Below are 972,326 nucleotides of genomic sequence, written 5' to 3'. Positions count from 1 at the left end.
CCAGCCAAGTCTCTGATTTCCTGAGATGTGAAACACTGCATCTTCTTAGTCCCAGAAAGCACAGCTACGTGGCTCAGCAGTACCTCCTTTTGTGCTGGGAAGTACAACTGTTCCACTATGCAGGATGCCTGAAGCCCCTGAGGTTGGGGCACTGCTTCAACTGTAGCACCGGGTCGAAGGTGTGGCTGCTCCAGTAGTTCAATGTTCCAGGTCCCCGGGGATGGGGCAACACTGCAGCTTGGCTGTAAGGGGAGGATGTAGCAATGATTGGGTTGGGTGGAATGGAGCAGGTCTGTAGTAGCTTGGCCCTAGCGAATAGGAGATAGCAGCAGCTCAGCTTTGGGATGGTAAGCTATTGGTTTGGCATGGTTTGGTGGTAGTGGGGCCTCAGGGATGGAGGGGTGCAATGGCTGCTTGCCTTCAGAACAGGACACACCATAGCAGTGGCTCTGGTTCCAAGATGGCACAGAGCAGTAGCAGCATGGGCCACAGTGGGGCAGGGAGCAGTGTTGGCTGTTTCTCTGGGGGTAGCTAAGTGTGTGGACTCCAGGGAACCCCTGAAGCTGGGCTGTGATCCTGTGAGGGCTACTGGAGTCTCCAGGAGTAAAGACTGCAGGTGTTCACAGTGGTGATGGGGGCTGCTGGGATCCTCCTGGTTACCTCTTCCCAGCAAGGAGTTCTTCCTACTTCTGAGCTGATTTCACCCGGGGAGATGGGTGGCAGAGGCAAGGTGTTTCCTTCCCTTCTCCATGTGGCCATCCTAGGATTTCATGCGTTACATCATTTCTCGGCTTCCTTGCTGTTCTCTGGAGCTCTCCTTTAGTTATGTTGGTCAAAATGTAGTTTATTTGTTGTTTTGGAGGGTTTTTGTTGAGTAGGGGAGAGAGCTAAGAGTTTCTAGTTGGCCATCTCGCTGACAACCCAATGATAATTTTTAAAGGAGTTAATATTTAGAAATGTTTAGAACAATGCCTGGCATATAGTAATTACCATTTAGTGTTTGTTAAATTAATATTTTGATTTATTTCCGATATGCTGTTTTTTTGTTTTTGTTTTTTTTGTTTTGTTTTGTTTTTTTGAGATGGAATATTGCCCAGTTGCCCAGGCTGGAGTACAGGAATGCGATCGCGGCTCACTGCAACTTCCGCCCCCCGGGTTCAAGTGATTCTCCTGCCTCAGCCTCCTGAGTAGCTGGGCTATAGGCGCCCACCACCACACCCAGCTAATTTTTTGTATTTTTAGTAGCGATGGGGTTTCACTGTGTTAGCCAGGATGGTCTCCATCTCTTACCCTCGGGATCCACCCTCCTCAGCCTCCCAAAGTGCTGGGATTACAGGCATGAGCCTTCGCGCCCGGCCCCTCCAATATGTTAATTTTCTTAACTTTCCCTCACTTTGAAAAACTCCCAGTTTCTGTCTCCCCAACAGTTCTGTTCAGTAAAATCACCCATCAGGCAGAGTGAGGGCAGTGAAAACTCATGAGCTCCAGCCTCAGCTGAGACCCCATGCAGATCCTCAGTTCTTTAGTTCTCTCTCAGTAATGCCTGCTGTTGTCGTATGCCCAGCAGTTATCTCAGCCCTTCACTGCTCATGTCAAGGGCTATACCTTATGATGTCCTCTCTCACTGAGTAGATGTTCTTACCTCTTATTGGACAGAAAAAAAGGAGGTCTAATGTATACAACATCTACTTTTAGACCCCTGCAGCTATAACTTTTTTCATTTGTATTCATTCTCACTATTTTCTTCCTCCTAAGAACTCTGTCTTATCTAGGCTCCTTGCAAATGCCTTACTCTCCAGCATCTTCAACTTTTTCCTCTCCTCTGCTTTTTCTGATCATCCTGTAGGTGTGAGAGGCAGTAAAGCCCAAGACTATGCAGGTACCCTTGTATCCTGATTTTTTGGGTATGGACCTTGGCATTGCTGCTTCCTAACTTTGTGACCTTGGACAGATTACTTTGTTTAATAACTTCACTGTTGCTCACCTTCCTCTTCTGTATAATGGGGAGAACAGTGTACCTATGTCATAAGGTGGTTGTAAGGATTGTATGAATTAATGTAAAACACATGGAACAGTGCCTGGCATGCAGTAAGTTCTCAATAATTGCACATTATTGTGAGACATTCCAAACTTTCATACATATGTCTTCTCTTAGCAACTCCCTCATCTCTCTTCCCATCACATTTGAGTTTCTTGAAAAAAATAAGCAGCCTTTGATATTTCGCCTTGCTCTAGCGCTTACTTTTTCCTCTTTGTCAAATGCATTTCTCAATTCTCCCATTAAGTTACTTTTGCTTATAGCTTATAAAAACCAATTTCTGTGTGTGTGTGCACATGTGCATATGCTTATATTGACCATTCTGGGGCATCTGACATTGAACCACTTCTTCATTCTTCAAGTCTCTCCTGTGGCCTTCCAAGATACCATTTTCTTTTCTCTCTCTTGTCTTCCGGGCCCAATCTTCCCATCTTTTTCTATGCTTCTCTGATATGGTTGTTATTCTCAGGGCCGTCATTAGCCCTGCCTTCTTTTTATTTTTTTATTTGTATAAATTTCTGGGGTACAAGTGTAATTTGGTACATGCATAGATTGTGTAGTGGTAAAGTCAGGGCTTTTAGGGTATCTATCACCCAAATAATGTGCAGTGTACCCATTAAGAAATCTCTCACCATCCACCCGCCTCCTACTTCCTCACCCTTCTGAGCCTCACTGTCTTATCACTGGACACTCCACATCCAGGTGAACCCTGCCTTCTTTTCAGGGTACCCATTGTCCTATAATCTTACCCACATCTTCATTGTCCACTTACATGAGAGGACTATAAACTGAACTCTGAATTCCAAACTCATCTATCCCAAGGCCTACTTACAGTTTTACTTAGTTGTGTCCCAGGCTCCTTAAAATTTCTCACATCCAAACTTAAACTATTCATCTTCCCCACTGAACATACTCCCCCTTATTTATTCCATATACAAATAAATAGCACCACCATCTACCTGTTGCCAAAAGCCAGAAAATGGAGTGCCATCCTCCACAACACCTTACTCATACTACCTTGATACCTAGATGGTCTTAAAGTCTTAAAGATTCTGCTGCCTTATTACTTCTAAAATTTGTTCCCACCACTCTACTTCTACTGTCTTTTAGCTAATCTCACATTATTCAATATTTCTTGCCAGGATTATTGCAATTCCCTCCTGTTAAGTCTCCCCACTTACACTCCAGCTGTGCCAATCTACACTTTACAATTCTGCAGAGATGGCTTTTTAACATGCAAATATGCTTATATTATTTCTTTGCTTACACATTCCAATAACTCCTCTAAATAAAACTCTTAATTTGCTTAGACTGACACAAGGCTCTCATGAATGTGTCCCTGCCTGCCCTTCTGCCTCTCCCTTCTAGCATTCCCTTTTGTAAATCCTATGCACTTCTCGGAACACATCATTTTCCATCTTTTCTTTTTTTCTTTTTCTTCGAGATGAGGTCTAGCAACATTGCCCAGGCTGGTCTCAAACTCCTGGTCTCAAGTGATCTTCTTGCCTCAACCTCCTGAGTAGCTGGGACTACAGGCATGCACCACCATGCCCTGTGATTCTCTCTCTTCTTTACCTTCCTGACTTTGCCTGGAATCTTCTCCTGGTAGCCTTCCCTGACCACCTCTAGCCTGTGTTAAATATCCCTTTGATTCAGTTAGAAATTAGTTGCAGCTAACAATCTATTTAGCTAGCTTTTAACAAAAAAGGCAGGGAGTTGGGAGGATTAGGTGCTAATAAAATTATTGGAAGGGTTAGAGGAGCAGACTACAGGTTGAGTTTCCAGGAGTGACTCCCAGATTAACACTGCAGAACTGGCTCACCAAGGGATCACTGCCTCTGCTGTGATCAGGAAGCCAGAAAAGAAGGAAGGTGCCACCACAATTCGTAGCTCTAGGTCTGTCTGCCTCTGCCGAGATCCATGTCAGCATAGTGTCTAGGAAGCCAGGGGCCAAACACTGGCACCACTGTCACTGAAAAATCAGAAACCTCCACAGCCATGCATGTCAGTCTAAACAATGGCAGCAGTAATAGATGGTCTCTCCCTTGTGGTAGCCACACACATGTTCCAAGTCTTTCAGTCTTTGCCTCTGTTTGGCAGAGGCTAGGTCCATGAGGGGAAATGGAGCTGCACGGAAACTATGATGTGTAGTCTTTAGTTTTCCAGTCCCAAAGGAGCAGAAAGGCATGCTAGAAGGAGGTTGGAATAAAGTACAGGGAGCCAGTACATGTATCTGCCTCCCACTTCTTTATGCTCTCATACTATCATGTACACCTTTCATAATATTACCTACCACTCCTGTTCTACTACCTGCCTCATTACTTATCCCTCTCATTTGACTAGACTGTAACCTGTTTGAAGGCAAAAACTATTCTTATTCATCTCTAAATAATACCTGGCACATATTGATTTCTCAGCAAATGCCCATTAAATTAATGAATGAACAAGAAATTTTGCCATTATCTTAGAATTCTACTTTAATCCAATAACCAGCAACTCTTACTAATTCCATCCCTGAAACAGCCTGCCCACAAGCTCGCATCATCTCACCTGTTGCAATAATCTCATTATAAACTTCTATAATTTTGTTCCATTCTGTGATATAAACTCTGTATCACCAAATGCCACTAATTTTAGGGACGTTTTCTCTGTTACCTGCTCTTTATACCATCACCCCCTCCCTAGCCCTCTACATCTAACCAGCAGTTACTTTCACCCTCCTCTCAAGTTTTAGAGCAGTGCTTGTTACACTGTGTTGTATGGGTCCCTGGGGTCCCATGGGTGTTTCTAGGGCCTCTAAACGGAATAGAGGGAGGCTGAGCAGGTGAGGTTCTGAGCCCCATCATCCCCCTTCAACCAGAGCAGCTCTGCTTCAGTCCCATTTGTGTATTGTGTTCCCATAAGATTGTGAAAAAGTTTATATTGCTATGGGAAAAAATTTAAAAATACTTTAAAAAGCAGTGTCTAAAGGACTTTGTATGTGGATATAGCAGTCATCTTCTTGTATTAAGTTTAATTATGTATGTCTGCCACATACGGGATTTTTGAACCCCCTCTGTTGAACCTGATAGAGGTAGCCAATAAGCGTTGTTCTTTCAGATTGAAGAGCTAAGGCTTAAAGAAGACGTTATGGTAGGCATCAACTTCATGCAGAGCTCTAAGGGAGAAGCAGGCTAGACTTGTTCCATTTCCCAAGAAAAACGAAAAGTGAGACCCAAAAGGTGTGTTACAGGGATGAATGTTTTAGATCCATCTGAACAACTGTCAGTTTGACCCAAGCAGCCGTGGACTGCCTTGCAAAAGGCAGTGGAATCATTTGCCAGGAATAACATAGAAGTGATCTCTGTGGGGCTGGCTGTCCCCTCAGAAGACCCTTTGACGTTTGCACCTCCTGATCTGTTTTCATTGCAAGCAGTCCACACTGAGACTCCGGATGGCTCAGTATCTGAATTTTTTGAGACTGTAATGTCAGCAGTATCTTTTTTAACCTGGCAAATGAATTGGTTTGATGCTTTTATTTTATTGAATTGGATGTTGTGTGCTTCTAACTAAAGAAAGTCCCCTAAGGCTATTTTAGAAAGGCAGTCCCAGAACTGAAGTGCTGTCAGATGGGGGAGCCAAGGCTGTTGCCAAAGCAGTGTTGGCGTCTTCTGGTCACAGATTTGCTAGGGCAGCACATTTATAGGAAAATTTATAGCTTCTACTCCTTAGGAATAAATGGGAATTCACTTGACTGAGGTGATGAATTGCGGGGGCTTCTGTAATGGTCTCTGGGTGGTCAGCAGCTATTTGTCAGCAGCATTAGAACTCAAGGGTTTACTTTGCTGCCTATTTTACCTTAAGCTTTTACTGCACTTTGATTGAGTTTTCGCACTTGGAGGTTGGGTAAAAGTACATTTTATTCCCAGAACAACTAACTTTTTAGTAGAAACCAAAAGATTGCTTATTTATTTCCCTGTCTTGGGATCTTTTGTATGGTGTGTTTTCGAATGTACTGGCAGGGGAAACTAACAGTGACCCTGGAGTTGCCATGGTTCTCAGAGAATTTTGACACAATATATTTAGAAATGTTGAAAGAATTTACTCACTACTGAACCAAGTACCCATCTTTCCTGGAAATGTTTTATAAGATTGAAAAGTACCAGATGTAGCTTGATAATTCTGTTTCGTTAATATTATTCTAAATAATTCCAGAAGACCTGGCTAATGTCCTCAGGGAAGAATAGTTAGTACAATTAATTGTATTTCTATTTACCTTTCTATTTCCAGAGGTGGTTGTTTAATTAAAGGCTTGTGGCATAATATTTTTCTTTATAAGGAAAACTGTTTGATTTCATGAATCTCATATATTACACTAAGGAAGCATACTCAACAAATAAACTTTGAAGAATATATCTTCATATTAAGACAGGACATCCTCCTTTATCCTCAATTAGCCTTGGAATAGAAACCTAAACAAAAGTACAATGTACGAATTATAGATATTAGCTAACCTAGACATTCATACTAAATATATGACTTGTGTACAGCACTGTATAATTTGTAATAGTCAGAATATTTTATTCTGTAGCTTAGTCTGTCTTGTATCGCTTAGCATCTCAGACATATATGCATACATACTGTGTTTGCTGCCCCATCCTGTTACGTTACCCTGTTACTTATTTGAAACACCAGCTCTTGGAATGGGTGTTCTTTCTCATTAAACCATTGTTGTGTAGCTAAAGATCCACCATTAAATTCTGGTAAAATCACTAGATGTCTCATTTTCTTAAATGTGATGCTTCATTAGCAAGATAGTTTAGTTATTCAGCATTTGCAACACAGTGAATAAGAAAGGAGTTTATTTAATTGTCCATGGCTTAAGCTAACAGGATTAGAAATCCAGATAGTATGTGTTATAAGCATATGGCCCCTTTTCGTGACTAATCACTTGAGATATGTAAATGGTGTCACCATAGAAGCAGCAGAAGGAAATATAAAAATATGTGATATAATTATATTTCAGAGGAGGAATAACCAATTATACGGGATCAGCTCTAAAAGAATCGAGAAATGTCTTGTATGTGGCTAGGATCAAACAGTGTTTTATTTTATATGCTCAAACAAATAAGTTCCAAAACCAAAGTCCAGGATTAAAAGGACTGTCATGAGGGATACAAAATGCTTAGTACAAACACAATCGTTGATGCAAATGTCACAGTTCTAAAAATCACTTGGTAGCACCGGGCAGCCTTTGAAATTTGGTTCGTATGTCGCGCTTGTCAGTACACTACCCGTTCTGCCACAGGCTTAAAATTGGTTCTTTCTTGGTTCATTTGGGGTGTCGGGGGAGGGAATGAAAAATGTGTTGCTCATTCATTATATGTACATGGCAACATCTGTTCCCTGCTAATGTTTCGGCTGCGGTTCTGCCATTAGAGTATGTTAAGTAACCATAGAAATGAACTTTCTGGTTGAAATTACTAAGGTAAAGGTGAAAATAGGTAGGCATGTTACTTGGGCTAATGCTCAGCTGGGATGCAATAGCTGCTGAAACACTAAACATTTTCCTGCTGTTCAGTAAATAGTGATGATCCTGATGCCTCCAAGTGCAATCTGCCCTGGCTGCCTCAGCTCCTCCCTTGGGACCCTCTAGATTTTGCTATAATCCAGCCACTAAAGGGATAATGCCTGGTACAGCAAGGACTCCAGGACCCTGCTGGAGCATTATGTTCAATATTTTGAATAGCACCCCTGCATATTACCAAACTTTCTGGAAAGGAGACTTCCAGTAAAAGACTGGAATGTTTCTACCCCTCAATATTGAGCAGTATAGAATTATCCATTCAAGTTCCTAACAGGAAAGGGATGCACACTGAAATTAATATAATTTGATCAGAGTCTATTTATAAGGGAACTATTTACAAGATGTTCATGGGCAGCTGGGTGTGTGGGTGGGGTAGGGGAGAACCACAGGGGTAGCACAGTAACCCAGGGCCAAGAGCAGCAAAGCTGCCCTCACCCTGGGCCCTAGTGCATGGAGGAGGGGTGGCTATCACCTAGAGAAGACTGCCTTGAGAGAAGTGACCTTAAATCAAGGACAGTCAACCTGAAGCAACTCTAAAGGCAGGGATTGCGATTAGCCATGGACAATATGGAGGCCTATTTCCTTTAAGCTCCCCATTGGCAGAACCCAATGGGAAGCTAAGAAGTATGAAAACCCATTGACATGGTCTGTAGGTTGTGGCTCCTGGGGCAGTGCTCAGAGTGGAAAGGGTGGAGAATGGACCTGGATGGGCAAAGGGAAGACACCCAGCCCACCGTCCATTCATTGTCCTTCTCCTGTGGAATTTTTAAAAATAGTTCATATCCCACTTGAAGTGCTCAACATTTCACAAGGATGAAATATTAAAAGATTTAACTCGTGTCTTTGGGTGTATCACATTGGACTAGGAAATGTATATCTTTTTGTTCTGTTAACTAAGTTCATTCTGCATCTTATACTTAATACCACACCAAATGCATTTCTCTCAAATTGATTTTTCGCAGATTTACACAAAGTTTCGATATTAACATGCTAGAGAACAAATAGGTATGCAATTGTTCAGCAGAGATTCCTGAAAATAAAGTCACAAAAACTGACAGATGTAGTTACTCCTGAGGTAGGCAGTGAAATAATTTATTCTCCATAAGATTGAGTCCTTGTGATGTCTGCAAGTGTGAAAATACATCTCTGTGGGTAAAAACATACTACTTGTCTTGGAGAGCTCACAGTTATTTCTGACCATACTAACTCATGTTTCTTCCCCATACAAGAACAGATGCTTACTATTGCATATTGAAAGACCAAGAGATAGATAGATGATAGGCCAAAGAGAAACTGTGCTTCTTTTTTGCCTTTGTTCCTTTCTAGCCCCACCTTCAAAATGTTGAGCATCCAGCAGCCTTGGTCAGAGTAGATTTGTGCTGCCTGCTATTTGCCTCCAGGTTCCAATTATCTATTGCCACGTACACTCCTTTGGCACTTTCAGACTTTGAGAAAGCAACAAGGTAGTGGAGCACATGTGTGGCTAGCCAGCAGCAGGAGAAATGACTTTCAAGATGTGGGACAGAAAAAATCCTATTGCCCCAATGATATAGTTAATTTGGGAATATTGCCACTCCCTTAATCCATGAGGGACCCTTGACCACACTGGGGTGTTTGGACCAGTTACTCCTAGGGGTAAATTTTTTTTTTTTTTTTTTTTGAGACCGAGTCTCGCTCTGTCACCCAGGCTGAAGTGCAGTGGCACGATCTCAGCTCACTGCAACCTCTGCCTCCTGGGTTCAGGTAATTCTCCTGCCTCAGCCTTCCAAGTAGCTGGGACTACAGGGGTGCACCACCACACCTGGCTAATTTTTGTGTTTTTAGTAAAGATGGGGTTTCACCATGTTGGCCAAGCTGGCCTTGAACTACTGACCCCATGATCCACCTGCCTCAACCTCCCAAAGTGCTGGGATTACAGGCATGATCCACTACCCCCGGCCTCCCAGGAGTACCATTCTTATCCCCATTTCTGGTGACAGAGGAGAGCTGAGTTATAGATTCCAGTTAGGCAAATCACGTAACTTCTTGCAAGATGGCTATCATATTTGACTTAAGAAGAGTTTTGTGAGGACTGCTCAGCACTCTTGTGGCCTGCCCTGGCCAGAGGGACACTTTCCTTTTAGCCGAGATCCTGGAATGCCATTTCTATTCCTTTGTCAACTACAGCTTTTGCACTCAGGGTGTTGTCAGCTCTCCTTGTACTGCACTAAGGAGATTATAATGTCCTCACCTCCTAGGATAAAACCTAGTGCAAATATATACAACTTTGGATTTGGAGAAGTTGTATTTTTTTCCTCTTCCAGTGGAAGAGGAAAAGAAATGAGTTTTAAAATTTTCTGAACATTGAGTTGTTGTTTAACTCTATGCTTCAGTTAGGTAGCAAGAAACTTGGATAATGAAAAAGTTACAGATAATTCTAAGTCACCAAACATTAGTTAAGAGCCTACTGAGTGCCCAGCACTATACCAGGTACTAAAACATGGTAGAATGTGATGTCTACGTTGGCCTCAAGAGGCCTGTGGTCTGATAGGAGAGCACATTTAGACTTAGGAGCACCAGGAGTACAGAGTAGGGAGTGTGTAGCTGTTAGAAGGAGAGTGAAAACAGGGAAGACACCACTTTTTAGAAGAGGTGATACCTGAGCTGGACTTTGACAGATAAATTCTTAGCAGGGGAAACAACCTAGGCAAAGGTATGGAGTATGGAGTATGAAAAAGAGCATGGTCGGTTCGGAGAAGGCATGGTTGAGGCAGATGGGTCTGGAGAAGAGCAGAGATTGTCATGGAGAGCCTGGTGCTAGGAGTTTGGACTTTATCCATTATGGAATGGGGAGGTCATTATGAGGTCTTAAACCAGGCAGGGACATGATCAGTTGGACATGAACCATCAGCCTCGTGTGCAGGAGATTAACTGAATATTCCTATTCCAAACATTTGTATTGTACCTAGCATACACTAAATAGCTTTCCAATGTGCTTTAATTTAAATAACAGTGAAATTAATTGTATGTCAGTCAACAGACAGAAACCACATCAATTAACAGAGAATTCAGTATAAAGAATTGTTAACTAGGTGTGGAAGAACTGAAAAGACTAAGAGTACATTACAGTATTCATGTTGGTAGTAACTGAAGGACAGCCTAGGACTAGAGGGACATGGGAAGAGGTCAGAATTATTAAAACTTAAAAAGCTTTTGGGGATGGGGAGGATGGTGGTGGGGGGTTGTACACTATGAAGTTTGTGAGTATTAGAGAAACTGCAAACTAGAATCAACTGTTGCTACCAAATGAACTGCCTCTGCCAGGGTGAAGAAGTAGACTGCAGAGGCAGTGACAAGTGGGAAGCAAACAGAAAGGAAACAGAAAAAGGCAGGTTCCTTCTTCCTTTTCCAGCCTTGCTGTCTCTGTCTAGCACTCCTTGATAGAGCCTACTCTGGAGCCAGCAGGCCAGAGAGTCCCAGCCTAGAGCACAAGTCAGAGCATAGAAGTTTAGAGCTGAGAGATTATAGTGTCGTAACTAACACAATTGCCATTCCCAGAGTGGATATCAGTGGATTACAAAAAACAGGACAGGCATCCTAGGAACTAAAGATTAACATGGCATTCCAGGATCTCGGCTAAAAGGAAAGTGTCCCTTGGCTAAAAGGAAAGTGTTTCATTGTTAATCCCTTAAACATTAACAGGTAATCAATCACATTTTAGACTTATTTTCATCATTATCTATGGATGCTACAGCTGTCTTTGTGACCTCTAATTCTCATTTTCTTTAATGTGTGAAGACTTACTGCATAGGACTTATTCACATCCCACCCCTCAAGACTGTTGGCTTATAGACCATGGAACTTCAGGTGTAAGACACAAATGGACCTAGCACTTCAAAAGGTAAGCAGTGTCATCTTCGGCCTGCAACATCACGCCTCTCTTCTCAGTCATCTTGGATTATCTGAGGCATATATGTCATTGATAGAAAAATATTTACCTCCTTTAGTTCTTCTACTCCATTAATGTCCCTGCAAGTACTTTGCTTAGAGCCTTGCTTTTTGTAGGCCTTTGTACTTGCTGGTAGAATTAAACCCAGGCGTCTTGGAGTCATGTGGATTAAGCATTTGGTCATGTGCTGCTTGTTTTTCTCTAGTTGATTTATATACCTGAGTCTTGTCATACCCACCAGGTGGCAGTCTTCTTGACGGCAGATCTGTGTGGTGGGAAAGCACGGATTTAGAGTCAACCGCACAAAGTTCAAATCCCAGTTCTGACATTTACTAAACTAGTGAGTATCACTTAACTAAAGTTAGCAAGTGACGTAATCTGTCTTAGTCCCTCATCTGCAAAATGGTGGACAGTATCTATTTTTATTAGGTTGTGCTGGTGAAGTGAAATGATATCATATCATAGAACCTGGTACTTAATTGGTGTTAAATGACAAGCTTACCTTTTCCTTTCTTTATTTTCTATCTCTGTAACATATCTTTTTATACCAGGAATGCAGTAATATTGGCGACCTAACTAACCAAATAGAGTAGTTGTGGAATCCTTTTAGGAGAGAAACTGAAATATCTTTATACAATGTCCCTTCTCCCCAAGCACCTAGAACATTGGGTACACCAATACCATTTTAAAATATATATATAATGACTGGAACTATTTCTAAAGAGGAAGGTCATCTTCAGTGTATGTAGACATGAGCTGCCGGATATTCTGTCAGAACAATAGCTATTCATTGTGTTAGTTTCAAAGCTGGCACTGACAAGCTAGTATTTCAGTGTTATTCCCACACAAACAAATCTCAAGCAAAATTTCCATGACCCAATAGATTGATGTAAACAACTCGCTGCAAGAACTTTTTACATGTAAAAACCCATGTCATCCATTCAAACGTTCAGTGCTTTCAGGGAGTTTTGTAAGTGCAGCCCAAGAATTAATGATTTTTTAAAAAAACAAAACCAAAAAACAAATGCTCATCAACCCCTACCCTCAGGATTGTGTTTTGTTGCAGAGTATATGTGGTAAATAGCTCAGTTCCTTCCACCATAACTGTAGATGGGAGATAGAGCCATCAGATAACATAGTCTGATGGGAACGTCCTTTAAAGGCACTGAAACATTAACAGGCTGGCCGAGGGGTGCAGGCTGCCAGAGGTCCTGACTCCTGGGCCAAAGAATAATGACAGGCTTTCTATTTTTAAATAGTAGTTAGCATTTGATAGCACTTAATATTTGCAGTGACCTTTACAGCTATTGTTATTAGTTATTCCTCCCAGCAGTTCTTTGAACAAAGTGACACAACTATTTTTACTCAACTCCCCTAACTCCTTCTCCTTCCACTGCACTCACAGGATCAGTGGGGTTCTCAGCACGTCGTGATGACATTTGCTTAGATGTAAGCTCCGTTTCCTCATGAGCAGTGATCTCAGGGATAAAGAATCTTTTCAAGTCAAAACAATGTTAAATACGGTGTGTTTTAATATATCCCATGTGAGTCAGATCATGTCACTTCTCTGCTTAAAACCCTGCAGTGCTTCCCCATCTCACTCAGTGTAAAGCCAGGGTCTTAAAAGTGGCCTGGAAGACTTGTATAATCAACCCCTCCTTCACTGCTTGCACTGACCTCCCACTCCTCACCCCCTCCCCAACCCTGCCCTAGTCACATGGGCCTCCCTGTAGCAGCTCCAGCCGCACAGACTCTTGTCTTAGACCTTTGCACTGGATGTTTCTTCTGCCTGAAATGTTCTTCTTTCACATGTGGCTGCCTCTGACGCCTTCAGCTTTTGCTTAGATGTCACCTTTTCAATGAGGTCTCCCCTGCCAACCTAATTTAAAACTGCAGCTGTGATTAAGTACTTATTGCCTCCTAATGTACTGTATTATTTACTCAGTTACTATGTTTACTGTTTACTTTCTCTCCCCCACAAGACTGTAAAATCCACAAAAGCAGAGATCTTTGTCCATTTAGTTCACTGCTATATACCAAGCACCTAGAACAATACATGTAGAAGGCATGTAATAAATATTTGTTGGATGAACAAATGCTATTTCTCTAAAGGTTGTTGTAATAGGTTTGACCTGTAGACTTAGAATGCAACTCAATATGTGGTTTATCTTTATATTCCTTAGCAGTAGTTCCTAAGCTTGTTTTCCAACCATAGCAAACAGTTCATTTTGATAGTAATTCTGTAGGGCTAAATGAAGCACACAAATTCTTAAGGTTGGAAGGAAGTGCTGCAATGAAGAAATAGATTTTATAGGTGTTGTAGTCCAACCACCCATCTATTCTAATCCCATCAACTGCATCCCCATGGGGCATTGCATCTCTCCGTCTTTACAGAAAGGGAGAAGAGGACAGAGGTAAAAGAATAGGTTCTGTGATCAGGAGACCCTATCATGTAATTCTTGTCCCACCCATGTCTACTGTGTGACCTTGAACAAGATACTTTAGCCTCTTTCTGCCTCAGTTTCCTTATCTGTAAAATGGTGATAAAAACAACTCAGAGCTGTTTTTTTCCCTAACATTTTTTAAAAATTGTGGTAAAATACATATGAAATGTACCATCTTACTCAATTTTAAGTGAACAGTCTAGTAATATTAAATATATTCATAATGTTCTGCAATCATTACCACCATCCATCTCCATAACTCTTTTCATCTTGCAACATGGAAACTCTATACCTCTTAAACAATAACTCCCATTTCCACCTCCTCCCAGCCACTGGGAATCACCATTCTACTTTCTGTCTTTATGATTTTTTATACTCTAAGTGCCTTATATACGTGGAAAATATAGTCTTTTTGTGACTGGCTCATTTCACTTAGCATAATGTCTTCCAAGTTTATCCATTTTGTAGCATATGTCAGAATTTCCCTCCTTTTTGAGGTTGAATAGTATTCTTTTGTGTGTATATATATATATGCCATATTTTGTTTATCCATTTATCCATCCATGGACTCTTGTGTTGCTTTGACATTCATAGAGTTTTGTGATGATTAATGAGCTAAGGGAGGTAGAATTTGGCATATAGTAAGCAGCAAGTAAATACTAGCTGCTATTATTATTATTAATTCTGGTTTTTAGAAAGCCCTTAACATTAAGCTTAAGTTTTACCAAGTTATATACAACTGATATAACCCATGATATAACCCACTTTAATGACCTGGGGAGTACAAATAATAGATATATCTTTTATTCCCCTATTAGTTGCCAGAACATCTTCCTGATAATACTAATAGGAAGCCCAATATCTCTGTTAAGGCCCTACGACCTCTCACCTCTTCTAAACATCCGAGATTGCCAAGAACAGTCTGGTCTGAATTCATTCCAAAAGGGCCAGTCCCAGTTCTAAAAGCAAGCCGAGAAAAAACTGAGGAGTCCAAGTGGTCTGCCAATACTGCTGCTTCTTCCTGTGGGGTAATATTGAAAACTGGCTCTACACAAGCCAGCAGCTGCTTCCCCCACTGCTGCAGGGATTCTCTCACTGACCTAGGTCTTCTTCATGGATCTAGGACTTGGACTTCAAGATTACAGCTCTTTTAGTTCACAGTGCTCAATCGTTGTTCTCCAATCACACCCACAACCAGAAGGGTTTCTAGTCTCAGCCATGGGATACATGGGAGCAGCCTCCTCATACCCCTGGTATCCTTAATCCTGCTGGTAACACTGGATCATCAGTCTAGACTGTCCCTTTTCTCATGGTGAGTTTCCCCTTTGGAATTTTTGGTGTCCTTTTCTCCTCTGGGCTTCTTGTGGGGTCTATCCTAACCCACCAGGAAGATTCTAAAAATGTCTCCCCCTAGGAGGCTCCTTGACCTCCCTGCAATTGTTCCATCTTTCATCAGAGACCAGCTCTGCATAACAGGGAATAAGGAGGGGCAGGCTTTGTCAGGCCACACTTAGCTTCTACTAGACTCTCCTCTCCAGGGCAACAGGGTGTTAAATATCTTACAGCATCATAAGTAAGAGTGGCCACTTAATGACTCCATCAAATGGGGAAGATTGGTGTCCACTTAGACAGAAAAGTAACTGTCTATTTAATTTCAGGTTGCTTCCTACCAGATTCCCTGTTACACTTCTGTTCACTGGGTCTGGTTCTACTTTTTTTTTTTTAGACATAGGGTCTTGCTGTGTTGCCCAGGCTAGAGTACAGTGGTGAGAGCATAGCTCACTGCAGCCTCTTAATTCCTGGGCTCAGGTGATCCTCCTGCCTCTACCTTCCAAGTAGCTAGGACTTGGAAGGTGCATGCCACGATATCAGAAGGTGCATGCCACAATGTCTGGCTAATTTATTATTATTATTTTTTTTTTTTTTAGAGACGAGATCTCTCTGTGTTGCCCAGGCTGGTCTCAAACTCCTGGCCTCAAGTGATTCTCTCACCTTGACCGCCCAAATTGTTGGGATTACAGGCATGAACCAACTCACCCAGCCTGGTTCTACTTCCTGATGTCAGTAGGAACATCTTCCCTATGACAAAACTTCACCAAATGAATACCCAGGGACCTCAGATTATTTTGTTCTCCACTGGCTGCCAGCTTACTCATTGGTTAATCTTAGTCACATTTTTAACAATCACAGTTGATGTTTATTGACCTTACTATTTGCCCAGTACTGTGCTAAGTGCTGTAATATATTAACAAATTTAGTCTTTAAACAACCCCATCTACAAAAAGGCCACCTTTTTGTAGATGAGGTAACTGAGACTTAGGAAGGCTTAGTAGTAAGCCTAAGGTCACATATCTGTTAGGATTTGAACACAGGCTCTCGGGCTCCAGAGCCCACAGTGATGCAATACTGTATCCCTAACTCAAATTTATAGAACAGAGATGCTTATCTCAGAGTGTTGTGGTGAGAATTAGATGCACTAAAGTATGAAAAGTAATTAGCCCTGGCTCTGTAAGTGTTCAAAAAATGTTCATTTGCCACCCTTTTCCTTCCATTCAAGTGAGCATCTCATATCTTAAATACTGCACATGTTTTAAGTGCCTGACACAGAGTGAGTGCTCAGTGGGTGGTAACTACCCCCCTTATTTTACAGTGCATGCTTTGAAGGCCCCTACCAGTCCTGACTGTTCTCTCGTTCAGTTGGATCCTTTTTCCTTCCTTCTTTCCTTCCTTCCTTCCTTCCTGCCTTCCTTCCTTCCTTCCTTCCTTCCTGCCTTCCTGCCTTCCTGCCTTCTTGCCTTCCTGCCTTCCTGCCTTCCTGCCTGCCTGCCTTCCTGCCTGCCTGCTTGCCTGCCTGCCTGCCTTCCTGCCTGCCTGCCTTCCTGCCTTCCTGCCTTCCTTCCAGGTTCTCACTCTGTCACCCAGGCTGGAGTACAGTGATGCAATCATGGCTCACTAAGGTCTCAAACTCCTGGACTCAAAGGATCCTCCCACCTCAGCCACTAAAGTAGCCACCATGCCCAGCTTTTTTTTTTTTTTTTCAATTCTTTGTAGAAACAGGGTCTCACTATGTTGGCCAAGCTGGTCCTAAACTCCTGGCCTCAAGTGATCCTTCTACCTCAGCCTCTCAAAATGCTGGGATCTAAGATCCAATCTAAGATCCAGCTAAGGCACGAGCCACCACACCCAGCCTCAATTGGGTCTTAGATGTTGGTGCCCAGAACTGCATATGCTATACCAGGTGGGCTTGAATAAAGCAGAGTGGAAGGGAACAATCACCTCCTCCCCAGGGTGCATGATGCCCTATTACCTACAGTCTTAGAAGACATTACTATTTCTGCTAGTCATTTACACTGTCAGTATTGAAATTGTAGTCAGTCAGATCCTTGACATCTCTTTACTTAGGCTGCTGCTCGTCCACACCTCACTTGGCCTGCCTTTGATTTTTCCTTTTAGAAAAAAAAAGATTTTTTTTCCAAAAATATCTTCTTTTTTTCTGATTAAATACTACAAGTTTGTTGTGGAAACTTTGAAAATACAGAAACATACAAAGAAGGAAATCAGTTACCATGAATAGCATGATCCAGAGATAACCTCTATTAATATCTGCATATATATATTTCCAATATGTGTTTATGTTTCTTTTTTATAAAATTAGGATCATGCTGTTTGCCATTCAAAATATATCCTGAGCCTGACACTTTTCACCATTTTTTCCCAACGTAAGCCACCTGTATCTTTTTCTTAAACTGCTGTAAAACTACTAAACTACTATCCCTTAAAACTGGTTTCCCTGCTTCCATTCTTACTCCCCTACACTCTGTTCTCCAAAAAATAACCATTGTGATCCTTTAAAATCCTGACTGTCTCCTGCTCAGAGTCGTCCAGGGGCTTCCCATATCACATAAAATGAAACCCCAGTCGCTCCTTACTCTGGCCTGCAGGGGCCTGTGTGATGGGCCTTCTCCAACTTCGTTCTTCGTTTCCTTCTGTTCTCCCCTTTGCTTACCTACTCCATCTCCAGGGCTTCTTTCCACTTCAAGCTCTTTCCTGTTAGAGCCTTTGCTCTTCCCAGCGCTACATGGCTCAGTCCATTTCAGCACCTGATCCCATACCCTCTCTCAGGCACCACCTTGCCCAAACAGTACCTCTGCCTCCATCATTCTCCTTTCCCTTTCCCTGATTCATTTTCCTTATTAGAGTAATTAAATATTCTTCTGTAACATGACTATATTTTTATTTATGTACATATTTATTTGCTTATTTATTTGTACCTTGTGATCTACATCTTCCTATTCTCCCACCCCTGGCCACTGGTAATGACTGTTCTACTCTCTGCTTCTATGTATTTGATTTTTTTTGTTTGTTTTTTTTTTTTTTTTTTTTTGAGACAGAGTCTCATTCTGTCGTCCAGGCTGGAGTGCAGTGGCGCGATCTCAGCTCACTGCAACCTCCGCCTCCTGGGTTCAAGCGATTCTCCTGCCTCAGCCTCCCAAGTAGGTGGGACTACAGACACCCGCCACCAAGCCCAGCTAATTTTTGTATTTTTAGTAGAGACAGGGTTTCACCATATTGACCAGGCTGATCTTGAACTGCTGACCTTGTGATCCACCCGCCTTGGCCTCTCAAAGTGCTAGGATTATAGGCATGAGCCACTGCGCCCGGTGTATTTGATTTTTTTAAGATTCCACATGTAAGTGAGATAATACAATATTTTCTCTGTGTCTGGCTTATTTCACGTAGCATAATGTCCTTTTTATGTTGTCACAAATGGCCGGATCTCCTTTTTTAAGGGTGACTAATATTCCACAATTTCTGTTTTCATTCATCTGTTGAAGGACAACTTTAGTTGTTCCATATCTTGGCTATTGTGAATAATGCAGTGAACATAAGAGCACAGTTATCTTTATGAGGCGGTGATTTCATTTCCTTTGGGTATATACCCAGAAGAGGATGCCAGGTCATATTATAGTTCTATTTTTAGTTTATTTAGGAACCTCCATACTGTTTTCCACAATGGCTGCACCAATCTACATTCCCACCACATTGCAAAGGGGTTCCTTTTCTCCATCCCATTGCCAACACTGATCTCTTGTCTTTTTATAATAGCCAACCTAACAGGTGTGAGATGATATCTCATTGTGATTTTGATTTGCATTTTCCTGATGATTAGTGATGTTGAGTACCTTTTCATATACCTGTTGGCCATTTTTATACTTTCTTTGGAGAAATGTCTATTCAGGTGTTTTGCCTGTATTTTAATCTGGTTATTCATTTTTTTGCTTTTGAGTTGTGTGTGTTCCTTATATGTTTTAGATATTAACCCCTTATCAAATATATGATTTGCAAATATTTTCTCCCAACCTGTAGGCTGCCTTTACATTTTGATTGTTTCCTTTGCTGTGCAGACACTTTTTAATTTGATGTAGTCCCACTTGTTTATTTTTGCTTTTGTTGCCTGCCACATGATTTTAATGGCTGTAATATTCTATCATATGTATGTACTATAAGTCTCCTGTTGTTAGACTTTTAGGTTGTTTTCCTTTTGGGGTAGTATAAGTTATAGTCAATATCTTATTTGTATAGCTTTCATCTTGTGAGATTCCATCACTTCCTGACAGAAGTGGTTGGGTATTTATAATGACAATTTCTATAATCAAGTACTGTTCTAAATGCTTTACGTACTAATTTAATCTACCTCATATAGTGAAGTAGATACAATCATTATCCCCGTTTTCCAGATAGGGAAATTGAGTCCGAGAGTGTAAGTAACTTCTTTAACATCACACAGTTAGTAAGTGGTAGAGCTGGGATTCAAACAGTTCTCTACTTCTGCAGCCTGAGCTCTCAACCCCTCCTCCACCTCACCAGCTGCCTCCTGATCATTCTCCCAGCAGATGTCAGCAAACTTCCTTTGTCTTGCAAGTCATTACTGTTTTTGTATAGAGAGGCACTGAAGACCAAGTCATGTGCCCATTCACATCTTTGTAGAGAATAATATTATCCTGTTCTCCAGTCCTTTTGGGGGATTATAGTTGAGATCCTCTGAGTGTTCCTTATTGTATTATCATGGAGCTTGTATTTCTCTACCTTGTCCACAAAGAAAGTGTGCACACTTGTTTGTCACCATTTTCTAACTAGACAATGGAACAGTTACTACCTGAGGAACCCTGTAAGAGAGGAGATGAGGTTAGTCTGACCAGCATTCATCTTCCTCGTCAACACAAAGTATCTAAGCTGCATTAGAATTTTGCTAGAAGTCCCCGTTAATAAAATTGAGATATTTGCCCCTCTGCAAGTTTCTGTAAGTTCTACCATGCTTCATAAAGTCTCATATATTATAATATTTCCATTTTTTTCAGATGTAAGATATTGTAAATGAATTCCTGTTATTTTAGGGTCCTAGGACTTCTTATTTTACTGTTCCTGTTGCAGTGAGTATTGGGGTGCATGTACAGATGGTGTTGAGATGTAATTCATCTGAGCCTGGAGACTTAAATGCAGCAGCCAGGTGCTCTCCTCCTATCTTCTCACTATCACAGACTTTAATTTCCTCTTGGCCATGTTTTTGCTCTTCTTTCTGGCTCAAAGGTCATTCCTGATAAAGAAGATGGAAGCAAACTAGGAGTTGAGTAATTCTGTTTTCACTGTATCATCTCTAAATTAACTGTATCATCTGCCCTAAGCAGGAGGCCAACTCTTCTCTTGTTCTTTTTCTTGTTCCGAACCCACCCCAATGGCTCTCATTGTATTTTATGTGTGCATTATCTTGTGCCCCAGCCTTCTACTTCCGTGACTTGATCCTTTCTTTTTATGCCACTCCTTTGTATCTGCTGTCAGCTGCAAATTCCTACTTCCTGCCTTTGTGAGTGTCCTTGTAAAATATAAGCTCATTGGAGACAGTAATTTATTTAGATAGTTCCCTCTCTTCCTCCTCTCCAGAGTAGAGTCAGAATTAAATTAGATGGAGCCTCCAATCTTTCTAGAACCAAGTTCTACATGATTAGAGTCTCTGACCATGGAATCAAAGAGCGTCTAGCCTCGTGTCTTACACACAGGAAGTCTGCAATAATGGTAACAATAATAACAACAATAACCTTTATTTAGTGTTCATCATAATTGTAAACCATACTAGGGGCTTTATATATGTGATCTCATTTAATTCTCACTGTTGACATATAAGGTAGGTCTTATTATTCACGATTACAGATAAGGAAATTGAGATACAGAGAGGTGACATTTGCACAGCCGTAAGGACAGCACCAAGAGCCTGACTCAGGTCTGTCCAGATTCCTGAGCATGTACTCTAGCCTCCACATTCTGCTGCCCTCTGAGATTTAATCCACTGAATCACCTTCTTTTCTCTGGGCTTGTATAGTTCTTTATTCTTGCAGTCTCCGGAACATAGACGGCTCGCATTCACTTCCTTGGCTCTTGAGAATCATATGGTGACAAGGTCCTTTTCTGTCTAAGTGCCAGTCACTTCCATTGTGTTATCCACCTAGTTCACCTTCAATGGCCAAAATTAGATCCAAGCAGTAGCTCTCTTACAACATCCTTGTCCCTCTGTGACATGAAGTTGTCAGTAGAGCAAAGCCTGAGTGAATTGGATGCTCTGCTTCTGACAGAGTGGGGCTCCTAACAGACCTCTGGATTGTCTTCCATCATCCCTCAGCCTGCAGAGGACAGAGCCTGATGGTGGGAGTGACAGGTACACCTAGTGGGTAGGCCCCAGGGCAACCAGCCTCTCCTTGCCCCCTCCTCACTGAGCTTTCTGTGCTCTGGGAATGTTATGCTGGCTTGAAGGTTTTTCTTCACTATGGTTTACATGCCACCTATTCTCAAAAAGAATGTGAAGTAGTTTACAATAAAACATGTCTAAAACAAGACAATTAAAACATATTTTAAAAAGAGAGGCGGATGGAGAGAGGTCAGAAATCACTTGGTTTGAATCCCTGACAAGAAGTTATAGCACATGAATACATTTTGATCAATTCCCGTTACAAATGTCTGGGTGTGTAGGAATGGGGAAGGAACTCTGCAGAAGGGGAACCTAGAACCTCATGGGCCCCATCCTACACCTGGAGTCAAAATCAAGTGACATCATGCCTAGCAATACCTGTGAAAATATTCATTCATAGTATCTGTCTCAGGAAGCCTCAGGGAATGCAGCAGAAGAACCACCGCATGTGTTAACTCTAAGTTTAGTGTAGCCAGTTTGTCCAAGGATCAGAGCCAAGATAATTCATCATTGTCACAGACAAAAGACCTCCATAAATTTGTCTTTAAATTTTAATACCTAAATCATATATTATACAGATAGAACTCATACAACCCATCTATTGCTCTGTTATAATTTTTAAGGACAAAAATATGTATAAATCATAACAGAACTTTTAAAAGTATCACACTTGTTTCAAGAGATGCTATGCTATGGCTTTTCTCTTAGACAAGATTCCAGTAGGAAGTGGATGACTGAAGAATGAATGAATGAATGAGTGCCCACATGGTCCCATGACACCAGTGAATCAGTTTCATACTAGCTGTGACAAACAGTTCATTCAGTAGAGCTGAGCATGACTTCTGGTAGCACTTCCTGTCATGATGTAGGCTGATACTATGGCAGCTCTGAGTCAGAACTGCAGCCAGCAACATGACTCAGGGCATCAAGGTCAGGACAGGGGAGCTCAGGCACTCCTCTGACCCTTGTCTAGATGTGTACCTACAACTCCCTTGATAGGTGTACATATGACCAACTTCATCTGATAGACAGAAAAATAGAGAAGGAATGTTGGCCGGGCGCGGTGGCTCAAGCCTGTAATCCCAGCACTTTGGGAGGCCGAGACAGGCGGATCACGAGGTCAGGAGATCAAGACCATCCTGGCTAACCCGGTGAAACCCCGTCTCTACTAAAAAATACAAAAAAAACTAGCCGAGCGAGGTGGCGGGCGCCTGTAGTCCCAGCTATTCGGGAAGCTGAGGCAGGAGAATGGCGTGGACCCGGGAGGCGGAGCTTGCAGTGAGCTGAGATCCGGCCACTGCACTCCAGCCTGGGCGACAGAGTGAGACTCCGTCTCAAAAAAAAAAAAAAAAAAAAAAGAAGGAATGTTGGTGATGGAGGCTTGTGAATTTCTGTATCATTAGAGATGTAACAAACACTCACAGTGACCAGATGAATCAGAAGGAAGATTCCTTGAGGTCCCTGGTAGGGATATTTCCTCTTACCTTCAATTCTATGGGGCATTTCTGTAGTTTGTTGAATGGAATCAAAGTGTTAAGGCAACCTACAAACTAAGTACTAGTCGGGTTCAGTTAAAAGCAAACAAACAATGAAATATCAGGCAACAGATTTAACTAAAACTATTCTCTTAATCATTGTTTTTTTGTTTTTTTTTTTGAGATGGAGTCTTGCTCGGTCACCCAGGCTGGAGTGCAGTGGTGCGATCTCAGCTCACTGTAACCTCTGCCTGCCGGGCTCAAGCAATTCTCCTGCCTCAGCCTCCTGAGTAAGCTGGCACTACAGGCACCCACCACCATGCCCAGCTAATTTTTTGTATCTTTAGTAGAGACAGGGTTTCACCGTATTAGCCAGGATGGTCTCCATCTCCTGACCTAGTGATCCACCCACCTCAGCCTCCCAAAGTGCTGGGATTACAGGCACGGGACACCGTGCCCAGCCTCCTGTTTTCTTAATGCAAAGGTTTTAAGTATGTAGGTATTCATGGGAGAAGTAGTAGTTATTTGTTGTAGGCAAATACTGATATTCTCTCAGCTACAGGAAGTCATTAAAGATGGGAATGATTAGGATAGGGAAATGGCGTTAGTAAGTCTGGGTGTGGCTATTTTTTTGTTAGCTTGATAGAATTTGATAGGCAATGATTTTTAAACTTTCTTGTAAGGCTGGATTAAAATGTATAATTTAAAATCTTTGGGGTGATATTATAGTAAAACCCAGTCTCCACAAGTGATTGTGTAAATTTACTCAATGCATCAGGTATTTGTTGATCACCTGGTTATTCACCATCCATCCATCCATTCATCTGTCCACCTATTCATCCACCCATCCATCCACCATTTATGCATACACTACTTACTCAGCATATGTTATGGGCTGAATTATCCCCCTTACCACTCCAAATTCATATGTTGAAGTCCTAACCCTCAGTACCTCAGAATGTGACTATATTTGGAGATATGTCTATAAAGAGGTAATTAAAGTGAGATCATTAGAGTGGGCCATAATCCAATTTTGCTAGTATCCTCATAAGAAGGGGAAATTTGGACAGGTGTGTATAGAGAGGAGACTACGAGAAGACACAGACAGAAGATGGCCTTTTACAAGCCAAGGAGAGAGGCCTTCAAAGAAACTAATCCTGCTGACACCTCAATCTCAGGCTTCTGGCCTCCAAACTTGTAAGAAAATAAATCTCCATTGTTTAAACCACTCAGTCTGCAGTATTTGGTTATGGTAACCCCAGCAAACTAATACATGTACTTCCAATATACCAGTGCACTGTGCTAGATATGAATGAAGTATCATCTCTGCCTGCAAACGGCTGCCAGCCTGCTAGGTACAAAACACTGCTAAGTGTTGAGGAAACTATAAAGCTACAGTGATGAATCAAACCCTTAGTTTCGTGAGCGCTTAACATTCTATAAAACCAGCCCTTGCCCCCATTGGTTTGTATGGGGCTACAATTGGCATGTGCCCCTATTTTATTTTGAATTCTGATCCAAAAAAATGTTTTTGGGGACGTCAGTTGGGAGTTAAGTGAAATTTACATCAGCCACAAGAAACTAAAACCTGAAGTATCGGAGGTTGTGTTTTACTTTTTAATTCATATAGCACGATTTAGGTATAAAACAGCCTTCAGAGTATTTTTGCTGCTTTAAACTCATCAGAAAACTCATTTTCACAATAAAATCCTACCTTCATGGCAGATCCATTTATTCTCAGATCACACAGCTTCAGCCTATCTCCAGAGTAAGCAGAAGATACAGCAGTGACAGCTGGCAGCCTGGCTCACTTAGATTCTGTTTGTGCAACTGCTGTTAATATGGAGCCACTAACCGAGGAAACAAATCATGGCTTGAACGAAGGTGGAGGACATGCAGCAGGGCCCTGTGGCTTTTGGAGTAGAAGTGGTCACACACGTTAACAAACAGCATGAACCCAAACTATAAAAAGATAGAATTTTGAGAGCTCTAAGGAACTTTGGATGTTATCTGGTCAAAGCCCTCATTTTGTAGATTTGGAGCCAGACACACAGGTTAAATGTTAAGTGGCTTGCCTACGGTAAAAAAAAAAAAAAGAAAAAAGAAAAACTAGCTAGTAACAGAAATAGAATGAAGACTTGTCTCTTGCTCTGAGTTCAGCTGTCTTTTCTGCCACTGTAGGTTTGGGTTTGGGAAATTAGTAGTCCGGAGCTGATTCCCACACAAACGCCGTGTCTGTAATTCAGGTGTGTTGCTGCTAAATAGAGAGTGTTGTCTATTCTTAGTGTTGGTCTGAACTGCTGGGCTTCCTATCTGTGTTGGAAACTGAGTCAAGCAAGTAAAGCCCTCTTTTTCCACCCAAAAATAGAGCTGTTTATCCCTCACCCCCTCCCACCCCCTCTGCTCAGGTGATAGGTGCACCAAAATCTCAGAAATCATTACTGAAGAACTCATTCTTGTAACCAAATACCACCTGTTCCCCAAAAACCTACTTAAATTTAAAAAAAAATAGAGTTGTTTAATATGACAAATGTAGAATGAATGCAGAGAGAAAATGAATGCCTCTTGGGTACCACCTGTGTGGCAGACACTGTGCTGGCCCTTCATAGCAACTATGAAGAAACTGAGGCTGAAGATATTGTATCTCTTGTTTAAGATCTCACAGTACCAATTGACAGTTCTAGGATTTGTTCTATTCCACAGCCTACAAGTCTTCCACCAATCTATGTTCCCTCCCTCAGCATAATTAATAATTTTTATATTATAAGGCTAAACTAAATTTATATCAAGATGTCCCAAAGAGTTATATCTTATTTGTTAACCATTAACTTTTCCCAATCAGACACTTAATGCAGCACTAGTTCCATCTTAAGGCCAGAACAGAACACCGTGGATGATGGTTTTGAACCTCTTTTGGCCAGAAATGTGCCCAGAGTTCTAAACCTTGGACAGCTTTGCATCAAGACCTTTGGAGGCAGCTTTCACTTACCCACATACGTACGTGATTCACCATCTCCATGGGGTCTTCTTTTCTTGATTATCAGTTCTGACTTTATTTACAGCTGAAATGTGATTCCCTTTTATGAAGATCGTTTTTTATTCCAGAAAAGACCTTGGGTATTACGTCCTGTTCTCATGGTCAGAAATCTGAATGCTTCGATATACTGTATTTTGCTTTTCTTTCATGGCCAAGTAAAAGAGAAAGACCACAGTTATACATAGTGTGTCAGTCTGGCTCACTCAGATTATGTTTGTGAAATTCCTTTTTCTATAGAGCTAATATTTACTCAGCACTGATGCCCCAGGCACCATATGGTATCCCAGGGACCATACTACGCCCTTTCTATGGATGGTCTCTCTTAAGACTCAGAATAACCTTTTGTTTACAAACTGTCACCTAGAAGGGTCAAACAACTCAGCCTGGTTCATACTGCCATCAAAAAGCAAAGCTGAGCTTCGAACCCAGGCTGTCTTTGCAAACCCCTGAGCTTTCAAACCACTGCACATGCTGCCTCCCAACTCTTTGTTTTTTGTACCTTTCTCTAGTCAGGAGGTTTTTCTCCACCTGCCCAATTTATCTTCCATAATTCTTGCTCTTGGGACAGACGATTTCCAAGGTCCCTTCAAGTATTGAGATTCCATGACTGATTAAAAATTGTAATGTATGCAGTTTGATTAATTTGCACTAATACCCGAGTTCATTCACAATGTTAATTTCTTTACAAGGTTCCAACAGTTTTTTAACTTACAGATCTCCTTCTGATGTTAAAGGAATCATGTTGCTTTTCCTATAATAATATTTAAGTCCCCAATTTTAAAAATGTGAGGTTTAAAAACATATCTGAAAGGATTTTACCATGCATGCAACACACCAATTTTCCATATGGACCAAAATAGTCTTTTTAAGCCCCTGTTCTCTCAGTTGTCTTTCCCAAGTCTCACAGATGCAGTGCTAATTGCATGCAGCTTCAGGTCCTTTATAACATGAGGTAACAATTTCTGTGTCTTGAGCTTGAATGCTGCATTTGTTAGACATGCCAGGCCTGGAACTGGTGTCAGCTCATCAGGATTCTGAATCCACATGGAGAGCAACTCATCTGAACGTTGGGAAGCTTCCTGGAGAAACTCCTGTTGTGCTCCTTTCAGGTGTGGCGTGAGAGCCAGTGGTGTGACTGGTTCCTTAGCTAGGATGCCTCTTGGTCAGACTTGGCAGCACTGGGTGATGGCTCTCTGGGACCAGTGCAGGCATTTGAGTCTTTCTAGTCAAGCTATACTTGTTGAAGAATGATTCCAGAAGTGACGTTTATTCACAGACCTACTACTTGGGCCGCTTGGGCTAGCTCCAAGTGTCTGAGTGGCTCTTCACAGCTGAAGGCAGACTGCCCTTGGGACACATCTAAAATTCATTCTGACTGGATTGAGAAAACAAGGAGACCAAAAAGAAAATAAATGTCAGGATTCTGCAATCACATCTGTAACTGAGGAGCCACGGGATGTAACTTTGGAGAATATCTTGACCTGATCTTGCTTTGCAGCTTGTCTGTAGTTCCAGTCTTTAGAGTCATGGAAGCCTGAGTTCCCACCAAGCTCTGCTCTTAATGGCTGTGTGATAATGAAGCCGTCACTTGGTCTTCCTGAGCCTCAGTTTCCTCATCTGTAAATTGGGATGATGTACCTCCCTTGTGGGTCTGTTGTGAGGACAACATGTGATGATCCTGCCAAAACTCTCTAGGCACTCTGTGCTTAGCTGTGTGGCCAGTGCACAGTCGGCAGCTACACAATGCTATTTTTACTGCCTTCTTTCCCTTCTTCCCCAATAGGACGCACTCTAGAAAACTGAGGTTCATGCAAACCTGCACTTTAAGGGCACTTATACAGATGTGCACAATGCAGTGAGTGTGTCTTGATGGGGCTTTGTTAAACTGAATTTTAAAATTGTATTTTATATATACTCAGGGAAGTACAGAAAGGTACCCCAGAACAGGTTGTTTTATAAAGACAACAATAATTTCTGAATTATTTTCATTTCAGCTTTTTATATACTGTGTACTCACAAAATGAGAGACGCTTCCCCACTCACCCCACCCTCACAATTCCCCAGAAGAACAACAGCCATGAGCAGACAGTGCTTGCCTCCTGACCTGTGTTTCTCCTAAAGCTAGTTCATTTAAGGGCAGCAGTTAGGGGCTTGCTACTCTTTGTAGCCCTGTTTCTTTTCTTACGATGAGAAGAAACAAGCCCAGACTAGCAGAGGGAAAGGGACTGTCCTCCGGGGAGCTGAGGAGTGAGGGTGGTCCTCACCTCGATCCAGCGATCAAATTCCCTAAGTAAATCCATGTAAAGCATGAGAACTGTGGTCAGCACTTGTTAAGCAAGGAATGTTAAAAATCATTGTCATTACTGCTACTATTATTGCTACAGGCTTGTTCCAAGACTCTGGGTTTTGGCTCAGCTTGTCTAAATGCTCTTCCATCTTATGGAATCAAGGGGTACATTTTGGAACCACTAGTTCCATAACCAAAGAAGGAGCAATCCAGCAACGTAGGCATTGATTCCACAAGCCGTCTCAGAGCCTCTGTGTAGTCCTTACTTTCCCTAAATTGCCAAGACTAGCTGGCTCAAGTTAGGCCTTTCTAATTTACCTGGACTGTTGCTGTCTCCTGTGCACGGCTGCAGGGATGAGCACCTTATTGTGTGTTCCTCCACTGGGCTGACTGAAATGGTTTGCAGCCAGACTGCTACGCCACACAGTCTGGCATTTAGTCCTCAGAAATCTGATTGAGAGGATGTATACATTGCATCACAATCTAGATTTCAGGGGAAAGCTTTGGATAGAATAACCCAGACCCAAGTCTGGGTAATTTAAAGCCTGGGTGAAATGGGGCAGAAAGAGCCCAGAATATACAGGTCTGAATCTTGGCTGGGGAGATGTGGAAGACTGGAGGCGCCAGACGGCTGGCCTCCCTCCAAGTGTTTACCATGCTGGTGCCATGGGGCTGGGGCTGGGCAGCCCATGTGCTCATTCTCTCCCTTCTCTCCTCCTCCTCCTCCCCCTCCATCTCTCCCCCTCCTCCTCATGTTTCCTATAGGCTAGAGAAAGTCAGGAACTACTGACCCACAGGGAAGGCAAGCGGAGATATGAGACCGAGGAATCAAATGCTGCCCTGGTGGAGGATGCTGTGGGTTCACAGTGGATGATTCCCTCTGCCTGTGAGATAAAAGGGCTGGCTCTGTACTTTGAACCCCAGCCTCACCCACCTCTGTCTGGGTGTGGCCCTTACTCTCTGGAAGCCTTACTCAGGGGAGAGGACAGGAGAGTGTGAGGCTTGAATCTCCAGGAAATAGTCTGTGGGCAGCCATTGATTCCGAGTCAATGAGAACAAGGTGTGCTGTTTCCTCTGTGCTGTTTCTTCCCTGCCCCACTCCCCACCCCTTTATCCTATGATGCCCAGGCTGCCTGCACTGCTCAGATACCACAGGCCTTGCCAGGGGCCTCCTGAGAGGTTTCTGAGGCTTGCAGCCGGTGGTCCCATTAGTCTGCACATCTTTGAGTCCCCCTCCCAGAGGAGAAAGCATATGCTGCTGGGACCGACTGCAGCTCCTCATGGATGCACCTGCCACCAGGAAATTGTTGTTCAGTCTGGGATTGCTTTCTCTTCCCGAAGCACAATCTCACATGCAGCCCTGAGCCCAGTCCAGCCTCTGGGACAGAAGATTTCGTGCTTTATAAACCAACAGCAGTGCTGCACAAGGGAAGTGTCTCCCTTATGTCTTTCCCTCCCTGGATGCCTATCAAACTAGGAGTTACCTTAATAGAGTAAAAGGAGGGTGTGGCTGTTTCACTTCCTGTTGTCAGCAGCCAAGTGTGCCTGGGGACAGAGGGTGGGCAGGCACCGACTGTGTGGAGGGAGGCAGGTATTATACTGCCCTGGAACACACAGAGGGGGTGGGGGGGGTCCTTTGGCTTCCCTGAGACCTCCCGGGGCAGGCTGCTGCAAGGCACCCAGACGTCAGTCATCTTCCCACAACCTAATCATTCACAGCTGCTCCAGGGCCACACTTAGGGTCTCTTTCCAGTGGTCTGCTTAGTCTGCCCCAGGGGCACGGCAAAGGAGGGCCTTTCATCCAGGGATCTCACACACAGACTTCACATTTGGATTTTTAAAAATTTATCTCTGAAGATATGCTAATAAGACTGAAAGATGGAAATGCTCATCAGCTTTAAACTTATGCCTGATTTTGGTACCAGGCCCATGAATTTTTAAAATTAATCCTGCTATTATCCTGTGAATAGGATGGTTATATTACCCTGCACGTTTTTTTTTTTTAAAAAAAAAAAAAAAAAAAAAAAAAGCTTACACATGTTAAAGTCTTAATTTATTAAATGTAAACTTCTAAAATATAGGATATCACAATTTTTGAAACCCTATTTGGGCATTTCTTCATTTTAATATACCTGAAGCCTCAGAGAATGAACGTGTCCCTGGTCTTTGTCCTCCAAGCGGCCCATTGGCCACTCCCCTCTTGATGGACTGTGGAGAGAAGCTGTTCCCTTTCCACATTGTCATTTCAACTTCAGAAAAATCTCAGGTGCAATTTCCTGTTTCATTACAGCAGCCAGCCTATAATGAAAGAGGCCTTCGAAGCTTAGGCATGCCCAGTTTGGCCCCTTTCTTCATTTTACACACAGTTTTCTCCTCCCACAGGAAGGCTTCTCTCTGCTGGGCCCAAAGCTACAGGCTCTCCACCATAGGGGAAATGACTGACTAATATTCTTGAGTTCTTTACCCTTAGGCAATGGGGCTCAACTGTGATTGCACATTGGAATCAAGTGGAGAGTTCCAAAAATCCAGTGCCTGGGTTCTACCCCCAGAGAACCTGATTTACTTGACCTGGGGTGTGGCCTGGGCATTGGAATTTTTTAAAGCAGCCCACATGATTTTAATATGCTGCAAAGTTTCAGTACCCTAAGACCCTGGTTCTCAAACATTAGAATTCATCAGAATAATGTCCTTGTGGGGAGGGGCTTGTTAAAGCATAGATTACTGGACAGTTTCTGATTCAGAGTTTCTGGATGGTACCTGGTAATCTGCATTTCTAATGAGTTCCCAGGTGATGTGATGCTGCTGTTCTGGGGATCATGTATTTAGAACAGCTGTGCTAAAAGAAAGACAGCTAGAGAGGTGGGCTGGGAGGAGAAATGTGAGTGAATGCATGAAAATGTAGTTATTTCTTATTCTCAGCCTCTGCAGTTGGCTTCAGAGGCAGGGACACCCCTAAATTACAGCAGTTACAGAGTATATTGGTCACCAAAGCTGCCACTGTGCAGAGACCCAAGCTGGGATAGAGCTGAGCCCCAGCAGCTGGGCCCTGGTTGATGGGGTAAGGCATGGTCTGAACAGTCTGGGGCTACAGGTCAGCTCTGTCCAGTGAGAATATAATACAGGTCACAAGAGTGAGTCACTTATGTAACTTCATATAACCACACTGAAAAAACTAGAAACAGGTGAGAGTCGTTTTAATAATCTATATTATTTAACTTAACCCTCCAAAATCTTATTTTAACAGTCATCAACATAAACAATGATTAATGAGATATTTGGCATTCCTTTTTCATGCTAAGTCTTTGGAATCATACGTGTGTTTTACACTTACGGCACATCTCAGTTCACACCAGTCACATTTCAATGGCCACACGTGGACAGTGACAGCCTGGATAGACCTAAGTAGTGGGGCCGTCTGCCCCTGAAGTAGGACTGATCACAACGGTCCTCACTTCTCCCAGCAGCACATGGCTCCTCCTTCCACGCCTCTCAGGGTTCCTGGAATCTGTTCTCAGCCTCTGAGACTCCCTCTTGCATTCTTTACCATCGGTGCTCTGGACAGCACAAAAGGTTAACTGGGTTTAATCGGGTCTGCAGGGCTTGTTCCCTCATGTCTGTGCATCTGAGGTCAGAATCCGAGAGGTTTTCATAGCCACTCCCACTATCTTTCCTGACTTCACCATCTATAGAGATGAGTTGAACGCCAGGTTTTTGTTGGAGAGAAGTGGGTGTCTGAAATGGATTGAGGAAAAGAGTGAGGGGAAAGCTGTAGCTGGGCCGAACAGTAGAACGAGGATGGAGTTTCTTTTGAATGCTGCAAGCAAAAGTGACGCTGATACTTCTGGTGCCTACCCCTGCCAAAGGAGTCCAGAGCACTGTGAGGTTTGTGACAGGACCAGGGCAACAGTCATTGTGCTCTTCCAGCAGCATGCTGACCTGTCTCCAGTTAAACTCATTAAACATGCAAGTGTTGAATGCCTACTGCATTCTCAAGTATACTGATAAGGCAATGAGTTACAATTATTGGAACTACACATTTTGGAATCAGTCAAGCCTGAGTTCAAATCCCCACTTTTGTAATATGATCTTAAGCAAGTTATTTAATCTCTAAGCTGTGGTTTCTTCATTTGCAAAGTGTGGGTAATACCTACATAGTAAACTCCTGTGAAGATAAAGTGAAGTGATATATGTCCTTTCTTAGCACAGTACCTGATGCACTCAGTGAAGGCATTCAATGAATGGTAGTACGCTGGGACTAGGTAGGTGAGCAAAGTGCCTAGGGTGCAAAATTTAGGGAGGCACCCACTCTCATGGTTGTGCACGTGGCACTGTGTGGTGCTGTGAGCACCATCATCATTGTTGCAGTTGTGTAATTACACTGCAGTAAGTGTCACAGGCATTCCTGAGCTACATAAGGCGTTTCCTTTTCTCTCAAGGAGCATAGCGTCCCTGAGGGGAGAGAAGACATGTAGACAAGCAAACCAAGACTGGCAGATGTGGCGATTGCCTTGAGAGAGGGAGGAGACATTGCTCCCACCAAGGGATTCAGAGACTACATCCTTGAAGAGTGGACAGGATATCCATAGGCATAGATTGGAAGGAATGACAATTTATAGAGGGAATGAGCCCAGTCCAGCCTCTGGGACAGAAGATTTCATGCTTTATAAACCAACAGCAGTGGTTGGTTGTATAGGGCTTTAAATACCAGGCTAAGGAGTTTAGACTGTATTTGGTTAAAAAAAAATGCTGGGGAGAGTCATAGATAGCATCCCGGGAAAGAGGGACCAGATAATGAGGAATACCTTTTCCTTTTGAGACACAGAGGGTTTTGAGAGTCATAATTTATTGCCATTGCCCTATCAAACACAAGGCTTCATGCCTTGAGGCACATGAAACTTGTAAATTGTGTCATCCATTACCACCCCTTCATGATCCTACTCCCCTAGAGTAACCCCTATTACTATTGTCATATATATCCTTTCAGACTTCCCTCTATACATAGACAATATATAGATTCAAAATTTTTAACCAAAATTGGATCATGCTATATTTACTGTTCTGTCATTTACTTTTTTTTAAGTGTCATAAAATATATATAACAAAACTTAGCATTTTAACCATCTTTAAGAGCATAGGTCAGTGGCATTAAGTACATTTCCAATGCTGTGCAACCATCACCACCATCCATCTCCACAACTTTTTTCATCTTCCCAAACTGAAACCCTGTACCCATTACAACGCCAATTCCACATTCTCCTCTCCCTCTAGACCATGACAGTCACCATTCACTTTCTGTTTCTATGGATTTCACTACTTTAAATACCTCATATATGGAATCACACAGTATTTGTTTGTAACTGGCTTATTTTACTTAGCAGAACGTCTTCAAGGTTCATCCATGCTGTAGGATGTGTCAGAATTTCCTTTCTTTTCATGGTTGAATAATATTCCATTGTGTGCATATATCACATTTTGTTTATCTATGTATCCATCATCAGAGTTGCTTCTGCCTTTTGGCAATTGTCTGCTATTTACTTTTAAGTAATATATTGTGGACATCTTTCCATGTGAGTTCCTGTAGATCACCTCATTCTTCTTAATGGCTGACTAATAGTTTGTTGTATGACAGTGACTAGTGTAGAATCACAACACCAGCTAGTGGGACAGCAGGGATTTGAACTCAGTTTTTTTTCTGGCTCCAAAAGCTGAGTGTTTTTCACCATTCCAGGAGACATGAGGGATGTGTACATTTTGAACTATCACATGGCTGGCATGGTGTTATGCAAGTATAAAATAATGTGCTACAATTTGATTAGGTTTTGAGAGGCTTCTGATAAATGAAGTGATGAGTGTGTGTGAGGCCAGGTCTAGCTCTGATTTTGGAGTCCCTACTCTGTGTACTCCCACAACACAGTCATCACCAGCTTTTAGCTACTGCTGACCTGGCCACCTCTCAGGGTAGCTCTGGAAGAGTATTGAATAATAGCATCTTTAGGAAAGAAAGGACCACGAGTTCATCTGGCTCAACCCTTTGTTTTAGGGAAGGAGGAAACTGGAGCCTGAGAGTGAGCCCCAAGGCTACCTGTGAGTTTCCCTCTGCCTCCATTGAGAGGGTGTGGCTGCTAAGTGCTATCAGAAGATGCCCCACACTGTTTTCATTCCAATTTTACTGACTCATAGTTACTCTGTTTATGCCGGAAACTCATTTCCCCAAGTGCATTGTTTTTATTGTTTATTTCTCTTGTATACATGTATCCTTCCAGCAGCCTGCCCGGGTTTATTAAAAAATATTTATGTTTTCTGATCACTTCTACTTCCTTCTCTTCCTCCCGGGAATGGAAAATCAGTCTGAGTGTCATTAAGAGCATATTACCTGAAGAAGATTGCTGATGACAGTGGATTTGTCACCCAACTCAGTGTCTTTTCCTGAGCAATTGGAATTTCTTCCATGGGGAATGAAACCTAGTGTTGTTTCCCTGCCTGAATCCAGGCCTTTCACTGACCTACCAAGTTTTCATTCCGTTGTCTCACTGTCACTGGCTGATCTGATCTCTACGTTGATTAATTAGTTTCAAGGCCCTTCATATTGACCTAATAAAATTGGCTTGTTTAATTTGTGTCAGGAATTTTCTGAGAATGTTTCATTTAGACTCGGATAAGGTACTTTTTTTTTTAATGTCCTGCTGGAGACATCCCTTAGGAGGGAGAGCTTGTCCTTCCTGCCATCTCTTGAATTACGCAGAGCAAAGGCCGAAAGGATGGCAGGATTTCCTGCTGCCAGGGTCAAATGCTTCCACAACAAGCAGATCTGCCTTTCATGGGCAGTTTTTTATGTCGTCTCACCAGAAACACATGAGAATGCCATCTTTCCACCTCTAGAGGTTGTCTGAGCTGCTGGTAAGCATCAAAACATAACCATCCGGGGCCAGGACAGAGCCATAGCCACTTCACTAGCTCCAGTCTCATACCACTTGATTTATAAATGCCTTTGTTTTAATTGGCTGTCATCCCCTCAGGAGAGGTTGGAGTAAAAGTCTCAAAGTTGAGTGTTTGCTCTTCTGTCACAAAGAGAAATGGATGGGACAAACAATACAAATGGCCTAAAGGCGAGCAGGGGACTCTGCAGAGCCCAGCCAATCCAGGCCTGATTCAGGCACTCAGTAAGCCTGAATGGGGCACAGTTACCCACTGGCTGGGCTGAGAATTCTCATAGCTACTTACCCAGTCAGCAACTGCCGGGATGCAGGGAGCCTGTTTAGTTAATACTATGAGACCACTGGATCCAACTAATCTCTATTTGCACATCTCCCCTAAGATAACTTTCATAAAACTGTGTAAACATGCTCTGAGAGTCTTCTGAAAGTTCCCTCAAAGCCCCCTGACCGCCTGCCCCCTCGCTGGGGCTGTGGAGGCAGTGGCTGAGGCACCCCCCTCCGTGGGAGGCTCCTCATACATCTCTGTCAGGAAAGGCAAGAGCCGCAGCCAGAAATGAGCTCCCCCCACAAAGCAGCCTCCCTGCGTGCTGCTGTGCAAGCTGCAGCATTTGGCTGATTCATTTGTCTTCATTAATGTTGCTTATAGTGGAGGTCTTTGTCACATATATGATTATGTGAGATTCGATTCTCTCGAATGTGTAAACACAGAGCTCTAGTGTGAGGCTCCAAGCAGGCAGCAGCCTGAAGCAGCTCTTCTGCTTTTGTGGGGATGGCTTATGTGATCAACCCCTAGGGATGGGGCCACACTGTCAGGGACTGGTTCTTGCAGTGATAAGGGAAGAGCTGCCTGGCTCTTACACCCCAGGCTTCAGGGCTTGCCTCTCCCTCCAGTCCCCTCAAAGAGTATATCCTCCCCCATGCCTCCCTCCCGTCCATGCCACATGCCCCAGGCTCCCTGAACATTACCACCTTAATGTCTTCTCGCTTCATTTCTTCCTGTCTCCCCCTCCAGGGTCCCACCTTCATCTCAGGTCGTCATCATCCCATGGCTAGATTCCTGCAACAGCTTCTTAATCATACTCCCTCCCTCCAGTCTTGTTTCCTCCTAACCTGTTCAACACCCTGCTGATATCTTCATCTCTATCATGCATAGCAGTTTGGGTCATTCCCCTTCTCTAGGAAAAGGTCAAACTGTTTAATAGAATGGTCTAGGAGGCTCTTCAGGACTAGGCCCCCAGAACCATTTCAAGCATCAGACCACCAATGTGCTCATTCTCCTGCCTCTCTCTTCCTCCCTGTTTGGGGGTTATACTTTGTCACAGGGTTCCAAAACAATTCTAATTCGTGCCTAATATCTTAGGGCTTTTAGATAAAGCAATTTTTAAGATTTTGAATTTACCCACGGCCATGATTTCTCAGATTAAAATGAGAACTTGGGAAGCTGGACCAAGTGAAATGTCCATGTCACTGCTTTACTAGGCATCATTCTGCAGGTTTCTTTTTGAGCTGTCATACTCAGACCACTTTAGTGAAGGAAAAGAAGTCATTACCAGAGGAAAAAAAGAAGGGGCACTTATTAAAGGATGTGCATGTGTGGATGGATCCCAGAGAAGTCTGGCTTCAGGAAGGGCGAAACCAAGACAATACTAGGGCCTGGCTGCACCCCGCCCTCTTGGCCACTTTGCCTCTTTCTGTCCTCCTTGCTTTCTTGCGACCAGCATCCTCTGTTTACTCATCTTGTATACAACCCAGAATAACAGCCACATGCCAGGGTCTACATGAACTTCTAAATTAGCACCCACCACCCACTATAGCTTCTTATTGTCTAAGAATGTAATGGTGCTGAGTCATCTCTCTGTGGATTGGTTGTCCTTGGCTCAGAACTCCTTCCCAGTCTCTTCCCCCATAGCTTGGACCCAAGCTGGGGGCTTCAAGGGTCCCCTGCCTTCTTATTAGGCTGGGAGTGGGACAGCTTCTCAGTGGGAGACTACAGTGGTTTGCCAGGGCTGATGTAATGAAGTACCACACACTGGGTGGCTTGAACAGCGGAAATGTATTGTCTCAGTGCTGGAGGTTAGAAGTCCAAAATCAAGGTGTCAGCAGGAATGTAGTCTTTCTGTTTTGTAAGATTTGTAGGGAAAGATCATTTATACCAAGGATTGGTCTATAGCCCTGAAAGCAAATGTGAACGTGGTCAATAATAATTACACTGGGCAGATCATACCGTACACCACTGTCGTGCATTGTCAAAACATTTTCACATACATTGTTTTATTTGATCCTAACAATAACTGTGTGAAGTAGGAAAAGTAGATTTTTACTGTATTCCCTCTCTATGCCTCCATTTCTTCATCTGTGAAAAGAGGATAGTAACGATATCTATGCAGAGGATTGTTGCATGAGTCATACGCATTAATACTGTAAAGCACTGGCACCCAGAGCCACCGCAGAGCTGGGGCTGGCCCTCACAGCTCAGGGGTGGGGAGATCAAATGCGAAGCCAGAAGGGAGGTACTTCTCCATTCCTGTCCCCTAGTCCTGTCTTAATATCCTAAAGTTACTTGGCTAAAGGCTCATTTAATGGTATTTCTTTAAACTGTGTTTTCACTTATTTTATTTCCTGTCAAAGCTACAGTCGTACCTTGTCTTATTGTCCTTTACTTTATTGCCCTTCACAGATACTGCTTGCTTTCTCTCTCTTCTTTCTTTCCCTTTCTTCCTTCTTTCCTTCCTTTCTTTTTCTTTCTTTCTTTTTCTCTTCTTTCTCTTTTCTTTCTTTCCTTTTTTCTTTCTCTTCTCTCTTCTCTCTCTCTTCTTTCTTTTCTTTCTTTTTCTTCTTTCTTTCTCTTCTCTCTTTCTCTCTCTCTCTTTCTAACGATTGAAGATTTGTGGCAACCCTGCATTGAGCAAGTCTATTTGTGCCGTTTTTCCAACAGCATGTGCTTACTTGGTGTCTCTGTGTTACATTTTGGTAATTCTTGCAGTATTTTGAACTTTTTCATTATTATTATATATATTTCAGTGATCAGTAATCTTTGATGCTACTATTGTCATTGTTTTGTGGCACTGTGAATTGCATCCATATAAGATGGTGAATTAGTTGAGAAATGTGCATCTTCTGACTGCTCTACCCATCAGCCATTCCCCCAACCCTCTCCTTTTCCTCAGGCCTCCCTATTCCCTGAGACACAACAATATTGAAATTAGGCCAGTGAATAACCCTACAGTGGCCTCTGAATGTGCAAGTGAAAGGAAGAGTTGCATGTTCTCACTTTAAATCAAAAGCTAGAAATAATTAAGCTTATGAGGAAGATATGTCAAAAGCCCAGAAAGACCAAAAGCTAGGCCTCTTGTACCAACCAGCTAGCCAAGTTGTAAATATAAAGGAAAAGCTCTTGAAGGAAATTAAACATTGAATACATGAATGGTAAGAAAGCAAAACACCCTTATTGCTGGTGTGGAAAAAGTTTTAGTTGTCTAGATAGAAGATTAAACCAGCCACAACATTCTCTTAACCCAAAGCCGAATCCAGAACAAGACCCTAACTCTCTTCAATTCTATGAAGACTGAGAGAGAGGAAGAAGCTGTGGAAAAGTTGGAAACTAACAAAGGTTGGCTTACAAGGTTTAAGGAAAGAAGCCATCTTCATAACATGAAAGTGCAAGGTGAAGCAGCAAGTGCTGATGGAGAAGCTGCAGCAAGTTCTCCAGAAGATCTAGCTAAGATCATTGTGGAAGGTGGCTACACCAAACAAGAGATTTTCAATGTAGATGAAACAGCCATCTATTGAAACAAGATGGCATCTAGGATATTCATAGCTAGAGGAAGTAACTGCAGATGTGGAGTCTGAAGATGGGACTGAATTGCTACAAACTTGAAAAGGTAAGAGTGGCTTCTTTTTTTTTAGATGGAGTCTCACTCTGTCACCCAGACTGGAATGCAGTGGCACAATCTCTGCTCACTAACTTCTGCCTCCTGGGTTCAAGTAATTCCCCTTCCTCAGCCTCCTGAGTAGCCGGGACTGCAGGTGTGCACCACCACCCTGACTCATTTTTGTATTTTTCGTAGAAACAGGGTTTTACCATGTTGGCCAGACTGGTCTCTAACTCCTGACCTCAGGTGATCTGCCCACCTCGGCCTCCTAAAGTGCTGGGATTACAGGTGTGAGCTATCACGCCTAGCCAAGAGTGGCTTCTTAAGGATGAGCAACGAAAGTGGTTTCTTGAGATGGCACCTACTCCTGGTGAAGATGCTGTGATCATTGTTGAAATGACAACAAATATTTAGAATATTACGTAAACCTGTTTGATAAAGCAGTGACGAGGTTTGAGAGGATTTACTCCAATTTTGAAAGTTCTATTGTGAGTAAATGCTATCAAACAGCATCACATACTACAGAGAAATCTTCCCTGAAAGGAAGAGTCAATTGATGTGGCAAACTTCATCATTGTCTTATTTTAAGATATGTCCACAGCCATCCCATCCTTTAGTAACCACCACCCTGATGAGTCAGCAGCCATCAACATAGAGGCAAGACTTTCCATCAGCAAAACGATTATGGTTCACTGAAGGCTCAGACGATTGTTAACATGTTTTAGCAATAAGGTATTTTTAAATTTAAGGTATGTACATTTTTTAGACATAATGCTATTACACTAAATAGACTACATTATAGTATAAAGATAACTTTTGTATGCACTGGGAAACCAAAAAATTTGCTTTTTTGCAATATTTGCTTTACTGTGGTTATCTGGAACCAAACCCACAATGTCTCTGAAGTATGCCTGTATTTGTTTTTTACCAAAATTAGGAAAGTATAAAGAATATATATTTTAGAATAAAATAATATGCAACTCTTCAGTTATGCCTGTATCTGAAGGGCATGCAATGCAGTCCTTTAGCAGAGAGAGGGAAAAACATACACCCACATGTGAGTGTATGCACACACAGCTTCTTCTTAGAAGACACAAAGGATCTGGAAGATGGTACAAAATGTTTCTTTAGTTGTCCAACAAAGCTCCTTTCAGTCCATATGTCAAGCCTTTTGCTCTTATTTTCCTTCTACGTATCCTGTCCTGCCACTTCTTGGAGATTATTTTCTTTTCCCTTCCTGCAACCTCTTAGCTCCATTCTAGAGTGTCTTGTTCTTCAGAGGCTGCCGCTGAGAAAATGAATCATGTGAAAGTGATTTATTAGGAAGCATTTCTAGGAAAATTTGGTGGTGGAGTGGGATCAGGAGGGGAAGTATAGAGAGGTATCAAGCAAAGTCCCACAGAGGCACTCTTGGAGACAGAAGATCACACATCAGAGTCATCATCATTGGGAAGGGGTGAACAAAGAACTGAAGTCATTTACGCCCCTGCAACCAACAGTCATTTGTTGTTTAGGCATGACTCCTGTCTTCCTCCCCCAGATAGAAATTCCCAGATACTTCAGCTCTCTGTGCAACCCTAAAGGTGATCCTTTAACAGGAGAACAGAGGCTGCCTGTTGGGAGGGAAAGCACAGCCAAAGCTGGTATGAGAGGGGAAGGGGATCTACTCCACTGGGTCTGTGATGAATCCCGAAGATTCTAGTTCTTGATGTCGCCCGGTAAGGGATGGCATAAAGTTTCTCCCGTGCAAGGTTGAGGGAGTGTTTAGATTTTTAGACTGGAGAATCTACAAAACAAACATGCCTTTCTACTACTCATGTATGTGTGCTGTTTCTCCTGGCAAATCTTTGATGTGTTTTGGGCTAAACAGGGTCTGTTTTTTAATTTGTCTTAGAAAACTCAGAGGAGGGAAATGACAAAAGTGAAGAGGAGAGAAAGTCCCACCAGTCCACAAACATAAGCATATTTTAGTTCCACCTTCTCGATTATTACATAAAATCAAGGATTGATGAGCCTGATTTTCATGCCAATTAAAAACATGTCTCTGGCCCATGAGCTGATAGTCTCTGCCCTGCTTGGAACGGTTCCTGATTCAGCTTCCAGTGCCTACCCCTCACCGTGCCCTAAGATTCTCCCCCCACATCTTGGTTTTTCTTTCACCCTCTCATTGTTTCCTCTCTGTCCATAATTGGTCTTAATTTCCTTATTTCCTTGTTTTTTTCTTCTTTGAAAGACATGGGTTGAATAATCAGGAAGAGATGCTGAGAGAGGAGACTCAAACACCAAGTCTGGATCATTTTGGAAACCAGGGTTTTATGTGAGGCCACAAGAGACATGGTGAGGTAACATTCAATGGCAGGAATTTAAAAATATGCAAATGAATGGAAGCAGAGGTCCCCAAGCCCAAGGCCATGGGGCCAGTTCCGTGGCCTGTCTGGAACTGGGCTGCCCAGCAGGAGGTGAGTGGCAGATGAGGGAGCATTCCTGCCTGAGCTTTGCTTCCTGTCAGGTCAGTGGTGGCATTAGACTCTTATAGGAGCACGAACCCTGTTGTGAGCTGTGCAGGTGAGGAAGCTGGGTTGCGTTCTTCTTATGAGAATCTAATGCCTGATGATCTGAGGTGAAACAGTTTCATCCCCAAACCATTCCCCACTCCCCACTGTCCCCACTCCCTGTCTGTGAAAATGTCTTCCAGTCCCTGGTGCCAAATGGTTGGGGCCCACTGAATGAAAGGGAATGGGGAGGTACGGAAAGAGCCTGCTGTTCAGGCCCAGCATGTCAGGGTGATTTCTGAAGAAAAGACATATTATCCCTAAAGAGGAAGATGGGGTTTTGGCCTCCAGAAGACAGGGTGGTGGAGGGGGAAGTGCATGGCAGAGAGGAGGCTGCTGGCAGCCAGCACCTGTGGCAGGGAATTGGGCCACTCACCTTTGGTGCCCCTTGGCAGAAAGGCAAGGTACTTCCTAATGGAGACTGATGAAGCCGGAACTCAGAGAGATAATGAACTGAAACAGGATTCCTCTCTGAACTGAAAGTCAGGGCTGGCGATAATGAATGCAGTTGTCTCTGCTGAGCCCAGAAGCTCCACTATGCATGGGACTTTGTGAAATGAGAACTTCCTTGTAGAACAACAGATTGTAAGGAGAGGAATCTATGTTTAAATTGCTGTTACACTGAGCTAAGAAAAGTCAAGCAGTAGCCTTCCAACTCAACAGATTAATCCTGCAAGCTAGGTGCTTGGAAAACTCTTAAGAGGCTTGAAGGCTTCTCAAATCTGGCAACCTCTGAAAGGGAACAGGTGCAAAATTCCTTCTGTCATGAAGGAGATTAAGCATCTCAAGGGCAACTGACAACTCCAAGGTTGTTTTTCTGAATGGAGGGACATCCTTAAATTGGAAGCTTGTAAGATTATGGGGCAAACAAAAGGAGACAGAATTTCAGCCTTAAGCACTTCAGTGAGAATCTAGAGAGATGTTTTCTGGTCTGGGGTGGTATCAACAAAATATCCCAGACTTTGAGGCACATTAAAAAAGGGACTGAAGGAATGTTGATCTTTTTTTTTTGAGACGGTGTCTTGTTATGTTGCCCAGAATGGAGCACAGTGGCAGGATCTCGGCTCACTGTAGCCTCCCCCTCCCAGGTTCAAGCGATTCTTCCACCTCAGCCTCCTGAGTAGCTGGGATTACAGTTATTCACCACCATGCCCAGCTAATTTTTGTAGAGACGGGGTTTCGCCATGTTGGCCAGACTGGTCTTGAACTCCTGACCTTAGGTGATCCACCCACCTTGGCCTCCCAAAGTGCTGGGATTACACGTGTGAGCCACTGCACCCAGCCAGGAATGTTTATCTTTTGACAAGGTCAGATAACAAATCTATGATCCTGGACTCCCAGTATAACTCCCAACATCACTAACATTTCTACTCTGCAAAGCAGGAGAAGTGTGGTCTGTACTGGAGAGATTTGATTTACAGAAAGGATATTTCATTGATTTTTAAAATTGATATTTATCTGTATATCTTTTGTTTTTTTTGATAGTCTCATTCTGTCGCCCAGGCTGGAGTGCCATGGCACAATCTTGGCTCACTGCAACCTTCCCCTCCCAGGTTCAAGTGATTCTCTTTCTTAGCCTCCCAAGTAGCTGGGACTATAGGCATGCGCCACCATGCCCAGCAAATTTTTGTCTTTTTTTTGTAGAGACAGGGTTTTGCCATGTTGGCCCGGCTGATCACGAACTCCTGGCTTAGAGTGGCCTCCGAGGGTGCTGGGATTACAGGTGTGAGCCACTGCTCCCAGCCTGTGTAGCATATGATATTTGCATTGTCATTCACTAAATTTCTAACTCCTGCCTTGCATGAATGCCGATAATATGTACAGTTTGTGCTTTAGAAAATTTTGTGTACGTTGAACTTTTGTAAGTCAATCATAATTTTAATGACTAAAGGGTAGTAGTAACACCATACATTTATAAATTACTTCTAAAATTCACAAAACATTATAGTATATAGAATCTCAGTTTTCACAATGTCTTTGTGAGGAGATATTGTCATCTCTATTTACCAAACGAGGAAACTAAGACTCACAGGGATTGAGTGATGTGCTCAGCCAGCTGCTGCTTCCTGGCTTGTATTTAGAAATCAGTTCTCCTGATTGCAAATCTTATTTTTTTGTTTATTCTGTACTCATCAGTTAAATTAATTCTTTCATAGAGTAAATGGTCATTCTGCCAAGTTAATTTTTCTATTGTATGTGTGCGTATGTAATGTCAACAGGTATTTATTTTTATTTACCAAGTTGTTGTAAGGTGGCATATACCCATAATTCACCCCATAATGGGTCAATATTCGATGTCAACTAGGACTAAAATAAGGATTATCATCCTCATGTTGTGGGTTAAAAAAAAAAAAAAAAAAAAGGGAAGGAAAGAATCGTGAGGTTAAGTGGATTTGCTAAATGCCTGGTGAAATGTTGGTATCAGCACTGGGTATTTTAAGCCTCCTGGTAGCCCATAAAGCACCCCTAGATTTTCATGTCTTGCTTTGGTAGGCTGGTTATCATAATGCCCATAAGAACTGCTCTTGTAGAGTTATAATGTTTGAGCTTACACAAGAGTCAGGGACAGATCCAGGTCCCTGACACAGTTTGGCAGACCAATTTTAAGAAAAAGAATACAAAACTCATGAGGAATCTGAAGGTTAAGCTTCCTTAGCTTCACGGTAAAGCCACTTCTGCCAAAACCTGGCAGGACTCTCCAGCAGCCCTCTTTCTAGCAATCACCACACACCACATCCCAGAGTCACACTGTCCCAGTGGGCAGGAATGAATTGACTTTTGTTTCCCTTCATCAGTGGGGACACCCTGAAGAGGTGGGGTGAAGCCCCAATTGAGGGCAAAGATGTAGAGAGCAGCTAGCCATTTGAAATGCATTGGAGTCTCTAAGATCAGATCAATTTACTTTCCAGAGAACCAAAACAATTTAAAGATATGACTGAGGAACTGTTTTTAACAGTCTTTGAACAAGTTGCCAAGGAATCAATATCTACAGATCAGAGGTGAAATTGTTACCTCACATTTCAAAGGTAGATTCTGGAAATTACAGGCTGATAATCTTCACATTAGCTACCAGCAAATTTCTAGAATGGATTATCAAATAGTTTGTTAAAATATGTGAAAAAGGGAAACATGATTATTACGTTCTAATATGCATTCACCAAAAGTAAATGATCACAAGTTAACTTCATTTTTACTTTTTATTGAAATTTTGTATGTTTGTTTGCATTGCTATAAAGGAATACCTGAGGTTGGGTAATTTATTTAAAAAAAAAAGAGGTTTATTATGGATCATGCTTCTGCAAACTGTACAAGAAGTGTGTTGCTGGCATATGCTTCTGGTGAGACCTCAGGAAGCTTCCAATCATGTCAGAAGGTGAAGAGGAGCCAGCATGTCACATGGTGAGAAAGGGAGCAAGGAGTAGGGGAAGGTGCCATACTCTTTTCTTGAGATGGAGTCTCACTCTGTCACCCAGGCTGGAGTGTAGTGTCATGATGTCAACTCACTGCACCCTCTGCCTCTTGAGTTCAAGCAATTCTCCTGCCCCAGCCTCCTGAGTAGCTGGGACTACAGGCGTGTGCCACCATGCCACCGTGCCCAGCTAATTTTTGTATTTTTTAGTAGAGAGGGGTTTCACCATGTTGGCTGGGCTGGTCTTGAACTCCTGACCTCAAGTGTTCTAGCCACCTCGGCCTCCCAAAGTGCTGGGATTACAGGCATGAGCCACCGTGCCCAGCCACTTACTCTTTTTTTTTGTTTGTTTTTGTTTTTGAGACAAAGTCTCACTCTGTTGTCCAGGCTGGAGTGCAGTGGCGTGATCTCGGCTCACTGCAACCTCTGCCTCCCTGGTTCAAGCGATTCTTCTGCCTCAGCCTCCCAAGTACCTGGGACTACAGGCACGTGTCACCATGCCTGGCTAATTTTTTGTATTTTTAGCTTACTCTTTTAAACAACTGGATGGCATGTGAAGTTGTAGAGTGAGATTCACTCTTTACTGTGTGGAGGGCACCAAGCCATTCATGAGGGATCTGTCCCCATGACCTAAGCACCTCCCACTAGGCCCCACCTCCAACTGAGGTCACATTTCAACATGAGATTTGGAGGGGACACACATCCAAACCATATTAAATATTACACCCAAAGATCTGGGGGGTACATTCAGGTTAAAAGAGGCTATTGGACAGAATATTTTATGATATGTTTACAGATAAGTCGGAGAAATGTATATTGAATTATGGCACAGTTAAGTAGATTGGTTTGGCCGACTGATAGAGTGAGGTGGATTAGTGCTGAAGTAGAAAGAAGAATTGCTCATTTCTTTTCAGCATTTGTCAGGGACAATGGAGATACAAGATGAATAAGACAGGGCTCCTGCCTTCAGGAGTTCACCAGAGAAAAAATATATATAAACAACTAGTTCTGATTATCATGGAGAGAGCTGCACCAGGGATATGTGAGGAATATGAGATGACAGAGGAGAGCCACTGGGTGAAGGGTGGGAGACCTGTATGGCAATTAGTGATGTCCAACTTTCGCAGACTCGCTTATCAAGCAGTGAGGATTTCAAGTAGAGTTGAGATTACTGTCTGTCGGGGAAGAATATTGAACCAGATGGACCTTTCAAATGCTTAGGCCTGAATTTGCTCATGGTTAAGCCACAACAGCTGGTCTCAGCATACCCACGCCTGCTCAGAGCTCTGAGCATAGGAATCCACAGCCAGATTGGTGGAACTGAATGGTAGATAATGGAGTCTGCTTGGAGAGCACAGCCACATCAAGATTAGAGAGGGACTGAAAGCTTGTTAGCTTGTTCAGATTATTGGGATCCTCATAAAAGGGATTTGGCTACTGAAAAAATTACAAACTAAAGGGTTCCAGGAATTAAGGGGAACTTCCAGTCTGGCAAATGAAAGCTGACAAAATGGGCAGGAGGCACCCCATTCAGAGGGATTATATTTATGTCTGAAAAGTGCTAAAACTCTCCATACTCTCCTCATTTCAAGGCTTTTTCAAGCCATTGAAAAGACTGATTCTGCCTTTCTAAAGAACAATGTGAGTTATTTAGCATTTATAAGAAATATTTCTGTAATGCCACCTCAGGGTTTGAAAATAACCAGGATGAGGCACATGTTAAATCTGAAAATCGTAATAATGTCAACCTTGTTTCCTGTACAAAGCATGGTTTAAAATGAAATATTAAGTTGTTGAGTCATTTAAGTACCTGGAAATAATTCACATTGGACTGGGAAGAATTTATTAGGAAAACACATCTCAATCCCTCAACATAGGAGCCTGTATCTCACTGTGCACAGTGGTCACCAGCAGAGTTCTATGAGTCTATCACCTGCAAGTGGCATGGCCTAAATTCTGACTAGGAATCTTTTCCCTGCCCCAAATTCACTGTAACAAGATAGTCACACATCTTCAAAATTCTTTATAAATGGATATCGCTAGGGGCTCACCCTTTCTCAGATTGGCACCCTCCTCTGAGGACAAAAACTGGGCATGTGGTGTGAACGAAGCCCTTTTCATGAGGCCAGCTCCTAATTACGCACAGCCTTTCTCCAGTGTTCTCAGCCTCAAAGCCCAGCAAGCACAATTAACTCATGTTGCAGGGCTCTGGATAATGCTGGTCATTTAATGTGGTTGAATATCACAGCCAGGGCCTTCCTGTTTCCAAACCAGTCAATAGAATTGTGGGCCCTTGAGTGTGTTTCACAGCCTTTTGCCATCCCCATGGAAAACAAAGACGAGTTTGATGTGTGTGCCCTGAATACTTAGCATACGATGCTGAAGTCTAGCCGTTTACTCTGCACGGGAATGGAAGGTTGTGGTATTTAGACAAATTAGGGTAGAGCTCAGTTTGCTAGGCAGCACCATGCCTCTGTATTCACAGGTCTCAACGTGACTAGAAGGATCTTTAGTCACAAAATATTATCTGTTCTCCTGCATAAACACACAGGCATCATACTTCAGTTCCTTCAGAAACTTAAAAATATTTGTTGAAATTAACCATCCATTTTTTACCCTGGCATTTCATGTTTTATTTGTAAAACCACTTGTGTTCTTTAAAATTTAATGGAACAATATTAAATAAATAATCCAGAAGCAGCATAATAAAACACCAGTACATCCAGACTGTGACTCCATGCTCTGAGGAATGGGTGATGTATAAATCTTGTCTTCTTTCTATTCAAGGAACAAACTGCCCTGCTAATCTGCACATGTGAACACCCAGCTGGGATAGGCCTTAGCCCCTTGGCTTTCAGTAACAGAAGGGAATACTGATTTGTACATAGGCAGCCTCTTCATTTTATCCATAATAGCTTGGCAGTCAGATTATTCCTACGTTTTGGTTGAAAAAGAAATACTATGAATAGCAATAGAGCATGTGGAACCAGTGGACAGGAGTGTACTGTGAGTGAGCATCCAATCCATTCCTCTCTCCTCCCTCTTCCTCCCCACCCTCCATTTGTAAGCAACATGATCTTAAACATCATAGGCAGGCAGGAATGAAAACTTACAGAGATCTTACAAAAGATGCATCCTCCCACTCTTACCCAGGTTACGTCTAGCAAGTGCAAGGCACTTCGTGGCATACATTTAGCTAATTCACCTCCCACTGTCTCCATTCCAAACTCCTACCCCTATTCCATTTAACTAATTTTCTCTACTGACTTCTAGTTAAGCATCTTTAAGTCAGCTTATATCCCTTTTGGAACAAGGTAGAGAATCGATGAATGGATGGACAGATAAATCGTTAGAGACAGATAATTACATGATCATTTACTATTTATGGCATGAAACTATTTTAAATAAATAGAGAGAAACCAAGGTGACATTCCTACCAAATGATTAAGCCACACTAAATCAGTTCTTTTAAGCTACTCTTCTCTCATTCTCCCTAGACTCCCTAACCAGCTAACTCATCAAAGTCTTATTTTAAGAAACGCCAACTCTGGAAACCTTTCATTGTCTCCCAGGACTAGGTTAGTTGCCCTCACTATGTGCTCCCATGGCATGCTGTCCCCCACCACAGCATCCTCATGCCTGTCTGTACTGGAACTGCTCGTGTACATACCGGTGCTCAAAAGAAGGATGCTTCAAGAAGAAAGAGATGCCACAGATGGCTGTGCCCAGTCTTGTGGCAACTTCTGTATTCAACACAGACATCTTCTGGACCACAGCTGCAGCCATGGGAGCTGCCCACCATCAAAGCTGGATGAGGAGGGACTCTCAGCTGTAATGACACTGGCTTAGAACATGCAGTAACATAAGTAGAACCTGAAGTCCAGGTGCTTAGCAGGTACAGCAGACTGTACCAGTGGTTGCTGAGGAAGAATTGTTTTTTTAAATATACCAGCCTTTGACCGCCTACTCTAAGGTTTCATGGTCCCGTTTTCACACTTTCTTCCAGTGGTGTTTCATTGTGGTCTTAACAACCTTGACATCAACACCTTACTTTAAAAGAGAAGGAGCCATTCTTCAAGTATGTGCTCAGGGAGACTAACCATTTCCTGGGCACCATCATTCCCAGCTAAGCTTTTGGTCTGGAGAGCTTGGGGCCTCCCTGCCATGATTTGTCATTCTGGTGTCATTCCCAGACAGCCTGCCTGCTCCCCCGGTTCAGCTTTTCATTCTCATTTCGAGACTGTTTGCTCAGCCTTTGCTATAGCTGTTGCAATTGTGTTTTGGATCTTACCTCCTGGCAAGCTGTAGGGCTTGGCTGAGGAAGCTGCCAGAGGCTGAGCCCAGCAGAGGGGCGCTCCCAGAGCTCATGAGGACGGGGAGGAGGTTGGGAAGGGACTCTGAAACACACTCGTGCTTTCTGAGTCGGGCAGAGGATTCATGAAGCAAACAGAATGTCTTTTGAAGTCCCAGTGACGAGGGTCACCAACGTGGTATGGCTTCCTGCCAGGCTCTCCTTAATTCTTCCTGCCCCCTCAGACTCTCATGGTGTTGTCACCTCCCAACAAAATGATTGTAATTCTCTCCAAATTGTGCTTCATTTGAAGTGACCCCAAAAGCGGCCCTGAGGGCAGGGCGCAGCTGGTGGCTGGGCCTTTCCGATTCTCAAGGCTCTGGCTCCATTTAGGGCCTTGGGAGTCGGAAGGGCCATCGGCCTGCTGAGTTCTGCCTCCACCCGCTTCCCCTACCCCGTTCCTGAGCCTGCGGGAAGCTGAGAGAGCAGAAAGATCAAGAAGAGGAAAGGGCTTTGGCTTGGACATCTAGAAACCTAGGAGTCCAGAATTGTCTCTTACACTGACTTCTCCTGTGTTGCCTACTTTATAGGAGCAGAGCCACCAGCCTCCATCTTTGCCTAGGATGGGTGGATTTAGCATTATTTGATTATGCTTGATATGTTAAGCTATTTACATATACTGTTAATTCTCAGGACGACACTTAAGTAACAGTATCCCCAATTTACAGTTGCTCACAAACTGTAATTTAAGTGATTTACAGTTGCTCAGAAAGTTAAAGTAAGCACCTAAGACTGCACAGCTAGTAAGTGCTAAAGCTGGAATTGAGGTCTTCTTATCTACAAACCCAGACTTTTTTTCTTCTGACTGGATCTCAGATCCAGCCCTAGGGCTCTTCCTTGAGTGCGGCTGAAATTGCCCTGAACACACCCAACAATCTGCATAGAAAGCTGGAGCCAACCTGATGATCTCAGCCAGCCCAGTAGGCTCCTCCCAGGTCCCTTCCTCATCTTGCTTAGATGACCTGTCACTGGCCTTGTCCTTCCTACACCCTGGCTCAGCCACAGCTAATAGGTTACATTGAGTGTATCAACACCAACCAGCCAGTAGCAACCGCATGAAATACGACATTGACAAGGAGTCTAAGGTTCAGCCTCAGTTTGGTGGGAGAGAGTAGCCTAGACTTGATTAGCAGTGTCCTCACGGCCTTGGGAGGGAGACAGCCTACATGCACGAAGGGAATTTGCTGTCTCTGCACCAGCAGTAAGCTTGTTTCCTTGGCCTTTTGTCAAGCTTTCAGTGGTTTTTTTTTTTTTTTTTAATCTTTATTCAGCTCACACACTTTCCCTTTGGATGTGCAGTATCATTTTTCCCCTGATAAGAGTAGCATATTTAAAAGTACACATTTACATTTTATCATAATTATCCTCCTCAATATAGCAATTTTGAAGGAAGAATGCCACTGAGTTCTGTGGAAATCTTGGAAGCAGGGCCTAGAAACATTTACTCACTAAGTCTTTATTGAGTGGCTATTATGTGCCAGGCACTTTTAGGCACTGGGGATACCAAAATGAAAATGACATTGACTCTCCTTGCAAGAAGCCCATGTTCTAGTCTGGAAAAACCACATGTTAACCACCAACTATAGACATGACATGAAGCGTCACCACTTTCTCTCATTGAAGCCTCCGTGATGTTCTTGGAACTGGAGAATGCTTCTTACGAACTTTCATTTTCTGAAGAGGCTAAGCTGTTGAAGGAAGAACTACTTCCTCCAGATTATTTTCCTATCAGTGATTTTTAGTTCCCCGTATCAAAGATCCCATAGTGCCTTTAAAATGCTCTCAGGCAAAAACTGCCAAATTGGGCTAATAAATCTGACTGGGGTAGCAACAGGCTATTTGGCAACAATTCTCAGAACAATCCTGTTCACCCTGTTCAGCCTCCACAGATTCTAGTGCTCAGTACTTGACTGCCACCATGGCTTCTGGACCACCTCTGCCCTGGGCTTGAGACCTTCAGGCTATGCCCCTGTTCCCAGGGCAACTCACCCCCTGGGCTTCAGATTGGGAACTTCCTCCCAAAACAGCACTTGGGGCTTTTTAACGTGAATTCCATGATTAATGCTGCTGCCGCCTCCTCAATGCTGCCTTCTGAGGCTAAGCTTGACATGCTGTTATTGACCTGGCATGCCCAAATTTCATGTTTGGTAAGAGCCATTGCACCAGAATGGGTCACCCATGCAGTTGCTAAATAGTGCCAGAGTGTGGGGAAATGCCTGAATTACTTTGGCGATGTCCAGGTATTTCACATTTGCTTTCATTGTGATTCTGGGCTGAATTTCAGTGCTCATCAACATGTTTGGCAATACAGAGACACAGCCTTGGCCTAGAGAAGGCTTAAGCCATCTGTTCTTTTAAGTGATAGAAAGGATGAGACAGAATTAGCTAGAACCAGGAAAATACAAGCAATGCTTTCTGAAGAGTATGACCCTGGTAGAAATTTTGCTTTGTGTGCTCATATAGAGATCCATAAAACTGTTGAATGTAATGGTCAGAAATCTATGGTCAGAGACAGAATGTAGGTTAATGTTTACCAGAGTCTGGGGGAAGGGGAGGATGAGTACAGAGTTTTTTAGAGGGGGTGAGGAAACTGTTCTAAAATTAGATAGTGGTAATGGCTGTACAACTCTGTGAATATACTAAAAACCACTGAATTGAACACTTTAAAAGGGTAAATTTTATGTTATGTGACATATATCTCAATAAAGTCATTGTTTTCAAAAAGAAATCTATGCTCTATAGCAAAAAAAAAAAAAAAAAAAAAAAAAAAAACCCTAATTCACATTTAACAAACACTTGTTCAGCATCTACTATGCACCAGGCTTTGTCTGAGGCATGAGAGGCATTCAGAAATAAGGCAAACAAGAAGTTTCTGACTCAGAGATGCACTGAAATTCCTCCTTGCCCACGTCTAAGGCTTACCTGGAATTGTGTCAGTTTAGAACCAGACGTGGGCCACAGTTACTGCCTTTGGACTTCCTAGCAGAGAGACACTGCCTATCTTTGGCAACCCTGAAGCCCTTGCATCTCCAGGGAGTCTTTCATTGATGAGCTGGCTTATCTCAGTGGTTACTTGATAATCACAGAAACAGCGCTGGCTGCAATGAATCTTCTTGTGGGAATCATCCAAGCTTTTCTCTGGAGCTCCATAATGCAGAAATTAAGTAGAGAGAGCTCTAAAATGAGACGTCCTCCTGAGTGGATAGCACTCCTGCGAGGTGAAATTGCCTGGCAGTTTCAAGCTCCTTAGTAATTGGACCTAATTTTCATCCTCACCTTGAGGGGTTAAGTCCACTTGAGTAGCAGTCATGACTTGGACACAATGAGGCCCTACTTTCACTTCCTCTCTGGGAGACTGGATCTGCCTTTGCAGGGGCAATGTGTTATTTGCATGAAATTGTTTCAGCCATGGGACCTGACCATACCTCCATCATGACCAAAATTAAAAGAGCTTGGAAGAATCCTGCCCTCCACAGGTTAACACTTTCTAGCTTCCGGAAATGTCCAACATCTGTTCTTCAACCTTCCCTCCAACCAGAGCAAGGCCAGGCCCTGAATGACCCCACTAAATGTAACCCAGTTGTTCCACACCCACCTCTCTCCTGCGGGAAAAAAATCAATTGCAACCAGATGAGAATTTCCATATGCGCCAAATGAGCCCCGAGGCAGGAGAACAAAGAGACAGTGTTGAAAAGATGTCACCCAGTAGGGAGACAGCCAGGAGCCCACATCCTGGGGGCCCACTGGTGTAAACCGCTCTGAGATATGTGTGTGTTCTCCAGGGAAGAAAAAGCTATACAGGCAAGCACAGTCCTAGTGTTGTATTTGGGAACTCCAGGAGAAGTGAGGACAGGCCAGTGGAAGGACAGGAGTACTTAGGGCATCTAGAAACCAGACACTTCCAATTAGGAAGCTATCTGATCGAGCTGGGTGGGGACTCGTGATGCCTTCTATAAAGACTTGGGCTAAGTGGAGAAATTTGCTTGGCTGAGGCAATACAAACAAGATAGTTCATTTTTATTTTGGATAAAGCGAAACTTCAGCTTTAAAAAAAAGCTGTTGTAACCAGAGCCCATCTCGCAGATAAACACAGAAAAGCGCTGTTGGCTGTAGCCATCCACCCTCAGGAATTGTGCCTTGGAAGTCACAGTAAGTGGCAGTTTGAAGGTCATGAACAGGTTCTGTCCAGCTGTCTAACAGGAGGAGAAAACAGGTGAGCAGAAGGGGAAGCGTTTAAAATAACAAGGGGGCTCTTTAAATGGAGCTATAAAACTGGGTGGCAAACCTAGTCCAAGGGTTAAAAACAAGCTTTTCTTCCAAAGTTTCTATGGCAACTAGATAACATCTACAGCAAGAGTGTAGTTAATGAAATATTTCTTCTAGACCAACATGTAGCAGTAAGTAATGAAAGCTGACTTTGTGCAAGCTCCAGTCCAGGTTACATTTTTAGCTGCTGCTTTTTTTTTCCTGGCCAGAACTGGGAATGGAGTTTGGTGAGACTCCATTTACTATAGGCCCTGATTTCTCTTTCGCATAGCATAAAGTCTTTAAAGCTGGGGCAGAAACTCTGGTCTTGATCCAGATCACTCCGGATGGAGAGAAACCTTCTCCCTCCCTGTTTCCCCGCCCCCAGAAACAGTTTGGATTCATTTGACATAACTTGCAGTGTTAATTTGGACATTTAGAATAAATGCTCAGGACTAACTAATTTTATCTGTACACAAAGAATAAACACAATCTGGTGAGGTTAGTGGGAGCTGTTCATGTTGTACATGACTAAGAAGCAATGGGAACGCCTGATTTAGAGGACTTAGAGATATTTAACTTAGCCAGTTACAAGCAGTGGGACTTGGGGCAAATTATTTAAGCTTTCTGTGTCTCAGTTTCCTATAAATGAGCCTGAGGATGGAACCCAACTGAAAGTTTATTTAAGGATTAAAGAGATTAAAATTTTAAAGGAGAATAAAATATGCCTAGCTCTGTCTGGTATAGAGTAGGTATTCAATAAATATGTGCTGAATCTGATTAAATTTCTTTGGCTACAAACTACTGTAGGGTTCCAGAGAAGTTTCACTGTATTTCTCACCAAGAAGATTGAACTCCAAGTCTTTTCTATTAGGGTGGCTTATCAGAGAACAATTTCAAATTATTAGATCATTCTACATGTGGAACATAAAATTAGAGAAATAATAAAAGTAGCAGTGCTTTTTGGCACTTATTTTGTGTCAGACGATGTTCTAAGCACTTTATATGCATTTGCTTATAATCCTCACAAAACCATCTGAGGCAAGCAATATTATTGTCACTGTTTAACACATAAGGAAATTAAGGCATAGAGAGGTGAAAACTCTGGATAAAGTCCTGGATTGTTTAAGTTACCACCACCACTACCACTGTCATTATCGGCACTAACATTTCATGAGCCTGTCATGGTAGCTAAGCACGTTATGTGTATTATTTCATTTCATGCTCATAATTTGGTATCACCATTTTACAGTTGAGGACAAGAAAGCTTGTTAAACTAAGTAATTAGCCCAAGATCAAAAAGCTAGTAAATGGTAGAGTCATGACTCAACATAAACAATTATGCCACAAATTCGTAATATGAAATAAAGCCAGTTTTACTTTTTTTTCAGATCCTTATGCCTTTTATATCTTTTCTTGCATTATTGCACTGGTTACAAGATCTATGTTCAGTGATGCCTGGAAATGGTAAGAATGGACATTCTTGCCTTGTTCCTGTTCTCTAGGGGAAAGCAGCATTTCACTACTCAGTATAATGTTTGTTGTAGGTTTTTACAATGTTGTTTATCACACTCAGGAAAGTTTCCTTCTAGTTCTCATTTGCTGAAAATTTTTACCACATAAGGATGCAGAATTTGTCAAGTGCTTGCTGTTTTATTGAGACAATGATATAGCTTTTCTCTTGTATTCTGTTAAAGTGGTGAATTTCAGTGACTGATTTTCATATATTGCACCAACTTTAATTCTGGAATCAACCTACTTGACCTTGATGTATTATCTTTTCTCTATTGCTGCATTTGGTGTGCTAACATTTAATTATGAATTTTTGTGTTTATATTCTTGAGAGATGTTGGTCTGAAATTTTCTTTTCCTCTGTATTTTTGTTGCATATTGGTTTCATGGTTTTCTGGTCTCATAAGAGGAGCTGGGAGTGTCAGAGTTCCACCTATGGTTCAGAGAAAGAACCATAGGACATATGTATATATGTATAATATATGTATATCCGTGTGTGTGTGTGTGTGTGTGTGTGTGTAGCTAGGCAGGTGGACAGACAGAAAGATAGGTACACTGTAAGGAATTGGTTTATCCAATTGTGAATGTTGGCTAGTCAAGTTAAAAATTTGTAGGGGAGCCCATCAGGAAGGGCAGGCTGGAAACGCTCAGGCAGGAGCTGAAGCTTCAGTCCACTGGCAGAGTTTTTTTGTCCTCAGAGGAACCTCAGTTCTGCTTTTAAGGTCTTTCCACTGATTAGGTTAGGCACACCCAGGTTATTGAGGATAATCTCCTTTACTTAAAGGCAATTGGCTGTAGGTCTTAAATCTACAAAAATATCTTCAGAGCAACACTGAGATTAGTGTTTGATTGAATAACTGGGAACTATTATTTAGTAGAGTTGACACATAAAACACCATCACAGTCTACCCCTTGTCAGCTTAGCACCCATAACACCTTAAACCATACTCAGTTTCCAAATAAAGACAACAGCAAAGCCATACTTCCATCTAACATTATACAACTATCCTATATATATATATATATATCTGATAATGCACAGATCTTTCCTCCAGTGAAGATGTGAAGGCATTGGGTGATGTTCAGTCTTCTCCATGATATCCAATAACTTAAATACTATGGTGTAATGTTAGCTATTACTAATACATGTTATATTAGATGATCTAGGGCTAAGACAGGGAAGAAAACAGAAATATTTAAAATATATATTAAATTAGATATGTACATACACGTTTATTATGACAATATAAGAAAGAGATATAACAATTACAATCCTTGTTTCTACAAGTTGTCACATAGTCATAGCTGTTATTTATAACCACCTTCTTCCATGACCATTTCTGTATTACTTTTACCTGCAGCAAGCACTTCAGCTGGTTGTAGTCTTTGCCTGGTGAAGTGACCCAAACTGTCATTCCTGAAGGAAATGGGACATTAGCAGTCCTGCTTGAGTTTTTATTATATTAAATAATATTTTAATTAATATTATTATTATTATCTTTTTTATTATTATATTTAATATTTTTTATATAATATTTTATTTATATATATTTAATTCTTTATATTTATTATTAAATATATATATTATATATAATTAATATTAATTTTATATATATTTTTAATATTTATATATATTAATATAATTAATTATATTATATAATATATTAATTTACATATTAATTTATTAATATATATTTATTTATAATAATATTATTATATAAATTTTATATTATTTATTTTTATAATTTTATATTAATTTTATTTATTTAAATTTTTAAATATATATTTAATTTATATTTCTATTTATTCTATATTATATATTTATATTTATAATATTGATAAAATTTCATAATTTATATAATATTATTTATAATTATATTAATATATATTCTTATATATTTTTTATTAAAATATAAATATATTATTTATTTAAATATATTTATTAATATATAAATTATTTATTTTTAATATTATATAATTAATTTTTTTTTTATTTATATATAGTATTATTATTTTATATTATATTTTATAATTTTATTATATTATATTATATTTTTAATATATATAATTATAATTTTATTTAATCATCTTATATGATCCTACAAATATATAATTTTTATTTTAATTTAATATTAATAATTTTTAACTTATATTATTATATTATATTTATTTTATATTATTTATATATTATAATATATATATATTTATAATATATATTATTAAATTTTATATAATAAATAAATATAATTATTATTATTAATTATATATTATCATTATTTTATATTTTATTATTTTATATATATATTTATTTTATATTTTATAATATTTTAATTTTATTTTTAATATTATATAATAAATAATATATATTAATATATTATATTATATTATAATTTTTATATTTACTTTTTAAATGAAATTTTTATTTTTTATTTATTTATTTTATATATTTATAACATTAAAATATATTATTTATATATTATAATACTTAATTATATATATTATATATATATATTAATAATTTCTGATAATGCACAGATCTTTCTTCAGTGTAGATGTGAAAGGCAATTGGGGTGATGTTCCAGTCTTCTCCATTGATATACATTAACTTTGGGTTGTTGTGGTTTCCCACTGACTTCAATCTTAGGGAATGGTAGTTATCTTAGCTGAGGCTGCTAAATCAAAATACCATAAACTGGGTAGCGTAAAGAACAAAAATTTATTTCTCACATTTCTGGAGGCTGAGAAGTCCAAGGTCAAGGGATTGGCTGATTTGGTTCCTGTTGAGGATCTTGCCCTGGTTTGCAGATAGACACCTTGCTATACCTTCACATGGCAGAGAGAGATGGATCATCTCTCTTGCTTCTCTTCTTATAAAGGCTCTAATCCCACTTATGAGGGCTCCCCCTTCATGACCTAATTACCTCCCAAACTGTCTACCTCCAAATACCACCACCTTGGGGATTATGAACATGTGAATTTTAGGGGGACGCAAACATTCTGTCTATAGCAGTGGTACTAAGAGACATCCTAAAGGATCTCCTTTATTCTAGACATACTGTTCCTTACCTCAGTAGTGTAGTAGCAGTCCAATTTTTCCTTGATAGTCAGGACAAGTAACCCCAGTCAGTACAGTAATCTTCTTCTTTGCCTGTTGACTCAGAGTTATGAGGAGCCCAGAGTGGCCAGATGACAGTCATAACTTCTAGTTCAATTAAATCATTCTTGTGTTTCCTGGTGGAAACATTTCTACCTTTGAAAACAAGATTTCTAGACCAGCAGACCATAGGGTCACAAGAACGGGAAGCAAAAGTCTTGCAAGTAGAGCTGTAGAGGTAATAGTGACTGGTGCTGTAGAGGTAATAGTGGCTGGTGCTATATTTCCTTCCATTGATTCCTGGATCTATGAATTTTGACTGTGGGAGGAGCACCATACATTGCCTGCTGATTAAAAGCATATACAACCTCCTGGAGGACATTACCACAGTCCTACAAGGTATTGCCACCTGACTGGCACCATAACTGAGTTTTCAAGAGGCAATTCTGCCGTTCTATCAAGCCATGTGCCTCAGAATGGTGGAGAACATGGTAATACCAGTGAATTCCATAGTTATAGGCCCATTGCTGTCACAGGATATTTAGGGTGTCACTCTGCCAGCCAGAAACCTCTGTGGCTGGTGGTGTCTCTGGTTGGGTTTTGCTCATCCCCCTTGGGCTCGTTCTGCCCACTTGGCCTGGCAGGCTGCAGTGGCTTGTGCTACTGTCCCAGATCCCGTGCCTGCCAAGGTCGAGCCAGGCATGGAACGACAAGGGGTGTGTGAGCGAGCAAGCATGGGATCCAGCCACTATGCACAGCCAGGCACAATGGCTGAGGGAGGGTGGGCAGCTCCAGGTGCCAGCACAGGTGCCCATCTCTGAGCAAGGCTGTGGCTGGACCAGGCATGCACAAGCGGCTTCCACTATAGGCACCTGGGAATGCAGTGGCACCTAAAAGCTCAGAGATGCTGGGAACCTCAGAACCCCAAAGAGGGTGTTACAGCATGTCACATCCCAGGCTCGGGGAGCCCTGAGATCTGGGCCCCCAGAAAGGGCTGCAACTCTTCTCTCCTTCTTGCTGCCTGCAGCACAGTGAGCAGTGCAGGGGTGTGTTTTTAGAGGGGCATGTTTCGGCCCATTTGTGTTACAGCTCCTTCAGTCCTGCAGCCCCGCTCCAGAACGCAACTCCTAGACTGGTCTGGCCCTGCCACTGCTTCCTGTTATATGGGGTGCCCACCCAGCACTGGCCAAGGGTGGGAGGGCTATAGTGTTACAGCAGCTCTGGCTTGGGGAACCCTGAGGTCTGGGCCCCAGAAGGGTTGCCACTCTTCACTCCTGCAGTTCAGGAGGATGTCACTGCCTGCAGCTCAGCAAGCCAGTCAGGAATGTGTCACAGCCACTTTCGCTCCTGCCATTCAGTGGGTCCTGAGCTCTTGTCCCATGACCAGGAAGAATGAGGTTATGCAGACAACTGGAGGGTGAGCAAGGTGGAAAGGAACTTTACTGAGCAACTGAACAGCTCTCAGGAGACCTGAAATGGGTAGCTCCTTCCCAAAGGCAGGTCATCCCTTGGAGTGTCTGAGTCTGGCTGAGACTGGGGTTTTAATATGCTCAGAATGGAGTAAGTGCATGCTGATTGGTCCATGGGCAGCCATGGGAGGGCCTGGAAAAAGCACTATTCAATTGGCCTAAAGGAATTGATGAAATTCTCACCTGGGTGGTGGACTTCAGCAGGAACTGGCAGCCTGGACCCCATGCTGTAGGCGGTCCCTGGCTTGAAGATGGGGTTTCACCAGGGACCTGCCCCTTCCCACTTAAGAACCTGTCTGCCTCCCACCTCCAATAACATGCCATCTGCAGTGCCCAGGCTGTCTGTGCTGAGGGGCACTTGCAGGCCCTTGCTGAGCTGCCCTCAGCACCCCCCACCTCTCTCCCTGAGCTCATCAGCGCCCAAAGTTTCAGAAGGGGATAAGGCAGTAGGTTGGAGGGGCGCTGGTGTGTCAGTGCCATCCCAAGTGTACGCACACTTAGCTGGGTCGTGACAGTGCCCGGGCTCGGCTACAACCGTGCTCTGCATCAGGGCAGGCACCCAGAGTGGGGAGAGGCCAGGGAGCAGGAGCAGGCACTTTCAAACCTGCAGGGGCAGAGAGCTTCCTGGGCCTCCAAGAGTGCAGGGATGCATGGGTCATGGGCCGCAGCTGGGCAAGGGCAGCTGCAGCTGCACCCAGGAGCATGGGCTCCTGCCCCACCAACTCAGTAGGGTGTGGGGCTCCTGGTGGACCGTCTGTTCCTGGACCCTGCTGGCTCCACAGAGTGTACAGCCCTGGCCCGCACCTCCCCTGCTGTAGCTGGCATCTCCACAGCGGCCCCTCCAGATGAGCCACCACCACCATCATTGCCACACTTAATTTGTTGTGAAGTGAGTTTCTTGTTCAGAAGCAATGCTGTGTAGAATACCATGATGGTGGATATGTCATTTTTGTAAGACCATGGATGATAGTTTAGGCAGAATCACTGTACACAAGGAAAGCAAATCCATATCCAGATTACTTATTCTGGTAAGAAGAAATCACTGCTCCTTCCATGGTGGAAGTGGTCCAGTGTAGTCAACTTGTCACCAAGTAGCTGGTTGCTCACCCCAGGGAATGGTGCCATATCAAGGACTCTACTGCTGGCCAATTGAGTACTCAGCGGTAACCGTATCAAGATTAACCTTGCTGAATGGACATGCATGTTGCTGATTCCATGCATAACCTCTTCCTATGCAACCATGGCCACTTTGTTCATGAACCCTTTGAGCAATGGCATGAGTGGCTGGGAAAAGAGACCGACTTGCATCCACAGAAAGGGTCATTCTATGTCCTTAATTATTAAAATCTTCCTCTGCTGAGGTCATCCTTCAGTGAGCATTCATGTGGAACACACATGTCTTCACTTTCTCTGCCCATTCAGAGAAGACTACTCCCCTACCTCTTCCTCAGACTTTTCTTGTCACCAATTTTCCATTCATGTTACTTATAAGTCCCTTCCCATCCAGCCAGATCATTTGCCATAGCTCATGAATGAGTCTAGATTCATATCTCTGACCATTTCTTCTTCTAAGCAAAATGAACAACCAGGTGCAGTGCTCAAAGTTCTGCCCACTGGGAGAATTTCCCTTCACCACTGTTTTTCAGGAATGTCACAGAGGGGGCCTGCAGTGCTGCAGCTGTCCACTCTCAGGTGGTGCCTGCATTTCATGCAGAACAATCTGTAAACCAGTCTTGAGGTTTCCCTTCCTCAGTCAACTTATTGTAGGGAACTCCCCATGAGGTCATAGAGGTGGGATGGGAGAGACAAGGTAGTATAGCAGGAGTTGGGGCCATAGGCATTTGCACCACTTCTTCACATAACTTACTTGTGCCTAACTCAAGCCTGATCTCGTATATGCCACTTCCATTTGATGATGGAGTGCTGCTAAGCATACCCAACCTCATGGCTTGGTGGGTCAGATAACTCCTAGTTCATACTGGGAAGCTCAGGTTGCATAGATAGTAACTTGGTGGCCCATGGTTAAGCATTCGGTCTCTACTAAGGCCCAGTAGCGGGCCAAACACTGTTTCTCAAAGAAAGAGTAGTTATCTACAGGAGATGGCAAGACTTCGCTCCGAAGTTTTAAGAGTCTGTTGTGATTCACCTATACAAGCCTGTCAAAGGCTCCAAACAGCACCTCTATCAGCCACTGACACTTCAAGCATTATCAGATCTGCTAGATCATAAGGCCTAAGTGGCAGAGCAGCTTGCACAGTGATCTGGACTACTACAGAGCCTTCTTTTGTTCTGGTCCCACTCAAAACTAGCTGCTCTTCAGTTTCAGTTGGTAAATGGGTCAAAGTAGTGCACTGAAATGGGGAATATGTTGCCTGCATGATCCAAAGAGACCCACTAGGTGTTATGCCTTCGTCGTTGTTGTAGGAGGGGCTAGATGCAACAAATTATCTTTCACCTTGCATGGTGAAGGATACCCCACACTATTGGACCCCTAGAAATTTCAGTGAGGTGGAAGGTCCCTGAATTTTTGTCGAATTTATTTCCAGCTTCTGACACTCAAATGTCTTACCAATAAGGCTAGAGTAGTTGCTACTTGTTGCTCAATAGATCCAGTGAGCATAATATCATCAATGTAATGAACTAGTGTGATATGTTTTGGAAGGGAAAGATAATCACATTACCCATGTACTAAATTATAACATAGAGCTGGAGAATTGATATATCTCTGAGGTAGGACAGTGAAGGTATATTGTTTACCATTCCAGCTGAAAGCAAACTGCTTCTGGTTGTCCTTATTGACAGGAATAGAGAAAAAGGCATTTACCAGCTCAATAGCTGCATACCAGGTACCAGTGGATGTATTAATTTGCTCAAACAACTAAACTACATCTGGAACAGCAACTGCAATTAGAATCACCATCTGGTTAAGATTATGGTAATTGAGTGTCATTATCCAAGATCCACCTGATTTCTGTACAAATAGGCAAGTTGAGTGGGGATGTAGTAGGAATCACTACTCTGTATCTTTAAAGTCCTTGATGGTTGTAAGATTGCTTTCTTAAATGTTTAAAATAAATTTTTATAAAAAATTTCAGGCCCTACTTGGTCCTGAAGTTTCCTTTGTGGAAAAGTTTTAAATTGCAAATTCAATTTCCTTAATAGGCACAAGACTAGTAAAATTTTTCTCTTTATTTTTGTTTTTCTTTTGGCAATTGGAGTTTTTTTTTTTTTGAGATGGAGTCGCTCTGTCACCCAGGCTGGAGTGCAGTGGCACGATCTCGGCTCACTGCAAGCTCCGCCTCCCAGGTTCACGCCATTCTCCTGCCTCAGCCTCCCGAGTAGCTGGGACTACAGGTGCCCGCCACCATGCCCAGCTCATTTTTTGTATTTTTAGTAGAGATGGGTTTCACCGTGGTCTCGATCTGCTAAGTGCATTTGTCTTTTTTAAGATCTGCTAAAGATACAAAAAATTAGCCAGGCGTGGTGGAGTGCACCTGTAATCCCAGCTACTTGTGAGGCTGAGGCAGGAGAATCACTTGAACTTGGGAGCCGGAGGTTGCAGTGAGCGGAGACTGCGCCATTGCACTCCAGCCTGGGTGACAGGGCGAGACTCCTTCTCAAAAAAAAAAAAAGAAATGTCCTTTTTTATCTCCTTACCTTTCTGGATGTTAATAAACCACAATTGTTTTCTTATGCTTACGTTTACATATCTATCTTCTCTATCCTTTCACTTTTAGCCTATCTCTGTCTTTATATTTCAGGTTGATCTCTTATGGATAATATATTCACTTTTTTTTCAACTTTTATTTTGGATTCAGAGGATGCATGTGTAGGTGTGTTACATGGGTATATTACATGATGCAGAGGTTTGGGGTGCAGGTGATTCCGTCACCCAGGTAGTGAGTATAGTATCCAGTAGCTAGTTTTCAGCCTACACCCAACTCCCTCCCCTCTATAGTAGTCCCTAGTGTCTATTGTTCCCATCTTTACATCTATGTGTACTCAATGTTTAGCTCCTACTTAAAAGTAAGAACATGCAGCATTCGGTTTTCTGCTCCTACGTTATTTCACTTAGGATAATGGCCTCCAGCTGCATCTATGTTGCTGCAAAGGACATGATTTAATTTTTTTTATTTTTTAAATATTTATTTATTTATTTATCTGTTTGTTTGTTTATTTTATTTATTTTGATACAGAGTCTTGCTCTGTCGCCCAGGCTGGAATGCAGTGGCATGATCTCCGCTCACTGCAAGCTCCACCTCCTGGGTTCACGCCATTCTCCTGACTCAGCCTCCTGAGTAGCTGGGACTACAGGTGCCCACCACCACGCCTGGCTAATTTTTCGTATTTTTAGTAGTGACGGGCTTTCACCATGTTAGCCAGGATGGTCTCGATCTCCTGACCTTGTGATCTGCCCACCTCGGCCTCCCAAAGTGCTGAGATTACAGGCATGAGCCACCGCGCCCAGCTGATTTCATTGTTTTTTGCGGCTGTGTAGTATTCCATGATGTATATGTGCCACATTTTATTTATCCGATTCACCACTGATGGGTACTTAGGTTGATTCCATGTTTTTGCTATTGTGAATAGCACTGCAATGGATGTATGAGTGCATGTGTCTTTTTGGTAGAATGATTTGCTTTCGTTTGTGTATATACCCAGTAACGGGATTGCTGGGTCAAATGGTTGCTCTATTTTAAGTTCTCTGAGAAATCTCCAAACACAGAGAATGTTGGCCTGTAGTTTTCTTTTTTTATTGTGCCTCTGCCAGATTTTGGTATCAGGATGACGCTGGCTTCATAGAATGAGCTAGAGAGGAGGCTCTTCTCCATTTTTTGGTATAGTTTCAGTAGGATTGGTACCAGTTCTTCTTTGTACACCTGGTAAAATTTGACTGTGAACCCATCTGGTCCAGTGCTTTTTTTGGTTGGTAGGTTTTTTTAGTTACTGATTCAGTTTTGAAATTTGTTATTGGTCTGTTCACGTTTTCACTTTCTTCCTGGTTGAATCTTGAAAGGTTGTGTGTTTCCAGAAATGTATCAATTTCCTCTACATTTTCTAATTTGTATGTGTAGAGGTATTCATAATAGTCTCTGGGGATCTTTTGTATTTCTATGGGATCAGTTGTAATGTCGTCATTGTCATATCTTATTGCACTTCTTTGGATCTTTTTCTTTTTTTGTTTATCTAGATAGTGGTCTAAATCTTGTTTATTCTTTCAAGAACGAATTTTTGGTTTCATTGATCTTTTGTATGGATTTTGGCATCTCAATTTCATTCAGTTCTTATCTGATTTTAGTTATTTATTTTCTCCTGGTAGCTTTAGAGTTTTTTTTTCTAGTTCTTCTAGGTGCAATGTTAGATTATTAATTTGAGATTTTTCTAACTTCTTGGTGATGGCATTTAGCACCATAAACTTTCCTCTTAACACTGCTTTAGCTGCATCCCAAAGATTTTGGTAATTTGTGGCTCTATTTTCATTAATGTCAAAGAATTTTTTAATTTCTGCCTAAATTTAAATTTTCACCCATGAGTTATTCAGGAGCAAATTGTTTAATTTCCATGTTTTTGTGTAGTTTTGAGAGATCTTCTTGGTATTGATTTTTATTTTTATTACACTGTGAATTGTGAGTGTGCTTGGTGTGATTTCAGTATTTTTTAATTTATTGAGACTTGCTTTATGACTGAGCTCGTGGTCAATCTTAGAATATGTTCTGTGTGCAGATGAGAAGAATGTGTGTTTTGTGGTTGTTGGGTAGTATTCTGTAGATATCTATTAGGTCTGATATGGTTTGGCTGTGTCCCTACCCAAATCTCATCTTTAATTATAGTTCTAATAATTCCCACATGTCATGGTAGGGACCAGGTGGAGACAATTGAATTATGGGGGTGGTTTCCCCCATACTATGCTCATGATAGTTACTCAGTTCTCACGAGATCTGATGGTTTTATAAGGAGCTTCCCGCTTCACTGAGCTCTCTTCTCTCTCCTGCCACCCTCTGAAGAGGTGCCTTCTGCTGTGACTGTAAGTTTCCTGAGGCCTCCCTAGCCATGTGGAACTGTGAGTCATTTAAACGTCTTTATAAATTACCCAGTCTCAGGTGTGTCTTCACAGCAGCATGAGAACGGACTAATACAGTAAATTGGTACTGCAGAGAATGGGGTGCTGCTATAAAGATACCCCAAAACGAGAAAGCAACTTTGGAACTGGGTAACAGGCAGAGGTTGGAACAGTTTGGAGGACTCAGAAGAAGACAGGAAAATGTGGGAAAGTATGGGACATTTCTAGAGACTAGTTGAATGATTTTGACCAAAAGGCTGATAATGATATGGACAATGAAGTCCAGGCTAAGGTGGTCTTAGATGGAAATGAGGAACTTGTTGAGAACTGGAGTAAAGGTGACTCTTGCTATGATTTAGCAAAGAGACTGGTGGCATTTTGCCCCTGCTGTAGAGATCTGTGGAACTGAACTTTAGAGAGATGATTTAGGGTAACTGGCAGAAGAAATTTCTAAGCAGCAAACCATTCACAAGGAAGCAGAGCATAAAAGTTTCAAATATTCGCAACCTGATGATGCAATAGAAAAGAAAAACCCATTTTCTGGGGAGAAATTCAAGCCTACTGCAGAAATTTGCATAAGTAATGAGGTATGTGAGATGTGTGATATGTAAGATTTGATCCTGTCATCATGTTGTTAACTGGTTGTTTTGTAGATTTTATTGTATATTGCTTTATATTGTCTGTGGGCTATGTGCTTAAGTGTGTTTTTGTTGTAGGAGGTATCAATCTTTCGTTTACCTGTTTAGTACTCTCTTAAGGACCACTTGTAAGACTGGTCTGCTGATAATGAATTCCCATTGTGTTTGCTTGTCTGAGAAGGATTGTATTTCTCCTTCACTTATGAAGCTTAATTTGGTGGAATATGAAATTCTTGGTTGAAATTGCTTTTCTTTGAAGATGCTGAAAACAGGTCCCCAAATCTCTTCTGTGTGTAAGCTTTCTGCTGAGAGGTCTGCTGCTAGCTTGATGGGGTTCTCTAGGTAAGTGATCTGACCTTTTTCTCAGGCTGCCTTTAAGGTTTTTTCTTTTGTGTTCACCTGGTGAATCTCATGACCTATGCCTTATTGATGGTTTTTTTGTATATTATCTCACAGGGATTCTCTGTATTTCTTGAATTTGCATTTCAACCTCTCCAGCAAGAGTGGGAAATTTTTCATGGACTTTATCTTCAAAAATGTTTTCCAAATTGCCTACTGTCTCTGTTCTTCCTCTCAAGAATGCCAGTGAGTTATAGATTTGTTCATTTTACATAATCTCATATTTCTCAGAGGTTTTGTTCATTTTTAAAAAATTATTTTTTCTTTATTTTTGTCTGACTGAGTTGATTCAAAGACCCAGTCTTCAGCCTCTGAGATTCCTTCCTTAGCTTAGTCGGTTCTACTGTTAATGCTTCTGACTATATTATGAAACTCTTATTGGGAATTTTTCATTTCCAAAAGTTTAGTTTAGTTATTTCTTAAAATGGCTATTTCACGTTTTGGTTCTTGGATTGTTTTTACTGTATTCTTTGGATTCTATGTATTGGGTCTCAATTTTCTTCTGGATCTCAATGAACTTCCTTGCCATTTAGATTCTGAATTCTAGATCTGATATTTAGTCATTTCTTTTTTCTTTTCTTTCTTTCTCTTTTTTTTTTTTTTTTTTTTTTTGAGATGTAGTCTAGCTCTGTCACCCAGGCTCAAGTGCAATGGTGTGGTCTCAGCTCACTGCAACCTCCACCTCCCAGGTTCAAGCAATTCTCCTGCCTCAGCCTCCCAAGTAGCTGGGACTACAGGCGCGTGCCAGCACACCCGGCTAAATTTTGTATTTTTAGTAGAAATACGGTTTCACTATGTTGGCCAGACTGATCTCAAACTCCTGACCTCAGTTGATCCACCCACGTGGGCCTCCCAAAGTACTAGGATTACAGATGTGAGCCACTGGTCATTTCAATCCGGTTAAGAACCATTGCTGGGGTACTAGGGTGTTCATTTGGTGATAAGGGGACAGCCTGGCTTTTTGAATTACCAGAGTTCTTGTACTGGTTCTTTCTCATCTGAGAGGGCTGTTGTTCCTTTAACTGTGGTGTAAGTTGAGTATAGTTAGTTGGCTTTATTTCTGGTTGCTTTCAGAGGGCCAAGGCTCTGTACAGGATCTTTATTTGTGGCTGCATTCTTGTCTTAGGTTCACAGGTGCTGTATACTGGCAAAATATTTTTGGTGTTTTAATTAGGGCTGTGATCCAGTACAGTAGATGGCACTTAAGAGTGATGGTGGGAGGTTCCAAGATGGCTGAACAGGAACAGCTCCAGTCTACAGCTCCCAGTGTGAGTGGCACAGAAGACGGGTGATTTCTGCATTTCCAACTGAGATGCCGAGTTCATCTCACTGGGGCCTGTCAGACAGTGAGTGCAGGGCAGTGAGTACAGCCCAAGGAGCATGAGCTGAAGCAGGGTGAATCATCACCTCACCCGGGAAGTGCAAGGGATCAGGGAATTCCCTTTCCTAGCAAAGGGAAGCTGTGACAGATGGCACTTGGAAAATCAGGTCACTCTCACACTACTACTGTGCTTTTCCAATGGTCTTAGCAAAAGGCACACCAGGAGATTATATCCTGCACCTGGCTCGGAGGGTCCCACACCCATGGAACCTCACTCATTGCCAGCACAGCAGTCTGAGATCAAACTGCAAGGCAGCAGCGAGGCTGGGGGAGGGGGGCCCCGCATTGCTGAGGCTTGAGTACGTAAACAAAGAGACCAGGAAGCTCAATCTGGGTGGAACACTGCAGCTCAAGGAAGCCTGCCTGCCTCTGTAGACTCCACCTCTGGGGACAGGGCATAGCTGAACAAAAGGCAGCAGAAACTTCTGCAGACTTAAATGTCCCTGTCTGACAGCTTTGAAGAGAGCAGTGGTTCTCCCAGCACAGAGTTTGAGATCTGAGAATGGACAAACTGCTTCCTCAAGTGGGTCGCTGACCCCGAGTAGCCTAACTGGGAGGCACCTCCCAGTAGGGGCTGACTGACACCTCACATGGCCAGGTGCCCCTCTGAGACGAAACTTCCAGAGGAATGATCAGGCAGCAACATTTGCTGTTCTGCAAAATTCGCAGTTCTGCAGCCTCTGCTGCTGATACCCAAGCAAGCAGGGTATGGAGTGGACCTCCAGCAAACTCCAACAGACCTGCAGCTGAGGGTCCTGACTGTTAGAAGGAAAAATAACAAACAGAAAGGACATCCACACCAAAACCCCATCTGTACGTCACCATCATTAAAGACCAAAGGTAGATAAAACCACAAAGATGGGGAGAAACCAGAGCAGAAAAGCTGATAATTCTAAAAATTAGAGTGCCTCTTATCCTCCAAAGGAATGCAGCTCCTCACCAGCAACGGAACAAAGCTGGATGGAGAATGACTTTGACAAGTTCAGAGAAGAAGGCTTCAGATGATCAAACTTCGCTGAACTAAAGGAGGATGTCCAAACCCCTTGCAAAGAAGCTAAAAACCTTGAAAAAAGATTAGACGAATGGCTAACTAGAATAACCAATGTAGAGAAGACCTTAAATGACCTGATGGAGACAAAAACCATGGCACGAGAACTATGTGATGCATGCACAAGCTTCAGTAGCCAATTCGATCAACTGGAAGAAAGGGTATCAGTGATTGAAGATCAAATGAATGAAATGAAGTGAGAAGAGAAGTTTAGAGAAAAAACAGTAAAAAGAAATGAACAAAGCCTCCAAGAAATATGGGACTATGTGAAAAGACCAAAATACATCTGATTGGTGTACATGAAAGTGACAGGGAGAATGGAACCAAGTTGGAAAACACTCTTCAGGATATTATCCAGGAGAACTTCCCCAACCTAGCGAGGCAGGCCAACATTCAAATTCAGGAAATACAGAGAATGCCACAAAGATTCTCCTCGAGAAAGGCAGCTCCAAGACTCATAATTGTCAGATTCACCAGAGTTGAAATGAAGGAAAAAATGTTAAGGGCAGTCAGAGAGAAAGGTCGGGTTACCCACAAAGGGAAGCCCATCAGACTAACAGCAGACCTTTCAGCAGAAACTCTACAAGCTGGAAGAGAGTGGGGGGCAATATTCAGCATTCTTAAAGAAAAGAATTTTAAACCCAGAATTTCATATCCAGCCAGACTAAGCTTCATAAGTGAAGGAGAAGTAAAATCCTTTACAGACAAGCAAATGCTGAGAGATTTTGTCACCTCCAGGCCTGTCTTACAAGAGCTCCTGAAGGAAACACTAAACATGGAAAGGAACAACCGGTACCAACCATTGCAAAAACATGCCAAATTGTAAAGACCATCAATGCTAGGAAGAAACTGCATCAACTAGCAAGCAAAATAACCACCTAACATCATAATGAGAGGATCAAATTCACACATAACAATATTAACTTTAAATGTAAATGGGCTAAATGCTCCAATTAAAAGACACAGACTGGCAAATTGGATAGAGTCAAGATCCATCAGTGTGCTGTATTCAGGAGACCCATCTCATGTGCAGAGAAACACATAGGCTCAAAATAAAGGGATGGAGGAAGATCTACCAAGCAATGGAAAAAAAAAAAAAAAAAAAAAAGGAGGGGTTGCAATCCTAGTCTCTGATAAAACAGACTTTAAACCAACAAAGATCAAAAGAGACAAAGAAGGCTATTACATAATGGTAAAGGGATCAATTCAACAAGAAGAGCTAACTATCCTAAATATATATGCACCCAACACAGGAACCCCAAGATTCATAAAGCAAGTCCTTAGAGATTTACAAAGAGACTTACACTCCCACACAATAATAATGGGAGACTTTAACACCCCACTGTCAACATTAGACAGATCAATGAGACAGAAAGTTAACAAGGATATCCAGGAATTGAACTCAGCTCTGCACCAAGCGGACCTAATAGACATCTACAGACCACTCCACCCCAAATCAACAGAATATACATTCTTCTCAGCACCACATCGCACATATTTCAAAATTGACCATATAGTTGGAAGTAAAGCACTCCTCAGCAAATGTAAAAGAACAGAAATTATAACAAACTGTCTCTCAGACCACAGTGCAATCAAACTAGAACTCAGGACTAAGAAACTCAATCAAAACCGCTCAACTACATGGAAACTGAACAACCTGCTCCTGAATGACTACTAGGTACATAACGAAATGAAGGCAGAAATAAAGATCTTCTTTAAAACCAATGAGAACAAAGACACAACATACCAGAATCTCTGGGACACATTTAAAGCAGTGTGTAGAGGGAAATTTATAGCACTAAATGCCCATAAGAGAAAGCAGGAAAGATCTAAAATTTACACCCTAATATCACAATTAAAAGAACTAGAGAAGTAAGAGGAAACAAATTCAAAAGCTAGCAGAAGGCAAGAAATAACTAAGATCAGAGCAGAACTGAAGGAGATACACAAAAAACGCTTCAAAAAAATCAATGAATCCAGGAGCTGATTTTTTGAAAAGATCAACAAAATTGATAGACTGCTAGCAAGATTAATAAAGAAGAAAAGGGAGAAGAATCAAATAGACACAACAAAAAATCATAAAAGGGATATCACCACCAATCTCACAGAAATACAAACTACCATCAGAGAATACTATAAACACCTCTACGCAAATAAACTAGAAAATCTAGAAGATATGGATAAATTCCTGGACACATACACCCTCCCAAGGCTAAACCAGGAAGAAGTGGAATCCCTGAATAGACCAATAGCAGGCTCTGAAATTGAGGCAATAATTAATAGCCTACCAACCAAAAAAAGTCCAGGACCAGATGGATTCACAGCTGAATTCTACCAGAGGTACAAGGAGGAGCTAGTACCATTCCTTCTGAAACTATTCCAATTAATAGAAAAAGAGGGATTCCTCCCTAACTCATTTTATGAGGCCAGCATCATTCTGGTACCAAAGTCTGGCAGAGACACAACAAAAAAAAAGGGAATTTTAGACCAATATCCCTGATGAACATTGATGCAAAAATCCTCAATAAAATACTGGCTAACCGAGTCCAGCAACACATCAAAAAGCTTATCAACCATGATTAAGTGGGCTTCATCCCTGGGATGCAAGGTTGGTTCAACATATGCAAATCAATGAACATAATCCATCATATAAACAGAACCAAAGACAAAAACTGCATGATTATTTCAATTCATGCAGAAAAGGCCTTCAACAAAATTCAACAGCCCTTCATGCTAAAAACTCTCAATAAACTAGGTATTGATATCAATAGGAGCTATTTATGACAAACCCACAGCCAATATCATACTGAATGGGCAAAAACTGGAAGCATTCCCTTTGAAAACTGGCATAAGACAGGGATGCCCTCTCTCACCACTCCTATTCAACATAGTGTTGGAAGTTCTGGCTAGGGCAATCAGACACGAGAAAGAAATAAACGGTATTCAATCAGGAAAAGAGGAAGTCAAATTGTCCCTGTTTGCAGAGGACATGATTGTATATTTAGAAAACCCCATCTTCTCAGCCCAAAATCTCCTTAAGCTGATAAGCAACTTCAGCAAAGTCTTAGTATACAAAATCAATGTGCAGAAATCACAAGCATTCCTGTACACCAGTAACAGACAAACAGAGAGCCAAATTATGAGTGAACTCCCATTCACAATTGCTTCAAAAAAAATAAAATACCTAGGAATCCAACTTACAAGGGATGTGAAGGACCTCTTCAAGGAGAACTACAAACCACTGTTCAACGAAATAAAGGAGGACACAAACAAATGGAAGAACATTCCATGCTCATGGATAGGAAGAATCAATATCGTGAAAATGGCCATACTGCCCAAGGTAGTTTATAGATTCAATGCCATCCCCATCAGCTACCAATGACTTTCTTCACAGAATTGGAAAAAACTACTTTAAAGTTCATATGGAACCAAAAAAGAGCCTGCATTGCCAAGTCAGTTCTAAGCCAAAAGGACAAAGCTGGAGACATCACGCTACCTGACTTCAAACTATACTACAAGGCTACAGTAACCAAAACAGCATGGTACTGGCACCAAAGCAGAGATATAGACCAATGGAACAGAACAGAGCCCTCAGAAATAATACCATATATCTACAACCATCTGATATTTGATAAACTTGACAAAAACAAGAAATGGGGAAAGGATTCCCTATTTAATAAATGGTGCTGGGAAAACTAGCTAGCTATATGTAGAAAGCTGAAACTGGATCCCTTCCTAACACCTTGTACAAAAATTAATTCAAGATGGATTAAAGACTTAAATGTTAGACCTAAAACCATAAAAGCCCTAAAAGAAAACTTAGGTAATACCATTCAGGACATAGGCATAAGCACGGACTTCATGTCTAAAACACCAAAAGCAATGGCAACAAAAGCCAAAATTGAAAAATGGGATCTAATTAAACTAAAGAGCTTCTGCACAACAAAAGAAACTACCATCAGAGTGAACAGGCAACCTAAAGATTGGGAGAAAATTTTTGCAATCTACCCATGTGACAAAGGGCTAATATCCAGAATCTACAAAGAGCTTAAACAAATTTACAAGAAAAAAATCAAACAACCCAATCAAAAAATGGTTGAAGGATATGAACAGACACTCTCAAAAGAAGACATTTATGCAGCCAACAGACACATGAAAAAATGCTTGTCATCAATGGCCATCAGGGAAATGCAAATCAAAACCACAATGAGATACCATCTCACACCAGTTAGAATGGTGATCATTAAAAAGTCAGGAAACAACAGGTGCTGGAGAGGATGTGGAGAAATAGGTACACTTTTACCTATTGTTGGTGGGGCTGTAAACTAGTTCAACCATTGTGGAAGACAGTGTGTGATTCCTCAAGGATCTAGAACTAGAAATACCATTTGACCCAGCCATCCCATTACTGGGTATATGCCCAAAGGATTATAAATCCTGCTGCTATAAAGACACATGCACACATATGTTTATTGAGGCACTATTCACAATAGCAAAGACTTGGAACCAATCCAAATGTCCATCAGTGATAGACTGGATTAAGAGAATGTGGCATATATACACTATGGAATACTATGCAGCCATAAAAAAGGACGAGTTCGTGTCCTTTGTAGGGACATGGATGAAGCTGGAAACCATCATTCTCAGCAAACTACCACAAGGACAGAAAACCAAACACCGCATGTTCTCACTCATAGGTGGGAATTGAAACACTTGGACACAGGATGGGGAACATCACACACCTGGGCCTGTCATGGAGTGGGGGAAGAGGGGAGGGATAGCATTAGGAGATATACCTAATGTAAATGACGGTTAATGGGTGCAGTACACCAACATGGCACATGTGCACATATGTAACAAACCTGCATGTTGTGCACAGGTACCCTGGAACTTAAAGTATATATATATATAAAAAAAAAAGCATTTTAACCGACTTGAGCCAAGACCCCCCAGGACCCTGCAAAATCCTCCTGTCTTCCTCTTCCCGAGACACAGCTTACATGCTGTGGTTCTCTCCCTTCCCGCCTTGAGTTCTTTTAACTTAGTTTTGCTTTATCAGCAGATGGTTTGATGATGCATTAGATAGCTCAACAGGTATCCCAAGAGCAAAGAGACCAATAGTGAAATGAGCTTGGGAAATACTGTATACCAATTCTACCTGTGTGGAAATTATAATCATGTTAGCATAATAAAGCTTCTGAGAAGTTCAAAAATAATAATAAATAAATACACTATGCTGAAGAGAAAAATAAAAAGAGTGATGGCTAGGAGGTAGGCCCTTAGCCATGTGGCTCTTTTGTATTTCAGCACATTTGCTGTAGTGCTCTGTGGTGGGTCAGAGGAGAGAGAGGACTCCCTCACTGGGTTCACTCTTGGGTCTTAGGTTAGCCCCCTCCAATCACTGGAGCCACCCCTGTGTTTCCTTTGTTAGATGTTCTGGGCCACAGGGCTCCCTTGGGGAAAGGCCATGGCTGACAGACAGCCTACCCGCTTCCTGGGCTGGCCCTGCCGAGGAAGGCATGCCCTGCTCCTGCACCAGCCCAGCAACCCAAGCATCTAACCTCTGTCAGTGTTCTGAGAGTGGGGACTCTTTCCCGACTCGGGTACCACCAAGCCAGTGGGTCTTCCTGGCTAGGAGTAGTGGGGGATAGGATTCACAGTCTGCCATCCAGGCAGTTCCCTGGGGAACACAGAGCTGTCCCCATCCATAGAATTCAGGTTGGGGTGGAACTCCCTGAACCCACACTGGAAGCCCAAGCCAGCAAGACTTGCCTGGCTAGGCACAGTGGGGACAGGGGGAGTCACAAGATCTGCCACCAGTGTGTTTCCCAAGGGAACACAGAGCTGTGCCCACTCACAGAATTCAAGCAGGGAGCACAGTTGCTGTTCTGGAAGCTGCGTGGAGCCTTCTCTGGCAGTCGGACTGCCTCCCAGCACTATGACTGTAGCCTCTATTGGCATTATGGCAGCTGGTACTGGGCTGCTCAGGGATTCAGGGACTGTGGGGCTCCCCGTGGTCTTGAGGGGTGCCTCTGCAAAAACTCCAGGTGGCTGGCTGTGTCAGTCTAGAGACTGAGAGGAGGGTGTCAAAGGGCTTCTCCCATTCCTAGGATTGCAAAAGTTCCAATGGGAGTGTGGATCCCCCAGGAACTCTTATCATATGGTTCTTTCCATGTGTTAGGGAGCTTCTCCTGGCTCCCCACTAGTCCCAGGTGGGTGGCTGCTCAGAATATTTAGTTCATTTACACATAACATAATTACTGGTTTTAAGTATACTGTCTCATTATTTTTTTGTTTAGTTGTAGCATCTGTTTTCTGTTCCTGTTTCTCCTTTTCTGACTTCTTTTACGTTAACGGAATACTTTTTAGTATTCCATTTCAATTCTACTAATTTTTTTAAAGCTATACGTGTGTGTGTGTATGTGTGTGTGTGTGTGTTGTTGTTGTTGTTGTTGTTTGGTTTAGTGATTGCTCTGGGAATTACAATATGAATTCCTAATTTTCACAGTCTCTTTGGAGTAATATTGTACAACTTCATATAAAATATGAGCATCTGGTCACAGTAAAGTTCCACTTTTCATGCCCTTATCCTTTGTGCTATTCTTGTCATATATTTTATATCTACCTAGGATATAAACTCTGTGATAAAGTTATATAATTTTTGCTTTGAACAGTCTATGGCCTTTCAAAGAAGTTAAGGGAAAGTGTTAAAACGTGATGTTTTTTATTTACCCACATATTTGTGGCTACTAGTGCTCTTGATTCCTTCCTGCAGATTTGAATTCCATTTGGTGTCATTTCTCTTTAGCCTGAAAAGCTTTCGTTAGCCTTTTTTTATTAGCGCATATTTACTGATGTCCATTTCTTTCCATTTTTATTTCTTTCCATTTTATTTTATTCATTCCATATTTATTTATAAAATTTATTTCAGTCTTATTTATGGGGGATATTTTTGCTTGGTATAAAATTCTGAGTTGATACTGTTTCTTTTATTCAGTACTCTAAAGATGCCTTTCAGGCCTCTAATATTTTTTATGAGAAGTTGGTAATCATATGTGTAATTTACCCCCATATGTAATTGTCTTAGCCAGTTTAGGCTGCTATAACAAATTACCATAGACTGGATAGCTTAAACAACAGACATTTATTTCACCTAGTTCTGGAGGCTAGGAAGTTTAAGATCAAGGCTCCAGCAAATCTGCTGTCTGGTGAGGGCCCACTTCTTGGTTGCAGGTGCTAACTTCTCATTGTATTCTCATTGTATTCTCACATGGCAGAAAGAGAGCAAGCTAGCTCTCTGGCTTCTTCTTATAAAGACCTTAATCCCCTCCATCAGGGCTCCACCCTCATGTCTAATGATCTCCCAAAACACCCATGTCCAAATACCATCAAGTTGGAGATTAGATTTTAACCTATGAATTTGGGAGGAGACACAAACCTCCCATCTCTAATAGTAATGTATCTCTTTGTTTCTTGGCAGCTTTTAATATTGTCTCTTTATCTTTGGATTTTAGAGTTTGACTATGATGTTCCCAGATGTAGTTCTCTTTGTATTCATCCTTTTTGGAGTTCACTGAGTTTCTTGGATCTGTAGTTTGATGCTTTTAATGAGATTTGGAGAAATTTTGACTATTATTTCTTCAAATGTTTTTCCTGCCCCATTATTTATATTATTTTTCCATAGGAGTCCTGTTGTATGTACATTAGATGTTTTTGTGATTGTCCCATAGACCACTGAGGTCTGTTCATTTTTTAAGCCTATCCTTTTCTTCAGATTGGATGATTTCTATTTATCTCTCTTCAAGTGTATTTATCATTTAATCTGAAGTCTCTAATCTGCCACTAAACTCATCTGGCAAAATTTTCATTTCACATATGTACTTTCAGTTTTTGAATTTCCATTTACTTATTTTCTGTTTTTCCTGTTTCCCTGCTCAGATTCCACATCTGTATACTCATTTTGACTATCTTTTACTTTAAGTCTTTGATCCTATTTGTAGTAGCTGCTTTAAGGTCATAGTCTAATAATTCCAACATCTGGATAGTCTTGGATTCTTATTTTTTTCTTTATTTCTTTAGTTTGGGTACAGTTTTCTGTTTGTGTGTCTAGTAAAATTTTACTGTAGCCTGAATATTATAGATGATACATTATAGGAATGCTAGGCTATCTGTTAAGTATTGAGTTTTATTGTGGCTTATTAAATCACTGGTAGATCCTTTTTGGTTCTATCAGGCTCACTTTTGTTCTAGGGAAGGTCTATTTTGGTTTTGATTTAGTCTTAGGTATGCTCTTTCTCTGTGCTATAGTCCTTACTCCTAAGGTTCCTATTTCTAAGTAGAGACTTTGTTCCTAAGGCACCATTTTTCTGCAATGTTGACTGAATTCTAGACTGGGAAACTCCAGTATCTCCCAGCACCACACAATCTCTGGTATTACCATTCACCTTCAACCTTGCGGCAATTGATCTCTGCTAGGCCTCAGGAAGATTTGACCTGTGCAAGGATCCACGGTGCATTCTCACTCAGACTTTTGAGACTTCCCCTCTGCACAGTTGCTTCTCTAGCACCCAGGATCACAAATTCCAACTGTTTTAGCAGCCTGGAATCTCTGCCTCACCTGTTCACTCTGCTTTCATTTCATTTTCCTATATTGTGGCAAGAATATGTCCCAGGCAGAGAGTGGGGGAAATTGTGGGGCTCACCTCATGTTTCCCTTCTGTCACGAATAGCAGTCCTATGATGCTGATATGGTTTAGATCTGTGTCCTCACCAAATCTCATGTGAAATGTAATCCCCAGTGTTGAAGGTCGGGCCTGGTGGGAGGTATTTGGATCCTGGGGGCAGATCCCTCATGAATGACTTAGCTTTATTCCTTTGGTGATGAATGAATTCACATGAGATCTGGTTGTTTGAAGGTGTGTGGCATCTCCCACTCTCTCTCTTACTCCCACTGAAACCATGTGAGCCGCCTGCTCTCTCTTCACCTTCTATCATGATTGTAAGCTCCCTGTGGCCTCCCCAGAAGCAAATGCTGGTGCTGTGCTTCCTGTACAGCCTACAAAACTGTGAGTCAGTTAAACCTCTTTTTTTAAAATAAATTATCCAGTCTCAGGTATTTCTTTATAGCAACACAAGAGTGGTCTACACAGAAAATTGGTACTAAGGAATGGAGTGTTGCTGTGAAGATACCTAAAATTGTGGAAGCAGTTTTGGAACTGGGTAATGAGCAGAGATTGGAAGAGTTTGGAGGGCTCAGCAGAAGAAAGGAAGATAAGGGAAAGTTTGCAACTTCTTAGAGCCTGGTTAAATGAGTGTGACCAAAATGCTGATAGTGACATGGACAATGAAGGCCAGACTGATGAGGTCCCAGATGGAAATGAGGAACTTATTTGTGAACTAGAGCAAAGGTCATGTGTGTTAGGCCTCAGCAAAGTGCTTGGCTGCATTCTGTTCATGCTCCAGGGATCTGTGGGAGTTTGAACTTAAGAGTGATGATTTAGGGTATCTGGCAGTGGAAATTTCTAAGCAGCCTGCACAACTGTGAGCCAATTAAACCTCTTTTCTTATAAATTATTCAGTCTCTGTATTTCTTTATAGAAATGCAAGAACAGCCTAATACAGATGCCTGTTTTTCTTTTTCCAAAAACAATGGCCTCATATATTTTGCTCATTGTTACAGTTTATTTCAGTGGGAAGGAAAGTCAGGTATCAGTTATTCTGTCATTGTGGGACACTAAAGTCTGTGAACACGTTATCTTAAAACCATTTTTGAAATATGGTTACACACACACACACACGCATACAAACGCACTTGCTTGTATGTGATGCTTGCCAATGAGAAGACCAAACTTCTGTAAAGAAAAATAAGGTTATCTGTGATCTTCTTTAATCAATATTTTCAAAATATTGCAATTGAAAATGTAACACCATTAATTCACTCATCAAATAGCTAAGTAGTGTCTACATTTTGTATTTGTCAAAGAAAGATAAAATCAGTTCCAGAAATATTCTTGATAACCCATTTATAAGGCTCTGAAAGTGGCATAAAGAAAATAAGGCAGGGCCTGAGATCAGGAGACTTTTGTTGTATCAGGAAAGACAGGTCACATGTACAAAACGAGTTAAATATGAAGGCAAGGCAGAATATGATTATATACTAAGCCTGGTTGGAACAAATACATGAGGCAACCCTGGCTTAAATTCCCCTTATAGCTGGAGGGGCACCTCTGCATCAAACACGATTGCCCCCACACACCCAAGTCTTAGGAACTGGACTAAAATTGGACACCTAACCCAAAGGGTACCAACCTATAGATAGGGCTTAACCAGTGAGATTTCCCACTCAGGATTTGAATGAAGAGGCTCAGAGATTGCAGTCAGTTGGTAGTAGATGTTTGGGCAATAAGGTTATGTCGAGTTGGCAATGGAATGGGCACTAGGTCAAGCCAAAGTCATGGCCAAGTTGTGGCTATGAAGGAGTAAGAACCATAGGTGAGCAGTCATCAGAGAGACTAGGGTAGATACACCAAGAGAAATAGCAATATTCCAGAGGCAGAGGGAAAACTATAGAATTCTACCTGATAATTTTCCAGTTCAGTCTTCTTTGTGCTTCTAATATTAAATTCCCATAATAGTCTACAGTATCCTTTCAATAACTCTCTTTTTACTTGAGATGGTTTTAGTGTTTGGTTTTCCTCCCATATAGTAAAATACACTGTAACTAGAATCACGGTTTAGATGAAAAGTGCTGTAGGAATTCAGCCAAGATAGAAATTACTCCAGGCTACAGAAGTCAAAGAAGGCTTCATGGAGGAGATGAAACTGAAGATTCATCTCAAAGAAGAAGCTAGTTTGAATGGAATAGTGTGTGGGTGACCTTTCCATGCCTCAAAAATGCCCTTTGTAGTCCATATTATACAAACTTTAAAAATAAACCACTAACTTAAATTTTGTATTATGTTCCCATCAGTCATTGACGGTTTCTTCTTTATTTGCTTCCTATGTAAGAGGGTAAACCATCTAGTTCTTTGAGCGGTGTCAAGGTTTCAATATGTTCTGTTTTACTGTCTTTTGGTTTTGTATGTTACACTTCGGCCAAAGAGCTGCAGTCAAAAGTTACAGAAAAGCTATTAAAACGCCATGGAATTATTTTTATTTTCACTCCATCCTGGCTGACCCTCATATATTTATTACCTGCTTATAAAATGTAGAATCATTTTGGGTAGTACTAGCACTAAATGAGCATTGGAACACTAGGTTTTAATTCCAGTTTGAATAATTGCTTTACCGCTTCCCAGAATTTTGACTCACTTTCCCCATCTGTAAAGAGAATGAGTATTGAAGTTCTTAGACCTTGCATCATGTCAGAATAATGTGTCATTATGGGAACTAATGAGATCATGTTCATAAGAGGATTTGATTTCTTCATTGTGGTAAAACATCGGAGATGGCAAATCCACCCAGCAATTGTTGTCATAATAATTATAGTAAGCAATTAAAAAACGTACAACAGTGGTGGTGGTCTACTTTTTCTGTAATTATAAAGAAGATTAGGAAGGGAGAAGGAAGAGGTTGAGAAATGAAAACCAGACTTGCTTTGAATGAGATAGCATCTGACTTTCCCCTGGAGGTAGAGGCAGATAAGCAGTCTCCGAAGGAATAATTTCCTAATCCTTTACTCTGCATCACTACAACCTTCCCACTGTCTCCTTTGAGAGGGCACCAATGAAAACAGCTCTGTCCTTAACTAATGCTTTCCTATTTGTTGGGATAAATGGTGACATTTGGTGTAATGGTATTGCAGGTCAGTTTGAACAATTGCTTGCTGTGAAGAGATCCTGAAGTAGAAGGCAGAAACTGTAAGCAACACCAGATAGGAAGAGTATGAAATTTGCAATGCCCAAAGAAATAAGGGCTTCATTTTGCAGGTTTTGGATGGTCTGTGTTTATGTACAGAGAGCGTTCTGACATGTGTTGGCAGAAATATCAGGCAAGGCTGCCTGAGTGATAATGTTCCCGGAAGAGAAAAACCAGGAACTAGAAGGCAACCAACTATCATAAAAGTAATTAATTGTTTTACTTTTTAATGGTCTGGCAAGATTGCCTTTTTAAAAAAATGAATCATACAAATGGGACCGTGATGTCAGACAGACTGTCCATTGAGACTTAAGAGACTAGTTCCTGCTATAAATTATTATAATGAGTTCATTTCTAAAATGTTTTATGAGGTTGAGAAGTATGGTGTCAAATTATTTTTCTTAAATCTCTCATTGCTTTAAATGGCTTTCAGAGTACATTTCAGGGTAACATTTCCTTTCAGAAATTCCTTCCAAGTTTAGTGGCTGTTGTTTTACCAATCAGGTCTTTCTCCAAGGATGGTTTTAGTGCACGATTTTTCATGACTCAGCTTAAAATGAACAAGACCTCATTGTTGGCTTTCTTGTTTTCGCACCAGCATTATTGACAAGATCTGCATAACTCTTGGAAAAAGGTCTGTTGTCTAACCAAGCTACTATGGAAACCTGATCCAGGCCATTTAGAAGCCTGATGCCTTTTCCTCTTGAATTTGTGAAGAAGTTTGAGACTGGTCAAAGTTCCCTTAGAAAATATTCATCAAGGCAGAGGGGCACAGCTTGTTCACTGCATTTCACTTCTCATCTTAAATAAGCTTTGCAAATAGACTCACTGGCCCAGGGTGAAGGGGGCACTGCCTGAGAGGGCGTTATAAAGCATGAAGATTTCACTTATTTTGTTCCTTATGTTCTGACTGGGCAGGAGCAGGGAGGAGCAACAGCTTGGCTTCTTTTATTCTCTTTCTTTTTTTTTTTTTTAAGCACACTTACAAAAGCGATGGTTGGAAAATATTGTAGATGCCTGCTCTACATCAGTAAATAATTCTATATTCGTTAGAAGCATTGAAGCTTTACTTCAAACCTGCAGGTTCTAAAGAGAAGCCCAGAAATGCAGGCTACACTCTGCTCTCCCTTAAGAATCTTCCTTCCCCCACCCCTTTCCTTAAATACCAAATTGAAAAAGAACAGAACACTTGGGGAAGATGAAGAAAGAGTCCATGCATCACCTTGGGAGCCTGCTCTGCCTTATAGATAGAGAAGCACTAGGAATGCCCTAAGCTGTGTCTAGTCAAGGGCTTTGCTCAATAAATTCTTCAGGCCACTTCCTTTCTTTGTTTATTGTCAAGTATTCTGAGGTCTTAAAAGGGTAGAGGGAGACTTCACTGCCAGTATCTTTAGGTATAAATCTCATCCCAGTAAACAAGGCTTGCACAATTTATAATGTGGCTATTCATCACTATTTATGATTCATATGTACTTAACACTTTATGATGACTCTGACCACAGCCATCTCTCATGGAACATATGCCAGAGGAGTAGAACCTTGGGGATGTATCCTATTAACATTGACAGGATTCCTTACTGCATGACAACTGGGGACTGAGTGTCTGTGAGTGAGCGATGGCCTCCTTCTTGAGATCGATGTGCATGATGTGCCTGTGGTGTGCTTGGTGGGGTACAGAACCTGAGGAGATCACAGTTTTCTTCTAACCTTCCTAGAGGTGATGATATGACCCCACTATTATCTGGGGTAAATGGGATAACTAACAGACTCTACCCATAATTCTTGCCAATATTTCAAACTCTTTTTCCTGCCAGATCTTTTATGCAAGCTGGAAAATCACTGCTATTGAGGTTTGTCTTTCTCCACTCCTTTGCTCAAGTTATACAGATCTTGTCAATAATACTGGTGCAAAAACAAAGCAAGTGAAAGAGTATGAATAGTCTGATGCTGGATTATCCTGCTTCGGTGAGCAGGAACCGCAGTCATTTCTGTACCAGAGGGTACAGCTGTCACTGGGGGGCAGTTTGGGCTTTCTCAGATTTCCCTGAGGAGGAGGAAGTTTTCCCCACAGTTTCCTTTGTAGACTCTAAGCTGTTGGTTCAAAGGCTTCGAGAAGGTGGTCAGATTCCTGGCAGACTCAATGACAGGCAGATTCTGAGTCTGGGGGAAAAACTATTGTATTATAAAATATTAGATCATTAACTGACTATCAATCACCAAACTTTATTGGGTACCTACCAGGCACTGTTTTAGATGCTTGGGATACATCACTGAACATAAGAGACAAAAATTCCTGCCCTCATGGTGCTTACATTTGAATGGGAACAAACAATAAAAACAAAATAAGTAAGTAATAAGGCAAGGGATATTGGAATGTTGGAAGCGTACATTTCTGATTGTGAGCAGCACTGATTAACCAGGGTGGCCAAGATCTCATCAAAGAGTGAAATTTGAGGAAAGAGTTGAAGGAGGTGAGGGAGTTAGCCTCAGAGATATCTGGAGGGAGAGCGTCCAGATGGAAGGGACAGACCAGACAAAGGCCTTAGACAAGAGACTGCTGGTGCATTTGAGGACAGCAAAGAGGCCCTGTAGCTGGAGCACAGTGAGTAATGGGGAGAGTAACAGGAGAGGAGGTCAAAGGCAGTGGGGTGGGACACAACAGGTAGAGAGTTGTGAGCCATCGTAAGGACCTCAGCTTTTCCTCTGCGTGAGATGGTCAGCCACTGGACAGTTTGAGCAGAGGACTGACATGACCTGTCCTTTTTAAAGGGTCATTCTAGCTTCTGTACTAAGAATAGGCTCTGGGAGAATGAGGGTGGAAGCAGAGAGACCAGTTAGAAGGATGAGGCAATAATCAAGATGAGAGATGATAGGGTGCCTCAGAGCAGAGTGATAGGAATGGCAGAGGAGACAGAAAGGGAGGACTCTGGATATACTTTTAAAGGTAAATCCGAAAGAATTTCCTGATGGGCGAGCGAGTAAGTGAGTGAGTGAGTAAATGTCCTCTAGTTTCAGACAGTACTATGATAAGCCTGAGTGGGAGAAAAAAATCTCAGTGTCCAGTGATAGCCACCCCCATGCTTCAGTTGGCCCTGGGGAGCAGGAGTAGAAACAGCAACAGATCCATGACTGGTCTGGCTCTGCTTGGTCCTGACCCGTCCTGAACCTCTGGCTTGTCTTGCTGACTGCTTGGCCCCAGACATCTTCAGAATGATACATCAAAATAATATTAAATTTACACTTTACAGTTTATTTATTTATCTCACAGATATATATATGTAGCACCTGTTTTGTGCCAGCTGCCGATCTGGAAGCTGAGGATAAGAGACTTGGAATCACGCATTGGTTTATTCAACCGTGCTGGGATCTCTGCTTAGTGCTTCATGATGATCTCATTCAATTTTCCATTCAACTTCTCCCGACAACTCTTTGAGATACAGACTGTTTTCATCCATTTTACAGATGAGGAAACTGGGGCTTAGAAAAGTTAAATAGCTTTCCAAGGTCACACAGGTAGGAAAGGGTGTATGATTTGAATCTAGGTGTGGGTGACCCAGGCTCCATACTCAAAAACAGAAGTTAACAACCTCTTTCTGTAAAGTGACAGAAAATGTGTTTAGGCTTTGTGGACCATGTAGTTTCTGTTCCAGCTACTCTGTTGTTGTGCTAATGCAGTCATAGGCAATATATAACCACCAATGGGAATGGCTGTATTCCAGTAAAACACTTTATTTACAGAAACTGAAATTAAAATTTCTTCTAATTTTCATGTCATGAAATATTATTATTATTTTTATTCATTCCAACTTTGTAAAACTGTAAACCCTTCTTAGATTGTAGCTCATTAAAAACAGGCAGTGAGCTGGACTTGGCCCTGGACCATAGTTGTCAATCCCTGTTCTAAAAGATAAAGTCCCTTACCTGATAAGCTTAAAACCTAGAATTTTCCACACACCATGTGTCACCTAGATTTTGATCCTGATAACACTGAGATTTAGAGATAAGGAAGCTGAGGCCCAAAGGGGCTATCACTTGTGAGAGCCACAGAATGGGAGTGACTGGCTGGTCTGCTGAATGCACCTGTGGGCTTCCAGAGGTCATTGCCCCATTTCTCGTTCTTGCTTGCTTTCCGCAGAGCACTGAGGGCAACAGCCAGGAACATCATCAGGGTCCATGCTGGCCTTCAATATGATTAGCTCAGCATCCCCCACTATACACTCTTGAGACCAGAAAGGAAAACAAACCCTGGGCTTGGGAGGAAACTTAAATAGGACATGTAAGGGATTAATCACACACCTTTCAAGAGACTTAGCTCCCGGCTTCTGAGCTGAGCAAAATAGTTGTCTGCTGCCTGGCTCTTTGCTTTAAATATAGCTGTCTCAGTGTATTCCTTCTCCCAAGTTCAGACAGTCCTCCTAACTGGGAAGACAAGCATACCTCCTAGATATGGCATTTCTTGCCAGTTGTGTATGTGACACCCTCTCTGCCCAGGAGTGGTGCAGGACCTGACACATCAGCTGTACTTGTCAGATTCCTTTGAGAATCTGCCCATGAAGCCCGACAAAAAGAGCGCTCATTTGATATTTGGTTCCACGTTAACTATAAGTCTTTAAACTAACATAATTTTTAAATCACTTTTGAGCAAAACTGGTTTAAAACATCAGTCAAACAAATGTAAAAAGTACAGCAAGCCTCCTACAGCCTTTAAAGGGGAATGTAGGAGTTTAAAGAGCATCCAGGAGAAGGAGGAGGATGGTGTGAAGGAGGTCAATGGCCTGCTCCTTTTAGAAGTTGTCCCTCGAGTGGCCTCTGAATGAGGAGCAGACCACATGCTGCCTGCGCCACAGCACAGGTGAGTGGACCCAGGCAGGGCAGCTGCCCAGCAGGTGAGAAGTTAGAGACTAGGAACCGCCGGCCAGGCCTGCAGAGATGATCTGAGACCATTGGTTCCTTTTTTGGTAAACTGAGACTGACAGAGCCAATAGAGAGGTGATGAGGCAAACTGAGAGCTGGGGCTGTCACGTGGCATCGTACAAGTCAAACAAAGTTCAAGGAAACAAGGAACTGATGAGAGGAGATGTGCAATGTGGTAATGGCACAGTGCTGGAAGCAAGATCCTCCCCACCCTTCCATTGACGCCCTGGAAGTTCTTTCTGGTTCCTGCCTCCAGGATGCCCGGTCCTAACAAGAAGGCTGTCAACATTCCTTTTGTTTTGCTTTGTTTTTGTTTTTGTTTTGTTTCTTTGTGTGGGTGTGTTTGTTTGTTTTGAGATTAAGTCTTACTCCGTGGTGGCCCAGGCAGGAGTGCAGTGGCACCCTCTCAGCTCACTGCAACCTCTGCCTCCTGGGTTCAGGCGATTCTGCCTCAGCCTTTAGAGCAGCTGGGATTACAGGTGTGCATCACGTCTGGCTAATTTTTGAATTTTTAGTAGAGGCGGAGTTTCACCATGTTGGCCAGGGTGGTCTCGAACTTCTAACCTCAAGTGATCCGCCTGCCTCGGCCTCCCAAAGTGCTGGGATTACAGGTGTAAGCAGCCGCACCTGTCCTCTTTGTGGTATTTTTTAGACAGAGTCTCGCTCTGTCGCCCAGTCTGGAGTGCAGTGGCACAATCTCAACCTCTCACTGCAACCTCTGCTTCCCGGGTTCAAATGATTCTCCTGCCTCAGCCTCCTGAGTAGCTGGGATTACAGGTGCCTGCCACCATGTCCGGCTAATTTTTTGTATGAAAGACCGTGTTGGCCAAGCTGGTCTTGAATTCCTGACCTCAAGTGATCCACCCACCTGGGTCTCCCAAAGTGCTGGGATTACAGGCATGAGCCACCACGCCCAGCCGATATTCCTATTCTTGGATTTCTGTAAGACTCTTCCTACTAAGTTGAATCCCCTTTACCTGAGCTTGCCTGAGTGAGTGTTGCTGTCGACCAGAGGAATCATGACTAAAACATCTGTTCAATCATTTGTTCATTCACTCAGTCAATATTTGAGTCTATGCTCTGGGGATCCAGCAATGAACAAGACCAAGTCACTGCTCCTATGGAGCTCATATTCTAGTGGGAGGATGAAGACATGAAATAAACAGGTGAATATATACTGTATCAGTCTCTGGTAAGTATGATGAAAGAATGTGGAGAATCGAGGAGGAGTGAAGGAAATGACAAGTTCTCACTGATGAGGTGAGATTTCAACAGACTTTAGGAAGTAGAGGAGCCAATCCCACAAATACATGGGGGAAACATTCCAGGCCCAAAGCACAGAGAATGCAAAAGGAGACGAATGCTTTCATGTGTCTGAGGATCAGCCAGGGCACCCATGTGGCTGGGATGGGCTGACTGAGTGAGGGTAAAAGCAGTGAAAGATACATCAGAGAGGCTGTAGGAGGTTTTGGATTATTATTATTCATTCAACAACCCTTACTGAACCTATGTGCCAGGTATCCTGACAGTTCCTGGAGTTGGGAATTAGGCTACAAGTATCTTCTGTCTTCAAAGGCTCTAAATAAATTTCACTCCAGCCATGTGACACTAAAATAATCTGCAGCTTGTGCTTTAGTGCTTGGAAAAGGAAACAAGTGCATTAGGAGAGATAAAGCAATTGAGTGATTCACTTACTTCCTGGGGCCAGTATGTCACATGGAAAAAAAATTACAGAATTGCAGAATTGAAATGGGATGTTAAAGTTTTCTTTATCTACTTCAGCCCCTGCCTCTGTGAGGGAGTGTCCTCAAGTTGCCCCGGAAGTGCAGCCCTCTCTCCTTTGCTTTGAAGAGATCCAAATGAGGAATTTCCTTAGCTTTCTCTGGAAGTGCCTTGCATAAACCCAACACATTGAACCTGTGCAATTCTGCGTGAAAACATAAAGGCTTTCTCCCACAATGTTCTGCTACTACCAGAAATGTCACCAGGTGACCCAGTTCCTTCATTCAGATGTTATTTTTAGTGAATGTCGGATGCAGAAAGAGTATCATTATGAGGCTGAGAACAGATCCCCTGCATGTGCCTCCTCTTTTCATCGGCACCACCCGTGGCGGAAAAGACTGACACTTGGCCAGTCTCGTACAAGAAGATGACATCCGACTAGAACCCAAAATACTTGTGCTTCAGCCAAAGGATGACTCTGTCTTTTCTCTTCCAAAGAAAATCAAAACTGTCCCCAAATTAAGTTCCTAAATGCATAACAACTCTGCTAAGTAATGGACTTGAATGTAATTTATCTTTCCCCAGAGACTGAAATACCACTAATAACTATAATTTGGATACAACTGCTTCTCAGATTTACAATCCATCTAACAGATTCTATTTGTTTCTGTGTCTTCTATGAAAAGTCTAAACTTTGACCTGTGATCTCGTAAAGAAAATGCATGAAAATGGAATATTACCAATCTCTCACTGTGTTCTTGTGATAGACAAATTGCTGGTCACTCTTGTCTGCTGTTCTGCTACTGGGGGCTCTGTGTGTGTGTGTGTGTGTGCGCGCGCGCGCATATCAGGGCATGTGAGTGTATTTGTGTGGTGCGTGTGCCTGTGTGTTTATGTGTGAGAGAGAGACTCTGTGTATATGTAGGATTTGAAGCATCTACATTAGAAATTTGCCTTCTACTCATCCTAGTGAATTTCCATTTTCTATTCCTTTGCTCTTGCAAGCTAAGAAAGGCAAAAAGAAAGTTTGCTCAACTGTCAGAAACAGATTTTTGCCATCTGTTTGCCAGGGTACAAAAAAAAGAAATTGCTCAAGTTAACACTTAGGATTTGATGAAGGCAACTGGTTTCTTTGGATAAAGTACATGGTTAATTCGATCAGAGCACAGGTTCAATCCTTTATGTGCCACCTAAAGTCAGAGATGAAACCAGCTTAACAGTCAGTATTTTTACCACCTGAACTTCAACTAGCTGTCCTCGAAGTGTTTGTTATTGGCCACATGTAGGAAGTCACATTGAGTTTGGGTCCATGAAAATTATGAGGAAATCGATCTAAAGTCTGGCCTTGCCAATGGGAAATACTGTCTACATGACATATCAGTTAAGTGACATAAGAATGCCAACACCAGTGTTTATGTAAATATAAGGAACTCCACATCTGTAAACAAATTGTCTAATTTTCAGTAGGATTATTTTTATATCCAGCAGAGCCTAGTGGTTAAGATCTTGACCTTCAGAGTCAGATAATTTTTAATTCAGAATCCTTCTTCACTTCTTACTTGCTGTGGTCACCATGGACAAATTAATGAGCCTCTCTAAGCCTCAACTTTCTGTCTGTTAAATAGAAGTTTCATAAGACTCAGTGCATTATTATAAGGATTATATGGAATGATGCATTTAAAGCTCTTGCCATAATACCCCCTCACGATGAGCATTCAATAAATATTGGCAGTTGTCCTCCAGTATTATTGGCTTCTGTGGATAGTAATATGCCCACTGCATCAGGTTGATGTGAGCTTTAAATGAGATAATCCTAGCAAAGAGCTAAGCACAGTGCCTAACTCATAGAAAGAGCTCATGAATGCTGGCCATGAGGGTAGTGATGATGATGACAGTGACCAGAGAGACGAAGTAACTCTCCCAAATTCACACAGCTGGCTAGTGGATGAGCAGGAAATAGAATTTGAGTATAATGTCACTTCTCCTATAGTATCCCTCTGTGTTAAAGTTTCAGCTAAGGACTGGTAGTGAAAATGATTCTACCTGAATCTTAATTTTTTTTAACTCAGAACCAGCGGACAACTTCTTTTTTGTTATTTTTACTTTTTAATTTTTATGGATACGTAATAGTTGTACATATTTATGGAATATATGTGATATTTTGAGAAAAGCATGTGATGTGTAATGATTAAATCAGGGTAATTGGGATATCAATCATCTCAAGCATTTATCATTTCTTTGTGTTAGGAACATTCCAATTCTAATGGGAATGTTAGAAATTTTCCATTTATTCTAGGTATTTTGAAATATACAATAAATTACTGTTATCTATAGTCACCCTATTGTGCTACTAGTGATTATTCCCTCTACCTAACTGTATTTTTGTACCCATTAACCAACTTATCTTTATCCACCCTCTTCTCCACTTCCCTTCCCATCCTCTGATAGCCACCATTCTATTCACCATCTCCATCTCCACCATCTCTATTCACCATTCTATTCTCCATCTCCATCTATTTACCAAATTTTTTTTAGCTTTCACATACGAGGAAGAACATGCAACATTGTCTTTTTGTGCCTGGCTTATTTTATTTAATTCATATCCTCCAGTCCCATCTATGTTGTTGCAAATGACAAGACTTCATTCTTTTTGTGGTGGAATAATATTCCATTGTGTATATATACACCACATTTTCTTTATTCATTCATCCATTGATAGACGTTTAGGTTCTTGGCTATTGTGAATGGTGCTGCAATAAACATGGGAGTGCAGATATCTCTTCAATAGACTGCTTTTCTTTTTTTGGGATGTGTACCTAGCAGTGGGATTGCTGGATCATATAGTAGTTCTATTTTTAGTTTTTTGAGGGACCTTCATACTGTTTTACGTAGTGGCTGTACTCATTTACATTCCCACCAACATCAAACTGAAAATGTTTTCCTTCGCATCCTCGACAGCATTTGTTATTTTTGGTCTTTTTGATAATACTCATTTTAACTGGAGTGAGATGATATCACGTTGTGGTTTTGACTTGCATTTCCCAGATGATTCATGATGTTGAGCATTTTTTCATATACCTGTTGGCCATTTGTATGTCTTCTTTTGAGAAATGCAGACACCTTCTTAATATTTGAAGTGATTTTTTTCTCTTTACTTTGGGGAATCCAGGTTTTTCTAGAACCACATTTCCAGTGATAGTCTGTTTCTTGTACCTACCTTCACACCATGGATTAACCACCTTTTCAATTTTCAAGAAAGTTTATCATTTCTAGAAAGTTATTGAGTAGCAGAGCAGTAGAGAACAACAGAGCCACATTAAGATGAGGTTCAAAATGACAAATTTGTCTCTATCATAGAATTCACAAGTAGCAGAAATTGTGGACTGTAAGTATGCCACTGTTAAATCCTCAAATGCCAGAGGTCTCCTCTCCCCATTTATTTTCCATAGTATTGTCCTAGGAAAAATCTTTGGAGAGTTTGGAGAAAAGGCTGAAATAATTTTTAAGAACATTAACTTTAAACTGTCTCTTGTTATTCAAGTTTCCCATAAGTTCAAATTTAATCAAATTCATTTTTAAAGGTTTAAATAAAGAGATATGATAAAGGACACCTATTATCATAGTCAAAATGGTGGAGAGAGAGTTACTGTTTTAATCATAGTAGTCCATCATAGTGGTTGAGGTGGTTGGAAATGGAAAAGCATGTTTCCTCAGTGATCTGAAAGATTTTTCTTTATTAAAACTGATTTGAAGCTTTAGATATTGTCATAACTTCTTATCATATTTATTTACGCCAATTAATTATTACTTTGGATTCAAGATAAGCCCTTTTCAAAAGCCATTCTAACCTGTATTAAACTGGGTCTTACAAAAGACAATAATAGATTTCATAAGTGACAATCCTGGGCCTAAATGTCTCAGAGATTATGGGAATAATTACACAGATTTCTCACCTTGTTGTTTTTCTCTTCCTAGTGCAACCTTTCATTTTTCATAATAGTTAAAATTATTGAAGACATTATAAACAATGGGAAAGGAGGATAATGAGAAGGGTTGAAAGAAAAAAACAAGTCTCGCTCTCTTTTTTTTTTTTTTTTTTGAATTTTAAGTTCCAGTATACATGTGCAGGATGTGCAGGTTTGTTGCCTAGGTAAACGTGTGCCATAGTGGTTTGCTGCACAGATCAACCTGTCACCTAGTATTAAGCCCAGCATGCATTAGCTTAGCTATTTTTCCTGATGCTCTGCCTCCTTCTGACCACCCCACAAAGAAAAAGCAAGTCTTGAGCAATATCAGACACCAATGAAGTAGGTCATTCCTTACCATGTTTAGATGCCAGTGGGATCAAATGAAACCCATCCCTCACGTGCAGGATGTAATCCTTGCTAACTAAACGTTCTGGAATTGGGGGAGAAGGGAAAGGAGGAGGTGGTATCTCTGGCTCTTGGTTCCTGCTTCAAGCAAAATAGTTTATGGATCATCTAACCACCATGTGTACAGCCCTTTCTCATTGGGTGTTTCCCACACATGAAAACTCAGCACCTTTCACTGCTTGCCACTAAGCAAATAAAGCAATGGAAAGCCCTCGCTTGAGACCTTTGCGTGTGTGGCAGACTTTATATACATACAGGGAAATGGAGCTATTTTATGCCCCCTGAAACATAAACAACTTAAAACTGATTTCAGTACATACCTGAGTTTAAATATCCATTCCTGCCTCTTTAAGTGTTGTTTAGCCTTCTCACTCTTCCTTTTATCTTCTCTCGTAAGGACCAGTTCCTTCCATTTTCTGTTTTCTTTTCTTTTTTTGAGACGGAGTCTCACTCTGTCGCCCAGACTGCAGTGCAGTGGCACGATCTCAACTCACTGCAACCTCCTCCTCCCGGGTTCAAGCGATTCTCCTGCCTCAGTCTCCCAAGTACCTGGGACTACAGGCACCCAATATCATGCCCGGCTAATTTTTGTATTTTTATTAGAGATGGGGTTTCACCATGTTGGCCAGGCTGGTCTTGAACTCCTGACCTCTAGTGATCCACCTGCCTCGGCCTCCCAAAGTGCTGGGATTACAGGCGTGAGCCACTGTGTCCAGCCCCTTTCGGTTTCTTATGCATAACCATTTAGCTTTTCCTTTGTTCTGCTGTCTCCTTCCAGATGCTGTTGATATGTTTTTCATGCATTCATTTCTTTCAACAAGTATTTATTGAGCACCTACTATGTGCCCAGTGCTGAGCTAGGAACTGGGCATTCAAAGAGTTCCCTACCTTTATGGAACTTAACAGTTAGTTCTCTTCACCAAAGGAGTTCTAGTAGCAAGAGTTATTATAGTAATTCTTCTTAAACCTCACTACATTATAAATTGGCATCTGAACTTCCTAATTCATCATGGCATCTAATATTCTGTTATCATCACAATTTTTAAATGTGTTAAGCCCTCATGGGAATATAGCAGTGAGCTATTCATGTCCCAAGTAAGTTTCTTTACTTTAAAACCAACAATGGGAGAACCAGATCCAGAATAGATGCTTAAGGCGCTAAACCCAGAGATTATTGCAAACCCTCCTTGAAGACCTGGTCACAGGCATAGCTGACCTCAAGCCCATACGAAGAAGGAGAAGGTAAAAGAGCCCAGTCATCACTGCTTAGCCTCCTTCTTTGGAAAAAAAAAAATACAAAGGAAGTACCCACCATGTTCCTAGGAGTATAGGTCAGAATAAACAGTGCATTGTGGAGGCATGAAAACAGCATTCTTTAAACATGTTTAGGCTTTAAATTAGAGATTCCCAAGACACACAAGAGTGGAACAAGTGTGAGGGCCAGAAGTTTGAATTAGCTCAATGGGAGCCCTTTCTCTTCTCTTACAAGTACCATGCAGGTGCAACTGAAAGGGATTCAATTGGGGACAGCTAGCGACATGCAAAATTAGAGTCTAAGCCAGGAGACTGTGGTACTTGGGACTAGAAAAGAAGGTCAGCAGTCAATGGGCAGATTGTGCTGACTTCTTATCAGGGCTCACAAGCTAAATAGTACAGGACTTGTCCAATATGCAGATGGGGTAAGAGCAGATTCTTGTTTTCTGCTAATGGCCTCATAACTACTGTCAAGTGAGAAGCAATAGCAACAGACAGACAGTGGTGATCTATTTAGAGCAGGAAGAGTGGAATGACTCGTTTTGGCCCAATGTCATGCGACTAGTTCTTCAGCTGCATGCATGGGTCAGGCCTGTCCACCAGAAGCCCGGCTGCTGAGCAGCCTCAGAACACTTACATGGCAGGTAGTCTTTGTTACACAGAGCAGGATGTGCTTCTCAGGTGTTTCTGCCCAAGTACCCTACCTGCAGGAGCAAGGAAATGCCACTCCCTGGAAGCCTGGCACTTAGCAGAAGAGTTACTTCAGTGGGAAAATCTGGGTGCACTCTCCCCTGTGCCTTTTTTTTTTTTTTTTTTTTGAAACAGAGTCTTGCCCTGTTGTCACCCAGGCTGGAGTACAGTGGCATGATCTCCACTCACTGCAACCTCTGCCTCCCAGGTTCAAGCAATTCTCCTGTCTCAGCTTCCTGAGTAGCTGGGACTACAGGTGCGCAGCGCCATGCCCAGCTAATTTTTGTATTTTTAGTAGAGATGGGGTTTCACCATATTGGTCAGGTTGGTCTCGAACTCCTGACCTCAGGTGATCCACCTGCCTTGGCCTCCCAAAATGCTGGGATTACAGGTGTGAGCCCCCATGCCTGGCCCACTCTCCCCTTTTGTGTTAAAAATACATTAGCATGCTATACTTCATAATATATTGTTTTTAAATATAAAATTATTTAAATCAGCAATTAAGTCACTTTATATGTCTCAACCCCCAAATCTTTGAGGAAAAAGTTGTATTGCAGGAAAATGGGCTTGTTTATCCCTTGGTTACCAGTACCTGACACATGACTACATATTGTTAAGGGGGGCAGTGTTGTGCTGTGGTTTGAGAAACAGAGCATAATGGAAGTGAGTAGTGATTCCAACAGAAATGTGGTCTTGTGTCTGTGGGGAGAAGGATGCAATCGTCTAATGAGTCATCACTTTATTGCTGACACCACCACTGCTCCTCCTTTCCATCCTGTGCGCTCATATTGGTGTCATTTGAATGGCAGTACCTGCCAATCCTCAGTCTTTTAGGTATGATAAACAACCACGTGGCTACCCCCTTAATAGATTGAAAAGCTGTGCGTTATTGAAACCCACTTGTCTCAGTTTTTCACAGACAGAATCGACACAGCCTCTGTCCTCTCTGGATAGAACTATGCAGAATGTTCTGAGACAGAGAAGATCAAAAGCATTTGGTTACCAACTTCTTCCTTTTTCATTTTGGAGTGGAAATAATGAGCATAAAAGAAGACGGGGAGTTTCCATCTTTCCTTAAATAGGGTAAAAACTGAGAAAAAAGTAAAGTAAATCAAGCAAGAAGCTAATCTCTTCTCAGCTTCATAATATGACCACCTTGGTTCAGGTAATCCATGTGAGATAGACCTGGGAGACTCCACACGTTTCTAAAAAGCCATGTCGTCAATGTAAAACAGAATCTAGAGACATATATCAGGTGAAATTCTAGCCTGTTTCCTAAATTAACCTAGATAACTCAGACACAGGTGAGATTTTACCCAAATGGCCCAAAGTACCCAATTTCCCATGTCAACTGAGATGACCAAAGACAGCTTGTCCCAAATGAAGAATGTGAATGCAACTGTTTGAAATATACCATGGCCAGAAGAATAATTGGCCAATTCCTTGAAAAATTTAGTCACAGAAGAAAAGAATTATGAATGTGCTTCCCATTCCATTACTTTTCTCCTCGCTAGTTGGAAATGTCACTTGAACCACCTGGCAAATTCTAGGAGAAATTCCACCACAAGGCTGAGGATACATTTTCCTATGGGGCTGTCCCATGAAAGGGAGGACACTTGAGAGGAAATGGTAACACCCACCAAAGCTGAAGACAAATGGCTATGATTTAACGTAGAGGTTCGCCTACAGGCAGATTCCTGGAAGACTTGCTCTTTTAAATGAAGCAAGAGACTTCATGGCTCAGAAGGGGATTGCCTCAATCTGAAATGCTCACCAGCAGGGGTGAGGGCTAGCAGGTGAAAACACTGTCGGGGAACGCTGGCTTGCCAATATCCATAGAAAATGAAAACTCAGCAATCAAACTTGAAATCACTTCTGAAATCCCAGCCTTAAAATCAAGAAGAGAGTTCACATGCCATGTTTTGGAAGTTGTCCATTGGATACTATATTATCAGGAATTTGAGGCATAAAGGAGGCTTCCAGCCCATGCAGCCTGTTCAGGACTAAGTGGGCAGGGCTAACACTTCATTGGGTAAGTAGAGCCTCTTCACCCAAAAGGTAGCTGGGCAGGTGTCAACTTTCCTTTTTTTTTTCTTTCATCTTTTTCCTTTTGCAAAGCTAAGCCTCAAAGGGTGAATCTCAGAGAGAACTGCCAAGGTACCAAAGCTGAGATTCTATCGACCTAACTTGACATGGTACCCAGGGAAAGCCCATACTGAAAACCTAGGGCCGCAGATCAAGATTGTGAGGGGTGCATTCTGAGGGCAGAACTGTTCTGAGTGTGTGTATAAATGGTGTGCCAGTCTAACACGCGGCTGAGGAGAAACTCGTCATGGAGTCTTAGGAACCACGGACTGGCTGGACCAAGGAGAGAGACCCGGATGCCTGCTCCCACTCCTTCCATAGCTCCAGTTTATATCCTCTTACTTGGGGCTTGGGCAACTTTGCTGATGGAAAAGCCCATCTTTATACCCTCCCACCTTTCTTGCCCCATGTCCAGCAGCTTGGGCACCTGGGAGCACCTCCTCCCTCCACCCACCCCCTTCCAGAGGGAGTGATCTAATCAGCAAGTTCCCACTGGCTTGTTAACGGTTCACTGTGTGGTTTGTTCCAGAAGATGGAAAGCAAAGAATCTCTAATGACGGCATTTCACAGGTGCTGTTAAGCCTGGGAAGCAGTGTTGGTTGGGGATGGGGCCTTTTCATCTCCCTGCAGTCTCTACAACCTTCTGTGACTAGGAGACGGTCTGCTCACACTCCCACACTCAGCTGCACACTTTCTGTTCTGACGTGGGTTTAGGCATCTGCTTCCCTGACCCAGAGGAAGCCAGTCTTGCCTGGCGGGTTTCTGTCTAGTATGAGGGAAGAGGAATGCAGTGCCTTTTCTGTAGGCACCTGCACATCCTGGGAGCTTAGAGAGTCTGTGCAAAGGTCAACAGTTACATAAGGAAAGAAAGACTTACTTTAGTCCTGGGTCTTGTGTGGGGCCTGCAGTAGCACGTGGAATATTAAAAAATAATGTGGGAATTACCGCCATCTCTTCCCTGTTTGTTCTTCTGAGTCATGTTCTAGTTTAAGCAGCAAGAAGGACGATGACCTTTCTCTTCAGTTTACCTTAAAGAACAGCTGGTGCTTAATGGAAAATTTTAAGAAAGTTGTCATTATGAACCAAGTCAATGGCTGGAGCATTTCCTATAGGCTCTTTTCTGGAGAAAGGATTTCACGGTGAGAAAGCCGGCATGATGGGAGGATGAGTCGGGAGGTGGAGGGAAGAGTTAGAATGGCCAAGAGAGCAGGAACAAGCTGCCTGTTGTGGCTGTGGCTCTCAGATTTTCCTTGAGATTTTTTCTGGACTTTTAACTTGAAGATATGCCCATTTTGAAAGAGAATTTTTCTTTCTTAAGGATATTTTGGGCTGTAGGCAGAGCGAGAAAGTTGAAGCCCAGACACTGGGGGTTTCCCCTGGCCGTGCTGATAACCTGCGAGGGAAAGAAACAGTTCTATTTTCTTCCCTCATGTGGAGGTGATAATTCCTGCCTGGATCAGTCGTATAAAAATGTTTGGAAGATTATGTGGTTAATGTTTGGGTGATAATCTATACCAAATGCTTAAGAAATATGCAGTTAATTCTTAATCTGAATTTTTTTTTTGTTGTGATTCTCTTCCCCATGGCAGGTCTGTGATGCTGAGTATTAGGATGTGTTAGAAAAAGGCAGCAGGAACAGGTCCCATTATCTATTTAGTTATTTTTCAAAGCCTTCCTTGGGGGAGAAGGCTAATGAATGAGTAAAGACTGTGAAGGAATATACTGTACAGAAGATAGACACTAATTAATCTCCTCCTCTGATGAGGCTGGAGAGGAAAAAAAGAAACTTGTATTAAAGCAAGAGAGATACCAGTTAGACATAATGAAGAACTTGTCGATTACGAGCATTTTAAGTTGCTGAGCAGGGCAGACAAAAACACAATCCTGGTGGTAGCCACTATACAAAGCAATGATCCCAACCAAATTTCACAGAAGGAAAGAGTCTATATTATCTGAATAAGTTAGGTCTGCTTTCTGGCGTAAGCAACTTTATTTCCCCACAACCAGCGCTCTAACCTGTGGGTGTGGCAATTATTTTATAGTCTCTCTCTGGAAAAGTCCCTTTTGGAAACTAGAGCCTTTCTCATCACTGTGTAAGTGAACTCCCTGACAGTTCTAGGAAGACTATAGATTTTTTAAGCTGAGACAGTTTTTTTTTTTTTTTTTTTTCTCTCTCTCTCTTTCTCTTTCTTTTAACCTTTTTATTTAGTCTGTTAAACCACCAGAGACATAGATTCGTCCCAAGGGGCTGTTTCTGCTTTTCATTTATTGAGACTACCAGGTCATATCACTTGTTTTTTATTAAGTCAGAGCTATTTAAAGCTGCTCTTAGGCCTTTAACTGCTTTACTAGACGCCTGCTCTCCCAAGTCACCCTCCTCTTTTCAGCCTGGCCACCCCACTGCCCTCCTTTCGTCTTATATTTTCCCCTGTCCTTCCTGACTGTCTGCAACCCCTTTTATTTTTCCCTGTCCCTTATCTTCTCCTAATAGCTGGCTTTTCTTTCTTTCTCTCTCTCTCTTTTTTTTTTTTTTTTTTTTTTGAGACAGGATCTTGCTTTGTCACCCAGGCTGGAGTGCAGTGGCATGATCATGGCTCACTGCAGCTTCCAACTCCTGGGCTCAAGTAATCCTCCTACTTCAGTCTCCTGAGTAGCTAGGACTACAAGCACACAGCACCATACCAGCTAATATTTTAATTTCTTTTTATTTTTATAGAGACAGGGTTTCACTATATTGCCCAGGCTGGTCTTGAGCTTGTGACCTCAAGCAGTCCTCCTGCCTCAGCCTCCCAAAGTGCTGGGATTACAAGCATGAGCCAATATGCCCAGTCTCTCTCTCTTTCTCTCTTTTCTTTGCTTTCCTTCCTTCTTTCCTTCCTTCCTTCCTTCCTTCCTTCCTTCCTTCCTTCCTTCCTTCCTTCCTTCCTTCCTCTTTCTTTCTCTCTCTCTTCCTTCCTCTCTTTCTTCCTTCCTCCCTTTCCCTTCCTTCCTTCTTCTCTTCCCTTCCCTTCCATTTCATTCCCTTTCCTTCCTCGCTACCTCCTTCCCTCTCTCCCTCCATCTCTTTCTCCCTCTATTCATTTTTTCCTTTCTTCCTTTCTGTCTTTCTGTCTCCTTCTCTTTCCCTTTTTTTTCTTTCTTTCTTTTTCCTTTATAAACCATGTTCTCTGCACCTTCCAGAGCTATGGTTGGAAAAATTAGATTGCTTCTTGGAATCTACAGTAGAATGTCTGGTGGAAAATCACTTCTGGGAAAGCCAGGACAGCCAGAACAGGCCTTCAGATTTGTTTATTCATTCAGCTGTTTTATCATTATTTATTGAGCAGCTGTTTATGTGCAGACCCCTGAGATTAAAGTCATTGGCAACCTGTAAGCCAGAAGAGAGATAGTTTTACCCATTTGACATATAGGCTTAATTGAAGATTAAGGGTAGTCCTAAACAACCTTGTTTTATTCTCTGGCCCTATGTTCATAGTCACTGATTATTGCTACAAAACAAAGTGCCCCCAGAGAACTTTTACAAATATTACAGCCATCCTAATGGTTATACTGGTTTGCCTTGGATGTCACTAGATTGTGAATGGTAATTAGTTTTCTTTTTCCAGCTGAGGGCCCCTTAGGCATTGCAGTGTCTGACCCTTTCAAATTCTTTCTGAGCAATTGGTTTCTAGATAATTGTAATCAATCGTTTCCTATGGGCAAACCCTTCTCAATAATGAGCTCATCGTCCCATCAGGTGAAAATGCAGCAGCACAATTAATATTTTGGGGATGAAAACAAATTACTGTTTGCTGAATAATGAGCCCTGAGTCCTGTTTTAAGCTGAATATGCAGTGCAAGACCAAAATTTAATTCTTTTCATGAGAACTGACAGACTTTACTTCAAACCAACTACACTTCATTAAAACTGTGATAACAGTCTGCAAAGCAGCATAGAAATATTGCAGCTGTGGGCTCTCAGAGAGAAGGAAAGAATCCTTATATTGTTCAAGTATGACACAATGCGTTTGTAATGGAGTCACTCCATCCCAGATATATTCGGATTCAATGCATTGATTCTCCTCCCCTGCCACTCGGGTTCACTCAATGGTGAAAGGGAGGCAGCAGCCAAAGCAGCCAATTCTCTTGCTTGCTTTAGACTAGACAGAAATCGAGTCACTCGAGTTGGGGGTGCACAGGTGCAGAAGAATAAGAAGGGTAAATCCCTCTGAAGAAGAGTCTGGTACCAGGACCAACAGTGATTTGGGCGGGTCATGTCCAGCCAAGATGTGGAGGAGGAAAATGTGGGTGGAGACTCAGTGGGCTTCGTGGAGGTAGAGGTGATGACCACCCTTTGTGACTGCATGAGTCCCTCTGCCCTTGGACTAGGGATTTGGGGCCTGAGGCCACTCAGAGAACATCTCCTCCAGGAAGCCTTTTCTAACTCCCCAGACTGTGAGATGGCCTCTCTGTGCTCCCGAGGTGCCTTGTACATACTCCTCTACAGTTCTTACCACCTGCTGAAATTGTCTGCTTTTTCACAGTGGTTGGCACCATGGTCTTTGGAGAAAGGTAGTATGGCTTTGTCACTAATTAGCTGTGTGTCCTTAGGCAAGTCACATAACCTCTCTGAGCCTCAGCTTCCTTACAAATAATTATATTTAACAGGGTGGATGTGGGAATTAAAATGAATTAGTAAAAGGCCTGGCATCTTCTAATCATTATTACCATCATCATTAATGATATCATCTTTTCTACTTCATCATAAGTTTCTCAGATGCAGGGTTCACATTATTTATCTTCATCTACCAAGAGTTCAGCACACAGATGCTCTCAATAAAGGTCTATTCAATAGATTTCACATCAGCAGCTGCTAGATCATAGAAAGAGGATAGATGTGCCTTTCTTGGGAAGATGATTGCCCTGGAGGAAGCTAACAGTGAACAGTGACTCAGAGGTAGTCACCACCTCTCCTGCATATTCACAGTGGTCAGTGAGAAGTGATAGCAATGGACTTTCTTGTGAGAGGTTAGAATAGGAAAGATTTCTTGATAAGAAGATGGTATGACAAATTCGAAGAATCTTTCACCAGAAACAAGCTCTGAACCACACCTGGGGTGTGTCCATTTAGAAAGGTGTGACTGTTCAGTCATGTCTCCCAGGAAACACTTCCTGATAGAGCCCGGCATTGTGTGTGTAGAAAATGTAGCTGTGGGTTGGCTTTTTACCCCTCTTCATCTGCACTGCCTTCAGTGGGCTTCCAGTGGTGGTGGCTGGGGGGCCGCTCTGGTTGCCTTGGCTGGCCACGCTGTGCCTGTGTGTGCTGTGCACTCACGCGGGCCTCACTCCTAGTGAGAGTTATTAGAAGCCGAAGGCACTTCTGAGGGAGGATTTCTCTGTACAAACAGCCAAATTTGCTCGTATCTGAGAGGTACAGGTATGGTCAGGTCTAAGGGGAACAACATGGATAATTTTCCAGGCTCCTTTTTAGACCTTTGAAGGCAGGAAATAATTGAGGTGTGTGTGTTTGTATGTGTGTGATGAGAGAGAGAGAGAAAAAAAAAATAAGAAAGTAAGAAGAAGAGAAGGGAAACTCATGGCATTTCTAACCAAATTGTTTCCACAATAATGTTGCCCCTCTTAAAATTAGCATAGTTTGTGAAATGAAGAGCTGTGTCAGAAATATTTCAGACAGCAGTGTTTCCACCAATTCATCAGAGATGTTATTAAGCCAGAGAATGACTAAAATCTGGTGGTATAAGGTGAAATAAAAACTGCTTTCAGCAGCCTTTCTCAAGGAATGAGACCGGCTCGCCTCTGGCACAGTGGACTTCAAAATTAAAGGGGGAGACATTCATGTGACATGGTAGCAAAAATACAGCTAAGGAGAAAGCCTCATTATGAGCAAGCAGTAGAAGGGAAAATGCCAGTAGGCATTTAGACGTCTGAATTGTGGTCCAGAATCTGCTACTAACTAATGTGTGACCTTGAGCAAGTCACTTCATTTCTTTGGACCTCAGTTTTCATATCTGGCAAATCTCCTCCAGCTCTAATATTGTAAGTTATGAAAGCATAGAAGTACATCCAAATGAAATGATAAATAAGACATAGCTGTATTCTTTCCCTATCTTTGTACATTGGAATTGTGACTGTGTGTTAGTCCATGTTTATCAATGTCTATACAATATTCAAATGGGTTCTATACCAATTCTCTTTCCAAAGTTTTCTACAATGAAAATTTATCATTAAAAAAATGAAAAGATCCCCAGATCATGGCATCTAATTTAAGAGATGATTGCTACCACTACTTCTTTCATTCAGTTCTTTAATAAGCATGTTTAATACCAACTGTGTGCCCAGTGCTGTTGAAAGGAAGATGGCAATAAGACCACTGCATTTAAGAAACCACCACAGAATAATGGCCTAATAAAACAATATTAGCAGCATCTTGGCATCTGTCCCAGGATCTGACCTGCACATACATTTTGAAGTGAGCATTTACATGAGTATTTTAGCTGAAGGCAGCTAAAATTCCAGGGCACACCTACCTGCAGCATCATATAAAATGCTTTCTTCAATAGTGTGTCAGCCAGGTTTGTATTGACTAACTTGAATCATGGCTGACATAAAATTCCATTTCCTTTTTCCAGGGGACAACAGAAATGCAAAGGGGAAGTTCCCACCTAAAGTCTAAAAAGACAGGGCCTGAGATCCATGATAACTTTGCAGGGGACAAAAAGCATCTCCTTTGTGTTGGGACCATCCGTTGGGTTCCATCTCCTATGAGGTGGTGATGGTGGATGATGACTGGCACCTGGGCATGGAGGATGTCCATTGCACATTTTCCCGTAGACCTTTCTCCGCTTCCCTGGTCTCTGTGTATCACAAAGACCCAAATATTTTAACTTGAGTGGTACCAAAAACCAATGAGGGAGTGATTATCAAAATGGGAACAGTGGGAAAGGATGCTGTGCAAATACAAAAGTTTTGTAAACATTTAATAGAAGTTCTTAAAGCATGACTTCCAATTTCAACCTTTAAGTTACTAACCTGCTAGTGAGAGAGTGTGTGTGTATAAGAACATCTGTTCTCCTTTCCTAAGAATTAGGAAGCTCTAGGGTTGGGCCAGAGCTGAGGGTCAGGTATGATTAGTGGGAGGAATTAAGGCAGTAGTGTGTCCATAAAAGAGTTAGAATTAAGGCAGTAGTGTGTCCATAAAAGAGTCATTGACTGGTGTACATGGTAAGTCAATAAGCAGAGACACCCAGTTGCAGCAGAGAAAGAGGTTTAATTGTAGGGTCACTGAATGAAGAGATGGTAGAAAGCCTCAAAATCCATCTCCCCAATGAATTTGGGGTTCAGGTTTTTAGGAGTTTGGGAGTGGCTGAAATGTGGAGATTGTTGACTGGTTGAAAAGTGCAGAGTGGCATCATGGAACAGGGAGATGAAGAACCGTGTTCTCATGCTGATCCCATTCCTGGCGGTTCCTGAGGACTCATAAACCAGGACTACTAAGGGCCGGGGTGCTACTGAAACTGCCCCCACAGAGTTGACAAGAATTGCATGCTGGGTTCTGGACAGAAATATAATAAGAACCTGTGGGGGTCTTCAAACTGGTTGCTGGAATTCATGTCTGAAAAAAATCTTAAGTGATCCTTCAACAGCAGCCTTATGAGTCTAATATTAGAGATCCTGTCTGTGGGAACAATGGGGATGCAAATCAATTTTTAAACAGTCTTATGACCCTAATGTCAGAAATCCTATCTATAGAAACAATGGGAATGCAAATGATCAGTATCTAGTGACGTTTACTGGAAATGGGCCACAGTACAGCCTGATTGATGCTTAATTATAACTATATTTCTGTCCAGAACCTAGCATGCAATTGTTGTCAACCCTGTGGGGGCAATTTCAGTAGCACCCCATCCCTCAGTAGTTCTGGTTTATAAGAGTCCTCAGGAACTTTCTGGGTAAAGAATTTGTACGGCCGGGCGCGGTGGCTCACGCCTGTAATCCCAGCACTTTGGGAGGCCAAGGTGGGCAGATTACCTGAGGTCAGGAGTTCGAGACCAGCCTGGCCAACATGGTGAAACCTCATCTCACTAAAAATACAAAAATTAGTCGGGCATGATGGCACACACCTATGATCCCAGCTACTCGGGAGGCTGAGGGAGGAGAATTGTTTGAGCCCAGGAGACAGAGGTTGCAGTGAGCCGAGATTGTGCCACTGCACTCCAGCTTGGCTGACGGAACAAGAAAAAAAAAAATTGTACAAAGTCCTTTGGTAAACTGGAGGAGATCAGAGGGAGAAAGATGCATCAGATACTATATTGCAAGAGCTGTGCAATTCCTAGGAGAAAATTTATCCTGGGGGAAGAAAAATTCTGGCACAGCAAGCTGGGCTTAGCAACAGGACTTAAGGATCAAAAGGAGTAATGACCCTTGGTTCAGCACAAAGGCTGTTATTTGAATCTACCCTGGCCCAATTATCTTTGTGTTGTATGCTAGCCCTGGAGAGAAGAAAAATAAATAAATAAAACTGGCAATGCTGTGTCACCAAAGTCTGTAACACCGTGGAGCCCAAACAACGCCACTGCAGGAGTAGGCCTCTCCCCTGACATAGCATGATGCAAGAGAGAACACCATTTTCTTTCTTTGTAGGTGTAAGCTTCTTGGCCAAGGCACTTAGCAAGGCTGGCCTCTAGAGCAGAGCACCAGCAGTAGCAGGGGATCAGGCTGGAGGGACCAAGGCTGGCAGTGTAGGAAACAGGATGTATACAGAGGCATTGTCACCGAAAGTACAGGCCCAGAAGGAATCTCAAACACTTTCGAGACATCCTCGGAGGCTTCCAAGATTGCCTACAGAGTGAGGGGCTGTGGAGAGGGAGTCATGCAGATGGAGTCCTATGAGCCAGCAAAACTCCATATTAAGAATGAAATTGCTTCATTGATTTCTATATCCTGGAGACAGTTGGGTCACACTTCTTTGGAAGTGTGCTTTTGAGAGGTATATCCAACACTTATGTTTCACTTCAGATATTCTCAGCCTCACTTGTCTTGTTCCAGCTGCTACAGCAATGACCAGCTCTGCATGGTCTAGCACTGTCTAGCCTCATAACTGCACTGTAAACCCTTTACCTTCTTCCTGCGGCTTCCCAGTTGACACAAAGACATAGGATCCCACTTGGTGACCACGTATGACCAACAACCTAGAAATGCAAGAGAGTTAACAATCTTGTGGGTTAAACTTTTGACCAGTGGGAAACAAGAGCTGGTGGAGCAATTTTCCCCTCTTTTTCCCCCCATTCCAAGACGCCAGACAGTCCTTGAGATGTAATTTATACTGTTTCTTAGAGGATGGTCCCCCAGATGGAGCAAGAAGATATAGAGAAGTGACATACTGCTCGGCCTATGGGACTGGAGGCAAATTGTGCAGATCTTCGTGTGTAATATTAATGATTACTAAAGAGTATCCACCACAGAGGAGATTTTCAACAACCAGGGGCACAGATGACTGATCCGGTGAAGATAAGCAAGGGTCTCTATTCAACTACCCCAGCATTTGTGCAGCGACCTCATAAACAGAGTGACCGAGGTAGCAGGGTTGGAGCCTATCCATGAGCCCAAAAGTATAGGCTGCTTCTTATCAAGGCTGCTGATACTGTCCCCATGGTCACTGCCAGAAGTAGAGACTGACATTGATTCCTTGATATGATGCCACTCTTCAGTGAGACCAGCCAGCCATTTCATGGCCAGATGGTTATGTTTTGTTCCTTCTACCCCTAATGGGGCAGCAATTCATCTTTACTGGAATTGCTGCCTATTTTACATATCGGTTGTTTGTTTTTCCTTCCCGTAGTGTCTCCATCAGTATAATCATCTAAGGCCTTTCACAATGCCTAATAAATATAGGTATGGTAGCCTTCAACAGCATTACCTATGAACAGGGGATCCATGTTACAGAAACAGCAGAAGAGTTGTGACAATAGGCACATAACTGCAACATCTACCATGGACCTCACCATCCAGAAGCAGCCAGTCTAGTAGCATGGTGGAATGGGCTATTGAAAGCTCAGCTAAGACCCCAGCTCAGGGAAAATAGGCCACGAAGTTGGAGCACTCTCTCCTTTGAGCATCCAATATATGTGTAGAATTAACAGCTAATATATGGCCCCCAGTAGTTAGAATACATGGGTCTGGGGAAAAGGCATAGCTTTGGTCATCATTACTCCCGGTGACCTTCTTATGGAATTTGTGTTTTCCACTCATACAAACTGAATTTGCCAGGTTTAGAAGCGCTTGTTCCCAGAGATGAGTAAGGTTTATGCTGCACTTAAAACTGCAACTGCCACGGGGTTACTTTGAACTCATAGTGGTGGATCAGCAAACAAAGAGAGTTCCTGAACACCACAAGGAGCCATGGTTACTCTGCACAATGTGAGCAAGGGAGACTATGTCTGGAATCCACCTGATTCACAAGGACATGTTTTGGTGTATCCATAAAAAATAGGTAATTGTCGCAATTACAGACCAAGGACAAAGCAATACAGACCTCAGACCTCTTGGTGATGTAGGTCTTGATCATATTACCGGGCAGGCAGTGCAGATCAATGGCAAAGTGCTGACCAAGGGTGATAGAAATCTAAAATGGGAGGTAGAAGTGGAGGATGGCAGATGTCAATTATGGCCTTAGGATCAGCTATAATGGAGGGACTGCATCTTGCTTCACTAGTCCTCTTGCCTTGGACCTTTTTAGAAATTCAACTACCGCCATCTTGAAGGAGACTCTGTGACAGATTATACTCATACCTTCTCCTTCAGGGAAAACAGGCCATCTTGTTCTCAGAAAAATAGAGGCTCCAGAATGTACCAAGTGAACCAGATAATGGAGGGCACCAGCAGGCTGTGTGGTATGAGGGTCAGGCTCATTAGACTGTTCTCACTCACCACTTTAGACCTCTCAGCTTCACTCATCTCTTGTTCCAGCTGTCACCTCAGCAAGCAGCTTCCTGAAGGCACAACCAGATGGCACTTTGCCTCATCCCACCCCATGCGCTCTCACCTGTTACTCTGAGATTTCTCTGTTTGATAACAAGGCGTGGAAATTCACAGCAACCCTCACACCTGTACAATCTGGGCGTGCAGGAGAATGGACCCATTAGAATGAGGCTTTGACCAATGAGATATGGGAGCAGGGGATAAATTCTTCCCCTTTTCTCACCCAAAGAGACATTCTTGAGACATTTTTTACATGGCTTCATTGAAGATAACTCTGTGATATCAAACAATCAGCTGTCCTTAGTGGTAGCCAGTTCAATACACTTCCTTGTACCTGTATTGGTTTTATCTCCTTTTCTGTCTCACGTTATTTATCCTTCCCTCCTGGTCCTTAATGTATGCTCCCTAAGAAAATCGTGGCACATAAACCCTTGCCTCAGACTCTACTTTCTGAAGAAACCAGCTAAGGAAAAGGTGTCTCTAAAGAAAGAAAAATAGAGTAATGTACAAAAATGAAAATATGGGCCAGGCACAGTGGCTCACACCTGTAATCCCAGCACTTTGGGAGGCCAAGACAGGAGGATTGCTGGAGCCTAGGAGATCGAGACCAGCCTGGGCAATATAGTGGGACCCCACCTCTACAGTAAATTAAAAAATTAACCAGGTGTGGTGGCACATGCCTGTAGTCCCAGCTACTCAGGAGGCTGAAGCTGCAGGATTGCTTAAGCCAGGGAAATCAAGGCTGCAGGGAACTGTGGTCACAGCATTGCTCTCTAGCCTGGGCAACAGGGCAAGACTCTGTCTCAAAAAAAAAAAAAAAAGAGAGACAGAGAGAAAAGAAAAGAAAATATTCCCCTCCATAGAAGGAAAGTAAGTCAAAGTTTAAACCTAACCATAGATGAACAGCCCATGGTCCACAGCATCCCCTGTGGAGTAAGATTTGGGCTTGAGTCCTTAGTATCAAGTAGCAAGAACTACAGAAAGGCGGTTTAACAGCCTTCTTAAAGTGCCATAGGACACCTTCACTGGAGTTTCAGAAATTCTAAATATAGAATTCAAAAGCAGCAAACACTAATATCAGGATTTAGTTTGGCCCAGAGTAACCTTGTAAAGAAGGTGAGTTGATCTTTAATGCCTCTACAGATCGTCTTTCAGCATCTCCCATTCCTCCCCTAAGACATTTGGTGCTTATGTTCTCTTTTCCCTCTCCTTTATTCCAAACCTTTTAGCTCTATATTACTTGGAAGTGATCACTTAAATTGATTTGCAGTTGAGTATTAATGACTAATTGAGTTTAATCTGGTAGTTCTCCCAAGAATTCCAAGAGGTTTTTACAGAATAAGCCCTTAGCTCAAAAGACTGTGTTTCTAATAGCAGAATACTTAGCATCAACAGTTGGCTAGTAGAGAGAGATTTGAGGGTTCTTTAAACAAATAACACACACAATTATTACTTTTCATTTATGTCTAGGACTTATTCCAAGTGGTTTTATTTATGTGTCCTTTCAGATAATGATTTTTAACTATTAGAAGAAAGGGCAACACAAAGAAAACCCTGATTTGTTTTTTTCCCACCATAGTATTACGACATTTTTTGTAGTAAAGTTGGAAATTAATTTTACATGCACAGCCTTATATGTATCATTAATATATTACTATACTTGCTTTGTCACATATCTACATATCTATCCATTCCTTTACCCAATCATCCATCTTTTTTTATTGATTTCAAAGCAAATTGCAGGCATCAGCATTCTTCTCTAAATACTTCCCTGACTTGATTTTCCTCTTAGATTGTCTGCATGTCAGGACAAAGCAAAGAAGAATTCAGCAACTGCTGCTTAAAAACTCATTCACTACTTTAGAAATCAAGACAAAGTGAAAGACATGGATGGAATGAATTCAGCCCCTCCTCCTATTGTTTCTCTAGCAAGCAGGTGACCAAAGCTGTGAATGTTTGTTTCCTGAAAACTAAAGTCCTGACTTGTCATCTTCATAGTGAAAAGAGCCTCAAACATATTAGTTCTTATGAACCCACATACTATAGTTAAACCAGGTCTCAACTGTTTATTTTAAATACTCAAATTGTTTTGTTGGTGTCTTTTTGTTTGTAGGTAAGTGTTTGAAGCTATAAATCATATCTTGAGCTAAGTACAAAGTTTGAGTCAAACCAACACAAGTTGTCTGATTGCATTCCTGACCCACATGGATATCCTTTGTGTATAAAACAAGTTGCCCCATCTTGATCCTTTCTAATTTGTGATCTCCCCGACAGGACACCAGCCATGGGGGTTGTGGCTTCTTCACAAACCATCTCTTGACAAGTTCAGTCCCAGTGGTCTCTCATGGCCACCTGACATAACTCTACTTACAGCCACACAGTCAAACATTTAATTGTTTAATTATTTTGCATAGAATGATCCTGTCTCTCTCCCAGAATCTAAGCTCTAGGAGGGAGTGAGGAGGGTAGGAAGCATGTCTTCTGAGTCGTCTTCTACATTCAGTGCTCGAGGGCTGGGCACAGTACGAGGCACACACTTAAGACTTTACAGGTCTTAAAGCCTTTTTACAGGCATGTTCTCATTTAAACTTGACGTATAGTAGACTGCTTGGCCTACTTGCTTCCAAAAAGCTGGCTCTGGGTTCTTTGAAAGTGTTTCTCCCGGGATACGTGATTGTGGCAGTTAATATCAGCCAGAATACTTTTCTGACATGTCCCCAGGCAATCATCATGAGGGGGGACTTAGAGACAGGGCTTTTCTGTGTCAGAGCCAGAATTCAGAAATGCTCTGCTTTTCTTGGTTAAAAGAGAGCCAGGATTTTTTTCTTTTCAGCACCCGTTTGCGCTGACCTCTTTTTCTGGCTTCTCATTAAAAGGAATAAGGACTCAGGAAGCACTGGGGGGGAAACGAGTTGTTTAGCTGCAGAGAGGGCTTAGGCAAGACTAACGCTGTGGGCTGGAAAAGCCACCAACGAGCTTCCATTTTTCTTTCTGATTGTTCAAAAAACCCAGGTTACTGACCAACCCTGAGTCATCTCATAGTACATGGAAATATATCTATTAAGTACATTGAGTTAAACTGTTCTCTTAAGGAAGCCCTGCCAGGGAGTTAGCAGGGACATAGGATGCCCAAACATTGGGACAATTCATTAACCAGCACCCTAATAACCTAAATTATTCATGTCAGCTTGGACCCCAGAAGGGTCCATTCTCTTCTGAGAATGGGGCCCATGGCAATGTGCTGATCCTTACATGTGACATCATGTGGGTGCTTAGCTAAATAATAAATACATTGATATGCTTAAAAAATAAAAACACTTTCAGACAATAGATGAGTGTACCTTTCCTTCTTCTAAATTTCTCTAGATAAACTTCCTTGTCATTTTGAATTTTATGTGATAGAAAACCATCTACAGGTCTACATTGGAAATACTGAAAATAATTTGATTTAAGTCTGATAATGGGTAAAAACTACTAGATCTCATGGCTCATTCCTGACCTGAACTGGATTTAATTCCAGAATCCAGGTAGGCTATGAAGTGATCCTCTTTTCATTATCCTTATTTTTTACTGTAATTTTGTAGTGATTTCAGTGAGGAACAGAATGACAGAAATCCTTAGGGGCTTATCATGTAAGTTGGATATAGAAACAGAAAAGTAAGGCACCCAGCAAGAAGCCAATTTTCTAAAGAAAAGGGAGTCCCAGAGTTTCTACTTTTATAATTTTTATTTCCTCTGTCATTCTACAAGATCATTGTCTTCTCGATCATTGATTGAACATGATCATTGATCATTTTCAGAACAGTCTGCCCAGGTGTGATCTGGAAAACAAAGAATCATAGAGAACAAACTTTGCTGGAAGAAACATGAGTGCACTGGGGGGCACGGGTGGAGCAGCTTTGCTGTGATCTTGGCAAGAAAGCACTTGGGATTTTTAGGGGCCACTCAATCCTCCCCTCCATACCCACACATGGTGGCCTTGGATTCCTAGCAGAGCCTCTGTGCTATGGCACCTGGAGGTTGAAGATATTATAGTCTCTCCAGTGCACAACAATGTAGCAGTCTCTCATTGTGAGGTATCACCTGGAGTTCTTTGTCTCACAACCAAGAGAATTAAGGAGCGTGGACACAAAGGGTGAGGTTGGAGTGAAAGTTTCCTAAGTGAAAGAAGAAAGCTCTCCGCCACAGAGATAGAGCCCGGAAGAGCGTTGCTGCTTTTACAACTGAATGTAAAGGCTTTTACAAGAAACTGATGAGGGCTGGGCGTCTCATTTGCATAAGGCACGAATTTCTGGTAGCTCCACCCTGTCCTTCTAGTGTGCATGTGGGCCCTTAGCTTGAGTTACTCCATACTGCTTTGTTCCCTTTACTGAGCATGTGCTAGGGGACAGGATTTTCCATTGTGGGCATGTCTGGGCAAGTCACCTGTGTAGCCTTTCTTATCTGTGCAACTGTGGGCATGTCTTAGGTAAGCCCCCCACCCTGTGCAAGTTCCCTTATCTGTGCCTGCAGCTTGAGTTTTCAGGCTGTTCTTTTGTTTGAAAGAATTCAACTGAGGACTCACCCTAACTCCCTTCTTGACCAGTTTCTTTCTTTCTCCTCTCTCAAAGAGATCCCAGTAGCAGCCAGATTGGGACCCCTGCCTCCCATAAGATGTTTACATACTGCAGCCAGACCTATGGGAGCCAGGAAGGCCTGCAGAGCTAGATCCTGCTCAGTTGAAGTAGGACAAGGGCTTAATTACACACCCTCCCCCCAGTAAGCCCTGATTTCCATACATGAGGCTGCTATCAGGCCCACAGTCTATTTAAGAATGCTCCCAGGGCAGATTAAAGAAAATCAGTCTAAGCCTCTTAGGAGGGAACATCTCATCTTTACTAGAGGAGGAAGCAGTACATGGTGAACAAAGTCAACAGAGCAGCTAGAACCAGAGAAGGCAGGGCTTAAACCCTGGCTTAATAATGACAAGATGGCTGAGTGCAGTGGCTCATGCCTATTACCCCAGCACTTTAGGAGGCTGAGGTGGAAGGATCACGAGTCCAGGAGTTTGAGACCAGCCTGGGCAACATAGTGAGACGTCATCTCTACAAAAAATAAAAATTAGCTGGGCATGGTGGCTGACACTGTAGTCCCAGTTACTTGGGAGGCTGAGCCCCAGAGGTGGAGGCTGCAGTGAGCTGTGAGCATGCCACCATACCCTATCTTGGGTGACAAAGTGAGACCTTGTCTCAAAAAAAAAAAAAAAAATATATATATATATATATATATATATATATATGAAAGAAGAAAGAAGGCATATGATGAGCATTCTGCTTCCTGCTTCTATATAATATGTGTGTGTGTGTGCGTGTGTGTGTGTATATATATATATATATATATATATTAGATGGGATTGTTCAGCAGCTAGTAACAGAAAATCCACTATATCTATAGTTTGTTTACTTAAGAAAATCTTGAGGTAGGTGTCCCAGGGCTGGGCTGGCATCTCTGCCAATGCAAGGACACTGAGTCAGAGTCATTGTGATTCTCTTGCTGTTCCCCTTTTGGTCACAAAATGGTTGCCATAACTCCAGGCATCCTAACCTCACAAAGCCATTTCCAAAAGCAGGAAGCAGAATGCTCATCACATGCCTTCTTTTTTTTTATTAATTATAATAGTAACTAACATTTTCTCAGCATTTACTGTATGTCAGATGCTATCCTGAGCACTTTGTAAGTTTTAATTCTGCAGCCGATTAAAAAAACAAAGCACAAAAAGCAGAATTAACTTTCTCAGTATGACACAGGCAAGAAGTGATAGAACTGGGACTTAAACTCTGGCAGTTCAGCTCCAGAGCCCTTACGGTGCCAAACCACCTCTCCATTAGGGAAGAAGAGGTTTCCCAGAAGCACCTCAACACACCTTACCTTATATGTCATTGTTTAGACCTGGGTCACATGACTGCCTGGCAGCAAGGGAGGCAGAGAGTACAAGTAATTGCCTATTTCAACCTTAAGGAAGATGGGGGCTGTGAAGGTCAGTTGAATAGCCAAACAATAGTGTCCGCCACAGTTACAAAAGAAGGAATGGGCTTTGTTACAGGGGAAAGGTCCTGGTGCACTAAGGACCCTTAGGTGAAAGGCCAAGGTCACTGGGCTATTTGGCTCCCTGCCATTGAGAGAAAAGCCAAGATTCCACTGACAACCAGCTAGAAGTGGTGAAAATGCCAGCAGCCTCACAGTCTTACCTTCCATGCAGTCACTGCAGTATCTGTGCATAAGCAGTTTTTACTAAATTATTCATCCTGATTTAATGGGGAGGAAATCAGATGCAACAGGTATGGTTCTTTGTGCTTGTTGAATGGCTTTAAAACAAGCTTTCAGATACTGGTTGCCGTAGGGGACGGCAGCAGGAGGACAAATCAGCTGTATTTTAAGCTAATTACCAAAATGTTGCAATGTCTGTCAAATAGGGACATTTTGTTCCAGTGTCAGTGGTCGTGGAATAAAATACTGGGAAGGAAGGAGGAGTATTACATAGCCAATTGATTCTACATCCCCTCAAGAAAAACCTCTCAGATACCTGACACAGTTACGTTCCAAGTGTTATTGTACCTGCTTACAAACTTGGGTAGAATCTCATTTTATAAGCTTGAAGAGACTTCCAAATTGTTACATTTAGACCCAAAGCTCATTAAACTTGAAGTCTATTGCTATAATATAATAAAACATACTGTATTGTTTCCTGGGTTTAAAATTCCTTGCACAAAGCAAATGTTAGGTGTACAATTCATTTGCAAACGACATGTTAGGGGATGGAGGAAGAAGTGGGCACCAAGGGATGTGCTTGGCTTGTTCCAACACATTAAAGCCAGAGAAAGTAAATGATGCTGCATCCTTTTGCAATGACTATATTTCACTGCAACACAATATTTCAATAAAATATGACACATTTTTCAAATGTTAGGTGGTTATGTCAGAGGCGTGTGAACCAGAGCAACTCCATCTTAAACAGGAGCTAGGTAAAATGAGGCTGAAACATACTGGGCTGCATTCCCAGATGGTTGAGGCATTCTAAGTCATAGGTTGAGATAGGAGGTCAGCACAAAATACAGGTCATAAAGAACTTGTTGATAAAATAGGTTGCAATAAAGGAGCCAGCCAAAACCCACCAAAACACAAATGGCAACGAGAGTGACCTCTGGTCATCCTTACTGCTACACTCCCACCAGTACCATGACAGTTTACAAATGCCATGGCAATGTCAGGAAGTTACCCTATATGGTCCAAAAAGGGGAGGCATGAATAACCCACCCCTTGCTTAGCAGATCATCAAGAAATAGCCATAAAAATGGGCAACCAGCAGCCCTCAGAGCTACTCTGTCTATGGAGTAGCCATTCTTTCATTCCTTTACTTTCTTAATAAACTTGCCTTCACTTTGCACTATGGAATCACCCTGAATTCCTTCTCGTGCGAGATCCAAGAACCCTCTCTGGGGGTCTGGATTGGGACCCCTTTCCTGTAACAGTTATGTTTTGCAGTTGTATAAATTGCAAGGTTGTTCATTTTTGCCCCAATTTTTCTTTCTCTTTTTTGGTCATTGTAATAGTACTAACAGCAAAGGAATGCTATAAAATGAGCAGGGTTTTGAACTGCCATTGTCTATTCAGAAAATAATTAAAGGTGCACTGAAGACAGTTTGTAATGAGAAGACACTGAGAACTCACAAAGCAAACCTATCCAGCTCTGTTTTCTCTCGTGGGCCCTAGTAAGCTATCACCTCCACTGTCACTAATTTCCCTAAGCCTCAGTTTTCTCATCTACAAAATAGGAATCCATGATCCTATGGACTTCATGATCTCTGAAGCTTGTCATCTCCAGGACCTTTGAAGTTCTGAAGTTCTAATGTTCAATGATGCTACACACTCTGAGTCAGGATTTAACAAAATTTCCAGATTTTACTGACATGCTTTTCTGTATGCTGCTAAGAATGGTTAACAAAGAGATAAAACACTATATAATAAGAAAAATATCTTCATTCAAAAAATAGACTATGAAAAGGATAAATGCTTTGTGTGACTAGGACCTTTTTTCTTCATACTGTTTCCTGTTTCCTCACTGACAAATAATGCTAATATGTGAAACCCTCTCAAGGCATGGAAATAGCCATGTTCAGTTGGATGTTAAAATGGCATTTTCTGTACATTATGCGTTATGAATGGAAGGTTAATGAAATTGTGCATGTCTCAGTTTTCACTCTGCAGGTTATTTTGTAATAGGGACGAGACTGTCCTACCTTTAATTTCGTATTTTATTAAATTAAATGCATTTCAAAGAAAGGACCATTTTATTCCACTATTTTGTCTTTTTACACTAGCAAGAAGGCATGCTAAATGCTTTTTCCTGTTGATTCTTTTAAAAGTCTCTGGTTTCCAGTGAACTTGATATAAGCACACATTTTTGACATAGAAGAAAAAACTATGAATTTATTTGAGTCAGAAGTTCTTAAACTGAGACAGGAGCTTCTTTTGGACTTTAAACATATCCCTTAACTCAATGGTTCTCTCCTATAGGGCTATTCGCACTGGGTGGGACAACATTTGGTCTGTATGATGGTCCCATGCATTGTACGATATGAGCATCCTGGCTCCCACCCACTAAATAATTGCGGCAACCATCATTGTGACAACCATCCCAGCTCCGCACACATTTCCAAATGCCAGCTTCTCTGAAAGAGTTCAAATTGGGAGAGTCCCTCTGGAGAAAAGAAGCCTAAAAATAAGAGGTTGGTTTTCAAAAGCCTGAAGAGACTCTGTGTGTATGGGGAGAAATGTAGCTTCAAACATTCCAGCCCACGTCTCCAATTAACGCATCTTGACAATGTCATTGCTCCCTGGATGATACTTACATGAAGAGAAAAATCGTAGGAGAGGACATTTGAGAATCACCTGGTTTATAGCAAATCAAACACTTCTCCTAGACCTAGGAATGGGATCTCTTGTCATGTTGCTTTATGGAAAATGCAGACTAGTTTCTCTTTTGTACTGTGTAGAATAGATTAAATGTGGTTGACTATAAAATGATTCTTCGGAAGTAAAGATCCTGCACAGGAAACACACACAGGAGAACGAGTGGATTTTGTTTTCATATTCCAGATCCCTCTGTGGCAGCAGGGTTTTGAATTCCAGTAAAATGTAACATCCAGGTATTGGGGGCTAAAGAAGACAGATGTGCTCTTGGACCCTGGCAGTGTAAAAGATGAATAAATCACGTTCTCTGCCTTTGAGGCTCACAGTTGTGCCTGGGAGATGGACACTTGGATAACCAGGATATAAAATAATCAACACCACCAATGGGATCTGTTTATGGAGTATGGGGATCTGGCGAAGGGACACGTGATTTCACCCAGCCACAGTGGTGTGTTGGGGGAGAGGCAGGCGGAGACTGGCAGATCCAGGGAAAGCTTCTGAGAGAAGGTATCCATTGAGTTGGGTGTTAAAGGATAGATAACCATTTACCAAGGGGTGATGGGGTAGGGAATAGCATTCCAACCAGACAACAGCATATGTGTGATCACAAAAGTGTGAAAGAGAATGGAGAAAATTCAGTGTGGTGGGACATTGGTAGAAGGGTAGAAAATGAGTAAGGGCAGCAGGCTCAGAAGTCAGGGCTTTGTATATACCTAGAAGGGAACCAATTCAGAGTTTTAAGCAAGAAAGTAAAATAACCAGATTTACATGGGGATAAGAACTCTGGTAGAAGTGTGGAAGTTGGGTAGATGCAGGCAAATTTTTTTTTTTTTTTTTTTTTTTTTTTTTTTTTAGACAGAGTCTTGCTCTGTAGCCAAGGCTGGAGTGCAGTGGCACAATCTCAGCTCACTGCAACCTCCACCTCCCAGGTTCAAGCGATTCCCCTGCCTCGGCCTCCAAAGTAGCTGGGATTACAGGCACATGCCATCATGCCTGGCTAATTTTTTGTATTTTTAGTAGAGATGGAGTTTCACCATATTGGTCCGGCTGGTCTCGAACTCCTGACCTCATGATCTGCCCTCGTTGGACTCCCAAAGTGCTGGGATTACAAGCATGAGCCACCATGCCCAGCCCGATGCAGACAAACTTTAGCCAGGGATACCAGTTAAGTGATAGTGAATTGCATACTTCACTTTTTTTTCATTTTTTCAGATAGGGTAGGAAGGTGTATACTTCACTTTTAAGCACTCATCCTAAGAAGATTTAGGAAACCAAGCAAATCCATGGCAAATTGAAGGCAGATAATAAATTTGAAGATTTTCACCAGTGAAGTGTTTAATGACTTACCCTGTTACTCATATTGTGAGTGCCGGCTCTAAGCACTGTTCCTTTCTCAACAAGGAGGCACTGAAGCATTTTCTTATACCACATCACATGTTTGTATGCTCTATCCCCCCACTACGGTAGTCACAGCTGGTTGAGTCAGATTTACACCCGGAAGAAAAGTAGCCATGGATATCCTGGGTGAACTGGCTCTGGGTTCTGACCACCGACAGGTGCCCTTTATTGTATAAGGTCTGTCTAACAGATCCTCTCACAGTGTCTGAGCATAAGACATCAATAGAGACTTGCAGAAAACACAATGGCAAAGAAGCCAAGATGCACAAAGAGTAAAGCTCATAGAAGCTGTGAGTAAGAAGAAACCTGGAGATGCTGAGGAAAGCAGAGAGGCCAGTCAGAAGCAGCAGGAAAGAAAGATGCTGAGCCAGAGAAGAGCTGAGTTCTGTGGGTGGGGCAGCCAATGTCCTCTGGACAGGTGCTCCTGAGTTTCCAGGACTATTGTCTCACAAGTAGAGCCCTTCATGTCACCTATGCAGTGTTCTGATACCAAGAAGCTGGCTGTTTGGCTGCTTAGATTTTTTTTTTCCTGCTCTTATTTTCTGTGTCTCTAAAAAGACCAAATTCGAATTAATTGAGATAACTTGTGTAATCTCTTGCAAACTGAAGAAAACTGACACATCTCACTGAGTGAGATAGCAGCATTGCTTCATAGTTAATAATGAAAACAGATCAAGCACAGTGTCTCATGCCAATAATCCTAGCACTTTGGGAGGCCAAGGCGAGAGGATCACTTGAGGCCAGGAGTTCAAGACCAGCCTGGGCAACATAGCAAGACCCCCATCTCTACCAAAAAAAAAAAAAAAAAAAAAAAAAAAAGCCAGATGTGGTGGTGTGTGTCTATAGTCCCAGCTTCTTAGGAGACTGAGGCAGGAGGATCACTTGAGCCCAGGAGTTCATGGGTGCAGTGAGCTATGATTACACCATCACACTCCAGCCTGGGTGACAGTGAGACCTCATCTCTAATAATAATAATAAACAGCCACCATTTACTGAGTGCTCATTATGTGCCAGGTACTGTGACAAGAGTTGTATGTACATGATATCATTTAAACCCCATGGCAACACTGTGAGACAGATTCTTCCATTATCATCATTTTACAAATGAGAAGAGGGGGTCAGAGAAGTGAAATAATGTGCCCACATTCACAGGGCTAGTCAATGGCGCACGGGTCTGAATCAAGGTCCACCGGGCTCTAGAACTGGCATTCTTGACAAATGTACCCAGCAGAGATGGCTAGATGCTACCCTGCAATGGTGCTTCACCTTCCACAGAACACAGTTGTTGCTGGGAAGTCTCTACCTAGCTGGTCACTACATTTCCCAACCCTCCTTGCTTCCAGGGGGAGCCATGTGACTAGTTTTTGCCAGTGGGATATGCGTTTGGTTTTGAGTGTCACCTGTGGGCTGAAAATGCTTGCTCCACAACTTCCTCTTTTGCCAGCTCAATACCGAGACCACAAGGCTCCAGGGAACAACAGAAGCACATTGCGGAAAAGCCCAGGTCTCTGAGTCACAACAGAAGAAAACTGCTGAACAAGAGCACCTGGATTGTATTATCACATGAGCTAGAAATAAACTGAAATTGGGGGGTCTATTTGTTTCCACAGTTTACCTAATACAGCTACACTGCCTCCCTTTCTCGCCTTGCGGGCTGAGAGCAGTAAAACAGGCTTACAGCTCAAAGCTCTGGTGCTCTGGTAGGTTACTCAAAGAGTTGCTGAAACATTGTGGAAACTACCTCAGCTTGCACCGTTTTCTCAAATCAAGAGTAGCTCCCTGTTTTTACTCAGCATGACAGAAAAACCAGGCGTCATAAACACAGAGTATGTTTGTAAACACGTTATACTCATGCCTTCCCCAAATCCTTGAAAACGGGAGAAAAAAAATCAACAGAGCACTGAGCCTCGTAGCACCTCTCATCTGTTAGAAGCCTCCTCCATTCTAGTCCAATTTATATTTAGATGTTATTTCCTATTTTACACCCCCGCCTGCCGAATCGCAGCCACCTTTGGTGTGAAACATGGCACCTGTTTAATGGGCTCACAAGAGATGACACAGCTGTTTTCAATAGAAAGCGAAAGAGTAACACACCTGGGAAAAGGCAATATGACTGGAAAGGAGAAAAGCTGGGAATTTGGAAAGTTTGCCTGTACTGTCATGTTGCTCAGTTGTGGCCTAAGTCAATGATGTGGGCAACTGGGATTGATCCTACCAGAACTCTCAAAGGACACAGAGTGCATCTCAGAGTTATCTGCCTGCAGAAGAGGAGAAAGCATTTACCCATTAACTTTCATCCTCTTTTGGCCAAGGGTTGCCCTGTAGGGTGCTAAGACCCTTCTCCTTCCAGGTTGCACATTCCTGAAGGCCAGCCAGTAGGTATATTATGCTCAGGTGTCAAAGAGGTCCCCATTAAGGAAAAACAGGATATGAGGTGGGTCAGCAGTAGTGTCTGATACAGGCCTCAATGCTAGAAAATGCAGGTGAGATTTAAATTCAATACCTTCAAATGCTGACATACAATGTCACTGCCCACACACCACTCCTCACTTGGCCTGGGTAAAGACACAGGCTCGGGAAATGGGAGATTTGCCTCTAGTTTTGGAATTTCTGCTGCTGGTTACTTGACTTAAGCAAACCATTTAATATCTGGGCCTCTCATCTCTAAAACAGGGACATTAGGCTAATTCATTATTTCCCAAAGTATGTTCAGTGGTACACTCATGTTACAGGATGTTAATTAACAGGTACACCTGGGAAGAAGGGGTTTTTGTGGCCAAATAACATGGGTATATGGAGCTAAAAATAAGTTATATCAATTTATTCCCTGAAGGATATCTCAGTCTTCTTAATATATGACTGCACAAAATCCTTTATTTGAGAAACATCTCACAGAAGTAGGTTAAGTAGGTTGTTTTTTATGTTAATATTTATTGAGCACATACTATTTGCTAGGCATCATGGCAAGAACATTTCATATGTTAGTTCATTCATTTATGTATTTTAAAAATATTTGTTAAACTTGGCTATGTACAGCGCATTGTTCCTGGCACTGGGGAATACCTCCATGAAAAAGATGAAGTTCCTGATTTTTACCTTGAGGGCGAGGTAGAGGGAAGACAGACAATGAACAAGTAAACAAATACATAAACAAAAAAAACCTGACTACATTATCTTATTCTCACAACAACTAGCAAGACAGGGGACTGTTTTATCATGCTTTGTTGTTGTTGTTTTGAGACGGAGCCTCGCTTTGTCTCCCAGGCTGGAGTGCAGTGGCGGGATCTCGGCTCACTGCAAGCTCCGCCTCCCGGGTTCACGCCAGTCTCCTGCCTCAGCCTCCCCAGTAGCTGAGACTACAGGCGCCTGCCACCACGCCTGGCTTATTTTTTGTATTTTTAGTAGAGATGGGGTTTCACTGTGTTAGCCAGGATGGTCTTGATCTCCTGACCTCGTGATCAGCCCACCTTGGCCTCCCAAAGTGCTGGGATTACAGGTGTGAGCCACCGCGCCTGGCCTATCATGCTTATTTTATAAATAATGAGACTAAGGATTAGAGAGGGTACCTTATTTAAAAATCAGGGAGGTGGAAATGCCAGAGATAGGACAATATCTGCGTTAAAGTTTACAAATGTTTTTGACATCATGTTCATGGAACTGGATTAATCAGTATCCTAGGTCCATTGCAAGCCTTGGAATTGATCCATCTAAAGCTCATACCCATAACCAATATGGTCTCAGTCACTCTGATCTATGTCTCTTGCAGCATCCTGAAGACTAGTACTCTGCATAACACCAGTTTGAGAAACAGTGCCCCAGAGAGTCTGGAGAAAGAACCTCTGGCCCTAATAAGACAAGCAGTCGCAAAAGATTTCAATCATACACAGGGTGGACAATCAGAACTCAAATGATTGAGAGGTGATGGAGTTGCAAAGTACTGCATAATGTCTTGTAAATTATGCCTGTCAACAATTCTGAATAGTCTTACATTATTATTCTCTTCTTACCATAACAATTAATTTTTTTCTATAAACAGTAAATGATGTTTATGGAAGTTCTTGCAACTTTAATAGTCTAAAGAGTGACTTGTCAGTGATAAGCTGATTTTAAAAGTGTGTACTTTATCTTGACGTCTCCCTTTGAAGAATATAAAAAATCCAGGGCCCAATTTTGATGATCCTTTGGTCTATGTTTTCACTATCAGAAATAATAAAGTAGGGAAAGGAGGATTATACTTTCTGCATATGGCCTATTGAAATGGTCAGGATTGTGGAATGTTAGAACAAAATATCCTTTGAAGGTATAAACCATTTGTATGTAGATATGCTTTAATGAATGCTTTATTATATTTAGCATTGAAAGACTCCTCTTAAAACTCAATGTAGATCTAATTTGACTTTAAAACTTCCCAACCATAAGGAACTTGGGAGTGTTAAATTTACGTAATATTCCCACAGAAGAGAGAAACATTACACACACACACATACACACGCACATCATTATTTTTCTTCCACTTCCACTGACTGACTTTCGGCTGGGTTATATTCTTTAGGCATGCATTAGGGAAATGAATGGGAAATGAAAAAAAAAAGAGCAAGAGAGTCAATGTATTGATCATCTACCATAGACCATGTGTTTTTAAATATATCATCTTGTTTAATAGAGCTGAGGCAGGATCACATATCTTTGATTTCTGACTGAGACACAGTGAAGCTGACTTAGAATGTGTTAGAGGCCTTGCTGAGAGAATGTCAAAAGCCAACATTTTTATGACTTGCTACTAGCCCCTAATGCAAGCCTCAAAAACTAGTTCCCTGCTTCCCTACAAGAAAAAATTGAAATCTGTGTCCACCTATTTTTTAAAAACATAGGTTCTATCAAACACAGAGTAAGTATACAATATTCAAGTGGACGATCAATGGAAATGCATCCCCTGTTCTAAACAGAGCATAACAGAAAGCTAATTGCCGATTATTGCAAAAAGAAAATAGCAAGATATATGGATAGTGAAATAGAAAAACACGTTATAAAGAAAAGGCCATCTCATTTAGTCTTTGACATTATTGATTCGGGATTTCCAGGCCCTGGTTAAGAGGGAGTAAGCATCAAAGTCTTAGTTCTTATCTGGAACAAGGAGAAGACCATTTGCTACCTCTACAAAAATTCTTTGGATACTCACCCAAGCCAGAAAGAAGGGGACAAACGCTTGCAAAGGAAACATTCATCCTAGTAGAATAAAATCAGAATTAGTCCCAGCACATTGAGAAACCAAGACAGGAGGATCATTTGAGACCAAGAGTTTAATACTAGCCTGGGAAACAGAGCAAGACCCCACCTCTACAAAATAATAATAATAATAATAAAAATTAGTCAGGTATGGTGGCACATGCCCAGAGTCCTAGCTACTTGGAAGGCTGAGGTGGAAGGATCACTTGAGCCCAGGTTTGAGGCTACAGTGAACTATGATCATGCCACTGCACGCTAGCCTGTGTGACATAGCAAGACCCTGTCTCTAAAACAACAACAACAACAAACAAATAAATAAAAAAATCAGAACGAGAACCATTTTCCAGCCATAACTGGGATAATAGAGATCTGATATTCTCTGCTTTAAAGGAGATTTAATCCAACTAGGCCTCCTATGCTTTGATCCTTTCTACCTCGTTGCCACTAAGGTTAGACCTCCCCAGGGTAAGACACCTACTTGTAGTCTGAAACAACCTACATTTTCATCAGGATAACACAAACACAACACTTCCCACTCTAAAAGTCTCCCTTGTTCATTAAAAGGAACTAATAGAATGACCTGTGATAGTTACAGGTGGCTAATTTTTCCCTTCATTAATTCATCAGACATACATTGAGTAGCTGCCATGTCTCTGCTAGGCCTTCCTTGGGAATAGCAAAGTGAATTAATCCTTACCCTCACAGAGTTTCAGTTTAGTGTGAGTGGTACCTAAAATCATAGGAAACCAGAGCCTGGTAGTTAATCGGGGGAAGTCTGGGAACCCAGAGGGGGAGACGCCTAAGAAGACCTTAGGAAGTCGGTGATAGCTACTACAAGTTGCCAAGCAACAATGAGTTGTGAAAAGATGATTCGGAATGGAGTAAAATTCTCCCCTTTATGCATGTTGTTCTCTTGGTGTCCAAGTGCACAGAAACCCCTTTTAGAAGCCTACCAGATTTTTTTCCCTGACTACCACCACCCTGTCCTGTGGTGAGCTAGATGACTCTAGCCCGAGGACCTGCTGGTGGCCCCTTGCTTACCTTCATTTAGTCTTACAGGTCACATTGGTGGCATGCTGCTCTGCCTCCTTTTCCAGGCTTGTTACAAAGCAGTGCTGGGCATAAGTCCAGTTGAAAAGCATGGCCTTCATTGTTGTCTTTTAACCAAAACACATCAGCTTTGTCTCTTTTATGATGCCAAGAGCCTGCACTAATCAAATATAACATTTTTGTCTTTCCTTTTATTTTCCAGCGCTATCATTCTTTTGCTATTTGGTTACCTACTTATTCAGAAGAAACAGTTTTTATCCATGATGGCAGAAGTGGTAGTATAAAATAAGCTGATTGCAAAAGATTTATCTAAATGAGTCATATAAAAGCATTTAATATTAATGCAACAAAAATTGAGTCTATTATGTGCCAAGTATAGGCAATTTAAATTTGGGATACATAATTTAACATATATGCAAGTAAATGAATGGATGGATGGGTGAAAGAACAGTCAGATAAGGTAAGTGCCCCAGCCCTCTAGAATCTCACCAAAAGGAAAATAATTCCCACCCCTCATGGGATATATGCCATAACTACAGTTGCCATGTTGGCTAAATCAAGACTGCCAAGTACTGGCATGCTTATGTGGATGAGCTGACAGGATATTTGAAACTGAAGTTGCCAGAGAGCTAGGTCTGAAGTTCATTCTATCTATAACACAAGACAAAACAAAATCTTAAAAGAACAAAGTAATTCTGACCAGGAAAAGAGTGATGTCTTTACAAGGGAGTTGCTGCTATGTGGGTTGTCTCTGAAGGGTTAGTAGGATTATTCCATTGAACCAAGAAGGACAGAGCATTGAAACAAACACTTAGCAAGGACATGGAGCTCAAAACACCCGTTACCCAGTGGACTGGAGGTTGCAGGGGTGTGCCCTAAGACACTGGGAGCCAAAGCTCGAGAGAGGGATTAGGGCTGTTCTGAAGGAGTTTTTGCTCTGTGGAAAATGAGGAGCCATAGGTGAAGTGGTGCTTTAAACTTAAATGGGAAGGACAGTGAGGAAGCTTAACAATGCATGTTGAGCTCCAGAAGGCCAAAAAACCAGGTCTTCTAGTTCAATTGCAGAAGCAAACATTAGAGCTGCAAGGAAGCCTAGGTGTGATCTAGTGTCGAGTCCAATGCCCCTCATCTCCAAATGAGAAAACTTAATGATTTAAATGACTCACCTAACTACTTAAATGACCTACATATTACTCAGTGATAAAACCAAATTCCTGTCTTTGCCACTCACTGTCTCTGTGGCTTTAGGCAAATCACTTAACCTCTCCAAGTCTTAGTTTTCTCATCCACGAGATAAAAGGCTATTTTGATAATTCTGTGATAATGTATGTAAAGTGCTTAGTCTGACAAATGTCTGACAGATATCTGCAAATGTCTGACAGAAAGAAAACTAATATTAACAAATACTATTAACGGCAAAAATAATAACTACAATGTTATTGAAGTTCCCTGATTCTGTCCAATGCTCTTTAATGTATACTGGTAGTGCCCAAACCTAGCTGAACATCTGAGTCACATGGAATGTTATAAATTTCCTGGCCTACCCCAGACCAACTGAATCCAACTGAATCTGAATCTTGACATGGTTGGGGAATCCAAACTTTTAGAAAGCTCCCTAGATGGTCCTAACCACAAGAACAATAATTAGAAACAACTGTCCATATTTACTGCTGTTCAAACTTTATTTTCTTAGTTTTTGAATGAAAACATGAAATTGATCCAGTGGTCAGTCCTTTAGATGTAGGTACAGAAGCTAGGGGTGGAGGGAGAGGTATTTTACATAATGCTGCCATCCCAGAAGGTCAGAAACACACATGTCTACGCTCAAAAGAAAGGGAGGATTGGATGCCAGTATTGGAAAATGGGATATTTATCATTGGTAGAAATGATTAATTATGCCCAATTATATGTAGTTTTGCACATACATTTGCATGCTTCTTAATGTAACATATGCAAATATATCTCTAATAGCATGACTTGTTTGCCAATGTTGAGTGCTAACTGTAAATAATTTCTATTTTCTGTAGTGTTTAGGAAACTTCAATATGGCACTTGCTGGCAGACAGTTCCTGTCTTCTGGATTTAGCAACATATTAAATAATCATTACAAAAATATTTTTCACTTACCACTAACAAAAGCAGTCTACACAACAATTTGTGGTTGTCTATAGAAACAGAGGATAGGTAAGACAGAAAAAAATTTAAGTCTATGGAAATGTTTTAAAACATCGCCTTCAGTTTCCATTTTATTTTCCTCTACTAATTTTTGGCTAATGCAGAGCATAACAGATCATTAGAAGTTTCACCCCTCACTTTTTTTTTTTTTTTTTTTTTTTGAGACAGAGCCTTGCTCTGTTGCCCAGCCTGGAATGCAGTAGTGCCATCTCAGCTCACTGAATCTCTGCCTCCCAGGTTCAAGTAATTCTCCTCAGCCTCTTGAGTAGCTGGGATTACAGGCAGGCACCACCATGCTCAGCTAATTTTTGTATTTTTAGTAGAGATGGGGTTTCACCATGTTGGCCAGGCTGGTCTCGAACTCCTGACCTCAAGTTATCCACCTACCTCAGCCTCCCACAAGTAATCCACCCACCTCAACTTTCCAACGTGGTGAGATTACAGGCGTGAGCCACTGCGCCTGGCCTCACCCCTTCTTTTAAAATTCTCTTTACCTTTTCTGGTGATGTCATCAACAGCCAAAAAAAAAAAAAAAAAACAAAAGACAGTAGAAGGACTAAGACAGAGAAAATAACTAGGGACTCAAGTAGTCAGTGCCTGGAAATACTGATCTCTGAATATCCACCTGTTGACGTCCTGGCTCCCCCACCCACCTTGTTCTCTCTCAATCTGTAGAAGAATGTAAGAAACTCTTGTTTGACATGCAGATTCCTAGGCTCTACTTCTAGAGTTTCTGATAACAGTATATCTAGGGGTGGACCAAAGAATCTGCACTAATAACCCCTTCACTCCCCCAAACAACCCTATGATTTTTTTTATAAATGGTCCTCAGGATATACTTTGAGAAACACTCCCCTGGTTAATGTAGAGCCTTGAAATTCAGTGTGGTTCCTGGGTCAGCAGCATCAATATCAACATCACCTGAGAGTTTTGTTAGGCCTGTAGAATTTCAGCACCCACCCCAGGCCTGTCAATCAGAATCTGCATTCATAGGCACCTTCAAGTTTAAAACGCACTAGTCTAGAGGAGGCATCTTCTTCCCTCTTTGCATCCTTGAACATATTAGTTTTCCCCACAGCATTCTCCTCTTAAATAGCCTAGGATTGATTGCTTAGTTTCTCAAGGTGGTCCTCAGATCTACTGGGTCAGAAACTCTTAGAGGAGGACCCAGCAATGTGTGTTCTAGTAAGCCCTCCAGTCCAGGTGATTCTGATGAATGCTCAAGTGTGTGAACCACGGGCACAATAAATACTATTGGCCTGCATTTAAAAATGAAGTTCACCAGGATACTTAGTATATGCTGGTGTGAATAACAAATAGGCCAATGTCCCCAGATGTAGAACAAATCACATGAACTCTTGCTTCATATTGTCAATCCCCCAGAATCAGTTGATCCTACAAATGTCTGTACCTACTGCTTCACAGGTGAAGAGGATGCCTTGTCAAATGAAAGTGTAAGAGGCATCTCTTGTAGTAATCAATGAAATGCCAGGATCTGAGAGCAACCGGGCATATGTGCTACATAATCGTGTCAAGGATGAGTAGCTCAGGCTGTTGAGTTTTCAAAGGAAAAATAACTTCCTGATCCAAATATCTGTGAGGTTATACGTTAGTATTCTTCACTCAGTAGAGACTGACCTGACTGGAACATCATGAGTGAAAACTCCAAGGTTGGATGCTGCTGCTCAGAAGAGAGACCCTGAGCATGAATGGAGGGCACAATGTGGTGAAATGTCTGGGAAAATTGACTGGACCTCTGAGCAAATCAGTTTCAGCTGAGTACATCCATCTTCTTTTCACTGTTTCTTGGATTTCCCAATAGATTATTACACTCAAATCCCAACCTAACACTAACTAGCTCTACATTAGAAGTTTTAATTCTCTCTCTGCACCTCTTTCCACATCATCCGTCTTGGGCTCTCTCTGCTTCTCTATCTCTCCCCCTTGTCTCTGTGTCTATTTCTCTCTATCTCTTCATCACAGTCTACATCCTCTGAATCGATTTCTTCCCCCCGCCCTATTCCAATCTCTTTAATGAAAAGATCCAACATACCTCCCAGGGGATGGGGGTGGTCAGGAGGATTTCAAAAGGGACAAAAGCAAAGAGGCTGCCAGTAAGTTTTTGTTGGTACTGTTGATTACTGTTTCTGATGCTGGAGAGTTCTGTGTTATCCAGCTATTTGCCTCTTTTTTAAAATTTGCACGTTTGCCGTAGATTGTTATCATGCTATTTCTCATTGGAACTGGAGTACTAGTTTGTCAAAATGTCAGCATAAAGACCAAAAGTCAAGCAAATTTGCTGCAATAAGGAAAGACTGTAAATTTGCTGTCAGTTAAGAAATCCCTTCTAATTCAAAGTGCAAGCCCAACTGAAAGCATTTTTTAGTAATTGTGACTGAATGAGTGTGAAGTTAGCCCAGTGTGTGTGCACTTTGATCTTGTGCCTTATTAGATTTCTCAGTTTTAATAATTGGGGCCATTATTTATGCCATGATTCCAGAAGCTATCAGGGAATACTTAAAATATTAAATCAGGTTCATATTGCTAATTTCATTTGTTGAAACTCACATCTATCCCTCTTTTATTCTTTTGGAATGTAAATAATGACGTACCTGGAATAATTTTCTTCTTCAAGTCTTAATTCTAGTTTGGTTGAAAAACTGAACTATTTAACATTGAAAATATTTGGCAAATAATCTTAAGAAAAATTTTATGCAAATTCTTATCATAATGTCTTGGATATAAGCACAAAGAGATGATGCACATGGAGAAAGACCATGTGACGCACATGGAGAAAGACCTCTTAGAATGTTAAGTCTTTTTGTAATACATGCAACAATGGAATCACAGAAGGAAAAAAAAGATTTCCTCAAATCTAATTATCAAAAAGCAATTCATCTTGCTTGAGTATCTCAATCAACGTATCCCTGAAGCCACTTTCTTACTTCACCCTCCTATCTGGTGTATGGATTTTGTGTGTGTGTGTGTGTGTATGATCATTTGGTGAAACCTCTTAGCATATGGTGGGGGAAAAATGCTGTTTTGCTAATTTTGTTTTATTTTTTAATGATCTACTTATCTGCAGCAGCTTTAGTGGAGTGCTTTAAGCTTGGTCTGATTTGTGTGTGTGTGTGTGTGTGTGTGTGTGTGTGTGTGTCCTTTACTCTGTGGCAGTGACTCAGCTGGGATACAGCCAATATGTTTACATGATGGGGTGGGTGGCGGGGAATGCAGCAGCCTCTGCTTTTGCTGCTTTTGCAGAGAGCTTACAATTGTAGACACTCAGAATAAGTGGTATCATTAGTGGGCATAAAATGCACTAAGGGTATGGGAGTGATTTAGAACTCTGGGATTCGGCAAAGAGAGAAGCTAGGGGCTCAGGTGTCAGAGGGAACTGGATCCAGAAGTAGCACTGAAATGTGACCTTGGATAAATCACTTGACCTTGATTCTTCACCTCTAAAATAAGGCGAATATATTTTATTGAAATGCTGCAAGTTATCAGGGCAGTATTTGCCAACCACATGGAAATCTTTTCACTTTAAGAGAATTATTTTAGATTGGGTTTTGCAAAAGATTATTCAACATGTGTAGCTTCACATCTAAAATTCTGTATGAATTGTGTGTGTCGTAGAGGACTTCAGCTCCTAACTGAAGGGGTCGTTGACAGAATAATTATTGCGTTATCCTAAAAAGGAAAGATGGGCTTGGCTTTCTGGAAATTTGGTACTCCAAGACCAAAGTTAAAATTGGGTCAATGATTTAATCAATCAGTAACTTGTAGCCTAGGTCAAAAGATCATGCCACATTAGGTTTTCCATCAAATGTGAAACCCCTTGGTGAATCAATAATACAAAACACAAGTACTCAACGAAGTTCTTCCTGTGTAATCACTGGGTTGTGCACTGCTGGGTTTCCAGAGCTTTAGCTATAGTTCTTGCCCTTGTTTACATTTTAGACAAGCACTCAATAGAACTTTCTATAGCGAAGGAAATGCTCAATAGTGATGCTATCCAATATAGCTGACACTAGCCGTGGGAGCGCTTGAACTGTGGCTAGCGTAACTGAGAAAGTGGTTTATTTGTTTGTTTGTTTGTTTTGAGACGGAGTCTTGCTCTGTCGCCTAGGCTGGAGTGTAGTGGTGCTATCTCGGCTCACTGCAACCTCTGCCTCCCAAATTCAAACAATTCCCCTGCCTCAGCCTCCTGAGTAGCTAGAATTACAGGTGCCCACCCCATGCCTGGCTAATTTTTGTATTTTTGGTAGAGCCGGGGTTTCACTATGTTGGCCAGGCTGACCTTAGGTGATCTGCCTGCCTCGGCCTCCCAAAGTACTGGAATGAGCCACCGCACCCAGCAAGAAAGCACATTTTTCATTTCATTTCATTTTAATCAATTTAAGTTTAAATAACTACATGAGGCTACTAACTACTTTATTGGATGACCATTTTAATCAAAGACAAAATTAATGCCGATGAAACTATTTGTGACCACTTAGGAAGAAGCATATGAAGCAATGTTGTTTTGGATGGAGGAGAACTTGAACTGAGCCTTGCAGGCTAGGGTAAGACAGAAGGTGAAAAAGAGAAGGGAGGATGTTCTGGACTGAGGGGATAATACACCAGTGATCCTGAGTCAAGAAGAGCCTGGTGCTGTTACTGAACAGTTAAAAAGTCACCTTGATGGAAGCTGAAGGTTCTTGCTACACCCAAAGAAAAAAGCGTACTTGGGGCTGGGGTGTGGGATTAATGACAATACTTATTTTGTACTAGGCACTTCACATGTATAATATAATTTAATCCTTCTAACCAACTGATGAAGTAGTTACTACTATTATCCTTATTTTACTCTCAGGAAACAGACTCAGAGAAGTGAAGTAATTTCCCCAAGACCCCACGACTAAAGGGAGCCAAGCTTTAGAATCCAGGCAGCTTTCCTCCAGATGCTGTGGTCCTTAACCACCTCACTTCACTACAGTGGTTGAGAATTTAGACTCTGAAATTATCCAGCTTCTGTCTCTATTAGCTTGTGACCATGAGCATCTATAAATTGAGGACAGTAAAAGTACAACATTTAAAGTTGCTGTGTTAGAGATGCATAAGATATTGCATGGAGAACACCTAACAGTGCCTAGCACATATAAGGGCTCAATAAATCTTTGCCTAATCTTATTACTATGTCAGAAATAGACTCAAATGGCAGCAAAAAAATTGGGGGTTGCATGAAAAGGCATTTGGCAACAATTACAGCTTCTTGAACTGACGGATTGATATGTTGAAACCATTATAAAGGATATAGGACAGGAGGGAAAAAGGGGAGGGAAATTGGTATCCAAGAGTCTCCAAGAGGCAGTTGGCATCTTCACTAGGTCTGGAGGCTCACATTCAATATATGAAAGGAATGCAACTTTATTTTCCCCATAGAAACAGAAATAATACCTATTGATTGGGAATCATTTTAACATTCCAGAAAAGGACAAGGAAGAAAATTAAAATCATGAATAATACCATCTCTAAGAGATAATCACCATTAGTTTTTTTGGCATACATCCTTTTATGTTTGTATCTGCGTGTGCTAATTCACTTTTGAAGTTTACTGTATTTACTTACAGTAAAATTCACACTTTTGGGGTACCATTCTATGAGTTTAGATAAACGCATATATGCTGTCGTGCAAGTATCAGCACAATCAAGATACAGAACAGTTCTATCACCCTTAAAATATTCCTTTTGCTTCCCTTGTAGTCAAGCCCTGCTCTTATTCCTACTTTCAGCGCCCTGGTGACCAATCTATTTTCCGTTCCTATAACATCCCAGAAGTGGAATTATACAGGATGTAGCCCTTTGAGTCTGGCTTATTTCACTTAGCATAAAGCATTTGAGATCCATCCATGTTATTGCACATATGAGTAGTCCACTTCTTTTTATTGCTGAGTAATATTTCATTGTATACATTTTCCACAGCTTGTTTCCATTTGCCAGTTGAAGAACGTTTGCATTGTCTCCAGTTTTTAGCAATTATGAATAAAGCCACAACAACAATCAAGTAAAGGTTTTGTGTGGAAATAAGTTTTCATTTCTCTTGAGTAATAGGAATGTGATTGCTGGATCATACGTTAAGTACATGTTTAATTTTATAAGAAAATGTCTAACTGTTTTTCAGAGTAGCTGTACCATTTATATCCCACCAGCAAGAATAGAGTTTCAGTTGTTCCACACCCTGACCAGCACTCAGTATGATCATTTTTTAAAAAACAATTATAATAGATATGAAGGAATATAATATGGTGGTTTTAATTGCATTTTCCCCAATAACTAATATCATTGAACATCTTTAGATGTATTCATTTATCTTCAGAGAAAATTGTGTTATTTCAAATCTATATGCATTTATTTTTTTTTTCTTACCTTATTGAATTGGCTAGGACCTTCAGTATGATGTTGAATAGAAGTGGTGAGAGTCTTTATCTGGTTTCTGTTCTTGGGGGGAAAGCGTTTAGTCTTTCACCATTCAATATGATGTTAGCCATAGGGTTTTCTGTAAACACCCTTTATTAATCAATAAAGGTTAAGTAATTTCTATTTGTTTTCTAGTTTGTTGAGAGTATCATGAATGAATGTAGGATTTTCTCAAATGCTTTTGAATGAATATTGAGATGATCATGTGATTTTTCTTCTTTAGTCTGTTGATGTGGCAAATTATATTAATTAACTTTTCAGTGTTAAACCAGGCTTGCATTCCCAGGATAAATCCCACTTAGCCATCATATATTATCCTTCTATATGTTGCTGTATTTGACTTGTATAATGTGTATTTTTTCAAACCAAAAATAGAATGGTACTATATATACTGATTTGTCATCTCTTTTTGAAAAGTCATATTTTTTTAATCTAAAAGAAATTCATAGTTGTAAGAAAAGCTCTTTCTGATTATGCCAGTAGATTTATTTCTTCCCTGTGTTTTCTTATAATAGGGGAGTGGTTCAGGTTCATTAAATTCAAAAACTGGGATGAGAAATTTTCAACCCCCACACACCAACTCTTCTAATTAGCTGATAAACTCTGAAATAAATTATTTGTATCTTTGACAAACTGTGAAGAGGAAACTGCTGTGAGTTTTGAAGGTCATTATAAATGCTAAGAGCAAGGGGGTGAGCACCAATCTTTGAAATCCAGGCACTCACTCATCAGATGTCTGGTGAGTCCAAAATCTCTGTCTTATGATGATAACCTTAAGTAATAACCTTAAATATACATCAGATAGCTCTGATATTTGTAAAGAAAGTTTTCTTTTTTCCATCAAAAAATACTGTATAGAAAGATATAGATGTGTGTGTATACACACACACTCACACACACACACACACATATGGAGAGACAGCATTAACAATCTTTTGAAAACTTTTATGTTGAAACATTTTTTGTTGTGAGGTGTTTCTTCCCTGGACAAGTAAATCTTTTCTTTTCTTTTTATATAGATATATGAGTTTTCCCTACTCCAGAAACACGCATTCAAGATTGATTCTCTCTAGGTAGTACCCACTTAAGGCTTATTTTTAGAATTCCAGCAATCTAATTTTTTTTTACCCCCAACTTTTACTTTAGAAAAGGCAATCTACGTACTCTTCACATCCTCATAAGGAAATGGACATTGCTTTATTTTATATCTGAGCCAGAGCTTGAGATAATGATAAATCTTGCCAGAGGCCTCAAGGATACTAAGCATGAACTCTGGGAAAAAATTTTTTGTTTGTTTTGTTTTTGGAGGGTGTCCCTCATTCCCAGCCTTGGGTTAAGATGATTCTGTGTTTCTCAAAATGTTTGTACGAGAGGATGAACTTCAATGTTTGCATCATTTCCCCTGTTTTATACTCTCCTCGCATAGACCACAGCTGAGAGTTTTAGAGAAAAGGCGCTTTCGGCAAGTGCAAAGTGGTATTGTCATGTTGCTACTGGAGCTGTCTGTGAGAGCCAAGAAAATAGGACAGAATCAAAAGGAAGTAAAATAAGTCATAGTGAAACCTTCTCCCTTAGAGGAAGGAAAGCACACATTGAAATATTGCTTTTTTCCTGGCTACTTATTAAAGGAGAAATTTGCCTACTGTGCTGGAAGAGTCTTTTATTCATCGTTTTGTTGATGGGAGGTATCCAGCTTGAGGTTTGTTTTTGTCTGTGTAATCCATTCTGTTTTTTAAGGTGAACTCTACTGAGATAGGTATTGAACAGATTCAGCATTTCTCTGATTAGAAAATATGTTGATTTGCCATAATCATTCAATCATTTAAACTAGACCCAATTTTCTGAAACAGTTCAATTTAAGTGTTTGCTGCAAATCAATTCACATTTATGAAATATCTGAAGTCATTATTTATATGAGAGCCTTATTTTACTTCTAATATGGCTCAGTTTGTTTGCAACAGTATGCTATTTGGATCTTTTGTGGAACTTACATTGTTTGGTCACTTTCAGAAATGTTTAGGTTCAGGGTATTGTAAATTAATCAGCAAATATAAAAACCTAGAGTTTATAGGTATAGAGTTGTAGTGGAACATTATGCAATTAAATACCCCACATCCTATTTTCATAAGTCCAAGGTCATTGGTCTAAATTACAATTATATGATTTCTGTTATGATTGTTAGTGATTGCTATAATTTGACTAATTATTGCCTAAACAATGAAAGTTGGCTGGGACCCAAATTGCAACAAATGCTTTTTTATGTGAGGAGAACAAGGAAACTGAATGCTTTTTTTCTTTCGTCATTCGTTCATAGGGACTGCAATTAATCATAAATATTGCACGGGACTGGGGCACGGAGAGTAGAAAGCTTCCTTTATTTTCCAGGATCATCTTTCTTGCATGGGATGGAAGGCAACCCTCCAGAGAAAAATAAATGATCATGTTTAGAGAAACATCATTTTGACTAATTGGAAGGATAGTGGAAAAATCCCACAGGAAATGGTCCGAAGCCTGTGACTTTTATGGTCAATACTCTTCTTAGGCAGAGCAAACATTGTATTTAAATTCAAGGTACCATCTGTACAACCTTCTAATCTGACCACAGGTTCAAGAAAACCATTGCCAGATAAGGAAATAATAAAAATGTTTCATGAAATATAGGCTGAACTTGTGTCTAGACAATAAGAATGTGATTACAAACAAGGATGCTATCTTTTGAAAAGACACATGCACTTTTAGGCAATTTAATATATTACATAATTTCTGAAACATTCTTAAGCTTTCTAGCCTTTTTCAGTAATTTCTTTGTCTGTTTTGACCACAGCTTTAAATGAATGGATCATAAGAGAAATTGGTCATTGTCACTTTTTGAAGCTTGAGATCTGCATGATTGTTAGATAACACAGAACCCCAAAATTCAGAATAGAAAGATTGGGGAAGAAAATAGTGTGCACTGTTTAACTGTGCCCCTAAGATGTTAGGAATTGCACAGGGGTCCTGGGATTCCTTAGCATCTCTTCTCAGGCTGAGAAACACAGGTCCTTAAAGGTGAGGGGTGGACTGCAAGGGTCCCACTGCTGAAGAAGTGCTGCTGGGATATCCCAAGCTCCCTAGTCAGAGTTGGCAAGTTTATTCGAAGCACCTTGAGGCAGTGAGATTTTCCCAGTCAGAGTCATATGAATGAGAATTCTATTTGTCTTATGGCCAGTTCCCCCAAATTTTAGGTAGAGAGTTGCCCTGTCTTCCCCAACCCTTTGCAAGGAGATTTACACCTTGAAATGTGTTCACAGAGGCTGTAATTCCATGCCCCAGAATTCTAGAACCTCAGTGCTAGAGAAATATCTATCAAAAAGAGTAACAGATTGAATAGGGCAAGTAAGCCTTCAATGATAATTTCACATTCCAAACTTAATAGAATGGCTTCTGAAGTATTGAATGAAATAAATTGCCTTTAGTAAAGCACAATGTAGCATAAACTAAAAATATAAGTTCCTTATTTAAATCTCATTTGAACATTTTATGATGCTTACCTTGGAGATTGTCTCATTACCTTGGCAACTAATGATGCATAGGCAGAGATAAGCTAACTGTTGTAGAGTTGGACTTACGGAAACAGAAGAGGAATTTCCTTTCTATTCTTCACTTCTCGAAGGTAGTAAGTATATCATACTTTTTAAACATGTCAAATCTGGAACCCAGATGCCTGGGTTAAATTCTGATTCTGGGCTGGGTGTGGTGGCTCATGCCTATAATCCCAGCACTTTGGGAGGCTAAGAAGGGAGCATCACTTGAGCTCAGGAGTTCGAGACCAGCCTGGGTAACATAGGGAGATCCCTGTCTCTACAAAATAAAAATAAAAATTAGCTGGGTGCGGTGGCAAGCGCCTGTAGTCCCAGCTACTTGGGCGACTAAGGCAGGAGGTTCACTTGAACCCAGAGAGTTGAGGCTGCAGTGAGCCAAGATCATGCCTCTGCATTTCAGCCTGGATGGCAGAGCAGCACCTTGTCTAAAAAAAAAAAAAAAAAAAAGCTGATTCTGCTATTACCAGATGTGAATCCTTAGACAAGCTGCTTAACTTCTTTTAGCCTCAGTTTACTTCTCTGTAAAACAGAATATATACTTATCCTTAGCTCAAAGGATTGCCATTAGGATTAACCAAGATCATTCATGTCAAAAATTTGATAAATTTTAGCTGCCATTATAATTAATACATTTTATCTACTTTGATAGTCCTTCTTCTTTCTTCTGGCCTTTCAGACACCAGAATTATTCAGAATTATTCTTCAGAATTGCTTCGTCTACCAATTTACAAAATAGACACATTACCAACAGAGGCCTGTCTCTGTGTTTCTCTCAACATTATAGAATATCCTTAGACCATAATTATATCCAAAATTGTTTAAGTGGGCCAGAGTCTCTAAGAAATTAGGTAATTAAATGCAAATTTTGCAGGCCAAGTTGCATTCCAGTGATTTCTGAACGTCATAATTATAGAAGTCCTTGGTCCACTGGGGACATACTCATCTAATTTGTCTTGGTAAAGAGAGCTCTGCAGTTCCACAAGCCCCTTTCAGGCTCACAGAATTGTTTTCTCACTTTAGAAGATGCAGAAAAATGTGAAGGAGGAAGGTGCTTAAGCATCTATAGAGCCCGGTACCTCACTGGCCTTTGATGGCTTGTCAGTGGTTTGATTCTGATGTTTCATATTTTAGGTTGTGTGTGAATTAGAGGTTATTGGCTGAAATTTTTTTTTAAGTCAGAAAAACACCCAGTTCCTTTGGTTTTTTAAGGCATAGAATTCATGGATGTTATTAAAGATTAGTATACTTATTTTAAAAATTGTTTTTCTTAGAATTTTTGACCTAAAACAGTAATGTTTTCATTTTAACTTCTGAGCTTACTTTATAAGTAAATAGACTGTAGCAATATTATCCTCCTTAGCTGCAGCAGAAAACATTTTATCTTTCTTGGATGCTGCAAAATCATAAACTGAAGAAGTCAAAGTCAATTTATGAACTCTCCAAGATCTTGCTAAAGAAATAGCTAGAAAATACATAGAAAAAGTATATTTATCCCTGTGATACATGCAAAATAATCTCAGTACACTTCCCTAAATGACTCTAGTATGCTGTACAGGCTATGTAAGATTATGAATGCACTGAGTTTACTTGATAGAATGCTTTTGGGAATGTGGTATAATTGAAAGCTTTGGAGATAAAACTGGCATTGATTGAGTTGAAAAGTTCCTTTTTAAATAAGAGCTGTTAAATTATACTGCAAAATGTTGGAGGAAATATTACACACTATCTAAATGTGAAATTAATGTTTTTCTCAACATTGCTGTAAGTAGTGCATCTTAACTTAGTTCATAATTGAGTGAATTGTTTCTGTTGTTTCTAGTGATTCAGATTTCCTATGTAATATTACATCTTTTTATTGTCTCTTTCTGCAACCAAATTCTGCTGCCAAATTAGTGTGTTTGAAGAAGCAAATTAGTGGCTCCTGGGAAGGTGTTAATACGTCACAGAGCAAAGAGGAATATTTCAAGGGAGGTAAATATACACACAATTTTCTGAAGGTGCACCAAGTTCACTTTGTGGTTTTCCTCATTGATTTAGAACTATATATTTTTTGCATCAATGGCCTTCCTTCTCCTTTATAACTTGTGACTTCATTTGTGGGACTCATTTCATTAAGTTTGTCTCCATGAACACTAACCACCCAATATGCCATACTGTGAGTATTTTTGTCTAAGATGTAAATAAAAAATTCTTAACCTGTGCTTTTAGCATCTAGTGGTGTATTAATATAAATGAAGGGGTACTTTAGTTTTTTAAAAACAAGCTCAAAATAGCTTTGAACTTCAAGATACTGTTGAAAATTAGAATGAATGATTATGCAAAAACTTGATTTTTTTGCCTTTTTAAATTTTTTAATTTCATGTAGGATTTTGTTTTAAAATGAATAAAGACTTGAGTTTTAAGATTTGAAATACCATATAGTTGAAACTTTCTTAGTTACAGGTGCAACTACCAGATTGAGGAATCCATTGCTAAGCAAACAACAGAATTGCCTTAATGATATAATTTAAGTTATATCTGCTTCCATCTTTGGATTCCCATTTCCTTCTCCCAAACCCATGATATTTGGAAGCACTTTGTTGATATTACAAATTTATAAATAAAGTAGACTTTGCTTCCTACATGTCACCATTGAGATGTTTAGGCTCTATAGATTGTTATTTAAAAATTTGGCTTACTTCAGCCAAATAAAATCATAGGTGTGTGAAACACTTCATTTTACATGTGAGGAAACAAACGCCCACCAAATTCAAAGAAATTATTTGAGTTTTCCCAACTTGTTAGCAACAGAGTTTTACCTATAACCCTAGTCTTCTTTCTGCCAGTGTTGTTTTTTTGTTTTTGTTTTTTTTCTCAGCTACACTAGACTATCTCATTGACAAAGCTTCATATACGTTAGAATGAACTGGTTGAGGCAAAGGAATAGTACATTGAGAATTCACAATTTGGGGTAAGGTCAAAGTATGATCTGAGGATCGCCTCTGTTAATCACATGGATGCCTTTTGAAAATGTAGATTCCTAGACTTCCTGGAGTCCCAGACAGATTGAATCTCAATCTCCATGAGTGGGACCGAGGAATATGCCATTTAAACAAGCTCTCTAGATAACTTTTATGTACACTAAGGTTTACATTCCATAGGCCAATGATATCCTATATATTCCTCTAGAATGTTATTTAATATGTTTTAAACTGATGTGTTAACATTTTCCCATTTGGAGAATTTGTACTGTTTTGCACTAGATTCTAAGGACTGGTACAGAGGAGACCTATGGTGAAAGTGAAGGGCATTGAATCTGGGTTCCAATCCAGGCTAACTTTGCTATGTGGGCCTGGGCAACTTACTTACTGAACACTCTAAGTCTTCAATTTTTCTTCTTTGAAATAACTATAATGCCACCCTTGCAGAACTGCTGAGAGATCATAGAAATAAAATATTGTGCAGGCACTGGGCCTGGCCTATTAAAAGCATGCAACTACTAATTACTGTCATTACCTAAGCTAATATAGCTATTATTTTCCTCTTCCCTTACCTTGTAAAGTGGAAATACACTGAATTCTTCATTGTTTCAGACCTGGCAACTATTTGTGGATTATTCCTATCTTTGGCTCCTCCTCCTCACCTCTGTGGCTTCCTGCCTACCTCTTGGCCATTTCATTGTTCATTAGTCACCTCCACCAGAAGGAGGAAAGAGAAAATAAGAAATGCAACTCAAAACATCCATGTTCTTCATATGTTATTACTCTTAGTAAAAGACTTGATTTGAAGTGACGAGGCTGAATCACTGGCCAAAATAACATTTTTGTATTTTCTAAGAGTTTAATTTACCTATTTTTTAGACAGTTTCCATTCTGGCTCTTATAATGAAATATCCTTTCATTATATCCTTTAATCAACATTGCATGAGAAAATGATATACTAAATGGATCATTTTGAATCTTGTTTCCTTCCTTAAGTTTTAGGGGAACTGAGAAGATTTGGTTGAACAAAGCTCATTAAGATCCTACAGAGATGGAATCTGAGTATGAAGTAGGTCAAATTCAGTCTCCCTGGTAGTGCCCTCCAGGCATTGCTGACGTGGGCTTCTCGCTCAGCAGACGTGGGTTGTGTGTGGATGGATTCCTAGACTGCAGCATGGGCTATAACCTAATAAGAAGGTGCCAGCACAGGGCCTGCAGCCAGAAGTCCTGATTTTCATATGAAATGCCCTCAGTTCCTTCAAATCTTCAGATTTTTCCTCAGGTAAAGCTTTGTATCCTAGGTACTTTGTATGAGGCATCTGCTGGTTGGAAAGTAAGAGCCACACCCGCACCTGCAAGAGTTGGGAGACTCCAGCGGCAGTAACAACCCAGGGGATCACACAAAGGTGAACATGACAAGAAGGGAAATTTTTTTTCCCCTCTGGCATCCTGGTGTGGCAGGAGGGTGCAGGTGGGGACTGGGGGCTGTCTAGAGACCTGAGCTTTTCTCCTCCCCACTCTTTACCTGTTGCCAATCCTGGGTCCTGGAAGAATGTCTGACATGTGCCCTCAGGTTGACTGACAATCTGATGTGTGGCATGACCAATGCAATAGATAGCATCTTCCTGAGGGCAGGTCTTTTTGTCTGCTTTATTCACTGCATTTGGAACTGGGTCTAGCCTGGAGTAGGTACCCAGTAAATATTTATTGAATAAATAGATGAAGTAAACATCAGGGTTAAAAGATGCTCATTGAAAGAAAGGAAGAAGAGGGGAAAAATTGAAAGAGGGAAATCAAATCATGGAATGATAATTGGCTTGATTGAGCCAATCTGATTATCTGAAGAAAATGCCCTTTTCAGATAAAAGAAGATACTTCTTTGGGAAAAGGCATATGAGTTTCCTGCTATGGCTACACCCTCCAAACAAGGTGTTAGGGTCTACCCCTGGTAGTATTAATGTCAGTCTATTTGAAAAATAATGATAACGGTAGTGATGGTGAGTAACAAAAATAGCAACAGGAGCAACTAACAGTTACATGGCACTTACACCATGTAGATTATCTTCCCCAATCCATTTGTGAAGCTTAATGAATGATAATAGAAGTAATGGCACTTTGTCACAGCAATGTGAAACTTAATATATTGTGGTATCAAGGACATTCAGTCACAGGAATATGTTCTTGCAAACAGGTCTTAAGGGCAGCAGGCTAGTATGGTTTCCCTAAACAGACACTGTGTATACGTGCACATACAAATGCTTTTGTCTGTGTGTACATACATATGCAGATAAATGCACAAAACCTATTCAAAATCATTTTGGTAATAACTTTGATTTTGGGAGTTGGGTGCTATGTAAAGCTAAGTGTAATTTTTGCCCTAATACCACATCCTTTTATTCAAATCATAGTTTTCTGGGAAGTTTCCAAAACAACTAATGCAAATGACATATTCATCTGTAGAAATTTCCCTTTTAGGAGGATGACAATATGCCAACAAAGGTGAAATATAAAGCATATTTTTAAAAAGAGCTTTAACTAGTCCTGCATTTTATAGATCTGTTTTGTGACCCTTATTTTATCATGTCCGTTTGCTGCTTTAATACTTTGGCTCTTGAAGGCAATTTATTTAAATTCAGTGAAGGCAAACTGGAATGAATGGAACCATTAAATCGTAGTGTCCTTGAACATGTTCTCTGTGGAAAGGCCATGGACTTTGGAGGAAGACAGACTTGGGTGGTTTAGATTTCAGCTCAGCTAGTGATCACATATATGACCATAGATCACCTTCTTAACAATCAGATTTCTCCTCTGCAAAATAGAGAAAGAAATAACTTCTTGGGGTTGTTGTGAGGATCAACTGAAATAATACATGTATAAATGCTTAACACAATAACATGGCATGATAAGGTGTGAACATAAACAAAACTTCCCTTATTACCTAGTTTTATTTGCCCTCTCAGCATCTAGTTCTAGTCCCCAGAACTAGAATCTCAGATAGCATATGGGTAAACCTTGTATGCTAGCCAGCATTCTACGTTGCTGTAACCATTATTTACACATGTGCACACACTCACACACACACACAATTATATATACACACACACACTTTAAAAAAATAATTTAATTTAATTTTAAATTCCAGGATACATGTATGTGCAGGACATGCAGGTTTGTTACATAGGTAAACGCGTGCCATGGTGGTTTGCTGCACCTATCAACCCGTCACCTATGTATTAAGCCCGGCATACATTAGCTGTTTGTTCTGATGCTGTACCTCCCCCACCACACCAACAGGCCCCAGTGTGTGTTGTTCCTTTCCCTATGTTCATGTGTTTTCATTGTTCAGCTCCCACTTACAAGCGCACGCGCGCGCGCGCACACACACACACACACACACACACACACTTTGTATTCTACTTGCTTAGTTTTTTGCAGCTTAGAAGATAAAGGCCAAGCTCCTTGTTGAAGCATGCAAATCTTCCACATCCAGCTTTTGGTCTATTGATTTCTTACAGATCCTGAACTGTTTCTTCAGCCTTGCCATGCCCTTTTACACCTCTGTGCCTTAGCATATCTTTTTTTGACAGCCTGGAATGCTCTTCCACTCTTCTCCACCCAGTGAATATCCTCTATTCTTTCAAAGTAGAGGTCAAATGTGGTCTCCTCTGTAAAGCATCTCTGGACTGCCTGGAAGCCAAGTCCCCTTTAGCCCTTTCTGGCTCCTACAGCTATTTGTTTATATTGCTATTACAGTAGCATCCTGTAGTAATTAAAATACAACCACAGTTAGCAATGCCACTCTCTGGATATGTGATCTTGGGCAAGTACCTAACCTCTGTTGGCTTTATTATCCTCATTCGTAAGATGGAGACGATATTAGTATCTACCTGAACAGAGTTGTTTTATGTATTAAATAAAATAACCCACGTAAAGCACATAGTACAGTGTCTAGAACATGGTAACTGTGGTTACTGCTGAACAGTACCTCTACTATCATACAATAATCTCTTTGTAGGCCTATCTTTGTTAGACTCTGAGCTACTTCATCTTCGTACACACAGTATCTAGCACAAAGCCCAGAACACAATAGGTGTTTAATATATGTTTGTTGTAAGGAAAGAAGGAAGCAGACAAAGTACCTTTCATCTATATTTAAAAAGAAGAGAAAATGTTAAACTATATTATAGTTAGGAGGAAGGTTCATTAACTGTCCTTTCTTTCACCTTTGAGTTAATACTCTTAGCTCTTCACTTTTACCAGTTATAAAATGCCAGCCCCAGCTCCCAAAAAAGCTTAGAAGATATAATATGCAAAAAATTACAGGGCCTTAAGGCATCTGGATACTTCTTGGCTATAGAAACTGTACCAATACTGCTCCCCAAAAAGAAGAAAAAGTATCTCCCATTATAAGGATGCATATAAACTGTGAAATTAAAAAATGTTGGTAAAATGGAGATCAGATAAGCCATTTGTGTTAGTCTGTTTTGCATTGCTATAAAGGAATACCTGAGACTGCATAATTTATAAAGAAAAGTTTCTTTGGCTCATGGTTCTGCAGCCTGTACAGGAAGCATGGCACTAGCATCTGCTCAGCTTCTGGCGAGACTTCAGGAAGCTTTTACTCATGATGGAAGGCAAGGAAAGCTAGCATGTCATACAGTGAGAAACAGAGCAAGAGAGAGGGAAGAGGGAGGTCTCAGAATCTTTAACAATCAGATCTTACATTAACTAATAGAACAAGAACTCACTTATTACAGCAGTGAGAGCACTATGCCATTCAGAAGGGATCCTCCCCCATGACCCAGACACCTCCCACTCGGTCCCACCTTCAACATTGGGGATCACATTACAACATGAGATTTGGAGAGGACAAATACCCAAACTATATCATCATTCAACAGCATTTCTAGCATCCTCTATTTTCCATATAGAGTGTCAGTGCTTTTGTTTTCAGGAAAATGTAGTTACCCAATTATCAATACATTTCTCTTCTTAATTAATTGTTAATAAAATGATACTATTGTCTTCTTATACTTGAAGTACAAAATTAAATAATTAAAACAAATACTGTATTTCCTTGTAATGAACTATAGCAGCCTCTTACTGTCTATCCAAAAGTGAGTTTTGACAATGTGTTCTAGTTCAGGAGCAAGTGTTGACAAGCCAATTAATCCAGCCAGATTTATAGTTTACCATCCTAATAGTGCTGCTGATTATTTCTTAGATGCTTTGAAATTTTGTTAACACAATTTAATATTTTTGCAATTCAAGTTCCTCTTTTGCAAAAAGAAGGTAAAAATACTTATGTGACAGTATGAAAGTTAAGTGTGAAGGTTAAGTGAATAATGTACATAAAACATCTTAGGTGCAGAGTGAATGGTGCTATTAATAATTAAAAAACTAACATGGTGTGTGGCATGCCAGATTAATATTATTCTCTTTCTCATCAAGATTTTGTTTATGACACCATGTTTTATTCAGATTCACCTGTTAATATATGTGGCTACCCCACTGCAATGTAAACTCATCCAAGGCAAGGATTATGTCATATTTATCTTCGGATTCCCAGTACCCAGCATACTACTTGATGCATAATAGGTATTTAATACATATTTCTGGAAAGCAGGAAGGCAGGAAGAAAGGATAGGATGTGATATGGTTTGGCTGTGTCCCCACCCAAATCTCATGTTGAATTGTAACTCCCACAATTCCCATGTGTTGTGGGAGGAACCAGGTGGGAGGTGATTGAATGATGGGGGCAGGTCTTTCCTATGCTGTTCTCATGATAGCGAGTGAGCCTCATGAGATCTGATGGTTTTACAGGAATTTCTTTGGACATTCTCTCCCTCTGCCTGCTGCCATCCATGTAAGATGTGACTCACTCCTCCTTGCCTTCCATCATCATTGTGAGGCCTCTCCAGCCACGTGGAACTACAAATTCTCCATTAAACCTCTTTCTTTTTCTTCCCAGTCTCAGGTATGTCTTTATCAGCAGAGTTAAAACAGACTAATACAGGAGGGAAAAAAAAAGAAAAAAGGGAGGAAATGAGGGAATTAAGTACTAGGTACAACTGGGTACCATGGAACAAAAATCCCTACATAATACGTTATTATAGTTTAGTTATTTATGTATTATCATAATACGTCCAATAATTCTAAGAAACGACCAGCATTATACAATATATAGTTGAATACTCCTTTACAATTATGAATGAAAAAAACTGTTATATGTCTCCTTTTGTTTTATGCAAGTATACATGAACAAGCATTACTGAATGAAAATTGCTTGTCAAAAATGTGACAAATGTGAGATGGGGCCATGATTTTGATGGTATGTGTCATTTATGTCAGCAAAATGAGAGAAGTGTCACTAAATTTCAGAGCTTTTACATGGCACTTAGAAAACTCTGCAGTATGCAATCTACTTCTTCTGTGACCTAGTCAAGGTGATTTATCATAGGTAAAATGCATGTCTTTTATGACTTTTCAGTGACATACTTGACACATAGTACAAAATGATACAATCTGTATAGTATAAAGTTACAGTGCATACCAAAGCAGAGATGTTATGCCTTTGGGTTACCTAATTCAGTGTTTGCAAGTACCTTATCTGATAGCAAGAAAAGAACAAGAAGCTGCTACCAAATAGTTTTCAACCTTTTCCAATAGACTTCTAGTACCCCTGTCCTAATGTATGCTATGGACCCTAACTTTCTTTGTTTTAGGCTTTTTGTTACTGTTGTTCTGTTTTGTTTTGTTGTTATTATTATTACTATTATTAATAGAGTGAATGTCATACAATGTTGTCCAGGCTGGTGTTGAACTCTTGGCCTCAAGCGATCCTCCCACCCTGGCCTCCCAAAGTGCTGGGGCCAGTTTGGGTTTTTTTGAACAGATTTTAGGGCAGAGCTCTGGCCTATACCCTGATGTGTTATTGAGTCTAAACTAGACTCTATTCATTCATTTCCGTTTATCAGTTGGCTATTGACTTTTTTTTTTTTTTTTTTTTTGAGATGGAGTCTCGCTCTGTCACCCAGACTGGAGTGCAGTGGCATGATCTCAGCCCACTGCAAACTCTGCCTCCCAAGTTCAAGTGATTCTCCTCCTTTAGCCTCCCGAGTAGCTGGGACTATAGGCGAAAGATGCCTGCCATCATGCCTGGCTAATTTTTGTATTTTTATTAGAGACGGGATTTCACCATGTTGGCCGGGCTGCTCTTGAACTCTTGACCTCAGGTGATCCACCTGCCTTGGCCTCCCAAAGTGCTGGGATTACAGGCGTAAGCCACTGCACCCAGCCTGAATTTTTTCTTTTTTTTTTTTTCTTTTTTTTGAGACAGGGTCTCACTCTGTCACCCAAGCTGGAGTTCAGTGGCACAGTCACACCTCACTGCAGCCTCTACCTCGTAGGCTCAAGTGATCCTCCTATCTCAGTCTCCAGAGTAGCTGGGAATACAGGCACAAGCCACCATATCCGCTAATGTTGTTGTTCTTTTCTCTTGATTAATAATTGATGCATACTGGTTTGGTATGTTTTCTTTCTTTCTTCTTTCCTTCCTTCCTTCCTTCCTTCTTTCCTTCTTACTTCTTTCCTTCTTTCCTTCTTTCCTTCTTTCCTTCTTTCCTTCTTTCCCTTCTTCCCTTCTTCCCTTCTTTCCTTCTTTCCCTTCTTCCCTTCTTCCCTTCTTTTCCCTTCTTTTCTTTCCTTCTTTCTTTTTCTTTCTTTCTTTCCTTTCTTTCCTTTCTTTCCTTTCTTTCCTTTCTTTCCTTTCTTTCCTTTCTTTCCTTTCTTCCTTTCTTTCTTTCTTTCTTTCTTTCTTTCTTTCTTTCTTTCTTTCTTTCTTTCTTTCTTTCTTTCTTTCTTTCTTTCTTTCTTTCTTTCTTTCTTTCTTTCTTTCTTTCTTTCTTACTTGAGATAGGATCTTGCTCTATTGCTGAAGCTGGAGTGCAGTGGTGCAGTCATGACTCCCAGCCTTGGTTGTTTTTGTTTTATGTTTCTTAATTTTAAACAAGCTTTAATCATAAAAACTTAAAAGTGTAAAAGCCTAAGTTACAAATTCCTCTTTGCCATGTCCTTATCCCTTTTCCTTGCACTGTATCCACTTTCCTCTGCAAGTGTGCATCCATCCAAACCTTTTCCCATATATTAAATTTATAGATATATGTTCATATACATACACTTACATAAATGGTTAAAGGACATACCAATTTTTTGAGTGCCACTTTGAACTGTCTATTGCAACACTTAGTAATAATAGCTCTTTGTTTTGTTATTCTTCCCTGTTTAATAGGAGGTTGGAATTCTACCCTGGTTTAATTGATCCCTCAAATACATTCAGATGTGGTCATAAAGAAGCTTTAGCTTCATAAAGAAGGAAGACAAAGGAATTGCCACTTCTGTTAATTTAATCAGAAAGTTTTAATGATGTCTTATTATTTGGGTTTTTATCATAATGATTTGTTTTAATGCTGAGTTCGGTTTCAGTTTTATATTTGTTCTATCTTCTGCCACATCCAAGGATAATTTAACTATTCAAATGAAGTAGTCCCTTAAAAAATTATCCTATGGAATGGATTTGAAGGGGCAGGCAAAAATGGAATAAAGTACTTTCCAGTAGATTAGACAATTGCAATCTAGTTCTACTGAAGCCCCATGACATGATTGCTGCTAAATTTAATGTATATTTTCTGTTTTTTGCTTGTTTGTTTGTTTGGTTTTTGTTTTTGAGACGGAGTCTTGCTCTGTTGCAGGCTTAAGTGCAATGGCGCAATCTCAGTTCACTACAACCTCCACCTCCCAGGTTCAAGTGATCCTCCTGCCTCAGCCTCCTGAGTAACTGGGATTACCCAGCTAATTTTTTGTATTTTATTAGAGATGGGGTTTCACCATGTTGGCAAGGCTGGTCTCGAACTCCCGAGCTTAAGCAATCTGCCTGCCTTGGCCTCCCAAAGTGCTGGAATTTCAGGTGTGAGCCACTGTGCCCAGCTTGGGGTTTAAAAAAATGCTTCCATTATTTCATTTCTAATGGATAAAGAGAGACATCTAAGAAGTCTGGAGTTTAAAATGTTGAAAAAATGAGACATTCAGGCTACAACTATAGGGGTCATGTTTTGAATTGTGTTTTTAAATGGCATGGAGTTTTCTAAGAATGGGGATGTATTGCAACCTCTCACATGGAAAGTTATAACTAATGTTCGAAGGGGATTGGGGAACCAGGGCCATAGAATTTTGGAAAAATATTGGAAGATGACTTAACTGTGGGCCATTTGACCATGCTTCCTAGACTTCCTCCTGTATTATCTCTGCACCCTCTCCTACCTAACCTGTTTGCTATAGTCACAAATGCAAGTTAATCTTCTTTATCACTTTTATCATTAGGCCTGTGCTACAGCTTCAGAAATTAGAAAATTTTTAAGTGGAAAAGGGGTCTTTGGAGACTACTGACTCCTTTCCCTGGTCTGAAGCAGTAAAACCATGAGCTGAAGTTCAGTGCAATCACAGTTCATCTTTCCAAATGCTTCCTACTAAGTTTCTTTCTTTTACCTTTTTTTTTTTTTCATTAAAAAAGGATAGATAATGAGAACAGAATGAAATTAAATCAAAACTAAAAACTGCCCCCACCCTATACCCTCTGGATAAGTGCCTGTCCCTTGGCCCTTTCCTACTCTGTTCACTGTGATGGCTCTTTCTCCTCTTTCAGACTCTGGCTAATCTTCATCTCCTCAGGGAGGCCTTCCTCAGTGCAGCTTCACGCCCAGTGAAAAGTGTTCTAGCATGATTAACACCACAGTTTGATGTTCTCCTGTTTGCCTCTCACATTAAACAATGAGGATAGGGGATTTGTCTCTATCTTAATATCTTCAGCACCAAGCACAATATCCAACACTCAGTAAATATTGGTTACATGGATGGATGAATGAACAATTGACTGAGTAAATTAATTGGACAAACAGTTCTTTCTTAGATGTCATATGTGTATTTCAAACTAGAGGAAGAAGGATGGTTTAGAAGTCCCTGTCTGAATCCATATTAAAGCTATAGTCATTTTATTTATACCTTTTTAAGACTTTGTGTAGAGGGGAATAACCGTTACTTTGGAAAATGACTTCTGCATGATCTAGTGATTGCTGATGGGCCAAAAGGCATCATGACAGCAATTGTCCATCCATCGTTTGGTAATTTGCTGGATTCCCCCTCAGCCCATAGAAGTGATTCCAGAGGCTTATTGCAGGGTCCTCTGATGAATTGGACTGGGCCAAACTGATGTATAAAAATTTTGTGGGGCACCTGTACCAAGAAGCATTTCAAAATTTGTGTGCGATCACGTTTAAGTTTGATTGCCCTTTTTATTTGTTAGGATGATTATAAGAATGATAAGATCTGTATCAGAACTAAATATGTTGTGAAAACTGCTAAACAGTGACATTTGGAAAACACGATTAAGTGTGTGTGCTTTTTGTAAAAGTGATGAAAGTAAAACAGGATTAGCAAAAATTGGGGATTCAAGATTAGCATAGAAATTAATTTCTGAACAAACAAGTTGTCTTGTTTCATTTAATTACTTCCTGTGTGATTATATAAAGCTGAAGTTAATTTCTGAACTTTCTTTCTTTTAGTCTTTAAAACTATAGTAGTGTTTCTCAACTAAAGAGTTGAGAAGTTTTATTTGTGTCTATGTCTAGAATCCTGTTTGGCGTCCTCTTCATCGTGCAGTGGCCAATCAATGCCTGTTTATACCCTTGTGAGCTTCTAATGAGTTGCTTCTGACCCTAATTATCTCATGCAGCACTTTCCAGTTTGTATCTCAACCATTCCCTACTCAGTATATTTTTGAAGAAAATCCTCCTCTGCTGATTCCGCCAAGCAATCCTGGGAAAGCTTCTTGAAGAGACTGCTCAGCAGCCTTAAATCAGCAAGTGCTTAATCAGTATGTAAAACTTGCTCCTCTGGTTTAAAGAGTCAGTTTCCATAAAAGCATCTATCTCCACACAGCAGGGTGACTGTGAAGGGGGCTGACCCCTTATAGGGCCTGCAATGTGGTCCAGTCTTTCTACTTCATTCAGAAATGAGACAAGGTAAAAAGAAGGGCAGACTGAGGTGACAGATGTCTCAATGCCATACTCCCTGGCTTTGTGGAATTGTTCTAGGTTTAAGTTCCTCATTTCTGAGGCTCTGTTTTTCTCCTTGCCATGGCCAGCTAAACCCCTGGACCTTTATCATGCTTATCTTAGCTTGACATGACTTCTTAGCTTCGTAATGCAATGTTTTATACCTGGGTGAAATATAAACACACTAAGCCCTTGTTAAACTGGTACTGGTTTATTCTGGACAGTAGTTCCATTGCTCCAAATTGAAAGCTACTATTCTTCCTGGTACAGTGAGTGCTCAGGTGCTTTTAAAACACTGTCTATCCCAAATTTCTGAGTAGAAATCTCTTCATTTCTAGACTCCCAGTATTTTAAGACAAACATGTTTTCCTGTAATTAGGTTTTACAATGATACAGTAAATGTATTCCTATGGCTGTCTGAATATCCATTGAGAGTACAAAATGATCAAGAAAAAGGAGAAATCTGTGCATGGCATTTAGATATTCAATATGTGTGTTTGTGTATAAAGTCATGTTGGTTTTGTATATAAATACACTTTAGGAAAAACATGGTCAAAAGGATAAAATAAATGCTAATGATAGCTCTGGAATTGTATTACTGAAGGAAAGTAAACATATCAAATAGCTCTATAAACATTAGCATTAAATGCAACTTGATATTTTTAAATTAAAAAGTGTAATAATTCATTGAAATTTACTGAGAAAGTACTTATTAGAATTTTATAAACTCATTTACTCTCAAAATTTTCTTGCAGATGCTATTTACATAAGTAATAATAATATTAAATCAATATTTTAAGGTATAATTCAACTTCAACGTTTAAAAAACAGACAAACTTCGATATAGCAGTTACTATATTTTAATCAATTATAATCAAATAGCATAAACTAGAAAAATACTGTGTTAATAGTAATCAGTAATTATGAAAGTGTTAATTTTACAGAAGAAAATCACCAATTATTATTTCAATAATTTATTACTATGAAGAGAGCATAAACAGATTATTTTAGCATTCTTTGCAGAAATTACTTCCTAATGAGAGCACTGTTCTGGTTTCTGTCACTGACTTCCTGTGTGATCTTTTGGATAGACTTCAATGTTTCCATATAAAATATAATGATAAAAATGTTGAAACCTAATTTTAAGATGTACTGACTGTTATGGTCTGATGTTTGTGTCCCCTCAAAATTCATATGTAGAATTAAGCAGTGGGTCCTTTTGGAGGTGACTAGTTCATGAGGGTGAAATCCTCATGAATGGGATTAATCCCTTTATAAAAGAGGCCCAAGGGAGCTTGTTTGCCCCTTCTGCCATGTAAGGACATAGTGAGAAGGTGCTATCTATGAGGAATGAGCCCTTATCAGGCACCAAATCTGCTGGCATCCTGATCTTGGATTCCCCAGCCTCTAGAATTGTAAAGAATAATCTGTTAGTAATTATCCAGTTAGTAGTGTTTTTGTTATATTAGCCCAAATAGACTAAGACATTGCCTAAATGAAATATAAAAGATAAAGCATTAAGAATAGTCATGCTTGGCCATGCAAGGTGGCTCATGCCTGTAATCCCAGCACTTTCAGAGGCCAAAGCAGGCAGATCACTTGAGGTCAGGAGTTCAAGACAAGCCTGGCCAACATGGTGAAACCTCATCTCTACTAAAAATACAAAAATTAGTAGGGCATGGTGGTGCATGCCTGTCATCCCACCTATTTGGGAGACTGAGGCAGGAGAATCTCCTGAACCCTGGAGGCAGAGATTGCAGTGACCTGAGATCGTGTCACTGGACTCCAGCCTGGGAGACAGAGCAGACTCCATCTCAAAAACACAAAACAAAACAAAGCAACAAAAAAAAGAATAGTCATGCTTAATATTTATAATGGGTTCACTAAACATAAATGTATAGGAATATTGATAGCAATTTCCCTAGCATGGAAAACATTAATATTGCCACATATTGACATTTACATCCACATATGACATTTAAATTTACTGTGTGTGGTTGCTAAATAAAGGGCTTGATACAATCAAAGAAATTTTAGAGCTCAAAGGATTCTGAAAGAGCAGCCAGTCCGTTCAACCTCCTTACTTTATGGATGCGAAAATTAAGATTCAGAGAGAAGATATGTTCATATGTGTTCAGCGAGTTACTGCAGATCCAGGTCTCCTCAGCTCTGGGTGTTATTTTGAACCTGTTGATCCAGATCCCTGAGACTTTTGCTAGGAATCCTTATATATGCCTGCCGAGCATTGTCTGGAGACTTCACATACAGTGTCCCACAGGCACTATTTTTCAAATGTACCTAAATGTCACTAGAATGAACAAAATCTGCTCATTTTAAAATGATAAGAAATTTGTGAGTTTTTTTTGTCATTTTGTATTTGTCCCAAATTTTGTCAAAACACAAAATAGCACATGGAAACTACTGATATTTCTTGAAGTGAATATGAAAGGTTTGGTAGCCATGGCACAGCATCCCTTCTTCTGCCTATTTATTAAACTTTGGATGATTCAAAATGTTACAAATATGTTGTTACCTGAGCAGCTGTAGGTTTTAAAAAAAGTTACAAATATGGAATGGGATGATGACTTAATCCTTCATTTATTATTATTATTTATCATTATTATTATTAACTATGGGGACAGAGGACCTGTAGTACTGTTGCAAAGATTAATCTGAGACCCAGGACTCAGACAAAGAACCCAATGAAATGTTACAATATGACAAGTACTTTGATATCGGTATGCACAATGTGCCACTAGAGCACTATTTACCATGAGCTTATACCAAGTGAAAGGTAATTTCTCCTTGTTTTATAGGTATGTTAAGATACATTGAACATTTGGTTTTAATGGCATTTTTCACTTAACTCCATAGGAACATATACCGTCTTTTATCCTGACTTACTAGCAGCACACCTGACTTTCTCTGATTTTTTTAAACACCTCTAGAGAAGCCTACAAAACCCTGTGGAGTCTAATCTTTATACTTAGCACTGTCAGGACATTCTTTTTTTCTTTTTAACTTTATGGGAGTCTAAGCTCATTTTCTTTTGTTCATCACAGCATCCGTCATATTCTTAAAAATAGTCTTCTTTTTCTCAAGCAAAAGAATTCAAGTTACTCCAGTTCTTACAGAGCATATTTCCCATAATTTAGTGTACTCAGAAGTATTTGTATTAAATTGTGTTTAAGTCTGGGTGCGATGGCTCACATCTGTAATCTCAGCACTTGGGAGACTGAGGGTCAAGGATCACTTGAACTCAGGAGTTCAAGGCCAGCCTCGACAACATAGTGAGACCCTCATCTCTACAAAAAAATTAAAAATTAGGTGTGGTGGTATGCACCTGTGGTCCCAGCTATTTGGGAGGCTGAGATGGGAGAATCACTTGAGCCCAGGAGGTCCAGACTGCAGTGAGCTGAAATTGTGCCACTGCACTCCAGCCTGGGCAACAGAGCAAGACTCTGTCTCAAAAATAATAAAAATAAATTGTGTTCAGTGAAGAGACAGTGAGCAGCAGCATATCACTACCACAAAACATCCTGCCATGAGCCTGCACAAAGACAGAATTGGAAAAAACATGCCAAGGTTTTTTCCCAGATGAAACGAGGACCAGAATAAAATGCTTATTACCATTCAGCAAACCAACTAGACAGTCACAATCAGAATGTTCTCAGTGTCTCCTCTGCTATTATATTCTGTGAGTTCCATGCTCGCCTTGATGTATATGCTTCATAACCATTAATTTTCATGAGTTTAACTATCACATCAGAAGAGACTGACTCCCGTATGGGGAGCTGCCATTAGCGGAATTTCTCAGGAAACAAGTTGCCGCGGGAGTAATGTTTTATTGAAATATAGCCAGAGTTTTCTTTTTTCTTAATTAAAAAAATTTTTTTTAAGTAACAAGGTCGCACTCTATTGCCCAGGCTGAAGCTCAGTGGTATAATCATAGCTCACTGCAGCCTTGAAACATGTGGGCTCAAGAGATCCTCCTATCAGCCTCCTGAGTAGCTGGGACTACAGGCATACACCACAGCACCTAGATAATTTTATTTATTTTTTTAATAGAGATGAAGGGGTCTCACTTTGTTGCCCAGGTCGGTCTCAAACTCCTGGCCTCAAGCGATCCTCCCACTTTGGTCTCCCAAAGTGCCAGAATTATGGGTATTACCTACCACACCAAGCCAAGGTCTTCTTTAAGGCTTTCTCTCCATAGCAGAATCTGTCCCTCAGTTTCTCTTTGCATTAATTGAGACAGAGTCTCACTCAGTCACCCAGGTGGGAATGCAGTGGCACTATCATGGCTCACTGCAGCCTCGACCTCCCTGGGCTCAAGTGATTCTCCTGCTTCAGCCTCCCAGGTAGCTAGGACTACAGGTGTGCACCACCAAACCCAACTAATTTTTTAATTTTTTGTACAGACAGTGTTTCACCATGTTGCCCAGGCTGGTCTTGAATTCCTGGGGTCAAGAGATTCTCCCACCTTGGCCTCCCAAAGTGCTGGAATTATAGGTGTGAGCCACTGCACCTGGCCTCTCTTTGCATTTAAAATGTTTAGAGTGCAGATAAATTTTTGCACTTAAAAGAAAAACAGGCTGGGTGCAGTGGCTCACACCTGTAATCCCAGCAATCTGGGAGGCTGAGATGGGCAGATCACCTGAGGTCAGGAGTTCGAGACCAGCCTGACCAACATGGTGAAGCCCCATCTCTACTAAAAATACAAAAATTAGCTGGGTGTGGTGGTGTGTGCCTATAATCCCAGCTACTCAGGAGACTGAGGCAGGAGAATCGCTTGAATCTGGGAGGTGGAGGTTGCAGTGAGCCGAGTTCACATCGCTGCACTCTATCCTGGGCGACAGAGTGAGACTCTGTCTCTCACACACACACACACACACACACACACACACACAGAAAATGAAAGAAAAACAGATATTTAGGCTAAAAATTGGGGAACACAGAAAAAGAGTTTTTGTTTAAACTGAGAAATAGCACATATTATTAAAGAATTATGAATATTACTTGTATTAAATCAACCAACACATATACAAGTGTTGATATTTTTAATTCTGGAATTTCCTACAGTCATTTAAAAATTTGATGTTTTAAGTGTTTGACTATATTATGATTTTTATTTTCTATACTACTATTACCACTGATTCCGCTGCTACTACTGTACTGTTAATACCACTAGGAGGACTTGTGGATGAATTCTGTGTTTTGCTTGTCTTAAAACACCTCCCTTCATAACTTTTCTTGGAATGTCCTGCTAAAAATTTTAGTTACATTGAAAGAAATGGAAACAGTATATGAAGAAGGGATGGCTGTTAGGAAATGGAATTTGTGGAATGCTCTTATTTTGGATGAGTTGCAGACGTTCAAATTCCACAGAAACCCAAATAAAAATAGTTACATGCCAGTTAAAACAATATTTCACTCAGTCTCAGAATGGCCTGTATGTCATTTGGTGGCATGGCGCTAACCTTAACGACTGCAAAAAACAAAACCATGAGTCTACAAATCTGACAGTAGAAAAGAAAAACAACAGAGTTGATTCAAAGTGCTTCTAACATTCAGAATGTGAGTTTTGAAAACACACTAATCACATAAGTAATTTGAGCAAGTTAGTTGGTCAATTTGATAAAGTATTATTTTCTATTCAAATTTGTCACTCTCCAAGACTCTATTATCTATGTATCTATCATCTATCATCTCTTTTTTATCATGCTTGTCATGTTTAAAATGATAAATTGTAAATGATGAAGCTATTATACTGTAACAGAAATGTAATCTATGGGCCAATTTCTCAGTTAAGATCCAATCCTAGAACATGAAAATGAGCTTGTTGCAGGCAGGCATCATGCCTTTCATCTTTATGCATCTGGCTTGAGCATAGTCTTTGTTTCATAGTGGGTGCAAATTGATAGTTGTTGAATCAGAGAATGTCTCCAAGTAATACTCTAAAGAGAAAGTCTACCTAGGATTCCAAAGTCATGTTGATTGTATTCTATCAATCATTGTAATTTTAAGGAATGTTTTAAATGAGAAGATATGATTAACATGTGCAGCATTAAAAAACACCCTCTTTTTTAAATTCTAAAAAAGTATAAAGATGTATAAGAACATATATATGAAAGTAAAATGAATATATAAGAAAATATATAAGCTGAATATATTTTAAAGAAAATTACCCAGAGATAGTCACTGTTAATATTTTGATATATTTCTTTCCAGGCTATTTAACCTTTTTTTTTTCCTTTCCTTTTTTCTTTTCTTTTCTTTTCTTTTTTTTTTTTTTTTTTTTTTTTTTTTTTTTGAGACAGGGTCTCACTCCCATAACCCAGGCTGGAATGCAGCCGCGTGATCTGAGCTCACTGTAGCCTCAACCTCCTGGCTCAAGCTATCCTCTTACCTCAGCCTCCTGAGTAGCTGGGAGTACAGGCACGCACCACCACTCCCGACTAATTTTTATATATTTTTGTAGAGATGGGGTTTCGCCATGTTGCCCAGGCCATATTTATTTTTAATATTTGTATAAATTTGAGACCGTATGGAATTTCCAGAATATATAAAACCACAAGTAGATCTCATATATAAAATAATGCAGAATAAACTAAAACAAATCACCCTATTACCAGTTTATACTTAACACATACCACTTTAAAACAAGAGCTCTCAACAAAATTAAAGTAAAAACTAAAACTAAGTAAGATCTGGATCAACGTAATAGGACTTGGGGACTGAGGAGTATTCCTAGAGCTCTAGATTGTCAGTATTCCTAAAGTGTTTCTACTTTGTAGGAAGACTCCACTTTCAAATGAGGACATTTCCTTTTAGTAACTTACAGAGTATTCTCTGAGTTTTAGGAGAGTTTGACAGACAAGAGTTTTCACTAAGTTGCAGGTGTACATAATGGCAGCTGATCAAAAAGTACCTTTGCAGATATCTATTGTGATGATTTAGCTAAAAATGCTTATCGGAATGGTGGATTGGGACAGTTGATTACACTGAGTTAACTGATGAGGCGACTAGTGGAGAAGTGGGGTAGGGTGAAGAGTTTTACCCTCAGGTAAATTCAAAGAATTGTCAGCAGCCTGTTCCATTACAAAGCAAACATACAGAATACTGTCAAAACCAGAGCTCTTTTATTAGAATTAGGATGGCACTTGGGATGCTAGCCACAATAATATGAACCTGCAGGCCACACTGCAGATGTACACACAGTAAATCAGAAGTGAGTATCCAAACTGCAGTAGCCTCTTTTCTTTCTAATTCCTAAATCACTGTGGCATATGATTTCTTTGGGGCCAAGAAGTTGCCTCGCACCACAAAATATTAAAAGGCATGGCATTATTTTGAGGTATCAAATGAAAAGATAACTTTTAACTACTACTACTAAATTTGTATTCTCTTGGCTTAAAAGAGTTAACTCACTTTCAGAGACATTTACTAACTGAAAATGAGTTAGGCATCAAGGAAAAGAAGGTTAAGGGTAGTCACTCAGTTTTGATTGATATGCCCCAAAAGTCCTGCTCAAGGCTCATGTTATTGAGATGGAGAATCCAATTGTAAGTGGATCAGGTAGCATATTGCTCACTGTTTAATAGTTCTTCAGCTGGATTTTCTGATAGAATGAATGCACTGCTTCTACAACAAAATCAAATAGGATAACTGGCATGAAGCTATCCTGTTTGAGGAAGGAAGAATAAGGGAAGGTCTAAACAACCACATATTACTAGTGAAGTAGAATGACTGTAATAATGCCCTCAGAGAGAGTATTCTACTCAATGCCATTGTATCTTTAATAACTTTTTGCAATTTGGGGAAAAGAAGTACTGCTAATGCAAGAAAATGATTCTTGGGAAGTGGTACAGGGAACATATTAAAATAAAGTCATCTGCCGGGCACGGTGGCTCACGCCTGTAATCCCAGCACTTTTGGAGGCTGAGTGGGGCAGATCACCTGAGGTCAAGAGTTTCAGACCAGTCTGGCCAACATGGTGAAACCCCATCTCTACTAAAAATACAAAAATTAGTTGGGCGTGGTGGTGTGCACCTGTAGTCCCAGCTACTCCGGAGGCTGAGGCAGGAAAATCACTTGAACCTGGGAGATGGAGGTTGCAGTGAGCCGAGATCGCACCACTGGACTCCAGTGTGGGCAACAGAGGGAGACTCCATCTCAAAAAATAAAATAAATTAAATTAAAAAATAAAGTCATCACTGCATTAAGAAAAAAAATTTTAAGGATTTGTTTTAAAAATTCAGTCAAATAATTTGCAATTCAAGGAAGCTCAGCTCAATTATAAGACTGACTTCCCAATTTTAAAATGGGCAAAAGATTTGAATAGATAACTTATCAAAAAAGAAATACCAATTGCTAATAGTCACATAAAAAGATGCTGAACATCATTTGTCATATAGGGAGATATGAATTAAAACTACAATGAGAGGCTGGACGCTGTGGCTCACACCTGTAGTCCTGGTACTTTGAAAGGCTGAGGTGGGAGGATCACTTGAGGCCAAGAGGTCGAGATCAGTTTGGGCAACATAAGCGAGACCCTGTCTCTGCAAAAAAACTATTTTTAAATTGGCCAGTTGTGACAGCACATGCCTGTAGTCCTAGCTAATCAGGAGGCCAAGGTGGGAAAATCACTTGAGCCCAGGAGTTTGAGGCTGCAGTGAGCTATGATCATGCCACTGTACTCCAGCCTGGGCAACAGGGGGAGACCCTGTTTCTAAGATAGATAGATAGATAGATAGATAGATAGATAGATAGATAGATAAAACTACAATAAGATACCACTTCATATCCACTAGAATGGCTATCACAAAAAAGATAGACAACAACAAGTGTTGGCCATATTATAGATTATAGAGAAACTAGACCCCTTATACATTGCTGGTGGTAATATAAAATGATACAGCCATTTTGAAAAAATGTTTGGCATTTTCTAATAAGGTTAAACATCAATTGACATAGGATCCATCAATTCTACCTGTAAGTATCTACTCAAGAGAAATTAAAACACATGAACACAAATATTTGGTTGCTCAGAGCAACATTATCCATAATTGCCAAAAAGTGGAAACAAGCTAAACATCAGTTAAGTGGTGAATGGATAAACAAATTCTGTATATCCATGCAATGGAATACTATTTAGCAATGAAAATGAAGGAACCACTGAAGCATCCTAAAACATTTATGAACCTCAAACATATTATGCTAAGTAAAATAAGCCGGATCCCTAAGATCACATATTGTATGATTCAGTTTATACAAAATATCCAGAATAGGCAAATTTCTCAAGACAGAAAGTAGAGTAGTGGTTGCCTGAGGTTGAGGATGAAAATGGGACTAGCTATAAACGAGCCTAAGGGACAAAAGATACGGCCTGAATAGATTAGTAAACAGAGTTATATAGGGGGCCCAGGATGGACTGTTGGATGCTCTGGATTGTACTGTTGGGGCGGGGTGAGGGGGCAAAGTGATGAATAAATTTAGAAAATTTAAAGAACCATGGGCTTAGAAAGTACAAGGCAACTTTTGGCAAGGAAGGTCCAGAATCACCGGCTTTATAACATGAATGGGACAGGTTTGTTGTGGGAAATCCGGAGATCCAAATCTAATGAAATAGACTTTAGGTGTGGGATTTGGATGAATATCAATTTACTTGGCTTCATGTGTATAGCAATAAAAAATTATCTTTGTGGAGGGGGATGGGGTAACGGTCATAGACAAAACCAAAGGTGGAGCAAAAGGTAACAGATTTGTTCTAGGTGTGGTAGTGAATATAGGTGGGTGTTAAATTTAGGGTAAACCAGGAAGAAGGGAAGCCTTGTCTTTGGGCAAAATCAAGTCAAACTAAATAATATTAGAGCTGCAAAGGGACCATTTTGTGGATGAGGAAACCAGCTCAGGGAGATTCAGTGACTTCTGAAGATCACACAGTATTTGCATTTGAAGAAAATGCAGAAATGTGAATTGGCAAAACAAGTATTTACCATCTATTGTAGCTTAAAATAATAGGGAAAACTAACAGAGACTTAACTGTGAAGTGATTAGCCACCTAGCCACCACTATCTCAGGTTTCAGAACCTGAGATAAAATTCAGGTTTCTTGATTCCCCAGTTCAGTGGTCTTTCCACTACAGACTACTGTGTATGTAATAATTCCTTTGCACTGTAGTCAGACAGTTTTACCTTTTCTTTAAGCTGGTAATTGACTGTGCTCTACTAAGGAGAATGTAGTAGATAGAGGAGGAGCTCTACTAAAGAAATGCCCCAACTTGGAAAAGCAACCATTAGTTACTGATGTGGTGGAATTCAAAAGTAACTCAAGTGTCAACAAATCCAAATGGGACACATTTTATTATAAACCTTGTGGTCCAAAAAGGAAAGACTAAAGCAGGTGGAAAGATCAGCTCAGCTTTATCAGCACCGGAGAAAACTACCTATTGTCTATATCTGAAAACTTTTCAACACAGTTACAGTGAGACCACCTACAATATAGGCAATGCCACTAATTGGCACATTTACATAATTAAAAACAAAAGGATAATAAAATGTGTGTTCTTTGCTTAGTATGTTTTGCTTTGAAAGAATTTTTTAAAAGGTCATTAAAGTCAATACAATCCAGTGGCGGCAAGAAGATGTTTGCATAGACCATTTCATGCCAGGCAATATTACAGATATTGTGCTGCAAACAGAACCAGACAATACCTAATGTGGCCTGTAAGAGGCCCAAGAGATAATTAAGAGAGAAGGAAAGAAGACAGATAATTAAAAAGTAAAAGGAAAGGATGAAGGAAAAAACACCTAAAGTAGGAGTAAGAGGGGGTTAAAAAAAGAGAAGAAAAGAGAAGGGTAAAAGAGAAAATAGAGACATACATGGTAGGCAGCCAGTTGCCTCAAGACAATTTACCTCATCCTGCCTCACACAGTGTCTCTTTGTCTTTCTCAACTTTCAACCCCACTGTAATTCAAATTTTTATTGTACAAGGAATACCATGTTCATTGTAGAAAATTAGAAAACACAGACAGGGAAAAAAATAAACATTACCTATAATCTCACCATCTAGTTAAAATCTCTATTAACATGTTGGTCAATAATACTGTCATCTTGTTTTCAGACATTTTCTTTTTATACGAATCATACACCTTTTAAGGCCGGGAACGGTGGCTCACGCCTGTAATCCCAGCACTTTGGGAGGCCGAGGCAGGCAGATTACGAGGTCAAGAGATGAAGACCATCCTAGCTAACATGGTGAAAACCCATCTCTACTAAAAATATAAAATTAGCCAGGCATGTTGGTGGGCGCCTGTAGTTCCAGCTACTTGGGAGGCTAAGGCAGGAGAATGGCGTGAACCCAGGAGGCAGAGCTTGCAGTGAGCTGAGATCGAGATTTTGCTATTGCACTCCAGCCTGGGTGACAGAGCGAGACTCCATCTCAAACAACAAAAACAACAACAACAACAACAACAACAACAAAAACATACAGCTTTTATTGCTTTGTACTATTTTTTTTCCACATAAAGTATTATGGCTATTTTTCTACCTCAATAAATACATGCTTCTAAAATATCATTTTAAATAATTGCTTCCTTTTAAATTTAATTCTATAAGAATTTAATTTATAGGATACATATAGCTGTTTACGTAGCTTTTGCTACATCAGTTTTACATTATTGTCATGTTTGTAAAATATCAGAATAACTAATATTTTGTGGCACAGCATAAAAAACAGCTATTTAATGTCTATTCCTATAAGAATTAGAACCAGAAACAAATGATGTATGTGATATAGGCCTGTCCTGAGCTGTGCTGAAGAGGAGTAAGAAGCCTAGTTGGAGAAAGAAGGTGACTATTCCTATTCCTCACTGTATAACAGATGTATATGAAAGAAGCTATGTGTTCATCAAAAGAATCACATTGTAATTTGAGACATACAGAAGTACAGATGCACCTCAACTTATGATGGGGTTACTTCCCAATAAACACATCATAAATTGTAATACTGTAAAGTCAAAAATGCATTTAATACACCTAACCTACCAAACATCATAGCTTAGCCTAGCCTAACTTAAACATCGTCAGAACACTTACATTAGCCTACAGTCAGGCAAAATCATCTAACACAAAGCCTATTTTATAATAAAATTTGTTGAATATTTCATGTAACGTATTGAATACTGTTCTGAAAGTGAAAAAAAAAATGGTTGTATGAGTGCTTAAAGTACAGTTCGTACCAAATGCCGTCACTATTGCTTTCATACCATCATAAAGACAAAAAATCTTAAGTTGGACCATCGTAAGTCAGGGACCTTCTGTATTTAGAAGTATGTACGTATTCATTGAACTAGAAAAATAGTTGTATTTTTGCCTTTTTGAAGAAAATGCAAAGTGTGAATTGGCAAAATAAGTATTTACCATCTACTGTAGTTTAAAATAATAGGGAAAACTGATAGAGACTTAATTGCGAAGTGATTAGCCACCTTACTGTTGGCTTCAGAAACTATACTGCACCAGTTCTTTAGAATGCTTCCAGATGTTTCAGACCCATAGTTATTTGTTGTTAGTAACACACATTTACCTACTAGAGAGATGTTATGTGGAGATATGTCTATTGTACTTGAAGAAGGACATTTAACTCAACGTTCACAGGTGAATTCAGTGATTTCTTTAAATGATTTGTATTTTCCAAAGTGATTATCTCAGCTGGCACTTCAAAATATAAAGCCTTCTGTTACCACAAATCCACAGAAATCCATAAAACCTAGAGTGTTTCATTTTATATTATCAAACATTTTATATTATCAAACATTCTACTAAACATCTTCTAGTTATTATATAGAGCCAAATATTCATTTTGTTATTCCTACGTAGAGAGACTCACAATCTAAATTTGGTCTAAAGAGAGTGGGAAATTCACAAAAATTATGTTCATGAGGTTAAACAGTCAAGCAATGCAAGTTCCTGTTTCCCATTGTAATGATTTACAAATGACAGTGGTAACAATCTCAAAGAGAGAATTCAAATCCTTCAGTTAGCAACCCTTGCAATTATTTTTTTAGCTTTATGGGGTTAACTTTATTGGGGTTGATTAAATTCAAGCTGTGATCTTTCATAAAAACTCAATAGAGGGTCCAGATGGCCCAACAATACCTCCTTTTGTGAGACGAAATAACTTGAAGATTTTTGTCTAATTAAAGTATTTGTGCTGGTGGGATCTGAATGAATTGTTTTTCCTTTAAAAGGAGTCTGCATTACAAATAATCTTTACAAAATACTAATTATTTAAAAATAGTGTGCTGCTTTCACTATTTCAGTTATGTCCTAGGACTAGAGTTGCATGAGAATGACATTTTGAAGCTAGACTCTGATACCATCTTTGGGATTTCAGTCTGAAAATACAGTTCTGGAATATCAACAGAACAAGGCTCTGTGGAACAAAATGCCAAGAAGGTCAATGCACTACTTTCCTCCTGTTCCAGTCCCATGCTCACAATTACCTTAACTCTTGTCAAAATATTTTCTACAGTAATAGCCAAGACATAATTAGCACCTTTTCTTCATGTTGAAAATATCATTGGTAGCCATAAAACAAATTTGGGGAAAGCCCTTAAGCACCTTAACACAGCAAATGGCTATTGGGGATTGATACACCATTATTAGACTACCTGAAGGATTAACATCCCATCTTATCCTGCCTTTTTTTCCTCCCCCCAAGTAGGCCTAATTGTATGAGATAGAAAAAGAGAAGTCTAGGCAGGAGATGGGGATAAGGTAAAGAGTGGAAATACAGTTGGAAATTAAGCAAATATCTTAAAAGTGTTTTGGCTATTTAGTTATTTACATCATTATTCTCCATCCTCTTTGTGTATTTTGTCTGTAATCAAGGTGATATTCTGAGATAGGTTGTTCTCCAAAAGCCTGTCTTGTATGAGACAGGCTAAAGTATTGGTCGATTCTGTCATGAGTGGTAAGGCCCTTTATTTGGCTTTTCATATGTTCTTGATTGAGACTACAGAAGCCGAAGTTGTTATGATCAAAGATTTCCAGCAGGGGGTGTAGCCGCCTCTATAGGGTAAGTTCTTTTGAAGCCACATCATATGAAACATTTGAATACTGCAGTATTACCACTAATGGTAGAAGCTGGGATTATGATAACTTTTTTTATGACTGTCATGTCTTTTGATCTCAAAAAGACCATGCATATTAATACTTTATCAGGATATGATGAAGAACTAGAGATTTATGAAGAAAATTTAAATTAAAAACCTAAAATGCCTGACAAATCTTATTCTAATTTTTTCAAAGTAAATGAGGAACAAAGAGTCCAGTTATTTTAATCATCCGGTACAGCAGAACAGTGGCTTAACTTTTTTATTCTAGATAAGTAGTTGATTTGAGAGGGCTCGTTAATATTTATTCCATTTCTCTCCCATATTTCTGTATGCACGCGTGCATGTGTGTAAATAAGTTACCTATTTTCTTAAAAATTCTCCTTTTGAGTAGGGAGGGTGGGTGTTTTAAAACTTTTTCTCTGAAGTCTTGGCTCCTGATCAATTTTTAAAGATGCCATCTTATATATTTTTCCTCCTGCTCCTTAATGCCTTTCATTTATAGATATATAAGCATTATTAGCTACAGAATTCTGGCCCCCAATTCCCATTTCAGATTTTTATTGATATAGAAAACTCTATTTTTTGAGAAGAGCAAATTACATACAATAACTTATTTGTACTGGTAAGCACCTTTAGACTATTAGTATTGATAAGAAACAAAGTCCTACATTTCCAGGCTCCCTAAATCAAGATAAAGAACTGAAAATAATGTCGACTATGAAAATCATTGTTTGGAAATCGTGATTTTTTTTTTTAATATCTTCTGGTGTCTTCATTATAAGAAAATAAACGAGATTTCAAGTCTTCCCCGCCTCCAGTATCATGACCTATAACTGAACATTACACCTTTTTAATGTTTTCTTTAGAAGCCCTGATTTATTTGGCTTTTGTTTATGTTGATACATGTCCATGGTTATTAAAATTTCTGATTATTTAGGACATAATTTTTAAAGTATCTTTAGGGTATACACTGTATAGTACTTAACATCTTATTCAGGTTATGACTTTGAACTACATCATTATAACACTAAAAAAGCAACCTTGGCAAACTTCAGTACCTTACATAACATAAAAAATAAAGAATAGCTTGAATTTAAAATACTTTCTATATGTTTACTTCAGGTATTCTTAAGGGCTTTTAGTACAAAGATAAAAACATGCGTTGGAGTGCATTAACTTTCCAACTTATATAAATGGTGTAGATACCTATGGCATTAATACCACATTTTGATGGTTGGATCACCCACCAAATTCCCTTCTCTCCTTTTTTACTTTTTTCTGTTTACTTTCATTGCAAGTTTCTTTCCGTACCCTTCTTTCCCACCTACAATTTGTAACTGAAAGAAAGAAGTAGCTACAGACCTTACCTAACCTACTCTTAACCTACTTGGTAGGGAGGATTCAGATGCTCGAATAAGGGATTTTAGTCATGCCTTTTAGAAATTAGGGAGCAAGAGATATATAGAAAAATTAGAAATGTCTCTTCTACCTTTATTAAGTTTACCTTTGAGAAATATGAACAGGGGCAGAAGGACGGAAAAACGAACAGAACTTCTGCTGGAATATTGTGACAGATTTACTGACAAATATTTTCTAACAGATTTTTACCAACAGGCAGTTTTTGTTTTCTTTACTGACAGACCGTAAATGTACTTCTGGTTGGCAGCAGCTGCATCATTATAACACTAAAAAGCAACCTTGGCTAACTTCATTACCTTATGTAACGTAAAAAATAAAGAATAACTTGAATTTAAAATACTTTTTATATGTTTACTAACAATAAACTATTTTCAATGCAGGAAATAAATCTTTCCCCAAAGAGGAATCCCCCCTCAATTACTTTCTTTTAGACTTAACAAATTGGAGTAGATGTGGTTTTGCTCATTCTTTTATCTGCTGGCAACTATTTTAAGTCTCCTGTGTAAGGCAGATTCCGATGACCTCGGGAAAGTCACAGGACCTCAGTTTCTTCAATGGTAAAAGCAAAGGCAGTGGTTTCGACCGTCCTTTCTCACTGCACCATTCAGCGCCAGTGCCCTCATGAGAAACACACCCAAAGCCCAGTGTGCTCTATCTCGAGACTTGTGAAATTTCTAGAGTCTCAAAGTATGTTTAAGGCGGTATAATAAAAGCCAGGTGGCCGACAGTTCCTAAAGTTAGGCTGGTAGTGGCGTGAACAGGGTCTTTTGGGCCACCCTGAGACCCGCCCCAAGTCTTGGCTTCTCGCTCCACAGAACGTACTGAATCAGGGGCCTGCATCCCCGCGTGGTGCCGACGGAGAAATGGACTCCTTTTCTCGCTCCCGTGGAGTTTCGTCTTCTGGGTGAGTGTGGCACCGGGTCCTGGGCGGGTGATGTCTGTAGTTGGCAAGCGATCCTCAGCCAGAAAACTGGCCGCGCACACAGGCGCAGACACGCGAGCATGTTCCTGCGAACCAGCTTGGGCGCATGTTTTCCTCCCTTGCATTCTCTAATGTTCAGAGACCGTAAGGGGATTTATCGAGAAGCATTCGGTGCCCATGCCCGGTTTGAAACCGCGAGCACAATATCTGGTTCCTTTGCAGTACGGTGGTTTGCTCCTGAGTTACGACCAGAAACCGGAACAGAAGGAAAGGGAGAAAGCAGGGGAGGTTCGGGGACGACGGCGCTCCGGGCAGCAAGGCAGCAGCTTCCAAAGCGTGGAGGATGGGACTGAGGAGGAACGGAATACGGAGAAAGAGGGAAGCTGAGGAAAAATACTCACGCCAATGGGTAAAAGGGAAAAGGTGAGAAGGAATGGAGTAGGAGAGGGAACCAATGGTGGGAGAGGCGGAGGAAGAAGGGGGAGGGGCAGAAGCCAATGGGGGAGCGGAGAGGAGGGGGAAGCAGAGGGGAGGAGGGAGCGGGGACGCGAGCGAGGACGCGGTCCCGCGCGCTCGCCCCCTCCCTCCGACTGGATCGCTCGCGCCTTCCCAGGCTCCCGGGAGACGAGGGCAGGGGCGGGGCCGTGCCGGGCGCGCGGCGCGGGAGGTGTCGCGAGGTGAGGGGGCGGGGGCGGGGGATTGTGGGGCCGGCAGCGCGGGTGCGCGCGCGCGCGCGTCCCGAGCAGGCTGCGCCGCCGCTCCGCCCCCGGTCGGGTGTGTGGCTGCGCGCGCCGGGAGAGATGCTGAGGTAAAGTTCGGGGAGAGAGGGAGAGAAATCCGTCAGCGCGAGGGAGCCCGAGTGGCCGCCATTACTGAGCCCGGCGCGGCGGCGGGCGCTGGGGAAGGGGGGAGGGACGGGGCCAAGGCTGGTGGCGGGAGGGAGGGAGGGAGGGTGGGTGAGCTGGCTGCGGGAGCCGTGGGGCTCAGGGTTTCGGGGCGTGTGTGTCGGGGAGGGCGGGGGGAGGTGGCTGAAGGGACGCGCCGCTCGGTGAACGCGCCGGGGAAGAGAGGCGAGCGGAGAGTGGAGGAGGAGGCGGCGGCGGCGGGAGCGCTCCCCAGGAATGTCGCTGCCGCCGCCACCGCCGGGGCCGCTGCCGTTGAGGTGGAGACCGAGGAGACCGACGTTGTTAGGTAGGACCTTGCGGCTCCCGCTCCTCCGAGCCTGCCTGCCCCCTCCCAGACGGGGACCCTCCTGCGGCTAGCTGCCCCGCTCGGTCGCCGCTGCCGGTTGTAACCAGTTGAAGGGGCTGGGGCCCCGCGGCCGCCGAGGGGAGCCTGGCGTTGCATTCGGTTTTCGCAGGCCGGGCGGGCAGCAGCTGCAGCGTTAGGGATACGGTCGGCGTGAAGGGCAGAGAGGCCGGGGGAGGGGGTGCTTTCTCCACAGGTGACGGGGCCAGGGTCGGCGGAGGCCTGGTGCTGGCCGGGGATCGCCGGCCCCGCCAGGCGTCCGCTCTCGCCCGTCGCCTCACTTGCTCGGGTCTCGGGTGGTCCATCGGGAGGGGAGGTGGCGGTGTCCGTTGGCCGGGTTGCTGCTGTTAACGAGTTCCACCTGGAAGGGGGTACACGGGGCGGGTGGAGATTCTCAGAAACAGTCTCGGTTGCAAACTTAAACGCCTTGTAGGGGGATCGGCCCTTTCACTTTCCCTCATCTCCCCGACTCCTCCCTGGGTTCTCTTCACCAATTTTCCATCCGCTTTGAAGCTTGGAGTAAGATCTGAGAAGTTGTACTGCGCAACCAGAGCCCAGAGTCCTATGGGCTGACTGCGACTGGGTTGAGGCTTTGATACTGAGTTTTCGCTAGAATAACCTCCAGATTCTTCTTCTCTTTCCACTAAAGAAAAGTATCGGGGTGGGGGTGGGGAGCCGCGCGGGAGCGCGCGCGCACTTATCCACACAGAAATACTCCCTCTCACCCTCCCTCTCCAGCGTTATTAGAAATGCAGGAGAGCTGAAGGCACGGGGGTAGCTGAGGTTGAAAGGTGCACGGAAGTAAGGGCAAACTGTTATTAGGACATTTAGTAAAATCCCGAGAAAGTTGTAGGGGAGACGCTTATACTTCTACCATGTGATAGAAATTCGGATTTGGCCATAGCTTAATAAATGGGAATTCACATATTTTGAGACAGAGCAAGATAGGCATATAGATGGGTTTGTGCTCACGTTTTAAGTTTAAATTCTCATCGATCATTTACTTTTTCCTTTGTGATAGGTAGGAAACTGAATTTTAAAAAAAAAATATTCAGGTGTAAAACAGCAAAATGCTTCGCTGTATTTACTAGTACTTGCTTATGTTGCCTTCTACAGGTGGCGGGTGGGGGGGGGTCGAGTTTGTCAGTTTCACTTAAGTCCAGAACCAGTATTCAGTTAGAACAGTTAGGTGTTAGGTGGTGTTTATCCGCCTGAAGGATCTGGTTCACTTCATGGGAGATTGCTCTACATTTCCATTTAAAATGGTTCTCCTAACAAAAATTTCATCTAGATGCAACATTTGGAATAATGTTTGGTTTAAAAATATGTTAATGAAACCTTTTGCTGTTAATTCCAGTTTATTTGTACTTTAATACCATAAAACGGTATTCTTATTCAGTGTTTGTAGATAACCATACTAACCGTATAGGAAACCTACTGGACAGTTTTCTGAGTAAGATTTTGCTTTCATTTTAAATTCCTTTCTCATTTTTTGCTTTCATCTATCCTTTGTATACTAATTGACCTCCATTACCTTTATCTATAGTACAAAGAGTGGTAAGTATGTGTCACCAAAAACTTGCAAAGATACTGGAGCAATTTATGACTAAACACACTGGAGTGAAAGGCTGCGCATACCTATGCTTGTAACTTTCAAGAAATAGCACTATTGATCTGATTGACTTAAAGCAGAATCAGACGGTACAGATGATTAAATAACTATTGATTTGGTTGTCTTGTGTAGGCTACGTTTTTAAACCCAGATCAACATGTCTTATTTTGCCATTCTCTGTGCATTAATTATTAAGAGTACTGGGGAGTGAAGTGGGTTACCCTTTGATGTAAGAATTGTGGCAGAATTCTGTTATCTTTATGAGTTTTGTAGTGCCCCTCCCCATTTAAACGACCTTAGCAATTTTTAAAATGTGTTCCAAAATTATTACCTTAATTATGTCACAAAATACTTAAGTGTTTTGAAAACCGTCTTCCCTTCTTTCTTGTGTTTGAAAAGCGTATTAGCACATTTTTTTGGAGAGTTATTTTGACCTTGAAAGGTAAGATTATTTAAGGAATGAATATTGTATTTGCATTCCATTTTTGGATTTGAAGTAGCGATACAGCTTATAATAAGTTTTCTAACTCACTTTTTTAATTGAAGAAAAAGGTCTCATAAAGACTTTACTAAACTTTTCCATCATTAGCAGGATGTAAGATGAGTGTTGGCCTTTAGTGATCACTTCTTAAATATGAAATGGCATAATAGAGATTTTCTTGGTAGCTACAGAATAAGTTTTGTCACAACTCTAGTTTCCATAGATACTATTTTAAGAACTATTTATTTGGGTTGTATGGTCCGCAGTTTTTTCTTTGCATACCAAGAAGGTGTGCAGTAATATAATTGGCTGAAGAAGCATTGTACAATGTTCTGTTTTAGTGATGTCTGTGTCTCTAAAAGATACTTGTAATATATATTTAAAGTACACCAAGGGAATTTAATTTCTAAAAGAACTGTGAAGAAACATCAATAAAGTGATTCATCATTCAGTAATTTGAGTAATCAGGCTCTTAAGTGCAGGCTTTTGTCGATCATTTTATTGAAGTAGGAAAAACCATATTAGAAATTAAGAAAAACGCTTCAATGCTAAGAATTTTAAGTACGAACTTTAATTGGTTTTCAAACTCTGTTCCTTGGATTCCTGTGGGTTTTTTCCTAGATTCCTTGAGACTTCCTATGACAACCCACCCTCCCAAACCAGCACAGCTTTTGTTTTTATGTATTAAATGTATTGTATTTAAATATAAGAATATTTAACTTAAATATAAGAAAAATATTTATTATTTAAATATAAGAAAAATAGCTAATGGGTACTAGGCTTAATACCTGGGTAACAACAAACCCCCTTGACATGAGTTTACCTTTATAACAAACTGCACGTGTCCCCCTGAACTTAAAGTTTAAGAAAAAGCCCCTAAAAAAAAAAAAAAAAAAAAAAAAAAAAAAAAAAACCATCTACATTAACTTTTTTTAAGTCTCTGATTTGTTATTCATTAGTTCAGATTACTTTTATTTAGCGCTTACTATGTGCCAACCCTGGAATTACCAAGATAAATTAGATACAGGTATAATAATAGCTCAAGCTGTGTAAAGGAGTAAATAGTTAAAAGTATTAAGATGTGAAGAAAAAAGAATGCCTGTTTTTCTCAGGACCTCTGGGAATCCTTCATAGAAGAAGAAACATTTTGAGTTTTAATTGCAAGTAGGAGTTTAGATGTAAGAGAGAACCAAAAAGGATAATCTTTTTTTTTTCCCCCTACTGTGTTTTGGAAGCTGTCTACAATACTTAGATTTGCAGTGAAATGAAACAGATTGTTAATGCTTGGTCATATATGTATGTTTTACTTCGTAGAATTATTACTTGGGAAAAAGAGCATAACCTTGTAATTTCATGGTTAAAATTTGACTAGTATGTCACTTGCTTAGAGTCTCAAGCTTTTCATCATGAAGAGTTAATGGTAAAAATAGATATTCATTTTTCTAGTGTTAGATTAGCCTTAGCCTGTTTTATTATCCCTGACCAATATTTTATTGAGCAGCGAGGCACTGAGTGATACAAAAAGTATAAAATATTACTCCCTTAAAAGATCTTTTAACTTTTGTGGAGAGACAGCGAGCATGACACTTTAAGAATTTGAGGTATATACAGGGAAATACATACTGATTTAAAAGTTAGTAGAAAGGAATTTAGCTAAAGGAAGTATTACTTGGATTACATACTGATTTAAAGGTTAGTAGAAAGGTATTTAGCTAAAGGAAGTATTACTTGGAAGTAGCACACAATTGGGGTAGTGAAGGGGGAAAAAGACATTTAGGTAAGTTAATGACAGTGTGGACTGAAAGCACAGATAAGTAGAGGACAGATTAGCAGATGGGAAGAAAATATAAGATAAAAATGTGTAGTCCCAGCTATTCGGGAGGCTGAGGCAGTAGAATGTGGTGTGAACCCGGGAGGCGGAGCTTGCAGTGAGCAGAGATTGCGCCCCTGCACTCCAGCCCTGGCGACAGAGCGAGACTCCGTTTCCAAAAAAAAAAAAGGTAAAAATGAAAGAGCATCAGTTTTGTATCTTATGAGCCAGAGTGAAAGATTTGGGGAAGGTATCAATGCAAGAGTGATAGAAGGGGTGATGTGGAAATAAACACGTAACATTGGCATAACTATTTGTCTAGTTACTGTATTTGGCTTGTCAAACAGCCTTGGAAAAACTCTTACCTTGGCTTCTGATATGGCATAATTTGTTTATTTTCTTTCTGTTGATCATGTTCTTTTACTGATTCAAAATTGTTTGTTTCTTTTTATACTTACCTTTTGAGAGCCACGGTAATACCTCTTTTAGAGAACTAATAAAAAATTAACATTACTATAATCTAGAGCCGCGATCCTTTTTGGTACCAGGGACTGGTTTTGTGGAAGACAGTTTTTTCATGGAATTGGGGGCGTGGTTTTGGGATGAAACTGTTCCACTTCAGGTCATCCGGCATTAATTAGTTAGATTCACAAAGGGAGCAAGCAATCTACAGTTCTTGCTCCTCTGAGAATCTACTGCTGCTGTGGAGGTGGAGCTCAGGTGGTAATGCCCGCTTTCCAGGCCACCCCTCACCTCCTGCTGTGCAGCCCAGTTCCTAATAAGCCACAGATGGGTACCAGTCTGGGGTTGGGGACCCCTGATCTAGAGAATTTAAGATCTAGATTTCTACTCTTCTGTATTAAACAAGTATCTAATTCTTCATATATTTTCTTTAGAAAATAAGAGTATTACACCAAATGGTCTCATAGGTAATTTTCTAAAGTTTATGATGCTGAAATTTGTGGTAATAATCCTAAACTTGCCTTGTTTCATTACCGAAGTTTCATCTGTCTTTGGAAATAACACCTGAAAGTCAAATGAACCACCATCTATTGCTGAAACTGATTAGTTTTTCATTAAGAAACACTGGCTTAATGTGTTGTCTTTTATTTCTTATGTCTAGTAGCCAGTTCCCAAGCTCTCTTTCTCTTGCATTGCTCATTTATTTATTTATTTATTTGAGATGGGGTCTTGCTCTGTCACCCAGGCTGGAGTGCAGTGGCGCTCAGCTCACTGTAACCCCCGCCTCCTGGGTTCAAGCTATTCTCCTGCCTCAGCCTCCTGAGTAGTTAAGATTACAGGCACATGCCATCACACCTGGCTAATTTTTGTATTTTTAGTAGAGATGGAGTTTCACCATCTTGGTCGGCCTGGTGTTGACCTCCTGACCTCAAGTGATCTGTCCACCTTGGCCTCCCAAAGTGTTGAGATTACAGGCGTGAGCCACCACGCCAGCTGGATTGCTCTTCTAAATTCTATGATAGTTCGAGAGCTTTTAGCCTGTAGTATTTTTCTGTCTCTTGGGCTGTGTGCCCAGTGTTGTATTCCTCTTCTAGACTAATCTGTAGTGCTTCTCTATTGCTTATGACAAGGTCTAACTCTTGTTTTCCCTTGAGACCTAGGGTCATAACTTATGTGTTCAAAACAGTATTTCTTTCCAACATGGGTACCGTGCTCAGCCATTCTACCCTAATTGTACACCTGGAGAGACGACTTTACAATCCAAATCTCGTCTGTTTTTTAAGGCTTACTCAAATCCTTCCTCATCATTGAAACCATTCATCTGTTTCAGGGATCTGCAAACTATGGCTTCTGGGCCAAATCTTACCTGCTCTCTATTTTTGTAAAATGGCTTTCTGCATTTTGAAATGGTTGGGGGGCAAATTAAAAGAATAATATTTTGTGATATGTGAAAATTACATGAAATTCAGATTTTCCTAAGTAAAGTTTACTATAACATAACCATGGTCATTCATTTAAGTATAGTCTATGACTGCTTTTGCAGTATGACAGCAGAGTTGAGTAGTGTGACAGACACTGTGCAACATGCAAAGCCTAAAATATTTAGTGCCTGGCCCTTTACAGAAAAAGTTTTCCAAACCGTGAGTTGTTTCAACTTGCACTTTCATTTCTTTGAATTCCTGTTGCATTTATTAGTACCATGGTATAACACATTGCCTTTATCTCCTCAGCTATGGTACTATTTATTATTATGCGTTTTAATAATATAGTGTGGAAAGTGCTTTTCAGTTTTTTGGGTTTTTTTTCTTAATGCATACTTACTTTAAAGCTTATACCTCTTGTTGATATTCTTTTTCAATCAGGTGCTCTCATTTTAAAAATTGTTAAGCCTTACCTAAAGTTGTTTGTATAATGAAAATGACGGTTCCTCTACTATATGGCATTGTAATATTGCATGTCGAATTATGCCCTTCTCCCCACTTCTCAGTTCTCCAAGGTGGAGAGAAAAGGACCCAGACACTGGAAGGGAGGTGAACTACCAAGCCATAGTTACTGGCTTGGTAGACTTTCCTATATGTACCTTCATACATTGGAAATCCCTGACAAAGTTAAACCGATAGTAGCTAAGCACAGTAAATAAATACTACGGTTGTTTACCTAGGTTGATGAACATGGGATGACCTTTGGTCCTTCTGTTTTCCATACTGAAATGAAAGAATTTAGAATGACTTGCACACCAAGGCCTCAGGGAAATAACATGTTATCAGAGTAGGGTGTAGATTAAATAATAGGGTGGAAGTTAATGTGTTTGGGAATAGTTTTGGTCATTGGTTTTTTGCATATTTTCAGCAGTGAAGTTTTTTTTTCCAACAAATTGAAATATCAGAAGATAAAAATAGGTAAAAGCAGAATTACCTTTGCTGTGTGGGTTTGCCAAACTCCCAGAGTACTTTCCAGTTGGACCCTCGAAGTACTACAAACCTTTAGGCTTATTGTTTATATACCCATAATGTGTGTTAATGATCACATTATAGTCTTAGGGGAAAAAACTGGACTTTTTATGTTAGTATATTTTGCTGTACTAGATGTAATGGGCCCAAAGCAGTACGTAATTGTTGTTAAGTGTTCAGGATTATTTAGTGGTTTGGAAGCTGAGTATTCTTAGTCTGGAGATTAAGTCATTTATTCATCAAATATTTACTGAGCACTCGCTGTGTGTCAGGCACTGTTGCTGGAGATATGATTCCAAAACAAAAATCCCAATGCTTCTAGGTTATTTAGTCACCACATAATTTGTTCAAAGTTTTGACAGGTTGGTTCTCTCTTCATTTGCCTGATTATATGTTTCAAGACTAATTCATAGGAATAATGACTTTTTAGGGCGCATTTCAGCATAAAAATTGTGTGCTTTGTGGTATAAACTGTGGTTCAAAGGTGAAGTATTAGTTTGAATTCAGGACTTTGAGACCACAACATAGTGAGACTCCGTACAAAAAAATTTAAAAATTACCTATGTGTGGTGGTGCACATCTGTATTCACAGCTGCTTAGAAGGCTGAGAAAGGAGGATCATTTGAGCCCAGGCATTTGAGGCTGCAGTAAGCTATGATCCTGCTACTGCACTGCACTCCAGACTGGGTGACAGTGAGACCCTATTTAAAAAAAAAAGAGAGATTATGGAATATGAGTTCCTCTCCTACAGGTATTACATTGTTGAATTACTTAGCTATTTTATGTGTGTTAAAATGACTTTTTGATTTCTTCTCACTTCTCACAGCATTGATAAATTTACCAGAAATAGCAACATTAAGAAAAGGCAGGCTGGGAGGTGGCTCACGTCTGTAATCCCCATACCTTGGGAGGCTAATGGAAGAGGATTGCTTGAGCCCAGGAGTTTGAGACCAGCCTGGGGAACATAAGGAGAACCCCTCTCTACAAAATAATTTTTAAATATTAGCTGGGTGTGGTGGTGCATACCTATAGTCCTAACTAGACAGGAGGCTGAGATGAGAGAATCACCTGAGCGCAGGAGTTCAGGGCTGCCGTGAGCTATGATCATGCCACTGCATTCCAGCCTAGATGACAGATTAAGAGGCCTATCTCAAAACAAACAAAAAACAGAAAAGTAATGCATCAGTATTACACTCTGTTCATCTTTTTTTGTTGTTATTTTCTATTGCTGCTGAACAAATTACTCATCTTTTAGTGTGGAGTTGATTATTTTATTCTTCAACTGTTTCCGACAAGTTTGCCTAAGGTTGTAGAATATATGATAATCTTTGGGCTTTGTTCTTGTTTCTTTTGAATATTTGTTTACATAAGGGATATTTATTTGATTTAAAGAAGATAGAGCATGTAATTACAAAGTTCCTTCTGTGTAATTAGGTCTTGGAAATGTAATTTCTTATCATAAATTTTGTGATTCTGCAAAAGTCTATAAACAGCCAAAAATTTTGAATTAACTGTATTTGGGGTTGCACTCAACTTCACTTTTGAAAAAAAATTTTTTTAAGATGTCATAAATTAAAATTAGATTGTTATGCTGGCTAAATACATTATTATAGATTATAGTTAGCTTTCGTTCTCATGGTTTCATTTTTGACTAAGTATTTGAGTTTAAATTAGGATTTATGCATTGAATTAGTAGCTATTATGTGGGAGGCACTATTGTAGGCTTTTGATATACTGGTGAAATGAAGATTTGTGCCTTGTGACTCTTTTATTACGAGTGGGATGCAGAGAGGGATAGAGTTAATGACATAATAAGGTGTATAGGAAGTTAGGAGGGTAAAGAGTTACCAGTGGGGTCTTTGGGGATATTGTGAAAAGTTTAGTGCAAAGGCAAGAACATGCCTTAGCATGTTGTCTTCCTCCAGTGTGATTGAAGCAGAATGAGAAGGGTAGAATAGTATTAGGGGAAGCCAGAGAGGTAAGAGAGGGTTGGAGAAGATCTTGTAGTAAGCCATTGAAAGGACTTGCTTTTTATTTTTAGCAGTACTCGAGAGTTTTAAACAAAAGAGTGGGAAGCTCTGATTTATGTTTTAAAAGGAGCACTCTGGCTGCTCTGATATGAATAGACTGGGAAAAGGGAGCAGGAGTGAAGCAGAGGAGTTAGTTTAGAAGACTTTGGAGTAATCTTGGGCCAGAGATATTGATGGGTGAGAGCAGTAAAAGTAGAAAAAACTGAAAAGTTAAGGATATGTTTTAAAGATAGGACCGTTAGGAATTTCCTGACATGGTATAATAATTTAAAAGCGTAAAATATTTTTAAATACATACCTTTTATTAATGAATGCATCAGTTTGTGAAAAGGTACGTGTTTTAGTTTGTTCTGATTTATTGAGATTTTTAAAAAATTTTTTGGATTCCTCGTAGAACTTTTTTTTCTTGATTTGCAAAGGAGGATGCGGTGTTTCAGTGGTCTAGTAAAATATCTTAGAAAACTTAGTTGTGAAGATAGTTTCATTTTGACACAATTTTAATTTCTATAAGGAATTCTATATAAATAATTTCTATAAGATTATCCTAAAGATAATCTTAAAGGCAGAATGAGAGACTGTACTGCAAGCTATTAAAAGCAGCACTATTGCTTAAAAAAGTAAAAGATTGGAAATGAAGAGATTTTCCTTCTAACCTTGTAATTTCTAATAGGTTATTGCTACTTTTGTCTTGGTTTCTTCATCAGTAAAAATAAACATGATGCTAGAAGAGCAAGTTGCATGAAAGTAAGCTTATGTCAAAAATAGAAAAGATGTGCATGATTGACATAGATATTAAGACTGAAAGGAGTTTTTGAATTAACTCAAATAGCCTTCATATAATTGAAGACACTGGCCATTAGTTTATTAATGGGAGCATGAAAAAAACATAATTTTTTTTTGTTCTTAGCACTGAAAAAAAAATTGCTTGAAGAGGACAGTTTTGATCTGGATGTAAGGGGCCAATGGATAATTTGTATATATATATGAACTATCTTAGTGTTTGAAATGAAATTCCCTTAAAACGTGTTACAGCCAACTTCATGAGATCCTTTGTCCATTGAGGTGATAATACCATACTCATTCAAACAAATAGCCAAATGCTTTTGAGGGCAAGGTGACAACAATTTTTTTTTGTGGTTTCTCAAACTCTTCTACCCACTCCCCTACCTTTTTTTGGTTTTGTTTTCAAACCAAAGCCTCTTGAATTAAGTAAACCTATAAATCAGATAAGGAAGGCACCCCTCTGGTGAGAGCTGGAAGGACTCTTCCAGCACCCTTCCCACATCTAGGTGGAAGAATTTTTCTGTCACAGTTTGAAAATCACTATATGGTGACTCACGACATAAGCTCTGGAGTTGATTTCAAAATACCAGCAGGTAGTCTGCTTAACAGCCTTGTTAGAAGGATAAGGATGTTCCTCCCTGTATCTAATGGGCATTTCACTGTGAATTGTTGTGGAAACCATAGAAGTCATGTGAAATTACCTTATTTTTAATTTAAACATGAACACTTAAGATTCAGATTGCCAGTGTCAAATGAATGAGGATGTGTTGAAGCCTTAGTATTAAATTTTAACCTCATTATAGTTTTTATTTCTGTCAAATAAAAAGCTTTCCAGTTTTCAGTGACCAATGAAAGGGTGATGACTTAATGCCTCCATTCTTCATTTAAGACCCTTTTGTTTCTGAAACTTTAAAAATACATTTTATGAGAGAGTATTTTCATTTCTGCTTTACCTTTCTATCTTAACATATAGAGTATATCTCAGTGTTTTGGGGTTTATGCTATTGGAGAGCAGAAGTGAGTCTTAATGAGTAATAGTATTCAGAATTACATTATTTGGGTAAGCATATATATGACTTGAAGACAAGGGATGGTTTTACTTTTAAAAACGTCTTTGAATTACTGTTAGTTTTCAGAATAGATGTTTGTTTAATAAAGAGTTGTATTTCATTATGTAACTGTAGTGTTCTTACTGTACTGTAAAAATTCCCCAAAGTAATCACCAGATAAGTCGTCTTTTGATAAGTATATCATCTGCAGGTTTTGCTTTTCTAATGAAAAGGAATAGATCTTGTATTCTCTTGTGTTTTCAACATTTTGCAATTAATTAATTGTTAGGTATGGAATCATTGTGCTGTTTTCCATACTAAGTTCCCTTTATGTCACTGTATATATAACTTTGTTGTCCAGAATACACTATGTTTTCTTCTCTGTAATATCCATAAATAAAGTGTTCACTTATTCTTTTACACAGTTCAGGTAAAGAATGTTAAAGTTGATGCTAGGTACAAATTTTCACTTTGGCCAAATTAAGATTTGTAAAAATTTTACTTAATAAAAAAAGTTAATAGGATTGGATGGGACTGCCCTAGTTTCCTTTACTACATGTATACACTGCTGTCACATAAATATTTGTGAGTCACAAGTCTCATCACATTATTTTTCATAAATCTTAAGCAGCTTCCCATGGTTCCAAGAATCAAATAAAGACCTGGAACTAATATTTATTAAGCCTCTTCACTAGGCACTTCACATTTTAAAAAATGATTTATAGATATAGCCCTGTTTTATAGATGAAGGAACTATGTCTTAAGAGTTTTAGGGCTTTACTGTTGTCATCAACTAGTAAATGATAGGAGTCCGATTTTGAAATCAGTTGTATTTACACATGGTTTCTACTTCCTTGTATTGCCGCTTCAATATAGTAATATTTACTACAAAAGTGAACCTAATATATGTTTTGTTTGACTGTCAGATGGCTATTAAAGTTAATATTTACTTGAGATTGATGGAATAAGCTTCTAAAATATGAGAATAAATCTGAAATTTTATTTTTAAAAATTATGTATTATAATTTTACCAGAAATATTAGTCAAGATTTTAAATTATGAGCACAGTTTATCTTCACCATTAGTATAACATATGTTCGGTGTAATTGAAATAGATGTTTACTTACAACAGAGGTCAGTGGACTAGCAGGTATTTGTGGGAGAGGGGAGGAAGTGGTCTTTTCTTACTTTTCTTAGATTTTTTTTGTTTGTTCTTTGTCTGAATTGAGGATACTTTTCCTATGTGCTGATGCACATTGCTTGTGATTTTTTCCTATCTTGTGAAATTTGGAGGTGGAAATGATGTAGTTCTTTTAATTTGATCTCAAAAGAATGTGAAGAATCTCTGAAAAACTTTTTTAAAAGACCAATTTATTACCTACCTGAAAAGTAATCAAAATTGAATTTTATGGAATTCTTACAAGTTATCTTGTGTTGCTAGCATATCAAATAATTCTAAAAGATTGTCTCAGATATATCATTTTAAAATTATTTAGCTTGGTGCTACTCAAAATGTGGTCCTTGTGCCCTTTGTAACTATTTTGAGAGGAAATATATCCAGGAATTAAGAGCATTTAGGATCAGTTTGGCAGTTTTAGGTTTCTTGAATCTAACAAAAAATCAAGGCTTCGATGTAAAAATAAATTTCATTATATTTTGCAGTTGGTCTTGTAGATTTGAAATAAAATTTGGTCCTTAGAGAGTTTAAGAAGCAGTGATCTATGGAAATGCCATCATTATTTGTATTGTGTTCACTCATTTCTGTTTTCTCTGTTTAAGTATTTAAATAGTCAATTTTTGGGGGGCATAACATTTGGTAGATTTTTTTAAAAAGACTATTGAAATTTATTGAAAAAAATTTTATATTCTAAAATCTTATCAAATTCTTATGAAATTCTGTTTTAAGGAATAAGTTTTGAGGAACCCTGTAATAGAAAAAGCAGGTTGTTTTGTATTTTTAAGTTGTGAGGGAGTTGCAAGGCAACTAGTACATTTTAGTTATTACCAGCATAGCCTCCAGTGACAGAAGGCAGGAAAATTAAGGGAGTGGAAAGGACTAGCTGTTTTTTCAAACTCACAGGAAGGGGTAATTAGAGGCTAAATGTACATTTAGTTTAATAGAGGTTTATTTTAAAGTTTGTGAGACATTACATTAGATTTTGTATTTTGTTAGGTTAGCCTTATGTTTTGAGGTCATCGTGTATTTATAACAGTAAGTCATAAACTGTTTATGTAGTTACCTCTTAAAATACATGTATCATTATTATTAACTTGTATGGTGCTTTGTTGTAAACATCTTTGTTATTTGTAATTCAGTGTATGTAATTTGTGATTAAGATTTGTTTTTTTCCCCCCCCCCTCTTTATAGGAAGATGATCCCTATGATCTTGAAGACGTTTCTGCACAGAAATGAGGGAAATACAAAGAACCAAATACAGTTCTGAAATTTGGGATCTGTATTTTGAGATGATTTTATTTTCAGAATGAGAAGCATATCTGGTTACCTTTATGAATGTAGAGACATGAGAAGAGAGTTATGATGGCAAAAAACAAAGAGCCTCGTCCCCCATCCTATACCATCAGTGTAGTTGGACTCTCTGGGACTGAAAAAGACAAAGGTAACTGTGGAGTTGGAAAGTCTTGTTTGTGCAATAGATTTGTACGCTCAAAAGCAGACGAGTATTATCCAGAGCATACTTCTGTGCTTAGCACCATTGACTTTGGAGGACGAGTAGTAAACAATGATCACTTTTTGTACTGGGGTGACATAATACAAAATGGTGAAGATGGAGTAGAATGCAAAATTCATGTCATTGAACAAACAGAGTTCATTGATGACCAGACTTTCTTGCCTCATCGGAGTACGAATTTGCAACCATATATAAAACGTGCAGCTGCATCTAAATTGCAGTCAGCAGAAAAGCTAATGTACATTTGCACTGATCAACTAGGCTTAGAACAAGACTTTGAACAGAAGCAAATGCCTGAAGGGAAGCTCAATGTAGATGGATTTTTATTATGCATTGATGTAAGTCAGGGATGCAATAGGAAGTTTGATGATCAACTTAAATTTGTGAATAACCTTTTTGTCCAGTTATCAAAATCAAAAAAACCTGTAATAATAGCAGCAACTAAATGTGATGAATGCGTGGATCATTATCTTAGAGAAGTTCAGGCATTTGCTTCAAACAAAAAGAACCTTCTTGTAGTGGAAACATCAGCACGATTTAATGTCAACATTGAAACATGTTTCACTGCACTGGTACAAATGTTGGATAAAACTCGTAGCAAGCCTAAAATTATTCCCTATTTGGATGCTTATAAAACACAGAGACAACTTGTTGTCACAGCAACAGATAAGTTTGAAAAACTTGTGCAGACTGTGAGAGATTATCATGCAACTTGGAAAACTGTTAGTAATAAATTAAAAAATCATCCTGATTATGAAGAATACATCAACTTAGAGGGAACAAGAAAGGCCAGAAATGCATTCTCAAAACATATAGAACAACTTAAACAGGAACACATAAGAAAAAGGAGAGAAGAGTATATAAACACTTTACCAAGAGCTTTTAACACTCTTTTGCCAAATCTAGAAGAGATTGAACATTTGAATTGGTCAGAAGCTTTGAAGTTAATGGAAAAGAGAGCAGATTTCCAGTTATGTTTTGTGGTGCTAGAAAAAACACCTTGGGATGAAACTGACCATATAGACAAAATTAATGATAGGCGGATTCCATTTGACCTCCTGAGCACTTTAGAAGCTGAAAAAGTCTATCAGAACCATGTACAACATCTAATATCCGAGAAGAGGAGGGTAGAAATGAAGGAAAAATTCAAAAAGACTTTGGAAAAAATTCAGTTCATTTCACCTGGGCAGCCGTGGGAGGAAGTTATGTGCTTTGTTATGGAGGATGAAGCCTTCAAATATATCACTGAGGCTGATAGCAAAGAGGTATATGGTAGGCATCAGCGAGAAATAGTTGAAAAAGCCAAAGAAGAGTTTCAAGAAATGCTTTTTGAGCATTCTGAACTTTTTTATGATTTAGATCTTAATGCAACACCCAGTTCAGATAAAATGAGTGAAATTCATACAGTTCTGAGTGAAGAACCTAGATATAAAGCTTTACAGAAACTTGCACCTGATAGGGAATCTCTTCTACTTAAGCATATAGGATTTGTTTATCATCCCACTAAAGAAACATGTCTTAGTGGTCAAAATTGTACAGACATTAAAGTGGAGCAGTTACTTGCTAGTAGTCTTTTACAGTTGGATCACGGCCGCTTAAGATTATATCACGATAGTACCAATATAGATAAAGTTAACCTTTTTATTTTAGGGAAGGATGGCCTTGCCCAAGAACTAGCAAATGAGATAAGGACACAGTCCACTGATGATGAGTATGCCTTAGATGGAAAAATTTATGAACTTGATCTTCGGCCGGTTGATGCCAAATCGCCTTACTTTTTGAGTCAGTTATGGACTGCCGCCTTTAAACCACATGGGTGCTTCTGTGTATTTAATTCCATTGAGTCATTGAGTTTTATTGGGGAATTTATTGGGAAAATAAGAACTGAAGCTTCTCAGATCAGAAAAGATAAATACATGGCTAATCTTCCATTTACATTAATTCTGGCTAATCAGAGAGATTCCATTAGTAAGAATCTACCAATTCTCAGGCACCAAGGGCAGCAGTTGGCAAACAAGTTACAATGTCCTTTTGTAGATGTACCTGCTGGTACGTATCCTCGTAAATTTAATGAAACCCAAATAAAGCAAGCTCTAAGAGGAGTATTGGAATCAGTTAAACACAATTTGGATATGGTGAGCCCAGTTCCTGCCAATAAGGACATATCAGAAGCTGACCTGAGAATTGTCATGTGCGCCATGTGTGGAGATCCATTTAGTGTGGATCTTATTCTTTCACCCTTCCTTGATTCTCATTCTTGCAGTGCTGCTCAAGCTGGACAGAATAATTCCCTAATGCTTGATAAAATCATTGGTGAAAAAAGGAGGCGAATACAGATCACAATATTATCATACCACTCTTCAATTGGAGTAAGAAAAGATGAACTAGTTCATGGGTATATATTAGTTTACTCTGCAAAACGGAAAGCATCAATGGGAATGCTTCGAGCATTTCTATCAGAAGTTCAAGACACCATTCCTGTACAGCTGGTGGCAGTTACTGACAGCCAAGCAGATTTTTTTGAAAATGAGGCTATCAAAGAGTTAATGACTGAAGGAGAACACATTGCAACTGAGATCACTGCTAAATTTACAGCATTGTATTCTTTATCTCAGTATCATCGGCAAACTGAGGTCTTTACTCTGTTTTTTAGTGATGTTCTAGAGAAAAAAAATATGATAGAAAATTCTTATTTGTCTGATAATACAAGGGAATCAACCCATCAAAGTGAAGATGTTTTTCTACCATCTCCCAGAGACTGTTTTCCCTATAATAACTACCCTGATTCAGATGATGACACAGAAGCACCACCTCCTTATAGTCCAATTGGGGATGATGTACAGTTGCTTCCAACACCTAGTGACCGTTCCAGATATAGATTAGATTTGGAAGGAAATGAATATCCCATTCATAGTACCCCAAACTGTCATGACCATGAACGCAACCATAAAGTGCCTCCACCTATTAAACCTAAACCAGTTGTACCTAAGACAAATGTGAAAAAACTGGATCCAAACCTTTTAAAAACAATTGAAGCTGGTATTGGTAAAAATCCAAGAAAGCAGACTTCCCGGGTGCCTTTGGCACATCCTGAAGATATGGATCCTTCGGATAACTATGCGGAACCCATTGATACAATTTTCAAACAGAAGGGCTATTCTGATGAGATTTATGTTGTCCCAGATGATAGTCAAAATCGCATTAAAATTCGAAACTCATTTGTAAATAATACCCAAGGAGATGAAGAAAACGGATTTTCTGATAGAACCTCAAAAAGTCATGGGGAACGTAGGCCTTCAAAATACAAATACAAATCTAAAACCTTGTTTAGTAAAGCCAAGTCATACTATAGAAGAACACATTCAGATGCCAGTGATGATGAGGCTTTCACCACTTCTAAAACAAAAAGAAAAGGAAGACATCGTGGAAGTGAAGAAGATCCACTTCTTTCTCCTGTTGAAACTTGGAAAGGTGGTATTGATAATCCTGCAATCACTTCTGACCAAGAGTTAGATGATAAGAAGATGAAGAAGAAAACCCACAAAGTGAAAGAAGATAAAAAGGTAAGGTTAACTTAAGGTCAGTGATGTTTATAAAAATGCTTGTTGTTGCGTTTTAAAAATACATCAGTGTTAGAATTTAGTCTTATTCATTCCATATGTGTAATTATTAGCCCTTTTAAATTATCTGAGTATTCTGTGGGGTTAAGTGATTTTTTGTTATTTTTGTGCTTTATTGGGATAGAGTTTGATTTCATATTCTTCAGCATAAAAATTCTGGGTGAATGTGTTTTTTCTTTTTACAGAAACCCAGATATGAAGTGATTTTGTTCTTAATTTTTCCATTTGTAAATCATCCTATTTTTCTGTTTTTCCCTTTTGCCCTACCATTTTGCAGTGTTAATTTGGCATACCTGTCTCACTCAAGGATATTAATAATACAATAAAATTGTAACAGTTTATAGTCTTGGATATTTATTAACTTTTCCAGGCAGCTTCTTTGCAGATGGTGGTATACTGCCTGAAGGTAGACAGAAAGGTTTCTGAAATTTGAATTGAAGAATTCTAACCAAATTAAAAGAAAGAAAGCAAGCATTCTTTCATCTTTTACATTTTCAGTAGGTGCTAATCCATCTGATGGTATTAAGCATTTGAAACCTAAATATGAATGCTGTTAAAGTTGTATTTAATAATTTTGACTTTTATTAGATATTTTTCACAGTGGTATTTTAGCAACTTCACTTCTAATACTGTTTGACACTTAATTGCACACAAACTTTTATTTAAGGATTTTATGGTCTTAAGATAGCATTCAGTAGGCTTTTATGCTAATGTACTGGTAATTTCTTCATAGGTTAAGTCCATAATCTTGTAAATTGTCAATACTTATTTTCTATAGCTGACTGCTGTTTATCAGACCCAATTAAAGATGTGGATATTTTGAGTAAGCTTAGTCTAGGTAATTTTCCTAAATATAGTAACTCCTCATTATAGTTGGATAGACTCTGCTTTATTTTCTAAGTTTAAGTTAATGTATTATGTTTTTTTGTCATTAGCAAATTTTCTGGAGGAGGCATGTAACCTTTTTTAAAATTTTTGTTTTTGAGATGGAGTTCCACTCTTGTTTCCCAGGCTGGAGCGCAGTGGCACGATCTTGGCTCACCGCAACCTCCACCTCCCGAGTTCAAGCGATTCTCCTGCCTCACCCTTCCTGAGTAGCTGGGATTACAGGCATGTGCCAGCATGCCTGGCTAATTTTGTATTTTTAGTAGAGACAGGGGTTTCTCCATGTTGGTCAGACTGGTCTTGAACTCCCCACCTCAGATGATCCGAGGCCCGCCTCAGCCTCACAAAGTCCTGGGATTACAGCCGTGAGCCACCGCGCCCAGCTGTAAACTTTTAAAAATATACTGATCTAGACTTACAGCACATACTCAACTCATAACATGCTACTCTCTGGCATCTCTTCACACTTACCCTATTATCACTAGTTCCATTTTATCACTAACAAAAAACTTTAATGTTTTTCTGTTAATTGGTTTATATTATTAAAACTACATAATGTTTATTAACAAAAATAAAACACAGCCTTTCCATTTTTAAATTGCTTTTATTTTTGTGGATTTTTTTTCCATTTTTGTTCACAAGCCTAATTGCTTTGGTAACCTTTTATTTTGATGTAATTTCAGTGAAAGTTGGAGGAATAGTAAAGGGGAATCCATATATCCTTTACCCATATTTGCCAATTATCTACATTTTGCCCCACTTGATGGAGCTGTGTGTATGCACGTGCATGTGTGTGTGTGTTTTTGTGTCTATTGGTTTGTTTTATTTTTTTAAGCCCTTTGAGATTAAGTTGGAGATAATGGACTCTTTTTGCTATTAAATATTTCATTGTGTATTTCCTAAGACCAGAAACATTCTCTTTAATAGCAGTAGTACAATCATATTTTTCCATACTGCCACATAGTCCTTCTAATTACAGTATTAGTATAATTTTGTATACTTTTAGTCAGGAGGCAGATGTAGGCATTCATTTGTAAAGTAGTAGAGTTACAGAGACCATGTGAAAAATAAAGGCTAAAAGCTGATTTTATTTGAAAAGACTAAAAAATAGAATAGACAAACCTCTGGTAATAGTGATGTGAGAAAAAAGAAGGCATAAACAAACACTGAATAAAAAGGAGAACATAATTACAGATAGATCAGATTAAAAGATAATAGAGAATACTATCAACAATTCCGTGCCACAAGTTTGAAAGTTTAAACAAAATGAATAAAGTCCTGGAAAAATGTAATTGACCTAAACAAAAATGCTTCAAATAATCCTGTAAGTATTAAGTAAATTGTGAAGTAGTAGTAAAAGCCAAAAAAGATTAGTATTACTAAAGTAGTGTTTATCTACTGATAAATTATTAGTTAACAAAATAGCTTGATATAAGATCAGTAATCAAAAATAGGTTGCATTTCTGCATATTAGCAGCAGAAAACTAGAGAAAGTCATTACAGAAGACACCATTTACAAAAACATGGCAGATTATCAAGTCGCCAGGAATAATGAATGTGTAACCTCTGTGTTGGAAAAGTATAAAGTGTTATTGAAAGACATTAAAAAGACCTAAATAAATGACAGAGCTATTGTCTTCCTGTCCATGAATATGGCATATCATAGAAAAGTCACTGTTCTTCAGACTGAGCTCTAGATTCAGTGTTGTTTCATTGGAAGTTTCAAAAGTTTTTAAGAAATTTCACATGCTGATTTGATAGCATGGACACTTCTGAAGAAGAAAGGCAGGGTGGAATGGTGGTAGTGTGTATGCTCATTCTATCATATAATATAAAACTTCAAGACAGTGTGTTACTGGCACAGAGGTAGGCATATCGACTAATAGAATAGAGTCTGGAAACAAACAGACCTCTGGTTTACTGCTGTCTTTCAAATATGTTAGCCACATGGGGCTATCGGACACTTGAAGTGTGGCTAGTTGAATTAGGATGTGTTAGTCTAAATGGTGAGGAAAGGCCTTCTTGAAAAGTCATTTTTAGTCAGATCTGATAGCTACATAGTTAACTGGGGGTTGGTGATATGTAATGGAGAGTATTTAATGCTGAATAAATAGGATGTACATACGGTGGGAGAGGAACATAGTATGTTCTTAAAGGAGGTCAATGTGTTTAGTCATTGATCTAGGGCAGACATTGATAAACTTTCTGTAAAGGGCCTGATAGTAAATGTTTTAGGCTTTGAGGGTCCTATAGTCTGTTGCACCTGGTCATATCTGTTGTATTGTGAAAGCAGCGATAGACCATATGTAAACGGATGAACATAGCTGTGTTCTAATAAACCAAAATAGATTTGTAGTCTATTACAGTGAAAAAAGAAGTACTTTTTTACTTAAAATCGGAATTAATTTAGTAACCTACTAGTGTTCAAAAAGCAGCCCTTTAAGAGAACTGCTTGAAAGTTCCTGAGAAAATCTGAGTTGTATTAATAATAAAATTGCCAGTTTTTAACACATTCAAGGAATGTGTTAAACACCTGTGTTTAAGTTGGTTTGATTTTTCTTCAGTATCTATTTTGTCTATTTTATTTTTAGCTTGATTCAGATAAATAGTAAAATACTTGAATTTTATGGTGTATTAGTATAAGCTGGTATTCAGATGATTTTTTTATTTTTAACTTCTTTTTAAATTGTTTTCATGTCTTATTCCAGGCCCTGAATATTTTCCTCCTTTTTGTATTAGTAATTACCAACTTGTATTCCTCCTAGTCAGTGTTTTTTTCTTTGTATTTTACTGCTCTCTTCTTATCTAAATCCACCATCAATTAGTGTCTTAAAAGATTTTGCTGCTTTAGCCACTGTAATGGGGTTTGGAGACTGGCAGAAGAATAAAACCAAAATAAGTATGTTTTAGATAGATACTAATATGTATATATTGAGTCACAAGGTATTAATTTGATATTAGCAAATCATAACTTCATACCATGCTATTATATTAATGTAGTAAATCTTAGGTTTAGCATTGTTTGACTTCTGATTTCTAGAACCTCACTCTATCTGTAAATTGTTCATTCCAGATATAAAAGTAATGAAATATATGGAAATGTTTCTGTTGTCATTTGTCTATATCAGAATGCATAAATAATGAGAAAGTTATGTTTTTTAGTGTGTATCATTTAACCTCTTGACAGTCATTAGGTTGACTGCTGGTGTTTACATCTGAGAGAAATCATGTTCTTGAAAGAATTTTGTGAAGGTTAAAAACAATAAACTGGATATAAAAAAGCTTACTATATAGAAAGAGCAGACAGGGTGCGGTGGCTCACACCTGTAATCCTAGCACTTTGGGAGGGCAAGGCAGGCGGATCACTTGAGGTCAGAACACAAGACCAGCCTGGCCATCATGGTGAAAACCTGTCTCTACTGAAAATACAAAAATTAGCCACGAGGGGTGGTGTGTACTTGTAATCCCAGCTACTCAGGAGGCTGAGGCAGGAGAGTCGCCTAAACCGAGAAGGTGGAGGTTGCAGTGAGCCAAGATCGTGCCACTGCTCTCCAGCCTGGGTGACAGAGCGAGACTCTGTCTCCAAAAAAAAAAAAAAAGCTTACTATAGGAAGGCAGTACTTACAGATCTGAAGGGATAGGCTTACACTTCATTGAATGAGCAAAGATTCTTTATTCAACAAAGTCTTGAACTGCTTGAAAATTTCAGATTTTCTTTTTTGTACTTATTTTCTTGCTTAATTTCTTCAGAGTTGATACGGAATATTCATTGTATCCATTGTTACCTTGAAAACATCCCCTTAGGGAAGAAAGTGAGAGTCACCTTTGTACAGGAAGTGTGTTTAGGAGAATGAGAAAGGTTCCTTTGTAGAACCTTCAACCAGCATCTTTTCTAGTCTGCCTTGAGTTAGGTCCTGCATCTATTCCTAACCAATACAGTCTGTCGAGGGGAGTAGAATTATCCAACTAAATTTAGGTCCGACCCACCTGGGCAACATAGTGAGACACCATCTGTACAAAAATGTAAAAATTCAGCTGGGCATAGTGATGAGCCCCGAAGGATCACTTGAACCCAAGAGTTTGAGATTGCAGTGAACTGTGACTGCACCACTGCATTCCAGCCTGTGCAACAGAGCGAGACCCTGTCTCGGAAAAAAAAAAAGAAAAATGAGTTTAGGTTTTACTCTTTATCCTGAGAGCTCTGGGTGAAATTGGCTTTCTGTGAAATTGAGGTAATTTCTAAGGTAGGAAAACCACAATGTCTACTGCAGGCAAGATTTGTATCTTGTTTATAGTTGATCTCTGTGGCCTAGCACAGTACTCTGTGTTGTACTGTGATCAGTTGAAGTCAGCATAAATGTATGGCCTTTGTTTTTGTAAAAGAACTGTTCATGTGTTTAATTACAATTTATTTTGACTCAAGCAAATTCATTTTATTCAACAAGCATTTCGGTAAATGCCTGCTATGCCTGAACACTGTTAGAAACTAATATGGGGATGACTTGGTCATTCATGGCTCTGCTCTCAAGAAGTTCAGTCTAATAAAATTGATTTTGCTGAAAATTAAATATGTTTTATATTTTCAACAAGTTTAGCCGGACTTCTGGTTCTTTCTCTTATCTCATCTCGTGTGGAAAGAATTTACTTAGGCTTTCTTCAGTACTGTTTCTATTGCTTTCTTCCTGGCTAACCAGCTAAATTGGTCTACCTGATTAACTAGATCTATGGTGTTTCTATAATTTCTCATAAAGTTAAAATTTGTTTCTTCAGCAGCATTTTTGGTGCTGGCTACACCAATTTATGGTAACAAGTGTGGATATATAGTGCAAGTATTTCTGGCAGGATTTTACTATTTGCCGTTTCTTTGAATTCTGTGTTGTTCATTTGACCTTGATTTATTGCTTTTCAAATTCAGACAGAAATGTAATTGGATGGTTAAAGTATATTTCTGATTTATACATTTTGTTGAGATTTAATTTGAAAAATTATGTTGGTGGCATACATTTTCGCTAATTTAAATTTGGCTTTCTATACAAACTTTTTCTTAGTGTTTATAGCAGCGTACTGAATATTTAGTAAAAGCATAGTACAGATTATTGAAGTTACTCATTTCTGCAGCGGATTAATAGTAAATGTTAAGTATGTTTCATGGAGGCACTTCTATAACGTAGATAATTGTGTTCTTATATTAATGGACAGTTGTTACTATTGCAAGACTAATAGGTAAATTTATAGGTTTGCTAATTTATGTACACCAAAATTTTATGTACTACAAATTGTGTCACTCCTAGAAGAGGTATTTTACAGTAGATGCAGTGTTATGATTTCTTGCTCTGTAATGTTTTCCTGTCATCTCAGCTAATGTGTGGATGGAGTACTCGAGTCAGTAGGGCTTAATCTGTGACTTTTAAAGAAGAGAAACCCCAGAGCATAGGAGAGTTGCTTTTTAAAAATAGTAGTAATTTTTGATGTTTAGAATCCTTACAATAAAATATAAGGATACAACAAAAGAGATCTTATGATTGTATCTTAGTCAAAATAAAGGGTACGACTTGCATACATTGTATAACATGATTGTTTTGAACTTTTTGGAAATTCCTCTTAGCCTTGGAAGATCTGAGTAAAGGTTTGGGTATTTTCCCTAGAAAAATGCACATGCACAAAATGTTACTGGAGTTTTAATGCTTTCAAATACTTCCTAAAAGCCTGTGGACCCCAGTTTAAGAAACTCCTTTTATAAGATGAGAGGGAGGAGGAAGACACTGAAATTTGGGGAAGCTGGGTAGAAATCCACCCGTTCACTTGAATAGTTAGTTGCTTTGCTAGAACTTTCTGTGACTCCAGGTTTAGTTTTTGTTAAGTTGTTAATGGCATTAATAAAATATCTGCCACAAATATATGTTGAAATGCTTTTTAGGAAGGTGTTATCTTAGAGAATAAAGGTTCCTGAGTCAAGGTTAAAGTTAGTTTGCCTGATAAGTATGTGCAAGAACCTAGATCACATTTATTTACACTCTGTTGTTTTTTATTTCCTCTTTTCACCTAGTGTTAGCATAAAGGGTGTGAGAGAGTCTTCACAATGTAAGTTTTCTGAAGTGTGTTTGGACTTTCAGCCAGCACTTACAGCTTTTATAGGCTTAAAAAGGGGATTAAATAAACCTTTACAGTGCTGGGTCCCCTGAAGGCTTCTTTCTTATACCAGTGTGTTAAACTATAATGTAATGCTGCTTCTCACTGCCTGGTCACTTTATATTGTAGCTTAATTTTGTTTTTCTCACTATGTTACAACCTTTTTGAGGGCAGTTATGGTTATCATTCAGCTTTGTATAACCTGCAGTATTGTTTCTCAGTCTTGAGTCGTGTGGACCTTTTTTAAAGTTAAAATTCTCAGGCTTTTCAGAAATACATCTGTAGCTATTTCCCAAACTTGAGTTATTGGTCTTTGTTTTTACTAGTCTAGCACAGTGGCTATCAACCAGGGTCACTTTGGCCCTCCAGGAAGCATATGGCAGCGTCTAGAGACGTTTTCGGGTGTCACAGCTGGAAGTAGGAGGTTGCTACTGGCATCTAGTGGGTAGAAGCTAGGGTTACTGCTAAACATTGCAGAATTCACAGGCCATTTTCCACAACAAAGGATTATATAGCCCAAAGTGCCAATAATCTTGAAATTGAGAAACCCTCATGTAGGAGACTGTGTCTTGAAGAAAATGTCTCTGAAGTTCTAGAAGTCAGTAATACAAGGCATGTTTGTATCTGTTCAATAAGAAAGGTAGGGTTTTCCATATAGGTCATAGCGTTTTCTTCCCCAGCCTCACCATGATTGAGTAAGAATATATTTTCAGCATTATGTTAACTGTGGGCCAGAGCTACATGCTGTTGTCATTTATCATACTCAACTGTTTATCATTCATTATTCTGCTATAAAATATGTTGCTTCCATTCCATTTTCATAATACTAGTTGAGATTGTCATTACTTCTTACCTGCATTATCACAAAGACCTTTTTCTTAAAGAAATAAAGATTTTATTTTGAGCTAATTGTTGATTGACATGCTATTGTTTAAAAACAAACAAAAACGGCAGAGACCTCGTGCTCTTTGCCCATTTTCCCACAATGGTAGCATCCTGCAAAACTAGTACAATATCACAACCAGCATATTGACATTAATATGATCTACAGATCTTATTCAGATTTCCCCAGTTTTACTTGTGCTAATTTGTACATATGTATATTTTGTTCTTTGCAGTTTTTCATGTGTATGGGTTTGTGCATCCCTCCCATAGTCAAGATGTAAAACAGTTCCATCACTAGCAAATTACTTGTTTTGTCTTTTTATAACTACATGCTTTTCCTTCTCCTCACCCATCACTAACCACTGACAGCCACTAATCTGTTTTTCATTTCTATAATTTTGTCATTTCAAGAATGTTGTATAAATGGAATCACAGGGCATATAACTTTCTGGGATTGACTTTCATTTAGCATAATGCCCTTGAGATTCAGCCAAGTTGTTGCATGTATCAACAGTTTGTTCTTTTTATTGCTGAATAATATTCCATAATATGGATACATCAGTGTTTTAACCTGTTGAAGGACATCAGGTCATTCCAGTTTTTGTCCATCTTGAATAAAGTTGTCATGAACGTTCAAATACAGGATAAGAAACTGCCAAACTGTTTTCCAGAGTGGGTATACTACTTATTTATTTTTTGAGATGGAGTCTCGCTCTTTTGCCCAGGCTGGAGTGCAGTGGCGCGATCTCAGCTCACTGCAACCTCCACCTCCCAAGTTCAAGCAGTTCTCTGCCTCAGCCTCCTGCGTATCTGGGATTATAGGGGCCCACCACCATGCCCAGCTAATTTTTGTATTTTTAGTAGAGACGGGGTTTCACCATCTTGGCCAGGCTAGTCTTGAACTCCTGACCTCGTGATCCACCCGCCTCAGCCTCCCAAAGTGCTGGGATTACAGGCGTGAGCTGCTGCATCCTCACCAATATTTGTGGTACAGTAACTTTTTAATTAAGTATCTGTGTTCCATTCACCAATTTTTTCAAACTGGTATGTATGTTGCTTTCTGGGGGGCAGTGCTAAAATAGAAGTGCCTGATCCCTGTCCTTACAAAGTATATTTGTAACCTCTGTATAAAGTTCCAGATACCTGAGTTAGGCGTCAAAAGCCATTTGCAGTATGGCCCTTGCTGACGTTTTTAACCTTATTCGTTTCCACGCATACTCTTAAGCTCCAGGTATGTCAAAATAGACGGAAAATAGTAGCTGGCTCAGAGCCATTGTGAAGATTAAGATTATGCACATAGTATTAACAAGTGCCTAATAGATAGTAAGCAGTAAATGGCAGTTTCTGGTGATTTCATAGTCTTCATCCCGACATACAATAGGCACCCAAATGTTTAAATGAGGAAATTACTTACACACTATACCCTTTCTAACTTCCGAAAATGTCCCTGACATTATTCATTCCTATATAAGTTCTACCCTTTGAATCTAGATTTAAGTCTTACATTTATTTTGGCATTTAATCACATATTATTTTGTATGTGCTATTAATGACTAGTAGCGAGGTGTTTTTTCATTATAACAGATTATATGTTTCTCAAGGGCATTAAATTCCACTGATTTTGAATATCCTTTACAGTAAACTAAACTACAGTAATCTGCACATCGTATAGTGATTTCTTCAGTTCTTAGAGACTGTTGAAAGTACATCACCTTTTTTCCAAGTGAATTCACATAGAGTTGGCTATTCTTCCTATAACTTGATGATGTGAGTAGTCATTATTTCATATGAATCCTGATTAGGTTAGGATGCTTAAGCTTAGACATACCTGTCTAGTAACCCCTACAGGAATGAAGAATTAGGTAAATGAAACTGTTACCGTAAATCGTATGTAAACCAATAGTACTTTATATATTAACAGAAATCTTATGTGGTGAAGGCTTTCCTCTGGTGCCTGTTTTTAGTTGTTTGCGTCTGTCAATGTTTATTGAGTATCGACCATGTGCTATATATATTGTGCCAGTTACAGGAACCAAAAGGAAATGTGACCAGATTTTAAATAGTATTTTGGAAGTTGTACCAATAGGGCTTGTGATATGTTTGCTGTGGAGAGTGAAGGAAAAGAGAAAACCAAGGTTGACTCCTAGGTTTATGGTTTGAGCAGCTGGGTAGATTTACTAAGATAGCAAAGACTAAGGGTGAAAGGATTCAGACTAGAGAGAATAAAGACATCTGTGCTTTTTATGTTTAAAATATCTATGTTGACATATAAGTGGAAGTGGCAAAGTCTAAAATTTAGGTGTATGAGTGTGGTACTCAGGAAGAGTTATCAAGATGTATAAAGTATTTAAAGTTTTGGGATTAGATAAATTCACATAAGGGGAGAGTTACAGTTAGAGAAGAAGGGAGAACTCAGAACTGAGTTTGGGTAGAAGAGTTACTGGTAGATGAGACTGAAAGGAAATCCTTAGTGGGAAAAGAGAAAAGCTAGTGAAGAGTATGATACGGGAGCCAACAGAGCAAGTGTTCAAGGAGAAAGTTCAAGAAAGAATGTTGCCAAGAAATCAAGGATAAAGAAAAAATTTTCTTATTCATTTGATAGTATCTGGTCTTGACAAGTGGTTTAAGGGAATGGTAGGGAAAGCCAGATGGAAGTGGGTTAAAGAATTACTGGGATGGGAAAAGTAGAGACAATGGATGTCTGACATATTCAAGAAGTTTTGCTGTGAAAGGGAGCAAGAATTGGGGCAGTAACTAGAAGGCAATGTGGGATCAAAGGAGGGTTTTTGTGTTTGTTTTTAAAGATGAGAGAAATTGGAGAGTATTTGTATGTTCATAAGGATGACCCAGGAGAGGGACAAATTGATGCTATAGGAGAAAAGTGATGGGGAATAGGAGTGATTCTGAAGGAGAAGAAAGAGAGGAAGGAGAATCAGGATTTAGGTGATGTGTAATCCTGTGATCAGGATTTGGGTACTGCAGTTATTATAGAGGGAAAAGATGAAATATTTCGAGTAGGGTTATAGTTAGATTGGTCCTGGCAATAATATGAGGGAGTTCCTATTTTTTCTGTTTCTCAATTAAATGTGATTTCAGGCCATTAGGAAGGGAGAGGAAGGTAGGTAGTGCATGTATTACTTGGGTTTTTTTAATTGCAGAATATGCTGGGATATGTGGAGAATCTCAAGTATGAGACAGTATATAGGGACCAGAGGAAACTCAAATTGGAAGTCATTGGAGTAAAATATGATTTCAGATCTTTTTCCTTTTTGAAAAGAGAAGGGTTAAAATTTACAATTTTTGCTATACTTACATGAACATAAATGATGTTATAGAAATGGGATTATACTGTTTATAAGACTTAAAATTTATCTAGTGTATGTGTGAATCTATTAAAATCAACATTCAGTGCTTATTCTTAATTTGGGCATACTTGAGCTGACAAAGTAAAGGAGATCCTTTAAAATTTCTGACTCTTTGTTTCCATAGATGTTTACTTATTTCTGCTATAATTTGTTGTTGCTGCCTGATAGATTGAATTCTAGATCATTGTCAAGTGAGTCTGTTTGTATGGTTAAAGGCTTTTTGCCTTAACAACTCCAGTGTTAATACTGCTCTTTTAAAATATACATATATATTACTTAACTCTTTGGAGTCCTTTGTTTAAATGGCACGTGGTTGGTTGAGTTTACTTTTTCACTAAGCCCGATAATCTTTTTGTTATAATTGATCCTGTTATATTTATATTTATGTTATAAGTTTTGGCTTGCTATTTTCTTGTTTTCTAGTTTTTATTCTTCATTAGCAAAGAAAAAAAAGAAGGAGCTATTAATTTATGTACTTCATATTTTTATCTTTAAATATATTGAACTCCTATTTCAATTTATCATCTTTATTCCACCTTCCAAATAGTATATTATCGTACCTGTTGTGCACTAGTGTAATTATATCTTATATCTCATCCCTCCTCCCCCTGTATATAGGGTAGGTTGAGGCTTTTAGTTCTGGCCTGTTATCAAATTATTTTTACATTTTATAGCTTTACCTGAAAAATTATAAATTAATAAACATAACACTGTTAATTAGAATTAGTTTTACAATATTCAGTGTTCACTCTTACATTTTTCATAGCATAAATTCTCCAGTGTAAGTTTTTTTAACTGATTTTTTATCATGTGGTTAAGATTTTTCAGGAGTTTGAGACTTATAATTTAAATATAATTATTATATATTTGCAGACTTTTTTAAAAAAACGTGTTACGAGTTATACATACCTGAATAACATATTGGTTAAGAATTCTCGACACTTGTTTCCCATGAACATTGCTGTAGATGAATCTTCTGGCTTCCAGTTTTCCAGACAACTCTGAGGCTGTCCTGCCTTTTTTTCCCCCCCACTGTTGGTCATTTGTTTCTTCTGCCTGGATGCTTTTAAGATTCTTTGTAGCTTACCAAGTTCAGCATGATATGCCCCTAACTTGTTGATTCACTCTTATTTGTTGTTTATTTTTCCTAGTACATAGTAAGGTCATTTAATCTACAAATTAAGCTCATTATTTTAGAAGAGACCCCAAGTATCTCTTTCTGGACCATTTGTACTAATTTATTTCATAGTATTCCAGATGTTTGAGGTATGTTTATGAACAAAGCAGATAAAAATTCCTGCCCTTGTGTAGAGCTTAAATTGTAGCAGGGGGAGCCCAAAAAAAAAATATATATATATATAAAAAGATGATACATGAGTAGTTAACATAGTGTTGTGGGGAGAAAAGGCAGGGTAAGAGGAGCAGAGTACTGGGGAGGGGCTGGGAAATACAGCAGTAGGATTGCTTTTTTTTCTTTTTCTTTTTTTTTATTTAAGAGATGGGATCTTGCCGTGTTGCCCAGGCTGGAATTTAAACTCCTAAGCTCAAGCTGTGCTTCCATCGCAGCCTCCCAAGTAGCTGGGATTGGATTACAATTTTTAATAGGGTGGTCAGTGTAGGCTTCATTGAGAAGGTAAAGGGAACGGCCACTACAGAAGTGCTAAGGCAGGAGCATCCCTGGCATATTAAAATAGCAAGGAAAACTTGTGACTTGAGGGAGGAGTAAGTGATGAGGGAAATTAGGTCAAAATGTAAAGGAGCAGAATCCAAGGCATGCAGATTGTATATGTCTATTCAAGGAGCCAACATTCTAGCTCTCTGTAGAGGATGGCCTCTACGGAATGATGGTAGAAGCAGGGGATATTAAGCAGGTGTTGCAGTAATCCATATATGTGAAATGATGATAGCCTTATGGGCCAGGGAGTTAACAATGAAGATGGTAAAAAGCAAGTAGATTCTGTATCTATCCATTTGCTTAACAGTTAGAAGTAGGGTATGAGAGAAAAAGGAGATCGAGGATGACTCCAAGATTTTATTCCAAGCAACTGAAAGGATAGAATTCCCAAAAACTGAGATGGAGAAGGCTGCAGATTGATTACATTTTAAGGAAAGCATGAGAGGTTTTTCTTAGACTTTAAACTGATGTTAGGATGTTTTACATTAGTTTAGGCTTCAGGAGAAAGAGCTGCGTTGGAAATAATAATTTAGCTTATCAGCATATAGATGATGTTACCAAGAGGGTGAGTATAGATAGAGAAAAGAAGACAATCAGGGCCTAGCGCTGTGGCTCAACCTGTAATCCCAGCACTTTGGGGGACCAAGGCCAAAGAATTACTTAAGGCCAAAGTGTTCGAGGCTACAGTGAGCTATAATCGTGCCACTGCACTACAGCCTGAGTACAGAGCAAGATGCTGTCTCAAATAACAGCAGCAAAAGACAGAGACTGATTAGAATATTCACAGCATTACAGTGTTGATGAGGAGGGACCAGAAAAGAAGACTAAAAAGGGAAGAGTGAGTGAGATAACAGGGGTGGGTCTCTTTAGAAGTCCAGTGAAGAGAGTGACTGCTGAAAAGTCAAGATGATAACTGAGAGCTAGTTATGGAAAACAGTCTTTGGTGACCTTAATAAGAGCAGATTGATTTAGTGGAATTTTGAGGGTGATAACTAATCTTTTTGTTATAATTGATCCTGTTATATTTATATTTATGTTATAAGTTTTGGCTTGCTATTTTCTTGTTTTCTAGTTTTTATTCTTCATTAGCAAAGAAAAAAAAGAAGGAGCTATTAATTTATGTACTTCATATTTTTATCTTTAAATATATTGAACTCCTATTTCAATTTATCATCTTTATTCCACCTTCCAAATAGTATATTATCGTACCTGTTGTGCACTAGTGTAATTATATCTTATATATAAGATATAAGAAAAGTCAAGATGATAACTGAGAGCTAGTTATGGAAAACAGTCTTTGGTGACCTTAATAAGAGCAGATTGATTTAGTGGAATTTTGAGGGTGATAACTAATTTGAGTGCATTTAGGAATGAATGGAGGAGAGAAATTGGGACATCTTGTATAGATTACTTGTATATAGTTTGTCTGCAAAAGGGAGTAGAAGATTGAGACTTTTTTAAATGAGAGCAAAACCCAGCATTTCGTGGTGTGTATAATAGGAATGATATAGCAGGAAAAGGAATTCTCTGATGGTGTTTTCCATTTTATTTTGATCTTTTCAAATATATTGAATCTTTGCTACTTCTAAGTAGGTTTTTGTTTCTGTGATGAGTTTTTTGTTTCAGTTTCTTTACATTTCATCTCCTGTTGTCACGCTGCTGCTTTGATTTTTTTAATTTAATTTTATTTATTTTTTTGATGGAGTCTCGCTCTATCACTAGGCTGGAGTGCAGTGGCACAATCTCAGCTCACTGTAACCTCCGCCTCCCGGGTTCAAGCGATTCTCCTGCCTCAGCCTCCCAAGTAGCTGGGACTACAGGCTCAGGGCACCACACCCAGCTAATTTTTGTATTTTTAATAGAGATGGGGTTTCACCATGTTGGCCAGGATGGTCTCGATCTCCTGACCTTGTGACCACCCATTTCGGGTTCCTGAAGTTCTGGGATTACAGGCGTGAGCCACCACGCCTGGCCTCTTTGATTTTTTTAATTTCAAGAATCACATGTAAGAAAATAGACATCTGGTTTTCTTGTTTCTGGAATTGGTTCTTTGAGCGTCGAGTCAACTGCATTTCGCTGCATAAGTTTTGTTCAATTTTTGGTTACTGGTGAAGTAATTTGAGGTGTTTGGTTTTTTAAAAATGTTACTGTAGTATTTATTTGAAGATGTTGCTTAGGTGACCCCTTGTGTTGCTGATATTACTGAAGTAGGAAGAGCAGTTCTGGAAAGGGCTGTTTTCTTCTTCCTAGTCCTGTTTACGTACACAAATGAGAGTTTTTAATATGTTGGACACTTAATGAGATGTAATTGCTGAATGGAATGTTTGTTTTACTGTGATGTGCTTTTGCAGATAAGAAATTTGCTTAAGTGGCTAGAGAAAAGGCTGGGCATTTGCATTTAAGTAAAAGTTCAAATACAAATGAATGTAGTAATGAATCAAAAATTGGATTTTCGATTGGGCGCAGTGGCTCACACCTATAATCCCTGTACTTTGGGAGGCGGAGGTGGGCGGATCACGAGGTCAGGAGATAGAGACCATCCTGGCTAACATGGTGAAACCCTGTCTCTACTAAAAATACAAAAAATTAGCCAGGCATGGTGGCGGGCGCTTGTAGTCCCAGCTACTCAGGAGGCTGAGGCGGGAGAATGCTGTGAACCTGGGAGGCAGAGCTTGCAGTGAGCTGAGATCACGCCACTGCACTCCAGCCTGGGCGACAGAGCAAGACTCCCTAAAAAAAAAAAAAAAAAAAATCTACGTGTACTCTTTCAACACTGCATTTATCTCCAAACAGAAAACATCTTTGCTTCAGTTTTCATTTTTCTAATCAAATGATAATATAGCTAATAGTTGGCAGGCTACAAAGCACCTTTGTGTTTCTGAGAAAGAAAAGAACTCAGCCACCATACCCCTGCCTCAACTTTGAGGTTATAGTCTCTTCATTTCCACTTTGCACTGTTCTGTTTTGGTGGTAGTGGAAGTGGAGTGATCATTTAAGGAATAAGGATCCACACCACTTGACTTGCACTTGGCTTGCTGAGTTAGGTCTTGAGCCAGAAACAAACACTCCAGTGCCCCCTTGATAACATTCCAGACACCTAGTTGTGTTTGGTCTAATCTGCACTTAACAGGGTTGCATATAATCTGCATCACCAGAGAATGATGGTGGGTGATTTAGAAGTCAGATTTCATGAGCTCTGAGAGTTTGCTGGATGGAGTGACCTGAAATTGAAAGGATTTAATTAAGTACTTAAGATATTTAAGATATTCAGAGACTCAGAAGAATACCTTGAAGTATGCATTCAAAAGAAAGACTTCCAGAAATAATGAGAAACTAAGATGAAGACCATTGTTTTTAGGCATTGAAAGCCCTGCCTGTGCTCCCTTCCTCTGCCCACACATATACATTTTTCTGATTAAAAATGATACATATTTGTCCAATTTGAAAACCAGTATGACAAATATGACAAATATTAATAGATTTGTGATTTATGCCAGAGAAAATAAAAATTTGTAGATAAAACTAACCTCAAAAACAAGGGCTGTCAATAAAAGTACCGTAATATCCTCTGAATTTCTGAAAACTTGTCCATCTTCCTATACTTCAGAAACTCTCAATGGGATGTGCACAGTAGAGTCATCTGTAGGAATCCTTGCTATACCCTAGAGAGTGAATCAGAATCTCCTCAGTAGTTTGATTCCCAAAAATACTTCCTTAAGTTTTTGAGGTGTTCATTCTTTGGTTAAGATTCATTTTCCCTCTAATGCTACTTTGAAGTTAAACTGTGAAAATTCATATTTAATTTTGTTTTTTTAACTATCGTTAAAACGTTTTGTACATTACTTCTGAATGTTATCCTAACACTTAAGAAAGCATCTGGCTGGGAGTGGTGGCGCACGCCTGTAATACCAGCACTTTGAGAGGCCAAGGCGGGTGGATCCCGAGGTCAGGAGATCGAGACCATCCTGACTAACACGGTGACACCGCATCTCTACTAAAAAAAATACAAAAAAATTAGCCGGGCATGGTGGTGGGCACCTGTAGTCCCCACTACTCAGTAGGCTGAGGCAGGAGAATGGTGTAAACCTGGGAGGCGTTCCACAGTGAGCTGAGATCGCGCCACTGCACTCCAGCCTGGGTGGCAGCCAGACTCCCTCGCAAAAAAAGAAAAAAAAAAAGCCATCGACTGGGCGCTGTGGCTCATGCATGTGGTCCCAGCATTTGGGGAGGCTGAGGCAGGCGAATCATGAGACCAGCCTGGCCAACATGGTGAAACCCCATCTCTACTAAAAATACAAAAAAAAAAAAAAAAAAAAAAAATTAGCCAGGCATGGTGGTGCATGCCTGTAATCCCAGGTACTTGGAAGGCTTGCTTGAACCCGGGAGGCAGAGGTTGCAGTGAGCCGAGATTGCGCCACTCTTCTCCAACCTGGGTGACAGAGCAAGATTCAGTCTAAAAAGAAAAAAATAAAAAACTGCTGGGCACAGTAGCTGACGCCTGTAATCCCAGCACTTTGGGAGGCCAAGGTGGGTGGATCACGAGGTCAGGAGATCAAGACCATCCTGACTAACATGGTGAAACCCCCTCTCTACTAAAAATACAAAAAAATTAGACGGGCGTGGTGGCGGGCGCCTGTAGTCCCAGCTACTCGGGAGGCTGAGGGGGAGAATGGCGTCAACCCGGGAGGCGGAGCTTGCAGTGAGCTGAGATCACGCCACTGCACTCCAGCCTGGGCGGCAGAGCGAGACTTCGTCTGTAAAAAATGAAAAGCATCCCTAGGTAGGAAAAAAATGGAAAAATAAGGGACAAATGATGGACGGTTCATGGAGTTATATAGCATCATTATACAATCAATAATTAGAACTTTTATGTTCTTACAAATATAGACAGACACAAAAAACTCACTTGGACCTGCCTCCAGAGACCAAATGAAATTACTATATCACACCTAAACTGAATCAGGTATTGCTTACCCCTAGTGTGTCCCTTGTGTTGGCATTGAAAACTGCTATTTTCTAATCTCTCCCGACCTATCAAGTCTTCTGTCATTTTCCAAAGAGAACATTTTCTTCCAATAAGCCATTTTTTTTCTGTTCACTTATGTCTCCAATCAAGTTGCTACTTCTGGCAAAATTTATTTAGTGAGTCATATTGGTGGACATTTAGGTTGGATGTGGCTTTATAATTTTTCTTTTGATCCGAACTGTGTATTTACATTGCTTATTACTATTATTCTGAAATTAATTTTAATAGTGTTAACTTAAATATGTTTTCTTATAGCAGAAAAAGAAAACTAAGAACTTCAATCCACCAACACGTAGAAATTGGGAAAGTAATTACTTTGGGATGCCCCTCCAGGATCTGGTTACAGCTGAGAAGCCCATACCACTATTTGTTGAGAAATGTGTGGAATTTATTGAAGATACAGGTAGGATAGAAGAATCATTGCAAGAGATTTGATTTTAAATTTCACTTTTGATACACCAATAGTTTGTCTAACGTTTGTGATTTGTTAAAAATAAATTTTGAAAGTGGTATATAGTTTTCATTATTAGGATTGTTTTATATTAACTCCATCTGATCAGGTAACCATCTGATATTTGAAAGAAGTTTTTGTTGACCAATAATGCTTTTATTGGACTTCTCCTGAAGTAATAAATGGCAAAGTTGAATACTAAACTGTTAAGCTTACCTTATTCTGGGATTTAGAATAACTTTATTAAGTTACGCTATTTAATGAAGAGATACAGTTATGGTTTGAATAATTTGGAAGTGTCCCATATTTTTAAGTCCAATACTGTTTACTTGCATTACCCATTTTACATATGGATTTTTCTTTTAAAACTTAGAGCAATAGTTGTAAATGTGTAAAAGGCAGCTTGTTCTATTTGTGATGCTACTGTTTATTCAATAGTTCTAGCTTGACATTTATATGATTTGTGTTGTATTTTTAAGGAATGCGTAGATATCCTCATTATTTTAAAAGCAAACCTGCTCTTATGTTTACTTTGCCTCATATAATCTCAAAACTAAAAAAATAGGCAAGTTAAAGGTGGAAAATAGGGACAGAAGATTGTTTTTGAGTGCATTTAAAACAAACACGAGTTAACTATGTAACCTTAGTGACTGAATGTACTACACATTTTAATGGCTTGAAAACATGAGCTAAGTCAGTTTCAGCTTTATTTGTTACTAATGATCCCTTGATAGATAAGCATTGTTTGAAAAACAAAGTAGGATACTGTTGTCGTCGCTAAAAAATCATGCTCATATTTATTCACATGTATACCTTGCCCTTTGGTTTATCAACTAAGTTGTATATATATTGAGTTATCTATTTGGTAATAGATATTATTATAAGGAATGTTGACTTTCAGTCTTAATGAGAGGATAGAATGCGCAGTGGCTCACGCCTGTAATCCCAGCACTTGTGGGAGGCCGAGGTGGGCAGATCACAAGCTCAGGAGATCGAGACCATCCTGGCCAACAGGGTGAAACTACATCTCTACTAAAATTACAAAAATTAGCTGGGCATGGTGGTGCGTGCTTGTAGTCCCAGCTACTTGGGAGGCTGAGGCAGGAGAATTTCTTGAACCCGGGAGGTGAAGGTTACAGTGAGCCGAGATTGCGCCACTGCACTCCAGCCTGGTGACAGAGTGAGACTCCATCTCAAAAAAAAAAGAAAAAAGAAATTGCATTATCCACTAGTTTTGTAGTTGAAATGGCATGTGTCTTCTGCCTTCAGTTAGTAAGTGTTAATTTATAGAGGCTACATTTGGATATGCTCTTTATCATTTATTTTTCCCTTCAAGAAATACTTGAGAAGTGTTATTAGATAAATTTCTTGTCTATTTTTCTGTCCATCTTTAATGTAGCAGAAATGCAAAGGTTCTTAAAATACTAACTTCCTGCTTTGGATTTAAAGAATTCTGATTTTCTCTAGTATTATAATTAAGCGTAGGGATACAACTGAACAATTAGAAAATACTTTCCTTTAGTGATCGAAAAGCAATAATAAAATTATAGATTGGCGTTTTGTACATTTATTATTTAAAATTTCCGTTTCTTGAATATTTCATAGTAGTTGAGTGATTCGGTTTGAGGAAAAGAAATGAATTCCAAATATAGGATAAAATGCAGGTCTAGTCCAATTCTTAACACAACTTGAATTAGTTTAGGTCAACTCTTAGGTAATTTATATATTTAAGTACTTTGGTAGAAAGATTACATAGACCATAGAATAGAATAAAAGATTAAACTAATTCTTTTGTTGTCATTGTAATATATTGCTTGATTTTATTACTAATTTTAAAACTACTAAGTGGTTTTAGCAGAAACTCTTAATTGCCTACGAGGTTGTTTGTGTCTTTTGAGGAATTCATTCATTTCATCTAAATTTCATAAATTTACAGCTCTCAAAATGGACTGTAGCATAACCATCTTATATTTAAAGTTCAACTTGTAAATATATTGCAGATACCCATTTCTTAAAAATTGTGATATTTTGCTGTTTATAGATCCTTAGATGTAATGATATAAATGATCAGTAATTGTGTTGTTATAATCAGTCCTCTTGTTTAAAAGACTAATCTTTCTTGAACAACCCTGGAGAAAATATTGACAGTTTAAAAAATCAGCTTTATTGATATAATTTACATACAATAAAATTCACTAATTTGAATTGTACAGTATGAATTTTTATAATCTATAGTCATATAACTGCCACCACAATCAAGATTTAAGTTATTTGCATCACCCCCAAAAACATCTGGTCTTTTATTATTAAGTATAATGTTAGCTGTTGGATTTTTGTAGATGAACTTTATGTGGTTGAGAAAGTACTATAACATTCCCAGTTTGCTGAGTTTTTATACAAAATAAGTGTTGATTTTGTCACGTGGTTTTCTGCATCTGTTGAGGTTATCTTAATGATTGTTTTTTGCTGTGGATGGTGAATTACATTGATTTTCACATGTTAAACTAACCTTACATCCCTGGGATAAATACCACTTGGTCATGTTTTATCCTTTTTATGTATTGCTGAATTCATTTTCTAAAATGAAGGATTTTAGTCTGTAGTTTTCTTTTCTTGCAATGTCTTTGTCTGGTTGATATCAGACTAAAAAGCTGGCATCATAGATTAAGTTTATTTTCTGGAAGAGTTTGTGTAGAATTGGTAATATTTCTTTCTTTAATTTTAGTAGAATTCACCAGTGAAATGATTTTGACCTGGAATTTGTTCGTGAGGAGGTTTTTAATTTAAATTTCTTTAGTAGATATAGGGCTATTCAGATTTTTTATTTCTTCTTGAGTAAGCATTGGTTGTTTGTGTGTTTTGAGGAATGCATTCATCTAAATTGACAAGGTTTTTAATAAAATTCCTTTTTCTTTTAGTGCCTTGTAGCATCTGTAGTGATGTCTTTCTACCCTGATGTTACTAAATTGTGTCTTTTTTGGTATGGTTGAGGTTTATCAATTTTATTGATCACTTCAAAGAACCAGCTTTTGCTTTTATTGATTTTCCTTTTTTTTTTCCCATTTTTAAATTTATTGAATTCTACTTCTTGTTTCTTTCTTCTTTGGTTTCTCTGAAGTTTCTTAAAATAGAAATCTAGATTACTGTGTTAGACCAGTTTTCTTTTCCACTGTAAATATTTAATGGTCCAGATTTTCCTCTAAGCATTGTTTTAGCTATATTCCATATAGATATGTTGTGTTCCGGTTTTGTTTAATTCAAAATACTTTGTAATTTCCCTTTTTCAAAAAAACAGTTTAACTCATCGGTTATTAGATTTCTAAATATTTGGTGGTTTTCCACATCTTTTTTGTTCATTTCTAGTTTAATTATTTTGCATTTGAAAAACAAAGAGTTTGATTCCAGGTTAAGTTTATTGAGACTTGTTTTATGGCCCAGAATATGGTCTCTTTTGAATAGTTTAATGAGACCTTGAACTGAATGTTTATTATAGTGTGAAGAGTTCTATAAATGTCAGATCAAATTCTTTGAGCCTGTTGGGCAAGTCTTGTATATCCTATTTTTCTTGTTTACTTTTGTAAAATTAAGGAATACTGTTGAAATCTGCAATCATGATTGTAGATTGTGTGTTTCTTCTTTCAGTTCTATTAGATTTTACATCATGTATTTTGAAGATCTGTTAATTTCATACACATTTGGGATTATGTCTTTTTTTTTTTTTTTTGGAGACAGGGTTCTCTCTCTTAACACCCAGGCTGAAGTGCACAGGTGTAATGTCAGCTAGCTGCGACCTCCACCTCCCTGACTCAGGCAATCCTCCCACCTCAGTCTCCCAAATAGCTGGGACTGCCACCACACCCAGTCAACTTTTTTGGTTTTAGTAGAGACAGGGTTTTGCCATTTTCCCCAGCCTGGTCTCAAACTCCTGTGCTCAAGCAATCTTCCCACCTAAGTCCCCCCAAAGTGCTGGGATTACAGGTGTGAGCCACCATGCCTGGCCAGGATTGTCTTACGAACTGACGTATTATCATTATAAAAAATTTCTTTTTGTGTTTTGCCATATTTTTTGTTCTGAAGTCTACTTTGCCTAGTATTAATATAGCCAATGTTTTTTACTTTGAGTAGTGTTTGTGATATATCTTTTTCTTTACTTATGCTTTTATAGATCTTCATTTCTTATGTGGTATACATCTTTATAGTTTACCTTCAAGTGATATACCACTTTAATGTGTTTTATAAGAACCTTAGAACGATATACTTCCTTCATGCCTTGTTCTGTTGTTATATATTTTAAATCTATAATGTTTTAAAATCACAATACATGTTTATAATTTTTGCTTTAAACAGATTGTTGTCCTTGTTTTTGAAAGATACTTTCTTAGATTAGAATTCTTTTATGTAATAGCTTAATTGAAATATAATTCACGTTATACAATACACCCATTTAAAGTGTAGTTTATTCACAGAGTTGTACCAGCATCAGCACAATCAATTTTAGAACATTTTCATCATCCCAAGAAGAAAGAGTATACTGATTAAGCAATCACTTTCTATTCCCCACTCTGACTCCCCATCAATTTCTGCCTTTACAGACTTGCCTATTCCTGGATATTTCATATAAATTGAATCATATATAATGTGGTCTTTTGTGATTGGCTTCTTTCATTTAACATAGTTTTCGAGTTATTCATATTGTATCATCTATCAGTACTTAATTTCTTTTTATTGCTGAATAATTATCCATTGATGGACACTTGGTTTGTTTCTACTTTTTAACTCTTGTGAAGAGTGCTGCTGTGAACATTACTGTCAGAGTTTGTGTGTAGACATATGTTTTCACCTCTTGGGTATATACTTAGAGTAGAATTGTTGGATCTATGTTTAACCTTTTAAGGAACTACCAGACTGTTTCAAAGAGGTGGCACCACTTGACATTCCCATCAGCAGTGTGAGTTCCAATTTCTCCACATTTTGCCAATGTTTATTTTTCTTTTTGATTATAGTCGAGTAAGTGGTAATGTGAAATGTATCTCATATAATTTTGATTTGCATTTCCCTGATGACTAATGAAGCAGAACATCTTTTTAAGTGCTTTATTGGCTTTTTGTATACATCTCTGAAGAAATACCTATTCAGATCCTTTGCCCACTTTTTAGTTGGATTGTTTGTCTTACTGTTGAGTTTAAGGGCTCTTTGTATATTTTGGATACAAATTGTTTACAAATACGATTTGCTAAAATATTCCCCATTCTGTGGGTAGTTTTGTACAATTTCTTGATGATATGCTCTGAAGCATAAAGTTTTCAATTTTGATGAAGTATGTTTTGTCTGTTTCTAAAATTTTGTTGCTGTGTGCATGATGTCGTGTCTGAGAAGGTTTTTGCCTAATCCAGGGTCACAAAGATTTACCTATCTTCCAAGAGTTTTAATGGTTTTAGCACATACATTTAGGTCTGTGATCCATTTTGACTTAATTTTTGTGTGTGGTTTAAGGAAAGGCTTCAGCTTGATCTTTTGCATGTGGATATCCATTTTATAAGCATTATTTATTAAAAAGACTATTTTACTGAATTTCCTTGGCACAGTTGTTCAAAATCAGTTGACCATAAATGTGAAGGTTTATTTCTGGACTCACTTATATTCTATTGATCTATATATCTGTCTATACATGCTGTTATCTGTCCGTTTTCATTATTGTTTTGTAGTAGGTTTTAAAATCAGGAAATGTGACTGTTTCAAACTTTGTTCTTCTGGGTATAGAGTTTTAGGCTGATGTTGTCTTTTTTTCCTTTTCATTCATCTCTTTAAAGACTACTTATTATGGTATCTCATACCTAATGAGATTTCTGCTGTCATTCTTATCTGTGTTCTTCTGACTGTGATGTATTCTCTTTTCTCCCTCAACTCCCAACTACTTCAAGATTATTCTCTCTAGTTTTCAGCAATTTTATTAAAAATAATAAAATTATCACGTAATTTTAATCTTAGTATGTTATTTTAAAAAAAAAAAACTACATCTGCTTGAGGTTTCTGGAGCATCTTAGCTCTCTTAGTTTATAATTTTCGAATTTGGAAAATTTGGGGCCATTATTTCCTGAAGTATTTTTTTCTCTTCTTCCATTTCCCACTCCTTATTCGTGTATTAGACCCCTAGGAATTCTTTAAAACTTTTTTTTTCTGTATGGCCAAATGTAGAAATGCCATTTAAGTCTTTCTTTTTATGTATTCATTTCTATACCTATTATATTGATGTTTTCCCATGTATATATGTCTTTGGGCATATACGATTTATAATAGCTATTTTAAGATTTTTGGTTTACAAATTATGTCGTATATCATTTCTGAGTCTCTTTCTGTTGTTTTTGTTGTTTTGTGGGTTATATTTTTCTCCTTCTTGTTTTGATAGTTTTGATGTCAGAATTCTGAATTTTATATTATTTAGTCTTCTGAATTTTTAATTGGATGATGTTACTAGTGTTTCTTTAAAGAATGTTAGATTTGCTCGGTGCTTCTGCTTGGCTGGTGGAGAAAAAGAAAAAATGTTTGATTTGTTTTTTCATATGTTAATTATCTTGTGAATCAGTTTGGTCCTTTCTAAGATGGATTGTAAGTTTGTATGGCAGATCTAAAGCAGCCTTTATTCTGATACTTGTTTATACCTACAATAAAACAAGATTTGACCCTATGCCCCATATATGAAAAAGGTTTTCTGAGAATAAAACTTGAACTATTCTCAGCTCTTGGCCTCAGGAAGTTTTATCTCATACATGTGCAGTATTCAACCAGAGAACCCAGAGACTCTTCTGCATATCCGATACTCTTTCTCTCTGTATTTCTTCATCTTTTTGGTATTCTACCCCACAAATTCTAGACTTCTCAGTCTTTCCGAACTCCCATATCTCCTCCGCTTTGGTAGACCATTGTGATTCCACCTCCCATCACTAACTACCATCTCAAAACTCTCCAGACATTACGTTGGGGCATTCAGACAGCTTGCCTCATTTGCTGCTTTTTCCCTCATGGATCGTGGTTCTGAACTGTGATTAGTGTTCATGTTCAGTGATCAATGTTAAGTGTCTGAAAACTGGTGTTTCATACAATTTTTCAAATCTTTAGTTTTTCACTGTGGAAGGGCAATTTCCATAGCAATCAGGGCATCATGGTGGAAGCATATGTCCTTATTTTTATAATAGTACTATCTTAATAAGTTGTGCTAGGTTCCAGTTGGGAAATGACCCTTGAAATATTGGTAATAAGTTTACAGTAGACAAAAAGGGATAGTGCGGAAGAGAGCAACTGAAGAGAAAGGGAATAATAGGTCTTACTGAAGAGTTAATAAGGATGATAAACCTGATAGATATTGGGTTGAAAGAGGGCTCAGAAGTGCCTCTCAGATTGCTCTATTAGGGTAACTGTAGATGGCATTCCATTAATGAAAATAGAAGTTATAATAAGAAATGGCAGTTTCATAATGGATTCATGTTTGGACATGTTAAATCTTCCAAGGTGCCTGTGGGACATATAAAAGCCTGAGACTCAGTTGTATATATGACTATGGATCTCTAGAAAGTGGTTTTGTCTTTAGATATGATTTTAGTAATTGTCAATGTCTAGATATTAATGAAAGCTATATGTTGACATAATTCAGGTTAGACATCTAGGGTGGGAAGAAATGTTCACAGTGCAAACAGGCTATACAAGAGTGGAGCCCTAAAACACTAGGGAGAAGAAAAATTATAGTAAGAAAGAAGCATGATTATCAACATTTGAGTGAGAATGATTTTTTTACATTGCTTTTTCTGAGGTGCAGTTCATAAATAACATAAAACTAACCATTTTGAAGTGTACAGTTCAGTGGCAGGTAGTATATTCACAATGTTGGATAACCACCACCTCATCTAGTTCCAGAACATTTTCATTTACCCCGAAGAAAACCCTGTACACGTTAAGCAGTTACTTCTTATTTTCCCCCTACTCCAGTCCCTGGCAGTAACCAGTCTGCTTTATGTCTCTCTCAATTTACTGATTCTGGATATTTCATATCAGTAGAATCACACAATGTATGACCTTTTGTTCTGCTTCTTAGCATTATTGTTTTGAGGTTCATCTGTGTTGTAACATGTATCATTATGTGTATATACATACATGCACACACACACATTTTGCTTATTCAGTCGTTGTTTGGTGGACGTTTGGTTTATTTCCACCTTTTGGCTATTGTGAACAGTCTGCTGTGAACATTTGTGTATACAACGATTCGTTCAAGTACCTGTTTTCAATTATTTGGGGTACCTAGGGGTAGAATACTGGATCATATGATAATTCTGTGTTTAACTTTTTGAGGGACTGTCAGATTGTTTCCACAGTGGATATACCATTTTACTTCCCACCAGCAATGTGCAAGGGTTCAAATTTCTCCATGTTTTTGCCAACACTTGTATGTGTTCTGTGTATGTTTTAATTCTAGCTGTCTTATCCATTTTGAAAAGGATTCCATTTAATCACCAAGTAGGTTTCTTTGGCAGTATTGTGATTTTTGCAATATTAAGTCTTTGAATCCATGAATGCTTGATGTCTTTTTTATTTAAGTCTTTAATTTCTTTCAGTACTGTTTTGTAGTTTTCGGTGTTCAAGTCTTGCCCTGGTTGACTTTATTCCTATGTATTTTATTGGAATGTTATTGTAAATGGAGTTTACTTAGTTTAATTTTTAGGATGTTTATGGTGGTGTGTAGAACTGATTTTTGTGTGTTGATCTTGTATCCTGAAATTTTGCCGAATCATTAGCTCTATTTTTTGTGTGTATTTGGGGATTTTATATATGTTTGTCTTCTGTGAATAGGGATACCTTTACTTTCTAATCTCAATGCTTTCTGTTTCTCTGTCTTGCCTAATTGCTGTGGCTTGAACTCCCAGTGCAATGTCGAATAGCAGTTGTGAAAGGAGCACACCCTTGTCTTGTTCCTTATCTCAGGGGAAGCTTTTATTCTTTCATCATGGAGTATGATATCAGCTGTGGGTTTTAATGTTCTTTGTCATGTTGAGGAAGTTCCTTTCTGTCTTATTTTCTTGTGGCTGCCATAGTGAAGTCCTGCAAGGTGGATAGCTTTAAAGAACAGGTATTTATTGTCTCATAGTTCTGAAAGCTGGAAGTCTGAAAGCGAGCCATGCTCCCTCTGAGACTCTAGGTAAATCTTCCTTGCTTCTTTCTTGCTTCCGGTGGTGGCTGTCAATCCTTAGTGTTCCATAGTTTGCAGCTGTATTACTACAATCTCTGCCTTTGGCATTCTCCATGTGCGTGCACGTGCAGGGGTGTGTGTGTGTGTGTGTGTGTGTTTTCTTTTCATAAGGACATCATTCGTATTGGGTTAAGGACCCCACCCTACTCCAGTATGACCACATCTTACCTTAACTAACTACATCTGCAATGATCCTATTCCAAGATCACTTTCTAAGGTATTAGGGGTTAAGACTTCAACATATCTTTTTAGGAGGCAAAATTCAACTCATAATACCTTTCATTCCTAGTTTGTTGAGTGATGACAGTGATTATTATTATGAAAGGGCATTGGATTTTATTGAATTACTTTTCTGTGTCAGTTGAGATAATCATATTATTTTTCTTTTCTTTCATTTATTGATGTATTACATGGATTGCTTTTTCTTATATTAAACCCCCTTGCATTCCTGGAATAAATGCTTTTGGGGTTATGGTATATAATCCCTTTAACATGCTGTTAGATTCTATTTGCTAGTATTTTGTTGAAGACTTTTGTATCTATATTCATAAAAGATACTGGTCTGTTTTGTTTTCTTGTGGTGTTTTTGTCTAAATTTAATGTCAGGATGCTACTGACCTCATAGGAGTTAGGAAGTATTTCTACTTTTAGAATGGTATATTTAATGACTGTGTTCCCTGGTTTTAAAAGTGTGCTGTCTTCAGAATCTATTGAGGCATTCTTGTGTTAGATACTTATGCTTTCTAAATTTTTTTCTGCATTTTTAGTTTTTCAGCCTCCTGCTTTATTGTCAGTATACCTCCTGCTACTGTGTATCTCATTTTTGCTTTTCCAGTTTGCAACTTCTAATCTGCTGTGAGTCAGGAAAACATATGGCAGAGTTAAATTGTGCTTTTGGTTAGGTTAAATAGAATCTATGGAAAAACCTAAGGTGTTTCTCTTACAAGTGAAATAATATATTTTAGTGGAAAGGCTTTGTGACATCTTATTGGCTATTTGTAGTCCTTTCTGTTCCCATTTTTTTTCAGTTATGATAGAGTAGGTGATCAGGTGACCAAATTCCAGATAGGTGAGGTATTACTCTATTTGCCAGAATTTTTATTTGCATGTTGTTGCAGTTAATCTGGAACACCCCACTGTTACAGATGAATTATAAAGAAACAGAGACTGTCTTTAAATCATAGCGGTTATATTTTTGGTAAAAGTGGATTAGAAGGATAAACATTAATAGCATTCTTTGTATATTGGTCTAAAACTTGTGTGTAGTTTCACCACACCAATATGGGATGAAAATGGATGAATGAATCTTTGTGTTATTGCTAATGTAAATACAACTTCCTTAAGTAAAACCTCTTTGTTTAAACTTCAACTTTCCCACTTGATGCTTTCAAGAACTACCCGCTGCCTTTTTTTTTTTTTTTTTTTTTTTTTTTTTTTGTGTCACTACAACACTTTTTCACTAAATATCAATCCCTTGTTTCTCCTGCCCTATCTTGTCTGGATATTTTTCAATCAATTTTTATGTTTACTCCCTTGCATACTTCCTCAAAACTTCCACCATTTTATTCACTTGGCAAAACCTCAACTTTGGTTAAACCCTCTGGTTACTCTGTGTTTGAAACAGAACAGGGGATCATGGCTATAGAAAAACAAACCATGCAGTTCACTTGGACTGTATGACCACACTTCCAGGCACAGTGGCTCACACCTGTAATACCAGTACTTTTGGGAAGCCAAGGCGAAAGGATTGCCTTATCCCAGGAATTCAAGGTTGCAGTGAGCCATGATCACAGTACCGCATTCCAGCCTGGGTAACAAAGTGAGACGGAGACTCTACCTCTGAAATAAATATATATATATATCTCCCCACATATCTTAAGCAGCTTAATCATCTTATATTTCCAATTTACCTAGTAAATTTGTTTGTTGAATCCCTTGCATTCATAAGGGTTTTTTTGTTTTTTGTTTTTTTTTTTTTTTGAGACGGAGTCTTGCTCTGTACCCTAGGCTGGAGTGTAGTGGCGTGATCTTGGCCCACTGCAGCCTCTACCTCAGGTAGAGTGATTCTTCCTGAGGTTCAAGTGATTCTTGTGCCTCAGCCTCCTGAATAGCTGGGATTACAGGTACCCGCTATCACACCTGGCTAATTTTTGGATTTTTTTTTCAGTAGAGAAGGGGTTTCATCATGTTGCCAGGCTGATCTCAAACTCCTGACCTCAAGTCATCCTTCCACCTTGGCCTCCCAAAGTACTGGGATTACAGGTGTCAGCTACCATGCCCAGCCCAGGATTTATTTATTTTTTTTGAGATGGAGTCTTGCTTTGTCACGCAGTCTGGAGTGCAGTAGTGTAATCTCAGCTCACTGCAACATCTGCCTCCTGGGTTCAGGCGATTCTCCTGCCTCAGCCTCCTGAGTAAGCTGAGACTACAGGCACGCACACCATACCCTGCTAATTTTTGTATTTTTAGTAGAGATGGGATTTCACCATATTGGCCAGGCTGGTCTCGAACTCCTGGCCTTGTGATCCGCCTGGCTCAGCCTCCCAAAGTGCTGGGATTACAGGCATGAGCCTCCACGCCCAACCTGTTTTGCTTTATTTTCTCACATTTTTCAAAATTTTGGGATCCTTAGAAATGTTACAATAATAATATTATTGAGCATTTGTTTACCCTTACCTAGCTTCACCAAGTAAACTTTTTACCACAGTTCTTCTCCAACTTTTTGGGAGTTTGGTGGGAGGTGCCGAACAATGTGAAATTCAGTTAAAAATGGCATGACACTTCACCTGAAAGTCATTTAGCATAGATTTCCCCACTAATAAGGGCATTCTTTTCACATAACTGCAAAATAAATACCATGTTTAGGAAATTTAATATTGATACAATTCTATTGTCTAATATAATATCTGTATTCAAATTATCCCAATTGTCTCAACAGTGTCCTCTTAGAGCTTTTTTGTTGTATCAATCCAAGATCCAAGCAATGATTATGTATTACTTTTCTTGTCATACTTCTTTGGTCTTCTTTAATTTAGAATAGTTTTCTAATCTTGTGTGTTTGTTTTCATGTCACTTATATTTTTTGAAAATTCAAAGCCTTTTTTTTTTTGCAGAATATTCTTAAATTTATTTGACTAGAAAGTAGTGACACTTTTCAGTTCAGTAAACTGAAGTCGTAATAATATATATATATCCCCTCCCCACATGAAATTTTAAGAAACTTGTTTTTGATAAATTGAGAAAAGAAAATACTGCCTTTCATCTTATTCCTGTAATGGCATTGTGCCTGAAATGTCAAGTATCACCACAAAAAACTCTTGCTCTATTGATGTTACTTCATCCCTATCAGCTTTTTAGCATGTGAAAAATCTCACTTCACTTAGCTTAAGTGAAGCCCCATTAGTAATGCATCATTAAAAACAGCATGAACACATTTACTTCAGCTGTTGTTGTAAAACTCAAAATAGCTGGCCTATTGAACTATACAATATCAGGGACAATATATTTTATGTATTTGTATATTTTATGTAACAATATATTATATCACACATATGTACTGTAAATACAGCACATAGTGGGCACTTAAACATTAAATCTTGTTTGAAATCAAAATATCACAATGTCTCATCATAGTATGTCTTCATGTGTTTATCTTTTGCTTCTCCTGAGTACGTCTTTAGTTTGAGTAATTTATAGCCATTCCATTTACTGTCGATGTAATTTATGCGTATCTGATTTACTTTGCTATTGGGTCTGAGCCATCACATTTACAAGAATGACTCCCAGATCTTTATCTCTCACATTCCAGAGTGTTCTTATATTTCATTCTTATATTTAATTCTCCCAATTTTCCAGGCCTCAGGTATCTCACTAATCTGTCTTTTTCACCCATTGTGCCCACATACCATTAATTGCCCATCCTTGTCCATTCCTAGCAGTATTTGTCTTAACATCTGTTTTACAGGGAAGACTCAGTATATTATAGCATTTATTTTGTTCCTTCCAATCCAGTTGTCTCATCACTCCCAAATATTTTTCCTGCTAAAAAGTATTGAGTGCCTAGAAAGAAAAAAGACCAAACTTTCATTGCTTAGGAATTGAGGCTTTTTTGGTGTAAATTATTTTAGTTGCTAGTCAGCAAAACACTAATGCAAAAATTACATTTAACTGGAATGAAGGTAGAGAAGCTGAAAGCAACTCATCTATTGGGCCAGAATCAGGCAGTGTTCTCTTTTCACTTCTCTGTCTTTTCTTTGTCTAGACTCACCTGGTCTGTTCGCAGATCCTAGATTTTTAGGTCTAAGTTGTTTCTTTGTTTGAGGCAGAGTCTCTTTCTGTTGCCCAGGCTGGAGCACAGTGGCGTGATCTCACCTCACTGCAACCTCTGCCTCCCAGGTTCAAGCAATTCTCCTGCCTCAGCTTCCCGAGTAGCTGGGATTACAGGCACATGCCACCACACGCAGCTAATTTTTGAAGTAGAGACAGGATTTCACCATGTTGGCCAGGCTGGTCTCAAACTCCTGACCTCAGATGATCCACCCACCTTGGCCTCCCAAAGTGCTGGGATTACATGTGCAAGCCACCACTCCCGGCCAATTTTTAGGTCTAAGTTTTAACCACATGCTAAGCCTAACCAGGTATCTTTGAATTCTAATTCCAAATTTCCAGAAGAGAGAATCTGATGAGTACAGTATAGTGAACATAGTGCCTAGTTAATTTTTAATTTTACATTACCAAATAATTATTTAATTTTTGATAACTGATGAATGTAGGATATGTTTTACTGTGTTAAAATGCATATTGCATTGTGCAGTTTTGTTGAAATATGATTTTTACCATTTACTCATGGATCTCCTGTAGTCTTTATACTTATATCAAACATAAGAATGTACTTTTAATTCAGTGGGAGCTAGGTTCAATAAGCTTATCTACTATTAGTTCTTGTTTTGTTTTTTTCTTCCCAGCATGGGCTTTTAGAATTATTTTGAGGTAAAATTTATATAACATAAGGTTAATCATTTTAAAGTATATAATTCAGAGGCATTTAGTATACTCACAATGTTGTGCAGCTGTCACCTCTGGTTGAAAAATATTTTAATTGCTCCAAAAGGAGATCCTGTACCCATTAAACAGTCATTCCTCAATTCATTCCTCTCACAGCCCTTGCAACCAATCTGTTTTCTCTATAAGTTGCTCATTCTGGGAATTTCATGTTCTGAAATCACAAAATGTGACCTTTTGTGTATGGCTCTTTGATTTAGCATATTATTTAGACTTATCCTCATTATAGCATGTATCAGTACATTATTTCTTTTTATGATTTATAAATTCCATTATATAGCTGTACCACATTTATCCGTTTATTCATTGACAAATATTTGGATTGTTTTCATTCTTTTGACTATTGTGAATAGTGCTGCTGTGAACGTTTGTGTATATTTGTTTTAGTACCTGTTTTGAGTTCTTGAGAGTATATGCCTAGGAGTGGAATTGCTGGATCATACAGTAATTCTATGTTTAACTTAGTAGAGAATCACCACCACATTGTTTTCTACAGTAGCTGCACTATTTTACATTCTTGACAGCAATGTACAAGTGTTTCAGTTTCTCCACATCCTCACCAACACTTGCTGTTTTCCATTTTTAAATTATGGCCATCCTTAGTAAATATGAAATAATACCTCATTGTGATTTTGATTTCCATTTCCTGTTGACTAATGATGTGGAGCATCTTTTCATGTGCTTCTTGGCCATTTGTACCTTCTTTGAAGAACTCTCTTTTTAAGTCTTTTGCCCTTTTTAAATTGGGTTATCTTTTGTTAAGTTGTTTGTATTTCCTAGTACTGGACGTTTATCAGGTAAGTGATTTGCAAATATTTTCTCCCATTCTGTAGGTTGTCTTTCTTGATAATATCTTTTAATGTATAAAAGTTTTAAATGTTAATGAAATCCAATTTATTTTTAAATAAATTGGATGTATATTGTTGCTCGTGCTGATGGCATCATAAATAAGAATTTATTGGCAAAATAAAGGTCATGAAGATTTATCACTTTTTCCTTTATCCCTAGGTTTTATAGGGTTTGCTGTTACATTTAGGTCTTTAATATATTTTTGTATATAGTATGACGTAGAGATCTAAATTCGTTCTTAGGCATGTGGATATTCACCTGTCTCTGCACTATTTATTGCAGAGTATCCTTTTCTCATTAAATGGTCTTGACATCCTTGTTGAAAATCAGTTGGCCATAGATATATGGGCTTATTTCTGGACTCTAAATTCTATTCCATTGATCTGTATATTGTACTTTTGCTAGTACTACACTGTTTTGGTTACTGTAATTTTGTAGTAAGTTTTGAAATCAGAAAGCATAGAGTTCTTTGGTTCTTTCTCCTTTTTCAAGATTCCTTTAGCTACAGAGTTTCCTGCAATTGAATGTGAATTTGAGAATTTTCCTTTCCATTTCTGCAAAAATGGCCAATTGGATTTTGATAAAAATTACATTGAATCTATAGATCAATTTGGGTAGAAGTTGCCATTTTAAAAATATTTAGCCTTCCGAGCTGGGCGTGGTGACTCACGCCTGTAATCCCAGCACTTTGGGAGGTCGAGGTGGGTGGATCACCTGAAGTCAGGAGTTCAAGACCAGCCTGGCCAACATGGTGAAACCCTGTCTCTACTAAAAATACAAAAACTAGCCAGAAGTGGTGGCAGGCGCCTGTAATCCCAGCTACTCGGGAGGCTGAGATAGGAGAATCCCTTGAACCCAGGAGGTGGAGGTGAGCCAAGATCATGCCATTGCACTCCAGCTTAGGGACAAGAGCGAGACTTTATCTCAAAAAAAACAAACAAAAATTTCGCCTTCCAATCCACAAACACAGGATATCTTTTATTTAGATCTTTAGTTTCTGTCAACACTATTTTGTCATTTTCATTGTACAAGTGTTGTACCTTCTTGGTCAAATTTATTCCTAGGTATTTTATTCTTTTGGATGCTGTTGTAAATGGAATTGTTTTCTTGATTTCATCTTCGGATTGCTCATTGCTAGAGTATAAAAATACAGCTAACTTTTATGTGTTGATCTTGTAACCTGCAACTTTGCTGAATTTTGTATTAACTCTACTAGTTTTTGTTTGTTTGTGTTTTTTTTTTGTTTCGTTTTTTGAGGCAGAGTCTCATTCTGTTGCCCAGGCTGGAGTGCAGTAGTACAGTATCTGCTGACTGCAACCTCCACCTCCTGGGTTCAAGCAATTCTCCTGCCTCAGCTTCCTGAGTAGCTGGGATTACAGGTGGATGCCACTGCGCCTGGCTACTTTTTGTATTTCTAGTAGAGATGGGGTTTCACCATGTTGGCTAGACTGGTCTCGGACTCCTAAGCTCAAGTGATCTGCCCGCCTCAGCCTCCAAAGTGCTGGGATTACAGGCGTGAGCCCTGTGGCTAGCCAACTCTACTGGTATTTTTTGCTGATTCTTTAGGATTTTCTGCATGTAAGTCATGTAATCTGTAAATAGGGATAATTTTACTTCATTTTTTTCCGACTTGGATATTATTTATTTTTCCTTGCCTACAACTCCAGTGTAATGTTAAATGGAAGTGGCAAAAACAGACATACTCGTTTCCCCATCTTAGGGGAAAACTGATTCTTTTACCATATTTCATCACAGCTAATAAGTATATTAGCTGTGGATTTTTCATAAATGTCCTTGATCATGTTGAAGAAGATACTTTCTGTTCCTAGTTTAAGTGACTTTATCATGAAAGGGTGATGAATTTTGTCAAATGCTTTTTCTACATCAGTTGAGATGATCATATGGTTCCCCCCACCCCCTGCCAATTTATTCTATTAATGTGGCCCATCAGACTAATTGTTTTCCATATTTCAAACTACCCTTGCTTTCTTTGGATAAATCCTACTTGGTCATGATGTATAATCTTCTTAATACTCTGCTTGATTTGGTTTGGTAGTATTTTGTTGAAGATTTAAAAAATCTGTATATGTAGGGGATATTGGCCTGTAGTTTTCACTTTGTGTTTTTAATCTGGCTATGGGGCATTAGGGTAATCACAGCTTCATTGGAAGTGTTTCTCTTCTGTTTTTTAGAAGAGTTTGAGATCAATTATTGTTAATACTTTTTTAAGGGTTTGGCATAATTCTTCAGTGAAAACATCTTGTATTGGGCTTTTTTGTTTTTGTGAGCTTTTGATTACTAGATCAATCTCATTATTTGTTATAGATCTGTTGAGATTTTCCATTTCTTGAATCAGTTTTGGTAGTTGCTATATTTCTAAAAAGTTGTTTATTTCATTTAACTTACCTAATTTGATGGCATACAATTGTTCATAGTATTCTCTTGTAACCCTTTTTATCTTTATATTTCAGTAGTAATATGTCTCCTTTCATTCTGATTTTAGTAATTGGACTCTCCCTTTTTTTTTCCCTTGGTAAATCTAGCTAAAGGTTTGTCAATTTAATCAGTCTTTTCAGAGAACCAACTTTTGTTTTTGTTTGATTCTCCCTATTGTTTTTCTACTTTCTATTTTATCTGCATATTAATTTTTATTATTTCTTTCATTCTGGTAGCTTTAGGTTTAGCTTTGTCTTCTTTTTCTAGTTCCTTAAAGTTGAAATCTTTTTTAATGAAGGCTTTTACAGATGCAGGTTCCCTCTGAAAATCTTTTGGCTGCATCCCATAGGTTTTGGTATATTGTTCTTTTTGTTCGTGTCAAAGTATTTTCTAATTGTAATTTCTTCTTTGTTCCATTAGCTGTTAAAGAATGTGTTGTTTGGCTGGGCACGGTGGCTCACACCTGTAATTCCAGCACTTTGGGAGGCCAAGGCGGGCAGATCACGAAGTCAGGAGATCAAGACCATCCTGGCTAAGACAGTGAAACCCCGTCTCTACTAAAAATACAAAAAAAAAAAAAAAATTAGCCGGGCGTGGTGGCGGGCACCTGTAGTCCTAGCTACTGGGGAGGCTGAGGCAGGAGAATGGCGTGAACCCAGGAGGTGGAGCTTGCAGTGAGCCGAGATCACACCACTGCACTCCAGCCTGGGCGACAGTGCGAGACTCCTTCTCAAAAAAAAAAAAAAAGTTGTTTAATTTTCACATATTTATTAATTTTCCTTTTGTTACTTATTTCTGTTTTCATTCCCTTGTGATCAGAGAACATATTCTGTATTATTTCAGGCCTTTAAAATGTATTTAAACTTATTTTATGTCCTAACATACAGTGTTTCCTCCAGAATGTTACATGTGCATTTAAAGAGAATGTATATTGTGCTGTTGTTAGATGGAGTGTTCTGTATGTCTGTTTGGTCTAGTCAGTTTACAGTGTTCAAAGTCTCTGTTTTCCTTGGTAATCTTCTGTCTAGTTCTGTTCATTATTGCAGTGGACTATTATCATCTCCAACTTTTATAGTTGAAATGTTTATTCCTCCCTTCAATCCTGTCAGTTTTTGCCTCATATATTTTGGACTCTTGTTAGGTGCATATATGTTTATAATTATATCTTACTGATGGATTCTCCCTGTTATTGATGTATAATGTCCTTCTATGCTCTTGTAACAGTTTTTGTCTTAAAGTGTATTTTTTCTGATACTAGGATAGGTACTCCAACTGTCTTATTAATTACTATTTATATGGAATATACTTTTCTATCCTTTTACGTTCAACATATTGTGTCTTTGGTACTGTAGTGATTGTCTTATAGACTGTGTATAGTTGGATGCTGTTTTTCTCTTTTATCCATTCTGCCAGTCTCTGTCTTAATAGATTTCAAATTATTTTCTTAGTCATTACCCTGCAGTTTACAGTTAACATATTTATAATAATCATGTTTTAATTGAAAGCACCTTTTTTCAAAAGTGTACAAAAACTGCTCATTTAGAGCTTCATTTCCCATCCTTGTTATTGTCAGAAATTACATCTTTATATATTTTATGCCCGTTAACATAGACTTGTAATTATTGTTTTATGTACTTCTAAAATCATACGAGGACAAAAAGGAGTTATGAGTAAAAAATGAAGTACTGCCGGCTTATTTGCTTGGCTGTCTTGCTGCCATAACCTTGGTTATTTATTCTTTTGTATGGCTTCAAGTTGCTGTCTAGTGCCCTTTCATTTCAGCTTAGAGAACTTCCTTACTCTCTTTGCCATATCTTGTAGGACATGTATACTAGTGATAAACTCTCTCAACTTTCATTTATCTAAGAGTATCTTAATTTCTCCTTCATTTTTGAAGCGTAGTTTTACCAGACACAGAATTTTTGGTTTGCAGGGTTTTTTTTTTTTCTTTAAGCACTTTAAATAATATCATTCTACTGCCTTCCAACCTCCATGGTTTCTAAAGATCAAGTAGGCTGTTAATCTTATTGAATATACCTTATATGTGACAGTTGCTTCTTTCTTGTTTTTTCATTCATTCCTCTTTTCTCCTCAGACTGGATAATCTCAACCGGTCTTTAAAAATTCACTGATTACTCCTTCTGACTGCTCATGTCTGCTGTTAACCTCTCTGGTGAAGTTTTCTTTTGGTTTATTGCACTTTTCAATTACAAAATTTCTTTTTAGGGTCTTTTTATAATTTCTGTGTACGTATTGATATTCAGTTCATTGAGTCATCATTCTCCTGGTTTCCTTTAGTTCTTTGTTCATGGTTTCCTTTAGCTCTTTGTGATTTTTTAAAAAAATCTTTTGATTTAAAGTCTTTGTCTAGTAAATGCAATGACTGGGCTTCATTGTGGGCAGTTTCTCTAAATTTCTTTTTTTCCTGTAATAAACTCTACTTTCTTGTTTCTTTGTATGCGTCTTTTTTGTTGAAAATAAAGACATTTAAAAGATTATAATATGGCAACCCTGGAAATGAAATTCTTTCCCCTCACCAGGGTTTGCTTTTGCTGTGTGTTTGTTATGTTGTTTGCTTGTTTAGAGACTTCTGTAAACTATTTTTGTGAAGTCTGTATTCTTTGTCTTTTGCTGCCACTGAAGTCTGTTCTATTCACTTGGTGGTGATTTGTTAGTTTCTTTAAATATCTGGAGCCAAAGGAAAAACAACACTTTCCAAGTCTTGTGGGTGAAACAAAGGCAAGCCCTTATACTTTTCCTTCAGAGAGCCAAAAGACAGGTTGAAATCCATGACCACAGTTCTTTCAGAATAAGGTTCATACTGCTCTCTGGCACTCGTGTAACCTGCACCCACAGTGCAGGCTACTGTCCTCATGATTGTCACTAATCTCGGGTATAGGGAATGGTAGGTAATTTAAAGCTTTCTTCACCAAGACTACTTCTGGTTGTAATTTTTTAATAGATTACGGAGTTCTGCAAATGTTGATTCTGACCCTTCTGGCAGCTCATTAGTCGCTGGAATTCTCTTCTCCACCACTTTTGGTGACATCACTCCCCATGGACATATTTATCAAATTTATGGATTATTTACACACCTTGCATCTCTGTTACCCTTTGTAATCTATTTTAATAATGACTTAAATAATTATGTCATCCTGAAGGTGTAGGGGAACAGGCAGTGAAACCCTAGATTTGTATCTGTTAGCAACTCAAATAAAACTTAGGCCATTCTAAAACTTCAGATATCAGTAATACTCTGGGTTACTTAAGGGGTAGTGACCTTTTCTAATGAAAGGGAAAAAAGGTACTTAATTAAAAGGCAATATTATTTTATTTTTTGTTTTTTATTATTATTATTATTTTTTGAGACGGAGACTTGCTCTGTCGCCCGGGCTGGAGTGCAGTGGCATGATCTGGGCACACTGCAACCCCTGCCTCCTGGGTTCAAGCAATTCTCCTGCCTCAGCCTCCCAAGTAGCTGGGACTACAGGCGCCCGCCAGCACGCCCAGCTAATTTTTTTTGTATTTTTAGTAGAGATGGTGTTTCACCGTGTTATCCAGGATGGTCTCAATCTCCTGACCTCGTGATCCCCCCGCCTCGGCCTCCCAAAGTGCTGGGATTACAGGCATGAGCTACCGTGGCTGGCCAAAAAGCAACATTATTTTAAATTACTAAAATTTTATATTTAGTTTGGGAATGTTGGGATTGGTTTCTAATCCCTTTATTGCTTGGAGGTCCAGGATAGATACTTTGGGTGATTTAAGGCCACATAAAACTTGGATAATTCACAGCTGGATAATTTAGTCTGTGTTTTTGTTCTTTGAAATCACTGTTAATAGTGAGTAAAGGGCAAGATTTTAGTGTGGGTAGTTAAGGGCCTTATAATCTCCATTTAACAAATAATAATAAATGTTTATCACTGTGGAAGGGGTTTCCCAACCTCAGCATTATTGACATTTGAGGCTATTTAATTCTTTGTTGTTAGAGGCTATCCTGTGCATTCTAGTGTGTTTAACAGCATTCCTGGCCTCTGCCTGTTAGATAGCCCTCCTCCAATTTTGACAACCAAAAATATCTCTAGGCATTACCAAGTGTTCCCTGAGATGCATGCTGCCCCCAGCTGAGAACCACTGTATTATGTGAAGAACCCTGGGGATGGAAAGGTACTGCTATGACTTTTACTGAGTGGTGATAGAGCTATAGATAAAGTGCTACAGTTCAAAGGGAAAAAAATTGCATCTAATTGGAGATAGCAGGGAATGTGTCAATGAGGAAGAAATGTTTCAACTGGGACATATAGATAGACGTGGAGTAATAAGAATTCTGTAAAAGAATACTTTCACAAAGTCAGGATAAATGTTATCTAGAGAACAATGAGGTTTAGTTATTTTGAGGTAAGATTACAGGTGTGAGCTACCATGCCTGGCTTAAAATTGGGTAATTTTTGTTGATTTATCTTCAAGTTCAGTTATTATTGTTGTTGTTATTTTGGTCATCTTTATCTTGCTGTTGAGCCCGTTTGGTGAGTTGTTTCTGTCACTGTATTTCTTCGTTCTGAAATTTCTATTCATTTATTTATTTATATATTTTTTATTTATTTATTTTTGAGGAGTCTCGCTCTGTCACCTAGGCTGGAGTGCAGTGGTGTGATCTCGGCTCACTGCAACCTCTGCCTCCTGGGTTCAAGTGATTCTCCTGCCTTAGCCTCCTAAGTGGCTGAGATTACAGGCGCCCACCACCACGCCTAGCTAATTTTTGTATTTTTAGTAGAGGTGGGGTTTCAACATGTTGGCCAGGCTTGTCTCAAACTCCTGACCTCAAGTGATCCACCCACTTCAGCTTCCCAAAGTGCTGGGATTACAGGCGGGAGCCACCACTCCCGGCCTAAAATTTCCATTTAGTTATTCCTTATATATTCTATTTCTTTGCTGAAACTTCCTATTTTTTCATGTTTCAAGTGTGTTTGTAATTGCACATTGAAGTATTTTATAATAACTGCTTTAAAGTCCTGTTCAATAATTCCATAATTGCCACCATTGAGTTAGTGTCTGTTAAATGTCATTTATCATTCAAGTTGACATTTTTCTTGGTTTTTGATGTGAGGGATTTTTGTTTTATTATTGTATCATAGACACTTTGGATATCACGTTCAGAGACTTTGGAATATTACTAAAATCTATTTTAGCAGGCCGCCTCTGACGTTGCACCAGCAGGGGAGGAGGGCTGCAAGGTGGGAGTGGAAGTTAAGACTCCCTGTTGGCTTCCACTGGCCTTCACTGATAATAGCATGGTGGGGTAGGTAGGACATCTCTTACCTAGGATTGGTGGTGGAAGTTTAGGCTCTCTACTCAGCCTCTGCTGACACTCCAGAAAGGGTAAAGAACTCCTTGTAACTGATCGGCAGAGGTAGAAGTATAGGCTTTCAAGTTGGCCTCCACTGACAAGAGTGAGGAGGGATTCCATGCTCTGTGGCTTGAGGAGGGCAATTATAGTCAAAAAGGTTTTGTTTTGCTAGGCTGTACCTCTTCTAATCCTTTCACTAGGGAAAGCAGACTTCTTGTTGCTGTTGTTGGGTTTTATTTTTTTGTTTTTGTTAGTTTTGGGTGTGGTGGTGGTGGTGGTGGTGGTGGTAGTAGTCTTGTTGTTTTTGCCTTTGCTCATTAGTATTTCTGGGTTGCAGGCCTCTCCAATGCCCAGTCACAATATGAGCCTCTCCCTGCCCCCTCAAAAATCAGGGAAGTTACTGTCATGTCGTTCTTCAAGTTCTAAGTCATTAGCCAGTTCACCTTCTTCTCTCTACCATTCACAGAATACTTATGTTTGGTTTTTTTACATGTTAGGTTCAGGGTTTTTAGCTGTATTTAGTGGGAGAGTAGGGAGAAATAAGTCTATTCATTGTGTCTGGAGCTGAATGTCCTAAATGGTTTAAAATAGAAAATAGTCCACTAAGAACTTACTTTTTTAAAATGCTCAAAAAATATTTTATTCTTAAAAATATTTTACCACTATAAATTTGTAACTAAATTGTACATAAGATTAAGCACATTTATTGTTATAGATATATATGGGTTTTTTGTTTGGTTGGTTGGGGTTTTTTTTGGGAGACAGGGTCTTGCTCTCTTGCCTTGACCTCCCAGGCTCAGGTGATCCCCCTGCCTCAGCCTCCCGAGTAGCTGGGGCTACAGGTGCATGCCACCATGCCCAGCTAAGTTTTTGTTTATTATTTGTAGAAACAGAGTCTCCCTATGTTGCCCAGGCTAGGCTCAAACTCCTGGGCCAAGCAGTTCTCCCACCTTGGCCCCCCAGAGTGCTGGGATTACAAACATGAGCCACTGTGCCCAGCCATGTGGATATATATGTGTTTATTAAAGTATGTATATTTCTTTATTCTCTTAGGGTTATGTACCGAAGGACTCTACCGTGTTAGCGGGAACAAAACTGACCAAGACAATATTCAAAAGCAGTTTGATCAAGGTAAGAAGATAATTATGTGAAATAAAATTGTTGTTTTATGTTTTACTTATTAGAATTCATGGTGAGAAGATTGATTTTCATTTGAAAACTTCATAAGGATATGGATGTTGAGGAGAGAGGATTTTGAAGTGGGATTAGAAGCACTGAGTAGAATAGATACCACAGTAAAGGTACAAAACAGCTAGGGAAAGTCTATTTTCTTTACACTAGCAAGGAAGTCACTGATTATTTTTAGAGCCTTTGAATTAAGGGGCCTCAGTACTAGGGATTTGTAAGAGGAAGCAGATGATACGAACTTTTTAAAATACAATTGCAATAGAAGAAAAGATTGAAAACAAGAGGCAGTTGAGTCAAGAAAATACAATATTGTATATATTTTTAATGTAAGTATGAAGACAGAAGAGGATTTAGTAAATAAGAAAGGAGGTACTGGAAAAGTATTGAAGCAAAGTCCATCAGGCCCGGAAGGAATGGAATGCAGTAGAATAAATTTTGTTTTTGAAATAACAAGAAACTCTCTCTTACCCTAAGACTGAAGGGAATACTATAAAATATTTTGATGTAAGATTAGGTATTTTATGGCCCATATACTCTGAGTTTCTTCCCAAATTTCATATTCCTAATACATTAAACAATCTCACAAGTAAAAGACTGTGACTGTACCTATATAAATCCATCACCAGAGTTAGAAAAGCAGTAATTTGACTTCTGATTGACATCTTAGCCATTAGGAGTGAAAAAAGCCAAATTTTCTACTCAGTAAACTCTATGTGCGATTAAAGATTTAAATGTAAAAAATGAAAAACATAAGTACCAGAGAGAAAAATGAGTGAATATTTTTATAGTCTTAGAGTAAAGAAAAGCCTAAACTTGATATAAAACCTAGAAAGCTTGAACACAAGTTGATAGACTGGACTGTGTACATGCTAAAATTTTACAAAAATGTAAAAATTCTGTATGACATGTGGCTAAAACAGGGTGTGACATACCTAGCTTAAGTAATTCCCATCAGAAGAGAGCAACCAATAAATAAATGAAAATATGCTTAGCTTCTATTAATGATAAAAATTAAAGGATTATATTTGTTTGTTTTATTTGAATGAAAAGAATTGTTAGTAGAGCGTAGGTAAGCATGTATCTTGTACACTGTTGGTTGTAGGTGCCTTTTGAGAGGCAGTTTGTGAATATCAGGATTCAGATAGCTTTGCTAGAGAAATTCCACTTCTAGGAATTTGTTATAGAAGTCTTTGCATAAGCATGCCAAGACATACTTACAAGGCTGTTCCTTGCAGTATTGTTATTTTTTAAAGGGGTGTTGGGGGGATACCACTCGGGTCTCATAAGTAGAATGAATACTAAGAAGCCACATAAAATAAAGATTTATGCCTGTTGAAATGTCAAAACGTCAGTTGTTGGGTGTGTGTGACTGTGTGTTTACAAAAACACACCTTGTTGCCAAAGAGTATCGTATAGTCTAGTATCCCATTTTTTAAAAATATTGCCCGGTCACAGTGGCTGACGCCTGTAATCCTAGCACTTTGGGAGGCCAAGGTGGGCAAATTGCCTGAGCTCAGGAGTTCGAGACCAGCCTGGGCAACATAGTGAAACCCCATCTGTACTAAAATGCAAAAAATTAGCCGGACATGGTGGCGCACACCTGTAATCCCAGCTACTTGGGAGGCTGAGGCAGGAGAATCACTTGAACCCAGGAGGGGGAGGTTACAGGGAGCTGAGATCGTACCATTGCACTCCAGCCTGGGTGACAGAGCGAGACTGCATCTAAAAAAAAAAAAAAAATTCTTTCTCTCTCTCTGTATATATAGTGTTTAAAAAACTGTTTAGACTTAATGATATTAAATTGGTAGAAGTTAACTTCCAGTAATGAATGCATTTTTGTAGTTAATACCAAGGCTCTTGAGTTTGACTTTCTTGTTTTATTTTCTGGTCCTGCCACTACTGCCACTATTTTTGTGTCTCTGGCAAGTTAATCTTTCTAAATCTCAATTTCTTCATGTCTAGTATGGGAATGATGAGAGTAACTATAAGGATAATGGGATAATGCATATGAAGAGTTTTCTGTCCGAGCACCATATTAAATGTTCATTGGGTAGCTATTACTACAAAGAATGTAGCCTAAGGAAATAAGCTTATATGTATTAAAGCATAGCATCATATCATTTTCATATTATTGTAATATATTTAAATGAAATAAATCTAAATGTTCAGTAATAGAATATTATGTAAATTGTGTAATCTAAGGAAATATTTCACAGCCATTAAAATTGTTTATGTAGGGCAAAATGTTAACAATTGATTTGGCAATTTTTTTAATGAACAGAGAAAGGCTGAAAGGAAACATGCTAAACTGTAAGCAGTGCTTGTCTAGGTGATGGGGAAATTTTTTTTCTTTTTGCTGGCCTATTTTTTATATTAAAGTGATTTACTGATAGCAAATTAACCTTATAATACACTTTTAGTATGTTCTAGTCTTGATTTTTTTAGTCGGAACTTCACCAACTATTTAAATTTAAACTGTTTTACATGAAATTTTAAACTGTAAGCTTAAAAAGTCCAAATGAGAATTTATACAAATTGAGTATCTCTTATTCAAAATTCTTGGGGCCCAGAAGTATTTCGGATTTCAGATTTTTTTCAAATTTTGGAATATGTGTATTTTACTTGGCGTTTATGCCAGATATGAAATGTTCCAGTGAACAAGTTTCAGATCCACCTGTATGCATATTTCTTTTTTCTTTCTAGTTATTTATGGCCTCTTTTTTTTCCCCCTCCTCCAAAGAAATAGGGTCTCACTATGTTGCCCAGGCTAGACTTAAACTCCTGGGCTCAAGTGATCTTCCCACCTTAGTTTCCTGAGTAGCTGGGACTATAGGTACGCACCACCTCACCTGCCTCTTGTGGCCTCTTTTAAATAGCTGTATAAACCAAAAAAAGATAGGTATTATTAAAGTTCCTCAATATACTAATAAACCTAACAGCATTTTTTAAATTATAACAGAAAAGACTTATTGCTTGGTTGTCTTTTCCCAAATCCATGTAGTTTGTCAGCCTAAAAAGAAAAGTGGGGCCGGGCGCCTTGGCTCACACCTGTAATTTCAGCACTTTGGGAGGCTGAGGCAGGTGGATCACCTGAGGTCAGAAGTTCGAGACCAGCCTGGCCAACATGGTGAAACCCCTTCTCTACTAAAAATATAAAAAATTAGCTGGGTGTGGTGACGGTCGCCTGTAATTCCAGCTACTCAGGAGGCTGAGGCAGGAGAATCACTTGAACCCGGGAGGTAGAGGTTGCAGTGAGGTGTACTTCAGCCGGGGCAACAAAAGCAAAATTCAGTCTCAAAAAAAAAAAGAAAAAGAAAAGTGGCCCACGACTTAAAGTTATCTTTTGATCTAAAAGTAACCGTTTAGCTTACTTCTATAATAAAGTTTTATTATGTAATTTAAAATGTTAATTTTTGTCTTGTAGATCATAGTATCAATCTGGTGTCAATGGAAGTAACAGTAAATGCTGTAGCTGGAGCCCTTAAAGCTTTCTTTGCAGATCTGCCAGATCCTTTAATTCCATATTCTCTTCATCCGGAGCTATTGGAAGCAGCAAGTAAGTGTAAACCTCCTTTTTATGAGAGGGTTGATAGTGGCAGTTTTTGGATATCGATTGCTAAGTGTTAAAATCGTCATGTGCTAGAATATGTAGCTAATAAAAATTAACTTACTAGAACTCTATTTCTTAAAGGTATTTTCCTCTAAATTAAAATCAGAATCCCTGAAGATGGCCTCCAGGAATATTCTGTTTTAGTTAGCCCCCTAGGTGACTTAAATGCTCCTAGAAATTAGATCATTGTACTAGAAGTTTGAGGTTTGTGTATTTAATTCAAACTTAAGGGCATTGTAAGAAAAATAAATTCTTCAAATTGTAAGTCAAAGAAATTTACTTTGGCCTTGTCTACCTGTTTTATGTTGCTGTAACAGAATATTACAGACTGCATAATTTATAAAGTAATTTATTTCTTACAGTTCTAGAGGCTAGTAAGTTCAGGGTCAAGGAGGCCTCATCGGGTGAGGGCCTTTTTGCAAAGGCATTCCATGCCCAAAGGTGGAAGGGCAAGAGAGCACACTCAGAGAGTAAGAGACAGGAAGGGACCTGAACTTACTCTTTTATCAGGAATTCATTCCCAAAAGAGCTAACTCACTTAAGAGGTAACAGTGTTAATCTGTTCACAAGGACAAAACCCTCATGATATAGTCACCTCTTAAAGATCCCACCTCTCAACACTGTTGCCTTGGGGATTAAGTTTCCCACACAAGAACTTTGGGGGAAACATTCAAACCATAGCAGACCACGTGTTGTAAGTCATTTTGGGAAAGAACATGATATTTATTTAGTATTTATTCCTACTTTGGCATCTTTCATTCAGATGTTTCCACTAAACAGATACTCATTTATCCGGAAAATGAGACCTAAAGTCTGTTTGGGCATCATTTTCATTCATGTGATTTCTCAGTGACAAAAAAATTAACATAATTGCTAAACACTTCTGTCTACTATTTCCTTTTGGTTGCAAGTCCTCAAGTTCTTTTAGGTGAGACTACTTTGTACAGTTCTGATTATAAGTTCTCAGTGATTTTGTTTTTTTAATTCAGTATATTGTCACAAGGTATAGTTGCCTTATACATACTCTCAGGTAAAGTGGGAAAATGGTTTAATTGATAGTTTAGATGTTCTTATCTATTGACCATTAATAGGAACCTCAGAACTGTCCTACTTAGGAAATTTTTGAGGACCGATTTAGAAGTAATGTGTAACAAATGAAATTTTGTTAGTAATTGGTTTTGCTACCATAATGATGTGGTATGCACACTGGTCTCCAAAATAAAGAAGAGGAGGAAAGCACCCTCTATCTCATTTATTTCAGGGCCACATTTTAGTTACTCTGTTTCATAATTGCGTAGATTTGGAGAGTAAGTTATATACTTAAACTACCTGTAAAGGAAAATCTCTGATAAGCAAAATGGATTACAAGTAATTGTAGTATAGACAAATCTATATAGCCCAAGGGCCATATTTAGGCTATCGCCAGTTTGGGGCAGACTTTTGAGCTGAGAATCGTTTTTACACTAAGAGAAAAGAAAATTTCATGACACATTAAAATTACATGAAATTCAAATTTCAGAAGTTTTATTGGAGTATAGCCACTCCCATTTGTTATGCCTGTTACTGCTTTTGTGCTACAACACGGGGTTGAGTAAGTGTGCCCACAAAGCCTAAAATAGTTACTCTCTGTAGCATAAATGTTAAGAGCCTAACAGATTTGTAAGTAATTAATTATAAATCAGTATCTAGTTACGTAAATTGCTAATATACCATTTCCCATTTTGTCAATGCTGAGTCACTTTGGTCTTCAGTGATTAGCTTTCCTTATCAAAAGGCTATAGTAATAAATGATAACATTAATAGAAATAGATAATGTTAGTTGAAGTGATTTCTTAATTTACATAATTTAGCAGGTTCTTTTGAACAGGGATCTCCAACCCCTAGGCCACACAGCCTGGCTTGTTAGGAACCAGGCCTCACAGCAGAAGGTGAGCAGTTGGGTAAGGGAAGCTGAGCTCCACCTTCTGTCAGATCAGGAGCAGCATTAGATTCTCATGGGAGTGGGAACCCTATTGTGAACTGCGCATGTGGGGGATCTAGGTTGTGCACTTCTTATAATCTAATGATAAATGTAATGCACTTGAATCATCCTGAAACCATCCTCCCACCCATCTGTGAAAAAACTGTCTTCCACAAAACTGGTCCCTGGTGCCAAAAAGGCTGGGGACTGCTGCTTTAGACCATTTTCTTTGATTTTGTTTACCTATCCTAATATGCTTTAAACACATTCTTGATTGTTACAGTAAAAATAGCAGGAAGCTTTATCAAATATTTTTAAATGTGTTTTATACAAACTCTTCACTTTTAATTTTACAGAAATCCCGGATAAAACAGAACGTCTTCATGCCCTGAAAGAAATTGTTAAGAAATTTCATCCTGTAAACTATGATGTATTCAGATATGTGATAACACATCTAAACAGGTATTTTTTTTTTTTTTTTTAGGGATTTTTGGCAAATAAAATGCACTACACATTTCAAACATGTAAACTTTATAAATTGGGTAATTATCAGATAGAAAAGGGGACTCAGACTAAACATACAGTTGAATTTTGGTTTTCTAATTTATATCTAAAAAGATATGTGATTAGTATTGTAATGAAATGATTATATAAATAGTGTGGTAAGTATATTTTCTTTTTTACCACATTCTCTGTAGGATCTTAGAATTTTAGATATGAAATGACACTTAGATAATTAACCAGATTGACCTATTTGGAGTTGAAACAGGGTTTGGTTTGAAAAATTACTAGTTCTGTGACCTTGGGTAAATGACTTATTCTTGCTAAGTCTTGATTGTCTCAACTACAAACATGAGAATAACAGCACTTCACAAAGTTGTTCTGAGGATTGAATGGAACTGTTAGCATGTGTGCTAATTTTTTCAAAAGTTTTCTCATAATATTTTCTACTGACATTTTAGTGAACTGTATTTTTTTTTAAACTAATAGTATCAATGCCCAAACCAAGTACATTTCAGCCTGTACCTCCTAAAAGAGGATTAACTGATGTTTAAAGCTTACTTTTTACTAGCAATGTGGTATAAAACCGTGTTAACATTTCTTATAACCTTTCCCTGAGAAAATACCATGGAAACTTGGTGAAGCCCCATCTCACTAAAAATACAAAAATTAGCTGGGTGTGGTGGTGAGCATCTGTAATCCTAGCTACTCAGGAGGCTTGGGGTGGGAGAATTGCTTGAGCCCGGGAGGCAGAGGTTGCAGTAAGCCGAGATCATGCCATTGCACTCCAGCCTGGCCAACAGAGCAAGACTCTGTCTCAAAAAAAAAAAAAAAAAAAAGATTGTTTTGTGGAATGCTAGCAACCAGTGTTTGCTTTTTTTTTTTTGAGATGGAGTCTCGCTCTGTCACCAGGCTGGAGTTCAGTGGCACGATCTCAGCTCACTGCAACCTCCACCTCCTGGGTTCAAGCAGTTCTCTTGCCTCAGCTTCCCGAGTAGCTGGGATTACAGATGCATACCACCACGCCCAGCTAAATTTAGTATTTTTAGTAGAGACAGGGTTTCACCATGTTGACCAGGATGGTCTCGATCTCTTGACCTTGTGATCTGCCCTCCTCAGCCTCCCAAAGTGCTGGAGTTACAGGCGTGAGCCACCGCTCCTGCTGCAACCGGGTTTTTTGAAAGTTAAAAATTCTCCCTGGATGTGGTGGCTCAACACTTTGGGAGGCTGGAGGATCTCTTGAGGCCAGGAGTTTGAGACCAGTCTGAGCAACATAGTGAGACTTGATTCTCCAAAAAAAAAAGGAAGGGAAGAGAAAGAAAAAGAAAAGGGAGAGATAAAAAAGAGAGGAAGGGGGGGAGGAAGGAAGGGAAAATTAGCCTGACATTAGTGTCAAACGCCTGTGGTAGTAATTTTTCCAAAGCTGGTTGAGAGAGAGAGCATACTCTGGTTTATCTTTACATCTCTCATAGTAGTCAAAGAAGTTACATATACAATTAAAATTTGTTGTTTCTGTTGCCAAAAACTCACTACAATTTGTCACATGAGGAAAGGTTTTTTGTTGTTGTTTTTGAGACGGAGTTTCACTTCACTCTTGTTGCCCAGGCTGGAGTGTAATGGCGCGATCTCCACTCACCACAACCCCCGCCTCCCAGGTTCAAGCGATTCTCCTGCCTCAGCCTTCCAAGTAGCTGGAATTACAGGCTGTGTCACTACGCCTGGCTAATTTTGTATTTTTAGTAGAGATGGGGTTTCTCCATGTTAGTCCTGCTGGTCTCGAACTCCCGACCTCAGGTGATCCACCTGCCTCAGCCTCCCGATGTGCTGGGATTACAGGTGTGAGCCACTGCACCTGCCCAGGAAAAGTTTTTTACATACGAATTAAAGATGCTTCTTTATGCAAATTTTTAAACCCCAGGTTTGAAGTAGGATAAAAGGTAACGTTAAATCTGAGATCATTTCTAGCTCTAGAATTCTGTGATTGTAATGAGTTTTGATTTCTAAATGTTTTTTCCTTTCGTAATTTCAGGGTTAGTCAGCAAAATAAAATCAACCTAATGACAGCAGACAACTTATCCATCTGTTTTTGGCCAACCTTGATGAGACCTGATTTTGAAAATCGAGAGTTTTTGTCTACTACTAAGATTCATCAATCTGTTGTTGAAACATTCATTCAACAGTGTCAGTTTTTCTTTTACAATGGAGAAATTGTAGAAACGACAAACATTGTGGCTCCTCCACCACCTTCAAACCCAGGACAGTTGGTGGAACCAATGGTACCACTTCAGTTGCCACCACCATTGCAACCTCAGCTGATACAACCACAATTACAAACGGATCCTCTTGGTATTATATGAATAGGAGGTGATTGCAGACAGGCTGGATTTGGACAAAAAGCAAATCTAGACATGCATGTTTCAGGGTTCAGTAGTATACTTCATGTTTCATACAGATAAGTCACATTCAAAATTACATTTTCTCTTTGAACTAGATGGTATTCCTTATTCACTTACATTACAAATCTAAGACCATGTGATAAGCATGACTGGAGAGGTTTAATTTTTATAAACAAAAATAGCTATAAAATACAAAGCTGCTGCTGCATGCAACCTTATCGCAATCAGTATATATCATTCCTGTGGCAATTTCTGTCACATTATATTGTGAATAAAATTTTTCTATAGAAATTAAATGATTTAAAAACTCACCTATATGAAACATTTAATGCTTTTCAGCCTGCTTTCTGGCTGATTTTGTTATTTGATATGCTAATTTGGGCAACGTAATTTACATTCTGGCAGTCAGTGTAGATAACTAAAAGCCCAGTTAAGTATTTTATAATTTCAGGCTACTGAGGCCATGCTTGGGATGTTGTTTGAAAGAAAAAAAATACACTTGACATATTTCACATTTCTGTACCTTCATCTATACTTCCAGTAAACATGTGGATGATTTGATGAGGGATAAATGAACCTATTTCTTTTACACACATACCAAGGACATGCTTGTGGCTAAAGTAAGTTGATAATGTTGTGCAAAGGATAGTTGTCACCAACTCATTTCTTTATGGTCCATAATGAAATAAACATTTTGTATACTGTTAATTCTGTAAACAGATGCATGTTCAAAAGATCTATGATGGTCTTGTAATCTTAATCTAATATATTTTAGATATTTTAATTTTTTCCCTCTTGGGGAACACATTTAGTATAGTGTAGAAAATACTTCATTACATTTTCATATAAGGTTATATAACTTTTCATACATAAACATGAAATTTGTTGTAGAAAATTCTTTAAACCAAACATTTAAATCTAGGACTTCAATTTAATTTGTTTCTTGAATCTATTTTTATGTGGCCCTTAAAAACATATCCAAAAAACCCATTGCTAATATAGCAATAAAGATACTTTGGGTACTGACAGACTCTTTGGAGTGTTTATATTACAAATTTGTATTCATGTTCTTTTCTGTGATGCATTGTACTAAAATCCAAAATGGCTTTTGCACCATTTTTAAGCCAGTTTTTCCTTTGATGTTGGTACCAGAATTACTATAAATGACTGCTGCTTTTGGGGGTAAACATTTTGTTAGTGAAGATAAAACCAGAACACTAAATTATGGATAAAATTTTCAGAATAGGTGGCACAGGTAAATTTTACTAGGTTATATTTTGTGTAGTAAAGAAAAAAATTCTTTGGTCAATGTTATCTTAATTCAGACTACAATTTTAAGATTATCTTATATGTATTATAGTAAATAGATTTTGAGATTCAAGGCTCCTAAGAGTTTGATTTGCTCTGTTTTTTCCTAAAATATTGTCTTTCCCAACTGTTAAGTTCTAGGTATTGTACTTCCAATTTTAACTTCAGAACCAAGATGTTGGCATGAACCAGGCTGCTGTTGAAGTACATGTATATTATAAATTATCTTATTTGTGTTATACTCTTACATGTTATCTTTTCTAAGAAAACAAAGTCCCTATTATTCCTATTGCAAAGCACACAGGAATTAAGAAAGTACAGTAATTTTTAAAAAAAAATCCGGTAAATGTAGTATTCTTAACCTGTTCTATATTACTTATACTTATTGTCTATATAGCTTTAATTTATAGTTGTCAGTTTAACTATTGGCATGTCTGGCAAAGAAAATTAAACTTTAAGAGTTTTATAAACTTTCTAGGTTGCTAAAGAATTTATTTTTCTACTATATATGGTATAGACAAAGCATCAAACTATGTACAGGAAAAAAGCCTGACTATTTCTATTGGAAGTGGGCTGAAAAGAGAGTTTTCAAAACTTCGTGTCTTCAGTTCATTCTGTCATAACTTTGCTATTGTAATATGTGAATACCAGTTTATTTAAGCTATTCTCTTTTATACTGTATTAATTTAATGTTCATCTGCATTTAGTACCATTTTTGTTACTAAAATTGGCATTTACCATTTTTCACATTAACCTACCTTGCACCTTCTCCCAAACTTATCTCCACTTTTCTATGCATTCTATCATTGATTTGACACACTTCATAGTGAGTCATTTAAATATTCTACGTTTGGTTCAATTAACCAGTAGGTTACAGTTATTGAAAATTAAAGTACAGTTTAAAGCTCAGTCTGTTACACTGAATTGTGTTTGTTTTTGCCAAGGATTTAAATATGTTTTTAAATATTAGAAACATCTAAGAACAGAATAACATAATTAAACTTTTTTCTGGTAAGTTACTGGAAGGTTTCACTGTTTAGGGACCTATCATCTGAGACTTCGTAAAGGATTAAAATAGGAGGATAGTCTCATAATTGTGAGTAAACATCAAGGCATTATATTTTACAATAATAAAATTTCATCTACACACACGTTGCCATTGTTTCATTTAAGGTTCAGTGCTTATAGTTACTACAATATTGGACCTAACAGGATCTAGATTAGCAGTATAAAGAAGCATAGTGGTACTCTGTTTCACACTTTCAGTAGATTTATTAGAAGTCAAATTCTATTCAACAGACACTTCTTAGGATATACAACTAATTTAAGAATAAAATTCCAGACACAATATATTTTTTTTTAAATGGTATTTGTTAGTAGTGCTTCTTCCCCTTAACATTTACAGTGTAAATACTGCAGGTAACAGCAATCTAAGTTAGTCAAAAAGCAGCTTTTTTTCCCATACTGTATGTAAATAATGTAGACCTGGGTATTTTTGTTTGTTTGGGTTTTTCTTTTTTTTTTTTTAAGGTACTGGAATCTAATTAATAATATCTCTTAGATATAAACAAAAGGGAACAATTGGAATGAGAATTTAGGCCTTAGCTTCCATGGTGATTTTTAGTTTTTTATACAGTAATAATTGTGATGCTATTTGTCAACTGGATATAAATATATATATAATTTTTAAAAGTCAAAAGTGCTTTTGTTTCTTTGTTTAATGTAATTTTTGTGCTTCACCCACAGGATGCTGCAGTAAATTAAATTTCAATGAAGCTTCTGATGTATAAAGAATGCTATGAATAAAACATTAAGAAGCTGTGTAATTTTAAGTTATAGTTGCCTCTATTTTTACCATTTCATTGGTAAAAATTAGCTAATTTTTTTCAAGTGAAATATGAAAAATAAAAATTTAAATTTATCAATATGATGGAAATTTTATAAGGAGATGTATTATTGAGTTTTCACTGTACCTGGAAAGGAGATTCAAAATTTTTTCTGGGGGTGTATATAAGTGAAAATCTGATTTTTTTAATTGTCAGGAAAACAAGATAATGCACAGATTTCTAAGACTCAGATCTTACCTGGATGCGATTTTTGAGCTGGGGATAGACATACTTTGGAGCCACTGGAAATATTTTGAAAACTATTCTAGTTACAGCACAGCTGCTAATGTTAAAGAATATATTTATGTGTTCATGGTTTGTGACTATTAGGCCAAATTTTATGGCATGTGTTGTCAATCTGGATCTGGTGAGGTCTGTTTGACGTGAATCTTTGTGTTATCTTGAATTTAATAGTTTCAAGGTACTTAAATTCTTAGACTTTTACAGTTTCTAATTTGTTTCAATGCATATGGGACATGCTTGATTTTTTTTTTTTACCGTATTAGGACTCGAAGTTCTTAGCCTTTTCAGGTTATCAAATACCTGAAAGTAAAATTTTCTAAGATTTGATAAGGGAAGGTACTATTCAAATCATTTTCTTAGGATAGCATCTTTACATACGATGAGAGGATTGTACAAGCATTAATCTCATATTCCAAAATCCAGTTACTGGATGTGATCCAAGTACCCTGGTCTTTTTAAAGCAGTTAAAATCTAATTAATTAACTTTGGGAGTCTTCACTATTCAGTTGATCCTCATCATTGTCCTATTTGATGACTCCATTTTTTCCTCCACTATATGAGTTTTCTTTGTTGGGGAGAGGAGTGGGGAGAGCCACAGAATCTCATATTCACATCTTAATTAAATTGTGTAATATTAGTCTTTTGTGGAAATTCTGTAGGCAGTGAGAATGATTTTGAAAAGCTAACCATTGATAATTAGCATTTTAGTTATTACTAAATGCATAAAATTATAACCCTTGAAATTAATTTGGTGCTGGCAGTTCTGGTTTAGTCATTTTTACCAGTAGTTAGTAGTATTAAGACCTGCAGTATATGCACTTTTTGAGTAGCTGTCAAAGAATTGTACTTGAGAAACAACTTGTTTGTTCTTACAATTCAGATTTTCTATTCAATTTTGTCTCAAATAGTAAAAGTTACTGTGAACAATTTAACAATGGCCTCCTGTTCTAGTTTGCCTAACATTTCAGTTAAGATTTAGTGTTTTAACCTATTTTTTTCAAGTTTATTTTTTGTATTAGATTTTATTTGCATAAGTTATGTGGGTTTAGTAATTGACTTATTTATTCATTGCTTCACCAATTCATCCAGATTAGTTTTAAGTGTGTATATGTATTTGCTCACCAGATCATTTTCTTGGGACCTTGAACTGTGAATGTTTTGTCCTAACAATTTAACATTTTCTAGGTACTTGCTGCAAGTTCTTGAACTATTTTACCAGCTTTAACTTTGGGGCTCTTAGTTCCTTTTCTCCAGATTCTTGTTATTTTATTTTATCCAAATAAATATTTAGGTGTTCTAAGAAGTAGACTTCTGTTTAATTCCCTAAAATACGTAAAATCAGAAGCTGTGCACACTATCATACTGTTATTTGTGTAGGACTTGGATTATTTATAAATGTAGGTGAAAAGATAAAAAATATCTGTCTGAGAGAACATAATCTTTAGATATCCTCCTTGGAAATTTGACTTCGAAATTTTTCATTTGTTGGCAGTCACAGGCATAGCTGCTGAATGTCTTTTGGTTTGTAATATTTGAAATGAAAGAAACTATTACCAGCAATGTACTTTTAAAAATACAAACTAAAGCCAGGCATGGTTTCTCATGCCTGTAATCCCAGCACTTTGGGAGGCTGAGGCAGGTGCATCGCTTGAGGTCAGGAGTTTAAGACCAGTCTGCCAATATACATGATGCCAATATGACAAAACCCCATCTCTACTAAAAATACAAAATTTAGCTGGGCATGGTGGTAGGCGCCTGTAGTCCCGGCTACTCAGGAGGCTGAGGCATGAGAATTGCTTGAACCTCAGGGTGCGGAGGTTGCAGTGAACCAAAATCAAGCCACTACATTCCAGCCTGAGAGACAAAGGGAGACCCTGTCTCAAAAAACATAAATACAAACTAAAATGTTATATCTAGTACTTTAATTAAAAAATGACTGTTGTGTACCTTAGAATCCATTTAGATTATTTTTATGGAGTTAGCAAACTTTTGGGGGAAAGGACAGATAGTGTCTTAGGCTTTGCAGGCCATATGATCTCTGTGACACTTCTCTGCTGTCATGCACAAAGAGCCATAATGCAGAAATGAAAGAAATATTACTGTATTCCAATAAAATTGTGTCTGTAAAAAACTAGCAGCAGACCAGATTTGGCCCACAGACATTATTGGCTGGTCCCTGGCATAGATTGTTAATGAAATTAGCTCCTCCAACTTTTATCTTTGTGGAATATTTTATGATAGATAATTCAAAATAGTATCTGTTGGAGTGAAATTTTACGCATTACAATTACCCTCTGTTCCTATTACCATTGTTTCCAAAGGAAATTCTCTGTTTTCATTTACTTAGTAATAAGTAAATAAGGAGAGCTATGTGAAATGATTATTTTAAAAGCTTTTAGTAACATTAAAAACTGCATCTGGAAGGTAGGACTGGTGATACAGTTGTACACATCAGAACTGATTTGTTTTCAACAACCTTATTAAGGATAACAAATACTTTTCAGGACAGTAATTATATCTCCACATTCTGTACATTAATCATGACCACATAGTATTTCAATAAATTGTGGCATAGACTAATGAAGTTATTAACACTTAACAAAATCATGTCCATAATCGATCTAAAAGCATGTGATTATTATTTAATTGGTCGTCTCTCCAAGGTATAGGCATCACTAACCAGTCTACTCAGGTTCCTTCGGAGAATGCATATAGAAGGGAAATTATATGTGTACCGATTGTTGGCAGGCCTTTATTCAGAAGATAAATTTGATGAAAGGTCAGAGAATTCATAATAGAGAGAAACATAAATGTAGTAATTGTGGGAAGTTCTTCGAAGTCACACCTAAGTCAATGTCGGCAAACATCCCAGAGAGAAATTTTATAATGGTCCTGACTTCGACTGGTTTGACTCAAGATTTTTCAACTTTACAGTGGTGCGAAAACCATACACATTCAGTGCACACTCCTTGACTTACAATGGGTTTATCAGAACTTGGTCCCATTGTAAAGCGAGGAATATATATGTGTTAAATATTGCAGGGAAAAGGTCAACAGATTACATATCTATATGCCATAATGCTCAGGCTGGAGAGACCTACGAATGCATTGAAAGGGCTTTCACCTATAAATTGGTCTGATTGCATATCAGAGCATTCACTCTGGCCAGAAGTCACAATTCAGTGTACACCGTAATGTCATACTGAAGGCAAAAAGCTGTCAACCACAAATTAAACTTGCTTATTGAATGGTAGCCAGCCTTCATGATGGCCCCCAATGATCCTAGCTCCTGGTTAACTTATTGCATAGTCCCCTAACTTCAGTGTACCAAAATTGGTCTGTGTGACCTCAAGCATTTTTTGTGAATACTCAAATGGAATTTAAAAGAAGCCAAATTGGTTTACACATTTTTTCTTAAACCACAGCTTCCAGATATTTACAGCTGTCTCAGACCACCTTTACTTGGAGAAAGCCAAATTCCTATATAGTTAGAATACAAGTGACTTACAGCAACAAGAAGGGATTTCCACTTATAGTAATATAAGATGATTTGGACCAACCCTCCAACTGAGGGCATTGAGACAAAATGGAGAAAATTATTTCAAAAAAAAAAAAAATCAATTTGAAGGCCATTAGCCAGTAAGCACAAAATTACAACCAAAAGTTGGAAGAGAAAATAACATCCAAATAGGTGAGCCTGTTTTGGGGGCCACTTTCTCGAGTTTTTTTGGCAAATTCTGGAGGAGGTAGCCAAGAGGCTGACAATACATCTGATGCGCATCCTACAGGCATAGCTGAATAGGAATTGGAGTTAAAGGCCTTTTAAAGCTTTAAAGTACTTCTGTACTTTTGCAAACGATGTTTACCACAAAATAACAAGGCATGTGTGGAGACAAGACAACATGAATCAAATACAACACAGATTTTAAAATATGCTTGTTCAATTAAAAGTCAAGATGAAGAATTTAGCAGATATCTGGAAAATACAGAAAAGTTTCCAATGTTATAGAGCCAAACATAATATTAGCTGAAATCAAGAACTCATTGTTCTTGTGGCAGGTTACTCACAGCTGAAGATAGAATTCGTGAACTGAAAGACTGATGAGAAGAAAATAGAATAAAACAGGAACAGAAAATACAGAAGATAAATGTTTATCAAATTTAATACCCCAGGAAAACAGCAGAGAGAGGCAAAAGCAATATATTAATAGATAATTACTGAGATCTTTCCACAGCTGTCAAGATAAGCAACTGATCTGGGGAGGCTTCTGAATCAATCCCAAGCAAGAAAGAAAAATTCATACCTAAGCATATTATAATAAAACTGAAAACCAGAGAGAAAAAAATCTTAAAAGCAACCAGTGAGAAAAAAATTACCTTCAAAATTGTACCACTTCACTAAAAGCTACTTAATCAAAACAGAAACCAAATCATAATGAAGTGGTGTCTTTACCTAGAATTTAATGTCTAACAAAAATAACCTTTAAAAATGTAAAAGTTGTTTTCAAGAAAAGTAGAAAATTCTACAATGAAATACTGAGTTATACTTTTATAAATCTGAGGTTTTATTAGGAATAATACTGAAAAGAGATTTTCAGGCAAGAGAACTATCCCCAGGTGGAATGTTGATATGTAAGAATGAATAAAAAGCAACAGAAATGGCCAATATGTGGTTAAATCTAAGTGCTAATATGAAAAAACAAAGATGTATTATGGATTTAAATACATAATGAACTAAAATAAGGCATCTAAATTGGAAGAGGTATAACTGGAGTTCATGTTGGAAAGTCCTTGCTTCTCCCAGAGGAGGGTAATACCAATTAATGTTAGATTTTGTTATGTCAAGGATGCATGTAATTTCTATTGAAACCACTAAAATAATAGTAAAAAGAATGTAGCATTCAAACTAGTAAGAATGAAAAAAATTGAATAATAGAAAATGTTTAAAGGGGAGAAAAGAAAAGGAAACAACAGAGACAAATAGAACAAAAATATAATATTGTATATTTAAACCCAAACATTGCATCAAATTAAAAAATAAATGTTTTAATGGGACATCAGATCATCAGATGAGTCAAAAACAAAAACAAAAAAACAGGAAAATTACAGGCTATTCACAAGGGCCATACCAAAATTACAAGGATACAGAGAGGTTTAGAGGAAAAAGATGGTATTATAAACAATGCTAATATATTTGAATTGTTACTACCCTCTTGGACAAGCAAGAACTTTTCAACGTGAACTCTGAGAGAAATAGGAAAATTCCCCCCAAAGCACAACCTATCAAAACTTACATAAAAAGAGTAGAACGCACAAATAGTCTGATACCTATTAAACTGAATTTGTGATTTCATAGTTTGCTCACACAGGCCCACATGACTTTGCAAGTGGATTTTATTAAATAAGGAATAACACAAATCCTTTATAAAGGTTTCAGTAGAACAACAACAAAAAAGAAAAAGCACTTTAATTCATTTTATGAGGCCAGCATAATCTTGATAATCAAATTTAAAGAGGAAGTAAATTATAAGGTACCTTCATGAATATAAATGCCATTTCGAATATTAGTGCTTAGCAAGGTATTAAAAGGAAAAAATAAGTTGGTTTAACTTCAAAAATCAATCGTAACTCATCACATTTACAGAATAAGGAGAAAGTATGTGCTGACAGATAAAGTGTTTTATAAAAAGATAATACAAATACTAGCAAACTGGTGTTGCCATAATATTATGACGCAGACTCCAATGCCTCATAATGGTGAAGCAAAAAGCATCACTAGAGGTGGAGAACGTTTGATAATGATAAAAGTATCAACTCAGGAGGACGATACAGCAATTCTAAATTTGTAGCATCTGATAACAGCATTGAAGTGTTAATCTGTGACTGAGCAATAGGGACACAGAACCCAATTAAGCTGCATGAGCAAGTAGTCCAGACCCCCATCTCATCAATCACTATTGCACTAGTGCCTCTTCCTCAGCTCAAAACCACATCCATGGGGCACTCTGTAACAACATGGGATTTAATACTGTGGCACGCCCCAGGGGATGGGGCAAACTAGGGTGGCCATTAGAAGCCCAAAGAAAGCCATAACCCACAGTGAGCAAAATTGAAATGCCTGAGTTGCCATGGCAGACAGTGGAGGAAATGATTAAAAGGTTCAGGAGCATAAGCATGCTGGAAAAGATGATTTATGTAAGGCCAGACCCACCAGAGTAATATGTTTCATGGGAGGGTCCAGAGAACACCTTACTCACCTGGGCCTAATTCTCCATCAGACACAGTAGGCACGGTGCCTACGACCCATAACACTTTAGGGGCCCACAAAAATGTTTTATTTTATTTTAAAATCAGAAGAAAAAAACAACATTTAGGTCAAATAAAATGTTTTAATATATAATACTAGTATTTTTGTATTTATACCAGTAAAAATATAATTTTTAATACTTAGGTAGAACAGGGCCTATGAAAATCATAATACAGTTATTCATTATGGGCTGGGAATGATGATAGGAGAGGTGATCACAGAATTTGCTCGTTAGCAGCAATAGGAACAATAGTGCTGCAAAGCAGGTGGCACACTGAATTACCAAAGCCACAGGCCATAGTTACCATAATAACCTACGAAGTTGGAGGGACAGCCATAGAAGCTTGACCTGCAGGGAACTGGGGAGATGGTTTATAGGACATGACATCACTAGGGCAAAAGAGATGGACATTCAATGTTGGTACTGTTTAATGTCTCAAATTGTTGTTGTTGTTGTAGTAGTAGTAGTAGTAGTAGTAGTAGTAGTAGTAGCAGCAATAGTATTGAGATGGAGTCTTGCTCTATCACCTAGGCTGGAGTGCAGTGGTGCCATCTCAGCTCACTGAAACCTCCGCCTCCTGGGTTCAAACTACGCTTGTGCCTCAGCCTCCTGGGTAGCTGGGACTACAGGTGCATGCCACCACACCTGGCTCACTTTTGTCTTTTTAGTAGAGATGGGGTTTCACCATATTGACCAAGCTGGTCTCGACCTCCTGGCCTCAAGTGATCTGCCTGCCTCAGCTTCCCAAAGTACTGGAATTACAGGTATGAGCCACCATGCCCAGCTGAATGTCTGAAATTTTAAAAAGAGAAAGTATGGAGAAGCAAGAGGCCAAGGGCAACCGCTGCAATAAAAGTTGAAATCTCTTGCTCAGTTCCCTAACCTGAGCCAGTGTTCAGAACCAGCCAGTTGAAAAGGCGAACAGGTCTCAAGGAAAGACCATACAATACCCCAGCAAGTACATACTGTAAGATTTTTCCCAGCCTTTTCCGCAGTGATCTAGGCCTTTTACTCAGATGATTATACATTTGGGACAGAGAAGTATCTTACATTTTGAGCAATGTTGGACATAGGGACTGAGTTGATGTTCAATACCTGGAAACCCAAAGAATCATCACCACCCCTTTATTGAAATAGAGATATCTAGGGGCCAAGTAATACATGGATTCCTGGCCAAAGTCCAGCATAGAGTGGGTTCGTTGTTTCCACAGAAACCACTCTAAGTGGTTATTTGACCAGGTCTAAATGTTGAAGTAACCTCCACATGGTCATTGGCCTGTTGGGGTAAAAGCCATTATAGTGGGGATGGCCACGTGGAAGCTTATGACATTATCTTCAAGACCCAGCCAAGAACGTAAACCAGAAATATTACATCCCACAGATAGGGGTGGCAGAGATTAGTGCCACCCATAAAATGCAAAGACTGCAGAGGGGCTGGTCTCTATCATATCTCTGTTTAATTCACTAGTCTGGCCCCTGAAGAAGCGGTATGGATCCTGGATAATGACTATAAACTTGTAAGCTCAGCCAAATGGTGGTACTAATCACAGAAGTAATGACAGACATGATATCATTGATAGAGCAGATTAATGAGGACTCAGGTACATGTTATATGGTCACTGATTTGGCAAGTAAGAGAATACATTTCAATTAGGAAAGAAAACCTGAAACAGTTTGACATCATGTGGAGCAGACAACAGTATTCACTTATAGTTTTACCTCATGACTTATGTTAACTGTCCTATCATAATACATTTTGAAGAGACAAGAGTGTCTGGACATTCCATGGAACATCACTTTGATCTATTAAATTAATGACATGCTCATTGGGCAGAATGATCAAGAGATAGCTAGCAGGCTGGAGTCCTTGATAAGACAATGCACTCCAGAGACAGGGGAGAGCCCTGTGAAGATCAGGGAACTGCCACTTTGGTAGAGCTTTTAGGGGTTCAGTGGTCAGGCATGTGCCAGGAGAGCCCCTCTAAAGGATGAAAGATGTGTTGGATCTTGCATCCCTACAGCACCTGGCAGGCCTCCTCAGGCCTTAAAGGCAACACATTCTACATGAGGCTTTTTCAGATTTGGTGCTATTGGCATTTTGGGCCAGATAGTTCCTTGTGTAGAGAGGCATCCTGTGCATTGTAGAATGGGATGTTGTCTTAGTCTGTGTACTGTTGCTATAACAAAATACCTGAGACTGGGTAATTTATAAAAAGAAGAGGTTTATTTAGTGTATGGTTCTTTAGACTTGGAAGTTTAAGGGGCATGGCCCCAGCATCTGCTCAGCTTTTGGTGAGGGACTTCATATTGTGTCATAATATGGTGGAAAGTCAAAGGGGAAGTGGACAGATGTGAAGAGGCAAAACCCGAGGGGCTCTTGTGGGAACCAATCCATGAGATGAGTGAGAACACATGTGAAGGAGCAAAAACTGGCTCTTGTGGGAACTAATCCATTCCCTCCAGAACTAATCCAGTCTCTCAACAGCAAGAACTTACTCAGTCCCTCAAGAGTGGCCTCAAGACATTCATGAGGATTCACCCCTATGACAAAACGCCTCCCACTAGGCTCCACCTCCCAACTTTGTTACATTGGCAATTAAATTTCAACATGAGTTTTCACAGGGACAAATCACATCCAAACCAGAGAAGATGTTTAGCAGCATCCTTAGCGTCTACCCAAATTGATGTCAATAGCACTCCCTCTACCCCAGTCATAAAAATAAAAAATGGCTCCAGACTTTGCCAAGTGTCCCTTAGGGAACAAAATTATCTCTGGTTTAGAATCAGTATTCTACATCTAGGAATTCTGCTTTGACCCATATACCAAGTAAAAGGGAAGGCTGCCAGATTTCAGGGCGGTCCAGACAGGAAAAGAACTCTGCAGAAGGTCATGACTTTTATTACAAGCAACTCTGCTGCCTGGACCATATAATCCAGCAGACCCTAAGGTATGACAGTGTCAATAGTGGAAAGATGTCATGTAGAAATTATGGAAAGCCCCATGGGGACAATTACAACAGAAGCCCCTGGGGTTCTGGAGCAAGGCCACACCAGCTACAGTGGAGATTCTCAGGCCTTTGAAAACAGCTCCTGGTATGTTCCTGGACCCTAGTAGAGAAATGAACATTGGCCATGTGTCTGGAGTGGCCCATAATGAATGGGTTTTGTTAGACCCATGAATTCATAAAGATAGGCAGGCCCAGCAGCAATCCATTGTAAGATGGAAATCGTACATCTGGGATTGCACCTAAGCAGGACTACCCTGCGCTAGTAAGCTATTTTGGTTGGTGCAAAAGTAATTGTAGTTTTCGCCATTACTTTTTTTTTTTTTTTGAGACAGTCTTGCTCTGTTGCCCAGGCTGCACTGCAGTGGCATGATCTTGGCTCATTGCAACCTCTACCTCTCGAATTTAAGCAATTCTCTCCTGTCTCAGCCTCTGGAGTAACTGGGATTACAGGCTCACACCACCACGCCTGGCTAATTTATTTTTGTATTTTTAGTAGAGACAGGGTTTCACCATGTTGGCCAGGCTGGTCTTGAACTCCTGACCTCGTGATCCACCTGCTTTGGCCTCCCAAAGTACTGGGATTACAGGTGTGAGCTACCGCATCTAGCCTTCGCCATTACTTTTAATGGTGAAAACCGCAATTACTTTTGCCTCAACCTGATACATAAGCAGGCAGATCACCCACCACCACTACTCATGTTTACCTCCCTCAGTTCACCCCTATGGTTGTATGAGGGGCCTCCTATGATGAGATAAAGGAGGAGAAAAAACCCAAGCTTGATTTACAAGATGGGAACATATCTTTGATACACAAACTAACCAATCCAGAGCCATGCCTCCTCTATCCTGCCCATACTCCCCAGGAAACAATATTCCCCTGCCTTAATCATTCAAGGGCGGATGTTAACTAGTTGAGTCATTCTGTGTAATTGGTTGTTTAGTGCCTCTTCCATGGCATATGTGCTCTGATGGACATCAACACCCAATACAAAGATCTTCACATTTTGTATCCACTTCAATAAGTCCATCCACATGTCTCTGCCCCAGGCATCTGTGTTCCTAATATTTTAATCCTTGATCATTTGTCATTGCCCGTGGGTCTGTATATATGTACCAGACACCTAGGGACCACTCCAGTAGCTTAGAGTCCACCCAAATTATTGAAACTAGCCAGTGCTCAGCTGTGCACCTTGCCCTGCCTTGCCATTCGCACAGAAACCCCAATAAAGTTTCTGACCTAATGCTTTCCCCTCGCGTCTGTTTTCTGCCTTCTGGCTATACTGGCATCTTTCCCATGTGGCCCTGCATAGCATGCCATGCCTCCTGTCTCTAGGACCTGTGAGTACAATGAACTTTGTTTTCCTGAGCCTCTCCTGTGTCTCCTCTTGCAGCCACAACTGACTGACCATTACATAAAAGAAAAGGAAATAGACACTGTCAGGAGTGGCTTTGAAAGACGGTGATGAAGGAAAATGTTCTCAATGGGCAGAGGTATAAGTAGTACTCCTGGCCATCCATCTTGTATAGAGGAGAAGTAGCCTGAGGTGAGAACATCTATGGATTTACAGGCAGTAGCAAATAGCTGACTGGCTGGCTCAGGGCCTGGAAGAGAAAGGGCTTGAAAATCCGTGACAAGGAGGTCTAGGGTATAGGAATATAGATGGCCATATGGGAATGAGCATGAAGTATAAATTTTGGAGGGTATATTACATAGTAATGCTCACCAGAAAGCATAAACCATAGTCAAGTCTCTGACTAACCAAACAGACAGCATGACTCAGCCAGTTGACATTAGCCAGTTTTTGTCATGAGTCACCCCTGTGGCACAATGTGCTCATGAGCAGAGTGGCCACTGAGGCAGTGGCGGAGGCTATATACTGGCCTAATTGCATAGCTTTCACTGAACAAGCCTGATCTAGTTACTGAATCAGGCTGGTTCAGCTCCTCTGGATATCCAATCTACCAGCAAGAGAGACCAAAGGTGAGTCTCCAATATGGAACTGTTCTTGAGGAGACCAACCAGCTACCTACTGACATTTTGATTACATTTGGCTTCTTCTGGCCTGGAAGGGTCAGGATTCATTTGTCCAAGAATAAACGTTAATTTGTCTTTTCCTATCCCCCGAACCTCAGCAGCGCCACTATCTGAGGACTTAATGGAATGCTAGGTCAATAAGCATGAAATCCCACATAACATAGCATCCAGTGAAAAAAGTGCAGGAATGCACCATGACCATGGGACCCTCTGGTTGTATCAGTTATCACATCATCCAGAAGCTCCTGGCCTAACAGGCTTTCCCTGCCTACTCTTGCCCCCACTTCTCTTTATCTTTCACGGGAGTTACCCTCAATAAATACCTTGCATTTCCAACTCCGTCTTGGTGTCCACTTCTCAGAGACTTCACCCTAACATAGGCTGCTTAGGGAGGACCCACATAACCAGATGATGGAACAGGAAAAAAAAAAACCTAGGCTCATTTCGTAAGTGGGTTGTCTTTGTATGTAGGTACAAACCAAAAGTGAACTGAAACTTCCTTTCAGCTTCGTTTGGGAGTGGCATTAATAGGTAGCAGTGAGAGGAAATCCTCTTGGTGGGCAGAGATTCAGGTGGTTTACCTGGTTATTCATTTTCATAAAAAAAGAAGTGGCTCAAGTTCAGCATATATACAGACCCATGGGCAATGACAAATGATCAAGGATTAAAATATTAGGAACACAGATGCCTGGGGCAGAGACATGTGGATGGACTTATTGAAGTGGATACAAAATGTGAAGATCTTTGTATTGGGTGTTGATGTCCATCAGAGCGCATATGCCGTGGAAGAGGCACTAAACAACCAATTACACAGAATGAATGGACTAGTTAACATCGGCCAGCCTCTGCCACTGGTCACTCCAGTGCTGGCACAATGAATACACAAACCGAATGGCCATGATGGCAGGGCTGGAGGCTATTCATGGGCCTAACCACACACGATCCCAATTACCAAGTTTGATCTAACCACCACTGCTTCCAAATCTCCAACCTGTCCAGTCTTCTAGCAACAGAGTCCACAGTCCCATTTTTCAAGGAGATAATCTTTCAAAAAGACCAATCAACTACTTGGTAGCATATTGATTATCTTGTACCACTATGAAAGGGGTAGTGACTCATTTTGATTGGAAAAGACACATTTTCTCAGTATGGATTCACTGAGTGATGCAGTGTTTGATCCACCAATAATAGGAAGAATGTGTGAGTTCAGAAACCTCGGGGTTGCTCCTAGTGATCACCTTGGGGAGTTTGTGTTTCCTGTTCCTATAACTTTGGGCTCTGTGAATTTAGAGGTTGTGTTTCCAAAAGGGTGAATGCTTACACTGTTGAAATGTAAGCTACGGCTACCACCAGTGACTTAAGGCTTCAATGCCAAGTGATCCAGCAGACAAGAGGAATAATCACCATCCTGACAGGGGTAATTAATCTTAATCATCAGGGGGAAGGAGAAGTGCTGTTATACAGTGGGGCCAGGAAGGAATATGTTTGGCGCTCAAGTGATCTACCTGAGTGTCTCTTGGTACTCCTTTTTTAGTACCACCTGAGTACTAGTACTACCTGAGGTGCTAGCTCAGGGTGAGGGCAATCTGCAATGGACTGTAGAGGAGAAAGACTAGGATGATCATTTGTGTCTTCAAGAATGACTGTAGTTTCTATAGACACTAGAGTCCCACTGCTAATCTTCTTATAAGTTTTCCCCCAGAAAAAAAAGCCCACTACAAAGGAAGAATAGACGCTCCTAGAACTTATAAGGAAATATGATCTGAGCTGTGAAAGGGTGGGCTGTGGTGGATGCCATGTCACACTGCCCACATCCCCACTGTAGCAGTGAAAAAACTCAGTTCTCTAACTTCTGAGAGTGATGCCGAGTAACAAGACTTCACCTTCACCCCAACTTGGGATAATACTGAAGGGCCATATTGGTTTCAGACCTCCTGGTGCAGTTGGCTGAGGCCTGTGTTGTGATTGCCTCATAGCCCACCTCCTCCCTCTGTTCAATCCTGCTTTCTTCTTTTTCGTCATTGGCAAGGGGATCCTGGAGCTGGTTTGTACTGCATTATGGGAGCCAATTGTTGAATTTGCAGGGATTTTGCAAGCTGACTGATGTCAAGTTGGCGGCTTAAAATCAGTCATGGTATTTATACCATGGACATCAACAAACCCTGCAAATCAGCAAAACCAACATGCCACTGCCCACAGGTGTTGATCACAAGAGCACTCCATAATAAAATTCCTATGTGCTAATCTGTGTCTGGGTCAGCTTCCCAGGGAATCTGATTTCTGACACACATATTCAGGCAGTAATAGATCTTTGTATCAACAATCTCCTACATAGCAATGAGGCACAAGAAGAGGTCCTTGAATGAAGGCACAAATTCAAATCAGAACTTAGTAAGAAGACAAACTGGCTTGCTGAATCAGCATGACAAACTCATTCTGGTTTGTGCAAGACTTTCCTGGATTTAGCATGGAAAGTCCCACATTCCAGGAAAGTCCTACATCCTTGCAGTCCCAGGTAAACCGGGACTGTTGGTCACCCTAGTACACAAGTAGGAATCTAGAGCAAGGAAAGCAAAGCCTCAGGTGTGGGACTGACTGCTGATCAGGGGAGGTGTTTTGAGACGGCATGGGAAAGATGCATTTGGAGAGACTAGGGATGGCTGTAAGTAATAGTCTGATCAAGCTGGCCTAGACCTCTAAGAAGAATGCATGCTGCTGTGGAACTGGGTTCAAGGTAAGGACTCTAGTACCCCAGAGTATTAGCAAGGGAAAGATAAGGCCCAAGTGACGGAATAGTAGAGCAGAAAATGAAAAAAAATGACACAAGGCAGGCTTTTAGATACTGGAACTAGAATTCAGGCAATGGCTTAATCACAAGGAACTGCATGTGAGCCTAATGTCTAGAAGCTATGGATAGTTTGAGGTAGGACAATTTACTAAACTGGGTTGATTCAGAGCTGCTATATGTTAGTTCAGGGATTCCTTAATTAATTCACCCATCCTTGAATGTGAGGTAAAGCTGAGCCTGTAGGAGAAAGCTAAATGACCCTGGCTTTAGATTTTAGATAGCTTCGGTGACTGCAAATAATGAGTATTAAAGTTCCTTTCTTTTCTTTTCTTTTTTTTTTTTGAGACGGAGTTTTGCTTTTGTCACCCAGGCTGGAGTGCAGTGGCATGATCTCAGCTCACTGCAACCTCCGTCTCCCAGGTTCAAGCAAGTCTCCTGCCTCAGCCTCCCGAGTAGCTGTGATTACAGGTGCCCACCACCACGCCCGGCTAAATTTTTTTTGTACTTTTAGTAGAGACAGGGTTTCACCATGTTGGCCAGGCTGGTCTTGAACTTCTGACCTCAGATGATCCACCCACCTTGGCCTCCCAAAGTGCTGGGATTACAGGCGTAAGCCACCACGCCCGGCCTTGAAGTTTTTTTTCACAACGTCCAGAGATTTAAGTGTACCTATTTTATGAGAGGGGAAACTTGAGACCCTGTCTTAGGTAATAAATTCCAGAGTCTGGGGCTCAAGTTTGTACAGAATACAATTCATGTCAAAAATCCAAATGCATCATCTATCGCAGTGAGGCCATGGCCAAATCAGAATGAATTCTCAATCTTGTAATCAACCACAAGGCGTACTATCTCTTTACGACCATCTGCTCTCCAACAGGAAATACCAGCCAGGCTGGAGGCTTGGCAGACATTTGCTTCATCTTCTTTGTTCTCATTCTCCCTTTTTAAGCTTTCTCAATTCCTTACTAACAGAACTTTTCAAATTTGATACCTGGCATTTTAATTTTCATTTTCCCAGTCTAGAATAACTCTAGTCAAATGCAAGTAACATTTTAAAGTATCAATATTCAAAAGCATTTTATAATATTATGACTAAATTGATGATTCTCTATATTGGACAACAGTCTCTTGAGTCAGAAATGTATTTTATCTTTGTAGTAAGAAAACTCAAGATTGTTCTGGGATAGCAAAGAGTGAAGAGAACCAACCAATGAGAGTAGATGTAGAAAGTGGCTCATAACTAATGCATTAAGTATGTGTTCTTCCCTCCACCCACACACCTGACTCCATTGTGGGGAGGAAGGCTGCACAGTAAGATGTTGGACTGTCATATTATATAGAGAGAAAAACACTAAAGCTCTCCAACATTTCACCCCAAGACAGCTGAGTCCAGAGACATAACTGCTTTAAGCAGTTATCACCAGCTTAGTGAGTCTCTCACGTCCTAAATTGAAAATGATTGCATTGTGCCTATGGAACAGTGTTGCACACAGTTCTTGGGGTGTTTAGTACTATTGTGGCAGTACATTTTAGTTTAAAGAGGCTTTTGTGGGCCGGTTCGATAAGACTTTCTCTTTCATAATGTATTCTGAGCACCCCCAAACTCCCCTACAGACACATTCGAACACTGGGAACTGCCTACTGTATGTGTGGGTATGTGTGTGAGGTATGTGTTACAGGCTCTCAGCCACAGGAGAAAATCTTACCCCCTGGCCCATGTACTGGGCAAGAAATCCAAATCTCTCTACCAATTCACATGAAGCTGCAGCTTTCATTTCAAATGATCAAGATCCAAAAGTTCCAAAAGTAATACTTTGACATTATGACCCAGTATGCATATGTGCGCACACACCTATACACTCGCGCGCATGACACAGATGTGAACGTTTCCCAAACGCCTTCCCTTACTATATATTTTGCTCTCTAATGTTTTTTCTGTATGTTTTTAGTATTGATATAACGAACTAATTGTCATCGCAATCCTCTTCAGCAGGTTGTGACTTCACAATCCAGTAACAGGTTAAGTTCCACAGTTTAAAAAAACGCCGATGTTGAGAGTTACAGGCCTAGAAATTCTAGACTCTAATATAACTTGATATCAATATGTACTCAAAGATTAACTTGTCAGATATGAACTATTTCTTGAAAGTCTGTTGTTTAGACTGGGAATACATTTCCCATAACGGGGGAATATATTTTTAAAGATATAAAGCAGACCAGTCCCACAAAAGTGTCTTTCCATGTATTTATTGACATAAAAAGAATACCACAGGGGCAGCTTTGGCCGGGCGCAGTGGCTCACACCTGTAATCCTAGCATTTTGGGAGGCCAAGGCGGGTGGATCATCTGAGGTCAGGAGTTCAAGACCAGCCTGGCCAACATGGTGAAACCCTGTCTCTACTAAAAATACGAAAAAATTAGCTGGGCGTGGTGGTGGGCACCTGTAATCCCAGCTACTCGGGAGGCTGAGGTAGGAGAATCACTTGAACCCAAGAGGCAGAGGTTGCAGTGAGTCGAGATTGTGCCATTGCACTCCAGCCCGGGTGACAAGAGCAAAACTCCGTCTAAACACACACACACACACACACACACACACACACACCCACACACACACACACCCCATAGGGGCAGCTTCTTGGTTGTGAGAAGCCAGCCACTTCAATGATGCTCCTGTGTCTTCTTCCACGACCACTTAGAAAGCAGGATATTCGCTTTTATACTAACCAGACTAAAATGTTAACCAGCCTCTTGGGAAGTGTGATAAACCAAAAACGCAATATTTCTGGAAACTGAACCTTTTATCCAAACAATAGGATTACTAAATATGTGATGTATAGAATTTCCTAGGCGAGATCCCACGGGAAGCATCCACTTAGAAACATGTTCATCTCCACCAACACTGAGAAGGGGCAGGGACAAGAACTTATTATAGAACATCTACAGACTAAACACTTTCTGTACTGGGTCTAGAAATCCTATCAGCCACGCTATATTCATACAACCATGCAAAATATTTGGTGAGTTTGAACCCTGGTTCGTCTGACTTCGAAACCCCTGTTTTGCACAGTGTCATCCACTTCTCCAATCATTTGATTTGGTGATTGGGTAGAGCTGTTTCTCCCGAAACAGTCATGTTTCTCCCCAATTGTTTCTACCAATTGTTAATTGGGTAGAGCTGTTGCTACCCGAAACAGTCATGTGATAACGTCCACAATGCTCTGAATTCTTACTGCATCAGGAAGTGACAGGTAAGACTGCCAAGCTGATATTGCTTCAGTTTTGATGAAACTGGAAAAAAATCCAACTCTAAAATTAAGGCTGAAACTTTTGAATTTCTGAGGTTGCACAAAATAATGAAAAGAAAATGAGCAGTGGTGTATTCTTTCACTAAGAACACTAATAGAATTCTTGTGGTGCTTTTCATGGTTGACGGGGTGGGTGCTGATGTTTAGTCCTTTCCCACCTCACTCCTACCCTCAGATAATATTTGTCTTTCCACACACTAAGAGACGCTTAGCATGAAACTTCAGAATTCTGTCAGTCCTTCCTTTTCTGGTCAGGAAGTACTCAAAAAATCTTGGAGGATCATCTAAATGATAACTGAAGGAGATCCCTTCTTTGGTGTGAGCCTGAATATTCTTAGTGAATTTCCAATTTACACTATTCTGTAATCATATCAATCTGATAGGATTAAGAATTTTTTTTCCTGAATGTATGTCCTTCACATAAGTTTACAAATTTATTGGCACAAAGTTTTTCATAATATGTATTATTGCTAAATCTATAATGTCCCCCCTTATATTCTAAACATAATTATTTGTGGCCGAGTACGGTGGCTCACGCCTGTAATCCCAGCACTTTGGGAGAATGAAGAAGGTGGATCACCTGAGGTCAGGAGTTCAAGACCAGCTTTGCCAACAAGGTGAAACTCCATCTCTACTAAATATACAAAAATTAGCTGGGCATGATGGTGGGCACCTGATCCCAGCTACTCAGGAGGCTGAGGCAGGAGAATTGCTTGAACCTGGGAGGCAGACATTGCAGTGAGCTGAGATCACACTACTGCACTCCAGACTGGGGTGGCAAAGTGAGACTCTGTCTCAAAAAAAAAAAAAAAAAAAAAAAAAATTATTTGTACCTATTTTGTCTCACCAAAAGTATGCTGATATTATTGTTTCTATTTATTTATTCATTTTTAGAGATGGGGTCGTTTTCTGACGCTCAGGCTGGAGTACAGCGACTCAAACTCCTGACTTCAAGCGATCCTCCCACCTTGGCTTCCCAAAGTGCTTGGATTATAGGTGTGAGTCACCTCGCCCGGCCTGTTAGTGTTTCTTAAAACTTAACCTTTCACTTTATTCGTTCTTCCTACTGTGTCTTTGTTTTCATTTAATTATTTTCTGCTTTTATCTTTATCATTTCCCTCCTGCTTGCTTTGGGGTTGTCATGTTATTTTTCTAATTCCTCAAGTTGTTTGCTGAGACAATTAATTTTTAGTTCTTCTATTCTCTTTAATATGCACTTAAAATAAGTTTTCCTGTTGGTAGCACATTAGCTGTAGCTCATAAATTTTGATATGTTTTTAATCATTGTTTATTTTGAAATATTTTCTAATTTCTATGTTCATTGCAAGCATTTTAATATTTTATGTACAGAAGATTTGTAGTTATATTTTTATGGTTTCTAGTTTAATTTTTTAGAGACCACAGTCTTTCTAATATCAGTTCTTTGAAATTAGCTGAGATATATTTTACGTATGTGGTCACTTTTCTTTCCACAGGCACTTGGAAAGATGTGAGGTGTCTAATTCTTGGATGCAGTGGCCTACACGTGTTCATTATACTAAGTTCATTCAATTGCGGTGTCCTTCAACCTTTGATACTTTTACAGAATTTTTTTGCCTATTGCTATCAGTTACTAAGATAAGTCTGCTGAATTTTTCCATGTGATTACAGAACTGGAGTTTGCCAGCTGCTCCTTAAGTTTTGTCATTTTTTACTTTACATAATTTGACGTCCTTTTATTAGGTACGTAAAAACTCATAATTGTTAAAACTTCTTGGTAGATAATACTATTGTCCTATAATATCTCTCCATAGCTCTGTTTCTCCCTTTTGACATAAAATCTGTTTTGTTCATTATTAAGTTCTGCTGCTTTCTTTTGGTTAACATTTGCTGGGTATGTCTTTTTTTACCCTTGACTTTCAACCATAGTGTGTCCTCAAACTTTAGATGCTGCTTGTGTAAATGGCATAGAGATGAAGTTTTGTTTAACCCTGGGTAACAGTTTTTTTATATTTGGATTAAAAAGTCCTGTTTATATGTCTTGTAATCATTTATGTGCTTGAATTCCTATTTACCATTTCGTTTTATGCTTTCCACTTGTTCCATGTTCTCTCCCTCTTTGTCTTTCTTCTTTTCTTGCCTTCTTTTGGCTTTGACTGAATTTTTTTTCACCTCCACTAATTGTAAATTTGTACATTCTATGTCTATTTTTTTGTGTTATTCTTGAAATTTTAACATTTTCTTAGCAAATTCCAAAGTTAGTCAATACATTTATCCTTTTCTTGATCATTATAAGAGCTTAGAATAATCTATAACTCTGATCACCCCATCCCCACATATACGTTACTGTTTTCCAGTATTTTAGCTTTAATTTATAATCTTATAAGGTAATCAACATTATTGTTATAACATTTGTTTTTATTTACTCACATATTTATCTTCTTGGCTCACCATTCTTTTTTTCATCTCAGATCTTCCTTCTGGATTCATTTTTATTCTTCCTGGAATATATTCTTTTGAATTTCTCTTAGAAATAATTTTTAAGTTTTAGTTTGTCAGGAAATAGATATTGCACTTGTTGTTAAAAAATAGTTTCACTAGGTATTCATGTCTAGGTTCACAGTTGATTTCTAAAATTTTAAATAACTTTAGGGAATAAAAGTGCAGTTTTGTAGCATGGTTATATTGCAGTGGTGAATTCTGGGATTTCACTGTAACTATCACCCAAATAGTGTACATTGTATCCATTAAGTAATTTTTCATCCTCCACTCCCTTCCAGCCACTTACAGTTCTGGGTCCTCAGTGTGTCAGTCTACACCCTGTGTCTATGTGTACACATTATTTAGCTCCCACTTATAAAGTAGAATATGCAGTATTTGACTTTGTTTCTGAGTTATTTCACTTAATAGCCTTCAATTCCATCCACATGCTGCAAAAGACATGATTTCATTATTTTTGATGACTTAGTAGTATTCCATGGGGTGTGTGTGTGTGTGTGTGTGTGTGTATGTATGTATGTGTGTATGTATGTATATCACATTTTCTTCATCCAGTGTTGTTGATGGACACGTAGGTTGATTCCATATCTTTGCTATTGTGAATAGCACTGCTATAAATATAAGAGTGCCAGTATCTTCTTGATATAATGATTTATTTTCCTGTGAGTATATACCCAATAGTAGGATTGCTAGATCAAATGGTAGTTCCATTTTTTAATTCATTGAGAAATCTCCATACTGTTTTCCATAGAAATTGTACTAATTTACATTCCCAGCAACAGTGTATAAGCATTTCCTTTTCTCCACATCCTCACCAATATCTATTTTTTTCACTTTTTAATGATACCCATTCTGACTGATGTAAGATCATATCTCATTTTGATCTTAATTTGCATTTCTCTGATGATTAGATGTGTTGAACATTTTTTCATATGCTTGTTGGCAATTTGCATGTCTTCTTTTGAAAAATGTCTGTTCAAGTCCTTTGCCCACTTTTTAATGGGGTTATTTTGTTGTTGCGCTGCTTGAATTCCTTGTGGATTCTGGATATCTGTCCTTTGTTTGATGCATAGTGTGAAAATAATTGCTACCATTCTTAAGATTGTCTGTTCACTCCATTGATTATTTCTTTTTCTGCACAGAAGCTTTTTAATTTAATTAAGTCCCATTAATCTACTTTTGTTTTGTTGCATTTGCCTTTGAGGTGTCACTCATGAATTCTTTGCCTAGCCCAGTGTCCAGAAGAGTTTTTCCTAGGTTTTCTTCAAATATTTCTGTAGTTTCAGGTCTTAAGTTAATTTTTATATAAGGTGAGAGATAGGGATCCAGTTTCATTCTTCTATATATGGCAATTCAGTTTTCCCAGCACCGTTTATTGAATAGGGTGTCCTTTTTCCAGTGAATGTTTTTGTCTACTTTGTCAAAGATCAGTTGGCTGTAGGCATATGGCTTTATTTCTGGGTTCTCTATTCTGTTCTGTTAATCTATGTGTCTCTTTTTATACCAGCACCATTCTGTTTTGGTTACTATGGCCCTGTAGTATAATCTGAAGTCAGGTAATGTGAGGCCTCCAGCTTTGTTCTTTTTGCTTAGGATTGTTTTGGCTATTCAGGCTCTTTTTGGTTCCATATGAATTGGAGGATTACTTTTCTAATTCTATGAAAAATGACATTGGTATTTTGATAGGAATTGCGTTGAATTTGTAGATTGCTTTGGACAGTATGGTCATTTTAACAACGTTGACTCTTGTGATCCATAAGCATGAAATGTTTTTCCATTTGTTTGTGTCTCTTTCTTTAGTGTTTTGTAATTTTCCTTGTAGAGATCATTCACCTCCTTGGTTAAATATATTCCTAGGTGGGTTTTAAATTTTTTTTGTAGCTATTATACTTGGGATTGACCTCTTGATTTGGCTGTCAGCTTGATTGTTGTTGGTGTATAGATATGCTACTGATTTTCGTACCTTGATTTTGTACCCTGAAACTGTACTGAATTCATTTATCGAATCTAGGAGTCTTTTGGAGGACTCTTTAGGGGGTTTCTAGATATAAGATTATATAATCAGCAAACAGATAATTTGACTTCCTCTTTTTCAATTTGCGTGCCTTTTATTTCTTTGTCTTACCTGATTGCTCTGGCTAAAACTTCCAATATACTATATATTGAATAGGAGTGGTGAAAGTAGGCATCCTTATCTTGTTTTGGCTCTTAGGGGGAATGCTTCCAAGTTGCCCATTCAGTATGATGCTGGCTGTGAGTTTGTCATAGATGGCTTTTATTATTTTTGAGGTATGTTCCTTCTACACCTTATTTGTTGAGGGCTTTTTATCATGAAGAAATACCTAACTTTTTCAGATGCTTTTTTATGCATCAATTGACATAGTTTTTGTTTTTAATTATGTTTATGTGGTGAATCACATTTATTGATTTGCAAATGTTGAACCATCCTTGGATCCCTAGAATAAGACTCACTTGATTGTGGTGGATTATCTTTTTGATGTGCTGTTGGATTCAGTTTGCTATCATTTTGTTGAGGACTTTTGCATCTTTGTTCATCAGGGATATTAGTCTCTAGTTTTCTTTTTTTGTTGTGTCCTTGTCTGGCTTTGGCATGGGGGTGATGCTGGCTTTGTAGAATTAGTTAGGGAGAATTTCTTCCTCCTCAAGTTTTTGGAAGAGTTTCAGGAGGACTGGTACCGGTACTTTTTTTACAGGATAAAATTCAGTTGTGAGTCCATTTCATCCTGGGATTTTTGTTGCTATTGGGAGATTTTTTTATTACTGATTCACTCTCACTATTCATTATTAGTCTGTTCAGGATTTCCATTTGTTCCTGGTTCAGTCTTGGGAGGTTGTATGTTTGCAAGAATTTATCAGTTTCCCCTAGGTTTTCTAGTTTGTGGGTATATAGTTGTTCTTAGTAGTCTCTGAGGTTCTTTTGTATTTATGTGGTATCAATTGTAATGTCTCCTTTTTCATGGCTGATTATGTTTATTTAGATCTTCTCTCTTCTTGGTTAGTCTAGCTAGCCTATCAATTCTATCACTTCAAAGAACCAACTTTTTGTTTCATTGATCGTTTGTATTCTTTTGTTCTCAATTTCGTTTAGTTCTGCTCTGATCTTTGTTAGTTCTTCTCTTCTGCTAGCTTTGAGTTTGGTTTGTTCTTGTTTTTCTGGCTCCTTGAGGTGAGATGTTAGGTTGTTAATCTGTGATATTTCTATTCTTTTGGTTTAGGCATTTAACACTATAAACTTCCCTCTTAGCAGTGCTTTTGCTGTATCCCAGAGGTTTTGGTATGTTGTATCTCCATTTTCACTTGTTTCAAGAAAAATATTTAAATTTTCATCTTTATTTTGTCCTTTGTTCAAAAATCATTCAGGAATAGTTTGCTTAATTTCTGTGTATTTATATAATTTTGAGAGCTCCTCTTGGAATTGACTTCTAGTTTTATTCCATGGTAGCCTCAGAAAATATTCAGTATGATTTTGATTTTTTGAAAATTTACTGAGACTTGTGTTTTGACCTAATATACAGTCTGTCTTGGAGACTGTTCCCTGTGCTGATGAGAACTATGTATATTCTGCTGTTGTTGGATAGAATGTTTTGTAAATGTCTGTTAGGTCCTTTAGGTCTAATATTTAGGCCCAGTGTTTCTTTGTTGATTTTCTGTCTCAGTGATCTGTCTACTGCTGTCAGTGGAATGTTGAGGCCCTTCCCCACTGTGACTGTGTTGCTGTCTATGTGTCTTTATTTAGGTCAAGTAGTGTTTGTTTTGTGAATCTGGGTGCTCCAGTGAGTGGTTGGGTACATTCTTGCTTAGAATTGTATCTTCTTGTTGAATTGATCTCTTTCTCATTATATAATGACTTTATCTTTTTTTTTCTTTTTCTTTTTTTTTTTTTACTGTTATTGGTTTAAAGTCTGTTTTGTCGGATATAACTACTCCTGCTCAATTTTGCTTTCTGTTTATGTGCAGTATCTTTTTCCCCCCTTTGCCTTCAGTCTGTGTCTTCACCAGTAAGGTGAGTTCTTGTAAGCAGCATATAGTTGATTTTTTTTAAAAAAATTTTTTGTGGGCACATAGTAGGTATACATATTTATGGGTTCATGACATGTTTTGATACAGGCATGCAATGTGTAACAATCACATCAGAGTAAATGAAGTATCAATCACCTCAAGCATTTATCCTTTGTGTTACAAATAATCCAATTATATGCTTTAAGTTATTTTTAAACTTACAATAAAATTATTTTTGTCTATAGTCAGTCACCCTGTTGTGCTAAAAATACTAGGTCTTATTCATTCTTTCTAATTATTTTTTGTACCCATTAACCCCACTTCTTATTCACCCTCCCCACCATTACCCTTCCCAGTCTTTGGTAACCATCCTTCTATTCTCTATCTCCATGAGTTCAATTGTTTTAAATGTTAGTTCCCCCAAAGAGTGAAAACATGCAGTTTGTCTTTCTGTGCAAGCATTATTTCACTTAACATAATGACATCCAGTTCCATCCATGTTGTTGCAAATGACAAGATCTCATTTTTTTTATGGCTGACTAGTACTCCATTGTGTATATGTACCACATTTTGTTTATCCAATCATCCGTTGATAGACAGCCTACTTCCAAATCTTGGCTTTTGTGAAGTGCTGCAATAAACATGAGAGTGCAGATATCTCTTTGATGTACTGTTTTCCTTTCTTTTGGGTATGTATCTAGGAGTGGGATTGCTGGGTTGTATGGTAGCTCTATTTTTAGGTTTTTGGGAAAACTTCAAACTGTTCTCCATAGTGGTTGTAGGAATTTACATTCCCACCAACAGGGTACAAGAGTTCCCTTTTCTCCACATCCTCACCAGCATGTATTATTGCCTGTCTTTTGGATATAAGCCATTTTAACTGGGGTAAAATGATATCTCCTTGTAGTTTTCATTTGCATTTCACTGATGATCAATGATGTTGAGCACTTTTTTATATATCTGTTTGCCATTCATATATCTTCTTTTGAGAAATGTCTGTTCAGGTGTTTTGCTCATTTTTAGTTGAATTGTTAGATTTTTTTTCCTGTAGAGTTCTTTGAGCTCCTTATATATTCTGGTTATTAATTCCTTGTCACATGGATAGTTTCCAAATATCTTCTCCCATTCTGCGGATTGTCTTTTCACGTTGTTGATTGCTTCCTTCTCTGTGAAGAAGCTTTTTAACTTGATGTGATCCCATTTGTCAATTTTTTTCTTTAGCTGCCTGTGCTTGTGGGGCACAAGCCCCATTCAAGGAACCTTTGCCCAGTTAAATGTCCTGGGGAATGTCCCCAGTGTTTTATTGTAGTCATTTCATAGTTTGAGGTCTTAGATTTAAGGCTTCAATCCATTTGGGTGTGATTTTTATATATGGTGAGAAATAGGGGTAAGTTTCATTCATTTACATGTGGATATCCAGTTTTCCCAGCACCATTTATTGAAGAGACTGACTGTCCTTTCCCCAATGCATGTTTTTGGCACCTTTGTCAAAAATGAATTCACTGTAGATATGTATGAATTTTTCTCTGGTTCTCTATTCTGTTCCACTGATCTGTCTGTTTTTAAGCCGTTCCATGCTGTTTTGGTGATGATAACTCTGTAGTATAATTTAAAGCCAGGTAATATGAATTCTCCAGGTTTATTGTTTTTGCCTAGAATAGTTTTAGCTATTCTGAGTTGTTTTTTTTTTTTTTTTTTTTTTTTGAGTGGTTTCATATAAATTTTAGGATTTTTTTCTATTTCTGCAAAGAATGTCATTGGTATTTTGATATGGATTGCATTAAATCTGTAGATTGCTTTCGGTAGTGTGACCATTTTAACAATATTGATTTTTTCAATTAATGAACATGGAATATCTTTCCAGTTTTGTGTTTGTTGTTCAATTTCTTGCATCTATGTTTTATAGTTTTCATTGTAGAGCTCTTTCACTTTTTTGGTTAATTTAATTCCTAGCTCTTTTATTTTATTTATAGCTATTGTAAATGGGATTACTTTCTTGATTTCTTTTTCAGATTATTTGCTGTTGGCATATAGAAATGCTACTAATTTTGCATGTTGATTTTGTGTCCTGCAACTTTACTGAATTTATTCATCAGTTCTAATAGTTTTTTTGGTGGAGTCTTTAGGTTTTTCCCAACATAAGATCATCTCATCCACAAACAAGAATAATTTGACTTCTTCCTTCCCAATTTTGATGTCCTTTATTTCTTTCTCTTGTCTGATTACTCTAGCTAGGACTTTCAGTATTGTGTTGAATAATAGTGGTGAAAATGGGCATATTTGTCAGTTCTAGATCTTAGAGGAAAGGATTTCAGTTTCTCCCCATTCAGTATGATAGTAACTGTGGGTCTGTCATATATGGCTCTTTTTGCTGGGGTATATTCCTTCTATACTCAGGGTTTTTTTTAGGGTTTTTATCATAAAGGGATGTTGAATTTTATCAAGTGCTTTTGCAGTATCAGTTGAAATGATCACATGGTTTTTGTCTTTCATTCTGTTGTTATAAATTATCACATTAATTGATTTGCATATGTTGCAGCATCCTTGCATCGCAGGGATAAATCCCACTTGGTCATGATGAATGATCTTTGTAATGTGTTGTTGAGTTCAGTTTGCTAGTGTTTTGTTGAGAATTTTTGCATCAATATTTATCATTGATATTGGCCTACAGTTTTCTTTTTTTGAATTGTCTTTGTCTGGTTTTGGTATCAGTGTAACACTGGTCTTGTAGATTCAAGTTTCGAAGTTCTTTTAGTCCATTCTGCCAATCTATCTTTGAAGTGGAGCATTTAGTCAACTTATGTTCAAAGTTAATATTGACATGTAAAGTTTTGTACCTGTCATAATGTTATTATCTAGTTGCTTCCAAGAATCTTTGTTTCTCCCTCTTTTTTTTTTTTTTTTTTCCTGTTTGTCTTTGTGGTTTGATGGAGTCCTCTTGTGCTGGCATATGATTTGTTTCTGATCCTCCTTTGTGAAATTGTTTTATAAGACCTGTGAGTTTCATACTTAAATTTTTTTAAAATTAGAGTCAAGAGTTTAACTCTGTCACCCAGGCTGGAGTGCAATTGCGAGATCCTAATTCACTGCAGCCTTGAAATCTTGGGCCTAAGGGATCCTCCTACTTCAGCCTCAAGACTAACTAAGACCACAGGCACGCGCTCAGCTAAATTTTTTCTTTTTTTCTTTCTTTCTTTTTTTTTTTGCAGAGATGGAGTCTCACTGTGTTGCCCAGGCTAGTCTTGAACTCCTGGGTTTAAGCAATCCTTCCACCTTGGACTCCCAAAAGTGTTGGTATTTCAGGCATGAGCCACCACAACCAAGCTTCATTTTTTTTTTTTTTTTTTTTAATGGCAATGAATTTTGAAGAACTTTATCTTTTCTTTCATTGAAACTGATGAGAAGTTGGCTGTCCTAATAATGCTTCCTTTGTAATCTGTCTTCATTATTTGTCCTTAATCTTATTTTTGTCTTTGGTATTCTATTGTTTCAGTATGATGTGTCAAAGCAAGTATTTCCTTTCATTTATACTGCTTTAGTTTTTTTAAGTTTGTTGAACATCAGTTTTAAAAGTTTTCAATTATGTCTTTAAATATTGTCTTTTTTTTCCTGTTTTATCTAGTTTTGCCTATTGTTATGGACTGAATTTCATTCCACCAAAATTCATATGTTAAAGCCCTAACTCCCGGTGTGACTGTATTTGGTAATAGGGCTTTTAGGGAGGTATAATAACTAAGGTTAAATGAAGTTGTAAGAGTGGACCTCATCCAATAGCACGGGTGTCCTTATAAGACGAGGAAGAGAGACCAAAGTATGCTTGTGCTCACTGTCCCCCTAATCCCTCCACATGAACAGAGGAAAGGCCACGTGAGGGCACAATGAAAAGGCAGCTGTCTATACTCTAGAGAGGCCTCACCAGAAACCAGCCTCCTTGACAGCACCTTGATATTGGATTTCTAGCCTCTGGAACTGTGAGAACATTTCTGTTGCTTAAGGCACCCAGTCTGTGGTATTTCGTTATGGCAGTCCTAGCAAATTAATATACCTGTATTCTAAAAATGTATTTTGAACTTCTCACTTTATTCTCCAGGTTGCGTAACCTCTCCTTTATATAAGTTTTAATATCTTTGTGCTACATTCTGTGTACATTTTTTCATTCTAATTTCTATTTTAGTAACTCTCTTTTTAATTATGGACCATTTGATATTTTAATCTAATCATTGAGTTTCTGATCTTAGTTTCACATTTCATTTCTAGATGTTGTCTTTAATTTTTTTTTTACTAGATCTATCTACTTGATAATTTTTTATGGTCTGTTGTTCCTTGGGTATACCCATGATACCCTCTTATTTTTAAAAACATAGTCACTGTCAACCTGGCAGCACTTTAAACTAAAATTTCAGTTTATGTAATATGAATTCAGTCCCAGAATCCATACTCGAGAGAACATTTTTTCCCCTTCTATTTATAAATAAGGCTGAGATTGACATGTTTCCTAATTATTTTCTTCTATGTGGTGAGAGTTTCCCCCAAGTTCATCCTTCCACTAGAATGATGCCTTTCAGAGTCTCTGCTTATGCTGAGGTCTTATTTTGACTTCCTACATTCTACAAACCTTCAGTTTTGTCTCCTGACTCTTGCATGCAGTTAGTTAAAACCAAAATCTTCATGCCACCAGAGCCTGTCAGATGCTTCAGGCATGTATCATCTCCAGTGTTCATTATTTATCTGGAGGTAGCTTTCTTGCCAGATCAGCTCTGCATTCATAGACACTTTTAAATAATGCTTACATATCTTTTTCCCCCTGGTGTTCTGTTCCAAGAGAATTCCTCAGGGTATCTGATTCTCATATTGCCAGAAACAGAAGTCTAATTTTATATGATTAACAGTCAATACTCTTTCATGTTCTGCTTCCAAGATGTTCAGTTTCATTCTACTATTAAACACCTCACTGCAAATTCAGATTTGTGAGTTAATAGTTAATCTCAAGGCATGACTAAATATTAACAATGGAGCCTTGTTTAAGTTAGGAATGTGACGGATCAAGTCTGCAGTTAATACTTTCATTCAAATATGTAATTCTAGTAAATGCCAACTTTGTTCCAAATATGATACTAGGAACTGGAGATACACTTTTTTTAAAAGACGTGATCTCCAAGGTCCTCATAATCTAGAGGGGGAGATGGACCAATAAAGAGAAAATTACAGTTCAGTGTTATTGCCCAGGGGGTGTGAGAGCTCAGAAAAGGTTATCTAATCCAGACTGCAGTAAAAGTGGGAAGACTCTCTTAGAAGGCAAGGTTGCACAAAAAAGTTACTGTCAGTAATATAGTTAACAAAACCTGATTTGGTCAATTGGTTAGGATATGTTGTATTTGAGGCCAACTTCGTGTATTCTTTCTGCAGAAGCTTCTTATTTTACTTTTCTTTTTTGGTTTTGTTTTGTGTATCCCTAAGCAACATGTTACAGAAGCTTCTTATCTTAGCCATGGTCTATGGTCACAAATGGTACCCTTATCCTACATCAGACTTCCTGCAAACACATACAACATATGATAACCATGGGCCTTGAAAAGAGAGAGATGGATGGATCCATCACATTTTCACTCTTACTAGAAGAAATAGCTTAGAGCAGATGGTCTTGTGGTGCAGTGTGGATAGGAGCATCTTTTTAAATGAAGAATAAAATATATTTATTCTAGTGAACAGACAGCTTGGCTTCTCAATAGAGCATTTATATACATATTTAATATTCTGACAATTAAAAATTATTTTGCTGCTGCCCCTGACTTCTGTATATGGACAAATTATGCCCATAGATCATATACCTACCAGTCCAGCACCCAGAAAAAAATTTGCAACACATAGAGAAACTTCTTCAAAATAGTTACATTCCAAAGCAACAGTAATAGATTGTTTAGTGTTTGTGGATGTTCATCTCATGTTAGGACATTTTAAAAAGGAAAGGATCAGTTGGTGAAGGATGAATCAGTAGTAATTGTTTCATGACATGTTTGCCGAAAACTCCCCAAAGAGAGTTCTAACATATTGTTTTAAAATTTCAATTCAGTAAACATTTATCGAACACCTGCTGTGTGCAGAGACCCTCAGAAAACCAAAAGACAAGTAACACTCAACCTTTAATCTCATTCTTCCAATTAGAAGAACAAGATTAACAGATAAATGACTAGATATGTAAGGTAAGTAGAAAAGTACAAAATATTTATGTGGATGACATTGTTTATGACAGAATAGATAGCTTTAATGTTTCACAATGAACATTTTAATCACAGTTTAACACATATACAGAAAAGTACACAAATTAGAAGTATATAATTATTGAAGAATAAGCACACCAGTGTAACTACCACACAGTTAAATAGATTGAATATCACAATTCCAGAAGCCTACCATATGCCTAGTCATTTTCTACACTCCTTATTAAAAGATAATGGCTATTCTGATTTCCAACACAGTAGAGTAGCTTTGCCTAGTTTTGCACAGTAGACTAGTTTCAGAGCTTCATAAAAATGGGGCAGAGTAGATTCTTTTGTGTGTAACGTCTTTTACTCAATGTTATGTTTGTGTGATTCATCTATGTTGTTGCGGCATTGAATACATATTTCTTAATTAATTTATTCTCTTGTTGAAGACAAGATATTTTGGTTTTTAGGAACAATGCTTCTATGAATAATCATGTGTATATACACATGTGGGGTTGCTGGATCACAGAGTATGTGTATGTTCAGCTTTAACAGATACTGACAAATAGTTTTCAAAGTGGTTGCATCAATTTATACTCTCACTGGAATTGTATGAAAATTAGTATACTCCACATCTTTGCCAACCCTAGGTTGCCAGTCTTTTAAGATAGTTTTAATATGCCTTTCACTGATGACCAATAACAATGAGACTTTTTTATATGTGTATTGACCATTTGGTTAGCTTCTTCTGTAAAGTGCCTGTTCAGGTGTTTTGCCCATTTTTCTATTTAGTTGTCTTTTTCTTATTGATTTGCTGGAATTCTTTATATATGAGCCCTTTGTTGGTTATATGTATTGCAAATATCTTCTACTCTTGAGCTTACCTTTTCATTTTCTTAATGGTGATTTTTTTGGGGATGAACAGAAATCCCCAATTTTAATATAGTTAATCTTTTCCTTATCAATAGTTAATACATTTTGCTTCCAGTCTAAGAAAACATTCCCTACTTCAAAGTCACTAAGATACTTTCTCATGTTATTACTCTCTAGAAGCTTTATTATCTTACTTTTATATTTAGATACACATTCTATCTGGAAATAATTTTCAAGTATGCCATGAGGTAGAAATCAAGATTTCTGCAAACAGATACAGTTGAGCCAGTATTGTTTATTGTTTGTTTGTTTGTTTGTTTTGAGATGGAGTCTTGCTCTGTCACCCAGGCTGAAGTGCAGTGGCCCAATCTTGGCTCACTGCATCCTCTGCCTCCTGGGTTCAGGTGATTCTCTGGCCTCAGCCTCCCTAGTAGCTAGGATTACAGTGATTTTTGTATTTTTAGTAGAAACGGGGTTTCACCATGTTGGCCAGGTTAGTCTTGAACTCCTGACCTCAGGCAATCCATCCCCCTCGGCCTCCCATAGTGCTGGGATTACAGGCACGAGCCACCACATCCAGCTGCCAATATTGTTTATTGAAGTGATTGCCCTTTCTCCATTGCCCTTCAGTGCTACCTTGTCATAAATCAGGTGCCCTTTTGGTTCTATTAATCTATTTGTCTATCTTTTGTGCCAATATCTGATAGTCTTAATAAATAATGTATAGCTTTTTGAGAGGCAAAGGAAAGAGGGAGAGGTAGCTCAGGGAGGTGTAACTACAGCAAGAGAAAGAGTAGGTCTCCCCTGCCATCCAATCTCCATCCCATCTCCTTGGCCTCCTCAGGAACCTGCCTCAATCAGTGATCTCCCCTCATCCCTGAATCTTCAATCTCTGCTCTACTCTTTGCCATCAGCAAATAAACATGCTTAATTTTCTCTAATGAAAAAATGAAAAAAGTCTCTTTTACTTTATATCTGCTGCTATAGCTTTCATTTCCTTTATGGCCAAGCTTGTTGAAAGAATGATTTCATTTTCACTTCCTATCTCCCATTAACGTAACATTTCATCTCTGTGATTTGCACCTCCAGCTTGTACTTCCACCCACTCCACCAGTCAAGGTCATCAGTATATTTCTTTTTAGTTATTATCTTGTTTTCTCTCTCTTGCAATACTGGCTCCTTTGCTGGCTAGAATTACTCCATGCTCTGGTGGCACAGATAGGAGTTGAAGTTAGTAACTGTCCTCTATTCATTTGACCTAGGTAGTTAGATAAGTGCTTGTTATCACTTCACAAATGTTTTAGAATAAAACATAAGGATTATCTTTATGGCATTAGAATACAATAATACATTTTTAAAAAAAATTTTTACAGAGGCGAGGTTTCACCATGTTGGCCAGGCTAGTCTCAAACTCCTGACCTCAGGTGATCCTCCCGCCTCTGCCTCCCAAAGTGCTGGGATTGCAGGCATGAATCACCACGTCCGGCATTTTTTTTTTTTTTTTTTTTTTTTGAGACAGAGTCTCACTCTGTTGCCCAGGCTGGAGCGCAGTGACTTGATCTCGGCTCACTGCAACCTCTGCAGCTTCCACCTCCTGAGTAGCTGGAACTACAGGCATGTGGACCAGGCCTGGCTAATTTTTTTGTATCATTAGTAGACACGGGATTTCACCATGTTGGCCAGGCTGGTCTCCTGACCTCAAGCAATCCACCTCCTTGACCTCCTATAGTGCTGGATTACTGGCGTGAGCCACCGTGCCCAGTCAGGAATAATGTTTAGATAAGAAAAAACATTGGCCGGATGCAGTGGCTCACCCCTGTAATCCCAGCACTTTGGGAGGCCGAGGCGAGTGTATTACTTGAGCTCAGGAGATCAAAACCAGCCTGGCCTATATGGTGAAACCTCGTTCATCTCTACTAAAAATACAAAAATTAGCTGGATGTGGTGGAACATGCCTGTTCTCCTAGCCACTTGGGAGGCTGAGGTGGGAGAATCACTTGAACCCGGGAGGTGGAGGTTGCAGTGAGCCGAGATCACGCCACTGCACTCCAGTCTGGGTGATAGAGCAAGACTCCATCTCAAAAAAGAAAAAGAAAAAAGAAGAAAAGAAAAAGAAAAAGATACTATACAATCCATAAAGAAAACTAACAAATTTGACTATATTCAAATATATATTTGTACACAAGATACACAAACAAGGTTAAAAGAGGAGACTCAAAAACACAGGGAGAAAATATTAGTAACCAACATAACCTAGAAAGAATTAGTATTAAAGAATACATAAATAATTCTTGAAAATCAATAAGAAAATGATAACCAAAAAGGAAAATTAGAAAAATTTATGAAAAGGCAATTGACAGTAAATCTGTGGAAAAATGGTTGTTCTCCTAAGTAATCATGGAAATGCAAATAAAAATCATAATGTAATACCGTTTCATACCAATCAGACTGGCACAAACTTAAGAATATGATAACATTAAGGATTACCAAGTCAATCAACAGGAATTCTTATATATTGCTTATAGTAGTGTGAACTGGAATAATAACTGCAACCAATTAGACTGCACCAGGTAAGGCTGAAGATTCTAGTACCTAAAGACCCAGTAATTCAGCTTCTGGAAATGTATCCTAGAGAAACTCTCACATATATACATTAAGAGACCTCTATAATAGGGGTCAGTAAACTTTTTCTGTAAAGGGCTGGGTGGCAAATATTTTGGCTTTATGGACAACATCATCTCTAGCACAACTATTCAGCTCTGCTGTGAATGTTTTAGATAATATGTAAATAAATAGGCATTGCTGTGTTCCAATTAAAGTTTATGGACCCTGGGATTTGATTTTCATATAACTTTCATGTGTCACAAAATGTTATTCTTCTTTTCAATTTTTTTCAACCATTTAAAAATGTGAAAACCAGTCAGGGGCAGTGGCACACAGCTGTAATCTCAGCACATTGGGAGGCCAAGGCAGGTGGATCACTTGAGCTCAGGAGTTCAAGAACAGCCTGGGCAACATGGTGAGACCCTGCCTTTGCAAAAACACAAAAAATTAGCCAGGAATGGTGGCATGCACCTGTAGTCCTAGCTACTCGGGTGGCTAAGGTGGGAGGATGGCTTTAGCCCAGGAGGTCGAGACTGCAGTGAGCCGAGATTTAGCCACTGCACTCCAGTCTGGGTGACAGAGCAATATCCTGTCTCAAAAAAAAAAAAAAGTAGAAACCATTCTTAGCTCATGGACCACACCACACAAAAATAGGTGGCAGGCTAGATTTGGTTCATTGGTTGTAATTTGCCAACCCCTCTTCTATAAGAATGTTTCATCAGTCTTGTTTGGTAGCAAAATAATAGATACAACCTGTCTTCTTTCTGTGAGTGAATGCACTTTTATTATTTATTATTATTATTATTTTTGAGATGGAGTCTTGCTCTGTTGCCAGGCTGGAGTGCAGTTGCACCACCTCGGCTCACTGCAATCTCTGCCTCCCGGGTTCAAGCAATTCCCCTTCCTTATAATCTCTATACTTGCTTATATGTTTGAAATATTTCATAATTTGAGAATTATTTAAGATATTAGTTTGCATAATATTAACATGCAAACTGCACATCTTGGTTTGGAAGAAAGTTTGGAGAAGAAAACAGAGCTCTAAACTTAGGACATCTTAGTCCTAAACCCCAGGCTCTACCAGGAACTAGCAGAATGTAACCTCAGTACTTCTTTTAGCATCTTTGAATCAAATAGAGGAAGTCCTATTTGATTCACAGTGTATCACCTGTTTGAAAGCCTTCTGAGAAGCATAAAACACTCAAAATCCAAGAAGTTATTCTTTTTTTTTTCAAAAAACACACACCCACCCACCTCATTTTAAATCTTTTTCATTGTGAAATACGGCCCACATACAGCAAAGTACATAAAACATTAACATTATCATAAAGTGAAACCATGTAGCCACAACCCAGCTCTAGAATACTGCCAGCTCCTAGAAATCCCGAGTGCCCCCACCAACCTTGGCAATCACTTCCTTGCTTTTTTCCCCCAAGGTGGTATCTTTTTTTTAAGACAGAGTCTTAACCTGTCACCCAGGCTGGAGTGCAATGGCGCGATCTCAGCTCATGGCAACCTCCGCCTCCCGGGTTCAGGCGATTCTCCTGACTCAGCCTTCCAAGTGGCTGGGATTACAGGCATGCGTCACCACACCTGGCTAATTTTTATATTTTTAGTAGAGACGGGGTTTCACTGTGTTGGTCAGGCTGGCCTCAAACGCCTGACTTCAAGTGATTCGTCCTCCTCGGCCTCCCAAAGTGCTGGGATTACAGGCGTGAGCCACCCCTTGAGGCCAAGGTAGTATTTTTGTTTGTAGCTCTTAGAAATTCCCTGAGTGCCCCCACCGACCTTGGCAATCACTTCTTTGCTTTTTTTCCCCCAAGATGGTATCTTTGTTTGTTTCAAGGTAATATTCTTGCTAACATTTGCTGGGACCAGAATTCTTACACTGTGTCAACACAAAGAGATTTGGAATGTCTGTGGGCTCAGGGAGAAGGGATTGGGACGTTCGTGGCTCGATTTTTGCTGAGCACTTTTTTTTTTTTTTTTTTACGAAAAGGAAGGCCCAGGCTTATGGTGTGCCATAAATAGCAGTACAGCCTGCCACACACTTGAGTTTGTAATGTGTAGTAGACACTGTGTTTGGGATTGTGTAAACTTATTTAATCCCTAAAACAGCCCTGCGAGATAAGAAAATGGAGGTTTTCTAAGGTCAAAGAGCCAAAGGGAAAGGTAAAGGAAAGAAAAGTTGTACTTAATTCATAAATATTCAAGGCTAATGTAATTTAGTTAAGTTCTTTTTCCAGGTAAAATGCACAAAGCATAGCTCAATGTGACTGATTTTTTCATTTCATTTTGCCTCTTCAATGTATTTATATAATTGCCATTTATTTTACCTCTGTAGAACTTAAAAATTTTTTTCTTGGATCAAAGAATTTTGGACACATTTAGGTTTCTCTCAAATATATTTTATATATAAAAGACTATATAAACAATATGTATATGTCTTATATCCATACATATAGTCATATGTAGAGTCAGGTATATAGTCAGCCATGCCAGAAATCTGCCAGTGTAGGTAATGAATGTTCAGTTGACAAAAGGTGGAATAGTTTGGCTGCTTTACACTTTGGGCTCATCTAAACATGCATATCACAAACTCAGGATAAAAGCAAAGCCTCATCTGAATTGTGAAAATAGATAGTGCAATCTAACCTGGGAAGATTGCTTGCCTGCAGTAAATGGCCATCAGTCTATGTGAATGCTCAGAAAGACGCTTCTAAAAATAAAAGCAGCCGACCTAATGGAGAAAAGAGAAATCACTGGACATTCTGACTATGGTTTTATTTCACTAAATTGCTGAGTATATGCTGAGTTAGAAAAAATAACATTCAATATATAGTTTCCAAGTGCCTGCTCTGTCTAAGGCACTATGTGGGGGAGGTCCAGGGACACAAAAATGAGTGAGCCATCATCCCAACCATTAAGGAGGTTATAGTCTAGTGAGGGGAAAGATAAGACGTAACACAGATAACTACTTATATGAGGCAATGTGTGATAAGAATTATGAGAAAGAAGCAAAGGGGAAACGAGCCAATAGTTATTTGAGTACTTTTTATGAGCCAGGTATGTTTCAAATGTCATCTTATTTCAATCTTACAATAATGTGAGAAGGTAGGTCTTATGTCCAATTCAAGGAACTAGGGAAGCACCAAGAACTTACCGAGGATCACACTAGTAAATGGCACACTGAAATTCAAATCCAGATATGTCCTGCCCAAAGGCATTGTTTCTAACAACTCCAAAGGTTTAAGGGCCATATGATCTACCAAAAGGGGGTCCTTTACTGACCATGGATCTCAGAATGATGAAGAATGACCAAGGAGGATAAAACATTCTATGATGACTTCAGACATCATCATGTGTGCCATCCAAGGAGGGCGACCTGGAGGTATTTTCTCAGTCTAGAATATGACACATTTCGGCTGGAAAACATGAAGCAAGATCTGATCAACAGGCATTTTCCTGCATCTGCCATCAGCTTCAAACTCTGCTTTTAAAAAGACACAAGTGATTGTTTTTCATGTGATTACTAACACGCTGGATATGTTTTCATAAAATAGAGGGGGAAAACCGAACTCAGCCTTCCTGTATAAATTGTAGGGGTCCATTTTCATTTTCATTCTTATAGAAGCGGTCATTTTGATTCTTAATTTTCTTTTTGTTCAGGCAGTTGTGCGGCCTGAGTGTCCTCTGTTCAGTTGCTTGCCTTCACTTGAAAACCTGTTCTATGGTTTCTCGAGAGCTAGCAACACTGTCATAATTATTTGGCAAGGCAAATGAACATAAATGTAGATTTTCTTCATGTATAGAATCAACTAACAATCAGCAAAAGTTCTTCCATATGAGTTGTGTGGCATAGAAGGGATGCTAGAAGATTAGCCCAGAAAGGACAACTCAGCACTCTGGTTTAACTTCAGTTCTGCCAGTAAGCCACTAGGCTGACTGTGTTGCCTCCTGGCAGCATCTCTGTTTCCAAGCAGGCAATGACTAATGACGCTTGTCACCGGTTGTCTTCCATGAAGGGCTAATAGAGTTTAACTAATGAAAGATAACAGCATTTCTCAAAATGGTATAAACTATAGTAGAAATTAAAATAATAGGAAATAATCTCACCCATGTTTTGCCTGGCACAGATTTGCTTGGCTTTGAGAAAGCTGGCTTCATGACAAGATTTGAGATGTTAGTCCAGATTACTACAATTTTAGCTTTTCAATGATGTTAAACATAGCTAAAATTCTAATGTCTGGTATCTCTGTTTCTACTTTGATGAGAACCAATATAAACATTAAAAGATAAAAAGCAACAATACTGTTGAATGGTAACAGATGCATAGGCTGGTGAAATAGTGTGGGACAGCTGTATGTCTCTCAAACAATTCTAATGTACTAGGTGCTAATAATACTTCTACAGTCTGAAAACTTTACTCTCTATACTATGCATGATATCATGAATGAGGGGTTGGTATGTAGTCTGATTTTCATGAGTTATCTCAAGTCAGTAGGTTTTAAAAATCTCTAGTCTTGAGTCCTGAGGAAAAGTGAGAGTTCCCAGTGAAATTGAGGGACCATAATGGTTCTTAACAGTGTGGTGTGCTTTGGTTAAACACACAGTCCATATGCTCTTAATTTGTGTGTAATGATCTGGTGAATTGTCAATCTGTCCTTTTTAAAGGAGCGTGTAAGAAAATAAGATGTACATAAATGTGCACTGGTAAAATATGGCCTCGTTCTCATTTTGAAACTATTTTCATTGCACAGTGAGAATAAAAGTATGTGAGAGTTGATCTTTGATGTCAATGGCGCTAAGTATAACATGACAAGCAAATATGTGATTCACACACCCTTCCTCAGAAATGAGTAAAATGTGATCAAATGTTTCATCTTCTAAATATTTCATTTTCTTCAATATATTTTTCACCATCTGAAATTACCTCATTTATTTATTTGTATCCTTTTTTTTTTTTTTCTTTTGAGATGGAGTCTGACTCTATTGCCCAGGCTGGAGTGCAGTGGTGTGATCTTGGCTCGCTGTAGCCTCTGCCTCCCAGGTTCAAGCTATTCTTGTGCCTCAGCCTCCTGAGTAGCTGGGATTACAGGTACGTGCCACCATGCCCACCTAATTTTTGTATTTTTAGTAGAGATGGGGTTTCACCATGTTGGCCAGGCTAGTCTCGAACTCCTGACCTCAGGTAATCCACCCTCCTCAGCCTCCCAAAGTGTTGGGATTACAGGCATGAGCCACCGCACTGGGCCTATTTGTATACTTTTAAATTATCTGTCTCTTCCAAAGTCAAATGAAACTCCATCAGGCAAGGGGTGCGGTGTCTTGGTCACTGCTGAACCTCTGGTGCCTAGAACATTGCCTGGCATATAAATAAGGGCTCAGTAAATGCTTATTAAATAAAGGAATTAATATAAACTAAAAGCATTCAGTGAACTACTTTAGAATTTTATTTATATGTTTCTTGAGTCAACTTGACTGATGCCTCCACAGACACAATGTCTACCAGCTTAGCTTAATGCCTTGTAATGATGGGATCAATACATGTTTAGTGAAGGGGTACAGGTAGAGTAAAAAGTTCCAAAAACCACAGTACACTGGTTAGAAACAGTAAATCCTTTGGCATTAAACTTAAGCAACAGACTTGTTTTTTGTTTTTGATGCTCTCTTCTTTTTATTTAAGCATGCTTTTTTTATTGTGATATAGTTCATAATGGTGAGAAGCACAGATCTCAAGTATACAGTTGATGTGTTTTGACAAATGAATATACCATCACCCACATGTAACCTACATTCTGATCAAGATATAGAGCTTTAAATCACTTCAGAAAGTTCCTCTGTACCATTTTCTAGTCAGTTCACTTTCCCCCTCCCCTTTAAGCGATTGCTGTTCTGTTTTCTATCATTACTAGAGTAGCTTTGCTTGTTCTTAAACTTTATATTAATAGAAGCACACAATATATACTCTTTCATTTTTGGCTTCTTTTGTGAAATATTTCTGTGAAATTCATCCATGTTGTGCATACCACTAATGTGTTTCTTCTTACTGCTGAGTAATATTCCCTTCTATCAATATATCATAATTTATTCATTCTCCTGTTGATGGACATTTGGATTGTTTCCAGATTGGGAATGTTACAAATAAAGCAAGTGTAAATGTTCATCTATGGATCTTTGTGGACATATGTCTTAATTTATCCTGGACAAATATGTAAAGGTAGGATTGCTGGGTCACAGTGTAACTAAGGGTATGCTTATCTTTTTAATTTTATTTTTTATTTTTATTTTTGAGACGGAGTCTCGCTCTGTCGCCCAGGCTGGAGTGCAGTGGCGCTGATCTCGGCTCATTGCAAGCTCCGCCTCCCGGGTTCACGCCATTCTCCTGCCTCAGTCTCCGAGTAGCTGGGACTACAGGCACCCACCACCACGCCCGGCTACTTTTTTTGTATTTTTAGTAGAAACAGGGTTTCACCGTGTTAGCCAGGATGGTCTGGAGCTCCTGACCTCGTGATCCGCCTGCCTCGTCCTCCCAAAGTGTTGGGATTACAGGCGTGAGCCACCGCACCCGGTCGTGTATGTTTATTTTTATAGAACCGTGCCAAATAGTTCTTCAAAAGAAGTACTATTTTACACTCCAACTAACAATGTATGAGAGTTCTAGTTATTCCATATATTTGCCAATATTTGGTATTATCAGTCTTTTACATTTTAGCCATTCTAGGAGGTGTTGTATTCATTGCACTAACTAGCAGTTTCCTGATGATTAATGATGTTATCTTTTCATTTTGTTACTAACCATTTGTATATTTTTTGATGAAGTGTCTGTTTAAGACTTTTGCCCATATTTTCTTTGGGTTCTTCTTTTTATTGTTGCGTTATGAGAGTTCCAGATTTATTCTTGATACAGTTCCTTTTTCTGATATTTGATTATGATTGTTGTCTCCAAGTCTCTGGCTTGCCTTTTTTTTTTTTTTTTTTTTTGGTGGTATCTTTTAATGAGCAGAGTTTGAAATTTTGGTGAAGTCCAATTTGTTAAGTTTTTAATGGTTTCTGCTTTCTGTGTCTTAGAAATCTTTGCTAAGGCCAATGTAAAATTATTTTCCTATGTTTTCTTTTAAAATTTCCATCCCAAATTAATTTTTGTGCACTTACAAAAAAATATAACAGTTTTATCTACCTTTGTAGAAGCTCTCAGAAATGTTGGGACTCTATGTAAGTCTCCTGGGATCCTGAAATGAAAACTATTTTATTAAAACAAAAGTTTATTGCCTAAAGTAAAGGTGATTTTGATTGATGACACATGCATTTAAATAATTAAATTATTATTTAGTCACTTTATTCAAAAACTGAACACTAAGACAATTCTGAGTCATTTCTATTAATGGAGACTAACATGGGCACAGATGATGTGTCTTAGATAATTTCATTACTGTTGTTTATAGTTGCAGGGTTTTTCCTTTGTTTTTATTTTTTGACAATTATATTGCCTTTCATTTCATGTGTAAGCATCAGTAATTTAAAGAAGGTAGCCCAGAAACATTTTGGAAGGTGGTCTGATATTGAATTTTTTTCCTTCATAACCTAGAACACATAGACTTGACTGAAGATTTTCCTTTTTATTATGTTCTATGTATTGACTGAATTTCAAATCAGTTCATAAAAATTTTCCTTGTTAAAGCTATACAGTATTTGGTTATCTTTAATGTTAAATTAAATCACAGAATAATAGATTCTGAGGATCCTTAGTTTGGACGTTGTCTTTCCCCTAACCTGCTTTTATTACCAGTATGAATTTAAGCAAGGTACATAATTCTTTTTTTTTTTTTTTTTTTTTTTGACACGGAGTCTCGCCCAGTCGCCCAGGCTGGAGCGCAGTGGCGCAATCTTGGCTCACTGCAAGTTCTGCCTCCCGGGTTCTTGCCATTCTCCTGCCTCAGCCTCCCGAGTAACTGGGACTACAGGTGCCCGCTACCACGTCCGGCTAATTTTTTGTATTTTTAGTAGAGACAGGGTTTCATCGTGTTAGCCAGGATGGCCTCCATCTCCTGACCTCGTGATCTACCAGCCTCGTCTTCCCAAAGTGCTGGGATTACAGGCATGAGTCACCGTGCCCGGCCGCAAGGTACATAATTCTTTTGAGCATCAGTTTCTTCAGCTGTAGAATGGGTAATAGCTAGGTTGGAATTATTGCAAATACTAAATGCAATCTTATATGTAAAATATCTGTCAAGTATTTGTTGTTTAATAAATATTACACCCTTCCACCACATTTTCTAACTCTTGAGTTATTACCTCCAGGAAAGAATAAATATAATGATACACAAATTCCAGGAATTGAAATTTTCTGTATCAGCCTATACAGTGTTCCTCAGACTAGGATCTAGAACCTCTTGAAATCTTCAGACAGATTCTTAAGGGTTAGAGGATTCTCTAGAGGATTTTTAGAAATAAATAGTTTTTATTGGGATGATCATCTTAAAATATTAAAATAGGCAGGGTCTAAAACATCTGAATATTCACCTTATAACTAAATATTGTCATGAGATTTCAATGTGAATCTGCATGGTTTGCCATGCCATCTTACTTAGCTAACGGATTGTCAGTGTGACAGTGTTTGTTACTGGCTGCTATTAGGTGGGCATGTCCTGCTACCTAAATGATAGCAATGGCTAGTGTCTGCCACTATGCTTATGTTGAATTACTTGTAAATGAAGTCAAAATTTCTTTTTCTCAGTGATAATACATACATGAATAATATTTTCAGTTACCAAGACTTTAGTTTCTTATGGTTTCAATAAATCAATATTTTGATTCACACAATGAAAATAACACGATTGACTAATGTACTACTTTGTAGGGGCTAGTAAGAAATGAACAGGGACAGATTGAATAATGTAAGTGATATATTTGTACCAGGCAAAAGCCAAATGCTTTCAGACACGTTGTACCAATAAAAGTGTAACAGTAATTTGAATATTCTAAAATGAAAACAGGATGGAAATAATAATAAAATTCAATTTATGATTAATTTTGAAATGGTGTAAATGAGTAACTTTTGGTATCTACCAATCACCTTGTGAAATTTTGCCCTCTCAAGGCTCATTCAAAGGCAGACGTGGTGCTGAGCCTGTTTGAAAAACCACAAACTGTGTGATGCCTGTGTCAGAATTGTTTCACTACAGAAACCTGTCTGCCCTGTTTTGAGAGTGAGAGGGAATTTTTGAGGACACAGACTATCTCCATTAATCTTTTTCTCTTTTGCCAACAATTGTTGCAATATTGGCCAAATAGAGTCCCATGCAGATATAAATAAAACACAGCGAGAAGTCTTGTTTCTTCTTTATCTTCAATGAGCTAACTATAAATTCAAGACCGAAACTTTAAAAATAGCTTTACACTTTGGGAGGCCGAGGCGGGCGGATCACGAGGTCAGGAAATAGAGACCATCCTGGCTACCATGGTGAAACCCCGTCTCTACTAAAAATACAAAAAAATTAGCCGGGCGTGGTGGCGGGTGCCTGTAGTCTCAGCCACTCGGGAGGCTGAGGCAGGAGAATGGCATGAACCCGGGAGGTGGAGCTTGCAGTGAGCCCAGATGGCACCACTGCACTCCAGCCTGGGTGACAGAGCGAGACTCCGTCTCAAAAAAAAAAAAAAAAAAAAAAAAAAAAAAGCGTTAAAATAGTCTTAATAATTAAAACTAACTGCAGGTAATCTTTCTTATTCCAAATTTCAGCAAAATCTAATTGGATATATATTTAGTGGTGGTTTAAATTATACTATTATACTAACTCCATGCTGCATTAAATGATACAGCTTTAGGCCGGGCGTGGTGGCTCACACCTGTAATCCCAGTACTTTGGGAGGCCAAGGCGGGCAGATCACTTGAGGCCAGGGGTTTGAGACCAGTGTGGCCAACATGGTGAAACCCCCTCTCTACTAAAAATACAAAAATCAGGCGGGTGTGGCGGTGCATGCCTGTAATCCTGGCTCCCCGGGAGGCTGAGGCATAAGAATTGCTGGAGGCTGGGAGGTGGAGGTTGCGACGAGCCTGGGCGACACAGCAAGACTCTGTCTCCAAAAAAAAAAAAAAAAAAAAGTATGGCTAATATTTTTGCAAACTCAAAGTGGTGATTTAGTTTCAGCCAACTGCATTATCTACTGCAGTACATTAATAAATTAATGCTGTTAATTTGAATTTTATTGATTTGTACTTTCGTGTCAAATTTGTAAATCTGCTTTTGTTTTAGAGCTGTGTAACAGCTATAAGAGAAATGAGTTTATGCCGTTTTGTGTTTATATTTATTTAAAGAACAATAGAAGGAATTTAAGTAACAATGGAGATCTTGGGAGAATTTTGTGTTTTAAAAGAGGACATATATAAGTCACCTGTGAGAAATTGTTTTAGCTCTTTTAACATTACATTGTTCAGTAATGCCATAACTCTAAAATTAAGTTTTTGTATTATTTCTGTACACATCTGAGCATTTAAAACAACTTACTTTATTATTATTATTTTTTTTTACTGACAGTGTTCTCACTCTGTCACCCAGGCTGCAGTGTAGCAGTTTGATCATACTTCACTGCAGCGTTGAACTCCTGGGCTAAAGCTATCTTCAGTCTCACAAATAGCTAGGACTATAGGAGCATGCCACTGGGCATGATATATATATATCTCCAGTATACAGAGTCCCACACAGATATAAATAAAACACAATGAGAAGCCTTGTTTCTTCTTTATCTCCAATGGTCTAACTATAAATTCAAGACTGAAACTTTAAAAATAGCTTAAGAATTGTCTTAATAATTAAACTAACTTCAGGTAATCTTCAGGTATATACACCCAGTATATACCTCTCTCTCTCTATATATAAATATACACCCAGTATATCTATATATATGTAGATATACGTACAGATATATAGATATATCGATATATCTGTCTTTTTCTGTGTTTGTGGTTATAATTCTTTTCTTTCACAGCTTTTGAAAAGTAATAAAAATATGTTCTTTCCCCCTCAAAAAAATTAGGCAAAAACGACATTCCTGTTGAGTTAAATTGCCTAATTACACACAAATGTCGATATATGTATGCCCAATTACTTACATCGCTGTATCTATACATTTATATATAGATATACTGGGTGTATAATTATAGATATAGAGAGGTATATATTGGGTGTATATACCTGAAGATTATAAATATAGATCTATATATAGAAATATAATACATAAACATATCTATATAAACATATAATATATTTATATTTATCTCTATATATCTATATATAGAGATATCTCTATATATAGAGAGAGTGATAGGGAGGCTGGGGTCTAAGTTGCCCAGGTGGTCTTGAACACTTGGTCTCAAGGGGTCCTCCCACCTTGGCCTCACAAAACTCTGGGACTTCACCAGGCCTATAACCATTTGTAAAGATTTTTTTTCCCCAATGGATTTATCTCCTGCCAACCTTCAAACATTTCTTTTTCTTGTATGTGCTAAGTCTTTTCCCTCTTTTCAGAATGGAAAGAGTTTATAAGTAGTCATCTGGGAATGCAGCTTAACTCTGAAGGCCCATATAGCTTGTAGGGACATCAAGTTCATGACCCTGTAACTCTGATCGTCCTTCTAACTATAGATTCTTCTGACCATGTATCCTTTAATAAACTGATTAGTTGTAAGGTTTTAAAGAGAGAACATGAAAGAATTTTTATATTCTTCTTCAAATCATAAAATTGAACATCGATTTACTGCTTCCTAGCTTTGAAGTCACAAAGCAGAAACAGCTTATTGGAAAGACAGCATTATGAGAAATATATCAAAGCACATTTGATTTGTAATTGGGCAATTTAACTCAACAGGAATGTCGTTTTTGCCTAATTTTTTTGAGGGATACCTCAAATAGTGTTTTTATTACTTTTCAAAAGCTGTGAAAGAAAAGAATTACAACCACAAACACGGAAAAAGATAGGCTTAGCAATAATTCCTGTGGGCTTACCTTTCTGTTCCTTTTTCTGTTTTTGGCTCAGCAATACCAGAAACTCGTATGATTTCACACTATTTTCTTTTGATACATCAGAAAATTGGATACCAATTAAAATTTTTCTCAATTACTGATTTTTAGTAGGTTTCTACTTCAAAATATTGTTTTCAGGAAGGGGTAAAACGACCAGAGGAAGGAGAAAAAGCAGCAAAACTCCAGTTATTGGTAAATGTGCCATAGTCCTCATTCAAGGTGCCGTTTTAACGCAACACAGGCAAACATTTGCCCTTCACTTACTTCAATATATGAAATACTGTAACCAAATAAATACCAGAGGCTTTGATCTTTGGCCCTCATCTCACAACGATCAGGGATATGACTTGAACAGTATGATTTTTGCTGTAGTTAAAAATGAGAATATTTAACACTAACAGAGTATTTCTTGACAGTAGGTCTGTCCTGTACGTTTGTATTCTAACAGGGTTAGGATTAGAGTGCCGGGAGGTGTAAGGACGTACAAGAATGCTTCTCCAGTTCAACTCTAAGGGAACGATGTAATTCCTCAAATTCACCTCTCAGCCTGTTTTTCAGCGTTCCTGTGTTTAGCTGCCAGGGGCGAAAGTAGCGGTCGAGGGAAGACACCTGTGAAGGGGCGTGGCTACTCGCCCGGGCTCCTCCGTCCCTGACCCCAGAGGCCCCTGCGCAGAATGGACGGAGGAGCTGCTGTACTAGAGCAGCTCTGTGGTCTAGTGTGGCCGCCCTGTCCAAGTCCTCAGCTCCCGACCCGACGGGCGCCTATGCACACCGGCAGGAGACAGTCACGCAGATGCCAGTGTAGTCCACGGCAGCTTAGAACGTGGTGCCGACCGCTCCAGAACTGAGTGGTCGAGTCGTTGTAAGGACTCTCCCAGAGAGTTGAACTCTGGGCTCACTTCGGCAAAGTCTGTTGGCACAAGGCCCCAGTGTCACTGGCGAAATATCGGTGAAAATTTCCATGTTTTGGGGAGGACCCCTGCTGGACCTAGTGACCTAGCGGGCCAACCGCCTCCCTAGCTCCCAGAGAGGCTTCGGAGAGACGCCAAGCGCTCCAGACCAGCGCGGTCCTCCGCGCTCCACTGCTGCCGCACGGACTGCCAGGCTCCCAGCATGCTCCGCAGGCTGAGCTCCGCAGCAAGAGAACTCAAAGCCCCGGGCCTGGGTCCCACGCGGGGCCCCTTACCCAAGGTGCCCCGGGCGCTCATTTGCATGTCCCACCCAACAGGCAAACCTACAGGTCAGTCGCGGCCGACTACGGCCTGGCGGTCAGAGCACCAAACGTACGAGCCTTGTGATGCGGTTCCATTGCATGAAATTCTCCTAAAGGCCCCAAGATGAACGGGAAAGCGCGCGGTTCGCTCACCGTAACTAAAACAGGTGAGAGACTCCCGTGCCTTATAAGGCCTGTGGACGGAGGCAATTGCGTGCTCGCTTCGGCAGCACATATACTAAAATTGGAACGATACAGAGAAGATTAGCATGGCCCCTGCGCAAGGATGACACGCAAATTCGTGAAGCGTTCCATATTTTCGCGGTTCACGAAGGTTGCTGGACAAGACACGGTGGTGGTTGTAGAGGCTGTTCAAGATTTCTCTGGACCTGCATTTTCCTGCTCGCTGACTTAGCCTAGTGGACATCTACGACGCTGTCTGGGCCTCACACCGGTTCTGTCTCCCGGTGGGCTCCCTTCTTCCACAGCCTCCATCTTCAAGGCGCCCAGTCACGTTACTATTAAGTTACCCAGGTGATCCTCCTATCTGCATCCAAATACTTGTTTTCATTGAGTAAAATATGCTTTCAGGCTGGGCAATGAACATTCCTCCTAATCGAATTTCCCATCACAGAATCTGTCCGATTTATGTAAACCGGCCTTTCTAAGTACTTCTTAGAGGATACATGAAAACAGAAGACTCGTGAAAACAGATCCAGAATGGCCTTGCTACTTGTGGCCAGTATTCAAATGGGTCCTGGAGCTCTTAAATCTATAGGCAAAGGCCAACATTGATCTCCAATAATACCAGTCCTTAGTAGCATTCCTTTCCTTTGTGCAGCTCGCAGTCTAAGAGAAAAAGGGTGTAAGCACTCAGGTCTAAAATGATGGAGAATGGCACAAAGTAGGCGCCAGAAATGAGCGCTAACGTTTCCTTCCTTTAGTAGAGATTTATTAGTTTAGGAAAGATTTAGTAAGGAGTCATTGAACAATTCATATGCCAGGTGGTCTTCTATTGAACAAAAGCCAAACAAGCTGGGGCTCTGGAGTTTGTGTTGTTTGGGGAGACAAGACCGTAAGTCTATTTCAGAATGAAAAGTTCAATGAAGAAGGCACAAGGTGACCTTTCTCCATTTCCAAAATGCGTATTAACGATATATTCGCACACGACATTCCACGGGTGACTCTGCTCCCTTCCCACTTCATAGATCTCCTTACACAAATTTTTTGTAATGAAAACCACAATTTCGTCATTGGGTGCCACCCATTTTTGCTTAGATTCACACTATTTCCTTAGTGCTAGTTAGTAGATACTGAAATGATTATCGAAGACTACGCAAAAATATGGAACGCTTCACGAATTTGCGTGTCATCCTTGCGCAGGGGCCATGCTAATCTTCTCTGTATCGTTCCAATTTTAGTATATGTGCTGCCGAAGCGAGCACGCAATTGCCTCCGTCCACAGGCCTTATAAGGCACGGGAGTCTCTCACCTGTTTTAGTTACGGTGAGCGAACCGCGCGCTTTCCCGTTCATCTTGGGGCCTTTAGGAGAATTTCATGCAATGGAACCGCATCACAAGGCTCGTACGTTTGGTGCTCTGACCGCCGACGACCTGTAGGTTTGCCTGTTGGGTGGGACATGCAAATGAGCGCCCGGGGCACCTTGGGTAAGGGGCCCCGCGTGGAACCCAGGCCCGGGGCTTTGAATTCTCTTGCCGTGGAGCTCAGCCCGCGGAGCATGCCGGGAGCTACCAACGCTGCGGCCGCCTCGGACCGCGCGGCGGGGTCCAGCGCCCAGGCGAGCTGGAGACACCTTGATAACGAGGCTCCTGCGGCACCGGGAGGGCCGGCCCGGGGTCGGCGCGACACCTTTAGAACAGGTCGTTTCACCATAAACTTCCTCTGACGAGTAATTTTTTTAAAAAAAGTAATTAACCTACCATTATCACACCTAGAAAAGTTAATTCCTTAATGGCACCTAATATTCAGTCTACTTTCAAATTTCCTTATTTCAGAAATTCCTTATTACAGTCGAATTGTCACAAAGATTCAAACAAGGTCCCACGTTGTATTTGGTTGCTACCACCCTGGGTCTCTGTTGTCCTCTAATTGCCCTCGCCTCGTTTTTCTTCATGTCATTCATATACTGAGGGATATTTGCCCTGTGGAATGTCACAGATCTTGGGATTTGGCCCATTACTTACGGATAGTGTCGTTTAACTTGTTTCTCTAGCCTCCATGTTTCTTGAAAATTTATAGTTAGGGGTGATGGACTCATTCGATTCTGGTTCAGTTGTGTTGTGTTTTGTTTTGAAGCCCGCACGGCTTCAAACAGTGGTAGGGTGTGTGCTTACTGCACCTCAGCGAGAGTCGTGTATCTGCTGGCTGTCCCGGTGTGAGTGATGCCTACCCCTAACCTGTGGGTGCAGGTGGTCAGCCGTCTGACCCCTCACACTATAAAGTTTCCCAGAAATCTTTCCTTTAATGGTTTTAGGATACACCCATGAACAATATCCAAGTAGAAGGTCTGGTCTGGTGGTTTGCTTGCTTTTTGTTTTGTTTTGAGGACACATTGTAATTGTACATATTTACGGGGTGCAATTTGATGTTTCGATACATATCTATGTTGTATAACGATCCAACCAGGGTAATGTATCCACCATCTCATGCATTTATCCTTTCTCTGTGGTGAGAACATTCAGTAGCCTCTCTTCTAGTTATTTTGTGGTATACAAAATTTTACTGTTAACTGTCTTCACCCTACTGTGCAATAGAATATCAGAATTTTTTCCCTCTTCTTTAATTGTAGCTTTGTACCCATTAACCAATGTTTATAAACAAACATTGTGAGTTTGTGAGTTATAAGGATGTAACCCCATGGCCTATGGTGGCTAAGTTCTGTATCTCCTGGGAGAGATTGAGAGAATAATAAGATCAGGGAAATAAATTAGAAAAGAGTGTTGATACCACTTGAGTCTCTGGATCATTTGATCCTATGACCAGGTGCTTTCCATAGTTGTTGGGTTACTTGTTCTAGGAAATTACTTTTCTTAGGCTAGATTAAAGTTGTTTTTGCCAAATGCAAATAGGAGATCTTAAACATTTTTGAGTTCAGCATGTCTTCACACTGCACACTTGCAACATTAAAACCCTATTGGCTTCTGCTAAACTCAAAACTATTTAAGATCCCGTATTTGCATTTTGACAAAAACAACTCTGGTATTAGTACCCGCGGTTAAGTATATATGAATTTCCAATCACTTTTTTTTTAGGAGGAAATAGTGTTCTTTATCAAATCTTTATAGGAAATTTATGAGGTAGGTGGCTATTTAAGTAAATAATATTTTGTATGATTTGACTCATTTGAGAAGGATGAGTTTTTTTTTGAGACGGGAGCTTCACTCTGTCAACCAGGCAGGGGTGCAGTGGTGCGATCTCGGCTCACTTCAACCTCCACCTCCCAGGTTCAAGTGATTCTCGTGCCTCACCTTCCCAAGTAGCTGGGACTACAGGCCTGTGCCACCATACCCCGTCTATGTATTTTTAGCAGAGACGGGGTTTCACCATGTTGGCCAGGCTGGTCTCGAACTCCTGACCTCAGGTGATCCATCCGTCTCGGCTTCCCAAGGTGCTGGGATTACAGGCGTGAGTCACCGCGCTCTGGCCCCCCACCCTCACCATGAGCCTTGCTTAATAGGCATTATTAACAAATTGGCTTTAAGAAATTAAAGGATTTTTTCAATGAGACAAATGTTTTATTTTTATATTCTGGAACATTTGAACTCATCAATAAACATAATTTTCATTATTTACATTAACTGAAATAAAACAACTACCTTTTCTTTGTGACATGTAAAACTATGGTGCATTTCGCAGTCAATGACATTTTAGATCCAAAGAGATGTATCTTATTTTTTGGAAGAGGAAACTGAGGCTGATATAAGTGTAGTGACCTCCCTGGGCAAGATTGGCCACTGGTCCTACCATCTTCTTATGCCAAATTCATTGCTCTTTTTACTGCACCACTTGTAGTATTACGAGGTCATACTATTTGCAGTAAACTACAAAGAAAAAGATAAAGCCTGCCATTTTACAATTATGTTTCTGAGTTCTGCTCATTTGACTGCAACAAAACAGCACACACTATGTAGAAAGCTGACCTTGTTCTTTTTCTTTTTACTCACAGAAAGGGCACATTCAGTGATGTGACACAATTGAAAGTAAAAAACCACAGGTCATTTCCTCTTCAGGAATTTTGCTCTAATTAAAAAGAAGAAGAAACTCATCCTAAATCCTCACATCCTCTTTAGCAAGGAACAGATGAGTCATTTAGAACCACAGCATCAATGACCAGCGTCACCTGGTGTGAAATTGGTGAACTCCAGGTGGGGAACAAAGGTTCAACCTGGTCGGCAGGTTGCAATCACAAGAGCTTTTAAAAATACAAGTGACTGAGTCATCCCCTGGAGATTCTGGCTTTGTTGTTTTTGTTGTTTTTAGACAGGGTCTTCACTATGTTGCTTAGGCTGCTCTGGAACTCCTGGGTTCAAGTGATCCTCCTGCCTCAGCCTCTCAAGTAGCTGGGTTTTCAGGTGCACACCACTGTGCCTGGCAAGAGATTCTGATTTAATTGCCAGAGTGTCTGTGAGATATCTTTTTGCATTCTCTCTCTGCTTCTCTGTTTCTCTCCATGCCTCCTGTGAGCTCTCAGCCTTTGTAAGATCTTCTTTGGGCTTGTCAGCACCCTTCTCTCTTTTCTCTCTTCTTTCTTTTCCATCAGACACACTACATCAGGTGAAGCTTGTTTCAAGTTCACCACCAGGCCGCTTTCTTTGCTATTGGCTTCCTTTTATGGCCACACTTCCTTCCCTCATAATGCACCCACTGGCTCCCCAAGACTCCTCCTAAATGTCCCACTTACAATGGCAAGGATATTTAAAGACACACCAGTCTGGGCTTTATTTCTTCAGGGCTCTGCTAACTAACTCCACAAACTAAAATATACTAGAACAGTATTTCTCAAGCTTTCTTAGTGATAGATTCCCAGACCCAACTTCTTACAGTTTCCAGAGGATTGACCTATGCCAATGTATTCAGAGGACCATCTGGCATATCACCCATACGACCTATCTGTATTGTAATGGCTACTTTTAATGAAATGAGAAAGTCACTCTGGTGAAGCTGATGTGAGATATTTTGGTGCTTGGAGCCCTTTCATGGCAACCAGTTCCCTAATGTGTAGAAGATAAACCTCATGTTCTGTTTTTTTGGTAGGGAAAAAACCATGTCAGAGAGGAACTTCTTAATTTATTGTAATTACTATAAATTTAACTCTATATACACTCATCCTCTTTTCTGAAATAACATTTCGGAAAAATGTTATTTACAAATAGATGTTATTTGTATGGAAAAAAACTAGTGCCCAGGTAGAAAACTGAATTGTTTGGAAAAAACAAAATCTGATTCCCATTCTATGGAAGCTATTTTACAACTCTGTAGATTGTAGATAACTCATGGCAGTTAATACTTTCTGTTTATAGCTGTGCAAATTCTCTCCTGACTGGAAGTTCAATTGACTTCTCTTCACCACTGTGGAGGAACCCAGTTTTGCTATCAACCTTCCTTTATTACACGTAATTTTTTAATTTCTCTTTTGAACTAGTTGTGACATCTGCTATGTTTCTGCATTGATTCATGATAAATAAAATCTTTAACATGTGTTCATTTTTTTTATCTGTATGAGAGGCATGATTTTATCCACTTTTTAAAAAAATTGTGTTTTTAAAAGTTAGAGATCTTCCAATGAGCTGTCTATTGGATTCATCTAACAAAACCAGATATACGTTTTACCAGGCTAGCCTGTGGGCTGCTTAAAGCCCAAATACATTTTTTTCTTGGCTGCCAAATCACAATGGAACTTTGGTGACTCCGTTTTTCTAATTTTAATATTTTTTTTTCTATTAATAAAGTTTGTGGTTTGTCTTTGTTTTGCTTCCAGCCAGTGCATCTGCTGTACTGGGTGGAAACAATAATTGGGAATTTTGGGTCATGGTCTAATCATTTAGTAAGCTCTGTGAATGGATTAATATTTATAGAGATCTAGTCTCTGTTGGGTGAGAGACTATAGAGAAACTAGTTTATTAGTCTTGTTTATATGCCTTTTGTCCATTTTGGGCTTAAATCAATTAAGAATATTATGCCCACCAGGAAGAGGAACAGCTCTTTGATAACTGAATTGGTAATTTTTTTTTTTTTGTGCTTCTGTGTTTATTCTTGATCCATGAGTGAAATTTTAGAATTAAAGCTATAAACTCTATGTCTGCATGTTTGTAATTCAGAAAAGTCTTTCCCTGTCATTGTATGAATGTGTAATGCTTTCCTAAATCTAGAGGGTGTTAACAACTTAGATTATGAAATCTCCTGCATTAAAGGAGTTCGGTTCTGATTGATTTAAGACAAAGGTCCCCAACCCCCAGGCAATGGACTGGTACCCATCTGTGACCTGTTTGGAACCTGGACACACAGCAGGAAGTGAGCAGAGGGCAGGTGAGCATTGTAACCTGAGCTCTGCCTCCTGGCAGATTGGCAGCTGCATTAGATTCTCATAGGCGTACAAACCCTATTGTGAACTGTGCTTGTGAGGGATCTAGGTTGCACCCTCCTTATGGGAATCTAATGCCTGATGATCTGAGGTAGAACAGTTTCATCCCCAAACCATCTACCCCACCAACCCCAGGGAAAATTTGTCTTCCAGGAAACCAGTCCCTGGTGCCAAAAAGGTTGGAGACTGCTGGTTGAAAAGATGAATAAATGCTTACATAAGCATAGTATGCCAATAACTCCCAGAAAATAATAAATGGAATTTCTAAAAATTTCAATGTGCTACATTTAAAAAGTATTCCAAAAGCAACCAGCTTAGGAACATTTTAAGAATTCAAATTCACATAATTTAGGCACATCTCTGGTAAACTAGACTGTTGTATTAATTTGGTTTAGTAAAAATAGCTGTGTCTTCTTTGATTTATCAGTGTTGTATATAATACAAGTGTACATTTTTATTGTGCCTGGGTATGTTTTTCTAAGTGTATGCAGGTTTACTGATCAAATAAGCTTACATTACTTCTGCTTAATGCTTGCTTAGGAAAAGTGTAAATTTGTGTTTGACCAAGTTGCATACTTGTTTTTGTGAACTTCTTTTTGTTAGTCATTGGTCTGTAGCATGTCAGATGGAAGATAAGTTTCCAAGATCTAGGTAAATTAAAGTCTTGGATCAGTTTTAAATTGGGCTAATTAATGGAAAAATCAGTGCATAACTAGATAATTTCTAAGTAACAACTAAAATATTAGTTATTAAGCATAATTATAGCTTCTGCTTTTTATGATTATATGCTATAGACAGGCTATCTCTTTGGGTCATATTAAGTAATGTGTTTATGTTTGCCACTTTAAGGAGTTGTATTGGCGATGTTAGCCACTGTAGAAAATTGTGTTATGCATATTGACGAGCTCTGCTAATCTGATAAAATGCTGGGTTGTGACAGTTCACAATTATCCAGCCCCCAACTTTTCTCTGCAAAATAGAAGTTACTTTGGTTAAAAGTGATAGTTATATGATTGACTACACTTAGAAACTGCTATTTCAAAGACATATAACTCTGTATGTGCTTCTGTTTTTTTCAAGGAAAACAGTAGTTTTGTCCTAAAGTGGCAGCATGAAATTTTTCATATTACCTTATTTTCTTTTAATCTTTGTAGTATTTGTAGTGTGGTCTCTTTCGTTGCTGATGTTGGTACTTTGCAGTTTCTCTCTTATTTTGTTGATCCATCTGGCTAGAAATTTTTCAGTTTTATGACATTTTTTGAAAAACCAGTTTTTGGGTTTTTTGGAAACCCAAAATAGAATTGTACATTTTCTGTTGATTTCTACTCTTTATTATTTCCTCCCTTTTGTTTACTCTTGGTTTAATTACCTCTTCTTTCCCCAGTTTCTTATGGTAGAAGTTTAGATTTAATTTTAGACCTTTTTTTCTTTCCTAATATAAACATTTAAAGCCACACATTTCTTTCTAGGCACTACTTTAGCTGAATCATACAAATTTTATTGTACTGTGTTTGTAGTTTTAAAAATTTTTCTTTGTCACATGGGTTATTTAGCCAACTTAGTTGATAATGTTCAAATCATGCATATCCTTACCAATTTTCTGTATATCTTTCATCAGTTATTCAGAGAGGACTGTTTAAATTTCCAGCTGTAATTGCAGAGTTCTCAATCTGACCTTTCAGTTCTGACATTTTTTTCTTCATGTATTTTGAAGTTTTCCTGTTACATACATATTTAAGATTGCTGTGTCTTCTTGATGAATTGATTCTGTTATCATTATGAAATGATCCTCAACATTCACAACTACTAAGATTATTCAAATGTATTTTCAATGATTTATAAAAGTAGATTTAAAGCAGAAACACAACTTATATTTTGCCAGATCACATTCCCTTTATCCTGCTCTACTTTTTTCGTGGCAGCTCTTTCCATCACATACTTATTTATTTGCTTGCTTTCTGTCTTCCCCAACTAGAATAATTTCCAAAGAGCAAGACTTCATCTGTTCTGTTTATTGCTGTATTCCAACTGTCCACAACAATGCCTGCCACAAAGTCTGACTTCAGTACTTTCTGAATGAATTAATGTATAATAAAGTCACACAATGGTAACAATATCTTTCCATGACTCTACCTCACTTACTTCATGGTAAGACAGGCTCTTCTCACATGGGGGCAATTTCAGAAATAACTTCTACACTGTGGTGTCTTCTCATGCTGCTCTTTAGGAAGCTATTAATAAGATAATTCTTTGTCATTAACTTTTTTTTTTTTTTTTTTTTTTGGAGACAGAGTCTTGCTCTGTCGCCCAGGCTGGAGTGCAGTGGTGTGATCTTGACTCACTGCAAGCTCTGCCTCCTGGGTTCACGCCATTCTCCTGCCTCAGCCTCCTGAGTAACTGGGACTACAGGCGCCTGCCACCACGCCCGGCTAATTTTTTTTTTAAATTTTTAGTAGAGACGGGGTTTCACCATGTTAGCCAGGATGGTCTCCATCTCCTGACCTCGTGATCCACCTGCCTCAGCCTCCCAAAGTGCTGGGATTACAGGTGTGAGCCACCACACCCAGCCTGTAATTAACTTTTTAATTTTAGCCACTTCTACTCTAGCTAGGTTTAACCTGAATCATTCTAGAACAGTGGGTCTGAGTGACAGACACCCTTGGACTCCTATTATGAGCCTCTACTCACTTCCTCCCCTGGAGGCTGTTCAGGCCCTCATATACGATCGCCTCTATGGGCCAGCCTCACTGCTTCTAGGAATGGCTCTGTATATTCCTGGGTTGTAAAGGTGGGTAGGAGTTAATTTCTCATGCTAGGACCCAAGGTGCTTAAAGCCTTTATATTTCACATCTCTTTATTGATGCTGTGATTTCACTTCCCCCATCAACTCTGTTCATTCACACAGCTCATGAAGGTTTTTGTTTCCCAGGAAGTCTAAGTTTCAATCTACCAAAAAAACTGAGGCTGCCCTGTTGTCTGCAGGGCAAGCAGTAAACTGCAAGTAAAACATTTATTAATTAAATCTTCCTGTCTGATTATTTTTAAAGAGTGAAAAAAAATCTCTTTTTAATTTATTGTGTGTTTTGGGTGTCATGGAACTGATATTTTGGTCTGATGGTCAGAGTTCCAACCCCAGTCCCAGCCCTTGGACAACCCACATTCTCTTGTGAAACGGGGATAATAACTACCCTGCTTGCCTTTTAGGGTTGACAGAAAGATCTGTGAGAAACGCTTGGGAAAGTGCCTTGTACATTGCAAAGCATGGCAGGTGTGTAAATTGCTGTTGTTGCGGTGAGAAACTTTTCAATTTTAAGGTTTGCGGTGATTGGATTTTTAAAAATTTATCTTTATTTTTAATTTAAAAATTTTTTTTTTTTTTTTGAGATGGAGTGTTGCTCTGTCGCTAGGTTGGAGTACAGTGGCACTATCTCGGCTCACTGCAACCTCTGCCTCCCAGGTTCAAGCGATTCTTCTGCCTCAGCCTTCCAAGTAGCTGGGATTACAGGCACACGCCACCATGCCCAGCTAATTTTTGTATTTTTAGTAGAGACGGGGTTTCACTGTGCTGTCCAGGATGGTCTTAATCTCTTGACCTCATGATCTGCCCACCTTGGCCTCCCAAAGTGCTGGTATGACAGGTGTGAGCCACCATGCCAGGCCAGGTTTTTATAATTCATTAATTCAAGAACATTTGGGCATTTGCATCAGAGACCTTCACTATATCCTGAAGAGCACTTGCCTACAATTCTTAAGCTGAGGAATACAACCCAGTAGTCAGCTGTTATCTTGTAAATTATGACCAGTTAAAAACAACAACCATGGAAAGGAAATGGTGTAACTTTAAGGAAAAGCAAACTTAGGGCCAGTCACCTTCTCCCCCCACCCCCCACTCCCCACTCCCCACTCCCCACTCCCCACTCCCCACCCCACCAAAGCTTAGAATATTAGGTATTATCTGTTTCACATGTTTCTTAATTTTTTTAACACAAAAATTTGGTACATTTGGGTCTTGTTTGTTAAATACATGATGAAAATGAGAGAGGTAAGATCTACCATCTCTTTGAGGAAATTAAGACTTAAATGTTTTACTACTTGTACCTACTATTAGCTAATTGATCTTTGTTATTGTCTAGGGTGAGTATCAGCAAGCTCAAACTGTGTTCTTAGTCAGCTGTTAAGGTTCCAGTATAATCACCTAGTACTTCGGGGGCAGGGGGAATAACCAACATTCAACTATCCAATAATGCTTCCACTAGAAATGTCCTCATTCTTGTGATAATGTGTAATACTGGTTCATGCTAAGTTTATAAACTTCTTGTTTTCTGTATCCTTCATTGGCTACTCTATCCATAACCCATAACCACTGAGACCCCCAGCCTTAGTGCTTGGATCCTGCTTCCACTTCAATAATCTTGGGTAAGCTTAGCCACTTGGGATTTGGTATACAGAGTGTGCATATGTGCATCTCTGGTTCAATAGGGGATACACTCCAGTGTGCTCAGTGTATCCCTTCTGTGAACTCATACGATCCAGATTCCTGAAGAGCACTTGCCTACAATTCTTAAGCTGAGGAATACAACCCAGTAGTCAGCTGTTATCTTGTAAATTATGACCAGTTAAAAACAACAACCATGGAAAGGAAATGGTGTAACTTTAAGGAAAAGCAAACTTAGGGCCAGTCACCTTCTCCCCCCACCCCCCACTCCCCACTCCCCACCCCACCAAAGCTTAGAATATTAGGTATTATCTGTTTCACATGTTTCTTAATTTTTTTAACACAAAAATTTGGTACATTTGGGTCTTGTTTGTTAAATACTGTGATTTAGTAGGTCTGGAGAGGAGCCCTGGAATCTGTATTTGAACAGGAACCCAGGGGATTCTGATGCAGGGCTCTGTGGGCTAGCTACCCTTTGTAAATCACTGTGTTCTCCAATTGCTGGCCCAGTTTTTAATATTTGCTTTTTTTTTTTTTCCTTTTATCTTACATTCGAGGAACCTAAAACTAACTAACCTTCCACAAGTCAATACAGGTTTCTTTTCCCTGTCACCTTGCCCGGACAAAGTTTTGAAAATTTAGTCATCTTCTTCCTCCTCCATTCTGCCTTCCTCCTTTCTTCTCCTGCCTCTTCCTCCTCTCTCATCCAGTTATTCACAAAGTCTACTTGGTTCCTCCTCTCCAGGCTTCATTTACATTACATCTCATTCTCTTGGAGCTCTAAACCCCCACCCACACTGCCTAATACCTGAACTATCCAAAAGTCTTCTAGCTTTAAGGCTGGGCATGGTGGCTCATGCCTGTGGATTCTAGCACTTTGGGAGGCGGAGGTGGGCAGATTGCCTGAGCTCAGGAGTTGGAGACTAGCCTGGGCAGCATGGTGAAATCCCATCTCTACTAAAATACAAAAAATTAGTCAGGCTTGATGACGCACACTTGTATAATCTCACCTACTCAAGAGGCTGAGGCATAAGAATTGCTTGAACCTGGGAGGCAGGGGTTGCAGTGAGTTGAGAACGTGCCACTGCACTCCAGCCTAGGTGACAGAGTGAGACTGTGTCTCAAAAAAAAAAATAAAAATAAAAATAAAAAAAAAAACAAAAAAACCACCGAAACAGAAGTCTTCTAGCTTCTCTCCTCTTCCTGTAATCCCTTTTGTGCATAATTGTCTGTCATTTGTACAAACACCATTTCACCATGTCACTCATCTATTTAAGAAACAGTAGTGATTCTCTGCCTTCCACATTATAATTTTGTTTTCTATCAACTGCACTCCTCATTACTCCAAAATATTGCCTACCGTCCATTATTTACACACAATTTCTTTACTCTTGCTTTTGATGATATATTCTCAAAATATATTCATTAGAAATTTCAGTGGTCATAGAACTTACTTTGGTAAAGGAGATTTTGCTACATTGACTGCATTATTGTAAATCCTTTCCCATAAGCAACGGCTAGAGTTGCTTATGGGAAGGGAAACCAAATGGACTGATGGTGATTAGAGGAGGACCTTACATTCTTCTATTTTGTCACAGAGTTAAACTGCACTTTGGGGGTTTCCTTAGACTACATTAGATTTCTTTTGCTCAATGAACTTTGACCTTGAACTTTTTTTTTTTTTGAGACAGAGTCTCACTCTTGTTGCCCAGGCGGGAGTGCAGTGGCGCGATCTTGGTTCACTGCAACCTTCACCTCCCGGGTTCAAGCGATTCTTCTGCTTCAGCTTCCTGCAGCTGCCACCACACTCAGCTAATTTTTGTATTTTTAGTAGAGACAGGGTTTCACCATGTTGGCCAGACAGACCTTGAATTTTTTTTCCTTGTTCTGTCGCCTGGGCTGGAGTGCAGTGGCACCATCTTGGTTCGCTGCAAGCTCTGCCTCCCGGGTTCACACCATTCTCCTGCCTCAGCCTCCTGAGTAGCTGGGACTATAGGTACCTGCCACCACGCCCCGCTAAGTTTTTGTATTTTTAGTAGAGACAGGGTTTCACCATGTTAGCCAGGATGGTCTCGATCTCCTGACCTCGTGATCTGCCTGCCTCGGCCTCCCAAAGTGTTGGGATTACAGGCGTGAGCCACTGCGCCTGGCCACACCTTGAACTTTTAAAGGGAATGGAGTACCTTTTAATATATTGTCTATTGATAAAATTTCTCTAAAGCTGGATGGCCGACATTTTAAGTCAATATATAGATTGTCTTGAACAACTTAAAAAAATTTCCTGTTCTGAGCCATTGTTAGTTAAACTGAATCTATAATAGTAAGACAAAGCTTTGACCCATTTTGAATTTTAGGAACAATTATCCAGAAAATCAGGAGAGATACCTGATCACTGTTATAACAGATGTTTTGTTCTTCTTATTCCAGTCCTTTTATATCCCCGGTAGCCATGGAGAAGCTCGTGTTGGAAACGATTTAAATACTTGGTAAAGAGATTGTCTGCTGTTTCCCACCTGGAGAAAGACAGTTCCTAACCTTTTTTTTTAGTTTTTCCAGTAGTAGCTGCTATGGTTTGAATGTGTCCCTTCTAAATTCAAATGTTGAAACTTAATGGCTAATGTGATGCTGTTAAGAGGTGAGACCTTTAAGAGGTGATTAGGTCATGAGGACTCCATCCCTTGCGAATGGGATTAGTGCCTTTATAAAAAGGCTACAAGGAGGGCTTAATGTTGTGCCATGTGAGGACACAACACTCAAGGTGCCATCTTGGAAGCAGAGACAAGACCGTACCAGACAACTGAACCTGCTGATGCCTTGATCTTAGACTTTCCAGCCTCCAGAACGGTGACAGAATAAATTTCTCTTCTTTATAGATTACTCAGTCTTAGGTATTTTCTTATAGTAGCACAAATCATACTAAGACAATAGCATCCCCTAAGGTATACCCCTCTTCCACAATCAAAGAGATATACTGAATCAGTTGTTCTCAAAGGATCTCCCCCTTTTCTTCTCTCTGGGTAAGGTGGCAGGGTATGTGTTATTTGAGTAAGTCCCTCAGGTGGTTCTGAAACCCTCACCTGTTTTCTCACAGCTTTCAAATCTTTTAACTGCTGCTTCTTTAACCAACATTTATTGGTTTATCAGTTTCTGAAAGATTTGTGGTAAAATTTGCCTCTTTATTTATAGTTCAGAAAAAATTTTCATTGTAACTCTTATTTTTGCTTTATGTAATGAGGCACTTAAAAGTTTGTTATATTTTGTGGGTATATGTTTTTATTTTTATGTAGTTTACTTATTTATCCATATTAATGCAGTTGTGGTGGTTAACTTTTATATTGTATTAATATTGCTAAGTATGTTTCCTTTTGGTTAATATTTGCTTGGAATATCTTTATCCTTCTGTTTATTTTCCAGTCTTTGGTGTGATTTTCAAAATTATGTTTGTCATAAATAGCATTATTCGGATCTTAAAAATTAAACCAATTTCATTCCATTTAAAAATATGTAAATTTAATCTGGGGGTTGGCAACTTTTTTCTGTCAGCTGTAAATATTTTAGGTTCTGCAGGTCATATAGTATCTGTTACAGCTACTCAAAAGCAGCCTCAGGCCACATGAATAAATAGGCATGGCTAGATTTGTTCTGCCAGCTATTGTTTGCCAACCCCTGCCTTAATCTATTTACATTTTTGTGATTGTTGATATATTTGGCTTATTTTGTGTTTTCTGTTTACCATTTATATTACTTAAGGCAGTGTTGGCTGAGGTTACAGATTAATCTGGAGACCTCAGTGGCTCAGCACATTGAAGATTAGATTTTACATGATAAAATAATTATATTTAATGTTTATATATATTATAATGTTTATATATGTTTATATATATAAAATATATATATATTTTATAGTTTATAAATAATTATACTTTATATATTTTAAAATGCAAAACAGTTATATTTTATATAAAATACAAAACAGTTATATTTTATATAGAATTTTATATAAAAAGTTATATTTCATATAAAAGTTATGTTTTCTATAAAATATATAACAGTTATGTTTTATAACGTGAAATCCAATCAGTGGCACAAATAGGATGGATGGTCTGCCCCTTGTAGTCATTCAGGAACCCAGGCTCCTTCCTTCCATCTAGTGGCTCTGTCACTCCCAATGTGTAGGTTGCATAATCACCATAGAAAGGGAAAGAGGCAGTGGAGTAGACACACCTGCTTCTTTAACCACATTAGCTTGGAAGTCATTTATGTCATCTTTCACATTTCATAGATGAGAGCTAGTCACCTGGTCCCACCTAGATGCAAGAGGGACCTAGGAAATAAAGTTTCTGTGGTAGCCACTTCTCAGCGACACTCCCTCAGGTGGTAGAGGAACACATACCTTTGGCAGACATCTGGGCACTTCTGCCACAATCACCCTTTTTCCTTGCTGCCTTTTTTCTTTTCTCCCTTCTGTGGGATTTTTTTTTCTCTATTTCCCTTTGTTTCTCTATTCCCCTTTGTTTTCTATTCCTCTTATTCCCTTTGTTGCCTTGGAATATATATGATGTATTTTTCTTGTTTTAGTAGTTGTCCTTACAGTTTTAACACACACTTCATTTTTGAAATGTCTATAAGGCCTGTATTTATTCAGTACATCTCTTCTCCTATAGATAAGAAAATAATCTATTGATTCCTCCCCTCCCCCTGCACAGATACTCCACATATCTTTCTTCTTCTTGTTGTCTAGGGTTTTATTTTACCTTTAAATAAAACCCACCAAAACCCCACAAAATAGTTATTTTTATGGTTAAGAATTAAATATACCACTATTATATTTTTGTCAGTTTCTCTGCTCATTGTCCTCTGGATTATTTCTTCCTGAAGTGCATTCTTCAGTTTTTAAATGTTTTTTTTTTTTTTCAGTGAGAGTCTGTGAGTGGTAAACTCTCTTTGTCTATTATGACTAAATAGCTACATATAGAATTCAAGGTAGATAATTATTTTCTCTCAGTATGTGGGAGCTATACTCCATTTTCTTTTGGCATTGATTGCAACTGATGAAAAATCCGTTGTCAGTCTAATTGTCACTCCTTCATAGGAATTTGTCTTTTCTCTAGTAGTTTTTACAAGGTTTTGTAGTTTGACAACACACTATGGTTGTGGATTTATTTTTATTGATTCACCTTCCTTTATAGAATGCATTTCGAAATATGGTTTCTTGTGTATTTTCAGTTCTTGCAAATTATTAGCCACGAATCCTTTGAATACTGCCGCTCTTCCAATTCCAACTCTGTTTTTCTGCAGTTGATTATATTTTGAAGTGTATTTGTATATTCTCCATGTCTCTTAACTGCCCATTCATAATTTTTTCTGCTTCTCAGTAGTGTACTCTCAGCATAGTTTTTCAATTTCCTAATCTTTTTTTGAGAGTGTACAGACTAGAGGTGATCTCATTCATTAAGCTTTTCAGTTTCTGTGTTTTTCATTTATCATATTTTTGTTTACTTTTTCTAATTTCATTTGTGCATGTTTTCATTTCATCTTTTAAATGAATGTTATTCCTTCCACTATCTCTGTGAAGATCCTGAAAATATATATATACCCTTTTTAGATTATTATTTCCATTGCATTTGCTGTGTTGGTTGACATTTATTGGTTGTCTTCATTCAGAGAGTGTCCCTCTTTCCCTCTTTCCTCACTCATTCCTTCCTGAATGGTTGTCTCTCCCTTAGTCCCCTTGGAATGTCAGCTCAGAACCAGGTATTTTATGGGTAGTGGGGACTGAATAGGTCACAAGTCCAGTCCCTGCATTTGTGGCAGCTTGCTCAGGACAAGTTAATTTAATTTCAGGACTGTGACAGTTTCCTTCTGTCTCCCTTTGTTTGCAGCTTCACAGGAGGCTTAACATCAGGCAGCAGCTGTAGTAGCTCTTATGTCACTGGTGGGATGGATGGGAGACACTGGTCTAGTCCTGATTTCTCATAGTGAGCTTGGCTCAGGGTACATACCATGTGTGGAATTCCCATGAATCCTGAAGAGCTGAAATCAGTTGGGTCCAAAGAGATCATTAGCTTGCTTTAGAGCATACCTTTTAAATATCTTTTTACATTTTATCTGTTCTTTGTGTTTGTAGTAGTGATGGGATGGGTATAGTCCCATTCCTCTTCTTTTAGAATCCATTAGATCCTGTTTGCATGCCTTTCCCTATTTGTTTTTTATTGGTGACCGTGCCACTCAGCCTGATTTTTCATGTATAATTGTTGAATCCCCAAATATACCCCAGAATAAGCAAGCAAGAGTTGTTCCATAATTTTCTTCAGGGACAGATGGTGGTGACTGAGCTGATGATGGATGTGTATTGGGCCTCAGTAGCTGTATCAAAGTATGGTTAGGACATGGCTGGCTTAAGTGTGAGTCCTGGCAGGGCCACCGTGTCCCCTCCACTCTTGCTCCTCCTAACACCCTCTTCTTTTAGCACACATGGCAGAGACTGATGCCCCAGAGGAGTCTGAAGAAGAATGTGAGAAGGCTGCTTTTGGGTTGGGGTGACCCAGACAGAAGACCTACTGTCTTTTTCAACACTGCCTTGAACCTAATTTATTTCTGGTTCTGAACTGAACTATGGAATGGGGCAGCACTGTGTGGCTGTGTGTTGTGCAATGTTCCCGAGTATAGAAAGCCATGGGGGCTAAAATCCAGTTAGTGCTCCGTCCAAACTGTGTACCCGTGGTGCTGTGTCCATCCAGAGTGAGGGTTTTTTTTTTTTTTTCTATGGAGATGGAATCTTGCTCGTTGCCCAGGCTGGAGTGCAGTGGTGCGATCTCGGCTCACTGCAACCTCTGCCTGCTTCAGCCTCTCCAGTTGCTGGAACTACAGGCGCATGCTGCCATGCCTGGCTAACTTTTTATATTTTGGTAGAGATGGGGTTTCATTGTGTTGCCCAGGCTGGTCTTGAACTCCTGAGCTCAGGCGATCTGCCTGGCTTGGCCTCCCAAAGTGCTAGGATTACAGGTGTGAGCCACTGCGCCTGGCCCAGAATGACAGCCTTGTAATTGACGCAAAGACATCAATTAGACAAGTGTGGCCATCCATCCAAGGACACATCTGCTGCCTCTTTCCAGGTCTCCCTTCACCTCAGTTAATATAACCTGTAAACCTCTTGTTTGTTACCCTTAGAGACAGAGTGTTGCTGGACCCTGTACTAGGGATACTTTCCTACTGGGGTATGGTGAAGGGATGATTAGGGTCTGGCACCGTGTTGTCAAGCCACCCTACTGACTGCTGGAAGAAGCATCAGAAGCTGGGCTTCCTTTCTTATTTCAGTGTAGAGCTGGCAGATGAGGTGCCAGCTACCTCTTTTGGATGGGTTAGACTTCAGCCTTTTTTTTTTTTGAGATGGAGTTGTGCTCTTGTTGCCAAGACTGGAGTGCGCCGCAACCGCTACCTCCCGGGTTCAAGCGATTCTCCTGCCTCAGCCTCCCGAGTAGCTGGGATTTCAGGCGTCTGCCACCACGCCCAGCTAATTTTTGTATTTTTAGTAGAGACGGGGTTTCTCCATGTTGGTCAGGCTGGTCTCGAACTCCTGACCTTAGGTGATCCGTCTACCTCGGCCTCCCAAAGTGCTGGGATTACAGGCGTGAGCTGCCACGCCCGGCCAGACTTCAGACATTTTATCCAACTAATGACATCCTCAAACTGCCAAGTAGTCAGATCAGCTTTGACCTTTATTCCCTCCAGGAGTCAGTTTTTTTTGTGCACAGTGCCGCTGACACTTTGGACCTGGATCTAATTCCTGCCTTCATCTCCTCTGACTTGTTATATAACTTCTTTTGGCCATAAAAGTATTAGACTTTGGCCCCAGGGAAGGAGTTGCTAGAAATCCAGCCCTTGGGTACAAGGAAAGTCATGGTGAATATCTCCTTGCAGTCCTGCCTTGATACTAAGTATTAAGTAATATTATAGCCCGATTCCTTGTCAAGGGACCCTTCTCTGCTAGTGACTAAGATAGTATAAAAGTATGTGGTTTCCAGAACCAAATGTACACTTACTTTCATTTTTTAAAAACTGGTCTTTAGCATCCTTGCTACTTTTTTTTTTTTTTTTTTTTTTTTTTTGAGATGGTCTAGCTGTCGCCAGGCTGGAGTGCAGTGGCGCGATTTCGACTCACTGCAACCTCTGCTTCCTAGGTTCAAGCAATTCTCCTGCCTCAGCCTCCCGAGTAGCTGGGATTACAGGCATGTGCCAACACACCCAGCTAATTTTTGTATTTTTGGTAGAGACGGAGTTTCACCCTGTTGGCCAGGATGGTCTCAATCTCTTGACCTCCTGATCCACCAGCCTCTGCCTTCCAAAGTGCTGGGATTAGAGGTGTAAGCCACTGCACCTGGCCCCTTGCTACTTTTTGTAATTGCCAGAACTCACCAGAGAATTCCTTCAGGGAGGTTTAGGAGATGGCATAAGGAAGGAAAGGCTTATTTGCAATCAAGAGGAAACAGTAATTATGAGGACAGAGGAAGCTAGAGAAAGAAAATCAAGGAAAAGACACTGGGAACAAATTTAATCAATCCAAGGGTTTCAGGTAGTGGTTGGTAGATTTGAGTTGGGAGTCTCAGTTCAAGAATATCTTGTACCAGCCACTGTCCTTGAAACCAGTTTGTAGGGACAAGGATATAAGATTGAGGGACCACAGATTATCTACCTTATATAACTGGGGTGGGGGAAGGGGGAGTCAGCCTAGCAAGACTAATGTTTAGAGTTGTGAAGGCTTTTGATGAACTTATCTTTTGGGAAGCATTTTATTTGGCTAAAAAGATTTTACCAGCAGGGTGAGGGATGGGGGAAAGCACTGATGTTTAGAGTAGGACAATTTCTGAGTGGGAAGCTGTTTTCAGCTAGTCACAGAGCAAATGCTGTAGTCTATATATGGCTCCCATGATTACCATAAAGAAAATATCAAACATGGGCTATTGAATGCAGGAGGGCAGTGGTGGATACAATTCCTGGAGAATTAGATGGGTATGGGCCCTGACATTATGGAATTTACCAAATTACCTATAAAATAGAATCTCAGGTATCTGTTTCCACTTAGACTACAGAAATCAAATGTAGAGATGTGAATGCTGTTGGTACTGTGGGGGAGATGGAGAAATTATGCATAAAAACTAAGGAGCAAAGAGTGTGTTCTTATGACCGCTACATTTAGAGAGCAGAAAGGGGAAATTTGTAGGTAAATTACAGATTCTGTAATGAGGATGGAATTTGAGTCCCACCAGAAAGTAAAGTTTTCATGAGTGTGCCATTTGAGATGTTGAAAACCTAGAGTCTGGGAACTTTCCTACATTGTGTTCATGATTTATTCGATATCTGTTCCTATTCGTTTATACTTTTCTACATAAGCCTCAATTCCTTCTTTCCTACCCCCACCGTTTTACCACCTACTCACAGTAATCCTTCCCCACCATCATCAAAAGAACTTCTGCAATCTACCTCTTCTAAGGTAATTTTCCAATCCTTACGGCGGGGGGAGGGGGGAACAGAGTTCCTGTAATGCAGGCTTTGTGCGCTTTAAATACATCATCATATTTCACAGTACCCACAATTCCAAGAAGTAGTGCTATGAAGGATCTTTCAGAAAATCTCCAAGTGATGTTTAAAATCAGGTGTTTAAAGTCCGGCTCCGCCGGGGGGGCCTGACTGTTTAAAAGTGTTTCCACCTCACAGGAACAGAGGCTACTAGCAAATCATGACCACCATTTTTAAACCAGGTTGACAAAGGTCACTAGAGAAGATCCTGGAAGATCTACTGTCACTAATGGAAAATGAATAACTTAGGCTTTGCTTAGGCTCTTTTAAATAAACACATCTAAGAGTCAGGTTTGAATCAATGGATGTAAGTAGTAAGTCAGGGAATGTTGATACCTTTCTAGGTAAGTGGAATGAAGTAACATTCTTTGCTGAGGAGGAGAGGGGTTGAGATTGCTGTGTTGTTGAATCCACTGAACGTACATTGGAAGACATGGAAGGCTGAGCAATTTATTTGTCAGTAGTGGACCTGTGCTGGCCAATTTGTAGTAAACTTGGTTATTCAGACTCTATTTTCTAGCTCAAGACAGATGGAATCTTTGATCTGAAATATTTTGCTGTGCTTGGATAGCTCATAGCCAAGGTATAGCCAGCCATGGTAAGTTTTCATTTACTAGAAGTCACTCTGATGGAACTGTGTAATCCAAAGCATCAGATTCAGGGAACTCAATGAGGGCATTGAGAGAGCATAGGGATCCCAGGGGCTATTTTTATATGTCTTTGGAGACAATCTCACTTTGTTGCCCCGGCTGGAGTGCAGTGGTGCCATCTTGGCTCACTACAACCTCTGACTCCCAGGCTCAGGGAATCCTCCCAACTCAGCCTCCCGAGTACCTGGGACTACAGACACATACCACCACGCCTGGCTGATTTTTGTATTTTTTGTAGAGCCGGGGTTTTGCCATGTTGCCCAGGCTGGTCTCGAACTCCTGGGCTTAAGCCATCTGCCTGCCTCAGCCTCCCAAAGTGCTGGGATTACAGTCATGAGCCTCCATGCCCCCTCCATGGGCTATTTATTTTTAGAGTGCTAGAAGATGACTAGTAGCATGTGGGCATAGGGAATGGGAGTGAACCATCTTCTCCAAAAGGCTAATGGGAGAAATTAATTCTTACCAAATGATCAAGTCATAGACTTATAGAGCTTCAATGATGGATGGAGCTTTAGCAAAGAACTCCCTAATTGTGCAGATGAGAAACTGAGGCTCCAAGAGATTTGTCCAAGGCCACACGGGGATAGACAGAATAGAATTCCAAACCATATCTTTAGAGTCTAACTTTATGCCATATTATGTGAAATTGAATTTATTTTTTCAAGGTTTCTAATTCAGTCCTGCATCTGATATGACCAAAAGAGTCTTGTGCTTTGTTTTCTTAAGAAAGAAAATATTATTTTCTTGTTAGCAGTCATACCAGAAGCTCACAAGAGGTTTACACACCAGATAATAAACTCCTATTTGATGTCCGAGAGAAAGGTTGAAAAAAATTTATGTAAAATATAAAAGGTAAAAAATATAAATATTCCAACCCATTAGTGGATCCAGTTCTTATTAACCTTCCTTTTTCCTGCTACTTCTCTTTATTCTTGTGATGACTTTGGGCTTCCCAGAGTGAACGATGATTTGTCTTGAACAAAACAGAATTGTTCTTGAATCCTGCTGGTGTAAACTGTAATCTAAATAAATGGAAATAGATAGAAGTCCCAGGAATAAATCAGACTGCTTGCTTAAAAAAGCAAGCACATACTCAATATTTTTTTTCTGGTAGTAAGAAAAATTCACAGGGCTGAAACTCTATCTCCTTACCCACATGTAGACCTTACTCAAGCTATTTTTTCATTTATTCGTTTGTAGAAAGATAGGTTTTCTTTTTTCTTCCCTCTCTTTATTATCACTAATTTTTGGGAGCGGTCAAAACCTGACACACTTTTGCACATGAAAGGGGGCATTACTGATTGTGCTGATACAAAGTTATGCGACTGTCAGATCCCAACATTTAGTCACAGACTATACCTATACATCCTCCCAGACCTCATGGACATAACTGAGAGGTTAGACCTTTACTCATTCAAAAACAGTTATTCAAGCACAGATGCATCTGGCACAGCATTAGGCACTGCGAATGTAAAGCTGACAGCTTCTGTGTTAGTACCATATGAACTATTCTTTCTTCAGCCTAGACTTTCATAACATGGAAAAGTAAGGCAAAACCTTCAGAGCCGAGTCCACCAATTATGGTTCTTCTTAGCAGTGCTTGTGCATATATGACTTCCACCTGGTCTTGCCCCCTGGTGGTGGCTGCACACGCTGAAGCATGATGAGTCAGAGCCGTGTGATTTTGTTCTGCCTCTGCCTTGCATAGGCTGGTTTTAATCAAACGAAAGCCTAATCCTGTAGTGAATCTTATTAATCCCTTTGCCCTTCCCCATTCCATCTGTTACATGTCTCAAATTCTGTCCCCCAAATGGAATAAGCTGTGTTTTTTTTTTCTCAGACTTTTTTTTTTTTTTTTTCTTTTTGTGTTTGACGTCTTTCAGAGATAGGCCTGGAGTCAAAAATTACAATCAAGCTGAATTGGGTATGGCAGAGGATTTTCAGTATCCCAAGTTACTTTCAATGCTCCACTTGTCTTATCAGCAAAGCCTCTTATTTTCAAATCTAGTGTACTGGGAAGCTCTGCAGTTGGTTTCACAGGCTTTCCTGCCAGGACCACAATTACTGTCTCCCCAGGGTGTAAAATACTGACAGAGCCTTGGGGCACACAGTTATGGTGCCATCTTCTTGGATCAATAGGTATATGTCCTTCCTAGCCCTACTGTAGAACTCAGGTAACTTCTGGCAGATGGATCACAATCTTGCCTTAGTGGGTCTTTCTTATCTTTTTGATCTGTTGCCTAGTTTGTCTTACTAACCATATCTTTCACACACATCATAACCAACTTAATTTGAAAATAGGCCTCCAGGTCTCTGTCCAGGGAATAGCAAAAGAGTACAGACAAATCTTCCCCAAGGCACATATTTCTGTTTATTGTAGTTTCTCTTCTTGGCAGGTAAGGAGAGATAAGGTTTTACTCTAGAGGAGTAAAAAATATGTAAAAGGTGTTGATGATATGGCAAGTTCCAAATTTGGTTCTCTTTCAGCAATCACAGCCCCTGACATCTGGACTCTGTTCCTCTCTTGTTTTCTCTTGGTGTTAATGCCTGTTTCTTTCCTTTGTAAGGTTCCTTGAGGGAGTGTTCTTGTGTCTCTGTCATCTTTAAAGCTCTTCTTCACAAGGGGGCTAAGTACATTGTTTTCCACAGAGAAGATAATTGAATGTTTCTAAACTCAGTAAATATCTTTGGTCTGTAAATCAGTAGTTCCTTTATTTGATGCTTCCTCATATTGAAAGACTCACTGAAAGGTTCTTAGATGGAATGCAGTATAACCACTTGAGTGTTAACCACCCAAATATCCTTTGAGCAATAAGGCCTTGCCAGAAAGTCTGGAGAATATGAAAGTCACTCCGTGTGCAGTTCTATGGGGTTTTTTTTGGTTACCCTGGGTGCAGAATCTTCAGTACTCTAAAGATGCAGGTAAAACATGGAATTGGTGCCACACCTAATCTTTTCACTGTTGTGCTTACTGCTGTTGCTAATATATACACACAACCCCACTTTGCAATGGATGTTAGGAAAGGTATCTCAGACCCAGGAACACTTAGCCAAACTGGGGCCTGGGACCTGCCTTAACGGGAGCATCTGACAATCTGGGTTGCTGGCTCCCAAATCAAATTAGGCTAGTATGTGTCCCATCCTGAACTGGATGGGGATCAATCAGGACTAACAAAAAGCAAAGAAAATAAGATGGAGGACAATTTGCCACTTGATTCTACATTCTATTCCTAATAATTTAGTGTTTCAACCCAGCTGTAGCTTGCTTTCTACCCTATTTGACACTTTCATATTGTTTCTCTCTATTAATAGTCATTGGGCTTCTTGTCAGCTGGGGATTATTATGTTTCATTACTGTTTCTAGATAAAACTCTGGTTGCTGGGAATTCTATTTGTGTTGTGTTTGAGAGCAATACAAATTTCTGCTTCACTGATGGAGATGGTGAGAGATTGGCCATTATGAACAAATGAAGATAGTGCAGCATTAGGGAACTTCAAATGAGTTTCCAAGTACATAAGATACATGCAAAAATGTATTATAGCCACTTTCTCTATTTGGAAAGTCGACTCCCTCTTTTTTAGGTCTGGGTGTTAAGAAACTTGAGATAATATTTCATGTATTTATGTAGGAAAGCCACGAATTTGGTAGGCAAAGAGGTGTCATAAAGGGCTAAGTCTGCATGGACATGCAGTGTCCCTGCACAAAGCCCATCTCTAGTCACCCAAGTATGTGCCCCTCCCCTCAGTCAGTCAGGAGGAAGGGGAGACTTTTTGTTATTTGCCCAGAGTGGTTGCCTTTTTTCAATGGTAGTAATATTAAGCCTACCAAGAAGAAGGAAAACTACCACCCAGATCTGTGTCTCCGTTATCAAGGCACATTCTTGAATCAGCAAAGACACAGAATACAGCCCTTTGATTCCAGATAGGTGGTCTTTACCTAGCTCCATCATTTTGTTCTGTCATGAGGGGCAATTCAGGAATGCTGGCTATTAAATTTCTTCTGGATGGCTCTTGCCGCCACTCCCTTTTCTGGGCCTCATAATTTTACACTTAAAAATCCTGGCCAGGCGCGGTGGCTCATGCGTATAATCCCAGAACTTTGGGACGCCGAGGCGGGCAGATCACGAGGTCAAGAGTTCGAGACCAGCCTGACCAACATGCTGAAACCTCGTCTCTATTAAAAACAAACAAACAAAAATTAGCCAGGCATGGTGGCATGTGCCTGTAATCCCAGCTACTCAGGAGGCTGAGGCAGGAGAATTGCTTGAACCCAGGAGGCAGAGGTTGCAGTGAGTAGAGATTGAGCCACTGCACTCCAGCCTGGGTGACAGAGGGAGATCCTGTCTCCAAAAAAAAAAAAAAAAAAAAAAAAATTTCCTATTCAGCCCTGACTGATACCAAACCACATATACCTACTAAATGCAGAGTTTCTAGTTCCTGAGAATCCCTGGTGATTGATGCCAATTGTAGTGCTTTCAGCAATAGCTGAGAAAGCCAACAGAAACCTAGAGAGTTTTTAATGTAAGTGTGAACAGACAGGTGAGGCTATGTTGGAAGACTTTCTTGAAGTGTACAGATTGGGGGGAGATATGTGGGCTCTGGATTGACAGGGAATTTTTATTCTGGTAAAACTGTATATAGGCTCAAGCCAGTTTAGTCAAGGACAGGTCGTTTCCTAGTGTAACTTGAACTTAGATTTGAGGAAGGGAGCTAAATTTCAGGAACTTGAACTTTTAAACTCAAGTTTAAGAAAAGCAATGATACTCGAGAGGCTAAGGCAGGAGAATGGCGTGAACCTGGGAGGCGGAGGTTGCAGTGAGCCGAGATCATGCCACTGCATTCCAGCCTGGGCAACAGAGCAAGACTCTGTCTCAACAACAACAACAACAAAAAAAAAAAAAAAAAAAAAAGAAAAGAAAAGCAATGAGGTTGCATACTCTTTAGACATGGACCTACTCATGCAACAGAGCAAGATTCTGTCTCAACAACAACAACAACAACAACAACAAAAAGAAAAGCAATGAGATTGCATACTGTTTAAACATGGACCTACTCATTAAGTGTCTTTACAGCTACTAAGATAGTGTTTTACCCTTGGTGGACACTGAATAAATAATAAATTGGATTGAGTTTCCTGAAGATAAGAAGCAAGTTGGTGAAGAGTTCTGATTTTGGTATCTTTCAGTCCCTTTCCTCTCTACAATTCTGTGATTCTAGCAAGGCCAGGAGGCAAGAGAGAAAGTAGCAGGTTTGAGAATAGCAAAGAGATTCAGTGTCGCTGAAACATGGAATGTAAAGGAATTCTGGTGAGAGATGAGGCTGGAGAGGTATATGAAAGCCAGATTATTATTATTATTATTATTTGAGATGGAGTCTTAGTCTGTTGCCCAGGCTGGAGTGCAGTGGCACAATTATGGCTCACTGCAACCTCCGCCCCCTGGGTTTAGGCGATTCTACTGCTTCAGCTTCCTGAGTAGAGTAGCTGGCATGTACCACCATGCCCAGCTAATTTTTTTTTTTTTTTTTTTTTGAGATGGAGTCTCACTTTGTTGCCCAGGCTAGAGTGTAGTGGCGTGATCTCGGCTCACTGCAACCTCTACCTCCCAGGTTCAAGCAATTCTCCTGCCTCAGCCTTCTGAGTAGCTGGGATTACAGGTGTGCACCACCATGCCCGACTAATTTTTTTGTATTTTTAATAGAGATGGGGTTTCGCCATGTTGGTCAGGCTGGTCTTGAACTCTTGACTTTGTGATCCGCCTGCCTCGGCCTCCCAAAGTGCTGGGATTACAGGCATGAGCCACCGTGCCCGGCTGCTAATTTTTTTTATTTTTAGTGGAGATGGGGATTTACCATGATGGCCAGGCTGGTCTCGAACTCCTGACCTTAAGCCATCCGCCCACCTCGGCATCCCCAAAGTGTTGGGATTACAGGCATGAGCCACCACACCCGGCCTGAAAGCCAGCTTGTACAGGTCTCTTCAGTTGGTGAAGGCATTTGAGCTTCACCCTAAAAGCAGAATGGAGTAACAGAAGGGTTTTTAGCAAAGGGTGTGACATGCTAAGATATATACATTATAAAGATTACTGGGCTTAATGTAAAGAATGGATTGGAAGACAGGTGAGGGTACTGTTATTGCAATTTGGGGAAATGGGGATTTTGGCCTGAACTAGCCTAGTGAGTGGAGAAAAGTGGATAGATTCAAGGGAGGGATTGGCAGGATGTGAGGAAGTTTGGGTGAGGAGAAGCAAAGGGTGAAGCATGATTCCCAGGTGTTTGATTTGGGCAGTGATGGAGCATGGTGCCATCAATAAGACAGGGACCATAGAAAGAGAAATGGATGAGGAAAGGTGGTAGAAAAAACAGTGGGTTCAGTTTTCTACAGTTATAGTTTGGGGAGCGTGTGGGACATCCTAGAGATGTGTAGGTGGCAGTTGGATGAATGGACCTGAAATTCTGTAGACAGATATCAATTGAAGTACAAATTTGGGAGTTTACGATGCAGATATGGGAATAGATATGGGAGTAGATGCATTTTTTCAAGGAAATACCAACATTTATTGTCTTGGCAGAGAGGGAGGTACAAAATAAACCTAACAGTGAGTAGCCAGAGAGCTAGGAGGCAAACACAGAGAGGCATGCTTGGGGAATAGAGAACTTAAAGACAGAGGGAATGGTCCACCTTCCTCACCTTTGGGTCATCCAGTCTCTAGGTTCCTAAATATTTCAGTTTACTTTTGGTCAGTAAGTCCCAGATTGGGGGTGGGGGTGGGGAAAGCATATCAAATCACTACTGTGTGAATGCTATAGCCCTAGGTCATCAGTCTGTTTTATTTAAACATATCTAGGTTCTACTCCCTCTGATGATTTTACCTAATGTTAAAGACAATGAGAATAAATACTCTTTATACATTATAAAACTATGCTAATAGTAGCCAGCAGGGAAATTGACCTATAAATACTCTGAACACATTAAGGTAAGTACATTTTTTTAAAGTTGTGTCTTTTGGCAATGGTTTAATGTGATGATTAGTGAAAATGGAACTGAAGAGTGACAGGAAATATTAATGGCAGGCAGCACACAGTCTTTTGGCTTTAGAAAGAACAATGGACTTTGTTCCCAGAGGGAAAGTTTGATGAGTAATGACCTTGATACACATTTTAAATACTCTGACAATGAAATAATGGGTGCTGCTTTTACTCTTTGACCAGCAGAGTCTCGTTTGCTGCAGTTAGGTCTACTACTTAAAGCTTGTTTAGAGGGCCGCCTAAGGGTACAAGCAGAAGCATCACAACATCTATATTTCTGTTATAGGCAGTGATGAGTACTATGAGCCTCTTATAAGAGGCTGCAAGTGGTTGCTATACCATCAGGCCTACTTTCCCTGCAGAGGGAAGAAAGCAAGTCCAAGGTGCTCAAGAAGGTACACTTTCCCAAAACATCCCTCTCCCCACGTTGCTGGTTAAGAGCTAATGATTCACATTTAGATGTCCTTTCACCCCCATCCCCATCCTGACAACACAAAATTTGAGTCAAGCCTCAACCTTGCTAAGTAAACAGATTTGCACTTGTTACTCTTAGCAGCACTGTAGTCTAAAGACAGACTATGTGGGAAGGCAGGTTCTTAGTTACCTCCTCCCCAAGCTGTTGTAGGAATTTCAGATCCCTGCTTGCCAAAGTACTTTTATGGGGTTAAGAAATTTTTTGTGTGTGTTGAGAGTGGGGGAATGTACAGCTTTGAGTGACTCATGCCCTTCTCTGGGCCTCACTTTTTCCCTGTTAGGAGGGAAAGGAGCTGGATTAGGGAATCCTTGAGTTTCTTGAGGATCCACCAGCCAGAGCCTGCTTCAGCCAGGCCCTTCTCTGGTTGGCTTGGCTGGCTTTAGAGGGCTGCAAATAGGCAAGTCACTATTTGTCAGTCTGTAGAGAGGAAGCTTGTTTGCAGTGGGAACACCATAGGAGGAGATTTCTAAGTTGAAAATGCAGGTACTCCTCCTCTGGGAAATGGAAGAAAGACAAAGAGCCCCCTAAGGGTTCTAGAAATCAGAATGGTTAGATTCTTTCTGGCCCTATCAACGTTTGCCTGTTTCCCGGGCCTCATCTGTTAGTATTTACTTGTGTGAAGAGGTTCCAGGTTTAGAGAAAGGGTGTTGGAGGCAGACAAACCTAGCTCTGTCAGTTGGTTGTTGCGTGATCATGTATGAATTGTTGGAATTTCTGCACCTCATTTTCTTTTTTAAGGATGTTTCATAGGCCTGCAGAAGGATTAAATGAGATACATAATACATGTGAAACAGGAATGCAAAGCCTGGCATGGGAAGGGGTTACCTCCCTCTTCCCGCAGTCCTTCTCTTCACTTTCGTCTTTGCTCACATGTTATTCTCCCTACCGGAAACTTACCTTCAGTGCTCGGTGAGGCCCTCCTGCCTGTGCCATTGTTCAAGTCCTCCTGGTACCCTAGCATGCATTGCCTCACCTCACATTTTAGTAACAGCCTTCTTATATTCTTTCACTGGTTTTGCCCATGTAGATTACTGCTCTCTGAGGGAGGTATCCTGTCAAATACTGGTAATCTTTCTTCAATTCCTGGTAAGGTGTTAGGTACATAGTAGGGGCCTAAGCAATATTTGTATGAATGATTATAGAAAGAACCAAGTTACAGAGAGAAAGAGGGGGCAGTATGGGCAGTGGTTAAGGCCCGTATGGATGCTGAAACCAGCCTGCCTGGGTTTGAATTCTGGTGCTGCCAATTATTAGCTTTGCAACTTTAAAAGAGTTGCTGAACTGTACCCATCAGTTTTCTCATCTGTATAGTAGCAGTGGTAAAAATAGTACCTCTCTCCTAGGGTTATTGTGAAGATTGAGTAAGTTAGTATTTAGAGTGTTTAGACCAGTGCCTGGCACTTAGTGCTGTATAAGAACCCACCATTATTATTTTAAAGATCAGACAAGCTTGAGTTGAAAGCCTGCTCTACTACTTACTAATGATGTGACTGTAGGCAGAAATTATTCAATTTCTCTGTGCTTCAACTTCCTTCTCTGTAAAATAGGGATAACCTACCAACATAAATAGGGATAAATAGAGATAAACTATCAACATAACATGTACTTGATAACTGGTGGCTATTAGAAGCCTGCTTCAGTCTCCTAGAAGCAAGAGTTCAATCATGACTGCATGAAGAATCATTGCAGTAGCCCAGGCCCTATTTAGGAAACTGAAATCCTGGAGCTTACCCTTACTGGGAAAGAGTGAAAAGATCTGAATTAGGAGTTGTGGGTGTATTGAAGGAAGGGATAGGGAAGTTACTTTGTGCTGGTTGCTAAGCTGTATCACCAAAATCCTGACCAAATTAAGTCATTAAAAATATATTTGGAAGGAGCTGGAGACTTTTGCCCATGTGAAATTCCAATACAGGTCCATACCTGCCACCTTTCTGCATATCTCTGATTGTGTGAGGTGTTTCTTGTGTTTTGTCCTTATGTAGCCAGCTGTGTTACTGTCGTGGTGATGCTCCTGGTGTGTGAGAGTGGAAATATGCCATCTTCTGCAGGCCAAGGGGTCTGTTCCTCTTGTTCTCAGAGAAGGTGAAATTTGCCAGTTCAGAGCTTACATATCTGAAAGGTGCCACTTGCCCTCTTCTTCTGAAGCTACATTGAGACTCAGAGAATCCTGATTTCTAGGGTTCAGTCTATTGATTCTCACTTCTGAAATCTGATTTGATCTTAAGTGATGTTTTAGATTCTAGGGGGATCTAACTTCTGCCAGCAGTGAGGGGCTGACTTCTCTCCACTGTTGAGGACAGAGGCCATCTGAGGGTTATGGTCTCAGTAAGGAACCCCACTTAGTCCATTGGCTTTTCAGGGAGATGTGGGAAGGGAAGAGTAAGCAAAGGAGAGGCCGGCAAGCCTTGGTACTAATAGCTTCTTTCTCAGGCACTTTGCTATCATCTGAATCTGTGCTTAGACTTTTCATGGTCCCAGCTTCTCATATCCCTTTCTTCTCTCTGTCCCTCTACTACTTTTTTGTTTGTCTGTCCCTCTGCTGCTTCTTTGTTTGAATTTAATAGTAAATTCTGCAATGCAATAAATTCTTTGGTAAGGCGGTCTAATATATTTCTATCTCAAAATTACAGATTTGCTGCATGCTTGCTGTATAATCTCACCATCATCAAAATCTTGTGGCTTCATTGTCAGCAATGCCAACAATTGGTTTCAAATATCAAGATAACAGTAACCACTTTCTTGTTTCCATTACTTCAGAGTTCTTTATGATTATAGTTTCAACTATATTCAGTCAAGAGAATTGGCCTTTGATTAATGTCATTTTGCAGAATAAAATTCAGATATGGGGAAGTGAAGAGAAGGCAGCTAATTATGTTCAGATGATGGACCTAAATTCAGTTCTCATTCTGTATCAGTTTGGTGGTACTGAACCTGGCTGTACATGTGAGGAGTTTGAAAAAAATACCAATACCTGTGTCCTGCGTTAAGCCAATTAAAAATCATGATCTATTGGGGTGGTGTCAGGGCAAGGGTATTTTAATCTTTTCATTTGAGTCTGATGGGCAAACAGGGTTAAGAATTACTACTGAATTTACCAAGAAGGCAGGACTTTCAATTTTCACTGTTTGGGTGAGGAAATTTTATGAATAAAAACCAATTTTTAAAATGTAGCTGATAATGTTAAAACTTGTTTTCTGCCATTACTTTTCAAACCAATCAGCATTTTGCAAATGAAGATTTCTAGACAGCATTAGTTACAAGGCTTTGTGTGTGTGTATGTGTGTGTGTGTGTTTTTTTTTTTTTTTTTTTTTTTTTTTTTTTTGAGACAGAGTCTTGCTCTGTCACCCAGGCTGGAGTGCAATGGCGCGAATCTCGGCTCACTGCAAGCTTCGCCTCCCGGGTTCACGCCATTCTCCTGTCTCAGTCTCCCGAGTAGCTGGGACTACAGGCACCTGCTACCATGCCTGGCTAATTTTTTGCATTTTTAGTGGAGACGGGATTTCACCGTGTTAGCCAGGATGGTCTCCAACTCCTGACCTCATGATCTGCCCACCTCGGCCTCCCAAAGTGCTGGGATTACAGGCGTGAGCCACTGCGCCTAGCCTGTGTTTTTCTTTTGAAAGAGTAAAACTTCAGGGTACTAATGTTAGCAGTGGCGAATATGTATGGGTCTGCATCAACTGGATTCTTGCCTCCTTGGAGGAAAGAATTTGTTCAAGCAGCATAAGGCAGAGTGAGAAACCAAGGCAAGTTTTTGAGCAGGAGTGAGAGTTTATTAAAAAGTTTTAGAGTAGGAATGAAAGGAAGTTAAGTACACTTGGAAGAGGGCCAAGTGGGCAACTTGAAAGATCCAAGTGCCCAGTTTGACCTTTAACTTGGGGTTTTATATGTTGGCATGCTCTGGGGTTTTGCATCTCTCCTCCCTTGAGTTTTCCTTGGGATGGGCTGTCTGCATTTGCAGTGGCCTTCTAGCACTTGGGAGGGGCTGCATGCACAGTGTGTTTCCTGAAGTTGTGCACATGCTCACTTGAGGTGGTTTTCCCTTATCAGTTGAGTGTTCCTAGAGGAAGGTCATATGCCAGTTAAATTCTGCCGTTTTACCTCTTTGTGTGCATGCCTAAGTCCACTCATCCAACTCCTGAGATCTTATCAGGAAGCTGCTGATCACCAGCTTCAGGTGTTATCTATCTGTTGGGAGACTGCCTTTCCCTGGCACTGGCTGTGACCAATTATAATTTTATTATTTTAGAGAGACAGTTTAACAACTGCCTATTACCTGATGGTTGCCTGACATTCCTTGGTGTGTGTTTGTGGGTAAGCAAGGGTTGTCCTGCCCTTCTCATGTCTGTCTAGCTATCTACTTTAACATTTCCCCCTTAAAGAGTCAAAGACCCAATTCTTTGGGAGAATGGATAAAGGTCAGTCTTCTGTAACTGCTTTCTGCTGACAGAGGGGCAGTGATGGTTGTTCTGTGCATCTTGGCCTCTTGCTAGTTGTCAGGGCAGAGTAGCTCTATGGTTTGGTAAAAGTGGTATACAACCAGGTCTAAGGGATACAGGCAGGATTTTGCCTCTGTCATGTCCCATTGATGGGCAGTCTAGGACTCTTCTGTAGAAGGGTGACTCTTGAATATTGAGAGGATGGTATCCCTCACTGAGGATCATCTGGAGCTTGATGGCCTGAAGATGAGAGGAGACAAATCGGGTTATTAGATTTAAAAGACATGGACCAAAAAGGAGCAAAAGTAAGAGACTAGTGGGCCTAAGAAGGGAAGAACCCAGTTGAACCATTTCTAGTTTCCTTCCCAATTTAACGAACCCTGAGATGCTTGTTCCCGTAAACTGGAGGTTGGATTTGGGAGTTGTCTGATGCTGCCTTGTGCTTTTCTTGATTGTTTTACCTAAAAGTGACATTTTTAATAAGGCTAAACAAATTCCTCCCTGTGCTGCCATTAACCTATCTAGCCCTTGATGATTTTGGAGGACTGTAGCGGCTAAATAGTTGATTTGTTCTTGCATGGTGGTTAAGGTCTTAGCCCTGGCATCAGTGTTGTTGGCTATTTCCTTTGAGAGTTGACTATAGATTAAAGAGGACTTTATAATTCTAGCAATTTCAGTTCTCGTACCAGCTATAATGCCGAGTCCCATGAGAAGGGGAATTAATTGGATAGCCCTCCTCATCCTGGGCAAGATGAAATGCCCATGGATTGCTACTGGAAGAGACAGATTGCCAGGGACTCTGAGGATGTCTGGGCCTACTTCAGTTCAGTTAGTGGGAAGGCATTGGTGAATAGATTGGCCACAAAGACAGAAGGCTCCTTGGGTTTTAAGACAAGTAGATATGGACAAACAAAATAAGGGGGTGAGGACAGCTCCAAAAAATCCCAAGGCTCCCGACATACCCCGGTAGCTGGTGGCTATACTCATGCCTGCTAAGAATGGGATGCAGGTTTGGCTCTAGTTAGTTCCCTTGGTTTTATTTTCCCAAAAAATAGAATTTCGAGTGTGGTCCAGTAGAACCCATTCTGCTGTAGAGCTGAGGTTGGCAATTTGCAGACATTAGTTATAATCAGCAGGCCAAAACCAGAAATTTTGAGCACTGCATGAGCTTGGGCATCCCTGGAAAAATTGGGTGGACTTATCTGGCAAAGTTCCCTGAGGAAAGGTAATAGTTGGAGGTTTGGGAATCTTGGCTGATGGCAGAATTCATTGCAGATGTATGTTCGGTAAATTCATTGATGAGGATCTACAGTGAGAGTAACATTACAAACTGTTCTGGGCAGAGCACCTATATCCATTCCGTTTTTCCATGTGCCTGTAACACAGATAGGGGCTATTCCCATTAAAGTGATATAGAAAAGATGGCTCTGAAAATGGGAGATTCCTTGTGGATATCAGGGAAATCTTGCTTTACTTTTGCAAGAAGGCTTGCAGGCCCGAACATCCCTTTCAGATTAGGGTCCCATTGATAGAAAATATGTAATTCTGTCTCTATGCTTGTCCAGTCTCCAGGCGAGGCTTCTTAAGCTCTTCCTGGTGTTTTAGTGGAAGAGCTAGTATGTAATCAGCAATTTGTGGAGTTAGGGGATTCTGTGCTTTGGAGCAATTGTTGAGCTTTTGCCAATAACAGGAAGTGAGCATGGTAATATGCTACTAGTAAAGGAGTGAGAATGAGAACCCGCTGGAGTGGGCCCATGGTGACCTAAGGTGATTGTGAAAAAGAGAAATTGGTCACAAAGCAAGCTGCCACTGGAACTCCTGGTGGTGTACAAGTTAGGTTGAAAATAGTGATAACAATTAGAACTTTTGTGAATAAAATTCCTAATATTGAGTTCACCTTACTTTGAGGTGAAAGGATGTTTGAGGGCATTACTTATCTTTTTGCTTAAAGAGGAATTTCAGATCTTCCAGTGCCTCTTGAGCGTATTCTGTATCTGAGGGTGTTGGTTTCAGTTCTGATATTTCGGGGCTTTCCCACAGCTTCATTTGGGTACGATGTATCCAGCTGGCAATCTCTGGTACTTTAATGACTGTGGAGGTAGGTAATAGAAGATTCAAGTTAGTTGGGAATTTGGGGTTCCATCCTTCCAAGCTTTAATGAGAACTAGTGAGCCTGGAGGATGTAGTGGTGGAGATTTTTTTCCCTTCTGATTTTGGGTTTGTTTGTAATCCATATTCCCAAAGAGCCCTTTGGAAGCCTGCTAAAGAGACATACTGGGTGATTTTGGCAGTTTCTTCATTTAGTAATAAGTCTAAATATAGGAATGGCCTACTATAGAAGGCTTTAAAGGGGCTTAATTGAAGGGAGACTTAGGGGCAATATGAATCTGAAGGAGGGCTAAAGGTAGGAGGTTCACCCATGGCTGTATTGTTTCCTGACAGAGTATATTGAAGACGCATTTGAGGGTTTGATTAGTTTTTTCTACTTTTCCTGAAGATTGTGGTCTTCAGGCAGAGTGAAAGTACCACTTTATGCCTAGGGCACTACTAACCTGTTGAGTTACTTGGGAAATGAAGGATGAATCATTGTCCTTTGCAATGACCTGGGGAGCCCGAATTGGAGAATGAGTTCCTTTAGGGGGAATTTACCTCCTGTGCATTTTTAGTCCTTGTGGGGCAGGTTTCTACCCCTCCTTGAAGGTGTCTACACAGACCAAGATATACTTATACCTGGCATGCAGGGAACTGACTGAAATTCATCTGCCGGTCCTCCCCAGGGTATGTACCTCTCTTTTGGATTGGATTTATTAATGGAGGGGGCTTCTGTCTTTGGGGATTATTTATGGTGCACAGGTGCGGCTTGACAAGCCTATTGAATACTTTTGTTTAGTCCCTTCCCACGGAGCACCTGTTTACAAATTTGCTGTAGACTGTCCTTTCTAAGGTGGCAGGAGTTGTGTAAACTCTTGCTGACTTTCCATTTGGAGTCTTTAGGTAGATAGAGAAGTTCTCCCAACCTGTACCATCCACTGGTTTCTTTTTTATACCCATGTTGGATGGCCCAATCTATTCCTTATTGGAGAGGGGGCAGTTCACTGGGGAGAGAGGGGAGCAAGGCTCCCATGAAAGTGTCTTTTGAGATGGCTGCCTCTTTAGTTTTTTGGTCAGCTAACCTATTTCCCCATACGGTTTCATTGGAGCCCCTCTGGTGTCCTTTACAGTACACTACTGCCACTTCCTGGGGCAAATGAACAGCCTCTAGTAGCTCTGAGATTTGAGGCCTGTACTTAATAGGAGTATCCCAAGTTGTTAGGTACCCCCTTTCCTTCCAGATAGGCAGGTGGGTGTGAAGCACCAGAAAGGAATATTTGGAATCTGTATACACGGTTATTCTTTTCCTTTCCCTTAATTTTAGGGCTCTGGTCAGTGTGATGAGTTTGGCTGGTTGCACTGAGATCACCAGGGACAGAGCGTTAGCCTCTGTAATTTGGTGAAGGGACACTATAGCATACCCTGCATATCTAATTCCATTCCTGACAAAGCTACTCACATCTGAAAACCATCCAGATTATCTAGGGGCTGATCTCTTAAGTCTTCCCGGCTAACATACATTTGACTAAGTATCTCACAACATGAATGTGTTGAGTTATCCTCTCCTGGTAGTGGCAGTAAGGAGCACGGGTTAAGGATGGGGCACCACTGAACTGTGGGTTTTCTAACAGCGAGACTTGGGACTTTAGCAGTCTGTTGTCAGTGAGCCATCGTGGTCCTTTTATGTCCAATAAGAGGTCTATTTGGTGGGACGTCAGGAGCGGGACTGACTGTCCCATGGTGATTCTGAGGGCCTCCTGGAGTAGGATGGCTGTTGCAGCCACTACCTTGAGGCAGTGTGACCATTCTTGTGCTACTGGGTCTAGGTTCTTTGGAAAGTAACTTATAGGATGTTTGATTGGCCCAATGGTTTGAGTTATAACTCCTAGGGCTACACCTTGCCTTTCAGAGATGAAAAGCTGAAATGGTTTGGTTAGTATGAGTAGTCCAAGGACTGGGTCTTGTGAGAGGACAGTTTTTAGCTGTCTAAAGGCTTGCTCTTGATCCCTTCCCCAGAGAAATGGATCCTTATCAGTCCCTTCTTTTAGCGCCTGATATAAAGACTTAACAATTCCACCATATCCCAGTACCAAAGTCTGCAATATCCTGTGATCCCCAGAAAAGTGCAAAGTTACTATCAGGTGGTTGGGGTAAGTATTCTAAGGAAGGCCTGTATCTGTTCTGGGGAGAGTTTATGTTCCCTTGGGGTCAGTATTATTCCCAGGTGTTGGACCTCTTATTTTAGTAGCTGTGCCTTGGCCTTGGATACCTTGTCCTTGTATACCCTCTGTCTGTGAGGAAATTTAGTGTCTGGACTAGATGTTGGAGTCCTAACTCTCTTGTAGGGGAGCAGATTCATAGGTCATCCATGTGCTGTAGGAGATGGCTTCCCCACCTCAAGAATTAGGTCCTGCAAATCTCTAGCTAAGACTTGCCGAAACAAATGGGGACTATCTCTGAGGCCTTGTAGAAGGACTGTCCAGGTGAGCTGTTGACTCCTTCCTTTTTCATTTTCCCACTCAAATGCAAATAGAAATTGGGAAGATGGGTCTCAGAGGGTACAAAGGAATATGTGTTTGAGATCTAAGACTGAAAACCCCTGAGCATCTGAAGGACTTCTGCTAGAATTACATATGGATTGGGAACCATTGGGTATATAGGGACTACTGCCTCATTTTTGATTTGCAGGTCCTGGACCATCCTGTATTCTCTATTGCTCTTTTTAACAGGTAAGATAGGCATGTTACAGGATGAATTACAGGGTATTAATAATTCATGTTTTAGAAATTTTTCAATCAGCAGCCAAAGTCCCTCTTTGGCCTCCTGCCAAAGAAGAAACTGACTTCTACAAGGATAGCTAGAAGGATCTTTGAGCTGAATCACTACAGGCATTGCCATTATGGCCTTTCCTGGTATTCCTGGGGCCCGGACCTCTGGATTAATGGGAAGGTCTGTGGGCAGCTAGCTCATCCTCGTGCGTGGTTTCCTTGAGGCATAAGATTGCATTTGGAAAAGGTAGTGTTGGCCCTGGAGGAAAGATTAACTAAGCCCTGAGTCTATGCAAAATATCTCTACCCAAAAGGGGCAGAGGACATTCTGGCATCACTAAAAATGAATGAGCAAAGACAGTTTTCCCCCATAGGCAGCACAGAGGAAGAGTAAACCTCTGGGTTATGGGTACTCCATTTACCCCCTTCAGCTGGCAGATTTGGAGGTTTTGGAGGATACTTGCCCAGGAAAAGGGGTAAGCACCGAGCAGGCCACTTCCATGTCCAAAAGAAAACTTATAGCACTACCTGCCATGTCCAAAGCAGCCCTTGGCACTGTCCCTTCAATAGTGATGTTCAATCCGCGAGCAGACCAGAGCATAGGGCCCCTTTAGCTCAAGGCCATCAGGATTGGGATTCTGCCCCTGGGACTCTTCAGCCCTCAGGGCAGTTCTGTTTCCAGTGGCAGAGCTTGTGGCAGAGGGGACAAGCCATGCAGGGCTTCTCCCCTCTGTCCCATCGGGGAGTTTGCCTTCCAGTGGCCTGGCTTCCCACACTGATGGCAGTTACCTGGGAGAGTATTCTGAGTGCAACCTGGAGAGGGCTGGCACACTTGTAGGGCAGCCAGTAGAGCTTTTCCTTTTGCCTCTCATGTTGCTGAGCCCTTTCCTTTTCTTCCTGGTCCTGGTTGTAAAAGACCAAGGAAGCTATTTTAAGGATGTCAGGCGTAGGGGTGTTGGGGCCTAGTGCTAGTTTTTGGAGTTTCTTCTGAATATCTTGGGCTGCTTGAGTTAGGAAATGGCCCTTTAGGACCAGTTACCCTACTTGTGTCTCTAGGTCTAGGTTAGTATGTTTCACTAGGGCCTCTCGTAGCCTCTAGGAAAGTGGTGGGGTTTTCAAGAGGGCCTTGATCTATTAAGGCAAATTTAGTATAGTTCACAGGCTTTGCTCTGCTGGTTTTCAGTCTTCTACCAGACAGAGGAACATGTGGTTCCTTGCCCATATACTCCACTGGTTATTGTATTCCCAATTGGGGTTGACCTGGGGAACTGTGGTAGCCACCAGAGTCAGTCATGTACATTGTGTTTGCAAATTGTTGGGCTGCCTCCATAATGGAGTCGTGTTCTCCCTTAGACAGTGTTTGCCCTAGTATGACTGAGAGGTCCCTCCAGGTGAGTTCAAATGTTAAGCCCAGTTTACGGAACCCTTTGATGTATTTATCAGGGTCCTCCAGAAACTTCCCTAGTTTCATTTTAATTTGGCTCAGGTCTTGCATAGTGAATGGAGTCTGGACTCTAGTGGGTACACTAGGGTTGTTAACCTCCTGAAGGGGGTATAATTTGAGGGTAGGGTCCAGAGGATGGCCCTGGGTAGGGAGGGGAGAGCACCAGGGCTGGGAGACTTGGATATAATAGAGTAGAAGGGGCAGTGGGGTTTGTGCTAAGCTCTGCCCTTGGTTCCTCTGGTGCTTGAACCCTGGGTAAACCTTATAAAGGGTCTCCCAAATCTACCAGAGGGGGCTGCCTTACTACGGCTGCTGTCATTGCTGGATCCATTTTACAAGCCCAACAAAGGTCAGGATTGTTTCCTAGAGTCATGAAGGCCTGTACATAGGGGATTTTTTGTCCATTTTCCCTGTTAGTGGCAAAACAAATCTAGTTGATAGATTGTACTAAAACATATGCTTCCATTTTGTAGCCAAGATTCCTAGTCCTGGAGCTTCTATTCAACCCAGGCTGTGTTACAGAAAAATATAAACCAAACCTTTAGTGTTTGAGGGTCAAACTCTTTCCTGTTCTTGAGGATGTTTCTGAGGGATGTGTCCTGTGGTATGGAGACATGGTTATCCATCTGTGAAGAGAGAACAGAGGAGACAAGAAGGAAAAAGAAGGCGTACTCTCTTATTTCCTTGTCATCCTTTCCTGAACAGGGCATCCCCATTCATCCTTAGGGTTCTGAAATGAACCAGTCTTACCAGGTACCCTTAACCTTGATCCCGTCTCATCACAATTACCCACTTGAGAATAGAAGAGATAGCAGAGGAAATAGGGACCCCCTATTCATCTTTGGGGTTCTGGAATGAACTGTTCTTACCAGGTACTGCTAACCTTGACTTCACCTCTGTTCTAATGATAATTTGTTCTGTGCCTATAGCCTAGGACCAGCCTTTGTCTCTGTCCTATGTGTACTTTTGTCTCTTGTACCTACAACCTTAAGCTGGCCTATATCCTTGTCTCCATGGCCTTACAGTGACTCTCACTTGGAGCATGCTAGCACAAAATGATTATCTCTTTTCTTATAATCCCATTTCCCATGTTTTTTATTAGATGAGAAACCTGTTTTTCAGCTAACTACTACAGGGGGCTGAATTTCCCTTTCTTCGAATATGACCTTGAAGGTCTTGATGTATATTGAGAGTGTGAAAGTGATTAGAGAAATGGAGGAAAATTTATATTTGGGGTTTTTCATCCTCCCAGGGTAATATGCAGAACAAATGCTTAAGCAGATAGGACAATCTCTTTGCTCCAGGAGGAAGCAGGAGGAAGCGAGGGGGATACTCACGGAAAGCCTCATATGCTCACAAAAACAGCAGCCCTTGAATTTGAGAGGGCAATATTTATGTACCTTCTTGAGATAAAGGAGGAACCTTTGGAGGACGTAGGGGTTGGGATAAGGGCTCACAGATGGCAAAGAAAGAATTTTCCCTCATTCCAAAGGGTTGCTAACTGAAAAAAAGCAAGTAGGTGGGGTCCTTAAAGTGCCACAGAGTGAGGTCGTATGCAGGACTGCTTGAAAAGCCACCAGAAACTTGGCCCTGGAGCATAACAGGAATGACAAGCATATGGTAAATCATAAGGAGCTGGCAGAGCTGGGGTTCCAATTAGTGTCTGTCCCATCAATGAGCCAACAGACATCTACAAGGGAGCCCATTTCTTTGCTGCTGTGCAAACACAGCAAGAGCCACGGGTGCACGAATAATAAGGAGTGTGTGTTTAAGGCAGAGAAGGAAGTCATGTGGCACGTGAAGTGAAAACAGAGAAGAGACAGACTTGCCCCCAAGGCGGGCAGTCCTGTAGGTGTACAAGGCCATTTCAGAATATACACACAGAAAACAGGAGAGTAGGTGGTGCAGGCTTTTGGAAAACAGCCAGTTTTCACTGAAAAAGCAGAGGAAACCCCAGACATTGCACAATCTTAGGGTTTAGCCCTATGACTCTTGCAAGCCTCCTGTTCAGGAAGGCCTTTAGTATCTCAGGTCTACTTGGTGCAGACTCCAAGGTTCTTCCCACCCCCATGAGCCACCCATCAGGGTGAGCTGAGAGATCAGCCCAGTGAGGAGCAGAGCCTCTGTGGCTGAGAGGACTTGTTCTGGGGGTTGGTTAGTAAGCAGGAGAGAGAAACTGAGGAGAGGGAAACCATGTATGGGAGTTGAACACCTTCAGCCAAAGAAGGTGAGGCATAGAGGTGTCTTACCACTATGGAACATATCTGAGTCACACACCAAAGTATGTTAGCAGTGGCAAATCCATACAGGTCTGCACTAACTCGATTCTTGCCTCCTCAAAGGAAAGAATTCATCCGAGGAGCATAAGCAGAGTGAGAGACCGAGGCAAGTTTTTGAGCAGGAGTGACAAATTTTTAAAAAGTTTCAGGGTAGAAACGAAAGGAAGTAAAGTACACTTGGAAGAGGGCGAAGCGAGCAACTTGAGAGATCCAGGTGCCCTGTTTGACCTTTGACTTGGGGTTTTATACAGTGGCATGCTTCTGGGGTGAATCTCCCCTCCCTTGAGTTTTCCTTGGGGTGAGCTGTCCACATGTGAAATGGCCTGCCAGCACTTGGGAGGGGCCACGTGCAGTATGTTTACTGAAGTCATGCACATGCTTATTTGAGGCCTTACCAGTTGAGAGTTCCTAGAGGAAGGTCATGTATCAGTTAAACTCTGCCATTTGCCTCTTAGTGCAAATGCTTGAGCCCACTTGCCCAACTCCTGAGATCTTATCAGGAAGCTGCTTATCACCGGCTTCAGGTGTTTTTAATCTACTGGGAGACTGCCTTTCCAGAGAGACAGTTTAACAATTGCCTGACTTTGGGAGTGGTGGGGGGGGGGACCTCTCCTGCTCTGCTCATGTGTGCCTAGCTACATACTCTAGCACTAAGACTGGAAATAACTACTTGCCATTTATCAGGACCTTGGATCATGAACATATTGGTGTTAATCATCTGTGTGCTCTCTTTGGTGTATGATTATGTTAACCTTAGTGATTCCCAACGAAGTTGAGCAGAGTGCCCCAAAGGACTTTTCTGAGTAGCTATTTCAGAGTTAAGATTTTTTCAAACTATACCTTCCAGCACACCCACCAACCTCCCCCATTGTAATCTGCTCTCTAGGTTAGTGTGGGCCCGGGTTGTGTAACTGAAGTAATCAGCCCTGGTAGCTGATGGAGTGTATCTTTTGGGTATCTGAAGGCAGAAATTGTGTTGAGAGCCACAAGTTCCCTTGACTCTTTATTAAGTGTGACATAGTAATCCTTGTTTTTAGAGCTTTATGTGGAAATGTCAGGCTAGTCGCTGAGGAAAAACCTGGGCTCAGAAATTCCTTGCATTTCATTTGAAAGTATGATACAGCTACAGCTGGATTCGGTCTCTTTTAGGGATGGGATTCACAGCAAAAGGGAAACCATTCTGTGAAGATTTGCCCTAGAATGGCACCTTTGTCTTGGTTCCTCTTGATTTACTTTGGGATCCTTCAAGTTTCAAGCTTGACTGGGTTGCCTTTGGAGCCAAAGATAGTTCCAATTCAATTATTAGCATTAGTGAGTTCTTACTAGCATTTTGTGAGGAGTACTGCAAATCACACCACAAAGGGTGTAAAACCCTAGCTTGGGGAGCAGGGAGGGTGAGCTGAATTGTTTCTTCTTGGATTAATACCAGACATATTTCCCTTGGTGCAGATCCATTCTTCTCTGTGTGGGAATGTTTAATGTTCAAACTGTAAGGTGAGGGTCTTGTTCAGATAATTTTTTAAAAATACACATTTTAAAACTTATTTTAAAAAATCCACAAGTCCAACAAAATACTTCTTTTTTCATGATGACTTGTTCAGAAATTTGAAAAGGCTTTTTGATGTATGTGAGAGCTTTCCCTGTCATGTGGGTCTACCAGTCATTTGAGCAGAGTTAAGTGAGGCCAAAGAGGCTTCTCTGGCAGCTTGGAAATTTTGTGTAGTAGCCAAGCCGCGGGCTGAGAGAGGTTGATACTCATTTGTTTGTCTATAAAACTTTCATTCCCAAAGTCTTAGATATCACATACCAGGAAAGATGATTGTGAAAAGCAGGGATAAACTCAAGTATTTCTCAGCTGTTATGGTTGCATTTGATGTATCTGATTCTGCCTGACAATATTTGCCACTTGATTGTCTAAACAGAGTTTTAACTGGTAGCAGGGTGAGCATTAATTATTCACATCTAGCAGCTGTCATAAATATGATTGTGTAGGCCCATGTATGTTAATGAGTCTTACAACAGAGCCTTTTGCCTGGAGATCTTCAGCCCTCCCTTCTTTTTGTACCATTTGTGAGCTTCATTCTGGAATTGTGTGACTTGGTAAGGTATAATGTTCTTTGCTTCTGAGGAACTGTGCTAAGGGCTTGTGCAGAGAGTGGCCCATCTAGAAATGTCTCTCAGGACCCTGAAGGCTCCCTTGTTTCCTTTTCCTGGTTCCAATCGGGGTATAGCAACTGGATCTGGATATAGCAACAGCACCCCCTAGTGTATTATAGGGTGAGGATGTGTTCCTGGTTAACAGTAAGGTGAGGTGTTCTGGCTTCACAGAGTGCAGTGTGAGAAACTGGCAACTTGGCATTTATTAAACAATATAGTTGAGGCTAAATATGCAACAGCAGCATGTCTTCCAGGTTTTGACAGCTGAGAAAGGAAGATAAAGACAGCGGGAAGATAGGATTTTAGATTACTTTACAAGGATATGAAGGCTAAGGGAGAGCCACAGGAGGGAATCAAGAGGTCACTGGGGAAGGGAGCTGTTCCAATGAATGGTTTGCTATTCTTCCAAAGAATCCAAAGCTTGGCCATATGCACAGAAAGGCCTGGCCACAAAGGCCTTGCATTGTTGGCTGAGACTGGGGACCTGCAATGGGGGGTTCACAGCCTTTTGTTAGATGTGAAACTGAAATTCCAAACACTCCAAGCAGTGACTTAAAGGCTACAAAAGTATAAATGACAGGTAGATATTTGCCTCATAACAGAGTTTTGATTAAGGAAACTAGGCCTTAAGGGAACAAAATGGGAGTGGAGATGGACTATAGAGAGAAGAAAATAGGGATGCTTTCTTCATTTTGTTCTTTTAACAAATATTTGCTGTTGAGCTGCTATTCAGTGCCAGCTTCTGTTCTACATACTGCAAATACAGATGTGAATAAAACAGACTTTCTGTCCTCATGGAGCTTACATTCTACAGTTGTCAATAAGTGGGTCACCATGGATCAGTTCTTAACGCTTGTATTTTTGAAGTGTGATTTATTTACAGGCAGAATGTGATTTGAGGACATAGAAAGTACCCATTGTTCAAAATTGTCTTCCCCCAACCAACCAGTTTTTTTCCGAAATTTATCAACCAAAGCCCCTCATTCATTATGTTTTCTGAGAGGAGTAATAATGAATCCAGTTGCTTTGACCCACACTTACTTCTAGTGAAAATGAATGACCTGATGAGACCTAGAGGGATGGGACACTGAGGGGTGGAGTTACAACATTGGGACTAGCAAGCTGTAGCCTTGGTGAGTTTATTTCAGGACGAAGTTTTCCTTATCTGTAGAAGTAGCTGTATTCCTGTCAAGTCCCTTCTAGCTCTTACTCTATTTTGTGTGGCAGATAGCATCCAAGAAGGTGTAGGGCTGGGTGCGGTGGCTCACACCTGTAATCCCAGCACTTTGGGAGGCCGAGGCGTGCAGATCACCTGAGGTCAGGAGTCCGAGACCAGCCTGACCAACATGGAGAAACCCCATCTCTACTACAAATACAAAATTAGCTGGGCGTGGTGGTGCATGCTTGTAATCCCATCTACTTGGGAGGCTGAGACAGGGGAACTGCTTGAACCCAGGAGGTGGAGGTTGCGGTGAGCTAAGAGCATGCCATTGCACTCCAGCCTGGGTAACAAGAGCAAAACTCCATCTTAGAAAAAAAAAAAAAAAAAAAGGTGTAGAACATGGAGCACCCCTGGGACCCCTGGAAAATTATTTGGGGGTAGGAGTAGGACCAGATTAGACACTGAAAAAAAAAAAAAAAAAACGATGGAGAAGGAACATGATTTGACAGTCAAATTTAGGCTATTTAAAAAAATATTTCTAGGGCATTTATTCTTGGGTTCAATTTCTGACTATAAATTATCTGGAAGGGAGGGTGGTACTATGAATATGGTTGTAGCAGATTTTTTGGGAAAGCCCAGTTGGTTTTACTTTTGTGGGTCACATTAGTTTTGAAGATTATCTATAAAGCTTATAGTGATAGACCTGACCCCCAAGCCTCAGCTGCTTAAAGAACTGTGTGCTGTGAATTTTCTTGTTGTGCAGTGTTTCCTTTTAACTTTCCTGTTCAGGGCAGAAACAGAGTAATGCAGGCCCATATTCTTTGAATCCTAGAGAGCAAGTGACCTACTTACTATTGTACCTGAAATATTCAACTAGAGTATATTTTAGGAAATACTTTTTCAGCTTTAAACATGACTTTGCTTTTGTGAATAAACACTTCAATAGAGAGGTACCGACAGGTGTTCTGGGTTGTTCTCCTGACCTGTTGTGTGACTTTGGATACTGTGTGACTTTTCTCCTTGGAAAGGGGCAATGTAAAATCCATAGGTTTCTTTAGAAAAGACAATTTGTAACTACACCCTTCATGTGATGAAGATTAGTGAAAGCTTTCATTGGATTTAGAAATTTTAGAAATGCAGGAGGCCGGGTGCGGTGGCTCACGCCTGTAATGCCAGCACTTTGAGAGGCTGGGACGGGAGGATTTTTGAGCCCAGGAATTTGAGACCATCCCGGGCAACATAGTGAGACCTTATCACAAAATTTATACAAAATTATCCGAGAGTGGTGGCACACACTTGTAGTCCCAGCTACTCAGGAGGCTGAGGGGGGAGAATCTCTTGAGCCTGGGAGGTTGAGGCTGCAGTGAGTTGCGATCATGCCACTGCATTCCAATGTGGGCGACAAAGTGAAACACGAGTTATTTGCTGGTTCTTTAACAGCTGGAAGATGTGGGTTCTGGTATTCATAGTTTATTGGCCAGGCTTTTCTTTATTTTGTAGTCCTCCTCTTTGCAGGGTTTCAGCCTCTCTGTGAAGACCAAAGTACCTGTGTAAACAGGATTCCAGGATGGAATATGAGTAGGTTTTTTGTTTGCAAAATTTCTTACCGTACATGGCTAACTTTTAAAGAAATAACACCGTGGACCAACTGAAAGACGGAAACCTTGGGTAGCTTTGTAATTTTCTACGTGTGTGTTCTGCCACCTGCTGGAAAAGGATCACCACGCTTGGGAAGCTGGCTGGCAAAGCAGAGGAGGGTGTGTAATCTGGCTTCTTCAGCCCTCTTTTAGGGCTAGGCAGAATACAGGAAAACTCACAAAATGCTGTGGTGTGCTTGGTTTTCTGCTGGATCTCCCTAACTGGCAACTAGAGTTATCCCACAGGGATTTCCCCTTCAGCCTGCTGAGCTCACAGCCAGCCACCTCAGGCCCAGGCTACTTTGTGAGCCCCGCTCACATCATGCTCTGGCCTCATTCCTCTGAGTATCCAGTGTGTTGACTGGGATTGCCTTGAAATACTTTTCACTGGTTGAAAGTGGAAACAAAACAAAACAAAACATTAAATCCAAAGTAGGGGGCAGGGTGGCCACCTTTGTTGTGACATCTATAAGAGGACCAACTGCCCTATTCAGGAAAGGAATGGCCTTTTTTCCTGAGATTATAGTCTCCTTCCTTTTTAGTGTTAAAATGCATTTTTACAAAATGATGCTGAGAGATGAGGGTTATCACTGTAAACATATATTTGCTTGGCAAAAGAAAAAGAAAATGTAAATCAGTTCCCTAATTCTTTTAAAATATTTTCCTATCTGTAAAATGCCAAAGTCTGGCCAAATGCAGTTTGCTACTCCCTGTGGTCAGTCTTACCTTTTCCTTTATTTGACAACTTGAGCAGAAAAGTGGGGTCAACAATCCTCAGTTGTAACTTCCTTATTTTCCCTGTCAAATTCTCCATGGATTTTTCTGTGCTGTGACCCACATAGAAACACAAAAATAATAGTGTGGTGGAATGAGGATAATGTTTCTTCACTAACTGGGTCACTGCTTTATGGATAAATTTTGGTCTAGAGTAAATGGTTGGCCTGGTTTTGCACCCCTTTGGATCATTTTCTTCCTCTGGAGTTCTGGATGGAATGTGACCTTCCTGGATGGATGTGTGTGTGGGACTCCCATGGGCAAGACTTAGATTTTTGGCAGCCAGACCCTCAAGGCAACTGGGACAGGATGTGGAGGCTCGGCCTCCCTGTTATTTGAAATTTCTCAGAGGCACACAATACTTTTGAAAGATTTTTAAATGGGAATAAGACATTTTAATATCTATGATTAATTTAAAAAATTTTATCAACTGAGGTAATGACACAGACTTTCTTCTGTATTAAGAGATATAATTACAGAAGAGTATTATTTTTAAAAAATGTTACAGCCTCAATTTAAATAAAATTATAAAGTTTAAAGAAAAAATGTAGATATACTCTGATTGAGACAGGTTTTGTGTTTGGCTTTGTGGAGTCTAAATTGAAAATTGCTACTGTAGAAAACCTGAACTGAGATTTATTTTTGAAAAGATACTTAAAGAGAGCAGATAGTTGAGATCTAAGTAGGTAGAGGCTGGGAAAATGAATTTGTACTGAAGCCAGAACACATGGTGTCTTCACTGGAAATAAATATTCCCAAAGAATAATCTTTTTGTGTGTGTGTACTGCTTTTGAATGAGCTAGGACATTTATGATTATAGGGTGTGGTTTTCTTATGGGCAAGCATGGAGATTGTGAGCTAAAGGCCATATGAAGAAGGTAGAAAGATCTTCCCCAGTTAATTTTCATAGGCCAGATTGTTAGAAATATGTCCAAGAAGTGACTTCATAAAACTTTGAAACTTGGCTGAAAACCCTGGCAGATCTGCATCATCTGGTAAATATTTAAGACCTTGTGTGTGTTATTTTCAAGGAAAGGCAATAAACTGTAGAATTTTTTTTCAACAAAAACAAAACACTGTGGGGTTGTTAGCTTTTGCATCAGAACTTTGGTAAGATAATGTGTTTGTTTTGGTTTTGGGTTTTTTTGTTTTGTTTTGTTTTGTTTTTGTTTTTGAGACTGAGTCTTGCTCTGTCAGCCAGGCTGGAGTGCAGTGGCACGATCTTGGCTCACTGCAACCTCCCTCTCCTGGGCTCAAGCAATTCTCCTGCCTCAGCCTCCCGAGTAGCTGGGTTTACAGGCGTGTGCCACCACGCCTGGCTAATTTTTATTTTTATTTTTAGTAGAGATGGGGTTTCACCATGTTGGGTAGGCTGGTCTTGAACTCCTGACCTCAGATAATCCGCCCGCCTCAGCCTCCCAAAATGCTGGGATTACAAGGCATGAGCCACTGCACCCGGCTGGTTTTTTTTTTTTTTTAATTTATTTCATTTTATTTTTTGAGATGGAGTCTTGCTCTGTCGCCCAGGCTGGAGTGCAGTGGCCCGATCTCGGCTCACTGGAAGCTCCGCCTCCCGGGTTCATGCCATTCTCCTGCCTCAGCCTACCGGTAGCTGGGACTACAGGTGCCCGCCACCATGCCCAGCTAATTTTTGTATTTTTAATAGAGACAGGGTTTCACCACGTTAGCCAGGATGGTGTCGATCTCCTGACCTCGTGATCCTCCCACCTCGGCCTCCCAAAGTGCTGGGATTACAGGCATGAACCACCGCGCCTGGCCAGTTTTCGTGTTTGTTTGTTTGTTTGTTTTGTTTTTTCCCCAGAGGGGGAGAAAAGAGATCTCATTTCAGATAGATTTAGGTCAGTTTAAATTCTCTTTCACTGAGGTTGACCTGATCAAAGTTTGCCTAGTGACTCAGCAAAGTCTTGTCATGTGGAGGCTTCATTTTTCATCACCTGTTGTTTTTTCCTTTTCTTAAAAATTTATTTCTTTACAGAGACATTTTGATATCATTTAAAATCTCAGCATGTGACAAATATAAACTGAAAATGTGAATTCTCATGTAGTAGGAAAATTAGAAAGCAAATATCAAGGCTTTCTTTCCTTAGATGATAGCCTTTTGTTAATGACATTATCTTGGTTTCCTCAGGTGATAACCTAATTAATGACATCATCTTGTATTTCTGTCCTAATTAAGTTCACTTCTGTCATCTCAGGTAAATGGTAAAGAACTCACGGGTAAAGGTAAATGGGTAGAGTACTCATGTTCCTATTTTAAAACTTGAGAAATAGAGTCACAGATAAAGAATGACTTTCCTGTCTCCCTTTTTCTCAATTCATTGTTCTACTGGTAATAAGGATAACACAGATGTTAACAACTTACTTAATGCCAAAACACTTTACATGTATTATTTTATTATTTCTTGTGAGATAGGTGTATTCCCATTTTTTTCAGATGAGGAGAGAGTGACTTTCAGATATTTTATTTTTATTTTTTGAGATGGAGTCTCACTCTGTTGCCAAGCTGAAGTGCAGTGGCGCAGTCTTGGCTTGCTGCAACCTCCACCTCCCCGGTTCAAGCAATTCTCCTGCCTCAGCCTCCCAAGCAACTGGGACTACAGGCGCGTGCCACCACACCCAGCTAGTTTTTGTATTTTTAGTAGAGATGGGGTTTCACCATCTTGGCCAGGATGGTCATCTTTTGACCTCATGATCTGCCCACTTTGGCCTCCCAAAGTGCTGGGATTACAGGCGTGGGCCACTGTGGCCAGCCGACTTACAGAGATTTTAAAAATTACTGAAATTTACAAAACTGGAAAGTGGCAGAACTGGGAACTGACCCATCTCTGACTTCATGGTCTGTGCTTTAAACTGTTACACCATATGTCGGTCCAGTTGTATGCTACAGAGAAAGCAACTTCCACAGGCCAGTTGAAGCCAGCTGCCTTTTACTGGGCTCCCAGCCTGGTTACTGTCCTCCTATTTCTGACATTAAGAGAAGCAAAAGGTTTATTTAGACCTCCCAGGAAAGGGTTCTGGAAAAGCGATAGGACCCTGTTCTTGAGCTCAGGGTCATCTATCACTGGTAAGACCCCTCTCTAAGATGTTTTAAAACAGCATGTCAGAGACACAATAAATGAATATATCCTCTATGTAAAGGCTTAGTAAACAGCAGCTCAGTAATTGCCCAAAGTGTAAGCAGGCAAGCCAGAGGCCTCAAACTGGACACGCCTGCACAGTGTATAGGCAGGCATCATCTCATAAGCTTTACTCCCACCCTGGCCTCTTCCTTTTTCTGTTGACTTGGGCAGAGTCTCAACTTTTCCTTACAAAAGATCAAAACTAAGACTTCTTGGCTATCCAAATCAGATCATCACTAGAGTTTGGCCAGCTGTCCGTAAAGACAAGCTGGGTTGGCCTGAACTTTCCTCCCTTGGCATTCCAGGAAATTGAACCTCTGCTGAAGGACCTTAAAACCAACAACTATCTGTCTCATACCACAGACATAGCTTTGACTCAAAAACTGAACATTCCTGATGCCAAGTAAATGGTATCTCAGGGGATGCCATCCAGACTCCCCATCTTTTAACCCATTTATCTTTAGAAACTTAGCTTTTCTCTTTCAGACTCTTGGCCTGTAAATATGAAATTCTGTTTGGATACAAAGCTAATTCCAAAAAGGGGATCCTTTCTGGACTGTTTCTGTTTTTGCATCGTAGTAGCCATTTATTGTTACTTTGTTGATTATGAATTTTCTAAAACAAATAATTTTGTAGAACACATACTCTAGACCCTGTTTGTACAAAATTCACCATAATGGAAGGTGCCTTAAATGCCTGACTCTGCACTGTTTGTTTTAGAAGGAGAAAAGACATTTAAACTCTGCATTTATCTTTCTGCTTGGTTCTCTGAGCTACTGAGATTTAACTCTTCAATTTCCTTATGACTTGAAAATTCAAATATCTTAGCCACCCACCACAACAAAATATGACAAGTGGTCTTAGAGCTTTAGGAGGTGGAAGAGTGTGGTCAGAATGCTGTCTTCTTTATAATACCACAGTCAAAAAACATCTTCTCACTTACTAATTCAATACAGAAAAACTGACCTTTCATTTTAGTTTTTGCATATTAAGAACATGATCTCTAACATTCCATTCATTATAGCAAAAGCTCATTATTTTAAATGTCTCAGATGTTCATTATCATGCCATCTTTCCTCTTCTGCTTCTTAAGAGAGGAGGGAGTGTCACTCACATCTGGCAAATGGGAAAGAGTTAAATAGATAAGCTATGACTCAGCAACCAACTCAGTTCTGGCCCCAGGCAGCAGGTGGTTCTTTTGATCTTTCACTAAACTGGGACTTTTACAGGAAACAGTCCTTGAGGAGGGCAGTTTAAGTAACTTGGCAGTTTTGTAAGCAGCATGCATGTAAACTAGAAGATAATCTCTTCATGCCCGAACATATTATAAATTACTGATGGAACCAGGTGCAAAAGGGACCCCAAACATGAGATTTCTGTATTGTACACATTATTCAGTCATGAGCCATGGAAATGTAATTGGTAATGTCTTGCCTGTGTCTTGAATCCCAAATTGAAGATGGGGAATGAGGGGCTCTATATTTAGAAGGTTACATGTGATACCAAAGAAAACGACCAATATGGGATCAAGGAGTGAACAGATCAGTTTGAAACTGAGCAAGAAGATGCATGCATCACCAGGAGGATGAAAGAGAGGGTCAAGACTTGTAACATCTGGCTGGAGAATAGGCAACTATTTATGTGAGGTGGGGTGGGTAGTTAACACTAGAACTATACTACAGTTACAACCAGGTATCCAATATATGGACGTTTATATTAAAGATTACAAATATTTTAGTTTTCCTTTTCCTTTTTCTTTTCTTTCCTTTTTTTTTTTTTTAAGATGGAGTCTCGCTTTGTCAGGCTGGAGTGCAGTGGCACGATCTTGGCTCACTGCAACCTCCGCCTGCCAGGTTCAAGCGATTCTCCTGCCTCAGCCTCCTGAGTAGCTAGGACTACAGGTGTGTGCCACCATGCCTGGCTATTTTGTTTTGTATTTTTAGTAGAGATGGGGTTTCACTGTGTAAGCCAGGATGGTCTCAATCTCGTGACCTTGGGATCCACCCACCTTGGCCTCCCAAAGTGCTGGGATTATAGGTGTGAGCCACTGCCCCTGGCCTATTTTAGTTTTTCTTAGCTCCCTTTATTATCCCTTGAAAGAAGTCTTGTGACTTTAAGTACCTTAATGGGCCATGCAGTTAACATCCTAGTGAACCACGCTAGATGTAAGATGGCAAGGAATGGTAGGCCCTGTAGCAACTGGATATTGGTATAAACACACGCGCGCGCGCACACACACACACACACACGCCCTATAGCAACTGGGCATTGATATAAAGACAGACAGACACACTCTGACGCATATACACATCTACCTTCAGGAATTCTTAAGGTCATATTTCAGCCATTATTATTGTCACCTGGTTCCCTGAGAGTATTTCACAACGTCAGGGAAGGGCAGGAAAAGAGGGGCTTCAGGACCTACATTTATAGAGGAGCAGTCATGTTTAAGTTTTCTAGTAAGCTCTCATCCAGCAGCATTGAGATAAACTAAATCAAATGGTTTCTAATGTTGGCTGTGGTAGATTCCATGGGATGGTGCCTCAGATGGTATTATTTGGATAATCTAGTCCCACTGAATGTTCATGAAAAATAGAAAGATCCTCACAGGCAAGAGAGTTTAAGGAGATAGACAAAGTAAGCTAAGAATACCTTGGATATTGTCTATTATACGTTTTATGTATTGTCAATAAAACAACCATTTACATCTCTTCAAACTACTAACTTTCCCTTCCTCATCCTTGCTTTCAGTTCATGACATTGCTTCCTATTTCACTGAGAACACTGAAGCAGTCAGGAAGGATGCCCACAGACTCAAGCTGTCAATTATGTACTTACCAACATCTGTACCCCTGCATTCTGTTTTCACTTCTCTATTACATATGAACTCTTCATTCTCCTGTCAAGAGTCAGTTCCTCCTCTTCTGCACTGGATTCCACCACCTCTCACCTAGTCAAGAACATGGCTCCAGAGATTCTCCTCTCTTCATACATCATCAGTTTCTTCCTCTCTAGTAGGACACTTCCATCAGTACACAAACTTGTCTCTCATCTTAAAAAATCATTTTTTGAGTCACTTTCCACTCCAGAAATCATTCCTTTTCTTGGCTCCCCATTTGCCGCAAAATTCCCAGGAAAAGTTGTCTACTTTTGGTGGTCTCTGATTCCCCTTCTTCTGTTCTTTAAAAACTGCATTCAAGTTTTTCACTCTCCCCACGGCCCACACCATTGAAACTGCTCTTGACAAGATCACAGGTAGTTTCCAATGTGTTAAATCCAATGGTTAGTTCCTTGTTGCCAACTAATTTTATGTATCAGTTACATTTTATATGATTAATTCCTCCCTTCTCCTTGATATAGTTTCTTCACTTGGCTTTCAGGATTTCACATTCTTGGATTTCTCCTACCTCACTGGTTACTGTTTTTGGTCACCATTGCTGATTACTCTTCTCATTGAACTCTTAAATTGTTGTGCTCAGGACTCGGTCCTAAGGCTTCTTTATCTATATTCACTCCTATTGTGATCTCTTATGGCTTCAAATACTACCTATGTGTTGATGGATCCTAAATTTATATTACTGAAGCAAACACCACTCCTTAAGTCTACTTGTATATCTAACTTGGCATCTCCATTTATATGTCTAGTAGGTATCTCAAAATTACCATCTCTAAAACTGAATTTTAAATCTCCCTTCCTGTATCAGTTCAGATTCTTGGGAATATATGCGCAGATGGAATTAGAATTTCAAGAGATTTACTGGGGGAGAGTGGAGAGTCATGTCAGCAAGATGGCAGAGTCCTTCCACAACACAACAATTAGACAGCTATCTATGAATGAAAATAGCTTTAGGAGAGCCCAGGAGTCCAATTAAGAAGCTGCAGCAACATAGTGGAGAATTAAAAAAAAAATGGTGGTATGAGAATAACTGCACTGCACAGAAAGGCTAGGAAGAACAGTTTCATTTTGCCTGCATTATTTCATCCCCCAGGCCAGCATAGCTCATCACCAAGAGAGTACTCCCAGGCCTGTGAGTTCCCCTCATGGAGCAAAGTAGAGCAGGGTGAGCAACCTGCATCCCCAGCCTTTTTGAGGCACTGCTTAAAGGGCCTTCTTTGGTATCACTCCACTAATATTGCTGAGGAGATCAGCATAACTGAGACATTTAGAGACAGATAAGAACAAAAGAGAAGGGTGGGGGGCTATCAATATCACTATCAGCCATGGAGTGGGTGCCGCCATGGTTCCCAGTGGACTGCTCTGCAAAGGACCTCAGCAACCATCACGGCTGGTATTAGCCCCCAGGAGAAGGAGACACTGCTGCAGGCCTGCCCTCCTGCCCCCTGAGAAGGAGTTGCTGCTGCACCACTCAGGCTGGAGACACCATTCCACCCCCTTGGCAACTGCATGCCTGTACCCTGGTCTTTCTGCATACACCTGTGCTCCAGACCCTGACTCTCAGTTGCTCCATGAGTGCCTGTGTCTTGCACACCAGCATCACTACCGCCATGGACATGCCTGCACCCTGGACACGGGTACCATTGCTACAGCAGGTGTGCCTGCACTCCTCAGCTTCATAGTTGTTCTAAGAGTACCTGTGCTTCACACACTGGTGACACCACCGCAGTGGGCATACCTGGGCCCTGGATTCCAGAGCCACAATCACACCATGCATGACTCTGTTCCAGACCCTGGGTGTGGCTCCAAGGATTCCCTTGGCCAGGGGGCATAAAGAGAACAGGAGGACTCCAGCAGCCTTCACCACTGAAGATCTCAATAGCCTTTGCTGCCATTGAGGACACCTGCAGTCTTAGCTGACAGTGATCTCAGGTGATGGAGCTGCAAGAGACTACATTGCTATGACCTCCTCAGTGCTAGAACTGCCATGCCCCACCCAGACAATACCCTCACACTCATCCATGGGTGAAGGTCCTTCCCCACTGAAACCAGCCAAAGCCTGGAAGAGGTGATGTCTCCCTCAAATGTATAGACATCAACGCAAAGCTATAAGAAACAAAAACTCAAGGAAACATACCACCACCAAGGGAACACAATAATTTTCCAGTAACTGACCCCAAAGAAATGGAGATCTACAAATTACCTAACAAAGAATTCAAAGTCATCTTAAACTCTGAGCTACAAGAGAATACAGATAGACAACTAAACAAAAATCGGGAAAATAATACATGAACAAAATGAGAAGTTTAACAAAGAGATAGATACCATAAAAGAGAACAAAATGAATTCTGGAGCTGAAAAATACAGTGATTAAAGAAAGAAATTCAATAAAGAGCTTCAATAGCAGACTCTATCAAGTAGAAGAAAGAATCAGTAAACTTGACAGATCATTTGAAATGACCAAGTCAGAGGAACAAAACAAAACAAAAAAAGAATTAATAAATCTGAAGTGACTTTTAGGGCAACTTTAAGCAAACAATAGGCATATTATGGGAGTTCCAGAAGGAGCAGAGAAAGAGGCATAAGACTTAATTAAGGAAGTAATGGCAGAAAATTTCTCAAATCTGATTAGAGAAATGAACATCTAGACCCATGATGCCTAAAACATCCCAAATAGGCTGAACATTGAGAGATTTTTACCAGGACACATTATACTTGAATTGTTTAAAGTTAAGAACACATAATTTTTTAAAGCAAAAAGAGAAAAGCAACTCATCATAAATAAGGAAATCCCCATAAAATTTTATGGCAGCAGATTTCTAAATAGAAACTTTGTGAGCTGAGAGAGAGTGAGATGATATACTCAAAGTACTGAAAGAAGAAAAACTGCCATCTAAGAATACTATACCTGGGAAAATTATCCTTTAAAAAAGAAGAGGTTAATGTCTTTCTCAGAAAAACAAAAATTGAGTTTGTCACCACTAGATGTACCTTACAAGAAATCCGAAAGGGAGTTTTAAAAATAGAAATGAAAACATGCCAATCAGCAGCACAAAATCATATGAAAGCATAGATCTCACTGTAAGTATAAATATATAGACATACAAATATTTATTTAACAGTGTAATAGTAGTACATAATTTACCTTTAACCCTAATATTAAAGTTAAAAGATAAAAATTTGTTAATGGAATCACCATACAAAAAGAAACTAACTCTCACTATAAAACGCAGTGTGTGGGGGAGAAGGGGAGTAAATTTGTAGTGTTTTTGTATGCAAATGAAATTAAGTTATCAACTTAAACTAGAAGGGTATAACTACAAGATTATTTTATGCAATCTTCAAGCTAACCATAACGAAAAAAACCTACCATAGGTAAACAAAGAATAAGGGGAAAAAGAAAGAAAAGGAAGAAAGCAAAGGAGGAAAAGAGGGAAAATAACAGCAAAAAAGAAAACAATTAACAAAATGGTAATAGTAAGTCCTCACTTATCAATAATTACCTTAAATGTAAATCCATGAAACTCACCACTCAAAAGGCATAGAGTGGCTGAATGGATTGAAAAACAAGATACACTATCCATAAGAAACTCACTTGAGATTGAAAGACACCTTGACTGAAATTATAGGGATGGAAAAATATAGTTCATGCAAATGGTAACCAAAATAAGGCAGAGGTGGCTATATTTATATCAGACAAAGTAGATTTTAGGTAGAAAACTGTAGAGAAAAAGATGGTCATTATTAAATAATATAAGGGTCAATTTAACAGGAATATATAACAATTTTAATTATATACACACCCAACATCACAGCACCTAATTATGTCCAGCACATGTTGATAGATCTGAAGACCAAAATTGACATCAATACAAAATTGTAGTAGGGAACTCCACTACCCCACTTATGCTAATGGATAGAACACCCAGACAGAAAATCAATAAAAAAACAGCTGACTTGAACAATGCTGTAGACCAAATGGAGCTAATAGACATACACAGAACTTTCCATTTAACAGCAGAAGAATAAACTTCTCAAGCACACATGGAACATTCTCAAGGATATATTACATGCTAGCGTATAACATGTACCATTTGTTATGAAACAAATCTTAACAAGTAGAAGAAGACTGAAATAATATGAGACATCTTTTCTGACCACAGTGGAATGAAAAGACATAAAGAAAACTAGAAAATTCACAAATACATGGAAACTATACAACATACTTTTGAACTACCATTAGGTCAAACAGGAAATAAAAAAGAATTTCAAAACTATCTCAAGACAAGTGAAAACAAAATCACCACATACCAATCCTATGAGATGCAGCAAAAGCAATACTGAGAGGGAAGTTTATAGCAATCAATGCCTACATTAAAAAAAAAAAAAAGACGTCAAATAAACAACCTAACTTTACATCTCAAGGAACTGGAAAAAGAAGAATAAGCCAAGCCCAAAAGCTAGCAGAAAGAAGGAAATAATAAAGATTAGAGCACAAATACATTGAGAATAGAAAAACAAAACTAAGAGCTGTTTTTTTTGAAAAGATAAAATTGACAAACTCTTAGACTAAGAAAAAAAGACTCAAGAAGAAAGAGTGTTATTACAATGGATACCCCAGAAATAAAAAGGGTCATAAGATACTATTATACCAACAAACTGGATAAACAAAAGAAATGGAAAAATTCCTAGAAACATACAACTTACAAAAACTGATTCAAGAAGAAATAGAAATTTTGAAAAGACCAATCATAAATAAGGAGATAGAATTAGTAGTAAAAAAAATCCCCCCAGAAAGGTGCAGAATCAGATAGCTTCACTGGTGAATTCTACCAAACATTCAAAGCAGAATTAATACAAATCCTTCTTAAACTCTTCCAAAAAATAGAAGAGGGAACACTTTCAGACTCATTCTATGAGGCCAGCATCACCCTGATACCAAACCAGACAAAGACATTATAGGAAAAGCAAATTACAGGACAATATCTCTGATGAACATTGATGTAAAAATCCTCAAGCACATACTAGCAAACTGAATTCAACATCTCATTAAAAGGGTCATACACCATGACCAAATAGGATTTATCTCTGACATGCAAGGATGGTTTAACATACACAAATTAGCATGATACAACATGTTAATAAAATCAAAGAAAGAAAAACACATGATCATCTAAATAGACACAAAAATGCCTTTAACAAAGGCAGAAAAAACCTTTGACAAAGTTCAACATCCATTTATGATTAATACTTTCAACAAAATACATGTGGAAGGAACTAACCTCAACACAATAAAGGTGACATATCTAAAGCCTGCAGCTAGCATTATCATTGATGGAGGAAAACAAAGCTTTCCTTCTAGAATCCAGTACAAGGTACAGATACCCACTCTCACCACTTATTTTTTGATGTAATACTGGAAGCCTTAACCAGAGCAGTAAGACAAAAATAAATAAATAAAATAAATAAATACATAAAGGCATCCACATAAGAAAGGAAGAAGTAAAATTATCTCTATTTGCAGGTGACATAATCTTATATGTAGAAAACTTTAAAGACTCAACAAATAAACAGTTACAACCAATAAATGAATACAAAATCAACATACACATGAAGCATCCAAAAATGAAATCAAGAAAACAATAACAGGAAAAAAGTCTGCAAGGAGATGGCCGAATAGGAACAGCTCCAGTTTGCAGCTCCCAGCAAGACCAATGCAGAGGATGGGTGATTTCTGCATTTCCCAACTGAGGTACCCAGTTCATCTCACTGGTTGGGCAGTGGGTCCAACCCACTTAGGGCAAACAGAAATGGGGTGGGGCGTTGCTTCACCTGAGAAGTGTAAGAAGTCAGGGGAACCTCCCTCCCCAAGTCAAGGTAAGCCGTGAGGGACTGTTCTTCCTGGCTGGTTACTACGCTTTTCCCACAGTTTTTGCAATCTGCAGATCAGGAGATTCCCTTGTGTGCCTACACCACCAGGGCCCTGGGTTTCAAGCAGAAAACTGGGTAGCTGTTTGGGCAGACAGTGAGCTAGCTGCAGGAGTTTTTTTATAACCCAGTGGTGCCTGGAACCCCAGCAAGACAGAACCATTCACTCCCCTGGCAAAGGGGCTGAAGCCAGGGAGCCAAGTGGTCTCACTCAGTGGGTCCCACTCCCGTGGAGCCCAGCAAGCTAAGAACCACTGGCTTAAAATTCTCACTGCCAGCACAGCAGTCTGAAGTTGACCTGGGGTGGTCGAGCTTGAGGGAGGGGCATCTGTCATTACTGAGGCGTTAGGTGGTTTTCCCCTGATAGTGTTAAAGAGGGTGGGAGGTCTGGCCTAGGTGGGATTCACCACAGCACAGCAAAGTCGCTATTGCCAGACTGCTTCTCTAGATTCCTCCTCAATGGGCAGGACATCTCTGAAGGAAACGCAGCAGCCCCAGTTAGGGGCTTACAGATATCACTCCCATCTCCCTGGAACAGAGCACCTCAGGGAAGGAGCAGCTGTGGGAGCAGCCTCAGTGGCTCTAAAGAGAACAGCTGGACCTGACAAGAGGGATTCTCCCAGTACAGCGCACCAGCTCTGCTAAGGGACAGACTGCCTCCTCACATGGGTCCCTGACTCCCATGCCTCTTTACCAGGAGAGACCTCCCAATAGCAGTCAACAGACACCTCATGCAGGAGAGCTCTGGCTGGCATCAGGTCAGTGCCCCTCTGGGAGGAAGCTTCCAGAGGAAGGAGCAGGCAGCAATCTTTGGTGTTCTGCAGCCTCCACTGGTGATACCCAGGCAAACAGGGTCAGAAGTGGACCTCCAGCAAGCTGCAACAGACCTGCAGAAGAGGTGCCTGACTGTTAGAAAAAAAACTAACAAACAGAAAGCATCAACATCAACATAAAGGACCCACACACAAAAACCCCATCTAAAGGTCATCAGCCTCAAAGATGCAAGGTAGATAAATCCACGATAATGAGGAAAAACCAGCGTCAAAACGCTGAAAATTCCAAAAAATCAGAATGCATCTTCTCCTCCAAATGATTGCAACTCCTCTCCAGCAAGGGCACAAAACTGGACGGAGAATGAGATTGACAAATTGACAGAAGTAAGCTTCAGAAGGTGGGTAATGACAAACTACTCTGAGCTAAAGAAACATGTTATAATGCAATGTAGGGAAGCTAAGAACCTTGATAAAAGGTTACAGGAACTGCTAACTAGAATAACCAGTTTAGAGAGGAACATAAGTGACCTGATGGAGCTGAAAAACCCAGCATGAGAGCTTCGTGAAGTATACACAAGTATCAATATCTGAATTGATCAAGCGGAAGAAAAGATATCAGAAACTGAAGATCGACTTACCGAAATAAGGCATGAAGACAAGATTAGAGAAAAAAGAATAAAAAGGAATGAACAAAGCCTCCAAGAAACATGGGACTATGTGAAAAGACCAAACCTACAATTGATTGGTGTACCTGAAAGTAATGAGGAGAATGGAACCAAGTTGGAAAACACACTTCAGGATATTATCCAGGAGAACTTCCCTAATCTAGCAAGACAGGCCCACATTCAAATGCAGGAAATACAGAGATCACCACTAAGATACTCCTTGAGAAGAACAACCCCAAGACACAATAATCATCAGATTCACCAAGGTTCAAATGAAGGAAAAAATGTTAAGGGCAGCCTGAGAGAAATGTCAGGTTAACTACAAAGGGAAGCCCATCAGACTAACAGCAGATCTCTCTGCAGAAACCCTACAGTCCAGAGGAGAGTGGGAGCCAATATTCAACATTCTTAAAGAAAAGAATTTTCAACCCAGTATTTCATATCCAGCCAAACTAAGCTTCATAAGCGAAGGAGCAATAAAACCCTTTATAGACAAGAAATGCTGAGGGATTTTGTTACCACCAGACCTGCCTTACAAGAGCTCCTGAAGGAAGCAATCAATATGGAAAGGAAAAACCAGTACCAGCCACTACAAAAACACACCAAAATATAAAGACCAATGACACTATGAAGAAACTGCATCAACTAATGTGGAAAATAACCAGCTAGCATCATGATAACAGGATCAAATTCACACATAACAATATTAACCTTAAATGTAAATGGGCTACATGCTCCAATTAAAAGACACAGACTGGCAAATCGGATAAAGACTCAAGATCCATCAATGTGCTGTATTCAGGAGACCCATCTCACATGCAAAGACACACATAGGCTCAAAATAAAGGGATGGAGGAATATTTAGGAAGCAAATGGAAAGCAAAAAAAGCAAGGGTTGCAATCCTAGTCTCTGATGAAACAGACTTTAAACCAACAAAGTTCAAAAAAGACAAAGAAGGGCATCACATAATGGTAAAGGAATCAATTTAACAAAAAGAGCTAACTATCCTAAATATATATGTACCCAATACAGGAGCACCCAGATTCATAAAACAAGTTCCTAGAGACCTATAAAGAGACTTAGACTCCAACACAATAGTAGTGGGAGACTTTAATACCACACTGTCAATATTATATCAATGAAAGAGATAATTAACAAGGATATATCCAGGAATTGAACTCAGTTCTGGACCAAGTGAACCTAACAAACATCTATAGTACTCTCCACCCCAAATCAGCAGAATATACATTCTTCTCAGCACCACATCACACTTATTCTAAAATTGACCATATAACTGGAAGTAAAACATTCCTCAGCAAATGCAAAAGAACAGAAATCTAACAAACAGTCTCTCAGACCACAGTGTAATTAAATTAGAACTCAGGATTCAGAAACTCAAAACCATAAAACTATATGGAAATTGAACAACTTGCTCCTGAATGACTACTGGGTAAATAATGAAATTAAGGCAGAAATAAAGAAGTGCTTTGAAACCAATGAGAACAAAGAGACAACATACCAGTATCTCTGGGACACAGCTAAAGCAGTGTTAAGAGGGAAATGTATAGCACTAAATGCCCCCATTAGAAAGCTGGAAAGATCTAAAATTGAGACCCTAACATCACAATTAAAAGAACTAGAGAAGCAAGAGCAAACAAATTCAAAAGCTAGCAGAAGACAAGAAAAAACTAAGAGCAGAGCAGAACTGAAAGAGATAGAGACATGAAAAACCCTTCAAAAAAAATCAATGAATCCAGGAGCTGGTTTTTTGAAAAGATTAACAAAATAGATAGACCACTAGCCATACTAATAAAGAAGAAAAGAGAGAAGAATCAAATAGACACAATAAAAAAATGACAAAGGGGATATCACCACCAACCCCACAGAAATACAAACTACCATCAGAAAATACTATAAATATCTCTATGCAAATCAACTAGAAAATCTAGAAGAAATGGATAAATTCCTGGACACCTACACCCTCCCAAGACTAAACCAGAAAGAAATGGAATCGCTGAATAGACCAATAACAAGTTCTGAAATTGAGACAGTAATTAATAGCCTACCAACCAAAAAAAAAAGCTCAGAACCAGATGGATTCACAGCCAAATTCACCAGAGGTACAAAGAGGAGCTGGTACTATTCCTTCTGAAACTATTCCAAACAATAGAAAAAGAGGGACTCCTTTCTAACTCATTTTATGAGACCAGCATCATGCTAATACCAAAACCTGGCAGAGACACAACAAAAAAAGAAAATTTCAGGCCAATATCCCTGATGAACATTGATGTGAAAATCTTCAATAAAATACTGGCAAACCGAATCCAGCAGCACATCAAAAAGCTTATCCACTACGATCAAGTCAGCTTCATCTCTGGGATGCGAGGCTGGTTCAACATATGCAAATCAATAAACGTAATCCATCACATAAACAGAACCAATGACAAAATCACATGATTATTTCAGTAGATGCAGAAAAGACCTTTGATAAAGTTCAACGTCTCTTCATGCTAAAAAGTCTCAATAAACTAGATGCTGATGGAACATATCTCAAAATAATAAGAGCTATTTATGACAAACCCATAGCCAATATCTTACTGAATGGGCAAAAGCTGCAAGCATTGTCTTTGAAAACCAGCACAAGACAAGGATGCCATATCTCACCACTCCTATTCAATATAGTATTGCAAGTTTGGGCCAGGGCAGTCAGGCAAGAGAAATAAATAAAGGGTATTCAAACAGGAAGAGAAGAAGTCAAATTGTCTCTGTTTGCATATGACAGGACTGTATATTTAGAAAACCCCATTGTCTCAGCCCGAGAACTCCTTAAGCTGATAAGCAACTTCATTCAGCAAAGTCTCAGGATACAAAATCAGTGTGCAAAAATCACAAGCATTCCTTTTCACCAATAACAGACAAACAGAGAGCCAAATCATGAGTGAACTCCCATTCACAATTGCTACAAAGAGAATAAAATACTTAGGAATACAACTTACAACAATGTGAAAGACCTCCTCAAGGAGAACTATAAATTACTGGTCAAGGAAATAAGAGAGGATACAAACAAATGGAAAAAAATTCCATGCTCATGGATTGGAAGAATCAGTCTTGTGAAAATGGCCATACTGCCCAAAGTAATTTGTAGATTCAATGCTATTCCCATCAAGCTATCATTGACTTTCTTTGCAGAATTAGTAAAAACTACTTTAAATTTCACATGGAACCAAAAAAGAGATCATAGAGCCAAGACAATCCTAAGCAAAAAGAACAAAGCTGGAGGCATCATGCTACCTGACTTCAAGCAATACTACAAGGCTGTAGTAACCAAAAGAGCATGGTACTGGTACCAAAACAGATATATAGACCAATGGAACAGAAGCAGACCTCAGAATTAACACCACACATCTATAACCGTCTGATCTTTGACAAACCTGATAGAAACAAGCAATGGGGAAAGGATTCCCTATTAATAAATGGTGTTGGGAAAACTGGCTAGCCATATGCAGAAGACAGAAACTGTTTCCTCTTGCTACCTTTCCCACAAATATTCTAATAGTGCATTCTCTCACTTTTTCTGTGTCTTTGTTCAGATGTGACCTTCTTAAGGAAGCCTACTCTGACCAACCTATTTAAAATCACAGTCATTCTCCTCTGCAAACCTGATGCCCTTTAACCTGCTTTATTCCATTCTTTTTCCATAGCACTTATTACCTAACTTAGGATATAAATGATTATACTTAATTTTTATTATCTGTCTTCCTCCAATAGAATGTAGGCTATGAGGGAAAGGAATTTTACTATCTTATGTATCTGAAGCAATGTAACAGTGCCTGATTCTAGAAGATGCTTAACGCTTGATAGGTGAAAGAACAGGTTTTCCAGGTTAGGAAACTAAATAGAGTATTAAACCCTATTGCCTGGGACCACAACAAATGTCCTCACAAATTAATGTCTAGTTTGAATCTTGTATTCAAAACTGACCAATCTTCTTTCACCCAAGCTAAATAAAAAGCATCATTTTGTCAGGGTCTTTTGTCAGGACCAAGATCAAAGAGAATCATGTTTGGTTTGTGCCTTCAAGGACTCAGAGTCTAGTGGCTGGAGGCAGGCAAATACATGCCATAGATTATCTTTTTCTGTCATCCCCCTTTTTGTACGGTAGAGGTAAGGGATGGATGCTCGTGAATGACCACAGGGACAGGTAGATTTATCTTGCTTCATTTAGTACAAGAAGACTTTTTTGATGTCACGTGAAAGCCTATTTCAAGTGTCATACTTAGAATTAAAATCTTCCTTCCCCCACATTATATGTAACCAAACAGAGTAGATGTCAGATAAAAAAAGATACCTTTATCTGGAATATAATGATTAACCTATTTAAAAATGCAGAGAGATTTCTATTGATAAAAAATTATGGTCATTGTGCAAGCTTCTGACTAGACCTAATTGTCTCCAGGTCAATTTACAAAACTTGTCATAAAAAGCGCTCCCGGCAGCATTGTTCAAAAAGGAGCCTCTAAACAGAATTTAACTAAGGCTGGTGAATGCAGTGAAAGATAAAAATGAATTTGGTGGTATCCTATTTCTAATCTTAGGTAAGAAAATGGGTATTTGTATTCCTATTCAGTAATATCCAGGATTTTAATTCTGATATTTCTTTTCATGATCTGTCAAAAGATAATATTTTAAAAAACCAATCCATGTCTGATAAGCTTTGCATTTTGTTTAATTGAATTATATTTTCCTTTAGTTGAATTTAAAAATAGTTCTTGGTATTCTTTGATGTGACAGAAATCTTGAGTGATATCTCAAGGAAAAAGTAGCATTTTCGGTGTATGTCTGTTTTTCTATTCATTTGACTTCTTATTCATTGTTTGTTGAGTGCCTATCATGTACTTGCCTAGATTATAAATACGAGTATCTCTCCATTTATGGAGATCATAGTTCTCAGATCTCTCCTGAACAGGGCAGACAGAAGGAATTGCCTACCTTGTATTAATTCTAACTTTGAGGGAAATAGTTTTTATACCTCTTTTGGCTGAAAATTATTATTATTTTTGTTGCAGTAGGAACAGTTAACATCAGATGTACTCTCCTAACAAATTTTAACTGTACAATACGGTATTAACTATGGGCATAATGTTGTACAGCAGATCTCTAGAACTTACTCATCTTGTGTAACTGAAATTCTGTATCCACTGAACAGCAACTACCCATTTCCTCCTCCTCTCAAGTTCTGGCAACTACCATGTTTTCTGTTTCTATGAGTTTGACGATTTTAGATACCCCACATAAGTGGAATCATACAGTATTTCCTTCTGTGAGTGAGACTACAGACAAAAAAGCTTCTGCACAGCGAAGGAAACAATCAACAGAATGAACTGGTTGAAGATTTTTGGCGGGAAAGGAAAAAAGCCTTGTGTATAATTGAGGGGAAGAATAAACATTGTCAACCTGCATAATTTGTGGTAGTGAGGAACTGTATTTAACTTTCCCCTGATTTTTTTGCTGAAAGAAAAATAAGTTTTTAAAAAATTGTCAGAATTCAAAGTTTGATAAAAACATCTATATTTTTACCTCTAAGTGACAATTATTATTTGCTTTAAACTATCAATTTTTATTCATTTTTCTTTTTTTTTTTTCCTGTTTTCTTTTTCTTTTTCTTTTCTTTTCTTTTTTTTTTTTTTTTTTTTAGACAGTGTCTCGCTTGTTGCCCAGGCTGGAGTGCAATGGCACAATCTGTGCTCACTGCAACCTCTGCCTCCCAGGCTCACATGATTCTCCGGCTTCAGCCTCCTGAGTAGCTGGGACTAGAGGTGTGTGCCACCACTCTGGGCTAATTTTTGTACTTTTTAGTAGAGACAGGGTTTCACCATGATGGCCAGGCTAGTCTCGAACTCCTGCTCCTGTCATCAAGTGATCCAACTGCCTCAGCCTCCCAAAGTGCTGGGATTACAGGCATGAGCCACTGTGCCCAGCCTCCATTTTTATTCATTTCTATTTACCTCCAAAAGATTGGCTACCTTTGGGGCGGAGCAAGATGGCCGAATAGGAACAGCTCCAGTCTCCAACTCCCAGCGCGAGCAACACAGAAGACCGGTGATTTCTGCATTTTCAACTGAGGTACTGGGTTCATCTCACTGGGGAGTGCCGGATGATCGGTGCTGGTCAGCTGCTGCAGCCCGACCAGCGAGAGCTGAAGCAGGGCGAGGCATCGCCTCACCTGGGAAGCGCAAGGTGGAAGGGAATCCCTTTTCCTAGCCAGGGGAACTGAGACACACAACACCTGGAAAATCGGGTAACTCCCACCCCAATACTGCGCTTTAAGCAAACAGGCACACCAGGAGATCATATCCCACACCTGGCCGGGAGGGTCCCACACCCACGGAGCCTCCCTCATTGCTAGCACAGCAGTCTGTGATCTACCGGCAAGGCAGCAGCGAGGCTGGGGGAGGGGCACCCGCCATTGCTGAGGCTTAAGTAGGTAAACAGAGCTGCTGGGAAGCTCGAACTGGGTGGAGCTCACAGCAGCTCAAGGAAACCTGCCTGTCTCTGTAGACTCCACCTCTGGGGACAGGGCACAGTAAACAATAACAAACGCAGCGGAAACCTCTGCAGACGCAAACGACTCTGTCTGACAGCTTTGAAGAGAGCAGTGGATCTCCCAACACGGAGGTTGAGATCTGAGAAGGGACAGACTCCCTGCTCAAGTGGGTCCCTGACCCCTGAGTAGCCTAACTGGGAAACATCCCCCACTAGGGGCAGTCTGACACCCCACACCTCACAGGGTGGAGTACACCCCTGAGAGGAAGCTTCCAAAGCAAGAATCAGACAGGTACACTCGCTGTTCAGCAATATTCTATCTTCTGCAGCCTCTGCTGCTGATACCCAGGCAAACAGGGTCTGGAGTGGACCTCAAGCAATCTCCAACAGACCTACAGCTGAGGGTCCTGACTGTTAGAAGGAAAACTATCAAACAGGAAGGACACCTACACCAAAACCCCATCAGTACGTCACCATCATCAAAGACCAGAGGCAGATAAAACCACAAAGATGGGGAAAAAGCAGGGCAGAAAAGCTGGAAATTCAAAAAATAAGAGCGCATCTTCCCCGGCAAAGGAGCGCAGCTCATCGCCAGCAACGGATCAAAGCTGGACGGAGAATGACTTTGACGAGATGAGAGAAGAAGGCTTCAGTCCCTCAAATTTCTCAGAGCTAAAGGAGGAATTACGTACCCAGCGCAAAGAAACTAAAAATCTTGAAAAAAAAGTGGAAGAATTGATGGCTAGAGTAATTAATGCAGAGAAGGTCATAAACGAAATGCAAGAGATGAAAACCATGACACGAGAAATACGTGACAAATGCACAAGCTTCAGTAACCGACTTGATCAACTGGAAGAAAGAGTATCAGCGATTGAGGATCAAATGAATGAAATGAAGCGAGAAGAGAAACCAAAAGAAAAAAGAAGAAAAAGAAATGAACAAAGCCTGCAAGAAGTATGGGATTATGTAAAAAGACCAAATCTACGTCTGATTGGGGTGCCTGAAAGTGAGGGGGAAAATGGAACCAAGTTGGAAAACACTCTTCAGGATATCATCCAGGAGAACTTCCCCAACCTAGTAGGGCAGGCCAACATTCAAATCCAGGAAATACAGAAAACGCCACAAAGATACTCCTCGAGAAGAGCAACTCCAAGACACATAATTGCCAGATTCACCAAAGTTGAAATGAAGGAAAAAATCTTAAGGGCAGCCAGAGAGAAAGGTCGGGTTACCCACAAAGGGAAGCCCATCAGACTAACAGCAGATCTCTCGGCAGAAACTCTCCAAGCCAGAAGAGAGTGGGGGCCAATATTCAACATTCTTAAAGAAAAGAATTTTAAACCCAGATTTTCATATCCAGCCAAACTAAGTTTCATAAGTGAAGGAGAAATAAAATCCTTTACAGATAAGCAAATGCTTAGAGATTTTGTCACCACTAGGCCTGCCTTACAAGAGACCCTGAAAGAAGCACTAAACATGGAAAGGAACAACCGGTACCAGCCATTGCAAAAACATGCCAAAATGTAAAGACCATCGATGCTAGGAAGAAACTGCATCAACTAACGAGCAAAATAACCAGTTAATATCATAATGGCAGGATCAAGTTCACACATAACAATCTTAACCTTAAATGTAAATGGACTAAATGCTCCAGTTAAAAGACACAGACTGGCAAACTGGATAAAGAGTCAAGACCCATCAGTCTGCTGTATTCAGGAGACCCATCTCACATGCAGAAACATACATAGGCTCAAAATAAAGGGATGGAGGAAGATTTACCAAGCAAATGGAGAACAAAAAAAAGTGGGGGTTGCAATACTAGTCTCTGATAAAACAGACTTTAAACCATCAAAGATCAAAAGAGACAAAGAAGGCCATTACATAATGGTAAAGGGATCAATTCAACAGGAAGAGCTAACTATCCTAAATATATATGCACCCAATACAGGAGCACCCAGATTCATAAAGCAAGTCCTTAGAGACTTACAAAGAGACTTAGACTCCCATACAATAATAATGGGAGACTTCACACTCCACTGTCAACATTAGACAGATCAACGAGACAGAAAGTTAACAAGGATATCCAGGAATTGAACTCATCTCTGCAGCAAGCAGACCTAATAGACATCTATAGAACTCTCCACCCCAAATCAACAGAATATACATTCTTCTCAGCACCACATCGTACTTACTCCAAAATCGACCACGTAATTGGAAGTAAAGCACTCCTCAGCAAACGTACAAGAACAGAAATTATAACAAACTGTCTCTCAGACCACAGTGCAATCAAACTAGAACTCAGGACTAAGAAACTCAATCAAAACCGCTCAACTACATGGAAACTGAACAACCTGCTCCTGAATGACTACTGGGTACATAACGAAATGAAGGCAGAAATAAAGATGTTCTTTGAAACCAATGAGAACAAAGATACAACATACCAGAATCTCTGGGACACATTTAAAGCAGTGTGTAGAGAGAAATTTATAGCACTAAATGCCCACAAGAGAAAGCAGGAAAGATCTAAAATTGACACTCTAACATCGCAATTAAAATAACTAGAGAAGCAAGAGCAAACACATTCGAAAGCTAGCAGAAGGCAAGAAATAACTAAGATCAGAGCAGAACTGAAGGAGATAGAGACACAAAAAACTCTCCAAAAAATCAATGAATCCAGGAGTTGGTTTTTTTGAAAAGATCAACAAAATTGACAGACCACTAGCAAGACTAATAAAGAAGAAAAGAGAGAAGAATCAAATCGACGCAATTAAAAATGATAAAGGGGATATCACCACCGACCCCACAGAAATACAAACTACCATTAGAGAATAGTATAAACACCTCTACGCAAATAAACTGGAAAATCTAGAAGAAATGGATAATTTCCTGGACACTTACACTCTTCCAAGACTAAACCAGGAAGAAGTTGAATCCCTGAATAGACCAATAGCAGGCTGTGAAATTGAGGCAATAATTAATAGCCTACCAACCAAAAAAAGTCCAGGACCAGATGGATTCACAGCTGAATTCTACCAGAGGTACAAGGAGGAGTTGGTACCGTTCCTTCTGAAACTATTCCAATCAATAGAAAAAGAGGGAATCCTCCCTAACTCATTTTATGAGGCCAACATCATCCTGATACCAAAGCCTGGCAGAGACACAACAAAAAAAGAGAATTTTAGACCAATACCCCTGATGAACATCGATGCAAAAATCCTCAATAAAATACTGGCAAACCGGATTCAGCAGCACATCAAAAAGCTTATCCACCATGATCAAGTGGGCTTCATCCGTGGGATGCAAGGCTGGTTCAACATTTGCGAATCAATAAACATAATCCAGCATATAAACAGAACCAAAGACAAGAACCACATGATTATCTCAATAGATGCAGAAAAGGCTTTTGACAAAATTCAACAGCCCTTCATGCTAAAAACGCTCAAGAAATTCGGTATTGATGGAACGTACCTCAAAATCATAAGAGCTATTTATGACAAACCGACAGCCAATATCATACTGAATGGGCAAAAACTGGAAAAATTCCCTTTGAAAACTGGCACAAGACAGGGATGCCCTCTCTCACCACTCCTATTCAACATAGTGTTGGAAGTTCTGGCTAGGGCAATCAGGCAAGAGAAAGAAATCAAGGGTATTCAGTTAGGAAAAGAAGAAGTCAAATTGTCCCTGTTTGCAGATGACATGATTGTATATTTAGAAAACCCCATTGTCTCAGCCCAAAATCTCCTTAAGCTGATAAGCAACTTCAGCAAAGTCTCAGGATACAAAATTAATGTGCAAAAATCACAAGCATTCTTATACACCAGTAACAGACAAACAGAGAGCCAAATCAGGAATGAACTTCCATTCACAATTGCTTCAAAGAGAATAAAATACCTAGGAATCCAACTTACAAGGGATGTAAAGGACCTCTTCAAGGAGAACTACAAACCACTGCTCAGTGAAATAAAAGAGGACACAAACAAATGGAAGAACATACCATGCTCATGGATAGGAAGAATCAATATCGTGAAAATGGCCATACTGCCCAAGGTAATTTATAGATTCAATGCCATCCCCATCAAGCTACCAATGAGTTTCTTCACAGAATTGGAAAAAACTGCTTTAAAGTTCATATGGAACCAAAAAGAGCCCGCATCTCCAAGACAATCCTAAGTCAAAAGAACAAAGCTGGAGGCATCACGCTACCTGACTTCAAACTATACTACAAGGCTACAGTAACCAAAATAGCATGGTACTGGTACCAAAACAGATATAGACCAATGGAACAGAACAGAGTCCTCAGAAATAATACCACACATCTACAGCCATCTGATCTTTGACAAACCTGAGAGAAACAAGAAATGGGGAAAGGATTCCCTATTTAATAAATGGTGCAGGGAAAACTGGCTAGCCATAAGTAGAAAGCTGAAACTGGATCCTTTCCTTACTCCTTATATGAAAATTAATTCAAGATGGATTAGAGACTTAAATGTTAGACCTAATACCATAAAAATCCTAGAGGAAAACCTAGGTAGTACCATTCAGGACATAGGCATGGGCAAAGACTTCATGTCTAAAACACCAAAAGCAACGGCAGCAAAAGCCAAAATTGACAAATGGGATCTCATTAAACTAAAGAGCTTCTGCACAGCAAAAGAAACTACCATCAGAGTGAACAGGCAACCTACAGAATGGGAGAAAATTTTTGCAATCTACTCATCTGACAAAGGGCTAATATCCAGAACCTACAAAGAACTCAAACAAATTTACAAGAAAAAAACAAACAACCCCATCAAAAAGTGGGCAAAGGATATGAACAGACATTTCTCAAAAGAAGACATTCATACAGCCAACAGACACATGAAAAAATGCTCATCATCACTGGCCATCAGAGAAATGCAAATCAAAACCACAATGAGATACCATCTCACACCAGTTAAATGGCGATCATTAAAAAGTCAGGAAACAACAGGTGCTGGAGAGGATGTGAAGTAGGAACACTTTTACACTGTTGGTGGGATTGTAAACTAGTTCAACCATTATGGAAAACAGTATGGCGATTCCTCAAGGATCTAGAACTAGATGTACCATATGACCCAGCCATCCCATTACTGGGCATATACCCAAAGGATTATAAATCATGCTGCTATAAAGACACATGCACACGTATGTTTATTGCAGCACTATTCACAATAGCAAAGACTTGGAATCAACCCAAATGTCCATCAGTGACAGATTGGATTAAGAAAATGTGGCACATATACACCATGGAATACTATGCAGCCATAAAAAGGATGAGTTTGCGTCCTTTGTAGGGACATGGATGCAGCTGGAAACCATCATTCTTAGCAAACTATCGCAAGAACAGAAAACCAAACACCGCATGTTCTCACTCATAGGTGGGAACTGAACAATGGGATCACTTGGACTCAGAAAGGGGAACATCACACACTGGGGCCTATCATGGGGAGGGGGGAGTGGGGAGGGATTGCATTGGGAGTTATACCTGATGTAAATGACGAGTTGATGGGTGCAGCACACCAACATGGCACAAGTATACATATGTAACAAACCTGCACGTTATGCACATGTACCCTACAACTTAAAGTATAATAATAAAAAAAAAAAAAAAAAAAAAAGAAATGGAGGTCTCATTAAAGTCTATTGGTAAAATGAGAGCCTTAACTAAATAATTGTTGGTCAAATGTTCTCTAAGTATTTGATGCTATTGAATGGCAAAGATCTCAGTAATCCTGAGATCTCTCTTATTATAGTTTGCTTATATTACTTTTCTTATGAAATAGAAAATTGTCATTTTTCCATTTCATTGAACTGCTTATCCAAGAAAAGTAAGCTAAATGTATTAAGTTCTTGTACACAGTGCACCAATATTTATGTGAAATTAAAATTTTTTCCAGTTGTTAATGCTATTACAAACTGGAATTTATATCAAACACATTTTTTGAAATCAAGCAGTATATTCCAAGTTCCTTTTACTCGATTACAAATGAATTTAATTTAAACTCTAATAGTCTTCAGTAAATGATTTATTATAGTGTCTAATGCACAATCTTTTCAATGGTATGATGATTTTCCAGTTCATTCGCTGCCATTTCAAAATTACATAAAATCTTGGTTCATTTAAAAAAAAAAAAAAAGATTGGCTACCTTTTTTCTTAATGATGGTTTTCATTGATGTTCTTTCCCTTTCTTCTTCAAGGTGATAATTTCTCAAAACACTTTCTTGACCTATATTTTCTTACCATTTTGTGACATTTCTACATTTATTGTCTATATTCTAACTTTTAAAAAACTGTAGAAGCTCATGTCAGCCTTTCCTTGAGTAAATCAAGTGATTCTCAAATCACTCCCCATACCCTTGCTTTTTTTGCTCCCGTCTTTTCTTCTTTGGCTCCTCTCTCCAAAGACAACATCCTATTTTCACTTTCCTTTCTTCCTTCTGATACGTAGTTAACCTACCTCTTGTTGAAATATTTTGGTCTTGTTGATTTCTATATTTGGAAAATCTTTCAATAGATTTCAAAGAGTTGTCTGGTCTATTATATTCATAAGAAAGGTATTCTTTCCTGAAACTTTATTTTTTCATCTTTCTCGGTGTCTCACTTATTTTAATTCTGTCTTATTCTCTTTTTACTTTTTTGTCTTCTTCATGGAGTATACAAAACTTTCCTCTTTCTGAACTATCTTTGATTTATCAGAAGAGTGATTCTAACACAAAATGCCAGAGATTTCTCCTCTTATTCTAGGAAGATGACCCTAACATAACTTCTTCTCTGGGCCTCTGGTAGGTCCCTTTTCTTAAATTCCATTTTCTAGTTTTCCTTAAAGAGTATATAAACAGGCAGGATGTGGTGGCTAATGCCTGTAATCCCAGCACTTTGGGAGGCTGAGGCAGGTGGATCACCTGAGGTCAGGAGTTTGAGACCAGCCTGGCCAACATGGTGAAACCCCGTCTCTACTAAAAATACAAAAATTAGCCAGGCATGGTGGCGTATGCTCTTAATCTCATCTACCCAGGAGGCTGAGGTAGGAGAATTGCTTGAACCTGGGAGGTGGAGGTGCAGTGGGTCAAGATGGTGCCATCACACTCCAGTCTGGGTGACCAGAGTGAAACTCTGTCTCAAAAAAAAAAAAAAAAAAAAAAAAAAAAAGACAGAGTATATAAACAGTCACTTGTGAAGACTGATTTTTTTCAAAGTTTGCCTCCTCTTTTGGTGAGACCAGATGGCTTACTCCATATTCTCATGTTAGGGAGGCTCACCTAGTTGCACTGCATCAAGAATGTCAAAATCTGGTGGTCTTGGGATGTTTGAGTTTGTTCTGTGAATTTATCTGAATTAGACAATTTATGTTATAATCTCTTAGATTTCCCTAAATATTGATTTAAAATTTTCTCCAAGTCCTTTTCCAACTTTTTAGCACATCAAGACATTATAGTGACACTTTTGGAATTCTCTTCTCTAGTCAACTTGAGAGTTTTGATGGTATCTCCTTTCTGTTAATCCAGTTTCAGACTCCTCAGTTGCAACTTTAATAAGAAATGTTTCAAAACACAAAGGTTACCTACTACACCTATCCACCTACCCACCAATTCCTTCCATCCCTTGTTTCTGTCAGTTAAATTTAGGAGTTTTCTGCTCATTCTGACACTATTTGATTGAAAAATCAGTTCTTGGGAGTAAAAGGTTTTATTCATTGTAATTCTTTGGTGTCAAATTATGACCAAAAGACATACCTACCCTATTTTCTCATGTTCTTCATCCTTTTTTCTTTACAGGATAGATTCTTAAGTAAGTTCTTGTTCCCAAAAACCATCTTGACTGTCCCTCCCACACAAAAAATTTCACCTAATTTTTTTGAAGCGTGAAACAATTTGTTCTCACTTCAAAAGTATCTTCTCTCCTCACTTTCAGCAATAAAGGCTCAAGAAAAATGATTTCTCTGCACACTAAAGAGTTATCATTAGAAATGCAAATCATAACCACAATGAGATGCCACTTCACACTCACTGGGGTGGCTAGAATAAAAAAGACATAATAACAAGGGTTAGTGAGGTGATAGAGAAATTGGAACTCTTTACACTGTTGGTGGGAATGTAAATTAGTGCAAACATTTGGAAAAACAGTCTGGTAGTTTCTCGAAAGTGTAAACATAGAATTACTATATGACCTAGAGATTCCACACCTAGGTATATAAACAAGAGAAGTAAAAACATATATCTACCCAAAAACTTACACACAGATGTTTATAGCAGCACTATTTATAATAACCAAAAGGTAGAAACAACCTAAATGCCTATTAACTGATGAATAGGTAAATAAAATGTCATATATTTATACAATGGAAAATTATTCTGTCCTAAAAAGGAAAGGAATGATGTACTGATAATACAACATAGATGAACCTTGAAAATATACTAGGGGAAAGAAGCCAGATACCACAAAAAAACACATATTATATGATTCTATTTGTGTAAAGTGTTCAGGATAGGTAAATCCAGAATACAGAGAGTGGATTAGTGGTTGCCTAGGGCTGGGGTGGCAATGAGGGAGTGATGATAATGACCACTAATGGGTATTAGGCTTCTTTTAGGGGTAATTGCATTTCTTACATTTCTTTTAATCTATGGTCCCACCCACCTCCATGTCTTTTTTTCTCTTTGCAATTTTCTTGTTGTTGAAGTAATCAGGCCTGAAGAATTCCCATGGTCTGTATTTTCTAATTGCATCTCCATGGTATTGCTGGCATGTACCCCTCTGTGCCCTGTTTTTACTATTAATTGGTAGTTAAGGCCAGGATCACACCTGTAATCCCAGCACTTTGGGAAGCCGAAGCAGGTGGATCACTTGGAGTCAGGAGTTTGAGACCAGTTTGACCAACATGGTGAAACCTTGTCTCTACTAAAAATACAAAAGTTAGTCAGGCATGGTGGTGCGTGCCTGCAATCCCAGCTACTCGGGAGGCTGTGGCACGAGAATCTCTTGCACCCAGGAGGTGGAGGTTGCAGTGAGCTGAGAATGTGCCACTGCACTCCAGCCTAGGTGACAGGGTGAGACTGTCTCAAAAAATAAAATTGGTAGTTAAATTTAGTGGTTGATCAGATTCAGATACTTCATAGATTATTGTGTTGGGTACTCTACCAGGAGGTATATAACATTTGATATTGACCCTTTTGAGGGTGTCAGCAACTGCTGATGCTTATTTTCTACTTTCATAAGGCATATCCCCCATATTCCAAAGGGAGATGTTCTGTTTTTACTTCTTCCTTTATTAGTTGGAATACTTATAGCTAAAGAAAAACTTCCCCTCAATTACTACTACTAGCATTCTCTGAGCTACAATTCACAAAGGAAAGGCAGGAGAGATGCTTGATTCTTTCCCTTTATTGACCAGCTTTAAAAATATGAAGTGGTTCTCTAGCACGCAGCAGTAATCACCAGAGCTTTTTGAAGTATCCTTATGAACTTACAGATTTAAACATACGTGTCTTGTTCTAATCCATTGCTGGTATAATCCTTATTGGTGCCTAAATTTCCCATATTTTGCCAGTGGGAACATTCAAGTTGGCTCCTGGGTCCTTTAACTACAACTCTAGTAGTGTTTGATGACTTGCCTATTTGCTGATGTAACAAGTTGTTCCAGGCTCATCTTTTACATTTCCTGCTCTAGAATCTGCCATTTCTCCAGGGAGTACTGAAGTATTTCAGAGACCACTACCTGGGTACAGTGGTTACCTGTGGCCTCTATCTAATTTGGTCATTATTTCTAGGTCTTTTCAGTGGGCAGATAGAGGAAAAATTTTTTTAAGATAAAATGCTTTGATGCTTCTAATTAAAAAAAATATGGGTGCTGACGAGTTGATGGGTGCAGCACAGCAACATGGCACAAGTATACATATGTAACAAACCTGCACGTTATGCACATGTACCCTAGAACTTAAAGTATAATAATAATAAATAAATAAATAAATAAATCGAGAAGTAAGAGAAAAAAAATATGGGTTATGCTTAATTTTGTTGGTCCATATTTCCTTTCTTCTATATTGAAATCTGTTCTTAACATCAATGTAAGTATGTATTTTCCTTATCCCATATTAAACACACAGGTATCTGAGAGTAATGTTACAAATGCTACTCCCAATAACATGATTAGTTTAAAAGTTTTCTAATTGTTTGCAGTTATTTTTATAATTTGAGTATGTCACCAAAAAAATGACCAGATGTATTACTGTGTTTTAAAGTTACTTGAAATGCTTTGTTTCTGATGGTAATGTCACCAACTGTACATATATTTAGGTTCCTTTTTTTACTTCTTATTATTAAGGATTGCTTTTTCATACTTCTGTAATTAAGGTATAATTTACATGCCATAAAACTAATGCTTTTTAATGTATAGTTCTTTTGTTGTTGTTGTTGAGATGGAGTCTCGCTGTGTTGCCCAGGCTGGAGTGCAGTGGTGCAATCTCAGCTCACTGCAAGCTCCGCCTCCCAGGTTCATGCCATTCTCCTGCCTCAGCCTGCTGAGTAGCTGGGACTACAGGCGCCCGCCACCACACCTGGCTAATTTTTTGTATTTTTAGTAGAGATAGGGTTTCACCGTGTTAGCCAGGATGGTCTCTATCTCCTGACCTCGTGATCCGCCTGCCTCGGCCTCCCAAAGTGCTGGGATTACAGGCGTGAGCCACTGTACCCGGCCTTAATGTATAGTTCTACAAGTTTTGACAAATGCATAAATATAACTTCCACCAAAAATCAAAATATAGAACAGTTTATCACTCCCTAAAATTGCCCTGAGCCTGTTTGTAATCACTCCTCTCCCTGCCCTCAAATCTCTGGCAATCACAAATCTGTTTTCTTTCCCTCTAGTTTTGCTTTGTTCCAGAATGTCATATAGAAGGAATCATACAGTATATAGCTTTTTAAGTATAGACTGTTAGCATAAAAGGACTGCTTTTACAAATATGTATTTTTCTTATGATATAAAATGTTTACATGATTCCACAGTCAAATCAATGAAGTGTATACAAAGAAGTCAAGCTTTTCTTGTCTCCTCCACTTTATTCCTTTCTTCCCTCTGTAGATAGCCTTTTTTTTTATTTTTTCTTTTTGAGACAGAGTTTCACTCTGATGCCCAGGCTGGAGTGCAGTGGCATGATCTCAGCTCACTGCCACCTCAGTCTCCATGGCTCAAGTGATTCTTCCACCTCAGCTGAATAGCTGGGATTAGAGGCATGTGCCACCACACCAGGCTAACTTTTTGTATTTTTTTTTTTATAGAGACAGGTTTTTGCCATGTTGCCCAGGCTGGTCTTTAACTCCTGGGCTTAAGTGATCTGCCCACCTTGGCCTCCCAAACTGCTGGAGTTATAGGCATGAGCCACTACACCTGGCCCACTTTGTATTTTTTGATCTCTATATATGTATCTACATATCTTATATCTCCCTGTCCCTTCTTAGATAAATGGTTAACATACTACACTCATTTTTCTTAAGTGGTATATTTTAATTTAAATTAATTTCAAGGACCAATTAAAAGGGCCTAAGGATGACAATTTATTTGACTAGCCTCTAGTTTTAAGTTGGACTTTTGTGCTTGATAAGGAGTATATCATCTTTCCTTTCTTTTCTCCCTTTCTTACTCCCAAATGTTATGAGTCAGTGCTGGAAATGTGTCTGTTGCTGTGGACTTGGAGTGTGGTGTCTGTACTGAAGTTTTTCAGGATTGGCTAAAATTTCCTGAGTCCTTCATGTCAAAATGGGTTTTGTGCAAGCTTATGCAAGCATAAAACAACAAACATTACTGAGTGCCTTTTGGTGCAAGGCATATGCAAGATGTGGAGGATAAGGCTGGGAACAAATCAGATACTTTCCCTGACCTCATTACCCTACAGTTCTGCAAAGGAAAGTAAAAGAGTCAGGGATGTTCACCATGTTAAGAGATAGGAGAAGCTGGGGCTTCTCATTTTCTGGTGTGGTGGCCAAAGCTTACCATAAGAGTAGTCACAATAGATGGACATTTACCTTGGTGCCTCCTTTTGCCATCAAGCCTGATTGCAATTTCCATTTCTGCAGAAGTCATTACTTTGAGCTGTTATTATCTTCAGAAACACTTGTTTAAATGAATAGGAAGGGGGCAGTACATCAATATATTAGATCTCATTTCATTATTGCCCAGTGCCTTTAATAGATTGCTAGAAGATGGAAGGCCTCTAGAAGTATTAATAAGAAGAGTATGAGAAAGACAGCAAGGAGTCAGATTATAGCTATATAACAAAGCTTAGGTAGCTAATGTACACAATGACAGATAATCAAAATGATTTTGATAGGTTGGGGGATGGGCCTGGTATCAACAGGATAAAATAATGTGTGGATAAAAGTAACGTTTAGAATTCTTTGTCACACAGATAAACACATACACCTGGCCCAGGAATTGGAGCAGCTGAAGGAAGATCCATGGGAAAGTAGAGCAAGTTGTAGGCCCAGCTGCTGCTTCACTCCAATGAAGTGAAACAGCAGAGAAAACCAGCAACCTGTGTGAGCAAAACATGGCTGCTACATCATTTCTGCACACTAAATTGCCCACAGGAATCATTCTGTCTCTGATGCTCATCAGAAATACGCAGGACAGGGAATTCTGGGAAATGTAGTTCAGCATAGCCAATTCGATACATTACAAAGCCCACTAAAGATGTGTACTACTGTGATTGTTTTGGTGGCGGTAAACAGACTTGAAAACTAGTTAAGGAAAAAGTACTTTTCAAGATACAGGGGCAACTCAAGTAATCCAGAACAAGAATGCATCCAGGCCTATGGAGAGCGTGGAATCACACCATTGCTGCTTCTTGGCATAGCTTCTTCATTCTCTCTGAAAGCCTGTTTCCTCTGCCTTTTTGATCTACCTAGCAAGTGCAAGATGTTCAGCCCACAGGTCCCAAGGTTATGTTTATGGTAACTAGAGGAGGCATCCCAAGAGACTAAGCCAGTCTGTCTCTCTGTCTTTCCCTTCTTGACTGCTTCAGTTCAAATATTGGTAAATGGATTCTGATTGGTTCAGCTTAGACATTGTGCTTATTCTTGTCCAGTTAGGGAGAGTCACATTATACAAAATGCTTCCAGGAGCAGTATCCACCATGTGAGAGAAGCAGACCATTAATGAGAGTTCACTCAAGGAGTTTCTAGAATTGGTTTGTCAGCTAAATTTGTTCTAAAATTTGTTCCTTAGCAAGCTGTGATATCACAAGAGAAGCTCAGATAACCCTGTGGTTTTGAGTAGTGCAGTGTATTTTTGTTTTCTCCCTTTCACCCTTTTCCCTTTTGCAGTACTCAGCTTTGATGCCCCAGTCTCTCCACGACTAGGAAAGCAATCAATATGTTATCTTCTGACCGCCACTTTGAACTAGAGTTATCTGCATTTTTAGAGAGAAATAACAAAGGCAATTATATGGTTTGGCTCTGTGTCCCCACCCAAATATCATCCTGAATTGTAATAATCCCCACACATCAAGGGCAGGACCAGGTGGAGATAAATGAATCATGGGGAGTTGTTTCCCCCATGCTATTCTCATGATAGTGAGTTCTCACAAGATTTGATGGTTTTTTAAGGGGCTTCCCCCCTTCACTTGGCTCTCATTCTGTCCCCTGCCACCCAGTGAAGAGGTGCTTTCCACCATGATTGTAAGTTTCCTGAGGCCTTCCCAGCCATGTGGAACTGTGTCAGTTAAACCTCTTTTCTTTAAAAATTACCCATTCTCAATTACCCAGACTCTTTATAGCAGCATGAGAATGGGCTAATACAGTAAATTGGTACCAGAGAGGGTGGGTTGCTGCTATAAAGATACCTGAAAATGTGGAAGTGACTTTGGAACTGGGTAACAGGCAGAGGTTGGAAGAGTTTGGAGGGCTCAGAAGAAGACAGGAAGATAGGGAAAAGTTTGGAACTTCCTAGAGAACTGTCACATGGTTTTGACCAAAATGATGAGAGTGATATGGACAATGAAGTCCAGGCTGAGGTGTTCTCAGGTGGAGATGAGGAACTTGTTGGGAGCTGGAATAAAGGTGACTCTTGCTATGCCTTAGCAAAGAGATTGGCAGCATTTTGCCTCTGCCCTAGAGATCTGTGGAACTTTGAACTTGAGAGGGATGACTTAGGGTATCTGGCAGAAGAAGTTTGTTTTTTTAACTTTTAAAATTATTTATTTATTTTACTTTAAGTTCCAGGATACAAGTACAGAACGTGTAGGTTTGTTACATAGGTACACATGTGCCATGGTGGTTTGCTGCACCTGTCAACCTATCATTTAGGTTTTAAGCCCCACATGCATTAGCAATTTGTCTTAATGCTCTCCCTCCCCTCAGCACCCCCCACTCCCGACTGGCCTGGGTGTGTGTTGTTCCTCTCCCTGTGTCCATGTGTTCTCATTGTTTGACTCCCACTTATGAGTAAGAACATGCAGTGTTTGATTTTCTGTTCCTGTGTTAATTTGTTGAGAATGATGGCTTTCACCTTCATCCATGTCCCTGCAAAGGACATGATCTCATTCCTTTTTATGGCTGCATAGTATTCCATGGTGTATATGTGTCACATTTTGTTTATCCAGTCTGTCATTGATGGGCATTTGGGTTGGTTCCATGTCTTTGCTATTGTAAATAGTGCTGTAGTAAACATATGTGTGCCTGTGTCTTTATAGTAGAATGATTTATAATCCTTTGGGTATATACCCAGTAGTGGGATTGCTGGGTCAAATGGTATTTCTAGTTCTAGATCCTTGAGGAATCACCACACCGTCTTCCACAATGGTTGAACTAATTTACATTCCCACCAACAGTGTAAAAGCGTTCCTATTTCTCCACAGCCTTGCCAGCATCTATCGTTTCTTGACTTTTTAATAGTCGCCATTCTGACTGGCATGAGATGGTATCTCATTGTGGTTTTGATTTGTATTTCTCTAATGATCCGTGATGTTGAGCTTTTTTTCATGTTTGTTGACCACATGAATGTCTCTTTTGAGAAATGTCTGTTCATATCCTTTGCCCACTTTTTGATTTTTTTTTTCTTGTAAATTTGCTTAAGTTCCTTGTAGATTCTGGATATTAGACCTTTGTCAGATGGGTAGATTGCAGAAATTTTCTCCCATTCTGTAGGTTGCCTGTTCACTCTGATGATAGTGTCTTTTGCTGTGCAGAAGCTCTTTAGTTTAATTAGATCTCATTTGTCCATTTTTGTTGCAATTGCTTTTGGCATTTTTGTCATGAAGTCTTAGCCCATGCTGATGTCCTGAATGGTATTGCCTAGGTTTTCTTCTAGGGATTTTTATGGTTTGGGGTTTTGCATTTAAATCTTTAATCCATCTTGAGTTAATTTTTGTATAAAATGTAAGGAAGGGGTCCAGTTTCAGCTTTCTGCATATGGCTAGCTGGTTTTCCCAGCACCATTTATTAAATAGGGAATCCTTTCCCCATTGTTTGTTTTTGTCAGGTTTGTTGAAGATCAGATGGTTGTAGATGTGTAGTGTTATATCTGGGATCTCTGTTCTGTTCCATTGGTCTTTATGTCTGTTTTGGTACCGGTACCGAAAACCAGTACCAGTACCAGCTGTTTTGGTTACTGTAGCCTTGAGTATAGTTTGAAGTCAGGTTGCAAGATGCCTCCCGCTTTGTTCTTTTGTTTAGGGTTGTTTTGGCTGTATGGGCTATTTTTTGGTTGCATATGAAATTTAAAGTGGTTTTTCTGATTATATGAATAATGTCAATAGTAATTTCATAGGAATAGCATTGAATCTATACATGACTTTGGGCAGTATGGCCATTGTCGTGATATGGATTCTTCCTATCCATGAGCATGAAATATTTTTCCATTTGTATGTGTCCTGTCTGATTTCCTTGAGCAGTGGTTTGTAGTACTCCTCAAAGAGGTCCTTCACATCTCGTTAGCTGTATTCCTAGGTATTTTATTCTCTTTCTAGCAATTGTGAATGGGAGTTCATTCATGATTTGGCTCTCTGCTTGTCTATTGTTGGTGTATAGGAATGCTTGTGATTTTTGCACATTGATTTTGTATCCTGAGACTGCTAAAGTTGCTTATTAGCTTAAGGAGTTTTGGGGCTGAGATGATGGCGTTTTCTAAATATAGAATCATGTTGTCTGAAAACAGAGACAATTTACTTCCTTTCTTCCTGTTTGAATACCCTTTATTTATTTCTCTTGCCTGATTGCCCTGGCCTGAACTTGTACCAGTTTTCAAAGGGAATGCTTTCAGCTTTTGCCCATTCAGTATGATGTTGGCTACGGATTTGTCATAAATAGCTCTTATTATTTTGAGATATGATTCATCAATACCTAGTTTATTGAGAGTTTTTAACGTGAAAGGATCTTGAATGTTATCAAAGGTCTTTTCTTCATCTATTGAGATAATCATGTGATTTTGTAATTGGTTCTGTTTATGTGATGGATTAAGTTTGTTGATTTTCATATATTGAACATGGCTTGCATCCTAGGGATGAAGCCTACTTGATCATGGTGGATAAGCTTTTTGATGTGCTGCTGGATTCAGTTTGCCAATACTTTACTGAGGATTTTCACATTGATGTTCATCAGAGACATTGGCCTGATGTTTTCTTTTTTTGTTGTGTCTATGGCAGAATAAATTTCTAAGCAGCAAACCATTTAAGAGGTGACTTGAGTGCTCTTAAAAGCATTCAGTTTTGACTGGGTGCAGTGGCTCATGCCTGTAATCCCAGCACTTTGGGAGGTCGAGGTGGGCAGATCACCTGAGGTTAGGATTTCGAGACCAGGCTGGCCAACATGGTGAAACCCTGTTTCTACTAAAAACCAAAAATTAGCTGGGTTAGTTGGTGGGTGCCTGTAATCCCAGCTACTCAGGAGGTTGAGGTGGGAGAATTGCTTGAACCCAGAAGCAGAGGTTGCAATGAGCCAAGATTGCACCACTGCCCTTTAGCCTTGGCAACAGAGTGAGACCCGGTCTCAAAACAAAAAACAAAAAACAAAAAACAAAAACAAAATAGAAAGATTCAGTTTTATGCATTCACAAAGATTGGTTTGGAATTGGAACTTATGTTTAAAAGGGAAGCAGAACATAAAAATTCAGGAAATTTGCAGCCTGACAGTGTAATAGAAAAGAAATACCCATTTTCTGAGGAGAAATTCAAGCCGACTGCAGAAATTTGCATAAGTAATGAGGAGCTAATCACCTTGACTTGTTAATCACCAAGACAATGGAGAATATGTCTCCAGGGCATGTCAGAGGCCCAGAGGCATAGGAGGAAAAAGTGGTTTCATGGGCCAGGCTCAGGTCCTTTCTACTTTGTGCAGTCTCTGGACTTGGTGCAAGGCCCAAGCCTTGGCAGCTTGCACGTGGTTTTGGGCTTGCCAGTGCACAGACATCAAGAATTGAGGTTTGGGGACCTCCACCTAGATTTCAGAGGATGTATGGAAAAACACAGGTGTCCAGGCAGAAGTTTGCTGCAGGGGTGGAGCATTCATGGAGAGCCTTTGCTAGGGCAGTGCAGAAGAAATGCGTTGGTATTGGAGCCACCACAAAAGAGTCCCCACAGGGGCACTGCCTAGTGGAGCTGTGAGAACAGGTCCACCATTCTCCAGACCCCATAATGGTAGATTTGCAATGGTAGAATGCAAGCAACAGCTTGCACCTTGTGCCTGGAAAAGCCGCAGGCCCTCAATGCCAGCCTGTGAAAGCAGCCGGGAGGGGAGCTGCACCCTGAAAAGCCACAGGGGTGGAGCTGCCCAAGGCTGTGGGAGCCCATCTCTTGCATTACCATGACCTGAATGTGAGACATGGAGTCAAAGGAGATCATTTTGGAACTTTAAGGTTTAGTGACTGTTCTATTGGATTTCAGACTTGCATAGGACCTGTAGCCCCTTTGTTTTGGCGAATTTCTCCCATTTGGAATGGGTGTGTTTACCCAATGCCTATACCCCTATTGTATCTAGGAAGTAACTAACTTACTTTTGACTTTACAAGGTCATAGGTGGAATGGATTTGCTTCGTCTCAGATGAGACTTTGGACTTGGACTTTTGGGTTAATGCTGAAATGAGTTAAGACTTTGGGGGACTGTTGGAAGGGCATGATTGTGTTTTGAAATGTGATAACATGAGATTTGGGAAGGGTCGGGGCAGAATGATACAGTTTGGCTCTGTGTCCCTACCCAAATCTCACCTTGAATTGTAATAATCCCCTCATGTGAAGGGTGGGACCAGGTGGAGATAATTGAACCATGGGCGTGGTTTCTCCCATGCTGTTCTTGTGGTAGTGAGTTATCTTGAGATCTTATGGTTTTATAAGATGCTTTCCCCCTTTGCTTGGCACTCATTCTCTCTCCTGCTACCCTGTGAAAAGAGGTGCCTTACGCCATGATTGATTGTAAGTTTCCTGAGATCTCCCCAGCCATGCAAAACTGTGAGTCAATTAAACCTCTTTTCTTGTTTTTCTTTTTTTTGTTTTTTGAGATGGAGCCCCCGTCTGTCACCCAGGCTGGAGTATAGCGGCACGATCTCAGCTCACTGCAACCTCTGTCTCCCGGGTTCAAGTGATTCTCCTGTCTCAGTCTCCCAGGCAGCTGGGACTACAGGCATGTGCACCATGTCCGGATAATTTTTATATTTTTAGTAGAGATGGGGTTTTGCCATGTTGGCCATTCTGGTCTTAAACTCCTGAGCTCAGGTGATCTGCCTGCCTCAGCCTCCCAAAGTGCTGGGATTACAGCACATAATTATGTGCTACTCTCTAAAATTCCTACTAAAAAAAAAATCGATAAAGCCTTAGATTTAGAAGGGATTTTAGAAGAGGTAATTGAGACCCACAGTCTCTTCCAGTGACACTGAGTACTCAACATTCAAAGGCAGCACTCTCCAACAGGGCTCATCTCTTACTGATAAAAAGCTTTTCCATATATTGTGATTGCCACCCATGAGTTATATTCTGTCCCAGGGAGAACATGGTCTCACTTCCATTTTCACATGATAGCCTCATAAGGATTATAGATATTACTGCCTTCCTTCAAGTCTCCTCCAAGGCAAGCATCCTCAGGGCTGTCATGTTCCTGTGATGTCAAATGAGCACTTTAGTTTATAAAGTGTTCCTCTTCAACCTGGTTCTCAAAACTGGACACAGCAATCCGTAAGTGCAGAACTTAGTAGGGGTGTTACACTGGGCTAGTAATGTAGTCTATGTTTACTTTAGTAATTATTTTGAACGTACTGAATTTGGGTCAACTAGGACCCCAAGGAGAAGTCAAATCTCTTCTACCTTATCTTACTCCTGCCAATGATTTCTTGAATTCAACTGGATCAGCATTATAGTCAAAGAGTACTCTATTACTTTTCTATTGCTGTTGAAACAAATTAGCACAAATTTAGTGTCTTAAAACAGTACAGGTTTATTCTATTTCTGTAGGTCATATGTTTGACATGGATCTCATTTGGCCAAAATCAAGGTGTCCTTATGTCTGCATTATTTTTTGGAGGCTCTAAGAATCCATTTCCTTGCTTTTCTAGCTCCTAGAGGCTGTCCACATCCCTTGTCTTGTGGCCCATTTCCTCCATTTTCAAGACCATCAATGTTGCATTTTTCCGTGCCCCTTTTCCATAGTGACATCTCCCTGTGACTTTCCTCTTCTGCCTTCCTCTTTCATTTTTAAGGATCCTTGTGATTACAGTGGGCCCACCTGGATAAACCAGGATACTCTATTTTAAGGTCAGCTGATTGGCAACCTTAACTCCATTTGCATCCTTAATTTTACTTTTCCATGTAACCTAATTATTTACAGGTCCTGAGGATTAGGATGAGGACATCTGTGGGGCTCATTTGCCTACCATAAGAGATACCATAGATCCAGATACCATCTCCTCACACAATAACATCTAAGGACTGAATAGGGGCCGATTCTTCTTTTAAGAAGGAGTGAGGGAAAATTTCCTAAAGCTTTACCATCATTTTACTCTCCAGAATTATGTCATGTGCTCATTTCTAACCTAATTCCTGGCAAAGAAAATAAATTGTCAATGCTTGGACTGATCACGATCTCTCTCTGGCTGGGCGCAGTGGCTCACGCCTGTAATCCCAGCACTTTCGGGAGCTGAGGCGGGTGGATCACGAGGTCAGGAGTCTGAGACCAGCCTGACCAACATGGTGAAACCTTGTCTCTACTAAAAATACAAAAATTAGTTGGGTGTGGTGGTGGCGTGTGCAAGAAAGGTAGAAAATGCTTTGGGGTATACTTTATTCTGTAATGTCACCATGATAATGGCCACTAATTATCCACTAATTGACCGAAAAAACTGAAGGACAGAGAGGAGAGAGAGAGAGGTTTTTTTTTTTTATTTTTTATTTTTTTTTATTTAGCCCTCACCTCATGTTGAAGAGGGCAAAAAGATTTGAGATACCTAGAGAAAAGGAAGGAAATAAAAATAATATATTTTAAATATATAGGTGTTATTATCAGTGAGGGTTCTATCAGATGAATATATATATATTTTTTTATCCCCAGCTCCCACAATTACATAAGGCCACATCCCTGTAATAAGTCCCTTCATATATATGCATATATACTATGCATATATATGTACAGATGCATACACGCATATACATCTATACACATATGCATACATAAATGAAGGGATTTGTTATAGGGATGTGACTTTATGTAACTGTGGTAGCTGGTCAAGCGGTATCTGGAAGGCTGTCATCTTCAAGTCTGGTACAGAAGCTTGTGGATACAGTGTAGGCGGGGAAGGAAAGATGGCTACAAAGTACCAAATGCAAGAGAGCAAGAAAAAGCTGGAATCACAAGCCTGAGTGGGATCCAGATCCATCAAGGAGGAACAGAACCTGTGCAAATTCTGGTTGCTTCTGATCTTTCTTTGAAGTCTATTCAATCTTACTCAGATTCCAGTTGAGGTCTACAGTATCTGTTGCTATTCCAGGCTTTTTCCCCCCTACATTTGAACTTTTTTAACATTTAACAACACTGGCAGATTTAAACATTAGACTTGGTAATGTGCATTGATTAGGGGCCTGTACTAAAACTTCAAGGGCTTGGTTTTCTGGAAGCATATTGGGGAAAGGGAAAGTATTAGTTAAAAAAACATATATTTCAGGTGTTTATTAGGTGGTTTCCTTTGTTTACCTTTTCTTTGCTGTGCTAAGGTGTATGAGTGATTTAAAAATCAACTCTCTGTTGTTTCTCTTTAGTGAACAGGAATGATACATAATACTTTAACAATCCTGGTTACAGTCCATTTTACATTTGATACTACTTTTTGGTCACTGGATTGAAAGACCATAGTTAGGATAAACTCCCTGTCTCTGAATTATTTTGGTTGATAAATGCAACACAATATAGTGCTTAAGGTTAAGTGGCTATGTATTTAACTCAGAGTAATGATCTCACAAGACAAATATTGCAAAAAAATTCAATTGTGTTTATCAGCAATGTTAACTATAGTCACTTATTAATAAATGTATTTATTAATAAATGTAGGAAGCATTTTTGCAAAAATCATGTTTGAATTAAAGGGAAGGGAAAAAATTTATTGAATGTCTAGGATTTGTCTGGCACATTTTAGGTGTCCTCATCTCACTAATTCATATCACAAGCTTGTGGGGAGTAGCTCTCCAATGTACAACAGAGAAACCATGCCTTAGAGTCTCCCTTTACTCTCCCAAATGCGCTCATTTGTCTCGAGTCCTGAAGAGTAAATGGTGAGGCCAGGTGCAGTGGCTCACACCTGTAATCCCAGCACTTTGAGAGGCCGAGTTGGGTGGATCATATGAGGTCAGGAGTTCGAGACCAGCCTGGCCAACATCGTGAAAACCCATCTCTACCAAAAATACAAAAATTAGCCAGGCATGGTGACGCACACCTGTAGTCCCAGGTACTCTGGAGGCTGAGGTACAAGAATTGCTTGAACCCGGGAGGCGGAGGTTGCAGTGAGCTGAGACTGTGCCACTGCACTCCAGTCTGGGCGACAGAGTGAAACTCTATCTCAAAAAAAAAAAAAAAAAAAAAAAAAAACCCAAAAAAAAGAGTAAATGGCGGAACTGGGATTTGAACACGGTTCTGTATGATTACAAAACCCTTTTTTTTTGTTGTTGTTGTTTAATTAAAAAAAAAAATAGGACTGATTCTAGTAAGCTTGGGTTTCCTTAGTAAAATTCATTATAGGTATATTACAAGATAATACATTTAAATGCAGTGACTTGAAATAAAACAGTAGGGTGTGTTTATGTATGTATACATACACATTCACACACTCACATATTTTCTGTTAGGGAGAGGGATTATCCAATTTGTCTCTACATTAAACAAAATAAGCCTATGTTAAGAGGGCATGGTGGTAAAACAGTACTTTTTCTTTCCTTTTTTTTTTTTGAAGGGAGTTATTTGTAAGGTGTGTGTTTATATACATAAACTGTTATATAAGCATTTGTATGCTAACATTGATGTCTGCTCATGGCATTCAGAATACTGTTCTCTTTTAAAATCTCTATGTTAAATTTAACTTACAACAAACCATGATTATCAGAATTCTCATCAAATTATTGTATGAACTCCAAGAAATTACTTAATTATTTGTATCATATTCCTAATTTGAAAATGAAGAAAGGTACTGACTCCCCAAATTACCTTATTCAAAACCTAAGTCTATCCACTCTTAGAAGTTTCTTTTCCTTCTCCTTCTTTTTGACTTTTTGTTCTATTATCTTCAGTTTACACAGAGATTCAGTATAATCAGTAGTCATTACTTTTGCACCACACTTTAAAACGTTTAAGTTGTGAGTAGAAAAAGTAAATATATAAGGCTAAATAAATTTATATTGCTGTTTTCCAACCCATCCATACAGGACATTATTTTGGTTTCCTGTTATTACAATACTACAATTTTTATAGTCTATAAAGACTGAAACATGCTTGGATGAGAATGAATGCACCAGTTGTTTCTTCCATGGTGTTACCTGGCTCCTGTGATGTCAAAAGCTGCCATACTGACCTCTACTAGTCACACACAATTGGGATTGGATCCAGGCTACTGTGCATTGGGGAGGGTAGCTCAGCAGTGACTTCGACAAGTGAGGATACAGACCTGCCCCATTGTTTATGGAGTGAGGAAAGTTAGGGAGGCAAAAAAGAGCTGAATTTTGGGTGAGTTGCAGATTTGTGGTCCCAAGAAGCAGCAGTTTGGGGCTGGTTCTCTTAGTTTCTTTTCTCCATCTGTTACAATGTAAAGACAGAGATATCACTGATACCCTGATCCCATGCCCAGGGCAGGAACATTTAGCATCTACCTAAGTGAACTGTTTGTCAGGTAGAGGACCTTTCTCATTTCATATTTATTTTATTTCAGAGGACCCACTCTTTTTTTCATGCCATGAGTGGGGAACATTATCTTTTTTTCCTTATAGATCCTGGTTTATTTCTGATTTCCAAACTACCTGGAACTGAATTTTTTATAGAAACATAGAGGGGCAGGATTTGTATTTTAAAAAGAGTTAACATTGTACAATTGTGAATATTTTCCAGGATCAGAAATTGAACATAAAATTATACAAGTGATTTGTCTGTTCACATAGACATTTATAGCTCTGTCTATTTTGAGTGGATTCTCTGCTTATGGTCATGCTGACTGTTTCCATAGCCACATGCCTAGATGTTGAAAACAATTATCTAAGCAGGAACTTTGTATTTTATTATCATTTTTATTTCAATAGGTTTTTGGGGAAGCAGGTGGTGTTTGGTTACATGAATAAGCTCTTTAGTGGTGATTTCTGAGATTTTCATACACCCTTCACCTCATCAGTGAGCACTGTACCCAATGTATTATTTTTTATACCTCAACCCCCTCCTACTCTTCCTCCCAAGTCCCCTAAGTCCATTTTGTCATTCTTATTAGGCAGGAACTTTTCTGGTGATTTTATTTCATGACCATATCATTCAAAAAACTTGCCCTAGAGTTGATTTGGAAACGTACTGAACAAAATATTAAAATATTACAATTTGGCAATATCTATTAAAATAGAAAAAATACACATACACACACAGAAGTATATAATCTCTTGACTTAGCAATTCCTATATCAAGAATTTGTTCTATTAAAAGCATCTGAAAAGTGTTCAATGTTACTAGTTGGTATAAGATTGGTCAAATAAAGGCATAAACTTGGAATCAGATACTATTCAGCTGTTAAAGTGAATGAGGTAGAGCTATAAGTATAATAACTGCAAAAAAGTAAGTTGCAAAAGAGTATATTATATGGTCAATTTTGTCTTAAATATCTAATATATGCAGAATAACACACACAGGTATCTTTGTATGTCTATTTAGAAAAGCTAAATAAACATAATTGTCATCCTCTGGGGAGGAAGGTTTATGGGGCACATTTTCTTTCTCTGTCATATATTTTTAAGGGGTTTTTTGATTTCTAATAATTATAATGTATTTCTTTTGAAATAAAAAACATACTTAAAAATACCCTATTCATTTATTTTTGGCTCCATCAAAGCAAGTCAGAAGGTCTAACCAGGGGGAATATTGGGTCTGAGATCCTGAGGGATCTGATGAATTAGGCCTTGGACATCCCTGCTCACTATGACAGTTTATCTAAAAAGTCTTATTCTGACTAGACCATCAAGCCTAATTAAAAATGGAAAATTCATGGAATGAGAGGCCTATCTGTATGCCCCAGGGGACCCATTCTTCCTTGGCTCCCTTTGGATCCTTCCAGTTCATTAGCTAAGAAGGAATTAGGGGAGCTGGCTCTAGCCACAGCTGCTGCCTTCTTGAGTATTGCTCTGATCTGGTCAGCAAAACCCCTGGTGGAAAGCAGCAGGCTCTGAGTGGCTGCCAGCCCAGCCTGCTGGCTGCCTCCAAAGCAGGCCTGCTGGCCTGGACCACCATACCTTGGTCTTTCCCATTCTCTCTTTCTAAGTCATTGTGCTACAGATCATCAATAGAAAATACAGGGAATTGGGGGGCTTTATTATTTAGGGTGTGGTGTGCCAGGAGGGAGGCATTCAGACCCTGGGTCATTACTAGGGATAATCCCAGACCTTAGATCTTAGAGATGACCAGAGCCAAAGATCTTATTTGAGTGAGAAACATCATGTACTCCCTAACAACTGGACGTGATACTCTTGGGGTGTTTAGATTATAAAAGAGAACTGCTCTTCTTTGGTACTCTTTCCTGTGGACCCAAGGCCCCCATTATGGGATGCTGTCACATTCACCACAGCCCATGAGAAGCCCAAGGAAGAACACAAGATGGAGAACAACGATCTTACTAATTTGAAGGTGGCAGAGCAGAATGAGTTACATAGCAGTTAATCACATAAGGAACACCTGAATCTGGTTTAGTGTAGTGACTGCCCACATGACAATGGAAATGGAAGAGGAAGATTCAGAGGGTCTACTAGAAGACGAAGTTCTGCTTAAAAGGTTCCTCTCTGCTCCTTAACTCCAGAACTGGGCTCCCTTAAACCATGCTACATCACAATTGGAAAACTGTAGCTTACTATAGTCATTTTCCTGACTACACTAGAGTTTCTATAATCTTGATTCTCTGCCCTCCACCCCTTTTATTGGTAATGGTTATTTTGAAATCAAAAGAGATGGGGTAAGCAAAACCAAACTGGCTCTGTGAAAATAGCCTCTTTCTTCACTTGAGGCCTAATCATTCAACTTTCCTTAGATTTTAGGTTTTTGCTTTTATTGTTTAAGAAAAAAAAACTTGCATTTTTTTTTTTCTTTCCAACTTCTAGGTTCAAGGGTACATGTTCGGGTTTGTTACACAGGTAAATTGCATATTGTGGGAGTTTGGTGTACAGATAATTTTGTCACACAGCTAATCGGCATAATACCTGATAGGTAGTTTCTCAATCCTCACCCTGGTCTCACCCTCTACCCTCAAGCAGGTCCTGGTGTCTGTTGTTCCCTTCTTTATGTCTATGTGTACTCAACAAAACTTGCATATCTCGATTGCTGAGATTGCTTTTCTTGTGTCATTGTAAAAATCAAGTATTTTAAAATCTGTGTGTAGCTAATTCAAGTAGGGAAATCTGCGTTTCAGTAGGGATAAATTACACTAAAATTGGTCTCAGATAGTTTCCCCCTCATCTTCTTTTTCAAGCCGAGAAATTTTCTGCTTATGGTGAAGCCCTCTGGAACTCAGTAATACCTGTGTTCTTTCCTTCCTAGGCATACAGTTAGACCTTCAGGGACTGTTTACACTAGAGTGCTGTTAGTTTCAAGGTCAAAATATTGACTTTCCATATATCAAGACTAAAAACAATTAAAATAATTTTCTTTAATTAAACATAATGTTTAGAAGGGACATTGTTATTAAGTCATTTCTAATATGCCTTCCAGAAATGATGTTCTGATCCTCTAAGTTTGCTTGTAACTGAAATTGACTAAGTTTAAAAAATAAATTTATTAAGTAGATTTGTGTAGCTCACATAGTTACAGAAAACAGAATCTTACAAGTATAGAAGCCATGGTAGTCCAGGTAATTCCTTTGGTGGAACTCACAGAAAGGATCACAGAAAGTGATTGCTGCCGTCAGAATGGATAAGTTCCACTAACCTTCCATCTGTTCCTTTGTTGTCCCAATATTCCAGTTCCTGGGGGAAAGGATCAGATCTCGATTGTCTATATACCTACCCCTTGGCCTGGATAGGATGTCAAGGCTGAGAGTATCATACGGAAGGTGGAAGGGCAACATCCCCCAAAGAAAGACAGGATTCTAAAATATCCCTTTAGAAACATGAAATGTGGTAGCAGGAAAAGTAGCAGCAAAGTTAGATGACTGTTAACTTTGTTTCACCTGGTTGTGTCCTCTGAAGGATCTGTGTCTTCTTTCTTTGTCTAATATCTGAAAAGATTATGTTAACACATAAAACTTTAATAGGTGGAACCCACATGACTTACCACCTAAAGGTGCCATCTTTTAATGCTATCACATTGGCTCTTAGGTTCCAACATATGACTTTTGGGGAGACACATTCAAACCATAGCATCACTCCAAAAGCTTAAATGTTTTACAATATTTAGTTGCTTATAATATGAATGAGATTCCTGGGTATATCTCTGTCTCTCTGTCTCTCTTTTTTTTTTTTCTTGTGATGGAGTCTCTCTTTGTCACCCAGGCTGGAATGTAGTGGCATGATCTTGGCTTACTGGAGCCTCTGCCTCCTGGGTTCAAGTGATTCTCCTGCCTCAGCTTCCTGAGTAGCTGGCATTATAGGCACACACAACTGTGCCTGGCTAATTTTTGCAGTTTTTAGTAGAGACAGGGTTTCACCATGTTGGCCAGGCTGGTCTCGAACTCCTGACCTCAGGTGATCTGCCCGCCTCAGCCTCCCAAAGTGCTGGGATTAAAGGCATGAGCCACTGCACCTGGCCTCTGGGAATATATCTCAAAGCAGTGAAGTATAATCATTATATGCATGTGGCATTGTAAATAATTGCAGTTTTTAATACTATGCTTAAATTAGCAACATTAACAGTTTTGTTGGGAAATATCTTAAGAGTGAGAGCAGTTTTTAAAGCATTTATTTTAAATCTTAGTGAGAAGAAACATTTGAGCTCATTAGCATCTGAGGTCAAAAGGACAGTATATAATGTCTGTTTATTGATCCTTGAGTCACTGGACTTTCAATCCACAATATCACCAGCTCCCTGTGTGGGCTGCATGTGCTCTGTGAAATGCAGTTACTTCATTAAGAGAAAAACTATTTATTTTGAAATAATTTTAGATTTATAGAAGAGTTGCAAAGCTAGTACAGAGAGTTCCAAAAAACCCGTCACTCAGCTTCCTTTAAATGTTAAAATGTTATGTATCCATAGTTATATTCATTTTTCAGTGGCTTAGGATGAACAATCATTTGGACTTAGAAAGTGATTCATTTAAAAGAATGAGATTTTATATAGACCACACTTGAATTTAGGTCCTATATCATATTTATTAGCAAAATTAAACAATTCCAGGCAAGTTACTTTTCTGTAAAAATGGGGTGCCATCTTTCTTATGAGGTCCTAGTAGGGATTAAATATACATGGAATCATCTTGTAAGGTTTTGTGTACTGTAAGGTACACAGTAGATGCTTAGTAAATGTTCATTTCTTCTTCCCTCTCCCTCTCTCACCATTCTTTTTTTTTTTTTGAGCAAACATGACAATGGATATTCTTTTTGTTCCCTTCTATCCCTTCCTTCTCGCCTTTCTTTCTTGATATCATTGGACAGGGTTACTTTTTTCCAGGCTTTTGGTCTCTGCTTTTGTATCTGTCCCAAGCCATACTGCCTTGTCAGTCCTCCAGTTCCAGCACTTTCTGATGCTGAGTGAAGAGATGACCTTTTTGACCTATTTCCCAGCCTCTTGCTGATTTAGCCTGAAAGTTTCAATGTCCATCAACCTGAGTTTGAAGTACAAAATGTTTCCACATCAGTAACAAGGACACAGAGAAATTGTAAGGAAAAAAATGAAACCAACTATAGGTTGCAAAATGTGTGTGTGTAGGGGCAACCAGACAAGAATATAAACTCTGAAAGACAACTCAAGCCCCGCTACACTTTAACACTGGAACGGATCCCTAGTACATGAAGTTTAAGATCCTTGATATAAATAATCAAAATTTTAGCCAGTGGGACTCAGATCCTTAATGGGCTAATCTACTCTTGTCATTTACTCTGACAAATGTCCACAGGGAAGGGAAACAGTACAATACTGGCACCATTTCACCTCTCAACAAAAATCTGCTTAAAACCAGATGCCTAGTGGCCATATGACAGACGTCCCACCCTGAGGAGGAGGCTCCCCTCAGGGATCCAGGAGAGGCAGGGGTGATTATGCTGCACGCCTGCTTCCAAGCATAATAGGCAGGCGGAGAGGGAGAGATGGAGCCCTGAACATCTTGGAGGTGACACCCTCTGGGCCATAAGTATGCCATACAGGATTTAGTACAGCTCAGCAGCTGTCCCACGGTGGCAGCCCTTTCTGCCATATGGGGGGAGCAAGATTGGGCATGGAATTGGCATCCTCAGAGTGGTACAAACACCATTGTGTATGTGAAAATGTGGGTCAGAGGCCTCATTTGAGAGTGAGGGAGGAAAAGGGTGGAGAATAGGTACTGTCAATAATTCCCAATTGGTTCTTTAAAGAAATTTTTTTTTAATTCAAGGACTGTTATTCTGATCCCTAAGTCACAATAGAAGAGAGGGGCGAGTGTTAGTTTACCATCATCAAGGACTACAATAAGGAAAAACAATAATCAGTGTCAGGTTGACAAGGAGTTTCACTAAGAGGAAATGTTTGCCCATGGTGGGTTTGTTCAGAAGTCTATCAGGAATCATTGGAAAGGTCACCAAATGAAAACTCCACCATTTAGTAAAGAAAATAGAAGCTGGATGTGAGGAAAGTAGGATTTCTGGAACAGCCACATGTTCGAATGTGTAGCAGGGCAGAAAGCAGGGTACTGAGGCCTGAAAGTATCCTTGAATGTGGAAGCTGTGGCTGTGCCAGGAGGACCAGAAGGCTCCTTCTTTTACTGAGCGATGCTGCAGGGGTGGGGAGAAAAGGGGTAATCAGGGACCTGATTTTTTATGGTTAGAGATTAAGTTATTAGCATTAAAACATATTGGATATTTGAACTTTGTAGGGTGGTAGAAATATAATCATTTTGACTAAGGGCTCAGTGTTAGGAATATTCAAGTTTGTGGAAATATAATTTGTTGTCTTTTATTTTAAAAGAAAAACACTAACATGTCATATCAGTATAGTCATATGACCTAGTGGAAAAATGGCTGAGAAACAACAAACTTGATTTGTGGTCTAGATTCTTTCACTGACTTATCTTAGTTTCTTTATCCATCACTGGGATGATAATAATAGCTACTTAGCTATGTGCCAGGTACTTGCTATGAATTAGCTCATTTAATCCTCCAGAAATCCTTTGATACAGGCGCTATTATCATCCTCTTTATTTTATAGTGAAGGAGGTGAGCCCTGAGTTAAGTAACTTACCCAATGTCATATAGTTAATGAATGATAGAGCTGCCATTGGATCCTAGGTTGCCCAGCTCCAGAGCCTATATGTTCAACTTTCATATGATACTGTCCACTCTATTTACCTAAAAGAGTGTGGCAAAGATTAGGTAATAGAAAGGAACAGACTAGTTTTGAGATGGCTACTAGAATTGAAAGAGCCCACCCCTTGGAGCCTGAAAAAGCTTACCATCGTCCTGTAACTAGCTGCAAATTATTTAATTTTATACTTTAAAAAAAAATCTTAGATGGGAATGGTGATACTTATTTTGCTGGTTGCTCAAAAAACACTATAGTATTCAATTTGTAGTAGACATTCAAAAATTAGTGGCTATCATTGTTTGCTCCTGTTTTCATATATTGGTCTTGAGGACCAGGGCCACACGTATATTTTGGTATCCAATTTTAGTTATAACGGGACTGAGCACACAGTTGTCATTCAACTATTAATAATAATGGCTAATGGCTAATGCTTACTGGGGGCTTACCATGGGCCAGGTGCTTGGTTCCTGGAAGGTTCTTTATATACATTAACTCATTTTACCACCATAAGATGAAGAAGATGCTCTTGATGCCACAGTTTTACAAACAAGGAAACTGATGAAGAGGTGTTAAGTAGCTTGCTCATAGTTACACAGCTTGTAAATGACAGAGATGGAATTTGAAACCAGTAGTCTGGTTCTTAATTACTAATTAGTGATAGAACCATAATGTTGGAAGACGAGGTAAAGATTTTATAGTTCAACCTTATGTCCCGTAATGGGAGTTAATTAATATTAAGTAACTTAATAGTTTTTAGAGTTCCTTATTCACCTTCTGCTTGTCTGTCTTCAGTAACAAAGTGCTCATTGGCCCAATGAGACAACCTGTTAATTGTTGGGCAGCTCTTTGTGTCAGCTTTCCAATGTTAACCTAAAACCAGCTTTACCCTATCTTTTTTCATTGATCTAGTTTTTGAGGTACCCAGAAGAAAGTTAGCTTCCTCTTCATGACATCCCTTTGCTACTTGAAAACAACTACCTCCTCTTTTCCAAGCCAGCAACTCCAATTTTCATCAATGGTGACTCATCACGCTGGCTGGGCTAGTGACTGTGTTTTTTTATGGCTGGTACAGTAAAATATGATTATTATTGTCCATCAATAGTACTTTAATGCTTTCTCAATGCAGGTTGAGATTGCATTAGCTTTTTGGACAACCTGTTCTCACAGTTTGCTCCCATTGGCTTTAGGTAACTACAGTAGTCCCCCCTTATCTGAGGGGTATGTGATCCAGTACCCCCAGTGGATGCCTGAAACTGTGCCCTATACAGTATATGCTATATGCTATGTGTTTTTCCTATACATACCTATGATAAAGTTTAATTTATAAATCAGGCACAGTAAGATATTAACAATAACTAATAATAAAATAGAATAATTATACTGTAATAAAAGTTATGTAAATATGGTCTCTCTTTCTCTCAAAATATAGTATTTTTGGACTGAGCTTGACTGCAGGTAACTGAAACTGCAGAAAACAAAACTTCAGATAAAGGGGCTACTGTGTAACCTCCTAGGTATTAATTGGCTCAAGCTGCCATAACAAAATACCATACATAGACTGGATGCTTAAACAACAGAAATTTATTTTGTCACAGTTGTGGAGGCTAGAAGTCCAAGATTAAGATTCCAGCTGATTTGGTTTTTGGTGAGGACTCTCTTCCTGGCTTGTGGACAGTTGCTTTCTTGCTACACCCTCACATGGCCATTTCCAGGGTGTTTCTCCCTCTTTTATAAGGATGCCAGTCCCATTGGATTAGATCCCCACCCTGATGACTGTACTTTTATTATCTCCGTTTAGGCCCTATCTCCAAATACAGTTATATTGGGGGTAGGGCTTCAACATATGATTTTGTGGGGACACAGTTCGGCTCATAGCATCCTCTGATCATAGACTGTGCTACCAATCCGTGATAGAGAATTGAAGGAAAAAGGGCCATGGTTGTTTAATCTTGGGCTACAGTGCAGTGTAAGAGGAGTCGAAACTGCCCCTCTGCCTTTAGGGGCTGTGCTCCTTGTTTCAGTAATCCTACTGGGTCCCTAATGTTCTTCTTTCTTTATTTTGAGTAGTTGTGATACTGACAGGGTGGGGACAGAAAGAGCTGAAATCTGTTATTGCAACAGTAGCAGAGCTTCAAGTCTAGGAATTTCCCCAGTTATCTCATATTGGGCATTTGCCTTCCTGCCATAGGAAACAGATGCAGGGAGGGCAAGTTGTAACCTGGAGCCCTTAATCATAAAGGCATAGGGAGCCCTACCCAGGACATTCATTCATGGCAGGATGAATGGTGATCTGCCAGAGAAATCCCAGCAGCCCTTGCTGAGAGGCATAAGGCAGGGAGATTCATGGCTCCTGTGACCCAACCTGTTTCAGCCTGGAAGAGAATGGAGGACAGAGCAAGCAAGGCATGTTTGTGTTCATTAGTATTCTTTAGAATGCAAGTGCTAGAAAAACCCACCCAAAGTGCTTTAAGCAAAATGGGAATTTATTGGTTCCCATAAATTTATTGCTGCCAGTGTACTTTAGTCCAGTACTCAAATATTATCACCAGGATCTGTCTCTATGTTTGCTTTGTCTAGCTGTCAGCTTTACTGGCTCACTTGGTGATTTAATCCTCACATTACGAATTCCAGAAGAAAAGTAAATATGTTTTCTTGGCTGTGACTGGGTTATGTGCCATACTGGAACTAATCAATGTAGCCACAGGGATGGGTATGGTATTATTATAAGCCAGTCCAGGACCCCCCTGTTGCTAGGGATGGAATCAGTTCCATGGAAACCATATGACTAGAGAATGGTGGAAGGTGGTTTCCCAAAGGAAAATTTAGATCCTCTTTTCCAAAGGAATCTTTGGATCCCTTGGAAACTTTGGAAATGGTTGTTGGACAGAAATAATAGGTGTTTATTACAGAGCATTTTTTCACATGGCCCCACAAACAAATCAGTGTCATGTTACTGGAATGTCCCTGGAAATTACAATAAGGTGTCACTTTCTCTTCATATTTTTATTACAGCAACTTTGTGTTTTTATATGCTGAAGTATAGGACTATAATCACCTCAGATTATCTTGCACTTATTTCTGAGGTTTCCCCTCTGGTCTTGTCACTTTTGCCCATCCATCCATCCATCCCTCCATCCATCCAACAAGTACATATTGAGTGTACCCTTAGATGTAGCAGTGACAAGAGATTGTTGTTGTCTTCATGGGGCTTTTAGTTTAGTGTTCCATTCTCCTCATCAAGCTGCCATCTGGCTCTTGCCGTCATGCCCCGTAACCCAGAAATCTCTGATCTCCTTCATGCTTTGAGTGCGCCCATCACCATGCTGGCCTTGCCCCATTCTTTACTGTGCCACAAAGGGAGCAGCATCTTCCCTTAATTCTGCACAGAATGGCAGAGATTACAGTATGCTCTCATATGTGCAGGGAACATTTCTCTTTCATAGCACTTGTCACAATTGTCATGACTTACTTGTGTATGTTTAATATCTTTCTAGACTTCTCATAAGGTTAGGAACTATGATTATCTTATTTACCATTATTTTCCCTTGTATAGTGCAGTGCCTGGAGCATACTAGCCATTCAAATACTTTAATGGTCTGCTATACTGTCAGATTTAACAGGACCCCTTAAGGTGAAGGAATAATAAAACCAATACAATACAAAAAGCATCCTGAAACAATTACTAGATGTGTGTCTTAGTCTGCTCAAGCTGCTATTACAAAATGTAAACTGGGTGGCTTACACAACAGAAATTAATTTTCTCACAGTTCTAGAGGCTGGGAAGTCCAAGATCAAGGTGCTGCCCAACTCAGTTTTTGGTGAGGGTCCTCCTCTTGACGTGCACACAACTGCTTTCTCCTTGTGGCCTCACATGGTGAAGAAAGAGTGAGCTCTCTCATGACAAAAGGACACTAATCCTATTGGATCAGGGCCCCAATCTTAAGATATCATTTGACCTTAATTATCTTCTTATAGGCCCTATCTCCAAATATAGTCACATTGGAGATTAAGGCTGCAACCTATTAATTGGTGGCAGAGGGGAACAGTTCAGTCCATAGTACTGTGGCTACCTTCAGTATACATAGCTAGGGTACCTTCAGAAACCTTTCTAGTGCCTGCCTACTTAGTGTTCTGCATGTTTCTATGTGGCAGAGGCCAGCTGACGATACACATATTCAGTGCTCTGAGTGTATCTACTCATAAGAATCTAAGCATACCTGCTCCAAGGTCCAGAAAGAGAAGAGGTTCTCCTCCTAGTCTAAGGTTGACTTTTCTGAGTCCCTGTGTTTTGTCCAAGTCTCTGTCTCATCCCAGGATTGTGAACTTACCTTAGGGCAACTTTAGTCTCAATCCATAGTTCCCCTCCAAAAAAATGACAAAAATGTCTCTAAAACACACACAAGCTCAACCCAAAATGAAAATATTCTCTACCGAAGAGAACACTTGTATTTTTAGTTTGAAACAACTGCATTTAGATTATTTCACTTTTTTTTTTTTTTTTGGTATGGAGTCTCACGCTGTCACCCAGGCTGGAGTGCAGTGGTGCGATCTCGGCTCACTACAAGCTCCGCCTCCCTGCAAGCTCCGCCTCCTGGGTTCAAGCCATTCTCCTGCCTCAGCCTCCCAAGTAGCTGGGACTACAGGCACCCGCCACCGCGCCCGGCTAATTTTTTGTATTTTTAGTGGAGACGGGGTTTCCCCATGTTAGTCAGAACGGTCTCGATCTGCTAACCTCGTGATCCGCCCGCCTTGACCTCCCAAAGTGCTGAGATTATAGGTGTGAGCCACTGTGCTTGGCCTATTGCACATTTTTCTTCAAGAAAATTGGTAGATGTAACCCAGGGTTCTTTTTTTTGTTTGTTTGTTTGAAACAACGGCTTTGCCTATTACAAAGAGAATTCAAGTCCCTGTAGCTGAGCAGATAGAATTGCCTCCAGTACTCACATGCTAGCCTCCCTTTCATCATCCTCTCCACTCAGATTTTACTCCTCAAATATTGGATAATCTTACGAGTGGTCAGAACTCACATTATGCTTTATGTTGCCTGAGTCTGGTACTGAATTGCATAGTGCAATATTTTAGTCTCTGAAGCCAGATCTCTATATCTCTGAACTGGCTGGAATGAAGGACAAAACTCCTATACTAAAGCTTCCAGAACTGTATTTTCTGTGTATGTAATGGGTGGAAGCAGGAATAATATTCGGAGCACAGTTTTTGTTTTATAAGCCCTATAGGTCATAGAGCTGTAATGAAAGAACTGACTCCTTGTTGCTTGGAATAGCCTTGAATATTGGTAAAGTCATCCACATATAAATATTTCAGACTGTGTGGTAAGTGTTCTGTTTAGTAGTGGAAATTCAATGTCTTTTAGAGGGAGAGACACATTTTTTAAAGTGTTTTCCCCCTTCATTGATTGATTGATTGCTCTAGAATTTCTGTAGAGAATATTTGACATGACTAATAAATGCTCCAAAGTTCAATGAAGAAACCACCTAGACCATTAATAGCTTAAAAACAAAAATGAGTAAAATATAATTTCCAAATGGTTGAGTCTGGATATTGCCTCTTTTGTAACAGTAGTAAAGATAACAAGTACATTTATATAGTGCTTTATAGTTCACAAAATGTTCTGTGTGTTGCCGCCAGGTCTATTTTAGGGATGAGTAGTTTGCTTCAGCCCAAGCTGGTAACTCCAAATCTTACCATTCAAATAACTAGTGGATATTTGTTGTGGGGGTGGGCATAGTTTGCCTCATCCTATCCCCCAGTGTTCCCTCAGCTTTTACTAGGTTACTTTATTCTCTCTGCCCTGCCACTACTTGCCTTTGGGACCAACAAGGAATGAGGGGGTCTTTGCCAACAATGTCTGTGAGACAACCATGTTACTAGACTGAACTTGAAACTGTTAATCCAGATCCTTGTACTTAGGTATTCATCCTGGCTCACAATCAGCCATTTAATAGATATTTGCCAGTACATATGCATTCGATGCCACCACTTTCTGTATTGTTCCATTACCCAGCTGAGGCCCACTATTGGCAAATACTGAGCTTGGGAAAGTTAGAAATCTAGAATCAGGCAGTCCATTCCTGTGGTGGCCACAGGAAGTTTCAAGATCTGTGAGCCCTTACTGACTTCAGGGACATGATGATGGGATAGAGATGGTAGGTTTTGCTCTGTGAACACTTTCTTTCAGTGGCACTCCTAGGATCACTATCATGTGTGTCCACTGCAGAACTGAAGAGAACTCGAGCTTTCTATCCCTTGGTCTGACTGCTCAGAGAGTTCTGATCAAAACTGCTCCTCCCTTTGGGGTTCAGCCAAATGCAATCTTCTTCGTGACCTCGGGTTCCTATCGCTGAGGGAAGAGGAAGATGCAGGGTAATGGAGAGCTCATTGGCCTGTACAGAAAACAGGGCTTCTGACTTGTTTGTTCTCAAAAGGCAAATTGTGTCTTAATATCTTCCAATGAATCCTCACATTTTAGAGGCCACCAATTGAATTAAAGCTTGCTTAAGAAAACTTTGTTGGTACAAACAGACACTGGTGGATGCCTACTAAGTTTTCAGTAAATTCTTGTTGATCAAAGCAATTGGCAGATTTCCAGCCATCAAACCAGTTCCCATTGGGTATTTATTTCCACACAACAGTACCAATACTGCTCAAAGGACAAAGATGCTGTAAAGACAAGGCTGTTAATCAAAGTCAGGATGGCTGTACAAAATACACGACATGGCAAGCAGACAAGGAAGTACAATCTCAATAATTGCTATGTTGCCCTGGCGTAATTTTCAGGCTCCAGGCCTGTGTTAATTTCCAGGATTAATGTATAAAGACAGAGTCAGTAAAACAACTATTGCTCCATAGAGAAGTAGAGCACAGGGCAAGGAATTGGGAGCCCTGAGTCTCACTCCTGTACTAGCTCTGAGGTTCATGCATATTCTCTCTTTGTGTTTGTTTGTTTGGTTTGTTGGTCAGTTTTCATGATACATGCCCTGTCATTTCTGGGAAGTATTGTAAAGGGAAATGTGCTTTCTGAGTTTAAAGACAGTCTAATGAAAATGGCATAAGTTTTAGAGCCCAACAGACCTAGGCTTAAATTCAAGCTCTGCCATCCACTTGCTGTGTGAACATGGGAAAGTTGTTTGCCCTCTCTGAACCTAGTTTCTTCATCTATTGAAAAGGGTTAGCAAGGCCTATCTCCTAGGATTGTCAAGAAAACTAAATGAGCTAATTATATAAAGCATCTGGCACACAGTGGTGCTATATAGATGATAATTATTGTTTGCCAGCCATTAGTTTAGTTTTATGTAGACTAAACATCTTAAAGGCTTAGATAATGAATTGTTTTAAATCCCTACAGCATCTAGTATAGAACTAAAAATGTGAATGATGACTGGTAGCAGCAGCAGCAGCAAAAGGAGCAGTATTAGCTGCAATGGAATCAGCCACAGCAGCATCAGCAACAATCATTATTAGTGCAGCAAATAGCAGCAACAATAAAAGCAGTAGCAATACTAGTAGGGCAGCAATAATAACAGTTGCAATAATTGCAATGCTGTCACAGCTTGTTCCTTGTTATGCTATGGATTATCTATCCCTACACCAAGAAGATAAAGTCTTCCATGCAAATAAGCAGTGATCTATAGGCACTTTGATCAATAAGAAATCTAGCAAACCCTACAAGTTGAGGAAGCTCAGACGCTGATGGATGTTAAATACATGTATCTCCATACTAGTCTAGTAAGTTGTCATTCCCACTATTATCAAATGCAGTACCTTTATGCCATTATTAAATGTAGAAGACACTAATGAAAGAAGCTGGTAGAATTTTGAACAGAATGGCAAACCTGATTCATTTAATATGCGAGGAGAAAAGAATCCTGGCACTTGTACTCTCAAACTTCAGCCTAGATCGGATCTTTCTTTTCTGACTTTCAAAACTTCCAAATCTTAAGAGGCTATGTTGGGTGTGCCCAAGATGGCCGAATAGGAACAGCTCCAGCCTCCAGCTCCCAGTGTGAGCGACAGAGAAGACAGGTGATTTCTGCATTTTCAACTGAGGTACCTGGTTCATCTCACTGGGGCATGTCAGACAGTTGGCACTGGTCCACGGGTGCAGCCCGACCAGTGAAAGCTGAAGTAGGGTGAGGCATCACCTCACCTGTGAAGTGCAAGGGAGAGGGGAATTCCTTTTCCTAGCCAAAGGAAATTGAGACACACAACACCTGGAAAATCGGGTAACTCCCACCCTAATACTGTGCTTTACCAAGGGTCTTAGCAAATGGCACACCAGGAGATTATATCCCACACCTGGACCAGAGGGTCCCACGCCCACGGAGCCTCCCTCCTTGCTGGCACAGCAGTCTGAGATCTAACTGCAAGGCGGCAATGAGGCTGGGGGAGGGGCGCCCACCCTTGCTGAGGCTTAAGTAGGTAAACAAAGCCACCAGGAAGCTCGAATTGGGTGGAGCCCACCACAGCTCAAGGAGGCCAGCCTGCCTCTGAAGACTCCTCCTGTGGGGACAGGGCATAGCTAAACAAAAAGCAGCAGAAACTTCGGCAGAGGTAAATGCCCCTGTCTGACAGCTTTGAAGAGAGGAGTGGATCTCCCAGCATGGAGGTTGAGATCTGAGAACGGACAGACTGCCTGCTCAAGTGGGTCCCTGACCCCTGATTAGCCTGACTGGGAGGCATCCCCCACTAGGTGCAGACCAACACCTCACACTTCACATGGCAGGGTACAGCCCTGAAACGAAGCTTCCAGAGTAAGAATCAGACAGCAACACTCGCTGTTCAGCAAAATTCTATCTTCTGCAGCCTCCGCTGCTGATATCCAGGAAAACAGGGTCTGGAGTGGACCTCAAGCAATCTCCAACAGACCTACAGCTGAGGGTCCTGACTGTTGAAGGAAAACTAACAAACAGAAAGGACACCCACACCAAAACCCCATCAGTACATCACCATCATCAAAGGCCAAAGGCAGATAAAACCACAAAGATGGGGGAAAAGCAGCGCAGAAAAGCTGGAAATTAAAAAAATCAGAGCTCATCTCCCCCTCCAAAGGAATGCAGCTCATTGCCAGCAATGGAACAAAGCTGGACGGAGAATGGAGTTGAGAGAAGAAGGCTTCAGTCGATGAAACTTCTCAGAGCTAAAGGAGGAACTACATAACCAGCTCAAAGAAACTAAAAACCTTGAAAAAAGGATGGATGAAGGATAACTAGATTAATCAATGCAGAGAAGACCTTTAAAGAACTGCTAGAGATGAAAACCATAACACGAGAAATACGTGACAAATGCACAAGCTTCAGTAACCAACTCGATCAAGTGGAAGAAAGAATATCAGCTACTGAAGATCAAATGAATGAAATGAAGTGAGAAGAGAAATGTAGAGAAAAAAGAGTAAAAAGAAATGAACAAAGCCTCCAAGAAATATGGGATTATGTGTAAAGACCAAATCTACGTCTGATTGGTGTGCCTGAAAGTGATGGGGAAAATGGAACTAAGTTGGAAAACACTGCAGGGTATCTTCCAGGAGAACTTCCCCAACCTAGCAAGGCAGGCCAACATTCAAATTTAGGAAATACAGAGAATGCCACAAAGATACTCCTCGAGAAGAGCAACTCCAAGACACATAATTGTCAGATTCACCGAAGTTGAAATGAAGGAACAAATGTTAAGGGCAGTCAGAGAGAAAGGTTGGGATACACACAAAGGGAAGCCCATCAGACTAACAGCAGATCTCTGGGCAGAAACTCTCCAAGCCAGAAGAGAGTGGGGGCCAGTATTCAACATTCTTAAAGAATTTTCATCCCAGAATTTCATATCCAGCCAAACTAAGTTTCATAAGTGAAGGAGAAATAAAATCCTTTACAGACAAGCAAATGCTGAGAGATTTTGTCACCACCAGGCCTGCCTTACAAGAGACCCTGAAGGAAGCACTAAACATGGAAAGGAACAACAGGTACAAGCCATTGCAAAAACATGTCAAAATGTAAAGTCCATCAATGCTAGGAATAAACTGCATCAACTAGTGAGCAAAATAACTAGCTAATATCATAATGACAGGATCAAGTTCACATATAACAATATTAACCTTAAATGTAAATGGACTAAATGGTCCAATTAAAAGACAGAGACTGGCAAATTGGATAAAGACTCAAGACCCATCAGTTTGCTGTATTCAGGAGACCCATCTCACATGCAGAGACACACATAGGCTCAAAATAAAGGGATGGAGGAAGATCTACCAAGCAAATGGAAAACAAAAAAAAGCAGGGGTTGCAATCCTAGTTTTTGATAAAACATACTTTAAACCATCAAAGATCAAAAGAGACAAAGAAGACCATTACATAATGGTAAAGGGATCAATTCATCAGGAAGAGCTAACTATCCTAAATATATGTGCACCCAATACAGGAGCACCCAGATTCATAAAACCAGTCCTTAGAGACTTACAAAGAGACTTAGACTCCCATACAATAATAATGGGAGACTCTAACACCCCACTGTCAACATTAGAGAGATCAATGAGAAAGAAAGTTAACAAGGATATCGAGGAATTGAACTCAACTCTGCACGAAGCGGACCTGATAGACATCTACAGAACTCTCCACCCCAAATCAACAGAATATACATTCTTCTCAGCACCACATCATACTTATTCCAAAATTGACCACATAGTTGGAAGTAAAGCACTCCTCAGCAAATGTAAAAGAACAGAAATTATAACAAACTGTCTCTCAGACCACATGCAATAAAACTAGAACTCAGGACTAGGAAACTCAATCAAAACCACTCAACTACATGGAAACTGAACAACCTGCTTCTGAATGACTACTGGGTACATAACGAAATGAAGGCAGAAATAAAGATGTTCTTTGAAACCAATGAGAACAAAGATACATAATATCAGAATCTCTGGGACACATTTAAAGCAGTGTGTAGAGGGAAATTTATAGCACTAAATGCCCACAAGAGAAAGCAGGAAAGATCTAAAATTGACACCCTAACATCACAATTAAAAGAACTAGAGAAGCAAGAGCAAACACATTCAAAAGCCAGCAGAAGGCAAGAAATAACTAAGATCAGAGCAGAACTGAAGGAGATAGAGGCACAAAAAGACCTCCAAAAAATCAATGAATCCAGGAGCTGGTTTTTTGAAAAGATCAACAAAATTGATAGACCGCTAGCAGGACTAATAAAGAAGAAAAGAGAGAAGAATCAAATAGATGCAATAAAAAATGATAAAGGGGATATCACCACCGATCCCATAGAAATACAAACTACCATCAGAGAATACTATAAACACCTCTATGCAAATAAACTAGAAAATCTAGAAGAAATGGATAATCTCCTGGACACTTACTGTCTCCCAAGACTAAACCAGGAAGAAGTTGAATCCCTGAATAGACCAATAGCAGGCCCTGAAATTGAGGCAATAATTAATAGCCTACCAACCAAAAAAAGTCCGGGACCAGATGGATTCACAGCCGAATTCTACCAGAGGTACAAGGAGGAGTTGGTACCGTTCCTTCTGAAACTATTGCAATCAATAGAAAAAGAGGGAATCCTCCCTAACTCATTTTATGAGGCCAACATCATCCTGATACCATAGCCTGACAGAGATACAACAAAAAAAGAGAATTTTAGACCAGTATTCCTGATGAACATCAATGCAAAAATCCTCAATAAAATACTGGCAAACTGAATCCAGCAGCACATCAAAAAGCTTATCCACCATGATCAAGTGGCCTTCATCCCTGGGATATAAGGCTGGTTCAACATACACAAATCAATAAATGTAATCCAGCATATAAACAGAACCAAAGACAAAAACCACATGATTATCTCAATAGATGCAGAAAAGGCCTTTGACAAAATTCAACAGCCCTTCATGCTAAAAACTCAATAAATTTGGTATTGATGGAATGTATCTCAAAATAATAAGAGCTGTTTATGACAAACCCACAGCCAATATCATACTGAATGGTCAAAAACTAGAAGCATTCCCTTTGAAAACTGGCACAAGACGGGGATGCCCTCTCTCACCACTCCTATTCAACATCGTGTTGGAAGTTCTGGCTAGGGCAATCAGGCAAGAGAAAGAAATCAAGGGTATTCACTTAGGAAAAGAAGAAGTCAAATTGTCCCTGTTTGCAGATGACATGATTGTATATTTAGAAAACCCCGTTATCTCAGCCGAAAATCTGCTTAAGCTGATAAACAACTTCAACAAAGTCTCAGGATACAAAATCCATGTGCAAAAATCAAGCATTTTAATACACCAGTAACAGACAAACAGAGAGCCAAATCATGAATGAACTCCCATTCACAATAGCTTCAAAGAGAATAAAATACCCAGGAATCCAACTTACAAGGGATGTAAAGAGCCTCTTCAAGGAGAACTACAAACCACTGCTCAGTGAAATAAAAGAGGACACAGACAAATGGAAGAACATACCATGCTCATGGATAGGAAGAATCAATATTGTGAAAATGGCCATACTGCCCAAGGTAATTTATAGATTCAATGCCATCCCCATTAAGCTACCAATGAGTTTCTTCACAGAATTGGAAAAAACTGCTTTAAAGTTCATAAAGAACCAAAAAAGAGCCCGCATTGCCAAGACAATCCTAAGCCAAAAGAACAAAGCTGGAGGCATCATGCTACCTGACTTCAAACTATACTACAAGGCTACATTAACCAAAACAGCATAGTACTGGTACCAAAACAGAGATATAGACCAATGGAAGAGAACAGAGCCCTCAGAAATAATACCACACATCTCCAGCCATCTGATCTTTGACAAACCTGAGAGAAACAAGAAATAGGGAAAGGATTCCCTATTTAATAAATGGTGCTGGGAAAATTGGCTAGCCATAAGTAGAAAGCTGAAACTGGATCCTTTCCTTACTCCTTATATGAAAATTAAGTCAAGATGGATTAGATACTTAAATGTTAGACCTAAAACCATGAAAACCCTAGAAGAAAACCTAGGTAGTACCATTCAGGACATAGGCATGGGCAAGGACTTCATGTCTAAAACACCAAAAACAATGGCAACAAAAGCCAAAATTGACAAATGGGATCTAAGTAAACTGAAGAGCTTCTGCACAGCAAAAGAAACTACCATCGGAGTGAACAGGCAACCTACAGAATGGGAGAAAATTTTTGCAATCTACTCATTTGACAAAGGGCTAATATCCAGAACCTATAAAGAACTCAATCAAATTTACAAGAAAAAAACAACCCCATCAAAAAGTGGGCCAAGGATATGAACAGACACTTCTCAAAAGAAGACATTCATACAGCCAACAGTCACATGAAAAAATGCTCAGCATCACTTGCCATCAGAGAAATGCAAATCAAAACCACAATGAGATACCATCTCACACCAGTTAGAATGGCAATCATTAAAAAGTCAGGAAACAACAGGTGCTGGAGAGGATGTGGAGAAATAGGAACACTTTTACACTATTGGTGGGACTGTAAACTAGTTCAACCATTGTGGAAAACAGTGTGGCGATTCCTCAAGGATCTAGAACTAGAAGTACCATATGACCCAGCCATCCCATTACTGGGGATATACCCAAAGGATTATAAGTCATGCTGCTATAAAGACACATGCACACGTGTGTTTATTGTGGCACTATTCACAATAGCAAAGACCTGGAATCAACCCAGATGTCCATCAATAACAGACTGGATTAAGAAAATGTGGCACATATACACCATGGAATACTATGCAGCCATAAAAAAGGATGAGTTTGTGTCCTTTGTAGGGAGATGGATGCAGCTGGAAACCATCATTCTCAGCAAACTATCGCAAGAACAGAAAACCAAATACCATGTGTTCTCACTCGTAAGTAGGAATTGAACAATGAGATCACTTGGACACAGGAAGGGGATCATCACACACCGAGTCCTATTGTGGAGAGGGGGTAGCAGGGAGGGATAGCATTAGGAGATATACCTAATGTAAGTGATGAGTTAATGGGTGCAGCACACCAACATGGCACATATATACATATGTAACAAACCTGCACGTTGTGCACATATACCCTAGAACTTAAAGTATATATAAAAAAAAAATTAATGATACCTAATGTAGGTGACGGGTTGATGGGTGGGAAAAAAAAAAAAAAGAGGCTTTTCTCCTGCAGTCTCAAAGTCATTTTTCAAGTATCATGAAAGGAACAGAAAGGCCCAGATCACCAGCTGAATGAGAGGCCCACGTTGCTCCAGGGTACCTTGGGGACAACGACAAAGAGGTTGGGAGAGTGACCAGAGTGCAGACAAGAAAATACTGGATCATTCCTCCATCTATCCATCCTCCCATGCAAAGTTTTCTTTCTATGGGGAAGATTTTAATCATTGCTTAAGAAAGTAACCAAGAGCATAGATGTACCTATGCATTGGAATTTCCTCTTTTTCTTGCATTCCTTTTATATATGGCTTCCCTTAGGGAAAATGGGGAAGGGGAGGAAGTTTGTTTAACAATATATACATGGCTATATGTTTAAAAAGAAAACAACTGCAAAGAGCCAAATGTGAGCAAAGCTTGATCATGAACCACATATTTTTTCAAATCCTTCCCATAAGGGCAATTCCAAAGGGAAAGACACACTTTCTGCTTAGCAAATGTGTATATAAAGACACTAGTATGCCCATCCCAGTACATGTATACAAGGCTTAGCACAGTAAATATAGCACATGAAAAATGACAACACACCATGAAATTAATATCCTAATGAAATAAATTCATTCAAACAAAATATATCAGGAAAACTCTCACTTCCTCTCAACCCACTGCTATCCTTCTCAGCCTCTCATAACCATCATTCTACTCTTCATCTCCAGGAGTTCAATTGTTTTAATTTTTAGCTCCCACAAATAAGTGAGAACATATGAAATTTGTCTTTCTGTGCCTTACTTATTTCATTTGACACAACAACCTCCAGTTCCATGCATGTTGCTGCAATTGACAGGATCTCATTCTTTTTTATGGCTGAATTGTACTCTGTTTTGTATTTATGTATATAGTGCATTTTCTTTAACCATTCATCTGTTGATGGACACTTAGGTTGCTTCCAAATCTTGGTTATTGTGAATGGTGCTGCAATAAACATGGGAGTGCAGATATTTCTTTGATATACTGATTTCCTTTCTTTTGGATATATATCTAGGAATGGGATGGGTGGATTGTATGGTAGCTCTATTTTTAGTTTTTTGAGGAACCCTAAAAGTGTTCTCACAGTGGTTATGCTAATTTACATTCCCACCAACAGTGTATGAGGGTTCCGTTTTCTCCACATCCTCACCAGCATTTGTTATTGCCTGTCTTTTGGATAAAAGTCATTTCAACTGGGGTAAGATGATATCTCATTGTAGTTTTCATTTGCATTTCTCTGATGATCAGTAATGTTGAGTACATTTTCATATACTTGTTTGCCATTTGTATGTCTTCTTTTGAGAAATACCTATTCAGGTCTTTTGCCCATTTTGAAATCAGATACTTAGAGTTTTTTTTTTTCCTACAGAGTTGAGCTCCTTATATATTCTGGTTATTAATCCCTTGTCAGATGGGTAGTTTACAAATATTTTCTATCATTCTGTGGGTTGTCTCTTTACTTTGTTGATTGTTTCCTTTGCTGTGAAGAAGCTTTTTAACTTGATGTGATCCCATTTGTTCATTTTTTCTTTGGTTGCCTGTGTTTGTGGGGTATTACTCAAGAAACTTTTACCCATTCCAATTAAAAGATAGCTTCTAGATAAAATTAAAAATGAGAGAAACATACCAATTTAGAGATTAATAGAAGAGCCCAGCCTGGCGTGGTGGCTCACGCCTGTAATCCCAGCACTTTGGGAGGCCGAGGCAGGTGGATCACCTGAGGTCAGGAGTTTGAGACTAGCCTGGCCAACATGGTGAAACCCTGTCTCTACTAAAAACTGCAAAAATTAGCCTGGCACGGTGGTTGCGCCTATAGTCCCAGCTACTTGGGAGGCTGGGGCAGGAGAATCGCTTGAACCTGGGAGGCGGAGGTTTCAGTGAGCCGAGATTGTGCCACTGTACTCCAGCCTGGGCAACAGAGTGAGACTGTGTCTCAGATAAACAAACAAACAAACAAACAACTACAAAAAGAAGAGCCCATTTATAGGAAGCCCAGATGAGAAGGAAATATTTGGAAACTCTATTAGAAGAATAGTATTCAGATTATGCCTTTTTCTGGTTTAAATGCTAAATGGCTCCTCCTTAGAATGAGCCCTCTGTGAGTCACATTTAAGATCCATTCTGCCCCGCTGTCTAGCCTCATCTTGCACACTCCCCCTCACCTTCTGTAAGTCAAGTGAACAAAGAAAGTATATCAATGCAAATATGTCATGCTTAGTAGAAAAACTCAAAAGTTCCTGTCCTAGCCAAACAAAGTTTGTGGTGATTCTTCATGTACACTAATTATCTACTTATACTTCACATAATGTGACAAAGTAGCTCTCAATTATTCACATGATAATTATTTAGTTCAATGTTTCTCAGCCCTGATTAATCTTTAGAATAACCTGGGGTTCTAGGAAAATAAATATAGCAGCTCAAATAAGTTGGTCCCCTACTTAATGGTTTCACTAATGATTTTTCAACTTTGGGATCGTGTAAAAGTGATATGTATTCCGTAGAAACTGTACTTTGAGTACCCATGCAACCATTCTGTTTCTCACTTTCAGTACCATATTTGATAAATTACATGAGATAGTCAACACTTTATTATAAAATATGCTTGGTGTTGGGTGATTTTGCCCAACTGTATGCTGCTTTAAGTACTCTGAGCATGTTTAAGGTAAGCTAGGCTAAGCTATGTGGTTTGGTAGTTGGGTGTATTAAATGCATTTTCTATTTATGATATTTTCCACTTACAATGGATTTATTGGGGTGTAATCTTATTGTAAGCCAAGGAGCATCTGTATTATGGTAGTTTATTTCTCTTCATTTAATTGTCCACAGTGGATGTTTCTGGTCAAAGAGCAATTTTCTCCTACTGATGACGCAGGGCTGTCCTTCCTGGGGATACACAGGGCTCTACCTCAGTCTCTCTCCCAGGCACCATCTGGTTTGCCAGACCTTTCTTACGCTGCACATCAAAGTTTACCTCTTCTAAGTTTCATTTCTCCATAGGAATGCAATCTGGCTAATCTGATTAATTTGGGCTAATAATAATATTTTATATTTCATAACACCTTATATGTTATTATAGGGTATCGATGAAAATATTAACCAATATCTATTGCATGTCTGACATATGCCAGGCACCATGCTGGATCCTTTAACTTATACTAGAATATGAGCTCCCCAAAGACAGGGATCATGGCCTGTTTGTTCACTGATGTATCCCAAGCACCTGGAACAGTGGTGACTGGTACATAGTAGGTGCTCAATAAAGATTTGTTGAATGGATGTATGATTGCTAATCTTTATAATAATCTTGTAAGGCAGGTATTATCCCCATTTCCCAGAGGGGAAAAAACATAAAGCCCAGATAAATTATTTGCCCAAGGGCAGATTTTAGGTGGGAGTAACGTGCAGAAAGGAATTTAGATTTTAAAGCCTACCTTCTTTGATTCCTCCCCCAACCTTCACTTCTTTCCCTTCTCTTTGCTTGTCCCCTTCCATTTTCTCCTGTTGACCCTCTTTTCTTCCTCCTTCCTTTCCTTCCTCCCTTTTCCCTGTCCTTTTTTCCTCCTTTTTTTCCCTAATCCCTTTCAGTCCCCTTTCTCCCCCTTTTTTTCCCTCTTTTTTCTTCGCTTTTCTCTTCCCCTTTACTGGTTTCCCTTTTCTCTTTAAGCTCAAATACAGCCTTTTACTTCTTAGTGGATGATAGCAATGTTAGGTAAGCAGAGCAGTTATTTTGATTTCCTGTGGCTAGTTAGTGCTGGGGCTCCAACCTAATTACCTTCCCATTAGTCTAGTTAGTATCTTTCCCACAGCATGTGCTGCTTTGCAGATATCCATGGTTGTGGATGGCCGACGGTGATACCTCTCCTTTAAAAGGTTCGTTAGCTTCCAACTGATTGGACTGAATTCTGAGGTAATTTAGGAACCAAAGCAGGTTTGTGAGGGAGACCGTAGGGCAAACTAGACTCAGATTCTCCTCAGATCCCACCATCTGAGTGACAGTTACTCATAAGGCTGGTGCCTGCAGAGGAAGAGGACTCCAAAGCTGATTTCAAAGCCTGCAGTGCATGGGAGCCTCACAGAGCATCAGAAACAGCGCTTCCTCAGGAACTCAGAGTGGCCCCTCTTTGGGTGGGGGTGGGGATTTAGTATTTACCTGTTCTAAGATGAACACTTGAAATATCACATATGTAATATAGGCTGGCTCATTTTCACCTTGGAGCATCATCCTTTTCTTCGGTCTAACTTATCCAATGTAGTATATTAGTGATATTCTACAGCATCCCAATAACAATTCAAATCCTGAACCAAACATTATTCTGGTGGTGGTCAACCACAGTGGGTATGCTTCAGTTATGCCACACTTCTTAGGTGGTTTAAGACACTAAGTCAATGCTGGGTGTGGTGGCTTATGCCTGTAATCCCATCACTTTGGGAAGCAGAGGCTGGTGGATCACTTGAGGTCAGGAATTTGAGACTAGCCTTGCCAATGTGGTGAAACCCTGTCTCTACTAAAAATACAAAAATCAGCCAGCATGGTAGTGAATGCCTATAGTCCCAGCTACTTGGGAGGCTGAGGCAGGAGAATCTTGCTTGAACCTGGAAGGTGGAGGCTGCAGTAAGCTGATATCAGATCAGGCCACTGCACTCCAGCCTGGGCGACAAAGAGAGGTTCTGTCTCAAAAAAAAAAAAAAAAAAAAAAAAAAAGACATTAAGCCAAGTCAACACACCAGTAAAACAGGTCCCAAATTGTTTCAATCTTATATTGTTGGGAAAAATGTTGATTTCTTTGGCCAACTTCCAAATAACAGCTGGGTAAGTAAGCACTATAAACATAGAACTGAGTAAAGCAATGATTTTATGACTTGATTTTGTTCTTTTTATATCTCAATGTATATATTATTGTATATGTTCTTTTTGTGACATGTATACTTATGAGTATTATATATTTACTTTTATGTTTGTGTCTGTGTAATCCTTTTCAGAAGAATTCTATGAAGCAATAATATTTTGTATTACTGTGAAATATTTTCATAATAAGAACCTTGATAGAATGTTTATTTCAGTAGTATATTAGTAAACAAATATAAAATGATGTCATTGACTAGTATGAGAAGGAAAGATTGATAATATATGCAAAAATTCATTGTCACTAATGTTTTTAAATCTATATGCATATGTGTGTGTATTTATATGCACACATGTTTATGTTTGACTGTTGACTTTGAAATTTTTTTCTTTTTTTTTTGAGAAGGAGTCTTGCTCTGTTGCCTAGGCTGGAGTGCAGTGGCACGATGACAGCTTACTACAACCTCTGTCTCTAGGGTTCAAGTGATTCTCCTTCTTTAGCCTCCCAAGTAGCTGGGACTGCAGGCATGCACCACAACACCCAGCTAATTTTTGTATTTTTAGTAGAGACAGGGTTTCACCATGTTGGTCAGGCTGGTCTCGAACTCCTGACCTCAGGTGATCCACCTGCCTTGGTCTCCCAAAGTGCTGGGATTACAGGTGTGAGCCACTGTGCCTGGCCGGTTTTGGAATTTTTGATTGCACGTCCTTAACTGGCCAGAGGTTGGAGAATGGGATGGAGGATTAAGTTGCTGAATTTGGCAAACTCAGACAAAAAGCATTTACTAGGCGAGGTGCCCGACAAGTGCTTGCTACACAACCTATGCTACTCTGGAAGACAGTCCTTGACCCAAAGGAGCTTGAAGTTGTTTCTGTGACAAACATCTGTTTAGTGGAATACAAGGCAGGCTGATGTAAAGTCTCAGCTAGAGGTAAAAGGAAGTTGATACTTATAATAGGATGTAGGATTTCAGCTCTTGTTTATTTCATAGAACCCTAGCAAATGAAAAGACTTGTGAATGGTGTACAACCCTATACTTCATAGAGCTGATTTTTAAGAGTATATTTGTCAAACTGGATTATTCGCTAAAGAAAATGTTTCTACCCCATAAATAAATCTTTTTTGTTGGAGCTGCTGTGATTTTGTTGTAGTGTACCCTTTAATATATTATTTACTGAAGGATTTTTACCTCGTAAGCATGATATAATTAATTTTCCTTAAAAAATGAGCATCTTTAAAATTATCTTGGAAATTTCCATTTTTCTAGAGTGTATTGTGTTTATGCTGGGATGATATTTGTAAATGAGGATTGATTATCAATATTTTTTCTTGGGTAAGGGGCAGAGACTAAGTTAAAATAACTTGTGGGGTGAAGTTGCTGTGTTAGTTACAAGACAGTTGTGAATAACTTGAAAACAGGTATCATGAGCACCACTTTATTTCCTGCAAATAAGAACTCTGATGACACATAGTAGGTGTTTTCTTGCTGACTTGCTTTGTCATTTTAGGTCTAATCTTTTCATTAGCAAATTATATGTTGGTATTTTAGGCAGTAAAGGAAGGGATAAAGATTTACACATATAAACCTTAGTGGAATCTTACAATATTTCAAACACTGGGGTGATAAAGAGAAAGCTTGCAGGAAGCTTATCATTGCCTGAAATGGAAATAATGTTATTTTTCTCAAAAAAATTAAGAATTAAGAAGGACTTATTAAGAAATTACTTATGCCTAGGAGTGTGACCAAGATAGCAGTACCATAAAGAGCTGCCTACTTGAGGAGGGAAGATTAAGACTATGAAAACATTGAATGCTAAAACAGGAAAGCCCCAGTACAGGGTTCAAAAAGCTTGTAAACTCCTGCCTAATATGTTCATCCTCAGTGTTTTCCTTTGCCTATATAAAGCAGCACAATTGTGCTTCCATTAACACATTAAAGCCACTTGGTTCCCTGTCAAATGTTTGTGTTTGGAGTTAAAATCAAAATGAAACAGCAGAACACTGGTCGATCAGGGGTTGTGGCTCATGCCTGTAATCCTAGCACTTTGGGAGGCTGAGGTAGGCAGATTGCTTAAGCCCAAGAGTTCAAGACCAGCCTGGGCAACATGGTGAAACCCTGTTCTCAAAAAAAAAAAAAAACACAAAAATTACCTGGGCATGCTGGCACGCCTATAGTCCCAGCTACTCAGGAAGCTGAGGTGGGAGGATCACCTGAGTCTGGGAGGTTGAGGATGCAGTGAAGTGTCATTGTGCCACTGCACTCCAGCCTGGGCAACAGAGATCCTGTCTCAAAACAACAAAACAAAAACAAAAACAAATAAAAACACTATAAAGTTCTATAAAGTCAGACAGGAGAAAATCTTGAATTCAGAAGGATGTCAGAGAAATCTCTGAACTGGTTAGGGCAAGTTTCTGTGGGCAAAATCACCCCAAGGTCCACTTCAGATTCCAAATCTAATGTTCGTTCAAGATCTGATCTACCCTCCCTGGGATTGTTGAGGTTTTCGTCTTTGCCGATGGGAATTTTGCCTGGGAAAGGAGAGGAATGGAACTCAGGCTCATTGAGATGGTGGTCACTATCATAAATTTGGGAACGTTCAGGAGTAAAGGAGGATAATATCTTGCATCTACCTTGTGAGTAGGTCTTACCCGTACTGGCCCTGAACCTAACCCTTTGAAGGGGTCTCAGCTCTGAGTCTGTGAACCCCTCTGGGACCTAAGAGCTTTTATTTTCCCTTCCTAGGAAGCTGCATCATACAGTGCCTACTTATACATTACACAATTTCTCAGATGACTTTGTGGATCAGGTAGGCCTCTGTTTACTGTGACTGAACCTCCAAGCCATACACTGCCTTAGGCAGAAACAGGGACTTTTGGACTCATAATCAACAGAACCAGAGTAAGGCTGATTTCTGGCACCAGTGGTGAGAGAATAGTGTTCCTTTTTCTCAACTCAGCTCTGCTCTTCTCCTTGTGTTGGCTTTATTCTTAGGTTCTTCATTCATGAATACAAAATGGATGAGCAACTTTAGACTTGACATCCTTTCCTATTCAAAATCAGGAGCCAATAGCGATTTTCAGTAAAATGTTTCATTGCTTCTCAGTGGCTTCAGTGGTATCCCATGTACACCTGTGAGCTAATTTCCATGGGTTGGGGGAATGTAATAAACTGATTAGCTTAAGATTGATTGGGTCACATACTCCATCCCTTTGGTTAGATTCCCACCCAAAGCATGTAAGTTTGAATGTAGAAAAAGGTGATATCTTAAGAGGAAATAATAAATGCAAGCATTAGGTAACAAAATAACTGAATTTGTATACCATTATTACTGCTGCAACTTCTGTTCTGATTGCCAATGATTAATAATCATTAGGCAATAATTTCTTCTTTACATGGCTACCTACATAAAGCAGAGGGATGCTGAGCATTCAACAACAATAGCAGCCACATATATGCACTGTGCCTAAATATCTGATGTCCAAATATTTTTGGCCTTCAAATACTCTCAGAAAGTATAGAAAGTGTACTGATTGAAGCAGCATCCATAGTCAGCATGGGCTGCTGATCATATAGGCATGTGGTTAGAGTGTTTGAATACTTTTCTATTTTGTGAATGAAGGTCTTTTTTAAAGCGAGAATTGGGCACGGTTGGTAGAGGATTCACTAAACCCTTTCTCCTTCTGCATCAGATTTTGACCTTTGGTTTACTCTCTAACTCTGTTCCCTTGAAAACAGTAAAATGTCAACCATGTTGTTGGGTAACATTGGTTAGGGTAAAAATGACCCTTGGTTAGTGAAAATGACTGCCTTGGAGAAGGGGGATTTACCTGGTCTGGCTCTGACTCTGCTCTCCAAGAGGGGTTGTTTGTTTACTCTGTCATGGCCCTGTTCCATTCATTATATTCCCTGGCTACATCTGAAATGGGAGATGAGGAGTAAGCCCTTCTTAGTAGCTAGTTTGAGATAACTATAAATTCTAAGAGGAAGCTGTAGTTTTGGGCTTCTCTGGGTGCAGTGACTCTTGTAACCAGGTGTGGCTCTTGGAGGGATCTGGAAGTTATGCCTATAAAGTTGTTACAAAGATACTGGTTTCTGTGAGGAATGAGGCTTTCAAGGCTGGGCACTCTTGAACTTGCCTAATGTGTTCTTACCTCTGTTCTTAAACTGTCACCTGGGGGCCAGATAGAATAGTTTTGGATACTGTATAGATTGTTCCATGGATTACCACAAGACTCCAGAGAAGAGGAATGCCTGATGCTGCTCTGTTGGCAAACTCTCTGAGTAGGCTGCTGCCAAATGTTGGCTGTGATAGTCTTATACACCTGAATGTTCAATTGAGCTTAAGAGGACTCACTGAAGGTATTTCAGACACATATGTAAAATGCAGCCTGAAGCAAGGATCATATTCCTGATCTCATGATGTGGCAGAACTGGATAACTGTGCACTTTAGCTATTTCCTTTCTCTCATGGCACAAAGCTAAATTCTATTTTCCAGCTTATCTTGAAATAGGTATAGCCATTTGACCAACTTCTAACCAGTAGAATGTGGGGTGGAAGTGAAGAAGGGTACTTCCAGATCTAGCCCATGAAAACTTCCCCATGTACCATCTCCCATCTTTCCTCAATTGGTCAACTGATGCCCAGGAATCTAAGGCATTAGAGGAAGGTGAAACCTCAAGAGAGACGTCTTGAATGACCATGTAGAAGGTCATCTGCAGTCAGGAATATTCAGTTAGAGTTCAAATGAATAAGACATACACAATTATATTTAGCCAGAGTAATTTAGGGGCCTAGCTGTGAAATCCATTAGTACTTCCTTAACTAACAGACACATTCCTCAGATCTACAAATTTTCTCATTGTATACTAGGAGATGCAGGCCAGTTGCATTTTCAGAAATGGCTTTAAGATTTTTAAGAACCCTAACATGCAAACACAAGATGTATGTTTGCATCATTAGCTGATGATTTGGAAATAATACTAATTTGCTTTCGAAATAATAAGAATTTGGGATACAGTTTTGTCTGAGTTCATATTTTGCTGCTATAACAATATCTAACACTGAGTAATCTATAAGCAGTAGGAGTTTATTTGGCTCACAGTTCTGGAGGCTGGAAGTCCAAGATCAAGGGGCTGCATCTGGTGATGACCTTCTTGCTGAATCATAACATTGTGGAAGAGATCACATGGTGAGAGAGGGTGAGAATGCAGGAGATGTAAAAAGGGGGCTGAACTCCTGCAGTCACTAAATTACTCCTATGATAGTGGTGTTAGTCTATTCATGAGGGCCCTACCTCTTAAATATCATCACAATGGCAATTAAGGTTCAACATGAGCCTAGTTCCAGCTACTTGGGAAGCTGAGGCAGGAGGATTCATTGAGCTCAGGAGTTTGAATCCAGTCTGGGCAGCATATTGAGATGCCTCCTCTTAAAACAAAACAAAACAAAACACAAAACAAAACAAAAACAAACAAACAAACAAAAAACCCAGAAAACCAAACCCATGGATTTTGGAGGGAGCACTCAAACTATAGCCAATGCCTACTTACAAATAGGAAAAAGCGGCCAGGAGGAAACATTTCTATAAATGTTGCTGTCTGCAAATGATACTACCAGATTTCTGTCTTGTCAGTTCAGGATGGCAGAGAAAGATTGGAGGCAGACTGAGTTGTGCAGAAGGTGAGAGAAGTTTTATTTTTTCCTTCTTCTGTAGCCCCAGGCTGAATAGGAGGTTTAGTGGTGTTCTAGCTCATTGCTGTTTACAGTCATATTTACTGTGTTGTATAGATGGACAGCCAATGGAACATTAGTCTGTGAAAAAAGGATTCTGTGGTTAAATATAAATTAGGAAAATACTGCATACTATATTTCTACAGGAGAGTCTCAATGCATATTAGCAGATTTAAAACTCTTAGAAAATCTGCAGTCTATTTAATAAATGGTGCTGGGAAAATTGGCTAGCTATATGCAGAAAACAGAAACTGGACCCCTTCCTTACACCTTATACGAAAATTAATTCAAGATGAATTAAAGACTTAAATGTAAAATCTGAAACCATAAAAACCCTAGAAGAAAACCTAGGCAATACCATTCAGAACATAGGCATGGGCAAAGACTTCCTAACTAAAACACCAAAAGCAATTGCAACAAAACCCACAATTGATAAATGGGATCTAATCAAACTAAAGAGCTTCTGCACAGCAAAAGAAACTATCATCAGAGTGAACAGGCAACCTATAGAATGGGAGAAAATTTTTGTAATCTACCCATCTGACAAAGGTGGTATCCAGAATCTATAAGGGACTTAAAAAAAGTTTACAAGAATAAAAGAAACCCATCAAAAAGTGGGCAAAGGATATGAACAGACACTTCTCAAAAGAAGACATTTATGTGGCCAAGAAACATATGAAAAAAAAGCTCATTATCACTGGTCATTAGAGAAATGCAAATCAAAACCACAATGAGATACCACCTAATGCCCGTTCGAATGGCGATTATTAAAAAGTCAGGAAACAACAGATGCTAGAGAGGCTGTGGAGAAATAGGAACACTTTTACACTATTTTGGGGAGTATAAATTAGTTCAGCCATTGTGGAAGACAGTGTGGTGATTCCTCAAGGATCTAGAACCAGAAATACTATTTGACCCAGCAATCCCATTACTGGGTATATACCCAAAGGATTATAAATCATTCTACTATAAAGACACATGCACATGTATGTTTATTGCAGCATTATTTACAATAGCAAAGACTTGGAACCAACGCAAATCCTCATCAATGATAGTCTGGATAAAGAAAATGTGGCACATATACACCATGGAATACTCTACAGCCATAAAAAAGAATGAAGCTGGAAGCCATCATTCTCATCAGACTAACACAGGAACAGGAAGTCAAACACTGCATGTTGTCACTCATAAATGGAATTTGAACAATGAGAACACATGGACACAGGGAGGGGAACATCATACACTGGGGCCCATCGAGGGGTTGGAGCAAGGGGAGGGAGAGCATTAGGACAAATAGCTAATTCATGCAGGGCTTAAAACCTAGATGACGGGTTGATAGGTATAGCAAACCACCATGGCACATGTATACCTGTGTAACAAACCTGAACGTTCTGCACATGTATCCCAGAACTTAAAGTAATATAAAATAAAAAAAGAAAGTCTGCAATAAAGGAACATGTTTTTGACATTGTCACTTTATCATAAATAATGATATATAATATAATCTTGTTAGAAAATTTATTATATTTTATTAAATTATTACAATTTTGTCTATAAATAGATAATTTATTCAGAATAAACTACCCCAGAATCTCGTTGGTGGTTTGTTTCTCACTCATTGAAGCCCAGTGTAGGTCAATGGGTAGTTAGGAGAGGATGGTTGAGCTCCATGCAGTCATTCAGGGACCCAGGCTCCATCCACAATGTGTGGCCATTATCTTTCTGGGCTTCAGAGTTCCACTGGATTGTTTGTATCCAGCTAGCAGGACAGGAAAATATGAAGAAGAGACACTTGGTCTTAGCCACCTTTGGAAGTGATGCTTTCCACGTCCACTTCCGTTTCATTGGTGAGTGCCATTTTGTGGGCCAGCAATTTAGCTAGTTCAGGTTGTTAAAAGTTTGACCTGGCCTCAGGTTTGATGAGTCATCCATTTCTTCCCACCAAACTATTGACTTGATTCTGGAAAAGACGATTAACAAGATTCTTACCATCTTGAGAAGCCATATTCAAATCTGGAACACCTGCTCCCACCCTGTCCTCTCCTCTTTATAGCATGTGGATTTTAGCTCTGGAAAGACTAATCTTGTTCTATAATAGATCCACGTCTTTTTATCTTCTCCAGAGGCTGAGGGGTTCTTCAGAGACATCTTAAAGAGTCAGCTTATAGCAAATGAAGTTGGAGGGAGTGGTTGAGAATGGCTCATCAGTCTGGGCTCTGGGCTTCTTATCTTGCCTCAACCAAGGCAGTCCAGCTTTGATCTGTATCATTAAAATAAAGGTTATATTACTAATGAAAAACCTGAAAACTGTGGTTATTAGCTAAATCAATCTTCTCTGCAGATGAAAAACTTGAGGCCCCAGGAGGTTAATCAATTGGCCTGATGTCACGCAGATGCTCTAGGAGGACCTGGCATTTACAGTTGGGTTTTCTCACTCTCAGATCCATGCTCTTTGCACTGGGGTAGCTGCCTACTACTTCTCTCCTTGTGTGTGGCATGTGGTCTGAAGTCTAAGATAAAGTGGGGGAGTCAGGCTCTGCTGATGCCACTGAGGACCTACGCAGGCAGATTCACCTCCTGCTTTGGTCTCTTAATTCCTCTCTAGGTGAAGCAAGAACAAGTCTGTCTTCCCATCTAGGGCAGGGTTGCTCTGTGCGAGGTTGATGGTGCACCCTGCTGGGATCTTGGCACTTCTCAGGCATTTTATTAGCCCCTATTTATAGAGACACTGCCTGAATTCCTTCTGCCACTCATCCCATACCCCCATATGCTGGTGGTTAACAGTGTCATTTTAAAATCTCAAGCAGGAGGAGACAACATAATTGTCTCATTATATTTTAAACTTTTGGAATGTTGTTCTTTTTCAGAGTTGTGAATACAGAGTGGATACAGGTCAGCTTGATTCTGTTTTTTCCCTCTATTAATGGCCTGCAAATATTAAATATGCAAAACATAGGCTGCTGTGTCCATATCTCCTTCCCCCTAGTTCTCACCACGTGATATTTGTTTCTGCTCAGGACTGGAAAGAAGTGATTGCTTTAGGTTTGCTTTTCTTTTACCAACTGGAGAAATACCTTACTGTGTCTTGTTTAAATATGGCTTGTCACCCAGTTCCAGCTTTTGGGGGTGGGGAGGAGCATGAATAATCTATGTGGTAGGCAGTTTTATTGCTCAGAAAAGAAGAAAACAGACCCCAATGTTTGGAATGCCAATGATTTAGGAAGTTTCTAGCAGGTCTGCTACTTGTTCCAATCACTACGTTTGATCCCAGAAAAGACTGACATGCATTTTGGCCATCAAAGGGAGGGGTTCCTTGTAGGCCAAAGGAAGAGTCACTAGAAGTTGAGGGTGTTGTGTTATGCCCCTCTAGATTCCAAACTTCCCTTTGCTGCCTATCTGATGACCAGGTGAAAACCGGGATTACTCTGCATGAGAAGGTTCTGTGGGTTGGTGTTCCTCAGGGAAAATGACCAGGACAGACTTCATTGGCCAAGGGTTTGCCCATGTTTTGAGAATTAAAACTTGTTTACTTGAGAGAGTCATTTGGTCAGCTGTTTATATTCCATTTTAAATTATTTTTGTGCTCACTGTTTTGTTCTTTTGGTCTTTGACAGATGAGCAAAAATTATTTTTAATAACTTTAAAAAAGCTATCCCAGTGCTGACCAGGGAGGAAAAAGTGATCAAATTGTCTAATAAGGAAACACTATACATTTCAATTTTTATTTGCTTAGTACTAATTCTATTTTCTCCTCCTACCTTTTTTTCTAAATGTTTAACAACAAAGTGGGAGATAATTTTTATTTTTTCCAAAATGCTTTCAGGGAAATCCCTTCTAAACCTATGGATTTTAGTCCAATGAGGAATCCTCTTCCTTTGGTCTAAATTTTGCATATCGTCTGTTTCTTACAGGGCTTCCGTATTGTCTCAGGCTCCACTGGAAATGCAGCAAGGATTCCTAGCACATCCCAGTTGCCATAGCAACAGCAGTCTTTCCCATAATGAGCTGCATCATCTGAACTGATGTCACAGCATCATGCAGCAGGTCAAACAAGGCATCTCCTAGTATTGCATCCTACAGATGTGCTGTAAACATCAAAAGAAGACGGTGGGATCAGGAGATGGTGAGTGTTAAATGTCTGGGCCTTAATTGCATGGCTGTTTTGTTGGTTAGTCGGTGTCTGCTAAGGCGGAGATTGGGGGATGTTGTCTCTGCTTAAAATGGACTGGGAAAAGAAGGGCTGTTTTACCTAAATCTGTTTTTCAGGCTGCCGGGTTAAGACAAAGGCCTGTAAGAGTCATACAGGAATTAAAATATGTAGAATTATTCTTGTTCCAGCTCTGTCTGTTATTTTTAAGTGTTCTTACAGAATTTTTCAGAAACATAAGATGATTTTCAATTGCAAAACCCCAAATAAGCTTTAAAATGAGTAGTTAACAGCATTTAAGCATTGTAAAAATATAGATTTCTTTTTGGGAGGCAGAGCTAATTGGCCCCCTCTTTGCTCTTGTGAAATATGAAATATTCAGTGATTTGCAGTATGAAATTCAGTATTTACCTCGGTTGGGTTTCAGTTTCTTCATGGCAAGGAACAAATGCTGAATAAGCATTTGACATAACCCTGATGTGAAAGGGGATCTCTTGCATATTCAAGACAGAATTTATTAAAAGCATAAAGACCTAACACAAATGAAATTATTTGAGCCTTTTGATCTATATGGTAGTTCTTCAACCCATGTCCTTCAGAGTTAGTTGAAAGACTGCCACATATTTTTCCATCTCTAGCTAGTCTCTGAAATAGCTGGAGTTGTTTGCAGACTGACTTGTAACTGAGAAAGGAACAAGTCTCCTCTCTGCGGCAGTTGCAGTGAAGGGTAACCTGGGGGAGAGCCTCTGAAGTGGCAGTGGTGTTGCCATCCCTTGCTTAACTTTAACAAAAATCTGGGTATGATGAATACATATCAGGGTCCTCAGTGGTTGTAGGGAATACAGATCTCTGCACTCAGTCATAACCTCAACTCAATTCCAAAACTCTAAACATGTATCATTTTCATTTCAACTCCTAGCTCTGTTTTTAGGCATCTTCATTATTTTTTTTTCCTAAAAAATTAGTCTGACAGGGCCAGATAAGGAGCGGTGTGTTGCCTTTTGTTTTGGGAAATGAAATGGATTTCCCTGGTGCAGCTGATTGCTACTAGGGGAGAGAAAGGAGGAGGCACATGTCAGTTCAATTGATCAATATGTCCACTTAGAATCAGGGAGTGGTCTCGTGGCTTAATGCTGCCAAATTGATAGTTTTTACTCAAAAAGTCTTACACGAAAGAATGGCAACCATTGAATTCCTCTTCTTTTAGTCTGTTTATTGAGGCTAAAGAGATGTATCGTGGAAAGCAGGAAAAGCAATACTTTAGCTAGCTTTGAGTGATTTATTTATATTTACTTATTTATTTATTTTTGCACAGAATTGAGCATGTTAGTACCATTAGGCACCAGCCAGAGGAAAGGCCTCAGATTTTAATTTGTTTGTTTATACCACATCACGCATGCTTGCTACTCTCAGTCCTTTAAGCTTATGTTTCTGACATGCAGCTATATAGGATGGGAGAGGTCAGCTCAGCCTGGCTTTATCGCAAGCACTTAGGAGCATGAATTGTTCATTGCCTGCTTTTTTATGTCATATAATGTGAGCAGAAAGCTCTGCTGGGACTGCTGGGTGTGAATGCATCTAAGTCAAAAGCTCTAAGGTGACAGGGAAGAGTGCTAGATGGTGATGGGGGAAGGGAAAGTATGTCTCATAGCTAGATTATAAATCTGGAGAAAATCACTTAGTGCCTATTAGAATTCTCTTAAAGTGTTATTTCTGAAGAAGAGCAACCAAGAAAGACTTGTTTGGTAACATGAATTTCTAGGAGTAAGAAAAAGCAAAAGGCAGCATTTTAATGAGTTTTCTATTTGCTTAATTCTTGTCTCTTTTGTCTAAAGTGCTGTTCAGCTGCTTCATCGTGGTTGATTTGTTCAATTACTGAAAGTCACAAAAGCTAGATTCCTTAAGGGCTGTGTTAGAAAAAGTGGAGTCATGCTTTGAGGGTGGGGAAAGGCGCTGGTGGGTGTGGACTGACGCATTTATCTAGTGGAACATCCTCCCGGTTCAGACAAGCCTGTAATTTTTCCCCCCACAAATGTTCAAAATGCAATTACAGTTCTCCAACTTTATGCTTTTGTGCTCTTTTTGCTCCAGGAGAACAAAGCCCTGGTAATGGGAGCTGTCATCCTAATGTTTTGTTTCTTCGTTTCTTTGCAGAGGGCCACAGCCTGTGCTGCTCTCTGATTAGCTGCATGTCTTAATTACTGGCTCAGTTTTAATATATCCCCAAGAGGTGGATGGTGTGTGTGTGTATATATATATAGGGGAAGGAAGAGATTTCTCTATGGCTGCGTTTATTGGTGCCTCACTGAAACTTTCTACAATTTATGGAATTTTGTTTCACAGTAATGATAGATCATCAAGACCATGTTTATTGGACAAAGTTTAGGCCATGGAAGCCTCACAAGAAGTTAATGTCCTCTGTACTTTTGGTTATGGCTTTCATAAATAAATTACAAAGTTACAAAGAAGTTAATTATTTGCTGATAACTAGACCACTTAGGGATGATAAAAATAATAATCATAATAACAATCATAGCTATTATTTATTCAGTTCTCACTATGTATCAGTACTGAATTAAGTTTTGTGTATATTATTATAATGAAGTAGAGAGTAATAATCTCACTTTATAGGATTAGGTGTTATTATTCACATTTTGCAAAAACCAGTCCTTGGCCAGGCAAATAAACTTAGCCAAGGTTATGTAGTTAATAAGTGATTCCAAATCATTGCACTCTGGCCATGCAGCACACATGCTTACCCATGGTCATCTCAGTTTTATTACATCTTTACTGTGTATACCATACAGATCAGTCATCTATACTCTATCACATGTACTCCACCCCTCCTCATTCTAATTGGAAAATCAGATTTCACATGTAGAATGAAATCTCATTTGCAACACTAAGATTGATTTTGCTGTAAGGAGGAGCATGAATCTTGATCAGATGTGAATATTTACTTTGTACCTAGAGATTTAAGTAACCAAGAGTTGATGCTTAGACCTTTGCCACTACCCTTGCTTGACATAACTTTCTAGCAGGATCTCTGTATGGAAAATGTTACATCAATAAGTGTGGGCATGATGGAGTTGCACTCAAAGCAGGTCTTACCTGAGTCAGTAATGATTCAACTTTGTTATATATCTGTCTTATCAGCTATATTTCTGGTGCTTTGTTAACTTTAAGATGTTTGTATTCCCTGGTGTTGCCAGGGAAGCAGAAACTTCTCTCACAGTCTGGAAAGTGTAACCTGAATCTATCTCTTAGGTTAAGAAGATAGAGGATTTATTTTGCTGAATGTATCAGTGGCTGAAACCAAACCCTGTCTATCTCTGACAAAGTACAAGAATGATAGTCTTGTGTAATATCCTGGAAGCCTTGTGTTTGAGGAGAGCTGATACAGTCATTTCTGTATCATCTTGCTCATCCCCAGCTATCCACGCCCAGCATCATTATTAGGCTCTAAGGGCTGTTCTTTGTTTGAATGTGGGGCTAATGCACACACTGACAGCATGTTGATATTGATTCCAGTATGGTGAATACTTAGAAATATTATTCCACAGGGCTTATTAGCCTTTTCTAGGTTCCAGGAAGAAGTTAATCTTTGTCCCAACCTGCTCCAAAGAGGCCCAAGCTTGTGTCTGCATGAGGTACAGGAATGAGAGGCTGATCAGAAAGCATCAAAGCTACTAGGTGCATTGACTACAGGAGTTAGGTTCCAATTAGGAAATAAAATAGCCAGTGGAATTTAAGGAAGTTGGTGGTCTTGCTACATGTCTCTGATTTTTTTTCTATTTGTAATCCTAGAACACATGAAAGGCAATTTGTTTTGACCCCATGGATTCAATTCAATTCAATAAGTATTTATTGAGTATCTCCTATACGCCAGGCATTGTCAGGGAATCTATAGCAATGAGCAAGACAGATGCAAATCTCTTCCCCCACTACATTCTAGAGGGGAAGGGAAAAATGGGTAAATTTGTAAAATAATTTATTCCCTCTAATACTGCAATACTATTTCTATTTACTTTTTATCCCCTGTGCTATTAGAAAAGCCCATTATCTGTGCACATTTGTATAGGTACATATACATATATGGTTTATATGTGGAGGTAAACTTACTGCATTAAATAATAACTTTTCTTTTCTTGCTTGGGTTTGGATTAGAATCTTTCTGGATGTGGACAAGACCAATATGGCAATTAGCATTTTTTGGGAATAAGCTATTTTGAGAAATAAAATTATAATCAGTCAAATAGTGCATGTCTATCTCAGTTGACAAACTTGACATATGGAAATATGAAATGTGTATGGCAGATCAGTTAAGGAGAGAGATTTTTATTTTTATAAAGATATTCATCACCTTTAAAAACTGTTTGTCCAGAGAGCCCTCTAAATTGAGCATTCCAACCAGCCTGCTGATGGAGGTATGTACCATACAAGGACAGGTATACCAGTTACCTTCAGCCTCATCTAATCACCCTAGTGTGCCTTACAGTATCGCTTTAAATGGGAAGCATTTCTTTAAACAATCAGATTGACTGAACTCTGTAGATGGCCCTTGAGTGTGGTTTTTCAGAGGAATAGCGATCCTTATAGGACTTTGGCTATGGCAACAGCGTTTTAGGTACAGTAGCCCCTCCTCCGCCCTTATTTGTGATTTAGCTTTTTGTGGTTATGGTCATCCATGGTTTGAAAATATTCAATGGAAGATTGCAGAAATAAACGTTAAATTTTAAATTATGTGCTGTTCTGCATAGTGCAATGAAATCTCACACCATTCTGTTCTGTCCTGCCTGGGATGTGAATCATCCCTTTGTCCAGTATATCCATACTGTATATGCTACCAACTTGTTAAATCACTTCATAGCCGTCTTGGTTTTCAGATCAACTATCTCACTATCATAATGCTTATGTTCAAATAACCTTTATTTTACTTAATAATGACTCCACAGTTCAAGATTAGTGATGCCGGCATGTTGTTACAATTGTTCTGTTTTATTATTAGTTATTGTTAATCTCTTATTGTGTCTAATCTATAAATTAAACTTTATCATAGGTATATATGTATAAGAAAAAACATAGTATGTATAGGTTTTGTTGCTATCCATGGTTTCAGGCATCCACTGGGGATCTTGGAACGTATCCTCTGATAATGAGAGGGACTATTGCATTTTGAATTAATAAGGCATACCGTTTCTTCTCCACAAACACATACCGGTCAGTAATTGAATTCCTGAGTTGGTTTAAAGACTTGATGAAGATAAAGGACAGACTTTGTTTTCCTCATAAACCACCAGCCATATTTTTCTCTGTTCTTCAGCCATGGGGCATGCTCCAAACTTTTCCAGCCATCTTGCGGTGGTGTGCTTTAAGTCGCAAGTGGAAGTAGGGAGAGAATTTGGAACCTTTATTTTATTTTCAGATTTTTTTTGGAGACAGGGTTTTACTCTGTTGCTCAGGCTAGATTGCAGTAGTGCAATCATTGCTCCCTGCAGCCTCGAAATTCTAGGCTCAAACGATCCTCCCACTTCAGCCTCCCAAGTGGTTAGGACTGCAGGTACACATCACCCCACCTGGCTTTAGAATGGGGTCTCAAACTGGCTAATACATGAGCAAAACCTAGCCTGCAGCTTGTTTTGTATGGCTGCTGGGCAGGCTTTATGGGTGTACAACCTGTGTAGTTGCAGAGGGCCCTGCACTGAGAAGGGTCCACACTTAGTTTAATACTCTGCTGTAACCATCTTGAAATTCTTAAAATAATTTTTAAATAAGAGGCTCCACATTTTTATTTTGCAGTGGACCTTATGTAGCCAGTCCCATATGGCCCTTTTGGTGCCCCCACTGATACTGCCTGAGCCCTGTAGATGTTTGAGTTTGAGACTCCCTGCTTCCTCCTACTCTGGAACAATTCAAACAGAAATTGTAGTGCTTAGAAAAACTAAGGGACCATTGTCAAAACAACCCAGAGCAAGGCCCTTGTACATGGTAATTCAGTGGCATGCACAGGAACTCAGTGACATTTCTTTTATAGGCAATGGGGGATATATTACATTATCCTTGAAGATATTTTTTGATATTACTCGAAGTAAGATATTACTTGAAGATATTTGGTAGGTCAGGTTTATTTGTCACCACCATTGCTTTCAGGGGAGAAATCAAATCTTCTTTGCAAAGCAAGCTAATTAACCATCCTGTTGGTTCAATGTTTATATTAATTCTCTTGCCCTTTGTTTACTACTTGATTACTTTTATCACCTTCTTTGTTTAACTCTCATTTAAATTACACAACATATTTATGCTGTCTGGGTTTTTTTTTTTTAGTACTATCCTTTTTTCCTTTTTTTTTTTTTTTTTAATTCTCTCTTTCCAGGAGGCCAGAGGGCCTATAATTCACGGTTATATTACTACAGGAAAAGTTCTTTTTTTTCAATTTAAAAGGGAATTATAGTCAATATTTATAATGAACCCTTCTCCAGCAAGGCAGTTCCAGCCATGCTAATGTTCAGAAGTCCAGATCTGCCATTACTGTTTATAATAATGAGATGCTGGTAACCGACTCCTGGACGTTATGGTAGGTGAAGCATTCCCACCCATCATGTCACCGTGAGAAGTGGCTGTGTTAATCTGTTAATCTACAGATTTGCAGAGAGTTGTTAGAAAATGAGTATGAATGATGGCACTTGCTGCACAGGAAAAAGGTAAATTTTTTTTGACTGTGTGAGTAAACAGGAACCTGACAAATCCAGAAAGGACTCTTGCCACCTCTTAGAAGCCTAAGAATAGAGTCTTCTTCAAGGATCAAGCCCCAGGAACTCAAGATCTTGTACCCCTGAACAATTCTGATACTCACTATGTCCATCACTGTACAAGCTGTAAAACTAGCTGTTTCAGCTAATTTCACCAGTAGTCAACAATTGACAAATGCATCACATATCTACCATGTACAGTATCATATGCTAAGAGAACAAACATTTTACAAATAAGGATGACTATAGGCACACACATATCTATTACTTGGAGAGCACGACATAGATTTAACATGGTGTTAGCTGGGCTGTGCATATAGATGGTCATGATTAGTTCTTCCTTTTTTCTGAACATACCTTGACATGGCGCTCCAAGCATATCTGTGGAGGTTCTCTCATCTTCTGTTCTCATCCAATTTCTTGATTTAAGTGTTTGTCTAATAACTCATTACTTTTGCTGGCCCACTCAGAATTCTTGTTTCTCAGCCCTTTCTCAGCTTTCTCAATCTTGAGTGCTCATAGTTTGTTACTACCCCAGGTAGTCTCTTATCAATGTGACCTTTTGGGACAGTTCTGAACTCATCACAGTCCTCCCCACCAGCAGCCCCCGAGGCCCTCATCTCTCTGCCACTGTTTATTCCTATTACATTAGCATAAAAGTAGCCCATGGAAAACCAAATGATACTGCAGTTTCTCTGATATGGCCCTTGGAAATAATCTGCTTGCTTTTAGCTTTTAATAGTTAATTCAAATACTTCCTTGTATTTAATCTGTTTTTGTCTTTGTGTGAATTGAAAGGGAATGACCCTTTAAAACTCATATTAGTCAGTCTTGCAGGCAGCCTCTATGGAGAATCAACTAGAAATAACTGAAACAGTGGGCGGGAGGGGCGTATGTGATGTGGTAGGAGACTATATGCAACATGAAAACAGTTGTGCAAGTACAGTTTAACAAATTTGTCCTTTAGGGTTATTGGTACATTTCATTTTAAATTAAAAGTAAATAAAAATAAGGGGGTGATGATGAGAAGATGGGCAGCACAAGAAGAAGCCGAAGGATGAACATTTCTTCAGGCTTGGCTAGTAGGAGCACACAACTTCTAGAACACTGCCTCAGAAGGGCAGCTTCTTCAAGAAAAAAGGACAGATCTGAAAACAAAGGTAACAATAAAAACTACCACAAAGAGAGATATGATTCCTCTGAGAACAAATAAAGAATCAGATTGGTGAATTAAGATGTTACAGTTTATATTAATTTAGTAATAAATACTTGATAACAGGATTTTTAAACATTTGAATTTTGACTAAACTGAAAATAGGTTGAAAGGCCGAGGATGGAGAAAAAGATAACATAACCAGCGTAAGAAGAGAAATAGGCCTGGCATGGTGGCTCATGCCTGTAATCTCAGCACCTCAGGAGGCTGAGCGGGGAGGATTGCTTGAGCCTAGAAGGTCCAGGCTACAGTGAGCCATGGTTGCACCACTGCACTCCAGCCTGGGCATCAGAGCAAGACCCTGGCTCAAACAAAACAAAACAAAACAAAACAAAACATGTTTTACTCTGTTTTTTTCTTGTTTGTTTGTTTTTTGTTGTTGTTTACTTAAAGAGTTTTTCCTTTTTTTTATTTGCTTTAGTTAATATCATTTGGTTGATTTGTTGTAAAGGTGAATACACCCATATATTTTGTTTTTCTTTTTTAAATATAAGAATTAAAAATATTATTTCAGAAAATAACATAAATTATTATCTTTGGTGTGATGTTTTTTTCTCTGGTTCTTAGACCTTAACACCATCCTGTCTAAATACCATATATGCTCAGATACTCAAACGAGAAGTAGTAAATTGAGTGCTATCAACCAGCTTGAGGAGAAAATAAGCTTTCAAAAAAAGTCTACTCTAGAACCTTAAATGGCGATGGAAATGTTACATACCCAAATCTAAAGTGATTTTTTTTTTTTTTTTTTGCAATAGCTTGCATCAAATAGGAGGATTACATTTTGGGTTTGGAATCCTAACATCCAGCAATTTACACATATGTATATAGACTGAAATTCTCTGAGCAAGAGATTAGTGGTGGGGGAGGTGAGCAGGGAATAGGCAGTCCATGAGAATAATAGTCATGTTTCCCTTCTTGACTTACTCCATCTCCTGACACCCTATACCTAAACACTGAACAAAAACAGACCTCGGCAGGGTGGATTTTGGAGCCAGGTATGTTTACCTTTGAATCTTAGTTCTACTATAAAATTATTAGAGTTATGATCTTAAGATTCTTAGAACCCCATTTTCCCCATATGTAAGGAGAATATCCATTTTACAAGATGAAATGAAGTATTTTATGTAAAGTTATTGGCACGAAGTGAGCATTTGATAAATAAAAGTTATTATTTCACATATTTAGAAGTAGTGGGGTAAAATTATCACTCTCTCAAGAAGAAAATGCAGTTTCTCCTCAACTCCAGCCCTGAAACTAAGAACATCATTTTTAGAGTTTTTAAGAGAAGGAACTCTTTAATATATTTTAAATGCTTATACTGTGTCAAACATATATATTATTTCATTTAATTTCCTTTCTCTACTTAAATTTTGTTCATAACCCTTATCACTTTCTGCAAACTAAACATTTTACTTGTTGTTTGTTTCTCCCTGGTATAATACAACTTGTATAAGGGCAGAGATTTTTGTCTGTTTTGTTCATTGATGTTTCCTTAGCTCCCAGAATAGTGCCTGGCATATGGTAGGTGCTCAATAAACATTTGTTACAAGAGTAAATGAATCCACATAACCCTGTGAGAGAGGCAACATGATTGTATGCAGTAATAAAAAATTAATTCTCTTTTGCAGTGGTCCTTTTTAAGGTACTAAACACCCTTAAGTTATTCTTGCTATTCCCGATAGTGTGCCAAGAAACTCTTGTGGCTGATGGTTAGGATATCATGTACCATCCAATTATTCTAAATTCTTCTATTGGAAGCAGGGATATTGCCTGGGAAGCTCTGATGTCCTCCTCTCTAAAGGGTTTCAATGAGGGAGGTGGGGTTTCACAGGTCATTTGAAAGATATATTGATTCTTTTACTGGTGGTTGTCTCTTCCTTTCTCTCTTTAGTGAATTTGGGTCCCCTTCAGGAACAGGGTTATTTATTCTCCTTTAAATCATGAATTCCCAGCTGTAAATCTCAGATTGATGGATTGGTAGAATTTGAAAGACTCTTTGATGAATGTTTCAGATAGGGAGACTGATAAGCCATGACAGTCAGCCCTTCTCTGTTGCTATTAAAAATACTCTAATGAGAAATAGAGCAAAGCACAGGAACACAATGATACAGTTGTTTGGCCAGAAGAACATACAGCTTCATAAATGAAGGGACTAATTAAGATAGCCTAATTCTATACTTACTTTGAATTAGAATCAAAACAATCTTTTAGTAGTGGATATCTGCAGCTGAATTTTGTACCAAAGGCATATTCTAAATGTCATGCTTTCGAACTGAGTATTTATTTCTCAGGGAGCAGGTGTTAGGGTTTTTTTTTTCCTTGAAATTCAAACCATTTTGACAGTATCCTATTTTTAGAATGCCTTTTTCTTTAAAAAGACAAACAATATCCAAAAGCAGTAGAAAGACATCTTGGGAGAAGGTAGTGTTCTGGTTATACCATAATCATAACAAGCTGAATAAGAAAAAGTCATGTTGTTAAAATTTAAAACTCACAGCGTTTTTATTTTATGATAATAAAACATATTTAATATACTTACTTTCAACAACCTTATGCTACAAAATAAAAATTATACTTCATGAAAATTTTCTTACAACTGCAATATATGGCATGGTCAGTTGCAATGTACAAAGACATTATTGTGTTCAAATAGCATGTTATTCTAATCTATTTCAGAGAGCACTGGACTGGGAGTAAGGCACCTGAATTTTTAGTTCCTGCTGACATACTCTTCCTGAATCTTGGTTTCCTCCACAGTAAAACAAAAGGGTAAAATTTAAATGATTTTTATTTCCTGATAGCTCTAGTATTTTGTGCCTCATTTACAGGGTTCTACATATTTCTCCATTGTTTATTTAGTCTTAGGATTTTCCAAAAATCTGTTCCATAGAATATTTTAAATGTCCTTAGTGTGCTCATGTAGATGAAAGCATATTTTAATTTATTATCTTAGTTCATTTGGAGTGTTATAACAAAATACCATAAACTGGGTAGCTTGCAAACAACAGAAATTCATTTCTCACAGTTCTGGAAGCTGGGAAGTCCAAGGTCAAGGTACCACAGATTTGGTGTCAGGTGAGCCCACTTTCTGGTTCACAGCTGGCACCTTCTAGTGTGTGCTCACATAATGGAAGGGATAAAGAGTCTCTCTTGGGCCTCTTTTATTAGGGCACTAACCCCATCCATGAGGATTTCACCCTATGATCTAATCTCTTCCCAAAGGCCCTGCCTCCTAATATCATCACCTTGGGGGTTAGGATTTTAACATATAAATTTTGGGAACACACAACATTCAGACAAGGGTGTTTATATACCATTTATATTTCACACTTGTGTGTTTTATTAGCTTATATTTCATAATACTTTTGGTGGTCAACCTAAAGTCAACACATAAAATTTCACTTAAACTAACAAGCTATTGTCTTTCACAATAAAATTTTTTTAGAGCTTCCTTATCTTGCAAATTTGTGTTTCTATTTGTTTTTTCTCTTTTTAGCCACAACATATTTTTGCTGTTAATGAGTTGGGTGAAGGATTTGGTTCCCCTCTACTCTTCCTATTGGGTATAGAATTTCTTTAGAAATTTACGCTGCTGCTCTAGACATTCACATAAAATACAAGTGAATGTGCTGTTGTTAGGTCAAACTGTATGGAATTTCCATTTTTGTTGTCAAAAAATGGCCACATATTAACAGTTTTATGATACTTTGATAACAGTTTCCAATAATTTGTTCATTATCATAACAATGTTAGTCTTTACTATTTTTATAACTCAGTGAGGAGAGCCAGTCCCTAAATGAACTAGTGAAGCAAAGAGTACACAGGGTCCTTGGTGAAAGATAGATTTGGGATTGAATTCTGCTTCTCCACTGCCAACATCGTGACCATGGGCAAGTTGCTGAGTTTTGTTGAGCTTCAGTGTCCTTGTTTGTAAAATAAAAATGATAATGCCTGCCTCTCAAGCTTGCTAAGAAGAATGCCCCTGGCTCCCAGAATAGTGCCAGAATGTTTTATTTGGTCTAAAATTACTGTCAGGCCGGATATGGTGGCTCAGGCCTGGCCATCATTTTAGGAAAGCTCAGGAGGGAGATTGTTTGAGTACAGGAGATTGAGACCAGCGTGAGCAACACAGCAAGACCCTGTCCCTTAAAAAAAAGTAAAAAATTATCTGTGTGTAGTGGTGTACAACTGTAATTCCAGCTACTAGGGAGGCGGAGGCAAGAGGATTGCTTGAGCCTAGGAGTCTGAGGCTACAGTGAGCTGTGATCACATCACTGCACTCCATTCTGGGTGATGGAGCAAGACCCTGTCTCTAAAAATAAATACGTAAATAAAATAACTCTGTTGAGTCCATGAGTCTGGTACCAGACTGGAAGGGACAAATCTTTGAGTCTCCACCTTTTCTCTGGATAATCTATGCTTGTTGATGGCTTCTCCTATTGCCATGTGCTGCTGACTCATAAATTCAGATTTCTAGCCTCCGGTTATTTTCTCCCAGATCCAGGCTTGTATTTCTCCTGCTTTCTGTATGTCTTTTCCTGAATCTTCTACAGGCACTTTTCACTTAGCACACCTGAAATGATCTCATCCTTTCTGAACTTCCTGTCTGGAATTAAGCATTGTTTTCAGTCCCTACCCTTAGGGTGGAGACTGGGAGTCATCCTAAGCCCTCTCTTCCATGTCTGCCCTCACCTAAGTCCTGTTGAGTCACCAAGTTCTGTTTTGTTTCTAAGTGACTGGGATTTGGTAAAAATGAGCTTAAGATCACCCCATATAATTTTTCATTGTGTGATAGATCTAGGTCATGTTCTTCTACTTCCTGGCTTCCCTTTCTCTAAACCATAGAACTGATATTATTAGACATTTTCTCATGAAGGCCCTCCTATCTCCATGATCTTTCTAGCTGCTCTTTGAATCTTTTCCAGCTTTGTTAAAGCCCATGTCTAGGACAGCCTCAAGTATCCAGTGTGGCTAGTGAACTGTGGTGAAGAGAGGGAGAAAATGCAGCGTCAGCGCTGGATGGGGACTCTACTGAACAAGAGATGTGTTATCCTAGATAGAAAGGGTTTGTTATTTTTTTTTAATTTTGAAATAGAAGTCTGTCTGATCAGAGAATTCTCCAAGTTGATATGTAAAGTTACTACATCCTAATTCAAGAGGATTACATAGTGCTGGCTTCAGCACCAGAAAGTGTTTCTGTTTTGCACAATTATCATTTGTCTTTGGAATTAATTCCAGTAGGCAGGAGCGAGTTTTAACTCCATGGCCTACAACACTGGCATTGTTACTCACACTAATGTTCACAATAGAACAAAGCAGCAACCTTTTTTCCCCTTGAGGATTTAAAAGACCTTTTTTCACCTTGAGGATTTTCCCATGAGGAAGGTAGATAGGATGTTGGTAAGCTTGGGCTTGGGGTCAGTTAAATCTTCTGGGTTCAAATCTCAGTCCCACCACCCACTAGCTCTGTGCCCAGGGAAACTTGCCTAACCTTTCTTGGTCCTATTTTCTTCACAGTACCTTCCTTGTCAAGTATAGTGAGACTTAGACACAATGTGTGTAAAGCACCTAGCAGAGTGCCTAAGATACAGGAGGTGATCTGGAGTGGTTAGTGGAGACCTAGACTATTCAGAATGTAAGCAGAGGGCTAACTGGTGGTCAGCCTGCCTAGCCCTGGTTTTAGGAGACTTTCTGTTCCAGTTCCGGACCTGTGGGATATTGGTGGTCAAGTAAGTCTTGTACTATAATCTAATCCAGCTGCCCTGCTTCCTCCTTAAATTAGACAGGAACAACTGTATCAACTGTAAAGAACTGGGGAGACCAGCAGTATCTCTGCTTGTCTTGGCCCATGTTTCACACCTCATTAAAGCCCCAGTTTCTTCTTACAACCTTTGCCTTTTCTCTAGCTCTCTGTGGTCATAACCCTCTCTGAATTCCTAAAGCAATAATGCTTTTTATCATGATTTACTATTTGTTCATATACTCTGAGGTTGTTTCACATGTGTAAGTCTGTCTCCTCAAGCAATTGGAAGCACCTCTGGCAAAAACTCTGCCTGTTGTATTCCCCAGGGAGCTGGCCCCTGTGTGAAACTGGGGACAGATGCAGTTTGACCTACTCTGCCTGTGTTCCCAGTCCCTCTTTCTACTCAGGGATGTCAGGAAGCTGTTTCTGGAGTCTGCCATCAGGCATTGCTCAAGGCCGTGTCCCATGATCCATCCAAACAGTGTTGTTGTCATTCTAGCTGCAATGTTTTGGGAGCTGTCCAGACAAGTAGTGATTATAAGACCAAGAGATTCTTGCAGTGTCCTGAATATAACACTAATCCAACATGCATTGATCTAATGCCTACACAGTGGCATGATTGTGCCATGATTGTGCAGGACATGTGTAGCTGAGCAAGATAATGGGGAGTCAGAGAAATTATAAAACCACCTAATTAGTACCAGTAAGTACAAAGAGCTATGGGAAGGTAGATGAGGGTGCAGTTAATTCAGTCAGGGTTCAGGGTCTAAACAGGAAGTAAAATCTGACCTGAGCTTTGAGGAGTGACTGAGGATTTCAGCTGGGTATAGATAAGGGCATTTCTGAGTGTGGGTGCCCACCGTGTTAAGCAAGTGGAGTATAAGAGTATATATAAGGAGGCCTGGGTGCAATGGCTCACACCTGTAATCCCAGCACTTTGAGAGGTTGAGGCAGGCAGATCACTTGAGGTCAGGAGTTTGAGACCACCCTTGCCAACATGGCGAAATTCTGTCTCTACTAAAAATACAAAATTTAGCTGGGTGTGGTGGTGCACCCCTGTAATCCCAGCTACTCAGGAGGCTGAGGCATGGGAATCTCTTGAACCTGGGAGGCGGAGGTTGCAGTGAGCCTAGATAGCACTACTATACTCCAGCCTGGGCAACAGAGTGAGAATCTGTCTTAAAAAAAAAAAAAAAAAAAGAGTATATATAAGGAGAATGAGGGTATAGAGAGTATGTGTTTAGGATGAGGCTCAGAGAGGAGGCTTGGATGGGATTTGGAAGGGCATGTAAAAAAATGGCTGTGTAAAATGAGTATTTATATATCAAATTTTGTTTTTCCTATGCTTCCTTTCTAATTTGGGGAAATGTTTTCATAGAAGGGATTTTAGGGCCAATGAATATTAAAATTCATAGTTAAAACACAATGTTGTCAAGGGAAATTCCATATTTTAAAATGTGCATTTACTTCTCTAATACCAATTCAGTTCACACAGTCTGTCGCATACACAGGTGTTAAAATGCTGTATCTAGTTAACTTCACATTTTCCCCACAGGTATTGAATATGTAAGCAGACACAGGGGTAACTCTCAAGGAACAAAATTGCCTGAAGGCTTTTTCCCAGGTACAGGTAAAGCATTGCCTTGGAAATGATTACATGACTTAGCAATGAGGGGTTAGTATTTCTTTAGGCTGTCAGCTGTGATGTAGCCAGTAGCATCTGAGCTTGAATTGTCTCCATCACTGAGCTTCAGACATGTTTGGGCATGCCTGCTGAATGTCTGCCCTGTATCTGTGATGAGTTGGTGGTCTGTCCCATCAGTGTCTTGATACTAGAGTCAAAAGCGGTTCCTAGAGAGAATGTATCCTAAGAAAGGTAGAGTCAGCCACAGTAAGCTCTGATCACCAGAGGGTGGAGTGATTCTGAGGTCAGTTTCCATGTGGGTCATGAGGAAGTGTCCTCTGTCAGCCATTCCCTGGACTCTGTCTGTCCTGAGTCCTAGAAAAGCTGTGGAGGGGTGAGTGGGCTGAATGTAAGAGCTCTTCCACTAAAGAATCTGTATGTCATTTGAGCACAAGACCACTGCTGCAATAGCCCTCAGGAGAGTATATTGTATAAGAGGGAGAAAGGCATATTTTCCTCTATCCACAGATGCTTGAAGTCAGAGGTTTCCAAACTGTTTTGATTCACATATTTATTTGTTAAAAAATGTCTGAGCTCTGTCATGTATTACTGTCTTACATATTTTACAAAACATGTAGAAGTAAAAATCTTAAAGGCTAAATTAAAAATTAAACAGAAATTCTGATATTTTCATCACACCTCAAAGGTTTGCCTTGCATCCCCCTTTATGATGAGTCCCCCATCATGAAGACCCCTGCTCTAGAGCATTAGTGGGAGGGGCCTGGCAGTGCCCAGAAATAGCAGCTCTTCCTGGTAAAGATGCCCATGATGCAGTGAGTGTGCATACATGTGAAATTCATGCTGGAGCTTCATGAAATTCTACTTAGGGCCCTGTTTTCAGGGAGCTAAGACTCTGATAAGGGGGAGTAAAATAAAGATGCAGAGAAATGTAGTACATTACTAAAAATGTTACTCCATTTGAACCTCCAGGCTGGTGAGCCGTGGAGGAACTTGAGTTGTACAAAATTAAAAATCTTTCTGAGACAGTATGTTTGTATTGCATTTTAGAATTTACCAACCACTTTCACTTGTAACTTTGCAACAACTCTGTGGGATATGAAGGATGGAAGTTGAGAATTTCTTTAAGCTAATTTGGTTACACTCAGATTTCAGCTTCATTTTGGAAATCATAGTAACCACCCAAAAAGTTTGGGGTGGTGATAGTTATTTCTTCTATAGGCTTGATACCAAGTTGTAATGAATTCAAGCCTTAGACCAAAATCTCACACACATAGAAATATTTATTAGACTAGCATTAATTAGCAAAGCAGGCACAAAATATTTCATACAGTCTGTTTGGTAGATTGATGAACTCTCAGCTCTATTTTGTTTTAGGTGCTCTAACTATATATTAAGTAAAAAAAAAATAAAAGCTTTGCTCTATTTAGGATTCTGCATCCTTTGTATGTAAATCACAAATCCTTTTAAATCAATGGTTGGAGACAAGGACAGATTAGGGATTAAGTTTTAGGCAACATCACTCAAGGGTACAAAGTTGAGGCATCATAGAAGTCTGATCCCTTTTTCTTACACGTGTTTCTAAATTATTTTAGCTAACCCATATGTCTTGAATACCTTTAATTTCACCAGGTAAAACCCATTTCTAAACTTTCTAAATGGTAATGGTTTGCTAAATGGTAATGGTTATTGACTGAAGTAGGAGTGAGTCCATCCCCTTTCTGATGTAATATTACCTGACACACATACCCACTTTCAAACTGTACAATTCAGGCATTGCTTTAGCTGACTTTGCCTAGAAATGAAACTTAAATTAATTGTCACATATATCAAACCAATTGTAATGAAGTATTTAAAAATAAATTATAGAGCTTATAACATTGGATTATCATTTTACAGACACTGAAGCTTATGATCTATGATTTGCCTAAAGTTTTTCAACTTGTGAGTAGGGATAAGACACTGAACCCAAATGTAAATGACTCTCAATTCCATGCTGTCTTTGTAATACCAATGCCCCTGACTATATGGCCACTTCCAATACTGACCTCTTGGGATCGAGGCACTCTGCCCCTTGGCCACTTTTTTAAAAGTCTAAAGTTTAATTAATAGTAATAGTCCAATGTTAAAAAGTAAGGAATCTGTGTCTTCTGTTGACGTGATTCCTCCTGTAACTCTTCCTGAGAGGAGGAAAGACAGTATCTATCAGATTTATGAGGCTTTGCTTAAATTTTCCAAGGGTACCTTCAATTGCTTTAGTTCTTGTAACTCTTTTCCTCAAGGAAATTGGGATACATTTTCTAGGCCTTGAGGGACATCTGTGTGTAGCCACATGGACCCTGAAGGCCATGACCCAAAGGCAGGGGCTGCTGTGGATAGTGAGATAGAGATGAAGTGCTGGGCAGGTCAAGAACCTGGAAGACACAGCTGGGTGGGACCATGCCAGGAGCAAAAGTGAGAAGTTCAAGGTGGGCCAGACCAGAAATATGCTAGACAGGTACCACGGGATTTTAGAGGTTCCAGCCTATGGCAGGGATCACCTGACCTTGCCCAGAAGAATGTAGGTTTTAGGATAAAGCAAGAATAACCAACGTAAAATTAGCACATTTTAAGATACAGAGCGCAAAAAGCTGTAATCCCAAACTGAGAATGTTTAGTAAGAAGAATGCGGATACTGAAGAACTCAAAAGACTTTTGTTTGAATTGGGTACTTCTTTTCAGGGTTTCGCTCTTGTTGCCCAGGCTAAAGTGCAATGGCACAGTCTCGGCCCACTGCAACCTCCGCCTCCTGAGTTCAAGTGATTCTCCTGCCTCAGCCTTCTGAGTAGCTGGGATTACAGGCATGTGCCACCACGCATGCTAATTTTGTATTTTTAGTAGAGATGGAGTTTCACCATGTTGGTCAGGCTGGTCTTGAACTCCTGATCTCAAGTGATCCACCTGCCTTGGCCCCCTAAAGTGCTGGGATTACAGGCATGAGCCACCGTGCCCAGCCCCATCATGTTTCTTTTGCAATGCTTTTGCCCTGGACCCTCTAGGCTTCTGATACCTGCTAAACCAGAGTGCTTTTTCCACATTGCTCTCCTCCCAACACTCTGCAGGGCCCAGATAACTCCCTGAGAGGTGCAAGTGGCCCTAAATTTTTTCTTATTCCTATTCTTGTGTCCTGAGGCCAGCCTTTCAGTCCCAGGGTCCTCTTCACAGATCTCTCAGGACTCCCATCTGATTCCTATGCCATGGGATTCCCGGCAGCCACTCTAACCAGACAGAGTGCTTGAAGTAGAGGCACCATTTAAATCAGCCTCTTAGGACGTTTGTTACTGGTATATAATTCATAAGGGACTCTCCAGTACCTATTACTCAATAAGAACAATGACATTGATGTTTGACGTGCAGGATTTGTTTAAAGGGGCTTTTTATAGATCTGTAGGGCAATGGCCATTTCCAAAGCAATGACAGTGCAGTATTTCAAAACAAAAGCTATTTTGGACAGGAATTCAAAACTGGACTCTATAGATCCAAAGTGAGTTTGACTGGTGTATAGGAGTTTTTTTCTTTTTAGTGCCTTTCAAAACATTTCATTTAAACTTAAAAACTAGAAGATCACAGGAGATGTTTTCCACAAAGCTCTTTTGATTTCATTGTTCTGCATAGATGCTTGGAAAGCAGGGAAAATGTTTTACGGTGAAAGAATGCAGACTTCTGGCCCAGAGGATGGAGAGTGGTTATTTCTTGGCTTTATGTGGTCCTGAGCCTCAGAAATATAGAAAGAAATATAGAAATATCTGTGGACATGTTAGGTTTGATGCAATGAGTAATGGGATACAATTATGGATTAGCAGTTGGAAATTTGAAATTTATTACAAATATACGTAAAAAGAATAACAACTATGATGGATTCTTTCATTTATTGAGTGATTACTATGTGTCAGGCTCTGTGTTAGGAAGTGCTTGATATACACTAACTCGAAGCTTCAACAAACTTCAAGGGTAGTTGAAGGAACACACTAATGCCCAGATCTTGGTGCTATACACCATTCATCAATAAAAGGAATCAAGGCTCCTTGGAGTAATGGCTAATACTAGGGGCAGGGAAAAATTTTAGATGAGCATGAGCAAGTATCATGTAGTTCAAGAGTATAAGGAAATGTTCAAAAAACAAAAGGGTGGAGCTGTCAGAGAGACATAGGAGCCAAGCTGAAAGAGCTTCTACTAGCCAAACCTAATAAATAATGTAGTATTGAGTTAAAATATAAAATAAATATAAGGCTGGGCATGGTGGCTCACGCCTGTAATCCCAGCACTTTGGGAGGCCGAGGCGGGCAGATCACAAGGTCAGGAAATTGAGACCATCCTGGCTAACACGGTGAAACCCCGTCTGTACGAAAAAAATACGAAAAATTAGCCGGGCGTGGTGGTGGGCACTTGTAGTCTCAGCTACTCCAGAGGTTGAGGCAGGAGAATGGCGTGAACCCGGGCGGCGGAGTGTGCAGTGAGTCGAGATCGTGCCACTGCACTCTAGCCTGGGCGACAGAGCAAGACTCTGTCTCAAAAAAAAAAAAAAATAATAATAATAATAATAATAAATAAATAAAATAAATCAGTGTATACTAATATAAATGAATGATTGAATAAATAGATAAACAGGAGAAGAGACAGATCTTTCTTACAGAAACTTCCAAATAATATACATAGATACTCCCATTTCTTGGAGGAAGAGTTTAACCCACTCCTGGGGATGGGCTAGACTTAGTGACTTGCTCTCAGAAAACAGGATATGAAAGTGAACAATAGTAACTTCACAGTGGTGAAAGCTAGTAAGTATAACCTTAACCAAGTGATGAAGGTTGATGTCACCATTGATGTTGTGTGGATATTGTATACCCCTAATGTGATGTGGTGAGAAGAGTACTACTTCATCTCTACGGTATTCTTCTCAAATATCCATAATCCATTTTAATCATCAGAAAAATATCAGATAAACCCAGACTGGGACATTCTAGGGGTACTTGGCCTGTATTCCTCCAGACTATCAAGGTCATGAGAAGCAAGGAAAGCCTAAAAGGCTATTATAGACCAGAGGAGACTAAGGACATATGACAACTAAATGTGGTGTGGTACTCAAGATTAGGTCTTGGGACTGCAAGAGGACATTAATGAAAAAACTGGTGAATACAAATAAAATCTGGAGTTTAATTAATAGTTTGGTACTAAGATCAGTTTTATACTTTTTACATATGTACCTTGGTAACATGAGATGTTAACAATGGAGGAAACAGGGTGAGAGGTATGGGAACTCTTTGTACTATCTTTGCAGCTTTTCTCTAAATATAAAATTATAACAAAATAAAAAATGTATTAAATAAATAAGTATATAAATAAATATACATATAAATAGTTGAAGATTTAACAGGGTAATAGAGATTTATTTTCTAAAAATCAGCAGATGGTAGGATGAAAAGTAGAAATTTCCTTCTCTGAGTAGGAACTCCAAGCCTACCCCATTCTAATAGCACAGGTAAATAGCTTAACAATTTGGCATATGTTTTCCCAGATGTTTTCTTTGATGTATAGGTACATATTTTAAATATGGAACTCTGCTTTTCATTCTGTCCTATGGCTTATTTTTTTGTCTACTAAACCCTGAATCTTGGACTTGGTTTTGAGACAGAATATAGTAATCTTCCAGATGATTTTTAAATGTTTGTGAGAGAGTATTGCTTCCACAAAGGTATTAAATTGTTGAGTCTACATCTTACTTTATTTTTAAGCATTTTAGATACGTATCTTTTTTTTTTTTTTTTTTTTTTTTTTGAGACGGAGTCTCGCTTTGTGGCCCAGGCTGGAGTGCAGTGGCTCCATCTCGGCTCACTGCAAGCTCCGCCTCCCGGGTTCACGCCATTCTCCTGCCTCAGCCTCCGGAGTAGCTGGGACTACAGGCGCCTGCCACCGGCGCCCGGCTAATTTTTTGTATTTTTAGTAGGGACGGGGTTTTACCATGTTAGCCAGGCTGGTCTCGATCTCCTGACCCTGTGATCCGCCCGCCTCGGCCTCCCAAAGTGCTGGGATTACAGGCATGAGCCACCACGCCCGGCCTAGATATATATCTTATAGACATTAGTTTTTCATTTCTTCTAACCTAGACGTCTAAAATAATCATTTAGATGTTCCTAAATTTTTGTTATATTAGTCAAAATTATTACCTGGGCCAGGCATGGTGGCTCATGCCTGTAATCCCAGCACTTTGGGAGGCTGAGGCAGGTGGATCACCTGAAGTTGAAAGTTCAAGACCATCCTGGTCAACATGGTGAAAGCCAATACAAAATCAGCCAGGTGTGGTGGCACACATCAGTAGTCCCAGCTATTCAGGAGGCTGAGGCAGGAGAATCTCTTGAACCCTGGAGGCAGAGGCTGCAGTGAGTTGAGATCACACCACTGCACAGCCTGGATGAGACAGAGCAAGACTTCATCTCAAAAGAAAAAAAAAAAAAATTATTACCTGCTCTGCTCTAAAAATTTGGAATGATAGATTTTTAGTAAATATTAAGAAAAGAAATGTATTAATCTTTAAATAAATAGAATTATGAAAGATGTTGCTAGTTGATCATAACTTTGTTGGTGAATGCTAGCTAGCTGAAGTTGTGATAGAAATTGAATATATATGTGTGTGACTGTGTGTGTGTATATACATACAGAATTATATCTATAAAATTTAAAAGCATTCATTTGCTACTGGCTCAGACAGTATAAGAATGTTAACCACTGATTATCTGATCTCTGATCCAAATAAATTACTAATCTAATAATTATAGGTTTTCTTTATTTTTCATTTCTCCTTGTAACAGGCAGGGCTGTGATTTGAGCTTGGGTTTGTCTCCAGTACTCCCACGTCCGCTGGGTAGCCCTGATATGGAAGCTATAGAGAGTTCCACAGCTGTGGGCACTGCTTTTGTGTAGTCTTGGGAGACCGTCTGTGTGTGTGTGTGTGTGTGTGTGTGTGTGTGTGTGTGTGTGTGAGAGTGTGTGTGAGAAGGGGCGTGTATCTAGGCCCTTTCTCCTCTCATAGCCAGTTCTCTCTCATTCCTAGCCCAGATTTGTAACGGTCCTTCATTCGTTAGCTTCACTGTACCTTTCCCAATCTCCCATTTCTTTTTTTTCAGTTTTATTTTATTTTTAATTGATACAATAATTATACATATTTGTGGGCTACAGTGTGATGTTTCTGTACAAGTATGTATTGTGTACTGTTCGAATCAGGGTATTTAACGCATCCATCATCTCAAACGTTTATCATTTCCTTGTGGTGAGAACATTCAAAATCCTTTCTTGTTATTGTGAAATATACAAGATTGTTAACTATAATCACTGTACGGTGCAATAGAATACCAGAACTTATTCCTTTTATGTAACTGTGATTTTACACCCCTTGACCAATCTCTTTCCATCTTTCCCTCCCTCTCTCTGTCCTCAGCTTTTGGTAATCACCATTCTATGCTCTACTTCTATGAGATCAGCTTTCTTAGATTCCACAAATGAGTGCAATCATGTTGTATCTGTCTTTATGAGTTTGTCTTACTTCACTTAACAATGCCCTCCAGTTTTATCTATGTTGCTGCAAATGACAAGATTTCATTTTTTAGTGGCTGAATAATATTCCGTTGCGTACGTATACCACATTTCATTATTCGTCCATTGATGACACTTAGGTTGATTCCATATCTTGGCTATTGTGAACGGTGGAGCAATAAATGTGGGAGTGCAGATGTCTGTTTGACATAGTGATTTCATTTCCTTTGGATGAATACCCAGTAGTGGAATTGCTGGAATGGTAGTTCTGTTTTTAAGTTTTTGAGGATCTTCCATACTGTTTTCCATAATAGCTGTACTAATTTACTTTTCTACCAACAATGCATCAGGGTTTCCTTTCTCCATGTTCATACCAGCATATTTTTTTTGTCTTTTTAATAATAGCCATTGTAGTTGGGGTGCCAGCCTCCCATTTCTCCACCAGTGGCTGGCACGTCCCTATAGAGAACAGTGAAGCTAAGTGATAGGAATCCCTTCCATGTTCCTACCTCCTTGGTACAAACCTGCAAGTTGGCACACCCTTCTTTACCTCCTTTCTTTGGGTTTTATAGAAAGAGGAAAAATTTTGTTAAAAGTATGGATTTTTGACCAGGCATGGTGGCTCACACCTGTAATCCCAGCACTTTGGGAGGCCGAGGCGGGTGGATTACCTGAGATCAGAAGTTCGAGACCAGCCTGGTCAACGTGGTAAAATCCTGTCTCTACTAAACATAAAAAATTAGCTGAACATTAGTGCCACACATCTGTAATCCCAGCTACTCAGGAGGCTGAGGCAGGAGAATTGCTTGAGCCCGGGAGATGGAGGTTGCAGTGAGCCGAGATCATGCCACTGCACTCTACCCTGGTGGACAGAGCAAGACTGTCTCAAAAAAAAAAAAAGTATGGATTTTTATAGGGAAAGGTACCTGTTCCCTGCACTGCCATTACAGCTGTGTGACCTTGGACAATTTACTTAAATCTTGCTACCCCATTCTGTGAAATGGGGATAATTATACTACCTACTGGTGGTATTAAAAGATAATGCTGATGAAGTCTATTTAGCGTGGTGTCTGGCACAATAAGTGCCTGGCATGATAAGTGACAATGGTAATTTCTTTCTATTCAAATTCAACCCACCTTCCAGGGCTTATCCATATCTTAAACTTATCCTATTGCTCTGGCTCTTTCCTCTATCTATAAGTATGCTCAAATCTTTCTTTCAACCCTCCCTTGATCTTGCATTCCTTTCTGTTACTCCGTTTTTCTTTCTCATAATCAAGCTTTTTGACAGAGTGGGATACTCTGCCTCACTTTAAGTCAGCTCGTAAACTAAAGCAATCCAGATTTCATGCCCCCTTACACTGAAACTGCTGTCATAAGGTTGCCAGTAGGACCTCCTGAAGTGGACATGTGCTTCTGCTTGCCTAGTGTCCTTTCGCCTTCTGACATCATGCCATCCCGGGGAGCTGCCCTTCTCTGTGGATCTTGGTGTAACTGTCAGTTCAGGTGCCTGCTTTCTCCCAGCCCACGGGTGGACATACGACCCTGAGTCAGGCCAAGCAGACAAGTCAGGGGAATGACAGATGGTGACGTTTCCTGCTTGCTACCCTAGTCCTCCTGGACATCCTCATTTCCTGTCCTTTCTATGGGCTAATTCTTTGATTTTTTCCCTGGAGTCTGTGATCTACCTCATATTCCTTCAATACATTTCTTTTTACGTACCTTAGATGGCTATGTTGCTTATAGCAGAAGGACTCTAACTGATACAAGCTATAATTTGTAAATTAAAGGGAAACATTTCAATACTTATATAATTTATTTTCTGATACTATAGACTGTCATCCTTGAAATTTTCTGTTCTTGTATGTAAATCCTGCAATGATGCAGTGTTTTGGTTCTTCTCTTCTCTTACCTGTCTACCTCATTATTCTTAGTCCCCCCCTGCTCCAAGCCCCACTACATAATGTTTGTTCCCTAAGTTTTCTCTCTTCGTCTTGTTCTCATGCTATCCCAGGTGTTCTTGAATTGTGCCACAGACCCTCCGGCAGGGGGGGTAGGCCTCTGAATCCCAGTGTTTCTAAATGTTTTGAATGAAATGCATGGAATTACAAAAAACTCAAAATATGCTGAAATGTAATTACAAAAATATTTCTAAAAATTGTGATGTAGTAATATGTGTGCTATTTTATTAACACAGTAGACAAGATCTAGTGGTGGGCCTAACAACTACTATAATTTTGAACCAATAATGAGTATAAATGCTATTTCAAGATATCTTTAATAACTTTAATGTGATATGAAAATATCTGAGATTTCTGTCGGTGATCACAGATATTGTTATTTCTTTTCTTTTCTTTTTTTTTTTTTGAAACAAGTTCTTGCTCTGTCCCCTAGGCTGGAGTGCAGTGATGTGATCACAGCTTACTGCAGCCTCGAACTCCTGGACTCAAGTGATCCTCCTACCTCAACCTCCCAAGTAGTTGCGATTACAGGTGCCTGCCAGCACACCCGGCTAATTTTTATATATATTTTTTGTAGAGATGGGGTTTCACCATGTTGCCCAGGCTGGTCTCAAACTCAGGGCTCAAGTGATCCTCCTGCCTCAGCCTCAAAAGTGCTGGGATTACAGCTGTGAGCCACCATACCTGGCAGGTATTGTGATTTAATCACAAGTACTGCTAATACTTCTTTAACTTGTTTCCTATATTTATAAATGAGAGAAATTTTAGTTCATGAAAACAAGAACATATTTTTTTCCCATTTATGTTCTCAGACTTCCTGAATTCTATCCACAGAATCCTCAGAAGTCCTAGGACTCTACGTGAAGAATCTCTGCCTAAGTCCCATCCTTAGGGTTTCTCATCCATACCAGGGCTTGCTCCTACTATCCATGTCTTGAGGACTCACAGGTTTATATCCTGAGCCTGGACATCTATATACAGAGACCTTCCTCTGTTTGCCTCATAGGCATCTCCCCCTCTACATGTCTACACCTGAATTTCCTTCTTATACCTCTTCGTCCTAGGGGTTTCTCATCTCTCATCTGCTCTGTGGTTAACTTCCAGTATTGCTCCCTTCCGTACTCCCTTAATACTGCTGCCAGAATAATTATAAAAAGCTGGTATGTTCTAAAATCTGAGTGTATCATTTCCTTACATAAGATTCTTCAATGACTCTCCTTTGCCTACAGGTTGCAATTCAAAGTTCATTGTATGTCATGAAAAGCCCTCCACAGGCAATGTGATGGGTTCTATCTCTTGCCTTTTTACTCTCTCCATACTCCCTTTACTCTATACCTTCTGCTTGCACAACTTGCTTTAGCCATTTAAACATAGTTGAACTTTCTGAATGTCCCTTGATTTTTCATTCCCTAAACCTTTGCACAGGCTATTGTATCCCCTAGCCTTGCTCACTTGCTAATTTGTACTCATCTATCAAGATGGCCCAAGTGCTATCTCCTAGGGAAACTTCTTTGATGCCTCACATATAGTTGACACTCCTTCTTCATTCCCATGCTTGAACTGGACATACGCCTCTAGTAAAGTTCATATTACAGTGAATTACAATCATGTATTCGTATATTTCTCTTTGTCACTAAAGTGTAAAATTCTTGAGGAAAAGGACCATATTCTGTTTATTTATGTGTTTCTAGTTTTTAAGCATAATAGGAACTCTTACCATATATAGTCGTTGTTCCCAATAAATATTTTTTGACATATTTAGTGTTACAAAAAAAATCACTATCGCATCGTTCACACAGAGAGTGCATTTGTTTTAGGGATGATAGAAAATTAATGAGTCTCTTGCATTCTAAATTTAGGACAAAATTTTAGCCTTACTGTGTAACATAATTGGACCTCTTTAGTGGAGAAACTAGGTCAAGGAACTGTTGCTATGCAGGCAAAATGAAAATGTAGACATCTTAAAAGCTGGTATGAGTTTCTATATATAAAAGCTCAGCCAACCATGTCTGTTTTAAGGTTGTCGTTTAGTTAGATACATTATTATTTTGTATGATATTGTTCTTTTCTCCCATATCACATCTGTAAATGTTTATCTGAATGGAGGTTAGATTTACTGCAAGTGGAAACTCTTAGAGAAATAGCCAAAAAAGTCAGGAATATTTGCAAGTCTTTACTATGGACTGATGTGTAAAAATTTAGAGACAGAATTACTGAACAGAAGATAATCTTACAGCATACAGTCAAATCATGGCTGCTACTAACCCATGTGGCACCTTTATGAAAATTAGAAAAAGACATTCCTTTCTCGAAACACCTTACATCCACCTTTAGGAAATTGTCATAATACATTGACTTAATTGGAATAGGGTACTTTCAACTGCCATCTTCTGGAAAGTCACACTAATAAATATGCTAATCTGTGTTATCTGTGATGTGAAGGACATCCGTGTGTAATGCACAATCTGCATTGTAGCATATATGGCTGCCTTAGCCAGGGGATGAGCATTCTCTCCTCATATGTGGTTTTGCTACCAGTTATTTATTGTTCAAATGATAATGAAGGTTTTCAGATGAAAAAGAAAAAATACCAGCTGCACTGTACTGAGAGGAAAAAGAAGCTAACTTTCAGCACATCCAAGTGACTCCGAAACCACATCCAGACCATTGTGTCCTACAGAATTGAAAGAGGGCATCAAAGAGCACCATGGTTGTTGCTTACCTGGCTTGAAAAGTATTAAAGCCTTAAGGGTTCTGAAACATCACGTGCATTAGCTATGGCTCCACAGAGGGTATACCTTCAGCTCTCAACTTCCTATTCTGGAACTCTGGAACTCTGTATTTCCAATTACACATGTTAGGACTGTGGTAAAGCACCAAAAGTTGTGGCTAGAATTTGGGCTTTGACACTTCTTATACTTGCTTAGTTCAGAACTTGGAATCCCTGTTCTTGTGCAAATCCTGTGGTTGATGCTCAACGTATGAAGCCAAAAAACTGTTCTCTGCATAAAAATGAACTCTTGCTTATTTTCTTATAAAGAATAAAGTTTTAGATCTGAAGGAATTTGGATATACTTTGTTTCCCCTGTTTTTCCCGCTCTCTTTTTGGTTTCTGACCTGTGTTGAGTAGAGGGTTAGGTATGCAGAGAGCCAGAGCAGTTGACTCTAGGTGTATTCTGATTTTTAGCCTCTGAAGAGGACTGTCATAACAGGATAGCCATGATTCCAGTAACACTGGGAGGTGGATGAAACATTCTGAGGATAGGTGCAGGTTGTAGATGGGCTTGCTTACTTTGGAGATAGGGTGGTGGGTGGGGTTCCTCAGGGGATAGTGAGAAGGGAGGGAAAACGATGAGATGTGAGTCAGATTAAAAGATGCCTGCGGCTGGGCGTGGTGGCTCACACCTGTCTTCCCAGCACTTTGGGAGGCCGAGGCGGGTGGATCACAAGGTCAGGAGATCGAGACCATCCTGGCGAACATGGTGAAACCCCGTCTCTACTGAAAATACAAAAAACGGGCATGGTGGCAGGCGCCTGTAGTCCCAGCTTCTAGGGAGGCTGAGGCAGGAGAATGGCATTAACCCAGGAGGCGGCGGAGCAGCTTGCAGTGAGCGGAGATCCCACCACTGCACTCCCAGCCTGGGCAACAGAGTGAGACTCCGTCTCAAAAAAGTAAAAGAAAAGATGCCTGCATCAGCATGAGAAGCCTACTGCTAAGGATCAATCATCATACAGGATGTATTTTCAATATTAAGCAGATATAGTAGAGATTTGGATCATTGTTGGACTGATTGGCCTTAGAACTCTGGTAAAACGCTGCATCAGAGCACAGTAGACACCTGCTGAGGTCCCAGGTGCAGAGGAGGTCTGGAGAAATGAGCATCTGGCAGGCTGGTCCCAAAGCCAGGGTTGGCTCAGGGACTGACCTTTATTAGGCTTGCTTCCATGACAAAAACTCAGCTAACCCTCATTGGATTCTAAGTGCTGCGTGGGATTAAAAAGGCCCTTGCCTCTGGAGAGTTGCCAAAAAGAGAGACGCATAACAACTCTAAAATAAAATAGGATGAACTGAGTGTTACAGTAGAGTTTTTGTACAGAAAAAATTGGGGAAGTACAGGATAAAGAGCAATTTATTCTTCTGACAGGAGCCTTCTCCAAAAAGTTGGTCTTTAAAAATGAACATTTTCCTATTTGTTTTTGATTTTTGAAGAAAAACATGCTCAGTTTAAAAACAATCCTTAAATAGAAATGTAAAATATGTACAAAAAGCAGAAAAAAGAAAAGTCATATTTTAAAAAACTTTTTATTTTAAAATAATTTTATTTATGAAAGAATTATAAAACTAATAAAGAATGCTCTCATATGTACCCTTCACCCATCTTCCTTTAATGTTGACATCAGACATAATTATGGTAGATTTATCAAAACTAAGAAATTAATATTAATATATCCCTATTAACTAAACTACTACATAGACTTTTTTTTTTCATTAATATCCTCTTTTCTATTCCAGTGCCCAATCCAGGGTCCTACATTGGATTTAGTCATCCTATGTCCTCAGTTTCTTCAAGTTTATTGCAATTTGTCTGTCTTTCCTTGTCTTTTATGACCTTCACACTTTTGAAGACTAATGGTCAGGTATTTTGTAAAATGTCCCTCAATTTGAGTCTGTCTTGTGTTTCCTCCTGAATAGGCTGAGGTTATCAGTTTTCAGGAGAGTACCACGAAAGTGATGTACCTTTCTCATCACATCAGATTGGAGGGCTTATAATAGCCATACAACAGATTACTGGTGATTTTAACCTTGATCACACGGTTAATATGGTATTTGTCATTAAAATTCTTATTTTTCCCTTTCTATGATCTGTCCATTAGAAGCAAGTCACTAAGTTTAGTCACACTCAAGAGAAGAGAAATTGAGTTCTACCTCTTGGAGGGAGTTCTATCAAAGAATCTGGATTCCTGTTAAAAGCACCATAGTCATTAGTAAATCTGGTGGGAGATATTTTGAGGCTATGCAGTTATCCTCTTTTTCTTTTTTCTTTTCTGTTTTTTTTTTTTTTGAGACCGAGTCTTGCTCTGTCGCCCAAGCCAGAGTGCAGTGGTGTAATCTTGGCTCATTGCAACCTGCGCCTCCTGGGTTCAAGCAATTCTCCTGCCTCAGCCTCCTAAGTAGCTGGGATTACAGTTGCCCGCAACCACATCCAGCTAATTTTTGTATTTTTAGTAAAGATGGGGTTTCACTACGTTGGCCAGGCTGGTCTTAAACTTCTGACTTCAGGTGATCCTCCCGCCTCAGCCTCTCAAAGTGCTGGGATTATAGGCATGAGCCACTGTGCCTGGCCTATCCTCTTTTTCCTAAAAATTTTACCCATTGATTGTAGCATTCATCAATAGAGCTTGCCTGTAGCAATCAATAGATTTTGCCTGTAGCAAATATTGGTGATTTTCTATTTCCCACATTCCCCTACATTTATTAATTGAAATTTTTCTGTAAGGAACTTTTTTACTCCTGCATTTATTTATTCAATCATTTATATCAGCATAGACTCATGGATATTTATTTTATTCTTGAATTATAATCCAATACTATGGTTATTTATTTTTTAATACATTGCTCAAATTGTTCCAGTTTTGGCCACTGAGTGTGTGTGCAGGTGTGCACGTGCATTTTTTGAGATGTGGTTTTGTCCTTTTGCCCAGGCTGGAGTGCAGTGGCATGATCACAGCTCACTGTAGCCTCAAGCTCCTGGGCTCAAGCGATCCTCCCACCCCAGCCTCCGGTGTAGCTAGGACCATAAGCACATGCCACCATGCCCAGCTAATTAAAAAAATTTTTTTTGTAGAGATAGGGGTCTCACTATATTGCCCTGGCTACTCTTTAACTCCTGGGCTCAAGTGGTCCTTTTGCCTCAGCCTCCCAAAGTGCTGGGATTACAGGTGTGAGCCACTGCACAAGGCCTGAATATATATATTTGAGAAGCTTTGGAAGGTCGTCTTAGACTGAAGGGGTGGAACCTAGTGAGATCAAGGAATCAGTGTCAGGCTCTGCTATAAATGGCATAGGATGAGGGGGATGCAGAGGGTAGGGGGTAGTGAAAAACAGAGTTCAGGAGGCCAGTGCTAGAAAGGAGGCAGCAAACAGGGAAGTTGGTAGCTGTTACAAAGCACAGTAAGTAGTGAATCAGGGGATCATTAAAGGGAGGCCATCTAGTTTTTTGTTTTGGGTTTTGCTAAGTATGATATGAGGGAGTAATTAGCTTTATTCATTGCCTCTGAAATCTTTCTCCTTCCTGTAGGGGATATTTCTACCTGCAGTTATGATTAGGATTGAATTTGTATTGGTTTTTATTAAAGTTGCTTTGCACATTATAAGGCTCAATCCCAACAGAGACCAGAGCTCACTTGGGCTACAGGAAAAATAATTTGATTTCTGTGTGTTCATTTATTATCAGTAGATTGCTCTTTCCCATTCATTGAGGATCAGTGGGGTGTTGCTCTCCTTCAGTGCTTAAAAAGGGCTCGCTTCCTGTTGTGCAGGCTTATTGTTGAATTGCATGCCAGATGTGGGGGCTCTGCTGCTGAGTGAGTGCAGGAACTTGGGCAAGTCTTTTCTCTGAGTTTTTTTTTTTTTTTTTTCTTCAGCATTGAAATAGAAATAATTTGCCTACCTCTCAGGTTTGTTGTAAGAAATGAATAAAATGACTGATTTAAAACAATTACCTAGCACAGTGCTTGGCCTATTGTAGGTATTCAGTAAATGCTGTGAGAATCAGACTAGAACTGAGAAGGTCCTTGAAGGATTGTCTAGTCTTTCCCTCTACCTGTGAACCAGTGAGTGGCCCCAGCCTTCAGGTTAAATGTTTTATATTTTCTTTTTGCATAGTTCCAGGCGTGAAGACTCCACAACCATCTTCAGGTGTGGTAAAAGCATTTATTAAGAACCTCCTATATGTCAGTACTACATGACTTGTGTGCGTTACAAAGATAAATAAAGTGTATCATGGGTACCAGTAAGTTTGACAGTACTGTTAAGGTACACAGGTGCATAGACAGAATTAAAATGCAGCACATTAATACAAAGTAATGTGGGTAAAATATGGCAAATGAACTCTGTCAGACTCAGGAAAAGCTTCAGAGAGAAGGGAACATTTGAGCTGGACTCTTATCCCAAATAGTAGTTTTCCAGGAAAAGATGTGTGTGTGCATGCATGTGCTTATGCTGGTTTGTATGTTTGAGGAGGAGAGGGAATAGACTAGTGTTAGTGGGGTTCAAGGTAGGATGAAGAGCACATGCAAAGGCATAGAAGCATGAGAAAACATGGCATGTGCCAGGTGATGTAACTGAGGTGTTAGGTAAATAAATAGCTGGTGGGGACAGGCAAGTCACAGAGGGGAGGTAGGACATGGGACTGGAGAGGTGAGTTGGAACCATCCTAAGGAGTTAAGACTTTATCCTATTGAATAGAGAAGTTACACAATCTGATCTATGTTTTAGAAAATCACTTTTTCGACAACTTGAAAGATCAGTCAGTTGGGGGAGAGCTGGAAGTGGGGAATGTTACAGGTCGGGTGAGACAAGATAAGGGCTGGCATGAGGGTGTGACTGTGGGGCCAGAGAGCAGTAGAGAGAGCCAGTACTTCTGAGGTATATGTCAAGACTTTGATCAAAGTAGGACTTTGATGGAAGAGAGAAAAGGATAAGCCAAAGATGACTTTGGGGTTTGTAGCTTTTGCTCTTTTGGGCACTGGAGCTACAGAGAGAAAACACATGCTCCCCTCACAGAATTTACCACCCTAATGATTAAACAGATGCACACAAACAAACTAACAAATAAAACTCCTACCAAAAACTGACCATATAATGTGTGCTTTGGGTGGTCAGTTAACCCTCTTGACTACTGATCCCATGTTGACTATGTACTAAGCGCTGTGGGAACATGGGAAAACAAGCATTTAAGTCTACCCGAGGGAGGAGAGGAAGGTTTCACAGAGGAGATGTGTATTAGTCAGGGTTCTCTAGAGGGATAGGACTAATAGGATAGATGTACATGTGGGGGGTAGTTTACTAAGGAGTATTGACCCACATGATCACAAGGTGAAGTCCCACAATAGGCTGTCTGCAAGCTGAGAGCAAGAAAGCCAGTCTGAGTCCCAAAACCTCAAAGGTTGGAAAGCCAACAGTGCAGCCTTCAGTCTGTGGCTGAGGGCCCAAGAGCCACTGTCTAACCACTGGTGTAAGTCCAAGAGTCCAAAAGCTGAAGAACTTGGAGTCCTATGTTCAAGGGCAGGAAGCATCCAGCACGGGAGAAAGATGAAGGCCAGAAGACTCAGCAAGTCTGTTCTTTCCACTGTTTCCTGCCTGCTTTATTCTAGCCATGCTGGCAGCTGATTAGATGGTGCCCACCCAGACTGAGGGTGGGTCTGCCTCTCCTAGTCCACTGACTCAAATGTTAATCTCCTTTGGCAGCACCCTCACAGACACACCCAGGAAAATACTTCGCATCCTTCAATCTAATCAAGTTGACAGTATTAACCATCACAAGTTGCCATCTGAGCTTCAACCAAAAAGGCAAATAGGTGGTTGCTAGGGAGAGAAGAGAGCAGTGGGCATTCATTCCATGTTGAGGGAGTAACATTTGCCTAGGCAAGAAAGTAATGGAAGGAGATGAATTGTAAAGGAATTAGCTGGGTTCCCCCATTAGATTGTAAGAAGGATAAAGTCAGGGGGCTGTTTCTCTCACTTGGTATCATATCTCATCTGAGTGGTAGGAGAGAGAACAGAAGAAGCAAGCATGGAGTGGTAAGCTGCTTTACACTGGGGAGAGGATGTAGAGACAATGAACCTGGATTGCTTTATGTAAAAGCTGAGCAGGGAAAGGAAGGAATGAGAAAGAAGGCAGGTTTTGGGGGAAAATAAACTGATGTAAAAAATGAAATGGGAGCATGAGCGACACAGAAGACCGGTGATTTCTGCATTTTCAACTGAGGTACTGGGTTCAACTCACTGGGGAGTGCCGGACAATCGGTGCTGGTCAGCTGCTGCAGCCCGATCAGCGAGAGCTGAAGCAGGGCGAGGCATCGCCTCACCTGGGAAGCGCAAGGGGGAAGGGAATCCCTTTTCCTAGCCAGGGGAACTGAGACACACAACACCCCTGGAAAATCGGGTAACTCCCACCCCAATACTGCACTTTAAGCAAACAGGCACACCAGGAGAGTATATCCCACACCTGGCCGGGAGGTTCCCACGCCCACGGAGCCTCCCTCATTGCTAGCACAGCAGTCTGTGATCTACCGGCAAGGCAGCAGCGAGGCTAGGGGAGGGGTGCCGCCATTGCTGAGGCTTAAGTAGGTAAACAAAGCTGCTGGGAAGCTTGAACTGGGTGGAGCTCACAGCAGCTCAAGGAAACCTGCCTGTCTCTGTAGACTCCACCTCTGGGGACAGGGCACAGTAAACAATAACAAAAGCAGCAGAAACCTTTGCAGACGCAAACGACTCTGTCTGACAGCTTTGAAGAGAGCAGTGGATCTCCCAACACGGAGGTTGAGATCTGAGAAGGGACAGACTGCCTGCTCAAGTGGGTCCCTGACCCCTGAGTAGCCTAACTGGGAGACATCCCCCACTAGGGGCAGTCTGACACCCCACACCTCACAGGGTGGAGTACACCCCTGAGAGGAAGCTTCCAAAGCAAGAATCAGACAGGTACACTCGCTGTTCAGAAATATTCTATCTTCTGCAGCCTCTGCTGCTGATACCCAGGCAAACAGGGTCTGGAGTGGACCTCAAGCAATCTCCAACAGACCTACAGCTGAGGGTCCTGACTGTTAGAAGGAAAACTATCAAACAGGAAGGACACCTACATCAAAACCCCATCAGTACGTCACCATCATCAAAGACCAGAGGCAGATAAAACCACAACGATGGGGAAAAAGCAGGGCAGAAAAGCTGGAAATTCAAAAAATAAGAGCGCATCTCCCCCGGCAAAGGAGTGCAGCTCATCGCCAGCAACGGATCAAAGCTGGACGGAGAATGACTTTGACGAGATGAGAGAAGAAGGCTTCAGTCCATCAAATTTCTCAGAGCTAAAGGAGGAATTACGTACCCAGCGCAAAGAAACTAAAAATCTTGAAAAAAAGTGGAAGAATTGATGGCTAGAGTAATTAATGCAGAGAAGGTCCTAAACGAAATGCAAGAGATGAAAACCATGACATGAGAAGTACGTGACAAATGCACAAGCTTCAGTAACCGACTCGATCAACTGGAAGAAAGAGTATCAGCGATTGAGGATCAAATGAATGAAATGAAGCAAGAAGAGAAACGAAAAGAAAAAAGAAGAAAAAGAAATGAACAAAGCCTGCAAGAAGTATGGGATTATGTAAAAAGACCAAATCTACGTCTGATTGGGGTGCCTGAAAGTGAGGGGGAAAATGGAACCAAGTTGGAAAACACTCTTCAGGATATCATCCAGGAGAACTTCCCCAACCTAGTAGGGCAGGCCAACATTCAAATCCAGGAAATACAGAGAACGCCACAAAGATACTCCTCGAGAAGAGCAACTCCAAGATACATAATTGCCAGATTCACCAAAGTTGAAATGAAGGAAAAAATCTTAAGGGCAGCCAGAGAGAAAGGTCGGGTTACCCACAAAGGGAAGCCCATCAGACTAACAGCAGATCTCTCGGCAGAAACTCTACAAGCCAGAAGAGAGTGGGGCCAATATTCAACATTCTTAAAGAAAAGAATTTTAAAACCCAGAATTTCATATCCAGCCAAACTAAGTTTCATAAGTGAAGGAGAAATAAAATCCTTTACAGATAAGCAAATGCTTAGAGATTTTGTCACCACTAGGCCTGCCTTACAAGAGACCCTGAAGGAAGCACTAAACATGGAAAGGAACAACCGGTACCAGCCATTGCAAAAACATGCCAAAATGTAAAGACCATTGAGGCTAGGAAGAAACTGCATCAACTAATGAGCAAAATAACCAGTTAATATCATAATGGCAGGATCAAGTTCACACATAACAATCTTAACCTTAAATGTAAATGGACTAAATGCTCCAATTAAAAGACACAGACTGGCAAACTGGATAAAGAGTCAAGACCCATCAGTCTGCTGTATTCAGGAGACCCATCTCACATGCAGAGACATACATAGGCTCAAAATAAAGGGATGGAGGAAGATTTACCAAGCAAATGGAGAACAAAAAAAAGCAGGGGTTGCAATACTAGTCTCTGATAAAACAGACTTTAAACCATCAAAGATCAAAAGAGACAAAGAAGGCCATTACATAATGGTAAAGGGATCAATTCATCAGGAAGAGCTAACTATCCTAAATATATATGCACCCAATACAGGAGCACCCAGATTCATAAAGCAAGTCCTTAGAGACTTACAAAGAGACTTAGACTCCCATACAATAATAATGGGAGACTTCAACACTCCACTATCAACATTAGACAGATCAACAAGACAGAAAGTTAACAAGGATATCCAGGAATTGAACTCAGCTCTGCAGCAAGCAGACCTAATAGACATCTATAGAACTCTCCACCCCAAATCAACAGAATATACATTCTTCCCAGCACCACATCGTACTTACTCCAAAATTGACCACATAATTGGAAGTAAAGCACTCCTCAGCAAACGTACAAGAACAGAAATTATAACAAACTGTCTCTCAGACCACAGTGCAATCAAACTAGAACTAAGAAACTCAATCAAAACCGCTCAACTACATGGAAACTGAACAACCTGCTCCTGAATGACTACTGGGTACATAACGAAATGAAGGCAGAAATAAAGATGTTCTTTGAAACCAATGAGAACAAAGATACAACATACCAGAATCTCTGGGACACATTTAAAGCAGTGTGTAGAGGGAAATTTATAGCACTAAATGCCCACAAGAGAAAGCAGGAAAGATCTAAAATTGACACTCTAACATCGCAATTAAAAGAACTAGAGAAGCAAGAGCAAACACATTCGAAAGCTAGCAGAAGGCAAGAAATAACTAAGATCAGAGCAGAACTGAAGGAGATAGAGACACAAAAAACCCTCCAAAAAATCAATGAATCCAGGAGCTGGTTTTTTGAAAAGATCAACAAAATTGACAGACCACTAGCAAGACTAATAAAGAAGAAAAGAGAGAAGAATCAAATCGACGCAATTAAAAATGATAAAGGGGATATCACCACCGACCCCACAGAAATACAAACTACCATCAGAGAATACTATAAACACCTCTACGCAAATAAACTGGAAAATCTAGAAGAAATGGATAATTTCCTGGACACTTACACTCTTCCAAGACTAAACCAGGAAGAAGTTGAATCCCTGAATAGACCAATAGCAGGCTCTGAAATTGAGGCAATAATTAATAGCCTACCAACCAAAAAAAGTCCAGGACCAGATGGATTCACAGCTGAATTCTACCAGAGGTACAAGGAGGAGTTGGTACCGTTCCTTCTGAAACTATTCCACTCAATAGAAAAAGAGAGAATCCTCCCTAACTCATTTTATGAGGCCAACATCATCCTGATACCAAAGCCTGGCAGAGACACAACAAAAAAAGAGAATTTTAGACCAATATCCCTGATGAACATCGATGCAAAAATCCTCAATAAAATACTAGCACACCGGATTCAGCAGCACATCAAAAAGCTTATCCACCATGATCAAGTGGGCTTCATCTCTGGGATGCAAGGCTGGTTCAACATTCGCAAATCAATAAACATAATCCAGCATATAAACAGAACCAAAGACAAGAACCACATGATTATCTCAATAGATGCAGAAAAGGCTTTTGACAAAATTCAACAGCCCTTCATGCTAAAAACTCTCAATAAATTCGGTATTGATGGAACGTATCTCAAAATAATAAGAGCTGTTTATGACAAACCCACAGCCAATATCATACTGAATGGGCAAAAACTGGAAAAATTCCCTTTGAAAACTGGCACAAGACGGGGATGCCCTCTCTCACCACTCCTATTCAACATAGTGTTGGAAGTTCTGGCTAGGGCAATCAGGCAAGAGAAAGAAATCAAGGGTATTCATTAGGAAAAGAGGAAGTCAAATTGTCCCTCTTTGCAGATGACATGATTGTATATTTAGAAAACCCCATTGTCTCAGCCCAAAATCTCCTTAAGCTGATAAGCAACTTCAGCAAAGTCTCAGGATACAAAATTAATGTGCAAAAATCACAAGCATTCTTATACACCAGTAACAGACAAACACAGAGCCAAATCATGAATGAACTTCCATTCACAATTGCTTCAAAGAGAATAAAATACCTAGGAATCCAACTTACAAGGGATGTAAAGGACCTCTTTAAGGAGAACTACAAACCACTGCTCAGTGAAATAAAAGAGGACACAAACAAATGGAAGAACATACCATGCTCATGGATAGGAAGAATCAATATCGTGAAAATGGCCATACTGCCCAAGGTAATTTATAGATTCAATGCCATCCCCATCAAGCTACCAATGAGTTTCTTCACAGAATTGGAAAAAACTGCTTTAAAGTTCATATGGAACCAAAAAAGAGCCCGCATCTCCAAGACAATCCTAAGTCAAAAGAACAAAGCTGGAGGCATCACGCTACCTGACTTCAAACTATACTACAAGGCTACAGTAACCAAAACAGCATGGTACTGGTACCAAAACAGAGATATAGACCAATGGAACAGAACAGAGTCCTCAGAAATAAAACCACACATCTACAGCCATTTGATCTTTGACAAACCTGAGAGAAACAAGAAATGGGGAAAGGATTCCCTATTTAATAAATGGTGCTGGGAAAATTGGCTAGCCATAAGTAGAAAGCTGAAACTGGATCCTTTCCTTACTCCTTATACGAAAATTAATTCAAGATGGATTAGAGACTTAAATGTTAGACCTAATACCATAAAAATCCTAGAGGAAAACCTAGGTAGTACCATTCAGAACATAGGCATGGGCAAAGACTTCATGTCTAAAACACCAAAAGCAATGGCAGCAAAAGCCAAAATTGACAAATGGGATCTCATTAAACTAAAGAGCTTCTGCACAGCAAAAGAAACTACCATCGGAGTGAACAGGCAACCTACAGAATGGGAGAAAATTTTTGCAATCTACTCATCTGACAAAGGGCTAATATCCAGAACCTACAAAGAACTCAAACAAATTTACAAGAAAAAAACAAACAACCCCATGAAAAAGTGGGCAAAGAATATGAACAGAGATTTCTCAAAAGAAGACATTCATACAGCCAACAACAGACACATGAAAAAATGCTCATCATCACTGGCCATCAGAGAAATGCAAATCAAAACCACAATGAGATACCATCTCACACCAGTTAGAATGGCGATCATTAAAAAGTCAGGAAACAACAGGTGCTGGAGAGGATGTGGAGAAACAGGAACACTTTTACACTGTTGGTGGGATTGTAAACTAGTTCAACCATTATGAAAAACAGTGTGGCGATTTCTCAAGGATCTAGAACTAGATGTACCATATGACCCAGCCATCCCATTACTGGGTATATACCCAAAGGATTATAAATCATGCTGCTATAAAGACACATGCACACGTATGTTTATTGTGGCACTATTCACAATAACAAAGACTTGGAATCAACCCAAATGTCCATCAGTGACAGATTGGATTAAGAAAATATGGCACATACACACCATGGAATACTATGCAGCCATCAAAAAGGATGAGTTTGTGTCCTTTGTAGGGACATGGATGCAGCTGGAAACCATCATTCTTAGCAAACTATCACAAGAACAGAAAACCAAACACCGCATGTTCTCACTCATAGGTGGGAACTGAACAATGAGATCACTTGGACTTGGGAAGGGGAACATCACACACCGGGGCCTATCATGGGGAGGGGGGAGGGGTAGGGATTGCACTGGGAGTTATACCTGATGTACATGACGAGTTGATGGGTGCTGACGAGTTGATGGGTGCAGCACACCAACTTGGCACAAGTATACATATGTAACAAACTTGCTCGTTATGCACATGTACCCTAGAACTTAAAGTATAATAATAATAAATAAATTTAAAAAAAAATGAAATGGATTTCGAACAGTTCATTATAGTACTTTCTGGGATTCTTCTAGCTATTGATACACAGAAGTTTCCATTGTAACCTCATATTACATTTTACCACAAGAAGGACCCTTGGAAAATTTGATTGGCTTGTAGACTGTGATTGCTGCTGGTGGGCAGGGGCAGAGTAGTCTATCCAACTCTAGGCTGGCAGCTGTAATGTCAGTGCTCCTCCTCAGTTCCCTACCCAATCTGTTGAAACAGGGGTAATGGTAGGAGGGAGTAGGATTATTTTGGTGAATATCGAAGTAATTTATCCTATTTTCTAAGGTAAATTATCATAATTTTTTTGATCTTTCACACTGGAGGTATTTCTCAACCTTCTATTTATTTAGACCATATCCTCCCTCTCCACTCCAGTACTACCCATTTCCTATCTCAGCACTGGCCCCGGCCCCTACTGAAGTGTAGATATTTCAAGGAAAGGAGATGCGATTTATACTCCAAAGAAAAATCTTGAGAAGGATTTTTTAATCATTTCCCACAATTTATATTCTAGAAGTCCCAATTAGGAAGACTAGTTTTTTAGATGACAATTGACAACATGAACAGCAAATCATGACAGCCACATTGGGGTCCCAGTCTGAATGTTTCTGCTTTATTTGTTGCTAACTGGTAGATTTAGGTTGCCAGAGATGCTTTGATTCTGGAATCAGGCATGTAATTTATAAGAAAAGAGTTAATGATGAAATTATAGATAATAATAGAATCGGGGAATGGCTTAGAAATTAGCTGGAACCTAGACCAACCCCCTTACTTTACATAAGAGGAAGCTGACACTCAAAGAGTCTAAGCTGTGTGCCCAGGTTTAGTATGTTGAAACAAGGTAGGCTCACACTGAGTCCCCACCTGGACTCCCTCACTGTTCAACAGATGCTACAGATGACAAGACACAGTGCCATATTCTCTAATTGCTTCCAGGGTTAGTCTTATCTCTCCCATGATTTTCTGAGCTACAGGATGGCAGTAACTGTCAAGTGAGTAATGTCTGGACAATAAAGTTACTTTATCTAATGATTAAGTCACAGGAGAAAAGGAAGAGAGATTCTCCAATTAGGAGTCTTTTGTAGCCTAGAATGCATTTCCACACTGTATCTTTGTGCTGGGTCGCTCCCTTTTGTACAGCACTGACAGGAACACTTGCCATCCAAGGTGTCTGATGTCTCAGCAGGACTTACTGACAACCCCAGGACCTGTCAAGCTTTCCTTTGGAACCAACCATATAATGTGTGCTTTGGGTAGTCAGTTAACCCTCTTGATTACTGATCCCAATTCTTTCCTATTTGTATAACCTCCTCTGAACAGCTTCTCCCTGCAGCCCTGGCCCCCAGGGATGCCATTCTCTCCTGTACGTAATCTCCCATGGATGCCACTCCTGGGCCACTTGTACCCTAGTCAACTGTCAGAAGGGCCTCTGGACCACCAGGCCTTTCTCCTGTTCTCTCAGCAGCCAGTCCAAACTTTGCTTCAAACCCCTCCCCATTATCTCACCTCCCCCTTCTCCTGGAGGAAGACCATGCCCCCTACTTCACTGAGTAGCTTTTGATCATCGAGTGAGAACATCTCAGCTTCCTGGCTGGCCCAGACTTGCTAACCACCATTTTTACCTACTATTTCCTTCTGCCTTAGGGGACAGGTGTCCCTGTCCTGTTTGCAGGTAGTCCTCCTCTCTCCCCTTCCTGGCTTCCTTGCCCACTGGTCAAACCCTTCTCTACTCCCTGTATCTTCAAACCTCTCTTTCTCTTTATTAGTCCTGCCCCTTAGGGGGTAAACCCTCTCATAGTTTCTCCCACTAAAATAAACGAACATATAAGCAAAATCACACACATTAAACAGCAATCCATTGTTCCTACCTTTCCCCCACTGCCATTTCCTCTCTTTCCTACTCTTTCTTGTTTGCACCCCCTCCATGAAGAGAGCCACCTGTGCTCAGGCCCCATTCTATCGGTACCCTATTTGTCCTGTCGCTGCCCATTTGCAGTGACCTGATGCCTGATAGCCAGACTCCCTTATTTTATTAGCTAACAAGTCCTCCTTCACTTAGAACACTACATTTGAACTGAGCTTCATGCTGAGGATTCCTGGGAGTTAATTCTTTGTGGAGCAGTCCCTCATGGAGTACAAGTCTCCTCCAGATGGGTTCCCAGACTGTGTGCTGATAGCCTGTCTCCTGCACCACCCAGTGGCTGATAGTGACTCTGGGTGGGGTGGGATTGTGGGGGAAGGCTGTGATCCTTGGCAGATACTCTCTGACTTCAGTCCAAGGTCTTTAGAAAACCATTGTGAGAGTAAGACAATCTGTCCTGAGAACCAAGCCCTCTATGTTTTAGAATGTTGACTTTAACTGGCATTGCATATTTTATCTCTTGCTGTGCTGCTTTTCTAACTAGAGAGTAAAATATTTCTCTCTTTATATTTGGATTTGAAAATGCTCTGTGTGTGTGTGTGGGTGTGTATTGGGGAGTAGTGGTGGAAAGTGGTATGGTCATCAAAGCTGTAAAAAGCATTTTCATTTATGTTTAGTATGTTTAGCCCAAAATATTAATTATGAAAATTGAGGTATTCAAATCTCAGACTTGTCCCCTCAGAGAAAGACAGACTTATGCAAGGTCACAGCATAGCTCAGAGGAGGCTGGGGGGAAATAAGTTCCAGGGCATACTCCAGTGTGTTTTATAAACCAGCTGATATCCCTCTTCGTGAAGCTCCGGAATAGGTTCTTGAAAAGAGCCTGCATGGTAGTCAAATATGAGGGCATTATAAAATTCCATGTTGCAGGCTGCTCCAATTCAGACCATGAATTATTCAGAAGTTGTTTTGGAAGCCCTCCTGGGAACAGTGGTCTACTCCCCTGGACTGGCTCCCATGAATGAGAGAGGCCCACCCACTTCTTCAGTCTTGGCAGCTGGGAATTTCTTTCTTGCTCCACTAAGTCAACAAAACAACAAAGCCTCCAAAGCATAGATCAGTGTCGTCAGTTTGCCTCCTGGAGTCTTAATGCAGGGCTCAATAATTCATGCACTTCTACACCAGTGACTCAAAGCATGAGTTAAGAATATGAAGTGGTTAGAAGTGTGTGTGCTCATAGAATTAAGTGGATGTCAACTCCATCTCCTTGCTTGTTTTTTAAAAATTATTAATTGTTCAGGAGCTAAGTCTGTGAACATAAGCATTATCAAATATTATTTATTTTGAAAAAGATCAGTTCTTTCTTTTCACCTAGAATTAAAGTGAACAGATTTTTCTTTTTCTTTGTTATTATTAAAAGTTGACTACTGATTTCAATATCTATTTGTACATTTTTATTGTATTTTAAACAGGAATGGATTGCCATCAACTGCATTTTTATGATTCATATTTTCTCTTCAGTGACTACATCATCATTAGTATCCTGCTTACTGAGCCTTACCTTTTGTTCTACTTAATCCAGCCTATTTTCCTTCATAGACATGTGGAATGGAGACAGGAATGAATTCACACCTAGCTCAGTGAGGTATGCACTAGGGCCTTTTTTGGATTTCCTTTCCAATTTGACTTCCCAAGCTGCTTAGCTGCTTCAATCTTTACTACTTTTCTGCTCTGCTATTTACTACTAAAAATAGTCCAACTTTACATCTCTACCAACTCACAGTTTGGCCTATTATGAATGCCTCTGGAGACGGGAAACTCAGTGCCTCACAGACAATGCATTTATCGTCAGGTAGTTTTGATTGCTAAAAAGCCCAAACTTCTTGTTTTCTAATTTTCTTCTATTGGTCCTGCCAGGGTCATATAAAACATGTTTAATCTTTTTTCTAGAAATTTGAGGGCCCTTCATCCCTCATTTCTTTCCTCCCTCTGTCTCTCTCTCTCTCTCATCTTCATTTCTGGTTAACACTCTATTAATCTTCCTGATTGCTTTTCTCTGAGGAGGCAGGAGCTTAACACATGGTACCTAGAACTGAACATAATCCATTGCAGGTAAGGGAGGACTATCATCCCATTTCATCTTTATGTTGTACCTTTAAGATCATATCAGCCTATTTCATTAATTCAGCAGTTATTTATTAATTATGTCTCAGGTGGTGGACATTGTACTGGGTGCTGGGAGTATGTATAAGTGTGATCACAGAACAAACAGACTACCAGAGTGAGAGACCAAAAATTGTTAAATGTAAAGTATGATGAGTATTAGTCTAGGAGAAGTGCAGAGTGATGTGGGCGTACACAGCAGGAGGACATTTCCTAACTAAAGGGTTGGGGAGGGCCTCCCAAAGGAAGTTACTTTAAAGGAATTAGGCAGGAGATTGGGGGGATGCTAGAGGTAGAGGTGGGGGAAGGAGGAACATGTACGAACATATGTAAAGGCCTAGAGGTGAGAAAGGAACTGAATACAGTACAATCTGACTGAAGATTAGACTGTGAATAGAGGGCAGAGATGAAGTTGAATAGGTAGGCAGTGCTCAAACCGTGGACCCCTTACAAGCTAATTATTCAACATGTATTTGAGCACCTACTATGCACTAGGTGCTATTATAGGCCCTGGGCTTTTGGTAGTTATCAAATAAGACCAAAATAAAACCAAATAATCCCTGTCCTCTTGGAACTTATAGTTTACTGGATATTAAGAAGTGAAAAAAAATGCTGAACAAATGTGGGCTTTACTCTAAGGACAGGAATAAGCCACTGAAAGGGTTAAGTTGGGAAGTGATGTGGTTAGAATCATACTCTTTAAAGTTAGGCATATAATTTCACCCAATGGAGGCACTTTTGAGAATGAACAGGCTTTATTCTGGGACAACAGGCATAAACTGGGCAAATCAGGAAAGATGGGCACTCTTTTCAAATATGGTTAAAAACCAGAAGGAAGCAAGACTGGAGGCAGAGATTGGCCATTGCAGGGACCCAGATGAAAGATAGCCAGGACTGCTACCAAGATATACAGTGAGGTGGAGGGAAGTGAATGGATCTGAGAAGCGCTTAGAGGAAAGATCTGTTGTTCACAATAGGCAAGGGGCAATTAATACAGTGTGGCACCAAAAAAACCTCCTTTCAGACTGATAAAGACCCAGAAACCAGTAACTGTTAGACAAGGTCATTAGATCTGTTACAGGTTTCCTGTTGTCCATTACCTTGTCCACATCTCAATCAACTTAGTTAAAATCTTTGATGAAATGTAGATAGGTATACATATGGATTACATTTTCTAAACTGTTAATTTGCAAACTTGTTAAAAACAAAGAAGTAGGAGGAAGTTAGCCTGACACAATTTATTCACAGTGATCATACTTTGGATCCTGGATCACTATTTTCTTCCAAGTGCTGGCTTGTGGTTAGTGCACAGTACTTTTATTAAATTAATTTAAAGAATATTTTCCTCAACAGGTGAAGGAGAAAACAATCCATTTCAAACACTGAGTTTATTCCTTTAGCAGTTGGCTTGCTCCAAATATAAATAACAGTTCTTTTTGTTGTTCTCCATGATTTAAACAAAACAAAATGTGTAAGTTCCCTTTAAATCATAACCTCCTTGGGAGGCTAAGGTGGGTGGATCACCTGAGGTCAGGAGTTTGAGACCAGCCTGGCCAACATGGTGAAACCACATCTCTACTAAAAATACAAAAATTAGCTGGGCATGGTGGCAGAATCCTGTAATCCCAGCTACTCAGGAGGCTGAGGCAGGAGAATAGCTTGAACGCGGGAGGCAGAGGTTGCAGTGAGCTGAGACTGCGCCATTGCACTCCAGCCTGGGCGAAAAGAGAGAAACTCCGTCTCAAAAAAAAAAAAAAAAAATTATAACCTCCAGAGCAGCTTAACATGGGGTCATTACATGACCATTGTTATTATTATTATTTTTTTTGAGACAGAGTCTCGCTCTGTTGCCCAGGCTGGAGTGCAGTGGCCAGATCTCAGCTCACTGCAAGCTCTGCCTCCTGGGTTTACGCCATTCTTCTGCCTCAGCCTCCTGAGTAGCCGGGACTACAGGTGCCCACCACCACGCCTGGCTAGTTTCTTTGTAATTTTTTTTAGTAGAGACGGGGTTTCACCATGTTAGCCAGGATAGTCTCAATATCCTGACCTCGTGATCCGCCCGTCTCGGTCTCCCAAAGTGCTGGGATTACAGGCTTGAGCCACCGCGCCCGGCCTACATGACCATTATTTCTAAGTCAGTATGTTGTATTCCACTTTGGCCATATGATGCTTGGCATTTGCAGGACAGGGTCAAAGGTTCTGAAACACCTGCCATCTGTCAGGAGGAGACTTGGTACAAGACAGAAAGACTGTCAACAAATTAGCACAAACCAGAAACTGCTGCTGGAAAAGAAGTTTAGTGGTTTCCCTAATGGGAGTAGCATCACCTTCACACGGAAGGGAGAAGCTTTCTTGGTCCTTAGCCACCATCAATTTGTGCCTTACAAAGACGGTGCTATTGATCTGATGGTGTTCTAGGTTCTTAAGGGGAATGCTTATAAAAATGGTTGCTGAATGTCAAGTGCTATTTAAATGCTTAATTACCAGAAGTGAACACAAATAATGACGGATTCATTATTTGATTCCCTACAAACCAGAACTGTTGTTCTGATATGTGACCATTAGCAGAGCTCTGCAGTGTCTTTTATTGCACAGTTCTGAGGCTTAGCCATTAATAACTTATTAATTGATCAGAGAAGAAACCAGTGGCTCTATTAGTGCTGGTGAAATGGAATAAAGACTGAGTAACTTGCATAAAATAAATCTTTTACTACACTGTAAACAATAGAGTGGTGGTAAGTTCTCTTAAAGCTAAAAAAATTACTGTTATGAAGGCTCTGAAAATGGAAACAAATGAGAAAGTGATTAAAGATCTTTTTGGGGTTAGTATTTTTTAGTTTTGCTGGCATGAAAAGACTTGGGCAGATTTTAGTACTGGAGAGACCTGCCTTATTTGTTGTATATCCCATTCATGATTGCTCTTTCCTTATGTAAGAGGAAGAGGAGTGACTCCTGGTTTTAATTTCAGTAGATTCCTGAAGGTCTAAAACTGAGTCAACAAATCATACTTTTAAAACTCACTCTGGTTGATTTCTTTTGAGGGATGTTATTTGTTAGTTTAAATAGTAATACTGAGAAGTAGAGGAATATATATTAAACTGTGGCAAGAGAACTTCAGAAACATGAAAATTAACTAAGTCCTAAAAATAAATTCTTGTCTTGTTTTCTATGACTGATAAAACATCATAAGTAAGACATATGCACCATAACCCCAACCCCTAATGAATATACATGGATTTTGTAGAGCCAGAACACACATATATAAAAAGTCACCTTAAAATCTTTCTGAGAAAAGGATAGGTAAATAAATAAAATGTACACATGAAGACTACTATTTGTTTTTATTTAAGTGTTAACATGTTTGCATATTTGGGAGGCCAAGGTAGGAGGATCACTTGAGACCAAGAGTTCAAGACTAGCCTGGGCAACACAGTGAGACTTCTGTCTCTGCAAAACAAAAACAAAACAAAACAAAACAAAATAAAAAAACACAAAAGAATTAGCTGGGCGTGAGGGTGCTCACCTGTAGTCCTAGCTACTCAGCAGGCTGAAGCTGAGGGATTTCTTGAGCCCAGAAGTTTGAGGCTGTGGAGTTATGATCATTGCACTCCAACCTGGATGACAGAGCAAGACCCTGTTTCTAAATAAAATAAAATGATTGTATAAAAATTGGTGACATTGGTCCGCAGTAGAGGGAAAAATCATGGGGAGTTGAAATAGGTGAAAAAGGTGGAATTAACTATTGTTTTTTGAAGAATGAACTGATAAGAGGAAGTTAGAAAGAGGCAAGATACTTCAAATGTGGAGAATAGAAGGAACCAAGGTGTAGCTTGGAGTCAAAGATTCCAGGTGTCGTGGGGTGGAGTGGAAGCTCCCTAGGCAAGCTACTTACCTGATTTGAAGGGTGGTTTCCTCATCTGCAAGATATGCAGATTATTACTCTTTCACTCCTATTTCTCTTTCTCTCTCTACTTCTCTTTTCTTTCTTCTCCCCTTCTCCTTCTTCCTTCCTTCTCTCCTTCCTTCCTTTTCTTTTTTTCCCTACACATATTTACCGAGTACCTACTTTGTTCCTTCATTGTACTGTGCCCTGGGGATATAGAATGCCCCTGTAAGGGTCAGGGCCTTGTAGAGGAGATGAACAAATAAATTGCTGTACAGAAGGAGGCTAGCTTGAGGAAGGAGTGGCTAACAGGATGGGAACTGGGGAAGACTTGTTACGCAAATCAAAATTGTAACCACTTTGTAAACACTAAGTGTTTATTCATGTAACATTTTTTTCTTTTACTTTTGATGCATTTTTTGTAGACTTCTGTGACTCTTCTGTAAAGGAGTTCTGACTCACTATTTAAGATTTTTTTTATAAGGAAATACACCATTAGCAGGCTGAGGAGGGGATGTTTTAGTTTAGTGAAACTTGGACCAGTGTCAATTTAATGGGTCAGATGTAGTGTTTGTAATGGGTAAGAAGTACTAGTCATCCAAATCAAATGGCCATAACAATGAACTCTGAAAAGAGTTATATATTTTTTTAACAGAGAAAAGCTTCTTTATAGAAATATACTCCTTTAAGATCACATTTTTTTTTTTTTTTTTAATTTTTGGAAGCTAGAGACAAAGTAGAGGAACTGGCAAGATTCAGATTTTTGGAATCAAGCATTGAATTATTAATTGGCAATAATTTTTCTGAAAACACTAGAAGGAGGAATTAGGAACCCCACAAGAAAATAACATTACCTTTGAAGAGTGAATGGTGTATTCAGTTTTACCTCTACATCTTTTTGTTGCTCTGTGTGTGTGTGTGTGTGTGTGTGTGTGTATTCACATGTGCTTGTGTGTCTGAGAGAGAGGAGAGAAAGAAAAAGAAAGAGAGAGAGCAAGCATTATGGGATTTGGGTAGTGTTGGAAACTCTTTTGAGAATACTGAGAATGATTGGGGGAAACTAAGTGAGTGGTTGAAGTGCTATTGCTAATTGTTGCTTGTTTTAGGAAAAGATGATGTTAGACACAATCCTTGGTAGAAATTTTGAGAGAATTTTCAATGTTTCAGAGTCTGATGGTTCTAGCTCTTTGTAATATAAATTTCATTTCAAAATTTATGGCTTTTTTGGGGGGGGAGGTATAAGTGTAACTGCCTAAGGGATTCACCTTACCTGCTGCCTAGACAGAGCCAATTCATCAGGACAGGGGAACTGCAATAGAAAAAGAGTAATACACACAAAGCCAGCTGTGCGGGAGACCGGAGTTTTATTATTACTCAAATCAGTCTCCCCGAGCATTTGGGGAGCAGAGTTTTTAAGGATAACTTGGGTGGGGGAAGCCCGTGTTCCAGGAGAGCCGATTGGTCAGAGATGAAATCACAGGGAGTCAGAGCTCTCTTCTTGTGCTGAGTCAGTTGCTGGGTGGGGGTCCAGAAGATCAGATGAGCCAGTTTATTGATCTGGGTGGTGCCAGCTGATCCATCAAGTGCAGAGTCTGCAAAATATCTCAAGCACTGATCTTAGGAGCAGTTTAGGGAGGTTTGGAATCTTGTAGCCTCCAGCTGCATGACTCCTAAACCATAATTTTTAATCTTCTGGCTAATGTTAGTCCTACAAAGGCAATCTAGTCCCCAGGCAAGAAGGAGGTCTGCTTTGGGAAAGCCTGTTACTCTCTTTGTTTAAACTATAAGCTAAGTTTCTCCCAAAGTTAGTTCAGCCTATGCCTGGGAATGAACAAGGACAGCTTGGAGGTTAGAAGCAAGATGGAGTCAGTTAAGTTAGATCTCTTTCACTGTCTGTCATAATTTTGCAAAGGCGGTTTCATAGGGTCATTTTTAGCACTTCCAGAAATAGACCAAGCATTAGCTAATTGTCAGTGAGCTTCTCCTCACATGTAAAAGTCTTTATAGGAAGAAAAACCCTTACTCCATAATTATAGAAGACAGATTTGAAATGTATGTAACCCATTTGGATTAAATACAACAGCTGATATACTTATCGCTGGTTAAAGATGAGAGAGAGTGCAAACCCCTGGCATATGGAACAGAGGACAGACAGATTGCCACTGAGCAAAGTAAAAAAGCCCAGAGACAGCAACTTAAACTTTGCGTAAGGACTAGCATACTTCTTAGTCTGGTGTTCAGTTTAATTCAGAGACATATATTGAGGACCTAGAATGTGTTGGGACTATGCTGGGTATTGTGTATACAAAGACTGGGAGATAGTAATCAAGGAACAGCTAGTGCAGTTGGGAAAAACACATACGTAAGTATTAATCACAGCTCAACACAGTAAGTGCTACAATGCAATTGAGAGAGAGAGAGAGAGAGAGAGAGAGAGAGAGAGAGAGAGAGAATGAATATCAATCAGTTAACTTTGTCCAGGGAGTCATCCCAGAGGAGATGCTGCTGCTGTTAAAAATGATTAGACATTTGCCAGACAGAAAAATAATGAAGACTCTTCCAGGCAAAGATAGAAGGATGACAAAGCCTTAGCCACAAAAGAGTCTATAAGGCATTAAGGGGGTGTCGATTCATTCCATTTGGTTAGAACATAGGGTCAAATCAGTAGGAGAATGGAAGGCTGGAGTGGTAAATTGGAGCCAAGTTGTGAAGGGTCCACCTAAGATATTTGGATGCTACCCTGTAGATGACCCGGAGCCTTCATAGTTTTACTCCTCCTTCCCCAACATTTTATTATAGACAATTTTAAAGTATAGATTTTATTTTTAAATAAAATGGAAAGATTTCTACAATCAGTGCTAGTACAACTACCATTAGATTGTACTATTAACATTTTGCTATACTTGTTTAATCACCTATCTATCCCTTTATAATCCATCAATTCATTTTATTTTTTATACATTTCAAAACAAATTATAGGTTTCAGTTCATTCCTCTCTAAATACTTCAGCATGACTATCATTAACTAGTGTTTATTATTTGTTTAAAATATTTGATATAAAAATTGTAATCTTAATAGGTTTTAAGATATGAAAATAAGATAATCAATTTTGTATTTAAGAAATGTCATACTGTGGAGGATCAATTGGAAGAGTGAAACAAGTTAGAAACCTATTTCATAAATCTAAATGAGAGATTCTAAGAATGTGATGAGAGCCTGTAGTAGGAATGAAACAGCACTGATTAATTCAAGAAATAATCTGGAAATTGAATCGGTGGATCAGTTGATCACCTGAATGTGGGGAGGGTAGTGGAAGCAAAGGCAGGGTTGGGAGAGTAGAAAAAGTGAAAATTGAATTCAAGGTTTTCTAGCCTTAACGACTGGGTGTTTGATAATGGGACCTATAATATAGAAGGGAAAAGAGTATGGAAGTACACTACAACAGAAGATACTATGTGCAGTTGTGAACATGATGAGCTCAAACTACCTGTAGGACATTTCTGGTACACATGTTCAGGTGTTGTTTGGAAGTACTCTCTAGAATTTTAGAGAAATATCAGGGCTGGGTTTGTAGATATAGAGTGTATCAAGCTAGGAAATTGAAGCTATCACTAAAGGAGAACATTTAGAGTAAGCAAAACAAAAAAAAAGGTGGCTAAAGGAATTCTAAGGAAAGCCTATATTTAAGGAACCTGAAGAAAGTGCTGTGTCAGTTAGGGAGGCAGAGGGGAATATTCAGAAGGCAGGAAAGGGAATTGCCCCAGATGGAAAGATAGATAACATTTATTATTTGTCAGGTATGATAAGCAGTTTATATTCATGGGCTCATCGAATCCTTCCTCATAACAACCCTATTTTATAGGTGTGGAAATAAGGAAACTCAGGGAAAGAAAAGTAATTTGCTGAAGGTCTTAAGATTAGTAAGTGAGTGGCAGAGCAGTTTTTGAGCCAAAGTCATTCAGACTTGCCTTAACATAGTGGCTAAGGAAGGGGAGTTTCCAGGAGAGAGTAGTCAGCAGGTCATAGTCATCCGTGATCTGACTCTAACCTACCTTTCCAACTTTGTCTTCTTCGCTTACTTAAGACTGGTCAATTTAAAATGCTTCATATTTTCTGCACAAGCTCAAACTCTACTAGGACTTCCAAAGTATTTTGTAGATCACTAGTTCCATGAGATGCTCTGAAAAAAAGTGTCCTGTAGTCAAATGAGTTTAAGAAATGTTGCCAACTCTACTATCCTCTTGGAAATTTGCAAGTTAAATTAGCTCATCAAAGTTATTGGGAAGTCCTACAGTAAAGAACCTATTCTAACTTGTCTACCAAGTGTTTCCCAAAGTTATTTGAACTTATTTGACCTTGGGGCACCCCCCACTCCCTTAGAAAATCTATAAACTTCCCCTCAGAACTAGGGTTCTGAAGCACTTCAGTGAAAATTAGTTTTTACTTTTCCTTAGTTGCTTTTAAGAGAGATATAATAAGCTTTATCTGTGTCTTATTCCTGATGGCCATAGAATACATTCTCCCATGCAATATCATTATTTGTGCCCTGTAGTAGCCCTTCTGTGGCCCCAGGAAAATGGAGTCTACATCTGTTTCATTTCGGGTTCTTACATAGGACCTATTGCAGTGCCTTTCATATAATAAATGTTTGGTCAGTGTCTATTGAATGAATAAACAAAATGAATAAAACACAGAGAAAATTAGTACTTTTTCTTTTAAATAAAACTAAGTTCTCTATTAAAACCAGATAAAAGAACTGTTTCAAAATGTGGATGTAAATTTATACTCAAACCAGGCTTTCATTTGAGAATAAGGAGGGTATATGTTTGCAGTTTCTTTTTTTCTTTTCTTTTCTTTTATTTTTTTTGAGACAGAGTATCACTCTGACACCCAGGTTGGAGTGCAGTGGCATGATCTCAGCTCATTACAACCTCCGCCTCCTGGGTTCAAGCGATTCTCCTTCCTCAGCCTCCTGAGTAGCTGGGATTATAGGTACCCACCATCATGCCTAGCAAATTTTTGTATTTTTAGTAGAGATGGGGTTTCACCATGTTGGTCGGGCTGGTCTTACTCCTGACGGCATGTGATCCGCCCACCTCAGCCTCCCAAAGTGCTGGGATTACCGGCGTGAACCACCGCGCCCAGCCTGCAGTTTTTGTTTTCATTTGAACTGTTTGCTTTTAGGTTTAGTTGAGGAGTAAACTGAGGAAGGCAACATTTTGGTTATTTCTGTCATGACCGCATATGGTATATACCAGTAGGTCCTGGAAACATCACTTTTCCTAAGTGGTTCTGGTCTTTTCTTACAATTTAAAGTCAGACTTGGATTTCCTAACTAAATCAGTGCCTATGCGTACCCTTTGAACATTTCTTACTGGTTTGATGCAATTATTTCTCTCGTTCATTCTAGCTTACTATTGGCGGCAGTTCCACTAGTTTCATTATTTCAATTGTGAGACCTTATATAGAATTTAGTCAAATGTGATGTTGTGTCTGATCTTTCTCTCCTTTGAATTGTATAACACATTCAGCCATGCCCTCTTTTGTTTTCCCCATAAGAATAGAAGAGAGCCTTCTCTAACTCCCTCCCACATTTTTTTTTTTTTTTGCATCATGTGGCTCATCACTCCCATGTATGATTAAGTCATGTAGAAATGTGCATATATGTATGTGCATGAGAGAGAGAGAGAGAAGCCAGAGTGTCATGCTGAGAAAAAGGCCAGCTATGAGTACAGTCACAGGAGCATGGAGATTCCTAGAAAAGGGCTGCCCATTTGGGTAAAAATCACTGGTTTCTTCCTACACAGACATCAGCCCCACCTGTGTTCAAGTTTCATTTGACTGTTTGTTAGCTGGGTGTCCTACTTCTGGAGAACACCAGAATCCTTGTGAGTTCAGAGGGCTCTGTAGGAGTTTTATTAACTTACAATACTTGTTTAAGAGCCCCTGATTAATCATAATTACTATTTTAGAATGAGTCTGAGATTTTTTATGGAGAAGATAAACTGTACTTGGAATATATTTTCTTGTTTTCAGAGTCTCTTCAGTGCCATGAAGTGTAAGTTATTTGAATTTGCATATGTTAAGGTGGTAGTGGTGGTATATTGACAATTATCATGCAGAGAGGCAGTAGACATGGTGAACACTAATACTGAAAATTCTAAACTTATATTAAATTATTTGCATTTGGGGAGAGAAAGAGAGTCTTGAGAATCAGATCTGGCTGTGTATACTAAAAGAACATTATGCTCTAAAGAGTAACTCTCAAAATTTTTCATAGTGACATTATGGTATGTAATTAAAATGGCAATATTTTGCATGGTATGACAAAACCTAATTGTCATGGCTGCCATATTATATAGGGAGAAAACTAACATTTAGCATCATTATAATAATACTGAAATATTTAAAGCAAATATTAGATTTTGTTCTAGAATAAACAACTATTATGATGTCATCAAAATGGAAAGTATTGCAAAGGGAAGAAATACACTTTGGCTGAATACATGGAAAATGCTGATGGTATTCATTAAGCATGGAATAATAAGAGGAACAAAATTTCCATCTCCATCCCTTCCCCCGTGAAATATCTTGTGTGTGTTCAGCGCTCCCTTTGAAGTCAATATATGATCTTTGCTTTAATCCATTTTTAAAGCTTCCTTTGAAGTCAGTGGGAGCTCATGCCTGGAAGAGAGAAAAGTGGCTGAGGATTGGGTACCTGCTGGGGAAGAGAGACCAGCCTAATCATCAACAGGAAATAATATTTATTGATTGTCCTCATGTACATCATCTATTAGGCTGCACACCAAAGTGACTTTTAAACTGGTTTGATTTATTTTCTAGTGTTATAAAGCTATTAAGATGACCAAAATCAGTAACTTCTTTTTAGGATAGTGTTTTTTGTTTCAAATACCTGGGGGAAAATAATACCTATAAATGGAAATAATTCTTTTATTTTGACACTCTCACAGACATTTCATCTATGTGAATTTTCTGGATAACTGAAACTAATACTGGACAGTTGAAGAGTCTGGGATTCTTTTCTTTCTTTCTTTTTTTTTTTTTTTTGAGACCGAGTTTCACTCCTGTCGCCCAGGCTAGAGTGCAGTGGTGCGGTCTTGGTTCGCTGCAACCTCCGCCTCCTGGGTTCAAGCAATTCTCGTGCCTCAGCCTCTGGACTTGCTGGGATTACAGGCATGCACCACCACACCTGGCTAATTTTTTTGTATTTTTAGTAGAGACAGGGTTTCACCATGTTGGCCAGGCTGGTCTCAAACTCTTGACCTCAGGTGATCCACCCCCTTGGCCTCCCAAATTGTTGGGATTACAGGCGTGAGCCACCGTGCCTGGCCATGAGTGTAGGATTATTTTCTTCAGTATGAAATTACTTTAGACTACTTAGCTTTTAAAGAAAATCTCATTAACTACTTTGGAGTAAGGTAGAAAGTTATTTCATTGCATCTCGTTTGCTGCTGTCAACTGTCCTCTGTAATACAGGTTCTCTGTTTCTATTCTGCTCTCTTATTTTACATAGAGTTGCCTGAAGAAGAGCCAGGAAGCCTGAGATAGATTTATACCTTTCCATCAGAGTAAAGTATAAAGACTGTTCCTTCTCTCATTTCCTTTTTCTCTTTCCACATCTCGTTCTGCTCCTCACTTCCTGTCCCTCCTCTCCTTGAGCTTCCTGCTTCTTTTCCTTTCCCCTTTGATCCTCTTTAATGATGTCAGCCCCTCCTATGAGAGGGTGTCTCCATCACTGTTTGGTCTGTAGACTTTGGTCATAGGTTTGAGCTCTGTATCTCTGACTGGATCTTGACCTGGATGCCTCTCAGAACCTCAAAGTCAACACTTTAGAACTGAGATCAGCAACTCCTACCAAGAACATTATTTTTAATCTCCATGTATGGCATCACCTTCCATCTAGCTTCCATCTAGCCTGGTAATCTGTGAATTGCCATTGACAATGTCTTCTCCCTATCACTCCACCTCTAATCATGTATCAAACCCTGTCACATCTGCCTTAGAAATTCACAATCAGCCCATCTTTTCCACTCCTCTCTGTCTCTGTCTCATCTAGTCACTTATCACATCTTGGAGATGACCACAGCTGCCTTATCTCTGGCTAATTCCTTATATAAATTTGTCTTTACAATGTTGCAAGTTTTATTCTTCAAATTTGAAGCTCTCCTTGTCGTTCTCAGACTTAAGAAACCTGTTTGTCTCGGCTGAACATCTAAAGACTTTTACTATCTGATTTGAATCTCTAGCTCCTTTTCTGTCCTGTGAGCCTATTGCTCCTGGCATTGAAAATGCACTTGGAAAATGTCTGTGTATCCCTCAAGACTAGAGGGATTATCCTTTCTATGAAGGCTTCCCCAGTGTCTTCAGGCAGTAACTTCCCCTTTTCTGAGTTCCCCACCCCCTGTTCTTTCCTCACTTATAGTACGTGATTGAGCAACCTGTGATAAATTGTTTTTGTGTGTCTCCTGCACCAGAATGAAAGCTCCTAGAGACAACATTTTATAGTTTATTTCTCTCTCAGTCTCCATCCCAGTGCCTATTTCAGATCAGGTACAAACTAGCAAATGCTTGGTGAGTGAATGGAGTAAATGAATGAAGATTTTGAAACGTCTTTTTTAGTTACATTTGGGCTTGAAGTTGTGTTTTATGCTATCAAAGTCAGTGGTTCAGACATTAGTAAAATATTTTAAAACAGACTCTCCCTTCAAGAGGCATTTAGATAGAAAAGTTATCAATTTTCTGCCTCTCATAAGGGAAAGCAATGCCAACACACAGAAGGATAGAAGTGCTGGTCCTTATTGATTTCCCCAAGCCTCTGTACCATCTCCAGAATTATTTGCTGCTAGAGTCACATGAGAAAAGCAACTTGCTACCATTAAAACCACTTGTAGTCAGTTATAGAGAGCAGCCATCTGCTTTAGAACTTCTACTTCTCAAGATTTTTTAGATTTCAGTGAAGATTTCACTTAAGACCCTCTTACAAAAGAGTTTTTTTTTTCTTAGTGTTTTTAGCAGGGCTTATGCATAAAACAAATCTCCAAAGTCTTATTTTTAAAAATGACAATTCAGTGGAAGAAACATGCACTCAAAGCACCTAGTCTATGGTAGGAATAAGACAAATTTAAAGTTACATATTAATAGAAAATATTGGCTGGGCACAGTAGCTCATGCCTGTAATCCCAGCACTTTGTGAGGCTGGTAGGGGCAGATCACTTGAGGCCAGGAGTTCGAGACCAGCCTGGGCAACATGGCAAAACCCTGTTTCTACTAAACATACAAAAAAATTTAGCTGGGCGTGGTGGCACACACCTGTAATCCTAGCTACTCCGGAGGCTGAGGCAGGAGAATTGCTTGAACCCGGGAGGGCAGAGGTTGCAGTGAGCCGAGATTGCACTACCACACTCCAGCCTGGGTGACAGAGTGAGACCCTGTCTCAAAAAAAACAAAAAAACAAAAAGGAAATATCTCCTTATGATATTTATGGAGCTATTCATATTTCCTTATGAAGAGAAACTTGGTTCTAGTTTAGTGAAGTTTCTGGGTAGTGGTAGAGATAGAAAACTATCTTTTGAGTTAATTTAAAACCTAAGTGTGAGCATGTGACTTTATTCAATCATATAAAATAAAAGTATGCTTTGGTTCCATTGTTTGGGCCATTAAAGGAAAGAAAAAGAAATATAAGACTAAGATCTGGAGGTAGAGAAGTGGGGGAACTAGGAGACAGAGTGAAGTTTACATTAGAGGGAAAGGCTGGGAGGAAGAGAAGAGGAGGAAGAGACCAACATCTTCTGCTTTTTTGGCCATTCCTGTAGTTACCCCTATTCCTCCATAAACCTTCTATTTTAGTTCTCTGCTTCATTGTCCCTTCTTTTCTTCTAACTTACCTCATCTGGCCCAAACCCTCCTCTAATGACTTCTGTACCCAAGGCTCCTCAGATTCTTCCTTTGGTTTTTAACCAGTGTCTCTCCTCACCTCCATCCTCAAACCCTCACCTGCCTCAGGTCCAGGGTCCTACTCACTGTATGATCTCGTCTCTTCCCTCTCTTTTCCTAGATGAATGAAAATTTCTGCCTGCTCATCTCCAGTTTGGTGGAGTCCTAACTTACCTTACCTTTGGTGTGTTATTTAACTTTCTAGGCCTCCGTAATCTTATCTGTGAAAAGGGGGTTAGTAGTACCTTACAGGAATGTGAGTCGCCTAGCAGGTCCTTAGCAAACATTGGTTTCACTTTCTGTGTTTTCTTTTTGCTGCTGTTTCCATACCTTCACTTCTCTGCTGATACTAGTGCTTTTCAGTCCTCTCACTAGTTAAGCCATCTGCTGGGAATTTGTCTCTGGAATTCTGCTTGGAGCCTACCCCTCTGTCTGAGAGTAAGGTTTCAGAGGGAGGCTCTGAAATGAGGACATTTCTGTACCAGCATCAGAGTGAGACATCACAGGTTCAAGTCCTGGTCCCACCACGTTCTCACTGTGTGAGCTTTGGGCAGGTTGCACACTGTCTTTGAAGCTTAGCTTCCTCATCTATCATTTGAAGATAATACTGATTTCTACTGCATAGGGTTATAATAAGGATTAAGTGAGCTACTTCACAAAAATGTTTAGTAGAATGTCCAGCACATTGTAAGTGCTCAATAAATGTTAGCTATCATTGGTAGATACTTCAATTTAGAAAATTTGTTGAGTGCTTTGTGCCCAATGACATGATGTCCTTATGTTGCAGCTTCATCTTTTCATCTCAGAAGGAAAAATTGGCAGGATTCAAGTGCAAGTTACAGTGGCATGTCCAGAGAAAATCCTTGAGAGATGCTTGCCGGGTTTTACTGCCTGTGGTAGAGGAAGAGTGTAGAAGTGTATACCGGCTTTGTTTTTCATGGGAAATAAACTGTACCAATAGGAAGAAACTGTGGTACAGGGGAAGGATGCAGTGATTTGGATGTGGTTGCCTGGAGTAGGAGAGATGTGGTAGCAGCTGGGCTGAGGAGAGTGGGCCCGTGAAGGGTGCTGCTGCCACCACCTGCACACTGTTGGTATCTCCACCAGCCTTACCCTCTGGACACTAGCTTCAAAATTCCTAATACCACCAGAGCACTACAACTTTAAAAAAAGTTACTGCTTTAGAAAGATTATGCTTCATTCTAGAATTAGAGATAGAATTTTGATGTTCTAATCAGGAGGACAGATTTTATGTGTGTTTTTTTTTTTTTTTTCTGTCTGAAAAGTAATGAGAGGCTGAAGATGAAACTACTTCAAAATATCAGCAAAATGTTTAGTTGTGTAAAAGAATTGTGTTAAAACAACTTTAAAAGAATATCTTTTATTTAACCATTTGTCAAAAATAGTATATCTTATACTTGCCACTGTAATAGATCAAGGCTTTTTAATAGAAAACAAGACAGGACTGTATGTGTGTGTATTCATCAAGATACCATGTCATTTCCTAATGTAGTCTGAAAAAGTGGGCGAATTATCTTTCAAGGGACTGTATTATCTTCTAGAATGACTGCAGTCTCTGAAACCTATAATGTTTCACATACTCTGAGGCTGACACAAAATGTCTGAATTTGGCCCGTCCCGGAAAATTCAGTATGCTTTCCTGAGTAACATTACAGTGGAGTTATATCATGTGATGTAACACATATAAATTCAACTGGGAGCATTTGGAAAGAAATTTAAATATCATGAGTAATTCTACATATCAGTTTACTCAATGAGCCTAGGCCTGCTCTGGGAGCTCCCTGGGGATGGGAGGCATACATTTGCTTTTCCTTGGCTGATCTCAGTTTTCTTGGGCCTCTCCTTTTGGGAGCATCTCCCTGGACTCAAGGTAATTCTGGTGTTTAAACATGGCTCCTGAGTGCAAGCCAACTTTTTTTGCTTAACTCAAGAAAGGGTCATCATCTGTTCCAATCCTAGAGGAAAACAGTATTATTGAGAGGCCAAGTATCAATCTCTCATGTGGCACTTTGCTAATGGATTTCAAAGTGAGCATCTTTGACCATATTTGCTGCCTTGAGAACTTAAAGTTCTGATGAACACTCCAGTGTTCTCTGCTTTTGCCATTGTGCATGTAACTGACCAGGGGTAGGCTGTTGATGGACTGGTTCATGATGCACAAACGGCCACCAGTAATGTGGTGTACAGTGCTGGAATTAGAAGCACCTGATTAAGAGTTAGCACTCTGCTAACTAAAGGCTTACATTTGGTAAATGCTATGATTGAGCAAAATCCCTTAACTGTTGAAATGAGGCTATAGGCCCAAGATGAAATGAATCTTTGGTCGGTGTGTTCCCTTCTTGCTAGAATAATGGGAGGAGGGCTTTCTTTCTTTACTAGGTTAATTTTCATGATACTGGAGCAATAGGTTAAGTCTCTAGGGTAGAGATTCTGTGTCTTACATTGCCCTAATCTGCGGAGTATTCAGGATGATCTTAATACCACTAGAAAAATTCTCACGAGGGAGTGGGGGCTAAAATGTGGGAAATTCTCAAGTTGCCACCTCATGTTTTGTTGTTGTTGTTTAGTCATCTGAGGAGAGAAGCAAAGGATAGCTGATGATGACTACCTACAAGAAGTCATAGAATCATAGAATTTTGGTAATGGAGGGGACCTCAATCCTATTTCTTGAGTTTTAGAGGAGAAATGATTTGTTTAATACATGACAGTGCTAAGACCAGAACCTCAGTTTCTTAGCCTCGGGCTGGTGTTTACCTGTGCTATTTCAGTGTGTCTGATGCATTGGTTTAATAGGAACTGGTTTATCCTGTTTTGTGGTGGTTCAGCTCCACCCTTCAATGAGTTCCCTGAAAAGAACAAAGTCCACATTATTACTACTTGTTTTGGTTTTAGGGGGCATGATTGTCACTGGCAAGGTGTCAAGTACACATAAATTCTGAAAACATTTTGTGCTTGTATGTGCAGGGGTGGGGAGAGATTAAAATGGGGTCTGTTAGGATGGGTGAAGGGGGTACGGATGATGCCTATAACGAAAGCTCCAGTTGGAAAAATTGATTCAACTTATGGTAATGGGTGCTTATGGAATTAATGTGGTTTTATGAATATTCCATGCTTTGATCTGCTTGGCATTAGGGAGATCTGCAAGGAGCAAATTTGAAATGATAAAAAGCTCTAGACTACTTTTTTTGGTGCTTCACCTGTCATGATGCTGTCGCTGGTCTTGCTTGGACTTCACCTTCAATAAGAAACTCCATCTTGCCTCATGACACTCTGGAAAAAAAAAGGGGTGGCTGTAAGAGACAGTTTTTTTGAGAGGGAAAAGCAGCATCCATTATGCATATTGGAAGCATTTACTTAAATGTTTACTCTGATTCAAGCTTTGAAGCCCCAGAGTGCAGGTCCCATGGCCATAAAAGGAGAGGAATTCTTCCCCTTTATCTTTTGATGGCATTGGTTTGAACAGAGTTCTGTTTTTACTAAGATTGTTATTTTTTGTTTTCAAGTAGATGTCTCTGTTTTTTATTTTTATTTCTTTTTTTTAAATTTCCATACGTTATTGGGGAACAGGTAGTGTTTGGATACATGAGTAAGTTCTTCAGCGGTGATTTGTGAGATTTTGTTGCACCCATCACCCTAGCAGTATACACTGCACCCTATTTGTAGTCTTTTATCCCTCACCTCCTTCCCACCCTTTCCCCCAAGTCCCCAAAGTCCATTGTGTCATTCTTATGCCTTTGCATCCTCATAGCTTTGCACCCACTTATGAGTGAGAACATACGATGTTTTGTTTTCCATTCCTGAGTTACTTCACTTAGAATTATAGCCTCCAATCTCATCCAGGTCGCTGTGAATGCCATTAATTCATTCCTTTTTATGGCTGAGTGGTATTCATCATATATATATGAATACTATATATATCTCTATATATGTAGAGATGTCTCATATCATATATGTGATGATATATGTATTCATATATGATGATATATAGTATTCATCATATATAATGAATATATATATTCATCACATATATATTCATCATATATATCTATATCTATCTACATCTCACAGTTTCTTTATTTGGGTTGGTTTCATGTTTCTACAAAGTATCTTTTTCTTATAATGACTTCTTTTTTTCTGGGTAGATACCAGTAGTGGGACTGCTGGATCAAATAGTAGTTTTACTTTTAGTTCTTTAAGGAGTCTCCACGCTGTTTTTCAGAGTGGTTGTACTAGTTTACATTCCCACCACCAGTGTAGAAGTGTTCCCTGATCACCGCATCCATGCCAGTGTCTATTATTTTTTGATTTTTCAATTATGGCCATTCTAGCAGGAGTAAAGTGGTATCTCATTGTGGTTTTGATTTGCATTTTCCTGATCATTAGTGATGTTGAGCATTTATTCATGTATCTTGGCCATTCGTATGTCTGCTTTTGATAATTGTCTCTTCATATCCTTAGCCCACTTTTTAATAGGATTGTTTCTTTTTTTCTTACTGATTTGTTTGAGTTCATTGTAGATTCTGGATATTAGTCCATGGTCAGACGTATAGATTGTGAAGATTTTTTTTCCCATTCTGTGGGTTGTCTGTTTACTCTGCTGACTGTTTCTTTTGCCATGCAAAAGCTCTTTAGTTTAATTACGTCCCAGCTATTTATCTTTGTTTTTATTGCATTTGCTTTTGGGTTCTTGGTCATGAAATCCTTGCCTAAGCCAATGTCTAGAAGGGTTTTTCTAATGTTATCTTGTAGAATTTTTATAGTTTCAGGTCTTAGATTGAAGTCCTTAATCCATCTTTAGTTGATTTTTGTATAAGGTGAGAGGTGAGGATCCAGTTTCATTCTCCCACTCATGGCTAGCCAATTATCCTGGCACCATTTGTTGAAAAGGGTGTCCTTTCCCCACTTTATGTTTTTGTTTGATTTGTGGAAGATTAATTGGCTGTAAGTATTTGGGTTTATTTATGGATTCTCTATTCTGTTCCATTGGTGTATATGCTGATTTTTATACCAGTACCATGCTGTTTTGGTGACTATGGCCTTAACAGTGTAGTTTGAAATCAGGTAATGTGATGCCTCCAGCTATTGTAAAAGGAGTTGAGTTCTTGAGTTTATTCTCGGCTTGGTCACTGTTGGTGTATAGAAGAGCTGCTGATTTGTGTACATTAATTTTGTATCCGGAAACTGTGCTGAATTCTTTATCAATTGTAGGAACTTTCTGGAGGAGTCTTTAGGGTTTTCTAGACAAACGATCATATCATCAGCAAACAGTGACAGTTTGACTTCCTCTTTGCCAATTTGGATGCTCTTTATTTCTTTCTTTTGTCTGATTGCTCTGGCTAGGACTTCCAGTTCTATGTTGAAGGGAAGTGGTGACAGTAGGCATGTTTGTCTTGTTCCAGTTCTCAGAGGTAATGCTTTCAACTTTTCCCCATTCAGTATTATGTTTGCTGTGGGTTTGTCATCGACAGCTTTTATTATATTTATTAGATTTATCATTTTTATTTTTATTATATTTTATATATTATTGTATTTATAATATATGTATTATATTATTATTATTTATTATATTTATTATATTTTTTAATCGTAAAGGGATGCTGGATTTTGTCGAATGCTTTTTCTGCCTCTATTGAGATGATCATGTGATTTTTGTTTTTAATTCCTGTTTATGTGGTGTATCACATTTATTGACTTGCATATGTTAAACCATCCCTGCATCCCTGGTATGAAACCCACTTGATTATGTTGGATTATCTTTTTGAGATGTTGTTGGATTCAGTTAGCTAGTATTTTGTTAAGGATTGTAGCATCTATGTTCATCAGGGCTATTGGTCTGTAGTTTTTTTGTTTTTTTTTTTTAGTTATGTCTTTTCCTGGTTTTGGTATTAGGGTGATACTGGCTTCACAGAATGATTTAAGGAGGGTTCCCTCTTTTTCTATCTTGCGGAATAGTGTCAAAAGGATTGGTACCAGTTCTTCTTTGAATGTCTGGTAGAATTCTGCTGTGAATCCATCTGGTCCTGGACTTTTTTTGTTGGTAATTTTTAATTACCATTTCAATCTCGCTGCTTGTTATTGGTCTGTTTAGGGTATCTAATTCTTCCTGATTTAAGCTAGGAGGGTTGTAGCTTCTAAGGAATTTATCCATCTCTTCTAGGTTTTCTAGTTTATGTGCATAAAGGTGTTCATAGTAGCCTTGAATGATCTTTTGTATTTCTGTGGTGTCAATTGTAATATCTCCCATTTTGTTTCTTATTGAGTTTATTTGGATTTTCTCTCTTCTTTTCTTGGTTAATCTTGCTAATGATCTATCAATTTTATTTGTTTTCAAAGAACCACTTTTTCGTTTCATTTGTCTTTTGTATTTTTGTTGTTGTTGTTGTTGGTTTGTTTCAATTTCATTTAGTTCTGCTCTGATCTTGGTTATTTCCTTTCTTCTGCTGGGTTTGGGTTTAGTTTGTTCTTGTTTCTCTAGTTCTTTGAGGTGTGACCTTCAGTTGTCTGTTTGTGCTCTTTCAGACGTTTTGATGTAGGTGTTTAGGGCTATGAACTTTCCTTTTAACACTGCCTTTGCTGTGCCCCAGAGGTTTGGTAGGTTGTGTCACTATTGTCGTTCAGTTCAAAGAATTTTTAAATTTTCATCTTGATGTCATTTTTGACCCAATGATCATTCAGGAGCAGGTTATTTAACTTCCATGTATTTGCATGGTTTTGAAGGTTCCTTTTAGAGTTGATTTCCAGTTTTATTCCACTGTGGTCTGAGAAAGAGTGCTTGGTATAATTTCAATTTTCTTAAATTTATTGAGGCTCGTTTTGTGACCTATCATATGGTCTATCTTGGAGAAAGTTCCATGCACTGTTGAATAGAATGTATTTTCTGTGGTTGTTGGATGGAATGTTCTGTATATATCTGTTAAGTCTATTTGTTCCAGGGTATAGTTTAAATCCATTGTTTCTTTGTTGGCTTTCTGTCTTGATGACCTGTCTAATACTGTCAGTGGAATACTGAAGTACCCCACTATTACTGTGTTGCTGTCTATCTCATTTCTTAGGTCTATTAGTAATTGTTTTATAAATTTGGGAGCTCCAGTGTTAGGTGCATATGTGTTTAGGATTGTGATATAAAGGCCTTTTATCATTATATAATGTCCCTCTTTGTCTTTTTTTAACTGCTGTTGCTTTAAAGTTTATTTTGTCTGATACAAGAATAGCTACTCCTACTTGCTTTTGGTGTCCATTTGCCTGAAATGTCTTTTTCCACCTCTTTACCTTAAGTTTGTGCGAGTCCTTATGTGTTAGGTGAGTCTCTTGAAGGCAGCAGATTGTTGGTTGGTGAATTCTTACCCAATCTTCAATTCTGTGTCTTTTAAGTGGAGCATTTAGGCAATTTGCATTCAGTGTTAGTATTGAGATGTGAGGCACCATTCTATTCATCCTGCTATTTGTTGCCTGTATACCTTTTTTTTTTTTTTAAATTATATTTTTGTTTTATAGGTCCTGTGAGATTTATGCTTTAAAGAGGTTCTTTTTTGCTGTGTTTCCAGGATTTGTTTCAAGATTTGGAGCTCCTTTTAGCAGTTCTTGTAGTGGTGGTTGGTATTGGTGAATTCTCTCAGCATTTGTTTGTCTGAAAACGACTGTATCTTTCCTTCATATATGAAGCTTAGTTTCACTGGATATAAAATTTTTGGCTGATAATTGTTTTGTTTGAGGAGGCTGAAGATAGGGCCCCCATCCCTTCTAGCTTGTAGGGTTTCTGCTGGTAAGTCTGCTGTTAATCTGATAGGTTTTCCTTTAGAGGTTACCTGGTGCTTTTGTCTCACAGCTCTTAAGATTCTTTCCTTTGTCTTAACTTTAGATAACCTGAAGACAGTGTACCTAGGCAATAATCTTTTTGCGATGAATTTCCCATGTGTTCTTTATGCTTATTGTATTTGGATGTGTGAGTCTTTAGCAAGGCCAGGGAAGCTTTTCTTGATTATTCCCCCAAATATGTTTTCCAAACTTTTAGATTTCTCTTCTTTCTCAGGAACATCAATTATTCTTAGGTTTGGTCGTTTAACATAATCCCAGACTTCTTGGAGGCTTTGTTCAGATTTTCTTATTCTTTTTTCTTTTTCTTTGTTCGATTGAGTTAGTTCGAATACCTTGTCTTCGAGCCCTGAATTTCTTTCTTCCATTTGTTCAATTATGTTGCTGAGACTTTCCAGAGCATTTTGCATTTCTAGAAGTGTGTTCATTGTTTCCTGAAGTTTTGATTGTCTCTTATTTATGGTATATATTTTCTTGAATATTTCTCCCTTCACTTCTTGTAGCATTTTTTGGATTTCCTTACATTGAGCTTCACCTTTCTCTGGTGCCTCCCTGATTAGCTTAATAACTAACCTCCTGCATTCTTTTTCAGGTAAATCAGGGATATCTTTTTGATTTGGGTCCATTGCTGGTGAGCTAGTGTGATTTTTTTGGAGGTGTTAAAGAACTTTGTTTAGTCATATTGCTGGAGTTGGTTTTCTGGTTCATTCTCATTTGAGTAGGGTCTGTCAGAGGGAAGGTCTAGGGCTGAAGGCTGTTGTTCAGATTATTTTGTCCCACAGTGTGTTCCCTTGATGTAGTACTCTCTCCCTTTTCCTATGAATGTGGCTTCCTGAGAACTGAGTTGTAGTGAGTGTTATCTCTCTTCTGGATCTAGCCAGCCAGCAAGTCTACCAGGTTCTGGGCTGGTACTGGGGGTTGTCTGCACAGAGCCCTGTGATGTGAACCATCTGTGGGTCTCTCAGCTGTAGATACCAGCACAGTATTTGAGGTGTCTCCTGGATCCTGCAGGAGCAATCTGTTTCCTTCAGGAGGTCTGTGGGTCCTCTCAGGTTTCCTGATTTATTCCTGAAGTTGTTCTGGAGCAAAAATTCATGACGCAAGCCTCCATATGCTGCTCTGTCCATCCAAGTCAGAGCTGCAATCTAGTCCTGCCTCCTGTCTGCCATGATTCCCCCAAGAATCTAGTTGTCTCTGTTTTTTAAATGTTGCATTTGCTGCTAATGTAGCATGTGCCACACCCAGCAGGAAAATATCTTATTTAGGTACCAGTGCAGGCTGCTTCCCTGTAATATGGGTATAGGACCTACAGTTGTTCCCTGAGACCCAGATGTCACTTCTCAATGACACACGACCAGGTGCTTTGATAGAAACTTTGTTAAAAGCAGTTGAGGGATTAAGTGCAAAGAACCTCAGGTTGCTCAATGTCAGCTTAAAGCAAATGGAAGATAACATGCAATAGCATTCTCATATTCAACTTCCAGTGCCTCCTGATTTGGAAGTTGCAAAATTCCTTGGCTGGAGTGTCTCTGCTCTTGTCTTATTTAGATGTTTTTCTCTGATGTCTTGGTCTTGAGTCTTCAGCTTTTTCCCCTCCCAGGCTTTTATTACCAACTGGGAAATCTCGCAGTGTCTTCAACAGCAGTAGCTGGAAGTTCATATCCTTTTTGCTCTAGTTATCTCTGCTCCTACATGTTTCTGAACAAATATGTGAAAATCCAGCATATTAAGAGGTTTGCTTTCCTTCAAAGCATATTCTTCAGAATCAGCTCTTCCCTGACCATTGGGCAATTGAGAGCAGCTCTATGGTCCACCTGGACTCTGGCTGGGTGGTTTCTCATGGTTAACACCATCCTCCTTGGTGCTGTTGTGGTGATAGTGAGTTCTCTTGAGATCTGGTTGTTTGATGAAAGTGTGTGGAACCTCTAACCTCACTGCCTTGCTTCGGTTCTGGCCATGTAAGATGTGCCTGCTTACCCCTTCGCATCTTCTGCCGTGATTGTAAGTTTACTGATGCTCCCCAGAAGCACAAGCCACTATGTTTCTTGTACAGCCTGTAGAACTATGAACCAATTAAAGCTCTTTTCTTTATATATTACCCAGTCTCAGGTATTTCTTTATGGCAGTGTGAGAATAGACTAATATGGGAGGGAAAAAGTAGAGGGGAATGGAAATAGAGAAGATATGAAGTGGGAGTGACTCTCATCTTAATATTTCGTTTTATATACTTCTGACTTTTAGAACCATGTTAACCACTTACTTAAAAAAATCATCCAGGATGTGGGGAAAACCAAAGTGGAAAACCACTAGTAATAAATGAACCTAACTATTACACATATAACAACAGTGAATGGGATAGTGAAGGAAATAATTAAGCAACTTTGGAAAACAGTTTTTGATTATATATTACAAGGTGAAGAATTGCACACAATGTTTAGTTAATAGCTTGTTTTTCACAGGGTTAGCAATTTTGAAATTATGTGTCCTTTATAGCAATTAAGTAAATATATTGCAGTAAATAATATAATGAAAACTGTTTCTCATTGTCAGAGGAAGAAAGTACAAATAAGGGAAGAAGGAAGGCTGGAATGACCTCTGTGGTGGATTAGAATTGGAGGTATGAATATGAACTCATGGTTTCTAATATATATGCACAAATATAAAGAAATAGATACTAATGCTTATGTATGCATGGCTTTAGTATACATACATATATTTTCCAGTTCTGTCCACTGAGAGTCCTAGAAACAGTGAAAGCCCAGTAGCCATGAGCACTCCTAGCTCAGATCTTGGTTTCTAAATACCTTTTCCAAATAAAGGGAACTTCAGCTCCTCAGAGAAATGGCTGATTCCAGGACTGAGGCTGAGAAAGTATAAGATGACCTAAAGCATCTTATTACACCAGAAACTATGGCTGTGCTCAAGAAATGATTGGGATATGTCAAGTTGATATAGGAGCCCAGTTAAAAGAGCAACTGCTGGCCAAATTGAAAACAAATTTGAGCAACAAAATAAGTTATGATAGTAATGAATTAGAATTCATAGACTGAAATAAATATCCATGAGTTCATAGGGTTAAAATTAATAAATAAACTGGGAGAATGGAGATCTCTTCTTACAGTAGAACTCTAACGAATGTATCAGAAATTATGGAAATAGAAAAATCACCATTTATTATTTTTTAATTTTTAATTTTTTTCTTTTGTACATTACCCTCAAAACTGCCAACCATTTATTAAATACTATAATAATAATAGTTATAGGCAAGAATCATCACTGGATGCTAAAACAATTGGACAAAAGTATTTGCATGATCTCAAAATATAGCTCTACAAAGTGCCTAGCAATTTCAAAGAGAAATATAGTAACTTTATATTGGATAAGCCTGGCTGACACCCCATAACCAAGTGGCCAAAGTTAACATTATCAATATTGAGACATATGGACATGTTTGCCTTGATAAACTGAAAATGGTATATAATATCATTAAATGATAGTCTTGCCGAAAATGCATAACCTGATTTTCATCATGAGCAAAGATCAAACAAACTCAAATAGAGGAACATTCTATAAAATAACAGGCTGGTGCACTTCAAAACTGTCATGGTCATGAAAGACAAAGACTGAAGAACTGTCTTGGACTGGGGCAGACTAAGGAGGCATCACAAATAAATGCAGGGAATGACCCTGAATAGATCCTAGACCAGAAAAAGCTCATTAGTAGGACAAATGGCAAAATTTGAATAAGATTTGTAGATGAGTTCATAATATTTCATCGGTGTTTATTTTCTGGTTTTGACAAGTACTGTGGTTGTATAAGATGTTGCATTCAGGGAAGCTAGGTGGAGAGTTTACTGGACTTTCTTGTACTATTTTGAAACTCTTTTGTAACTCAAAATGAAAAGTTAAAATTTAAAAAAATTAAGAAGAAAAATTATAATGGGGGGAGATTTAAGGCCAAATACGGGTTCTAGTTATCTTCTTGGCTATTATTATTTTTAGACATGATCGATAATAATAAAAAGAGAAGAAATTACTCTTATTCTAAAGAGATACATACATTTGTAAACACTTCAGGCTTGTCACGTATTTAAAGTTATTTGTTTTAATTCTAACTGGCAAATTTGAATATAAGTAAATAATATAATTGGGGTAGAAATTGAAAGAAATGAAAAGAAATCACACGGCAAATTTTGACCTTCAACTTGGTTCCCCTAACTTTAATTATGATGTATTTAAAATCAGTAATAATCATCAAATGCTCTCACCTACAGAGTCATGTTAAATGATTATATATAATATAGTGCATGAATTCTGACTTTTTGAATATGAAATTTCTTAAAATTTCATTGAAGTGAGATCTGAGTAGATCATTAAATTGAAAGCTATTTGGTAGTTCTCTTTCAGGAGGAGTTTTTCTGATGCTCTTCTTCCAAGGGACATTTTCTGCTACCATCATCAATAAAATTGATTGAACATTCATGATGTGTTGAGTGTCACTCACAAGAGATATGTTCTCTGATTGCTTAAGGCAAATGCTTTATGCTTTCAAAGATTTAAGATTCCAAAGGAGCCTGGCAAGTATGATTATAACTCTAGGGAGATAAAAGTCCAAAACTGGGACCATGGGGTGGAGTAGAGTATGACCTGTGGTCTTGTACTTCTACAGGGTGAGATGGAACATCGGTGTCAGAGTCTCAAAAAGAATAGAATAAAATATGTGGGGACGCTGATGCACATGACAAATAGACCAAAGAACAATCAAGGTTACCTACTCTTAGAGAAATTTATATTCACATCAGATGGTAGTTCTCTTTCCCTTTCTCTTCCCTATACCTAAATATACACACACATGTATAGACACTCATACAGTTACTTCTGAACTTGGCTATGCTGCATTTGCTTGTTGCATGTGTCTGTTTTTACTGGAGTGACCTTTGGTTCCTTTCCTAGTCAACGAAAACATGTAGTTTTACCTTGATTTTTGGTTATATCATTAAGATAGAGAAGTAGTTCCTGACTTGTAGCTATGGGTTTATTTTTATATTAAGGGCTATATATTTGCCATTCTTAGAAACTAAAGGAAAAGGAGGAAAATATCTCTGCAAAATTGTGGGGCAAAACAAATTGTGCGTGTAAAAAATTGTGTCTGCTAAATAGCATCACTGAGTGGATCCTGAAACATTTCAGGGCCACCTTGGTTTCCTTTTTAGGGGCCTTGGTTACCACAATTTAGGAGTTGACTTCAGGAATTAAGTAGTAATATGGCATTATCCCAGAGCTGCACTCCTAGCCTTTTCCAACTGGGCCTTTAGACCCTGCTCATTCCCATGTATACAATAATAGGAAACCCAGGAATATGTTCAGTTCCAAGCAGGCTAAATATAACTCCATCTTCTTTCTCTTTCACTTCTGAAAGCACATGAGAATGCAGAGGATAATAACAAGATTATAGTGACAACCTTGAACTGCTCTAAGTTATTAATAATCTAAGTATTTTCAGAACCTGCTCTGAATTATTTGTATAATATATTCTAGCACTTTGTCATTAGTTGCAAGTTACTTTCAACACATCCCATAACAGATAGATACAGCCGGTGAGTCCCCACAAGAAAGTGGAACATCCTGCTCTGGGACAGTTCCCCTGCTTTGTTATCCTGAAGTAATCTTATGTTGTCTATGCCTTGTTTTCTATGTTGATTTCTAAGGATTATCTATACACTTACACTTATTTTTCCCCCTATTTATCCCTCAAAACTTTCCTGGGTTATCACCTCCATCCCTTATACCTCAGATGGAGTTCATTACTTTTGTAACATATATATAGTGTGGGCATACTTCTATTGTCCACTGCATATTGCATTATGTCCATTTGTTCATGTGTCTGTCCCTACTACTCTGTGAGTCCTAGAGATGAGGACCCACTGTTATTTATCATTATATATCCTTTGTTTAACACTGTGCCTGGATTAGAATTGCTGCTATACTTAATGTCTGGTAATCTGTGGAAATAGTTCTAGGATACATTATTTGTGAGAGAAATATGTCATTAATGATCTATAATGTGTGTGTATATATATATATCAGTGAAGAAATGATCAAAAGACTGCTACTATTTAATATAAAATTAAATTGTTTCGGGTGGGAGAAGAGGGAGAATGATGGGAGGAGAAAGAAAAAGGAAATAGTTTTTCCTTTTCACTTACCTGAGTTTGCTTGTGAAATATGATAAATTTCACTCCAGACTGATTGCAATTCAATGCTGAGGGGTTTGTGGTCATGACTTGCCAGCCTCATGGTGTTTAGCTTTCACTGCCATGTCAAGAGCAGATGACTTCGTTTCCTAAAAGCATGTTCTTGGAAACTCATAAAGACACTCATTAACTTTGGGGTTGTCTACCTATCAGTCATTCCTCCTTTCTCCTTCCTAACTGAACCCTGACTTTCTTTTGCCATCTACCCTATTTCTACATGGAGCATGTGTCTCTGTGGGTGGATTCCACCCCTGGATGCAGGTATGGACCTGATTGATCAATCCCATCCTTCCTGCCAGTGATCAGTTCAAGAATGTGTATGTGCTGCAGTTTGGGCTAGTGATAAAACAGGAAAGGAAATGTGTATTGGGGAATTCTAGGAAAGTTTTCCCTTATCTTTTGGGAGTTTCCAGAAGTAGGCTCTCTCTGTCTTTCTCTGGAGGCTTTTGTATGCAGATGTGAGACTGAACTGCTGTTGCCAACTCACAGGGAGCCTGAGGATGAAGTTAACCCTCAGAAGAGGGCAGAATTAATGGAATTTGGGGGAAATCAAACCATGGCTGGTAGATTAGGTCAACCATAGAACCCGCCCTTATGCTAGTTTTCCAGTTACATGAGTCAATAAATGTTCTCACTTTTTAAGCTAGTTTGATAAGCGTCTGCTGTGACTTGCAGCCTAAAGTGTTCTAACTTGTTAAAAAACACACACACAAACAAAAACACTTCTCTAATGTTGAATAGGTGGAAAGTGGAAACTAGGGCCAGTGAAAGACAATTTGGCAGGTAGGAGAACAAAAAAGTAGTTTCCTTAGACCAGAGCTTATTGAAACACAAATTGCTGGGACTCAGTCCCAGAGCTTCCAATTCAGTAGCTCTGGAGAAGGCCTGAGAATTTGCACCTTTAAAAAGTTCCACAATGGTGCTGTTGCTACTGGTCCAAGGACCACACTTTGAGAACCACTACCTTAGACTTCCAAGCATGCTGCCTTTTATGCCAGGATAGCCAAGAGTGGTGGGCAGGGCCATGGTGCCAAGAAGTGAACTCTGGCTGTTCATTGGAAGAGCCATGGAGCCCCTCAAAGCAGGTTGAGCAGGTTGAGCCCCTCAAAGCATAATGGTACAGAAGTTATCAAAACACTTTTTATTGTCTTTTTTTTTTTTTTTGAGATGGGGTCTCACTTTGTCGCCCAGGCTGGAGTGCAGTAGTGTGATCTCGGTTCACTGCAGTCTCCGCCTCCCAGGTTCAAGTGATCTTCCCACCTCAGCCTTCTGAGTAGCTGGGACTACATGTGCTTGCCACTGTTCCTGGCTAAACTTTTTATTGTCTTCTTAAACTGTAAATTCCATGAGGAGAGAGCATATGACTTGAATATCTTTATTCCTCATTGGATTTAACACACACTTCTAAGCATACTGTAGGCACTCAGTAATACAGAATTAACTCACTGGAAATAATTCTTGGTTAACTCACTGGAAAGAAAGCAATATTTGCCAAATTTTGTGGCTGGATGTTTTAAGGCAAGGGTAGGTACAATATAAGGAAGGCCAAAACTAGCCCAGGATGATGATTATGTAAATAAGAATTCACCTCCTTGCTAAGAAGTTCCAGCAACTTTTCCTTTAGGGAAAATGCAACACTTAGGTCTCATCTTTGAAACCTTTGGCTTTTGCTCTGAAAACCTGTCATCACCTATCTCTTTTTACTTTTCATACTAACCACAAAATAAATCTCTGATAGTACTGTACTAGTCTGTCAATGTTGCTTTTCCTTCAAGTATTTACTCCCTCTGTGGACACATCAACTCCAAGATTACAATCAGGGAAACACTCCTGTGTTTCAGATGAATAACAAACTATCACTCTGTAAGAGAAGAGAACTCCCTCTGCCCTTTATGTAGTTTGCATTCAGACAAATAACTGTTTCTTAAATGAGAAACATAATTGGTATTGTACAAGGGCTGGGAGTGCTCCCATGCTTTCTTCCAAGCAGCAAATAGTGGCCCCAGATGCAGTGAGGCTCTGCCTCTGATTTGTAATGGAAGGAAATCGGCAGGTGTGGGGACTTCTCCCTGGCTGGAAGGATCTGCTTCCTCCAAGCCTCTGTTTAAATCAGGTGTTTGTTTACCTTGAGGCAGGGTCAGACAAGGGCTTCTTGGCTTTACCACTCTTTGCATTTCTTTTAATATCAGGTTTTGCCAAGTGATTCATACATGCTGGAAATGTAGAGAGGAATCTAAAGGAGTGGCATTTCCCTTAGCCAGGAATGGATTAAGACAGAAACATCAAATGTGATGGATGTGGTTAGACACATCCCTGTCCTTTCCAGTCATCCCACACCATGTACTGAGGCCTCTCCCATGGTTCCAGGCTTCTCCTGGGTCTAGCCAGCAGAAGGGGAGGGGACAGTCTCTGTAAATATGTAAATACACAATAATTGTCAAACTGTAGGCCTTTATAGTGGCATTTCTCCAATAATATAATTGAGTTTTGATTTGGAGCAAATTGATGGTACTCTTTGCACACTATATATTTGCCCTTTTCCTTCCTTCCTTCCTTCCTTCCTTCCTTCCTTCCTTCCTTCCTTCTTTCCTTCCTTCCTTCCTTCCTTCCTTCCTTCCTTCTCCTTCCTTCCTTCCTTCCTTCCTTCCTTCCTTCCTTCTTTCCTTCTTCCTGTCCTGTCCTGTCCTGTCTTTGTCTTTGTCCAGACAGAGTCTTGCTCTGTCGCCCAGGCTGGAGTGCACTGATGCAATCTCGGCTCATTGCAACCTCGGCCTCCCAGGTTCAAGCAATTCTGCCTCAGCCTCCCGAGTAGCTGGGACTACAGGTACATGGCACCATGCCTGGCCAAGTTCTTTTGTATTTTAGTAGAGATGGGGTTTCACTATGTTGCCCAGGCTGGTCTTGAACTCCTGAGCTTAGGCAATCCAACCACCTTGGCCTCCCAAAGTGTTAGGATTGCAGGCATGAGCCACTGCGCCTGGCCTGCCCTTATATTTCTACAAGTTACTAGAAATAAATTTTAAATGAAACACTTCTTATTTAGGGAGTCAGAGCAAAAACTACAATAAATTTGATTAAGAAGACTCACTCAAATATACAGAGGTATGAGTTTAATATGGTGCTTCTGAAAGATTGGACTTTGTTATGAAGTATCATAAAATGTAACTATTAAGCTGAGAGGTTAAAACATGATAAAGAGGTTCTGCAGATCAAGAGATTTCACAAAGCTTTTTCTCAAATGCTCTCCCCATACTCTCAAAAATATCATCAGCAGTAATTTAACTGTCATCCAGTGTCTTGTCACATTACAGGAGAGATGGGGATAAATCTTTTCATATCTTTGTAGGAGTACGCATTGGATACCACCTCAAGCGGGGCCTTCTGGGGACTCCCCACCTAAATACCCAAATTATAGGACACTTTACAAAGTGTTGAGAATAACCTCAAGCTTCCTCAGGTTCTCTGACAACTTCTCTTCCAGCCCAGGCTGATTTCTTGTTGAGGTCATACATTTCTTGTTGAGGATGATAGAAGCTGGATATTTCCCTTTTGTATCTCTTTTAAATCTGCTTGGTTCTTTTTAAAAAATAGTATCTTATTCCTTTCTCCTGTTTTTAATTCCCTGTTTTACTTATAAAAATAGTTTAAAACCAGCTTGTTTTACAGCCCTTCCTGATAATTCTATTATGCTGTTCATATTTTGCTGTTTTCTGCTGAGCCTTGATTAGGGAGCTGTGTTTCCCCAGGTGTTTTGTGAGTTAGGGTTGCAAGCTTTTGTTATCTGTGAGAATCCTGTGTGACCTTATTTGAGAATGTGTTTTTACCAAGAGGCTTCTTGTTTTCTTCTGCCAGAACCTCAGCAATGATATCTGGGAATCCATTTTTATGTTAATTTATCTGCAGGGTTTACCTGCCTTTGTAGTAGTGTAAATCTGTATCTCAAACCCACATGAAGGCAGGCCTGTGGTTATAAATTCTCAGGGGAAATTTTTTTCCCTTCACCCAGAGCTCAGCCTGAGATAGAGGAGGTTCCTTGTTGCTTACTTCTGTGGGTGGATTTTTTTTTCCAGTCCACTTGTTTTCAGAGGATATAGACCTCTAGGGTCCTGGTTCAACATAAGAATCTCAGTTTTATCACCCTACCTTTTGGCCACTCTGTCATTTACACACAAGACTCTTTGTTACTTAGATTGGCAGTGACATTTAGAATTACAAAAGTTTGAGTCCTTGTTTTTCAGATTTCTCTTTGTTTTGGGACTTTGAGGGTTTCATTTTTCATTCCTGAGAGTTTATATATTTAAAAAATTGTCAATTATATTTTATGCAGCATTTCCAGGTGTTTGGTGGCAGGCGTATTTCAAGATATTTAGTCTACTTTTAGCAAGAAAAAAAAAAGGAAGAGAGTAAGCATTCATAAATGTCATAAATGCTAGTCAAAAGTGACTGGTTATTTTAATAGTTGTGTTCTTCCTAATTCCTGTCTCCTTGACCAGTGTCCTCATTGTGGTTGAGAATCCAACATCCATTCCACTCTGCTCCAAACCAATGGTTCACAAACTTAAGTGCATCTGAATCTCTTGGAATTCTTATTAAAACACAGATGGCTGTGCTGCTGTGCTTCATCTGTAGAGATTCTGATCCAGTAAGTCTGGAGTGGGTCCTAATAGTTTGCATTTTTCTCAAGTGCTGCTGGTGGCCTGGGGACCACAATATAAGAATCAGTCATGATAATCCTATTCTTTCCATTTGAGACTAGTTTAGGAATGGGCATATGATCTAAATCTACCAGAAGGGATGAGGGGAAGTCTGCTGGGGGCTTCCAGGAAAGGTTACCTCAATCCTGAGAAAAAGGCCTAGGAAAAAATGGTTCTGTTTTCCTCTGGGCATTGTCATGTAAGGGCATGATGCCTAGAACTATCACAGGCCTCTTACCTTCCTTGTGAGTATGAAGCTAATCCAGGAGAATCTCAGGGCAGCAGAGAAGGAATCCTGATAGCTCTTACTTGGCTAGGTCCTGCCCTACTTCTGTTATTTCATTATGTGAGATACTCCATAATTAGAAAAAAAAATTAAAATTTGAAACGAGTCAGGGTTTTCTGGTTACCTGCAGCCCCAAAGATTCTAAGTGGTACAGCTATCATATGGGTATGTTGAGTCTTATTACCTGCCACCCCCAGCTACAGAGTGAAAAAGTTAGTTCATTTCAAATTATGTTTTTTGTTTCTTCTTTTGAACTACTGATTTTCTGTGACACTTTTTTTCTCCACTTTACCCCACCACGCACACAGTCTCACCCAGCCCTCTGGGAATATGCTGTAACATTTCAAAACTGTAAATCTCTTGAAGGGAGGCAGCTACTCCAAACTTGCATCTCACTTCCACATGTGGGACTGCAGGATCCATTTCTAGTTGAATGCATGATGACAGTTTTACAGGAAGTCTTCTTCCTTGTATTCCCTTTTTATATATTGCTGTTTTCTGGCAGCCCTAGCTAATTAATAACTTAATCTGTCTCTCTTTAGACTTCAGTTCTAATTTTTAGAATTTCCCAATCAAGTCAACATTGATTTTATTGGAATTTCAAATATACCCTGCCCTACTGTGTTGTATTTTTGCTGGAAAGAATTGTAGCAGGAATCAAGCCTCATGATGCAAATGCCTGAATCCTGAATTGTGACCAGGATTGCAAAGAAAATAAAAATGTAGCTCTCAAGGGAGTTGAACTAGCTTAGCACCTCCACGTGGAATCTCAGAATGAGAACAGTGATTTTTTTCCCCTCTTCTTCTGTTTAATCCTAGTTTGGACAGCTCTTTATTCAGAACATCAAGGACTGTTGACAGTTGAATAAAAAGGGTGGAGGCTCATGGGATTGTTAATGAGATACAAAGCCACCTTGAAATAAAAATAAATTTCTCTCTGTTGGCTCCTCTGGCCATGGAGAGGTGAGTTAAGAACCTCAAACCGATTTCTATTGACAAGTATTCTTATCATGGTAAACAGCGCAATGCACATTTTTGTTGACTTCTGAGAAAGAAGGCCAAGGGCTTCCAATTGTGTGATATCTTCCCAGCAGATAGCTGGGCTAAGGTAAACAAATTGCACTGATGTGGCATGAGGCACACTATCTGGTCAGAGAATAAAGTTCCTAGTTATAGTTAACATACAGCATTTTTCATAAAATTAAATTTTCAGCCCACAAATTCAGGCAATATCAAATGCTTTTTCTTACTTTCTCTCCAATCCTAATAATTTATCTAGACCAGTTCATAGTTCATGCCCTCTTTTGAAGCCTTGCCTGACAACTCAAGCTAGAAATGATATTTCTTTTGAGTGCCTGGAGAACTAGTGTCCCTATTCTTGTCTTATTTTGCAAACTTGACTATACAGCTCTTTGAAGGCAGGAATTATATAATATCTTTTCTTGTATTATCCACACAAGGTCCACTACAGTGTTTTGCACATAGTAGTTGCTCAGTAAATGTTGGTTGGTTGGTTGATTCTTTTTTGTTTGTTTGTTTTTGAGACAGATCTTTGCTCTGTTGCCTAGACCGGAGTACAGTGGCGTGCTCTTGGCTCACTGCAACTTGTGCTTCCTGGGCTCAAGTGATTATCCTGCCTCAGCCTCCTGAGTAGCTGGGACTACAGGCACATGCCACCACACCTGGCTAATGTTTGTGTTTTTAGTAGAGATGGGTTTTCACCATGTTGGCCAGACTGGTCTAGAACTCCTGACCTCAAGTGATCTGCCCACCTTGGCCTCCCAAAGTGCTGGGATTATAGGTGTGAGCCACTGAGCTCGGCTGGTTGGTTGATTTTTTATTTCTGTGAAGTATACAACACTGTAGACTTAGAAATCATCTAAGAAGAGGGTTTTCTCACATAGAGCCTGTGGATGCACATCAAGCCTTCTGGAAATTTATTGAAATTAAATGCAAAGTAGACATTTTCTTGGGAGAGGGACCATAGCTGTCAACAGAATCACAAAGGGGTTCTTGATTCATTTCCAAGTGAGGAGAATTACTGAACTAGGCTATTCATTTTCTTTTCTTCTTGACAAAACTATTAGTAGGTCTCCAGATGTTGATGATACTGTCATGACTTCACAAATATAGCAGTAAGAGTTCTCTTGGGGATACCTCAGTTCCCATTTTTAACCGTTGTTCCTGAAAGAGAAACGGAGATTAAATTGAATTCATGTGCTGTGATTAGACTGATTGTATTTTTTAAATTGCACACCAATTAAAAGGACTGTGTTCTCAAGTTCTGGTAGAGACAGTATATCATGGTAGTTAGATGTATGAACTCAGAGCCAAGCCTGTGCTTGTATCTCAGCTCTGTTACTTACTAGCTGTGTGACCTTTGGCAAATTACTTAAACCTTCCCAGTCTCAGTTTCTTCGTCTGTAAGATGAAAATAGTTATAGTGATCTACCTTTCAGGGTTGCTCTGAGGATTAAATGAATCAATGCATGAAAAACATTTAAAACAGTGATTTGCACACATATTAACAGTAAACATAATGTGTTAGCTATTAATATTGCTGATGCTTTTGTTGTTGTTCGACTCTAGCTCTCATTTTCATGAATACAGATTAACCATGGTAATTGTATCTTCTGCAGCCCTTCTCACCACCAAATTCTCTTCTGGGTCATCACATTGAGGTCAGATCAGATTGTTGAATTATTTTGCAGAAATTATGTGTTTTTATTGTGTGCTAGGTATAATTCTAAGTTTTCTTGCTTGAGTTTGCTTGGCATTTTGAAATCAAGTTCTCACACTCTGAGGGTATTTAAGTCATTTAAAGATTACCAGGCTAGAGAATCAAGATCCTTTGAATTTCAGTGAATGTACTTTTTTATCCCATGAAATATTTTTTTTGAAAAATATTAATAAAAATATTCTTTATTCTAAGAAGAACTTTTAGTTGAGTCTTTTAGTCATCTTTACAGTTGTAGTTAACTTGGAAAAGGATAAAATGAAATGCAAAGGATTCCGACAGATTGAAGTCAGTACTGCCTGGAATTAATTCTTTCCATTAGCTTTAAGATTAACCCCTTTAAAATGATGAAAGGTTTTGATTAATCCTAGAATTTTTAATCCCCATCTTTGGGAGAAGCAGAAAAAATACTGAAGTGATTTTTGTAGGGGGAGGGCTTATGTTAAATGAGGCAGTTTGTCAGATTTTACTTTTATGAGTTGACTGGCAAGCATTTGAGAAGGGAGGGTGTTTTTTAGAAGGCTGTGCTGCAGCAGATTCCTCAGCTAAGTACCCATCCTGTGATATTTCCCCCACTTTTCCCTGATCAGTGAAATTGCAATTAAACAACTAATATCAACTGCTCCATTTCCATGATCTTCAGAGCCTATGGAATTAGAATTGCATATTTAAGGAGGAGAAAATTTTCCACTTGATGTCTAGGATAATGAACAGTGATAGAAATTGGGGTTATGAGGAGTCAGGATATATATATTAGTCAGAATGTCAGCAGGCAATAGTTGATACCTGAAAATTGGGTAATTTTCAGAGTTAACACTAAATTTATAAAGGTGTGGGCAGGGTATAGGAAAAGTACAAAGGGTAGTGCAGTATTCTTAGGCTAGTAAGATGAGGGCAGTGTCTTTCCATCCCTGGGTCTGAACTGGCAAGACAGACAGGCAAGCAATAACTATATTCCAAGAAGGGAAGGAGGGAGGGTGGAAGAGAGAAGAGTGAGAAGGTTGAGAACTAGTCGTGTGGGGAAGGCCTCTGATGAGAGCTGTGACCTCTGGTCTAAGTCAAAGTATGTTGGCAAACTAGAAGAAGGCTTCAGGGAGAGGAAGGGATAAATGCCCTAACCTCACTCTTCTCTTTTCCTGATCTCAAGCCAGTGGTCCTGTATGAACCCAATACAAGCCAGAGGGCAGAGGGCAGAACTTGCAGCAAATGTCATTCTGGGATCATTTTGTACCATACTTTATTCATGTTCTCTTTCCCTGGATGCCTCCAACTCTCACCCAAGTGCTTACATGTATGTGCCTTCCTCTTATTCCTGCTTCCACATGCTCCATACCGGCTGACACCTAGAGCAGATCATTTTAAATACCCCTCCCCTTGCTTATACAGGACAAAATTATTTTCGATAATGATAAGTCATAATGATTGGTTTTTTTTGACTCATCCTTAAGTTTCACAACAAATACAATTGACAATTTTAAAAGACTAAATTACAATGTTAACATTGTTCAAATTTGGTAAAATATTTCATCTCATTATACATCTCAAATTTTCATTTACCAAACAAAAATATTTCACTTTGCGGTTCATTCTGTGTTTCACCGTGATATGGTTTGGTTGTGTCCCCACCCAAAATCTCATCTCGAATTACAATCCCCAAATCCCCACATGTCAAGAGCAGGACAGGTGGATGTAACTGAATCATGGGGGCAGTTTCCCCCATACAGTTCTTGTGATAGTGAGTGAGTTCTCGTGAGATCTGATGGTTCTATAACCGGCATTTCCCCTGCTAGCACCCATTCTCTCTCCTGCCACCCTGTGAAGAAGTGCCTTCTGCCATGATTGTAAGTTTCCTGAGGCCTCCCCAGTCATGCAGAACTGTGATGAGATTACCCAGTCTTCTGTATTTCTTCATAGCAGCATGAGAATGGACTAATACACATTGTTTTAATTTTAAACATAAATTAAAAATTCCAAGTGTCCATGAAGAATGACAGAATTGATGTAACTCAGGTTTCAGTTACTCCTTTTGAAAATCAGTTTCTAATCTACTGTTTAAATAAGGAATAGGTAGCACTCTGGAGGCCAGAGGCAGGAACTGCTCCTGCAGCAAACTTGAATGGTTCTAGACCCTAAGAATGTATCCTGGGAAGGAGTGTAGCTGACTTTTTTTTTAAAATTTTTTAATTTATTTATTATTATTATACTTTAAGTTGTAGGGTACATGTGCATAACGTGCAGGTTTGTTACATATGTATACTTGTGCCATGTTGGTGTGCTGTACCCATCAACTCGTCATTTACATCAGGTATAACTCCCAATGCAATCCCTCCCCCCTCCCCCCTCCCCATGATAGGCCCCGGTGTGTGATGTTCCCCTTCCCGAGTCCGAGTGATCTCATTGTTCAGTTCCCACCTATGAGTGAGAACATGCGGTGTTTGGTTTTCTGTTCTTGTGATAGTTTGCTAAGAATGATGGTTTCCAGCTGCATCCATGTCCCTACAAAGGACACAAACTCATCCTTTTTTATGGCTGCATAGTGTTCCATGGTGTATATGTGCCACATTTTCTTAATCCAATCTGTCACTGATGGACATTTGGGTTGATTCCAAGTCTTTGCTATTGTGAATAGTGGAGTGTAGCTGACTTTAAGTGTGTCAGGACTGATTGTGTAACTAGAAGCTCTCTGAATTAGCTTCCATATAGAATACAATTTTTTGTTTGTTTGTTTGTTTGTTTTGAGACAGAGTCTTGCTCTGTTGCCCAGGTAGGAGTGCAGTGGTGTGATCTTGGCTCACCGCAGCCTCTGCCTCCTGAGTTCAGGCGATTCTCCTGCCTCAGCCTCCCGAGTAGCTAGGATTACAAGCACATGCCACCATGCCCGGCTAATTTTTGAATTTTTAGTAGAGACAGGGTTTCATTATGTTGGCCAGGGTGGTCTTGAACTCCTGACCTCATGATCTGCCCACCTTGGCCTCCCAAAGTGCTGGGATTACAGGCATGAGCCACTGTGCCTGGCGAATACAATGTTTTTATAAAGAAAATTTTTAAAAGAGAGAGAATTGGAGGCTTACATATATATTGTTATAATTGCAGTAATTCTTAATTAGCCAAGGTGTTAATAAAAAGCAGGTTGACTTTTTGTCAGTTTATTATGTTTTAAAATTCTCCACAAACAATTCACTCCCTTATTGTCTGTACCCTGGGCACAGCAAAGTAAGGTAGAAAAGGAAGAGAGAGTGAATCTAGGGGCAGCAGCAAGGCAGCTTACCCAGGACATTAAGTTATAAATTGAGAACTTTCCAAGTCATTCCTTATCTGTTTTCATGAAGTTGTCAAGCCCATTAGTGTGTTATCCTTACAGATTTTTGTGACAGCAATGTACCTGTGGTGAGTGCTTGAGTGGGGATGATTATAACAAAATGGAAGAAAGATCTATAATTCTACATAACAAATGAAAACCTTGGAAGTTCTCTTTTTGCTGTAAGACTGCTTCCTAGAGCTTGTGGCAAATGCAATTCTGGATCATTTTGTACCATACTTTATTCACATTCTCCTTCCCTGGATGCCACCAACTCTCACCCAAGTGCCTCCATTTGTTTGCTTTCCTCATCTTCCTGCGTCCACATGTCACAAGACAAGCTGCTTCCTTTTTCCATCTTGGCTTTCCTTTCCCATCCCCTTCTTAGCTACCCCTGTTTCCTTCTTATTTCTTCACTGGACCAGACATGAATTTGTTCTGGGAACTTTTACTAATCTATGGAAAAGGTTGTTAATAGGCTTCATGTCAGATGTTCAGTTGCTTAGTAACTCAAAGAACTTCCTGCCAAGTTTATGTTCAGAGAATTAGACAAACCATCCAGTCCCCACTGTTCTCAGGCCTGGGCTGCATCAGCTCTCCAGCTCGGCTGTGTGTGAGGAGATCCCCACACAGGCTCAGAAAGGAGCCTCAGCCTCCACAGAGCAGTGAGTGTGAGAGCAGAGTCTGAGCCTACCTGGCCCAGTCTGAAGAGGAACCTGGGGAGGCTGACCTGAACAGAGGTGCAGGCATGTTTTCAGAGTTCCTAAAACTGATATTTACTGCATGTTAGTGAGGTGGTTTGAATTTTTTCAGTTTCTCTGCTTCTTCCTTTGTTCCACTTCCTGATCCATGTCTCCTTCTCATTTCAGTTCCTAGTGTTTTTCAGGAAACTCGTAGTTTTAGACTTACAGACTCTCTATCAAATGGTACCATGTAACCTTAGGGCAGTGGCATAGTACTCATCTCTTGTTGCCAACCTCCACAAACACACAGAAACCATGCAAAATCCCCAAGGATTCTGGATTAGGATATACCAACCTGGAGGAGAAGGGTTTCTACACTGGTAGGAGGAATGAATCTCGGTAAAATAATTGCTTTTAATGACTGCTAGGAGTTTAGAAACATCCTATGGCACAGCAAAGAGTTTCCTTGCTGAACCGCAGATGGTGTTTATTGCCAGATGATGTGCAGAAAAGTGCCAGATATTAGGCTCTTTCTAGGGGATGTCAGAATCTTCTATAATCCACACAAATAATTGGCCTTCTAACACCCCTAAACTGTAACACAAGGGAGGTTGGAAAACTTCTAAGAAGGTAGTTATCATGGCATGAGTAAAAATTTCTGTTTGGCACACCATGGCTAGCAGTGGGAAGTGGGTGGTTGAATAAGAACTCCTCCAAGACTCTGGCTGGCTGGGAGCCAGGATTCTTCAACTGGAAATGAACGGGGAAGGAGGGGAAAAGAACAAAAATCTGCTGAGGGATAATAAAAATTTTAATGATTCTTCAAATGTTGCATTGTCTTGTAAATATAGTTGTAAATTTAACTTCAAAATGACTTTTACTCAATTGGGTCAGAGACTTAAAAATGATTAAAAGAAAGGAATAGGTTTCAGATTAGCAATACTATTTGTACAAAAAGATTTTCAGTGTTCAGAGTAACTGATGGACTCTGGTTTTGGGTGATGGTTTTAATTACTGGAAGCTTATATATAATTATATAATTTATAATATATAATTTATAATTTATAAAATTATATAATTTTCAATGAGCAACCACTCTAAACATAAGGATGAGGTATCAGCTGTGGAGGTATCAGCTGTGGAGTTTTTCCTAAGAATACCAGTAAATTGAGTGTGACCTGACCTTAGTCTGTTATTGTAACCAGAGTTACTATACTTTGCTCTAGTCTAGAAATATCTCCAAGTAGGTATGTATAGGGAAGGTAGATGATCTTTGTGCCTTCACTCTAATGGTCTTGTAGTAGGGATGTAGATCATGGTTTGGTGGAGGGATATTGGTGAAGGGTGGGGTTTTCTTATCCATGGCAAGGAAAATGCTGGTGGAAGTCTTCATGTGTGGGATGATTAGTTGATATAACCGAATAAGATTAGTTTATATAGGCCGGGCATGGTGATTCACCCCTGTATTGCCTGTAATCCCAGCACTTTGGGAGGCTGATGCAGGTGGATCACCTGAGGTCAGGAGTTTGATACCAGCCTGGCCAACATGGCGAAACCCTGTCTCTACTAAAAATACAAAAATTAGCCAGGCGTGGTGGCATACGCTTGTAATCCCAGCTACTAAGGAGGCTAAGGCAGGAGAATCACTTGAGGCGGAGGTTGCGGTGAGCCAAGATTGCGCCACTGCACTCCAGCCCGTGCCACAGAGCAAGACTCCGTCTCAAAAAAAAAAAAAAAAAAAAAAAAAAAAAAGATTAGTTCATATACCCAATTTCACCTTTGAAAATGCCAGCTACCTAGATGACTAGGATATGTTTGAAGAGAGTTAGATACAGGCTTAGACATATCTTAGAGACTACAGAATTACATAGATGACAAAGGAGCCAAGAATTCTTGAACTGAAACAGATGAATTAGAGAGAAAAATACTTTTTTTCCCCTTTAAAGGCTAGACTAGTGTATAAAAGTTATAAAAGCAGACTTGGGTACGTTTCAAGGTGATTCACAACTGAACCATCTTCAGAAAACAGTAGCCCCTTATCCTTAAACATGTTCCATGAATCTTGAAATGGTGATTCCTTCCTTGGGAAGGAGGTTGACAGATGGCTTCTGAGTTCCTTTCTAGCTGAAATTGTGTGATTCTCATTAAAAAGTTTTTCCTTACATTCAAAATGCATTTCATATACTGATATGGCCTAACAACAAAGGTTTTCTTCCTCTTCTAATTTGAAACTGACAATAAAACTTGTAAACAGTTTGAAAGGTAATAAATTTCTACGTGTTCCAACTGATGTCAGATGCTCATCTCTTAAAGACCAGAACTTCAGAAGCATTCCAGGAAAGTCCACTTGGCTTACTTACTTCTCTTGATTATGTATGAGGACTAAACTCTGACCTTTTCTTTTCTTATTTTGCCCAAATCCTACCTAAGGAACCTAGGGAGTCACACCCTGCAAACCATAAAGTCTCATCAGAGGGATTTTATTTAATCCTGTATAATGTGGCCTGCTTTCCAACTTGACTCTGGCATAACATCACGTAACAAATAAGGAAGGAAATCAAAATATTTTAACCCCAAATATATTTCCTTGTCATATCTTGAAATTGCCATGCAAAGTCACCTCTTGTGGGAAAAATCTACATTCTGTAGAGAATCCCCTTTCCCTCCTCCTTTTTTTTCTTTCCAGATCCAGGAGATAATCAACTAAGAGTCAGGCACCCTTTTAAGTCCAATAAGAAACACTTTCTAACCTATTCTCTCTGAAGTCTGCTATCTGCACAATAAAACTTGGTCTCCATACCCCTTTATCTTAACCCAGATATTTCCTTTCTGTTGATGCCAGGTCTTTAGATAAACTCAACACATTGTCAACCAGAAAAAATTTAAATTTTACCTATATCCTGGAAGCTCTCCACTTTGAGTTGTCCTGCCTTTCCAAACCAATGTACATCTTAAATATATTAGATTGATTTCTCATGTCTCCCCAAAATGTATAAAACCAGGCTGTGCCCTAGCCACCTCAGGCACATGTTCTCAGGACCTCCTAAGGGCTGCATTACAGGCCATGGTCACTCATATTTGGCTAAAAATAAATCTCTTCAAATATTTTATAGAGTTTGACTCTTTTCATTGACAAATATAATGAGACTTTTTAAAAAGATTATTATTAAGATAACAAATGTTCCTTAAGTGAGAAAGAGCAAACTATTTAGATATTTATGGGGTAAAGTAAATCCCAATTTATTGCCTATAGGTAGACCATATTAATAGGTTTATTTTTATTTTTGTTTTTTACTTTTTAATTATTTTGGGATACTCTTAACTTCAGATGATGTTTGTTAGAAAGATTTTTTAAAAATTTAGATTTCATAAAATAATCTTAGTTGAAAACAACTAAATCACACTGTGCTTTTTAAATGGTTAATTCAAGCATAAATTGTAAGTGAATCTGTGCTCAACCATGCATAACTTCAACTAGTATCCATTAATATCTAAGAAGCTGATTTGAAACTCTGAGTATATGAGAGGGAATTGTCAGCTATCAGCCTCACTATAAAGCAGTGATTTTCAACCAGGAGTGATTTTGCTCCTTATAGGACATTTGGCAATGTCAAGAGACATTTCTGTTTGTAATGCTGGAGAGGTTGTGGCATCTAGTGGGTAGAGGCCACAGGTACTACAACTAGACATTCTACAATGCACAGGACAGCTCTCCACAACAAAGAATTTTCTGGTCCCAAATGTCAAAAGTGCCAAGGTTGAGAAATCCTGCTATATAGGTTGATATGGGCTGTTCATTGATGGAATATCCTTCTCCATCAATATCTTTAGGTATTTCCTTTAGATTTGATGAGATTCCAACCTGCTGATTGCACTCTGGGAACTGAATGGAGGAAGAAGGCAGGATTTAAACATTTAATAAGCATATGTTGACCTAATTTCCCAGTGTAGGGTAAGGTGTCCCTGCCTTCAACATTGGTATCCTTTTATCTAGAGACCCTCTATTTTATTCTCTGCATAGAGAGGCAGACTCCCAAGAGAAGGAATCTGGGGTTTTAGCTGGTTCTTAAATTGGCTTCCAGGTGATTATCTTAGGTTTAGGCCTACCTTCACCCTTCTTCCAGGGGAACAAGATGTCATCGGTTTTGGGCATTTGGGGGCTCTACCTGTAAATTTTATTGACTCTCAGTTTCCCCACTGCCAGTTTAGGATTTAGCTTTCTTAGATCTGCTAAATCAGTTACTTCTTGCCCATTTATTTTCTGGTTTCCAAATCCTCTTGTTGTTACCATCTCTCTTACTCTCTCTCCTTTTTTTAAATTATTTAGTGATATTTTTATGGGTTTTGGAAGGTAGCAGAGGCTAATGAGAACATTTGATCTTCTGTCTTTACCAGAAGTATAAAATTAGTTTTTCTTCTCTAATATGTTTCCGTAATGCTAGCTGCTTCATTTACAAGCTAATACCAGGAAATGGCTTTAAGAAAACACATTGGTAAGGGATTTGTCAGGATCTTGGTTTTTGTGAGACAGGGTCCAGATTGAATGCTACCTCAGAAGTTTCCCTTGTTACTTAAAACAAGCAAACGAAGAAACATTTTCCAGTAGTTACTTTCAGCTTTTCTGGATTTTCTTTTCTCTTTAACTATTTCATACCCTCTTATTTAGTGGGTAGCATACAATTGTCTACCAGCTTATTTATATAAAGGCTTTATTGAATTTTTATTTCTTCACTGATTGAATCATTCATGCATTCAGTGTCTCACTCACTCCTTGACTCATTACATGTTCAGTACAAGTATATCACATGCCTGCTATGCCGAAGGGTCTGAGTGAGACACCATGTAGGATTCAAAATCGTGTCACATAATCCTTGCTTTTAAGGAGTTTATAATCTTTTTCGTATCTTTTGGAAATAAATTACATGACATGTTTCCATGATAATTAGACATACTTCATAATTTTGGTACATAATATTGACACAATACTTACTACTCTCCCCTTTTGTAACATTAACTTTCAAGAGCATCTTTTGGCAAGGCTATGTTTACAAAAATAATGCAGGCATTATGCATTCTATGAAGGGACGCTATTTTATCAGATGTCATAGCCAAAAGAAATTTACTATTCACTTCTGTTTTGGCTCTGTTGAGTTCTTAGGAATTGAAGCTAAAAATTCATTGCTGTGTACCTCAAAGGAGCTTCTAATTGGTACACTCTTCAAGTCTCCAGGAAATGATTCCCCTAAAACAAATCAGCATATGCAATGTGCCTATATGCATAGTAGATCATCAATAACACACACCATGGATGATGTTATCAGCAATCTGCCTTGTTCTAGACCTATATTTCTTAACAAATACAAATGCCTTTGGTTAAATAAAAAAGATGGTATGGTGAACTGAGAGTAGGTATATACATTGCACTTTTTTCTTAATCTTGAAATTGGGGATTTTATTGTAAACCAGATAGTCAATCTCACCATGTGCCATTTTATATACAGTGTCTCCTATATTTCTACTTTAGAGGCTATCCAGAGGTCCTTAAAACTGGACATACTGTTTTAAAAATGCCTTTCTTTTTAACAGTATGTTATCTTTATCACCAAAAGATGTTATGTAAGAATAGCATCAAACAGGTCAGGGATGGTCTTAGGGACAAAAATAAAGTATTCACTGAAAATATTTTTTATTTATTTATTTATGTTTTTTTGAGATAGGGTCTTGCTCTGTCACCCAGGCTGGAGTGCAGTGGTGGGATCATGATTCACTGCAGCCTTGACCCCTCAAGGTCCAAGTGATCCTCCCACCTCAGCCTCCTGAGTAGCTGGGACCACAAGCATGTGCCACACACCTGGCTATTATAAAAATTTTTTTGTAGCAATGGGTCTCACTCTGTTGCCCAGGCTACTCTCAAACTCCTAGGCTCAAGTGATCTCCTGCCTTGGACTTCCGAAGTGCTGGGGTTATAGGCATGAACCGCTATGCCTGGCCGAAAACCATTCTTAAATCCTTGTAATATATAGCCATAGAAGGAGGAACCTCACAGTTATTGAATCACAAATTTCTCCCTTGCTTCCTGGGCCAATTCCTCCCCAAAACATTACTCAAAATGAAGTGCCCTGCCATTGTGTTTTCTGTTAAATTCTCCATAGCTCTTAGCATAATGTCTTGAGGACAGAAGGAGCTCTTTGGGTGTTTCTTAATTGATTGATGGATGAATCCAAGCTGCAAGAAACATCACTGGATTTCTCTGTCTCTATGGAGCATATCCTCCTTGTCACAGTTTGAGGTTTGCCTTTATTAGTTTTATCACAGGCAGGAGGGAGGATAAGCCCAAAGTAGAGACGGACTTAAATTGACAGGCTTCTGTACAGGATCAAAGGTAAAAGCTGTACACTAAGTACAAAAGAGTTCGGTGTCAGAAGGTAGTCATGGATTTGGCTAGCCAGAATCTGGAATGCCAGAAATAGAATCCCAGCCTAAAACTTAGAGAATGTTGAAAGGGACATAAGCTTGTTAAAAACAGAATGGGAGATTTGGTTGAAATTAGACGGTAAATAAAATGAGAAACCAGCACAACCTTCAGTATTTTCTCCTTTACAGACTGGTAGCTTGAGATTGAGTAAGCCTGGCCATGAAGTGGGGACTGCTGAGGTCGAGGTTTCAGAGACAGGATAAGAAAGGCCTCTTGCTTTTGATTTCATAAGGTCTACAATCACTCTGTATTTGAATACAATGAATACTTGAAATTCTTTAGAGCAATGATCCCCAAAGTGCTGGTTCTGTTAATAAAAAAAATATGTGTTTGGAAAAGACTGAATTACACAAAAATGACAGATTTCTGAAGACTCCTGGGAACTAATGTGAGCTGCGTATCTCTCATAAGGGGTGTGTGTAAGCAGGATTTCCCGGATGTATCAACCTCTAAACATTTTCTTAAAGTACTTTGCAGAGCCGGTATTGCATGAACCATGTTTCAGGAAATGATGCTCTGGATATTATTTATATTTATGCTGGAATTGTGATAGGATATACTGTTCCCCCTGGTCGTTGGAGCTCAGCTTATGCAATTTTACAGCTGAATGAATTGGTCTTTTTGTTTGCATTTGAATGGGAAACAGCTGACTTGAAGTAGCTCTACATGAGTGGATATTTTCATTTTTAATATATGGGTATATACTTAACACTTTTTTTGTCTTTATGTAGGCAGTGTTTATTAAGATGACACAAAGCACTGAGGAAAAATTTGAAGCCCTTTCACTTTATAGCCAAGTTTAAAAGAGAGAATGATCAAACCTAAACTTTTGGGAAATTCAGCTCTCTTATTTAGTTTTGCCCTAGCCAGTGAGTGACCTTGAATAACTCACCAGACTAATGCACTCACTGAATTTAACTTGCCTTTGTTCCAATAACTAAATTTGGATGCCTGTTTCGTTTTAAGCACAAGTAATTATATTATGTATTTTTAACCCACCAATTAGTTTTGCATAAAGCTAATGGATCTGATTATAACCTAAGAATGAGATTTTGGCTATTTTTCTACTTAAATATTTCATGGACACAGACATAACTGGCAATACTGATGGAAAAGAAGTAGAAGACAAGAAGAGTGGACTAAATCAGCATGATTTACAAATTCTTTGGGAGATATAATGCATTACACTGGTACAGAAGTCTCTCTATAAGCCAATGGATGATGTCATCCTACAGTGTTATTGTAAGCAGTACACACGTGTCTCCTAAGATTTGTATACGTGTGCCTACACCAGTGCCTTAACTGATCAGATACTCAATAAGTATTTGGAGATTATCTTTGTTATCTTAAGACTTTCCATTACTTTTATTTTTAGGTTGTATCCTGAATTGTTTTTTAATTAAAAGTAATTCATGTATTAACTTGAGACTTTATGTTAACTTAGTTGATATGTTTTAGATCTACAGATATTTTTATCTATCCATACTTATATTGCTAACAACATTTCTTATTTCCCAGTGCTTTTCTCTTCTACTTTTAAAAAATTGTGGTAAAATGTATATAGCCATGTTAAAGTGTACAGTTCAATGGTATCGTGCACATTCATCGTATTGTGCAGCCATCACCACCATTTGTCTTCATAGCTTGTTTCATCTTATAAAACTGAAAATCTATGCCATTAAATAAGAACTCCCCATTTCATTCTTTCCTTGTCCCCTGGAAACCACAATTTTACTGTCTGTCTCTATGATTTTGACTACTCTAAGTACCTCATATTAGTGGAATCATATAGTATTTATCTTTTTGTGACCATCTTATTTAATTTAGCATAATGTCCTCAAGGTTCATCCATGTTATAGCCTATATCAGATTTTCCTTCCTTTTTAAGGCAGAATAATATTCTGTCATATGTATATAACAGATTTTACTTATCTGTTTTGCCATTCATCTGTTGATGGATACTCGGTTGCTTTCATTTTTTAGTTATTGTGAATAATGCTGCTTATGAACATGGGGGTACAAATATCTCTCTAAGACCCTGTTTTCAATCCATTTGGGTATATACCCAAAGGGGAATTGCTAGCCCATATGGTAATTGTATTTTTAATTGTTTGAGGAACTGCCATACTGTTTTCTACAGAAGCTGTACCATTTTACATTCCCACCAACGATGCACAAAGGTTCCAGTTTCTCCACATTCTTACCAACACTTATTATTTTCTGTTTGTATGTTTTTGATAGTACTCATACCAATCAGTTTGAGGCAATACCTTGTAGTTTTGATTTTCATTCTTTCCTAATGATAAGTGATGTTGAGCATCTTTTTATGTGCTTATTGGGCATTTGTACATCGTATTTGAAGAAATGTTTATTTGCTCATTTTTGAATTGGGTCTTTTGTTGTTATTGAGTTTTGGGAGTTTTTGATACATTCTTGATACTCATCTCTTATCAGATATATGCAAATTTTCTTTCCCATTCTATGAGTTGTCTTTTTACTTTGTTGATACGGTCTTTTGATACACAAAATTTTAAAACTTTCATGAAGTCCGATTTGTCTATTTATCCTTTTTCCTTTTTTGAGATGGAATCTCTTTCTGTCATCCAGGCTGGAGTGCAGTGATGCAGTCTCAGCTCACTGCAACCTCTGCCTCCCGGGTTCAAGCGATTCTCCTGCCTCAGCCTCTCGAGTGGCTGGGATTACAGGTACCCACCACCATGCCTGGCTAATTTTTGTATTTTTAGTAGAGATGGGGTTTCACCATGTTGGCCAGGCTGGACTCCAACTCTTGACCTCAAGTGATCTGCCGCCTCAGTCTCACAAAGTGTATTTTTTCTTCATTACTTCTTTTTGTTTTGTTTTAAGACAGAGTCTTGCTGTCACCCAGGCTGGAGTGCTGTGGTGTGATCTTGGCTCACTGCAACTTCCACCTCCTGGGTTCAACTGACTCTCATGCCTCAGCATCTCAGGTAACTGGGATTACAGGCATGTGCCACTGCACCCAGCTAATTTTTTGTATTTTTACTAGAGATGGAGTTTGATTGTGTTTGCTAGGCTGGTCTCGAACTCCTGTTTTCAAATGATCTGTCTGCCTCACCTCCCAAAGTGCTGGGATTACCTTGATTACTTTTTGAATAATAAAAACCAGTATTATTTAGTTCAAGTGACTGCTTCACAGTCTGAATCTAAGATGCTATTTTTAAAAGGTCTATCCTCATACAGAGAAATATTCTAAATTTTGTAGTAACCTTGCCTGAACACAGAGATCCTGTTATAAGCCTTGTTATATATTTAAATATATATAAATATTGTCGTATTTTAACAAGGTTAAACATAAACCTTGTTATGTGATCCCTGTGAAGTGATAAGAAGATACCTTTTTGAAAAAAGTATATAGATTGAGAAACTCAGTTTAAAAGTACAGAGACTTCTTTGGGTTCAAGATCAGTTTTTCTCCACATATTTCTCTGTAAAATTCAGTTGAGAAGTAAATAAACAAGGAAGCTGCCAGTTCTTTCTTTCCTGGACTTGAAGTTTCTGGAGGGTGGAGGGACAAAAAATGTTGACTCGCTTGTTAGCCAGAGCTCAACCAGTGAGTGCCAAACAAAGTGAGATGCTCAATAGATACCTTTTATTCTGCTTAACTGTAGTGTATACAAAACTGTCAGGCCAATATACTCTTCTGCCTCCTTATAAATCTAAGTTTTTCCTTTAAATTTTTATGTTATTTTGCACATTGACACAGAGAAAAATCATATTCTTCAAGCTATTTTTTTAATTTAAAAAAGTTAAATGAATAAATAAAATTCTTACCTTATAGACTCTAGTTTAATTGAATGCAATCCCAAATGCTCTTATTTAAAACCGGTCAGCTGAATGTTAATGAAATATTCTGGATTATTCATTTTCAGGCATATGAAATATCATTTCTTGTTAAGGAAACTCAGTCAAAAGACCTTGAGTATCCAAATCAGTGTCTGAATCATATGGAACTATTAACAATGATAAGATTAGGCCAAAGAGCACAATGAATAGAGTTATGACTAGCAGAATTTGTCTGAGATTCATTTGCGTTTGGCTGCAAATGACTAAGTAAGACCAACAGTAGCAATGTCATGTGATGATTTTGAAGCATTAGCTGGAAAATTATAAATAGATGATTTCTAGAGCCTATTGAAAAGGACCAGTTGTTTCTGAGTGTCATGTCAATTATGAGAAACTATTGCTAACAAAGAGAAAGAATGAAAAATTAAAAAGCATAGGGGACAATTACCTTCCAAACATCTGAATCACTCTCGGATGGCAGCCAGCTGCTCAAGTGCTGGGATGTTGAAGTTTTATCCAAGAGGGCAAAGGAGGGCAAAAAGTGAAAGGCTCAGAAATCATGACCCTGCTTAGCAACTGCTGCTTCCTTCCTTCCACATCACAGCTATACTTTGGTTAGTGGTAAGTAATAAAAGCAAATGGCTGATGGGTCTTTGCTTTAACTTAGGCCTTAGTACTCTCATGGCAGAGGGGAGAGAATATGGGTTGACCTATTAAAATGTTCAGCATTCTGTTCCTTATTTTCCCATGACTTAGAGACACCCCTGAATTAAAAAAAAATCTTGTTTCTGTCTTTGCTGAATGGAAGAGTTGGCAAAGTATCTGGTAATATTTAATCTATAACTAATTTTCTAGGGTTGATGAAGGATCTACTAGATTCTTTTTAGAGGCATTTAAGTCATTAGCTCTTACTCAGCAGTTCTTATTGTTGCTATTTATTTCATTGAGCAAGATAATAAATTATTATTTAAAAAGAGAAAAATTGAGTGAAGGTGAATTTGTATTGAGCTGGTTTGCTTGCCATGCTTTTATTATCTACCAGCTTAAACAGAACAAAAATATTCATAAGCTTGTACTGTCTAGTTTCCACTAGAAAATATGCATTTTATGTAACTTAAATTATTTATCCATGATATGTAACTTAAATTACTTGTTCTAGGGATTATTTTTGAAAACACCAATTCATCTTGAAACAATTCATACTTTATCAAACACTCACCTTCAATTTAGATGGCTAATTAGGCTGAAATGCTTGACTGTAATGAACTTGATGCATTTTAAGCAAAACCGTTATATAATATTTGAAATAATAGGTTCTACCTTGCTGAAATTGTTTTTTTGAAAATTCAACATAGTAGAAGACCTTTATTATTCTTTCTGTAATAAAGAATATTCAGAGGGAGGATCTCTGATCACATCAAATCTCTGGATATTGAGAGCCCTTGCTATCTCTTGTTAGTATTTTAAAATCTGACATCAGAGTCTTGTAAGGGAAACTCTTTTTTACATGTCTGGGAGTCTATAGTGAGTAGGAAATAATAGTGAATAGGAATAATGCTTTTGAAAATCATGCTCTTTATGAAAGTTCATCACCCGTAAAATGCCTTCTGTTTATGAAAGAACAGCAGTGTGAGTAGTTATTTGATGTGTTCTCATGTTGCAGCATGAACAGCAAAAACAAATGTAATATTAGTTGACAGATTTGGCTTAATGTATTATTTGATATCTCAGCCTGATTCAGTTGTCTTAAAAAATAAAAGTTATTCACTCCACAATATATCTACTTATGGGGCAGATAGTGAAATAACCTTACTTTCAACTTGATCACTTAATCACCTGTGGTTGTCATCCTGAGATCAGGTTTATTTCATAGGAAGCATTTCTTTCTTAAAGAGATTGAATGAAGCAAATGCAACCTCATTATTCATTTGAGTCACAGTGAGCATTTTGTATTTAAAAATATATAATGTTTTAGGAGTGGATAGGCACAATTTTGAACTTTTAGCATTTTAAAGTTAATATCAACCAAGTTGTACCCCACCCAGTCTTATGACATTCTCTACAAAAAACAAAAGAAAAAAAACAAAAAATCATTATTTTCATAGTAAAATAGATTTTGGAACTAATGCGCTCTATCTCCCTATCCCCTGTTTGGAAATGCTCAATGTACCCGAGAGTGTTAAAACCCTGTCCTGTAGTAAAGAAGTTCTTTCATTTTTTAATCTAGGTATGTTTTAAGCTTTATGTTTGCATACAGATAGTTAAGTCAAATAGTTCTGAGGTTTCTTAACATACACAATAGTCTCCAACCTCTCTTCTTTTCCATTTCCCATTCTCCAGAGGCAACCACTTTTTATCTTTTAGCTGATTCTCTTGGTAACTACCTCTATCTTGAAATGATAGGATGGTATGGCTACTCCCTGAGTATTTTTTTTTTCCTTAGCTTTATCTATTTACCTCTCACTGTAAAAGATGAGAATTTATTTAGCTAATTCTCCTACCCTGTCTCTCTCTTTCTCTCACATTCTCATAGGCGTGCACGTGCACATGCACACAATTCCCATCCCTCCTTTCTTCCTATAAAATTAGGCCATGATTTTGGGTTATTGCAGCATTGAGTGTTTAAATTATTAAGACTATTCAAGTGCAGTTTGTAGCTATACCACAAAGAAGAATATGATTTTTGTTCTATTTTTCAACAATTTTTGTTTCTTTCTGGAATTTACAATTATTATTGTTTGCTTAGTTTTCTATGTGTTTATCTCCAATTCAACCCCTAATTCTCTACAAGTTGGGTAAATCTCTTCTGGGTATATTCATTTACATCAGATTTTCTCTCAACATCATCTGTTTGAAGCAGTCTTGACAGGAGCCTTCTGACCTGTTGTAGTCTGGACTGGAAGCCCTTCTTTGCCGGGTATACAGCCGCCATTTGGGGATTTCCCTTCCTCTTCGCTCTGGGGAGGTGGGCCTCCTATTGCTTCATCCTGTGACTACTTCTTTCTTGCTTTACTCCTTTGTTTTAGCAGAGCATAGCCTCTGGTATCTTTTAAGAAAAGTGTGTAGAAGATGGATTGTGTGTGTGTGTGTGTATGTGTCTGAAAATACCTTTATTCTACCTTCTCACTGATTATTAGTCTATATTATTCTTGCTATAAAATTCTAGATTAGAATTATTTTTCCTTCTTATGTAAAACAAATTGTCTTCTGGCTTTTAATGTTGCTGTTGAGAAATCCAAACCAGTCTGATTTATCATGCTTTGTATATACTTCTACTTCCACCCTAAAACTTACTTCCCTGCATATTCTGAGATTTCAAATAATGTTCCTTTGGTGTTTGTCTATTTTTAGTGCACTAGGCTGGTCTTTTAAATTTGTAAACTCAGGTCCTTCATTTTCTTGAAAGATTTCATTGATAATTCCTCCTTTCTCTTTCCACTTGCCTTCAGGAACTCCTTTCCTCTAGGTGTTGGACCTCCTGCAATGGTCACTAATTATCTTACCTTTTCTCTCCTAATTTATATCTATTTACCTTTTTACTTTACATTCTGTGAGATTTCCTCAACTTTATTTTTAGCTATTATATTGTGGTTTTCATTTTTGCTATTATACATACTTTTATTTTCCCAGAGTTCTTTTTTGGTTCTACACATATTTCTTTTGAAGTATAGCCTCTTTTTCTTATTTTATGGATATAATATCTTATCTCTGATAATCTTTCTTTTTTACCCAAATCATATTTTCCATGGATAGTGTATTTCCTCCAGGTTGAGATTTTTGTTGCTTGCTGTGAGTCTGTTACACAAACTGGAGCTTTCCCTAAATCTCTGCTAATCCTTGACTGCCTTCTCATATTTAGGAGTAAAAGACTAGAAAGCTGATTGGATGCTCTGAATGTGTAGGTAGGCCTGTTGACTGAACGTCACTGTAGGGTAATCTGGATGTGCCAATTTCAGTATCTTGTCTTCTTGGACTGATCAGATCTCCTAGAGAGGGAATCTCTAGTCTCTTGACTGGAGGGTAAAGAAATTGCTCCCAGTGTATGAGGAGCTGAGTCAGGGAAGAGGACTGGGGATCTCAACATTCAGAATGTCTACATTAGTTGAATCCTCTTATTTTCAGAATACTCCTCAATTGCGCCTGGTGTCTGCCAGTCCAGAGACCCTGTGATTCATTCTTTCTAGGTAATATACGTCCAGTCTTCTGTCTGAACTAGGGGTGGAAGCAACTAATCAGCAACACAGAGTAAGGAGAGACTTATAGTTCTCACTGATTTTTAAACATTTTTAAAAATCAAGATTAATCTTAACATATGATTGTCTCTTTACCTGGAGTTAGGCCAAGCTTGAGGTTAAGGGCACAGACCACCAAGACTGACAGTTCTGCCCAACTTCCTGATGCCAGTTGCAAATTTGGGGGTCCCCAGGGCTATCCTCATTTCAGACCAATTGGCTATACATTTGAGAGTTCACATAGACTCTGTCAGTTTTGATAATACACTAGAACAACTCATAGAACTCAGGAAAGTGCTATTACTTATTATGGTTTTATTGTAGCAATAGGATACAAATAAGAGCCAGCCACAGGAACACACACATAGGGAAGAATCTGAGGCTAGCACAAATCTTCCAGGTCCTCAGGGATATATTACCCTTCTGTTGTTGATGTGTGACAATGCACATGGAATACCGCCAATTTGGGAAGCTTGTCTAAGCTTCAATGTCCATAGTTTTTATTGGGGCTGCATTACATAGGTGTGATTGATTGAATCACCACCCACATCATTGCCCAAAGCCTCAACCCTTTGACCACATGGTTGGTTCTTCTGTCTGGCCAGCCCTCATTCTGAGTCACCTTATTAGCACACACTTACCAGGTATAGTCTAAGGGGCCCATCATAATTAACTCAGATATTCCTAACATTTGGGAAATTCCAAGGGTTTAGAGGTTACTTCCTGGGAGCTGGGGCAAAGGCCCATCTTTTCTTTAGATAAAGGTAATTCTTCCCTACACAACACTCCACCTTTACTTCCAGAGGTACCTGGTTCCATCAATTTCAAAATACTTGAAGGATTCTGAAGTAAAAATCAGAATTGTTCTCTGTTCTTTGTTGGTTGGTTGTTCTCTGTACTGCTAACTTAAGATTTAGTTTTTATGAGTTGGTTAAGTCATTTATCATTTATTCATCTAATTTCTGGCTTCCAAAATCCCATTTTTCTTCCCGTTCTTGAGTGGTTATACTTAACAAAAAAACTTTTTCAGTAGTGTTGGTAGGGTTTCTGGAAGGAGAAAAATTAAGTCTGTGTATTCAGTTGGCCGTCTTTACTCAGAAATTGCCCAGGCCTCTCCCAATTAATTTTTTGTTTGTTTGTTTGTTTGTTTTTTGAGAGAGGGTCTCACTTTGTCACCCAGGCTGGAATACAGTGGTGAGACTACAGTTCACTGCAGGCTTGACCTCTTGGGATCAGGTGATCGTTCTACCTCAGCCTCCCTGGTATCTGGGACTACAGGTGCATGCCACCACGCCTGGCTAAGTTTTTTTTTTTTTTTTTTTTTTTTTTTTTTTTTTTTTTTTTTTGGTGGAGATGGGGTTTTATTATGTTTTCCAGGCTGGTCTCGAACTCCTGGGCTTAATCAATCTCCCACCTTCATCTCCCAAAGTGCTGGGATTACAGGCATGAGCCACCATTCCCAGCCCCAACTTATTTTTATTAACAACCTTTTTGTAGAATACTTATTAACACCTGGTAAATGCTAAATTAGCAAATACTTCTATATTGCTGAATTAATACAGATAACTAATTCAGACTTCAGGATCTTTCAAGATGACCCTTCCCTCAGGGCTCATTTCTCTCCTACTTTACATATTGAGGTCACAGCATATAAATAGCTTCTTATTGCTTGTTGACTGTAGAGAATGTGGGGCTAAAGAGGGATCTTTTATCTTCAATCTTGCCTATTTTTACAATGTTTTTTATATATATGTTTATATATACAATGTTTATATATATATATAACTCTTTAATAAATTTTAAAATAATTTTAGAACAAGAAAAAAGTAGAAACATTGCATGAAATGATCCTTAAAATTTTTCCACTTCAAATCTATAATACTAAGATTGTGAGTAGGGTTAATGGAGAACTAAAAATGGAGAATTCTTTTTATATTTAATGGAGTAGGTAGGACACAGTGTAGAACTCTTTTAATCATTTTGATCCAAAAGTCAAACTTGTATTCTTTCTCTATATATATCTTTTCTTTCTGGGCTAGAAAGAAGTTTTTAAGGTTACACTTTGTGTTAATAAAGTCTTTGCTTGAAAAAGTGGATGTTGATCCTCTCATGATGCTGATTTCTTATTTCATTTTCTAAATAAGAGTGCATGTATTGACTTTCCTGTACCATTCTAGGATAGAACTATAATTGAATTATTCTTTTTTGACAATCTTTTTAGAATCCTTGCTCCCTGCAAGATTTATTCCAAATTCTATAACATGGCATTCTCATCCCTCTTACAATATGGCAGCAACTTACCTTGTAGCTTAATCTGTTTCTTGGCCCCATCAAGCTTCCTGTTCCCTTCAACACTCAATTATTTGCTGATTCTCCCAGCTTCTTGGTGTTGAGGTATCTTTATCCATGCAGTTTCCCCAGCCTAGAATTCCTTTACCTCCCTTCCATCTCTGCTTGTTTAAATGATATCCTTTTTCTCTTTTTAAAAAAATTTTGTTTTGTCTATTTTTAACTTTTATTTTAAGTTCAGGGGTACAAGTTCAGGTCTGTTATATAGGAAAATTTGTGTATTTGGGGTTTGTTGTACAGATTATTTCATCACCCATGTATTAAGCCTAGTATCCATTAGTTATTTTTCCTGATCCTCTCCCTCCCCCTACCTTCCACCCTCTGAAAGGCCCTTGTGTGTATTGTTCGCCTCTGTGTGTCCCTGTGTCCTCATCATTTAGCTCCCACTTATAAGTGAGAACATGCCGTATTTGGTTTTCTGTGCTTGTGTTAGTTTGTTAAGGATAATGGCCTCCAGCTCTATCCATGTCCCTGCAAAGGACATGATCTCATTCTTTTCTATGGCTGCATAGTATTCCATGGTGTATATGTACCACATTTTCTTTATCCAGTCTACCATTGATGGGCATTTAGGTTGATTCCATGTATTTGCTATTGTGAATAGTGCTGCCATGAACATATGCATGTATGTGTCTTTATAATAGAATGAATTATATTCTTTTGGGTATAGGATTGCTGGATCAAATAGTATTTCTGTCATTAGGTCTTTGAGGAATCACCACACTGACTTCCGCAATGGCTGAACTAATTTACACTCCCACCAACAGTGTATAAGCATTCCTTTTTCTCCACAACCTTGCCAGCATCTGTTATTTTTTTGACATTTTAATAATAGCCATTCTGACTGGTGTCAGATGGCATCTCATTTTGTTTTTGATTTGCATTTCTCTAATGATCAGTGATGTTGAGCATTTTTTTCATGTGATTGTTGGCCACATGTATACCTTCTTTTGAAAAGTGTCTGTTCATTGGCTGGCTGTGGTGGCTTATGCCTGTAATTCCAGGACTTTGGGAAGTCAAGGTGGGCCAATGGCTAGGAGTTTGAGACCAGCCTGGGCAACATGGTGACACCTTGTCTCTACAAAAAAACACAAAAGTTCGACAGGCGTGGTGTTGTGTTCCTGTGGTCATAGCTACTTGGGAGGCTGAGGTGGGAGGATCACATGAACCCAGGAGGAAGAGGTGCAGTGAGCTGAGATTGTGCCACTGCATCCCAGCCAGGGCAACAGAGGAAAGAGAGAAAGAGAAAGGCGGGAAGGCGGGGCGGGAAGGCGGGAAGGCGGGAAGGCGGGAAGGCGGGAAGGCGGGAAGGCAGGAAGGCAGGAAGGAAGGAAGGAAGGAAGGAAGGAAGGAAGGAAGTTGTTCATGTCCTTTGCCCACTTTTTTATGGGGTTGTTTTTCTCTTGTAAGTTTGTTTAAGTTTCTTACAGATACTGGATATTAGACCTTTGTTAGATGCATAGTTTGCACAGATTTTCTCCCATTCAGTAGGCTGTCCATTTACTCTGTTAATAGTTTCTTTTGCTGTGCAGATGTTCTTCAGTTTAATTGGATCCCGTTTGTCAATTTTTGCTTTTGTTGCAATTGCTTTTGGTGTCTTCATCATGAAATCTTTGCCCGTGCCTATGTCCTGAATAGTATTGCCTGGGTTGTCTCCAGGGTTTTTATAGTTTTAGGTTTTACATTTAAGTCTTTAATTCATCTTGAGTTAATTTTTGAATATGGTGTTAGGAAGGGTCCAGTTTCGATCTTCTGCATATGGCTGGCCAGTTATCCCAGCACCATTTATTGAGTAGGGAATTCCAGACCCATTTTTATAAGCCACCTGAAATATTACCTTCTGTGGTAAAGGTTCGCACTTATCTTTCCTTTACTCAGGATAATTGACACTCCTGGGGCCTTACTGGGCTTTTGTTTGTTTGTTTTTGCCCTTCATATATTTGACCATAGCCTGTTGGTGCAGTAGGTATGAGTATGTGTTTGGGTCAGGGGGAGACGGGGAGAGGAGAGAGAGAGGTGAGAGAGAGAGAGAGATTGTTTCTATAAAGTTATAATTTCCTTGAGGGTAAATATGATGAGTCACATATACATAGAATGCCTTTTATATAGTTGATTTTCAGTAATGTCAGTTGATTTAAATACTGACCACTAAATGTCAGTTGATTTGAAATGAATCTTGTTTCATTTTCTTTACCTTAATAGCATTGACAAAGGCAACAATTGTACAAATTATGTATTAAAGTTTTACAAATCCAGTCTCTCACAATTTCTTGAACAATAGAAAGGTGACTGCCTAATATTTTAAGGTGATTTTTAGCAACTTGGGATGAGGGTGAGAAGTATGAATGCTCATTAGTGTTCACTGAGTCCAGGTCCACATACTGATGACCATGGGTGCCACTGCGGCTGCCTGCCTGAAGCAGCCAAATGAATCTCTGTGTGACAGGAAATGACTGCTGTAGTGGAGGAAAGAAAATACAGAAGGCATGATGAATATCTGAGTCAATCTCGGTATCCCTGCCACAGGAAGATCTGAATAATTGGGGAGAGGGGTAGGAGGAAGGTTTGAGGGGAGAAGATGATTGATTAAGTGTGTTATGGTTGATAGCAGACTGTTCTCTGGGCAAGGGAGTTAGCGGGTATTTGAGGAAAGACCCAGGAGATGGTGCATGGTCTCTAAGTGATTAGCAGAATGTAATCACCCATCTGCCGAGGGGCACAGCTGTACAAAAGGACATATTCAAAAAGGGAAAGGAGAGAGAAACACCAATGATAACACCGAGATCTTTTAAATTATGGAAATCTGTTTGGGCTCCCCTATTGACATGCTGTTTCCCCCCTGGGGCACTTATAGTCCTTCTCCTCACTGACATCCACTTGTAGGCTGGCCTGTTATTGCAAGAGGATTAGAAAGTAAGATTAATCTGGGGCTACTGCAGTGCTCTCACTAAACAGTGTTACTCTATGTGAGTGCTGGAGGGCACTGGGGTGGGCAGGGAAAGAGAGCAAAGGAGAAGAAGGCATCAGGAAGCAATTATGGACATTTCCTTAGGAGCATCTTACAGAAGCCACTTTAACTTTTTCCCTAAGTACAAATTTAACTTAATATTTGGCAGCAACTCTTTGCCTCTTCTATTTTAGAGCTTAAAGCCATTTAAAGTTTCCCAGGTCTTGACCCAACAAAAGGCATGGGACGTAGGCAGGCAGCAAGATTTAAAACTAAGTGACGAATCAGACCCTCATCTATCTGGTTAGGCAGTGGCATTTAATTAACCAATGTATTAAATTTGCTTTCGTGTTTTCTTTGCAGAGCCCAATCTGGTATCCTGGAATCAGATACAGGGTACACCTCTGGAGTTTCTGTCTTTCTCCTTAATGCAATCAAGTCATGAGAGCTAACCTTAGACAAAAATTGAAACAGGCCAGAGGATTTTTTTATTTATTTCTAAATTCAGTGTCTGTATGAATAGGTTCTGTGAAGAGTGGTTATAAAAATGTAAGAGAAGAAATGAAGGGGGAGAAAAAGGAAAATTATGTGATGCTTAATATAATTTTTTCTACCTCTGTTCTGCAATAAGTGCTATGTAGCAAGCACATCTGTTAATTTGACTAGAATTATGCTTTAATCACTTGCTTATGTTTTAAGGAGTAAGCAGGGCGAGAAATACTGAGAATAAGAATGTAGGCTTAGGGTTGATTTACATGATGAAAAGACTGCCTCTCAAACTGTACTCATGATAATGCTCTTACATGGAAAGAACAGTTTCTTGCTGAGACAGAGCAGGAATTTATTTGGCTGAAGTTGGCTTTGTCAGCTAGTCATGTTAGCACAGTACTATTAATTTATCCTGCTTTAAGATTGTTGGGGTTTTTGAGAGTATAGTCTTGATTCTTCTGAACCATGATTGTAAGTGCTCTGTCCACCCAAAGACTCTTTTCTATAGTGATCCTTGTTCTGGCAACTGTCTCCTTTTTCTCAGCCCACTCATCACTGCTTGTTTGCAAAAGGTCTGCCTATGACTGCACAATCCTGGAGCTTATACATTAGCTTCCAAATAGGGACTGCATAGCAGCCCTCTCTGCCCAAGAGATTTAGGCCACTAAGGGAGTGTGAAGCTGGGACCCTACTGGCACCAGTGTCCTCCAGCATGGTGCAGCCCCGACACTGGCCTTCATATTGTTTGGCCACAAGAAGAGAAACAGCGGGGAGAGGAGGAGCCAGATGATTAATCCTGAAGGGCCATTAGGGACAGAACCATTTACAGTGAGTACAGTCGGCAAGATACCTGGCTTTTCTGTTATTTTATTTAAGAGAAAAAATTGTAAAAGAAAGGAGAGAGAGGTGGGAAGTTTTGATGGCGATGTAGCTGAACTTTTTTGTCTCCTGATTTGGTCGAATGAACTTTTCTAATTTAACTGTGTTTGTTTATTCAAGTTGAATGCCTTCTGCTAGCGTCAGGCTCCAACCCAAAACTTGTGGACACGAGATCACAGAAACAGTTCTTGTTAATAAGCCATCCATGGCATGTTTCTATAGGATTATAGAGTAAGATGGGAAAACCCTTTTATAACTTTTTTTAAAAAAGCCTTAAAATAATTACTGCTTTCAGCTATTGCACTTTAATTATTGCCTCTTCTTTGGATTTGTGTAAAGGAAAGGATTTGATGGATGTTATTTTTAACAGCAGCTGGGATAAAGGTGGTATTATCGCTAATGTTGGAAAGGTGGCCGCAGACAAGCATTTGATGTAGGGGGAGGGAGATGAGAGGTCACTGGGTTCCAAAAAGCTGGCTGATCACTCCCTTCACACCATCTTGGAGCCAGAGTTGCAACTTGGTGGGTGCCTGTGTGCACTTAGTCAAATTTTTTTATTTTCACTATCAGAACTTGTAGTCTAAGCTTTTTAAAAAACGTCTCTGTGACTAGAAAGAAATCTTATTGCAAGATGACTTGTAAAAAAGAATTCAAAACTTATGTTATTTACAAATATAGACTTATGCTCAATTTCCTGCTTTCTGTTTGCATTCAAATGGAGTAATTAGCTTGGTGAGAAAGAAACTTGAATAATCCTGATAAGGGCAAGAAAAATATTCACAAAGACTGTTACTGTAGGTTTCCACAATGGGAAGCATTTTAAAAAAATTATAATTTATCTTTAAAATCAGATGTGATTCTGTTAAAATCAGAAATAGAGTATGACCATCCATATATGCTACATTTAAATGTGAACTACTACTAACAACTGAAAAATGTGATAATTTCTTTTCATGAAAATGGGCAATTAATCCATTTTATGCTACTACCCAGGCTTGCTGTGCTTAATGATACATATACCATTCTTTTCCTAGTGGCAAAGATATATGTGAGGGAAAGTAAATAGAAGTTGAAATGAAACTTGAGTAAAGCACACTTTGCTTTATTTCTGCAGGTTATAGAAATTCTCTTGTGTATAGTCTGATCAGTTAAATGTGGAAACATAGCATCTAGGTAAAAGTTTTATAGTTACAGGAAAATTTTGCTTTGGCAGCTTGAATGTAAGATTTCTTTGTACTTTACTCACATAGGATGCACATCCTCTCCTCTCCAGCTATGCTTTTGTTTCATATTTTTATTTTATTCTGATTTGTCTTCTACGTATATAACCACATCTGTTTTGTCAGTCTTAAGTGGCAGACTTCTAGAGGGGAGAATCTCCCATGTTTGTTCCTCTGGGAAGAATTAGCAACAAAAAATGTGTAAATGATGACTTAACAAAATGCTTTTTTCATGATAGCAATTTATTCCTTTTCATTAAGTAGGACACATCTATCAATAATACTTGTATGCTTTGATAAAATGGAGACCATCATTTAGTAGCTACACAGCTCTCAGGATAGGCAGGAAACTTCCAAGAGCTTCCAAATCTCTGGATAAATAACCCTAGGCAATCACAGATTCTTAGGGCAAATGGGATCCTACTGGCCATCTAGTTCAATTTTGTCATTTTACAGATGAAGAAACTGAGGCCAAGAAATGTGTGGAGCATTTTGCCCCGAATCATATAAAACTGCAGTGTGCTTAGTGCACATAATGGTGTATATGGAAATGTTGCAAGTTGGGGCATAAATTGCACTGAGCTAATTCTTTAGTGTGTTTTTTAGTTTACAGTAGGATGTGTATTCCAAGGAAGGCCCTGCCTTGACTTAGGAGTTTCAGAGAAAACACAGTGACTAAGCACTGTTTTTCAGTTGTGCAGGGCTTTGGGGCAGGGTTTTGTGGGCGAGTGTGTGTGTGTGAGTGTAGCTTAAACAGTTCATTGTATGCTGCCCTGGCTCAGCATTCAGTTTTCTAGTTTCAATGACTCTGGCTTCTTAGAAGAGGAAACCGTTGTGACACCAGTGTCTCCCTTTATAACCAGTTCTATGTTCTTGAACTAGAAACCTTATTAACCTTTATGTATCAGATTCCTTCTCTAGGATTGTGATTCTAAACTTACCCCCAGAGGGCAGTGGCTCAATTAATAATCTTTTCTAAATATTAAAAATTTGGGGCCAGGCACGGTGGCTTAGGAGATCGAGCCCATCCTGGCTAACACGGTGAAACCCTGTCTCTACTAAAAATACAAAAAAGCAGCCGGGCGTGGTGGCGGGTGCCTGTAGTCCCAGCTACTCGGGAGGCTGAGGCAGGAGAATGGCATGAACCCGGGAGGTGGAGCTTGCAGTGAGCCGAGAGCATGCCACTGCACTCCAGCCTGGCCGACACTCCAGCCTGGGTGACAGAGTGAGACTCTGTCTAAAAAAAAAAAAAATTGGAGAAGTTGGAATCAGCCTGAGGCTGGAGTATGGTTTATGAAGAAGTGGTATGGTAGCTTACTCTTCCTGGAGTTTTATCCCTCTCAGTGAAATTTTGTTATTTTCTAATTGTTTTTGTTTTTGTTTTTTTTAATAGCTGGGTCTAGTATTCTTATTACTTTTAAAAGAGAATACAAGCATAGTTAAAAATGTGGGGTGTCTGCCTTATATTCATGGGAAAGAAAAAAGTGTGGGGTATGGATTTCTGCCTTTTGCAATCAGGTGGAGGAGGCTATCTAATTGAAGCCTGAAGCCATTTTCTAAGGCAAGTATCAAAGTGGTAAACCTACTTTATGACATATATTTTGCTCTGTGCAAATAACTTTGTTTTAAAAATTTATCTGTAATTCTCTCTGGTTTTTTTTTTTTTTTTTTTTTTTTTTGAGACATAGTTTCATTCTTGTTGCCCAGGCTACAGCACAATGGTGCCATCTTGGCTCAGCTCACCGCAACCTCCCCCTCCCGGGTTCAAGCGATTCTTCTGTCTCAGCCTCCTGAGTAGCTGGGATTACAGGCGCCCACCGCTACACCCGGCTAATTTTTGGTATTTTTGGTAGAGATGGGGCTTCACCATGTTGGCCAGGCAGGTCTTGAACTCCTGACCTCAGGTAATCCGCCCGCCTCCGCCTCCCAAAGTGTTAGGATTACAGGCGTGAGCCACCGCGCCTGGCCTTCTCCTCATCATTTAATTCAAAAGTTAGATGCTTAAGAAATTAGAGAAAGGGATTATGCTGCAGTATTGGAAAGATTCTGAAAAAATACGTCATAGCAGTGACTTAGTCTTAAGGCTTTTGTCAACTCAACAAGTCTTTTTTATTTCCACTCCTCATTCCTGTATGGAAAGATACATGTTTCCAGTCAAATTGGAAGCATTTCTAAAGTTTCCCCTCTCTTTTGGTATGTAAAGATAATTTTGCTTCTGTTGTTGAATATTTGTTACTATACAAATATGAACTACTTTTTGACAATCACATTTAATTTCTGATCTTTTGGTGAGTCACCTTTCATCTTTGGGGGAATAATGGTATAAACTAACTTGAATATGTAGAACCAGACAAAAAATTATAAAAGAAAAAGAAATTCATTGCCTTGAGTAGAAAAAGCTGCTCCTGAGACTAAAAATAGTGCTTATTTATTTTAAAATACAAGAGCCTAAAAGTTGTTGTTATACTAGACTGGTTCCAGAAGAGAGATAAATTTAATAGCTGGATAATTAAACTAATTAAATTTATCTTAAAACCCAACCTTACTTTATGATAAATTACACTTACGTTATTTTAACTTATTTGGTTAATATTTTACTGTTTATGTATTTCAGACCAATTTATTACCCTTAAAATTCCAGAAACCTCTAAAAATTCCATATAACCAAATATTAATATAATTTAGATTGAGAGTTAATTAGATCTATTCAGTACAATCCATGATTTATATTTTCTAGGAAAGTAAAGATTTGGGATTGTCACAGGTTATTATTTAGCTAACAAGTCATAGAAAGGAGCAATATCTCCTGAATTCAGCTCAGTGTTTTTTGTAGTTAGAACATCTTCCCACTGTAGCTGTCCCATGTATTGAATATGTTGATTTTATAGTCAAAATGATGTTTGGATACTTTTAGTAAAAAAGCCCAAAATAATCGTGGCTTGAACAAGATAGAAGTTTGGCTTTTTTCTCACATAAAAGAAATACAGGGCAGCACTCAGACCTGGTATGGTAGCTCCTCTGTTATCATATGGGACCCGTGTTTCTACCTCCATGCTCCACCATCCTCCACCCATCATAGTCAAAGGCCTTTCTGGGTCTGGGTTGCCAGCTGCTCTAGCCATCAAGTCCACGTCACAGGCTGGAAGAAGGGGAGGAAAGTAGAAGGGCATAAAGGGAGCCCCTCCTAATTGAGTCAGCTCCCTGTAAGCAGCTCTCCCAGAATTTCAACACAACAATTCCACTCATTGGCCAGAACATGGCCACACCTAGCTGCAAAGGAGATGGGGAATGTAGTTTTAAATTCTGGGCAGGAATATGAACAGCTAAAAACTCGGATTTTGTTACTAAGAAATGAGGGAAAAATAGATGGGGGTGGCGGGGGGTAGTAGGCAATATCACAATGGTTTTATGTTCATATTATTTCCTGGCTCTTGGGGCTACCATGTAGAAAATCAAAACACCTCTTTCTGTTTTTGTTATGAGCTATGGTTTCTTAATTTAGAAATCTGGCTTAATTTAGAAATCCTGTTTCTTCTGTGAAGTATCATTTCTTTATTTGGCAATCTTGACTGACTCTTGCTTTCTTCTTTCCTCTTGCCTTTCAGCTGTTTTGGAAAGAAGTGAGGTTTAGACTTCTCCATGTTAACCATGAGCGTGACACTTTCCCCCCTGAGGTCACAGGACCTGGATCCCATGGCTACTGATGCTTCACCCATGGCCATCAATGTGACCCCCACTGTGGAGCAGGGTGAGGGAGAAGAGGCAATGAAGGACATGGACTCTGACCAGCAGTATGAAAAGCCACCCCCACTACACACAGGGGCTGACTGGAAAATTGTCCTCCACTTACCTGAAATTGAGACCTGGCTCCGGATGACCTCAGAGAGGGTCCGAGACCTAACCTATTCAGTCCAGCAGGATTCGGACAGCAAACATGTGGATGTACATCTAGTTCAACTAAAGGTAAGGCAAGGTCTGTGATCCTCTCAGGATAGAAGTTTTCAAAAGGCTGTGGCACCTAGAGCCTGTGTTCTGTAATTTCCAATGAGGAATTATCCAGGAAGAAAAACACAGTAACAGGTTTCAAACCATTATCTTTATAGGTAAACATGGAAATAATTAATTCTTTTCTGATTTTACTTTATGTGCTGATTATCTAGAATACAACTGGCCTTTGGTGATAGTGCAGAGAAATGGGGAAAGGGAGGGGCATTCTTGTGCAGTGTTATCCAAATAAGTTATAAAGAATGAAAGTATTTAAAATCTCTTACAAAGGGTTTAATAAAAGACTGTCATAGGTAAAATATCAAACTCAGCTGTGATTGTGAGTATGTGTATGTGACTATTATCTTCGGTTGAAGCTGATGCTGCCTTTGTGGCAAACACTGAATTCTGACATGGTGGGGAAGGGCAGTGTTCTCCTTTTATAATGAGTTGTTTCATCCAGGCACAATGCATCATGTAGAACAAAGGTGATTTTATGACAACTCATCTGAAGTTCAGACATTGAAAAAAAAGTCTGTAGCCTCTGAAGCCCTTTAAAAGCCTGACTGTTGGCAATAATGAAATGGAGGTGCTAGTTAAGAGTGCTACTAATAAAATTTTTGGCCTAGGGACTTCAAGATAAGGTGAACCTTGTCCTGCCATAGTCACTCCTCTCTCCCAGGTCCTTGAGGGAAATACACACTCAGGTCAGTGACCTGCAGAGCAAGACGTGTTTAAAACCAAGGCAGGGCACTGGCCACAAACCCCATGGTAAATTTCTAGTCAATTGGAAGTGATACTAAGGAAACTTCCTTTACCTAAACTGGTTCATCCTACATAATCTGAAATGAAAAGTCAAGCATTCTTGGATCTTAACACTTAAATGGTTTACAGGATGCAGCCATCAGCCTGAGGGGGAAAGATGGGCACTTAAAATGAAGCATAGAGCCTAGAGGAGAGAAGGTTCAGCCTTCTCAGGCTGGTTCAGCAGATCCTGAGCCCAGCTGCCCCATTAGGGGCAGCTTAACTAAGGGTCCTTTTCTCGTTGGAACTGCCTATCACCTTCTTACCTTGGTCAAAAGGTATTTCACACCCACCTCCATCAGCTCCATCCCTTAGTATGGTCTGTCTCCTCTGCTGAGAAAGGAGCCCCAGGAGGGCATGAAGTCAACACAGTAATTACATAGTAATTACTCAATGAATAACTATTAAGGGGATAAATATAAATTGCCCTATGTTCATTTTATTCTAGGATGTCTATCATGACTTTTTGGGGTACTTGTTTCGTTAGGTTGCTTAACCAATAGAGCCTTTCCACATTGAGTTCAAAGTCAAGGAGCTCTGGTTACTGCATGTGGCCTCAGAAAAGGTCTACACAAGTGTTTGGTTGTATTGCTTAATCTGCTTATTTAAGTTTCTCTTTTATTTGTGTAATATTTCTTTATTCCACCAAATAAGCACTGTCATGCATTTTTTCAAAAACATTTTAAATAAATATCACTTTTTCTGATTTCCACGTTGATCCGTAAGAATAAAGGGGAACTTGGGCACAGAGTTTTATATGTGGAAACACAACAAAACAACCTTGTAGAAGCAGTTCTCAACTGAGGCCTTTGGCAAAGCAGATGGGCAGGCCCACACTGGGGATGACCAGCTGTGTTGGGGCATCTTAGCTTGGCTCCCACTACCTTAATAAGTTACCCAATTTATTAATTTACAGTGAAAAATCACCACCTCAAGGCTGGGAATGCCCATGGCTTTAGAGATCATCTAGGCACAGATAAGTGCCTAATTTATATATTCATCTCAATGTTTTCCCAGGAGTCCCAGCTGCCTAACTTAATCTCTACTTGTGCCTTTAGTGGACAGCTCAAGCCCATCAAAGAGCCCAATCTTTCTAGTTTCCATAAACATCACTACTCTGCTAAGCCAAAGCATGACTCTCCACCCCACATACATGTCTATCAACAAATCCTGGGACTCCATCTCCAAAATATGCCCTAAAGTTACTCTCTTCTCTCCAACACTACTGCTGGCATCCTAGTCAAGCCACATCACTGCTTGCCTAGGGTACTTTTAGAACTTTCTAACTAATCTTGCTGCTTCTTTTACCTTTAGCCTTGCAGTTTATTCTCCGCCCAGTAGCCAATGGGATCTTTAAAATATGTAAACAAGCATGGTGACTCAAGACTATGATCCTAGCACTTTGGGAGGCAGAGATGGGCAGATTGCTTGAGTCCAGGAGTTTGAGACCAGACTGGGCAGCATGGGAAACCCCATCTCTACTAAAAATACAAAAATTGGTGGGCATGGTGGTGTGTACCTGTAATCCCAGATTCTCTGAAGGCTGAGGTGAGAGAATAACCTGAGCCTGGGAAGTTGAGGAGGCTCATGCTCCACTACACTACAGCCTGGGTGACAAAGTGAGACTCTGTCTCAAAAAAATAAAATAAAAATAAATATACAAATGAGGTCATGTCACTTACTTACTTCCTACTGGACTTACAGTAAAACTAAAGCTTTTTCCTGTGGCTCTGCTCTTGGCTGTTTCTCTGATCCTGGCTCCTGTACTTTTCCCCGTGTTCATAAAGCTCCAGATTCACTGTAAGTTCCAAAGAAGCATTGGGTTTGTTCTTCTCTGACAGCTTTTCCTGTTCCCTCTGCAGAGAAGCTCTCTTTCCCCATTGTTACATGGCAGATTCTGGATCCTCACCACGCTATCAGCCAGAGGCACAGTCATGTTTAACATCTGGGGGTGCAAACCTGGGAGAGGGTTGGGCAGGGATTGGCAGTGAGGAAGTAGGGCTTCAGCTGTGTTTGATGAAGGGCAAGCACAAAAAAAGAATCTACCCATTACCTAACTTGTCTACACACTTCATACTCCCTTTCGCATTGCTGGTTCTAAGTCTTTTCATCATGCTCTACCATCGTGTCAATACATGACTTTTTAAAAAGCGTAGTTAGAAAATGCTTTTAGAAAATGCTTGGGGCTGGGTGCGGTGGCTCACGCCTGTAATCCCAGCACTTTGGGAGGCCGAGGCGGGCAGATCACGAGGTCAGGAAATCGAGACCAACCTGGCTAACATGGTGAAACCCCGTCTTTACTAATTAGCCGGGCATGGTGGCGGGCGCCTGTAGTCCCAGCTACTTGGGAGGCTGAGACAGGAGAGTGGTGTGAACCAGGGAGGCAGAGCTTGCAGTGAGCCAAGATTGCTCCACTGCAGTCCAGCCTGGGTGACAGAGCAGGACTCCTTCTCAAAGCAAAACAAAACGAAACAAATGCTTGGGGTAGGCTTTGTCTCTGCTCTTAAATTAAATGTCATTTTTTTTTTTTTTCAAATAAGCCATTCCTGATCCCTCTTCTTAAACCACCTACCACCCAGCCATTATCTAGTCCATCACCTAGCTTTATTATTATTATTGTTAGCATTATTTGAGACAGGGTCTCTGTCACCCAGACTGGAGTGCAGTGGCACAATCTGGGCTCACAGCAACCTTTGACTCTCAGGCTCAAGAGATCCTCCTGCCTCAGCCTCCCAGGTAGCTGGGACTACAAGTGCATGCCATCATGCCCAGCTAATGTTTGTATTCTGTGTAGTAGAGATGGGATTTCACCATGTTACCCAAGCTCATCTTGAACTCTTGGGCTCAAGCGATCTTCCAGCCTCTGCCTCCCAAAGTGCTGGGATTACAGGCGTGGCCTTTATTATTATTATTTTTTAATGGTTCTTATCACTAGCTGCAGTTACTTATTTATTTGCTTGTTTGTGTTTTCCCTAAGGACCTGAACTGTTGAGTTTTCTATTGTATGTCTGTTGTCTAGGACAGAGCCAGGCACTTAGAGAGGATTCAGTTCACACCTGTGGTTGTATAGGTGAGTCCAAGCCTATGTGGTCAGTGCCTTCTTTCCCCATAGACAGGCTTACACAGAAAGTCACATAAGGAAGGCTGCTCAGTGAGGACTGAATTAGGACAAAGGCATTGGATGAATCAAGGCCCAATATGTTTGGTGCTCTCCCATTAGGAAGGGTCTGTGAGTAGTTCAGAAGTTTGGGGGATCTTGCCTGGGGAGTCTGCCCAGGAAAGTCTGTTCTTCTTCTGTAAATGGTTGTGCCTGGCCCCTCTCACATCCCCCTTTTTGTTGTACTCCTTCTTTGGTAATGATTTTGGTTAATAAGCATAGTCTCAGGTCTTCTAAACCCAGACCCACACTTTTTCTTTAAAAGTGATTTTATCTTCTGGTCATTGCGTTCGTCCTAAAGTCTATTTCCCAGAGACCACTCTTATCTCCCTTATTTCCAAGTTCTTAGGGAAAATTTTACCTCCAGAATGAACTACAGACAACTGTTATAAAGTTCCCATGGGGAAGTGATTGCTCTTGAGAGTGAATAAAAACAGAGATTAAAAATTGGAAACAGTGAAATATACTGAGTATTTTTTTCCATTAGTTTTAAAACTGAAAATGCAACCTACATATTTTGCTTCTTAGCTTCCAGATATTCTTCAGTAAGAAGTATGAGAAACCAGCTGAACCAAATTTAGAATCTCTCCCCCTTCTTTTGATTCAGAAGCTGTGCTGTACAGGAAAACCAGATCAAGAACCTTAAAAGGTTTTGATTTTAACTGAGACCACTGGTTTGGGTGAATGTATTTGGGTGCTAAAAAGGTAAAGTAGGTATCTCTGCTTCCTGATGAACAGTCGTCTCAGGGAGAATATTATTTGTTTTCCTGGAAACATGATAGCAGGAAAGAGGCAAGGTGTAGACTAGCTAGCATAGGCTGGATAACAGACAGAAGTCTTGAAGTGACTTTCTGAAATCAGCTCCCCGAAAACCCCCATTAGATAGATTCTGTCCTAAGCTACCTCCACATGAGATTTGGGTCTGTATCTTTGATTTTGACGTGACTCTCTTTTTTTTTTTTTTAATTTATTTATTATTATTATACTTTAAGTTGTAGGGTACATGTGCATAACGTGCAGGTTTGTTACATATGTATAATTGTGCCATGTTGGTGTGCTGCACCCATCAACTCATCATTTACATCAGGTATAACTCCCAATGCAATCCCTCCGCCCTCCCCCCTCCCCATGATAGGCCCCTGTGTGTGATGTTCCCCTTCCTGAGTCCAAGTGATCTCATTGTTCAGTTCCCACCTATGAGTGAGAACATGCGGTGTTTGGTTTTCTGTTCTTGTGATAGTTTACTAAGAATGATGGTTTCCAGCTGCATCCATGTCCCTACAAAGGATGCAAACTCATCCTTTTTGATGGCTGCATAGTATTCCATGGTGTATATGTGCCACATTTTCTTAATCCAATCTGTCACTGATGGACATTTGGGTTGATTCCAAGTCTTTGCTATTGTGAATAGTGCCGCAATAAACATACGTGTGCATGTGTCTTTATAGCAGCATAATTTATAATCCTTTGGGTATATACCCAGTAATGGGATGGCTGGGTCATATGGTACATCTAGTTCTAGATCCTTGAGGAATCGCCATACTGTTTTCCATAATGGTTGAACTAGTTTACAATCCCACCAACAGTGTAAAAGTGTTCCTATTTCTCCACATCCTCTCCAGCACCTGTTGTTTCCTGACTTTTTAATGATCGCCATTCTAACTGGTGTGAGATGGTATCTCATTGTGGTTTTGATTTGCATTTCTCTGATGGCCAGTGATGATGAGCATTTTTTCATGTGTCTGTTGGCTGTATGAATGTCTTCTGTTGAGAAATGTCTGTTCATATCCTTTGCCCACTTTTTCATGGGGTTGTTTGTTTTTTTCTTGTAAATTTGTTTGAGTTCTTTGTAGGTTCTGGATATTAGCCCTTTGTCAGATGAGTAGATTGCAAAAATTTTCTCCCATTCTGTAGGTTGCCTGTTCACTCTGATGGTAGTTTCTTTTGCTGTGCAGAAGCTCTTTAATTTAATGAGATCCCATTTGTCAATTTTGGCTTTTGCTGCCATTGCTTTTGGTGTTTTAGACATGAAGTCTTTGCCCATGCCTATGTCCTGAATGGTACTACCTAGGTTTTCCTCTAGGATTTTCATGGTATTAGATCTAACATTTAAGTCTCTAAACCATCTTGAATTAATTTTCGTATAAGGAGTAAGGAAAGGATCCAGTTTCAGCTTTCTACTTATGGCTAGCCAGTTTTCCCAGCACCATTTATTAAATAGGGAATCCTTTCCCCATTTCTTGTTTCTCTCAGGTTTGTCAAAGATCAGATGGCTGTAGATGTGTGGTATTATTTCTGAGGACTCTGTTCTGTTCCATTGGTCTATATCTCTGTTTTGGTACCAGTACCATGCTGTTTTGGTTACTGTAGCCTTGTAGTATAGTTTGAAGTCAGGTAGCGTGATGCCTCCAGTTTTGTTCTTTTGACTTAGGATTGTCTTGGAGATGCGGGCTCTTTTTTGGTTCCATATGAACTTTAAAGCAGTTTTTTCCAGTTCTATGAAGAAACTCATTGGTAGCTTGATGGGGATGGCATTGAATCTATAAATTACCTTGAGCAGTATGGCCATTTTCACGATATTGATTCTTCCTATCCATGAGCATGGTATGTTCTTCCATTTGTATGTGTCCTCTTTTATTTCACTGAGCAGTGGTTTGTAGTTCTCCTTGAAGAGGTCCTTTACATCCCTTGTAAGTTGGATTCCTAGGTATTTTATTCTCTTTGAAGCAATTGTCAATGGAAGTTCATTCCTGATTTGGCTCTGTGTTTGTCTGTTACTGGTGTATAAGAATGCTTGTGATTTTTGCACATTAATTTTGTATCCTGAGACTTTGCTGAAGTTGCTTATCAGCTTAAGGAGATTTTGGGCTGAGACAATGGGGTTTTCTAAATATACAATCATGTCATCTGCAAACAGGGACAGTTTGACTTCTTCTTTTCCTAACTGAATACCCTTGATTTCTTTCTCTTGCCTAATTGCCCTAGCCAGAACTTCCAACACTATGTTGAATAGGAGTGGTGAGAGAGGGCATCCCTGTCTTGTGCCAGTTTTCAAGGGGAATTTTTCCAGTTTTTGCCCATTCAGTATGATATTGGCTGTGGGTTTGTCATAAATAGCTCTTATTATTTTGAGGTACGTTCCATCAATACCGAATTTATTGAGAGTTTTTAGCATGAAGGGCTGTTGAATTTTGTCAAAAGCCTTTTCTGCATCTATTGAGATAATCATGTGGTTCTTGTCTTTGGTTCTGTTTATATGCTGGATTATGTTTATTGATTTGCGAATGTTGAACCAGCCTTGCATCCCACGGATGAAGCCCACTTGGTCATGGTGGATAAGCTTTTTGATGTGTTGCTGAATCCGGTTTGCCAGTATTTTATTGAGGATTTTTGCATCGATGTTCATCAGGGATATTGGTCTAAAATTCTCTTTTTTTGTTGTGTCTCTGCCAGGCTTTGGTATCAGGATGATATTGTCCTCATAAAATGAGTTAGGGAGGATTCCCTCTTTTTCTATTGATTGGAATAGTTTCAGAAGGAATGGTACCAACTCCTCCTTGTACCTCTGGTAGAATTCAGCTGTGAATCCATCTGGTCCTGGACTTTTTTTGGTTGGTTGGTAGGCTATTAATTATTGCCTCAATTTCAGAGCCTGCTATTGGTCTATTCAGGGATTCAACTTCTTCCTGGTTTAGTCTTGTAAGAGTGTAAGTGTCCAGGAAATTATCCATTTCTTCTAGATTTTCCAGTTTATTTGCGTAGAGGTGTTTATAGTATTCTCTGATGGTAGTTTGTATTTCTGTGGGGTCGGTGGTGATATCCCCTTTATCATTTTTAATTGCGTCGATTTGATTCTTCTCTCTTTTCTTCTTTATTAGTCTTGCTAGTGGTCTGTCATTTTTGTTGATCTTTTCAAAAAACCAACTCCTGGATTCATTGATTTTTTGGAGAGTTTTTTGTGTCTCTATCTCCTTCAGTTCTGCTCTGATCTTAGTTATTTCTAGCCTTCTGCTAGCTTTCGAATGTGTTTGCTCTTGCTTCTCTAGTTCTTTTAATTGCAATGTTAGAGTGTCAATTTTAGATCTTTCCTGCTTTCTCTTATGGGCATTTAGTGCTATAAATTTCCCTCTACACACTGCTTTAAATGTGTCCCAGAGATTCTGGTATGTTGTATCTTTGTTCTCATTGGTTTCAAAGAACATCTTTATTTCTGCCTTCATTTCGTTATGTACCCAGTAGTCATTCAGGAGCAGGTTGTTCAGTTTCCATGTAGTTGAGCGGTTTTGATTGAGTTTCTTAGTCCTGAGTTCTAGTTTCATTGCACTGTGGTCTGAGAGACAGTTTGTTATAATTTCTGTTCTTGTACATTTGCTGAGGAGTGCTTTACTTCCAATTATGTGGTCGATTTTGGAGTAAGTACGATGTGGTGCTGAGAAGAATGTATATTCTGTTGATTTGGGGTGAAGAGTTCTATAGATGTCTATTAGGTCTGCTTGCTGCAGAGCTGAGTTCAATTCCTGGATATCCTTGTTAACTTTCTGTCTCGTTGATCTGTCTAATGTTGACAGTGGAGTGTTGAAGTCTCCCATTATTATTGTATGGGAGTCTAAGTCTCTTTGTAAGTCTCTAAGAACTTGCTTTATGAATCTTGGTGCTCCTGTATTGGGTGCATATATATTTAGGATAGTTAGCTCTTCCTGTTGAATTGATCCCTTTACCATTATGTAATGGCCTTCTTTGTCTCTTTTGATCTTTGATGGTTTAAAGTCTGTTTTATCAGAGACTAGTATTGCAACCCCTGCTTTTTTTTGTTCTCCATTTGCTTGGTAAATCTTCCTCCATCCCTTTATTTTGAGCCTATGTATGTCTCTGCATGTGAGATGGGTCTCCTGAATACAGCAGACTGATGGGTCTTGACTCTTTATCCAGTTTGCCAGTCTGTGTCTTTTAATTGGAGCATTTAGTCCATTTACATTTAAGGTTAAGATTGTTATGTGTGAACTTGATCCTGCCATTATGATATTAACTGGTTATTTTGCTCGTTAGTTGATGCAGTTTCTTCCTAGCATCGATGGTCTTTACATTTTGGCATGTTTTTGCAATGGCTGGTACCGGTTGTTCCTTTCCATGTTTAGTGCTTCCTTCAGGGTCTCTTGTAAGGCAGGCCTAGTGGTGACAAAATCTCTAAGCATTTGCTTATCTGTAAAGGATTTTATTTCTCCTTCACTTATGAAACTTAGTTTGGCTGGATATGAAATTCTGGGTTTAAAATTCTTTTCTTTAAGAATGTTGAATATTGGCCCCCACTCTCTTCTGGCTTGGAGAGTTTCTGCCGAGAGATCTGCTGTTAGTCTGATGGGCTTCCCTTTGTGGGTAACCTGACTTTTCTCTCTGGCTGCCCTTAAGATTTTTTCCTTCATTTCAACTTTGGTGAATCTGGCAATTATGTGTCTTGGAGTTGCTCTTCTCGAGGAGTATCTTTGTGGCGTTCTCTGTATTTCCTGGATTTGAATGTTGGCCTGCCCTACTAGGTTGGGGAAGTTCTCCTGGATAATATCCTGAAGAGTGTTTTCCAACTTGGTTCCATTTTCCCCCTCACTTTCAGGTACCCCAATCAGACGTAGATTTGGTCTTTTTACATAATCCCATACTTCTTGCAGGCTTTGTTCATTTCTTTTTCTTCTTTTTTCTTTTGGTTTCTCTTCTCGCTTCATTTCATTCATTTGATCCTCAATCGCAGATACTCTTTCTTCCAGTTGATCGAGTCGGTTACTGAAGCTTGTGCATTTGTCACGTATTTCTCGTGTCATGGTTTTCATCTCTTTCATTTCGTTTATGACCTTCTCTGCATTAATTACTCTAGCCATCAATTCTTCCACTTTTTTTTCAAGATTTTTAGTTTCTTTGCACTGGGTACGTAATTCCTCCTTTAGCTCTGAGAAATTTGAGGGACTGAAGCCTTCTTCTCTCATCTCGTCAAAGTCATTCTCCGTCCAGCTTTGATCCGTTGCTGGCGATGAGCTGCGCTCCTTTGCCGGGGGAGATGCGCTCTTATTTTTTGAATTTCCAGCTTTTCTGCCCTGCTTTTTCCCCATCTTTGTGGTTTTATCTGCCTCTGGTCTTTGATGATGGTGATGTACTGATGGAGTTTTGGTGTAGGTGTCCTTCCTGTTTGATAGTTTTCCTTCTAACAGTCAGGACCCTCAGCTGTAGGTCTGTTGGAGATTGCTTGAGGTCCACTCCAGACCCTGTTTGCCTGGGTATCAGCAGCAGAGGCTCAGTTGAAAATGCAGAAATCACCGGTCTTCTGTGTCGCTCGCGCTGGGAGTTGGAGACTGGAGCTGTTCCTATTCGGCCATCTTGCTCCGCCCTCGACGTGACTCTCAAAGTTAGAGTAGTCAACAGAGACTCTGTTTACAAGATGTTCTGTCTGGACTGTACCCAGACTGTGATGCCTCTGACATCTGAAGTTAATGCACATACCCAGTGATCACATGGGGTCTGGAGGGCCTACTGGGAAAAAGGATTGAATCCTTTCCACAGCTGGGATTTAGGACATCAGATGGACCTGACGGACTGAAGATGATGGAAGTCCAAGGATGATGGGGCTCCTGGGAGAGGATTCTCTGTTACCATGGGACAAGAAGTCTGCCCCAGTGTGGGGGGAGGAAAAGGGATGGTGAATTGTGGTACAGTATGTTCCCAGCCCTGGAACCTGGGCTGGCACCAGGGCAGTGTGGATAACTAATGAGGGGAAAGGGCTATGGTTGTGACTTGGAGGACCTCCCCAGTGGCTGAAGCCAACTTTCCCCTTGTTCAGCAGGTGCAAAAGGGAAAGATTATTCTCTTTCTCCTACTGCTGGAGCATAACTAGTAAGCATTGCCTCAGATGGCAGTGGTGCCACCAAGGTGACAACTGTGGAGTCTAGGGTCCATAGTTGTGATAGTGAGCAACAGCCAGGGTTGATTCATGGGCATATCTAAAACATGCCCTTGGATTCTCATAAATTTTTGATAAGGAGAATGAACTCTGAGTGGAACTTAACTTCTGACATTAAAAGTTACTGGCTTGTTGGATTCTGATCGTAATGTTAACTTGACTGTGTGTTAAAGCCTGAAGCATTCAATTCACACCATCTTTGAGTGGTTTCCAGTACATCTTAAATATTATAAGCCCTGGTTTAACATTGAAGACAAAGTATCTTTATTTTCTGGAAAGAGTAGTTATTTTCATTTTCTCCCTTTAGATCACTATTTTTCAACAAATAGATCTTAACCCATTTAGCAGGTTGTGAAATTAATTTAGTGAATTAAAGAGCTAAATAATGAATTAGAAAAGGATTTCATGAATAATGATAAGTGCTATGTTGTAAAACTTGGTTTAATTAAAACCAAGTTCTTGGTCATGGTGTAAAAATGTATTTTTTGAGTCAAGGCCAGAACAGTTTGATAGTGACTGCTTTAGGCCATTCCCAACTTTCCTCAAGATATTTGATATATACTTTAATTTTGGAACATATTATGCAAGGAAATGTAATCTGGTGCTGTTTGTGTAACATTATTGTTTTAATTCTTATATGGGATTAAAATTTACATGAAATACCCATTAAATTGGCAACCCCAAAAGCATATCCCAAATCTCTGAAAATTGGAAGATGAGGTTGATGTATTTGTTGATGGGTATGAGGATGTTAACATTTATTATTTTCCCAAAGCCCAGATTTGTGACTGTAATCCTTTTTATGGTTGATGGGTGCTATGATCTCAAAATTCATATGTTGAAACGTAATTGCCAGTGTGATAGGATTAAGAGGTGGGGTCTTTAGGAGCTGATTAAATAATAAGGGCTCTACCCTCATGAATGAAATTAGTGACCTCATAAAGAAAGGTTCCAGGGAGCTAAGGCAGCAACCAGGTGCCATATTGGAAGTAGAGAGTAAGCCCTCACCAGACACAGAATCTGCTGGAGCCTTGATCCTAGACTTTCCAGCCTCCAGAACTATGAGAAATAAATTTCTAGTGTTTATAAATTACCCAGTCTAAGGTGTTTTGTTATAGTAGTCTGAATAACTGACTATGTTTTCCTTAGGGTGTCTTCTTAGGGAAGCTGGATACTAGTAGTCAAGTGTATAGAGAGTGTGGTTTCATTATGGTGCTTATTAGTGGAAATGCTTTTTCTACAATTAGTGCTAAGTTGTGTAAGAATATTTGGTATCACCAACTAAGAAAAATGGTTGAAATAAAAAGGATGTCTGATGTTTGAATGGCTAATTTTAGATATTTAGAAGACCCAATTATGTGGGAAAAAAAATCTATCTCAATTAATTGTTGAGTAATTATCTCTCTCTTTTCCCCATCCAATGCTGGAAAACAGACTAAGTGCTAAATAAATCCTTTTTTGATTGTTGAATGATTAATGTATTTTCATCATGATTTGGAGAGATGATATAAGCCTCAGACCTACCACCTGTTTTGGACTACTTATGAACACTCTTGGTTAAGATATAGAAAAATTAATATTGGTGGTTCCTGGCACAAAATTGTGGAAGATCTTTGGCTATACATGAATCTTAGCCATATGCACTAATGTATTTAGAGCTCAGAATGGGGGCATTATTTGTTGAGGTGGCTCAATCAATCTAACAGATTGTACAGCTGTGTAATTTTTCATTAGCAAAAGTAGCATGGAAACTGAAGATTATCACAGATTTTGCAATTTGAAAGAAATAGTGAAAACAGTTTAGAGAAAAGTAATACATTTCATAAAAGGATTTTGAAAAAAATCTAAAGAAACTGGCATTACTTTGATTAGAGAAGTGTTATTGGGGCCTGTTACTTAAAGATGTTGGTTTAATAACATCACCATGAGCTCTCACTGAACAAATAGCCATCTGTTTTTGTGGTCTTACAGGATTAGATATTTTTAGGGGCATCTACCAGAGAGAGTATATGAGTTAACTCTTTCCTTGCCTTGAGAGTTTTCACTTCAATTGAATTCATAGAGTATCTAATGTACACTAGGAGTTTTATTAATAGTATCTTATTTAATCCTCACAATAACCCTCTGTTAGAAATGAGGAGACTGAGTCTCAAAAGGTTAAGTGATCAACTTGGGAGTCAAATCATGTATTATGAGCCTTAAGTCTAATATTCTTTCTATTTTGGTGCACTGGCTTCATACCCTTCTATGGATGTGAGAAATTTGAGTGGCTATAAAGTATAATAGTTCTGGCTAGGTACAGAGGCATATGCCTGTAGTACCAGCTACTGGGGAGGCTGAGGCAGGAGGATTGCTTGAGTCCAGGGGTCCTGGGCAGTAGTGCTCTATGCCAATTGGATGTCCACACCAAGTTCGGCATCAATATGGTGACCTCCTGGAAGCAGAAGACCATCTGGTTGCTAAGAAGGGGTGAGCTGAACCAGGCTGGAAATGGAACAGGTCAAAACTCCCATGCTGATCAGTAGTGGGATCATGCCTGTGAATAGCCACTGCACTCCAGCATGAGCAACATAGCAAGATCCCATTTCAAAAAAAAAAAAAAAAAATTCTGGTTTTCTTACATTAGACAGTTAAAAGGAACGAATGTGAGGGTGGGGGGCTTATTTTATTAAGAAGATCCAACCTATGTGTATTTTAATTCATCATAAGTAGGAATGTGAGCAATTTGAAATGGGGACATAGATGAAGTCCTGGGGTCCCTCTAAGTAGGGGTGTCATAGCTACCTTGAATAAGGTACCTATGTTAGTACCTTGCCCACTCTGCTGTCTTCAAAATTTTACATCTCAAAATAGGGGAAATGTTATACAATTAAAGTGAAAAGGAAGAAGGCATGAATGACTAGTATCCTAACATGGAGGTGGGTGGAACAAGAAATGAACATCTTTAATGAAAAATGTTAACAAATCAATTGATTTCAAGCTGTGGCATTTGTAGAGACCATGGTTCTTACCCTTGGCTGCACAGTAGAGTCTCCTGGGAAACTTTAAAAAACCCACTGTCTGGCTGGGCACGGTGGCTCACACCTGTAATCCCAGCACTTTGGGAGGCCAAGGCAGGTGGATCATAAGGTCAGGAGTTCAAGACCAGCCTGGCCAAGATGGTGAAACCCCGTCTCTACTAAAAATACAAAAATTTGCTGGGCATGGTGGCGGGTGCCTTTAATCCCAGCTACTCAGGAGGCTGAGGCAGAGAATTGCTTGAACCTTGGAGGTGGAGGTTGCAGTGAGCCGAGATCGCACCACTGCACTCCAGCCTGGGCGACAGAGTCAGAATCCGTCTCAACAACAACAACAACAACAACAAAACCATTGCCCAGGCCATGTTCCAGAGCAGTCACGTCAGAATCTGGGTTTGGACCCAAGCATCTGTCTTTTGAAGACTCCCCAGGTGATTCCATTGCATAGCCAAAGCTGACAGCACCTGGAAGGAGATGCTTCAGAGCAGAGGGTTTTTGGATACATCTTGCTTGCTCCATTTATTCTCCCTTCCTTCCAAACAGATAGCCAAGGATTTAAATACACTTTTTTTTTCATCAGGAGCAAGGGCTTCTACATGATTTGTTTGAACTTCTTCAGTTTTTCAAGTAACTTCATAAAGTCAGTATATGCAAAGGGAAAGAAGGAAATAAGTACATGCCAGACACTTACCTATATGCTTTAAATGTACTATCTTATGTTATTATCTTAACTTTTCAAATACAAAAGAAAAACCCAATCCAGATAAGGCAAATATTTCTCTCTCATTTGATTTTCACAACTCCTCATTGAACTAGAAATCATCTTACAGAGCAGTCCAGGCACAGGGCTGCCCATCTATGGTTTTGCAGGTTACATATGAATGGCACCTGTTGAAGTTGTGCAGTGTACCACCTGCAGGGCCTTATGTGGCTATTTTATATAGTCATGGGAGATACAAACATCTTTGTAGGCAAAGGTGTTTTGGATATGAAAGACAGAATGGTTCTTTTCTTGTCTGGATCCAAGGTATGATGGGAGGTATATACATATGATTGAGCCTGGTGGAAACACATTATGAAGGACCACAAAAACTTAAAATGGCTCAGAGAAGTCTGGACTTGATTACGGTAGTCATAAGGACACCCACAAACAAAGTAATAATGTGGTAAAATAAAACCATGTCTTAGGATGATTTTGCAAGTGTGTTCAGGTTAGTCTGGAAAGGGGAGAGATGTGAGACAGTTATGAGGCTGTTGAGTAAGTGATGCAGAGTAGCTGGGCTTGGGTGGTGGAAGTGGGAGGCAAGAAAAAGTTCATCAGACCAGACACCAAGCAGAGGAGTTAGAGGCAATTGGTTTTCTCAGTTTAATTTGCCCTCATCAGGCTCAAGCTGAACTTATATGTCTCTTGTCAGTTGGTATTAGGGCTGAGGGTTGTTTTTTCTTTGTATAAATGTGAATAGAATAAAAAGGAACAGAATAGAAATCTCTTCTCTGTCCACTTTAACATTGTGGCTGTTATCAGTGGGCTTTTTGGTGTAAGCTGCTTCTATTGTTCTGTGATACTTTAATGTACCAATTTTCTTCATTATTTGAATAAGGAAGATTTGCCAAATATATCATTAAATTGAAAAGGAATATGTGAAATTCAGTATGAGAAGTGATCTGCTGTTCTCTCAAGAAAGAGGGAATGATTATAAGGTCTACTGGAGAATGAGTTCAAAAGTCTGACAAACTGGCCTTTGACAAATCATGAAGAAGGTCTTCTGTGCTTCTTGCATTTTTTCTTCTTTCCAAAAATGTAATTTCTATTAAAAGCTTCTATAAAGTAATTCAAGCAATAGTGTTAACAATGGCTGCATCTTCAACATTTACCTCTGCAAAGGGAAAATGGAATCCATTTCTGTAATAGTGAGTCAGGCATGATGAGGAGAGAGATTGTCACTAAGGGTGATTCTTGAGTCCTTCAAATAATACCACATAGGAGACTACTTCTTATGTATGTGTCTATGCTCCTATCTTGGAAGTAACTAGGAATAAAATGTGTTTCATAAAACATTTAAGTATAGCATTTACTTCTGTTAACTTCTATCTGTCCTCCCACAGTCCAAATTCTTGGGCATGGCCTCTAAGTTCCTTGAAAATCTAGACCAGCTGGCCTGTTGTTCCCTCTCTTGACATTTTCCTTCCTGCACCTCTAACAAGCCATGCTCATTCATAAATCCATACCTTGGAATATGGTTTCTTCTCTCTCTGGGAAATTACCTCATTCTTTACCCCAAACTTCTCTGCCTGGAAAAATTGCTGTACTTACTCTGAATCATAGCTAAAATGTCATCTGCTTGGTTAAACCATCTTGCCAGCCAAGCTGGTTAATCCTTCTGTAGGTTTTCTGGTTCTTTTCTCTTTTTTTGAGATGGAGTCTCACTCTGTTGCCCAGGCTAGAGTGCAATGATGCAATCTTGGCTCACTGCAACCTCTGCCTCCCTGGTTCTAGCGATTCTCCTGCCTCAGCCTCCTGAGTAGCTGGGACTACAGGCATGTGATACCATGCCCAGCTAATTTTTTTGTATTTTTAGTAGAGACGGGGCTTTGCCATGTTGGCCAGGCTGGTCTTGAACCCCTGACCTCAAGTGATCTACCCGCTTTGGCCTACCAAAATGCTAGGATTACAGGTGTGAGCCACTGTGCCTTGCCAGTTCTCCCCTTATTTTCATATGGGTGTCTATCATAACATAATCATGGACACGGCATTCAATTTGAGATATTACTACTCTAGCTATTTTTTTTTCTATTCCTATATTCATTCATATTTCTATTTCTATATTCATATCTGTGTTGATACATTTGTATGACTTTGAAATCCAGAGACAATGAGCATAAAACTTTTTCCCTTTATTTTGTTGATTAGATACATACAAACTAATAGACTTGTAAATAATTGGCAGATCTTCCTTAGGGAAAGCTAGTTCCCATACCTGTACTGGAAATCTGAGGGTGTGAATCAGATTCCTAGATGTGCTGGACATTTTGTATTTAGGGATGATTTGAGGGAGAAAGCCTCACCTCAAAAGTTCTATTTGCAATTTTATATATAATGCATTGAAGAATATTTAAAGGTAAATTATGTTGGTTGATAACTTGATGTCATTACTATAAGAGATTCAGAGATGGTGTATTTTAGCTTATTTGAATTTTCTGTGCAATATTTTGCATAGACAAATATAGGATTTGTATAAGTGGGTACACAGTTACCTCATTATCATGGCAAAAACTATTTGTTAAATACCATATGTACTTGATGTGCTCAATTCTATATAAATGTGTTAATTCTGGTAGTTATCCCACAATCTGTTGGATTATGCTCTTTTATAATGAGTAACAAGCTAGGTAAATAAAAATGAATCTAAACTTTGTGTGGATTAATACAGAAGATATTATTTTGTATATGTAGGATACAAGGTTTCCTTTTCATTTTTCTCCTTTCTGCTTCTTGTGATCTACATGTATCTCTTCTTAGTAGTTATAAACCTGAGATTAAACCTGAGATATCTGTATTTCAAAAACTATTTATTTTTACTGTCATAGATTAAGTTATAGACTTTAAGAATAGATTGTTGGAAAATGGTAAGTTTTCTTAGAGCTAGTAGACATCTTTTTTTTTTTTAATTTTCAAGATTGTTGGGCTTAGCATTTCCTATAGATCTACAAGCAACTGTTTTTTTTTTTTTGTTTTTTTTTTTTGTCTGCCACAGGATCAGAAGTATAAATATTTTATAACTGTTTAATGTGGTTATTTTAAAATTCAGTACACCTTTAAAAATGCAATTCCATGAATGTGTTACAGGTTTCCAGAACAAGTTTACTGACGCTTAAACCACAAGGCTTTATAAAGACAATGTATTTATTTGATAGAATTTTATGGTTTCTACTTTTATTTTAAAAAGCAAATGTGGTATTTTTTTACTCATCACACTTAAATTATTTGTTTGTGGTCATAGATTTGTTAGCCAAAGATAGCAAAAAAAAAATCTTATTCTGAAATGAAACTATTTAAGATGATTATGTTTCTCTCTCCCCATGTTATGACCCCAGCTAGACATCACAGCATGAACTCCACCTTTACAACTATTCTCAGCCCTATTTGACTTAAAACCAGTGATTCAAGGCCTAGCAAACAACTCATCTCTCTACTAAAAAGCTTCATGCACACTCAGCCTGCACTGCTCTGAGAGCACCTTGTCTCTTGATACATAATTTAGCACCAGTGTTTACTACCTTGCATTCTTATTTGCTTTTTTCATATGTTGTTTTCTAGTTTCCTCAAACAAAACTAAGAGCTTTTTAAGGGCAGTTTCTCCTACTTTTTTGTATAAAATTGTAAATTCTATTTTGGTCAACTAATTGAATCCTCGTGTTATGATTTTAAATTTTCCTTCTGCTCTTTCTAAGTGGCACTGGGTGTACTAAAAAAACTATAACCTCCCAAGGACATTTCATTCGCAAGTATTCACTAGTATTTAAAAATTAGCGTAATTGTTCATAGAAGCTTTGGGGTTAGGACTTGGCCAAAAAAGCAGAATTTTCCTGGAATTAACCCAGAGAAAAATTTGACATTTTTAAAAAATAAGAATGAGATGTTGAGTAACCTTAATTAAGTTTCTTCAAAGACAGCAGACTCCAGTTAATATAACCTAAAATTTGGGTCAAGTTAAAGTTTGAAACCCTTTGAAAGTCTTTTATTAATTCAACTCTTCAAAATTATCAGTGTATCGCATAATCATGTTTAAGAGAAAGTAGAATTATGCATCTCCCTCCATCTTGGACTAGTTGGCAACTTAATAATTCATTGACATCCATTTTCTGTCCAAGTGAGAGGATGTGCTCACTCATGGCATTCTATCTAACAGTTCCTACAGTGAGAGTCTTGGTTTCAAAGGTTAAAACAAGTATACTGACATATTTAAATCAGTTACAAATCTACCCATGCACACTGCTTTTTCTGTAGTAAGCACAGCAAATGGGAAGAACTAGAAATGAAATGCACTGAACATTTTGATTAATGATGCCCAGGACCAAAGGTCCTTTTTCGGGGAAGGAAAAGCATGTATAAATGAGGCAAAGTTGAGTGATTTTCATTTGTAGTTGAATAACAGTACCTCAGTGGCAGCTTCTCTTCGTTCTCAATTGCCTGGACTAGAACCAAAATCTGGCATCCTCCTCTTATTACTAACTTTATAATGTGGCAATGCCTCCCTTTTCTGGGTCTCAGCTTCTTCACTGTAAATGGAGGGAACTACAGAGTACCTTCTAACCCTACCATTTCGTGACAATAACCAAGTACATCCTAAGCAAACTGTAAATTTTGCCAAGTTTGTGGCCTTGATCCCCAGTCTACTTTTTCTGCGTCTGGGTGAAGACCCTTTCTTCCTCTTAAAGTTTCTCAAGTCCTTTACTCTTCCAGTAATAATATGAGTGAGCTACCAATCCTTTATGCTTTGTTTTCCTCAAAGCACATGTATTATCTCAGTTAATCTTTAATACCTGGCCCTCTAGTGTGGGACCCGAGGTACAGAGAGGGTAATTTACTTGCCTAAAATCACACCACTACAAAGTGGTAGAGCTGGGAATAAAAACTAGGTCTTCCTAATCCTAAAGTCTGTGTTAAGCTTTTTAGATTGGTAATTTTTTGAGAATATGATGTAAACCATAAACTATCTATAAATGTTGCACACACGTGCCAGTAATATTTTGCATACTCTATCAAGAGATCCTTTGAAACCCATTCATGGGGGACTCCAAGTTAATACCTGTAGTATACTGTATCATAGTGCTTTTTCAGTTTACTTTTTTCCTGATTTCAAAATGGAAAGATTCTGAGAGAGAAAGGGAGATATTAGCGTTGCATACTTGATTCTAGAATCTTGATTCTACAAGGGAGATATTATTCTAAAGGGAGATATTAGCAATGCATACTTGATTCTACAATCTTGATTCTACAATGTTTAGCAAAAGACAGATACCTGGATTCTTGTTTACATTAGGTTTCCTCACATACATGAGCATCAGGAACTTTGGGGAAGCTCTCACTCCCAGGTAGAAGATGAGATTGCAGGAAAGATCATCACCTTGACAAATTAACTCTCCAGTCTGCTCTTTTAATATCTGAATTTCCTTTACCCTCTACAAAGGCTTTCTATAATTAGAAGTTAGGCATTAAAAATCAATGTCATTGGGAGAAGTAATGCATTCACTTCCATTTACATCAAGAATAAATACCAGGCTGGTGCAGTGACTCATGCCTGTAATTCCAGCACTTTGGGAGGCCGAGGTGGATGTATCACTTGAGATCAGGAGTTTGAGACTAGCCTTGCCAACACGGTAAAACCCCGTCTCTACTAAAAATACAAAACAAACAAACAAACAAACAAAAATTAGGCAGGCATGGTGGTGCACGCCTGTAGTCCCAGCCACTCAGGAGGCCGAGGCAGGAGAATTGCTTGAACCCGGGAGGCAGAGGTTGCAGTGAGCCAAGATAGTGCCACTGCACTCCAGACTGGGCATCAGAGCTAGACTCCATCTTAGAAAAGATTTTCTGTTGGAGAAGACAGCTCTGGTCCCATAAAGAGGGAAGGGAAAGGCTTCAGAAAGAGGCCCTGCTAATCAACTGCCAGTTTTTACCTTGAGTCACATGGCCTGAGGACTGATAATCTAGTTTAAGTAGAACAAACTAGATTCCAAGCAAGTAGGTAGTAACGGCTAAAATAGTTGAAGGTATTCTTGAAACTAGATTGGGGCTGTCTTCCCAAATTTATAAGGTATATTGAGATGTCCTGGCCCCTTTTCTTGATAGTGGTTAATTTAGTTCAAACTGCGTCAGAGATTTCAGAAGCACACTGAGAGCAATAAAAGCTTGATGCCTCTTTAGTATCAGCCAGCTTTTAATGGCTGGAATGGGAGTTCTTCAAATTAGTGATAGTCAGTTGTCATGCCTACCCTCATGCCTCCTTCTTGCCTGCTGGCTGGTTCCAGGAGAGGCAGAGTGGAAAGCCCCCAGGATTTGGAGATGGCAGGCCTAGTTCTGCTCCTGATTCTGCTACTTACTAGAAGTTGGACACCAGGCAACTCAGTAATTTCTATGAGCCTTAATTTCCTTAGCTGTAAACATTCACCTCTGAAGGTTGTTGTAAAAATCAAGATCATTCTTTAGAAGAATTTTGAAATTTCTCTGATGCTACATGACATGTTAGTAGTTGTGATTATGATTCTATCCCAATCTAAATACTGCTTGCTGATTTTGTGACTCTGGTAGGGTGAGCTGGGGGGTGTGTGTGTGTGTGTGTGTGTGTGTGTGAGACAGAGAGAGAGAGAGAGAGAGAGATTGATTTGTGGCAACTTATATATACTGCCAATCAAAATACATTCCTCTATAATTTGGTTTTGGTCATTAAAACACAGTGAAATATAGGAAATATAGCCTCAATTAACAAGGCCTGCAAGGGGCAGGGCATATTTTGTTTGAAATTTTTAGTTAACAGGATGTGATAAAAATAAATTTGACTTCTCATTATACTTTTTTTTTTTTTTTTACTGTGTATTGGTACACTTTCTCTTCCAAACTTCAAGTGCATAGTATTGAACATACCTAAAGCTTTCTCAGGATTAAGGATACTGAAGTTTTTGAAGTCATCAGTTACAATATCATTTTCATGTAAGAGTAACAGATTTGGATGTATTAGGAGATTTACATTGCAAATTTGCCCCTTCCTTCAATATCTTTTCTTGAGGTTTCTTTTTTTCCTTCTAAAAAGTAGAAGGAGGGAGGAATCCAATTAACTGAGGGCCTTGGTTAATTATAGTTTTACTGTTAAGAATGCTACAATTTGGGCCAATTTGGTCTTTAAGAAAGCTTCTTTAAATCCCAAATACAGAAAAAAATCCCTTCTATATGAATGTTTACTGTATCTTTTTTTTTTTTTTTTTTTTTTTTTTTTGAGACGGAGTCTCGCTCTGTCGCCCAGGCTGGAGTGCAGTGGCCGGATCTCAGCTCACTGCAAGCTCCGCCTCCCGGGTTCACGCCATTCTCCTGCCTCAGCCTCCCGAGTAGCTGGGACTACAGGCGCCCACCACCTCGCCTGGCTAGTTTTTTTGTATTTTTTTAGTAGAGACGGGGTTTCACCGTGTTAGCCAGGATGGTCTCGATCTCCCGACCTCGTGATCCGCCCGTCTCAGCCTCCCAAAGTGCTGGGATTACAGGCTTGAGCCACCGCGCCCGGCCCTGTATCTTGTTTATAATGTAAAATGTTGAAAATAACATAAATGAGGAAAGTGGTTTATTATTATGTTTTGTCTATCTAATATCTGGTAGTGGAAAAAATTAGTTTACTCTATTGCTTTATATTTGCAAGTGGATTGGAATTTGGAAATACTTATGAACAAACAAATATGCCTCCTACTTTGTTCGGGTCTGAAAGTCAGATTAGCCTTTAGCTAATTTAGTCTTGATTCCTCAAGACTAAATTTTATACTGGCTGGTGTATGAGAAAATAAGATATTTTGTTGCTATAGTAATTTTGATATAATCAAAACTTGTAAGAAGAAAACATGAGCTTCCTAATTACTACATATCCACTCAGTGAGCTGAATAATTTATTATCCTTTTACAAAAACCTGATCCTGCTTTCAATGTTCCAGTTCCCATTTTCTTCCTTCCATTTATTCCATTTATTATTCTTTCTTTCGGACCTGTTCTGCAGAGTTTGCACAAAAGATATAGCTTTATTTGTATACAGCTATTTATTTGCTAGTATGTGGACTAGTATCTAGGAAACTCACCAAATTAGAATAGTTATGCCAAAGTATAGAAACCATGTGTAAAAAATGTGCACTTGGGCCTAATATTGCAGGCATTGCAGCTTTTTAGGTAAAGGTGTCGTGGACTAATTTATTCCTGTATCTTCTAGTTGTCTCCTAGACACAAGTTGGTTATTTTTGTTGTTGTTGTTTAAACAAAACATTTAATATTTTTACTATAAAATAACACATAAAATAACTGTGTTGACTGCATTGCCCAATATGGTAGCCACTAGTTACATGTGGCTTTTTACATTTAAATAAATAAAAATGAAATAAAATTTTTATTTATTTAAAAATAAATGCAGTTTCTTAGTCACACTAGCCACATTTTAATAGTAGTTAGTGGCAACTGTTCTGGACAGCAAAGATTTCCAAATCATATAGAATTCTATTGGAGAGTGCTGACTGGTGTTTTAACCCTACTTCCTCCACCCCTTTTCTCCAAATCAAAGGTAAGTTGTGACAATATTTCTACTTTATCAACTATAACTCTATGCTATCATTTTTCTTTTTCTTTTTCTTTTTTTTTTTTTTTTTTTTTTTTTTTTTTTTTTTGAAGACACCGTATTGCTCTGTTGTCCAGGCTGGAGTCCAGTGGTGCAATCATGGCTCACTGCAGCCTCCACCTCTGGGGCTCCAGCAGTCCTCCCACCTCAGCTTCCCAGCTGGGACTACAAGCATGCACCACCACGCCCAGGCCACCATGCTTGGGTAATTTTTGTATATTTTTTGTAAAGATGGGGTTTTGCCTTGTTGCCCAGGCTGACCTCAAACTCCTGAGCTCAAGCACTCTGCCGACCTTAGCCTCCTAAAGTGCTGGCATTACAGACGTGGGCCACCAGGCCCAACCTATGCTATAATTTTTAATGCTGCATATTAATCCACTGCCTGGCTGTGTTTTAATGTATTTTCCTAGTCTGCTATTCATGGATATATAGGTTACTTTTGTTTTTTCCCTATTATAAAAAGTGTTGTGATTATTTTCTTTGAGAATACATCTTTGTATACTTGTCTAAAATATTCAAAATTGGAATTGCTTGGTCAGACTGGGCACAGAGGCTTATACCTGTAATTCCAGCACTTGGGGAGGCTGGTGAGGGAGAATTGCTTGAGGCCAGGAGTTTGTGACCAGCCTGGGCAAAATGGGGAAACCCTGTTTCTACAAAAAAAAAAAAAAAAAAAAGAAAGAAAATGAATTGCTTGGTCAAAGGCTATGCATGTTTTACATTTTAGTACATGCTGTTGAACTGTGCTCCACAGACTGTATTAATAAACAATCCCTTGGTTGATTGTGAATATTCTTATGTACTGGGGCAAGTTACTGAAGTTCTCTAAGTCTCATCTAATTTTCTGTTCAAAATAGGAATAATAGTATTTACCATTTACCTTACTAGGTAGTTATGAGATAAAAAATGAAATAATACATTTAAATACTTTTAAAAAATGAAAGTGCTACTGTCATGTATAGTATTCATACTATTAAGCCATCTATTGTTGGGAGGATGAAAATCAGAGACCCTGAATCCTCTATGATCTTAGTTTAACACTCAAAATAAGGAAAAGTGGTGGTAACATGAGCTTTAAAGACTTCCTTATGGGAAAGAGAATCCTAGCTTCAGAAACATAATTTATTATTATAGACATAAGCACACCAATATAAATGTAAGATTTTCCATTCAAGGACATTTAGAAAAGTGGGATAATTTCTGTTTTAATCTTAGAATTGGGTGAGATATGTCTAATGTTGACAGTGGGGTGTTAAAGTCTCCCATTATTATTGTATGGAAATCTAAGTCTCTTTGTAAGTCTCTAAGGACTTGCTTTATGAATCTGGGTGCTCCTGTATTGGGTGCATATATATTTAGGATACTTAGCTCTTCCTGATGAATTGATCCCTTAACCATTATGTAATGGTCTTCTTTGTCTCTTTTGATCTTTGATGGTTTAAAGTCTGTTTTATCAGAGACTAGGATTGCTACCCCTGCCTTTTTTTGTTTTCCATTTGCTTGGTAGATCTTCCTCCATCCCTTTATTTTGAGCCTATGTGTGTCTCTGCATGTGAGATGGGTCTCCTGAATACAGCACACTGATGGGTCTTGATACTTTATGGAATTTGCGTCTGTGTCTTTTAATTGGAACATTTAGCCCATTTTACATTTAAGGTTAATATAGTTATGTGTGAATTTGATCCTGTCATTATGACTTTTTCCCCATCTTTTTCCCTGCTTTTTCCCCATCTTTGTGGTTTTATCTGCCTTTGGTCTTTGATGATGGTGATGTACTGATGGGGTTTTGGTGTGGGTGTCCTTTCTGTTTGTTAGTTTTCCTTCTAACAGTCAGGACCCTCAGCTGTAGGTCTGTTGGAGTTTGCTTGAGGTCCACTCCAGACCCTGTTTGCCTGGTTATCAGCAGCGGAGGCTGCAGAAGATAGAATATTACTGAACAGCGAGTGTTTCTGTCTGATTCTTGCTCTGGAAGCTTCGTCTCAGGGGTATACTCTACCGTGTGAGGTGTGAGGTTTCAGTCTGTACCTAGTGGGGGATGTCTCCCAGTTAGGCTAATCAGGGGTCAGGGACCCACTTGAGCAGGCAGTCTGTCCGTTCTCAGATCTCAACCTCCGTGCTGGGAGATCCATTCCTCTCTTCAAAGCTGTCAGACAAGGGTATTTACCTCTGCCGAGGTTTCTGTTGCTTTTTGTTTAGCTATGCCCTGTCCCCACAGGAGGAGTCTATAGAGGCAGGCTGGCCTCCTTGAGCTGTGGTGGGCTCCACCCAATTTGAGGTTCCCAGCAGCTTTGTTTACCTACTTAAGCATCAGCAATGGCGGTCGCCCCTCCTCCAGCCTTGCCGCCACCTTACATTTAGATCTCAGACTGCTGTGCTAGCAATGAGGTAGGCTCCATGGGCACGGGACCCTCTGGGCCAAGTGTGGGATATAAACTCTTGGTGTGCCGTTTGCTAAGACCCTTGGTAAAGGATATCCAGGAATTGAACTCAACTCTGCACCACGCAGACCTAATAGACATCTACAGAACTCTCCACCCCAAATCAACAGAATATACATTCTTCTCAGCACCACATCACACTTACTCCAAAATTGACCACATAGTTGGAAGTAAAGCACTCCTCAGCAAATGTAAAAGAAGAGAAATTAAAACAAACTGTCTCTCAGACCACAGTGCGATCAAACTAGAACTCAGGACTAAGAAACTCAATCAAAACCACTCAACTACATGGAAACTGAACAACCTGCTCCTGAATGACTACTGGGTACGTAACAAAATGAAGGCAGAAATAAAGATGTTCTTTGAAACCAATAAGAACAAAGATACAACATAAAAGAATCTCTGGGACACATTTAAAGCAGTGTGTAGAGGAAAATTTATAGCACTAAATACCCACAAGAGAAAGCAGGAAAGATCTAAAATTGACACTCTAACATCACAATTAAAAGAACTATAGAAGCAAGAGCAAACACATTCAAAAGTTAGCAGAAGGCAAGAAATAACTAAGATCAGAGCGGAACTGAAGGAGATAGAGACACAAAAAACCCTTCAAAAAATCAATGAATCCAGGAGTTGGTTTTTTGAAAAGATCAACAAAATTGATAGACTGCTAGCAAGACTAATAAAGAAGAAAAGAGAAGAATCAAATAGACACAATAAAAAATGATAAAGGGGATATCACCACCGTCACCACAGAAATACAAACTACAATCAGAGAATACTATAAACACCTCTATGCAAATAAACTAGAAAATCTAGAAGAAATGAATAATTTCCTGGACACTTACACTCTCCCAAGACTAAACCAGGAAGAAGTTGAATCCCTGAATAGACCAATAACAGGCTCTGAAATTGAGGCAATAATTAATAGCCTACCAACCAAAAAAAGTCCAGGAGCAGATGGATTTATGGTCGAATTCTACCAGAGGTACAAGGAGGAGTTGGTACCGTTCCTTCTGAAACTATTCCATCAATAGAAAAAGAGGGAATCCTCTCTAACTCATTTTATGAGGCCAACATCATCCTGATAACAAATCCTGACAGAGATACAACAAAAAACAGAATTTTAGACCAATATCCCTGATGAACATCGATACAAAAATCCTCAATAAAATACTGGCAAACCAAATCCAGCAGCACATCAAAAAGCTTATCCACCACGATCAAGTGGCCTTCATCCCTGGGATGCAAGGCTGGTTCAACATACGCAAATCAATAAACGTAATCCAGCATGTAAACAGAACCAAAGACAAAAACTACATGATTATCTCAGTAGATGCAGAAAAGGCCTTTGACAAAATTCAACAGCCCTTCATGCTAAAAACTCTCAATAAATTCGGTATTGATGGAACGTACCTCAAAATAATAAGAGCTGTTTATGACAAACCCACAGCCAATATCATACTGAATGGGCAAAAACTGGAAAAATTCCCTTTGAAAACTGGCACAAGATGGGGATGCCCTCTCTCACCACTCCTATTCAACATAGTGTTGAAAGTTCTGGCTAGGGCAATCAGGCAAGAGAAAGAAATAAAGGGTATTCACTTAGGAAAAGAAGAAGTCAAATTGTCCCTGTTTGCAGATGACATGATTGTATATTTAGAAAACCCCATTGTCTCAGCCCAAAATCTCCTTAAGCTGATAAGCAACTTCAGCAAGTCTCAGGATACAAAATCCATGTGCAAAAATCACAAGCATTTTTATACAACAGTAACAGACAAACAGAGAGCCAAATCATGAATGAACTCCCATTCACAATAGCTTCAAAGAGAATAAAATACCTAGGAATCCAACTTACAAGGGATGTAAAGAGCCTCTTCAAGGAGAACTACAAACCACTGCTCAGTGAAATAAAAGATGACACAGACAAATGGAAGAACATACCATGCTCATGGCTAGGAAGAATCAATATTGTGAAAATGGCCATACTGCCCAAGGTAATTTATAAATTCAATGCCATCCCCATTAAACTACCAATGACTTTCTTCACAGAATTGGAAAAAAGTGCTTTAAAGTTCATATGGAACCAAAATAGAGCCTGCATTGCCAAGACAATCCTAAGCCAAAAGAACAAAGCTAGAGGCATCACGCTACCTGACTTCAAACTATACTACAAGGCTACAGTAACCAAAACAGCATGGTACTGGTACCAAAACAGAGGTATAGACCAATGGAAGAGAACAGAGCCCTCAGAAATAATACCACACATCTACAACCATCTGATCTTTGACAAACCTGAGAGAAACAAGAAATGGGGAAAGGATTCCCTATTTAATAAATGGTGCTGGGAAAATTGGCTAGCCATAAGTAGAAAGCTGAAACTGGATCCTTTCCTTACTCCTTATATGAAAATTAATTCAAGATGGATTAGAGACTTAAATGTTAGACCAGAAACCATAAAAACCCTAGAAGTAAACCTGTGTAATACCATTCAGGACATAGGCATGGGCAAAGAATTCATGTCTAAAACACCAAAAGCAATGGCAACAAAAGCCAAAATTGACAAATGGGATCTCATTAAACTAAAGAGCTTCTGCACAGCAATAGAAACTACCATCAGAGTGAACAGGCAACCTACAAAATGGGAGAAAATTTTTGCAATCTACTCATCTGACAAAGGGCTAATATCCAGAACCTATAAAGAACTCAATCAAATTTACAAGAGAAAAACAACTCCATCAAAAAGTGGGCAAGGATATGAACAGACACTTCTCAAAAGAAGACATTCATACAGCCAACAGACACATGAAAAAATGCTCATCATCACTTGCCATCAGAGAAATGCAAATCAAAACCACAATGAGATACCATCTCACACCAGTTAGAATGGCAATCATTAAAAAATCAGGAAACAACAGGTGCTGGGGAGGATGTGGAGAAATTGGAACACTTTTACACTATTGGTGGGACTGTAAACTAGTTCAACCATTGTGGAAAACAGTGTGGCGATTCCTCAAGGATCCAGAACTAGAAATACCATTTGACCCAGCCATCCCATTACTGGGGATATACCCAAAGGATTATAAGTCATGCTGCTATAAAGACACATGCACACATATGTTTATTGTGGCACTATTCACAATAGCAAAGACTTGGAATCAACCCAAATGTCCATCAGTGACAGACTGGATTAAGAAAATGTGGCACATATACACCATGGAATACTATGCAGCCATAAAAAAGGATGAGTTTGTGTCCTTTGTAGGGACATGGATGCAGCTGGAAACCATCATTCTCAGCAAACTATCGCAGGAACAGAAAACCAAATACCGCATGTTCTCACTCATAGGTGGGAATTGAACAATGAGGTCTCTTGGACACATGAAGGGGAACATCACACACCAGGTCCTTTTGTGGGGAGGGGGTAGCAGGGAGGGATAGCATTAGGAGATATACCTAATGTAAATGACGAGTTAATGGGTGCAGCACACCAACATGGCACATGTATACCTATGTAACAAACCTGCATGTTGTGCACATGTACCCTAGAACTTAAAGTATTAAAAAAAAATTAGAAATAATTAATTTAAATTGTCTTTGCTTGGTTCTAAATATCTTTACTGGCCATGTCTGTAGACAATAGGGGAACATTTTTTAAGATAATCATTAGCAAATTTCCTAGATTCTTCATTACTACTGCTTGCTTTATTATAAAGCTAATATTCATAGTTTGGTTATACTAATGTGTTCTTGTTTTCTTAATCTAACTGCATTGAAACATATATGGAATGACAGGTCTACCTGTGATTTACAACATAAAAAAAAAAAAAAAAAAAAAGAGTTCGGTGAGATATCCAGTTCCACTCCTCATTCTACAGATGAGAAAGCAGAGGCCCAGAGACATTGAATTCTCATGTTCAAACTGCTGACATGTGGCAGAATCTAGGTTAGACCTCAGCCCTCTGACGTTCTATCCAGTGTCCTTTCCTCTATACCCCACAGCTCTAATGATATAGTCAGGAGGTGGCGGGAAGTTTTTCTATCCCTCAGATGAAAATTAAGCCAGTGTTGTAATCTAGTTTGATAACTATTACTTATCTAGAAGTTTATTCTTAAAATCAATGCCTGTATAGGCTTACTGGGCTATTTGAAAGTCAGTCTACTAAATTGTTATTAGCCACTTGAAATTCCTATAGAGATAATAGAATTTTTCAAACTGACTCTTTAAGCCAAATTAGAAATAAAACCTTTTTCTTATGAATGGCATCCAAGTTAGACAGCATTCCTTAGAAGTGAATTATTTGGTAAAGCTCTCGAATCTATCTGTCTGTGGCTCATCTCTGAACTTTAATTCATTTCATTTTATGACTTTACATGAAGAAACCATGAGTACGGATGGCCTCAAGTTATGCAGGATTTTTCAATCAGCCTGCAAACAAACCAGATGGCCAAGTTCTCTCAGAACTGTCTGAACATGTCTCAGAGTCCATTCCCTGAATCTATCCCCAGGTACCTTCCTCAGGATCTCTCTTTTCACTGGCATTTAAAAAAAATGTCTGATAGAAGCTAGCAATAAATAACTAAAAGAAATTGAGGTTGATAGCCCTTCTATTTCTTTGCATCTAGGTCTTGTATGAAGCAGCAGAGCTTTTATATTTAGAAAGGGAACACCCCCTTCAGCAAGTCATGTGCTAGAACACAACCGATGAGAATGCTTGTCAAGTGAAAACTTGACCCACCCCCTTCCTTCCTTCCTTCCTTCCTTCCTTCCTTCCTTCCTTCCTTCCTTCCTTCCTTCCTTCCTTCCTTCCTTCCTTCCCTCCCTCCCTCCCTCCCTCCTTCCCTCCTTCCCTCCCTCCCTCCCTTCCTCCTTCCCTCCTTTCTTTCTTCCTCTCTTTTTCCCCTTTCTCCCTTTCCTCCTTTCTTTCCTGGTCTTGCTTTTTCACCCAGACTGGAATGTGGTAGCACGACCATGGCTCATTGCACCTTCAACCTCCTGGGCTCAAGCTGTCCTCCCACCTCAGCCTCCTGAGTAGCTGGGACTACAGGTGTGCCACCATGCCTGGCTATTTTTGTTTCAATTAAAAAAAAATTTTTTTTTAGAGATGTGCCTCACTGTGTTGCCCAGGCTGGTCTCAAGCAATGCTTCCACCTTGGCCTTCCAAAGAGCTGGGATTACAGGCATGAGCCACCGTGCCTGGCCAAAAACTTGATTTGTACATGATTTGAAAATATGCAGATAATACACGTATTTAGGTCTTTAAAGAGTTACTTTTTAAATTTCATATTTCTCTTTTGCTATATATAAACAGGCATATAATTTTAAATTTGAAATGGGTAAGATTATTTTCCCCAACGTAAGTGCTTCTTTATGTGAAATTGTTTTCTTTCTTTTATTCGTTTAAAAATTGGGTTGTCTATTTTTCCTGAATGTGCAGCAATTAGATAGTGTGATGATCTGGATGTGAGAATTATCCATTGGAATACTGTCTCAGTGTATTTGCCAAATTGTCATCAAGCATAATTTACTCAAAATCCTAAGAGATTCTTCCTTGAAAATTAATTTGAAAATAAATTTGCTTGCCCTCTCCCCTGTTTTTGAAGCAAAATTAGTTCACTTTAAAGTTTTCTTTTGTGATGTTGTTGCTAGGGGAACAATATGGTAAACCTTGTAATCTCTGTCCCCTTTATTTTCTTTAGATCTACTCTGATCTGTTTTTATCAGTTCTGTCCTATTTTAAAATTATATAACACTTGTAACCTTCCCCCAACCTACTTTGGAAGTACTGAAGTATAAATCTTAAACAAATGACTGAATTTACTGACTATGCATCTGCCTAGATAAAATGGGTTGGGGGTAAAGGTGACTGACCAAAGAAGGACATTCTGGAGTGGCTGCTTTGATTAGAGGAAGGGATTTTATTGTAATCTTAACCTGGTGATTTTTTTAGGAGCTGAAGATTTTATTTGTTTCTGATTTTTTAGTGGTAGAGGAGCATATGTAGTAAAGGACAGATATATATGCATTTCAAAAATTTAGAAATGCCTAGACTTGATAAATACATGAGGATAGTTGATTATAAAGCGGATACAGTAATAGTGCTAATGCCGGTGGGTTTCATGGAAATTGGCCTAAATATTATCATGGTGTCTTATATGAAAAGCAACATTCATCATGGTTTAATTTTAATGCTGAGCAGTCTTATAGTACTTTCAGTGTCATTAGTGCCATCTAAATTTGTCAAATCTTACAAAATGAAGAAAAAATAGAAATATTTTCTTTAGGTCACAGAAATATAGTTCAATTTTGACTTCAAAAAAACCAAAGAGATCAAAATATTTTTACAGAACCAAAATACAAAGCACAGAGCTATAATACTATTTAAACAAATCACCAAATACAACTGTTTTCAGAAGTAAACATGCATACTTTTTTTGTTTTATTATCAAATAACAAAAATATTTAGCTGATGACAAACCTTTTAAAGTGAATTATGCTATCAAATTGAAATTTTGCTGGATGTGAAATTTAAGTCAAGCAAGTATATATTATGGTTCAATAATGGTTTGTCAAATGGCTAGGTCAAAATATCTGTCTCAAAATAGGTACCTTAAATTATCATGTATCTGTGGTTGGCAGGTAGGACTGGTGATGACCAGAGTCAGAGAAGAGGATCTTGTCCACGGTCCCCAAATATAACTCTTAATGGACTTGCTGTTTCTTTTGTGCTAATAATTTTATGCATTTTTAATCAAAGAAAGATACTAACTTACCCAAGAGGAGGGAATTACATGCATTAGGAGAAATAATTTAATATGAAAAAAACAATGATCTTCAACTTATGATATTCAAATAAATGATAGTCTTCAAAGTACTTTTAAAACTTCAAAACACGGGATGGAAATTATAAATTTAACCAAGATATAACTTCATAGACTGACTTTTGTATTGCCGTCTGTCTTTTTTTTTTTTTTTTGAGACGGAGTCTCACGCTGTTGCCCAGGCTGGAGTGCAGTGGCCGGATCTCAGCTCACTGCAAGCTCCGCCTCCCGGGTTCCCGCCATTCTCCTGCCTCAGCCTCCTGAGTAGCTGGGACTACAGGCGCCCGCCACCGCGCCCGGCTAATTTTTTGTATTTTTAGTAGAGACGGGGTTTCACTGTGGTCTCGATCTCCTGACCTTGTGATCCGCCCGCCTCGGCCTCCCAAAGTGCTGGGATTACAGGCTTGAGCCACCGCGCCCGGCCGCCGACTGTCTTAAATTACATCAAATCCACAAGGTAACTAACATCTCTTATCTCATATTAGTCAGGGAACTCTGAGCAGCAGTTAAATGTGTCACTGATTAAATGGAAAAAATAAATCATTTCTGAATAAATTTAATTTGTTGAACAGGCACAATAGAGGTTTCTTGGTGAAGACAAGGTTGGTCTACTACTGAATTGTATCTACTGAGTAGGGCCTGAGGAAATCCAATATAGAAGAGGTAGATATTGATCAAGTGGGAGAGTGGGGAAAGGCTGGAGCTCCCTTGGCAATGGACATTTTTAGCAGTGTCAGGTAAGGTCTTGAGAATTCTGAACCCTATTACGTCCTCTTCACTGTTTGGCTTCAAATGGCCCTGGTGTGGAATAGAGGTAACTCAGAATTAGAAATTTGCCTTGGGTTACTGAGAGTTCTTAATATAACAAATATGGTGAGAATATTCCCTCTCCCATCATATCCAGCAATGTGCTAGGGAGGCCGAACTAAAAAAAATCTTAACCTTCTTGTTAAAGGGTCAACTTTAGAACTTCAACACAGTACTAGATGAGAGAGCAAAACCAAACAAAATGATGACCACGCTGGAAATTCCTCCCGGTGTGCTGCTGGCGCTGACATCCTGATAGAGTTCAGGTGCCTGGTGAAGCTGCACAGACAGTGCCTGGTCTCCAGACCGTGTGCTTTTCCTCTACGTCATAAACATGACATTTCTGAATTGTTCCATTGGCATTTTCATCTCTGTTTAGACAGAGATGTTATAAACTTTAGTTATATATTTGGGACCCATATCATGCCAAAGTAAAAAATTTAAACATTTCCATTCACTTGCCTGAGACCTCCTTCTCCTAATTTTGCAAGGCTGACTTGGTCATTTCAGTAACTCACAATTATTTACTTTGCCATTTTGGGATTACATCAGACGTTTTATGGTACAGTTATTATCCAGTGACCAAAGTCATATCTTATTCTATCTGCTTACTTAATAGCAAGTTAGTGTGAGTGAAAAGCCTTGACAAATACATATAAGTATATAAAAGAAAGTTAACTTGTTTAGGATGGAAATTCTTTTACCACCCTAGAACTGTATTAGCATCAGAAATATTTCAAATTTGCTTTCATTTTTAAAAAGGGAACCCAAAGTAAAGAAAAGTCTACTTAGAAAAAACAATTTTTTAGATTAAGATAATGATCTTTTTTCTAATTGTGTACATCTTTAATATGTGCTCCAATAATTACAAGCTGAGAGTTGTAATGTTGTCTCCCTATAAACTTGAAGAAGCTTTTAACTTCTGGTATGTTGTTTTTTTCTTCAGTAACGTTAAGGATAAATACTGACTTCATAAAATTCATGAGCAGTAATGATGTTACCTAATTTCTGCAGATGACAGCAGCTGTATAATTATATATGTTGCTGATGCTATACTAGTTTTATATATTCTTAGGAAGTTTTCCTATATTATTTGTAATTGTAAATGTCCCTGAAAGTATTATTAGTAGTCACAATAGTAATGAAGAAAATGAACAACATAAAGAGTTGATTACCATACAAAGTTATTATTTTTTACAAAAGAGGTTAAGGAGCAGAATAACATCTTTGCAGACAATAAAAGCGTGCCAGAAATAAATGCCCACAAAATAAATGAAAATGATACCTAATATTTCCAACTGAGCCAAAAACAATTGAGAAAATCATAGAAGCCATGAAATAAAAACATGAATCAGAATTTTAAAAAATCAGAAATATGATAATTGAAGAGAAGGAAGATTTTAACAGAGAGGTAAAGTCAGGAAAGAATTAGAAATAAAAGGAAAAAAATTTCAGGAATGAAGACTGTGCTAGAAGGAAGGAATGCAAGGACAAATAAATGTAACAGATACTAGTTTAAGAAAACAAAGTATGGATAGAAGGAAAGACATTCATAATAGCCCCAAACTTGAAACAACTCAGATATCCATCGACTGGTGAAAAGATAGAGAAAATGTTATTCATAAAGGAACACTACTTGGCAATAAAAATAATTGAACTACTTATACATACAACAGTATGAATCTCAAAAGCATTGTGCTACATGAAATAAGTCAGATGTAAGAAAGACTATGTGCTGTGGAGTTCATTTAGATGACATTCTAAAAGATGTCAAAACATAGGGACAAAATACAGATCAGTGGTTTCTAGAGATGGAATTATGTATATGTGGGTAAGGGGGAGGCAACTGACTGCAAAGAGGCATGAGGGAAATTTTTGGGACAATGAAAATATTCTAGAGTTTGGTCATACAGCTGTTTATGTTTATGAATATTTGCTAAACTGTGTACTTATAAAGGATGAACTCTATTGTATGTTTACTACACTTCAGTAAAAAATAAATAATAAAGAGATAAGGTTTTGAGAAAAAGTTACAGATACAGATAGATTGCTAAGAAGATTCAACACATGCATAATAGAAATCCCAAAGAAAGAAAACAAAAACAGTGGAATAGAACCAATATTGACATCTTCACTTCCCTGAAATAAAATTTTAAGTCATTTAAAATTTCTTATTGGAAAGGCACTATACATATGAGAGAAAAAAAAAATCTACCCGGGAAAGTAAAAACCACTGGATTACAAAAGGGAAAAAAAGAGAAAAAAAAATTCAGTGGTCATCCAGTCTTAACAGCCAAGTCATTAATAAGAAAAAAGAATATCAAATTGTCACCAAAATTTGTCAACTGATTTTTTTTTTCCAGAAGACATTGGAGTAATATATTTAGGATACTCAGGGAAGGAAAATGGGAGCTAAGGATTTAGCCTCATAGAACTTCAGATATAAAGGCCACAGACAAACTTGCAAGAAATAAGGACATATTTTTCCCGTAAATAGTTACTGCGGAATCTCCTGGAGAATATGTTAGGTAATCAGAATGATGGGAGAAATATCCATGTAAGGACTGCTGGCAGTGATTGGCTGATCAAAAAACACAAAAATAAACACAACCATGTAACTCTTGACAAAACTATATAACACCATCAACGAATTAGTCTTGCCAAAAAAGAAAGGAAAAATACAACTTAATATAATCAAGCCTTTAGATCTGTCAATTTCCAGGAGAATTGGACAGAGAGAGAGGGGAATGTGAATTAGTGAATTAGATAAATAGTATCATGGGGCTGCAATCAGCAAAACCCAGGCTGACAGACAACCCTATTTCTTCAACAAAATTTCCAGGATAGAAAGGGAGATGGAGAGAGAGGAAATGTACAGATTAAAAGAGATATAAGAGATATATTAACTGGCCAAGATGGCCAAATAGCAACAGAAGGCAGGTGATTTCTGCTTTTCCAACTGAGGTACTCAGTTCATCTCACTGGGACCGGTTAGGCAGTGGGTCCAACCCACAGAGGGCGAGCAGAAGCAGGGTGGGGCACTGCTTCACCTAGGAAGTGCAAGGAGATGTGGGGATCTCCTTCCCCCAGCCAAGAGAAGCCATGAGGCACTCTGCTACCTGGCTGGTTACTACACTTTTCCCATGGTGTTTGCAATCTGCAGATCGGGATTTTCCCTCGAGTGGCTACACTACCAGGGCCCTGGGTTTCAAGCACAAAACTGGGTGGCTGTTTGGTCAGACACCAAGCTAGCTGAAGGAGTTTTGTTTTCATACCCCATGGGTGCCTGGAACGCCAGCAAGACAGAACAGCTCACTCCCCTGGAAAGGGAGTGGAGGCCAAGGAGCCAAGTGGTCTTGCTCAGCAGGTCCCAATCCCATGGAGTCCAACAAGCTAAGAATCACTGGCTTGAAATTCTTGCTACGAGCATAGCAGTCTGAGGTCAGTCTGAGACTATCAAGCTTGGTGTGAGGAGGGTCATCTGCCATTACTGAGGCTTTAGTAGGCAGTTTTCCCCTGACAGTGCTAAGGAGGCTGGGAGGTCTGGACTGGGCGGAACTCACCACAGTGCAGCAAAGTGGCTGTGGCCAGATCTTTTCTCTAAATTCCTCATCACTGGGCAGGGCATCTCTGAAGGTAACAGCCCCATTCAGGGGCTAACAGACAAAACCCCCATGTCCCTGGGACAGAGCACCTGGAAGAAGGGGCAGCTGTGGGTGCTGCTTCAGCAGATTTAATTGTTCCTACCTGCTCTCTGAAGAGAGCAGCTGATCCTGACAAGAGGGATTCTCCCAGCACAGCCCACTATCTCTGCTAAGGGACAAGACTGCCTTCTCACATTGGTCCCTGACCCCTGTGCCTCCTGATGGGGAGACACCTCCCAACAGGGGTCAACAGACACCTTATACAGGAGAGCTTGGGCTGGCATCAGGCCAGTGCCCCTCTGGGATGAAGCTTCCAGAGGAAGGAGCAGGCAGCAATCTTTGCTGTTCTGTGGCCTCCACTGGTGATACGCAGGTAAACAGAGTCTGGAGTGGACCTCTAGCAAACTGTAGCAGACCCGCAGAAGAGGGGCCGGACTATTAGAAGAAAAACCAACAAACAGAAAGCAACAACAACATCAACATAAAGGACCCCTACACAAAAACTCCATCTAAAGGTCATCAGTCTCAAAGATCAAAGGTAGATAAATCCAGTGAGATCAGGAAAAACCAGCGCAAAAAGGCTAAAAATTCCAAAAACCAGAATGCCTCTTTCCTCCAAAGGATCACAACTCCTTGCCAGCAAGGGCAAAAATCTAGATGGAGAATGAGATTGATGAATTGATGGAAGTAGGCTTCAGAAGGTGGGTAATAACGAACTCCTCTGAGCTAAAGGAGCATGTTATAATGCAATGCAAGGAAGCTAAGAACCTTGAATAGAGGTTACAGAAACTACTAACTAGAATAACTAGTTTAGAGAGGAATATAAATGACTTAATGGAGCTGAAAAACACAGCATGAGAACTTTGTGAAGCATACACAACTATCAATAGCTAAATTGATCAAGCAGAAGAAAGGATATCAGAGATTAAAGATCAACTTACTGATACAAGGTGTGAAGACAAGATTAGAGGAAAAAGAATGAAAAGGAACAAACAAAGCCTCCAAGAAATATGGGACTATGTGAAAAGACCAAACCTATGATTGATTGGTGTACCTCAAAGTGACGGGTAGAATGGAACCAAGTTGCAAAACACACTTCAGGATATTATCCAGGAGAACTTCCCCACCCTAGCAAGACAGGCCCACATTCAAATTCAGGAAATACAGAGAACACCACTATCATACTCCTCGAGAAGAGCAACCCCAAAATACATAATCGTCAGATTTTCTAAGGTTGTAATGAAGGAAAAAGCATTAAGGGTAGCCAGACAGAAAGGTTAGGTTACCTACAAAGGGAAACTCATCAGACTAACAGCAGATCTCTCTGCAGAAACCCTGAGAGCCAGAAGAGAGTGGGAGTCAATATTCAACATTCTTAAAGAAAAGAATTTTCAACCCAGAATTTCATATCCAGTCAAATTAAGCTTCACAACTGAAGGAGAAATAAAATTCTTTACGGACAAGCAAATACTGAGGGATTTTGTCACCACCATGCCAGCCTTATAAGAGCTCCTGAAGGAAGCACTGAATATGGAAAGGAAAAACTGGTACCAGCCACTGCAAAAACACACCAAAATATAAAGACCAATGACACTATGAAGAAACCACATCAACTAATGTGCAAAATAACCAGCTAGCATCATGATGACAGGATCAAATTCACACATAACAATATTAACCTTAAATGTAAATGGGTTAAATTCCCCAATTAAAAGACACAGACTAGCCAACTGGATAGAGTCAAGACCTATCAGTGTGCTGTATTCAAGAGACCCAACTCACGTGCAAATACACACACAGGCTCAAAACAAAGGGATGGAGGAATATTTACCAAGTAAATGGAAAGCAAAAAAAAGCACAGGTTGCAATCCTATCTCTGATAAAACAGACTTTAAACCAACAAAGATAAAAAAAGACAAAGAAAGGCATTACATAATGGTAAAGGGATCAATGCAACAAGAAGATGTAACTATGCTAAATATATATGCATCCAATACTGCAGCACCCTGATTTATAAAACAAGTTTTTACAGACTGACAAAGAGACTTAGACTCCCACACAATAATAGTGGGAGAGTTTAACACCTCATTGTCAGTATTAAACAGATCAATGAGACAGAAAATTAACAAGGATATTCAGGGCTTGAACTAAGCTCTGGACCAAGCAGACCTAACAGACATCCACAGAACTCTCCACCCCAAATCAACAGAATATACATTCTTTTCAGCGCCGCATAGCACTTATTCTAAAATCAACCACATAACTGGAAGTAAAATACTCCTCACCAAATGTAAAAGAATGGAAATCATAACAAACAGTCTCTCAGACCACAGTGCAATCAAATTAGAACTCAAGATTAAGAATCTCACTCAAAACTGCACAACTACATGGAAACTGAACAACCTGCTCCTGAATGACTACAGGGTAAAGAACGAAATTAAGGCAGAAATAAATAAGTTCTTTGAAACCAATGAGAACAAAGAGACAGTGTACCAGAATCTCTGGGATGCATGTAAAGCAGCGTTTAGAGGGAAATTGATAGCACTAAATGCCCACAGGTTAAAGCAGGAAAGATCTAAAATCCACACCCTAATATCACAATGAAAAGAACTAGAGAAGCAAGAACAAACAAATTCCAAAGCTAGCAGAAGACAAGAAATAACTAAATCAGAGCAGAACTGAAGGAGATGGAGAAACAAAAAACCCTTGAAAAAATCAATGAACCCAGGAGCTGGTTTTTTGAAAAGATTAACAAAATACGTAGACCGCTAGCCAGACTAATAAAGAAGGAAAGAAAGAAGAATCAAATAGACATAATAAAAAATGATAAAGAGGATATAACCACTGATCCCACAGAAACACAAACTACCATCAGAGAATACTATAAACACCTCAACACAAATAAAGTAGAAAATCTAGAAGAAATGAATAAATTTCTGGACACATACACCCCCCCAAGACTAAATGAGGAAGAAGTCAAATCCCTGAATAGACCAATAAGAAGTTCTGAAATTGAGGCAGTAATTAGTAGCCTACCAACCAAAAAAAGCCCAGGACCAGATGGATACACAACCAAATTCTACTAGTGGTACAAAGAGGAGCTTGTATAATTCCTTCTGAAACTATTCCAAACAATAGAAAAAGAGGGAATCCTCCTTAACTCATTTTATGAGGCCAGCATCATCCTGATACTAAAGCCTGGCAGAGACACAACAACAAAAAAAAGAATTTCAGGCCAATATCCCTGATGAACATTGACATGAAAATCCTCAATAAAATACTGGCAAACTGAATCCAGTAGTACATCAAAAAGCTTATCCACCACAATCAAGTTGGCTTCATCCCTGGGATGCAAGGCTAGTTCAACATATGCAAATCAATAAACATAATCCATCACATACACAGATCCAATGACAAAAACCACATGATTATCTCAATAGATGCAGAAAAGGCCTTCGATAAAATTCAACATCCCTTCATGCTAAAAACTCTCAATAAACTAGGTACTGGTGGAACATTTCTCAAAATAATAAGAGCTGTTTATGACAAACCCACAGCCAACAACATGTTGAATGGACAAAAGCTGGAAGCATTTCCTTTGAAAACCGGCACAAGACAAGGATGCCCTTTCTCACCACTCCTATTCAACACAGCATTGGAAGTTCTGGCCAGGGCAATCAGGCAAGACAAAGAAATAAAGGGTATTCAATTAGGAAATGAGGAAGTCAAATTGTCTCTATTTGCAAATGACATGATTGTATATTTAGAAAACCCCATCGTCTCAGCCCAAAAACTCTTTAAGCTGCTAAGTAACTTCAGCGAAGTCTCAGGATACAAAATCAATGTGCAAAATCACAAGCATTCCTATACATCAACAGTAGACAAACAGCCAAATCATGAGTGAACTCCCATTCACAACTGCTACAAAAAGAATAAAATACCTAGGAATAAAACTTACAAGGGATGTGAAAGACCTCTTCAAGGAGAACTACAAACCACTGCTCAAAGAAATAAGAGAGGACACAAACAAATGGAAGAACTTTCCATGCTCATGGATAGGAAGAATCAATATCATGAAAATGGCCATACTGCCCAAAGTAATTTAAATATTCAGTGCTATTCCCATCAAGCGACCATTGTCTTTCTTGGCAGAATTAGAAAAAACTACTTTAAATTTTATATGGAGCCAAAAAAGAACCCACATAGCCCAGACAATTCTAAGCAAAAAGGACAAAGCTGGAGGCATGATGCTACCTGACTTCAAACTATACTGCAAGGGTACAGTAACCAAAACAGCATGGTACTGGTACCAAAACAGATATATAGACCAATGGAACAGAACACATACCTCAGAAATAACACCACACATCTACAGCCATCTGATCTTTGACAAACCTGACAAAAACAAGCAATGGGGCAAGGATTCCCTATTTAATAAATGATGTTGGGAAAACATCATAAATGATGATGCAGAAAACTGAAACTGGACCCCTTCCTTACACCTCATACAAAAATTAACTCAAGATGGATTAAAGGTATAAACGTAAGACCTAAAACCATAAAAACCCTAGAAGAAAACCTAGGCGATACCATTCAGGACATAGGCTTGGGCAAAGACTTCATGACTAAAACCCCAAAAGCAATTGCAACAAAAGCCAAAATTGACAAATGGGATCTAATCAAACTAAAGAGTTTCTGCACAGCAAAATTATCATCAAAATTATCATCAGAGTGAACAGGCAAACTACAGAATGGGAGAAAATTTTTGCAATATATCCATTTGACAGAGGGTTAATATCCAGACTCTAGAGGGAACTTAAACAAATTTACAAGAAAAAAACAGCCTCTTCAAAATGTGGGAGAAGGATATGAACAGACACTTTTTAAAAGAAGACATTTATGCCATCAACAAACATATGAAAACAAGCTCATCATCATTGGTCATTAGAGAAATGCAAATCAAATCTGCAATGAGATACCACCTCACACCAGTTAGAATGGTGATCATTAAAAAGTCAGGAAACAACAGATGCTGGTGAGGCTGTGGAGAAATAGGAATGCTTTTACACTGTTGGTGGGAGTGTAAATTATTTCAACCATTGTGGAAGACAGTGTGGCAATTCCTCAAGGATCTAGAACCAGAAATACTATTTGACCCAGCAGTCGCATTACTGGGTATATACCCAAAGGATTATAAATCATTCAAGTATAAAGACACATGCACATGTATGTTTACTGCAACACTATTTACAATAGCAAAGACTTGGAACCAACCCAAATGCCCATCAGTAATAGGCTGGATAAAGAATATGTGGCACATACACACCACGGAATACTATGCAGCCATAAAAATAGAATGAGTTCATGTCCTTTGCAGGGACATGGATGAAGCTGGAAGCCATAATTCTCAGCAAACTAACACAGGAACAGAAAACCACACACTGCATGTTCTCACACACAAGTGGGAGTTGAACAGTGAGAAACATGGACACAGGGAGGGAAACATCACACACCGGAGCATGTCGGGGGGTGGGGGACAAGGCGAGGGAGAGCATTAGGACCAATACCTAATGCATGCAGGGCTTAAAACCTAGATGACGGGTTGATACGTGCAGCAAACCACCATGGCCCATGTATACCTATGTAACAAACCTGAACATTCTGCACATGTATCCTAGAACTTAACGTTAAAAAAAAAAAAAAAGAGAGAGAGAGATATTAACCAATTGATGTGTAGACCCTTTTTGGATCCTGATTCAAAATATAAGGTATAAAAACAATATATATATATATGTGTGTGTGTGTGTGTGTGTGTATATATATATTTTTTCTTTTTCTTTTTTCTTTTTTGGCAAGACTAATTCATTTATATATGTGTATATATATAAAAACACAAAACAATTGAGGAAATATGTACGTATATTGGACATTAGATAATGTAAAGGTATTAATTTTTATGTAAGTATAATAATGGCATTGTGGTGTATTTGAAAAGAAAGAATATATGGACACAGATGAGAACAATAAACACCAGAGCCTACTTGAGGTGAAGAGTGGCAGGAGGGTATGGATGGAAAAACTACCTGTTGGTTACTGTGATCATTACCTCGGTGATGAGACAATTTGTACACCAAACTCCTGTGACACACAATTTACCCATGTAACAAATCTGCACATGAACCCCCAAACCTAAAATAAAAGTTGGAAGGAAAAGAAAAAGAGTTTTTTTTATCGTTTAGCAATATGCACTGAAATATTATTTAGACAGAATGTTAGGATGCTTAGGATTTGCTTCAAATTAATTTGCGGTTGAGGGAGTGGGTAGGAACAAAGATGAAACAAGATTGGCCAAGAGTTATAACCTGTTATTGCTGGGTGTTGGGTACATGGGAGTTCATTATCCTCGTATGTTTTAACATTTCCGTAATAAAAAGTTTAAAAAATGGAATAACTACCATTTATAAAAAGATTTTCACAGACCTGTAGTGAAGCATTATTACTCTCTTGGACAAGAAACAGAATCTTAGGTGATGATTTGCCCCAGGACATGTAACTAAATTGTCAGAATCAGGAATCCAGTCTGGATCCTCTGACACTATCTTGTCCCTGCTTATCTAAACCATGTTGTCTTGAAAAGCAGGATGGTTCTTTTCTTTGGTTGTTTGGATAACTCTTCCCTGTCCTCTGATCTTCAGTGTGGAAGAGGTCAGAATCCCAAGAAGATGGTCTGTAATTCCTGCAATATCACACATTTTACTTTTCAATGAGACCCTCAATATTTCCCTCAGCTTCCATTCAGGATGCATCTGCTTCTTTTCTTTTGCCATTACATGTTAAATTTTCTTGGTTTTATTTGCTTTTAGTTCCTATTTTCTTCTTTATTCACCTTTCATCCCCTTCTATATTCCCTTTTCTCCTTAGTCTTTCTCATTAAGGAACTTTTCAACCGCTGGTTACAGCCCTTCTGTTCTTGGATGTGCTATAGATAATTGTTGGCTTCTCCATCATTTTCACCCTAATTGTCATCTCCCTTTCAAAGAGTCTGATAAACTAAACCAGCAAAGGGAGCTGTCACAAGGCAGTCCTAGGATAGGAACCCAGACAGCAGCATTCAGAATCTAGGAAAATCTTGTACTTTTTCTACTGAAAAATGATTAAGAGAAACACTGGCACCTTGAACACAGTAGGTACTCTGTTAATATTTACTGATGACATTAATGAAGAGAAAATTAAATGACATATTCAGAAGAGCTAGTTTCATGCCAAAAATTTTTCTTACTCTGTGCCTTTTAAGTTGTGGGACTTAGTTTTCATCCCTGGATGACTTGCGAAAATTTCTGTATCTATGAAGTGAATAGACCAAAGTCCTGTGAGACAATGCCCTGCTCTTTCATGTAGTAAAGGTTAGCCCACCTCTGTCATTATAGCACAGAAACACTAGATTGGGAGCTTCTTGAGGGCAGGGACTTTGTTGATTCAAGTTTAGATCTCTGTCCTTAGACATCCTGTAATCACAGGATGTTACCTTTCTTGCATAGATCAAGTGTTACAAAGAGCCTGGTAATTTACACATCTGTGCTACCATGACTTAAGACAAAAGTGCAAATCAGGACTTTTGTTTTTGTTGTGTTTTATTGTCCTCCCTCCTCCCATCTTTGTCTCTCCATTCTTTCTCCTTATGTTGTTTTTTTCTCATCAAAGCCCTGACAGAAGCACAACCACTTCCAAAGACTTGCCAGTCCTCAAATGTCCTGCGTTTTAATTGGACTTGCCCTGCTTTGCTCTAACAATCTTATTCCACCTTCATTAAAATTATTATTTCTAGGATACTGATTTTAGAGCATCTGTTTTAAGTGATTATTAATAATATATGAATAATAGGCAGGTTTAGTCCAAATTAATCTCTGCCTAGTGGAATGTGTGAAAAACTGTCCTAAACTCTACAGTAATGAATGCTATTGGAAGAGGTATTAACTAGGCATTCCACTAGAAAATTTGCTGATCCCTCGTCTGTTTTGTCATACCTCCCTGACTCATGGGGTGTACTGTGAGAACTGTTGCAACTCTGGGGAAGTGTTTTCCTGTCCTGCCACTAGACTTTGTGCCAGGAAATAATTTCTAGGCACTGCCTGGTAAAGTTCATCAACTTGCTTTGAGCAAGTCCTGTGAAAGCAATAGAGGGTTTTGTGTTGCTTTTCAACAATCTCCAACGGAGGAGATTTTCACAACCTCCTTGGTATGCCAGTGTATAACAAACTATGATCACTAGCATTCCCCCAAGTAATTTAAGAAGAATTAAAAACAAGATACGCACAAAGTTTACACATTTAAAAAAAGTTAGATTATGTGACATATTAAACTACCAGTAGATTCCTAGTGTTTCTTGGTAGTAGAAAACTTTTGAAAACATGTCCAATACTCTGTATAATAAAGTCAAGACAGTTTTGATCTTGATCTGTAAGAAAGTGGGCAAGATCTGGTAACTAAATCATTATTTGAATGCTGACAAAAGTACTTGCTGTACATTTACTGTTTACTTGTATTGTAGCACCACCTACTGTTGATAAAGAAACAAGCTTTTACAGCTTTCCCATTTTTCTTTGCCCCGCTAGTTACAAGAATATCTTGTCTTGTCAGCCAGACGTGCTGCTCAGAGATGTTTCTAAAGTTATGATACAGAGATTGCATTATGTCTGTCTCCAAAATGAAAGATTATGCCTTCAGTTACTTAAAGATCAGAACTGATGCTTGACATGCATATATGACATATTTTATTGCTTCTCAAATCAGATGTTTATCTTTTTATTTTCTAATAAAATAGCCTGTAGATGTTGGGAAATTACTGATTTGCTTTAAGTTCAGTTGCTCTTCCAATGAACACTTAAGTGGTAAAACATCAGTTCCTCTGAATATAATTACTAATATAAAATGATGTCAGATTAGATCCAGGGTTACCACTTACATACCATCACTCCCTTTCCTCACCCTCAGCAGACTCTTCATCACTAAAAAACCCACAAAACATCAACTAGGGTATTTGATATTTAGAGCTTTACTACTCAAAGTGTGGTCTGTGGACTGGACGCTTGGGCCACACCTGGGAACTGTTAGAAATGCAGGCTTCTTGGCTCCCTGCATTTTAACAAGATCCCCAGGTGATTCAGATACACATTAAAATTTGAGAAGCAATGTTGCAGGCATTTTTTGTATCCCACCCTACCCACCCCCGCCAGAATACTGAACAGCAGTCAAACCAAGAGTAAGGTCTTTCATTACAACTTTGAATTTACAGTATCTTATTCTCATAAAAAGTTAGATGATATTCTCTGACTCATGGCTTATTGAATGTAAATTGTATCACTGCTGTCATTGGGGTTCACATCAGCAACTGAACAAAGAAGACACAGTCCTTTCCCATTGGATCTGTCAGCTTCATCTTTGGGGAAAGTAATCGGGGAGCCATTTAAAACAGCTGAGAGGAAAACTGCCAACTCTGAAATTTTAGGGCATGCAAATGCTAACAAAATATTTAAGTTTGGTATGATAGAATCATAGTTTGAACAGAGTAGAGGTAGGCTTAAAGAATTCCTGACAATTGAAGTAGAAAGCAATACCTAGAGCTAGAATTATGAATAAATTGGAAAATTTAAAGCTTGATTTTTCTTAAATCTAAATTTTCTTTTACCCATCTCTCTCTTCTATTTAAAAACCTAGTTAGTTTACTACAAGAGCAGTAACAGCCATTTGTTTTTTGGTTAATGTTGAATTAGTTCATAAGTTTAACAAATGAATGTCATTCACAAATTTAGTTAATTTTCCTAAGATGTTTAATCCATCTAATAATCTCAAATACTTTAGATATAGATAAGAGGATAGACTTAGAAACCTAACTAGGCCAAATCTTTCAGTGAACTTAGGCCAGTTTTGAAAATGTAATAAACCAAATTTATAACTATGATAAACTAGGTTCCTTCATATTACAAAATTAATCAAATTCTTACCTTTATTAAAATGACCAATATCTATTAAACATTTCAAATTAAAACTTCAAGGCAATTTTGTATTTTGTATTCTTTAAAAACATTTCAATTATTTTAAATAATAAATACCAAGATTATCTCCATAATCATAAAATGTACTACCTAAGTTTAGCACAAAGTACCATGGGTTAGGCTTATGTCATTATCTCTGTATTTCTACATTTTCCTAGTGTTTCATAGTCATACAACTAAAGCAAGTAGAAGTCATCTGATCCATGACCAGTTCTGTAATGCATTTATGGACAGGCGTAGTGATAAGAAACTGTGGACCAAAAGCAAGATCATGGTGCTACTTCCTGAACTGTGAATTAGCAGGCTGAACCTTTTAATAGTTTAAGTCTTTCTGGTCAGTGGGGGTATCCAAGTCCATGGCGAGAGCTGAGACTTAGTTTCACAGGCCATTGCCTTGTCTCCTAAATGTATTATACCTTTACTCAATTTTTATTGTAAACCCTTTCAACATTCTCTCACCCAATTTGGGTAGATGGAATCTTGTACCCCCCACCAGGGCTATAGCTAATGTCTTCATTGCACAGTTATTGAGACCTGTACCTCCATCCAGGGTATAAACTGTTTTTATTATCTGTCTCACCTCCATTTTAACAGTAATTCTGTTGACATTGCTTCTAGACTGGAGTTTGGCTAATAAGACACTGGACACTCTATTACTGTGCTAAGGAAGCACAGATAATGCAGTGTGTTAAGCATTCTGCGTCCTGATTTTTGTGCTGGCACAATTGTGAGTAAACCAAGAAAAATAGTCCGTATGAGATTTCTTTCAGACTTCAGTACACAGAAACCTAGTGGATTGTTCCTTAAGATAAATGAGAGATTTGAGAATTTACTTTTTGTCATAGTTCGGGTTCCCAGGAATCAGATTCTGAGGCTGTGAGATCTGCATGCTGGAGGTTTATTGGGGTGAGTTCTTGGGAAAAGCACCTCTGAGAGGTGAGGGAAGTCAATCAACCAGAGGGAGGAGTTGAACTGCAGCTGTGACAGAGAAGGCCGTCATTCCTACCCAGAACTCTAAAGTGGCTCCCCCTTTCCCCCAGGCTTTATACCTCCTCCCATTTAGCAGACATTGGATGTGGAAAGCTCCCAGGGAAGGGCATGACCTTGGGTGAGGCAGCTGAGGGCAGTTCCCAGTGAAGGTCTCAGCTGAGAGCAATAAGCAGTCAACACTGCTTAGCAGCTGGGGTAAATAAGTGTCTTGATCATAAGGTGGGGTAGGAGGAGGGCAACTATAAATGCTGTCCACCGCATTCAATGTAGGTGTTTTCTCTATTATTATTAAAGAATGGCTTGACCCAAAAAGGATCATGGTCTTTAGCCATGGAACTTTATTCTAGGAGAGGCGATGTTACAGCAGACTGATCCCTGTAATGCAAATGGCAATGCCCCGCTTTACTGAGAGGCATTGTGAAGAATGCATGAAAACATGGCAGTGATGTTGGCAGGGAGATGGCAATGAGGTTGTCTGCACCAACTGTCTTCTGCAGCTGTGAAAAGACACACAGCCTGGCTGCCAACTGTTGGGCTCATTGTGCTCTGGCTGAATTTAGTTCCCTCTTATGTCAGCTTGCAATTCTATGTTGAAGAAAATTGGTCTGGTCTGCCACCATCTCCATCTCTTAGCAACTAAGAGAGATTGAAACAACAGCTGGGTAATTTGATATTGGGAACTTAAAGGTCATGAAAATAGAATATAATGGCTGTTTGTATTAAAGGAAAAGAAAAAAAGAGAAAATGATGTAATCCTAATGCTTAGAAATGTTTGGAATGCCACATGGGTTACAAAGAGTGAAAATCTAGTTTAAACTGGTTGGATTCTTTCTCTCTCAGAATGATTAAAGTTGAGCCCAGAAGCTCACCCAAACACACATATTTGCCTAAATATAAATCCCTGTGGAATGTTGGAAGTATAATGTGAAAAACAGTTTTTGTGTTTTTGTCTTTTCTCCAAGACTGACCTACAGCTTTCTTACCATAAGTTTTGAAGCAATACTTCTAATATAGCATAGATAATGATTTAGAGTTATTTTTTACTTCGCTTTTTATGGGCAATGGGGATGGGTACTGCAGTGAAGATGGGAGAAAATGAGGTGTGGCCCTCAGACATAGTGCTGTGCAGGAAGCCTACTACTTCAGAGGCTGCCCACAGCCTGTGAAGGCTGTGGGGTGCACATACAACAGGTAATAATAGAATTATATGTTTCAAAACTAGAAAATGAGAAGCAGAAGCCAGATGAAATTGTTAAAACAAGTTTTTCTTTTTTCCCTAGGGCCAGTGAGGAGACCATCTGTTTTTCAAATTAGAAAAGCCAGAAAATATAATGTTTGCTCTCAGAATGAGTCAAATGTCATATTCTAATGAAAATTCCAAAGCAGAAAGAGAGAAAGGAAGAAAAGCTTGAAATGCCAAATTAGTGGGGTGAGGTGCTTGCTCCTTGCATTCCTGCAGATCCAAGCATTTTGCAACTCTAGTAAACCTGCCAGGACAAGGTTCATTTGAAGGGGTGTGGATTACCAGGAGGTGTGGGGGGACTGACAGCCTAGTGCTTTAGATGGTAGGTAACTGCCTGATCTTGTTTCTCAGAATAACTTGTTCATCCACCACATGTGGCTTTCTTCCCAGCACAGTGGGCAGGAAGCCATTGTTGTCTTCGTTTGCTTAATAGTTACACTTCCTTGACACCTCATACAGCTGGGTCATGGATCTGCTGCTGTTCTCAATGTAAGCATCACTGTCCTTTTTTCTTTTTCTTTTTCTTTCTTTTTTGTTTTTTGAGACAGGATCTCTGTCGCCCAGGCTGGAATGCAGTGGCACGATCTTGGCTCACTGCAGCCTCTACCTTCCGGGTTCAAGTGATTCTCCTGCCTCAGCCTCTCGAGTAGCTGGGATTACAGGTGTGCACCACTGTGCCTGGCTAATTTTTGTATTTTTGGTAGAAACAGGTTTCACTAATTTGGCCAGGCTGGTCTCAAACTCCTGACCTCAGGTGATCCACCCACCTCGGCCTCCCAGAGTGCTGGGATTACAGGTATAAGCCATGGTGCCCAGCCCACTGTCTTTTTTCATCAATGCTAAGAGAATTTAATTCTTTCCACATGAAGTGATTCTACTTCCTCAACACGTGTTTTGTTTTGTGACATAACAGCTTGGAGGAGGTGAAATTCATTAAGAAGGAATAAATATCTTCTCTCTTAACCCCTCAACTCTTCCTAGACCACATCCATCCAACGTAGAATAAGTGAACCATATGAAATTGCTGTTTTTGTGGGTCAAAGGCAATTGAATGGTAGTCTCACATGGTTCAACATCTGTATACAAGCAAGTTCTCTGAGGAAAAAGCTGAGTGACTGCAAGTACCATTCTTAGAATTCTCTAAGGAAAGAAGAAGGATTTCAAGGTAAACAATCTGACAAACTTATTGGTAATCAAACTAAATTCCAGGTGGGGCTGCCTTATAATTCACACACATAAAAGAAATAGGGATTGCATCTTGCAGGAAACTAGCACTTTTCCCCAAGGGGGATGAGGATTTAAGTTTCCTTCATGGAATATGTTTCCAGTTCATTTGGTCCTGCATTTATTTTAGAAATTGTTTGATATTTGCACTTCACTCATTTTCCAAAATTTGTTCTGATTCCAGATTTATATGTTAAGTTTCTATAAATTTGTTTATTTGCTATTTGCTTTGGAGAATAGGAAGTATATCAATTTCTTGGGAAAACGGATGAAAATTCTAACCTACCATTCATTTGGGAGAGGTGTACGTATGTTCACTGCCACAACTCTAGCACATTTGTTCTCAATTTTGTACTTTTGAGACACCGGAAGTATATTTCTTTAAATGTTCTCTCTGGAAATACATATATAGAGCTACAGCCTAATGAACGTTCCTTACACAAAAGAATGTACATCTCAGTGTAGTACTCGTCTATAATTTATTTTCAATGGTTTCTGGATGTATAATAATCCACAGTGACTCTTTGTTGAGCACTTACTATATGTCAGATACTTTGCATGCACTATCATGTTTTATCCTTACCCTGTCCTAGCCCTGACACACAACCCAGGAAACTGAGGCACAGAGGTTAAGCTTCTCTTCCAAAGACCCACAGTTGTTATTATAATAATAAATCTAAGGCTGATTTTCAGGGCATCTCTAAAGCCTTCTGCTTTCTTGTTTACAACACCATTCTACCTTCACATTGGCTACAGCTGATTCAGGCATCCCCCTCCATTAATCTTTTTTAGTGAATGTTAGTTTTTGTTGTGGATTCTTATTTTAAAGGTGATATTTTGGGCAAGATGTCTTGAAGGACTGTTGGCAGGTGCATATTGACAATTCTATGCAGAGCAAAGCTTCCAAAAAAGCATCCTATGAATTCTATCAATGTGGAGGATCGAGCAAAACCAGCTTCTATTTGCAGCACTGGCATGCAACCAACCCGCTCACCTGCATCCTTACATCTTAATCTGATGAGCAGAGTCTGCAGACAGAAATCATTTTCAGCTCTTTTAACTACTCATAAAAATGTTTCAAGTACACTTTTAACTAGCAGTACTTGTATAATAATTATTATCTATTTGGCACCTTTAAATTGTCATGTTTATATGCAGAAATATACATTTAATATATTGTTCTTAAGCATATTTTTGTGATATATTTCCTGGGACCTTATATTTATCAATTCAACAAATATTTAATGCCTATTGTATGTCAGAAACTATTCTTGGCATAGCAGTAAACACAAGTGACAACAATTCTGACTTCATGCTCTTAAAGTTTTTATAATGATTAGTTTTAAAAATCTTTATCCATAGAAGGCTAGGCAAGGAGGGTGGATCTATATAGAAGCACTTCCTTAGATAGAGTTGAGAGGCTTGGGTAGAAATGCATAGTGCCTCCTTATTTGGAAGCCCCCAAAGTCATCTCAGACCCTACTTGGACATAAGCAGACAGCAAAATAGGGTCTGGTAGAGGTTTAAGTTGAACTTTTCTTGTGTGCGTTATCCTCAAAGATATATTGCAATAAGATTTTTGTATAGAATGCAAGTCTTCTACTGGATTTTAGCCCTATTTCCCATCGAATTTTATCTAATCATATTTGACTTGTATCAGATAAAGATTAAAACCTTTAGACACTGGGCCGCAAGTTGAAGATCTTTCTGAATCACAGTGTTAAAATAATAGGGAGGGAATTTCCATAAGTGTTACCAAACCAGGCTGGGATCCCCTTGCCTGGTGTAGCAAAGCCAAACACTGACATAGGGATTGCTGCAAGAGAAAGTGAAGCATTTATAGCAGGATGCCAAGCAAGGAGAATCAACAGCTCACACTTAAGACCCAACCTCTCCAGTAGCTTACAGGTAAGGCCTTTTAAAGGCGAGGAGGGAGAGATTATAGGCAAAGTCACAAATCAATACACAGAGGTTATACATTGGTTTGGCCTAAAGAGGTGGGATATCTTGAAGTGGGGACTAACAAGTCATAGATAGAGTCAAAGATTTCCTGATTTGCAATTGGTTAAGGAAATGAAGCTTTGTCTAAAACTTTGTGATCAGCAGAAAAGAAAGTTAGCTCTGGCTCATGGGTATGACCTCTTCCAGGCTCCTCAGGAAGAAATTTAGAACAAAGAACAGCAGTCAGAGTTCAGTCCTCAGTTCCCTTTTATCTGAGGTCTACACGCCAGTGGATCCATTTGGAAGGGGTCTGGGTTTCTGAAAAACAACTCATGTTAAGATGTTATCTTTAATTTCTATAGGGAACATCTCATGACCCTAACTTCCTTGGCTATTGTTTTAAGCTACTGTTACTTTCTTGCTTATCAAGTTGCTCATTTACTTCTCAGGGCTAGCTAGGTGCCTGGAATTTCCATTGAAGGAGCTCAAGATCTTGCTTTATTTCCATGCCTGGCAGTAGTGAAGAGGGTGTGGGAGGGAGGATAGCAAGCCCTTGAGAGGGGTCCTGGGTCCATCTTATACATAGAAGCAACTAAAGAGGAAAGCTGAGGTTGGGGTTCACAGTTCTCCTAAGCAGTGGCTGAGGCTGGCAGGTTGGAGCTCAACTCTTGCGCAACTTGGCTGTTGTATGTATGTGAATGTCTGTCCTAACAAATGAATTTAGTACTGCAATTTCAAGATGATGTTATATCACCGACTTGCAAAAATGCCTTCTGGCATATTTATTACTTGGGTTCCAAAAATCATATTTAGCCAGATCTTTTCAGTAAACGAAGCATTTTTTTATTTATAGCAATCTTGCTACAGCTGAGAGGCAATTTAGAATGGAGGTTAAGAGAGTTGATTCTTGGGGTCCAACTGTCTGGGTTCAGAGTCCAACTCCACTTCTTACAGGGCTACATAAAGCAGCTCACTATGCCTCATTTTCTTCTTCTGTAAAATGATGGTCATGATAATATTATCCTCATGGAGCTGCAATGAGCCTTAAGTTAGATAGTATTTGTGAAATGCTTAAAATGATGCCTGGCCATAGTGAGCACTTTATAAATATAGCTAGAATGATGAGAAAGTCTTAGAGTCTCCTGTTAACAGGTATTGCATGGCTGGGGTTTAGCCTCCCTAGTGAATCTTTCACATAGCTTGACAGACATAGTGGGCATCAGCCCTAAATGCCAAAAGCAAATTCGAAGATTCAAAGCAAAGGCATGTGCTGAGCATTTGCCTTATATGGAGTTTTGGGTGTTCTTATTCAGTGATTAAGAGCCACCATTAATGAATGTTGTTGCCAAGAAGTCACACACACACACACACACACACACACACACACACACACGTACATGTGCCCACAAGTCAAGTCCCTGTGTGATTGCCATCAGATGTCAGGAAGACATCATGCCCAGATCTGTGAAACTATGGAATAGATGTCAGGGAAATGCAGGTCCATCTGCTAAACAGATGACTGAATGATTAAGTGAATAGTGAGAAGGAGAATTCCAAGCTCCAACTGGAGTCAAGATGTGAAGCAGCAGCGGTAACACTAACAGCCCATGGGTGACAAAGATAAAAGATGGGCTGAATGTCCTCCGAGGGAAAACCAAATGCGGTAGAAGACACATCAGAGGAGACCTCTACCATAAAAAAACACAAAAATATAATTTGATGCCAGAAAGAGATAATCAGCAACTAGAAAACTGGATTTAGCCCGAAATATAGGTCTGCTCAAGGCTGGTCAGGGGAAGGAAGGTGAACATTCAGCTTGATTTTATAGAGAGCTCCTAGAACACATAAATTGCATTGTGATGATTGAATATAAAGAAAGATGATTATAGCTCTTTTAGGCAGGAAATGGGGATGGATAGAGACTGGCTGCGCAGATAAAGGAGGAGAAAATAGTTAGCGTAAGATAGGAAATGGAAGAGAAGCATAAACAGGATCCCTTGGTATAATGGCCAAGAATTCCTGATTTCTACTATGTCCCCTGTTTGGCTCAAAATAAAATTAGTATCCACGAAGAAAGAGATAGTCTTAAATTAGAGGGAGCTGAAGAAAATATATTGGGAGGAGAGGAGATGAGAATTTGACATGTTAAAAGACTCTTAGGAATATGGGGAGAATGCTTTCTGAGAAGGAATTCCATTGACTCAGGGTTTAGACTTAGGAACATGTGACTTATACCAAGTAACTATCGACTCCTCACTTTGATATTTTCAGTATTGTATACAATTGCTTTTAAAAATTCTATTGTTTTTCTTGATTATATGACTAATACATATTCTTATAAAAATGAGGAGAAAATAAAACTGATTAGCGGACCACATATGACTTACACCAAGTAAAGGTGTGTATATGTGTGTGTGTGTGTGTGTGTGTGTATATATATATATATATATCTTGCATTGGTAATTTTGTTAGATACAACCAAATTGTTTTCTATAATCTTATACTAATTTATATTCTTCCCAGCAAGATATCAGCATGCCTCTTTCAACACATCCTCACCAATATTTTAATGTTGTTAATCTGATAGATAAAACATGGTATTTCAGTGTGATTTAATTTTTAATTCTCTTACTGAAAAGTGAGATTGAAAATATTTTAATATATTTAAAAGGTAGTTGTATTCTCTTTTATGTAATCTTTATTATAATACTTTTGAAGGTTTTGTGAACTTTGTTGAGTTTTACTTGTTGATTTGTAGAAAATAATGTGCATATTTGCAAATACTTTTCTTGATTTGCCATTTATCTTAACTTTGTTTGTAGCATTTTATATTTCAAATAGGAATGTAAAACATTTTTATAGTGAAGTTTATTGAATTTTTTTCCTCTTATAGGTTTTGTGTCTTTTTAAAAAAATTTATTTTTTGATGAGATGGAATTTTGCTTTTGTTGTCCAGGCTGGAGTGCAGTGGCATGATCTCAGCTCACTGCAATCTCCACCTCCGAGGTTCAAGCAATTCTCCTGCCTCAGCCTCCTGAGTAGCTGGGATTACAGGCATGCGCCACCACACCCAGCTAATTTTGTATTTTTAGTAGAGACTTAATTTCTCCATGTTGGTCAGGCTGTTCTCGAACTTCCAACCTCAGGTGATCTGCATGCCTCAGCCTCCCAAAGTTCTGGGATTACAGGTGTGAGCCACTGTGCACCCCCCCCCAAATTTATTTATTATACTTTAAGTTCTGGGATACATATGCAGAATGTGCAGGTTTGTTACATAGATGTAAATGGGCTATGGTGGTTGGCTGCACCTATCAACCCATCGTCTACATTAGATATTTCTCCTAATGCTATCCCTCACCTTGCCCCCCATCCACTGACAGACCCTGGTATGTATGTTCCCCTCCCTGTGCCCATATGTTCTCATTGTTCAACTCCTACTTATGAGTGAGAACATGTGGTGTTTGGTTTTCTGTTCCTGTGTTAGTTTGCTGAGAATGATGGTTTCCAGCAGCTTCCATGTCCCTGTAAGGGACATTAACTCATTCTTTTTTATGGCTGCGTAGTATTCCATAGTGTATATGTGCCACATATTCTTTATCCAGTTTATCATTGATGGGTATTTGGGTTGGTTCCAAGTCTTTGCTATTGTGAATAGTGCTTCGATAAATGTATGTGTGCATGTGTCTTTATAGTAGAATGATTTATAATCCTTTGGGTACACACCCAGTAATGGGACTGCTGGGTCAAATGATATTTCTGGTTCTAGATCTTTGAGGAATTGCCACACTGTCTTCTACAATGGTTGAACTAATTTATACTCCCACCAACAGTGTAAAAGTGTTCCTATTTCTTCACAGCCTCAGCAGCATCTGTTGTTTCCTGACTTTTTAATGATTGCCATTCTAACTGGTGTGAGATGGTAGTATCTCATTGTGGTTTTGATTTGCATTTCTCTAATGACCAGTGATGATGAGCTTTTTTTCATATATTTGTTGGCTGCATAAATGTCTTCTTTTGAGAAGTGTCTGTTCATACCCTTTGCCCACTTTTTGATTTTTTTTTTTTTCTTGTAAATTTGTTGAAGTTCCTTGTAGATTCTGGATATTAGACCTTTGTCAGATGGATAGATTGCAAAATTTTTCTCCTATTCTGTAGGTTGCCTGTTCACTCTGATGATAATTTCTTTTGCTGTGCAGAAGCTCTTTAGTTTAATTAGATCCCATTTGTCAATTTTGCTTTTGTGGCAATTGCTTTTGGTGTTTTAGTCATGAAGTCTTTGCCCATGCCTGTATCCTGAATGGTATTGCCTAGGTTTTCTTCTGGATTTTTATTGTTTTAGGCTTTATGTTTAAATCTTTAATCCATCTTGAGTTAATTTTTGTATAAGGTGTAAGGAAGGGGTCCAGTTTCAGGTTTCCGCATATGGCTAGCCAGATTTCCCAGCACCATTTATTAAATAGGGAATCCTTGCCCCATTGCTTGTTTTTGTCAGGTTTGTTGAAGAACAGATGGTTGTAGATGTGTGGTGTTATTTCTGAGGCCTCTGCTCTATTCCATTGGACTATATATCTGTTTTTGTACCAGTACCATGCTGTTTTGGTTACTGTAGCCTTATAGTATAGTTTGAAGTCAGGTAGTGTGATGCCTCCAGCTTTGTTCTTTTTGCTTAGGATTGTCTTGGCTATATGGGCTCCATTTTGATTCCATATGAAATTTAAAGTAGTTTTTCTAATTCTGCAAAGAAAGACGATGGTAGTTTGATGGGAATAGCATTGAATCTTTAAATTAATTTGGGCACTGTGGCTATTTTCACAATATTGATTCTTCCTACCCATGAGCATGGAATGTTTTTCCATTTGTTTGTGTCCTATCTTATTTCCTTGAGCAGTGGTTTGTAGTTCTTCTTGAAGAGATCCTTCACATCTCTTGTAAGTTGTATTTCTAGGTATTTTGTTCTCTTTGAAGCAATTGTGAATGGGAGTTCACTCATGATTTGGCTCTCTGTTTGTCTGTTACTGGTGTATAGGAATGCTTGTGATTTTTGCACATTGATTTTGTATCCTGAGACTTTGCTAAGTTACTTATCAGCTTAAGGAGTTTTTGGGCTGAGACAATGGGGTTTTCTAAATATACAATCATGTCATCTGTAAACAGAGATAATTTGACTTCCTCTCTTCCTATGTGAATACTCTTTATTTCTTTGTCTTGCCTGATTGCCCTGGCCAGAACTTCCAATGCTATGTTGAATAGGAGTGATGAGAGAGGGCATCCTTGTCTTGTGCTAGTTTTCAAAGGGAGTGCTTCCAGCTTTTGCCCATTCAGTATGATATTGGCTGTGGGTTCATCATAAATAGCTCTTATTATTGTGAGAAATGTTCCATCAATACCTAGTTTGTTGAGTGTTTTTAGCATGAAGTGTTGAATTTTATCCCAGGCCTTTTCTGCATCTATGGAGATAATCATGTGGTTTTTGTCATTGGATCTGTTTATGTGATGGATCACATTTATTGATTTGTGTGTGTTGAACCAGCCTTGCATCCCAGTGATGAAGCTGACCTGATCATGGTGGATAAGTGTTTTAATGTGTTGTGATTTGGTTTTTGTCAGTATTTTATTGAGAATTTTCCCATCAATGTTCATCAAAGATATTGGTCTATTTTTCTTTTTTTGTTGTTGTCTCTGCCAGGTGTTGGTATCAGGATGATGCTGCCTCATAAAATGAGTTATGGAGGAGTCCCTCTTTTTCTATTGTTTGGAATAGTTTCAGCTCCATCAGGTCATTTATGTTTTTCTCTAAATTGGTTATTCTAGTTAGCAGTTCCTATAAGCTTTTATCAAAGTTCTTAGCTTTCTTGCATTGGGTTAGAACATGCTGCTTTAGCTCAGAGGAGTTTGTCATTACCTACCTTCTGAAGCCTACTTCTGTCAATTCATCAGTCTCATTCTCCATCCAGTTTTTTCCCTTGCTGGCAAGGAGTTGTGATCCTTTGGAGGAGAGAGGCATTCTGGTTTTTGGAATTTTTAGCCTTTTTGCGCTGGTTTTTCCTCATTTTCATGGATTTATCTACCTTTGATGTTGGTGAGCTTCGGATGGGGTTTTTGCATGGTCACCTTTTTGTTGATGTTGATGCTATTGCTTTCTGTTTGTTAGTTTTCCTTCTGATAGTCAGGCCCCTCTTCTGCAGGTCTGCTGGAGTTTGCTGGAGGTCTACTCCAGACCCTGTTTGCCTGAGTATCACCAGTGGAGGCTGAGGAACAGCAAAGATTGCTGCCTGCTCCTTCCTCTGGAAGCTTCGTCCTGGTGGGCACCTGCCAGGTGCCAGCTGGAGATCTCCTGTATGAGGTGTCTCTTGACCCCTGGGGTGTCTCCCTGGGGTCAGGGACCCACTTGAGGAGGCAGTCTGTCCCTTATCACAGCTTGAGTGCTGTGTTGGGAGACCCGCTGCTCTCTTCATAGCTGCAGGCAGGCAAGTTTAAGTCTGCTGAAGCTGTGCCCACAGCTACCCCTTCCCCCAGGTGCTCTATCCCAGGGAGATGGGGATTTTGTCTACAAGCCCCTGACTGGGGCGGCTGCCTTTCTTTTAGAGATGCCCTGCCCAGAGAGGAGGAATCTAGAGAGGCAGTCTGGCCACAGTGGCTTTTGAGAGCTGTGGTGGGCTCCACCCACTCCGAACTTCCTGGTGGCTTTGTTTACACTGTGGCAGGAAAACTGCCTACTCAAACCTCAGTAATGGCGGACGCCCCTGCCTCCACCAAGCTGGAGCATCCCGGGTGGACTTCAGACTGCTGTGCTGGCAGAGAGAATTTCAAGCCAGTGGATCTTAGTTTGCTGGGCTCCATGGGGGTGGGATTTGCTGAGTAAGACCACTTGGCTCCCTGGTTTCAGCCCCCTTTCCAGGGGACTGAACGGTTCTGTCTCACTGGGGTTCCAGGCACCGCTGAGGTATGAAAAGAAACTCCTGCAGCTAGCTAGGTGTCTGCTCAAATGGCTGCCGAGTTTTCTGCTTGAAACTCAGGGCCCTAGTGGTGTAGGCACTGGAGGGAATCTCCTGGTCTGCAGATTGCAAAGACAGTGGGAAAAGCATAGTATTTGGACCAGGTAGCACCGGCCCTCACTCATGGCCCTAGGGGAGGAGTTTCCTGACCCCTTGTGCTTCCCAGGTGAGGCAACACCCCACCCTGCTTCTGCTTCCCTTGGTGGGCTACACCCACTGTCTAACCAGTCCCAGTGAAATGAGGTAGGTACCTCAGTTGGAAATGCAGAAATCACCCGCCTTCTGTGTTAGTCTAGCTGAGCCCTACAGATTGGAGCTGTTCCTATTCGGCCATCTTGCCTGAGAATCCCCCGGTTTTATGTCTTTATAGCTTATTTTTCCATTAAAATTTTGTAATCAGCTTGTCTAGTACCAAATAAAATATTTTTGGTGTTTTCATTAGGATAATGTTACATTTAAAGATGAATTTAGGTACACTTGACATTTCCATAATCTTGAGTCTTTATATTTAGAACATAGTATATTTTAATATTCAAGTCTTTCTTTATTCCCATCAATATATATTCTCTTTTTCATGACTGATTGATTGACTGATTAATTTTTAGAGCTGCAATCTCATTCTGTTGCCCAGGCTGAGTACAGTAATGTGATCATAGCTCACTACGGTCTCAAACTCCTGGGCTCAAGCAATCCTCCTGCCTCAGTCTCCCAAGTAGCTAGGACTCCAGGCAGATGCCACCATGTCTAGCTCATTTTTAACATTTTTTATAGAGACGATGTCTCTCTATGTTGCCTAGACTGGTCCCGAACTCCTGGCCTCAAGCAATTCTTCCAATCAGTCTCTTAAAGTGCTGGGATTACAGGCATGTACCACCATGTCCAGCCCCTTTCTCATGTTTTTAAATTGCTATATATGTGTATATGCAATGTTTTTAATTAAAAAAACTTTACAGAAAGCACCTGACCTGTAACTACCTAGATTAAAAAAACAAAAATAAACCTCTGCCAGAGAAAGGAAAATAGAAACTGTTCATCAGAGAAGAGTACGTGGGATACCCTTTGGCCCTTCCTAAGTGATAACCTTTTTGACTTAGTGATCATCATTTCCTTGCTTTACAGTCTTACTGCCCATGTAGGTATCTCTAAATAACATAGTTTGCCTGATCTGGTGCTTCAAATAAATATAATCATGCCACATATATTCTTTTGTGTCTCACATGTCCATGTGAAGAGACCACCAAACAAGCTTTGTGTGAGCAACCTGGCTGTTTATTTCACCTGGGTGCAGGCGGGCTGAGTCCGAAAAGAGAGTCAGCAAAGGGTGGTGGGATTATCATCAGTTCTTACAGGTTTTGGGATAGGCGGTAGAGTTAGAAACAATGTTTTGCAGGCAGGGGGTGGATCTCACAAAGTACATTCTCAAGGGTGGGGAGAATTATAAAGAACCTTCTTAAGGGTGGGGTAGATTACAAAGTACATTGATCAGTTAGGGTGGGGCAGAAACAAATCACAATGGTGGAATGTCATCAGTTAAGGCTATTTTCACTTCTTTTGTGGATCTTCGGTTGCTTCAGGCCATCTGGATGTATGTGTGCAGGTCACAGGGAATATGATAGCTCAGCTTGGGCTCAGAGGCCTGACATTCCTGTCTTTTGCTCAACATGTTTATGAGGTTTATCTGTGAATGTTACCTTTTTATAAAACACTTTTTAAAAATGAATATATTCAGATCACCATATAATTTTTAAAAATTTCTTTCAAACATGAAACAGACCTTACTTTCTTGGAATGAATCAATCCAACGTGGATATATAACCTTTATGTATTGCCGAATTCATCTTACAGGGACTGGTCTATTTCTAGTTTACCTTTACTCCTCTGAAGTGGTCCTTTAGAGGTCCTCTGAAAGCCTACATTTTTACCAGGGCCTCTCCTCCTTGGTGGGTTCTGAGCTCCAGTTTTTGTCGCTACAGCACTGAAAACTGCTAGAAGTTCAGTTTAGCTTCTCAACCTCTAGATTCAGCTCATACATCAGCAAAGACTTGGAGGGGGAAAATGTTGCCAAATATCTTCTGTAAATTTGCATTCTCTATGAGAATATTTATACTATATCTTCAGAACTGATTCTTATTTGTCTAGCTTCTTTGGTTGTTCTGAGTGAGATGGTTTGTCTACGTAGGCTAGTCTGCTATAATCAGAAGGAAAAATCAAGAAATAATATAAATCGGCCATTTAAGATTCAGTCAAAGTGCAATAGTATTACTGATGATAATTTTATGTCGATGCCTCTGGGAGGAACAAAGGTAGCACAAGCTACCTCACATACCAAGAAAGACATTTAATATGCTAAGGGTTGCTAAAGTGATCTGGCTGTGGCATCTGTCACCCCACCAATCTCAGATTAATTCTGATCATCTCAAAAGCTAGGCGGCATCTCCCTTCTCCCTAATGGCTTCATGTGTATCCCACCAGATGCTTCCTCCTGGTTTAATCAATTACCCATGCCAAGAAATGAAGAGTTATTTATCCTAACTTCTAGGCATCTTCTCCCACAATGTCCGACTGGTTACCAAATTATGTCTATTAGCTTTCCCTACATTTGTATACTTTGTTCACTCCTTTCCATCTCCACTGCCTTTGCTTAGGTCTAACTGTTATAATTTGTCTGAGTTATTGAAAAGACCTCTACTCTCACTCCTCTCTCAAAACAAGGAAAGAGCTCTCTAAAATACAAATCTCACTCAAACTTTTGGTATTGTGCTTAAAATCCAAAAATGGCTCTCTATAACCCATAGAATAAAATTACATATATTATGTGGCTATCCTCCCTGCAGCAGATACTGAAGGCAGGCAATGTGTGATGTGGGGTACTCAAACTTCTGTCCTTGTTCAGGGGATGCCCCTTTCCAGCATATGACTAGAGCACATGACAACCTCTCTGGACCTTGATTTCCTCCTTTACAAGAAGAGGAAATTGAACCAGAATATTTCCAACTCTTGTGACTTTGTGATTCTGAATCATTGCCTTAAAATATATAGTTTGCTTTTAAAAATTGATCTTATGTTTATACCAACACTCATATTAGGTTGTACAAATTTTGTGTAGAATAATCTCAGACATCAACTATGTAATTTTTATGTAGCAACAATTGATTTTATCTGCAATGATTCATGACTCAAGTGGGAAACTAAATCATGATTTAACTAAATCATTTTAATTGATGTTCGCCACCATTAAAAGGCCTGTAGAAGTCCCTCAGGATTAAGATACATGCAACCTGTGATCCTAGAAATCCCTTCCTCTGGACTAGCCTGAAGTGTGAGGGGTTATCTTATTCTCCAGTTACATCTCTTGCCTCTCTGCTCATTCCCACCCTTGCAAACTAAGCTCTTCTCATACTGTGGTATTTTCAGCCCCCTCAACAAGTGCCTCATACCATCCTTCTACATCTCATGTGATGCCCTTCCTTCCTTGCATGCTTTTTCCCATTGCCCATGTCTGGCTTTTAGAACTCAGCTTTGCCTCACCTCCTCTAACTGCCTTCTCTCTCTTTTTCTGGGTTAGGTGTCCCTCCTCTTTTCCCTGTTCTCTTGACACACTCTGTAGATATCACTGTGCTTCTCAAACTACATTGTAATTATTTACTTATCTATCTCTCTCTCTAGATTCTTAAGTTCCTGGAGGACAGGGACCATGTTCTTTTCGTTTATTACATTCTGAGAGCTGAGCGCAGAGCCAAATATATAATGTATATCAAATAAACAAATTATATTTAAATGAATGAATATATTTCACAGTGAGAGCTATTAAAGAAACAGATTTTCCTTACAGGAATCTTAGAAGAAACCTCCTTATAATTAACTTTGCCAAATGCCTCTTCATATATATATATATATATATATATATAGAGAGAGAGAGAGAGAGAGAGAGAGAGAGACTTTTGGGTACATGCATATATGTATATATATATCTCACATGACTTTTGGTGCATGGCAGATTTATGGAAAATTATGTTTGGATTTTTTCTTAAATTCTCTTAGGAATATGATTCAAATAAACATAGCTTTCCAGACTGATGTTAATACTTGGTTCTGGTCAGAAAATCTTGTCTTCATTTTGTCATCTTTCTTCTTTTGTGCTGGCAAGAGCTGACAGCTATTTAAATGAGAATTAAAAATAGATCCCTGTGAAGTACATGTTCCTTTTTTTCCCTGCCAGGATATAACTGACCACAGAACTGGGATTATCTTTCTCTCTCTTAAAACAAATTCTCCATGGGCTGTGCTATCTAATATAGATAAAATCCAGTGATGAAAAAAATAACTCCTAAGAGATATTCCAGTGGTCCAGATACTTTTGCCACTCCTATTAGAAAATATGCCTTTTTCTTATTCTTAGAGGATATTCAAATAATTTAAAGGTTAAAATGCCACCAGTTTATGTCAAACTGGTGTTTATGAAACACATAAAAATGAAATGCCACCATTATAATCTGTGATTAATCTACATTGTGAATTTGCTTTGACTATGGGATGTGTCTTGCCTTTCTGTATTATTATCACAAATTGAAGAACCTCAGCTTGTGGAAAGTGGGAACTGGGGTGGTGGAGAAAAAGGGTAACTGTTTGTCAGAGAAGGAACTATGTTAAAAGCGTTTTGGCTTGAGGAAGGTAGATTCTAATTTATCGTCAGAAGTGACTGGAGCAAACCTGGCTTAAGATTGGGACTGGGAATGGGCTCTAAGGCACACTCTTTGTTTGTTCATTTGTTTTTTGAGACAGGGTCTCTCTCTGTCACCCAGCCTGGTGTACACTGGGGCGATCACGGCGCACTGCAACCTTGACTTCCAGGGCTTGGGCAGTCCTCCCATCTCAGCCTCCCAAGTAGCTGGGAACAGGCTTGTGCCGCTACACCTGGCTAATTTTTTATTTTAATTTTTTTGTAGAGATGGGGTTTCACTATATCGCTTAGGGTGGTTTTGTACTCCAGGGCTCAAGTGATCCTCCTGCTTCAGCCTCCCAAAGTGCTTGGATTACAGGTGTGAGCTACCGCACCCGGCCTAAGGCACACTGTTACTAAAAAGATTTGATATGCAATTGGATCATTTGTTTGTTCCTTCATCAAATATTCATTGAGTTTTATAATGTGTTTTATAATGAAGTCTACATGACATCCATTATGTCATCTCAGGGCTGCTGGTCACTCTGAACTAACAATATCTCAGGAAATTGGGAGTTGGTTGGGGGTAGCTTGCTGAACCCAGAAGTAAGCTATGTGTGCTCCATTGATTCTGTAATATTCCAGAATTCGTTCATTTAGCAAATATTCATTGACATTTGTTAAGGGCCCAGTGCTGTTTTAAACCAGCTCTGCAGAGATGACCCTGACATAGCAACTGCCAACTATGGTTCTCTTAGTTGGGGAGTGAGGGAGGTAAAGAGAACATTAAGATGTCAGGCAGAGGCAAAGCCTGGGAGCACTGAGGAGGGGGCATTAAGCCAGGCAAGGAGAGTCATGAGGCTTCCAGATGAGGTGGCCACTGAACTGTCTGTCAGAAAGTTTGAGAGAGTGGTAGCCAAGGAAAGAGAAGGGACTTTCAGACTTTATCCATTTTGGTGCTCTCTCTTTCTGGAGACCACTGCTATCCATTCACAACAGATTTATTTACCTTTTTATTTAAACTTCTCTCATGATAAGGTTTGAGTCATTCTTTCTACAAGTGGTTTTCAGCAAATCTCTAACCCAGGAAATTCTTCCTTATATCCAGCTATGCCCACCCCTTCCTGGAAATCCAGACTCTGTCTTGGAGTTCTGACTTTTGTGGAAACCATGAGTAGGGTGTTGATGATGAAGTTGGAAGATTTGTGAATTTATGCTATGTTACTTCTGGGATTCAGAATGCTCAGTGCTGGCATGAAGGAACTCACATCGTAAGGAGGCACTATGCGTTTTCCTTCCACTTTATTTTTTTGCTAATTTCTTTTCTTTTCTACAAAACAGTCGTATTAGCCAGTAGGTGGAGTACTTTATTAGAGGTAGTATGCTTTAGTAGCTATGTGTCAAATTGTAAAGGAGAACTAAGTTTCATAATTTTGAAAAATGCTTATTCTTGTATTTATACTTTTCTCTATGATACCCTAGAAGGGAATGAGTATTCTTGATAGGGTTCTGGGCAGTTAGTTTACTTTTACTGGAACTTCCTGGGGAATGATGCACTCCGTGACTGGATACTGCAGTCAGAATTTGAAATTGCTCCGTAAAACAGCTGTCCAAGTCACTTGCATGCCTCTCTTGAATTCTATACTCCCTAACAATCCACATCACTAACAAAACTGTAATAGTTCTATGTATATCGTGATGGGTCTAAGCTCTCTGTGGGTATTTAAAGATAGGTGTATAACTTCAGTGTTTTCCGTCAGCTAAAGTAAACTACACCCCATGTTGTGGGGTATTGAGGAAGCACTGCACATGGATTGTAAGCTTTACATATGAGCTTTCTATTGTAACCAAGCAACTGACACATTAGATACCCCTTTGCCATCAGCTTACATTCTCTGAGAACTTAGGTCAGTGCCTAAAATAACCCTGTTAATTGTGGGGGCACATGTGGAATGAAATTCCACTTAGCAGTCTGGGAGCTGAGTGACTGAGGATTTGAAACCTTGCTATAGTTACAGTTCATAACAAGCCTCTAGGCAGTTAGACCTAAAGCCCTTAAGTGTTCAGGTATGGAAAGAAAGTCATATGTTATGTTTTAGATTCTCCGTTTGTAAAGCTGGTTAACTAGTGACAGCTGATTAAAAACCAAATCGACTTGAGTTACAAGGTCTGGGCTTTCTCTGTTCTGCTTTCAACCTGTTGGTTGGTGGTGGAGTAGCTGACAGAAGCGAATGGCTTGGCTGAGGGACATGAAGTTGCAGCAGCCTGTTTAGGACCACACTGCATTTTGGACCTCTTGCTGTGCAGTTCAGGTAGGCTATTGTTTATGTGTCATTCTTTATAAGACTGCCAGAAGTCATTAAACCGTTCAGTTTCAGAGTTGGGCATGAGAGTCTCAAGCCTCTGTCCTGCACATAGCACATTTATGTTGGTGGACACTGCTTCACTCCCTAGCTAGACAACATGCCAAATGAACGTCTTCGTATTGTTGTTACTCAAGTTCTTTTAAATTCTAGGACATAAGGGAGACTGAGGGCATTCACAGAAAGTGTGTCTCATCTGGCATGTGGTAAAATGCGTTTTTAAAATTTACCTTTCTCTTTTCTGTTTTATTTTCCTTATTCTTGTTCCAAAAGGCAGGCTTTTGTATTTGTGGGAAACAGTGGGAGAAAATGTAAGCCTCTTAGTATATTCCAGAACATATAGTTTTCTTATATTTTTAAACTGCTTAATAGGCTCTGAGTTTCATTTGAAGACTAACATGAAAATCAACACTACTCTTTTCCAAATAAACTCAGTTAAACTACGGTTTGTGCCCATATCAGTGTAATTAACATAAATTACTGCAGTATTCTTGTTCTTCTTACCCCAGTGTTGACCTGTATTATAGAGTATCAAATTTAGTTTTGGCTTCAAGTATTTGGCACATAAGTATACAAATGCTGTATAATAAGTATATGAATGCTGTAAATGATGCTTTGGAACTTCTACCTGAGTAGGTTAATTAATCCAGCATTTATTCAAACTTATACCTCATATCACATGACAGACATATTCCTAAAACATATGTAAATGAGGTTTTGTAATTAGAGTGACTTAACACATACTTGGAAAGCTGATCACTTTTAAGGAATCTATGTATAAAATGAATAGGGAGTTACAACTAAACTTATGCTTTGATGGTTCTTTTTTGCATGTCAGGTTCTTAAATTGAGATTCACTGATGGTGCATAACTTTGGATAAGTTTCTCAGGAACAAAAACTGCATTTTTATTATCTTGAAATATATACATACCACATATACATGTACATCTGTGTATACATATATATTATATCATCACATGACACCCTTGGGGTCCTTAGAAGGATGTCTGAGGGGATTTGGGAGTGGCCTATTAGATATATCGGGTGTTAAATTGTGTCTTTGGTGGGGAAAGATTTTCTGGAGTGAAGGGTCATGGTCTGAGACTCGAGATAAAAAAAAAAACGTTGAAAAGAATATTATCCTACTGTTTGTACATTGTTGTCACTAATATACTTGAAAAGCTGCAGTATTATTGCCCATCTAACATATTGTTAACATATTGCAGCCTCAGGAATTATTAGCTTGAACCATATGAAATTGCCAATATTTGACAATTTTTGACCTATAAAAATGGCAATTTTGTATGGCTCAACCTAGTTATTTAATGAGCATCAACTCATATTAATGAAAGGTTAGCCTTAAGTGCCCAACAGTAGTCGTATGAACCAAATATATTCTTATAATGAAAGTATGAGAGCTATCTAGTTAAAAAGTAGATCATCCAGGGTTACTTCCTGTGAACAAATCCAGTATGCATGTGTTATGTCCTTCTTTCGATTGTTAACTTCTTTGTTTGGTCTCTTAAAAAGGACTTACATTTCTGCCAAGTGCTGCCTACAGTGTTTATGAGATCCGGAGACTGTGGGCATACATCCTCAATGGCCGAGAGTTGATATTTAGCAGGATTTGGGTTATCTTTGAGGAAGTTCATCCTCTGGATAGCTTGCCTGTAACTGAATGTGTGTCACAGTGTTAGGGTCTCTCTATGCATACTATCTTAGTGTTCTTTTTCCAGTTTTCTAGAGTGAAATCTGAAGTCATTGATTTGAAGCTTTCTTCATTTTTATATAGGTGTTTAGTGCTATAAATTATCTCCTAAGTACTGCTTTTAGTGAGAATCTCATGTTGTATGTTTGTTTTCATTCATTTAAAATGCTTTCTCATTACATTTTGACATTTTTGACTCATGGATTATTTAGAAGTGCATTATTTATTTTCTAAGTTTTTGGGGATTTTCTAAAAGTCTTTCTAGAATTCAGTTGTCAGAGAACATACTTTTTATAAGTTGAATCTTTTAAAATTTATTGTGACTTGTTTTATGATCATTATCTTGGTAAATGTTCCATGGATACTTGAAAAGAATGTATATTCTGTTTTAGTTGACTCTTCTAATTTACCTAAAATGTCACTAGGTCAAGTTGGTTGCTAGTGTTGTTCAAATCTTCTCTGTATGCCCTTAGTGATTTTATATATATTTTTCCAATCAATTTTTGAAAGGGGGGCATTAAAATCTTCAGTTAAAATTGTGAATTTGTCTGTTTCTCCTTGAAGTTCTTTCAGTTTTTCAGTTTTTGCTATATGTATTTTGAAGCTTTCTCATTAGGTGAATTAACGTTTAGGATTGTTATGTTCCTTGATGGACTCATCCCTTTATCATTATAAAATGACCCTTTTTATCCTTGGTCTTTGCTCTGAAATTTACTTTTTCTCATGTCAATATAGCCATTTCAGCTTTCTTTGAAAGGCTTTTCTTTTTTATGGAGTTTCAGTTGAAGGTATTTATGTAAAAACTGTGAAACTATTTTATTTATTAAAATACTTATTTGATTAATCAAGGTATAAGTAGAATTCACTGATAGTTTTCAGTCTTCCTTCTACAGTTCCATTTCTACAGTGTTATAGCTTTTATAGTCCTTCCTCCTCATTGTCATGTGATTATCATTTTATAGCACACATAATGCAAGATTTTCATGTACTTAACATTTAGCATGAAATGAGCACTGGCCAGTTAGAATGAGTGCCAGATATAAAAGGTATGGCTTCACTGGTGCATGCTGGCTGAATATCAGTCCTCAATATGTAATAATTAATGTCTCCTGAGTTAGGCGCAGGAGCCATTTTTTCCAGTCATTCATATAAAACTCTATATAATATTTGTTGAACAAATAAATGAATGAATATTTGTTCCTGGTACCATGGAGGATATAGGAAAAAACTAGAGCTGTTGTTCAGCCCTGTCATGAGCTGGGTATTACCTGAAGAAAGTGACTATCACCAGAAGATATACCACTGTAGTACTCAAGGAAAGCGTTCTCAGGGACCCAGGAATGAGCTATTATGATATGCATATAGGACTGAAATTAGATCAACAAATAGTTTGTGAATAGAGGCTTCTGCCTACTGAGAGTAGAGTAGGTGATTCAGAGAAAAGCAGCTTACAGTACCTCAGGCCGCCAGTGGCCATTGACACATGCCCCTGTTTCTTTCCGGACAATGTAACTTCAGCAGCCCTGGCCACAGAAATGAATTTATTTCAGTTACCATCTAGGCTAGGGGAAGTCCAAGGGGCTGAGGTTGGGAGGTCAGACTGGTGGTGTTGTAGTACTGGTAAAGATGTGTAGAGGATCAAGATGCTTAGAGGATCTGAACTATCATGTCAATAAGTTGGTGGCTAAACAGTTCTACAAATCTCACTTGTTTTTTCTCTTTTTCTTATTAAAACATTTTGGAAACTGTTAGATAAACACAGTTTAAAAATGGAGGTTTCTAAAGCTGGGTGGTGGGTACATGAGAGTAATCTTATTGTTCTTTATGCTTTACCTGTTAATGATATATTCTTCTGAATAGTAGAATATTTTTTCATTATAGAACATAGCCAGCATTATGTCTTTCAGACATAATGTTAGGTGACAGAAGTGAGAGAAAAGAATATATACTGTGTGATTCCACTTCTATAAAGATCATAAATGGGAAACTTTATTTTATTTAGGCATGCATACAAAGTAGGTAAAATAAAAAACAAAACCAGAAAGTGATTTACGTAATAGGCTTGATCACCTCTGGGCAAAAGGGATATGAGAAGCATCTTGGCTGTTAGCAATGTTCAGTTTCTTTATCAGAGTAGTGGTTACACATGTGTTCACATTATTATTTGTTATGATTTATCAACTTTTATTAAGCCATATTTCAGAACACAAAAACTTAAAACACATGAGAAAAAATAAGTGTAACAGCAAAAACAAGAAAAAAAGAAAGATTGGAAGAAGGAATTTTAATTTTTAGGGCTGGTGTTCTATTTATTTATTTATTTTCGAGACAGGTTCTTGCTCTGTCACCCAGGCTAGAGAACAGTGGAGTGGTGATCATGGCTCACTGCCACCTTGACTTCCTGGGCTCAAGCAATCTTCCCACCTCAGCCTCCTGAGTAGCTGGCACTGCAGACATGCACCTCCACGCCTGGCTAATTTTTCCTACTTTTTGTAGAGACGAGGTCTCAGTGTGTTGCTCAGGCTGTTCTCGAATTCCTGGGCTCAAGCGATCCTCCTGCCTTGGCCTCCCAAAGTTCTGGGATAATAGGCATGAGTGACTGTGCCCAGCCTGGGCTGTAATTCTTTGTACAATTAGGAAAGTGGTTCTGCTCTCTGCTTCAGTTTTTGGATGATGTTTGATTTTAGTCTTATGTAGACAGATCTTTCTATATTATAATTTAGACTGTCTAGAAGATAAATATGGTAGAGATAATACAAAGCAGTGTTATGCTCAGAATAGAAGTTGGATAACATTTATGACAATGTAATAATAGTATTAAATAAATACCACTTTAATATATTACATGATGGTTGAAATATTGCATAATATTTATTATCAATTTTGTCATTGGTGTGTATTATAAAACTAAAAAGATGCTGAATATTATTAATATATATTTTACATGTTTAATTTTTCAAGCATTAATCACTTAAAAAGAGAGATTAGACACAGTATTAATTTATTACATGGTTTTTAACCTAAAACTCTGACAGTTTTAGTTGATGAATACTTATTCATACCAAAGACCTATTATTAGGAGTAGAACTTGTTAAGTATGTACATAGGTACCTGATTAAAAAAACTAAATCTTTGCAATAAGAATTTGTATTTGTATGTACCAAAACAATATATCTATATTTAGCTCTTATCTATAAAAATTTAATTGTAATTGATATGTCTAAGAAACACCAAAACTCAGATTTTGATTCTTTTTCTCAGGATCTTTGTGCTTGATCCACTTAGACTAGGTCTTTACTTTCAAGAAAAGAGAGATGAGAAGAGGGAAGGAAAACTCACTTAACATGTTTCATGAGCATGATCCATGAAGTTATCAGCAGGAAATATAAACAGATTATTTTAAGCAATGATCTTGCTAACAAAATACTTGAATGTGCTTTGTAGAGAAGTCGTTACCCACACATAACCCATGACCTGTTCATTTGGTAGATTGTCATGAAGTATTTACCTGATAAGATTATTTATTGATATTTAGCTTAAAATGAATATTGCAATATGTCTGAATGTGATTCTTATTACAAGGACAGAGGGATAATATAATAGTGAACCAATTATCATTTCCTACACTTCTATCACTCTGTGACACTGAGCATACTTTCCCCAGAGTCCCTGGTTGGAAGGAGGGCACCCTTACTATATGGGATGCATAGGTGCCAATAAAGTTGTGTTCATGCAGCATATCTACCCAGAATTGGTATGGTGTTGCCAGTGTAGGTGCCAGTACTAGTTAGAATGGTGAAGGTTTGAGTACAGAAGCTTCCCTGAGAAGTTCTATACTTTAGTCTTAATTACCATGTATGGGGAATAGTCTGTATCAAAAAGGCTCTGCATTCTTGGCCGATCTTTGTATCTCCCAACCTTTTCTCTTTTTCTTTGCTAGTTACACCAGATGTTTCTAGTGTCTAAAGGTATGATGGTCATAGTCACCACCATATCATGAGATACCTTCCCCCATTCCCTTTATCCTGACTTGGTATAAACAAATTCCTTTTTCCTTTACCTTAACTAGGGCAGGTATGTATGCAGGGAACCTTCAAATGGACTCTTAAAGAACAAAGGTCAGGCCCTGAAGTTTCCCCTTGCCAAGTGCATTCTAGCCTGTGGCGCAGCAAAGTATTTGGAAAGCTCTGCTCTATCGGTTATTCATGGACTGAGGTTCCTTCCCTCCTAAGCAACCCTGTCCAATAAAAATATAATAGAAGCCACAAATGAATCATATTTGTGATTTTTAAATTTTCTAAATCAAGAAGGTAAACATAAACAGACAATAAATTTTAATATCTTTTATTTAACCCAATTTGTCCAAAATATTGTTTTAACGTGTAATTAATATAAAACTATTAATAAACAATTTCAAATTGTTTTTTGCACACAAAGTTTTTGAAATCCAGTGTGTATCTTATACTTAGGGTACATCTCAATTTGGACTAGCAAAAACATTTCAAGTGCTACCACATTGGACAGTACAGATCTAGAGGCCCATTTTTCTAGGACCTCAGAATCCTCTCTATCCTTTGAATCCAGTCAGTAGACAAGGAAAAGAGAGTGCATAAAATATCTCAAAGGAAGTTTTAAGGATTCAACCTGGCACCAAAGTATATCACTTCTACCCACATTCCACTGGCCAGTACTTAGTCCATATGACCCGATCTAACTAACTGCCCAGGGCACCTGGAAAATGTTATTTTGCTGTGTGCCCAGGAGGAAGAAAATAGGTTTGGTGAGTACATAGTAGAGTCTTTATCACAGCATAAGGTATTATTAATAACATATTTTACAAATCAGGAAATTGATGCCCAGGCAGATTAACTAACATTCTTGTTAATGGGAAAATGTAAATAGATTCCAGATCGTCACTCTCTGAAGTGATGTTTCTTTCATCAGCCTGCCCTGCTTTCTTTCCTTTGTTTCTCCTTCAACCTCCCCTTTAACTCTGTCCATGTAGATGCAGCTCTTGCAGTAAACCTATGTCTTCAATATTTTATCACATTGGCTCTCCTAGGCTGTTCTCTGACTTAATGACAGTATCCTATTACTTCTGTTTTAGAAAATGACAAGCGCCCAGTATAATGAAGCAAATATGCCTTATTACTGGATCGTTTAACTAATAGTACTATTTTCAGCATTACATTATCATTTTGAGTAGGCATTTTCCTTCCTCACCCTGAAGCTCCTCATTCAATAATCTTTTGATTATTAAGGTCCTCATCAAGCCATTTCAATCAATGTATAAATTGTATTTTATGTTATAATGAACAGTCTGTTCAATTGAAGATTTTAGCTTTTTTAAAGTGCTTAGAAGAATAGTAACAGAAATGCTCTCGATGGTGAAATTATTGAAACGAAGTGCTTGGATAAGCTGTTTTATTTCTTAAATGGAAGGGGATATTTTAGATGGAGAAATGAGATAAATATTCCTCAAAGGAAACTAGTGGTGAAGAGTGACTGCTGTCCATGGATTACTGATTATAACACATGTCCATCAAGAGCAACTTTTATTAAAGACAGTTAATTCGACCACTGCCCTTTAGCTTTAAATTACCCGCGGCAAACTGGTTTAGAGTTTTTGTTGCTGTCTGCCTTATATTTGTGAATATGAAATACATTTACAGAGCCAAAAATTTTTAAATATGAAAAGATATACAGTGAAAACTCCACCTTTTATCCTCCAATGCAGAGAGTTGGCCTTTCTAACAGTTTCTCCCTTTTGTAACCCAACTAGGTAGGTACTCATTCTACTCTTCTTGCATATTCTTCTAGAGTTTGTGTATGCATTTATAAGCAAATGTGAATATATATTCTTAGTTTTCCTCCTGTTTTATCCTATACACACTGTTCTTCACCTTGCTTTTTAAGCTTTTTACACCATGAAAATCTTTCTGTGTTGGAATATAAAGAGCCTTCTTATTATCTTCATTCTTATAGTTGTGTAGTGCTCTACTGAATAAATGTACCATATTGATGAACATCTAGTCTGTTTCCAATCTTTGGATATTACAAACTGTATTGCAATAAATAAGCTTGAACTAAGTCATTTCACAAAAAATGTAAACATATTGCAGACATAAATTCTCAGAAGTAGAATTGCTAGTCAATGTATATAGTATATGCATTTGGAATTTAATAGAAATGGCCAAACTGCTTTCTACAGTGGTTGCACTAATTTACCCTCCAACCAGGAATACTTAATAGTGCCTATTTCATGTACCTTTCCCCATAGATTGTTACGAAATTTTTTGTTTTTGCTTTGTGTCTGAAAATGATATTTTAGTGTAGCTTAAAATTATATTTCTTTTACTGTGAGAAAGGTGAACATCTTTTCATATGTTTAAGGATCATTTGTATTACTTTTTCTATGAACTGTGCTCATATCCTTTCCCTATTTTTCAGTTGTGTTGTTGGTCTTTTCTTTTTTGACTTATAGGAACTCCATATTTGTTATGGGGATAAGCTGTGTGGTATAAGCTGCAATATTTTTTCCACCAGTTTGTCATTTGTCTTTTGACTTTACTTATGGCATCTTTTTTTATTACTATGCAGAAGTTTTATTTCCTTTTCTTTTTCTGCTGTAATCAAATTTATCTTTCTCTTAATAGCTCTGGATTTTAAATTCAGAAGACTTTCTTCACTATAAGGTTATATGTAACTTAACAGGGTTATATATAACTTATTTTTTTCTAGTAATTTTTGCATTTTGATCCCCTTTTAAATCTTTGGTACATTTGGGATTTATCAAGATGTATAATGGATCCAACTTACTTTTTGTCAGATATTTATCTAGTTGTTATTCTTCATTGATTTGAGATGCCCCCTTTATCACATGCCCAAATACTCATGAATATATATTTGGGTTTATTTCTTGACTTATTCTTCCCAATTACCTGTCTGCATTCTTGTGTCAGTATCACGTAGTTTTAATTACTGAGACTTTACAGTATATTTTAATATTTGCTAGACTAGGTTGCCCTTATTGCCCTTTTTTCAGTTTTGTGTGACTATTCCTATTGTCCATTTTTATGTTAGAATCAGACTCTTTCCCATCCTACCTTTCAACCCTTCCCCCATAAAAAGGTAAGTTTGTTATTATTTATATTAATGTATATTAATGCATTATATTGATATATTAATTATTTTATAAATATACACAATACATTGATAAAGTAGCTTAGTGAGGTTGCTATTTTATTGATGTGGAGTTTTCCTATCCAATAATCTATTTTATTATTCCATTTTTCATCTTAAAAAATTATTCTATAGTACTTTAAAGTTTTCTTCGTTTAGGTCTTCCACATTTCTCTTAAGTTTATTCTAAGGCATTTTATCTTCGTTGTTGCTATATTGTTAATGGAATCTTCAGTTATAGCTAAAAAGAGCTTGTTATTTGTATATTTTATTACTATTGATTTTCAGGTATTAATTTTTTTGTTGTTCATTTTGTTTGTGTTTTGAGATAGGGTCTTGCCCTGTCGTCCAGGCTTGAGTGCAGTGGCGTGATCTCGGGTCACGGCAACCTTTGCCTCCCAGGCTCAAGAGATTCTCCTAGCCCCAGCTGGGACTACAGGTGTGTGCCACCACACCTGGCTAATTTTTATATTTTTAGTAGAGATGGGTTTCACCACGTTGGCCAGACTGGTCTTGAACTCCTGAGCTCAAGTAATCTACCCACCTCGGCCTCCCAGGGTGCTAGGATTACAGACATGAGCCACCATGCCTGGCCATTTGGAGGTATTAATTTTTTATTCCATTATCTGATTGAATGTTTTTGCTTGTTGGAATTTTTAGTCAGTTATTGAGTTTTCCCAAACATACAATCATATCATCTTTGAATAATGGTAGGCTTACCTTTCTCTTCCCAGTAGTCACTCCTCTGGTCCCATTAGCTTTCATTAAGTTATCTTGTCACAATAAACAACTCTGAGATCTTCATGGTTGACAACAATATGATACGCTCGTGCTCATGTTACATACCCATTAGGGTAGGCCTCAGCTCTGCTCCATGTCTTTGTCATCTGGGACCATAATGAAAGAGTGGCTCCATCTGAGATATACTAGTCTTCCAAAGTCAGACAGGAAAGCGTGTCAACAAAACCAATTGATGGCTTTTAGAATTCCAGCTACCTTATTTTGGCTCACATTTAATTGTGTAAAGCAAGTCATATGGCCAAGCCTGATATCAATAGTGCAAGAAAGTACAGCCCTTTCATAGGGAGGAGCACTGAAATGAATTAGAAATGAAGAGTGCAATCTACTATAACCTCTAATTAATTTTTCCAGAGAGGCAGCAAACTTCAAATAACAATCATAGCTCTTAGAGCCCGCTAGCTCCAAGTACTTAATTTGTGTAGACCTATAATTGTCAGTGTTAGTTATCAGTTGGTTCTTTCTGTATGATAAACTACCACAGTTGACTGAAGGTGGCTGATGTTGGCCAGACTTAGCAAGCAAGTTCCTTTTCACATATCTCGTATCTGCCTTGAATTAGTGAGTTGGCCAAGGTAGGACTGTGTCTAGGTTGAGGCAAGTAAGGGACTTCTCTGGCACAAAATTTAAGCAGATGACAAAAAAACTTGGTAATCAAGATATATGGTATTTTAACACAGTATTTTTGAAAACCAAAATTAATGCAGCCAAATCCATGATGAACAAAATATCAACATTTTAAACAAAGACAGGAATAAGAACAATGCTGTGCCAAGCCATATTGGAGCCTAAGCCAAAAGGGAAAATTAGTAATACCTATTCTGTCTTTATGAAAAATTATTGAAAAAGTATCTCTTGAGTGTTATGTGTAAAGTATTGTTACATGCAAAATGTATATTTTTATTTATGAAGTATATATAAATACAGATGATTCCATTTAGTTAAGAAGTCATAAGGTATTTATATCAACTAAATGAAGCTCTTTTCACAATTACAGTCTGATCATATGCACAGTAGTTTGAGAGTTCGTTTTTTGAAATCTCCTTTAGAGATTTTTGGATACTTCTTTGAAAGTGTTGCATGGTGGCTAATTTTCATGCTTTTTATGGTGGAATTTTTTTAAAAACAGGCAAAAATTGTTAAGGGTCAAGTGTTGGATAAGTAAGCAGGGTTGTTAAGCTGGGTATTAATCTTTGATCAAAAATAAGAAATGGGCTAGGCACCGTGGCATGAACCTGTAGTTTAATCTACTCGGGAGGCTGAGGCAGGAGAATCACTTGAACCCAGGAGGCAGAGGTTGCAGTGGGCTCAGATCATGTCACTGCACTCCAGCTTGGGTGACAGAGTGGGACTCCATCTCAAATAATAATAATTATTATTATAAAATGAGTTATACACATAAAAATGTTAATAAACTACAAATGCCATAAAGTTGTTATAATTATTATTGATATATAGATAAACGGGTTTGGGCTTGAATGTCTCTTTTTGTGTTTCTGAATCGGGCTGGATTACTGATCTATTCACAGATTTATTGATTAATGAATGGACTGCCCTCACCTAATGGCCAGTAAGTCTAGGTGTGTCTAGATACTCACATATGCATACATAACCAAGGCCAGATCTTACAACCAAGCATGACTGAAATTCTGGAGTAAGGGAGAGGGAACAGATTATATAGATGTAGTAGGGACTGGTCACCTCATAGTGGAGCATTTGCTACTCTTTGTAGTCTTTTATTTTCAGTCTCTACATCATGACAGAACAAATAGAACTATGACTTTTGGGTTGAGTGTGATGGCCGACACCTGTAATCCCAATACTTTGAGAAGTCGAGGCAGGAGGATTGCCTGAAGCCAGGAGTTCAAGAACTATGACTTTTGTCATAGTTGGGATTACAGGAACCTGCTACCACACCTAGCTAATTTTTTTCTTTCCTTTTCTTTTCTTTTTTTTTTCAGACGGAGTCTTGCTCTGTCTCCCAGGCTGGAGTGCAGTGGCGCAATCTCGGCTCACTGCAAGCTCCACCTCCCAAGTTCACGCCATTTTCCTGCCTCAGCCTCCCAAGTAGCTGGGACTACAGGCACCCGCCACCTCGCCTGGCTAATTTTTTTTTTTGTATCTTTAGTAGAGACGGGATTTTACCATGTTGGCCAGGCTGGTCTTGAACTCTTGACCTCAAGTGATCTGCCCACTTCAGCTTCCCAAAGTGTTGGGATTACAGGTGTGAGCCACCACACCCAGCCCCTCATTTTAATTCTTTTACCTTAAAAAAATTGCCCATCTCTTTTTCTCTGTGTGCATATATAATTATACACACTCACACACATAGACACACACACTTCTTAGGAAACCCTTAAGAAAAAAATGTCTAGGTAAATGCTTAAAAATCATTTTTTTTTCCTGAGTTATAGAAAGGAAGGAGACACTGGTGACTAGCATAAGATAATTTAAATATATTAGACGGATTTTGATTGTTTGTTGGCTGGCAAGGTTGAGTAAAATTTTTGACCATCTTCTTTCCAGTTTAGTCAGTTATACACATATTGTCTGTATCCATCCAACAATTGCTTGTTATTTCTCAGTGATATTAGGTAATTATAGCATAGCAAACCTCAATTGGGCATTTATAGAATTACTTATAGAAAAGTAATCAGACCTGTTACAAAATTTGTAGTCTAATGTTTGCACAAGGCACAGTAGTAAACACTAGGATAAGTAAGGCACAATTCTTCCCCTCAAAGATTTTACCATCCAGTGTTTCACAGTGTAAGAAATAATCTTAGTTTTAAGGTGGAAGGCTTTACAATTAGCAAAACAGAAACACAGGCCTCAAGTTAACTTCTACATTTAAAATAAGGGTGTTGGAAACATCAAAATGCAATGGGTGGGTAGTTGTGCTTATTAAGTGGTGTGTTCGAGCATCAGAATGTATTTGGCTGATTGAGCACATTGTGGTGGTTTTTTTTTTTTTCCATTTCCATCCTTTTTTTCCTTCCTACGTGCGCAGCAAGCTATTTCACTCAGCTGTGAAATATTTACCATTTCAAGGCAACATATAATTAAGTGCCAGAATGAGTGATGCAGTCAAGTGCTATTGGAGATCAGCAGACAAAGAATTCAGTGTGGCCTGGGACAGGCATTGTAGAGGAGATAGGGCTTAAATTGGACCTTGAAAAATATTTGAGCACAGAGGAGGGACAGGATGATGATACAAGCAACAGCAATGCCATGAGCAAAAGGCAACAACCAGAATGAGTCAGGCTTATTTCAGGGATAGTATGAAACCCATCTTCTCTGAAATGAGGGTCTGGGTAGGAGGTGAAGCTGGCAAGGTAGACTGGGAAGCAGCTGATAATGGTAGAAAGGAACAAGCCGTGGCCTGCAAACCCAGAGACCTGAGTTCTGTCACTAACTGGTCTGTGTCTTTGACAATCATTGAATCTTCTACTTCAGTTATCTGAGATGTGAAATGATGCTTTCAGACTAAAAAAATCTCTAAGGTGGCTTCCTGTTTTAAAGCATTTTGTGATTCTTTTATGGTGGTCCTTGATAAACTAGAATTAGGACTTTTGAATTTATCCTAACAGTCCTTAAGGTTGTTCTTAACAAGAAAATCACATAATGAAAGAGGGAATTCATCACATAGTGAAAGGGGTAATTATTGGTATTAAATTCAGTGAAGAATGATTGCCTTGGGAAAAGGGATTAGACATACTGGAGGAAGGAAACCAGCTTGAAGGCTATGCTGATAGTTCATATGGGAACAGGGTAGTTGAAATAGAAATCAAAAGAAGGAGACAGACACTAGAACCATTGTTTATTCATTCTTTGTTGATCATCAAAACTATACGAGGTTCTGAAGATCTGGTTGTAGGAAAGACAGAAAAGGCCCCTGTTCTCGTGGAACTTACATTCTAACAAAAGGAAAAACTCAGCAGGATTTGGTGATTGACCAATAGGATACTTGTGCCTTTAAGAGAATGACACCTACTGCAAGGCCAGATGTCTAGCTACAAAGGCTTGACTACATATAAATGTTGTACGTTCATAAAATACTAGGCAGCCATAGGGAATTATGAAACATACTTATTTACATGGGAGACTATTCATATGTTATAAAGTAAGAAAAACACAAATATAGAATATGATCTAGAAAATTATATACCATTTTATATGGATTTATAATAGGATTATTAGTGATTTATCTAATTACTCTTCATTCAGTGGTGGTTTATTGAGTACCTTTTTTTCTTTTTCTTTTTTTTTGATATAATGTCTCACTCTGTCTTATCTTTTCTATCTTTTTTTGTAATGAACTCACATTATTTCTGTGGCAAAATAATTTCTTAAAAAAGTTTTTAAAAATCCTTCCTTTGGCTATTTGTGTGGTATGTGTGTTTCATGAATTCTCTTTGTGCATGTGGAATAGAGGGTGCACTCTTTTAAATTACACTGTTCTGTCCTGTGTCTTGTCCAGGTCTTGCACAAGATAGGAGGTGGCTCCAGGACACCAGTCTCCTGCTTAGGGTAGATTAGGGCACTGTCTGCCCTTTGGTGAAGCCAGCGTGGTCAGAACTCCCAGATTTAGTTTGGCTCCAAGGCAAATAGAGTCCTGCTGGGACTTTGCTGCTGGCTGTTTATAGTCCTTTCAAGGGTCCGGTCATTCCACCCTTGGTGTCTATTTACATTTGCCTTATGTTACTTGACGCTCCTTCATTCCTGTTGAAGCTGCCTCTCCCGGAAATCTCTGTCTTTCCATAAGCCCTAGCTGCTGCCCCACCGTGCAGCTGACCCCGTGCAGACTGAAAAACAAAATGTATTCTTGCTACATTTAAAGGAAGTTTTGAGGCTAGTTGATGGGCAAGGACTTGGCTGTAATACTTTGTGGGCGGAGCGCTTAAAGGGAGATCTAGCACTGGCTAGCACCAAATTCCAGGGCTCTTACACAAAAGCCTTTGTGTTATTTTTTCCTCCCTCTGCCCAGCTCTTCTCCCATGACTACTAATAGTGTCTCTGTTATAATGCACTCATCATTGCCTTCTATTTTTAAAATGCTGGATCTTGTATATGCCAAAGAACAAACAGGCAAGCAAAAAGCCACCAAATTATTAAAAAGTATTCCATGTTCCTATAATAAATTATAATATGAAAGTAAACATATGGATACTTATATATGTGTGTGTGTATATATATATATATATGAAGAAAAAAATTACCTACTATCTTGTTCCCTGAATATATTTGGATATATTTTCTCTGTATACTTGTTTTTACTTTCTGCCCACATGGTTTTTCTAAGCTTTTGTTCTACCACTTATATAGTCTATTTATAGACTTTAAGCTGTGTCTGTACCAATGTTTTCCACCTAAGATAGACCTGCTCTTTCTATAGAGAACAAATGCTATTATAATTTGGTACTTAACTACTTTTTCTAACTTCAGGATGGCCTCTTGGCCCTCATCATATAATCACAGAATATTTGTTCATTTCAAGGAAGCATTCATTTAGTTTCTCGTGTTAGCTCTAGCTATGTGAAATCTCTGGAGTCAAGCTGGCCAATCTCATCCTTACTCTTTGGATTCTGTGATAACACCGAAGGCTCCTCAGGGTCACTGATGATCTTGAGCTTTGCACCGACCTGAAGGAAGACGGAGGAGAAGACGTTCCTCTGACCAAAATCATCCCACACTTACCCTCTATTGTCTGCTTAAAGTGTAAGAATGTTGTTGACATTTGTGTGAGCAGTCCCAGAGCACAAATCCTTGATACAGTGTAAGTGAATGGACAAGCAACATGGACAAAGTTTAATTACAGAGTCCATTTTTTTGCTAGTTTCAGAAATAAATTTTCCTTAGGAATTTCCTTGTTGTCAATGTTTTCTCTCTGATTATTGAGTTCAGCTCTTTTCAGGCCAGACCTCTCTACATCTAGCTTTCTCTGTTGAATCTTATCTCTGCCTTTCAGAGTCTGAATTTGTCACAAAGATGCCATGCAATTCTAAAAGGGCAAGATCTTTCTTGTTTCGGTGTTTCAGGTCTTTTTAAATTCATTCTGTTTACAGAAATCATCTACTGCTACCCTCTTGTTTTGTTTTTGTTTTTGTTTTTGTTTTTGTTTTTGTTTGAGATGGAGTCTCACTCTGTGGTCCGGGCTGGCTGGAGTACAGTGGTGGTTCTCAGCTCACTGCAACCTCCAGCTCGTGGGTTCAACCAATTCTCCTGCCTCAGCCTCCAAAGTAGCTGGGACTACAGGGATGTGCCACCACGCCTGGCTAATTTTTGTTTCTGTTTTTTTTTTTTTTTTTTTTTTTTTTTTTGAGACGGAGTCTCGCGCTGTCACCCAGGCTGGAGTGCAGTGGCCAGATCTCAGCTCACTGCAAGCTCCGCCTCCCGGGTTCATGCCATTCTCCTGCCTCCGCCTCCCGAGTAGCTGGGACTACAGGCGTCCGCCACCTCGGCCGGCTAGTTTTTTTTTGTATTTTTTAGTAGAGACGGGGTTTCACTATGTTGGCCAGGCTGGTCTTGAATTCCAGACCTCAGGTGACCCACCCACCTTGGCCTCCCAAAGTGCTAGGATTACAGGTTGTATTGACTATTGATAATCCCTTTATATATTTAATTCCTCATACCAGTTCTTTTTGTTCAGCCGTCTACTTTTGGCCACACATTTTTTCCTCCTTTCATCAAGCTAAACTGAGTGCTCAATTCCGGTAACAATCTCATTTTAAATGTCTCCTTCGTCTTTCTCTTTCATGTGTTTTAAATTTTTAACTTTAATAGTATACCTTACTATTTGTAAGTAACCTGCCATCTCCCCCCTGTTTTGGAAGCAGGTAAGGTATAAATCATAGAGAGGTCATATAAGTTGTCCCATCCTTGTAAATCTCTCACATAGTCTTACCCATATTTTCTGTATCTCCAGCTCAGTTGTCCCTTTTGTTTTGGTTCTTTAATTTTATTACTTACTTTACTTGTTAATTTACTTGTAGACATTTGGATTTTCACTGGACATTCACAAGATGGTTTCTGTCTGCAGTTAAATAGCAGTGGGATGGGCATAAGATTTAGGATACTGTGGAGAGGTGCTTTTTAATCATGTTGATTAATGTTGAAATAAATGACTTGAGGTTTGGTTGATATTTATGTTTACTCAGAGCTAGTTTTTTGATCCTGTTTTTCCATTTGTTTGCCTTCTGAAACTCCACTCATTGTTTGATATGAGTAGAATTCTGTGTGTATAATCAGAGAGAAGAAAGTTCTTCCTCACTAAGTTTGTGGTCAATCTAAGTAAGCAATGAGTTTAAAAATGACTTTATAGATGAAATTAATCTGGTGGTTTACCAAGTGCATTGAAATTGAATTTGTTTCTTAGCTGGCAGCTGATTTCAAAACTAAAGCACAGTGCCCTTTGAGGAATCTTAGCCAATGTTACAGGATTATTTGAATGGACCCTTCATCCTCCGTTTTGGTGTGACATTGGGACATTAATAATGAATGATTACTGTATTTGGTGGTCAGATATGTTATTCTTGATCCATTTTTATTTCCCAAAGGGGCCTCTGGAAAAGGGTAATGAGGGTGGATTTAAAACCACAGTATTGGAATTCTATAACTTTAGTCTTGTTTTGTATGTCTAGGGCTTGCTGAAGAGTAGTTATAATATAGACAGTCAGTCAAGCATGGAGCAGGAAAAATACTAAAATAGATTTTTGTAACCCAGACGTAAGCTGGATTCTGTGTTTTAATTTAGACTCCAATGCTCAGCAATAAATTTTCCAGAAAATGTTCTAGATTGAAAATCTATCAGTACAAATTATTTGGGTTAGTGAAAGTAAACGTAAGTTTATATAAATCAATTAGCAAAAATTATGTGTTGCAATAAACCCTAAGGAATTTTGAAGGACTGAAATGTTAGTTATGCAAAGTGTATCCCCCAGGGAGCACTAAGTTCTCAGATGTCTTTACTCCCCCAGTAATTACTCAAAGGCTTGAAAGTGGAAGATTGTGCATCTTAGGGTGACTGGGGTTGGGGTCACTCCAGGAGGTAAACAAGATCTTGCTTTGTCAAGTGATGGAATCTGTCCATAGAACTATCTCCTCCCTTGTGGGTTTATATGAAAATGTAGAAGAGGATTGGTAATCTATTCAGCTATACTCTAGGGCAAAGCAATCAATCAAATTAAGAAGGAGATGGAATGAGTAAGGTTCACATTCCCACTCTTATTTCAGATTAATAAGTATATTTTACTCTCCTATGTCTTTATTTCAATCCTGCTAAACTTAAAGAAAAAACAATCAGAGCAAACACAGTTAATAATCCTAGTAACCAGAAGTAATGATGCGTTATTTATCTGTATACCTGGCTAATATTACCTGGCCACCTGACACAGAGCCCTAAAAGAATGAAGATGACTGTGAAGTGAGAGGCCCCTGCTTACACAAAAAGAATGCTGGGAATCTGAGCATCCTGCTGCTTTGATCTTATTCAGTTGTCTGCTTTGATATTGTACTTTGTGTCCTTCTTGTGCATAGTTTGACATGCATTCCTTGACTGTTGTTTTGCCATGGAACTGACTTAACTTCTTGGTTGTTCAACTTTTTATTTTCTTTTTTAATTTCTCACAAAAGAAATAAATCTCTAGTGGAGAAAATTTTAAGCATACAGATAAACAGTATAATAAAAATCATTTGTAATGCTGCCACCTAGAGAAAATACTATGAACAGCTTTGACATATTTTTTACTTTAGTATACATAGCTATACTTTTTTTCTATATAGAACTCTTTTATAACTTACTTTTTCTCAGGTAACAATATGCCTTGAAGATCTTCTGCTGCCATTAAATATATTTTACAATGTTTTTAACATCTGTGCATTTTTTTCATTATGTGGAATACCACATCATGTTAAACTCCTTCTCTCTTTTTATAATTTTTCACCATCATAAACAAGTATTTGATAGCATTTCAGTAGGTAAATTCATTATTGCCTTAGAAAAGAATCCTATGAATAAAATTGTTGGGTCGATGGGAGGTAATGGAGCTTTCCAAAGGTTAATTGACAGCTTGCCTTCCCATCTACCTGATATGAAAGAATGATACTGGCCTCAGAATCTGGATTTGTTGTTATCTAATTTTCAGAATCCTAACCAAAGGACTTAGATCCTATGAGGCTTCATTTCCTGTTCTGGACTCTGAGGTGTAAGACCTAAAAACTTGTGTCTGTAATATTAACTCCCAACAGACATATTGTAGGTGTTTAAATGCAAATCAACAGTCAAGCCAGTTGCTGTGGATATTTATTTATGTGGGGGAGGAAGGCATAGAAACACATCCTTAGAAGCTGTGCCATGGTCTTACTGATCTAAATATATTAAAAGTACATCTAAGAAAGAGCTGCCCAAGGTCATACAATGAGTCAGCAATGAAATCCCAAATAGAACTTTCATTTCCTTAACTTCTCTCTCCCAGTATAAAAAGTACTAATGAACAGGTCAGGAGAAAGCATTTGTAAATTAACCTGTAAGGTCCTTTATACCTTGAAATGCTCCAGAATTTCAAGAGAGTTACTAGACATTTACATCAGATAAAACAAATCTCAACTGCTAATGGATGTTGATAGATTCTTTACAAGATAAAATCTTAAATGGCTGTAATGAAGAAAGAGCAACAGGTGCTATAGGGAGATGAGAATGAGACTCAAAGGAATCTGTGTGTACCTCTTGCCTGGGAAGGGATAAGTAGGGTGGAGGAGTAATGGCCTGAATCCAGCATGGCAACTAAGGAAAACACAACCAAAAGGGCTTCTCAGGACATTAATCCTGGAGTAAAGGTGGGGGTCTTAACTTTCATTCTGAATGAACCATAGACCTTTCCTCCTCAGCTTGGTGGTATGGATCTGCACTGTTACTTCAGGGCCTGTGGCATGGTGACCTTCAGGAGTCCTAGAATGTATTAGTCTGTTCTCACGCTACTAAAAAAGACATACCTGAGACTGGGTAATTTATAAAGGAAAGAGGTTTAATGGACTTAGTTCCACATGGCTGGGGAGGCCTCACAATCATGGCAGAAGGCAAAGGAGAAGCAAAGGCAAGTCTTGCATGGTGGCAGGCAAGAGAGCTTGTGCAGGGGAACTTCCATTTATAAAACCATCAGATCTCATGAGACTTGTTCACTACCAAGAGAACGGTATGGGGGAAACTGCCTCCATGATTCAATGATCTCCACCTGGCCCCGCCTTTGACACATGGGGATTATTACAATTCAAGGTGAGTTTTGGTTGGGGACATAGCCAAACCATTTCAATGTCCCTAGGACTGGAACTCAAGTCTTCTGATTCCCACTTAGTACTGGTTCTACTACTTGGAAGAAATAACAGTAATTTTACAAGGTTTTTCAGAGATATGCAAAAACTTCTGGGTAACTAAAGCTTGGGCTGTCTTATGGGTGGATTATACAAAGTAAAATAGAAAGAAAACAAAAAAATCTTTGAGCTTGAGAGTAGAGCTCACTCATCTAGTACTGTCTTTATAGATGAGAAAACTGAGGCTCAGCAATCTATGGGGATACAGATAACCAATACACACAGGGGCCAAGAATTCAGACTCTCTGATGCCCAGCATGATGCAAAGTGATCCAGATACATTTTTTGTTTCATTTATTCTTTCCATGATCATCTTGAAGCTTTTGTCTCATGGTTTGTGAATTCAATATCAGTAACATCAGCATGTAGTAAGACTTTATTTACATGTGGTACTAAACTCTGTGGAGCAAAATAGACAAAGTGCTTGCCCTACAAGAATTTCCTAAGGCAGAGAGACGTGATAGAGATAGACAGAAATGACCTATAGACCACTGAACAAAAAAAGCAAATATATAAATTACATAATTTTTACCATGTGAGATGGTGAATGAAGAGATGCTCACAGTCTGTTGCTTGAAGAGATCTGTCTTCGTAACCCTGTGATCTATAGTAGTTATATTGGAAAGAAAAAAAAAGAACAAGAGTGCTTCACCTGGCATACCTAGCATTAGAGTGGAGTTTCTTTGGTATATCGTTGATGACTATCTTCCATGATTTTTTTTCTTTTGCATATTCTGTGATGATCTGCAAAGGGCTTTTCCCTCTTTGAATGGGAACTAATGATCACGTGTTCTTAGTCATATTTTTTATTAGCCTTTTTTTCCTTCTAGATAGGCCTTGAAGATGGTAAAGGAACTTATAAAATTCCCAATTTTTAAAACTATATAGTATGAACTGTGGTGAACAGTGAGACTAGGATATAAATTCTTTGCTCTCAAAGACCAGATAAAGACAAATCACAGGTGAACCTCCTCTCTTCTGTGCTGATAAAAGGCACTTTGATCAGGTATCTTATAAATACCTGTCTTAGTCTTTTGCTTCAAGACCAGTACTAATAGTAGTATTAAGATAGTATTGCTTTTCTAAAACTATCATATGTGTAATGTGAAATAAAACGAAAAGTAAGTATGGGATCTTCTAATTCCATCAACACAAAATTTTGGGGTGGAAGAAAGAAATACAAATATACTGTAGAAGATATTAGGTAAAACCCTGTATTCCTGAATTTGAATTGGATATATCAGTTATGAACTCACAGGTGTTTTATTTTTCAATACATGTTTTTCCTACCTCTATTAATTAAAAAAGCCTAGAAACAGTGACCAATTCAGTAGTAATGAACAGCCCTATTGCCTTGGTGGTCGTCTGGAAAAACTTTTCCCATTAAAGGAAACCATGTCTTCTTAGAAAAATATCTGGTTTTACATCACGTACAAGATGAACAAATAAGCTATCAAAGACTACTATTACAGAATAGTCAACTTGAAGCTAGATTGAAGAAGATCCCACTGGCCAAAGATGGGCAACTGAACTTCAATAAGGTTAAGAACTGCAGTGAATCAAAAGTGGATCATATGTGTTTAAATCCATGAGTATGCAGTCATATCAAGTAAGGCAACCTGTTGATTATCTTCTGAATATGACAGAACCAATTCATTTCCTCAAAAACTAGGTAAAGAAAATTAAAGAGTCAAATATTTGTCTTTACTTTCCTTTATGAATTTTACCTCTGTGTTCAAATAGTTGATAAAGGGAAGCACCTTCTATTGAAGTTATTCTAACTAATAAATGAAAACAAAATGATAGAATATCATCATGCTGGAGGCAGTACCAAGATGGCCAAATAGGAACAGTTCCAGTCTACAGCTCCCAGTGTGAGTGACGCAGAAGATGGGTGATTTCTGCATTTCCAACTGAGGTACCGGGTTCATCTTACTGGGGATTTTTGGATAGTGGGTGCAGTCCACGGAGTGTGAGCTGAAGCAGGGCAGGGCGTCACCTCACCCGGGAAGCATAGCTGAACAAAAGGCAGCAGAAACTTCTGCAGACTTAAACGTCCCTATCTGACAGCTTTGAAGAGAGTAGTGCTTCTCCCAACATGGAGTTTGAGATCTGAGAACAGACAGACTGCCTCCTCAAGTGGGTCCCTGACCCCCAAGTAGCCTAACTGGGAGACATCTCCCAGAAGGGACCGACTGACACCTCATAAAGCTGGGTGCCCCTCTTAGATGAAGCTTCCAGAGGAAGGATCAGGCAGCAACATTGGCCATTCTGCAATATTTGCTGTTCTGCATCCTCCACTGGTAATACCCAGGCAAACAGAGTCTGGAGTGGACCTCCAGCAAACTCCAACAGACCTGCAGCTGAGGGTCCTGACTGTTAGAAGGAAAACTAACAGAAGGGACATCCACACCAAAACCCCATCTGTACATCACCATCATCAAAGACCAAAGGTAGATAAAACCACAAAGATGGGGAGAAACCAGAGCAGAAAAGCTGAAAATTCTAAAAATCGGAGTGCCTCTTCTCCTCCAAAGGAACACAGCTCCTTGCCAGCAATGGAACAAAGCTGGATGGAGAATGATTTTGACAAGTTCAGAGAAGAAGGCTTCAGATAATCGGTAGTAATAAACTTCTCCGAGCTAAAGGAGGATGTTCGAACCCATCACAAAGAAGCTAAAAACCTTGAAAAAAGATTGAACGAATAGCTAACAAGAATAAACAGCATCGAGAAGACCTTAAGTGACCTGATGGAGCTGAAAACCATGGCATGAGAACTACATGATGCATGCACAAGCTTTAGTAGCTCATTTGATCAAATGGAAGAAAGGGTACCAGTGATTGAAGATCAAATGAATGAAATGAAGCAAGGAGAGAAGTTTAGAGAAAAAAGAGTAAAAAGAAATGAATAAAGCCTCCAAGAAATATAGTACTATGTGAAAAGACCAAATCTACATCAATTGGTGTACCTGAAAGTGATGGGGAGAATGGAACCAAGTTGGAAAACACTCTTCAGGATATTATCCAGGAGAACTTCCCCAACCTAGTGAGGCAGGCTAACATTCGAATTCAGGAAATACAGAGAACGCCACAAAGATACTCCTCGAGAAGAGCAACTCCAAGACACGTAATTGTCACATTCACCAAAGTTGAAATGAAGGAAAAAATGTTAAGGGCAGTCAGAGATAAAGGTTGGGTTACCCACAAAGGGAAGCCCATCGGACTAATAGCAGATCTCTCAGCAGAAACTCTCCAAGCCAGAAGAGAGTGGGAGCCAATATTCAACATTCCTTTTTTTTTTTTGAGACGAAGTCGTGCTCTGTCGTCTGGGCTGGAGTGCAGTGGCCGGATCTCAGCTCACTGCAAGCTCCGCCTCCCGGGTTCACACCATTCTCCTGCCTCAGCCTCCAGAGTAGCTGGGACCACAGGCGACCGCCTTGCCCGGCTAGCTTTTTGTATTTTTTTAGTAGAGACGGGGTTTCACCATGTTAGCCAGGATGGTCTCGATCTCCTGACCTTGTGATCTGCCCGTCTTGGCCTCCCAAAGTGCTGGGATTACAGGCTTGAGCCACCGCGCCCGGCCCAACATTCTTAAAGAAAAGAATTTTCAACCCAGAATTTCATATCCAGCCAAACTAAGCTTCATAAGTGAAGGAGAAATAAAATCTTCTACAGAAAAACAAATATTGAGAGATTTTGTCACCACCAGGCCTGCCTCACAAGAGCTCCTGAAGGAAGCACTAAACATGGAAAGGAATAACCAGTACCAGCCACTGCAAAAACATGCCAAATTGTAAAGACCATCAATGCTAGGAAGAAACTGCATCAACTAACAATCAAAATAACCAGCTAACATCATAATGACAGGATCAAATTCACACATAACTATATTAACCTTAAATGTAAATGGGCTAAATGTTCCAATTAAACGACACAGACGCAAATTCCATAAAGTATCAAGACCCATCAGTGTGCTGTATTCAGGAGACCCATCTCACATGCAGAGACACACATAGGCTCAAAATAAAGGGATGGAGGAAGATCTGCCAAGCAAATGGAAAACAAAAAAAGGCAGGGGTAGCAATCCTAGTCTCTGATAAAACAGACTTTAAACCATCAAAGATCAAAAGAGACAAAGAAGACCATTACATAATGGTAAAGGGATCAATTCAAGAAGAACTAACTATCCTAAATATATGTGCACCCAATACAGGAGCCCCCAGATTCATAAAGCAAGTTCTTAGAGACTTACAAAGAGACTTAGACTCCCACACAATAATAATGGGAGACTTTAACACCCCACTGTCAACATTAGACAGATCAATGAGACAGAAAGTTAACAAGGATATCCAGGAATTGAACTCAGCTCTACACCAAGCAGACCTAATAGACATCTACAGAACTCTCCACCCCAAATCAACAGAATATACATTCTTCTCAACACCACATTGCACATATTCCAAAATTGACCACATAGTCGGAAGTAAAGCACTCCTCAGCAAATGTAAAAGAACAGAAATTATAACAAACTGTCTCTCAGACCACAGTGCAATCAAACTAGAACTCAGGATTAAGAAACTCAATCAAAACTGCTCAACTACATGGAAACTGAACAACCTGCTCTTGAATGACTACTAGGTACATAACGAAATGAAGGCAGAAATAAAGATGTTCTTTGAAACCAATGAGAACAAAGACACAACGCACCAGAATCTCTGGGACACATTTAAAGCAGTGTGTAGAGGGAAATTTATAGCACTAAATGCCCATAAGAGAAAGCAGGAAAGATCTAAAATTGATACCCTAACATCACAATTGAAAGAACTAGAGAAGCAAGAGCAAACACATTCAAAAGCTAGCAGAAGGCAAGAAATAACTAAGATCAGAGCAGAACTGAAGGAGATAGAGACCCAAAAAACTCCTCAAAAAAATCAATGAATCCAGGAGCTGTTTTTTTGAAAAGATCAACAAAATTGATAGACCGCTAGTGAGACTAATGAAGAAGAAAAGAGAGAAGAATCAAATCGACGCAATAAAAAATGATAAAGGGGATATCACCATCAATCCCACAGAAATACAAACTACCATCAGAGATGTAAACACCTCTATGCAAATAAACTCGAAAATCTAGAAGACATGGACACAGACACCCTCCCAAGACTAAACCAGGAAGAAGTTGAATCCCTGAGTCGACCAATAACAGGCTCTGACATTGAAGCAGTAACTAATAGCCTACCAAGCAAAAAAAGTCCAGGACCAGACGGATTCACAGCCGAATTCTACCAGAGGTACAAAGGGAAGTTGGTACCATTCCTTCTGAAACTATTCCAATCAATAGAAAAAGAGGGAATCCTCCCTAACTCATTTTATGGGGCCAGCATCATCCTGATACCAAAGCCTGGCAAAGACACAACAAAAAAAGAGAATTTTAGACCAATATCCCCGATGAACATCAGTGCAGAAATCCTCAATAAAATACTGGCAAACCAAATCCAGCAGCACATCATAAAGCTTATTCACCACAATCAAGTGGGCTTCATCCCTGGGATGCAAGACTGGTTCAACATATGCAAATTAATAAATTTAATCCATCATGTAAACAGAACCAAAGACAAAAACCACATGATTATCTCAATAGATGCAGAAAAGGCCTTCAACTAAATTCAACAGCCCTTCATACTAAAAACTCTTAATAAACTAGGTATTGATGGGATGTATCTCAAAACAATAAGAGCTTTTGTGACAAACCCACAGCCAATATCATACTGAATGGGCAAAAGCTGGAAGCATTCCCTTTGAAAACTGGCGCAAGACAGGGATGCCCTCTCTTGCCATTCCTCTTCAACATCGTGTTGGAAGTTCTGGCCAGGGCAATCAAGCAGGAGAAAGAAAAAAAGGGTATTCACTTAGGAAAAGAGGAAGTCAAATTGTCCTTGTTTGCAGATGACATGATTGTATATTTAGAAAACCCCATCATCTCAGCCCAAAATCTCCTTAAGCTGATAAGCAACTTCAGCAAAGTCTCAGGATACAAAATCAATGTGCAAAAATCACAAGCATTCTTATATACCAATAACAGACAAACAGAGAGCCAAATCTTGAGTGACTCCCATTCACAATAGCTTCAAAGAGAATAAAATACCTAGGAATCCAACTTACAAGGGATATGAAGGACCTTTTCAAGGAGAGCTACAAACTACTGTTCAAGGAAATAAAAGAGGACACAAACAAATGGAAGAACATACCATGCTCATGGATAGGAAGAATCAATATCGTGAAAATGGCTATACTGCCCAAGGTAATCTATAGATTCAATGCCATCCCCATCACGCTACCAATGAGTTTCTTCACAGAATTGGAAAAGACTACTTTAAAGTTCATATGGAACCAAAAAAGAGCCCGCATTGCCAAGACAATCCTAAGCCAAAAGAACAAAGCTGGAGGCATCATGCTACCTGACTTCAAACTATACTACAAGGCTACAGTAACCAAAACAGCATGGTGCTGGTACCAAAACAGAGATATAGACCAATGGAAGAGAACAGAGCCCTCAGAAATAATACTACACATCTACAACCATCTGATCTTTGACAAACCTGACAAAAACAAGCAATGGGGAAAGGATTCCCTATTTAATAAATGGTGCTGGGAAAACTGACAAGCCATAAGTAGAAAGCTGAAACTGGATCCCTTCCTTACACCTTATACAAAAATTAATTCAAGATGGATTAAAGACTTAAATGTTAGATCTAGAACCATAAAAACCCTAGAAGAAAACCAAGGCAATACCATTCAGGACATAGGCATGGGCAAGGACTTCATGACTAAAACACCAAAACCAATGGCAGCAAAAGCCAAAACTGACAAATGGGATATAATTAAATTAAGGAGCTTCTGCACAGCACAAGAAACTACCATCAGAGTGAACAGACAACCTACAGAATGGGAGAAAATTTTTACAATCTACCCATCTGACAAAGGGCTAATATCCAGAATCTACAAAGAGCTTAAACAAATTTACAAGAAAAAAATCAAAAAACCCCATCAAACAGTGGGCAAAGGATATGAACAGACACTTCTCAAAGGAAGTCATTTATGCAGCCAACAGACACATGAAAAAAATGCTCATCATCACTGGCCATCAGAGAAATGCAAGTCAAAACCACAATGAGATACCGTCTCACACCAGTTAGAATGGTGATCGTTAAAAAGTCAGGAAACAACAGTTGCTAGGGAGGATGTGGAGAAACAGGAACACTTTTACACTGTTGATGGGAGTGTAAACTAGTTCAACCATTGTGGAAGACAGTGTGGCAATTTCTCAAGGATCTAGAACTGGAAATACCATTTGACCCAGCCATCCCATTACTGGGTATATACCCAAAGGATTATAAATCATGCTGCTATAAAGACACATGCACACGTATGTTTATTGTGGCACTATTCCCAACAGCAAAGACTTGGAACCAACCCAAATGTCCATCAGTGATAGACTAGATTAAGAAAATGTGGCACATGTACACCATGGAATACTATGCAGCCATGAAAAAGGATGAATTCATGTCCTTTGTAGGAACATGAATGAAGCTGGAAACCATCATTCTGAGCAAACTATTACAAGGACAGAAAACCAAACACCGCATATTCTCACTCATAGGTGGGAATTGAACAATGAGAACACTTGGACACAGGGTGGGGAACATCACACACTGGGGCCTGTCATGGGATGGGGTGAGGGGTGAGGGATAGCATCAGGAGATATATCTAATGTAAATGACGAGTTAATGGGTGCAGCACACCAACATGGCACATGTATGCATATATAACAAGCCTGCACATTGTGCACATGTACCCTAGAACTTAAAGTACAATTTTAAAAGAAAGAATATCATCATGCTGTAACCCCAGTACATTAACAGATCTAGGCACCACTGTCCATCAATTACCAAAATAGTTGATATCACCAACTATCGAAAAAAGAGCAAAAGTCGAAGTTGAATACCTCTCTCTCTCTCTCTTTTTTTTTTTTTTGTTTTGAGACAGGGTCTGGTTCTGTCGCCCAGACTAGAGTTAAGTGGAGTTACTCTAGAGTTGCAGTGATCTCAGCTCACTGCAACCTCCGCCTCCCAGGGTCAAGCCATCCTCCCACCTCAGCTTCCTGAATAGCTGAGACCCCAGGCACACACCTCTATGTCTGTATTTTTTTAATACAAAAAATTTTTGTATTTTTTGTAGAGATGGCATCTCACTTTGTTACCCAGACTGGTCTCAAACTCCTGAGCCAGGCGATCCGCCGGCCTCAGCCTCCCAAAGTGCTAGGATTACAGGTGTGAGCCACCATGCCTAGCCATGAAGTTAAATTCTCCTCCTGATTTAAAAACAAACAAACAAATATATACACACACACACACACACACACACATACACACACACACACACACACACACACACTGTGGTACTTACTGTTTTGTCAAATAAATTGAAGCTGAGATGAATCAGGCCTCAGGATCCAGATACCAGTTTGTAGAAAGTAAAGAAAACAGAAGAACCAGCAGGCTGGACTGCTTCATGTGGCTTCAATCAGCAAATCCAGATTGTGGAAAACTCTGCAGGTCTAATGCCCCAAGTTCTTCAGCAGATAAATTGTACAAAAAAGAAATACAGATAGAAAAAGAGATTAAAAGAGACTTAAGCTGGGTGTGGTAAAACGTGCCTATGGTCCAACTGCTTGGAAGGCTAAGGTGGGCGCATCATTTGAGACTAGCCTAGGCCAAACAGCAAGAGCCTGTTTCAAAAAAAAAAAAAAAAAAAAAAATGGAGAAGAGACTTAAAAGACATATCAAGATAAAAACTGGGCAAAAGTAAATTTTTATATCCAGGTACTCTTGTGAGGGAATGATTGCTATGCAAATCAGGATAGTGGTCACTTTTGGAGGGATGAAGCCTCTGTGATGGAAAGGGGACAGATGGAAGCAGTTCTGGGGTGAGGGTGGCTGGTAAAGTTCTAAATTTTGACCTGGGTGGTTGTTACAAGAGTGTTTTCCTTATAATAACTTACTAAGCCATATATAAAAATATATAGTATACATGTAAATACATATTTACATATATACATATATATTACATACATTTATTAAATATATTTATTTGTGTGAGACAGTCATCTGTTTCATTTTATAATAAATTGTAAAAAAAAGCAAAAGAGAAGGCATGTTAGAAAAATCCACAAACCTGATGCTGCCCTAGAGATTATTACAGCACTATCAGTACTGGGTAAATAAAGTTATGAAATGTTATTTTCTGGTGCACAAAGAATATAAATTGTACTGTAGATATATCTGTGTATTATCAGTGGAGGGCTACCTTTCAAGTGCTGGGAGGTTTTGTTTTTGCAGTGCGTAGCAGCAGGCTTGCACGTAGTTCCCACTTCAGCGTCAGTCAGCCTAGACAGATGACCCGTTTCTGGCTCCGTGTTTTTCAATGTGTGGTGCATAGAACACCAGCATGATGGCCACCACATGCTTAAGAAAATGCAGATTCTTTGGCCCTAGCTATCTTCAAAAGGAGTAGCCCAGGAATATGCATGGTTAACAAGCACACTGCAAGGTAAGAAACACCACTGGCTTCTCTATTAATTTCTACCTGAAACACTGCTAAAAAAATCACTCTATGAAGATATCTTGGGGAAGGTAGAGATATTGTGAACAATTTCCAGAAGAGCTATTGAGAGTCAAGACCATAGCCATGATTTTTTTAGTGAATGAACTCAGATTTTGAACCTGTATTGTGTCATTGTAGAATACTAAATACAAGAGTGACTAAGCAGTAGCTTGCTTAGAAAAACAATTTCTCCAGTGTACAATAGCAATGGTCAGTTTTCCTCCAAACTTTTTGTTTAGGGTTTATTCCCGGTCAAATAAGTCAGAGCCTGGAATTAGGTATTTAAAGTGATAGCTCAATAAATGAATCCTCTGAAGCTTTTTAATAACAATTTTATGCAAAAAATTTTCAAATCATGGAAAGAAAAGCAATCTACATTTGTATATGGCCAGGTATATCCTGACAGAACTTCTAATTGGTCCTTTCTCAGTTGAAGGCAGAGGAGACTTTCAGAGACGTGAAGGCAGAAGTGTGAACCCTTCCAAGACTATATTCTGCATCTACATCCTCCTCTATCATCTCTCTGCTCGCTTTTTCAGACCCTCTCCTAATCAAAGCATGAGGTGACCCAGTGTCAGTGACTACTGATGTGACTTGCTGAGTGAATGCCAATTAGTGTAAATATACTTCAGAAAGAAAGTTAAGCTACTGTTTGCTTTTTAGGGGTTTACCTCTAATTTGTAAAATATAGTATTTTATCCAATTGAATTCAGTTTCACAAACATCCTTTGCATTTGTATGGCAGTGTCCTAACAGTGTGGCATTATAGATAACTAAGACAAATAAGACACATTTCCTGCTTCTAGAAAGATACAGTCTAGTTAGGGAGATGGATGAGTAACAGCCAATAATAGCAAATCATTTCCACATAAATTAGCTCCTTTTAGTCATCACACTCACATTTTTAGCACTAAAAAGGATAACTACTGTTTATAAAGTTCTTCAAACTTTGGAGAGAAGTTCTGTGATGATCATAAAAAGTCTCAGCATCATTCCCACTGCTCTCCATTATAGTCATTCTTTTTTATTATTATTATTTTTTAAATTGTGAGACAGGGTCTCACTCTGTTGCCCAAGCTAGAGTACAGTGGTGTGATCATGACTCACTGTAGCCTTGACCTCCCGGGCTCAAGCGATCTTCCCACCTCAGCCTCCCAAGTAGCTGGGACTACAGGTGCCTGCCATCAGGTCTGGATAATTTTTTTATTTTTATTTTTTTGAGACAGTCTTGCTCTGTTGCCCAGGCTGGAGTGCAGTGGCGAAATCTCGGCTCACTGCAACCTCTGCTTCCCGGGGTCAAGTGATCCTCCTGCCTAAGCCTCAGAGTAGCTGGGATTATAGGCGCCTGCCACCATGCCCCACTAATTTTTGTATTTTTAGTAGAGACGTCATTTCACCACATTGCCCAGGCTGGTCTCAAACTCATGACCTCAAGTGATCTGCCCACTTCAGCCTCCCAAAGTGCTGGGATTACAGGTGTAAGCCACAGCGCCCCACCCAGACTCAGATAAATTTTGTATCTTTTGTAGAGATGGGGTTTTGCCATGTTGCCCAGGCTGGTCTCAAACTCCTGGACTCAGGGATCCTTCCACCTTGGCCTCCCAAAGTGATGGGATTGAAGGTGTGAGCCACCATGTTCAGCCCATTATAATTATTCTTCATATGACAAAAGAAGAAACTAGGCCTATTAGAAAAGTGTATTTGCTAGAGGAAGAGTAAAGAAGAGGTAGTCTAGTTTGTGTTTTTTTACATAGTATTTTTGTAACCAGTTTAGATTCACAGCAAAATTAAGAGGCAGGCACAGAGGTAGCCCTTATATCCCCTGTCCCCACACATGCATAGCTTTCCACATTATCAGCACTCCCCACCAGGGTGCTACATTTGTTACAATTGATGAACCTACATTGGCACATCATTATCACCCCAATTCCATAGTGTACATTGGGTTCACTCTGTCTTGTACATTCTACAGATTTTGAAGAATATTAAATTATGTGTATCCACCTTTATAGTATGTAGAATAGTTTCACTGCCATAAACATCCTCTTCTCTTCTTAGTCTTCCCTCCTTGCCCCCAAACGGTCTGGTAGCCACTGCTTTGCCTTTTCCAGAATGTCATATAAATGGAATAATACAGTTTGTAGCCTTTTCAGATTGACTTCTCTCACTTAGTAATATACATTTAAGGTTTCTCATGTCTTTTCATAGCTTGATAGCTTACTTCTTTTTAGCACTAATATTCTATTGTCTAGATATACCAAAGTTTATTCATTCACCTACCAAACTCCTTGGTTGCTTCCAAGTTTTGGCAATTATGAATAAAGCTGCTATAAACATCTGTGTGCAGGTTTTTGTTTGGATATGAGTTTTCAACTCCCTTGGGTAAAAACCAAGGAGTGTGATTGCTGGATTTTATGGTGAGAATATGTAAGAAACCATCAAACTGCATTCCCACTGCAGTGAATGAGAGTTCCTGTTACTCCACATCCTCACCAGCATTTAGTGTTGTCAGTATTCTGAATTTTGGCCATTCTAACGATTATATAATGATATCTCGTTGTTTTAATGGTATCTCGTTGTTTTAATTTGCATTTCCCTGGTGACTTATGATATGGAACCATTTTTTCATATTCTTATTTGTCATCTGTTTATTTTCTTTGGTGAGGCATCTGTTAAGGTCTTTGGACTGTTTTTTAATTGAGTTGTTTGTTTTTGTTGAACTTTAAGACTTCTTTATATATTTTGAATAATAATCCTTCATAAGTGTTTTGCAAATATTTTCTTCCAGTCTGTGGCTTGTCTTTTCATTCTTTTAATGATGTCTTTCACAGAGCATAAATGTTTAATTTTAATGAAGTCAGCTTATTAATTCTTTCATAGGTTGTGCCTTTGGCATTGTATCTATTAACAAAAAGTCATTGCCAAACTCAAGGTGATCTAGATTTTCTTCTATGATATCTTATAGGATTTTATAGTTTTGCATTTTATCCTTAGGTCTGTGATATATTTTGAGTTAGTTTTTGTTAAGGGTGTAAGGTCTATGTCTAGGATTATCATTATTATTATTATTTGCTTGTAGATGTCCAATTCCAGCACCATTTGTTGAAAAGACTGTCTTTTCTCTATTGTGTTGCCTTTGCTCATTTGTCGAAGATCAGTTAACTATTACTTATGTGGGTCGACCTCTAGGCTGTCTAGTAGGTCTACCCTTAGGTCTGTGATATATTTTGAGTTAATTTTTGTTAAGGGTGTAAGGTCTATGTCTAGGATTATCATTATTATTATTATTTGCTTGTAGATGTCCAATTCCAGCACCATTTGTTGAAAAGACTGTCTTTTCTCTATTGTGTTGCCTTTGCTCCTTTGTCGAAGATCAGTTAACTATTACTTATGTGGGTCTACCTCTAGGCTGTCTATTCTGTTCATTGATCTGTTTGTCTATTCTTTTGCCAATATAACATTGTCTTGATTACTGTAGCTTTGTAGTAAATCTTGAAGTTGGGTAATGTCAGTCCCCCTGTTTTGTTCTTTTTAAATATTGTTTTGGATATTCTGGGTCTTTTTCCTCTTCACATAAACTGTATTATTATTATTATTATTATTACTATTTGGACAGAGTCTTGCTCTGTCCCCCAGGCTGGAGTGCAATGGCACCATCTCAGCTCACTGCAACCTCTGCCTCTTGGGTTCAAGCGATTCTCCTGCCTCAGCTTCCCAAGTAGCTGGGATTACAGGCATGCACCAATGCTCCCAGCTAATTTTTGTATTTTTAGTAGAGATGGGGTTTCACCATGTTGGCCAGGCTAGTCTCAAACTCCTGACCTCAGATGATCCTGCCTTGGCCTCCCAGAGTACTAGGATTACAGGTGTAAGCCATCACACCCGGCCTCTTCACATCAACTTTAGAATCAGTTTGTTATCTATAAAATAACTTGCTAGGTTTTTGATTGAGTTGAAGCTATACGTCAAGTTGGGAAGAACTAACATCTTGACAATATTGAATCTTCCTATCCAGGAACATAGAATACCACTGCATTTATTTACTTCTTTGATTTCTTTCATTAGAGTTTGTAGTTTTCATGTAGATCTCATACATGTTTTTAGATTTATACCTAAGATTTCATTTGGGGAATGCTAGTATAAATGATACTGTGTTTTTTATTTCAAATTCCAGTTGTTCATTGCTGGTATATAGGAAAACAATTGACTTTTGTATATTCACCTCATATTCTGCAACCTTGCTGTGATTGCTTATTAGTTCCAGGAGTCTACTTTTTTTTTTTTTTCCATTTTGTCAGATTTTCTACATAGATGATCATGTCATCTTTGAACAAGACAGTTTCATTTCTTCCTTCCAAATATATGCCTTTTCTTTCCTCTTTTTATCTTATTGCAATAGTTAGGACTTCTAGTATGATGTTGTAAAGGAGTACCGAGAGGAGACATCCTTGCCTTGCTGTCAATCTTTGCAGGAAAGCTTCTAGTTTCTCACTGTTAAGTTTGCTGTTAGCTATAGGTTTTTTGTAGATATTCTTTATCAAGTTGAGAAAGTTCCCCTGTACTTCTCCTTTACTGAGAGGGATAGTTTACTCTTGGGGAAATAAAAATATTTTGCCATAGGGAAATCTGTCACTCTGTTTTTGGAGAAAGGACAGTTTTGTTAGTCAACTGAAGATTACTTCGTACTCTGCAATAGGTACGTTTTTGTATAAAGTTGCAATTTCAATTTCTAAGGTTTACTTGTGAGTTTTATTGCAACTAACTGTGATATTTCCTTAATCTGTATTTTAAAATATAAAGTACATGTTTTAGGTCAGAATCTCTTTTTAGCTTTTTGTAATAAACACATACACATATGGTGAGCATATGGGTAAAGAAACTTTTTTTTTTTTTGGAGGCAGGTTCTTGCTTTAAGACAGGTTATTTTCTTGCTTTGGCCAGGCTGGAGTGAAGTGGTGTGATCATGGTTCACTGCAACCTACACCTCGTGGGCTCAAGGCATTTTCCCACTTCAGCTTTCTGAATAGCGGGGACTATAGGTGTGTGCCACCACACTTGACTAATTTTTTAAATTTTTTGTAGTGATGGGGTCTCCTGTGTTGCCCAGGCTGGTCTAGAACTCCTGAGCCCAAGCAATTCTCCTGCCTCAGTCTCCCAAAGTGCTGGGATTACAAGCATGAGCCTCTTCACCCAGCCATTAGGGGAATTTGCATTTCTTTCCTTTTTTTTTTTTCTTTTTCTTTTTCTTTTCTTTTCTTTTTTTTTTTTTTTTTTTTAGGATTCCATTTGTGTGAGTTTTTGAAACTGAGGTGCCAAGTGTTGCTTCAGTACCTGGATGAGGATGTTGCTAGGAGGGCAGACTTCCTTCCAGATGCACATGGAGCCCTGGAGATTGGCAATTTGAGGCGCCTTGGCAGAATGTTGATCCATGTACATTTGTAATTTTACAGGGAAACCTTTAAGATGTTTTGAGAATGGTGGAGAAGGGGTATGATGGCCTCATGGTGAGGCAGCAAAGAGATCGCCTCCTACGGACAATTAGCAGGAGCTGAGAAGTCACACTCAAGAGTTATTACAGTAAGCAATCAGAGCAATCACAAGAAGGGTGCCTCATTTCTGTCCCTAGCTGGTGAAAACTGGACATACTGGTTAAATATATAAGAGTTACTTTAACATCCCTGCATTTGTTTAGAAGAAATAAGATACAATGAAAAAGTATACAATAATATGTTTTACAAAAGGAAAACGTACCCCTCTCACATAAGCATACAACCCAATTTTAAAAAACAAAGAAAACAGAAAAACCAACTGACTCAGCCAACTAGAGTTTATTTGTAAACACTCTCAGGTCACCTTAGTGTTTGTATCAGCTGCTTCAGTAACCACAGAAGATTCCTTTCTCATTGACAGGAGACAGCAGCTGCGATTTTGAGACAGCAAGGTATCTGGAAGGTTGAGTGAAATGAGCAATTGGCAACATAATGTATTCAATGCATTTTGTTCTGTGAGTACTGAACGCCACAGGGCTATTGTGCTGTATGTGAATTAAACAAAGCAATGTAGAGGGTCAGTTTCCCACATTAGCACGGTAATATCTGTGGGAAAAAAATCTATGCAACTTTGAAGATATTGTTAACATTGTCATTTGCATTAATTCACTTTGAGATGGGCTCCATATTAGCTTCATTTTCCTTTATACTTGCTAGAAAATAATATGGAAGCTACACAGAGTTACTATATAAAATTAGTGCTGATGATCACAGTGCCACCATGACTTTAAAGAGTTGTGCTTTTTGTAATTTCCAAGAATATGAAGGCAGTGTGTGATCCAAAATGAATTTTATGTGTATTTTACTGAGACTATAAACTGCTTTTCCTGTATTAGTTTAAAAATTATCATACAGCAGAATTGACTTTCTTTTTTGGTATACAGCTTAACCCATGTGTAGATTTGCATAACACCTCCACAATCTATACCAAACAGTTTCATCAGTCTGCAACACTCCCTTGTGCTATCAGTTTAGAATCATGCCCTCCCCATCCCCAGTCTCTAGTAGTCACTCATCTATTGTCTATCATTATAGTTTTGTCTTATGAGAATGTTATTTATATAAATAGAATTATACAGTGTGTAACATTTTGAGACTGGCTTCTTACACTTAGTGTAATGCCTTTGAGATTTATCCAAATTGTTACATGTATAGTGGTTCGCTTTTTAAAAAACTGCTGCATATTGTATAGGCGTACCATAGTTTATCTATTTACCCATTGAAGGACCACTTACCTATGATCAGTTTACCCATTGAAGGTTTTAGCGATGGTGGGCGGAACTTCTTTTCATTTTTGTGTGCGTATAAGTTTTCATTTCTCTTGGATAAACACCCAGGAGTGGAATTGCTGGGTCATATGGTAATTGTATGCTTAATTTTATAAGAAACTACTAACCTGTTTTCCAGAGTGATTGTACTGTTCTGAATTCCCGTAAGCAGCACTGGAGAGTTCCGGTTGTTCTAGAATTCCTTAGCAGTTGGTGCTGTCAGTAATTTTTTTATTCTAGGCATTCAAATGGGTGTAAACTGGTATCTTATTGTGGTTTTAATTTTCATTTCCATCTTGGCTTATGTAGTTGAAGATTTTGTATGTGCTTATTTGCCATCATGATATCTTCTTTGGTAGGTCAGCACTTGTGGGAAAGGTGTTTTTTTCCCCTTAGGGGTCCATCTGCTTCGGTGGGAATGGGGCCAATTTACCTTGCCCAGTTATGTAGGGAGTAAGATGTGAAAATCTAAGTTAACTGGCACCAATGATACCCTAGTGCCCTTTATATATTGTTTTCCCTGGATAGTTTCCTGGCAATCTTGACCCATGACCTGGTTCTGACTACATTCCTACATCTATTACGAAGGAGCCAAATCATGTATAAGAGGAAAAGATGGCATGTGCTTTGACATGATGCTTTCGTGGTGCGAAGACTCTATGTAACATTTTGTATTGCAGGATGGTGTGGAGTAGATGAGAAATGTGTATATGGCTATTCTGAGCTGCTAGCATAAAGGTTACCCAAGCCTTTTTCTCTCCTAGGTATGTAAGATATTCTGCATCTTTAGCATCAAAGTGAGATGCCAGAGACAGAGGCTAACAAATCTGACTTATGAATCAAGAGTATGAGGAAGTGGAGACTACTGCCAAGATAGTAGTTGAACAGTGATCACCATAGATACTGCCCATAGCATAGGCATACCCCATAGATGCTAGGAGGAGGGTCGTATTTGAGGAAAGGGTCACTGGAGGAGCTGGTGGCCTGGATGAGGTTGAAGCGCACCTGTAGTGGGAGACAGGAGTGAAAAAGTTGAACAAATAGAGGTTGGTGGCATAGAGGACTTTCTGATATTGTTACATAGGTGATGTGATGGTGAAGTCCACAGTAGAGCTAGGGTAGAGGCTTGTCCCAGTGGAATGGGTATGAAGGTCCTGGGAGCTGTGGAGTAAAGGAAATTTGAGACTACAGTGTTGGTTGGTTGGTTCATCAGTGTGAATATTGGCATTACCAAAGATAACGCCATGCTTGATATAGAGACAGTAAAATGTGAACCAGTTGCATTCTTCAATGTAGTGTAGAGGAGTAAAAGGGAAGAATGTAGGTAACAGCAACGAGGGAGGAAGACAGTAAGGTTTGTCAGACCAGGCACCTACTGGGGAAAAAAGGGTGTTAGAATGTGGGTGAAAGAGTAATGATCAGAAAGTACCAAAGTAGCAAAGAGGCATTGAGGCCAGCCTTCCCCCATCATCCGTACTATCGTCTCTCAGGTGAGGACTGGGAGAATGAGCAGCCTTCCCTGGGAGGGCAACAGGGGAAGTGGGACTCTTGTGCAGAATCAGGTTTGGGTGAGACCAGGAAGTAGATGGATTCTGTGAAGAAGTTAAGGAGTGTTTTTTACAACAGAATGGGGCAAAGTATAGAGAATTTGGAAGAACTCAGCAGTGGGAGGGAGGGAGTTTCTCAAAGTGGCACAGAACAACACAGAAATGAACATGCTAAGAGGACAAAAGATACAGGCATTTGTTTTGGGGTAGTGGTCAAGAGGTGTGGGAGAATACATGAAATAGACGCTCCAACCAGAAATCCCAGGCAATGTGGAATATCTGATGATAGCAATGAGAGCCCTGCTCTTCTGTGATGAGGCCAGCAGAGACGAGCCAATCTGGCTGTGATTGGTTCCCATGTACTGGCTAATGGGGTAATAGATTTTTTGCTCTAAATTTCTTTTGGACTGCATTACCTTGTGGGTGCCATTTGGGAGAACCTTACCCAATTAGTGCTTCAAAGTTCATCTAGTTTAAACTTTTATTCTGTTTCAAGTTATGATCACCAGTTTGTACCACTGTCACCAATTAGTTCTTGGGTTTCAAGAACTAATATTGGAGCACTCATTGGAATTGTACAACAATTAATATTCATAATTTAGCACAGCTTGTCATTCTTCAATAGATTTTTTCCCTTGTACATTTTTAAATACAGATTATATATTTTCATTTTTCTTTTTAAAAAAGTAACTGAATTACTTGAAATCAGAAGGTTGTGTTTCCAGCATAGAATGACTGTTTTGACACTGATGGTGGGGCTCAGAACTCTAATGCTATCTTCAAATTTTGGCCCTAACAAAAATCATAAATAAAAGCTCAATTTTAAAAAATCACTAATGTACAACTAAAAATGAGTAACTGAGCCCTTTTAGCTGACACCATCATTTTGATCCTTAATGGTCTCTTACATTGCCCAAGTAAATACTACCATTCATGCCACTCATTTCACGCTGCTGGCCTCTGACAGCACAGTGGAAATTTGGAAACTTGTAAGAACAAGTGACATGTCAGATACCAAACCTTCCTACCTAATAGTATGTGTCAAGGAGATTGAGACTGAGTTAGTAATGTTTTTGTTTAAAATGTCTGCATGAAACAAGACAAAATTGTATTTTGTCTTTTTTCATCTTTGGAATTTTTCTGGCTTTGTTTCATAAGAGTGATTCTGCTTGTAAAGTGTGGGTTGAAAATTTCGATATCCACTGTACATTTAGGCTGCGTGCAGTGGCTTACGCCTGTAATCCCAGCACTTTGGGAGGCTGAGGTGGGTGGATCACCTGAGGTCAAGAGTTCAAGACCAGCCTGGCCAATGTGGTGAAACCCCGTCTGTACTAAAAATACAAAAATTAGCTGGACATGGTGGCAGCTGCCTGTAAACTTAACTACTCAGGAGACTGAGGCAGAAGAATCACTTGAACCCGGGAGGTGGAGGTTGCAGTGAGCTGAGATCGCACCATTGCACTCCAGCCTGTGTGACAAGAGTGAAACTCTGTCTAAAAACAAAAACAAAACCAAAACAAAAACAGAAAAAAAACCACTGAATTTAAATATTAAGTTGTATACTTGTGGGATAGTGACAATTGCCCCTTACATCAAATACCCCATAGTTCATTGAGAATGTCTGAGAGTGCCTTTGAAGCACACATTCTAGGTTATCTTTCTTCAAAGGTGTCTAGATAATGCTTCTAACCTGAAATATTGTGTGCCCAGTGTAGCTTAGTACTAGCAAATAAAACAGCCATTGGTTCCCTTCCAGAATACCCAACAAACAATAAAAAAGAGAACAGACAGTGAATTGGAGAGATGCACCTCTCACCTTGGCTGAACTTTCAATTTGGGCATCTGATGGAATAGTAGGATTTGTGTGGTTTAGAAAAAGATTAATTTACCTAAATGGTCAAAGGCCCAGTGCACAGGAATATGGCTTCCAACTGTGTATCTGAACTAAAACAAAGGCCCCAGATATCCAGGGTGCTACGGTTGGCCCTGGTAATTGGTGTTAGGTATGAGTGAACTTTTCTACCACCCTCACCTCCCTCCAGGATAAGGCAAAGTAGTCCTCACATATTTTGCTTTTCTTTACTGCAGGACATTTGTGAAGATATTTCTGATCATGTTGAGCAAATCCATGCCCTCCTTGAAACAGAGTTCTCCTTAAAGCTGCTGTCTTACTCTGTCAACGTGATAGTGGACATCCACGCAGTGCAGCTCCTCTGGCACCAGCTTCGAGTCTCAGTGCTGGTTCTGCGGGAGCGCATTCTGCAAGGTCTGCAGGACGCCAATGGCAACTACACTAGGCAGACGGACATTCTGCAAGCTTTCTCTGAAGAGACAAAGGAGGTGAGTGTTTTCCTTGAAGTTAAGCAATGCATTGCCAGGTGTGACCATTTGAGAATGTTTTCAGTGTAGAGATATAGGATAGGAATTCTTTGTAGGTAAATAAGCAGGCCCTGATGGGCTTTGAATCTAGGCATAGTGACTAGAAGCTAGGGCACTTCCAATATGAATGGGGCTTTAGACCAGAGTTAGCTCATACCTGGTAATTTGCACACATGCCATTCGTTGTTATTGATGCTAACCTGGCTTCCTTTTCCTCTTCAATTGTTTAATAAATATATATTGAGTACTTATTATGTGTCAGACACTCAGTGCTAAGAATATAATAATGATAAAAACATGGTTTCTGTCTTCAAGTAGCTTTGAGTCTAGAGGAAAATGGAGCCAAGTGAATAGACATTAAAGCCAAACTGATAAGTCTATAAGATGCCATTGGAGGACAGAGAAAGAAGCACCTAATCCAGACAGAGGAGGCTTTCCAGAAGAAATGACTCTACCGGAGACCTAAAGGAGAGACAGGAATAGACTGGTGAACAGAGGCAGAACATGTTCTAGGCAGAGGACATGGCATGATCAAATACCCAGAGATAAAAAGAGAATGGCAGGCCCAGAGAGCTACTAGTAGGACTGGAGCAAAAAGCCCAAGGAACCAGGAGGTGGGATTTGGGCTAATAGGATTTGGGCTGAGGTCAGATCATGAAGGTAAAGAGCTTTTTAAATCCATATTAAGAGATTTGGACTTTATTTTGAGGACAAAAGAAATGTTTGTTTGGCGAACTCCCATGATTCATGTTTTAGAAGAATCATTCCAGATACAGTGAATCAAATGGACATTTAGAATATTATACAAAATATGTTTGATTTTTCTTATATTCAGTACCTGGAAGATTTTATTATTATTCTTGATGAATAACTTAAGAATGAACCCTGTACATTTGAATCCAAGTTAACTCTCTCATTCTTAAATAAAATGGACATATATTTGTAGAAAAAAAGTGTTTTTGCTTGCTAAGCAGGGGCTGTACATATACATATACATATAGATACCATATATGGATGCATTGTATGTGGGGAGTGGTGGGTATGTGTTTGTGTGCGGGCATGTGTGTTTAGTCTTTTGGCTATTAATACCCACTTTAGTGTTCTACTATTAGTTTGTGTAAAACATATATTCTAAAAGTTTATAAGGCACTTATATTAATATATGAGATTGAAAGGCCTTATAATGAGTGTTGGATAATTCATTAATTTATTGACTTATTAATGTTACAGTGCCTCCAACGTTATCAACACCACCAAACAAATCTGTACCTATTCTCACAAACCATTTATGCTTGTTGATTTTTGTTTATTCAAAATAAAGGTTCTTGCTGTGGCAAACTCCCCACAGGGCCTAGAACTCCATAGGAATCAAAATCGACTAGGCTTACCTCTAACTTTAAGTCACAGTCATTGTTTTCAGTTAGCTCTTCATTTTACTGTGGCACTTTAGACTTCAGTAGAGTAACCATAGGATGAATATGTGAGTTGTGTGTTAGTTCCCAGATGCCGTCCCTCCCAAGTAAATCCCAAGAGGGTTCTCAACTGGGACTCTTGTGGTTACGGGAGACTACAAAGAATCTCAACTGACCAACTTTGCCCTAAATCTGATATCCATGACAGAATGTGCTAATGGAGATCAGAGATGAGGAAGATTTGTCTAACCGCTAGAGAGATCTTTCTTTAGATACCTACCTGGCATCTTCAAGTCTATACATTCTTTTCTTCCCCCCTCCCCATTTGTTGTCCAACACCCAATGCTCTGTCCAGCATCCAATGCTGGTCAGTAATCAGATCTGCCTGCTTTCTACTACTAGAAGGAGATTAAAAATCATTGATTCAAATCATATATTTATTAAATCAATAAACATTTATTGATAATCAACTCTGTTGTAGGAGCTGGAGATATAGCAGTGCTCTAGGGTTTATTGTTACTGTTATTATTGTTCTGTGGAATACATCCATCATACACTTCATTGAACTTGTATCATTCATGAAGTAGTAGCTCAAGAAATGATGAAGAGCCATGGAGGGTAATTGTTGCTGGCCACTGTTTTTACAATTGTGTTGTGAATTTACAATAAGTTGCATCTATTCTCACAACACGAACTCAGCAATTATGAATGGATTTGATTGGAAGCAGTTTAGTGCATTCTTATGTTTGAAGTCAGTCTTTAGTCCTGTTGTAGAGATTGAAGAAAATGTATGGGGGTAAAGGAACAGTAGATTTTCAGTTATCCACTTTGTGGATATGTTTCTATGAATTAAAGTTCTGCCTCTGTAACCATACTTCCTGAAACTGGATTTCTGATCTTTTATTTCTGTGTGTCTAGTGTGACTCTATGAGGACATTTAAAATACTGCTTAGTTTTATTTATTTCTGCCAGCACACTGGAATTGTAAAACAGGAAGATAATTAGGATAAAATTATCAACTTTCTTAGAATAAATTCAACTATGAAAGAGTTATAGAATGATGAGGGAAATGGCAAAAAAAAACAAAAACAAAAACAAAAACAAGAAAAAAAACCAAATTAAAAAAGCACTGGTAAATTAGAATAGTAGCTGTCCTTCCAGTGAAGGAGGATTCATTTTTCTCTTTCTGAAAGTTAGTTAAATTTCAGAGCCATATAAAAGAGTAAGTTTGGAACTCTGGAGAGTGGCAAGTTCCATCTTCTTCTCTTCTTGAAAAAACAATATATGAATGTTATTCTTTATTTAATTATGGAGCAGACTATATCTAGTAAAAAAAAAAAATTGGCCAATACCTTACTAAAATAAAACCAGTCAATAACCCAACAACAAAGAACACTTTAAGGCAAAGCTCAAAACTGTTTAAAAAATGTTTTCTGCAATTTTCTATATTCTAGACATTGTGACAAGCACTTTAAATTTGTTTCATTAAGGAAGAAAGGTAAGGGATATTAAAAGTAGTTACATTTTAACCTGGCACAGTGGCTCATGCCTGTAATCCCAGCACTTTGGGAGGCCAAGACGGGAGGGTCACTTGAGCTCAGGAGTTTGAGAGCAGTCTGGCCAACATGGTGAAACCCTGTCTCTACTAAAAATACAAAAATTAGCCAGGCATGGTGGCGCATGCCTGTAGTCCCACCTACTCGGGAAGCTGAGGTGGGAAAATTGCTTCAACCTGAGAGGCAGAGTTTGCAGTGAGCCGAGATCACGCCATCGCACTCCAATCTGGGCAACAGAGCAAGACTCTGTCTCAAAAAAAAAAAAAAAAAAAGTAGTTACATTTTATATATGGAAAAACTGAATTTAAGAAGAGGTTAAGTGAATACTTCTATGTAACAAACCTGCACATCCTGCACATGTACCCCAGAACTAAAAATTAAAATTAAAATTAAATTTTTTAAAAAGAGGTTAAGTGAATACTTAAGGATATAAATCTGGGCATAATTAAATAAAACAAAACCAGTTTTTAACTGATTTCTATTTTAATAATAATTATTATTTCTTCCCTGCCTTTCTTCCTTAACTATTTATTGATTTCTTACTATGTGTAAGACTCTGTGCATTCAAAGATGAATAACATATGTTAGAAATGACCTTCATAATTTTTTTGGTCATCACATAGTTCTAAGAGGTAGGCAGAGCAAGTGCTGTTATCCTCAATTTACAGGTATTATGATTGTATTCATCTTATAGATGAGAGGATTGAGGTCGAGAGAGGTGATGTCACACAGGTGATAGGAGTGGTAACTCTTAATAATATCAACACAATAGGAAACATTGATTGAGAACTTACCATGTGCTAGATGGTGTGGTAAGCACTTACCTAAATGATACTTACCTTCTCCATGGGGATGCATTGGTCCTTCTAGAGTGTTCACAACATAGCACTTTGTGGATTCCTCCACTGGCACTTATAATGAGCCAAATTGTATCAGGCCAAAGTGTGTGCTATATTTTGAACTACATGAGGGTTAGTTCCAGATTATATTCATCTGTGTATCTACCACAGCACCTAGTTCATATTGCTGTAAAAAAGTCTGATTTGTTGAATTGAATTAAATAATGCACATAATCCCTGCTTTAGATGTGGAAGAGGGAGATATAATTTCAGTTTGGTGAACTGGGAATTAATCATTGAGATTAATTATTTGATTCATACTTTCAGCATGTAGAAAATGGGAGCTCTCTTATGAACTATTAATATAGTATAAATAAAAATATTGAAAGATTTTTGTATATTTTTTCCCCTTGCCTATGAGAAACAAACCTTTGTTGTACTTCACAGTTGCTTGTCATTACTTGCTCTTCTCAGTCCACTGCTGTTCTGTGGGATGCATTCGGAATCATAGAATCCCAACATGGTAGGGCTGAAAGGAATCTGAAAAAGTCTAGTCCATGTAGACTAACATGTAAATTGATGGGCCTCTTACTAGAATGCCACAGCCCCCACAGGTCTGAGGACTCAGGATCTCCACATCTCTAAGTTGTGAATGTTAAATTTCATGTTCAGTTGGTGGTGAAACATAGTTTTAAAAAAAGAAAGATCTAAGAAGGCATTTGGAACTAGGCTTCAGTTAACTTAATTCTGGATAAAGAACAAAGCAAAATGTCTTGCTTCAAATTAGAAAAAAAAAGGAGAGGTGTTCTTTGCTATATATATTTTTTTTTTTTTTTTTTTTTTTTTTTTTTTTTTTTTTTTTGAGACCAAGTCTCGCTCTGTTGCCCAGGTTGGAGTGCAGTGGCATGATTTTTGGCTCACCGCAACTTCTGCCTCCTAGGTTCAAGCGATTCTCATGCCTAAGCCTCCCCAGTAGCTGGGATTACAGGCACATGCCACCATGCCCCACTAATTTTTGTATTTTTAGTAGAGACAAGGTTTTGCCATGTTGCCCAGGTTAGTCTTGAACTCCTAGGCTCAACCGAACCACCTGCCTCATTTTCTCAAAGTGCTAGAATTACAGGTGTAAGCCACTGTGCCCGGCCTACTTCATAACATGTTAAATGGAGGTGTATTTAAGTGGAGTGCATGGCTAGGCAGCTCTCACCCAGCTACATGTACTATACAATTACATGTGATATTTCTGAAATAATGGCAGTAAAACCAACAGGCAACACCCCTAACTCCATATCTTCCTGAGACTTTATTATGTACATATGTTAGAAAACTATGTGGGAAGATGATGTGGAAGGCAGCAATGGAACTAAAAACATTAGTATTACTAAGCAATATTTTCAGAGATAAAACTCATTCATCTACTCTGAGAAACTTCAGAGAACTTTCTTTTCTTACAATTGCCTCTGCACGGTGAAATACTATATACTGTTTTTTGTTTTTTGTTTTTGTTTTTGTTTTCAGGGATGGATATTTTTTCACATTAAAAAATACAGTTTGAATAAAAAATAGTTACCCCCTGAGGGATAAAAGACTACAAATAGGGTGCAGTTTATATTGCTCGGGTGATGCACCAAAATCTCACACATCACCACTAAAGAACTTATTCATGTAACCAATCACCACCTGTTCCCCAATAACCTATGGAAATAAAAAAATTAAATAAAATAAAAAATAGTTATTACCCCCCGAGTGACAATCACTCAACTGTCTCACCAGTTAAGATGGCATTTATTCACTAGTTGAGATGTTTGGCCGGACTGATATGGTGGGACAGGATGGGAGAGAGCTTCCTCTGAAGCATTAAGTGTTTTTGAGTATGGTGTTTTCTTTTCTAAACCAGGACCTGGCTAGAGATTCCTGAAGATTTAAGAAAGGCAGCCATACTTTAGTCTCTGAGATGTATCCATTAAGCAATATATTCATGTAATATATATATTGTAATTATATATATAATGTAATATATATGTCATATATATATATTTTTTTCAATATATTCATGTAACATTACTGATTGAGCATCTGTTATTCTTGAGCAAGACAGTATCCCTGGTCTTAAGGTGCTATGACCACCAGAATGGGGACTAAATGTATTTGCAAGACTGTCATATTCCCTGCTTGTCCAAAGGCAGGTGGCTGACACTTGAGTTTGGAGTGTAATTTTTACCTGGACCCTCAGATTTCTTTTTTTTTTTTTTTTTAATCTATCATATAAATGCTTTTCTTTAATCTCATATAAACACTGCAGTGCAATAACCATGATAAATGTAATAGAAAATCATGTTGCAAATTTCAACTGTTAATTTAAATAGGTTTTATGGGATAGTTTTGGAATTTAACCATCGTTTTATAATACTATTTCTATAAAAGAATAAGTTCTGAGTAATGAACAATCAAAAGATTAAAGAAAATACAACCTGCTTTTGAATTGGGAATCTCACTATTATGCTTTTAAAAATTGCATAAAGTATAACTTTTGTTTGGCTGACTGATTCCTAGTTCAGTTATGAAGCACAAAAGTTATACAATTCCATTTAGGTAATTTTTGTTGAGATTGGCAGTTAATATTGATTTCTTATTTTATGCAGTATAATTTAGTATTAGCAATAACTTTCATCTTGAAACTTTCCTCCTCAATATACTTCATTTTTAAAATAATAACGTCATAAGAGTGAACATTCATTGAGCACTCATCCATGTACTAGACTTCTGTCTTACATATATTACCTCCTTTAAGCCTCTCAACACCCCATGGCGTGGCTTATCATTTCCTTTTTATAGATGAAGGAAATAAAGCTTAGCAACATCAAGCTACTGGCTCATGGTCACATAACTAATTAGTGCTAGAGCCAGAATTTGAAACTTGGGCTTTTAATTATTGGGGTTAACTAAAACTACATAATCAGAGAAAGAAATTATAAGAAGGCATAGAGAGACATTCTAAAATGTCATCATTCATTCATTCATTCAACAAATGTGCATACTCTGTGCAGATCACTATGCTAGGTGCTACGGGTACCCTGGTGAGACAACCATTTTCTGTGTGATTTATACTCTCGTGGTACTTACAAACTAGTGGAAAAAGCAGATTGATCAGATAATCACCATAGTATTTATAAATTGAGATAAATGCTTAAAGAGAAAGCAGGGCTTACAATAAAAGATTCTGACTTACATGTGAATCTGGAATCTTGAAAAAGTGAAACTTAAGCTGAAATCTGAGTGATAAGGAAGAGTCAACTAGTTAAGGGGTATAGGCTGGAAGCTTTCCAGGCAGAGCAAACAGCATGTGCCAAGGCCCTGAGGTAGGAGAGAACATGGTATTTTCAGAAAGTGAAAGGAGGACACTGTGGCTGAGTGTGGCCAGTGAGGGGAGAATAGCATAAGAAAGGCCTCTTTGGGTCTGGCCTGGAAAGGGTTTTGGTTGTGTTTTAAAAATAGTTGTCTATGATATCGTTTATTTCTGTTTTCAGTCATATACTTGGGAGATCTTCAAATATTAAAGCAATATATCTTTGTGTCATTTTTTATATATCTATGTGTCATTTTTTGCTTTTATTATTTTTAATTGACACATAACAACTGTACATATTTATAGGGTACAGTATAATATTTCGATACATGTACACAATGCAATGATCAAATCAGGGAAATTAACATACACATCACTTGAAACATTTATCGTGTCTTCATGTTGGGAACATTCAGAATCCACTCTTCTAGCTATTTGAAAATGTAGAATAAATTGCTTTTAATTATAGTCATCTGACCCTGCTACAGAAACCAGAACTTATTCCTCCTATCTAGCCGTAATTGTGTATCCATTAACTAGCCTCTCGCTATCCCCACCCCCTACCTTTCCCAGCCTCTAGTAACTGCTATTCTGCTTTCTGCTTCTCTGAGTTCAACTTTTTTAGCTTCCACATATGAGTGAGAACATGTGGTATTCGTCTTTCTGTGCCTTGCTTATTTCACTTAACATAATGTCCTTGAAGCTCATACATGTTGTCACAAATGACAGGATTTCCTTCTTTTTGAAGGCAAAATAGTATTCCATTGTGGATATATACTGCATTTTCTTTATCCGTTCACCTGTTGGTGGACACCAAGGTTGAGTCCGTATCTTGGCTATCATGAATAATGCTGTAATAAACATGGGAGTTCAGGTATCTCTTTGACGTGCTGATTTCCTTTTCTTTGGATATATACTCAGTAGTGGGATTGGTAGTTCAATTTTTAGGTTTTTTGAGGAAAGGTTTGGATTTTGAACTTAACAGCAACAGGATGCTTCTAAAGGACTTTAAATAAAGAACTAACAGATTTGCAGTTTGTAAAGGTTGCTCTGGTGGCAGTGTGGAAAACAAATTGGAGGTGGGGGCATGCCAGTTTAAAGTAATATCTAATGGCCAGAATATAGACTTTGGGGACAGCTTTCATCCAGGGCCGGTGTCATCTTTTGGTCCAAGCTACCCTTATGTAAGACAGCGACAATAGTACAGTCCCCAGAAGAAAAATTTAAGGATTAAATGAAAAAGTAATTGTAGTAATCAACCATCATCATTTATAGATGAGGATTCTGAGGCTTAGAAAAGTTAAATAAGGCTTTTCATCTGTTTATCTAGATGTTATGGAATGAGAGTGAGCAGAGTAGGAGATAAAGGCAGGGTGAAGGTCTGAAGGGAGAGAACATTCCAAAAACAAAACAAACAAATGAACAGTAAAACCAGATGTAAGATCCTGGAGAAGCCAGATCTTGGGAAAACCTGGCTGAAAGGATCACAGGGTCCAACTGCCACATGGGATCCAGCTTCAGTTGGCTCACTGCAGTTCTTCCTCCAGAAAAAATGGAGATCTGGGGATGCAACAACCCTTCACTTTTCAGTTTTCTTTTTTCATTTCCTGAGGGGGCTAGGTTAGATCAGGCTGTTATTTAGCCAGTAGGCATAATAGGATGGTTCCTGGGGCTCTTCTACCCCAAACAAAGCATCAGTGAAAATCTTTCCATTTGTTGTATGAAATCGGAAGCTGCAATAGTAATGAGACAAAAGCCTTAATTACAGAATTAAAGATTTAACAAATTAAAAATAGTTAATTGTAATGCTGTTTTTTTTAGTGCGAGGGAGTTTTAAATCAAATCAGCCTATCCAGAATTATGAATAGTAAGAAGTATGTGCACTTAATAGCTCACATACACCAGTGGGGGTAGGACTTGGGGAGAAAAACATGCAGAGGGAGGAGATGAGGCTATCTCTAATGATAAAGTTTGGACATTCATTAATTTTCTCCTTCAAAAGGATGGGGCCAAACAGAAACTGGTCTCGAACTGTTACATATTTGCAAATTCAGTAGTTTACCTTCCTTCGATTCATCAACATATATTTAACACACTGGCTTATTATAATTAATCATTCTACTTCAGAATATTCATTGAGCATCTACCATGAGTTAGCCACTGTGGTAGTTACTGGAATGATAGCAAAAAGCAAAACACATTCGTGGAGATTTTACTTTTACATTATTTTGATCCCAGAAATTGTATTACTTAAGGCTTTGTTTATGAAATTCTTATTAAATGAATAATATATTATTTTAAAGTTGAAAATTAAGGCAAGAATGGATACTTTTGGCTTGATCTTGACATTTCTATTAAGGCTGTATGCTCCAGATTAGTGAAAAATCTTCAGGTGTTTAAGAAGAAGATACTATATAAAGCAATGTGGTAATTGATTAATATCCCTTTGTGTATGTCAAATCAGAAGCAATAGAGACCAATACATTTGACCTTTATAGTGCCCTGTACTGAAATTTCATTTAAATAGCAGCTGATGTTATAACTCATGTTGCATTTACTGAAACCATTGCCGTTGTCTGTTTCAGGGCCGACTTGATTCTCTTACAGAAGTGGATGACTCAGGACAATTAACTATCAAATGTTCTCAAAATTACTTGTCTCTGGATTGTGGCATTACTGCATTCGAACTGTCTGACTACAGTCCAAGTGAGGATTTGCTCAGTGGGCTAGGTGACATGACCTCTAGCCAAGTCAAAACCAAACCCTTTGACTCTTGGAGCTACAGTGAGATGGAAAAGGAGTTTCCTGAGCTTATCCGAAGTGTTGGGTTACTTACGGTAGCTGCTGACTCTATCTCTACCAATGGCAGTGAAGCACTTACTGAGGAGGTATCTCAAGTATCTCTCTCAGTAGACGACAAAGGTGGATGTGAGGAAGACAATGCTTCTGCAGTCGAAGAGCAACCAGGCTTAACACCGGGAGTGTCATCGTCTTCAGGAGAAGCTCTGACAAATGCTGTTCAGCCGTCCTCTGAGACTGTGAAGCAAGAATCCAGTTCCTCCTCCCATCTTGGTGCAAAGAATCAGCAGCCTGTTCCTTGTGAAAATGCAACCCCCAAGCGAACCATCAGAGATTGCTTTAATTATAATGAGGACTCTCCCACGCAGCCCACAGTGCCAAAAAGAGGACTTTTTCTTAAAGAGGAAACTTTTAAGAATGATCTGAAAGGCAATGATGGAAAGAAGCAAATGGTTGATCTAAAGCCTGAGATGAGCAGAAGCACCCCTTCGCTAGTAGATCCTCCTGACAGATCCAAACTTTGCCTGGTGTTGCAGTCTTCCTACCCTAACAGCCCTTCTGCTGCCAGCCAGTCTTATGAGTGTTTGCACAAGGTGGGGGATGGGAATCTTGAAAACACAGTCAAATTTCACATTAAAGAAATTTCTTCCAGCCTGGGAAGGCTTAACGACTGCTATAAAGAGAAATCTCGACTTAAAAAGCCACACAAGACCTCAGAAGAGGTGCCTCCATGCCGAACACCTAAACGGGGGACTGGTTCAGGCAAACAAGCTAAAAATACAGGGAGCTCAGCAGTGCCAAATGGAGAGCTTTCTTGTACTTCCAAGGCCATAGAGGGGCCACAAACAAATTCTGCTTCCACATCCTCCCTTGAGCCTTGTAATCAGAGAAATTGGAATGCCAAATTGCTATTGCAGTCAGAAACATCCAGTTCACCACCTTTTACTCAGAGCAGTGAATCCTCTGTTGGCTCAGACAACATCATGTCTCCGGTGCCACTTCTTTCAAAACACAAAAGCAAAAAAGGTCATGCCTCCTCTCCAAGTCACGTCACCAGGAATGGTCAGGTTGTGGAGGCCTGGTATGGCTCTGATGAATACCTAGCACTGCCCTCTCACCTTAAGCAGACAGAAGTATTGGCTTTGAAGTTGGAAAACCTAACAAAGCTTCTGCCTCAGAAACCCAGAGGAGAAACCATCCAGAATATTGATGACTGGGAACTGTCTGAAATGAATTCAGATTCTGAGATCTATCCAACCTATCATGTCAAAAAGAAGCATACAAGGCTAGGCAGGGTGTCTCCAAGCTCATCTAGTGACATAGCCTCTTCACTAGGGGAGAGCATTGAATCTGGGCCCCTGAGTGACATTCTTTCTGATGAGGAGTCCAGTGTGCCTCTCTCTGGCATGAAAAAGTATGCTGATGAGAAGTCAGAAAGAGCTTCATCCTCTGAGAAAAATGAGAGCCATTCTGCCACTAAATCAGCTTTAATTCAGAAACTGATGCAAGATATTCGGCACCAAGACAACTATGAAGCCATATGGGAAAAAATAGAGGTAAAGTGATTTTCTTAATATGAATGATTTCTCACTTGAGTTTTGGAAGTAATGCTGGGAGAAGGTCACACTCTCTACACTCTATTATAAAATGTATGGCTATTTTTGATAAATCTGATTCCCCAAAGAAAGAAAAGAAAAAGCACAATGATCACTGCATGTGACAAAGAGTATGAATCACTAGGAACTGCCCTTGTCAATGCATTAGCTTGATGTGCTCCTGCGTGATATAGAATTCTCTGTTGATATTGTTCAAGTCTATCATGACTACTGATGAATGCTGGAATCCCTTGGATCTAATACAAAATTAAATAGAACAATAACTATGCACACACAAGTAGCTCAGGAATATATGCATAGACTATTCCAGTTACCCCAGAGTGATTTTATTCATTTCTTCTGACTCTAGAATACATTCCACATCTCCAATGTTAACTTCTTGTAAAAATAGACCAGATATTTCTAATTTATTAGGGATCATTTTTTTCTTTACTCTTCCTCCTCTTTGAGAACCCTGGCTAATAACCATATTACTTATACCATGTACCACCCCTGGACTCTGGGATGTGAAGTTGACATTTTGGCTAAATCTGTACTTTTGAACAAATTACTAGATATGACAAAATGTTTGAGGACAGACTTATCAAAATTCTCAGGACTGACAGCTTGGGCAACGTAGGGAGACCCCATTTCTATATTAGCCAGGAGTGGTAGCACACACCTGTAGTCCTAGCTACTCAGGAGGCTGAGGCAGGAGGATTGCTTGAGGCGAGGAGGTTGAGACTGCAGTGAGTTGTGGTCATGCCACTGCACTCCAACCTGGGCAACAGAGTGAGACCCTATCTCAAAAAAAAAAAAAAAATTCTCAGGACTGAGCACCATAGTGTAAGTAATAATTTGACCTTTTAAGAGGCATCTGGGCAAAGAGATTCACTGTGATTACTGTGGTAATGGCCCTTTCCTCAGGAGGCCATTGGAAGTAGATCCAGTTGACTTGATAATTATTAATGGTTTCTTGTTTGATGACATATAAATGGCCACCCTGGCTACATATAATTTGTATATGACTTTATGGTATGCAAAGCTCTCCCACATGCTTTTTTTTTTTTTTTTTTTTCTCTGAGCAGTTTCGCTCTTGTCGCCCAGGCTGGAGTGGAATGGCACCATCTCAGCTCACTGCAACCTCCACCTCCCAGGTTCAAGAGATTATCCTATCTCAGCCTCTCATGTAGCTGGGGTTATAGGTGCCCACCACCACGCCCAGCTAATTTTTGTATTTTTAGTAGAGACGGGGTTTCGCCATGTTGACCAGCCTAGTCTCGAACTCCTGACCTCAGATGATCCGCCCGCCTTGGCATCCCAAAGTGCTGGGATTACAGGCATGAGCCACTGTGCGTGGCCCATACATTTTTTTTTTTTTTTAACTTGATCTTCACAGCTGTCCTGTGAAGGAGGCAGGCCATGCCTGATTATTCTCCCTTACAGAGATGGAAACAGGCTCCATGAGCTTAAGTGATTTTTCCCAAGATAAGATAGATAGATAGATAGATAGGTAGGTAGGTAGGTAGGTAGGTAGGTAGGTAGGTAGATAGATAGATAGATAGATAGATAGATAGATAGATAGATAGAGACAGACAGACAGACAGACACAGATAGACAGACAGGCAGAGACAGAGACAAACCAGACAGATCTTTTGTGTGGGAAGCTGAGACGCAAACCCGTGTCTTCAGATTCTTAGTCCAGTTTTCTTCTATAGTATCATGTTGCCTCCCTGAAAGGGGTTGTAGTTTCTCCTTCACCAGGAAACTATAAGGTAGGGGAGAAGAAAGTTCAGGACCCATTCAGATTGGATAGAGAATATTGATGTAACTGCTATGGGCACTCCTCCTAGTTTTTTTTTTTTTTTTTTTTTTTACATCCATTCATTGTTGAACACTACTCTGAGACCAGCGTTGTGCTAGACACTGGGTAAAGGTATAGTGCATATGGATAGAATAACCTGGAGGAAGAAAATGCAGGTTTATAAACAAAGAGGAAAAAGTTAACAAATATATAGCAGTAATAACATATTAATCATCATTAACATATATCAAGTATTCATGTATCTAATCCTCACAACAACCCTAATATTAACCTTATTTTATGACTGAGGAGACAGGCTGAGAGAGACCATGCAGTCTGCTCCAGAGCCCATACTATTAACTACAGGCCCTCATTCCTCTCTGTGAAGAAGTTATCAGTAAGTACTGAATATAAAAACTGTGGTATTGTAGAGAAGTAATAATCTCAGTGGAGCTAGAATTTGCCTAGGCAGTTCTTATGAAGTACTAAACCTTAAGTGGAGCTTTGAAGGATGTGCAGGATTCAGACAGATAAAGGAGAAGGAAGGTGGCGTTTCAGGTAGGAGGAGCATAAACTAAAACACAGAGGTAGAAATGGGAATGAGCATATATGGGGTACAAAGAGAGCTGTCCTGATTGGAAGGTTTGTCATCAGAGATCAGTGAAAGTTTCCATACCTATAGTAGGTATGGAAAGTCCCTGAAGGCCACACCAAGGCAATTAGAATTTGTTCACCAGGCTTCCACAGCAACTTCTCTGAAAGGGACTGACAGTAATAACTAATACTTCTTAAGCTCTTATTTTGTGTTTGGCTCTGTACTAAGTATTTTACATGCCTTACTCTACTTAAGTCCTAGAAGGGAGGATTTTTCAGATGAAGAAACTAAGGCAGAATGTGATTCGGAAACTTGCTCAAGTCCTCACAGCTAGTAAGTACAAAGCCAGGATTTGACCCCATAGCCAGCATTCTGAAAGCAGTGTAGGCCCTGGTCTCTAATAGTCTTTCCAGAAAGGTTAATTGGCAATAACAGAAAGATGGTCCTGGCAGCCATGGCGGTGACCAGGGCAGAGATGTTGGCCTGTGGCAGCCAACCGGAGGAACTGCTGTGATGTGGGTCAGGCAAGAGGAAGGGAGGGGAGTGTTGAGAAAGTGAATGAGTCCAGAAAACTGGTTCTAGACCTTTCTAGAAAGAATTCAGGAGCCATTTAGTGATCAAAGCCTGGTGTGGCCCACAGCTTGGCATGTTCCATTCTGAGCCTTGTTTCATCTTTTGTAAAAAGAGATGTTTTAACCAGATGATGACTATGATACCAACTTCCAGTCTGATTCTACAGTTCTACAAAAATGCAGCCAGGTTTTCAGCATCTGGAGACTGGTGTGTCTTTAATAGAAGGAAACATTTGGATGAGTAGCTGGTTTGAAGTAGAGATGGTGCAGGTAACTTTTTAAAACTGTGCATAGATAGTATATGATGAAACTTTTAAGAAGAAATGGTTTATAGGCAGTTGAAAATCCCATACTGGAGTTGAGATATGAGGGAAGGACTAAAAGAAGATCAAGTTCCTTCCTCAGGCCAGCCTCCCTTACTACATCAGATGAGGGCAGCTGCCAACGTCCAGGTCAACTGACCTTGGCTGTCACTCTCTAGCTTTGCTCTCCTCCTTATAGTGACCCAGAGAACCTATTCTGCTTGCAAATATAATGACAGGATATTACTTAACATCTTCTTTATACAAGGCATCTACTAGGCATTTTACCTATAATAACTCTCCCATAAAGTTCTTATAACAACCCTCTAAGGTTTTTAATCCTAAATTACCACTTCTCTCCTGCGCCATTTTGGTCCTAGCCCCCATCACCTCCTTCCTGGATTACTGCAGTAGCCTCCTAACTGGTTTCTCTGCTTCTATTCTCCCACTACAGTCTATTTCCAACAGAGTAGCCTGAGTGATCCTTTTAAAAGATAAATCAGATTATGTCATCCCTCTGCTCAAAACTTCACAATAGAGGGTTGCCATTGTATTCAGAGGTCCTACATGGACTGTGACCCTGATTTCCTCTCTGACATCCTTTCCAACTACTTTTCCCCATGCTCGCTACACTCCCTTTCCTAGAACATACTTGGCATGCTTCTTGCCTTTAGGACCACTGTCAGCTGCTTTTGTCTACATCCTCTCCAACAGATGCCCTCATTTATAATTCCTTCACCTGTTCCAAGTCTCTGCTAAAATATTACCTTCTCAGAGAAGACTACCCTGACCATCTTAGAAAAGATGTAACCCAGCTGGGCACCATGGCTCATGCTTATAATCCCAGCACTTTGGGAGGCTGAGTTGGGCAGATCACTTGAGGTCAGGAGTTTGAGACTAGCCTGGCCAACATGGTGAAACCCCATGTCTACTAAAAATTCAAAAATTAGCCAGGTGTGATGGTGTGCACCTGTAATCCCAGCTATTCGGGAGGCTGAGGCAGGATAATCACTTGAACCCAGGTGGTGGAGGTTGCAGTGAGCTGACAGTGTGCCACGGCATGCCTGTCTGGGTGACAGAGCAAGACTCAGTCTCAGAAAAAGAACAAAACAAAACAAACAAACAAAAAAAACAGGTGTAACCTGACCTTTTCTTTCTTTTACAGATCTCACCACATTCTGTAATTTTTTTTTTTTTTTTTTTTTTTTTTGAGATGGAGTCACGCTCTGTCGCCAGGGCTAGAGTGCAGACGCAATCTCAGCTCACTGCAAGCTCTGCCTCCCGGGTTCACGCCATTCTGCTGCTTCAGCCTCCTGAGGTAGCTGGGGCTACAGGTGCCCGCCACCACGCCCAGCTAATTTTTTGTATTTTTTTTTTTTTAGTAGAGACAGGGTTTCACCGTGTGAGCTAGGATGGTCTCAATCTCCTGACCTTGTGATCCGCCTGCTTCAGCCTCCCAAAGTGCTGGGATTACAGGTGTGAGCCACCACACCCGGCCTACATTCTGTAATTTTATATAATTTTCTAATGTAGTATATTTATTATTTTTGATCTGTCTCCCTCTGTTAGAATGGGAACTCTGTGAGGGCAGGAATATTTATCTGTTTAGTTTGTTAATGAATCTCATGTACCTAGAACAATGCCTGGTGTACAGTAAGTGCTCAGTAAAAACTATTGAATGAATGAATCCCCATTTTAGAGCAGAGGAAACTGAATTTAGAAAGTTGAATGAACAATTTTTCCTATGCAGCACAGCTAATAAGTCACATAGAGCCAGGCTTCAGGCCACCATCTGCTTTACCCCTTGCACAACATAAAGACTTGAGAATAGATGAATTCCTTCAAAGAAGGAGGCTAGATGGAGAAAAGCAGAGGGACTGATGACTGAGATTCAAGTTGTAGCCCAGTTATGAGACAGGATCAAGGAAGAGATCCAGTTGTGGGGATCAGAAGGGACAGGAAGAATTACTGGGTATTAAATACATGGGGAGAGAGAAAGAGATACTAAATAAAATGGACATGAGCTTTGTTATTTGCAAAAGATAGATCAAGAAGAATAAAGACTAAGGGAAAAAACCCAACAACCTTTAGATTTATCTGAAATAATTAATGAAGACCTTAGGGAAAAAACAGACTTAATGAAGGAATGAAAGTCATAGGTGATTAAGAAGTAAAAAACAATCATTCCTAACATTTCCAGGAATTGGATTGAAAACACAATATGAGGCAAAGGGCAATAGTTGAGAGTAAAGTCAAAAGTTTCTTTTAAAAAAAGTTGAAGCTTATTTGAAGGCAGAAGTGGCAAGAGAGATTAAAGTAGCTGGGAAGTGTATGTAAATATGGACGCACTGAGAAAGAAGGGAGGGAATGTGGAACTCATTGGGAGAATTACAGCCTGATATCAAGAACGATAAAATACTGAAAAATATATCCTGCTTCTAATCCCACTTCTGTCAAATGGAGAGTAGAGTCCATTAACTCGTCATGCCAAAGTGCTCCACTCTGTCTTCTCTGAGTCACACAGAACAGAAGGCAGGAGGCACATAGAAGCCCAGTAGCCGCAAGAGAGTGTGGGGCTCTGATAGAATCTCTAGTAGGTTCCTGTCCGTCCCCACCCCTCACATTTGCATCTTTCTTATAATAGGCTAATTTTGTAAAACAAAAGATTCTTTTTTCTTTCTTTTCTTTTTCTTTTTTTTTTTTTTTTTTTTTTTTTTTTTGAGATGCAGTCTTGCTTTGTCACCTAGGTTGGAATGCAGTGGCACGATCTTGGCTCACTGCAAACTCTGCCTTCTGGGTCTCCTGGGTTCAAGCCATTCTACTGCCTCAGCCTCCCCAGTAGCTGGGATTACAGGCACCTGCTACCACGCCCAGCTAATTTTTGTATTTTTTTAGTAGAGACGGGATTTCACCATGTTGGCCAGACTGGTCTCGAACTCCTGACCTCGTGATCCACTCGCCTTGGCTTCCCAAAGTACTAGGATTACAGGCGTGAGCCACCGTGCCTGGCCAAGATTTATTCTTTGGGAAAATTGATTTTTGGATAATATATTCACATGGTTTTAAATCGTAGACATTTAAAAATAGTAAATCTCCCTCTCATCCTTATCACTCCATCTTGAATTCTCACTTCACCATATGTGATCACTATTGTTTTTAGTAGTTATATATTTTTAAGAAAGCCTTTATATATATAAGCCAATGAAAACAAAATTTAAGGCAATATTTTTAAAACTGGGGAATCAGTTGCAACCATTCCCTCTCCACAAATAAAAACTCCTAGTAAACTCTGAGTTCCCAATGGATGATCTGTTCCCAGTCTTTTTCTAAGGGTTGAGGGGATTTTGCTTACCTCTGGCTGATTTACCCAGAACCCATTGTGTGAATAAATTACTAGAGCATCTTAGGTCTCAGTGCTCAACACCTATGGGAACTTCTCAAGGCCTAAAATTCAAAGTGAGAAGCTAAGTCAAGTAATGGAAACAGACACATTTGTTCTGATACATTCAAGAAATAGAATAAAAGAGATAAAAGTGAAGAATATATCTGGAACAGGTGAAATCAAACAGAATAGTGAAAAATTAACTTAGCATGATACCTGGACATATGTGGTATAAGTTAATAGGGACTGGCAAACTATGGCCTGTGAGCCAAATGTGGTCTAGTACCTGCTTTTAAAAATAATGTTTTATTGGAACTCAGCCATGGTGATTGTCTGTGGCTGCTTTTGTGTTACAGTGGTAGAGTTGAATAATTGTGACAGAGACCATATGGCCTAAAAAGATTAAAGATTTACTCTCTTGCCTTTTACAGAACAAATTTGCTGACCCCTGCTCTTGAGTAAGGAAGAAGAGAGGGAGATAATTTCTGACCAGCATATACTGTGTGCCAGGATCTGAAGCAGATTCTTTCATTTAATTTATATAATAAGCATGTGGAAGAGCTGTTATTGGTCTTATTTTACAGATGAGGACTCCAGGCTTAAATGCAAATGACTTGATCAGGGTCATAATGCTGCGAAGTGTGAGAGCTGGTATTCCAGCTGGGATGCCAAGCTAACTTAGTTTTCTCCATGAGATATAATCAAATGCCAGGGAATTTAGACAGTAATCACATATGAAAATAAAATCTATTTATGAAGCCCACAAACCACTACTAGATTAGTAAATAAACAGTGTGACTTCTTCCTCATAACCCGAAGAGAAATGAACTGGTTGGTAAGTAGCCACTTGTATAAGGTGGGTAATTATTGATGCTGGGTTAATAGCTGTATAATTCCTAGGGGAGCTGGCAGAAAGCAGCACAGGGTATGCCATCTCAGTGAAGCATTTCAGGAGATCTGTCCTTTGGGATATAGGGCATGGTCCACCTCTCACATTTTGGGCTTTCTGCTGCCATTAAATTCTCAAAACTTGTCCTGGAAGATAGAACTTTGTCAAGTTGGACTCAGTGATATGGAATTGATGGATGCATGACATAACTGAGCCTGTTTGTTTTCAAGAGATATACATGTCTTTAAATGCCAAATTAGGGCATCTTGATTATAGTTCAATGACTTAGCTGTTGTATATTGTCCTAGAGACATCTATAACCTAATTTAACAAACTTCTTTGGTGCCAGTTAAGGATGTCCTTGCACATAAGTTATTTTGGACTCATGGCAGCAAATATTTAGCTGAGTTCTTCCTCTTTGTAACTAGACTATAAAATTGCAATCATGTGTGCTCCCAATTTTGTGGTAGCAGCACAAATGTGGCTACCATTGCTCTTGCTAGAGATGGACCTGGGAAGTAGTGGTTAGTACCTGTGTAATATGAAGGTAGAGAAGTTTTTCCCTGCGATTAACTTGGCACTCATTTTTACATTTCTTTTCCAAGAGGTAGAATGGGTCCAGAGGGACCCATCCTAGCGTCCATACTGATGATAGCAGCCATTAAAAAGTATCATGTCCTTCTGAGTTTTCTTTATTGTGGTAAAAATATATATAACAAAATGTGCTATCTTAACCATTTTTTAAGTGTACAGTTTAGTAGTGTTAAGAATATTTACATGGTTGTAAAACAGATCTCCAGAACTTTTTCATCTTGCAAACCTGAAACTCTATACCCATGAAATAACAACTCCCCTTTCCCTCTCCCTACTGTCCTCTGGTAACCACCATTCTACTTTCTATCTCCATAATTTTGACTATTCTAAGTACCTCATCCAAGTGGAATCATATAGTATTTGTCCTTTTGTTACTGGCTTGTTTCAGTTAGCATGTCCTCAAGGTTCATCCGTGTTGTAGCATGTGACAGGATTTCTTTCCTTTTTAGAGCTAATATTCCATTATATATCTATTCAACATTTTGTTTATCCATTCATCTGTCAGTGGACAATCTGGGTGGCTTCCACCCCTTGGCTATTGTGAATAATGCTGCTATGAACATGGGTGTACAATTACCTCTTCAAGATCCTACTTTCAGTTATTTTGGGTATATACCCAAAAACTGGATTGCTGGATCATATTTTTTTTTAGGATCATATATATTTTTTGAGGAATCTGCATGCTGTTTTTCAAAGTAGTTGCACCATTTTACAGTCCCACCAACAGAGTACAGACTTCCAGTTTCCCCACATCCTTGCCAATACTTGTTACTTTCTAGGTTTTTAAAAACAAGAATAGTAGCCATCCTAAGGGGTGTGAGGTGATATATCATTGTGATTTTGATTTCCACTTCTCTGAATAATGATGTTCAGCATCTTTCCATATGCCTGTTGGCTATTTGTATATCATCTTTGGAGAAATGTCAAGTCCATTACCCGTATTTTAATAGCGTTGAGTTTTGTTGTTCAGTTGTAGGAGTTTGTTATATATTCTTTTTGTTTGTTTGTTTTCTTAATTGAGACAGGGTCTTGCTCTGTTGCCTAGCCTGGAGTGTGGTGGCATGATCACAACTCACTGCGGCCTTGACCTCCCAGGCTCAATTGATCCACCTGCCTGAGCCTCCTGAGTGCTGGGACTACAGGCATGCGCCACCACACCTGGATAATTTTTGCATTTTTTGTAGAGACAGGGTTTTACTCTGTTTCCCAGGCTGGTCTCAAACTCCTGGGCTCAAGCAGTCCACCTGCCTCAACCTCCCAAAGTGCTGGGATTACAGGCACGAGCCCCCACACCTAGCCCATTCTGACTATTAATACCTTATTATATGTATGATTTGCAAATTATTTTCTCCCATTCTGTAGCCTTTTTACTCTATTGGTGGTGTCCTTTGATGCATCAAATTTTTAAGTTTGATGTAGTTTATCTATTTTTGCTTTTGTTGCCTGTGCTTTTGGTGCCATAACCGAGAAACCATGGCCAAGCCCAATATCATGAAGTTTTTCCTCAATGTTTTCTTCTAGGAGTTTTTTCATTTTGGGTCTTATGTTTAGGACTTTGAGTTCTCTCTCTCTCTTTTTTTTAAATTTCAATGTAGTTACCACCTATATTTTAAGGGTCTCACTCCGGGCTTTCTTTTAGGATAGGACACAGCTACAAGGTTAAGGCCAAGTCATCTTCTGGAATTTGTCTTGAAAAAAAGATACTTTGAGAGTCTTTGTTGTTGTTGTTGGTTTGTTTTTGTTTTTTGAGACAGGGTCTCACTCTGTCATCCAAGCTAGAGTGTGGTGGCGTGATGATAATTCACGTCAGGTCTCGCCCTCCAGGAACTCCGTTGATCTTCCCATCTCAGCCTACCCAGTAGCTGGGACTACAGGTGCACAACATCATGCCAGGATAATTTTCATATTAATTTTCGTAATTTTTGTAGAGACAGCATTTTACCATGTTGCCCAGGCTGGTGTCGAACTCCTTGACTCAAGCCATCCTCTATCTTGGCCTCTTAAAATGCTGGGATTATGGACAGGGGCCACCACTTGGCCCGTTATAACCTACTCTTTAAAAAAAAAAAAGTACTGTCTAGCCATTATTTACTTGATTTGAGATACAAATAAGTCCCATTTGAAACACAGCTGTATCCTTTTTTATTCACCCACAGAGTAACTTGCAATCACAATTCTGCTATAAATTCAATTCTCACTTGCCTTTGATATTTCTTTTATACCCACCATGCACCAGTTTTCCTAGTGTTGATGGAGTAGTAGTGTGCTCTGCACTACTTGGATGTTGATAATGATCTCTTATGAGTATCCTTATTAGGAAGCATCTTGAGGTTATGGAATTCCACTTTTCTTCACTGGCATTCCATTTTGCACGTGCCTTTCCCTTATGCTAACTTTTTCATTCACAGTTGCTAGTCCTCTTGTCTCTGTATTCTCTCTCTTCCTTATATCTTGTCTCCCATTGCTTTTCTTTACTTATCTTCTCGGTCTAGTTTTCACTCTCTGTCACCCATTTTTTTTTTAACTGAGAGTATCTTTTACTTTCTTCCTCTAGTATTGTCCTAGAGATTTTCAGATTCCAAATATGATGGCACTATGAGTTGTCTCTTCATTATCATTCAAACTTGAGCCCTTGATCTTTTCAGTGCATTTCTTAGTCTTTAAAATATGTATCCCAAAAGTCAAGGAATTGTTTAGATACAAGAATAAAGAGAATTAGGATTTAGTTAAATATCAAGGAAAAAGCCAGATTCTTAAAGAATTGGATAGGTTCAGTTTTGTAATTAAAATGAGAAGATCCAAGAATCCTAAAGGATCACAGATTGAACATGAGTTCAATTCTGCATTCCAGCTCACAAGAAGGGGAAATGGAGGGCAGCCACCTTTCTTCTTATGGATATGACTTGGAAGTTATACATGCCACTTTCACTCACATCCCACTGGCCCACTTTGTCACATAGCATTACCTGACCTCAAAGGCGTTTTGGAAATTAGCCTCTAAGCTGTGAATATTGGGAAGAAGATGTCTCTTAAACTAACTACTAGTTAGAAATAAATTTGTTAGAGGAAGGGGAATGTGAAGTTGGAAAGAATAGGGCCAAAGTATGAGGGACTTTGAATTCCAAGTGTTTGCATAGCATTGACACAAAATCAATACTAATGAATGCATGAATAAATGAGTATTTAAGAGAATGAGTAAGTGAACATATCATTGAGTTTGAACTTTATTCTCTAGATCAGGGCTACAAACTAAAATTAAGAGGCCAGGAAGATAGTATAAATGAATCATACAGCCAGCTGTAAATGGGAGTGATGGGACTGAATCAACTGGAAGATACGTGACATGTCTAAAGGGCAGCCACTACTCAGCTCCAGCTGATCAGTTGCATGGGAATGTGGGCCATTTGTGACAAGATCTTGGAATTTTTAAAAAGAAGTAGGAAATCTGGGTTTTATGTGACATCTCCCAATTTTTTAGATGTTGGGTCTGAACAATTTTTAAATAGGTCAAATAAAAACATATCTTTGGGATAATTTGGCCTTTAAGTCACTAATTCGCAATCTTTGCCAAGATGGGAAACTACTTAAAATGTTTGGCCCGGAGAGTTGGTAGTTTAAGAAGGTTAATCTGACTGTGATATGCTGGGCACACCTCTAGCAGTAGTTTTCAACTGTGACTGCAAATGACAATCACTGGGAAGGTTTAAAAAAATAAAAAAAACCTCTGTATCCACCCCAGACCAACTAAATCAGAATCCCTGAGGTTGGGTATTTTTTAAGTTCTTCAGGCAATTGTAATGTACAGTTGTGGTTGGGAGGTAGTCCTCTAAGCCTAATCTTTTTTTTTTTTTTAGACAGAGTCTTGCTCTGTTGCCAGGCTAGAGTGCAGTGGTGTGATCTCCTCTAAGCCTAATCTTGAGTTATTGAAATAGCCTAGACATGTGGTAAAAGGGTCTGAACTGTGGTTGTGGAAGCTGACTGAAGAAATAGATAGGTGGGAGATATTATAAAGGGCAGATTGATAAAATTTGGTGGCTGTTTTAAATAAGAGAGTAGAAGAGGAAAGGAGTCAAAAGAGTTGAAATTTAAAGCTGAAATTTGGGGGCTGGGAGATATAAGGAGTTTAACAAATGTCTCCAAGGGATGCATAAAATTAAGACACACAGTGGATGAATGGGGCCCAAATCCAGTTTGAGAATTCTAAGTCAACATAACATTTTAAAAGGTAAGGCTGCACAATTCTTTTTAAGGATAATAAAAATCGTTTGTGTATATTTTATTTGTCGCAATGCCAGTATGAAAACTATAAATTAACATTGCTAATGGATTTGTTGTGACAACATGTCAGGATCATTGTGCAAGGTTGGTCCAGAAGAACCGCAGGGATCCAAAGCAAATTCCTTGCTGGTTAACGTTAGGAGTGTTTCAGTCCTGCCTCAGTTTGGTTTCTGTAGAGCCTTCAATGGGCCTTGAGTTGTTATCAGTGATGATTTAGCACCACCGTGAGGCTGTATCCAGTTACTGCATATGGCTGTTGGCCTCTGAAATATATAGGGAAGGTGATCACCCTTTTGTTTGTAGCTTTAAACATCAAGGTGAAAATAGTTCTTTGTAATCTTCTTGGTATGGAAAGGCTATGATGCAATACTGTCTTGTATTAAGATGATAACAGTGCCTAACTGCATTTGATGGCAAATATTACTATCATGATGAAACTCAAAAGATGGATAAACTCAACCTTGCATTTTTATCTTTTTTTTTTTTTAGCATTGCATTTTTAAATCCAACTAAAATGATTCTTGGAACATTAATGAATTATTCTTTATCTTTAATCCTGAAGTCATAGCTTGTGTTGCTGGTAGGATGTTTCAGAAAAATAATAATTTAAATACAAAATAAAACTTTGTTATTTTTTGTCCCCTTGCAAACTGTTGGGGGGGATGCTAAGGGGTTTATTCACTTAGTACATCACTTCATTTAATTCTCAGGAAAAAAATTCCTCCTTGATGCAGACACTGTTATATTCTCTTTTTTTTTTTTTTTTTTTTTTTTTTTGAGACGGAGTCTCACTCTGTTGCCCAGGCTGGAGTGCAGTGGCTGGATCTCAGCTCACTGCAAGCTCCGCCTCCCGGGTTCACGCCATTCTCCTGCCTCAGCCTCCGGAGTAGCTGGGACTACAGGCGCCCGCCACCTCGCCCAGCTAGTTTTTTTTTGTATTTTTTAGTAGAGACGGGGTTTCACCGTGTTAGCCAGGATGGTCTCGATCTCCTGACCTCGTGATCCGCCCGTCTCGGCCTCCCAAAGTGCTGGGATTTATATTCTCATATAAATGAGGAGAGACAGAAGTTAGTAATTTACTCAAGGATATAGAACTTAAATTTTGGGCTCAGTTCACAATCCTTCATTTTAATTATGAAAATTTGAATACGTCACTTAAAGTTTACTGTATAAGTCTTCTAGTCTTTAAAATGAGATATTAATTATGTTTGTCATGCCTTTGCTCAGATTATTGTATGAAACTACAAAGAGCAAAGGGGTAATTGTAAATCTAAAGGCTACATGAATATTAGTTTTATTATTATTGTGACTTTTCCTATGAATCCAGGGAATTAGCACCATATATATTAGAAATTACTAGGGTAAGAACCTTAATTCTGCCCCTAAGTAGCACTGTGACCTTGGAAATGTAACCTCACAAGCCTCAGTTACAAAAAATAAATATTAATAAAGGAATAGATTGAATGACCTATAAATACTTCTCTGTTCTGAAATTTTATGAGAGACTAACTGTGAGGAATAACTAAGAGAAGCACTCATTTCTTTGTAAAATATTCCTTGGCATATATCACTTCAACATGGCTGGCTTTGTGTTCCTTGGAACTTTGGGTGAACTCAAGTTCCCCTTAGAAGATCCTAATGGTAAGTGAATGTGAAGCTGTGACATTAATGAGCCTGGAGGAATGAACCATTCGTGCTGCCTCCCTGGTACTGTAATATGACAAGAGCCAGACATCCTTGAGGAATTTGGGGCCTGGCTAGAGTTTATAAGATGCCAAGAGACCAGGGCCAGTGGTGACAGTAAACAAGTGAGTTACCCAGTAAGAATTAGATATGGATTAGCCTGAATTTATGGCAAATAAGGTCAGCTAAGTGAAGCAGATTAAAAACATTTGCCTTGGCAGACTTGTCATTGTGACGCCTTAAAAGTACCCATCAGCACTGAGGCTTGTGCTCTGTTCAGACAATATGGGGGGAAATCATTTCAAGAGTGTAGGTTCTGTTTCAAGGTCACTCATGATGTCAGGCCATGTCTGAGGTTATGGAATTTTCTATCTAGGAATGATTGGCTTGAGTTTTGCATGGTGATTAAGCAACTTTATCCAGGAAAGGTGCTGCCTGTAATATCTGCTTCATACGCTTCCATTCTCAGGTTGATGAGGCTCAGTGCATTGCTTTTTAGGAAGCCCAGTGACTTTACTATTTACCTTCATGTTTTGTCTAGGAATAAAGGAAGTTGTATTTTCTTTTTTTAATGCTTTAAGAAAATCAAACTGGAAAGGTGTCATTTATAGGTGATACTCATATTTTTGGATTTGTCTGGAGACTAGTGCTACTTGCTTGAGAAAGATGTGTGTGTGTAGGGGGGGGGAGTCATAATTGGCTGTCTAATACTCTCTCTTTCCTTCCTACCTGAACTCCAAAATAAAGCTGACAAGTTGAATTAACAGAAATGCTTTTGCATTTGATTTATTTTCTATAGCATAGAGAAGACTATTGGTACTCTTTTAAAGTAAAGTTTCAGGCTGGGCACAGTGGCTCATGCCTGTAATCTCAGCACTTTGGAAAGCTGAGGCAGGTGGATCACTTGAGGTCAGGAGTTCAAGACCAGCCTGGCCAAAATGGTGAAACCCTGTCTCTACTAAACATATAAAAATTAGCTGAGTGTGGTGCCAGGTGCCTGTAGTCCAAGCTACTCAGGAGGCAGAGGCAGGAGAATTGCTTGAACCTGGGAGGTGGAGTTTGCAGTAAGCCGAAATTGCACCACTGCACTCCAACCTGGGTGACAGAGCGAGACTCCAGATAGATAGATAGATAAAGTTTCAGGCTGAATTCTGTAGTGCAGTAATCACATTCACCTCACAAAGTTTCATTAAAGCTATTTTCTTTATCCTATCCTTATTACATCTAAAGTTTTATATTGTTTGGTGCATGCCATTGTATTTAAAAGACTATTGGCCAGAGTCTTAATAGAACGCAGGGTCCATGAAAAATCACAGTTGTGCCCATTTCACTATCTAGACACACTTTTATACAAGGGAAACATGGCTGGGAAGAACTTCAAAAATAACCTTGCTCATGGTACCAAAAGGATGAATATTCAGAAAAGTAGTAGATGGAACTCCATAGTAAAGGAAAAGAAATATTCATAGTAAGAGATTTCTGGAGGAATGCATATTAATTGATGAGGGGGTTCTTTGGTGCTGGATGGTTGTGAAGCATGGTGACTATGAATGTGGGCTCTGGAGCCATATTGTGTAAACCATGTCTCAGCTTATCACCTGTGTTACAATACCTATGCTATTGTAAGCAGGTGACTTGACCTCTCTGTGCTCTAGTTTCCTCCTGCTAAGGAGAATTAAAAGTCGTATCTGCCACAGAGAGTCATGATTAAATGTCTTAAAATATGTAAAGAGCTCAAAATAGTACCTGGCATGTAGTAAGCACTCAATAAATGTTAGCCCTGGTGGTTGTTATTGTTCTTATTATTAGTACTGTGGGAGGGGAAGGGTCAGGTCTTAGCAGCTCCTTGTAAGGAGATGGCTGGTCTTTTGACATCAAATGCCACCACCTTGTTTTCTCCTTCCACCTTCAGCCACCTTGGTTATTATGAAGCTTCAGCCTCCTACACAACTCTCACTTACAATGGTTAAGGGTACCCTTCCCCCTTCATGAGACCTGTGATGGCCACCCCAGATTCCTGCACCCTCTTCTCTGTAAGACTTTGCCTTGTCTTCCTGCCTTGTCAGATGATTCTTGAATTGTATTAGGGATAATTCTCCTCTAAGTGGCCCAATAATTTTAGTTAATGTACTTCTTTGACATCTTAGGAAGTTTATATAGGGAAATTTATGCTACGAATGTGTGTTCAGACAAATACAAACAACATTCTAATTTATAATATTGTCACACAACAACCTTATGAATAATATATACTTATTTATTCATAATTGATATTTATACATACAGTCGTTCATCAGTATCCGTGGGGGATTTGTTCCAAGACCCCCTGTGGATACCAAAATCAATGATGCTCAAATCCCTTATGTAAAATGTATAGTATTTGCATATAACCTACACACCTTGTGTATGCTTTAAATCATCTCTAGATTACTTGTAATATGTAATATAATGTAAATGCTATGTAGATAGTTGTTATGCTGTATTTAGAGAATAATGACAAGAAGAAAAAGTCTATATATATTTAGTACAGATGTCACCATCCATTTTAAAGAAAATATTTTCAATCCAAGCTTGGTTGAATTTATGAATGTAGAACCCACAGATATGGAGGGCCGACTGTATTTATAATATATATTTATAATTATATGCTTATAAATAATAATTCTTACAGAACTCTTTAACTAGAGGTAGATTCATTACAGTGTATTAAGGCATGAAAAAGGAAGGGCCTATAATAGGTTTTGTACTGTCCCTCAAACCCCTGACTGCTAAATATACAAAGATTAAGAAAGTGTATTGGAAAGGCAGCAATAGACTGGGATGATTTATTGGGAGAGGAGCATTTGAGCTTGATCTTGAAGGATAGATATAGTGAATGGAGTAGAAGGCATTGGGAGAGTATGTGGAAGACTCCAAAGATCAGTTCCGTGTCTAACTGGAAGAGAGGCAAGTTGTCTCAATGTCTCAGGCTTTGAAGGAAGCTCTATATGCAAGAACCTCAGATGTTAACAGTCAGAAGGCATGAAGAATCATTCAACTCAATGCCCTCATTTTACAAGTAGAGTCTGTCTCTCCCACCCCACAGTGCTTGCTGTTAGAACATCCTGTCTCCTGGTTATTACCAGATCTTTCAAGCTTGTCACAAAGTGGCATCGAATACTTTCTTTCCTAACATCGACACTAAATGTTTCCAGTGCTCTGCAGCTGTTGGCTCTTTATCTTTCTATCCTTGAGAGACTTTGAGGAGATCTCTTTTCTCTGAATTCTGTTTATTTTTAAAGAGTTTCACAGTTGATTTTGAGGCACAACCAGTGTCAGGATCATTGAGACAGACAACAGAATGAAGGACAGAGTGAAGAAAGTTGAGTGCATTGCACTCTTGGGCCTCATAATGTAGATGACACAAGTGGATCTTCCCTTTACATACTGTTCCTAGGCTATTTCATCTATGCCCATGGTCTTTAGTACACCCTGTATGTTGCTTTCTCTGACTAGATCTTGCTGTAGAGTTCCAGGCTTATACAACTAACTGTCTTATTAGATGCTTCAACTGATTAAGTTGAGAAACCGAATTCATGATACATAATATCATGTTCATGATCTTCCTGCAAACTATTTTTCCTTCTGAATTTTGTATTTCCTCTTTCAGGAAATGGTACCTCCAACCAAAATAGAAAGTTGGCAGTCATCCCAGATTCTAACATCTTTCTCATCATCCATCAGATCCAATTAGTCCTGTCCATTCTACCTTTGAGTACTCTCTATAACCTAGCAGAACCTAGTTCTGCCCATGTCCACTGAGCTGCTTTAGTTTAGCCTCATCAACTTCTTCAGAGTGCTACAGCAACCTTTTAACTGGCTTCTCTGCTCTCAGTCTTTCAACTGACAATCATTTTCCACACTGCAGCCAGAGTGAGTCTTCTAAGAAGCCAATCAGATTCTCCCACTCTCTGCATCAAAACTTTAATGACCATTCCATTGTCTTTAGGATAAAATATAAACTACAGAGCATGTTGTATGTGGCCTAGCTCCTGGCCAGACTCTGCAACCTCATTTCTAAGTGTTTCGTATTTGTCTCTTCAGTGTTCGTTAGCCAGGCTCAGCTACTTAGAGTTCTCAGAATAAGCTGTTCTCTCAGACTTCATTTTAGGAATGTCATTCTCTGCTCTTCTTAGTACCCCCTATTCTTTTTCTGAATCACTTACACTTATCTATCAGGGCTCAATTTCCTGTGATTTCCTCCAGGAAGTCCCCCTTGATGCCCAAAGAGTGAGTTAAATGTCTTTTCAATGGCTCCTGAGCACTTGGTATGATCTACAGCAAGAGGTTCTCTTAGTATGGTCTTGGCACCTCGAGGGGCTTTCAAGACCCTTTCAGGGGTCCACAAGGTCAAAGCTATTATCATATCAATACTGAATATTATTTGCCTTTTTCACTCTCATTCTGTGTATAGCAGAGTTTTCCAGAAGCTCCATAACACGTGATATTGTGATAGATTAAATGCAGAAGTAGAAATAGAAATCCAGCCATATTCTATTAAGCCAGGCATTCATAAGATTTGCATATAGCTAAAATAATGCCATTCTTTTCACTGTTTTTGAAAACATTCTTTTAAATAATATATTTATGTTAATATATATTATTATTTTTAATGTATTAAAAATATGTATTAATATTTTTAAATTGCTGAAATGAATATTGATAAAGCCCAGAGAAGCAAAAGCTTTCTGGGGATCTCAATAATTCTTAATAGGAGACTCGAGATTAAAAGTTCGAGAACCGTGAGTCTGCATTATCATACATCTCATACTTTACGGTGCTCTGAACTCTTTAATAGAAGAATCTGGGTTATGTATATGTGAGTCCCAAGGGCCTAATACAATTTCTGGTACTAGTAAACTCCCATAAATGTTTTTTGAATAAACAACTTAATACACACATGTATGTGTACTCATACACATGGAATTTGAACAAAAAAAGGCAATTTAATCCTTACTTCAGCCGGCCTAATGCTATCCAATAGTGTATGCAATTCGCTAAGCCAATAGTCCTTTGAAGTTTTACATTATTCTTAAAAACTCTAGTTCTGTCCCTTTTTTTGATCTCTGGAAATCTTTTCTAAAAGATGTCTATGAAAACTTTAAAAATGAACAATTAGATCTCTGTACTTGATTACACAACACAGATTCTTCTGGCTCAGCTACCTACTGGTGAGTGAATGTTATCTGTCAAGTACTTAACCTTTTTTTTTCCCTGAGAGACAGAGTCTTGCTCTGTCACCGAAGCTAGAGAGCAGTAGTGAATCAGAGCTCCTGCAGCCTGCAACTCCTGGGCTCAAGCAATCCTTCCACCTCAGCTTCCGGAGTAGCTGGATTACAGGTGCACACCACCCTGCCCAGCAAATGTTTTATTTTTTGTAGAGATGGGGTCTCACTATATTGCCCAGGCTTGTCTCAAGCTCTTAGACTCAAATGATCCTCTTGCTTTGGCCTTCCAAAGTGCTGAGATGATAGGCACGAGCCACCGTGCCCAGCCTGCTTACCTTTTCTGAGCATCAGATTCCTCATCTGTAAAATGGAGGGAGCTTTCAACTAGATAAATTCTAAGCGCCTTTTGAAAATGGGGTCTGTGCTTCTAATCTCTATGGGAACTCTTCTTTCTCCTTTACCCACTTCCAAGCAGATGTGTTTAGATAATACTGTTTTTCTGTCTTCTTGGTACTCAGCTACAATAGTTGAGTTGTTAGCATTTACTAACTTGCCAACCTGAAGCTCTCTGGTAGAAAGTTGGCCATAGCATTTTCTTGCTCATTCAGTATGATGAACTCTTCACATGGAATTCCAATTTTTTTTTCTAAAAATAATAACTTTGTTATTACTGAATAATAATTTTGTTATCTATTCCCTGGAGGAAATTTAGAATCCTTAGATAAACAACAACTCAACAATCACATGTAATCTTTTGAATAATCTTAGTATTCTGCAAATAGTCCCATCAAGTCACACTCACTCTTGTTCCAGATATTTGATGTGCAAGGAGTTCTTATTAATCAGGAAAGTATTTAGAGCTAATCCAAGCAAGGAATAAAACAACATTTTCAGGTCTGTACTTCAGTGTCAAGGAGTCAGCCCTTTTCACTAAAACTTTATAGACATGTCCAGAAATGTTTATTTAAAATGATTGATTAGCCCTAACAAGGCTGGAGGAGACTTTGAACAATAGAAAAAAGAAAGGAACAATGAGCAAGTGGAAAAAAGAGGAGAAGTAGGGGAAGAGAGGAGAGGAGTGGGGAACAAAGGAGGGGAGGGGCTGGAGAAGAGGGAAGAGAAAAAAAGAGGCAAAAGAGAAACAATAGTCAAGGAAGAAAGAAAAGAAAGGCTGAAAAGAGAGAGCACAGAGTATAGGAAAAATGATCTAAAATAGGGTTCTGATAGGAATGATTGAACTATGTGGCAAGAGCTGGGGTTCTCAGAGAAGGTTGGAAAATAGGAGTGAACAACAGAGAATGTGACTGTCCTTTGTTTTCTCTCTGTGGACTTTGTGGGAACAAATCTGGTTAGAGAGAGAATATAGGACAGTAGTCCAGAGATTAGCCCCTGGAACAAAACTATTTAGTAACCACTTAATAGCTATATGACCTTAAATAAATTACATAACTTCTCTATGCCTTAGCCTCTTCATCTGTACAATGGGGAAATTTGACTATTCAATAACTTCACAAGTTGTTAAAAGAATAGCTGGTAGATAGTACCTAAATGTTAAGTATTGTTAATTATAATACTAGATATGAAAAACCTACAATTAAACCATTAAACTGTCCTAATCCTAAATTCTAAGTTATGGGTATCTCAGGTACTCATTTGAGACTTAAAGGCAGATAAAGATGATGTGATCTGCTTATCTAGTGCCTCTGGAGGATTGGGGGTGCTTGAAGCAAGGTCTCACCTAGAGGAAGTCTGCCAAGCTTTGGGGCAGTCATACTACCTGAATGAGAGGTCCCCAGCTTCATACCTGACAATGTTGGGAGCTTGTAAGTGTTTGATATTGTCTGTGCTTCAGTTTCCTCCCTATAAAATGGAGAATGCAGTAATATTGTATCATAGGTTTGTTGTAAGGATTATGTAAGTGCCTGGTGTGTAGTAAGTGCTTAATTAATATTAACCTATTGTTTGTTCCAGTTTATTCCCAATTTTTTATTCATATCTATTTTTATTAGACTTTGATAATATGCATTCCAATCTTGTTTTGCCCTTAGAATGATTGATAATTTCTTTTTATGAACCTATAGGGAGCAACTGAAGTCAAAATCTCTAGATTTGTTAGATGAAACCCTTTCCCATCATAAGAGTTAGGAATCTTTCTGGGTTCTTCTTTTCCCAGTTGAAGCCACTATAAATAAACAGTATTTGAAGAAACTGTGGATTCAGCATTATATTCCTTCTACATGTTGCTGAGTTCAGAATAGAACATCCCACCTGGGTAGCTTTAGATAATACCATTGCATGCCATTTTGCTCTTTCTTTCCCACTGACAGTTTTTACCTTAATTCTGGAACAATTTTATCAGGAATATTTTTATATTCTAAAGCCTTCTCATTCGACCTTTAGAAAAGAAGCTAAATATTTCATTAGGCATTTCAGTATTTGAGTTTTCTTGGTGGCATCAGAGTGAACACTGACTGAAGCCATTTTATTTTCTCTTCAATCTTTGTTCTAAAAGCATACACTGTCTCTCCTCTTCTGTCAATTACTCATACTGTGTTGGATTTTCTAGGTAGGAGTGTGGGTATATAAGTGAGGTAGTAGAGTCCAAAGCACAACTTTTAACTCTCTAGCACTTTGTCTTGAGCCCCTGGGCCTAGGTGGCACATTAAGTATATAGTTAGTTGATTGGGAAAGGTAAATTGCATTTTAGTGCTGTTATGCAAAAATCTAAATCTAGTCATTTTATGTAGAAACTATGTGTATAAAGAATTATGTACAAAAACAGAAGATTAAATATATATGTTGGTAAATATGTATGTAAAAATCTCAATGCATAATTTTACTTCTAAATAAAGTTCTAATTTTACTTACCTTATTTAGAGCCTAAACAAACCTTTACTGTGGATAAGAGGATCATGGTGTCCTTTAGCTGTTACTTTTTGATAGCCCCATTGCTGATGTAAAGATAGGCTCCAAAGAATGTGGCCTGTTTTGAAAAATTAAGTCAGATTTTCCTGAAACTTGTAACAATTAGTCGAGAAACGTGATCCCCTCCAGATCCACTGGTCAGGTAGCAGGGTGGTGAAATTCTTGCTAACCTGCGGGTTCAGATGCTGCCCCTCATGCTTTCTCATTTACCATGTGAGGTGAAAGCCATGACTCCCTCTTCTAAATGCCCAGAGCAGTTGCTGCCACCCCCTATGTTGTGACTGTGTGGGGAATTTCTTTTCTTTTTTTTTTTTTTTTTTTTGAGACAGAGTCTCACTCTGTCGCCAAACTGGAGTGCAGTGGAGTGATCTTGGCTCACTGCAAGCTCCGCCTCCCGGATTCAAGTGACTCTCGTGCCTCAACCTCCCGAGTAGCTGGGATTATAGGCACACGCTACCACACCCAGCTAATTTTTGTATTTTTTTTTTAGTAGAGACGAGGTTTCACCATGTTGGCCAGGATGGTCTCTATCTCCTGACCTCGTGATCTACCCACCTCAGCCTCCCACAACGCTGGGATTACAGGCGTGAGCCACTGCGCCCGGCCTGTGTGGGGACTTTAAAAATCCATCTCATGGATCATCCATCTCACTGTACTACACGTAGTACAGTGCTGTAGACTTAGTAAATAATAAAAAATTGTCGAGTCAATGAGATAAAAGATCAAATTGGAACTTTTATTAATTAGGAATGATTTTTTAAAGAACCATTTATGAAGCCCTTGTTTTACATCAGGCTTTAAACTATATTTTTCCTATAGTCCTCATGTAACCCCATGATGACTGTTAATGTCCCTGTTTTACAGATGAAGAAACTAAGGTTCAGAGACATTAAGTCGTTCATTCAGTTTATACCTAAACTAAATGAATCAAATTCAGTTTTGTCTGGCTGTAGCAACTGTTCTCTTAACATTATCTACACTGGCTCATAGTAAGCACTTTTTCCCCTCTTTTAATATACCCTCCCGTGTCCCCCCACATTAGTCCTCATTTAGTTCTTCTCTTCGAATTCCTACAAGGGACATATTTAAGCTGTTAAATCAGCTGACTGTTCATGATTTCGTGTGGTGCCAGTGAGGCTCGCTGGATTCAGGTACTGAGTTTGCCACCTTCTGGCTGTAGGGTATCGGGCAGACTTCCTTACCTCTTGGGCCTTACTCTTCTCATCTATAAAATGGGGAGACTATTGTACCCACCTCATAGGGCCATTATGAGACTTAAATGATCTATTTGTACAAAATACTTAAAACAGGTTCTGGCACATGGTGAGTACCATCTGAGGGTTATTTGTTTCAGCTAGAATTGTCCAGATGAGAGCATAATAGTTTAAAAGATTCAACAGCAGATGCTGACTTTTTTTTTTTTTTTGGAAATATAGTGAAATAGGCCAGGTGCAATGGCTCATGCCTGTAATACCTTTGCTTTAGGAGACCAAACTGGAAGGAACAGTTGAGGCCAGGAATTTGAGACCAGCCTGTGCAACATAGTGAGACCCCGTCTCTACAAGAATGAATGAATGAATGAATAAATAAATAAATAAATAAATAATCTGGGTGTGATGGCGCACACCTGTAGTCCCAGCTACTCGGGTGACTGAGGTAGGAGAATTCCTTGAGCTCAGGAGTTGGAGGTTGCAGTGATCTATGATCATGTCACTGCACTCTAGCTTTATCTCTAGAGAGACCTTGTCTCTAAAAAAAAAAAAAAAAAAAAAAAAAAGAATAAATAAATACATAAAATGTAATGAAAATAGTTCACTTTTTTGATACTCTTCAGCATGTTTCTGTGTGGAGGCAGCTAACTTGATCTAGACTGAGTCAGACATCACACCTAATTTCTCTGTCCACAAATAGATATGAATTACTCTGAGGATGAATACACACACATTCACATACACTTCCAAACAGCAAATACCAAAAGGAATTAGCAGTTCAGAAAGGTGGCTCAACTGCCTTCTGAGAACTAAGGGCCATCTCCTCTGTGATTAAACTGAGTCAAGCCCATCTGTAACTGAGCACTGGTAGAATGGGCTCATTCAAACATGTAACTCCCTTAAATTTTTCATTTAAATTTTCTGTGCATTAGAAATGAACTTTACAGTAATCTTTGCTTTCTAAAAATAAGTGTGTTTCTTGTTAAGTATTTAGTCTCATCACAAATTCTGTTTTAGAAAAAAACAACAGAAAATAGTGAATGAGAAGGGTAAGAGACTTAGGACTCAGGGAATTTTATCTCAGTGCCAAGACTTTAAAACTGGGAATAAATGCTACTTCTCCATTACCTGGATCTGATAACTTGTCTGCAGGAACGCTGTTTCTAGAGGGTGGTGTGGTACTGTGGGAGGAATAGACTTTGGAGTGAGATCCATATTCAAATCCCAAGTCACTTACCTTCTCTGACCCTCAGTTTCCTCATCTGTAAAATGACCGTAATCAACACCATCTCGAAGAGTTGTGGTGATAACACAGCATTTACTTCCTGCTGTATATTTCCCCTTTCGTCTTGTAGAGATAGAATTTTTCACTTTATTTTAGTCTATAATTAATCCCATTAAAAAATCACCCCTAGACTTTCAATAACACCAGGCAGGGGCCATATCTTGTTTTCCACTGTGTGGTTGTTCCCTGGCCTCACATATGGCACAAGGAAGGCCCTCCTTTTTATTCTAGCTCCATATGACAACCTTGCCAGAGGGCAAAGGTAACTACCAAGACAGTTTATATTTAACCAAACAAGGCTTGTTGTAGAGGAGAAAGAGTTAGGAAAAGAAATAATGAGCATTCTTAACTTGTTGGGAGAGTGTAGCACTTTGCAAGATTTGACTGTAAGTGTTCACTGTGAAAATAATCTTCAAGTGTATTTTAGCCAGCCAAAGGCTCTAGCAAATTATTTTTCACAAACCAGTGAGTATACATTTGCATGTACTTTCACTGTGCATCTTAGTCTTTAAAGAGATTGATGTTTTAGAAAGTTTAAAAGTAAGTTTTCACCCTCACGAAGGAACTTTCACAATACAAATGATTTGGGAGTAGCAGGTATGCTGACAACTGATGTTAGGAGGGCCAACCACTGTTCCATTTTCTCCCAGGTTTGATGACCAGGATTTCTTCTGGGGGTTGAATCCTGGCTTGGTGCCAAACAAGGGTCTACAGGCTCTCAAAGCCTGTATAAAATAGGAGTATGACAAAGATTCACTCAGAAGGAAACAGTCCGTGAGAGTGGGCAGGAGTACAGATCTCGTGGACTAGGTCACCCTCCATGTGCTCCTGGACAGCTTGTCAGGGAGGCAAAGAAAAGTAATGGAAGAAGAAGCAGAAAGGGACGATAAGGACACTGGTAGAAAATAACAGGACACTGAACAGATACAGCAGCAGGAGTTTGAACAATGAAGGCTAAAATGTAGCCTTTCAAAGGTTTGTAATTCAGCCTGTGGCAGAGAGTAGAATATGCGTAAAATGTACTTTTCATGTAGTGCAGTGGTGGCATTGGATTATGTCATGAAGAAAATCTGATTTTTATAGTCCTCTGACTTTCTAGAGAAGTAAATTTGAATTCGGAATATTAGAAACACACACAGGTAGGCCAATACTAAGAATGAGAGCAAACTTGGATACAGACAGAATTCTGATACAGATATAATAATTTCACAATATCCAGGAGAGTGTCCCAACTCTTTGTTTATTGTAAAATTCTTTTTGACTATTAAAATTACTTGAATTCAGGGCTTAGACGTGCTTTATGTTCTGCTGAAATTTTTGCCACAGTGATTTTATCTTTGTATTCTCAACAATGTCTAGCAGTGTGCTTTTTTGCACATAGAAGGCACTTAATAAACATTTGTTAAATGAATGAATAAATGATCAATATTTGTTGCATTTGGATTTGATCTGTTTCAAAATAATTTTAAAAATATTTTTTCCATTTTCCTATGTCATCCTTGTTTTCTTTCATTCACACCACAAAGATGCCAGCAGAACTTCTGAAAATGGGCATCAGATATTTGTTGTGTGTGTCCGAATGTGACCACATCTGCACATCCACATGGTCTGTGTATAGAGTGGCACTTTCTTGGTCTTTCTAAGCACATCTCATCACAGGGGGAGAGTACCTAGTACACTGTCCACTATACACAGAAACCTGGTGATAGTACACAAATAGAGGGGGCTGAGTGAGGTGGAAAAATAGCATGTGATAAATGTATCATGAATTGAATGGACTCCAGTTTTGCTTGCTTTCATGATTTCTGTTTGTATTCTTGAGGCTACACATAGAAGCAGGAAGGGAGGTGGAAAGCTAGATCTCCCTAAAGGGAAGGGGTGCTTAGCTTTTATTATAAGTTAGGAATACTGGGATTTCTCAGGTTTCTATTGTGAGTGATGAAACTTTTTAGTGTTGGCAAGAAAAGAGTTAGGAAATGTACAACAAATAAAAAGTTGTGAGGATGGGATATAATTCAGAAGAAACCCAGAGAGAATCCTTGAGAGGACTCCTGTTTCCCCTATATCAGACAGCCTTGTTTTGCTATCTGACTGGGATACACAGAGGTGCCATCCAGAAATGTTCACCCAGGACCAATGGGTTTTGTCTAATCTGCATCTCACAGATTTCAGCTAACTATGTAATTATGGTTCTGTTAGGAAACCTGACACATTGTTTAGTACTCTTTGGCTAAGACTAACCTTTTATGATGAAGCAGCCATGCACTCACATACACACACAGGTTATTGTATGTTTGTTTTTGAAGGGGAGAAGATCATGAATGACTTATAACTAATTACCTTTCAAATAATGTCTTTAACTATTTATCTTCTTGGATTTAACCACTTGTTCACTAAATAATATACTTTCTGACTTAATTTTCTCCCCAAACCAATTTATATACACAGATATAACAACACAATTCTAAATACAACAGTAAAAACTAATGCTGTAAGTACTATAAAGTACTATTTTCATCTCCCATTTATAAACCATCTAAATTCTACTTTTCTGACTAGCATCCACCGATGACAGACAATATTTCTGTAAGTCCATCTGGTCAGCAAAGGATATCTTAAGTTTTCACCAAAATTTTAATTATGAGAGTATCGAGAATTAGGACTGGAGTTCTAACAGATTCTGCCCTTACTTCTGCTCACAGGTTTACTGTACACATCTGAAGGGATCTATGGTAAACATAAAGTCAGATATGAACCTGTGAAATATTCTGAGCCCTAGGTAGGAATTTGGGGAATAACATTTTGAACAGATGGGACACTACTGAGAAGATTGAGCTTGAATAAGTGTAACTTCTACATTAAAAGAGTCAAGTAGGCCGGGCGCGGTGGCTCAAGCCTGTAATCCCAGCACTTTGGGAGGCCGAGACGGGCGGATCATGAGGTCAGGAGATCGAGACCATCCTGGCTAACCCGGTGAAACCCTGTCTCTACTAAAAAATACAAAAAAACTAGCTGGGCGAGGTGGCGGGCACCTGTAGTCCCAGCTGCTCAGGAGGCTAAGGCAGGAGAATGGCGTGAACCTGGGAGGCGGAGCTTGCAGTGAGCTGAGATCCGGCCACTGCACTCCAGCCTGGGCGACAGAGCGAGATTCCGTCTCAAAAAAAAAAAGAGTCAAGTATTTGGGAGGAAGTGAAAAGCAAAGCAACTCTCAAACTTATGCAAATGCAGGAAAGGCAGAAGACCAGGCAAACTGATACCCTAAAGATAGGAGAAGGGGCAAAATGAATGATCTTGCAGGGATTCTTGGCATTTGGAAAGAGTTGCAATATGAGAAAATTAGATTAAAAGGCTGAGTTTGGTAGATCACCAGAAAATTCACTTAGTAAGGGAATACATTGTATGAAATTTATGAAACCTTCTCCGTTGGACATATTTTCACCTCACCTGGAAGAAAATCTTCTGAGTGATGACCAACAGAAACCTTAATGATATTATCAATCAGTTTAGGGTTGGAGTCTAGGACTGGAGGCATGTTAAACTACCATATAGTTCCCAGCTCAGCCAATTGTAATTGTATAGGTTTCAGTTTGTGATTATGATGTCTCTAAGATGATATTTCTCATTAGTTTTATCAAATCTAACTGATTGGGATAGATTTTCAAAGGAATATAAATGAGAAATCTTGCATTTGTGAAATCTGGTTGTGATATGTGTCCCTGGGTGTGACTGTCCTTGGAGACTTGGTACAATAGAGAGATTTTCAATAGGGAAAGCTTTTGGAAGCATGTATGAATATGGGAAATCATATGATATGTCACTATGTGGGATGATAGACTGAGCTCTATCTACACAGGTTGGCAACATACCAGAGCATAACAGTATGGTATGATCTGACTCTGTGGGACTCTGTGCCCACATCTCTGCTTTGTCCCCCTCTAATAAACAATTTGTGTTCCTGAGTGTTATTTGTCCTTTTACTTACCACTCTCCACAATTCCATTTTCTCTTTTTCTCTTTTTTTTTTTGAGGTACTCTAATTGCTCCAATTAAAGGGTTATGAATCTTAAAATATTATCTAGGAAAAACCCTAATGGCAAAGCCTAGTTTGTGAGAAGCATTATAAAAAATATTTACTTTTACCTCTTTCCACTTCAGTCTCAGGACATCCTCAGTTAAGCCTTAAAAATATTAATCAAGATTATTTGAAAGGCAAATCTGAACAATGGGTTAAGTTTAATAGGGAAATGGCATCTCAACCCATTCCTATGTGTGGAAGCCTGCCCTTGCTCCTTATGACCTCCAGGTGGTGCTGTTTACCCAGACGTGGAAAGCAGGAGCCCAGCCCCATTTCTTTCACTTAGGTTTGCAGTTGGGCTTTCATATTTTCAAAATATTTTCTGTTTCTACAGATGTATTCTTTTAAATGGTCAATCAAATTTTATAACCACTATTTGAAAAATTACAAGATTATTGTGATTTGTGCTTCCTAGCCAAGAATATATCTTTATGTCTGTACATACCCGAAGCCAAGTATTTATGTTTGTTCATTGGTCCCACTTTCTACGCTTCCTTCCTTTGTAGCATACAGGCTTAGACACAGACATTTGGGCTGTGGACAGAACTCGTCCAAGGACCTGTAAATACTTATGTAATTTTAAAATATATTTCTAGTTCAGCTATGGCAACTGAACTCCACAGGCTTCTGAGTGAAGAACACCATCTTTACAGGAATGCTTTTATCCCCCAAAGCCAATGAGCGTTCCTAGCAGACCTGACCTGATTTTTTGGCAGGGGGATGCTTGTCAGACACCAGAAATGTTTTGATGTTTTGAGGCATCCATACAGTGACACCCCCCAATCCAATCTAAATTCCTCAGAAAAGTGATCCTAGAGAAAAACTGAGAGGGAAGCATTGACAATTTCTTTCCCATTTTGATAAGACTTCGGGTCCAGAAATAGTGGAAATTCCATTACAGCAAAGATGAGACTAGGATAGGAGTGTGGTGGGATGGATTTGATCATGGATAAAGTTTGGAACGTTTAATATTGGCTTTTTACAGAATAACCAACTAACATGCTTTCTTGCCCTCTTTTTCCCCCTTTTCTTTCCTCTCACAAGGGGTTTGTAAACAAACTGGATGAATTCATTCAATGGTTAAATGAAGCCATGGAAACTACAGAGAATTGGACTCCCCCTAAAGCAGAGATGGATGGCCTTAAACTGTATCTGGAGACACACTTGGTAGGCAAGATTGTGTTGTTCTTGCTGTCAATAATCAAAGGATTTTAATGTACTGCTTGTTTGTTTATAGGAAATATCAATTTTATTTATCAAAGATTACTATATGTCAATGAAACCAAGTTTTAATGGGTCACAGAAGCTGCAAATTTACAGACATTTCAAGTAATACCATGAAACCTAAATAATCTCTATTTCAAGCTACCTTTTCAAAGCTTTTTCTGGAAGGATAAGTGATTATTTAAAAATGCCTTAGAAAATTTTATTATACCCTTGTTCTCTAAAGGAACAACTGAACGTTTTCCCTTTCTTAAAAAACAAATAAATGAAAAATGATTTTGATGACCATTCTAAGCTTTCTAGAATTCTTGTAAAATTAATGAACCTCTCATTATCAAGAGGGTCTACATTATCTGTTCTACACTGGGTTATTTTAATAAAATATTTAAAATGATGATCTCCATCATTTTTGCTGCTATGTGGGTTTTTCAGCATATAATTAATACAACTGTCACACTCATCCCTGTGCATAGAGAAAACCATGGAGGGGAAGTGGAAAACACTCAGATAAATTTGCTTCTGAATATGTTAAAAGCAAGAATTATAGACTGGGGGACATTCGATGAACCTCATGAGGTTTTTACTGAATGCTTCAAATGGCCGATATCAATTATGAAGGGGTGGAAACCAAGTAGTGGAGTGTGATAAAGCATGAAGAAAAAGCACGTGTCATAGGAAATGAAAATTCAAGCTGTAAGGATCTCATCTTTATTCCTTTCACTGATAGCATAAAATTGACAAAGGCAATGAACATGAATCCTTGGGTGCCCAACTGTGGGGTTGATTTTCTGCCCCTCTTACACACTCAGAATTTGGATTGAATAAACATTATGTGGGAGTCCTACATGTATGCGAGTTTGTAGGGTTCCACAACTGTTATTCTCTATGATGTTAAGTGAGAGAGAGAAGGGAGAGATGGAGAGGGAGAAAAGAGAGGAAAGAGAGAATGTTTCAGGTTTTGGTGTTTTGTGTTTTGCAGCATGTTTTATAACAGAAAAACAGCCTTAAAATCCTATTGCTGCATGCAAATAGCCTTGCAGATGATAAAGAATGACAAAACTGTGTGGTAGAGGATGAGTGTATTGCTTCCCTTTTTAGATACCTGAGTCGATGGTGTGTAAAAATGCCAGTGACCCTAACCACCTCTCTTGTACATGGGTTTTTACATACTGTCCTTAGTACTCATTTCCCTGTTGAGTAGAGTTTCAATTTTTTTTAAAAGAGGGCATTTCATAATAGCAAGATAAAGATATTCAGTGCTTTATAATGTAAATTGTATTAATTAGAATGTCAACTTTTCACTGGCATTGTTCTGACAGAAATTCTAATCTGTGTTTAAACAGGAGTATATGAACTTTATTTCACATTAAGTGTGCTGTCTTACTTTCTCTTGACTTAATATTTTATGGAAAACACACATTTAGTTTTTGAGGTCCCAGAGGGCACAAGGGCATTGAGAGCGCTTTAACTCTAGATTATTTATTGAAAGCCAGGCTAGGAGAGTATGAACCCAAGGTCCCTTTTCCCCTTTGGAGGTTGAATGATATGGCCCCTTTGTAACCAATGAGCACTCTCTTTCTCAAATACAGTATTACAGGGTTTCTTACTTGGCATCCTTATGTTAGCCTCTACTTCCTTCTAGCCCAATGCAGTTCACTAGAACTTTTTGTGATGATGGAATATTCTATATTGCCCTCTTCTATATGGGGGCCACTAACTACATGTGTCTGTTGTGCATTTGAAATGTGGCCAATGCAACTGCAGAAATGAATTTTTAATTTTACTTGACTTATATTTAAATTTAAATTGCCACAGTGACTAGTGACTTCTGTATTCTCTCTAGCCTTACAAATTGCAGAGCTTTTTACAGGTGACCATAACGAACTGCAATCTGTACCTGCCTCATAATGACATTTTCATCCCAAAATGTGAAAGTTATTCTCCAGTTTGCTGTGGGTCACCAGTATAAAGATCCACAGCAAAGAGTCCTTCTTAATGTATTTATTTCTTAAAAGAATCTTCTTGTTTCTGCCTAATGATCAACACTTTCTTGGATGAGTTTTCTCTACTATCCCATGTCTGATTATATTAATTGGAATAGAGATATCATAGAACATCTTCTTTATTTCTGCCTTGCAAATAGTGAGGGACTTTGATCTCCAGACCTGTTGACTGGATGTTAAATTACAGTCTCCAATTTCACTTCCAAAATCATGAATAATAATGTCTAGCAGTTACTGAAGACCTAGTGTGTGTGGATTGCTACTGAATGATACTCTTAAAGTGCAATCAAGCATTATACTGAATGCTGTGTCTGTTACCTTAGATACAGCCTGTGACTCAAACATTTTTCAATCAAATTCTTAGTTTTTCTTTTTCCATATGAGTCTATATTGTCCTCCTGATCGCTATTGTCATTTTTTACTGTATTTCTTTACTGTCATGCTGACGGTAAAGTTATTCTTCTCAACCTTCCCATAAAAGAAAATGTATGAGTAAGCCTAGAGATTTGTATTCCTTAGTTAACCCTGCATAAACCATTATTGCTTTTTAATGAGGGGCCAAGTGGTACTTGCAAGATTTTATCCAGTAGTAGAGGTAGCTACACAAGTTTCTTTAGACATCTCTGTAGATTCTATATTTGACATTAAATCAACCGATGTGCAAACCTCTAGGGTCTGAGTCTCCCCTGGTTTATTAATGTGTTAAACTAGCTGGTACCCTCCAATATTTATTATAAAGAAAAATATAAAAATCATACTCAAAGTTGTATGTTTATATTTTGATACTTAATTAAATTATTTTCCATGATGGTAACCAAGGGTTTTCACCAACACAAATCAATTAAAGCTTTATAATACCTTTATGAGAGATATGAAGGAGCTTTATTTTAACTGTAAGAAACACTGTGAAATTGCGATGATACATCAATGATTTTCCATGATAATTAATCATCTGCTTGCAACCTGGATGCTCCTTTCAAAAATACAATTCCTACCTTCTTAGAAAATGACATTTTCAGGAAAATGTCATTCTGGAAGGGTATTTTGCAAGTGTTGAACATTCCCTCTTCTTTGAAAACCACTTTAAGATAGAATTGTATAGGTATGTTCTCGGACAGACTTCTTTCTCCCTCTCCCTTCTCTCACCTCTGTCTTCTTCCTGCCACTTAAAAAAAAAAAACAGCTTCATTGAGGTATAATTGACATATAATAAATTACACATTTTAAAGTATAGTGGTCCCTCTTATTCATGGTGGATATGTTCCAATCCGCACATTGGGTGTCTAAAACCTCGGATAGTATCACAACCATGTATACTGTGTCTTTGATCTGATAACCTGGATGATTACTAAGTGGCTAATGGGCAGGTGGCATATACAGCATGGAGATGCTGGACAGAGGGATGATTCATGCCCTAGGTGGGACACAGCAGGATGGTGCAAGATTTCACCACACAACTCAGAATGGCGTGTCATTTAAAACTTATGAGTTGTTTATGTCTGGAACTTTGCATTTATATTTTTAGACTATGGTTAACCACAGGTAACTGAAACTGAAGAAAGCAAAACCATGCATAAAAGGGACTACAATTTTATGAGTTTTGACAATCTGACAAATAAATATATATACCCATGAAACAATCACTGTAATTAAGATAGTGAACATACTTATCACCCAAAAGCTTCTTCATGACACTTTGTAATTCTTCCCTCCTACCCCTCCCTGGCCTCTACTCCATCCCTAACCAATCCTTGATCTGCTTTATGGCACTATTAGATTAGTTTGCATTTCCTAGGATTTTATATACATTGAATAAAACAATGTGTACTTTTTTTGGTCTGTCTTCTTTCATTCAGCATACTTATTTTGGGATATGTTATGTTGTTTCATGTATCAATTATTAATTCCCTTGTATTGCTGAGAGGTAGTCTATTGTATGAATGTACCACAGTTTGTTCTATCCATTCACCTGTTGATGGACATTTAAGCTGTTTTCCCCACCACCTTTTTTATTGCCTCAAGAACCAGAGTTACTAAAAGCTGTATTTGAGTAGAAGCATAATAAATAGAAGCATAGTGAATAACTATCATAAATAGTTCTTGGATAACTAGTTTTTTTTTTCCATTTAAGACATTTTATAGTATCTTTAGAATTAGAATGCTTAAGAGTAAAGCAGCAGAGCAGGTCAGCACTTTCACCCTCTAGAGATTTTATTTCATATCCATTTGCTCCTGAAATGGTAACTCTGATTCTTCAAATTGTTATGCATACCTAAGTCATCAAATGTAATCATTCTCAGGGAGACAAACCAGCACTTCTTTTATCTGCAGCCAATCAGCATATTCAATAATAATAAGTGAAGTCAAACCAATACCAGACAGCTGTGCAAGATGTAGGAAAAACAATCAACCACAAGGGCCTGGCTTAAACTTAGGAAGTATAGTTGCGTAGGTAGCACCATGTTATTCTGGACACACATTAACCAACCACGTAGAAATAGCCTTGGAGAAACAAGATTCTTAATTCAATTTGATAAATGAGGAATGTGGGGGAAAATGGTGACTGTGAACCGTGTGTGTGTGTGTGTGTGTGTGTGTATAACACAACTGTAACTGTGTGTGCCAGGCTAGGAATTTAGGTGCTAGGAATACATGATGAATGAGCTTGGTTTCTTTCTTTAAGGGATTTTCAGTCTAAGAGAGGTAACGATAGATTATATGTAGTAATCTGTAGACCCATAAATGACTAATAATTTTAATCAGTAAACTTCTTGTAGGATAAGCAAAGTATTCTTAGGAGTACAGAGAAAAAATTTATTGGTTCTTTCTGGAGGTAGGGAACATTCAAAGAGGTAATTTGACATAGACCTCAAAGGCCATATATAATTTTGTTAGGGAAGGGAGGATGGGAGATGGGAGGAAACTTTATAAGCATAGTAAGAGAGGTATGGTGAGCCACGTGGTGTAGCTGAGACTAGGTTGGAGTCTCACAGGTTGGGGCTGGCTGGTAAAGGAGTTTGAATGTCTTTTTAATGGGTTAAACTTTTCTCTGAGGGCAATGGGGACTCACTGAAGGTCCGGTTTTGTTTTAAAACAGGAGAATAATATGAATCAACCGTAAATTTGATGGGGGTAGGGTCAGTCTGCATGGATTAACTGGATGAGGTTCGTGGCTTAGGTGAGAGAATAACTCTGTGCATGAAAGAAAATGGATTTGGGTATAGTATTTGAAGGATATGCTGGTACAGGCAAGCTTTTATCAGTTTTTTGAATCGTGTTTAAATTTAAAAATTAAAGAAAGGGAGTAAAAGGTTAAAGTCAAGAGTAAGTCCCCTTTTTACTCGTGTTCCCATTGATTCTTCTCCCTCGAGGCAACCAATGTTCCTTGTTTCGTTATATCATTTCTGATTTATTTCAGGTATTTAGAAACAGGCCGGCTGCAGTGGCTAATGCCTGTAATCCTAGCATTTTGGGAGGCCGAGGCGGGGAGATCACTTGAGGCTAGGAGTTTGAGACCAGCCTGACCAATATGGTGAAACTTCATCTCTACAAAAACACAAAAATGAGCTGGGTGTGGTGGCGCATGTCTGTAGTCCCAGCTACTCAGGAGGCTGAGGCATGAGAATTTCTTGAACCTGGAAGGCAGAGGTTGCAGAGGTTGAGCTGAGATTGCGTCACTGCACTCCAGCCTGGGCCACTGAGGGAGACTGTCTCAAAAAGCACAAACAAATATATCTATGTACTTAACTTTGTTCCTGTAGTTTCTATTAGTAATAATTCAAAGTCAATAAATATAAAACAACTTCATCCTTTTGGATGGCTGCATAGAATTCTACTTACAAATATGCCATAATTTATATAACCAATTCTTTGTGATGGAAATTTAGGTTGTTTATAGTCTTTTTCTATTATAAATGATGCTTTAGTGAATATTCTTGGAAATTCATCATGTTGGATACTATAAGTATATCCTTAGAATGAATACCTTTCATATGAAATTTCTAGGTCAAGGTTAAGCACGTTTAAATTTTTAATGTGTTACCAAACTGTCCTTGATAGAGATTTTACCAGTTTATACTGAACAATGCATGAGAGTGCCTATTTCTGCACATTCTTGCTATCAGAGTATGTTATTACATTTGTTGAACTTTGTCCCTCTGATAGTTACAGATGGCATCTTACTGTAGTTTAGTTTGTATTTCTTGTATTTTAAGTGGCATTGAAAATCTCTGCATGTTTTTAGGGTTCATTTGTATTTCCTTTTTGAGAACTATTTTTAAAATTCTTAGCCTGTTTTTCTGTTGGTCATTGGTTTTTTACTTCAGGATTTATAGGGGCTTTTTATATATTAAGGCAATTAGTCTCTTCTCTGTGAATAGGAAATTTTAAAAATGTATTCTGGGGTTCTGTTGTAAAAGCATATGGATATCTCAACAGTTTGAGGAATCAAAGGTTAGGCAGACATGGAGGGCCAGGCTGATAAGCATGTAACAGGTTTCTACTATGGGGCAAAATCACATTTGGATTTCAATTCTGGAAAGACCAGTGTGTTCTAGGGAGATTGCTTACTTAGACTTGGAAGGAACAAGCTTAAGATCAGGGTAGTTAGAATCAAATGAGTGGGTTAAAGGATGTTGGAGTAATGAGAGAAATGGTGGATCAGGGTGGGGGTAGTTAAGAATAGAGAAGAGGGAATAGATTCAAGAAAGAGGAACAGATTAGAGAGACACGTCAGCAGTTCTCTTTTTGAGGCTCACTCTTTTCTAGTCAGAAATCTCATGACCAACATGCTTTGTCTGTCCTAGTTTCCCCTAAGGCTATAGCATAGGATGGCCCACTGCTCTACAGCTGGGTAAGACTTGAGTGTAGTGAAGGATGCGGAATTGCTGAGAGCTTCTCTTTCTGTGTATCAGGGGTACATGCTAAAGGTGGAGCAAACTGTCTTTTATACAACTTCTATAATTATGGAACTTTGCTTAAAGAAAAACATTAAATTATACTCACTGGAAAAAAATTCAAATTGTGTTAAACAGCATAAAATTAAAAGTAAAATGTCTTACCCTCCCTTGGGTAACCAATGTAAATAGTTCTATATATTTTTGAACCTTTTTATGGAAAAATGCATACACTTTAAGGATTATTTAATTCATATTATGCATGCTGTTCAACAACTTGCTTTTTGTATCTAAATATGTCATAGATACACTTCTATCAGTATATGAAGATCTGGTGCACATTTTAGCAGCTCCTTAATATTTTATTGTGTGGATATGCCATAGTTTGTTTAATCATTTCCATGATGATGGGCATTCAAACTGCCTTCTTATTTATACTTTTGCAAATAATACTCAATGAACTTTATTTTAACACCAATTGAGAGTTTCCTCCTTGTCCCATTAGTGTCTGCCTATAGCAGCAATTCAGAGAGTCTCTGTAATAAATCTGTCACACTCCAGGGACAGCTGTTTCTCTAAGTCCTGAAAAATGAGTGGGATTTGTGTGTGTATGAGTTTTGAGGCCATGTTTATAGCAGTAGACTTTTAAAACATACCTTCCTGAACTTTGTTATTCCTTTTAAGATTGGTGCCTGCAATTTTAGGTGACTGTCACATGGTGGCACAGAAGCACCAAATTCCTGCAGGCAGTGCTTACAGTCTTGGTGTCCATGAAGGGTTTGAAAATGTTTCCTTATTGTGTCATTATACTAAATACTTATAAAAATAGATTCAATTTAAAGTGTCTAACAAAATTCTAAATAAAGATATATGCGTGCATTTATCATCTGTATTTCTTTAGATCTTCATGTTATATCATGTTTCTGATTAAACAGCTTTCATTTGTCTCATACGAAAAACCAGTATACTTCTTACAGAGATTTTAGCCATACAAGAAAATTTCTCCAAATACTTTCAGCTGTTTTTCCCTTGCTTGCCCTCCTGTCTCTACCTCTGCTCCATTTTTCATTGCTTGAAGTTAAGAGATGACAGGGTTTTCTTTTTCCCACTTCCTGGTGCCCGTCTCTCCCAGCATCTCCATAGGTAGCCAATGCCCCAGCAAGTTAAGCTTCACAAGACCAGCAGCTGTCATTTGGCTGTGCTGCTCAGCTAATGAGAGCAGTGGATCAAACTTCAAAAGCACGAGCTATGAGAGTTTCACTGGACTGCCCCCACCTCCCTCAGCCTTGATGAACAGGCTGGTGGCCTTACAGGGGCTTTGAAGTCCCATTTGCTTGTCCCCCTTGATTCCCACCAGTTTAAGGGTAGTCGCAGAGAGTTTAGTGGGAACTGGCAACATTCTTCTCTTTGGGGGACTTGGAATACCACTTAACTCCCAGCCTTGAGTTTCTTCCTTTGGTGGCACAGGGATGAAAGGGTCTTTCAGAAATTTATAGCATGCAGGCATTTTGAGGTTGGTATGTGGGAATGGTAGTGTAGGAGGCTCATTTTGGACATATGAAAGCCTTGGACTACATTCCTTTACTCATGTAACTCTAATTTTGTGTGCATCTAGGAGACAAATAGTGTTATCTTCCCTTTTCTGTTAAATAGGACTCCTGCACTGTTTCAAGCACCTGGGAATGTACTTTTGCCTGTCTCAGTTTAAGGATTCTTGGGCCATAATACCCAGTAGTTATTGTTTTGAAAATTGTTAGTGCCCATTTTACTAATTTATTCCTTTATTTTTCTCTTTAGGAAATAATGACTGTTTTTAATTAGAATGTCAGGGAAACACTGCATTTATTAAGCACTTCCTATTTACGGCAGTATTATACTAAGCATTGAAGAGAAGGTTTACAGACAAGCCTCACACTGTAAGGGTCCATGCACAGGCTGAAGGACACCGTGCATGGATGAGAGACTCACATGAGCCCGAGTGTGGTCACCTACCATCTCTCTCCATGTGTAGATTCATGAGCTTATCCTACTTCTCTACTGCATTACGTGGAATTTTGGAATCTTGAAATAATTCACCTGATATAAATAATATGAAGTTAAACTTCCAGATCTTTACATTAGCCAGAAAAATGCCTATTATGTATCCATAGGGTTGTTGTGAAGGTGAAATAAACATGTTTTATGTGAGGATGAGGATGCTTTTATCATTTGGGGGAATCTTCCTTGGAGACCCAAGAACATTTGGCGTGAGAAGCTTGGGTGTTCTTAGATGAGTTGAAATTCTCCCTGCCCACCCTCCCCTCAGCTGTTGTCTTGATGCTGTCACCTACTTGAGGGACGGCTTTTGTCTCTGTGGTGTCTCCGCCAACTCCCAGTCTTGCACATGCATGATAGGTATTAAAAGTATCTGCTAAGGCCGGGCGCAGTGCTCACAGTGGTTGCAGTGAGCCAAGATTGCACCACTGCACTCCAGCCTGGGCGGCTGAGCAAGACTCCGTCTCAGAAACAAACAAACAAAAACAAAACAAAAAAAACAAACAAAATCTGCTAAGTGAATGAATGAGCATTTATAAAAGCAGTGTTAGAATCACTGTGGGCAACAGATTCTAACGAATGTTATAAATCATCAAACGATAACTGAGCATGTCTGCAAGTTATTTCCTCTACCATTTACAAATCAAAATGGACTTGTCACAGGACTTTCTAGGTATTGTTTGGTATATTTGTGACAAGAAAAACATCTACAGAGGGAAAAATAGGAATGTTTTCTTCTGTTTTCAGGATGCAATTTATCGCCTTTGGCAAAAAACACCAGGAATGTTTTCTCAGATAAAATGTTAACTCAGATATTTGAATGTTTTTTAATTTCAGAGGTAAATGTTACTGTTTCAAAATATGAAGACAGTTTGACTAGACAGGATGTTAATGACTTGACATTACAAAATTTATTAAATTTATTTTTAAAGTGGTTTAGTTCCCCCTCTCAAATGCATGAAGCATATGGGAGTTGGAATAGATCTGCCCCAGGCTGCCAAACAAATTTTTAATGGAACTGGAGTCCTTCAGGGATTGTCCTAAATCCACATAATATTCTTAAGTCCTGGTGTTTGCACTGGGACCTGTATATTAGCAGCTGTACGTGTGAATAATATACTTATATCAATCCATCACTCTCGTGAATCCACATCTGTAGGGGCTGCTGCACATCAATTATTCCACCTCAGGGAGTAGAGAAATATTTGGGCCAGCATTGACCTCCTTTTCAATCAGGGCCTCCAAACAGTGTGTTCTGGAAGTCAAATGGTCCCTTTAGACAGAACCTCTGTTTGGGAATCCATTTGGCCTAATGTGGCCATGCTGGGAAGTGAATGTGATTACCTGTGTCAGGTGTGGAGATGGCATCCAGAGACGCAAATGAAAATGCTGTCACTTGAAGCCACCGTCAACATTCAGGATCTCTCCCATCTATCTAATTCTTGCATAACATATTAGCCAGTCTATCAGAAAAGAATGTCAGATTCAGTAAGATGCATCTACTTTGCACCAAAAAAAAAACAAACAAAAAAAAAACTGTTTGTTTGAAATATATTGTAACTTGTTTGAAGAGCTAAATTCACTTTCAAATTCTTGGAAATGTTTTTATTGTCTGAGGTTTCAGGAAGAAACTCTCCTCAGGAAGAAGGAGGATTTTTTGTCTTCATATCTCAGTATCTTCTCTCTTTTTTTTTTTCCAAAAGGAAAACAAAGATTTGATAATGCTTATCTTTTTGATCAAAAACCTGGAACATCTTTCTCAAGAGTACAGAGTTCTCTTTTTTTTTAAAAGCTTCTGCTTTTATACCTAGAGGTGTGTTACAGATTGTCATAACTGATAAATCAATGACAAATGTAGCCACTTCATTTTGTTGGGGAAATAGACAATTGTGGTAGCGGCTGACCATTTATTTAATTATGTGGTAAGTACCACATGACGAGAGGGCAAAGTTAATTGATGATTTGGGCTATCTCAGCCAGGGTACAGTTTACATGGCAATTACGCTGGGATCATCTAACTGTAATTGGCAAGTAATTTTGTAAGTGAAGGAACATGACAGCTCATTTACATGGTGTTCACTGAGTAAAATTTGGGGACATTTATCAACTACTTCCAAGTGAAGAGTGATTGTACCAGTGTCTCCCAAAATGCCACAAGCTGTTTAAAAGCTACGTGGGGAGATTTGTGGTACAAATCTCCATGCATTCATTTCCCTGAACATTTGTTAGTTATGTGCTGTGTGCCAGGCACTGTCCTAGACACTGAGGATACAAAAATGAGTAAAATAAAGAGTTCTACTCTCAAGGAACTCTTGTATGCAAAACAGACACATCAATAATTTTAACACAACGTAGTAAGTGAAGGTTTGAACTCTGCACAAGTACCGTGGGTGCCAAGGGTGGGGAAACCAGTTGGGTCGAAGATGGTCAGGGAGAGCTTGCTAGAGAAGGTCACACCTGAGATGAATCTTAAAGGATGCGCAGGGCTTTTCAAGGGGAAGAGCTTGCCAGGCAGAAGTGCCAGCCAGAGTAGAATCGGAGTAGCAAGACAGCTGGTGTGAGCTGGAAACTTTAAGCAATCCAGGCACATTTCAAGGCAGATATGTGGCCTGTGAAGTTGAGTTGGCTGGGGTCTCAGAGGGCCCTGTAGGTCATGCTCAGGGCCTGGATCTTATTCTCCACCCTGGCAAGCCACTGGAGAGTCTTAATGTCAGAGTTGTTTTGTAGGAAGGTCATTTTGCATAATAAAACCACTTGCATTATTGCAATATGCCAGGCGCCATTCTGCATGTATCAAGGCATTTCATCCTCACAACAACCCCATGAAGTGGGCATTAACATTTCCCCTCATCTATAGATGAGGTAACTGAGTACACAAAGCTACACAGTGGGCGATGGAGGAGTCAGGATTTGAACCCAGGCTGTCCAGCTCCAGAGCCCTTGCTTGTCAACAGTCCCGTTCTACACCATGTCATAATTCCCTTGACACAGCTGACTGCAATTCCTTGTTTACATAGTGTCCCCCGCCTCCACCCCAGCACACGTACGCGTGCGCGCGCACACACACACACACACACACACACACATGACTGTGAGTTCTGTGAGAGCAGGGACCATGTCTGTCTTCTTTATAGCCATATCCTTCAAGCTTAAGACACCATCTGCACCTTCATAGGCATACAACAAATAAGGAGTAAGTCTAGTTTTGAGGAGGGCTGTGATTCTAGTTAACCTGGCAAGGGATGACAATGAAAGCCTTAATCTAAGGCAGTGTTAGTCAATATGGAGAGATGAAGAAGCGGAAATAAATGGTCAGGGCTTGCTGATTGATTGGATGTGTGGATTTTGTTGGAATATTCTCACAGTGCTTCTGATTTCCAACCCATACACTGGAGGGATGACTTGGCAAAAGAATGCGAAGCAGTGGGAAGCTTACACTGTTCTTCACAGAGTTCTTAAATTCCTGAGAAGAAATGTTGCGGACTCAGGATGAGACCTTAGAAGAGACTTCCCTTGAGGTGGTTAAAAATAGAAGGGACACATCTGCCTGGGATGGTTGAGAGACAGAGCTGCCCTTGGGTAGATGAGTGGTTAGATAGCCTTTGGGATTCTTCCCCTTTTGAACATTCTCTGATTTAAAATAAATCAAAATTCTCCCAAGCTGCCTATGCTTAACTGCCTGGCTTAGCGAAGGTAAAACCAAAGTGTTCAAGGGCTGGGAAATATTGAGTCCAAATGCCTGGATGATAAATAAGGAAACAGAAGCCCTGATGGGTTAAATGACTCATCCAAGGGCACACACTTGAGGCAACAGGAATACCCAATCATTGGATTCTCAGTCTGGGCTTACTCTTCCCCATGTCTCATACAGCAGCATTTATGTTTTAGAGAGTCCTCTGTGCGCAGACCTTTGCTGGGTAGAAGCATACAGCAAAGGAAACCTGGTGTCTGCCCTTGAGGAATTCAGAGAACCTCAACAATAAAGAACCCTTATCACCTGAAAATGTCACAAAGTACCATCTATTACATAGAATATTTGGAAAATGGAGAAAATGAATTTTAAAATTCATAGTCTCACTCATTGCCTGGCACTGCTTTAATGCTTTATATTTATTATCTCCAATTCTCAGTGTTTCAATGCTTTACATTCATTATCTCTAAGTCTCACAGCCACCTAGAAGTTAGATAGTATTATTTCCATTTTATATTTTAGAAAACTAAAGCACCCAGAGCTTGTTCCCTAAGATCAGACCATGGTAACTCCAAGTTCAACCCTGTACAAATTATGTTAACATTTTGTTGTGTTTTTTTTGCAGTCTTTTTCTAAGTACTAAGACTATTTACTTATACATATGTAATTTTATCATAGATACAATTTGGAATCTTCATTTTTTGTGGCATGTTCTATGTATTGTCCATGTGATTGCTTAGTCTTCATTTTGATGGCTATCTAATGTCTTATCAAGTTTTCAGGAAGTTCTTAAATGCTTACTCATAGAAATCTTCCAATTCTTGGTATATGTGGCATTTTAAAGATATATTTTGAGGACAGGTACATCTGCCCATCCTCTGTGGATGGCATTGTGGAGAGGAGAAGAGAAACTACTCAGAGGATCATGGCTTTCTTCTCCCCCAGGAGCCCCTCTGAGAATGGAGAGTGGTTCTGGGCACAGCTCAGAGTGGAGCCTGGGCAGAGATGGCCTGAGGCAGATAGCAGGTGACTTTTCAAGCCTTGGCTTTTCTGGCTGAACACACATTCTTCCTCCTGCCCTTGTAAAAAGGCAAGTTTTCTTTTTCTTAGGGTAGTAAAAATCTTTTGTGTGAAGAAAAAGTGTCGTCAAGTGTCTTATTCATCAGCATATATACCATCTCTTTAAAATGACAGTGGGAGTAAAAGTTCATCAGTTCAATATGTCTTTCACATTTGGAGACTCCTGACTAATAACCTCTGGTATTTATCATCAGAACAGCCAAAGAACTAAATTCTGGCACATGCTTCTCTCACGCACTGAGAGAAACTTAAAAAGACAGAAGATTTTGTCCATTTTTTTCTTCTATTCACTTAGAAGGAAAAGCATACCTTTTTTAATTAAAAAAAATATGAGCATGCAGAAACATCTGGCCTGTATTACCACAGCAGCTTCCTAAATGGCTTCCTTGTCTCCAGTCTGCCCTTTTAAAATCAACACTATATGCAATAGCTAGAAAGATTTCTAGATCACAGATTTGCACCAGCCACTCTCCCATGTCACTGGCATATTCTTCCATCACTCTTTCATGGTTCTTGGGGTCAAGTCCTGTGTAGCCATAGCTGCTGTCTTTCTTGCTTGCATCCTGCCCTAGCCACACTGAGCTGCTTGTGGCTCCCTGCTTCATACTATAATGTAGGAGTATCTTCAGGCCCATGTACAAATCAGTTCTTTCTCCACAAGCTCCCTGCTAGGCTCTGCTGAACCTGGATCCCAGCATGGGCTCCCACAACCCCTATCCAGCACTTATACAGACTATAAAAATCCGTCTTGTTTATATTTTATTTTATTTTAAAGGCAGAGTCTTGCTCTATTGCCCAGGCTGGAGTGCAGTGGTACGATCATAGCTCACTCCTGGGCTCAAGCAGTCTTCCCACCTCAGCTTTCCAAGTAGCTAGGACTATATGTGCGTGCCACCACACCCAGCTAATTTAGCCTTGTTTTTACTTGGCCAGCGTAATTCTTAAATAATTTTTTTTTTAAAAAAAAACCTTGAATCCCATTGGTCAAGGCATATCACCATTTAGTTTGCTTAAGGCCCCACCACTCTGTGTTATGCACTAAACCCTAATTACATATTTATTCTTTGCTGGGTCTTGTAAAGCTACCTGTTTTCTTATCTCCTTTACACAATAGAATATAAACTGTTTGAGGATAAGGATTGTATATTGTTAACTTTTGTATCTATAGGCTTGACAAATACTACTCAATAAATATTTATTATATGAATTTATGCCTTGTGAAAAAACAAAACTTAGGCCAGAAAATAATCTAACTCTTTTTGTCCTTTCTACTTATTCATGAACATCACAAGACTAATGGAACTCAGTGGACCTGGCAAAAACTAACAATATTTCCATCAGGTGATCGAAAGTCTGTGTTCATGATTTGATACTGCTAAGATTGAACCACTCTGGACATTTAAGCCTTTGAATGTGCTTATGATCTTTCCCACTTTTTCTTGTACCAGGATATCTGTTTGCGTCACGGCATATATTTCCTTGGTTTTATGTCCACGTGACTATCAAACTGGGCTATTCAGAAATATGAGTGAAAAGGATTAGATATTTTATCTGCTTTGCAAATCTGATCATGACCAAAGTACAATCAGTGGGAATACTCAAAGTTTGTTCCTGCCAATAAGTAGTACATCCAGATATATGCAAGCTGGTGATGCTAGAGGTTATAGTAATAGAAATGCCCATTGGTGAATCTTTGATAATCCTGTGCTTGTTTCAGTCATTGTGTTTTTCCATTTCCTTAGTTATTCTCTTCTAGTCATTTGTCTACGCATTGCTTTAAAGATGCTAAAAAGATCTGGTGTCATCCAGGAACCAGATTACTCATATTTATGGAATTTCATATAATCAGTGCCATAGGACTATGGTAACTGCCTATGGCAATGTTCTTGCCATAAATTCATTCTTCAGAGAATGCTCTGCATTTTCAGGGAGTGCTATGGATATTGTAGAGGGACTATACACCATAGGGCATTGCTGAAGAATGGAAATGTGTTCAAGTATCAAGTTTAAGGAAAGAACAGCAACAAAAAAATAAAACCTTTCATCTAAGCTTCCTTCCCTTGGGAAAAGGTGGGGGCAAAATGGAGAGAGCTTATTATAGAATCCTTTAGCAGCCAGAAATTTCATTGACAATTTTGTTAATGTGCCTGCTCGTCTGCCTTCTCAGAGGCTCATTGTGAATTCCTTAGTTGATATTATTAATGGTTAATGGGTGCACCTGAAAATCAAGCAATATTGTACCATTTGGGTAACAGTTATGTTAAATGGTTCTTTTCTACAGCATCAAGCTTATCAGATTATCTTTTTCCTAATAATGAATACCTCATCTTTTCCAATTTCCTAATCAAATGCTTCCATGTCATCTTGAAGCAGAGCCAGTTCCAGCTGCATCTATTCTATACTCTTGGCTTCAATTATATCAAATTATTCAACCACTTATGGTTCCTTAGATTCCCATTTGCTCTGAGACATAGACCTCATGCACCTCTTTGGAAGCTCATGATTACCAACTATTCAAAACAGGTCTATTGTAAGTAAACAGTGAATCAAAGAGAGCCCTAGGCTAAATTTACAGTTATGAGAAAATGTCTACAATAAGTTTCTTCCTAAATTTTGGTGCTCTTGGGTGATCTTAGGTGTTCTCTTTACCCTGTCCCTGCTCCCTAAAACACACATGTATCTCATTCTGCATGGCATTGCTTCAGAGTTGAGGATGTCCGTGGCAGTGGCAAAAAGTAAGTGCAGTCATGTTTTGACTATAAATAACAAGCATTTAATTTTTCATAGGTAATATATAGTTTGGATTGATCAGAAGCATGAGGTTTCCCATACATTACCATGTTTTATTTTATTCAACCAGGTACCTGTAGCTAAAAGAGGACAGTACAAGAAATGGTGAACAGCCTTGGGGAAACCTGATATTGTCATTTTCTGTTATATTGGCTGCTGAAACTTTATTGTATCTTATGCCTCTAGTCAGATTAAATGATTCATCATTCTGGACTCATCTTTTAATAATGACTTACAATTATAATAACTTATAATTCTTATCTTTATACTTCATGGCTTGATCTGCATATCTCTATCTCCTTCATTTCTAGGTTCTTTTGATCATTGTTTCAGTATTCTGAACTTTAAAAAGATCCATTTTCTCTGCTGAGAAAAAGAGAGTTCGGACTCACCACTGACCACCCAGGATGATTCAGGCTACACTTCATTCTCCTAGTAACATGTTCAGTTGCCCTTTGGGGCCGGAGGCCATGCTCTATACTCTTAAATCTCTATTGCCCAGCACAGTGTATGGAATGGGCACAGTACATGGTTTCTAAGTGAATGAATGAACCTGAATACCTAATTTCACAATTTATGATTGATTTACTTCTTTAATCCAAAATTATATTCTACCTGGAACTGTATCATTTCAAACTTCTATCAGATATTCTTAATACCAAGTACAGTGCAGTGTGCAGTGCAGACCTTCTCAATAAATGTTTAGTGAGAGCAAAACATATATATTTTGGAGACTCATCATGGAGAAGCCAAAATTTGGCCACACAGCATTTCAAAATCCATGCTGGTTCCAATTAGTCAAGGAATGAATTTTCACCCCCCAAATTAACCATTGGTTCAATAGATTGGTTAGTGTGATTACTCTCCACTGGACCTCCTATGGTTGGAATGCCTTATGAGATTCCAGAGATGGAAAAATCTTTGGAAAGTCATCTATGTTTCTTGAAATATTTAAATGGAAACCTTCCCCTTCAGAGTGTTACTGTTCAACGGATATCCACAATTCATGCAAACATCTATTGAGCAACTTGAATGTGACATGAATTGGGGATAAATGTAAAACTGGCAATTTTTCAAATTACTTATAATTTCATAGCCAAGGATAGAAATAAAGCAGCATATAGTAAGATAAATTTTACAGTAGAAGCAGATATAAGGAGCAGAGAGTGGGGAGTAATTAATTCCACATAAAGCATTAGGGAAGACACCCTGAAAGAAATGACTCTGAGTTAGATTTCAACTATGACAGCAGTTTTTGTCTTTTGGATAACTATCATGAGTGAAAAATGCCTGATTGTGCTTGATGTATTCGTTTATAAGGCAGTGTCATATGTTAGGTAATAAACTTTTAAAAAGCAAAGATCTGAAAGACATTTAACTCCTCAGTGCAGCACCGGAATCTGCCACTGTATTCTTTGTTGTGTGATATCTGAGAAACAGAGCTGAATCAAACCCTACTATATTAATGGGTTTACATATGTACACATAAGGCTAATATATTTTATGCTGCCAATTTTTTATGGTTTCATAAATAGTGCTATCACTAACATTTCTAAAAAATGAAGAAAAGAGCTCATATGTGCTAGTAGAAATTCAGTATATTTTATAGAACACTGCTACTCTTGATATAGCCTACGGGATGTGACTTTTCATAAAAACCTAATGAATTTCTAGGTTTGTCAGCTGTTTCCAAACAGATGCACTCAGCTAATCTAATGGAAACATTTTGAGCCCAGATCCCAAATATCAATAGCTTTTAGTATTGCAAATTAGTTTGTCTATTGGGTAAATTGGGCTGTGTGGTTCTTGATAAAAAGTAGCAAGTAATTTTATATGGATGTTTTATGTGTAACTGCCTTGCCAGGGTTTGATGCTCATATTTTTCCTTGCAGAGTTTTAAGTTGAATGTAGACAGTCATTGTGCTCTCAAGGAAGCTGTGGAGGAGGAAGGACACCAACTTCTTGAGCTTATTGCATCTCACAAAGCAGGTAAATCCTCCTGAAATATTGCAAGTCTTTATGTCTCCAGACTATTAAGAATGAAGAAGCATTGCTGTAAATTACTGCATATATTCACTTCCTTATGTATTATTAATATTTACATTATCAGATTGACCTTCAGGATTTATAAATGTTTCATATACTGCATACAATGCTGTGATACTTATAAGATGAAATACTGCCTCCAAATGGTCTGTTCATTTTATTTTGGGCTTGCTCTTCGCCTGAGTTTCAGTTGAAATTACATTCTTGAAAACTTCACATTGACATGCGTTTTGATGTAGGTGCTCTGGAAATAACATTAAGATAATGAATGAGAACTGTATATATAGTTATAATGCATACGCATTAGGGTACTTATAGATATCATTACAGATATAAGGCAAGCAGTCTAAATTATTTCCCTGCCACTTCACACACATGAACATCTTGCAGAGTTTTTGGCCTTCAACCAATTCTTACCCCAGTATTAATATATTTATAAGGAACAGATAATAAATAAAAAATAATTTTGTCATTTGGTTATACTTATCCTGATAATAGAAGACCATAAGACAGGATGGATGACTTACAGTTTGGCTCTAGGTTTGAGCTTAGCAAAGCTAAACAGGAAAAAGATAGTATTAATTGGATTTGCTAATGTTAAAGACTGCTGTCTTAATTCTGGCCTATTTACTGTATTTCTCATTGAATTGACTTTACCTAGTTCCGTAGATATTTTTTATCATTATGAAGTCTCTACACAGATACACACAGAGCGTTTTATTTGGAATGTGAAACTGTAATGTTACTAATTTTTATACATTGTGATTTTTGTTCCTCATGTATTTTTTTTAAGTCAATATACTGAGTAAGTCAGTTTCCAAGCCAGAGATTTATGTGGTTATCACATTTTTGTGTCCTTATACCTCCTGTCAAGAATTGCCTGTTTCTATTCTGAGTGACAAATGTTGATATGGCAGGTGATGGTAATGGTCACCTAAAAATATTTATATTGTTTAAAATAGCCATCTAATTTACTAAATAAAAATAATGAGCAAAGATTCATTCAGGCCCACAACTTCTGCTTTCCCCTCCTTTTGGAGAAGGACTGAAGGACATGCTGCGGATGATTGCAAGTCAATGGAAGGAGCTGCAGAGGCAAATCAAACGGCAGCACAGCTGGATTCTCAGGGCTCTGGATACCATCAAAGCCGAGATACTGGCTACTGATGTGTCTGTGGAGGATGAGGAAGGGACTGGAAGCCCCAAGGTAAGTGGCTTGAAGTTTTCCTTATTTCCTCTCATTTCTGTCTTCTTTTGAACTAGGCACCACTGAAGTTTTCTTTCCAACCCTAAGGCTTTTTGTTTCTACTGGGTAAACTTTATATATCTCTCTCTATATATAAACAAAATGAAATGGCTTAGTTTAAAACAATAAAGCCTTCAACTTCCAAGTTTTCCAGGAAGAGATCTTTTTTTGAAAAGTGGCAGAGAAGGAAGGAGACAGTACTTTAGGGGTGAGAGAAAGGGAGACATAAAACATTTAGTAAACAAAACATAAAGCATCTTTAACATGAATAATCAGAATGGTTTTAAATTGTTTTGTTGCAACTATAAATCACTATAATCAGTGCAATCACTCAGCTCTGACATCCATTAGCCGCTTGGTTACAGCAAATTAACAAAGAAGAGAGAAAGTGATTCATTATCTCATTCCTGTTAATGACTATCAGATGCATTGCCTAATTAGGGGATGGTCATTGTAGTGGGAAGAAGGTCATATGCTTTGCTACAAATCTTTTTGCTCCGAGTGTAAGTTCTCCATAATGGTACATGCACCGAATACAACAAGTACTTTAAAAATGAGTATTGACGTGTTTTGGTTGTTCATTTTAGATGTCCAAAATAACCCATAAAACATATGCAATTGAACTTTAAATGAGGCACCTTTTAATATAGACTGGCACTGTTCTAAAGGTATCTTTGGATTCATAATGTGGAAAATAATGTTATTAATTTGATATTTTCATGTAATCACTCCTTTCTTTTGCATCTGTGAAAACCAGCCTCATAATAAATCCAGAATAAAACGTATTGTAACATGGGGGAAACAGATTTAAGAGTTCATGGTTTTTATTCCTGGCTTGGACAAAGTAAGTAAATCATCATCAAATCACATTTATTCAGCATCCATGTAGATTGGCATTGTACTAAATGTATACAAAGCAAGTTAAAAAACACTTTGCCCTCTTAGACTCACATTTTTAAATGCAGGCAGAGGAGAAACCCATCCAGCCCTGCAATGTTGAGACCCATGCAGCCAGTGAAAAGCTGAATTTACGGCTTTTGAATCTCAAACAACACCTTTAACTTATTTGTTGGAAACAGAGGATAGAATGATGAGCTCAGTTTCACTTAAAGAAGGCTCCATGAAGAAGGTCACATTTCAGGAAATATTTAAAGGAAGGAGGAGAGGTGACTTGGCACATGAGCACATATTTTAGGAAGTGATGTGATGAAAGGATCAAAGCTGGAACTAATAATATGGAATGGAGAGTATATTTGGCAGATTTCTCAGGGCAGACTTGGAGCTATTTTAAGGAGTAGGCTGTAGGGAGAAGTTCACTGGGCTAATGCTTTGGCTGTGTGTGGAAGTGGGGAGAGGAAAGATGAAGAGAAATGACACAGTTAAAAATGTGTTGTAGGAGGCTGAGGCAGGAGGATCACATGAGATCAGGAGTTTGAGACCAGCCTGAGTAACATAGCAAGACTTTATCTCTGCAAAAAGTAAAAGATGAGCCAGGCATGGTGGCATGCACCTACAGTCCTAGTTACTCAGGAGGCTGAGGCAGGAGGATTGCTTGAGCCCAGGAATTGAAGGCTGCAGGGAGCTAGGATCATGCCTAGGATGCACTCCAACCTGGGCAACAGAGAGAGACCCTGTCTCTAAAAAACAAGTCAAAAATCTTCATTTTAGCTGGGTGTGGTGACACGCGCCTATAATCTAAGCTACTCAGGAGGCTGAGTTGGGAAAATCACTTTAAAAAATCTTCATTGTATTTTGTTTATTTAACAAGAATACAGTGAGTGCCTACTTTTTAAAAGCTATCCTGTATTGGCTACATTTTACATGCCAGATGCTATTCTATAGCATTTCTGTATTATGTCTTTTAATTATCATGACAAATTTTTAAAGTGGCCCTATTTTAATCCCCGATGGAGAAAAGGGGGTGCAAAGAGAGGTTAGGTAACTTCCTTAAGGTCACACAGCTGCTGAGTAGCAGAGCTGGGAGCCCTTTGATCACAGAGCCCATGTTCATCACCACCTAGCTTACTGCCTTTCACTGGCACTGCTCGGGGCCAAGTGTGGGACGAGGCATTAGAGATGAACAATTGGCTTCAGTGCCTGTCTCATGAAGCTTGTGGTGAGGTGTAGGAAACAGACTTTAATAACCCATGCCTTTACAGATTGTGATGTGCTATGAAAGAAAAGAAAAGAGAGGCACAAGAGGTTGGGCCAGCAGAAGTGATTTAGATTAGGGCATCAGGGAGCCAACAGGCCAGTGTGGTTAGAAAGAGAAGTGTGCAAGGGAAGCTGGGTTCCCTGTTGTTGTACAAGGGGAGGCTTTTGGAGTAAGAAGAGAAATGACATCATCGCATTGCGCTATAAAAACCTCTTACTGGCTATGGTATGGGATATGAGTGGGTGGGGTGGGGTGAGTGGGGGTAGGGTGGGAGCATGCCAAAGTGGACTACAGAGATAGCGCAATGACCTAAATTAATGAAAGAGCTATGTTGGAAATGAGTACATTCACCAGCGCCAGTTTGAAATGGACGCTTTGAAATCAGCTTATTGTTTAAGGAGGCATTGAGATAGAATGAAGTTGATAACCCAGTGAGAAGGAGAAAGTGTTATCAAAGAGAAGCCTTGTTAGCGTTTCTCAAAAAGAGGACCTACCTACCCAGGCTCTTCCTCAGACCATACCAGAACCTCATGGGTGGGGCCCTGGAATCTGCATTCCAATAAGCTCTTGGAGAACCTCTATAATAGGCACTAGGAAGACCCTTTTCCTGCAGGGACTACATGATCCTCACCCAAAATGAATAAGAGAATGTCTGTTGCATTGTTACTTATAGTAGCAAACAATTGGCATCAACTGAAATGTTTAAAATAAGAATGGTTTGATTAAATTATGCTAAATTTCATTCTAATGAAATGTTATGGTTATATAACCATAAAAATCATGTTTTAGAAGAGAATTGGAAATATTGGAGGATACCTATGATATACAATTATATATTTTTTAATGTCTTTGAATTTTCCAAACCTCTCAATGAGCAAGAATTATTATAAATAAAAAATAAGAATACATTTAAAAGTATAAGAATTAAAAAGTGATAAGAGGTAAAATAGGTGACATTGAGCTGAGGGACTTGAGATATGAATTTAAATATCAAGAAGAAAAAGAAATACATCTGGTTCTTAATGATTAAGGTGCCTTACTTCTTAAGAGAAAACCAAGCAAAAACCCTCCACTTACATTATTCCAAAGGCGAAAATACCTTGAATCACATCAGTTTACCAAGAATAACATTCATGTTTTCCTTTTTAATAGTATTTCTATTCCAGAGCATTTTCATGCCACATTATATGCACAGCATAGTGCATCTAAAAGCAGCTGCAAGGAGAGGCTTTTGTAGGTATGTGCAGATGCAGAAGTTGAGGGAGGCTCTGAGAGTTTGAGATCTTGACATGATTGAGTCAGCAAAACCCCAGGCCTCTACCTCCCAACTAGTTCTCTCTCCACAATCTTGGCTGAATTTTCTCTGGAAAAATGAACTCATCCATACTCAAGGATGAATTTGAAATCAATTTAACACAAAATATATTTCTTAATTTAAGCTTAAGAAACTATGAAAAAATCAGAATGTTCATGCTTTCTATTTATTTAATATTTAGGAACTGCTTCTTTTACTCCCTTGGGCAAACACATATAATAATAATAGAAAGGCTCAGATTCTGAAGCCAGACTGCTTGAGTTCAGTGATTGGCACTTACTAGCTGCGTGTTCCTGGGAAAATTATTTAACTTCCCTGTGCCTCTGTTTTCTCATTTATAAAATAGAGGTAAGATAATATCCACCTCAAAGGGTTGTGATACAGATTTAAAAGAGCTGACACACCTGAAGTGCTTAGAACAGTGCCTGGCACGCAGTAAATCCTAAGCAGGAGTAAACACACGACTTCATTTTCTTATTTTATTTTATTTAGAGTTTTGGGTACATGTGCAGGATGTGCAAGTTTGTTACATAGGTAAACATGTGCCATAGTGATTTGCTGCACCTATGAACCCATCACCTAGGTATTAAGCCCAGCTTGCATTAGCTTTTTTTCCTGATGCTCTCCCTCCACCTGTCCCCTCGCTGACAGGCCCCAGTGTGTGTTGTTTCCCTCCCTGGATCTGTGTGTTCACATTGTTCAGCTCCCACTTATAAGTAAGAACATGTGGTGTTTGGTTTTCTGTTCCCGTGTTAGCTTGCTGAGGATAGTGGACAAGTTTTCATTTTCTAGAGATGAATAAATAATTATAATAAATAATAAGTTATAAATAATAAACAGATATTAAATGGATCTGATAAATACTCTGATACAGATAGGAGCAAAGTGCTATAAATACACTGAGAAGGAAATAACTAAACCTACCTTGGGCTATTAAAGAACAATTTACAGGGAGGCATTCATGTTTTAAATGAAAGATAGACAGGATTTTTGCCAAGGTGAAAATAATGGGCAGCGAGAATAGCACATACCAAGATAGAGAGGTGTGAAAACTGTGGTGTGGCTGGAACCTGGGCCCTTGTTGCAGATGATGAGTAGGCCAGCCTGCCACAGTCTGCACCAAGACACAACAATGTAACAAAAAACGATCCTTAATGATCAGTGATTTGATAATAATTCCTCCTATGTCTCTATTAATATAATCCAAGCCAGAGTGAGGTCTCTATACAGAATAAACCTAAACATACTGTTTAAGCCAAAATTTTTATTGTTATATTGCAATAAATAGAGCAAGCTTAAATAGGTTTCCCTGAAGTTCTCCATGACTAAAAACTGGATTTGGCTTCTTAGCCATTATGTCAGCCCTCTTTCCATGACGTGACCTTGCACAGGTCATGTACAAATTGTGCCGTGAAATGCATCTCCAAGCACAGCAGTTATGATCATCTATTTCATCTTAGACCTAAAGAGGAACTAAAATTAAAACATGATAAAAAAATAACTCTAGAATTCATCTTAGGTTTACTTCAGAAGCTACTGGGAGCTTGAGAAGCATAATAGAAAATCTAAGGAATATATCTAGGGGGTATTTTTCTTTTTTTACCTTGTTTGAGAGACTGCAGAAAAGGACTTGGTTTTAGAAATCTTGTAAAGAGGGAGGATAGGAGGAAATTCAAAGACTCTGGGAAACTTCTCCCCTAGGACTTGGCAGCATACCTTATTTGTTGTATTTCATTTTTTAAAAAAGTGTTTTCTCAGGACTGTGAGATCTTTTATACATGGAAATAGAGAATAGAATTCACCAGTTCTAGAAATAGAGCTTCAGCAGTCACATCAAATAATTGAAAATATGCTTATAATTATATATTTTTACTTTAAGATAGATTGGTGAAAGTTTATCACCTTAGATTAGGCTTTCAGTATGTTCAATTTTTTAATGGTCTACAACTGAAGGGATTTCAAAACATAGTGAATGACACCTAACAAAAGCTACATTTTTTTGACCTTTCAAGGCAAAAAACAAAAATTCTGAAAGCAAGAAAGCATCTTTAAATTTTATACATTGCCTCCTTTAAACTGTTCTTATCTTCTCTTTCTTTATTTTTCACTTATAAAGCATGCATTATTACAGGTGTCTTAGAATGGAGACCAGGATTTCCCCATATGACCTTATCCAACTTTGCATACTGAACGCATGCAACAACAGTTCCTTCACCCCTTTTAAAGAAACAGATAAGTTTCCAGAACAAAGAGTATTTGAAGATTTATTGTAAATTCAGAAAACTTTACAGCTACTACAAGGGTGACCTAGCCTGAGTCCCAACCAACATCTTCATTTCTTTAGTGAAAGGAGACAGAGAGTTAGCTGCTTTGAACTCTAGGATTGTGCTCATTTTATCTGCCTTCTTTGAGGCTCTTAGATTGAAGTCATCTTCCTTTGGAAATGGATATCAGACTATGAAGGTCATCAATGTTATCTGTTCAACAATAACAGAAGAGTAAGCTTAAGGATATTCCTTATATATGTTTGCTCAGCCCTATGAATGAAAGTGTTAGATATTGGCTGATAATTTACATCTATGTGGCCTTTGACTTGGGTATATTGCTTACAATATACCCATTTGACCTTTCTTTAGATGTCAAGAGAGGGCAAGTCCAGTGTTAGCATGTGTTTTTGTTTGTTTACCAGATGCCCAAGTCTTAACCCAGTATCTATGCTAATGAATTATGGGTAACTTTCTTTAACTAAAGGGATATAAAGGAGTCAATCTGGGGAGCTTCTTGGCAAGATGTTTTCTCTGTATTTTACGGCATCTCTCGGGTAATAGCGCAACTGGCTAATATTTTCTTAGAATAGAACTTGATCCTGATTTTTCCACAGCATTGGTGAGACAAAGTATTGGCTCTACATTCTTTTCTTTTCTGGCTCGGAAGCTCATGGAGTTAGCATGTTCCTTAATATAAGATCTTCAGAAAGAGCACTAATACAATCAATGGGAATTGCATTTATGTGTTGTCAGTCCCACATATACTGATGCACACATTTATAAGGAACTGCTTGAGACACTTTGCTGTCTTCCTCATGCAAACGAGAGTGCAGGTATATGTTATCGAAAGAAACCAGAAATGATCTAGTAAGATTAAATTGTGCCTAAAGTAATAGAAAGGAAAACAACAGGCAAAGGCCTGGCCATTATTTATTGAGTGCCAACAGAGAACTCTGCACTCTGCCCAGTGCCAGGCCAGACATGAGAGAAGACATGCTTTTCTGCTTAGTGGTCTTATCATTTCAGTGTAAGCACATAGTGTAACATCTTGTCTAAGGTACTTTGGGCTATCTTAGATCTAGAATAATAGATTACCTAAGATTCAGATCATCTTAATTAGGATGTTGGCAGACTGAAATGGAATGGAGTTCTTGATGCAAGCAAATGAGTATACATACATTACCAATTCCACCTCTTCTGTGCAGAAATCTTTCTAAAAGCCAGTATCCGATGTGGTTCCTTTCCTGCTGAACTATATAAACATAGTCCTGATTTGCAGTATCTAGGGAGAACTCTTTCTTCTACTGTGGATTTTTCAATAGCCCCTTTTTTTCGTTATCAGAAGGGCAACTTTTCTTCAAAAGTATTTTTTGAAAGACAGAAACAAAAGTGAGTCCTTCTTTGAAGATCAGTGTGGTTACTAAGTTTGTGATAGAATCCAATAAAAAATAGTTTCTCTAATCTCCTTGAGGCACTTAAATTTGCATATTATAAGATGTATGGGTGGATCTAAGATGAAGAATTTTTTAATGGTCTGCCACTCTCTTGAGATGACTGAAAAAAATGGTTGGGAAAATAAAAATATATACTAGGTCAAAGGACAGCTAATGGTCATGGTCTGTATAGTGTATAAGAGCATAGCAGGCTGAGCGTGGTGGCTCATGCCTGTAATCCCAGCACTTTGGGAGGCTGAGGCGGGTGGATCATGAGGTCAGGAGTTCAAGACAAGCCTGGCCAATATGGTGAAACCCCCCTCTCTACTAAAAATATAAAAAATTAGCCAGGCATGGTGGCATGTGCCTGTAGTCCCAGCTACTCAGGAGGCTGAGGCAGAAGAATTGCTTGAGCCCGGGAGGCGGAGGTTGCAGTGAGCCGAGATTGTGCCACTGCACTCCAGCCTGGGTGACAGAGTAAGACTGTCTCAAAAAAAAAAAAAAAAAAAAAAAGCATGTCTTATTTTGTTTTTCACACTATATTTCCATTGCTGATGGCCTTGAGAATGGAAACATTTGGCTCAGGAAGAATCTGGGAGTAAAATTCTTTGATGTCTCTAATCAACACAGGGAAAAGTCATTGACAGGAATAGGTAGCTTACTTTTTTCCTATTTAGTCCGAGAATGCCTGATCTCTGAATCTGCAATACCTAAAGTTGCAAAGATGCTTGGTATTGTTTACAAACTTACAGTCTGTGGAAAGCAGCCATTTTTATTGGCAGATCTCACATTTTGTAACTCAGTCTGATCAATTTTAAATATAGAGTAAACACATTAGAAGCACTTTGTGCTATATAGTGGAGGTCAAACATTTTAAAAAATCTATTAATATAAGTATTTAAGCACAAAAAAAGAAGGCAAGATACAGAATTGCTTCTAAAAAACACTTTAAAACTAATAAGTACATTCTTTGAAAGTGTGAAACAATTACCTCAGTGTGTGACTTACACTTTTTCCTGGAATGTGTTGTTTCTGGCAGGGGAGCAGGCTGAGCCCGGGAGAGCCCTGCCTGCTAAAGGGATTACTCCGCTCTGGCTTTTGTGTTTATTGAGTCGCCTAGGCCTTCTTATTAAATGGCAGTTTTCAAATGTACACACATCTGCACTCGGCACCCTAAATACTCCAAATGCTTGTTTAACTTTTCTCACACCCAGAGTATCTCTCCCATCTAGTGTAGTCAAATGGCATTGAGTTGTCCACATTTTGCTTGTTCTTTCTCTTTGGAATTCAGTTGGAATATAGCCATTTATGTGGTTGTGATGCTACCAGAGATAGAGTGTTTTTTAAGGTACTGTACTGCTCTTTGCCACCAGTACTCAGAGAACATTCCCAGTCTTAGCTCCCACTGTGCCTAAATGAAGGTTTATGTTTCTCAGAAAACATTAACTAGATTGGAGGTCCTGCCAGGCAGAACTCAGGGACCATCTCACTGTAGGTTCCAGGCCATTTTGCATTGGATTGGGGCAGCAGCTTCTCATTTTTATACTCATTTGGCCTGCAGAGGCCAATACTTGTTTAGCATTACCTCCAGCAGAGCTCAGCAAGGTCGTGGACCTCCCTGAGTGAGAAGAGAGAGAAGGAAAAAAGGAAGCCTAAATCAAGAGACTAAGACAAAAGAAAAGAGAGACTAGAAAGAAGAGAGAAGGAACAGAGGAGAAAGATTAAAGAAGGAAGCATGTGTCTAGTGAAATGTGGTAGAAGCTAAAAAACATTGCCTCAGCTGTCTTTAGAGGCATTTGTTCCACAGGCTGCCCAAGTCTGTTTCATGGACCTTAGTGTATTCATGAGGTCTCTCTCTCTGACACACACACACACATGCACACACATGTTCATTCCTTTCTCAGTCTCTGGAAATCAAAAGCAGAAAAACTTTGTTTAATTTTGACATCTTAGATATTATTGTATAACCATTGTGTGTGTGAGTGTGTTTATACAACATATTCTATTAATGGGGTTAGCACTCACCACGGGCTTACTATAGTTTAGGTTCATGTAAAGCCTTTTACCTGGGTTTGCTTATTCATTCTTCCCAACAATGCCAGGAGTCCTAACTCCTATTATTATTTTCCCTTTACTGACAACAACAACAACAAAAAACTTAGGTTCCAAATGCATTAGATAATCATTGAGACAGTCTTCTTAGACACCTTCTATAACAAGGGAAAGGACAAACTTCTTAGCCCATCATTTGATTCTAGCTGCTTAGTTAGGATTTGTGTCAATGTTTTATTTCTTAATTCTTCCAGTTTACTCACCCTTTTCCAAATATATTTTTCCTTTTCTTTGTTCTTTGCTCTTGCTTATGGCTTTTCTCATTCTCTCCATCTATACTGCTTTTATTCATCCTTAGAATAGATTAATATTTAAAATGTAACTATAACATGATGATGTAGCTCTGGACAGGATACTGTACCTCTCCTTGCTCACTGCCTAGTGGTGGAGAAAGATGTGCACAAATGTAGTTCTAAATTAAAGCAGACTGTGCGATAAATACAAGAGATACAAAAACTGGGGGAGGGAACATTATTTCAATCCGATGGGCTCTGGGAAGGCCTAAGAGAAGGTGGATTTTGTGGAGGTCTGTAATATTCAGCTAAATTGGTAATAGAAAGATGTTGGAGGGACAGCATTCCTGACATAGGAAATAGCATGGTCAAAAGTATGGAAAAGGGAAAATATGAGGGACATCGAAAGTGAACAGTGAATAGTTTGGCTTTTTGAGCATACAGTATCCATGTGTTTATGAGCAAGAGATGAGGACTTAGTGAAAGATAGATCCTGAAAAAGTTTGACTTATATACTGGACAGCTTTGGATATCAGGCTGAAGAGTTGTGTTTTACTGGTGTGCCCTGTGTGTTTTTGATGACTGAATTTGGTCATAGAAAACAGATGGCAAAGGTAGGATGAAAGAGGAAGGACTGAAAGTCAAGACAATGAATTAGAAAACTACTACAATAACTAAAGGCAGGCCGAGGCAAAGCAGTGGCTGTGATAATATAAGGAAAAAAGTAAGACTGATAGTCTGGAAGAAGAAATAATAGGATTTGGTATCTAGGGGATGGAGCCTGAGGGAAGAGTTAACAATGACTTAAAGGAATTGAGCATGAGCAGTTAGGAGAATGGTATTACCATTAACTGAGGTTGGACACATTTCGATAAGGAACAGCTTTGAAAGGGAAGATAATTAACTCTGTTTAGAACAGTGACCTTGATGCACAATTAATAAGAATATCTAGGTGTGTAACCTGGGCATAGATATTTTTGTAACCTCCCCAGGTGATTCTAAAGTACAGGAAAGTTTGCGAACAAAGATTTAGTAAGGAGGAGAAACCTGAAAATCAATGCTATGTTCTTGTGTAACAGTTGAAAATGCAAGCCTGAAGCTCGGAGTAGAGGTCAGTGTTAAGGATGTAGATTTGGTAGTCCAAATAGAAATAATAGCTGTAACCTTGGAAGTTGATTTTAACAAGAGACTATTCTGTGAGAATAAAGTGCATGTGCAATAGAACTTTAAGGAAAGTCTAGGGTAACTGAGAGCCAGGATACCACACTAAAACTGGGGGTTAAGTGAGAATCTACATCCTCAGGAGTGACACTTTCAGGCCCTGCTGCCCAGAATGCTGGCAGCCGGGGAGTAGTATTATAGCAGGTCAGAGGAACTCTTCATGGAGCAAGAGTGGACTTAGCATGTTTATAGACTGAAGAATAGGACTAATGAAAAAGGGAAACTTGGAGATAGTTTCAAGGACAGGAAAGATGAATAGTTATTGGTACAATGATTCAGATGAGGAGAGGAAGTGAATCAGTGGAGCTGTGATTTTCAGGAAAGGAGGATACATCTTCTGCGTTAGGACAGAAAGAGGGAAGGAAGCCAAAGAATTTAGAATGAAGACAAACTCAATGAGATTAGTCAGTGGAGCAATTATTTGAATAGAGGAAGGGTAGAAGCTGAGGAGGGACTAGAGAACAGAGTAGGAGTCAAATCCTTTCCTCTCAAAAGAGATTTCCTAAAATTTTCTAGTCCTGTTTGATCACTGTGCCCTCTAAACTTCTCATTTACTGTTTGTGCCATACATTTGGTGATTAATGTCACACAGCCTTGTAAAACACCATTTTCATTGTGGTTTTGAACTTCCATTTATATCTTTCATAATTAACTTTTCAGGTGATTACCATCCATCATGATCACAAACTCCTTGGGGCAGCAACTACATCCTAAGCTTTGTTTTACTCACTTTACACATTATTTGAGCTTTAAAATGTATTTTAGTTAATTTTATTTGATTATAACATCATGTTTAGTTATAATATCCTTTTTAAAGCCAAAGACAGAGCCCTACTTTATCGTCTCATCTTTCATAATTCTTTCTTTATTTTAGCTATGTAAATCATGGCACAATCCCATCTTAACATCTGGTTCTTCCTTTCTACACTTCTCTCCATTTTCTTTGCTGCTTGTTTTGTTTGTTTGTTTGTTTTTTGTTTTGTAAATAAAGCAATCTTTAAATCAACTTTTAGAAGAGCCATTTCACCTATTTTTTCCCCAAATAACTAGGCATTTATTCCTTAAAAATATGTTTTTATTATAGTGTAAAATTATTATATTCATACTTCCTTGAGGCAGGTCTAGTTGGTTAATTATGTTAATGGATTGTTAGATTTTTTAAAAGCTTCATTTAAACAGCCTTGCTGAAAGGATATACTCTGAGTTGCTTTTTTGAAAAACACTAAAACCATCTAATATGACTTGGTAGCTGACCAGCACACTGGTTGATGAAATTTGTAGTCCTTGCTCCAAAGCTCTCTAACAAGATTAGGTGAGATTGAACTTGAGAAGGTAAAGGTCTCTAAATTGACATAAATTCAAAGGGCAGAACTAGATCATACCACTATTTGAATCGCTATCAAGGTCTAATTTCTGACATATTATATTTGGTCCATCGCAATTTGTATACATACACATCCTTCTAGGAAATGATGAATGAGGTTTAGCTAACATAATGTAGTTTATACACCTCTAGACATTTGTTGGAAATACATGATTGGGGAGCTCTCTTCTCTGTAAAATGACCTGGATTGCTTTTCTGGAACACAGCCTCTCTGTTTTATACTAGACACAAACACAGACACTCAGGCATTTTTTCCAAACCAGCTTGGTTGAATTTATTTCCCTGCTGTCTTTCATTTGATACCTCTTGTGTATACTCAAGCTATCATTAGATAGATGGGGAGCAAATACGGAATTCCACTGGATAGTTTCATCTGGCTAAAACCATTCATTTTTAAGGGAATTAGACCATTTCTAATGGGAAGTTTTGGTCCAGTTTTGAGACTAGAAAATGATTAGTTAAGCTTCATCAACATATTTGAACTTCCAGTGTTTGAACCTTCTGAAGTTTATTCATAACTTGAGGGGCTATGCATTGTGAATTATGAGGAATTTCAGAAAACTCCTCTGTCTCAGTTCTTTTCTTCTTTTCTGCCGCTCATCCCAAAGCCTTCATTTCTTTTCTAGCTGAAAGTAAGCTAATAATAGTATGATATAAACTTGTGATTCTGATGCTAAGCAGGCTCAATAGCATCAGTGATAATGACTGTTGTAGGGTAATGCCAACCTGCTTACTGTGTTGGAATTTTCCTCATTAAGACTTTGGAGGTTCTCTTACCTGGCCTGTTGTACACCTAGCAGGCACCTTCACACTGACCACCTTTTTTGATCACATGTTGTTCCTCTTCTTAACGAACTCTTCTGACAGCTGTATACACATGTTTAAAATAGCAGCTTTCTGGACCCCACTACCCATCTTTGTTCATGAAGTTCTCGGGACACAATGCTTTTTTCTCTCAAGTCAATTAGACTAAATATGACTGAACAGAAAACAAAATGTATTTTTCAAAATTATCATCAAATAGTGCTGCTACTAATTTTTGTTGCATTTTAGAGTGAAATCATCTCATTTCCTAGTGAGAACTTTTTAACTATTACTATTAATCAGTAATTGAAAATTTCCCCTCATTTTTGGTTGAAGGCTAAGAATTATTAACTGTATAATACAGGACAAAGAGGACAGTAATGTGAACAAAGATATCGCTGAATGAAAATAAATTTGATATTCCAAGTGTTTTTCTTCCTTGCTATTATTTTTGTATTTTTTCCAATTGTGTGATGGTTTTCAGTTGAAGTCCTGCCTCAGACCTTTGGCAAGCAGCATCTTTTATCATTATCTACAGATACTTTTTGTCTCACGTATACACAAAAAGCTTAATGACTATGCTCCATTGGCTAATACACAAAAGGGAAATCAGGTAAAAGAGTTTGAAGATGAAATCTCTGGAAAGCCTGCATTTTAAGCAGACTTTCTCTCATAACAGTCTTGTATCAATGAATGCCTTGAAATAGAAGCTCTTGTTTTGTGTAATTTTCCAAGGCAATCAATAGTTCTTTCTTCTCATAAGTGGTAAAATTTGATATTAGCAAGTATAGATATACTTCTCATAAAAGGGAGTGTGTTGGGGATGTTGCACTAATGATACAATCAGCAACAGCAGTATCAGATAATGTTTATTAAGCTTAATTTGGCAGGCATTGTGGACTGCCTAGCCAATATCCATTTTCCTCCTTTGTCCTAACAGCACCACTTGTTTTGTCCACATACTACTTTCTTTCATGGTGTGTGGTTCAGGTGAAGTGGGCCCTATTCCCAGCCCAGCCAGAGAATCACAGTTAGTCTATGAGGCAACCATAAGGGCTCCCTTTGCATAGCTACTTGATGTACTTCTGGCCGGTGAGATATAAAGAGAGTCTATGGGGCTTTGGGAAAGGTTTTCTTTCTTTTGAAAAAGAGATAAACAAGGCTGGGCACAGTGACTCATGCCTGTAATCCCAGCACTTTGGGAGGCCAAGGCGAGAGGATCACGAGGTCAAGAGATCGAGACCATCCTGGCCAACATGGTGAAACTCTGTCTCCACTAAAAATACAAAAATAGCTGGGCGTGGTGGTGCACACCTGCAGTCCTAGCTACTTGGGAGGCTGAGGCAGGAGAATCACTTGAATCCAGGCAGTGGAGGTTGCAGTGAGCTGAGATCATGCCACTGCACTCCAGCCTGGTGACAGAGCAAGACTCTATCTCAACAAAAAAAAAAGATAAGAAGAAAATGTTCCCTTTCAAGCTCTGGATGCTTTCACAAGGGCAAGAAGCTGAGGTGCTATCGCCATTTTGTAACTATAAATGGAGCTAGGTCAAGGATAATGCTTAATATGCCAAGGATGGCAGAGGAGAAAGATGTTTATTGAACAGCTGAATGAACCAACTCTTGAGATGTTTGACCTTCGGCACTTTTTATAAGTTCCTTCTTTTTTTTTTTTTTAACCTTCCTCTAGTTGGAGCTGAAATTTTCTGTTATTAGGGACAAAAACATTCTGTCTTAATGAAATATTGTAGTCTGTTGAGTGTTATATAATTTGAATATTTCTCTACCTTTTGAATCTCACAATACTTCCTTTTACATGTTTCCCCCAATGCTAAACCATTACTTTTTTTTTTTTTTTTTTTTTTTTGAGACGGAGTCTTCCTCTATCACCCAGGCTGGAGTGCGGTGGCGTGATCTCTGCTCACTGCAAGCTCTGCCTCCCGGGTTCACACCATTCTCCTGCCTCAGCCTCTCAAGTAGCTGGGACTACAGGTGCCCACCACCATGCCCTGCTAATTTTTTTGTATTTTTAGTAGAGATGGGGTTTCACCATGTTAGCCAGGATGGTCTCGATCTCCTGACCTTATGATCCACCCACTTCGGCCTCCCAAAGTGCTGGGATTACAGGTGTGAGCCACCACACCCGGCCTAAACCATTACTTTTTAACCTCTTCTCAACTTATTGCTACATGGTAACTTTGTTCACACTAACACTATTAAAATTATTCTCATCAGTGTTCCCTCATGACTTCTTGGTTACCAAATCAGTCCCTTAGCCTTGAATTCCTTTCTATAAATCATTGATTGGTGACTTTTAATTAAGAATTATTAGCCAATTATTAAAAAATCAAAAAATAACAGTTGCTAGCAAGATTGCAGATAAAAAGGAATACTTATACACTCTTGGTGGGAGTGTAAATTAGCTTGATCATTGTGGAAAGCAGTGTGGGGATTCCTCAAAGAGATAAAAATGGAACCACCATTCAACCCAGCAATCTCATTACTAGGTATATATCCAAAGGAATATAAATCATTCTATCATAAAGACACATGCATGTGAATGTTCACTGCAGCACTATTCACAAGGCAGAGACATGGAATCAACCTAAACCCCCATCAATGATAGACTGGATAAGGAAAATGTGGCACATATATACCATGGAATACTATGCAGCCATAGAAAAGAAAGAGATCATGTCCTTCGCAGGAACATAGACGGATCTGGAGGCCATTATCCTTAGCAAACTAACACAGGAATAGAAAACTAAATACTGCATGCTCTCACTTACAAGTGGGAGCTAAATTATGAGAACACATGGACACATAGAGGGGAGCAAAAGACACTGGAGCCTTTTGGAGGGTGGAGGGTGGGAGGAGGGAAAGGATTAGAAAAAAAAACTAATAGGTACAAGGTTTAACACCTGGGTGACAAAATAATCTGTACAACAAACCCCAATAACAGTTTTACCTGTATAACAAAACTGCACATGTACCCCTGAACTTAAATAAAAGTTAAAAAAATATATATATATATTTTTTTCAAACTAAATCTTACTTATAACCCCAACGTATATACACACACACACACACAGAGTAGGATTTTTCAGTTGATTCAGAACCTGGAGGCTTTGCCCTTTGCTTACTGTCCCCTGGGACTTCTCTAGCCCTCCATGTCCCTGACCTCTGCAAAGCTCACAGGTACCATGGGACATAGTACTAAAACTAGCCTCTGAATTTGACCTTACCATTGGTGCCTCTCCTGCCTCTTCGCCGTTTGCACTATATGTGCCTGTCCTACCCAGAATCCTTCAGTGGCTTTCCATTGCATACCTATGAAGTTCCTTTCTAGCCTTGTTCCTTTGACACTCCCTTTTCTTTCTTTGCTAGAGCCACATGCGGGTACCTCTAGTCTCCAAAACTTCCCAGTTTATCTTTTGTTGCTATGCTCTTCTTGTTCAGCTCCCTATCTTTGCTCATCTCTACCTGTTTAATCCTCCCCATTATCATGTTTTATCTCAGTGGTCTGTCTACCACCCAGTAGCCATCTATACCAAAATGATTCTAAATTTTATCAATTCTCATAGGATTTGTACCTCATTTATAACACTTACCACATTCTGTCTTTGAATTTCGTATTAAAGATATTCCTCAAGCTGCATTCTTCTTAAGGTGGGAAACCATTTCCTGTTCGTTGTTCTGCACACTGCAATGCTCAGCATAATATATCCCTCAAAGACTATTCTTGAACGAAATGCTTGCTGAGTGACAAAAAAATTATAACACAAATCCAAACCCTTAAATTACGTATGTCCTTTAGGTTGTTTTGTTTTGTTTTGAGACAGGGTCTTGCTCTGTCACACAGGCTGTAGTGTAGTGGCACAATTTCAACTTACTGCAACCTCTGCCTCTCAGATTCAAGTGATTCTTGTGCATCAGCCTCCCAAGTAGCTGGGACTACAGGTGTGTGCCACCACAGCCAGCTAATTTTTGTGTATTTTTAATAGAGACAGGGTTTTGCCATGTTGGTCAGGCTGGCCTCAAACTCCCGGCCTCAAGTGATCTGCCTGCCTCAGCCTCCTGAAATGTCAGGATTATAGGCGTGAGCCACCACGCCCAGCCCTTCAGGTCATTTTTTTTTTTTTTAGTTCTTTAAGCATTTGTTCCTTTTTTGTAAGTTGATTCATACTCTTTGAGATTATGTAGGATTAAATTGATTTAATTAAATTTCATTATATGATGGGATCTAGAACAATTAAATAAAACAAAGGGAAGGTTACTTTTTAATACAAAATATTTTATATCTTTGCATTTCACAGCCTAAAAAAGAAAGAAAAACAAAGCAGTCTACTATGTCCGTACTTGGACATTTTATTTTTACTTTTTTTCTACCATTAAAAAAATTTCTATAACTTTAGGGGTACCAGTGGGTTTTGCTTACATGGATGAATTGTATAGTGGTGAAACCTGAGATTTTAGTGTACCTTTCACCAGAGTAGTATACATTGTTGACACTATGTAGTTCTTTTATCCCTCTTCTTCCTCCTACCCTCCCTGCTTCTGAGTTGCTAATGTCCATTATGCTACTCTGTATGCCTTTGCATACCCATAGCTTAGCTCCCACTTATAAGTGAGGACAGAGGTATTTGGTTTTCCATTCCTGAGTTACTTCACTTGGAATAATAACCCCCAGTTCCACCCAAGTTGGTACAAAAGACATTGTTTTGTTCTTTTTTATGGCTGAGTAGTATTCCATGGTGTATATATGTCACATTTTATTTATCCACTCATTGGTTGATGGGTACTTATGTTAGTTCCATATCTCGGCAATTGTGAATTATGCTATGACAAACATATTCATGAAGCTGTCTTTTTGATATAGTGACTTCATTTCGTTTGAGTAGATACCCAGTAGTGGATTGCTGGACCGAATGATAGATCTACTTTTAGTTCTTTGAGAAATCTCCATGCTGTTTTCCACAAGAATTGTACTAAATTACATTCCCACCAGCAGTGTACAAGTGCTCCCTTTTCATCACATCCACGCCTTCACTTATTGTTTTTTTGCTTTTTAATAATGGCCATTCTGGTTGGGGTAAAGTGATTTTAATTTGCATTTCCCTGATGATCAGTGATTTTGAGCATTTTTTCATGTTTCTTGGTCGTTTCTACACATTCTTTTGAGAAATGCCTATTCATATCATTTGCCTACTTTTTAATGGGATTTTTTTTTCTTGCTTATTTGTGTTTCTCGTAGATCCTGACATTAGTCCTTTGTCAGATCCATAGTTTGTGAACATTTTCTCCCATTCTGTGGGTTGTCTGTTTACTGTGATGATTATTTCTTTTGCCCTGTAGGAGCATTTTAGTTTAATTAGGTTCCATTTATTTATTTTTATTTTTGTTGCATTTGCTTTTGGGGTCTTAGTCATACATTCTTTGCCTAAGCCAACATCCAGGAGAGTTTTTCTTATGTTTTCTTCTAGAATTTTTATGGCTTCAGGTATTAGATTTAAGTCTTTAATCCATCTTCAGTTGAGTTTTGTATATAATGAGAGATAAGGATCCAGTTTCATTCTTCTACTTTGGCTATCCAGTTTTCCCAGTACCAATAGTGTGTTCTTTGTATATACTTTTACACTAGTACCATGCCATTTTGTTTACTATAGCCTTGGAGTATAATTTGAAGTCACATAATGTGATACCTCCAGATTTGTTCTTTTTGCTTAGGATTGTTTTTGGCTATCTGGCCTCTTCTTTGGTTCCCTATGAATTTTAGGATTTTTTGTTCTCATTCTGTGAAAAATGATGTTGATATTTGATAGGAATTGCATTGAATCTGTAGATTGCTTTGAGCAATATGGTCATTTTCACAATATTGATTATTACAATGCATGAGCATGGAATGTATTTTCATTTGTTTGTGTCATCTATGATTTCTTTCAGCAGTGTTTTGTAGTTCTCCTTGTAGAGATTTTTCACCTCCTTGGTTAAGTATATTCCTGGATATTTTGTTTTATTTTATTTCATTTGCAGCTATTATAAAAGGGATTGAGTTCTTGATTTGATTCTCAGCTTGGTCATTGTTGGTGTATAGCAGTGCTACTCATTTGGATACATTGATTTTGTAACCTGAGACTTTACTGAATTCATTTATCAAATCTAGTAGTCTTTTGGAGGATTATTTATGATCAAAACATGGGCAAACTGAAATAGTTTAACTTCATATTTTCCAATTTGAATGCCCTTTCTTTATTTCTCTTGCCTTGTTTCTCTGGGTAGGACTTCTAGTACTATGTTGAATAGAAGTGGTAAAAGTGGGCATCTTTGTCTTGCTCCAGTTCCCAGGGGGAATGCTTTCAACTTTTCCTCATTCAGTATGATGTTGGCTGTGGGTTTGTCATATATGGCTTCTGTGACTCTGCAGTATGTTCCTCCTATGCCTAGTTTGTTGAGGGTTTTTTATCATAAAAGGATGCTGGATTTTATTGAATGATTTTTCTGCATCTACTGAGATGATCATATGGTTTTTGTTTTTCATTCTGTTATATGATGAATCACATTTATCGGCTTTGTATGTTGAATCATCCTGTGTCTTTGGGATGAAACCCACTTGGTCATGATGAATTATCTTTTTGATGTGCTGTTGGGTTCAGTTTGCTAGAATTTTTATGTTCATCAGAGATATTGGTCTGTAGTTTTCTTTTTTTGTTAAGTCCTTTTCTGACTTTGGTTAATTAAGGTAATACTGGCTTCATAGAATGAATTACAGAGGATTCCTTCTTTCTCGATCTTTTAGAATAGTTTCATGGGTTTGGGACCAGTTCTTCTTTGAATATCTGGTAGAATTTGGCTGTGAATCCATTTGACCCAGGGCTTTTTTTTTCATTCGCAGTTTTTTTATATTATTGTTACTGATTCCTTCTCACTGCTTGTTATTGGTCTGTTCAGGATTTCTATCTATTCCTGATTCAAGCTAGGAGGGTCGTAAGTTCCCAGGAATTTATCCGTTTCCTGTAGATTTTTTAGTTGTGTGCATAGAGGTATTCATAGTAGTCTGGAATGATCATTTGTATTTCCACAGTATTGGTCATAATGTCTCCATTTTCGTTTCTAATTGACCTTATTCTTCTTTTGACTTTTGAGTTTATGACTTATTTTCTTGGTTAATCTAGCTAATAGTCTATCAATTTTATTTTTCTTTTCAAATAACTAACTTTTCATTTCTTTGGTGTTTTGTGTTTTTTCGTTTTAATTTTATTTAGCTCTGATCTGATATTTTTTATTTCTTTTCTTCTGCTAGGTTTGGGTTTGGTTTGTTCTTATTTCTCTACTTCCTTGAGGTGTGGCATTAAATTGTCAATTTATGATCTTTTAGACTTTTTGATGTAGGCATTTCGTGCTGTGAACTTTCCTCTTAGCATTCCTTTTGCTGCATCCCAGAGGTTTTTATAATTTGTGTTACTGTTATTCATTTCAAATAATTTAAATTTCCATCTTGGTTTTATTGTTAACCCAAAAATCATTCAAGAGATGATTGTTTAACTTCCATGTGTTTGTATAGTTTTAAGGAGTTTTTTTGGGAATTGATTTCTAGGTTTTTTTGCTGTAGTCTGAGAAGTTACAGAAGATAACATTTTGATTTTTTAAAAATTGAGACTTGTTTTGTGACCTATTATATGGTCTATCTTGGAGAATGTTCCATGTGCTGATGAGAATAATGTATATTATATGGTTCTTAGGTAGAACGTTCTGTAAATATCTGTTAGGTCGATTTGTTCTGGTGCAGTTTAAGTCTAGTGTCTTTCTGTTGACTTTCTCCCTTGATGATTTGTCTAGTGCTATCAGTAGGGTGTTGAAGTCGCCCCCTATTATTGTGTTGCTGCATACTTGGACATTTTAAGCAGGATTATTTATGAGTTTGTTAGCTAACTGATATCCTAGGCATACCAGTTATGAATTAATGATAAGTGTGACAGATGTACTAATACTCTCATTTTTAAACACTTAATTTTCATTTAAGTATTATAATTGTTATTGAGCTCCCAGAGAGGACAAATATGTAGTCTCAATAAAGCATATATCCTTTTTCATTTATTTTCCTGTTTCCTAAAACCTTTGTAAGATTATCATTCCTTGATAGAATGTACCTGAGGATTTCATTAATTTTAATAAAAATACCAAAAATTGGTGAAAGAAGGAATATACCACTGTACTACTATCTAGTTAGTTCTTACTATTTCATTTTAGTTACTTAGTGCTTCATAGTTTTAATGTATGTCACCAATATCTTTAAATAATTCTGGTGACAAGGAAAGGGAATGTTGATTTGACAAGCTTTCAAATAAACTGTAATAAGAATATATCACATGATATAGTAGTGATAATATAGTGATTGAAATGCTTTTAAAGAAAACTTTAATGTTTTTTTCAAGACCAATATTATCTATGATTTTCACTGGGGAGGATTTGACTAGACTAGATATAATGATAGAGTCAAATAGACATAATTCCAGAACTAGATAATTGAGAGCTTCACATAAACCCATATAACCATAAGCCATAAAAAAAATAAGGTGCTGACCCTAGGGACCAAGAAGTTAAAGAATCCCTTCTCTGCATCTGTTTCATCATCTGCAAATGAATGATAATCCTCTCTCCCTCCCTCAAAGGGTTATTGAATAGATTCGGTGAAATATATGAAAATATCAGAGGTGGTTGCTAAGAAGACAAACAATGTTCTATACAACATTTCTGAACTCATATAATTGCTGTCAGGGTGGGAGTCTGACTTCTTGGTCTCATGTAAAGGCAGGTGGGGAGCTGTGGCCATGAGCTGGGCTACAGTGAGGAGCTTTGAGTGGGACATGGAACAGGAGGATCACAGCACCCAAGGTGAAGGTGGGCATGAGAACTAATGGTATAGTCTAAAGTAAAGACTGAGTTTACAACAGGAAGCAGAGAGAATGAATCTGAAAAGAAAAACAGGAAGTAGAACCTGGAGAGAACCACTTTGAGGCACCAATAATCAGAGCCACATGCCTCATGATGGGACCATGGGTGCTACCAGTGGTGGTGGTAGTGGTAGGGTGTGTGAAAAATCAGTCCCAGCACAGGCCATGCCTTCCACACACTATCCTGTGATTCCTGGGGTTCCTCTTCTGCTAAAATACTGGTCCTATAGATGCCACAGGTTCAGTTTTTGACTTCCTACTTTTAAGCTCCAGCATTAAACCCTAAGGTGATGAAGATCTTGAGGTTTAAAAGATACAGGATCTGAAATCTTGAAATATGTTTTCAATATTTGTTGTTGTTGTTAGTGGGCAATTATTACTATGATACCTTGTCAAGAGCCTTTGATGCTAAGACCTAATTAACATGTATTTAGAGATCTAGAATAAATTGCTTCCATGATTGTGTGCTTATGATTTACTCTTGTTAGTTCTAGTATCCATAGGTTAATATTTGAAACAGGACAATTGGCTGGTGACTTAACAATGACTTACATGCTTATCCCTTTTCCCTTCCCACATCCCCCTACTTCTTACCCATTAATTCCATAGGATTCAGTTTAAATCAGGAAAGGAATATGAGCCACCTAAAATGAGTATAGTCAGAGAAAGTCTCTGGACCTTATGGCATTGCCCATAAGAGCCTCACTAAATTCCGTTCTGCAAAATATTTGACACTTGCTGCTTAAAAACCAGTGATGGCTCTGTGGTGTCAAGCCTAGAGACAGAAAGCAATGGCATAATTTGCAGAACCATGGCATAACTCAGAAGAGAGTGAGAGAAGGAAATTTTTCTAGGTAGCTTTACCTGTTTCAGCATATATGGCCAGGTCTTTAAACTTCCAGTTCATAAAGCTGTATTCCTTGTCCTAACAATTTTCATATCTTCATCTCCTAACAACCACTGAGCAGTAAGTGGGCTCCACTGTCTGCTGCATCTGACTGCCCTGACTGTGTTAGTCATCATCTGTTCATAGAAGCATGGAAACCCTGGGGGAATAAGTGTTTGGCAGAGTCAGCAAATTGGTTGGTTTGTGCAAAGTTTTGGGAGAAGAGAGTAGAGTGGTAAAGTGAATTAAAAGTGATAACATGAGTAAAAGTGCTGAAAATGCAGAGGGATGGCCTCCTATCTAACTGTATTATGATTTTGAATATAAAAAGAGATCTTGGTAAGTAAAAACTTTTTTTAGTGTCAGAAGATATTCACATAGTGCATAATGAAAAGCAAGTCTTCCGGTTTTTGAGTCAAGGACCTACACAATTGCTGAGACTATTAGAAGACACTTGTTGTAATAGGTGGCCATAAATGACAACAAAGCACAGAACTAATAGGACAGAGGAAAATATGCTGTTCAAGAAAAATAGTTCTTCTTTTCTTAAAACATATGACATTTCTACATCCCAAACTTGCCATGATATAATGACCCATTAACAGAAAAGAAATGAAAAATAGGGAGTCAGCATGGTTGATGGTTGTTACCTAAACCCATAATAACACTTTAAATTGCTTAAAGTTGCAGTCTCCTAAAAAGAAAATGCAGTTGTTGAGTGGCCCTTTTGGCTACCTGGCAAGATGTATAATTCAAAAGATTCAAGATTTAATTCTTCTGGAATCTTATTTCAGATTTCCTATGTAAAAGAGAGCATTTTATATATTATAGAAAAGTATGAGATGATTAAGGCCAGAAAAAATAGGCAGAGAAAAATAAGAAAACATACTTCTTTCCCTGTTTCACAATACTTTGGTAGAGTGCTAAGTAAGACAAACAACCTTATAATTAGAAAGAAAATTATGAGAAGTTATTTTTATTCTAAAAAATCACATTAATGGCTCTGTCTGCAGCTCAGTTATTACCAATTGCTATTAACTTGTTGGCACAAACAAGCTTAAAATTTATTTTATATTCTGTAGTCCTAATAATTTTTTTGAAAAAGTGTGACATTCAAATGGTGTAATTAAAACAAGTAGAATAATAAACATATATTTATGAAGGGTTTGTGTATGTATTTGTTTTAAGTTGAACAGATAATTCCCAGTGATTTTGTGAGTCATACAGTGAATAATTAAAATAAATTTAAATTCAAATATTAACATTTCAATTTCCAGTTTGGTGAACATAAGCAAATTATTATAAGTTTGTTTTCAATTCCTGCAAAGCATATTAAAATTAACTTTTCCTCAATTTAAGTAATGTGTATAACTAAACTTCCTTCCCACTGTGAAAAGGTTTCATTTATTGCTATTTGTAAACTGCCTAGGATAGATTCAGAGTAGATTGGGCTAGAAACTCCTTGAACAGTTTCTTTTGAAATAACACTACGTACGTTAAGCTCAATTACACATCCAAACAGCCACAGCTCACTTTTGGTAATTTATTCATTGATTTAACATAGTACCCAGAAGAGCCATGCCTGCTGTCATTTTTGTAATATATTATGTTTTAAATATACTCATGCTCACCCATGCACACCATTAAGGTGTGCATAAACCTGTGTTTTTCTCTCTTGACAGCTATAAATGTTTGTTATTATTACACAAAACATATGTTCATGTTGTTTTTGTCTAAATTATTCTATCTGGGGCTATAAAGTTTTAATGTTATTAGTTGCCCTTAGAATTTTAATGTTTCGCTGCTGTAACCTTCTTAGGATTTCTGTGCGATTAAATAGAAACTATTTCACTGCAGCCTGGAAGAACAATATATTTTATACAAATAAAAAAAAACCCTTCTTGCTCCATTTTCTTTCAGTGTAGTAAAAATATTTGCCTGACAGGTTTTTTTTTGGTCTGTGGAAACCTCACCTGTGGTCATACCTGTGCACCAGCTGTGTGTAGAACATTTCTCTTTCTGCTCCTGGCATTTGTTGGAAAGACATGAGTTAAGCACCCTTTAAACCAAAGGGACAATATTTCACCAGCCTTTCGGAGGTCATTCCAGTCGCTATTTAGGTGACTGTGTTTCAGCCTGGCTTTAGTTTAACATATACAGAGGACAAAAGGGACTAAATAGGAAGCCCATTATAATAGCAAAATATGTGTCTAACTTGGGTTCTTCCCAGCATGGGTCAAAGGTGGTTTTATTTACAAATAAGTGGAAGCACTAGCATTTGGTGGAGCCACAGAGCTGTCTTCCCTTATGTCTCCTCTCATTTTCATACCCACTGGTTGGTTATACTTGGTCCAGGCCTCATCGTCAAGTCAGATAGGACTGTAGACTTACTTAGAAACCTAGTTCCTCACATATAGAATCGTTGCATTGCAAATAATTTTTATTTTACAGAAGAGCTTCTAAGAGGATTCTGACTTGTTTACTATAATCTTAATGTTGGCAGTGTCTACCCCAACCCCAGTGGTCTTTCATATGTACAGTGCTAGGGCTGAGTTATGTCACTGACTTTTAATTGGCTCTCAGCTTCAATTTTCCTTTTTTAAAAAAATATGCTAATCGCTCTACCTCCATTGTCATCTTCCTAAAATACATGTTGAATCACTCAAACTCTAGCTCAGAAGCCTTGCCAATGAATAAACTCAAAATCCTTAAAAAGATATTGACAATTTTCCTTGATCCAGCACCAAATCACTTCTCCAGGCTCATTGGCCCTTAGTTCTATTGCATGGCTTATACCTCAGCCAATTGGACCTGCTCACAGCTTCTCCAGCACTACACTCAGCCACAGGTGCAAGTCAGCACATGTGATGTTTCCTCAGGGTGGGTGCTCTTCTCTACTTTCTGTTCATCCAACCCTATTTCTTCAAAATTCAGCTCAAATACTGCTTCACCCATTAAGTTCTTCCTAATTCTCCCTCAGTCAAAATTAATCACATTTGGTGCATCCCCTCAGCACATTGCTTTGGTGTGATTTCTCAAATATTTCATCCTACGATGTTCACTAGATTATAAGCTCCTTGAAGGCAGGAACTATACCTTTCATCTTTATTTTCTTACCAATGCCTCACACAACATGTAATAGGTACCACTTTATTGGCAAATAGATGAACAATATTTCTTTCTACTTTATTAATCTTGAAATAATTGGGAATCATTGAATTATTAGGCTATCAACTTAATTTCCCTACATTTGTGACTTTATGAACATGGTTATAGACCTAAACATACCTGACACAGTTATAGAAGAAGAGATTATATATTTCCTCAGAGCAACACATTATGCTAGTGGAAAAATCTTTGTTAATATGTTATTTTGCTTACATCTGAATGTACTGTCAAATGCTCAGTTCATCTTGTATCTGTCCTTAGAGGAATCAAAGATTATTTTGCCTTTATTCTTTGAATAATCTCCTACTAAAGTAAATAATCAGTGTGAAAATCAGAAAAACAAAAGAAATGAACTTTGAATTGGGGTATCTCATATATCAGCATTGCTTCACTTCAATTTGTAGCCCAGTTTGACTTGTAAGGAAATTAGTGGAAATTAATCAGTATATGGTATTATTTTGTTTTTCCAAGATTGTGGGTTTGAGTTGCCACAAAAATTAGAATTATTTTCTGCCAACTTAGCCCACTCTTCATTAAGATATAAAATTCCAGAGTATCATGAGGAGTTTGTTCTTTTTCCTTAAACAGTACCCCTAAAATAATGTATGTTATGGAATGAGAATTTCTCAGTCTTCTCAGGAGCTTTCTAAGACATTGTTTAGCAAAACACTGGGTTAGTGTCCCTTCTCTTTTTTCTAGCACAACCCTCAGTTCATGGCAGTTTCCAGGAAAGGAAAACAGGAAATTAAGTTCTTAAAGGATTCATGGAAGTCTCTCTTGTTAAAATCACCTGTTTGGACTTTTCTTTGTGTCTCCCACACTTCCAAGTTTAACACCACATGCAAAGCCCAGTGAGAAAGAAATCTAGAAAGCCACATTTAACTTCCTTTTTAAGCTTTCATTTTTTTTTCTTTTTTAGAGTAGTCTCAAATGGTGGGGATTAAGGTCTTTAATAGGCAGCAGTCACTGCCCACAAATAGTAGACCTCTCTAATTTACACCATTTTAATTACATCTAAAATTTCTGCCAATTATATGGCAAAGGATTATATGGCAGGGCAAAGCAAGAGAGGGTGGATGTGGAGCCTGAGCAGCTTTCTCTTTTAGAAACAGAAAAACCTATAATGGAAAAATGCAACAGTTGTTAAAGAATGGAGATAACAGAAGTGGTAAGTCAAGGTACTTGATTACACAATAATCTTCCGTAGAGTGCTCATTACTGCTAAATAATTGACTGTGTTGCCAGGTTTCTCAGTGAGGAAAGGGTCAAGGAGGTCAGTTATCTGGTGGTAATGACCGTAGCGGTCAATAGAGGATATTAATGCTATTAAGAATAGAAGTTTAACTTTTTATTGAAGTTTTTATTTAAATGATATTAACTTCAATTCAACTTTTAATTGAGGTGCAACCATCCAAATTCTACAGTCGGGCACCAAGAAGTAATGAACATGAAATTACATGTTCTTTTGATAGGTTGATGGGTCTTTATTAGAATTTCAAGGGCCTCCACAGAGCTGTTATTAGACACAAACTGCTCTGAAGTCTTCTATTAGAATTAGGGCTGGGTGAATGATTCTAGGAAATAATTTTAACCTGGACCACTGAAAGGTTTAGGGGAAAAAAGAAGGGAAGGAAGTTCTGTCTTGTGTTTTTGCCTTTATTTTTAATTTTTTTTTAAGGTGAAAAGGTCTGTTTATATGGCTAGATTTGCATGCATTTGCCAGGCCTTTAAACATAATATATATCTCCTTTCCTCCCTTTCTCTCTTCTTTCCTTTTTTCCTTTCTCTGCAACTCAATGGAAATAGAAAAAAAAATCCAAAACACCAGATTTTTTTTTTCTCTAAATTTTAAGGAATATTATCTTTCCTAAAAATTCAACACATCTGTGTGTTGTTGTTTCTATTAAGGTAGCAGTATCTGTGAAAAGTCAGAATAAAATGAAAACTTTGTTAAAATATTTAAGTTAAGCCAAATAAAAATGGAAGTTAATGCCAGAACTTTACCATTCATGATTTATAAATAAACTGTTTTCTAAATAATAATAACCACCCACCTGCAGTCAGATCTCAGAGAAATGGGAGGGATGAGCAGTTTGAGGAGGGAATCTTCTATTACTACTCCTCCAGGAACAAAAGAAAGATAATTTCGAGGTTCATAATTTTACTTCTGTGAGCCAACAAGGAAGGCGCTGTGGGTAGTGAACAATTTCATAAACAAAATCGTCCATACCTAAAACCCTTTGTTTCTTTGTAATCATAAACTTTATGAAGATTCGCTGTTAAGTTGGTTGGCTGCCATTTACAGCAAAGATTTTTGCTAGAAGAATTGATAATGGCCTTTTTTCCTTTGAAAAAGAATTTAAGCTATTTTACATTTTTGGTAGATAGCCAGCATTTTGTCATTTAAACGTGTCACATTGCTATGAAAACATCATGCATCATAACACAGCATAACAATGTGTTTTGCTGAAGTGCGAGTTTCTCAAAAAAAAAGAAAGAAAGAAAGAAAGAAAGAGAGAGAGAAAGAGAGAGAAAGAAAGAAGGCAGTCATGTTTTTTTTCCACAATGTGAAAGCCGTTGAAGTATGTTTTTCCCCCAAGAGCCTGTAGAACTAGGGTCTTAAACTAGCCCCACATCTCTGGATGCTCAGCTGTAAGTGGTCTGTTTTATAAATGTGAGGGGCCAACCCTAAGCTTTGTTGCTAGTAAGAGAGTGTACACGTAAGATTATGACAAGTTCAAGTAAAACTAATTGCATATAAGCATTTTTTTTTTTTGTCAGGAAGCCAGAAGAACTAGAACGTGGATTTTTAAATATAACCCAATACTTCAGTGTGACTTGAAATTACGTCTTTTATAAGATTAAGAATACTCTGGCCGGGCACAGTGGCTCACACCGTAATCTGAACACTTTTGAGAGGCTGAGGCAGGAGGATCTCTTGAGGCCAGGACCAGCCTGGGCAACAAGCAAGACCCTGTCTCTATAGAAAAAAAAAAAAAAAAAAAAAAAAAAAAAAAGAATGATAAAACTCTGCCATAATTCATTGACTTACTAAAGTCTTAGTTTGGAATGACCTCATTATGAGAAGAAAAGAAAAACTCATTATGAGAGGAAAAGAAAACTGCTTCCCAACAGCTAGGTTTAAATGACCATTTCTGTGTGGTATCTGGAAATTTATCCTGGTATGTGAATTTTTCTTCTACAGTGTACAGGTATTATAATGACCAGCTCTCAACTGCCTCTTCTTATTCCCATTAAATAAGTTGTCACATTTTAACATGTAGAGTTTTTAATTGAAGATCTCATTTCATCTTAAACTTGGGCTTTGAGAAGATCTTATTTCATAGGCCCACTTAATTTACTTCAAACCATCTTTAAATTGGAATTAGAAATAAGGTCCCAGTTAGAATATAAGCAGCTTATTTGATTGTTCAACATTTAGAGAATGCAAGATTTTTTTTTTTCCAACTATAAAAACAGTATGATGGACCACATGTTGCTATTGTACGGAAAAAAAGGCAATATAATGCATTACTTGTAGAATTTGATGAAAAACTTTTTAATGCAATAGAATTGGGTATCAGCATTGATTTTGTTTTCCAAGACATTTTTGCAATAATTTTTACAATAGTTCAGGGGGAAAAAAGGAGATACTTTTGGACCAGAGAGAAAAAATTCCTATCAAGGCTGTCACCTGCTAGGACTTAGAAGCAAGCAATGATCCCAGTAGAAGTGAAATTATAACCTGATATATGAGCCTCTAATGTTCTTTGAAATCTGAGGTAAAGGGTAAGTGAGCCCTTCCACATAGCATGTGTAATGTCTGCTTAACAATGTAACCCTTTTCTGATACAAAGGGGTTAGTTCTTTCAATGTTCTAAATAATTTATTGTTCTTTATGATATTAATAGTAATAGATGCTCATTGAAGAAAACCTGGTAAGTACAGAAAATAATACAAAAGAATAAAATCACAACTATCTTACCACTAAAAGACAAGGTTGGCTCCCATTCTGATGTAGTCAGCAGACATTCTTCTGGCTTCTAATGTAGCCATTACAACATTCTGATGTAGCATTCTGAAGATCCTTCTAGTCTTTCTTTCTACTGCTAATATTTTTGTTGAATTTTTTAAAATTCACAGATTATATGGAGCAATTTAAATTAGATCAAGATATTTTATACTTCATATTTTTATTAAGAATTATACTTTCCATGTCTCATTTTCCACAAATAACGTTTCATTTTGTTTGAGAGATTTGTTCTCATATTTATTTTACTAAAATTTCATATGGAATATGAAATACCTCATCTATTGTTTACCATGTTGTTTTTAGAAAATTATTCTTTGAGCACCCTGTATATAAGATTAAGATTAGCACCCTGTGTGTAAGATTAAGACTAGCACCACTTCTGTGCTTGTGCGAACAAACTCATGATGTTAAAATGACAGGTTTTACATTTATCGATTTTCCACTTTTCAGAATGCCTTCTTGGAAAGTTTATGATTTCCTGATTGGATTTCATGATTGAATAGTTTATGATTTTTTAAGATTGAGATTGGTTATATTTTAAATAGGTTTTACAAATGTAGTAAGACAGTAAACACTGGATATTACGGTTGTGTAGTTGTACAAAACTAGGAGAAATACATTTATTGATCTCCTGAGAGCAGTAATTACAGCATAAAGAGATTGAATTCTATTTATACTCTTTCAGTGCTTCAGATTTCTTTGCTATGATTGAGCCCAGCACTCTAGCATTTTACCAGTAAGATGTAGCTCATGACACTAGTTGAGTTACTCTGCAGAAAGTAGCCTTAGAATAAACTGTTGAAGTTGCCACGTAAATGAGATGTTTAAAATGATTTTAAAATTTACAACAACATTTTGATTGTCAATTTAGGTAAAGGTCTTTAGAAAGCAAATAGAATACACTCTGGATGTGGTTAGGCTGTGAGTTGTTAATGTTCTTTCATAAGCAAGGTGACATGTAGTAGATCATTATGATACCAAAGAAGCCTTTTTGGACCTCTGTAGAATAGCATTCTACAGAGTTTTAGGAAAAGGTATTTTAGAAGATGGATGTGAGACAACTTTCACTTCCCAATGGTAGGATTTTCAGCAGTATATTCTTTCTTTTCCCTCAAGGCTTATAAACATTTTTGGGTTTTTTTTTTGTTTGTTTAATTTTTGTTTTTAATGGGGGAGGTTAGGAAGTGATGTTGTAACTGGGATGTCTGTTTTGCTATGAACCATTTACTATTCCCTTCTTGTCCAGGTAAACAATAACAAATATTTAGTGAGCATCTTATGTGAAAAACATATATTAAATTATTTTTAAATGCCTTTAAATGAAAGTTTAGGAGCTCTTGCTGTGTAGGGGGATCTTAACTGCTGGAATGATCAGTCAATTCATTTAGCCTTTGTCTATTCATTTATTCTGCAAATATTTATTAAGTATTTAATGCCTACCATACATCCCAACATGTTGTCTTTCCTAGACTTTCAAGTTTTGTGTCATGGGAAAATTTGGGCTTCTCCTATAAAATATTTGGTAGGATTGCAAGAAAGGAGAGAGACAGACCATTTTCTAATTAAATGTCAGGCAAAATTAATCTTTAAAGAGAATGTTCTGGTATCAGCAAACTTTATGCTCAGAGGAAGTGGTAAATTTGCAAATATATGCATCTATATCCAAGAATCCAAGCAGGAGAGCTTGATGGGGAACTGAGAAGGGGATCAAAAAACCGGGCTTTGGACCACAGAAACACTGACCTTTTGCAAAGGACTTGAAAGCTATAAATGACGAGTAGGCACAAGAGACTTGCACAGGAAAAAACCAATCAGATAGCATAAAGCTAAGATTCAGACTCTAGCTTTATATGTTTTAAAAAATTCCAAAGAAAGGCTTGGAAATAACTCTTTCTAAGAACATCATTTTTATTTTATTTAGTCATTTGCATATTTGGGGATAACTTGTTTGTACCAAAATGTATTTAGATTAGTTGATTCTTAACTATCACTCATTGGTATCACATATATTTTATATGAGACTGGAATAATTTATTGAATCAGCAGGCACAAAGAATCAGCAAGCAAAATCATTCTAAATGTAACGCTATCTAGGATAGAAAAATCAAGAAAGTATGGACACATGTTAACTGGATCCTTTCTCTGTTTACTTTTTTCTAATTTAATTTCATTTTAATTGTAATGAAACAGTATAAAGGATTCATATTGAACTTATCAATTCATATAAACTGTCTTTGATTCACTTTTCAGTCTTTGACAGATTTTTAAGCACAAAATGATAAAATCATACAGCATAAGGCTGTTACATCAGAAAATATGGAAATAGAACAGCAGTTGTTCTCTTTAGGACAGAGCCCTCTATCCAGGGAAAACAAGAGATTCCATCCCCTTCTACGAAGTTTACTCATTTCGGTCTGTTGCTTTAATTTATAGTGACAGCATCTGCAAAGAGCACAGGCTTACTCTGGTAGATTGCATTATTGTTCCCACGATTCACTCCCCTTTTCTGTAAGAGGATTATACACCCCTGTCTATTACCATGTGACTCGCAGGCCTCCTGTGGAGAAGGATGCACCCCTGCCCCATCAACTCTGAGCTTGGCTGGTATGAACTTTGGACAATGGTAAGCGAGGAGATGCTTTAGGAGCCATTGCATGTCTCTGCTAGCTCTCTGGCTCTTTTCCTTCTGACAGAAGAATAGCATATCCAAATAGAGGCTGCAGCCAGGAATGAAGAAAGAATGAAGACAGATAGAGAAAACCCACAACCCACTCACAGCCATCCTAAGTGGGCATGTAATGTAAGTGAGAAGTAAGCATTTGCTTTCCTATGCCTCGAACATTGGAGGTTTGTTACTATAGCAAAGCTTACCAAATACAATTACCAAAGGCTTGACCATGTATTTCCCCAACCTCAGCAAACCAGTCTGCACTTCTTCATGTCTCCCATCTCTAAGTCTTCCTCCAATATTGTTCGTGTCACAAATAAGGAAGCTCACAAATCCTCCATGGCTCCTTATTTTAAATGTGAAACTTGTCTATTTCCAAGGCAAGCCTGTAGCCTAATTTCTATGTCAAACTTATTTTCTGTTTTCACTTCACACAGCCTCCATCACTGGTTGAGCCAGTTTCCTCATTGTCTCACAGTCTGTATACATCTGCTTAGAGTAGTAGAATATAGTGGTTAAAACTAGCTTCTGGATTCAGCCTGGGACTGAACCCAGGTCCCGGTGCCAACTAGCTGGGTAACTTTGAACAGGTTACTCAACCTATCTAAGCTTCAGTTTCCTTAAAATTGGATAATTCAAGAAGGATAATAAAAGTACACAACTCACAGGGCTATAATGTTAACTGATGTTAGGCATGTAAAATGCTTAGTGTGGTATCTGTCTCATAGTAAATGCTCAAGAAATGTTAACTGGTGTTTTTTTTTTTTTTTTATCTGGAATTTTTTTTGCCTTCTGACTTATCTCAATCCTAACCAAACTTCAAGTTTGAGTTCAAAGTTTATTTCTCTGTGAAGTCTTCCCTTACAATTTTTTTGATAGTGTCTTTTACTTTCTCATTGTTGTTTCCTGTGAATTAGGCTATACCTGGTTCTAATCTTCTTGAAGGCAAACAGTGAGTTAAACCTGCTCTGTATCCTATAGGCTGAGGACATCATGACTATCCAGTCTAATTAATCGATAATATTTACCCTGTTGAGGTTATTCATGTTGAGAGCCAGTTATTTTTTTGGAGGGGGTGGTGATAGGGAGTAGGGGTAGAGTCAGTGCAGAAATGGCCATAGTTTTAATAGAATATTACTTTTAAGCAGCTCTGAAAATTGTTGACATCTGTCATGTCAGCCGATTCTTTTTCTAAATAGACCTAAAGTTTGAAAGAATCCTGTAGCTATAACAAGAGGTTTGGTGTTAAGAGAGTGCCGAATCCTAACCACTAGACCACCAGGGAAGCTAAGGTTTGGTGTTAAGTGAGGCCTGTACTGGGGTTAGTTTTCTTTCTTTTTTTTAATTTTTAATTTTTTTATTTCAATAAGTTTTTGGGGAATGGGCAGTGATTAGTTACATGAGTAAGTTCTTTAGCGGTGCTTTCTGAGATTTTCGTGCACCTATCATGGGGTTAGTTTTCAGTGTAAACTCAAGAGTGACCTCAGTATTGCTGAGTTTAATCAGGGGAATTTTGAAAGAGAAGATCATTCCTAGCTAAATAAAGTGTATGTTCTGCCAAGGTCAAGTTGTATTATTTGAGACTCACTGCTGAGTACTTTATTAATTGTTTTCAGATTGGAAAATAAAATTACAGCTTTTCCAGGAAACTCTGGGAATCAATTTATTTTAGTAGGAGAATAGGAGCAAGGAAAAGCAGCTTGCCAATTCTGTGCAACTGTGAAGAACAGGGAATTATGAAAAACTTGCTGTATGAGTCATAGTCAGAGTAAAAATCCTTGCTTCAGGGATTAACATGTACATAAGTTATGGACAAAATAAGTAACTGGGGCTCCATATGGATATTTTATTGTCCATTTTAATTTGTGTCAATCGCTAAAAAGAAAGGATCACATGATACAAGCACATCACTGATCCATCTGTAATTATTAAATCGAAAGTAATTTTAGAAAGTACTACCCTCAACAGAGAACTCATTTATTTATTTAGCTGTGGCTAGGACGCTGTTCTAGAGCTGGGAGCTACTGTTGTAGCTAGATTAGATTAATGAATTACAACAAAATCTGACTGAAATAACACTGGTAAAAATAGACAGTGGATATGTTCAAGGTAATTGATAATTATAGTGGGAGAAAAGAACATCAAACATTTTTATGAGAAAATTATGTGTTCAATGGACATATTTTAATAAACATATAAAGAATGTTGAAAATGGGTGATTAATTGTAACTTATTTTTTAAAAGTATGAATCTATGTGTGAAGGTTGTAGGAATATATAGGTTAAACCAAATAATGGTATAAGAGAAGATTACTTCAAAGAATAGGATATTATAAAGCCATGTTTATTAGCTTTTGTGAGAGCAATGCAGCACCATTCAATTTATTCGTTGCTTTATGTTAGATAGTTCTCAAGAGACTGAAATCCACTATTAAGCTTACTGATTTACATGCAAAGAGTGGTCTCTTCTCTCAGTTGTATATAGACTAGTATTTGTAAGGACTTTGTATTTTCCCCAGAAATGTTTGGCACTTATTTTTTAAGTTAGTTAAAATAAATGTGCTCCCTATTATACATTTGAAACCAAAAATCTATACCTTTAAAAATAACAGATTTTGAAATGCAGCAAATGGTACATGTGCAGAAACGTCTATACATATACAACATAATTGCTGGCAATCAAATTACTTGCCCATCAAAACAAGCAAATGATGTCTGTTTTACTCCAAATTCATGGGTGCTGTCTTCATTAGGAATGTTAACCTATCAAAACATAATTTGTTATACTGGAAAATTACTTTTTAAATTTCCTTAGGTGTATGATAGATTTTGAAAAACATTATTTTGATGTGTGAGTTTGAATCAAGGCAGCTAAATTAGAAGAGATTGAGAAGTAAATATTCGAGTTCTTCTATATAGATAGGTGCTGAGAGTGGCATTCGTGGTTCAAAGTTGAGAAAGTTCCTGCTAGCTCTACAGGTACTCATAGCTGAGTGTGAGAGAGTGACTTATAGCTCCATGCTGTGAGTACAGTGTGGTAAGTCATAATGGTAGAGAAGGATGTCTACACAGGGAATCACATAGCTTTCTGAAAGGGTGTGTTGGAACCAAATTTTAAAGAATGAATAAAAATTAGTCAGTTGAAAATGCCTTCAGAAAGTATTCAGCATGACGCTAGAAGGAAACAATAAGTAATTCCACTGGGCTGTAGGAGTAGGAGTAGGTGGCATAAGATGAGGCCAGGAGGCAAGAGAGGAGCTGACTATGAACAGACTTGTGTGACCACTGATAGTTAAGAGGCACTTGTGAAGGTACTTAAGCAGGGGGTGGTGTGATCAGCTGTGCAATTTAGAGGGGTCTCTAAAAGCAGTGCAGAGGATGGATGGGGGACACAAAATGGAGTCAGGGAAGACAGTGAGAAGGTGGAGCCTCAAAACAGTAACAGTGGGAATATAGAGAAGACAGGATGGATCCAAGAGATGTTAGGGAGGTAAAAAGTCCTTGACCTAGCCTATTATCTCTATTTATAATTTCCATATCTGTAAAATGGGAATACTACTCCTACTGTGTACTCCATAGGTTATGTTGAAAGGATTAAATGTAAAGCACCACTTAACATAGGTAGAATACATTTCATAAATATTAACTTATGTTATGTCATAATACATCAGCAGAATGGGGTAACTGATGAGAAGAAAGCAAAATGTAATTAATGCGGGCTGTTGAAGAGGTAATGAGTGAATAGCATTATATTCTGAGATAGGTAATTTTAGAGGAAGGATTGATTCTGAAGGTCAGAAGCCAGATTGTAGCAGGTTCAAGAATAAAATTTAGAGTGCAGAATTATAGAAAAGATAGATTACTCTAACAAGATATTTAACTGTGAAGTGAAGGAGGAAAATAATACCATAGCCAAAGGGAGATGTTTGATAAGATTTTTTTGTTATTTTATTTTTGTTTTTGTTTTGGGGTGTTTGTAACATATAAAACTATGTGCAATCAAGTCAAGAGTCCAGAAATAGTGACAAAGGGTTGATTGGTATAATGAACCCTGAGATCTAAGTTGAAAAAACAGGAAGGCAGAAGAGAGCTGATATAGAGGCAGGGATTAGAATTACTTAGGACCTGTCTAGAAAGAATAAGTATATTAACAATGAGGTGAGAGTGGAGAGTGGGAGTTGGGAGAATCAGTTTGTAGTTAGAGTGTGGGACATGGGAGTTTATATTCTAGATATGGCAAAAATATGATAATGGGAGTTGGTTGCAGAATGGTGTAGGTCACTGGAATTGAGGAAGCCAAGAAACTGGGATGTGGGAAGAATCAATATCACACTGGAATTGTCAAAAGCAGAATGGAAGTGGGTGGAAAAGGGAGAAACAAAGATCCCAGGGCAGGTGCCATAATCCTCGACCAATGAATCCAGTAGTGAGTCACACAGAGAGACTCAGGATGAGTTTCAAAGGACATATTTTTAAATTAGGGTAAAGAAACAATGGCTTGGAAAAGGCTGTAAGAACACAAAGACTGACTGTCTTCTGTATTACGGTGAGTGGAGAGAGGAAGACCAAGCAGCCTCTACATCTAAAGAAAGGGCTAGTGGGGATGTCAAGGGGAATATGAGCTGGGAGCACTACTGGGGTGAGACTAAGAGAAAAGACATAAGAAGGTCTCTCTCTCTCTCTTTGAGTACTGATGAAGAACGGCAAGGATGAGAGGCATGGTAGAGTTAACTGGTCCCAAACTTCCGTTCTGATAAAGAGGCGCTGGAGAGTGTCAGCAGCCTGTGGCCTAACAGACAATATATTCAACTCTATTTTGTATGCCTTGTTTCTTTTTCTCTTCTGCTTCCAATTTTTTTCCTGTTTCATTTCATTTCAGCCAGATAATTGAGGAGAGGAATAGTGAGAAGAAATGAGCATACACTCAGTAGATGATGACATATTGTCATGAAACCTTAAAAAAAGTTTTTGTTGAATAATTGCTGCAAAAGTTGATATTATCTAAAGGCCTGATCCAAGCAAAATGGTACTATAAGTAGGAAGACCACTTTTCTTTCTTTTTTTCTTTCTCTTTCCCTCTCTTTTCCTCCTTCTTTCCATATAAGACACATTTATTGAGTTTTAACTACCAAGGCACTATTCTTGGTTGTTGGTAGGGTGGAGGATAAAGGGTGGGATAGAATGAACAGAACCTGGTTGCTACTCCTACGATTGTTATAGATAAGAAAACAGACTTGTTAATACTCATAATATATAACTATAATATACAACATAATATAACTCTAATGACAGAAAAACATGGACTAAAATGAGGGAATAAATGCTATCTTTTGGCAGTATAGAGGAAAAAACAAAGAATATGAAATGCTTTATGGATTAGTGTGTTTTAGTGGGAATTTTGGTTCTGAGATAGCAATAGCACTTTCTAAATTTCAAAATCTAGGTGACTTCATATATATATGATTTACTTTGGTTTTCTTTCAACAGCATGGATAATTGACCTATGTACAATATATGATATCTAAATGCTGTTGCTACTGAGTGGCTCACACTAATGTAATGACCCATTAACACTTAAGAATAAGCCCTGAAGATGATTAAAGAAGTTATAGGTGATTCAGAAGTATCTCCGTTGTTTTTGCATGAATGTACATGAACATATGGTTTGTGGCTAATCATTGATACATGCTTAAAGAATAGAGATATTTGTTCTCAGAGAATAGAAGATTTCAAGTATGTGTCAGATTTTTAGAGAAAGAATGCTATAGCCATCTTCATCCATCTCAAGACAAGAGCTAATGATTAATTGTCTATATAGCACTATTGGGGTGAGAGTAAGTGAAATGTGTCTATATAGCACAACAATCCCAATAAAAAGTGAGAATCATTCATATGTATATTTATTCATTCAGTTGTCAAGTGTTCATTGAGTATCTTCTATGTGCTGGAAATCACCAAGCTTTTGTGGAAACAATAGTGAGCGAAACCAAACAGGATTTGTCCCCTCATGAGGCTTGAGGAAGATAGAGTGTAATCACATTTTCACAAATAAACAGAAAATTGCACCTGTGAAAAATACCACAAGGGAGATGTCCAAAGTGTTAGAAGAACTTGTAGTTAATTTGATCCAGTCAGGGAGGTTAGGCAAGTGTTCACCAAGGAAGCAAAATGAAAGATGTAAACAATGATTAGACATTAAACAAGGAAAGGGACTGGGGACTGAAATGTCTTCAGGCTGAAAGAGTATTGGTGATTATGAAACTGGAGAAAGACCGTGGCACTGGAAGAGAGTACAGGTAGGGCTGGGTGTGGGGTGAGATTTGGGATGGAGGGAGCAGCCAGATTGCTTGGGGCCTTGTAGTTCTTTGCTCTGAAGGCAAAATACACAGCAAGTAAATTCCATTTTTGTTCAGATCTTTTACCTTGATATAGGTACATCTCAAGGCAAATGCCTTCCCAAAAAATAAAATGGAAAAGATACTATCATGATAGAGTATTTTAACAGAATATAAAATAATAATATTCTTTATTTTTTATTTTCAATAAAGGCAAGATAGCACACCTCTTCTTCACTCATAAAATAAATAAATAAGAGAAAAAAATAAGATCTCTAGCTCCTATCTTGTTTATCCTAATCAGGATTAGCTTTATCCTAATCAACAATCTTATATTCAACCTTAATGATATTTCATTAGCTTCTCAGAACCACCTTTCCTGTCTAGGTCTAATTATATCTAATGTAATGTATCTCAACTCACTATATTAAATCATTTTTTAAAAAGCATTTTAAAAACGTTTTAAAATCACTCCAGAGCTTTGATTTAGGCCCTAGAGAGGATTGAGTTCTGTTATTTCTTTTTGGGGTCCATGATCTGCCAATTTTCTTCTCAACATGTCTTTTATTCTCATATTTTAAGGAAATGAAAGTAAACAATTTTCTTTTGTAACAATTGATAAATGTCTATGTAAATAAAATGCAAATATAAACACCTGTTCTAATCAATTCTTAAAACAAGCCAATGTGAGGCAGGTATTCAACATGCCTCATGTTGTAAATAGAGAGCAGCTTGCTCTTGCCTGTGCTCGTATTAGCCCTCAGAGATGACCCTTGATTGATTGAGAATCTTAGGTACCTCCCGTAGTATATTCTAATATCCTTTTATACTCCAAAGAGATCAAGGTTCTAAATCTTATGAATGCTAAGCTTCAAAGAATGGGATTCAGAAATGACAGAAATGACACAGAAATTCTACTGAGAATCTGTGTAATAGTAGCATAGCACTCTGTTACAGAAATATGCAAACAAAAATGTGCAAACAAACAAATATACAAACAAAAGTCTGAAGATGTAAAATACATAAGTGAGGAATAATTAGCTGCTGCCATTTCCCTTTGATGACCTTTTGGTGATGTGTTTTCATAAACTACTGCAATTGGATGTACCACCTAGAGAATCCTCAGATTTCTTTCAAGGCACATCATGGATACCATATTTAATGGGGCTGCAGGAGAAATAGATTACTGCTCTTCTACTCTCTGGAAGGTTGTTGTGAATTTTTTTTCACTGAAAATGTTTTAGGACTGATAAAGAAAAATATGCCCATTCTCCATCTATGATGGTAATGAGTAATCAGGTGTGCATTCGATTAAATCTGGTGTGCTTAGTGTTCAGAGGGTAGATCTGAAAGCAAAAGAAGAATGCAAGTTATATAAATGGAAGAAGTGGAATATACAATAATACACAATACAAGAAAGGAAATCAGAACTAGGACCTTCTAGCCAAAGAAAAAGAAAATTTTGACTGGGTGCAGTAGCTCACACCTGTAATCCCAGCACTTTGGGAGGCCGAGATGGGAGGATTGCCAGAGCTCAGGAGTTCAAGACCAGCCTGGGCAAAATAGTGAAACCCTGCTTAAAAAAAAAAAAAAAGAAAGAAAGAAAGAAAAGAAAAAGAGGAAAAAAAAAGAAATTTTCTTGCTGAAGGACTTATGTTAACTAAGTCTATTGGACTTAAGATTTGGGCTTGTTTATAAGAGCAATGAACAGAAACAATGGCTTCCAGAGGACAATCCTTGAAGACTGACGATGGAGACTGGTTGAATTTCATGTGGTCCCTAAATTTTACCCTGAGAGAAATAACAAGAGGTACAATTGGAACTTAAGGGAAGGCCAGTTTATTTGAGGAAACTAAAAATGGTGTAATTTTTAGGTATTTCCTTGATAAAATTGTAAAGAATGGGTACAAAAACTCCATCTAAGGAAAGTGGGGATGGGAACATGTTTTTAGGGGATTGCATTTTAATGTGGAAAGAGAAAAAAATGAATATTCTTATGCTAGAAGTTGTTTTTGAAAATGTTCTCAGTGGCTAGAGATTTGGAAATGGCAAATCAGCAAACACATGAAGGTATCTTTAAGGAAAAAGACTGTTAACATTATTTTTCCAAAAGTGTAATATCATTTACTTGGAGGAAGAGAAATGATTAATACAGTCTTTATGTTCAGGGAAGCTATTCCACAAGATAAAAGGCTAGTAATCTAATAACTAGCATATCAGTATTATTTTATTTGCTTTTTCCTGTTTGCAAAATAACTTCAGTGCTATCTTGTTATTGTTGTTATACTTGGCTAGTTATACATCTATGATAAGAGAACATAATTAATGTGAAAAATTATACCAAAATGGTTGTGTTTATTTTGTGTCACTTTAGCAATGCCCCTTCAGGAGTGCTGTTCTTATTTTCCACTTGCATTCAGTAATAGGCTTGCAGCCAGTGGCATTGTATTTACACAGTTTTTGTCAAAACAATTCTATCTCTAATAGATTTTGATCTACATTGGCTGAAAACTTCTGTTTCTGTTTAAAACTTTAATGTAATTTCGTGTGTCTCCATTTCAGGCAATAGAAAAACTTTTGAACTTACATATACTTGGCAGCTGTATAGTTTTTTCTTTCACTAAGTTGATTTATTTTTTACATAGAGGGAAAATGTCCTTAAAATTAGGCATCTCATTTTTAAATGGGCTCAGAGGAGAGCAACAAATTTGAGCATAGTCTGTTTCATTCATTCACCGCAGAAAGGAACATTTAAAAAAAATACTCCACATGCTGTGACCTTCAGATGATTAAAATTGGTTACAAATATAAATGAATTCCCCATAAACATTAAATGATCCCTCAAGAAACCTTATTTGAGAATAATGCAGAGTTATATTTTTATTTCGATGCACAAGGATTTACATGTGTGATTCCCTATTAACATTACTCAGGTAAATCCCATTAAAAAATGCATATGCCTCTGTGTGTATAAATTTATACATGAAGCACAGTTAAAGTATATCAGTATTAATACTGTACCATGGGAATACCAGATGACAAGGAAATTGGCAATACAATTAGAGTTTCACATAGTGTTAGAATGTTTTCATTACAATAAAAAAAAATGTTTTCATGACAACATAAAAGGATAAATCGAGACTTACTAGGACAACTAGAACAAATCTGTACATTTCAATGTAACTCTTATGAAACAAATGTAGTAAGTAAGATTAATGCTCTGAGTCTCTTAAAAGGTACTCTATTATCATTGTGTTTGTTATCCTAATGGATGATTGAAATCTTCTAGCCCTGAAAGTAGAAAGTAGGAATCAATGGTAAAACCCACCTACCAGGATGGATATTATCTTGAGAAAGGTATTCTGTTTGCCACCTTCTCTTCTTTTTGTTTTTCCTCTCCTTCTTCATTTTCTTCATACATTCTTTTCTTGTTTTGTTTTGTTTTGTTTTGTTTTGTTTTTTTCAGACGGAGTCTCGCTCTGTCACCCAGGCTAGAGTGCAGTGGCGCGATCTTGGCTCACCGCAACCTCTACCTCCCAGGTTCAAGCGATTCTCCTGTCTCAGCCTCCCGAGTAACTGGGATTACAGGCACCCGCCACCATGCCCAGCTAATTTTTGTATCTTTAGTAGAAACAGGGTTTCACCATGTTGGTCAGGCTAGTCTTGAACTCCTGACCTTGTGATCTGCCCGCCTTTCCTTCCCAAAGTCTTGGGATTACAGGCATGAGCCACCATGCCTGGCCCATACATTCTTTTGTCTCCTGCTTTTCTCCTTTTCCATTTTCCTTTTCTCCCTCCTGATTTATGAGCATGTTTTCTTTATTGTTGTTTTTAAACATTTGAGCTATTTAACAAGAGTTACAGGTTTTCCTTATGCCATCTGTATGTCATCAGGAAGACATAAAGACAGAGACGTGTCCTTTTGAAAATGGACATGTTGTTATACTTGGCTAGTTATGGACATGTGAACTGTAATGAACTTGATACTTAGTCTTGATTCTCTGCTCAGACTAAGCCATCTGAGATAGAAATTAAAAATGCATAGTTCTTCATCTTCTGTTAGGATTCAATCTGTAGGCTTAAATAAACTCATAATGTTGACTGCAGTTATTTGCCTTTTCTCCCTATTTCTTATAGATATATTCACCTGACACACTGAAATATTAATGAGTCCTGTGATGCTCATGTGTGTACATTTAGAGAGCACATAATTTTGACTTATGAAAGTTACTCAGTTGCAGACCCTTGAGGATGAGACGTTTGCTGGAGTAGACCATTTCTAACAGATCATTTGATGTTAAATGGTCTGATTTTGTTTGGTGATCTTCTATTTACCACAGAGTGATACAAAAGCACTGTAAGTCCAATGTCCACACAGAGCTTACTGCAAATGGAGTTGGAGTTATTCTTCAGGAATTTGAAGGGGTGTTAGGAATAAGAAATTGCTACTCCAAATGTTGTCAGATAATATCCAGAGAAGTGACATTTTCTGTGAAGGTCATTGCTCTCTCTCTCTATCAAGTGTATCTAGGCTCGCATCAGAGAGGAAAGCTGTCAGTAATTTCTAACCTAGCTAGGTTATATCTGGCAATGTTAGAGCAAAGAAACTAACATGGTACTGGTTTCTTGAGACATCCATTTGATCTCTGTAAATACTGCCCGGGGGGGTTGTTTCTAGGATGTTCCTGAGAGTTCTACTGACCTAGGAAGTAAAAAAGGTTTTAAGTACTCAATCTTTTTTCCTGGTTTGCTATAAAGTTGCACAAAGTCTGTATAACCAGGCCTTGGATGGCTTTATTTCTCTATTGCATTTTGGGGACCAACATTTTTTTAAATCCCTTAGCCTCTGTTTCTCTCTGCCTCTGTTTCCTTTTCTCTATTCTCTCTCCTCACCAACCATCACAAACTGAAATGTCTGCATTTCTCTAAATATATAATTTATTTTTAGCCTTCTCACTTAATGTCCCTGATTGCTTTCACAAAGAGCTCAGTAGTTCTCCATATGATTACCCAATAAAATTCCCTTCAGTCTTTGTCAGGAGAGACCTCTGCTTTTCTAAAACGCCACCATGATATTTCTGGTGTTTGACAGACTAACGGGTATATATACCATAATCAATGGATCATTCAAACACTGAAGTTACAAGCCAGTCTTCTCTCAATTATGGATTTATTTCTGTGACCAGCCTAAATTTTCTGTCATCTTTGCTGTAAAACATGCATTAGTGCACAGCTAAAGGTGGTGCTATTATCTAACTAAAGAAAAAGAATGTTTGTTTTTTATAGGGACCTAATCTTAAAAGGTTAGATTCTATTTAAATTTTGACTCTGTATATAGGAAAATTAGGTTATTAAATTAAAACCCAATTATTTTTTGTATATATAGTATTAGGCAAAGCTATGTTATCCTAGAAGGAATATACTTAAAAGAGCAATGTAGCACCAAGGACATTTTCAACCTTGAGTATTTTATTTAAATCCCATTAAGCTATCAGAAATGTTTGATGCATTTATTTTCCCATCATTGCTGATTGTCAATATATTTGTGGGTGAAGACAGTCTATTTCATAACTGGGCTCCTCTGATCATTTATGTTTCTATTTTTAAAATTTATTTATTTATTTTTTTTACAGACAGGGTCTCACGTGTTGCCCAAGCTGGACTTGAACTCCTGGGCTCACGTGATCCTCCTTCCTCAGCGTGCTGAGTAGCTGGGACTTCAGGGTTGTGTCACCACACCCACCTACATTGTCTATTTCTTGATGGCACTGCCTAATATGAGTGACAGGGGAACTTACTCCTATATTGATGAGCTCACATGCCTCAAACCAGGGCTGTGTTGAATTCAAGTAAGTCTGGCAAGTGGAGCAGGTGGGTGATAAAGGAGGCAGACACTGTTTATACACAGTTCTTGGGAACCTGGCAGGAGGATCAGAGCCTGGCAGGGAAAAGGAGTCTTTGAGAAAAATATCACACAAGGCTGAATGGCACTTTTTAATGGAAAATTCTTGTTTTGACTCTAATTTTATGCTTAGATGCTTTTAATTTGATCCACATTTAATTTGCCATTCCTTGGAGAAAGCATTGATTATATGAAAAACTATCTGCTCTATTGCTGATGAAACAAGATTGATTTTGAGGGCTACCATGATGGCATTATATTTTAATGGTACCCACCTGGAAATATTGAAGCATGCACCACTGGAATCATCTTATCATCTCCAGGCCAACTCTTCCAGTTGTGATTGCCTGATCACTTTGTTAAAGTCATAGTTTTGAAGAAAAGTGAGTCAATATTGAGTATTGAAAAAGTGGGTAAAAAGCTAAGTTTGGACATTGGAGCTATAAGGCATTAGAAAGGGCCACTTAAAAAACTAAATGTCAGTTGTGTATCCGAGAACACCTATAATAATATATAATACATAATAATATATAATAGATCTATAATAATATATAACAGATATATATATTCTCACAAACCCAATCACTTTGACACTGTAATGAAAAAATAATGGTATTCAACACTAATATGACAAGTTTCAGAGAGACATAAATAGAGATTCTGAGCTTAGGCTAAACAACTGTGTAGTAACAATTATTTTAATTAGAAATCTGAAGCTGCATGCAAGATCTACCATAAGCATTATATCAGAAAATTCAAGTCTTTTATGTTTTAAAAATTAGGCTGCCATTATTCCTGAAATTCTAATGGCTGAACTAGCAACAGTAAAGATGTCCAGGTTTCAATGAAATATATTTCATAAATTAGCTTATCATTGCACTGATTTAGCATGCCTAGCAGGTGAGAGACAAAAACATGTGTTTTCTTCCCTAGGGAACCTTCAATGAATGTCATTCTGGCTTCATATGTCTTTCTTTTCTCCCCTTCTTGAACTGATATAAAATTCTAATGTGTGCCCTCTAGTTCCATCTTCACTGAAATCTAGCAAAACTGCTGAAGGTAAGATGGTGGCAATGGTGCATGAAAAAAGGGAAAAGGAATACGGTGATTCATGGCATACTTGAGGAAAGTTGCAATTGTTAACAGCTCTACTTTTGTATATAGACAAGTTAAAATATGTCATATATCAGTGTTAAAAATAAAGTTACTAATCTTGCTAGTTTCTTAAAATTCATAGGAAAGGCACTACAACTATTTTGATATCTTGAAAGTATTTCCATATGTATTTGAGAGCATACCATGTCACTATATCCCAAAACAACAGTCAAGAAAGTAAAATTATGGTAGAACCATTAGTAATCTTGACAAGTGGATGCTGTTTAAAAACCAGGAATAGTAGATATTATGAGAAACCCTGCTTCATATATTATTATAAAAATGAAATGTGACATTTTCCAAGTATATATTAGCTCAGGCCAACATCCCTTATCTCTAAGTCTTTGTTCTTCTGTGCAAATTTGAACTTCTGATGCAATTATAATTCCAGAAATGGTATTCATTGGTCTTCAGATCTGCAGATGCCAGTGCTTTCAGAGCCGGAAGACTGTTCTCCTTAGGCATTGTTTCCATTTGGTAGATGAGAAAACTGAGATGTATGACCATTTCTGTTTCCTTTAACTGGTAAGAAAAATAAGAGCTGAGAATCCTTCTCACATTCACTTTTTGCAGTCTTCTTTTTGCCAATGAATATGTCCTACCCTTTTCCCTTGTCTTTTAATAAGAAGACTGAGCAGAATTTAAGTGGCATCTTCAGCTTTTAAGTGCAGCTGTCTGGCAAAAGCTTTGGCCAAAGTTTTCTTCTGATAATTAATAAGACAGGATAAAGATGCACCAATGATTTCTAAGTCTTAAAAAAAATCCACAATGTTGAAATTAGAATGCTAAAATCTAGGCAACAGATACTGGCACCACATGAGTGCTGTTACTCTTCTTTGGAGCAATTGAAACGCAGGACTTCCTGCCTGTGGGTCATTAGGCCACTATAATTCTAGTCTACCCAACTCCATGAAATATGCCTTGTTATTCAGAGCACAAACATAATCAGTAGCCCCTCTGAAGTAAATCAAACAATTCAAAGTATCATATGATCAGCATGACTGTATGGGCTTTTCTCCATCACAAGAGTATACCCTAGAAAGGTATACCATTAAGCAATATTTTTAAAAAAGGCAAATTGTGCTATAAGGAAGTGTACCAAAATAGGGCTTTATCAACAATCTTTAGATCAGTATAATTCCCTTAATTGTCTTTTCATTTAAAGTAATACAAAAGGAGGCTGTTAGTTCTTGTGGCCTCAGTAGTCATAAGCATGAGAATTGTATGTGTTCCTATTTCTGTGACTTCAACAGTTTACAACTATGCATTAAGTCCCACACTTAGCTGGAAGATAATTTAGAAGGAATTGTTTTAAAAACAGACATTTTAGAAAAATGTTGATTTGAGCTGGATTTGCTTAAAAATTACAATAAAAATGTCTCATTCTTGAGTAATATTTTGTTTCTGTTGGTTATCTCTCAGGTTGTGGCTTTCTTGTGAATGATGATTTGCCTTTATAGAAATTAGTATTTTAGCACTATTTTGTTAATAATAGCAGTGATCATTTTCAGAATTGCCTTTTTGGTGAGCACATAGAAGGGTATTCCTCTTGGTAAGCACCTTAAGCAAGAAGGATTGGGTCTTCCTTTCTTGTTTATTACACTTCGCACTCTGTCATTATCAGCTCTGATGTTTAGTGAAAATGGTTTCCAATCGCCTAGATGTGCTTTGACAGAACTGACAGTAGAAACTGTATCTTAGCTTACTTGAATCAGTGCTGAAGAAAAGCACCCAGGCATGCGAAGACAGCTTTTATGAGGTACATTTTGTCAGTGTAAACACTATGAAATCCAACACATTTGGAAAAGCATACTTTGTGTTTGTTAGGATGAATGAATCACTAATAGATTAAAGAGCACAGCCAAATAAACTTAGACTAGTCATAAGCGTATGTGGCCTAATATTCAAATGTAGGAAATCCAATTAAGCTCTAGCTCTTCTTAGTTTTTCATTCATGAGGCGGTACCTCTACTGAAAAAGCAAATAACTAAAAAGTTTCTTTTACCAAAAAAAAGGCATTGCATTTTTAAAATATAAGTTTGAAGTTAGTCTTCCACAGATAGCCAATTTAATTATGCTAAAAATGACATTTTTAATTAAACACCAAGGTAAGCATAAATGGATTTCAAAATAATTAATCAAACATCAAAAAATTGAAACCTTTTTCTGCTTGAGCAGCAGAAATGAAAGAACCAGTCTTCGGGTCTCATAGAGATTCAATCTAATTTAATTCTCTGTCTTCTCTAAATAAACATTCCTAAAACCTTTTTTTCATCTGGGGGAATAAGGATGAGAGGGGTAATCAATATTTCTAGCATTTTAATTAAAACCGTTAGTGGAATAAATCCATTTAATTATCAGTTAATGAAATACAAGGTCATTTACCTGACAGGAACTTTGAGGGTGGATTACTAGCTGGAATAAAGCAGAAGAACCCAATGTCACAGCCATTTAACTTCTGTCAAATTTAAGGTTAAAATCCTTTTAGACTGTTTAACCTATTCTCTACCATTTTTCTATTATGTATGCCAATTGGCAGGAGAAATGCATGTTAAAACTTATTTTACATTTAATTGTGCTACAAAGTTTTCATTAAATTTCTAGAAATTTCTTTATATTTCTAAGGCATAAATTGAAAAGTTACAATAAAGCCCAATGTAATTTTATTGTTATTTTGTGTTTATTATTTATAAAGTTAAATCGACATCTTTTTCCTGACTGCAAATCTTATGAATTGTTTCTTTTTTTATAAATATAAATTAATAAAATATAAGTTTTAGTCTGTAAATTATGGATGCAAACATGGAACAAATGTGCAATAATAAATCACTTTACATAATTTATGGTTAATTTTATATATAGCCCCTTTTTTGAAGTAACCTCCATTTCATAAGAATAATATAAAAAAGTGAGAGCTGGTTGGTCACTAAGCTAAGTTTGAAATTGGTTTGGTAAACGGTTTTAAGTCAGTTTAACAAATGACGAGAAGGCACAAGATTGCCTTGTAGAGGAAAGTTCCTTGTCTTTGATGGTAACACTGACTGGGTTTCCCTAAGCAGCACACACTGCTCATATTTCATATAGATCACTTTTAGAAACAGAGGCTGAAAAGGGCTCTTGTTCTTCCTTTCCCCAATAAAGATGTTGAATTAATTTTCTAGGGTTTGGATTTTTATTTTAATTTTGTAGATTTGAGTTTGTCTTATAGCTATAAATTTCTGAGATACAAAAGATAACTTGTTTTGGGTTCTAGTTCTTCCTTTCTAAAATGAAACTCCCTAAACACTACAGTAGTGGATAATACAAACGAGGATATCCAGTTTTAACCTGTGCTACTTCCCCGTAATTCACCTTAGCTGTGTACCATGCAAGAAGCCCAACATACTGCACAGTGGTTTGTCTTTCAGACATACCAGTGTGGCATTCTAACTTCTACATGCTCAATACAGCCAGGCGCAGTGTCTCACACCTGTAATCCCAGCATTTTGGGAGGCTGGGGTGGGTGGATTGCTTGAGGCCAGGAGTTCAATACCAGCCTGGCCAACACGGTGAAACTCCATTTCTACTAAAAGTACAAAAATTAGTCAGGTGTGGTGGCATGCCTGTAATCCCAGCTACTCAGAAGACTGAGGCAGGAGAACTGCTTGAACTTGGGAGGTGGAGATTGCAGTGAGCCAAGATCACACCACTGCACTCTAGCGTGGGCAACAGAGTGAGACTCTGTTTAAAAATGAATAAAAATAAAAATAAATGCTAAATACCATTAATTTACAAAAATTCATGTCACCTAAAAAAGAAAAGTAAATCAGTGACCAGTTCAAATGTGTTTTAACTGGACCAGGGTTCCCCAAGAGATGGAATAATAATGAAAGCAGCATTGTTCACCCTGTTCTCCATTCACCTAGACCATGCATAGATTTTTAATACTTCAAGAAAGTAACAAAACGTACTTAAAAGAGTGGTTTAGGCTGGGTAGTTCTGATAACTCTATTTAACTCTATTTTATATTTTTATAAATGTAGATTTTTATAAATGTAGTCCTTGTGACTCACCCAAGAGGACTGTAAAATTTGCTTCTTTTAAGCCATAAGGTAAGACATATGAAGGAAAAAAGTATCCATGATACCCAATTATTCCATCTTTGATTGAAATACAGAGAAACAACTAGAGATGATGCTGCAAGAACCAGAGGGCCTTGGGACTTGTGTAGGTTATTTGCTGCTCTTCATACTAACTGGTCATAGGAATTTGTGCAGGCCTCTTTGCCTTTTAACATATATATAAATGGCTCCCACCTTGGGTACCCACTGACACAATTAGAAACTATGCAATGTCTGCCTTGCTCACTCCTCCACATTCCCACTACTTTCTAGTTTTTAAGCAAGGTGTTCATGATTATTGTAGTGTCACAGCAGCCAAGAATCATGGGTTTAATGGGTTCATCACTCTTCTAAATTGTTTGACTGGCTCTTCGTCACTATGGTGGTAGTGGATTGTCTAATTGTTGCAGGTAGTCTAGGCTATGCTATGTGGGGTTATATTCGTTGTTTATTTTACTATAATAACATACCTGAGACTGTGTAATTTATAAAGAACAGAAGTTTATTTTCTCACAGTCTGGAAGCTGGGAAGTGAAGTCCAAGGTCAAGGCACTGGCAGGTTTGCTGTCTGATGAGGGTCCAGTCTTCACTTCCAAGATGGTGCCTGGTGGCTACATTCTCCAGAGAGGGTGAACTCTTTGTCCTCACATGGCAGAAGGAATGGATAAGCAAGAGCACGCTGCCTTCGACCTTGAATCTTTTTTATAAGAATGCTAAGCCCTCATGACTTAATCACCTCCCTAAGGCCACACTTCTTAATACTGTTGCACTGGGGAGTAAGTTTCAGCATGAATTTTTAAGGGGACACCATCATTCAAACCATAGCGTGGATTACTTGTACCTCCATGTATTGTCTAACATCCACTTACTGTTGAGATTATTAACAGTAAATGATTGCAATTTCCTTTTGGTCCCCTTACATCTTAGGCCCATTTTTTATTGAGTACTTTTTTTCCTGCCACCCTTTGGCTGTGGATTCTAGACTATCTGTTCTTCTTTATATAGTATGCATATTCCTTTAGGAATCTTATCATTTAGGATGATTGTAGCCACCACTATAGGCAGTGGTGTCCAGATCTACATCTTCGGTTTAGTGTCCTCCCACTTTGCATGCTATGGTTCCATCCTATATTGACTCTAGAAGACTGCTAGTTTTATATACTGTTGTCACCTGAAAATTTCCATAATAATTAAGTTTACCACTTTCTTTTTTTCCACCTTTTCTGTCATTATATCCTTCCAACGTGCCAGGCTCCTTGGCTATAGAAGCTGAAAATAATTTTCACTGTTCTTCTCCCCTTTTGTTCCCAAATGGGAGCCACCAGCCACCAAGAACTGCTGCATCTTCCTTGACAAGGCCTCTTGGAATCATGTTTTTCTATTTCCCCATCTGGCCTAGGAGCCCAGGCCTTTATCTATTTATGTCTAGATTACTCCACCTGCCTCTTACCCAATTTTCCTTTACTTTCTTAGAAACCCAGAATATTCTTTTGCCTTTTGATCTTTATAAAATCATAAAATTTCTTACAAGGGACTTGCATGCATTATAATCATATTGGATTAAATCGAATATAGTTTGCATTTTCTTTAACGATACTGCCAGCCATCACACCAAATTAATTTTTCATTTCCAGCCAAGAAGACTTTACTCTCCATTCAAGTTACAGCTCTACTGCTATCTCCTAGGCTTGCTCACCTTTCTCCTGAGTTGCTATTTTCTTCCCATTCCTCTTTCTGAATGCACATCTCGAAAATGTCCATCACTAGAGTGCTGCAGTGGCTCATGCATATAATCCCAACACTTTGGGAGGCCAAGGTGGGAGGAATGCTTGAACCCAGGAGTTTGAAACCAGCCTGGGCAATATAGGGAGACCCCATCTCTACAAAAAAAATTAAAAATTAGCTGGCTATGGCGGCACATGCCTGTAGTCCCAGCTACTCAGGATGCTGAGGTGGGAGGGTCACTTGAGGCCAAGAGGTCGAGGCTGCAGTGAAATGTGATTGTGCCACTACACTCCAGCCTGGGTGACAGAGCAAGACCCTGTCTGAAATAAAATAAAATAAAAATAAAAATAAATAAATCCATCACTTATATACAGCCAGGGACAACTCTGCGTGCCATAACATTTAAAGTGTGGAAGAGTCACTCATTTAGTTGGCATATGTTTGGCCTCAATTTAGGTATTCTATCATCAAAAGTTTAACTACCATGTTTGGCCATTTTTTTCTCCTTTTCCTTTCATTTATTAATAAGCGTTGTGATACAGTTTGGATATATATGTTTGTCAGATTTGAACCCCACCCAAATATCATGTTGAATTGTAATCCCCAATGCTGGAGGCAGGGCCTGGTGGGAGGTGTTTAGATTATGAGGGCTCACTCATGGCTTGGTGCTGTCTTTCTGATAGTGAGTTCTCATGAGATCTGGTCATTTAAGAGTATTTGGCACCTCCCTTCCCCTCTCTCTCTCACTTGCTCCTGCATTCTCCATGTGACACACCTGCTCCCTCTTCATCTTCCACCATGATTGTAAGTTTCCTGAGGCCTCCTTTGAAGCTGACATGGTTCCTGTAAAGCCTGCAGAACTATGAGCCAATTAATCCTCTTTTCTTTATTAATTACCCAGTATTAAGTATTTATAGCAATGCAAGCATTGCCTAATACAGTTTGTAATCAATTTTCTTATCTATAAAAAGGGAATAATAATAATTATCTTGAAGAATATAATGAAATCGAGAAGTACTGAGTTATAAGTTTGTATTTGTTCATTTGCTTTCTGTGGTCTTTGTGTTAGTGAAACTAGAGCAAATGAGATATTGCCTCATTTTTATTTATAGTCATGATTTGAGTTCAACAGAAAAACACAATAATGGATTTCTATCATTTCACATTCATGTAAGTTGAATGAGTGGCACTTTCTGAGTTTCTGCCTACTACAAACTTACACAGACTCATAGTAGCAAATCAGATGGCCCGTGTCTTGGGCCATTTGGGTTCTTCTGCCATGTATACAAGTCTAATTTGAAACCATTGTACCTTAAACTCTTAACTAATTGCTCAAACTTAAAGTCATTATTTCAGATCTTTATTAAAAATCAGACTTTGCCCTATAAAATGCCCATAATTTTTAGCAGCTATAATATCTGCTGTGTAATTTTCTCTTTCAAAAAATGTCATACTCAATTTAATATTGGTATGTTGTTTGCAACTGACTGAGGGAGCTATGTGAAGCCATTACAAGCTCTAGTTTCACAAGAATTGGACTCTGAAGCCTGCACCACTGACACTCTGGGTCTGTTTTTCTGACACAGTCCCACAGCATATTTCTCATACCCTGAGGGCTACCCTAGGGGATGTTCTGTCATGGAATGAAATGGCATTGACTAAAATGAAAATTTTCTTCTCTGTGAGAAAATGTATTGAAAAGAAACCAATCACAAATGCAACAAACCAATTAAATCAAAACAAAACACACAATTCTGTGAATTAATTAGGTAGAGTGAAATATACCAGACTGATAGTCTTTTTAAAAGATACCTTGTACACAGTTAGAAATATTATGAGCTGAACCAGTTGGCTCAGGCCTTGTAATCCCAGCACTTTCAGAGACCGAGGCAGGGGATTGCTTGAGCTCAGGAGTTCAAGACCAGCCTGCAACATGGCAAGACCTTGTCTCCACTAAAAAAAAAAAAATTAGCTGGGCATGGTGGCACATGCTTGTGGTCCCAGCTACTCAGGAGGCTGAGGCAGCAGGATAGCTGGAACCTGGAATATCGAGGCTGTAGTGATCTGTGATTGCAGCACTGTGCTCCAGTCTGGGTGACAGAGCAAGACCCTGTCTCAGGAAAAAAAAAAGTATTATGAAGGAGCTATTTTTATACAATATATAAAGGATACGAAAAAATCATGCTTTGAGTATTTCTATAAATTCACAAACTAATGTTTGCAGAATTTGCAACCACAGTCTTGTTTATTACATAATTTTTAGGTGGTAAAATATTTTCGTGAGGAAATCCCAACTGAGAAGTTGATTTCAGAAAAATTCATCAAATAGGAATACGATATTAATGAGTAAAATTGATTAATGAAGTAAAATTATTGACTATCAGGAAAAGAGTGAATATGCAGCAGATTAGGAAATAATCGACTGTGGCAGAGAATGACTGTATCACCACAGAAATGAATTTTATTTCAGTTAAGGTATAAAGGCCCTACTTACCTAGTCATTAACATTCTTTTATTTTCCTTATACCTTGATGTCTCCAGTAAACTGTGTGAAACTGGATGTGGTTTCTCCACTAGAGCGTAGATGCAAGATGTTAACTGTAACTAAATGTTAAACTCCATATGGCATATTAGAACAATTTATTATTGGATCTCTTAGTAAATCTTTTTAAATGTTGAGGTCAAGTTTCCAAGTAACTCTGATGTGTCAGACAGGGTCCTAAATATATTGGGAAGTCCTTAACTTTAAGAAGCTCATAATTTAGTTAGGAAGCGAAGACTAGCAGATAGATCTCTGCCAATGCAAGGTGGTCAGCGATACATAGTGGATGAATAGTGACATAGACTTGGGGAAATGAAAGAGTTGTTTGTGTTGGCCCTTAGAGGACTTTTTGGTTTCATCGAAGTAAGAGAGCAGATTAGAGAAAGCGTTTCATGCAGAAGAAATATTTGCAAAACTCAGGGGTAGGAAGCCTTTCTATTTGGGAGCCAGTGATAAATAGACAAATTGCCTGGGGAAGATTATTATGTAGAAAGTAATGAGAGATAACAATTTTAAAAGGAGATTGGGGTCAGACTGGGGAAAGCTTTTTTTGCTAATCTAACTTTTTTATCTAGGTAGGTGGCATGGACCACACTGTCCCAGATTTATGATGATCATGTCATATAGAATATAATCAGAAATCTAAAGAAAGTGAATGTATGTTAGATAGATCTGTCTCTCTTAAGATAAATCTGTCTGTTTTTCTCAAGATAAATATCTCTCATCTAGATATTTCAGTGAAAGTCAGAGTTGGTTGACATGAAACATAATAAAGATCTGGCCATCTAGTGATGAAGTAAGTATTAAAAGTAGAATACCAACAGAACTAATTTGGATTTTTAAAAATAAATGTGTTTGGAAAATCTCATGCTTAAAATGCATTCATGAAGCAATATTTATAGCATGTATGACTATAAAAATATATTAAACATAAACATAAATCTTTCTCTTTTATGTGACTTTTATTATCTGCCCATCAAATTTAGTTAATTATCAAAGGTGACTCTATTTAATGAAAGCTGTGTCCCAACAAAACCTATTTTTTTTTTTCAGCGAAATAGCCAAGAATCAACAATTTACTAGTTATTTTGTCCCAAACTATTACCATGTGTGTTTGGTATGTTAACAATTTAAATATACACATTAGGCTAAACATCAAGCACCTGTTAGCAGTGGAAACTGAAACATTTTGATGCTAAAAAATATACAAGATATTTAGACGCTATTTCATTGGTTGTCAAAAACAGTGACTACTGCAAATAATTAAATATAAAATATTGTGCCAGGTCCTCTCAGGGAAATGTGAAAATAATACTGACGATCTCATTGTCATTGTTGTGATTTTACTGGAATTAAACAAAAGCCAGAAGTTATAGATTTATGACTGCCAATACTATCTTTGGATAGTTACAATACAGTATGTAAAATTAAAGATGGCTTTGTTTAAAAGACTGCCATAAATCAACAAAACCCAACTGTGTCTGGTAGACATGGTAGAGAGAATGGAAATTTTGAGAGAGGAGTGCTTCTAAAGGCATTTCCTTGGAGGTTCTGAGGTTGTTTTTTTTTTCTCCACATTACTGAAAGGCCAAGAAATGTGGTGTGATCACTATAATTCCTACAACAAAACTTCCACTTATAATAGTTACATGTTCCCAAACTATTTTTCTTCTGTCTGCCATGCTGGCTTCCATATTCCATGGACAACTGTCATCTTTCTTCTTTTTCTGTAGTACAGCAGCCCTCATGCTGCTATCCATTGAGTAGGTAAACCACCAATTCATAGGTGGCCATCATAATGGCTGTGTTTGGAATCTGTCTCACTAGATGAGTTGTCAGACCACGGTAAAGAGACCCATAACCACCTTCTTGAACGAGCAAAGCTAGTGTCTGAAAAAAAGATCTGTATTTTGTTCCCTCTTCACATAGTCTTGTTCTTACAACTTCATGTGGATATGCTATAGTTGTGGCACAAGTTTTTGAGGTGGCAGCAGCTAGCATCATTCCCACAAAATCTGATGCTTCTTTCACAGACTCTTCATCATTTTCCATTGTAGAAGCAGTCTTACATTCCAGTAGTTTTTGCTTTATACTTTCATAAATAACAAAATGGGTAACAGTCTCTATATACCAGCATATGAAGCAGACATGCCCCTATAAAATCCTTTTAGTCCATCTGTCTGATACACTTTACAAACACATTCAAAAGCACCCATTCGCCTTTCCCCACGGTTCCTTGCATGAAGCTGTAACCGAGTCTTTATAAGCCAAATGGGGTTGGTTGCTGTGATTGCAGTAAAACCTACCATTGCCGCTGAAATCATGTGTACTTGGGTAGAATCAGGATCAAATACATCATTCAACTTTTCCTTGCAGTTTGAATAAGCAGCAAAGTATATTGCTCTGGAAGGGGCTACCCCCACTAAATTGGGGCCTAATCCTCTAAACAAGGAACGTGGCCCTTCTTTTTCCAAGATCAACTTTAGGCAATGAAGAGGTCCAGGAGACACTATTCGGTTGACACTGGCTCCAGCCATGGTGTTCAGGTGAACTTCAGAAATATAAAGTGTCACAGAAGATGACTGCAGTCGTGTTTTTACAACTTCCAGTGGACATATCAGAATACCTCCCACTGTACCACCACATACCCCGGCAAACAGATGCACCAGCGTGTCCCTCTGGCTCATTCTCTCTCCCGCATGTCCTCCGGGCGCTGAGGTGGGACGCGGATCTGGCCGCCCGCTACGGCAGGCGGCTTCGGTCCCGGACTGGAGACGCACAGCGCCCCTGGGACGGCGAGGAGAGCTGGCCGAGACGCGGCTGCGGAAAGCAACCCGGCACAGCCCTCCCCAGGGCACTCTAGCCGCCCCGCCGCCTGCCTAAGCACGCCCACAAAACCTATTTTCTTTTCCCACAATGATCTATACAGAGTTATGAGATTAGGTACAGAATATTTTGCTCACTTTCATGACCACCACCTGTAGTACAAGAACTAGAAGACAGTGGTTTCTCTCCTTCTTAGCAGTTCTCCAGATTTACTCTGAGTAAGCATCACCTAGGAGTGACAGTCAAAACCGACTCACCTGGGAAACTAAGGTTTATTCAGTCCTCACTGGGCCTGGGAATCTGCATTTTAGTGAATGTACCAGCTGATTCTGAAACTGATAATCTGAGGACTACTTTCTGAGAAACATTGCCCTAGAATGAAGAGGAATACATACGTTTAGTGTAGAGCAATCTCTCATTCATAGGCAATTGTCTTAAATATTATTGACAGTTAAGTAAATGCCTCAGTGTTATACCCAGTTAAGTAAATGGCTCAGTGGTTGATGCTATTGTTCCACTCCTACATCTTTGAAGGACTTCTCTCAGGAAGGCCCTATGAACTTAAAACCTACAACAGGGAAGCTTGTGAGGGTTTGTCACACATTTATAAAGCAGGGTTCTATGCTTCTTAAAGCCCTGGCTGTAAATATGCTTCTCTCTGTTTATCCTGCTTATATTATACCTTTCCTGAGTGAAAGCCCAAGTGAATTTAATTAGCAGAGCATAGATAGAACTGACATACGGCAATCCAATATATGGAATTTTGTCATAATACAGTTTATGGAATAGGGGGAGAATTTGATAAAGACTCCTCAAATTCACTTAAACAGAACTGAGAGGTGTCCTTGCACCTATTTACAGGGTACTGCCCTCAGCACAGATCCAGAAGAATGGCCAGTTCCTGCATGATCTCCTGGGAGCCCAGGCTCTGATTTGACGTAGGGAAAAGGGCCAAGAAAATCACTGTAACTTGGGGAATGGCTTTGCAAACCCAAGAAACATTGATTTCCCCATTTGTTAGTTGAAAAGGAGTAGAGAGAAGATGCTGACTCATGCTGACCCTGTAGTGGCTGTGATGCTAAAATAGCCAGTGGCAAGAACAAGAAGAGAGAAGCCCAACCCTCATTAGAGTCAATGGAAGCAATTCCAATGTTAGTAACAGCTTAAAGCAGCAAATGAGCCTACAAATCTGTGAGTGCTGCTCCCTAACTGTTTTTTTCTCATCATACCAGCATGTACCACAATGGACCTAATTTTTGAGATTTTCAGTTTGGATTTAAACGAAAGCTTATGAGATCCAGGACACTTTTTGTCATGGTCTTTCAGATTTCTCTGTGTCTAAATATTGCCTTATATCCAGTACGGACTTACTAGAGACTTCGTTGTTTTTAATTTTGATCTATCTGCAGTATTATGATTGCTTTTCTTAATGCTTAATCAGGAAAGATATGATTACTTTTTCTGTGAATGTATGTATGTTTTTAAAAGTTTGCCATTTTTTACCATAATTTTATCATGTCTTGGCATTAAAGAATACAATGATCTCTATATGGATACCATTTCTATGGTACTTCTATTCCATATAATGATGATGCTGTTTTCATTAAAGTAATAAAAAAATCTATACAGCATATGAGCAGGATTTGAAAGTTGGCACATCTAATTATCATAGTAAGGAAAGAGCATGAATGCCAATTTTATATTTAACAAAAGGCATCCTTAATTGTTGGTGGTCCCACACATGGTAGATTGACAATAAAGAACTAGTGTAACACATTTTGGTCTTAAACATAAAACAAGGCAACATAGATTGTTTTAAAAATGAAGTTTGTGCTAGTCTGAGACCTCAGGTATTAAATGTCTTCAGAAACTGGTGCTTTCTTTGATCCCTGAGAAGGATAAGAAGAGGTTAGGAGGTAGATGGTCACATAGATAATGGTACTCTAGTATAGTCCTTGATTTATTACATATAAGGAAGATGACAGTCTATGGGGATTTTTCAAGCCAAAAGTCTCCTGCCTTGCAAATGATCATTGAGAGATTACAATGTAACTCCTGTTTAAAATGTGAAAGCTGTTGGCTCTATAATTTCTAAATAGCATCCTTTTTTATTTTGATGATGTTTTCACTCATATTGTACGTATCTCCCTGTTTAATATTTTAAATTTGATGTGTACTTCAGAAGTGATCACTGTTTTGTGATTTACAACCTTGGAGAAAAATAACATAGTAGTCATAACTTTGCAGTTTTTTGTGATGCATGAAGATCAGATTTTTTAATGTTGGTTAATGCTTTGCTAATTAAAGTATGCATGTTAATTAAAGCAGAGGCTAATGTTAATTACCTATATTAATGGAATCTCATGTAGCACCTGCCTGAAGCAATGGGTTCAATTTTCAAAATATCTCAATTAAGGCTGAAACTTTTGATTTGCATCTAGTAGGGTTTCAATTAACTGCATTGAAAACTTAAATAACACTCTTAGGGGTGCAAAATATCAGTGATTATATGAAGCACAGTGGAGTTTGTTAGGTTCATTTATAGTCTTCTTTAAAAAAAAAAAAGCCTGACTATATTTCTTTCCTGTTTACTGACCAAAATTCTATTTACTCACCAAGATGCAGTGAAAACACCACCTCTTCCAGGAAGTATTTTCCAATTCTCAGCCAACTACCAGAGTTTCAGTTTGTTGTTCTTATTTATTTTATATTATTCTGTTTTGTATTATAGTTAGTTGTTAGAATCTGTGTCCTTCGCTAACTAGAAGCACCTTGTCTTTATTCCTTACAAAGATAAGCACATTTGACAAGACACTAGCATATTTTGTAAGTTGAAGACACTCTTTAAGTATGTGTAAAACCAGTAAGTACGTTTATTGACTACAGTGGATATGAGTGAACTTTTAGCACATGGTGATTCCACTGTTGCTACATTCATGGCTGCTCCAAGTAAAACATGAAGTTGCTGTTTGAGATCTTATTGCTTTATCAAATAAAAGATTGACATTTTCATTAATTTCTGATAAATATAAGCTGGAATGGGGAAGAAGATACCTGTTCAAGTAAAAATAGTGTTATGAAACCAAAGAACATGTGTTTGTGCTGTCAGGGATGATATTAACATCCTCTTTTGGTCCTAGATTTGTATTTTGACTGTACTGCAAGCAGATCTGGCTTGTGACCATAAGCGCAAATACATTAAACAAGCTGTCTATTTAAGACAGCCATCGAGGGTTGGTGTCATTTTGGAAGATAAGACATGGAGTTATCATGTGGTGACAGCTCAAATCTTAAAATAATAAATTAAAAATATAGATTACTGGAGACAAGTACATTGTTATTAGTATGGATATCAGTTTTCCTGAACTTACTGTTATGTTTGCCAAAGTCCCAATAACAACCATTCCCACCGGGCCTTCGGAAGGGATTATGGGCTAATGGTACTAACCTTTTTCACATCTAGTATAATGATGGTTTCAGAAAAATAGTTTCCATAATTGAAGGGAGCAATAATCTCCTCAATAAGCATATACAAATAGATTACACACTGATTTACAGTCCCTGGAAATCTACATTGATAACTGCTGTGCCTTGGCAGAATTTGACTCTGATAAGTTACCATCAGTCTCAGAGGGCTAAGATTTGTCTTCATTCAGCTGTAGAGAATATCAAACAAACATAAGATTTCCATGTATAAGGTGTAACCGACAAGGTGACACAAAGGAAGCATAACTGCTTACTGTACTGATGTGCTATTGGCATGCTGGTTAAAAAAAAATACAAAGAAAGGTGAAAGGGAATCGTATTGATTGGGCAATAAGATGTTAGCTGTTGTCTTAATGGCAGGACCTGTGATAGCTGGAAATAAGATGTGAATGTGTCCATTAATGAAGACTGATCCAGGTTTAGATTTGATAGTGAGAGCTCACGTATTTCATGTCACACCGGTTTAATATTGGCTAGTTAGTAGATGGAATAAATGCAACAACTAGTTGGAGAAATGTGACAAATGTGCATATCAGACTTTCCAGGATGAGGCAGTGGGCCAGGTCTTTATAACTTGTAGAGCAAAGTCACCAAAGCAGCCATTCCCCATTGTGCCACCATTAAGGTAGCAGATGGCAGAGCATTAGCAAAAAGACATTGAGAACAGCTGGAAAACATCTGGTAGGAAGTGACAACCTAATGGGTATGCTGGGTTGTTCCTAATTGTGGGCAATCACTCAAAAAGCCTGGAAAGAAACTTTAGTGTGTTGGTTGGTGGGAGGAAGAAGTTGGTCAAAGCAATAAATTCTAGTTCAGGAATTTGAGGGAATTCTGAAAAGAAGTGACTTTAGAGCCTGGCCAAATAGATTACGGAGCATTCATTTGTTTCCTCCCAAGTTCTAAATAAGAACAAACTTTTTAAAGGAGTTCGTGAGGCCTCTCTGGACCTGGAATCTACTTTAGGAAGATATTTAATTCATGAATACTATTTAAAATGTGAGATTCTGAGAGTATATGGAAAGGTTAGATGTTCATAGAGAATATGGAAATGCTAATTAAACTGGGGTGAGGGAAGTAGAGTATTTAACAACTCAATTCACCATTCCTGTTTCTTAATTTACTATCTTATGACTTTTCTGGGACCTAGATAAAATTTAAAAACCGTTTTGGCTATTTCTAGGTCTATATTTTTTCTTTTCCCCCCCTAATTCCAGCCATTTGTCCTTGTCTGTCTGTATCTCATTGCTCACTCTCCTGCTTTCTCACAAGGATCACCTAACTTTTCATAACCTCTCTATCTTTCAAGACTCACCACTGGGAGAGTAACATGTCATTTTGGGAAATGTAGAAATGGCAAATGGGCAGAAAGGAGGTCAGAGCGAACAGGTATAGTGTCTCCAGAAAGGAATACTAGGAAGTCAAAATGCAGAGAAGCCAAGGGCTCAACATGTGCTGCAACTCCAGCCCTAAATTTCTAAATTACTGCAGGACCCCCTATAAACCCTACATATCAATAAATCATGATAATTATATAATAATAAATCCTGCTACTGATAGGGAACTAGCAATCAGAATCGGAAAGGAAAAATTCTCACAATGAGGCTTCATTGCTTACCACACCCTGGACATTTAAAGGGAAGGAGTGACAAAGCAGTTGAATGGTAAGCTATAACAGGGCAAGCTAATCAGAGTGTGCAGACAAGGAACGAATGGTAGTGTACACCGCCAAAGGTGCACAATCAGTGTCGTTCCTGGAGGCAGTGGGAGCACAGAGTTTTGATTAAATCCAAGACTCATAAGACAAGTAGTACATTGGGCCTTGCAGAAAGTGACCAAAGTGCATACCTTACTCAGTAGACTTGACGTCATACCCGGGCTCTTTTAGTTGTCTATGTCTGTGCTGGCAGCCTCAGTCAGGGACTAGCTAGAGACTGGAAATCATGGTTTCAGGACTACTGGTTAGAGAGAATACATAGGATGGTTAGTAGAAAAGCACTGGAGTTGGAGCCAGAAACCCTCGGTTCTTCTTCTCATTATCTATGTGACTTTGGACAAACGAATTTATTTGACCTCTGGCTTCTGCATCTGCTAAGTGGGGATAATGACACCTGATCTACCTGCACATAGCACAAGGTTGTTAGGATTATCAAATGAGATAATATATATGAAATCACACACCATAAAAGTATAAATGTAATTTATTATCAAAGTATCAATATCATATTACCAAGTGATTTCTGATCAAGCAGAATATTACTCTCAATGATGATTTAAGCATTTATCTAGGTACCCAGTGAACAGTGAACTGAAGTAGGTGAACCTGGGCTTACCACATCCAATGAATCTGTTAATTTGCATACTGTTGCAAATAAGAGGACAAAATCAATACTTGTTTCATAGTATAATAGATTATTTGGAATGAAACAAAAATATAAATATCTAATTATGTAAAATATAAAATTTTATAGTTCTCTTTAAATGTCTTGTAAAATGGTAGAGAGGTTCATTTTGGGTGTGGGATTCTGACTAATAATAGAATGTTTGTCATTTTTAAAAAATACAGTTCTCTCTTAGGACTGATTCTCAAGCTGTGAAGTAGCAGATTGCCAATACAAAATACGACTTCATTTCTCACTGTTGTCTTTTATTCTGACACATTTCTTTCTATCTCAGAACCTCACTCAAACTGAGGTCCTAACAGTTGTTAAATATCAATCTGAAGAAGCCAGATGAATCATCAGAATGTTTCATGTTCTAGATTTGTCTGATTGTTTCCTTGTGGTGTCTCTTAACTTTTTCCTCTACTCACTCTTCCCTACAAACTAGAAATTTGGTCCAGAGTCTTGTTTGGATTCAGATTAAACATTTTTGGCATGTGTACTTCAAATGGCATCCCATCATGCCAGGCTATCCGCTGTTCGTGATGCTAATGTGGTGGTGGCCAGACACAGTACCTCTTTCTATAGACAAGATTTCCTTTATAATTAGCAGGTAATCTATAGGATAATGCTTGGGCATTCTGTGAATGTCCAGTTTTCCCTCAAATATTTGCTTAAGAGTTTTAGAATACATTGATGATTCTTGCTGGAATCAATTATTTCTTTAGGGGTTGTAAAATGAAGATTTCCTAATTCTACTATTTCTTCCACATTTTAACTTGGCATTTTTTCCTATAGACTTTCTCTTATCAACATCAGATGAACTATAGTTCCTCTTTTAAAAAGCAAGTGAAATGCTTTTCTCATTATTTACCAATTTTGGTGGTAAGAAGTTAGTGTAATAGTCACCCTCAATGGCGGCATTTTTTTTTTCTCTTTTGAGTATAATTATAGACTAATTGAGTTTTATTTATTTAATATACAACAATCAATTGCAATAATTCTTTTTTAGTGCTTGTATTTCCCACATTTGCCGAAAGGGAGCCTCTTCATGATGACACTTGTGTCCTTTTGGCAGATCCCTATTAGTCAAGGAATGCTTCTTTGTTTTCTAGTACAAGAAGAAATCCCAGCCTCACCTTATACTTTCCCTGCCTTCCCTTTTAAAAGTATTTTTAAAATAGTATCTTCAGTTCTTCCTAGATGGAAATAAGCCATATCAGACCCTCTCCTTGCCTCACTCATTCTTTCAGTACATACTTATTGAGTCTCTGCTGTGGGTCAGAAGAAATCCGGTTCATATCACACTCTTGGGGAGCCTAAAATCTAACAGGACAGAGGAGTCCTGAGTACTATAAGGTGAAGAGAGATATGTTTTATATTAGAAGGACAGATCACATATCATGGACATTCAGGTGGGGGAGGAGTTTCTTGAGCCCAGAGGAATATGTGAGATGTGGAGCTGCAGAATTGGAGGGAAGCCTGGGAAGCAGAGGTGGAAAAGCTGTGTACCTGGGAGGACATGGCTTAGTCTGATGTGAGTATAGGTGGGTTTTGCTATTTGTCAGAAAAGGAAGTCATGGAGGGTACATGCAAAGGTAGACTGGGATCCAACCATGACACCAGGTATTTAAATACTATACTAAGACATTTGATTTTATTCTGAAGAAAATAGCAACCACTAAAAGGCTTTTGTTCTTCATTGTTATTGTTTAATTTTTAAGTCAAAATAATAATATGACAAGATGTGCTATGGCAATCCTGATACAGAAGCCTTTTTTTCATCTGGGTTGGATGCTGAGTAAGCTGGCCAGTGATGGGTCTAATGACTCAAGTATGAGGGCACTAGTTACTCCTGTGATTTGTGTCTTATATGTAACAAAAGATCATCAAAAGGGTTTTAATGTCAATTGATAATAAGGATGGGTTCAACTTCCCACAACCATGAGAAATTCTATACAGCCCAGGTATCTTTCTCCCAGGCATAGAACTCCTTCCTTTTTGGTTCTTTCTCCAAATCTTGATAGAGTTATACCTCCATGTGCTACTTACATGGTCAACTTTAATTATACAAACTGTAGCAGAAACCAAAATGATCTAACAACCAAAATGCTGAGAATTCAAACCCTGGAAACTGAAATAAGACTTCTTTTGCTTTTATTCTGAGACTACTTACTTTTGTTTTTTTATATACTTATTAGAACTTCAGTTGTCTAGTTTCTCAGCTTAATTTAACATATCATATATGAAAGATGAGACAAGCTACTAGAGGCTGCCACATCAAGAATTGCAAGGAATAACTCTTCCATCTTCGATGTAGTAGAGAGCATGAGCTGTTAAGTCAGAAACAAGAACTTTAAAATCACTGGGTCTAAAGCCATTCTATGTAAAGAAAAGCAGCACCAATAATACCTGTGAGTATAACAGCGTTATAATTGATGTTATATTTTGACAGTTATCCATAGAACAGATTCTGTTTAAGGATATGAAATATCTCAGACTTCCATCCTAAATGGAAGAAATACAATTCATAAAAAGTTGTTGGCACTTCAAGAGGTAAATTGTTCCATCTCTTTCCCCTTTGTTAATTGAAAGCTGAATGAGGTACATTTGGGAGTCACTGAGAGCCCAGTTTAGGGTGTTTGATTTTAAATAAGCATTTTCATTTTCCCTTCATTCCTTTGTGATTTGAACTTTCCTATCCTGTTATGTGTTGTTCAACTATTCTTCCCTGTGACTTTGAGAATTCTGTTTCCCTCTGTGGTCTGGAGTGTGATATATTTTCTCCATGTTTTAGCTCAACTGGGTCTTTTATCTCCAGAGTTCAAGTTTCATAGAGACTTGCTAAAATTAAACATCATCGCTTTAAATTAAAATGTGTAACATGGAGGTTTAATAGCTTCCAGGGGTTTTCTGTTTGCACTTCTTAGACAATCCCAATCCACTTCTTTTTTTTCTTTTTTTCTTTTTTCTTTTTTTTTTTTTTTTTTTTTTTGTTTCAATGGCATGATCTCGGCTCACTGCAACCTGTGCCTCCCTGTTCTAGCGATTCTCCTGCCTCAGCCTCCCAAGTAGCTGGGATTACAGGCATGTGCCACCATCCCTGGCTAATTTTTTGTATTTTTAGTAAAAACAGGGTTTCACCGTGTTAGCCAGGCTGATCTCGAACTCCTGACCTCAGGTAATCCCCCCAGCCTCGGCCTCCCAAAGCCCTGGGATTACAGGCATAAGCCACCACACCCAGCCCCAATCCACTTCTTAAACTGAAGGAATCTCAGGAGACTTTGGTCAAAGCATCCCTTTTAAGGGTATTTATCCTGCTGTGGCTCAAGAAGTCTTTTGAATTCGACCACTCATATCTTCCCTCTCAGATTGGCAACCTGAGGTCTTTGTCAGCACTAGCCAAGGATCTCTGCTTTCTGCATGGACATCACCTCTCCTTCTAGCCTCCTACTGTAATAGTTCACAAGTTTTCACTCAGCAACACATTCATTCACTAATTCATTCAACATATAATTTCTGGGCATTGGGGATGCAATTATGAACAAGAAAGATATGATGCCTTCCCATATGGTATTTACATTTCAGTGGGATATGGATCCCAGTGAAACAAGCAAGAATGAAAATAAGCAACATTTTTAAAAAAAATCATCCAGTTAAATAAATATTATTGTAAGTTGCAGTAAATGTTAGGAAGAAAATAAATAAGACCTGAGAGAGAGTATAATAGGAGATACCTACCTGAGATAAGCTGATGAGGGAAAGAAGTAACATTTAAATGGAGACTTACGTATATGTAGATGCTCACCATGGGAAGTAACACTTAAACTGAAACTTAAAGCATATATAGGTGCTAGACATGTGAAAAAGATAGGAGGAGAATTCCAGGCAGAAGAAACAACGTGTCCAAGGTGGGAAGGGGCTAGATTCACTCAAGGAATTAAAATGGAAAGAACCTGAGAATCTGTGTGTGGGCAAGGGCAAGAGCAGCTAGGGAGGAGGCTGGAGTGATAACTGAGATAAGCAAAAGTAAGATAAAGCAGGAGGATATCATTTTGCTTAACCTGTCCCTTACACTGAAGAGGAAAAAAACGTGTATTTGTATTTTTTTCAGTCTCCTCTGAATATAATAGCAAAAAGGTAGTGAGAATTTTCAGAAACAGCTAAGCAACAAGTCAAGCTTTACAAGCTCTAAGCAGCAATGATGATCAATCTATACAGTGATAAAGAGGATACAAATTCATGGAAATCATTGTTGTAGAGTTGTGTGTATGTGTGTGTATGCTTGTGTGTGGCTAGTGAAGAATATTGGTTATGTTTTTTGAGTTTTAATTTAGGTTCTAGAGTTTTACTTTTGAAAATATTACTGCAATGTCAGGATACAAAAGAATTTTAAGTCACGATTTTGTTTAAGAACATTCCTTTTTGGGTTCTATGGGTATATTTGTGATAATCGTTATTCACATTCATCATACATGCATGCTTTTTTCACCTTCCTCTTCCATTCTACCTTTTTTCTGTTCACCTTATGTTCCTTTATTGGGTCTCATCTCCAGCTGACATGCATACACCAGCTTCTGAGGCTCTGTGATCTTCTCTGACTGTGCAAATTAGGGCCCCATAGGAAGTCTCAACTTCACATGGTCTCTTCCTGTCTGAGACCCAGACCCCTAGGAACTGGACTAGGATGAGTCTCAGGTACAGATAAGACAGGTAAACACTCAAGACTTGGAGATACTTTTTCATGCTCTCCTCACCCCTGCTGTGCAAATAGATTTCCACCCATAGCTTTTCTTAAAAGTGTCGTGTAGATTAATACATTTCAATTTTTAAGTGAAGAATATTGAAATTCATGAACTTGGACATGTTCTATGTTAAGATATGTGTAAGAGAAAACTCAACTGTGATTTTCCTCTACTCTCACACGACAATAATCGTCAATACAGAAGACTTCTGTGACCATATTTGGGGGTGGGGAGAGTTCTCCCCGTACACTGAGCAGCAGACACCAACTGAGTGCCCTCTAATTCAGTTCTAACATTATCTACCCAGAGATAGTGTCATATCCCACAGATTGATGGCTCAGTCCCCAAGACTTCCCCCAGCCCCCAATATACCAGTTGAAAGTTCAGCCCTCCAGAAATTCTGATCAGAGTGCCGAACTTTTGGCTTCAAGTTGGGGTTCCCATGACCCCCTCTTTGGATTGGATTAATATGCTGGAGCAACTCACAGAGCTCAGGGAAACACTTATTTACATTTACTGGTTTATAATAAAGGCTATTGTAAAGGATACAGATGAAGAGATGCATAGGGAGATAATTGGGGTAAGGGGCGTGGGGCTCCCATGCCCTTCCTGGGCGTATCACCCTCCAGTAACCTCCATGAGTTCAGCTATCTGGAAACTCACTGAACTCTGTCCTCTTGGGGTTTTGTGGAATCTTCATGATGTCAGCATTCGTTCCCCCGCAGTATAGGGTGGGATCCTCTCATGGGAGAGTCTTAAGACTCACAATCAGAAAAGCAGGCGAACATTAGAGTCCTGCCTTAGGGCAGGTGAAAGGAGAGCAGAAAGTCAGAGGCCTACCCCTGAGGCCTAACACACCCAACATTATAACCAAGGAAAGGCTATGGGAGTTATAAGCCAGGAGCTTTGGATGAGAACCAGTATATATCATAACACTACAAGATGTTAATGTTTGTGTATATTTGGTATGAATTAGTATATCAGATACCTTTCCAATTCAACAGCTAACAAGAATGGGGATAGGAGGAGATGGACACATGTAGTAGGGAGCCTTAGTTACATATGACTTTGAGAATTACTAGAATATTCTTATCTAACATTTAAGGCCCTTACCTTACTCATAGTATACATCTTCTGCTTCCATTAGAATTTTAAGTAAACACAATTATTTGCCCTTACATTATTATTATGCCTTCAGTAAATTGATTAATAACCAGTATATTAAAAAGCAAAGGATTTTCTAAGAAAAATATTTTTGATATTTTCTACAAATATAGTTTTAAATAAAATATCTATTATAAGTTTTAAAATGGCTCATCTGATTTTCTCTCTTTTCTTCATCTTTGTATATTTGTCATTTATCAGTGGCTCACATCTCAGTGTAATATCTAGATAAAATGTATTTTCTCCTTTTTAAATACTTTTATATTCTCATCTGTTTTTATGGCATGTTACTGCATGTCTCCAGAGGCACACAGCATTTTTATTTTCAAGTAAATTTATATTAGTTACAGTCTCCAGCTGTTTTAGATATAGGATCATTTCCTGTTGGTACTGTTTCCAGGACAATTCTTTTTTTCCCCTCACAAAAATGAAAAATGTAATTTAACAAAGACATCCTATAATTGCCTTCATATCTAGCAATCTAAATACTTTATTTTATTTAAAACATCTGTCTACATAATATCTAGTGATTGTCCAGGGGTATGTCATTCTTGAGAAAGGCAGCTGCTGTCATTTTTATTTAATTTATAAGGAACCATCAAAAATGCATCCTTAATATAGAGTGTTATGTCACTATGTCATATATAAGATTTTTTTATGAGGATATCTTACATTTTTGGTGTTTGCAATTAATTTAGGCTTTTTTCAGATTGGAAAAGACCATCATTTTAAAAATCACTATGGAATTATTTTGTAAGAATAGTAATCTTTTGCTACAGATATGAAATTATAATGAAAATGGTGGTATGCTCCTCTACTCATGTAACTAGCCTTACATAGGAATCATATTTTGATTGCTAAGCTTTTTAAATGTCATTTGTCTGTAGTGCATTTTCTTTTCATTTATATTAAAACTGTAAAGTCTTTTTTATTGTGAAGTCTGTCTGCTAATTAGAGCAGTCAGTTGATATTTTCTTGTTATTTTTCAGAAAATGCATGGAGAAATATAGCAGCTTCTATAAAAGCTCTTTGTTTTGAGGGTAATACTGAATTGTGCTTGTAGAGGAACCCATTTGTAAATTCTGTTTATTGTGCATGACCCTCGGAGCCTAAAATGGGGTGTTTAACTTTTAATAGATTGTATCAATTTAGGCTCAGCTGAATGCCAAAAACAACAGACACCCAGGTTTACAGTAGTGTGGCTAAATGAGAAAGTTTACCTTTTCCAAGGAAGTAATCAAAATATTCCTTTTTGGAACACTAAGAGTATGAAAGGGAAATGCTTATGGTTCCCTACTGACACACTGTTATGATTGACAGGAAAAACCAACATGCTTGCCACCTGAGACATCTTGTTCAGGAACTTTCTGGAGGGTAGTAAATTGGTGTTGGCACAAACACAAAAAAATAAAATGACTTGATTCAGCACTTTTCAATTCTAAATCCCCAAACACTAAAGAAAGAAGTAAATATTCATCAAATGATCAAAATTTATATTGATTTTTATTCTACATTAGCAGCTCAAAGTCGAGATTCTTGACAGGGTAGATGTCGGTTTGAATGATTCTCTTTGAAATGAGGATATAGGCACTGAACTGAGTGCTACTGTGCATTCCTGAACCATAGGTCCTGATTATTAGAACCCTAGGAGCCTAAATTTTTAAAAGAACAGTATAAAGGCACACTTGTTTGGTTCTGTTTTGATAACTAAATTGTTATTATTAGTATGTAAAGTAATTCTTGTTGTTCCTGCTTCATTCTTTTCTGTCTATCACCACTTAAGGACAACTATTTTATAGAATTTCAAAGGAACTAGTGTGCACGTCTTGCAGTCATAGAGTTAATAACAGCATTTGCCAGCATAGTAGTACTTAGGAAGGAAGTGCCAGTTCTGCAGGGCAAGAGAAACTATCTTCCTATTTTACATCTTTGATGTTTAGTTTCTACCAGAAAGTAAATAACGATTTGCTGTAGAGGAATTTAGAAGATGAGAATAAGGATGCTGCCATAGAATATAAGCAGAGGATGCCTATGTTATTGTGCAGAGATTTGCCAAGGAAACAGTAATGGAGTGACATCAAAAATTCTAATCATCCTCTTCAGTTCACACAGTATAATTGCACTCCCTTCCCACCCTAGATCATGACATAAAATGCTGAATTTTTAATGATTTTTAACTACATGCATTACAAAAAGGAGAGGGTAGTGGTAGATAAAAGCTCTTCACAAATGCAGTTGTTTGATATGTTTGTTTGATATATTTGTTCTTCATGTTTGTTAGGTGGAGGTGTTTTGTTGTTATTTTTAATAAACATCTCATCTGTCATTAAAATGGAGGAAAGGATGTTTTTCTTTATGCACAAAAAGAAGAAATAATGGAAATGGTGTTAATGTTAATTTCTCAACTTTTTGTTTAAATGTTTACCATTTAACAAATATCATTAATGATGCAGCTTTAAAATTGAATTTCCTAAACATTGTAGTGAATATGTCTATTAATTTGCAAACAACAGGTCCAAAGAAATAAAAATGAATTTTTAAAGTAATATTTTTTTTTTTACTTAAATCATTTATCTTTTGCAGTTGTTCTGACTTTGTTAGACAGGAGGTCTACAAATAAACCTTGAGAACCTAAGGCTAGGTTTTTTTGTAACTGCCAATATGATCAGTTTTATGATTAGTTTTGTGATTATGATTAGTCTTGTGATATTAGTTTTATGATCAGTTTTATGATTAGTTTTATATCCTAATGTACAAAGATTAGTATATGCAGTGGTCTTTGCTGAGTAATAATATTGAAATAGCTTTGAGATTCTTTATTAAGTTTTTGATATATAAATTTTTGACAAGGGAAGATATTTATATTTTTTAATACTTTTATAACTCTCTTATACAATAATAAAAATAACATTCCAACAAACTTAGTAAGTGCTTCTTTGGCTATATATATATATATATATATATATTTTTTTTTTTTTTTTGAGACAGAGTCTCGCTCTGTCGCCCAGGCTGGAGTGCAGTGGTGTGATCTCGGCTCACTGCAAGCTCCGCCTCCGAGGTTCACACCATTCTCCTGCCTCAGCCTCCCGAGTAACTGGGACTACAGGCACCCGCCACCATGCCTGGCTAATTTTTTGTATTTTTTTTAGTAGAGACGGAGTTTCCCTGTGTTAGCCGGGATGGTCTCAATCTCCTGACCTTGTGTTCCACCTGCCTCGGCCTCCCAAAGTGTTGGGATTACAGGCGTGAGCCACTGTAGCCGGCCCGGCAATATTTTTGAAGTATAATATTGGTCTTACCCTTGAATGAATATTTGAGCTACTATTATGTAGTACAGTTTTTCTGTGATTAAAGATTATATATTCCCTGAGGGTTGATACTGTGTCTGATCTAGATTTGTTTGTATCATGCACAATATCTTACCCCTAAGAGACACTCAAGATGTATTTGTTGAATGAATAAATGAAGGCCCTGAATCAATTTTACTCCAAATAAATACATTGCTCCTTTAGTCCTATGACTCCCTGCTCTGATTCTGTAGAAGGAAGCTTTGGCATCCATGCAGGACTAGAAGAACAACATGAGATTCTCATTCATTGTAATACCAAATGTTATTTGTATTTAGCCAGAATGTAGCTAATCATGGTATGTGAATAAATGCCTGAAGAAGTTTGTTTCTGGACAAAGGAAGTGCACTTAGAATAAGGTGAGTTATTTTAGGAAATTATGAACCACCAACAATGACAACAAAAGCAAAAACACACAAAATAAAGATGATCTTAGAAAAAAGCAGTGGAAAGGTAATAATTCTAAATTCTGGAATGAGTATGTGCACTCTGCCAAACCAAATAGTAGATATTTCCAAGTGTATTCATCCATTCTCACGCTGCTAATAGACATACCCAAGAATGAATAATTTTTAAAGGAAAGAGGCTTAATTGACTCACAGTTCAGCATGGCTGGGGAGGCCTCAGGAAACTTACAATCATGGCAGAAAGGAAAGTAAATACGTCTTTCTTCACATGGCAGCAGCAAGAAGTGCCAAGCAAAAGGGGGAAAAGTGGGCAGGCACAGTGGCTCACTCCTGTAATCCCAGCAATTTGGGAGGCTGAGGTGGGCAGATCACTTGAGGTCAGGAGTTTGAGACCAGCCTGGTCAACATGTTGAAACCCTGTGTCTATTGAAAATACAAAACTTAGCTAGGTGGGGTGGCAGGTGCTTGTAATCCCAGCTACTGGGGAGGCTGAGGCAAGAGAATGTCTTGATCCCAGGAGGCGGAGGTTGCAGTGAGCCAAGATCATGCCACTGCATAGCAGCCTGGATGATAGAGTGAGACTGTGTCTCAAAAAAACAAAAAGCCGCTTATGAAACCATCAGATCCCATGAGAACTCACTATCACAAGAATAGCAGAGGGTAACTGCCCCCAGGATTAAATTACCTCCCTCTGGATCCCTCCCATGATACATGGGGATTATGGGAACTACAATTCAGGATGAGATTTGGGTGGGGACACAGCCAGACCATAGCACCAAGTGTAGATTCTAATAAACCTGGAATTCCTTGGCAGGGCCCATGAGGGTCTTGAGACCTGAAGGTCTTTCCAGAAGAAGGAAGCATTCTGGACTAGTTGCTAAAGGGGATACTATTAGGAGGAAAGAAGGGAAACGTAGTATTTTTGTAAGGAAGCAAAGGAAAAGACAGGTGCTTAGATATACTGCATTGAAGGTAAAAAAGATTTTGTAGTAAAAGAAGGAAAATGTCCCCAAGTAACAAAATGATTACCAAAAAAGTAGGGTTTCCTCCCATTATATTGAAGGATCCCTGTGATCTTGAACTAGTGTGGACTCTTCCAAATACAAACTCTGCCATTGTTGGTGTCTCCTCCAAAAGCCCAAATGGCTCATGAATTTCGGAAGCTTTTTTTTTTTTTTTTCTTTTCTAGGAAGAATAGTAAACAAGTTCTATATTTCAATTATTTTATTTTCTGTCAAAGAAAAAAGTCTCCTTAAGGGAGAATAAAGCCAACAGTTTTTTGAATGAAGCTGAGACTTCACCTTCAAACTATCTGTTTTATTTCTTTGTACATTTTAAACCATTTTAGATGTTCAAACTCAGTAAAATTTATTCAATTTGTATAGAGTGTCTTATCACATATGCTGTGCTGGGTGCTAGGGATACAGCAGTAAACACAAACAAAACCTCGTGCCCTCATAGAGCTTTCAGTTCACTGAGGGAAGATGGACAGTATAAAAAAAAGCAACATGTTTGGCTACCTGTGATAAGTATGCAGGAAGGAGGATAGGGATTTCTAGGGATGGGGGTGAGTTGTAGTTTTTAAGTAGCAGGTCAGGGAAGTCTTGGATGCAAGAGGATATTTCAGCAAAGACCTGAGAGAAATGAGGGACTGAGCTGTCATGCAAACACAAGCAAATGCCCCAAGAGCACACCCACCAGCCCCGCTGAAGCAGGCTAGACTAGGTTGAGGACCAAAGACTGACCACTGCATGAGGAATGTGGACCAAAATCTGATTGGAGTGTGTTCAAGAGAGAAAGAGGAGAGAGATTGTAAATAGCAAGTATAAATAATTAAAGTAAAAGTGTTTTTGCTATAATGGAGAACAGAGAAATGGAAAAATGGCTGGAAGATAGATTAGTGGCAATGGATTATTTTTCTTTTTCTCTCTGTATTGTTTTTTACCATTGGAAAAACAACAGCATTTTTTGGGCTAATGTGCAATAGGAATAATACAGTAGAGAAAAAAAAAACTTGATGCAGGAAAGAAAGGCAATTTTGGGGGGTGATCATCTTTGTGTAGGTCAGGAAAGTCTGGTACCAAAGTGCAAGGGATTAGCCTTAGAAATATGGACAGCTTCTGTAGAAACAGAAGGAATAGCAGAGGACGTGGACCCAGATGCAGATAGGCAGTAGTAGATGTGGTGAGAACTATGAAGTCTAGTATGAGTGAACAGAGAGATCTACAATGGTATGAGTTAAGAAAAAGTAAAATTGATTTTAATATTCGTCAGGATGCTTAACCCAATAAAGAATTCCAGGACATGAAGTGATAAATCAGTCAAATTAGCAAAAAGCAAACTAAAAATTGCTTTTTAGGACAAAGATAAAGCATTATGTCTATATGTGATTATAAAAGTGATTATGTGTTTAATCCTTCAAAATGATTAGATTGACTGAAATTTCCTCCCCAAAATATGTTATACAGTTATTATTACTTACACACACAAGATCAGAGGGAAGTATATGATTGAGTAATGATCCAGGCATTGAATCTGGGTCACCACATACCAAGCCAAATTTCCATAAAATATTTTAACAAACTGCATTTTGTGTCCTTATTAAATTATTAATGATTAATTTGTAGTCTGAATTTGAAAAGGAGTACCCCTAATGATTTAGGTGCTAAATGCATACAAAATAAAGGGGAGAAACATGCTATTATTGATAAGTAGCAAAGCAAGTGTATTAAATCTCAGATGAGAAGGCAGCATTTCTAACATGATTAGGCTGCCATAACAAAATACCACAGACTAGGTGGCTAAACAGCAGAAATTATTTCTCACAGTTCTGGAGGCTAGAAGTCCAAGATCAAGGTGTTTGCAGGTTTGATTTCAGGTGAAGCCTCTCTCCTTGGCTCACAGATGGCCGCCTTCTTGCTACGTTCTCATATGGCTGTTCCTCTGTGCACGCACACTTCTGGTATCTCTTCCTCTCCTTATAAGGACACCAATCCTGTTGGATTGGGACCCCACCCTTGTGACCTCGTTTAACCTTTATTGCCTTCTTAAAGATTCTATCTGCAAATATAGTCACATTGGGGGTTAGGGCTTCAACATAGGAATTTGGGAGTGAGGGGACATAATTCAGTCCATAATATTATGTTAAAAGTTTACCAGAGGTACTAGTTACTAGAATCTCTTAGACATTCCCACTATTTGGTATAGTGGGCATCCAGCCTGATAGGAACTGCTGATTCAAGTTCTCAATGCAACTTTCTCCAAGTACACCAGCCAGTAGGAGCTATACCAGCTATTTGGACTAATCCATTAGGCACTATCTTGTCATGACAGAAAAAGAGAGATAGAGGAAGATTAAGGCCATCACAGAAATGACAATAGCTTCCACTGGCACTTCATTGTGGCCAAGATGGTGTACAAATTTCACCTGACAAGGTCAGACCCATTATCTCAGTTTTGGCTCCAATACCACTTCTGTCAAGCCTTTGCTCCCTACCCTAAACCCCCACCTTCAAACAATAAATTATTTTTATTTCTCATCCTTCCCTACAATAATTTCACTTGTACACTTGTAGTTATCTGTTGGCATGGCTCTCCCTTCTACCACACTGCAGTGCCTCAGGAGAAGTAACTAAGTTTTCTTCTTCCCTGTTCCCACAGTTCTTAGTATAGTTCTTGAGACATGAGAAGGTCTCAGTAAACATATGAGTAATAAATGGATGAATGCAGCCAGGTGTGGTGGCTTATGCCTGTAATCCCAGCATTTTGGGAGGCCGAGGCAGGTGGATCACCTGAGTCCAGGAATTCAAGACTAGCCTGGCCAACATGGTGAAACCCCATCTCTACTAAAAATATAAAAATTAGCTGGGCGTGGCAGCAGGCATCTGTAATCCCAACTACTTGGGAGGCTGAGGTAGGAGATTCGCTTGAACCTGGGAGGTAGAGATTGCAGTGAGCCAAGATCATGCCACTGCACTCCAACTTGGGCAATAGAGTGAGACTCCATCTCAAAAATAATAATAATAATAATAATAATAATAATAATAAATGAATGGATGAATGCAAGAATGTACAACTCATCCATTGAACAATTATTTACTGAGCCCCTGTCATGTTCCGGATATTGCCAGGGTACTGGGAATGCAAAATGGCAAAGGAGACAGAAACAATCGTTTATGGAGTTTGGAGTCTAGAAAAAGGGACAGAAAAAAATGTAAACCAGCAAATGCAAGAATTTTAAATTTTGATATGTGTTATGAAGGAAATTAATCTGTATCTGAAATAGAGGAAAAATAGAATGGATCTAGTTTTGATAAGTTAGGCAAGGCCTTTTTGAGAAGTAGCGTGTCAGCTGAGAGCTGGAAAGATGAGAAGACATTAGCAAGATAATGTTCCAGTGAAATGGAACAATATGTGCAAAGGCCCTGAGGCAAGAACAGGCTGTTAAAAGAACTAGAATATTTAAAGTGTTGAAACAAGGCAAGGATGACAGGGGCATGGTGATCAAGACGGAGACTGGTAGAAAACGTGGTCTAAGGTCAGCAGGAACCAAATATCCTAGGCCATGGGGAGAATTTTGCTTTTGGGTCTGAATGCAGTCTAAAACCAGCTCATGTTTTATAAAGACTACTTGGGCCACTGTAAGAGAAGAGATTAGGGGTCTAGGAATGAGTGCAGAGAGATACATGTTAGAATATATTTGCTGTACTGCGGGTGAAAGATTATGAAAGCTTGGACTAGGCTGGCAGCAGTGCAGATTGGAGAAAGACACTGGAGAGACATTTTAGAAGAGGACTCAACAACTTAGGGAATAACCTGCTAAAGGAAATGAAGAAGAGGAAGAGTCAACAATGACTCTCAGGTTTCTGACATGAACAATACACAGTACCATTTATTTAAAAGGAAAGGTTTTATTCTATTTAAAGGCCTAAGTACAGAAAGGTTTGGGGGATGTGGTAAAGATGAGGATGAAGAGTTCTGTTTTAAGTAGTAAAGTCTAAAGAAACCCGAGCAGCGATGTCAGGTGATTGGTTGGTATGTAAGTATGCAGCTTAGAGAAGAGCATTGGAAGGCATTACTACTTAGTTGACATTTAAAGCCATGGAAGAGAGTATATAGAGAAAAGTGGCCCAGAATCGAGCCCACAGACAATACACCAGTGATCTCAACTGTGATTCAAAAAGATCATTGAACAATAAATAAAATGAATTTTGGGAGGGAGAATGACTGAGAATCCATTACATTGGGTAAGCCAATGATAATGAAGGGCTAGACCAGAGTAAGTGAAAACTGATCTTTTTTCTCTTCTCATTGTCTACTCTCTCCCATGGCATTCTCACTTCACCTCCTAATGGCAGCCATTGCCTGTAGGTTTGTATTTCAGTCCTAATATTTCCACCTGCTTGCTGAACATCTCATTCTGAACATCCCACCGGTACCTTAAACTGATAGATTCAAATCCAGATGATATCTCCCATCCACTTGAACTGCTCTTCCTATACAGGAGTATACTCCTACTTCTGTTGATGGTGTCATGGGTCTTTTAGTGACCTAGAAGGGAAGAGGAGATTCCATCACCGAGTCTTCTTCCCCAACCCCCTATTTAATGAGTAAGTTGCCAAATTATTTTCATTGTGCATCTTAAATATTATTTAATTGTGCTAAGTTTCCATTTGTAAAATATAGTAACTTTTTAAAGTATCCACTGTTACAGATGCTAATAATTTTTTTTTTAACCAGAGATTGTGTTACTGTTTCTAAAGGACTAAGTTTTCTTTAACTCTTTCTATCTTTGGACTAAGATAGAATATGAGAAAAAAGTTAAGACAGTCTGCAGAGAGATTTAGACTGGCAAAGCCATTCAACCTTAGCAGGAGGAACTACTTTGGTTCTATTTTTATCATCTCATTTAGGAATGAATCACTGAAAACAGAAATAGAAATAGAGATGGATAAGAAAGACCTGTGCCATCTAATTCATCTCCTTGTTAGTGCAGGGAAATTTCCTTTGCCAAATGCTTGTGAGGTATTATGCAATAAAAGTCATAAATTATAACATTTCAATCATTTTGTAAGGTGACTATTTTTGGAGTTACTCTCAGCTTTGTTCTCTGAATTTCTTTTCATATATCCCTGTCATATGTGAAGTATATCTCTTTGTACACAGAAATGGCTGAGGATCACAGTGATGAATGCAGATTATTTTTCTGTACTGGTGTTGAGTCTATATGAAGTTGACTTCTCTGTTTATGATCCTTTTTGTGACCAGTGGCACACATTTATGAGGTCACTACGCAGAATGAACCATGGTCCAGCTTGTGACTTAGGATGGTTAAAAACTAACAGGAACCTTTAGATATCAAACATGTCCTTTGGCGCCTAATGGCACAAATGCATTATTCTAATTGGGTCAGTGGAATACTTAGTGTGGCTATAATACTCATTAAACTCTGTGGCTTTGCATTGGAAGTAAAGGGGTGGCATTTTGGAGGAGTATTGTTCTTAAGTTCTTTGACTATTGCTCAATATCTCTGTAATCTCATTTATCTCATAAAAATTTATATGTTCTTCTAAAAGATTTATTCTGTTGTGTTTCTTATTGTTGACTTTTTACATTTAGTTTTATCCTTTTAAAAATAAAACATTATTTCATCAGTAGTTATCATTCTTTCAGGTTCCGTGATATTTGCAAACCTCTTAGTTGGCAGTCTTCTATATGTGCTGTTAACATTCTGCATACCTCCTTTTCCACATCATCAATAAAGATACTAACATCACTAGATCTAGCATTTTCTTTGTGCCTTCCCGCCAGCCATACCCCCTACTCCCAACTGAATGTACTCCATATAACATTATCCTTTGTTTATAGTGTTTGACATAGTTCTTAATCCAATTGAGTGTCTTCTTATTCAAGTCAATTATTTTGGGCAAGAGCAGCTCACATGAACCAACAAATAGATTGCAGTTTTGATCTGATTTCTGAAACTTCAATTATATAACTATAGTTATTTTAACAGTGTTTCTTTAAATTCTTTCTCAGCAACCCAGAGCATTCATAATTAAGTACTTATAAAAAGCAACAACATAGGAATTCTAGAATGGTTTGAGACCTCATTTTTCTTTTTTTCTTTTCTTTTTTTAAATTGAGACAATGTCTCACTTTGTTGCCCAGGCTAAAGTGTAGTCAAGCAATCTTGGCTCACTGCAACCTCTGTCTCCCATGTGCAAGTGATTCTCCTGCCTCAGCCTCCCAAGTAGCTGGGACTACAGACATGCACCTGGGTAATTTTTGTATTTTCAGTAGAGACGGCGTTTCGCCAGGTTGGTCAGGCTGGTCTCGAACTCCTGATCTCAAGTGATCCACCCACCTCAGCCTCCCAAAGTGCTGAGATTACAGGCATGCGTCACTGCACCCGGCCTGCAAGACCTCATTTTTTCATAGGCTACCCATTTCCTTTATAGAGTACTAATTTGGAATTTAAGCAGCTGCCACTTTATAATATTCACTTTTTCTCCATAGTTGAGGCTGTAAAACTAGAGATCAGGCAAAAGGCCTTGGTCAGCTGTGGATACTAAGAGTAGAAGGTCATGTCTGACCCGACTTTTCTTCTTACATGTTACAGAATTCTGGCAATTACTTAACAGCTGACCCAGAAATGTTTTTCCTAGAATATATAATAAAATTGTAAAGTAGCAATTTTAAGGTTTATGAGAAGTGTTAATGGACATGCTTGGATTTAGTGAAGCACACTAAAAGAAGAGTCCTTTGGTCTACAATGTACATGAACTCAGCATTGCTCCCTTCCCTTTACCATGGCCAAGCATGCCCCTGAGAAGATATCATTCTTGGTCTCATCTGGTGTTCTAGGGAACCTGAAAGCCACAGGGATCAGAACAGCTGCAATAAATAAAGCATCTATTCAATACAGTTTCATGCCAAATATTATTCAGCATTCTTTTGGCCTTGGTTTGATAGAAAACAGCATGGTGAACTTACTACCTCTCCTTTACTGCAGTGAGCCCTAAGTATGAAAGATTTAACAATTCATACCTGCATGTAAGCAAAATCACTATTTGCATTACTTTAAAATTATTAAGACAGTAACACAGACAACCAAAAAATGTAATAAAGTCTGTTGTGATTATTGAAGAGGTACTGGAATTAACACTAGGCTTTTTTATTCTCCATAGGGAAAATAATAGAGAAGCATTTAGAATATGTGTCCATGCAAATGTGTGAGTTGGAGAGGGATTTTTAAAAAATAAGTGTTACATATGTGACAATATAAGGAAGAATATTATTAAGGAATTTCACAGAATTTTTATGTAAAGTTTTATCATACAGTATTATGATCTCAGGGATATTTTGTGATATTTACAGAGTCTTCTGAGGGTTCATTTATTCAGGTCATATTTTAAGGAAGAACTTATAAGATTCAGATCTAAAATATAATTCTGTAATATGCCCAACTGATCCCATTAAATCCAACTCGAAAAGAAGCAGTATAATGATGTGAAGAATTCCCATTCTTTGAGCTGTTACACCTCACTTGAAATGCATTCCTTCTGGATTAAAACAGCAATTTCTCTTTGTTTCTCTTTCCAGGCTGAGGTTCAACTATGCTACCTGGAAGCACAAAGAGATGCTGTTGAGCAGATGTCCCTCAAGCTGTACAGCGAGCAGTATACCAGCAGCAGCAAGCGAAAAGAAGAGTTTGCTGATATGTCAAAAGTTCATTCAGTGGGAAGCAATGGGTAGGGAACTATTCTTTTTGTTGTTTTATTCTCACTAATCTACTTTTTCAATGATTTTCCACTGGTAGGTGTTAGGAAGGTATTTCCTCTCTAGCTAACAGACAAGGAGAAGCTCAGTAGACTAGGCATTTATGTTATTTTCCATTTGTGCAAGAATTGAAGACTGGATTTCATCAGCCTCTGCCATCTAATCCAGAACTTTCTGACTCATTATTAATTTTTAAAATACAGCGTTGTGATTTTATAAGTGTTTTTGTGACTACAATGTGCCTTTAGTATTGATCTGTCTTCTTTATAAATTATTTTTTCCTTGTGTTCGCTCTTTTTCAGATTTCACAATTTATTTTAAAGCCTATTTGAGGACTTTTAAACACCAGAACCACACTGGAAACTTGGTAGAACATAATTTTCCTGAATAATGTAGAAATGTAATAATTATTTAGAGACCATGGGTTAGCCACTTAGCTTCACATGAAGTCAATTGGAATAGGCTAGCTCTTGAATTGTCTATAGTATGTGAGAGGACCCAACACCTTCACTGACCCATCAACAATTTCATTCAGCCTGGGACATATGGCTGTATTTATATTATACTAACTATTCATACTATTGAACAGTTAAGTCACATATTTAGATAATTCCAAATGACTTTTAAAATGATGTGAACATTGTCTCTCTATATATGTATATGTATATACACATATATTTTTTTCTTTTTTTCCAGCCCAATTGTAATATTTAATAGGTGATTTTAGAGAGTAAAAGAGTAGTGATGAAATTGGATTATTTCATAGTATTAATAATTTGATAATAGTTATGCTCATAAAAATGGAAACAGTAACCTATTTTACTTTTAGACTTGTACCAGACAACACAAAGGAGAAATTATTCCCCAAAGTTACATTACATGTTAATAGCATTATATAAACCTATGGGATGTAACTCTAGCCAAAATATTTCTTAAAGTGACAAGAGGAAAGAAGCCTTTTCAAGCACTTGTTTGCATTTATTTTTTTTAAGTGCTTATAGTTCTGACTGGAACTACAATTCTCATGTAAAGTTTTGGGATAAATTAAGTACACTGAAGAAAAATTCTTTCTTATTATAAAAACCCAGTGTCTAAGAATACAGGAAATAACTCCTGTATTTTTAGTCATTCAGAGTCGTAATTCTGTTTAGGAAATGAAAAGGGAATTTTCAAGTTTTCACATTTACCTATTTCTATAACTTGTTGCTCTATCAGTATATTTTAATACGTGAGACATGTTATATATGTAGTCAATTCATCTTACTTGATTCAGTAGTCATTTATTCACCAGAGGAAAAACATAGCAGCAAATAAGAAAGAAAAAGTTAAATCTCGAAGCATGAACAATAAACTGCTTTGAGGCCTTAATGTGCTTTAATTTCTCTAAATGCCTAAAGAGACTCTGGTGTACATGCAAGCACAAACTTTAGGTCACATTTTAATGTTTTGTAAAAGCCCTGGGGATTGAGCAGCACCACGTGCTTCTGACCCCAGATTCCAGGGACCCAACCTGAGCACTCACTCTGGGCTCCACAAATCATAAATCTGCCCTGGGAATTGCTTAGTTAACAACAAGCATTGTTCTGTGAAGTGGGAGTAGGTGAACTTGCGTGATATCCTTTGTTTATGCTCCTTGGGGTGCTGAAGGCTGTGCATTGTGCAGAAATTTAAGAGTGTCCTGAAAGAAAGCCAGCTATTTAATACTAAGGACAAAAACCATATACTCCTTTCTATTTTCTGTTTACATACAGAAAAGCATTGTTTGAGAAATGTATGTGGGTGAGGTTATCTGGGGTGTCCTGCCCTTAAAACTCTCTGTTCCCACAGTCAAATCCTTAATTCTAAAGCCTTAAGAAAGTAGCTTTGTAAAATTATCTGCTCCAATGATACATAAACTTCATTAATCATTCTTTTTGTTACATAGAATGAACATTGTTTCCAATAAGTAATTGTGGGAATGGTGTGGGCTTTCAAGGATCTTCATTCCACATGCAGATATCCAATACACTAAAGAGAAAATTAAGTTGGTGATACAGTTCATGTCATGTCATTTTATTTCCTTCTCATTCCTACAAGCGTGCTAAAAAGATTATATGTACTAATGTAGTTGAAAAATGAATAAGACTACCCCAGGGAAGACTGAGCTGCTACACTGAATGGTGATCTTAAGTTTCTGAGAATTTTATGTAGCCAAAATAACTTTTAGAAATGAATTTATAACCACTTTAGCCTGACAAAAAGTTATATATCAAGGTGATATATCACAGCTTATATATTATATAACTCTGAATTGTGTGGTTAGCAGTTATGAATATATGTGGTAGGAGGATTTCCCTGAACATACATGAGGCTGTATGAGTTCTAGTAACAGAGTTTATTCAACTGTGGGAAACACTTGGCACTGGCTCCAGCATCCCAAAGTGGAACCATAGCTCCTGGAGGGACCTGCAATGTGTGAGTCTCTGGTGATAAACAACAGTAGCAAAAGTCAGTGCTTTTCAATTTAGGTGAAAGCACTTACCAGTTGCCTTTTTTCACCCAATAAATATTCATTGAGGGCCTACTATGTGCATGGCATGATACTCTGAGCATAGTTTATCAAGAACACTTACTTTCTGTATATTTTGTAAAGTGTAACCATCTCTTTTTCAGATACTTTTTCCTATTGAGAGGTTATCTGATTTTATTTTTCTAATGAATTTCAAAGAACCAGTTTAATTTGCTAAGTAGTATCATTCTTGATGTCAAAACTGAGTGTAGATTAAAAACCATGTCTTTTGTTCAGTCTATATAAAGGAGAGAACTGAGAGGCACGGATAGAAGGTTTAAAGTGGAGTTAAGACCTCGAGTCAGCACTCTGAGTCAAGAATACAGGAGATAATCTATAAAGTCACTCTTTGCCCTCTCTGTAAGGATTTATCTGGATTCTTAATAAGCTTTTCCCCCAAATCTGGTGTTGTGCATATTCCATACTGTATGAAATTTGAATTAAGGTATCTTCCTACTATGGAGAAATGGAAGTCTTAAGTAGAGTTCATTAAAACCGCAAGGAAGTTTGGGGCAAAACATTGCAGAGCAGTTTTAAATCAAAACAAAATTAACTCATTCATTAATTTGACATTTTTTTTTTTTTTTTTTTTGAGATAGGGTCTCATTCCCATTGTCCAGGCTGGATTGCAGTGGTGTGATCTTGGCTCACTGCAGCCACAACTTCCTTGGCTCAGGTGATTCTCCCACCTCAGCTTCCTGAGTTGATGGGACTCTGGGGTGGGGCACCATGCCCAGCTAATTTTTATATTTTTGGTGGAGACAAAGTTTCACTATGTTGCCCAGGCTGAATTTTACAAACATTTTAAAGTACTTTCCATATGTCAGGCTCTTGAAGTACAGATATTAAAATGGTGGAAATGAAATGGTTCCTACATTTCAGAAGCTCACAGTTTGGTAGAAGGAACCAGATCTCTGTAAACAGCGTGGAATAAAGCATTTTAAGTGTCAAGTTAGAAATCTGTGTAGGGAAGAGGGGAGGGCTCATTGAAGGCAGAGCTCAATTCTGACTGTGTCAAGTAGAATTAGAGCAGGTCAGGAAAGAGCAGAGAGAGAAGGCTCTGGAGATGGTTTTTGAAAGAGGGCTAGGTCAGCAGAAGTGCTTTTCAATTTAACCAGAAAAACACATATTGAGCACCTACAAAGACATACCACAGTCCTTGCCTTCATTGAATTTACAGTCTAGCAAGAGACTATGGGATGAAGCCGATACAGATCTGTGCAGTGAGAGAGAAGGGGAAACAGAGAATGCTAGGGAGCTTAGAACAAACAGGATGAGCTCTACAAAGCAGGGCTGCATCTCTCATATTCACTGCACTCTCTCCTGCATCTGGGGCAATGCCTGGCAAGTGCTAGGTACCCAACGAATGAATAGATGCATGAATGAATAAATAAAACTGGTCCAGGGCTAAAAGGGAGGAAAGGTCTGGAATCATCAGACTGCTTACTGTTTCATAGGACTGAAGAGGAGGATTGAAGTTAAAGGAGGTGTGAAAAATAAGGCTTTGGAAGAAGGTGAAGTCCAGATCCAGAAGTTAGTCATTGAATTCATGGTTCTTAACCAAGATAGTGCATCAGGATGACCTGTGGAGCTTTTAAGCAGAAAAAAAGCCTGTCTGCCCCACCCTACTGAAAATTTCGATTCAGTAGGCAGAAGTAGATGATAGTGATTGGGTTCTAATGCTCACCAGCAGTTGAGAACCATTGCCTCAGTGGTTTTCAAAGTATGGTCTCTGGACCACCAGCAGCAGTATCTCCTAGGAATATGTTAGAAATGTCATTCCTAGGTCCCACTTCAGACATATTAAACTAGAAAGTCTAGGGGTGGAGACCAGCAATCTTTGTTTAACAAGCATCCCAGGTGATTCTGTTTTTTTCCTTTTGTTTTTTGTTTTTGTTTTTGAGACAAAGTCTTGCTCTGTTGCCTAGGCTGGAGTGTAGTGGCATGATCTTGGCTCACTGCAGCCTCCACCTCCTAGGTTCAAGTGATTCTTGTCCCTCAGTCTCTCAAGTGTCTGAGATTACAGGTGCATGCCACAATGCCCGGCGAATTTTTATATTTTTAGTAGACACGGGGTTTCATCATGTTGCCCAAGCTAGTCTCGAACTCCTAACCTCAAGTGATTCACCCACCTCAGCTTTCCAAAGTGCTGAGGTTACAGGAGTGAGCCACCACACCCAGACCCTCCCAGGTGAATCTAATGCTGAAGTTTGAGAAGCACCACTTTAGACATTAAAGACTTTTGGGTTGACAGTTAACGGAGCACGTGGATACTAGATGGCAACTGAAGCCAGAAGGTATCAGTAAACCTCAGTGGCCCACGGGACGAAGAGCGTGAGGGAGAAGGAACCATTCTGATGCCCCAGATATTGGCTCCAAGAGAAAGAAAACAGGAATACTTGGATTCAAGTGATTTTGGTGTCATTCAACATGTAATATTTATTTAGCCCCTATTAAGTGCAGGCTGTGTTAGGCACTGGGGACATAGAGGCAGTGGGACACAAAAGGTGATAGGTATATGGAAATCAGGAAAACCTTCCAGAGAAGTGTCATGGAGGATGGCCCAGGGTCAGAAATGAGAAGGGTGTTTCTCACAGAGGAGGCAGTGTGTGCAAATAGCCGGAATGACTAAAGGATGCCCAGTATGACTAGAGTAGTAGTTTGCAACAATTATCTACTAACTGTGTGGAGAATAGATTGATTAGGCCTAGGCTAGACAATGCTCAGTTACGAGGCTATTCCAGTCATTCAAATAAGAAATAGGCCCTGAGCTAAGACAACAGTAATAGAAACTGAAAGAAGCTGCTTTGACAAGCCTTGGTCACTGGGTAGATGGGGTTGTTGAGGGAGGGGTTATTTGAGAATGGACCTCCATATTTCAGACTCGTGCACTCTAGGAGACAGATGTGGCATTCACTGAGGAGGGGAATGCAGAGGAAGAGTAAGAGGGAGGAAGAGCGGAGTATTTGAGACATAGTTCTTTCTATGGTCTCTGAAACATCTAAGAAGAAAAGCCCAGGAAGCAGATCTGGAGGTCAGAAATGTTTTGGGCTCCTCAGCCAACATGGAGGACAGTGTGGTAACTATGGGGTAGCAGAGGCTGAGAGAGCCAAGAATTTACCTTGTGGTAAACTATGCCCTCCCTGCCAGGTGAACATAACATTGTCTTTAAGGAATGCTTATTTTTAAAACTATAGGTAAGCAGAACATTTTTATTTCAGTCAGAGTATTTCCTGCTGTAATATGCAAGAATTACAAAATAAAGACTACACCATTGAGAATTCCAGGTAATATCTTGATTGACAGGAATTGAGGACTACAGTTGACTATTATTTTATCTCTTGAAGCTATAGGTAAAAGCTCCTGATCCTAGATATTAGATTGCATTGAGTCTGCTCAGATTGCTTTCAACTACACAAATAATGTTTATTTTTAGGGATAAGTCAAGCATTCACTATAGTCTAATTTCCTAAGAGAAGAGAGAGCAACTAGATTAAAAATTAAGAATAGAATTCAAGTTAGCTCTCTGCTGCTTTTTAGCTATGGAACCTTGATTGGTACATTTAATCTCACCAAGATATAATATCTTAGTCTACAAAATGGGAATCGTTATTCTAGTGTACTTCATGGGTTTTTTTTTTTTTTTGAGAAAGGAAATGCAATAATTGATAGGAAAATATCTAAAATACCTAGAATGCAGTAGATAATATGAAAAATCAGTTAAAAAATATTTATTTTCCAACTACTGTGTTGCAGGCAGTAGTATGAGATGGTAGCAATGAAAAAGATACATAAGACTTAATCTCCATGGTCTTCAGTGTAGTGAGAGAGAGAGAGACGTTTAGATACATCCTTATAAAACAATGGGCAGGGCTGGGCACAGTGGCTCACGCCTATAATCCCAGAACTTTGGGAGGCCAAGGCAAGAGGATCATTTGAGCCTGGGAGTTCAAGACCAGCCTGGGCAACATAGTAAGACCCCCGGGACCCTGCAACCTACCAAAAAATTTTTAAAGTAGCTAGGCATGGTGGTTTGCACCTATGGTCGCAGTTACCTAGGAGGTTGAGGCAGGAGGATTGCTTGAGCCCAGGTGGTTGAGGCTGCAGTGAGCTGTGATCACGCCACTGCCCTCCAACCTGGGAGACAGAGTGAAACCATGTCTCGAAAAATAAATTACCTAATTAAGAAGGGGGAAATTTTAAGATATAGAGTGTTACGGGAGTACTTAGAAGGGCTGCCTAATCCAGCCCAGCTGAAAGGGGTCAAGAAGGCTTGGGGGAGGAGGGAACATCTGAGCTATCTTAAAAGATGCATAGATTTTAGCCATTAGAAGAGGTCTGTGCCGTTCAAATGGCATTTATTCAAGTCAGGCAATAACAAATGCTGATGAGGATGTAAAGAAAAGGGAACCCTCATACACTGTTGGTGGGAATCTAAATTCATACAACCACTATGGAGAACAGTTTGGAGGTTCCTCAAAAAGCTAAAAATAGGGCTACCATACAATCTAGCAATCCCACTGCTGGACATATACTCCAAAGAGAGGAAATCAGTATATTGAAGAAATATCTTTACTCTCATATTTGTTGCAGCATTGTTCACAATAGTCAAACTTTGGAAGCAACTTAAGTGTCCCATCAACAGATGAATGTATAAAGAAAATGTAACACTTATACACAATGAAGTACTATTCAACCATAAAAAAGAATGAGCTTCTGTCATTTGCAACAACATGATGGAACGGGAGGTCATTATGTTAAGTGAAATTAGCCAAGCACAAAAAGTGAAAGATTGCATGGTCTCACTTTATTTTTGGAATCTAAAAATCAGAACGGTTGAAATCATGGAGACAGAGATGGATGGTTACTAGAGACTAGGAAGGGTACTAGGGCATCAGAGTGGGGGAGGTGTAGATGGTTAATGGGTTAAAATAAAATACAAAGAATGAATAAGACATAGTACTTGATAGCACAACAGGGGCGCTATAGTCAATAATAACTTTATTGTACATTTTAAAATAAAGAAAAGAGCATAATTGGATTGTTTGTAACACAAAGACTAAATATTGAGAGGATAGATGCCCAATTTTCCATGATGTGATTATTACTCATTGCACTTCTGTACCAAAATAGTTCATGTACTCCATAAATATATGTACTTACTATGTACCCACAAAAATTAAAAATAAAAAATTTGAAATAAATAAAACAAAAAGTAGAAGAGGTATATGTAGAGGGAGAGTGAGGATTTCAGCCATAAGACAGGAACTAGGTAGGGGGAGTATCTGAATGTGTTGAGGTTTACTGCAAATAGTTTGATGCTGTTGAAGCAGAAGATCATGGAGGTGATTTCTGACTCCACTTCCTGGAATTAGAAGGATTCCAAGAGAGTTTTTAAGGGACTTCCACTCCTGTGGGAGAAGTTTCAGTATCATCAGTTGTATGCCTGACTTCCTCTGGCTGTGGATGAAATTGGGCAATGTCTACAGCTAGAGATATAGTTGAGGTTTATGCCTTGTGTCTGAGAATTCAGGAATAGTTCGCCCCTCATCACACAAGGGTTTAGTATAAATTTTCTTCCCAAATGGAAACAGTATATATAGGTTAATCCCAAGCACAACAGGCTGAATAAAATGAACTTTAAATTAAAATAGGATTATAGGCTAAAAGTTCAGCAGGAAAGATGAGTTCATTTTCTTTTAGGAAAAGAAGTGCCTCTAGAGGGGTGTGAAAGTATATATAAATATAACATCCCCAAAGAGAAGTGATATTGACAAGTGAAAACAAATGAATCACGATTTAAAATATCACTTGATTAAAGACCAAATTTGTTTATCTAAATTAATTAAACAATAAGATATGCCAAATGACTTTAACCAAATGAGAAGGGATATAATCACCCTGGATTTCCTGCCATGGGTTAATCTTTCTGGTTTTCTGTTGAGCAGCATGCAAAATATTCATGCTCTCTCATGCTATCTCTCTCTCTCTCTTTCTCTCTCTCTGTCTTTCTCTTGTTTTTTCTCTCTCTCTCTTACAAACACACATACTCTGACCATTTTGAATTTCTGCCCAGTGGGTATTTTCAGAACACTGCTACGTAAAGTGTGTTCTTTTTGGTGCACACCAGCCATAAAATGATATGCTATTCTTATGTGTGCCAATATTGATAACAGTCTCACATATAGATTAAATCACTAGACAACCCAAAGAAATCTTATTCCCATCCTGCATTTCTACTTCCTTCCCTTGACTCTTGCCTTACCTCAGTCTAATAGAAGATCAGTGTTCAATTCAGGCCCTTTTTGTGCTCTGGAACTGTTAAATAGTAAGGTAACAATATAGGCTACAGTGAAAAGGAGCAAAATGTGCTTGTCTACTTCCTGGATAAATGATATTCTGACCACTATGTAATTATTGAAATAGGTCTTTCTGGACTAAAACAAACAAAAAAATCTTACCAGTAGAAATGTGTTCACTTGGGTCATGATATTATACCCCTTTAATGTGAAATATGTTAAATCGATTGTAGACCTAGATAGTCTTCCACTTCACTGATCTGATGCCATTCATGCCAAGAGCCAACAAAAGGCAAACCAGAGAGGTAGAAGCATGCTTTTGGGAGAAGTATGACTTCAAAGTTAACAGTGTACTCAACTAATGAAGATACACACACACACACACACACACACACACTATATTATATATATAAATATATATATACTATATTATACACACACACACACACACACACACACCACACATCTTTCATGATAACAATGATCAATTTTTGTACTGTTTTGGGGAGTTGATGGGGCCCATTGGAAAAGGGGAAAGTTGCCAACAGGGACAATGAGAAGGCGCCTAAAACAAATCTCACTTACTTCATTTTAGTATACTGAGGTTAGCTCTTTTCTTTCAAATGTATTCCTTTATTCATTTTCCTATCCCCTTCAACAAAGGATCTGAGTCAACTTACAAAACTTTTGACAGTAAAATAGAATAAATGTTTGACTGAAATAATTTAGGCAAAAGTAAAGTAAGAAAATAAACAAATGTATATCCTATGTGTGTCCTCAAGAAAGGCTATGATTTGGCTCTGGGCTATCCACACCCAAAGAATAAAATGAAATTTTATCTATCAGAGAATTCATAATGTCCTATGATTAAAAATAATCTGTGTCAGATGATGCACAACTTCTTATGCTGTTGAGACCTGAGAGGAATTTCTACTGCAGCGCTTTAAGGCAGAGACAGGTGTCTGTGATACTACATCCATGCAAGAGAAGTCAAATCCCCAAAGCAGTTTTTTGATGTAGGCTGCAGAAGTGATGTCAAAGCACAATTCAGTAAGAACAGTTCTATAAGTAACTAAAATCTTGTAGTCCAAGCATAGCGCTCTCTGGGTAGGGTCAGCCTCAATAAAGGATAACTTTTCATATTAATTGTGCTACCAGACTTTTGTTAGGATTTGGTAACAAACAATTATTTCCAGGTTGCTGATATATTGCCTATTACATCTCAGAAAACTAGTGAGGCCTGGAGTAGGGTAATCCTTTAATGAAAGGGTGAACTGCCCAACCCACATCAGTGTGCCATTAGGTTTGGATCCATTCCCCTGTTAACACACAAATGATAACATAGGACGGTTTATCTTTTAAAAAAATAATCTCTTTGTCTTTTGAAGTACATTTATCCATTTGTTATTCCAACTACTGATTTTAAAATTCTTCAGAATATTTTCTGTTTCCCTGGGTAGAACTTAGTCCAGCATATTATCTAAAAACTTGGACAAGCCTTTGACTTCCTGATAGTGTAACAGAATCCTCTAAATACACCCGGAAATCTACACTGATGTTTCTAATGTTATAGATTATCTCATTGGTTAGAATTTTTAATGGATTATCTTGGTGCTTTATGCTTTTTATTTCAATAATAGGTGTTGGTGGACAGATGGTCCACGAGAAAGCAGGGCCAGTTATTAATAAGTTTGTAGGCTTGATTTGATTTTTCTGAGACATGTTCACATGTATGTGGGTATATATAAAATTGAGGAAATTACTGCTAGAAAGAACTCCATATTCCTTTTTATTTATTAATGGCAAAGGCAGGCTGCTTTTCTCATGAGGAAGTCGCTCATGAATTTTCATTCAAAATAGTAAATTAGTGTCCACACTTTAATATGTTTAGAGTGGAAAGGGATTCTACATGCAACTGTGCATATCAGATTCCATGTCTGGAAAGCTACATTTTATTCTTTGATGATATTATGATTGGAGACATAACAGGCACCACTGTTATATCTCCCTTCTGTGCTTAGATGACACATGGAATAGAGGATGATGGGAAATTCTGATCTATTATTAGTATTTTACTTCAGTAAAATACTTAAACTGTATTTTTGCAAGATTTTGTTACACTCTTTTACATGTCTTTTTTGAAAGCCAGAGGCAAACTTTCCTAGGCAAATAATGTGAACAGCGAACACTTAGTGAATATTTGGGGAAGGAATCAATATGCTAAAGAAGCTAGGAAAATTGGATCATTTAATAGAACTCCCAATATAGACAGGTGGTATTTCAGGAACCAGTCTGGTGTTTTTAGATGTCTTAGTGTGAATTAACATTAAGCATACAAAAGATGTATTCTTAAGTGCCCCAAAACACACACACACACACACACACACACACACACACACACACACACACGATTACTCAGCCTTAGGTAGAAAACCTGTGAGGACTTTTAGGACTTTTAGTGTTACATATTTTTTTCAAACAATAATTGCTCTATTTTAATGATTTCTTAATTTGGTTGTCTGTTTTCATCAAAATTCCTTAGTGAGCCCAGTTGAAACCTCATATATTCACACACACCTCCCATTGATTTCACTTGGGTGAAACTTTATCGTTTAAGCAAAGTTTAAGTTGAAATGTTGAGTTAATGATGCTCACTTTAAATACCAAAGGCTGAATGCATTTATGTATTCGAACACTTAGCTAGTCAAATATAACTCCCATCAGGGTTTAGAGGAAGGATTATTTCTTAAACTATGCTGGCCTCACAAGTAATATATTACCATCAAATCTGCAGAAAAATGATACTAAATAAGGTTGTTAGTATTTGATTTATTTATAAAAGCCCTAGAATCTTTTTTAACCTTAAAAAGGCAAAGTAAAATGGTGGGCAAGATGCTGTGAAATACTTAGAGCCCATAGTACTTAAACCCAAACTTAAAACTAAACACTAAAGAAACATTTTGCACATCTATTTCTCTATACCCTTGTCTGTTTAGATCCTTAAACTATAAAACAAATACATTTATACTTCTATATTTGTCTAAGAAAAACTGACTTCAAGTTAGAAGACTTTTTCTCGCCATAACATGATTAAGCTACCTACATCAGAATGTCCAACTCTTTTACTGTGAACCCATTTAAGATCGAGTATATGGCAATTTAAATAAAAAGTATCGGAAAGAATACATTTTGGTTAAATGTTTGCTTTATAATACTTTCATAGAGTATATATGAATCTGCTTTATAACACTTTCATGGAAATTGTAACATATTCATAGAGTATTAAAATGGTATGCTAACAGACCTTTTAACATCTAGGAGATTACAAATGAGAGTGACTGCCTTGACATAAACCGAAGCATAACTACAAAGAAAATTTTATGAGGAAAGTCCCTCCAAAAGGGACTCATAGTTCTTATATTTGTATTCCTATAAGATTATAAGCTACTTGCCACAGTTTTAATCACCTGTCTCCCTTCAAAACAGAGAGATGAGAGCAGTTGTCACTAGAAATTCAAGAGAAGATCCTGGTTCTGAATTCAGCTGATAAAATCAGCATATTCTCCAAGGGAATATAGACCTGTTAACTAGTTCTGCCCTACCCTTGATAAATTCACTTGTTCATGATCTTTTCTGTTTTCCTGTAGAGTAGCTGGAACTTTTCCTGGAGCACATTGTCTTATAAAATCACTCAAAAAACATGCCTTTGCAGGTAACATAAACGTAAGAAAGTGAACTCTTTCCTTACTTAAGAAGTTTCCTGTAATAATGGGGACATTAAATTGTGGTAATTTCAGAATCTTTAGAAAGGACCTGCAAAGAAATTCAGTAATTTATTTCTCATTTGCCACTGTTTTTTTGAGACAGAGTCTTGCTCTGTCGCCCAGGCTGGAGTACAGTGGCATGATCTCAGCTCACTGCAACCTCTGCTGCCTGGGTTCAAGCAATTCGCCTGCCTCAGCCTCCCAAGTAGCTGGGTCTACAAGCATGTGCCACCATGCCTGGCTAATTTTTGTATTTTTAGTAGAGGTGGGGTTTCGCCATGTGGGCCAGGCTAGTCTCAAACTCCTGACCTCAGGTGATCTATCTGCCTGGGCCTCCCAATGTGCTGGGATTACAGGTGTGAGCCACTGCACCTGGCTTTGATTTGCCATTGTTATATGTTTGATTTCAGTAAATGTGGAAAAATTTCAGGTCTTTTCCAACTTGTGGATTAACACATGGCCAAGAATCTGAAATCAGGCACAAATGCTTTTAAGAAAAAGGTTTTTGTCTTCTGTTTTGAGACTTTGTGAGAATTTGTTGTTTAGGACATTGGTGTTCATTGTGTACCAATGAAACAAAATGTGGTACCAAGGCATTTGTATCTAACAAATCAAATATCAAATCTAAATATTCTCTGCTAGGATGAAAACAAACTAGAGTGGATAAAGGGTGAGTATCTGTATTAAGTTCATTTGCTACTTGCAGGTCTCCAGTGTAGGCTGTTTGAGAAAAAGTCTTAAGTGACTTTTGTTCCAAGGCCCATGATAAGGAGAATAACAGAAGGAAACAGTTCAATAGATATAAATGCATGCTAAAAAGCCAGTGAAAAAATTTCCATGCTTCAGAGCATTTTATTATTTTATGTATTTTTAATTTATTTGAAAACTATTCATTAATAATTCTCATGTTCATAAACCTCCTTTGTTTGTCTTTCACTATAGAAAAGAGGAGGAGGTGAAAGGAAGGGGAAGGCAATTAACATTGATTTAACATCTACTACATATAATCATTTTAAGTAAGTGAATTTACCATTTTAATATAGTAAAAACAAAATCTCACATAAAGAATGAGTAAAGCAGCCTGTTCATGGCACTGGTTGTATTGGTATTGGCCTTTGGCGATGAGATGCTATTATATCTGCTGACACATGCTGCTTTTCTGAAGTCATTCTTGCCCCACTGAAGGTTTTTGGTTTCTTTATCTAGATTCATTTATCATCAATCACCAGGGACTATGCTGGACACTGAGGATGCAAAGATAATAAATTCATCTCTTCTCTTTGAATTTCTTAGTCATAATCAAAATTTCTTTTTCTGTGGTACACATGAATGAAAAAGAAACAAGCTTCTTTCTTTTCTCTTGCTGACTGATCATTTTTATGATCACTCACACTTTCCTAGAAAAGCGAGAAGAAAACTTGCTTTAAGATCAGAGTTTAGGCTCTGAGACACATTATAGCCTCTCTAATAAATTAACATTCTCTTTAGGAAATACTCTCTTGGGATCAATGCTCTGTTTTTCAGATTTTCTAATTGTCTCCATTATTTTCTCCAAGAAGACATCTGAACATATAGGAATTTACATGATCTTGTAATTCTGGGGTGCAGTGGAGTCCCCTGGCTTAACACAGTGCTTAGGTACAGGCTGGCTGGGCTTATTGAAATGGGTTTTTTCAAGGATATTATGAGGCTTCCTCCCACAGAGGCCTGTAGCTGGTCTAGCTTATATTGTTACCTCTTGACTTGGTCGGGGCTCGGTGGTATTTCTTGCTGACTAAGTCTCAACGCAGCCCTCACTGACCCTGCCAACTCTCTGTGGTCTGGATTCAGAGACCCACCTGGCTCTCCTTTTGTTGGAGAGAGGCCGTCGTTGTGCCTTTGTTGTCATGACAATGCCTCTTTCAAGTTCACCAGCTGAACTCTCAAGAACCTTGGAGTCTCTGCTTGGGAGAATGAGAGAACAACAGAGCAAAGAGAATTCTAACCAAAGATCTCTCTCTGTCTACAACATCCCCACTCCAGGTTATTGTGGGGACAATGTATGAGGCAATTTCCTCCCAGAGTTCTGACCAGGAAATGGAGTTGACATCCTTGTGCTTTGGGCTTTTTTCCCAGCCTGTTTCACATGCCTCCTTTCTAGGTCTTAGGCCAAGAGAGAGAAGAACACACATCTGAGCACCTGCCCTCCTGCCTTATTCTTTTTTATTCTCCAAATCCTCTGACATGGAAAGAGCTTTCTCTTCCTTTCCCCTTTGCTTTAATAATCCCTTGAATGATATACTCTTCTAATTTTGTGGGTGGCATTCCACCTTTTCTGTCTTTATGGTTAAAATATAGGAGGGTGCAAGGAGAGAGAAATAGTGACCATAATTCAGGAAGTATTTCCATATGGTTATACCTATCACATAAGGAAATGTTTATTAGTTATTCCTTATTAGTCACAGAGTCAATAAAGAAAATCAGATGATTTATTTTTTGTTTGGCCCTTTTATAGTGGTTGCATTTTGTTTTGTTTTAGTGTTTTGAAATGGGATACTAGTTCAGATTTCACATATATGCTGGAGGTCCTTGCTACTCAGTGTGCTCCATGGGCCCAGCACGGTGGCTCATGCCTATAATCACAGCACGTTGGGAGGCCGAGACGGGTGGATCACGAGGTCAGGAGATCGAGACCATCCTGGCTAACACGGTGAAACTCCATCTCTAGTAAAAATACAAAAAATTAGCTGGATGTGGTTGTGGGCGCCTGTAGTCCCAGCTACCCAGGAGGCTGAGGCAGGAGAATGGCGTGAACCCGGGAGGCGGAGCTTGCAGTGAGCCGAGATCAAGCCACTGCACTCCAGCCTGGGCGACAGAGCGAGACTCCGTCTCAAAAAAAAAAAAGTGTGGTCCATGGACCATCAGTGTTGCCAACACTTGTTAGAAATGAAGAATCTCAAGCCCCACCCTAGAACAGTTACTGAATCAATATCTTCTTTTTAACAAGATGATCAGTTGCATTGTATGCACGTTTTAGTTTCAGAAACACTGCTTTAGGCCACCATAGCCTTACTAAAGGTTTTAAGTATATCAACTATACCCATCATTGGCATTCAGTAAAAATTGATTAATAAACTCCACATGTTAGCCAGTGTTGATCCTTTCCCTTAGGTGCTTGTAGTTCTAATCAGGGATCTTTATAATTATGATAAAGTAATTAAAATAAAATAGACAATCCTAGATCTATTCCCCCTCACCCCCATCACCAGGCACACCTTAAATTTTTTGACAGATCTATTAAGATTAAATTACAAGTTATTAAAAGTGGATTTATATTTTCATGGAAAGCAGTCATTTAATGTACAGAGAAAGGAACAGGTAGTAATAAAATACTCAACTGAAAAATTCAGATTCGTACCTGAGGCTGCTGCCTCATTAGTACTGATAGGGTTTTGCTCAGTTACAATTTGACAAGACTGTAGGATTTCTTTTAGTGGGATGATTTTGGGGGTAAAGGACAAAGTCATAGTTTTTCATTCTGTACTTTCATTTTCAGATCACAGTGTTTTAGAAGAATCTGGGCTTTACTTATTCACCAGGCTTTCAATAGAGAATCACATTAATCCTTTTAAGCTCCTTATTCTAATGATTTATTTTGTTGAAAACCATAGTGATCCTCCTTTGAATTTTAATGATTGCTGGCTATTCAAAGATTCATTGTTTTGACTTCCTGTCCTTACCTTTGTTTCCTACATGTCTGTGGGGAACACCTGTCTAATACTGGATCCGCCACTGGTTCTCACTGGCTTACCAGAGTCACTCAAGCCTATCTCTGAGTGTTAAACTGAAATGCTGACTACTCATCCATAACAATAAATGTAGGATATGTGTTCGCAGAGATAGGCAGATAGACAGCAGAGGGACAGATAAATGATTGAGAGATTTCCCAGTGAAAATAATATTTTGGATCTGATAGTATATATCAATATATTTGGATCTGATAGTGATCATTATAGAGAAATTAGTTAAATTGTTATTCTTAATCATAAATCTGTTAGATGTAATACCCATAGAAAATCTTGTAGAGGGGAAAGGGGTTCAAATTTTGAGGGTGCTGTTCTTACCCAAAATTTGGGACCATGTAACCTTCTACAAGTCACTGACTCTGTATTTCCCAGTCTATTAAATGGCAGTGCTCTTTTTTAAGGATGCGGTGGTGATCATTTTGTTCAAGTGCTGCAAATCCTCAGAAAGGGTTAGAAAATGGAAATAGCCATAACATGTCTCAGATATGAGCACTGGAATTGCATATTATGTTTTCACAATCTAAGAGGTGGCTGTGTCGCAGGTTTGAGTTTCTATTTTGCCCACTGTGTAACAACATAGAAATTTTCTCTTCTCTTTTTGTAGATATCACTAGGAACATCATGGGTTTTCAAGAATATATTATTCTAATATGAGATTTTAACAACTACACTGTATTTATGTGTACTACATTTTGTGCCTTATCTTCAGGCTTCTGGACTTTGATTCAGAATATCAGGAGCTCTGGGATTGGCTGATTGACATGGAGTCTCTTGTGATGGACAGCCACGACCTGATGATGTCAGAGGAGCAGCAGCAGCATCTTTACAAGGTTAGAGCTACCCTTCCTGCCTTTACCTTGCTGTGGAAGATCTGATTAGCCTGACAAGTCTCTCTGTCTCTCAGGATATCTTTTCGTTCATTGTATGTATCATGGTGTCTATTAGAATTCCCTTCCCTGTCCCCAAACTCATTTCCATCCCTTGTGTGCTGACAGGCTGCACCGACATCATAATTGCAAGAAAGTTCCCTTTATCACATTCTATTTGCTGTAATTCTATAGAAGGACAAAGATTTATCTTCAAGATGAATAGCAGTAAATGAAACTGCATTCATAAATAGACTGAAACAAAATGAAGGATAAATGGACTAGTAACATTTAACAAAACGTGGTACGATTGGAGCACTCAGGTGGATTCTATCTACCCCTCAGATCTTCCCAGGGAAAAAAGAAATTTGCCTTTGGTTTGGCTTGCTGCTGCCAAATTACAGCGTTCATCCAATTTAATGTTTATTAGTGATACATAGAGCAGACGTTGTCGTATTACGTCAATACATTTCCATGTGATTTAAGAAAACTGGCTTGAAACTCATGTATTGATTGCAGGCAATCCATCTAATAACTATCTATATTGTTTTCCATGTCTGCTAATCCACCCTTAACCTACTGTATTTTACCAATTCTACTTAAATAGTCTTAGCAGTTAAAAAGCAATCATGTGATTTTGCCTTAAAAAAATGGATGCAGGATTCACAGTATCTGAAAAAGCTGTCAGGGGGAGGGAAGAGGGACTTTCCACTGAAATATCAGACTGCAGTAAATCTTCCTCATTTAGGCAATTTTTATTGGAGTAATTCTGACAGTTGTCATCCTTGAATTGCTTTGAGCATATGGCATATTTCAAAGAGCAGATTGTGAATCATAAAAAATAAAATTAATAACTAACCACAGAATCAGCAACAGTATAATGACAAGAAACAACTACCCTCTAGTTTTTAAAATTTCTTATAGAATAAGAAGTACATTCAAGGTCAAATAAAAGTTGCCTTCTTTCTTCTTCAATGTTATCATTTTAAATTACCGTTCATTAATAAATTATTTTAACTTTTAGCTCCCCTAAAGAGAGATATTTGTACTTTTCAAGAGTCTGGTTGACTTTAATTAGTGTCCCCTAGGAATCATCTCAGTTAAGAGAAGATATAAGCTCCCCAGGGACCCAGCAAATGGGGACATTTTATTCTCTAAAGAATTCAGTCCAACATTAATTGAGTTTGTTGACTGTTAGCTGTTTCCTGGATGGATAGCTGTCCACATTAACAACACAGCTATCTAATATATCTTCTGGCATAACATATTGTTACGGTAACAGTCTCAACCGAATTTAGCTAAACTAGATGACTTCACATTTCACATCAGGATCAGGAATTGCATATGAAAACGTGTATAAATCTATATTAATTTAGTGATAGAAAAATATTTTATCCCTAAGACTTAAGTATTAAAAATTGAGCCAAACGGGAAAAATATAAAAGGTTACCTAACCATAAGCCATTATCTCGGACTTTATTGCACTCATGGTGCCAAATAACATTTCTTTTCTTCTTGATGCATTTTGTATTTTGCACATAAGCCACTATTTTTTCAGAAACAGTGCTATTCTTTGTCAAAATCACATTCATATAATTTACATCACAATTAATAGGAAATCATTGAACAAAAATGCAGTCTTCTTTTTCTTGCGGTTTCCTTATAAGTGCTTTGCCTGAAAATTCCCATTCTGGCATATCGAAGACCATTATTCCACCCACTCAGAACTTCTGGGTTATAGTATTTTTCCAAACATTTTCTGTACTGTGATTTTTCATTTGTGACTCACGTCCTGTCACCATTCTTCTGCTTTTAGGTGCTTAACATAGCTCTGCTCATTAGACCAGCACTAACTTTGCTGGTTAATTTAAGCAAAATTAAAGATTGAGTTAGAAACCAGTAGAAAATGCTGCAAGTCTGTAGGGTCTTTCTTTATGTGCGCTCCCAAATTATTCCGGAGGCTTGGAAGCCTCCAGAATAATCCTGAGGATATTGACTGAGGAGTCGTGTAGAACTTCAGGTGGCTCCTAAATTAGAAAAACTGATGAGAAGAATTAATTTCATGTCTTCCCAGGAATCCTCAGGGATTTCCAGGTTAGGTCAATATTTTCAATATCCTATTCCTCTATTCTAATCTGTTTTTCCAGGAATCAACTGAACTGATGCCTTGAGAAAGGGGTATTTATGGTCTGTTGGTCATAGAGATACCTGAAGGAATAAAGCTCTTCAATTGGTGCCCAGGCCTTGCTAGGTTTTAAATACAATTTGAGACTACCTTATTTATCTCTAATCTTTTTATTTGTTGACCCCAAAAGATACTAGTGCTTTATCAAGATTTTTTATTAAGGGCACCATTGACATTTAGGGCAAAACATTTTTTTTTTTTTTTTTCAGTTTGTGGGCCTGTCTTTAACACTACAGAACATTTACTCTTCATGTTCCCCAGTCATTGTGACAACTCAAGACCTCCCAACCCATTTTACAGCATTTCCCAGTCAATCTCAACATATCTATACCATCTTTGTTTTTTAAAATACTTATATAACACCAAGGAAAATGCCTTAAACTTGTACTGTATACATTATTGAACAAACACCTTATATAGCTGATATTGAACCAACAGTTGTGAGTTTAAAACTCAAGGATGAAAATGAAGCTCATCATCCCTGGTATTAATGAAAAGGATGAAGTGAAACTTTTAAGGGAGATCTTCAGCCAACTGATGGCAAAAATCCTAGGAAACTACAGAGCAGGACTGAATCTTTATTCCTTCTATTAGAGCATTTAAAACCTTTGTTCTTCTCTCCATCGGTGGCTCTCTGTGTTTCATCACTCAACTCCTTTCCTGGAGTATTTATGCCCAAACCCTGATTCATGCACTTACAGAGTCCTAGGTTGATCCCCAAGGTATGCATTTAGAAATGTCAGGTTAGATAAAATCTAGTAAGATGCTAATCAGTGAGAGTGAAGCTTATTTAGCTTTTTCAACATTATGCATTACCTTCCTGACTTTACCTATATATTTTTATATCCTGGTCTCCACTAGAAAATCAGCTAGCTTTACCTCCTAAATATGAAACTACAGATTGTATGAAATACAGAAACCCTAGATTATCCCCTCAGCAGATATCCTGAGTAGAGCATCTATTGTGATATTTAGGCTATCCAAAGCCAGCAAAACATACAAGGAATTTATAAAGACAAATAATTGGATTTAATGGGCAAAGACAACATTAGTACAACTTGACATAATTCAGAAACCTTAATACTGCAATGGGCTATAAAGTGGACTTTCTATTTAAACTATTTCTTGTTATTTTTATATTGTTAGAAATTTAAGACCATTTTTTGAGTTAATTTTAAACTGCAGTCTCAAGCAACCTAATTCCTATTAAAAACTAACCATCCCCTTAAATCTACTTCTTTGTTTTGAGACAGTGAGTTATACTGCCAATGACTTCCCTTCCCCCTTATCTGTCTTGCTTTACCTCCGAATAGGAGCCTTCTATATCTATTTTCTAACAAACATTGTCAATATCGTCAGCCTAGAAAACACCAATGTAGTCTTTTCTCATTTTTTCTTCCTCAACCTGAGAATTACCTCGAAGAAAAATTTGCACCCACTCTCTCACTTTCTTTCTCTTCATTCCTCCTATCTTCCTAAGTAGGACAATTTAATTTGTCAAAAGTAACCACTATGATTTTGAAAGTTCAGCTCCTATTTGGACTAGAGTTACGATGCCAGAATTCATAATCACAGGGAGCTGTCACTCTGCTGGTCTGCATGTGCATTAACTATTAATGGAGAAATATTTAAAACCCACTTGTGAAGGAAAAGCTCCATTTTTTCATTTCTACAGATCAAAGGTGGCATTATTCTTAGGCTTGGGGAAGCTCACGACACCTCCTCCCCCATCCTCTAAGTGTTATAGACTGAGTGACCTAGAAGCATTTCAACGATTGGAGAGTTGTAGCTCAGACTGCTGCTGTTGCTGCTGCACTGTCCTCCCCAGCAGCTACAGCTGACTTTGTAGTATGGTGAGGGTGTACCCTATCAGGGACTCCTTACCTATGCACAAAGGACTGCCAGTTTGCTGCTACCTACAGAGCACAGATGACAGACCTCCTAGTGATGCTATGTTAGTATGGAGTTCCAGACTCCAAGGGTTAATTTGAAGGGCCAAATTCAGAAGTTGCAGCCCGGTGATTATTGTTATAATTGAACACGAGTTTTCAGATAGTATGAAGCTCACTGAAACACCCCACTTATAGATTTGTTGCTTGAATGATAGCTTACCTGCTCCTCATCAATAAAATATTAGATTACAGTCATGGGCCGCATAACAAGATTTTTGGCCTATGATGGACTACATATGCAATGGTTATCCCATAAGGTTATAATACTATATTCTTACTGTACTTTTTCTATGTTTAGGTACACAAATACTTACCATTGTGTTACAGTTGCCTACAGTATTCAGTATAGTGACATGCTGTCCAGGTTTGTAGCCTAGGAACAATAGGTTCTACCATATAGCCAAGATGTGTAGTAGTCTCTACCATCTACTCTATCATCTAGGTTTATCTAAGTACACTCTAGGATGTTCATACAGTGACAAAATCATGAAACACTGATTGGAAAGAGAGCAGAAAGTGAGGTGGGGAGAAAAGGAGAGATTATAGCAGGGATATACATTTCTCAGAACATATCCCCGTTGTCAAGCAACATGATTTGTACATGATTTATAAAGGGTTAAAAATAACTCTCCCAGCTTAAAATACTACTAAATAAGTATCCAATTCAACTAAGACCTTTGTACTTTCAGATAATTTATACTAAAGATTTTGTACTTAATTTTGAAGGTTAGTTACTCATATGGCTCCATTCATAGAAGTCCAAACATGCCCTCTGTTTAAAAGGAAAAGGGCCATTCATTTATATAATACCATGGCTACTAAACAGATCAATTACATTTTTACCCTGCTATGAATTTAAGGTTATTTCTAAGAATCAACACAAAAATAATACAAATATTTTAAAAATATAAATACAAATCACACTGGAGAAAATATACATAGACTAGAAGTTGCATCTGTAAGAAGAGTTAATATGCCTGTATATAAACTGTAAAGCCCTATAAAGTTACTAAAACGTGATCCCAGTGTTATATTTTGAATTTCCTGGTCATGAAAGCAAAGAGGGAAATGTGTCCAACTGCAAAATATATACTCTCTATAAGAAAAAGAGATATAACTTCCTTTGAAGAAATTTTGTTTTGATACTTAGATGTGAAAACATTTTCTTTTAGGATTTTTTTTTTTAAATATAAGGGCTTAGAATGGTATGGTAAATAAATTTCTAATCATAATAATTATTAAATATAAATATGTATGGAATAGAAATAGAAATTCTGAGAAATAGGAAATACAGAGTACAAGAAGAAAAATGGAACATAGTTGACTTGCTATTTTATAACTATTGATATCAAAATGATGTTGTCATAGATATGGACTGATCACAGAAAACAGATTAATCACACTATTCCTGTATTTTATAAATTCACACATTTCAGCCTTCTGGAATAGCTCTCTTTTATTTTGTTCTGGACCAAATTGATCTAACTAATTTCAGATGTGATTTGATATTCTTATGACTAAACTTGAGCTCCTGAAAGTGTAATGTTAGGTTGGTTCATGGTCCAGGTCGCAGTAGCTAGACTTGAAATAGAAGAAAATTCATTAACTTTTTTAAAAAAATTCACATGGTGGTGTATAGAATAGAAGGACTGTGTCAAAAAATTAAATTCTGTTAATTACGCCTTATATTGGAATTTCGGTGTTGAGTGTTACATCTCTACCCTGATGTTCAAAATGAAACAAATTACAGTTATTGAAGCAGCCAAGGTAAAAACGTACTAGATATATCAGGCACAAGAACTTAATGATAATTTTTTACCTCTTTTCCTGGTAGATTAATTGTATAGTTTAATTGTATGTTAGATTAAAACTCCATTAAGATAAGAAGAATATGCTTAAATTCATTATAATATTTCAAATAACATTATCTAGTCATTTAAAAAGTGATCAGAATGGAAAGACATAGATTGTCTCTACTGCTTATCTAGAAATGAATTTGTTGTTTTATTTTTATTAAAGTTTGAAAACTCCTTAGATTAACTGTCATATTAATTTCAGCTTTGATGAATCGGTGTTTGCTATGAATACTTGAATATGTTTTTTTCCTTTTTTTTTTTCTTTTTTTGAGAGAGGGCAAAACTTATCCTGAAAATGTTTAGAGGAAGAAAAAGTAGATGAATGTGGTTTCTCAACAACGTTTGAAACACTGTTCATGCTGGAGCCTGTAATTCCTATTTGAATCACTTCTTTAAAAAAAAAAAAAAAAAAGATGTTAAGAGAATAGGATGCCAAGAAATAGTTGGCTCTGTGTGTGGAGGGGCAAGGAAGGGAAGCCCCGCCAGCAGTTTTTGTCTCTAGCGGGTGAGCTACTGTCCGGAAGGTGCGTTGGCTCTCTGGGCTGGCCTCTGAGGCATTGTGCTGCTCTTTCTCTCCCTGGCCTGGCTGGCTCTGGCCTAGAGTGGATCAAACAAGCCGTGGGGAAAGTTCCCCTCATTTGCATCACTTCTAGACAGCCCTGTCGTACTCTTTGCTGACAGGAAATCACTGTCTTTGTCACCTTTTCTCAGGGCCCTCCTTTTGGCAGAGATGGGCCATGTGACCACGCTTAATCACAACAACAGGGCTGGCTCAGGACTCAATGACATGTTTTCCTCAGCACTTCAATAAATGGGGTAGAGGAGTCAGTAGGAAATGAGTACATTAATTTTAGAGTGAAAAGATAATTAACACTTGAAGGACTAATGCTACAACCTATGGAATTATTATTCAAATTAAAGTTAATTTATCAAAAACTTGTGAAAACTATCTGCCCTAATGCAACTGTTTAAAAAAATAAAACTTGAATAGTAAGAGTTGGGCATGTTGGAGGCAGAGTCGGAAGAAGGCGGGGAGAGGGGGGCTTGGATGGAGAGTGGAGAGTGAGGGGAGAGAAAGGGAGAGAGGGAAATCATAGCAGCCATTAGCTATGTTTGAAAAAGCAACTTAAATGGGCTAAAACTTCAACATTTGGGACTGAAGGCTGGAGCACGTAAAACGCTTACTTAGATGATATGAATAGGACACTGGCAAACAAAAGCAGCAGTGTGCTCCTAGAAAACTGTGCTTAAAGGAGTTTCCTTGGCAACAGAAATGCAGTTCCAAAAGTAGACAGAACTTTCCTCAGAAAACATACTATTAATAACAACCTTCCGGAACAACTTGGAACAATTTGACGACTTGGCAATAATAATGCCAAGTGTTCTGCAAATTAATCTAACACATAACAGTTATGTTTCTCTTGCCTGTAATTCTGCTGGACCCTACCTAGGACTCATTGCTTTTAGCAGCACAAATGTGAAAAATATTTCTAAATGCTGTCATGGAAAAAGAAAACCAAAAGAAATGCTAGTGGCCAACAGTGGCCAATGATTGTATTCAGCCTTTTGGAATCTGCTAAGAACTCTGAGTTCAATGAGATAAGTTTATTCCAACAAATGCTCCTATATTTACTATCTCATTTCAAAAAAGAGGCTTCCACAAACAAAACTTGGTAAAGGGTTAACAATCTGAGACTTGCTGTGATGTGAAGCACATCTGAAGCCGTTGGTTATATAAAGGTAATGCTCACTAAATATGTGCCGAGTGTTATTTTTAAAAGTATCATCATTTCTTGTTAGCCTAGAGAATAAACTAATCTTGGATGTACTTGGCCAATGGGAATCATTTGAATTCTCCTGAAGGCTATCCCTTTGCCAGCCAAGAGAGGTAGAATATTCCCCGCCTCTGACCTTTCTTGAATCCTTGGATCTAAAGGTTAAAAGTAATCAATATCTCATTGTGCTGCTTGGTTTCAGGGTAATAAGTAATAACCATCATGTTAAAATCCAAATGATTACAGATAGCACTTAAATTAGTTGACCTGTTTGGGAGATTTTATGACTTCCAATCAGGATAATAATTAGAGTTTGCTAATAAAATTTTGGATTAAGTTGCAAAAAATTTCAGCCTTTAATTTTTTGAAAAGTGACTTACTTAATTAGATGGGAATGTATAGTATTCACTCTTTTGTTAACCTGATAGCTTTTCTTTTAGCCCCAGATATTTGTAGATTTCTTTCTAGTTTCTAGAAAAGAAATTAGAGGAACATTTAAATTTCTAATAAGAAAGAGTTTTTGGATCACTGCCATCTTTGGCTCCTGAACTACTCAATACTATGTATATGTTTCAGGTCAGTGACTTCATAGCAGTGGCCCTCACCTGCTTTTTAGCATGCCCTGTTTTTAAATTACTTATCTTTAGTGGTTATATTCATATTGGGGCTAATCTGGTTTTAGGCTGGCAAAAAATTATATGATGTGTGATTAAACTTTACAGACAGCTATGGTATGAATGGGGTTATTTATTTTGTTTTAAAAAAGAGTATCAAAGTTTAGAGATGAAAACCAAGTATTATCATTGACAAAGGGGTATTAATATAAAAAAGATAAATGATAGGCTTAATGTTCTATGTAATTACATCAGGAAGGCATTGGTTATCATAATTATAACCACAAGGAAGTGTATAAGATACATATGCTATTTAGTCTAAATAATTTGTCTTTATCATCATTCTAATTTGTATAGTTTATTATAACTTCTTGAATGTATTCCTAAAGCAGGAATGTGGAGCTAAAAGGTACCTAGGTAACGTTTCAGTTATTTGAAAAGAAGTCCTGGTACCTGTTCAGAATAGATAGTAAGTCCCAAGGGAAAAGCTTTCCCATAGTGCTTTCACACATAAACTCATTAACTTCCTTTATGTCCTTATCTCATAACATTGTCTAACTTTGGAAGGAAGTAGATTTGTGCTTGTCCAAGGGATATGAATTTGGAGTATTAGGAAATTCTCCAACCCAACTAGCTCCATTACCAACTGACCATACTGCCTGTAATCCCATTCTCAAGATTCATTTATTTGGGGTAAAGAAGAATGCACTCTACTGAATGCAGATATTCTGTGGGGAAGGGGCAGGATAATGATATTGAATTAAATATCAATTTTAATATCTAGCTAAAATAGAAAGGCATTGGTAAGGGAAGAGAGTGGGTAGAGAGAAGAAATCTAGAAAAGGGAACAAAAACGATTCTTCAACATTTGATAAAAAGAGAAGTGTGTTTATGTGTATGTATATGTCAACCTGTTTGTGTGGTATTGAGATAGGCATAGGATAGAGGGAGAAAGAAACTTGTCAAATAGTAAGATTTTACTAATAAATTTGATTGTGTCAGTGCCCCATTCACATTATCTTATTTAATGCTCGCAGGGATCTTGATTATTTTCATTAATTCATAGACCCTGAGCCAAAAACATAAAGAAGTTAGGAGGCTAGCCTAAAAGGCACAGAACTAGTCCCTTAGTCAGGTTAGGCTAGGGTATGCCAAGATAACAAATATGCCCCAAATCTCAGAGACTTAAAACTGCAAAGATTTATTTCTCATGCCTACTACATGTCCACCACAGGTTGGCTATTGGCTCTGCTTGGCATTGTCCTCACTCTAAGACTTAGGCTAATGGAGCAGCCACCCTCTTAAGTATTCCCTTACTATGGAAGAGAGAAAAGGGAGCTCTGGCGGGTCTCACTCTGGCCATTAAGCCTTCTACCTGAAAGAAACACATCAGTTCCACTCAAAATTTTTGGCCAGAACTAATTGCATGGCCACAACAAACTTCAAAGTAGATGGGGGAAATGCAGCCCTACTATGTGCCTGAAATGTGGAAAGCTAGAAATATTTGTTGAGCAGTACTAATAACTACCACAAGAACTAAGTAAGTTGGGGTTTGAACCCAGTCTGGGTGGCTGCAATGCTCATGGTCTTTTGCTTGCCTGCTCATTGTTGCCCCAACGTCTTCTCTACAACAGGTAGATTCTTGCAAGAACATTATTTCCTCCCTCTATATAAGCTTTTTGTGCTAAGATAGAAGAAAGAAATGTTAGATGGTATATCTGCAAAGAAAAGGTGATAGACTTGGGTTGGCTCTTTAGCTAGTCATCAGGCTGTTCTGTGAAAGCCCCCAAACTTTCTGAAGCACCTCAATACCCTGGGGAAGTATTGCCATGCTGAGCCTCACTGGGGCCTCCTGCATTTTGTTAGATTCAGGAAAGCTAAGGATGAAAATATTTATGCTTTTTGGAAGATGCACTAAAGGCAGCATTGCCCTCAGAGGATGCAACCTCCTGGATCCTGTTATGCCAAAGGAAGTTACTGAAGGAGGGTCCCCATGGAGAGATGCTCTATAGGAATATCATTTTCAGAAAAACCATTTTCTAGTCCTGTTGAGGAAGCAATTTCAGTTCTCAGAAACAAGAGCCTTCCTAACCATATTTTTAATAATGTGGGCATTTATGAAACTCTCATACATTGTTAAACTAAGCACTTCTGTGACACTCCATCCCTAATGAGGCACACTGGGGTAAGCAAAGAAGGAAGGAGTGGTCTTCCTGCTGAAGCTTGATTCATTTACATAAGACACAAAACACACAGACACACAGACACACACAGGCAAGCTAGGAAAGAAACAATGAGGCTAACGCTCTTATGGCCTTTGGGTTTATTTCAATTTCACTTCTAAAGTTTCTCAAACCACAGAGCTCTAGCCTTTCTCCAGAAGGATAGCTATACCCTACTGAAACTCATCTAAACTTACTATTTCAGCTGCTTTCCTAAGTAGTTGATTCCATATGCTTATAGACATTTACATAAAGAAAATGTGTGAATTTTAATACTCCCCTTGTCATCTCATTTTAGCCTTAAAAGCTGGGAAGTTGCCGGGCGCGGTGGCTCAAGCCTGTAATCCCAGCACTTTGGGAGGCCGAGATGGGTGGATCACGAGGTCAGGAGATCAAGACCATCCTGGCTAACACGGTGAAACCCCGTCTCTACTAAAAAATACAAAAAACTAGCCGGGCGAGGGGGCAAGCGCCTGTAGTCCCAGCTACTCGGGAGGCTGAGGCAGGAGAATGGCGTGAACCCGGGAGGCGGAGCTTGCAGTGAGCTGAGATCCGGCCACTGCACTCCAGCCTGGGTGACAGAGCAAGACTCCGTCACAAAAAAAAAAAAAAAAAAAAAAAAAAAAGCTGGGAAGTTTGTGGAGGAAGTACACATACATAAAATGTGTTTATTCACATATATTTACGTGTGTATACATATATACATGTATACAAAGTATTAACTTATTTAATTAAAAAAAAATCTTTCACCAAGATCGAATTTGAATGAAGCCAGATTCCTTGAATCAGATATGCTATAGTCCCAAGACATTTAAATAATGCATATATAAATAACTGTACAAAATTCCTTCATATATGCCAAGTTTCAGTCTGGAGCACATTTCCATGTTATAAATCTTGGCATATTGGATTTTACAACCTTCATTATAACAGTATTATCCCTTTTAGTACTCAAAAGTGCCTCCCTGAGAAAGTTCTTCTTGGGGATTATTTAGCTGTGAATACTTGTTTATTAATTAAATGCATATTTTAAAATAATGATCATAAATATGGACTTTATAGGCCACATTTAAGAATGATTGATTATATTTTTTGTTAGACTTCACACTACAGGTGGAGGGTTCTTATCTATTTATTGATTGTTTATTAATATATCTCCAGTGCCAAGCACAGTGCCTGGCACATAATAGAAACTCAATAAATATATGTTGAAACACATATTTTCAACAAGGCTTATTCGATAGTTAATTAAACTCTATTAATCAGAACTATGCTATCAATTTATTAATTTTTCAACAAAACTATTTTTATGCTGTGATAATTGAATGTAAAGCTTTATGTTCTTTTATGTTATATATAAAACAAAAGTTTCTCTCCTTGCAAAACCAAAGTGCAGTAAAGACAGTTCCTAATACCAAGAGTACTCAGGCTTGGCCAGGTTGATATCAGGGAGAAAGAGAAAGTGGTAGGGAAAGAAAAAGGCTGAGAGGAAGGGAAGGACAAAGACACCCATATCTGAGACATAAATGGTACAAAAATCTACAACTAATCACCATAACTCTATGGCTAGTCTCCAGCCTCTCAAACCATAGTATTCTCTGGTGTATTCTTGAATATTTAGATACATACGGGTATGATTATTTATACATGTGAAGGTAACATGTGCTGTGCAAATGTGAAATCTAAAAATCAGGTAATGGATGTAGGTGAATATGAACAGTAATTAGAAATGGTAGGTATAGAAGCACAATTTGTACTTGTACCATAGTTGGCAGAAGAGTTTATTGACACATTCATTGCAGAAAATTAGATATGACTTCAGATGAGCGTGTGCTTCTGAGAAGGTAGTCAGAAGGGGGTGAGGAAGACAAGAAGGGACTTGGACTTGGGCTGGCTTTTTAGTCCAAGTTTATGATGAGAGGGAGAGACACGTGCACATGAGAGAGAAAGAGAGAGAGAGAGAGACAGAGAGAGAGAGTGAGCAAGAGACAGAAAGAGAGAGTAAAAGAGTGACTTATCTTCCCAAAGCTGTAGCTAGCTAATTCAGCATATGGAAATTTAAAAATTAAATGTCACTACTCTAATACCAGGAGAGGGCTGAAACACTTTTGAAACTTTCTCCCCCATTTTTGTTTTTAAAAAGTTTTATGCTATTCATAATTTTAAGAAATAATCATATATGGCAATTTGTAATTTTTTTACTTAGTGATTAATTGTGAGCTTTAATGATTTTAAACAATTAAGAAAATGTTACAAAATGCATCATTTCAAATTCGCATCTGACAAAGATGTGTAGTCACTTCACTTCTTGGTCCTCTTTGTGTCCACCTTGACATCCTTTTGGGTTTACTGTTTTTCCACTGAACTTTGCCCTTCCTCCTTACCTTTCCTCAGCTGACATGCTGCAATTTGAAAATATGCATGATAAACATTCCTGTCTGTATGATTTTTCTCTCTTCTTCCTCACTCTCATCTGCCTGGTGGTGCTAAAGACCCATTCTGTGAAGTAATGTCTTATAAACCAGGAGCCAAAATCCTCATGTTAACTTAAGTATAAATGAGTCTCTAGGGTTGAACTAATTGAAATCTTTTCTGTAACATGGAAATATTGCAAAAGAATTCAAATTTGGCTAGCATCTTATAATCCAAGTTTTGATGATAGTTTCACTAGGCTCCATCCGTCCAAGTTTGGGTTAGAAAAAGAAATAAAGTATGGAAACATTGTCAGAAGCCTTTTCTGTTTACAAAAAGATCCAGGGATACCATGAGTAATGCCAGAAATCTCATGTGACAGCCAGCTCTTGTGGGAGTTTTGAGCTCACCAAGTTCAGGAAATAGTTCCAGAAAGCTGATTGGAGCATTGGAGCACAACGATTTTTTTTTAATCCGAAGTGAATAATTGTGTTCCCTGTCTGCTGTTGTCCACACTGCTGCTCAGAACATCTCCCCAGCGCTAGGTAATATTTGGCACTCAGTAAATACTTTCTGATTTGAATCACCTGCTTAATGATTTTTCTCCTGAATATGCCAAAGTTGATCTCTAAGAGATTTTGTACAGTTATTTAGTTCCATGTAAAGTGGGAATTTCAGTGGTGTTCCAGGACTGCAAGCACCTTGAAAGGACCTTCATTTCATTCCTTCTCTTTCAAGGATTGTTTTTATCCATTCCATATAGAAGAGCATTTGTCCTCCACTGAAGATCTTTCCAGAGGGAATTCCACAGCCTGCCATTCAAAGTCCTGAGAGACTCAGGAAAGACTCTCCCTTTCCTGAAAGTCTTCATATATCTAGTGTAAATCCTCTCTGTTGGTGGAATTCATTGTCAGATCAGCCAAAATCTATGCTCTGTAATGAGCTCTTCTGTTTTCTGTATAGTCACATTTCTCAAGCTTTTGCAGTTTCAAGTTAGAAAATTTTTTGGTGCTCAAAGCTGGTTGGTGAAAAAAAATTTTTTAAGTCATTTATTTCAGTTTTGTCTACACTCCATCTAACTGAAACCACTTCCATCCTCTTTTGTAGCAGAAAATATGCTAATATTGAAAGACTGCTGGTAAATCCATATATTTGAGAGGCTTTAGTAAGCTCCATGGATTTCTCCATCAGGTTTTTCAACTGTCTCTTATTAACAGTTAATGAAATAGTTCATGGATGGTTTGGAATAGGAATGTAGCCTGTCGGAGATGGTATGACTTACAGTATATGCCTTTAAAAATTTTAAAAAGAAAAAGAACGTGACATAAAAAATGGACCAAAAAAAAAAAACCTCTTCCATTTAGGGACAGAGCTACTTCTTCTCCCAGTGGATGCGTAATATATTATTTATGTAAGAGTGAGCATTGTGTTTTTGGCTCACATTCCATTTGGAGCATACACAATATGACAGTTTCCCTGGCTTATTGTTGTATATGTGGCTATCTATTTTTAATACATTGCTTTTGTCTCTTTTTCATGCTTGCTTACATCTGTTGTTATGAAAACTGACATAAAGTTTTTAAACATAAAAGAAGTGATGGAGAAAAAGATGTTAAGAGACAAACAACATTTCAAGGGAACATGAGGTGGAGAAACAGGAGCAGAGTCACCACTGAGGGAAACCGAAAGCAGCCTCTGCAAGATAAATGGGAGGGAGGGTCAGCACAAGGGTGTGCAATCACAGAGGAAAAAAATGGCTATGGCGCTACACAAAGCATTTCTAATGAATGAGGCTTAGTGCCTTTTCCTCCAAATTATTGAAACATTTTAGGCTTCCGTTTTTAAATGTGGGAAGTAGGGATAATAACACCTACCTTGAAAGGTTGTTGTTAGGATTCCATGAAGTAATGTATAGAGGGGCTTCACCTGGTCCTTGGTAAATAGTATGTGCTCAATAGATAAAACGGAATCAGGGGCTGACAAACTATGACCTGCAGGTCACATGCAGCCTACCACTCATTTTTAAAATAAAGTTTTATTGGAACACTTCCAGGCACATTCATTTAGGAAATATCTATATCTTCTTTTACACAATGGTGGAGTTGAGTAGCATGAACAGTGACCATGTGGCCAGCCTGCCTAAACTATTCAGTATCTGCCTCCTTACAGAAAATGTTTGCTAATCCCTGGTATAAATAATAACTATTATGGCAACACTTTAGGAATATCCGTTATTTTACAGACTTGAATAGTTTCCCGATTCAATTTTCTATCTGATGTATTGCAGTAATATCTGTTGATTATTATCCTCTTGCCCCAGGTTCTAGTTTTCCTTTTGTAACAACCCAAACTCTGTTTTGCTTGCTTTTCAGTTTAACATTAAATGGTTAATTGGTTCATTTCACCACCAGGTGGCCTCCTATACTCTATTGTGCTTGTGATAACCAAAGAAAATCAGAAAGTAGATCCTATACATTTCTTTCAACTTTGGCTCTCACTGTGCTCATATGGCACTTCTCTGGTGGCTTGACTGCTCTGAAATTGTTCATTGAACCCTATACTTCATGTTTGGCCTTGAAACATAAATAGATTCACACTGACCTTTTTATAAAATGAATTATTGCTTTTATATGCATACACACACACATACACCAAAATGGATTTTTAATAAAGAAGCTTGGTTGTCACTAATAGCTTTGCCATGATTCAGTCCCACTCTCATAGGTATACAGAGTTAACTGATCTTGAAGCTTTCTCAGGAAAAGACAAAGGCCAAAGAGGCGCAGATCTCTATATGTTAATTTCTCTCGAAGGGAATGGATGGACCTCATCTCAGTGCCCCAGTTTATATTATTTTATTCTATAGATCCCCTTTTGAGCTTTCTTTGATCTTATTTTTAAGCTTCACTAAAGACCAGTGTTAGCAAAGGAAGATTGAGAAGCCATGTGATAAAGCCCTGGAGAAGGAGGCCAGATTCCCCTTGGGCAATTATTCTTATCCTCTCAGGCCTCATTTTCTTCATCTGTAAAGTAAGGGGGGTGGACTCAGTATCTCTCAGGTCCATTCCAACTTCAATATTTTCTCTTTGGTGAAAAAAATCAAAGATTACTTCAATTAGTAATTGACTTTGCCTATAAGCAATCGGGCAAAATCAGAATTTTAAGACTTAATTTCACAGGCTAAAAGACCAAACTCATGGATAAATATAATACAGGCATACCTTAGAGATATTGCAAGTTCAGGTCCACACCACCATAATAAGGAGAATATCACAATAAAGCAAGTCACATGAATCTTTTGGTTTCCCAGTGCATATAAAAGTTGTGTTTACACTATACTATAGTCTGTTAAGTGTGCAATAATATTATCTCTAAAAAATGTACTTATTTTAAAAAATATTTTAATGCATAAAGATACTAAGGATCATCTGAGCCTTCAGCAAGTCATAATCTTTTTGCTGGTGAAGGTCTTGCCTCGGTGTTGATGGCTACTGACTGACTGATCTGGGTGGTAGTTGCTGAAAGTTGGGGTGGCTGCGGCAATTTCTTAAAATAAGACAATGAAGTTTGCCACACTGACTCTTTCACAAGAGATTTCTCTGTACCATACAATGCTGTTTGATAGCATTTTACCCACAGTGGAACTTCTTTCGAAATTGGGGTCAATCCTCTCAAACCCTGCTTCTGCTTTATCAACTAAGTTTATGTAACATTCTAAATTCTTTGTTGTAATTTCAACAGTGTTCACAGCATTTTCAACAGCAGTAAATTCCATCTCAAGAAACTACTTTCTTTGCTTATTCTTAAGAAGGAACACCTCATTTGTTCAAGTTTTATCTTTAGATTGCAGCAACTCTGTCACATCTTCAGGCTCTACCTCCGATCTAGTTTTCTTGCTATTTCCACCACTGCTGTTACTTCCTCCACTGAAGTGTTGAACCCCTTAGTCATTCATAAGGGTTGGAATCAACTTTTTCCAAACTCCTGTTAATGTTGATATTTTGATCTCCTCCTATGAATTTCAGATGTTGTTAATGGCATCTAGAATGGTGAATCCTTTTCAGAAGGTTTTCAATGGACTTTGTCCAGATCCATCAGAGGAATCACTATCTGTGGCAGCTATAGCCTTACAAAATGTATTTCTTAAATAAGACAACTTGAAAGTCAAAATTACACCTTGCTACATGGGCCACAGAATGGATATTGTGTTAGCAGGCATGAAAACTGCATTAATCTCCTTGAACATCTTCATCAGCGCCTCTTGGGTGTCCCAGTGCATTGCCAATGAGCAGTAAAATTTTGAAAGGAATCCTTTATTCTGAGCTGTAGGTCCCCACAATGGGCTTAAAATATATAGTAAATTGTGCTGTAAACAGATAAACTGTCATCCAGACTTTGTTGTTCCATTGATACAGCATAGGCTGAGTAGAGTTAGCATAATTCTTAAGGCCCTAGTATTTTCAGGATAGGAAATGAGCACTGGCTTCAACTTAACATCGTCAACTGCTTTAGCCTCTCACAAGAGGGTCAGACGTTCCTTTGAAGCTTTGAAGCTAGGCATTGACTTCTCCTCTCTAGCCATGAAAGTCCTAGATGGCATTTTTTTCCAATAGAGGACTGTTTTGTCTACATTGAAAATCTTGTCTACATGAAATCATTTGTCTACATGAAAAGTTATTTCACGTGGCCACCTTTATCAGTGATCTTAGCTAGATCTTCTGGAGAACTTGCTGCAGCTTCTCCATCAGCACTTGCTGCTTAACCTTGCATTTCTATGTTATGGAGATGGTGTCTTTCCTTAAACCTCATGAACCAACCTCTGTTAGTGTCCAACATTTCTTCTGCAGCTTCCTCACCTCTCTTAGCCTTCATAGAATTAAAATGAGTTAGGGCCATCCTCTGAATTAGGTTTGGCTTGAGGGAATGTTGTGGCTGGTTTGATCTTCTATCTAGACCACTAAAACTTTTTCCCTATCAGCACTAAGACTGTTTCACTTTCTTTTCATTTATGTGCTCATTGGAGTAGCACTTTTAATCTCCTTCAAGAACTTTCCCTTTGCATTCACAACTTGGCTAACTGGCACAAGAGGCCTCGTTTTCAGAATATCTCAGCTTTTTACCTGCATTGCTCACAAAGCTTAGCTACTTCTAGCTTTTCATTTAAAGTGACTCTTTCTTTCACTTGAATAAATAGAGGCCATTGTAGGATTATTACTTAGCTGAATTTCAATATTGTTGTGTCTCAAGGAATAGGGAGGTCTGAGGAACAGAGAGTACTGCTGGTGGGTAGAGCAATGAGAACGTACACAACACTTTAGGATTAAGTTCATAGTCTTATATGGGTGTGGTTTGTGGTGCCTCAAAACAAGTAGTAACATCAAAGATCACTGGTCACAGATCTCATAACAGATAAAAATAATAATGAAAAATTTGAAATATTGACCGAATTACTAAAATGTAATGCAGAGATACAAAATGAGTACATGCTGTTGGAAAAATTGTGCCAATAGCCTTGCCTGACACAGGGTTGTCACAAACCTTCCATTTGTAAACATTGTAATATCTGTAAGGCATAATAAAACCAAGTGTGCCTGTATTTTTTTAAAGTACCATAAAAAGTGTATAATTTCTAAATACCACAGTACTTTTGGTTCATTTCAGTCAATAAAAATATAAATATATATTTTATGAAACTTCTTAGACACTTTCCTTTCCATTTTACTTTTTTTCAGTGGCAGATAAATTCCATTGATTCTCTGCAGTGTCTTTTGCTGTCTGTAATGGAAATTCAGCTTTCTCTTTGACGTCTTATTTTCTACACATTTTAATTTTTCTACCTTCTTCTTTAGGCAGAATTACCAAGTGCCCCTCAGTTGTTTTCACAGCATGGAACAGATACATTCGCTTACACTTCCACTGAAACTAAGTCATTTCATAACATATGAGCAACGTTTGCTTACCTTCTGCTTGTATTGTGGTACACACATTGGTAGTTTATACACTATTTGAATTGTCACATTGGATGTCATGGCAAATATGACTAAAGGCATTTAGCTGTCTATGAGGAAAGGACCTGAATAGTCCCTAAGGCATTTTGGTAAAGAACAGACTCACGTTTGAATTCAAAGTCTACACCTTGGGAGACCTAGTGACAGGCAATCACTCTAATTTCAAATTCCCTACTGGGGATGCTTCTCTGGAGAGCTATATGGTTGAAGGCAGATTCATATTTGCTTGAGGAAAAACTGATTACAAGTTTTTCTGCCTTGCAAACTGCACTAATTGGTATCAAATTCAACTAACAATTTATGAAGTTTGCATCACTTTCTGTGTGTCTAAGCACAAAGACATTTTTCACCTGAATTCTCTTATCACATATATTTTGAAAATTACATATGTCCATATGTCCTAATACATATATCAGGAATTAATGGTCTAATTATTTTACTTTTACTTAAAAAGGAAAAGGAATGATGTTTTCTCATTTTAGTGACTGTGGGAATGAGACAATAAGTATTCGTTAGGGTCCTATGGTGTGCTATGGAGAACCAAATAAAGGGAGGTTATCCTTTTCCTTAAGTAATTTATAATCTACTTAGAAAAGCAAAATGAAAAAACATGAAATAATAGCCAAGATAGCAAATTTATGTGGTATGAAAAATAAGTGCTTGTCTTCTTAGAAAGTCCTCATGGAAGAAATGATATTTGAACTGAACCTTACTGGATATAATTTAAATAATTGGAATAGAGATAGATGCATTACAAAATAATGCAATTTAGGGGGAAAAAACCTCAGATCTAGGAATTAGCTTGACGTGCTCCTAGGACTTTACCAAAAACAGGAAGACGAACTGGAGAAGAGGAAAACCAGTGACAAACCGTATAGCTTTTATCCCATGTGTTCAGTGAAAGTCAATAAAAGGAAAGATTTTTTTTTTTTTAATTCTAGTGAATATTGATTCCTAGATTCAATATTTCATACAGTGAAGAGAAGTTATATATACAAATAAAGGAATTAGTGGCATAAAAGAGACAGAAAAGTTATGCCAGAGGTCATATTTTCTTAGCATGCAATTCTGCATGCTAAGAAAAGTTTGAACAAACATTTGTATATAGTGTTTATTATGTAACAGGAATTGTTCTAGGATCTTTGCAGATACTGGCTCATCCAATCCTCACAACAACCTAATGAAGTATTAACAGTATCCTCAAATGAGCAACTAAGGCACAGGGAAGTACACAGCTAATAAGCAATGCAAGCAAAGTTTAAATATGGGGAGTCTGATTCCAGGCATTTAATTTATTTTTCAGGCATTTAATTTAATTTTTGTAATTTTTCTTAACCAATATTCTTTTATCTCATTGATTTACAAATTAAAATGTTTGGCATGGTTTTTGTCACCATGTTTATGTTTAATCACTCATGAGTGATTAAATGGTCACATATGTATAGATTTTAAGAAATAGTATTAATAGGTAATATCAACAAGCTCCCTCCTCCCTTCATTAAGAGTCAAGAAGAATAGTAAAACTTTGTCACAGTATATATATATATGCACTATATGTATTATGTACTATATACTGTTAGGCCGGTGCAAAAGTAATTGGGATTTTGCCTTGCTTTTAATGGCAAAAACCACAATTACATTTAGTATATAGTATAGTATACACTATATATTTAGTATATACTACATATATGTACTGTATACTATGTACTCTCTCTAAACATGTATATATTCCTGTCTTTTAGAAAATACATAATATATATAATTATATATTATCTACATTATATAATGTATATTAATTATATATTATATGGTATACATTATCTATCTATCTATCTGTATTTACCTTTCTAATGACTTCACCCTGATGTGTGATTTCTTTTACTCTCTAATATGGCCCAACACTAGTTATAATACATTATTTCTAAGACAAAAAATAAAAACCATGGGAAATTTGCAGTCTTGCTTTCTCACATGGGTAGCAAACCAAAAAATCTTATTACAAATCTCGTGTGTGTTAAAATCAAAGACTTGTTATTAATGTTGTATTTTATATCAAGATCTAAAATTTCTTACAAATATGATCTATTTACCTCTTAAAATATCTGTGTTAGACAAGTGGCAAAGATAGCTTTGTCCCTGTTTTACGGATGGGATGACCATGGAAATATGAAATGACTTTCCCTGGATCAGGTGGATCAGGTGTCCAGCCACCAAGAAAGAGAACAAAGACAGAAGTAACAGTTGCAGGATTGATGGTGCCCAGCAAAAGGTGCTTAGGGAAAATTCTCAAAAATCACATGTTTTAGTACTCATATCTTCTTGAAAATGTATCCATTGTTGTGGTTATAGCTGTGCTAAACGGCCACATCCTTGTACTTCTGCTTCTTTTGGTTCTAATATCCTCTTAGTGTTTTTTTTCAGTCTTTATGCAAAATGTTTAAGTCATCAACATCATATTCTCTCATCTGTTTATTTCAGGGAAGTCATTCACTAAGACCTTTTCTCTAGCTGTAATTTCCTTCCTTTTCTGCAACGCTGTTTATTTTTTGTAGTTTTTAGGATTTATTCCCTGTAGACTAGGAATTGTTTTTCCTATCTAGCTAAACCTCTGTAACTTCCCCTATTTACTTATTACTTTCTCTCCATGCATCTATGCATCTCCATCATTACATTCTCCAGATCTTCACTTCTTCCTCCTCTTTACTTTTATTACTCTTGTCTCTTATCACAAAACACACACACACACACACACACACACACACACACACACATTCTGTTTCTCTTCGATGGAACTATTCTAAGAAACTTCCTTGAATATTTATAGCAGACTCCTTTACATAGCTCAAAAAGTGCTCAAAAGCAGTTATAACCAAGGTTTGTTCTTTATGGTCTTAGTTTATACCAATAAATTTCCACTTGTACCCTACAGCTTCTTTAAACTGTGAATTGTCATTCTTCTGAATGACAGGCATGACTATCAGTGAGAACTCTCCTATCTGCCCTGTTAGTCTCAATCTCAGGCTATTAAAAATCTGTTGGGTTTCTGAGGATGAGCCTATGCCAAATAAATCTGGCTATAGAGGCTACAGGAGTAGGGTTCTCAAGTATGTGTTGGCCACTCCAATGTCACTTTGAATGGCATTCTTGACTTTATTTACATTATACTCGTAGGGCCCACCAATTTCTTCAGACTTCTGGACTGAGATCTAAAGATGTATTTTCAAGAGCAGTGGTATGACTTACCAAGCTAAGCTGAAATTCCTCCTGAAATTCTATTTGTGGATTTTAGTAGATCTTACTGACCTTGGGCAAGTCACTTGGCTTCTATGTATCAATTTTTAATCTGTAAGACAGAAGTAATATTACTAACTTTTCCCCATGGGCTTGCCATAGATCAACAAAAAAAGAACAATCCATTGAAATGACAGTCAAGCTTTCTGAGGCTGCAGCAGCAGTGTTTAAGCCTTAAAGCCTAAAATCTCTAAAATTTATTTTTTTAAAATATTTTTCTGACAAATATGGGTAGGTACCCAAAAGAAACAAAAAGACCCAAGGGGTCAGGGGATGGGTAGAACAGAAAGGTATTTAAGTCTGTAGCATACTGATATCGGAACTAGAAATTAGATTTAGCCTTTCGCATTCTGATCAAATGTTCTTGCTTTGAGAAAGCACTGCCTTATAAAAGGTGCCCTTAAAATATTCAAAGAACTACTGCCACCTTCCTCTTTTTTTTGATAGATTTTCACAGAAGCTTTTCTTGTGTTAACCATTCATGGCCATGATAAACAATTAACTTTGTTAATGGTATCTGTCTGAAAATTGAGAATAATATTTCTGTATTGGATGTTTTGCCAAATAAGTTTTTTCACAGAAAATGAAGCTCAAAGATAAAGCAATCACACTCTACTCATTTCTGTGTACTAACACTATATCTGGCATATATTTCAACTGCTCTCTATATCTGCCTGGACTTTCTTTTGGGAGAAATTCAAATGAATAAATATTTTGCAACAACCTCCTACATTTAAACCATAATGCTAAGAATTACGGTGGGTAAAGAGTGAAACACATGTGGTCTCTGACCTCATACATTCCCTTGTAGAATTAGCTTATAATCTAATTCTGAAACCATACTTATCCTCATCTGAAGTGAAGGCACCAGAGATATTCTTAAAAAGTAGCATTAAAAATCAGATATTTTCCCTATACAGGGATTTGAGCAGTCATCAAGAAAAACTCCATAGCATTATGGATCTGTTAAGATTATAGATGTGAAAACCCTTTGAAGGTTAAAAATACTCTGCAAAAAAAAAAAGTCACAATGTGAATACATAAAGGTATAATGGCACTTTCATTGTGTTTTGGGAACAGGCAACCCTGGAAAAGCTTTGATCAGCTCTGTCTTAACACCTACCATCACATGGTAAATCCTGGGTGCAGCTTCTCAGTGCTGGAGTCCTTAGTCCCTGGGGAATGCCCATTTGCACGAAACTTGAAAAGATAGTTTTTTGATGATGACAATAAGGGCGATAGTGCATTCAGCCTTTATTTAGGAAACTGATTCTCATAGATTTCAAAAGCCACCATGTTCTGCAGCAACACCTTTTTGATAAACTACAATGGCTACAGTGTTCTACTTCTCATTTTTCTTCTTACCCTCAAAGAGAAAGCAAGATATCTCTTTGAGGAAATATCAACAGAGTTAACATAAGAAATATATAAGTTCTTCCTTATGAAATTAATTTGGCATTATTTTTGAGGTGTGGAGCATCTTGGCAACTGCTTTGGTTTAAAACTCTATGTGATTTGGGAAAAGCACGTTTCAGAATGTTTAATTCAGCGATACAAAAGGCACTAATGAAATATGCATGTATGAATTTTATATCATATTAGATCCCTCTTTCTTGAAATCTGAATAAAAGCCAAACATCTGGATTATGTTTGAAAAGCCTGAATTTCCAATTTTCAGAGAGATCCAGTCTATTTTGACATTGCACACTTAGCCTTCACATTTACAGTGTGCTATTAACATTACTTGCAATTGTAGAAAAAAAAAGTCCAGATTTAAACAAACTTGGTGCCTCCTAATGCTAAAAATAAATCTATATTTGAAATGGCTGCTGCTGCTGCACAACCATCCACATCCATAGTTCAGGCTTCAGCATTTTCATTATAAATACTTGCACTGAACAGGCCTGTAATTCAGCTATAAAGATATGTGGTAAGCTATGATATATAAATTCTCCTTTGATTGTATATTAAAACAACAAACAGCAATTCATACATCACTTAGTTTGAGAAACTATTCATTGACTCAAGGCTTTCTGAAGGTCTCAGATATTCAAGATATTCTGTGGTCAACTAAAGAAGACATAGCCACCATCTTTTAAAGTTTATTCTTCAAATTTACAAGACAAATAACATTTCTGTTTTTATAGATATCTGTGTATATTTTAGCAGCTAGACTAAAGGCATGTGAATATTTATGGTCTTAGTAGTTTAGGGATGTAAACATGCATATCATTGCTTTATCTCATTTCATTATCATAGTTTATTTAGGAGATAGATGGTCAATCAAGTTTTAGGGGGTAAGGTAAATAGTGGTATGTCCACACAAGAGGTCATGGAAGATAGAAGAATGTGACTATTGTATTTGAAGTTTGCATAATGGTAATTCTTCAATGGACTTTAATTTACTACCGTTAACTTGTTACTGGATTTCGTATAGCACGTATTAGGTAAATGTTTTCTTTTGTTACGTTTGGAGAACAGCTAGAGTCAAAAATTTTTCTGTTCCTATTCTTCTTATTTTGTGTTATTAGAAAATTCTAAATTAAGTAGTTGTACTGAGTGCGGTGGCATGCACCTGTACTCCCAGCTACGTAGAAGGTTGAGGCAAGTGGATTACTTAGCCCAGGAGTTCAAGGCTATAGTGTGTGCTCATCATGCCTGTGAATAGCCAACTGCACTCCAACCTGGGCAACATAGCAAGAACCTGTCTCAAAAAAAACTTTAAAAAATTATGTAGTAGTGCCAAATTCAACAGAAATAGCTGTGTTTAGAGGTGTTTGTTTAGGTTGGGAAATGGAAAACAAAATAAATGAAACTTTTACATTGGAAACCTTTTTTAAAGGAGAAAACTGAGTTTCATTACATTAATTGCTGTGCCTCAAGTCTTTTTTCCTTCCTACATTGCATACTCTAACAGATATTACATAATTGCATAACTATTTTTACTATGTGCTGACATGACATTACAACAGCCCTGATATGGTGCATCATAATGAAACCATAATTAGAGTAGTCATGATGTATTATGGCAATGATCCACATCGTCACTAAAGTGCATTGGAATGCACAGAAAACCCTTTGAGATGTGTAGATTTGCAATATAATATAGCACAACCATGAAGTTTCATAGCATGGAGGAGAAATTACAATTATGCTCATGCTGCTGGTAGCAAGGGTTATAATGCACATCTTCGATATCTACTGAAGAAAGTCTGTATTGATGAAGGAGATTTTTGAGGGAGATATTTATCTTGAAGTTTATGTCTTTTAAAAAAATTTACAGGAAGGACATTGTTGAAATATGAACCTAACCACATAAATTCTATCGTAGAAGTCTCCTATATTTATCAGATAAAAGGACTTGAAAGGTTTCATTCTGTACCTCACATTCAATGAAATGCCTCTCTAAAACAGGATGGATTGAAGACAGTTTTGGAATTTTCAGTTAACCCTGCCCTTTCTTTTGGTTCTCTGTAGCCCATCTTAGCTTAGATTCTACAGCTTACATTTTATGTGGTTGTGTATTTGCTCTATTGTTATTCTCTCAGGTTTTTCTGTATGAGAATCTTGTTTCTGAATCTTGTTCCAGCGAGTGACAGCTTCTTCTTAACTTGGTGATTTTCAATCTTGGCATTTCTTTTACCTGAAATAATGTAATTGTTATGGCTGATCTTGTGAATGTGGATCCAAAGAAGCTCAACTTTCTAAAACAGAGAGGAACTTTAGGCTCTATCTTCCAGGCCAATCCTCATTCAATGCTTCATTTGCCCATAATATATCCCAGCCAGGTAGACTTCTCATCTCTGCCTAAACACCTCTAATGAATGGGAACTCACTATCTTTCATGCTGTGTTCCTACTCAAGCTTCAGCCTTTGACCCCCAGCCTGACCTTTGAGGTCAGATGGAACAAATTAATATTTTTTATGCAAAGGTCCTCTAAATATTCAAAGTCTGCTAACATGTCCTTCCTCTCTTCTCTCACCTCTAACTCTTATTTGCCCTCTTAGCTGAATACCTTTAGCTCATTCAACAGCTTGGCCCTTGGGGTATTGAATCTTCTCCCTTACTGAAGTGCTTTGCTTTGAAACATTGTCTAGGTCCCTTTTGGAAAATGGAATGCAAGCAGTATTAGGTTGGGGCCTAGCAAATCACAGTCAAACTAATATATCCATTACCTTTCTTTTTTTAACCCTGTGTTTGTCTTAATTCAACCCAAAATCATGTTTCCTTTTGATATGGACAGGAAGCAGGGAAATATTGGGTAGAAGAGGGTGGGGGTCCCTGGCAAGGGCTCCACCCTCAAGCCTGGAACCACAGCCCTAAATGAGAACATGCATTCCTGTTTTCCTGCCCGAATGTTGCCTTTTCCAAAACCACCCTGGCCCACCACACCCCCAACCCTGTACCCATAAAAACCCCAGGCTCCACTGGCAGAGAAGAGCAGTGCAGCAGAGAAGGAGAGAAGAGAAGCAGCGTCTGAATGTCAAGAGGAGTTCGGCCAGCTGGGGACAGTCAGAGAGGAGTTCAGCCAGGGATGGCCAAACTCTAGGGAAAGACTATCTTCCCACTCCATCCCCTTCCTAGCTCCCCATCCCACTGAGAGCCACTTGCATCAGTAAAATCTTCCACATACATCACCTTTCAGTCCATTTGTGTGACCTGATTCTTCCTGGATGCTGGACAAGAATTCATGATGCGCCAGGTGCGGGAACCCAAAAAGGCTGTCATACTGACTCTTCTCTAAGCTGTTTAACACTTAAGCCATCCACAGATGGCAAATGCTAAAAGAGCATTGTTTGTAACACATGCCCTCTGAGGCTCCAGAGGTTGTGGGCAACCCCTAGACGCCGCCGCGGGTTGGTGCAGGTTTTTTTCCTGCTGGCACCCAAAGTCACTTGTCCTGGCTCCTGCACTCGCTCATCTGCGTGCTCCCCCTCCTGCAAGGAGTTGGAGTGCGGGTGGCCAAGTAAATGAGCCACACCTCTCTCACAGGTCTCGTGAAGGGCTCAGGGGAACTCTCCTGTCTCGCTTTTTTAAAAATTTACATCTACCTTCCGTTGTCTGTTGACTCACATTGAACCTAAAGGCAAGTGAAGCCTGTCCCCTCCATTCTTTATGCAGTTTAAAACTTTTTATAGTTTTGGAGTAGGGGTATGGGGTGAAATGGGGTGGTTATTAACTATCTGACTTTACATTTGTCATTTCTCCTTCTTAGATTTGACTCATTATGGCAGCATGTTTTGTTCCTTTTAGGGTCTATTATCATCTGAAATAGACATTGTAAAGTAGTTGCCTGCAGATTCATATCCAGAGACATAGTTTAGTCTGTGTAGTGTTAAAAAGTTTTAATGCAACATATAATAATTTTGAGACTTCATATAAAATATATGTGTGTGTGTGTGTATAGGCTTTAAAATATATATGTCTAGCCATACTGAACCCATGTTGAAGCCATATTTCCACATGTTAACAGTTGGCAGAGCTGAGTGAAGGATTGCCCCTTTTAGATGAGGCATATGCTCTCCCATCCTCCACGGTTCACCCTCTTATCTCTTACTGATATTGGATATTAGTAATAATCACATTTATGCATTCTTTATTTTAGTAAAAAAAAGTTCTCTTTTTTATAACAGTAGCAATAGTTCGAATATGAAAGAGAGAAGAAGATTTATCCTTGCCCTACTCAATTCCTTGATATCATCTGCCTGGTAATGAGGTGTTGGAGCTGGCTAATACTGACTTATGAGAGCATATTGTTAAATATTCAGGAATTTTACCAGCAGCAACCACCATTGGTAGATTGGAATCAGCCACGGTGGGAGTATTTATACCAGGGAAATCAACGAACACTACAAATCAAGTCTTTTTTTCTTCTTCTTCTTCTTTCTTTCTTCTTTTTTTTTTTTTTGCTTAGAGAACCGGTTTACTAGCATACCACTACACTTAGGTATTTGGGTTTATGATCTCTGAGCTAAAATATATATTATACTTTATTGATCAGTGAGATTAGTATAATCTCCCAATCTGATCAATATGCCAAATTCATATTTTTCTTATCTATGTCATTAATAAAATATTTAATAAGAATGGACCAAAGAAGAGACCTATGGCATAACATCCATTAAACAATGATCTTTACATATAGTTGTTCAACAGGTCCTCAGTAAACCTTTGTGCTTCTAAAAGATTGCATCCATCTGCTCACTTTATGCTTATGAAATCTAATGGAAGCGCATACATCTAATCCAGGAATTCACATTCTTGGAGTAGGGATTTAAGTCATTAGATTTTGGGTGTATGTTCTTAGCAATTTAATTATGTTTAAAATCTGGTTAGTAGTGTAGTAAATAACTGGTATTGCTACAAAATCGCATTGAGAAGGTAATAAGATTGAATTTCTACACAAGTTGACACTCAATTAAAATTTCCATATATCCAGTGAGTTAGCCAGTTCTTGGCTAGGGAGTTAGAGCAAATGCCTTCCTACTAAGCCGATCACTTCAAAACAAGCAAAATTTGTAATAGTGTCAAATCAGGACTGAATGCATCAACTAAAACTGGAGTTCAGCTTATCAAATACAGATCAAAAGCAAGAAATAGACTAGAGAGCACATGGGATATTTCTTCCTTAAATTTCTCTCTTTTTTATTGACACTGGAGGAAGAAATAGCACATTAAAACCTCCTTACTGAATTACTGTCCTAAACCAATAGATCCATGGGGCTTGTTCAGCTAAAAGCCACAACAGACTTTGTAATGCAATGATGTAATCTTGGCTTTGTGTCATTTATATTCAACCTAAAAAAAAAAAAAAAAAAAAACAATTTTCCTGAATAGACAGGCTGACAACAATATTGTTCAGTGTGGGTTTTTATTTGGATTCTTTCCAAATGGTTCACATGCCTTCACAGTAACACATCATGCCTGCTTACGTTTTTTGCCTGTATTCTAAACTTTTCCCCTTTTACTAGCTTTCTATTTTTCTTTTAAGGTCTCAGTTATGTTTGTAAAACTAACCAGCTCTACCACAAAATTAGGATGTATCTTGCAGAGAGCATTCATTTTACTTTTTGCATATTTTTCCCGAGGTCATGTCAAGGTTAGTTTGAATTCCATCCTACATTAAGACTTCTTTCACAGCTATTTAGCTCGGCAGCCTACTCCCCGCTGGGGTCTGCCCCTTGGGCACGTCAAAGCTTCAGACCTGACAAATCACACACAGATGAAGCTGTACAGTTTTTTAAACAGTTTCATCAGTAACTTTTTTTTCTTTTTCACTATCCTCTTCATGTTGAGATTTTTTTTTTCTCTGAATTACCATTTCAGGAATGTTGATTTCCGTTTGAGACAATTTGTTTTTACATCAGAGTTGCAGACTAGCAGTATCATTTATTTTATAATAAAGGATATTAATAGCCTTCTCTCACCAAGACTGCAGACCTACAGACCATTCTTGACTATTATAACTGTAATTGCTTTATTAAAATCTATTTGTAACAGGAAGTGTACTGTTGGAAATGTAGCTATATCATAGAGTCTACCAGAATCTGAAAAAAATATCAACCATAAAAATACAGTTTATAAGATATTATGAGTTGAGCCTGGAAATGTTTCCCAAATGGTTAATAATATGCTCTTATCAGTATTTTAGCAAATTATGAAACTAAATGATGCAACTCCATTTCCTGTTTAATTGATGAAGTTAAAGTGCTTGGTTGCTAATGAGTGTATTAGCAAACAATGTCCCCTTTACAGGCTTAAGTAGATCCGGATTTTTAAAAAGCAGCTTACTATCCTTATTTTTATGGGATGAAAAATATTGACTGCCACAAAATTGCTAGACCAACTGAAGTAATGGTGTGATTATTTCTGTGCAGTCATTTTGGCAATTTCCAATGACCAGATTAAGGTTTTCTAGTTCCCACACTAGAAAATAGTTATTTTCTTTTACAAACCGTAGACTTTTCATTACATTTTCATTCAGGACAAACACCACCTGAAGATCTTTACTGCAGACTAAGCAGAAAACTTGGAAGTGAGGGGAAAAATAATATTTGAATGATTCTCCTCTCCTCAGTCTTCTTTTACAGTTTGCTCAACAGGAAAGTACCCAAACGAAGGGTTCTGTAAAAGGTTGCTTGGTTGAAACTAATTAAAGACAAGTCTAAATAGAAAAAGAAAAGAAAAAGATCAAAGGAATTACATTAGGTGTCAGGACGTCATTTGGGAGCGTTTTATTTAATTTTTGTAATTCGATTCCAGGAAAACACTAAATTCTAAAAATGTCCATTTTTTGCCATAATTTTATATTTAGGTTATTTTTGCAATAAGATACATGTCAACAGGCAAACATCTTGAAGAAATCATTTCAGTATTGGCGCATTAACACATTATGGTGAAAAGGGAGGCTTGTGCTTTTCACGCAGTGCATTTCAGTCTTCAATTAATGTGAAAGCACTACAATGCCTATGCAACTTCTCTTGCCTAGTGGTGCACCATTTATCATTGCAGTTTTACATTGACCTTGACACCCACTTCATTAGAATAAAGATTGTCTACCATTTAGGTTACATTGTTCCTCTGCACAGAGACCCCATGCAAATTTCTGTTCAGATAGAAGAGCTGCGAGGCTGTCAGAGGTCATCTGCATTAAATGATTGCAGCTATTTTCCAACTGCTTCTTTTCATTCTACTCAATTCAGGCTAGGAGGATCAATCAAGTCCTCTGCCTGAAACAGTGGGACTGCTGGGAATATAACTGTTTTTGGTAGTAGTGGATATGCCCTAAACAGTATTAAATATTTAATATAAACTCATTAAAGGCCATACAAAAGCTTCAGAAAGATATCAAATTTATAGAAATATCTAAGGGGATAGAGAACCTTTTTAAAAAGTAAATAAAAACATAATAATCAATATTATAATTTTACAGGGTATGATCAAAATAGTTCTTAAACTTACTAAATTTTACCTATAGGAGACTTTTTTCTCACCCTTGACATGGGTAAGAAAGAAAGGAGACAGGTAGACTTGGCATCCTTATGCCGTATTTTATATGAAATTGACATGAAAGTTTTCAGTTATTGGTGTTTTTATTTTTGTTCTATAACAGTGACTTCTAGTCTAGCTATATTTATTTTTAAAGGCTTAGATATTTGTTATTTAAAAGAAATGATTGGAGAAATAAGTTGCCAGGTCTCCTACTTAAGTTTTCTGAGTGATATAATTGGAATTAAATTATTAATGGGAGATACTTTAAAAAAGATTGTTTTATGATCTTCTATTAGGGAATTTGCAATTCATTTTCATATTTGTAGTTTGATTTATATTAAAGATAATGCAATCTATGTCCAATTAACAGTACATGGCCAGTGTAATGTGATTTCCAGATCATGCAAATGGAATAAGCTAGAAGAGGGGGAAAACTCAATTCTTAACCTCAGGTGTAATTTGCTGTGCGAGTTCTGGCAATTTTAAATGACATTGCACTTTTTAATTTTTCCAAAGGCTCCGCAGCAAATTTATCCCAATCAGGAAAACCTATTATTAATTTACAAGGACAATTGTAGGAGTCTTCATAATTTCTCTATGCAATTACTCACCATAAATTCTAATGATAAAATACAAGGAGTTTGCAAGAAATAACGACTATGATTTGTCTTGGACTTGAACCCTTTTCTTCAATTTTGAACATCTTCTGGATGTGTTGGTGGTACTGACTCCATGTGCAGCATCATATGCATTGTGAGATGCTACACACAAGTCTTCTGAAAAGGGGGGCAGCACAAGAGCTGCTGCAAAGGCAACACTGGCCTCTAGCAGATTCCTGCACTCTGCATGTACAGCTGAGCTTGGACCCTGGACTTTTATATAAAAAGACTCTTTGTTCACCACTGAATGGCATTAGGCATGGACTTGCTGAGGGGCCACCATGAAGCCTCGAATGAAGAGGGCAAACACTAGCCAGAAAACACGTGAGAGTTGTAAATAGACACATCCCTGGATTTTTTTTTTTGGCAAAAATGCGTATTTTCACACATTATTTTGCCAATAGTTTGGTGTTTTGGTGTGTTCCTAGCATTTGCTTTCTTACTGATAGACTAAGTAAGATATATTTTATTTTCTCAGTGTATTCTATCTATCTATCTATCTATCTATCTATCTCTCTATCTATCGATAGATCGATCGTATCTATCAGTCAATCATGTGTATATGGGAAAGGGAATCTCGCTGGGTAAACAGGTGTTTGTGGCATTATTTGTACCAGGAAAGACATTCAATCCTGTCATTCTAATAACTAGATCATTTCCCTTGTTTTCACTTTTCCTAATATAAAGTCAACTGAAGCTCAGTTAAAAGTAATATGGTATAAGATATAAATGCTGAAACCCTGATGACACAGAATACAACAGCCCTATTCTAATAATCAAGAAATGTCTTTAGTTTAATTTGTGTGTTTCTCGCAGCCAAAGCTTCACTCTCTGTTCAGCAATGTCTGGTCTCTTTTCAGCATAACCAACAGAAGCACCATACAAAAGTCTTACAATGGATGTCTTAATCTCTCTGTGTGCTTTTAGAGCATTATTTTGAATTCCATCATGCTGCCTTTTTTCTTTCCTCTTCTGAAGTTTTATTACAACAGCAGAATTCCCAGGGAGCTTTGGGGGCAAGGTTCACATAATATAGCCCTGAAGTTTTGCTTAGGTGGAAGCCATCCCCCAATCCTGGCCATCTTTTGATGATCCTTCTGTTTCAAAAAGATTTCACTGGGTAGAGTCTTATAGCATTAGCTGTATATAGTTTATTTTTTATTTTTTTTATTTACCAGACAGTGAGCATCTACAACTCTTTCATGATGTTTTCTTTCTCTGACCTCACAGTGACAAGGCATCTTGTTCCTTAACATTGAGGGAGGCAGAAAAATGCTTGAGTTGCTCAATGTGTGCCTTCTATACCAGTTTCAAAATGGCTTATTCTTCTGGTTTCCATGGTGACAATTAACACTGTTTCAAGGCATTGTTCCAGTCTCCATTTGGGCAGAATTTTCGGTGTGATTTCTAACAAAAAAAAAGGAGGGGGACTTCGGTGTGGCGGGGAAGCCTTTAGCATAACTGTCAAAAAAGTTATCTCAATCAAGTCTTCATGCATTTCTAAGTATGTTTATTTCAGAAATTCCTGTTTTTGCTAACCTTGTTTTATAATTCAGTTTTAGCATTTGTGCTAAGTAAAGCACTCAATAGGAATTTTCTACAACTTCTTTAGTTCTTAGTTAAAATGGTGGGCTAGAGTTTGTAGTTATTTTTAACTCTTTTTTTTTTTTAAGTTTTATTTATATTTTATACACAGGGATGACATTTAGAATAGTAGTGTCCTGTGTCTTTAATTTAGATCATTCACGTATCTATTAGGAGGCTTCATTAGTCAAAATTGAATTGGCCAAGCAAATACACTTAATAATGTAAATATGGCCTTTCAAGAGAGTATATTTTATTTTTGACTAGACAGAGAGGCCCACAGCAGGTGCTGTGGGGAAATTAAATACTGGATGCTTATTTACCTTAGCACTCAAGAAAAGCTTTCTGACTTTAACTTTGCTAATCTCATTTTTGCCTATTGAAGAGTAGTCTATATCATAACATCCCCAGACTACAGGACACAATGGGGCAGCCTCTGCTCACTTACTGCTGTGGGTGGAATGAATATGAAGATTAAATTATCTTCTCACCACAGGATAAAGTAGCCCCACTTGATAGGATGACCGAAAACTGATAGAGCTGGCAGTTGATTCTCTGAGCCTAATGCTTCTGAAAAGATGTTAAGAGACAGAAGAGCAAAAACATACTAGCATCAACAAAAATAGAAGCTCCTGACATTATTACACATACAGCTTGAGCCCCTAAATCGTACTAGATTTAACCTTGAATGTGCTTCAAAACTTAAAATATTTTCACCTTAAATTATATAACATTTTAGTACCTTTCATTCATATATCAATACATCGAACAATTAACTAGATCCTCTTAGTTTTTATATTATAGTTTGAAGGCATTGTCCATCAATCACACCTTTCATCAAGCTGTTTAGACAGTAGGCTATATGGTGACAAAGACTGAGAGCATACATAAAGACAAGTTTCTTTTAAATGTAATAACCTTTTATAATAGCTATTGCAGTGACTACTTATACACATTTAATGGAGAAGATTAGTTGATTACATCTAAAATTAAATTAATTGCTTTTTATATTTTTATTTGTGTAAGACTGTCGTTTTTATGGGACACATCTAAGCTGTTTCCTTTCTTGACTGGTCTGCTGTGTGAGAGCTGTTTAAAGTTGGGGTGAAGAGGGGGGATGAGCTTGTCACAAGTTAAAGGATAACTGGTAGAGGCCATTCCCAAGTGGCACAGCCAGAGGACTCTCTCTGTCAATGTGTAATACCATGTGGCATAAGTAAAATATTTGAATAAGATTTTCCTGCCTGCCTGAAATACTGGTTCCCCCAATATTATGTGGAAATCTTACCAAATTAATTATGTAAATATTTGTCAGCTATATCATTTCAGATGGGAACCTAATTGCATAAAGCAGATTGTCATCTCCTCCAATCATCACATCACTCTAGAAACACTATCTAGGTTTCTAGAATACTTCTGAATATTGAATCCAGAAAATTCAAGTGGACAGTGTGTTTCCTAAGTGCTGGAGTAACATGGCCCTGGTAATTGCCTTCCATTAGAAAACGCAATCAGAATTTCTCTTGTATCACAGGCCAAATTCTAAAAGCGCTCTAAAGTAACCCTTGATTTTCTCCACTATGCATAGTCATGTAATTTTGGATACTCTGACACCCTGATCAACATTCATTAATAATATGAAATGCTTTAAATCACCTCATTTAAAACATTTTGTTCTGTGATCCACAAATGACTAACATTTGGAGAAGTTTACATAATACAAATGATGTGCATGTTTAGTGTAAATGAAAGATTAAAATATGAAACTAAAAGTATGCAAACATATGCATGCAAATGCTGAAGATCTATTAACCGAAACAGTGATTTCACACCTTCTTTTCCTTTAATCTGCTTCCAATTGTATTTTTGTTTGGGATCTTATATAATATCATGTTTTCAAGGTGAATGAAATCACCCAAGTGCTTGGGCACATTTGAACTTACTGATTTACTTATTTCCAGAGAAAAGTTTTTCTTATTAACTCTGATAAAAGTGTTTATCTTAGGGCACCCTTGGTCATTTAGGGCAAAGGAACAAATACTACCATGGAACTCAGTGACCTAAATATGGTGCCTGAAAGAAAAAAGTTTTAAAATTGCTATTATATTTTGGAAATGTGCTAAAAATGTAAAATATGTTTAATATTTTAACCAGAATCTAGCTTTTCTACTCAGAGGTGTTTTTACATGTACATTTATAAAGTACAGTCATAGTCATTTATGGCTATCCATAATATAGGACTAACTATGGAGTTATCCAAATAGAGTTATTTGAAGAGAATCACCATAGTAACTGTCATATTAAATAGCATTTACATTATCTCCAGCAAAACATCTTTTAGGAGAGACTCTCTTGGCAGTTTGTTAGAATATAATACATACTCGGGGAGAGGGTTCTGTAGTCAACTATGATTTGGGGGATATTTTACAGTAATCAATAAGGAAGCATAGATTTGTAACTATACCTAAAATGGTGGCTTTCCTTTTTCTCTCTATGTGTACCTTTTCTCCAAGCCCACACAGAATTTTTAAGGAAAAGAAAATGAAAACAAAATGTTAACTGAGAATTCAGAGAACTTACATAATCTTCATGAATAATTTTATTTCTTCCACTTTGAGACTGGTCCTTTAGGGGCAGAGATGAGAGGTGGACAGCACTCTGGAGCCAAATGATGACCAAAATTAACTGTAATATTAAACCCCCCTAGACCAGTTATTGTCCTATTTGGAATATTTTAAAGATCAAATATGTGTATAAACTTGAGTTTAAGAAAGAAATCTTAGTCAACTAAATGTAATAACTGTGTGTGTGTGTGTGTGTGTGTGTGTGTGTGTATAATATATTCAGCAATATTCTTCATCTACTCAAAGTACTTACGTTTAGCCTCCCCATAAATTTTATTGGGAACAAAAACTTTTAATGCTCATAAGCATCACAAATTCTGTGTTCAATGATTTTCTAAGAACACCTCTCTCCCTAATGATATCTCTTTTTCTCTTTTCATTTTAGCGATACAGTGTGGAAATGTCCATCAGACACCTGAAAAAGACGGAGCTGCTTAGTAAGGTTGAAGCTTTGAAGAAAGGTGGCGTTTTGCTACCAAATGATCTCCTTGAAAAAGTGGATTCAATTAATGAAAAATGGGAACTGCTTGGGGTATTTGCATTTTTATTACTGTTTGTAGGTTATGTGTACATTTTTTGCGTAGTGAAGTACTCTATCTGTCTGATTTCTAATTTGAGGCACAAATATCTCTCTCTTTCAATTCACTACCTACATTTCAAACAAGCTATTCATGCTATTATGGGAAAGACACTGCTTTTCCTCTTCTGTTGATTTTTTTTTCTGAGCTTGTCTCCTCTCAGATTTTAATAATTTTGGTTCTTTAATACATGAAAAAGTAAGTAAAATATTCCATGTATTATGGGTATGCACCAAGTCAACTATAATACAGTATATCTGATATATACTGACTGTCATGCTTGAATGAATGTTAATAGAATTTATTCCGAAGGTACATGTAAGAGACATCTACTGTTTAACTATTTACTGTACCCTTAAGATGAAAAGTGGAGTTGTCACTACAGCTTTCAAGTCACACTAAAGCTACCAAAACAAAGATGCAAATTTGACCCAAATCTGAATTGCAGAATTGAATCAGCCTGTGTTTTGTGCCTCAATTTCCAGCTCACTTTTAACAAAAGCCAAAAAAAAAAGAAAAAAGTTTCATGTAATTCATTTCACGCAATGATGGTCTGGGTCTCAGCCAAAGACTGAGATGCAAGAATCTGGCAAAAAGGCAATATAGAGATTCTGTTACCCAGAGACCAGGATGGCACTGTGCAGGAGACAGTGCTGTCCTTTTGTTGGAAGACAGCTGAGAGAAAAGTTAAACTGTATTTTTTCATCAGCTTCTCTCCTAAATTGCCTTCACTTCAAATCAAGGGTAAGCTATATTTGTCAATTACCTAAATAATTAATTATAACAGCCAAGTATGGGCGATGTCAGTTATGGAGCATAATTTTGCATGCCTTCCAGTTTTCTACCTTAAAAAAATTTTTTAGGTAAATAATACTCCAAAAATATTTTGAATAAAAAGCTCTTCATGTACCTTGATGATTTGGAGGAATGCCAGTATTCTGTTTATGCCATGCCTAATCTGGGAGATTAAAAAACTGCAAGTTTAAGTCCTTGTTTCTCATTTAAATTCACTACACTCTGCAGTTGTGCAAAGTAACTTAAAATGTTAAAAGTTTTTCATCTAACATATTGTTGCTTTTTAATAATAATTAATGGCTTTCAATTTATAGTACGGTGACTTAAATCAAAATCTGCCAAATTCTACAGCATTCATTGATCTCAGACAGGAGAAATGTGGTTAGTGTATGACATTTTAAAAGGTTGTTTAGTACATAGATAAGAATAGCAACCTTATGTGCTTGATAAAGTAGTGATAAGTCTGTTTACATTGCATTTTAATATATCCATTGCTAATTTGATAAATAACAATAATATTTTAAGAAAATTGTTTAAGTTGTGTCACGTGTATTGCTTCCTCAACAGAATTTTAAGTCAATATTATATTGAAAAAAGAAATAATATTTAGCTATCCTTTATAAATCAGAGACTTTAAAAATAGTTGCCATTTTGGCAAAAATATCATTCAAATACAACATGCAGGTTTGCAGTGAGAGAGTAGGGTGAGGGAAGATTTTTTATGAATCCTGTACCATGCTACCACCACCAGGCATACTGTTTTAATTGGCATGATTACATTTTAATTGGCATGAAAAAAATTAAAGACAAGGATTTTAACTTCTAACAATAGTAAAATAGAGGGATATGGTTTTTAATATTACTTTCATCTAAGGTGAACAGTGTGGAATGGAAATACATTAGAATGAAATGTCAGTGGTGCGTACAGTTTAATCTGTGAAATTTTGTCCCCTGTGCTGCATATTACTCTGTCTCAATTGCATATTAAACAACCCTATCAAGGCAGGCATTGGCATCTGCTGTGCTGACACAAATTGTGAATTAAATGAAATTGATGTCCTCTGTCGTATATTTATGAAGACGGACCATTCTCTGAAGTATTCTGTTTATGAAGAATTTATGATTGCAAACTGTTCCAGAACAAAAAAGTGGCAATAAATTCTTTTTTGTGACCCTACCCTCCAAGGGCATTGATTTCACCTCCTGCTGCTACTTTTGTTACAGCGTAAAAACAATAGCTAAATCTGGATTCCACTGAGGGTCTTCAAATTATCAATATTTTCACCATGAAAATACAAGGGTGTCACCATGAAAATACAAGGGTGTTGCCAAGAAAGGCTATTTTTCTGCTACAATCTCCTAAAGATACTATTTACAGAACACTACACACACCAGATGAATGTTTGTTGACTTAATTTTATTTGTGTTTTAAAGCTTATTTTTGTAGGTTTAATTCATCATTATAGATTTAAATCCTATTGATTGGGAGTGCTTTCCACCAGAAAGAAAAAAAGAAAAGAGCCCTCCCTGACAACACTCTCCTGCCATAGTGGTTAATTTAAGTAGGCTTCTGGCATAGTGAATTGGGGATTATTTTAACACATATTCGGTATTAGAAAGTCCAGCATCCAGAAATGCAAAATGGAAAGAATTGTGGAATTGAACAATTTCCAAGTCAGGTAAAATCAACAAAATCACCAAGGAGGCTTCCTTTTCTTAAAACCCTTTAGTTACATGGTTTCAGGAATACGTCACAAAACAAAAAATGGAAGTTAATTCTCCATGCTTCATCTACTCTTGGTCTCTTTAGTATATTTATTAAACTTATATCTCCTGAACGTTTTATGTGCAGACTGTTTTACTATAAAGTCCTATCATGAGAATTCAAATGAATTTTTCTCTGTGACCAAAAAAATTCAAATGAATTTTTATCTGGTGAACTATGGGCCAAATCTCCTTTCTATTAAAGGAAAGTAAGTGAATAAGGAATGAGGTCTTCTTAAGTATCCGCTGGTACTCAGAACAACTTGCACTGAGAATTCAAATACTAAATGGAACAGCGACCTAATCTGAACTGAAAGTCAGTAGTGAGGTGGCAGGTATAGATGGACGCTTCCAGATGGCTCTTGTTACCAACAAAAGTGTAATGTGTTTCTGGTACCTAAGCTAATCTATGTTTTTGTTTTTTTGTTGTTCGTGGTGGGTTTTTTTTGTTTGTTTGTTTTATTTTTTTGTTTTTTAATCTGATGCATTAGAAAACCCTAGGAGAGAAGATCCAGGACACAATGGCAGGGCACAGTGGGTCCAGTCCACGTGACCTGCTCTCTCCTGAAAGTGGAAGCCTGGTAAGGCAGCTGGAGGTCAGGATCAAAGAACTGAAAGGGTGGCTAAGAGATACAGAGCTTTTCATCTTCAATTCCTGTCTGAGACAAGAAAAGGAAGGAACAATGAATACTGAGAAACAACTGCAATACTTTAAGGTAATAAAAAAACAATCAAAGTTGATAAAAAGCTCTTTTTATGGTAGGGATGAAATATTTATCAAGTACATAAAGTATTATACCCATGTATCTATGTATCACTGTGCACCTAAATGTTTCCTTGAATTTATAGACAACCTCCACATTTCTTATATGCCTCTGTGTGTATAAAGATGAACATTAAGCATATCAAATATACATTGTAGAGGGAAAATCTCTGCTGCACGTGTGTGTTTTGCTTGTTGAGGGAGGACTTTGATGAATTAAAAGCAGACCAGCAAACATTAAAGATTACTAAGGCCTTTGAAGGACAGACCTAAATGTTCTATAAATAACTTGGATAAAAATACTTACACAAATTGACATGATAAAAACACATGATTTAATTGAAGTCCATTACTGCTAACAAAAGGAAACATAATTTTTACATATGAAAGAGTCAACTACTTATGGAGGGAAGAAATAAAGCAAAACAAGTTCCTATATTACAGGCATATTCCATTATAGAATCTACCAACCTCAGCAACACAACTATTCATATTCACTATATGTCCATGGAGAGGCATTTCACCTGGTTTGTTTCTATTGTTTACACAATATCTATTTAAAAGCAATTTAACATTAGAATGTTTTCCCCTATTGCCCAACCTAGCCCATACTGCTTGAATCTTTCCATAAATGCAGTCATTATTTGGGTTCTGGCTAGTGTCAGCCTGAGGCTTTGGGGTTGCAGAATTTGAATTTGGTGGCAATAAATCTTCATCACAAGAAATCTTAGAGAGGAGTAAAAGGAAAAACAAGAAGAAAAGAACTTTTTGGAACCAAGCAACCATTTCTTCTCAAAGCATTGTAGGTCCAAGTTTTATTCATCCCACCCTGCCTGCAATCATCCAGTAATCTGTCAGAAAATTTAGTCACATGTGATTCACATTCTCTCTGCCAAACAGGCAGAGTCATCTTGCTCACCTCTATAACCCAAGAGGAGGCACCCTCAAAGACAAGACCACAATACTTCCCAATAAACTATCTGCATTGCACACCTGTAAATTACCTTTCATTGAAAACCTCCTCTTCTGCCACTTAATGGACAGACCAAATTGGAAGTTAAAGTGTCTTGCCAAAGCAAATGGGTTTATGGTCTGAAATCTAATACCCAGATGATTTGCTGTTTTATCTCCACTTGACTCATCCTAACCTCTACTGCAGGGAGATGGAATCTTCAGATCTTTTAATGAAACTTTTCAAACTTTTTGAGATTATGGAGCCCTGATGATTTTTCTTTATGACTTGAAACTAGTTCCTTTCTAAAGTTGACCTTGAGGAGTTTGATCAGATAAGTTAGGGGGATCTAGCATAATGGCACTTTTTTATTGTTTTTAAAGAAAATTTTATTCATGACTGTTGGAATAAATCTCTTTCCTAGCCAGAATTTTAAATAATTCTGAGCTATTTACTCTTAGTGTTTAGTGTGTGATTAATCCAGTGTTCTGTGTGTTACCACATTCACTGGAAGAATGGAAGCAAATGTTTGTAATATAATAATAACATAATGTAATGTTTGTAACCTGTCAAAATTATAATTGGTAATAAGCATGTACAGAGTAAAAATTTTTTACTTACCACAAACCCAAAGAACAGGTACACTCTGCCTTTCTAAGTGATGAAACAGCTCAGACAGGAGAGTGACTGAAGAACCTTTTTACATATGAGAAACCCTCTGCCATGCTCTGCCTCTTGTGGGTTCCCAAAGGCCTCCTGCCATGACTCGTCACACAGAAGAGGACAGGCTTTATCCACAGGGTTTAGTTTTATGATTCTTTATCCTATAAATCCTCAGCCTTTTAACAGAAGTCCTTTATATGACACTAAGAGTAATGATAGATAAACTACAATGTACTCTCCAGGAGAATGGAAGGGAAGGTGCTACATATGAAACGGAAAACCCATAGCTTTGTAGACAGAACTGTGTTTCCTTCTGATAGATTGGTCTGGGATGAGACAAGGGATAGGATCTTCAGTTTTCAGAAAAAAGGACAAACCAATTGTGGAACATTTTCCTTTTCTTTAAGCAATAAGTATGAGAAATATGGGACTAGACACAGGAGAAAATTCTACCCAACAAAGAAAGAGTCCAAACTCAGCAAGAGGGAAGAATCATGAAGGTGTGGACCTAAGAGCCCTGGGACAGGAATGCAGAGTTATCGAGGAATGAACACACTCTGACAACAAAATGCAGGAGAGCATGTCAGGGATTTAATGAGGCCAGCTGGCAAAGGGCCCCTTCGAGCTGCGTGTGTGCAGCTTCAATGCCGTTGGCTGGAAAGCACTACTTTTTAATGATGATCCTTCAGAGAGAAAAGAAAATAATTGCTTAATCATATGTTCCTTGTATCCCATAACCAAATTCATTATTCTAAATGTTCAAAATGGGAAGATATTATTCCTTAGCAGCTAAACAAGGCCACAGCACTGGCCTGGTCCCAAAACCAGTTGAGGAAGAGCAAGTTTAGACCTGTTACAAGACTTTGTCATCAAGAAGGTGAATGAGTGGATTAGATTTAATAACCTTGTTGATGATTAATGAACCAAATCTGCTTTCATAATTTAAATTTGACAAAGCACTTTTATGCATATTGTTATACTTAAAATATACACTAATTATATAAGTCAGAAAATTATGATTACCTTCTTATATGTGTGGGTATTTATTTTTATGAATGAAGAATTTGAGTTGTGGGAAGGTAATGTGACTCGTTTGAATCCCCATAGCAACCAGCAGTAGAGACAGAGGAAAAACGATTGTCTTTGAGTACAGATTCCCATCCTGTCATTCACTGACTTTTCAAATAAACTTTGAAACTTTGTTTTACTCTGAATCAGGGGTTGACCGACATTTTCTGTTAAAGCCAGATAATAATATAATCTCTGTACGAATTATTCAGCTCTGCCATCGTAGTGCAAAAGCAGCCACAGACAATATGTAAATGAATAAGTATGGCTGTGTTCAATAAAACTAATTTACGAAACTATTTACAAATGCAGGGCAGTGGGCTTGATTTGACCTAGAGGCCATAGTTTCCTGACCCTGCTCTAGATTACAAAAATTATTACAAGCATGAGAATGGATACAGTCTGTGTCGTCTTTAAAGAAAAGAGACCATGCTACAATTGCATTAGGGGAACAAAAAGTTATTTTAATAATTGTAACAACCACAACTAATATGTATGAGGCATACTTTCTAAATGTTTTACCTGCATTCACTTATTAGTCATCACCATCCTGAGACTTATTATAGTATGATCTCTTATGTTTTACTTTTTATTTTTAAAATTTTTTAAATATGTGGGTACATAGTAGGTGTATATATTTATGGAGCACATGAGATTTTTTTGTTACAGACATGCAATGAGTACTAATCATATCGTGGAGAATGGTGACTAAATCCCGTCAAGTATTTACCTTTTATGTTACAAACAATACTATTATACATTTTTAGTTATTTAAGAATATACAATTAAGTTGCTATTGACTATAGTCCCCCTGTTGTGCTATCAAATACTGGGTATTATTCATTCATCCTATTTTTTTCTTTGTACCCATTAACCATCCCGTTTGCCCCTACTACCCTTTCCAGCCTCTGGTAACCATCCCCCCAACACTCTATGTCTGTGAGTTCAGTTGTTTTAATTTTTAGAGGCCACAAATAAGTGAGAACATGCAATGTTTGTCTTTCTGTTCCTGGCTTATTTCACTAACAAAATGATCTCTGGTTCGATCTATGTTGTTGTAAATGACACGATCTCATTCTTTTTTATAGCTGAATAGTATTCTATTATGTGTATGTACCACATTTTTTTTATCCATTCATCTGTTGGTGGGTACTTAGGTTGGGCTTCCAAATCTTGGCTATTGTGAATAGTGCTGCAACAAATATGAGAGTGCAGAAATTTCTTCAATATACTGATTTCCTTTCTTTTAGATATATATACCTAGTAGTGGGATTGTTGGATCATATGGTAGCTCTATTTTTTGTTTTTTGGGGAACCTCTAAACTATTCCCCATAGTGGTTGTCCTAATTTACATTCCCACCAACAGTGAACAAAAGTTCCCTTTTCTCCACATCCTCGCCAGCATTTGTTATTGCCTGTCTTTTGGATAAAAGCCATTTTAACTGGAGTAAGATGTAGGCACTTATAACTACAAAATTCCCTGTTAGTACTGCTTTTACTGTATCCCATAGGTTTTGGTATGTTGTATTTCCGTTATCATTTGTTTCAAGAAACTTTTCAATTTCCTTCTTAATTTCTTTATTGACCCATTGGTCATTCAGGAGCATATTGTTTAATTTCCTTGTGTTTGTATAGTTTCCAAAATTCTTCTCGTTATTGATTTCTAGTTTTATTCCATTATAGTCAGAGAAGATGCTTGATATTATTTCCTTTTTTTGGAATGTTTTAAGACTCGTTTTGTGATCTAACATACGGTCTATCCTTGCAAATGATCCATGTGTTGAGGAAAAGAATGTGTATTTTGCAGCTTTTGGATGAAATGTTCTGAAAATATTTATTAGATCCATTTGGTCTATAGTGCAGGCTAAATCCAATGTTTTTTTCTTGATTTTATGTCTAGAAGATCTGTCTGATGCTGAACGTGGGTGTGTTGAAGTCTCCAGCTATTACTGTATCGGGGCCTATGTCTCTCTTTAGCTCTAATAATATTTGCTTTATTGATCTTGGTACTCTAGTATTGAGTACATACGTCTTTTAAATTGTATCATCTTGCTGAATTGACCCCTTTATCATTATATAGTGACCTTCTTGGTCTCTTATAGTTTTTGCATTGAAATCTATTTTGTCTGATATACATATAGCTACTCCTCCTCTTTTTTGGTTTCCATTGGCATGGAATATCTTTTTCTATCCCTATACTTTCAGTCTATGTGTACCTTTACAGTTGAAGTGTATTTCTTGTAGGCAACAGATCAATGGGTTTTATTTTTCATCCCTTCAGCCACTCTGTGTCTTTTTATTGGAGAATTTAGTCCATTACATTCAGCATTATGATTGATAAGTTGGGACTTACTCCTGCCATTTTCTTATTTGTTTCCTCATTGTTTGGCAGTCTTCTCTTTCTCTTTCTTTCCTTCCTGTCTTCCTTTAGTGAAGGTGTTTTTCTCTGGTGATATGATTTAGTTTCTTGCTTTTCATTGTTTGTGTATCCATTTGTATGTTTTTTGGTTTGAGATTACCATGAGGCTTGGAAATACTGTCTTATAACCCATTGTTTTAAGCTGATAACAACAATACTGTTTGCATAAACCAACAAACAAGCAAAAAGAAAACTAATAAAAACTCTACACCTTAACTTCATCCCCCTGCTTTTTAGTTTTTTGTTGTTTCTACTTATATTTTATTGTACTGTCTGTGTCTTGAAAAGTTGTTGCAGTTATTATTTTTTATTGGTTCATCATTTAGTCTTTCTGTTAGGATAAGAGTAGTTTACACACCGCAGTTGCATTGTTAAAATATTCTGTTTTTCTGTGTAATTACTGTAACCAGTGAGTTTTATATCTTCAGGTGATTACTTGTTGCTCACTAATGTCCTTTTCTTTCTAATTGAAGTATTCCCCTTAGGATTTCTTGTAGGACAGGTCTGGTGTTAATGAAATCCCTCAGCTTTTGTTTATTTGGGAAAGTCTCTATTTCTACCTCACGTTTGAAAGGTATTTTTGCCAGATATACTATTCTAGGGTAAAAAGTTTTTTTCCTTCAGCACTTTACATATGTCATGTCACTTTCTCCTGGCCTGTAAGGTTTCCACCGAAAAGTCTGCTGCCTGCCATATTGGAGCTCCATTGTATGTTATTTGCTTCTTTTCTCTTGCCACTTTTAGGATCCTTTCTTTATCCTTGACCTTTGGGAGTTTATTAAATGCCTTGAGGTAGCCTTCTTTGTGTTAAATCTGCTTGGTGTTATATTCTGCTTTTTTTTTTTTTTTTTTTTTTTTTTTTTTTGAGATGGAGTCTCGCTTTGTCGCTCAGGCTGGAGTGCAGTGGCACAATCTCGGCTCACTGCAAATTCTGCCTCCCGGGTTCATGCCATTCTCTTGCCTCAGCCTCATGAGTAGCTGGGACTACAGGCACGCACCACCATGCCCAGCCAATTCTTTGTATCTTTAGTAGAGACAGGGTTTCATCCTGGTGCTAGCCAGGATGGTCTCAATCTCCTGACCTCGTGATCCGCCCACTGTGGCCTCCCAAAGTGTTGGGATTATAGGCATGAGCCACCGCACCCAATCCTTGGTGTAATATTCTTGTACTTACTGATATCTTTCATTGGGTTTGGGAAGTTCTCTGTTTTTATTATCCCTTTGAATGAACTTTCTATTCCTATCTCTCTACCTCCTCTTTAAGACCAATAAGTCTTAGATTGGCTCTTTTGAGGCAATTTTCTGGATCTTGTAGGCCGACTTCATTGTTTTTATTCTTTTTCTGTTGTCTCCTCTGACTACATATAATTCTGCTTTTTTTTTTTTTTTTGAGACAGAGTCTCGCTTTGTAGCCTAGGCTGGAGTGCAGTGGCATGCTCTCGGCTCGCTGTAAGCTCCACCTCCCGGGTTCACGCCATTCACCTGCCTCAGCCTCCCAAGTAGCTGGGACTACAGGCGCCTGCAACCACACCCAGCTAATTTTTTGTATTTTTAGTAGAGACGGGGTTTCACCCTGTTAGCCTGGATGGTCTTGATCTCCTGACCTTGTGATCCACCCACCTCGGCCTCCCAAGATAAATTCTGCTATTAAAAGACTGATGCATTCTTCAGTATGCCAATTGCATTTTTTCAGCTCCAGAATTTCTGCTTGATTCTTTTTAATTATTTTAATCTTTATCTGGTAGAATTCTGAATTCCTTCTCTGTGTTATCTTGAATTCTTTGAGTTTTTGCAACACAACTATTTCAAATTATTTGTCTGAAAGGTCACATATCTCTGTTTCTCCTGGACTGGCCCCTTGTGCCTTATTTAGTTCCTTTGGTGAGGTCATGTTTTCCTGGATGGTGTTGATTCTAGTAGATGTTCTTCGGTATCTGGGCATTGAAGAGTTAGGTATTTATTGTGATCTTTACTGTCTGGCTTGTTTGTACCTGTTCTTCTTGGGAAGGCTTTCAAGATGTTTGAAAGGACTAGGGTGTTGTGATCTATGCTGTATTTGCTTTAGGGAGCACCCTAAACCTAGTAATGCTGTAGTTCTTGCAGACTCAAAGAGGTACTGGCTTGATGGTCTTGGACAACATCTAGGAGAATTCTCTGGATTACCAGGCAGAGACTCTTGTTCTTTTCCCTTACTTTCTGCCAAACAAATGTTCATTCTCTTTCTCTCTCTCTCTCTCTCTCTCTCTCTCTCTCTGTCTCTGTTATGAGCCACCTAAAGCTGGGGGTAGAGTGACACAGGCATCCCTGTGGCCACTACCACTATGACTGTGCTGGTTCAGACCTGAAGCCAGCACAGCACTGGGTCCCACCCAAGGCCTGCTGCAAACACTCCCTGGCTACTGCCTGTATTTGCTCAAGGCCCTGGGGCTCTACAGTCAGCAGGTGGCAAAGCCAGCTCTACCTGTGTGCTTCCCTTCAGGGTGGCAAGTTCTCCCAGGCCCCAGCTGGGTCCAAGAAGTGCCTTCCAGGAGTCAGGGACTAGAGTCAAAAACCTTAGAAGTCTACCAGGTGTTCTGTTTTACTGTGGTTTCACCGGCACTCAAATCACAAGATGCAGTTCTTCCCACTCTTCCATCCCCTTTCCAAAACCAGGGGAGCCTCACCCCATGGCCACCACCACAGACCATGGAGAGTACTGCCAGACTGCCACCGATGTTCCCTTAAGATTCAAGGGCTCTTGTGTCGGCTTATGGTGAATGCTGCCTGGCCTGGGACTCACCTTTCAGGGAAGTGGGCTCCCCTCTGGCCCAGAGCAAGGCCAGAAATGCCATCTAAGAGTCAAGTCCTGGAATTGGGAACCCCAAGAGCCCACTTGGCACTCTACCCCTCTGTAGGCCAAGCTGGTATCTAAGATGTGAGACTAAGTCCTCTTTACTTTTCCCTCTGCTTTCCTCAAGCAGAAGGAGTTTTGCCCTTTAGCCACCACACCTGGAAATCTGCTAAGTCTCACCTAAAGCCAGCAAGTCTCAGAGACTCATCCAAGGCCCTCTACATAGTACCTGGGTATTACTGCTGGTTTTTCAGGGCTCAAAGGGTCTTCAGTTAGCAGGTGATTAATGCTGCCAGGACTGGGACCTTCCTTTCAAGGTAGTGGGTTTCCTTCTGGCCTAGGGTTATGTCTAGAGCTGTTGTCTGGGAGCTAGGGCCTGGAACGGGGGCCTTAAAATGTTGACTGCTGCCCTATCCTGCTGTAGTTGAGCTGGTATCTAAGATGCAAGACATTCAGAGTGGATCATCATTAAATTGGTGTACTTGTCGAGGGTTGCAAGGGGAACGATTAGGGAGCCTTCTATTCTGGTATCTTGCTCTGCCCCATCCACTATCATGGATGAGAAAACTGAGGTGGGGAAAATTGAAGTAACTTACTCAAGGTCATAAAGTTAGTAAGTGATAAAGCCAATAGTCACACCTAGAAACTGTTTCAGAATCTGCCCCTATGTAGACTCAGAAGTCCCTAGGTCAAAGATCTGTTACTTGCAAGAGAAAAGCACATAGTTTACTCTTTTGTTCCTTATTCCATTCTGAATACTTGACAGCCAGCTGGAGGAAGTCAAGGAGTCAATGTTTTAAATCTTGGAAATTAAATTTATAGAATAGGGCCTTTGAAAACCAAACACCGCATGTTCTCACTCATAGGTGGGAACTGAACAATGAGATCACTTGGACTCAGGAAGGGGAACATCACACACAGGGGCCTGTCATGGGGAGGGGGGAGGGGGGAGGGATTGCATTGGGAGTTATACCTGATGTAAATGACGAGTTGATGGGTGCAGCACACCAACATGGCACAAGTATACATATGTAACAAACCTGCACGTTATGCACATGTACCCTACAACTTAAAGTATAATAATAATAAATCAATTTTAAAAAAAAGAGTTATTAGCGTGAAAGAGGAGGTAGAGAAAGAGGTAAGAGTAGAAAGTTTATTCAAGGAATGATAACTCAGAACTTCCCAAACAAAAAAAAAAAAAGGATTTCAAATTAACAATAAAATGTGCACCATTGCCAAGTAATTACTCTGAAAAGGAATATCACTAATTTACTTTTACAGAATAAAGGAAGAAAAGAGCTAAGCAGTTCATATGCTTTAAGGAATGTTTCCTGAAACCTCAGTGCATAATTTTCAGAAATAAAAATAAGATCAATTTCATCCAATCTTTTAGGGGGGATTTCTCGTGTCCGCTATAACCAATTTCAAATGGTACCGTAAGTTCTCATTTCCTCTGACCCCAAAACCACATTTAAAGGAGATGAGGCTGAAAGACAGGATAGAATGTTTTAGCAGTTTTTATGTATAAGAAAAGTAGCCATGATTCCTACAGGTGCCTGGATCATCCCTGCTGCTCTATCTTGGAGCCATTACAAACTTTGTAATGATGCTGTTGGCAAAGATGCAAACAAAGAATTACAGTAACTCGGTCTAACCGTAACAAAAGCATACAAAACACTTTCAAATTCAACAGACATCAAACAGGACTTAATCCTTTCTGCGTATCATAGATACATTTTTAAAAAAACATATTAACCATGTATATCCATCAAAAGAAAGCCAGGTATATTCATCAACAGTCTTTTATTAGATTTTTTTTGTACCACATATTAAAAAACCCATCACCTAACAGTTCTTTGGAAATAATTTTAAATAATTGGATACAGTTCAGAACTGCCTTATAAGAAAAATTGGCTGGGTTAAGGTTGAAATTCAAAGATAGATTTATTATAAATAAATGTTATTCACACTACTGTCTGAGGGTGGTGGGAAGACCCACAGAAAATTTTTACAGGTAGTCCCAGTACAGTTTTCTAAAGTAAAAGAAAAGGGAATAGCAGCCCAATTCTTTCTGACTACGTATTTTGCTAGAAGAAGATGCTGAATGATTCCTATGAAGTAGAGAGTTCTGCCCTTGGTTTGAGAAGGCAGAGATACAGCTATGCACTCATTTTATATGTGGTGTTTGTACTGCTGCTATCAGACAGACCAGATTCATGGAAATCAAGAATGTCATGCTAATCTAGAAAGAGGAAAGAGAGATCTCACCCATCTTTACTTATTGTCTTGAAAATCAGACAGAACAGCATTTAGCCTCTGAAACACCAGAGAATGAATGTTTCTACTCTTAACTGGTCTCTTAAATTTCTTAAATGTAACTTTCTTTGTTAGTAAATTCAAATAAGGAAAAAACTGGAAGAACATAATTGCAAAGGTATCTCAATGCTCTCCATTCAAGTAAGTATAGGATGGGAACAGTGAATCTGATCCATCATAGTTGAGAGGCTTAAGTGTGGATTCAAGTTGCTTGTGTTTGTCCTGGCTCTACCTCTTTCTGATGGATGATCTTCCTGAAAGCTCCAGGTTTCTTATCTTACAAATAGAGATAATGATACTACTTACCTTAAGAAGTGGTTGCGAGTGTTAAATGAGATAATATATACATGAAGACTGCTTAAAATAGGGTCTGCCTACTAAAAGCTCAATATATTTTAGCAGTCAGCATTAGAATTCTAAAGCATGAAACTGTACTTTCAAAAAAGCATTTATATTTAATAAAGCAGGGTTATAGTAAATAGATGAAGCAAATTCCTTGGGGTTTCACCTACTTTGGTGAGTTGTATGATCTCTAGGAACTGAATTATCTATTAATTGGATCATTGACCTACTTACTATCTAGGTAAAATTGTAAGAGAAGTTTTTTCCTTCCCAAGACTAGGAAAAAAGGAGATAGTCAGTATACCTCCCAAGTTTGCCCTTTGACCTGGGAAGGAAAAGCTCTTTTGGGGTGGTAAAAACCAAGTCCCAGATTATTAAGGGTGGGTCTCCACATTTGGGCTACTTTTCCTCTTTTGAGCAAGGCAGCAAGCCAGTTACTTACAGTCCATTTTCTACTCCAACTTCTGTCTCCATGACCTTCTTTTGTAAACCCTCCTTTTACCTATTTCTCCAAAATTATTGCATTATGTGTGCACACGTGAGTGCACACACACACACACACACATACATACACACACAATTAGACCTTCACTTAAGGAGAGAAACAAAATTTATATTTTAATGTCCATATTGAATTGCCAGTCATCTTCTGTAACTTTTACTACAACATTATTCTTTTATAATTGACCAATTAGTAGTATTTATTGAGTATCATCACTAGTTTCTGTTAGTTGGCAACACTATGACCTAGGACTTTCAGCTGTGTGATCTCAGGTAAGTAATTTTTCTTTGCCTGATATTATTTATAAATTTAGGTTTTTTTGATTGAAAAGCTTCCCTTCAACTCTAGCATTCTTGTGATTCTGTAACAGCTATCTTTTTCTATTGGTAAATTTTTCAATTATAGATGTCATTCAATTTCTTTAAACAACACTTTCAGCTTGGCACAAAATTTTAGGTAGATCAGCCAATGGCCAGTTCTGTATACCAGGATTTATATTTCCCTCATTGAAAATGATACTGCAAAAGGCAAGAAGCATCTTTTGAACAAGAATTGCAATGTTATTGCCTTTAGCACCACAGTAGCAATCTTTCTCTTTGTACCCATTTCCTTTCTAGCATTATAATGTTCAGTACAGACACTGGCCTAAAAGAGGAAAGTAAAAAGTCTTCCCAGTTATGAATTTCAGTCTGGATAGCCGTACTTATAACATGAATATGTTTTTACTGGCTTCTAAGTTAACAGAGACTTGTTTGAGTCATTTTTAAAGTGAAAGGAAATACACTAATAAACTGCTAGTGCAGTGATGGCAAGCAAATGTACAGATCTATAAGATGTAAGGCAGAAAATTCTCAGTTAAAATTCATGACCAAGTTGAAGAGATGGAGGATTTGAATCTGGAAGGACTAACCAGAAACCCTACCATCATACGCCTAGCGTCTTCCTTTCTCATCTCTTAGGTAACTTGAAGTCCTTCACAATATATGTAGAGGCTTAGTATATCCTTGCCTGTCCTTCTGTTATCAGTTTTCCACATTATATTCTTTTAGGCAAGTTTCTCACAAATTGCATTCTAACCAAATCTGACAGTCTCTATCTTCTAATAAGAATATTAAGCCCATTCATATTTATTTCCTTGATTAAGATTACTGATCCTTTTTCATCTTATCACATTCTTTCATTTAGGCACTGGGCTGGGTTTTAGCAATACCACGAAGTTTATATTATGGGCTAGTTTAAATATTTTGCTACATGGAATGCTGTTTTCTTTATTTCTACTGCAGTGAATTGGAAGGATTTTTTTAATTACGTATTTTCTTTATTTACAGTCTCAAGATTGATTCCGATGCCACTTTTAAATTTTAAAAATGAGCTTGTTTTTCTTTCTCTGTCCTCCACCCTATTTCCCTATTTTTGTTGATAATATATAATCTTAGATTTAATTTTTAGGTATTATTATTATTTTACTAATATAATTATGTCCTTTTTTCATACCTTCAAGTATTTCTTTTGACATTTGCAGTATATTAAAATAATTCAGGCCTAGCTTAGAGGCCCATTCTTGTAATCATAGCACTTTCGGAGACCAAAACAGGAGGATCACTTGATGTCAGGAGTTTGAGACCAGCCTGGGCAACATAGTAAGACCCCATCTCTACACACAAAAAAAATTGTGTTCAATTACCTGAGTGTGGTGGCGGGTGCCTGTAGTCCTAGATACTTAGGAGGCTGAGGTGAGAAGATTGCTTCACCCCAGGAGTTCAAGGGTACAGTGAGCTTCAATTGTGCACTCTAGCCTGGGCAAGAGAGCAGGACTGGGTCACTAAATTAATTTTCGTTAATTCTTTTTTGTTGTTTTTTTTTTGAGACAGAGCCTTGCTCTGTCGCCCAGGCTGGAGGTACAGTGGCCCGATCTCGGCTCACTGCAAACTCCACCTCCTGGGTTTACGCCATTCTCCTGCCTCAGCCTCCCAAGTAGCTGGGACTACAGGTGCCAGCCACTGCACCCAGCTAATTTTTTTGTATTTTTAGTAGAGACAGGGCTTCACCATGTTAGCCAGGATGGTCTCCATCTCCTGACCTTGTGATTCACCCGCCTCGGCCTCCCAAAGTGCTGGGATTACAGGCTTGAGCCACCGCGCCCGACCTGCTAATTCTTTATACCGCACTCTAGCCTGGTTAAGACAGTGGGACTGGGTTGCTAGATAATTTTTTTAATAAATAAAAATGAAAGTAATTCAGAATTAATTCTTCATACTATTTTCATTGCTGAACTTCAGTTTTTTTCATATAACAACTTTCCATTAAAAATGTATTTTTAGTACTCGCTGTTGGATCATCTTCTAATAATTTTCACAGGAAAAGCCCATTTCTAGTATTTTTTCCAAACCCTGTGTGTCACAAAATGTATTTTACTTTTACCTCACATATAAACAATAGCTTGGCTGAATATAAAATTTTTCTAAGGGCTGTGTAATCTTTTGTCATCAAAATTTCTGATTCTTTTGAAATTTGTAGTCATAAAAGAGAAGATATGCTTCTCTTTTATGTGTGAGTTGTAGCTTTTGTTTTAATTTCATTTATATAGACTAGGACTAGGTATCTGTCTCATTTCACTTTTTTTTTTTTTGCTGGGAACATGGTGAGTCCTAATTGATTTTGAAAATCCCGCTTTAGATCAGGAAAGTTTTACCCGCTATTTGATCATCGTAATTTCTCCATATGTTTAGTTACATCTTTTTGAAAGGCCTGCTCTGTGCATATTGAATCTCCTAGATCTTGCCTTCACTTAAAAAAATCTATTTTTATTTTTATTTCTTCATCTAGGGACTTCTGGTAGAATTCTCAAGCTTGTTTTCTGTTTTTGCAGTACCTAATTTTGTAATTAATTGTTTTCATTGCAATTTTTAATTCAATAGAAGTTCTTTTCATTTTTATACAATCTTTACTGATCTTAAATTGTTCTGTCGTCAAAAGTGCCTACTTACTTCCGTGCCATGAATGCAATATCCTTGTGCCTGTTTTCAAGATATGAATTGTTTTCTCTTTTTCGGTATTTATTTATTTCAGTATTGTTCTGAGTCTTCAAATTGGGCCGTCATTTGAACTACAGTGTCTGTTGATGTGTGTGTTGATTTTTCTGTCCATTTTTTGAGGAGTTTTTGTTTTCTAACACTGGGTATTGAAATAGATCCCCTTTGAAATATTATATAAATGGCTCCCTGTACAGATGTTTCAGTCTAAGACAAAAACCAAAGGGAAATTTTAGATTTTCTTCGATTTTATTAAAATTCAGGGATCAGAAAGACCATATGTATGGAATAGCAATTTGTGTGTTGATACTGAAGCATAAGGTAAACTGTCTAATGTCAAGTGGAGCTGCAAGCAGAGCAAGTATCCTACTCTTTGCTAATTTACCAGGGATGTCTTCAGTGTTCCAGAGCAGGAGGGTGGTCTTGCAGAGCATGTTTCAACCAGCCTGGAAGGAGAAAGTCCTATTAGGAGGTTGCTATTCTGTAACTTAGGTGATATGACCTGAGGGATTGATATGGGACAATTACAGTGAGAGGGAAGAGATTGGATTTCTACCCCCCACCTCCCAGCTTTATTAAGGTATAACAGACAAATAAGAGTTGAACATATTTACAGTGTACATTGTGATGTTTTGATATATGTATATGTTGTGACATGATTAAATCAAGCTAATTGGCATATCGAACACCTCAGATACTTGTCATTTTTCTTGCTTTCTAACTGAAACTTTGTGACCCTTTGACTAAAATCTCTTCACCCCTTCCACCCCCTCCCCCCATCTCCTACCCCAGTCTCTGCTAACTGGCATTCTAATATCTTCTCTGAGTTCAATTTATTGAAATTTTACATATAAATGAGATCATGCAGTATTTGTCCTTCTGTGCCTGGCTTATTTCACTTAATATAGTGTCTTTCAGGTTCATCCATGTTGTCACAAGCGACAGGATTTCTTTCTTTTTTAAGAAAGAACAGCATTTCATTGTGTATGTGTGTGTGTGTAAGTTTGTGTATGTGTATGAATGTGTTTATCCCACATTTTCTATAGCCATACATCAGTTTGATTTTTTCCATGTCTTGATTATTATGAATAATGCATTGAAAATGGGAGTGCAGACATATTTTTGACATACTGATTTTACTTCCTTAGGATATATATCCAGAAGTAGTATTGCTGGATCATGTGGTAGTTCTCCTTTTAATTTTTTTTAGGAAACTTCATATTGTTTTCCATAATAGTTATATTAATTTACATTCCCAACAACAGTGGGAACAAAAGGGTTCCCTTTTTTCCACATTCTTGCTAACACTTGCTATCTTTTGTCTTTTTGATAGTAGCCATTCTAACAGGTGTGAGGTGATATCTCCTTGTGGCTTTAATTTGTATTTCTCTGATGATTACTGATGTTGAGGATTTTTTTATAAGCCTGTCTTCTTTTGAGAAATATCTGTTCAAGGACTTTGCCTAGTTGGGTTATTTGTTTTCTTGCTGTTTGGTTAAGTTCCTTGTCTATTTGGGATATTATCAGATGTATGGCTTGTAAATATTTTCTTCCATTCTGTGGGTTGTCTTTTCACTCTGTTGATTGTTTCCTTTCTGTGCAGAGCTTTCTAGTTTGATGTAATTCTATCAATCTGTTTTTGTTTCTTGTGTTTTTGAGGTCATATCCCAAAACTCTTTCAGATCAATGTCAAGAAAGTTTTCCCCTATGTTTTCTAGGGGAAAAGTTTCTAGTAATTTTGGTTTTATGTTTTACTTTTAAGTCTTTAATCCATTTTGAGTTGATTATTGTATATATTGATATTGTATATGGTGTGAGATAAAGGTCCAGTTTCATTCTTCCACATGTGGATATTCAATTTTCCCAACAACTTTTTTGAAGAGACTGTTATTTTCCCATGGTGTGTTCTTGCTACCTTTGTTGAAAATAAGTTGATCATGAATGTGTGGATTTATTTTGGAGGTCTCTCTTCTGTTCAGTTGGACTACGTGTGTGTGTGTGTGTGTGTGTGTGTTTTTTGTTTTTTGTTTTTTTTTTTTTTGAGATGGAGTCTTGCTCTGTTGCCCAGGCTGGAGTGCAGTGGCCGGATCTCAGCTCACTGCAAGCTCCGCCTCCCGGGTTTACGCCATGCTCTTGCCTCAGCCTCCTGAGTAGCTGGGACCACAGGTGCCCACCACCTCACCCAGCTAGTTTTTTGTATTTTTTTTAGTAGAGACGGGGTTTCACCGTGTTAGCCAGGATGGTCTCAATCTCCTGACCTCGTGATCTGCCCATCTCGGCCTCCCAAAGTGCTGGGATTACAGGCTTGAGCCACCGCACCCGGCCGTGTGTGTGTTTTTAATGTCGGTACCATGCTGTTTTGATTACTATAGCTCTCTGGTTTATTTTGATATCAGGGAGTGTGATCTCTCCAGCTTTTTTCTTTTTGCTTAATATTATTTTGGCTATATAGGGTCTTTTGTGGTTCTACATACATTTTAGAATTATTTTTTCTATTTCTATAAAAAAGTCATTGGAATTTTGATCTGTCCATTATCAAAATCAGGATATTGAAGTCCCCTACTATAATTGTATTGCTATTTCTCCCTTCATTTCTGTTAACATTTGCTTTACTTATACAGGTGCTCTGGTGTTGGGTGCATATATATTTATAATTGTTACATCCTTTAAATAAATTTACCCCTTTATCATTATAAAATTACCATCTTTGTCTCTTGTGAAAATTTTTGTCTGATAAATGTTACCATTTGCATGGAGTATGCAACTGACGTTAACAACTTAACTGTGACCACATACAAAACTACAGTTTAACTTCTTCTCCTCCCACATTTTATTGATCTGGCAATTCATATATCTTACATATGTAATATAAAATGTATTCATTACCAAACTATTTTAGCTATAATTATTTTTATTACTTTTCTCTTTTACCTTTTATAATAGACTTACAAGGGACTTATGCACCACCACTTTATTGGAATATTCTGAATTCGACTATATCTTTACCTTTACACAAAGTTTTATACTTTCATGTGTTTTCATGATTTTAGCATCTTTTTGTTTCAACGTGAACTTCCTTTAGCATTTCTTGTAAGGCAGGTTTAGTGGTGATGAACTTCCACAACTTTTGTTTCTCTAGGAAAATCCTTATCTCTCCGTTATTTCTGAAGGACGTCATATGCCAAATACTTTCGTTTCCTTTAGCACTTTGAATATATGTTCCCACTCTTTCCTGCCCTGCAAAGTTTCTGCTGAAAAATCTGCTGATAGTATTAAAGCTACCCTTGTATATGATGAGTTGTTTTTCTCATGCTGCTTTCAATATTCTCTCTTTGTCTTTGACTTTTGAGAATTTGATTATAATTTGACCTGGTGAAGATATATTTTAATTGATTTGGGGTTCTTTGAGATTCTTGGATCTGAATGTTCATGTCCCTCTTCAGATTTTGGAAATTTTCTCTCATTGTTTCTTTAAATAAGCTTTCTGTTCCCTTCTCTTGCTTTGCTTGTTCTGAGATTCTCATATGCATACATTGGTTCACTTGGTGGGGCTCAATAAGTACTGTTGACTTTCTTCACTCATTTTCATTATTTTTTCTTTTTGTTCCACTTACTAGGTAATCTCAAACAATGTTTTCAATCTCTCTTGGTTTTTTTCTTCTTGAGTCTGCTGTTGTAGCTTTTTATGGAATTTTTTGATTCAGTCATTGTGTTATTTAGCACCAGAATTTCTCTTTGGTTCATATTTGTTTCTCTTTGTTGAACTATAGTTTTGTTTGTATATTGCTTACCAGATTTTGTTTAGTTGTCTATGTTCTCTTGTAGCCCACTGAGCTTCTTTAAGACAATTATTATTATTATTATTAATTTTTGAGACAGGATCTCACTCTCTCTCCCAGGCTATAGTGTAGCAGCATGATCTTGGGTCACTATAGCCTCAACCTCTTGGGCTCAAGAGTTCCCTTCACCTTAGCCTCCTGAGTAACTGGAACTACAGGTGAATACCATCACACTTAGCAACTTTGTGAAGTTTTTGTAGAGATAAGGTTTCACTGTGTTGCCCAGTTGGTCTCAAACTCCTGGGCTCAAGTGATCCTCCCAAAGTGCTGGGATTACAGGCATAAGTCCAGCCAAGACAATTATTTTTATTGTTTGCCAAGAAGACACTTAGGGCCGCTAACTCATGCTTTATTTTGTTTCTTTAGTGCTGTCATATTTCTCTGATTATTTGTGATCCTTGTGGCTAGGCATTTGTGCCTGCACATATCAGGAAGTAGCCACCTATTCTAGTCTTTACAGACTCACTTCATCAGGGAAAATTCTTCACCAATCAACTGGTCTAGAGATTCTGAGTGTGACATCTGGTGAGGTCCATGGCCAGGTGGGCCTGCTACCTGGGTCAGCAGGTGGGTGGGCTTGGCACCTGGATTTATAAGGACTGGCCTTAAGCCTGGGTCTATAGGATCATGCCTGGAGCTAGGTCCACTGGGATGAACCTGGAGCTAGAATATACCAGGACAGGCCTGAAGCTTGTGTCTGTGGGGGCTGGATACAGCCTGGGTTCTCTAGTGTCAACCTGGTACTCTGTGGGCCTTGAGCCTATGTCTGTGGGGGCTGGCCTAACACTGGGATAGGCCAGTGCTTGGGTCTTTGGGAATAGGCCTGGAGTCTGAGTCATGGAGGTGGACCTGGCTTCTGGAGCTGTACTAGGGTCAGCCTGGAGCCTGGGTTCACAGGGGTAATCCTGGAGCCTGAGTATGTGGGTGTCAGCCCAGTGCTGGAGTATATTAGGGCAGACCGGAGCCTAAGGCAACAGTGCCTGGCCTGGAGTCTGGGTCCATGAAGGGTTGGTCTGGAATCTCTATCATGGGCTCTAGTCCATGGGTTCTAACCTGGTACCTGGAACTATGGATGCTGACCTAGCCTTGCTCTGCAGGGGAGGCCCTGGAAGCTGGGTTTATGCATACTGGCCTGGAGACTATCTCTGCAGGAGCTGGCTTAGAGCCTAAGGCCACAGAGGCCAGCCCGACGCTGGAGTGGGCCTCCAAGCCTGGTTCCCCAGGAGCTGCCCTGGTGCTAGGGTCTCTTGAGATGGATTTTGACCCTGAGTCCGTTGCAGTGTGATGCTGCAGGGGCTGGCCTGGAGACTGGGGCCATGGATACCAGCCTGCTGCCTAGAATCACGGTGCCAGACTGGTGTCTGAGGTTGCATGTGCTGACCTGGAGCTGGGGTGTGCATGTGCCAGCCTGACAGTGGGGAAGGCTTAGAGGCTGGGTCCATGAGTGCCAAGCTATAGTCTGGGGCTGCAGAGGCCAGAGTAGTGCCTGGGGTTGTAGGGGCTAGCCTGGTGCTAGAGTCCCAGATAAAGTCAGGTACTCAATTAATTCTCCTTGCCTCAAGTGGTAGGTGTCTTTCCATGTTGTGCTGCCCAGGCTTGGGGAAGGAGAGACAACTGTAATGTAAAAGTGTCCTTCCTACCCTTTTCAATACATCTTTTCTTGTTTCTGTGCTACCCCCAAGTGCCGTAATCTGTCATCTAGTTTCCTTAGCTCTTATGAAGGTATGTTTTTGTATGAATAGTTGTTCAAGCTGATGTGCCTGTTTACGGAATGAGCACGGGAAAGACCTATTTTGCCATCTTGCTGACATCCTCCTAGGAGGCTAGATTAGAGATGATAGGATTTCTGAACTGGTTTGTTGGTAGGGATGGGGAAGAGGGAGGAGGCCTTCTGCGAAAGCCTCACTCCCATGAAGAGTCCATCTGTCCCTGGAATGCTAACTGTTGCATCAGCACAGGCTCCCCTTTAAATAAGGAAGAGAATGTTTAATGAAAGGCCTTGTAAGTAATAGAATGTATGTAAGAATGGAGGGGTTCTAGTCGTTAGAAATAAGAAGCAGTTCGAGATGATTTGGGGAGTATAGGTAGAGATATTTTTAATTTATTCAACACCTTTCTCCTAAGCAAACATCTTTGTCAAGTGCTGGGCACTGTGAATACTGTGGTGAGCCATATATAGTCCTCTTCCAAGGAACACACAGGCTAAAGGGAAATACAGACAGTGAAACATGCAAGTAGGGTAGGATGTGGCATGTGGTTGGATGGGGGTTAACATAGTGTGCTATGGAAGTGCGCAGTACATTCCTGGGGAGGCTTGGGTGTTTGCACATGAAGAGAAGTGAGGAAATTCCTGCAATAAGCGACTCTAAAATGAGATCTGAAGTGGAGAGGAGGAAACGGAACAATATATGCATGTGTGGAGGCCTGGAGATAAGTGATTGAAGAAATTTCTGTTGTTTTGTGTGCTTATTTGAATATTCCTCACGTATGTGTACTTAAGAGTGTGTATCTTGTCAACAGACTAAAGTGTAAGCTTTAAGAATAGAAACTATCTTGAAGTTTTATTTGTTTTGCATGCCCTTTATAGTATTATATACAATGCCTTGGAGTCACTAGATACTCAAGAAGTGCTTAGAAGATGGTGGAATATCCTCACTGATTAATACCTGAGCTCATCTAGCTAACTTAGCCTCCTTATTCCTAAGAGAAGAAAACTAAATCTCTGATAAATTAAATGACTCACCCATGATCAGACAATCAGAGCCAGATGGCAGCCTATATCAGAATACCAATCCAGGCCACAGTCCAATAACGTTGAACCATTGGTTTCTTGTGGGTTATCATTGATGGCTTTGTAACTTTCACATTCCACTTTTTACTCTAAAATATAGGTAATAAGCCTGTCTCATTTGATGCATAGAAACAAAAAAATAAGGCCGGGCATGATGGCTGATGCCTGTATCCCAGCACTTTGGAAGGCCAAGGCTGGTGGATCACCTGAGGTCAGGAGTTCGAGATCAGCCTGATCAACATGGAGAAACCCCATCTCTACTAAAAATACAAAATTAGCCAGGTGTGGTGGCACATGCCTGTAATCCCAGCTGCTTGGGAGGCTGAGGCAGGAGAATCACTTGAACCCGGGAGGCGGAGGTTGCCGTGAGCTGAGATCGTGCCATTGCACTCCAGCCTGGACAACGAGAGCAAAACTCCATCTCAAACAAACAAACAAACAAACAAAAAAGATGATCACAGGGGCTACTATGATTAATAGGAAATGTAGAAATGCCTATTGATACTACTAAGTACTACTTTAAACAGAATTAAAAACACATATGACAACAAACCAAGGCTTCTCTGGCATTGGAACGCAGAGATTTACCATCTCAACTTGCAACAGTTTCTCATTCCCAGGGGCTTTACTTTTGGGAGCTCAACTCAGCATAGAGTTTGCTATCATTTTTCACCTTGTGTTTATGTTGCACCTCCATACAAGGAGCTTAAGGAGCTTTACAGACATTAGCTCATTAATCCTCCCAAAACCTCTCAGAGAGGGTGGAGACATAAATCATTATTCCCATCTGGGAAAAAAAAAAAATAGCCTAACTTATCTCTTTTAATTTTACTGATGCTTTAAATGGTTGATTAAATCCCAAGTTATACCCTCTACATTTAGAATATCACATTCTTTTTCCCAAGGAGATTTTTCTTTCTTTTTTGAATTTAATATCGTGAGGATAAGTGTAATAATAGATTGAAAGATCTGATGTTGAATGTTCTTTTGAGAAGCACAGACTAAGCAGTAACCTCGGTTCCTCTTTTCCCTCATATCCTCTGCCTTTTCTCAAAATATCCTCCTTTATTTTTCTTTAGTCATGATCAGGAGAAATGACTTTTAGGAAATGGAGGGATGTTTCCAGACCCATTTACTCCTTATCTATTAGCCAAGACCACCAGCAAGAAAGCCAATGAGTGTATGTTCAGTCATGCTGTATTAAGCCATTTTTGTATTGCTATAAAGAAATACCTGAGACTGGGTAACTTACAAAAGAAAAAAAGAGGTTTTATTGGCTCACAGTTCTGCAGGCTTCACAGGAAGCATGATGCTGTCATCTGCTCAGCTTCTAGGGAGGCCTCAGGAAGTTGTAATCATAGTGGAGGGGGAAGTGGGAGCAGGCACAACACAAGGCAAAAGCAAGAGCAAGCCAGGGGAATGGGGAGGTGCCAAACACTTTTACATGGCCATATCTTGCAGTAATTCACTATCATGAAGACAGCACCAAATCGTGAGGGACCTTCCCCCATGACCCAAACACCTCCCACCAGGCCCCACCTCCAGCATTGGGGATTACACTTCAATATGAGATTTGGGCAGGGACAGCGATCCAAACTGTATCACATGCCATTGTAACTCTTAATAAAATACTGGTGCGACAAATTTCAAAACTTTATCAAAGCATCAGTGGAAGTTACATTTTCAATCTTGTTTGCTTTGCTTACACATGTGGTTCTCACTATAATGTTATTTAGAGTTAGACTTTGAAGGTGTTAGAACATGACCAAGATATGAACAGAATCTGAGACCAAGCAAGGTTGTTTTATGCAAATTATTGCAACAACACACTTACCCAGTTAAAGCAGCTGTCCACAGTTAAAGCTAGCAATAAAGGCATATTGAAATTAATATTCTGTCACCCCTAGAAGTTAATCAGAGAAGATGAGAACCAACTTATGTCTTGTTTGAGAGATAGTCAAAGTTGTATTTTATAATTATATTTTAAAAGTCCATCTTAGATCACCATAGAACGTTTTTCCTATCTCAGAATAAAGTTATATAATCTTTGATCCCAGAAGATGTTAGAGCCTAAAGGATCAATGCATTTTAGAGAAAGAGTATTGAGGGCACATAGAAATTACATGATTTACCTGAGATTGCACAACTAGTTATTACCAAAGTAGGAGAAAACTCTAAGTTGTGGTTTGTTTTCAATCCACATTGCTTTTCAGATGTTCAACTAAAACACCTTTATGATTAGTGACTTGTGTTCTGTCTTGCTGCCAAAATATTAGATGGCATAAATGAGAGTACTACCTTCCCATGTACTCAATCTTCTTTGGGAGAGCAGGCAGGAGAGAGGTGTGGTGCCTTTTACCAGAAGAGAATAAAATTTATTCCTCTAAAGGAAAATTAGCTTTGTTCAAGAAAATGGTCTTGAAAAATTCTCCTGGATCTTCACTTTGTTTTAGCTATGAGAGTGTTTGATCAATGAAGTTCTGATATTTCCTTTTCACAGGGTTCCGAATATTGCTTTAAGCTAAAAAATCATTATAACAGTTTACCAGTTGACTAATGTTTAGTCAGTATCTCTCTACTACCTAATACGATATTTGAAGAGTATTTTGCTGTTATGTATTGGTTAAACTTCTGAATGACCCTGAGAGTAGGTATTACCACACATCCGTGAATACTGAAAACCGGTGAAAAGGAGTCAAGTTGCCTTGAACTTCCACCACAAATGCAAAGGAAAGAGCTAAGAAGCACATTCCCAGTGGACCAAACTCATAGGAAAATGTACTATTTATTTTAGATGCTATGAAAATAAAAACAGAAATATGAAGTTTATAAAGCCATCTATACCTTTGCCTCTTCCGAGTCAGACAGGAGTAAGTGAATAAACAGTATGTCTTTTCTAATGTTGACTTTTTCTCTCTAGTATCATTTTCCTTCTTTTTAGAGGTGTTATTCCCCATGCTTGACTCTCTTCCTGTATTCTTGTTATGTCCCTAGAGTTCTTGAATCCATTTATTTCCCTTCTGTAGCATTCTGGAATAATAGGAACACTTTCCTAAAATACATTTTCCTAGCTTTTATACTTCAAGTAACACTCTGAACTTTGTGATGAGTTCTAGGAGTGGCTTCTTAGACAATAAAGAATATATTAGCCAAAGATAAGTCTGGAAAAACAGGGCTTGATAGAGGAGAGGGGTGGAGAATAGCCAACTATGTATGGATGAGAGAGCAAGAAAAATACCATGCAGCAGGGTTGAGCAAGTCATGAAACGAATAATAAATAATCTGTCCTCTCCCATGAGTCAGGTTGCCTGTGTGTTTTACATTATCCCTAAGAATTTCTCTTGGGTCATCATCCTAGCTCCTGTGTTCCCTTGCTTTCTTTCTTAGTGCTATTTCATACCCTGTTGTGGCCTTTTATTATGATTCTTTTTTCATAGATTTTACTGACTGGGTGTATGGCACCATACCCTGTCATACTGAATTATTTCCTTCCTTTCTTCAAGACTGTCCTGGATATCCTTTGACCTGGCCAGTGAATGCCCAAGATTTATTAAAAGCAAAGATGATTTCAGGTAGCTAAAATCAACAAATGATCTAGAGAAGAAAAACGCCTTCATCCATTCCCCAGAATTACTTTGAAATAATTCCTATGGAATCAATAAAAGATAAAAAGCACAGTGGGTGTTGTAAATAGATTTCAAAATATAACAATATAAAAATAAATGACAATTAATGCTTATCTGCTTAGGAGAAGTGTGATTATGGGGTTTTAAGAAAAAGTATTTTGTAGTATAATGTCTAAGTTGCATTTATATCCAGCACCCTTTTCCCCTTACTACTAAAAGTTACGTTTCTATAATTGCAGTCTAGTTTAGCATTTTAACAATAATGGACAGGTTTTTACCAGATTATTGCTAAAAGTGCATACTTTATTCCAGGGAGACTCTGTAATAGATATCAGCATTTTAGTAATGATACAAGCAATCTGTAAGCTATTACAGTTTTCTTTAGAGTAACTTAATCTTTATATTGTTTTATATGTCTGGAATTTTAACACTGTTTTTAATTTAGAAAAGAACTATATAACATATTATTAATTACATGTGAATATGAACTAAACACATGGCCACTGAGCTTGACTCTTAAAAACAAACATATTTAAAAGTACGTAACTTAGTTTAGGAAAAGTAACAAAGAATGCCACATAGAGATAACCACAGCATTCGTGGGATAACTCACTGAGGGTCTACATTTTTAGAATGGTTATTATATTTTGGCCCGCAGCTAAACAAAAGCCAAGAGGAATAGAAATGCTCCTTTCCAAGTAAAATTAGTACACATTTTTTTTCCAACAGAAAAAAATACAAACTATTAAAACATAATTGTGAATGTTTGTAAAAGAATGATTCTTTTCCCTTGATGCCTCTATTCATCCAAGGATCTTCAAGAATTTACAGTATTAATAATCCTGGTTGCCCTTAATGATTCAACTTGATTGGTGAGTATACCAGATGGCAAGAAAAATTAAGATCTTTAGGTTAAAAGGTCAGGCCAATAAGGCCATGGAGGTAAAGGTGATTGCAGTAACTTTAGGTCTCACTTATCTGTGGACTAGGTAAACAAACAGAGGGGAGATAATTTTTCTTAAAAATGGAAAGATTTACTGAAAATATTTTTATTTTAAATGGTTATAAGAAATAATTTAGTGTGTGAATCTAGACTTGTAATATCATGTACACTGTCAAAACTATTTTGGCACACTACCCAGCCCTTCTTCAAGAGCCAATAGAAATATGCTTGGTGAACCAACTCAGGAAGCTTTAATGCTATTTTTAAAATCTAGCTTTTACATGAAATAAACCAGTTTGCTATTTTGAAAGAAGTTATGATCTACTTAAAACTGTCATTCTCTGTTTCTGACTTGCAATTAGATGATATTTCCAAAATGTCAGGCTTAGATTCTGCTTTTACCGTCACCATAATAAAATGTGACAGCCAAGATATTATGTCAATACCTTTTCCATAATTAGCAATAAGGATCCTGCCAAGGGTTAACTAGAAAAGTTTCATAAACGTTTTTCTACAAATGGTCCTGAAGACAGGGTTATGCTTTTAAAATCTGCTAATGTGGCAAAGACTCATGACAACCAGGAGACAAATCTATGAGCAAAACTGTTTGGAGAGAATAGTTTTGTAGTATATGATGTATGTTATGTAAATGAGCTTATTAGGACTCTCATCTATTTTATTACTGGTGACCAATTTAATAGAGGCATTTAAAAAACAATATTTCTGCCTGACTCCTAGAAATGAAGAAGATACATTGATATAATTGAGAGCAAATGATTGCATGTCGTGCCATTTAATCATGTCATTTTTCAATTGCTATTTTTTGCACTTCACTGCATGCTTATAGAATATTTAGCTTCAATATAGATTAAGTTCCAGGGTTTGCAACTGAGCTGAATGTCTATATTGGCTGACGTTGTCTTTTAAGTTTGTAATCAGTTAAAATACCCAGATGTCATTTGCCTATATTTTCTTTAAAATATGCAAGTCGTTATTCATACTTCATTTGAGGTATTTTAATGTTTTGCTATTTTGAAGAATTACTTCTTACAATTCCAAGATACAAATTCTTATTTGCAACATTTATATACAAGGTATAGTTAAACACATAATTGGCTAGAGAATAGAGCTATCAGGACCAAAAGAGCTTCTGACCCCTTGCTGGAAATGTTGATAATCACTTGCCTAAATGAATGTTTCCTACCTTTTTAATCTCTTCTTTATTACTTATATAATTTACATCTTTCTCAGAAAAGAGATTACTCCCACTGTCCCCAAGAATATGAGGTCTTTGAGAAAAGGTTTTGTCTGTTTTGTTCACTGAAATATATGAAGTACTTACAACACTGTCCATTATAAAAAGTGTTCCATAAATATTTGTTCAGTGAATGAATCAGTATTTTTTCCATCTCTGTTACTATAACCACCCTGAGCTTAAATTTTGTATAGATTACTAACTGTTACATATTTGCAGGCCTATGAAGGTTGGACCTCTGAAAAGGTTCAATCTCCTTCCCTTTGCAGAAAGAGGTTGTTGGCTGTCTTAATAATAACTTTATGACTATGGCTACTTCTGGTTAGAAGTCAGGGACAAGATTGTCTGAAAATGTAGAAATCTTACAAGCTTCTTCAGCTTTCTTATGAAAAGCAATGTGGCATATTGTTTTTGTGAATCAGCTTTGGATTCAGGCTGCCTGGGTTAAAATCCTGCCTTTGCTGCTTATTAGCTGTGTACTTATGGTCAGTTACTTAACCTCTCTGTGTCTCCATTTCCTCATTTGTCAAATAGGTAGATGACAATAATACACACACACACACACACACACACACACACACACATACACATCATAGTGTTGCTGTGAGGATTAAATGATTCAATACATATCAAATACCTTTTAAAATGTGTGGCACACATAAATATACAAAAAATGTTCATCATTACTACTGGAGATTAGTGAAAATAACTAAGAAAATCTTACTAAAAATAGTGCTCCAGCAATTGATATATCCCAATGATTATAGGTTATTATTTTGTAATCAAGTGAATCTTTTTTTTTTTTTTTTTTTTTTTTTTTTTGAGACAGAGTCTCTCTCTGTCACCCAGGCTGGAATGCAGTGGTACGATCTTGGCTCACTGCAACCTCCACTTCCCAGGTTCAAGCAATTCTCCTGCCTCAGCCTCCTGAGTAGCTGGGATTACAGGTGCACACCACCACACCCGGCTTATTTTTGTATTTATAGTAGAGACGGGGTTTCACCATGTTGGTCAGGCTGGTCTCGAACTCCTGACCTCGTGATCCGCCTGCCTCAGCCTCCCAAAGTACTGGGATTACAGGTGTGAGCCACCGTGCCCAGCTTCAAGTGAATCTTGATGAAATATTTGAAGAAAACATAACATTATTTTTATTTTGTTTTGGTTCAGATGCATATAGTCAACTCAGAATGATCTTTGGTAAAGTATATGAAGTACATCTGATATGTCAAGTCTCTCATTTTTGTACTGATACTATCACCACAGTAGATTACGGTTTCATAAGATGTATATGACTATATATGAAATTCATCACTACAATCATTAGATTTAGTTAACATTCTTCATTTCCCACATTTACTTTAACTCCTCTTTCAGATTCATAGTCTTCTATGTTTACTTTTCTGTTTATGTTTTATGCTATTTCTAGGAGTAGAACAGCTATATTAAAAATGACACTGCATTATTTTTGTCATACAGCAGAATGTCTGATCTGTTAGCAGAGATGTATAGATGTATATAGCAGAATGTATGTATAGTGTAGTAATGACTCTATCTGAGGACATTTTATAGCCATAACTTTAAAAAGAAAAAAACCCTCCAAGTTTGCATTGATAAATTAATCCTTGTATCCACCCATGGTTGCAGAACCATACTGATTGGATGGTATTAGTTATATCATTAGCATCTGTTGTATGACACACCCTAGCAGAATGGTAAATTCTCTGATTGTGTAATTGTTTATGGGGTTGATAATATATTTCTGGCCTTACCAAGAGGTTTTTTAAAAATAATATTTTTATTGAGATATAATTTACATACCAGAAAATCTTATTTCAGAATGTTTTCACCACTCTCAAAAGAAACCCCTTACACATTAGCTCCGTTTTTCCCCCTCACTGGAGGCGATGGCAATCACTATTCCACTTTCTGTTTCTATGCATTTGCCTATTCTGGACATTTCATATAAAAGGAATCATAAGATATGCGACTTTTTGTATCTGTCTTCTTTCACTTAATATGATGTTCTCAAGGTTCATCCATGTTATGATATGCATAAGTACTTCATTTTTAAATGCCAAATAATATTACATTATATGTATATACTGCATTTTGTTTATCCACTCACAGTTGATGGGTGTTTGACATGTTTCTACTTTTTGGCTTTATGAATAATGCCATTATGAATATTTGTATGTAAGTTTTTATGTGGTCATATTGTGTCCAGAATTGGTGGCTTCTTGGTCTTCCTGACTTCAAGAATGAAGCCATGTACCCTGACGGTGAGTGTTACGGTTCTTAAAGATGGTATGTCTGGAGTTTGTTCCTTCTGATGTTTGGATGTGTCTGGAGTTTCTTCCTTCTGGTGGGTTCATGGTCTCGCAGGCTTCAGGAGTAAAGCTGCAGACCTTCACAGTGAGTGTTACAGCTCTTAAAGGCAGCGCATCTGGAGTTGTTCATTCCTCCTGTCTGGAGTTGTTCATCGCTCCTAGTGGGTTCGTGGTCTCGCTGGCTTCAGGAGTGAAGCTGCAGACCTTCACGGTGAGTGTTACAACTCATAAAGGCAGTGCATACCCAAAGAGCGAGCAGCAGCAGGATTTATTGCAAAGAGCGAAAGAACAAAGCTTCCACAGCATGGAAGGGGACCCAAGCAGGTTGCCACTGCTGGCTCAGGCAGCCTGCTTTTATTCTCTTATCTGACCCCACCCACATCCTGCTGATTGGTCCATTTTACAGAGGGCTGATTGGTCCATTTTACAGCGAGCTGATTGGTCCATTTTAGAGAGCTGATTGGTCCATTTTGGCAGAGTGCTGATTGGTGTGTTTACAATCCTCTAGCTAGACATAAAAGTTCTCCAAGTCCCCACTAGATTAGCTAGATGCAAAGTGCTGATTGGTGCATCCACAAAGCCCTGAGCCAGACACACAGTGCTGATTGGTGCATATACAATCCTCCAGCTAGACATAAAAGTTCTCCAAGTTCCCCACCCAACTCAGGAGCCCAGCTGGCTTCACCTAGTGGATGCCGTGCCAGGGCCACGGGTGGAGCTGTCTATCAGACCTGCGCCATGCACCCGCAGTCCTCAGTCCTTGGGCGGTTGATGGTACTGGGCACCGTGGAGCAGGGGGTGGCGCCCATCGGGGAGGCTTGGGCTGCGTGGGAGCCCACTGCGGTGGAGGGAATCGGGCATGGCAGACTGCAGGTCCCGAGCCCTGCCCTGCAGGGAGGCACCTAGGGCCTGGTGAGAATTTGAGTGTGGCACGGGTGGGCTGGCAGTGCTGGGGCACCCGGTGCACCCTCTGCCACTGCTGGCCCAGGTGCTAAGCCCCTCACTCTGGGGCTAAGCCTCTCACACCAGGTGCTAAGCCTCTCTGAGTGTGGGGCCTGCCGAGCCCACACTCACCCAGAACTCACACTGGCCCGTGTTCCCTGGTTCCTGCCCACACCTCTCCACCTCTCCCTCCACACCTCCCCGCAAGCAGAGGGAGCCAGCTCTGGCCTTGGCCAGCCCAGATAGGGGCTCCCACAGTGCAGCGGCTGCCTGAAGGGCTCCTCAAGTGCGGCCAGAGTGGGCGCTGAGGCCGAGGAGGCGCTGAGAGCGAGCGAGCGCTGCCAGGACGCTGCATGCCACCTCTCAATCCCCCCTCTAAACAGGACACCCCAACTGCTGTTGGGAATTTGGCTGATGACCACTCTAGCTACTTCCTGCTGGATGGGGAGATGAAGGGGCCCTGCAGTTGTAGTATCCTCCAGAAGGGAGCTCTCTAGGCCAGTGAAAGTGCCAGCAGGTCGATCCAGGGGTCTTGGGTAGAAGTTGTTAGTTGAAATCATTTGGGGTTCAATTGGTAAGACCATCTGTAGCTTGATGGCCTCAATTCTAGAGGAAACAAATTTAACAAGGAGGTTAAAAATACAGGGTCCAAAGGTGAGTAACAGCAAGATGGCTGCCATGGGACCTAGAAAGGGGAGAAGCCACATTGCCCAAGTCCAGAGGTTGGTATAAGAGTTTGAAAGGTGTTGTCTGATTTCAGAAGCCTTTTCCTGTAAATGCCAGGTGGGATCTCGTACTATCCCTGACTAGTTAGCGTAAAAACAACACTCTTTCCCTAAGAAGGTGCAGAGTCCTCCTTTCTCAGCAGTGAGGAGGTCTAGGCCTCGGCAGTTTTGGAGAGTCACTGCTGCCAAAGAGTCTATTTGGGATTGTAGAGTAAGGATAGATTTTGTTATTTCTTGCAAACTGTCTGAGAAATCCTTTGAGAGTGTGTGGTAGTAGGATAATGAAGGAGATAAACCGGCTATTCTGGTTCCTGTAGCAGTAGCCATTCCTAACCCTATAAGTAGTGGTATTAGTTGTATGGCTCTGTGCTGATGGACTTGAACTTTGAGGGGTACTGATAAGGTCTGATTTCCTGGGGCAATATTAATGTTGGGACTTTAGAAAGACTAAGGTGCAGGCGCCTGTCCAGTTAGTGGGGAGGCAGATACAGATCAATGTTCCACATAAGAAGAATATGCCTTGGCTGGGTGGACGTTTAGAAATTTACCCTGGGGGCTTTTAAAGGAATAGAGTACACTGTTTTTTCTTTATTACTTATGTTTTTCTTTCTCTTTGACTTCTCCTTTGTCTCTGTCTCTTTCTGACTCCCTCTTTGTCTGTCTCTTCCTTTCTTTCTCCTTCTGCCTTTCTCTCTCTTTCTGACTCCCTCTTTGTCTCTCTGACTTCCTGTCTCTTTCTCTCTTTCCTTTCTACTGGTCTTTCCCTGCCTCTGCCAGCCATTTATGCTGCTCTTCTCCCCTCTCCTTCCCCTTTTTGATGGCTTCAGCAGTGTAAGACTGCCACCTCATTGTGTTTTTGCACTGCATGCAATAACTCTATAATTTCCTTGTGGTATTTAATGGGGGTTCCCCCAGAAGTTAGGAACTCCATTTCTTTCCATATTGCAGCATGGACATGTAGGATTAGATAAGCATACTTGCTATCTGTATACACATTTATTCTTTTTCCCTTTCCCAGTTCTAAGGCTCGGGTAAGTGCCACTAGTTCTGCTAACTGGGCACTGGTCCCTGGGGGAAGAGGCTTACTTTCAAGTATGGTTACATCACTGACTATGGCATAACCTGCCCTTCGTATCCCAATTTTCTAGATGAGTATTTGCTCTCTGGGTCTTCTTGATTAGAGTATAGAGGGGTCTGGCTGTCTCACTGTATCCGGGGATCCATAGTCGGTAAAAGTCCGTGATTCCAAGGAACCCCGGAACCCCTACAACTGTTTTAATGTCTTAGGGTGAGGATAAACCAGTATAGGTGGTATTCATTCCTTCCTGAGGGCCCTGGTCCCTCTGGCTAAAATTAGGCCTAGATATTTGACCTGCTGTAGGCAAAGCTGGACATTTGACCTAGACACCTTTTACCCTTGATTAGCTAGAAAGTTCACGAGATCTAGCGTAGCCTGCTTGCACAAAGCTTCCGAACTGGTAGCCAAAAGTAAATCATCCACATACTGAAGGGCCAGAGTGCCTGGACTTGAGAAGTGGCCTAGATATTGGTCCAGTGCCTGACTAAACAGGTGAGGGCTATCCCTAAACCCTTGGGGCAAGACCGTCCACGTAAGTTGGGATGTGTGGTCTGTGTGATCCTCAAAGGCAAAGAGAAGCTGGGAGTCAGAGTGCAGGGGAATACAGAAGGTGGCATCCTTGAGGTCCAGAACTGTGAACCATTCTGCTTCCTCTGGTATTTGAGAGAGCAGGGGAATACAAAAGGTGGCATCCTTGAGGTCCAGAACTGTGAACCATTCTGCTTCCTCTGGTATTTGAGAGAGCAAGGTATAGGGGTTGGGTACAACAGGATATAAAGGAATTACTGCCTCATTGATGAGTCTAAGATCTTGCACTAGTCTCCACTGACCGTTTGGTTTTTGTATTCCTAGAATTGAGGTATTGCAGGGACTGCTGCATTTCCTTACTAAGCCTTGAGTTTTTAAATGTTTAACAATGTACTGTAATCCTTTATGAGCTTCAAGGCTTAAGGGATATTGCCTTTGATAAGGAAAAGTGGTGGGATCTTTTAACCTGATTTGGACTGGGCAGGCATTTGTTGCCCTTCCAAATTGTCCTTCCAATGCCCAGACTTCAGGGTTGATTCCCTCCCCAAGTAGGGGACAACAAATGGGTAACTTGTTCCCCATATTCATGTAGATAATGGCTCCAGCTTTGGCTAATATATCCCTCCTTAATACGAGTGTGGGACTTTCAGGCATAACAAGAAAGGCATGTGAAAAGAGCAAAGTCTCCCAGTTACAACTGAGGGGGTGGGAGAAATACCTGGTTACAGGCTGTCCCAGGATTCCTCAGATGGTAGCGGACCTTGAGGACAGTCGTCCATGACAGGAGATTAACACTGAGAAAACCGCACCAGTATCAGGAGGAAGTCAATTTCCTGGCCCTCAATGGTTAAATGTACCCGGGGCTCAGTGAGGGTGATGACAAGAGCTGGTGCTTGCCCTGGGTACCCTCAGTCCTGTTGTTGGATCATCTGGTTGGGGGCTTCTGACCCAGAGAACCTTCATCCTCTGGGGCAGTGTACCTTCCAGTCATTGCCTCGGCATAGTGGATGTGGACAAGGGGGCAGCTTGTTTCTCATTTGACAGTCTTTTTTAAAAGTGTCCTTGTAAACCACACTGATAATAAGCCCTACCGGGTGATTGGCCTGCTCCATTTTCTGTCCTCTCTGAACCACCAAGGTTTGTTTGTCTGAGGGCCATGACTAAGGCTGCGGCCTTTCTTTGATCTCACTTTTCCTTTTGGGCCGTTCCTCTTGGTCCTTGTTATAGGACACTGAGGTTGCCAGGTTTAATAATGCCTCCAGATTTTGTTTAGGGCCCAGGGCTAGCTTTTGGAGCTTTCTTCTGATATCTGCGGCTGATTGGGTAATAAGCTTATCTTTTAGAATCAGTTGACCCTCAAGTGATTCAGGTGACAGGGGAGTATATTTTCCGAAGGCCTCCCGTAGCTGCTCGAGGAAGGCAGAAGAATTTTCTTCCTTTCCCTGAGTTATGGTGGACATCATTGAATAATTCATGGACATTTTCCTAATTCTCCCTAGTCCTTCTAGAACACAGGTCAACAGATGCTTATGACTCCAGTCCCCATGATCTGAGTCAAGGTCCCAGTGGGGTTCCATACTGGGGATGGCTTGCTGACCGGTAGGGAATGTGTCCCTTTCCTCGGCTGTCATTCTATCATTTACTTGACTAAGATACCAGGTATCTCCAAACTCTTGGGCTGCAGCTAAAGCCACATTCTTTTCATTAAAGGTCAGGGTTTGGTCTAACAATAGCATGACATCTCTCTAAGTGAGATCAAAGGTTTGCCCTAGTCCCTGTAGGACATCTATGTACCTATCAGGATCATCTGAAAACTTCCCCAGGTCTGCCTTGATCTCCTTTAAATCAGAGAGGGAGAAAGGGACATGTACCTGGGTTGAGCCAAATTCCCCCCGCCCCCACAGCTTGAAGGGGACATAACCGATAGCCTGGGGGTTTTTGTGGTCCTTTGGAGATGTCTTTGCTTATGTCCTTCTGGGCAGGGGAGATTAGAGGAGGATTATCATTAATAGGAAGGGGAGCTATAGGGAGGCTAGGATATGGGGGTAAGCTGAAAGGTCGTCCTAGGGGATGCAAATTGCAAGCTTTGCATAGTTGTGTATTCTCCTTCATTGAAAAGAAAGCTTGGACCAGGTATTTCACTCCATCTGCCTTCCCTCTTACAGAAAAGGTCAAGTTGCAGGATAGTATTGTAATTTATACTTCCCTCAGGTGGCCATTTTTCCCCATCAGAGAGAAAATATTGGGGCCAGGCCATAGTGCAGAAAAAAGAGCTGTCTCTTTTTCAGGGTTTGTGGGTCAAATTGGTCCCAATGGCTTAGGATGCATTTCAAGGGTAAGCCTGTTTTTTTTTTTTTTGAGACGGAGTCTCGCTCTGTCGCCCAGGCTGGAGTGCAGTGGCCGGATCTCAGCTCACTGCAAGCTCCGCCTCCCGGGTCTACGCCATTCTCCTGCCTCAGCCTCCCGAGTAGTTGGGATTACAGGCGCCCGCCACGTCGCCCGGCTAGTTTTTTTTTGTATTTTTTTTAGTAGAGACGGGGTTTCACCGTGTTAGCCAGGCTGGTCTCGATCTCCTGACCTCGTGATCCGCCCGTCTCGGCCTCCCAAAGTGCTGGGATTACAGGCTTGAGCCACCGCGCCCGGCCTAAGGGTGAGCCTGTTGATGCCTGAGTGTGTCCCATCTGAAAGACAAAACCACCCGCAGTTATGGTTTGTTTGTTTCTCCTCCTGCCCAAGAACCCACAACGGTCCCTGGACCCTGCTGATCGGAATAGTTGTGCTCACCAACACAGCAGCAGAAACACTAGATTTCCTCCTAGGCCACAAGGAGGACTGACGAAGGTTGTATTTAGTGGCCCTTACTGACACATTCTCAAAACCTGCACCCTTGCCTGTCCTCCTAGACCACAAAGAGGACCGAGAAAAATTGGATTTAGTGGCTCTTACCACCGCATTCTCAAAACCCTGTTAGAGTCCTAAGCATTCTTCTGTTAGTATTGGGACCTTACCCCTGTCCTATAAAGATGTTATGTCCCAAAAATGAAGTGGAGGGCCATACTCTGAGGGAGGGAAGGGATCTCCAGGGTTGGAAGAGTGATGCCTTTTGTCCTCACTTATATGAACAGGAAGGATACAATTTCTGAGGCTCCCCATATCCTAGCTTCAGGCATAGCTTTTGTTAGGCCTGCTAGTCTGAGGCGGGATCCTAAAATTCCCGATAGTACCCCCTAAAATGGGGCTTTGGGCAAAACTTATGTCTTTCTGATTGGTGAGCCTGGGTGCCTAAAAAAGGTAACAGAGTCCTGGAGTTTATACTATAAATCATTCTTATAAGAGAAACTAGAAAAGCACCAGAAACAGGGAGTGGTTTTTAGAAGCGGGGCTAGCCTCAGAGAAGAGGCGAGAGGAAGTTTGTGTGGCAGGCATTAGGACCCGGGGGCAAGGGTCAGGACAAATAGGATAGAAGGGCGAGTCTTGCTTGGGCGACCTGCCTTTTAGAGTTCCACTCATGGCTGCAGGGTCAACCAACTTGTTGTCGGGACCCTGGAGCTCAATGGCTTTCCTCTCTGTCGACCCTTGGCTCAGCCCAGAAGTATAGGAAAAGTGGAAGCTGGTTCCAGGCAAGCGAACTCTCCCAACTCAAGAGTTGGGGCTTGTTAGAGAGCCCTTTCCCAGAAAGCCTGACACCCGTGCCTTTAGTCTGGCAGCCACGCTAGTTGCTTTTAACTGGTCGACAGGTGCCCAGTATTTAGCCCCCGAATTCTAAGGAAAAATAGGACAGAATAGCAAGCGAAAGGGATCTGATGGTACTGACTGCTTGGTGATAGGCAATAGTCTTACCACTTGGCGATAGGCAATAGTCTTACTGCTTGGCGATAGGCAGTAGTCTCTTTGTGGTTACCAAAATGTGTCCAGAATTGGTGGGTTCTTGGTCTTGCTGACTTCAAGAATGAAGCCGTGTACCCTTGCAGTGGGTGTTACAGTTCTTAAAGATGGTGTGTCTGGAGTTTGTTCCTTCTGATGTTCAGATGTGTCTGGAGTTTTTTCCTTCTGGTGGGTTTATGGTCTCGCAGGCTTCAGGAGTGAAGCTGCAGACCTTCCCAGTGAGTGTTACAGACAGGCGGTATGTCTGAAGTTGTTCATTCCTCCCATCCAGAGTTGTTCATTCCCCCTGGTGGGTTCATGGTCTCGCTGGCTTAAGGAATGAAGCTGCAGACCTTCACGGTGAGTGTTACAGTTCATAAAGCAGTGCAGACCCAAAGAGTAAGCAGCAGAAAGATTTATTGCAAAGAGCGAAAGAACAAAGCTTCCACAGCATGGAAGGGGACCCAAACGGGTTGTCACTGCTGGCTTGGGCAGCCTGCCTTTATTCCCTTATCTGACCCCACCCACATCCTGCTGATTGGTCCATTTTACAGAGAGCTAATTGGTCCATTTTACAGCGAGCTGATTGGTCCATTTTAGAGAGCTGATTGGTCCATTTTGACAGATTGCTGATTGGTGTGTTTACAATCCTCTAGCTAGACATAAAAGTTCTCCAAGTCCCCACTAGGTTAGCTAGGTACAGAGTGCTGATTGGTGCATCCACAAAACTTGAGCTAGACACAGAGTGCTGATTGGCATGTTTACAAACCTTGAGCTAGACACAGAGCACCGATTGGTGCTTTTACAATCCTTTAGCTAGACATAAAAGTTCTCCAAGTCCCCACCAGATTAGCTAGATACAGAATGCTGATTGGTGCATCCAGAAACCCCCAAGATAGACACAGAGTGCTGATTGGTGCATATACAATCCTCCAGCTAGACATAAAAGTTCTCCAAGTCCCCACCCAACTCAGGAACCCAGCTGGCTTCGCCTAGTGGATGCCACACTAGGGCCGCAGGTGGAGCTGCGCCCGCACTCCTCAACCCTTGGGCGGTCAATGGGACCAGACACTGCGGAGCAGCGGGTGACGCCTGTCGGGGAGGCTTGGGCCACACGGGAGCCCACCGGGGCAGAGGGGATCGGGCATTGCAGGCTGCAGTTCCCGAGCCTGCCCTGTGGGGAGACAGCTGAGGCCTGGTGAGAATTCGAGTGTGGTACGGGTGGGCTGGCAGTGCTGGGGGACCCAGCACACCCTCTGCAGCTGCTGGCCCAGGTGCTAAGCCCCTCACCGCCCGGGGCCAGCGGTACTGACTGGCCACTCCAAGTGCAGGGCCCGCCAAGCCCGCGCCCACCCAGAACTTGCGCTGGCCCCTGAGCACCACACATAGCCCCGGTTCCCGCCTGTGCCTCTCCCTCCACACCTCTCCCTCCACACCTCCCCCTCCACACCTCCCGCAAGCAGAGGGAGTCAGTTCGGGCCTTGGCCAGCCCAGATAGGGGTTCCCACAGTGCAGCAGCGGGCTGAAGGGCTCCTCAAGTGCGGCCAGAGTGGGCGCTGAGGCCTAGGAGGCGCCGAGAGCGAGCGAGGGCTGCCAGCATGCTGTCACCTCTCAATATGTTTTCATTTCTCTTGGGTATGTATTCAAGAGGAAATTGCTGGATCATACAGAAATTCTATGTTTAACTTTTTGAGGAAATGTCATACGGTTTTCTCATGTGGCTGCACCATTTTGCAATCCCACTGATGGATGAGGGTTCCAATTTCTCCACATCCTTGTTAACACTTGTTATTTCCTTTTTAGCCATCCTACTAGGGGGTGAAGTAATATCTAATTATGCCTTACATTGGCATTTTTCTGATGACTGATTATGTTGAGCCTTTTTTAATTTTTTTGCCATTTGTATGTGTTTGGAGAAATGTCTATTCAAACACTTTGTCCATTTAAAAAATTGAGTTACAGGTCTCGAATTTTCTCCCATTCTGTGGTTTTTCTTTTCACTTTTTATGGTATACTTTGAAGTGCAAAAGCTTTAAATTTTGATGAAGCCCAGAAGTTGCATATACTTTTGTGTCATAAATAAGAAGCCATTGCCTATGAAGTCAAAAGCTGTTTCTATTTTTGATGTTATATCTACAAAACCATTGTCCCGAACATGATGAATATTTACCTCTATATTGTCTTCTAAGATTTTTATAGTTTTAGCTTTTACATTTAAGAGTATGACCCATTTTGTGTTAGTTTTGTAGATGGTGTGGAATAGGGGTTCAATTCATTCTTTGGCATGTGGATATCCAGTTGTCTCAGCACCATTTGTTGAAAAGACTATTCTTTCCTGACTTAATTATACCAGAGCTTTTTAATTTTACTTATTTTATTGAAAGGTATCCTATATTTAATCTTTATTATGCCATAATTAACTGTAAAATAAGTCTTTTATGGCATAAATTAGTCTTGATTGTATGAACATTATCTTGTCTACGCTATTACACCATCAGAACACTAGGTGATATTTTGTTTCTACATTGAACTTGTTATTATGTGAAGTCACCTTCCCAGAGAAGCTTTATTGAAAACCCAAACTAAAATAACTCCCCAGCTACTTTTGTCATATTACCCTATTTTATTTTATAGCTTTTATCACTGTCTGATATTTTCTTGTATATTTCATGTTTTGTTTCCAGCCTCTCATCACTCACATGCATACAAATGTGAATGTAAGTTCTATGAAAGTAGACATTTTATGTATCTTGCTCACTGCTATATCCCCACCACTGAGAGCACTGCTTGGCAAATAAAAGGCACTCAATACGTACATTTGGATGGACAGATCAATACTCGAATATTGATTATTACCACACCCCACTTGAACTTCCATCTTGTTTTAAAATGTTACAAAAATTATGCCTTCTTGGTCTTTTAAAATGTGTGCTCCCCAACCTGTAATGCCTATCCTTTCTTCTCTCCACCTTTCTTACCTTCAGCAACTTTCACAGCCTGGTTCTAATACCATAAATCCTAATCTGTCTGCTCCAGTTAATAATGATCTTTTTTATTCTCAAACTCAGTGCCTATAGTTTAGCATATATATCAATCACACCTTACATTTGGGTCATGGCCTCACTATTCTCAAAGCACATTCACCTCCCTTACCTTATTTGGAACATACTACAACCTGATGGGTCAGGTCTTACCTAAAACCTTTGCCCTGTATTTATTTCTCTCACTTTGAGGAATCAGTCTTCTCTTTGCCACCAGCTCTTAAGAACAGGTACATTTTATTACATGCCTCTTATCCACTAACGCTAATTCTGTAATGAAAAGTATGAAGTTTGGCACATAAATGATGCCCAATAAATGCTTATTGCTATGAAAATTATCATTTCCAACCTTCCCCCACAAAACAATGATCTCAAAGCAGCCAGACAAATGCATCTTCTAAAGAAGCATAGAGGTACCAGTATAGCCTCTCATTTTTTCCACTTACTCTATTTCTTATTAGACTATAGCTTCAGGCATTAACATTATCTGTACCTGAATACCTTGTACCTTCCAACTAATCATCACTGTTTTGCTTTATTATGTGTGCTTTCTGGAAGCAGAGTTTCTTTTTAGCTTAGCACAATGCCATATGTATTAGAGTCATTAATTAGCAAATGACCTATTTGATAAAAATGACAAAAAAGAGTAAAATCACCAAATACTGGATCCAAATGACCTCATACATAATTGCACTGGAAATTCTGGAGGTCATCAAGAAAATACTAGTAACATAAAGATATCACTGGATGAAAAGATCTATTCATTGATTCACTCATTTCTTTTCAGTCATTTGATAAAAATAAGAAGTAATTGATCATCAACAATTGTGGTCCCTAGTCTCTTGGCTACCAATTTCACTCCAGAATTACAGCGTAAAATTTCTATTAATATTTTTATACTTTAAAAAGTCTACTCAGCTAGATTAATCATCTTATCTAAAAACTAAGTTTCTTTATTTCCTGTAGACTAGTGTTCTCAAACTTTAGCATGTATTGGAATCACTTATAGGGCTCGCTTCTTAAACCATAATTCATTGGGCATCACCCCAGAATTCCTGATTCAGAAGATTTATAGTAGCATCAGAGAATTTGTAGTTCTAAAGTTTCTGGGTGATGTGAATACTGCTTGGCCTGAGCACTGTACTCTGAGGACCCTTGTAGAAAATCTGGTCATAGGTAGCAGACAAAGAGCAGACAGCAAAACACGTGGAAAATTTTAGGAAACTGTTACAACTATGGGATGGAGCTGCTTTCTTGACTTTTTTTTTTTTTTTGAGACAGTGTCTGTCTTGAAGCCCAGGCTGGAGTGCAATGGCACGATCTCAGTCCACTGCAACCTCCACCTCCTGGACTCATGTAACTCTCCTGCTTCGGCCTCCTGAGTAGCTGGGATTACAGGCACCCACCACCACACCCAACTAATTTTTGTATTTTTAATAGAGATGGGGTTTCACCATGTTGGACAGGCTGGTCTTGAACTCCTGACCTCAGGTGATCCACCTGCCTCCTCCTCCCACAGTGCTGGGATTACAGATGTGAGCCACTGCGCCTGGCCCCTCCTGATAATATTTAAACTGGAAGTCACCTGTGTTCGTTCATGCTTCCCTTCTCTCTGTATGTTTCCTCACTCCAACTAGATTGAAGGCAGGTACATAATCATATAGGGAGATTGTACCTTCTTTGTTGTGCTTGCCACATAGAAGCCATGCTCAACTGATATTAAACTGTTCATCAGTTTAGAAGGTGAAGTCTAAAAGTGGGAATTGCTTCATAGGCTGTTTTTTTTGTTGTTGTTGTTTTTTAATGTAACAGATCAGCTAAAGTCCCACCACTTTGTTCATATTGGCCTGCCTAATGATGTTTAATCAACCTACAAAGTTAAATTATGTAATAAATGTTGGAGACAAATTACTTTGGAGTTTCTCAGTTAAATTTGTTTCTTTCTGTTTTTAATATATACTTTGTTTTGGTGATTTCAAAGTATTATTTTCCTTCTCATCTCTCTTTTTTCCTAATCTGATTCTTTTTTTTTTTTTTTTTTTTTTTTTTTTTTTGAGACAGAGTCTTGCTCTGTCACCCAGGCTGGAGTGCAGTGGCATGATCTTGGCTCCCTGCAAGCTCCGCCTCCCAGGTTCACGCCATTCTCCTGCCTCAGCCTCCCGAGTAGCTGGGACTACAGGTGCCCCCTACCTCGCCCAGCTAATTTTTGTCTTTTTATTTTTTAGTAGAGACGGGGTTTCACCTGTTAGCGAGGATGGTCTTGATCTCCTGACCTCGTGATCTGCCCGCCTCGGCCTCCCAAAGTGCTGGGATTACAGGTGTGAGCCACCGCACCCGGCCTCTGATCTGATTCTTACATCTCATTTGCTGTAACAGTTCTTGGTGTAAATGAAGTTGTTCTTTTATTATAAGCTTATTTATATCCTTTTGTAAACTGTATGACATTAAATGTCAAGTATGTGTATACAAGTAAATATAAGTAAATATCTATGTAATATGTTTGCATATATGCACATATTTGATACATAATGAAGACTAAATACCAGTGTTGAAAGTCTTAACTTCAATGGTGTTAAACTGAAGCCAATGTGAAGAATAATATTGCACATTTGTTCAATAATATGATTGGTTTAAACAGTTTGAAAAAGTGACAGAGGAAGTCAGTAGAGGAATAAAACCCAAGTAAACCAAAAAACACCCCTGTGCATTGCCACTGGTAAATTGAAAATCAAATTGACAGTTTGCAAATGTGAAACAAAAGTCTTCAGCCTATTGGTAACTACCTTATAATGTGGATCAGAGATCATTATAAGGGGGGGAAAAGACAGATAATGACCTCCATACTAATAGATTTAACCTGGCAAGATGAAATTGCCTAAAGATTAGCAAATTATAGGCAAATATGAAAGCATTTGGAATCCCTTTCTTAGGCATATTGATAGTTGTGTTTTTCTTTCTTTTTAAATTTTGTTTCCCTCTTCTTTATAGTTTTCTGGGAAGGCAATATGACTTGCGTGGGAACCAACATGATCTCATTAGATGTTAAGGAAAATGCTTAAAAATGGCAATAATGAAAAGCATTTCAAACTTTTCTGTTTCCAACTTCCTTTTCTAACTGTTTCACTCTCTCTCCCCAACATACCAGGCATTCCCACTGCCAGAGGCTACTTACTTGTTTTCCATTTTAACATACCTCTCAGCCTTCTACCCATATAACCACCACTACCCATCTTAGTCCATCTGGTTCACACCATTCCCCTGAAGATTTCATTGACTCTTTTAATAGTAACTTGCACATACTTCTGTTAGCACCTTACTCTCTGAAGTATACCTGATATTACACTTATTTGTATACTTTACTTCCAGTAGACTCTCAACTCCTTAAGGGAAAAAGGGAACTTGCTCCTTTTTGAAGCCTTCGTTCCTGAAACAGTGCCTAGCATATGGAAAGTGCAGTACACGTTTGAGGAGATCAGGGAGATAGGGATGTGTTTGTCTTATTTCTGTGCTTTACTTAGGTTACTTACCTTGAGTTTCCGTTTCAAAGCACATTTTCTCCGAAATGAAGCCAAAAATAGTTATAATAATTGTTTGTTAATATCTATGCATATTTATGGAAATAATATAAACTACTGATTCTAAGAAACATTGCCAGCAAATCTACTGACTTTATTTATTAAGCATTTGTGATTATAAATGCATATGTATATTTTAATGGCTGTCATGGAAGCCCATTTATGTAGAAGAATGTTATTTTATTAATTATATCTTCTAGGTATAAAAAAGTACTGAAAAATATGCTGGCCATGTAAAATTTCCAATTTTCCCCTCCTTTTTAAAAGTAGCATTATTTCCCAAGTGCACATGTAGGATAAATTTTTAATTCAGAATGTAGACTAAGCCCTTTGTTCATTTAAAGTAAAAAAACCAAAAAAACAAAAAAAACCCTGCAGAATTGTGAATATCCAAAAGTCAGATATTGGATATCAACAGTAACTGCCTTCTCAGTTTTTAAACCACTGTATTCATCTTGATTGATTCAAATTAAGATAGGAGTGGGGATCACCTAGATACTTAAATACTGGATACATTCTAGATACTTACAAAAAAATTTATGGCCAGTGATCTTTATGAAGAATTTCTCCCAGCAACCTCACGTGTCCTGTTTCAGAACTTTGAAAATGCCTATAAGGTGAATGAAGTCTATTTGTGGTGCTTTGCAAATGTTACCTGATGTGGCCTGTGCTAACTCTGCACATATCTTTAGTGCCATCCATTGTAAATTTTCATTCAGCTAAGAACTTTGGGACTTTTTGTTGGCTTAAGAAATACAGTTATTATGCTAGTTAACTTTATTTTAAAGAGAGTTTTGCAGAATTCAGTTCTGTGGCACAGAAACATCTCTTTCGATTTTTCTAGGCCTTGACTCTTAACAAGTTAACAAAACAGAAACAAAACCCCAAATCCTTAATATTAATATTTAGAGTACTCACTTGGGCCAATTTCATTTAGCCATAATGTTATCTTGAAGTGTTTAATATTGGGCCCCAAATTGACAGGTATTACGTGGCCTTCATAGTATGACTTGCCCAAGAGTTGTTCTAGAGCAAGAGATAAATTGAAGGGTGTGTGTGGATGTGTGTGTGTGTTTGTGTGTGTGAGAGAGAAGAGACAGAGAGGAAGAGAGAGAAAGAGAACATGCGTGTGGGGTTGAGGGGAGACATTTGACAGGGTTGTAGAAGAGATGGAAACAATGCCTGTTGTCTTAGTAGGCTTAAGTTTTATCTTTGAATGTCTTAGGCATTTCTCCTCATTCAGCACTGAACCAATTAGTAGCAACAGTAAAGAAATTTGTCAGACATAGTGGTTACATCAGGACTTATATAGGAAAATAGTAATGAACTCTAGGAAAATAAATAAGGATAAGTTCAAGAAACATAACTGAAACTGCTGCACTGGTATAAATTGAATAATAAAATTTCTAGTCATATTTTGCCGTAAATACAGGTTTGGGAATTTGTCATTCTCTTTATTTAAAATTCAGAAATAGTAAAGGTACAGAGTTCTCTCATTTCAGAAATAATAGAATTCCAGCCATTACTGAGTTAGGGTCATTTAAATGGCTATAGCATGCATTGTATCAATAAGTGGAACATCTGTATGAAATGTCCACCTGCTGATCTAATACCCCCACTCCATGCACATTTCAGCGTACCACCCTTAATCATTTTAAGATTTCTTCTAATGAAGCCTTATCTAGATTAACATTTTAAGCACAAATACTTTCAGGCATTAAAACTCTCACACTAAATGAAATTGCATTGTCTTGTTTACCCTTGTTGATTAATAAGCAATCTGTTAACTGTTAGAACAGTCCAATTGTGGCAGTAGAAGGAGATTAGTAATTCAGTGATGTTTGTGGATATAATCATCATTTCTCCTGAAGGCTCCGAATTAGAATATCGCTTACATACTATCCGTAGGCAAAGAAAGGATATAATATTTTTAGACATGTGTACCCACTATTTTGCTTGAATCATTCAGTTTAGGGTCACTGCAGCAATACAAATGCTTCTGGGGGCAAAATGGTATTTTGATGCATGCATGTCCTTCTTAAATTGTGTGAATGTCTATTAAAAGAAACACGGCAACCAACAAATAGTGCAGTAATAATCCAGTATCTTAATTTTCACTTTCAGAACATTATTGCTCTGTTAATCAAGCTTCGGAAGAGGAATATTTCTTATCTTTTTTTCAGATAATAGATTTTATATATAAAAATTCTTTGCAATCTTATTTAACTTGTTCTCAGCCAGTAGAAAACTGAACTTTTTGCCTCCAAAGAATGTAGGAGTAAATTTGGAAAAATTCTGTTTCTTTTCAGAGGATTTTTGTATCTTTTGTGTTTCCTTTGACCTTATGTCAAAGCATTTCAATCTGTTTGGCATTCGTCTGACCTAAGTGATTTATTTCATCAGACTGGAAATTGTTAATTACTCAGGTGTCAAGGGGGACCCTACATTTCAGAGGGATAAATCAGTGAAAAAGTGTGGAGGAATGGGATGCAGCTAAATTCTTTAGCATATTGGGCTTCTGTAGAAGGCCTCCATTCTAAAAGAGACATCAGAGCTCTTCTTATTGTCCTATTGTTGGTAGCTGAGTGTATCACTACAATTTGAAATTATGATGGAAGAAGGTGTTTCATGTTTTAGGGAACTTTGCCATATAAACACTTATAGATTGATTGCTCTCTATGTTGCAGTCCCTCTGTCGTGAAATCAAGCAACGACGTCGAGGAGTTGCCTCCATTCTGCGACTATGCCAGCATCTTTTGGATGACCGGGAGACTTGCAATCTGAATGCAGACCACCAGCCCATGCAGCTGATCATTGTAAATCTTGAAAGAAGGTGGGAAGCCATTGTCATGCAAGCCGTCCAGTGGCAAACACGTCTACAAAAGAAGATGGGAAAGGAATCTGTGAGTGATGTTTTTTTTTAAGCATCATGGTCTCTCATTTTCTCAGACAAAAAATAATTCTTTCAGGCTTGGAAACTGTGTTCATCTTATAAACGGTTTTACTAACAAAGTGGTTTTGCCCTCTTACAAGTGGTTTTAAGTAACTAAAGCTAGTAGTTTTACTACTAACTAGCTGTCCACTAAAGGAAACTCCATTTGTTGTAACACTGACATTTATTTGCCTTGCTAAAATGCTTTTAGTGTATCTCATTGTCTTTTTGAAAAAAATCACATGGAGGTTTTGCTTAACCTTACCAACCTAAGCCATTAATTCTTTCAATCATTCCTTCACTAACAATATTCATTAATCATACAATAACCCATGAATATTTTGCTAGAAAGTAGCTTAGTACTGTCAGAGCATATGGAGCAATGTGTACGCTCTGCAGATAATACAATGAAATAAAGTATATTGTTTACCTTTCCCTGACATGACATAACATCATCTATTTGTACACTAATCTCCTAGTGTTCCTGCTTAGAGCTTCTTCTGATAGTTTCATTGCTGAGAATTGGCAAGTTTCCTCTTAGAGTTTTAATGCAGTGCTCAAAGTGGTGAGTAGAGATTCCTTTTAAGGATTTTCCAAATTGAGTACGGGTTTAAGCTGTTGCTAGATGAAGGAAATAGATATAACTAGAAGTTGTATCATTGTAATATACAATGCATATTTGTCCAGAGAGCCTTCATATCCTTTAAGAAAGGTTTTATCGATAAAAAGATTGCATACTCCAAATGACCTTGAGGTCAGTGTCTATTAGTTGAAGGCCCAACTCCCATGTTTGACTTATATAAATGGAATACATACATACATACATATATACATAGAATGGGAAGTTTTCCTTATATGTTTATATTTTTCAGTTCTGTAACTTTGGAATGTTCAGGATCCAAAATTGAAAAATCAAATGTAAAAATCATGCTGCTGAAAAATTCTTTCCTCCTATGAATTCTGATTTTAACGAAGCCTTAATATCTGCTCTCTGATGTGTTTGGCACTTGGGACTGGGAACAGAAGGGACAATGAATCAGCAAGCCATCTAATTATTTTTGTATCTGTAGATATATTGAGCCTAGGGGGTGATTTTATCCTCAGTAGTTCTGTTTAATTGTTTTAAGCTGAACTGTTAAATTTCTTAAGACTTCCAAGTTATTACTAGTAATCAGAGTCAACATAATTAGATGTCTTTTCTTGAAATGACCTGTTTATTGTAAAGCTATTTAGCTGGCATGTTTTTTGTTTGTTTTGAGAGTGTTTGGAGGGGCAGATGAGATTATTGTTATTACTTTCTATACTTTTAAGCCTGTAATAGTGGTAGTGGCCATAAGATATATGCAAAAATCAACTGCAGCAGGAAAAGTTGTGAAATTTTGGAAGCATTCAGGAGTCATGCTTTGGAGGAGTCAAAGTTGCATTTCTTTGAGGATTTATTTGAAATCATATGATCAGGGGTTCTAGAGCAGTTCTCTGCAGACTACATGTAGACATTTTTATCCTATTTCTTTTTTTTTTTTTTTTTAAGGATGGGATCTTGCTCTGTTTCCCAGACTGGGGTACACTGGCCTGATCATAGCTCACTGCAACCTCAAACTCCTGGGCTCAAGTATCCCCCCACCTCAGCCTCTCAAGTAGCTAGGACTACAGGCATGTGCCACCATACCTGCCTAATTTTTATTTTACTTTTTGTAGAGACATGGTCTCACTATGTTGCCCAGGCTGGTCTCAAATTCTTGGCGATCCTCCCACCTTGGCCTCCCAATGTGCTGGGATTGCAGGTGTAAGTCACTGCACTCAGCCTTTTATCCTACTTCTATGGTAAAGGCTAGCTTTAGCTTTGAGGAAACCCTGGCTGCTTCTTAAAGGTTCAAACTACTACATACAGGCAGATTCAAATTGCAAACAGAGAAAGGTGTTTCCTTTTGTTTACGTTGACTGCTGAATGTGTAGACTGGAAAAATGAAGGTAGCAAATAAGGTCCTTTCTGCTGAAAAAAAGTTGAAAATCACTGTTGGAAAAGGAATGAAGAGAGTGAACTAATGCCAGCAAATACTGTAAGCACAGGATACATCATTCAGTGGGAGATATTTCTCTGCTTCTTTTCTCTGTTGGTTGAGTGAAGAGTCCAAGTTGCTTTGAAGTTGCCAATGTGGGAGGCTGCCTTTGCAGATAATCAGAAACCTCTAAGTTGGCTGTTCAGTTATCATATGTCCCCATTCCCATTTCATCCTTGCTTGTGCATTGGGACTTTCACTTCTTGATATGGTTTGTCTGTGTCTCCAACCAAATCTCATCTTGAATTGTAGCTCCCATAATTCCCAGGTGTTATGGGAGGGACCCAGTGGGAGATAATTGAATCATGGAGGTGGTTTCCCCCATACTGTTCTTGTGATAGTGAATAAGTCTCATGAAATCTGATGGTTCTATAAGGGGAAACCCCTTTCACTTGGTTGTCATTCTCTCTTGTCTGCTGCCATGTAAGATGTGCCTTTTGCCTTCCACCATGATTGTGAGGCCTCCCCAGCCACATGGAACTGTGAGTTCATTAAACCTCTTTTTCTCTATAAATTACTCAGTCTTGGATATGTCTTTATCAGCAGTGTGAAAACAGACTAATACACTGCTGTATTCCCCCAGGGCCTGGGAAATACTTGGACATGGTAGGTCTACAAATAAGTATTTGCTGAATGAATGAGTACATGTGTTCATTTAATAAATTTTGTTTCATTCTGGCATTTGATTTGGAGTTACTGTATATTCTAAATTTTTACATTTTTTCACAAAGTAGCTGAGTGTTATGTTTCTATAAGAACACCAAGAAGATGATCTTTAATCTGTCTTGTTTAATAAGGCTTCCCCAGACTCCCAGACCTGTTTCCTAAACTCAAGGAGACTGTCAGTCTCTGAGTGGAGTCTAAGGAAGCTAAAGTGGCTAACATTGCTACAGGGCAGAATGCCAGAGAGGAAAGGACTACACAGACTAGGCACACCGGAGATATACAGAGGGATGTTCTCAAGTACTCAGCAGAAGGAACCACCTAAAAGGATTAGAGGGAACAGTCCCTGGAGCTTGCACAGAGCTAGAAATGGTTCCTTTTCCCTCACTCGTAGTAGAAACCCTCATCATTCACAAGGCATGTGATAGGGTACCAAGAAAGGTTTTTGCCTTAGTAATGGGGCAAACTTAGACTAAGTGCTGCTGTGGTCTTACCCAAAAAAACTTAAAAGCAAGACCTGAAAGGACCAAACTGTTTCAAAGTAATTTTACTATACTCCCAGGACAAAGCTCAAGAATATTTATAGGAATACAAATACCCAGCATACAACAAGATAAAATTTATAAAATTTGTAGTGTCTGACATCCAGTCTAAACCTACCAGGAATGGAAAGAAGCAGGAATAGTCAGCTGATGAGGAGAAGAATATTAATCAATATAAACTGATCCAGAAATGTCACAGAGTATAGAATTGGTAGACAAAAACATTAAAAGTTATTATACCCACATTCCATATGTTCAAGCTGCTGGAAAATATACTGATCATATTAAGTAGAGACATTAAAAAAATCTCTACCTGAAATCACATTATAAAGAGGAAAGCTATCATTACTGAGATGAAAAATACACTGGATGAGATTAACAGCCAATTAGACATCACAGAAGAAATAATTTGTAAACCTGAAAACATAGCAATAAAAATTGTGCAAAATGAAGCAGAAAGAAAAAAAGACAAAACAAAATAAAAACAGAGCATCAGTGATTTCTGAGGTATCTTCAAGCAGCCTAATTGAAGATTAGAATTAGAATCCCATAATAAAAGGAGGGTGGAAGCTGGGTGCTGTTGCTCACATATGTAATTCCAGCACTTTGGTAGGCTGAAGTGGGAGGACTCCTTGAGGCCAGGAGTTCAATGACAACCTGGGCAACATAGCGAGACCACGTTTCTACAAAACGATACAAAAAATAGGCAGGCATGAAGACACATGCTTGCAGTCCCAGCTACTTGGGAAGCTGAGGCAGGAGGATCACTTGAGCCTGAGAGGTTGTGGCTGCAGTGAGCTGTGTTTGTGCCAGTGCACTCCAGCCTGGATGACAGAGTCAGACCCTGTCTCAGAAAAATAAAAATAGAAAGATAGTGGAACAAAATAACCTAGAATTATATATACAGAGAAAATATCATTCAAAAAGGAAGATAAAATAGTTTTCATTCATTAAAACCTGAAAATATTCATTACCCATGGACCTGTACCACAAGAAATGTGAAAGAGAGTCCTTCAACCAAATGGAAAATTCTATCAGATGGAAACCTGGAGAGGCACAAGGGAATGAAGAAGACTGAGAGTAACTGTGTGGGTTACTGTGAAATATTTTTTGTATTATTTAAATCTCTAAGTGGTAATAGGCTGCTTAAATCAAGTTAATAACAGCTTATTGTCTATTTATAACATATGTAGAAGTCAAATGTATGACAACAATATCACAATGGCCAGGAAGCAAGAAATGGAACTATGTGGTTTTTATTCTATGGGAGGTAGTATAATATCATTTAAAGTTTTTTTTTGAAAAGGGGATTAAAGAAAAATATAGACGTGTGATAAGATAAAATATATGCTTTTGGGTTTTTGTTTGTTTGTATTTTTAGATATGGGGTCTTACTCTGTTGCTCAGGCTGCAGTGCAGTGGCACGATCATGGCTCACTGTAGCCTTGACCTCCTGGGCTCAAGCAGGTCTCCTGCCTGAGCCTCCAAGTAGCTGAGAATACAGGAGCATGCCAGTATACCCAGCTAATTTTTCTTTTTCTGTAGAGATGGGATCTCGCTATGTTGCCCAGGCTGGTCTCAAACTCCTAGCCTCAAGCAGTCCTCCCACCTTGGCCTCCCAAAGTGCTGAGATTATAGGCATGAGTCATCATGCCTAGCTTATAACTCTTTAAAAACATAACAAAAAGCTATAATTAATAGGCCAACAGAGGAAATGAATAGAATCATTTAAAAAAAATAAAAGAAAAAGGGAATAAAAAATAGATACAATAAATAGAAGAATAGCAAAATGGAAGACTTAAAACAACTGCATAAATAATCCTGTTAAATGGGAATGGACTAAAAGCCCCAATTAAAAGGCAACAATTATCAGATTGGGTTTATAAAGCTCTACTAAGTTACATGTTGCCTATGAGAAACCCAATTTAGGCCAGATGTGGTGACTCACACCTGTAATTTCAGCACTTTGGGAGGCTGAGGCAGCAGGATCACTTAACCCCAGGAGTTTGAGACCAGCCTGGGCAACATGGTGAAACCCCGTCGCTACAGAAAAATAAAAATAAAAAATTAGCCGGGCATGGTGGCAGTGCACCTGTGGTCTCAGCTACCCACTACTCAGGAGGCTGAGGTGGGAGGATCACTTGCGCCCAGGAGGTTGAGGCTACCATGAACAGTGTTTGTGCCCCTGTACCCCAGCCTGGGCAACAGAGTGAGACTCTGTCTCAGCGCCAAAAAAAAAAAAAAAGGAAACCCACTTTAAACATAAAGATATAATAAAGCAAAGAGATGGAAAAATATATATTAAGCTAACACAAACAGAGTTGGAGTGGCTGTGTTAATAGTAAACAATGTAGATTTCAGAGCAAAGAATATTACAAATTATAAAGAAGTGCATTCTTAATGATTAGATGCCAATTAATCAAGAGGACATAACATTACTAAATGTTTATGCTCTAAAACAGAGCTTTAAAATACATAAAGCAGAAATTGATACAACTGTGAGGAGACAAAAAAAAAAAACAGACCATTTTGGGCAGAGATTCTAATACTTTTTCTTAATAGCTGATAGAGCAGAAAAGTCAGTAAAGATGTAAAAGACTTGGAATGATGGAATTATACTATAAAGCAATTTAATTGGCACTTAAAACACTCTATCCAAGGCTTTTATCAAAAGGACAATGAATAACAATTGTTGGTGAGGTGAGGGTGTAGAAAAAAGGGAACCCTTGTCCACTGTTGGTAGGAATGTAGATTGGTGTAGCCTCTGTGGGAAACAGTTTGGAGGTTCCTAAGGAAAGTGAAAATAGAACTACTATATGACCCAGAAATCTGTCTTGTGGGTCTATACCCAAGAGAAATGAAATCACTGCGTCATAAGGATGTCTTTACTCACATGCTCATTGCATCATTATTTATCATAGCCAAGATACGGGAACAACTGAAGTGTCCATTAGATGAATGGAAAAATAAATTGAAAAAAATATATATATATATACATGCTTATACACATACATACACACAATGTAATATTTGGCCTTAAAAAAAAAAGGAGATCCTGCTATTGGTGAAAACATGGATGAAACTGGAGGACATTACACGAAGTGAAATAAACCGGACACGGAAAGAAAAACATTACATGATCTCACTTATATATGGAATCCAAAAAGAAAAAAATGAAAGAAACAGAGAATCTAAAGGTACCAGAAATCAGGTACAAGGGAAATGGGATGATGTAGGTCAAAAGGTATGTAGTTGGAGTTATGGTCCGATTAAAAAATCTAGAGATCTAATGTACAATCTGAGATGATGGATATGTAAATTGGCTTGAATATAGAAGTCACTTCACTACATATATGAAAACATCATGTTGTACACAATATATACATGTAAAAATCAGTCATGCCATCCAGCAGCAGCAGAATATACATTCAATTGCACACCTAACATCTACTAAAATTCTCTTCTGAGCCACAAAACAAGTCTTAAATTTAAAAGAATTCAGCTAGGTGCAGTGGCTCATGCCTGTAAGCCCAGCACTTTGGGAGGCTAAAGCAGGAGGATGGCTTGAGCCTGAGACTAGCCTGAGCAATATATCAAGACTCCATGTCTATTATTTTTTAATTAAAATAAGTCACATCATACAAAGTATGTTATTTGACTATAATAGAATTAGCTTAGAAATAAGTAATAGCAATATATTTGGAAAATCCTCAAATACGTGGAAGCTGAATAACACACTTATATACAATTCATGGGCCAAAGAAGAAATGAAAAGGAAATTAGAAAGTATTTTTAACTGAATAGTAACAAAATATTAAAATCTGTGGGTTGCCACCAAAACAATGATCTTAGTTTTCACCTTATGAAACTGGAAAAAGAAGACCAAATTAAACCCAAAGTAAATAGGAGAAAGAAAAGAATAAAATTAGAGCAGAAATCAGTGAAATAGAAGACAGAAAAAGTAATAAAGAAAAAAATCAATGAAATGAAAAGCTGGGGTTATTTTTGAGAAGACTAATGAAATTGATAAACCTCTAGCCAGACTGATTGGGAGAAAAAAGAGAAGAAATAAATTATCAGTATCAGGAATAAGAGACAGACATCACTACAGCTTCTACTAATAGTAAAAGAAGACTATCAGCCAAGATCACGCCATTGCACTCCAGCCTGAGCAACAAGAGTGAAACTTAGTCTCAAAAAAAAAAAAAAAAAAAAAAAAAAAAAAAAAAGGAGAGGTATGAAGATAATTTTATGAATAATCTTTTATCTACTAAATACATTGAGTCATTAGTTTAAAACCTCCCTAGAAAGAAAATTTTCAGACCTAGTTGGTTTCATAGGTGAATTCTACCAAACATTTAAAGAATAAATAGTATTAATTGTATGCAAAGTTGTCCAGAAATTGAAAAGGAAAGAATATTTTTCATTCTCATTCCTTGGGCAAGCATTACCCAGATGTCAAAAAGGCAATACAAGAAAACTGCTGGATGATATCCCTTATGAATGTCAATAAAAAGATTCTTAACAAAATTTTATCAAATCAAAAAGTATATAAAATAGAAACTACATCATGATATTGTGAGGTTTAGCCTAGAAATACAGAGTAGTTTAATACTTGAAAAAAATCGATGTAATTCATCATATTTGCACACTAAGAGAGGAAAACCATTTGATTATCTCAATGCCGAAAAAGCATTTGCCAAAATCCAGTATCCCTCTCGATAAAAACTCTCAGAAACCTAAGGAAACAATGTCCAGGTGTGGTGGCTCAAGCCTGTAATCCCAACACTTTGGGAGGCCGAGGTGGGTGGATCACTTGAGGCCAGGAGTTTGAGACCAGCCTGGCCAACATGACGAAACCCCATCTCTACTAAAAATAGAAAAACTTAGCTGAGCATGGTGGTGCGCACCTGTAATCCTAGCTACTCGGGAGACTGAGGCAGGAGAATTGCTTCAACCTGGGAGGTGGAGGTTGCAGTGAGCCGAGATCATGCCACTTTGTTCCAGCCTGGGTGACAGAGAGCAACTCTGTATCAATAAAAGGAAGGAAAGGAAGGAAGGAAGGGAGGGAGGGAGAGAGGAAGGGAAAGAAAAAGAAAGGAAGAAAGGAAGAAAAGACCTAAGGAAAAACTTAATAAAGGGGATCCACAGCTAATCAACAGTTAACATCATACTCAATAGTAAAAAATAGAATACTTCTCCTCTAAGATCAGGAATAAGGCAAAGAAGTACAATTTCACTGTTTCTATTCAAAATTGTATTGGAAGTTTTAGCCCGATCAATAAAGCAAGAAAAAGAATTTAAGACATGCCATTTGGCAATTAAGAAGCAAAATTATTTTTACTCAGAGATTCCAACACCATCTATGTAGAAGCTGCTACAGAACTACAAAAAGATACTAAAACGAATAAGGGAATTTAACAAGGTTGTAGGATATAAAATCAATATATAAATGTCAATTATATTCTAGATACTATTGATAAATAATCATAAATTGAAATTTTTAAACATTCAATTTATAATATTAATAGTACATGAAATGCTTAGGGATGTATCTAGCGATAGATACGGAAGAACTGTATGCACACAGCTACAAAATACTGCTGAGAGAAATTATTAACAAATAATAACTAAATCAATAATAGACTATACTGAATTCATGGATCAGAGGACACAATATTAAGATATCAAATCTCGGCCGGGCACGGTGGCTCAAGCCTGTAATCCCAGCACTTTGGGAGGCCGAGACGGGCGGATCACGAGGTCAGGAGATCGAGACCATCCTGGCTAACACGGTGAAACCCCATCTCTGCTAAAAAATACAAAAAACTAGCCGGGCGAAGTGGCGGGCGCCTGTGGTCCCAGCTACTCGGGAGGCTGAGGCAGGAGAATGGCGTAAACCCGGGAGGCGGAGCTTGCAGTGAGCTGAGATCCGGCCACTGCACTCCAGCCTGGGCGACAGAGCCAGACTCAGTCTCAAAAAAAAAAAAAAAAAAAAAAAAAAAAAAAGATATCAAATCTCCCGAAATTTATCTATAGAATTAATGTAATCCCAATGAAAATCTCAGTGTTTTTTTTTTTTTTTTTTGGTAAAAATTTGTAAGCTGATTCTAAAATTCATTCGGAAATGCAAAGGACATAGAATACCCAAAGCAACTTTGAGAAAGATGAGTTAAATTGGAGGATTTATACCTCCTGATATCGAGTTATAATAAAGCTACAGTAGTCAAGAAAGTACGGCATTGCTGTCAAGGTCAACAAATACATCAATGGAACAGAATAAATATTTCAGAAATAGAGCTACACATAAATGGTCAATTGATTTTTAACAAAAGTACAAAGGCAATTCAATGGAGAAAGGATAATCTTTCAACAAATGATCCTGGAACAATTGAATTTCCATATGCACAGACATAGATTGATCTATATAATGTACCATATAAAAATTAGCCAAAATAAGTAATTGACCCAAATGTAAAATGTAGAAAATTTTAGAAAAAAAAAATCATAGCATGAAATCTTTGTGATCACTGGAGCAATTACAAAGGGCAATGAGAAATCTTTTGAAAGTGATAGAAATATTCATGATCTTGTTTGTAGTGATCATTTTGTATGTGTATTCTTATATCAAAACATAAAATTGTACACTGTAATATGTATAATTTATTTAAATTATACCTCAATAAAACTGTTAAAAAAAAAAACACATATTCAGAATTTTAGTTACAAAGGAGTTGGTAGATTACCCTGAAGCCTGGCAGTGAGTATCACTGTCTTGGAATAAGTAAATGAAAATGGGCATTTCTTTTCTGAAGAACCAAACAATACTAATAACAGCTAACATATCGCACTTGATATATATCAGGCAATGTTAAGTCCTTTAAGGTTCTTAATAACCATATAATTTACGTGCCATTATCCTCTATTTTACAGAAGAAAAAATATTAAGGCAAAGAAAATTTCAGCAGCTTTTCCCGAGTTACCACCTGGTTTGTAACTCATTTGAGATTTGAACCTGGGAGTTCTGGCTTCAGAGTCAGTGTCCTGAATCAACATCCTAAACTGCCTCTCTAGGACAAAGCCTTCTTTAATGATAAGAATGGTACATATGCAGTCACTTTTAAATCAAGTAAATGAACAAGACTTTTATAAATACAAATTAAGTGACTTAGATTTGGAAATTAGGTGATTCTATTTTCAATATATTTTGGGAAATTATGGATCAAATTTTCTTATCACATGTGACATATGGAGAAGTTTTAATTGTCAAAAATTATATCTAAATGGACTATGAAAAGCAATAATTTCTTATGAGAACTTTAAGAAAATGGAGTAAGCAAGCACTTTCCCTTTTAAAGTGCTGGAGAAAATAGAGAAGAGGATTTGGGCTGCTGTGTGAATTGGCTGACCACTGATAGTTCACTGACACTTATTTAAGCATTTCCTCGAAGTACATGGGACTTTCTTATTAAATTCACACATGCCTTACAGAAATTCATGACATTTATGGAATTTGTAGTAAGAAGGACAGTTTTCCAGCAGTGATTTGTATATACCACAAATCAAATTTCTCTTCTCAAATGCCATCTTAACAAACTTCTCTACTGAACAGGTTCAGTCTAGTATACACAATTTCCTCAGGGGAATCTGCATAATTGCTATCACAAGAGGGTGTTAGACGTTGTGAAGAGACATGTTTCTCAGTTTTTAATTTTTTTCCATATTAGTTTTATTTGTCTAATTTACTGCTGAAGATCCCTCTAAAAAGCCATGTGGCATATCTTAAGTGTCACTCACCAAGAGAGTCGGGCTGTTGTATTACTTGCTAACAGCATTGAACATGTACTGTTTCTCAGTTGCTGTGTTACCACTTTTAATACATTGTGTTATTTAATCTTCATAACAACTGAAGATGAAGAAACTAAATTTTTGGTAGATTAAATAAATTATACAAAGTTATATAGCCAGCAGGTAGAGAAAGGTGTGGATGCAGGCATATCAGACTCCAAGATGTAAAGTTCTTTTAGCTCTTAAAGGGTTTATTGATAACGATTTCTTGCCTTTCTTCCCACTAAGACTACTTTGGTTGTTTAGCATATCTGTGTTAATGATTTATATTGTTATTCTTTTTATTGGAGACTGCCTGGAATTCCTTTTTGAATTGAATACAAGAAGAATCATATAAATGATTGATAGCACAGTAATTTTCGTTAATATACTATTTTCATTAGTCAGTTCTAAGGACTTTTGCATGACATATTAAAGATCTGCAGACTCAAGTTAGACTGGATTGAATTAGAGAACACCATTTGGAAATAAATCCAGTGCTTCCCTCCATACTTGTTCGTTGGCTCTTTTTTCTCTATTACATGTCCTTCCAATGAAAATTGGCTCTTACATAAAGAGTTGGATTCATCAGAAGAAATACATGAATAGAGTTAACTATTGGTATTATTTGGAAAAATTTCAAACCCAAGAATGAGAAATAACTAAATAAAGAAAGTAAATCTTGAGAGGGAAAACATTTCTTTTAAATAATTGAAGTTAAAAATTAAATTTTGAATTGAGAAAGTTTAAATAATTAAATGATAAGTTACAGTTTAGATCTTTTTTATTTTTTATTATTTTTTGTTGTTGTTGTTGAGACAGAGTCTTGCTCTGTCACCCAGGCTGGAGTGCAGTGGCACAATCTCACCTCACTGCAAGCTCCGCCTTCCAGGTTCACGCCATTCCCCTTCCTCAGCCTCTCGAGTAGATGGGACTACAGGCGCCTGCCAACACGCCCGGCTAATGTTTTGTATTTGTTAGTAGAGACAGAGTTTCACCATGTTAGCCAGGATGGTCTCAATCTCCTGACCTCGTGATCCGCCTGCCTCGGCCTCCCAGAGTGATGGGATTACAGTTGGGAGCCACAGCGCCCAGCCTACAGTTTAGATTTTTAATATGTATTTTTATGAATGAAATACTTTGGATAATGGCATCATATATGATCATTCAATGTTTTTTACTTTTAAAATATTATCAAAAGTAATAGAATGAGTCCTATGTAAAACTCTCTTGAGTTTCCTGTTGGCAATTTTCTTGAATCCAAAGACAAAATTGAAGGGAAAAATGATCTGACAGTTAATATATGTGTGAATCTTATTTGGACAAGTACTTGCAAAGTGTTGTAAATATAAGGCTCTTTGAGTGTTGGTTGAAAATAGTATGGGATTTTGCCATAAATATCCTTGCTCTGCCAGTCTTTGAAAGATCTTTGTACAGGACAACTTCTTTCTCTCACAACTTTCCCAGTTCAGATTCTTACATCATCTGCACCATATAAATGAATGCTATACTTATTTGGAGACAGTCAAACCAACCAAGACATAAACTAATAAGTAAAAGGACACAAATTTCTCTTTAGTTTTCAGAAATATGAGAATGTGATTTAAAAAAATAACTGGTGAAGACACAGGTATCATTCTCAGAAAATGAAAATGTTTTGACAAAGTGTTGTATTACATTTATTGATGATGTCCCCAAGTAATGTCCAATTCAATCCTCGATTTTTTAAGAAAATGTTCTGGGGTCATTTCTAACAACTGAGGACGCCACTGCCCTTGAGTGGGTGCATCTGGGGAGACAGTAACAATGCATGAAACAACCCTGTATGCAGACAGATTTTTCCACAAATGCCAGCAGCGTCCCCATTGGAAAACACTTTGCTCTGTAACCATTTTGGTGCACTCTTACTTTCATGTTCATGCTGAGGACAGATCTCTGATAATATACATCTGTAAAGTACTCAATACAGCCCTACTTAGCCCTCGGAGGGACCCAAACCTTTATCTTAAGAGCAAGAAAAATTTACCTTTCCTATCTGTTTCCTTACCTCTCTAACTCTCATATAAGTCTTCTGAATGGTCCTATCACTGTTTTCTGATTTCAGACAAGTAGTTATCAGTAGCAAGTAAATTATTCTTGCTTTTCAAGTAAATGTTTTAAACAGAAATAATTTGGATTCCTTTGAAATATTTTTATTTCAATGAGTGTGTTTTTGAATCCTTTGTGAATTTAGGGTTTTAAGTTTTTATTCTTTGTACAAATGTATTTTTTTCTTTTGCCCTGGCACTCCAGAACTCCAACATTGAAAACAGAACGTTGTGTCCAGAGAAACCTTACACATTTATTGGCCCCAAAAGTACATAACACATCTAGCCACATAATTGAAAATAATAAGGCCACGATAAATGGGATGGCCCCAGGGTAAAACACCCAAAGGATTCAATTGGTGTCACTTCGCATCAATGTCCATGCATCATGGTAATTGAGGTAACATAACCAATTACCACATTTTAATTAGAGTTCTAAGAACTCGAGGAAATTTGCAATGATCAGACAGCTCACTTTACAAAAGAAAAGAAAGAAACAATGAAAGGAAGGGGAGGAACCCCACACTTTTTCTGCCTCTCAATCTTATTATTTGGTGATGCATATATTAAGATAAATAGCATTCTTATCCTAATCTGACTAATGATTTCAGAAATTTATGACCAAAGAAATTCTCTAGATTGTGACCTTGGCTTATAATTTCATTTTCCATCTAGGTGTACCTCAACATTGTAAGTTGGGGATTCATTCTAAGTTTTTAAGTCAGTGTCTGAACACAGTGACACATTATTAAATACATATTTATCTGGGTTTGGTTGCTGAACAAAAATAGATCTAGATTTCACCCCCCAAAAAATTAAAAGCAAACAGAATTACTACATTTAGAAAATAATTTTGACTTGTGGCAATTATTTTTATAAGGCTAGAGTTTAAGTGAAAAACCTCCTGTAAAATTTTAGTGCTGCTACATAATCAAGTAATTATGTAATTACTTGTACTTAATTACTTACAAGAGAGATCGCTGTTAAAAAAAAAAGTCTTTATACATGTCAAAAACAGCTCTCTTCTTTAGAGTATTTCTAGATAAGCTTCAAATACCAAAAAGCTCTTTTAAAGTAATCTCCAATAAATTTATTTTTCTTTCATAAATCCCTTACCATTTTTTTCAAATATATGAAAGTATATTACATAGAGATCTACATGCCCTCCCTCCTGTTTCCACTTATTACAGCCAAAAATAAACCTGTCATTCCAAATCCTTGGGAGGCTGAAACAGGAGGACTGCTTGAGCCTACGAGTTCAAGGATGCAATGAGCTGTGATTATACCACTTCATTCTAGCCTGGGCAACAGAGTGAGACCCCATCTCAAAAAAGAAGGTGGGAAGGAAGAAATAATTTTTGAATTACACATGAAGGGCTTGATATTAAATGTAAGAATATAAGACATGTATCCTTAATGTGACAGTTTCCAGTAGACAGAGTAGATTTTCAAGAAAGCTGGGAATTTTCTTGAGTATTAGAATATGGTGATTAAGAGCTGGGGCCAGACTCTCTCTCACTTAGTAGCTGTGTGATCATGGCAAATTATTTAACTTCTGTGTGCCTCAGTTTCTTCATCTGTAAGATAGAGATAACAATGATAAACTATAAAAACCCTAGAAGGGAAAGTCAAGATGGCCAATTAGAAGCATTTGTGGTCTGTGGCCTGTGAAACTCACGGAAAGGAATGAAAAGGGGCAAGGGAATTCAGCACCTTCAACTTATATATCCAGGATCTCACATTGGAACTAACTAAGCAAACAACTCAACCCATGCAGAATGAAGAAAAGCAGGGGGTGAGGGCAACAGCCCACCTGGGAGTGGCATGGAGCCAAAGGAACCCCCACCCTCAGCCAAGGGAAGCAGTGAGTGAGTGTGCAACCCCACCCAGGAAACCATGCTTCTCCCATGAATCTTTGCAACTGGCAAATCAGGAGATCCCCTTGTGAGCCCACATTACCAGGTCTTTGGGTCCAAGACACAGAGCTGTGTGGAGTCTCAGCAGAGCAGCCACTCAGGCACAAATAGAGACCCGGGAGTTTTACAATTCTGGCCCTGGCATCCCTGGCAAGGCAGGAAATCCATCCATACATATCCCTAGGAAGGATGCTGAATTCAGGGAGCCAAGCAGTGTCATTCTGCGGACCCCACTTCCACAGCACCTCACAAGTTAAGACCTACTAGCTTGGAATTTCAGTCAGCCAACAACAATGGGCTGGAGTCTGACTGAGACAGGACCAAGTTCCTGTGGGGAGGGGCAGCCACCATCTATGTGGTTCAGTAGACTCAGCCATTCCAGCCTGCCGCCTTTGGAGAAAACAAACCATATGAACAAGGAAGGGTCCTCTACAGTGCAGCACACCTGCCTTGTCAGATCATGGCCAGACTGCTTCTTTAAGCAGAACCTCAATCCGTTCCTCCTCACTGGGTGAGATCTCCCTGTAGAGGCTTTGGCCACTCCAGCAAGGGTTCTACAGACAGAGCTCTGATCTCTCCCTGGGATGGAGCTCCTGTGCGTAGGGGCAGCCGCCATCTCTGCAGTTCAGTTGACTCAGCCATTCCAGCCTGCCAGCTTTGGAGAATACAAACTGTCTGGACGAGGAAGGGTCTCTCCGAATGCAACACACCTGCTCTACCAAACAGCAGCCAGATTGCTTCTTTAAGTAGATCCCTGATCCCATTCCTCCTGACTGGGTGAGACCCCAACAGGGATCTCCAGCCACCTTCTACAGGTGTGTTTGGGCCGGCAACAGGTCAGTACCCTACTGGAATGGAGCTTCCAGAGGAAGGAGCTGGCTGTCATCTTTGCTGTTTCACAGCCTTCACTGGTGATACCTCCAGGTACAGGAAAAGACGAGCCAACTAGGGCCTGGAGTAGACCCCCAGCAAACCACAGCAGCCCTGTGCTAGAGTGGCCTGACCATTAAAAGAAAAACGAACAGAAAACAACAATATCAACAATAAGACCCCACAAAAACCCCATTCAAAGGTTAGTATCCTCAAAGATCGAAGGTAGATAAACCCACAAAATGAGAAAGAATTGATGCAAAAATACTGAAAACTCAAAAAGCCAGAGTGCCTCTTCTCCATATGACTGCAGCACCTCTCCAGCAAGGGCACAGAACTGGGCTGAGGCTGAGATGGTTGAATTGACAGAAGTAGGCTTCAGGAGGTGGGTAATAATGAACTGAGCTACAGAAGCATGTTGTAACCCAATGCAAAGAAGCTAAGAATCGTGACAAAACAGTATAGGAGCTGAAAGCCTGAAAAGCCAGTTTAGAGAGGGACATAACTGACCTAATGGAGCTGAAAAACACAACATGATAACTTCACAATGCAATCACAAGTATCAATAGCAGAATAGACCAAGTGGAGGAAAGAATCTCAGAGCTTGAAGACTATCTTTCTGAAATAATACAGGCAGACAATAATAGAGAGAAAAGGAATGAACAAAACCTCGGAGAAATATGAGATTATGTAAAGAGACTGAATCTACAACTGATTGGGGTACCTGAAAGAGACAGGGAGAATGGAACCAAGTTGGAGAACATGCTACAGGCTATCATCCAGCAGAACTTCCCCAACCTAGCAAGGCAGGTCAACATTCAAATTCAGGAAATGCAGAGAACCCCAGTGAGATATTCCATGAGAAGATCAACCCCAAAACACATAATCATCAGATTCTCCAAGATCAAAATAAGGGAAAAAATGTTAAGGGCAGCCAGAGAGAAAAGCCAGGTCACTTACAAAGGAAACCCATCAGACTAACAGTAGACCTCTCAGCAGAAACCCTACAAGTCAAAAGAGATTGGGGGCTAATATTCAACATTCTTAAATGAAATAATTTTCTTTTCTTAATTAATTTATTTATTATACTTTAAGTTCTGGGAGACATGTGCAGAACATGCAGGTTTATTACGTAGGTACACATGTGCCGTGGTGGTTTGCTGCACCCATCAACCTGTCATCTAGATTTAAGCCCCTCATACATTAGGTGTTTGTCCTAACGCTCTCCATCCCCTTGCCCCCGACTCCCTGACAGACCCTGTTGTGTGATGTTCCCCTCCCTGTGTCCATGTATTCTCATTGCTCAACTTCCACTTGTGAGTGAGAACATGTGGTTTTTGGTTTCCTCTTCTTGTGTTAGTCTGCTGAGAATGATGGTTTCCACCTTCATCCATGTCCCTGCAAAGGACATGAGCTCATTCTTTTTTATGGCTGCATAGTTCCATGGTGTACATGTGCCACATTTTCTTTATCCAGTCTATCATTGATGGGCATTTGAGTTGGTTCCAAGTCTTTGCCATTGTGAATAGTGCTGCAATAAACATTAAACATATGTGTGCTTGTGTCTTTATAGCAGAGTGATTTATAATCCTTTGGGTATACACCCAGTAATGGGATTGCTGGGTCAAATGGTATTTCTGGTTCTAGATCCTTGAAGAATCACCACACTGTCTTCCACAATGGTTGAACTAATTTACACTCCCACCAACAGTGTAAAAGCATTCCTATTTCTCCAGAGCCTCTCCAGCATCTATTGTTTCCTGACTTTTTAATGATCACCATTATAACAGGCATGAGATTGTATCTCACTGTGGTTTTGATTTGCATTTCTCTAATGACCAGTGATGATGAGCTTTTTTTCATATGTTTGTTGGCTGCATAAATGTCTTCTTTCGAGAAGTGTCTGTTCATATCTTTCATCCACTTTTTGATGGGGTTGTTTGGTTTTTTCTTGTAAATTTGTTGAAGTTGCTTGTAGATTCTGGATATTAGCCCTATTAGTCAGATACATATATTGCAAAAATTTTCTGCCATTCTGTAGGTTGCCTGTTCACTCTGATGATAATTTCTTTTGCTGTGCAGAAGCTCTTTAGTTTAATTAGACCCCATTTGTCAATTTTGGCGTTTGTTGTAATTGCTTTTGGTGTTTTAGTTATGAAGTCTTTGCCCATGCCTATGTCCTGAATGGTATTCCCTAGGTTTTCTTCTAGGATTTTTATGGTGTTTGGTTTTATGTTTAAATCTTTAGTCCATCTTGAATTAATTTTTGTATAAGATGTAAGGAATGGGTCCAATTTCAGTTTTCTGCACATGGCTAGCCAGATTTCCCAGCACCATTTATTAAATAGGGGATCCTTTCCCCATTGCTTCTTTTTGTCAGGTTTGTTCAAGATCAGATGGTTTTAGATGTGTGGTGTTATTTTGAGGTCTCTGTTCCATTCTATTTGTCTATATATCTGTTTTGGTACCAGTACCATGCTGTTTTGGTAACTTTAGCCTTGTAGTATAGTTTGAAGTCAGGTAGCATGATGCCTCTAGCTTTGTTCTTTTTGCTTAGGATTGTCTGAACTCTAAGGACTCTTTTTTGGTTCCATATGAAATTTAAAGTAGTTTTTTCTAGTTCTGTGAAGAAATTCAATGGTATCTTCATGGGAATAGCATTGAATCTGTAAATTACTTTGGGCAGTATGGCCATTTTCGTGATACTGATTCTTCCTATCCATGAGCATGGAATGTTTTTCCATTTGTTTATGTCCTCTCTTATTTCCTTGAGCAGTGGTTTGTAATTCACCTTGAAGAGGTCCTTCACGTCCCTTATTAGTTATATTCCTAGGTATTTTATTTTCTTTGTAGCAATTGTGAATGGGAGTTCACTCATGATTTGACTCTCTTTGTCTATTACTGGTGTATAGGAATGCTTGTGATTTTTGCACACTGATTTTATATCCTGAGACTGCTGAAGTTGCTTATCAGCTTAAGCAGATTTTGGGCTGAGATGATGGGGTTTTCTAAATGTACAATCATGTCATCTGCAAACAGAGGTAATTTGACTTCCTCTCTTACTATTTGAATATCCTTTATTTCTTTCTCTTGCCTGATTGCCCTGGCCATAATTTCCAATATTTTGTTGAATAGGAGTGGTGAGAGAAGGCATCCTTGTCTTGTGCTGGTTTTCAAATGAAATGCTTCTAACTTTTGCCCATTCAATATGATTTTGGCTATGGGTTTGTCATAAATAGTTATTATTTTGAGATATGTTTCATCAATACCTAGTTTATTGAGTATTTTTAGCATGAAGTAGTGTTGAATTTTATCGAAGGCCCTTTCTGCATCTATTGAGATAATCATGTGACTTAATAAAATAATTTTCAACCCAGAATTTAATATCTGGCCAAACTAAGCTTCATAAGCAAAGAAGAAATAAAATCTTTTCAGACGAGCAAATGCTGAGGGAATTCATCACCATCAGGCCTGCCTTACAAAAGATCTTGAAGGAAGCGCTAAATATGGAAAGGAAAAAATGTTACTAGCCATTACCAAAACATACTGAAGTACACAGACCAGTGACACTATGAAGCAACCACATAAACAAGTCCACAAAATAACCAGATAACATCATGATGAAAGGATCAAATTCACACATAACAAATACTAATCTTAAATGTAAATGGACTAAATGCCCCAATTAAAAGACAGAATGCAAGCTGGATAAGGAGTCAAGACCCGTCAGTATGCTGTCTTCAAGAGACTCATCTCACATGCAGAGACACACATAGGCTCAAAATAAAGGGATAGAGGAAAATTTACCAAGCAAATGGAAAACAGAAAAAAGCAGGGGTTACAATCCCAGTTTCTGACAAAACAGTTCAAACTGACAAAGATTTAAAAAGACAAAGAAGGGCATTATATAATGGTAAAGGGCCCAATTCAATTTTAAAAAGCTAACTGGCCAGGCGCGGTGGCTCAAGCTTGTAATCCCAGCACTTTGGGAGGCCGAGATGGGTGGATCACGAGGTCAGGAGATCGAGACCAGCCTGGCTAACATGTTGAAACCCCGTCTCTACTGAAAAAAAAAATACAAAAAACTAGCCAGGCGAGGTGGCGGGCACCTGTAGTCCCAGCTACTCAGGAGACTGAGGCAGGAGAATGGCATAAGCCCATGAGGCAGAGCTTGCAGTGAGCTGAGATCCAGCCACTGCACTCCAGCCTGGGCGAAAGAGCGAGACTCCATCTCAAAAAAATAAATAATTAATTAATTAATTAATTAAAAAAAATAAAAAAGCTAACTATCCTAAATATATATGCACCCAATACAGAAGCACCCAAACTCATATAGCAAATTCTGGGAGACCTACAAAGAGACTCAAACTCCCACACAATAATAGTGGGACACTGTAACACCCCACTGACAGTGCTTGAGAGGTCATTGAGACAGAAAATTAGCAAAGATATTCAGGACCCGAACTCAGCTCTGGATCAAGCAGACCTGCTAGGTACCTACAGAACTTTCCACCCCAAAACAACAGAATATACATTCTTTAAACCAACAAAGATTAAAAAAGACACAGAAGGGCATTATATAATGGTAAAGGGTTCAATTCAATAAATAAAGCTAACTATCCTGAATATATATGCACCCAATACCGAAGCACCCAAATTCATAAAGCAAGTTCTTGGAGATCTACAAAGAGACTCAAATTCCCACACAATAATAGTGGGAGACTGTAACACCCCACTGACAGTACTAGACAGATCATTGAGACAGAAAATTAGCAAAGATATTCGGGGCCTGAACTCAGCTCTGGATCAAGTGGACCTGATAGATGTCTACAGAACTCTCCACCCCAAAACAACAGCATATACATTCTTCTCATTGCTACATGACACTTACTTACTCTAAAATTGATCACATAATCAGAGGTAAAATACTCCTCAGCAAATGAAAAAAACTGAAATCATAACAGTCTATCAGACCACAGCACAGTCAAATTAAGAAATTCACTCAAAATCACACGACTACATGGAAATTGAACAACATGCTCCTGAATGACTCTTGGGTAAATAATTAAGGCAGAAATCAAGAAGTTATTTGCTAGCCAGGTGCAGTGGCTCACACCTGTAATCCCAGCATTTTGGGAGGCCGAGGTGGAAGGATCACTTGAGGCCAGGAGTTCAGACTAGCCTGGCCAACATGGTGAAAACTCATCTCTACTAAAGATATAAAAATTAGCAATGCATGGTTGTGCCCATCTGTAATCCCAACTACTTGGGGGGCTGAGGCATGAGAATCTCCTGAACCCAAGAGGCAGAGGTTACTGTGAGCTGAGATTTCATCACTGCATTCCAGCCTGGGCAAAAGACTGAGACTGTATCTCAAACAAACAAACAAACAAATAGTTCTTCAAAACTAATGAGAACAAAGTGACAACTTACCAGAATCTCTGGGATGCTAAAGCAGTGTTAAGAGGGAGATTTCTAGCACTAAATGCCCACATCAAAAAGCTAGAAAGATCTCAGATTAACAACCTAGCATCTCAACTAAAAACTAGAGAACAAAGAACAAGCAAACCCCAAAGCTAGCAGAAGACAAGAAGTAACAAAATTCAGAGCTGAACTGAAGGAGATACAGACATGAAAACCTCTTCAAAAAATCAGTGAATCCAGGAGCTATTTTTTTGAAAAAATTAATAAAATAGACCACTAGCTAAACTAATAAAGAAGAAAAGAGAAAAGAATCAAATATACACAATCAGAAATGATAAAGGGCATATTATCACTGACCCCACAGAAATACAACCATTAGAAAATACTATAAACACCTCTATGCACATAAACTAGAAGTCTAGAAGAAATGGATAAATTCCTGGACACATGCACGCTCACAAGACTGAACCAGGAAGAAATTGAATCCCTGAATAGACCAATAATGAGTTCTGAAATTGAGGCAGTAATAAATAGCCCACTAACCAAAACAAGCCCAGGACCATTTGGATTCACAGCTGAATTCTACCAGAGGTACAAAGAAGAGATGGTACCATTTCTACTGAAGCTATTCCAAAAACCTGAAAAGGAGGGACTTCTCCCTAACTCATTATATGAGGCCAGCATCATCCTGACACCAAAACCTGGCAGAGATGCAACAAAAAAAGAAAACTTCAGGCTAATGTCCTTGATGAATGTAGATGAAAAAATCCTCAATAAACTACTGGCAAACTGAATCCAACCAGCAGCACATCAAAAAGCTTATCCACCACAATCAAATCAGCTTTATCCCCAAGATATACAAGGCTGGTTCAACATATGCAAATCGATAAATGTGATTCATCACATAAACAGAACTAAAGACAAAAATTCACATGATTATCTCAATAGATACAGAAAAAGCCTTTGATAAAATCCAGCATCCCTTCATGTTAAAAACTGTCAATAAACTAGGTATTAAAGGAACATACCTTAAAATAGTAAGAGCCATTTATGACAAATCAATATCATGCTGAATGGGCAAAAGCTGGAAGCATTCTCATTGAAAACCGGCACAAGACAAGGATGCCCTGTGTCACCACTCCTATTCAACATGGTACTGGAAGTTCTGCACAGCACAGTAGGCAAGAGAAAGAAATAAAGGGCATTCAAATAGGAAGAGAGGAAGTCAAATCATCTTTGTTTGCAGATGGCATGATTCTATCTAGAAAACCCCATTGTCTCAGCTCAAAAGCTCCATAAACTGATAAGTAACTTCAGCCAAGTCTCAGGATACAAAATCAATTTGCAAAAACTGCTAGCATTTCTATACACCTAAAACAGGTAAGCAAATAGACAAATCATAGATGAACTTCCAGTCACAATTGCTACAAAAAGAATAAAATATCTAGGAATATAGCTAACCAATAGAGGTGAAAGACCTCCTCAAGGAGATCTACAAACCACTGCTCAAATCAGAGAGGACACAATTGGAGAAACATTCCATGCTTATGGATAGGAAGAATCAGTATGATGAAAATGGCCGTACTGCCCAAAGTAATTTATAGATTCAATGCTATTCTCATTAAACTACTATTTACATTCTTCACAGAATTAGAAAAAACTTTAAAAATTTATATGGAACCAAAAAAGGCACTGAATAACCAAGACAATCGTAAGCAAAGGGAACAAAGCTGGGGGCATCATGCTACCTGACTTCAAACTATATTACAAGGCTATGGTAACCAAAACAGCATGCATGGTACTGGTACAAGAACAGACACATAGATCAATGGAACAGAATAGAGAACTCAGGATTGAGACCTCACACTTACAACTATCTGATCTTAGACAAATCTGACAAAAAGCAGGAATGGGGAAAGGATTCCTTATTTAATAAATGGTGCTGGGACAGCTGGCTAGCCATATGTAGAAAATTGAAACTGGACCCCTTTTTTACACCATCAACAAAAGTTAACTCAAGATGGATTAAGACTTAAATATAAAACCCAAAACAGTAAAATCCCTAGAAGAAAATCTAGGCAATAACATTCAGGACATAACCTTGGGTAATGATTTCATGACGAAAACAATGAAAGCAATTGCAACTACAGCAAAAATTCACACATGGGATCCAATTAAGTCAAGAGAGCTTCTGCATAGCACAAGAAACTATCATCAGAGTGAACAGACAACCTACAGAATGGGAGAAAGTTTTTGCAATCTATCCATCTGACAAAGGTCTAATAACCAGAGTCTACAAGGAACTTAAAGTTACAAGAAAAAATCAAACAACCCCATTAAAAAGTGAGCAAAGGACTCTTCTTAAAAGAATACATACATACGGTGAACTAACATGAAAAAAGCTCAACGTCACTGATCATTAAAGAAATGCAAATCAAAACCACAATGAGATACCATCTCACTCCAGTCAGAATGACTATTGTTAAAAATCAAAAAACAACAGATGCTGGTGAGGTTGCAAAGAAAAAGGAACACTTTTACACTGTTGGTGGGAGTGTAAATTATCTCAAATATTGTGGAAGACAGTGTGGCAATTCCTCAAAGACCTAAAGGCAGAAATACCATTTTACACAGCAATCCCATTACTGGGTATATACCCAAAGGAATATATAAAGATGCATGCATGCATATATTTATTGCAGCACTATTCACAGTAGCAAAGACATGGAATCAATCTAAATCCGTATCAGTGATAGACTAGATAAAGAATATGTGGTAGATATATACCATGGAATACTATGCAGCCATAAAAAGGAACGAGACCATGTCCTTTGCAGGGACGTGGATGGAGTTGAAAGCTGTTATCCTCAGCAAACTAACGCAGGAACAGAAAACCAAACATTACATGTTCTTACTTATAAGTGAGAACTGAAAGGCTGAATGATGAGAACACACGGACATATGTGAGTGAAACAACACACACTAGGGCCTTTCAGTGGGTGGTGAGAGGAGAGGGAGAGCATCAGGATGAATAGCTAATGATGCTGGGCTTAATACCTAGGTGATGGGATGATCTGTGCAGCAAACCACAATGGCACATGTTTACCTTTGTAGCAAACCTGCACATGTAGCAAACCATGAACTTAAAAGTTGAAGGAAAAAAAACAACCCTAGAAGAAAGCACAGTAAATGCCATTCTTGGCATAGGCCCTTGCAAAGATATCATAACTAAGATGCTGAAAGCAAAAATTGACAAATGGAACCTAATTAAATTAAAATGCTTCTGCATGGCAAAGAAAAAACAAAAAACAAAACTATTAACACAGCAAACAACCTACAGAATTGGAGAAAAGATTTGCAAACTCTGCATGTGACAAAGGTCTAATATCCAGAATCTAGAAGGAACATAAACAAATCAACAAGAAAATAACAAATAATCCCCTTTTAAAAAATGAGCAAAGGACATGAATAGACAATTCTCAAAAGAAAACATGTATGCAGCCAACAGGCATATGAAAAAATGTTCAGTATCATTAATCATTAGAGAAATGTGAATCAAAACCACAATGAGATGCCGTCTGACACCAGTTAGAATGACTATTATTAAAAAGTCAAAAAGTAACAGATGCTGGCAAGGTTGCAGAGAAAAGGGAAAGGTTATACACTGCTGGTGGGAATGTAAGTTAGTTCAGCCACTGTGGAAAGCAGTTTGGAGAGGTCTCAAAGAACTTAAAACCATTTGACCCAGCAATCCCATTACTGGGTATATTCCCAAATCGTACTACTGTAAAGATGCATACATATGTTCACCACAGAAGTATTCACAATAGCAAAGACATGGAATCAACCTGAATGCCCATCAACAATAGACTAGATAAAGAAAATGTGGTACATGTATACTATGGGATACTATGCAGCCATAAAAAAGAACAAGATATGTCTTTTGCAGCAACGTGAATGGAGCTGGAGACCATTACCCTAAGTGGATTAACACAGGAACAGAAAACCACATACCACAATGTTATTACTCATAAGTGGGAGCTAAACATTGAGTACACATGGACACAAAAAGGAAACAATGGACATTGGGGCCTACCTGAGGATGGAGGGTGGGAAGAGGGTAGAATAAAATAACTACCTATCAGGTACTATACTTATTACCTGGGTGATGAAATAATCTGTACACCAAAATCCTGCAACATGCAATTTACCCACATAACAAAACCACATGTACTTTCTGAACCTAAAATAAAAGCTGGAAAAAAAAAGTAATGCCTACTTCATAGGTAATGGGAAATTTAAATGAATTAATATATGAAAAGTGTTTTGAACAGCTGCTGCCACATAGTCAATTAATGTTAATTGCTATTATTAGTTTAGTTATGCTATTGTAGGAACTAAGTCTTACTTATATTTGTAATTATCTAGAAATAATACATTGTCTGGCATAGTAGGCAATGAATATATTTTTGCTCAGTAAATATTTGAACAAATGACAGAGAAGTGAATAGAGGAGGAAATCCTGTCTTAAGTGATGGATTTCATGGTAGACTTCACCATTTATGCTTGCTCTCCTCCTTTTCCACAAGAGTGGGCCAAAGCTAAAACAGTTGAATTGATTCTGGACGTATCCCTTTCAGTACTGGCTGATATAGTTGATTTTCTCTGCTGTTTTCTTATTTTCCATGTCATTGACTTTTATGCTCTTATTTTTAATATTTTTTCTTCTGCTTCATTTAGGCTTAAATTGTTTTTCTTTCTCAGTTTCCTAAGGTGGGAGATTAGGTTATTGATTTTAAATTTTTCTTCTTTTCAAATATATGCACTTAATGCTGTAAGTTTCCCTCTAAGCCCTACTTTTGTTGCATCCCATCAATCTTGATAAGTTGTATTTTCATTTTTATTTAGTTCAAAATATTTTAAAATTTTTATCGAGACTTCTTTAACTCGTGTTATTTAGTAAGTGTTGTTTATTTATCAATATTTGGGAAACTTTCAGCTACTTTTCTGTTAATGATTTCTAGTTTAATTTCATTATGGTCTGAGAGCATTCATTGTATGATTTCTATTCTTTTAAATTTGTTAAGGTGTGTTTTGTGGCCCAGATTGTAGTACATCTTGGTGAATGATCAATATGAGCTTGAGAAAAATGTTTGTATTCTGCTATTGTTAGATGAAGTATTCTATAAATGTCAATTAGATCAAGTCAAGTGATAATGCTGTTCAGTTCAACTATGTACCTACTGATTTTCTGCATGCTGGATCTATCACTTACCAAAAGAGAGGTGTAGAAATATAGAACAATAGGCTGGGTGTGGTGGCTCATACCTGTAATCCCAGCACTTTAGGAGGCCAAGGTGGGCAGACAGCTTGAGCCCAGGACTTCAAGACCAGCCTGGGCAACATGGCAAAACCCTGTCTCTACCAAAAATATATATACACAAAAATTAGCCAGGCATGGTGGTACACACCTGTAGTCCTAGTCCTCAGAAGGCTGAGGTGGGAGGATTGCTCAAGGCTGGGAGGCAGAGGTTGCATTGAGCTGAGATCCCACCATTGCACTCCAGCCTGGGCAGCAGAGTGAGACCCTGTCTCAAAAAAAAAAAAAAAAAAAAAAAAAAATTGAGCAATAATAATGGATGTTCTGTTTCTCCTTGCAGTTCTTTCAATTTTTGCTTCACATATTTTAATATGTTCCATTGTTAGGTGCATACATGTTTAGAATTGTATGTCTTCTTAGAAAATTCACTCATGTGTTATTGTGTAATACCCTTCACTATCCCTGATAATTTTCCTTGTTTTGAATCTGCTTTTTCTGAAATTTATATAAATACTCTAGCTTTCTTTTGATTAGTATTAGCATGGTACCTTTTTTTATCTCTTTACTTTTAACATAGCAGAGTCTTTGTATTTAACATGGGTTTGTGGGCCAGGTGCTGTGACTCATGCCTGTGATCCCAGCATTTTGGGAGGCCAAAGTGGCCAGATTGCTTGAGCTCAGAAGTTCGAGACTAACCTGGGCAACATAGCAAAAACGCATCTATGCAAAAAAAATACAAAAATTAGCTGGGCATGGTGGTACATACCTGTGGTCTCAGCTGCTCAAGAGGCAGTGGTGAGAGGATCACTTGAGCCCAGGAAGTCAAGGCTGCAGTGAGACATGATTTACCACTACATGCTAGCCTGGGCAACAGAGTAACACTGTGTCTCAAAAATAAATAAATAAATAAATAAATAGTGAGTTTGTATAGACAGCATATAGTTGGGTCTTGTTCTTTTGTCTATTCTGAAAATCTCTATATTTTAATTGCATTATTTAGACCCTTCATATTTAAAGGTATTATTAATATAGTTAGATTAATATCTATCATATTAGTAACTGTGTTTATTCATTGCATTTGTTCTTTCTTTTTTCCCTCTTTTTCTGCTTTTTTTTATTTTAACACTTTATATCATTTCATTTTGTTTCCTCTCTTAATTTATCAATTATACTTATTTAAAAAAAAAAATTAGAGGTTATCCTAGAGCTTGCCATAAACATTTTAAACAAATCCAAGTTTACCTTCAAACAATACTATACTGATTCACATGTATAGTGCAGGTAACTTATAACAGAGTATACTCAATTCCTCCCTCCCATTTCTTACAGCATTGCTGTCATTCATTTTATTTATATATATGGCCTAATCACCCAGTACATTGGTAATACTGTTAATTTAAACAGTTTTCTTTTAGATCAATTAAAAATAAGAAAATTGAAAGATTTGATTTTATCTTCATTTATTCCTTCTCTGAGGATTCTTTCTTTATGTCGATACAGGTTTCTTACCTATGTTATTTCCTTCTCCCTAAATAACTATTTTTAATATTTTTTGTAGGGCAGTTCTATTGGCAATGAAACCACCCAGGTTTTGTTTGTGTGAGAAAGTCTTTATTTATCCTTCACCTTTGAAGGAGAATTTCTGGATTTGGAATTATAGGTTGGTGGTCTTTTTCTTATAACACTTTAAATATTTCACTTCACTCTCTTCTTGCTTGAATGATTTCTGATGAGAAGTCCACTGTGGTTCTTATCCTTATTCCTCTATGGATACAGCTTTTTACCCTCTGGCATCTTTTAAGATTTTCTGTTTGTCTTTCATTTTCTACAATTTGTATATGATTTGCCTAAGCATAGATTTTTTGGTATTTATCCTGCTTCCTGGCTCTATGATTTGTCTGTCATTAGTTTTGAAATACTCTCAACCATTTCACTTCAAATATTCTACTCCATTATTTCTTTGCTTTCTGGTATCCCAATTATACATATGTTATACCTTTAGAAAATTTCCCACAGTTCTTGGGATGTTTTATTCTTTTTACTTTTTTCTCTGCATTTCAGTTTGGGAATTTTTTATTTATTGTCATTATATTATCCCACTCAGCAAGGATATGTTTTGGTTTCATTTTGCTTGTAAATCAAAGTTCATAACCTTCCAAGCCTCCATAGTCTGGTCCCACTGTGACTATATAAATATTTTGCCCCAAGAATAGCCTACCTATCCAGTTGGCTCTAAGTATCCCAGAAATGGGCAGAAGATATGACCAAGTGATTCACAAAGTAGTAAGTACAAATGGTTACTAAACCTATGAATAAATATCCAATCCAAATAGTAGTGAAAGAAATACAGAGTTACAGTTTGTCATTTGCTATTTATTTACTCATCAAAAACAGGGAAAATTAAAGACAAATTTCAGTGTTAGAGAGGTAGAATTGGTTGCAAATTCACATAATCTTTAACTATTTATTAATATACTGAAAAGTGTTCACATCCTTTGGCCTAGTATTTATCTTTATCAAATTTACTCTCAGAAAATAACCTGAACTATGCATATAAAGATATTCATCATGCTTTATTTACAAAACCAGAAAAAATTGGAAATATGAATTTCTAACAATATGGGTTTTAAGTAAGCCTTTAAGAGTATTTAACATCCTTAAAAATCATGTTTCTTAGAAATATTTTATGAAGTCTGGGCACAGTGGCTCACACCTGTAATTCCAGCATTTTGGGAGGCCAAGATGGGCAGATCACTTGAGGTCAGGAGTTTGAGACCAGCCTGGCCAATATGGTGAAACTCCATTTCTACTAAAAATATAAAAATTAGCCAGGTGTGGCAGTGTATGCCTGTAATCTTAGCTACTCAGGAGGCTGAGGCAGGTGAATTGCTTGAATCCGGGAGGCGGAAGCTGCAGTGAGCCAAGACTGCACCATTGCACTCCAGCCTGGGCAACAGAGTGAGACTCTGTCTTAAAAGATTTTTTAAAAGGAAATATTTTATGAATTAAAAAGTATTTGTGGCCAGGCATGGTGGCCCACGCCTGTAATCCCAGCACTTTGGGAGGCCAAGGCAGGCATATCACTGAGGTCAGGAGTTTAAGACCAGCCTGGACAACTTGGTGAAACCTTGTCTCTATAAAGAAAAGAATAAATAAATAAAAAACAAAACAGAAATATTTGTGATTCACAAAGAATGAAAAATGGGTATGCATGTAATGCTGTTCATGTCATGTATGCATAATGAGCCATCAAATATTTACAGATGTTATCTCTGAGTTATTAAGAATGATTTTTATTTTCTTTATATTTTGCTAAGTTAAAAAAACATTCCTACAGAATTGTAAAATGCATCACTTTATAGAAGAAAAGTTCTTCTAAAAATCCTACCTGATTCCCAGAGTCCAGCTCAAATACCTCCTCTTCCCAAATTTCTCTCTGACTACTCTTATTTTTTTTTTTTGTAGATACTTCTTAGAAGTCTGATTACTTTTGCTTACATTGATCTTTCCATTTTCTCTGTTCATCTTTCTCTACCCAGGTTTTGAGTCTAGATGCTCTTTTCATTCTCTTCTTTCTCTCTAGGCAATCTCACTCAATGCCCATAACTTCAAGAACTACTCATCTGAGTTCTAAACGCATACATACAGCTCCACAGCTCTACTGAGATTTCCTAAAGGCATTTCAAACTCAGTTTGTCAAAAATAAAACTGCCAATCTTCCTTGGCAAACTGATTTTTCTCCATTATTCTGTCTCTCAAGGAGAGAGAGCACAATCTCTTCAGTCTTTCCCACAATCATGGGTCATCCTTGACACCTCACTCATTATCAGTCCATCTAGTCCATTAATGGATCTGATTGGTTTTACTTTCTAAAGAGCTCATAAATCCATCTACTTTTCTCTAACTGCAGTATCACCACCTTAGCCCAACCTACCAGAATCTCTCATAAATGAGTTAATACCTATAAAGTGCTTAGGATATTGCTTGGCACAAAGAAAGTATCCAATAAATGTTAGTTGTTATTCTTCCTATTCTTATCAGTGCCACTTACCTATAGCCTATAATATTGCCTTCCCCACATCAACTTTTACCCACTTCCAGCTGTTCTTTACACTGAAGCCTATGTAATCTTTTAAAAACATAATCTGATTATCCTATCTTGCCTGCTTCTTCAGGCACATAACCTTTCTCATTGCAGGCCAGACCCTCTGCCTACTGTCAAGCCCTCAGATGCAACATGCTCCCTCCTGCCTACAGCCTTCTTCCTTCTGCCTTCATCACCCACCCATACCCTGAGTTCCTTCCCAGAGAATTCTTATTATCCCAGCTCAAAGCCATTTCCTCATGCAAACTTTTCCTGGCCTCCTCTTGTATTTTATCACAAATTATAATCTGACCTACTGGGTTCATATCTATCTTACTCAGTACCTGGTATTCAATAAATATGTTGAATATTTATTGAATGAATGAAGTTGTCTCAAAAGTTTATAATAAATTTCTTTTGTCTACTTATTTATTTTTTTCTTCCTATCTCAGTCTGTCATTAATTTAGCCTTCATTGAACTACTCCTTCATGTTACCATATATTCATGGTTTTGCCAACCAAAGAAACCTCTAGTTATACTGGAAGTTGCCCAGCCATGTACCATGAATCATTTAGATGTGGGCTAAGATATTGAAATCATCATCCTGTGTGTAGGAGGAGAGATGGGTGGGGAAGGGGAGACTGGGGAGAACTATAGGCTACTTGCCTTCTGCAGTGAGCAACTTCCTTCCCAGTATGCAAATCTATGATAGCATTTTCTATGTGTTATGACTTGAAAAAGGTTGAGAAGTATTAGTCTAGAAATAATAGATATTAAGCCTCAGTATCAACCCCCTGATCATGAAGTAGCAGTCACATTTACATTTTGACTGAAGAGAAGACATTTAAGTGGAAGTGCCACTGGTGTCAAATAATTTTCTTACCCCACTATAGAAGATCAGATTTACTCTAATTTTCTTTTTCATTTAGGTCTAATGTTTTAAGTCTGTTGTTTCCCTCGAATTGTGTTTATGATTTTTAAACATATAAATGGGTAAGTCTGCAGAATATCAAAGAAAAGATGCTATGTTTAGTCATCCAGGGGTTTAACATTGAAATACCGATATTGAAAAAGCTAATTATCGCATAGAGGAGAGTAGCAGCGCAAAATAGTACAAGCAAACCCATGGGACCATGGTCTGAAGGCTATTTTAGTATTGATTAACTGTTCTTCCTATAGCCTTAGTACTATTAATGTATCACTGCTGATTATGCAAATATTGGATTCTGAATATTTAATCTATTTGCAAGGATGGTTTGTGGTATGTTTCAATGGATTGAAAGGAACTGAACCTTCAGGCAGATAATCAAGAAGTACCATCTGAGTACCTGCCGTATGCTTAGCATTGTTCTGGGATTTGCCTACCCAGAAATAGAACAGGACATGAGCTTTACACTCAAGGAATCTGCAAGATAATATTGACATAGTTGAGACAGTAGTTATTCCAAACTATGTGTGGGGTGAAAATGACAGCACCAATTACAAAACTAAATACTAAACTGTAAGACACTTGAGAGGTGAGTCTGCTTGATTCACCTTTATATCTGCTCAGTGCTTGGGCAGTACTATGTAACAAATATTGAGTGAGGCCTGGGCCAGTGGCTCACGCCTCTAATTCCAACACTTTGGGAGGCTGAGGCAGTTGGATTGCTTGAGGCCAGGAATTAGAGACCAGCCTGAGCAACATGGCAAAAGCCCTTCTCTACTAAAAATACAAACATTAACCAGGGGCGCTGGTGTGTTTCTGTGGTCCCAGCTACTTGGAAGGCTGAGGTGGGAGGATTGCTTGAGCCCGGGAGGCAGAGGTTGCAGTGAGCCAAGATTGCGCCACTACACTCCAGCCCGGGCGACAGAGCAAAACCCTGTCACCCTACACACACACACAAAACTCAGTGAACATTTGTTGAATGCATACATGAATGCAAGTGCTAAACTATGTGATTCTATCTCTAGTGTAAGAATCAAATAAGCTGGAAATCACTAAGGTCTGGGTTACCAGAGAAATGTTTAAAGGAGTTTAAGATTGAATATTGAGAGACTGGAGTAAGGGTAGTATAAACCACATTTATGTATTCATTCATTATTCAAAAAATATTTATTGGCTGGGCGTGGTGGCTCACACTTGTAATCCCAGCTACTTGGGAGGCTGAGGTGGGAGACTCCTTTAAACCTAGGAGGCAGAGGTTGCAGTGAGCCCGTGATGGCCCCACTGCACTCTAGCCTGGGTGACAGAGCGAGACTCCATCTCAAAGTGGGGGGCTTTGGAAGGCCAAAGGCAGGAGGATCGCTTGAGTCCAGGAGTTCCAGACCAACCTGGGCAACATAATGAGACCCCACCTCTACATACAAATTTAAAAAATTAGCCAGGCATGGTGGCGCAAGAGGCTGACGGGAGGAAGATTGCTTGAGTGCAGGAGCTCAAGGCTGCGGTAAACTGTGACTGCACCACTGCACTCCATCCTGGGTGACAGAGCAAGACCATGTCTCCAGAAAAAAAAAAAAAAAGACTTAAATTTGACTCATTTTATGTGACAAAATTACGGAATGCCTTAAAAGCTTGGTTTGGGCCGGGCGCGGTGGCTCAAGCCTGTAATCCCAGCACTTTGGGAGGCCGAGACGGGCGGATCACAAGGTCAGGAGATCAAGACCATCCTGGCTAACACGGTGAAACCCCGTCTCTACTAAAAAAAATACAAAAAACTAGCCCGGCGAGGTGGCAGGCGCCTGTGGTCCCAGCTACTCTGGAGGCTGAGGCAGGAGAATGGCATAAACCCGGGAGGCGGAGCTTGCAGTGAGCTGAGATCCGGCCACTGCACCCCAGCCTGGGCGACAGAGCAAGACTCCGTCTCAAAAAAAAAAAAAAAAAAAAAAAGCTTGGTTTGAAAGTGGTTCATGTGATTATCCTAAATACATTGTTATCTCTTCTGTTTTGAAAAAAGTCTAGTGATAAGTTTTTCACAAATTTTCATGAGACTGTGAGAATATTAAATTGCCTTTTTAATAATGGTTACTTCTTGTGTATCTCACCTATTTTTTCTTGTGGCAATATCATTCCATTTCTTGAGTTTTAGAGTTGTGGAAATAAAGAACTTTTCCTGTCCAATAACTTTTCAAATACTATAGAAAAGAAGTAGCCTTTTACTCACCTGGTGAAATAACACCAACTCCCTTGAACCTTCTCACATTGTTTATTCCCTAAATTGTAAAGATCATTCCTTAACTATTAAACTTTAATGATACATAACTAGATTCACCTATGTGGGCCTGACTTGTCCCTTTGTTTTTACACTTGAGAAAGAGTGGTCATAATAATACTGTTCCTGTAAAGATTAAAGGACTAGAAGCTCCCAAAAAAACCACATTTCAAGAGCAGTTTTGCAAGTATAGAGAAGGCAACTTTGTCCAATGCATGTTAAAGAATTTTTAATTTGGTGTGGACTAAAACATCTCATATTCTCTTTGTTCTTCACCCTATCACCATCATTATTATTTGTGTTACTTTCTTAACTCTTGTCATCCCCAATAATTAGAAAAGGAGTTACAGCAATAATTATCCAGAGAGATGTCCCTTCTTTCCAAGAATACCTATACATCTAGCTGAGGTCAGAAAGGGTCAATTGATTTGCATAAATCTGCACATGCAGGGATGAAGAGAGAAGACACATTAGCTGAGCACTCTAAGACAACCCCTGTCCATGGGATAGTATTTCCTGAAGGAACTTTTATGGGCCCATATTGCCTACTGCACCTCCCTAACCAAGGACCTCATTCTCAGTTAAAGAGCTCAGTGGTCAGCTGAAATTATCAAGGGTGGAGAAAGGGCTGGGCAAGAATTCAGGTGTTTTTGTATTTTAAAGGTTATTCCTGTAAGATTACTAACTCACGTCGTCTAAATTGATGCACATTAAAATTGTTTTAACTCACAAAGCAAAAGTAGAGAATATTAAGAGATCCAAAATAACCCATGCTTTTTGCTCCTTTCTTTTCTTGTTTTACGGTCTGAAAGAACTCACTTCAAATATGGAAGGGAGTCCAATTTTCAAAAAGCAATTCCTCCATTTTTTTTCTTTCTGAGCAGCACTCATACAGTAGCAGTGGTAAAATAAACAACGATGTGTTGAATTTTGTTTCTCTTTATCTATATGACATTTGTGTCATCACCGTAGCTCTAATCCATATTCAGGTCTTCATGTTTGGTGTGCAGTAATATGTAAATTATCTCGCCAGCTGCATGGAGCAGTGTTTGTTTATTCTATTTCTTTTGGCACTGCACAGAACTGAATTTCTGCCAAAATGGGGCTGCTTCAGGGAGCACTAATGCTCTAGGAGGAAGTTTTGAAAGGAAACGCACATCATAAGTCTTCACTCTGTGAAGCAGCAAAATCAAAACAAACTTTTTGTTTACTAAAATATCAGTATTATGAATGTAAAATAATGTGTTTGTTAAAATATAATGAGCGTGCTGCCCATCTCTAAGATGCTCAGTGTACGTGGGCTTTGGAAATGAGGACATAAAGCTGAGAAAGCTGGCGCATTTTTATTCTTAGAAAGAAAGTAGGTGAAATAAAACAGACAGAGACAACAGCTAGAAGTTTAAGGGGAAAGAAATATTTTAACATGCATATTAATCTCTGGAAACACATGGCATTTACATGCATTTAAATGTGGACAGCTGTGGCGTTTAAATGTTAAAAAATTTCATTAATGATGCATAGAGCTATCTACTTCTGTTGGCAGGCCTTTCAGTCTTCAATCTGACACTTCCTTTTTTATCCAGCAAGCTAATTTCCCCTCTTTTGTGAGGAGTAACTGTTTTCACACTACTGCTTACCCAGCAAGCCTCCTTATTGTTTCATGGTTAATTATCTTCTCCAGCTTCACCTTCCCCAGCAAAGGGAGCAGGGCTGTTCCTCCCCAGCACTAATGAAAGCTGGGTTTTATGGGTACACTGTGTAAATAAATGCAAGGTCTGATCAGGCAACATAATAAGTGAGTTCCTAAAGTTTATGGAGTCACACACAGCTCATCTAGTGGCTTTACTAAATAACGAAGGAAAATGATTAATTTGTTGGGGTTGGGAGCAGGGGGCTTCAATTTTAGAGAAAAAAGTAAAGCCTTTGTCAGCTTAGGATGGAAACTATCTACAGGTAGGCATAAGGGATCTCCGTTTATCCAAGTATTCCTTATGCTCAGTAATCACAGCCATGACATTTGCCAGGAGAATATCTTGCAGAATAGACCTTTGAGAAATATTGTTGATTTGGTAAAAGGTGGAGGTCACCTGGTATTTTATTTCCCTGATTGCTTGCTATTTGTTAAGAGAAAAAAGCAACCAAGCTTTATGTAGTGCAAAGTATCCTACACTCTGCGCTGAATGCAAGCAAAGCAGAGATATTCACAAATGCTACCATTGTCCAGTGCCTGGAGAAATAAATTCAGCAGGCATGGCCCAGGTAATTAACTCCACTAGCCGGCCAATGTCTTACATCTCTGTGCTATAAACTCAGTCATAGTCCCTTAGTTACTAGCTCAAGGCCCCATATCCTAGAGTTTGGGACTTGCAGTTATTTTGGTTATTTTTTGCAAAGAATTTTAGGGGATTAAACTGATCCCAACCCCCTAATGCTCCTTTTTTTTTTAATTTACAAAATGAATTCACATTTTGAAATCCTTTTTCTCTAGATTGAAATGTACATTTCTTTGATTTGGGAATCTTTGATTTGGGCTACAGTTTGAATTAAGGTCCTGACATTTAAAACTCTCAAGAGCCTGTGTAAGAGCCCAGGACAAGAACTTCTATTCCAGTCAAGATTTAGTTCTTAAATTTAACTGGATCTCAGGATCCTAAGTGTGTTTCCCTTGAGATCGCAAAAAGAAAATCCCCTAGGGAGTCTATGTTTTTAATGTGTCTGGGGACTGTAGCATAGGAATCAGAGTATAAAATCTCTTGGAAATTTACTTCAAAAATGTGTATTGCCTTCTAGAAAAATTCATCCTGAAATTTCAAGCAACCTTTCTAGCATCAGTGTAACTTGTAAACTTCCCAGCCATTTTTATGGAGGGGACTCAACAGAGGTGTTCTAGCAATTCTGAGACTTTTTAATCTCCACTAAGTCTAAAAGCAGTTATCTTTATGAGAGGCTATTAAAGCAAAGATATGTTAAATGAAATAAAATCAGATGTAGAACAAGGGTTAAACCATCTTAAGAAAATGATTCATAGCTGACCCACCTATTAATTAGCTTAAACCCTGGACCAATCAGATGATAAGCATGAGGAAAGCAAGACAAGTTTCCTTGACTGGCTTAGTTAAGAGGAAAAAAAGACTAAGATAATGTGTGCCATTTTTGGTCATTCTTAATTTGCTAATCCAAACTGATCAACATTTTATTATTTTTTTCTCTGAATGAGTTGTAATCATAGTCTCATTATTAAAAAACAACAAAAATCATATTATATTTATCTGAGAGGAGCAAACAAGAACAGTAATGATATAATGTTGGCTCCCAATGTGTCCTCATTGAGAATGAAGACACAAGAGGCTCTCAATAAAAAAAAATAATGTTCCCATGGTTAGGTTACAACTATAACTGAGTCAGAAGGATGGGGACTTGCGTGATTGGCATCTGAAGTGAAGGCAGTCTTGTAGGACTGAGCCCTCTCACATATGGGATCTGATACTAACTCCAGATAGATAGTGTCAACGTTGGATTAAATAGTAAGACACCCAGCTCATGTCTGGAGAGTGGACAGTTGCTTTTTTATTTGAAAAGCCTTATATCAGAACTGTAAAGGGCACAGTTCCTAAACATGAGTGAACTCTATTATCTGATATAAGGCTTTTCAGGTAAACCCCATGTTGGCAAAGCTTTCCTTGTACATTTGACTACCTCAGGATCATGCCAAGAATCTTGTGTTCTTGAAACTGAGTTTGAAAGTTGGAACCTGAAATCTATCTCACAGGAAAATTCGTATGTTAGAAAACTTCACTTGTTTACGTGATGATTCACCTCTTTTCTACCAATACGCATTGTAGGTTTTAAAAAATGTAAGTTTTTATTAATGTAAGATCATTATCATAAAGGAGGGAGAAGGGTATACTTTTCCCTAAGGCAAAGGTGAGGCAAAAATTACATCCAGAGGTACAAAACTCACATGATATGTCAATTCCTGAGCAATGTCAGGAAAAAAAGGGGGCCAGATGTTATCATTGGGGGGAAAGAATGTAGGCAACTTTGCATGTGGTTCTGTCATTGCCCTTCAAACAGATTTACCATATGGTAGAATGAAGAAACTGCCACCATTTCATTGCAGTTGGGATTTTTACAAATTCATTGATGTTATTTTTCCCTTGAACTTTCTTTTATTTGTTTCAGTTCTATGTAATACTAAAGAGGTAAGAAAGAGAAATTCTTTTTATTTGAAAAACTCTTCCTAAATTTTTTAAAAATTCATCTTTAAACAGTCCTAAATTTAGGTACTTTCTTGAAACTCTGTGGGGAAATTCCAGGGAAACACAGAATATAGAGACTGAGAAGAAAAAAAACAAACCAGTTTTCCTATTCAGGCTCTTCTGAGTGTAATAAAAATTACAGTGTGTTGACATATAAAGCAACAGTCAAGGTAATTTATTTGCCAGTGAAAAGTAGATTATTTTTCAAGTTACTTCTAGTGAAACATTCAGAGTTGGGTGGGAAAGTAACTTTTTTCTACAGTAGATGCTTAACAACTATGAATAATGATTTGCACAAGAATTAACTTGTTTAAGAAAAACATAGCTTGATGCAAGAGATTCATCTGTTGCCACCTACCTATAATACTATCAAAACTGAAGTTGCTGCACCTGAGAATTCTTTAGAAATTATGACAGTATCTAATTCTTTGATTTATTGGCACAAATATATTGCTTCTCTATAAAAAGTTTCTCTGCACACACTTAAAAGTTTCTCTACACACACTCTGACAACAAATTTATGGGTTTTTTTTACACCAAGCCACTGTCTGCTCTCCAGACATGAGCTGGGTGTCCTACTATTTAATCCAACTTTGACACTATCTATCTGGAGTTAAGCATCAGATCCCATACGTGAAAGTGTTCAGTCCCACAAGACTGCCTTCACTTCAGATGCCAAATCGCGCAAGTTCCTATCCTTCTGGCCCACAGGCTGTAAATCCCCACTCATGTCCGTGTGAAGAGACCACCAAACAGGCTTTGTGCGAGCAACAAGGCTGTTTATTTCACCTGGGTGCAGGTGTGCTGAGTCCAAAAAGAGAGTCAGCTAAGGGAGATGGGGTGGGGCTGTTTTATAGGATTTGGGTAGGTAAAGGAAAATTACAGTCAAAGGGGGTGTTCTCTGGCAGACGGGGGCTGGGTGGGCGGGGGGGATCACAAGGTGCTCAGCAGGGGAGCTTTTGAGCCAGGATGAGCCAGGAGAAGGAGTTTCACAAGGTAATGTCATCAGTTAAGGCAGGAACCAGCCATCTGGATGTGTAAGTGCAGGTCACAGGGGATATGATGGCTTAGCTTGGGCTCAGAGGCTTGACATTCCTGTCTTCTTATATTAATGAGAAAAATAAAATGAAATAGTGGTAAAGTGTTGGGGTGGTGAAAATTTTTGGGGGGTAGTATGGAGAGATAATGGGCGATGTTTCTCAGGACTGCTTTGAGCGGGATTAGGGACGGCATGGGAACCTGGAGTGGGAGAGATTAAGCTGAAGGAAGATTTTGTGGTAAGGGGTGGTATTGTGGGGTTGTTAGAAGAAGCATTTGTCGTATAAAATTATTGGTGATGGCCTCGATACGGTTTTGTATGAATTGAAAAACTAAACGGAATAAGAGAAGGAGAAAAACAGGTATTAAAGGACTAAGAATTGGGAGGGTCTAGGACATCCAATTAGAGAGTGCCTAAGGAGATTCAGCATAGCCCTGCCAGCAAAGATTATTTATTTACTTTAAGAGTTAAGAGTGGCAGTTTGGGGATAGCACCAGGAGATATCAGCTGTGATGACTTGGAAAAACAGTGTAATCCGGCAGTGTAAACAAGAGCAGGGCATTTATGAGTAGTTGAGAACGGTGAATAGGAGTATGACTAGACAGAAGATAGTAGGGATGACAAGTTTTTGGGGCACCGTCCAAGTTGGGCTGGTGTCTGGAATGAGACTAGGGCTTAATAAAAAGGAGTGTCCATATAGGAGCTCAAATGGGCTGTACCCTGTAGCATTCTGAGGACAGGCCCAAATTCTGAAAAGGCAAAGTGGTAAAAGTATTGTCCAGTCCTTTTTAAGTTGGTGGCTGAGCTTGGTGATGTGTGTTTTTAGAAGACCATTAGTTCACTGAATACCAAGAGCCTGAGAAACTGCTTGGGTGATTTGACTAATAAAGGCCGGTCCGTTATTGGACTATATAGAGGTGGGAAGGGCAAACCGAGGAATTATGTCTGACAGAAGGGAAGAAATGACCACCATGGCCTTCTCAGACCCTGTGGGAAAGGCCTCTACCCATCCAGTGAAAGTGTCTACCTAGACCAAGAGGTATTTTAGTTTCCTGACTCAGGGCCTGTGAGTAAAGTCAATTTGTCAGTCCTGGGCAGGGGCAAATACCCAAGCTTGATGTGTAGGGAAGGGTGGGGGGCCTGAACAGTCCCTGAGGAGTAGTAGAATAGCAGATGGAACACTGAAAAGTGATTTCCTTGAGGATAGATTTCCATGATGGAAAGGAAATGAGAGGTTCTAAGAGGTGGGCTAGCGGCTTGTAACCTACATGGAAGAGGTTATGAAATGACAACAGAATAGAATGGGCCTGTGAGGTTGAAAGGAGATATTTTCCTTGGTCCAAGAACCATTTGCCTTGTGTGGGAAGAGATTGATAGATGGAAGTTTCAGTGGAGGAGTACGTGGGAGTGGCCAGATGAGAAAGAGAAAAACTGCTGTGAGGGATAGAAGTTGGAACGCTAGCTGCTTTTTAGCTACCTTATCAGCATAAGCATTGTCCTGAGTGATGGGATCTGATGCCTTTTGATGGCCCTTGCAGTGAATGACTGCAGCTTCCTTTGGAAGTAGAGCTGCTTTGAGAAGCATTTTTATTAAAGAGGCATTAATGATGGAGGATCCTTGTGTAGTGAGGATCCTCTTTCAGCCCATATAACAACATGGTGGTGCAGGATATGGAAGGCATATTTAGAGTCAGTATAAATATTGACATGTAGTCTCTTTGCAAGAGTGAGGGCCCGAGTTAAGGCAATGAGTTCAGCTTGCTGAGAGGTAGTGGAGGGGGCAGAGCAGTAGCCTCAGTGATAGATGTGGAAGATAACTATAGCATAGCCTGCCTTTGCTGGTGAGTGGCGATTAGGCCTTGTGGAACTGCCATCAATAAACCAAGTGTGATCAGGGTGAGGAACAGAAAAGAAGGAAATATGGGGAAATGGAGTGAATGTCAGGTGGATCAGAGAGATACAGTCATGGGGGTCAGGTGTGGTATCAGGAATAATGTGGGAAGCCGGATTGAAGTCTGGGCCAGGAACAATGGTAATTGTGGGAGACTCAACAAAAAGTGAGTATAGCTGAAGGAGCCAGGGAGCAGAAAGTATATGCATCAGGTGAGAGGAAGAAAATAGATTTTGGAAGTTATGAGAACTGTAGAGAGTGAGTTGAGCATAGTTTGTGATTTTGAGGGTCTCTAAAAGTATTAGGGCAGTGGCAGCCGCCGCATGCAGACATGAGGGCTATGCTAAAACAGTAAGGTCAAGTTGTTTGGCTAAAAAGGCTACAGGGCGTGGTCCTGGCCCTTGTGTAAGAACTCTGGCTTGACTGAAGTAACGGGGGCTGTCTGTGAAGCCTTGCGGCAGTACAGCCCAGGTAATTTGTTGAGCCTGATGGGTGTCAGGGTCAGTCCAAGTGAAAGCGAAGAGAGCCTGGTATGAAGGGTGCAAAGGAATAGTAAAGAAAGCATGTTTGAGATTCAGAACAGAATAAAGGGTTGTGGAGGGAGGTATTGAGGATAGGAGAGTATATGGGTTTGGCACCATGGGGTGGATAGGCAAAAACAATTTGGTTGATAAGGCACACATCCTTAACTAACCTGTAAGACTTGTCTGGTTTTTGGACAGGTAAAATGAGGGAATTGTAAGAAGAGTTTATAGGCTTTAAAAGGCCATGCTGTGACAGGTGAGTGATAACAGACTTTAATCCTTTTAAAGCGTGCTGTGGAATGGGATATTGGTGTTGAGCAGGGTAAGGGTGATTAGGTTTTAATGAGATGGTAAGGGGTACATGATCGGCAGCATCAGTCTTCAGCTGCTAAGCTGAGAAGATCTGGGAAGGAGTCAGTCAGAGAGCCTTGGGCTAGAGCTTTAGGGGCTCTAGGAGTGGCTGCTGGGTGAGCTGGGCAGTCTGATTTCCAGTGGGTCCCTGCACAGATGGGACACGGCTTGGGAGGAATCCCGGGCTGTGGGCAGTCCTTGGCCCAGTGGCCAGATTTCTGGCACTTGAAGCAAGTTCCTGGGAGAGGAGGTCCTGGAGGAACCCCTGGCAGCTGCGGTTCAGGTATTTGGAAGTTCTTGTGCGCTGGAGATGTAGCTGGGGTTTGTCTCACAGTGGAGGCAAGGAATTGCAACTCAGAAACACATTGCTACTTGGCTGCCTTTCCTCTTATTATTATACACATTGAAGGCGAGTTTAATTAAGTCCTGTTTTGGGGTTTGAGGGCCGGAATTTAATTTTTGGAGTTTTATTTAATGTCAGGAGTGGATTGGGTAATAAAATGTATGTTGATAATAAGACGGCCCTCTGGCCCTCCTGGGTCTAGGGCGGTAAAGCATCTAAGGGTTGTTGCCAGACGGGCCGTGGACTGGGCTGGATTTTTATATTTGATGAAAAAGAGTCTAAACGCTAACTGATTTGGGAGAGGTCGGATAAAGGAAAAAGGAGCATTAACCTTGACTATGCCTTTAGCTCCAGCCACCTTTTATTTAAGAGGGAATTGCTGGGCAGGTCGGGGAGGGCTAGTCGCGGAATGAAACTGTAAGCCAAACCAGACCCGGTGTGAGGAGGGAAGGTGACAAAAGGATTATAGGGTTGGGGAGCGGAGGCTGAGGACAAATTGGGACCTAGCTTGGCCTGGCCAGGAGCAGCCTGGAGAGGAGGGGATAGGTCAGAGGGGTCCGTAGAAAAGAAAGATTCAAAAGACTCAGAGATGCTTGGGATTGGGACTGAAGGGACAGGCGGGAGGGAAAGAAGGAAGATTTGGGATGAGTTGCATTAGGAACAGAGACTAGGGAGAGACCAATGTGTAAAAGTGCCTGGACGTCAGGGACCTCAGACCATTTGCCCATTTTATGACAAGAATTATCTAGGTCTTGTAGGATGGAGAAATCGAAAAAGCCGTTTTCATTTAGAGTCATTATCAAGTTTGTATTGGGGCCAAGCAACATTGCAGAAGAAAATGAGGCTTTTAGGTTTTAGGTCATGCAAGAGTGAAAAGGTTTTAAGTTCTTGAGAACACAGGCTAAGGAAGAAGAAGGAGGAATGGAGGGTGGAAGGTTGCCCATAGTGAAGGAGGCAAGTTTAAAGAGAAGGGTAGAGACACGGAGAGAAGGGGTGGGGGGTGCTTGTCCCCCAGGAAAGTGGAGAAGGGGTAGAGACATGGAGAAAAGGGATGGGGGGGTGCTTGCCCCCCAGAAAAGCGGTGCTTTCCGCTAAGGGTGAAGGACCAAGGCAGGCGTCCCCGTGTGGTCAGACACCTCTGAAACGTGGGTGAATAATCAGGCAGGCGTCCCCGCGTGATTAAACACCAAGGAAAGACTGTCTTCCTGAGTCCGTGACCGGTGCCAGAGTTTTGGGTTCACGGATAAAACACATCTCCTTTGTCTCTACCAGAAAAGGAAAGGAATGGAAATTCGGAGGCCTGACACCCACAACCCTTCCTTAGGTTATTCTAACCATAACTTGCTAGAATTGCTCTAAGAGCTCAAGGAAACACTTTACTTACATTTACCAGTTTATTTAAAGATACAACTCAGGAAAAGCCACATGTAAAAGAAATGCACAGGGTAAGGGGGTGGGCAAAGCTTCCACGTTTCTCCAGGTACACTACCCACCTAGCATCTCCAGGTATTCTGCAACCTAGAAGCTCATCAAATCTCTTTGTTCAAGGGTAGTTACAATTTTCATCTCTAGCCCTACCCCTCCCTTTTCCAGAGGTCCTTAGGTGGAGCAGAAAGTTCCAGCCCTCTAATCACTTGGTCTTTCTGGTGACCACCCCCAACCTGAGGCTATCTCAGGACCCTGCCCTAAATTTTCTCATTAGCATAAACTCAGTATGATCAAAAGGGGCCATTATGAATAACAAAAGGTATTCTATCACTTAGGAAATTCCAAGAGCTTTAGGGGCTCTGTGCCAGAGAACTGGGACAAAGACCAAATATATTTCTTATTATACCATAGTTTCTTAATCAAAATAGCACTTAGATGGGCAGCCCCTCCAGGGAAACTGAAGTTACAGTAAGAAAAGGAAGAAAAGAAACCCTTATTTTTTTTGTATTGCTCTTTCTTCTTGGAAGTCCTTCCTACAACTTCACAATCACCCTGTTTATAGAACATTCAAGGTCTTTGCAACTTATTCTTCACATATAAAATCAAATTCAAAAGTGATAGGTTCTTTGTTTTTTGTTTTTTGTTTTTTTGCCTGGGGTGGTTGTTATGAGAATTGAGATGGGCTACTGTGCTTTGAGGTAGAGGTATTAGAACAATTGAAGAGTTTCCTGTACATTCTATGACCTCTGTGGTTTCTCGGCTTCTGTTCTCCTTCCAAGACTGGTGCTAGGACAAACAAGGTGTTGAACAGTACCTGATAGGGCCACACTCCTAATTTCAATTCAAATTTTACCAGAGAACCTGGACTTTTCCAGGCTACTCTCTAGCACATCCTGTACTTGTTTCCTCATGCACTGGCCTCTAGCACCTGCCCTCTCTAAGGTTACAAATGATTTTTTTTGTTTATTCAGTGGCTTTCCCTTAATTCACATAAAGTTAATCTTTTTAAAGTGAGCAGTTCTGTGGTGTTTAGTACATTCACCATGTTGTGCAACCACCACTTCTACCTCCAAACGTTATCTCCAAAAGGAAACCCCAGGCCTGTAAAGCAGTTGCATCCCATTCCTCCTTCTGCACCCCTAGGCCCTGGCAACTACCAGTCTCATTCATCTCTGCAGATTTACCTATTCTGGATATTTTATATAAATGGAATCATACAATATATGACTTTATTATGTCTGGCTTCTTTCATGAAACATGTTTTTGAGGCTATTAGCTTTTATAACAGAGTTTGCACCAGTATGAAAGTCAGGGATTTTCCAGGTGATTTTGCCACAGCACAGTTTACCCTCATAACCTTTCTCCAGATCCCCAGATCCCTTCAACAGTTCATGAGACAACAGGCAAGTCTTTTTACTTTTTTCCTCCAGATCACTCAGTAAATTTTTCCTTTCTTACTTTTTTATTTTTTAGAGATAGGATCTCACTGTGTCATCCAGGCTGGAATGCAGTGGTGCAATCATAGCTCACTGCAGCTTTGAGTTCCTGGGCTCAAGAAGTCCTCCCACCTCAGCCTTACGAGTAGCTGGGACTACAGGCATGTGCCACCATGCCTAGGCAATCAGTAATCGTTTTTTAAGAACCTGCTTTATGCCAGGCACTATTTTAAGTACTGGGGCTCTGGTGGAGACAGGACAGTCAGAGCCCCTGTCCTCATGAAGTTTATTTATAGGAAAAGAAACCCTGCTTCCCATCACTGGACTCCCTTTTGTCCCTGATCCCTTTTGAGAACAAAGGCAATTTTTACTGTTATAAAACTTGCTTTAAAACAACATCTAATGGATTTTTCATTTTCAACTATTTCAGAATTATCTGTGTAGTCAAGACTAGGAAATGTGTCCATGTCAGTACTCATTTTAGTGAGATTTGTGAGATGACTTTGGATTTTACTTGTCTGTTTTGAGTTTCTGATCAGCTTTGTTATTGAAAAAGAGCATTCACTAGAACAGTTTTTGATCATTAGTGTGAGATAGACTTTCAAAGCGTTTTCTGAGCTGAGACAAGTTACTTTAACATTATTGTCAATCTGATAGATAGTGAGCAGGATTTGATTGCTCTAATGTGTCAGTTGTGATAGAATTTCACAGACAATGGACTTGCCTTTTTTTAAAAAAAGGTTATTTTCAGGAAATAGAAAGTCCTTGAGCTATGCCTTGCTGAGGACTGGGCAAGTGTCTTTTCTCATTTGGTTATCTTTATGGGATAAGTCCAGCTAGGATATGAAAAAACAAATGTATCACCTCATTTATAGTGCAGTAGAGGTGAGTAAGGGGCCTAATCAGTGTTTCTTTTTTTTTTTTGAGACAGAGTCTCGCTCTGTCGCCCAGGCTGGAGTGCAGTGGTGCAATCTTGGCTCACTGCAAGCTCCGCCTCCCAAGTTCACACCATTCTCCTGCCTCAGCCTCCCGAGTAGCTGGAACTACAGGCGCCCGCCACCGCGCCTGGCTAATTTTTTGTATTTTAGTAGAGATGGGGTTTCACGGTGTTAACCAGGATGGTCTCGATCTCCTAACCTCGTGATCCGCCCACCTTGGCCTCCCAAAGTATCAATGTTTCTTTCATTGACTCTTTGGTCATACCAAAGAGATTAGTAAACCAACCTCCAGTCTTAAACACTGTTATAGTTATTTAGGATTCAGCCTTACTATCCTCTCCTCACTTCAGCAGAGGGAATATATGCTGATAGCTGCCAGTCATTGCACCCCTACTATGTACCAGGCTCTCCCCATAGGACTTTACATACATTTTAGTAATTTAAAGCTCCCAACAATCTATAAGGTAGATACAATGTACTGTAATTGTCCCAGATAAACAAATGATGGAACTGAGGCATATAGAAGTTAAATAACTTGTCCAGGATCACACAGCTAACATATGGGAGGGCTGATCCAGGATTCAAACCCAAACCTGTATGAGTACCTCCTCCAGTTGCAAAATGGCTGATAAACGTGGAGCATTATTCTTTTTATCCTAATTTCTATTTTCTTCTATATTTTTTTCTTGCTAACTCTGAGTCCATTCTCTGCTCAATAAGAGGCAGAGTATTACAAACTCAGAGTTCCCTTAAAAGTTATCTTTCCATTTTCAGAGATGGAAGCAGCTGTTTGTCATTGTTCTTATATGGTTTGTTTGTTTGTTTGGAGACAGGGTACTGCTCTATTGCCCAGGCCGGTGTGCAGTGGCATGATCATGGCTCACTGCAGCATTGAACTCCTGGCCTCAAGTAATCCTCTGCCTCAGCCTCCAGAGCAGCTAGGACAACAGGCACATGCCACCATGACTGGCTAATTTTTAAAAATTTTTACATTGAGACAGTGTCTCACTATGTTTCCCAGACTGGTCTCAAACTCCTGGGCTCAAGCGATCCTCCTGCCTCAGCCTCTCAAAGTGCTGGAATTATAAGCAGGAGCCACTGTACCTGCCCTGCTTTTGTTTTTGTTTTTATAAAATTTCTACCTCAGTCTAATTTAGGAAGATAATTATGTAACTAATGCTCAGACACTTTGGTTTTAGGTTCAGGGTTGGGGGGTACCAAAAAAAGCAGAGTAAATATATGAACGTTGGCATTTCCCCTAGTTTAAATTGATTTATCTATCTGGAGCTATATGTTATCTTCTTCCACCTCTCCATCACCCCCTCAAACCTGTGTGTTCTGCTTTTTCACCCTGGGGTAAATATATACATCTTTATTCAATTACAGTTACTGCTGTTTATGTTGTTGTCACTTTTATGTGTTCGTTATTGTTGTATCCTACTTTTCTCCAGATAAATCTCTCCTTCCTGGTTTTTGCATGTGGTGCTGCCCAATAAATTCCTGGATCTAGAATAAACAGGGAGACACATATTACAAGACCTCCTTAATGGTTCTGCGCATTCTGAGTACCAGAAGTTTAACTGTAACATTCAGTTCATCCTAGTCTTTTTGAGATTTTTTAGAAAGAAATCTTTCAAAAGACACAACTTTTTAAAGGAAATTAAAGGTATCCAGAGGCAGCTATATCAGTTCTTTATTAGGTTATTGTTTTGTAGACTGTCAAGTTCTTTTATCTTTACTCTTTAGCTAAATACCACCATTTAAGCTAAAATTTTAAGAAAATCCTGGAAATGCAATCATGGGAGTCCTAACTCAATTAAAGCCATATACATGCAGGAGGTGTTAATTGAGATGTGTATTACCTGCCACAGTTGGAATCTTGGTTCTTTCTTCTTTTTTGTCGTCATCATCATCATTTCTCCAGCTACTTTTATTACTTTCTCTGTATATGTTGTGCTAATGTAAATAAAATGCTTCTAAGTACAAAAATAATGAAATAAACTAGCGTTATTTAATTACATTTGTTTCTTGAGCAGATCTGTATAGGTAGGTGTGTGTGTGAGTGTGTGTGTGTGTGTGTAATTATTTATATAATGCCTTGGTTTGGGCCAAAATTCTGTACCCATGCAGCAAGTTTATTAATAGAAGACCCTTGCATGAATTAATTCAGAATTATTTCTGGAATTGCAGGCTCTCTTTTGGAACCTCATTTACTACTTCCTACCCATTTGGTCTCATTCAAATACTCTTAGATTTTGTCTAAATTCATTTAGATTTATCACTATAGCAAAGACAGAAACATTGTGCCTTTGAAAAAAAAATACCAAATAGTTCCTCTGGGAAAACAACAACAACAAAAACAAACGTTTGATTAGCTTGAGCATTATTGGTTATGTTGGGCTATCATCAAAGAGAGCATTCAACCAAATAATTTTCCCATCAGTTACATCTTTGTATATGTAAATCTTTTTTTCCAAAAGAGAACTTTTTTAGTTATATAAATATTCTAATGTCTTTCTTGGAAACTTTTCCCACTTTCTTGCCCCAGGGGTATATTTTATGGTTGAAGTTAAATCCTGAGGAAATGGAGATTTTATTGAAAATATTGACAGAATTTAATCCACAACAGGAAGGGAGTGAGTGAGGGCAGAGTGAGTAGCACTTCTTTAATATGAAAAAAATTTGAAGTCTAAAGTGAATGATTTTCTAATGAATCCTGTCAGATATTTCCTGGAATTGACATACAAAAAATTTTCAGAAATCACAATAAATATAAGAGGTTTATAAGAGGAGAGAGTTGAGAAAAGAACAATATTACATCCAAAAGTTTAATCTTTTCCTATGGAAACTTTCGACTCCAACTACAGCTGTTTGTCAGTGTTCCTTCCCCACCACACACACACAGATACCAAAATCCTCAGATGCCCACGTCCCTGATATAAAATGGTTTATTATTTGCGTATAATCTATGGTCATCCTCTTTACTTTAAATCATCTCTAGATTACTTATAGTAGTTCATACAATGCCTGTATATCACTTGACACAGGGAAAATTTAAGTTTTTCTTTCTGTAACTGAAATTTTTTTTTTACAAATATATTTGATCTGCAGTTGGTTGAATTTGTGAATTTGGAAGCCATGGATATGGAGGGCCAACTATACTTTATTGAGCAAAGGAATTTTTTCCTTTAGGTGCTGCTATAAGCTTTATAGTTTCTTAGGCTTGAATTCGTAAAGCCATAAAGGCAGCATTTGGTCAGAAAACGACTGTGTCATGGAAGATGAGTCTGAGTTGCAGGCGTCACTTGGGCTTAGCTCCCAGCCCATCCAGATGGCACAATTCCCACTTCTCCATGTGAGCCCCTAGGTTTGGGATCCTTGTGGAAAATCTGTGCTGCTAAATGTTAAAGTCAACCACAGAGTTACAAAAAGAGCTCCTTTGAAAGACTGATTCAATTATTTATTATCACTCTCAGAGTACAGTGGCAGGCAAGATAGTATTTGAAATTAATATACTATTTGATCAGACTGATTGATTGTTCCTACAGCTGAAGATTTTAACATTCATTAGCCATACTAACTGGTCATTAGTACTTCCTTTATCAGCAAGCAAAGAATAAACAGAAACTCTAATAAAAATTCATCATAGTGAATGTACTCCATACCTAAGCCACTATGATGATTGCTGGGTACTCGATTAACTGCTGTAACATTGGCAGTGGGAAAGATTTCTGTTAGAAAATTTAAAAAATCCCTTAATTAATGTTTACCTTGTAATTGGACTCTTAAACTTAAGTAGGCTATACAGATAATCTCTTACATACCCAGTATAGTAAAGTGCGAATGGGTATTTTATACTTAATGTGTTTGTGTGGTACCCTTTAACTATCAGTTTCAGGAAGGATTGAGGGCTTCTTAGGAAAGTTTTGCTAATGTGCTGCAGGTGAAGCTTTTCCCCCACTACTGAGGAATAAAAGCATCATGGGCTGTTTTTCAACCAGTTAAAATAATTCTGACGTTAATACAAATATGCTAGCCTGTTATGCTGTGTGATACCTGTCTCTTTCTACCATGTCGTGAATCCCTTGTGGTTTTAATAGCAAATTGGAAGGTGTGATGTGAAGAAGAGAATGAAGCAGACAGAGGAAACCCTTTATGAATTGACTCAAGACCACACTAGAGCGATTCTGCATGTATTAAGAATTATAGCTACTGGCTGGATGTGGTGGCTCACACCTGTAATCTCAGCACTTTGGAAGGCCGAGGTGGGAGGATCACTTGAATCCAGGAGTTCAAGACCAGCCTGGGCAACATAGTCACACCCTGTCTCTACAAAAAATAAAAATTAGCCAGGTGTGGTGGCACACACCTGTAGTCTCAGCTACTTGGGAGGCTAAGGTGGAAGGATTGTTTGAGCCTGGGAGGTTGAGAATGCAGTGAGCCATGATTACACTACTGCACTCCAGCCTGAGCTATAGAGCAAGACTGTCAAAAAAAAAAAAAAAAAAATATATATATATATATATATATATATCTCCACCTAATACTGCCTGCCTCCTCAGCACTTCGCAATTACTAGCTTATTTAATACTCAGAATGATCTCAAAAAATTGATAATGCTATCCCCATTTTACGGGCAATGAGACTTGCTCAGAAAGGTTAAGCAACTTGCCCAAGGTCATGCATATGGTAAGCAGCAAAGTCAGCCCTTCAACCAGTCTGCAAGTTCTAGTGCCATACTCATCTGCTTGGCTACCCTACATAAGCATAAGCTGAACTTAGAAGTTCTGTTTGTGTTTCTGTCTGTAGGTGAGCCCATCAAGGCCTGCATTGTGTATATATTTATATATATATAAAACATCTTATCTTTCTTGGCTCTAGCATGAATTCAAACAGCTGGAGAGCAAGTAAGGACAGTGAAGGAATTTGAACAGAGTCCAGGAGTCCAGTCAGCTACTCTGTCCCAGAATATGTCAAGCTCTATCTAAACAGATGCAGAGCCAAGAAGTCCAAGGAAACATCAAGGGTCCCAACTGGGCAGGCAGAGGGCAGCATAAGGGAATCTGGGCTACTTCATCCTGGAGTGGTCAGGAAAGTCTTCACATAATTATTCTGGGGCTGGTGTGGGCTGGAGTGAGAGGTTCCTGTCTATAAGAAATAGGGGCAGGACTAACAGTAGTGAGCCAAGTTAACAAGGACCAAAGTGAAATCTCTGTCACAGAGAGAGACTGGAAAAGAAAGGGACTGAGAGAACTTTGACTAAGAAATTGCCCTGGAGCATTCAGGGTCTAGGAAGATACAGGTAAGGGAAACAGTCAAGTGTTGCTAATCTTATGTCTGATTGGGAGCAGCACCACGATCTGAAAAGACAGATCCCTGAACAGAAACACAGAGGAAGGGGTACACAGTCATGTGCCTCTGGCCCATAAAATGCTGTACATGGTAGCTACAACTCTAAGTCCCCAGGCAAAAGCTGCTTAAAATGGAGAACCCATGAATAGAGGCAAGAAGGAGTTTGCCATGTGTGGCTGCAGATAGTATTCTACTATGGACTCCAGAACTAAAATAGGATCAGTGTGAATGTACCTTAGGAGATGTCATAGGCTGTACTCTTTTTACCTTCATTCACCTGATAGTTTTCACTGTATCCAAGATTTAAAATGTAGATAAATCAATAGGAAATGGCTAATTCCATAAATTACAATTTGACAATAATAATCATACATTTTAGTCTATGTTGTTGCTTTCAACAAATTACTATTGATCAAAAAGCCTATTTCAGTAAATTTTGGGTGTTATTTCAGAGAGGAATAGAGCTGATAATTAGGTTATCTTTCAAGTCCATGCTTGGGGCAGTTTTCTTTCCTGAGTCTTCCAAGAGATTTTCAATGGATAAAATTTTCATGCTTGTGTTCCCTAATTCTTTTCGTTTCTTTTTTTCTTTCTCTCACACAGGAGACTTTGAATGTGATTGATCCTGGCTTGATGGACCTAAACGGGATGAGTGAGGATGCCCTGGAATGGGATGAAATGGACATAAGTAACAAGTTAATTAGTCTGAATGAGGAATCAAATGACCTTGATCAAGAACCCCAACCTGTCATCCCTTCCTTGAAGCTTGGAGAGACAAGTAATGAGGACCCTGGTTATGACGAGGAGGCTGATAACCATGGGGGATCTCAGTATGCCTCAAATATTACTGCCCCCTCCAGTCCACATATTTACCAGGTGTACAGCCTCCACAATGTTGAACTCTATGAAGACAACCACATGCCATTTCTGAAAAACAATCCAAAGGTCACTGGCATGACACAGCCTAATGTTTTAACTAAGAGTCTCAGTAAAGACTCTTCATTTTCATCTACCAAATCTTTGCCAGATCTTCTAGGCAGTTCCAATTTGGTAAAGCCCTGCGCATGTCATGGAGGAGACATGAGCCAGAATTCAGGCAGTGAGAGTGGAATTGTCAGTGAAGGAGACACAGAAACCACTACCAACTCTGAAATGTGCTTGCTCAATGCAGTGGATGGGTCCCCAAGTAACCTTGAAACTGAACATCTGGACCCACAAATGGGAGATGCAGTTAATGTGTTAAAGCAAAAATTTAAAGATGAGGGGGAATGCATTAAGCTTCCAAATAGCTCTCAGTCGTCCATTTCACCAGTGGGTTGTGTAAATGGAAAAGTTGGAGATTTAAACAGTGTTACCAAACATACCCCTGATTGTTTGGGAGAAGAATTACAAGGAAAACATGATGTGTTTACATTTTATGATTACTCATACCTCCAAGGCTCAAAACTCAAATTACCAATGATAATGAAACAGTCACAAAGCGAAAAAGCACATGTGGAGGATCCCCTGCTTCGTGGTTTTTATTTTGATAAAAAATCATGCAAATCTAAACATCAGACTACAGAGTTACAACCAGATGTACCTCCCCATGAAAGGATTTTGGCAAGTGCATCTCATGAAATGGATCGCATTTCATATAAAAGTGGCAATATAGAAAAGACATTCACTGGCATGCAGAATGCCAAACAGCTCTCCCTTTTATCGCGTAGTTCATCTATTGAGTCCCTTTCTCCAGGGGGTGATTTATTTGGATTGGGCATCTTTAAAAATGGCAGTGACAGCCTCCAGCGAAGTACTTCTTTAGAAAGTTGGTTGACATCCTATAAAAGCAATGAAGATCTTTTTAGCTGTCACAGCTCTGGGGATATAAGCGTGAGCAGTGGCTCAGTTGGTGAACTAAGTAAAAGAACATTAGATCTCCTGAATCGTTTGGAGAATATCCAGAGCCCCTCAGAGCAAAAGATAAAGCGAAGTGTTTCTGATATCACTCTTCAAAGCACTTCCCAAAAGATGTCTTTTACTGGCCAGATGTCATTGGACATAGCATCTTCTATCAATGAAGACTCAGCGGCATCTCTAACAGAACTTAGCAGCAGTGACGAGCTCTCTCTTTGCTCAGAGGATATTGTGTTACACAAGAACAAGATCCCGGAATCGAATGCATCATTCAGGAAGCGTCTGACTCGTTCAGTGGCTGATGAAAGCGATGTCAATGTCAGCATGATTGTTAATGTCTCTTGCACCTCTGCTTGCACTGATGATGAAGATGACAGTGACCTGCTCTCCAGCTCTACCCTTACCTTGACTGAAGAAGAGCTGTGCATCAAAGATGAGGATGACGACTCCAGTATTGCAACAGATGATGAAATTTATGAAGACTGCAACTTGATGTCAGGGCTAGACTATATAAAGAATGAATTACAGACATGGATTAGGCCAAAATTGTCTTTGACAAGAGAGAAGAAAAGGTGCAATGTCAGTGATGAGATGAAGGGCAGTAAAGATGTGAGTAGCAGTGAGATGACCAATCCCTCTGATACTCTGAATATTGAGGCCCTTCTAAATGGCTCTGTAAAACATGTCTCTGAAAATAATGGAAACGGTAAGAATTCATCTCATACCCATGAGTTAGGGACAAAGGGTGAAAATAAGAAAACTATTTTCAAAGTTAATAAAGATCCATATGTGGCTGACGTGGAAAATGGCAATATTGAAGGTATTCCAGAAAGGCAAAAGGACAAACTGAATGGGACTTCAAAGGTGTCAGAAAATCTTGGTTCAAATGGGAAGGAGATTTCAGAGAATGAGCATTGTAAGTGTAAAGCACTTATGGATAGTTTAGATGATTCAAATACTGCTGGCAAGAAATTTGTTTCCCAAGATGTTAGACATCTTCCAAAGAAATGTCCAAGTCACCACCATTTTGAAAATCAAAGCACTGCTTCTACCCCCACTGAGAAGTCATTCTCAGAACTGGCTTTAGAAACCAGGGTTAACAACAGACAAGACTCTGATCCACCGAAATCATCTGATGAAACACCGAGTATGGCTGGAAAATCTGCTGGTTGTTGCCTAGCACTTGAAGAAAACGGAACAGAGGAAAATGCTTCTATCAGCGACATTTCCTGTTGCAACTGTGAGCCAGATGTTTTCCATCAAAAAGATGCCGAAGATTGTTCAGTACACAACTTTGTTAAGGAAATCATTGACATGGCTTCAACAGCCCTAAAAAGTAAATCTCAACCTGAAAACGAAGTGGCTGCTCCTACTTCATTAACTCAAATCAAGGAGAAAGTGTTGGAGCATTCTCACCGGCCCATCCAGCTGAGAAAAGGAGACTTTTATTCATACTTATCTCTCTCATCTCATGACAGTGATTGTGGGGAGGTCACCAATTACATAGAAGAGAAAAGCAGCACTCCATTGCCGCTAGACCCTACTGACTCGGGCTTAGATGACAAGGAAGACATTGAATGCTTCTTTGAGGCCTGTGTTGAGGGTGACTCTGATGGAGAGGAGCCTTGTTTCTCTAGTGCTCCCCCAAATGAATCTGCAGTTCCCAGCGAAGCTGCAGTGCCACTACAAGTAACAGCATGTTCTTCTGAGTTCGGTGATAGTTCTCTTGTAGCTGATGATGCAGATACAGTGGCTCTTTCAAGTCCTTCCTCTCAGGAAAGAGCTGAGGCTGGAAAGGAAGTGAATGGTTTGCCCCAAACTTCCAATGGCTGTGCAGAAAACTTAGAGTTTACTCCTTCAAAGCTTGACAGTGAAAAGGAAAGTTCAGAAAAACCAGGTGAATCTGGAATGCCAGAAGAACATAACGCTGCTTCAGCCAAATCTAAAGTTCAAGACCTCTCCTTGAAGGCGAATCAGCCAACAGACAAGGCTGCATTGCATCCCAGCCCCAAAACTTTAACCTGTGAAGAAAATCTTCTAAACCTTCATGAAGAACGACATAGAAATATGCATAGGTAGAATGTTCCCCCTCCCCAAGCATGAAAATCATCTCACTGAAAGGTACGTATAGTCCTTGTGCCATATATGTATTTAAAATATTGAGTTCAGGTCAGCAAAACCATGGTAAGAGAAAAGGCTAGTCAGAATGACCAATTATGGCAGACAGTTATCTAAATAAGACATTTAGATAGAAGAAATGCTCCCAACAATGAAAGTAACTGTGAAGCAAAAGAAAAAACAAGCAAACAAACAAAAAAAAACCCCAGGGAAAATTGACATTCTTAGTGACATTATCTTTATTACATCATTCTGGCAAGAATACAAAATTTGAGGAAGTAGTTGAACAATTTAAGGCCTCAAATTCTTCCATTGAGGGAGAATGAAAAGGTTATCCAAATCGCAATTATACTCCATGATCAAAATGCACGCACAGTAACAATACCCTCCACTTCAGCTTCTTGCACAGAGAGCTGTCCGTTCTCTTCAGTGCTGGGAGATGAACAATTATTAGGCTAAAGGCTGCATCTCCTGATTTGGCCCTTCCTTTTATGCTTCTGTCTAATGTAACTATCATCACATTTGCTTCCCCAGTGGAAGACTGTGCTGTCACAACTCCTAATCATGGCCACGTCTAAGGATTCAAACAGGAGGGGAAAGTTGGTGTTAAAGAAGAGGCTCTTATTTATCCACACACAGATTGAGAACAGGCGCAGAAAGCAAATGCAGAAAGAATACATGACAAGTTAATGGCGTTTTCATAAAAACAGAATTTTTGAATTTTGCCTGAAGGTGACAGGCTGATTTTCATCAAATTTTTTAAGAAAGTCATTCCACTCTTCATATTTAATAAGACAGCTATTGATCGATAATTCCAGGATGATGATGTGTCTCTAAAAGTGACACAAAGATTCTGTTATTTCCCATTTCTAAGCCCCAGTGATGAATATGCTTTCTCAATCAAGTTTAAAGAAGAAAATTTGAGCTTTCAAATGTGAGAGTCATATTTCACCCAAGTATGAGGTACCTAATGCCACCTCCACCCCCCACTCCAGAAGCTTAATGCCGTCACCTAAACTCGTGCTATAGGAAATGAATTACAGAAGCAATCTGCCCTAATTTGTTAACTTATTCAAATAACAGTTATTATACTTAACTATGCTAAAGATTATCTTTTTTGTGGCAGATTGTTTATTTTTTGATGAGCCTAATTACTGATTTTCTAAAAGTAATTTACATTTATTACAAATACATCTTTTAAAATGTGACAGATAAATGTTGTTCCCATAATGTATTATGAAAAAAGTTACTATTTAAAAACACATTATTTAATTTGAAAGATGAATGGCAAACATCATTATTTTTTTCCTGCAACACCTGTGCCCTAAGCTTATTAAAATGTGTGATTCTGTGTAGAGCTGCTAGAAATGGGGACTAAGGGGGGCATCTATACCATATATACCCTAAAAATAAACTCAGTATGCAAAATTGAAGGACGGCCTCCCACTTACTAATATAGCTCAACTAATTTTCTGTGTTTCAGACTCTATTTACAATTGGCTGCAAGTGAGAACAAAAGTAGGAGAGAGAGAATGTATTTTCTGTGAAACATGTCCACCCTATAATCACATTCTCCATCAGTATGCAGTAAAACTGACCATTAAGGGAGAGTAACTGCAATTCCATAAGCTGCTTCAAAACAAGTTCTATTAGAACCGATTGTACTGCTGGCTCTGCCAACCTCCACAGAAGGGCTGGTAGAGCCTGGCTGATTTTGTTTTCTGAAAGGGGATAAAGGCTTGAAAGCAACACCACTCTGAGCATGACATCATGTGACTGTGACCCTCAAGTCACCAGTCATGCTGAGATCTGGAGCTCCAGAAGCTCTGGCACTAGAGAAGCCTTTGCGATGCACTCTCCCTTTTTTGATCCTCTGGGAATTTCTTCTCTCTCTTACATAGAATTGAAATGAAATGTAAATGATGAGCAGCTCCATCTTTAGACTTGGAGGAAGTGAATGTGCTGATGGATCTCTGTAACCCTCACATTTTACAAGCAGGGACAGTGTAAAACTAGCAGCCAGCCCGCCTGCCAGTCAGCAATATTTTTTGTTAAGCCCCGTTGATGCCTGGCCTTATCTCGGGCAAAGGGAGAAACAGCCAGATTTTACTTCCGCAGAACTCACATCGCCCCCAAGTGACTTGTTATAGGCCTAGAGCTATTTAAATAGCCATATTTACTGGTCCTATTCAGGATTTTTTTTTTTCAGTATCATGTGGACAAAACATCTGGACGCCTGAATTTTTTACCAGACGTTAGCATTGGATAACTGAGTATAAATAGTCACATAATTGTTAAAATACTATCAACCAGGACAAGTTATTTAATCTCAAAATGTTGATATGCCTTTAGTATTTAATGTCAAGAATACATAGTAAAATTGTTTGATAAATATGAGGTTTCATGTCTACAAGAGTCTAATTGTTGTCATTGTTCTTTCTACAAGTTCAGAAAAAGAAAAAGAAAAAGCTGTGCTTTTTAAAGTCATTTGAAAACCATCCGTTGTCATGCTCTTTTTATCAGGACAGTAAAATTCACCAAATTCCTTTTGCTGTTTTTTTTTTTCCAGAACTAAGTTTTCAGATGATGAAATGATTATAATGCCATCCAGAAGAGATATAACTTAGAATAGCAGATAGAGTTTGCATCAGTAACAAAAAATGTTTTTCAGATTTTCAAAGGTTTTTTATTTACTGTGTTCCAATTAAAAACCCACTGAAACTGCTTGAGAAGTTTTAACATGATCTAACAGTATGCATTTGCACTGATTTCCAGGCATACTGCTGTGCTTTTCACTATTTTCATTTATGTGTCATGTTTCTATAAAAATAGAGAGGTCAGTTACAGCAGATCACATCAAAGGAAAGGTAACTGGAAAGATCCAGATCTTTCTGCCTAATTTGGAGGAAGCACATAATGTATGTCTGTAGTGCCTCCTAGGACCTGCCTAAGAGATGTACTTTGCACTAATCTTTTTGCTGTATTCTGACAGTTATTTCTTCATAATCCTCATCATAAGCCTCTGATCTTTGATGAATGGTTTAACCCTAAACTTCAGGCTGGATAAATCCCATGGTATAAAAATTTAACTCATCATATGCGGCCAATGTGTGCTTTTCCTTTTCCTTTTGGTCTGCTCTAGTGATTTGGAGTTTTGTTTTACTATGTGTATGTGTAAGAGTGTGGTGTTTTGGGGGGTGGGGTGAGGAGGTGTATTTACTTACAGTGCAGATATTTCCTTTAGAACTTTTTAGCTTTATTACCTTTCCTACTTCATTGGTCTGTAAATGTGATAGTTGGTGGCCAGTAGATTTTACATTTTAGGCAATTACTTGTATTTGTACATGCTCAAGTACACACATAAAGAGTTTTAAATGCTGCTGCTCAGATTTTACAAACTGAGAAAGCTGTAAGAACACTTGTTTCTCATGTACACAGCACAATTCCCATTCTGTTCATTGGATTGACATTAAGTGCTTAATATTTTCCAAAGCTGGTCAACCAGGTTTAAGAAACTACCTTTGGTAATTGTGTGTGAATTTTTCACTAGACAATACAGGTATAATCTTATCAAACTTACCTTTAAAATCACTTTAATAAACCAAGGTTTTGCTGGATGTGAAGTGTCTTTAAATTATCTGGCACTTCTGAATAGCCCTGCTATGCTAAATAACAAAGATGTTATTGTGCATCACCTGTCACCTATCTCACACACACACACACACACACACACACACACACACACACACCTCCCCCAGATCTGTGCCTCAGCCAATTTGGCCTGCCCATTTCCAAGTGGGCCAAGTTGAAAGAATTGATTATCCAGAGAGAATTTAAATGCCAGCATTTAGTAAGACCAGATTTGCCTCACCTAAGGATTCCCTACTCTGTGGCCAGATTTCAAATGAGTCATGTCCTTAGCATTTGAACAATGCACCAGGCTTTCTTATGTTACTGCATTATTTTACTATACCAAATTTCATCCCATCTGTTTCTGTCTACCCCTGTTCTTTATCTAATTTTTCGTCTTTCCCCAACTCCCCGTGGCTCCAGTCAAATGACTTTTTGTTAAGGTTTTTCTGGCTCTTAACACAAGTTGAAAGACTGTAGAAAAACATAGAGCAAGACAAAGAGAATATTTCGTTCTTGAGGAACAGTCAAACAACCTGATATGAGACATCAGAACTCAGTTTAAGCCCATACAAGCAAAAGCCTGCTTTCTTTGAGAGCTGGTCAGGGGACTTGCAATAATTGCATCCTGCATTGCCTAAACTTGATATTTAGGTGTTCCTCACATTTGACCAGTTGCTTTTAGCCATTTAGAAACAAGCAGAATGGATCGAGTTTGGAACAAATTTATGTCATAGCCATGAGATGTACAAATATAATTGAATCCATCTCGTTTCCACAATGCTGTATGTACCTTAAATGAAATGCATTACTATTTGAGCTAGAAGCCCCAGTTATATCTTTTTTTAGGCTGAAACACTTCGGATAATCACAATGTTATGAATCTTTCACCACTATGCAATAGTGGAATTGTTCGATATCATACATAAAATCACTGCAGGAAGGGTTAAGCCTGAGAGCCTATCAGTTCCCAGTCTATGGAATCATTGTACATTGTAAATACTTTGCCGCACCACTTGGCATCAGCGGCCTCACATTTTCATATTGGTTTGAAGCTATTTTGATGTTCCAAACTGAGTTCACAGGCAAAAGAGTGGATGAGATCCAGAGAAAAGGTCAAACTTGATGATTTTTCTTGTTTTCTTTGAAACCACATCTTTTTAAAAAAAAATCAATGTATTTTTCACATCTACACTGAGACTTTTTTTTGTCAGTAATGTGAAGCTTGGGCTATTAAAATTATTTATATTTTATGTATCTTTTTATTTCAGAACATTAGCAAGTAGTCCCACAATTGCAGCCTTCAATGGTTCCTCAAAGAGCTTGGTTTTGCTAATGAAAAATACATTTCTGAAACCTTTTCTTGTCACTTTTTTGTTTCTTGTAGATACGCCTGGCTGCAACTCAGGGGTGGCCTCATCCTCCCGCCCTGGGCTGGTCTCTGGTTCCATCACGTTTGTCACTGCCGTTTATTACATTGACTTCTCCCAAGATGAATCTTCCTTCCAAATGTGTTTTCTCCACACGAGCCTTGTGATCTGAATGTGTGCGCTGGTTCTCTTTAGGTGATCGTCTTTGAAGTTCAGCAAAGCTGCTTGTTCTCCCATGGATTCCTGTCCCAAGCTACCTCTACCACCCCTCTCTCTCCAGCTAGACTTTTCTGTTTGCCTCCTCCCCTCCCTTCCGCTCTTTAAAGTTCTGCAGTTCACCAACTGGTGGTCCATTAAATTCTCCTGTCTAGAATGACCCCCCACCAGTACTTGACCAATTTCATGTTTCAATCTGGATTTTTAAAAATGGTATGATGACTGTGTTTATTGAAAGAGTTTTACCTAAAAAGCTAACATTTGAATTGATTGCAGCATAGAGAAGAAACACTGGTCCTTCTTTCAAAATTAAGCAACTATTAAAAGCGCCATTTTATTTATTTCATTTAAAAAAATAATCTATGCAGCATTTCAAGAAACAACCATATGATGTTGTATATTATAAACTGGTGACATTCTACTATTGAATTATGTACAACATTTTCATTTTTTATGCTTCTTGAGGTGGTAATGAGAAAAAAGTTTTTTAAAAAAGTGTGCCTTGCTGTATTTCTTATACCATTTATTAAAAAGCTGCTTTCACGGTAAAATTATGTTGGTTTGAAAGGAGGAAATAGCAAGGTTAAGATGTGTGAATAATTTCTGTATATATGTATAACCAAGTGCAAACATTGATGTATAATGACAGTATAAAATGCTTTCATGTTTGTGATGTCTAGTGATGTGGAAAATATAAGCCTTAAGTCCATTAGATTGCATGGTAATTAAAATTGGCATAATAAACACAGATTATTGGGGGAAAAGGAAAATTAGTGATCTCTTCTACTATGTTCTTTACCAAATTGTTGCATCTGGTTCTGAAAAAGCATAGCATGTAGCAGCTTCCAAACATATTCATATTGCTTAAGAGGCTTAACATTACCTAAACTAGAGACTAGACATAAAGCCTTCAGTTTTCAAAATCTTTCTGGTCACTATAAGGATCTTGGAACAGCAAATGATTAAATGTCAGTTCCCCTAAACCAATAAAAATTTATACTAGATTTTTTATTTCTACTTATCATTAATGATTTGGTGTTGGATTTCAGGATACCATGTATGTCTTAATTTATTTTAAATATTTATTTTGAATGAGTTTGATAGAAAACTGGTAGAAAAGTATAGAAAATTTGACTATTATTTATAGATTTCAGGTATATTTATATGTGTAAAAAAAATTGACAAATATATATTCCATCTGGCCTTTACTGACTCCTGTTAAATGCAGTTTTAAATTTATATCATAACACCTACTTAAGTGCCTGACACAGTAGGTATTCAATAAAAATTTACTGAATTAAAGGATTAAATTAGGTGACATGGTGACATCTGTCCCTTTATTTTGACACTAAAACATGGACACAACTAGAAAAGGGTACAATGCAATATAAAATCACAATAGATAATATGTATCAAATTTCAAAAACGTAAAGCATGTTGTGGGTTCATGTAGTCACAGGAATGACAATCATTTATTTAACAGATAGTTCAGAAACACTTTTTATCTGCAAGGCACTATTCTAGATCCAGAAGATGCAATGTGGAACAAACAGTCAAAACCCTGCCCGCAGAAGGCTCTCCTACATTAGGGACAAGTGAACACACAAATGACATGAAGTATTTGTTACAGAGCTGAGGAAGAGAGCAAATGTATTTGAAATGTATTTAATTCTTGAAATTAAGGCACTATGTTTGGCATTAGGTATAGAGGCACAATGAGAGAAGCAGCAGTGGGGACAAGGAGGAAGAAAAAGGGCTTGGAGAGAGTGGAAAGTTAGTGGAATATGCATGAAACTTTATTGCAGGGGTAAGAGGAGAAAAATTAAATTAGGAGGACTTAATGAAAGGTCTTTTAAAACGGTACCTTGGAGCTTTTGTATGTAAAATGCTAGGTAATAAGGACACTTGTAGAGGCTGTTTTGCACCTGATTTTATTTATCATTAGTGCCACACCAAGAATATTTAAACAATGCTTATCTGTAATTCTACCACTTTAATAACTATTTGTATATTTATGCCCCTTCTAATCTTTTTCATACATATTTCTAAATGGATAAATTATTTTAGGCTTTTTAATAGGTAGTAATTTGTTCAAAAGGGGTTTTAGCCAGACATCTAGTTGCAGTGTTCAATAAGATTTAGGGGAAAGACATTAGAGATAATTGTCTAGTTAGGGGGCAGCTGGAGAAAATAAGCTAAGTTTGCGATAACAGAGTACACAAGTAGAGCAGCCCAGGATGTAGAGAAAGAACAAATCCTAGAGTCTTTGAAATTCCTAGGGGCATTCTAGACCTCTGTTGGGATATGGTATTATTTTGGATATGGTATTATTTTACATACTGAGACAACGTTAATTTTCTTTGGGTAGTAACTAATGTCAAGTCTACATCTACTGGTAAAATATTCAAAGAACAAACTGACAATGATGTTCTACCTACTTGTTACATGCTCATGGAAGACTGTGCAGTATTGAAAGTATTTGTTAATTATCTGCTTAGTATTAACACTAAATTTGTAGAATGACTTTCAGGTTTGTTGAACAATGCCTTTTCAGGTTGGAAGAGGAAAAATAGCCTCAATCTCCCACCCCATGTAGGCACTACCTCCCCAATTACCCTTAGAAAACGATCACACCAACTCTGCCTACACACTTCCAGCGATAGTGGTTCATTGTCTGTTAAGGCAAACTGTTCCACTGTTGGGCATATCTCTTTGTTAGAAAGTTATTTCTTAGGTTGCTAAAATCTGCCTAGTACCCCACTACCCTACATTTAATTTTGCTCACTGGTCCTAGTTCTGTCTTATGGAGCAGCCCAGAGTATCTTTACTCATGGCAACCCTGGAGATAATCGAGGCCAGCTACTCATCATCTCCCAAACAGTCTTCCCTCAACTGCCCTTCATATGTCATGGTTTTCAGATCCATTCCAACCTGACTGAATGTTAACAGACAGAATTCTTGAAATTAAGGAACTGTCTTTATCATCATACATGTAGAAAAGAATCTGAATATTTAAGTGCTAAGTTTTCTCTAGAAATATATTTAAGATATGTTTATTCTATTATTGTAAATTTCAACCAATAAATAAATAAGAATCCATGACTTCCTTCAGTGGCCCAGTCCAGTGCCTAAGTCATCTTGAATCTTCTCCTTATATCAAATACAAACCAAACCTGTTTCCTTATAAAGTAGGGCACTCCCTCCGTTTATTCATTTATTCAGCCATTCAGTGAACGTTTATTAAATGGCTACCTATGTGAGGCACTATATTTGGCATTAGGTATATAAAGGCAACTAACACATGGTATCTGTCTCCAAAGGTTTACAGGTTTTCTTCTGAAAGTGCCTTTTGCGTCCTTGAATAGAGTGATTATGACTTTTCTCTAAATTAAATGATGACCTCATTTACTTTGTTTCTGATAAAGTTTCTCTGCATTTAAGAAAATCTAGTGAGCAAAACAGTATATAAAATCATCTGGATCTGACTACCAGAAAAAGTAAAGTGGTTTTAATTACAGAAGGAAAAATATTTTTTAGATTTCTGGTCACTGAATAAATATGCATCTTATACAACAACAGAACAATCTAAATTTAGGGCTTCTGGAAACCTGAGTTTGATGATATTGTTGTGTTTGGTTCATCCGGACTAGGTTTTACCCATTCTATAATTCCTAGGAACAAACTAGATGAAAATATCAAACAATGAAATGATCCAGGTTTTTCTTACAAGTCAGTTTGATTTAGCTTCTAAAAGAAGTTGAAAATTTTTAGAATTTTAAAGAAAAACTAACTTTTCAAATGTCATATAATTCTTATATTTTAAATATAAATTGAACCAACTAAATTTACTGCTATATTTTTTCTACATTTTCTTTTTTCAATTTTCATTTTGAAAAACTTCAGACCTATGTAAAAGTCGAGAGTAGAACAAAGATACTTGGTACTCATCACTCAGGTTCATTTATTGTTAATATTTCACCATATTTACTTCATCTCTCTGTATACACACACTTTTTTTGTATGATTAAATCATTTGAAATTAAATTGTAGAGTATGATACTTCATCTGCAAATACTTCAGCATGTATTAACTGAGAACATGGGCATTCTTCTACAAGTCTACAATACCATCTTCCCACTCAAGAAATGTAACATTGACTGGGCATGGTGGCTCATGCCTGTAATCCCAGCACTTTGGGAGGCCGAGGCGTGTGGATCACCTGAGGTCAGGAATTGGAGATCAGCCTGGCCAACATGGTGAAACCCCGTCTCTACTAAAAATACAAAAATTAGCCAGGCATGGTAGCTGTAATCCCAGCTACTTGGGAGGCTGAGGCAGGAGAATCGCTTGAAGCCGGGAGGCAGAGGTTGCAGTGAACTGAGATTGCACCACTGCACTCCAGCCTGGCCAAGAAGAGTGAAACTTTGTCTCAAAAAAAAAATAATATTAACACAATAATATCTGATAGTTTATATTCATATTTCTTTAAATACCCAAATTATGTCCTCTTCCAGTTGTTTTTGTTTTAATCCAGGATTCAGACAAAGATCACATACTGCTTTTAGTTTCTAAGTCTTTTTTTGTTTTTAAATCTTGAATAGTTTCCCTGTGCTTTTGTTCTGTTTTCCTTCGGGCTTTTATAACATTGACAGTTCTGAAGAGTCCAGGCCAGTTTTGCAGAATGATCAACAATCTTGATGGGTCTAGTTGTTTTCTCATTATTAAACTCAGGGTAAACTTTTTTTGTCAAGTAAATACATAGGTGACTTTGCATTCAAAGCCACTCTTTAATGAAGATTGATTGAATAACTGACATTCCTGATATGTTTTAAAGTTTACAACTTACTCTTTCAGCGCATGCTTCATCCATCTAAGGCAAGGGTCAACAGACTGTGGCGCATGGGCCAAATTCAGCCCACTGCCTGTTCTGGTTTGACCTGTTAGCTTCGAACAATTTTTACATTTTTAAGTAGTTAAAAAAACAAAAGAATACTTCATGACATGTGAAAATCCTATGAAATTTAAATGTTGGTGTCCATGTATAAAGTTTTATTAGAACACATCCACGCACATTTGTTTCCATATTGTCCATGGATGCTTTGACACTGTACAAAGTTATGTAGCTGCAACAAAAGCCATATGGCCTGCAAAACCTAAAACATTTACTATCTGGATTATTACAGAAAGTTGTGTGATCCCTGGTCTATGATATTCTGAATTATGACACATTTTCTTAGGATAGATTTCCATTTGCAAATTCAATGTAATACATAAACACCTGCAATAGTTGTGTTTTTTTTTTCTTTTTACTGCCTAGATTTTATTGCATTCTTAACTTGTTTCATATTACCTTAAAAAATAAAGTGCACTTAAAGATTATTTCACATCCACAGTTTGTTTAAGGATTTAAATTTACTTCACTATTACTGCCTGGCTTTGATTGATTTAGAGGGTTAGTCAATTACAGACTAAGTAATTAGTTCAATAAAAACCATCAGAAAAACTGACACAACTTAAACTCACTTCCATGCACCAATAAACTGGAATTCTTTCTTTAAATGTTTCTCTAAAGCAGTCCAAGGAATTAAATTCAGGCCATTTCACAGTCAGTTTTTTTCAAATTCATTTTTCAACTCAAAGGCAAAACCATGATCAAAATATTGTATACAGTCCACCTTCACTTCCCAACTGCTGAATTTACCAAGGAATTAAGTATTCACCACAAACTCTGGTGTGGCCATAGGTGGACACTCTAATTAAAAAGAAGATATTCAAAAAGAATAGTCCTTTTCTTTCTTAAATTCACCTTTGATAGCACGGCCACCTTCTAATGCCACATGTCTGGGAAGGGAACATTCAAGGAAACCTTTTAGCCACTTCTTTTTAAAAAGCAACCACATACCTTCTATACAACAATGGCCCTTTAGTTTGAGAGTTGCCACATACTTTCATTTCCAGAGTAAAATAATAGAATGACGTGGGTGGGTCAGGCCCACATAGTATGGTTTCTTTGGCAAAGGCATTTTGGCCAATGCCATAAGACCATTCTGGCCCTTGATTAATGGGTTCTCACCAAAGCAGAAATTATGCAGAGCTTATTTGTCCTTGCATTTTGAAGTAAATCATCAACTGCATAAAGCAACTTTTTTGTCTCTTTTCTGTTGCAACATGCAGGACTTGGAATGTGTTCATATGTGTAAGACTGTCTTAGTCTGCCCAGACTGCTTGGACTGTGTTGTGTATAAACAACAGAATTTATTGCTCAAAGTTCTGGAGACTTGGAAGTTCAAGATCAAGGCGCCAGCAGATTCAGTGACTGAGGAGGGCTCACTCTTTGTTTCATTGATGCACCTTACTGCATCCTCATCTGGTGGAAGGGGCCATGAACAAGCTCCCTTGGGCCCCTTTTATAAAAGCACTAATCCCATTCAGGAAGACTTCACAACTTAATCACCTCCCAAAGACTCCATCTCTTAATACGATCACATTGGGGATTAGGTTTCAACATATCAATTTTGGGGGTACACAAATACTGAGATGATAATGAGACACTTCCAAGCTTTTGCCAAACATTAGTAAATAATTTCCAGTGGAATACTCTGCCCCCTTCTCTCCTACTCAAGCAGAGTATCTTTATGCAGCAGATTGGAGTGACATTACTCTAAGGGTAACTTCGAAGCCAATCTAATTAGTACTCAAAAAAGTATTCCAAAATTTTGGTATTCTATTATTGGTTACGAACCCCTTGTGACATCATATTTAAGAACCACTGCTACTGAGGCGTGCATTCTCTTGCTTGAAATGAGGTGCCCCTAAATCTGGGAGAGGGCTCCCAAAGAACAAGAGAATCAACCGCATTGTGCATTTATGTGCCGCCCCAGATAATCCACAGGCACAAAGAACTTGAGCTTCCTGGTGTGTTCTTCAGAAAAAAAGGAATTCAAAAAGCAAATGTAAAATGCAACAGAACTTGGCCTCAAAGTGATGTTGGAAAAATAGCCAGTCCTGATGACGTGGTCGAGGTAACTTGTTTACTACAGAGTCATATGATAATGGAACATCAAGGTTTTCCAGATATAGCCAAAGCCTTTTGTGTCTATATCTTGTAACCTGTCATGTTCATCAACGTTTTAGACTGTACCATTGCTCTTTCTCCCTTCTTTAGTCATTTTATATGGGGAAGTTTGACTAGGATCACCAGATGTAGATTTGGTAATTTTTCCATACCATGAAGATATATGATAATGGATTTTATTAATTTAACACAAATGCATAAAAATATGATGTAATAAGAAACAATCCTGAAATTATTAAAACATTTATTTGTCCTTAAATGTAACCTGCCATTTTAAAAGACACCTAACTCTATAAACAATGGGCCATTACAAATATTATTCCGTGAAATTTATTCAAGGACTTAAAATGATTGAAGGAATTAGGAACATAAATATGCGTAAGATCCTCTTTTAAATCCCAATATTCCCTAACCACTGGTTTATAAAAAATACTCTAAGGTTTGTAGAATTAGTTTGGTTCTATTAGTTGATCAAGTTACTTACACTAAGTCAGCAATTCAAAACAAATAATTCCCTCTGTGTGTGTGTGTTTGTTTGCTTGCAAATATGTTTCATTTATTTTCAAGTGTCTTTTTATATAGAAAGCCAAGTTGGTGAAATTTATCTCGTCATTAAAATCATGTGAAAATCAAATCATTCTTCATATTTGTGCTCTTATCCCTGCCGATCTCAAATAACTAATGATGCTTACAGCAAGGTTTTATAAAGTGAAAACTCCTTAACTTTTCAGGAAACAATTCTATTTTTACATATATACCATTTGCCTCTTTCCTAAACACTTCTATCAGTGTTCTAAGTTCCAAATACTCTTTTCTAATTTACCAATGATGTCTTCCCATGCAAAGTATATTTTAAAATATTTTTTAGTAAGTTAAATTACTAATCATTTACAGGTTGAGGCATTTTCTAAAGGAATGAAATAATGCTCTAGTGAGTAAAGAGTTTTTTTTAAAAGACAAAAGAGATTCTGTTTGATTCAGAATGATTGAACAACAGACAATTCTTAGCAACCTTAGGGTGTGATTATTTAACTCATTTGTGACTTACTGGCAACTCACACATTTTTAAACAAAATTTAATCCTTGATGGTCCAGCTTCACCATATGATTACCAATTATTGTTTAGTGTTGTAGATGCGTAAATTATAGGAAATCAGGCTAAATAAGTAAACACACTCTGGATATTATTTTTTAAATCAATCTAATAAATCATGATCCCTTGAGGGCTTTGCTATATGCCAAGCACTCTACTAAGTGCTTTACATACTCAATTTAATCTTCACAATACTCTATGATTGGTGCTATCCATTCTATATAATACGGAAATTATCTCATTTGCAATCGTGATAAATAAGGATTTACAGTAGTCCTCCCTTCTCCACAGTCTCTTTTTGCATGCAGTTTCAGTTACCTGCAGTCCCAAAATATTAAATGGGAAATTCCAGAAATAAACAATTTATAAATTTTAAATTGCATACAGTTCTGAGTTGCTTAATGACATCTCCTGCAGTCCCTCCCTGTCCTGTCTGGAGATGAATCCTCTCTCTGTCCAGTGTCTTCACACTATAGGTGCTGCCCATCATTAGTCACCCAGTAGCATCTTGGTTATCAGAGCGACTGTCTTGATATCACAGTGCTTGAGTTCAAGTAACCCTTGAACCTAAAATGCAGGAGTAGTGATGCTGGCAATTCAGATATGCCACAGAGAAGCTGTAAAGTGCTTCCTTTAAACGAAAAGATGGAAGTTCTCAATAAGGAAAGAAAACAAATAGTGTGTCTAGGTTGCTGCAATCCATGGTAAGAGCAAATCTTCTATCCATGAAATTGTGAAGGAAGAAAAAGAAATCCATGCCAGTTTTGCTGTTACAAACTGTGAAAGTTACAGCCACAGTGTATAATAACTTTTATTACAGTGTAGTGTTGTAATTGTTCTATTTTATTGTTGTTGTTAATCTCTGTGCCTAATTTACAAATTAAACCTTATCATAGGTACGTATGTGTAGGGAAAAACATGGTTTAGATATAGGATTTCATACTATCCCAGATTTCAGGCATCCATTGGGAGTCTTGGAATGTATCCTTCGAAAATAAGGGAGGACTTACTATAGTGAACGGTGTTCATTTAATATCCATATATACCTTGCTAAATTTCCTGCCTATATTAAATGCTTATTAAATATATAATTCATGCCAAAATGAAGAAAGGACTTTCATTTTAAAAAGTATTTCTTATACAAATTCTATAGGAAGAAGTGATAGCTAAATGAGCACTTGAAAAAGGCCAAAGAAAATTGTATACTGTATATAATTATGCCTCATTATGACTTGTGCACATTTTCTAGAAAAGTTAGGCATTAAAAACACACACAACAGGAACACCTTAAAGGTCAGAGGTTGATGAAAGAAAAATGCAATAGTTAATTGAAGAATGAGATTAATGTTCTAGTATGAACATACATTTTTATCATTACATTTTGCTCAAGAAATACTTTAAAACATGCAACTTCTCATTGTGTATTTTGTTTAATATCTGAGGTGGTAGAGAGAGAGAAATCTATTTCAATTTAGTGAAATAAAAATGTGGGTTTTGCTATATTCCTAGCACCCTTTATGCGACTCTTCTTTACACGAGCCTTCACCCCTCTCCTCCCAAAGATATTCTGGCTTTAAGAGTAAATACTAAAGTCTCAGTGCACAAAAAGTTTAATTAAAAATTTCTCATTATTTTCAAGAGCTGCTTTCCTAGGATACCACAGTTTGTGCATCATATTTGCTAGATGCACCACTGGCAGGACATCTGCTATAAACATTTAAAATAACAAACGACAATTGTTTTTTACAGTTTAAAAATTATTTTAGATTTATAAAATATTGCAAAACCAAAAAGAGTACACTTTAACCACATTCACCTTTTGTTAATATTTCACCCCATTTGCTTTATCATTTATGAACTCTATCTATCTACCTGTCTGTCTATGTATCTGTCTATCTATCAATCTATGTATTTATCTGGTTTTTACTTTTCTGAGCCATTTGAAGGTAAGTTGCACACATCATGGCTTTTTATCCCTGAATGTTTCATTGTACATATCCTAATGCATATATAGTTATATTCTCTTATATAACCATAGTACAGTTATCAACTTTATACATTTCCATTGATGCATTATTTCTATTGAATCCTTTCACATTTCAATTTTGTGAGTTTTGCCAATAATATCTTTTGTAGCATCCCCCCCTTCAGTACATGATCTGGTTATTAAATTTAGGTGTCATATCTCTTTAGCCTCCTTTAATCTGGAACCATTTTTCCAGCTTTTCTTTGTCTTGTTATGACATTGACAATTTTGAAGAATAGACTCCCCCCAGCCCCGCCACTTTTTGACTAGATTTTTCTTTGGTTTTTGTTTGCCCTTTCCTTGGGATGAGATTGTATTTATGCATTCTCAGCAGAAATGTTGCATGGGTGGTGGTCTCTCCTCAGAGTATCATATCTGGAGAAATGCAATGTCCATCTGTCCCCCATACATTATGTTAATTTTGATCATTTTGTGGAGAGATGCTCTAAAACCATGCAAGTATCCCGCCCTTTTCAAGTTTTCTCCTATATTTAGCATCAATGGGTAATTCTTGTCTAATTAATCTTTACCAAGATGGTTGTGAAATTGTTTTTCCAACTCTAGTACTCTGTTCACATTTATCACTTGGCCCTTTGTATTCCCCAGTGAAATCCCTCCCTTCACTCCTACATATTTACCTCTTTATCATAGACAGAAATTTATGAATTCCTTTTCTCCAATTATTTATAATTTATTACTTAAATTATTTTGGGCTCAAGTTGTCCCAGGTTTGGCCAGTGGGAGCCTCTTCAATCTGGGTCTTGTATCCTTGTGATCTCTTTTAAACAATTTCTTAATGTCTTACAAAGTGCTCTCGTCTTGTACCTAAGTGTCCCAACTCTTGAATCAGCCATGTCTCTGAGGACCCCTGGTTCTTTTTAATAGGGATTGGCGTTAGAGGCCAAGATTTTAGTGTTAGATGTGTTTATTGCTACTAGGGTATCTTTGCTTCTTGATGCTTTCAGCCAACAAGGTTAGGAAATATGTGAACATCTATACACATTAATATAAACATATATACAATTTTATATGCACAAAGGCATATTCATACACACATATAAATGTGTATACACAGATATACTTACTTTAGAAATCAAGAACTCACATCAATGTCTCCAATTTTAGTCCATTTTCACAGGAATCTTTCTTTATTTCCCTGATTCCATATTTGTATTTCCCTTCTTTAAGAACCCTCGATAACAACATCAACATATATACCCATTTGCTAAATAGCATGATACATTTAAATTGTGTCAGAATTGCTTAAAAACCATTATAATCAACCTATTTAAAATAGTTCAGGATTCATTTACAATTATCCCATCTCCCACCCTCCCTTTCCCAAATACCCAGTGCTATTCAATACTAGGGGTGTGTGGTTAAATACTGTGTTCCAAAGTTCATAAGCTACTTGGATTGGTTTCTTTCTCCCCTCCCCTCCCCTCCCCTCCCCTCCTCTTCCTTCCTCCCTTCCTTCTTTCCTTCCTTCCTTCCTTCTTTCTCTCTTCATTTCTTCTGTCATTTCTTTATTTATTCGCTTCAATATAATTATGGCATTCATTTAAAATAATTAAAGTTAAGTCCATTTGTTTCAGTTTCCTTTCAGTTTAGGTTATTTTTTTCTTCCCTCCCATTCTTATTGACCTAATTTTATTTTTTGAACTTGTAGAATGCTGATATGAATTGAATATATGTCCCCTCCAAATCTTATGTTGAAATGTGACCTCCAATGTTGGAGGTGGACTGGGGTGGATCCCTCATGAATGGCTTGGTGCTCTCCCAGCAGTAGTCTCACTCTGATAGTTCACATGATATCTGGTTGTTAAAAAGAGCAGTGGCTCATGCTTGTAATCTTGGCACTTTCGGAAGCTAAGGTGGGAGGACTGCTGGAGCCCAGGAGTTCAAGACCAGCATGGGTAATGCAGTGAGACCTTGTCTCTACAAAAAATTAAAAAATAAAAAAGTCGACACTGGGTGTGGTGGCACATGCCTGTGGTCCTAGCGATTTGGGAGGCTGAAAGGGGAGGATTGCTTCAGCCTAGGAAGTCAAGGCTGCAGTGATCACACTTCTGTACTCCAGCCTGGGCAACAGAGTGAGATCCTGTTGAAAGAAAGAAAAAAAGAAGAAAGAGAAGAAAGAAAGGAAAGAAAGAAAGAAAGAAAGAAAGAAAGAAAGAAAGAAAGAAAGAAAGAAAGAAAGAAAGAAAGAAAGAAAGAAAGAAAGAAAGAGAAAGAAGGAGAAAGAAAGAGAGAAAGAAATAGAGAAGGAAGCAAAGAAGGAAGGAGAAAGAAACAAAAAAAGGAAAAAGAAAGAAGAGGAGGAGGAGGAGCAGGAGGAGGAGGAGGAGGAGAAGAAGAAGAAGAAGAAGAAGAAGAAGAAGAAGAAGAAGAAGAAGAAGAAGAAGAAGAAGAAGAAGAAGAAGAAGAAGAAGAAGAAGAAGAGGAAGAAGAAGAAGAAGGAGGAGGAGGAGGAGGAGGAGGAGGAGAAGAAGGAGAAGAAGAGGAGGAGAAGAAGAAAAGAAGAAGAGAAGGAAGAGGAAGAAGAAGGAGGAGGAGGAGGAGGAGGGGAGGAAATGGAAGGAACGAAGGAAGGAAGGAAGGAAGGAAGGCAGGCATCTCCCTTGCCCCCTCTTTCGCCATGGGACACACCTGCTCCCGCCTTGCCTACTGCCATGAGTGAAAGCTTCCTGAAGCCTCCCCAGAAGTGGATGCTGGAGCCACGCTTCTTGTGCAGCCAGCAGAATGGTGAGTCAAATCTCTTTTATTTATAAATTACCTAGCCTCGGGGTAATTCCTTCGTAGCAACACAAATGAACTAATACACGTGCTTTCCAACTTAAAACTATACAAAAAACTGTACTCAAACAACCAATACCGCCTTCACTATCTCTTCCATCCCATTTCCCCCCAGCCCTTGTAAACACACAAATTCATTGTCTTCTGGCTGATTCTTCTTCTCTTTCTTCCTGTAATAATAAGGAGATATATGTGTTTTTGTATTTTTCCTTCTTTCTAGCCTCAAAAGTATCATACTAAATGCATTTTTTGTCTTTGAGTTTAAAATGTAATATCCTCTGGAAATCACTCCACATTAGTTCATAGATGTCTTTCTTTTATAAATATATGACACACACTGATATCACAACCTTTTTGAGGTTCTTAAAAAAATACAAAAGGAGACTGCATTTCATTCCATGCCTGGATTATGTGAAAGGATTAATGACATGAGAAAAACTTTTCAAGAAATGTGTTGGCATAAATGACCATATCTGCTGTGTTCATTGTCTAAGAGCAACTGTGCTTTAAGTACATCTTTTCATGCTTCTCTCTGAATTTCCTCTGGCAGTTACCCCTATTCTCCTGTCCCTTAACTACATTTGATGCCCCCTGACCTCTACCAACAACGGGCAACTTTCGCCAGACCAGTGCAGTGTGCATGCACTGTTGAGAGAAAGTTTTGGATGGCAGCATATATTTAAGCATGGGCTTGCACACTGCATAAAGACTCCTAGCTGGAGAGGCCAGTCAGGATTAAATCCATCCAATATTTGTCTGGCCAAGTCATGCCAGCTCACATATGGAAAAATGTCTACCAAGAGGAAGGGATGCATTTCTTAATTTTCAAAAAGACACTGTAAAGTCTACTAGCAGCCCTGTCCTCAACCCTCCTTCCCTGGAGAGTTACCATCACATCTCTCCACCCTACACAATCAGACTTCTCAGAGTTTCATCTTAGTCATATCCCTCCCATTCATTCTTCCTCTGCAGTCTTATTTCTGTCCCCTTCCCTCTACTGTAACTGCTCAACCACAATGCCTCTGGAAATCTTAATCCTACCCAACACAAAGAAGCTTCTGGTGCTTGAAACCTTTCTTGAGAGTCATTTTTTCTCTTGTTTTCTGAATCCTAAAATTCTATTTTCCTTCCTTCATTTTGACACGTGTCTCCTTCCTTATCTACTAGATGTCTTCCTCCCAGTTTCCTTCTTAGCCTTCCTCTCTTTCCACTCTGTAGTTCCTATCTGAGTTATTTTTCTGTATTCCTATAATATCAGTTCACCTCGAGGTGTAAAATTCTAGCATTTCATCTCTAAACTTGACTTTTCTCAGGTCTAGGTCCATCTTTCCACTTGGTGGTTTCCTTAGGACTTCATATTTTAAAATCAAACATGATTTTCTACTCTTATATATAACATTTCCTATCTCAGATACTGGCATTCACATTTTCCTAATTGTTCAAGATTCAAACTCTGGGATATCGCTGATCTTTGTCCTTCTTCTTCTTCTTCTTCTTCTTCTTCTTCTTCTTCTTCTTCTTCTTCTTCTTCTTCTTCTTCTTCTTCTTCTTCTTCTTCTTCCTCCTCCTCCTCCTCCTCCTCCTCCTTCTTCTTCTTCTTCTTCTTCTTCTTCTTCTTCTTCTTCTTCTTCCTCTTCTTCTTCTTCTTCCTCTTCTCCTCCTTCTCCTTCTCCTTCTCCTCCTTTTCCTTCTCCTCCTTCTCCTTCTCCTCCTTCTCCTTCTCCTTCTCCTCCTCCTCCTCCTCCTCCTCCTCCTCCTCCTCTTCTTCTTCTTCTCCTCCTCCTCCTCCTTCTTCCTCTCTCTCTCTCTCTCTCTCTGTCTCTCCCCCCCTTTCTCTCACTCTAAATCCCCTAATGTGACTAGAAAGGTCCTGGTTGAAGCTCTTCCCCACATTTTGAAACTCTTTTAAATACTTTTCATTTCCATTCCCACTCTGATGACAAGACTCCTATGATTTTTACATGGTGGCTATGACTTCCTGATTCTGGCTGGGTGTGGTGGCTCATGACTGTAATCCTAGCACTTTGGGAGGCCAAGGTGGAAGGATCGCTTGAGCCCAGGAGTTTGAGACCAGCTTGAGTGACACAGTGAGAATCTGTCTCTGAGAAAGAGAGAGAGAGAAATAAATAAATATATATTTCCTATATATATAATTAGGAAATATAGATAGATGATAGATAGATAGATAGATAGATAGATAGATAGATAGATAGATAGATATCCCAACTCCCTTTTCATTTGTGGGTCACTGACAGTGAATATCTAAATTTGTCCCCTGCTAGAGCTGTGAACAATGCTGGTGAAACATAAGTCTTAAAGGCAAATTTCCAACTTGGGGAGAGGAGACACAATTAAGTCGTGGATCAATTGGAGAATGATTCTAGGCCAGTGGTTCTCAGTCTTTAGTGTGTAGAAGACTCAAGTGAGTTGCTTGCAAAAAGGCAGATTCCCAGTCTACCTTGATTCTAATTCAGTAGACCTAGCATAGAGCCTAGGAATCTACAGGATAAATATCCCAAGTTATTATTTTCTAGGTATAACACTGACTACACTTTCAGACAGTCCTCCAGGGAGTGCCTGCTCTAGTATCTAATCTATGTTGAAGAAATATTTTTTCATATGCATCTAGACACTGCCTACTTCCAAAGGTGATGTGTGATGTGAGGCAGCTTACAATAAAAATCTTGGTTAAGTGGGAAACCATTAATACAATGAAAGACACAAGCCAATAAATAAAAGTAGTGAAGGAATAATTATATGAAAATTCAGACAGAGAACAAATACTGAAACTGAGCATAAAATTTTACTCTGAGCTTCCTACCCATTAAAGAAAAAGAATGACCAATGGGAGTACTCTTTGTCCAATAAAAGGAGTAACTTTCTCTTGCACCTGAACTTTGTGAGGAATGCACCCTATATGTCTTGCTTTAAGGGTCATTGAATGACATGATGAATACTATAATTTAAATCCTTTTTTTAAAAAGTCCACATGGAGCTACTTTGTAGAATAAGCTTATGTGAGAACTTAAGGCATAATATGGTTGCATTTTAGAGAAGTTTAAAGACGAGTGATTGGTGGCCCCCTTAGCTTCAGCTACACTTTTGACAGGAGATTAATAATAGACAATTCAAAATTGAGATTACTATCCATTTCTACTCACAGATAGCCCATATTGCTGACTGAAAAAAGATCCAAAGTGAAGATGACAAGGGTGTTTCCTTGTGAAAATAAATGGACTTATCTGATATTTTTATTGTAATGGAAGGTCACTTCACCTCTGTACAACAGTGAGCCAAACGAGCACTTTCAAAGGGATGAAGTGCAGTGCTCACAAAACACTTTGGGGTCTGCACAAATTGTTGATGCAAATGCCATAACTCTGTACCATAAGGCACAAAAGAGTTGGCCTGTCTTGAAAGCTTTTGAGGATAAGCAGTACCAAAGGTCTGTCTTGACTAGAGAAGATCCTTAACATGACTCCTGTAAAATGCAACTGCATCGAAAGGGTTAACCAAGTAAATCACCAGCTGGTGTCCTTGGGAACTAACTATGGCTATCAGTTGAGCAGAATAATTTGATATTATCCATCTGGACATCAAAGTGTGTCTGCCAAAATTAATTATTTCAGTTTTATAAAAATTAATATTTAGCAGCTTTTCCTGATACACTTTGGCCAATGGGTTGAATTGCTTGTCAGAGCCACTTCTGTGATCATGTAGGAAGGCATGTCACCAACACATGAGAGGTACTTGTCACACTGTGGCTAGGTCATCTAAAGACAAACAACTTATTCAGTTATAAAATTGAAAGGCGGGCACTTGGGATCCAGCCCTGTTTTATGCCATTTAAGACAGACATTTCATCTCTCAAAAAGAAGGTCTTTCCTATCCATGTTAATTTGTGCCATATTGCCAGCAGTAATGGCTCTGAGAGAGAATTATAAGGTTGGAATCTATGTTGAGATCATACACTTAGGCCTCTTTATAGATTCAATGACCAATGATGGATCAATAATTCCATGAAAAGTCTTAAAGTGCTCCTAACTGATTGAGAGACTGCATTTTATCCTCAGATATGTATGCTGCATGCTGATTTCTTACCTCTCTCCCAACTGTCCACAACCTGTTTCCTAATCTGTCCTCAGGCCTCTTCTTTATACACTCTTATAGTATACTTAGGTTTGCATACATCTTATGGCTTGAATTAGCTTTCTATTTTATTAGATTCTCCAATGCTTTCACAGTCATTCTATAAATATAAGCCTTCTCTAAATGTTTGCTTGATGAAAGAATGAATGAATGGTAGATGGATGAATACATGGATACATATTTCCTTCTTTTAGTCATGATTAAATATAAAGTTTCTAACCAAACAATTTGGAAGCACAGAAGAAAGAGACAAAAATTCAAAGAACGTGATGAATGTGATCTGTCTCCTTCAGTTCAAGAAGTTGTTTTGGCTTTCTGTCAAGGAAAGTTGGAATCATATCACTTGAGACTTTCAAGGTATGGATTGTTGAAAATGGTTCGGCTCTATCGGCACTTGCCATGGAAATACAGACCTTGTCACTTTGGCCAAGCCATTGCAATGTCCCAGTTGGATTCCTCTAATGTCCTTTTCCTGAGAAAAATACAAAGAACACCTAAGATCATTTGAATAATGAAATCTATAAATTCATTAATTTTCTTGTTTCTGTTCTGGCTCCCATATGTATACCAAGGGGTTGTATCTGGCCTCCAAAAGGCTTTCAGTTGATTGATAATATATTTGAATTTAGATACCAGCTATTTTTCAGTGCATTATGCATCCAAGTCTATGATTCCTTATGTTTTTTGCCTCATGGCATACATAAGAGATGGTATCATACTCTGGGGTAAATGGAGGAGGCTGCTTGTGGTGACTGGCCCTTGTGGTCCCTCCTGGGGGCCCGACATGGGCCTAAGAAGGTCCAACCTCAGCACAACAGTAACACTGCATTCTGGTGTCCCACTTAACTAAGTTTGGGAGGCTTTGGTCTGTGATATACAAAATCAAAACTTTGGTAGAAAGTGGTTATCAGTTCCAGTTTTTCATGTCCAAAAATTAGATTTAATTACTAAACATTCAGAATAGAGATTGTTAATGTTTAAAGATTTCTAGAGGCTGTTGTTATACTATCTCTGTTGAGAGACTGTCCTGCTGTGGGAACATCATTTGTGTATAAAAGTCCTTATGTTGCCCAACTTGATCTCCACTATCTCTAGTCAGCACTTTTATCTTCTCATAAATTAAAGTCAACATTCTCAGAAAAACTATCCTTCGAAGCTTTGAGCCGGTCACTTGTCAGTCTCTTTTCATGTAAATGAGGCCGATTCTTTCTATCATTTATTTCAGGGCTGGTTTCTTATTTGCTAAATATTTCATTTTATTTTATCTACCCTTCTTTTATTTTTTGGTTCTATAAATTCACTGTGATTTATTCACATATTTTAAAAAATACAGAAATCAAAGTTTGACAAATTATGTTATAAAACTCTATCACTGTGTATGTATATATGGGCTTCTTCAAGTCTTACTGTGGTCCACAGTAAGTCTTGTGTATTTTCCCATTATAAGCTGAGTCAATTGATACTAGTTACAATTATTAACAGACAGATGAGAAAAGCCTGTGAAAAAGGACCTGAAATAATAAAACTATCAATACTAATATTGATCACAGCTGTTATTAAATTAATAGTGCTTAACAAATATTATTTCATTTGATTCTCACAGCAACCTAACACGTAGATACATTACATTTCCGTTTTATAGATGAGGAAGCTGGGGCTCAGGAACATTTAGGAACTTGTCTAAGGTCAGTCTTGGATTTAAGCAGATTAATTCTCTGACCACTGCCCCTTACTGTTTTTAAGAACTGTAGTTCAGAATAACGATAGTCATACTGACTTGCATTGTGTACCTTACTCTGGTTCTTTCTGTAGTTACCCTACTGTGGATGTCAGTTCACTTTATTTTACTTTTATTTCTTTATTTTTTATTTGTATGGGTAACATAGTAGGTGTATATATTTATGGGGTACATGAAATATTTTGATACAGGCATGTAATGCGTAATAATAACACAGGGTAAATGGGGTATCCATCACTTCAAGCATTTATCCTGTCTTTGTGTTACAAACAATACAATTATATTCGTTTTGTAATTTTTAAATGTACGATAAATTATTGTTGCCGGTAGTCACCCTGTTGTGCTATCAAATACTAGACCACATTCATTCTAACTATATTTTGTACCTATTATATATTATATATAATATAAACAATACATAATATACAATATATACATTGTATATATAATATATACAAATAGGTATATATTTGTACGTATTAGCCATCACCTTCTTTTTGAGAGATGAAATGTCTGTCTTAAATGGCATAAAACAGGGCTGGATCCCAAGTGCCCTCCTTACCTGCCCCCCACTATGCTTCCCAGCCTCTGATAATGATTGTTCTACTCTCTATCTCCATGAGTTCAATTATTTTAATTTTTAGCTCCCACCCATGAGTGAGAACATGCGAAGTTTGTCTTTCTGTGCCTGGCTTATTTCACTTAATGTAATAACCTCCAATTTTATCCATGTTGTTGCAAATGACAAGATCTGATTCTTTTTTATGGCCAAATAGTACTCCATTGTGTATATGTACCACATTTTATTTATCCATTTGTCTGTTGATGGACTCTTGGGTTGCTTCCAAATCTTGGCTATTGTAAATAGTGTTTCAATAAACATAGGAGTGCAGACATCTCTCTGATATACTGATTTCCTTTTAGGGGCCGTTATATACCTAGCAGTGGGATTGCTGGGTCATATGGCAGTTCTATTTTTAGTTCTTTGAGGAACCTCCAAATTATTCTCCATAGTAGTTGTACTGATTTACATTCCAGCCTACAGTGGACAAGAGCTCCCTTTTCTCCCCAGCCTCACCAGCATTTCTTACTGCCTGTCTTTGGGATAAAAACCACCTTAACTGGGGTGAGATGATATCTCATTGTAGTTTCAATTTGCATTTCTCTGACGATCAGTGATGTTTAGCACCTTTTCATAAACTTGTTTGCCATTTATGTGTCTTCTTTTGATAAATATCTATTCAGATCTTTTGCCCATTTTAAAATCAGAGTATATATTTTTTTCCTATGCAGTTGTTTGAGCTCCTTATATACTCTGGTTGTTAACCCCTTGTCAGATGGGTTGTTTGCAAATATTTTCTCCCATTCTGTGGGTTGTCTCTTTACTTTGTTGCTTGTTTCCTTTGCTGTGCCAAAGTCTTTTAACTTGATGTGATCCCATCTGTCCATTTTTGCTTTGGTCGCTAGTCTTTGCCCAGTTCCATGCCCTGGAGAGTTTCCCCAGTGTTTTCCTGTAGTAGTTTCACAGTTTGAGGTCTCAGATTTAAGTCTTTAACTCATTTTGATTTTATTTTTGTATATGGCAAGAGAGAGGTCTAGTTTTATTCTTCTGCATATAGATATCCAGTTTTCCAAGCATCATTGATTAAAGAGGTTGTCCTTTTCCCGGTGTATGTCTTGGTAACTTTGTCAAAAATGAATTTACTGTAGATGTATGGATTGTTTCTTCATTCTCTATTCTGTTCCATTGGTCTATGTGTCTGTTTATACGCCTGTACCATGATGTTTGGGTTAACTACTAATTCTGTAGTATATTTTGAGGTCAGGTAATGCAATGCCTCCAGTTTTGTTATTTTTGATCAGGATAGCTTTGGCTATTCTGGGTCTTTTGTGATTCCATATAAATTTTAAAATTGTTTTTTCTGATTTCTGTAAAGAATATCATTGGTGTTTTGATAGAGATTGCATTGACTGTGTAGATTGTTTTGGGTAGCATGAACATTTAAACAATAGTGATTTTTTCAATCCATGAACATGGCATATATTGCCATCTTTTGATGTCCTCTTCAATTTCTTTCATCCATCTTTTATAGGTTTCATTTTAGAGATATTTCACTTCTTTAGTAAGTTAACTCCTAGGTATTTTATTCTATGTGTAGCTATTGTAAATGAGACTACCTTCTTGATTTCTTTTGTTCACTGTTGGCACATAGAAATGCTACTGATCTGGGTATGTTGATTTTGTGTCCTGCAACTTTCCTGAATTTGTTTACCAGTTCTAATAGTTTTTTGATGGAGTCTTTAGGATTTTACAAATATAAGATCATATCACCTGTAAACAAGGGTTATTTGACTTCTTTTCCAAGTTGAAGGCCTTTATTTCTTTTTCTTGTCTAATTTCTCTAGCCAGGACTTCCAGTACTATGTTAAGTAACAGTGGTGAAAGTGGACATCATTGTCGTGTTCTGGATGTCAGCTCCCTTTTAAAGGTGATGTGTATCTTCACATTTGATCAATTATCTCCCCAAGAGAACCAAGCAAAACTTCAAAAAAGTTAATGCTTCTCAAAATATGCTTTTAAACATATTATCCTAATCCATTATACTTATATTGCTTCTAACAAAACTTCATTTATTAAGCATCTACTTACACAGCACTACTATATGTCCAAATATTCTTCAAGGTACTCAGTTTAAATATAACGGAGTTTAAATATAAACTCAGGGCGGGGCGTGGTGGCTCACGCCTGTAATCCCAACACTTTGGGAGGCTGAGGTGGGCAGATGTCCTGAGGTCAGGAGTTTGAGACCAACCTGGCCAACGTGGTAAAACCCCATCTCTACTAAAAATACAAAAATTATTTGGGCATGGTGGCGGGCGCCTGTAGTCCCAGCTACTCAGGAGGCTAAGGCAGGAGAATAGTGTGAACCCAGGAAGTGGAGGTTGCAGTGAGCCAAGATCGTGCCACTCCATCTCAAAAAACAAGACAGCGAAATTCTGTCTCAAAAAAACAACAAAACATATAAATTCATATAGGCCTGTGAATTAGATACCATTTTAAAAATGGAGCAATTGATGTACAGAGAAGTTGGGAACTTGCCCAAGATCCCAGAAATAGTGTGGAGTGAGAGCTGGGATCTGAGGCTGCACCAGAAACCAAGTGTGTAACCACTATCCAATCTCCTGCTGCTTGCTGAGCAAAGCATTATGTAAAGAAGGTATGATGACCATTTTAATTCTATGAGGAGTTTAAAACCATAAAGTGTACATTTGTTGCTATGTAGGGGTAGAGAGATAGATGCATACAGATATGCATTTTAAAATTTTAAATAAAACACAAACAATCCCTGTTATCAAGAGATGGCTTTATAGAAATGTAAGCCAAGAAACCTGTGATCAAACACACATACAAACCTCAAATTTCAAAGCTTCCAGAGCAGTAACATAAATAGGAAATGTCACCAAAACCCTTCCCCTAGTGTGGTATATATGTTTTCAAATGGATCTGAAATTTGGTGTCTTGACCTTAACTCCAAGCAGCAGAGCTACGTCCAGACAGAGCATCCTGCAAATATCCTGGACTTTCTACAGTCAAGAAAAACCGAGGGGCCTTGAAAATATTTCAGCCTTGAGCCCATGGAAGTATCAATGCTGCCTCTTTTTCATCATTGAAGAGGATATTATTCAGCTATGACATATCTGTCATTTTTAATGGCAACGGCATAAATACATCACTATTATTTCATATTCTCAAATGTTGGTCATTGCATCTCTCATAAAAAGGCTGTTCAATTCAATTTAAACAAGAAATTTTTATCACATGACGCCCTCTACCTTGTTCATTTTAAATAATGTAATTTGGAAGATATCTGGGAGTTCTTTTACATCTAATTTTCCTTTAAAGAAGCCTGGGACACTTTGACCTTTGTTGAAATCAGCATAGATTTCAATGGGGGAAAGGAAAGAAAGAATGTTCCTTCTCACAGTTTACATTTATTGTGTGCTGTTGCACCTAAAATAAGACACTAACAAGTATCAAGAGGAATTTTAAAAGATACCACATATACATATAGGCATTGCTTAGGCAAACAGTAAAACCTATAGGCCACACTGCTAAAAGGAGGGTAAACTTGGTGCATTTTGGACACACACAGCAACCACAACGAAGGGAAGAGCTCTGGGCATTGGAGTCACAGGGGCTCAGTTGGAATCCCAGCTCTGCCACTTGCTGTCTGTCTGTCTTTAGGCAAATTACTTACTCCTTCAGAGTCTCAGATCCCTCAATCATATAATGAAGATGCAAATAATTTACAAGATCACTTTGTATGTGAGAGGTAAGACCTCAAGTAGCCCAGTTTCTGGCATTTTGTAAGTATAGATATAAAAATGGCGTTCCTTATTACAAAGATCTATGTTCTTATTTACAATTTTGATATGGGACATTAACAAAGAGAAAAAGGAAATGCTGTGGCATCATCACAATGGCAAAAAGAAGGCCCTGGCTGCCTTCTAGTGATCAAAACCTGAATGCTTTGTTGTGAAGTGTCTTATATTAGGCGACCAACACATGGTAGCCCAATACACTCTATGCAATAATGTGGGCCCGAATAGTTTACTCTATCACTCTGGTTCACTGTAAGATACTTTATTAAAAACAAACAAACAAACAAACAAACAAACAAAAAAACCACACAGCTGCAATTACAAGATAGATTTCCATGATAGAGACAAACTTACCCAAGCTAGGATTATCTTGCCCAGGCTTAGAGCCATACAAAGTATTATACTATAGTCAGCATGTAGAGTCTATGTACACTTTCCCAGATGTAGCAAACTGTGATAAATTATATCTCGACAAATAAACCACTCTTATTCAAAGCAAGTTTGGAAACAATATTTCAGGAGTCTAACCCTTCTTTAATCATATACTTTGATGGAAGAATGTTCTTATGCACATCGCTCAGCTCAATTCCTTCCAGAAGGACTGACATCTTAAACTGCACTAAACAATGAATCACCTTGTCAAATAAAGTGCAAAATGGAAAACCTGTTACCAAACTCATCTGATATAATGACATTTACAACAACATGTTTGAGGTGATAAACCGACAATAATAATTATATTTTCTTTAGACGTTGATTGTACTTTGAAAGTTTGATGCAATCATACTTTCTTCCTTCAAGAGAATTTTACACCCCAACATTTAATTTCTGAAACTTCAAACCTTCTATGAACATGCAAATCATAGTTGGCATTAAAAGAAGCACTCTCTGCTCCCTTTCAGGAGCCTGCAATAATGATGACGATGATGATGCAAACAATAGCTAAGTATAAGGAGACTTTTCCTGTAATTCAAGGTTGATGGAAGCATTTCAGTTCAGAAATGACAAATAGAGCACTTTTCTCCCTCTAACAAGAAGATTTTGCTGGTAGAGTCTCTCGAGGAGAATAAAAGTAGACTCAAGGTCACATGCAATGCTAGATTATAGGTACAGGCTAGAGCTTTTGCACATAGTAGGCACTTAATTATTATTAAATGAATAGGCATTTCCAGGAATTTTCTGTATAATATTGTGAGCATTCAGAAGATTGGGTCGCTCCTCCTATAGGGGTTTTAATCATCTTCACAGAGCGTACTGGAAATTCTCCCTCAGGTTATAAAGCTGAGTTACTGGACCTCACCGACATTCCCGGCTCCCTCTATGGCTCTGTCATCCTGCTTGAAAACCAGGCCCCCCTACAGGGTCCTGGGCAAATACCTTGCTTCCCTCTGGGGTGGCCAAGCCTTGGATCCTCTCTGTGGTGGTTAATATTAGGTGTCAACTTGATTGGACTGAAGGATCCCTAGATGGCTGGCTGTTTCTGGGTATGTCTGTAAAGGTGTTGCCAGAAGAGAGTAACGTTTGAGTTAGTGGACAGGGAGAGGAAGACCTACCCTCAATCTGGGTGGGCACCATCCAATCGGCTGCCAGCGTGGCTAGAACAAAGCAGGCAGAAGAAGGGGGAATAAGCTGGCTTGCCGAGTCTTCCGGCTTTCATTTTTCTCCCGTGCTGGATGCTTCCTGCCTTTGAACATCAGATTCCAGGTTATTTGGCCTTTGGGTTCTTGGACTTATGCCAGTGGTTTGCCAGGGGCTCTTGGGCCTCGGCCACAGACTGAAGGCTGCATTGTCAGCTTCCACTTTTGAGACTTTTAAACTCGGACTGAGCCACTACTGGCTTCCTTGTTCCTCAGGTTGCAGATGGTGTATCACGGGACTTCACCTCGTGATTGTGAGTCAATTCTCCTTAATAAACTCCCTTTCATATATATATATATATATATATATATATATATATATATATATATATATATATCTCCTATTAGTTCTTTCCCTCTGGAGATCCCTGACTAATACACTCTCCTACAGTCCTAAACTCTCACTGCTACAGCAGCTGTGTTCAAACACCTGTGGGTTCAGAATCACTAGCATTCTCCATCTATTTTGCTATTTGTCAGTAGCTCTAGCAGAAAGTTCACTAAGGGTAAACATGAAAACTTTCAATTAAAATGGGCTTGGAGATACTATTTGCAGGTACCAATTATCTACGCTTTATGTGTCCCAGAACTACCCAAAGAATCAAGCATGGGGCTACAATCTCTTCCCAGCATATTTATAATTACAAAAATCTATTTATGATCCAAAAGTTCAGAGATTAAGGCACAACAGAAAAACTGAGTAACATGTAGAAATAGGACTTTTATTTCTAGATATAACTGAAGATCCAACTGTTTCAGGTGCTCTACTGAACACAAAAAATTGTATATTTTGTATTGTTTATGAAATTGTAATCTTACATAAAGTAGAGGACATGCTGTATACACATTTCTTTTTAAATTTACTTTTAAGATTTTAGGTTCAGGGGTACATGTCCAGGTTGTTATATAGGTAAATTGCATGTCACGGGAGTTGGGTGTACAGATTATTTTGTCACTCAGGTAATAAGCATAGTACCTGATAGGTGGTTTTTCGGTTCTCAGCCTCCTCTCACGCTCCACCCTCAAGTAGGCCCTGGTGTCTGTTGTTCTCTTCTTTGTGTTCTTGTACTCATTGTTTAGCTCCCACTTACAGTGAAAGCATGCAGTATTTGGTTTTCTGTTCTTGTGTTAGTCTGCTTAGGATAATGGCTCCGGCTTCATCCATGTTGCTGCAAAGGACGTGATCTTGGGCCGGGCACTCATGCCTGTAATCCCAGCACTTTGGGAGGCCGAGGCAGGCAGATCATGAGGTCAGGAGTTCATAACCAGCCTGGCCAACATGGTGAAACCCCACCTCTACTAAAAATACAAAAATTAGCTAGGTGTGGTGGCGGGCACCTGTAATCCAGCTACTTAGGAAGCTGAGGCCGGAGAATCACTTTAACCCAGAGGGCGGAGGTTGCAGTGAACTGAGATCACACCACTGCACTTCCAGGCTGGGCACCACAGCGAGAGACTCCAGCTCAAAAAAAAAAAAAAATTTTGTTATTTTTTATGGCTGTGTAGTATTCTGTGGTGTATATGTACCACATTTTTAAAATCCAGTCTACTGTCAAAGGGCATTTAGGTTGATTCCATGTCTTTGCTATTGTGAATAGTGCTGCAGTGAACATAAACATACATGCGTCTTTATGGTAGAACCATTTATATTCCTCTGTGCATATACTCAATAATGGGATTGCTGGGTTGAATGGTAATTCTAAGTTTTTTGAGAAATGTCCAAACTGCTTTCCACAATGGCTGAACTAATTTACATTCACACCAGCAGTGTATTAGCATTCCCTTTTTTCTACAACTTCACCAGCATCTGTTATTTTTTTTTTTTTACTATTTATTTGTTTGAGACAGAGTCTCGTTCTGTTGCCCAGGCTGGAGTGCAGTGGAGTGATCTCAGCTCACGGCAACCCCCACATCCCCGGTTCAAGCTGTTCTCCTGCCTCAGCCTCCTGAGTAGCTGAGATTACAGGTGCCCGCCACTACGTTCGGCTAATTTTTTGTATTTTTAGTAGATACAGGGTTTCACCATGTTGTTCTGGCTGGTCTCGAACTCCTGACTTTGTGATTTGTCTGCCTTGGCCTCCCAAAGTGCTGGGATTACAGGTGTGAGCCCCCGCACCCAGCTTCTTGACTTTTTAGTAATAGTCATTCTGACTGGTGTGTGATGGCATCTCTTTGTGGTTTTGAGTTGTGTTTCTCTAATGATTAGTGATATTGAGCATTTTTTCATATGCTTGTTGGCCATGTGTATTACTTTTATTTTTCTGAAATTTGTATTATTGCAAATTTAAGTTCCTTCTAGATTTGGGATATTAGACCTTTGTCGAATGCATAGTTTGTAAGTATTTTCTCCCATACTTTAGGTTGTCTGTTTACTTTGTTGATAGTTTCTTTTGCTGTACAGGAGCTTCTTAGTTTAATTAGGTCTCATTGGCCAATTTTAATTTTTGTTGCAATTGTTTTTGGTGTTTTCATAATGAAATCTTTAACAAGTCCTATGTCCAGAATGGCATTTCTTAGATCATCTTCCAGGGTTTTTAGTTTTAGGTTTTATATGTAAGTCTTCAGTTCATCTTAAATTGATTTTTGTATATGGTGAAAGGAAGGGGTTCAGTTTCAAACTTCTGTATATGGCTAGCCAGTTATCCCAACAGCATTTATTGAATAGGAAATCCTTTCTCCATTGCTTGTTTTTGTCAATTTTGTTGAAGATCAGATGGTTGTGGGTGTGAGGTATTATTTCTGGGCTCTCTATTACGTTCCCTTGTATTATGTGTCTGTTTTTGTACCAGTACCATACTGTTTTGGTTACTGCAACCTTGTAGTATAGTTTGAAGTCAGGTAATATGATGTCTCCAGCATTGTTCTTTTTTCTTAGGATTGCCTTAGCTATTCAGGCTCTTTTTTTTATTCCATATGAATTTTAAAATAGTTTTTTTCTACTTCTGTGAAGAATGTCATTTGTAGTTTGATAGGAATAGCATTGAATCTGTAAACTTCTTTGAGCAGTATGGCCATTTTAACAATACTGATTCTTCCTATGCATGAGCATGGAATGTTTTTCTATTTCTGTCATCTCTGATTTCTTTGAGCAGTGTTTTGTAATTCTCATTGTAGAGTTCTTTCACCTCCTTTGTTAGCTATATTCCTAGGATTTTGTATTCTGAAACCTTGCTGAATTGTTTACCAGATCAAGGAGCTTTTGGCCAGAAACTATGGGGTTTTCTAGGTATAGAATCACATCAACTGCAAACAGGGATAGTAGCACTTCCTCTCTTCCTGTTTAGATGTGTTTCATTTCTTTTTCTTATCTGATTGCTCTGGCCAGGAATTCCAGTACTATGTTGAATAGGACTGGTGAGAGAGGGCATCCTTGTCTTGTTCTGATTTTCAAGGGGGATGCTTCCAGCTTTTGCCTATTCAGTATGATGTTGGCTGTGGGATTTTCATAGATAGCTTTTATTATTTTGAGATATGTTCCTTCAGTGCCTAGTTTGTTGAGGGTTTTTAACAAGTAGATTGAATAGATGTTTAATTTTATTGTAAACCTTTTCTGCATCTATTGAGACAATCATGTGTTTTTTGTTTTTAGTTCTGTTTATGTGGTGAATTACATTTATTGATTTGTGAATGTTGAACCAAACTTGCATACTAGGAATAAAGCCTACTAGATTGTGGTGGATTAAGTTTTTGATGTGCTGCTGGATTTCGTTTGCTAGTATTTTGTCAAGTATTTTTGCATCTGTGTCCGTTAAGGATATTGGCCTAACATTTTCTTTTTCTTTTGTTGTGTCTCTGGGAGGTTTTGGTATTAGGATTATGATGGCCTCATAGAATGACTTAGGAAAGAATCCCCCACTCCTCCATTTTTTGGTATAGTTTCAGTAGAAATGGTACCATTTCTTCTTTAAATATCTAGTAGAATTCAACTGTGAATCCATCTGATCCTGGTTTTTATTACCATTTTTGGAACTTGGTTTTTTTTTTTTTTTTTGAAAGTATCGCCCAGGCTGGAGTGCAGATCTCAGCTCAATTCAACTGCCTGCCTCCCGAGTATGGGACTACATCTGCCATCCTAGTTTTTTTGTATTTTTTTAGTAGAGACTTGTTAGCCAGGATGGTTTTCGTGATCCGCCCGTCTCGGCCTACTGGGATTACAGGCTTTTTGGAACTTGTTAATGGTCTGTTCAGGGATTCAATCTCTTCCTGGTTCAATCACAGGAGCTTGTATGTTTTTAATCCATTTCTTCTAGGTTTTCTAGCTTGTATGGATAGAGGTGTTCATAATGGGCTCTGAGAGTTTTTTGTATTTCTGTGGGGTCTGTGATAATGGCCCCTTTGTCATTTCTGATTGTGTTTATTTGAATCTTACTCTCTTTTTTCTTTATTAGTCTAGCTAGTGGTTGACCTATCTTATTAATTCTTTCAAAGAACCAGCTTCTGGACTCATTGGTCTTCTGTACAGTTTTTCACATCTTAATTTCCTTCAGTTCAGCTCTGATTTGGGTCATTTCTTGCCTTCTGCTAGCCTTGGGGTTGATTTGCTCTTGTTTCTCTAGTTCCTCTAATTGTAATGTTTGGCTGTTAATTTGAGATCTTTCTAATTTTTTGATGTGGGCGTTTAGTGCTGTAAACTTCCTGCTTAACACTGTTTTGGCTGTGTCCCAGAGATTCTAGTATGTTGTATCTTTTTTCTCATTAGTATCAAATAATTTCTTGATTTCTGACTTAGTATCATTATTTACCCGGAAGTTATTCAGGGACAGGTTGTTTAATTTCCGTTAAATTGTATGGTTTTGAGTGATTTTCTTAGCCTTGATTTCTATTTTTATTGCACTGTGATGTGAGAGGATGGTTCGTACGATTTTGTTTGTTTTTTAATTTGCTGAGAATTGTTTTAAGCCTCAAAGTTATTGAGTTGGTTCTGTTGGGGTCCACGTGTTTCCTAAACAAAGGAATGAACACATAAGACAACACAAGACAAGACAAACATGGCGGCCGCCTCAAATGGCGCGCTCTGCTTTATTTTATACAGTCGTTTGTGGAATGTTGCCAAGTCACAAGACACATTTTTGTTTTTCTGACCTTTCCCTGACTTTCTGGATTTTCAAGATGTTTACACATAAACAAGCCCCCAACGCCTGCTTCGTTTGCAAAAGCAGGACTTATCGAACCATCTCGTTTGCGAGCACGTAGTCCTCTACAGGTTCTTCTCATTTATGTGGGTATGATCTTCCTTCAGTCTTTTAGGTTGCTATCTTGGAAGAGACTCCTCCAATTACTGTCTCTGTGCCCATGTTTCTTTTGTTGGGTATTCCAGTCCACAGAGCTCCCTTAGGCAAGGGCCACCATTGGCAGAGAAGTTGTATCCTTGCCAGATTGGCCCTAATCTGCCATCCCTGTGCTTCCTGGAAAAACATAAGGTGGTGCCTGCCCCCAGAATTCAAGCAGCAGTGGAACTGCTGGGTTGGAAGCTCTAGTGGGTGTGGCTTGTCTGACTACAAGAAGCAGGGGTGGGTGGAGTTGTCCGCCCTGCTCTCTGGGTGTTTCTAGGGCAAGAGGAGGCTGTCCCCCTCAGTAAATTCAGGCAGAAGTAGGACTGCTGGGACAAAAGCTCTAACAGGCGTGGCTCACCTGGCTACCAGCAGAGAGGGTGGGTGGGGACACCTGCTCTGTCATCTGGGTGTTTCCTGGGACAACAGGAGGCTGTACCCTCCAGCTGAGTTCCCATAGAAGCAGGGCCACTGGGCCAGAAGCTCTAGCAGGCATTGCTTACCTGCTGTCAGGAATGGGGATGGGTGGCACCATCTGCCCTGGCATGCGCATGCTTTCTGGGACAACAGAAAGTTGTATCCACTGTCCACTGCCTGAATTCACACAGAAGTGGGACTGCTGGACCGGAAGCTCTACCAGGTGTTGTCCACCAGGTTCCCTGTGGCAGGGTTGGATGGAGGGTCATGCACCCTGCCATCCAGCTGTTTTCTGGGACAACAGGAGGCTGTGCCCTCTAGCCAAGTTCACACAGAAGTGGGGCCACTAGGCCAGAAGCTCTAGCAGGCATGGACTTCCTGGCTACGAGTAGCAGGGGTGGGTGGAGTAGCTGGCCATGTTCAGGTGACGTGGGACTGCTGGGCCAGAATCTCACACCAAGCCCCATCCAGCAAGGGGCAGGGTGGAGAAATCTTACTGCTTCCAGGCACCAGAACTGTGGCCTCTATTGGTGCTATGGAACGGGCACTGGTCTACTCTGGAGCCCAAGGCTAGTAGAGGTCCTCTTAGTTAACCCTGCAAAACAGCTGGGTGACTCTCTGCCTCAGTCTAGAAGTGCAGTGGGTGGTGGAGGGCTTTCAGAGGGATTCTCCCATTCCCAGTGCTGCACATGTCCCGTGGGGAGCATGAATTCCCCTGAGGGCTCTCACTCACTGACTCTCTCCTGTGTTGGAGAGGTTTTCCTGGCTCTGCACTGAGCCCAGACAAGCTGGTGCCCAGCTTTGTTTCTCTCTGCTCTCTGTGTCCCCTTGCTGCCTTGATGGATCCCCAGGTGTTTCTCAGATGATCCACCTGCAGGGTCAGTGTTCACTAGGCTTTCGTTTCCTCTCCGTGAGAGCTGCGCACAGGAGCTGCTTCTAGTCTGCCATCTTGGCTCCGCCCCTCCACATTTTGTTCTCTGATTCCTTAGGTCTTACATGGCCTCCTGCAATAGAGATAATAAACTATAATATTCCAGACCTAACTTATGAACATGTTTTCTAAGTTACTTGTTTGAAATACTTTGCCCTCAGCTGCATCAACTGTTAGAATACAAATTCCCAGTGGTCTGTATCTCGGCCTTCCGATGCCTTCCAAAGTAGCAGCATCCAATAAATAAATTGGTGCTAACTTTGAAATACATGTAAATATTTAAATAAAAATACCGTGGATTTTTTTTAATGCAAAAATGTGGTTTGACAGAGGTTTTTCAAAAGGCAGGGAGATTTCCAGAGCAGTATGACTGATGTCATACTTAGACATCATAATTCCACAGTTTGTATTTGTTAAACAAATAAATGAGGAAAGATAGGGAGACGTTCAATGTATGGAAGGGAAGAGACATTTCACAATACAGAACTGAAGGGAAGATGGTGGTATTGACAAACAAGCAAATCAGCATGCAATGAGAATTTAGGCCGTGGTACAGACAGCAACAATGACAGCTATGATCACTTAGTACATTGCAGGAGCTTCATATATACTATCTCTAATACATGTAAAATCACTAATGCTTACCTTACAAGATGTTTATTTAATACATGTACAATCTCTAACACTCCTTACAAGACATTTATTAAACCCACTCCACAGATTAGGACAAGCAACTTTCCTGAGGTCAAACAGCAATGATGGGGATAAGTCAATATTTGAAGTCAGGCCCATCTCTTCTAAACCCTGTTATTTTCCATCTACCCTGCACTGCCCTGCTTGCCACCTGAAGTGCATAGAAGCAATGAGAATAGGGAGCATGGAGGAGTGGGAAAAGGATATCAGGTTTACAGCTTTTCAGGATCATTACAGGCAATGGAGATTTGATGTAGTGAGGCCATTTGGGAGAAGATACTGTGATTTTGTTGATTAGAAGAATGAAACTTTTCTACTTATGCGTGCATATGACTCTAGCAAATTTTTAAAAATTTCTTTTGACCCAAAGTGTAGAATAACACTTGCCCATTCTTTGTAAACAATAAGAGATGATTGGTGGCTACATGCTGGAATGGTTATCTTCCCTCTGCTCTACACAACGTTATTTGTAAAATCATTGAAAAGGGAAAAATGATAAAGACTCCATATTGAGTAAGATACTGCTGCATTCAAATAGCTTTGTCCCTTTCTTCAGAAATCAGGCAAGAAAACATGGCTAATTGGAGGACCAGCAGGCCCATGAAGCCCACATAATGAATTTCAGGGGCAAGGACACACCAGGTTTCACATTCTAGTAAAAGGCTTGAGTAGCAGTGAGCCCAGGAGGTTGCCTCCCTATGTGTGGTGTCCACAGGAACAAGAGCTGTGTGGAGCCTGCCAACATCACACACATGGAGTCTGGGCTAACGTCTGTATTAATTTAACATTTTGCTGGAATTGCTGTTTAATTTTTTTCCTTTAAATGAGCCACTGCTTTACAAAATGGAAAATCCATAAAATGTAACAAGGACTCTATGACAATTAGTGCCGTATGCTCTTTTTTAATCCTTCTCTGGAAACGGAATTTTTCATGGTTCAGATACTGTTCCAATAATTAATTTGAAAATCGGTCATATTTTTCTGAATGGGTGTTCTTCATTTTTCTCCAGGGAACAAGGTGAGGAACTGCAAACCACTTACCTTTATAGCAACCTAGTGAAAACCTCAAGTTAGGATAGCAACGGCAATGTGCTACCTCTGTCTCTCTCTCTAGGCCAGTAAGACTCAACAAGCTGCCCCTCAGCAGCGTCTGCCTTCACAGTTCTGCCACTGAGAAGAGAACGTGGGCCTCAGATGTCAGCAGTGTGGGCAGATCTGGGAAAATCATATCCAGAATTCTCGCAGGTACTTCTCAATTTCATAGTTACTAATTTAATCTATCAAAGTTGAAGCTCAGCTCAATTCACTAATTTGACAAGAATTTGGGGGGCACCTATGTATAAGGCTGGATGCTCTTTAATACTTTTGTATCTCACTGAAGATACAGAAGTTTCTCAAGCCAGAACCCTGGAAGTCACCCTGATTAATAATATTCCCTCATCTTCCAATAGGACTTCCTTTAGCTAGTCCTATTGATTCTATAGGCAAACAAAATCTGTTACTTTCCCCACTTCTTTTGCAAAAGTCCAAATCACCATCATTTCTTGCCTGTACTACTGTTGTATTTATCTGTTGATCCATCTGCCCATCTGCTCAGCAAACATCAGTAGGACATCCACGGTGTGCCAGGTACTTTTCTGGGCTTGAGAGTCATGTTATTGAACCAGACAGACAGAGTCCTTATTCCCATGAAACAACATTGTAAACAAAGAAAACAGAACATTTTAAAAACATGGAAAGCCTAGTTAGTGATGAGTATAGTAATGATAATAAAGCAGCAGTAGGTAGAGAGGCATCACATTTTTGTCTGGGTCTTCACATTGTGTTGTCTTTGATCTCAGCCTTTGGAAAGACCAAATAGCTGAAGATGTACTTCGAGGTCATTTCTGGCATCCCCAAACTTGTCAGTAGTTACTGATTGGGTGATCATGCAGATTTTCAGCATTACTAACCTGAGTAACAACATCAGTGATAGAATAAGGTCTATCATTAGAACATTGTCAGTATTTGAATAGTCATTTTATTTTTATTTCTTTATTTTTATTTTTACAAATGTATGGGGTACATGGACAATGTTGTTACATGTCTACAATGGGCAGTGATCAAGTCCAGGTATTTTGGGTGTCCAACACTCAACTACAATACATTTTTGTTAAGTATAGTCACCTTACTCTGCTAACAAATATTGAATTTATTCTTCCTATCATACTGTATGTTTGTACCCTTTAACCCACTTACCTTTATCCTCCTATCTGACCCCCACTCACTTTTCCCAGTTTCTGTTATCTATCTTTCCACTCTCCATCTCCATGTGATCAAATTTGATAGCTCCCATATATAAGTGAGGACATGAGATATTTGTCTTTTTGTGCCTGGCATATATACCACATTTTCTTTCTCTATTCTTCTGTTAGTGAATACTTAGGTTGAATCCATATCTGTGCTGTTGTGGATAGAGCTGCAATAAATATGCAGGTTCAGGTATCCCTTTGATAAGTTTACTTTCCTTTGTGTAAATACCCAGTAGTGGGACTCCTGGACTGAATGGTAATTATATTTTTACTTTTTATCTTTTTAGAGACAGGGTCTTGCTCTGTCACCAGGCTGGAATACAATGGTGTAATCATAACTCACTGTAACCTCAACCTCCCAGACTCAAGCTATCCTCCTGCCTCTCATGTAGTTAGGACTACAGGCATGAGCCACCATCCTTGGCTAATTTTTTAATTTTTTATAGAGATGGGGTATTGCCATGATGCCCAGGATAGTCTTCAATTCCTGGGCTCATGTAATCCTCCCGCCTTGGCTTCCCAAAGCACTGGGATTGCAGGTGTGAGCCACTGCACCTGGCCTATTTTTAGTTTTGTGGTGGAATCTTTTGCAGTTTTTGTAGATGTAAGATCATAGCATCAGCAGAGAGGGACAATTTGACTTCCTCTCTTCCAATTTGGATGCCTTTTATTTTTTCTTTTGCCCAATTGCTCTGGCTAGGACTCCTGGCACTATGTTGAATAGGAGTGGTGAAAGTAGTCATCCTTGTTTTGTTTCAGTCCTTAGAGGAAAGGCTTTCAAGTATTCCACATTCAGTGTTACATTAGTTGTGGGTTTGTCGTATATGGCCTTTATTATTCTGAGATATGTTCCTTCTATGCCTGCTTTTTTGAGAGTTTTTGTGTTGAAGGAATGTTGAATTTTGTCAAATACTTTTTCTGCCTCCATTGAGATAATTCTATATATGGTTTTTTTTCCTTCATTCTGTTGATGTGGTGTGTCCTGTTTATTGATTTGTATATGTTGAACCATCCTTGCATCTCTGGAATAAAACTCACTTGATTGTGTTGTATTATGTTCCTGATGTGCTGTTGGATTTGATTTGCTAGTATTTTGTTAAAGATTTTTGTGTCTCTGTTCATCAAGTATACTGGCCTGTAGTTTTCTTTTGTTGTTGTTGTTGTTGTTGTTGTTGTTGTTGTTGTTGTTTTGTCCTTGTCTGACTTTGGTATCAAGGTGATGCTGGCTTCATTTGTTATTAGTTATTCTTTGTACCTTTGGTAGAATTTAGCTGTGAATCCATCTGGTCCTGGGCTTTTCTTTGTCAGAAAACTTTCTATTACTGGTTCAATCTTGCTACTTGTTATAGGTCTGTTCGGGTTTTCTTTCTCAGCATATACTTCCTTCCTGATCTTTTTCAATTTCTTAGTAGGCTGTACACCCAACATGTAGTACCCTGTATGTTTCACCACCCCTCACCCTTTCCAGGAATTTATTCCAGTCTTGCTCTGTCGCTTTGGCCCTCAGCTAGCAAGCTTTTTACGCCACTTTCTCAGCAAGTATATACCTCGCCCGGCTAGTTTTTTGTAT

At 38.8% G+C, this 972,326-nt stretch overlaps 4 protein-coding genes and 2 non-coding genes across 13 annotated transcripts; 3 read left to right on the top strand and 3 right to left on the bottom strand.

Annotated features, from left to right (window-relative positions):
• Nucleotides 1-166,117: 166,117 nt before the first annotated feature.
• On the bottom strand, nt 166,118-166,839 carry LOC126959384 (uncharacterized). The gene has a single exon (XM_050798341.1). It carries the CDS (start codon nt 166,837-166,839, stop codon nt 166,486-166,488), a length of 354 nt encoding a protein of 117 aa, XP_050654298.1. The 3' UTR covers nt 166,118-166,485.
• A 200-nt stretch (nt 166,840-167,039) lies between these two features.
• Nucleotides 167,040-238,407, top strand: ARHGAP5 (Rho GTPase activating protein 5). 5 transcript variants are annotated; one of them, XM_050798314.1, is made up of 7 exons: nt 167,040-167,137; nt 181,008-184,892; nt 203,173-203,317; nt 227,347-227,424; nt 230,906-231,037; nt 233,408-233,513; nt 235,582-238,407. In XM_050798314.1, the coding sequence occupies exons 2-7, from the start codon at nt 181,176-181,178 to the stop codon at nt 235,907-235,909; spliced, it is 4,506 nt and encodes a 1,501-aa protein (XP_050654271.1). In that variant the 5' UTR covers nt 167,040-167,137; nt 181,008-181,175; the 3' UTR covers nt 235,910-238,407. The 5 variants fall into 5 exon arrangements, with proteins under 5 accessions (XP_050654271.1, XP_050654267.1, XP_050654269.1 ...); XM_050798310.1 differs by having other exon boundaries at nt 203,170-203,317; XM_050798312.1 differs by lacking the exon at nt 167,040-167,137 and adding an exon at nt 167,444-167,522 and having other exon boundaries at nt 203,170-203,317.
• A 48,047-nt stretch (nt 238,408-286,454) lies between these two features.
• Nucleotides 286,455-286,561, top strand: LOC126960502 (U6 spliceosomal RNA). The gene has a single exon (XR_007728037.1). It is a non-coding gene; the product is annotated as a U6 spliceosomal RNA (small nuclear RNA).
• A 1,017-nt stretch (nt 286,562-287,578) lies between these two features.
• On the bottom strand, nt 287,579-287,685 carry LOC126960500 (U6 spliceosomal RNA). The gene has a single exon (XR_007728035.1). It is a non-coding gene; the product is annotated as a U6 spliceosomal RNA (small nuclear RNA).
• Nucleotides 287,686-288,019: 334 nt separating this feature from the next.
• On the top strand, nt 288,020-940,301 carry AKAP6 (A-kinase anchoring protein 6). Of its 4 annotated transcripts, none has more exons than XM_050798308.1 (16): nt 288,020-288,121; nt 412,501-412,712; nt 480,952-481,018; nt 522,375-522,732; nt 629,379-629,630; nt 639,408-641,177; nt 671,063-671,185; nt 689,628-689,724; nt 690,822-690,988; nt 772,372-772,520; nt 789,654-789,774; nt 826,370-826,516; nt 829,613-829,837; nt 875,234-875,449; nt 927,631-931,044; nt 936,059-940,301. In XM_050798308.1, the coding sequence occupies exons 4-15, from the start codon at nt 522,409-522,411 to the stop codon at nt 931,000-931,002; spliced, it is 6,963 nt and encodes a 2,320-aa protein (XP_050654265.1). In that variant the 5' UTR covers nt 288,020-288,121; nt 412,501-412,712; nt 480,952-481,018; nt 522,375-522,408; the 3' UTR covers nt 931,003-931,044; nt 936,059-940,301. The 4 variants fall into 4 exon arrangements, with proteins under 4 accessions (XP_050654265.1, XP_050654264.1, XP_050654266.1 ...); XM_050798307.1 differs by lacking the exon at nt 480,952-481,018 and adding an exon at nt 423,378-423,470; XM_050798309.1 differs by lacking the exon at nt 480,952-481,018 and having other exon boundaries at nt 288,021-288,121; nt 690,825-690,988.
• On the bottom strand, nt 746,473-748,289 carry LOC126959383 (solute carrier family 25 member 36-like). The gene is given in 2 exon segments (XM_050798339.1): nt 746,473-747,540; nt 747,543-748,289. Coding segments are annotated over 2 exon segments (933 nt in total). The 5' UTR covers nt 748,102-748,289; the 3' UTR covers nt 746,473-747,166.
• Nucleotides 940,302-972,326: the final 32,025 nt, after the last annotated feature.

This window comes from Macaca thibetana, chromosome 7 (genome assembly GCF_024542745.1).
Source record: "Macaca thibetana thibetana isolate TM-01 chromosome 7, ASM2454274v1, whole genome shotgun sequence".
NCBI classification, from domain to species: domain Eukaryota; kingdom Metazoa; phylum Chordata; class Mammalia; order Primates; family Cercopithecidae; genus Macaca; species Macaca thibetana.
This window is presented reverse-complemented; position numbering and strand designations above follow the sequence as displayed.

Coding starts and splice junctions, on each gene's coding strand:
- ARHGAP5 (XM_050798310.1), top strand. CDS start 181,176: ATGATGGCAAAAAACAAAGAGCCTCGTCCCCCATCCTATACCATCAGT. Junction 203,318..227,346: donor GGAATTTATTGAAGATACAG/GTAGGATAGAAG, acceptor TTATTCTCTTAG/GGTTATGTACCGAAGGACTC. Junction 233,514..235,581: donor GTGATAACACATCTAAACAG/GTATTTTTTTTT, acceptor TCGTAATTTCAG/GGTTAGTCAGCAAAATAAAA.
- LOC126959384 (XM_050798341.1), bottom strand. CDS start 166,839: ATGCAAGGGAGGAAAACATGCGCCCAAGCTGGTTCGCAGGAACATGCT.
- AKAP6 (XM_050798308.1), top strand. CDS start 522,409: ATGTTAACCATGAGCGTGACACTTTCCCCCCTGAGGTCACAGGACCTG. Junction 690,989..772,371: donor AAGGGACTGGAAGCCCCAAG/GTAAGTGGCTTG, acceptor TTCTCTTTCCAG/GCTGAGGTTCAACTATGCTA. Junction 772,521..789,653: donor CATTCAGTGGGAAGCAATGG/GTAGGGAACTAT, acceptor CCTTATCTTCAG/GCTTCTGGACTTTGATTCAG.